Source organism: Malaya genurostris, chromosome 2, assembly GCF_030247185.1.
Source record: "Malaya genurostris strain Urasoe2022 chromosome 2, Malgen_1.1, whole genome shotgun sequence".
NCBI classification, from domain to species: Eukaryota; Metazoa; Arthropoda; class Insecta; order Diptera; family Culicidae; genus Malaya; species Malaya genurostris.
In genome coordinates, this window is record NC_080571.1 from 317,520,379 (window position 1) to 318,673,811 (window position 1,153,433).

The 1,153,433-nt window shown below is 37.6% G+C and overlaps 13 protein-coding genes and 10 non-coding genes across 31 annotated transcripts in view; 10 read left to right on the forward strand and 13 right to left on the reverse strand.

The window, feature by feature from the left end:
• Positions 1-14,771: 14,771 nt before the first annotated feature.
• On the reverse strand, positions 14,772-549,230 carry LOC131431237 (box A-binding factor). The gene is made up of 9 exons (XM_058596831.1): positions 548,457-549,230; positions 506,219-507,409; positions 190,867-191,019; positions 26,271-26,873; positions 18,573-19,101; positions 18,395-18,516; positions 17,704-18,328; positions 17,486-17,631; positions 14,772-17,414 (listed from the first exon to the last, which is right to left on the reverse strand). Exons 2-9 carry the CDS (start codon positions 506,777-506,779, stop codon positions 17,256-17,258), a joined length of 2,898 nt encoding a protein of 965 aa, XP_058452814.1. The 5' UTR covers positions 506,780-507,409; positions 548,457-549,230; the 3' UTR covers positions 14,772-17,255.
• On the reverse strand, positions 71,231-71,337 carry LOC131433391 (U6 spliceosomal RNA). The gene has a single exon (XR_009230192.1). It is a non-coding gene; the product is annotated as a U6 spliceosomal RNA (small nuclear RNA).
• A 14,260-nt stretch (positions 549,231-563,490) lies between the features above and the next one.
• Positions 563,491-564,172, reverse strand: LOC131427627 (transcription initiation factor TFIID subunit 10-like). Its single transcript, XM_058590999.1, has 3 exons — positions 563,966-564,172; positions 563,843-563,907; positions 563,491-563,785 (listed from the first exon to the last, which is right to left on the reverse strand). Exons 1-3 carry the CDS (start codon positions 564,086-564,088, stop codon positions 563,554-563,556), a joined length of 420 nt encoding a protein of 139 aa, XP_058446982.1. The 5' UTR covers positions 564,089-564,172; the 3' UTR covers positions 563,491-563,553.
• Positions 564,173-570,117: 5,945 nt separating this feature from the next.
• Positions 570,118-684,226, reverse strand: LOC131431239 (uncharacterized). Of its 2 annotated transcripts, XM_058596833.1 has the most exons (7): positions 683,311-684,226; positions 601,774-604,037; positions 588,625-588,910; positions 588,422-588,562; positions 587,967-588,029; positions 587,323-587,545; positions 570,118-572,530 (listed from the first exon to the last, which is right to left on the reverse strand). In XM_058596833.1, the coding sequence occupies exons 2-7, from the start codon at positions 603,876-603,878 to the stop codon at positions 570,990-570,992; spliced, it is 4,359 nt and encodes a 1,452-aa protein (XP_058452816.1). In that variant the 5' UTR covers positions 603,879-604,037; positions 683,311-684,226; the 3' UTR covers positions 570,118-570,989. The 2 variants fall into 2 exon arrangements, with proteins under 2 accessions (XP_058452816.1, XP_058452817.1); XM_058596834.1 differs by lacking the exon at positions 587,967-588,029 and having other exon boundaries at positions 683,311-684,225.
• Positions 684,227-703,077: 18,851 nt separating this feature from the next.
• On the reverse strand, positions 703,078-703,149 carry Trnac-gca (transfer RNA cysteine (anticodon GCA)). The gene has a single exon. It is a non-coding gene; the product is annotated as a tRNA-Cys (tRNA).
• A 4,433-nt stretch (positions 703,150-707,582) lies between these two features.
• Positions 707,583-770,786, forward strand: LOC131431240 (forkhead box protein fkh-2-like). The gene is made up of 10 exons (XM_058596835.1): positions 707,583-708,330; positions 718,133-718,212; positions 762,660-762,708; positions 763,050-763,233; positions 763,592-763,676; positions 764,134-764,507; positions 764,571-764,649; positions 764,713-764,773; positions 764,836-764,904; positions 770,008-770,786. Coding segments are annotated over exons 1-10 (1,074 nt in total). The 5' UTR covers positions 707,583-708,329; the 3' UTR covers positions 770,100-770,786.
• Trnad-guc (transfer RNA aspartic acid (anticodon GUC)) lies at positions 738,120-738,191 on the reverse strand. The gene has a single exon. It is a non-coding gene; the product is annotated as a tRNA-Asp (tRNA).
• A 5,385-nt stretch (positions 770,787-776,171) lies between the features above and the next one.
• Positions 776,172-776,251, forward strand: Trnal-uag (transfer RNA leucine (anticodon UAG)). The gene has a single exon. It is a non-coding gene; the product is annotated as a tRNA-Leu (tRNA).
• Positions 776,252-785,301: 9,050 nt separating this feature from the next.
• On the forward strand, positions 785,302-785,373 carry Trnae-cuc (transfer RNA glutamic acid (anticodon CUC)). Its single transcript has one exon. It is a non-coding gene; the product is annotated as a tRNA-Glu (tRNA).
• Positions 785,374-786,337: 964 nt separating this feature from the next.
• Trnae-uuc (transfer RNA glutamic acid (anticodon UUC)) lies at positions 786,338-786,409 on the forward strand. Its single transcript has one exon. It is a non-coding gene; the product is annotated as a tRNA-Glu (tRNA).
• A 7,158-nt stretch (positions 786,410-793,567) lies between these two features.
• Positions 793,568-796,395, forward strand: LOC131431241 (glycine--tRNA ligase). 5 transcript variants are annotated; one of them, XM_058596837.1, is made up of 5 exons: positions 793,568-793,694; positions 793,798-794,035; positions 794,159-795,839; positions 795,905-796,092; positions 796,155-796,395. In XM_058596837.1, the coding sequence occupies exons 2-5, from the start codon at positions 793,973-793,975 to the stop codon at positions 796,263-796,265; spliced, it is 2,043 nt and encodes a 680-aa protein (XP_058452820.1). In that variant the 5' UTR covers positions 793,568-793,694; positions 793,798-793,972; the 3' UTR covers positions 796,266-796,395. The 5 variants fall into 5 exon arrangements, with proteins under 5 accessions (XP_058452820.1, XP_058452819.1, XP_058452821.1 ...); XM_058596838.1 differs by having other exon boundaries at positions 793,582-793,733; XM_058596839.1 differs by having other exon boundaries at positions 793,588-793,694; positions 793,771-794,035.
• Positions 796,396-796,508: 113 nt separating this feature from the next.
• Trnae-cuc (transfer RNA glutamic acid (anticodon CUC)) lies at positions 796,509-796,580 on the reverse strand. Its single transcript has one exon. It is a non-coding gene; the product is annotated as a tRNA-Glu (tRNA).
• Positions 796,581-796,913: 333 nt separating this feature from the next.
• Positions 796,914-798,908, reverse strand: LOC131431242 (short-chain specific acyl-CoA dehydrogenase, mitochondrial-like). Its single transcript, XM_058596841.1, has 3 exons — positions 798,630-798,908; positions 798,246-798,470; positions 796,914-798,187 (listed from the first exon to the last, which is right to left on the reverse strand). The coding sequence occupies exons 2-3, from the start codon at positions 798,271-798,273 to the stop codon at positions 797,010-797,012; spliced, it is 1,206 nt and encodes a 401-aa protein (XP_058452824.1). The 5' UTR covers positions 798,274-798,470; positions 798,630-798,908; the 3' UTR covers positions 796,914-797,009.
• A 13,730-nt stretch (positions 798,909-812,638) lies between these two features.
• LOC131431243 (probable ATP-dependent RNA helicase pitchoune) lies at positions 812,639-814,900 on the forward strand. Its single transcript, XM_058596843.1, has 5 exons — positions 812,639-812,861; positions 812,933-813,037; positions 813,116-813,781; positions 813,834-814,135; positions 814,196-814,900. Exons 1-5 carry the CDS (start codon positions 812,792-812,794, stop codon positions 814,844-814,846), a joined length of 1,794 nt encoding a protein of 597 aa, XP_058452826.1. The 5' UTR covers positions 812,639-812,791; the 3' UTR covers positions 814,847-814,900.
• Positions 814,901-815,236: 336 nt separating this feature from the next.
• On the forward strand, positions 815,237-822,102 carry LOC131431244 (leucine-rich repeat-containing protein 15-like). The gene is made up of 6 exons (XM_058596844.1): positions 815,237-815,602; positions 820,183-820,322; positions 820,388-820,691; positions 820,763-821,289; positions 821,353-821,465; positions 821,519-822,102. The coding sequence occupies exons 1-6, from the start codon at positions 815,295-815,297 to the stop codon at positions 822,044-822,046; spliced, it is 1,920 nt and encodes a 639-aa protein (XP_058452827.1). The 5' UTR covers positions 815,237-815,294; the 3' UTR covers positions 822,047-822,102.
• LOC131431245 (COP9 signalosome complex subunit 2) lies at positions 822,092-823,947 on the reverse strand. Its single transcript, XM_058596845.1, has 5 exons — positions 823,777-823,947; positions 823,489-823,683; positions 823,301-823,426; positions 822,434-823,248; positions 822,092-822,372 (listed from the first exon to the last, which is right to left on the reverse strand). Exons 1-5 carry the CDS (start codon positions 823,828-823,830, stop codon positions 822,228-822,230), a joined length of 1,335 nt encoding a protein of 444 aa, XP_058452828.1. The 5' UTR covers positions 823,831-823,947; the 3' UTR covers positions 822,092-822,227.
• Positions 823,948-832,858: 8,911 nt separating this feature from the next.
• LOC131427631 (BLOC-1-related complex subunit 8 homolog) lies at positions 832,859-833,993 on the forward strand. Of its 2 annotated transcripts, XM_058591008.1 has the most exons (4): positions 832,859-832,901; positions 832,953-833,057; positions 833,123-833,300; positions 833,368-833,993. In XM_058591008.1, the coding sequence occupies exons 2-4, from the start codon at positions 833,012-833,014 to the stop codon at positions 833,678-833,680; spliced, it is 537 nt and encodes a 178-aa protein (XP_058446991.1). In that variant the 5' UTR covers positions 832,859-832,901; positions 832,953-833,011; the 3' UTR covers positions 833,681-833,993. The 2 variants fall into 2 exon arrangements, with proteins under 2 accessions (XP_058446991.1, XP_058446990.1); XM_058591007.1 differs by having other exon boundaries at positions 832,868-833,057.
• A 610-nt stretch (positions 833,994-834,603) lies between these two features.
• On the forward strand, positions 834,604-924,554 carry LOC131431246 (very long-chain-fatty-acid--CoA ligase bubblegum). Of its 3 annotated transcripts, none has more exons than XM_058596847.1 (10): positions 834,604-834,982; positions 892,769-893,115; positions 897,824-897,958; positions 898,125-898,335; positions 910,512-910,613; positions 910,681-911,081; positions 911,145-911,595; positions 911,652-911,921; positions 911,980-912,100; positions 924,002-924,554. In XM_058596847.1, the coding sequence occupies exons 2-10, from the start codon at positions 892,877-892,879 to the stop codon at positions 924,073-924,075; spliced, it is 2,004 nt and encodes a 667-aa protein (XP_058452830.1). In that variant the 5' UTR covers positions 834,604-834,982; positions 892,769-892,876; the 3' UTR covers positions 924,076-924,554. The 3 variants fall into 3 exon arrangements, with proteins under 3 accessions (XP_058452830.1, XP_058452831.1, XP_058452829.1); XM_058596848.1 differs by lacking the exon at positions 834,604-834,982 and adding an exon at positions 845,631-845,818; XM_058596846.1 differs by lacking the exon at positions 834,604-834,982 and adding an exon at positions 869,741-870,049.
• Positions 893,219-893,291, reverse strand: Trnaa-agc (transfer RNA alanine (anticodon AGC)). Its single transcript has one exon. It is a non-coding gene; the product is annotated as a tRNA-Ala (tRNA).
• Positions 924,555-929,821: 5,267 nt separating the features above from the next.
• LOC131431247 (insulin-like growth factor-binding protein complex acid labile subunit) lies at positions 929,822-953,960 on the reverse strand. The gene is made up of 4 exons (XM_058596849.1): positions 952,486-953,960; positions 951,827-952,384; positions 951,259-951,450; positions 929,822-930,209 (listed from the first exon to the last, which is right to left on the reverse strand). Exons 1-4 carry the CDS (start codon positions 953,398-953,400, stop codon positions 930,117-930,119), a joined length of 1,758 nt encoding a protein of 585 aa, XP_058452832.1. The 5' UTR covers positions 953,401-953,960; the 3' UTR covers positions 929,822-930,116.
• Positions 953,961-962,851: 8,891 nt separating this feature from the next.
• Positions 962,852-962,923, reverse strand: Trnad-guc (transfer RNA aspartic acid (anticodon GUC)). Its single transcript has one exon. It is a non-coding gene; the product is annotated as a tRNA-Asp (tRNA).
• A 33,505-nt stretch (positions 962,924-996,428) lies between these two features.
• Positions 996,429-996,500, reverse strand: Trnae-cuc (transfer RNA glutamic acid (anticodon CUC)). Its single transcript has one exon. It is a non-coding gene; the product is annotated as a tRNA-Glu (tRNA).
• Positions 996,501-1,040,371: 43,871 nt separating this feature from the next.
• The window catches only part of LOC131431248 (neuronal acetylcholine receptor subunit alpha-7-like), a 290,647-nt gene continuing 177,585 nt past the window's right edge, over positions 1,040,372-1,153,433 (forward strand). Inside the window, exons 1-2 of the mRNA XM_058596850.1 lie at positions 1,040,372-1,041,404; positions 1,105,476-1,107,555. Of these exons, the coding sequence (XP_058452833.1) occupies positions 1,107,402-1,107,555 (154 nt within the window). The 5' untranslated portion in view covers positions 1,040,372-1,041,404; positions 1,105,476-1,107,401. The remainder of the gene's footprint in view (positions 1,041,405-1,105,475; positions 1,107,556-1,153,433) is intronic.

Consider the following 1,153,433-nt stretch of genomic DNA (forward strand, 5'->3'; position numbering starts at 1 on the left):
ACAACAAAGTTATGAGTCGGTAAAGTTGAAGTATTCAATATTTTCTATGCGACGTTTATGCCAAAGGAAAGAAAATTGGAAAGCAGATAGGGCATATTAGGCGCGTGAAAAAAACTTGGAACGGGAAAAATCAAATTTTCATTGGTTTTCCTTTGCCAATCGTCAGCTACGAAGTTTTGGAATCAATCTACGAACTTCACAAAATTCGAGGGTGTAAAATTTATTGAGATTCGTTGAAAAAAGGCTGAGCTATGACAGCTCAAAGTTACCGTTCCAACTTTTTTTGAGGCTTGGTATTTGGAGTGTTAACTATCTGTTCTTATATTTGAGATGACTACCATTGTCAGGATGACCATACCAGAAAAGTCATAAATACAAATAGTTTAGTCAAGTCGTAGTCTTTGTTGTCTAGTAATTTATACAATACAGATGGTGAATAGTCATATATCATGGTTGTTGCTACTATTTAAGCGTATAGTTGAAATGACAATGGAAAACAGTTTACGGTTACTATGGTATTTTGCTCAGTGTATATAAAGCAAATACTGACAAATCCTCAGACAAAGAAATGTGTAAAAAAAATTCCGCAAACCATAAACTAACAGTAAATAATGCAGTAAACCATGGGTTTCACTTGTAAGGAATTCTTGTGAGGTAAATACAAGTTGAACTCCACTGCTTATAGAAACAAAATGCACACAAACAATCAATTATTTTCACTGTTAAGATACCGAATCGATTTAACAGTCTAACTTATTGTCAGTCAGTCTGCGGTCCGTAAAGTTTTAGTGAAATAAGTTTTTATTTATTTACTTTATTCAGGCCTATTTGCGTATAGGCTTTTCGTGGCCGATTGAACCGAATTTTTATTTAAATGTTTTTTTTTATATTGGATCTCGCTGTCACCCTTGTCCCGGGTTGGCGGTTCAATGCATAGGGCGCTGGTCTTACAAACCAGTTGTCGTAAGTTCGAGCCCCGACCTGGAAGGATTCGTAGTGCCAGTAGAATCGTAGCACCAGCCATGCACTGGTTCTGTACACTCTGAATCGGCTGCGAAGTCTGTTGAAACAGAAGGTCAAATTCCACTACAGGAATGTAATACCAAGGCTTTGCTTTGAATTGTCACCCTTTTTCTAGGGGGAGAGAAGCTTCCATTTCCATTTCCAATGAGGGGCACTTTGTTTGTGGCTCGCCTTGTCATCCAATGCCACATTGGTGGTATTATTGTTGTCAAACGAACGTATTAATGTACGCTGTTGTTCGTAGTCTTGTGTTCATTGCTGGTTGCTGTAGATACGTTTTGTTGGACGTTGATTGCAGTTGCTTGCTGGTTTGATGCTGAAAACTTGTTTGAAGCAGAAGCACTGGATTCACTGGTTACCGTTGCTGAACGGTTGTCCTTGTTTTAGGATGAAGATGTCCTTTTCGCAGTTTCAGTGCATGGTTTACCGTACCACTCGCAGGCCATTCCGGATACCGGGGAATAAATTCCGCCATACTTCCCTTTCGATGGAATGAATTTGTCCGTACTGCGACATATCTTCTCGAACGAAATGATCACTGGTCTGCATGTCATTTTTCCAATTTGTTATCCTCGTTAGATACCAATCAAATTCAGCTTCAGGTATTCCGGTCTCTGTTTGCCGATTATGTTAACGAAAACTAAAGCGAAGTTTGCGAAATGTATCCTTCACGTAACGCCCACATCCGTAATAAATTTGAATGATTTAGATGCGTTGCTCTGTTTAAAATGAAAAATCTATAGTTAAGTTTTCCAAACCTTCGAGAGTTTAATGTTCAATGACAGCTCTCACATGTGGTAAGTCTAATTTAGTTAGTTAAAAAAACAACAACAAATGGACCACTCAGTACTTGTCTTCCTGTATCTCCGCATCGAAAAGATCAATAAACATTTTTTGGTATGATTTTGTTTATACATGTCCCAGGTTGGCGGTTCAATGCATAGGGCGCTGGTCTTACAAACCAGTTGTCGTATGTTCGATCCCCGACCTGGAAGGATTCGTAGTGTCAGTAGAACCGTAGCATTAGCCATGCAATGGTTCTGTACACTCTGAATCGGCTGCGAAGTCTGTTTGAAACAGAAGGTCAAATTCCATTACAGGAATGTAATACCAAGGCTTTGCTTGGCTTTGTTTATACATGAATGATGAATGACCCATATTAAATTCGTTGCTAGAAGAAGTTACTGAATTCGGATTTTGATTCAGTTTTCGAGTATTTCAATTAGATTAAAACATTGTGTGTTTGGAATTTTAAGATTTTTATTCGTAAAAAAATATTGTTAAGTTCTACCTTTAGCAAATATATATATTTTTAATATATAATATTTCCGTTCCTTATCACTATCCCTATAATATCTTTATATGATTCTTATATTTTTTTGCGCTCATAATTGTATCAATTGCAATCGTTCCATTTCATAGCTTATTGATGATGGTTTTTTATCGCTTTCTTTATTTATAATTAGTTACACCGTACTGCAACGGATGCTTGATTAGATCAACTCATGATTCAATACTGCGGAGTTTCCGTGTTCGATTGTTAATAATTTTCATTGCATTTCCATCATACTGTTCATAAAACCATAATTGTGCTGCGTTTCGTTTCTTGTACTTACGAGTCTCGAATAGTGGATGTGGCTTAAAAACAGCCGACCAAAGCACGGCCCAAATGCGACCTGGCAGCTGTACAGTCAGTCGGCAAACATTTCTATCATCTACGGGTTGCATGTAATTGAATTGGAATTGTGAAAGCTGCGAGTACAGAATTGATTTGAAGTTTTTTTTTCTTTAGTTCCTTTCTATTGCTTTGGTGTTCGTTACGGGTTAAGAATCTAATACCGGTCTTGCTAAAACGGTTTCGTTTTTTTTTCTCTTTCTTTTTCCCTTTTTTCCGACTAATATTTTTATTGAGCTCATATTAAATATTTGAAATTTTGTCACTATGTACATAAGGCATTCGTGCAAAATTGAAGCAAATTTTCAAACGTTTTCTTAAATCGTAGTTATTTTACTGTCTAACAGCATTCGCTATTCTTCATTTTGCTCTTCTTATATATGTATGTATTAGTAAATATATGAACGAATAAAACTGTTAGATTCTTAATTCGGTGTTAGGATAAGTTATAATATCGCTCAGTTCAAACTGTAAAGTAATATTTTCTTAACGTACTCCATTATTTATCGATTATTTGTTAGCGGTTTCGAAATTATTGTAGTTTTACTTTCGTTCTTCTCCTATCGCACATCAGTACATGTAATCACATTGTGGCGCCTCATGAGAGACTCACGTGAGTCCTTTTATTAGTACAAAACTCTTCCTCAGTACGGATTTATTTCATCCACTACCACAATTCGACACTAAAATGATGTATCAGAACAAAAGGAAATTTTTCATACCCCCAAATATAGAAACTTAAAATCGTTATCAATCTAATATACGAATTTCGAATGTTCGCGATTATGCTCTTTTGTATAGGAAAACAAATAAAGGAAATTTCGTCCTCTAAACGAGAGAATAGAAAGGCGAATATGGATTGTTTTTGAATCTTAAGGGACAATTTACAATCTTAGAAAAACGGTCATTGTTTCAAAACGCAAAAGCAGTTTTCTTCACTGTCGTTGAACGAAAATTCAAAAGAGAAATATCAGTTTGTTTGGTTATTTTTTTTTTGAATAAATTGATGTTTTTTCTTGAAGTTTCATCAAGCAGTAACGAAGAAAACTGCTTTTGCGTTTTTCGATTATCGAAAACCACCGTTATAGTCTGACGCTCGTACACGGGGAAAATCAAATTGAAAATTTCGTTTATTTAATCCGCGTTTTATGCTCTAACTACTCCGAAATAAAGCATCCCGAAAGAGCAGATCAAGTACGTGGGTGATAAAATCGCGACTGGAAAAAGGAGAACTTTAGTTCCCAAACTGCAGAAAGTAACAAGAAAAGTTCCAGTTCGTCGCGGAAAAAATCTGAGAAATCGTGCCGATATCGAAGTGCCTTTTGCACTGCCTGTTGAATACCGCACTGCACGAAAAAAAACATGTAAATTTACGTCTCGATCAGTGCCGTAAAGTTTCATTCAATTGAAATCGACTATACACAGCCGATCAGTTGACTGTACTATACTTCATACTCAATACATACACCGCTTACTGACATACTGGATGGACAACACTCAGTTCTTCCGTTGCACCGTCAATTGAAACTCAGTTAAACCGACGTCAATTTCTCCTTTGAAATAACAAACATCTCATTCAAATGACTGAGAGAGCGCCTATCAAATGAGCTCCTGGTGAATATTCAGTTGGTTCAAGATAATAAATGAACGGTAAACACGGTCAATCCCAGAATGTACTTAAATTTACTGCTTTCTCTTCCAATCTTTATTTCTAATACTTTGGAATACATCCTAATGCATACCAAAAATTCTTCATTCACACTTTTTGGCGATAACTGTGAACTCAAATAGAAACCGTCACCATTAGTTTATTAGATTTTTTTTCGGAACGACTAACATAAATCGGATGAACAAATTTTGACAGTTCAGTTCAGGTACTGTCTGTAAACAGATTTTGTTTTGTTTTTCTGTTGACAAACGGATGAGACCGTTAACGGTCCATACGCGCCTTGACCTGTACCGGTCGGAATAATTTACTGTCATCGAGCTGATGTTCATGCCTATTCATTCGAACTTGTTCACTGTCGGCGGCTGAGACGGAGAAACAGATGGGTTCATCCGCTCTTGAAACGGAGCAAGCTAAACTTCAAATGACTAGGTAAGGTAATCGGAATTGACGATGACCTATTTTTTGAGATTCTACGGCAAACCTAAAACAAAATCTTCTGATTTTTTTTAGTAGTTATCAATTGCGTTTGGGTTGTGCATAAAAACTCTTTAGATCCAAAATTTTTAAGATTGTCAGTGAAATCTAACTAAAATAGTAAAAAAATATATGTCATATAATTTAAAAGTTTTGTTTTGATTTGTGTGGCAAAATTTTCTCAATAACAAAAATTCTCTGTATTTGTACCAAATTTCTTGAGATTCTTTGAATATAATTTTGTTCATCAATACATTATTTCTGGTAATGATTCCAATATTTTGGAGTTGAAAAATGTACATTGACGATGAATCCAGTGGATCTCATTTGATTATGATCACAAAAGTCAATTGAATGATTTGGAATACACTGACAGTGAAAGGCCAGAAATTTCATTTTCATCAAAATAATTTCATTCGAAAATGAAATTTTACCGCACTGGTCTCGTTAGGTGCACATAACAGGAGTGTTACAATTGATCTAAATCTAACTAATTTACCTGAATTTGACATCAACGCCTACGGAAAATTCAGATTTAAATGGGAATGGATGCGATATCGTCTTCACTCCGATAAATACGGCATGCTTTGATGTACGTAGTTAGCCTTTTGACAGCTCATTTATAACCACAAATGCAAATGAAATTGATTTGTTTTCACCAAGAGAGACCAGTGTTGAAAGGGAATCAGACGATTCATCAACAATGATCGACGTCAAGATTAATTTAAATATTTAGTCGACTCACTTACCCTCAATTTTCAAATTTTTATCAAGTGTGCGTATGAATAATTTCTTGCAAGTTTTCCAGATATTTTCTAGTATGTGAAAGTTTGTAACAGTGACATAGAATTTCAACCTATGGAAACACGTGGGCTTGATTTCAGAATCTCTGTGACTTGTGATAACTGTTCGCAACGCAAAATTATATCAAGCTCCACAATCGATTAGGCTTACCAATAAAATCGCCGTTTTATATGTACGACGAGAATACCGCGCTTGGGAGTAGCAGCTTTTTCTAAATTTTACTGTATTTGACATGACACCGTTCTGAAAACAAGCATCGTGTGACCCGATCATTACAAATATCCTTGCAACTGTAAAAAAAGATATTCCATTTAGGGGCTGTCCATAAAAGACGTAACGCTTTTTTGACGATTTTTGACTCCCCATCCCCCCTTTGTCACAAATTGTCACAGAAGCAAAGACCCCCCTCCCCCCATGTCACATGTCACGAATTCAAAATAAATAAAATTCATCTCAATACATTCTCAGTATGTATGACAAACCATACAAATATGAGGGAAAAATCGATTTATTACATGCTGTCATTAGATTAAAAAATATCCCTAAAACTACAAAATCATCGGAATTATTTTATTAATATCAATTATATAAATTTACAAAAGTATTTGGGTGGAATTGATGAAACATTTAAATCATCTGTTTTATTCCTCCTAGGGGTACACAGATATATTATTGTTTTAGGTAAAGAATAATATTTCCTTAGTGTAGCATACAGGGCTGAGAAAATAAAAACCAAAGCCTCATCAAAACAAGATCACTGCCGGAGAATCTTTTCATGATCAATTGATCAGTGAATTTTAAATCACATCGATCAATATCGGTACTGATCTTTCGTCAAACAATGGGTAGTGAATTTGAACTAAACTGATTCTTGATTTATGTAAGCTCAATCATTGGATGATTCGATAAGCTTTGATGTTGGTGGAGGAAAATCACATATGATCAAGATAACCCATGACATGATCTACGTCTGAAATCGTTGATCTCCCGCCCTTTTTTCAAATGGAGTACAATTGAATAAACTGCATCAGAATCAGATAAGAGAAATTCTTATGATATACTATTATCAATGCTAGAAAATCAAATTACTGAAAAAAATTGTCAGTGCATAACTTATGTTAAACCGTTGGGTCTGTCGCTGACGATGTCCAGCCAGCGACTGGCACCATTAAAGAAGGTGACAAGCGATTATAAATACACTCTCCTACTCAATGCTTGATCGGAGAAATAGGTATAAAGCGAGAGGACTAGTGTTTGATGGACAGAGAAGATGTTTGGATGTAAGGTATCGGTCGGGTGACGGCCAGGATGTAGACCATGTTCGATGTACGTTGCTACTATGTCTGTTTCGAGTTTTAGAGTGACTAAAGCAAGATCATAGTGGCGAAATGGTAGCGCGTATGCACGGAATGCATAAGAACGCAGGTTCGAGTCCTGTCTCTGAGCGTATCTTTTTCCAAAAAAATCATCTTTTCTGTTAGTTTTTCTTTCACTTGGCTTCTCCAATATATATTTCCGCTCAGTCATTGCAAAAACTGAACTTAGTCATGGCGGCTTTACGTCAAACTTAAAATTAATAAATCGTTAACAATTACACGTTTTCCTATAGAATGTAAACGTTTATTGTGGAGATTTTTTCAGGAAATAGGGCAAAGCAGTAATATAATCAGGTATTTCAAAAATGCGCTCATTGGAAATATTGGACGTCACATTCCAAAAACCTCCCCCCCTTCCGCCTGTCACAAAAGGTCACGTTTTATGAAACACCCCCTCTCCCTTGCGGCGTGACGTCTTTTATGGACAACCCCTTATTCGAAAGCGAGTGCGTGAGGAAATCGAGAAGGTGCCGAATAAGGATAAGAAAAACACTTTACAATATCTGTAGACGAGACGTGGAAGAAATGCGGTTTCACTTCATTGTTTGGGGTTACGTGCTTGTTTGGATATTTTCCCAGAAAGGTTTTTGATATCAACGTCCAGAATTCATTGTTGTAGGGTGTACCGAATAAAAAATATGTTAAGGAGGAAGGTGGGGGGTTGTGATGGAAACAAAATACCTTTGGAATGAACGGACAGTCGATTTTTACCTATGAAAGATAGTGATTTAATGTGAAAGATCACAAAAACACTCATTTTACAGAGCTATTTTTGATAACACTCGAGAAATTCTCCGAATTTTTCAGTCACTTTTTGCCCTGCAGATAGATAAAAGTTTTTCGAAGGTTTGTATGTATTTGGTTTTGGCAATTTTTTCAAAATTTCTATAGAAAATTTCCGAAAATTTTTTTTTTTTTTGAAATTTCAATCGCATGGTACTTGGACGATGGCCTTTAAAGCCTGATCATTTCACTACTATCCTAGTAACACATTTTGTTGAGAAAACTCATTCCTATCAGTTACAGTAAAAATATGCTCATAACCGCGAAAAAAAAATGTTGCTCTAGTAGATGGATTAAAACATGTTTTTACTACTTTGATAAACATATTTCGTCGAATAAATTTCGAACTTTTCGTCAGAATAAATAAATGTCGGTTCACTTCAATGATTTTTTATAAATATTTTTTGGATTTGCATTCAATTAAAGATTATGTGAATCAAATCTGTTTAGGTTTACATGACTGGATTATTGGTTTGAATCTAAAACCTTATGGTTCTAAGCTATGAAAACGTGGTTTGAAATCAACAACTATGCCAATTCGTAGCGTTTTTTTTTTTGCAAAGTTTTCAGGCTTTATATTATTACAGTACCGTTATTCAGAGTATTGTCCATCATTATCCACTACTGTTTGCCATATTTCTGATTAAGTTTGGATACCGCGTGAAAAGTTTTATTCTCCTGATTCGGAAAACAAATAGTGACTGGATGAAACCACATTCGGTGAATATGACGGGTAGAACTTCCCAAGTCAGCGTCTTCAAATCAGTGTTGCTAAGCTCATTCAAATTGCACACATTCTGCTCTCTCATGCGCCACCTAAACATCAAAGACTCTCCTGTGAGCGTGCTCCACACACATTTTTTTGCATAATTGTTTGCGGCATTCTTAAGAGTTAACATTTCAAAAGGGCCTTAAAACAATTGACAGATTCTCTTTGTTTACTTTCTCTTTCGATTATATCTGCGTTATTACGCAATTGTTCGTTACATGTGTGATACTATTACAAAGCTGGAGAATTCTTCTTTCATTCTATATGCAAATTGTGTAGCTGAACGTGAAAATTTAGGTGTTATTAACAGAAAGTAAACAAAGAGAATCTCTCACAATACAAGTAGGTTTAGAATTTTCCCTACACAAAAATCTCAGAATTGCGGAAGCAAATAATGTTCTCATGGTAATAACCAAATCATATATATAATAGGGCTGAAAAGTCACCACTTGTGGCTGAACACCCAATTTAAAAATCTTAATAATTTAATTTTAACTCATATTCCAATAAATAGTTATAAAAAAAAGAGAATCTCTCATTGGTTTATGTGCCCTTATGAAATGTTCACGTCAAACTGGTTAGTGACGATCAAACATTCTCCACCTCAGTCGTGCTCCTTTTGGCTCTTACTCACTCGTGAACAGACAAGCATGCACACTCCTACTGCACCCGTTACTCTTCCGCTCTCGCACTCTTGCCGTTGCTTACTCTTTGATTTATACACACATGAAAACTCCTACTCGCTCTTTCGCTCCCACTCGCTCTTTCACTCCCGCTTGAACTCTAAGTTCTATTGACATTGCTGCGTTGAGGTTCCATTCGTTATCGTTATTATAACGACAATAATAAAAATCTAATCACAAAGCATGTTTCATGCAACAGTTTCAACCATAATACCGCTGTTTACTTGAATTTCGTACAGAGAATTAACAGGAGTACAGGACTTGAGCGAACGCAAACAATCGTTCAAGCCAGTCCCTCACCGGAGGGCTGTTTCAAACACTGCGCAAAACCCTGAACTCCTGTTACTTCTACAAATCAAATTCATACTAAACATTTAATTGGGTTTAATTAAATTTGACCATGAGAGTAAAACAATCCTGGAATTGAAACGTGTTTTTCTCGGTAATCAATATTCAGAATGTTATTTTAGTGTATTAGCATTGCATGCTGCTATTGGGTATTGGACTTTCGACTTGTGAATATTATCATCTGCTAGTGAAAATCGTATCTATCCTTTTTATTTCTTCGAGGAGCTGTGAAATACCCCAGCAGCGTTAATCAGTTAATACTGTAGGTACAAACAATAACTGGGGTCAAGTTGTAGCACACTTCAGCGACTATCATGGTGCTAGCATAAGCTTTGATTTGCCAAAAAACTACCGTGCGCATGTGGACTCGCTCTTGGAGTGATTCCTGACATAATGTGAAAGATTGTGGGCTGACTCGCAACAGTAACCCACTCGCAGTAAGTATTTACTCCTGCTGACTCTTACTCATCGCACCCAAAAGAAAACACCACACGTGTTCAAAATGTACCTTGTTGTGAGTCACTCTTGTGAGTCGTCTCGCCATCGCTCGAAAATGTGCTGCGTGCACTGGGCTCTCGCTCTATTAGCAACACTGCTCCAAATACGACTTTTGCAACATGTGGTCTTGCATTGTCATGAAGCAAAAATACTTGATCGTAGCGGTCTTTATATTGCGGTCGCTTTTTTCCTCTGTTCAAGTGCATCAATTGTCGTCTGTATACGTCACCAGATATGGTTCGACTCGGTCGGAGCAGCTCATAATAAATAACGCACCGTCGATCCCATCCAATGCACTTTTTCGGTTGGCTGAGACGTTCCTTATCTTACAAGTAAAAATTTTCATTTATGAACCGCGCAAACTGCTTTCTGCATTTTTGCTCAGCGAGAACATGTTCACCCTATAATTTCACTAAAATACGACGACTTTCCGCCATGTTTAAACACTGATACTGTCCAACAAATGCCCCGAACTACAGTAGCTTCCAGGAGAATATTTACTTTTATGTGTGCGACTATCAACAGTTGGCTAGCGCCATGTTTCGTAAAACACTATGAATTAATTCCATACTGAACCTAAGCAAAGACATCATATTAACAAGATATCCAGCTCTCACATTTCCCGAACAAATCATTGGCAACATCCTTTTTTGCGAGCATGTCGCCTCAGGTGAGTCCGCATCGAATCTCATACATAGAAGTAGAGGAGAGAAATGTCAAATTCGTGCGCGCCAAAATAGCAGGGCTGTGCACCCATACAATTGACATGACATGTTGAATGAGACGCCGTGCGATGGCGTTGCTGAACTGAAGATTGAGATCGCTCCAAGCTGACAGGGTCTGACCTAAGCCAGCTTGGTACGGACGTACGGATCACCGATCTCTTGTGAAACTTTTTCGACATATACAGTAAAGAAAACCAATCCTAATAATAATAATAATTAATAAAATATACCCGGAAAGTGTGATAATAAAGAATAAAGGAAAACTTAAGTTACTGTTTTGGAGTATTTCAATTAAAAACATGTTTATATTTTTGAAAAATACGTTTCCTTAATAAAAAATTAATAAAATAATCATAATAGGGTTTCATCATGTTACAATAATAGAATTAATAATAGCAATAATAATAATAATAATAATAATAATCGAATTTGTTTAGGTATCTCCCGCAACGATTCCACAATCTATTGTTCTTTGCTTGCATATCAGTATAATTTCCATCGTTCACTTAGTTGCTCAGTTTATTGCTGTACGTTTTGGGGTATAAGTATTCGATTACTTGCTGTTCGAGAGTATGCTAGGTCCGGGTCTCGCTTGAGACCTTAAGTAGATCGAACCGAACTGAACAACGGAAGGAATCTAACGAGTAATACAATTCGTTCTTTCAGTTTGTCAACTGCAACTATACACGGTGCCCCAAATTGGTGTCAGTTTTCATGCAGCTGGTTCAACGGTTCAAGTGGGATCATACTTAGGTGTATCATGATGTGGGGGTGTATCTGATTGTTTATACATACATATAAGTAGTTTTTGCTCGATTTGTTTAGTTAAAAGTTTCCTGAAACGCCTAACCTAGACTTGTTGGTTTAAATAGTATAAAGTAATGCGTTTAAAACTAGGAGCGATATACTTTTGGACAGTTCATTGGGAGATTGAAGATGAGAGGTTCACGGAAATCTTATTAGGCAGGGACCTGTACAACCACATAAAAGAAAGGGAGGACATTGGGATTTTAGTTTCCCACGGTGTAGCAGCAATATCATGCTAAAATTCGAGATTCTTCTACTCACTAGAACTAAGACTATGCGAATTAAAATAAAAACCCTGTCATAAAGTACTGGTATAACTTTTCACATTCATTTTTAAGTGCTAGTTCACTTTTTCGTTTTGCTAAAACAAAGTAGTAAAAGTGGGATGCAATAAATTAGTTGGTATGAAAAATGGTATCTGTCATCTTTTTTATTCTGTCGAAGATCAATAGCGACTGTAGGGTTTTAAAATGCTTAACACTAACACTAAGGTAGTAACTACACGTGAAATAATAGAAAAAAAATTTAAACGAATTAAGGATGAATATCAACATATTACAAAACGAAGTTAGTGAGTATGAGTTTAATGCCGCCGTTAATAGGTGAGAGTGTTCTATTTAAGCCTACAGGTAAAGCCTTATCGATTAAGTAGCTACACGAGATTAGAAGGCAAGGCTTCAGAGAGTGCATGTGTGCGTGCCTGGGCATGGTCTGCTGACTCCGGTTAGCACAAAATGAAATAAATACAAAGATGCGCATATGGTGTATGTATGATAGAAGACTAAATACTACAACGTAAAGTTTGCTTTGATTCTAAAAAAAATCACGTTTGTCATCTTTGCTAACGAATTGGATCTTGCACTAACAATGGTCATGCACATCCTACCAGCTAAAACTTAAACCCGGAATTCTTGTTCCACTCTGCCCATGAGCAGATCGTTTGTGTGGTTGGTAATACGAATATATAGGGTTATTTGACTAACATTCCGTATTATTTGCTTCATTTGCTTTGCTAAGCTCACAAAAATACTGTATTGTTTCGAATTATCTTAGATTTCTGCTGCAACGTGATTATTGTTTCTTTGTTAGTCTGTTCGAGATGTCCGCGCAAGTGCCCGTGCAGGAACGTGCGAGTAGGCGATTGATCTGTATCAGAGATTTGGTTGCTTCGTGAGACAATTCTTACGGTGACTGGCGGAGATCGATTTGTTTTACTCATACGAAGTGAGTGGTTTAATCTATGAAGATCCGATAACGATTGTAGAAAATTGCAATTTGAATCTTGGAGACGGAGAAGATATACATGTTTGAATAACTGTTCGTAATTTACTTTTCAAGCATCACAATAAAGTACATTGAAAGTAATTCAATTAACGAATTTATTATTTTCAATTTCGCAGAGACGACTAAAAAGGCTCAATCATAATCGTTGCATTCTGAACTGAGGCCAAAGCTTCTATTTGAAGTTTTCTCTTGGACGCTCTGGGTTGTGTTAGGTACCGTTCATAGGTAACCAAATCTGACAGCATAATTGATGCTTTTAATTTGAATCGTTGAATCCATCGCAGTGAATAATATGTGTAGTGAAGTCACGGGTATAGAATCACTTTGGTATCAAATACCCTAATAGAAGCATTCTGTAATCGTAATCAAACGATTCGTCAGATTTCTTTAGTGTTAATAAACCACTTCCTTCCATCAAGACTAATTCATTTCTTTTCTTATCAGCGCAACCACGCGATATCACAAAAAAGTAGAAGTTCCGTAAACATTGGAAGAAGCTGTTGTTGCGTTTGAATCGTACCTGTACTGTTGACGTATCGTACGAATCCTACCTAATTTTCGATTCCATTAGGATTTACACAAACAGAACAGAACCTTTGTTTACATTATCTCTCTAATTAGGTTTTTTACCATCACCGCTAACCTCAATTTATTTGACAATTTATCAGTAGAGGCAGTTTGCTGAACTACCAAGAAGGGACGCTCGTTCATTACTGACGTCACGATAAAAACCCTAATTTGACGTAAAAAATGAGCACTGACAGTTCAGTAGTACTGCCTCCATGGACTTTGCCTCATGTCTGTCTTATGTTAAATCAAGTTCATTCAGCGAATTTTGCGAGGTAATGTCGTGTTCGTGCAAAACCTTATTCAAATTAAGATGAACATGTAACCAAACCACCGTTAGCTGACAAACGATGTTCATCTTACTCATTTTGTAAGGTTATGCCATCTTCGTGCAAAACCAAATCAGGTTTTGAAAGATGACATCACTAAATAAAGTTCATTTTTTGACATTTTCTGGTGGTTTGGTTGCAAATCTATTAGGTTTTTTACCGTCACTGCTAACCTCAATCGGATGAACACTTTTTGACAGTCCAGCAGTACAGTTTGTAAACTGAAATTTCTTTTGTTTGTTTATTGACAAATTGGATCAGACTATTTACGGTCCGTATCGCCTAAATAAAGTTTTAAAACATTTGTTCACGATTGAATACGGTTCGTTTTTGATATTTATTAAATAAAAGTGACTAGTTGCAAAGTGTAAATTAGGTTTTTGCATACAGGGCAATCTTTTCAGTGGAACACGTTTTTAACAGGCACTTTTTATTCATTATTTAATTTTTAATTCGCAGTCGCAAAACAAACACACGGCAGCTGTCAAATATGAACTTGCTTCATTGGCAGTTCATTTGTGTCGTTAGCGTGGTAAACCTAATACACTTGATCGATGCGAAAATGATTACCTTATTCCAAATCACGTTGTTTCAATCTATTTACCTCAGACTGAATACTTCTGGCAAAATTTCAAAACACAAGGCGTCTCCATCAACACTCATTTGCTTGAAGATAAAAACTCCATAATTATAATGAAATGACAAAATGTTGTTAAGCTCGAATTCACTGAAACGCAACCAATGCAACGGGGTCTATAAAATGAAACGTATTCGTTCGTTTTACCAAAGACTACTTTGTTTCCTCCACTTTCAAACGAGCAATACAACATGCTCAAGCTCATGTTTAAATTGTCTTACGATATTGTACTGAAAACAAAAACAAACTAAAGTACTTTCGTGATGCGGCGAAAATTGAAAGTTTCTAATTCAAATTAACCGAAGGCAACGAATCGGAAGTTTGTTGTTGTTGTTGTTTCCAGCTTTGAGTTGTTCGTATTGAAAAATTTAAAACAAATTGCTTATTGTTTCGTGTTTTCTCCAGCTCCCAAATCAGATCTCAGCGACTCACAAAGCCTTATACGTAAAATTTTAAAATAGCACACTTAAAGTTAGTAGTAACAGTTAGAGGAAAGGATGGAAGCGAAAACTTAATGCTAGCGAAATTAGTCCTTCTTATATCTTATGTTTGGGAACAGGGGCTCTTACAAACTAAACTGGTAAACAACTGGTATACAGCACGTAGTTCTTTTTTTTCTCTTGCTCAATCTAATTAATGTATTCACTTTTGATTTTGGGTAGCCGCTGGACTGGGTGAACCCCAGTCTGGGTCTGTCTAGATCTCGTGATTACAGTATCCGATCCGAAACTAGGCCTTCTATCTAAGCGAGTTGAATCGGCGGAGGTTGTCATGATTAGCATTCGCGCGGGAGCTGCGAAGGGATTTTCTAAGTACTGAAAATAAGCTAGAATAGTGCTCGGGAGAACAGATTTTGCGGCGTACTGCTCGATACAGGATAATTGTTGAAATGACTAGATTTGAATTGTTCATTTATGCTGCTTGTTTCGATTCGAATCACTGGCTGCTGGTTTGGCAATGATCAACCCCTATTTGACGTTCGATGTATGAGAATGTTATCTTTGCTGAAAATGAAATCTTTCGGGGAGGCGCACAGGACGGATGCATGAAATTAGACGGGGTGTGAATTTAGGGTGTAATACTGTACATTTGTGTTTCGTTTTGTTTCTTTCTCTTTATAAAAAAATAATTATTCGAGCACTATTTTTTAGACGAAAATCATACATTAAGTCAGATTAGTTTGGATGGATTTTAGGTTTCAATAAGAGAGCTAGTTTCCTTGCGAATATTAGCTGAAAAAGGAACGCAACCTATCGGTATGAAAATTAAGTATTGTGACTAATAACCATTGATCACGTGCACACTGTTCAAGTATCGTTAAGTAGATCGTTAAGCGAAAACAAACATTTCTTCGCGTCAATATTGTCTTCTGCTACAAGCAGAAGCGGAATTTAGTGTACAACTAAAACTTCTCATTCGGACAGTTTAAAAACTTCTCAACTATAAGTTAAGCTTGTGGTTTCTAGGCATTGACATTTTTAATTCCCTTCTCACCACGTGATAACAGAATTTCTAGGCATAGCAGGAAGAATGGGTTGAGTATTTACAGTTTAAACAGTTGTGTTTGGCTGTACTTTCTTTTTTTTTTGTTTTGCATCTCTACAAATTAATTTTGATTTGTTACCTTACTCGCTGTGTTTATTGACTTCCGCTGAAGTCTAGCTTTTATCGTTTTTCATTTCTCCTGCTAGCAACCTTTAAGTATATCAACCAACAATGTTTATCACATATTTTCCGTTTTGTGTTCTGTTCTTCCAGTGCTTGAATTTGTATTCATTCTGTGTAATGCTTAGGCAAAATTTATGTTTCCGAAAATCCACAACAATTGATGAGTTAAAATTAATGGTTCTGAAGATGTTCAACGTCAAAATTTAAAATTTTGATTTCCACAAACAGACACTGAACCTTACAATATCAATCATGTCTGAAAAAATCTTCGATCGTGAATTATTTTCAATGTTTGATATTTCATAGTTTTTTTTGTCGCTTACTCGAATAATATCTTGCGAATATTCAGCGAATATTATCAGTGCTCTGTCTCTGCTTAAAGCGGTATAACTGTACTGTTCTAGAAACTGTGTTCAATATTTCTTTCGCGGATTATTATTATTGCTTTAGGGTGTTTGTAGCTGCTCTAATATGTAAAGGTTTGAACAACCTTCAACGCTATGATTCTAATGATCTTTTTTTTTACAAGATCCACACATTATGCATATATTTAAAAAAACTAAGAGTATTTCCTTTGCCACCCAATCATTTATGCACCTTAAATTGAGTAACGATTGTTCTGTTCGTTCATACTGAGTATTCGTGTTTCTGTCAGAACAAACACCACGTTCTTAGAGATTTAGAATTTTTTGCTTTCTGTCACTATCAAGTCCAATGTTGATAAGAATTGTAGAGATGCTTTTGCCGTGTTCTGTACTTTCTATAGTAATAATCAAGATTTATTACGGCTTTGTTTGCTGGCTGGATTTCTGCTTGCTGTTGTAGTGATAGCAATAATAGTACTGATTGAAACAATAGTTTGTAGTAGATTAGTGTTACTTTTAGTAGTAGTCGTAGTAGTAGTAGTAGTAGTAGTAGCTGGTAGTACGGCAAACAGTAGTTCGTGCATACTACCTTCGCCGCAGTTAAAACAATAAAAAATCTCAAGAAAGATTGTATTAGTTTTGGGGCAGATTCTCTCAGGGTTGACGTTGATTGTTTCCACTGCTTTTACGTTTGCCTTTCTTTCTTCGGCGACGTTTCCTCGGCGGTGGTTTGCGCTTACCCTAGCTAACCTTCCCGGGCTTTCGACGCAGTCAGTGTTGCGATGAATCGCTACCGAGTTGAGTGGCGACCAGGTTCAGCGGGAGGTTACACGAGTCAATATCATTCTCAGGACCGCTATCGTCACCAGGTTCCATGACGGTTACGGTTGGATCGAAGTTCTGCGTTACCCGCAGATAGTGCTGGAAGGCCTGTCAAGAAAAAGTGTTGTAAATTTTATGTTTATCACTAAGCACTAGTACGAGAAAATATTTACACTTACAGGTGGCATGGGAAAGTTGGGTGGCGTTGCACGGGCTGCATCTCGCAAGGCAATCAAAAGGTTATGATTCTGTAGGGCCTGCAAATCGGCCGCCCCCTCTAACACTCCGTTGTCCATGGGTTCACTGCTCTCTTGTTTGATTGATTCTGCAAGTTTAGAGATAAAGGGCGAACATGAGTATGGAGTATATGTTAGAAAAAAAAACAATAAACACTCACTCCTTCGAGTAGATTTATCTCCCTTCGGACGACGTCGTCGCGTATGAATGGTATCTCGTCGCATGGTGTGCGGTCGGTTTACACCGTGCAACTTGAAGTACAACCCACAGGCATTGCAAACCATCTCACCACGGATATTTCGTCGCCAAATGGTCGTAGTCGTTGTACCGCAATTCGTACAAGACATGTCCTTCTGTTGGGAGTTTGGCTGTTGATTCTGAGCTTGTTGCTGCCCTTGCTGCTGTTGTTGGGCCTGTGATTGCTGGGTTAACTGTTGAGCGGCTAGTTGAGCTGCGGTATTTTTGCCCGTCATTAGCTGAGGACTGGCAGCTCCACTGTTCTGTTCAATGGACCCCGGCAGAAGACCTGCTTGGGGAGAAACATCCGATTTCGTTCGAAACAGAATGTTGGTCGAGTTGGCACGGTTCATGTGACTGACCGCATCCAGATGAACCGGACTACCGCTGCTATTGCTAGTAACTACAGTCATTGCACCACCAGCCTTACCCGAAGCTGTTAGTTTGAGGGCTTCCATCGTAGTGTTTGGAGAATTTCCTTCAACCGGTGTTCGACTTGGGCAAGACTGTTTACGGCGGCCTTGAGCATTACTACGGTTTGCTTCAGCCTGCAGAAACAAAAGATTATTGTTATTGAAAACTGTTGAAATTAATAACAAACTTCAGAACTTCACCTTCATCAGTGACACACCAGGGGTGATTTGAATGGACGGCGAAAATTGAAGTCCTAGTGCCCGTGCGTTAATCATCTTGCGGAGGAGTTGAGTCGCTTCATTGCCAGCACCGTTTATAAGATCTGAAATTTCAACGTTTTAACTCATTTCTTAAGGAAATACACTTTAAATTACTTACTTGTATTTTGCGCCAAAGCCTGCCATAACTGGGTGGTCGCTGGATCTGTACCGTCAGCTAACGCTCCAAACTGTTGCCCCAGGTGAACCTGAACCTGCTGTAGATGTTGCTGATCTTCAATCGAATTCAGGCTATCCGGCGTTTCGCGCCCCATGTGATCAATCTGATTGCTCTGATGGTGCTGTTGGTGATGGTGGTGATGATGATGATGATTGTTGTTGTTGTTGTTATTGTTGTTCGACCGTTTGATCTCATCCGTCGTACATTCCGAACCAGCATCCTGCGAGGAAATATCCATCTGAAGCCGTCCCGAATCGCTACTGTCGGCACTGTCACTGTGCTGGCTGGCCTGATCGTCACCGATTATATCCGGAAGACTTTCGCGTTTTATTACGTTCTTCTTGACCAGAGTCGTGGCGGGCAGCGTTGGCGAAAGGATGTTCGGTTCAACCTTCAGGCGTTTCATTGTGAGATCCATCTCTTCGCTACTGGGTGACCGTTTCAGGTTATTCAGGAGAAACTCGTGAGGCTGATTGAAGGAAAGAGACGAGAGAACGAAAATCAACATTAGCACTTTTAGTATTTTCAAACGGTTCATAGTGATAGGTTAGTAGCAATATAACAATTCGATAGGACATTCAACATTCAGTTATCTCTTTCGGTCCTCTACGTTTGAAAGCAATTTTAGAAACTCTCGAAAGTGCAAAAGTCTGCACCCGAAAAAATAGTTACTGATAAATCTGCAAACCTGCCATCTCCGACTAAAATCTGTGTTTTTATACAGGTATATCTGATCATCGTTCCTGGTTCCGAAAGTACCGGAAAAGTGCTCTAAACCGGAAAATCACTCCAATTTCTTAGAAACGGCTAGACCGATCTTCGCAACTCAGACTAAGTTTTCATAAATAGATGTAGAATTTTATTCAGATCCAGCTTCCGGTTCCGGAAATACAGAGTAGTCTGTACGAAATTGCAACGCAAAAATCATATTTTTTTTAATTTGGCTAAAATTTTGTTCAATTTTTAGGTTATGCTAGTTGCTGGCAAAACGAACTGATTTCAGCTATACCGGTTCTCAGCTCCCAGCTCCGAAAGTACCGGGAATAGTGGTCGAAATCTCAAAAAATGGAACCCCTTCATTTTCTTAGAAATTTTCACAAACTTAGACTCAAATAAAAGGGTCTACGTCTGTAATAATTGACTACTTTTGACTTTTGTTCGGATTTTCCGGTTCCGGTCCCGGAACAACAGGATGAGATATGTTAACAATTTGAAATCGTCATTTAGAGCAAACATGCTAAAAACGAAGAATTCTTATTAACTTGGATAAAAACTGTTCAAAATTAAATAGGGTTATGTATGTAACAAAAATATGCACTCACTTTCTCGGAGATCGCTGAACCGATTTTCACAAACTTAGATTCAAATGAAAGGACTTATGGTCCCATAGTGTGGTACTAAATTTCATTCAGATCCGACTTCCGGTTTCGAAGTTAAAGGGTAATATGTGATAATTAAGGAAAAATGTACCCTCAATTTTCTTGGAAACAGCTTAATCGATTTTCATAAACTGAGATTCAAACGAAAGGTATTAATTTTCTTTAAAAATATCTAGAACATTTTAACCGCGCGATAGAAGGAAAGTTTTCAATTTCATGAGTTTTTTCGTAATCGATGGTCAAAAACCGGTGCGAATCCCCTAAATCTGATAGATAAATTCTTCTAAAGGGTGATTTTTTAAGAGGATTTGATTTAAAAAAAAACCTGTTTTAATCCACCTAGTCGGATCCACATAATATTCAGGAAGTCGGATCCAAATAATATTCAGGATTTTTTTATGGGACCTCAACACCGTTCATTTGAATCTAAGTTTGTGAAAATCAGTTCAGCCATCTCTGAGAAAAGTTAGTGCACTTATTTTCTCAATTTTTTGCACATTTTACCCCATAATTCCAGAACCGGAAGTCGGATCCGAATAATATTCTGGAATTTTGTATGGGACCACAAGACCTTTCGTTTGAATCTAAGTTTGTGAAAATCGGTTCAGCCATCTCCGAAAAAAGTTAGTGCAAAAAAACGTTACATACACACATACGCACATACATACACACACATACACACACAGACATTTTGCGTACTCGACGAACTGAGTCGAATGGTATATGACACTCGGCCGTCCGGGCCTCGGTTCAAAAGTCGGTTTTCACAGTGATTGCATAACCTTTCTATATGAGAAAGGCAAAAACACAAAAATATTGATATTTAAGTACAAAGAAATGATCAGTTTTACAATTTGAAAAATAAAATGGCGACTTGGCGGCATTAATTAATTGATTTTCTGTAAAATGGCAGCCCTTTGAAAATAAAACTGCATTTTTTCATCACAAAATTGTTCATAAAAATAAAATATTCACAATATTCAAAATCTCTACGTACCTCTGTGGAGATAACTATCGAGAATATTCTGTAAAATTTTTGAATCGATTGGTCAAAATTTACTTCACTTATGTTTCCGCTAGTCAAAATGTAGCACTTTCGCGAAAATGCCGCCATTTTGTTTTTCAAATTTTAAAACTGATCATTTTTCTGTACTTAATATACATATTAAAAAGTGCTTCATACAAAATTCGGATTACTCCATTTTTTAGATCCCAAAATAATTCCCCAAAAAAGACCTGCTCTTTTTTCTACAGTGGTGCAACCCCTTAAATCTTTATTGAAATCGATAGAACGATCAATATAATCTATTGTTTGAAGATGATTTCATGAAAATGTTGGCCACGGCTCCGCTTTAGATGGCCCATGCGCAAGGTCCAATTAGGGCACACTCTCTCCAACATATCGATCGGTATTTCACGAATAAATACTTCAAAACGTGAGATAAACTGTTCACCGAAGGTGGCTCTCAATTTGGTAATTGTTTCGCGTGCCGTGTGGGATGTAGCATCGTCTTGTAGAAAACCACATGTCAGGCATGTTCAACTCTTCCATTTTGGACAACAAAATCGTCAATCATCACACGGTAGCACTCGCCATTCATAGTAACGTTCTGCCGCTTTCGAAGAAGTACGGTCCGATGATGCCACCGGCCCAGAATCCACATTAAACAGTGACTTTTTTTGGGATGCATTGGAAGCTTTGGCAATGCTTCTGTCTGGTCTTTGCTCCAGATGCGGAAATTTTGCCTGTTGACGTATCCATTCAATCAGAAATGAGCTTCGTCACTGATCACAAATTTTCGATAAAAAAGTGAATCTTCCTCCAACTTTGCCAGCCAAACGACGATTCATGACAACATTATAGATCAAACTGAACAAGTTTGATAGTGACACAAGACACGATTCACGTGTGATCTGTCAAAAACTGTGTTGCTAAAAAGATACCAGCAAAAAATCACCATTTTGTTTGCAGAACTTGTTAGTTTGTAGGTATATATACTTAATTCGGCACTATTGGTTTCCCGTTTCCTGTTCCGAAAGCACCGAAAATAGTGAAGAAAAACTCCAAAAGTAGAACTCACATCGATTTCACAGTGATACTTGAACCGATTTTCGTCAATCTTGATTTTAATTAAAGCTCACAATGTGTTCAAAGCTACGATGAAATTTCATTCGAATCCGACTTCCGGCTCCGCAATTGCAGTGCGATGAGTGCCAAAACGAATGACGATACAAACCCGAAAACACAACACGCCGTAAAACATGACCAAGAGTTTTCAACCGCGCTGAATAAACCAGAATCACGGTGCGGCTACAAATGTCTGCTACTGGTGTGGTTGAGAAAAATCTTAGCTTTTTTACGATAAGTGCAACCGAAAGAATGAAAGAATATCATTGAATTGATATTTACACCGAAGCCCGGAGGGCCAAGTGTTGTATACTATTCGAATCGAATCGAATTTTCACAAACTAAGGTCTTATGGTCACATACAAAACTTTAGACCATATTTAGTATTTTTTCTATAATTCAACTTGCCTTTTTTTCTTTGATAGTTTTACCAACCAGGGCCGCTTTTACATAGGGGCAGTGGGGGCAAGTTCCCCGGGTCTATAGTCTTAGGGAACTCCGGACAGGACCAACCGAGCAAAAAATAAAATAAGACATTTACACAAAAAATCTTGCTCCCGGGTCTATTTATACGTAAAAACGGGGATGTTAACTATAAATTCTTTTCGCTATTTCAAATAAAATTTGCACGAAACCTAAAAAAATCGCTAGCTTAGTTCATTTTTATCAACTTTGTATATAACTCCTTAACCAACAAATTTAACAAGCAACGTCTCAAAGCACCAGAGCTTCGCCCAATAGGAAAATGTTTGACGAACGTCAAGCGGAACCTCAATTAGAAAATTTGAAAGTTGTCTGCGATATGCAGCTCATGCCAAACTTGATGGAAGAAGTTAAACGAAAGGCTCGGCAATTCGCATTCGCCATTCGAGTAAATATTTGTTTTGTTCTGCTATTTGAATTGAATTTGAAACAGAAACAGAATGCAATTTTCTAAAAAAAATTAGACCGATTTCCGCATGTTCTTGTTTGACAATATTGTTTACCGTTTCTGTTTTTAGCACTAGTTACACTCACTCAATATTAAAGTAATCCTTTTCTGTTTAACAATCAAACAGTGCTTAAAACAGATTTAATTCTTACATAATCAATCCTGTTATGAACTTCTGATCGGGTAATTTTTAGATATGTGTATTCGATACAGCAAACTATTTCTAGTTAAAAATTAAAACTCCTATATTCGAGTGAAGAATTACACCACTATATTTATGCAGAAGATACTTTCCGCAGAACTAGAGAATCCACTTTAAAAATAAATTAAAAATCTGCATGAATTTGTCATATAAACATAATAAATAAGTCCGCATACAACACGTCACTTTGAAAAACCCCATGAAAACGATTTTATTTTTATTCTCCATTTTTTTCGATGTCCTCAATTGATTCATACTCTCTGATGTATGGAAAATGTCAAAGTAAAAATAAAATTGCTTACAATTGTGATTTTGAAACAAGGTAAGCATCATTTAGGGGTTAGCCAAATTTTATGCTAGGGCACAACACCGTTTCTATTATTTTTACGTTTCGTTTTTGACTCATCAGTGCAGAGCAGTTCAAATTGAACTGCTTAGTGCTAAACTCGGCAGTTCAATTTGAACCGCTAAGCAGACGTAAAGTTTCTGCTATTTACAGAATAGCTACATAATACAGAATAGAACTTTACGTCTGTTTTTTTGGGACAGCGCCTTCTCCTGATGTCGGATTTTACTCTGAATGTCTTTCTTTACCTCCTCACCTTTTACTCTTTCATTTGTAGCATGGAAAAGTCCACTGGAGTTAGTTTCTGTCAAACTTGCTCTCCAGCAGGTATAAAACCTCCTCATCTTTTGCATCAACAGATTACAAACATCTAAATGATACATTTCCTTAAATCTAGTGCTTCTATAGCAACTAAATCTAATAAAACAATAACATAAGCAACGATTTCTTGATAACATTACGTGATAAATGAAAGTCGAAAAAATTGAAACAATTGTTAAATATGCGGCACATGCGTGACGTACAAATAATAAATCGAGACCAAACAGTTTACAGCAGTTATGATAACTCGGTAAGTTTAAAGGCTGTCTCCATGGAAGATGTTGGAAAGCGAATCGAACAAAATTGCGTTGGATATCGTTTTGGTAATAAGTTGACCAGATAACAGCAGGATATTCGAGAGTTGAGCAAATTAAAACGCAATACAGAGCTTACAAGCAATGTACATCAGAGAATTAGTAACGCGGAAAATAAATCATAATAGCTGAGTGGTTTTGGAGATAGTAAATTCTATGCGCTTCTCGAAATTTAACTTGGAATCCAGAAGAACACCCAGTTCCTTAACAGACGATGCGCGTTCAAGAACATTTTGTGAAATATTTTAGTCAAACTTGAATAATGACTTTTTGCGACTAAAAGAGATGACGGAGCATTTAGTGGCATTTGAAACCATTTCGTTGATGTTACACCAATTATTTAAAATATCTAACTGTTCCTGTAGGAACTCTGAGTCAGCTGCAGATTTGATTATATGAAATAATTTAAAGTCATCGGCGAACGATAGTTTCATACACTTTATCGAAAAATTTGAATCGTTGAGATACTATAAAATTATAAACGGTCCAAGGTGACTTTCTTGAGGAACTCCAGAGGTAGCAGCAAATGGTGAGGTGATACAGTCTCCTATTTTCATTATCATTTCATGGTGTGATCGAAGCCAATTAAAAAATGATCCGTAAAATCCCAGTCTACTTTACTTGGAGATCGTTATGTGATGATTGATTTTATCGAACGCAGCAGCGAAATCGGTGTATATAAAATCTACTTGTAGTCGTGTTTGTGAAGAAGATATGATGAAAGAAAGTGTAGGTTACTAAATTTGTGGAAATTGAACACTTTGGCATGAATCCATGCTGCGTAGTCAGAGCAATTATGTATTATAAAATCCAGAACTAAAATTTCAAACAGCTTCGATACGGCTCACGAAACAGCAATTCCAAGGTAGTTGGATACTACACCCTTGTTCACAGAGGATTTCTTCTATATTTCAGGAAAAATTCCAGAATGCAAAGAACAATTAAAAATGTTGAATAGTGGTACTAACAAACTATTGAAACAATTTCTTATCATCACGGATGGAATCCCGTCTTCATTTTTTTTGTCCAACTTCGCCTCGTAAGCCTGTCGTGAAAATTTTGTTTTAATTTCACACAAAATTTGATTTTTATTTCACACAAAATTGGTGACCATATTATCGAAGAATAGCATTCCATTTATTACGTTCTTTGCATTATTGAATGTGTTTTCACTGAGACGATATCTTCCATCAGACATCAATATCTTTGATTGCGAAAACCTTTTTTCGATTTCCGTATTAGAATGAGGAAATGAATCACATATATCGAAAAGTTTTTGTAATTTCTGGTAAATGCTTTGCTGAAATAGCAATTTATACCACTCGAGATCGGAGAGCATAAAATCGAAATTTTGTCCACAGAAAAAAACATTTGCTTGAACCGCCAGCTTGTAAATTTTGGTTTTATCAAAGTGAAAATTCACCAATTCGGCCAGCTCGACCAATTGCTGAAACGTTAGCTTATTCTTAATTTTTTGGGGATTCATTAAACACTCCACCTTCAAAAATTTACAAAGAACTTTTTTTTTCGAATAAATGATTCACAAATGTGAAATCTCGGTTAATTTTTCAAAAGGGCGTATAAGCAAGTGACAGTTTCTCTTTGTTTACTTTCTCTTCTATTAATTACCAAGTGGTTTCCACGTTTATCACTCAACTCTTTGCATGAAATGATACCCGAAACTTTCGACTTTCAAACGGAATAGTGATATCAAAGAAAATCTGTTTAATCACATCACAATAATCGAAAGAGAGAGTGATTAAAGAGAAACTGTCACTTGCTTATACGTCCTTTTGAAAAATTACCCGAGAAATGATGTTTCTTGAAATTCGCGCGAAATCTGCGCCATAGCATCAAAATCTGAGCAGAAACCGCGCTAAATCCGCGAAATCTGCACGACCGTAAAAGTCCTGTATTTCAAACTTCTAATTTTATGTGATTAAACTTTTAATCATTATTATTAAACTGAGACGTCATTGTCGAACTTCTTAAAAAAATGAGTTCGATAAATACTCACCTTTATCACAGACGATTTAATACTTTGTAGTTGTGGCTGATTGTTATTGTTGATGGTTTGATACTGATGCGACTGTTGCAATTGTTGTTGCTTTTGTTGTTGCTGCTGCTGCTGTTCGGCAATTAAACTGGGCGACTGGGGATTCGAACTGGGTGGCGAGATTATCACTTTTTTACTAATGTCCATTAATACCGCTGCGGTTTCGAGATGTTCCTGCTGGAGCTGGGTAAGGTTCTTAACCTGTATCAGTGGCTGTTTTGGTTGATGCTGCTGCTGTTGCTGATGGTGTTGAAGCTGTGTTGGATGCAGGTGTATCGTTTGGTGAATTATCGACGGCTGTTGCTGCTGCTGCTGTTGTTGTTGCTGATTGGAGGACGAAATTTTCATACTCTCAATCGGGATCACAGATACTGAATTTGCTTCCAGGTTTTGTAGATGCGTTTTACTAAGTACTGAGGTAACTGATTTTGTATGATTGTTATTGTTGCGTAGGGCCTGCAACGCAGCTATCGCATCCTGCTCGGCGGAAGCTTTCGCGGCTAACGAAGCGGGTGAGGAGGCGATCAGGTGTTCTAGCTTCTCGGAAGATTGCGAGAGGATTTCCTGCGGATTGCGAAGAAGAAATAAAACATCAGATTGTGGCAGTGATAATACAGTTGAGGAAAAGGAAAGAAGAAAAAAAATAATCACAGAATTTCAGTTCTAGATGAGAGCGAGAGAAGATCCTTCGTCTTCTTCCTACATCATCCGTATTATACACAATGACTAGACTAATTTTATTTTTATCAATGTATTAAACGAAACGACCGAAACCGACTCACCATACCCTTTTGCAGAGAATTCATCACATGTTTTTCTTTTTGAGTTAAACCCATTTCCAGGAATAGTTTTTATCATACAATTTCTGTCTTCCTTTGCTGTACCACTCCCTAAGGTAGAGAGTACACGGTGTAGCTCCCACATAGGATTGAAATACACAAAGCATTCGAGGCAAAACGGAAAAATAATCAGATCCAGAATTACCCCCCGACACATCGCCGGTTTGAATTCATTCAACCGTTGCCGAAAAAATGGTACAAAAGACAAGCGTAATGGAATAATCAAGTACCATTCGTCATTTAACTTCTACAGATTTGCTCACACATACAGGCGTACACACGGACCGATTTACCGAATATAGACAGACAGAGACTGACAAAGGCGATGAATAATCCGTAATCGGTGAAGCGGATAATTCAATACCGGTCCTTGTCTTGCCTGGTTCGGGTCTTAACTCAATCTTATATTCGTTATCCGTTAAATCGATCTGCATACTACAAAAAGGTCCTGATGCGTGGTTGTCTGCCTGAGGATGATTGAGATTCTCGTCCACATTTTTATGTATGGTCATTTGAAATTAAAAAAAAAATGATGAACTATGAAGATATCAGTTCTTTGACATAAAGATTAATTTTAATATAGGGTCGCCAGCTTACTTTTATAAACTGATTTTTATTTCAATCACTAGTCGAACACGTTGCTACATTTTCAAGCCGCATTCAAGTTCGGGATAGCACACTCGCAGTGTGTGTGTGTGAAACATTGTGATTTCCATCTTGCAGTAAAAAAAACGCCCAAAAATAACTCTAACCATAGATAATTCATCATTAACGACGAGTAAAGCCCGGCACCGTAAAGGAAACCGACAGTAAAGGTGGAACGAAAATCATATCTTCGACTTTTATGATGATTCGTTCTTTGGCTTCGGTTGCAACTCAGTTCCTTGGCGTGTATGTCTGTGGCTTACCAAGTGTTATAGCAAGCCAACCAACCACCGACCCGACAACCTTGAATGATAATAGTGATGATAATATCCATCGACGAAAGAAAAAAAAAACGATCGCCCAAAAAGTGATTGTGGTTCGAGGTAGGAAATACGAAACAGATTAAGACGAAGTTATTAATGCTCTGGCGGATGAAATACGAGGAAAAAAAAATGTAATGATAAAAATATTATGACGAATTGTGGTGATCAGCTTTGACCGGCGTGATGGATTTATGGAATGTGGAACGTCTGAAGCTTTTCGTTGGAACTCACGGAGCGTGTGGCTTGTATAGAAATATAATACTCTAGATTTTTTTTTCCGACGATTCACATTGTCAGCATGGATATGACCTAATATCAAATCACTACGATAATGAAGCAAATGACCCGAAAATGATCTTTAGAATTTTTTGGAACCTTTCAATGCAGACTAATTAGGCATGAAAATTAGCTCTGGCCACGGTCATTGAATTTCAATTCCGGTCCCAGGACAAGCACACCGCTGTGTGCTTGTCCTGGGACCGGAATTGAAATCCAGAGGTCATACCGAGAAAAAAAATCTAATACCACAAAGCAACAAACGAGAGATCAAAACGGTTTGCGTTCAGTTCAAAGACAGTTCCGACTCCGCCATCGTTAAGACGTGTCCCGAATTCGCGTGTAATCATTTAACCACCCATTACCTGCGCGATGGGCGCATCTAGTCACGTCATCAGCTGATTCCTTCCTGAACTCGTCTCGTGAATGGGGGGCGCGTCTCCTCCTCTCGATTCGATGTGCTGCTGCTTTCGTGTGTTGTGGATGGGATGTGCATTTCAACTCATCATCACTGGTCCGATGCACAGCAATTTATGGCGAATAAGGCACTGGGAAGGCGGTAGTGGCGGTTACCGGCGGCGTGTGATGTTTTCCATGCTCTCCATCATCAAGTGCGGTGCGGTATGTCCGAACATGAATGCCAGGACAGACAAGTAGCGTTTATTGAATTAGAGCTTCCTCGCATGGATTTACCGCCTCCTGGGCGGTCCCCATCGGTACGCGGAAGGCAAAGATGCAGAAAGTATGAATACAGTCATGCTGCTGTTGAGCAGTAAATCGTGGCACGTGTCGGTCACGATTTCAGCGCGATGTTTTGTTTTCAAAATCACGCGAGCAAAAGATTGTTAGCATCTTCCCATGAAGAGAGTTTTTATTTCTATCATACGGGGCTCTCTATATGAGTTCACACTGGGAAAAATAATCACTGATCTGTGAACATTCCGCAGGTTTCAAAAAATCACCCATTAAGAGTTCGTGTAGTTAACCATTTTCGACGAAATATCAAAGGTTTCAATTGAAAACCGACATATAATTTAATCTGCTTCATCGCCAGACATTTCGAATTCGGTTTCGAGGTTTCAGTGGTGGCCGAAACTCCACTTCCGCTGAAATTCGTATCGTCAGGCTTTCTGATCAACAAAATACACGAAATAGTGTTGTTCGACGGCAAAGTAAAAATGCGCAAGCTATCGGATTAGTACTGAGTGCACACGCCATATTCTGGTAAAGCCGGCCGATTCCGGACTAAACACACGAGCGCTAGCGTATTTCGGATGCGTGTTTGGTCATAGCAAATGGGGAGTCGGGTGGACTCAGGTGGTATCGATTGGTAGCTGTAGGTGAATCTTGGATCCATTAGTACACACCAGAGAACAGACGGAGTCTGAAACTGGAACGAGTGTTCTGAAGCATCTTAGTAAAGCCTAATGAATTGGAAAGCGCTTGGCATTGAATAATTGTGTATTCGTCAACAGCGAGTTTTATTGTGTATTACTGGAACGATTAATAGCCGGATTCGCTGCAAAATAGTCTCACATGTAGCTAAAAAATACTATGAGAATATCGAGAGAAAATTATTTAGTTAGTGCTCTGATTGCATCCCACCCACCTTATTCGTCTGAATTGACTCCTTCGTATTGCTATCTGATCCCAAGCCTTTAAAAAAGATGCTTTATTAATACAAAAATCGACTAGCGAAGAGTATTTTGCACACCGTTGAAGAGTATTTTCCTGATCTACTGCAAAATAACTTTTCGGACGAGATCGAAAATTTGGATTTTGAACACTGGAATATGTGTATCGTCCAAAAAAGGTACTACATTGAATTTTTTTTATTCCCAAGGATGTAAAACCCCGCTTAGTATGATGAGGATTAATACTTCAATAACAAATGTTGTTTTTACTCGATCTCGATTCTACGTTCTAGGAGAGGAAACGTTTCAATTCCCATCCACCGTAGGTTGAGAGTCTATTAGTTCATTAATCACGTTGCCGTTCATAAATTCGTCGTCGCAATGAGTTTTTGTTTTAGTTTTTATGATTGGTCATGATGTTGAAGTCGTTACTATTCATTATACATTTGTTGCAGTTAATGGTTGGATAATGAGAAAGTTCTATTATTTTTGTGTATCGCATAGATTTTGACCTTTTTGTTAGTGGCTACTCAGATCAGCTTTTTCTGAAAACCAATTTTTCGATGTCCGTGAACACGACCCTGTAAAATCTACTGAACCGATTCTTTTCAAACATGGAACATACTTTCTTGGCCTCCTCCCCCATACGTTTTTTAAATCTTTTCATTTTCATATTATAGTAATTTTTCACCTCAAAACTGGTGGAAAACTTAGCGTACGATAGCGTTTTCTACTTGAATATGTCTGTTAAAAAAAATCAAAATAATAACTTGAAAACGATGGAGGGGGCAGAAATAACTCGTACTTTAAGTAAATTTTAGAACATTTTTGATTTCAGAGTGCCGAGTTATAGTGTTCACCGCGCAAAGTGATTCGCGAAAGAGGTTTTGGGGAATGCTCTGTTACCGTCTTATTTTCCAATAATCATATAAGGAAATTTAAATGAATATTCTTTAAATGATGTTTTATAATGTAAAAAAAATGAACAAATTTTCTTAAGCTGTTTTTCTGTAAAAGATTACAAAAAAACAAATGATTTTTTATTCAAATTATTCTTTACTCCCTTACTAAGAAAAAAAATAGGTTCACTCATTTCATGTTTTCGTGTAGCTATAACAGCAGTATTGCACAATTGTCGAGCCGTATTGCTTCTTAGAGCCGAAGCGAACACATTGTGTTCGATTTTATCACAATTTGATGTTTGAAAGTGGAAAAAAAACTGGTCGTCAAATGGTGAGATAACTAAGTCCTCACAAGTCCCTATCTCATGCCTCCCCGAGCGTCTATGATGACATTTGGTCAATAGAACGGCGTCGACTGGGTGCTATCGCCTTCTGCGTTAGTAGCAGAATGAGAGGGTGCGAAATGGCTTGTAGGTTGAAGCCCATCCTAAAGTGCAGTGTTTATCATAGTATATTACAACATATAATTCTGTTGTTTATTACATAATGTATTATTATTATTATTATTATTATTATTATTATTATTATTGTTATTATTATTATTATTATTATTATTATTATTATTATTATTATTATTATTATTATTATTATTAGAAGAGCGTAACTTACACTGCGACATTAACTGTTATATTGTATCATAGCATATAATTTCACATATTATCGGCTTACACTATTTTATGTTATTATATACTATGTTGTATGGTATTATACTGCATTGCATTATATCATATTATATGGTATTATATTATAATATATTATATTATATTGTATTCTATTATATTATGTTATATTGTATTGCATTATGTTGTATTATATTATATTATATTATATTATATTATATTATATTATATTATATTATATTATATTATATTATATTATATTATATTATAGGGTTTATTATGAGTAGTACTACGTACCTCTGCGCAAAATATAAATTTGTTTTCCTTATAAGTTATCATTTTTAAAGTAAATTTTAACTAAAGATTAAGGTCATCACAAGGTGAGCTTGGTCCTCACTGGTTCCTGTTGTGTTTTATTCATTCTATTATTTATTATATAATTCATTGTACTACATTATGTTGTTTTTTTATTATTTTCATTATTATATTTATTGTTAGTATTATTAATTTTTCATCAATAATAATAACATATATTATTTTTATAGATGTGGATATTATTATTCTTATTAGAAAAGAAATATTCTACTTCCTGCAGTACTGCGAAGATAGAAGAGCATAACTGACACTCTACAGTAACTGTTATTTTATATATTGATTTATAATATATTATATTGTATGACATTGTATTATATTATATTAAATTAAAATATATTTTACTATATTATGTTATATTATATTATTTTGTAGTATATAAGTATTATTATTATTATTATTATTATTATTATTATTATTATTATTATTAGTATTATTATTATTATTATTATTATTATTATTATTATTATTATTATTATTATTATTATTATTATTATTATTATTATTATTATTATTATTATTATTATTATTATTATTATTATTATTATTATTATTATTATTATTATTATTATTATTATTATTATTATTATTATTATTATTATTTTTATTACTATTATTATTATTATTACTATTGTTACCATTATTATAATCTTTATCATTATCAGCTACATTTTCATTTCCATACTAAACATTTCACTTTACACATATATTATTAAATTGTATTATATTATATTACGTCATATTTTGTGGTATTATATTATATTACATTGTACTATATTATACTATATTATGGTACAATGTTTGGTATTGTTTTATATAGTAATGTAATGCATTTTTTAATACACAATTATAAGTGTATTATATTGCATTGTGATGTATTACATTTTTATATTTTATGCATAATAATATTTTAATATATTCAGTGTCGTATAGTGACCAAAATATATTATAATATATTATGGTATATTTTACTATATTATGTCACATAACATTATGATACTATTATATTCATCATAAAATATTATAGTAGACTATAATACACTGTACCATACGATTTTGCACCGTTTCATACTATATTGTGTTTTATTGTATTATACTGCCGGAAATTATATTAAAGTGTATTATGTTACATTATATAATACTATGCTCAAGTACATTGTAAGGGAAGAGGGATGGGAGTGCATCAGGGTATCTTACAAGTGAATGACTGGATGAAGGAGTGAAATGTCAACCCGATTCACAGGGGAAAGCTGTGTGTTTTCCCCAGAAGGTCTGAAATGAGTAAGACGCACCCTTCTAACAAACAAACCATCAGGCAGGTTTAAGCTGGTACAGCGAATTCTTTTATTATATGGCCGGATGTTATTGCTGGAAGGCGCCGGGTCCTCAAAGTCCATTTTGGCCTTCTTAACAGCAGTAATATGAAAGTTATCTGATAATCAAATTCGGATCTACTGTAAGTCTACCTGCATCCACTGGTAATGCCTTGAACTGATGGTGGCTTCACACATACATACATACATACATACATTTGATGTTTGAAAGTGGAATAAACCACTAAATAACAAACATGCCGGCATTCATGAGATGACTAGTGGTACAATAACCCTATGTACATATATTATTTCGTGAACCAGAGAAAAAAAATCCCCTTTTTTTCGATGATGGGAGAACAAGGAATTATAGCATTGATTTTTAACACAGTACGAAAAAATCAAGTTAATTCACGTCTGGTTAGATGCACCTACAAGGAGCATCGCGATTGATCTAAATTTAGATCCCAAAAGATGTAAAAATATTTCATGTTAGTAATTCCATAGTTAATTTAACTGAATTTGATATCAAAGTAGACAGAAAGTTCACATTTAAATGTTGATCGAAGTTATATCAAGTCTTCACTCGCATATCATCATTACGCAAATGCGAAATCACCACTATTATTGAAATTATTCTAGTTTTAAGTAAATATTTAATAAAAATTAGGAAATGCCCTCGGCATCTTAGAGCTTAACATGAAAAAAAGTCTTCACTCCCAAAATTACAGCATACTTTGTTTTACGTCATGTGTAACAGGTCGGCTGAAAAGTTCGTATCGTTTAATAGAAACACACATTTTTATGCCAAAATTCGTTTTTATTATTCAACATAATTGCCATCAGAGGCGATACAGCGATTATAGCGATCTTCCAACTTTTCGATACCATTTTTGTAGTACGATTTGTCCTTTGCCTCAAAATAGGCCTCAGTTTCAGCGATTACCTCTTCATTGCTTCTAAATTTTTTACCAGCGAGCATTCTCTTGAGGTCTGAGAACAGGAAAAAGTCACTGGGGGCCAAATCTGGAGAATACGGTAGATGAGGGAGCAATTCGAAGCCCAATTCGTTCAATTTCAGCATGGTTTTCATTGACTTGTGACATTGTGATTGTGAGCTCTGGCGGCACCCATTTTGCACAAAGCTTTCTCATATCCAAATATTCGTGAATAATATGTCCAACACGTTCCTTTGATATCTTTAGGGTGTCAGCTATCTCGATCAACTTCACTCTACGGTCATTGAAAATCATTTTGTGGATTTTTTTCACGTTTTCATCGGTAACAGCCTCTTTTGGACGTCCACTGCGTTCATCGTCTTCGGTGCTCATATGACCAGTACGAAATCTTGCAAACCACTTACGAATTGTTGCTTCGCTCGGTGCAGAGTCTGGATAACACTCATCAAGCCATTTTTTGGTATCGGCGGCTCTTTTTTTCATCAAAAAGTAGTGTTTCATCAACACACGAAATTCCATTTTTTTCACAATAACAAAAGTAGCTTCACTCAAAATGCAATATCTCACAAACTAATAATCAGACAGCTGTAAAATTTATACACGTATCTTTTGAAGGTTGGTACTAACTGAAAATGGTATGGATTTAATTCTAGCGGCGCCCTCTCATAGAAACGATACGAACTTTTCAGCCGATCTGTTAATGTTCATTTTTTTAGAGTGTAGGCATACTCATCGATGACTTTCCAAGGAAGCCATATTATTATTTAATTTGCGTTTTCAAGCTCAGCATAATACACATTGTAATTTTCAGCACCCAAACTATACGCTAGTTCTTTCTACAAGGTAAGAAATTATATGAATACATGTATCACTATTAGATTTCTTAGACTGAATCTCTTACACTTCAGTCACATCAAGATGCGTGCTTTTATTTAGCAAAACTTTGATTTCCTTTACTGTACGAAAAAATTTAGGAGCATTTTTTATTTTTTCTTATATATTTAAGTCTAACTATGGTGGTTGGTTTTTGGCCAGCTCAGTACGTTTTGTATGACCACAATTCAAGCAGATATGTCCAAGACATTTAAAATCGTTTTCCACTCAGAAATTCACAGAGAAATGTCTGAATTGGCCAGTGATTTGTAGCTGCGAACAGAATACTCAACTTATAGCTGCAAATTAGTCTGTGACTTCGATCTCAAGTAGCAAACATTGTTCTAGCATTGTATTTCCTTACTCTTCTCGCAAAGATTGTGCGATTGAAAAAGCGCAGTTTGCTTATATGATGAGCAACAAGTTTTTTTTTTTTCGATATGTTTCATAGCAGTAATCTTTGTTAAGTAGAAACCGAAAATGAAACTGCTTAAATGAACTTAATGTAGAATCAGTCAAACAAACCTATGTGGAACTTAATTCTTTTAGGTTATTGAGTTAGTTTCACAAGCAGTAATATGAATGATTTTCACATTTGTTACAAAAACGGGTAAAACTATTTGTCCAACATATTTAACATGAATAATCGTTCTATAGCAATTGTGGAACATGTCAATTTTAACAAGTTTTAATTGCTACTTGGGATGCTCCGAGAAGAAAAGTACCTGAATGAATGCACTCTATTATTAATCAAAGCACATTATGACTCCGAGGTTTTGACCTCATTTGACTACAGACGGATTTTTTTAAGATTTTTTTTTAATTTTCATTGAGATTTCAAGCAAAGTCGTGACATTACATTCCTTTCGTGGAATTTGGCCTTTCTGTTTCAACAGACTTCGCAGCCGATTCTTAGTGTACAGAATCATTGCATGGCTAGTACTAAGGATCCTACTGACGAGATGTCAAAAAGTAGTAAATAACTATGTCCTGGATATGTGACTTTTCAATATATTCATTTCTGTCATGCTTCAGTCGTGGAACTTGAATTTTATTGCTAATATAGTATGTGAGTGCTTCTAACGTGAAATAATTACCTGTTCATTTAATCTATGTTCAATTAAGATCGCAGTTAGTCGTATGAATTATTGAACATTATGAAAATTGTTTCAAGCTAGTTAAGCAAAAATCCCTGCCAATCAATTTCGTGCAACCCCCTCTCGATATGTAGCACATAACCCGAGCTCATTAGTCGATAGCAAACCTACGCAAATTTCCCATAAAACAGCAGCACAGCGCATGCAAATAGAAAGATCATATCGGGAAAGACTTTGATTGCGCCTAATCGTCTGTCTCCAACCGCGAACGTTCCACCGGGCCCATCCAGGACCGGTGTGTGCAGCGTTGCCAGCCGGGGTGCTAGCTGGAAATGCAGTTACACAGCCACAACAGTATCTATTTAGAAATGCATTCCATTTACCATAGCCGCAACGATGATGGCTTGACTTTCGTTTCTGCATACCAAACCTCTATCCGATATAACGAAGCTGAACAGAGCCTCGGTCAACCGTTATCGTTCTCGACTTGACGTCGTCGTCGTCGTAGTCGTCGTCATCCTCATCATCATCATCACCACCGTCGCATGTACCGAGATCACGAGGCGGTCGGTGCATTACACGGAATTGCTGTACTGCTGCTGCACTAGTGCACATCGAGCTTCGCACCCTCGGTGTATGTATGGAGGAAATAAATGTGCGGTGTCACGCAGCAGTCAGCCTGAATCATTATCACTCCAGTGCGATCGCAGGAATGGTTGCTATTTTGGCTTGGCTTTCATCTTCACTTGCCGCCCGCGGGCTTCCTTCTGTGCTATCCGGCCTGTCGTCGCTGTCCAGAATGCATCAAGCAACGTGCGAAATGTGCATTCGGGCGAGTGGCGGTTTCACGAGTGAAATGTATTGGATTGTTGAACGGGAACCCAACCAATAGGTGGAAATGAAGGCGGAAAATGTGCGAGCCGCGATGTTGCTTGATATTCTTGTGTCTTGATTGGACAGTTTCTTTTGGATTTCAAATCTAACTAGACTGTTCGCCAATTAGTGCTTTTATGTGTCGATAAACTGTATTTATGGTTCTGAGTTCCATCTAGCATTTGATTACATTAATTGAGTATCACGTTGCCGAATAACTGTTTTTTTTTCGATGTGTCACAGCAACTGATACGATCACAGCCGGTTTAATCATATAACTGTCAATCGATAAAGTTTCTTATTGAATACCAAGAAAAAAGGTTGCTTGTGATATTGAAAATTGTTCTCTTCAAATTAATTTTATTAATGACGGAATCATAGCTGCACATTTTTCAGCTATATTTCTGACAAACAAAAACAAATGCACATTATTCAAACGAATGGTGTCACAAAATTGCACTCAGCAGAAATATGCATTCGAGCAGTCAGCGTTCCCATAATTATATTGACTAACTAGTGTGAACCATCTGTTAGACATAACTAATGAACTCCCATTGCAGAGACAAATCTATCGTCGAATCTAACAGCGACTATAACCGTTAACGCTACGAAGAAAACTCAACACGAAATCGCCAGTTTGTTTATTGATGCTCGATAATAAACGTGTAAGGTACAACAATTACCAGATCCAGGTTTTACGCTTCTCTCATTAAGCCATCTATCCCTTCGGGCGGCCACCTTCAGGGTTCAATCGTTGGCAGAGCTGGCTGTGCTACATTAATGACAGCATATTTATTGCCAATAATATTTGCATTAATTAAACGCTTAATTGCTATGATTGGGAAACGGTGAGACCTAAAAGAGATCTCTCACATCGGAAGGTAAAGTGTTTCCCACGAGCGACTCTGGCACCACTCCCGACCGAGGGTGTGCGTATTTATTCCTTTTCCGACAACAAACGATGCCTGCCTTTGTCTCTGTACAGGTCTGATGACGATTTAAACTAAAGCCGCGCGGCCATGATGCAGCGAGTCTCGTCAAGGAAAACGTTCAGTTCTTTTTCCGCACAAGTCAGCAGGCAACGGTTTTAGCTACGCTGTTCGGGTTGACAATTACCAGGTGGGCGATATGGAATGATTGCAGCCATTAATAAATGTAATCCGCAATCGAGCTTGATGGAAACCAACGGCTACTCGGAACAGCTGAAGCACAGCTTAGCTGGGAGTGCGACTTATAGTAGTAAATCAGTTCAAAAGGAGAAGCTCTATACTTCTTCAGAAACGCATTCCGAAATGCATACTGATTCCCAGAGATTGATTAAATCAATCATAATTTGATATTACAATATACACAGTAAACTAACTAGATTTTAGACTCTGATTCTGATTTCAGAAGAAGAAAATTTCTCAGTTTTGAGGTATAATTTATCAAGATCTAAGCTTCTATAATCGACGGAAAAAAATCTCTTACTCTAAATTTGCTTAAGGTGTCGTTTTCATTCCGAAAGTAAGTTTTGAAAATACAATTCCAATTTTCTTTACGTTTCGTCTGCGTCTCGTCAGTACATAGCAGTGCAAATTTACCTTATAATGCACCGTAACACTTGAGCCACTTGAGCCAATTAGTTCTATTAGGGTTTATTTATTTGTTTGATCACAACTTAAGGAAGTACCATCAAAAAATATAGATTCATTTTTCACTGATAGGTTACCGAGGGAAATTTCTGATTTGACCAGCGATCTAGAGAAATATCTCTAGATTGAATGCGTTTTCAGGTATTCTTCCTAGTGGAATCTCGAATATATTGCTTATGTTTTTGTAACAAAAATTCATTTTTCGGAGAATTTCCAAAATCGACCTTATATTCGATGGAGACATCTCTTCGAGCTCTGGCTGTTCAAAATGTTTGACCTAAATACTACCCAAAGCCCATCTCGGGAATGTCTTGATAAACAGTTCAAAAGTCGAAGTAAGGTTTTTTAAACATTTTTAAAAAAAAAATCGATTGTCTTATTCCGTTTCAAAGACAAGACTACTTTGCATCATCTATTCGGCACTATGTTCGTCAAATACAGCAGCTATTTTATTTCGTCATCTCTTCATCTCAAAGCATCCCGAGTTAGTTTCACATTTTTTCTCAGTTCTTATTTAACAGCATCTCTCAAACGATAAAAAATTGAGAGCAATTGGATGGGCTAAGGCTATTTTCTATAAAATGCACTCAGTTGTCACTGTACCACGTAGCTATCTCCAAATTGAAGTCACAACTAAAGGGTGATTTTTTGCTGGTATTTTTTTGGAAACACTGTTTTTGATAGATCACGCGTGAATCGCGTCTTGTGTCATTATAAAACTTGTTCAGTTTGGTCTATATTTTAATCATGAATCGATTTACGAACCAACAACGCTTACTATTTATTGAATTTTACTATCAAAATGCATACTCGATTAAGAGATTAAGAGATCGAAATAATGGATTCAGCAACAAAGCTCAGTTCTGGTTGAATAGATACGTCAACAAGCAATATTGTCGTTAGGAGCAGCTGCATTGCAAGAGCTACCAATGCATCACTGTTTGGTGTGGATCATGGGCCGGTAGCTTCATCGGACTGTACGTCTTTAAAGGCGACGATGAACGAAACGTAACTGTGAATGGCGAGCGCTACCGTGTGATGATTGACTATTTTTTGCACAAAATGTATGAACTGGACATGCCTGACATGTGGTTTCAAAACGACGGTGCCACATCCCACACGGCACGCTAAATCATCAACGAATGACGCACAGCAAGCCAATATTGAAGTATTTATTCGTGAAATACCGATCGAAATGTCGGAGAGAGTGTGCCATAATTCGACCTTGCACATGGGCCATCTAAAGCAGAGCCGAAGTCAACATTTTTTTGAATTCATCTTCAAACATTAAATTATATTGATCATTCTATTGATTCCAACACGGAACGACCGAAATTAGCTCTGCGCATAATTCGTATTACTGTTTTTGAATTAGTTGATTTTAACAACAAAATTTCCAAAATAACTATGAAATTAGTTAAAATTGAGAACTTACTTTGCTGAAAAAACTCTTATTTTTAGAGAATGTGTTTTGTTGGCAAATATCCTGGACACAAACCAGCAATATTTCAATCCAACACGAAATTCTCATTGACAACTAATTTTGTTATTAAAAACAGAAGATTTGTTTCTATTTATCTATCACCATCATTGCTGAAGGACAGTACAAAGAAAACAAAAAAATGGTTTTATTAACAAGTTTATTAGCCAAAAACTCAAGAGAAGTTTCAAAGCAAAACAATCCATTAAAAAGCTAAAAAGGACAGCCTTGTTGAAACTGCCTGCAAATTGTTTTGATGTTTTTCGCATGTGTTACCATATATCCATATATAAATTTCTGAACCGATATGTAAAAATGACGTAAACTCTTAGTGGAAAGTGTATTTATTCAGAATTTGTGCGCATTTGAAGCGATTGTGCTTAATAATGTTTTTACGCGGAACAGTGAAGTGAGTTTCGAATGTTGCACTCTAATTGTACATGTCAAATGATGTTTTTGTATCTTCCAACCTTCCGGGCCACGTCGTCCGGTGTACTACTTGTATTCGGTTTTTGTTTTCCGAGTGCTCAAAATTTTCAGTGAGAGAGTCGATTTCGCGAAGTCGAATGAAGAACAGCGATTTAGAAGAAAAATTTTCAAAAAGAAGTTTATGTTTCGTTTATGTCTTTTTCACCAATACAACATCGTATTTATACCTGCTAATATAAAAAAGACAACCGCGATTTTTTTTTTTCGGTAGTAGTGTGCCATCTAGTGACTAGTAGTCATTACGGTATTAACGTTTTTTCGGTGACAGAGTGCCATATAGCTGCAAATTGCAGAAGCCAGTTCAACCATTTATGTTGATTGAAAGCAACGTTTTATTTATCTAATTCAACTAAAAAATTAGTTGAATGGAAATGAAGTGTGCCTTAGCTAAAAATGACAGAACGTTTAATTGGTGAAATCAACTAAAAAAATAGCCATTTCAACAAATATTTTATTATTATTAGGGAATGAGAATTAAAAAATCTAAACTAGCAAAAGTAAGATTTTTTTAGTTGTCTCAAAAAATAACTAACTAAAATCAGAAAATTAACTAATTATTTCGCCAAAACACTGAAATTTATTTATTTATTTATTTATTTATCTATTTTTTCCATATGACCTGAATGGATCTTAATGGAGTTTTTGGTGGAATGGGAAAAGCCCATTTGAAATTCATCAAATGCGCGTAAAAACCCATCATCTCACACATTATTTATAACGAAATGTATTATACTGGTTACGTCATCTTCGTATAATGCCACGAATTAATTTCAACACATGCAGCCGAATTCGTGTGACAGAAGAAATTTATCACAATTTTCTTCTGGAGAGGGTAATGTCTTTTGCTTCACAAAACTCTTTGCTTCTCAACGCATTCAACAACTGATCTCCGGTCACAAAATTTCTTGAAAGAAAAAAAAAATTACAAAAAGATTTATTTTATTAATTTGGAATTCCCATCATGTTCAACAAGAAATTACGTTTTGCCTTAGACTCATTAGTTCATAGCAGTTCAAATTGAACTGCTTAATGCAAAACTCGACAGTTCCATTTGAACCGCTAAGCAGACGTAAAGTTTCTGCTATTTGCAGAACACTTTTTGTTTAGCACCGAAGTGCCATCTCTAAATTGATGTGATGATGGGTTTTTATAACACGACTTCTCTTTTCTTAACGATAACTTATTTATTTGATGCAAATCTTAAGTAAGCTTCTTTTGTAAATCTGAGAGCAGAAATTAGTCGCTGAGGGCTATACCTGACAAATAAAGACTGAAGCCGGAAAAAATGCAACACTTTCTTTTGTGTATAACTTTTTCGTGGATGGGTAAAAATTGATGAAATTTTAGAAAAAAGAAACCGTTGGAAATCGACCATGTCCCGTGTTGTGAAATCCGAACGTTGTTGTTTTTGTACATAATGAAGCAAATTCGCCAAACTCGTCAGAATTTCTCCCAATCGACTAATGGTGAGTGATTGTGATGGCAAAGCTTCGGAAAACAGGGAAGATTTATCGGAAAACAGGGAAAAAGCTTCGGAAAACAGGGAAGACAACACGGATTTGAAGGAAGAGTGGATGAAGAAGTGTAAGCAAGATGGTGCAAATGTTACACTGAACTTGATGGGTAGTGTTAAGTCCACGGAGCGGGAATTTACCCTAGGACAGTTACGTACCCAGAGGAGGGCGTGGGAACCTGGCCCCTCCCGAAATCGAAAAGATATGATTATTAATAATGTCTCAGACATGTGTTACAGAAATAGCAAGACAGTAGACGTAATGAAATGTGGTACAATATCAGTTCCAGTGGAAAAGTTTAAAGTGTATGTTAAAAACAGCCGTAAAAGGCACATCGAGAATTAAGCAATTTTTAGTAATATTATTTTTTAATCTTTGGGCCCCTCCCGAAATGAAATCCTGGGTACGGGCCTGCCCTAGGAGAAAAGGTTGAATAAATTTTTGGTGACCATTTTTGTCTGTCGCATTTTTTTCGAGTACAGTTCTTATTAATCGATATTCAATCAGTTTACTGCACATACTCGCATTTCAGCCTCTTTTTTTAAAATAAAATGCATGTTAAGCAAAAGCCGATTCATACAAGTCTATTTTTTCATACGGAGATAATTTGCAATTATGAGCAGTATAACAATCAGAAAAATCTTTACAACAATGGAAGATGGAAAAATATTTCTATTTTCGAAACTTTCGAATTTTGATAAAATAAATGAAAATAAGAATACACCACAAATATTTCAATATTACTTCAGTGTAATTTGCACTGCATGGTACATATGAACAAGAACTTGGCATTTAGAGAAATTGATATTTTTTTACATGTTACTGAATAACCCAGGTAGCCAATATGCATATACTAATGCCACAGTATGACATCAAATAGTCGCTAATTGGCATTTCAACTGCTCTTGAGTCAGAATTAGGGCCGACTTTGACCAAATATACGGTTCTTCACATATAATGCTTATTTCTGGCTATTATGCATTTTGAAAGCTGAGTTCTGATTGATATACAACATTGAGGTTTCATATTGCAGATATAAAGCTAACAGAATTTTTGGTGCTCAAAAAAGGCTATTTTACTGCCATGATTAGTGTTTATTGGTGATCTGGGAAACCCGCAGTTGTTATTGCAATTTTCGAGAGCTAACTCAAATATTCATTTGTCAAGCTAACTCAATACGAAAAAAAAAAATCACATGGAACAAATATGCGAGTATGGGCAGATTACTACACGAACAGTTTTTTCAACTACATCATTGAAACGATCCCGCTACCACGTTTTGATTACTTAAAAGACTCATTCTAAACTTCCTACACGGAGAACCCGCAGATCACAAAATTACAATATTGCAATAGTTGTTTCACACCCTGGTTGTTTCAACTAAAATGTTGTTCATTTTGTCATAACCGTTCAGGTAAACGAAATTACTGTATACAATGCTGTTACTTTGTGGAGAACGAAGACGGCAAAACGCATGACAAAAATTCTCTTCATTTCACCAGAAACGTTTCGTATTGAAAATTATCTATGGTAAATGAACGTCATGTATGTCAGTTACGTAGTGGCCGTTTCATGTAAATGAAAGTATGCGAGTATAAGAGTTAATTGTAAAACAAGTCTTCAATGTATTGAATAAATGTTTTAATTTCATCTGCGAGTAATGTATTTTCGGACAGTTCATGTCAATGTGATTAAAAGCTTAAAAATTTTCTGCTAAAGTGAAGTGGTACTATTTGTATTTTCTTGAAAGTGCATCTGTAGCATTAGACTTATCAGCAACATTCTTGCAAACGGAATCAAAAATGCTTTTCCAGCAAACCATTCTGCAAATGGAGGAAAAATTTCCTAATAATTTGTGTGTGTAACTGACATTTTACTGGTGAATTCTGTCTTGGGAAATTCAATCTTTTGTTGCATTTCTATATCATCTGTGGGTTTAGTGATAAAACTATAAGCAGCTACTTAGGCAAAATTTCGTTGTTCAAGTGGGGAACGATTAGCTGCTCTCCGAAGAGACTACCAGTAAAAAATATTTTCTTAAGATCAAATAACTGAATAATTGGGTAAAACAACCGAGATATTTTTTGCTACAGGTAACTTTGCTGGGATTGTGTCATTGCTCTGTTGCACGAATGACACTTCATTGAAACGTTTCATTTTCCGATAAGGGTGCATGCCATTGCTCAACTGTAACGTTTCATTATTCGTTTGTGGTGCGTGTCTTTGCTGGGTGCCATTATTAAACTGCCAGCACGATAAATAAAAAATGACAGTTTAGTTGAAATAATAATCGATTAGTTGTAAAAAAAATTATAACCAATCAAATTCACCACAAAACAACTGATATTTTAGATGTTTTTCGAACATTGGCTTTTCCGGATAAATGTGTATGGCCTAATATTGATTTAAGGAACGATCAACAATGTTTTAATATCAAATAGGTTAAATTACAAAGGAGTTAAGTCATTTTTATTGTGGCTGAAAACCAAATATTGCATTTTCGATATTCTCCCGAATGCTTTAAGCAATGTGAACGACTATAATCTATCCACAATAATTTTTAGTGGATACTGTTTGAATCTAGAACAATTCTGCTATTGAGAAGATAAAAAAGTAATTTTCAAGAACTTGTCCCTGCATCCTTCCGAACTATAACGCTGCACTATTTTGGATGCGATGAAACAAAACCTAGAGGGCAACCCGATCGAACAGAGCTCTCTACATGTTCAGATTATGCACAGCCGGTGTGCCGCAATTTTCAGTCTCATCATTGTGATAACAAAACGCTAATCCATCCCTCCTGATATAATGAGTAAATAAATCTATTGTGTAACCATCTGCCATGCACAGTTTGAAACTGAACGATGTTCTGTTCAATTGAGTGTTTCATCACATCCAGAATAGTTCAATTGGCAGAACGATTTCGTCGGATTGGATAAGATTGTGAGTTCGAATCCAGGCTCATTTCGTCAGCAGTTTTTTCATTGAGTTCAGACACCTAATGCAGACCACGAGAGTAATTTAGGAATTCGTCACACCATCGTGTTTGCCATAGAAACATTAGAAACCTAATGGTGAAGCAGCGTTTCGCATGAACGAAGAAAAAGCATGTAAAAGTCAGGGAAAATGTTGCTGATAGGCAATTTGTGAAACACTTTGCACGGCGGATCCAAACAGTCGGACTTTTCAATGCAAGCGACCATTAGTAGCAATATTTCGTTCAAATCATTCGGTAACTAATTGAACAATTCCAAGCCACTATTTCCTTATACCTCCGATGTTATTACTCATTCTGCAAGTGCGATAAAATCCACTGCAGAAATTTCATTAGCTCTTAACTGCCTAGACCAGCCGCTGCAGACAGTGCAGTCAATCAATTCTGGAGTCCAATAGCACCCACAAGCTTTTAATGACGAGTTGCGTCGCATACGGTGGTTTGCACGTGGGTGAACCGCATCGGTGCAAAAAGATCCCTATTGATAACAATTTACGACCGGTGAACACTACTGTAAGACCTGCGGAGTACGCTGGTTGCGGTTGAAATGTGGACCCCAGAACGGTTAATTTCAAATAGCTCACATCATCATACGGTACGCCTTTACCCACTTCTACCTAGCTCTTTGTCACCTGGATTGTGTGTTGCTTGGTGCAAGGCAAAACAAGTCTTGTGGGAAATATAGGGGGTGGAAAACTCCATTCGTACCACAAAGAACCAGTGAAAAAATAAAACGCTTTTCCACACGTTACGATGTGGTGAGGTGGTAACAGGGCGAAAAGAAAAACTCACCGCACAGTGTGATGATGTTGAATGGGAAGGGAAGGCGGTTTTGAGAGTGCCAACAATGGCGACAGTTTTTCATTCTGGAACACAGGAACAGGATGTTATATACTTGGTGACATTGTCGGCATTTAAATTTGTTTACCGAGTATAAGGTTCTGACAGTCAATTAGACTCTTCAACTTCAACTTATTGACAGTATTTCGGTATTCGTGCACTAAATGTCGTGAACTAGCCTCAAATGATTAGTGCAACAATTTAGTCCAAGCAGAAATGCAGAAATATGAAAAGTAAAAGTAATGGTACCGGATCTGTGAATGTTCCAGCACAGTCTTTAATCACGTTCATGTTACACATATTATTTAATTATCCCTTGGATTTGGAATCCATGTGAATGAAGGATGCCAGCGACAGCAGAAGGAAACCACACTCCTAGGGGGATAACAAAAGGTTGACAAATGGGATTTAATTTTCTTCTACCTTACGGAGGGACACAATGACGCATATTCATACCCTAACCGGACCATTGTAATTCCGACACTAAGAGGAAATGGTAAATTAGTTTTCCATTGAGTCTAAATTTAGTACTTATAGTGATGAAAGGAAAGCCACACCATGCAAATCAATATGCTAGTAGATTTACCATTCGTTGGATAATAGTCTCACTCTGTATGACTGACAAACAGACAAAATATTAACGACACTGGAGCTGACCATTAAAAACTGCTTAACACTATTCCAATGACGCTCATAGTACGAAGTTTTTATTGTCTCGTTGTTGTGTCAGTCAGTAATTCAGATAAAGACCAAGATTTATAGAGTTCAAATCTCATAAACAGTCTCATAAAGAACCGACTTTTGCTTATCATAAATCAAATATTTTTCTGTTGCTTTCGCAGAGATTATTATAGTATAGTGCATGAAGATTTGCCGTCGCCGTCACTGCCGCCGCCATACAAATTGTGAGTGTATTATTTGTTCATGTAAATATTTGCCAAGAGCCATTAAGGCGAACAAAAAATAAAAAGGATTCTCACTGGAACAAACAGTCGCCTGCCAAACCGACGAGGCTTCCCGGCATTTTCTCACGACTATTCGGTTGACTTTTGATAAACTCTCCACTGCTGTGTGCTTTTCCCTTGCACTTGACGTTATCGGTTTTAGGAGGTTCTTTATACATTTTTTTTCTTGGCTTTGTTTGCAAACCGTTTGTAGTTTTTGGTTGTCCACGTAGGGTAACCGTACCCGTGCTCATCTCTTTTCCGCAGTTCATTTCATTCACGGAAATTATCTAGTGTCTCTCCTCAACGCATTGGTTCACAGAATTTAAATAATCAGTAAAATATGATGACACAATGATTGAAAATTGAATATAAGTACAACTGCCCTAACTGTTTCGAGTGCACTTCTGTCAGATTTTGCTAAAGATTGTTTGCCGTTACGATTTACTTACAGCTCGTTATCGATCTGTGGAGATCTTGGTAGACTGTTATTGCAAGGGCTTGAATGGAATAAAGATATCTCTCCAGGCGAAGAAAAATGCGACGGGACACTTTTAGAGCAACGCAAATCACAAAACGAGAATACAGTGTTCGTAATTATATTGCTCTCCATGCATAGCATTTATCATTATTATTTTGTCGATTATTTAATCCCGACTATAACCTAATGGTGGTCGTTCACCAGGGGAATGCATAGCATTTATCAAACAATGAAACTCACCCTGACATTATCGCATTGAATTTTTTTTGTTTCGATTTTGAAGGTTTTAATCTTAAGGTCATTCACTTCTGCGGGCCAGAAAAATTTGCTGACCCTATGTGCGGAGTTGGGAATCGAACCCAGGTTGGCTGTGTGAAAGACATCGCCTAATCCATCACACTATACACATCCCCAAGATTAGAAGATTATTTCATATTAAATAAAACTTTACAACTTTTACCTTTTGAATTCAGTGGCTGTATATAATAAACACTACTGATAAATAGTTTCTGAAATATTTTTTAATGATTACATATTTCTTCCTATACCAAAAGTGAAATAAGAATTTTATAGAAAAAAAGTGTGTGTGTGTGTGTGTGTGTGTGTGTGTGTGTGTGTGTGTGTGTGTGTGTGTGTGTGTGTGTGTGGATATCAACTAAATGATCCTTCGGAGCTTAGTTTCATCATATCCAGAGAAAGTCAGTTGACAGAACGATTTTCCCAGATTGGAGAAAGTTACGATTACGAAACCTTTGCTAGTCTATTAGTCGTTGATTAATGATAAAAAATATTAACTCATCATAGCTTATCGTCAGATTTAAATAAAGGCTTGAAAAATCTGTGACCTCCAATAACACAACCATCGAATCGTCTGATGAATATTAAGCTCTTTGGTATTTATGCGAAACATTAGAGTTGGTTTGCGACAAAATCTGGACACCTCTAAATACGTAAATACTTCATTAACGCGCGAAATATTTCGCAGACTTATGTACGTATGTCTGTTCAATGTGTAAAATCAATATTTTTCGGTGATACAACAAGCTTTTAGATCGAAGGTGGCGTTGAAAGAAGAGCAAATTCGAAAAGCAATTGTGTGCGGTCGCAATGAAAATTCGGATCAGCCAGTAATAATACTTACAACAAATACTTTCGATACTCGTTTGACATCGGCCAGGAAGCAGGAAGGACCTGATCTGTGGCTAGAGAAATTACATGGAGTAAGAAGTCCCAGACCTAACGAAATAAATGTCAATTTTTTAACGTGAAAACATTTGTATTCTTCAGAATAATCTCCATCTAGAGTGACACATTTGACCCATCGGTCCTTTAAAAAAATTATCAAGGCCATTAAAATAGGCTTCCATTTCTGCAATGACCTCAGCATTCGAAAAAAAAATTCTTTCCTTGGAGAAATCTTTTCAGGTTTTGAAATAGATAATAGTCGCTGAGGGCCAGGTCTGGAGAATACGGGGGATGGTGAACCAAACCGTACCGCAAACCATTAATTTCACCGTTGCGCTGGTGCGTCTTTTTCTATAGCTTGATGAAAACTAGAACTCGTCTGACATGATCAATTGTTATTCAAACACTAATGGATAGATTGTCATGAAATTTGGTATGTTTGAAACTTATGTGCTGGAAGTCCGGAATGTCTGTTTATACTGCCATGTAACGGAACGACGTAGATAATCATTTCAAGTATTTGGTTTGGCAAGCAATCATCCTTATTCTGAATAACGACGTATTGATTTTTCGATCGAATGTGGTTTGATCGAATCCTAGCTGCCTTTGATTCTGCTAGCGTTATTGGGAATACAAATGAAATACAGTCGTAAAATCGATACGACGTTATTCAGAATAAGGGCGAATATGTCGAGAAAGTCAAAGCTTTATCACTACCGAAACGGTTTAAAAGGTAATATACCGTGAAGAATGCCTAAAGAAGCGATCGTTACCATTTCTACGCAGTCATGACGCTTTCTCGCTATTCTGGTGTGATTTGGCATCTTGTCACTACATCAAAGATGGTTTGGATTGGTATAAAGCGAATAGAGCCCATGTTTTAACCGAAAGAAACGAATCCACCTAACTGCCAGGCGTAACCCATTGAGCGCTATCAGGCTCTCGTGAAGAGAGAGCTCTCTCAATATAAACAAGCTACAACTATAGGAAAATTTCGAAAATCTTGACCATAAGCAGCTTAGCCCTAATGGTTGAAGTAAACTCAAAAGTTAGAAGTTTCTTCATTTAGCCTAATTAAATAACTGTAATTATTTTCAAGATGACCAATAATCCACAATTAAATGAATACAACATGCATCAGCTGTACCGAACGAAGCAGATCTCAACATTTGACATGATCATGATGACATCATTTGCCTGCTGTGATTGGTTAGTGAAAACATAAATCGATTCTAACCAATTTTTAAATAGTATGCTATTGAAATACATAACAGCAAGTTTGCATTATTCTAAATTTAATCTGTCCAAATTTTGTCGCTAACAAGTCTTAGTTAAACAATCAGTTGTATCTAGAACCCATCCAATAATATAACATCACTCTTAATATCGTCAATGCGCTGGTGTATCGAAGCCGATATGTAAAGGATCATCGCAACGAAAAACAACTTCGACTTTGTTGGACGACTAGTTCCAAAATTTAGCCACTATTCATGAATAAAATTATTAAATAAAGTTACTATATTGCTAAAAAATGATCCACCAGATTTTCGATGGATATGAAAGATTTCCATCTACTAGAATCAAACGAAAATCTCAAAGCTGGGTTTCAAAACCAAGTTCAATATTTTCTTCCTTTATTTTTTCTTGCGTTGAATAACGAGAATATTGAAATTTCAGGAAAAGAAGATTAGTTCAACGTTTTTGCAGTACTACAAATGGTACTTCATGGTCTCGTGAGGTGTGAATAATAATGAGAATTTGAGATGTCTGGACTCTAAAGCATAGTAGATTCCTAAATTATCTGGAAAAAAAATTCATGAAAGTTATAAACTCCGCTTTTGTTCAAAATTAGATATTCCAAAATGTATGAAATCATGTAAAAAAACGAATACAATACGATAAATATTACATGTAAATAAACACACATTCCCACTTCATTTCATCAGAAATAGCGTCGATTTCTTCCGAGCGATAACCTTGATAGAATCCTACATTCAACTCCGTTAGTGACACGTGAAAGGAGAATTTGAGTTCGTTTGTATGAGAGGCGAGGCAATAGTTTAGTAAACGAGTTTTTATTCTTCCGCTTCTAGACTCATTCGTTCTTGTTTGCGATGTAAATTCGGTCTTTATATTTAACGAACATCACGAACATTGTAACCAGGTATTTCCTGAAATATTCGGTTGCCAAAACAATGAATAGTAACGTTGTATCATCGCATTGAAAGTACTCCTAATTCACTAAAATTTTGTTTAGAAAGAATAATTATCGTTTGAAAACGAAAATAAATTCCATTCGATTCCACTATTATTTAATGGAATTTAATAGATTTTTTTGAAGCGATTTAGTTCATTCCACTATCAGCTCAATAAAGTAATTTTTAAGAATGGTCTTTGTTTAAAAAGAGTGATATGCAATGTACACACTTAGAAAAATTTACGTCATATAATTAACTTCACAGTAATAAGTCATATAATTAACTTCACAGTTCATTTAGCTGAAGCTTACATCGATACAGACGTAAAATTTATTTTTAAATGTTAATAGATCAAGCGTAAATTTCGTTTTTTTCTAGGAGTGTAGACCATATTCAAAAATTGTTTTGTACTCGAATTCAGTGTCCAATTTGTTATGAATTGAATTATCTCGAAGACCATACAAATCTTCAGAAAAAAATGATTGGAATTTGCTTCTGATTAACTAATAGAAACTCGTTTGAAGGCGCATTTTCGTAAGGTCGAATAATAGAAACTTAGAAAAAATCTTGTAAATTTACGTCTCTATAGATGCACATAAAAGGAGTGTCGCAATTCACTTTACGTCTCGAAGCAAGTAAAAATGAATCGAATCTTCACAGCTAATTTAACAAAAGTTGACACCGAAACGGACACAATATTTTTTTCATGTTAAAAGATATCATCCAAGAAATTACGGCATACTTGAATTTACGTCAAGTGTAAGTTGTGAATGATGTAAATTTACACGATTTTTTCCAAGTATGTAAACTTTTCTTAACTTCAAGTATTACTTAAATCCATTTGGATTTAGTTCGGGTCTTACGTTTGCCTCTCAAATTAAAAAAACTTTCTAACAATCTTTCCTATTAGCTTCCCATTATTTCGCTTGTAAAATTTATAAAAACATACAAAAATTAAAACAAAATGTTTATTGGTGTCCAACAAAACACAAACTAGAAAAATTCAAATTTTATTTTAATTATTTCAATAATCAGCCCTTTTCTATTCTATATTTCTTTGAATTCTGAAGAGAAAGGATAAATTACGGCTTTATACGGTATTTAAACGTATGAAAAATATGAACACATGAAAGATTCCTTCCAAAAGTTTACTTATTTACTTGCGTGCTCCCTAAATCAAGAAATAATAAGAAAACAAACTATCATCGCAAATTTCAACTACGTTCTACTACTCCAATGTTACAATAAAATCAATATTATCAATGGCAGTTAAAAAATTCTTTTTGTGTTGTTAATTTGTTCCAGACTGGTAATGACATAAATATTATTTTCATAAGCAATAATTTTTAAACTTGACAAACAAATTCTGATTTGAGTTTTATCTCGGGACAATGAATTAGAGTAAAAGATGCTGGTATAAGTGAATTTTAGTACGTTTGAGGAATATCAGTGTCAAAAGGACCTTAGAAAAAATGGCGCCCGGGGCAAAATATGTTTGGCCTCACACATCGAAGCTGGCATCGGTTTAGCGAGCAAAACAAAAAGGTCACTCGACATCACCATCGAAAAATGAACAAAAAAACCCACCGAAGATTGATTTGCCGCCCCTAAACGTTGCGCTCGGGGCAAATGCTTTACGAATCGGTTGCGAAATTTATTGAAACAGAGTTGAATAAATTGTTTTTGGATACACATCTATTCGATAATTTTCACTTTGTAAAATGCAACTTCTACTGAAATATTTGCAACTTCTTCTTGGACATAATTTTTATATAATTCATATGATCCGTTTTGGAACGATTTTAAGAGAGTAATAATAATACATTCGTCCTTTTTAAAACTCAGTCTTGAGTCTAATTGGTTGTCTGCATTCGCGCAAAATAAAGGGGTTTCCGTACTCAAGACGTGTGCAAAGTTTCATCAAAAACGGAATAAGTTGATCCTGATCTTACTGCCTTTTCAACTGTTTACTTTTGGCAGTGTCATTCTTATCATGTAGTGAATTTACCTGTTACAGAACTACTTCCTGATTGTTAAGCTGTTTGAAAATCACTGTATTTTTTGACGAAAACAGTACACTTAAATCTCTTCCCACGCGAAGGATACGTTCCGTGTCAATTTAAAATAAAACTGAGTTTTAACTAAAATTTGCTGTCAGGAACAACCGTTCCGGGGAAACCGTTTTGAGTCAATCGAAGACATCCAACGTTAATCACTACTCGCATTGAAGACTATTCCGGAAATTGACTTTAACAACTGTTCCGAGGATTGGAGAAAAAACGTTGGCACAAATGTATTGAGAGGAATAAATAAAGAATTTCGAAATTATGAACAAAGTCTTACTCTTTTTTGCCCACAGTAGTATAATTTGCAAAAAAAAACGAATTTTTCGAGAATGAATGGATTGAACTAGGAATTTCTATACCGCGATCTTAACTGAAACGTTACTAACAATAAACTGTTAAACTTATGATTCGATCAGTGGCGCGACCAATTCAATCCGCATCCGAGCGAGTCGCGCGTTTGGGTTGTGATTGAAAAATTCACTGCTTCGAATGTATTAACCTTTTCACTTTAAAATTTTATCAGGATTGAATCTCAGTCCCCTAAAGCTACTTCGTCAAAAAATAACAAATAAATAAACGAAAAAACTTAGGCCCAAGTTTGAATTTGTTTCATTCATTTATTAACATTTTTCATTGTAAAAACAAGTAGGTTGTGTTTTGGAATCGCAGATTTCATGTATTGGATAAATTTTTGTATCTTTATCAGGTTCTTTTTTAATGAAGGCTGTTAAAAAGGCTCTCTTTTGTGAATGCGAAACTTCAGAAAATCATTCCTTCAAACCAAAAAAAAAAATGGTAACATATAACTTTTTGATAACGCTAATCATGTTGTTCTTTAGAGACCAAACAAAAACACTTATGTATAAAGAACCATGATAAAAAAACGCATGTAAAAACAAAAATACGTGTAATATAATCTTGGTGTTCAAGGACAATTTGAACGAGATATATAATTTAAGTATTGATGTTCACTTCCACAACAAAACCAAACGGGCATTAATTTTTGTTCACAGTTCAACTTTGTTGTGAATATTTGGAAGTCAATAATCATCAAACACCTTTTCGTTGTCAATTTGTCTTATTAGTTTACTATTCCTTATTTTAGATACAGGATACTGTACCAAGACCTTACTTGAATTGATATGAATGGTTAGTCAACTAAATTTAATCCTTTCAATTAAATTCTTTAGTTCTATACAACTTCACTATCATCATGTTTCTTGACTTCTGTGTCAAACGTGAATTAAAGTTTAACTCATCTCTGGCAATTATTTCTATCAATTGCAATTTTCTAATGCGCAGTCAGTCAAATTCCCTATCAATAATCAGTACAAAAACACAGCTAGAATTAACCTTTATTCAGTCGAGAGAAAAAAAGTGTCTCAAATGCAATTAACGGTACTTGATCTTTTTAGTAGTAGTGTAGTAGTATCCAGTAGAGGAAATAAATTTCCTGGCAAATCTTTTTGTTTCGGTAGGTTGAAAGAGTGTTAGAATGTGAACATAAAACTTGAAGTCGAACGTTAAATTCGTTTTTCAATTTGTACTTGTGAACAAATAACACTAACATCTGACAGTAAAGTTTGAATTTGTTTTGAAAAAAGAAAAGTATATCTCTTGATTCGATCCTAAAATTCCTTTTCGCAAACGGCAAAGTAAATCCCGATAAAGGCGCAACTCCCACCGACTTTTATTCAGTCCACAATGACGCTGTAACTCCATTCCTGCCAAGTTTATACTCACTAGAATCCTATAGTGCTGTATCCATAATTTCCAATAGCAGTATAAACACATTGAGCTATGTGCGCTCCGGTGGCACTCCAGCCGCACCAGGATAGGCTGCTTCGATGCGGTGTAGGATTTGCAAAATCCTTCCTTATTTGATTCTCACAGCGGAAATCGAACCGCAATCATCATACATATAAACATCATCCGACTGGCAAGCAGGCGATAAAACTTTGCAGCTTAGAACAAGACAGAATACACCGATCCCCCCGCAAGTCGTCGTTGTTGTCACCCTGCCGTTCGGGTTGACTTCGCCCGCATACGACTTATCCAACCACGCGTTGGTGTTGCACTTGGATTTCTCACACTACAAACACGGCGGATATTCCACCCATGCATCCATCTGGTGCACTGCTGCCCTGCCCGCCTAGAAGGGAGGTCCTCCCCGCTCGCTTCGCATGCAAACACTTACACTAGCAAAAACCCTCCGGGCACTAACTCTTACTTTATGGCTTTTCTACGGTAATCGCACTATTTGGGGGAGGGCCTCGCACTCCAGCTCTCTTTTTTCTCTTTCGACACTCATGCAGGGATCATAAAACTGCCTTGTTCTCGCTGCCACTAATGGCTGTATGCGACGGAGCTTATCGGGAAAAACCGGAGGTTCTCGTCTCACACTTCGGTATACTGTTTATTTTTACTGCAACTGCGACAGCATCCAATCTCCGAGAATTACAAACGTACAAACGCAGCAGGAGGAAATATCTTGATTCCCACATGAACTACAAATGGAGAGCGCAGCATACACCCGGCAAAACACAACTGATACTGCACCACTGGCCTTTTTTTTCCCTAGACTCTCTCACTGACCCACTGCTGGGGGTGGGGACTTTACCTCTCAGCAAGACACAACACTAAACAACATCCCGGATTTGAATGCAGTGCTGATAATTGCATTTTATTGCACGATTAAGATTTTCCTGATTGTACGATGACGACGACGACGACGACGTTGATGACTGAAACGGTTTCGTTATTACACCATGATTGGTATGCAGCTCACTTGGAAAGTAATGGTGCGACAGAAATCTCACTTGATCACGTACGGACAAACAATTATCGGGTCCTTTACTACGATCCTACCAACAGATCTGTTCACACGAAATCAGCTAAGCTGCCAGGACTCGAAGATTAGACTCAGGTAGATGATTCACGAGAACCGCCCGTCGAGCGACAACAAAATACACGCGCGCGCGTCCGTTGCGGAGTCCAAAGTTTAACTGAAGGTTTAAAGAGATCATACACACAAAACACATGGACGGGCTCGAAGAACTGTATGAGCGCTGCGCGTTAGGTATCCGTTCGTACTAGCATCGGGAGCGGGGGCGGTTGCGACGACCGGGGCAGTTACTGCTGCTGCTGTTGCTGCTGCTGCTGAAGGAGATCATTCGGAGATCAAAACCTCCTAAAAACATAACAACACACTTTTGAGGCAAGCAGGCAAACTATAAACCGATGAGGAGAGCAGCCGCACTTGGATGGCAGCGATGGAAAGTTAGATCGAGCAGCAGAAAGAGAGAGTGTGTGGAAGAGGGCAAGATCACGAGAGACATTAGTTTGATGAGAGAACGAGATTGATGGCGATCGTATTTCGGTTTGGTTCGAGGGGGGAAAGAGGATAAAAAATAATGTAGTAATAATAATAATAATTCAACGAAATTCGAGTCATTCAGAGTGGAATGGTTGCCAGATAGAATGTTTCTGGTAGAATCAAGTTAAGCTTAGAAAAAAAGTATTTAAATAGTTATTGTTAGTAAAAGAATTTTTATGAAAGTGATCGATTGAAATGAATCACATCTTCCCGTAATCGAGAGAACCTCACAATCCACACGGAGGCTCGAAATGATCGACAGCACTGCTGTCAAAGCTGCGAAGAGCAAAAGGTGAAAAGAAAAAAAAATCACAGCCAAAAATTTCTGTTTCGTTCATTTCATTCATTCATTCATTGATCACGTTTCTTCGTCATCGTGTGTGCCCCGACTCTCTCTCTCTGCCCCCCCGGAGAGTTGGTCTACCCCGCCCACAAGCAGGTCAGCGACGATGCTTTGGTCGGGTCGCACCACGACCGCGAAACGCGACTCCTCTCGTGCTCGAGTTGATACAAGGAAGACTAGCTGGCGCACACCGAATGACGACGAGTGCAGTGTTTGGCTACCTAGACTACTGCTGCTTCTGTCCCCACCACGACCAAAAATTAAAAAAAAATGGCTCGCATAAGCGAAAAATGTTAACTCCACCAGGTTTAGTCATCGGTAGCACCGCGATGGTCATAACTTATTCAACATCTATCAACAACTTCTTTTTTATTGGGCCATTAGTCAAATGAATTCATTTTACCCTCTCCAGTTTTTTTTTTTTGGCAAATATAGGGGAAAAACTATCAACTTTCGTGATCGATGCTTCGCAAAGCTGTCAATGACAGTAAATGGCCGAATGGGAGCCTGAACTGAGTGTGGAGGTGTGGTTTCTTTCTATGGCTGAACGTAGAAGCGAGCGGAGCGGATGAGCGGAGTTTGAGGCTCACGCGGATAACCGAAGATGCACTGCGGGCTGTATTTTAGGCTAAACCAGACCGGATTCAGAGCATAATCTTTGTGGGAAAACAGATTCAAGAAATAATACGATTAGTTATAACTATCGTTTTTTTTTACTCGGTATCGGATTGTCTTTCGCCTCCGTTAAAAAAGGGCTTATAAAATGAAATTCAAATTCGGTTTGGGTTCTGAAATTACTAAAATAAAAGCATGCAATATTGCATCGATATGCTTAAAAAGAACACGAAGTCAAGTGATATCAAACCTCATAAAAAGAAACAGCACAATTCGGATCATGCGTTAAATCGACGAGTAATTCTAGAAAAGGTAGATAAGCTTGCTTCGAGTTTGATATCTAAATGTTTCGAGAACGATTACTTTTAGTATAAAAGTCATTATATTAAAATTAATTGATCTTAAGCTGTAAAATCATATTTTTGTGTGAGTTGAAATATAATCGTGAACATTTTCCCGCAATGACAAGAGTGTTTCAATCAACTTAGTTCGACTATTGGCAGTGTAGCACCATCCTATGCGACTCTAAAAAACTGGTATATCGAATTTAATCGTGGTCGTAATTCGCATGCAGATGAATTCAAAGAAGGTCGTAAAAAATCATTGTTTTGCCAGAAAACATCGATGCTGTGAAAAATCTTCGCTTCTTTGTTCGCGTTGCCTCACACATAATTTGACAATCGCTCAAAAAAGACTTGTACCGATTGGTTCAAAGAAATGCTGAAAAAATTCAAATTTGGTGTATAACTTCTACCGAAGTGACGAAACAAGGATTTACTCATATGAACCCGAAACTAAAAAGCAGTCGACTGTATGGGCGTTCCAAGAAGAACCAAATCCAACAGAACTTGTTCGCGCTCGAAAACTTCAAAGAAAATCCTGGCTTGTTTTTTCGGTATAAGCAGACATATCACTACCGTTGCTTTAGAGGATCGTAAGACCGTCAATTCTGATTGGTATACAACCATTTGTTCGCCAGAAGTTTTTCGTGGAAAATAAACGTTAGACATAAAATCACGATAATGCAAGCTCTCACACATCGGCTCAAACAACCGAATATTTGAGCACCCAAAACGTCGAATTGATGGGCCACCCACCGTATATTCCTGATTTGGCACCTAACGACTTTTATTTGTTCCCTTCCGTGAAGAGCGTGGAGAGCGATTCAATAGTCCTGAAGAAGCTGTTGAAGCGTTCAAAAACCATGTTTTGGGGGTACCTCAAGAAGAGTGGTAAACATGTTATGAAAATTGGTTCAAGCGTATGTAAAAGTGTATCTATCATCTAAAAAAAAACCATTTCCGATCAAATATAATACTGTTTTCATTTTTAGGCTAAATACATAACCTTCGTACATTAAATAATAACATTTTTTTATATTATCTAATCCTTGAAAAAGTGTTGATCTGTTTTTTTATATGTATATTTTTCATAGAGTTCGATTGCTTTCCTGCAACTGCTTCTTGGATACCAATCTGGCGCAATTTACAGTTATTGAATTACGACGATTTAAAGAAAGTACATGCTAAAAATGCCTTGTAGTAAAGTTCAAATTCGAATCTGGTGATCTTTTGAAAGTTTTCGCTTCAATATTTCGCTCTATCATGGTATATTCTCCTTAGCGTTATTAGTTATTCCTTCCAATTCACATCAATTGGTATTGGGAAAGGTACCCCCTTAAGAGAGCTCACATTACTGTTTATTTTATGCGGTTTTCATTATACGGATTTCCGAAACTATGCGTTTTTTGGCAGATTTCTGAAATTATGCGGTTTTATGCCAATTCTTTATGCGAATTTCTTTTTAGGTAATTCTCTTCATGCGATACGTGTCCACTTTACCAGAACGTTTTTAGGCGAATATTTTTTAAAGATTGAGCCTTTTTAAAATGTCTACCAATTTCGATTACCAGCACCTCAAGGTGTTCGGTTACCGGCACCTAATTTTTTTCGACAAATCGTGAAAAATTGTCAGTGATATGCAGGCTGCTGTCGAGACAAACATCTAGTTGCTCATACAGCAGATGCTCCGGCTAAGAAAAAACGTTGAAGACCGGCCAAATTAATAACAAAGGCGCCACCATCGAAATATTCGACCAAGAGAGCCAGGGTGAAGTCACAATCAGACAATGAAGACTTTTGTCAAAAACGCTTCTAAAAAGAATAAATTCTGTATTTTCTTTAAATAGCTGCAGTCTTTTTTCCATTTTAGCGAAATTTCTTGGGGTGCCGGTAACCGAACACCTTTTACAAAATGGCCAAAATTTATCGCTTTACTAAATTGATAACAATTTTTTTTTAATCAAATGAATCAACTTCGTTTCTTAATCAGTTGTTAACCAGGAACTTTAGCTTTACATTGATGTATAGATGTCCGCATAATGTGTATTAAGTTAGAAGTTATGAGCTAAAAAGAAAAGGGTGACGGTAACCGAACACTCTACCCTAATGAATGTTTACGATAACAATCACGATTTACAAAAAACAAAAGTAAAGCTACACTGGAAACCATTATAAAAATTTGTAGAGTTCTGAAAGCCCTATCCAGCGATACTACGTTTTCGAAAATAGGATGTAAATTCATTCGTGTTACCCATTTTAATGTGTAAAAATAGAAATTCGCTCATCAGTACAAAAAGAACAAACATGCTCTCGGCAACACAAAAACATTTTAAATAAGATCGGTTCATGGGTGATCTTATAATCCACCATAATCGCCACTGCGCATAATAGCCTGTTCATAAAAAGCACTCGACCAACCTGCCTCTTCGGCCAAACAGCTCCAGTCTCCCCTATTCGAAGCGGCCAGTAAAAAGGAAATCAGAAAAACTGATTCCATAACAGTTGAAACAACTTTTTTTTATTTTGAACTATTCCAAACAGTATCTTTTTTTGTAATCTTTTGGGCAAAACACGTACATATTTTCATTTTCTTCATATTTAGTCCTTAACAGATCATTGCACTAGCAGTTCAAATTGAACTATCCTGACCATTTACAGGTTAAAATTTAACCGCCGCTAATAATCCATACAATTATTTTAATCATCATTTTTAATTTGTTTCGGTGAATATTACCGGTTTTTAGTATTCATGGGCTTCGAGGGCTAACGCAAAGTTAACAAAGTCTTAACAATATGACACTTTTAGAAGTGGGAGTGCTCATTCGGAATACCATTGAATATCATTAATATCACATAGGTCATTTTTTTCAGTTTAAGAATTGTTGCGTTGTACAATATATTCCCATGAGCTGAGTCGAATAGTACCAGTGGTTTTTATGATCAAATAATTTTATGATCTCGAAAAATAGAATCGCCCCATCAGTTTTAAGATTTTCGATTTCGAGGTTTATGCACTCCGAACCAGATTTCACCCTTGTAACATTCCGAATGAAAATATTATTTTCAGTACTATTTTTTGCGCAAGACCAAGAGTGAACATTTTCGCCCTGATATCCCCTACCCTATAATCAATAACCATTACATGCTCACTGTCCGCGACGACGACGACGACGTCACTCGTTTATTGCGTTTTGGGATAATATCCTCGAAACTTTGCTCATGTGAAGTAAATTTTGCGTCTGCTAAACAGTTTAGGTTGAATTTCGAAGTGGCAATGGTAGATTAATTTGAACTGCTAATACACTGATTAGTTGGCAACAAAACGTGAAAAGAAAAAAATAACTATTATTAATACACCGAGTGCTTCTTTTTACGCGGAGGATACGTGCTGCGTACAAAACCGCACAAAAATAACCGCGTAAATTCGGTAATCCGCATAAAAACGCCCTCGTAACTTCGGAAATCCGCATAGAAAAAAAATCGCAAAATTGAAGAAATTTTTTGGTGATGCCAAATGTCTTAGAACTTTAGGACTTTGAGCTCGCGTAACTTCGGGAATTTTTCTGTTACGCTAAATGTCATAATACGTCCAGATTTGGTGTAATCTCAAAAAAAGGAAAAATTTTATGATATCCGAAATCGAATTTTTTTTTATGCCAAATGTCAAATGCATGAAACGTCGAGATCAGATGCAAAAGAAAAAATTTTTTTTAAGAAAATCGAAAGTTTTCTGTCAGAAGTTGACTTAAAAAACTGTTCGGGATAACACCAGATCTCTACATTTCCCAGACAAACCAAGGAAAACCGCGTAACTTCGGATATCTGCGTAAAAAACCGTGTATCTTCGGAAAACCGCGTAAAAAGACCTCAGTGTAGGTGCTAATGGCAAGTGCCATGAAAAAACTTTTGAAACTAATTTGCACAAGATATTGTTGATCGTTTGTCATTTTCCATGGAATTTTGTGGTATAGTTTATTCTGCGTGAAGTATTTTGCAAGAAAGTAAAAAAAAACGATTTTCAAGAACAACAGGATGCCATTAACTTTTTAGAGTGAGAAAAATGCAAGTCACTCTAGACAAGGATGGCTTTTATCTTATCAAAGAACACTCTCTAACAACTTTTCTTATGATTCAATCAGTGCCATCAAAGAGAGACGTATATCATCTCAGCAACAAAAAACAGGCATGGTTCATGCAACATAGAATGAATACTAGTGCGAGAGCGAATGTCTCTCGATGACCTGTTTAAGCATCACGGGTTAGCACGCTGCTGTGGGGATTCGCTCTGAAGCAACAAACGGTTGTTCACTCTCGTTTTTTTTCTATACGGGCAGTGGATAATTACGATAGAATCAACGTTCGCTTATTCTAACTATGTGCATATAACCTTTATATAAGTTGTGTCCATGAAAATGTCTGTGAATGCTCCACAACAAGTGTTATGAAATATTGGAACCTAGTATGAGAATCATCAAGTCGAATCATCGATATGATCTCCGGTGATAATTGTCAACTAATCCAAACATCGCCGATCGTAGAAATCCTATATCTATTTTGTTAATGACCGTGAAATACTCAAAGTATGAGGTGGAGCGAAGAAATGAAGAAAAATTCTCTCATGGTTCATGCAATGAGAGGCAGTGATTTCTTGTAGCCCCATCTACTAGATTGACGATATTGTATACAATGTAGGGAAATATCGAGCCACTCTCTGCCAAATTATCGGCAATCACCAACATTGGCTCTAGAAATTTTAAGGCTCAAATATCTTCAGCTGGTGGATGAGAGCAGGACAAATGAGGTCGACTATTGTGAATTTGTTATTTGCGATACGAGTTACTTGAAATGCTTGATTACAATAAAACCTAATCAATCGTGCGCTCCTTAGAAGAACCGATATCTCATTGCATTTGATTGCTGCTGCAATACGGCACCCAAACATCTCCAGGGTGGCTCAGTGATAGAACAGTCTTTCGAATATGAACAAAATCGAGTTAACAATGATTTTAGCTATTTTAGTTACCAATCTTCGTGAAACTGGTTTCGTTAACTCTGTACGTCATGTTTGTTTGAAAACGTGCGTGTTTGTGAAAGAGTTTATATAATTTTGATCAAAATTAACTTTTCCAGAAGTAGGAAGCACTGTGGACACGGGCAAAAATTACCATGATCAATCAGCACGACCCTAATGAAATAGCTAACCAAACATCGAAAACCTCTGGAATGAATTAAAACTTACACGCTAAACCTGCTTACAAAGTCACCCAATATTTGAGAACATAAAAAATTGCATTTGCGCTACTTCATCCGTTTGCTCCTAAGATATGATTTTCATATATCTCAACTAAATGTGTGAAACAGTTCCGCTTAAAACTTGTAGCAAATTTAGTTTTCGCTATTACTTTTTTAAATTTTTTTCAACATATCAATAGTAAAGTAATAGTGAACCGAATTGTCGAAAACATGGCGTTTTATCGAATGGCATGAACATGAATTAAATCAATGATGGGAAAATTCAACATCGTGCTGCAAGTTATAAATCATTATTTCACATTGATGAGGAAATCGATGTACTCAATCGGCAAAATCGACCAGAAAAATAATTTCAAATGTCTTTAGCCGATGAATGATAGGAAATAAATGGATCGATGACTCTTTACAGTCGTGAACTTTAACAACTGACGCTTCGCTTTATCAGGTTGGCAATAGCTTTTTTTGTGCAAATTAAACTACTCTGAATGCGATTAGGTCAACCAGTCTTCGGGTCTGGAAGACAACCTCCGGTTCTTTGGGCGACCATAAATTTCTTCGGCGAACACTAACTGTTCTAACCTCAGTAGGATGAGAACAACTCCAATTTAATTTCCCATTTTGTCCCTCAACTAAAATGGGATTAGCTGCCGCAAAAAATACGCTACCAAAATCAATATTACTTCAACGCCTCCAAACAACCTTTTATTTCTGGATCGACTATTGATTGCCAAAGTCAATATGATACTTTAACTTGAAATTTGTCTGTCTACAAAACAACGACTATTCTAAATCCCAAATGTATGCGCTGGGCGAACGATAGACAAGTAAATAAATGAAAGTGTTTTGTTCACAAAAACTCTCTATGTCTCGCCGATTTAAAATAGTCAAAAGCTGTCCGAACGTTTTATGATATATACAAACGAGAAATAGCATTCATGTTCAACAATGCCGTCTTGGAGCACAGATTTCAATCGGTGAATACTACAGAAAGCTTACTAAACGCAATGATTCTCAAATGATGTTGAACGAATGCTCCAAAATTATACGGTAATAATTCCACTCCTCGAAAACTTACGTATGACACATAAATTATCTGAACATGCTAAATTTGTTCATTCCAGCTATCAAGTGTATCAAGTGTCTGAATTGTGCATACAGTGAAAGTACCGCAGAGAGGCGGAAATAGTTTCCATTACGACAGGAAAGCAAGTGAAACTGGTAAATTGAAGCAATTTGTTTGAGGCTGGAACCTAACTACAGTCAAACTTTCTAAGGTTTTAATGACCAAACCGAATTTAGAAATTCCTACCAATCCTCCGAGCCTGTACACAACCCTGGGTTATGACGAGGAGCGTTTATGTCAGCGCATAATCACGCCGAATTTTAAGCCAAGGGAAAAACAAAAGCTCTGCACGGTTTAATGGAAAAAGAGCGGAGTAAAATGATATGCTATTAAAAATTTAATTAAACTACGAAAACAGTGATATAGTTGTGTGAGCGCGAGTTGGTTGCCAAAAATAAAAAATAACTTGCTGTTTTTCCCCCTCCCAGATTTAACAGCAGCAGCAGCAGCAGTAGTGCATTAGCTGATTTGCCTTGCAATATGGATCCATCACGAAAGGCCATTTACAACCATTACGAAATCATGGCTGCTATCTGATGCGAGTGTGTGGCAGTCGAAAACGACCCAACATTTACTAGTAAAGTGAGAACGCGACTGGGCTCGAAGCACACTTCACCGAGCCGATTTGATTTGGTTTATTTCAGCCCTCGGGCCGCCACAACGACTCCGGGCCGTGTGCCGAAACAATTGCGATTTGTGTAAACGGTGATATTAAAACCAGATTTAGGTTTAATTTAGGCGATTAGGAAACTGATGAAATTCGTGTCAAAACCGGTGGGTTGGATTTCTGTTTGGGTGGGCAATTTGGCTTTGCTGGTTGGTTGGCTTTTGAGATGCAGAATCGCGTCCGCGAGCGGTGAATGGTTGACGGGTAGGTCAACTGAAATACGTACGCCAGATTCATCACATTCTGCAATTACTCACCGCATTTGTCGAAATTGTGCCACATTTTTTCGAGCTTTTATTGATGACCGCCTTGAGGTTTCCAAATTTGCGAGTTAGTCGTGATTTTCATGTTTTGTATATATGCATAATCAGTCAGTGCGTTGGCTGAGAGCTCATTTTGCCGCGGTCAATGTGAAGAAATGGCAATTGTTTCATGGGTAAATGCGTGGGTTTCAAATGATCCAAATTTGATCCGGGGTAAATGTAAAAGGTTTTGAATGGATTGCTTTCTGTGCAAATACGCCTGCGACGAGGTTTCCACAGGAAGAAGTACTTCCTCGTGATGGTTTGGTGCGGATGCTGACCGGAAGCATTTAGCTAAAAAGCCTCGTATAATCAACCCTTTTGGCCGATTCCCATCAAGTCTCCAACAACCAGCTGCAATTTCAATCCGATGAGTCGATAATTGCAGTGTTTCCAATCGACAATTTGTCGGTCGATGTTGCAACGGTTTCGTAGTCACGAGGGCGGGCGGGCGGACGGTTGGTTTGGTGTCCAGCCCGAAGAGTACACAAACTAAAAGTCCAATCCGCAATCCACCATCACCAGTCCGGATATTCCTCGTTATAGCCATTGATCACGGACATCATCGTCTTCTGCTGAGGCCGTCTTCTCCCTTTCAAGTGAGCACCACATACATATATGAAAACTCATCAAGTTGAGGCGCGCGAAATGGACCTTCTCTTCGCTGGTATGCGCTACTCAGCTATATTGAAAATACAAAAAAAAAACGAATGTTATTTCACCTCAGACCATGCTAATAAAGGTATAACCGAACTTTTCGAAGATCAACCCAGAGCGATATTGAAGCTGTGCGATGAGATGAACTGAGACGACCGGAAGACACATCCCGTTTCAGAGGTCGGTCGACTGGCTACGCACAAATCTCCCTCGGCGCGTGTTTGCCTTTGGCGTTTCCATTCGACGAAAATGCAGTCTTGGCTTCATTTTGAAGAGTTGTTCGTGGTTAATAGCATGTGTAAATCAACAAGGTCACCAATCCTATGAGTGATTTTCTCAGTATTTTTTATTTGATATAGATCAATATGTCTTAATACTAGATTTTTATAATTTCTGTTTTGCGTTTTTAAAACAACACTTTGAAATAAGCAACCAAAATTCGTCTTTCCTGAAACCGAAGTAGAGAGTCTATCATAGGATCATCTAAGTGTAATTGGAAACTATTCACTAGGAAGTAACTTGGCTTCGAAATCAATTCAACTAGGGCCCTTCAAAGGGCATGAATGAAACTGCTTCAGCCACACACGCCGAAATTTAATTGTTTCGTAACCTATGCAAATACGATACCACAGGATAGGTTGAAATCAAAATGTTCGGTTCATGAAACATAAAGTACTTAACGGGTTCCGACGAGTGTCTTTTTTTTTTCTTCGACAATACAGTCAATCTGAAGCTTGTGAACCGTTATCCCTGAGCGGTAATCCTTTTCTCCGTGCCTGGAAGCTGCTTATTGAAACGAAACGAAGAGGTCGTAATCGCAATGAAATACTTCTTGCTAGGGTTGGAGAAACTTCAACTCTTCTCTCTGTACTTATGCGGACGGCGAACGGTGCGATATTGATCCGCTTAGATGTACGCTCCGTAGCTCCGAATCTCTCTCTTGAACAAACCGGATTGGGACAAATCGACTGCTGTTGACGCTAAACACAAAGTAGTTGCCCTACCTATTAAAACATCCAACTTTTAGCCAATTTTTACTTCTTCCTTCTCAACTACTACTCGCCTTTCGCTGCTTTATGGGAAAACAATATGGTTTAATCAGGGCCGTCTTGCTCATGCAAATAGTAATTATTGAATTTGTAGGCTTAAAAGCTTTCATTTCCCGCCTACTGCGAGGGAGTCCGAATGAGCTGCTGGGAATTAGTTTGCGCGCAGTTCCAGCGGTAGCTTCCCATTCGGCGGAAGTGACCCGGATCGGAGCGGGCAGACGATTTTCAGCTGGACAGCTGTATTGAATCGCTTTTTGGTTCGAGTTTATTAAGCACAGCGGAAAAGCTTAATCGGGGTAAAAGTTTCTGCGTAAGGATTGTGGGATAGTTGGAGATATTTTCGTGGGGCTCTTGAGAGGACCGAAACGGAAGGGTGGAAAGTAGTCATTCGGTGGGAAGAACAGAATTAAACGGAATCGATAAGGTGTTTTTGATTTTAGTAAATTAAATTTGGTGGACATTTTTCAACTACCCACTAGAAGCAGGAAGCGTATGTGTTTCGCGATTTTCCAAGTGAAAAATGAACAAGGTTGTGTTCGAGACACGACCGACCACGATGACATTAAAAATGCAATTTTCAAACTCACTCATCAAAGGATTTTAATTTAATAAATAGGAAATAAATTGTCACTATTTAGGATTCTTAATCTAATGTTATGATTTTAGGAAGTTAAAACAATCAATCTAATATTCACAACAAAACCATTTTTTGTGAGCTTCCGCTTTCGATCGCAAATAGGGATTTATATATGTGTGATGCCTGTTATTATTGTACGTAAAGTCCATAATAGAGTGGTATTTTCTGCAAGCCTGTTGTGAAAATTTCCAGCACTGACTGATATCTATGGATTTATGCTTCTTCTACGGATCCACTTCTTAGAAATGAAGTATTTGGGATATTTCTTTAGAAAACTAGAAAATTGAAATTTAGATTTATTCAGTTATAATCATATAATTTGTGAATGTCAATATTTCTTCCTGGTTTTCTAATTTTCGATAAATTGCATTTGGCGTTGGAATCATCGGTGCTGTACGATAATCGAAGTACAAATCGATGTATAAGCTGCTCTAATTCGTTTGAACGAACGATAAAACAAGTCGTTTCATTCTGACTTTCAAAAGAAAACGGTGGATAATGTCAGAAACAATACAGCATGATCGACGTGGATACACAATGACTTGTATATAGTATTGTCCAAGGATGGCTTTTATCGTATCAAAGAACGCTCTCTGGCAACTCTTAACACGATTCAATCGGTGCGTTGTTGCTAAGTGCGAACCCCACAAAGCTTCATTAAAAGGGTTTGTTTGATGAAACTAGTCATCATTAGTTTTCTCCAGTTAAAACTACCTTAGTACAGCTACGTCTGCAACCCCATCGTTCACCAGTGAACGAAAATAATAACGAACTGCAGTTAAAACCCAATGAGCATCCACACAAACGAACACGGTGTGCAGCAAACGAGAACATCTTTAACATATTTGGCATACTCGCAGTTGATTACTCGCTGAGCGTATGGCGAAGCAATTTCAACTATCCGCCCCACATGAAGGCAGCCACCGACTCAACAAGAAAATGTGACAGAGCATATATTTAAAGACTCCGTTTAAAGCGAAAGTTTGGATGACATCATTATGGTATGCTGTAATTGTCTCGTGGAAAAATAGGTCAATTCGAACCGATTTTTCAATGGTGTTCTATTGAAATACCGATGTTAAAATTAAATGTTTTCGAATCGATTGGTTATTAAATTATATTAGCCCTTCATCCAATGACTGAATTATAAGCTTTCAGAATTGACAGAAATTGGTTACGCGAGTCATTGATTTTTTAATTGACACCCGAGTATAGCGAATAGTAAGACATTTTTAATTCTAAAATCATTATATTGGACCAGTATTCTGTAATTAAGAAAATTGCATGAATTGTCTTCCTAAACCTAAGTAACTCAACTTTGCAATCGAAGACATTTCGTGTGTACAATATGAAAACAATGATCATAACAATAATATCATTTTTGAGTAGCAAAATCTTAGGTTTCTACTTTTTTCTTAATACTCAACGAGAAATAGATTGAAAAAAATATCAATTTATGGAAGAGTACTACCGCTTTCCAGACACAAGAACGGCGGTTTTACAATAAAATTTTACAATTTTGCTTTGAAACCCCTGAACCTTGGGAACGGTAGCATGTTGCAAATTTTAATTATTACAACTTTTTATTCAAAATTTAGTATAATTTTTTTAAAATTGGATCAAAAATAGCAAAAATTTAACAATTTAAAAAAATTGAAATTATAGGAAACAATGGAAACTTGTACAATAAACAAATATTTTATTTACTATATTTGTATGTTTGTATGTTTTTGATAATTTCCTAGAAATTATTTTATAGACCCTTCTCAAAAGTAAGACTAGAGTGAAAATTGTCCATTTCGATCAAGAAATATGCGTATGAGAAATTTGAGTCAAATCAAAATATACAGAAATTAAAGTACATACTTTATACACGGTCGTCATTTAGCAGACTTCCCTTCGCAACTGGCTGACTAGCACTTCTCCAATTAGGATGAAGTCAGAAAAATGGATTGGATTGCTGCCAAATCGTTCAAATTTTTCCGAAAAGTTAGTTACCAAAAAGTTGCCAGAAAGATGAAAAAAAGTAGTGGCTAATGATAGAAAATACTTTGAATAGGGTAAGGGCTCCCTATTTCATCTCATTTGTAAGGACGTTACCTTAAAAACCTGATTTAGCCATTAAAATCATTACGATTCTTTCATATTCCTGCTTAATTCGCCTTGCTCCACATTGGGAATTGATTCACATTCCTTGGAAATTAAAATAATAAATAAAAAATCAGCTAAAAACACTTCTGATATGTTGACTACTGTGCTCCTAATTTCATCTCAAAGGTTTTGTATTCATCCTATCGTTGGTTCTTTATTCATCCCATAAATTAGCAATGGCGACAGCAATCCAAACCAAAATATTGCGCCTAATTTCATCTCAAAGGTTTTGTATTCATCCTATCGTTGGTTCTTTATTCATCCCATAAATTAGCAATGGCGACAGCAATCCAAACCAAAATATTGCTAAAAACACTTCTGATATGTTGACTACTGTGCTCCTAATTTCATCTCAAAGGTTTTGTATTCATCCTATCGTTGGTTCTTTATTCATCCCATAAATTAGCAATGGCGACAGCAATCCAAACCAAAATATTGCGCTATTACACTCTCAGGTTCCAAATGTCAGAATTTTCCTTAAAAAGGGCCTAATGCCAACTATGACACAACACACGATATTTAAAAAAAACAGTTTGGAATCATTTCGACGTCTAAAATTTTTTGGATCGTTTTTATTACCTTTCGTTTCAAATTTAAAATTTTACTCTGCAGTTAATTTAGAGAACTTAAAAAAAAACAAAAAAAGAATTGTTACTATTTAGGCATTAACCCTTCTAAAAACAAAATGTAGAACCAGAGATGCCATTCATACAGATTTATCTGTATTGTATAGATTTTTGCGTTCGCCTTCTTTAAATCAGATTACAGATTTTCTAAATTTAATACAGATTTGAAAGGGTTCATAAAAGACTTTTCTCTCTGAGTATCTATTAGTATTCGATTACAGTACTTCTTTAAAAGTTTATTAATCAACGGACAAATCACATGTTAAAATGGAAATCGTTTGTGCAAATCTTTTATGCTGAACACTAATAAACATTTATATTAAAATTAAAACCAATTTGAATTTGATTCATTTCATTAGTGAAAACAGATAGAGCAGATACATATTTTCTCTGAAAATATCTGGCATCTCTGTGCACAGCCGATGAAACACACACATTTAACAGTGTTATGGTGACGTATAGCGGAAAGAAACCAGTGCTACTAGATTTGCCACAATGGTTATTTGATTAGTATTTAACACGCTCTATTTGGTAATATTAGAATCCGAAACAGTTTTATTTATATATAAATATCAATGATATAATTAAACTAATGTCACTAATCTCAAAAAATACGTGTTGTATCATATTTAAAGAAGAAAAAATAAATTTTTTGATTTAACATTATGAGAAAACTTGGCAATCTTGCGATACGAAATGAGATGAAAACAAAGCGCAATCAATTAAGTGCAAATTTTCATCTCATATTTTTCATTGCTTATCAGGTAATTTCAGAAGTCTTTAAACGTTGAATAAACAATTGGAAAGTGAACATTACTAACTATGAAGTCATCTAACATTGAATAGTGGTGTAATTATGTGAAATAGTAATCATGTTTTGAGACAAATCGATTAGTAAATATTCAGAAACATGATGAATTGTAAAACTTCAGACGAAAATGGTTCCTAAATCAAAAAGTGAGTTTATTCTAAATGAAAAAAGCGATCGTTGAAGGTTTTTTAACTATTTTTTTCAATTGGAAAGTGTGGCAAAACCTAAAATAAATGTTTTAAAACGTTCCACAGTTCTGTTCAGGTACGTTTAAAGGTATGATTAATGTTAATGTAAAGTTATGAGGTGAAGGAATGAGATTGAAATTGGAGCTGAGATGAAATAGGGAGCCCTTACCCTAATATTTTTTTTCTTCACGATTTTGCTTGTCATCCTTGCGCAGGGGCCATGCTAATCTTCTCTGTATTTTTCCAATTTTAGTATACGTCCAGTCGAAGCTAGGACAGAATATTGAATTTGTTATCAATAATGTTTGGAATTTGAAATAAAAACGGCAGCTTATTTGAACCCTTAACATTTAGACAACAAATTCAAAGAACTCGGGGTTTTGTTCAATAACACAGTTTAGTTAATAATAACTGCATATTTTATCTTGAACAACTGTTCTTGTGTATGTAAGGTCACATTTGACTAGTTAAAACGATGCAATATACCAAAAACCACCGATTTTTTTTAAATTTTCTGTCCAAGAACGACTATTTTTGGCGAAACGTGACTATGAACTAATTCATTGTTCTGAATCTTCAATTTGATTCTTTCAGTTTACCTTCAAAGTGTGTGAAGTGTGAAACCATTAACATCTAGATATTCGGTTTCGGTTCAATAAGTGACGGCTTCGAAAATTTTGTGAATCTTTTCTACTATTTTCAAGAATTAGCAAAAAATTAGAGAATTAGTACAGTCATTATGTATAGTACGGGTACAATACCTAGAAAAATGAGTTGTGTAATATCTATCTTACAAAACCATGTCATTTCCAAACTTATCTGAACTGTTCAACACTAAGAATTCCATACCTGAAATGAGAGATGAAGAAAAATGCAAAATTTAGTCATTTAATTAATGAAAAGGCAGAGCTTAAGCTAGCATTTAGTTGACATTTTCATTGCATAGAAGAAAGGAAATCCCCCATAAATTGACCACAAATGCGCCGAGCTCACTTCCCACAAATAATAGTCTCACTTTCCGCATCTACATATATAAATATATATATATATCGTTCAGCATCCACCTCAACAAACAATGCTTGCAAAGACAGTGAAGGAGCAGTAGAAAAAAAAACTTCTCAGTAGTAACATATGAAAAGGTTCGCCTTATGCTACAGGCAACTATCGTCGCTATTATTACCTAATCTGGAGTATAGAAATTACACTTCTGGTAGCGAGGATACACTGCACTGGCAGCAAACGGGGTCGTGGGAACGAAACATCTGTTCATTTCGAAGGCACCTGGCTGCACTGATAGATCGAACTTGATGCTCTGCTTATGCGATGCACCTTTTTAAGGCTCAATAGAGCTTGCTCGTATTCGTACCACAATTTAGCTGAAATAAACCATTCAGCAAGAATCACCCGCACCACGCAGTGCACTAAGAGGTGCACCCACCTTGTGGACAGTTCATTCGTGATCTCTCTACGCCTCGATGGCACGAACGCGATCCGGAGGTAAAAGCCTGCTGCCATCAGCCATTGAGCAATGTTCAGAGGCTTTTTCGCGAACGTCGTCGTCTGCACATAAATTTACTGGTGAAAACAATGAATGGTGTTTGAACGGCGTACCCATCGAGATCAAAGCGACACGTAACGTGATAGGACCAAGCAAGAAAGTTGCTTCATCGCATCCCTAACCTAAGTCGGATGAGAATCGAGTGCAGGTGACATTTAGCTGCCGCTCTGGCGCATGTTCAATTTTCTTCCCACGTGGAGCCACCACCACCGATGGACGATCTACCGTTTGGGCCAACACGTTTCGAGTTTCCCTCGTTTCCCCGTGCCGTGACTGTGACCAAGATCATCGCCACGAGTCGATCGGAATCGCGAGAGAGTTATTAATTTTCCATCGATCGTTTCAAGAGGGAGATCTTGATATTTTTGTAAGTAGCGGGAAAATGATCACACGTTATTTCCCGCGAGCGGACTAGGGATATGGGAAGCTTCTCGAATTTCTAGTGTTTGTGTCCAAATCGGGGCAACCGGAGCAGACGGAAACGTAACGTCAGCTGTTACTTCTGCTCGCTTGAACTGAGGCTAGAGCTAGGGAAATTGATGACGATAATTAATTGAATAACACCACATTGGATTCGTAAGTGGGCTTGAGAAACGGAGAACCAGTGCTATGCTGCTTCCGAGAAATGGAGCGCTTTGAGAGATGTATCAGTTCGATTGGATTACTTTTGATGCCGAGGGAATTTAGTAGCAGCGTTCGAAAAACGAGACCACTGAATCTGGTTTGCTGAGAATTTGTTAATACGATGATGATGATGATACAACACATCAACGAATTTTTTCATTGAAAAAAATTTAAATATTAGAAATTATCTCGTAATCCAAATTTGGCTAGTTTACTTCATCTGGCGTTCAAAATGATAGTTGCAAATTCACCCAGAATCGACGACTACCCCTAATCAAGCATCATCGCAATACGTTTTCTAACCGACCAAAGCTATATCCATTTCGCACCCGTTCAATAACGAAGCGTAATTACACTTCTGAAAATTACTCCAACTCGGATTAAGTTGCACACATAGCACTCACGCGGCCTCGGGAGCTAATCGGCTTCACCTCACTCACACACTGCACCAATTATTTGATCGACCACTGCAACCGCCCGGCCCGGAGACCTGCTGCTGCTGCTGCTACACACCACCATACACCATTTCAATGTTTACTCTTTCTCGCCTCCCAGCCCCCCGCGGCCATTCACGATCGATTGTTTATTACACCGTAATGAGATTTTAAATCAATTTCATTTATTGGATGAAATCAGAACAATTTTCATAAACTTCGGCATCGGCCAACTGGGAATTCTCCCCAGGCAAATGGTTCCAGTAATGTTAAAATGACCACCTGACCTGGTGGAAATTGCTCCGTGTCATGTCGCACCGGTCAAACCATGCTCAATCGAAGTAATTGTTATCCAATTACCCTCAATTTACGGGATGAATGGTTTACTTGTGGGAGGACTTGAAAATTTGGAGTTTGACCTGACCGGAACTAGTTTGAGTTATCCTAATTTTCCTGAATGTAAGGTGCATCAGAGGCGGCTTGTGTTAGGCATAATTAGACTTGTTTCGATTGGATCTAAATATTGCACGAGATGCAAGATGTGATTGCTTGCTGTCGCCCTACTCCTCAATTTGGATTAAAACTTCAACAGTATGCATATGTATTCGTGGGGGGGAGGGGGAAACAACAACGAATAAATCATACACGGACGGTCCCAATATCAGAGCCCATGCCGATCGCCTTGTACTGTGGGAAAAGGTTTCATTAGAGTCAGTTCTGTTTGGAAATTGAAGCCATTGCTGTATATGCATATCTCGAGCACCTCGGTCCTGCTGCTGCTGCTGCTGCCGTAGAGTGCAGTACGTTCAGGTTACTTCCAATCCTGTATGCATGACCGGACCGGGCAGACTCCATCTAGTTGTTGGAGGCTCGCTCTATCGTTGGTAGGATTTTTGGAGCTGAACCCGATATAAACATAAACTACATATTTAAATTGCATTATGGGAAAACGAAAATGTTGCACCAGCAAACGGACCTTTGCGCCATCATCAGCATCACAGCATCATGGAGCACTACAGCATACTGGCGAGTGAGATGTGTTTGGTTGATTTGGTGTTGTGTTGCGAAATTGCTTTTCTGTAAGCAACTATTCAATATCGTTTGAATGGTAATTTTATTATCAGCAAGGTCCGATCGATTCTACACCGTTGGATGTGTGCGACGAACGAAGGATTTTGAACTAATAGACTATTGGAGCATAGCGGCAAAGCTCACAATATCAGATTACAAATCCAATAATGTGGGAACGAAATCAGTTTGATGTACTTTTTTGCGTAACCTTCTTTTATCGAACGAAATAAAATGCTGAATGAAAGTAATTAAAACAGATAAAGATTGAAATTGGTGTGATGAATCACTGAAAAATTGTCTGACACTTGCAAAGATCACGCATCGACATAAAATGGACAAGTGAAAATCCTGCTCGATTGTGTCAACAGGCGTGTCTCAGCTATAACGTATCTTGTTCAGCATTTCAGTTGTATTTCTATGAGTATGAGTCTTGGTTTAGAATTCATGGAATTAGAACGAGAAGTAAAATTGTAGAAATCCCTTCTAAAATTTATTTTTGTTCCGAAATTCAAGCAGCCTTAAAAGCACTCAGTTCAAATGATTCACGGTCGAATCTAGTGATCGCATGTCGAACTCAAATTGAAGACCTCAGAATTTCAAAAGCTGTTTACTTCTTATGGATACCCGGCAATTCTGGTATTACTGGAACTGAATGGGCTGATGAGTTGGCTAGAGCTGGTGTAACGAATGATTTCGTTGGTCCTGAACCAGCTTTACCCCTTTCAACTAGTTGGATAAAGCATAAGATTCGTTCTTGAGCTGCATCCAAACATGCCAGCAACTGGCGCAGCTTGCAAACTTGCGCTCAGACAAAAGCATTTTTACCAGATTTGAATCTGAAAATGTCAAAGTGTCTACTGCATTTTTCCAAGCCTCCTTGCAGTATTCTAGTCAGAGCTCTGACTGGACATTGCAAACTCAATTATCACATGGCTACTAATCAACGTGGTGAGTGTTATTCGTGTGATTTGTGTGAATGCGATTACGGTACTTCATATCATCTGATATGTAACTGTCCCGCATTGACGGTACTACGTATCCGAGTTTTTGGTTCTTCATACATGACTGAGTCTGTGTATGCGGAGCTAAAATTAAAGGATATTCTATCGTTTCTCATCCATTATGGTAATGAACTATAGTCAAAAGGGGGTTCATCGTTCTTCCTGGAGTAAATGAATCCTTTCTGTATTGATCTTAATAGGTTTTAGCAGATTGTTTGACATCCCTTATGCGGGGTACCGAATTTACTTCTGCTCATACATACTGAAAATCGTGCTGCATTCTCCCGGCTACATTTTATTAACTGTGCTTTTTGGCACCTGCAGATCGTTCAGGATCCTTTCGGGGATGGAGAATGAATTGTTTCTTTATATCTTTTGAGTTGTTTGCCCACCTCACCCACTTCACAATTCCCCTCCATGTTCCTTTTATCTTTTCCTTCCCATCAGGAAAATGATAAGCCACACAAATCTTCAAATAACTAGGAGATCGTGGCACTTGAGCCAGTTAGTTCTGATTCCTGAATCCTGAAACTATAGTCAAGTTTGCAATTGTGCGAAATCGTTCATCCAATGGTTGCAAATTTTGAGAAGAAAAAGACTATTGCAAGCCTTTGTGCAGAAATGAGAATTATAAAGCAGCCATTCAAAAGGCCGAAAACCAATTATTAGACGATTTATTTTATTTTAGTTGGTTTGACGAAAGTCACCAAAACTAAGTTGCAATGACTAAGTGGAAATATATATTGAAGAAGCCAAATGGATGAGAAACTCGCAGAAAAGATAATTTTTTGAATAAAAAACGCTAAGATACAGGACTCGAATTTGCGTTCTTATGCAATCCGTGCATACGCGTTTACCATTTCCGCCACCCTGAGCTGTGGTAAACACAGTTCTACAACAGAGCGAGTTGGTAAGCGTACATCGAACAAATAGTATCTTTTTCCAAAAATTCACCTTTTTCCAGTTGGTACATGTTTCCACTTAGTCATTGCAAAAATAAGTAAGTCTATCAAGTGACACAATAGTAGTTCAGAAACGCGACGAAGATTTTCAAAATCGACATCTTGAGAACATTTGGAACCTTACGTCAGTGTTAGTGATTGCCGAAAATATGACAGAAGCTGCTATATTGCTATCTATATTGTATACAACATTTTCATTCCGGTAGAAGATGCTACAAATAATCGTGTCTCTCAATGCATGAGCCGTGAGAGAATTTTACTACATTTTTTTCGCTCCACTTCATACTCTGAGTATTTCACGCCCTTAAAAAAATTTACAGTCTGATAATGATCGTTGCTGTGTAGAATTACCCAAAAGAGAATTGCAAGTTGACAATTATCGCAGAAAATCAAATCGATGATTCATCTTGATGATTCTCATATTAGGTTGCAATATTTCAAAACCCTTATGTGGAGCATTCACATACATTTTCATAGACTCAACTTATACAAAGGTTATATGCACATAGTTCAAATAAGCGGTAATAGTAAAATGATTCTATCTCAATTATCAACTGCCCGTATATAATCGGATCGGTACACGAGGATAAGCGACCGTTTGTTGCTTCAGAGAGGATCCCCACAGCAGCGTCCTAACCTTTAATTCTCAGAAATGTCATCGAGAGAAATTCGCTCTCGTACTGATGTCTGTTCTATGTTAAATGATCCATCTTTCTTTGATGGCACTGATTCAATCGTGTGAAGAGTAGCTAGTGAGCGTTCTTCGATAAAAGCCATCCTTGCCTTACGTCATTTATAAGATTATATCTTCCGAAACAGAAATATTTACCATAGGGTCAGAAATCGCAAAATCGTCAAAAAAAAGATTACTTTTGTTACAACTTAAAAAGTGTATAATTCGGGTCTATTTGAACATTAAAAAGACTTTGCTTTCAGATTTGTAACGGTACACCTATGCTAAAGTACGACGAATGAACGACACACTTTTTCTAACTCACAAATTAATGAGACAGAGGCAAAAGAGAGTAAAAAATTGTTGGCCTATAGAAGTACACACGGCACAAATTACAAAGATTCCAATGAAAGAAAATATGAAAAAGTTCTGTAAAAATGATTTTACTAATACTTGAAAATCAAATTAAAAAGGTAACACTGCATAAAAACCGTCGTGCAAGCACTTCACAGACTTTTTCTCTTTGATACCTCCCCGAAGTAACAAACAAGGAAAAGGAAAACGTTGGGATCTGGTTTTTTATGTGTAGAAAGTGTGTGCAAAATTTGAACAAAATTGGTTCAGTAGTAGTTTTTGAATGACTTTCAAAACCTGCTTTCGAGAAAAACGCGTTCAAAGTTTTTTGTCTATAAAATCAATGGAAACAATTTATTACTCAAGGAAACATTTTCACAAAATCATATTTTTTCTTTTGTATTCTTTTATAATGAAAAATTTCAAGAATGTTTTGTCAAGTTTTTAGGTCAATCGAAGCAGAAATCTTGGGCCTGTGTGCCGAGCTCTTACTTCTTCGCAGTATGAGATAGGCAAAGATAAAGGTCCATAACTTGCCGAGTTTTTCTTCGATAGGCTCGAAAATTTCACAAAATATTCTTGAAATGTTTTACTATAAGAAAATACAAAGAAAATAATAAATTATTTTTCAAAAGTGTTAGACCCTACCCGCCCCTTAAAAGCACTCAGTTCGAATGACTCACGGTCGAATCTAGTGATCGCATGTCGAACTCAAATTGAAGACCTCAGCATTTCAAATGCTGTTTACTTCTTATGTGTACCCGGCCATTCTGGTATTACTGGAAATGAATGGGCTGATGAGTTGGCTAGAGCTGGTGCAACGAATGATTTCGTTGGTCCTGAACCAGCTTTACCACTTTCAACTAGTTGGATAAAGCACAAGATTCGTTCTTGGGCTGCATCCAAACATGCCAACTACTGGCGCAGCTTGCAAACTTGCGCTCAGACAAAAGCATTTCTACCAGATTTAAATCTGAAAATGTCAAAGTGTCTGCTGCATTTTTCCAAGCATCACTGCAGTATTCTGGTCAGAGCTCTGACATTGCAAACTCAATTATCACATGGCTACTATTCAACGTGCCGAGTATTTTTCGTGTGATTTGTGTGAATGCGATTGCGTACTTGGTAGCATCTGATATTTAACTGTCCCGCATTAACGCAACTACGTATTCGGGTTTTTGGTTCTCCATACATGGTGGAATCTGTTTATGGGGAGCTAAAATTGAAGGATATTCTATCGTTTCTCAGTCAATCTGGTAAGGAACAATAGTCAGAGCTGTTTATCGTTCTCCCGATCGGAGTGAATGAATCGTTCTAGCAGATTGTTTGGTATCCCTTATGGGGTACCGAATTTACTTCTGCTCATGCATATTGTAAATCGTTCTGCAGAACGATTTATTTCTTTTTGTTTTGAGCTGTTTTCCCATCTCGACCACTTCAGAATTCTCTTCTATGTACGTTTTATCCCTCTCTCCCCATCAGGAAAATAATGAGAAGCTACGACAAGACACAAATCTTCAAATAGCTGGGGGAACGTATCACTTGAGCCAATTAGTCCTGATTCCTGATTCTGATACTGTTCGGACATACATTTACCGGAAGAACTCTGACATTAACCATCCCTATTTTTTTAAAGGTTCATTTTGTCGTAGCAGTTATTCCATCGAATACACGATTCAGAAAATTCAAGGAAGTGTTTCGAAATAAAAGCAATGTATTTACTGTACACGATTTTCTCGAAAAAATAATTCGGCCTTTTGGCTTTCGGAAAAAACGACGAACTCTCAGATTATCTAGTTTACCGTTTTCGAAATCATGTAAAATCATGTAATTCTAATTCTAATTTCGGTTTACCCCGATCCTACGTTTTACTAAGTTTTAATCAGTTCTCGATTCTATCCTTATAATTCCCATCGAACCACAGCGGAACGATTCGTATTCCATTCAACCATGAAACATTTCGGAAAAAAGTGAATGAACAAAGAAACTACACCACTCGAAAGGAAAATCCATCAACCCATCACTTCAATCACTGGAGTCCGGAGATTTTGCTCTGATGACAGAACATCACGTACTCGGCCGTGTCTAGCAAACCATTAGCAATCCCACAGGAAACGGTTCATGTTTCACGATTTTATATTAGACGTCGCGCCGCGTGGTGTAAATTTAGCGCCTTGATCGCGGCCTGTTGGGTGGTACATTGCCACAGTAGCTCGTTGTTGTTGTTGATGAGGACTTGGTGGTGACTTGGTTCGGTCGGGACGAACAAAGACGCTGAGCGGTGAAATTGGAGTTGGCTGCACTGCCAAGGAGATGATCCGTCTCTGGTGCAATTATAAACAAACTACCCGTCATCGGGTAAGCATTTCCCAGGCCCAACCAGATCATGATTCGCAAGATCGCATCTCGCTGATGGTTGTTACAGTACCACAATTAGTCAATTTTTATCGTCTCCCGAACCGATGCCGACATATTTATGTGATTGATGTTAATTATAAATCGAAGATCCAAACAGTTTCAAGATTGGCAGCTGCTGTGGAAGATTTGACGAGGCTGATGAGGAAGTGAAAAACTGTTCAAACCCATCCGGTGAGGCGCCGGTCTAAGAAAAAAGGGGAGATGGGACGTTGAGAAACATGCACTTTATTAAGGAAATTATTTCCAATTTGATTGATCCTAATCAATTAGCAATTTCTTGCGTGTTTCTCAGAGTTTAATTAAATTTTTCGTAATTACTCGGCGGTTGCTGGAATCGGAAAATACGCACTAGGCAAACACAGCAACAGTAGCCACGATATCTCGTAATCCGATGAAAAGCGGGTTGGGAATATCCGATAATTGAAAAATTGTTTATCAGATTCAATAAACACCGATCAGTTGCGGCCGCCAAGAAATCACCTTCGTTTTCGAAAGTGTTATTATCAAATCGCGAGTATGGGTTTCTTAACTTTCTATCTCGAAAAAAAAAATAAAATTGCGATTACACCACCTCGATCTAGACGTCTAGGCTGAACCGACGTCGGGTGAGAGGCTGCACGCGGGACGCGATGTTAATCGGAAAATTGCTTTGGTCCAAATAATTATAAAGATATTTTTCTGTGATTGCCTTCTTCTTCGACTTCATTCACCACCCAAAATTCGACGCAACATTCGGTCTGACCATGAGAAGCGCCACGTTTAATCGAAAATCAATCTAATTTGACTGTTTGCATAACCTTGCAACGCTCCGTTGATGATGGTGGTGGCGGCGGTGGTGCTTAGCCGGTTGAAATATTCGCTTTCAATGCATTCATTTGCATCGCCTCTTGCCTCTTTGTTGCTGTGGCTGTGGCGATTTTCTCCGGGCGATTTTCATCAGACGATCGCGGCCTTGAAGGTCGACTGTGTCGTCGCGTAACCGGTGATGCGAAATTCCCCGATCCGGGCCACCAACGAAATCAACGACCAAAAGAAAAGAACGCGAAGCAACGACACACAACATAACAACGTCAAGTTCAAAGCAGATGATCGTTCCTGCCAGTGCCCACCCGCAGCGGAAAACCAGTTCGACCCCGGGAGCTTTTTGTCATCAATTAGTCGTCTTTCATCGTCTTTGCAGGCCGGACCAGGCGAGCAGCCCGACGGAGGCGACACCGGAGAGACCCAGCCCGATAACGAGCGAGACCGCAGATTTTCCCAATCCCCCCTCCCCTTCTGACCAATTTATGTTGCTTAATGGAAATAAAGTGTTAATTAGTAATTAATTGCGCTAGTTACACACATCATGTCCGCTTTTATGCGAATACAATGCAAAACATAGCGCGCTAAGAAGCAGACATCCGTAACTTGATACCGGTACAAATGAGGAAATTGGTATTCGGATGTTCGGATTGTACTGAACTGACTGGAACTAGTTTCAATTTACAATTTCAATTTGTAAAACTGAAACTAAACGATTAAGGATTCTACTTGAACTAAATTTCAAAGCTGTAAAGACGTAAGACTTATTTCTCATAACAGGGCACTGCGAGAGGTCCATAATGTTCTCAAATAACAACAATCTAACCCAAACAACAGCTTCACTTTCACCAATGCTGTTTCATCAGCACATGGACCAACTATTTCACCTCTAGAACAGACCATCGGTCGCCTGATGACGAAACTCAAGAGTGAAAACTTTGTAAAAACAACCGTATCGCATTATGCACAGCTGGTGTCCGTGCCACCTTTTCCAGGTCTCCAACATGTTCCGCTTGTTTGTATAACCATTCCTGCACATGCATTTCGAGTCGTTTTACGTTTAGTCCAGGAACCCCCCGAAGCCCACATGACCGATAGCAAACCAGGTACGGGAATCGGAGGAAGCTGCGGATATCCGAATCGACAACGCAAACGAATCGCACTCTGTCGAAGTACGAAGAGCGGTTTTTCGTGTTCTTTCGCTAAAAACAACATCGCTACACGTACGCGATTGGAGGTGTTGTGCCGCTGCAAGTATCTGATTTCCCGTTTTTTTTTTGTTTGTTCTCTCCCCACTCCGATGCAGGCTGACTCTCGGATGGGAAAAAGGAAGATTCCGATCACAAAGGATGCAGCATGCCTGCAACTGCAATAAAACGCAAACCGGCAACTGTTGGGATGGGTTCAATTTGGTATGACTGAATCACGTCTCATCCCGAGAATGGTGAGATACTGTTGCTGAAGTAATTTAAGGAACTGTGTTTGGTAAGTCATAACGCAGGGAATTCACTAACAACTCAAATGTATCACAAGAAAATAGTGAAAATGATGTGTAAGATTTCATTCGAATAAAAAAGCCTTGTTCAAAAGTTCAAAATAACGGATAAAATCATACCCCCAAAATTTCATTTGCAGAACGCGAACTCTATGAGGACAGTTATAAAATTAGTTATAAAATACGACATTTTAAAAAATCGTGAACTTTATACTTTAGTATAAAGTTTAGTTAGCTGCCGCACCCCTTAAATTTAACTAAGCCGTTGAATTAAGCTTTTAGGTAACCCCAGCGAAACAATTAAACCTAGACAGATGCAGCCTCTCACGGCAGTCAGTCTCTCAATAAAAGACTATTCATGCAGTTCATGATTTTTTTTGTATTTTCCTATAGTAAAATGTTTCAAGAATATTCAATGAAATTTTCAAGCCTATCGAAACTCTGGAAATTATTGGTCTTTACCTTTGTTTATTTCATACCGTGAATAATCAAGAGCAAGGCGCACCCAAAAGTTCTGCTTCGATAGAATTGAAAATTTGGCAAAACATTCTGGAAAAGTTTTATTATGACAAAATACAAAGGAAAAATATGATTTTTTCGAAAGTGTTAGACCCTACGCGCTCCCCAGAAAAATACATCGTTTTTGTAGCAGATCTTCTTCAGTCACGAATCGATTGCTCTGAGCTCTTACAGCTGTTACAATTGGATATTTATTGTCGTGGCTTGCGCACCTATTTCTTTCTTCGGATTCCCCGCACTAGAACTAATTACAGATTCAACGTCACGTGTTCAATCATTGTTTCAGTGCTTTAGTGTTATTACGAAGCTGTTCCTCAGATTGTTATCTAATTAGAATTAGTTAGTTTCAGTATAATCAATATTTTTTTTGTAAGTAGTCACTGTGGCAGCAGTCCCTTGCTTCGGTTCTACACTAGACCCTTGATAAGATTTGCTTCTATGAGCTTCTATTTTAAATCACCACACAGACGTTCCTAGGCTATGGTACCCACTTGGTCACTGTTTTTTGTCGTGAATACGACTTACTTTACTATGGGGCACCTTTTCAAAATTAGCCATATGGAAGAAAGGGCAGAACTTAACCGTGAATATCTCGACTTGTATTAACGGCAGCAACATAATTCATTCACTATTTCATCAAAAATATGATCAGGAATTTAGGATAATATTTTGAACAGTGTGAGATAACCACAAACAACTCAAAAATTAAGTTTTCTCAAAATTCCCAAAACAACGCGGAAAACTCTTTACTTTCGCTTGGATTTTTCGCGCAAGGACGACGATTTTGAGGTAGTTGTCGTAACCAAACCTAAGCACCTACCACCTGCGCCATGTCGTAACCAAACCTAAGCACCTAGAAAAGACACGTCTGTTAGAAGTAAGCTTCGATCGCAGAATGAAAAGAATTCTTGTTTTTATCGTATCAACAAATCCTTAACATGTCCGTATCCATATCAACGAAGTGCAATTGTTTAACGGTTTCCATAGTTACGCAACTTTGATTTTCAGTGGTGCCAGTTTCATCAGAATAAAAAATCACACTGCCAATTCAACCATTTATTTTGGTTGAAAACAACGTTCTATTTCTCAAATTCAAATAAAAAATTAGTTGAATGGAAATGAAGTGTGCCTTAGCTAAGAAATGACAGCACGTTTAATTGGTGAATTCAACTAAAAAAATAGCCATTTCAACAATTAGTTATTTTATTATTATTAAGGGAATGAGAATTAAAAAATCTAAATTAGCAAAAGTAAGATTTTTCAGTTGTCTCAAAAAATAACTAACTAAAATCAGAAAAGTAACTAATATTTTCGCCAAAATGCTGATTTCAGTCTTTCCGTGTAGGTAATACTTTTTTGACATGCTGGTAGCACTATCCCTCTCCTTGAAAACGAGACCAGTCCGAGGGTAGTGTGTGGAAAACTCTCTTGCGAAAAGTGTCGATCATATCCCCTGCCACGTGCAAAATTCGTGACGTCATTCGATACCTAGGAAGGAAAAGTTCTTGTGAGACGCTTAAAGTCTGTAAAAGGTGATTCAGAATAAAAGGAGGAGCCTGCTGATTAAGGGAGTCTGCCTGCTGCACGACAATGCCTGACTTCACTTGGACGTTTTGAATCGCCCACCGTATTCCCCTGACCAGGCTCTTCCAGATTTACATTTCTACACTGCTCTTAAGGTGCAGATTAGTGGGAAAAAGTTTTCAACGAACAGATTGGTGAAGGGAAAGTTGAAGAAGTGGGCGAATGAGCTGGCGGGAGATTTCCTCGAGGCAGGCTTGACAAAAAAACAACAATCCCGTGGCTCACCACTTGCATCGAGAGGGATGGTGACTATTACTTGCATATGTACAAGTGTAACAAAGTATGTATTTGTTTTAATAATTTTTTTAACCCTACATAAATTGAGAACGTTTACTTTCTTACTCTTTACTCTCTTGAAAAGAAAGTACAAAGGATAGCCCAATTTGTATTCCATGCAAACTTATTTGTATCTACGCGAAAATAATTCTTTAAGAATTTTGAATGCCCTGAAAAGAACCGTTTAGTTTGTTGGTGTTCTTGATGCAAGGTGCTGATCACGTTCGTCCAGCACTTCATAATCAAGGCCATCTAGCGTTTTCCTTCAATACGAAGAAACAGCAGAACCTCCTCTACGGCATTATCGAACCGCACAGAGTGCAAGGAGGTTTGATACTGATTTTAGTGTTTTTTAGAGCTCTTGTTTTTCGAAATGCGACTGCACACATTCAAGTGCGGAAACCTAATGATAGCCGTGAACTTAGGTATACTAAACCGTCGTTTCTGTTAATGGAAACCATGATAGACCAACTGGAAAAATAGAATAAACTAGAAATTGTTCGGTAATAATAGAAGATTCGACCACTAATTATCGACTAGAATCGATGCGCAGAAATATTTCCATGCAGTAGGTGTAATGATATCAAAAATATTTCGGTTGAGCCGAAGATGTTCAAAACCTGACCAATATTAGTTCGGTTTTAGTTTGCGTACTTTAAATTCGCACCACTATCAAGAAAACAAAGACGTAGTCCTACGTCAAAAATGGTTACGGTTAAATCGGTTAAACATTCTCCGGAGAATCGAAGATGTTTAGAAGAGGTACCATTGTCCTTGGATGTAAATGTTTCCTTGTCCAGTGTTTCACAAGGCCTATTGGCTATACACCCAAACCTCGTACCTTATATATGTGTATATGTATTAATATACTTACGCATGTGTGCAAATATTTGTATTTCTTAATACATATAAATATTGGTAAAAGTAAAATAAGTAAAAACGATCATTTATATGTTTAAATCTATACACATATATGCAGACGGGTGAGGGCGTAAGTATACTTATATAGATATATAAGGTTCGTAAATAGAGGTTTGGGTGTATTTAAATGTTGCCAGTTGATCATTGTAGGGAACCAGGTTACCTTACTGTTGACCTAAAGTCACACAATACGGTATAAGTATGTTATTACTTAAACGCATGTGAAATAACCGTTTGTGTTCCAGGGTACAAGCAAGAAATTTTTCCGAACTTCGCTTTCAATTAATAAAACAGCATATTGAGCGAAGATTTTTTTTAAATGATTTCTCCGGATAAAAGAGGATTATACACCAGCACTTCTATAGCATATATAGCTATAGTCTGTCATATGAACTGGAATGTTGCTCTTTAGCTATCTGAATTGTTTGGATTCCTATCAACAGCTTGTGATCATTTTCACTATTCGGAGATCCAGTTGGGCCACTTATAGTTTCTTTTGATCAACAGTTAAACGTTCATTGAACCAATTAAAACCATAAGATATCGTATATTTTACAATTTCCAGCTTCCTGCCGATGGTGCGATGAGAGAGATCCGGATTTTCAAGGTACGAGCGCAAAATTATTATTTTACGCCGTTACTGTTCTTTCGATTTCATCTTCGCGCCGATGGCAAAAGTTTTAACTTTTGGTTGAAATTTTACATTTTTATTCAGTTGTCAAATTTAAAAAAATTTAACCTATGGAAAGTTATTTGAATTTATTTTACACTGAGAATAAAACGGTAGCAAGTAGTGTAATAATTGCAGTAATGAAAACGTTAGAAATACTTCGTGAAAAACTCACTTCGTTTAACAATATATTAACACTTTTCATTGGGTCTGATCAAAATTGACCCGGACTGAATAGAAAAAGACAATTTTTTTAGATTTTAGTACATTTTGCCTTCAAAGTAGGCTCCTTTTGAACCAATACAGACATTCCAGTGGTCAATCCAATTCTACGCATACCTGCCACCTCGGCCGGGATGGCCTTCAGTTTCTCCAGCGAATTACTTTTTATGTCCTCGATAGAATCATCGCGCATTCTCCGGAGAGGTTTTAGTTTTGGGAATAGGAAAAAAGTCACAGGGGGCCAAATTTTGCGAAGTCAGTGGATGATTTTCGTTTCTTGTTTGGCAAAAAATTCAGTCACAGTCATGCAAATAATTCTGTTCTTTCGGTACGAACTTGGCATCGACGCTTTTCATACCCAAAACATTAACTAAAATGTGCTGAGTCGTTCCATAAGAGATGTCAAGATTCTCTGATGTCTCTCTAATGCTAACACGACGATTTTCAAGCACATTTTTCTTCACTTTTTCGATGCTATCGTTGTTAACAGAAAATTGGCAAATTTCTACGATCTCACGACCCTTACTGAATGCTTTATGACACTCAAATATTTGTGTTCTCGATAGAGTAGAGTCCCTAAAACACTTCTGCGACATTTTTAATGATTCCGTAGCCGAAATCCCATTTGAAACACCAAATATCAAGCTAAGTCGTTGTTGAATTTTGTCGTGAATACGACTTACTTTACTATGGGGGGCCTTTTCAAAATTTAACATCTTAGAGAGTGGATAAGTTTTTGATCGTGAATATATCTTGTTGTATCTAACGTATCAATATAATTTTTGCTACATGTCATCGGAAATGTGATCAGCAATTTACGATAAAATTTTCAGTTGTAGGACATAACCATAAATAATACAAATTTAAAGTTTTCTGAAATGTGTGGTAATTGCTATCAACAAGCATAAAAAGAATAAAATCATGACGCTTGTTTACCTTACTCGTGCCTGCTAGTCACGACGAAAGTTTTGAGGTAGAATTTTCAGCACCAAAGATTCAGTTTATGAAAATCATTACAATTCGAATTTCCTTCCAGACTCTAGCATTCAGTCCCAGATTTCAGTTTCAAAAGAGAAAGGTATTCTACTATTCCTGCGTCGTACATTTGAGGGAAATGGTTTCAAAGAGACATGATTAATCAGTTGTTTTCAGAGCCTCCACCAGTTTTCGCAAACAATTTCTACGATCTCTAGTTTTTCCTTTAGTATTAGAAAATCGGAGTTTTACTTAGGAATTTTTCACGCACTTCTATCGAAGTTTTTATTAGAGTCTTTTGTTTATTGGATTGAATGTGTTTCGCTGACTTCAGGATATACAACTGGTGTCAGATATTTTAATGTGCATCACATCTGCATTACATTTGAAAAATTTGTTACATACGTAGTTGATTCGTTCAGTTACGACCAAAATCTAGGTCGTCCAGAATCCAATTCGGCTCCTCGTCAGAATTCAAGGGCATAATTCTGGAACTGAACCCGAGTTCCAGAACTTGTTTCTGAGCCTGGAATTTGAAATCGAAGTCTGGAACTGAGGTCTGGATTGTGATTCTAGACCTGGACGAAGGAACTAAATTTTAGAATTGAATTCTGGGCTTGGATCTGAATTTTGAAACTGGATTCAAGAGCTGAAATTAAGGTTCATACCAGAATTCGGTTCAAAAATTCTTGTCAGGAATTTAGACTTTGAAATCAGTTTCAGAAATCAGGTTCAGAATTCTGAAACTGAGTGCTGAGTTTTAAGTTCTGGAACTTCAGACCAAAATCTAAAAACTCAGTTTCACAAGTCTAGAAGTGTAATTAGATTGGATTCCAAAGCTGAATTTCGAAGCTCACTTCCGGATCCAATTTTGAAAACTGAATCCTGAATGCAGAGTTCAGTTTACAAATTCACATGCAAAATACAGGCTCAGTGATCCGTTTGAAAGTACATTTTATTCGTATCCACGTCATCCGGTTATGTCTCTGACATTACCATCCCGTCTCTTTTTCCAAACTAAAAATAACCAAACAAATTTTTCGTGTCGTAAACAAAGAGCTGCCAAACGCACATTAATTGACATATTCTGCTCAAACTTAATAGGAATGTCAAAAAAGGTTGTACCAACCTAAGAAAAAACAATTACCGATTGGGTTTATGCGCATTGATTAAATGGACCAGTCTGGGTTAATTTTGATCAGAAGGTATTTTTTGGCTGATAGTATAAAAAGAAATGACATTGAAGTAATTCCTACTGTCGTAACCAAACCTAAGCACCTAGAAAAGACACGTCTGTTAGAAGTAAGCTTCGATCGCAGAATGAAAAGAATTCTTGTTTTTATCGTATCAACAAATCCTTAACATGTCCGTATCCATATCAACGAAGTGCAATTGTTTAACGGTTTCCATAGTTACGCAACTTTGATTTTCAGTGGTGCCAGTTTCATCAGAATAAAAAATCACTTTGGTAGTATAGAATTCATAGAATATATTTTATTATTTCAAGTATCCAACCTTTACAGCATTCAAGCCTTTTTTTAATTATCATTATTCATTCATCATATTCCCTACAGTAGTCAGGCACATATTTTCACTTGAACGTTATAAAAGGGGAACCGTGGTCGAAAATCGGTCATTTATTCTTGTGCGTTAGATGGAAGCAGACGTCGGGGCGAGAAGACGCATTAAAACAGCGGCATCGGAGAGCGCACCTTCTGCGTGGTTGAAAACCTCAAACGCTCAGGTCGTAGTTCTCATTTGCCTTCCGATCGTCAAGGCGAGAAGACGCATTAAACCAGTTTCGCATCATTTGGCACTGCGAGCGGATGTGTTGCGGTTTTTTTTCGCAAAGCTAGTTTCAACTCAAACAAGAGAGATTGCATCATACAACAGAGCTTCTGGTCGTTTGCATTGGAGAGAAAGAAAACGAAAAACGAAAAGTGGACAACAGTATGTAAAATCAGCCGTTCTAATGTCTCTAAATGTTCTCTAAAGAACTATTAAGATTACTTCTTTTAAAATCGAAGGTAAAAATTATCAGTTTAGTGAAAATCCAAAATAATTTGATTTGCTTCGTGCACTTTTCGTTGTGCGAAAATCGTTCGAGAAAAAAGTTCCGAGCTGTGCTAAATATCGTAGAGAATTCCACAATTTAATGCTTCTGAAAGGTAGAGATGAATCGTGTACAGCATCTTGATAGATTCTTTCAATGAAATATGCAAATCCGAAATGAGATAATCGACGTCAAAAGTTTCACAATTCACACAATCGATCAGCTATCAATTCGAATTCGAAAGTATAAAGAAATCGTGTCAGTTTTATTCGTATTCACGACATCCAGTTATGTCCCTGACATTACACACCGGTACTTTTTGTGTGTTGATTCAAATAGATTGTATAAAATTGTCTTTATTTGCGGTTGTGTTTTATAGTTTAGTTGTTGTTTTGGTAATGACAGTGGTCGTAGATCTGGTCTTGTGATAATGTAAATTGTGGTATGTGGATCTTGTAATGGTCTGTATGGAATGTAGTGGTAATAATTGTAATAGTAATGTAATAATGTAATAATGGTAATAGTAATAACAATAATAATAATCTTTTGAATGGGTTCACCTGTTGGGTACTTGATGTATGTTTTTTACATACTTATCTATTCTCTTGCGTTATTTATTCGTTTCTTTTTTTATATTTCTGGTATTCTACATCATTCTTCTTCTTTTCTTCTTTCTTCTTCTTTTCTTCTTTTTTCTTCTTTCTTCTTCTTTTCTTCTTCTTTTCTTCTTTCTTCTTCTTTCTTCTTTTCCAAGTTTAAAAGCTTCTCGTAGCTCGATTTTCCACTAAATTTCTGTTTGAGCTGTTAGTAGAATGTTGTCACTAATAGTACTGTTGTTGTACCGTTGAATTCCACTATGTTATATCACGTCATTACACTCTCACAAAGTCACTATTTTCACAGTCACTATTTTTCCGAAAGTGTATAAAACGTTATAATACAGATACGTATTTCGGAGTGCTATTTGCATCCTTCTTCAGTGTATCGGTTTTATAAGTTTTCTCAGCGTGCATTAAATTTCATATGGATAGAAATGTTGAGTTAGTAATTATTTACACATACAATTTACACATACATATACATCTATATATGCACGCAAACATACTCACACATACATACATACATACACACATACATACATACATGTACTCCACAAGCATACATAGTAACATTGAGCTACTATTTCTATTCTAATAGATTCTGACTAGGGTTAATGTACCAATAATCATCTCATCAGTAGTGTCACCGCGTTATTTTAGCGATTACTCGACCTTCAATTAATGCATTGTGATCAAATCGAATACAATATCTTTGCTTCGGATTTGTGAAGCACTACCGCAGAAAAAGTAGCTCGAAAATTGTTCAATACTGTTGTTATAGCGATGCGAAAACTAGAAGCGAGTGCTTCTAATTTCATCTTACTTTTGAAGTCAATCTATCGCACAGAGACAACATATCTCACTCTAACTAATTGTTTTTTGTATATGAGATGACTAATGGAGCTGAGATAAATGAGGGTACCGTTACCCTACTTTTATCTCTACTATTGGTCGATCGTTAGTCCTGAGCTAAAACTGTGGCCTTTATTACCATTCTTGCATACACTTCCTCTTACACTTCACTCACTGATCATCTCACCCATCAGGTCTCACATGAAAACGACACAAACTCACAAAATGAACTGGATGAACATCGTTTGACAGCTATCAGTGGTTTGCTCATTTGTTCAGTCTGTATTATTTTATTCTATTCTACAATATCCTATCTCATTCCACAGTATTCCATGTTACACAAACCACCAATAAACGTAAAAGATGGACTGCATTGCCCGTTCGTTTGATGTCATCGTGTGAAACCCAATTGGGATACGTTCACTCCATTTAATTTCCACTTCACACTGGTAATAAGGGCCGGCAGTATGAAAATGATACATAAAACAGAGCTCAGTTAAGCCCTACCGGCCTCTTCAAACTCCGGATGTTTGGAGCGTAATGCAATCAACATCTTATTCAAGTCGTTCCGTATTTCATTATTTAAATTTAATAATTAAGCTAAAGCTGTAACATATATCTATATTAAATTCTAACTGTAATTGATTGTATCTGATGATGTTTGCAATACCGTCAAGCCCACCAACCACGGGAGGGAGTTTTAGTCTAATCAATATTAATATAATTTTAATCTAATTAGTATTAATAATATTGAATTAAGTATAAGAAAAATGTGTCATTTGGATAATTGTAACCTGTTGATGCAAAAGATGAGGAGGTTTTATGCCTGTTGGAGAGCAAGTTTTATTGAACTAACTAGCTAACAGATATGCTCAATATTGTAGCTCAATCTTCCTCCTTTTTCCGGACTTGGGTGCTTATGTTTCTTTGCGTCAGATTATTTTAAGGAATCGTTCCATTGATCTGATACTTCGACAAAAAATTATAACTAATTCGGGAATTTGAACAAGTCTTACCTTATTCTCAAAAAAAAAAGTTGTCCTTTTAAACAGGTCAGGGGCTTCCTACCATGTTTTACCATCGCGAAAAACCCGTAGACCTCAAAAATATTAGGTGTATTCGAATATGCATTCAAGATTCGAAATTTTTCATCAACTGGGGTGGAGTCCGTGTCCATCGTCATTCGAAAATTACTTCACTACATTTTTTCGAATTTTTTTCGCACGTTTGACATTAAACAATAACCAAAAATTTGAAAAAAAAATCGAACAAAAGCGTCATTTTGCTTTGAGCTTAATTTCGCTGACAATTACTTTCCGCGCTTCCTTAAGGTTTTCTTTAGGAACAAATTCTTCTAGCGTGTTGAGATGTTTATTTAGGGATTAATCTATTTTTGTCCTAGGGCACAAAATCATTTCCATTAGCTTTATCTTTCGTCTTAGACTCGTGAGTGCATAACAGTTTATATTGAACTGTTATGCCACCTGAAGTTCAACATAAACCGCTAAGCAGACGTTAAGTTATTGCTATGTGCAATGCACTTATACAGTTTGCACAGAAGTGCAAAGCTTTTCCTGACGTGCTGAACAAAAACTGGTTTTGGCTTATACTGACCGATTCAAGAACTTTCGTCTAAGACGAAACGTAAAACTTACGAAAAAGTGTGGGGATGATTTACATCCTTGGTCACCACCTGTATGGCAAGATGCAAAATCCAACCAATACTGAGCGGAACAATTGTGTTTATTGAGGAAAGATAACGGACTTTTTTCATAGCCCTCCTGAAGTTAAATTTACGCCGTCAGTTAGTCGATAGCCCGGCTGGTTTATTAGTTCAACGCAAGGTTGTAGATAATTCTTTCAGCTTGCTCGCGAAATTTCGTACGAAGTTTCTGGGGTTCCGCGTGAAGAAACTGATAACTCTTCTTGACGTATTTGCAGTCAACGGCTCTTATTTCTCGACGATACAGTCTTTTCGGTATCCGAAATTTTTTTTCCGAACAAATAAACTAATATAATAGTTCATGCCCTATCTGACGTCTCGGACAAAAATGAGTAACGACTATGTACTTTTTGTACAAACCAAAAATCGCTAGATGTTCAAATTCTGTGACGGCCAGTAGTCGGTCGTCACTCGTTTTCGTCCAAGACGTTAGATAGGATATGGTACCTAGTTTCATATCCTTGAAGGATCACATAAATTGTGTGAACTTTGCGTTGCTTAGCGGTTCAAATAGAACTGTTAGGCGGAGATGGCGGTTCCATTTGAACGGTTTTAAGCATTTTCTGATGAGCCGAAGGCGAAACGCGAAGAACTCGAAATTAAATATGTACTGTTTGTTCAAACTAAAAACCCTTAAATGTTAATATAATAGTGACAAATGACTTGGCCACATTAAAAAAAATGGTAACTTGTGCGAGTAGTTCGAATTATTTTGATGCAAGAGCAAAATTTTGACATGTTGCTCATCCTGCTACGATTCCATTTAGAACATAAACATGACGCAACTTCTATCTGATGTGATATGCAGGTTTTTTTAAGCATCACTTAGAATACGACAAATTGAAGTTGATTAATTTTTTATACTGCGCAGAAAATAACAACGAAATTTACACGACATGTATATCAATACTAATTTGAAATACAGAGTGGTTTACTCAAAAACTTGATTGCAAGTCATCATCGATGTAAAACTATATCGGAAGATATTGATTGTTCTAATAAAAAGACTGTAGATTTAAGTTATTGTAGCACACACAGATAAAAATATTCTGTGAATTTACATTTATTTACATGCATGGAATTTCTTAACTGATTTCAACAAACTAAAATGCAAACAAAAGGTCTTTAAATTTTTTTAAAGTCCCAGAAAAGTTGATCCAGATTTCACTTTTGGTTCAGGTATTACTGCGCGATAAGTGAAAAAAATTCAATTTCATGAGGATTTTTTCAAAAGTGAAGGCGAAACGAGGTACAAATTTCTATAAAATTTACTGGTAACTTCATCTTGTTGGCAGACCTTGTTAATTAGTGGAACTTTGGAACTACCAGTTCCCGGTTTCAGCTTCCGAACGCATCGGTAATAGTGAAAAAAAAGTTTCAAAAACGGAACTTATTTCGATTTCTCAGCAACGGTTAAAACGATTTTCACATGATTCAAATTAAAGCTCTCAGTGTCTTAAAAGATACTGTGCAATTTCATCCATATCCGACTTCTGATTCCGAAATTATAGGGAAATGAGTATGCTCAACTTTATATAGCGTGCAGGGTTAACACATTTAAATCTATATTAACTTGACATAACTCTTAACAAATTGAAAGGTGATTATACCAAGTTTTTGATTTCATTAAATGTTGAGAAAACAAAATCTTCTAGTGATGGTTTTGAAAATATAAATAATAGGAGAAAGGCATCATTGCACCACTAGGTGGATTAAAAAAAGTTTTTTTATGTTCAATTAGATAGGTTTTCTTTACTTCATCTATAAATAGTCGCCTTATCGTTTTACAAATACCATCAATAACTATTTTACTGATCTCTATAAAATTCGTTCTTTTATTAAAAAAAGAAAATGTTGAAAAATAAATAATACTATCCTTTCCGTGCATTGTGAAAATAATATTCATGTTCAGTCGACAACACAAACGAGACAATAGCTTCCAAACCGTATTCTTTTTTTTCGTTTTTATTAACTCATTGATTTTCGATTTAGGCGAAGAACGTATGTTGTGTAGTTTCGATACTCATCCGAAGTTTTTCAAATCGAAAATGATATAAATTTATCCACCATGATTTTTACTTGTAGTTACTTGTATCCAAGATTTTCAGCTATACAAATGTACGTCCAGCGGGAACAGTAGGTGAACTAGATTAGCAATTGCGTTGCATAGAGTGTTCTCTTGCAGAAGGTTCCACCGGGACATGACTGATTTTAACGGCGCTGCACTTGTGCACAGGTGAACATGTACAGATGTTCTGCTCAATTAGGCTGATTGCTACGGTGTGTTTCAAATACAGCGTAATGGGAAAGTTGTAGGTCCGAGTTCCGTGTATTTGGTATTTTTTCGCAAATGTTGACTTCCTATATTCCTTTCGTCAGTCTTTCTCCAATATGTTTTCACGTTGGATACCGATGAAAAGTTAAACTAATTCCAAGACGACTTTACACCTTAACAAACAAAATATATCGAGCTCTCTTCACGATCGGGTACTTGTAATGCAACCAATCGCACGAGGTGGCGGATGTCCCGCGCGAACAAAGCGAATTAGCTCAAATCGGGGCAGATGATAAAACCTTTGTAACGAACAACACGCTATCCAGTCCGACCATGTGCACACGCGGTTGATTTATTCAAATGTAATGTTTATGTAGTTTTCCCACCGCGGCTGCACCAACCGAGGGCGAAGACAGATTGGAACGTAAGACGATTTGTACCAACCAGCATAAAAATCGCAGTCTTTATACCGCTTACTGCGGCCGTACGTTCCAGTCGATCTCCTTCCTAGTCCATGTCCGCCCGGAATCGTACAAAGCAAAGCTAACAATGTTTTGTCGGCATCCTTCCCTCAACAACACTCGCGGTCGACAGCAAGGTGTTACACAGCTTTCAGGAAGAAAAGCAACAGAACGGGTCAGAAGAAAAAGTGCCCGCAGGGAAATGGGGGGAAAAAGCGGCACAGAACTTAACAAGCTCCTTAACACGTTTCGGTTCACTCCGCCTGCTGGGGCTCCGGGATGGGGGATCGAGATTCGACCGACCGAACAAAACGATTCGGCACACACACGCATACATCAGTCGAACAGCTGTTCGATTTGCTAGCGGTCTTTTGGAACACAAGGGAAAAAGTTTGTTAAGGTCAGCTACGGTTTTTTTTCGGTACGCAATTTTTGTCAATCACGATTGAAGCCACGGGTAAGCGATTTTCCCGAACGCTTTCGTTTTGTTTCTAGCACACTACCAGCATCTAATTGATTGTTTTACAAGAAAACTTAATCCTGGACGGACACGGAAAATTGTTCACTCGTTGCTTCGACTCCAGCTTCATACTTTAGAAGTCAACAGGAATTGTATAATTCGAGCTCCAGCAACTATTTTTTCCAGCAAAATCAAGCTGCTGTTTCCATCCACGGTTATAAAGATTAATGATTCCCTTCAATTTTGGACTTGAAAGTCGCCGAGCAGTCAACGGTTACAGCGGGAAAAGTCGACAGCCAGTCATTACTTGATGTTTCAATTTACTGGAAGTGACTAAGCCAAGACTGTGTGTTCGCAGTCAACCAGTTTTGTGACTAGCTCACTAGCGAATGGAGTAGCTAGCACGGTTAGCAACCTTCGTTTGTCAAATAAACTTTGCTGTGACGTGTGATTCATTAAAAACACGTAAAAAGGGAGAAGGAGAAATGTTGTGTCATGGCTATCAGAAGCTGTGAGAAGCGCCATCGTCAGAAGTGTTCATTAACAGCAAATTGTTGCTAATTATAATCATTTGTGGGAGGGTTGACACAAAGATGCGGAAAAGTGACAGTATCCAAAGTCGTGGAAAGTTTGGCCGAACAATCTGTTTTGAAACGTTGGAGAGTTAATTACTTCCAAATATTTCGGATATGACACGATATGATGAATTGAGATCTTCTAGATAGTTCATCAAATTTGCGGAATTTCAACTCAACTGCACTGTTTTTAGTCACCATTTAATTCTACTATTTCACTGTCATCTTGTCGAGCTGAGTCGAATGGTATATAACACTAGGGATCTCTGGAACGTCGATCAAAAGTCGGTTTCTTCAGCAATTCTGTTACCATTCTGGAAAAATGTAAATGTAATTGATTTCAAAAAGAGCAACATTCGACCATCAGTAAGCAAAATTGGAACCTTGCTGAAGTAAAAAATGCATCTCAACATTACAAAAAAAGTTAAAGAGCTGCAGTGGAACAAGTATGATAACGCCATATACATATAATGACATTCGTGGACTATGTATGCATTTAGAAAGATCAATTCCTTTTTACTTGGTTTTCGAAAGTAGAAGCACCCAACTCAAATTGCTGAAAAGTCCTTTGATAAATCGGACAAACGAATCTCTGTATCTAAGGATATCGAAAATATTTCTATACAGGCATCAAGCAATTCCAGCACTTTTAAAGCAATAATTGACCACAAAAAAATACTACAACGAGATACATCTGCCACGACAGACCACGACAGCGACAAGCCATAAAATATTATAGTCCGAAATAACACCAAAAAAAATTAAAACGATGCCTCCAACAACAACCAAAAACAACGAAAGTAGCAACAGCAACGACGAATCGATGGACGAAGGCACGATAGGTGAACCACTAGCCCTAAGCCTCACTGGATTGTAATAAGGCAGCCTATCTCTTAAGGAAAATGGGTACACTAGCGTGATTTGATTTACACTTTAAAAAAGATAAACTGGCTCTAAAACCGTATCAAATAAAAAAAATCTGTTTTAATCCACCTTGTGGTGCAATGAAGCCTTTCTCATATTACTCATACCATCATAAATATTACTATGGAGCAATTTCAGAAATGCTTAGCAGATCATCAGACTCGACCTTCTCCGATTTGGATGTAACTTTGCACATGGCTTCAGTATGGCAAACCATAAGTTTCGAACCGATGGAGAGGTCGATCCGACTCACGACTGATTTTTAAAAAGGGCGTATGTATTTTTGCATTTCACAAAAATTGCCTTTTTCAAATCGTTGTAACTCGGAAACCGTGAATTGTACAAAAATGGCGTTCAGGAAGAAGTTGTAGGGAATCAATAGGGTACTCTAAAAAATATACACTGAAAAAAAAATTTTTCTCAATAATTACAAAATAATCCCAAAAAGTTAAATTAAAAAAATCAGGGTTTTAATTTTTTTGGATAATTTTTATTTTAAAGCTGTTATTAAAACCTACAGATTGATGGCTATCCTATCCGTGCCTTTTGAAAAATGAAGATGTTACAGCTAAAACAATTTACAGATATATTCGACATTTCAAGTTCTCGTTGAAAGATAATCATTTAAACAGTAGAACTAACGTAACTACGTCAAAACGAATAAACAAATGTAGAATCAAAGAGGTATGCCAGTTGACTACCTACTGTTTACAACCAACGTACGTACCGGCGAATTGCTTACCTAAATTCTACCTGTTTCACATATAAATAGCTATGCATCGTAGAACAGATATCAGTTTATAACAAATCTCTTTCGAAACAGTTAAAGGACCATGTGATGCACTCGGGGGTAATTTTAAGCGAATGGCACGGCGTGAAAGCTTGGTCGTGTCATAAGAAGAATATGAACGGGGTGTGACCGAGTGGAGTAGTGTTTATAAGGATACCAAAATGATTCCAGGCACACAGAAATACCATTCTTTCGTTCCGATTTCAGAAACCACAATCGTCACAAGACTGTATTCGAATGACGATGCACGTAGTACTCATGCAATTTTCAAAAACTCAGAACCTTAAATATAATTTAGAATTATTCATGTCCAAGTAATAATTGTAGATATAGTAATGATGGAAATATAAAAAAATGATGTTATAATCAAATATCCAAGTATCTCAAGAACAGCTACTTTTAGAAGAAAGGATATCATGAACAAATTTATTGCCTTTAACCTGTAGAATAATATTCTACTGTTTAAATGATTATCTTTCAACGAGAACTAGAAATTCGAATATATCTGTAAATTGTTTTAGCTGTAACTTCTTCATTTTCAAAAGGCACGGATGGGATAGCCATCTATCTGTAGGTTTTAATAACAGCTTTAAAATAAAAATCATCAAAAAAATTAAAACCCTGATTTTTTTTATTTAACGTTTTCGGATTATTTTGTAATTATTGAGAAAAATTTTTTTTCAGTGTGTATATATTTTTTAGAGTGCCCTATTGATTCCTTACAAATTCTTCCTGAACACCATTTTTGTACAATTAACGGTTTCCGAGTTACAACGATTTGAAAAAGGCAATTTTTGTGAAATGCAAAAATACATACGCCCTTTTCAAAAATCAGTCGTGAGTCGGATTGACCTCTCCATCGGTTCAAAATTTATGGTTTGCTATACTGAAGCTATGTGCAAAGTTCCATCCAAATCGGAGGAGGTCGATTCTGATTTTGTCACTTTTTCGTCTACTCATTCCTGGAATTGCTCTATGGAGTTCTAAAAACAACTGTTCATTGAATAGAAAAGGAAAAGTTTGTTCAAATGTAATCAAGAAAAATCCTCAAATCAAAACACCCTATAGTTCCGCAACTGAAAGCATTATCCACTACGAATTCAGGGATTCTTAATGAAACCGTTTTCGCTTGAATATATAAGTTTGTGAAAATCGTTTTTATCATCTAGAAGAAAAGTAATTTAGATGCTTTCTGCACTTTTTGACCACTATTTCCAATACTTTCGAAACCTTATTTCAAGGACCTGAATAGCCGAAGTTAGTTCGTATCACCAGCAACAAATATGACCGGCAGATTGGAACAGTTTTGAACCTGATTGAAAAGAAATTTTCCCTCTTTTGCTTTATCGAATCCAGATGAAAATTAGGAATTTTATTTGGGATTATAACACCTTCTACTTAAACCTAAGTTCATGAAAATCGGCCAAACCATCTTTGAGAAAATAGTCTAGATTATTTAAACACTACTTTCGATGCTTCCGGAATCGGAAGTCGGGAGCCAGGAGAGCCGGAATTAGATTAATAGGCCGTCTACTAACAATGAATTTAATAATGAATTCATCAGTCAAATTTATGGGATTTGTACTTGTGTTTGCCACCGCTTATGAAAAAAAAACATGATATTGAACACTTTCCACTTATCGTACTCTAGTTCCGAAACCAAAAATCGGATCCGGATAAAATGTTCTAGGAAATTTTTGATAAGTTTAAGACCTTTCGTTTGAATGTCAGTTTGTGAAAATCGGTCAAGACATTATTTTTGTTACATACATACACACATACACACAGATATATCAGGCATTTGCTCAGTTCGTCGAGCTAAATCGAAGGGTATATGATATTCGGCCCTCAGAGTCTCGGTTGAAAAGTCGGTTTTTATAGTGTTTGCATAACCTTGCTATATGAGAAAGGCAAAACACGCCCCTGAAAATAAAATTTTTATACCTATCAGTTTGTAATTCCGGAACCGGAAATTGTATCCGGATGAAATTTGGTAGGATTATATGGGGTTGTAAGAACCTAAACTTGTGAAAATTTGCACATTTTATCCCGTAACTACCGAACCGGAAGTCGGATCCAGGTGAAATTCAATAGCAACCCATGGAACCATCAGACCTTTAATTTGGATCTTTGTTGAAGAGAATCGGTTGAGCGGTCTCTGAGAAAATCGAGACCTTTTCTTCATTTTTTTTTTGCACATTTTACTCCGTTACTCAGGAACCGGAAGTCCGATCCGGGTAAAATTCAATAGCAAACTTCGAATGTAAGGTGAATCTTCATGGTAAACTAAAATGAGCAAAATTAATGAAACACTCCATGACTTATACCTCATTAGAGAAAAAAATATTTAGTTGTTTTTGTTTTATCTCTCTGATAGTTTTTATAATATATGTAATTTCATATTGTTAAGCTCATTTTTGGTATAAGTTATACAGAAAGGTATATCCTTTATGGTAACATGGTTTCGAGAAAAATGCGTTTATAGTTTTAAACATGTTTCTCAAGGCGCCCGTGACGCTCTAATTCGAGAGATATTATTCATAAAAAGAAAAAGTTTCACACACATGATCAACACTTATGTGGCTTCCACTGACTTTTCGTTTAATTGTTTCATTAATTCCCTTTACCTTAAGTTTTGTTACTTTTTTGAACGAATAACTTAAAATGACTTCAACTAAAGACTGTCCCAGGAAGTATGGCCGCACTTTGATTTCGCTGTAAATAATTCACAAGTGTTAGATATTCAAATTTTATCGATATACTCATAATATTAGACTACAACAACAGAATATTATTCTCAACATTTGCTAACATACTTAGCCTTTGTAGACTAGCTGGCGCACCTTCTTGCGTTCCTCATTAAATTCCGTACCAGACTTCTTGGCGACAAGTTGTGACACTTATTTCCAATCTTTTTCGAACTGTTAAATGGTTTCGGTTGCCGAGACATGCTTCCTAAGATGTGCCTTCGTTAATGCCCAAAATTCCTCAATTGGTCGAAGTTGTGGGCAATTTGGTGGATTTATGACTTTTGGGGCGAAAGTGACATTTTTGGTAGTATACCATTCTACCGTTGATTTCGAGTAGTGGCAAGAAGCAAGATCTGGCCAGAAGACAACAGGATCCTTGTGGCTTCGAATTATGGGTAGAAGTCGTTTTTGTAAACATTCCTTGATGTATATTTCGCTGTTCATTGAAGCAGTGGCGATGAAGGGTTTCGAAATCTTACCGCAGCTACAATTGCTTGCCAGACCATAGCTTTCTGGACTGGTTTAACACTTGCCCTTCTCGCACCGTATAATATTGTGGTCCCGGCAGGGATTTGTAATCGAGTTTCACGTAGGTTTCGTCGTTCATGATTATGCAGTTCAAATTTCCAGCAAGAATCGTATTGTACAGCTTCCGAACCCTCGGCCTGATCGATGCTTCTTGTTTCGGATTACGTTTTGGTTGTTTCTGCTTCTTATAGGTTCGAAGAATCAAACGTTTTTTAGCACGAAGAACACTTGACTTCGAAGTGCCCACTTTTTTGGCCACATCCCGAACTAAAACCTCCTTCTTTTGCTCGAACGCCTTCAGTATACGTTCATCCAACTGAGGGTTAGCAGGACCTCTTTTTCGACCCGTTTTCGGTTTATCCTCAAAGGTGTTATCCTCACCGAACTCCAGATTGCATTTCGCACGGCGTTTTCACTTACTCCTTCTATTTTTGCTATCTTTCTCAGTGACAGTCCGCGTTCTGTGCACCATTTGTACACAATTTTTCGACGTTGTTCTGCTGAAAGTCCACGCATTTCGAAACAAACTAACGAATAAACAACTGCACAAGTGGTTAGAAAAGAGTGTAAACAACAGGACGCCATAAAAATTGACAGATTCTGAACCATTCCAAAATGGTAGCGGTTTTTGGTTGCGTCCATACTTTCTGGGACAGTCTTTAGAATAGTGCTGGCACCGTTGATTTTCGAAAAAAAAACTTGTTAGAGGTTTATTTTAAAGGAATCGCACGATTGAACTTTCATTTAGAAGCTTTGTTTGTTCTTGAGTAAAGTTTTGGAATGAACGGTTGAACAGGAAGTCTTTCAAGATATGCGATATCAAAACCCTTAGATAATAGTAATAGTAGTGTTGACGGATAGAAAACCATCACTAAGATTCGGTCTTTTGGCACTTCGGTAAGGACATGAAATTTCGGTATGATAAGTGTTTTGAAAATAGCACTAACTTTACGTCTATTTAGCGGTTTATGTTGAACTGTTAGGTTGCTTTAGCAGCTCAACATAAACTGTTGAACATAAACTGTTGAGGTTTATGTTGAACTGTTAGGTTGCTTTAGCAGCTCAACATAAACTGCCTATGCACTGATGAATCGATGACGAAACGTAAACAACGTAAAGAAGAAGTTATGTGCTATTATCACAAACCGGTACTAGAAATTCCTGTTCAGGAGAGTTCGTTTACAATCAGATTCACAATGTTCTGCAAGCTTCGAAAGCTTGAGAGTATCGTTTTACTACACTCAAGTGAAGATAACAACATTTTCGATTGCTAATTACAATCGTCATAAGTGTATCAAAGTTTTGCAACGTTAACGCAGTCTGTTCAGTCTAGTGTAGAACACATTCTACTAAGCGCTCTAGTTAAAAATTAGATAACTTGAACGATCCTCAAATATCAAAACAATATCACTCAAATTCACCAGGTCCTAATTACTGCTAGATATTCTAAAGGGCACCGGGTATCTGCGAAGTACATCATCATCTACCAAATGTCAACATTTCAGGTGACGTAGCACACAACGATAAAACATTGTCTCGAAAACACCATGTCCTTTGATATACCTAATGAGCAAGAATATCACAGGAGAGGTGACTGCTCTGGTGCGAAACAATTATAATCATTGCATTGGCTTTTAAACCGTTTGGGAAGCTCAGACACAATTAGCGATCTGTTTGCTAGTCCGAGCGAAGACCGTTGGTTGGTCGGGACATTGGGTAAGCCGTTTGGAATGGACAAACCACACGATTCAGTTCTAGAATGGTCCCAACTGTTGACTGCGAGATTGTAATCGGAACGCATTTCAACACCAACCAAACACGAGTATTACGCTTTACCGTTGAACTTATTACATTCAGTGAGTGAGTGAGTAAGAAAAAGACATCAAACCTACTCAGTTTGTAAATTGTCGTTTTACACGTACGATCGTGGAAATCGACACCAGTCTGTACTCGGTTAATCATAATTTTAAGCGGACACTTGACATGTTGTAACAGATCGTTAAAACGCCATCGGATTTCTGTGCCACTGAATAATGCCGCTTAGTGAGTGTAAAATAAAGGTTCTCTACTCAAGGTTCATTAGGACAACGGAAAAATTTGTATCCATTTATCAAAACTAATAATGTACCAAGAGGAATGGAAATGACATGCTGTTTGGGCCAAGAATTATTGTTCCGCTCTAGATGTTTTCGGTGTGCCCCGAGATGCTCGGTATTTTAATCAGAGTCATGCCTCTTAGGTACTGGGCATTGGGGTGGTTCTTTGTACCAAAGCAAAGTTTTTCATCGGCTAATCATGAATGTATGATGGAATTCCCCAAATATATGCACCAAAATAAACCATTCCGCAGTCACAAGCAATCAACTCATATCTATCTGCAATTTAGAAGCAACGAAAACACTCTCATGTCACGAGATATAACCGTGAAAAGCAGACCAGTCTGGGCCAAAAATAGCTTGAGAAGATGAGGTAAAAATTATAAACTGTCTTCTTCATCTAGACTAATTTCGCGCGGTCGACATCGCACGGCACAACACTGGCAATCGTCAAGAGCTACAAAAGTGGTAGGTACCAGAGGGGGAGGGGGAAGAAGGACACCGGTCTGGACCAGGTCAGCAGATGTCATCAGTAGTAACCGTTTCAAGGAAACCTGAGGTGTTCGAATCCTTCTGTAGTGATGTTTCTGTTTCGCACCACATTCGCGATTAGTGCTGTTTCTCATCATGTAAGCAGATTCGATGACGTTTGTTTTCTCACAGTTTCCGAAGCGAAATGATAAAGTGGTGACAATGTACAGCTCGAGCTTCCGTTGAAGTTGTGTTGCTTTCTGGTTTGACAAATTTAATTCGGAAAATAGATTGAATTCCAGTTCGAGTTCTGGTGTCTAACCTAGACATAAATTCTAGGTTTTTCATTCGAACCCTTAAATTTGCGTAATAACGCTGATGGAATTGTTAACGATCAATAATTTTAATCAGATTGATTCCGCATCAGTAATTTGGCAGAGATCATAAAGGATAATAAGCTCGCTTTAAAACAATTAATCACGTAGTCTAATTTTGAAACTACCCAATATTTTGTTCCTGAATCTGTATAAATTTGATTAATGTGAATTCAATAATTGAGCAAAATAAAAGAATAATTCATTACCCTAGTCGAACAGTGCCAAAAATTCCAACATGCAAAAAGTTCACCAATAATCAGTACGAGTTTTTCATTCTGGCCGTTAGTAACCTCTCTCTCTCCCCTCGGCCAACCGAAATTCCGTTCGTAGAGTGATTTTTTGCGCTTCGAAAACGCACCACCGCATCTCTAACGTCAGCAACGCAATTGAACACTTAACCGCGAGAAGGTGGATTTACAGCGACCACAAAATGACACTGGGGTGGAAGAAAAAAAAAGAAACACCACGACCATCGAGTCAGCCAGTACCACCGGACAGGAAAGGTGCCAGCTATCAGAAATGTTTTCGCTGTAAATGTCATAAAATTTATTGTGCATCCAATATTTATCTGAAATGCATTTTTTTTTTGTTTGCTCGACCCAGGACGGATTATATGGCAAAGCGTTACCGAGGCCGGTCAATGCACAGCGCCTGCCTTACCAGCCGAGCGAACCATGGTGTCATTTATTAGGATCAACCGTGATGGTTTACGGCGGCTTGTAGCCGGTCCTTTTATCGTCGTCGTTGTCGTCGTCAACGTCGTCTTTGTCAGCCAGTTGTAAAAAAAAGCAACGGGTGACCATGCATGATGTGACGGCCGAGAAGCTGTTGGTGTCCTCTAGGTTGATGGAATGTATGTGCATATCGCCATGTTGAATGGGACAGTTATCAAATCAACTTCAGGTGTTTGACAAGAACGTGGCAATTTCTTTTTTCCTTGTGAAAAAGTGATTGTCGGAAGTAGTTCAATTCAATTTTATTAGCTAACAGCTAACGTCCGAGTCAAACGATTTTGCCTCAGAAAGATCTAGTCTCAGTTATTCAGTCATCGGTTCAGGAAAATCTATTTAATAGTGCAAACAAGAAAAACCGCTCAGATTTTATAGGGTTCGACAAGGGAAGTGCTCGCACCGATTCCTGTTGGAAACTCGAACCCCTGAAACCAAAACGACAACGTTCGCACGGTTCGACAACGTTTTGTAAAACTACTTTCCAATGTGTATTTTGGTTGATCAGGCTAGCTCCTATCCGGGTAAATCGTTTCGCCAATTAAATTATTCTGCATGTGAAACACTCGAAGAAACAGCCCAATTGAACAAAAGAACCGAGCATGTTCAGCTGTGCTTGGGCGCTACGGCGTTCATTTGTAGCCATTTCCCTATAGTAATCCCTCCGCCCATTGTTTCAGCTTCCAATTAGTCTGTTTTCTCGTGTATTTCACATGCAGGGTAGCATAATTGGCAAATCAATTCCCCTGGATAGGAGCCAGCTACAGGTTCGAGTCACATTTCTGCGGTAGCTTTTTCGCAGTTTTGATCATACAGTTATATTAGTATATCATTTTTGAAATCTGTTTTCCTCGTTAGATACTGATCAAATGTAAAACGAGCTCGATACGGCTTTACGTCTTGAAAGGACTAAACAAATCGTTAAATGCGAATAATTTTCAAATGTTGTATTTTTTTAATATCAATTTTTTTATTTACTGTTTAGGGCAACAAAAATTTTAAAAATTCAAGAATTGTTCATCAAACTTTTTATCAAAAGTGGATATTTTTGAAGATGTTTTTGATTTAGTGTATATTTTCTTGTTGGTTGAAACATTTTTCTTTTTTTTATTAATCAAAATTTCGCTAAATTGTTGTGGCGCGCTCTGAACAAGAATGACATTCATTCACATTCGCTTGTCACTGTTATTTCTGACGTTTTGAACCGCCACAAATCGAAACTCGATGCGTTAAAGATTTAAAATGCTGTATGAATTTTAAGCGTGAAAAATACAATACATTTCAGTGTAAAAATACACTACAAATTAAAATAACACTATATTTGAGGGTACGCAGTATTTGAGTCGAAAATACAGTACAATACTGTTAAATACAGTACGGATACGAGCGTTAAGTATGTTCGAAAGTTATTGTGTAGTAACGTCTCTTCTTTTGAAAGCAACGTTACGTACATGTAGCATTTACTACCGTAACCAAAGCTTGCCACAATTTTTGTTGTGAATGCGACTTACTTCACTATGGGGGTCTTTTCAAAATTTACCCTGTACAAGAATGGGTAGAACTTAATCGCGAATATCTCTTGTTGTGTTTAACGCAGTAACATAACTTTTTCTCCATATTATCGGAAATATAATCAGCAATTTATGAAAAAAAAATTCAGTAGTATGAGATAACCACAAGTAACTAAAATTGAAGTTTTCTAAAATGTTTGGTATGAACGAGCATTAAGGAGAAATTCAGTGCCAAAATAAGGCGGACAGCCGCATGAATTGAACAAATCATCACACAAAGCGTATCGCGCAAAACCGACACATAGAAATACGGAACGTTTGCAGTGGTTGAGTGCAGTGGTACTACGACATGTTTTGTTCGCAATGTATGGTTATAAACCATGAGTAGTTTTAATTGACTAACATGAGGGAAACACATTTGTACATGTTGTTTAAGACGGTCAACTTTGTCATTAAATTTATAACCAAAATGTTTTAATGATTGATTTTCTCGCCTATTGTGAAATTGTTCATTCTATATTACATCACCTAGCTGATTCCAACTATGCATCATTTTATAAAAGAACTGAATAATATTCAAATAATACCTTTTTATATAGAATTACAACTGGCTTGTTAGATATTCACTAAAAATATGTAATTTGTGAAGTGCATGTCCTATCAGTACATAAGTAAATAATATTTCACCATTCCTCAGGAATTTTTAAAAGAATTATAAATATTTTTTGTCCACATTTGGCGAATGAATATCAATATTCTATATTTTACGAATCTTAAATTTGGTTTGTGGATATTCGATAAACAATTTGTATTATCTTAAAATTGATTTGTGGATACTCGATAAACAATTTTTATTTTTGAAATGGGTTTGACAAGTTATTGATGGCATATAAATTGCTAGCCTAGATTTATAAAACCTAGATGACGCTCAGCAAGCGGAGATTTAAGCCAACTTTGAAAAAATTGGAAGACCAAAATTTGTTGCATGTTTTTTTAAGAAACAGAGTACTATCTTTTGGTCCTGACATATAGTGCAAACAGCGTGTTCAAAAGTAGTCATTTGTTGAAAACGTTGCTGGTAAGGATCAGAACCAAAGGTCGACATGTATTGAAGACTATAGGGGAGAGTGGGGCTGGTTCGATCACGGGCCAAGTTTGATCTCTAAGGAACTGTAAAACGTTATTTTTAATTTTCAATTTGAGTTTCCGCCAAAAGTTCACTTCATTACTTTATACATGCTAAAGATCTTAGCACTGTTTGTACATTGACAGAACTTACCTCACAGACTGATCGAACTTGTCCCACTGGCTACATCGACCAAACGAGATGTTAGAGCAGGTTTAAGTATAAATTATTATTAATATTATCCAATGTAAATGCGAAAATGTGTGTATTGACCGCAAATATGTAAAACCTATGGATCAGTTTAGAACTTACCTAACTAATCCGTTCGAAACCGAGCATTGTAAGAAAAATGACAAGACGCTCGGTCACATCTAACGACTTCAGCAAGAAACTAATAGAATAAAAGGAGACAGAAAATTATATCTAGACGGAAATATAGTCCAAATTTGGCACCATCCGATTACCACTTGTTTCGATCGATGCAGACAATAATTGAAGAAATACGACAAATTTTAGTTCATCGAAAATTGCATCAATTTACTTTTGGGTTCAAAAGATGCGAAATATCATTCCACATTTTCACTGATTGTTTTAAAAACATTTTTTGAAAAAAGATGGCAAAAAGTTGAAGTTTGCATGGAAGATATGTTTTCAGTTATTCCACAATCCATTTTGAATCCAAAATATTCAGTTTTTGGCTACTACTTTCAGGGTTTCCGATCATCATGACATTAATTTTCCAAGTAGATCGTTTCACCGAAAGCCAATTCGTCAAAAGTCAATCATGTCAATGTTTGACCCAATGTGCTGACTTGGCAATCGAACCAAGTTTAGCTGCGTAAAAAAACACCCCAAGAGCTCTTCATCGAATGTGTTTATTTACGATTTCTCATGAGGCGACTTCAGAAGTTACATCTATCTAGGTTTATTCGTTTTGACCAATTCACCTAGGGTTGCTCCGGTAAAATCACTCATTTGGCGAAACAGCTAACATGATCGTTCTCGTCTTTATAACACTACAGCTGGAATATTTTCATTATGAAAGTGGGTAAGGGTGATCCAGAGTGGGCGCGACACGCGACGCGAAGCAACACGATACGTAACGCGAAAGATTTCCAATGAAAGATAGTTTCCAGAGTCAAAGCGATTTGTTCAGTAGTAACAAAACAATATAATTTATTTATGTTCATATTTATTGAAAAGAAAATTTTGATCAAAATCAAACGAAAATTGGATTCACTCTTATTTAATCAATCTACATGCTGTAGTGTCAACTGCTGCAGCTTTATCCGAAATTGTAGCTTTTTTTGGAGAATGCAAATCTTTCACACACTGCGATGTTTTTTTTCTCTTTCTTTCGAAACTGGAAGTCTTTGCTAGGTTTCAATCTGGCTAGGTGCCATTTCAAATGACCCTTTATCGAAGATATCAATCATTTCGTTGTCGATGTAATGTACCAGGGCCGCTTTTACATAGGGGCAGCAGAAGCATGTGTCCCCGGGCCCACGGCTTTAGTGGGCTCTTAGCGGGACCAACTGAGCAAAAAAGGGCTTTCATTTAGCTAGGGGCACATAAATAAGTGTTGACCCCGGGCCCATTAATACGTAAAAGCGGAGCTGTAATGCACATAAGACTTTAGATTCACCGAAAATTTTGATTTGAAATATGCCTTTATAAATAAAATTATACACTTTTTTCATCGAGATGACTCGAAATATTCTCAAAACTCGTTTAATGCACTTTCAATGACTGTACTTCTAGTAATTTCTAATGTTTTCGAAACCTTTTTTCCAATACTTGTTCACAAGAACCCAGTTTCATAGTTGCGAGATTATTGATTCCAAAACGCATTCCGTTGAAAATCTGCTTCGATATCAATCAAATTATCGCCATGATGAAAAATAATTTAGGAAACCTTTGTCGCTCATTAGTCGCATGCAAAACTGAGCACGCACTGCTTCGTTGTTTGTCGCACCGAAAATCGCTTATCACTACGCAACGCCTTGTGTTTATTCTGAAATACATGTTAATATCTTGCTGTAAACAAATTAACGAGATACATAATTTTGATGATCGCATCGCATCGCTTTGCGTCGCGTGTCGCGCCTACTCTGGCTTCACCCTAAGGCTTGTTCGCGACCAAATCTGGACACCCTCTGAATACGTATTCAGGGGGTTTCCAGATTTGGTCGATACTTCTTCAACGAGTGAAAAATGTCGCAGACTGATGAACGTAGGTATGTCTGTAAATTGCGTAAAATCATTTTTTGGAGATACTACAAACTTTTAAATCGAAAATGGCGTCCAATGAAGAGCAAGTTTACGGTCGCATTGAAAATCCGGATAAGTAAGTAAAATAACTTTCAAAAATGCTGCAAGCACTGTTCATTACGTTCTTAAATCTTTTGACACACGTTTGACAACAGCTAGGAAGACTGGAAGTGGAACAAAAAACGGGCCTTAGGAACCACTTGAAGGACGCGAAGGTGTAGCAAATATTGCAGAATAGACTAGATCTTTCGGTACGAACTGTGGTTGGAAAAATAAAAATGTTTTCGACTTTCGGGCATACTTCCAAGCACCGGTAAGATATGAAGTCGTTCAAGGTGCAAACTGTACCGAACTGAAATTATAATGCGGCGGTCTCTCAAGTTGTATCGCGAATATTTGACGAAGTTTTTCGGCGTGATAACGGACGGTGAAACTTATGTGCTGGACTTTAAGTTGCTTTCCGAAATGTTTTTTTTATACTACCATACCACTGAACGATGTAGAGGAGCATTTCATGACGAAGGAAAAGGCCAAGTTTTTAAAAAAATATTTGGTTTGGCAAGCAATATGCAGCTGTGGTCAGGCAAGCCAAAACTTAATAACTACTGGAACGGTTAACAAAGAAACATACCCTGAAGAATACCTAAAAAAGCGATTGTTACCATTCCTACGCAGCCATGATGCCTTTGCGCTATCCTGGCACGGATTAGCATCTTCTCACTACGCCAAATTTGTTTTGGAATGGTTTAAAAGCGAATGGAGTCCATGTTGTACCGAAAGAGGCGAGTCCACTTAGCTGCCGGAAGTTTCGACCAATCAAGCGATATTGGGCTCTCGAAAAGAGAGAACTCTTCATGCATCCTAATTACCTGTAATATGGTTAATAATGCACAATTAAACGAATAAAAAATGCTCCCTGGATTGAACTAACAGAAAATTGTTCTTTTCCAAATCCAATTTGTTCAGGTTTTGTCGCGAACAAGCCTTAATCAGTTATTTTATCTTCAATTTCACTAAATCGTACTCAGTACGAAAAGCCAGAAACTGATGGATTGTTCGCAGGCTCTACCCCCGAAATCTGATGAACAACTTTCTCGACATCTACACTCCAAAAAAAAAATTGAATTTTACAGGTGACTTAATCCGTCATACGATGTAATTCATAAAGACCTAATTTGTCAAATGACGGAAAATTTTATCTGTAATGACTTAATGTTAGATGAGCTTGAATTTTACTGGTTTCGACTGTAACTTGCGTTCTGCTAGCAGGTGCGACTGTATGAATTTAAATGCACCATTTACCAGCCAAGCAGATGCATGCTTCTGTGGATCAGTCCATTAACAAGTCCATTGTGCGATCCAAGGATTCTTTTTTTTTTAATTTTTTTTTATTTTTTTTTATTCAGGCCAATTTGCGTACAAGCTGTACGTGGCCGAATGAGCCATGTTTTTATCAGAAAAAATAATTTTTTTACCGTTGGATCTCGTTGTCACCCTTTTTCTAGGGGGAGAGGAGCTTCCATTTTTATCTTGCGATGAGTTAGGGGCACTTTGTTCGTGGCTCGTCTCGTCCTCCATTGCCGCATCGGTGGTATCGTTGTTGGTTTCTGTTTTTGCTTCGTTTTCCTTGTAATTCGCATTCTTGGGTTGGTTGTTAGTTGCTGTAGACGCGCCTTGTTGTGCATTAATTGCAGTTGCTGGTGGGTTTGATGGTACAGCAGGAGTACTGCGCTCACTAGTTTCCGTTGTTGGGCGGTTGTCCTTATTTTTGTTTGAAGATGTCCTTTTTGCAGTTTCAGTGCAAGGTTTGCCGTGGTGTGCAGGTTGTTCACAAAACTGACATGTTACCAGTTGATTTTCATACGTAATCAGCATTTTACACGGATGTATCCCGTCTTGATCACAAATGATGTAAGATGGAATTGCTTTACGTAGTTGCATACGTACCACTCGCACGCCATTCCGGATACCCGGAAAAAAATTCCGCCATACTTCCCTTTCGATGGAAAGAACTTCACCATACTGCGACATACTTTCCCGAACGAACTCATCCCTGGTCTGCGGGGGAAGGTCATGCACGCGTACTTATATAGAATTGTCCACCATGTACACAGGGATTTTATATTTAACATTGTCATGATCAATACTGTGTACCCCGTTATTAACCGAAGCAAATGCAATTGCATCGTTTTCACGTTTGAACATAATGTACACACAGTTAGACGCCTTGTTGAATTGAATCTCACTTACATCAGTAACGTTTAGATGCATTCGTTCCTTAAGCAAGATTTCAATTTCGGTTGCTGCTGGTCTAACTTTGCAGCGCTTGAAATCAATACAAATTGAATTTGGTCTTGTAGGCCAAGTTTCAGGCTTTGTTAAATCGTATTTGCCCATTTCGTACAATCTATTGTTCACTACACTGTATTGTCTTTGTTTCTATCGTCTCGACCATAAGCAATTGTCGACTGTGTCTGATGACATGCGAGTACGAACTGATCCAATGATTCTTGGTTCAAGTCGCGGCGGTTGCTATCAGTATTCTATTTTTTTTTATTTCAATGAATTTCATGTCATGGAGTTTTAGACACAATATTAAATGTTCTTCCACGTAAATTTACGTGAGCTGCGACGCTCCATTTATGTGCATCTAATAAGATGTTAAATCACAGGATTTTTTTTAAGTGTGTAGAGTTCCGAATGGAATATGATTCTTCAGGTCAGGTTCAGGTTCAGGAAGTTCTTCACTCATACCTCATCTAGTGTAGATGAACCTCTCCCCCTAGAAAAAGGGCTCATATTCGTTCAAAAAAACTTCTGAAAAGTGCTACATTTATCTGACAATCAGAGATTTCTCAGTCTTAGTAATCACAACTATAATCAACTAAGCAGTAGGTGAGACAACCAGTATTAAGATGACAAGGTAATGCTGATTGACCCCCGTTGCTGACGTAGTTGCTGAGTGTGCGTCATGGAATTTCATTTGAATAATTGAATCACCTTGTGCTACTACTAGTTTATTGGCAACCAGATGTTATGAGTATGGGGAGTAAATTTTTGTATGAGTATAATTAAGTTGTCTTGTTACTGTTAAAAAATAATGCCCCTTTTATTATGGGATACTCTCTAAGTTCACAGTGTTGCAATATTTACATACAATTCGGTGTCAATCAAAACCGCGTTGTTGAAAGCTTTGTATCCAAATTATACACGCTCGATTTGTATTTTGTGTTTGATAATTTATAGTATGTTTATTTTATTGAAAATTATTTAGGAGCCAAGGAGCGAGAAAACTTTTGACAGTGTCTTTTTTTTCAAGGGAAATAGGAAAGTTATATTAATGTTTACTGTTGAATGTCTAAAATAAAAACGCACATTTCCTCAGCTTACGTATGCGAAACAGACTGTATTATGTTTTGAGGACTTTCGTTTCACGATATCTAAGTATAGGAAGAAGTCATAAATCAACGGTACACTTCGCTTAATCACAAAGTTATCTACTAATATACATAGATACGGACAATCCGTATTCGGTGCACCGTATCGGAGTAAGATAGCAGTTCGACTCATCCAGCAAGTTTATCGCCACCATAAACTGCCATATCCTCGATCAGTCGTCGTACGAAAACGGCGATTCCGCACACATCCGAAAAGTGCAAGGCACACTATCGGTCGCCCCGCCAGCCGGAGGTCAGACATGGGAAGCAGTGATAGGAGGGAAAATTTGCATTTCACAACATGATTTCCCTCTCCTGCGCATTGGTTTGCGCGAATGCGAAGAACGACTCCGGCTGCAACCGACGTGTGGAGGCGTATCCGGACACGCCGGCCGTTAAAAGTGCAACAGCGAAGTGATTTCATCTTTTCTTGCCAGCGATGCCGTGTCATGGTGGGTGCACCAATGAAATGCATTACGAACTTTATCTGATTTCTAGAACACATTTGCAGTTTGAACGTTTCAAAGTGTGTTTGGTTTTTGTTTTCCAATTGCCGAGACGACAAGGCACATACCGAACACCTTCCCGGAGATAAGTACCACACATATGCGAGTCGGGCGGAAAAAAGATGGCAAAAATAGACAAACCACTCCTCATTCCGTCGTTGGCTCGAATCGGTATCAGCTTGTGAGGGCGGTAGTCAGAGGACCCCATCATGATTCTACATGGCACCGAGAAAGACATAAATATTCATTAATTTGCTTAGAAAAGACGATTATCATCGTTTTCTCAGAACTTGTTCTTGTACAGTCGATTTGTTTGCTCCCCTCTAGTCACTATTGCAGTCGAGAAACAAGACAAAAAACAGCTACCAAAGAATCCTCTTTTCCGCTAACTACTAGTAGCGACGAATGACGCTGTGTGAGTTCTGATTCGCGAGACTCCCTGACACTAAGGTTACCCCGGCAAGAGCCCGACCGAGACCCGATAATTGCACTCTGATATCATTCACGGGTAATCGTTGCAGTTAATTAAAACTGTAACTGCGCACACTCTCCACACAATCACATCGAGAAACTCCGACGCTTACGACTGGCAGCGACTGACTATCGAGAGACTATCGATATCGAAGTAATGCATTCTGGCATTCACTTCACGGTGTTATCTGCTTTACAGCTATTAAATACGTACGAGGAAAAAACAGTTAATCATTCGATTGTTCAAATATGCAATTTAGCTTAGTTACAGTTTTCCGTGAGGCCCCTTAAACAGATGCTCGAATTTTGCTATGCCCTCCTGTGTATAATTTCTTGATTCATTCGCGATTCATTATCTCAATCATATCGAAGGATGGACGTGCGAAAATTATCGAAACACATCATCATATTTATGTACATTTCATAATCGGAACCAGTGTTGAGCATAACTTGAAAAACCACCGCGCGCTCATCAATTTTGTTCGCCCGAGTATCGCCTGAGCGTCGGCATGTTCGCTAATGTGTATGATTATGCTGGTAATTTGCATAATTAAAGCATGAAAATCATTGACGCATTTACGATAATTACATAATCTGTTCCACCTATCCGAGCTTCTTGGGTGATTCTCGTTATTTCTTTCGACATTTCTTGGAACATACGTCGCGGTCTCCACACGGACTGTGTCGTGTCATGGAGCGCAATGAGTCTCGCCCGTCAACGCGGCATCCCGTGATGAAGTGCCTGGAAAATTGGCTAACCCTCCTTTTGACTGCCACCATTTTTCCAGGCACTTGGAAGAGGGTTCAACCGAAAAGTAGGACGAACACTGTTTTTAAGAGCATTAAATTTTGCTGTCAGTTTGCTGCTGGTTGGCTGCAGAAATAATTTTTTTCCCAGCTTCAGCGAGTTCAAAAAGCGTCTGCTGATAATTCGTTTAGTGCCTTCGCCAATCGGATCTGCTTTCGGTTGCTGCTTCGCACAGATAGAATGCCATCGATAACCAAGTTGTCGAAAAAGTCCCCACGGAGTTTGCTGTGCTTCGCTCGTTTTGGCATTTGTCGACGGAACGGCAATAATTATAATTAGAAGAATTGCACTGAGTGGGTTTTTACGTTTCCTGTTCCACTGAGTTCTACTGAGTTTACTCCCATGAAACTTGTGAAGGGCTAGGCACGGAAATGGATCCATAATTCACGCATCTGATTTTAATCCTTGAAACAATTTCTAACTCGTGTCATTAGGAAAGTGACAAAGCGTTTTTGAATTGGATAAAACTTATTTCATGGACCATAAAGTGGACCTAAGTATGTATACCGAAACGATAAGAGCGATACGCAGTCGGCTCTTAAGACTACAAGATTACTAAATGAAATGAAAAGTCTCGGGCCTCTCACGTGAAAAGTTACAAACTGTATATATTTTGGTTGAGAACAAGCCTCTAGATGGCCCAATACCAAATTTGATGACAATCTATCCAGTAGTGTTGGAATAACAGCTGATCATACCAGACGAGTTTTAGTTTTCATCAAGCTATGGAAAAACACCCACCAGTGAATTCATGCATAAAAGAAACGATGAAACGGATTGATCCATCCCAGCGACTATTATCTATTTCCAAACCTGAAAAGGTTTCTCCAGGGAAAGTCTTTTTCGTCGAATGCTGATGTCATTACAGAAACAGAAGCCGATTTTTAAGGCCTGGAGTTGGAGGACTAATGAGTCAAGTGTATCGCTTTAGGTAGAGATTATACTGAATAATTTAGACTGTCCCAGAAAGTATGGACGCACTTTGATTTCGCTGTTAATAATTCACAAGTGTTAGATATTCAAATTTTATTCGATATACTGATAATACGGCTGCCGAGACAGGTTTCCTAAGATGTGCCTTCGTTAATGCCCAAAATTCCTCAATTGGGGATTCATGTCTTTTGGAACGAAAGTGACATTTTTGGTAGTATACCATTCTACCGTTGATTCCGAGTAGTGGCAAGAAGCAAGATCTGGCCAGAAGACAACAGGATCCTTGTGGCTTCGAATAATGGGTAGAAGTCGTTTTTGTAAACATTCCTTGATGTATATTTCGCTGTTCATTGAAGCAGTGGTGATGAAGGGTTTCGAAATCTTATCACAGCTACAAATTGCTTGCCTGACCATAGCTGTCTTACCAAATTTTTCGACTTCAATCGATGTCTCGGACTGGTTTAACACTTGCCCTTCTCGCACCGTATAATATTGTGGTCCCGGCAAGGATTTGTAATCGAGTTTCACGTAGGTTTCGTCGTCCATGATTATGCAGTTCAAATTTCCAGCAAGAATCGTATTGTACAGCTTTCGAACCCTCGGCCTGATCGATGCTTCTTGTTTCGGACTACGTTTTGGTTGTTTCTGTTTCTTCTAGTTTCGAAGAATCAAACGTTCTTTAGCACGAAGAACATTTGACTTTGAAGTGTCCACTTTTTGGCCACATCCCGAACTGAAACCTTCTTCTTTTGCTCGAACACCTTCATTATACGTTTATCCAACTGAGGGTTAGCAGGACCTTTTTTCGACCCGTTTTCGGTTTATCCTCAAAGGTGTTATCCTCACCGAACTTCCTGATTGCATTTCGCACGGCTTTTTCACTTACTCCTTCCATTTTTGATATCTTTCTCAGTGACAGTCCGCGTTCTGTGCACCATTTGTACACAATTATTCGACGTTGTTCTGCTGAAAGTCTACGCATTTCGAAACAAACTAATGAAAACGAATAAACATCTGCACAAGTGGTTAGAGAAAAATGTAAACAACAAGACGCAGCCATAAAAATTGACAGATTCTGAAGCATTGCGAAATGGCAGCGGTTTTTGGTTGCGTCCATACTTTCTGGGACAGTCTTTAAAAATGTTTTCACGGTAAAAAAAATCGACTTATTCTTTGTTAGGCCCGGGATTTCTCATTCCATGTATTATTGCATGGCCAGTATTGTGATCTAACTGACACTTTCCCAGTTAGGATTTAAACATACGACATCTGGCTTATTGAATCGGTGTCATATACTCTAAACCGCCAATCCCGGTGTAGAACATGTTTAAAAATTCCGGAAACCATTGAATGTTTCCGAAAATAGTATCCTAAAACATATGTTGAAAACAGTTCAAAGAGATGAAAAATTATGGTACTGATTCGGTAATATTATACTACTCAATAGATTTAGTACAATAATCAATTTTGCGAACTAACTTTCGATGAAACGAATTTCGGGAAAAAAGGTTTTCAGCTATATGACTTTCGGTAAAATGGATTTCGGTGTAACGACTATCGGTAAAACGATCCGCTATTGCTGTGGTTTCTTGAGATTTGACTGATTATTACATGAATTCCAAAGTTAAATCAAATGGTCGCCAAAAGGAGAGACAACCTAGTGCTGACAAGTTCTTATCTCATGTCTTGCTGTGTGCCTTCGATGATATTTCGGTACTAGAATGACGGCAACTGGGAGCCATCACCTTCTACGGTAGTAGAAGGATGAGAGGGTGCGAAGTAGTTAGCATGTTATGGCCCATATTGATGAATGAATTAAAATTTATTCAAATAGGTCAAGTAATTTGGCTTCCCGACATATTGCCGAAGTGCATTCAATACCGTTTTAATGTTTGTCGCAAACTGCAAATATAGTGCATTTAGTTGCGGTTTTCCTTTAAAATTGGCGTTCGAGTCGATTTTTTTCTAATAAACTATCTGTAACATTCCTCATATGATTCATAGAAAGCGTGCGCGAATTCCAACAGGTTTTTTACCTTTTTTTATATATATAAAAAATAGGTATAGAATTCGCTCAAACTTTCGAAAAATTTTCCGAGGCCCGGAGGGCCGAATGTCATATACCAATCGATTCAGCTCGACGAACTGAGCAAATGTCTGTGTGTGTGTGTGTGTGTGTGTGTGTGTGTGTGTGTATGTGTGTGTGTCTGTATGTGTGTTGTCAACTAAGAGGTCGAGATCTCAGAGATGGCTGGACCGATTTTGATCAAACTAGTCGCAAATGAAAGGTCTCCCCGTCACCCAGAACGCTATTGAATGGTTTTGTGATCGGATGTTTACTTTTTGAGTTATACGAAGTTTTATGTCAAAATTTTCAGTTTTTTTACAGTATCTGTCACATTTGACCTTGAAAACAGAATATGTTTCCAGACATAGATTTCGCTCGGTAATACCTATCCAACAAGCCATAGATTGTTAAAATCCGTCCATTTTTAACGGAGATATTGATATTTTTGTGTAAGCCTTATTCCAGTAGAAGGAATTTTGAGCGCTGTATGAAAAAGTAATGCTTGGGAGCAACATGAAACACGATTTTTTATACTGTTACATATAATTGTTTCTAAGTACCAAAAAGACTGTGTACAGAATACTTTTTTATGACAATTTGCCTCGGACCAATTTTAGCACGGTTCATTTTTGGCAACATAATCTTTCGAATATGGCATATGTAAACCAGATGATACCAGCATTATCGAGTTGGAAGTAATTCCATAATTATATTGATTTAAACTATTTACAGCAATAAATGCTGGAAGAACATGACTTCCATATACCATACGACTCAGTTCGTCGAGATCAGCAAATGCGTGTGTGACAAATAATTTCACTCAATTTTCTCGGAGATGGCTAAACCGTTTTCTACAAACTCAGATTCATATGAAAAGTCGTATACTCCCAAACAAGGTTCCTGAATTACGTTTGAATCCGACTTCTGATTGCGGAACCACAGGATGATATGTGAAACGGAATTAAAATAATGCAATTAATTTTTCTCGTAGATGGCTGAACCGATCTAAGATTCAAATGAAATCTAAGAACCATCTATGATTCAAATGAGAGGTCTTAAAATTCTATAAAACCTCTTACTTTTTAGTCAGATCCGACTTCTGGTTTAGAAAATGCATGGTGATTAGTATAAAAATGTTCATTTCACATAAATTAATCAGGTTTATCGGGTTTGCAGATTTGGATAATCGATTACCAAATAAATTTATTTCAATTTGAGCGGTATTCGTTTTTGGATTCGGAATGTACCCCCAAATTTTAATTCGCACTACAATTTCTCAAAGATGTCTACACACTCCTCAGGTGAATTTAACTGATTTCGGCTACACCGATTTTAGAATTCCGGTTCCAGTATCGAATCGATTCTCAAAGCTCAATCATTTTCTCAAAAAAGACCAAATCGAACTTCAAAACAAAAATTCAAATTACAGGACTTAAGGTCCCATACAAAATTGGTGAATTTTATCCGATTCTGGAATTACAGATGATGAGTTTATAAATTTCATGTAAATTGTTTGGCGTAATAATTTATGGCCATTCGAATCATTTTGGGCTATGCAAATTCCTGAATACCGGCTCTGGAAGTACCATAAATAATGACGAAAAACTCTAAAGTGGAACTTACTTCGACATCTCATGGAATGTTCAATCGATTGTCACACGCTAAGATTGAAATTCGATATGTTTTGCAGTTTCGGCATTACAGGGTAATGAGTGATTAAAATCTCAATTTGCCGTTTTAAACGACGATAATTAAAATAATGTCATGAGAACTAAAACACCTAAGAATATCCATGCAAAAACACATGCGTATTGATAAAAAAAGGTATCATCTCACTGCTAGGTGGATTAATCACGTTTTTATATCTAATTCTTGAAGAATTCGATATCTGGAAATATTACAAAATACGGCCAACGAGTAAAACGATCTGTTTGTGTATGAATAGTCTTTATATTCATATTAACAACTTTTTAGAAAGGACCGTATATTGTAATGATATTCAGTAGTATGCAAGATTTGGATACAATTGATGAGAAATGCAAACTAGAGTATTGCTAAGATTCGGAAAAAGTACTTTAAGTGAAACCGACGACACGACCAGACACTCCGAAGAAAAATCGGTATTAAAACTGTCTGTTAATGAATTACCATCAGTTATCGAATACCGAAAGACCCCTTGCTCATGATAAAAATAATCATTTCGAGCAACACTGTTCTGGTTTCTATGTACAGGTTACCAAGGAACCTCTATAATATGAACAAACAAAACATTACCGAGCAGCGGGAGCGTAAAAAGCGTAAGTGCTTTTTCCGAAAACAGGTACCTTTTGTCCAAACGATTTGAATTAGGTTGTTAAATATTATTAATATATCGATAATCATGGATTAAAATATTAACTTTTCCAGTTCCGTGACAAGCAGGATGGTTACAACTTTAATCCATCCAGTTGGTTTGGATGGTATTCTAACGAAGGTTTTGATTGGGCACTGTACAAAAGCACGGTGTTTTAGAAATTGTGTGCACACTGTTGAATGCGAGAAAATAATTCCGAAGAAGATCTTCAAAATACTAGTTGCCTGAAAGACAAATACAAGGAAAGTGTGGTTCTGAATATTATGGAGTATAAACTGCATAGATATCAGTTATAAATGCTAATTGATAAAGTAATTTCGAAAATGTTTCAATCACAAAAGACGCATTATAAATAAACAGTCAGCATGATCATACCCTCATATTCCACGACATATTCATGTTATGTTTGACTGGGAAATAGCAAAGTTATAAGACTCGAAAAGGTTAGAATTAACGAAAACAGAAAAATATGTACTTAAAATTGATAATTTGGTAATTATAAGGTACAAAATGGAAATAAAAATAAAATTTGGTTCAATTATGTTATTACCTAAACATATCAAGTGATAAATATGTATTTTAAATGTTTATTTGTTCCTTTCACATTTTTATTTAGGAATTGTTCACAAAAATTGAATCAGAGACTGTCGAGAAATTTTTTAAAAGCTAGTGTTAATTTTTCTGCGATCAACGTGTGATTCATTCAGTGTGATGTTAGATGGTAATGTTTCCCGAAACAAACCGGGGATATTTTTTGCTTGCGAAAATTCTGCTATCTGGATAAATCTTCAATTTATAACCCTTCGAATTCTTTCGATGGAACATTCTGCTTTTACAAAGAGCATACTAGCTTTTTTTTCCATTCAATCAAATCACATTTTAATTCCTTTTTAATTGTTTATATTTTTCAATTTGACAACATTGGTAACTAAGGTAACTGTTATTCGGAATAAATAATTTTCGGTATTTGTTGCCAGTTTCAATAAATTTCCAAGCAATTTCGTTTTTACCCCTACCAGTTACTGAGGGGTAGTTAAATTTACGATTTAACTACCCCTCAGTAGACGAGTGGCAGGTCGTGTCGTCGGTGGAACTAACATATATACCGGTAGATTGATTGCGAGACCGAAAATCTCTTTGTAACACTTGAATCCATTTGATGAAAGTCTTGCATTGAGGCGGGGCTGATCGATGTAACGAATCTACCTGAGAACCACTTTCACAGTGATTCGCCTACATTTCTAATGTTACACTCTATTCTAAAGTCTGAATTAGACCAATATATTTAAGTTATCAAGCATATTGAAAAGAAAACTTTGACCGTTCTGGCTTGCTAGCGCTCCATAATCTTGACTTTGGCAGTTTTAATGTTCAATTGTTTATTACTCCAGAATATTGCATTCTCGTAGCTCAAGTTGAAAGCACTAGGACAAATTGTTGTGAAATAATGTCGCAATTATATTCAAAAATATTTATTTCGGAGTTTTTGGCTGTTATTTCTGGCATTCCTGAATCGGAAACTAAAATCGATGTAACCGAAGTGTGTTTGTATGACTATCAAGTAACCAAGTTTATTCGGCTGGAAAGCTCTCAGAATTTTCAAACTGGCATACCAAACCGTGTCAGTAATAAGCTGATGGTCAAATGCGTTTTTAAACACACGACATTTGTTTGCCTAAGTCACATTTAATGAAATAAAAATAACAGTACTTCCCAATCACTTTCTTCACGGTAACACATATGAAAAAAAACCTTTTTTAATCCACCTAGTGGAGTAATGATGCCTTTCTCATATCACTTATATTTTCAAAAATATTACCAGAAGATTTTACAAAGATGTTTTTTTCAATCTTGAATAAAATAGAAACTTTCATTGGGTATAAATTAACATAACCTTTTCAAATTGTAAACAGTTATGTCAAATCAATAAGAATTTTTTTTATTTTGCATAGTCGCACTAAATGATTAAACACACTTTACCCTATAGTTCTGTAACCGGAAATCGGACCCGGATGAAATTAAACAGTAAACTATGAGACTATAGAGCAATTCTAGAAATGCTTAGCAGATCATCAGACTCGACCTTCTCCGATTTGGATGAAACTTTGCACATGCCTTCAGTATGGCAAACCATAAGTTTTGAACCGATGGAGAGGTCAATATGACTCACGACTGATTTTTAAAAAGGGCGTATGTATTTTTGCATATCACAAAAATTGCCTTTTTCAAATCGTTGTAACTCGGAAACCGTTAATTGTACAAAAATGGCATTCAGGAAGAAGTTGTAGAGAATCGATTGGGCACTCTAAAAAAAAAATACGCTGAGAAAATTTTTTGATTTTTTTACTCAATAATTACAAAATAATCCGAAAAAGGTAAATGAATAAAAAAGCATGGGTTTAATGTTTTTTTGATAATCTTTATTTTTAATGCTGTTATTAAAACCTACAGATTGAGGGCTATCCCATCTGTGCCTTTTGAAAAATGAAGAAGTTACAGCTAAAACAATTTACAGATATATTCGAAATTTCAAGTTCTCATTGAAAGATAATTATTTAAACAGTAGAATATTATTCTACATGTTAAAGGCAATAAATTTGTTCATGATATCCTTTCTTCTAAAAGTAGCTGTTTTTGAGATACTTGGATATTTAATTATAACACCATTTTTTATATATCCATGAATTGTTTATTTCTTTGCTATATCTACAATTATTTCATGTACATGAATATTTAGTTTTAGCTGTAACTGTTTTAGCTGTAACTTCTTCATTTTTCAAAAGGCACAGATGGGATAGCCATCAATCTATAGGTTTTAATAAGAGCTTTAAAATAGAAATTATCAAAAAAAATCGAAATAATGATTTTTTTTAAATTTTTTTTTGTTCATTTTGAAATTATTGTGAAAAAAGATCAAAAATTTTTTTCAGTGTATATTTTTTTTTAGAGTGCCCTATCGATTCCCCTTCAACTTCTTCCTGAACGCCATTTTTTTACAATTAACGGTTTCCGAGTTACAACGCTTTGGCAATTTTTGTGAAATGCAAAAATACATACGCCCTTTTTAAAAATCAGTCGTGAGTCGGATTGACCTCTCCATCAGTTCAAAACTTATGGTTTGCCATACTGAAGCCATGTGCAAAGTTTCATCCAAATCGGAGAAAGTCGATTCTGATTTTGTCACTTTTTCGTCATTTCTGGAATTGCTCTATAGGAACTTTTATTTGAGCCTGTTTGTGGAAATCAATCAAATCATCTCTAATCTGATCTTTTTGACCACTACTTCTGGTACTTCTGGAACGGTTCGTTTAGTAAGTAACTAATATAGCATACAAATTGAAACAGTTTTAAGCCAAATCTAGATTTTTACCCTTTAACGCTCTAAATGACTGTGTGAAATTCAATAGAAACCTATAGGACTACGAGATTTTTTTATTGTATGAGTGACATTATTTGACACATACTCACACACATAGACAATGCTCAGCTCGACGAACTGTGTCGAATGATACAGAACACTTAGCCCCTCCTCGTAAGTAGTTAAAATATAAAATTTTTCTAACAAGAATCAAAAAGAGAAATAATTTAAATACGGTTGTTGATAGGGATGTGTACTAATTTGGTCATCATTTTTCTCCTTTTATCATATTCGCAAACAGTTCAACTTTTCTCTAATTTTTGTAATTTTTGTGACGGAAAATGTCAATTGTACAGAAATAATGCCCAAGAAGTTGAAGGTAATCGATTGGGCACTCTGTAAAAAAAAATAATACGAAAAACATTGAATGCGCTGTTTCGATAACGATTCGACGAAAGTGGCACAGTTCAAGCAATTAATCTGAATTCTCTCAATTTCATGTCTAAATATGTTGAGAGCGATTATTTCTAGGGGAAAGATTACTATGAGCAAATGGTTTGCTTTTGATCAGTATTCTACGTAATGTTTTCATATTGACTTTTAAAAGGGCCCCAATCGAACTATCGTCAAGTGTTAGTTTTAAAAAGTTTAAAAATGAATATTGAAAAAAAAAATCAAAAATTATTATTTTAAACATATTTTCCGAAAATTTTTCAAATTTTTGAAAATCCTTCGTCTTTTTTTCTTTGTATAAACAAGAGTACGTCGACATGGTTATTGTTGGAATTTATACAACGCTGTTTACTTTTCTTGCTTATCGTTTCCTTTTGTGAATCATTCCTTCATTTGAGATTAAGTCGATTATGGCTTCATGTGAGATAGTTTTTGTTTATCGTCCAATGGGCTTCACTTTCACTGAATCACCGTTAACTACGGTGTGAAAGTAAGTGCATTCTTTCTAGCGTCTCTTTCGCAATCAAAATCAGAGTACACCATTCCGATGCAAAACCTGGCCTTCTGTTTCAACCAACATTGCTGTCAATTCAACAGCAAAAAGTTGGTTTCCTATTTACTTGATGTGATCTTGATTTACTAGATATTTTGATCAAAATACCCCCTGTTTTTCCCTTTTTTTCATATAATACATGTCATATCACGTTTTTCCTTATTTCACTGTTAATTTTATAAAATTCATTATTTTAAATCAATTATATACTTGGATTTCATTGAATATTCTAAATAATGTTTAATTTCTTTTTTAATTTAACTTTGATCTCTAGAATCTAAGTTTTTTATAATTTTAAACACTTTCTGGGTGTGTATTTTAATTTAATTCAATTACATAAGCTATCTTACAGCATATTTTCATATAACATTAAGTACAAAACATCCCAGGATATTGCTAGAATTTTTACGAACCACAACCCCCGTGTCACATCACGATTGCTCTAGGTATGAACACAAACAATCGACACTTTTCCGTTCCGCAAACAGTACCACATCCATTAATTGACGGTCCCTAGTCGAACCACCGACATTTCAACCAATCATACCCGCCATACAAGACTGGCAGAAAGCCGCCCGCACCGTCCAAAACGTCTCTTCAATAATTCAATAATCATTAAATTGTCATTTTACGATCCCGGAGCCGATAGCTTTGCTTCGCAACCGTGCCAAAGCTTTATCAATAATTCATGACGCTATCTTTGAAAATAAAAAAGTGAACTTATTTTCCTTTCTCATGTATAACTGCTGCACTCCCGAACCTTGAGTTGTACTACGGAGGCGCCGCTGCTTTCCGACAGTTCCCTCCCAAAACCCGTCCCACGAAGCGAAGAACAGAATTACATTTCAATTGGGTGGTCTGCGTGCTTTCCTGGTCTTAGATACAAAAGAGTAGGTTCAACATCCTCCGTGCAGCAAAGTGCCCAAATTTTACTCCATTTTCCGCATTGCTGAGTACAGAGGAGTGAGAGAAAAAAAGGAAACTGCGACGCGACACAGCCGGATCCGATTCGGACGCGACAAACCGTTGAGCTCGGAGCTTCGCAAAAATTCGACACCCTCTCCCATTCATCCAGCATCCAGCATGGCGCCTGCTGAGACAGGGCCAAAAATAAAACTAACATATACCAACCAAAACCGAAGCAATCCAGGAAAGAACCAAGTCGACCGACATGGTTAGAACTCCGAAACTGGGGCCCAACCGGCAGTCACAGCTAAAATTTAAACCGTCTAGACATCGTAAAAGGAATAAGTCCCCCATTGCAGACACCCACTCATCCGTCCACTTCTGTGCTGTTGCTTCCCAAGCATCGCCAACAAACTCACTAGTGATAGGGATTGTGCCGTTGACTCCCCGGAAATCAACGACCAGTCGTCGTAATTGGGTATTGAACGAACCGTACCGGACGGAGAAATTTTCCGATGCAAAAACGAGTGACGAAAACAATACATTTATTATCGTTCAGTGCTCATATCACCACGTGCCGTGGTCGGTGTCCTTAATGGGACAGAATTATTTTGTTGGAAGGTTTGAGAAAACGGCATTTCTCACTTCGCTGGGCATTGATCGTGTCGCCGCGTAGCCGTAGTAAAGCATCAGAAGGAAAAACACCAAGCTAGAACAGGGCAAAAATTGAATCCAACGGTTCTTTACTCTAAAGTGCAGTCCTGCTGACTACGCAGTGAGGTTATCTAATTAAAACGCATGTGCAGGAATTTGTTCCCGGTGGGGGTTTCCCTTGGAAACAGGATAGAACAGCGACGACAGAACAAAAAAAAAACTGAAGTAACATGTAACGCCGCACCGCGACAACGACTACAATGGTATGCTTGTCTTCTGGTGTGTTTACACCGTTGTTATCACGCATACTCGTGGATAGAATTTGTGCTGTACTGCAGAACGTTTTGTTCGCTGTCATCGACACGATTTCCACGTGGTTTGCACAATTTGTGCTTCCACTATTTCCGAGTGGCGTCTGAGTGTTCAATGTCACATCGGGACGACCAACCACCGTCGTCTGCCAGTCGACTGAGGACATGGAAATTACGAAATTGCTCTTCTACCATCAACGTAAAGATCGCCCGCTTTCAGCAATGCTCATCCCGCCCCGATGTTATCCGAAACAACGACCGCACACCGAAAATTGATGGAATAAATACAACAAAGCCAGAACACCCTGGGTTACCCCGTTCGTCCTTGGTAAGGCTCTCGCATCTTTAGCTACGAACCTGCCACTTGGTAGAACCGGTAAAGGTTCAGGGATGTTTTCACATGCATAATAGAAACTATACAGAGTGTAGACCGACACCCCAAATTGCGGCAGAACATGAATCTTCAGGATGTGTGAGGGTACGGATATGTTAGCAGACATACAGCAGAATACCGTAGCTTTGGGTGAATTGGATCATACACTGCAGTAGATGTAACGTACGTAGTATTCTTGGTATTTCAAACAAATTACATGTTGGTTCGATTCCTCCCTCAAACACGGTTATCTCCAGTGTAAGAAATACATCAGACGATGATGATGATGATGATGATGGCGAAGCAGGTGATGACGACTACAGCGATGATGGCAAACAGATGGATAGATACTTGGGGGTAATGTGTTTGTTTACTCTTCTGTGTGCTGCTTGGGTCTGCGCGTTTGTCTGTGCATAACATGCAAGGGACTGGATAAATGTTTATCGTCGGTTGTTCGTTATCGTAAAATGTGAGTGTCATGAACGGCTAGAAAATGGCGTGAGGATATCGAAATGCATCCGCATTCGAAATTTGTTTCCTGGACTAGAAGTTAGAGTAGCTTGTGTTATACTAGCGAAAATAACCGCCGTTAGGATTGATAGCTTTTTCTGAAAAAAAAACTTTATCGCGTAATAAATAGCCAGGGAAAATTCCGATAATGATAACTAAAACACCTACACACTATATGGATGTTTGGATTTCTCTATCGAAAGAATATAAAATAGTTGGAAAAATTGAATCTACTCAGTTCAACGAAATCGGAAAATGTCTGTGTGGGTACACTTTTATACGTGTTGTCTATAATCGATTGCAATCAACTTAGAATCATTTGAAAGCTACTATGGAATCATGGATCAAGTTCGAAAATCAAAACTGCTGGTACTTCCGGTTCCGGTGTTATGATGGTATAAATGATCGACAAACCGATTTTTTTTTCTTTGACTGAGCTAATTTTAACAATCTAATGGTCGGTTTACAGCTAACATTCTGTCATTTCAAATGGCAGACATAACCTGTTCCAGAGATATAAAGGTATTATTGACGCATTCGACAAGGAACAAATTATTTTCTTTCCGATCGATCTTCTTAAACCGGCAAACAAAGTTTTTGTCATTTTTCTCAAAGATAGCTGCACCGATTTGGACAAACTTGAACTACAGTAAAGTTACAGACCCCGTTTAAATTGATCATGGATAAAACATCCGATTTTGAACTAATAATCGTATACTTAAGAGGCGTATCTGATAAATCGCACAATTTTCTCCGAGATATGTCAACCGGTTTCGTCAAACTTGGCCTCGTGTGAAAACTGAACGTCTCCGGTGAAGTCATCGTATGTAAAATAATCAACAAAGGGCATGCCAGTTCGCTTTCACATCTCATCCAAGTCAGTCGATAAAACAAAACCGCTTACGTTCGGGACGGAAAAAACCAAGTACAGTATTGTGTAGTGAACAATAGAACGACCTCGAAACGAGTGAACAAAAGCTACCGTCGCTACGAAAGAATACAATTATTGTTGACTTCAGGCAGTGCGAAATTCGACCTTTGATACGAGAACTTGATGGTTTGCTTAAAGAGCAAATGCATCTTGACATTAAACATGTACATTTACTTCAATGCAATAAGACAAATAATGTTGTTAACATCCAGCTTTATAGAGAGTTGGATGCAATTCAATTCGCTAAAGACAATAATAATGTGCACTATGTGGAGCATGAAAATATCAAGTACAACATATCAGTATATATGGAAGATAGTGCTATATAAGTGCTTGTGCATGATCTACCCTCAAGTATCATAGATCCTTTTATCCGCAAAACTATGTCCCAGTACGGAGAGATTCTCTCTATCGAAAAAGAAAAGTCGAAGATATTCTAAATGGCGTACGTTCGTTACACATGCGCTTGAAGAAGCCTATACCTTCTTATGTGAATTTCGGTCAAGATACAAGAATTCCGTGCAAATCACTTGTTACCTATGACAATCAGATGGCCACATGTCAATATTGCCAAAAAGTTGTTCACTACGGTAAGCCATGTGATAAACTGGACAAGGAGACAACTACACCAAAGGACAACAGTGCTCCCTCCACACAAACCCCAAAAAACTCCAGTACATCGGAGACAGCCAGCAACAGTTATGAAGCTTGCTCTTCAACGAAACCAGTCACGTAACCGATAAGCTTTGAACAACGAACTTGTCGCGATTCGACTGATCGCTCATGATTCATTGCATGTCAACCGAAGCCTTGGTATAACATTTCTTATGTGGAATTTGACCTTCTGTTTCAACAGACTTCTCAGCCGATTCATAGCGTAGAGAGCCATTGCAGTGGTACTACTGACACTAAGAATTCTTCCAGGTCGGGACACCATGCATTGACGATCAAAAGTGCTGTACTCTGATCAATAGTAGTTAGAGTTGTACACCTATATCTCAAGCCTGAAGACTCAGTAGCAATACATTTATCCTACAAATTATAGCAAGATAATGTTTCTATAGCTTTGTTTCAAAAGCGAAATATGTCCATAATTTTATAAGCCTCGTCTTAACTGTATTCAAAACATGCAATTGTTCAAGCAGCACTATTTAAAATCTCTCAATTACCGAGTTATCTTCTTGCCTAAATTATTTCGATCCAAATACTTGCAGTTAGAATGAAATTACCGTATACAATTTCTTATATGTGCAGTTTGTTTTACAAGAAAGAATTTCAAAAGTAATAAATGTGTATATTTCTATTTTGTCGTGAATACGACTTAGTTTACTATGGGGCGCCTTTTAAAAATTAGCCATATGGAAGAATGGGCAGAACTTAATCGTGAATATCTCGACTTGTATTAATGGCAGCAACATAATTCTTTCACTATTTCATCAAAAATATGATCAGGAATTTAGGATAATATTTTGAACAGTGTGAGATAACCACAAACAACTCGAAAATTAAGTTTTGTGAAAACTTCAAAACAACGCGGAAAACTCTTTACTTTTGCTTGGGTTTTTTCGCGCAAAGACGACGATTTTGAGGTAGTCAGGCACATATCTTCAACTGAACGTTATAAAAGGGGAACCGTGGTCGAAAATCGATCATTTCTTTTTTTCTACATTTCTTCGATCCACTTCATACTCTGAGTATTTCATGGCCCTTAAAGAAAATTTCAGTCTGATAATGATCGCCGCTGTGTGGAATTTACCAAGAGAGAATCGCAAGTTGACAATTATCGCAGAAAATCGAATCGATGATTCGACTTGATGATTCTCATACTAGGTTGCAATATTTAAAAACCCTTGTGTGGAGCATTCACATACATTTTCATAGACACAAAATAAACAAAGGTTATAAGCACATAGTTAGAATAAGCGGCAATAGTAAAATGATTCTATCGCAATTATCAACTGCCCATACAGAATCGGATCACGAAACGAGAATAAGCGACCGTTTGTTGCTTCAGAGAGAATCCCCACAGCAGCGTGCTAGCCGTTGATTCTCAGACGGTTCACCGAGAGAAATTCGCTCTCGCACTAGTGTCTATTCTATGTTAAATGTACCATGCCGGTTTTTTTGTTGTTGCGATGATTTCCGATTCTCTTTGATGGCACTGATTTAATCGTGGAAGAGTTGCGAGTGAGCATTCTTTGATACGATAAAAGCCATCCTTGATTGCAAAAATGACCATCGTTGCAAAAATCACACATAACGCCTGAATTTATGTTGCAAAAATTATCATTGTAGCAGAAACACGCCTGAAGTTTTACCCAACAACTTCAAGTGCGTTACGTTTAAATTTCATAGAAATCAGTCTGAATGAATCATGATACGAAAAATTTAATTCATAGTTTATTATCACAACATGAAAATATATTATTTTCCCCAAATCATGACTCGTTTTGCTCATTTCAAGAATAGGAATTTTGCCCATGTAGAGAAGCATCTTGATAGTTTCTTTCAATGAAATATGCAAATCCGAAATGAGACAATCGACGTCAAAAATCGTTTAAAATTTTAGTAGTGAAAAGGGGGAAAGTTTCGCAATTCACACAATCGATCAACTATCAATTCGAATTCGAAAGTGTAAAGAAATCGTGTCAGTTTTATTCGTATTCACGACATCCAGTTATGTCTCTAACATTACACACCCGTACTTTTTTTACATTGAAAAGCCATTGAGAATAGTCGGGCACCTTCGAGGCATAGTTACGATAAGATTTTCTACGTAACTTTTTGGAAGAGAATGCCAAACCTTTTAAATTTTCCAAGATAGCTGCTTTAAATTGTAAACAGGCTTTCCTACAAGTTTGCTTCTCATTTTCGATAGAGTTTTGCATTGGGAGAACCGATTCTTAGCGTTCAGAATCAGTGCATGACTAGTACAACGATCCTACTGACACTAAGAATCCTTCCAGGTCAAAGCTTAAACTTACGACAACTGGCTTATAAGACCAACGCTCTATGCGTTGAACCGCCAACCCGGGGTCACCTGTCCAAGGTGGTGATACCAGTTCCTCATTTCAAGCGCAACAGAGGCGATTCGATGCTTTGTACCATGTGCTCTTGGTGGAGACCCAATTTCTGTTGTCAAATTTAAGCATCACGAGTCTTCCAAACAATTTATGAGCACCGGAACGAAAAACATCTCGTCTTAATGAAAGAATTCAATCTTCGATATCTTCTGAAGAAGAAGTTGCATTGTACCCAGTCTATACTTCATAGCGGAAGAGATAGAAATTCACATTCACTATTATCCAAAACTTGTTCAGTCGAAGCCGGTGGCCGAGCGTCGTCGAGATGGAATATTACTGTCTTACATTCGGTCCGTTGTTCCTTCAATTTCTGTTTTGAACGAATTAGTTGGATCCGATACAATTGTTTACTAAAGATCGATTTTGATTATTGTAAATCGTTTTAAATAGAAGCAATTTGTTAGTTTAATAGTTTCGATAAATTAAGAAAGATTATTGTCTGGCAAGCGATTTGCATCAACGGAAAATTTACAAAACTTTACACAGTAAATGAAGTAACAAATGATAACATTAACGCAAATGAATGCATTAAAAAATCTGTTACCGTCGGTTTGTCAACTAAGTTGAGCATGAACTGGAACTAATCGGAAAACGTCCCGAGAAGAATGAGTTTGGACGACTTTGGGCCCTGATCTAGGGTTTTTTAGAAATGAAAAATATAAAAATTAAAAAATGTTTATGGGACAATAGTGCTTTTCATTTGAGTAAAAGTTTGGGAAAATCGGTTCAACCATCTCTGAAAAAGGAGTTCATATTATTCTCAGTAAAAATTTATATAAAAGCGTAAAACGACTTTGAGCTGAGTAAAATATTTTCGATTTTAGAAGTAATCATCGCTGGTTGCAAACAAACAACGAAATTTCAGCATCATTTCCAGTATGGGGTTTGAAACCGAATTTGTATGAGTACAAAGCAAGAAAACACATTTCTTGTGTATCACTCTTCCCAAAACATTCTCCATTTTGAGTGGGAAGCTGTGCCGTCCGTATTCCCAAAAGCGCACACAATATACGACGTGCATAGTTTATTTATCCAACGATAAATTCTCCTCGGTTCGCCGGCTGTTGTTGTCATCTCGCAAGAGTTCCATCCAACAAATGCACTACCCCCATTGCACTTGAGTTACAATCAGTAATGCAATGGGTAAAATATGATACTGTAGTCGTAGCCTTTCCTAACATCCTGACATTCACCGATCCCCACTCATCAACCATGTCGTTTCGGAACGAGTAAACTTCCTGGCGTCTTATCCTGCTCGAATGACACTGCATAGCGAGCCAGAAATCCAAATACGCACACCAGTAAAAAGTGCTGTCCCAAGATGGATCACCCTCTATAATTCCCCTAGACTAATAATGAATGGTGCTACAATGAAGATGCTTGGTTATCGGGGTTATTTTTGGGCTGTGGCATAACAAGGATAGAGTAAGCAACGATGGTGCAGTAATGCACTTCGGAAATAAATTCCCCCATTCTCATCAAGAGTTTTCGAACGAGTTCGTTACTAGGCGAATTTGTGGCGATACTTACACGAGCAGTTGTTAAATTCTGGTGCCCTTGAACTTTAGTATTTGATCACTAATGGCTTACCTGTAAGGAAAAAAAAAGTACAGAAATAAAAAACGGATCAGTTTAAAATCGTGCTAAAACGAAAATAAGAAATCTCACTCATAAATTTAAAATATACAAAACCCCCAACAAAATAAGCGGATCGAATCGACGTGGAAAAGAGATTTTAATGAAACGATAAAAAAACTTATGATGGATGCACCTGTCGACAACGGCAACAGTCCGTCGGTGGGGTGCATTTGTCTGTGAAGGTAAGCTAACATCAGGGAACATAAGCTGCAAAGTGTACGGAACGGCCAAAACATCATGCACTACCAGGCTGACCGCTGCTTTCAGCTATCATCAGGGAAGTTCAACGTATCAAAAGTCAATGATCTGGAAAAATCTACACAAACATCCACCGGTTTCCGTTCTCGGTGTCAAATCTACCGTTCTCCCCCACCCCCGGCCCTGTTTCCGAGTTTCCTAGCGCTCAACTGACATCGAATGCAAACCGGTGAGGTTATGAATAAAGATCAGACTTCGGTTCTGATGCTTGCAAGATGTTTATTTAGTGTTCTACCATCCTATTTGCGTTGATTTATTATTTAGTGCAACGATATTAAATCGGCACATCAGAGTAGAACTTTGATGCTTTTATGTATGTGTGTATTCGTAGATGCATAAGTTGCTCTCGTTTGGACAGGACTGTTTGATGATGTAAACAATCAATAATGACTTTGCCAGGCGATGGAATATGCATCCTGATTTGATACGTGATGTAGAATTCAGCTTTTACCAGTACACTGTGGTATGATGTGTTAAATGCTAACCAGTTCATATTGACTGTTTAATGAAAGACTCCGTTACGCGAGAGACACCGTACTAGCAGTAATAACTACTTTGTAAAAGATGACGAACTAAATCGTCATCTAATATATTCCAAATGAATATTCATTTGAAATGTATGTTGTCTGGTTGTATCAACTTCTAGCAACAGTGAGCAGGAAGGCAATGGTGCACTTTCAAAGAAAAGGAGCGTCTCCACAGGAGTTAATTGCCAATTTTCAATGAGTTTTCACTGGTACATCAGCACTTATTACATTGCATTAATCTTCAATCTTCGTTGTATTTGATGCATTTGAACTACAATGGATTAAGACGTTCGAAGTAATACCAACTAACGATGTATTTTGCAGGATTAGAGACTATTTTGATTAACTAGTAACAAATTAATAATAATTCGAAATGACATTAGATTAGAAAAACGGATGATCGAAAACGGGTTGGCGGTTCAATGCATAGGGCGCTGGTCTTACAAGCCAGTTGTCGTATGTTCGAGCCCCGACCTGAAAGGATTCCTAGTGTCGTAGTAGTACCAGCCATCAATGATCTTGTACGCTAAGAATCGGCTGCGAAGACTGTTGAAACAGAAAAGCCAAATTCCACAAAAGGAATGTAATGCCAAGACTTCTTGCTTTGCTATTATTTCGATCAATTTTGGAATTCTTTAAAATTGTTTTTTTCAGTGTGTAGATTTTTTAGAGTCCCCAAAATTGATCTTGAATGCCTTATTTTTTTTCATAAGTATGTTTTTTCGACCAATACTGAAATTCTTGATAAAAGTATTGTCTCTATTTTTTTAATGCGGAGATTGTCTAGTACCCAATAAGTTGTGTATCTAAAAGTAGTTAGCAACATTGATTATTGAATAAAAAAGCGAAAAAAAACATATTTTGACATCAGTTTTCGATATATTGTAGAAAAATTACATTTTTATGCATTTCACTGATTATATTGAAGAACATCCTAGTTTCTGTGAAACGCTCGCACTTTGGACTTGACATTCTTCATTAAATTCTGCACAGTTATTTTTGTGACTTTCCTGGTGGCGGCTATCCAGTTTTTTTTTTTTGAACTTCTGCATGTTTTGGGACACTGTACCTTCCTTCCGAAAGTGCCGCTTGACAATTGCCCAATACCTTTCAATTGGCCGGAAATCCGGGCAGTTCGGTGGGTTGATGTCCTTTTCCACGAATTGTACATTATTTTTTGACAAGCACTGTAGAACGGAGTTGGCGTAGTGGGCTGAAGCCAAATCCGGCCAGAAGAGAGGAGGGGCCTTATGCTTTCTGTACAGTGGCAGCATTCAAACATTCTTCCTCGTACACCTTGGCGTTAATTGTGCCAGTCGTGGAGAAAATCGACGACCGCAAACCACAGGTACAAATTGCTTGTCAGACCAACACCTTCTGCCCAAACTTTTCCATCGCCACCGTGGTGTCAACGTCGTCCAGGTCCTGGTACACCGATTTCGTATAATATTGCGGTCCGGGCAGCGCTCGAGAGTCTTCCTTGGCGTAGGTTTCGTCATCGATCAGGATGCATCCGTCTTTATTCTGTAGAATCCGGTTATACAGTTTTCGCGCTCTTGTTTTGGCCTGAACTTGCTGTACCAGGGACTTTTTCGGCACCTTCTGTTTCTTGTACGTTTTCAGGGAGTTCCGAACTTTGATCCGTTGAATCATCCCGATGCTCGTGTTGAACTGCTTGGCCAAATACCGCGTCGACGCCGATGGGTTTTTCCTGATGTACTCAACCACTTTTAAGTTCCGGCCGGGCTGACTGGGACCCGTTTTCCTACCGGATCGGGGCAAATCCTTCATGGAAAGGGTCTTACCGAACTTCTCGATAATATTTTTTAAACTGGTGTGGTGCACCTTCACCCGTTTTGCAATTTCGTTGTACGTGACACCACTTTCTGAGCACCAAGTGTGCAGAGTTTTCGTTCGCGTTTCCAGATCAATTCGACTCATCATTGAAACGATAAACCGTACCAAAACCAATCGGTTGCGCAGCTGTTATTGACATGTAAACAAACATGTCACCGCAAAACACGCTGCAAAAAATGAAGCCATTTCAGAGTAATAACTGTTTGAATGTTGCTAACTACTTATCGATACACTCCTTAGATTTCATATCGCTTCTTTTTCGGCACCATTTACTACAGATTACAGTTTCCAAGTTACACGGATTTTTTTAAATTTTTATGCAATAATACTTTTCCCTCGTTTTCAAATACGGTCTAGAGTCAAATTCAGGCTGGAGTCGTATTAGTATCTCCATACATGTGCGAAATGAATTATTTGCCATACTGAAGATGTGTGCAGAGGTTTATCCGAATCGAAGCAAGTCGATTCTGTTGTTAATTGCGAACATTCCATCATTCAGTTGTAAAGCTTGCTTCATTCAGGATTGGAACAAACTTTTGCTCATATTGTGGCGCTCCTGGTGGACGGATTTGGAAGCTCTTGGCGTCCACGTGTCGGGAATTTTGTCAGCTTCACGTATGATTTTTGACATTCCGCAAATCGACTGTACTTTGTAAACAATCAACATGGAAGTTGAAAGAAGGAAAAAAAATTGTGCACAGTTATTTGGAAAATCCATTGTGGTCTGCATCTATGCTAGCTAAACAGCTGAAATTGTCCAGAAATACCATATGGCGCGTTATCAAACGGTATAAGAAAACATTGACGACGATTCGGAAGCCTCAAGCCAATCGTCGGAGTGGAACTGTCGACCAGAAACTTCGTGGTCAGATTTTGAAGACGATTAAGAGGAATCCTAATCTGTCGGACCGTGATTTGGCCCGAAAATTCGGTGCTGCCCATAGTACCGTGAGGAGAATTCGACTCTGGGAAGGAATCAAGTCGTATCGAGCTAGCAAACAGCCAAATCGGACCATAAAACAGAATAGTGTGGTCAAAATTCGTGCTCGGAAACTATATGACCAGTTTGCTGACCAAGTTCGACGGGTGTCTTCTGATGGACGATGAAACCTATGTAAAGGCTGACTTCGGGCAAATCTTAGGTCAAAAATTTTACTTGGCAACGGCTCGGGGGGATGTTCCAGCCAAATTTAAATTTGTTTTTGCCGACAAATTTGCAAGAAAAGTTATGATTTGGCAGGGCATTTGCAGCTGTGGCAAAAACACGAAAGTTTTCGTTACAAATAAGACAATGACATCGGAACTATACCAAAAAGAGTGTCTCCAAAAACGAAGTTTGCCGTTCATTCGATCCCACGACCATCCCGTAATGTTTTGGCCAGATTTGGCAAGCTGTCATTACAGCAAAGTCGTTCAAGAATGGTATGCAGATAAAGGGGTCCAGTTTGTTCCGAAAAACCATAACCCACCCAACTGCCCCTAGTTCTGCCCTATTGAGAAATACTGGGCAATCATGAAGAGGAGACTCAAGGCGAAGGGAAAGGTTGTCAAAGACATCAATCAGATGACGACCTGGTGGAATAAGATAGCTAAAACGATGGACGAAGAAGGCCGCCTAATGAGCCGTGTTGAAGGAAGAATTCGAGAATTCTTTCGAAACCGTGACGAATAATTTTATCCGTAGTTTTTCTTAAAAGTATGAAGAAAACGCTACATTTGTATAAAAATAGATCTTGAATTCAATAATAAATAACTGAAACACAGGCAATTGTCTTTGTTCCAATTCTATCTGAAGGATCAAGAGTGAACCAAGTTAACTTGTGTTGGTAATTTGTGTATTGCGTACATTTTATTTGGTACGTATGCCATAGATCTGAGTATTCATATATGCAGTGCACAGAGTTTATCAAAGTGGAATGCACGATTGATACTCAAACAATCTTTTATCACAATAATTCATTCTCAAATTAATGTTAAGCCTGACATCTTGGATGAAATATCAGTTTTGATCGATTTTTCACCAACGTGTGATAGAAAATTGCTCACATTCTATGAATGTAGATTTTAATTCCCCAATAAAAAAGTTAGCAACACTGCTTGAATGCATTTGTATTAGATTGTGCTACACAAAATAAACAAAACTAAATATTTTCTGTTACAAAAGCATTTTGCCGGAGAAATAAATAGTTTTACGACAACATTCCATATCCATTGCCTTTCGCGTGTTAAATTCAAGGTTCCTTTTTTGCCGGATTACTAATAGAAGGTACGTAAATCGCAATAATTTCTGCAAGAGGAAATCCATATAGGAATGTGTTTGTTGCTAATCAAATGTGTCAGTGGAAGTAAGCTGAAAACGAAATAATTTTTCTCGAGCAGTTTTAAGGAAAACGGAAGAGTTTCAGACTAAGATTTTCGCTTTTCTTGATTTGCAATTTTAAGCAGTATGAACGGATTGGATTATTTTACAACCATTTGCAAAATTTATTGAGTAAAATCAGGAAAAGAAGCGCCGGAATTTGTTTTTACGTACACATTGTTGGCATTACTCATACGCTTGCAAAGAGTCTTGCTCCTGAAGCAAGCTTTATTTTGTTTCGAACGTTCAAATTATTATCATCTCACACCTATCCGCATTTCCTAAAGTGGACAATTTTGCACTGTTTCAGCAGTGCCCATTAGCAATTGACTAATGCCGGTCATTTCGATGGATGCGATATAGACAAATAATTGGTATACCGCTGTCGCATGGTTGACGTGCTCGTCGACTTGCCCACCTCCTACAGTCGAGCAGTGCAGGCGATGCAATCAACCAGCAATTCAGTCATATATCGCCCAGCTAACGGCACTCTGAACGAAGGTTAGATAAAGCGCACGCTTAAGAAAGCTACCAGCTAGAGTGGAATAAAATGTTCTTTAAATAGATTTAAAACATCTGGATTGCAATTTATCAGAGTCGGAGTCTTGGTGGTGTGATGCCGGATAATGGTCCGCATGAGGGCGCACACTACTGCAGATTGAAACTCACATTCCTCGGGCATAACGAGATACTCATCGCGTCGAGAGCAGCATCTTTCTTTGTCAGTGAATTGCTCCGGCGAATGCGGCGGGGGAAGAATACGGCTTAATCACCGGGTGCACGGATGCAGCTACTGATGTCAGTGCTTCTTGGCTTGGCAGCCGGGGAACTGCTAGAACAGACACATGACTTTGCGGAGGTGTTGAAGACTCAACTGTAGAACTGCAGATCACACTCGGATCTTGACACGGAACGGACGTTGGTGGAGAGTGCATCCATGGTCCATGGTCCGTGGGTGGGTGCGGGTTGGTTGGCTGTGGTGCTGATGGAATATAGTCGTAGGGATGTTTTGGCACACTCGGAAGGTCTGACTCTTATCGACCTGCTTCTTGCGGTGACATTTTCCGCTCACAAAGTCATTTATCAATTCTTGCTCCGGTTGGCCAAGTTTCGCAACGCTTTCCCGCTTAGTTTAGTAACTTTTTTGCGTCCACCGTAGCCATGTGTGGGATTGTTTTTTTTTTTTACTGGTTTTCCCTCCAGCTACAGGCAGTCCTTCGGCGTACACTGGCACATGATTTACGACGTTTCTTAATCTTCATATCGTGCGCCCTGCGCTTTTGGCGCAACGGAGAAAACGAAAACCGTTCGGTAAACTGAAGCTTTGCTCGCCATTTGGTTGACTTACATTCATACAACAAACATGTGGTGAGCGTGAACGTCGTCGTTGTCGTCGACGGCGGCATTGTCGGATGCACTTTCCGTTCGGTGAACCTGGAGAGGTACACACTTGCAATGGCTCAAAGCGCCACAAGCATGTTTCGGCTGAAGAACGGGGACCGAAACGAGACTCCGTCTTGTCAAGTCATGCCCTTCGTGCTGCTGTTGTTGTTGTTGTTGTTGGAAGGTAAGCAATAAATGTGAAATTAGTCAATAGTATATTTATTATTCCTGCGTTACATTGGTTTACGATACTTCTGCCGTTCCTTTTCGTTCATCGAAGTATATGAATTTAGCTTCCAAATATATCCAATTCTTCGGCTTATCATCTGTTATATTCACACTTTCACAGGAAAGCGTGAAAATATATGTGTCGAAAATCGTCACAATTTATTAATTAATCATGCAATTATGGCTGGAAAATGTTTTTTTACCTTATTGCATCCTAAATCATATGAAAATAAATAATCGTTTTTTGCTGAATGTTGAATGAATTTTTTACATAAGTAAAACTCATAACTATAACGTATCTAGAAATCAAGATTTCAAAAAAAAACAAACCTTGAATGCAGAAAAATAAAAGCAACTTTCCGACAAATCCAGTAGCAACGAGCGTCAATGATATGAACTCATGATAATCCAATCCTTCCTAACTGGCGGCTTCCTCCAGCAACGGCTACCCGGTATAAGATTTTCCTTTTCCTTTTCTTTTATTTTTCATTTAATTTCCATCTTCCAAAACGACGATGCCGCCACGGAGGAAGAGCGTAGTTATAGGTAGTGTTTATATTGCTTTTCCTCCGCAGTGCACTGGGAAGGCCCAGGCCGGAGCGAACTCATGCTCCTATACGAGTGAGTGAGTGTCTGTCTCTAATAATATATTCATACACATATAATCAATGATTTATGGGATCCGCTTCTGATTTAAATATAGATTAACTGTTAATGACGACGATATGGCGTTGCGTACAGCCTGAGAGCCGCTGGGAGGGCTTTACTGTGGCTTGTTCGCCCGGTCGAAAACCCCTTTTTCGAAATGACTTGAATAAAAAAGAAAAAAATCGCTTCAGCAGGTTAGTAGCTTCGGTCAATTTTTCGGACTGCAGACGTGACGTTCCGATACGGGATGGGTATGATTTATGATGATGATTTGATGGAGCAGGCGAAAAGTCATTGTTGATCGCTATATCGCAAAATACTGTTATCAGGCCACACGAAATGAGTTTCTTGGTAGGGTAACAATAGAAGCTTGAAAATTTACGCTGATAAAAATTTGTTCTACCGAAGCCCTTTAATATTTAAAATCCAACCAGCAAGCGAAAGTCACTCTCTGATTGGTTTTTCCTCTCTCTCGATTTCGAAGATGTTTAGTATTTTTTTTAATTTACTAAATTAATATGTCATTTTGCAATAGGATAAAAGGTGCAGAATAATATGCCATCAAACGCATATTTAAACAAGAAAAACTACATGGATCAGCCTTATGGGGTTGTTCGAGCCATTGATGTGGAACAAGGCAACCAAAATTACTAATGATCTACAATCAAACAGTTCAATCAATCGTCACACTTTTGTATCCGCAATTGCACGAAAGTCTCGTTAGAATGATCTTGATTAGGAACCAACACCGAACATTGTTTGTCTTGATTTGTATTTGTTTTTCAGCCGACCAAATTACACCAATATCCCAAATGTATGCAATTATTTCCTCGTACATACTTGCGATACGGATTTCGATATTTAAGCTTTTCTTCGCCAAGCTTGTGTTCAAGTTTTGTATGCCAGCAGTTATTTTTATAGCACTAAATTTCTCTACCATTCTGCGATTTCGGTTGAAGCGATAAACTTTTTCTCATTATCAATCGAGTCCATCTTATATAAATTAGAAATAAATCTTAAGCACTCAAAATTTACCCCTGGGTAGTTGGTAATTTCTCAGGCGAAACGAAATAACATAGAATTTCATCCGAGCTTGCATGACACAAGATCAGAGCATACCAATTAAAGCTTCAAATAGGTTTATGACACTTTTCGTCTTGCTCTCTAGCAACAACCTACCAATGATTTTCAATGTCATTTCTGTAGATTGGCATTTTTCTCGGAAGTGATGGCAGTGGAATTTTTTTTTTGCTTGCCAGACAAAATTGGTTCCCGTAGTTCTCCGTTGATAAATTCAAATTTCCGTAGAAAAAAACTAATTTCCGTAGATTTTGTCTACGAATCCGTAGGTCCGTAGAAAATCTCCGAACCCGGAGATTTCCTTAGATCTGACATCGCTGCGCGGAGGACTGAAACGTTAGTTATAGTTTCGCTTCTATTAAAAGATTCGCGAGCTTTTAACAGCTTCGCTTTTGCATCGATTGACCAATCAGAGCAATGCTTTCTCTTTGATATATCGCATACTCCTTCACCCGCACCCCTATATAGAAATTAAAGATGTGTTCCACATCAAAAGTTTTACTTGTTTCTATTATTTCTAAACCAGAAACCCAATAAAAATGACACGGATTTGAGAGAAATTCAACAGTTCATCTACTCGTTGTAGGCCATAATCCTTATTCATGTTCTGCCGATAACTACATACACCATCAGATGTCACAATACGGCATAACTCTCTTTAATGAAATACAAATTTGAAATAGCTTTTTTCGAAATATGTGTAATTCATATGCATATTACTAACCCTATACTTTCCTATGTTATACTTGGATCAATGATATTTACCCCTAGTAATGTAGGAGAACCGTGTCACATACCGGATTCCTTTCGAAATTGATTTAATGATTTATCCAGGGTTGTTACGAAAAATTTCAAAATCAAAACGCGCGAAGTCGAAAACTAAAACGCGCGATATTTGAGCGTAGCGTTAGACAACTATTTTTATGCAGGTGTTACTTTCCGCAGAATTTTAAAATCCACTTGAACATTATTGGTTTTTTTTTGTATTTGTACAGAAAAGCACATATTTTATTTCAGCTTTCTTCACGTTTGCCTTCGGCTTATCAGTTCTTAAAGCATTTCAAATTGAACTGCCATCTCCGCCTAGCGGTTCAAATTGAATTGAACAAACCCAAAAAACGCCTAAATGTTCACACTCTGCGGCGACCAGTAGTCAGTCGTCACTCGTTTTCGTTCTAGCCATCAGAAAGGATATAGCATCTCGGTGCAATATCCAAAAAGTCGATAAACTTTGCGTCTGCTTAGCGGTGTTAAACTGTTAGGCGGAGATGGCAATTTAATTTGAACTGCTTTAAGCACTGATGAACTGAAGGCGGAACGTGAAGAGAGCTGCATAAGTTTGTCATATAAACACAATAAACAAGTCCGCATACAACACGTCACTTCGAGAAACCCCATGAAAACGATTTCGTTTTTATTCTCCGTCTTTTTTGATGTCCTTAGTTAATTAAAAATCTCTGATGTACGGGAAATGTTACAGTAAAAATAAAAATGCTTACAATTGTGATTTTGAAAGAAGTTAAACATTTTTTTTTGCTTCAACATCTTCTTGCTCGGCAAACATTTTCTTTTTGGTAAGAAGAATTTTAAGGTACACTCCAAAAAATTTTGAATTTTACAGGTGACTTAATCCCTCATACGATGTAATTCAATAAGACCTAATTTGTCAAATGACGGAAAATTTTATTTGTAATGACTTAATGTTAGATGAGCTTGAATTTTACTGGTTTCGACTGTAACTTGCGTACTGATAGCAGGTTCGACTGAATAAATTTAAATGCACCTATTACCAGCCAAGCAGATGCATGGTTCTGTGGCTCAGTCGATTAACAGACGTATATGCGATCCAATGATTCTCGGTTCAAGTCGCGGTGGTTGCTATCAGTATTCTTTTTTTTATTTCAATGAATTTCATGTCATGGAGTTTTAGACACAATATTAAATGTTCTTCGACGTAAATTTGCGTGAACTGCGACGCTCCATTTATGTGCATCTAATAAGATGTAAAATCACAGGGTTTTTTTAAGTGTGTAGACCACGCCAGGATGATTTGATTTACGCTTTTTATCTTCAGTTTCAATTATAATAGCGCCTACTTCTGTAGTCAGATTTTACTCTGAATATCTTTCTATTCTTCCTCATATTTTATTCTTTTATTTGGATCAGGGAAAAGCCCACTGGAATTAGTTTCTGCCAAACTTGTTCTCCAGCAGGCATAAAACCTCCTCATCTTTTGCATCAATAGATTAAAATCATCCAAATGCTAAATTTCCTTAAATCTAGTGCTTCTATAGTAACTAAATCTAATGAGACAGTAACAAAAGAAAAAAATTCTTGATAACATTACGTGGTAAATGAAAGTCGAAAAAACTAAAACATTTGTTAAATATGCGGCACATGCTAGCAATGGGCTCGTTTTTTTCCCTTTATGGGCTACTCTGGCCGAGGGGGGTGGTTACAACGATCCGCACTTTCTATACCGGACGAACTAGGCTATGGTGCCCAAATGAACACAAGTAACGAAGGAGGAAACCCTCCAACATGTAATCCAAGCGACAGATTCCTTTACGGTTATCAATTTGCAACGAGAGATACGAATAACTTCTATTGCAAGTTCACCAGAGAGTTTGTCACTTGGGCAGGAAGTTTGTGCTTCACCCTGTAACCAGTCAATCATTGAGTCGTGCGTCTGTATCGTATTGATATTTTGTCATCATCTGTGTCTTAAATGTCCTCGTCGATGAAACTTTGAAAAATTTCGCATTGTATCCGCTTCGATCTAGGCCCTGCTTTCCTATATAGTCTTTTATGTCTGAAGCGGTACTTACGATTATTACTTTAAAGTTCCTAAATAGATATAGATATGTTTGGTCTACTTACACTATCCATTCTAATCTGTTCTGATTGTTTCTATCTTTGTCGAAGTTACCTACATTTCCTTTTCCCCATTGCATCGCTTTTTTTACTATGCCGGAGAAACCTGTTAATATCTCAAGCTGATAATTTATCAAGAATAAAGAAATAATAATAATTACAATAACAATAATAATAACAATAATACTCATAATAATACAACAACAATAACTACAACGATAATAATGATAATAATAAAAGTAATAATAAAAATAGAAATATTGTGACTTACCAAAAGTTAATATGTCATCAAATGAGTTATTACATGAAAATACCTATTTTTCGGCTCTGTGTTTATTTCCAATTTCATTTTGGTATTCCTGTGGCATCCTAGGATTGTTCCGCTCCATATCGTTTTTGTCTATAATCTTTTATTTCGATAGTTACTCGTGATGAAAATAAAATAAAGTCATGTGTTAGTAAGTTTGTTAAGTTATATAATGTAAGGATGCACATTTAACACTAGATTGCCCATCAAAGACGATATATGTACACAATGGAAGCATTGCTTAGAATTCTGTGCTCTTATTTTATTCTTTATTCAACGGTATATGCACTAAGGCACACTGCACTAGCTTTTAGTTATTTTGTCACAGTTTTTTCTCTTCCAATCATTTTGACTGCTTTTGAGCAATTTAGGTCTAAACTATATTTTGGGCCTTCTAGTGTTGAGCACGCATCCAGGAAACAAGAACTACATGTATTTCGTGAAGAAATACTAGGTGTGATTGTATGAAATGGTCCACGTGAACCGTTCTCTACCAGAAACACATATCTCACACTCTTAGTTAGAAGGTGACATCTGCGTCCAAGTTGGAGAAATTTAGGTATATTCAAACCTTTCCCAATTTGAGCGTGTTTTTACACCTGATCAAACAGTTTCGCCGTCATTGCAACTTGTAAACACTAGTGCCGATACCGAACCGGATCGGAAAGGTTTGAGAGTTCCTTAACGGTTCATAAGATGTCAATTTACTCCCGTTCCTGATAACACTAGTCCTCCTTTTTGAATTAAATTCACCAAGTTCAGGACGAATGTGATATATTAACATTAATCCCATCTGGTTCAAGATAATTCAAATTGGTGACCAATTCCAGGCATAAGAATGCTCGAAACCACCTAATGACCTATTGTCAATTTCAAGCATTATTAGTCCTGTCCACTCCGTGATCGATCCAGACAACATAATAATTTTCATCATTTACATTTATAAGCGAACGATCGATCTCGGTATGGACCGACTTTGTCAATACGAAGTATAAATTGACTCCCACCCCCATCCGCCAAAGGGGGGTACGCGCCCTGTAGCTCATCATCCAAAGCCTAGGGGCGGCACATGGTAGCAATGGGCTCGTTATATCCATAATTGGTTCTAACATAGGGAATCTGAAGAGAAAAATAGGAGATAGTAACAATCGCAAGCTCTATGTGCTCTTTAAAATTTAACTTTGTTTTCAAAACACCCAGATCCTTAACAGACAATGCGCGTTCGAGAACAGTTTGTAGAATATTACAGTCGAACTTGAATACGGACTTTTTGCTACTAAAAGAGATGACGGAGCATTTAGTGGCATTTAAATCATTTTGAAATATGGGGTCTAAACGATGAAAAAAAATCATCATTTTTGCGATTTTTTTTCCAGAGTTCTCGTTCAACAAAATAAATTCAAATGTTTTGCATGATAAAAAGCATCATTCGAACAACATTTTTTAATTTTTTCGTGGAAAAATATTGAGAAATAAGTCGGTGAGGAGGTATTTTCGAGAACGCTTCTTAAAAATCATGATTTGCGATGTCCACTGTATCTCAGCGCAGACTAATCAGAAGTGAACAACTGAACGCAGCATTTTTTCTTTTATAATTGGTTATAACGAGACATTTAAAGAATGTTTTGTCAAGTTTTGAAGTCAATCGAAGTAAAAATCTTGGGCCTGTGCGCCGAGCTCTTGCTTCTTCGTAGAATGAGATAGCCATAGATAAAGATTCATAACTTCCAGAGTTTCGTTCCAATAGGCTTGAAAATTTCACAGAAAATTCTGGAAACGTTTTACTATAGGAAAATATAAAAAAAATAATAAATGACTTTTCTAAAGTGTTAGACCCTACCCGCCCCTTAATGAATTACGTTGATTCAACAAATTATATACAGCTACAGACAGTAAATTGATTGCTTCTTAAATGTAGAATCATATTCTATTAGTTAAATAACTATTTTTATCTGGAACTTTAAACTTTAAGAATGCATAAATTTTATTTCTACTGTAACAACTTTACCTATCAATTGACACTTTAACAGCTTCGGTGATATGAACTAAGTGATAAAAGATAAAATGATTAGATAAAACTATGCCCTACATAGAGCACAGAGTCAATCAAATTGTGAATCGTTTGAGCCGTCGCATTGATAAAAACTCATCACAACTCACAGACGAGTTGAGTATGATTCATATCACCTATGAACCAATTTATTGTAAATCATTACTCCAACGTTCATTGTCAGGTAAGTAACTGTTAAGCTTACCAGTTCCTCGGTTGGCTGTGGTTGCATTTTATAATGATGATGAATTGATCCATCCCACATTTCCACCCCCGCCAATCAGCCAACGCACGATTCAATCGAGCACGAAATCCACAACCAACCAGGAACTCATCTTTCTCTCTCTCTCTCTGTATCAGCAGTCGCACAAACCTAGGCCAGACTAACGACGAGAATGATTCTGGAAAATGAAATTTATTAATCCGCCTTGTCCGGAGGTACACCCAGTGCGAGTTTCTGCCTGTGTCTTGCCAAACATTCGCACTCACATTCACACACATACACACATACGCATACACTGGAATAAATACTAGAACGGTTGTTTGCATTTCACCGGTTACATTCCACAGCCGCATGAATCAGTCGATTTTCTCCTACCCCTTCCTTCTTCCTGCCCGTTGGGAAGATTATCAGTCGCATGGTTTGTGACAAAGCTGATTTGCATTTTAATTAAAAATTCACCACCATTCTGATATGCGCATGATGATATTTCGGAACTCTGGGGCTGTCACTCTGCGGTGACACAAATCATTCAACCGACCGGTCGACGTTACTCGCGCGACGTTTGGTGCCGTGGTTCATATCCGTGTGTGTCCGACAGCCGTCTACTGATTGTTGTGACAAATTGCTCACCTAATCCTGGCAACAGTCAGTAAACACTACGGCACCGGTATAGAACTTACTTACCCATACGAGGACGAAAAACCCACACCACGGGGAGACTTTAACGAAGTTGGAGCTGTAACGTAAATAAATGCTTCGCACTGTTGCGGATGCATGATAACATACCGCAATGGGCGGTGAGGAGAAAGACAATGGGAATTGGTAGCCTTAGGAGCCAGAACTGAACGCAACCGGTTCGGCAAAGCTTTTCTAACACCCACATACAACGTTTGAACGGGCTGAAGTTTGTCTATTCGCGGAAGTCGCTGTGAGCACTTTTCAGATAAACGCGACGCGAGCTGAAAGACGCTGGATGCAACAGTTTCGAATGGAACGATAAAGTTGTATGAATTAGTGACAATTACAGTGTCAATAAATTGTGATAAAACAAATATGTACTGTGCGGGTACGGCTGGGTTCAACCTGGGAAAGCCGTTCTATTCCTTGCGAGGCTCAGTCAGCGTACGATGAGACACAATAGCACGGTCACACTTTGCTGGTGTGAAGTAAACAAAAATGTGTCAATCGAATGTAAAGAAAAACATTTCTGGCGGCAACAGCGTTTCCACGAAAAAAGTGAAGATACATCGTACTCTGATTCCAATATGAAGTTAGGGTTATCGCATCTTAAACAAGTAAACATGTTCTATATACTATCCATAAATTTAACAGTCGAATTGATATCGACAGAGCACCTATTCCAATGCCCATGCATCGGTGCATTAGCAGATTATGTGGATCAGCATAATCTGTTAAGTAAACGTTAAGTCATTGTTATTTGCAACGTATCTGTGTTTACACCGAAGTGCAATGTCATTTCTGACATGCCGAAAGAAACGAATCTAATTGGCGGCTTTTTGGTCGCCAATAAAGACTGTCCCAGAACGTATGGACGCACTTTGATTTCGCTGTAAATAATTCACAAGTGTTAGACATTCAAATTTTATTCGATATACTGATAATATTAGACTACAACAACAGAATATTATACTCAACATTTGCTACTTAGCCATTGTAGACTAGCTGGTGTACCTTCTTGCGAATATTCCTCATGAAATTCTGTACAGACTTCTTGACGTTTTGACACTTTTTTCCAATCTTTTTTGAACTGTTGAATGGTTTCGGCTGCCGAGACATGTTTCCTAAGATGTGCCTTCGTTAATGCCCAAACTTCCTCAATTGGTCGAAGTTGTGGGCAATTTGGTGGATTCATGTCTTTTGGGATGAAAGTGACATTTTTGGTAGTATACCATTCTACCGTTGATTTGGAGTAGTGGCTAGAAGCAAGATCTGGCCAGAAAACAACAGGCTTCGAATCATGGGTAAAAGTCGTTTTTATAAACATTCCTTGATGTATATTTCGCTGTTCATTGAAGCAGTGGTGATGAAGGGTTTCGAAATCTTACCGCAGCTACAAATTGCTTGCCAGACCATAGCTTTCTTACCAAATTTTTCGACTACTCCCAGTGGTTTAACACTTGCCCTTCTCGCACCGTATAATATTGTGGTGCCGGCAAGGATTTGTAATCGAGTTTCACGTAGGTTTCGTCGCCCATGATTATGCAGTTCAAATTTCCAGCAAGAATCGTATTGTGCAGCTTTCGAACCCTTGGCCTGATCGATGCTTCTTGTTTCGGACTACGTTTTGGTTGTTTCTACTTCTTATAGGTTCGAATATTGAAACGTTCTTTAGCACGAACAACATTTGACTTCGAAGTGCCCATTTTTTTACCACATCCCGAACTGAAACCTCCTTCTTTTTCTCGAACGCCTTCAGTATACGTTTATCCAACTGGTTAGCAGGACCTTTTTCACTTACTCCTCTATTTCACACGGCTTTTTCACCTACTCCTTCCATTTTGGCCAGTGGCATCTCGTGACAAAATTGACTAGTTGTGCACTGCTTATGTGATATGATAGCAGATGTATCAGTTCGTTGTGAGTGAAAACTAAAGATTGAGGAATTGAGATTCGCTTGTGTTTTTCAATACAATGAGATAAGGTTATACTTTCAGAAGGGATTTTTTATTTAACAAACAAATCTCGGAGCTGAGCTGAGTAATTCCTTCTCTTCTTGAATCTGTGCAGTAACGCATGTGCACAAAAAACATACTAACACAGCGACAATACATACTTTGTCTAATTTTATGTCTGATATAAGTGTAAATACACGCAACTTTGGTGGGATCCATCCTGCTTTCAACGAATGAATAAAGATTTAAGAAAAATAATTGAATTTGGATGGGGTTGGGGACGCAGTTCATTCCTTCAATTCGGCCGGTTGTGCAGTGTACGAGGTGCACATGAGGACGAGACGCCACTGATTTTTGCTATCTTTCTCAGTGACAGTCCGCGTTCTGTGCACCATTTGTACACATTTTTTCGACGTTGTTCTGCTGAAAGTTCACGCATTTCGAAACAAATTAATGAAAACGGATAAACAACTGCACAAGTGGTTAGAGAAGAGTGTAAACAACAGGACGCAGCCATAAAAATTGACAAATTGTGAACCATTGCGAAATGGTAGCGTCCATACTTTTAGGGGCAGTTTTTAGATAGCTGTCTTTTTGGGGTTTTGGTACCTCATAGACCAAAAACCTCATAGACCAAATGTGTTTCTGAACGAATAAGTAAAAAGAACTATAAATCTGCAAAATGACGTATAGAAAATAGAACACATAATAAATGTGTTATGTGCAACGTCTACAAATACATGATATCGTTTCGTAAAATGCCATAACTAACTATCCATTTTACTATTCTGATAATTCAAGCAATTAAAGCAATTAATTAAATTACGATATAATAGACCCAACTCTTCCTTTATTTATTTCTAAGAATCATAGGGAAAAATATTTCTCATGAAATTATAGGAAACTTATGCACCCTGCTATGTTTTTCTGGTGATATTCTCTTAATTTACACCCCCAATAGCTAAAATATTGTCTTGTACTGACATATTTCGTCTTGCTCATCTTATGGTTGTGAAAGGGTTAATGGCCCAACAGAAACTTTCAAACGATCCAAAATGAAGTAGTAATCGGTTTAGTCATCTCCAAGAAACTGAGCGGATAGAAAAAAATCGGGTTGTCTGTTACGTCACTTATGCCATTATATATCCAGAATCGAAATTGTTAGTCATTTTATCTTACAACTTTATTAATGGCCCAACAGTAGCTTTCAAATGAACCAAAGATATTGGAAATAGGTTTAGTCAATTCCGAGAAAATCGAGCGGATAGCAAATAATTGGGTTGTCGGTTACGTTACTTGTGCCATTATATTTTTGAAATCGTCAGCCATTTGACCTTAGAACTTTATACATTCCCCAACAATAACTTTTAAACGAACAAAAATGTTGTAGAAATCGATTTAGTCATCTCCGAGAGGATTTTCGGATAGAAAAAAATTGGGTTGTCGGTTACGTCACTTATACAATTATACCTTCGGAACCGAAAGTATCATCTTCAAGAGAAGTAAGCGAATAGAAATATCTTTGAAAGGTGCATACACAGATATACTTGACGATCTCATCGAGCTGAATAGAATGTTGTATAAAACTAAGAGGCTCCGATCCAACCAAGGCATTTTCCATGAAATTTTATAATCTTTTTACACAAAAGGATAAACATATTTTTTACATAAAAGGAATTCAATCTTTGATATGCATACATGAAATTGTAGCGCTTCCTTAAATTCTGAAAACCTTGAAAGATCTCAACACACAAACGATCAACCAAGTTGTGGATTATGGAAATTTTCTGATATACTCGGATTCCAATTTCCAAAATTTCAACGTTAAAATTTTACGAAAACTCGCTGCGAAATGGTTTATTCAAACAGCGATTGCTAATGAGTCGATATTCTACACTAAATAGATATTGCCTGCAGTTTTCGTCTTTTTGACGCACCCCGTGACAGTGTGCTCAGTGTGTTTTTTCTCAACCAGACACGCTTCATTTGAACCTACGTACAAATAAAGGCTGATTTTTTAGGAGGTATAGGATTTGATGAAATAGATGAAATCTTTATTGGAATAGATGGAACGATCAATATAATTTAATGTTTGAAGATGATTTCATGCAAATGTTGGCCGCGACTCCGCTTTAGATGACCCATGCGCAAGATCCACCACCAACTTTTTCACCAAATAATGCAACCGATCCATAATCTGCACCAAACAGTGACTTTTTTTAGATGCATTGGTAGCTTTTCACTCCAGATGCATTGGTTGGTTTTCACTCCATATGCAATTTTGCTTGTTGACGTATTTTTTCAACCAGAAATGAGCTTCGTCGGAACGCGGTGAAAGACCGAAACTAGGTTAAAGCCGGGTAGCTTTTTTATATTTGTTTATAAACACATATAAAAAAAGCTTCGTCGCAGAACACAATTTTTCGATAAAAAATTGATCTTTCTTCAACTTTGCCTGCGCTCATTCATGATTGAACTATAGACAAAATGACTATTCATGATTAAATTATAGATCAAACTGAACAAGTTTGACAATGACAAAATACACGATTCATGCGTGATCTGTCAAAGTAGTGTTTAGTAGCCTTACCTGAAAAACAAAACGTTTCCAATCGTATTTCGAGAAGAGAGTTCTGCATCAATCAACACAAATTTCAGTCGAATGGTGCAAAGTTTGCACTACAAAGTGGGTGAACAAGAGGTTATAATCTTAAGTCACGGTTTGTAACTGATCGGGACCAGTTACAAACCGTGACTAAAGATTATAACCTCGCGTTTAATCTAATATTTTTCACTGATTCGACCGCTTTGAACGAATTTGTTGGAATCAATACTATGATCTTTGATGGTTTAATCACTCGGAAGCTGTTCGTAGCATACATTATTCTCCTGATTAAACCATACAAAAAATGACACTTTGTTTTCGGCTTGTCTTATCATTCATTGCTTCATAGTCGATTTTGTTATTGTGAAACGTATTGTTGTTGATGGTTTTCGTTTTCGTTGAGGTTCGCAGTCGTTGTTATTTACTCTAGATGCGTTTTGATTGCAGTTGCTGGATGGTTCGACGATGAAAGCGTTTTTGAAGCAGGACTACTAGGTTCACTAGTTAGGCTGAACGATTTTCCTCGTCTTTGGTTGAAGGTGTCTTTTTTGTAATTTCAGTACAAGGTTTACCGTAGTGAACAGGTTGTTCACAAAACTTACATATAACAAGCTGATTCTCGTTGGTTACCAGCGATTCACAAGGATCACTCCTACACTGTCCAAGAGTCACGTAGGATGGAATTGCTTTAGGTAGTTGCATTCTGGATATTGGGGGTAAAATCCCCCCGATGGAAAGGATTTCTTTGTACTGCGACATATTATCTAGAATGTAATGCTCATTGATCAGTGAGGGAACACGCACTTCTATAGCCCTGTCCACCAAGGACACGGAGATTTTGTATTTAACGTTAACGTGTAATGATTACACTATTGTTTACTGCAGTTTTGTCCTGTTGGAATCCGGAATCACTTATTGTGTTGCAGCTTGACCAAAGTGACGGGAAGTGACCGCTGCAAGAATTTTTTTAGAGTGATTTTCTTTATCTAGGCGCTCACTTTCTGTGGTATAAATTTCACGTTGTTTTGTGCAGTGAGTCAAAAGATATTCTAGATGGAAGCTGAGAGGAGAGAAAAAATTCTGCACACTCACTTTAATAATCCAATGTGGTCCGCACTAAAATCGGCAAAAACGTTGAAAATCTTCAAATCAACCGTGTATTAAGTGCGCAAACGTTTCAGGGAGCGAAAGAGCGTGGATCGAGTGCCTCAAGGCATGCGTCGAAGTGGCGACTTTCTACATGGCGACGGCACGAGGAGATGTTCCTGCAAAGTTTAAGTTTACTTTTATGGACAAATTTGCCAAAAAACTGATGATTTGGCAAGGGATATGAAGCTCCGAAGACTAAAGTTTTCGTGGCGAATAAGACGATGGACTCGAAGCTGTACAAGGAAGAAGTTCTCAAAAACCGCGTACTACCTATAATTGAAGCCTATAACGGTCCCGTGAAGTTTTGGCTAGATTTGGGAAGTTGCCACTACAGCCGAAAGGTCATTCAGTGGTACCGCGATAATAACGTTGATTTCATTGATAAAAACATCGAGAGATTTTGGGCAAAAATGGAGCAGAAGCTTGAGAAAAGTTGAAAAACGGCTTGGGACCCGACTCAGATGACCAAAATGTGGAACATATGTGCCAAGGAGGTGTGCAATGTTTTGGAAAAGGAATAAGGAATAAAGTGCGAATGTTCATTAAAAATGAAAAGAAATAATCTGTATTGATATTTTTACTTAAAATACAGTGAATTACCTTTGTTTTGATGCATTAACCTTATTTGTACGTCAATTCGTTACCGAGATACGGTTGATTTTATAATTCCGAATTCTAAATGGACATAGCTTTACATGGTATTGTCATAGTTTCTGTTGTCTCGACCGCAAGCGATTTGCGAATTTTTCGAAGGAAATGTAATCGCGATTTTCAAAAGCGGTAGTTGATTAAAGATTCAGCAACTCAAAAAATATTCCGCTGCAAAATTTGAGCTAAACCGGACATGCTTAAGTGGTGCCACATTTTGAAAATTCAATGATAGAAAATCTTCAAACTTGAGATGACCCTAAATATTCGAACCATAGTGTACATGTACGCAGCTGAATCCAATCGGGTAAAACCATTACCCATTTTATTTTTTTCGTTGGCGTTTCATTTTCGACTAAGTAAGTTCGCTCCAATACTCTCATACGTGGAACATACGATTGGTATGCACCCAAACGATTTACTTTTGGGAAGTCTAGATGGAAAAATCTGTTTCCTAATTACTTTTTAGAAGAGTTTATACCTTCGAGGTTAAATGCGTGATCCTAAATATAATATGAATGAGATCTGGTTGGAAATTTATTGCAATATCATTTTTTTTGCATATGGTGAGCATATGAGCTACAAAACTAATCAAATGATGGACAAGGTTGATCACTATTGGAAAACTATTAGCCTCCTTTCATAGAGTTCACTATGAGAAACGAGACACATTCCGAAAATTAAATGCCTATAAGCAAGCCCCAACTTCATTACATCATGACTCAGTAGTTCCGAGACACACTGAAAAAGTAGATTGGAAATATCCCTAACCCGATTTCGGTTCAGGTCGAGCACCAAACAATCACCCGACATTGCACGCACTCCGCATCACATAATAAATCACCCCTTTTTCCGCATTGACGGGCGCACGTCACGGAGTCCATCCATGAGTGATTGATTATTAATAGAAAACAGCCTTTTATCTCACTCTCTCTCTGTCTCCCTCGGTTTGCCTACAGCTGGGCATCATTTCGCAACAGCACCTCAGATGTCCTCCGATCTCTGTACGAACCACCGGCTGACAACATGAACAAAAAATGAACCCACGCTCTGACCTCCCAAATCTCCGATCGAGTACCTTGTCAGGCTGTGGTTGCTGCTATCGTGAATTGCAGCAGACCGTGCTTCAGATTTCAGACATATGAGGCGTAATTGTAGCGGCTCATAGCAGGGAGTATTTTTCGGGTGGGTGGCTCAACACCGAATCGGGTGGGGTTCGATTTGAGATAAATCTAAGACCACCAAACCGAACCATCGCGAACCCCGAGAGCAGACCGAGGTTGCTCGGTTGATGATGGACAGGCTGATTGACGGCACATGGTAGAATCGCGTGTGTGCGAAACCGAATGATTGCTGCGTGATAAATAAAGTATGTTAAAAATCAATTAATTAGCGTAAAGTGTGCCTCGAAGAGTCGAGCCAAGTCGGTTTATATTTAGAGATGATTTGGAAATGTTCCGTAGCCGAACTCGGCTTGTCGCGCGCTGCTTGTTGTTTTAGATGTGATCATCCGCAAGTTGGTTTTATCGCAGTAGATTAGTGCCCATTCGATTCGAGTGGTTGATGTCTGATGGCCCATCCATCTCTGTCCAATGGAACGCGGGACGTGGGACGGAACGGGACGAAACGGAATCGTTCCGTTCGAGTCCAGACCCGGTTGCGTCATTTGGCTGCGCTAAGATCAAAAACCGGGATCCAAAGCGGACAATTTACGAATTTTATGATCCCCTCGCGCGTATGTTTGATACGATCTCGACGATCTACGCATGGTCCGCAAAATAGAAGGTAACACGATGACGCTTGATCTGCCGAGATGGCGGCGGATGTCTGCCACTAATCTTCGATTGATTATTTTTGTACGTAAGCCGGACAAGGTTTTCATCAATGTCGTTATAGACTACATTTTCTGCACTGCAATTTGATTTATCGAATGTGTTGGAAATGTAAGAAAAAACACATCAGTCAATAAGTTGTGTGATCAACCAAAAAAAATTTTTTTTTGTCAAAAATCGATTTTATGCATCAATGAGCAATACAATCATTGCAAAGATTCTCTAACATCTCAATGTCGTGCTTATAGAAAATATTGCCTTTTGCCTCAATATAGGCTTCACAGTTAGCAATTGAGTTTCCATTTGAGTTGAATTGTAAGTTGAATGTACAGCCCAAAAAACAACCAAAACCTCCCCAGGCAACTCTTGTGCCTTTGGGCGCATCGGACAAGGTTCAAATTCAACTCAGACCAGATTTTTTTTGATTCTGGAGTGAAGTCACATGGCGACGCAAAAGATCTGATTTATTATTTGTAAACATGGCCAAATACTGGTCTGAATCATGGACACGTTGATGTTTTTGATCGACTGTGAGTAAAGGCGGCACTTTCAAGATAGTTCATGCCTAATTGAAAATACACTGCCTTCTAATATCATTACGGCCTCAGCTGTCTTACACAATTTAAAATTAACGATAAGATATAATCAATTTGTGGAGCTTTTTGATGTTTTCTAGAGTAACCGTCTTAATTGGACACTATCATTGGTGTCTGTACGGCCGCGTTTAAATTCAGCGAACCAATAACAAATGGTTCTTTCCGATGGAACAGAATCCGGATAACACATTTAAAATTTAATCAAGAAGCAATGATAAATTATCACACGAAATTGTTTTGAGCTCATTGTTTCGAAAATGACATTAATAGCTTCATTGAAATGGTTGCCACTTTTTTGTTATTAACTTTTTTTTCTGTTGAACTAATTTTTGGCGCAAATTTAGGAGCATTCAAAATGGTTCGAATAATAATTCACCGATTATTCCGCTTTTTCAATAACATTCACGGAACCGGAAGTAGTCTTCAAATGAGCTAAAGCTTATTGAAATCGGTTGAGCCAACTCGGAGAAAATAGAGCGGAGAGGAAAAAGTTCTTACACCTTTCTATACCTTGCAGCCATCTCCGAGTATAGTTAGTAGATAGAAAGATTATTGAAATATACACACCCATAAATACACACACAGACAATTCCAATCTCGCCGAACTGAGTCGAATGGTATATGAAACTAGGAGTCTCCAGGGTTCCGATCGGAAGGTTCGGTTTTCCAGGGAGTCACCAGGTGATGCCAATCGAACTCACATTTTTTTTAATACCTAAGCTTTCTTGATACCTTGGTTGACCAACTACGGATCGGTCCGATAAAATTAACAACAAACGAAAGCAACACGAATTATATAATCTGAGTGTTTTTCGGGGATTAGCGATGTCTGATTTCTTTTTGGTTTGGTCGCTTTATTTCAGCTGAAATAGTTGGTCCGCTTAGGCGTTTATTTTGTAGGACAGGAGTATGAAAATAATTATAGAGTTTTCGTTCAACGAGAGGGTTAATCCTCGAAGACCCCTTATGTGGACCTCGCTGTTCGTATAAAAAAGTGCGTAATAATTGAATAAATAAACACAAATATAAATAAGCATGAAACCATGCTCTTATTTTTTATCATAGATTCCCTAATCGAATTAATCATTTTAAATTACATCTAAAAAAATACCTCTTTCTCTAGGTAACCGGCTGTCGAAAGATTGAAGCGATTGAAAGTAAAAAACATTTAGTTTATTATTAATTTGACATTTAAAATTACCATTAGAAAAAAAACTACTTCTTTCTCTAGGTAGCCGGCTGTTTAGAGATTAAAGTGATTGAAAGTGAAAAGCTTTATTATATTTGAGAATATAGCATTTAGCGGAAAATATACCAATATAGCTTCGGTATTGCGAATCAGCAGCCTATTATAGATAAGTTGTCATTTGCCTTTTCGTTGATTATTCGAATAAAACAAACGATTGAGTATTTGAATTAAATGAGGGATTACCGCGAAAACGTTATATCGAATAATTAGAAGAGTCCAGGTTACAAACATGGCTGACTGGCGGACTGGCAGTGGCGTCTCGTACTCATGTGTACCTCGTGCACTGCACAACCAGTCAAATTGCAGGAATCAACTGCATCCCCTGGTACCGAATATATAATAATGAGCTTAGCTTCAGGGATGACTTCTATCCTCAATATACTCTCATAAATTGCACTAAAAGTTGAGGGTTTGTTCAGTCAAATGTGAAAAAAATATCAACTCATGTCAGTCCCATTCAGTGCAAAATTCAATAATTCCATTTGTTGCAATATTGGAATAGCAAAGGTGTATTACCGATATTTCATGTAATAATACCATGATTTAGATTTTCTCGACATACCGATTATCCATATGGGACTGATATGTAAGTATGGACAGTATACATCAAACGTAGAATTTCAAGTATCTTTTGTCGCAGTGTTAGTGTCTTTTCCGTGCACATGAGTTACTGCACAGATTCAAGAAGAGAGGGAATTACTCAGGTCAGCTCTGAGATTTGTTATTCTCTCTGTCACGTTTGGCTCTGCGAGAACTCGTATGCACACCTTCAGGAGAAGCTTCAGTGACTTATGCTTATGACAGTTGAAAACAAATTGCTGTCTCAGTTGCAATTCCGAAGTGGTTTTATTGATGAAGTTATTGACAGATTTACTCGACGTGCAGAACGCCGATTTCTGCTTTCTGCTCCCATTCAAAAGTATTTAGTTATTTCATTGTATTAAAAAACATTAGATATCATACTGCATAAGCAGTGCACAATCCGTAAATTTTGTCACGATACGTCACTGCTACCAAGAAAAAATCTGATTATTTTCTTACCCTATTAACATCAGTTCTTTCCTGTGACATTTGAAGTAATACAGAGAATTTCTCGGTCACAAATTTTGAGCTAAAATTCCTTTCCTTCATACTGTAATCTGCATAGGCGAGGCTATTTTTTTAATTGATCGTTTAATGAAGCATGAAATACTACTTACGAGTATCATGCATTTGATTCAATATGGAATCTCAACTGGTTTCTTAATCTATCTCACGGGCGGTTAACTATGTGGAGCTTATTTTTTGCAGCAATTTTAAACATAATCATGACTAAGTAGACGTCAGAAAACACCCCTTTGCAGACAAACTTTTGAGAATCGTGTGCCAAAAAAAAAATCTTCAGAAAGAAATGAGAGTTGAATCCATCAAGAGGATAACGACGGGGTAAATCCATCCGTTGTGGATAGAATCAATCAATTTCCTGCGTAATTCTGATATCCTTCCAACATTAGTCGAGATGACGCCGAAAACTCCAAATGATCATCACATTTCTGAGTCACAATGAGTACCATCATTCTTGGGAATCGAACCTTTTCGTTTCATTCTCGGTTCCGACCTTAATATGCAAAAATGGTGTCCACACAGTGCAGCTCCAGCAGCCGTATGCCATCCCGGACTCGAAGTCAAACCGGCATAAATTTTCGGATTCAACGTTTACTCACAAGAGAAATAAATAAACACGTGTTCGCCGATTGACTGGGAGTGTAAAAAAAAATAATTTGTGCGAAACTGAGCATTCCCGGACAAAGGCCATTTTCACCAAGCAGATTCGAGGCGAGTAGGTGCTGGGCTTTTTTTATTGTCCTTTTTTCGTATGCATGCACACTTTTAATTAGCATCGGTAAACAAATATTGAAAACAGTGTACGTGGAAATTGCGACCCAGTTACGGAGGCGCCACTTTTTGAAACATGTGACAATAAAAAAAATGATCAAATCGGACAACGTGCAAGCGGGGCTGGGGATTCGGTTGGAAAAGTTTATGGATTTTAAAATTTTAATATTTCACGCTCGGGGGTGCTCCGTAATCCGTAGAACGGTCATATAAAACACATCTAGGTCAGTCGTAAATCATTTCATTTTCTCCGATAAACTGCACCATTGGGACAGATTTTTATCGGAAACACGGCTCATCCAATTTTGTGAATTCATATTTTGTTTTTCGTTCGGTCTAGGTATGGCTGCCGAGAGTGCCGCTACATTAGGACGTGATTTGGCAAACTGAACCGGCAAAGTGCACTCTTCGCTCGGTGCTCTCGCTTTGGATCGGATTCGGACCGCCTCGGATAATGGCGATGATGTTGATGATGATACTGATGACGACGGCGACGACGACGACGACGATGGCCCGAAAGGGTAGTGGTGTTTGATATAAATAACATTTTCATAACAGCTGCCGATGCCGTTTTGCCTCGCTGCGCTGATACTGACCGAGATTCCGCCGCCCTGATACCGGCGGCTTCTAGCGTTCGCTGATTATAGTGCTCTGATACCGAGTGGAAAGCTGTTTTCGTTATAGGGCAACCGTAGGCAAATGCAACGACCAAGGAATAAAAATAGACTCTCTCCGATGATGACGGTATGTGTGGTATGATGTATATAGCAAAAAAAAAGTAGCTGAGCTTGGTTGGCCCTGTGAGCTGTTATCGGTGAGATATAGTGGTGATTCAACTGGGACAAACGATAAATATAGTTACGACTAAGGACAGAGAAGGAAAACAAGGTCATCATACGACGTGATTGTGATAATGTTACTACCAAGAGCCATTTTAATTTTCTTACATAAGGAGTATTACTTCTTGCAGTAACAGCTCTGATACATACGACTATTCAATGCCATAACTCCCCTCTTACACAAGTTGCATGTTAATTCAGCTGAAGTCCTGGTTTTGAACACACTGCGACGTTTTTTTAGCATAAATTATGGTTAAAGTTTGCATTACTTTGTCATATATTTATATACTTCTATAAGCGTCTCGTCCAAACAGTTTTCAGAACCAATCTTAAAATCAGTAGTATCGTCACACTAGTCATACTTTTCTTTTCTACGCAGAGTCAACTTGAAGATTCGTGTCGAGAGCAATCTTGGCAGGAAAATCTTAAATGAGTCGATTTTACATGGAATATTTTGTGCTTTTTCTTGCTTCAGATAGGTGAAGTTGTGGCACAAAGAATTTGCATTTCGAGGGAGTTAAAAATAAATGGTATAAATATTCACTATAGATAATCACAGTACTAAATGTTTTGTGTCTTCAATATGCTGCATAACAAGTGCTAGAGATAAATCAAACATTACATACTTTTATTGAAAATTTATCCCCACGAAGAATGTAAAAAATCCATGAATCCATCCCATCTTTTATAGATTCGGTTCTAAAACCAAAAAGGTGGGAGAATAATATCAGAGACATAACTGGATGGTGTAAATATGAATAAAACCGACATACTTTTGTCACACTTTCAAATATCGACAGTATTTTTAAGTAGTTCACTAATTGTGTAAATTGTACAAGATGGCACTTTTTCGCTTCCTGAATTGGAAACGTTTTACCTATATTGAAATAAATACGACTACTTCGATCAAACATATTCACACACACAAAAAAAAAAAAGAAATAGACAAGAGTTAGAAACGATATTCGATTAACAGACTTTCATTATTTCTTTCCAGGCTGACTTGTTGTCCGTCAGTGCGACACTGATATTAATATTGAATAGTGAAATCAAAGCTTCTGCTGTTGTACATTCGCAAGAGAATGAAATTTTCTTACCACAAAGCTACACACGGTTGGAATTTAAACCGATGCTAACTGAATGAAAGGACTCTCTTCAATACTTGCGTCATTACACGTTCCCTGCCATTAAAGCGGAGCTAATGAGACAAACAAAAAAAAAACAATGCATTGAATTTCTCAAACAATTTTTCGTTTGTAGATTCGTTTCGTTCAATAGAAGAAAATATCAAATAGTGCTTTAGGATCAATTTTTGTTTCTAGATATAGTTACTTTTTCATTTTAGGGTCATTTCATCGAACGCCATTTCGCCGAAAGCCGTTTCGCCGAAAGGGTCATTTCGCCGAATTCTTCAATAGTCTTCATATCGTGATTGGAATTGATTTGAATTAAAGACAAATGAAAAAAGATAATGTTTACTCTTGTTTTGTTGAACTACGATCGTGCTTCTGAAATAATCCGGAAAGACTTGAATGATTTTGTTATTTTTTTATTTTATTTATATTTCATAATCTTCAGAATAGAATTCCCAAGAAAACTTGTTGACTTTATTAGAGTATCTACCATGCAATTGTTTGCGGTATTGCCCGATAACTGAGTGCAAATGAAAAAAAAAACGAATGCGACTTCGTCACATCGTTTTGCTCGTGTGCTATTCGACCTCGTTACCGCTTGTTTGGACCTAAATGAAGTTAAGAAACCTAGCTTTGAATAGACCGGGCAAACGCGGCGGTTACTAGTTAGTATGCAATGAAGTATGGATTTGCAGTTTTCATTATGTGATGTAAACAGTTTCATGATGAGATGTAAACGAAATTACCCTTCGGTGACATGATCCATTCGGCGAATTGACCCATTCGGCGAATTGACCCATTCGGCGAATTGACCCTTTCGGTAAAATGACCTCTTCGGCGAAACGACTTTCGGCCAAATGACCTATTCGGTGAGATGACTTTCGGCGAAATGGCATTCGGCGAAACGACTTTTGGTGAAATGGCTATCGACGAAACGACTTTCGGTGAAATGATCTCTTCGGCGGAATGACTCGCTCCCACTTTTTCAGTGCTAGCGAGGCTCAAATCGGATCAACCAAAAAAAAACAGAATCGCTGGTTAATTGAATTGAGTGCCTTTCCTCTGACCCGGGTTAGCGGTTCAATGGTCTTACAAGCCAGTTGCCGTATGTTCGAGCCCCGACCTGGAAGAATTCCTAGTGGCAAATGGGATCGTAGAACTAGCCATGCAATGATTCTGTACGTTAAGAATCGGCTGTGAAGTCTGTTGAAACAGAAAGGCCGAATTCCAAAAAAAGAACTTTGCTTTGCCTTTCCTCTGATAAGAAGAGACCAATTGAAAAATGTTGGCTACAGTTGTCAATAAATGTTTCTCATCAGTAAGACTGACCTTGGCAGATAACAATGCTTCTACTGGCAACTAATTGTGTTAAATCACTGGTTCTATTTCTATCGCTCAAGATCTATTTTCGGCCAAAGTTTTACTTTTATACTCTTTCAGATTAATAGCGGGGTTGGAACGTATTTGACTACATAAAAACTGCCATCCAATTGATCATATTCCATGGATACCATGGAAACAGGAAGATGTTGTTACGTTTATACATTCGCGTTAAAAAATGTATCGCTTTAATTGTGAAATGGCGCCCCCTAGTAAAATAAAACGACAAAATCAAAACAATTTTTTTATATGGTTCGAATATTCAATCCGTCTATTTTGTTTTCAAGAAAAACTGTTATAAGTATTTCTCGTGAAATCCCACGTGCATGCTTACTATAAATCGCTGTAACAGACAAAATGTTACGACGTAGGGTCAGAATTAGTAAACACGTCCAGAAAAAAATTACTTTTTTTATATTTTATTCTAGTGTATATAACTTCTATTTGTTAAAAATAATGACTTTTTAAAAGAAACAATAAAAAAAATTTCTGCACGTTATTATAAAATGAAATTTTTCGTCACTTTTCCATTCATTAACAAAAATTTGCAAAAAAAAAATCATAGCCATTTGATATAATTTTTGAAAACAGTTGATTTTTCTTATTGTTTTGGACCTTTGCGAAATCGGGAAAAATATTATAATACAATGAAACATCGTAGAATCTAAATCCGTTGACAAAAACGTGGGCCAGCAATTATGTTAAATCTTATGATGAAAAGTATGACTTGCGGCATTTTTTTTTCGCATTTGTCAACACTCATGAGATTTTCCAATGCACATTTAAAATTATGAAAAAATGGCCATTTTACACAATAAGTTTAAGTTTATTGTATTATCAGCAACTTGTGAACGTTTCATTCAAATCTTTTTATTTGTTACAGAATGGCATGAATTTTTTTTTTTGAAAATGTGACGAACAAAGTAATTTTATAATAACTTTTAGAACAAACATTTGTTTCAACATTTCTTTTGGAAAGTCATTTTGATCTAATTTTAATCTAATAGAACCAAATTATTAACACTTGGACAAAAAAGTGTCGCTTTTTTCAGGGTGATTTTACGAACTCCGACCAAATAGACAGATAGAACTTCTATGTTTAGATGACTTTTAGTTTTTAACTGACACTAACTCGTTACTAAATATATTAAAAGATGGCTGTTTCACTAATTTGGGACTTAAAATATATTTACTTGGCCATTTCGAAGGTTCACTTCTTCATCAACAGGACGAAACGCTAACAAATATTTTCTATTCAAATAGGCTGAAACACTCAACTTAACTGGACTCTTGATTTATTTCATTGTGACTTAATTATTGGCCATCATAAATTTTCTTGTCATGTCAATGCCAAGAAACAGGTTGAAAAGATGAATGATGAATGGTTTCTCTTATACTCAAGAGTAGCGTAACACGGCGATGGTTTAGAAATGTACGCTCGTTTCTCTTGGATAGTATTTCATACGTTTCATCGTGCCCGCTTAAGCTACCGGGCTAGCTTTATTGTCTTGAAGAGACTTATCGCATTCAAATACTGGTGGCTAGACTAGACTAGGCTAGGCTCGAAACGGTGATACGGAAAAATTATTTCCGTTGAAAGAGATGTATGGAAATTTATTTTGTCATCCGAAACGGTTTTCGTTATTGCGTATGAACTTGAAGCATCCTGTTCCTTCTTAAGTGGTCTTTGGTAAGAACACTAGACATCCATGTATATCTCTGGTCACCTACGAGCATTAGCTGACGAATGTTAACATTACTAGCAACCTGCTCAGTAAGAATTTCGTAAACCTTTTCCACAACTTAATTGACTAATTTTGATCTCACAGAAAAAATGAAAAAAAACAGAATAAATGAAAAAACAGTAAATATCAATTGTAATTATTAATTTTCTAATCGAATTGAATAAAAATACTCAAGCAAACTCATTTTTGGTCATTCTCATAACAAATTGATGCCAGATAACCAATAAGCACATACTAATGCCGTATTATGACATGAAATAATTGCTAATTCGCTCTTGCGACTGAGTTAGGGCCGACTTTGGAAAAATATACGGCTATTCATAGATAACGCTTATTTATGACAGGTGAGATTTCTGAATGCTGAATTCTGATTGATTTACAACAGATGAGCTTTCAGATTGCAGATATAAGGTTACAACAATTTTTGATGCTCATAAAGGGCTATTTTACGGCCATTATTAGTGCTTACTGGTAAAAAAATGTAAAAAATAACTTTCGACAATTCACACGTTACACACAGTTACACAGCACGTATAACTTGAATATTCGCATGAAAAACCGCAAGAAATTTCTAAAACTTTTTCTTTTGAGGTCATCGACTTTGGTACTGAAATTTCTGAATTCGATTTTCGATTTTCAAACGTCGAGATCTAGTGTTATCTCGAAAAAAAATATTTTGAAAAGAATCGAAAATTTTCGAAGTCCCAGAGAATCGACTTGAAACGTTTCGTGAATTTCTAGAACAAAACAAGAAAACTGCATAACTTTGAAAGTTCGAATGAAAACGCAACTGAAAATTCGCATGAAAAATCGCATAAAAACATGCCATGTTTGAATGTTTCAAATAAGAGCTTTTATTGACAAACAGAGTTTGATTGTTAGACCTTGTGGATCCCCAGAATCATTTTCCGTGTGTCAGCTGCTGGGGAACCAATTGAGACCACTGTGTGAATCGTTTGACTAAACTGTTATCTTCAACCAATGTGTGACCACTGCTTTTCGACATTTGATGGATAGTTATGAAAAAGTTCATTTCACTAGAAATAGTGTAGGAAGTGAAAGAAGGTGAGATAATATTGGAATGAGCAATAAAAAAAATCCTAGGCTGTTTATACAATATTCAGAAGCATTCTCTATTATCATGCAATCATAATACTAGGTGACTCAGTGAACAGTTCTAAAAAGTTTGAGTTTTGTATAATCAAAAGCATGTGGATGTTGCGTAGTTTTATCAAATAACTAGAAGTCAGTCGTAAGTTGCTCGAATCAATATCAACACTCAATGTCAATCAAGATGACTTTGATCATATTCCCTATTCTGATTGACCGCAACAGCCATTTAGTTCGAAAGTAGTGAATCACATATTTTAGCACTTTACTAAGACCAGAGCCTAAAATTGTCACGCATTCTCAATAAAAAAATCCAATCCAACAGCCTCATTTTCAATATTCTACTGACTCATTCGTAAATGACCGACACCAGAACAGACGAGGAGAGACGAAGCATTCTCGTTTCGCATTGTAACAAAGAGAGAGTATAATTGCCAACATCACTCTTTTCTCTATGACAAGACGAAACCAAACTAACGTCTTCAGGGAGCATCAGCAGAATTTCAATTCTCATTCTTTTATCGATGTATTGAAAATCTGTTACGCTTGGCTATAAAAAGTGACTAAAATATAACAAATCGAAGCAATTACATGCCAGAGCCTCTTTGGAAACCAAAACTACTACAAATTCGAGCACCAATAAGTTATTGTGAAACCTTTTTCTGTCATTTTCGATTCTCACAGCTTCGGTTGAATATCGCAACACTGCATACTATGGGAGCTTCACTGAAAACTGCAAATGACTGAAAGAGCAAATGAAAGAAAAACACAATTTTCAAACTACTGTCCCGCTTATGTCATTGACTGGACATGGATTTCGTTCTCATAGTTTTCTTGTCATTTTCGTCAATTTTTAGTCAATGAAAATGAGTTTTATTAGCTCTGACTAAGACAGCCCTAAATGCACAGTAAGAATATTACATAACGAAGCGTAACTTGATGTTCTGTGTCAACAGATTTCGCAGCCGATTCGTTCAGTCAGCTCCCCAAAATAGTAGGAATGATAATAAAATTTAAACAATTTGTTTTTTTATTCGCGAATTCTTACAATCAGTCAGCCTCGACACTGTTGTTCTGAAGAAATTATTTATTTATTTATTTATTCAGGAGCACGGGAAAATACCAGTGGAACTGAGATACTATTTCTCCTTCTCCAACAGGCATAAAACCTTCTCATCTTTTTTACCAACAGTTTACGTTTGTCCTAATGAACAGTTTCTATTCGCAGCTTATCGGTTTGATAATATGGTGCCCAAACAACGACAGCGTACTTAAGGGTTGAGCGGACTAAAGCACAATAAAATGGCAATATATGCTGTTGAAGTTTTTCGAAATTCGGAACAAGGACTTATCTAAGAAGCTTTAGAGATAGTATATTCAATACGATCTTCGAAATTGAGCTTAGAATCTAATAACACTTCTAAATCCTTGATTGATGAAATCCGTTTGAGGACCGCTGTCGAAACAGTGTAGTCATACGTGATCGTGTTTCGTTTGCGAGAGAATGAGATGGCGGTACATTTTGAGGCGTTTAGTACCATCCTGTTTACTTTGCATTAGTTATAGAATACATCTAACTGTGTTTGTAAGAAAGCGGGGTCGTCAGAATTCTTGACGAGATGAAACAGTTTAAAATCATCGGCAACTGATAGCTTCGTGCATTCCAACGGAAAATTCAAGTCATTGAGGTATGATAAGAATATGAACGGTCCCAGATGGCTTCCTTAGTAGTTTCGATACAGCATTTAAGGCAGCAATTCCTCGTTAGTTTGAAATAATAGTTTTATCGCCTTTCTTATATACAGGGAAAACGTAAGAGCTTTTCCATGAAGCAGGAAAATATCCGCGTTCAAGAGAAAGATTGAGCATTATGTAAGTGTAAATACGATTAGACCACGTTTACACGGAGCCAAGCTACCGTTCTACAATCTTGAAAATGATATTCTCATATAAAGCGACCTTTTTGGCATGGGTTCGAGTGAAGCAAGTCCGGTTGGAAAACAGCGCCCTTTTTTTTAGCGCACTGTCATACATTCGGTTAGAGTGTATGTTTAAGTGTACTTCTTCGATCGGTTCTACATAGCAATCACGCAGAATTTGAATGCAGTGGAAATTTACAAATGAAGCATCGAGAAATCGACGGAATGTACGAACATTGATAACAGAAATTGAAGAGGGCCTTCAATGTCTTTCAAGAGGATCCCTTGTGTGGGTTCCCCAAATCTTCCGACATAAACTCTATTGAAAATGTATGAGCCATTATTAAAATTATTCTTGCCGGAAAACAATGCAATTTTAACCAGTCCGAAATTCAATGCTTAACTGTTAAATGGATTTATATGATAATTATACAGATTTTTTTTTTATTCGTCCAATTTTCACAGTATTTCACGAAAATTAAAAAATAAAATTACATGCCAGTTTATTCGAGGTCATTGGAGCATAACGCAATTTACAACAACTCACCCGCGTTTATCAAATTTTTCAACCATATATTGAACCATACCGATGACTCACTAATCGGCTTGAGCCGTAAGTTACTCAACCAAACTGTACTGGAAATCTCCTACGGAGTGGCCTAACGAAGCTCACTGCCTTCTTGCTACCCCCTCCGCTCCACTCCGAACCCGTCTTGATGCTGACAACTTCATTAGCTTTCATAGAATATTCACCAAATCTGCATCCAGCGTTTCTCAAAACACACCACAAGGGAGCAGCCAACCGGCGCACAATCGGAGTTCAATGAGATTCGCAAAAGTGCACTCACTCCGTTCGTTTCCCACCTACAAACTGGTTTAGATTCTGAAAGAAACGGTTGGGGAGCTGGGGGAGAAGAAGGCTAGGAGTGATATTTTTATGCATCACAACACACAGCATCGACGACGACGACGACGACGACGACGATTGTGAAGCACAAACGACCAACACCTCGCTAGGACCAGCGAGTACAAAAATGAGCCATGTCTCACCAAACGTTTGTGTCGTACAGATATTGGACGCCCTCTGTTTCGGTGTTAATGCCGTTGATGGTGGTGGTGGTGCTGACGATGTTGCTATTGCTATTGCTGGTCGAGTTCACCACAGCTGCCACGGCGAACAGCGACGTTTAATGGTTTGTAAATATAAAGTTGTTTCTTGTATATTTCCAGCAGCTGCAGGAAACAAAAGGAGCGGAAAGAACGTTGCGGCACTGGTGGGAGGGTCGTTCATGATTTGCATACCATCGGTCAATCACCGCGAATAAAATCCATCTTGTCATTCATTCTATGTGTATGGGGTAGAAAGACCCCCGTCAGGTATATGTGTTTTTGCTTTCCCGCAACGAATGTGAATGTGGCTTTGTGGTTGCCAACTTGGACTATAGGGCACTCGGAGATGTTTTGTTTTCATATTTAGTTATGTGGCGAGAATTACTGCTGTCTGGACTGTTATTGGCAGTCGCTTTGAAGAATTATTATAATGCGGGAGAGCGGGGTAGAAAGATGTGATAAGTGGTGATTGCGTGATAAAATGTATAAAGTTTTCCTTTGTTCAGACGGAATTTTACACTACGTGGGCAAATATTGATGTTGATAATGTTGAAGTTCGTGCAAAATCGGTTTCCCGGTGGACGATGACTTCTCGGAGTCTCGCGGTGAGCTCCTAATCGTAACTGCCACAGGGCTACATATCACTTTGTGGAAAACTCGAGCTTACCGAGAGCGAGCACTATATGTACTATTTATAACCAATAATTCATACCCTTGCGCTGTGTTCCCACGCGCGAAAACGTGTTCTGAGTGCTTGTTCCGCCGTAAATGGTTCGTGTACTGAATAAATAAGTTTAGGCTGATATTTCCACTGTCCTCCTCCGTCCGTCGTCGCACGGCATCAGTCGCACGATTCTATCAGGGTTCGAGCCAATTTTCAAATTGCTTATTCACCTTTGCGAAAGTTTATTCAGTGACTTTGATTACCGTCATTTCGGAGTCATTTTAAATTTATTTCACAGCGCCATGTCGTCTTACTTCTGCCATGTACGGGTGTCCATGCGAAGGTAACTTCTCCTGATGAACTGGGGATATGATTACCCGATTACCCTCTGTTGGATGGTACTGTCGATGTTTCTGACTTAATTGGCTCAAGTACAGCTGAGTTTCTTCTCACTAATCACGCGCACAAAAAAAAATCCCGTTGAAACTTACATCTAATTACTTACATCTAATGCAAAAGTTTTTTACTTTGACCAAGTCGTGCACTGATATTAGTAACTTCAATCAATTGCTAAGAGAAAACCTGGTTTGAATTGCGAAATAATTTCAGCCTTATGTAAAATTAACATTGACAGTCAAGAATATTTTAATCATAGCCATAAGTCGTTTCACCGAGAGCCATTTCGCCAAAAGTTGTAGTCATTCGGTCGTGCACCACGAGTTCAGAAATTCAATGCAGAAAAGCTCTTAGCTAGATTTTGGGAGTTTCTTGTAATGAAAACTTCATTTTTTAACCCTACTGATTAAAAAACATAGATTATTAAAATATCAATAGAACTATTAGGTGCGATAAGAAGAGCTTAAAATTGTCAATCAAAGAATTCGATTAAAAAGCCTGCATTCTCAATCAAAGAATTTGATTAAAAAGCCTCATATTCGTTTTTTTACTGTGAACAGTCGCATCCAAAATAAACGAAGAGAGACCAAGCATATTTGTCTCTCATTGAATCAAAAGAGAGTATCAATGCCAACATCACTCGTTCCCCTACGACAAGATAAAACCAAAATAATAGCTGAGAGGAGCATAAATCGAATTTCAATTCTCATTTCTTCATCGATGTAATGAAAATCAGTGACGCTTGGCTGTAAAGATTGCCTAAAATATGAAATCGAAGTAATAACACCCCAGAACATCTTTGGAAACATACATAGAATAGAGCACCAACAGGTAAAAATCAATTTGAACCTTTAGAAGTTTTTTGTTTTGTACAAAAAGTATATATTTTGTTTCGATTTCTTCGTGTTTCGCCATCGGCTCATCAGTGAATAAAGCAGTTCAAATTGAACCGCCATCTCGATGAGCCGAAGGCGAATCACGAAGAAATCGAAACAAAATATGGACTTTTTGTATACACCAAAAGCCCCTCAATGTTCAAATTCTGCGGCAGCCAATAGTCAGTCGTCACACGTTTTCGCCCGAGACATCAGATAGAATATGGCACCCAGTGAAATATCCCTAAAATGTCAAATAGTCAAAGTGCTTTAAGCACTGATGAGCCGAAGGCAAAACGCAAAAAAAAAATCGAAACCATTGTGAACCATTTTCTGGCATTATCGACTCTCGAAGCTTCGGTTGACTATCGACACTGCACAGTGTACTATTTTCACTAAAAAACCGAAAATGACTGAAAGGGTAAATGAAAGAAATAACACAATTTTGGAACTACTGTTCCGCTTATGAATGTTGACTGGACATGGATCATAATTTGCAAGCTGAGCAGAGAGTCAGTGCAAACTTCAACCGGCGCATGCGAAGTATCATGCAGTAAGTTATGCACTACCTAATGAAGTTGCTTTCTGTTTAGTTTTATTACCTTAACCAGAGTGACTACCAACTAGGATATTTTCACGGTAAGAAGAATGTAGTAGATTTGAGCATTACCCCTATTTCTGAGATTTTCATTTTCCATTGTTTCATCAGTTTATCTTCTTTTTCTGTTCCTTTGGAACTTTGTATTAATATACATAAAATAATAAAAATTTTGCGAAATCACTCCGAAAAAACCTGTTTTAATACAACTAGTGGTGCAATCTCATATTATTCATTTTCTCCTATATATTAAAGCAGTAGCGCATTTGAATTTGAGTTAGTGAAAATCTATTCAATCAAATGTTACGATTCTCTATGACGATTTGAGTATTGGAAAAAAAGGAACCGGTAGTCGGACTTGGATAAAATTCAGCAAATTATTTATGAAATTATAAATTGTTTATTTGGTTACAGACTCTTATGGTCTGCAAACTAGAGAAATTCACTAGCAAAGATAAAGAGCTAGCTTATAGAAAAAAAAATTCTTGAAATTGACATTTTTACACTAAGCACCCTACCTCCGAAACCAGGGGTTTGATCCGAATGAAAATTGGAATATTCTTATGGCATCTCAAGATCTTCAGTAGAATCTAAGATGGTGAAAAACGGTTCAGTCATTTCCGAAAAAAGTGAGTGACATTATTTTCACATTTTTAGTGTAATTCCGGAACCAAAAGTGAAAGCTGAATGATATTCAGGATTTCACTTTTGGTTCCGGACCAGAAGACCTTTCATTTTCTAAGTTTGTAAAAACAGATTCAGCCATCTCAGCGAAAAGTGAGTGACATTATTTTCATATTTTTGGTGCATATCACCCTGTAATTCCGGCACCGAAATATGAATTCAAATGAAATTACGGAACTTTGTATGAAACCATGAGACCTTTCATTTGAATTTAGGTTTGTGAAAATCCGTTCAGCAATCACCGATAAAAGAGAGTGACAATATTTGTCACACACAGACATTTGCTCAGTTCGTCGAGCTGAGTCAAATGGTACATGACGCTCGGCCCTCCGAGTCTCGGTTAAAGAATCGGTTTCCACAGTGATTGTATAGCGCATTTTATTATAAAAGTTACTTCATAAACGAAACAGTGAACAAAAAATTCCAAAACTTATTGTATACAAATAACAAAAAACAATTTCTTTTCTTACCGTTTTTGATAAAAATTTTGAAAACAATTGATTTTTTTCAATGTTCTGGAAGTTTGAAAATTCGAGAAAAAGTATCATAATACAATAAAATATTGTAAAATTCGTTCGATGTACGTTCTACTATGTCTGACTGGCGTTTCAGAGTGACTAAAACAAGATTCAGAGTGGCGAAATGGTAGCGCGTATGCACGGAATGCATAAGAACGCAGGTTCGAGTCCTGTCTCTGAGCGTATCTTTTTCCAAAAAAAACATCTTTTCTGTTGGCTTTTCATACGATTTGGCTTTTCCAGTATATGTTTCCGCTCAGTCATTGCAAAAACTGAACTTAGTTATGGCGGCTTTACGTCAAACCGACTAAAAATAATAAATCATTGTAAAAGTGTCAAAATGTCAACGTTGTGAAAGTTTCCTTCAAGCATCCTTTCACGCAGCCCACCTGGGTTCGATTCCCAACCCCACACGTAGGGTCAGACAGTTTTTCTGGCCCAAAGAGATGAATGACCTTAAGACCACCTCTATAACCGAAACAAAAAAAAAACGTTTTATTTTGGGGAAGTCATTTTAATGACAAAATAGAACCAAATTATCAGCAACTGTTAAATAAACGACACATTCTGGGAAAAGATTAATTTTATCCGTAGTCGGTTCTAGTATGAGAAATTCGTAAAAATAATGAAAACGAAGAATGCAACAATGGATGTCAACCTAATGAATTTGCATTGAGAAAGATTGTAAGCATGCCTAATTATTGAGCGCCTGCGGTGAAATGATATGACGGAACATTTTGTACCATCCTGTTGGAGTGACATCATCTCAGGAAGTTATCCAATTGCAAAAAGCAAGCTTCTTCTCGTTCTTTTATCAGATGACATAGTTTGAAGTCATCCGCAAACGATAGTTTTCAAGTTTTCTCTGAGAAGCTTAGATCATTGAGATAGTGTAAAAATATAAACGACCCTAAATGACTTCCTTGAGGTACTCCAGAGCAAACTGCAAACGGTGCTGCTGCGAAGTTCAGTAAAGTGCCGTCAAAGCCTAGTTTAACCATTGTTATTTGATGGTCTATTTTATCAAATGCCGCTGAAAAATCTATGTAGATAGCGTCAACTTGTAGACGCGATTGTAGAAATCGGATGATGAAAGACGTGTAAGATACTGGGTTTGTATCAGGTGTACAACTTTGCTTTCGCCGTTTTTTTTCCAAAATTAAAAGCTTTATTGCGAAAAAGTGCTTACAGATGTATTGTTCAAAGTATTGTCCGTCGCTAGCGACAACTTTCTCCCATCTTTCCGGCAATTTTCGGATCCCGGCTCGAAAAAAGGAGTCCTCTTTTGACACTATCCATGAAGCAATCCATTTTTCCAACTCTTCGAAGGATTGAAAACGTTGATCTACCAGGCCATGTGCCATCGAACAGAATAGATGGAAATCAGAAAGGTCGACATCTGGGAAATACGGCGGGTGGGGCTAGACTTCCCATTTCAGCGTTTCCAGGTACTTTTTGACCACTTTTGCGACGTGAGGCCGAGCATTGATGTGTTGGAGGATGACTTTGTCATGTCGCTCTTGATATTGTGGCCGCTTTTCTTTTAGCGCGCGACTAAGGCGCATCAGTTGCGTTCGGTAGCGATCTCCTGTGGTGGTTTCACCTGGTTTTAAGAGCTCGTAGTAATGCAATGCTTCTAGTTGTTCATCTTTGAAGGTGTTTTCTCTTCCCCCATCATGTTTGTCTTCGACATCGAAATCACCATTTTTGAAACGTTGAAACCACTCCCGACACGTTCTTTTACTCAGAGCAGCATCACCGTAAGTTTCCGAGAGCATTCGATGCGCTTTAGCTGCATTTTTTTCGAATTAAACAGAAAAGTAAAACTTCCCGCAAATGGCGAGAATTGGGCACTTAAACAGACATTTTTGAGCATGAATAATACGAAAACAGGAACAACTGGCACTGAAACGGCGATGACAATTCGTTAGGCACTGTACACACTCATTTTAAAGGCATTATCATCTATGTATTTTGACCAGCCTCAGCCGGTACAGCCACCTATCGGAAAACGGCGGAAGCAAAGTTGTACACCTGATAAATATTGACCGTTTAGGCATGAATCTGCGTTGATTTCCAGATATGTAGTCTCATGAGTTATAGAGTTAAGAACGTTTACTTCGAATAACTTGGAGGAAGGAGAGCGGGTCATTTCGCCGAAAGTCGTTTCAAAGAATGCCATTTCGTCGATGGGTCATTTCGTCGAAAGTCGTTTCGCCGAAAGGGTCATTTTATCGAAGGGTCATTTCGCCGAAAGTCGTTTCAAAGAATGCCATTTCGTCGAAGGGTCATTTCGCCGAAAGGGTAATTTAGAATACATCACATTATCAATTAGAACCCTACGAATTCTGTGTATTCATCCTAAATATTTATTTGCATCTTCTGGATATTGTAAGTCTCGTTTGACCAGTCTATTCAAAGCTAGATTCTTTGCTTTTGTTAGGCCCGAACGAATGGCAGCGAGGTCGGATAGCACACGACCAAAAACTACATGGCGAAGCTACATTAGATATCCCGGTGAACGACCGAACAAGGTTAAAACCGGGTATAAATAAACGATATAAATTAAATTAAATTACATTATATATTTCATCATTTGCACTCGGTTAACGGAAAATACCCTAATCATTTGCCTGGTAGATAAACCAAGGGAAATGCTTTAATGCTTAGTCGCTAATAAAATCAATAAGTTTTCTTGAGAATTCTGTTCTGCGGACCATGAACAAATCTAAAAAAAAATATAGAAGATTTTTTGGATTAAACACAGGAAAATGAATTTATCCATTATTTTAAATATGATATATTTCAGGTGTGCGATTTATGGTTAGAAAAAAGGGGCGTAAACTATCATGTTTCATTTGTCATTATCTTGGCTCAGTTCCAATTACGATATAAAGACAATTGATGAAATATAGGAGAACGTTACTGTTAACAAGCAGTAAAATCAAACACTTGATAATTTTTCGTTAGTCGTCAACTTTTGCTTTTTCTCACGTGTTTTTATTAAGAACCTTGCATGCAAAGAATACATACGGAGTATACACAACCTAGACTTAATTAAAATTCTGGCACACCGAGAACATTGACCGCACCAGCAAAACATAGTCTAAAACACTGGTCTGCAGTTTCTGTTATCAAAATCTTGCACCATCATCCATTATCAGGATAAACGTTTCAACTTCACCCATTTCCTAGCTAACAAAAACGCTCGTACGAATATATATCAAGTCCGGGTGCCACTTTTCACGCTGATGCGGCAGAAACATGCGGCAGGAAAATAAACAGCCCTAAAAACTTTGTACGCTTCATGTAAATAGCAGGCAAACTGTTACCGCAAGCAAAATCTAACATGGTACGGTCATGTACGGACGTTAGGAAAGGTCATTGATTTAAAGTTCTGTTCTTCGGTGGCTTCTGGTGGCCCTCAAAGGGACGATGCGAGCTGCTCTAGTAGTAGCACGCCTCGCAGGATGGTTTTTGTCGTGTCATGTACGTACTGTAGACTTCTTTTTCATTCACATACTCAAATTGTTTACCGTGAATGACGAAAGATTAGATGAAGAAAGTTTCGTGACCAGAATTTCAAGTGGGCCCTTAATTGAGCGCCGGAAATTGGAAACATTATTAGGCGCGGTCCCGTGCGTAAGTCAAAATACGATAAGAAAATCACCAGAAGTCCATCGCATGCCAGAGCCATTTATCATCACAACTCGAAATTCCCGAGGCATCCGAACAATCGTTTGACGAGCATGAGTGGCCATTGCCACACCACATTACCATCAGTTTGATGTGGTGATCGCTGTCAGTAATGCTTACGTTCGTTGCTTGAGAATGTTTCAGGTCTTTCTCGCATGTAATTTCATTTTCATCGTACTTTTTACCCTCGAACAACCATTCGCTGGCAACTTTAACAAACGGCTTCAGGCCGTTTCTCATTATTGTCACATTTTCATAACGCAAAGCATGTGTTATGTGACACTTGGCGAAATTCATTCTTGTTTTTTTTTCTCCCTTGGCATATTCGTGTTTTGATTTCTCTGTCTCTCTCTCTCGAGTTCGTTCATCTTTTCCACCCCGGCTCACGTTTGTCCTTCTGGTGAACGAGTACGCAGACTTAGCAGCCACGCAAAATCAAACAGTTCATCAACATCATTTACATGCTTTTAAAAACAACATCGGATTCTCGGTGCGCTATGGTGGTATGTCATCCGAAGCTATTGAATCCGAGCCCCATTCACGAAGAGCAGAAAGGGACGAAGGGGTTCGGTTACTGTTGCTTGTCATTTGTTTACTTTTTTGTTATTTAGTTTGTGCAGTCTCATCTTAATCTTTGCGTAGAGATGGATGCCGGTGGGCCCCTGAGGAAAGGGAGGAGGTACTCGGATCAGATAAAGGCATATAAGCAAAATAAAAGATACATATGAACAAATGCGCATTTTGTGTGTGGGTCGTTATGCGGTGAAGTTTCTTTAAAGATGACATTTTAAGGTACGACTGATAATAAAAACGAAACACGTCTTTATGAGCGCTTGGCACGATTTATGCCAGAGCAGAGGGCGAGGAGTGAGCCTACCGGTGTGATCTGTGATGGAGTGATATAGAGAGCTGGCATAAAATATCGATCGAGCTGCTCGCACGTTTTTTTTTCAAATGAAATTATGATTAATTTTATGTCTTTTGATATACCAAACAATGATTGGTGGTGGTGAACTAAATTATGCTGTCGTTTTTTTTTCATCAAGCGATTCGTCAATAATGCTTTCATCGAAAATATGCCACTAGAGTGCGTATAGGTGCTTTGATTGATGTGAAGTGTGTGTTTCCAATTACAGGGGAAATATTTCATATCCTGCGGTGAGCTGATTTTATACCAACCGGTTTTTGTACATCTAAATCATATACACATATTGTGCTTGAATAAACACATCAAAAATACCCTTATCGCTTACAAACTAACTAAGGTTCTCAAATTAAACTCATTAATCGTGCGTAGAGTATCGTGACGCCAGGTCGAAGCTATTGGAATCCCTTAGGGCCCGAGGTAGACCGCCTGAGGATCCGGTTCGGGATGTGTTGGCGAGTCGGGATAGTTCATATATGCTTCTCATATACCAGTACCTTGAACACATTGATATACAAGTGTGATGTGATTATCCTCGCTCAGAAAGTATAAACTCCACCTACAGGTTCGACACTAACATCCGCCCGATTCTCTCGATTCTTCCGTCCCTGTCCACCATCTTCATTGGAACTAACAAGATCTTTTTTTTTGTCACAAACTTTTTCGTTCCCCCCTCCCTTTCTCTTCACCATCTCGATGGCAACTAATTAGATCTCTATCGTTTTCAGACATTTTGTTCCCACATCCCCTTTTTACCCCGTTTCCACAATATTTACTTTTTTTTCATTCTCTTCCGTAACATCACCATCATCGTCCACGGAAGACCGCTCCAGTCGAAAACCAGCATGCGGGCTACCCGCCGGGCCTTCGTAGCCTGGGGGTGTTTCCCGCGGACCCACACGGACCGAAGGATGCGGCCAACATGGATATTAGCAAACGCCATATGGAAGACCCTCATGCAATATCCAATTCACCGGCCACTGCCGATCGCCAGCCGAAAGCTAAATTCTCGAGAATCCGCTACCCTGATACTACATTACATAATGATACTATTCTACTTTTAAGTTAGTCGTAATTAAGATTAGTAAATACCCTTGGCATCTTAGAGCTTAAGCAGTGTGCCTAAAAATTATATTATAATATTGAATGAAAAAAACACTCATTAATGAATAAAAATCATTTCTAGATAAATGGCAGTCGTAGACATTGGAGCCGGACACACTACAAAATGGTTTATTATAACCTTAAATTGTTCACGCAAAAGGAAATCTCCAGAAAAGTTGAGGAAAAGGGAACATATCCCTTGAAAAAGACCATAACCAGTGGTCGAAACGTCGGGCAGTATATAACAGCCGATCCTATTTAACAGACCGCTAAAGTCGAAGACATAATTAAAATACCTGTACGGTCGATTTATCATATTTCAAGTTGAGAACGTACCCGACACCCGACAAACGATGTTTGTAACAAATCAGCAGCGAAAACAGCTTTGGAAACCTTCCTACGAACAGGTAGCAATTCGATGTCAATAATTCTACAGCATTCTTTGTAACTAGGAAGATCGACAGCATCCCTCCATGGTAGATTGTACGAAGCGAATCGAACAAATTTGCGCTCTAAATTATTTCGGGAATGATTTGAACTATTTGTTAATCATTCAGGGGTTAGCCAAATTTTGAGCTTGGGCACATGACCGATTTTGATATGTTTACGTTTCGTCTTTGACGCATCAGTGCATAGCAGTTCAAATTGAATTGCTATATGCAAAACTCGGCAGTTCAATTTGAACCGCTAAGCAGACGTAAAATTTCTGCTATTTACAGAACACTTGTTTTCTTTGCATTGAAATGCAATGTCTATACTGACGTGCCGAACGAAGACATGTTTTCGACTTTTTCTGGCCGATGTAGGTTTGGTCATTCAGGGGTTAGCCATATTTTGTGCTAGGGCCCATAACCGATTTTGATATGTTCACGTTTCGTCTTTGACTCATCAGTGCATTTGTTTGTTAATATTTGACTTTACGAAGTAATACACTAAGGTCTCTTTTTACACGGGGGTTACGTACCGTGTTAAAAAATATCCGTGTACAATAAAACCGTGTTAATTGCGGAAACCGTGCAAAAAAAACCGCGTGGAAAATTTGACGTAATAATTCCCAAAACCGTAGATTTGATTATTTGTTTGTTTTGTTTTTGATAAAATGTAACTGTTTTTTTCACAATAAAAACGGAAATCTAAAATCCAGCCTAAGGTTACGAGAAGGTCTAGTCATACTTGATAAAACACATTGGATGACAAATTAAAATTAGAACACTCAGGAAACACGTTATACGATAAGCAAATTAATCTAAATGGCTCATGCCTTCTGTATGATGAATTCGGTTTTCAAAAGAACGATAATACGTACAATTTAGAACATTCGATTAAATAAGTGCTGATAATACCACCCATAAACACTTTAACTGCAAATAAAGCTTGAGAATAAGTTCTTTCCAATTCCGAAGGTGCGAGGTGTAGTTAACACTAACGATCTTAACGCTCTGGTTGGGATTTTCATCGATTTTTTTCAAAAATTTGTAACTACTGAATAAATTGACCGATTTTGATGCATTTGGTGTCAGAAAAACCGGGTATTCTTTAATTTCATTCTGCCTTAATCGGTGTTGATATGGTCCAAAAACACCGGTGTTATTCCAGATCGCCTTGGGGTAAGTCGGTTTTGCCATTTGGGGTATTCTATCTAAAAAACGTGTTTAATCCACCTAGCAGTGAGATGATACCTATTTTTATCAATCCGCATGTGTTTTTTGCATGAATATTCTTCGGTGTTTAAGTTTTCATGACATTATTTTAATGACCCTCGTTTTAAGCGACAATTTGAGATTTTAATCACTCATTACTCTGTAATGTCGAAACTGCAAATCGGATCGAATTTGAATCTAGAAGTGTGATAATCGATTAAACATGCCATGATATGTAAGTTCCACTCTAGAGTTTACGGTAATTTAAGGTACTTCCAGAGCCGGTATTCAGGAACCAGCATAACCCAAACCGATTCGTATGGCCATATGACGAATAAATTACAACAGTTTTGAGTTCAACTTTGAAGCTTTTCGGGATTGTCATCTTCTATATCGGTTTGAATTTTAAAAATTCATCATCATGTAATTCGAGAACCGGAAGTCATAATTGGATAAAATAATTAATTTTTGTATATAAGTTTGTTTTAATTAAAATTTTTGTTTCTGAAATTTGATTAGGCTTTTTTTGAGAAAACGATTGAGCTTTGAGAAACGATTTTATACTGGAACCGGAATTCTAAAAGCGGTATGGTCGAAGTCAGATAAATTCACCAGAGTAGCTGTACACTTTACATTTGTTTCAAAACATTTGAAAATCAGTTAAGACATCTTTGAGAGATCATAGCACGAATTAAATTTTTAGGTGCCTTCTGATCGACAACTGAATACCACTAAAACTGAAAAAAGTTAATTTTTTTATCGACTATCCAAATCTGCTAACCCGATAAACCTGATTAAATTATGTGGAATAGACATTTTTATACAATCCCCGAAACCGGAAGTTGGATCTGACTGAAAAGCAAGATGTTTTATAGAACTTTGAAACTTTTCATTTGAATCTTAGATGATTCTTAGATTTCATTTGCATCTTAGATCGGTTCAGCCATCTTCAAGAAAAATGAGTTACACAATTTTGATTTCGTTTCACATATCATCCTGTAGTTCCGAAACCAGAGGTCGGAACCAAACATAATGCAGGAACTTTGTTTGGGAGCATACGACTTTTCGTATGAATCTGAATTTGTAGGAAAGAAATTTTCCGAGAAAATTAATTGAAGTTATTTGTCACACACGCATTTGCTGATCTCGACGAACTGATTCGCATGGTATATGGATGTTATGTTGTTCCAGCATTTATTGCTGTAAGTAGTTTAAAACAAAATAATTAAAAAAAATTCTGCCATCATCTGGTTTATATATGTCATATTCGAACGATTATGTTGCCAAAAACGAGCCGTGCCAAAATCGGTCCGAGGCTAAATGTCATGAAAAAGAATGCTGTACACAATCCTTTTGGTTCTTAGAAACAATTGTATGTAACAGTATAAAAAATCGTGTTTTCCGTTGCTCCCAAGCATTTCTTTGTCATACAGCGCTCAAAACTCCTACTGCTGGAATAGGGGGAAAAGTCGCTTACAGAAAAATTTCGATATCTCCGTTAAAAATGGACGGATTTTAACAATCTATGGCTTGTTGGATAGGTATTACCGTGCGGAATCTAAGTCTGAAAACATATTCTGTTTTCAAGGTCAATTGTGACAGATACTGTCAAAAAACTGAAAATTTTGACATAAAACTTTGTATAACTCAAAAAGTAAACATCCGATCTCAAAACCATTCAATAGCGTTTTGGGTGACGGGGAGACCTTTCATTTGCGACTAGTTTGATGAAAATCGGTCCAGCCATCTCTGAGATCTCGACCTCTTAGTTGACAACACACATACGGACACACACACATACACACACACACACAGACATTTGCTCAGTTCGTCGAGCTGAATCGATTGGTATATGTCATTCGGCCCTCCGGGCCTCGGAAAAATTTTCGAAAGTTTGAGCGAATTCTATACCTATTTTTTATATATATAAAAATAGGTAAAACTAAAAATGTATATGGGAACAGTTCTGAAACAATCTGAAATGTGCAAGATTTACTAAAACGCATCAATTTGAAAAAAATAATCATTTGGCCAACCATCCCAGAGGGTACTGGAACCGGTTACAAAACTTCTGAAAGACTTTTTTTGAAAAGACGCAAAAAAAAAATCGATGAAAATCCCTACCCGAGCGCTTGAGTGTTAATAGTCATTTTCAACTAAACTGAGTGGGACGACATGGGTATTGGATTAAGATCTATTAACGCAGCGACAGAATTAAAGAGGAAGAATGCTGAAGCAACTAATTTCATCGGCGTAAATCATAATACTACTAGAGTTATATTATATGAAATTCTCGTTGATATCAATGACGATGCTGACATCATACGCCACAACTAAGCGGAAGAGACGTTGTCGTATAATTTACGATAGGGATTGAAGATCTGAAGACTGATTATTCATTTTATGGAACGACAGTCAATGATCTCGTGAATTGTTGAGTGAATGGTTTAAGTTAACTTTCAAACTTTAAATTAGTTCTCATAATCGTTTTCTTAAAGACAACTATATCAACGAAATTTCCTTACTACTGTCAAAATTGCATGACACTCTAATGATTGGCTGAAAAGTCCCGGGCCTAACACATAGGTGGCGTTAGTTTTTTTTGTAGTCGCCTGTTTGGTCGTAGAGACATCGATGATGCAGAACGCAGTGGACTTCCAAATGAGTGAGTAACACCAGAAAACATAAAAAAAATCCACAAAATTGTTTTGAATGATCGAAAAATGAAGTGGCGTGAGTTAGCTGACATCGTAAAGATATCAAAAGAACGTGTTGGTTTTATATTGCATGAGCATTTGACTATACGAAAACTCTGTTCAAAGTGGGTGCCGCATTTGCTCACTGTTGACCAAAAACGAGAACGTGTTGATGATTCTGACCAGTGTTTGACCATGTTTAAACGCAACAAATCGAATTTTTACATCGATATGTGACAATGGATGAAACATGGATTCATCACTTCACTCCAGAACCAAAACGATCGTCATCTGAGTGAACAGCAATTGGTGAACCTCGTTCAAAGCGCCCGAAAGCACAAAAACCGGCTGGAAAGGTAATGGCCTCGGTATTTTGGGATGTGCGTGGTGTAATATTTACCGATTATCTTGAGAAAGGAAACACCATTAACAGTCAATATTACATAGCGTTTTTGCAAAGAAACGACCGCATGAGGTAAAGAAAGTTCTGAAAAAAACATGCTCGCCGGTAAGAAATTTCGCACGAATGAAGAGGTTATCGCTGAAACTGAGGCCTATTTTGAGGCAAAAGATAAATCGTTCGTGGTATTGAAATGTTAAAGCGGCGCTGGACTGATTGCGTTGCACTTGATGGAGACTACGTCGATGAATAAAGTTATTTTGAGCCAAACGAATCGTGTTCTCTTTGTTGTGCCCGGGACTTTTCAGTCCATGTGTTAGAGCTAGAGCAGTACAAGCTCAGTGAGGGTTTGAAAAAAGCTATTGATTATCTTGAAAAAAGTAAGACGAATATTTCATTGACCAATCGAGTCGTTTGAACAACAGAATCAGTGGGGAACGACTTCAAATGATGAAGAAATTTACCCAAAAATTTAGGTTAAAAATATTCGCGAAATCGCTTACGGTTTTAGTTTTTAATAGCTAATATACCATTCTAATAAAATATTGAGATCGTTGAGGTGGGTCAAAAAAAAATCGATTCTAAGATGCTGCCTTGAGGGATTCCAGAGTGGATGGCACTCTGTAGTATAGTGCAATCTCCGATTTTCACTGATATTTTGAAACCTCGAGAATTGGATATGATTGTAGCCAAAAATTACATTTCGTTTTTGTTTGAGCGGTTAGTGGAATGAACTAAATTACTCCCAAAGAAAATAAATTACATTTAATTTCACTATATTAAAATATCTTCACTATTTTCAAACGATTTTTTTCACTATTTTGCCACCAACGACACGAAACAGTAACAGACACAGATACTAGTATTTCGGTGTGTTATTTGCAACCTTTATCAGTGAATCAGCCATTTCAGGACAAAACCACTGAATTCAAGTCTATTGAATTTAGTAACTATTAATTGATGCGTTATCTTGCGTAAGGCTGTGGACAATAAGTTCGTTGAAGCTGAACGACTTGGCATAAATCCATGTTGAATTTCAGAGATGCAGGTGTTACAGTTGTGCGTAAAGAAACCCAGAACTATTATTTCGAGAAATACGTTGCATAGTGCGGCAATCCATCGATAAATAATGCATATTCGCAAAAAAATCTAAACAGATTAATTTTGGAATAAAGCAAATTTTCAGTTAGTTAAATCCAAGATGCTTTTTTATTAATTTTATTGTGCATTATTAGCCATTTTAAAACTAATTACAGTTACTTAAATAGACTGCATGAAAAAACTACCAACTTTCGAGTTTACTTCAGCCATTAGGGTCTATGCAGACGTCTCTGCAAGCTGTTTTTGTTCTATTTTCAAAATTTTTCTATAATTGTAGCTTTTTGTGTATATTAAGAAAGTTCCCTTTTTTCGATAAGCCAATACTGCTCGATAGGTCGCAACTCCGAGCAGTTAAGTGAATGCGCCGAAACATCTTCGGCGTAGTGCCAAGATGCCAAATCTTGCCAGAATAGCGACGGAGCGTCATTTCTGCGTAGGAATGGTAAAAATCGTTAGGCATTCATTACGGTATGTATCCCTGTTTACCATTCCGGTAGTGATGAAGCTTTGGCTTGCTCGACCACAGCAACATATTGCCTGCCAAACCAAATATTTTTTAGGAAACTGTGCCTTTTTCTTCGTCCTAAAATGCTCCTCCACGCCAATCCGTTGCATGGCAGTATAAAAAGACATTCCGAGAAGCTTTCAGTTTTACAGTATATAACTTTCGTCGTCCAGTTGATCGAATGTCGATTAAATATCGACAGTGGAATTTCGCTGAGTTGATCGAATGTCGATTCAATATCGATAGTGAAATTAATTATGTCGAATGACTATTCCGTCATTTAACTTTTGTGAGTGCGGAGAACATTTCACTAGGGCCCACTATTGGGGATATACACAATGTTTGAAATTCAGCCATTTCAGAGTTAGGAACACAAAGCAATTTATATCAGAGTTTGAGAAAATAAGATTTCAAAGTGTTTGACTGATAGGGGAAGTATGTATTTAATTTTTCATTGGTGATTGTAGCCCAAATGTATCAGAAACAATCGTTAGATTTATCTAGCACTGCTTATACACGGTATTAGAGTAAATTAGAGTGAGATCTACAGTCGGTGTTGAACAGTCGTTCGCACCGCACGCGTATAGCTCTTGGCTCCTGGAATTTTTTTTCTGGCTACCTAGAGTTTCATTGATTCAAGGCTTCAGTCTTTTTCAAGGCTACCTGAATCACTAACTAAGTGACTAAGTGATACAAAGAGTGATATTAGAGTGACTAAGTGATACAAAGAGTGATATTAGAGTGACTAAGAAATTAATCAGCCTTTTTTAAGGCTAGCTAGGAGTCTAATCGAAGACTAATTTAGCCTAGTTAATTTAATTTAAAATTTCATTCATTTCAAAAATGCCTGCGTCCAACCGGAAAGGCAACAAGCCTAAGGCTAAAAATAATTCAATACGGAATAAATCACAATCCGTTATTCAACATTTTTCTAATAACATTCACGATCTTATAGAATCTGAATGTAAAAATAAAAGACAACGGACGGATTTCCCTTCCGTTGATCCTATGCCGTCTAACAATATTTACGAGATTCTTCCTGAATCCGATTGTAGCGACATAGAAGAAAATTCTTCAAAAATTCCCAAAATGGACGCTTGTCGTTCTGGGAAGAAACATCAATCTATGCCACCAGTGACGGTGATGATTTCCGACTTCAAAGCATTCCGTACTGAGCTTTCTACTTTTCTCCCGGAAGTAAAAGTCTCATTTCAAATCGGACGAAGAGGAGAATGTCGAGTCTTGGTGGATGGATTGGAAGATTACGAACGTCTTATTCGATATTTGTCCGAAAAACTTCATAAATTTTATTCATATGATATAAAATCAGACAGACCCTTCAAGGCAGTCTTGAAAGGATTATCAAATGATCAAAGTATTGATGAAATTAAAAATGAAATAAAAGAATTGCTTGGTTTTGCCCCTTCCCAAGTAATACTTATGAAAAAAAGAGCGAATGGTACTTCTAAACCACGCTCTGGAATTTCCCATGAACTTTACCTGATACACTTCAATCGAAGTGATGTAAACAATTTGAAAACTTTAGAAAAAGTACGTTTCATTTCCCACATTAAAATTCATTGGGAACATTATAAACGGCATAATCGTATTGCAAACTTAACGCAATGTCGTCGTTGCCAAGGCTTCGGCCATGGAACCAAAAATTGTCATATGGATATACGGTGTTTGAATTGTGGTAAATCGCATTCGAAAGACGTTTGTCCAATGAATGAAACCACTGATAAATTTTCATGTTCAAATTGCAATGGAAATCATAAATCCAATTATTTGAAATGTCCTGTCAGGGAAAAAATTTTAAACGCTCGTTCGCTTAGACAACAAGTCAAATCAACGACCTTAAATTTACAGAACATACCTGAAAATTCTTCTAAGGCACCTGCCAATTCGTCTTCTAACGAAAACAATTTATTGACAGGTAGATCGACCTCGTCATCATCTTCTTCTAATGTCAGTTATGCTGGTATATTAGGTAGAAATCTATCTCCTATTTCTTCTAATGTAAATAATCAAAACACAGGACCGCCTTGCAGTTCTTCTTCTAACGAAAACAATTTATTAATAGGTAGACCGGCCAAATCATCTTCTTCTAATGGCAGTCTACCTACAAATATTCCTTCAATGCCATTCGCTTCTTTAAATGAAGTCGATTTAGGCGATATAACTGAAAATAAAATGATCTACCTACAAGATCAACTTTTTCAAATGATCATCCAAATGAATTCGACTTCATCACTTTTTGAAGCATTTCAAATCGGATGGAAATTTGCAAATAATATTATAATGAATTTAAAATTTAACAGTGATGTTAAATAATTATTTGAATATTTTAAATTGGAATGCTCGATCTTTGAAATCGAGTGAAGATGAATTTTATAATTTTCTCAAAGTTCACAAAATTCATATTGCCATTGTGACAGAAACTTTTCTTAAACCAAATGTAAAATTGAAAAGTAATCCACATTATGTGGTTCATCGATTTGACAGGTTTACTGGAATGGGTGGTGGAGTTGCCATTTTTGTCCAACGGCAAATTAAACATCGAATTTTACCTTCTTTCAATACTAAAGTTATTGAAAGCTTGGGAATCGAAGTTGAAACCATTCATGGAATTTATTTCATCGCTGGAGCATATTTGCCATTCCAATGCACCGGCGAACAATTAAATTTCTTTAAAGGCGATTTGCAAAAACTTACAAGATATCGATCGAAATTTTTCGTAATAGGGGACTTAAATGCTAAGCATGTCCAGTGGAATTGTAGGCAAAATAACAGTAATGGTAAAATACTTCATAATCAACTCTCAGCTGGTTACTTCACAGTTCTTCATCCCAGTAATCCTACTTGTTTCTCTTCCGTGAAAAACCCGTCTACAATTGATCTGGTTCTAACAGATCAAAGTCACATTTGTAGTGAACCGATTACACATGCTGACTTTGACTCAGATCATCTTCCTGTAACATTCAGACTTTCCAACGAAGCTATAATTAATCCAATTAGTTCTATTTTCAACTATCATAGAGCTAATTGGTTGGATTACAGATCTCACATTGAAAATCATGTGGATCATGAAACTATTTTAGAAAATTCTGCGGACATCGACACAGCAATTGATAATTTGAATCATTATATTATCGAAGCTAGAAATCTTTCAGTTCCCAAAGCTCAAACTAAATTAAATTCTCCTATCATCGATGACAATCTTCAACTGCTCATTCGGTTGAAGAATGTTCGTCGACGACAATATCAACGTTCTCGTGATCCTGCTATGAAAAACATAGTTAAGGATTTACAAAAAGAAATTAAACATAGATTTACTCTTTTGCGAAATGAAAATTTCGCTAAAGAAGTTGAACAAATTAAACCATATTCTAAACCTTTCTGGAAACTTTCCAAGGTTCTTAAGAAACCTCAGAAACCAATTCCTGCTCTCAAGGAAGGAAATCAAATACTTCTTACAAATGGTGAAAAAGCTCAAAAACTAGCTCAGCAGTTCGAGAGTGTCCACAATTTTAATTTAAACGTTGTGAGTCCTATTGAAAATGAAGTCTCACTGAAATATGATCATATTTCAACCCAAGTGTTATCACACGATGACATTATTGAGACGAATTTTGATGAAATTAAATCAATTATTAGGAAACTCAAAAACATGAAGGCTCCTGGTAATGATGGAATTTTTAATATTCTTATTAAAAATCTTCCCGATGTTGCCTTGAGACTCCTGGTTAAAATTTTCAACAAGTGTTTTTCAGTAGCTTACTTCCCAAAAAGATGGAAAAACGCTAAAGTAATTCCTATCCTAAAACCTGATAAAAACCCAGCAGAAACATCAAGTTATCGCCCAATTAGCTTACTTTCTTCTATCAGTAAACTTTTTGAAAAAATTATCTTGTTGAGAATGATGTCTCATATAAATGAGAATTCAATTTTTTTACCAGAGCAGTTTGGATTTCGTCATGAACATTCAACTACTCATCAACTTGTCAGAGTAACGAACATGATAAAAGCAAATAAATCTTCTGGGTTATCCACTGGAGTTGCTCTTCTAGACATAGAAAAAGCATTCGACAGTGTTTGGCACAAAGGTTTAATAGCAAAAATGTCTGATTTCCAGTTTCCTATTTATTTGATCAAAATGATTCAAAATTATTTAACTGATCGTACTCTTCAGGTTAGCTATCAGAATTGTAAATCTGAATTGCTACCCGTACGAGCCGGTGTTCCGCAGGGTTCGAGTGTAGCTCCAATCTTGTATAATATTTTCACTTCTGATCTTCCAAATCTACCCGTTGGTTGTCAGAAATCGCTATTCTGTGACGACACAAGTCTGTTAGCCACGGGTAGAAATCTAAGAGTGATCTGCAGTCGCCTACAAAGAAGTTTAAATATTTTCAGTGATTATTTGTCAAAATGGAAAATTAAACCAAATGCAGCAAAAACGCAATTAATTATCTTTCCTCACAAGCCAAGAGCTTCGTTTCTTAAACCAAACAATAATCACATTCTCAAATTGAATGGCTTGGAATTGACATGGTCTGATCAAGCTAAATACTTAGGTTTAACGTATGACAAAAAACTCACTTTCAAGGGTCACATTGAAGGAATCCAGGCAAAGTGTAATAAATATATTAAATGTTTATATCCTCTTATAAACAGAAATTCTAAGCTCTGTCTAAAAAACAAATTGTTAATTTATAAACAAATTTTCAGACCAGCCATGCTTTATGCAGTACCAATTTGGTCAAGCTGTTGTTCCACCAGGAAGAAAACGCTTCAAAGGATTCAGAATAAAATTCTGAAAATGATTCTGAAGCGTCCTCCCTGGTTTAGTACAAATGAGTTACACAGACTCACAAATATAGAACCATTAGATGTAATGTCACATAATATTATAAGCAAATTCCGACAAAAATCGATGCAATCTTCAATTGAATCGATTCGCTCTCTGTATTAGTTAGTAAGTTAGTTCCTTTTCCCCATTACACAATACAAGTAGGTTTAGAATTTCCCCTACACAAAAATCTCAGAATTGCGGAAGCAAATGATGTCTTCATGGTAATAACCAAATCATATATATATAACAGGGCTGAAAAGTCACCACTTGTGGCTGAACACCCAATTTAAATCTTAATAATTTAATTTTAACTCATATTCCAATAAATAGTTATTAAAAAAAAAAAAAAAGAGTGAGATCTACGTTAAGTGTGAGATTAAAATAGGTGCATTCGCGTGACCAAAACAGCAGTACTGCACAATCGAAATATTGCTTTTCGCGGTATTGCGAAAATATATCTATTTTATCACAATTCGTTGATTGAAAATCGAGTAATTCAAAAATAACAAAGCGAATCTGCTCATGAGATGACACAACGAGATTATTGGCACAATAACCCTAGATATTTTTGATATAATTAAACAATCTTGTGAGCACAAAAATTCAGTCGAGCGGAGTTCGTACAGTTTAAAACCACAATCAAAAGCAACTTTTCATACCACCACTAACAATCGACGTTAAGGGAAACCAACGTAAATGAAGTAAATCTGAAATCTTCCCACCGCTATCTTTGGTTAATATTTTATGACTCTTCCTGTTCGCTAGTACCCTATAATTTTCGCTTAAATTAGCACCCGGTAGGCAGTTCAATTTCCCGCTGACAGCTGGTTCCAACTAGCCATCAGGTGTGGTCTTACACCGCACACAACTTCCTCCCAGGGTTCAGCTGGCTGGTAATTTACAGCTTCAAATTCCACTTATCGTTATCAATGGAGTCATATCTGTTTCCCTTGCCGTTCGAATTTCACTTTAGCGCATCACGCAGATACGATTCCCAATTTTTTTAGCTTTTCACGATTCCCCATTCAGTGTTTTCTATCAACTAGTCAAGATCTTACCTGTGAACTTCCGCTCAGTTTGGCGGCGTAGCTGAGGAAGCTCTGGAGCGACTTTTGCGTCTTGTGCGCCACTCGTCGGAACCGGTGGCAGGTCTCCAGCTGGTCCCGGCAGGAACTACACACCACTGCGGGAAGACCGTCTTTTGGGGTGATCTGTGCGAGATAAGAACGAAATAAAGTACGAGTTAGTTGGTAGCAAGGATGATTACATACGAGCAATTTGATTTTCCATCAACAACCGTCCGACGGAATTGGCAGATCAATCTGGTACTCGGCGTGAATGGAAGAATCGGAACTTGATCAATTTGCTCGGTATGGTGCCATAGTCGTGGAATCTGCGGAACACACATACCAATCGTGGAACCACGGTTGTGTGTGTATGTGTGCCTAGTGATGACAGTATCAACATAAGCAGAAGTCCGACGAGGTGTGAAAATCTAACGTGCTGTAGAACACGATCAGCAACAAAGTAATCAACATGTTGCGGCGACGCCGGCCTGTGCATTTAATGAACAGAGGAAGGAGTAAAACATGCGGAGAAACATGAGCAAAACTATTCCAGTTGGCGAACAAATTGAATAATAGCAATCATTTTAATCATGGTTGAAGATACTCTGCTGCTCACACGCTCGTGCACTAGCTGGACTACTTGGCAGGAAGGGCGGCGGTGGCGGGACGAAAAAGTACACGCAATTGCAGCTGTGGTAATTGCATAATTTGTTGAATCAAAGAAGGGAGCGAGGTGCATATAATGATGATGATGATGATGATGATGATATGTGTGCCATCTTCGAGAGAAGCAGATTCCAACTTCTTGTCAGATGTTGGTAAGAACTGATGTTTGTTTGATAATTATAAACTGTTTTCGTTGCTTATGGAAACAGCTACCAGTGGAAATCAAAAATATTCTGGCTTCTTGTAAAAATAAACCAGATTCATTTCAAAGAAACTTTAGAAATATTTGTAATCCATAATCAGTTGGTATACTACTTTGTCTGAATCGAGTCCACGTAAGGAAGAGTGAGTCGAGTTGGTCTAGTTTATCATGCGGTGTGAACGCGTTTGGCCTTACAGTTATAATTTATTGAATGGAAAATTATATACGATTAGACAGGAATGATGGTGCTCGAGATCTGTCCGGAAAAGGTGCGTAAATCATAGCGGCTTACGGCCTAATGACAGAATGTGTACCCCGAACAACTTGTGACAATAATTATCGGTTCGAAGGATAATCATAATCCGGACGGTGTTAAGTTGTCGTGTCTTGCAAATCCAAGACAGGCGCAATTGCAGTGTGCTATTGGCGGTAGAACCGAGGGTTTTGACAGGAAAGTCGTACATAAACCGCTGTCTAAAATACCATTCGACCTTCGATAACCAATTTGTTTGTGGAAGCGGATATGGGTCCGACGTTTTCAGACCCAATACAGAGATTTGACTTTGATTATCTTTTTTTACAAGTCCTTCTTTATTTTGACACATTTTCGTTTCTCCAAACTACGATTTACGCTGTTCAGTCAAATCGATTTGATCTGAACCAAAATATTACTTCAATTTGTGCGCTTAGATAAAAACATGAATGCAAGAGGCATTTCACGTGGTATTGACAGCAGCGGGTCGAAGTGAAGTTAGGGTATTACTTTTCGAAGCGGAATATGAATCTCTGTAACATAACATGCATTGCATGGCTAGTATACTGGAGTCTTTTTCACGCGGTTTTTTATGGGGTTCTTTTTACGCGGATTTCCGAAGTTACGCGGTATTTTCTACGCGGGATTTCTCAAGTTACGCGGTTTTCTTGTTTTGTCTTAGAAATGCATAAAACTTAGAGATCTGGTGTTATTTCGAAATTTTTTTTATGTCAACTCTTTGACTTTTAGATAATTTTCGATTTAAAAAAAAGTTCAGATTACACCAGATCTGGACCTTTCATCCATTTCTAAGACATTCGGCGTAAATTTTTTTTTTGATTTCGGAAGTCTCAAAAAGTCAAAAGTCCTAAATACGATTTTTTAGATTTATTTATTTTATTTACCCTCTGAGAGAGTGATAAGTTTTTGATCGTGAATATCTCCTGTTGTATCTAATGAATCAACATAATTCTTGCTACATGCCATCGGAAATATGATCACAATTCTATGATAAAAAATTATTGATGCATGACAACACCAGCCAATCAGAACGCGAGATTTCTGCATTTGTACAAGAGCATCAATATAAAAGTTGAGTGGTTCATTTTTCCTACCATTTGCAGAGCAACTGTTCCCGAAACAAGACACACGAGGACTTGTCGTCTCACTATTTCCCGTTCTGCGAACAGGAAAGGAATTTTAACAAAGGGGCTGTCCGTACACCGCTGCCAGTAGCAGGTATAAAATAAAATGTGATGTGAGAAATAGCGTCATTTAAGTTAAAGCAGCTCTGAACGTACGAGACACCGTCAGCACGATGGCACCGAAAACCGGTAGAAACGCAGATTTTCATCAAGATGGAAATTAAAATAATTTGTACCGTCACTAACACATTCAATCACGAACGGCAATGCGAAAGCGAAAGTGATGATGTTGAACACATCTTTATACTAGTATGGGGTCATGTGAAAATATGCCATGCGAAACAGGGTTGCCATATACACATGTTAATCTGTATTTTAATTATACATACATATATGTACAGATTAATCTGTATTATTATTATTATTATGATGATTATTATTATTATTATTATTATTATTATTATTATTATTATTATTATTATTATTATTATTATTATTATTATTATTATTATTATTATTATTATTATTATTATTATTATTATTATTATTATTATTATTATTATTATTATTATTATTATTATTATTATCATTATTATTACTATCATTATTATTATTAAAATGACTCTTGCATACCGAAGACCGTCGATACATTTCAGACCAGGCCATTGCAATTGTCTCGTACTGAAATTTCGAGAAGAATCAGATATCTTCGAACTACATAGCTTCAATAAAAACAAACTACAAATTTGTCGTACCTAGCCTCCTATATTGGCAAATTAAAAAGGAATTGTTTCAAGTTTGGAATATATAATTGTAGAACAGTAGCTGTTTAATGTAACTAATCTGTACTTTAAAGTAGGTGCATCGCTTCAAACTCTATTAGTGAAAAAGGGGAAAGCTTGCACAATTCATACAATCAATCAACTAACTGATATTCGGAAAAGTGATGGGAGCGTTCCAGTTTTTTCGTATTCACGACATCCAGTTATGTCTCTGACATTACCCACCCGCCTTTTTGCATTGAGTTGAAGTAGACTTTTGCAGCACCAAATGTGGAATAGATTGATTTCGTTCTGGAATATTACAGCGTCGTTGATATTTTTAATTTCCATGTCGAGTTTCATGTCGTCTGCATATATAAGCACTTTTAGATTTTTGAGTATGAAGGAAATGTCGTTTATATGTAAAATGAAAAGAAGAGGCCCTAAGTGAGACCTGGCCTTTAGGTACGCCAGAGGTTACATTAATTAGTTCAGAGTTTATGTTCTGGAAGCGAACTACTTGTACACGATTCGTTAAGTATGATTCAAACCGCTCCAGAAGGCTATGTTCTGTGCCATATTTTTGTAGTTTGTATAGAAGTAATGGTGTCAGTACGGTCGAAAGTTTTACTAAAGTCGGTGTTGGGATCCGTTTCGATAGAATCCGTTTTGTTGACACGGGAAGTGTTTCTTGATAGTAGTGGCAGGTAGCCAGATCTAACCAAAATTAAAAATAACTTTTATAATTTTCAATGAACGGTAGAAATCGCTTTTAGGGAAACCGGCGCGAAAATGTCCACATTAGATCTTGTGCAAAAAAATATCGAGGAAAATAATATTTTCACTCGGAATGTTATATACTGCTAAAAAAATACAACTTTCAGTTACAAAACGCATCTAGTTTAAGTATAATATCCCCACTTATACGGGCGAAATCTGACTCAGAGAGCACCAACCTCGAAATCGAAAATCTCAAAATGGTTAGGACGAAAATGGCCAGTCACATGATGCAGGAAACAATCAAATCTGACCAAATATTGTGTATAAATGATACTCTGTAGCACTGATTATTGAGTTATTTGTCCTAGTAAACGAAGAATTGGTCCAAATCATTCGATGGTTCGAAATATTCGAGAATATTCTATCGAATATCGTATTTGTTATCATTGATTATGCTCGAGATTTTGGAGATTTTCTTGGCTATTTTATTGGTAGGTACTCGAAACTAGTGTTGATAAAATAAAACCAATTACCAATAAAATACAGCAATAAATTTACGATTCAGACCAACTCTAGTGGACAATTTCGCATCAACAAAAACTGACCATTTTCGCCCGACTGCGTCGTTTCGATTTTACGAAGTCATAATTCAGACAAAAACTATTTTGTTCTAAAAACCACTCGTACCATTCGATCAGCACATCTCACTAGCTAAAAATACTCTTCGAAAAAGATTTGTCACTAGGAATATATTCTGAAACTAGAAAATTTTCCCTTTGACGAAAAAATCGACACTTTCGCACTCACTTACTACTACTGAGGCTCAAATAAGTGGACGGTATGTCAAATGAATATAAGCCAATTGTAGCCAATGCTTGGGCTTAGTCGACAGGACGTGACATTTAGTGTTGAAATTGTTACGAGTGGGTCCCTTGGGAATGTTGAGCCCCGGTCTACCTTACTCTTCTTTGAAAAGCTTCGAATTCATGCAATCGTTTGTAAATAAAACGAGATTCCATCGCCTTAGTTTTAAATCGCTTGCCAAATCAAAAAATTTTCAGCAAGCAGTGCTCAGTATTTTTTTCTAACTGTCTTCAATGGTACGTTACACTACAATACAACGACTGTGATCATTCCAAATAAGTTTCAGCACAGGCAAACGTTTGAGAATACTGCACATGGAAAATTCAGCAAAATATTTTCCTCTATTCGGTCATAGTTTTTTGAATGTTAAAGAATCTTAACATAATAAAACAGAGCTTTCTCAGAAATCTGCTGTCAAACCTTGATTATCTTTATACATCATCTACCTATAAATCGTATGCAAGATAGCATACATCAAACTATTGTTAAAATCGGGGTTGGTTAAATATACGAAATATTCATTCACTCATTCATTAAACAATTATACGGCTCATATTGATATTAATGACTCTGTCTAAAAATAGATTGTTGACTAACTTTAGAAAAAGTTAAATTTTTATAGCTGAACTAAAAACGATAGCTTTGAGACTAACGCAACGAAACCTTGACCGAAAGTTCCCGGAATTTATTCAGAAAATTGAAAATACAAGATTATTCATCAAAATGGACATAGTCCCCTTAGAAATACTCCCCATCGACTGCAACACACTCATGCCAGCGCTTCATCCAATACTCGAAACATTTTTTATATTCAGTGTTCGGTATGACCATCAGAGCCATACGATTTTCCCATAATCGCATCTTGAGTGCTGAAACACGTTCCACGGAGCGGTTTCTTGAGTCGACCGAATAGGAAAAAGTCGCAGGGAGCCAAGTCAGGTGAATTCGGTGGTTGTTGAATTGTATTCGTTTCATTTTTAGCCAAATGTTCACGGATAACGATGGCATTGTGTGACGGTGCGTTATAGTGGTGCAAAATCCACGAGTTGGTGGCCCGTTGCCGAAACACTCTTCTAAAATTTGCAATGTCGTCGCACCATTGAAACCGTTTTTAACGCAAAATTTAATGCAAGCTCGTTGTTGCAAATTCAATTCCATTTTGAAAATTATACAAAATCGAGGACACGCACAACCGCAGATGTACTCAATACAGTGTAACTTCTACAAATGTCCAGGCATCAAACTGAAAATCTAGTAAAATATCAATGACAGATGTTGCAAAAAAAATCTTATCGGGTGACTGAGAGCGCCACACGGTGGTGATTTCGGGAACTTTTCGATCAAAGATGCTCCGGAATGGAAAAGATTAATCAGGGGACGGTTTCAAGAAACTGGATTCAATGAGAAAAAATTTCATTTTTAATCGAATATTATTAGATGAAAATGAAATTTATGACCACTAACTGTCAGCATATCCTTTCTCGTTCATTTGGTTTTTGCTGTCATACTCAAATGAAGCTTCTAGAATTCATCGTCAATTGAATGATTGTACCAAGTTATTTGAAGTTGTGCTTGCTCAGTTTCAAGTGCCAAGTAGTCTACCTGTTTCATTGTCTTCGCTGCTGGTAGTGAGCAAGTTCGAATGAATAGGCATGCATATCAACACGATAACCAGAATTCTCTCCGACCAAAATTATAAATAGAGGCTGGCGGTTCTCATTTGAATTTTCGAATATCACCAGAAAGTTTAAATCGATAATTTTCGACTGCTTGAAACGTAATGAGATATGTTCCGAAGTATTAAAAATGAGAACATTTGATATTATAGCTACCATGACTGATTGACCTTTCACCCATTATCTTGAACCAATTCGAATGTTTAATTGAACCCCATTTGAAGGCCGCTCTCTCAAATAACTGAAAAAGATATTTTGCTATTTCAAGAGATCGACTGACGGTGGTAAAACAGAACTACGACTGGAAGAGAAACGAATGAAGAACTGAATGCTGCCCGTTCGATACGTCAGCGAAGCTTGCGTGTAGGGAATGTGAAGTTTACGGCAGTAGAGTGATCGTCAGTGTGTGCCACATTCAGTTTCAATTGAATTGAATGAAGTTTTCCTGCACTGGCCTGATTAGCTCACCTCATATGGGAAAAAGTCAAAGCAGAACGGAGAAGCATAAGGATTGCAAATGGTCGATAGCGATTTTTAATTTTTGTGGTATAAGCTCAATTGAAGCGTGTCTGGCTGGGAAACAGTAATGATTACTTTTAGTGTAATGCCAATAATGTGGCGCAAGTGATTGTTTGGAAGTTTTCTGTTAGAGCTTAGATTTGGTTGTTTGGAACATTGTTACGTAGAATATTATTGCAACACAAATGCTCGAAATTTACAAAGCGTATTGAAATCGATCGAGAAGATGGTTGGATTTGATAACACAAATCGGGTCCTTCAAGATCTATTGCAGTCGCACCTGAAAGGAGGAAATTAGCATCGCTGGCTTGGAATGGCCATTCCAATCTCCCGACGCCAGCCTTATCGAATATATTTTAGTCTCCATGAAGAGCAAACTTGCAGGAAACTATACGAAAAACCTTGTTGAAAACATGCCTAGAATGTGACGGACCATTGCCATGGTATTGACTTCAAATAAATATTTACATTACAATCGAAACCCTCTGACGTAAGAAACTTTCAACAACAAACCAGAGAGTTCATTATCTTGCTTCAATTCATTTTATATCACAAATCAGTCGGATGTCACTAGGAGCGCAAAACGACGACATAGGCTTTGGAACACAACGCACATATTGAGCAATTAGGTAGCCCTAATGATCCCATGGATCTAACGATTCTACTCTTCCCATTCAAATCGTTTCAGTCAGATGTCCCGATTGTCCTTGACAAAGCCCAATTAAGTAGACCGATCTATGTAAGTATTGTCCTCTCTCTCCTCGCTTGTTATCAATGCTCATTCCATTAAAAAGATACAAATGATTACTCTGATTGTGTAATGACGAAAGAAGAGCCTCTTTGTTTATTGGTATGAATATAAAATATTCTGTTTACTCACATTTTAAATTCACTTCATCAGTTGATCGATTTCACATTTGAAAAATCGAACCACACTAGGAAACAAAGTAAATAGTATCTCTTATTGCCAGATATATTTATTAAACAATACAAAAACACATTTCCCGCAGTTCCGCCGCACATCCGTAGTTTGATTTTACCACCAGCTCGTCCAATACATACGGTTCGAGACAGTTCAAAATTAGCTAAATGGAATAAAGTACGGATATGGAAAACACAATTCGAATGTTTTTTTTTCCATTTCTACGATCCATTAGAGCCCTTTCGTTGGTAAACACACGTGAGAACCTACCCGGCTAGCAAATCGGGGTTGGCCATTATTGAATTAACGTGCCCTGTGCCGTTGGTCAATCGGTTGCCCGAATGCCCGAATTCCCCCGCCAAACCGGAGAGAGAGGATGTCTGGAAAGTACACATTTTTCGACACTCTAGCCGCTGCGCTTGTAGCTGCACAGCTGCAGCGCTGTGCCAAATGCAGAACAAATGTTTACCATCGTCCGGTCCGGTGGCCTTCCGACGATGGGAACGGGAATTGCGTGTTTGCTGGTTGATTAATCGCCACACTCCGGCTACAGCAACCCAGGTTTCAGGTCAATCGATTCAGTGCAACATTTTCGTACGGCACTGACCTCACCAACGAAGGGTGAGGAGGCAAAGCGGTGTCCGGTAACCTATTTGTTGTAATGTTGCGCGAATAGCCGATGATGTTCTGTCCACGATAGGCAGCCAGCAATAGTTCCGACAACGTCTGATATCTGGTATCGGACATACAAACGAATCGTAGTCGAACAATGGAGTGCTATCTGCCGCATCATCATCATCATCATCATCATCATCATCATCATTATCTGCACCAACGATGCAATTTTGGCGATCCATAGTGGCCTGAATTCTAGAACAAGAGTCGTTTGCAACGTAAATACTGTAGACGAATGCGATTGTTTTAACGTAAAGTTGACAGTTGGATGCAATTACTACTGGACCAAGTGTTGATTGGTAATAAATTGTGGTATTGTTTGAGGCAATCGAAATTAGATTGGAAACCTTACTGTGGTAAAAATGATTCGTAGTTTACATGTGTTTCAAAAGGTATTCCATTGACCGAAATTGAATCGGTGGAAATAATATTATAATTTATATTAGACTTGCACAACAGCTTAGGGGCTGTCCATAAAAGACGTCACGCTTTTTTTTGACGATTTTTGACTCCCCATCCCCCCTTTGTCACAAATTGTCACAGAAGCAAAGACCCCCCACCCCCCCTATGTCACATGTCACGAATTCAAAATAAATAAAATTCATCTCAATACATTCTCAATATGTATGACAAAGCATACAAATATGAGGGAAAAATCGATTTATTACATGCTGTCATTAGATTGAAAAATATCCCTAAAACTACAAAATCATCGGAATTATTTTATTAATATCAATTATATAAATTAACAAAAGTATTTGGTTGGAATTGATGAAACATTTAAATCATCTGTTTTATTCCTCCTAGGGGTACACAGATATATTACTCTTTTAGGTAAAGAATAATATTTCCTTAGTGTAGCATACAGGGCTAAGAAAATAAAGACCAAAACCTCATCAAAACGAGATCACTGCCGGAGAATCTCTTCATTATCAGTTGATCAGTGAAATTTAAATCACATTGATCAATATCGGTACTGATCTTCCGTCACACAATGGGTAGTGATTTTGAGCTAAAATGCTTCTTGATTTATGTAAGTTCAATCATTGGATGATTCGATAAGCTTTGATGTTGGTGGAGGAAAATCACATATGATCAAGATAAGACATGACATGATCTACGTCTAAAATCGTTGATCTCCCGCCCTTTTTCAAATGGAGTACAATTGAATAAACTGCATCAGAATCAGATAAGAGAAATTCTTATGATATACTATTATCAATGCTAGAAAATCAAATTACAAAATTGTCAGTGTATAACTTAAGTTAAACCGTTTGAAGGCATCTTTTTCTTTTTTACTCATATTAGGCAAAATTTATTAATTTCGCTAATTTACTCGCTCCTCCGTGCACTTTTGCTAATCACAACAGAAATGATTTCCTGCATCACTCATTTCCGAATTTACAAGAAGAAGTTTTTACATCAACAAATACACGTTTTCCTATAGAATGTAAACGTTTATTGTGGAGATTTTTTCAGGAAATAGAGCAAAGCAGTAATATAATTAGATATTTCAAAAATGCGCTCATTGAAAATATTGGACGTCACATTCCAAAAACCTCCCCCCCTCCCCCCTGTCACAAAAGGTCACGTTTTATGAAACACCCCCCTCCCCCTTGCGGCGTGACGTCTTTTATGGACAGCCCCTTAGTATCCTAAACATTTGCTATCTAACGATTTTTGGCTAGCTGGAGCACCTTTTTGCGAATGTTCTTCTGCAGATTCAGCACAGACCTCTTGACTACAAACTCTGACTCCTTTTTTCCAATCTTTTTCAAACTGTTTACCGTTTCCGGTTACGAGGCATGTTTCCTAAGATGCCCAAAATGTCTTCAATTAGTCGAATTCGCGAACAATTCGATGGATTCATATCTTTTGAAATGAAAGTAAAATTTTTAATGGTATGCGATTCTACCACTGATTTCACATTATGACAAGGTGCAAGATCTGCTCAGAAGAGAGTACGATCCTTGTGGCTTCGAATCAGGAACAGAAGCCGTTTTTGTAAACATTCTTTGACGTATATTTGTCGCTGCTTATCATAGCAGCTGTACAGAAAAATTACAAAACTTTACCGCAGCCACAAATAGCTTGCCAGACCGGAGATTTCTCACTAATTTCAGTGAGAAATAAGATGTATGAGATGGCTCAAAGGTTTAAAGTTGTACGAAGCGATACTTGATGGGAATTTGAACTGTATGTTCGTGGACGTCAAAACCTACCTAAAATTTGATTACAAATCTTTCCTGGGCCACAATATTAGGCCAGGACAGATTTGTAATCAAATTTTAGGTAGGTTTTGACGTCCACGAATATACTGCTCAAATTCCCAACAAGTATCGCTTCGTACAACTTTCGAGCTCTGTGCCATCTCATACATCTTGTTTTGGAATGCTTTTTTAATGGTTCTACTTCTTAAATGTTCGAAGATTTAGATGTTTCATAGTACGAAGAACATTTGACCAACTTTTTTGGCCGTTCATGTAGTCGAGACATAGCAGCACTTTATTCGACCCGTTTTCGGTTAAAGGTTATGACTCCAAGGAACTTCGACGATGTTCTGATAAAAATCTTAATTCGACGTTGTTCTGATAAAAATCCCAACATTCTGAAACAAACTGATGGAAACATATAAACGGCTACAAGTGGTGATAGAAAAATGTAAGCAACAGGAAGCAGTCATAAAAATCGACAGATTCACAATTATTGTGTAATGGCAGCGGTTTTCGACTGCCTCCATACTTTCTGGGATAGGATTTAGTTGTTTGAAAATTGAAATGATTTGGGTTTTCAGATTGGCTAACACATATTAAGGGTTGGAAAAAATTAGAATAAGTTTTGTCATCATAAAAGCGTATCATTACAGTACCGTTGTTCAAAATATTATCCATTGATATCAATTACTTTTTGTCTTCCTTCTAGTAAAACTAGTCATTCGGTCGATTTCGAGGTAGTACTAACGGGAGTCATGGATAGGAACGAATAGTAATCGGATGGAGCAATGTCCGGTGAATATGACTCCAAGTGATGTGGAAAGAAAGGTCTTGGCACGGGTATTCATTGAGCTACGTCACCGAATCTTGTTTTTTTTCGATTGTTTGGGACGTTCCTTTTCTCCCACGAAAACCGTTCAAACCACTCTCTGCATGTTTGCTCAGTGAGAGCATGTTCACAGTTTACTTTCACTAAAATACGATAACTTCACGAAGCATTTTGCTTCATGTTGAAGTAATGCTTTAACACTTCTCGCTGAAACGATTTTACAGGTACAAGCATCGACATGTTTGATACTGCACAACAAATACTACGAACACAATAACTATGACTATGAATAGTTGGGTAATGTCATCTTTCGTAAAACGCTACGAATCAGCTCCAAGACCTGGTACTTGATTGGACGCTTTCGTACTAATAGGGCACAAAATTTCGTCACTATTCGAAATATGATCGGGGGTACCACAAGGAAATCATCTTGGTCCATTGATTTCTGTTCTATTTATCAATGAACTTAACGAAGTGTCGAATCTCCAAATTTACTATATGCAGGCTTTTTGAATGTTTTCCACAACATAAAATCTATTATGGATTGCTGCCACTTCAATCAGATATCGATGTACTTATTGACTGTTATAATGTTAGAATCATGGAAATCAATATTCGTAGTAATACTGTAACATTTTCCCGTTTACGTTGTTCAGCTGTTTTCGACTATAAAATTTTCGCAGTAAGTATTGAACGAATCACCGTAGTAAATAATCTTGATGTCTATTTGTATCACGAACTAAGCTTCTCGGAACGCGTTGTACTCTGGTATCACCGGTCTTCTTCATATCGGGTCTCATCCATCGGAAAACACAGTTGATCGAGGGACGTTTATTACCTAAAAACATTGTACTGTTTGGTTTTTGTTGTTCAAAGCTTCTTAGTATATGCCGTTCCGGTATGTCGATTTTTTGTTTTGAAAGATTTTTCATTCTTTAGTATAACCTTCATCTAGTGCAATACACTTAACCCATCGGTCCTCCAACATTTTGATACCCTTTGAAAAAAAAAGATTTGTCAAGGCCTTCAAAATAGGCTTCCGTTTCAGCAATGACCTCAGCATTTATCGAAAAATTATTTCCCTGGAGAAACCTTTTCAGCTTTGGAAATAGATAATAGTCGCTGGGGGCAAAATCTGGAGAATACGGGGGATGGTGGGCAAATCATTCAATTTCACTGATGTTTTTATGCTGATTGCTGAAACTCTTTTTCCATAGCTTGGTGAAAACTAGAACTCGTCTGACATTGTCATGAAATTTGGTATTGCACCATCTAGTGGCTTGTTCTCAACAAAAATATACACGATTTGAAACTATTCACGTCTTTTCTGTGAAAGGCCCGGGACTTTTCATTCCATGTAGTATCTTGGACTAATCCCGTTCGTTTTCCCTCTTATTAGGATCGCTGTCGACTCATTAATTTACCAACACTGCAAAGAGGTGACAGATCATGCAGTGGCTCCTAATTTTCGATATAATAGTGAACCACATTGACTGTGTTGAACTGATAGCAAAGCTTGGTTTTGCTTAACTCCATCTCTGTTTTAATAGCTTTAAAATGTTCCGTCTTCATGATTACCCATAATTTTTCAATTAGGCGTAATTCTGGTAAAAGAAGTGGGTTCATATCTTTTGGTAAAACATTGACTCCGGTGTCACTCTAATTGCTCCGGAAATAGTACGGGGAGCGCATATTTTACAATATCCGTAAATTGTCTGCCAGATCAATAACTTCTTTGCAAATTTATATAATTTCTGATTTCGATCATTTTTTACGTTTTGTCTTTGACTTTGGCGAAAAAAATCACACATGACTTATATTTTTTATTTTACGTTTCGTTCTCGACTAATCAGTGCATAGCAGTTCATGTCGCACTGCCATGCCACTCAATAGTGCAACATAAACAGCTAAGCAAACGTAATGTTGCGGTACAATGTAAGAGTCCCAAATAGAGATAACTTTAGCGGTTTGTGTTGAACTGTTCAGTGGTTTGACAGTTCAACGTGAACTGCTATGCACTGACGAGTCGAAGACGAAACGTAAAACGAAAAATATAGTTCGCATTGATTCTTACTGTATTTATTCAGAATCATTGCTGTAGACTTTTCTTTAGGGAGAACAAGTTAGTTCGGTCCCTTTTTTAAAAGATGACTCTGGCTGTTATGAATATACCAGTAACAACTGATGTCGATAGTTTCAAGAGGTTAGACATCTGTCATTAATATTCAGCCACATTTGCGGGAAGTTTTAGTTTTCTGTTTTAATTGGAAGAAAATATCCCAAGAAGAAAAAATACTACGCTATGCCCGGTCAATGGTTACCGTCGACTTATACATCAACAGCATAACCGAATATTCATGGTTCGAAGATGGGACCAAAAGGGTGATGTGTACAACGAGCTGCTACAACCAGACGATACTATAACGGGAGATTGATATAGTAAGCAATTGATGCGTTTGCACCGTGCCTTACGAGAAAAACAGCCAGAATACAAACAAAGACATGATAAAGTTATTCTCCTGTATGACAACGCTCGGTCTCATGTTGCAAAAGTCATGAACAAATATTTGGATATATTTCGCCACACCCGCCTCATTCTCCTGATATTGCACCTTCTAATTACTGGTTGTTCTGACGGGTGCAGCACGATCTGGCAGATACTTCTTTCACAGAAAAAAAATTGGCTTCAAACTTGGAACTCAAAAGACGCGACACTTTTTTGAGAAAACTGCCTGAGAGGTGAGAAAAAGTATTAACTACCAAAGTTACTTTGATTAATCTCTAAATTCTTTCTGTTTTGGAATAATTGCATTTTTGACCCCAGAAAAATGGACCGAAAAAATTTGAACTCCCAACACATATCCAGGTACATTTCTTGCTCCTGAATAGGTATCATTCCGTAGATATTTAATGTGGAAAACATGTAGAAAACTCGATTGGGAACTGCTTACGAATAACTATTGAAATTGACAGTTGTAAACAGCATACTATGCATGAGATTTACTTGACTTTTCCGCTGTTTTACTCTACGAATCAAAACTTACAGGATATTTTCGGTGTGTCATCAAATACACCCCTTAAGACGAACTCGACGTGTGTCATTCTTTCGAACGCTAATCTTTTACCCTAAATATGGACAAAACAATTGTATGTTGCAGTGTTTTTGATGAAGTTAATGATAAATTACATTTTAACGTGTTTAAATTGAGTATTAGTGTTTAACTTTATATGCGATGTAATTGATCAAAGACTAAATAAATAAATGAATGAAAAAATATTAACAAGACAATCAACATCCTAATGGAACTTCCACAAGCAACTGCATAGTAATTGGTTCCGTTTCGCGGGCTGTCCTCTGGTTTTTGTTTAGCAGTAAAATTTATTCAAGTTGTATTTCATTTTTATCTCAATGAACCGTTTGGAGCAACTACGACCAAAAACAACTCCTTTCTTAAAGTCCACTGATGAGGTTCAACCGACGACGAACGATCCAGGTAAGATTGAATTAAATTGGCATGTGCTCACCGGTCGCAGCGGGGCCGGAACGACACGACCTCCTCGGTATTGTTACATCTTTTAAGCGGTGATCTCGTGAAGGGATCGGTATAATTGCAAAATAAAAACACCCTCATTCCACCCATTTCGATGAACCACACGAGAGGCGCCCATGCAGAAACGGCATACCGCCCCTATCACTACCGTTTCTCCCAGGCGATCGGCTCTCCCCGCTCCCTTCACTCAAGGTACGTGATGTGTGATTATTAATTTAATATTTATTAACTTAATGACCACCTTCGACGCGAGCGGGTGACTCCGACTTCTTCTGGCTCTTGGTGGGACCTTCCACGACTTGGCACGGTCCAAAATCGATGAAGACTGTCACTCCACCTCCCAGGCCTCATCCTACCAAGCGGCGGCACATTAGACGAGGGAAGGAAGGCTGCCCGAGAGAGTGTGGCGGAGGAGATGAAAACTTCCCACAGTATCCCCACCGCATTTGCCGACCGGCCGGTCTGCCCTCCAAAGTGGCTCCTTTATGCTCGTTCACACATAGTATCGCGCGCGGCATGATGAAAACGTTTATGCGTTTGCTTTCGTTCATCGATTCGTCCCATAGCCTGCTTTGGTTCGGCGATGCTCGCAGTGGCGCCTCAAAACTGATTCGTTCTCATGGACTAGGGATCCTTTACGTGATTGTGTTAAAGTTTGCGGCTGGTACAAAACCGGAAACTAGAACAACAGTCCAACTAAACATCACTGACCAAGATTCAGCCGACCACGGTATCCAATACTTGGTATCACAGCAATCCTAGTCCTTTCACCGTTTTCGAATGGGTTTGTGTTGCCATGCTTTGCATTTGTACTAACTGCAACTTCAAAGTACTTCGAACGACTACTTTTATCGCTATGATCAGCCCGTTTACACTTAATTATGTAATAGTTTCCACTTCAACAATCCAGTGTTTCAGTGCCAAAGTGGTGACCAAACTCTTCCCGAATCCTCGACTCCCACAACGCCTAAGGATCGAATTGACTGAAACGAAGCTTAATAGCCAGTTGAGTTGTTATAGATAGTAATTAATTTTTATAATTTATGATGAGAAATCTATTAATTAAATTGAAATTGCTAAATCACTTCTTCTTGCACCGGTTTTCTCGAATGCAGAGCACTTGCAAAGTTTAGACGAGCACACTGACGACTCTAGACTCGAGACTCTGGACGAGTGGTTTGCGAACGGAGCAAAGGAAAATCGACAAGAAATGATTCGGATCAACATAAGAGCAAGTTTGCTCCTTCGCCCGAACGGTTGGCTAACCAGCTAACCGACCGACAGCGATTGAACTAACCGACCGTTCGGAACATACCATACAGGAAACTATTGAAGCAGCAGTCGGAACCGCAACATAGATATATCAATTTGAAAATGCTTGTTTCGGATCCGTTCGAGTACTAAGTATCGATTGCTTCCAAATTGATATGGCCAACTCTTAAGAGGATAGTTGAATTATCGTCGCTGTTCTGTGGCTGTGATATGGATTGCTGGGAGCACAATGAAATTGTAAAATGAATATACCGACTTTGGATGTAGACAATCACATAAGGAACGTTATGTTTCGTCCTGCACAACTGTAAGACCTGTAAGACGCTCGAAATTGCGGATTCTATTTAATGTATTTCTCTGGTTTCAGGATGTGGATATCGACATTCTATTGTAAACATCCAAAAATAATATGTCAAATTAGATTTCAATATTTGTTTTTGTTCTACAAAACCAGCAAATTCAGGATGTGATTCAGACACACAAAAAAAAACAAACCTCAACCGGCATTCAAAATGTTTGTCTTTGCTTTGCTCAGCGGAACCTTGACACTTTTCCAGGATTCCCGCGTGAAGCTAACGTAAATGTACCTCCATCAACTAAGCTCTTAAATTCCATTATACTGGTCGTACCCAGCATTCGTGTCGCGAACAAGGATGTTAGAATATTTGAGAAACAACAAAGACTGAAAATCATCCCACATTGTGTTACCAGGATACAACCGAGACGAAAAAACGAGATGAAAAGAAAATTTACATCTACCAACTGTGATAGCAACTCCCAGTGCTCCAAAGCAGTTTAAAATGATTGCATTAGATTCAATTTCCATCCAGGATCAGATGTTTTTATCGCGTTGGTTCGGATTAACACATTATTAACAAGGTTTTTCCATTTGTGAGCAACGCAAAAAAGAGATTAGATAAAGTTTTATGGAACAAATTTTGTGTTGGATTTAATTGTTACTCAGTAATCATCGTTTAGCTGGGATCATACCAGCATAATAGTAATAGCACTTTAATTTAAAACATATACATTTAACCGTGTGTTTCAAATTCTTTACTGCTTTACTGAAAACGAGTACGACTACTTTCGTTGATTGAATTGAAAAGATAGTTTTATCGTCATTTGTTCACAGAAAAAAATATGAATTTTAATGGTGACATAATTCTACAAACGATATAACTCATAACTACTTAACTTTTCAAATGGTGCAATATTACACTCGTGCACAATTTCACAGGCTCCAAGTATAATTTGCAGTGCGACCATTTACTAGCATATATATGCTTCTGTGGTTCAGTCGATTAACTGACTTGCTTTGTGATCTAATGTTTCGTCGGTTAAAGTCGCGCAGTTGGTATCGATCTTTTGTTTTTTCATTCGATTTCAAGCCATGTATTTTTCAAATCACACAAATTTACATGCTCTTGAATATAAAATTTCGTTAAATACGATTAATGTGCATCTTATAAGATATAAAATCACAGGATTTTTATATCAGAGCTGTGTTGCTTTTAAAATATTTATTTAACGTTAACGTTAACGTGATCAACCTCCGTTAATCTTAATATTTCTAACGATGTTTGCGAACCGATGCAGGTTTAGAGTAAAGTGTTATAATATTCCAGTTAAGAAAACTTTGGGTATTTCTAAATGTACTAATATATTTTCCTCGAGAATTTAGGCATTTCTTTGCAATACACCTTAGGAACATAATTTTCAATGATTTCAGTAGAAGTGATGAGAACTGATTGATGCAAACATGATCCAAAACGACCACATTCTTAGTTTTTTTTCGCTTGTCGTAGGAATTATGCCACAAAAACCATATAATATGCCTCACAACAAATCAGTGGTATGTCCCACAACAAGAGACATTACACCCCACAACAATGATGGGATATGCCCCTTGAAATGTCGATATAGAAGAAATGCAGATAAAGAAGATATTATTTGCATCAGAAATCAATTGCATAATCAATTAATTACAATTGAAAACTAATATTTTTGATCCTCTCAGCGCTACATTTTTTTAATAACCGTTATAAATCTTTGAAACAATATTTTAACTCAAAGCATGTCCATAGAGTGACTACTATGAGAAAATTCGTGTATCAAAGAAATGGCTTTGTTTTTTCTGGACTTTTGTACTGCTAATAGAGACATTAGCTCTGCTAAAAATTACACAGTTAAAATGCTCGAAGCAAAACTTTACATCGAAAAGCTGCCTAATGATATATTCATTTTTTTTCATATTTTCCAGCAATCTACAACTGCCAAACTTGCAAAGCAGAAAGATCTCACGAAAAGATAGCGTTAGTGATAAAACTTTTGTTTAGAAAAGTCTGGAATACTTGAAAAAAAAGAATGGTGGCGTTTTGGCCAGCAGGGACGCTTTATAATACTTTTCCCTATTGCGAAAGGTGACTACCTAAAGTTAGTACGATACATGTTTATTTCAGGAGCTTGAAAGTGGCACTTGAGATTGAGCTTGAGCTTGATGACCACCCGTGATTCGTTACTGATCGGAATTAGCAGAAATTGTACAGGGAATTTCTAGATGATCAGACCTGGGAATGGCAAATCATCCTTCAATGTACATCTTCTGGTAACCTCAGAGTTCTTTGATCAGTATCGGTGCCGGTCAGGCCCGAACTTAGATCGACTAAGAACTGGGAAAGGATGTTAGTCCAACACTTGTTGTTACTAGAGGCCGTATATACTACTGCGCACTCCACAAGTGTCAAGGAGGGAGAAGGGTATTTGAAAAATTCATTTCAGTAATGATAGTGTTCGTGCGAGACTTAGTATGTTTCGATTTTAAGATGCTCGGACGTACCAAAAAATTCATGGACTTCCCGAGTGAACGTTTCAACAATATCCGATACTGAAGTCCATAAAAGTCTTCATTCACAGTTTTTGTTCATGGAAACTGAAGGAAAATTTTTAAAAATTTATTTCTCTCTCCTGTTTTGTTACATTACCAGGGAACTAAAATGGCGCCGCCAAAGAAATCGACTTACTTTCACAAAAATAACATTCACTTCATTTTTATCGCGACAACATATATGTTTTTAGGCACTAATCGCATCTAAGTTAAATTATCTAGACATTGTCAGGATAGATTTTTGATCCATGCTTTTGAAGGGGAGATATTCAATGAACAAGTTGAAAGTTTCCGTTTTCAGCTATGCAATTCTTCCTTCAGAAAAAAGAGTTTCCCGACCGCTAAAGTCAATGAATCTTTCTGAAATTTTCACAGAATAATTTAAACTAATTTTCTAAGAGATTGTCAGTTGGGTTTTTTTTATATTCGTCACCGTTTTTAAGAAAATCAGATTTGAAGCGTGAAAATAGCCCTCTAAAACGCCCTAAAACACACTGGCCTCAGCCCTTAACAGATACAGTACGTTTATTAAGTATTCAACAGATTATGTCAAACCATTTTAAATGTCAACCTACTTCACGCGTACCTGAATTGTTTATTATCTTCACTATATTAGTACTATTTATCATGAAAGCTGATTAATAGATTATATCGTTTGATCTGGGCAGCCAAAAAATACCGAGAAAAAAATATTAGTTTATTTACTTTAAATCTGAATTGTGATACGTTACCTCTCCTATCGGTTATCAGGAGTTAGGTGATCGAACATTTATAGATGATTAAAGAAATCAATATTTTCCTTCTATTTATTAAATAAACCGATCTTTGGACTGGGAATACGATGCGGTACCTCAGTGTTACCCTCGAAAAAGTCTAATTACAATGTACAATGTACGTACTCTCGAAACTAAAAAATGTTACATCCAGGGAAACTGCGTATTTACCGCTCAAAATTAATCGACGTCCACTTATCTGCATATCATTGTCGGTGTTATCAGATTTATGTTATCAAATTTAGATGGAATGTGTGAAAATATGCAAGTCAATCGTGTGATTCAAACTGAAAATCTAAAACTGATCTGCAGCAAAACCATCCGCGAGTGTTATTTTATTTTTTCAGTAGTGAGATCGTTCCTTCGAGACATTTTTTCTTATTTAAAATCTTTTTATATTTCTCCTTACTAAATATCGGGCCAGACTAACACCGTCAATTATTCTGGGAACGTTTGATTCACGCGCGCGTGAAGTTTATAGTTAACTAGAATGGATGTAAATATAGATTAAACTGCGAAGAGGATCCATTTGGTAAGTTTTTATTTTGGTTAGAGAGTAGATATCTTTTCGTATCACGCAAAGTGTTGTAGTTCAATTGATGATGATCGAGAGATATCTTGTCAGTATTACGGCTGTCTATTGCAAAAAAAAAACAGAACATAATGAAATGAATGTATGGATTGATAGCGAACCTCCAAACAGCCGGATGCCCAGAGTTTTGGGAGCTTCGGAAAAAATATCGTATTTTAGTCGGAAGCACATATTAATACAAAACGCGATAATGTTGCAACACATTCTCGGTAGCCGGCTACCCAGAGCAATAAACAGATGATAATATTATAAGTAATAATCAGATCACATTATCTACTAAGATAAATTCTGATCATTTTCTCGCTCCACTAACATCACTCCTTTCCTGTGACACTTGTGGTGATGCAGAGAATTCCTCGGTCGATGTCCGGAGAAAGATTATAGATACTATCAATCTCCTAGTAAACCACTTCGGGAACTTGAAAGTGGCACTGCATCGAAAAACACAACCATATAGTAATAACAAAGGTAGGTGCCAACCAAGTTTTGTATTGCACAAATAGTTGAATATTAGAATGTAGAAGTAGCCCCAACGAAACAGTTAAGTTGAGGTCTTTCCCACAATTTGAGGCTTTGTAGCAAACTACAATAGTTGTTTGAACTGTTGACGTAGCACTACACAATTATTGTCAAATCACTGGTAAAATTAGTTTTGAATATTTTGACAGCAGCCGTTTTTTTTGTGCTTGGTATAAAATTATGTGTATCCATGCGAAAAAATGTTCCAAAGTAACTCTTTGAGAATTTTAGGCACCATGAAAAGGACCGTTTTGGCGTTGGGGTTCATAGAAGTCTTCGTTTGTTTACTGGAAGGGAGCGGGATTTTGCCCAAAGTCTACGTTCACACCAACAAAATTTGAATATTACAGGTGACTCAATTCCTCATACGATGTAATTCTCAAAGACCTAATTTGTCAAATGACGGAAAATTTCATTTGTAATGACTTAATGTTAGAATAGCTTGAATGTTACTGGTTTTGACTGTAATATGCATTCTGCTAGCAGGTGCGACCGTATGAATTTAAATGCACCTTTTACCAACCAAGCAGATGTATGCTTCTGTGGCTCAGTCGATCAACAGACGTACATGCGATCCAATGATTCTCGGTTCAAGTCGCGGCGGTTGCTATCAGTATTCTTGTTTTATTTAAACGAATTTCATGTTATGGAGTTTTAGACACAGAATTAAATGTTCTTCCACGTGAATTTGCGTGAACAGCGACGCCCCATTTATGTGCATCTTATAAGATGTAAAATCACAGGGATTTTTTAAAGTGTGTAGTCTTCTAATTATTTTTAGAATTATTGTTGAAAGAAATTATATTCTACGAAACTCAGCTAACTCTACCAGAAAAGCTTTCCTTTTTTTATTATTTATTAAAGCCGTCATTGGCTCAATTTTACCCAACGAAAGGCATATTCGTAAAACGTAAATGATTGAAACTGCAGAAAAAACTCATCACAGAGGCTGAATTGAAACCTGCAAACTTTATCCACCCCGTAAAATTGTTCACTTGTACTACGAAAAAGCACGTTTTCTATTGTTCATCCGGTAATGACATTTGAGATTTATTGTATCTCTTTGCCGTTTGTATAACTGAGAATACGAGGCACTGTTTCGAAAAAAGTCAGATTATCATTACTTGAGTGCAGTTTGAAATTCTTTGCAGATGATTGCAATTTAAAACGACGAAACAAAGTCTCAACACAAGTTTACGAAAATGTATGCTTTATATTTTAAACGAATATAAATTATAGTAAACTTTTCCATAACAGTTGTACATATTACACCATCTGTATCGGGTTAGTGGGTTAATTAACAATCTTTTCTCAATTCTCATGTAATAGAAAAATCTTATACTCTTTTTCGCTTATACTTCCAGTTGGAACAAAAAGATGTTCAAACCTTCTCAGACTTTCCCGTACCACTGCACTTGCTTAAGTGACCCCTTTGCATAGATGCTCACCACCTCCAAGTTGAAACCGTCTACCACTCCGTTCTTCGTCATGTACATTTGTTTCATTTTTGAAATCATGACACCATATTTTCCTGTTAGGTCCTTGTGCTAAGCATTACTGTTGAAGAATCTCAGCAGCGAAAGATCCTTTTGGCACTCAAAAGTTTGATTGGACCGTGAACTTGGCAGCTGGCGGGAGCAACGATTACCGCGGACATTGTTAACTGTACGCACAGACAGGCGAATGATATGACAGATATGCACTCAATTAAACGTGTTACGAATTGTCGATTTTGAAAAAGGAACAAAATTACAAGGAATTACTTTTCGAATATGTCTTGTTCCAACAAAAACGACTGCTTTTTATATTGCTTTTATATTGCTCTCTGATGTGTTCCGGTTTTACCTTGTACAGTATTAAATCTCCAATCTTCTGAATTCTACACTGCTCTGAAGTGTAGGAACGAGGACTTTTAGTATCTCGCGTAATGATGCAGTAAGCTTTTTTGTTTACATCTGGCATAGATCTTAATGCAAAAGAATTCCCAATACCTCGTGTTCAAAACGTGTGACCTACGGTCCTTGTTACGCACGGTCGCAAAAAATATCTGCACGGTCATGAACTTCACACGCGCGTCCCAAGTTTAGCATTCAACCCGAAGAAAAATAGATCCATTGCTCAAACGTTCCCCGAGTAATCGACGAAGTTTAGTCTAGCCCGATCGTACTATCAGTGATGCCAACTCCACAAATTCAATCACAATCCGGGGTGACTCTAGCGACGAAGTATACTGTCACGGATTGGTTGTAGGTTTTTGTTATTGTGTAGCCGGAAATCATTTTTGCTTTTTTGACTTTTCAATCTATTTCTCGTTGGGTTGTAATAACAACTTCACAAGTATATAAATGTATTATTTAATTAGAGACAACTTCGCGTTAGCTTAGTGGTTCAATTTGCAGCTGCTGTTGTACTGTAGAGTATTTCCATTTGAACAGATATCGCCTAATAAGTCGAAAATGAGACGTGGAAAATAGTTCTATGGATTTTGCATAGATCAGTTGGATGCATTTATTGGATCTAATCTGCAACTGTTCGATAAAATAAATAAATACATTAAATCTCAATTCATAATACCAATGAAAATAAGTGCATTCGAGTTTCATTATTAGGTATGACCATTCTGAGAATTTCCCCGAATGTTAGTATAAATTCACCTCAATTATCTCCATGAAATTATGATTTTAATATTATTTCCATTTATTTAGCACCATAATTCAGTCGGTGCCATTCAGACTGTGATTATCGTGATTTAGATAGTTGGGATTAAGAGATGTGGATAATTAATAGCCACGTATTTGCACTATCGCCATGAATAAACTAGTTACTCCTACCACATTCGATTCATTTGCACAGCGGAAGTGATGTACTGTAAAATCGTCTGTTTTACACTTCCGAGAAGCAATCACCGTTTTCGATTGCTACTTCTATTAGTTTCGGAGCAAAACACTGAAACTTAATCACTACAAAAGTTCAGATAGATTATTTAAGGGACCAAGCGTCGAATCTTTATTACACCAAAAATCAAATATATGTAATTTATTTTCTTAACAACCTACTGAAAATATTATCTCTGAAAAAGTATGATTCAGGACCGAACAAAAAAAAACGATTCCAGCAAATATTTGAATTCAGAGACCCATTGTGTCTAATTTCATCGATTACGTAGGCCTCCGACGAACTCATGGTGGTAAGCTACCAGCGATTAGAGATATTATCGAACCTATTTGGCTCCGCAAAATTCAATTTCACCGCCAACCCCGCAGCTAGTCACCAACGGAAAGAGAAACATACAAACTCGTGATCCAGCGTCGGAATAATTTCGAAACACAAACAATTGAAATATGATTACAAGAAAAACAAAATCACGAGAAACAAGATGCCGCTAATAAATCTATTGGCAAATCTGATCGACGAAATAGGCATGGAGATACGGATCGAATCTTCGGTTTCAATCATTCTTCGCAGCTCGCGGTACGCAACAATTGGCCTCCTTCTTGGGGCTCCGTGGGCCGGCCACCATCGTCAGTGTTTCATCTCGGCTCTTTTGCCGGTAAATCCGACCAACTGATATTGAAATCGAAATTTTCTTCTTTGGCACCTCTTTTTGGGGCCATTCGAAGCATACCGAACGCAACAGAAGAAGTATAAAAAAACCCGTCGCCATCATCGTCGTCATCGGTGATTGGGTATCATTTGGTGCATGGCCTAGACATACTGGCGATTTGGTGATGGAGGCGGCGGGGTCGGCGGTGGTTGCTGATTGCATTGCGTTGTTGATCGCCCAAAAGATTGATCGCGCCGTTGTTGCGCAAGCTTGGGTACAATTTTTCCAAGCCCAATCAAGCATGATTATGGCAAATTTGAGTGAAATACGCCGACTGCGGTGCCTCGCCGCAGCGAAAATTAAGTGCTCTTGTTTTCGCCCGAACAAACGCGGGCCAATGTCGAATATAGAAGTTGGTCTCATCACGGTCGATCACGATGTTGACGTTTGTCGATATTAAGTTATTAGATGTTGATGATTGAGCAACCGAGTGAATCGGGAAAGAAAATGTGAACCAATTGCACGAATCTCTTAGACCATTTTCGGTTTAGAACCAAGGCGCGGGGACTCTCTGACAACGAGTAAATTGAACAAGCGGTACATTCTTGGATGGCTGGTTGGATCGAATATCCATAGCTATATTACACACGGTTCTTAAATCCATTCAAATTCCTGATTCCTTTATTCATTTTAATATTTTATGAAACTATATTGATTGGGATTCACATTCACATGGGGTTTCTACAATAATGATCCTCTTTAATGTATAATATTCGCGATAAGTGAGCAGATTGTCACATAAATCAATTTAAATTATATTCCATATTATTTGATAATAAATTTTGACCGGATTAAATTAGTGGTTTCAACAAATGCCTAACTTGACGGAAGAAAACCATTCGTTTTCAATTTTTATTTTATTGATGTTGAACTGCTAGGTGGTATAACAGTACACCATGAACTGTTATGCACCAACGAGTCTAAGGCGAAACGTAAGGAAAATAAAAACCTTTCGATTGATAAGTATAACTTCCTAAATTGTTCGGTTCTGAACAACTTTATTATGACTGAATTTTCAATGACGCTTCTATATTGTAGCAATAATGCTCCTGGGTTAGACAGAATCAAATTCAACTTGGTGAGGAATTGTTTGTTTGTTGATATTGCTCAACAAGTATCTCGAGCAAAACATTGTCTCATCAGATTGAAGCGGTATTCTTTACATAATTAACTCTGAGCATTCAAACATTTCTTTTGTGAGTCTGAGAAATTGGTACTTCAAACGAATTAATAAAAAAATCACATATATAAAATAACACTTCGATTCTTATTTTTACGTTTTGTTTTCGACTCAACAGTGCATTGGCAGTTTCTGTTGAACTGCTAACGTCTCATGATTGTTATGCAAACGTAAAGTTCATGATTTCTGCATCGCAGTACCATGTTTTTACTGAAGTGCCGAGTGAACGAAACTTTATAACGGCTTTTTGGTCGTCAACCGATAGTAGTTATTTAGAGGTTTTGGACCCGCATGGGTACCGGACTGAGCTAAGTGCACATAACTTTTCTCATTTCTACATACTTTGACTCATCAGTGCATTAGCAGTTTATGTTGAACTGCAAACCCAACCTAAAGGTTCAAAATAGGCTGCTAAGCGTTTCAATACTCATACATAAAATCAACCTGTAAAATTGTGGTAATTTGAAAATATTTCTGAACTTTTCACACACAGGATCGATTAGGACGAAACTCTGCACTCGTCTTCAGTATGGCAAACCATTTGTTTTGACCGGATGGAGAGATTAATGTTACGCAAGCCTAACTTTTAAAAAGGGTGAATATCATTTTGCATAAATTTCTTCTTCGGAATCTGTTTTGGTATAAAAATAATGTCGGATGAAAAGTGGTAGAAAATCAATTGAACCCTCTAATAAATCTATACATTGAAGGAAAAAGCATCTGCACCAGCCGCTACAAGACAGAATGTAAACAATGAATACAGCTGAAAATTTCACCATACATTAGGGACATATGTACCAACACAATAAAAAAAAATTTTTTGACCACCGGACTCTCCAGACGCGCGCAATTAAAAAATTCCGGGAACTTTTTGAACAGACCTCGTATCAGTGCTTGTTTTAGATTTCAAAAAGGCCTTCAACACTCTGAATCATGAATTACTGCTTCGTAAATTGGACAAGTATGGGATTAGAGGGATTGCTATTAACATAGTTCGGAGTTATTTTGCAAACAGAACTCGATATTTTTCAGCCGATTCATTAGCGTACCACAGGGAAGTAATATGGGGCCCTTACTGTTCTTGCTATATATTAACGATATATGTCGGATTAATCTCTTTGGTATTGCAAGGTTATTTGCAGATAATAAAATCAATTCTATTATGTGCTTTTTTGCACAAAACAAAAAACCCCTAAATGTTCAAACTCTGCGGCGGCCAGTAGTCAGTCGTCACTCGTTTTCGTCCGAGACGTCAGATAGGATATGGCACCTAGTGTCATATCCTTAAAGGGTCACATAAGTAGTGTGGACTTTGCGTCTGCTTAGCGGTTTAAGAAACGCAAAGAAAGTTGAATTTTATTATAACAAACATGAATAACGATTTGCTATTTTTACAAGAATATTTCTCTAAAACCTGCTGTCTTGAATTTACAAAAATAACTCAATATGTCTTTTTCCGGTCACCAAGCAAAACTATTCCCTCTCTTCACAACTTAATTGTAATTGTCAAATATATGGGCATCCATCTGAATACTACGTTGTTCTGGGAATATAGAATATAAAAAAATAAAAAATCAACGCATTCTCGGTAGCCGGCTACCTAGAGCAATCAATACGTGATGATATAATTCAGAAATTTACAAATAACCCCCGCTTGTGATGCATGTGGCAAGGAAGAGGCTTCCTTGATTTCTTATAGAAACATGCATTGAACTAACAATGCTGTCCTTCATATGTAGATTTGCATACGGACGCCAGATTGATTAACATTCAGGGATCAATGCAATTTGCACACTGTGCAACAATGTGTTATTCCCAAGCTTGTTGTTTCAGAAAAAAAACATTTTGTAAGCTCAATTGGACTTGATCAATTACGGGAGGGGGAGGTGGTTGTAATAAGTGTTTGCTAACAGGCAAATTTTGCGAAATCGATATTTTTCGACAGGTACAGATATTTATTACAACTAAGAGATAAGGATATTTGTATGTGTGAAAAGATAGTAAGTATCTCTATTAAAGAAGCTCTCAATCCGATTGTTTTTATATATCGGAATAATTGCATAACAACTCAGAAAATTATCAGCAAACTTGGAACATGTACTTTTTGCAATTCAGAGGTGGTCATAAAGATGTTTTTCTTGGAAAGATCAGATTTTCATTGCACAGGTAAACAAAAGGTTGGAGTTTGTAGCAAGTGTTTCTAAACTGATGGAGGGGGGGGGGGGGGTTGTATTGAGGAGGATATAGACGAGCGAAGATACTTTCTACACCACTCAGAGCTGTTGTAAGTTCACTAACAGAAATGGAGATCAATGTAAAATTTATTCGACGAGAAACGATACTTCTTGACTAATACAGATACTACTTTCACATCTAAAAAGATTATGAGTTTATTCTGAGCAAGATGGAGATGCACTTGCTGCTCCAAACATGGGAAGTATAAAGTAAAATTGATCGGATTTTACGAAAAAAGAGGGAGGGAGAATAAATATTCTTAGAAAGGGATCCTTGATGATCTGAATTGACGAAGAAATTATAAAATAATGTGCATTTTTTATGTAAATTGAGAAAACTGTCGACCCAAACTGATGAAAATGAGTTTACGACATTTGAATCGTTATTCTATAAGACGCATGTAGTTATGATGATAAACAGCCTTTCGTTATCAAATAATCATTATCATAATCTTAAGTGATTATGTGGAAATACGAGGTCTGTTCAAAAAGTTCCCGGAATTTTTTAATTGCGCGCGTCTGGAGAGTCCGGTGATAAATTTTTTTTATTGTGTTGGTACATATGTCCCTAATGTATGGTGAAATTTTCAGCTGTATTCATTGTTTACATTCTGTCTTGTAGCGGCTGGTGTAGACGTATTTTTTTGAGTTCGGCGAATTTTGTTAGTTTAAACAATGGAAGAATTGAAGAGTCAAAGAATTTGTATTAAATTTTGCGTAAAAAATGAAATAAAGTGTAACCAAGTGTGCGAAATGTTACAGAGAGCCTACGGTGAGTCTGCTATGAAAAAAAAACAAGTGTTTACGAGTGGTATAAGCGTTTCCAAGATGGCCGCGAAGACGTTGAAGACGACGAACGCTCCGGTCGACCCAGCACGTCAATAATCGATGAAAATGTGGGAAAAGTGGAAAAAATGATTATGGATGATCGCCGAATCACTATTAGAGAAGTTGCTAATGAAGTTGGCATATCAGTTGGCTCATGCCATCATATTTTTTCAAATGTTTTGGGCATGAAACGAGTGGCAGCAAAATTCGTTCCAAAACTGCTGAATTTTGATCAAAAAAACAAACGCATTACCATCGCTCAGGAGCTGTTAAACGACGACGATCAAAATTTACTTGAAAGGGTCATAACTGGTGATGAAACATGGGTGTACGGTTATGATGTGGAAACAAAAGCACAATCGTCCACGTGGAAGCACCCAACGTCACCAAGGATGAAAAAAGCACGTCAAGTTCGATCAAATGTCAAGGTTTTGCTTACTGTTTTCTTCGATTATAATGGCATAGTGCATAAAGAATTCTTGCCAAAAGGTCAAACCGTCAATAAGGAGTATTACCTTGAAGCAATGCGACGTTTGCGTGAAGCAATTCGGAAAAAACGCCCCGATTTATGGAAAAACAATTCATGGGTTTTGCACCACGATAACGTACCTGCTAATTCATCGTTGCTTATTCGTGATTTTTTGGCTTATTATTCACCAGATATCGCTTCGTGTGATTTTTTCCTGTTCCCAAAGTTGAAGAGACCCATGAAAGGACAGCGTTTTTCATCGATTGAAGAGATAAAGGCAGAATCGCTGAGAGTGCTACAGAGCATTACAAAAAGTGACTATCAGGGATGTTTCGAAGACTGGAAAAAACGCTGGCATAAGTGTATTATATCTAGGGGGGATTACTTTGAAGGGGACCATATAGATGTAGACGAATAAATAAATATTTTTTTAGAAAAATGAGAATTCCGGGTACTTTTTGAACAGACCTCGTAAATTGTGTTTCGCTACGATCTGAGTTTTTCAATAGGTAAAACAATTTCTAGAAATTTTTTGTGACCTTTCCTTCACGAAACATTTCCGAGCAACGCCGGGTAATTCAACTAGTTTCAAATGAAATTTTCAACCCAGTTTCGACTCCAACTTTTGTCAAATATACGAATTTGACACCAGTTGGGATTGGAACTGGGTTGGTTTTAACTTCACACGACTTAAACAAACTTGGTTATAATAAATTGAATTACGAAATGTTCCCCCCGGTGAAGGATCTGTGAGGTTAAAGCCAAAAAAAATCGCCGTATAACTGAATTTCACATCTAAACACGTTTTTCGAAACGAAAGACTCCAATAGAATGATTGAAAAAGGCGTTATCACGCATAAACTCCAGCCACAACCCGACGCATTCCTAACGGGTAAACGAGAGATGATGGTTTGCGGAACTTGCCGAATCTAGTCTACTTTGAAAAGGAACCTCCTTTCGATTACCATTCCGGTTACGTAGCGGTATGCTATAATTTTTATCGAATCCTCAGTGAAAAGATCCATTATCATCGAACCAGGAGCTAACATCGGCGCGAACCGGTGAGGCGGGGGCCACCCGCCCACTATGCTTTTCTTGCACTCGCGGTTGGTTACACACTCGCTAAAAGCCTTCCCTCGGATGACCGCCACCGTGCCCGTGCGATCGAGAGCCCGTCCCAATCAGCAGATAATGGCCCAAAAGCTAGCTCCGAGGCATATGCGTGTTATTCATGTACATGTGAAAATCTATAATTTCGCTTACCCCTTGGTTCACGGCGGCAACCCGCGCACCATCGAAGAACCAGATCATGCTTCTTGTGCAAAGAAACCAGCCAGCCAGCTCGCTCGTTGCGGCCAAAGTGAGACACACGGCGGAATCGATAATGACCCGATCGTAACCGAACACGGGTGGCAAGAGATCTAGTGCGATCAGCAGTACTGCCTAGTCCCGAGTCGTGCCTTCTGCAGGACGTCGATAGACAGGGAAACGGGAAAGGTAAAAAACACGACCATCAGCAGATAAACATACATCGATTAATTTGATCTTAAAAGGTTTATTATTAGTTTTACTAACTAAATTTTAATCGCGTACAGTTGCCTGAGGTCTTGAGTAATAACAAAGCTTTTAACCTATTTTTGGGATTTGTTTCGAGATGGCATTGGGCCGTAGGCCGGTAGGAAGCGGGTGGGCGAAACTGCAAATAGCCTGTCTAATGAGTCTCAACTCTGTTTTCGTGGAACGTTTCAAGCTGCCAGTTCCAGTGACGGATTTAGTATTCGGATTGAGCCCAGCAAACGGGATCATCAGGCCACCAATGCGGACCTGATGGTGGTTGTGATGTCATTACTACGCGGTTCCTTGGCTTGAGCTTAATATCCCACGATGGGTGAGGAAAGTTGAAAGTTTATGCTCCGCTGTGGACCCCGCGGAGTTGGTCGCACGTAAGCAAATCTAAACCTAACCTCAAATGGCACGGGAAACTGGAGATTTCCATCCCTCGTCGACTGCGTTCACGAGAGAGAGAGAGAGAGAGAGAGAGAGAGAGAGAGAGAGAGAGAGAGAGAGAGTGGGAGATGGAGAGATTATGATCGATAATGTATTCACGTTTAGTGCTAAATCTCCATGGCGCTGGGCAGCATTCGATAGTCGCTGCCGGAGGAACCAACGAAGAAAAGTAAATTGATACCTCCATTCAGATCGGATCGAAGGCATAAATGTTTTTTTTCGTTATAGCGAAATAAAATTGATTGTTTTTAAACAGATAGAGGAAATTGCAGTTAATTAAAATAAAACATCGTTTTCAGAGGAGGATGACTGTACCCACAACGAGCAGCAGAAAGACTCGAAGCTTTTAGAAGCACTTGAATAGTCCCGTAAGCGCACAATTAACGCAGAATCAGACTCCATTTGTGGACCGCAATTGTACGTGGGTGCCTGCTTTATTTAGGACGGCAATGATGACGATTTGTTTGCCCTCTCCATTTCCCTTCTTTCCTTCCTGCTGGGTAACAACATCAACCGGCGCAATTTGCCACCCCCGCCCGGGAGATTTATAAGGTCGCAATTCTGACAACCATTCGTCATCTTCGTCGTTTGTGCGAAGGTAACGACCGCTTCCAAATTTGAACAGTGAACTGCTGAAAACAAAAAAAAAACGGAACAACACTTATCGTCTTCACCGAAATAATGATCAAATCTGTCCCAAGCGAGACATCCAAACAATGACGCGGGTAGTAATAATTATGATTGTAGTAATAAATTTTACGATTTAAAAAAGAACTCGGTTGGACACAAATTTTACAAAGTCTCAATGCTGGGTCCGGTTTGGTTTGGTTCGCACGTAAGAAGATTGAAAACTGCTGTACCTTTTTAGGGTGGAGACACGGAGGAAGAGGAAGAGGAAGAGGACACAGTACTGCGATGGGATCGGTCGAAGTAATAACGTGGGAAGTAATTTCTACTGAAGTGCGATAAAAAAAAGCGGCCACTGACTTATTTCCCTGGAAAGCGTTTAGTTTTATTATGCGGTAGAATGATAACAAATTGACTTGGTCTATGACTTCCCATTCGGTAGGGTGACAGGAAGGCGTTATTGTTTATTTGAAGAGTTACAGCACAATTGCCACAATACGAAGACACGAGGATTTCAAAAGTTTTCATTACTTTGTTTCAATTATACTTTACAGGCTTTGCTTTAAAATTGGCTTCTCATCCAATCAAAATGCACACTTTTACCGGTTGTTGGCGGAGCTTTGAACGAAATCGGTTTTGTTTCCCAAACAGGAACGCTTCACTTGAACCCACTCCTAGAAAAATCTCTTTTTATCCAAGGAAATCGTTGCCAACGTTGTTTTCATAATTGCGTAAAGCAAAGGATTCGAACTTGTCGACCCGTTATTGCTCCCTGGCTTCTTATAACCTAAATCTAAACAAACAACTCTGTCGAACTCGACCGCCTTTACGATCACGCAGAAAACAGTTTATTGGGGATAAAAAAAATACGATCGAGTTAAGTAATGCACTTTTTCTCTTGTGGAACAGACTGTGATGGTTTCCATTTTCAATTATATTCATTAACCTTAGTAGTAATCCGCCTTCCGGGTTAGATAAATTTTCTGATCCCATGTGCAGGGATGGGATACGAACTTAGACCGGATGCGTGAATAACATCGACTAACCGATCACGATATACCCGACCCCTGTTTATGACAGTCCCAGAAAGTATGGACGCAACCAAAAACAGCTGCCATTTCGCAATGTTTCAGAATCTGTCAATTTGTATGGCTGCGTTCCTGTTGTTTACACTCTTCTCTAATCACTTGTGCAGTTGTTTATTCGTTTTCATTAGTTTGTTTCGAAATGCGTGGACTTTCAGCAGAACAACATCGAAAAATTGTGTACAAATGGTGCACAGAACGCGGACTGTCACTGAGAAAGATAGCAACAATGGAAGGAGTAAGTGAAAAAGACGTGCGAAAGGCAATCAAGAAGTTCGGTGAGGATAACACCTTTGAGGATAAACCGAAAACGGGTCGTAAAAAAAGGTCCTGCTAACCTTCAGTTGGATAAACGTATACTGAAGGCGTTCGAGCAAAAGAAGTTTGGGATGTGGCAAAAAATAGGCACTTCGAAGTCAAATGTTCTGCGTGCTAAAGAAAGTTTGAATCTTCGAACCTATAAGAAGCAGAAACAATCAAAACGTAGTCCGAAACAAGAAGCATCGATCAGGCCGAGGGTTCGAAAGCTGTACAATACGAAGCTATGGTCTGGCAAGCAATTTGTAGCTGCGGCAAGATTTCGAAACCCTTCATCACCACTGCTTTAATGAACAGCGAAATATACATCAAGGAATGTTTACAAAAACGACTTCTATCCATGATTCGAAGCCACAAGGATCCTGTTGTGTTCTGGCCAGATCTTGCTTCTTGCCACTACTCGAAATCAACGGTAGAATGCTATACTACCAAAAATGCCACTTTTGTCCCAAAAGACATGAATCAACCAAATTGCCCATAACTTCGACCAATTGAGGAATTTTGGGCATTAACGAAGGTACATCTTAGGAAACATGTTTCGGCAGTCGAAACCATTCAACAGTTCGAAAAAGATTGAAAAAAGTGTCACAACTTGTCGCCAAGAAGTCTGTACGGAATTTAATTAGGAACGTTCGCAAGAATGTGCGCCAGCTAGTCTACAATGACTAAGTAGCAAATGTTGAGAATAATATTCCGTTGTTGTAGTCTAATATTATCTAACACTTGTGAATTATTTACAGCGAAATCAAAGTGCGTCCATACTTTCTGGGACAGTCTTTATAATACTAAAAATATTCAATTCATTCAAACGTTGTCCACGCAATTGATGTTTGGTATCACATGCAGTGTGGCATGTGACACCCTCCTGTTGGAACCACAAGTCGACCGAGCCGTTCGAGGCCGAAAACAGTTTGTTGCCATCGAAACTTTTTCCCTTTGTCCACATAATAAGTTAGTGAGCAAGCCTAGTGATGCCGTCGACCCATAAACTGCACTGTGCTTTTTCAGAATTTTTCATTGATATCTTCTGAGTTGCTTTTATTTGTTCTTCACACCAAATTCGATAATTTTACTTATTTTTGTCATAATTTTTCGGGAATGGCTACTTCTAGCAGAGAGGTCACTATGAAAAAAATATTATTCTTGAGCTATAAACAGCTATCACTCTCATACAGTTATTTAAACAACAAATGACTATTCATATCAAAATTATGAAGCTTTGATAACACCTTTAAATTGGTTTAGCAGTAACTTTTTCATTTCAAATACTAACAAATATTACGTTTGTTTTCATAACTAGTTTAAAATAAAAGCATTATAACAAATATTTAAGATACATTTTCTGAATTTAATTTTGTGAACAGGCATTCATTTTATTTCTCTTTGTATATTTTTAAGTTTAAGACAGTCCATTTGATTTTTTACATCTTCGTTTTGGGCAAACATTTATGTGCAGTTAAAACGATTTATTTCAAAACGGAATAATTCAATTAATTAAGAATAAAAACATATCGAAAAAGATTCGTGATTCGGTTTTTGCATTTTATTTTTTCAATAATTTCAAAATTAAGGAAATAACCATTCTACTATTTTTTCAGTGTATCATTTTCATTTTTGTACAAGTAAAAGTTGTCGAGTTTCAAATATTTAAAGAAAGTGCATGTGAAAAATGCATTCACCCATTCTAGTTTCACCAAAATTGACTCTTTGACACAATATGCATTATCATTTTTGGCCATAATTCTAGATGCTTTGTGATTTGGAATCATTGCCAGTTTTGTTTGATTGTTTTTTTTTTTTTAATTTCCGAATATTGATTTCATTGGTTTTTTTCTAGCAAAGCCTCAATGCTACTGTTGGCTAAACTCTGTAATGCTTGAAATCAACGTTGATTGATCTTGATCACGAAAGTGCCAACGTCGGAGCCTCTGGTGAACGACCGTAACTAGGTTAAAACCGGGTATAAAGAATCGACATAAATCAAATTAATGTTGGAGCCTCTTACTTATTACGATATTATACTTTTACTTATTACGATATTACATTAATGATCGCATCTAATGTATCGAACGAGACACGAAAATAAACCAAGTATCCAGTCCTGTTTTAAAATTTAGGAATTGAATCAGTGCAATGATTTGCTTCTCGAAAAAACTATACAATCGTTCAAAAGGCAGTTGATATTTTTGTCAATACTTGGAAATGGGAAACTAGAAAGTTTACCCATGGAACTGCCTTGACATTGAGCTATCTTGGCGATGGCGTTGCGATTGACATTTATCATTTAGAAAGCACAACTCAAAAATTTTACTAAATGTTTTGGGTTTCGACGTTTAGTGGAATAAAACTAAACCCTTTTTTTAAACCTGTTTAATCCACTTAGTGATATAATGATGCTTTTCTTAAATAAATCATACTATTATATATAATACTGTGGTATTGATGAAAATAATATTCTTCGATTCTGGAAAGAAAACCGGAATCGGTTTAGTTGGCCGTTTACTGATAATAACTACCGATTAGAGTAGTTTTGAGGTCGATTTAGAATTTTTTCAGGTTTTCTCTTTCGCTCCTTTAAATAATGGTATAAAATTTTTAACCCTACGATTCCGGAACCAGAAGTCAGATCCGGATGAAATTTAAGAATCCCTTACAATATCACAGGACCTTCCATTAAAACCTAAATTTGTGAAAGTCGGTCAAACACCATCGCTAAGAAAAGTAAGTAAGAGCCATTTGAGAAAATATGACCACTATTTCCTGTGCCTTCGAAATCGGAAACTGCGAGTGACTATCAAATGGAGTAGTTTAGAAGTCAGTTTAGATTTTTTTTTTCGTGTTTTGTTACGCCCCTTTAAGTGATGGTATAACTGTAATTACACACTTTACTTTATAATTCCGGAAGTCGGATCCAAATGAAATCCAGTAACTTTGTATGGGACCATGATTATTTGAATCTAAGATTGTAAAAATCGGTTAAGCCATTTTCGAGAAAAGTGAGTGACAATATTTGTCGGTTCAAAAGTCGGTTTTTGCAGTGATTGTATGGCCTTTCTATATGAAAAAGGCAAAAAAGAAAGTTCTCTTGAATTCCACCACATTCATAGTGAACGTTCATTTTTTTCAAAAACGATTTATTTATTTACTTTTTATTTATATTATAACGTGTAAGACGACCTGTTTGTTCAGTATCTGATAAAAAAGGCGCAGTAAAATGGCAGTTCAAAATTCAGTAGCATGAGGTATTAGTAAGTTGCTATTCCACCGAGTTATCGGGAGGTCAAAAATGCTATTGTCAAGGTCATTGTTTACAACTTTCAGAAAAAGTACAATTTTAGTTATTATTTAACCCAAAGGTAAAAATTTGCGGACTTCTGGTTTAATGTTCGACATCATCATCGACGCACTGTCTTTTTGGCGCATTGAGCTGCATTGGTTTGTCGTCCATGGTGGTGCCAGAAGACTTACTTCCCAAATCCCCAATACTGCTCAATGGAACGAAAACAGTTTGGCGGATCGCAATCCTCCGATATTATGACGATTTTGGTTCTCGCTGCATTTGTTTGAAAAGTTCCACCTCTTTGAGTCAAGATGGGTTTAGGTTGAAGATATGATGAATACTTCAGGCAACTTCTATTCCTATTTTACTTCCAGGTGCTTAGGTTTGTTTGCCAGGTAGATTGACCATCTTTAAACTATACCGACATTAGATCTCGTAATTGCGGTTAACAGGAATTAGTTTTTACGGAAAGTTAACAAAATTATTTGTCTGGAGCTGTAGCTTGTGACACATTTAAACTTGTATCACTTAGGCCAAGGGTCGTGAACCTTTTGACTTTTAAAATAACAATTCAAAAATATCTATGTTTCTTAAATGTCAAAAATATTTCCTCGTCTACTTAAACCTTTCACTTCACTGTAAAAACTAATAATATTTACTTTTGAAACTATCACTAGTCACTTCCACAAAATCGCATGTAGCTCGCGAGCTCCAAGTTTGCCGACACCTGATTTAGTTTATTGACTTGTTTACTTTTGACTTTCCAATAATGCTGTTACTTTTATATCAATGTATTGATAAGCGTTTTTGACGGGGAATTTCAACTCGCCTGGAGTTTAACTGATTAATATCCTGATAACTACTAATAAGTACGATCGAAGGTATGGACAGGCTCTCAGAGAAGCTCGAACGAAGGTATGAATGTTTTAAATACTTACATGCGAATGAAATAATTGCCATATTTACCTGAAAAAAAAAATTTAATAAGTATTGTTGTTTCTACGGTTTTTTTTTGTTACAAAGTAACAGACATTTAATTTCATTTTTCTTTGCGTTTCACCTTCGGCTCATTAGTGCATTAGCAATTCAAATATAAATGCCATTGCCATCAATTTAAACTGCAAAGCAGACGCAGAGTCTAGACTATTCATGTGTAACACTTTAAGGATATAGCACCGAGGTGCGGACGTAAACAAAAGATGACTGACTAGCATTGACGAGCTGATTGCGAAACGTTCGTAAAAGTTAAACAGACAAACATTTTTAAAATAATATTATAAGTGATAAAGTATTCGAATGGGGTCAAAATGCGTGATAATTAAATGCTCACAAGTTGCTCTCTGATGCCTCCACGTAGGTGTAATATGACATTTGGTCAGTAGAGTGGCAGATTAACAGCAGAATGAGAGGATGTGAATTGGTTTGTATGTTGTAGCTCATTTGGAATAGGAAAATCAAAGAAAAGTACTTCAATTTGGTCTAGCAGTTCTGTTTGCCGTCGTATTGCTGAAATTGCTTATATCATTTGAATTTTTTAACCCCAATTTTTCATAAAAACATTCTCCAACATTCCTTGTACAGTTCATTCGAATTTCAAAAGCAATCTTCGTATCTTTATTATTAGTTTTCGCCTCCTTACTATATAGAATGGATATATAATTGCATGAAAAATTTACTTTTGGTCAGAGAACCCAATACCATTTGATTCAGCTCGACGAGATCGGAAAATGTGTGTGTGTGTGTGTGTGTGTGTGTGTGTGTGAGAGAGAGAGAGAGAGAGAGAGAGAGAGAGAGAGAGAGAGAAAGAAAGAAAGAGAGGATACCTGAATTCTCTCGGAGATAGCTGAATCGATTTCAACAAGCTCAGGTTCGTTTGATGGGTCGTTGATCAAGCTGAAAGGCTACCACGGAAATATAAAAAAATATAAGTAACGGAACCGACAGAACGGCTTTTTATGTTGTCAGCTAATTTCTCGATGATGGTTAAACCGCTTTTAACAAGTCTAAACTCGTTCGAAAGCTACTATTGGTTCACTGTAAAATTTCTAAAATCAGACGGAGGTCACATTCGGTTTCGGAGATATAATGGTAAAAGTGACATATCCGACAAACCACTAACTTTTTCCAGCGGTGAATTTTCTCTGAGATTGCTCCACGAATTTCGATAAATTTAGGTTTATTTGAAAATTATTACGAGGTCATTGGTCCAGTTTGAAAGGTTTATAACCAATATGGACAAGTAGAAACGTCTTAAAAGTTCTGTAACCGACAAATACAATCTTTCTTCTGATTTCTCAGAGGGGGTTCAAGGACAAAAAAGTAATTTCATACAAAATCGAAGAACGATTTTTTCGTGTATTTTTTGATTTGGTTCAAATTTTGTATATGCATTCTCTATGAAAAGAGACAATTTGCATCATTAGTTTGACATTTTACCTCTAGTCTTACTTATGAGAAGGGACTAAGCAAAAATCCAATCAATTTGGTATCTTATACAATGTTTAAGGTAAGGACTAAGGAGTGTATCGAAAATAAGCTATCCACATACATTTGTGTTGTACGCATGTATTTGTGATGTCATTTTATGATCAGATCACAGCATGCTGTGCGTTTGGCTGTCAGCTTTCGTTTGTTTACTTGTTTGTGCGGTTTAAATTTTGCGTTTTCAAAATATCGCGTATTGAAAAGGAAGCAAATATTAAGGTTCTGGACACATGGCTAAGTGAGAAGGGTACTACAAAGCGAAAAATGGCGAAGCGGTTTGGAATTCATCATGCCAGTGATAAAACCATCATTAATAAGTTTGGGGAACACTATTCTTTGGATGAGTTACCAGGAAGAGGTAGAAAACCCGGTTCCTCCAACCCGAAACTGGACCAGAAAGTGGTATCTCTAATCATGAAGAACAAATCAATGTCAATACGTGATTTGGCCAAAAAAGCAGGAACGAGTCTCGCAATGATCCAGCGTATCAAGAGGTGAAATCACCTTAACCTACAAGAAGCAGAAAATCTCGAAATAAAGTGTCGAACGATATTTTATTCAAACTAAGAAGGCCCGGAAATTGTATTCGCGTCTTTTGCAGTGTCCGGATGCGTACAATTTGATGGACGATGAGACTTATGTAAAGGAGGACTCAAAAACCCTTCCAGGTCCACAATACTTTACTGTCGTCGTTGGGGAGGATGTAAGCCATGCGGGCAGGTCGATTAAAGTGGAGAAATTCGGTCGAAAGGTACTGGTATGGCAAGCTATATGTTCCTGTGGTTTGTCAACCATTTTTTACACTACCGGAACTATAAAGGCAGAAATCTATCGATCTGAGTGTCTCCAGAAGAGATTGCTGCTTTTATATAAGAAGTATAGTACACCTCCACTATTTTTACCGGATTTAGCGTCGGCTCACTATGCCAAAACCACTCTCAATTAGCTTGCGGAAAAGGGTATACATTTCGTTGAGAAAAATATCAATCCACCAAATTGCCCTCGGCTTCGACCGATCGAACGTTACTGGGCAATCGTGAAGAGGGTCTTCAAGAAGACAGGTAAGGCAGCTGGGAACATGCAGGAGTTCAAAAAAATTTGGGCTTAAGCGTCCAAAAAATGCGATGCAGCACTTGTCCGGAACTTGATGAAGAGCGTTCGATCAAAAGTTCGAAAATTTAAACTCGTACAATAAAGGATCAATTTTTAGTTTGAATAAAATATCGTTTTTTATCATAATTTGAAAGAAAAATTAGTGGATAGCTTGTTTTCGATACACTCCTTATGTAAAAGAATTAGTACTGTTCAATGAAAAATTTGATTTTTTATTTATTTAAAAAAAAACACTTAAAACTCAAATGTAAAAAAGTTACATACTTTCATAATAATAAAAACGTTTGAAAATAAAGAAACAATATTTTTTTCTATTTATCAACAAAATTTCATGAAACAACGCTTAATTAAAACGCTTTGCAAAAAAAGTTTTCAAATATTATTTTCCAGTCCATTAAGGGGTTACACCACTGTAGAATTTTCAATTCTTCTCTGCAGGTGCAAACCAGGCTAGAATCGACTTTAAGGCCTTAAGGAAGGCCCAACAAGAGGAGGATATCGACAACGAAGGCAAATTGTATGGACCAGGCGTTGCCGATTAATGGCATGTAAGTATGAAATACGATCTTACAGCACCGAAAACTTTGAACGCGTTTATCTCAGAACCACGTTTTTTGAGCTGAGCAAGAAAATTTGCTCAAGTAAATCTTGACCAATTGATTTGAAAATTTTACAGAATGTTCTCGATAGTTTTCTTCACAGAGGTACGTAGGGGGTTTTGAAAATTGTGAATATTTTCTTATGAACAATTTTGTGATGAAAAAATGCGGTTTTATTTTCAAAGGGCTGCCATTTTACAGAAAATCAAATAATTAAAAAAATCCTACGTACCTCGTACATTTATTACCTCTATGCAGCACTTTCGCGGAACCTTTTTTCAATTTTTAAAACTGATCATTTTTTTTTACTTAAATATACACATGAAAAAGTGCTTTATACAAAATTCGGATTACTCCATTTTTTGGATCCCAAAATAATTCCCCAAAAAAGTCCTTTTCTTTTTTTCAACAGTGGTGTAACCCCTTAATGATATTTATGTATATAAAAAGCGTCGATTGAGAGATCGAGCACCTCTATGTAATGTTTGAATCCATTTGATGCAAACATTGCATTTAGGCGGGGTTGATCAACGGATCGAACACGATTTTTTTGTACACAAAATAAGTCTTCTGAATTGGATTGAACTATCTAATGTTATTGAACAACGTATTTGAGTTCATGGTTAAAGTTTTTGGGATGAACACGTGAAAATTTTTTTCTGCAAACCGCCATCAGCAACAAGTGATAAGATAATCAAATCAAATGGCAAAAGAAAAACCAATGCTACCTACAATCAGATGGAAATTATCTTCTTAAAATGGGTTTAATTAAATCCTAACTTCATCAAGCAGCAATCATGGGGCCGAGGTGTGCATAATCATAGGTCATCTGCCAGTTAGTGGAGCACCGAGTACGCATGCAGTCCTCCCTTTCCCCGGCTGGCTCCCGGGTATACATTTCAACCAGACAAAGATTACACTCTTCACAAGCAGGTACATCGGTTGCCAGCAAATCGAGCGGTTTATAATTATGTTACGCAGTCGGCAGACGATAATGGCTAGCGTGTATTTCTCATGTTGTGCGCGGTGGTAATGAGTGGATGGACACATTCTCAGTCACGCGATTTCGGTTTCAAAATATCTTCACCGTGACTAAACTGAGCTTGAAACGGTTCTGAGCTCTTCTCGGTATGGCAGCAATTGTTCCGAAGCCGTGACATTTATGTTTCGAATGTAGAAAAAGGAATTCATTAGATGGTACCATTGGCTTCTATGATAAAGCATGTGCCCAGTAGCATTCGTCGAATAAATCACTTGAGCTGAACGCACATTTCATAGCTACCTTCATAATCAAATGCTTCACTGCCGGCTTGACTTCCTATTGCAACATTGTTGCCCTGCCTGCCAGCTTGGGTAATTTGAAGACAAAAAAAAACATACATTTTCACCAACGGTAGACATCGTGTAGTTTGCTGTTCGAGCCAGTGAAGATTGGTACCCTTTTGCGTCGAGATCCCACCGACTTGAAGGTTTGCAGCAGCAGCAGAGGACGGAGGCGCGGGAACGAACATCATGTTATATCAGACCACATTTTTCCGTGTCCGCCAAAAAGACTCCAGTTTTTCGACGCACAGGGCCTGGGGGCACTTGGAGTGAAGAGGCAAAATGTATGCTAGTATGCTTTAATCTCTTTTATCTCTCATTACCTCCAATTATTGCATTGCACGAGTGCGCGCGTCAGTTTGGCGAAGGTACACCGAACGTAGGGTGACCAGTTTATACTGGGAACTGACGAAGGACATGTGTTCTGTGACACCAACTTAACGATGACAAGCCGCATTTTTGTTGGATTTTGTAGAGTTCAACTGGAACAGATGCTAATTTTATGGTCACTCTAATGTTCGTACTCTATCAATCGTACATTACGATTGCCGAACAATTTTTTTTCGACTTACCTACTTATTTGTGAGTTATTAAATGGAAGCAAACGAAGGGTATGAGAGAAATGGAGAGTACCGAACAAAATGATATCTTGTTATTTTCGGTGATGGTTGGATTGTGCAACGAGTACACTCGAGATTGACATGATACAATGGATGTGTGGATTAGTTGTAGGGATGCTCAAGCGATGAGTTTTTCCATGGTACAAACGAACCTGAGAACCATTTATCTTCTTACTATCAGCGAAGCTGAAATAATATCGTTCATCTAATTCACACAAGGTCAAGCTTTGCCACAAGACGGAGCTTTAGAATAAAACTCCACCGAAAGGACACGAAATTACGACAAATTACTTCCGGTCGGCTAGTTTACATCGTCATTGCACAGCATTACTTTCCATTCCATTAATTTTATTGTAAACTAATTCGTTCTTACTACTACTGCCACTACCAAGCATCTGCTCGCTCGCCCGCAGGATCAACGCCGCACTATCGAGTAGCATCGATGATGCACACTCCATAAAAGTTGGACTCGCCAGAGTCAACACCTTAAATTGGGTGGAACAGGCGCTTGTGTCACATTTTTTCTGTTCTGGATCGGAACTTACGACGGTGGTTGCGTTGTTTTTTTTTCTCTCTTTCTCTCTTTTTCGCGCGCTTCAGGGCTCTGCCACTGTTGTCTGTGTTCGTCGTCCAAAGATGGATGGGATGAATGGAAAAACCAGAAGCGATTTTAAAATGTTAATTTTCATCGTCAAACATCGTTGATGGGGAGATCCATCTTCCGTGTGCTAGCTCAAATTGGGTAGTTAGTATGGTCAGCAGCCTGTCACTACTTTGTCAACCCGGGACAGAGATCGCCAGCACGGGCGAAGGGTGGGGGGTGGCAGTAACGCGATGATGGGCTGCTGCCGTCCGTTTTCCCATAGTCGGACATCTTTGCTATGGCCAAGCGCTGTTTTACACTAGAAGGTACGTGCCGGGTGCTGCTGTTGGGTGAGGTGTGTACAACCGTGACATGATGGCTTCATATTGTGAACGGAAAGAAGAAAGTGTTTATGGAGCCGCTAATTGAGCAGAATTTTCACTTGTTCTGTTCTCGGTAAAAAAATTTAATTGAATAAAAAATTAGCAAAATGAAAATAGGAACGTGGTCAGTATTCCCTAGTTATGCTATGATTTAAGAGGAAATGTTCACAGTTTATCATTCGTCAGAAAGTTTAAATAGTGAAGAGGTGAGAACAAATTTGTTTGACCTACTTAACGGAAGGACGATGACCCATTGGATGCATTGTGAAAAACTGATGTTTTCAATTGGTATTAGATATGAGTTGCGCTCTTAACAAACGATAGTATCATTTCCAATAAACTGGGTTTTAGTTTCGCAGAAATCGACTGCCGGTTAATTCCGTGTCGTGTAAAAAACACGAAACTGAAAATGAAATTATTATACTTATCAGCCTGTAATTCCGGAACCGGAAGTCGTATCCGAATGAAATACGGTAAGGTTATATGGGATTGTAAGACCTCTCGTTTGAACCTAAGCTTTTGAAAATTTGATGAGAGGCTTCTGAGCTAACCGAGTGAATTTTTCTAATTTATTTGGCTCGTGTCATCCCGTAATTCCAGAACTGGAAGTCGGATCCAGATGAAATTCAATAGCAGGATATGGAATTATAAGACCTTTAATTTGGATCTAAGTTGAAGAAAATCGGTTGAACGGTCTCTGAGAAAATCCATCCATTTTTTTCATTTTACCCCGTTACTCCCGAACCGAAAGTTCTATCCGAGTAATATTCAATAACAGCCAATGAGACCAAGAGACTTTTCATTTGAATCTAAGTTTGTGAAAGTCATTCCAGCCATCTCCGAGATAATCGAGCGTTTAATGGTATATAACACTGCGCTCTCCGGGCTTCGATTCCAAAATCGGTTTGAACAAAGACGGCATAGCCTTTCTATACGAAAAAGCCAAAAATCCGATTTAACCTGCTTAACGGGAGGACGACGACCCATTAGTTAATAAATTTGAGATTCATTCTTAGCGAGCGATAGAACTGTTCCCAATGAAGTGGTTTTAGTCTCACTCAGAATTTTCACAGCAATCGAATGTACGACAATTGGCTTGTAAGAATCGACAACCCGGGTTATTCTAGTTCGTTTGTTCGTTCAAGGTCATCGCCCAAACACCATGCGCGTGGGTGGTTTTAAGAAATCTACGAATTTCATATAATCGATTTCGTTGTATTTTGACGATTTGGAAGTGCTAAATGAAATACAAATTATTTTACTACGATGTGGATTTTCTTCAGTTCATTGCAAAATTGATCTTATTCTGTGGAAAACTTAGAAAACTTTAGAAAACTTTACAAAACTTATTCCGTTTATAAATTAAATTAGCATCGTTACAATGGCTTTTTCCATGAAAAGCGTGAAAAGCTTTTCCGAAAATGTGTCTGAATGTAATCCTTGTAGCCAGCATAAGGTTTATTGAAAAAAAAATCATATCATTGCATTAATTTTCCAAATAATTGTGAAAGATCACAAAAACGCTTATTTTTCGGAGCTATTTTTGATATCATTCGGAAAATCCTCCGAATTTTCGAACCATTTTTACACTGCAGGTAGGTTAAAGTTTGTCAAAGTTTTAGTTTTGGCAACTTTTTTTAAATTTTTCATTGAAAATTTCCTAAAATCACCCGCTCACATGGTACTAGAACAATGGGCTTAAGCTTTTGTTAGTTTGTTAGTTTATTAGTTTGTTAGTTTGTTAGTTTGTTAGTTTGTTAGTTCGTTAGTTTGTTAGTTTGTTAGTTTGTTAGTTTGTTAGTTTGTTAGTTTGTTAGTTTGTTAGTTTGTTAGTTTGTTAGTTTGTTAGTTTGTTAGTTTGTTAGTTTGTTAGTTTGTTAGTTTGTTAGTTTGTTAGTTTGTTAGTTTGTTAGTTTGTTAGTTTGTTAGTTTGTTAGTTTGTTAGTTTGTTAGTTTGTTAGTTTGTTAGTTTGTTAGTTTGTTAGTTTGTTAGTTTGTTAGTTTGTTAGTTTGTTAGTTTGTTAGTTTGTTAGTTTGTTAGTTTGTTAGTTTGTTAGTTTGTTAGTTTGTTAGTTTGTTAGTTTGTTAGTTTGTTAGTTTGTTAGTTTGTTAGTTTGTTAGTTTGTTAGTTTGTTAGTTTGTTAGTTTGTTAGTTTGTTAGTTTGTTAGTTTGTTAGTTTGTTAGTTTGTTAGTTTGTTAGTTTGTTAGTTTGTTAGTTTGTTAGTTTGTTAGTTTGTTAGTTTGTTAGTTTGTTAGTTTGTTAGTTTGTTAGTTTGTTAGTTTGTTAGTTTGTTAGTTTGTTAGTTTGTTAGTTTGTTAGTTTGTTAGTTTGTTAGTTTGTTAGTTTGTTAGTTTGTTGTTAGGTGTACAACTTTGCTTCCGCCGTTTTTTTTCCAAAATTAAAAACTTTATTGAGAAAAAGTGCTTACAGATGTATTATTCAAAGTATTGTCCGTCGCTAGCGACAACTTTCTCCCATCTTTCTGGAAATTTTCGGATCCCGGCTCGAAAAAAGGAGTCCTTTTTTGACGCTATCCATGAAGCAATCCATTTTTCCAACTCTTTGAAGGATTGAAAATGTTGATCGCCAGGCCGTGTGCCATCGAACGGAATAGATGGAAATCAGAAGGGGCGACATTTGGGAAATACGGCGTGTGAGGCAAGACTTCCCATTTCAGCGTTTCCAGGTACTTTTTGACCACTTTTGCGACGTGAGGCCGAGCATTGTCGTGTTGGTGGATGACTTTGTCATGTCGCTCTTGATACTGTGGCCGCTTTTCTTTTAGCGCGCGACTAAGGCGCATCAGTTGCGTTCGGTAGCGATCTCCTATGATGGTTTCACCCGGTTCTAAGAGCTCGTAGTAAATTGTTATTCATCTTTGAAGGTTCTTTTTTCTTCCACCACCATGTTTGTCTTCGACTTCGAAATCACCATTTTTAAAACGTTGAAACCACTCCCGACACGTTCTTTTACTCAGAGCAGCATCACCGTAAGTTTCTGAAAGCATTCGATGCGCTTCAGCTGCATTTTTTTCGAATTGTAACAGAAAAGTAAAACTTCCCGCAAATGACGAGAATTGGGCACATAAACAGACATTTTCGAGCGTGAATAATACGAAAACAAGAACAACTGTCACTGAAACGGCGATGACAATTCGTTAGGCACTGTACACACTCACTTTAAAGGCATTATCATCTATGTATTTTAACCAGCCTCAGCCGGTACAGTCACCTATCGGAAAACGGCGGAAGCAAAGTTGTACACCTGATAATTTGTTAGTTTGTTAGGTTTTTCAATGCAAAAAATATTTTCTTTTTTGTGCCGTAGGAAACAGTAGTAACTGCACGTGAAGAAACGGCGTTTGACGTCCCTTGGCTTCAATTCGTATGGCACCCAATTGCCAACCCTTCGGATTATTCCGGATTGGCGAATGACTGGCCAATTTTCCTTCAATTTTTCATGTTCAAACTTGGGTGGCGCTCCAATATACGATGACTTTCGACGGTTGGTTTTCTTCATATTGAAATAATGAAGATGAACTCCCCGCAAAATCACTTTAATCGCGACAAAATTCGACGATTTCAAAGTATTGTTGTTTACGCTTCAACTAAATGACGCATACTGATTCTGTAGCATGAGTTTCTCAACGCATGTTTGGAATGGCGAATCACTGGAATAAAAATCAAGTTACAACATCTGTTAGAAAACGGAACGACCTTTTTTTTACACCTACATATTAGTGTCTACACATCAGAGCCGCAATTATAGAGGGGCATCGAGGGCACGTGCCCCCCGGGTCCTTGGTTTTAGGGGGCCCTTGATGGAACTCAGCGAGTATCGAGAAAACAGGTCATTCAGTTTGTTATGGCGCCCAAATAAATTTGGGCCCATTAATACGTGAAAACTAAGCTGCTGTAAATTTTACTGTAGCACTCCTAGTTCTTGGTAAGTTCAAATTTAACGATATATTAATTTTAAGTTGGTTTACGCTTGTAAAGTCGTCATAATTAAGTTCAGTTTTTGCGATGACTTGAGCGGTATAGAGCGATAAGACTAGTGTTTCGTTGAACAGAGAATGTATGGTTGCTTGGATGTATGGTACCGGTCGTGAGACGACCAGGATGTAGACCATGTTCAATGTACGTTCTATCATACCTATACGTGTTTTGGAGCTGTGTCTATTACGAGGCTTAGGGTGGCGAAATGGTAGCGCGTATGCACGGAATGCATAAGAACGCAGATTGGAGTCCTGTCTCTGAGCGTATCTTTTTCCAAAAAATCATCTTTTCTGTAAGTTTTTCATTCGTTTGGCATGTCCAATATATGCTTCCACTCAGTCATTGCAAAAACTGAAGTTCAAATTTTTTTTTGTCGAAACATTCACAAAAAAGCATATGATCTGGCAAGGTATTGTTAGTTGCGGCCAAAACTAAAACAGTGCATGGAAAAGTGTATTCTTTCGATCATTGAATATCACAATGAACCTGTGACGTTTTGGTTTGATTTGGGAGGCTCTCACTCCAAGCGAAGACGTGTTACAAAGCTGTCGAAACAACTGGGTTGAATTTTTTGAAAAGGACATCAATTTACCCAACGGTTTTAAATCCACTCAATTTAGAAATATTTGGATATTGTAAAGCAAAAGTCGAAGCAACTCGAAAAGATGACTTGGAACAAGAGACAAAGAGATGGTGGAACAACATGGCCGCTCAGGTTTGTCAACAGAGTGTCCAAAATATGATAAGAGATATTCGAAACAGAACTCGATATTACAACCAAACCAAATCGAAATTATTTTTTCGCTATTTTCCCTTTAAAGTGTCTTCAATTTGTGTACTGATCATTGTTAGTTCAATAATATGGTTCTAGGATACATCAATTTTTTTTTTGCGATCAGATATTAATTGACTTCAACCAGGCCCGTACCCACGATTCCGTATTGAGCTTCCCTTCTAAGCACACGTGTCGCTTCAGTCCATTGTTGAGTAATCATTTTGTTCTCTGGCGTATTATAATGGATCCAGCCAAACATGTACTCGAAGTGCGCTTGCGTTCGTCTTTTCAATCCTAAACAAGTATGTGTGGGATCCAGTGGCAGGATATCTTTCTCATCTGCACAATTTTTCCCAACTATGGTAAACTCGCGCACTTTCTGTTTCCGGCCATCATTTTAGTGTCTTATTATTATTGTCGTTTATTTTGCCCCGTATTTAACTTCCATTTTATTTAGTTTTGACACTGTTCACTTCGTATTAAACATTTTGTTTTGTTTCTGTTTCTGATCTCGGGACCCTCGGGGTACGTGCCTGAGGTTAACTTTAGAGACTTAGATTTTTGAATTAATTAAGACAGTTTGATTCTTGTTTCCTATGTTGTTAACAACACCAACAGTTTTTTCCTAAAATGCGGAAACTGTTTTCCACATTGATGTTTTAAATACTTTTTGAATTATTGCTTACCCGTGTCAATACTAATATTCGGGCATGTCTGCCATCCTCTTGAACAATAACTCAATCAGCAAATGTTCAACTTGGAGCAGCATTCCAAATCCAAACCATTACGAAAAGACTCATTCCTTCTACCTAGGCCCTCGTGAAGACTCCGTAACTTTGCTGTTGTACCCAACGACTTCGCTCTTCCGAACAAAACAAAGTACAAAGTTTGCGCTTTCACGATTTCGTCTGAATCGAACTCATTTATTTCTAGTGGCTCTAAATCGGTTCCACGGAAAACGATAACCTTTTCCCTTCTCGTCGGCAGCCGCGAAACAGCGTTGGTTTATTTTTTCGTTTTTTTGGTTCGCTTGCGCCGTTCGGCACCCCCGCTAGTAAAATACCGAGAAGGTCGGCAAACAACAGAACTATCAGTAACGGAATAAATTTTTATGAAAATTAGAAAACAAAGTTTAAAGGTTCATTTCGGCACTTCGATAAGGTTCGCTGGAGCCAGTCTGGGCGGAATGCAACAAGGATTTTATGGCTGCCAGATACAGTCAGTCAGTCAACCGTTGGGTAGGAATATAATCACCATCCATTGATCAGCCAGCCCGTCGGTTGGGAATGTGGGTTTAGCTCTTTGCCGACATTGCACACATTGATTTTCTCGCCAGACCTTACCAGCGCTTGTGACGGGTCTCAGACAAAAGCCCTGATGCTGATTCTCTGCAATCCAAATCCGTTCCATATGATTATGGAAAATATATCTGCATGGTGCAACCATGTCAGCCACCCATATGGGGTTTTTTGCAGGAGTGGGGCCGTGCTGGGTTTACCTAGCCCCCAGTAATCTTTCACTAATCGAGCCAGAGCCTGCAAGATTTGGTCGGATTATGTAAGCTAAGCTGTGTGCGCCAACCAAAACATAAAAGTGAAACTGATTTCGGCTCGATAACATTGTTCATGCTCACCGCAAAGCAGCATTACCCCCTTTTGCGAATGCCAGTTGATTAGGCGAAGGCTAATTTCAGGGATTAAATGGCGTAAGAAAATCTCGCCCCCTCTCCTCCTCTTCCCAAATGGATGCGCGTGGTTTGACAGAGCGCAACTTATTTATTTTACGCTCGCATGAACGTGAATCAGCGCTTTACCTACGATTGGTTGGGGTCTTTTTGGGGCCGAGGGAGAGTTCGGTGGCGGGGTTGGCTGCGGAGAAGGTAATTGATGCTTTCAAACCAAATGTCCTAAGTCGCGGTTGTGTGTATGTTTTATATCTTACTATATGCACGATTAGATAAGATTACGATCTTATTCACGGAGGGAAAGCTTTCATTCAAATCGAATCAAATCAACTAAACACGTACAGATTGGAATCGTTCTAGATTGGAAATCGGAGATGAATACGTTCTGAATGCAAAATTTTCCAATAGAATTGCACCTACGCCATGCACTTGTATCGGTGCACAATGCTCTCCGCGGACCCCATTCCTGTTCCGGTAAAATTTCAACCAACCGAATGCCGTTCATATAAAGTATGGTATTACAATTATTCATAAGTGTAGACGCTCACAAATTACAATTGAGAAATAATCCGCTCCAACCGAGAGCTCCTGCCAGAACAGAAAATAACATGTGGCTTTTGTTTCCGCAACATAGTTGCACAAATCCGGCAGGCTAACGTACTTCGAACAACCTCTTATTGGTACCGAAAGCGAGCGAGATCGTTTGCATTTTGTGCAGTAATTTTTGTGATAAATCTAATCTTTTTATTTGGCCTCGCAGAGTTACCGCGCGCCACGAGCAGAGCCCTGCATGGTTCTGCCCAGCAGAGTTTCCTTATTTACATATCGAACCGGAGCCCGTCGGCTGGGATCGGGCGAGGATTGCAGCCACCTTGAAAGATTACGGATATGCAAAAAAGCTCAAAATGGTATGCACACATGCCACTGCGCGTCCGTTTTGGCCCCACCGTAGTCCGTAGAGACTGGCGAGAGACAGAGAGACTATGCTGTGGCAGCAGCTGGTGATGGCGGAATCTTTCCGCGCTTTTGGCACTCGGATGGACACGGTTTTGCAGTCGCGCTCGAGTTTCGAGGAACACTGGCGGTTGGCTGATTAGGTCCCAGAGTCAACGGCGGCGGGGTGCCCATCAAGAGCGGGATTTATTTACCTAACACAATTTGGTACAACCGGGTGGTTGTTTGGAGAGCGCTACAAACGAATCTTGATTGCCGTGTGTGCACATTTGGTTGCAAGAAAGAAAAAAAAAATGTGCATTTGCACACGCTTGCAGATGGCAATTTCAGGTTGCAAAACAAATTGTTTCGGTTGGTTCGGTGTTTGCATTTTGCTTATTTTACTTTTTGTTTTTTTTTTTTTTGGTTCGCTCGAGCTCGAGTTCTCGCATGTTGAGCTGCATTTTGTGACTGCTGACGTTCGAAATGTTAAACGAAGATGATGTTGCGTGTCAGTGTTACATTTGAAATGTTTGGTCTAGTTTTGCCCACGGGCTTCAATCGATTTGTGGAAGAATATGCTAAACCTCACTGATTGTCTCGATAGCGCTTCACTTACGAAACTACTGTCGTAGATTTTTGTTTCTCAGAAAACAACTGTCAGTCTAGTCCAACGAAACATTCAAGAATCAATTTAAAGCAGGCCAAATCTAACCAAAATTAAACAGGTTCTACTGAACTTTTTTCATCAACTTGGTACTCTTCGAATGTCATACCATTCGACTCAGTTCGTCAAGTACACAAAATCTCTCTCTCTATCTCTCTCTCCTCTCTATCTCTCTCTCTCTCTCTCTCTCTCTCTCTCTCTCTCTCTCTCTCTCTCTCTCTCTCTCTCTCTCTCTCTCTCTCTCTCTCTCTCTCTCTCTCTCTCTCTCTCTCTCTCTCTCTCTCTCTCTCTCTCTCTCTCTCTCTCTCTCTCGCTGTGTGTGTGTGTGTGTGTGTGTGTGTGTGTGTGTGTGTGTGTGTGTGTGTGTGTGTGTGTGTGTGTGTGTGTGTGTGTGTGTGTGTGTGTGTGTGTGTGTGTGTGTGTGTGTGTGTGAGTATGTATATAAGTAATATTATTATGCATTCAATTTTCTCAGAGATGGCTGGACCGATTTAAACAAACCTATTAAAATTCAAATGAAATTCTCAGTACCTGAATTTTATTGAAATTCGGGCTGGTTTCGTAATTTTAAACTACTGAGTCACTTTCCTCAGATACTTGACCCGCCGTATAACTCAGATATGATTCCTCCCGATTATTATTCGTTCCGTTCGAAGCAGCATGACAGTGAAAAAATAAAACGATTCGTAGGTTTCGGCAAAATCTATCGAATTTTCAAAAAAGTGATATCCGCGAATTCCCAGAAGATGCAAAAAAGTAGTAGCTAGCGATGAACAATACATTGAATATTGAGTTTGAAACCGTTTTGCTTTCCTCTATAGAAAGGTATTAAAATTTCTGGAAAAACCGACTATCCAACGGAGCCTCGGAGACCCATAGTGTTACATACCAATCGACTCAGCTCGAAGCGATCGGAAAATGTCTGTGTGTGTATGTATGGTTGTGTGTGTATGTGCACCTTTTAACGATGTTTTAAAACGAGCAATTTTCTCAGAGATGGCTTAGCCGATTTCAACAAGCTTAGGCTCGTTTGAAAGCTAGTATTGCCATTCATAAACTTCGAAGATTAAATAACTATGACTTTTGTTTCCGGAGATATGATGGTATAAGTGACATAACCGACAAAACACGTTGATTTTACCGCTCTAATGTATATAAGGGTGCCAATATTTTGAGATCACCTCTAATTTCGTAAAGCAATAGAGCTCAAAAGTTCAACCACCGGGTAAGCGGTGCTACCCGGCGGTTAAGCTTTGAAAATTTTCGATCTTGAAAAATCACCATAGTGCATGAGATTTCCGGAATTGAAATTTTTTTTATTCCGAACGTCTTAGAATTGCATGAAACGTCGAGATTCAGTGTCATCTCAAAAAAAAAAGATGTGGCGAAGCCGCATTAGATATTTTTTCATCTGCATTCAGTTATCGGAAAACACCGCCTACACTAATAAAGTGAATAAGTTTTTTTTTGGGGAATCCCGTTCTGAGGATCATGAATAAAGACTGTACCAGAAAGTATGGAAGCAACCAAAAACCGCTGCCATTTCGCAATGGTTCAGAATCTGTCAATTTTTTTGGCTGCGTCCTGTTGTTTACACTCTTCTCTAACCACTTGTGCAGTTGTTTATTCGTTTTCATTAGTTTGTTTCGAAATGCGTGGACTTTCAGCAGAACAACGTCGAAAAATTGTGTACAAATGGTGCACAGAACGCGGACTGAGAAAGATATCAAAAATGGAAGGAGTAAATGAAAAAGCCGTGCGAAATGCAATCAGGAAGTTCGGTGAGGATAACACCTTTGAGGTCAAACCGAAATCGGGTCGAAAAAAAGGTTCTGCTAACCCTCAGTTGGATAAACGTATACTGAAGGCGTTCGAGCAAAAGAAGGAGGTTTCAGTTCGGGATGTGGCCAAAAAAGTGGGCACTTCGAAGTCAAATGTTCTTCGTGCTAAAGAACGTTTGAATCTTCGAACTTATAAAAAGCAGAAACAGCCAAAACGTAGTCCAAAACAAAAAGCATCGATCAGGCCGAGGGTTCGAAAGCTGTGCAATACGATTCTTGCTGGAAATTTGAACTGCATAATCATGGACGACGAAACCTAGGTGAAACTCGATTACAAATCCTTGCCGGGACCACAATATTATACGGTGCGAGAAGGGTAAGTGTTAAACCAGTCCGAGACATCGATTGAAGTCGAAAAATTTGGTAAGAAAGTTATGGTCTGGCAAGCAATTTGTAGCTGCGGTAAGATTACGAAACCCTTTATCGCCACTGCTTCAATGAACAGCGAAATATACATCAAGGAACGACTTCTACCCATGATTCGAAGCCACAAGGACAACGTTTTCTAGGATTCTCTCTAAATGTTTTAATGAAATTATTCTGTCCGGTTATTATCCCGATTGTCTAAAAATCTCTAAAGTCATTCCTATATTTAAGTCCGGTGATCGTTGTGATTGTAATAATTATCGTCCCATATCTACATTATCCGTCTTTAACAAAATTTTTGAAAAACTGTTAGTCACCAGATTGCTTGACTTTTTAAATAAACATAGCGTCTTCTACCAATTTCAATACGGTTTCAAACAAGGTTCTGGCACACAAACTGCTATTATAGAACTAGTTGACAAGATAATGAGTGGAATAGATCGTGAGAATATTGTCGGTGCCTTATTTCTTGACCTTAAAAAAGCTTTCGACACGTTAAACCACACGATTTTACTCGAAAAGCTCGAATGTTATGGTATCAGAGGCATTGCCAATAGCGTTATTCGAAGTTACTTGACAAATAGGCAACAATTTGTATCCATTGATGGGGAACGTAGCAACCTCGCTCCTACGAAAATTGGTGTACCACAAGGTAGTAATATAGGACCGTTATTATTTCTCTTATACATAAATGATTTAGGCAACTTGAATCTTAACGGTACTCCAAGACTATTTGCCGATGATACAGCCTTATTCTATCCCCATCATAATATCAGTGCCATTATAAGCTCGATGAACAGTGACCTAGATGTCCTTGACAAATATTTCAACGCTAATTTATTGTCATTGAATTTACTTAAAACGAAATATATGATTTTTCGTTCCATGCGAAAAGTGTTACCAATTCATGACAACCCGAAGCTAACAGATTTCGTGATTGAAAATGTAAAATGCTTTAAATACCTGGGCATACATCTTGACCCTACGTTATCTTGGACTCATTATATAAGTTTTGTTGAAAAACGTATCGCATCTTACTGTGGTATCATGTGGAGAGTGCGATCATATGTTCCTCGGCGTGCATTTTTGAGCTACTACTATGCTTATATTCACTCACAACTTAATTATCTTGTATCAGTCTGGGGCCGTGCAGCTAGCTCTCATCTGAAAAAATTACAAACTCTTCAGAATAGGTGTCTTAAAACCATTTTTAATAGACCTCTGCTGTTCTCTACGTTTTCATTGTACTCCGACCAAGCTCATAATGCTCTACCAATAACTTACTTATGTGACATGCAAACCTTGTTGTTCGTTCATGACACCTTGCATGCCACGACACATCGTAACATACAGTTTTCAACTCCAAACCATTTGTACGCGACGCGCCGTAATGGCAACTTGCAACGCATTCGAACAACCACAACTCTGGGCCAAAGGCGTATTCTGTTTGTTGGTCCTACAAAATTTAATGCACTTCCTCTTGACATACAACAAATCAACATCCGTACCATATTTAGATCTAGATTGAAGCACTACTTTAGACAAAGACTGAATGAAATTTTTATACAATAAGCGTAAAGTTTAAACAATCGTAATCTATCTGTATATCAATGTTAGTTAAACGTCAATTTTAGATATTAAACGTGGATCCCTTAAAAGGAAACTTATTTCCACTGGGATTCCACACCAATAAATTAGTTAATTGCACATCTTGGAATAAATTGTTTTTAATCTCAGCTCTTCTTGTTGTTTTTTTTTTGTTAGTATTAAAATTTTTGCCAGTGTTAATGAGCTGAGATTAGTTGCGTCCATTACCAGGGGGCTCCTTGTTGAGCTTTTTGGTGTGGGGGAGTGTGGTGGGCAATTAAAAAAAAAAAAAAAAAGGATCCTGTTATCTTCTGGCAAGATCTTGCTTCTTGCCACTACTCGAAATCAACGGTAGAATGGTATACTACCAGAAATGTCACTTTCGTCCCAAAAGACATGAATCCACCAAATTGCCCACAACTTCGACCAATTGAGGAATTTTGAGCATTAACGAAGGCACATCTTAGGAAACATGTCTCGGCAGCCGAAACCATTCAACAGTTCGAAAAAGATTGGAAAAAAGTGTCAAAACTTGTCGCCAAGAAGTCTGTGCGGAATTCAATGAGGAACGTTCGCGAGAAGGTGCGCCAGCTAGTCTACCTTTAAACCTACAGAAATTATTCAAGCCTATGGATCATTTCAGAAGTACGATTGTAGGTCAACAAGACGGGAGTAAACATAATCATTTTTTATTTGTCTTTTTTTATCAATTCCTATCACGATATTAAGACTAATGAAGAATTTGAAGAAATTAATCTTTCGGCGAAATGACTCTTTCGGCGAAATAGCATTTGGCGAAACGACTTTCGGCGAAATGGCCCTGATCCATTTCTTTGAGATCTTAATGTATGTAAATCACCACAAATCCTTGAGAAAACTTGATACTTAAGTTCGATTATTTCATGTACGAAATGGTGAATGTCTGGAACACAGGCGTAAATACGTATAAAACTGATATACTTCCATTGCACTACCGAATATCGATAATCACTCAAACTAGCTGCTTGTGAGAGTTCTGGAAGCTTTCACTTATTTGTTTTCTTTAGATTTTAAACGGTGTGGCTCGTCACTTCTATGCGCTCGCACCTCTGTGCGTATGAACGGGATGGACTTCGTTGCTAGCTTTCCAATCGGTAAACGCCCCGAAAATTGCCTTTGCGATTAGTACCAGCAGTTTTAACTACCTGCAGCTCAGAGTAGCAGCCTCAGAGTATTATACTCACGAGCCAGTATAATCGAAGCACAACCTCTTCGATTGAATGGTTTTTACTGAATGATTTTAAACTATGCTTATGAATTATGAATTCATATCTAACAAAAAAAATAATAATAATGGTAGTTCTAAAAAGAACCGAGCGTTGAGGTTGGAAGATGATCAGTTGAATTCGATTTTAGGTAGGTGGCTTCCGTCCTGACTGCCCTGATGTCCGTGGGTGCGACACTGATACCGAGTACTGATTGCAAAGCTTCTGTTACTGATTGTTGAAAATAAAAAAAAAGCACAACAAACCAATCTTCAACTGGTGCCCTCGTTGGTATCTGACAAAAGTAAGGCAATAACGACATCCGGATGTTAACCGGTTTTGAAAAAAAAAGAAAAGAAAGTTCCCTTCAATTCCAATATGAGGAATTTTAACTATTTCGTTATAATACTAACGTAATAGTGATAGATAGACATTAGTATTTCGACTGTTATTTGCATTCATCCTCAGTGTATCAGGTTAAAAGTCTGTCTAAACTGATACATTGAGAATGAGTGCAAATAGCATTCGAAATACTAGTATCGTTAGTATTAAAACGAAATAATGAAAATTGACTGGAATTTAAGGAAACTTTCATTTTTCTCAAAAACGGTTTAATTTAATTCCACTAATCGCTCAAGCCCCTAACATTTGATCCGGATGTAGAAATGCGCACGGTGCGAATTGAATACTGACGCTAGCTGAACGAAAGGTTTAAATACTTGCGTTTTTTTTAAGTTTACAGTCCACAAGTCGGGACTAACGAGAGCAAATTTCGTTCATTTTCGGGCTTTCGAAAAAGCCGAATCATTGAATTGATACTATGCAAAACAAATGCATTTTCGCTTAATGCAATACCTCTAAACTTTGTTGAAAATAATAGTAATTTATTTGGAGCGAACGGGGTACAAAGTAGATCGGGCAGTAGTTGCCATAATCGCTGTAAGATAGATTAGAACGTGTTGTCTTCTGGTGAGTAAGACCAATTAAACAATGCTGGATGCAGTATTTACTCAATTGGTATCGATAGCGGTTTTCTCCAATATAAGTTTCCATGGTTTTACTCCTGCTAACGACTTATTGTGTACAATCGCTGACAATTTCCTTCTAGCACAAAATCAGAAATGATCGAATTTCGACTATGGTTTATCTCTTATACTAGTCCATTTGAACAGCAGAACTAATAAGTATATGTATAAAAGCGTCGTCCGAGAGTCTCTTCATCCATGCACTGGATATTATGGTTGGAGAAGCATCTTTTATTCCCGTGGAATACAAGTAAGTGACTTTGCTTACATATCCGCCCAACCCTTTTTGTTTGCTTTTCGGCAACAGCTATAGTAAGAAGGCGAATGGATGAATCATATCGGGGCTACTGTAAGTCTACCCGCATCCACTGGCATGTCGTTGAACTGATCACATCACATCATAAAAGCGTCGTCCGAGAGCGAGAAAGGCGAGTTGTCCGTTCAATAAGCTTCAAATTTATAACAGAGTTTTTTTTTTGTAATAAAACTTGATGTACTAAGACTGGTCTCGTTAGTAGGTAAAATAAGGTAAAATAGACTTTCTATAAAATTTGTATAGGATTTACTGATTGGAAAGTGTGTTGAGTTTCCATCGTTGATTCCAAGAGATACTGGTAATATATTAAATCATAATTTGCTGATCATATTTCCGATGGCATGAAAAAAGAATGATGTTACTTTTTTGGACATAACTCAGGATATTCACGATCAGAAATTTTTCACTCTTACACATGGATTGTTTTAAAAAGGTTCCCTAAAGCAGAGTAAGACTTATGCAAGACAAAAAGTCTGAAGTGCCGATTGGAATAATTCATGATTGTTTTACCCCAATTTCTCTAAATCATTAGATCTTAATAATAAAATTCACCATTAAATCTCGGTGAACTCATCGTTCAAATTTACTAAAGCTGTATTACGGAAAAAAGGCTCTGAAATTGAATGACCATACAAAAAGTTTTGATGATTACAATGCATTTCTATCTTCAACAGAAAAAATCGTGTTTACTGTTGAGTTCGCAAAAAAAATATCTGATTTGGCAAGTGATTTTCAGTTACGGTTTTAGTTTTCGTTACAAATTTTCTGAAAAAAGTATTCTACCGTTTATCAAAGCCAGTGCTTAAAATTGTCACGCATTATCAATGAAAGAAACAATTCCAGCAGTCTCATTTTCAATAACTGCCTCATTCGTAAATGACCGACACCAGAACAAACGAAGAGAGACGAAGCATTTTCGTTTCTCGTCGAAAAAATGAGAGAGCATAATTGCCAACGTCACTCTTTCCTCTGTGACAAGACGAAACCAAACTAACATCTTCAGGTAGCAACAGCAGAATTTCAATTCTCATTCTTTCATTGATGTATTGAAAATCTCTGACGCTTGGTTATAAATAGTGACTAAAATATGGCAAATCGAAGTAATTATATCCCAAAACTTCTTTGGAAAGCAAAACTACTACAAATTCGAGCACCAACAGTTAAAACTTATTGTGAAACTTTTTTCTGTCGTTTTTATTTCTCACAGCTTTGGTTGAATATCGACACTGCATACTATGGGATTTTCACTGAAAACTGCAAATGACTGAAAGGGTAAATGAAAAAAAAACACAATTTTGAAACTACTGTCCCGCTTATGTCATTGACTGGACATGGATTTCGTTCTCATAGTTTGCAAGCAAAGCTGAGAGTGACAGTAATTTCTTGTCATTTTCGTCTATTTTTCAGTTAATGAAAATGACTTTTATTAGCTATGATCAAAGCACATAAACGCCTTGAAAAGTTTGAGGCAAAGTTAGCCAACTATAATCGAGGTAACACAAGTGTTGAAAAGTCCCGGGCCTAACAAAGAGAACACGATTTTTTTTTTGATCAAAATTAGCTTTATTCATCAACGTAATCTCCATCAAGAGCAACGCAATCATTCGAGCGCCGCTCTAACATTTCAATACCACTTTGGTAGAACGATTTATCTTTTACCTCAAAATAGGCCTCAGTTTCAGCGATAACTACTTCATTCGTGAAAAATTTCATGCCGGCGAGCATTTTTTTCAGATCTGTGAAAAGCCAGTAGTCGCTGGGAGCCAAATCTGGTGAATACGGAGTAATTCGAAGTTCAATTTATGTAGTTTTGTCTTTATTTTGATTGACTTGTGACACGGTGCGTTGTCTTGATGAAACAAATTTGTGTTCTTTGCCTTATGCGGTCGTTTCTGTGCAATTTCAGCCTTCAAATGCTTCAATAACGCTATATAATATTTCCTGTTAATGGTATTTCCTTTCTCAAGATAGTCGATAAATATTACACCACGCACATCCCAAAATACAGAGGCCATAACCTATCCAGACGATTGTTGTGCTTTCGGGCACTTTACACGAGGTTCACCAGTTGCTGTTCACTCAGATGGCGATCGTTATGGTTTCTTAGTGAAGTGATGAATCCATTTTTCATCCATTGTCACATATCGACACAAAAATTCTGATTTCTACAACACTTTGAACAGGCTTTCTCATGGCCTAATGCTCGTGCAATATTAAGTTAACACGTTCTTTTGATATCTTTTCGATGTCAGCTAACAAACGCAACTTCACTTTTCGATCGTTCAAAACGCTTTTGTATTTTTTTTTTCGAAGCAATATACACGTTTTGAATGATCGGTGATACAAAACCCAAGGATTCATACAGTCGCAGGTTTAGTGACTAGTAAATGAAGATCGCTAATAACCCTTACTAAAAAAAACATGATCCAAACAAATCATGCAAAACGTCCAACTTCTTCATCAAATAATTGTGACAGTTATCGCTTCCAATCGATGTCGAATTTGTATCCCAACAAGTTTGCATCTCAATAGTGTTTTGTATCCACCCTATTAGCATTGCCTCGGCGACCAACCTCGTCACGAACCATCAAGATGAAATGACTAATGACACGATATCACAGCTCGATCGTACTAAGACCAAGCCAAGTCACCCAAGTCCATCGGAGTAAATTTGCGTGGGTGCGTCGTCGCCGTCGATTTTTTTCCGGTTGATCCCATAACAATCAATCAGTTTTAACAGCTTTTCGGTGCTGCGTGTCTGTGTGACAGCTCAGGTCATAAGTAAGTATGGGGTTTGTTGCAATGGATATCTCTGACTGTCAAGTTCTTAACCACCAACCAGCAAACCACCACACCGAGCGATTGCTCAATCAGATATTGGCGAAACACTGTGTGCTGTGTGTGTGTGGGCGGCCGTTCCCGAAGAGTCTTGTAAGAGTGAAAATATCATATTTTTATCAACGACTTCGAATCGATTTGTTAGCAAGAAAAATCCACCCATGTGTGGGACGACTCAGTGCTGTCGCTCTTGGATCAGCAGACTGATCGATGATTAGATAGAAACCTTAAAACAACAACAACAACAACCACAGCCCGAAAGATGATCAGTGTAAAGTTCAAATACAATGTAATATTTTGACTAGAAAATATGCTAATGAATCATAAATAAATATGAGTCGTAGTTTGTAATTAAAATTAATGAGCTAATCGGGACTTTTGATATTTCAAAACACAACGTTGAACGAAACAAACAAATTGGGCCAAGGTTCGAATACTAGCTTGGCCACCACAAAAGGATCGATCTAATGATTCCCAATTCCAGCTCCCATTCTACATAATATTCAAGCCAGGCAATCACCCGTGAACTTGCGGCACTGAGCCTTGTGTTGCACTGGGCCCGCAAATCTCGTAGAACTCACCAGTCAGTATCGGGCGGCACAATCAAAGACCTGCTGCTGCCAAAATTGGTCAGCAGTGTCAAATCCTTTCACTCCAACTCCATCTCAGCCATGTGGATGCAAGTTGCGCTCAGTCTCATATTGTTCTAGTTACCTCAAAACAGAGGTACCCGTAAAAGGTCAACGAGCATTGCTTGCTGATTGTCCGGGCAGCCCCACTTCCTTTTTTCTCCGGGGTTCTGTTCTACACCAGATCAGTGTTGCTGTTGTTTATCCTCACCCACCACCATTCACGTGGTTCACGTTTGCATTTCTGCACCGTCACTAGGTAGAGGTTTTTTTTTGTGTGTCGACATTGATTATGAGTAAATTTATGGAAATTGATATCCGCAAACAGTGCCCACCGCACACCACTCTGAGCACGAACCTGCGTTCCATCGAAACCAATACGTATATGGTTTTAATTATTTCTGTTCGGTAGATTGATTTGTCAACATTTACAATTAGTTGCACTTCTCAACTAATGAAAACGTATCGAGGACTGAGGTCGACTACCAAATCAATTGCGAAATAATAATATAAAAATTGGAATGCGATGTCCAATCTACCGCATGCAGTGATAATAATGAATTTGAATAGCACACAGAATTAGTATCTACTGGAACCTTTTACGTTTTACGTCATCCACAACACAACAGTTTATGTTTGAAGTTTTTCAAATTTTATCATTAAAAAACAGTACTTCGGTACAGCTTCAGTGTCTCAAGTAGTGATTAATTTTTCCCTACTTAACAGTTTATGTTGAACTGCTGAGTGTCGTAACAATTCAACATGAACTGATGAGGTAGAAGACGAAACGTGAAATGAAAAAATAATTTGATTTGATTTTACTATATATAACATACAACATTTAACTGTGTCATAACTATACGCAAAAATATCCGGGAGCATCGGTGTATATTCTGAGACTATAAAAATCCATACGAGATGTTCCAAGACCCAAAAAATACTTCGAATATTCTTCCCATGGTCTACACTGTTCCACAGAACAAACTACAATAGCTTATGTATAAATTTTGTTTACTGTTCATAGTTTCAGAGCATCCTACTTCTAACTTGTCTGTATTGATCTGTTCCACAGTTCATTGAAAGCGGGTATTAAGATCTACACGTATAATCAGCAGTTTATATATCATTTTCTATTGCTGTTACGCCGTTGGATCTTAAGGCCTGTCTTTCAAATAGTTTTTAAATGAACTATCACATCCTCACAATTCATAACAATGATTGGCCTACAAACAAGAAACTCGCTAATGCAATCGATTCCTTTGGTAGATGAAATTCAGTGCCAGGGAGCGCACCAAAGTGTGGCCGCTTGAGTTGAACGAATCTTCGCACAAAGCAGATGATTTAAAATCGACACATAGAAACTAGGAATACTCATACCCGCAAGATAAGTTTTTGCCATTTCCGCAAATACAAAACAATCAACAATAGTGCGGAAAAAGAATCTTCTTTTTTCATTTTTCAACTTTGTGTACACTTTAGGCTGTCACTTCGATAAAAAAATACCATTTGAAACTATTTTGATTCATTGTTTCTCATCTGATTTTGCTCACGAAATATACCAGCAACCCCACCGTGTATTTCCCACAACAGAGCTATGCAAAACAGTGAACACGAGACATAAAGAAAATGGCGAAAATTTAGCAAATTCGCTTTGAATCACATTGCAATTTCGGCAATTTCTTCTAACATTTTATAGGTTTGAATATCCAAATAATTTTTTTTAGGAAAAATCGCTTCAAATGCTGTTTTTTAATTTTCAAAACATCCTCGTTTGAGGGAACAGTAGCCATTCATACTTTTAGAAAACCAATTACAGCTTCAAAAAACAAAAACTAAAAATTCCAAGCGTACTTAGTTGTTGTAAATTTAATTACGAAAAGTTAAATGTTTTTTGCTTCACTTGTAGACACTGTTTTTTCGTTTCCTCGTTTCGAGCGTGGAGTAAAAAAAAACTTGGGTTGTCTAATCTTCAATATTTATGTAATAATCGAATTGTTCCTGAGATATTGTTGCTCAAAGTGGGACATGTTACTTTCGCACAGGTAAATTGTAGAACCTCAGCAGTTCTGGAACAAACAGTATCATCTGTTTTTTGTTTGTTTTTTTTTTTTTTGAGTTCTCTATGGAACGTCAATACCTTATGATCAAAAAAGAAATCGGATTTTATTAAAAAATGCAAAATTTCAATTTTCAATAAATTTCTTTATTATCGCTTTCAAAGTACTCTCCTCCTGCGGCAATACATGCATGCCAACGCTTGATCCAATTTTACATACACGTTTTATAGGCCGCCGAATGTATGGCCTTTAGTTCACGCAGCGAATTCTCTTTTATGGTATCTATGGTCTCATAATGCGTTCCCCGCAATGGCAATTTGAGTCTGGGGAAAAGGAAAAAGTCACACGGGGCCATATCTGGAGAGTACGGTGCTTGGTTGAAGATATTGGTTGAGTTTTTGGCCAAAAACTGCGACACAACCAACGCTGTGTGAGTCGAAAAAAATGTGTGAAATTCAGCTTTTTTGGCACCAGCCGAGAAGCGACGCGTTTCAAACCCAAAACATCAGTTAGAATGTGAAGCGTTTATACCACTCGTATGCCTGTGTTTTTCCTAGACACGATTCACCAAAGGCCTTTTCTAACATTTTCAACGTTTCGGAACACTTCAATCCATTTGCATCCGTTGTTTTTCAACTTCTTTGTATAGACGCCAAACAAAAACTAATCGTACGATATGCGTCAAAATTTGACAGAATGTGTATAAAAGTGTTGCCAACGTTGAGAGAAAAAATGTTTACCGATTGGACAAGCGCGGGAATTTTAAAATGAAAATTCCGGTTCTTTTTTTATCATAAGGTACATTTCCATCAACATTTAATACGCTTTAATCCAATATAAAAATGGTTAATATCGGTCAACCAGTTCTTTAATTATCGCGCACACCAATTTGAACAACATATCTCACTTTGAGCAATCATATCCCAGGAACAACTCGATAATTTTGCATAAAATTTAAACGGGCCAGTCTCTTATAACGAGTGATAAATGCATAAAAGTTTAAGATTAAGGAACCGATAGTTTACTGAAGGAGTTCCCCTTAATCTATCTATAATATACAAAAGTCTAGTATATTATGTAATCCACATTTGTACAGTATCCTTTGAAATATTTAAAAAAAAACGCAGGAAAGAGTCTTATATGTTATGTAGAAAATTTCATGCAAAGAAATCGATGAAATGTTTCACGCTACGAAGTAGCTTTAGGTGATGTTCGATTAATTAACTCCACATGGGAATACCTTAATTTAGGTTAATTTTTTTTTATTATTACTGCCAAGTGTTAATTTTAATAAAAAACAAATTTAGGAAAATTTTGAAACATTTGTTTATGTAAACAAATTTTATAAACAATTCTTCAACTATTCACACGTGGAATGTAAATTACACTATTGTTCCTATATAGGAATTGAAGCCAAATTCAAGCATCAATCGGTGTTTATCGTTACATATTGTAAATGTAAGTTTCGTCCTTTACCATATAGAAAGGTGCACCAGCTTTTTTCGGAGCTGTCTGAACCGATTTTCACAAAGTTAGATTCAAATGAAAGGTCTTGTGGTCCCACACAAAGTTCCTGAATATTATTTGGATCCGACTTCCGGTTCCGGAGTTATAGGGTAAAATGTGCAAAAAATGAAAATATGTGTCCTAACTTTTCTCATAGATGGCGCGACCGATTTTCACAAACTTTAGTTCAAATGAAGGGTCTGTGGTCCCATACGTAATTCCAGAATTTCATTCGGATCCGACTTCCGGAGCCGGAAATATAGTGTAAAGTGTGTTAAAAATTTTCCGGTTATTCCTTCAAGAATCGAAGAAAATTATTTTGAAGAATACCACAGTATTATATATGATAGAATGATTGATATGAGAAAGGCATCATTACACCACTAGGTAGATTAAAACAGGTTTTCTGAGTAGCCAGTCATTATTTTTTGTTGTAGTTTGATAGAACTATAATCAAATATTTCAGAACATATTCTGAAATATTTGATTGTAGTTTAGGGTACATATAGATCTAGAAGATTAATCAGGTTCAGACTACACACTTCGAAAAAACCCTGTGATTTTACATCACATCTAATAGCACATAAATGGAGCGTCGCAGCTCACGCAAATTTACGTGGAAGAACATTTAATATTGTGTCTAAAATTTCATAACATGAAGTTCGTTTAAAAAAAAGAATATTGATAGCGAGCGCCGCGACTTGAACCGAGAACCGTTGGATCGCAAAGCACGTATGTTAATCGACTGAGCCACAGAAGCACACAACTGCTTGGCTGGTAAAAGGTGCATTTAAATTCATACAGTCGCACCTGCTAACAGAATGCCAGTTACAGTCGAAACCAGTAAAATTCAAGCTAATCTAACATTAAGTCATTGAAAATGAAATTTTCCTTCATTTGACAAATTAGATCTTTATGAATTACATCGTATGAGGGTTAAGTCACCTGTAAAATTCAAATTTTTTTGGTGTGTAGTTACTAGAGAAGGTCGAGTTTCGGGTATTAAAACCCGAAACCCGAACCGAACCTGAGCTTCGGCAGCTTCGGGTTGCGAGAGTGAAAATGAACAGGACGGGTTCAGGTTTGCCTTTTTTGTCAAGTTCGAGACAGGTACAGATTTAATTTTTAATTTTAATGCGGGTAGGGTTTAAGAATTTGCATACCCGATCATCTCTACTAGTTACATGTTCAGATTGGCGTGGTGGGTAGAACGATTTTGAGGAAAGCCGAAAAATGCAAATTTGTGCGTAATATCAAAAAAGGTTTCAGCTTCAGTTCGTTCTGGTTATTTTGAATATCAGTGATTTCTTTGAATGATTTCAGCTTGAAGCCAAAAACCGGATTTTGGCAAGGTCTAATTTTTATCCAGTTTTTCCACCCAAGAATTTTTTATCCGTTTCTTGATACTATTTTTGCATTCAAAAAAATCTTGTTCGGGTTTTTGCTCTGAATGAGTTTACCCAATTTTCGCGGTCAAAACTAACTAAAACAGGTTTTCCAATCAAAGTTTATTTAACAATACTGAATTGCATGAACTTGCTGCTATTTGAATATATTGTTAAATTACCAGTGAAGCTTACTTCGAAACACGAAAAAAAACTTTTCAACACTAGAAAATAAATCGAGTAAATGACCTATGATTAATAATGCAAACTACAGGATGTACTTCACATGCAATGGGTCGAATGTAGTTTTAGACCATTTGAGCATTCGATTTGCAAGAGCTTTTCGAGTTGGTCGGTTGACGGAAAGTAATTGGCGCAAATTTCCGCAGCACGACAGATTTCATTTCTAATTGCCCTTCGGTTTGTACTGGCGAACGACAACGTGCCATTTGTCTTGTCACATGTTACTTCCATAATTTCAATACCCTCATAATTGACGTGCGCGAAGGGCGCCTACATAACAGTAATTAGTACACGCACCGTGAATTGACCGGGGCCGCTCGAGGCAATTTCTTCGAATATCGACGGACCGCAATCGCACCGCTTTCATCATCACAAACGTGCCGGCATCTCATCGAAGTACACTACTTTCACGATGATTGCGTTTTTATTGATCATTTGTAGTATGTTCGATTTAATTTCTTCATTTATTTTTATGTCCTCCTTGCGTTTCTGCCGTTTTGCCTAGTATCGGGGCCTATGAGAAAAAAAACAAACTAGCAATCTTTGGCGCATTGCGAACGGAGTGACGACTGTTTAAGCTACCCGTAGTAATAGGAGGACGTGACACAGTCTATTTAAGATTTTCCTTATCAACCACCAATCGACTGAACGACCGACGGGCCAGCTAAACATTGAAGCAGCAGGAAAAATCTTTCCTCATATTTATCAATTAATCGACGGAAAATTTATTACTTCTTGATGCGGCAAAATGCGTGTCCGTACCCCCTTCGTTAGCTTGGATGTGCTGCTTGTGCTGTGAAACTGTAGCCCCCAGCAAAGTATCTCTCGGGATGGAAAGGGTCTATGCTTTGTGAAAGCTAAAACTGCAATCACCTTTCCCTCTCCGTGCCTCTTCAACCTTTTTCGAGCTCCCAGGCTCCTCCAGATAATAAACACTGACGCTGACTGAGTGCCTCACATCTAACTGGCGGCTTGCAGACGAACGAAACGGTTGCGGGGTCGAGTCACCGCCAATTGCATGACATTCAATCTTTTGCCATTTAAATTGATTTTTTGCCGCCGCTGCTGATGCCGAGGCGACCATTTACCACCCATTTTCATCCACCCACAACCCTCCGGGAGGCTCATACTCACCGATGAGCGGTTTGATACCGCTTCGGGAAAATAAGTTATTCCAGCGGTTTTGCGCGCTCTGATGGCACACAGCCAATCACACAGTGACTCATAGACCGACTTGACACAGGCAGTCAGCCGAATGGTAGGGTTTAATAGGATAGGACGAACTGCGGCAAAAGTTCGATTTCATTGCTTATTAGCGCTCATTTACATAAGCTTTAATGGGATTCTACTCTACTCCTCGGTATCGAACGGTACTCGCGCTTGGTTGTCCATGTTTGCGCCAAGATTGTGCGATAACTGATCGGGTGCTGGTTGTTAGGATAGGATGCAATGGGGGAAAGGTGGGACAAGAACTCACCTCCCACGCGAGGACGATCGTTTTTCAGTTTTGCTTTAATCGAATGAGTTCAAGTGGCGCTGAGATATCTATTGAAGAAACAGTTTTACGGGGAGGGCCAATAGAAATGAAGTGTAACGAAATTTAATTTAGAATTCCTTCCGAAACGTCACGGAACACCTCCAGAACTTTGCACTACAGTCAGTCGAATCAATCAGGTTCTAAAACCGACGAAAAAAGTAAACGCCCTTCTAGTTTGATCGATACCAACCGTGCGGGCGTGCTAAATAATCCTGCTACCCCAACTCAGTCATGGACATGAGTAACAAACCAACCAAATCATTCGCTGGCACCTGTTAAGCCCATAATACCGGTATAATGTGAGAAAAAAGACCCGACGACTATCGGACGTAAAAATAACTAGGCCAATTCACTGCAGACCTGGTCGATTGCTGAGCGGGTTTGTTCGTTGATTCCAATCGAGACATCAAGTGGCAAACTTCAGGTATATGCGTGAAAAATCATAAATTGTGGTCAATCCCTTGGTGGATCACCATCCGGAGATTGGTTTGCGTCAGCTGGTATCTGATGTTAGCAATCATCATTAGTCCCCTTAGGGGGAGAATCATCCGGCCCCGGACATGTACGAAGTACGCAGTCATTACGATCCTCGAAATTAGATAATAACAACAACAACAACAACAAAAACGTCGCACGTATTTCCCAATCACGAGTGGTTCGTCAAGTCCGTAGTCAAAGTGGAAGCAGTAAATCTTTCACCGAAAATTATACAAATGATATTTTTTTCTCGACAAGTGATATTTGATCCAAGCCGTTCGTTCGTTGGTTCGTTCATTCTCATTCGAGTGTTTCTTGAGGCGGTCCCTAAAGTGCTGAGCGCTGATGTCAGTTGCACAGACCCCGACCCCGGGCGGCTTGTCCCGGCCGCAGAGGAAGGAAACTCACCGAACCATCAGACCGAAAATAATGTCGAGATCTGCTGGTGGGGCTTCATTTATCAAGCAAATGTTCTTGGCTCGACCCAGCACCACTATCACTGCCACTGTGGATTGCGAACATCCGCTGCCGTCCGTCCTGTTGTGTTAGTGTATGTGTGTATGTGTTATTTTTTTATCAAACTATCTTCTCTTAAGTGAACGGGTGAAAGAATCTGCGGTTTCCGCCGGGTCTGCCTTATGTTCAGTTTAACGTCAGTGTATTCCGGTCGTTCGGATGGTCCTCTCCAGCTCAAGGCTGCCTGCCGGTAAAGAAGGGGTCGGGTTCGAGAGGAGATGTATACAATTTTGCGCATTTGTTATGACACTAAGGCATGTGCAGCTATTTATCGTTCCAAGATTTGAAAACTTATGTTCTGTTGATACACAATACTGAGCGATTTCTTTGCATAATTCAAACGCCACAATAAAAAACCTGTTTTAATCCACCTAGTGGTGTAATGATGCCTTTCTCATATTACTCATAACATCATAAATATTACTGTAGAATTCTCTGAAACAACTGTCATTGAATAGAAATAGGAAAGTTTGTTTATCCTGTAGTTCCGAAACCGGAAGTAGTATCTACAACAAATTTAGGAATTCCGTATGAAACTGTAAGCCTTCATTTTAAGTTTGTGAAAATCGATTTGGCCATCTTGAAGGAAAGTGAGTGAAACCCTTTTGCAGTTTTCAATCACCTTTTCCAATGCTTCCAAAACCGGATTCAGATAACCGAAATAGCCGAAGTTGGTTTGTTTGCCAGCAACAAATATGACCTACAAATTGGAACAGTTTTGAACCTAGTTAAACCTAGACTTACTATCTCATGCTTTATTTCAATTAAACCAATTAGACAAAATCTAACAAACGAAGCGAATTTGCGTTCCTGTTACTTCTGCATATGTAAGTCAAGTTAAACAGCATGAATCAGCAGCATAAAACATGTAGTAGGATTATTACTTTTATTATTATTATTGACATCATTACACCACCGACACGGTATTACTGCAATATTGGCTGTAAAAAAAAGGAATTTCGTGTGTTGATGAAACACTACTTTTTGATGAAAAAAAGTGCCTCCGATACCAAAAAATGGCTTGATGAGTGTTATCCAGACTCTGCACTGGGCGAAGCAACAATTCTTAAGTGGTTTGCAAAATTTCGTACTGGTCATATGAGCACCGAAGACGATGAACGCAGTGGACGTCCAAAAGAGGCTGTTACCGATGAAAACGTGAAATAAATCCACAAAATGATTTTCAATGACCGTAAAGTGAAGTTGATCGAGATAGTTGACACCCTAAAGATATCAAAGGAACGTGTTGGACATATTATTCACGAATATTTGGATATGAGAAAGCTTTGTGCAAAATGGGTGCCGCGTGAGCTCACAATCGATCAAAAACAACAACGAATTGATGATTCTGAGCAGTGTTTGGAGCTGTTATATCGAAATAAAACCGATTTTTTTCGTCGATATATAACAATGGACGAAACATGGCTCCATCACTTCATTCCGGAGTCCAATCGACAATCAGCTGAGTGGACTGCACGCGATGAACCGAACCCAAAGCGTGGAAAGACTCAACAATCGGCCGGTAAGGTTATGGCGTCTGTATTTTGGGATTCGCATGGTATAATTTTCATCGACTACCTTGAAAAGGGAAAAACCATCAACAGTGACTATTACAAAGCGTTATTAGAGCGTTTGAAGGACGAAATTTAAAAAAAAACGGCCTCATTTGAAGAAGAAAAAAGTTTTGTTTCATCAAGACAATGCACCGTGACACAAGTCGATGAAAACCATGCTGAAATTGAACGAATTGGGCTTCGAATTGCTCCCTCATCCACCGTATTCTCCAGGTTTGGCCCCCAGTGACTTTTTTCTGTTCTCAGACCTCAAGAGAATGCTCGCTGGCAAAAAAAATTAGAAGCAATGAAGAGGTAATCGCTGAAACTGAAACCTATTTTGAGGCAAAGGACAAATCGTACTACAAAAATGGTATCGAAAAGTTAGAAGATCGCTATAATCGCTGTATCGCCTCTGATGGCAATTGTGTTGAATAATAAAAACCGGAACCGGAAGTCGGATCCAGATGAAATTTCACAGTACTTTAAAGATAATGTTAGCTTTAGTTCAAATAATGATTTGTGAAAATCGGTTCAAGCATCACAGGGAAAACGAAATGAGTTCTATTTTTGGAGTTATCCTTCACCCCTTTTGGTGCTTCCGGAACATGAAAAGGGGAGACCAGTAGTACCGAATTAAGTTTTTATGCCCACAAACAAACAAGCTCAGCAAACTAGAATAATTTATCAGACATTTTTATGGGATTTGCACCTTTCTTTGACCATCGTTTGTGAAAAACTACTAATGAAATTGGAAATTTTCCACTTATCACGCTTTAGTTCCGCAACCGGAAGTCGGATCCGGATGAAATGTTCAAGAAATTTTTAGCAAACTATAAGACCTTTCATTTGAATCTTAGTTTGTAAAAATCGGTTGAGCCGTTTCAGAGAAAAAAGAGAGCACACTTTCTCAATAATTTTCACATATTACCATGCAACTCCGGAACCGGAAGTCGGATCCAAATAAAATTCAATAGCAGGCTATGGGACTGTTTTATGTGAAACTGTTTTATGTGAAACTGTTTTATGCTAGTGCTTCGAGCAAAAAAAAATTTTAAAAATAGATCTTCCGAAAAATGGTTGTATTTTTAAAGTTGGTTTCAGTTGGTACTATTATATTATTTGATTTTGTTTTTTGTTTTGGTCAATACCACACACTGACTTGGAGTGCAAAAAAAGAGCTATTATGAGAATTTATTCCATTGCTGAAAGTGAAGTAAAACCCAGTCTTGTTTTCGCTTGTTTTCAATTTCCCGGTATTCGTTCATGAAAACCCAAAAAAACGCAAAATTTGTGATTTTTAATTCCTTCGAATTAAGAGAACTATATTCCGGTGAAAACCGTTCTACATTGTCGATGGTTGTTGATAGTCGGATGACACCAAGTGTGAACAATAGAACGAGTGCAGCAGAATCTTCCAACCACTTGTGATAAACGAGCTCAAGGGTAACATGTGGCCGAAGGTTGTCGTGATGAAAGATAACGGGCTCATGCCTCGTTGACTCATATTCAGAATGACTTTCCCTCAGTGTCCGTTTCAAACTAATTAGTTGGATTTTACACAACCTGAAGTCCCAATGATTTTGGATGCTGGAAACTGGCGTGTCTCGTCCAAATATACAATAAGCACTTTTTGCATCGATCACGGATCTGGATACAGCATAGCCACCAATTTTGTGTTGTCAAAATATTTTCTCTTTGCTTCCTGCTTTTCTTCAATGTCGAAATCGTCACTTTTGAACCATTTGAACCACTCACGAGAGTTAGCTGAGTTAGTGAATATGTTTGCCCCCCTTTTTCGAGAACAGAAAATGAAAATCGAGTGCAGCCAGCCAATATACGACGAATGAAATCCATCGTTTAAAATAATAAACCATCCTATGGCTCTTATCCCATACCGATCAATACACCTCCTGGATTCGAGTTATCTTGATTGTCAACCGATTTCACTATCCACCTCCGGACCTTAGATCAAATGGAGAACGACGTTATCATCTTTAGTCGAAACATCTTCTTCATAATCGGATTATGAGTGCGTAAACAGTCAAGAGTACAACGTTTGCATTAACGATACTTGGACATCCCGATGCAGATGATAGCTTCAGGTGAAGACGAAATGCTATACCGACGATGTTGATCAGTATAAAATCTGTGATAATATGATGTATGGTATTATGATTGCATAAGTGACTTCATGAATTATGAATGAACCAGTTTAAAATGAGAAGTTCCCATATGGCAGTAAAGAGACAATGATTGAGTGATTCAATAAGAAGTGAACTGGAATAGCTTTTACCACATGACTTTAAAATATTTGTAGGAAAACATCAAATGTAAATGGTAGAAAATATTAGAAAAATACAACAAAAGAATTCCGAATATAACTCACACTTCAATAATTACTGAGCGATGAAAACGAACCCAGTTATTATTGGCATCGTTAAAAGTTTTCACCTATCATATTCTGAAATCATTCGAAGCCACTCTGAACTAGTTATATAACCCGAGCGTTTGCTACAATCGTATATCGATATTTTTATTTTCATACCGCATACCGGTAAGCACTGGCTGATGCACGGACAGCGGTGCCGTTTGGTTAGATGAGGAAATCAAGCAACATTTCACTATGTGGTACTGCTTTACAACAGTTCTTATCAACGTTTGCTCATCTCACTGGTTGGCTGCATTCGTTGAATACACTTACGGCCAGGGCGGTCAGTTGTTTGGTTAGTCGCTTTCGAAGCAATTGTTTTGTGTAATGCACAACGATGCAGCAACCAGTCATTATCTCGGTTAGACCGGTCCGGTAGATATGTGTAACAAAGTCGACGAATGCGATGACGAAGCCAGTAGATATTGTGGATACAGACTTCGGTTTTCCAATGACGTTTCGCATGGCGAGCTGTACGGTACGGGACGATTGTTGACACTTACCTGGAATAGAGATAGGAGAAAAAAAGAAGATGATATTATTTTATACATAATTACAAGGAACTGGAAATATTTTGCATATTTATAAGCTGATAAAGAAATTTTCATCGAATCAGTTTCTAAGAGAAATATGAACCAAACAATAAATCGTTGATAAAAAAAATATAAACGATGACAACAATGCATGACTTTCTATTCAATTTGACTCGGAGCAATAAGAAACCTGATCCTAATGAATTCTTGTTGTCTACTATTCTTATCGTTAGTACTCAAATGACCGGTAGTTTCGACTTGAATAGGCTTCATCTAAAATTAATTCTATACTTCGCTTCTGGTAGCCTTTAAACTGCTAGACCAAGCATGTCTATTCATAAGCGAGATTTTTCTAAGAAATGTCTCTGTAAACACGGATTAGTTCTCTGACCTTTGCAATTATCGCGTCATTTTTTTTTGCTTCTATATCACGTTCCAAAAAACCATTGATGTAAACATGTTGAAATTCTTTCAAAGAAAGCATTTACGGAAAGTTGAAATTCTTGCCAAGAAAGCATTTATGGAAAACATTCAAAAAGAGAGGAAACGGGTTCTTCATGAACTGAATGATAAACAGTAGGAAATGTGAAAATTGATGAGCAAAATTTTGCTTTCGGGAGATGATAAATTGATTTTTTTAAAGAATCCCAAGCACAGAAAATCATGGAATGACCCTAACCAACCCACGATATCAACTGCAAAACATAATCGCTTCGGAAAAAATGAAACTCTTCATTTGATGGGATCGAAACGGTGTCTTTCATTGCGAGTACAAATTAATTCAATCCCTTTTTTTTTAGATCAAAAATACATTTATTTCAAAATAAAAAGAATTTCAACATTAATCAAAGTATCGTCCATCGCTGGTACTTTTTCCCACCACTCAGGCAATTTCCAAATTCCATCTCGAAAAAATGTCTCGTCTTTTGAAGTGATCTAAGTTCGAAGCCAATTTTCGATTTCTGCGAAAGAAGTAAGTCGATGAACTGCCAGATCATGCTGCATCTGTCGGAACAACCAGTTATCAGAAAGAGCAATGTCAGGAGAATACGGCGGGTGCGGCAAAATGTCCCACTTAAGTGTTGTCAAATATATGTGACATCAGGCCGAGCATTGTCATTCAGGAGAATAATTTTATCATGTCTTTTCTTGTATTCAGGCCGTTCTTCTTGTAATGCACGACTCAAACGCATCAATTGCAGCCTAAACCCTTGTAACAATTCGATGTAAAAAACTCAACGTCTTCAACGCTCAGAAATCTCCATTCCTGAAACGTCGAAACCATTCCCTACATGATTTATCAGTTGGAGAATTATCACCATAAACATCCACAAGCATTTGATGCGCTGCAGCTGCACTTTTCTTTTAATTAAAAAAGAAAACTGAAACGTCCCACAAACGCTGCTTAGTTAACACTAAATTGCTCATATTTAATATAGTGAAAAATAGATTATTATAAAAAACTCGAAGCAATATGAACTGAATATTATTGACAGATGTCTAACCTCTTGACACTATCAACATCAACATAATATCATTTAGAAAACAGATTGAACGAATTTGTACTCCAAATACTTTGAGCATCTCAAACAATGGGAAACTGTAAATACTAGTCACCACAGAATTTCAATTCTGAACATAGATGGGAATTTTTATTCCACTTGTCGGGGACGGGTATAGTGTGATGGGTAAGTCGATACCTTTCACGCAGCCCGCCTGGGTTCGATTCCCAACCCCGCACATAGGGTCAGAAAGTTTTTCTGGTCCGAAGAGACGAATGACCTTAAGGTTAAAATCCTCTATAATCGAAACAAAAAAAATTCCACTTGTCATACTCTCCCGGTCCTTTCATATTATCATTAAATTCTCATCGATGTCTCACATACTTGCTAAGCAGCAATTTAAATATTTATGAAGATGTGGAAAAGGGACTTCTTGATTGCATCGCATCAAAAGATGAACACTTTTACAAATTTGCATTGGAAAATTCCAGGCATGTTTCAAATGCGCGTTTCGTGTTGAAAACACCATGCCGGGAGTCATACTTTTCATCATAGGTTTTGAAATAATTATCGGCCAACAAATTTTTCAAAGGATTTAGATTCTACGATGTTTTATGATATTAGGATAAAATTTTTTCGATTTTTAGAATGTCCAGAACTTTGGAAATAAATCTTTTTTTTTTCGAAAATTGTATAGAACAAAATTCGAAAAAAAAAATTTTCGTGATGTTTAAAACAATAAGTTCAAAATTATTCTACGATCTGTAGAAGTTTTATTCGAATATTTGTTGTTAATTTGTTAAAGAATGGCATGACTTTATAAAAAATTTGACGAAAAATTTCGATTTCAATGTTGTTTACGTTTCGTCTTATACTCATCAGTGTATAGCAGTTCAAACTGCTTGATGTTAAACTCGACAGTTCAATTTGAACCGCTAAGAATCGGCCAGTTAAAGGTCGAAAATCCGTTTTCTTTCGGCACGTCAGTTTAGACATGCAACTTTTTTTTTATTTAAAAGATATTTTTTATTCAGGCCTATTTGCGTACAAGCTTTACGTGGCCGATTGAACTGATTTTTTAAATATTTTTTTTTGAGTTGGATCTCGTTGTCACCCTTTTTCTAGGGGGAGAGGAGCTTCCATTTCCCTCCTACGAGGATTGAGGGGCACTTCGTTCGTGGTTCTTCTCGTAATCCATTGCCGCATCGATAGTATTGTTGTCGATTTCCGTCTTCTTTTCGTTGCTAGTTGCTGTAGATGCACCTTGTTGTACATTGATTGCAGTTGCTAGTTGGTTGGAGGGTAAGTTGTTAACTGTAGCTGGTGTACTTTGTTCTATAGGGGATGGATTCGTTGAAGGGTTGGTGGCTGTCACAGGTGTACTGGAGTTGCTTGGGGTTGGTGTGAAGGAAGCACCGTTGTCCTTTGGTGTAGTTGTCTCCTTGTCCAGTTTATCACATGGCTTACCGTAGTGAACAGCTTTTTGACAATATTGACATGTGGCCATCTGATTGTCATAGGTAACAAGTGATTTGAACGGAATTCTTGTATCTAGACTGAAAATCACATAAGAAGGTATAGGCCTCTTCAAGTGTATGCGTAATAAACGTACGCCATTTAGAATACCGGGGAAAAAATTCTTCCACTTTTCTTTTTCGATAGAGAGAATCACTCCGTATTGGGACATAGTTTTGCGAATATATGAATCGGTGACGCTTGAGGGAAGATCATGCACACGCACTTCTATAGCACTATCTCCCATGTATACTGGAATGTTGTACTTAATGTTCTCGTGCTCCACATAGTGCACATTGCTATTGTCTTTTGCGAATTGAATTGCATCCAAATCTTTATAAAACTGGATGTAAACAACATTATTCGTCTTATTGCATTGAAGTAAACGCACACGTTTAATGTCAAGATGCATTTGCTCCTTAAGCAAACAAAAATTGTATTCTTTCGTGTCGGCGGTAACTTTTGTTCGTATGGTTCACTCATTTCGAGGTCGTTCTATTGTTCACTACACAATACTGTACTTGGATTCTTCCGTCCCGAACGTAAACGGTTTTGTTATATCGACTGACTTGGATGAGATATGGAAGCGAACTGATCATATCATTTTCAAAACAGATCGAACGAATTTGTACTCCAAATACTTTGAGCATTTCAAACAATGGGAAACTGTAAATACTAGTCGCCACAGAATTTCAATTCTGAACATAGATGAGAACTTTTATTCCACTCGTCATACTCTCCCGATTTGGTCCTTTCAGAGTATCATTAGTTCTCATCGATGTCTCACATACTTGCTGAGCAGCAATTCAAATATTTATGAAGATGTGGAAGAGGGACTTCTCGATTGCATCGCATCGAAAGATGAACACTTTTACAAATTTGCATTGGAAAATTGCTTCAATGTTTCAAATGCGCGTTTTGTGTTGAAAACACCATGCCGGGAGTCATACTTTTCGTCATAGGTTTTGAAATAATTATTGGCCAACAAATTTTTCAACGGATTTAGATTCTACGATGTTCTATTATATTAGGATAATTTTTTTTAGCTTAATGCTAAACTCGACAGTTCAATTTGAACCGATAAGAATCGGCCAGTTAAAGGTCGAAAATCCATTTTCTTTCGACACTTCAGTTTAGAAATGCAACTTCGGTGCAAAACAAAAAATGTTCTGCAATTAGCAGAATCTTTACACCTGCTTAGCGGTTCAAATTGAACTGCTGAGGTATGCTTTAAGCGATTCAATTGGAACTGCTATGCACTGATGAGTCTAAGACGAAACGTAAACAAAATTAGAAATAGTTATGTGCCCTAAGCACAAAATTAGGCTAATCCCTGAATGAAAAAAAATCATTTTACAATAACTTACAGAAATTTTTTTTTTTAACTTTTTTTCAGATACAACCACTGTATCAACATGAACCAAAAATAAAATATTAAATTTCTTGGACGATTTTACGAGTCCTGACCCAGGTCTTTTCGAATGTTTCCGAACACCGTGGCAAGAATTTCGTTAACATAATGCCAGCAATACTGTAAGCACAGATGCGCAACGTGCTCAAAGGGTGGGCTATGAGTGGTGGAACATGACCTACGGAGCAATGGGTGGTTTAAGATAGGCAGCCATTGACCATGTATTGTGGTGGAATATAGTTGAACAAACGTTGTCTGTCTAACCAGATAGAAAAGTGAGCTGCCGACAGTCCATTCTCTACATCTTCAGAGTAGCTCAATGATAGAGTAGTTCCACAGGTTGGATATGCTTTGCAAACATGCGTCTTATTTTTGGGATGAGCTTTTTCCTAAATCTGTTTCTCATTAGGCAGTGACATTCGAAATCAAACTTCAGGCTGTTATGTGAGAGAATGTCCATTATAGCTTGCGATCGATTAGTGATATCAAATTAAATTAATTTTTTTTTGTTGGCAGAGGGAACATAATTTAGTCAAAGTGAATATTTCGTCGTGAAAACACTAAAATCACGATGAGTGCCATTTACAGAAAGTGCTTCGAAATCGTGTTCCTTTGCACACACCCTAAAGGACTAAAAATGAAATTACATTCAAAAGTTGGTATCGGTTGTCAAGAAGTGGGTTCAACGATATGAAGAGTCAAAACCCAGTCGATGACCTTCCCAACCGTGGTAGGAAAAGTGACCAAAAAGATCAAAATACGAATCGTGGCTTTTGTTACCGTGGAATTGCTGAATGGAAACGGGAAAAGTGCATTCTGACACATGATTGGCCTTCGCAATCGTCTGATGCAAATCCTATCGAAAAACGTCTGGGCCTACATCAGAGCAGAAGCTCCGTGAAAAACGTGTTCACACTTTAAAGCACCTCTCCCGAGCGCGTTGCCCCGGAATGTATTTAATGTAAGTAAAGGGTGTTTTAGATTTTTTTTTCACTCTAATGTCTGAAAGTTGTTTTGACAGTGTAAAGTCGTCCTCTACGCAGTATTGTTTGGCAAATCATCATGAATAGGTTAAATTAAGTTATTTCAAAATCAGTTTTCAGTTAAAACTGTTTATAGAGTACTTCGTGATGGTGCACATAATCGTTCGTCTGAGACCACCATAAAAAACGATTGCCGTATTTGGAGCAAATACACACGCCGTTCAAGAATTACCGATGCAACCCGAGTACTGTTTGATACGGTCTATGAGCTGATAGAATTATCGGTCCCTATTTCCTTATAATTGAGAAAGGACGACGAGTTACCGTGAATGAAAATCGATACAGAACCATGATCAATGAATTTTCGTTGCCAAATCTTCAAGATATGAATGAAATGTGGTTTCAACAGGATAGTGCCACTTGTCATACAGCAGCCGAAACAATCGACTTATTGAAAGAACATTTTAACTACATTGACCGGACACGGCCTCCGTGTTCGTGTGATTTGATGCCTCACAATGTTTTTTTTTAAGGGGATACGTGAAGCATTGGTTTATGTGGATAAAAAATGGCCATTTCATAATTAGGCATGTGTTTCAAATCAGTAATCTCTTAAAATAAATTATTGTGGGTGACTTTGACTGCAGCCACCCGTTCGACGCATTTATCAAATAGAGAATTGTTACCGAGAGAGTTAGCGATCCGTGAAGAACCAGTTTGACAAATTGTCATGTGGAACATCCTCCATCCAATATTGTTAGGACCATTTATTACAGTAGCTTCCTTCTAGCACTGATAGGCAGTTTTTTCGCTTATTGCATTGTGAAATGATAAATTGAATCAAAATTGCTCCCTATCATGTTTTTCATGTTGCAAAAACTATTTTCCAGACACAATACCCAGAACCTTGAAATGCATTCAACAATATCCCCAATACTCGTAAAGCAACACGGACTATCCTGTGCCGAGCGACAGTTTTCCACACAATTACGCCCCAAACCACAATGACGTATAGTAACTCTCACCACAGCATCAACACCGTAATAACAATTTGTCGCAACCGACAAATGAACCCAAATAGTACTGTGAATCAGCCTGCGGGGTGATGGAAAGGAGAGGGAACGAAAGGAACGACGAACAGTTGACTCCTCTCGCTACAGTCGACCTCCGCTATGGTCCATATTCGCACAGCACAGTATGTACTCGAAAATATCGCATTAAACGCAACATTTATTGCCATCCGCCCCCAGGATGCCAACAGCCGACACCTCCAGTGGCCCCTTTTGGATGGCGTGGCGGAGTGGCAATGGGATCACCGACATCGATCTGTCTGCCATAATAAATGGTGGAGCTTTGTTGGGCAGGCGGATAGTTTGTGTTCCGGGTTAGGGAAAAAATAACATCTCACCCCCCGCCCCCGAGTCAGTCGATATGGATTGCGGCGGCGGGTTGAAAACAACAACTCATTTATCGGATCGGGATCGAATACGTGTTTCCAGTGAAACCCCGGGTCGGATTGGTTGGTCCACTATTACGAAGGAGACGCTAACAATACATCATAGCCAAATTAAATCGATTTCAACACCACGTCAAACTGATCCAACAGCGAGTGAAGGCTGCTGATGGTAGTAGCTTCAAATAACTTGGTTGTTGTTCGCATAAATAAATACTAATTTTCAATTTTTTTTGACGTTTCAATTCCCCAGGTCACACCTTCTGCATGGTGCGAACAATATTGTTTGTATTTTGAGAGTCGCCCACCTATGGTTTTGATTTGTGAAAAAAAATCGGTGTTTTGGTGCGTTGTAATCCTCGTGAGTAAGGCAGATCTGTTGGTGAAATTTTTTTTATTGATTTTCTGTTCTAGTTGTAACTTAAATTTTCTCAAATTTTATTAGGGTCTAAATATTTGAAACAATTCCACAGACGACGGGTATCTATCTTCATACCGAAACTGATCAAATCTTTCGTGTCAATCACCACCGCCGGACACATGTCTTGGAAGTCATCATTTTTTTCGCATTCCTTTGCACTTCTTCTGGATACCGAAACGATGAGGCTGATGAAAAGTACACGACAGACATCGGATGGACTGACAGCCGACAACCGCCGAAATTAGACTCTTCGTGCTTTCAATCTGGGTGCATTACTACCAGTCCGATTGCCTAACCGATACATACAAAAACTGTCACATCAGTTCACAGTAGCACAGCGTACGGGACTGCGACCTGCGACAGGAGACAAATTGAAAACTGTATCGGCCATAATTAGATTACTTAATCTTCGTCAAGGGTACGTCGTCAACTCAGCTGCCACTATCTTTCAGAACTCTAGCATACCTGGGCAGGGCCTCACAATGCGTTGTCACGAATGCTTACCTAGTTCCATTTTGATTTTTGTTGAGTGTGGTGTATTTCTTATACAAAGGCCAAAGTGACAAGCTTTGGGTGGGGTGACGTGATGATGCCGTGGTTTTGTACTAAAGCAACACTGTTGTTTCAGATCCTCGAAAATTTGTCAATCTTGTGATGTAAATGATTTCTCATTTTCAATTGAGAAGCCTCGGTTTCTTTCCCATCCTACAAGTGGGCCCCTAAAATAGAAGCATCCAAAATGACGACATTTTCCGAGTAGTGAACAATCCCTCCAGCAGTTGGCGATGATGATGATGATGATGATGATGATGATGATGGGAGCGAAGGCAGCTGACTCATCAAACTTACCCTCCAGTAACGAGAACTGCGTGCTATCTGCTCGCTATTATCGCGTCTACTCTCTACTCTGAACCAACCAAGTGCTTCCCCGGCTTCAACGAGGAGCAGCAGAGCTTTTGAAATATCGCCATATAAGCGAATCTGCTCGTATCTCGAATGTGATTGCCGTGAAGTAGCAATAGACAGACAGGTAGATAGGTAGGTAGGCCGGTGGTGAGAATGGAGGGGGGCAAGTGGGTTAGCGTTAGCGATGGTCGGCGTAGATGATGATGATGATGATGCTGGTGTGTCCTAAAAATATCAACGGCCGCCATGGTGCACCGAGACTGCGACTACGACTACGGATCCATAGAATTGAAATCTCCATAAAAAGACTCGAGATTAGACGCACGTTCCGCGCGTTACTCGCCTTACCCGGGGTACAGTACGGACGGAACTCGGAGAGTGATGGACCTAGTCAATGCGTACGTACGGTTCAATGTGAGGACCCCAGATGATTAGAGTAGGGTTGTTCTGCTCTTTCTTCGGCATGATAATACAACAAAGGAATGTTAAGTTGATTGATGCCATAAAATCTGATGAAGTTGTGTTTCTGGCAGGTGTCTTAGAATAATGATAGTTTCAATCTTGTACTGAGAAGTCAAGTGAGCTCAGCAAATGCGGAAACAGTGTATTTCATTAATGAAAGTCTTGTACAATCTTACCTTAATTTAAGATAATCACTTCTTTGATGATCAAAGAAAGATTTCCATTTGCGAGGTTAAAAAAAATTACCAAAGCTCACATGTATTTTTATTAACTGAAGACGAACTTTTTACAATGGGCCTAAGGGCAAATTACAGATTCTCTTTATTTACTTTCTCTTTAGATTATTCGACACTAACTTCTCTTTGATTCTTCACATACAATCTAAAAGCCAAAGCAAAAGCCTTTATATTACATTCCTTTTGAGAAATTTAACCTGTTTCAACAAACTTCACAGTCGATTTGTAGCGTACAGAATCATTGCATGACTGGTGCCACGATCCTACTGGCACTAATGTCTAAAAACTGAAACTGACCCAGCGCGTATGCACGGAATGCATAAGAACGCAGGATCGAGTCCTGCCTGACAGCAGTTAGGATGGAAACTGGGTTCAGAACAAATTGGCTCAAATGGCACGTCATCACTGCTAGTAGAAAATTTCATTTCAAAATCGTAGCATTTGTACTTTTTATTATGGGTCCTTTCATATAGTCAGCACAAAAAACTTCGAAATTTGCTTAAAAAAAACTCTTTTGGCCACTTTTTCAGTAACAAAGTATCAAAAGATAATAAAATCGAAATACCATTTTTGAGCAAATTTACTTTGTTGATTTATTTTCACAATACCACAAAAATAAAGCCTTTTTAATGGTGTATGCCTTTTTTCCATTGCCGGAGACATCAAATCAATCGGACAAACCGTTTTGAGATATATTCAGATGAACATTTTCAAGAAATGTTTTTTAGATCCTTCCTAAAAAAGACAACCGTCCTAATGATAGGGAACTGATGATTCAAAAAAATGTTTATACAAAATTTGATCCAAATCCAAAAAATAGAAAAGAGATCGATCTTCGAAATTCTGAATTGAATTGAATAGAATTTGTTGTGCAGCAAAAAACAAGATAAATAGTTCTTGCAGAAAAATAGAATACATTTCACCCACACGTCTATTGGCCCCAAATAAAAAATTATGAGAATCAGACTTTTGGTTCCGGAGTTAGCGCTTGATACACAATAGTAATATACACAAAATTGCATCAGTTTGCAAGTTTTGATGGTCGATTTTCTATCTAAATCTCATTTCTTACACTCGGAACCGGTAGCTATGGAAATAGGGGCCTCGCAACGGAAATCACATTTGTCAAATCGTAGACGAAGCTCGCAGAATCCCTCTCAAATTTGAATGAAACTTTCTAAACATGTGAACTTTATTACAAAAAGCCACTTTGCATACTTTGTTTTTTAAACCTTGATCTAGACTATTTTTTGAAAATTATCAAGCTTTCTATTACCAATTTCATTCAAAGTCAAAAATGATTTAATTTCAACCACTATTTCAACCAAATGATTTAATTTCAACCACTAAGCAGACGTAAAATTCATGCTTTTTACAGAACACTTTTGGTTTGCAACGTAGTGCAATGACTTTACTGACGTGCCGAACGAAAACGCGTTTTCGACTTTTTCTGGTCGAGGTAGGTCTGGTCATTCAGGGGCTAGCCAGAGGAACATGACCGTTTTCGAATTTGTTTACGTTTATTTGAACTGCTATGGACTGAGTCAAAGACGAAGCGTAACCATAATTGAAAACGGTTATGTGCCCTAGCAAAAAATTTGGCTAACCCCTGAATGACCAGACCTACCTCGACCAGAAAAAGTCGAAAACGCGTTTTCGTTCGGCACGTCAATAAACTCATTGCACTACGTTGCAAACCAAAAGTGTTCTGTAAAAAGCAGGAATACGTCTGCTTAGTGGTTGAAATTAAACTGCTGAGTTTTGAATGAGGCAGTTCAGTTTGAACTGCTATGCACTGATGAGTCGAAAATGAATCGTAAACATATTTTCATTCAATGGTTATAGTCGAAAAATGATAATTCCTATTAAAATGTGTTGTACTAGTGACTTTCCTAAAACCAGTCAAATTTTCGAACAAAAATACAGGAAAAATTTTAAACCGAGTGAAACATTGAAAACAATCGATTTTAAAAATTTGATGTTAATTTCAAAAAAAAAACGTCATTTTTGATTCTGATGAAATTTTGTTCCAAGATAGGTAATTATTTACCCTACTAACCGTTTATACATTGCAAGATGATCACTTTTAAGTAAAAACAGCTTTTCTAACAAAATATTTTTCTTGTCCAACCTGAATCTTTTCTCCAGTGTCTTTTTGTCGAAAACTAAACTGAAAGTCATGAACACAAGCAAAGCAAAGTCCTGGCATTACATTCCTTTTGTGGAATTTGGCCTTTCTGTTTCAACAGACTTCGCAGCCGATTCTTAGTGTACAGAATCATTGCATGGCTAGTACTATGGATCCTACTGACACTATGAATCATTCCAGGTCGGGACTCGAACATACGACAACTGGCTTGTAAGACCAGCGTCCTATGCATTGAACCGCCAACCCGAGTCATGAACACAATTAAACTCAATTTGTCAACATACCTAGTAGCTGCCCGATTTTTGTGGAAAGTATCAGCAGTGGATCAGCAAAATGATTAGTTGGAAAACCTTTTTGCCAATACCAGATTGAAAGACTATGCAATCGTTCTGAAAACCGACTTTACAATCGAATGTCATATACCATTCGACTCAGTTCGTCGCGAGCACAAAATGTCTGTGTGTGTACGTGAAAAATAATGTCACTCAATTTTCTCAGAGATGGCTGAAGCGATTTTCACAAACTCACTTTCGGTTCCGGAATTACAGGGTGATATGTACCAAAAATATGAAAAAATAGTCACTTTTCTTCGAAATGGCTGACCCGTTTTTCACAAACTCAGATTCAAACGAATGATATTATGGTCCCATAACCTGCTATTGAATTTCATCTTTATCCGACTTTCGGTTCCGGAATTATTATGTGCGAATTTATGAGAAAATGCGCGTTCAATTTTCTCGGAAGTTTTTATCCGATTTTCAAATACTAGGATGTAAATAAAAGGTCTTGAAATTATTTAATCAGTTCCCGAAGCTTCAATCCGGATCTGACTTCCGCTTCCGGTATTACAGTGTTATAAGTGAAAAATTTTCAATTTCATGAGTATTTGCTGACAAGTCATGGCGAAACGAGATGTAAATTTTTATAAAACTTACTGGTAAATGCATTTAGCAGATAGATCTTGTTAGTTGATGGATATATAAATCTATTCTGGGACTTCTAGTCCTCGGTTTCCGCTTCCGAAAGTACTGGTAATAGTGAAGAAAAGCTCCAAGATTGAATTTCATTGTCTCAAAAGATACTGTGTAATTTCATCCAGATCCGACTTTCTGTTCCGAAGTTATAGGGTGATGAGAGTCAAAACCTTCAAACCGTCACACAAAATGAAGATGTAAAACCAGTACGCATCGGTACGTGCTTGTATGAAAGAAGAAAACACAAACGCCTTTGCGAACGAAGCACACAGCGTGCGTGGTTCAATTTCGTATTGCGTGTAAGGGAGAACGTAGACTAACGGTATTTTGAAAACACAACCGAATTACAAATAATTATATGGATGATAATGACAAAAAATTAAAATTATTTCATTATACTGTTTGAAAAGTATTACTACCCTTTTGGCGTGAATTTTTTATACAACAGTAACAGGAGCACAGTTTTTCGTTTGGTTTTATTTTCGATTAGTTGACTCAATTGAAATAGTGCATGAGAGGTGAATCAACCAAGAAAATCATTAGCAGAAAACCTTGCCGGCATTCAATCAGAAAGCTGAAAGAGTAAGAGAAAACAATCTCGCTATGATCCGATTGGGTTCAACTTCTAACATGGTAAAAAGTGTACCTTGAATTTTATCCCCATCGTCCTGAGCTCAGGGTGTCAATTCTATACCTTTTTCAATTTTTTCAATAATGTGTACCTTGAATTCTATCCCCATCGTCCTGAGCTCAGGATGTCAATTCTATACCTTTTTCAATTTTTTCAACAATATCAAAATAAGGCATGGAATTCTCGTAGTCTGAAAAAATTTCCAATTTCATATAACAACCGATTCGGTTCGACGAACTGATTAAATGGTCAGTTTTTCAACAATATCCCTCACAATTGACCTCGTAAACAAAATATGTTTCGAAACTTGGATAACTCATGGTAATAGCTATCCAACAAATCATAGACTGTTAAAATCCTTCCACTTTTTTATCGATATTTTTTGTAAGCAACTTTTTCAACCTATTCAAGAACAAGGAGTTTTGATGTTCGGAAGCAAAATTGAACAGGATTTTTAGTGTTGTTGTATGCAATTGTAAGTACCTGAAAAACTGTACACAGCAACAGTTTCCGCAGTATTTTTCCACATGATATTATGCTAATTATTCACAAAATCTTTTAGGAAACTGAAAAAATGTTCCCTCAATATTTGTGTCCGGCACAATCGACAATGTGGATACAATAAAAATGAATTTAAAACTCTGAAACCTACTCAGTTTTTGCTGTAGGAAATTGTTTGATTTTGATAACATATAATTTATTAAGGAGTGTATCGAAAAGCAGTTAGCAACATTGATTATTGAATAAAAAAGCGAAAAAACATATTTTGACATCTGTTTTCGATATTTTGTAGAAAAATTACATTTTTATGCATTTCACTGATTATATTGAAGAAAATCCTAGTTTCTGTGAAACGCTCGCACTTTGGACTTGACATTCTTCATTAAATTCTGCACAGTTACTTTTGTGACTTTCCTGGTGGCAGCTGTCCAGTTTTTTTTTTTGAACTCCTGCATGTTTTGGGACACTGTACCTTCCTTCAGAAAGTGCCGCTTGACAATTGCCCAATACCTTCCAATTGGCCGAAGATCCGGGCAGTTCGGTGGGTTGATGTCCTTTTCCACGAATTGTACATTATTTTTCGACAACCACTGTAGAGCAGAGTTGGCGTAGTGGGCTGAAGCCAAATCCGACCAGAAGAGAGGCTTCTCCTTATGCTTTCTGTACAGTGGCAGCATTCTCTTCTTCAAACATACTTCCTCGTACACCTTGGCGTTAATTGTGCCCTTCGTGAAGAAAATCGACGACCGCCAACCACAGGTACAAATTGCTTGCCAGATCAACACCTTCTGCCCAAACTTTTCCATCGCTACCGTGGTGTCAGCGTCATCCAGGTCCTGGTACATCGATTTCGTATAATATTGCGGTCCGGGCAGCGCTCGAGAGTCTTCCTTGGCGTAGGTTTCGTCGTCGATCAGTATGTATCCGTCTTTATTCTGTAGAATCCGGTTATACAGTATTCGCGCCCTTGTTTTGACCTGACCTTGCTGTACCAGGGACTTTTTCGGCACCTTCTGTTTCTTGTACGTTTTCAGGGAGTTCCGAACTTTGATCCGTTGAATCATCCCGATGCTGGTGTTGAACTGCTTGGCCAAATCCCGCGAAGACGCTGATGGGTTTTTCCTGATGTACTCAACCACTTTTAAATCCCGGCCGGGCTGGCTGGGACCCGTTTTCCTACCGGATTGGTCTAAACGATGAAAAAAACCATCATTTTTGGAAATTTTTCAAGAATTATCGTTCAACAAAATAAAATCAAATGTTTTGCATGATAAAAAGCATCATTAGAACATCATTTTGTAATTTTTTCGTGGAAAAATATTGAGAAATAAGTGCCGACTTATTAGGTATTTTTGAGAACGCTTCTTAAAAATCATGATTTGCGGTGTCCACTGTATCTCAGCGCAGACTAATCAGAAGTGAACAAATGAACGCAGCATTTTTTCTTTTATAATTTATTATAACGAGATATTTCAAGAATGTTTTGTCAAGTTTTGAAGTCAATCGAAGTAGAAATCTTGGGCCTGTGTGCCGAGCTCTTACTTCTTCGTAGAATGAGATAGCCATAAATAAAGGTCCATAACTTCCAAAGTTTCGTTTCAATAGGCTTGAATATTTCACAGAAAATTCTTCAAATGTTTTACTATAATAAAATATAAAGAAAATAATAAATGATTTTTCAAAAGTGTTAGAATTTGGGCTAATTTTAATCACAAATTCATTTAGATCGTTTCGGTTAGTTCAGGAAAGCGTGACTCAACATTTACGTCGCATATTCTACAACATTTTCGAAATCAAAAGTATCAGCAATAATAATTTGATCTTGATCATTGATTACTTTCTGAAAAAATAACTAGGGGAACGTGCCACTTGAGCCAATTAGTTTTGATACACCATTATATCTGACAGCCAATTGATTTTCGATTTTGATGTACAACCCAATAGTAGCCTTCAAACGAGCTTAAGCTTGTAGAAGCTCGGTTCAGCCATCCCTGAGAAAATTGTGCGGAGAGAAAAATGCGTCACTTATACCAACATATCTCCGGAACCGAAATTGACAGCCACTTGATCTGCGAACTTGATTCACAACCCAATAGCAGCTTACAAACGACCCGGTTCAGCCATCCCCGAGAAAATTGTGCGGGTAGAAAATTTTTAAAATGGTGCACACAGACATTTTTCGATCTTGTCGAGCTAAGTCGAATGGCATTACACTAGGGGTCTCCGGAGCTCCGATCAAGAATCGTTTTCTCCAGCAATTATTTTATCTTTTTGAGGCGAATGATTGATTGATTCGAAGTTATTGTCCCGAATCTAGACCAATGTTCCAAATTTAATCTAGATCCGAGCTTCGGTTCAGGAGATACCCGTTTTCGAATGTACAAATTTGCGAACATATCGCAAAAAAGGTACAAAATCTTCTAAAATATGGGGTTTTGGTACCACAAGGATAACCGGATTGTACGAAGCACACATGACTTTTTTAAAGTAATTTTTACGTTCATCTTCGACTCGTCAGTTAATTAGCGGTTTATGTTGAGCTGCCTATTCCACCGCGCGGCTCAGCATAAACCGCTAAGCAGACGTAAAGTTATTGCTAATTCTAAAATAGTTTTTACTTTTTCGCCAAAGTGCAATTTTCTTACTGACGTGTGGAACGAAAACGAATGACGACTTTCTGCTCGTCATCAGACATTAATCATTAAGGGGTTTCGATACAACAAGGGTCTCATTTTAACTGAACTCTTCAATATAAAATATTCGACAAACAGATAAAAATTATAACTTTTTAAATAACAAGAATAATTAATCGAACTACCCTAAGTCATGATTACAAGTATCACTCATCCGTTACTCCCCCACGAGCATCGCCTTCAGTGGGGGGGTTTTCAACAACATTTTATCGATAATCCTAACCATTCTCATATGTGACTCAGAATTAAAAAAAATAGAGAGAGAGCAAGAGAGTATCAGAATATCTTGATAGAATAGAACCAGAACTCTTGTTTAAACAAGCAAACAATTGACTGCACACACAACATCTCCCACCGCTGCGCCGGGACGTCGTCATTCAGTGTCCTCGAACTTTCCCGCACATCCAATATGAGTCCAGTATCGTGGTGCGCGTGATGCAAACGATAAACACTCGAATAAATATAGCTGAAAATGCGTAGGTCGCGGTACTGTGCATGTACTTTTGTACCCATTCGAGGTTTTTCCTTCGCATTAATATCTCACTGATTTCGTCCCCCTTGTTCCCTCGTTATGTCCCAGCCAAAGACGCCACGCCATATATTACCATACGGGTTTTACGAGATTTCATTATTCACTCATTACACACTCAAAAACACTCCACCGACCTCCCGGCTGGCTGGCTGGTTGGTAGGGCGGCAGGCAGCCGGGCAAGCAGACAAGGCAGTCAGTTTCACCTCACCCCCACCACTTCTGAAGAAACCATATTTCGCAGCACGGTTGTATAGATTTTGCCCGGAGGAAAGAAGTCGTACGAACGTGTGTTCTTACAATCATCGTCGTCGGAATTGTCAGCTTAAGCTGTGAAATTTTGTACTTGGACATGCACAGAGCTGGAAGGAGTGCGAAAAGACAGCACAAAGTGTTTCATATATTTAACTGAAAAACAATAATCCCAGTTCTTGTTTTCTCCTTCTGGCTGACTGACTCGATCCGGGAACCTGGGATTGTCGTCGGTCGGAACACAACAAAACGGGAATGGTAGCTCCACGAAAGTAAATTTCAATGAAATGTTTTCGTACTCTGATTTTTGTACGAGGGTATGCGTGATGAAGTTTACGTTTTATAGCATGTATATCCTGGAAACTGCCCCTGCACACACCACCTTCATGGCGCGCGCTCGCACACACCTTCACCTTCCATTGAAAGCAGAACCAACGGACTGTGTAAGTATGATCTCATTCTCTGCTCCCAAACACGGATGGATCCGGAGACATTTGTGATAAATCTTTCCTCCTCAGGGTGACTCACTCACCCTTGCTCTCGTATCGGTCGTCCGGGTGGGTCCTTCGCGATTGCAATCTACTTTGCATGAAATGTATGACTGGAAGGGCCTGGTGCGTGTATGACTCCTGGCCCAACCGGTAAGCTCGCAAGAATCGAGGGGTAGCGACGAGACTAGGCTGAAACGATTGCTATCGTGCTATTTTTCAATTCAAATCTAGCGTTTTGTTTGTTTGCTATTTTGTTTTATTTCTGGCTGGTAAGCTGCAATCTATCCACGGCGGCAACACGTGGAGGTGACAAGCGGTGTCTGGATGCCGGAGTTGTGAATTGAATTTGTACTTATGGGTTTGAGTGCGAGACCATTTGTCTTTCTTTGCCCCAACCGTGGAATGGAAATCCTAGCCTTTCGCGTTGAATAAATCATTCTTCTTGATTCCCTACAAGGCGATGGCCAAACAAAAGCATTAGCTTCGAGATTGAAATTGAATAATTTTGCATGAAGAAATATGTAATCAGATTGTCGACATTGTAAGAGTGATGGAATTTCAATGGCCTAAGACACTGCTTCATGAGTCTTTGCTCTGTTATAGAACGAGAAACGAATATGTAAATCTTCAGTTGAGTAAATCTGCTCATTTTTTTGGTTTTTAGTAATATTATTTTAAAATACCGATTAAAATTTTAGAATTTCATTTAAAAAAATATATCGTTCAAATGAAGTTACAACATAATAGGTTGCAGGTTACTTCCTTGAGTAAGCGGCATTTTTCAACATTTTTATTTAGGGTTTGAGAGCGTTCATTTCCCATCAATGTACCGAAAATACTTTCTGTTGTGGTTGTGATAGACAGTATTCCAATGTTTCAATAAAAACAAAGTTTCAGTGAGAATCCATCGAAAACATTAAACTGATCTCACCCAGTCGAACGAATTGCTAAAATATCGTACATGTTCCGGCTCATTTCTCAGCCGAAACAAAAGGCTCAGCAATTCGACAAAAGCCTTTCGTTATCCACCCTCACACGAACACTGATAATCACAATACCGAGAAAAATGCGAAAATGCTGCTCATTATCTGGCATCAACATTCAACAGAGTTGATGATGGTGACGGCATCAGCGGTACCTTTTTTTCTCACTCAATGTGCACACCTTGAAACTATTGAGCACAGCAATTGTGATTCGAATCAATGACGTTAAAAGCACTCGAAGTGCTTACCAACCTGCGAACGTGTCGATGGACCGCATTCAGTCATAGAATGGATCTGTTGCATCACTATCAATGATGCAGTGTGCTTATCTGCAGACTCGGGTCCGCCTTAATGCTCGGCAACGGCTGTCAATGTCTCTGCTGAAAAATGTTTCAGGGTAGTCATGTGTCTTACGTTTTCCGCATCCAGCCTACCAACACAGAATGAGTTATGATTGCGCTTATTCGTACCTGCGAAATCCGCCAGGTTTTGATCATCCGTACATAAATTATGCGTTCGGACTCTAATCGACTGAAAAGATTGGCACCGTTTTATGTACGAGCTCAGCACTGCGCTATCAATCATGACGTCTCGCATCGGAATCCAGTGGAAGCCAGTGCCAGTGGCACGTCGTCGAAAGAAGGGTCGGATGTCTTAATTAGTTTGAAATTAATCACGACGAATGTCAGCGGGTAATTTTTTGGCAATCTGATTGAATCGAACGCAAAAACGAACGTCGAAATTGCACATGTGGAACCAATCAACGTCGTGACGTTTCTCGCAAGGGAAAGGTATTACGATTTAGAAATTGGAAAAATAGACTAAAATTTTATTAAAAATTACGTTAACACTCGACTTCCCTTGAACAATTAACCGTTAATGGTAACTTTTTACTATTAATTAATTTGTAAACTATTCCTATTTTTGAGCTTCACAAGTAACACATAATTTCTTAAAAGTTGAAGGAAAAACAAACAAAATTCTTCGTTAACTAGTTTCGTTCTGAGATGCGAAATTTTTATTAAAGCGGCATCATTCTTGAATCACACGTCAATGATATATTTATTGCCAAGGTTTGTAAGAATTCAAGCATACAATGTTGAAATTACCGAGATATTATAGAAAAAATTATCATGTATTGAATCGCTTTCAGTAATGTTAAATGTAATTTAAAATTATGAAATTTAATATCTGTTGCGAGAAAAAACGATCATCGTTGCTCCAAATTGAAAAGCTTTGTAATAGAAAAAAAGTCTAAGTGTTTCTCGAAAATAACGCAACGTAACAAACCGGAATATTGCGTCGGCATGAGACAATGGATGAAACATGGACTCATAACTTTACTCCAGAATCAAAATGATCGTCATCGGAGTGGACAGCAACTGATGAACCTAGTTCAAAGGTAATGGTCTCGGTATTTTGGGATGTGTATGGTGTAATATTTACCGAATATCTTGAGAAAAAGAATATCATTAACAGTGAATATTTAATAGCGTTATTGGACCATTTGAAGGCTGAAATTACAAAGAAACGATCGCATGCGGCAAAAAACCTTTCACAGCGTCTGCGTAAATCCTATGACTCACGATCAGGTGAAGATTATAAAAAGCCAAGCTGCAATATATGTTCAACAGGCCTGGATCCCCTGCTTAACGAAGCCTTTAAAAAAATCGCGTTTGATCGAACAGAATTTTCCCAAATGAAAAAAAACTTGTTGGGTGTGAGTTCGAGTGAAGTGTACCTGGTTGAGAAACAGTACCGCTTCCGTTCAGCGCACTGTCAAACTTTAGGTAGGAGTGAAAGGCTGCTTCTCAAGATGGGCATTTGGTTGCTTGACGTTTTTCGCACAAAATACCAAAAAATGCGAAATTTTCTAACGAAACAGTCAATTAACAAGATGGTTGAACCTGATAACGTAAATAAGGTCCTTCCAGAGTAAATTCGTAAATTTCGTAAATTAAACTGGACAGCATTTCCTCTACCATCGTATGAAGCACGCTGCATGCTCATCAATATTCAAACACTTAAAGAACGCCGCGACCTTGCAATGCTGTATTTTATCAGCGACATTATTTCTCAACGCATTCAATCACCTTCTTTATTATCGCAAATAAATTTTTATACACCTAGCCGTCAATTACGAACCAGGAAATTATTTTTAGAAAGAAACACTAGAACAAATTGTGCCCAATCAATCGTATAATGCGCCACTACAATCAATATTGCGAACATTTTGACCTTTGTATGTCCAAAAATGAAATGAAATTACAGCTTAGTCGTAGAAATAATGCGTAGTATCTAAGTAAACATTGTAAACCATTTATATGTAGTCTACATTTGCTTGACGAAATAAATAAATGAATATTGTTCACTACACTGTAAATAAAAAAATAAAAAATAAGAGTGCAATGACCCGAGATATCGAAGCTGCCTTTTCCACGCCTCGAAAAAGTTAAATGTCATCATAAACGGTACAGCCGAAGTGAGTTACTTGGCCATCAACTAGCAAGACTGGCAAATATATTTATATATGAACGCCTGAATGCAAAAGTCAGATAAGTGCAATTTAGTTTGGAAAACCCGTTCAAGTATTTTGGAGTGCAAAGATGTTTAATGTTGCAAAATCTAGTTTTCGTCTTCCAAAATATTTCAACGATCATTTAGGGATTAATCTTTTATCACTCGTTTTCTGTCGGAATCCCAACTAAATTTCGTGAAAATTATTTGTTTGAAGAAACTACCCTAAGTTAGTTCTCTGTTTCTTAAGCTATAACGAAAATGGTATTATACTGTCGCAATAGCGGGTGTTCCTCAAGACAGATTTCAGAGAATTTTTTATATAACTTTTCATGTCTGTGCGGTATCTTTCGTGGGACCCAGAAATGTTTTGCCAGATATTTTGCTAATTTGGTTTTTTGACTTGGTTACTAATTTATTGATAGTGCAAGGAATTTTACAGACTGATTTTATACAAAAACAAGTATAAAAAAGACTGGACTAACGTCAACTTTAAACCCCATTAAGATGTTTAAATTGATATCAGCAATAGGATTTCAAGCTAAAATAGTTGAGCTATTTGAAGAATTTAAAACAATTTTTGCATTTCATAGGAGTTATTACTATTGCTTATTACTTACCAATTCGCACCCTCTCTTTCTGCCACTAACGCAGAAGGCCCTGTGGACGCCGTTCTATTGAACAAATGTCATCATAGACACACGGGGAGACATTAGATAGGACCTTGTAAGCACTTAGTTATCTCGCCTTTTGACGACCAGTGTCACAAGCCGTTTTGTTGACTCAAAATCTTAAATATGAAATTTTGACTATTTTACATAAAGGATAAGATCATTTCACCGTGCTACTTTCGAAGAGAGATTTATGATCCGCAGAAAAGAAGGCAAGCTAGTCGGATTTACTAACTGAAAAGTTTCAAAGCATATGCTTTGGTGAGTCAATCAGAGAAGTATTTTTACGATAACTGAGCGCTTCGCTGCATCGTTTTAGTTCGTGTGTTGGTGGAACAAACGTTCCTCGTTTGTGAATTGCATCCACCATCGGTTCGATTTTTACATAAGCATGCAACTTTAGAAAAAAAATACAAATTTTCGTTTTCTGAGACCATTTTTACAATTGATTTAACACATGCTCCATGCATCCTGACAAATTTTTAAGTTCTGAAAAATGTCATTTTACGCGTCTGCATGAAATACTAACTATGTGACACATGAAGCTATGCATCATCTGATAATATAATAATTTTCGATGTGTATTTTACCACTGAGCATTAAGCTAAACATTTTCGAAGATTATATTTCGGGGAATACAACTTTCAGACAAGAAACATTAAGATAGGCACCACAATAAAGAATTAAACTAATAGTCGAAACGTCGGGTAGTAAAAAAAGTCGTTTTTATTGAAGAGGCCGCTTGAGCCGTGAAAATCACAACAATACAATGGATTCACGGTTGTTTGATCATATTAAAATAATTGAGCGACAAATTTGTATGATATTTTGAGTTGAACAACTCATACGGCGAAACAGTACTTTCGAAGAAATGGCCCATTTGACAAGATCGGCTCTCAATTTGCGAATTAAGTTTCTTCATGGAAACATGGACGCCGAATGTCTATCTCGGCTGAATCGACTTTTTGGGCGTGTGTTCTGGAGAAGCGCTCCTGGTTGGGAAACAGTACCGGTAAAATCTTGAGTGCTTCTTAGAGTGAGATTTTGGTTTTTTTGAGTATAAATTCGATCAAGAATATATTTGGAGTCATTCAAGAGGACGTCTGAACTGGCCCTCCCAATCTTCCGACGCAAAGGACCGAAACTGATGCCCTAGACTATTAAAATAAACTTCGGCATTCGTAATTATTTACTGAATGAACACTCTGAATACTTCGGAAAGTAGTGCACTGCAGAAAAATAATCGAAATTAATATTTTGCTCTCGTTTGGTCCACGTAGCATTTTCTTCCAGTTGCATCTATCAAAATATTTTTCTCATTACAGATAAAATTTCGCATTTTTACCAGTAACTACACTGAACTCGATATTATTTCAATTGTTTGCTAGTGAACTTTCTCCAGTGGCACGGTCGGACCTTTCAACAAAGAAAGCTGCCCCTCGTAAAAGTCGTATCAGAAGCTTATAATTCTCACTTCACACCCGGTTCCGATGTCTTAAGGAGAAGAAGTAAAAAACTTCCTCCATAAACATTTCTCACATCAATCTTGCATGGCTAAAAATACACTCAAAATATAAGGTGCCCAAAGCAGATCCTAATTATACGATCCATTTGTCCCTCGAAACTTACATCAGGCTGTCGTAAAATGCAGTGAATCGTCCGAAAATTGACTGGCATACGGCAGGTTTCCCGATTCCGTCAAACTAATCAGGTTTGAGGTGTATGCGCATTCAAACGGCGGCACACGTTTGCAAGTGAACGAACGAAACGCGACCTAAGTAAACGAGTAATCCGAAGCAAATAAGACTTCGAACGGCATGAGCTGATGGGTGACTGTGTACTGTGACTGACAGCTCGTCTTTCCATTGTCATGCCACTTGTGGCGTTTTTGTCAAGTGTGTAACTAAATCGCATAAAACCGAAACGGGCGGTTGACAACCGGACGCTGCTGGCGGTTGGCAGAAGACCGCCATCGGAGTTTTTGTGTGGTCTTTCAAGTATTCTATTATCACACAACATCACACACTTATTCTTCGCTGGGAGAGTGTCTCCGATTTTTGACGCGATGATCGTGTATGAAGGGGGACAGCGTGTCTTGAATGGAGCAAACTATTTTGGTTGTAATGTTTCTGTGGTTTCTGGTTGTAAAGAAAGAAACGAGAATTTGAATGCAGAATTTGGAATATGTGCTACAACCAGAGCTGCTAAATGTCACTATCAACGAGCAACTTTGCACGACGATGATTGGAAAGTTTATGTCACTGGACTGCTGCCAACCAGGCTCTACCAATCATCATATATTGAGTGTCTGAGAGCCGATCTGTCATAACTTAAATTCTCTTGATATTATACTCACCAGGACGCTCATTGATTGCCGATGCGATTGATATTATCTTCATTTCTCCTGTCACTGCTTGATTACGACGTGACTAAATATTAATCAAGCAGCGTAAACATTGAATTGAATTCATGTACACCAATATACTCCGAAATCCAATGACTTTTTACAAAGAACAATGAACTTTATCAATTTATGTTTATGTTAGTACTCTCATGGAATTTGTTTACTTCAACAGGGAATAGGAGAATGAGAGAGAGAACAAAATGCGTCACCTGTCTTTGACTGAGTATACTTCTACTTGATCATTGAACTATCGAGTATCTCATTTGACAGACACTTTGACCGTACCGATTACAGTTGACGATGATTTTAGTCAGTCTGTCAAGGTCATTTGACATGACTGACAATTTGCAGCTCTGGCTACAACGCAAAATCGTTCAGATATATGGTAAAAGTATTTACCTGGATCTATAAAGTATTAGATAATCAAACAGGAAAGTTTCGGAAGAGCTGATTTAGCTTTGAATATCTAGATGCCGGTGGTAAACACATTGAATACTGATTAGCGATTTGTCAACAATTCCACTGCTTTTTGTATCGAGGATTCTTTTGAAGTCACATTACATAAAATTTACATTTTAGTTTTTACATAAAATTTACATTGTAGTAGTCTCTAGTAAAGAATAATAACTACATAAAAATTTAATAATAGACAACCCTTAGTTCGTCTGTAAATCTATGTTCGAAATTGAAGAATGAAAAAACCCTGTTTCAAGACCCATCGATTGAAGTTGTTTTGTGCCTGTTTTGAAGATGTGAATTTTCAACACTCATCACCGTGTAACTCCGGAATCAAGTCAGCTCCAGACAAAATATGAGGCTAAGCTTGCGAAAATCAGTGAAGCCATCTCTGTTAAATTGACATGATTTTCGATCCATAGATATTGGAAATAACTTTCGTTGTTCCTGAAACCAGAAACCGGGACCAATATATCTGAAGAGAAATGGTTTGATTATCAATTAAAAAACTTTATACCACTTTAGAGAAATCATCTTTATATGACGGATGGAAATTATGAACTTTTAACCTTGTTAGCTACGAAACTGGAAGTTGGATGCAGATGAAATTCATAGATGAGTCAATGAAACCTTTAACTTGAATTCTAGTTTGAATAAAAAAAAAGGTAAAAAGACCAACACTTCCTTTCTATTATGATTGGCTCAGGTCAGTGATAATCACGATTTTACTGTTTCATTTACAATTAATCGCATTCAAAATGAATAAAAAATTCAACTAAAAATTAATTTTTCATTAGCTTTAACAAAACCGAATATTGTAGTACAAATCATTCTCAGTTTCTTTCGCGTATAGTCTCCATCTAGAGCGACATATGATTGCATTTGCAGTTCAAATCAAACTGCCATCACCACCTAACAGGTTAGGATTGGTTCACCATCCCTCGTATTCTCCAGATCTGGCTCCCAGCGGCTATTACCTGTTTCCAAACCTGAAAAAGTTTCTCCAGGGAAAGACATTTTCGTAGAATGCTGAGGTCATTGCAGAAACGAAAGCCTATTTTAAAGGCCAAATCTTTTTTTTTTTAGAGTTGATACCCTGTTGGAGAACCGATGTGCCAAGCGTATCGCTTCAAAGCTTGCTTCAGATAGAATTGGAACAAGGACAATTGTCTGTATTTCAGTTATTTATTATTGAATTCAAGATCTTTTTTATACAAATGTAGCGTTTTCTTCTTACTTTTAAGAAAAAATACGGATAAATTTATTCGTCACGTTCGTTTAGAAGGAATTCTCGAATTTTTCCTGTAACAAGGCTCATTAGGCGACGCACACCTTCTTCGTCCATCGTTTTAGCTATCTTATTCCACCAGGTCGTCATCTGATTGATGTCTTTGACAACCTTTCCCTTTGCCTTGAGTCTTCTCTTCATGATTGCTCAGTATTTCTCAATAGGGCGGAACTGGGGGCAGTTGGGTAGGTTAAGGTTTTTCAGAACAAACTGGACTCCTTTCTCTGCATACCATTCTTGAACGACTTTGCTGTAATGACAGCTTGCCAAATCTGGCCAAGATATTACGGGATGGTCGTGGGATTGAATGAACGGCAAAATTCGTTTTTGGAGACACTCTTTTTGGTATAGTTTCGATGTCATTGTCTTATTTGTAACGAAAACTTTCGTTTTTTGCCACAGCTGCAAATACCCTGCAAAATCAGAAATTTTCCTTGCAAATTTGTCGGCAACAACCAATTTAAATTTGGCTGGAACATCCCTCCGAGCCGTTGCCAAGTAAAATGTTTAACCTGGGATTTGCCCGAAGTCATGGTTTCATCGTCCATCAGAAGACACCCGTCGATTTGATTGTTTGCTAGCTTGATTTCTTCCCGGAGTCGAGTTCTTCTCACGGTACTATGGGCAGCACCGAATTTTCTGGACAAATCACGGTCCGACAGATTAGGATTCCTTTTAATCGTCTTCAAAATCTTACCACGCAGTTTCCGGTCGTCAGTTCCAGTTCCACGATTGGTTTGAGGCTTCCGAATCGTCGTCATTGTTTCCTTATACCGTTTGATAACGCGCCATACGGTATTTCTGGGCAATAACAGCTGTTTAGCTAGCCTAGATGAAGACCACAATGGATTTCCCATATAACTGTGCACAATTTTTTCTCTTCTTTAGGCTTCCATGTTGATTGTTTACAGAGTACAGTCGATTTGCGGAATGTTTAAAATCATACGTGAAGCTGACACGTGGACCCCAAGAACTTCCAAAACCGTCCACCAGGAGCGCCACAATATGAGCAAAAGTTTGTTCCAATTCTAAATGAAGCAAGCTTTAGATGGAGATTATACTGAAGAATAAAAAGGTTTTCACAGTAAAAAATCGACTTTTTCCGGGAAATCTTCGATAAGTTGAAAACTGAAACGCGAAATATTCGAGCAAACCATTATACCACAAGTTTTATGGTGATGATACTTACTGAAGAACTTAGAAATCCACTTAACTATAATTTAAAAATTTGCATAAATTTGTCATATAAACACAATGGATAAGTCCGCATACAACACGTCACTTTGAGAAACCTCATGAACACGATTTCATTTTTATTCTTCATCTTTTTCGATGTCCTAAATTAATTTATGCTCTCTGATTTGCGGAAAATGTTACAGCAAAAGTAAAATTGCTTATAATGGTGGTCTTGAAAGAAGTTAAACAGATTTCAGCGAAGACCATTTTTTTGCTTCAACATCTTCTTGCTCGACATGCTTTTCTTTCCCGGTTAGAAGAATTCTAGGATAGATCACATCAGGATGATCTGATTTACTCTTTTTAAATTCAGTTTCTATTATTAATTGCCTACTGTTTTGCTGTTGTTTTCTGAGACAGCGCCTTCTCCTGTTGTCGGATTTTACTCTGAATGTTCTTTTTTCCTCCTCATCTTTTATTCTTTTATTTGGAACAGGGAAAAGCCCACTGGAATTAGTTTCTGTCAAACTTGTTCTCCAGCAGGTATAAAACCTCCTCATCTTTTGCATCAATAGACTACAATCATAGAAAAGAAACATTTCCTTAAATCTAGTGCTTGCATAGTAATTAAATCTAATGAGACAATAACATGAGGAACGATTTCTTGAAATAATTACGTGATAAAGGAAAGTCAAAAGAATTGAAACATTTGTTAAATATGTGGCACATGCTAGCAATGGGCTCGTTATATCCGTTATCATTAAATATAGGATCGAAGATTACGACGTCGAATGTCTAATTGTAACAATTGCAATAGCTCGGAGCAATGGATTCGCGACTGAAGTAGGTCTGCCACAAAACTAGCCTTACAAACATCGTGACGGACAGATAATAAATCGAAACACGTTAGTTTGCAGCGGTCATGGTAACTCGGTAAGATTAAAGGACATCTCCATGGAAGACGTCGGAGAGCGAATCGGAGAAATTTGCGTTGAATCGCTTCAACGCGTTAGATATCGTTTTGGTAACAAGGTGCCCAGATAACAGCAACATGTTCGAGAGTTGAGCGAACTAAAGCGCAATACAGAGCTTACAAGCATTCCATCAGAGAATTTTTTTAGCAACGCGGAAAATAAATCCTAATAGCTTAGAGGCTTTGAAGATAGTAAACTCTATGTGCTCCTTAAAATTTAACTTGGAATCCAGAAGAACACTCAGGTCCTTAACAGACGATGCGCGTTCGATCGAGAACAGTTTATGAAATATTATAGTCGAATTTGAATACAGACTTTTTACGACTGAAAGAGATAAAACCATTTTGTTGATGTTAAAACCATTTTTTGGATGTTACACCAATTAGTTAAATTATCCAACGGTTCTTGTAGGAACTCTGAGTCAGCTGCAGATCTGATTATATGAAATATTTTTAACTCATCGGTGAACGATACTTTCATACACTTGATCGAAAAATTCAGATCGTTGGGATACAATAAAAATATAAACGGTCCAAGGTGACTTCCTTGAGGTAACAGCAAATGGTGAGGTTGAACAGTCTCCTATTTTCACTATCATTTCACGACCAGTTAGATATGATCGAAGCCAAATCCAAAATTATCCGTTAAATCCCAGTATACTTAACTTGGAGATCTTTATGTGATGATTGATTTAGTCAAACACAGCAGGGAAATCGGTGAATATAGGATCTACTTGTAGTCGTGTTTGTGAAGAACGTATGATGAAGGAAGTGTAGGTTACTAAATTTGTGGAAGTTGAACACTTTGGCATGAATTCATGCTGAGTCTCAGATATGTAGTCAGAGCAACTATGGTATAACACATCCAGAACTTTAATTTCAAACAGATTCGATACTGCGCACAAAACATTTAATCCCACAGTAGTTGGATACTCCCTTGTTCACATAGGATTTCTTCCATATTTCAGGAAAAATTCCAGAACGCAAAGAACAATCGAAAATGTTGGATAGTGGAACCAACAAACTATTAGAACAATTTCTTATCATCGCGGATGGAACCCCGTCGGGTCCAGCACTAGATGAACGATTCAACTTTTTCGTTTTCGTTTCTTTTCTTATCCAACTTCGATTCGTAAGTCTGTCGTGCTAATTTTGCTTCAAGAACGCTATTTTTATCACACACAAAATTTGTGATTATATTAATGAAGAATAGGATTCCATTTATTCCGTACTTTGCATTATTGCATGTGTTTTCACTGATAGCTTCCATTAGACATCAAAATCTTTAAGTTCGATTTTCACATTAATGCGGGGAAACGCATATATCGAAAAGTATCACTCGAGATCGGAGAGCATAGAATCGTAATTTTGTCCACTGAAGAAAACATTTGCTAGAACCGCCTTCTCGTAAATTCTGGTTTTATCAAGGTGAAAATTCATCAATTCGGCCAGCTCGACCAATTGCTGAAACGTTCGCCAATCTTTTTTCCTGGGGGTTTCATAAAACTCACAAGCTTCAAAAATTTGCAAACAACTTTTTTCCGAACAAATGATTCACAAATGTGAAATGATGTTTCTTGAAATTAACGCGAAATCCGCGCAATCACATCAAAATCTGAGCAGAAAAAGCGCTAAATCCGCGCGACCGTAACAACCCAGCATATAGTAACTCTAGATGATTCTTAGTAGCTGAAGATTCTTTAACACATACAAATCTTATTACAACGCGAACGTCACAGTACACAGGAGCAACGACTAACGTAGACACTGATCACTGTACGCACAGATAGGCAAAATACTACTGAATCAAACCTAAACCGAGAAATAACTTTACTGGTGGTGCACGTAGAAATATGCACAAGTTTGGCAGTGTTACGATATTTAAAAAAAACAATTTTTCGGCTTTTGAAGAAATGGCTTTCGGCACCTTTATCAATGTTCAATAACCAAGCCAACTGCTAAGACATCCGGGGACTGAAAACGTTTATTGTCGTTGTAACCAGCGTCGTTTGGAAGCAATGAACCGAGACAGAACCAGTAGCAAAATAACCTACATTGCTTTGCAGGCTTTCCCCAGTGCCGGTTCCCTGGTATCAATTTCGGTGGAACTAATAACCATTTCCAGTAACGTCCCGACGACCGCGTGCACGATCGCACCCGGTCGATCTCGCAGTAGATGATGCGTTGCTCATTTTCTCCCTTTCCCCGTTCGGTTTCGTTGATGGTCCAATTTCCTGTCGGACCCATCATCGTATCGCGAAGTCATGATAGCTGTTGGGTTAAGAAACGCATATCAATTAATTCCAAGTGCGGTACAACACACTTACACGGCGAACGACGATTGCTGGCGGTTATCAGACTGACTCCGGACTGGACTGGTTGGTCCCGAAAGGGGCTTTCGCAAAGTATCTTCATCGAACGAATGTTTCGAATATCCCCAACCCCCGGGGCGCGTTCGGTGAGGCTTTGGGTGCGGAGCGGGAGATTTATGTTGAGATGTAAGATTTTATTATTATTGCTTTCGAGAATACATTTAACGATATTAACCCGATCCGTACACCTTCGTGTTAAACTGGACAGATTTGTTTGTGCGAATATGTGTGAATTGGCTGCAGGATCGTGATAGTAGCTATTCCGACTGTATTAATCTTGCAGCCTGACCCGAATGGTGCTGAGATAAAGATATTCAGGCATGGACAGATGTGAGAGACCATTTATCGGTTTAATGTTCGACAGCTGCGAGTAGTTTGAATTTTATAATACCTGCGAAATAAAGCAATATCTGTGCTTTTAGATAAAACTACCGGAGACAAATGACTACAGACAAAATTAGTGCACACAATGTTATAGTATGGTCATACTTTCCATGTCGTTTTCCTTGAAAGTGGCGAAATCTGACAGACCAATAAACGATGGCATAAAACCTGAATTTGCTACTTATCCGATTTACGTTATCTCTTCTTTAATACATCCTGGAGACACCAACGCAAAGAAAGACTCTCTTTTGAAGCTGACGTTAAGCACCGCTACGGTAATCCTGTGGAGCTTTGCCATTGAATTATCATCGCTTCGCGTCTGACAGTTTAACAGTACAATCGCGAAATCCAAAAACTAGTTTATCCAATTCCTACCAGCTTGAAAAGAGACCGGAATCGGTATCTTGACAACGGAAAATTTTCCATCGATTCAAATCCTCCGGGTGTTACCCGGAGTGTGGGTGGATCGAACGACGTTTTAATGAGCTGTTGGCAACCAATCAGGGTAAAACAGAACGGTTTTACCTGCGATGCCAGAGAATTTGCTCATACCGAACTGATTCCGCGTCTAATCAGTGGCATAAGTAGAGAGAGAGAGAAAGAGAAGGAGAGAGACGAAATCTCGAAATTATCAACTCGTTTCGCCATACCCGTAAGGGCACGGAACGTACGCCACGAAGTTCGCCCATAAATCTATCTTACCGTTGACCCATTTATGCGTAATAAATTTCCTCTCCACTCAAGCCGTGAGGGATTTACGCAACCAAAGAGCACAAACACCTCGTTTCCACCCACCAATCATGGCATTCCATAATACCGACGCCGATACCGCCGCCGCCACCGCAACCGCCCTTCATTGCCGTCGCTACCGTTTGAAATTGTAGCACTAATTAAGCGGCGCGCAGATAAAATTAAATTCGTGTATAAATATTTCTGGCCGCCTCGCTGATAGATGGATGGATGAACGACTGAATTCGAGGCAAGATTACGCCGTGCTGATAGTGAGTCCTATTCTACGCGCCGACTTCTTCCAAAAGATATTCCGAGGGCAATAAAAGTGCTGTTTCCATCGCCGACCACCGATCGGATCCGTTTCGACGCCGCCCGTCCATCCGGCGTGGGTGTGCTGCTGCGAAGAAATTTCACTCATACTGCCACTAATTGGATAGTCGCTACAATAAGTGCAGTTTTATGATACCAGGGTTAAGAGAGGGACGGAACCACAGAATCAACGCCTATAAAAAGTTGAAGGACGTGCTCGAATCGAAAACGAATCCAAAGCACACGGAATCTTGGGGTAAATTCGGAAGCAGGAACCAGTTTCAGCTGAGCCGTTAAATTGAATTGATAATATTATTCGTGATACATTGTATTTGTTTTACCATGTATGTTTGGGGAACTAATCAAGCGGAAATATTACGAACACAGCACTCATATTGGATCGGAAATGTTTTATAATTCACCGGTGATTGAAATGAAAAGTGTGATTGCTCGGCTCAGCCTTGTCTGACTGACAACTGCGAACTAGTGGAACACAAACCACCTACTACCTACTACTGACTTGGGTTGATGAATCAGAGCATAAGGTGCCGGTCTTAAAAGCCAACCAGCGTATGTTCAAACTACGATGTCTAGCCTGTCGAAACAGAAGACTAAGTTCATCAGAAAAAAGTGCCGGAGTTTTGCTTTGTAAATTTGATAACAAAGCAGAATTCAGTTCTGTTCGCTACACTTCGCTATGAGCGCAACCTCGTCGTATCCACGAAAAGGACACCCAAATGACGACATAAGTAGTAAAAAGCATATGAAATGTGAAATATGCCATAAACATTAACTGATTTCTACCGTAATGTGTTTTTATATGCAGTCTTTATAGGATGCAGGAGCCGTTTCGCGCTTCAACGGACAAGGTACAGCTTGTTGGTATTTGTAGAAGCATTTATGTTACATTCTTTTGTATCTCATGGCTTCAGCTTTTGTGAAACTGAACAATATTACCGTTTGTATGCTTTCGATGCTTTCTCACAATTTTTTTTAATAAATTTATAAATGTGAAAATCAATAGAACAGCTGTTCATTGTTTCATTGTAGCTCAATGTGGTCGTTAAAAAAACGAAAAAAAAGCGGACGGTAGTGTCCTTGATGCAATGCGAGAATGAATCAGCTGACTATTGTTTACAATTCGATTTCAGCATTCTTCTTAAATAAAAACATATAAAAACATGTGCAAAAACGTCTTGAATGGGCAAATGAGCAAAATGGTGTCGTGATTTGAAACAGCTTGTTCGCCGAATTTACAAATTTGGAGGTCGTTTTCAGAAGAATACGCGCAAAATCCCGCTCAAAGTACGCCTCGAAGGTGTCAAGGCATTAATAATGCTGAAGGGGATTGGAATTGCAGTTAATGCCTTTGCAAGCAAGTTTTTGATCTAATAGAACAATATTCAAGTGTTTTTTCGTGTTGAGTCTCTCCATTTTCTCACAACATTGACCACGCTTTTATATAAAAGACTGTAACAGAAAATTTTCCTTTGTTCTGATCCAAGGTATCACGAATACATACACCGCTTTAGGGCGCCTAATGGAAAAGTATTGCTCTCCAAACAAAATGTTTTGTTATTTTTAGCGAATTCAATGCTTCGAATTCATTAGCGAAATGAATGTACATAACATTATTTATTTCGTTCTATTGAAATAAATGCAGTTATTTTTTGTGTATAATTCGGTTCAATTTGATCATTAAAATGACTGTTCAAAAAAAAAAAAAAAACAATGAATGAAGTAATTGTGAAATGAAATTTTTCTTCATGTCAAACCCCATAATTCATAGCAAGCAACTATCTTCACTTAACAGGGACTAGTAGTAGGTCGCGTATAACCACGTGGCTCGCTCTGCGTATTACATTTCCCTCCATGCTCTCTCGCAAATGTTCAAAACGACTCTCGATGTGGCCGGGTGGCCAAGAAAGTTTTGATATTTTTGGTTACAAGTTTGACTACATCACATAAAATCCAATAAAGCTTCCGCTTATTTGGCAGCCTTGCTGAGCCGATTTTGTTTCTCTCTCATTTTTCGTTACGTTACCAGGAAACAAGAGCAAAAAAATGGCGCGTCTATAGAAATCTACTTACCTGCACAAAAATAACATTCACTTCATTTTTATCGCGACAACATATATGTTTTTATGCACTGATCGTATCTAAATTAAATTATCTAGACATTGTCAAGATAGATTTTTGATCCATACTTTTGAAGATGAGATATTCAATGAACAAGTTGAAAGACGACGTTTTCAGCTATGCAATTCTTCCTTCAGAAAAAAGACTTTCCCGATCGCTAATGTCAATGAATCATTCTGAATTTTTCACAGAATAATCTAAACTAATTTTCTAAGAGATTGTCAGTTGGTTTTTTTATACTCGTCGCCGATTCTAGGAAAACAAGATTTGAAGCCTGAAAATAGCCCTCTAAAACGCCCTAAAACACAATGACCTCAGCCCTTAACTGTCAAATGTTATTTGAATGAAGGTTTTGTTGTAAAGAGAACATGTGTTTTTTTGCAGCTCTCAACAAGCCACAGTAATACGCAATGAGAATTCTATGAAAAAATATTCAATACTGAATATTGATTACAAGACTTTTTTCTATCCAGCTGGTTGATTCAATTTCATGCACTATTTCGATAAAACCCAATTAAACGCTATTTGGCAGGAATTTGATATAAAGAAGTAACAGGAGAGCAGGAATTAGCTTCTCTCGAGCAGCCAGCAGACGAAGAGCTTATTTGTTCGTGGTATTGGCTGAGATCGTCAGATCACCATCGCTAATCCTGCGCTACTGCTATTTCTGTTTATTATACTCAAGTATAACTAAGAATTTTGTTAGCATCTAATAAACCATTAACACAAATTAAATACTTGATATGTAAAAGTTTTCGTGGCATAAAGTCATCATTAACAGCAGCAAGCGATCGGAGTTCGCAGAAACATTCCACAGTTAAGAGCCAGTCGTCAGTCTATTGGCGAAAGCTGAATATTTAATTATATTATCAGCACTATCCAGCCTCGTGAAGATAGTCGCTTGATATAAATTATTTTGTGAGAGGAACGACGTTCAAACCACGACAAAAGAAAATTATATTCACGGCTTTTGTGCTGCATGAAGACTCTAACACCAGCACATTGTACCATCTGTGCATACGTGGAATGTAATTGCTTCTACAAACTTTTTGTTTGTGTGGTTCTTCTGGGCTGGCAAAACGAGACCCGTCCCCGGTATAGTGTGATGGGTAAGTCGATGCCTTTCACGCAGCCCGCCTGGGTTCGATTCCCAACCCCGCACATAGGGTCAGAAAGTTTTTCTGGTCCGAAAAGGCAAATTACCTAAAGGTTAAAACCTCTATAATCGAAACAAAAAAAAAAAAAAAAACGAGACTCTTTGTGAACGGTAAAATTGTTCGCTCGCAATGCAATAGAAACTATATGTTCATTCACTGGTTCGTCGAGTAAGCAAACTGTCTGTGTGTGTATGTGCGTATGTGTATATGTAACGTTTTTTTGCGCTAACTTTTCTCGGAGATGGATGAACCGATTTTCACAAACTTAGATTCAAATGAAAGGTCTTGTGGTCCCATACAAAATTCCTGAATATTATTTGGATCCGACTTCCGGGTCCGGAATTATGGGGTAAAATGTGAAAATAAGTGCACTAACTTTCCTCAGAGATGGCTGATCCGATTTTCACAAACTGAAAGGTCTTGAGGTCCCATAAAAAATTCCTGAATATTATTTGGATCCGACTTACGGTTCGGGAGTTATAGGGTAAAATGTGCAAAAAATATGTGTTCTAACTTTTCTCATAGATGGCGCGACCGATTTTCACAAACTTAGGTTTAAATGAAAGGTGGTCCCATGCGTAATTCCTGAATTTAATGCGGATCCGACTTCCGGATCCGGAAATATAGGATAAAGTGTGTTAAAAATTGTATACCATCATTAAAAATGGGGAAAAACCTTAAAAAAATTTCTAAATCGACCTCAAATCTTTTTCAATTGATAGTTTTTATCAGTAGACGGTCAAACAAACCGATTTCGGTTGTTCTTTTAGGAATTGAAGAAAATTATTTTGAAGAATATCACAGCATTATATATGATAGCATGATTGATATGAGAAAGGCATCATTACACCACTAGGTGGATTAAAACAGATTTTTTTCCATGTTATTTCTGACAGCTCATTTTAATCATCAAATAGAAACGAAATATACACAGGGTCGTCAAAAGGTGAGATAACGAAATGCTCACAAGTGTGTCTATGGCGACATTTGGTCAACGTCGACGGGGTGCTATCGCCTACTGCGTTAGTAGCAGAATGTGAGGGTGCGAATTGATTTGTATGTAATAGTTCATTTGAAACGCGAACATTTTTGAAAATCCTTCAAATAGGTACTATTACTGAAGAGTATTAAAACCCTTAATGTGACTTTAAATTGACAACTTGTTTTCATGAAAACCGTCTTCATATCATCCTTATATAATTTCACGCATAAAACAAAATAAGTTTTATAAATGAATAATACCTTTTAGTGTATAAATAATAATTCTATTTCTATTATAAGTGTTTTATTCAGGAGCGTCTATAGTATGTAATATCATACTATGTTCCAAGGGCTGGTTAATAAGACTAAAGGTGTGAAAGGTTTCGATACGGCAAGAAATGAAACATTCAATGCAAACTCGAGTATTGGTAAGATTAGAAAATGGTAATTATTCATACAAAACTGAACAATATAAACTAAATACACGTCGATTGCTTGCCAATTGCAAGGGATCGAAAGTCATTCTGTAATATTTGAATCAATTTGATGCAAACATTTCATTTAGGCGGGGCTGGTCGATGGAACGGTAACCGCGGAACACGACCTCTGCGATAATCAAGTAATGTTTGAGATTCCGAAAGTGTTTTTGTGTTAGAAAATCTACCCAACATTTTTGCGCAAAACCAAGCAGATAAAATTTTTGTAATTGAATATTATTTACTCTTCAAAACAATCTTTTGCGGAAAATTTGTGTCTCTTTCTCATAGGCGGCTATTGTGTACAACATGGCTTATGAAAGTGAAAATGGTTCTTGAATCTGCTCCGGTAGGCACAAGAAAAAGCACAGCGAGCAAGGTGGATCGATCAAGTGGAGGGACTTTTACGAAGTATCCGGGCCTTGAGTGACTGCCGAAGAATGGCCATGGATCGAGCAGTATGGAGACGTTTTCTAGATACAGCATAGAACACCATAGGACCAGGCTGAAAGTATCGTATCGTGTAATGTATATTTTATGCTCCGAAATGATGCCGCGTTACGTAGCAAAACTTTGCTTCTCGGAAGCTGCGCACTCGAAAAAAAGGCATCGATTTATTTAAAATTTTTACTAAAATATTATATTTTTTACTTTTTTTAATTTTTTCAACAAAATCATGGTTCGAAATTCTCCACGATTTTTCTAAATGATAAATCCGAATATTCTTTTAAAATCCTTATAATATTGGAAAACAAATTCGAATTATCTGGTTCTGCAACTCCCAAAACTTGGCTTAAACACATTATATTTAAATTTTTTCGGTATTTTAACGATATCAAACTAACTAGAGATTATAAGAGGAGAAAGAATATGAAATCATAGAGCCATAGTACTCAAGGAAGAGCAAGGATGTGAAGCATAAAGTGCGGAAAAGTGAGACGTGACAAGGGTCATTTAAGTAAGCAGAAGGCTTCTCGTATCTAAACTTTTACCTTCTACCAGAGGAGTCGAACTTAGGCATCTTAAAGATACGAGTCATCCGAGTCTCTGATATGTCAGAAAGTAAAGGCAAAGGTCGTTTGCCATTTACTGTCCGAACCGGCCGACCTTTGCCTTTACTTTCTGACATATCAGAGACTCGGATGACTCGTATCTTTAAGATGCCTAAGTTCGACTCCTCTGGTAGAAGGTAAAAGTTTAGATACGAGAAGCCTTCTGCTTACTTAAATGACCCTTGTCACGTCTCACTTTTCCGCACTTTATTCTTCACATCCTTGCTCTTCCTTGAGTACTATGGCTCTATGATTTCATATTCTTTCTCCTCTTATAATCTCTAGTTAGTTTGATATCGTTAAAATACCGAAAAAAGTAAAAAATTACTGACTGACCAGAAGTCATAAATAAAAAAGTAAAAAATTATATTTAAATCATATACGGCATTTATTTCAACGAAAGTCGTTTCGTCGAATCGACAGAATCATTTCATTGAGTTCGTGTTTTTTTACGCAACATACGTCCAGTTTCAACTCAATTCGAAAATGTTCAGTCGATTTTTCATAACTGAACATTTTCAATCCTTTATCGCCAGATGGTATTATTTGCTTATGTCCAATTTAGCTCAAGTTTTGCATTGATACTTTTTTGAGTTGAGTTTGGGTATTACCGAAATTCGAAATTAGAAATGATCATTTCCTTTTCAAGGTATGTTCATTAGGGCACATTACATTAATTCTACGATGCCACGGGCATTTTCGTATAACTATTTGAAATTAGGATAATTTAGTAATTTGTTACACTGCTTAACAGCAACTCTGTGAGGTCCAGTCTCCAATTAGCGTCCGGCCGTGACTGGTGGGTAGGATGATGACCATGGTTATTAACAGCCATATTTTAAATTCACGGAAAAAACAGCATAAATTATACAGTCCCTGAGTATTATTAAAATAGAGAATTACTTGGATTAACTTTTCAATAAAAAATAATCAAAGTTACAAAAAGTAGGAAGATAAATAGCACTATTTTCTATTTTACTTGATGAAAACTCACATCTAGATAGTTTAAACTTCAGATTTACAGATTTCTAGATCTACATACATCTTTTTAACACCAGACAATACCCTTTCAAAAATTTATTAGATTTTAAAAATCACAAGCAAATCATCCGAGATATCCATATGATAGCGAGTAAAATCTGAAGAGTAAAAAAAATTTAAACATTTTCATGCATTCCCGAGCATCAAGCGCTAACAAGTTTACAACTACAAAGCTGTTTTCGTTGCAATCTGGTCTCGTCAGTAGTTAAAACATCAACATTTGTCCAACAAGCATCAAAAAGAATGGTTTAGAAAAGATATGTTGATCGCGTTACTCGACCATTTGTTGTTTGTCAGGTGCATTTTCAGTGTCAAACCTTGTAATACATTTGGAAGAATGATATTCGACGAAATAATCCATTTAGCGACATAGATTCCAATGAAACGATTTTCGATGAAACGACTTTCGACGAATCGGCTTTCAGCGAAGCGACTTACACTGGAAGACTTTCATTGAGATGACATTCGAGCATATGGCAAAATTGTTCTCGACAGTTCTATTCCATATATATAATCATATCTTTCTTCAACTTACACAAGACAGTAATTTGGGACCTTTGATTTTCATAATACTTCTTAATTACGTTTCATTTATTTTGGAAGACGATTAAAGACTGATTCAAATGGTCATCCTGAAATTGTACTTAGTGGATCCTGAAATTGTATTTTAGTGGAGTGGATAGGCGGATTATCAGCCTATCCAATAACTAGATGAATACATAAATTTAAAACTTAGAAGAAATTCAAAAATAACAAAAAACCCAACTGGAAGGCTTGGAACAAATGCGGATTAAATCGCTATGGGACCTTCAGGATAGACACATGCATAATCTTAGAAGTCGAATGACAAATTTCTTCATTTAAAATACAACAAAATATTCTAACGCAGTGATTGCAGAGAGAATTGCGAAAAAAAATATTTTCCAAACTTGGTACAAATGTCAGAGCTCAAACGGAATTGTGGGATCAGGAATCCTTGTCAAAATCATTTTTTTCAGACATTTCTTTTCAAGGAGAGCTTATAAGATGCACCACTCCATTGAAATCAATAAAAATGTGCTTGTTCCAATTACTGAATATAAGGACGAATAAACCTACTGACTACTTGATATTATTTTTACAGTTTGTTTTCACAGGCTATACAACCAAGAAAGACGACAATGAAATATTTATAAAAATAACTGCAGGAAAACACACATTCATAAAAAAACCCTCACAAATATGTCTGCATGAGTTTAAATTAGAAAATATGCTAAATTTGCTCCACTGCCAGCATTTATATAAAAATATGCTTGCCGAATAAAGCAACATAGAACTTCGCCCTCGCTAGTTTGGTTGGTGTGCTGAAAATATGTTCTTCCTCTCTCCCCAGTGGGGCGCATTGTTTCCCAAAGATCCCGTGAACTATTTGGTCAGTTGTTGGCAAAGTAAACTCCGAACAGCCCGCAATGTGGACTAACTTTTCAAAACCGTTGGCGTCTTCTGCGGTTCGGTGTTACAAGTTTAAGCCCACCGAGGCAACGCCAAGCGGCGGAACAACTTTTTACTCTCGCAACGGAGATAGATGAACTTGCAGGATGAATCTGTTTGGGGGAAGTGCTTTAAGCTAAAGTTTGAATAATGGAAAGTTTTGGATTTCAGTAATGCGGTGGGAAAGAGTTCAAACCGAAAGCTCAGTCCTCTTCGAAGCTGTCGATCGATGTTTGGTTCTGTACTTCATTTTCAAATAGACTACGATTGTCCGTAAGTGGCTCTGGTAACAAGAGGCAATGATTATCACATTTTGATATTTTTTGATCACAGAATGCTAGCTTTAAGAAAACGGATGGGTCTTAAAAGTTCAAGTTCATGGATTTCTAATTAACGAATAAATACAGATCGTGCTGAGTTCAATATTTCATCGCAGCATCTTTTCAGCAGAATATTATTAAGAGCAAGGGTTTCAAGAAAGAACCCCATAAAATCCCACAAAATTGAATTAGATCAACTTTTTGCTACTTATCAAATCACCCCATCTTCACAAATGAACGGCGAATGATAATACGAAATACCTTCCTGGCACCGACTTCACACCATGTTCCAACCTCAACTGCATCTGCCTAGGGCTTCCCACTGCTGCTCTGGTTGGTTCCTTTCCTCGACAAACAACAAACTTTTTACCTCTTCGAAAACGAGCCTCCTAATCAAATCTTGAAACGGACGCAAACAATGGATTACCCGTTTCCCTGTCGATTTCGTATCCAATGATTCGACGAAGTTAGGACAAAGCAATAAGTTAGTGAATTCCTCGCCAGTTTCGGGAAATTTTTCACTCTCGGGGTATCCTCCTTCTCCGGTGAGACTGTTTAGTACGCAAATATATTCCCAGGTCCGGTTCCTCTTGAGCTACACTTTATCGCTCAGCCATTTTCCATTGCTCAGGATGCCGATAGCCGGAGTGTTGTTTTAGGACGATACTTCAACAGGAGAAACCGAAAAGAGAATGAAAAGAAAAGGTATTTTTCTTATTTATCACACAGGATGCGCGCATTTGTTTGCATTCCAGACCGGCTTCGTGAGCCTTCGTCTATGGTGTTCGGAGATTTTAGAGCTTCTTCAGATGACCTCTTCGTTTGAGTTGGTCCCCGTCGGAAAGAACTGAGCCAAACTGTGTAAATATTTATATAGCATCCCTTCTGCACACACAACTTCCAAACTCGTTTCCTGTTGGAAGACGGAAACATTGGCAAAAAAAAAGTGTAAGCCTGCATAGGCTTCTGGATCCACTGAATGATAAATAGCCGTCTGTGAAAAAGTTTATGTTTGCAATCAGTGTCTTCTACCAGAAGCTTCCACCCGCACGTTTTCGTTCATTTATTTTTCATTTTCCCATGATAGGACTGAAGAAGTAGGTGTCTTCTTCGATTCCCCTAACCGGTCAAGTGCGTCGTCAACGTACATTTTCCGAGTCAGCACCTGCAGTCCAACTGACTTTGTCTAGCATGAAAAAAAATCGTTCTCTTTGATCTTACGGGTGTCCCACCGGCAGTGATTGGTCATATGTTTCTATCGTCCAGTACTGTACTCGCATTTCCAAGTGCAATCATCAAGCAATTCTGCGGTCAATCAAACGATGACTTTATACCTAGTCGAACGAGATTATTGGACTTCTTTTTTGCATTCTCGGACACACACTCGAAAAATGGCTTCAAGGGAAACAATCAAAGACCATTTGAAACTGAGATTCGTTTTATCGCCCATCCCTGGATCCCCCTGTCGCATCCACCCACCCACCGACTCACGGTGATTACATCCGCATCAGATGCTGTCCCAAATTGATGTGCTTCTTCCGGTCGGTCGGTCGGTCAGAGGATGTTACTGCCAAGAAGAGAGGTGGCACTTCGACCCACGTTCTCCACTGTTCCGATGCTGCTGCCTCTGCTGAAAACGGGAAAGGAAATGTATGGGTTAAATGGAACGATTTCAGTGTCAGTCGACAGAAAAACGCCCTGCTGCGAAAAGACCGGAGAGTTTTATGCAGATGGCATACACCGATTGGGGATTGAGCCAAAGACGGAAGGAGACATTTTTACTGCATCGTCTACTGGGAGATTGTATTACCTTTTTAGATTACCGTTTTTTTGTCTTACACTGGTTTATTATGAGCTAGATAGCCTCGGCGGATGCGAAATAAGTCAAAAATTGGCCAAAAACTGGAAATAACCTTTCTATGAACTCAGCTTCGTGTCTTTCTAAGCTGCGATTTTTACTAAATTATCATAGAATTATCCGAATATTCAGAGTTTTTCAAGAAGTTCTGATGAAAAATTAACTTCTTTCGAATGAAAAAAAGTGTTTCCACTGGATCTCGTCATGACCGTCGATGTATTGTTGATTATCCGAGTCCCGTATGGACACAGTAAAAATTTCAGTAAATCAAACAGCTATACAAAATTGAGTAAGATATTTACCACCAACATCTGAATTTATATGTTACAAGAACGTTAAACAATAACTTACAATAATACATGCGATGGTTTTTGACAACTGATTGTTCAATTATTTCGTCGTGTTCTTTGCTGATTTATTAATAAAAATATCACATCTCTCAATAACTCGTATGAGTAATTAAGAAATCCACTTAATTTTTTGCTAAAAATTGATTTCATTCGTTAATGTAATCTCCTTTAAAAGCGACATAATCAATCCAATGCTTCTTAAACTTCGCGATGCCGTGCTTGTAGAAGGAATCGTCTTTTGCCTCAAACTAGGCTTCACATTCAGTAATTGTGTCTTCATTTGAGTAGTCACTGGGGGCCTGATCTGGAGTATACGGTGGATGAGGAAACAATTCGAAGAGTATTTTGTTCAATTTAACTACAATTGCCATCAACTTGTGCCTTGTCTTGGTGAAACAGTGCTTTTTCCTCGACATATAAGTTCGTTTTTCCTTAATTTAGGAACTTAATGATCCAACAACGCAATGTAATATTCGCTATGGGTTATTTTTCCTTTCTCAACATTGTCAATGAAAATTGTACCATGTACATCCCAAAATACTAAATCAAAAACCATTCCAGCTGATTGATGTGCCTTTGAGACACTTCGTACGTTGTTCACCAACTGAAGTTCACTAAGATGACGATCGTTTTAATTCCGGAGTAAAGTGATGGATCCATGTTTCACCCATTGTCACATATTGACACAAAGAAATCTGATTTATTACTTGTAAATATGGCCAAATCCTACAACATCAACAGGTTGTTGTTTTTGATCGACTTTGAGTAAACGTGGTACCCACTTTGAAAAGAGTTTTCTCATGGTCAAATGTCCATGCATAACTGTCCGTGTGATATCTTTACGGCCTCAGCTATCTCACACAATTTTAATATACGATTATATGTACCCAATTTGTGGACTTTTTATGTATTCTGGAGTGTCTGAAAGACAAAATTTAAATTCACCAAACCTACAACAAAAAATGATTATTTTCGAAGGAGAAGAATCCAAATAGCAATATTCGAGGCCATTTCCAAGATTGTACAGTATTTTGCTACATCAAGAAGCAATGATACATTAACCCACGAAATTGTTTTGAATTCATTCATTAAAATCAATTGTTCTGAAGATGACAAAATCGCTTTATTTAAATGGCTGACAATTTTGTATCAAAGTGGACTTTACTAACGTGCCGATAGAAACTAAATGACGGTATTCTAGCCGGCAACATATCGTAGTTATTTAGGCGCATTGGTACCACATGGGTACCACATTACCGGCTTTGTGCTAAGTGCACATAACTATTTTCACTTTTTGCGATTCGCCTTCGGTACATCAGTGCGTCAGCAGTTGATGTTGAACTGCTAACGCCACCTAACAGTTCAACATAAACCGCTGAGCAAAAACCTCAAAATAACTGGTCATTTTAGGATTAAATCAAAAGCAGCCATTTTCGCCCCGGTTTTCCCTACAAGTAAATGAATTTGTCTCCTTCTCTTCTTTTCATCATGGTATTTTCAATATTCATTTTTGTTCGGAGCGCGCCAAAACAATTTCGACAAATTTTGTTGATTTAAAACAAGAAAATATTATCTCCACTGAAAACAAAGAATACAATATCCCAAAATCATCGTCAAACATATCCGTTTCTTTAAAAAACTGAATTTTTGTTCAAAAAAGTTCGATGAATAGTTCGTGTATTTTTTTTTAGTTTATATTGAACTTAAAAACACATTGAAAAATGGAAATAAAAAAAACTGTTTCAATTCACCTAGTCGTGTAATGTTGCCGTTTTCATATTACTCATAACTTCATAAATATTACTGTGGAATTCGCAAAAACAACTCATCATTGAATAGAAATAGGAAAGTGTGTTCGGATTTAATCTAACAAACTCTACAAATCCAAGTTTGGGAATTAGAAGTAGTATCCACGACAAATTTAGGAATTCCTATGAAACTGTAAGACTTTTCCTTTGAATCTATAAGTTTGTGAAAATCGATTTAGCCATCTTGAAGAAAAGTGAGTGTGATCTTTTTACAGTTTTCGACTCACTATTTCCAATACTCCCGAAACCGAATTCAGATGACCGGGATAGCCGAAGTTGTTTCGTTTGCCACCAACAAATATGTCCTATAAATTGGATCAGTTTTGAACCTAGTTAAACCTAGACTTACTATCTCATGCTCTATTTCGATTAAACCAATTAAACAAATTCTAACAAACGAAGCAAACCTGCGTTTCTGTTACTTCTGCATTAGTAAGTCAAGCTAAACAGCATGACTCAGCAGCATAAAACATGTAGTAGGATTATTATTATTATTATTATTATTATTATTATTATTATTATTATTATTATTATTATTATTATTATTATTATTATTAATATTATTATTATTATTATTATTATTATTCTTATTATTATTATTATTATTATTATTATTATTATTATTATTATTATTATTATTATTATTATTATTTATTATTATTGACATCACGGTATTACTGCACTACCGGCTGTGAAAATTGCATAATTTTTAAATAAATTTCATGATGAGTCAATGAATACATTCTTTTATTCTTTCGGTCACACTTATCATAAATTAGCTGACATTTTTATCAACCGTAGCACCGTCTTTTAACAATATCACACACTAGTAGCAGACATCGTTAACCGTTTCGTGTTCTTTATAGCGTGTACGAAATAGAATAAAGCACGCATCGTTCGTTTTGTGCTTTCTTCTTTCATGTTCCAGATACCGGTGTTATCCATATTGTTTTTTTTATATCGTTTATTTATACCCGGCTTTAACCTAATTTTGGTCGTTCGCCGGCATCCATATTGTTTTTCTTTATATCGAGTTGAAAACTTTGACACTCATCTCGCTGTAACTGCGAAACCGGAAGTCGGATCCGGATGAAGTTTCACAGTAGTTTTGAAGACAATATGAGCTTTAATTCAAATCAAGATTTGTGAAACTCGGTTCAAGCATCGCTGAGAAATCGAAGTGAATTATATTTTTTTTAAATTTTCCTTCACTATTTTCGGTGCTTCCGGAACAGGAAAAGGGGAAACCAGTAGTGCCGAATCAAGTATTTATGCCCACAAACTAACAAGCTCCGCAAACTAGAAGAATTTATCAGTCAGTTTTATGAGATTCGTACTTGTTTTTGAGCATCGTTCGTGGAAAAATACTAATGAAATTGGTAATTTTCCACTTATCACGCATAAGTTCCGGAACCGGAGGTCGGATCCGGATAAAATGTTTAAATTTTTTTAGGAAACTATAAGACCTCTCATTTGAGTCTTAGTTTATGAAAGTCGGTTGAACCGTTTCAGAGAAAATTGAGTGCACACTTTTTCTCCAATTCTCACATATTACCATGTAACTCCGGAACCGGAAGTCGGATTCAAATGAAATTCAATAACAGGCTATGGGACCATAAGACGTTTCATTGGAATCTCAGTTTGTGGAAATTGGTTCAGCCAGCTCCGAGAAAAATGAGTGATATTCGGCCCTCCAGACCTCGGTTAAAAAGTCGGTTTTCACAGTGGTTGCATAGCCTTTCTATATGAGAAAGACAAACCAACTGAGATTATGAAAATTAGTCATTTGAAAATTTGTTAGATAAAATGCGTACTGAAAAATGTACAGTGTTTTTTTTACAAAACCGATGTACTGTTTTTTTTTATTTTGACGCAAAATGTACTGTTTTTCGTTAAAAAAATACGAACGTTATGTATGGTGTATGGTTACTTGCTCGCGATGTTAAGTAATTTTTTATGAGCTGGCACAAAACATATTAAAAAATGCAAAAAATATTTCGATTTGGATCGATACATTATTTGTTGTTATTTACTTTTCAAAGATAATTTCGTTAATATGTTATTCGTTCAATTTCAGCTCACTTCGTCATAAACTTTAGTCGATATCCCACATACTCAGTGTGAGAGGAGCTGAACATAGTCCCATAGGAGTCAAATCATGCGACCCTTGCGGCCACTTGACATGATATTACTTTCTTATGAGACTGGTTCTTAGTTGGTGCATGGTTTCGCGTGAGGTATGGCACGTGACACTGTTTTGCAAGAATCACATATTGACCTAGTGCAATTTTTCTATTTTGGACAACAAAATCATTCTGTTTTCGTTAAACGATACATTTCACCAATGCTCTTAACTTTTCAATTTTTGTCTCGTTCGAAGAAGTGAAGAAGTGGTGCCACTAGCCCCGTGTTGCTTTTTGATAATCAATTTCTATAATTTGAAAGTTCCGTTTATATTTTCCTATTTCCTATGGAGTTTTCCAAGTCTCCATTTCATTGATCAATTGTTTTGTAGGGTGTGTTTTGTTGGGTAATGATACAAAAATCAAACTGATCTTCTTGGGTATGGAAAAGCTTTTGAGCTCAAATCTAACTTCAACACATGAACCAGCAGTGCAATATTAAGTCATAAATAAATAGTCCTCGACATGACTACCGGTTCGTCCTAATCCGAACAAAAAAAAACAAAATTGAACCGAGTAACTGAAACGTTGTGCAACTGCGCTTGTAAGAAATCGAGCCGATAGAAAAACAAACACGAAACGACGACAAGCAGCAAATAAGTAAAACGATGAAAAATTGTAATAATGAGATAAGTTTGGTGTACATGGTTTTGTTGGTTGGTGAGTAGCGGTGGGTTTTTTTTTTCTTCGCCTATCACATTTTGCCAGGCAGACCTCAGATGCGGAAAATGGCGCAAAACTAGGACACAACGCGAGCCTGAGATCTGAGCCCCGTCGGTACCCCGAACCTATTATATTGCGCTTCGCCAAAGATTCCCGCTCGCCGATATTTGATTTATGTGCTTTGTGTGCCGACCCGGTGATGTCGAGCATGTCTTGCTAACGATCCACAATCGGGCCGAGCAATGATTCACCGTTTCGTTTCGCCACCAACTGACACAACGCCTGGCTGGCTGCCGGTAGCTGCACAAAATCCCAGTTCCATTTATGGTTCAACACGATAGGCCTCCTCGATGATCTGTCAGATGTGTAATTAAATTTCCTCTATTTTGTCGCTTTTTTCGGATCTTTCAATGAGTTTGGTTTGATAGGTAGGAGAGAGAGAGCGCGCAGGCGTGGGGGGTCTGGAGAGAAGTGATCACTCCAAAAAGTGCCAAATGCGGTCCGTGGGAAGTTTCACTGTGGACAAATCTGCGAAATAGTGCGTGTCGCACGCGGTGATGGACGCGCTGCTCCATGCTCGCTTTAGTCATGTACCCTTATTTCCAACAGACCCGCACGGAACCCATTCGGCTTGAACAGAGGGCGGGAGGGAGGTTATAAAAATATGCAAATATGGAACGGTGGGCAATTGTTTTTCTGCAATTAGGTAAAAATAGCGGTGGCAATACGGTTTACATTGTGCGGATGGTTTAGATGACGGCTGGCAGGAAGGTGTAAGAGGTAAGTTTCTCACGCGCCACCAAATGCAAATTGTGCAAACATTTAGGGATGAGCTTACACGAACGAATGCTAGGCGATTAACGAGGAAATTAGGCCTTTAAATGTTTGACTGCTTTTGATGAGATGCATGACCGGAACCATTTTAAGAGGACCTGATTTGGAGAAAGCATTTACCATTGTTGAACAGACTTTTTCGATGTCTTCAAATGTGTGAGCTTAGACCTGCCACAATCTTGCTGTAATTTCATTTTCCACCATCACATTGGATTTGTTTTCTTATTCAGAATACGACCGCTACGGGGAACGAGTTGGAAAAAAATTATCATCTTTGCTTGTCTCCAGACTGTTCTATTGGCATGACGTGACTGTCAAAGCGAACCAAATGGCACGTCTTGCGTTGTTTTCTTATGTTTCTGCGGCGCTTGTTTTTATTGGACGAATGTGACGAGAATTTGATGAACTCGGAATCGTGCGTTGAACCATACGAAGCAGAAAAACGGATCACAGCTGGGTCGGATAAAGTAATTTGTTCCCTTGTTGTCAAAGGAAGTGTTGCCAGTTCTGAGCCAGAACCATAAAACATCCGAATCTAGTTCGTAACACTAACTGTCTCACAAAATCAGCTTAAAGCTTAAAGTTCGAATGGTGATGAAATTGAAAACGTGATTTTGATATGATTGGTGCTAAAATTAGCTGATGGAAAAAATGAAGGTTGAGAGCCTTATCCAACTACCAATCATTAATCCGGATTTTTTTTTTCACTTCGCATCCTTTAAAGGTCGTTCCCTTTGAAGCAACAATCGTACCAAAGTTTTGCAACCTTTCGTCCCGAAAAGGGAGGCCCTGGTTGATATCATGAATGGTACAATGAAAAAGGACGGTCGGTTTCCTAATTTATGCATCAAGTCGACGGCAAACGATTTTTTTTTCTCACAAAGGACGAATCCTTTTAATTTCTTCTTCTTTGTGTAATGTAGCAAAAGTTTCTTGATGCTGAGGAAATTATTTTTTAATTTTTTAAGTATAGAATGTTTCCGTTCTAATGAGCGAAACTGAATCCTAATTAGAGATTGAACGCTTTTTTTCGATTATCATTCTTACCTAGGTGAAGGTAAGGAATTAAATATTGAGCTACATCCAGTTTTACCACGTCACTGTTACTAACTTTTCTGTTTGTCTTTCACCTATATAATATTGAAGAAGTTTTGCAAGCAAATATAATATCGCTATGAAAAAGTGGGTGGATAATGTCAGAGACATAACTGGATGATGCGAATACGAATAGAACTTCACACTATATTGTGTGAATTGTGCAAGGTTTCATTTCTTCTCTTTCACAATTGTAGCGGTGCACTTCTTTTAAGGGGCGGGTAGGGTCTAACACTTTTGAAAAATCTTTGTATTTTCTTATAGTAAAACATTTCAAAAATATTCTGTGGAATTTTCAAGCCAATCGGAACAAAACTCTGCAAGTTATGGGCCTTAACTTTGCTTATATCATACTGCGAAGAAGTAAGAGCTCGGCACATAGGCCCAAGACTTCTTTTTCGATTGACTTAAAAACTTGACAAAACATGCTTGAAATGTTTAAATATAACAAATTATAAAAAAAAATGATTTTTTGAAAATATTAGCTCCCTTGAGAAATAATTTGTTTCCATTGATTTTATAGACAAAAAACTTTAAATGCGTTTTTCTCGAAAGCAGGTTTTCAAAGCCTGTGTCCATCATCATTCAAAAACTACTGCACCAATTTTGTTCAAATTTTGCACACACTTTCTACATATAAAACACCAGTCACCAACGTTTTCGTTTTCGTTGTTTGTTACTTGGGGAGGATTTACAGCTTCAAAATAGCGGATTTTTTCGTGAAAAATCGTAGTTTTCATTTTGAACAACCACAAAAAATTCAAAAATTAAAACAAAAATCAAACAGAAACGTTGGGGTTTAGAAAACTTCTACTTTAACTATGCTGCTTTGATTTGTTCACTTCTGATTAGCCTGCGCTGAGATACAGTGGACACCACAAATCATGGTTTTTTAGAAGCATCCTCAAAAATACGTCTTCACCGACTTATTTCTTAATATTTTTCTACGAAAAAATCACAAAATGTTGTTGGAATGATGCTTTTTGTCATGCAAAACAATTGAATTTTTTTTGTTAAACGATACTTCTGGAAAAAAATAGCAAAAATGATAATAAACAGATAAACAACTAAATTAAAGTACGCTATCCTACACACTCAAAAAAATACCTGTGATTTTACATCTTATTAGATGCACATAAATGGAGCGTCGCAGTTCACGCAAATTTACGTCAAAGAACATTTAATATTGTGTCTAAGATTCCATGACATGAAATTCATTGAAATAAAAAAAAGAATACTGATAGCAACCACCCCGACTTGAACCGAGATTCATTGGATTGCAAGTACGTCTGTTAATCGACTGAGCCACAGAAGCATGCATCTGTTTGGCTGGTGAAAGGTGCATTTAAATTTATAGAGTCGAACCTGCTAGCAGAACGCAAGTTACAGTCGAAACCAGTAGAATTCAAGCTCATCTAACATTAAGTTTTTACAAATAAAATATTCCGTCATTTGACAAATTAAGTCTTTATGAATTACATCGTATGAAGAATTAAGTCACCTGTAAAATTCAAATTTTTTTTAGAGTGTACTAACAAAAATGGCGCTTGTTGCTACAAATGGTTATTACGACTTCTAGACTGATATCTCGAATAGCAACCAAATCAGGCTATTGTTCCGAATATGTCCATCATTATGAGAACATGAATATTGAGGAGAGCGCTGACATCAGAAAAACTTTTACATCAGCACTTGAATATGAAAAAACGCGGGTGCTCACAGCTCACTAAAAGCAACAACACATCGCTAGTTCGCAAGAGAGTTTATCAATGCTTAGACGAAATAAATCTAAATTTTTACGTCGATACGTTACAATGGATGAAACATGGATCCATCATCATACATCTGAGCCAAATCGACAGCCGACGGCTAATGAAAGCCGTCCGAAAACTCAGGTATCGGCAGGCAAGGTTAAGGTTTCAGTGTTTTGATATGCAATTGTGTTTTTGGTTTCTTGAAAAGGGTAAGTAGATCAATTGTGAATATAACACAGCATTAGTGTATCGTTTGAAAATATAAATTAAAATATCGACCTGGAATGAAAAAACGAAAAGGGCTTTATCATCGAGATGATAATACAACCGTGTCACAAGTCGGATAGAGAACCGTGTCTGGCAAAATTCCATGGGTTGAAACTCGAATTGCTACCGCATTCACCACATTCGCTGAATTTAACCTGAAGCGATTGTTTTCTGCATTCAAATTAAAAAAAGATTGGCATCTTTCTCAAATATCTTTCCTCTTGCTGAAACTTAAGCGTTTTTTGTGGCTAAAGAGAAATAATGGTATAAAAGTGGTGATTTTGATTCAGATTAATCTTTCTACAGCGGAAAATTTCTGAAGCTTTGGTATTACATTCCGTTTGTGGATTTTGATCTTCTGTTTCAACAAACTTCACAGTCGATTTTTAAGTAAACAGAACCATTGCATGGCTACGGTGCTACGATACTAGTGACACTGAGAATTTCCCCAGTTCGGGCCTCGAAGATACGACAACTACGGCTTGTAATACCAGTGCCCTATGCATTGAACCCAGGGGCGTCTCGTGACTAAATTTACCGGTTGTGCACTGAATATATCAGATGTAACAGTGTATGGAATGTGAAAACTGAAGGGTTTTTAATCGATATTCGCTTGTATTTTTCAATACAATAAAATAACGATATACTTAAGTAAGAGATTTTTTATAAAACAAATTCTATGTCATCAATACAAAAGAAGAATTCGGCGCTCTGCACGTCGAGCAAATCTGTTAATAACTTCATCAATAAAACCGTTTAGACGTTGCAACTGAGACAGCAGTTTGTTTTCAACTACCATTAGCATAAGCCACTGAACAAGTTCTCACAGAGCTAAACGTGACAGAGAGAACAACAAATCTTAGATCTGAGCGGAGTAGTTCGTTCTTTTCTTGAATCTGTGCAATAACTTATGTGCATGGAAAAAACACTAACACAGTGACATGAGAAACTTGAAATTTTATGAAATTGTTGTGGACAAAATCGCTGATTATTTTATATTCGATATCTGCTTTCATCGAGAGTCTAGAAAATAATTTGACTGAATTTAACCGGTTGTGCAGTGCACGAGAAGCACATGAGGACGGGACGCCACTGATTGAACCACAAAAATCTCTGTTTCTTCAGGCATGTATTCAGTGTAGCGTGTCTGATTGGGGGATCAGGGTCAATTCGCCGAAAGCCGTTTCGTCGAAAATCATTTCGCCGAATGAGTCACTTCGCCGAATGTCATTTCGCCGAAAGCCATTTCACCTAAATAAAGCAAAGAAACCTAGCTTTGAGTAGACCGGACAAGCGAGGCGGTCTCAGGTTTGTATGTAAGAGCCCGCCGCTTCCGAAACAGATATTTCGGAAAATTCGAAAAATTTGGTGTTTTAATTTATCAAGCTACACTGTTCATTAATTGAAACTTTTTCAAATATGTTACTGCATAACTCTGAAACTTCGCATAAAAAACGTGATTAATCCACCTAGCAGTGAAATGATACCTTTTTTATCAATCCGCATGTGTTTTTTGCATGAATATTCTTCGGTGTTTAAGTTTTCATTACATTATTTTAATGACCGTCGTTTTAAGCGACAATTTGAGATTGTAATCACTCATTACTCTGTAATGTCGAAACTGCAAATACAATCGAATTTAAATCTAGAAGTGTGATAATCGATTAAACATGCCATGATATGTAAGTTCCACTTTAGAGTTTACGGTAATTTAAGGTACTTCCAGAGCCGGTATTCAGGAACCAGCACAACCCAAACCGATTCGTATGGCCATATGACAAATAAGTTGCAATATTTTTTAGTCCAACTTTAAAGCTTTTCGGGATTGTCATCTTCTATATCGCTTTGAATTTTAAAAATTCATCATCCTACAATTCCAGAATCGGAAGTCAGAATTGGATAAAATTGGATTTATTTTCATTTGAACTTTTGTTTCTGAAATTCGATTTGGCTTTTTTGAGAAAACGATTGAGCTTTGAGAAACGATTTTATACTGGAACCGGAATTCTAAAATCGGTATGGCCGAAGTCAGATAAATTCACCTGAATAGCTGTATAGTTTACATTTGTTTCAAAATATTTGAAAATCAGTGAATACATCTTTGAGAAATCATAGCACGAATTAAATTTTTAGGTGCCTTCTGAATCGACAACTGAATACCACTAAAACTGAAAAAAGTTAATTTTTTTATCGACTATCCAAATCTGCTAACCCGATAAACCTGATTAATTTATGTGGAATAGACATTTTTATACTAATCACCCTGTATCCCCGAAACCGGAAGTTGGATCTGACTGAAGAGCAAGATGTTTTAAAGAATCTTGAAACTTTTCATTTGCATCTGAGATGATTCTAAGATTTCATTTGAATCTTAGATCGGTTCAGCCATCTACGAGAAGAATGAGTTACACAATTTTGATTTCGTTTCATATATCATCCTGTAGTTCCGGAACCAGAGGTCGGAACCAAACATAATTCAGGAACTTTGTTTGGGAGCATACGAATTTTCGTATGAATCTGAATTTGTAGAAAAGAAATTTTCAGAGAAAATTGAGTGAAATTATTTGTCACACACGCATTTGCTGATCTCGACGAACTGATTCGAAAGGTATATTGATGTTATGTTCTTCCAGCATTTATTGCTGTAAGTAGTTCAAAACAATATAATTAAAAAAAAATCTGCCATCATCTGGTTTATATATGTCATATTCGAACGATTATGTTGCCAAAAACGAGCCGTGCTAAAATCGGTCCGAGGCAAATTGTCATGAAAAAGGATGCTGTACACAGTCTTTTTGGTACTTAGAAACAATTGTATGTAATAGAATAAAAAATCGTGTTTTCCGTTGCTCCCAAGCATTGCTTTGTCATACAGCGCTCAAAACTCCTACTGCTGGAATAGGGGGAAAAGTCGTTTACACAAAAATTTCGATATCTCCGTTAAAAATGGACGGATTTTAACAATCTATGGCTTGTTGAATAGGTATTATCGTGCGGAATCTAATGGCGTTTTCGTTTTTAATTTGCACTACACCGGTGCAGTGCTACACTGAGGCATGAATAAACGAACAAAAATGACGAAAACATAAACAGTAACCATTGACTACAATTAACGATTCCATTGCACAGAGCTACACCAAACTTTTGATGAGTGCTACACCAGTGGTATCGGTGCAGAAAAAGTGTAGCACTGGTGTAGTGCAATTGGTAAAAACGAACGGTTTAGGTGCAGCTTTCGCTACACCGGTGTAGTGCAATTTAAAAACGAAAACGACATAAGTCTGAAAACATATTCTGTTTTCAAGGTCAACTGTGACAGATACTGTCAAAAAACTGAAAATTTTGACATAAAACTTCGAATAACTCAAAAAGTAAACATCCGATCTCAAATCCATTCAATAGCGTTTTGGGTGATGGGGAGACCTTTCATTTGCGACTAGTTTGATCAAAATCGGTCCAGCCATCTCTGAGATCTCGACCTCTTAGTTGACAACACACATACAGACACACACACACACACACACACACACACACACACACACACACACAGACATTTGCTCAGTTCGTCGAGCTGGATCGATTGGTATATGTCATTCGGCCCTCCGGGCCTCGGAAAAATTTTCGAAAGTTTGAGCGAATTCTATACCTATTTTTTATATATATAAAAAAAAGGTAAAAACCGCATAACTCTGAAAATTCGCATAAAAAACCGCATAAAAAAGACCTTATTGTATAAGACAATATTTCTGTGTAAATCTATCAAAATAGTGGAACAATATGTTATAATTCAACATTTTAATTTTTGCCTATGCACTTCACGAATACTAAAAACATGTAAAATCTGGTTTAAATATGTGTTCTACATTGGTTCTCATTTAGATAACAGATATATCTCACACTTTTGCAAAGTTAAGGAAGAAACATCATCATCATACTCTAATTATATTACGGAACACCGCAACAACTTGTTTGTGCTCAATGGTTCGTTTGTCAGTCAATGGCAACCCTAGTAAAATTCCTAACTTACTGGAAATGTAAGTCTCAATTATATTTAATATCATGCATTGTATTCGATGATCTCAGTTCTTTTCTTTCGTTTACGACATTGATAATTATATGCTCAGTTATTTCACTGGAAAGATATACTCACTTCTACCGTCACTGTGTTTTGTACGATTATGATCAGCAGTAATGAGCAAACACAAAGCTTTGCGCGACTAAGTTCCAAGATTGGGGCTTACCTGCAAAGAAAACGAAAAGACAAGGCATCCATTAGGACATTGTCAAAGTTATCGTTCAATGAGTTTTTTTTTTATTATTACTACCAACTCCATTCACTTGCGCAAAAAAAACCCCTCATATTAGACTTAATTTCATTATGATTTCACCACGCCGGTTCGTGATCCATGCGGCGAGAAGATCTCGGGCACAGAAAATGGCTGCAGGGTCCACCACCGGTACCACCGATTGACGACGCTCGAGTATCATTAAGTGTAGAGTTCAAAGCCGAACCGGCGCGCCGAACTCCGAACGGACGCCATGGCGTAACATGAACCGTCCTACACGCGATTTAATGAGTTCGAATTAAGGGGATTAATCGGCGATCTATAAATTATAAATCCGTGCCTAGCGCCGCGTCCACCGCATCGGTGATCCACCACGGCTCGAAGGCACGGATTTGCCTCACTTTATATGGATCAGCTGATGGATAGATGAACGAAAATGTAACCAAACCGGTAAGGCAGGAGTTGCGCAAAAAAATAAATGAATAAAATAAATAACAGAATACAGAGACACATGCGCTCCCGCCATTAATGAGTGAAAATCTCCCGCAAATGAACTGTTGTAATGTTAAGGTAAGTTGATGAGGGGAAACAAATCGAACGAACTAGATCGCCGATTTGTACGGAGGCGAGTTCCAGGAGGTTAAACAGAAAGAACAACGGTGCTTGTAAGATTGATTAGACAACACAAATTAATGTACCATATAATAAGCAAAATGAGTGCCCTAATGGTGCTTAGCCAACAGAAGAACATGAATCTGCGATCCGTGCTTTCTAGATCAATAACAATAGGGTCTTAGATGGAATCCGAGCTTTTAGTGTAATGAAGGTGATTTCCTTTCGGTCAGTAACGGTTACTTTAAATTTGATCGGAGCTCGTAAAGGCCAAGCGTAAAGGTGCTGTTCGTTACCAAAATAGTACATTAACGAATGTAATTCACCTTTCGTTTTGTGTTTAGTGAAACGACTCATTGATTGTACAGAAAATTCTTCGGGTCGAAGCTTACATATTGAAAACAAAAAATAGCAATGATGATATTAAACAAGTGATCGGATATCTTCTCCTATCAAAGTGGGATCTGAGTTGACATGAAACGATGAGTTTTTTTTGTCTTTCGAAGCTTCGAGTCCCCTGACAACGGCGCTCAATCTAACATTCATCAACGCGTCTCAGCAATGCGCTTTCGAAGAAGGCTATTGAAGAATTGAAGAACCGGCGGCAAAAAAGCGAACACACGTGTTTGCTTTTGTTTTTGTTTTAGCAGGCGTACGGACGTACCATTAGCACAAAACGGACTCGGCGTCGCTACACCACAGACAGACTGCTAGCCACTAAATGGTCCAGTTTTGAGCTCAGGTTTTGGTGGTGAGAAACTCATACATAAATTCATCGAGGCGGAGACCGGTTGCTGTCGTCATCGATGTCCGATGGGATGCGCGTGTGATTAATCGACCCATCAGTTCGGCAGAGCATAGGCAGGCACCGAGCAGCTCTGTAGTAAAGAGACTTTTGGCATCATTCAGTAACCAGAACAATTACGCTAATTGAATTAAATTCACTATTGTGGCTACCAATCCAAACAGCTGATAGCGTTGATCGCCTTGATTTACATTTTTAGCACGCAAATCGGTTTAGTTTCCAAATATTGCTGAATAAAATTCGGTGGACGCATATTTTGGAACCATTTCTCAGTCTTTTAACCAAAGCAATAAAACTGTTTATTCGTTCAAACATTTTCAGTTTGTATTAATTAAGGCACACTGCCTCAGCACTAAGATGCCGAGGGCATTCTAGGATCCTCTATCTTTCAACATTTTCACGTTCCATGCCAAGAAGTTAATCCGTTTCATCGAAATATGCTTTCCATTCAAACTAACCAAACATTGTATCCACCAAACGACATCCTAAAGTTTATCCCGAATCGATGAATATCGAGGTTCGGTTTCGAAAAAGGACATGATAAAGCACGATTCACAACTTACACGATCCATGATAAATTTCTGAACTGAAACAAACGAAGTCATCATCTGATTGTGGTTTGTGGATTGTAGCGCACAATTAAGTGAAACAAAACTGGATTTAGTACAATCAGTTTGAACAAACTAGTACGTTGGTACGTTGAATACAATGTACAATGAACATTGAATGTACAGCATCTGAAACTTTGTTCGAAACTAAAGAAGTTTCAAAGCGAAATATAGCACTAAAATGTGGCCGTAAGATCAATTCAAACCGAATGAAATATTCTCTTATTTATTGTTTAACATAACGTTCGTCGAAGACACGAAAAGATCTGGTGTACGTGAAATTCTAAAGGGATATTTTAATATTACTAGCGTTGATCGCAGAGCAGTGGAAGAGACAAATTCAAAATTACCGTAACTAAGTAACAACATATTATTCACTGGATTTCAAATTTTTAAGCTTATTTAGTAGGTGTGCTTCGTTAACTTCGTATGAACCTAGCGAAGTATTCGAAAAAAAAAGAAAAAAAAATTGAACAGCAAAGTTACCGTAACTTGTTAACAACTAATTGGCAACAATTTATCCACTAGGTTTCGATCTGTTTATAAGCTTATTTAGTAGGGGTGCTTCGTTCACTTCATATGAACTTTGCGAAGTATTTAAAAAAATAAAAAATATTGAGCAACAAATTCAAAATTACTGTAACTTGTTATCAACTAATCGGCAACAAATTACTCACTAGGTTACGATTTGTCTTTAAACTTATTTAGTAGGGATGCTTCGTTCACTTCGTATGAACTTGGTGAAATACTCGAAACAATAAAAAAACTGAACGTCAAATTTTACACTATCGTAGTTAATTAGCAATAAATTATCGACAGGGCTTCGATCTGTTTATAAGCTTATTTAGTAGGGATGCTTCGTTAACTTCAAATGAATCAAGTGAAGTACTCCAAAAATTATTAAAAAAAATTGAGAAACAAATTCAAAATTACCGTTACTAGTTAGCAACTAATTGGCAACAAATTATTCACTGGGTTTCGATTTGTCTTTAAGCTTATTTAGTTGGTGTGCTTCGCTAACTTCATATGAACTTACCGAAGTGCTCGAAAAAATAAAAAATGAAGTGCAACCGATTCTAAATTGCCGTAATTTGTTAGCAACTAATTGGCGAAGTATTCGAAAAAAGTGAAAATAAATTGAGCAACAAATTTGAAATTACCGTAACTAGTTAGCAACTAATTGGTAACAAATTATTTACTAGGTTTGAATTTTTTAAGCTTATTTAATATCATTTATTCCACCCCGGCTTTAACCTTTCGGTCGTTCACCGGGTGAACTTTTCATATTTCATATAAACTTATCGAAGTACTCGAAAAAAAAATGACCAACAAATCCAAATTTACCGTAACTAATTAACAACAAATTATTCACTTGGTTCGATCTGTTTGTAAGCTTATTTAAGAGGAATGCTTTGTTAACTTCATATGAACTTAGCTCGAAAAAAATATAATGGAGCAACAAATTCAAAACTACAGTAACTTGTTAGCAACTAATTGTCAACAAATTATTCACTAGGTTTCGATTTGTCTTCAAGCTTATTTAGTAGGCTTCGTATGAATTCACCGAAGTGCTTGAAAAAAAATGAGTAACAGATTCAAAATTACCGTAATTTGTTAGCAACTAATTGACAATACATTTTCACTAAGTTTTGATTTGCCTTTGAACCTATTTAGTAGGGGTGCTTCGTTAACTTCATATAAACATAGCGAAGTGCTCAAAATAAAATTGAGCAATCAAAATTACCGTAACTAATTAGCAACTAATTGGTAACAAATTATTCACTGGGTTTCGATCTGTCTTTAAGCTTATTGAGTAAGGATATTTCGTTAACTTCATATAAACTTAGCGAAGTACTCGAAAAAAATAAAAAACATGACCAACAAATACAAATTTACCGTAACTTAATTATTACTAGGTTTCGATCTGTTTATAAGCTTATTTAAGAGGGATGCAATAATAAAGAAAATTGAGCCAAAACTCAAAAATTCCGCAACTAATTAGTAACTTATTTAGGAGAGGTAACAGATCGGCTGAAAAGTTCGTATCGTTTCTATGAGAGGGCGCCACTAGAATTAAATCCATACCATTTTCAGTTAGTACCAACCTTCAAAAGATACGTGTATAAATTTGACAGCTGTCTGATTATTAGTTTGTGAGATATTGCATTTTGAGTGAAGCTACTTTTGTTATTGTGAAAAAAATGAAAAAAAAAGGAATTTCGTGTGTTGATGAAACACTACTTTTTGATGAAAAAAAGTGCCGCCGATACCAAAAAATAGCTTGATGAGTGTTATCCAGACTCTGCACCGGGCGAAGCAACAATTCGTAAGTGATTTGCAAAATTTCGTACTGGTCATATGAGCACCGAAGACGATGGACGCAGTGGACGTCCAAAAGAGGCTGTTACCGATGAAAACGTGAAAAAAATCCACAAAATGATTTTCAATGACCGTAAAGTGAAGTTGATCGAGATAGCTGACACCCTAAAGATATCAAAAGAACGTGTTGGACATATTATTCACGAATATTTGGATATGAGAAAGCTTTGTGCAAAATGGGTGCCGCGTGAGCTCACAATCGATCAAAAACAACAACGAATAGATGATTCTGAGCAGTGTTTGGAGCTGTTATATCGAAATAAAACCGATTTTTTTCGTCGATATATAACAATGGACGAAACATGGCTCCATCACTTCACTCCGGAGTTCAATCGACAGTCAGCTGAGTGGACTGCACGCGATGAACCGTACCCAAAGCGTGGAAAGACTCAACAATCGGCCGGTAAGGTTATGGCGTCTGTATTTTGGGATTCGCATGGTATAATTTTCATCGACTACCTTGAAAAGGGAAAAACCATCAACAGTGACTATTATATAGCGTTATTAGAGCGTTTGAAGGACGAAATTTAAAAAAACGGCCTCATTTGAAGAAGAAAAAAGTTTTGTTTCATCAAGACAATGCACCGTGTCACAAGTCGATGAAAACCATGCTGAAATTGAACGAATTGGGCTTCGAATTGCTCCCTCATCCACCGTATTCTCCAGATTTGGCCCCCAGTGACTTATTCCTGTTCTCAGACCTCAAGAGAATGCTCGCTGGTCAAAAATTTAGAAGCAATGAAGAGGTAATCGCTGAAACTGAGGCCTATTTTAAGGCAAAGGACAAATCGTACTACAAAAATGGTATCGAAAGTTGGAAGATCGCTATAATCGCTGTATCGCCTCTGATGGCAATTATGTTGAATAATAAAAACGAATTTTGGCAAAAAAATGTGTGTTTCTATTAAACGATACGAACTTTTCAGCCGAACTGTTACTTCGTTAATTTCATATAAACTCAGCGAAGTACTCAATAAAAATTGAGCAACAAACTCGAAATTACCTTAACTAAATAGCAACATATTATTCGCCTTTTTGCGTTATCATCGGCGATATATTCTTCGCAAAGTTCAGGTTCATGTTGGCATGATGATAAATCTGAGGTCCGCGCAACTCCAGCTCCATATGATGGAAAGAATGATCGCGCAGGTTTTGACTTTCAAATACCTCAGGGTGTGGTTTGATTCCAAATGCTCGTGGGGAGGACACATTAGGTATATGATAACAAAATGCCAACAAAGAGTAAATTTTCTTCGAACAATAACAGGATTTTGGTGGGGTGCTCATCCGGAAGATCTAATAAAACTGTATCAGACAACGATACTTTCAGTGATGGAATATGGATGCGTTTGCTGTCGTTCCGCTGCAAACTCTCATATCATCAAACTGGAGCGAATTTAGTATCGTTGTTTGCGAATTGCTTTAGGATGCATGCACTCGACACATACAATGAGTCTTGAAGTTGTGGCGGGAGTAGGTAGTAATTAAAAAAAAAGAAGCCGATAGTTTTGCCAAACGTGGTGCTATTGAAGGTGAAAATTATGAGCGACCGATTGCTTTCAACGAATTCTATAGCGCGACTCACCAAAGAACACTTGCCAGCTGGAAAGCTTCTTGGGATAGAGACGATCTGGGACGGTGGATGCACTCAATTATTCCTAAAATATCAACAAAGGCATGGTTCAGGGGACTGGATGTGAGTAGGGATTTCATTCGTGTGATGTCCAGACTTATGTCCAATCACTACACGTTAGATGCACATCTCCTTCGAATTGGACTTTCCGAGACTAATCATTGTGCTTGTGGCGAAGGTTATCGCGATATTGATCATGTCGTTTGGACATGCGTAGAGTATCGTGATGTCAGATCTCAACTATTAAATTCCTTGCGTACCCAAGGTAGACTATCCAATGTCCCAGTTCGAGACATTCTTGCTTGTCGTGACCTTTCTTACATGAAACTTCTTTATCATTTCATAAAGACAATTAAAGTTTCAATTTAAAAATTGACCCTTTTGAGGGTTAGTTCCGACTCCTACTGCGTCCATTAGTTCATCCAATAGCAAAATTTTAATAAAAATGATGTGCTGATAAAAACAAACCCAGACTAGGTTATGAAATTAACAACAAAATGTATAAAAAGTTCAGCTTATTTTATAATTTATAGCAGTTAATCAGTTGATTCAAATAATGTTCTTAAGTAGATTTAATAGTAAATAACGAAATACCTAATATGATATTTAAAAAATAAGAAGAATATGTTTTATTAAACTCAAATCGTTGTGACTATAATAGTATTATATTAGGATAAGAATTCTATGTAAAATTGATGCTACGGCGGAGAAAAACTTATGTAAATTGCCTTAAGAAATAAACGTATTTATGGAAAAAAAAAACTGAGGTGAGATCTTACTGATCTGTAATATGCAGAATTTTTATCAGAATAACGATTGATTAGCATGTTCGAGAGAACAGTTTTCACATAATAAATCTAAATTGAAGTATGACGCCGACGCTTGTATCAGAAAGAAGCGCAATCGGTTCAAAAGAACCACTCTATCAAGGAGAATGATTGAATAGTGGAAATCAAAAAAAGGCAGTCACAGTTTTTCGAAACCCGATATCGAAAAATCATACATGAAATTATCGAAATCGTCAGATTTTTTCCGATAACAGATTCTTAAAAAGTCGAAATTTCAGGTCATCTCGAAAAATGTTTTACCTTTCTCTATAGAAAGGAAATAAAATTGCTGGGGAAACCAACTTTCGAACGGAGCAGCCTCGGAGACCGGTAGTGTTACATACCATTTGACACAATTCGACAAGATCGGAAAAAGTTTGGTTACTCTTTTCAATAATTTCTTCAGCACTCAATTTTCTGGGAGACGGCTGAACCGATTTCAACAAACTTTGGCTCGATTGAAAACTACTATTGGCTCATTGATCAATTTTGGCTGTAACTTCTGGTTCCGGAGATATAATGGTATAAGTGGCGTAACCGACAAAACGTGTTGTTATTTATCGCTCAATTTTCTGAGAGATGTCTGAATCGATTTCTAAGCTCGTCTAGGCTCGTTTCAAAACCACTATTGAATTTTGGATTAAATTCGAAGATCAAATGGCTGTGACCTCTGGTTCCGGAGATATAACGGTATAAGTGACGTAACCGACCAAACGCGTTGTTTTTTACCGCTTAACTGTTTTCAGAGACTGCTGAGCCGATTTCTACCTAAGTCTAGGTTGGTTGTCACTTCCGATTCTGAGAATATAATAGTATAAGTGACGTAACCGACTCACTGCGCATTTTCAATCGGCTGAATTTTCTCGATGATGATGATGATGAGAATGTTAATCAAATTTGGAAGGATTCTTGCGAACATTTCCGGTTCGAGAGATGTAATCTTATATGTGATGTAACCGATAAAATCCATTTCTCGGAGATTAGAAAATCGATTTCGAAAGACTTAGACTCGTTTCAAAACTACTATTAGCTTTTTTGATAAACTCGCAGTACTAATGGCCGAGAAAAGTGAAAGGCAGTTTCACATCATTATGTGGATTGAGAAGGGGCTTTTCAAATATCAACTCTCTGGGACTTGAAGACATCACCGACTTAACCGATTCTGCTCAAATTTTGCTCATTTGGTTTGCTCATTTGGTAAAATTCGATTGCCACTCTGATTCTCTTCAGCAATTTCAAAGAAGTCAACTAAATAGTTGACGACTTTACGTCATAAAAGAAGAAATAAAATAAATCATGAAAGTTGACTTCATACACCAATGATAATAAGCCCGATGATAATAGTTATACTTTAGAGTAAAAAAATAAAGTAAAGACAAATTGGAAGCAAACAGGATTGTACGTGGAACGAGAATCCTACACACAGCAAATTAACGAATCCGGAAAGAGTAGATTTAGTACCCTTGCACTGTTTTGAGTTAACTTTTCTAACAAGTAAATGTTCGCTTCAAACTCGACTCATTTTCACTCTGACAATAACCGACTACAAGCGTGTCTGGTTGGGAAACAATACCGACTTCGTTCAGTGCAGTAACGACCATCCGGTTACAGTGTTACATGTTTCGAGATCCTTCTTAGAATGGAGATTCAATTACTTGGTGCTTTTTGCGTGCTGCTGAACCAATCGACACGATTTTCCTATTTTGTAGGATGTTGAACGTAACAAGTTTACAACAAACTGTTTTTTTTTTCAGCTAGTTGTCATCTAGGAGTTTGGTTACAGACAAGCGGTTTTGTACTGAATGCACATGACTGTTTTTGTTTTTTCTTCACGCAAAGACCGAAATTAGCTTTTTGGCGAAAAAATTTGCTGATTTTAGTTAGTTATTTTTCAGGACAACTAAAAAATTCTTATATTTGCTAATACAGATTTGTTATTTTTTAATCCCTTAATAATGCTAAAAAGTTGGTTGAATTTGCTAATTTTTCAGTTGATTTTGCAACATTTATATGCTGTCATTTCTTAGCAAAGACACGCTCCACTTTCATTCAACTGATATTTTTAGCAAAATCAGCAAAACTATGGTTGATTTTAACAAATAATTATTGTTGATTTCAGTAAAAAAAAATGTTGTTGAATTAAGTGATATTGTTGTTAATTTCAATGAAAATTGACAGTTAATAATAACAATAAACCTTCTTGAGTTAAGTAAAATATATACTGATTCCAACTAATACGAACTGTTAATTTTAGCTACAGTCAAAACGAGTCCAATTATTTAATTTATTTTAATTGGAATTGTCAGTTGATTTGATCAATAAACTTTCTTGAGTTTAATAAATTTATTTCTGTTTATAATGTGAATAATTGATTTTGCACTGTAAACTAATAGCTGCTTTCCTAAGTTTGTAAAAGGCCTCTTAAGAAAAGAAACAATACATATGGGTACGGTCCTGATTATAACTCATTTTATCTAATTTGTTGAATTCGTATGCACTGTAAAAATGATTTGCTTCTCCAAACAACATTTTGTTTGTTCATTGTAAACTCTCACTTACAATCACGAAGCGTAATTACAAACGATCTGCTTTGGTTAGGCACTGAATGTAATGAATGGCCAATGAAAATGTCTTACCATTTCGGATAGTAGCTCTTTGATTCATGTGTCCTACTCTATTGTTGTAGATGCTGCTTGTAACATCACGGTAAATTTTCCAAATGACCGTACAGGGAAGTTTCAGTTTCGATTTGTTTACTTTCTTTTCTGATTATTGAGCGACTAAACGAGTATATTTTCGTGTATTTACATGTACTAAGCGGAAACCAAAGCATTCAGATGTCGTCTCATACAAAAAGTTCAGAGATAGAAGTCGGAATGGCAAAGCAAGCATAGAATATGCAATAATCATGTACTTTCTGTACTGGTCACAGAAATGATTGTTAGTTAATCTTTTAATAATTCACTGATAGCTGAAAGCACTCCACAAATAAACTTAAACCAAGCAACTTTACAGCAGTTTTACATATCGGTCAGTTAGAAATTTCAAAATCTATATATAAAATATATTAAAACAATTTCAACAAGACTATCCTGTTTTGTTTTTCAACGAATTGTGTTGCTTTGACACTTCTCATGAGTTTTATTTCGAGCAAAACGAATAAATCTAGACAGTTGTGATTTCCGAAGAGGAGGTTTCCATAGTAATAGCAATGGCAATGCTAACGGTTTATTGTCACAAAGGAAAATTGTGATGAGATCAACTGAACAGATTTTCTATCATGCGTTCGATTTTCCTACATTATACCCATTTATATAAAAAGAACATATCACGCAAATTCTGTTGACGTTGACGCTTAACTGAACACAAATTCACCTAATCGATCAGGCTATAGTATGTTTGTTCGTGCTCGCTTTCATCGAACTAAGAAAGGTAACCCCAACCGATTCGAGAGCACAAAGAATAAAGGTAACCGATGACGATGATGATGTTTATGTTTGGTTTTTTTATGCTCGCCGTCGTCGTCGTCATTGTCGTCGTCGCATGCCGGCGAATGTTGTCGAATTTTGTGAACCAGCAGCCAGCGCTCAGACTCGCATAAACACGTCACAAAGACCGGTTGTTTCAGCTTCCTACGTTTAGCCACACAATTTGAACTACGTTCGCTTTCGTGTGAATGAAAACAAACACAACGTGTTTCTTAATGCAAGGTACTGGCAGCTGAGGTGGAGAAACGATTGTCCTCCCGTGTCTCTGCCGCGCCGAGCGATTTTATGAGCCGGTAACATTAGGCAACTCCTCGTTGCTACGAAAACGACGAATGATTCATATGTCGCGACTCCCCGTATTAGCCTCTTCTTGTTGCCACTGCGAAATGGGGTTTCCCTTTTCCCTTTTCCTTGGCTTAGCGTGTCCGAAAGTGTTATCAACGCGGAACCGGTTCTGAGCACGAAAACTATGCTGACCGAGCTCTGTCCGAAAGGTTTAACCATTCCTTCAAACGTCGAATGCTGAGTCGGGGCGAGTCGAGTCCATTCCATTTTATGAGTCATTTTTTGCAGACCAGTATCCCACTTCGGACGGACGGACGGACGGACGGAATTCGTCCTAGCTCAGTCGAAACGCTCTTTGTTGGTGGTTAACTTCGAACAACCAGTGAAAAGGCAGTGATTAGAATTGACATTTTAACAGAGTTTATGGTCTGGCTGTTTGCTGCCGCTACGGCAAGGTCTATCCATACGAGCGGCCTATCGATTGAGATAGACCGGCGTCGAACCCTGACTGGTCCATCACTGCACCAGCAGCCGACCGAGAAACTTAACCGACCATAATGATTAGAACGAAATGTCAAACTCGTGAGCACTGATTAATCTTCGGCACTCCAAGTGAGTCTAGAGTTTGGAGGAAATTGGTGCGATTAGTTTGCCGCCGGCGTTGTCTCGTGATTCGGTTTTAATTTGTTTGTTCCGAGTACACCAGGGACCAGAGATCTTTATTTCTTCTGGTTCCGTAGAATTAGAAAGAAATTACACAGGCAATCAGTATATATAGTTATGATTCCGTGCCAGGAAGGCCCTCAAGGTGCCTGATTTGAATTTAATAGGATTCATCCGCTCGGGACGAACTCGCAAACCGATTAAAATCCGATGATCGCATTCGGTTGGAATTCTGGTTTGTTGTAAATTCTGCTTCACGTTTTAAATATTTTTAAACATTGGCAAAATTTATCAAATGAGATATGATCGAAAAAAGAACAACACCCACGAACAGTTTCTATGAATTTCTGCTCGATTTTCATTAGCCGAGCTGGCGGAAGGCAGACCGAAAGAAATATCGCGTATCATCACTCCCATATATACGTATTTTATTTTTTAAGTCCGTGCTCCGATGCCATTCCGAATGACGACACGCAGAGCGATACCATACAACATGGCAGTTAGTTGTGGGCCATCGAAAAGAACGTCAGACAACAAAGATTATAAAATGATAGCACTCTCGTCTGATGCGTCGGCTGTCGTCAGTCGCTACAACCGATAGGGCGTCTCGTTGATTGAGTTTATGGCAAAGCACCAAATCAATCAGCATTTTTTCGATTCCGAATCATCCAATAAAATACGATATTTTCTTAAAACAGATAACACCAAGTAATTGCCTAGATGCAGTAAATTCTCTGAGAGACACCCTAACCCGGCACGGGTTTCCATCGCCTGGTGCTCTTGTGATCACAAGCGGAAAACAAGCATATGCTTAGTTTGGAACAGATGTGAACACAGTAAAAATTGAGCACAACAATACCGATCGTTTGACATAAGTCAAAATCTGACGGAAATCTTAGGGATCGATTTCAGAAATGTTACTTGATAGAATTCAACGCTTAACATTTTCTTCAATGCTCTCAGCGACACAGGCTGTCATTTTGACGCTCACGAAAACATTTGAGAGCCAGAAAAATTTGTGTCAAATTCAACAATTTCAAATAGTTTGCTTGCAAACCTCACCCGAGACAGTTGACAAAATAAAGCGCTTACGGCCGGGATAACAGAAGGAAAGAACAATAGATTTTCTGAACAATAAGACTATACTGCCGCCAATACAAAAAAATACCATCGTTGTTGACTTCAAACGGGTTTGCTTGCTTGTACCTTTGGTACAAGAAATTGAAACTTTCTTCAATAAGCAAATACATTTCGATTTATAATAGGTACATTTGCTACAGTTGAATAAAACGAATAGTGTTATATACGTACAATTCCAAAAGAAGAAATTGAATTTGTTAATGTTCTCTATATATGCACTATATGACTAGCATTAAAATAACAAGAGCATTTCAATGTATACAGAGGATGATGCAATAGACGTGATGATGCTTTTCCCGCAGCCGTTGACGTAAATATTGTATATGGAGCATTCTACACAAAATCAACCCATTAATTTTTTTTACATCCAACTATTTTTAAGGTTAAGAACTTAAATTTTTTTTATTTCATTATTATACGTGGAATTTTCAATAAATGATTTTTTGAAGTTCCACGTTCACAAAAAAGCGACATTTTGCAACAGTCTATACTGAAAAATCTAATAAAGATACAAATTTTTTTCCAAGACATGAAATGTGCGTCTTTTTCTTAGCTTTCAAATAAACGATTTAAAAAAATAACCTTATTGTTTATTCCACGAACGATGTCACGATGTTTCACGAAATTCAGAATTTTGATCGGCAACCTTTAGCAGCCAATACGGCCGTTATAGGACGAGACATATTGTCAATGGAATTCTCAAGTTTTTTCCTAATCTCGATCTTATTTTTTAAGATTTTATTGTGTATCCGAACCAGATCCTGCTTGGTTGTAAGAGGATGCTTCGAAACTTCGCATTTCATAAAGTCTCAAACATTCATGTCTGGAGAATCCCCCGACCAGTAGTGTAGAACGGGAGCGGGTCATATCGCCGAAAGCCATTTCGCCGAAAGTCGTTTCGCCGAATGCCATTTCGCCGAAAGTCGTTTCGCCGAATAGGTCATTTCGCCGAAAGTCGTTTCGCCGAAAGAGTCATTTCGCCGAAAGGGTCATTTCGCCGAAAGGGTCATCTCGCCGAAAGGGTAATTTTGCCGGAAGGGTAATTTTGCCGTAAGGGTCATATCTCCTGCATGTTATGTCTCCTGTATAACTGATGTGGCGCAGCCACATAACCGAAGCCAAGATGGCTCGGCGGTACAAAGCCGCCGAGCCGACGCCAGCTGAGTCGGCCGCCGACCCGCCGTCGGAAGCGGCGGCCTCTTTCATATAAACCTGTAACCGCCTCGTTTGCCCGGTATACTCAAAGCTAGGTTTCTTTGCTTTAGTTAGGCGGTAGCGGTAGCGAGGTCGGACAGCGGTAGCGAGGTCGGACAGCACATGAACTAAAACGATGTGGCGTAGCCGCATTAGTATTTTTTCATTTTCACTTAACAAACGGAAAATACCACCTACATTTGCCTGGTAGATACACCTATGCAATTGCTTTGATGCTTACTAGCTAGTAGTCAGCAAGTTTTCTTGGGAACTACTTTCTGAGGTTCATGAATCAATCTTTATTCAAAAGTACAACATTCAATCATTGTTCAAGAAGTACAATGGTAAGTTAACAAAACGGGCGTTAACGCTATCATCTTTCGTTTGTCTTTAATTTAAATCAATTCTAATTACGATTTCAAAACGATTTCAGGATTCGGCGAAATGACCCTTTCGGCGAAATGGCTTTCGGCGAAATGGCATTCGGCGAAGTGACCCATTCGGCGAAATGTCATTCGGCGAAATAACCCTTTCGGCGAAATGACTTTCTGCGAAACAGCTTTCGGCGAAATGGCTTTCGGCGAAATGACCCTGATCCGTGTAGAACGGTGCCTTTTTGCTTTTCTAAACACGTTGACAACCGTTTGAAACAATGACAGGGTGCACCGCGATTTTGAAACCATTTTTTCATCGTTGGAAGTAACAACAATATATCATAGTAATGTTAGGTTTTGATGCAAGGGTCTATTAATATGTACTGGGACTGTATGTAAGAAATATGACGAAGCTGTACGAAGAGCTTCGTTTCATCGAAAAGGAAAAAAATTTTCTACAATAAACTCAATGGCGTAGGTTTGTTAAGTAATGAACCTAAAGAAGCCCGTATCTTGTTATGTGACTTTCGGTCGAGACACAAGGTTTCCATGTGAATCGTTAATCACTTACGATCATCAACTGACATCATGTCAGTACTGTCAAAAACCTGTTGACCAAAGGTAAACCTTGCGAAAAACTAGACAAGGAATCGCTATATTTGAGGACAACGTTACTTTTTCCAAACAAGCCCCAGTACTTCTGAGAAAAATCATAGCAACAATTAAACACTCTCACCAACGAAACCTTAATCTGCAATCAATGCACAACAAATGCATTAAAAAAAATCCCACAGCGATATTTCCACCAACAACAGCGAAACCGGACTAATGCACGAGGGCGTAAATAGTAGAGTATCCCAACCTCTGGTCCTATCAAACTCTCTTTTTCTTTTTCTCTCTCTTTCTTACACTTAATAGCAATGATAACACAATTTGTTCAGAAAAAGAGTAACAACTCGGTATGGTATTGAAAAACATTAATCTCTTTTTACTAAACCTGTACAACCGGTCACGTGAGGCTCACACGAATAAGCCATAAGAAAATTTCTCAATTATAAACAAAATGATTTTGATGTTTTAAACTCAGATCATCCTGACTATACATTTATTTCAATCTTCCAGCTACCATCTGTCAAAATAATTTGAAACCTAACGAGAACAAACGTTACAAAATGATTACCACTGAAATTCCAGAACAATCAGCAGTAGAATTATCAAAACCACTAGAAGCGCTGCGAAAAATAAGAAATGCGTCGTATCAAGTAAATCGAGATTTGCTTGAAGGATTTTTCATAGATTCCATTGTACATTGTTGTTATTCACTATGCTAAATTACTAGGTGATTAGTGACCTCCTTGGGAATGGATCCATCTTTTCCGATACGACCGCAGAAAAAATTTCCGGACAAACTTCAGAACATTTTTCTAGGGTGTCGGTGATCTTATCGCTCGAGTTAACATTAGCCTATAGATTTAGATCTTTCTAGATTTGGGAATAGGTAATAATCCAAGGGAGCTAAATCAGACGAACAAGATGGAAGGGGAAATTTTCATTTCTTATTTGACTATAATTGGGTGTGAAAATGCAAACGGCAACGGCTTAATGAACAACATACATTCGGCAATTACTATTCAAGGAACATAAAAATGCCACTTGTTTTTTTTCCAGTTTCAGTATATTTTCAAATTGTGAGAATTACTAAAAATTATCATTGGGAAAACTAGATAAATCTGAGACAAACGGAGCTCTCCACGGAGAATCATCCGACACCGGCAGAATAATCAAAGTTTTCAGTAAAATTGTTCATAAAACCGCACTATCATGTGAACAGTAGGATTCAGTAAAATTTTTGTAGGCACCAACTATATTCAAAATTATGCGTACTCCAATAAAACCAGGTCGAAAATTATCAAAACAATCAACAATTCAAAAAAATCTGTTTTTCACAACACTATAGCTTTTTTGTTCAATATTCCCCCATTTTGAGATAATGGATTTTCGAAATAAAATAAAAACATTTTTTAAAGCGGACTACCCGTTTTTGAGATATATGTTTTTGAAAATTTCCAAGGAATTTTTGCTCAGGCCATTCTCAAAAGCAAGACAAGAGCAAAAATTGTGAACTGACAATGTAAATAGTTCATTTAAGTAGTGAAGAATGTTTATCTTCGAAATTCTCTCTGCGAGATGACCCAAATTTTTTACGGCCTTGGCTTTTTTTAAACGAACTATTTAAAAACACACACACTTAAATTTAAAATTATTCGATAGTCGGTTTTTATTTCTCGATATATCAATTTTTAATGTCAAATCTGTTGATCAGTGGCGTCTCGTGGCAAAATTTACGAGTTGTGCACTGATTATATCAGATGTAACAGTGCGTTGTAAGTGAATAGTATAGATTGAAAAATTAATATATGCTTGTGTTTTTCAATACATTTAAATATCGATATACTTTCGGTTGGAATTTTTTTATTAAACTTTTCGAAGCGGTTTTATAATCATCAATAAAACCGCTTCGACGATGCAAATGAGACAGTCAAGGATGACAGGTCATTTTTTGTTCTAATCTGTGTTCGAATTTAAAATCAATCCAAGCAAACAAAAAAGGTCTCGCCACTTTTAAACGCTCTGTAGGACCCTTTGTTCCCTTTAGTAATTTAAAGACGTTTAGGGGACAATGAGCCCCTAAATGTCTTAAAGTCTGTGAATGATTTCAGAAATCTGTGAAAATCTGTGTCATTTTTTTAATCGTGTAGCATATTCAGAATCTGTGGAACACAGAGGCATCTCTGGAGACAGCAGTTTGTTTTCAACTGCCATAAGCATGAGCTACTAAAGCCTCTCCTGAAGGTGTGCATACAAGCTCTCACAGATCCAAACGAGACAGAGAGAACAGCAAATCTCAGAGCTGAGCTGAGTAATTCGTTCTCTTCTTGAATTTGTGCAGTAACTGTGCAGTATTTTGATATATTGCATTTCAAAATCCGTGAGTGAGTTTATTTTGTTGAAGATAACTGTAATGCAATTATAAACTTCACATATATTTCGTCATAAAATGTAGATAACTTATCTTCAGTTCCGTCTGTAACTTTAAATGACTAGTGGATTCATTGAGCTTACTTGGATTTAAACTTATATTCTGACTTGATCATTTGATCAATAGGATGTTCGAATTAATAGGTTTTACATGCTTCTAAAAAACCTGAAAAATGTTACTATTACTTTTTTCCACATCTGTCTATTGCAACGCGTTTCAGATACTAGAAGTAAAAATGCGTTCCAATGTGAGCTACAACAAGTACAAACCGGTCATGAAAATTTCATTATCGTTCACTTAGGTGACCAGTGTTATCTATGTAGACAAAACCTCTCACCTACTTTGTGTTTTAAGTTGAGCTACGAGGAAGCTATGGCAGTTCAATTTGAATTGCCAATGTATTTATAAGTCGAAGACGAAAAGTGAAGAAAATGGAAAATATATGCTTTTCTGTACAAAGCCACGAAACTCGACAACCACTAAATATTCATTGTTAGAATAATTATTAAGCTGTGAATGAGCTAGGAAAATGATTTCTGGAACCTTCGATAATCCCATTATTTTATATTGATAACAATGCAGTGAGTTTAGAGTTACGAAATAGCTACCGATAGAAGCATAAAAAAATTCTTAAACCGGATCGAAGTATGGACATAAATGATTCGATGACAGTATGGGTTGCTGCAAATGTCTACTGCGATGTGAGACCTTACAAAAGGTAGGATAAAATTAAAACATTAACGACCGTTCACAGCGTACATGTGAGGTGCGCTGTTTCATTGGGTTGCAGTAATGTGATGGATCAGTTCCTCGGATTGTAGGAAATTTACAAATTTGAGTCCAGCCAGAACTTTTCACACTTTTTCATAAAATATTTTTCGAGTTTTTGTTTTTGACTGGGTATCATAAAAAAGTAATCCAATTTTTCTATCAAGTTAAGCAATCTTCATCAAAACAGAACTTTGATTAAAGAGTATGTTTGTATTAAACATTCACTAACATCAGTGTAAAAAAGATGAATCGATTCCGTTACGAGGACACACATTTGGGCTAGCTCATATCCGAGTTGTTCTCGAAGACAGATTAAGAAAGATTACAAGTATACTTTTTCACTGTGCCGCTTTTCATGCAACGGATGAATCTCCGCCCAAAGAGTCGCGATGTACATGTTTCGTTACAACACAAACTTGGGCAAGATATCAACAGAATCATCAGTCTCCCGTTCCCGGGAGTTCTATTTTTGATGATAAGTATCCTCGTTTCTCTTGCAGGTTTTTCCCCTGCAGTACTTCTTCTTGGAAGGGAAATGACTAGCATTCCGCGCGGCAAGCTGCAGTACACTCGAACACACAGAGTGGGGGTGATTGCGTTTCATCACCACGCGAGATGACATTTTGACTTATGCACTGAATTTCAGCTTCTTTAGCTCACTCGCTCGAGCCGGTTGATTGGACGCTAAAAGGGGGCACGTGTACTCGGATGCTGCTTCATGAATGGAAACCAACAAAAAAAAAACTAAGTGGTAAACAGAGCCGTAGCAGCTGCGAGGTGAAAAGCGGTTATTATTCATTTGCCTATCAATGTCTATTCTTGGCGAACGATGGCTGATGGATCAGCGCACGAGTGTTAATCCAGGCGTATTAATTCGAGGAATTTCCAAGAGTTCGGCTTCAGGTTTAGCTCTCTCAAGCAGCACGGCCAGTAATGATCGTTCTGGCGATGGAAAAGGGAAGCATAAAATTCTCTTAATCGGTCAAAAATTCACCATCCATCCCACTATTCCCGGCCTGTTCGTGGTTTTGCGTTGCCTAGACGAATTTGCATTAAGTATTTAAACTCAAAATGATTAGACGATTACGTGCGCATATTGAGCCGTTTTGTAAAGCGAGCATGAAAATAATAAGATGCCCTAAGCCTCACCGCCAACCGAACCAAACAAAAGCAAGAAAGGGAAGCAAAACCATTTAAGTAACTGCCCCTCAACGGTGTGGAAGAAACAAAGAGACGCCCGGCACGGAATGGCGTAAAAGGCGTATATTAAAGCTTATAAACTCAAAAAACAACATTTACCTAGGCAAAGTAGCAGATCCGCTGGTGCTTACTACTTTTCCTTTGTCAGTTTCTCCAACCAACCAACCAACCACCCACTCTCCCATCGACCCAGTTCGCATCGCGTCCCACGAGCATAATGGATTTTAAAAAGTTTACGTTTCATGCTGTTACAACGCACTAAAACCGCATTTTCGATTTTGGGGCTTTTTCTATGCGTGCGGTCGTCGGAAAGTCGCTGGTTGGTTGGTTGGTTTTGCGGTTCCGGTCGGTGTGCCATTCCAGAGAGGGGAGAGAAAAAGTATGCAGGTTGCGATGAAAGACTGTTGTAAGTCGGTATTGTTGAGACTTTTTGAATGATTCTGGATATCTGAACCGGCCGAATGTTAGAATATAAAAATTAGTCATATCGCATTGGCGCAGAAGATTATGTTTCACGATTATCTTTCTACAGTATCCGGTATTGTTGTTGAAAATTGAAAAAAATCAATGATTTAAACGATTTTTGCCAATGTTTACTTAATGGCATTCAAAAGTACGGCATTTTTAAGAGCAATCTTCTTAGATCTCTCTGGAAATGAAAATAATTTCGACTCTGATCACGTATAAATAATACTTTCTGGGTAAAAAAATCATTGTGAAATCTCAAGCGATATGACACGAATCGTTGAATTATCTTTGCTCAGTAGAACCGCTATGCCATTGAGCGACCCAGAGATTTGCAGAAGTACAATCCGCCTAGAAATTTCGCAGCAACTAATCGGAATAGTTCTGAGGCTAGTACTGAAGATTTCGCATCATTTTTGTATCGTCACACATATTATGGTTTTCAATTTTTTTATACTGATAACACTGAAATTACGAACGCGAATGTTGAATCCGGATTGAACACAAAAGAAGTTGATGGAACTACAATCAAATGTTCGAATTCCGGTGCTTGGAACCGGAAAACGAGAACTGATGTATCGGGAGAGAGTTTGCTTGATCACAACACGATCTCTCAATCGAAATAGTTTTAAGACAATTTTTGAACATTTGTCACTTTCATATTGAAATTTTCAACACTCATTACCGCAGTGAGGTACCCTTTTTCTCCTTCCAGTCGCGATGTGGGCGGCTTCCAGGCTTAGTGTCATTGTCCATTCGAATTCCTCGTGATAACCTCTGAACAATGACTAGTACCCGTTGTTTGACAGTAAGTTGAAATCGGTACTGTTTCCCAACCAGCTCCAAAAAGTTGTTTCATCCGAGAAAATCGTTTTTCGATCAACCGCGATTCTTATGCTGCAACATCCAACTCAGGCGTTTCAGCATATGTGGTGTGATGTGTCAGTCAGAACTTTTGTCCTTTCACCAATTTGATGGGGCGATGTCCAGCCAGCGACTGTCAGCAGTAAAAAAGGTGACAAGCGATTATAAATACACTCTCCTACTCAGTGATTGAGCGGAAAATAGATATAAAACGAGAAGACTAGTTTTTGATGAACAGAGAAGATGTTTGGATGTATGGTATCGATCGGGTGACGGCCAGGATGTAGACCATGTTCGATGTACGTAATACCATGTCTGACTGCGTTTTATAGTGTCTATAACAAGGTTCAGAATAGCGGTAGGTAGAATGGTAGCGCGTATGCACGGAATGCATATGAACGCAGGTTCGAGTCCTGTTTCTGAGCGTATCTTTTTCCAATAAATCAATCATCTTTTCTGTTAGTTTTTCATTTATTTGCTTTGTCCAATATATGTTTCCACTCAGGCATTGCAAAACCAAATATTGTAGTTCCATGATAAATGAAACGGACGCTAAAGTTGATCAGTAATAAGACTAATAGTAACACTTTCTAACCGTTTGTATATCTGCTCGTGCACTAATCGTGCTGCAATTTCAAGTGTAATTGTGGTTTAGTAGCCATTTGCCTATCTGTGTGTACAGTAAACAATGTCCGTAGTAAACTTTTCTTACGCTAGCTGTGAAGCTCGCACTTTAATACGAATATCCAATAGGATCTTTAGCTCCGTAAATTCATCGAGAGTTATACCTAGTCAATGGACATACTGTAATGAGTAGAAGAAAAGTTATACAATAGAATTGTTGATTTAAGACATAGTCGAACACATGTAGGCCCGATATGCGAGTCGATGAAATTGTTTCCCTGGAGAGCCAAAAACTGCGAACTGACTGATGAATTTCGTCACCTTGAACGTACTACGCTCTACACAATTGGCACTTGAATTAATGGAGAACTTATGTACAACATTACAATAGTACATTAAGGAAGTTGGTGCAGCGCGACGAAAATGTTATGTTCCAGTAAAACCATTTTCGTACATTTATTATCACTTTGAACTACAAAACGCCCCTTACTCTTCGAATATGCCTCGTAGAATCTCAACCAGAAGTGGTCCAGTGGCAAGTTACTTGTTCCTATGACCGAATCAGTCGTCCATTCGTCAAAACCTTCCGCGTCTTGCCGTCTTGCAAGGAGATCACAGTCACTCACCGGACAGAATAACTTTTGAGCCATCTTTCGGTTTGGTTTAGCAAGCTGCCACTACGTATACTCTAAATATCATGACTAGATATGAGAAGACAAGGTCGCCATAATATCATAGGTGTGACATTCAATAAATCGTTCCATTGAGCAGCTTTTGGGAATTAGAAAAGACACCTGTCAGAACCAAAGACGACGCATCAATGCTGCTGCTCAACTGAGAAAAATGCATAAATATTCTTTCAATCGTTAAATCAAAAGATCGGATTGTTTTCCATACTGCTCCAAGGAGGAACTAAAAAGGTATTTTTTTAAACGCCCAATTTTAAAGATTTAAATCAAACACAGAGTGACAAATCGATTACCGATTTCAATTTTCCGGTTTTCCCGATTTGCGAGATTAAAATTCCTCACCTCTGTTTAATTTTTTTCATACTCCTTGAATTCAAACTTTAAACAGATATATTCCATGTTGCCCTCGGCATCTAAGAGCTAAGGCAGTGTTAATTTATCGTTAAATTAAAAAAAAATCCATGTCCAAAAAATAACATCATAATTGACCCACTAGCAGAGTTGCCATTTCAAAAACTGTGTTTCAACTTGAAAAATCTGTATACCATCTGTGTTGCATATTTTTGATCACAATCTGTGAAAAACATTTTTTAAATCTGCCATTTTTATGATTTATTCATAAAAATCTGTAGAAATCTGTGAATTTCGATAAAATCTGTGTTCTGTGTTCAGAATCTGTGTGGCTAAACAGGCAAAAAAGTTTGTGGTTTTACAGAAAAATCTGTGAATATGGTAACTCTACCCACTAGTTGAGCAAAAACATTTTAAATTTTTATCCGATAAAATCTAATTAAAAAACATACCAAAAATTTAGCTTCTAACACGCTTGACTCCTATAAAACATTAATTTTTTTCTGATGTACTTGTCAGTCAATAAGCGATAGAATGATCCGTCATGTAATCCCATTTTTAAAATGCGACATGTTTACAACTTGAATGCGTTGATGGACAAATAAATAAAATGATATTCGCAAAAACGCACAAGAATACGATGAATGAACACTTTGCTGGTTTCCAGCCAATTTTTTTCCAAGTAGCCCAACTAATTTATTTTCTATGAGAAATCCTTTTACAATTGATCTGGTTTTAGTAGATCAGTTTAACATTTCTAGTGTACTAACTAGTCGAACAGACTTTAGATCTACCAATAATCTACCAATAGCATTCAGGATTTTAAACAGAGCAATGATTAATTCAGTTAGTTCTATATGCTAGCACCTTAGAACTAATAAGCCTTTTTCAAATTTTATGAGAGAAATGAATATCTCACACAAAACACAAGTATTGTCTCGACATGACAATACTGAAATAAATTATGATAAAATTAAGGCGCAAAACTAACAAAAACAAGAAAGCTCCTAAGAATTTTTCATAATATAACTAAAAAGTTTCCCCATGTTACCTTGAAACTTTGCCAACAACAATTTTTGTATTTATTCTCAAACTTAATGTAAATCCCGCAGAAACATCAAAATTATGCCTTTTTTCATTATGAGCTTTCTTTGTGCTGTTATTGATAACTAAGAAACGGGGACGGGTATAGCGTGATGGGGAAGTCGATGCCATGCACCCAGCACATCTGGGTTCGATTCCCAACCCTGCACATAGGGTCGGAAGGTTTTTCTAACACGAAGAGGTGAATGACCGTAACGTTAAAACCTCTTTAATAGAACCAACAAAAAACTAAGGTAGCTCTTATGCTTCCTGATTGATTCAAAATCTGTTTGATTTAAACCCTCAACATAGAACCCGTAAAACTTTTACTGAACTTCTCGTTCGAACGTAAAATTGGGTTTTGCCTCCTACTTTTCACTTGTTGAATAATAAAAATTATTACTTATATTTGAAATAATAATATTTTTACCGGTACTGCTAATACGACAGCGATAAAATATTTTTCTATCCAATTTTAAACATTTTGAGTTAAGCGTATAGAATCAATTATTCAAAATTTCATCTTGGATTTAACAGCGAAACAGTTCAGTTCATTCAGTAATAGCCGTTCAACCGAGAAGGTTGTGTATAGAAGCGTACAGTTTAATAACGCTGGTTGGTTTACACGCGTTAAATACGACAACGGTTGAACTACAGGTAGAAACCTGTTGGCAGCAGCCGTTAAAACGTATAGTCGTGCTGCATAAGAGAGCCCTAGTGCTGGGCCAAGCTGGTGAAGGAAACAACAAAGGGCGTTTCCCAAGCTCTACCCAGGCCACAATATACAGCCACAAGTGCTGAGCAGGAGAGTGCAAAGGCACATCGAAGAGGAAGAGTGCAAAGGCACATAGAAGCAGGAGAGTGCAAAGGCACACCGGTGCGAAGGCACTTCGGTGCAGAAGCATATCGGTGCGGAGCACTAGGAAGAAGGAGACAAGACAACTCGGTCTTTCCACTGCCATACAACACGCAGGTATACACCGGTGACCTGCGCTGGTTACAGCTGGCGAAGACGAAAGCAAATCGGAATTCGAGTGGTGCTGGATGTCAGGTAGCAGTAGCATCACATCATATTCTATCGCTACAGTGAGCTTCAGCATTGTATCAACGTCCAGATACATCCAACAAGAACATCTAGAGCAACGAGGATCTACACGGCAGTGCAACGGAGATAGACAACAATTTCAAGGTAGAAGTTTTTTCTTTTCCTTTTGATTGAGTACTGTGTAGTGTTGGTTTCAAATTTTATTTTAAAGTTTAGTTAAAAATTTTAATGTAATGGATGAATCCATGGACGTAAATCCTAGCATGAATCCGATACCCCCACGAACGAAAAAATATCAGGAGAGCTCTTCTGGGCCTTGGATAGTCTTTTTTAGACGTATATCAAAGCCATTAAACATTTTTCAAATTAATAAAGGTTTGACATCACGATACTCTTCAATCAAAGAGATCATAAAAGTAAATAACGATAAAATTCGTGTTGTGGTAAATAATTTGAAACACGCGAATGATATTGTCTCTTCGGAACATTTCAATAAAGAGTATAAAGTTTACATACCCTCCAAAGATGTCGAAATTGACGGTGTTGTTACCGAAGCGAGTCTTTCGGTAGATGATTTACTCAAGCATGGTGTTGGTCGTTTCAAGAACTCTATGCTTGAGGGTGTGAAAATACTGGAGTGCAAACAACTGTACTCAGTAGTTCATGAAGAGGAAAAAAAAGTTTATCGCCCATCAGACTCGTTTCGAGTGACATTTGCCGGGTCTGCGTTGCCGTCCCATGTCTATGTCGATAAAATTCGCCTCCCTGTTCGGCTTTTTGTTCCAAATGTAATGAATTGTACGAACTGCAAAAAATTCGGCCACACAGCTACTTACTGTAGTAATAAACCAAAATGTATTAAGTGTGAAGGGCCTCATAAAGATAATGATTGCAACAAGGAAATTGAAAAATGTATTTATTGTGGGAATAGTCCTCATGATGATATTTCAGTATGCACTGCATTTAAAGTGCACAAAGACAAAATTAAGCTTTCTTTAAAAGCACGGTCTAAGCGCACATATGCAGAAATGCTTAAAACGGTCATTGATGTCCCCCCTTTGGAAACCGAAAACGGGTTTTCAAATCTAGAGGAACCAGAGGACTCTGACTCTGACGAAAATAGTGAAGGTAATTCGTTTATCACTACCCAAGGGTCAGTTAAGAGAAAGAAGTCTTCCTCCAAATTACCAAAAAAGACACCTAAAATTTCATCTTCAAAAAAAGATCCCCGTGTTAAACAAAAAAAGTCAAAACCAAAGACTGTGCCTCCTGGTTTGTCAAATTCACAAACCAATCCAGGATCTAGTACAGAAAAAGATAATAATCCAGTGGGCTCCATTTCACAGCCACCAACAGGATTACTGAAGTTTTCGGAAATTGTTGAATGGATTTTCTCAGCATTCAATATATCTGAACCCTTAAAGACCCTCATAATGGCATTCCTTCCAATAGCTAGAACCTTTTTGAAGCAGTTATCAGCTCAATGGCCAATTGTCTCAGGTTTTGTATCTTTTGATGGATAATTTATCACCCGTCGCAAATGATACAATCACTGTCCTGCAGTGGAATTGTCGAAGCATCATGCCAAAACTTGATTCATTTAAAATATTATTGCATAGTCAAAAATGTGATGTATTTGCTTTATGCGAAACATGGCTTACTTCAAACATAGCTTTAAATTTTAATGATTTTAACATTATACGTCTCGATAGAGACTCTCCGTATGGTGGAGTGCTTTTGGGAATTAAGAAATGCTATTCCTTTTATAGATTAAACATCCCTTCAACTTCTAGTATAGAAGTTGTTGCTTGCCAAATAAACATTAAAGGCAAAGATATTTGCATAGCTTCGGTTTATATTCCTCCAAAAGCACAAGTTGGACAGCAACAGCTTAATGAAATGGTTGAAGCCCTTCCTGCACCACGATTGATTCTGGGGGATTTAAATTCGCACGGTATTATGTGGGGTTCCGTTTACAATGATAGCAGATCATCTTTAATACAAAACATTTGTGACAATTTTAGCATGACGGTATTAAATATGGGTAGCATGACACGGATCCCAAGACCTCCGGCACGCCCAAGTGCACTAGATCTATCTCTTTGCTCAACATCAATTCGACTAGATTGCACCTGGAAAATACTGCCTGATTTACACGGTAGCGATCATTTACCAATCATCATCTCAATTAGCAGTAGCAATTGCATTGCTACTTCCGCTAGTATTCCATATGATTTGACAAAAAATATCGACTGGATTAAATACCAAAGTAGTATCTCTAGTATTTTGAATTCAATGGAAGAGCTCCCTCCACTTGAAGAATATGACTTCCTCATTTGTTCGATTCTGGAGGCAGCAGAACAATCCCAAACTAAACGCTTTCCTGGGCCAACGACTAACAGAAGGCCTCCCAACCCCTGGTGGGACAAAGAGTGCTCAGAGGCTAAACTCGCAAAACAAAATGCTTGCAAGACGTTTCTAAAACGGGGAGGAGGAACTCCTCAGAATTTTGAAAAACTTATGGTTTTAGAAACCAAGTACAAGAGCATACTTCGAGCCAAAAAATGTAGCTATTGGAGACATTTTGTCGAAGGTTTGTCAAGAGATACCTCAATGAGCACTCCTTGGAACACGGCCAGACGAATGAGGAATCGTACCGTGGGCAATGAGAGTGATGAATACTCGAACCGATGGATATTTGACTTTGCTTGGAAAGTTTGCCCAGATTCTGTTCCTACGCAGAGCATTATACGGGAATCTCCTCCAAATAATGGTTTTATTAATAACCCATTTTCAATGATGGAATTTTCTATAGCACTCTTGTCTTGTAACAATAACGCTCCAGGGTTGGACAGAATTAAATTCAACTTGGTGAAGAATCTGCCCAACCTCGCAAAAAGACGTTTGTTGGAATTGTTCAACAAGTTTCTTGAGCAAAATATTGTTCCACCTGACTGGAGACAAGTGAAAGTTATCGCCATTCAAAAACCGGGGAAACCAGCTTCCAATCACAACTCATATAGACCCATTGCGATGTTGTCCTGCATCAGAAAATTGTTCGAAAAAATTATTCTACGACGTCTCGACACTTGGGTCGAGACGAACGGTTTGTTGTCAGATACTCAGTTTGGCTTCCGTAGAAATAAAGGGACGAATGATTGCCTTGCATTACTTTCGTCTGACATCCAAATTGCCTTCGCTCAAAAGCAACAAATGGCATCTGTATTTTTAGACATTAAAGGAGCATTTGATTCAGTTTCCATTGATGTTCTTTCAGACAAGCTTCACCAAAATGGACTCCCAGCGGTTATAAATAATTATTTGCACAACCTTTTGTCAGAGAAACACATGCATTTTTCACATGGCGATTTGGCAACACTCAGAAATAGTTACATGGGTCTCCCGCAAGGCTCATGCCTCAGTCCGCTCCTCTATAATTTTTACGTAAATGACATTGACAGCTGTCTAGTAACCCCATGTACACTAAGACAATTGGCAGATGATGGCGTGGTTTCAGTTACTGGACCCAAAGCTATTGATCTGCATAAACCATTGCAAGATACCTTAGATAACTTGTCCGATTGGGCTGTTCATCTTGGTATCGAATTCTCTGCGGAGAAAACAGAGTTAGTCGTCTTTTCAAAAAAGCATGATCCCGCGCAGCTTCAGCTCCATATGATGGGAAGAATGATCCAACAGGTTTTAACTTTTAAATACCTCGGGGTGTGGTTCGATTCCAAATGCACGTGGGGAGGACACATTAGGTTTCTGATAACAAAATGCCAACAAAGAGTAAATTTTCTTCGAACAATAACAGGATCTTGGTGGGGTGCTCATCCGGAAGATCTAATAAAATTGTATCAGACAACGATACTTTCAGTGATGGAATATGGATGCGTTTGCTTTCGTTCCGCTGCAAACTCTCATATTATCAAACTGGAGCGAATTCAGTATCGTTGTTTGCGAATCGCTTTAGGGTGCATGCATTCGACACATACAATGAGTCTTGAAGTTCTGGCGGGAGTTCTTCCATTAAAAGATCGATTTTGGGAGCTTTCATCACGCCTGCTAATAAGATGTGAGGTGCTGAATCCCATGGTAATTAATAATTTCGAACGACTAGTCGAGCTTCGATCTCAAACAAAATTCATGACAGTATATTTTAACCATATGTCACAGGAAATCAACCCTTCAAGATATATTCCTATCCGTGTCAGCCTCCTAAATGTCCCTGACTCAACTTTATTTTTCGATACATCCATGCAGCGCGAAGTGCGTGGAATCCCGGATCATCTACGTTCGACGGAAATCCCAAAAATATTTTCAAGTAAGTTCAGGCATATTGACTCTGAGAATATGTTTTACACGGACGGATCGCGAATTGAAGAAGCGACAGGGTTTGGTATGTTCAACAATAATGTTTCGGCCTCATTTAGGCTTCAAGAACCTGCATCTGTTTATATAGCAGAGCTAGCAGCAGTTCAATATAGTTTGAGTATAATCGTCACATTAATTCCAAACCATTATTTCCTCTTCACAGATAGTCTGAGTGCAATTGAAGCCATTCGCTCAAACATGACTGGCAAGACTGAACCGTTTTTCCTGGGCAAAATAAAACAGTGCCTGAACGACATATTGAACAATAATTATCTAATCACTATAGTCTGGGTCCCGGCTCATTGCTCCATTCCTGGCAATGAAAGAGCCGATATTTCAGCCAAACGTGGTGCTATTGAGGGTGAAATTTATGAGAGACCAATTGCTTTCAACGAATTCTATAGCTCGTCTCGCCAAAGAACACTTGCCAGCTGGCAAGCATCTTGGGATAGAGATGATCTGGGTCGGTGGATGCACTCAATTATTCCGAAAATATCGACAAAGGCATGGTTCAGGGGACTGGATGTGAGTAGGGATTTCATTCGTGTGATGTCCAGACTCATGTCCAATCACTACACGTTAGATGCACATCTCCTTCGAATTGGGCTCTCCGAGACTAATCATTGTGCTTGCGGAGAAGGTTATCGAGATATTGATCATGTCGTTTGGACATGCGTGGAGTATCGTGATGTCAGATCTCAACTAATAAATTCTTTGCGTACCCAAGGTAGACTATCCAATATCCCAGTTCGAGACATTCTTGCTTGTCGTGACCTTTCATACATGAAACTTATTTATCATTTCATAAAGAAAACTGGAGTTTCAATTTAATAAAGGCCCCTTTCAAGACTTAGTTCTGATCCCAGCTGCGTCCATGAGTTCAACCAATAGCTAAATTAGAATAAAAATAATGTAATGATACAAACAAACTCGAAACAGTTTATGAAATTATTAACAAAATGTCTGAAAATAACAGCTTATTTTATAATTTATAGAAGTTAATCGTTTGGTTCAAATAATATTTCCGAGTAGATTTCATAATTAATGACGAGTTACCTAAGATGATATTTGAGTAATAAGAGAATATGTTTTAATAAATGCAAAACGTTGTGACTATGTTAGAATTAAATTAGGATAAGAATATTATGTAAAAGTGATGCTACGGCGAAGAAAAACTTATGTAAACTGCCTTAAGAAATAAACGTATTTATGAAAAAAAAAAACAGTTCAGTTCATCTCAAATCTACTGACTTTGTGTGTGGCTCAACTGCTCTTTGGTAAAGTGTTTCACTCGGAAACTTTCGTCGCAGGGAAAAATTGGACTAGAGTCCTGCAACCAAATCCATCCAAGCAACCAAGTCAGTCAGAAGATAACGTGCGACAAAATGCAAGCCTACCCATTATTGGCGAATTTTTACACCCACCCCCATGCCTGTTGTGTACGCTTCATAAAACTATAACCGGCTGTTCAACGACGGTCCTATTTTATGACCCCCCCCTCCAACCACCAGTACGGGGAAGATCAGATGAAGTAGAACACCCAAGTGTTCGTTCACGATGTGCCACATTTATGCCGCCATCATTCATCAATGCCGACAAATTCTTTCTGGTACAGTAATGATGATAGGCCTGTTCCAGAAATCCATCATTCGAACGGCTGTAAATGGCTTATCGTCATGCCAAAATTCCGCTTCCGCCAAGCACCGTGGACGTTACGTTCCTGCCCCACGCCCCCTCCCAATCTGGTTCGTGCTCTTTAAAAAGTCTGTCGCACTGAACCAACCAACCAACCAGCAGTTTCAGCTCACTGGGCATATGGGGTTCGTCATTTCAGACGAGCCAAACAAAATTCGTGACGATTCAATGTTCTCATTTCTTTTTTGTTTGTGTCTTGCATCAAATCGACATCGAACTCGAACCGATTCAGTACAGAAAAAGAAAAAGATGCATCGCGAAACGAAACACAATATGACACGGAAGGAAAACTCTAAAATTGTATAATGTAATAAAACACCGCCAAGCAGCGATTACCAACACACCAAAAGTTCTATCGCTCCATCGTTTTCTGTACGTGGATTCGAGCGAGAGAAAACTCGACAAAGTTGAATCCGCTGCGGTTGTTGACTATATATAGAGGTGCTATCAAGAAGCACCATTATTTGCAGCGTCGTCTGGTTGCGATATCGGGCGCCTCCACCAGTAAAATAGAAGAAGAAAAAAACATTGCGCCGTCGGTTGACTTTACGACTTCGATACATCACCGACTGATTGTCGGCCGTTGGGCATCGACGCCAGTAAGGCAAGGCGTAATCAGCCTAAGACATTTGTTAGGGTCGAGCTGGTAATTACTGTCCATTGGTATGAGTAATATTAGAAAGTGCCTTCGCCGGTTAATTAAGGAAGTTGGCCATATTTGAAAAATTGGACGTTCGCAGCGATTAGCTCCTTCAAAACCCATAAAAGCTGCAACGTTGTTGCAATTTAACAACAACCCACGCTCGTCGTCGTCGTTTATCATGGCATGTGTACATTGGTTCGGTAGCGCCGTCAGGCTTGTAGTGCTACCATACGTACCCAACGTTTTGGCCTGGTGTAATCCGCTCAACAAAGACTTGTAACAGACGAGCGCATCGGAGAGGAGGTTAGCTGATAGGTTGGTTGGTGGTGGTAGGTGTCACGCAGATGACTCAATATTTAAGCAATCTAAATAGATTAAGAATTCTAAAGTTGATTATAGTCCAGGCGGAACGAGCTGCGAGGCTGCGACTTGGATGAACTACCGGGGTTTTTAGTGCAATAAAACACGCGACCGTCACATGATGCAAGTTAGCTTGAAGGCGCATCTAGACGGATCGGCGGTTCCTTTTACGGATCTCACCCGACCTGTTGTATTCAGATTCACCTTGATTGTTTTTGCTGGAGCAGATGGAGCAGACCATGGCGGTTATAGAGATTATGAACATTCAAACACATCAGTTACTCAATCGACATTTTCGAATTGTTATTTCTACTAGTTTAGTTGGATATAACTTTAGATTTTTAAAATTGTTTGTTTGTTAGCCGGTCAATTGGTCGGAATTCGTATCTGAAGTTTGTTTCTGCAGAATAATCGCTACCAGCAATGTCATCGGATTGACGTTTAATAAAAGTGTGAAAGATTTCTATTACTTGTAATTTCATTGGCTCAACTGATTTCAATAAACGTCGCTATAAACGAAAGCTCTTGTAGTCCCAAGGCCGGTTTCTAAATTCTGTTCAGATCTAATTCTCGCTTCCGGAGTAACGAGGTAAGATGGGCAATGAAATTCAATAAAATACATAGAAATTTGTCGTTCTCACAGAGCACTCGACCGATTTTCATAAACTTAAATTCACATGAAAGGTGCCCTAGTCCCATAATCTGCCATGGAATTTTAAATCACGGCAAAAATGTGCATAAATAATTGGACTTGACTTTCTCTAAGACTGCTGGACCGATTATCGCAAGCTTCCATTCATAGACAAGGTCTCATAGTTCCTCATAGCTATTGAATTATGTCAGGATCAGACTTCCGGTTCCGGAGTAATGAGCTAAAACGTGCAACAAAATTGGAGGAAATGCATTCAATTTTATTGGAAACCGCTGAACCAATGTTCGCATAATTGAAATTAAACTAGAGGTCTGCGAATGAATTTCACCAAGAACCGACTTTCGATTCTGGATTAACGAGGTAAAATGTACAAAATAATGAGAAAAGTTATCTGAGGTATATTTTTACGCGGGGGATAGGTACCGCGTAAAAAAACCTCAAAACTAAAGAAAAAAGAAATTTCATGCTAATTATCTTAGAAATGCATGAAACGTCCAGATCTGGTGTAATCTCAAAAAATTTTTTTTTGCAGAAATCGACTTTGAGACTGGAATTTGAGACCGCGTAACTTTGGAAATCCGCGTAAAAAAAGTCGCAAAATGGCATGAAACGTCGAAATCTGAAATCGACAATTTTCAAAATGTCAAAGTGCTGATTTAAAAGAAAATTTCGGGATAATACCTCGGATCTCGGCTTTTCATGCATGTTTAGGACAAAACAAGAAAACCGCGTAACTTCGAAAATCGGCGTAAAAAGAAACCGTATGAAAAACCGCGTAAAAAAGACCTCAGTGTACAATTGATTTTCTCGGGCACTGCAGAACTAATTTTAGCAAACTTTGATTAAAATATAACACCTTATGGTCAAATAGCCGGTTGAGAAATTTCATCCGAAACCGACTTCCGTTTGCAGAAATATAAGGAAAGAGTGTTAAAAAATTAAACTCTATGATAAAGTGGTCCATTATTAATTTTGTTGTACAGAAACAGAAAAAAGCATTTTTTGCAGTATATGTTGATGTGCAATTAAGGATAAAAGAAATAATTTTTGTAAATAAAAAGGCTGGAGGGTGATGTCAAAGTCATAACTGGAAGAAGTTAATATGATCAAAACTGACATACTTCTTTCACACTTCCAAATATCAATAATCGTTCGTATGAGTTAACTGATTGTGTGAATTTTGTAACTTTTACTGCATCGCATCCAGAATTGTAATGGTTTAGTATGAATGGAACTGACCTAAAGAACTAATTTCGGAATCTGTACCTGGCTCCGAATTCAGGTTCGGAATCCAGATAAAGAATTCATTTCTAGAATTCTGAAACTGAACTCATTTTCAGAACTTAGTTTACGAATTCAATTCTAGAACTGAATACTGTACTTGAATCTCGAACCTTAGATTCGAAGTTCAGAATCCAGATCTAGAATTCATATTACGAATTTTGTTTCAGAATTCAAGTTCCAAAAATCAACTTCCAGAATCTAGAATCAAGATGTCTTTGGATATAGATTGTCGTTCGTCCGATTTCTCGCAGGAGTTACCGAAATGGGAATGTTTTAGACAGACAGATTTAGACAGCATGGCCATGTGGCTAGTTGAAATATAGCTATTTGAATTAGGTACTTTCGCTTTTGAAAACCCAGTAAGAAAAAATGGACCGCTCTGAAAGCTAAGGAAAAAATCTTTGTGTTTAAAATGAGCAAACTTTAAAGTACTGGGAAAAGTAAAGTACTGTTAATGTACGGTTTCTAAAGTCAATAACAATTGACCATGCAACCGTGGAACTTGGGCTAGGAAGTGAGTCCAATGATTGTGTACAACAATGTCGATGACTTCAGCAAACGTAGCTCGGCACGAGCAACCACATCACAACAGGACTAGTCGATCTATTGAAGCAAAATCCTCGACTATAGTACTTAAGTGAAATTTACATATCAGTAAAATAACTACATTGCAAAGAACTGGCACTCACAATCTCCAGATGCAAATCCGATAGAAAATTTCCGCATGATTTTGACGTCCCAGCTATCGGAAAAACACAGTACACGATCTGAAGCAGTTGTCATCCAGAATTCGAGAAATTCGATAATGACTGTTCATCAACCACGTGAAAGAAGGTGATCAAAGTATGGTCAAGAATAACGGCGATTACGCGAACAAAAAATTATTAAAATGTTAACGTTGTGTTATTTTGTAAGTTATGTCATTTGAATAAAAACTGAAGGATAACTATTTTTTGCATTTAAAAAAAAATTCTAGGATGTCAGGTTTCGGTCGGTGAATTCTGTACTGAATTTTTAAACTGAATTCTTGATCTCAATTCGAGATTCAAGAACTGAAAACTAGAGTCCGTGTTGACTGTTCATCATAAGAGTGAAATTTAGTAAGCTCTGTCATTTGACAAAAATAAACAAAACAATTTTTCGCATTTAAAAAATCGTAAGATGTTTGATTTCAGTTGAAAAAAATTAATTCTGGAACTGATTTTCTGAACCTGAGTTCCATGCACGGGTTCTGGAACGGTAACCTGGATCTTTGTTCTGAAACTGAGCTTCGTAATTTAATTCTAGAATTGAATTTTAAAACTGAATTCCGCACCGAATTTCGAAACTGGGTTCTCGAATTCAATTCTGGATTCAAGAACTTAATTTGAATTCTGAACCTGGATTCGGTAACTGAACTTTGGATACTGCCACTGAACTCTGGATTCTAGAACTGAGTTCTAGACCTGGATTCTACGATTGGATTTAAGACCAGGATATTGGAACTGAATTGTACAGCGGAAATTTGGAACAGAATTCTAGACTTAAACACTAAACTTCGTTCGGTAGTTTTTTCATCTTCTGACGAGTTTAGAACAGCCGAACTATCGAACATTCTCATTCTACTGATATATTAGCACAAATAATCATTTGTTGACAGCAGCACCTTAAGGACTGAGGCCAGTAGGTTGCGTATAACCACGTGACTCGCTCTGCGTATTACATTTTTCTCCATGCTCTCTCGCAAATGTGCAAAATGACTCTCGATGTGAACGGGTGGCCAAGAAAGTTTTGATATTTACTAGGAAACAAGAGCAGACAAAATGGTGCGCCCGTAGAAATCGACTTACCTTCATAAAAATAACATTCACTTCATTTTTATCGGGACAACATATATGTTTTTACGCACTAATCGCATCTAAATTACATTATCTAAACATTGTCAGGATAGATTTTTGATCCATGCTTTTGGAGGCGAGATATTCAATGAACAAGTTGAAAGACGGCGTTTTCAGCTACAAAACAAAATAACACAAAAAATACCGAAATTTACACGACATGTGAATCAATAATACTATGAAATATACATTAGTTGAATCGAGAATCTGATTTACAACATAATTGATATTAAATTCAATGCATTGATTTTTATCTGTGCTGGGTAAAGTTCCAAATTTTAGTTCCTAAATCTAGGTTCAGAGTTTAGGTTCATAATCTTAGATCGAAGTCCATTTTCAGGCAGAAAACAAATTCAAAATGTGGGTTCATAATTCATATTCAAAATTCAGTGTCAGTGCTAAAATTCCGGTATACTGTTCCAAGATCCAGGTTCAGAACTTCAGAATAAATTGGCTCATAACGGCACGTTCCCCATATTTTCAATAAACCCCAATTATTCGATAAACTGATAATATTAGACTACAACAACAGGATAATATTCTCAACATTTGGTACTTAGCCATTGTAGACTAGCTGGCGCACCTTCTTGCGAACGTTCCTCATTAAATTCCGTACAGACTTCTTGGCGACAAGTTTCGACATTTTTTTCCAATCCTTATCGAACTGTTGAATGGTTTCGGCTGCCGAGACATGTTTCCTAAGATGTGCCTTCGTTAATGGCCAAAATTCTTAAATTGGTCGAAGTTGTGGGCAATTTGGTGGATTCATGTCTTTTGGGACGAAAGTGACATTTTTGGTAGTATACCATTCTACCGTTGATTTCGAGTAGTGGCAAGAAACAAGATCTGGCCAGAAGACAACAGGATCCTTGTGGCTTCGAATCATGGGTAGAAGACGTTTTTGTAAACATTCCTTGGTGTATATTTCGCTGTTCATTGAAGCAGTGGTGATGAAGGGTTTCGAAATCTTACCGCAGCTACAAATTGCTTGACAGACCATAGCTTTCTTACCAAATTTTTCGACTTTAATCGATGTCTCGGACTGATTTAACACTTGCCCTTCTCGCACCGTATAATATTGTGTTTCGTCGTCCATGGTTATGCAGTTCAAATTTCCTGCAAAAATCGTATTGTACAACTTTCGAACCCTCGGCCTGATCGATGCTTCTTGTTTCGGACTACGTTTTGGTTGTTTCTGCTTCTTATAAGTTCGAAGATTCAAACATTCTTTAGCACGAAGAACATTCGACTTCGAAGTGTCCACTTTTTTGGCCACATCCCGAACTGAAACCTCCTTCTTTCACTCGAACGCCTTTAGTATACGTTTCTCCAACTGAGGACCTTTTTTTCGACCCGTTTTCGGTTTATCCTCAAAGGTGTTATCCTCACCGAACTTCCTGATTGCATTTCGCACGGCTTTTTCACTTACTCCTTCCAGTTTTGCTATCTTTCTCAGTGACAGTCCGCGTTCTGTGCACCATTTGCACACATTTTTTCGACTTTGTTCTGCTGAAAGTCCACGCATTTCGAAACAAACTAATGAAAACGAATAAACAACTGCACAAGTGGTTAGAGAAGAATGGACGCAGCCATAAAAATTGACAGATTCTGAACCATTGCGAAATGGCAGCGGTTTTCGGTTGCGTCCATACTTTCTGGGACAGTCGTAACTGGATCAGATCCTGATACTGGAACTGGAGCCCGATCAGGGTCGGTACATACCATATGTTCAGATCCAATAATACGGTAATATTAGGTCCAGGATCTCGATCTGGACTTGAAGCACTTACTTTGTGGATCCGGATTCAACTACACTTTCGCATATGAGGTAAATGCACTCAACAGTGAACTTCGACGAACTTTTTTTTCGTACTCACATCGTCTGACATTAGCCATCCACCTTTATTGCCTTTCTTTATAGAAAATATAGAAAGGTAGTAGAATTGCTGAAGCTAGGCTCGTTTGAAAGCTACTATTGAATTGTGACTCAAGTTCGAAGACCAAAAACTTCATTCTGGTTCCGAAGATATAATGGCATGAGTGACGTGATCGACTAATCGCTCTTTTTCGTTGGTTAAATTTGCTCGAAGACGACTCAACAAATTTCGATAGAATTAGGCATATTTGAAAACTACATTGGAAAATATTTTCAGTTTGGGATAGGTAATCTCATATGAGATCGATTTCGAAAGAATTGGGCATGTTTGAAAGCTACTATTAGGAGATTTGATAAACTCTTATAAATGCTTTAATGAGACTATTTAAATGGCAAGAGAAAGGCATTATCATACCACTAGGTGGATTGGGAAGGGTTTATTGATGTGTTCAGGTCTTGGTATTACATTCCTGTAGTGGAATTTGACCTTCTGTTTCAAAAGACTTCTCAGCCGATTCAGAGTGTACAGAACCATTGCATGGCTAGTGCTACGATTCTACTGACACTACGAATCCTTCCAGGTCGGGAGTCGAACATACGAACACTGATTTGTAAGACCAGCGCCATATGCATTGAAGCGCCAACCCGGGCCAATGTGTATTGATGTGTTAAGTATTTTTTTATAATTTTTCAATTTTTCTTGATAAATTTTATTATTTCACTATAAAAGCTGTCATAAGTTCCATACCATTTTCGCAAAAAAAAAATTAAAAGTTGCCTGCGATCGCTCAATCTTCAGCCTCATTTATAGTAAAGCGAAAGGCAGGTGTACTCAAAACACTCTCGCAATATGAATCATAAATCACGAACGGAACATAACCTGAAAGCCGTAAAAATACCCATTTACATAATATGCCGAAATCACGGCTTTTCGCAGAACTCGACCGTTATGTTCGGAGCAGATTCGAGTCAAACAAAAAAAAAATTGAATAACGACGACAAGAATGAAAACGCGGAACCGTAGGAAACGACACGAGGCGACGGATACTTTTTTCATATCTGCCACCATTATCATCATTATCTTCATCGTCATCATCATTGTCATCATTATCATACAGCGAAGCGAAAGTCATATTTCAAGTCACGAAAAGTTTAGATAAAACCTTTATGCGGATCTCGCGAGAACTAACATAGATTACTAGTTGAACCAGCGATGTGTGTTTTGGCAAGATTTGCGAATGCAAATATTGGCAGTACGTCTGTTGCACTTTCAAAGTGGATGTGGGGTTCTGTGAAATTTGCATGCTTCGGAATAATTTAACTGGAGTATTTGTACAATGTATTGTGTCGAGAATACAGCTCGTACTATCAAAGAGAAAGTTTCTTATTAAGTAGGTGCACTGAATTATTCACTGTGGTGTTGAATGAATGGTGTAGTAGAAAACGAAATAGAATTAACAACTAACTGAACAGATGACACCTTTTCTCACATACTGATTAAAATAGAGAGTTTTGTGATATATCCACTATGTAAAAGTGCTACCAATTAGCTCTTGCAGCAAATAAGATCACGGTGTCCGCGAAAGTTACTTAGATATCCGATTAGAAAAGGGAATAAACTTAATCAAATTCAACTCGACCTTGCTGTTGAAACAAATATCTGGAAATGTGCTCTGCAATAGTATGACTCGTCACGTTCTCTAGTCACTGAATTATGCACCACCGACCCAAGTGTTAGCTCCAGTGCCATGCAAATTTCACAATTTTCACGTTAATATTCGTGAGAGTTGCGAACTAGAATTTTTTACGCACCTCATTCAAATTCTCCATCAAATTGATATGGCTCGAAAACAATGATTTAAATTTTCAATAAAGTTGTTATCGGAACAAAAAAAAATTGTATTTTCATCACAACTCTAGTTAATAACATAGCTTAACAGAACTTAGAGCTACTCAGAAGAATTGAAATTGAAATTCAAAATAGAGCTCAAGATAGATATTAGAGGCTTAAATTTTTATCAATATTTCTGGTAGAATCATTCAAGTCCAATAAATATTCTCGCATTTTGTACGCAACCACGCCGTTCACCCTGCTGTCGTCCACAATTACACATTGTGACCAGTCCGCTAGAAGTAAGTTTTATTACATTTATGCAAATTAATTACCAAAAGCAAGCACCCGGAGAAGGGGGCACGCACGCAAACCGAGTGTGAGAGTGGCCGAGCCATAGATTGTGACGATCGTTTGCCGGGAACGACAACCGAACCGGAATGAGGACGGAAATGTTTAGCTGTGGTGCTGCGTTCTGTCTCTTTGTGTTTCACAGTGGTTACTGGTGTGGCTTTGTTCGGAACCCCGTCAGTTACTCTCGAAATTGAACCCACAATTGTGGGTTCAATGCTAATGCGGAGGAGCCAGTGCCGTCAGGAATGGACCATTAAAACAATGCGGTAATCGTCACGACATTAACACACTTCTGTTCTGTGTGCTTGTCATCGTTGGCGAACGTTCACCGGCTGCTCACACTGGATATGGATGAGCTAAGTGATGAATAATCAATAGCATGAGTGTTCTGCTCGGGAGATACACTTGTTCTGGCAGTTTGATTACGATTTCTTCTCGAACGTAGAAAGTGTAGGTTTTGTGGTAAAGCAATGCCAAACTACATTTACATAGAACCGAACGAATTATAGGTAGTATTACTTACACTGACCGTTGGATTGACGTAGCTACTTCAAGTGGTTATATTTACCTGCAATAAAAAAAGTAGAAGAAGTTGATTAGAAAAAAATAACGTTTAATGTAGAACAATTAATTAAAATAATTTCGATTAGTATTCTAGTCAATAGAACGAAAGCAGAGAATTTGTAATGATAAAAATCTAGAAAAAATCTGAAACTGATTACAATAATGTGAGGACAGAGACGAGACATACGATCTTCCAAATGTCTGGACAACTTTCCTGATGTCGATGTCGACGTTAATGTTATGGCACGTCACTTTGAGATGGTGATGGAAGCATACATCGGACTGGTTATAAATACAAAACAAGTGATAGAAAGTGGGTCTGAAGAAGAAATACTGTGTTACTATGGGGAAAAAACAGTAGTAAATATGTTGTAAAACGTTCACACATCTACATTTTTCATTGATTCTCGCTTTCCCAACAATTTTAACAACATCAAAGGCCTAATAGTGAAAAACACGGTTGAATATTTTGATTCAAAGTAATATTGGCAATATTGGATATTGGAAACAACGGTTTTGGAAGAACAACATGTTTCTGGAAAGTTATAAACTCCGAATAAAAAAACGTGTTTAATCCACCTAGCAGTGAGATGATACCTTTTTTTATCAATCCGCATGTGTTTTTTGCATGAATATCTTTGGTGTTTAAGTTTTCATGACATTATTTTAATGACCGTCGTTTTAAGCGACAATTTGAGATTTTAATCACTCATTACTCTGTAATGTCGAAACTGCAAATCGGATCGAATTTGAATCTAAAAGTTTGATAATCGTTTAAACATGCCATGATATGTAAGTTCCACTTTTGAGTTTACGGTAATTTAAGGTACTTCCAGAGCCGGTATTCAGGAACCAGCATAACCCAAACCGATTCGTATGGCCATATGACGAATAAATTACAACAGTTTTGTGTCCAACTTTGAAGCTTTTCGGGATTGTCATCTTCTATATCGGTTTGAATTTTAAAAATTCATCATCATGTAATTCGAGAACCGGTAGTCATAATTGGATAAAATTAATTAATTTTGTATGGGACTATAAGTTTATTTTAATTTGAATTTTTGTTTCTGAAATTTGATTAGGCTTTTTTTTTGAGAAAACGATTGAGCTTTGAGAAATGATTTTATACTGGAACCGGAGTTCTAAAATCGGTATGGCCGAAGTCAGATAAATTCACCTGAGTAGCTGTATAGTTTACATTTGTTTCAAAATATTTGAAAATCAGTGAAGACATCTTTGAGAAATCATAGCACGAATTAAACTTTTAGGTGCCTTCTGATTCGACAAATGAATACCACTAAAACTGAAAAAAGTTAATTTTTTTATCGACTATCCAAATCTGCTAACCCGATATACCTGATTAATTTATGTGGAATAGACATTTTTATACCAATCACCCTGTATCCCCGAAACCGGAAGTTGGATATGACTGAAGAGCAAGATGTTTTATAGAATCTTGAAACTTTTCATTTGAATCTTAGATGATTCTTAGATTTCATTTGAATCTTAGATCGGTTCAGCCATCTACGAGAAGAATGAAGTTATTTGTCACACACGCATTTGCTGATCTCGACGAACTGATTCGAAAGGTATATGGATGTTATGTTCTTCCAGCATTTATTGCTGTAAGTAGTTTAAAACAATATAATTAAAAAAAAATCTGCCATCATCTGATTTATATATGTCATATTCGAACGATTATGTTGCCAAAAACGAGCCGTGCTAAAATCGGCCCGAGGTCAAATGTCATGAAAAAGGATGCTGTACACAGTCTTTTTGGTACTTAGAAACAATTATATGTAACAGTATAAAAAATCGTGATTTCCGTTGCTCCCAAGCATTTCTTTGTCATACAGCGCTCAAAACTCCTACTGCTGGAATAAGGGGAAAAGTCGTTTACACAAAAATTTCGATATCTCCGTTAAAAATGGACGAATTTTAACAATCCATGGCTTGTTGGATAGCTATTACCGTGCGGAATCTAAGTCTGAAAACATATTCTGTTTTCAAGGTCAATTGTGACAGATACTGTCAAAAAACTGAAAATTTTGACATAAAACTTCGTATAACTCCAAAAGTAAACATCCGATCTGAAAACCATTCAATAGCGTTTTGGGTGACGGGGAGACCTTTCATTTGCGACTAGTTTGATCAAAATTGGTCCAGCCATCTCTGAGATCTCGACCTCTTAGTTGCAGGGCTTGCAAATTGAAGCAACGAATATGAACGAAAGAATTTCACCATCTGTGCTATTCACACACATTCGTATGTCAGGTAGAATTCACAGCGCAACCCAAGCCAGGAGAGCTGCTTCGTTCGTTCATTAGTTCATGAATATGCCCGCTTGCTGAGACCTATGCTTCATGAGGTTAGCATTTGATGAATGGTTCTAATATTGTAGATGCCTATGAGGGAACTAGTTTCATAACTTTTAGTTCCGATGAATATTAACTTAAAAAACATTGTTTTTAGTGTTTCTCGGATATATACACAGTGTAAACTGCCAAGAAACAAATTGATCGTTTTGAAAATGGGCCCAAATGCAAAACTTCTGTTTAAAGTATGTTTGAAATGTGATCAAATTTGGTCTTGGAATGCGAACATTATGTTAAAAATGATTTCTGTAAACCTACTTTTTAAAAATAAACCGTAAACACTGCCTATATGACTTTGCTTCGCGTCTTGTAGCACACCGTGAGGCAAGGTCTTCTTTCTCGTACAATACTAACGAGAGCGAACCCTTCATTTCATTACATTGTCATGGATTGCTTAGTTCATGTGTTAACTGAGACTGAGAGCACAGACAGTTTACTTGGCAAGGGGAATTGGTCTGCTCAGTAGCATATACTCTCACGCATCCAGTTTCTCTCTAATATAGGTCTCTCATTCAGCTATGTCAAGCAAAGTGTTCACAGCAGATATTTTTTGTTGCTTCGTTCGTTTGAGGATTCACAATACAAGCCCTGCTTAGTTGGCAACACACATACAGACAAACACACATACACACACGGACATTTGCTCAGTTCGTCGAGCTGAATCGATTGGTATATGTCATTCGGCCCTCCGGGCCTCGGAAAATTTTTCTAAAGTTTGAGCGAATTCTATATTTTTTATATATATAAAAAAAGGTAAAAAACGATTTCTTAACTCATAACAGCTCGCTCGACTGGAGTGAAGCTATCGTGGTAAAAACGTTCTACATCGTTCGAAATAAGTGGTAGTCAGATGGTGTCAAGACTGGACTATAAGGTGTGTGAGATTCAATTTCCCACCCTGTATTGTCCGAAAAACAAAATGTGGCCGAGCTTTGTCGTGATGAAAAATAACGAACTCCGACGTGAAATGTGTAGACGGCGAATTGAAACAGCTGACATTTATTTTCACTGGGGATCGACAGCCCAGTGAAATGAATCTTGAACTTGATCCGGTTGACACAAAAGAAGTAGACACTTCACTAGGAAGGCACAAAATGCCTGTTCCTTGGGTGGCTGGCGATGAGCAACCATTGATGAAGTTAGTTAGAGACGTACGCTTGATATAATTTAAAAAAAACCCCACGACAACTGCTGCAAGATAAGATATGGTAATGTAAAGCGTTTCTCATTCAATGTCCGACTCAACCAAATCAGTCGAATTCGATACAATGATTCTTTGATGGTTTGATCTCTCGAAAGCAGTTTGTTATCAATTGTTTTCTTATTTGGTAGATAATTTCTTGTTTTTTTATTTGGTTTGTTTTTTTTTTGTTTTTTTTAATTGGTAGATAATTTCTTGGAATTCAACATTTAAATATGATTCTAAGGTCCGAAGGTCCAATTTTCGACCATTTTTCAAGCATTTGAGGGCGTATTTCAGCAATGAGATGTTGAATATTGGTTTACAAAGCATCAATCGTTCCTGGTTTATCTACATAAACCAATGACTTCACGTATCCCCACAAAAAATAATCGAGTGGCGTCAAATCACACGAACGCGGAGGCCAATTCATCGGTCAATTCTTAGTAATAATGCTGTCATTGAAATGTTCTTTCAATAAGTCGATTGTTTTGGCCGCAGTATGACAAGTGGTACCATCCTGTTGAAACCACATTTTGTCATTGATCATGGCTCTGTATCGGTTTTCATTTACGGTAACGCGTCGTCCTTCCTCATTTTTAAGGAAATAAAGAACCGAATATTCCACCAACCCGCATAGACCGCACCGAACGATAAAGTTATCGGGATGCATAGGTAATTCTTGAACGGCGTGTGGTCATTTGCTCCAAATATGACGATTTTGCTTGTTGACGTATCAACTCGGGACTACAAATCCACTGGACGTATACTTTATTAATCTATGCCACTACACCTATCTACAGCGGTATCCGATTTCTAACCTTTTATATAAAACTCAATGTATTCACGCATTGGAAAATGACTACGTGCGTCACGCTTGTTGAGTAAATAAACTCTTCTTGCATTAGGAACCGATTCTCATGTAGTCTGGTCTTTAGAGAACTTTGGCTCGTCATCGTCGAAATCTACGCTTGTAAATTGTCTCCTCAGTCTCCAGAAGCAAATGGTACGACTCCATCGCACTTTTCGAAATTTTATACTTTCCGCAAATAGAGATATGGTATTTGATTTTCAAAAAATCACAAAAAAAAGAATATTGATGGAACCTTCATTGAAATCGATAGAATGATCAATATAATTTAATTTTTGAAGATAATTTCATGCAAATGTTGGCCGCGGCTCCGCTTTAGATAGCCCATGTGCAAAGTCCAATTTTGGCACACTCTCTCCAACATAACGGCCGGTATTTCACGAATAAATGCTTCAATATTGGCATATGCGTCCATCGTATCTGGTTTATCGTTGTAGATATGAGCCTTAACATGGCCTCACAAGAAATAGTCCAAAGGCGTTAAATCACACGATCTAGGTGGCCAATTGACGGGCCCAAAGCGTGAGATAAACTGTTCACCGAATGCGACTCTTAATTTACTTATTGTTTCGCGTGCCGTGTGGGATGTGGCACCGTCTTGTTGAAACCACATGTCATGCATGACCAATTCTTCCATTTTGGACAATAAAAACACACGGTAGCGCTCACCATTCACAGTAACGTTCCACCCATCGTCGTTGAAAACATAAATATCTTTGCTCATAATTAATTTTACTTATGGCTACAACTCGCTTTTAAATCATAAGTTCACCAAGAGTTCGTATTGATCAACTAGTGCAGACGTAAAGTTCTACCTTAATGTGACACTTTCCAAAAACAAAAAAATACGATTTACCGGGCGTCCTAGTGTCCACAAGGGTTGGTGGTTCAATGCATAAAACGCTGATCTTACAAACCAGTTGTCGTATGTTCGAGCCCCGACCTGGAAGGATTCATAGCGTCAGTAGAATCGTAGTAATAGCCATGCAATGATTCTGTACGCTAAGAATCAGCTGCGAAATCTGTTGAAACAGAAAGGCCAAATTCCACAAAAGGAATGTAATGCCAAGACTTTGCTTTTCGGCGTCCTAGTGTCACGCACAGTAGAGTAAAGCTTCACGTCAGCTTAGTGGTTTATATTGAACTCATAAGTTGTACTAGCATTTAAATATGCTACGTTGATGTACTGATGAACCAAAGACAATCTATCTTCTATATATATAAAACCCTGTTCTAATCCACCTAGTGGTGTAATGATGCCTTTCTCATATCAATCAAACTATCATATATAATACTGTGGTATTCTTCCAAACAATTTTCTTAGATTCTTAAAAGAATAACCGAAATCGGTTTGTTTGACCGTCTACTGATAAAAACTATCAAATGGAAAACATTTGAGGTCGATTTAGAAATTTTTTTAAGGTTTTTCCCCATTTCCAGTGACGGTATACAATTTTTAACCCACTATAGGTAATATTTCCGGAGCCGGAAGTCGGGTCCGCGTGAAATTCAGGAATTACGTATGGTACCACAGGACCTTTCATTTGAACCTAAGGTAGTGAAAATCGGTCGCGCCATCTATGAGAAAAGTTAGAAAACATATTTTCATTTTTTTGCACATTTTACTCCATAACTCCCGAACCGGAAGTCGGATCCAAATAATATTCAGGAATTTTTTATGGGACCTAAAGACCTTTCATTTGAATCTAAGTTTGTGAAATTCGGTTCAGCCATCTGTGAGAAAAGTTAGTGCACTTATTTTCACATTTTTTTGCACATTTTACCTCATAATTCCGGAAACGGAAGTCGGATCCAAATGATATTCAGGAATTTTGTATGGGACCACAAGACCTTTCATTTGAATCTAAGTTTGTGAAAATCGGTTCAGCCATCTCCGAGAAAAGTTAGTGCAAAAAAACGTTACGTACACACATACGCACATACACACACAGATATTTTGCGTACTCGACGAACTGAGTCGAATGGTATATGACACTCGGCCCTCCGGGACTCGGTTCAAAAGTCGATTTTCACAGTGATTGCATAACCTTTCTATATGAGAAAGGCAAAAAGGATGTAAGTTTGTATGTTTGTAACGGCATAACTCCGGAACTACTGAACGGATTGCTATCAAACTTGGCACTGATAATACTTGCTCTTCAGAGATGATCATAAAGGTATTTCAAGGATAGAGGGAGCGTAGCAAGTATCGTTAACAGGGCCATGCAAATTTTATTTATTTTGACGAGAACCGATACTTTCTTGAGATCACAGAAACATGTTGCATACCTAAAATATGATTATATGGGGGGTGGACGTAGCAAGTACCTCTAAAAAGAGGGGATGTAATGTTTGTAACAGCATAAGCATTCAGAGATGCTCATTAGGATATTTTCAGGGACAAGGGGAGTGTGTAGCAAGTGACATGGAGGGGCAATGACGAAATTAATCCGCAAGGGGCAATGACGAAATTGATTTAAAGAGAGTCGATACTTTTTGAAGACCCTACATACTTTTAGAAAGACTCAAATATGGCCTTAAGGGTATTTGTGTGTGGGGGGGGGGGGGAATATAATGAGTGCCTTCAAAAAAGTAAGTTGATTGAATTTTCCAAAAAGGGATACTTCTTGATCAGTACAGATATGATTCGCACTTAAGATGATCCTAGGAGCATTTTTAAAGGGTGAGAGGAGATTGGATAAAGTCACATCCAAGGGGAGTGCAAAGTTCAAATTGTTTATATGATCGACCGTAACTCCGAAACAATTCAAAAGATTACCACACCAAACTTGGCGCAAGTTATTGCTGTTCATAGGTTGCTACAAGGATATTTTAAGGGGGCAGGGTGTAGTAAGTGTTTGCTAACAGAGAGAATTTGAGGCAAAATTTTTCGAATATTGCGAAGATTGACATTTTTCGACACGGGGGGAGGACTCAGATTTTGAGGAGGGGATTTTGAATATCAATTTTTATCTCCCATTTTTTGTAAAAGAAGAGAGGGGCAAAAATTTCAAGCTCATGCTACATAACACATGGATCATTAAGTCCCGAAACTAACAATGGAAACAACATTTTTTTGGCAAATTTTTTTTTCTTCATCAACATAATCACCTTTTAGGATGATACAATGGTTCCAACGCTTTTCCAATTTTTCAATACCATGTTTATAAAAAAATTTATCTTTCGCTTCAAAATAAGCTTCAGTTTCAGCGATGACCTCCTCATTTGAGCCAAATCTTTTTCCCTGGAGCATTTTTTTAAGATCAGCAAAGAGCCAGTAGTCACTGGAGGCTAAATCTGACGAGTATGGGGGGTGGGGAAGCAGATCAAAGCCCAATTCGTTCAATTTCGCCATTGTTTTCATCGACTTGTGGCAGGGTGCATTTTGTTCCATCGAAAGCAATCGCGGCACCCACTTGGAAAAAACCTTTTTCATGCTCAATTTTTCATAAAGGATAGTAAATACACTTCCATATGATATCTGTGTCATCTCAGCAATCTCACGGAGCTTCACTTTACGATCTTTCATTATAATTTTTGTCACTTCACTCACATTTTCCGGTGTAACGGCTTCCACAGGTCTACCCGAGCGTTCCGCGTCATTTGTGTCGGTACGACCACGTTTAAACTCGGGGAACCACCGACAAATCGTTGCTTTTGATGGACAAGAGTCCGGTTAACATTTTTCAATCCATTGTTTCGCTTGCACGGTGTATTTACCCAATAAAAAACAATGTTTTATCAAAACACGAAACTCGGTTTTTTCCATTTTTTAAACAAACTACAAAACGATTTTACTCCAACCTCGATAACTCAGCTGTTTCTGGTCGGATCGACTTAAAATTTTGACCCGTTTCAAGCAAAGATTAGTACTCTAGAAAGACGTGGTTACTGGTTGACTACGAGCGCCATCTCTGCTTTAGTCTCGGGACTTATTGATCCATGTGTTAGTATCGCTATTTTCAATATGAATGCAACGTAATTTTTTTTAAATAATTGACTAGATTGAAGGCCTCACCTGTAAGTTAGTTCGAGTCCGGGTTGAATTTGAAAAATCATAACAACTCATAAGATCCAGTGAACTTTCACTTCTTAGTTTATCGTTTCTAGAATAAATTTCTGTTGGTAGACGATGAGAAAGCTATCGAGAAAATTGACACATAAATTTTTCTAGAAAACTTTTCCAGAGGATACTGAACTTCAAACGAAGCCATCTTTTAAACGCAGATCTCAAACAATAAACAAGATTTGAAAATTAATCCCACTAAGACAGTGCAAATTAAGTGATCAACATAACTCAAACCTTTAAGGTAAAAATTTATTGCAACTTTCCAAAACCGTAAAATGGCAAGCTACCGCCCGAGGCGTTTTGGAGAAAGTCGAAAATTATGTTTACAATCCCGAAAAATCTGTCCAACAGAGTTCAATATCGCCACCGGTCTCAACAAAATACAACCCGCTAATTGGACACTCATTATCGTGTAATCCCCCCAGAACAACGACGGAAACTTGGAAGCAATCAACGCAAAAGTGTCACCTGCCAAAAGGGGGCACCTGTTCCACGGTAGCCGAACAGCTCGACCGCCGGTAGCTCTGTCGCAATATGTGCGGCACTAAGGCTGTACGGAGCGACCGGACCCGACACGACCGTGCGGTAGATCCAAATCATGGCCCCAATCTGTGCCGATCGATCTCGCCAAACTCCCCGGGACCAAGTTTTCCCACCAGTGGCCGACCGGCCAGTTGTGCATAAATAATTTAAATTAATTTAACAAGAACGTCTGAATCGAATCTCGATTTTTCTTCGGCTCCGATCCAATTGAGTCTGACCAGTGGGAAAATGAAAAAGAACCCCGGTGTGCAGCCAGTGAGTCTTATGAGATAAGACAATTTGAACCGCTGCCTGGCCTGGCCACAACCAGTGCGACGACTGCCCCGGGTAATTGGAGATGTACAAAAACGGGTCTGTTCGCTCCCACTCTAGAAATAGATCAATCTCGGGCCGTCTTCGCGGTTCAAATCCCCGGGCGCGGGCGCGACGTGGGAGCTTTCCAAGCGGGTGCAATTTCAATACTGTTTATGGTAATTTTTTCTAATTCTATTGAAAATATTATCTGCTCGCTAGCTGTCGCTTCAACTTCTTTTGGATCTTGTTAGTTTTCAACTTGGGTTTCTCCGGTACCACCGTGATTCTTTCCCCACTTCCAATCAACCATCGTCGTCGTCGTCGCCAACGTCGTCGTTGCCGGCGTCGACGCGGATCTACACGTTTCAAATTTTGAAGGTGCTGACAAGATCTGACTGGGAGGTAATGAGAAACGTAGACAGGAAAAAGAAACTTTGCTGCTTGCACAAGTAGCTGGGGCTCATATAGAAGCAGAAAAATCGACAGATTCAACGCGTGTGTTAGGTTAGGTTATGTTTTGGCTTCTTCGGTTGCCGGTTGTGTGTCCCCTCGTCCGTTCCACCACCAACCTCGCTCGCTACCGATCACGGCTGTAAACATAAACATTGGTCGCGTTACGTACACATAGCGAAGCAGCACATGTGTGTACATCTGATGACTGAAAAACTGAAATCTCACGAGACGGGGAAGAGGGAAAAGCGAATGCGGAGAGCACACTTCATTGACGGCGGTTGGCTTTGTTAGCCGAGAGTTGGATGATTCCTGTGAAAAAGAGGAGACGAACCAAATCTAAACCACGTCGATTGGTCGATTGGAACACGATGATCCCCACGAGAAAAAAAGGAGTTGAGTGAGACTTTGCTTTATACGGTGAAAAATGATTCATTATTATTTAATTAGGAACCGCTGCGCGAACAAGTCTCAGACATTGTATCAAGCAGATATCTTGTTCGTCACAACTAATTGGATTAGGGAATTGATCTGGGCTGTGAGGGGTGAGATTTCGATTATTTAAATCTTGGTACGCTCGAGTACATAATTCAATGGTTTCGATTCTATGAGCAGGAAAAAAACAGGGATTATTTCAATTAAAATTAACTTGAATCAATGTTAGCTACTTCGATGCCAACGTGCATTTCCTACCACACTAAAATCTTCATTGCATAACTGTTGAACGATCGATTCTCCTGTTTGATTCAAAAGCCCTATCCCCATAATTGAAACGTCATCTTTTCGAAGCGTATGATTCGATTTACGTTTTCACAAATGGAAAACTGGTTTTACGATTCAGTGAATTTGGAACTCTCAAATGAATGACAACTCTTCTTCATTTCCCATCTGCACCAGCTGCCTTGGCGAATATGAAACAGGAAAAGGATATCATCGGAGATTTATGATAAGTGCCGTACTTCAATTCGACGTTTGAAGCATTCTCGTCGTCCCGTCCCGTTGCATTTTGCGACCATTGCAAGTGCACATTCATTTCTGGTGGAGCATCCGATGACGTAGTGCAGGCAATTGTTACTGCAACCCAGTTCGATTTCCGTTATGTACTCGTTAAACTAGAATGATTCCGATCAGATTTCCATTAGAAGAAGTGGTACCATGGAAGCAGTTGAATGGATGCACATTTCGGTGGTCGTTGGAGATAGCTACGGGATTTTCGTTGGGATGGAAAACACCTTACATCACATGGCACACGGACAAAGATCCTCAAAGCCATGTACGTCGAAGAAAGAGACGGCAATATGCGACGGGAAGAAAACGCGCAATTCCGTCACGTTCGTGAATGTCGTAAATCGCAAGCCGCGGTACGACAGTCACATCAACCCTCAGGATAACGATGTCGGGGTAGACAATTGGATCCATTGGACATCCGCCAACGTTCCGTTTCTACCGATTCGAAGCGGAAGAAAGTGATTTTATATGACGTCGTTTTGAGTTTCCACCTCGCCTAATGCTGCCCCTGTGCTCGCCCCACGTCGCATTAGTTTACGTTGCAGAAAGGGGGAAAGATTCTTGCCAACCGCCTTTGACGACGTACACAGTTCGTCTAATGGCGCAGTTTATGCTTTAACGATTGCGTGTCGTCTTTGAATGGGTCACAATTGCATAGTTCACATTCGCTTTCGTCAACCCCAGTGTGATGACAAGCAGAATTTCTCCCACATCACCAGGGGCATCACATTTCGCATACTGTCGGTTAGTTTTCCTACAGAAAGCAGTGCGATATTTTTCATCCACTGATTGTAGATCGATCTGAAATCTCCGTCTCCTATGAGCTCAGCATGCAAATCCCATACGTCAAAGTCGGTGCTTGTACTGCACAACAGTAAAATCGAAATTCTCTGACGACATGCGAAATTGGCAATTATTTTATGTGTACATCCGTGTAGATTGTATGAAAACGTATCAATATCTCAGGTAACGCGGATTTTCTCGTACTTTTGGTTCCAAATATTTCATAATATTTCCTTCAAACAAATGAGTGTAACACAGAGTCCAAAAGTTAAGATTTTAACCGTAATTATCTCCTACATTTCTCTTGCCATTCGCATAGTCTCAATAAAACATTTTATTTTTAATTTAGCTAATTTTTGTCACAAATTTAGATACAATCATGCAGGTCCCTTCAGAATGATTCAAGCAGTTTACAAAAGCTTATTTCAACGCTAACGTTGTTTACGCGGAAACTTTCACAAATCCAAAAGTATCAACAATGATACATTTGAACAGTGGTGGTGATTGCCGATAATTTGGCAGAGAGCGGTACGATATTTTTCTGCATTGTATACAACATCGTCAATCTGGTAGATGATGCTACAAGAACTCGCTTCCTCTCAATGCATGAACCGTGAGAGAATTTTTCTACATTTATTCGTTCCACCTCATACTCTGAGTATTTCACGGCATTTATCAAAATAGATACAGTTTTGCAATGATCGGCGCTGTGTGTAATTCACCAACAGAGAATTGATAATTATCGCAGAAAATCGCATCGATGATTAGGCATGATGATTCTCATACTAGGTTATAATATTTCAAAACCCTTGTGTGGAGCATACACAGACATTTTCATACACACAACTTATACAAAAGTAATATGTACATAACTAGAATAAGCGACAATAGTAAAATGATTCTATCGCTATTATACACTACCCGTAGAGAATCGGATCAAAAAACAAGAGTAAGCGACCGATTGTTGCTTCAGAGCGAATCCCCACAGCAGCGTGCTAACCCGTGATGCTCAGACAGGCCATCAAGAGAAATTCGCTCTCGCACTGGTGTCCATTCTATGTAAAATGAACTCTGCCGGTTTTTTTGTTGCTGAGATAATATCCATCTTTCCATTGTTGCTGAGATGATATCCATCTCCATTGTAGAAGAACGTTAATGCAGCATCCTCCGGTACTGCTTGATGAATATTGAAGAAAAAACATCAGTTTGTTTAGAAAAATGTTCCGAACAAACTGATATTTCATTTTGAATTTCCGCTCAATGACTGCAAGGAAAAGTGCTTTTGCGTTTTGCCACAATGGCCGTTATTCTATAATTGTTAATTGCCCCTTCATGGACAAAATTTGTCTATCCATATAATTATTTTAGATAGTGGCCTATGATCGCGTTTAAATGTATTATTGCTGATACATACGCTTGATTTAAGAAATGTTGCCGAATATAGGACATAAACGCTGAATGTATGACAATATGGCGTTGTTAGCAATGAAACAATATGAAGTTGAACAAACCACTGGGGGACGGGTATAGCGTGATGGGTAAGTCAATGCCTTTCACGCAGTCCGCCTGGGTTCGATTCCCAACCCCGCACATAGGGCCAGAAAGTTTTTCTGGCCCGAAGAGGTGAATGACATTAATGTTAAAGCCTCTGTAATTGAAACAAAAAAAAAAAAAAAAAAACAAACCATATGCAATGGAACCAACATCTACTATCAATATATTCAAGCATTGTCGATTTCTATTTACAGTAATCTAAATTTTGCTAAAATCGTCATAGCTTCAAGCTGCAAATAAGGCGCTGAAGATCCAACTGAATAAGGCTAACTGCGTAGAAATCATACAACTTCTTTCCATGCATGGATTAGAAATAGTTAGTCGGGAACGGTGTACGATGAATCCACATCCAACACACTTCGCCGGAATTTAACTCCCAATCCAGCTGAAAGTCAGAAAGTTATTCTGATCGTAGAGGCGAATGATGGGGTCTTGAACGTTTGTCGATCATGAAAACAACATCTACAAAAAACTTTATAGCCTTCAGTCTGGACACACAGCTTCCATACACAGGCAGTGTTCCGATTCCAGAAATGAGCATATAGCTCCGGGAAAAGAGTGTACTTTCATGTTATGATAATGCACCATGATTAAATGCTCTCGAATCATGAGTTATTTTTGAATTTCTTTACTGTAACAAACGTTTCAAAAGATATTCTTTCAAATAGCGAATTTCTTCTAAAAATCTATTCAAAATTAATTCATCTGATTCCTTACAAAGGGTGATTTTTTGCTGGTATCTTTTTGGCAACACTGTTTTTGACACGCTTGAATCGTGTCTTGTGTCATTATCGAACTTGTTCAGTTTAGTCTATAATTTAATCATGAAAAAGTGCTTGAAAGATTGGATGAAGACCCACTTTTTTTTTATTGAAAAATTGTGTTCAGCAACCAAGCTAATTTTTGGAGTGAAGACCAGCCAGAAACAGTGCAAGAGCTACCAATGCATTCCAAAAATGCCACTGTTTGGTGTGGATTATGTGCCGGTGGCATTATTCGTAGCATATATTGAAGAGAGTGTGCCAAAATTGGATCTTGTGCATGGGCCATCTAAAGCGGAGACGCGGCCAACATCATCTTCAAATATCAATTTAAATTTGTCGTTCTTTCGATTCCAATAAAGATTTCATTATTTTTCTCATATTTTATGTTTTTTTTTGAAAAACGAATCCTTTAAAAAATCACCTTTCACAAAATTAAAAAAATGCGTTTTTACAGAACGACTCTCAAAATAACGTGTTATAGAAACAGTATTAATTGCTTTAGGTTTTAATTCACTTAAACTACTTGTACACATAACAAATTTCATATTTAAATCCTGTGAATATTTTTGTTATGAATCGCGGTATAACTTTCTATTTTTTCAAATCATCGTTAAAAATATATATTTTTTAATTTGAACTAAAATAACTGAATGTAGAGAAAATTGTTTAGATACAGATCAATACAGCCTGGATTGTCATATCTATATATGAAAAAAATTACTTTAAAAGTAAAACTAAGCGTAAATTAAAATATGTTGTATAATTCATTGAAAAATCAAGGCATTTTAATTTACTTTTGCATCGGTGATGGTTTTCAATCAAATTTTTGATTCAATTGACGTCTATTTCAAAGTATCATTGAATTACATGTCGTGTAAATTTCATTAATTGTTTTTCAGTGAAGGTTTAAGACTTTCATGACAATTTTTATGACTTGTATTATATTGTATATAGTTTATTTATAACCGGTTTTGATTTTATTACTTTCATTAGATCTGGTGTGTTAAAAAATCATTCATCGGTTTCCGCTAGCTCTTGGAATGTTATGCTTAGAACAACAGTAAAATTAAACAAACAAGAATACATTTGGATGTATTTATACAAAACATTACTTTAGCGTCTTCGCAATAAAAGACCCAGTCCGGCTTAATCCATTCATGATTTTTCATGATGTCAATTTTTTGTCAGTCGGCGAATAAGAAATTAATTTTCATTTACGAAAAAATTTGAGTATTGCTTCCAATGGTTGCTTCTTGTCTTTCCATTAATATATTACAGAATCCAATGTAATGGATTTCCACATGATTCAGAAGGTTCAAACTCCGCAAGTAACGAATTTTCCGATCATGATAAATTTTCTTGGGATAAGAGTTACTGCTCATGATTTGAATCATTCTGATCATAAAATGATGAATAATTGTCATGTCTTCATGAAAAACATAAAATGGTTTGTTATCTAAGAAAAGTGACTTCTAGAATCAAACACAATAGAAATTCTTGCACGCCTGTAAAGCCGGGGTAAAATATACGAATAAATTAACAATTCTAAGGTAGCTATAACGAACATTAATAATAGTTATGGGAATACTTTGCATTAAAAGATACCTATTTTCACTGGCCCGGGTCGGCGATTCAGAGTATAAGGCACCGGACAAATAGTCCTGCGCACATACAAGTCACATCGAAGTCTTCTGAAACAGATCAAGTTCCGCATCGGAATGTAGTACTATGATTTTGCTTTTGGTTCGGTCTAATATCCTCTTGAAGGACTCAAAAGCTGTTACGAAAACCTTCGTTTGTAAATTTTGAGCAGTTTCACAGTTTGCAAATTCGGCGTGAAAAGCTCCAGCCAACCAAATCTCCACTGCGAAAAGTATCCCTAAATATGCACTTTTATCGTTTGTTCAACACTGAACGAGATCGGTATTGTTGGTCAACCAGGAACGTTACACTCGAATCCAAATTTTATCAGTGAAAATCGTATTCGACCAATCGCAGTACAATATATGTGGGTTCAAATAGGCTGTTTCTTCGTGCGTTTCACGTAAAGGGTAGTTTTATTGGCATAACGATTCCCTAGGAGTCAGTAAAGACGTCATTCCCGGTAAGTCTGCAAAAACGATTCACTTCGGTGTTAAAACTGTGTTTTCCGAAAAGTATCAACATTACGTCCACTTTGCGGTTTATGTTGAACGGCAGGGTGGCGTTAGTTATTCAACACAAACTGCTAATTTTTCGATGAGTGGAAGACGAAACGTAAAAAGTTGGCGACTATTTTGTGTTAAATGAATAACGGGTCGTTTCGTTGATGTTATTTAAGAAGCAATAATGGTTTTATACCTGCGAGAGAAGAAAAAATCGATGGTCTACTTTTGACATTTCCTAAATTAATTAAATAAATGCATTATTGAAAAAAACACACCCCTAACAACAGAAACACTTCGATTAAAGCCAAAGCAGTTTTTTTAATGTGCTTCAATGTAAATTAGACTTACGAAACAGTGAAAATGCGCACCACAAAGCCGTTCCATTTAACAGTGCAACAACTCCCCGAGCTGTGTTGGGACCCATGCGGACCCCCATACTCAACTCACACGTTTAGATAGCGTGTCCATTTAAAAAGTACTAAACAAATTCAAAAAGTGGCGCTCGGCACTTTTCGCCGCCGTCATTTCCAGTACCATGTAACTGACTTTATCTCAATCAAAATCAGATAAACCGTATGGCATGTACACTCGAAGTTACTTGAAACCGACTTCCTGAATGGATTATTATGGTGATGGGTGATGGAGAAACGAACACTGACTGGTTGGTATTAGTAAAGGAAGAAATGTTGCTGTTAATCGTTAACGCCTACGGTCCCGGAGCCGGTAATTGTTTTTGGCATTGATCAAAGCACATTTTGCTAATTCGTGACGTTGATTAATTCCTATGATCAAAGGCTTTTGCTGATTAAACATTGAGCAAACATCAGTGGGTGGTTACATTAATACGCTTTTGCGTGTGTTTACGTAACACAACGAACCAAACTTCCCATAAGAGAAATACATGCAACAACAAATGACAGGATTCACAGCCGTTCGACATGGATCATGTGCGCGATCGAAGATCGCTCTACTTAAAGTGACAGCTAGTGTCCAAGCAGGCGATCCGTTGGCCAGACGACGAAAGCCGCCGCGCGCTCGTTCAATGGCTGTGCAAATTTCATAACAATTTATCTGACAGCTTCTCGACCTACATCGAGAGCAAAACAGCTCTCTGATGGTGGCGATCTAGCCTAGGTACGTGGAGCTGAACTTTAAGGCGGTCGAAGGGAGAAAGGATTAAACACGTGCCTCCTCCTCGGTTTCCTTCGCCAAGGCTTGCCTTAAAACAAAACCTATGTTCATTTCAGCAATAAAACAAAGACGATAAAAAAAAGATCCATGCAAAGGAATAAGGAAGGGCTAGCGGTCTGTGGACCGGCGGGTCTAAACAGGGATAAATTTATGTGTATGAATATTAATAAAAAGCAATGAAATGCAGAATTTGTTTTCTTCGCCTAGCCGAATCAGCTACTTGTACTCCACTCTAGGTAGGATATCTCGATTCGGAAGGCGGTGCGCGGTACGACATATTGCGCGTTCCTTGTAATTAAGCATTTTATTAAATCAAAAGCATGCATTCAGTCATTATGTATTTGTCTTCTAACCTAGCAGCAGAGGTGATGCACGAAAAAAAAAATTCACTCTTACTTGCGGTGACTAAGAATCGGTGCTGCTTCCATATGTGTGTGAGAGCGCGAGGGTATTTTTTTTTGTAATGTTTTCGTTTGTACGTTCGATGCAAGCCGCGGCCTAGTATAAGGCCTATTCATGACCCGGTTCGGATCGGTTTTGCATCGTTTCTATTAGTGAGATAATTTTAATGGCGCTTTTTGCATCACTTCGTGTTAGCTTTGAACTCCGGCCGTACTCGGGCCGCTTTGCATGCCACCTCGCCTCGCCGAGCCACGCCACGCCACGCCGTGCCAAATCTGACGGCAAAATTTGCAGTACACTTCAAACCGAACCAATTTCACAGCGGCTAAGCTCCGCTAGGCAGCGAAAGAGTGCGGTGTTCATGTATTCATGTTTTGCTATGTTTTATGTTAATATTTCGAGTGGCACTTTGACGTGTTTTTCGCTACCCTGATGTAGCCTGAATCGGCTGAATGTCGGTGAAAAATGGGTTTGGTTAATTCGTTTCAAGTACGGGTTCTGCACGGTTCAACTAACTCGAATTCTGCTTTGCTTGGTGTTTATTAACAAAGTGGATAACAAATTTACAGAATTTTACATTTTTCTTCCAGTATTCGTTCATATGAAATCTATTTAAAAATATTCGGTGTTGAAATGTTTTCGACCAAATCATTGATGATTTGTTTAGTTTTTTAGGACGTAGAGCCACCCTGAGCAAATTTTGAATTTGATCAGTATCTAATGAGAATCTAAACAGGTTAGAAAAATGACATACTAATACATCTATTAGATGTACAACTTTGCTTCCGCCGTTTTTTTCCAAAATTCAAAAGCTTTATTGGGAAAAAGTGCTTACAGATGTATTATTCAAAGTATTGTCCGTCGCTAGCGACAACTTTCTTCCATCTTTCCGGAAATTTTCGGATCCCGGCTCGAAAAAAGGAGTCCTCTTTTGACGCTTTCCATAAAGCAATCCATTTTTCCAACTCTTCGAAGGATTGAAAATGTTGATCTGCCAGGCCGTGTGCCATCGAACGGAATAGGTGGAAGTCAGAAGGGGCGACATCTGGGGAATACGGCGTGTGGGGCAAGACTTCTCATTTCAGCGTTTCCAGGTACTTTTTGACCACTTTTGCGACGTGAGGCCGAGCATTGTCGTGTTGGAGGATGACTTTGTCATGTCGCTCTTGATACTGTGGCCGCTTTTCTTTTAGCGCGCGACTAAGGCGCATCAGTTGCGTTCGGTAGCGATCTCCTGTGATGGTTTCACCCGGTTTTAAGAGCTCTTAGTGAATTGTTATTCATCTTTGAAGGTTTTTTCTCTTCCACCATCATGTTTGTTTTCGACATCGAAATCACCATTTTTAAAACGTTGAAACCACTCCCAACACGTTCTTTTACTCAGAGCAGCATCACCGTAAGTTTCTGAAAGCATTCGATGCGCTTCAGTTGCATTTTTTTCGAATTGTAACAGAAAAGTAAAACTTCCCGCAAATGGCGAGAATTGGGCACATAAACAGACATTTTCGAGCGTGAATAATACGAAAACAACAACAACTGTCACTGAAACGGCGATGATAATTCATTAGGCACTGTACACACTCACTTTAAAGGCATTATCATCTATGTATTTTAACCAGCCACAGCCACCTATCGGAAAACGGCGGAAGCAAAGTTGTACACCTGATATTTAATGAAAACCACGAAAAAGCTACCACAGAGACGGGACTCGAACCCGAAGCATGCTCTGTTCTTCTAGCCAATTAGACTATTTCTTCATGTGTTTCAAATGCAGGGGAGTCTGATTGGCAAAATTATTTCCACGGATAGGAGCTAGCTACGGGTTCAAGTCCCGTCTCTGCGGTAGCTTTTTCGCGGTTTTCATTATGTATTTGTAATCGTATTTTTCCAATCATTAGATAATGATCAAATTTGAAATAAATGATGCTAGTAGTCGTTTAAGTCCCGAATTAACAATTTAGTAGGAGACGGGTATAGCGTCATGGATAAGTCGATGCTTTTCACGCAGCCTACCTGGGTTCGATTCCCAACCCCCGCACATTGGATCAGAAAACTTTTCTGACCCGAAGAGACGAATGAGCTCATGGTTAAAATCTCTATAATCAAAAACAAAAAAAACTTAGTATATTGTGTAATCATTGTTCTAGTTTCTGTAATCAATGTTTATTTGTTTCAATTTAAGTGGTGGTGAGCTCAATTCGTTTGCGTCTCTTAAAAGTGCTTTGATAATTCGTCGCCAATGTTTTCGTTAAACGTTTTCGATAAGACAATTTGTTCAGTTTTTCTTATTTTCTTTTCTTTACTATCTCCAAGTTTATTCTTGTAAATGTTTCAAATACATACTTTAGGTCGTCTAAAATATAGTTCGGTGATGTCATTGTAAAGGAACATGTATCGATGGGATTACGCTAATCAAGCTGGAATAACTACAAAACAACACTCCAAAAAAAATTGAATTTCACTGGTGACCTAATCCCTCATACGATGCAATTCATAAAGACCTAATTTGTCATATGACGGAAAATTTTATTTGTAATGACTTAATGTTAGATGAGCTTGAATTTTACTTGTTTCGACTGTAACTTGCATTCTGCTAGCAGGTGCGACTATATGAATTTAAATGCACCTTTTACCGGCCAAGCAGATGCATTCTTCTGTGGCTCAGTCGATTATCAGACGAACTTGCGATCCAATGATTCTCGGTTCAAGTCGCGGTGGATTGCTACAGAATTCTTTTTTTTTATTTCAATGAGTCTCATGTCATGGAGCTTTAGACACAATATTAAATGTTCTTCCACGTAAACTTGCGTGAACTGCGACGCTCCATTTATGTGCATCTAATAAGATGTAAAAAATTTTAAGTGTGTACGTACTAAAAATGTGTTTATGCTTTGTATAGTGTTTAAATGACCAACTAGGGACGGGTCCAGTAAAAAGTTCATAATGCGGAAATACACGCATCATTCAGTCAGAAAAATGGACCAAAAGCGCCACGATTTTTTGGAGGATGATACAGCTGACCACACAGCAAGTGTGTAAAATGAACTGTAAAATCGATTCCACTTATTAACACAAACACCAAGTTCCCTATTTGTACTAGATTGTATTCAACTTTAACTACACACAAAAATATTATGAATTTCACAAGTGACATATCTCAACAAACGATACAATTTATAAAAATGTAATTTGCGAAATGACGCAAAATATTACGTTAGTACAGAATTTTACAGGCTCCGAGAGTAATTACCACTCGGCTACCGAGAGCCACTGAATGGATTTAATTGTACGAATTATTCATCAAGCAGATATGTGCCTCTGTAGCTCAGTCGATTAACTGACGTGCTTTGTGATCTAATGTTTCTCGGTTCAAGTCACGCTGTTGCTGTCGATTTTTTGTTTTTTATTTCATTCGATTTCAAGCCATGTAATTCTCAAATCACAGCCTTTAACATGTTCTTGAATATAAATTTGTGTGAAATACGACGCTCCTTTTATGTGCATCTTATAAGATGTAAAATTACAAGATTTTATCGAACTGTATACATAACTCAAAACCGAAACGCTTACAGAAGATCGGATAGAGTATTTCTGATGTAAAAAAAGCGGATGGGTAATGTCAGAGACATAACTGGATGTCGTGAATACGAAAACAACTGACATGTTCCTTGACACTTCCGAATATCATTTAGTTGATCAATTGTATAAAATATGCAAGCATTCCCCTTTTTCACATTTTTCGCAAAAACAAAGAAGGCTTCACTTGATCTCGATTACTGTGAATTTCACACAGCGAAAAGTGCACAAATCTAATCAAACAGTTCTAGATTTGCACTAAACTGAGGTTTTTTACCTTCGATTTGCGAAGGAGTAATCCTAATAGTTTTTTAGGATACTTTTAGAGCCATTAGAACGGCTGATTCTATATGATGCTCCCCACCGTTGTCCTCTTTTCGTTGTTTTTTCATCAATGCAAACGACTTGGCTTTTGTCGGAAGCGAAACTAGCTTTGCAAACGACACACAATACATCTGCTTGCAGTGGCGGTAGAAAGCAAACTGATCCAATTTTTGTTAAGAGGTTTCTATTTACGTGATTTCGTTTGTAGCTTTTCACTAATGGGCGGTCTTAACGGCTATAAAAATAGCCGCATACAGAATTTTAATGACGATTATTTCATTTCGGATTTGCATAATTCATTGAAAGAAACTATCAAAATGCTGTAGGGATTCATTCCTGCCTTTCAGAAGGACAAAATTGTGGAACTCACCATGACATTAAGCACTGTTCTCGAACGATTTGTTCTACAGCAGCAGAGATTTTGTTCTCTTCCTCAGAACGCGTTCTGATTGGCTGGTGTTGATATGGGTTAAATGAGACAGGTTTTTCAATAGTGTACTATTGAAGTACTTCAATACTGTTGCAGAAAATGCTAAACAGTAGATTCTAACGATTTATTAATTTTAGTTGGTTTGACGTGAAGTCGTCATAACTAAGTTCAGTTTTGGCAATGACTGAGTGGAAACATATATTGGAGAAGCCAAATGAAACCCAGTGCTTGAATGGAAGAATAGGTATAGAGCGATAGTGTTTGTTATCTGATCAACTGAAAGGATGTTTGGATATATGATACCGGTTGTGAGGCGGCTAGGATTTAGACCATGTTCGATGAACACTTTACCAAACCCAGTCGTGTGATAGAGCCGTATCTATCACAGGGCTTAGGGTGACGAAATATTAGCGCGGATATACCAAGTACATAAGAACGCAGGTTCGAGTCCTATCTTTGAGCCTATCTTTTTAAAAAAAAAACATCGTTGCTGTGATTTTCTCATTCACTAAAATGGTTATTTATTGGAGCATGGTTTCGCGTTCTGTGCGGTATGTGATACCGTCCTGTTATCGTCTGTTACCATCGTAAGATTGTTATCAACGAAACTTGCTGCATTGACAAACAGGATGATGTATTGCTGCATTGACTATTTAATTGTTCCGTGTTGTTGTACACTCCAAATTTGGCAATTGTGCAAATTCATGTATCCATTGATGAAGTACTTTAATTAATAATAATCATTTATAGATGATGACTTATCAGTTTTTCAAATTCACTGGTAACAATACAATCAGGGATCTATTTTCACATTGAATGACCCGTCTAATCTCATGCGACAGTGCAAATCAAAAAATAAACAAAAGGCATACTTTCCCGTCTACGATGCCCGCTAATGTTTTGTACTCGATAAACGACCAGACAAACAAGAACGCCCCATCAACTTTCAAAGGATATCAAAAGTTAAAGTAAGGTTCTGTCACCCCGATGGAAGCCAGCATGGGAAAACTTGTTGAGCACTTTGACACCTCTCGCACCATCAACCCGGATAAGTTCCCCTGACGCTCAAGTCAAAACGTGATTGATCCTTCTCCCCTTTGGCTCTGGTTAGGAGAGCAAAGTATCAAATAACTTTCCTTGAAAACTGACAGGACAACTTTCCCTTCAATTTACAACACAATCCCGAGAAAATCCCTTCATTAACCGGACCATCGCCAATTGTGTTGACACCTTCCAGGCGGACAACAACTAAGCAAGCTCAGGCTTCCCAGGAGAGAGAACAGGGACGAAAAGGGACTGAACTAAGGTCGTGTAACCTGATTACGCGTGTTCCCTTTTTGAACGACCGCCCTGTTCTCCCGTAAGGGTCTAGATCCATTTTGATCCTGTTTGCATCGTCAGGGCGTTTGTGTATGTGTGAATATATCCTGTATTAGTCGGTATTCGTGTGAATACTGTTATGTGAGCTTTATTTCAAAATACAAGGTACAGTAAATAAAAAAAAACATAGGAGGAACATCTGCCACCGTGACCTGCTTCGAATGCGATCCGTTCTGAGACTGAAGCTTTGACGAACGGAATAAAGAGGGGGAGATTAAAAAAAAGTACAGGTTGTTTCACCTGCATTTTGTGGGTTAAAGGTTTTTATGTACCTGTTAGAAGTTGATGGGATTGTTTTTCTTTTTTTTTTTTTTGTACAGCTAATGGCCAGTTGCTTCTATTCAGGCACCAATAAAAAACATTTTGAACGATTTAATATTGTTTCAGCAGTTTCAATTGATGCGTGAATAATCTTTTTCTCCAACAGGTGGTTGTTTTCGGAAGCAGGAGTTAATATTAGTACCTCGTAGACATAAATTTGTACCGTGTCATACTTACTGCGTAAGGAATAGTAATAAAATAATGATTTATCGAAACGGTAATATATCGCGCTAACGAACTTGGTTTGAATTCAAACACTTTTCTGATTATAACTGATTCAGCTTTACCAGAATTGATCATATCTCCTGGGATGAATTTACTGAAGTTACAAGTTTATGGAAAAATATTGTGCACTGCATGATTTTTTTTAGACTTTTAGACCTTTTAGATCCACAATAATGGTTTGAATGTTTGAATCTTTTCGTAACGTGAAATCAAATTACCTAATTCCGCAAAGGGTTGGAATGATTTGAGCATTTTTAGATTCTTGGTTTTCAGTAGTACAGAAACTTAGAACTCCTTAATTGTGATGATGATCTTAGCAACACTTTTCGCGGATGAAGCGATCTTTTGATCGTGGGTTCGAATGAAGCGTGTCTGGTTGGGAAACAGAATCTATTTCGTTCAGTGCACTGCAGCGAAAATACTCAAAATTTACAAACGAAGTCTACCGAATAGTATACAGGTTCTGATAACAGAAATTCGGTGCTCAAAGAGGACAACGACCCTAAGCATCAAATATCACATACTCCGATTTGGATGAAATGTTTCATTGGTTTTCAATATTGCAAACCATTTGTTTTGCGCATATTTTCGACTTAAAATTGATTTTTTTAAAAGGTAACGTGTATTTTTTATGCACTTTCTTCAAATTTTTGCAGCTCAAACACTATTAATTTAATTAAGTTAATTAGTCTTGAACAGTATTCTATTGTTTGTATGACTATTTTACATCAGGGATTTCAATCTATAAATTGTTCTAACTGGAACTTTTTCAATCCCTAAAATAAATTTGATTAAAATTAACACCATGCTATGTTATGTCAAGTTAATAAGAATTTTGCTTTATTTTATATCGTCGCACTGAACAATTAAATACAGTTTATTCTATAGTCCCCGGAAGTCGGATCGGGATGAAATTAAACAGCAACCTGTGAGACTATATGAACCTTAATTTGAGCCTAAGTTTCTGGAAATCGATGAAATCATCTCTGATAAAATTGAGTGAGTCTCCTTATAGAGTTATTGACCACTATTTTCGGTACTTCTGGAACCGATATAGCCGAAGTCGGTTCGTTTAGTAAGTAACTAATATAACCTATAAATTAAATCAATTTTGAGCCTAATTTAGAAGAATTTTACCCTTTTTTGAATCGTCGCTCTAAATGACGGTCTACAATTTAAACCCCCTTTCACCCTATGAAAGTATGATGAAATTCAATAGCAACATATGGCACTATGAGATTTTTTATTTCATGAAGTACATTATTCGACACATACTCACACTCAGACATTTCTCAGATGAACTGTGTATATAACACTTAGCTCTCCGAGCCAATTTTCACTAGCCAATTTTTTAAGTGATTGCATAAACTTTCTATATGAGAAAGGCAAAAAGTATACTATTATAGAAAACCATTGCTTTCATGATTTTGTAATAACACGAACAAGTAGTACAAATTTACGTATTTTCCGCCTGAAAAATATAGATGTGGTGGTAACCCTGCACGCTATACGAAATTGAACAATGCACGCTGCGAACGGGGCAAAGCCGGAAATGTTTTCTTCTTCCGTGCCAAACGTACCGGCGCGTATCCGTTTTTGCATCGTCATTTTGAATGACAGTTTGAATGTTTTGACACTCATTGTGCTATAGTTTCGGAACCGGAAGAAGGACGGATCAGGATGAAATTGCACAGTGTCTTTTAAGCAGAGAAGCCAGATCTGCAGATTTGTCTGTAAATTTGCAGATTTCGTGCACTATGTACGAGACATTTTCTGTTGTGCAGACTTTGGCAAACTTTTCAAAATCGAGTTTTTTTGCAGACTTTCGTCAAAACCCTTTTTTTTTGGCTCGAGAAATCAGTTTAGCGTATCATACTTTATAGAGAAATGCCTGCCAGAAAGACATACTTGCTGATGGCAGATTTTTTTTCAGATATACAAACATTTGCAACCCTGCCTGAAGATTTTTGAAATTTTTACCTGGCATCTCTGCTTTTAAGACAATAAAAGCTTTGATTTGTGCCATGATTTGTGAAAACCGTTTGATTCTTTGCTGAGAAATCAAAGTGAGCTCCGTTTTTTGAAGCTTTTCTTCACTAATATCACTGCTTTCGGAAGCGGAAAGCAGGGACAAGTGGCCCCAAAGTAGTTTTATATATTTTTTTTAATTAACAAGATCTGCCAACAAGATGAATTTAGCAGCAAGTTTAATGAAAATGTGCACACCTCGTTTCGCCATCGCATGTAAAAAAATACTCATGAAATTGAAAATGTTCACTAATCGCACTGTAATGCCAAAACCGGAAGTCAGATCTGAATCAACTTTTCGGGGAATTTTTAAAGGTTTTCAAGAACTTTCAAGTTCATAAAAATTGGTTGAGAAAATTGAGTGCGATTTTTTCATAAATTTGCATATATTTCCTTGTGATTCCGGAACCGAAAGTATGATCGAAAAGTTAGAAATTGAGGAACTCTGTATGAGGTAATAATACCTTTCGTTAGAATCAAAGTTTGTGAAAGTCGGTTCAGCGATCTCCGAGAAACGTGTGTGACTATATTTTTTCTTGTTTTGTGCACTCTATAATTACGGAACCGGAAGTCGGATCGGGATAGAATTTATTAGAAGTATATGGGACTATAAGACCTTTCATTTTGTAGTAGTCTTTTGAATTGAATTATAAATAACAAAGCAAAACAGATAGACTGAATTCACCAACGTAACGCCATTACAGTGTTCTGAGATTCTGGTTCCGGTCGAGAGAGTGTGAGAAAGTGTGTGTGAGAGCTTGTGAACAAGTGTAGCATGATCGGGAAAAAGCACTAAGAAGCCAAACCGGCATTGTATTGTTAACCAGCAACGCGTGCAGACGAGAAAAACCACGCTCCAATAGAAGTACTTGGAAAGAATAGCGTCGTGTTTTATTCTGCTACTATTTGAATCTAAGTTTTGTGAAAATCGGTTCAGCCATCTTTGAGAAAATTGAGTGACATTATTTGTCATATACACACAGACATTTTGTGGTGTCGACGAACTGAGTCGAATGGTATATGACACTTGGTCCTCCGGGTTTCGGTCGCAAAGTCGGTTTTCACAGCGATTGCATAGCCTTTCTATATGAGAAAGGCAACAACAAAAATATACCAATTTCTTTAATTTTTCAGGTCTAAGAAGTTGATGGTCACACAATCTCCCATCATATATACCCGTCTCCGGAATCCGGTTCCGAAACTATCGGAAATAGTGGTCAAATACTCCAACACAAAACTGACTCTTTTCTCCGAAATGGCTCAACTGATTGTTTCAGACTTAGATTCAAATGGAAAGTTTTACGGTTCTTTACTTTCCGGTACCGGAATTACAGGGTTGGAGATGTCTAAATTTCAAAGCCCTCGTTTAGAGCGATGATGCAAAAAGGGAAAAATTCTTCTGATTTGAGCTCCAATGCACAGGTCATGTAAGATTTTTTTCTGCTTTATATTATTGAATATATTATATATTATATTAGTGAAAAAAAGTTTTTTTTTATTTGTTGTTCGTTTTTTTATCATGTAAGTTGCACGCCTTACGAACCGACTTCTGGCATCCGGTTCCGGAAGTACCGGAAATAGTGGTTACTCACTTTTCTCCGAGATGGGTTAACCGATTTTTTCAAGCTAAGATTTGAATGATGTCTTACGATCGGTAAGGAATTCCGAAGCTTTGTCTGGATCCGATATCCGGTTTCGGAAAATGAGTATTTGAAATTGAAGCTGTCTTTATGAGCGACTACGCAAAAAACTAAAAAAATCTGTTATATTGTACATATCATAAAATCAGGCTACCGGTCCCAAGAACCCGAACCTGGCAATCCCGGAAATAGGGATCGAGTTCTCCAAAAAGAAACTCATTCACTTCTCTCCGAAAAATTTCTTCCGGTTGTTGTGCTTGGGCGCTTTGGACGAGGTTCACCAGTTGCTGGCCACTCAGATGACGGTCGTTTTGATTCCGGAGCAAATTGATGAATCCATGTTTCATCCATTGCCACATATCGACGCAAAAACACGTTCTCGTTTTTGGTCTAATTTAGATGAGCAAACGCGTCACCCACTTTGAACAGAGCTTTCTCATAGTCATAGTCAAATGCTCATGCAATATAAAGCCAACATGTTCTTTTGATATCCTTACGATGTCAGCTAACTCACGCAGCTTTATTTTTTTGGAACTACAGGGTGAATGGTGTTTCAAACTGTCATTTAGAATATTAGTATTACTAGACAGGTATCATCATCTTTCATGTCATATAGTGATTCCTACATCTTCTTTTTGGACAATAATTTTGTAGAATTGCCAGTTTCCTAGTTACAACGATTTGAAGAAAGTGCATGCAAAAAACTCATTCACCCTTTTGGCCTTTCTCATATAGAAAGGTTATGCAATCACTGCAAAAACCGACTTTTGAACCGAGGCCCGGAGGGCCGAATGTCATATAACATTCGACTCAGCTCGACGAACAGAGCAAATGTCTGTGTGTGTATGTGTGTGTGTGTGTGTGTGTGTGACAAATATTGTCACTCACTTTTCTCGGAGATGGCTTAACCGATTTTCACAAACTTAGATTCAAATGAAAGGTCTCATAGCCCAAAGTTCCTGAATTTCATTAGCATCCGACTTCCGGAATTATCGGGTGATATACACCAAAAAGGGGGACATAATGCATTAAAATGTGAAAAAAAAACATCACTCACTTTTCTCGGAGATGACTTAACCGATTACACACACTTAGATTCAAATGAAAGGTCCCACGGTCCCATACAAACTTCCTGAATTTCATTTGGATCCGACTTCCGGTCTCGGAGCTACAGGGTGATATGTACCAAAAATGTGAAAATAATGTCACTTACTTTTCTCGGGAATGGCAGAACCGATTTTCACAAACTTAGATTCAAATGAAAGGCCCTACGGTCTCATGCAAAGTTCCAGAATTCTATTTGGATCCGACTTCCGGTTCCGGAATTACAGGGTGATATGCATAAAAAATGTGAAAATAATGCAATAAAAATGTGAAAATAATGTCACTCACTTTTCTCGTAGATGGCTAATCCGATTTTCTCAAACTTAGACTCTAATGAAAGGATTTATGGTCACGGTTCCATACAAAGTTCCTGAATTCATTTGGATCCGACTTCCGGTACCGGAATTACAGAATGATATGCACCAAAAATGTGAAAATAACATCACTCACTTTTCTCGGAGATGGCTAAACCGATTTTCTCAAACTCAGATTTAAATGAAAGATCTCACGGTTCTATACGAAGTTCCTGAATACCATTTAGATCCAAATTCTGATTCCGGAAATACAGAGTGATATTTTAACAAACTTAAATTCAAATGAAAGGTCTTATGGTCCCATACAAAGTTCCGAAATATCATGCGGATCCGACTTCCGGTTCAGTAGTTACAGGGTGATATATACCAGAAATGTGAAAATAATGTCACTCGTTTTTTAGATTAGCATCACTTTTCTAGTTTGGATCACTAGTTTGGAAAAATTATGCTGACTGTGTGGCATAAACACTAAAACATGCTTTTGTGAACTATTCTAATCAATATGAATCAATTGGAGTCAAAATTAGTATCCGAAATTATTTAATAAAAGTATGAAATATATTTTCATGAGACTGTTATGAAAGAAAAGAAGGACATTATCACACCACTACGTGGTTTAAGAAGGTTTTTTTTGAACTAGTTTTGAATCAGGTAATTTATTTGTCATATTGAAAATGTGTTCAAAGTTTTATCGAAATCGGAGCAAATCGATCTCGATTTTAACACTTTTTCTGCTGTTTATTTCGGAAATTACTATGCTTCGTTCTATTTTCTTCTGCTACTTCAATTTCCTTCATTCATTTTGTGTCTCTGCTCGAGTGACTTTATTTTTTTTTCTTCTTTATATTATTGTGAAAGCTTACACGATTTTCCGATCTTAGTTTTGGTTCGCAAGGGCCCGGTTTACGGGACAGACAATTTTGCTGGTCCCGAAAGAAGAGCGCCTGGTCATACTTCCGAATCACATTAGGAACTGCTCCGATGCAGACACCTTCCATTTTCGTCTGCTGGCACAGGAAAACTCAAGAAAGAAATAGTGCACCATTTGTGCACAATGCTTTTACGAATGCTCCGGCAGAGTTATATAGTTATAGGTTGGAATATTAACAATGGTATGTATTAATGGTCAGGAAAAAAATGTGCCACTTAAAAATTGTACTTCGACTTTCGGGGACAATACTATCTTATATCTGTTTTTGATGATCGTGGGCGCTCTGCAACAAACCATGTCACACCGGTCTTAGAAAAACCGAAACCAAATGTTATCATTTGCAATGATCCACATTTTTTTTGTGAGTGTGTGTCAAAAAACCATACACCGTACCGGTTACACTTTCACAAAACAGCTAATTGTAAGAGCCTCGAAATTCGGTATATGTGCTGGTGATGTAACCAAAACAAAGACCAGTTAACAATCCATGCTGCCGCCGCCGTTTCAGTTTGTTGCAGAATTTTCCTCCAGCCGGTTTTCCGACGCTTCGGGCGTAAATTCAGACACAGTGGACACACTTCGCTCGGCAGAGACAATTAAATCCGAAAAGTCCGTCCGCCAGCCCGCCAGCCCGCCCGCCTGTTCGCTTTGTTTGCATGTATATGTGGACGTATGTTTGCTCGTTTGCGTATGCAAAACAAACAAAAAAAAAAGAGTACAACAGAAGTTGGCGAGAAAAAGTGAAATATAGAAATTACAAACAGAATGCAACCGGGGGAATGATTTAAATGAAAATTTATTGCATATTTTATGTTTCGGGATCTACCAGACGGGCAGACCATTTCCCAAAACCGGTACGACGGCTCAGCAAATGTGGTCTGTCGAGGAAGCATAATACACGTAAAATCACGCCACAGCCCCCGATCTTCTTACCAGGGGGGTTCCGACTCGGGGTCGGACGGGAAGCCCCGAGCAAACCGTCGTGCGGCGCTGGAGAAAAGGTTGTAAACCGGTAACAGGAGTAAAAAATTGTTACTATATTTAGCAATTACCTTGCTGTGATTATTATAAAGAGTGTTCATTAATTTTAGCACTTTTCTGTGTGTTTTATGGAAGATAGCTGCCAGTGCCAGTGGTCGTCCGACGATGGGTTCGGCCCGGCGGAGCAGCAGTGCAACAACCGACGTAGTAAATATCCGACGCCCCTGGGCCCGTCAGAAATGAATTTGAATGAACAACAAGTTTTATGTTTCACTTTCTATTCAGCTCCTTGCCTCCTCCCCGGGAAGAGGTTTTTCACTTCGATCATATTTGTTGGCAACTCATACTTACTCGAAAACATTTAATGGACATTGTGAAAATGCCGTGAACAATGAAAATGTCATACCTGGAAGGAAAGAAAAAGAAAAAAAGCATATGATTAGCATCAGCTAGTTAATAAAAACTTTCTGATTTGTTAGAACTCAATATGCCAGAAGTACAGCTTATTTGTACTAGCGAAGGTAGCAGATTGCTAAAGCTCCATTAACCAGAGAGTAAATTGAAGTAGTTTCCACGGTACCCCCTCCTGGCACTGGCACCCTCTCTGGTTCTCGTCACACAAACGCAAAAGCGTGTGGAGCAGCCATTAGGCAACATTCAATCACCTTCCAGGCCACCCTCGGCGGCGGTGGCACAGGCGAAAACTTATGATGCCTGCAATAAAACTGTCGTGAGGAAACCGCCGGTGGGCGGACAACCCAAGAAAGCCACCTAGTCTCAGCCTCGGAGGCTCTTACCACTAATTGTTATTTTCTTATCATGGGTCTATTCGTTACATCGCCCATTCGACAACCTGAGTGATATGGGCAATTTATTGTGTGGTTGTGAACATCGCACATGCAGAAGTTCGCCGAGGATAATGACGTAAAATTTCAACACCTCAGCGGTTTTGCACTGCTTCACTTTTGATTGATGTGACAGGGAGGAAGTCACCGACTGAGCTTCGGTAAGGCAAGGAGATCGAATGAATTTTGCTACTGACAGACCAGCTCAAGTACGGTTGTGGTATGATTTGATAATTTTCCCGTATAGAATACTACAGATTTTAAATTTGAAGTTGCACTGGAACCTTCAAAGGTTTCACCGATGCCAAGTTTGTCGCCACAAATTCAGCACCGTAGAACTACCAGCAAACAAACGACAGTTTTTCTTCCGCAACTCGTTTGAGTTTCCATTACATTCAGTGTGCACACAGCTGCTTCAACCAGCTACCGATATCGGATCGGTTTGAGGTTTTAACGTTGATTCTTGCCTACACACAACGGTACACAGAGTGAAGAAATTTGCATTGAGCTAGACCAAAAAAAAAAACTTCTCGCAGTCGGAGGACGCTGGAGTAGCTGCGGGCAAAAACTTTTGCATTTCGATTCCTCGACTCGCCACCCGCCAGTGAGTTCCTAGACGAACTGGGAGAACAACCTTGTTGCCACACATTAAGTGCGGACGTCTATAATGGCATTTCAATCCTTCCATCCTCGTGTACGAGAGATTAGCCAACATTCAACTAATCTCGGCTATCGATTCGATGAATCTTACCCGGGGCTCTAAAGCGGCATTGATTTATTGCGAAATTAATTTTTATCATCACCTCCGGGTTTCATTCCGAGCGACCACAACAGTCAAGAGTTGATCCATTTTCCGAACAAACAGCGAACATCAGCTGCGCTGCATATGGACAGGTTAGAAGCTCGATGCTCGATTTGCAAAGCCACAGAAACAGATCTACTACTACTACTACTACTACCACTCCGGGGCGCATTCCTCTAACTTGGTTTGTACAGTACTTTTAATTGCCACAAAAATATCTATAAAAAGTCAACAACACATCGCACGGAGCTCGATTTATCAAGGTGTCGCAGCCGTGTCGGACCGTCGACGGTGACGGTGACGGTTTGCACGACCAAACAACGATGGCTGTGGGAAAGTTTGACTTCGAAGGTTTTCAGCATGGCACCGACTCGGACGAGATTTACATTAGTTTACAGTGGGATAAGGTCGTAACTGCTAGTCATAAAGTAGATTATTGCAGTTGGCAGTAGATTCACTTGAAAGTGGATGTTGATATGGTTCATGGTTAGCTCGAACTCGTTATCTTAAAGGTTCGTGCAAATGATGAAGTTTTTACAAATTACTAGCATGGTAGGATTATTTTTAGTAACGCAAAATTCAACAAAAGATGACAAAAAAACAAAAAACCTTAAACAAACAATCAGTTAAGTTGAAAATTGAATGAGCAATACGTGAATATTGGCGGTCAAATGACAAAGCCACGCAATAAAATCTCACATATCTTTACCCATCCCATGATAGGAGGGAAATGGTAATTGTTTTAAGTATGGATTATTGGTGCTTATAAAAGTCATTTTCATTGACTAAAAATAGACGAAAATAACAAGAAATTACTGTCTTTCTCAGCTTCGCTTGCAAACTATGAGAACGAAATCCATGTCCAGTCAATGACATAAGAGGGACAGTAGTTTCAAAATTGTGTTTTTTCTGTCATTTGCTCTTTCAGTCATTTGCAGTTTTCAGTGAAAATCCCATAGTATGCAGTGTCGATATTCAACCGAAGCTGTGAGAATTGAAAATGACAGAAAAAGGTTTCACAATAATTTTTACCTCTTGGTGCTCAAATTTGTAGTAGTTTTGGTTTCCAAAGAGGTTCTGGGATGTAATTACTTCGATGTACCATATTTTAATCACTTTTTATAGCCAAGCGTCACAGATTTTCAATACATCGATGAAAGAATGAGAATTGAAATTCTGCTGATGCTCCCTGAAGACTGAAGACGTTAGTTTGGTTTCGTCTTGTCAGAGAGCAAAGAGTGACGTTGGCAATTATACTCTCTCATTTTTTCGATGAGAAACGAAAATGCTTCGTCTCTCTTCGTTTGTTCTGGTGTCGGTCATTTACGAATGAGACAGTAAAACATTGAAAATAAGACGGTTGGAATGGTTTCTTTAATTGAGAATGCGTGACAATTTTAAGCTCTGCACAAGAGCATTACGTAAGTTTATTTTTTTAATTTATGACCCTATTTCCAAAACCTGAAACCGGGAATCGCCAAAGTAAATTATTTGATCACCAAAGAGTCTATACAAGGGAGTCACTTAAGATCATTCCTTCTCGTGCTATTCGTGAATGATCTGCGCAGTGGATTTTCGTTATTTGAAGTAATGAATGCTGATATCAAAATATATCAGTTACAGTTACTATCATCAATCAACATATTCTGCAAACTCATTATACAGTTCGGAAGCGGAAGCCGAAAGGAACTGTATAGAAATCTACCCGTTACTACCTTTCATTTGAAACTACTCTTACATTTGTGAAAAATTGTTCTAGTTATCTCTGAAATATCCTTGTTTTGGGACTTTGGATCGCTACTAAGAAGATTTTTCGACACTTCTAATAACGAATTTCCAAAATTTGCAGACACGGAAGATGGACCTCGATGAATTCCAGTGGCGTCTCGTGACAAAATTGACTAGTTGTGCACTGCTTATGTGGTATGATAGCAGATATAACAGTTCGTTGTAAGTGAAAACTAAAGATTGAGGAATAAAGATTCACTTATGTTTTTCAATACAATGAGATAACGATATATTTTCGGATGGGATTTTTTATTCAACAAACAAATCTCACAGCGGAACAGAGTAACTCCCTCTTCTTTAATCTGTGCAGTAACTCATGTGCACGGAAAAGACACTAACACAGCGACAACAGATACTTGAAATTTTATGTCTGATGTATATGAGATGCGTGTAAATACACGCAATTTCGGTGCGATCCAACCTTAGTCTTAGTTTTGGCATTACATTCCTTTAGTGGAATTCGACCTTTCTGTTTCAACAGACTTCGCAGCCGATTCTTAGTGTACAGAATCATTGCATGGCTAGTACTATGGATCCTACTGACACTAAGAACCCTTCCAGATCGGGGCTCGAACATACGACAACTGGCTTGTGAGACCAGCGTCCTGTGCATTGAACCGCCAACCCGGGACAACGATCCAACCTGCTTTCGTCGAATAAATAAAGATTCCAAAAAAGTAATTCAATTTGGATGGGTTGGGGACGCAGTTCATTCCTTCAATTCGACCGGTTGTGCAGTGCACGAGGTGCACATGAGGACGAGACGCCACTGGTGAATTCATATAGCGTTTAAGACGATTTATTTAAATATAAGTTTGTACACATCAGCTTATCGAAATTTTTATACTTTCTCTTTGAATTAAATTTGTTCGACAAATAATCAACAGAAATAGCAAACTGAAGAGCTTGCAGAATAATTTTAAAGTATTTACACCTTTTTACATTGTCACTTATAAAAACACATTCTTGAAATCGCAAAATTTTTCGATCTCTTTCCTTCAACACAAAGAACTTTTTGCTTCAATCCCACGTAGTCCCATCCAAAAAATTCAAAGACTATTTAACTAAATTGATAATCACTTACGATTAAAATTCGAAAATTCTTTTCAAATGATATGTACTTATGCTTTCAATAAATTAAAGGTATTAAAGACTTAGGGCTAGATACATAAAAAATGTTCAGTAAAACTGAAGTATTTTTTATGAGGATTTCCGAAGTTACGCGGATTCTCGAAAATACGCGTTTTTTGTGTGCGGCATGCGCAAAAAAAACTAAGACCAGTAGTTGTTCATTTATCTGTGTGCCCCTCCCGAAAGGAACTCCTGGGCACGAGCCTGACGACAAAGCAAATGTTTTCAAAACAATAGTTGAACGATATCTTTATCGCAACCCATCTGAACTGGTATCTCAAATCCATGCATATTATATTTCTATAATCGAAAATTGTTCTATGGCCCACAAATCCCCAAAACATGATAAATGTGATAGGGATACAAAAAAAACTTCGCTTATCAGTTTTGTTCTATACAGTCATAAGCCGCTTGTGGTGGGACTGCAAAAGCCAAGAAAATTGTGATTTTCAAACCAAAGGCAAAGGTCAATAATAACTATTGAGTTCACGCATTGGTGTGATCAACCTATTAAATGAAAGCGATATTTTGATTAACTGAGTTGACATATCTCACAGATGACCGATATGACAGATCGGCATGGCGGTCAACTCGGCCCTCTGATTATTCTCTTGTATTTCAACGACTATCCTTCACTGACGAACTCAAGGTATTTCAGACTATTTGAAATAGTGAAGATTCCTTATTTCACCAAGTTTTTGTGGAATGTTGCGAAGTTAACCGAATGACATTGAATATTCACAAATACTCGATCTGTACCCGGGAATGCAAAAAAATAAGCAAAAAAATAAGAGATTCACGGATGACGCAAACTTATATATGACACAATTCATAAGAATGCAATACGTAAAATAACTTAAATTTTACAAAAATGACCTAAATATGTGTCAAATATACCCCACTTTTCAAATGTGCGTGTAAATTGGAATATCTCAGCACTTAAAAATATGCCAGAATGAATTAAACAACAATATCAACTGTAACAATAAATCATTTCTGACCATCGGATATGTCGGTGTAATAAGACGTAAGTTAACAGGGTTTTTTATGTGTGCAATAGCAAAATACGGAAAATTAAATGAAATTGAGCGAGCAGAAAAATCGATTTCGAACACTTTTTGGTTTCCACTCTCTACAACTCCAGGAGCCTTCGAAACTTGAAAACCAACATTGTCAATGACTTTGCTTATTCGTCAATTATCAAAATCTATCAAATAATGCAAATGGCTGCTCTTTCCTTCAATAAATGACGTTTTCTTTTGACCTTAAATAAATGACGTTGAAAATTTGCTTAACGAGCAAATGAACCTTTATCTAAAGAAAGTTCAAGAAATTCAACTAAATGAAACTAACAGTACAATATATTTCCAATTTAGGAATTAAATCCTTTGCCTAGTTATTTGTGACTTTGCCTAGTTTCAATACTTATAGAAACAAATATTTCCAATTAGTTTCTCGTGAAATAGTGGAGGTAGGTTGGATTCCTAATTTCAGTAGGATCGTTGAAAAGCGATAAAATGGTTCTGTACGCTCATGAATCGACTGCAAAGTCTTTTGAGACAGAAGAACAAATTCCACAAAGAAATGTAATACCAAGGCTTTGCTCATTCTTGTGTTGGATTCAGTCAGAAAAAATGTATGCAAGTGTTATCAATAAAAATCTGTTGGATATGTACCATATATTTCCAGAAATCTGCTTACTTCGTTCAATTGAAGATATTCAGATCAAAGGAGACTGTATCAAAGTTAATCCAAAGTTTTTTATTTACATTTATGCTTTATAACTAAATTTCTACTAACACGCTCGACCAAAGAAACCATTCATCGATTATCATCAATGTACTAAAGAATGCCCTTACAGGGACAATGCTAATAAGAATCAACAATGAATTGAATCAGTTTAAAAAAATACAAAACAATACTGTATCACCTTATCTCGTACTAAAACATTTAAAAGTTCCAGGCTTTGTTATTCATCTGCCGGGTGGCACGGTTTTTGTTCGCATAAACCAAAGCAGCCAAAACATAGTGCCGAAGAATTTACCGATACAAGATGCCTAATGATTACCATATAAAAAATTGCAAGCAATCAAGCGCAAGCAAGAAACAACTTACTATGGTCATACACTAAAAAAACCTACGCTTTGGTTAGACCTCATAGCAAGACAGAAACCCGTTTCCAACCGCCGCGCATACCCGTACCGCGTCAGTTGAGCGATCTACAGTACGATCTACGAGTTTTCCAAGTGTTATAGTAACCTACTCATTGACCGCGGGTGGGTATGGGAAACTCTGACTGTCGGAAAGCCTTCTTCGAAGAGTTTCTTCTTCGGGTTTCAAATAAAAAAAAAACAAAATTATACAAAATGTTCGCATTCGAAGCCGTGAGAGGGAGAGTGCGAAAACAAACTTCGAACGATTAATTGGATAATTCTTCGTTGTTGGAGGAAAATAATTCAATCAATCACGCAATCGAACACTCACAGATTAGCGCACCTCGGCATCTTTTGGGTCGCTGCAGCAACATACGGCCATTTCGGAATGTATACGTTCATCCATCAATCCATTTTGGCCCGGAGCGGCGATAACGAACCCGGCGTTGATTAGAAAAACATTTTCGGATCGTTCTACCAGTTCTACGTGAGACAGCCTCGAATCCCACGCGCTAATGATCTCTCCGTAGAGGTCTTGAATCGCTGAAAGCGACACATTTAATTGGCCGAAAACGTGACGCTTATCGCTGGATGACTGCAATCATGACCGGCATCGACCGTATTTGGACTATTTTGTACTAATTAAAATTTTCCGAAGTTGATTCGGCTACGATAAAAGCACCGAGCGTGAGTGATTGTGAAATCCCAATAGGAAAAACCCGGTGCATCACGAAGCGGGGCGGCGGGGATTTTCTTGCGCAACTTCGACGGTTGCAAACGCTACAAAGTTGTCTGTTTTGACAACTTTGGCAACTCGAGCGTTTATTCCATGTCAAGTGTCATTTATCACTGGTCCAATTACTTCTTCAAACGACACGGGTCCCTGGAGAGACCCCGTAGAAATCCATCATTCAATCAATTTCATGTTTTTATGACTCCGGTTCATTGTTCGAATCAGCCGAGTCCAGTCCGGTCGACCTATGGTAATTGGCCGACTCTTGGTTGGCAATCAACAAAAACAACCCGAACGGTTCGTGAGTATGTACACAAACATTTGAGCAAACACAATGTTTTTGTCTGGCAGGCAGTTCGAGTACCACCAGCCTTGCGCGATTTAATGATTAATCTAACTTTCACCTCACCCATCGTTATGTAGCCAGCCAGTCAGCCAGTCAGCCAGTCAGCCGGTCGGCCCGGGAGGCAGATATTGCATTGTCCAAGCGATATGATCGTGTAACAAGACATCTCTTAATCCAATCTCGGGTTTCGCCGGGAAAGTGATCGCAAACGGTCATAAAAGTCATAACCGGAAAGTTTTTCCTATCGCCCGTATCCATTTCTCTGTGGTCTTCGTGTAGGTCGCGTGTTTGCTTCGAGCAGCAGTTGAAGTTTTTCCCGGTTTGGTTGGAATGTTTTTTTGTTTTTGTTTGTACCATCCGATTTGTGATCGTACTCAGCCTGTTCGAAGCAGTTCTTAGAGAATATTTTTGTTGTTGAAAACAATGTGTTAAAAAATATTGGACTAAGTTTCTATGTATTGAGATTCAATCACTTTCTTTAAACATTGAATTTGTATACATATTGACTATCTAACGCAAATGGTCGACAAAAGGTGAGATAACTAAGTGTTCACAAGTTCCTATCTCATGCGTACCCGCGAGTCTATGATGACATTTGGCCAACAGAACAACCGGGTACTATTACCTTCTACGTTAGTATCAAAATGAGAGGGTTTCAATTGGTTTGTATAGAATCACTCATACCATTTGCAAGGGATCGAAAGTCTTTATGTAGTGTTTGAATACATTTTATGCAAACATTGAATTGAGGCGGGGCTAGTCAACGGAACGATGACCTCGGAATACGATTTGCTCTGTATACAGTCATCGGAATTCGATTGAGCCAACACCATATTTTAACTGTAAGACGCTTCCAGGCAGTGTGGCTTGGGATAGGTTAAACACAAGCACACACAAACATGTTAAATATCCAACGTAAAAATGCAACACTCCGAAACAAAGCCGACAACATTATTTTTTGTTTGTTTTCAAGAAACTTATTACAAGGTTCGAAACAACTCATCATCGATATCTTAAGTTATTTGCCACCAAGTGAAAATTTGACGCGTTAACATCGAACATTTGTTGCGCCTGGAAGGAAGAAAATGACATCAACGTAAACAGAGAGAGAGAGAGAGAGAGAGAGAGAGAGAGAGAGAGAGAGAGAGAGAGAGAGAGAGAGAGAGGGAGAGAGAGAGAGAGTTAACAGCCAATCCGAAACGTACATTAATAGGGTTTGCGTCGATAGATCGAGAGCACCAGCCCAAGATGGTGATGACATTTTCCTACTTCCAGGCGCAACGAATGTTCGATGCTTCGGGACATTGACCTCTTGAAGGACCCATTCTCTGTTTTCCGGTACAAACAGCTTCTCAGCTGGCTTCGGTTATACATTTTGAGCATTTTCACTGCACTGCACACATTGCGTTAAAAGCTCCAATCAATCAAATAACCGTACCAAACATCCAATTCATTTTCACTGATTTATCAATGATTGACAGCGCGGTGAAAGAAATTGATACCGTTTCCCAACCAGGCACGCTTCGCTCGCACCCACACCCAATAAGTTTTTTCGTTCTGGAAAATCGTTTTCTATGCATCACCGTCCAGTTCTGGCGACCATATGCCCTAAGTAGAGGTTTAGAACTTGTATTTTTTTAAAGATATTTTTATTCAGGCCTATTTGCGTACAAGCTTTACGTGGCCGATTGAGCCGATTTTTTAAATATTTATTTTTTTTTAGTTGGATCTCGTTGTCACCCTTTTTCTAGGGGGAGAGGAGCTTCCATTTCCCTCCTGCGAGGATTGAGGGGCACTTCGTTCGTGGTTCGTCTCGTCTTGCTGTATATGTACCTTGTTGTACATTGGTTGCAATTGCTGGTTGGTTGGAGGGTAAGTTGTTAACTGCAGCTGGTGTACTTTGTTCTATAGGGGATGATCATGGATTCGTTGAAGGGGATGTACTGGGGTTGCTTGGGGTTTGTGTGAAGGAAGCACCGTTGTCCTTTGTTGTAGTTGTCTCCTTGTCCAGTTTATCACATGGCTTACCGTAGTGAACAGTTTTTGGCAATATTGACATGTGGCCATCTGATTGTCATAGGTAACAAGTGATTTGCACGGAATTCTTGTATGTTGACCGAAAATCACATAAGAAGGTATAGCCTTCTTCAAGTGTATGCGTAATAAACGTACGCCATTTAGAATACCGGGGAAAAAATTCTTCCACTTTTCTTTTTCGATAGAGAGAATCTCTCCGTATTGGGACATAGTTTTGCGAATATAAGAATCGGTGACGCTTGAGTGAAGATCATGCACACGCACTTCTTCCATATATACTGGAATGCTGTACTTAATGTTCTCGTGCTCCACATAGTGCACATTGATATTGTCTTTTGCGAATTGAATTGCATCAAACTCTTTATAAAACTGGATGTAAACAACATTATTTGTCTTATTGCATTGAAGTAAATGCACACTTTCAATGTCAAGATGCATTTGCTCCTTAAGCAAACCTTCAAGTTCTCCTATCGAAGATCGAATTTTGCACTGCCTGAAGTCAACAACAATTGTATTCTTTCGTGTCGGCGATAGCTTTTGTTCGTTTGGTTCACTCATTTCGAGGTCGTTCTATTGTTCACTACACAATACTGTACTTGGTTTCTTCTGTCCCGAACGTAAGCGGTTTTGTTTTATCGACTGACTTGGATGAGATGTGAAAGCGAACTGTTTAGAACTTGTAGAGTGATATTACACTTTGACTGATTTTTACCGCCCTGTACTATAATTTAGCTCAGAAAAAACAGAAACGTTAAGCGTGCGCAAATCTCATTTCGATAAACGACGGCTCTCTTGAAAATTTCGTTAGGCACTTGGGTAAATATGCTTTTTTGGTAATTTTATATCTTTGATAATTAAAACACTCATATGTGGCCTATGTGATTAGAAGTATCTTATTTTAGACACATCTCTTGCCAAGTAAGACGTTGGTGCATTTTTGCCTTTCACATATAGAAAGGTTATGAAAACACTGTGAAAACCGACATTTTAACAGAGGCCCGACATATACCATTCGACTCAGCTCGACGAACTGAGCAAATGTCTGTGTGTGTATGTATGTGTGTACGTTACAAAAATGTGCACTCGATTTTTTCGGGGATGACTGGACCGATTTTCACAAACTCAGATTCAAATGAAAGGTTTTTTGGTCACATAGGTTGCTATTGAATTTCATCTGGATCCAAGTTTCGGTTCAAGAGTTACGCAAATGCGCAAAATGAACTAAACACATTTCGTCGATTTTTTAAGAGACCACTCATCCAAATTTTACAAGCGTAAGTTCAAATGAAATGTCTTACATCCCCATATAATCCTACCACATCTCATCGGGATACGACTTCTGGTTCCGGATTTACAAACTGATAGGTATAAAAATTTTATTTTCAGGGTCGTGTTTTTATACATGACACGGAAAATTTTAAATAAATACATTCAAATAGCCGTATAATTCTTGAATTGTACAGATTTGGTTAGTTAATGACCAAATACATTGACTTTGGCTATACCGGATTTTCGTTCCAGATTCCGGAAGTATCGAAAAAAGAGTTCGTGTAATACAAACCGGAAATACTTAGAAGCGGATTAACCGATGTTTACAAACTCAGATTCAAATTTGAAAACTACGATTTTTCACGAAAAAATCCGCCATTTTGTAGCTGTGAAACCTCCCCAAACAACAAACAACAAAAGAGAAGACGTTGGGGTCTGGTTTTTGAATATGTAAAAAATGTGTGCAAAATTTGAAAAAAAGGGTGCAGTAGTTTTTGAATGACGATGGATACGGACTTTCAAAACCTGCTTTCGAGAAAAATGCGTTTAAAGTTTTTTGTCTATAAAATCAATGGTAATAATTAATTACTTCAGGGAGCCCGTAGGGTCTAATATTTTCAAAAAAATCATATTTTTTCTTTTATAATTTATTACAATGAAACATTTCAAGAATGTTTTGTCAAGTTTTTAAGTCAATCGAAGTAGAAATCTTGGGCCTGTGCGACGAGCTCTTGCTTCTTCGCAGAATGAGATAGCCATAAACAAAGGTCCACAACTTCCAAAGTTTCGTTCCTACAGGCTTCAAAATTTCACAGAATATTCTTGAAATGTTTTACTATACGACAATATAAAGATAATAACAAATGATTTTTCAAAAGTGTTAGACCCTACCCGCCCCTTAAATGGATGAAACAAGTACTTAAAAAATTTCTAAACTGGTCTCAAAAATACTCCATTCGATAGTCATTATCAGTAGACGGTCAAGAAAACTGACTCCGACTATCATGGTTCCCGGTTTCCGGAAATAATGGTCATATTTTCCCAAATGGATCTCACTCACTTTTCTCATCGATGATTTGACCGATTTTCACAAACCTAGATTCAAATGAAATTTATCCGGATCTGACTTCCGATTCCGGAATTGTAATGTGTTTAAAAATTTATAACATCACTTAAAGGAGCAAAACAACAAATGTAAAAAAATTAATTCTAAATCAACATCAAAACTGCTCCAATCGGTAGTCATTACCAGTAGCCGTCCAAACAAAGCAATTCCGGTTATTTCCAAACGTTGTTTTTGCGTCGGGTAAATCACGAATCCTTTGGGTACAAAAACGATAACACATGATAAATGTTTTTATCTCGCCCATATCACAAGTTTTACGATTTGAAATATTCGGGCAGGTGATCTCACTATAAGACTTTATGAGAACGGTAGGAATTGTCTTTCTACATTTTCAGTAAGCGAAAACACTTCCTATCCTATTGTTCGGTGTAGACGGGATTATCGGGCTATCCTTGTTTTTGGTAGAGTACACAAACAAAATTTTCTTATTAACCAACTCGTCAACAAACGGAAGATTATTTTGTCATATCTTACACTAATTATTAACATGCATCCATTGAAGGTGGAACATGGCGTACTTTTGTTTAGTGCCTTTGAATAATAAACAACACGTTTATGAGACAATGCCCGAGCTCGTAATTTTTCATCACGACATCGTTCTGACTCTGCTTTTTTTTCAATCGAGAGATTCATAAATGGAATTACTGTCGGACTCTGTTTCATTTAAATCGAGAGATTCATAAATAGGCTCCAGTAACTGTAGGGCTTCAAAGGCGAGACATTCTATTAGTTCGCAGTTCAAAAATTGACTAAAATGAGGTGCAATTTCGTGCAATCGATCCACAGCTTGAAAGAATTTCGTGTAAGAAGAAAAAAAAAATCAAACCATATTCTATAACTTTAATTAAGAAGCTTACAATGACTTCTAGTTTTCAAAATATCTATGCGATAGAGTCCGAGAACTTGCAAACTTTATCCATTCCGTAGAACTGTTCTGCCAATTGATCCACCCGGGCGATAAGGGGAAGCCACATTGTCGAAGCACTTCGATTAAGTACACTGTGCTCAAAAACCATCACTTAAAAGCTTCTGCTTCGAAGAACAGATGGTATTGATACAAAACATACATAAACACTGTACAAGCATCATAATTGTCCGTAGCAAATATTTCCAGCCACCAAACACAAATATTAGATTGTCTTATCAATGCTACTACCGAGTGACGCAGTTCATCAAAGTAATACAGTCAATGAATGTTCATACAACTTTACGGACTACCTCACAGGAATTGTAAAATATTGATAAGACTAACAGTAGCCGAATCCAACAAAAACACACAAAACAGGAGCCAAACTGTCTGCCACTGTTTCCCGTCACTCGTCCCTCGCTCCCATCACATTTGCGCGATTCCACCAACCACCTTTGATAAAAGTTTTCGTTATCGAAGCGCCAGGCAGTTCTAACTCTACCGAAGAAGGCGAGAAACGAATGACCTATGGCACGCGAACCAGATCCAGCGAGACTATTCGGCTCTTATCGAAGTCGGCTCACTCCGGTCGGGAAACTTCCAAGCTGTACAAACACAGTGTGTTGGCACTGCCGCTGTGAATTAAATCGTTGTTCAAATATTGGCTGGCACCAGCCAGTCTTTGTCGGAGCCAATGCCGCACCGAGTCGAGATAAGGAAGCGCCACAATTTCTGGGTTTTGCTGGGTAGCAATGCCACGACAATTGCACCGTAATCCAGCGTGGGAAAATTTGGTTATCGGCAGTGGATGTGTGCTATGATGAGCTGACGTTTATAATGTTTGCTTCGGGGAACGACGGGCTAAATCCCGGAGTGTTTATGACGCCCGAACTTAAGTGAATTCGTTCACCAAATCTTTCAACTTTATTAGATGGGCTCTCTCTCTCTTAAGACGATTATCTAGTAAATTTTGATATTATCGTTAACTACATCAAGCCCCAAGCGAAGTTTAATTTGTAACGTTACATTCATAACTAATTGATTCAACAAGCCTATCAACGCCCGGGCAACATTCCGCTGCGATTAAGTTAGATTGCCTCTCACAATCCGTCCTTTATTGTGCTCTTTTTGCGCTCATCATGCTGTCACTGTCACCCCATACAGCACACCTCAAGCGGGCGTCAACCCGTCGGACAACATAAATTATCATAAATCACCACATGCCACAATAAAGACTTAAGCAGTCACACACACACACACACACACGCGGCTCGTTGAGTTGACGGATAGTCTCTGCCGGTCTGGTAGTCGTCATTCTTGACCAATACTTTCCAACGTGACAATCATCATAAATCAGCTTATCAACTGTTTCGAAAGAATTCTCGGATTTCACACTGTTAGCCTCAATCCGATTGACACCTGAGTGACTGGGCCTCGCGTAGGAGGTGGACGGATTGAAAGGCAACCGGCCAAGTCGGATGTCCGGTATCTACTCAGTTTAATCTCATCACCGTTGGTAGACCCGGAAGTGCTCCGCAAGTTGGACCAATCAACGATGCGCGCACGTAGCTCGAGATTAATTGGTTTCGATAAGTGAGAAATATCGTTTCCTACAACACGGGACAGAACAGACGACACGCCGGAGGACGGCTGGCTACCTCAGTCTACCAACGTTCTTCTTCTTCTTCTTCTCTTTCGCTACTCATTCGATCGGTCTTATCGGGTCTTCTTCCCGGGGCGCGAGTTCCAAATTTGACTTCCACTTATTCGAAATAACGAAACAGAGGGGCAAAAAAGGCTCTGAGAAACCGGTCGCCGCCGCTTCGGGCCCGAGTCACCACTAATGATGATAACAGACGACGTCGGTCTTCTTGTGAGTAATAAAGCTCATCTCTCGCGGGGTGGAAAGGGTATTGGGGTTGCGAGAAAGTACCTATGCCGGTGGTGGCGATGGTGGTTGGCCAAATTTCTGCGAAAAATGACTCAAGTGATGGACATCCTACCGTTGGCGATGGCGCTGATGATGATGATGATGAAACAGCGGATGGCGATCGTAAATAAACAAATGGTATGACCAATTTGGGGCGAGAATATTTCAACCTCGATGATAGGGGCCAGGCAGCCTGGAATTGTTTACCGGCAATTAGCGTAATTTAATTATAACCTTCTACCCGAGCAGCAGCAGCAGTGCCGCCGCTGTCGGCATTGTAGTGCAGTTGTGCCGTCGTGTCCGGAATGACTTTACGCTGAGGTCAACAATTCGCACATCGCTATCTGCTACGCTCCGGGCAGGTGCTAGTGAGGAATGTTAAATTCGGAAGTGATGGATGTGGTTTCTGATAGATTATTTGAAAATAGATAAAAAAGACTGATGAGTGGTACAGCAAAAATGAAATTTTGCGAAAAATTTACCACGAAGACCGATCTTGAATCAGTAACTTTTCTTAATGGGAGAAATCGGTTTGATAATTGAACTAATCTGCATGTGAAACACACGCTAAAATAGTCTAATTGAACCGAAGAACCGAGCATGTTCAGCTGTTGGATGTGAAATATTGCGCAACAATCTGACTTCCAAGCAAGAAGTGATTAGGCAAAAAATTTTGGGCGCGAGTGCACTTCGGATTTGTATTTGGCCTTGCTGCTGCGGATTCGTGTGCACTTTCGGTCTCGATGAAACCTGAATCCACTATTACATACCAGAGAACAGAATAAGTGCTCGGCAATTCACCAAAGCCAGCACAAGTGCTCCGAAGCGGCCAATAGAAGCCTCATGCCGTTATCTCTCTGGAATTGTGTTGTGAAATAGTTTTTGTGTGAGGCCTCGAATAGGAAAAAGCATTTATAGCGAATATTACTGCGGATTATTGGTGCGATTGAAGAAGAAGAAATAGTTGTGAGACATTAATTTTATATTCCAATTGTATCCACCCTTTCCATGTTAATCACTCGATTTGGCTCCCTTGGACTGTTATCTGTTCCTCAACCTTAAAAGATGGCTTATCAATTAAAAAAACCTGTTTTAATCCACCTAGTGGTGTCATGATGCCTTTCTCATATCAATCATACTATCATAACAGATCGGCTGAAAAGTTCGTATCGTTTCTATGAGAGGGCGCCACTAGAATTAAATCCATACCATTTTCAGTTAGTACCAACCTTCAAAAGATACGTGTATAAATTTGACAGCTGTCTGATTATTAGTTTGTGAGATATTGCATTTTGAGTGAAGCTACTTTTGTTATTGTGAAAAAAAATGGAAAAAAGGAATTTCGTGTGTTGATGAAACACTACTTTTTGATGAAAAAAAGTGCCGCCGATACCAAAAAATGGCTTGATGAGTGTTATCCAGACTCTACACCGGGCGAAGCAACAATTCGTAAGTGGTTTGCAAAATTTCGTACTGGTCATATGAGCACCGAAGACGATGAACGCAGTGGACGTCCAAAAGAGGCTGTTACCGATGAAAACGTGAAAAGTGAAGTTGATCGAGATAGCTGACACCCTAAAGATATCAAAGGAACGTGTTGGACATATTATTCACGAATATTTGGATATGAGAAAGCTTTGTGCAAAATGGGTGCCGCGTGAGCTCACAATCGATCAAAAACAACAACGAATTGATGATTCTGAGCAGCAGCGATTTTTTTCGTCGATATATAACAATGGACGAAACATGGCTCCATCACTTCACTCCGGAGTCCAATCGACAGTCAGCTGAGTGGACTGCACGCGATGAACCGAACCCAAAGCGTGGAAAGACTCAACAATCGGCCGGTAAGGTTACGGCGTCTGTATTTTGGGATTCGCATGGTATAATTTTCATCGACTACCTTGAAAAGGGAAAAACCATCAACAGTGACTATTATATAGCGTTATTAGAGCGTTTGAAGGACGAAATTTCAAAAAAAAACGGCCTCATTTGAAGAAAAAAAAAGTTTTGTTTCGTCAAGACAATGCACCGTGTCACAAGTCGATGAAAACCATGCTGAAATTGAACGAATTGGGCTTCGAATTGTTCCCTCATCCACCGTATTCTCCAGATTTGGCCCCCAGTGACTTTTTCCTGTTCTCAGACCTCAAGAGAATGCTCGCTGGTAAAAAATTTAGAAGCAATGAAGAGGTAATCGCTGAAACTGAGGCCTATTTTGAGGCAAAGGACAAATCGTACTACAAAAATGGTATTGAAAAGTTAGAAGATCGCTATAATCGCTGTATCGCCTCTGATGGCAATTATGTTGAATAATAAAAACGAATTTTGGCAAAAAAATGTGTGTTTCTATTAAACGATACGAACTTTTCAGCCGAACTGTTATATAATACTGTGGTATTCTTCAAAATAATTTTCTTCGATTCCTCAAAAGAATAACCGAAATAGGTTTGTTTGACCGTCTATTGATAAAAACTATTAATTGGAGAAGATTTGAGGTCGATTTAGAAAACATTTTACGGTTTTCGTCCTTTCCAGTGATGGTATACAATTTTAACACACTTTACCCTATATTTCCGGATCCGGAAGTCGGATCCAGATGAAATTCAGGAATTACGTATGGGACCACAGGACCTTTCATTTAAACCAAAGTTTATGAAAATCGGTCGCGCCATGTATGAGAAAAGCAAAAAAACATATTTTCATTTTTTTGCATATTTTACCCCATAACTCCGGAACCGGAAGTCGAATCCAAACAATATTCAGGAATTTCGTATGGGACTACAAGACCTTTCATTTGAATCCAAGTTTGTGAAAATCGGTTCAGCCATCTCCGAGAAAAATTAGTGCAAAAAAAAGGTTACATACACACATACGCACATACACACACAGACATTTTGCGTACTCGACGAACTGAGTCTCGGTTCAAAAGTCGGTTTTCACAGTGATTGCATAACCTTTCTATATGAGAAAGGCAAAAAATAGCACTCAAGACCTTATAGAGTTATTTTCACATTTCGCCTTCGACTCATCAGTGCATTAACAGTTTATGTTGAGCTGCTAAGCAGACGTAAAGTTAATGCTATTCTCAAAACCCTTTTTGCACCAACGTACTATGTGTTCACTAAAGTTCCGAAAGGACGAAGCTCAGTGATAGTATTAATTTACGGGTTTTAATACTGTGTTTTACTAACACAAGGGCTGAAAAGTTCCGGGCCTAGCACATTGATGGCGATAGTTTTATTGCAATCACCTTTTTTTCAATTATTACTAAACTCTTTAAAATACAGCTGTTAAAATTTCATGATATTCTATTCATTATTTTGTGAGGTATTATGCTAAGAGTGAAACTGCTTTTGTTATTTTCAAAACAATAGATCAAAAACAATTTCGTGTTTTAATTTTAAACTGCTTCTTGATGGGAAAGAATACCGTTCAAGCGAAGCAATGGATTGAAAAGTATTATGATGACTCCGCTCCATCAGAAACAACAATAAAACGTTGGTTTGCTGACTTCAAACGTGGTCGTAGAGACACCAGTGGTCGTCCAAATGAAGCAGTAAAACCAGAAAACATTTAAAAAATCCACAAAATCGTTTTGAATGATCGAAAAGTGAAGTTGCGTGAGTTACCTGACATCGTAAAGATATCAAAAGAACATGTTGGCTTTATATTGCATGAGCATTTGACTATGAGAAAGCTCTGTTCAAAATGGGTGCCGCGTTTGTTCACGATTGACAACAAACGAGAAAGTGTTGATGATTCTGAGCATTGTTAGGCCATGTTTAAACGTAACAAACTGGAATTTTTGCGTCGATATGTGACAATGGATAAAACATGGATTAATTATTTCATTCCGGAATCAAAACGATCGTCATCTGAGTGGACAGCAATTGGTGAACCTCGTTTAAAGCTCCCGAAAGCACAACAATCGGCTGGAAAATTAAGGTCTCGGTATTTTGGGATGTGCGTTGTGTAATGTTTATCGATTATCTTGAGAAAGGAAACGCCGCTATATTCTGTAGCGTTATTGGAGCGTTTGAAGGCTTAAATTGCAAAGAAACGACCGTATATGGCAAAGAAATAACATTTTTCTCATCAAGACAACGCACCGTGTCACAAGTCAATCAAAACAATGGCAAAATTATATGAATTGAACTTCGAATTGCTCCCACATCCGCCGTATTCGCCAGATTTGACTCCCAGCGACTACTGGCTGTTCGCAGACCTGAAAAAAATGCTCGTCGGTAAGAAATCTCGCACGAATGAATAGGTTATCGCTGAAACGGAGGCCTATTTAGAGGCCACAAAATTAATCGTTCTACAAAAGTGGTATTAAAATGTTAGATCAGTGCTGAAATGACATGCTCTTGATGGAGATTACGTAGATGAATGAAGTTATTTTAGAACCAGAAAAAAATGTGTGTTCTCTTTGTTAGGCAAAGGACATTTCAACCAATGTGTTAAGCCACGTCGCTAAGTCTTATTTTTTCGATACATCACTAAAAACATGTCACTTTGGTGTAAAACGTGTTTTACAAATATCATTATCTTCACGTCTACTCAGAAGTTTATGCTGAGCCGTTAAGTAACGTTATCAATTCAACATAAACTGCTAATGCACCGAGGAATTTAAAACGAAACGTAAAATTCAGAAAACAGTTATGTGCGCTCAGCACAAGCCGATACTCATGCGATATCAAAATCCCTGAATAACTATTTTTATATGATTTGCAATGTTCGAACACCGATTTTTTTTCAAAGAAAACATTGCCAATCACACTCTAGATACACTAAATAGAGTATTGTGCCCGCCGCAAACCTTTTTTGGCGATAGGCCAACAATTTATCTTAATTTGTGTACCTATTTTAGGTGCTGTTGTGATTCAATGATCATTTACCTATCTGTGCGTACAGTGAACAATGTCAGCGATAATCGTTTCTTCCGCCTGTAGCGAAGCAGCTCACTCTGTAATAAGGTTTTTGATACAAAAAACCCTTTTCAGTAGAATAAGGCTTAATTCGATACAAAAAAAACCCTTCTTAATCCACCTAATGTAGTGATAATGCCTTTCTCTTTCTTCAAAATAGTCTGACACTAATTTGGGCTTATTTTTGATTTGTATTTTTGACTTTGAGAAGAGTGATGCTAATCTAAAAAAAACCCATCTTAGTCCACTTAGTGGAATTTTCATTGATCTTGAAAAATCACCATACGGTGGGGGAAAAAAAAATTTATTTGAAAAATCGACTTTCTGGGACTCCCAGAAAGACGATTTTCAAAAAAAAAAATTTTGAGATGACAGTGAATCTCGACGTTTTATGCAATTCTAAGACATTTGACATCAAACAACATAACATTATGGGTCTGCGAGGCTCCGTTCGAAAGTCGGTTTTTCCAGTAATTCTAATACCTTTCTATAGAGAAAGGCAAAACTATTCAAAAGAATATTTTTTATAACGAAACCAGTTCGAATATGGGTAGTAAATTTTTGGCCGGCATCCGGTTAACTGAAACGTTCCGCAAAAATTCACCCGGTAAATACACCAAAGCAATATACTTTTCAAGCTAATTGATGATTATATCCGTTATTTCAAATGTGATGATTGATTTTAAGATGTAAGAACTTCGCCTAACAAAACGGGTTTTAACGATAATATTTTTTATTTCATTAAATTTAAAAGCAATTATTCGATTATACGATAAGAAATAATTTGGGGGTACCACAGCGTAAATTTTTGTGCTATGCGCACTTGACTATTCTCATTTGTTTTACGTTTCGTCTCATCAGTTCGTTAGCAGTCTATGTTGAACTAATAATGCCACCATGTTTGCACCTAAGTTCCATGTATACACTGACGTCTCAAACGAAAACAAATTTACAATTTCATGGTCGTAAACAGATAGCAGTCCTTCGTCTGAGATATCGATAAAGGCATGACACATAGATGCAAACATGGGGACATTACTAGTTCGACATAAACAGCTAATGCATTGATGAGTCGAAGACGAAACTTAAAACAAATGAAAACAGTCATGTGCGCTTAGCACAAACCTTGTGGTACCAAAATCCGCAAATGGCTACTATATGTTTATGGTCTAAAAATCATAAATTTGTATTTCGCTTGAAACGTCAGAACAGACATGGCACTTAGGGGGAAACACGGGATTTTCAAAAAAAAACCATTTACCTATGCTTGGCGGTTTATATTAACCCACGAAGTGGATTTTGCAGTTCAATATAAATTACTAATGCACTGATGAGTCGAAGACGAAACTGAAATCAAATGACAATTATTAAAATTTCTTTACGTTTCGTCTTAGACTCGTCGGTGCAGAGCAGTTCAAATTGAACTGCTTATTGTAAAACTCGGTAGTTCAATTTGAACCGCTAAGTAGTACTGTAAAGTTAACGCTATTTGCGAAACACTTTTCCTAACAGCGCCGAAGCGCAATGTCTAATCTGACGTCTTGACGGAAAACGCAACAGGTGACTTTACTGGTCGATCACAGTTTTTGGTAATTTAGGCGTTTTGGTTAAGAACCCATTTTTGTGCTGTAGGTGCACATTATCGATTTCAAAATTTGTTTACGTTTCGTTCTAGACTCGTCAGTTCAGAACAGATAATTATATTTTTCGATTAAATTACTCTTTTGTGAAATGGCTCGACTATCATGGTTTCATTCGAAAGTTCCGTGATCGAAGAGCAGTGGAAAAAGTAATTATGCGGTTAAATAACAAATTCAAGAATATGAATTCATTGTGAACTCAGGTTAGATGAAATATATGGTGGACCATTTGAAATTACCGATTTGTTTTAGTTCTATTTAGACGTGTATTTTTATCAGTATCTAACGAGCAAAACGGAATGGAAAAAGACTGGCGTATCAGGTGTACAACTTTGCTTCCGCCGTTTTTTTCCAAAATTAAAAGCTTTATTGAGAAAAAGTGCTTACAGATGTATTATTCAAAGTATTGTCCGTCGCTAGCGACAACTTTCTCCCATCTTTCCGGCAATTTTCGGATCCCGGCTAGAAAAATGGAGTCCTCTTTTGACGCTATCCATGAAGCAATCCATTTTTCCAACTCTTCGAAGGATTGAAAATGTGCTCTGCCAGGCCGTGTGCCATCGAACGTAATAGGTGGAAGTCAGAAGGGGCGACATCTGGGGAATACGGCGGGTAGGGCAAGACTTTCCATTTCAGCGTTTTCAGGTACTTTTTGACCACTTTTGCGACGTGAGACCGAGCATTGTCGTGTTGGAGGATGACTTTGTCATGCCGCTCTTGATATTGTGGGCACTTCTCTTTTAGCGCGCGACTAAGGCGCATCAGTTGCGTTCGGAAGCCATCTCCTGTGATGGTTTCACCCGGTTTTAAGAGCTCGTAGTATATCACACCGAGCTGAACCCACCAAATACAAATCATAACCTTGGCGCCGTGAATATTCGGTTTTGCCTTCGACGAAGTAGCATGCGCGGGCTTTCCCCATGATTTTCTGCGTTTAGGATTATCGTATCGAACCCACTTTTCACGATTCGATGTAAAAACCCCTTACGATTTTTTCTTTGAAACAGTTTCTCACACACAAATAGACGGCGCTCGATGTCTCTCGGTTTCAACTCGTACGGCACCCAGTGTCCTTCTTTCTGAATCATGCCCAGGGCCTTGAGACGTTTTGAAATGGCTTGCTGACTCACTCCCAACGATTCGGCAGCCTCTTCTTGGATTTGGCACGAATCTTCATCAAGCAATGCTTCTAGTAGTTCATCTTTGAAGGTTTTTTCTCTTCCTCCACCATGTTTGTCTTCGACATCTAAATCACCATTTTTAAAACGTTGAAACCACTCCCGACACATTCTTTTACTCAGAGCAGCATCACCGTAAGCTTCTGAGAGCATTCGATGCGCTTCAGTAGCATTTTTTTTTCGAATTGTAACAGAAAAGTAAAACTTCCCGCAAATGGCGAGAATTGGGCACATAAACAGACATTTTCGAGCGTGAATAATACGAAAACAAGAACAACTGTCACTGAAACGGCGATGACAATTCGTTAGGCACTGTACACACTCACTTTAAAGGCATTATCATCTATGTATTTTGACCAGCCTCAGCCGGTACAGCCACCTATCGGAAAACGGCGGATGCAAAGTTGTAGACCTGATATGAAACAGCAGAAATGAAACTTTGCGAAAAAAGTACCGCAGAGGCGGGAATGAAATCCGTAACTTTTAAACCAATTTTCAAATGTCACAATTCAAATTTTGTTGACTGACTTTGTGTAATAATTTCAGTCACTATGGGACTTTTTCCGCCGAACCAAGAAGGAAAAATTCCACAGTGAATGGACTCCCAATTGTGTTGTTGAATCGGAATAGGACCTGGATGTGGTATGATAAAAGATTGTCGACTATTTTGAAACACAGTAGTAACATTCCACTACGGCGTCAGCAGGAATGGGAAAAAGACTATTTCAAATGCGAACATGATTTTCTAAGATTTGCTATTAAACCCAGATAATAGACGGTAGTTAACAAACCCACACCAAATTTACTCAGGACGAATCTTTATAGAAATTCAGTAAAATCTAAACGATACTATAGGTGTGTAATGTTGTGTCCACATTTATTTCATAACCCATTTGAATTGAGATAGTTTAGGGTGTGATAATTTTCGTTGTTGGTTCGTTTATTAGACTTTTAAAAACATGTATCCTGCTGTTTCATATTTTATAAGGTTTTGGAAGAGACTCCAATCACAAATTTAATTGTATTACAACCGTGATTCTTGATTATTTTCCAAGAACCATATTTAAATCAAGCGGTTCTATTTAAATACGACTTCCCTAGATACGGCACGAAACTGTGCCTGCCCGAAGGGCACCAACGGAAAACATAATGATATTCCGCACAGATCCATCGGTGCAATCATAAACCGATACGTTTTTTTTTGTTCCAAGCTTCAGCCACGATCGATTAGCCTCCGGTATGCCACTTAACAGCGAAAGGCTTGCATCACAGAAACCAGGCTTATCGGATAAGTAATGTTCGGCTTCGCGCTGTCGGGGCTGCAAAATCACCTCTCGACATAGTTTTTCCCATACACACATCACCACCACCGACCGCCCTTCGTCCAGTTGCTGATGCAATGGAGGAACGGTATTATCAGCGGTGGTTGTAATCAGCGCCGAAACGAATCGCAATTAGTTTCAAGTGTGATGTAATTTATTAAATGGCTCCAACCAACGCCAAGCTATGACGTGAACAGTTGCACAGAGAGGAAAAAAAAGGTCTTTCGATTTCATACCGTGCTGAGCATCGAAGTACACCCCTCGCGCACTTTTCGAAACGTCCAAACTCAGCATGTTCCAATCTTTTTTGCAATCTAAGCTATGCCCACAACATCGCGACGGCCGGCTGAAGGTGTTGGGCCACAACATTATGGAAAAGGATTATACCGAACTGGAAGCAGCGGGCGAGGGTTGGTAGTTCAATAACCGTAAATCACCGGATAGTTGCCATTGGCGCGCTCGCGCGAGGAGAAAGAGATACGGAGATAGCCTTAGACCGATATCTCGCGAGCCTCTCCGCAAAAACCCCCTTCTTCCCCTCTTCATGAAGCCCAGCAGGGAGGCGCTTGCTAGTACGGAAGCATAAAGTGGCAATAGATATTGAATCACTTATGAGAAGGTGGTTGTAAACAGCAGCGGCCCGAGTGATTCGGAGAGGAAAAGTGCTTCGAGTCCGGGTGCTGCCGTTTGTAGGTACACATACGGAAACGGTCGCTCATTATTGGCGTCCGTTGAAAGGGAAACAGTCATCATTGCGGGTACCATAATGGTTATTGGGCAATAGACAGATATTATGTTACAGACTATTGCTCGTAGGAGTTCCGAGTTTGTTGTACTCCGTACGAAAGTGAAACAGATATGACTTCAGAAATGATAGGAGGTTCACCAACTCTTTATGGTTGGTTAGCTTGTTGCCGTTTTATTTCCTAGTGGGACAGTTCAATCTGAACGCCATCACCAAACACAAGAATGTTAATGAATACCATCCATTTGGAGAACTATCCATATTACTTTCAATCGATTCCCCATAATAATCACTTTCAGTCCAATACCGATTGCGTTCTGGTTCGATACGTTGAACGTCCAAAGTGAAATGATGACCATATTTCTGATGTCGTTCTTCACCAGTGTTGGCAGTATTAGGGCTATTGAGGTAAATTGAATAAAAAATATTTTCACATCATTTGGATTCAGGAATCAGAGCAAACAGGTGCAAGCTTACCTCATCACTTGAAAATGTGATATTTCAAAAACAAATTGGAGGAGTACGTCAGTCTAAAATTGATAGCATAAATATCTCGAGTTAGGAGTTCGACTATGCATGCACGCACGAGGAATTTCACGTGGAGTTATCTAGAAGGCAACAAAGTTCGGGTGTTCAATGAAGAAACTTTTCTCTTGGGAAATGATTTTTTAACCATATGCTAATTATTTTTAGCTACTAAATCAAACGAAACAGAACATTCAGCAATTGTAAAATGATTGCTTAAATTCAATTGGTGCTCATTGGATGGTGAAAAATAAATTCTGCCTCGATTACACTTCCATCTAGCAACTCTGCCCGGTTGCTATAGTTGACCCTCGCAGAGATATCCCCCCCCCCCCCCCCCCCCCCTCAACATCCATTCACATCGTTTTGTGCCACATTTCTTCCTTACCCATGGCGACTGCTCGGCCTCCCTTCCATACACATCCATTCATTTTCCATAGCCATTCAAGTCATTCGCAGTCGCCGACAGGGACCCATTTCCGAATGGCAAAATAGAATTGATTACGAATCGCATTCCTTCAGCCGAACTATTTCTCTTTGAGACCCGAACGAAACTCAGCTCTGCGTACCATCGCCATCATCATCATCATCATCAAATGGTCGTTTCGCATTGGACTTTAATCATGTTTTTCGATATGCCATTATCGGTTGTGCTTGATCCGCTCTGTTCCCGGTCGGGCGGACGGGCCTATCCCTTTCCGCCGCCGGTACGGTAATTATTCAATTTTTACTTTGAAAGTTGAATTATCATCACTTTTGCCTCGCATTCGAATCGGTCCATCGGCCAGTCATTCCAAACCGATTTCATTCAGTGTAAATGAAACGAAAACTTTACGCAACGTACAGCTTGTTTTTCATCGTTCTATACGAATAGAATAATTTGATTTTTTTCGCATGATAAAAGCAAAGGTTTTCGATTAGGTTGAGGAATTGGGGCGACATATTTTGGTGTGTTCAAAAGAATGAAAATCCTTCCCGGAAGATTTCAATTAGGCAATTCCAAATAGTAAAACATCTATCACTTATTCCGGCTTCAACTTTCACAGCTGAATAGGATTCTTCATATTGAATGTGTGCTTTTTGCAAATCCTCTAAGTTATCGAATATCATATTTTTATGACTACTTGTATGAACTGTGATGTTTCAGTTCATGCAGATTCAGCTTTAATTCGTAAAAATCTTTTACTATTGCGCTATGTGTGGGAACTACATTGTAGAAATAATCCAATGAAATATATTGCCGTACATGTACACTGTGTACGGTTAGTGAAATTCTATTCTAATCTAGCTTCATCTCAAGGCAACTGTAAACACTCACATATACTCATCGATATTTTGATCTATTCTTTCAGGTAGAGACATTTGAGATTTCTGTATGAACATTGGATTAGGGCATATCGTTGGATAGAGACTTGAGAATGTCTTCAGAATACTTCAACTCAATGCTGATAGGTACATCAAGCCTTGACCGTATGAAAAAAAACAAAAACATGTTCGATACCAAAGAAAAAATCGAACTGCTTCAGATTTATGCATGGAAAGAAACTGGATCTTTTCTGCAATGTTACATTTGTTCAACCGCACGCCGGCAAGGAACCATCGATTTAAATTGAACTACATAGAGTTGGTTCACTAATCGCGTTCTCGTACATTTATTCATCATCTCTTTTGTTACTACAAATGAATTTGGGGGGATTGTAGCTGTACCAATAATAAAAGTGATGTGTTGTAAGGAGTGTATCGAAAATAAGCAATCCACATACATTTGTGTTGTGCGCATGTGTTTGTGATAGTTTTTTTATGCTCAGATCACAGCATGCTGTGCGTTTGGCTGTCAGCATTTGTTTGTTTACACTTGTTTGTGCGGTTGAAATTCTGCGTTTTATAAATGTCGCGTATTGAAAAGGAAGTGAAAATTAAGGTTCTGGACACATGGTTAAGTAAGAAGGGTATTACTATGCGAAAATTGGTAAAGCGGTTTGGAATTCATCATGCCAGTGTTAAAACGATCATTAATAAGTATGGGGAACACTATTCTTTGGATGAGCTACCAGGAAGAGGCAGAAAACCCGGTTCTTCCAATTCGAAACTGTACCAGAAAGTGGTATCTCTAATCATGAAGAACAAATCAATGTCAATACGTGATTTGGCCAAAAAAGGAGGAACGAGTGTCGGAATGATCCAGCATGTCAAGAGGCGAAATCACCTGAAGATCTACAAGAAACAGAAAATCTCGAAACAAAGTGTAGAATAGAAAAAACGAGCAGCAACGTATTCGTATTCGCATCTTTTGCAGTGTCCGGATACATGCGTTTTGATTGTCGATTATTCTTATGTAAAGGAGCACTCAAAAACCCTTCCAGGTCCACAATACTTTACTGTCGTCGTTGAGGAGGATGTGTGCGATGCGGACAGGTCGATTCAAGAGAAGAAATTCGGTCGAAAGGTACTGGTATGGTAAGCAATATGTTCCTGTGGTTTGAAGCCAACCATTTTTTACACTACCGGAACTATAAATGCAGAAATCTATCGATCTGAGTGTCTCTCGAAGAGATTGCTGCCTCTATATAAGAAGCATAGTACACCTCCACTGTTTTGGCCGGATTAAGCGTCGGCTCACTATGCCAAAACCACTCTCAATTGGCTTTCGGAAAAGGATATAAATTTCGTTGAGAAAAATATCAATCCACCAAATTGCCCTCAGCCTCGAATTTTACTGGGCAATCGTGAAGAGGATCTTCAAGAAGCCTGTTGAGGCAGCTGGGAACATGCAGGAGTTCAAAAAAAATTGGGCTCAAACGTCCAAAAACGGCGATGCAACACTTGTCCGGAACTCGATGAAGAGCGTTCGATCAAAAGTTCGAAAATTTCTTGAAGAAATCACTTAAATTTCATTCGGTTTTCAGCATGCTCAAATTCAACCTCGTACAATAAAGGATCAATTTTTAGTTTGAATAAAATATCGTTTTTAATCATAATTTTAAAGAAAAAATTATGGATAGCTTATTTTCGATACACTCCTTATATGGCCAGATGTTCTTGCTGGAAGGCGCCGGTCCTCAAAACCCATTTTGGTCTTCTTAACAGCAGTTATATGAAAGCTATCTGATAATAAAATTCGGATGTACTGTAACTCTACCCGCATACACTGGTAATGAATTGAACTGATAGTGGCTTCACACATACATACATACATGCATACATATTTTTCGCCTGCACTAGGAGGTACATGATTTAGAATGTAATGTTCTTATACTCGACACTTTGCGCAGTACCATTGACAATAGCTCCTTGCTCAGGAAAAAAAAACTGTACTTGTATCATACTGCTACTTTTATTAGTTGAATCTCTTGAACTTGCTTCATATCGAAATCTATTCTCGCTAAGAGCAAAATTTATTTTCTGCATGTTGAAAACGATGAAAATATTGAAATCGGAGGCAATTGATCTTGGTCTCGGAAGCCCTCTCAGAATCACATTAGTCCAATTGTTCTTCGTTTCTAACGTTACAACCATAAGCTTCTTATATCGAACAAAACACGATGGCGAACTGAATTTGTCGAAACTAATCGCATAAATTTTTTTTACGTTTTGATGATGATGTTGGTGGATTGTATACCGTTTTCCTCATATATATTTCAAACAGTTAATAAAAGTTAATAACCCACAGATATGATACTTTGAAATTAATATTAACTTAACTAAAATAACAGATTTTAAGAGCATAAGAGCCTCTCCTCATCCTTGTCGTTCACAACGGGCAATTTACAGTCTTAGGAAAACAGCCATTGTTGCAAAACGCAAAAGCAGCTTTCTTCAATATTGTTGAAAGTCAATTCAAAATAGAAATACCAGTTTATTCGATACATTTTTCTTAGTGAACTGATGTGTTTCTCTTGAGGGTTTATCTATGATAGCAGCAGCGGAAAAAAAGCTATTGAGTTTTTACCAATGGCTGTATTCCTAAACTTGTAAGTAGAACCTTAACATAATGCGAACGACTCATCAAACTCTCCCATTTCTATCGTGACCATTTAAACGAATTTGTGTAGTTTTTTGGTACAGTCGATTAGCGATTACAATAAATTGAAGATAAGTTATACTATTGTTTTTTTTTTAAGACATCGCAGACCTCGAGACTGTAAGGAGTCGGGCGTCTATAGTATTGTAGTGAAACCTTGATGCAAGATTAAATACTAATCAACGTCACAATATAAACATATTATTCAATCTGAAAGCATGTGTTTGATGTTTTTTCTACCGCTCTGAAGCAGCACAATGAAAAGTCACTACTCAAGTAACTACGACACAATATAACCTAAAATTATTTCAGCTTTGAAATTTCGCGCAAAACAAAAATGATTTAATGCAAAAGAGTTATAAATATACCTATAATGCTATTATAAAACTGAAAAGGCGATTATTAGACTCCTAATAATGCATCTACTTTATAAAGTGCTTAAATGATGCTTTTCGAATAAAAAAAGGGTATTTAATATTCAACACGAATACATAAATATCACTATTAATACTGTTTATCGGGTGTTACTTTTATATTATATGTTTTTATCGCTCCAGCCTAAATAAAAATTTCTCTTGTTTGGACTCGAACCCATGACGGCTCGCACAATTTACCTGGAACTGTAAATGAACTTGATACTTGACATGGTTTGTTCGCAAATCAGAATCCTACTTTATCACTCACATAATTATAGTGTATTCTCATTTGCATGCATAATGCTACAGAATGTTAACAGTTCGATTGAATTAAACAACACCGAAACTTTAAACACAGCTTTCACACACAGTTTTCGAGAGTTTCGAAGTAAATGACAAGCCAAATTTTCATCGGTCCATTTTACTTTCTCATAAGATATTATCTCATTACATTTTGAATACAAATTTAATGCACATTGCTTTAAAGTATTTTGGATTAGTGTAATCATACATGCACAATGTCTTAAAATTTGGAGTAGATAATATCAGAGACATAACCGCGAGATTGACGTAGGACTACATTAGAGATGTGCATAGACATTAAAAGATTTTTTTTTTATTCAGGCCTATTTGCGTACAAGCTTTACGTGGCCGATTGATACCGTTTGAACGTTTAAGATTTTGTAGTCTTGAAAAGGAACATTCAGTTTTGAAAGATTGCGTTTGTATTCTGAGAATTAGAACGGGAGTTTAAGACAGTTTTCTAAATAACTTCTTTACGTTATTGTTGCGGTCCTTAAAAGGCCCGTTAGTGACTTTGGAGTCTTGGAAATGACTATTTGGTCACGGATTATTACGATTGTATTCCAGGAAGTGGGGTGCCATTTCAAGTCACTAACAACTTTGCACGACGAAGATTGGAAAATTTATGTCACTGGACTGCTGCCAACCAGGCTCTACCAATCATCATATATTGAGTGTCTGAGAGCCGATCTGTCATAACTTAAATTCTCTTGATATTATTCTCACCAGGACGCTCATTGATTGCCGATGCGATGGATATTATATTCATTTCTCCTGTCACTGCTTGATTGCGATGTGACTAAATATTAATCAAGCAGCATAAACATTGAATTGAACTCATGTACACCAATAAACTCCGAAGTCCAATGACTTTTTACAAAGAACAATGCACAATTTATGTCTATGTTACTACTCTCATGGAATTTTTTTACTTCAACAGGGAATAGGAGAATGAGAGAGAGAACAAAATGCGTCACCTGTCTTTGACTGAGTATACTTCTACTTGGTAATTGAACTATCGAGTATCTCATTTGACAGACACATTGACCGTACCGATTACGGCTGACGATGATTTTAGTCAGTCTGTCAAGGTCATTTGACATCACCAACAATTTGCAACTCTGCTTGTGAGTTTAAGCTTTGACCTAGAAGAAATCATTACATAAATATAATCGCACCACAAGTCGTACAATCGCTAATATATTTCAATATTTCATACATCACAATATTTGAGTGAAAGAAACTATCAATATGCTGTACAGGATTCATTTCTGGCTCTCAGAAGGGCCCAACTGTAGAATTCTCTACGATATTAAACACTTTTCGAAAGTTTTTCCCGAATGCGAAGCAGCCAAATGCCAACACAAAGCTAATAAAATTATTCTAGATTTGCACTTAACTGATGATTTTAACCTACGATTTGCAAAGAAGTAATCTTAACAGTTCTTTAGATAAATTTAGAGCCATTAGAATGACTGATTTTGTATGATGCTCCCTCATCGTTGGCCACTTTTCGTTTTTTCCTCCAATGCAAACGACCAGCAGCTGGATGACGCAATCGCTCTTGTTTGAAGCGAAACTTACTCTGTTCACAGAAGAACTAGTTGTTTTTCTGCGTTTAGGCTTGTGGAAAGGAACTTTATTTTTACCATTAACTGAAGCACTAGTTGAACAATACCGGGTGTAATTGCATTGTCTTGACGTAGATGGAGACCTGCGCACTCGATTTGTCTCCGTTCGTGGCTTATCATCGATTGAAGCTAGCAAACGTGGAATTGGGTTTGTTTATAGTATCGATTGGTTTTGATGTTTCGTGTTTGGACGTATTTTTTCAATATTTAAACAATGTTTACATAATAAACGTTTAAATAATGTTTACATAATAAATCTCACACCTTCTTCCATTCGTTTCGTGAAATAATTAGAGAAAATACTCAAACAGGTAGAACGTTATGAAAAATCAAGTCTTGAGAAATTTCGTTACACTTTCGTGTTGTCCCCAGGTGAGCATAGTGAAGAAAGGCGTAGTCCTACGTCAATAGAGTAGTAAATGTGTAGTATTATATAGCATCTGGTTACTTATTTATTTTGGCGGAATTTAGTTTCAGTCCAGAAATCTTGAAATGTACTGGAATGATATGAAGCTAGTTCGATTTATTTTGTCCTCAAGGACATGAACCAACAGAACTGCCTAGTAAACAAATAAACTGTTTTGAAATAATGTCGTGTTTGCTCTTTGCTGTACACTGTGAACAAGATCAGTGGGGATCTATTTTAAACTTGCCTACTGTGTGGCCTCATATCGCAAGAAACATTCACAACCATACACGGTTATCGACTCTCGCTAATTTTCTTTCTTTATCGAAATGCATAATAGGCGGTATATACAAAATTTTACATGACATTGATCATTATTTGTTCATCAGAGTGTCAGGTTTTTATTCCATTATAAATGTTTTATAGTTGCGTTCAATACCCTCAGTAGCAGAACATTTCCCTTAACCCTATGTGCGATGTTGGGAATCAAATTCAGGCAACTGAGTGACATCGTGACTCATCACAATATAACAAATAAATAAATAATTTTAGAATTACTTTGAAATTGTTACATTCTATGTACATATTCGAACGCTAATATAAACTATAAAATTGTTCGATTTTTCATACAAAAATCTCTTCTCACATGTTTCGAACTAGTTTGGGTGTTGTAACATGCACTTACAATCAATTACACCCCACCGAGTATCCAAGTATCACAATTATCCCTAATTATACCCCACCAATGTTCAAGTACCACACTCGCTTCCATTTTGATATAGCTTTCATCTCCAAAGGACATGCCATTCCGCCGTTTGTCCGGCTAGAAAATCAAAGGCGATAATTCCGGTTTATTTGTCGAGAATCGAGATCAATCCATTCAAGCAGAAATCAAAACAGTTAGTCTTTTGATGAGCTTTCAATACGTAGTTCTTTGAGCAGGTTGAAGTTTGAAAAGAAGTCTCCGACTTGTGAACATGGTCATCCCGCTCCGTGGTATGCTAGAAGAGGATTGGACTCCCAAAGTCATTCTTTCACTGCCCGATGATCCGGAATGGAAACTATAAACAATTCAATAAATTCAAACAGTTCCATTCGATTCGCAAATGGATGGAAGCATTAAGTACGGGCATCAAATTTGCGTAGTGCAATTATTGGCTTTTAGATAGTTTTTACTTAGCAACCCATCCTCAACCGAATGCAATACGTTCAAACAGTGTTTGATTGCCCATGATGCGGCCACCCGCCCCGCATTTATTCATTATAGTCAGTGCCTCTGTTAGAATCTTGTTTCGTGTTCGAACGAAAAATGCATTAAAGGTTTTGCGTTTTTGGGGCGTTGTTTTGGGTTAAATAATGAAAGCAAATTTGCATGTTGCCGCCGTCCTCGTGTTTAACCATGGGAACTGTAATAACTAACAATTAGCGGCTTGCTTTACTGCGCACACGTGCATCATTTGCTCGGGGAAGGGTGGGGATCGAAAAATTGCGAATTCATAATTCTGATGGAGGACGTGTTTGTTTGTTTAGTGCACAACTTATTTTCTCAGGGATGCATTAACAGTTCTGTGTGGTCTTTATGGGGGCTTTTACACCTGACAAAGAAGCAGAAGCGGTGTTTTTTTTCTGTCCCTCAACAGCAATTTACAACGGAAGTTTTGCTTTATCTAATTCGCTCGTTATGACCACCATCAGAAGATGGAGTCCGATAGACAATGTTTAATTGTTCCCTCCCCAATCCGAAAGCCGTTGTTTGACGAATATTTGTATTGTTGATACGGTGGATTTGCGACGGTTTTCAAGGTAGCTGTGATTGTTGTCTGCGTTTTGTTATTGTGATATTTCGTTCCGTATGGCATTGCTTGCCTTTTGTCAAGCTGTTGTCGTTTATTTCGTTGAGGTCGATTCAAATTTACGCATTTCAAGAACGGTATTCAGTAATTAGTGTCTCTCGAAAAAGTTGTACTATTGTACTTCTAACAACGCTGACCGTCGCTAAGTCATAACGAAAAAAAAATCCACAATGCCTTGGTACTGTTAAGTAAAAAGTAACAACAACCTAATCACATTTCAGATTTGATCGAATGAGGAACTTTTCTTGGAATAGTTCGAATCATCATTTGAACACTCCATTCGTCAGCTTCAGCTGCCATTTTATGACACTGAAGTGTCTTTCGACTGTAGTGACATCTAGCCAAATCTTGTCAAAACATTACATTCGACCTTTTTGTGCTTTGAAGAATGATAGAATGCGATAGAAAGCACTCTTCCTTACACAGTTCCGAGTTAGTTTATAGCTGAAACTTTTCTCGTAGCGCTTGCCAAATCAGAAGTTATATGGACTTTATTGCAAATGAAATCCGTTGGGTGGGGACGGATAGAGAGTGATGGGTAAGTCGATGCCTTTCACACAGCCTGTCTTGGTTTGATTCCCAACCCCGCACATAGAATCAGAAAGTTTTTATGGCTCGAAGAGGTGAATTACCCTTAGGTTAAAATTTTCATAATCGAAACAAAAAATATCCGCTTTGTATATCTTCTCGATCCGTGGCTATTTAAGAAAAAAAAATAACTCCGGAAAAGTCTAAATCTCATCTCGATATGCTTTCCCGCAATTCATTCCATTGTGATATGCCTTTACAACAATTACACTGCAATAATGTTGTGATTGTATAACAATGGGCGCATACAGATACGTATTTCGATCATAACTTATGGCTAGTATCGTTGACATATAGTGAGGTGAACAAAGTCCGTGTAGCGAATTTTTTTAGGTCTAAGACATGTCTTTGTTTCTCTTTGGCGATGGAGGGCTTCAGCTGAATATTCTTGTAGTCATACTTTGAGCAAGATTTTTTCGCATAGTTGATGGACAAACGTTGCCAAATTTCTCAAATTCGACGTATCAACTGCTTCAAGTCTTTCACTGGTTTTTCCACGAGTTAGGACTTCACGATCTCCAACATATTTCATCCGGCTATTACACTATTCAACGGAGAATGAGGGGCAGTTGGTTCACAAATCGTATTCTCGACCATTTTTTCGTAGTCAGTTTTGCTTTTTTTGTGTGTGTTTTTGGTGGCGTCGTCTTTGTCGCGTTAGTACTGCTTGGAATGATGAAATCGGTGTTTAATATAGAGCAATTCCAGAAATGCTTAGCAGATCATCAGACTCGACCTTCTCCGATTTGGATGAAACTTTGCACATGGCTTCAGTATGGCAAACCATAAGTTTCGAACCGATGGAGAGGTCAATCCGACTCACGACTGATTTTTAAAAAGGGCGTATGTATTTTTGCTTTTCACAAAAATTGCCTTTTTCAAATCGCTGTAACACGGAAACCGTAAATTGTACAAAAATGGCGTTCAGGAAGAAGTTGTAGGGAATCGATCGGGGAACTCAAAAAAAAAATAAAACACAAACGGGACGCAGCAGGAACGAAACGATAGAAAACGAGGTGCTTCAATATTTCAACAGCGATGACGTCAGCAGAGTAATGCCGGGATCAAGAGATTGCGTCATAGTCAAAATGAATGGTAAGTGTGAACGCAAACAAAAACGATTGCTTTATTCATCATTGAAAGAAATTTATTTGGGTTTTAAGGAGGAATTTCCAGATCGAAATATTAGATTTAGTACAGTTACAGCATTAAGACCAAAACACTGCAGGTTGCTTGGAAGTTCTGGTTCACATAATATATGTGTTTGCACAATCCATGAGAATGTTTCATTAATGATTCATGCTGTTGAAAAATATTTCAAGTATGATGATAAGAATTATTATTTAAAAAAGCTATTACGTGACTCATCAAAAAGATTCTGCTACCACCGTGAATGCAAAAGTTGTCCAGCGACACAAGATCTGGAGAGAAGCGTTTTAGACAATTTCGAGGAACGTGATTTGACTGAGATTAGATTTGAACAATGGGTTTCCACTGACATATGTGATCTAGAGAAATTTGTCAAACCGGTAGAGGAATTTGCAGCATATTTTTGCGAAAAAATAGAAAAACTTGTGACTCATGATTTTATTAAAAATCAGCAATCTGATTTTCTTAAAAAGGCAAAATCTAATTTAAAGATTTATAATAATTTTTAGTGATTTTTCAGAGAAATTTTCAGGATGCTGTTTAAAGCCACTATTGGAGCAACGATCAAACAACCATTCATCCGTTTGCAATTTATTATAGAGAATCAGAAAGGCTTAAACATTTAAGTTTCATTGTGATTTCGGAAGTGCTTAAACACGATACTATCGCGGTTTAAGTGTTTGTTTCACACTTAATGTCATTTTCGAAAGACAAAATTCAAATTAAAAAATCTCTAGAATTGAATTCTGATCGGACCTGAACAAATCAACTACGTAGGTAAGAATGAATGAAGCATCAATTAGAAGGGTTGCTTTTGTGTAATGTTCTTCATTTCGCTCCAATGTGAACGACCAGCAGCAGGATGACGCAATCGCTCTTGTTTGAAGCGAAACTGGCTCTTCGAACGTCCCGCAATTGATTCAATGCTGAACTGAATTCTTGATACTAGAACTGGAACTGAGCTCTGGACCTGAACCAACCGGAATGATCCGCTTGCTTCACTTTCTACTCAGTCAACTGCGCAGGCGAAATATATCAAGTGTTAACCTTTTTTGTTTTAATTATTTTACCTACTCAGGTACGAGAAAGGCGTCATTTTTTCATAATCCTCAATACCAAACAATTTAGAAAACTTTAATTTTGTATTATTTGTGATTATGTAATACAACTGTTGATACGTTAGGATTTTTAAGTTTAATGAGACACACTGTACTTGTCGTTGTTAACCTAATCGAATGTTATTACGTTACATTCACATATGCACTGCACATACATCAAGCCACAAGTTTCGTTAAATTGCATCTCTAATACATTCTTTACGTCCAGACATAAGACACGAATGCATCCTTGGTGAAATGTTTATTTAGAGCAATGGTTTTCGATGCGACGTACTTCAAACAAGTAACCCGTTTCCCAGCCAAAATTGTTCTTAAACAGTTCCGACGTTATTTTTTTCCCTTCATCGTTAGCCATAAAAAGAAAGCCGGTATTTACCACTCGATAATGAGCAGGATTTCGTTCCATCGTAGCCGAGGGATTTCACGTAGCTTTTGCCATAATCACAGCACTTGGACCAACTGTATTTATCATTGTGATACAACTTTCGACCAATGAGAGAGGAATCGAGAAAAGGAAAGAACCCGATGAAGAAACAACCCGAAAGTTAGACAGAACTCGACATACCAGGCCCCCTTTGCTGCCACCACAATCCTTGGTACGTGTAGAAGAGACGCGGTTGATGCTTATGGTTTATTTTGTCAACAAGACAGAGAATCAAAGCTAATCGAAAATGATTGGAAGGGATTTAATAACGCTCTACCGAAATTACCTGGAAGACGGCTTGTCTGCTTTCCGGCGCTGAAACTGCCGGGCTTTGAGGCAGTGTCGGGAGCACAGCGAATAACAATGTCAAAGTTTTCTGATAATATTGAATAACTCTTTCGTACTTACGGAATCACATCCGTTGAAGCGAAAACAAACAACACATACCTGAAAGTAGAAGAAAATGAAATAAGTTAGTTAAGTCGATTCGTTGTCTAATACATACAGCCGCTATAAAACATCCCTCCCACTATCACCGTCCCGCGCAATGCACCACCAAACCAAGGCAAGTCTCCATACCGGATGCTACCATGAGAAACGCTGGAAACCTCAACCCACCCGATTGTGGATTTACCGCAGAACGAAAATGCTTTAATCTTCTTTGTCCTTCAACTTTAACGTTGTGCAAGGTAGGACAGACAGCATGCACAGACACGAAAGCAAGCAAGCCTGGTATCACCATCAAACCGAAAAACCCGAAATCGATTAGAGACACCTCAAAGTTGGCAACTCTCAAAACAACGCCGGTACAATCATCGGTCGGTCGGTGGGTCGTCGCACGTCCCGATCGGCTGGCTGTGCCTGCCGGAGTCGCCCCAGAGTCGAAAAACAACCGCAGCAGTCATCGGTATCCTATCGGTACGATAAATTGGGTTGTGGAGCCCAGCCCGGTGTAGCCGGATGACGATGATAATGATGGGGAGGGCGGCCTCGGCAAAGGAAACGGCGTCTAGCAGCGAACAGGAAAAGAAGTAAATTCTTGTGTGTTCCACATAACTTATCGGTACGATATAGCCACATCCCGCAGAGCAACTGCGTTACGGCACGGAGGGAAGCGTGTGCTTGCTGCGAAGTAAAATCAATAAATGCTACGCCGTTTTCGACATATCCGTAGATGGAAATTAATACGTTTGTGTATCTCCTCGGATATGAAATAAATAATTCTTTCCGTTACCGAACGAACCTGTCCACAGGCACAGGACCAAACGTTTATCATTCGGTGGATATCGTGATAAAGGAAGATCAGCGGATTTTGAAACCGATGGCGTCACCGGAACAAAACAAAAAGATACAAACAAATAAAAAAAATGGTAGATGGGGTCTACTCAACTTGTTTATTGCTGCTGAATAATTCCCCGAATTCCCAACTAACACACCGTTGAGTCAGAGTTGTAAGCATACAAATGGATCACATACCGTCACACACTTGAAATCAAAATCCCTCACTCACCGGGCATGGGAAAGACTACTATCAAGGTGTAAGATATTAAACCCCATCAAACGAGGTTTGTCGTGTTTCGGCTTCGAGCTGTTCTTAATCATGGTGCGTTGTTCCCTTCCGAACATTCGCTCAGAAGTTGACGTCAGAATTGCCATCACGAGCTCGAACCGAAGCCATTTTTATCAGCATTATATCATTTTTCGTGTATCACCCAAACCTTCGGTTTCGCCTTGTTTCATTGATATTCCGCCGGGCGCGCCAAAATCGTGAGTCAGTCGGATCTATTGGCGAGGTTGTTTATTTGTCGAGTTGCTCGCTCCACCGCTCCTCCCTGCGTTAGGACCAGAACATTCCAAGTTTTGATAGTACACAGTAAAACCGCCATCGAGTTATAACTGTCTCGAACAGTTACAGACCGACCGGGAGCACCAGGGCTGTGATGTATTCCGAAGAATCGATCGTGACAGAAATAAATTTGAATGAACTCCTTCAGTGCGGAGCTGCTCCTTGTCTAACAGGAACGTGTTCCGAAACGGACAGCAAATGCCGAGACACTAAAACTGATGAGCCAGAAGAATCGATTCCCGCACGGTCGTGATACGTACGATCCGTGGGCTTTGTCGAGCTGCTGCTGCTGTTGCTGTGGACGCGGTGGGGAGGGATAATACAACACGAACCGTCGCGGGTTACCAATTATCAAAACAATCACATGGAAGACGACCGTTGAATGATAAGTGACTATCGGGAAGAGATAGCAGCAGCAACCAGCTCGCCTTTGATGTCGGGATGTGTTTTGATTCTGGAATATCTTGAAGGGAATAGGGTGTTAGATTACCGAATTGATTATTAGCACTCATCGGAAATGATATCGCACTCACTCACCAACGAGTCAGCGAACCTAGTAAAATGTTCATCATTCTTCCAGAATGAGATGAACCGACCAACTTTCCGACTCGATTCGTATTATGAATTATTCACAGTTTTCTGAGTAATTAGCACCACTTACTAAGAATGTTTCTACGATTTATTACGTTCTATAAGGCTCTATGATACGTAGCAGATGTGTTCAACGAAGGCGACCTATCGTGAAGACAAGCAATTAGAAACGAAACAGATATCGACAGTATTGTGAAAGTACGTGACTGACAATTTAGTAACAGCCAGACTAACCAAAAATTAAGAGATTCGATAATATTTTAAGTGTTCGATTACAACCATTTTTTACTAGAAGCTTAGAACTAATTCAACTTTTATTTATGTTCATTGCCAAATTTCAAATAAGTTGTCTCTTATTTTTCTATTCTTCGTTTAGAGAGATTAAAAAATAATCAGTTCAGGTGAAAGAAGTAGTGAAAATGAAAGAGGATTCACTATTAGAAGGAGGACATGAACTTCGAAACATTTCCGGAAAAACGATGAAAGGACCAATGAAAAAAAATCTCCCATTTATCTTCATCCGGCAAATGATAGAGAAAAAGATGGACAACGCCGGAAAGACCGAAATCAGCATTTTGGCGAAAAAATTAGTTGATTTTCTGATTTTAGTTAGTTATTTTTTGAGACAACTAAAAAGATCTTATTTTTGCTAATTCAGATTTTTTAATTCTAATTCCCTTAATAATATTAAAATATTTGTTGAAATGGCTATTTTTTTAGTTGAATTCACCAATTAAACGTGCTGTCATTTCTTAGCTAAGGCACACTTCATTTCCATTCAACTATTTTTTTAGTTGAATTAGAGAAATAAAACGTTGTTTTCAACCAACATGAATGGTTGAATTGGCTTCTGCAATTCGCAGATATATGGCGCTCTGTCACCGAGAAAATGTTAACACCGTAATGACTACTAGCCACTAGATGACACACTACTACCGAAAAAAATTGTCTTTTCTATATTGGCAGGTATAAATACGATGTTGTATTGGAGAAAAAGACATAAACGAAACATAAACTTCTTTTTGAAAATTGTTCTTCTTAATCGCTGTTTTTTTCATTCGACTTCGCGAAATCGACTCTCTACCTGAAAACTTTGGGCACTCGGAAAACAAAAACCGAATCGGTTTAGAAATTTATATATGGATATAGTGTAACACATGCGAAAAACATCTAAACAATTCGAAAAACAATCGAAAAATTTTAAGTATTAACGGAGTTCTCTTCGAAAAGTGTTCCATCGTTTCTGTGATTTTAGCCACTAATAAGACCAAACTAATGAGACTAAATAACATTTCGGTTGAAGTCATTGATCACTTACCGATCAAAAAATAACTCATACATTAATAAAAACTCGTTCTACAAAATCTCGTTCTTTCTTGAAAAACATCCAACGACCGTTCAGATTAAGGGGTGTTACGATCAAAAATTCGCCAATTTTTATTAAGGGGTCAGTGGCGTGGCGTCTCATGACGAAATTTACGGGTTGTGCACTCATTATGCAGTATGATATCTTACTAATGTTTTTCAATACAATGAAATAACGATATACACTAAAGTCTTTTTTTATGCGCCATTTTTATGCGAAGTTTCAGAGTTGTGCGGTTTTTTTATGCGAATTTTCAGAGTTATGTGGTTTCCATTCTGCGGTTTTTTCTATGCGAAGTTTCAAAGTTAGGCGTTTTTTTATGCGTTTTTATGCGGTACGTAAACTCGCATAAAAAAGGACTTCAGTGTACTTTGAATTGAAAATTTTTTATTAAACTTTTTGCGTATCATCGATACAATAGAAGAATTCAGCGTTCTGCACGTTGAGTAAATATGTCAATAACTTCATCAATAAAAACGCTTCGACGTTGCAACTGAGACAGCAATGTATTTTCAACTGCCATAAGCATAGCCCACTGAAGCCTCTCCTGAAGGTGTGTATACAAGTTCTCACAGAGCCGAACGAGAAAAACAAATCTCAGAGCTGAGCTGCGTAATTCTTCTCTTTTTAAATCTTTGTAGAAACTCATGTGCACAGAAAAAACACTAACAAGCGCAAGAATCTAAAAATAATTGAACGCGAATGGGGATGCAGCTAAATCCTTCAATTTGATCGGTTGTGCAGTGCACGCGGTACACATGAGAACGAAACGCTACTGGGTTATATACAAAGTTAAGGCGATAGAGTGAGCTAAGTCTAGGGATTTTTTATGGTTCAGAAAAATTTTGTTTGAAAAAACAAAAGACAATTTGTTGACAATAAGGAGTGTATCGAAAATAAGCTATCCACATACATTTGTGTTACACGCATGTATTTGTGATGGTTTTTTATGCCCAGATCACAGCATGATGTGCATTTGGCTGTCAGCTTTCGTTTGTTTACTTGTTTGTGCGGTTGAAACTCTGCGTTTTCGAAATGTCGCGTATTGAAAAAGAAGTGAAAATTAAGATTCTGGACACATGGCTAAGTGAGAAGGGTATTACTATGCGAAAACTGGCGAAGCGATTTGGAATTCATCTTGCCAGTGTTGATACCATCATAAATAAGTCTAGGGAACACTATTCATTGGATGAGCTACCAGGAAGAGGCAGAAAACCCGGTCCATCCAACCAGAAACTGGACCAGAAAGTGGCATCTCTAATCATGAAGAACAAATCAATGTCAATACGTGATTTGGCAAAAAAAGAAGGAACGAGTGTCGAAATGATCCAGCGTATCAAGAGGCGAAATCACCTCAAGACCTACAAGAAACAGAAAATCTCGGAACAAAGTGTAGAATAGAAGAAAAGAGCAGCAACAAGGGCCCGGAAATTGTATTCACGTCTCTTGCAGACTTATGTAAAGGAGGACTCAAAAACCCTTCCGGGTCCACAATACTTTACTGTCGTCATTGGGGAGGATGTGTGCGATGCGGACAGGTCGATTCAAGTGGAGCAATTCGGTCGAAAGGTACTGGTTTGGCAAGCAATATGTTCCTGTGGTTTGAAGTCAACCATTTTTTACACTAACGGAACTATAAATATAGAAATCTATCGATCTGAGTGTCTCCAGAAGAGATTGCTGCATTTATATAAGAAGCATACACAGATAAAATTTTTTTGTGAATTTACATCTATTTTCATGCACATATTTGGAGCAGGTAATTAAACATAAAATTACTTTACAATTCTGTACGTTTCAATACAATTTAATCGCAAAATAAGCGTTAATTGAAAGATACAGTTATATTAATTGAAAATTCAATGCAATTCAATTTAGCTTTGCATCGATGAAGGTTTTCAATCAAAATTCCGATTCAACCCATGTCTATTCCATGTTACTATTGTTTTACAGCTAGTGTTAATTTCATTATTTCGTTCTGTGTAGTACCTCCACTGTTTTGGCCGAATTTGGCGTTGGCTCACTATGCCAAAACCACTCTCAATTGGCTTGCGGAAAAGGGTATAAATTTCGTTGAGAAAAATATCAATCCACCAAATTGCCCTCAGCTTCGACCCATCGAACGTTACTGGGCAATCGTGAAGAGGGTCTTCAGGAAGACTGGTAAGGCAGCTGGGAACATGCAGGAGTTCAAAAAAATTTGGACTCAAGCGTCCAAAAAATGCGATGCAACACTTGTACAGAACTTGATGAAGAGCGTTCGATCGAAAGTTCGAAAATTCGTGAAGGAATAACTGGTTCGTCTCCAGATTGATGATAGTTGAATTCACCACATTAAAAAAGTCTCCAACATACGGTGCGAGTAATTCGAATTCGAAATACACGAGCAAAACTTTGACGCGTTACATCGCTTACCCACCCTTTAGAGTAGTAGTTATTTGTTCAAGAAGTTGTAGGAAACCGGCAAAAACAAAAAGTTGTTTGAATTACAGGTTTAAATATCTCGAGAACGGTCACTTATGTCGTTTTCGCTTGAGAAAACTGAAACTGACCCAGGGTAGTTTCATCAAACAAACACTTTTCACGAAACTGTGTTGATTTCGCACTTAGCAACGGGGGTTTGAGTAAAACTGATTTAAAAACCAGGTTGGAAACTGACTCGATTTTCAGTTCAACAACGTTGAAACTAGGTTCGAAACTGACTTCAAACAAACGGTTTGACAGCAGTTAGGGTGGAAACTGGGTTAAGTTTGGCATCAAGCGAGAACAACATTAGAGAGAACTTATTGTTTTTGATTTGTAGAATGAAGATTTGTAAGTGTCCGTAAAGCTGGTTTGAATAACGAGTTAAAAATGAAAATTTTGAACAGAAACGCGATAATTTTTCGGGCAGTTTTCTAGTATTTGAGCAATTCCAGAAATCCTTAGCAGATCATCAGACTCGACCTTCTCCGATTTGGATGAAACTTTGCACATGGCTTCAGTATGGCAAACCATAAGTTTTTGAACCGATGGAGAGGTCAATCCGACTCACGACTGATTTTTAAAACGGGCATATGTATTTTTGCATGTCACGAAAATTGCCTTTTTCAAATCGTTGTAACTCAGAAACCGTTAATTGTTTAAAAATGGCGTTCAGGAAGAAGTTGTATGGAATCGATTGGGCACTCTAAAAAAATATGCACTGAAAAAAAATTTCGATTTTTTTCTCAATAATTACAAAATAATCCGAAAAAGTTAAATAAAAATAAAGCATGGTTTTAATTTTTTGTTTGATTTTTATTTTAAAGCTGTTATTAAAACCTACAGATTGATGGCTATCCCCTCCATGCCTTTTGAAAAATGAAGAAATTACAGCTTTTTTTGGAGATTTTTTCGGCACGCTCACTCTCGTTTGTAAATTAGAAAAAGATTTTTGTTTGCAACTGCAAATCGCTTGCCATAATGCGAAGTCTGCGAATTGCGTACCTGTTGAGGGTATCTCTTAGAACTGTGACCTCGTTAAACATTGGCCCCGAGTGCTTCGTGAGAATCTTTCCGTGTATCTTTCGAGCTCGTGGATTGGCCTTCCGGTTATGTTTGAGTATCCGGGTCGGATGTTCGCTACCTTCGTACAGATGCTTCGTATAGACGAATCTTCCGGACGTGGACACAAATTGTCATTGAAGTAAAATTTTAATGAAAGTGGTCGATAATGACTTCCTTGTAAAATACATTAAAACCAATGAAACAATGATATGATTGTTGCCTATTTTGACGGTTAAGAGTTGTTTATAACACGCTCAGGCATGTGTGTTATGTGTATTATGTGGTAAAATGAGATGAAACATCCTACTGGAGATTTTTTCCTATTTCACACAGGTGTTTGGTTTATAGGTTTATACACGGAACGACCGAAATTAGCTCTGCGCCTAATTCGTATTACTGTTTTCGAATTAGTTGATTTTAAAAACAAAATTTTAAAAATAACCATAAAATTAGTTAAATTGAGAATTTACTTTGCTGAAAAAATCTCTTATTTTTAGAGAATGTGTTTAGTTGGCGAATATTCTGGACACAAACCAGCAATATAACAATCCAACACGAAATTCTCATTGACAACTAATTTCGTTATTAAAATCAGAAAATTTGTTTCTATTTATCTAACACCGTCATTACTGAAGGACAGCACAAAGTAAGCAAAAATGAAATTGGTTTTATTAATAAGTTTATTAGCCAAAAACTCATGAGAAGTGTTTAAGCAAAACAATCCATTAAAAAGCTAAAAGGGACAGTCTTGTTGAAACTGCTTGCAAATTGTTTAGATGTTTTTCGCGTGTGTTACGATATATCCATATATAAATTTCTAAACCGATATGTAAAAATGACGTAAACTGTTAGGGGAAAGTGTATTTATTCAGAATTTGTGCGCATTTGAAGCGATTGGGGGTAATAATGTTTTTACGCTGATCAGTGAAGTGAGTTTCGAATGTTGCACTCTAATTGTATATGTCAAATAAAGTATTTTGTATCTTTCAATCTTCCGACTATGCCGTCCGGTGTTCTATTTGTATTCGGTTTTTGTTTTCCGAGTGCTCAAAGTTTTCAGTGAGTGAGTCGATTTCGCGAAGTCGAATGAAGAAAACAGTGATTTAGAAGTAAAATTTTCAAAAAGAAGTTTATGTTTCGCTTATGTCTTTTTCTCCGAAACAACATTGTATTTATACCTGCCAATATAGAAAAGATAACCGCGACTGAAATTTTTTTCGATAGTAGTGTGCCATCTAGTTGCTAGTAGTCATTACGGTGTGTACGTTTTTCCGGTGACAGAGCGCCATATAGCTGCGAATTGCAGAAACCAATTCAACTATTTATGTTGGTTGAAAACAACGTTTTATTTCTCTAATTCAACTAAAAAATTAGTTGAATTGATATGAAGTGTGCCTTAGCTAAGAAATGACAGCACGTTTAATTGGTGAATTCAACTAAAAAAAATAGCCATTTCAACATTTTTTTTTCTTTTATTATTATTATGGGAATTAGAATTAAAAAAACTAAATTAGCAAAAGTAAGATTTTTTTAGTTGTCTCAAAAAATAATTAACTAAAATCAGAAAATCAACTAATTTTTTCGCCAAAATGCTGATTTCGGTCTTTCCGTGTAGAAAAACAATTTGATTTCAATAGAGTTTGGCACTCACCTTATTTGTAATCAATTCAAGAATATTAAATTCTTAGTGGTTTTTAGTAAGCCGGCATTTATGACAGAATTATGTTGATTTACACACAGTAATCTACGTATATTCCGTTTGATTCCGTTTTCCCAAGGCAACATATTTATCATTTAGGGTCGTTTAGAAGTCATGTGAACTGTCATTTCATACTTTTTCTTTCTGATTCTCTTTTTAGACATTCCCAAATAATTTCCTAAGCATACGTAATACACTAAATATGCACGTGATATGATTCTTTGCCTTCTGTGAACAATATTAAAATGTTTTGATTCGACACCTGCTTCGTTCCAGTGTCAGCAGAAGCATAAATTACTTCGAAGCGCACGGTGAGAGGGTTACTGTTGTAATAATTCCATCGTGTTTTATTGCTTCTGATAGCAAACGGGAATAATCAGAGAGCAGTTTTAATCTTATTCCGGAGTGAACGGTAGCAAGAAATGATTGATGGAACCAAACTGTCATGTGAGGACAGACTGAATTCGCATTGTAAATTGAATTGTGTGACAGTAATCGCTATTTCAAATGAATAAATTTGTGATAATAACACATTCGCGCTAATGTGCTTAACTCATTAATTCCTAGATCGAAACAAATCAACGGTGACCCTCAAAGCCAGACAGACTATGAACTATCGCAATGGAACATATTAAATGAGCGTTTGTAATAAACGATTTTACACGTTACTGAGTTGACGTTCCAAACATACGGAATTCGACATTTCCTACACCGATGCAAATGAAATACCACCATGCACACCATTTATCGTAATAATCAAATTACTATTAATATGATAAGACCAAGTTGTCATGCAGTGCTAAGTACATACTTGGCAGGCAAAGGCAAAATAGCACTCACTCCAGCCAATTCAATTCCAACCACTCACTCACTGCCTGGAAATCGGTCGATTGATTAGATCGGATTTTTCCTCTCGGCATTCCACTGCAGTGGTCATTTGTCAATACGATAGTGTGGCTGCTGTCACAGATAAATGGACCCAATGATGCGAGAACGGCGCTGGTTTAGTCCGCAGATAGCATCTTGGTCGAAATTAAAAACATGCATAATTCTGATGTTGAACTGCTTCATAAATCTCATGTTGACATCGCTACCAACATGGCCCCCGGAGTATCTGTCAGCTTGTCTGTGCAATCTTCAACCGACTCACTCGTTCATTCTTTTCAAGGCTGACGAATGTCGGCCGAAATCGAAAGATATAATAATACAGAAGGGGGAAATAAAAACAAAGTACCGGGGGTTATGAGCCCGAGTCGGCTACTGAGCTGCGTTTAAAATCCAGTAATAGAAAGTGATTATATTGATTATCGAGTAATAAGACCCGGTTGTTGTTGTTGCCACGGCTACCGCACCGATGGTTTTAACAAACGGCGGCACACTGCGTTTTATTAGTTTGACCTGTTTTACACATTTTCATTCCATGTATTTCGTTCGGGTTTACATTTCTACTTTTTTTCAATTTTATTTTTATTTGTGTAATGAGAATGTATTTTGCAGCTCTAGAGTGGAATTTCTTCAACAGTAATCAATTCTTCTTCAAAACCAACGATTCTTCAAAACAATAACGTTTTATGCAGTGTATTAATTGATTGGGTATCGCTCGATTACACCTATTCCTAGTTAAAGAACGTAACCTTAACTATGCATGTTATGATTGCCCCAACAACAATAATCACATCTTTTTGCCTTTCTCTATAGAAAGGTATTAGAATTGCTGGAAAAATCGACTATCGAACGGAGTCTCGGAGATCCATAGTGTTATATACTATTCGACTCAGTTCGACAAGATAGGAAAATGTCTGTGTGTGTGTGTGCACTTTTCGAAGATACTTTTACCGCACAATTTGCTCAGAGTTGGATGAACCGAATTTATCAAACTTATGTTCATTTAAAAGCTACTATTGGGTCATTGATCAAGTTCGAAGATCAAATGACTGTGACTTCTGGTTCCGGAGATAAGACGGTAAAGGTGACGTAGCTGACAAAACGCGTTGTTTTTATACCGCGCAAATTTCTCGGAGTAGGCTGAACCGATTTTAACAAGCTTAGACTCGTTTGAAAGCTTCTATTGGGCCATTGATCAAGTTCGAAGATCAAATGGCTGTGACTTTTGGTTCCGGAGATGTGATGGTATAAATGACGTAACCGACAAAACACGTTGATTTTTACCGCTTTTATACGTATATATAACGGTGCCAATATTTTGGGATCGCTAATTTCGTAAAGTGCTAATGCTCAAAAGTTTAAGCACCTCGAAAACAAAATCCCCATACAAAATTTGAGCTAAATCGGATATGGGTTAGGGGTGCTGCCCGGCGGTTAAGGTTTGAAAATTTTCGATCTTGAAAAAACACTACATGAGATTTCCGAAATCAATTTTTTTAGGCCAATGGTCTTAGAATTGCATGAAACGTCGAGATTTAGTGACATCTGAAAAAAAATTTTTTTAAGGAAATCGACTTTCTGGGACTGGGAATTTTAAGTCCTAGAAAGTCGAATTTTTCAAAAAAAAATTTTTTTCGAGATGACACTAAATTTTGACGTTTCATACAATTCTAAAACTTCTGGTATCAAAAATTTTGTTTCCGATTTCGGATTTAACATGTCCGAAATGAGGCAATATTCAATCATCACACTACGTTATTATTGATCCAAAAGAATTTAAACAAACAACTAAGGAGTGTATCGAAAATAAGCTATACACATACATTTGTGTTGTACGAATGTATTTATGATGGTTTTTTATGCTCAGATCGCAACATGCTGTGCGTTCGGTCGAAAGATACTGGTATGGCAAGCAATATGTTCCTGTGGTTTAAAGTCAATCATTTTTTACACTACCGGAACTATAACTGCAGAAATCCATCGATCTGAGTGTTTCCAGAAGAGATTGCTGCCTTTATATAAGAAGCATAGTACACCTCCACTGTTTTGGCTGGATTTGGCGTCGGCTCACTATGCCAAAACCGCTCTCAATTGGCTTGCGGAAAAGGGTATACATTTCGTTGAGAAAAATATCAATCCACCAAATTGGCCTCAGCTTCGACCCATCGAACGTTACTGGGCAATCGTGAAGAGGGTCTTCAAGAAGACTGGTTAGGCAGCTGGGAACATGCAGGAGTTCAAAAAAAATTGGGTTAAAGCGTCCAAAAAATGCGATGCAACACTTGTCCGGAACTTGTTGAAGAGCGTTCGATCAAAAGTTCGAAAACTCACGAAGGAATAACTTAATTTTCATCCGGTTCTCTTTATGCTCAAGTTTAACCTCGTACAATAAAGGATCAATTTTTAGTTTGAATAAAATATCGTTTGAAAAAAAAATTGTGGATAGCTTATTTTCGATACACTCATTAGGCTAGAGTTCGTAATTTTTCATCACGACAACATTCGACCATTTGTTGTGGCTCCGATCAAATAGTATTCAAATAACAGTGAACTATAAATCCACGTACCCCCCGGTGAACGACCAAAAGGTAATAATAATTACGACCAGGTTATGACAAGGTTAATAAAAATACTGCCTGCCTGATCCACTGTTTAGTCTAGATTTGGTGCTATACGACTACCACTTTTTCAATCGAAACAGAACTTTCTTACCGGAATACGATTTTCTTCAGTCGTGGGAAACAAAAGTTGGTTCGAATTGTTACTGGGATTGAAAGATTCTTCATTAAGCACAACTCAGCAAACAATCCGTTTTAGCAGAATTTCCGTACATGTTCAGACATTGCACGGTTGATGCGAAATTCGGTTAGTTGTACTGGCTTCAACATCAACATAATTATATTGGCTTGATTACCTTTCCATTTTAACAATTTATTTTGTTTTTTTTTACTTTAACGTGAATTGAACTGTGCTTTAATTATAATAACAAACACCAAACACAAAAGCAACTTGGAAAAGAGTTGATGCAGGAATGAGAATTAGCGATAAAATTATCACAGAGACGAGAATCGAACCCATATTTTTTCAGTGAAATCGTTTTGCAAAATAAACTAAAGACTGGAACGCGTTGAAATTGATCAATTTCAAATCGACGTACCTTATGATCAGAAAAGAATCGGAATTTTCATTTTAAAATTCCCGCGCTTGTCCAATCGGTAAACTTTTATTCTCTCAACCTTGGCAACACTTTTATACACATTCTGTCAAATTTTGACGCATATCGTACGATCAGTTTTTGTTTGGCGTCTATACAAAGAAGTTGAAAAATTTTCGTGTGGCGATTTTTATAATGGATGGAAATTAAGAACAACGGCTACCATTCCTGAAGAAGCATAATAGACCTGAGCTGTTCTGACCGGCCTTTGCAAGCTGCCACTATGGGAAAAAGGCAATCGAGTGGTACGATGCGAACAGCGTGGTTGTGGTACCATCCTAACAGCCTAGAACTCCGCCCTATCGAACGGTATTGGGCCTTGGTCAAACAGATTCTCAAAAAAAAAACTGATAAATCCATGGAAAACGAGCAGCAGCTCAAATCTAACTGGTGTTCGGCGGCAAATAAGGTCGATGAGACCACTATACAAATCTCAATGGAAGGACTTAAAGACTGTCCCAGAAAGTATAGACGCAATCAAAAACCGCTGCCATTTCGCAATGGTTCAGAATCTGTCAATTTTTATGGCTGCGTTCTGTTGTTTACACTCTTCTCTAACCACTTGTGCAGTTTGTTTATTCGTTTCCATTAGTTTGTTTCGAAGTGCGTGGACTTTCAGCAGAACAACGTCGAAAAATTGTGTACAAATGGTGCACAGAATGCGGACTGTCACTGAGAAAGATAACAAAAATGGAAGGAGTAAGGGAAAAAGCCGTGCGAAATGCAATCTGCAAGTTCGGTGAGGATAACACCTTTGAGGATAAACCGAAACGGGTGCTAACCCTCAGTTGGATAAACGTATACTGAAGGCGTTCGAGCAAAAGAAGGAGGTTTAAGTTCGGGATGTGGCCAAAAAAGTGCTCAGTTCGAAGTCAAATGTTCTTCGTGCTAAAGAACGTTTGAATCTTCGAACCTTTAAGAAGCAGAAACTACCAAAATGTAGTCCGAAACAAGAAGCATCGATCAAGCCGAGGGTTCGAAAGCTGTACAATACGATTCTTGCTGGAAATTTGAACTGCATAATCATGGACGACGAAACCTGCGTGAAACTGGATTACAAATCATTGCCTGGACCACATTATACGGTGCGATAAAGGCTAGTGGTAAACCAGTCCGAGACATCGATTTAAGTCGAAAAATTTTGTAAGAAAGCTATGGTCTGGCAAGCAGATTGTAGCCGCGGTAAGATTTTGAAACCCTTCATCACCACTGCTTCAATGAACAGCGAAATATACATCAAGGAATGTTTACAAAAACGACTTCTACCCATAATTCGAAGCCCCACGGATCATGTTGTCTTCTGACCTGATCTTGCTGCTTGCCACTACTCGAAATCAATGGTAGAATGGTGTACTACCAAAAATGTCACTTTCGTCCCAAAAGACATGAATCCACCAAATTGCCCACAACTTCGACCAATTGAGGAATTTTTGGGAATTAACGAAAGCACTTCTTAGGAAACATGTCTCGGCAGCCGAAACCATTCAACAGTTCGAAAAAGTTTGGTAAAAAGTGTCAAAACTTGTCGCCAAGAAGTCTGTACGGAATTTAATGAGGAACGTTCGCAAGAAGGTGCGTCAGCTAGTCTACGATGGCTAGGTAGCAAATGTTGAGAATAATATTCTGTTGTTGTAGTCTAATATTATCAGTATATCGAATAAAATTTGAATATCTAACACTTGTAAATTATTTACAGGGAAATCAAAGTGCGTCCATACTTTCTGGGACAGTCTTTAGGCGGAAGGCACGGCAGTTTGAATTTAACCAACCAAATGAATAAACGAATATTTTTCCCTTTAATATATGAATTGAACTACCAAAAGAAAAATAAGAAGATTTTTTATTATGAATTGCGACTAAAAAAACGATTTATTGCCAACCAATTTTCGCGCGTTCCAGGCTTTACTTTAAATGAGAAATACAACTCAGAAATCAAAATTCTTCGGAAAGGGGTGCAAGAAGTACGGGTTCGGATCTCGTTTCTGTGGATTTTTCCGCAAATTTTCACTTCAGTTATGCCTTTCATTAGGATTTTCAAATTATTCATCGTACAAAAAAATGATAAGCCCCATTTATTCTACTTTCACCACTTAAAAACCTTCAATTATACTTCTAACAAAGAATACAAAAGCACCCAGTCAACGTCATTCTATTGATTTTGAGATCTTTGTTTCCTAACCATTTGATGATTCAGTGCGATGCTTCGAATCAGGTGCTCTAAAACTCGCCAAACCCGCTAAAACACATAATCCAATATTGCAGTTCCCCGTTGTGTCTCGTTCGATACAGTCAAATACAATACAGAACAAATAAAATGTTTTTTTTTTCAGTAAATCTCATGAACCGAATGCTTCGGCACTGATGTTTATGCTACCTAACTCAATCGTTGGTGTCTTCGGGTGCTCACGTATTCGTATCGATAAACGATAATTGAAGTTTTGCTTAAGGATCGAATGTTCTTTGAACTGATGGAAGTACAAAAGATTCAACTGAAAAAAAAACTCAGAGTGTTATAAAGATTCCATTTGGTCTGAGCGCGCGATAATTAATCTCGCAGCCGATAACAGTAAACTGCACTATGTCGAACAAGAAAACGTCACGTACAGTAGATTTTGCTAGAATAGCAAACTGTAATACGAAGACATTTGTATCATCCATTCACCGTTCTTATCCATTTTCATAAATCCCCTGCGGATTTAATGAACCATTTTTCACTATGAGTCGTTCATACAATATCACTTCTCAGGACTTTCCTACTCTCCCGAAATACGATGAAACGATTTTTCTCTGATTCCTTATTTATTCAGCTTTAAAACTAATGATTTTTTTTCCTTACGCTTCGTCTTAGACTCGTTAGTGCAAAACAATTTATGCTGAACTGTTATGCCACCTAGCAATTCAACATGAACCGCTAACCAGACGTAAAGTTCCTGCTATTTTTAGAACACTTTTTGTTTTGCGCCTAAGTGTATTGTCTTTACTGACGTGCTGAAAGAAAACAAGTTCTCGACTTTCACTGACTGATTCAGATTTGGTCATTTAGAGTTCTTATTTTGTGATTGAAGCTTTTCTTCACGTTTCGTATTCGACTTATTTAACAGTGTTCAATAATGTTAATTATAATGGTTTAATGGTTATTGCAAATCTGTTGACATCTTGACATGTTGACACGGGTATCGATAACGGTACAATTATAAGGCGGAACTCACAAGAGCGAAAAATCACGGAGTTGTGTAGGGGACGAGACCGATTAAATCAAAGATGCAATGTTCAAATTCATTCATAAATTGAAAATTTCACTGAAAATCGATTTTCTACATTAAAGTTACATTTCTTTCATTAAATTGCTTGTCAAACCCATCCTTAAAATACAAATGTTATAGCAAGTTGAAAGAACATACCGAATTGTAATGTGAAGTATTGTCATCATGCCAAAGATTGAATAAATCGTCATTTAAAAATATTCATGGTTTATAAGCATACATGGTTAATGTTCTACTAGCGAACATAACATGTCATAAGACTACTGCACTCACTTGGCACTGAATTTCACCTTAATGCTCGTTCATACCATACGTTTTAGGAAACTTCAATTTTAGTTGATTATCTCTTGCTACTGAAAATTTTATCATAAAATGCTGACCGTATTTCCGATTATATAGAGAAAGAATTATGCTGCTAAGTTAAATACAACAAGATATATTCGCGATCAATGGCTTCTCACTCTCCCAGATATTATTTTTGGAAAAGGCGCCCTATAGTAAAGTAAGTATTCACGACAAAAATTTGCGGTAGATATCCAAAGGAACGAGAAATTACGTGCAAAACCCCATCCCTGTGGAATTTATTTTTCGAAAATTTTCATTTATGCGATTCAAGTCATTAGCTTTTTATGATCTCATTTTTTACGTTAGCCTCTGGCTTCCACATGAAGTCAATCGATTTCGTCTTGTATGGTCATCGGTCAGGACAAACAGTATACGTGTAATTCGCTAATCACTTATGAAAATCAACGGGCTGCACGTAACTACAATACAAAAAACCTTACGATAAAATGAACGATAAAACATCTACATCCCAAGATAGTCAAACCTTTTCTACAATTGATCCCAGCAACTAAAGTACTTTGAAGACAAGATCTAGTAAAAGTATAACATCGAAAACATCCAATACGCTATAAGATGACATATTCGAGAGCACCCAGTTCACAAATTATAGGGATTTGACTACAAATGTGACTTCACAAAAATATCGAAAACAAGTCCAACACAACACATTAAGGTTTCCGTCCACATCTTAGAACCCGGACATCGAAATGTTCCAAATCAACAGCGACGATGATTTCCCAACTCCACGATCCGATATCCACTGGCATTGATCAATTTAGTTAATTTTCCGGTTCTTCATTGTGCCTTTTTTCACTGTTCCTTTTCAATCAATTCCAACGAGGAAATCGATAGAAATCAATCACACAAAGAATAATCGACCAGTCCGATCCGTGAGGAGGACAAACTCGACCACGCCAGTTTTCGATATTTCGCTATTTGTTCACCGTCGGAACGACCTTCACAATCATCTCCAACCACCAAATCACAGAATGGCTTGCGGCAAGCGAAAAAAATTAATTAAGCAGGTGATTGTAGAATTTGATTTTTTTTTTCGGTCACACCACGAAGGCTGCGGAATTTCCGAAATCCGATTCCGAGTTGGTGCGCTTGATTAGAGCCACATTGTGGGCACAGTTGCACCGCTGACTGGCTGAGCACCAGCCATAAAAATTGACATTCATGGTAAGTTGGATACAAGACGTTCAGGAAAGCGTCTCATTCAACCCAACCTTTATGTAATTCCTAGAAAGACTGCCAGATAAGACACGATTGCTCAGGGCTTGCGGCTGGGTGTGTGTGTGTGTGTATATATGTGAGAAAGAAATACACAAAGTTCAAATCGAAATTAAATTACTTATTATTATAGACGGGTTGGGTTAACTGGGACCGACTACGAGTTTAATGACTCGCTCGAACTAAGCTTCGTAAGGTCCGTCACTCTCTATCGGGACGGGGTACGTGTGAGTGTATGCCTACACATGGAGAGCTATTTTTTCCGCTACGTAGATCCGATTCGGGAAGGAAGATGATGAGTTCACATCACAGATGACGGATGAACTAAGCCGGACGACGATGATGCATGGCTTTTTTTTAGAGCCGCCGTTTGTTGTTTAGAGAGTGTGTGAGTTTTTGTGCACTGATGACCAAAGATCTCGTCGGGCTAAGGCATGTGTGGGAAGCAATTTGATAAAAAAAAAAGAGTACACAGATGTGACTGAAAGGTGGTGGAAGATGAGGCTGAGAGTGCTTTGCCTCTTTTTCGGGATATTCAGTTTATTTGTTTCGCTTTTTTATGAGATTTCCGAAGAAATCTCAGCTAGAAAACGCTCGGGGTGAGTTCAAAACATGATTGATGTTTAGAGGGCCTCCTATTCTCCTCTCCGACGGGCCGACGGTCTTGGATTGACAAGGTATAAGGAGAAGGGATAACAGCGGTGTGGTTTTATCTGCTGTTTAGTGATGTTAGTGAAACAGTGAATACGGCTGAGATCCGTCCTTTGAAACAGCCGGAAGCAAGTTGAAGAATGTTTCTTGCTGCCAAGCATTGCTGTGGAACATATTTAACAGGCGAGCAGCTTCTGATACATTCTCTAAATATTTGAATTACCATTCAAATTTAAGGATATATTTCGATACGCCATTCTCGCGGTTCTGTATAGCTACGAGACCTTGTAACTTTACAGATATGAAAGGTTCAAGCTTTTTCTGCATGACATGACAACATGAAACAAATTTGTCTCCAACTTCAATTACTAGATGTAGAGAACATAATGAAAAAGTACGAATAAAGCAATCATAATCTGAAGGCACACTACGAATTCTCATGCGATTGGTACATATGCGCTACAATAGTGTCTCTTTGAATCGTGATGAAAAAGTACACGAATAACACGAGGTTCGTAACATATATCGAAAGTATCTTATCACGAAGTCTGGATATGACAGTAGCCTTTTTAAAAAAGGTAAACATATACAAACTACTAATCTGTTTCTAGATAAAAAAAGCTACTTCTATCTAATGACTACTCTTCTCCAAAACGAATAAAACACACAACGTGTTTAGGGGGCAAGTAAGATAAAATAAATCTCACATGTCTTTATCGGGTAAACGATAGAGTATAAAATATGTCTTAAATTAGCTAATAAATTTCTCTAGTGCGCAGATCAAGATGGTCTACGACCAAATAAACTCGTATCAGATTTTCATAAAATCAAACTCAAAGTAACACGTATAATAGTCCCATAAAAATATCCAAGTCCGATTTTCGGTTCTAACATTACAAGGTGATAAGTTTTCAAAACTTCAAACCGCCATAGAAAATCGTAAAATATCTTCTAAGTTGTGCTCGAAACTGTTCCAATTGGTAGGTCATACGAGCTGTTTTTGGTTAAACTGGACCCGCCATTTGAATCTGAGGTGAAGAAAATTCCCAATTCTTTAAAATTGGGATTGAAACTGTTTTAGTTTGTAGTTCGGTTTATGTGATGGTTTAATGATTCGAATTTCACTATATCGGTATCCAGTTTTCGATTCCGGAAATTTCGGAAATAATGGTCAAAACTGAGTTCACTTAATTTTCTCAAATATGATAGAATCGATTGTCTCTAATTTAAACTCAGATGTAGTATTTGAATGTTGCGGTATTACGCAAAAGAAGTCTTCAAAACTGGGATTTAAACTTTTTGATTTGTAGTGTTTTGATTAATCTTGCTGTAATATATAGGAAATAATATGAGAAAGGTGTCATTATACCACTAGGTGCATTAAAACAGGTTGTTTAGATCGTGGTAACTCAGAAATAGTTTTCGGTGCAAAAAAAAGAAGAAATAGTGGGAAGTTTATCGAGTATTTAAAAAAATCTTATAAATCAATCGAGTACCTAAAAACCAGCAATTACAATACCTTGTAAAACTTCTAGTTCTTGATGATAACTAGTCATTCAACCACCAGAATATGTTTTCCTCCTCATAAAAGTGGCCATTCTTGAGATATTTAGAACATAGAAATTAGTTCAGTTTACTCTCTAAGTCTTTGAGCTTAAAGACAGGTTCCTCCCAACAACAACTTAACAAAAAAATTCTTTTTTTTTTCAATATGGCGACTCTGAAAACAGCTACCAAGAAAAAACAAAATGGCGGCCATTTCTTGATTTGCGACCTTTTTTTTGCACTTTTATTTATTAATAATTTTTTAAATAACAAAGAATATTTTCGATTGTAATTCTGCCCATAGAAAGACATCTAACAAGTGAAATGCTGTTTGTTTCTTCTTGGTTTGTGCAATAGTTTGGAATACAAGTGACCAAATTGTAAAAAGTGATTACGAGAAAAAGTCAAAGTTTTTATTCACGACAAAGCGTTCATGAGCGTGCACCGTCTCCTTTTTTTCTACCAACTTCTCGGTCCCGTGTACACTCGGAACTAATTCTATACCATTTCTAAGAGTAATTTTTAGCAATTCACGGAATTTTTTTTCGATTTTTTTTAACATTGTTTGGAATAATCTGGTCTTAAACTCTTCGTGAATCAGTGGTAACATTAATATAATCAACAATTCGTATTTTGCTGCTCTATAGCAAAATGACGAACAAACATTTTTATACAGTTATTACTTCTGACAGCTTTCTATTTTAAAGATCTAAAAAATTCAACGACAACACAACAGAATTAAATAATTAATCATAAATTAAAAAATTCCGAAGTTAGATCCTCCCTTCGATACTTCTCTGATGCACTCAAATCTATGAGTTGGATGTAAAATTCAACATGTTCATTTGAAAAACTTTCGACTGGATTCCTTTGAATCTCGATTTAATCACCGTTTGCTAGTCAATAGAGATTTATAACGGATATTTTACTATTTACACCCACCGCTTCGACACAGTTGGTTTGAGTCTTGTTCAGTTTTTACCCTGAGGAAGACACAAACCAATAGAGTAGAAACGTAAAAAAAAAATTATTAACAAAAACGAAAAGAAAACCGGGAGCAATTGACAAAAGAAAAAAAAACTTATTTCTCATTCTAAGCGGAATCTGAACATTTCAATGCGTGACTGCATCGAAAAATCAAAGTTTTGTCCGAAGGGTCAAGAATTGATTTGAATTGAAAATATGTAAGATTCGGCAATTCCCAGATTGGCACGAACTCCAGTAGAGTATTATCAAACTTAAAGGGAACTTCTCCTGTAAACGGGATTTTTTGTTCCTTAATGTCGAACGTGAATTTAAAAAAAATAGTTACCTGATCGTTAATTCAATCTTATTGAGTTATTATTCTCCATTAGAGACTACAACAGTGTAAATTTTATATGAAAATTGCAAGTTGTTCCTGAGATATGGTTGCTCGAAGTAGTACATGTTATTTTCGCAGAGGTAAACGGTGTTCATTGTAGAGCCTCATGAGTTGACTCTGGAACAAACAATTTTATATTTTTTACTTTCACATTTTGTTTGAACTCTTGCTTTGCCAGTTCTCTGTGGAACTACTTTTTTGTTTTACGTTTTACAAAAACACAATTTTCATATTCTCATTTTTCATGGAATTTATTTAAAAAAAGTGGGATGAATTTATTGTACAATTCTCCCAACAGTGTTTCATTAAAAAAATTAGTACAGTTCAACCCGATAACATTTGTTTAATCGATCAAGCTGTTCTTCAGTTATCGTGCACTTCAGTTTTACAATTTATCACACTTTTAGTAATCACATCTCAGCAACAACTCGATGTTTACAAATTTACATAAAACTACATTGAAGATTAGGCAGCCCATAGAATAAACTCCCCTTAAACTTGACCATAACTATACGTGAACTCTTATTGCAGCTATTTCAGATGTTGTTTTATTTCAGTAGTCATTTGCCTATCAGTGCGTACAGTAAACTATTTCGATGATGATAATTGCTCCCGAAAGCTGTAAAGCCTGCGTTGTAATGGGATTTTTACTGAAACTCATCAATCATTACGAGAAGAAAGAGTTGATGTCCAGTTTTTAAAAATGGACGGATAAACTCAGCAACAACTCAATGTTTATATATAAAAATTACATTGTGACAGTCTCTAATGAAGAATAATAACTACATCAAAATTTAAGATTGGGCATCCCATAACATAATCTTCTCTTCAACTTGAGCATATCCGAACGTGAACTACTCTTGCAGCTATCTGTTGTTTGTTTCAGTAGTCATTTGCCTAGCAGTGCGCACAGTAAACTATTTCGGTGATAATAATTGCTTCCAAAAGTTGTAAAGTTCTGAAACTCAGCGAGAGTTCCGTCTAGTTTAATGAATCAGACCCATTTCGTAAAGAAAAATGGACGAGCAAATGTTCATGACAAAAAGTCCAGTGCTAGGCTCAGTATGCAGGCCGATGAAATAATTTTTTTTCTGTGGGATCAAATACTGGTGGTCACTAGTGGTATAAGTTTTCTGGTTGATGAATATTCTCACCTTAAAATGACTACTGTCTAGATATGGTCGGATTTCGGGTCTAAACACCAGCGATTCGGATTCGGATTCGAATCGGGTACAGGTGCAAAAATTTGTTCGGGTTTCAGGTACTCAAATCGGATATTAGACCCGAAAAATGAACCTGACAGACTCGGGTAAGGTTAGGGTAATGAAAAAAAATTTCTCGAGTCGGGAACGGGTAAAGGTTTTTTTTATTTTTTATAGGGTATGGGTCGTACTCGGGTTTAAGAAAATTTTTTTCCATTTCGTAATAAGTAAGTTCGGTTCGAGAACGGGTGAAAATATTTATTTACTTTTTCGGGTGCGACCCGTTTCGGGTTTGGAAAAAAAAAATTTCGGATTACGGTCGAGTACGAGGTAAAGCTTTTGTTCTTTACGATCGGGAACGTGCCGGGCTCGGGCTTAAGAAATTGATTGCCCGACCATTTGAGCACCACTGAAAACATGTTCATCTTGCTGGTCTTTGCATAAGGGTTAATAAGGGGGGGGGGGGGGGGGTGTAGGATGTTGAAAACAAAATACTATTCTTGCGATTTTTTTCAGAGCTATCGGTCAACAAAATAAATTCAAATGTTTTGCATAATACAAAGCATCATTCGAACTAACTTTCATATTTTTTTCGTGGAAAAAACATTGAGAAATAAGCCAAGTTAAAGGTCCATAACTTCCAGAGTTTTGCTTCGATAGGCTTGAAAAATTCACAGAATATTTTTGAAATGTTTTACTATAAGACAACACACAGAAAAATAACGGTTTTTCAAAAGTGTTAGAAAGCAGATGGAACGGTAAGAAAAGTGCTTAGAAGTGACTGACGATGCACAGTGGTTCGAAACGACAAAAACGTGAACTTAATTCTCTAGTTGCTAAACCGTTGATCCGATATACATAGTTCGTTTGGAGAACTCATTCACAAAAATATACCTCGTGATTTGATCACAATAAAAAATGTGCAAAGCCTACTACAATAAAAGTTTATTTTAACAACTTTTTTCTCTTAAGAGATAGAAACACGATGACTTCGACAAAGTTTTAGAACTTCCAACGAGAATAAACTTTGCCGAAGAAGCTATAGGTCTAACGCATAAAGTTTCGGAGATATGATGCATTTTCGTTTGAAACCACTTAAAATCAATTATTTGTAATTAACTTTTTTCGCAAATATTTTCAGTGTCTACTATGTTCGAGACAATTACCACAAACATAAAATTAAACATTTTGTTAAGAGAATGGTCAAAAAAGCACTGTATATTTTGTTGTCTCATTCACACAATTTAGAAAGGCCACGCTACACACTTCGTAACTATATATTATTTGGTTTAAGCTTTCCAAAAAGTATATGTATGTGCCTTTTGGTCTGCGACCCTTCTTCCTATTAGTAGTTAAAGTTAGTGTATATAAAAGTTTAAAAGTTAAATAACTCTTTATGGAAAAGGCCAAACCATGCACAGTCTTCAACAAAAATGTGTAACTTTACGTTTTTAGTAATTGTCTCGAACATAGTAGACACTGAAAGTATTTGCGAAAAAAGTTATGTACAAATAATTGATTTTAAGTGGTTTCAAACGAAAATGCTTCATATATCCGAAACTTTATGCGTTAGACCTATAGCTTCTGCGGCAAAGTTTATTCTCGTTGGAAGTTCTAAAACTTTGTCGAAGACATCGTGTTTCTATCTCTTAAGAGAAAAAAGTTGTCGAAATAAACTTTTATCGTAGTAGGCTTTGCACATTTTTTATTGTGATCAAATCACGAGGTATATTTTTGTGAATGAGTTCTCCAAAGGAACTATGTATATCGGATCAACGGTTTAGCAGCTAGAGAATTAATTTCATGTTTTTGTCGATTCAAACCACTGTGCGATGGTGTGGAAAAATGCAGTATATTCGAAGAAAACATAATGTACTAATCAAACTTATTACATTCTATTTTTTCTTATGACAAAATGGCCCTTACTTTTTGAATGTGCTTCGAATGAAAAATATAAAAATTGGATCTTATCTCAGTTGTTTTAAAGCCGCTTTTTCAATCCATTTGGAAATGTCACAATAATTATCGACTCACCCGTTGCCATGTGCTGTAGCAAAACAACCATTTTGACGCTACGGTTTATCATCACAGTACCAGTTGAAGAATAATTATCCATTGAAGATAATCAAATAGACACTATGGAAGGCAAAAACGAACTTATTTCTGAGAGATTTCGAAGATTCTGTAAAAAACCGGCCATAGATATCCAAGTACATCTTGAAAATAGTAATGTACAGATCGAAAAATTAAGAGTTTAAAATGCTATCTTGAATCTCACCTCAAACATTATTCTATCGTAATTTATGCACGTTCTCATTCCATTTTCCATCATCAAATTTTCATACTTTTCTATTTGTATCCAGGCAAGGTTCGAAAATCTCCGGTTTTCAAAACACACAATGAGTTGTATCATTGCTTTTCCTTCAATCCGATTCGGACTGATGATACCATTGCCCTTTCCACATTATTCAGTCATATTTTTCGTCAGTGATTTAACATTCATCAGCCGGCATGATTCGCTACATTATCAACCATTCGGATCGAGTAATCGTCCGATCAATCTGAACCGATTTGTAAAATAGCAAGAGCAACCAAATTACAATGATCACTCTTGCGTCCGATGGCGAAACGTGCGCCGGTTTCAAAGGCCTCTTATCAAAGTATTTCCTCCCCAATGCCAACCTGTACAGGCCTTGCTAAATCTACCTCGTTCCTCGCTCAATCCCCCCCCCCCCCCATAACCCTTAATTTTCTCTAAATAGGACCCCGGATCACGTAGCAAAACCACAGAAAACAATGGCATTGATTCAACTGCCCCGGCTCGGATTTTCGTACGTAACGTTCCGAAACGCGGTTTTTTTTCGCTTGCACAGACTCGTACACACACACACACACACAAGTTATATTTGTTGTTGTCTTTCGCGATGAAAATGCGCCTGATATCACAGGCAGTGTTCCTCGGATGGCCAGAAGAATAGTCCAGCTACGGAGACGCGCCGTTTTGCTTCAGTCAACTTCAATCTTATATCTGTGTGTTATCTTTTCCTTCATTATTCCATTTAATGTAAATCATTCATTTCAGTTCTTTGTTCTCTTTGAAGTCGCGGTAATTTCTGTGCAGTGGTGTGCTCGTTTCAGTTTACTTTTTTTTTGTATATGCGCTATGGTGCGTTGCCAGCATTTCTTCCACGATTCGACCGGCCGACCGACAAAGTTCAGACAAAATCCATCTCTCTATCGTGCCCCTCATATCACTCGGCACTTTTAGTCATTTTCGATTTCATTATCTGACACGGCTCGATGTAGTCTTGCGAATCGCGCCCCCGACGGCAGCACGCGGAGCGGCGCAATTTCGTTTTCGTCGCGTTTTCGTCTACCATTTTCTTGCTCTTCTACGTGAAGTTTTCTGTTAGTTCGGATGGTGGTTGATTGTGGGCCCCGAAGCGTGTCCATCGTGGCGTCCGGTTACACTGCCAAACTACCATCTGTCGTGACGAGCCAAGTAGGATACAGATTTGGCGGCCGGAATGAGGTCGATGCTGGTAAAGTCCCAAAGCATCGTTGAAAAAGTTAGTTTTTATTATCTTTGTGTCTATCGTGTTGTCGTTCCACCGTCCGTCCTCTCTGTGTGTGTTTCTATAATCAATGTGACGTCGAGCGAATGGAGAAGAAAAAGGCTCCAGCATAGAATCGTTGTTTGGTTGGCTCATATAATAGGCAAAAAAAACCTTGAAATTATCTCAATTAAATCTAAAAATTTATTACATTTTTTGTTTGTGTGTTGGAACCAACCGCAACCGCTTGCGTTCAATCGTTACGTTGGTTGGTGTTGGTGATGATCTGTGTCCGGCGCCGTCCGTAACTCTCGCTTTTCGTAATCGGTAATCACCTTCTACTCACGACTTCTCTCGCGCCACACCGGAGGGGACGGGGGACTGATTGCTGTACCGCAGAAGTCGGAGTTTGATCTCGAAAGGGAAGGCTCAAAGTAAGAGAACGGACAGCCCAAAGGCACATCATCGTATCTGCCTACGTGCCAGCACAATGGTCACGGCTAACTCTCGATCCTGTATCTGCACCCGACTATCACTGTATTGGAGCGTTTTTAGCTCTCGGCGCTTCGTTATCACACGAGTTGACCTTAACAGTACTGCTATATAAATTTCCGGTTCGAATCCAGAGGGACGTTTCAGAGTGCCAGCCAAAGGGATTGCATTGAGAACCAACATTCCCTTGCTTTTCAGTATCAGCTTCAGTCATAAATCTACATCACATTCGGAAGCATTATTTTGGCCATTCAAATGCGCAAAACTCAAATTTCAATAATCATAAAAATTGACTACAATGATGCCTTTCGTATCCAAGTTTCCAAACTGTCGAACAATGACATCCACGACTCACAAGCGCCGAGCACGAGATGAATCAGTGCCCTACATCCATGAATGAACTCATTATTCAAAATCGTGTTTGTTTCAAAGCCTCTCTCGGAATCGTCGTTGCACAACGCATCAGAATATGCATATTAGTCAACCGCAAAAAGCTGGATATCTCGACGCACTCCTTCCTTACAGCGACCATGTGTTCGGGCATAAAGGCAAGCGAGGCGAAAATCCTTCCAACCGGTAATAGTCACAATCCATCAATTTTTATTTATAAATCACTCTACCTCTTCATTGCACTGTTTACCACCCTGTCGCATTCAAGCAGATAATACCGCTTGCTACAGAGTGCCGTCGCTCCAACTCCACCACCGTCAGCCAAGCCACCCTGGCAACTGCTGCCGGCACCGATTTACGGAGCGCGTTGACTTGGGGCCATTGTGTGACCGACCGCACTCAATATCTACACTCGTATCCTCGTGTGGTAGATCTACATCTGCATACCGAGTACCGATAGGATCCCGCGTGAAAGAGCTCCACTGTGCTGCGCCGAGCTTGGCGAGTGCAACGTTCCGTCGTAAATCATCAAAGACAGGCGATAGAATCGAGTGACTGCTATTTCTACATATTACCCACCACTCTCAAGTGGACTTAAGCGGCCAACATCGGTGACGTTTACTACTCGGTAGGTACCGTGCCCCGTTTATCCGGTGATCGGTTGCGTACGTTGATGGACCTCTCGTACCCCTCACGGCAGACACGGTAGCAATATAACTGCCCGCTGCTTGATGTGATCCATTTATTATTTCCTATAACGCACGGATTACGACGCTGATTAGGTGACTCTGGGAAACTCATTAAAGTCATTCATTCAATGTTGCAATAAATATCAGCGAATCGGATGTGACGGAACGTGTAATCTTAGTTGAACCGTAAGATCGGCAAAGTCACTAAGGCTAAGTACCGACCTTCGGAGGTAACCTCTGTTTGTCTAACGGTAAGGCAGATCAGTCCCGAGATGGATCGTAAACTTTCAAACGGTTTCACCATTTGACACTCCTCTGATGATTCCGAGCCAACTGCAAAGAGTATATTCCAACATTTTTTACCCCAACATTTTGGGCTTCATTCTTTAAAAACTGGCAAAATATTATAGTAATAAAAAAATCATCGACAAGCGGCCAGTAAGCAACGTAATTTTGTTATACGATAATGCATCTGCACACAAATCAAACCCGATTCAGGATACAATCGAAGCACTTGTCATGGTTCTGCTGCTTCACCCGCCGTATTCATCAAACTTGGCCCCTTTCGACTACCATTTGTTTTCATCGGTGGGTCACGCATTGGATGAGCAGCACTTCGATTGCTACAAACATGTCGAAAATTGGGTGTCTGAGTGGTTTACTTTAGCAAACGAATATTTTTATTGTCAGAAAGGTGATTGTCAAAAAGGTGCAGAAAGCAATGGCCGATACTTTAAATAATTTCTATTTATTTTCTCTTGTAAAATTAGTGTTTCATTTTAACAATAAAACGCTCACTTCAAACCGATATACCTGGTAGTAGTGAAGAAGTTACGACTAAAACCATTTTGAAGCATTTGAAAAACTTCAAGTGCTTGATGAATAATAGTAATTTTAACACTAGAATATGATTCCACCAGATGAGCACACAATAAACTTAACTTTTTGTTGAATTGTGTTGTATTAGTTATTCTAAAGGAAATAAAATTGTCACGCAAATAAGTTCATCGAATTCAGCTCCATCTCATCATTTACCCACCATCTTTGAAAGTGACGTTAGGTAGTAGTGGTAAAACAGGCTAATGTTTGAAACAAACGTTATTATTGCAACGTAGGAAATCATTTAATTTAAAATATGTAACTGATTTTAACTGAAACGTATTTTGATGATCGCACATGTTTTATATATTTTAGAACAGTGGCAGAAGAAGCTTTTTTATTATGTAAGGAGTGTATCGAAAATAAGCTATCCACATACATTTGTGTTGTACGCATGTATTAGTGATGGTTTTTATTGCTCAGATCACAGCATGTTGTGCGTTTGGCTGTCAGCTTTCGATTGTTTACTTGTTTGTGCGGTTGAAATTCTGCGTTTTAAAAATGTCGCGTATTGAGAAGGCAGTGAAAATTAAGGTTTCGGACACATGGCGCAGTGAGAAGGGTATTACTAGGCAAAAAAAAAACCATCATTGATAAGTTTGGGGAACACTATTCATTAGATGAGCTACCAGGAAGAGGAAGAAAATCCGGTTCTTCCAACCCGAAACTAGACCAGAAAGAGGTATCTCTAATCATGAAGATCAAATCAATGTCAATAACAGATCGGTTGAAAAGTTCGTATCGTTTCTATGAGAGGGCGCCACTAGAATTAAATCCATACCATTTTCAGTTAGTACCAACCTTCAAAAGATACGTGTATAAATTTGACAGCTGTCTGATTATTAGTTTGTGAGATATTGCATTTTGAGTGAAGCTACTTTTGTTATTGTGAAAAAAATGGAAAAAAAGGAATTTCGTGTGTTGATGAAACACTACTTCTTGATGAAAAAAAGTGCCGCCGATACCAAAAAATGGCTTGATGAGTGTTATCAAGACTCTGCACCGGGCGAAGCAACAATTCGTAAGTGGTTTGCAAAATTTCGTACTGGTCATATGAGCACCGAAGACGATAAACGCAGTGGACGTCCAAAAGAGGCTGTAACCGATGAAAACGTGAAAAAAATCCACAAAATGATTTTCAATGACCGTAAAGTGAAGTTGATCGAGATAGCTGACACCCTAAAGATATCAAAGGAACGTGTTGGACATATTATTCACGAATATTTGGATATGAGAAAGCTTTGTGCAAAATGGGTGCCGCGTGAGCTCACAATCGATCAAAAACAACAACGAATTGATGATTCTGAGCAGTGTTTGGAGCTGTTATATCGAAATAAAACCGATTTTTTTCGTCGATATATAACAATGGACGAAACATGGCTCCATCACTTCACTCCGGAGTCCAATCGACAGTCAGCTGAGTGGACTGCACGCGATGAACCGAACCCAAAGCGTGGAAAGACTCAACAATCGGCCGATAAGGTTATGGCGTCTGTATTTTGGAATTCGCATGGTATAATTTTCATCGACTACCTTGAAAAGGGAAAAACCATCAACAGTGACTATTATATAGCGTTATTAGAGCGTTTGAAGGACGAAATTTAAAAAAACGACCTCATTTGAAGAAGAAAAAAGTTTTGTTTCATCAAAACAATGCACCGTGTCACAAGTCGATAAAAACCATGCTGAAATTGAACGAATTGGGTTTCGAATTGCTTTCTCATCCACCGTATTCTCCAGATTTGGCCCCCAGTGATTTTTTCCTGTTCTCAGACCTCAAGAGAATGCTCGCTGGTAAAAAATTTAGAAGCAATGAAGAGGTAATCGCTTAAACTGAGGCCTATTTTGAGGCAAAGGACAAATCGTACTACAAAAATGGTATCGAAAAGATGGAAGATCGCTATAATCGCTGTATCGCCTCTGATGGCAATTATGTTGAATAATAAAGACGAATTTTGGTAAAAAAATGTGTGTTTCTATTAAACGATACGAACTTTTCAGCCGAACTGTTACGTGATTTGGCAAAAAAAACAGGAACGAGTGTCGGAATGATCCAGCGTGTCAAGAGGCGAAATCACTAGTGTAGAACAGAAGAAGCGAACAGTAACAAGGGCCCGGGAATTGTATTTGCGTATTTCGCAGTGTCCGGATACATGCGTTTTGATGAACGATGAGACTTATGTAAAGGAGGACTCAAAAACCCTGTTACTGTCGTCGTTGGGGAGGATGTGAGCGATGCGGACAGGTCGATTCAAGTGGAGAAATTCGGCCGAAAAGTACTGGTATGGCAAGCAATATGTTCCTGTGGTTTGAAGTCAACCATTTTTTACACTACCGGAACTATAAAGGCAGAAATCTATCCATCTGAGTGTCTTCAGAAGAGATTGCTGCCTTTGCATAAGAAGCATAGCACACCTTCACTGTTTTGGCCGGATTTAGCGTCGGCTCCATATGCTAAAACCATTATCAATTGACTTGCGGAAAAGGGTATAAATTTCATTGAGAAAAATATCAATTCCCCAAATTGCCCTCAGCTTCGACCCATCGAACGTTACTGGGCAATCGTGAAGAGGGTCTTCAAGAAGACTGGTAAGGCAGCTGAGAACATGCAGGAGTTAAAAAAAATTTGGGCTCAAGCGTCCAAAAAATGCGATGCAACACTTGTCCGGAACTTGATGAAGAGCGTTCGATCAAAAGTTCGAAAATTCGTGAAGGAATAACAAAAATTTCATCCGGTTTTCATTACTCTCAAATTTTTAACCTCGTACAATAAAGGATCAATTTTTAGTTTGAATAAAATGTCGTCGAAACGTCGGGTAGTATATAGGAGCCGTTCTTATTTACCAGACCATAATTATTGCAAAACACCTACGGTACGGTCGATTCATAATTTTTCTTAAATTCTGAGCCCATTGTATTTTATTTTGGTTTTGCTAGGCTGATATGCGGAAACTACAACGTTTTCCAGATTTCATATCAATTTATGTTTTCAGTACAATCTAGTCACGACCAAGGAATCAAGCCAATTTGATACATTATTCGAATATAGTGCAATACAATGATGAAATGTGGTTGACAGATGCACAAACTCTCAAAAAAACTGACATTTCGGCTAGAAACAAGAGGCGTTTTTCGCAAAATATTGGAAAACTGTATCTGGATCCCATGGAGCTCCATTCATTTAATATCTGGCGTGAATAATTAACTCCAAACTAATGAGATAAAGCAGACACCAAATAACGGACTTTAAATTGTTCCTCCTGGAAACAAATATCAACAGTGCTTTCCCGTTTTTGTTTCGATCAAATAGCGAAATGTTCTTGAAATATCTCACATCCTCCTTTTTAAACTTCGTTCATCATTTTATGTCATCAACTCTGAAGCATTCTGAGTCATTTTTTTTTCAGCTATCAGATTTTGTTGTTGTTTCTTTCAGCTTCCGCTCAACACATTCCCAAATGACACAATCGTACGTTTTTCCGTTCAATTTCACTACAAAATTGTAAAGAAAATATGTCAAAACGTAGAAAACTCTTTCTTGTTTCGCTTTGAGTGCAAATACTCATTTGTGACCAAAACCAAACCAAATTTTTATTCGGAAATACAAATCGCTTGCCAAATCAGAAGTTTTCAACCGAAGTGAAATACACACATTTTTATCTGTCGAGGACATCTTTCCGTACTATGGACACATCAAACATCTGCCAAAAGCCCATCTATTTGTTTCTTTGCCTGATCATTTTGGGAATTTTTCTAGACTGAAAAACGAAAACTACAACATTGTCTTATTATTCTGGAAACTTATGAGAGCTGGACATAAAAACATTTTTTGTCCAAGGAATCGAGCCAATTTATAATTACCCCATATAGCTCGATCGGACGGGTCAGGGTCATTTCGCCGAATGCCATTTCGCTGAGAGCCATTTCGCCGAAATCCATTTCGCTGAGAGCCATTTAATCGAAAACCATTTCGCCGAATGGGACATTTCACCGAATGCCATTTCACCGAAAGCCATTTCGCCGAAAGGATAATTTCGTCCAATTCTGAAATTGTCTCAATATCGTAATTGGAATTGATTTAAAATAAAAACGAATGAAAGATGATAGCGTTAACGTCCGTTTTGTGGACCTACAATTGGACTTCTTGAATAAAGATTGATTCATGAATCTTAGAACGGAGTTCCCAAGAAACTTGTTGACTTTATTAGCTACTAAACATCAAAGCATTTGATGTACCAGGCAAAAAATTGTGGTATTTTCCTTTAACTGAGTGAATATGAAAAAATATCTTATATCTTGCGACCGCTCGTTCGGACCTAACTGAAGCAAAGAGCTTTGAGAAAACCGGACAAACGAAGCGGTTACAGGTTTGTATACGTAGCTGTGCCACATCAATTATCCAGGAGACATAATAACACAGAAAATAATATGATGTATTCGAAATTACCCTTCCGGCGAAATGACACTTACGATGAAATGTCCCTTTCGGCGAAATGACCTTTTCGACGAAATAACCCTTTCAGCGAAACGACTTTCGGCGAAATGACTCGCTCCCGATCGGACGAAGTTGAGGGCAATTGTGAGAGTTGAAGTAATTTCCGATGAAATACAGCCAGTAGTCACGGTACCCATTGGTATTTTTGTGCTGTCCAACCAAAATTCTACAGCGCTTTTGTGTGCTTTGATGAAAGGTGAAAGGCATTTTCGTTCAGGGCTTCTTACTTGCAGGGCCTCGAGTTCAAAGATTCATTTGTGATGAAAACTTGAACTTTCGTCCGAAATTGCAAATCGCTGACCAGATAAGATTTTTTTAGTGAACTTAGCAAAACGAATTTATATTCGCTGAGAACGTCTCTTCAATCCGTGGACCCACGAAATTTCTGCCATAAAGTCCATCTATTCATTACAATACTCCACCGTATTTTTATGTTTTTTTTATATTGACAGACTGACGAGAACTACAAAGTTTAACTATCAGGGGTACAACTTTGCTTCCGCCGTTTTTTTCCAAAATTAAAAGCTTTATTGCGAAAACGTGCTTACAGATGTATTATTCAAAGTATTGTCCGTTGCTAGCGACAACTTTCTCCCATCTTTCCGGCAATTTTCGGATCCCGGCTCGAAAAAAGGAGTCCTCTTTTGATGTTATCCATGAAGCAATTCATTTTTCCAACCCTTCGAAGGATCTAAAATGTTGATCTGCCAGGTCGTGTGCCATCGAACGGAATAGATGGAAGTCAGAAGAGGCGACATCTGAGGAATACGGCGGGTGGGCAAGACTTCCCATTTCAGCGTTTCCAGTTACTTTTCGACCACTTTTGCGACGAGAGGCAAAGCATTGTCGTGTTGGAGGATGACTTTGTCGTGTCGCTCTTGATATTGTGGCCGCTTTTCTTTTAACGCGCGACTAAGGCACATCAGTAGCGTTCGGTAGCGATCTCCTGTGATGGTTTCACCCGGTTTCAAGAGCTCGTAGTAAATCACACCGAGCTGATCCCACCAAATACAAATCATAACCTTGGGGCCGTGAATATTAGGTTTTGCATTCGACGAAGTAGCATGTCCGGGCTTTCCCCATGATTTTTTGCGTTTAGGTTTATCGTATCGAACCCACTTTTCATCACCGGTTACGATTCGATGTAAAAACCCTTACGATTTTGTCTTCAAAGCAGTTGCTCACATACAAATAGACGGCGCTCGATGCCCCTCGGTTTCAATTCGTACGGCACCCAGTTTCCATCTTTCTGAATCATGCCCAGGGCCTTGAGACGTTTTGAAATGGCTTGCTGACTCACTTCCAACGATTCGGCAAGTTCTTCTTGGGTTTAGCACGAATCTTCATCAAGCAATGCTTCTAGTTGTTCATCTTTGAAGGTTTTTTTTCTCTTCCACCACCATGTTTGTCTTCGAAATCACCATTTTTAAAACGTTAAAACCACTCCCGACATGTTCTTTTACTCAGAGCAGCATCACCGTAAGTTTCTGAGAGCATTCGATGCGCTTCAGCTGCATTTTTTTCGAATTGTAACAGAAAAGTAAAACTTCCCGCAAATGGCGAGAATTGGGCACATAAACAGACATTTTCGAGCGTGAATAATACGAAAACAAAAACAACTGTCACTGAAACGGCGATGACAATTCGTTAGACACTGTACACACTCAATATCATCTATGTATTTTGACCAGCCTCAGTCGGCACAGCCACCTATCGGGAAACGGCGGAAGCAAAGTTGTACACCTGATACTAACACTGGGGTCTTTTTTACGCGGTTTTTTAATGCGGTTTCTTTTTACCTGGCTTTTTTATGCGGATCTCCGAAATTACGTAATTTTTTTACGCGGATTTCCGAAGTCAAGCGGTTTATTTTCGCGTTTTTAGAAGAGATTTCAGTGTATTTATCATAAATCAATATCACTAAAATTTTTTTGACCAAAGAATCGTTCTTATTTATAATTGCACATTTTCGATTAAATCCATAGATATTGTTTGCAAAGCAAATTCTTAAATCCAAACTCGACCCGTATCCGATAGAAAATTATAATTATCTATGATCGTACCCAAACCGAACGCTAGAATATTATATTTTTCAAACCGGAACTCGACCAGTATCCGACAATAAAAAAAAGCCTTTACCCGTATCCGACCCGAGACCGCAGAGATCATTTTCGGGTCGGGTTTTGGATTCGGAAAATAACCGAAATCCGACCGTCTCAATTTTATAAACTTGACCCGTACTCGTTCAAAAATAAAAAATTGTCACACGTTTCCGACCCAAATTCTGGGTTTTCATTTACATTGTTGGGTAAATCGAAATTTGGAAAAAGTTCGGTTTTCTGATGATTTTCAGGATGGTTGCATAACCAATCTTAATGATAAAGGCAAATACTTTTCTCGTGATCTTTAATCTTTAATACCATGCACAGCCCTCGGTCTCAACATGAAAGTTCCGCGAAGCTGTCAGTGATGCGATTACAGATCGGTGACCGGTAAGTCTTAACCATTTGCACGGGATCACCGAGAGCAATATATCAAGGTATGTCTCGCGCTGTTGGAGCCTTTTTTGGGGTGTGTACGTGAATATTACTCAAAGCAGAGAGTTAAATCACCACTGCAGAGATAAGCTTCCTGGGACCGACTATAACTCTCGATAACCAGCATATGAAAACGAACGTCAACGGTTGCACCGAATCAGGGGTCACATCACTATGAAAGGCATGACTAGGTGCGGAGTGACCTTCCTTGCCAAGTCTTTGGTAGTTTTTATCTGCCCGCAAGCAACGTCATTTGTGGCATTAGATCGCTAAACTAGCACATGGAAATGAACCAACATAGGCCACTATTGCCACTGACTGACGAAATGAGTTCGTTCGTAGCCGTTTTTTTGCTACCCCCGGGTTTCTGTGAATCGAACTGACTGCATGCAGTGCATATACTTTGCCATTAAGCTTGATTAACTTGTGCGAGCACGAATTGGCCAGGTCGAGTTGACCGGGGGTTGAATTGAACGATAAACCTTGAGCTGATCGCATTCAACGAGTTGATGGGATTCTGCCTCGAGACATAATATATTTTCCAGATAAAGCTGGGTGATGATAGGATCAGAAGGTAGAAATCTTATCAGTCGTCGTAGAAAATGAAACATGTTAAATCACTTCTGTGCAAGCAAAATTTGCTAACTCGACTTCACATCGTAACACCTTGACATAGATCGAAACTAAAACAAAAAATAAACATTAATCTAAATTGCATAGCTCAGTAGCTCAGATAGTCAGCTTGATAATTGCCATTTATCTGATTGTCTCGACTGATTTTTTGCATCATGCCCTCGTCAGTCAATCGAACCGGGTGAGTTTAAGTTTGAGCATTGTGTACCCGCCGGATTCAAGTTGAAGGCATGATTTTGTTCGATTTCCCGTTTTGCTTTTGACTGCTTTTTTCCGGCAAATGATTCGATCGATCGAACGATCGATCGATTGGTCGATCTCGCACCTCACCTTCGATTGTATCCGTTCGGAATGTGCTGGCAGTTATGAAACCGGGGGACCCTTCAGATCGAATGTTTCCGTTACGTGCGCCCGTTGATGAACGAATTGATTGTGGGGCAGAAAGAAAACAGCTTAAATTTGAAGATTTTGCTTAGTATTTGAGTAAAACTAACAATGAGCGTAATGAAATCGAAAGTTGGACACGTGTTTATGGAAAGCTAGGCTCACAAAATCGGACGGTTGTTTCGGTAGCTTACAACAGCTCGAAGAAAGGGTTTATTTAAGTACAATTTATCGTTTGACCGGTGCTTTGCTATTCATTATTGTTCACGGGACCGGATCGACCATTATTTCCAATATTCAAACAATTCGTAATCTAATGAAGTATCTTCCAGAGACTCGATGTAAAAAAAAATGTTAACAGATGCACCTCTGCTAGCTTCTCTACACACAAAAAATCGATGCCCCGTTTTACATCTGAAACACTGACCGGGCCAAAAATGACTCAGCCTGGCAGGATTATGTATCGTATAACCTTATCAGCCTGGCATTTCACCAAGTTGATACGCACACGACTTCCCGTACATCGTAGCCGGGTTCCTTGCAGTGAATGTCGAAACTTGATCCTTGCCCAACCGGGCTTGAATAAACAAGCTAATGTGTCGGAGAAAAAAAAAGATGAAAATGCCGGACCACCTACTTCTTTTATTCCGACTGGCCTGGCTTGGCCTGGCCTACCCCGAGGGTAGGGCTCACATGTAATAATCAAGTCAGGAGGAAAAAATCGGCAAAGACTTGGCCACCGGAAAAGTTTCCACTCAAGAAGTCAACTGCTGTTTGTGGTGGTATGCAAATAGTTTTTTTGGGCTTGAATTTGCCGATGTTGTTTGATTATAGTCAAAAGAAGGTCGTCAAGTAAATAGACTTTTCTCCTTCGTGAAGTCAAATAGCCACCATTTCGAGGGAGTCAGTTTGGGATGTTTTCAGTTTATTAGTTGACTCTAGATACGTATTTCTATAACTTGCACTGGGAACTAATTTATGTAGTTGCACAATACTGTAATTAGCTGTGTATTGAACCAATCCAACCAGGAGCTGTAGGTAGTACATATCCAATCCAACACACAATTAACTCGAACATAAATCGTCTTGTAATAAATTAAGCGTAACCATTAAATGCAACAATCTAGCACGAAGCATAAAATTACAATCGCTACACGTTTGCCGGCTGAGACTGCTGCTACTGGCTCAGCTCTCATGCTCCGCATTGCTATGTTAAGTGCATTTATTTGTAGTTTTTTTTTGTCCCCTTCCCACACTCTCCAACCGCCATCCGCGTAGCAATTTGTATCGATTTCAATAAAGCTGGGCGGAAAACGAGTCTTCTAAACAACTTCCGCAGATTTATGCTGTCCCGTTGTGTAGCAGCATTTCACCTCTAGATTGTCCCACATCGGATCGATTCCCCTTCGGCGAGTGTCGTTGGTCGTAAATATCTATCGACGCTTGTTATGAAAGTTATTTATTTTAAAGACATGTTGCTAAATTTTCCGAAGCTATGGTTCTCACACTAGCGCGATTCGAAGAAGATCAGCTTCTGAAGCAATGTGTGGAGTGTAGCAGTAAAACGGTTCTCGATTGAAATCGAGTTGCTGAAAAATTTGGGTGAGAATTGTTTCGCTTCGAATTGTTTCAATGCTTTATATCTACGTGATATTTTTCATAGATCTACATGATTTTATAAATTCAGAATCGAACGAAAACTGTTTTTTGTTTTAGTATTTTTATGTTTCGTCTTCGACACATTAGTGCATTAGCAGTTCATGGTGAACTGTTAATGGCACCTAGCGGTTCAGCAGAAATCGCTAAACAGACGTAAAGTTAATGCTATTTGTAAAATCTTTTTAATGTCGTTCGTAACGTGAATAGCGCTATTGAATTCTATCCGGATCCGACTTGTAAGATGATATGTGCAAAAACTACAAAAAATGTTCTCTCAATTCTCTCAGATATGGCTAAACCGATTTTCACGAAATTTTATTCAAACGAAAGGTCTTACCAAGCCGTAAAATACTACAGAATTCTATATTCATACGACTTCCAATTACGGAATAACAGGGTGTTAAGTAAAAAAAATCGATTTCACGAGTATTTTTACATACATGGTGACGTAGAAACGAACATATTTGTTATTTGTTATTTGAACTAGCCATATAATTTTTATATTGTGCGTATTTTAATTGATGGTCAAAAATTTTGATCACCGCACGGAACGACCGAAATTAGCTCTGCGCCTAATTCGTATTACTGTTTTTGAATTAGTTGATTCTAACAACAAAATTTCCAAAATAACTATAAAATTAGTTAAAATTGAGAATTTACTTTGCTGAAAAAATCTCTTATTTTTAGAGAATGAGTTTAGTTGGCGAATATCCTGGACACAAGCCAGGAATATTTCAATCCAACACGAAATTCTCATTGACAACAAATTTCGTTATTAAAATCAGACAATTCTTTTCTATTTATCTATCACCATCATTACTGAAGGGCAGCACAAAGAAAACAAAAAAGAAATTGGATTTATTAACAAGTTTATTAGCCAAAAACGCATGAGAAGTGTCAAAGCAAATCAATCCATTAAAAAGCTAAAAAGGACAGTCTTGTTGAAACTGTTTAGATGTTGCAAATTGTTTAGATGTTTTTCGCATGTGTTACGATTTCTAAACCAATATGTAAAAATGATGTAAACTGTTAGTGGAAAGTGTATTTATACAGAATTTGTGCGCATTTGAAGCGATCGTGCGTAATAATGTTTTTACATGAAACAGGGAAGTGAGTTTCGAATGTTGCACTCTAATTGTATATGTCAAATGATGTTTTTTTTGTATCTTTTAACCTTCCGGGTCACGCCGTCCGGTGTACTACTTGTATTCGGTTTTTGTTTTCCGAGTGCTCAAAGTTTTCAGTGAGAGAGTCGATTTCGCGAAGTCCAATGAAGAAAACAGCGATTTAGAAAAAAAAATTCAAAAAGAAGTTTATGTTTCGCTTATTGCTTTTTCTCCAATACAACATCGTATTTATACCTGCCAATATAGAAAAGATAATCGCGACTGAAATTTTTTTCGGTAGTAGTATGCCATATATGTTGGTTGAAAACAACGTTTTATTTCTCTAATTCATCTAAAAAATTAATTAAATGGATATGAAGTGTGCCTTAGCTAAGAAATGACAGCACGTTTAATTGGTGAATTCAACTAAAAAAATAGCCATTTCAACAAATATTTTATTATTATTAAGGGAACTAGAATTAGAAAATCTAAATTAGCAAAAGGAAGATTTTTTTAGTTGTCTCAAAAAATAACTAACTAAAATCAGAAATTCAACTAATTTTTTCGCCAAAATGCTGATTTCGGTCTTTCCATGCGGTATATCGATTCCTGGTTCTCAAATCCGGAAGTACCGCAAATAGTAGTCAAAAACTTTGAACCAGAACTCACTTCATTTTTTCAGAGCCTAAACCGATTTTCACAAACTTTGGGTCAAATGAAAGGTTTTACAGTCTCATAAATTGCTGTTGAATTTCATCCGGATTCGACTGTGTGACTGTGTGTGTGACTTTTCGAAATCGAAAAAAAATTGTTGATGCCAAAAGTCTTAGAATTGCATGAAACGTCGAGATTTAGTGTCATCTCGAAAAATTTTTTGCTCGAAAATATCAAACTACCAGAAAGTCGATGTTTTCAAAAAAATTTTTTTTGAGATAACACTAAATCTCGACGTTTCATGCAGTTTTAAGATTTTTGGCATCAAAAAAAAATTTCGATTTCGGAAATTTCATGTACTCCCCCTATGGTGCTTTTTCAAGATCGAAAATTTTTAAACTTTAACCGCTAGGCAGCACCCCTTACCCATGTCCGATTTAGCTCAAATTTTGTATGAGGACTTTTTTCGAGATGCTTAAACTTCTGATCAATAGCGCTTTACGAAATTAGAGGTGATCAAAAAATATTGGCACCCTACGGCACGGCACTTATACCATTATATCTCCGGAACCAAAAGTCACAGCCATTTGATCTTCGAACGTGATCAATAGCCCGACAGTACCTTTTAAACGAGCATAGGTTTGTTAAAATCGGTTCAGCCATCTCTGAGAAAATTGAGCGCGTTTAAATATCTTCGAAAAGTACACACACACACACACACACACACACACACACACACACACACACACACACACACACACACACACACACACACACACACACACACACACACACACACACACACACACACACACACACACACACACACACACACACACACACACACACACACACACACACACACACACACACACACACACACACACACATTTCACGATCTCGTCGAACTGAGTCGAATGGTAAATAACACTATGGGTCTCCGAAGCTCCGTTCTAAAGTCGGTTTTTCCAGCAATTCTAATACCTTTCTATAGAGAAAGGCAAAAACAGTTTGCTCAAGCAGGATTGAAAATCTTACGAACAAAAGGTTAAGCAATCAACATTTACTTCAAGCGTTGTCATATTAAACCTACAGTAAAGGAAATCAAAGTTTTATTAAAATAGTAAACGCATCTCGACGTGAAAAAAGTGAAATCAATTCCATTAAATAAAACTGGCAGATTGGTTTTCATACAGCTCCAGTACGGCAAATAGTAATTTGCGTAGAAGCAAGAATGAAAGTCTCCCGAGTCTGTGGTTCAGAGAATTAAGCGCTGATATGTTCGAGATTCGACCGGGGAGGATTCTTAAGGTCTGAGGTCTGTGTTTTAGAGGGCTATTTTCACGCTTCAAATCTGATTTTCTCAGAAACGATGACGAATATAAAAAAACCAACTGGCAATCTCTCAGAAAATAAGTTTAGATTATTCTGTGGAAATTTCAGAATGACTTTAGCGGTCGGGAAATTCTTTTTTCTGAAGGAAGAATTGCATAGCTGAAAACGGCAACTTTCAACTTGTTCATTGAATATCTCGCCTTCAAAAGCATGCATCAATAATCTATCCTTATAATGTCTACATAATTTAATTTAGATGCGATAAGTGCATAAAAACATAGGTGTTGTCGCGATAAAAATGAAGTGAATGTTATTTTTGTGAAGGTAAGTCGATTTCTATGCACGCGCCATTTTACCTGCTCCAGTTTTCTGGTAACGTAACGAAAAATGAGAGAGAAATAAAAACGACTCAACAAGGCTGCCAAACAGGCGGTAGTTTTATTGGATGGAGACACATTTTATGCTTATATACGTCAATACCATCCGACCGATTGATGTAGTCAAACTTTCAACCGAAAATATCGAACCTTTCCTGGCCACCCGGCCCATCGAGAGTCATTTTGCACATATGCGAGAGAGCATGGAGAGAAATGTAATGCGCAGAACGAGACACGAGGTCGATTTAAACTTATACGCGACCTACTGGCCTCAGCTCAGTAGAATTGTATGTTAGCCCTCGAATTGCATATACTGATGATTCGAAATCTCTTAAACAGAAGGTTCGCGTCGGAATTTAGCTTCTTGTCGTACATGAAACCATTGCAAACTAGAGAACCCCAGGATACGTGGAAAATCGTGCCTTAGAAATGCTCGAAATCAACGGTAGAATTGTATACTACCAAAAATGTCACTTTCGTCCCAAAATACATGAATCCACCAAATTGCCCACAACTTCGACCAATTGAGGAATTTTGGGCATTAATGAAGGCACAACTTAGGAAACATATCTCGACAGCCGAAACCATTCAACAGTTCGAAAAAGATTGGAAAAAAGTGTCAAAACTTGTCGCCAAGAAGTCTGTACGGAATTTAATGAGGAACGTTCGCAAGAAGGTGTGCCAGCTAGTCTACAATTGCTAAGTAGCAAATGTTGAGAATAATATTCTGTTGTTGTAGTCCAATATTATCAGTATATCGAATAAAATTTGAATATCTAACACTTGTTAATTATTTACAGCGAAATCAAAGTGCGTCCATACTTTCTGGGACAGTCTTTGATATTTGTAAAAATATGACATTCAAAAATCGGCAGGTTTGACTTGCTTCAATCAAAACTAACCCGGGTAGATGTAAATAACAAACAAAGATCAACATAATAACAAATTTTACCATCATATCTTGTCTTGATGTTTCTGTGCTGTCATAGCGATGCTTGATGTTTTGTTGAAATTTCATCTGTTTAGCATCAAAATTAGTTATTACATATTATTTCGTTATTGAAGAGTTAATCCAATTTCATTAAGTTCAATTGATCCAGTAGTTCTATCTTGAAATAAAATACTATTGAATAAACTACATCAGAATCAGATAAGACAAATGCTTATGATATTATTCTACCGAAAGCTAGAATATCAAATAACTGAAAAATTCGTCTTCTATAAATATTTTGTTATTGCTTTGATATTACAATGACGGAATTTTATATTTAGTTGCTATTTTCTCATGCAGACTTTGCTATGAATTTTGATATTTTAACTCTTATTACTAACTAAATAATGTTAATTTTTACCATTGAGCTGTTTAGTTTTAATAATAAAATTTGTTATTGGATTGAGATTTTCTTCTATCCGGGAAGTGAATTTGTGAAACATTAGTGGATCTCTGAGAAGTAGAAATGAGTTATATTTTGCTTGACCTGTGGACCATTATTTTCAGGGCGTTAGAATGTAGCAAATTAGACTTCACTCGACTATTTGTTGTCCAGACATCCCACCCAGAAATGAGTTTAGTGATCAGTTTTGAATATCATCCACTCGCTGTGAGTAAATTGATGTGATATGGTCTCCAAGAGGGGATAACTAATTGGATTTTGTAATATCTCACGAATCGTTTCGTTTGGTGCTCCACAAGGGAACCCACTTGGATCACTCCTTTTCGTACTATTCATGAATGTCTTCAATTAAAATAATGTCTGTTCAAATGATCTCCAATTTTCTCGCCTCAACACAAGCCCTGTGGAATGTTGTGTTGTTATTGTATTAATAGACATTAGCCGATTCTTAAATTAGCGCGACAGAAATTACATGACAGTTAAGAAATCCATCAATCGTAATAAGGTTAAAACTTATGACAACGCATCGCAATAAATGACATTATCTTCAAACGTCAACAACAACACGTTTTGCACAGCTTTAACTCGGTAAAAATCGTGCACCGTTAAATTTCAACCTATTAGACTCGGAATGGAGCACTTGTTTTGCAACCGAGCATCCGGTTATTCGATATTTGTCTGCCAGCTAGTTGCAATATTTCGAAGGAGCAAACAATCAATCAATTTGGTTTTCGCGAATGCAGAGCACCCGGATACCAATTCTAAAACAACGAAACAAAAATAGTTACTCAGCGGGTGCAATCACTAATCAGAACGAACTTCAGTCGTACGATTCTTCCGTCCGTTGGTTGGTTACTCAGTCGGTCCTTCAGTCAGTCAATCATTCAACCGAAAGATAATATTTGCCAACTGCAAGTTGTAAACTTGGTTCTTTTTTTTTTTCGTTCCTCGGTAGACCCACCGAATCGGTTGATTGCGAAATTTTCTCCTGGCTGCACAAATAGCAGTTTGTGGAAAATTGCAATTTTCTCGACTGCCTGGTGCCTGGTTGCTGCTACTGCAGTGGTTGCCGTTGCCATTTTCAGCTAGCAACATCACACTACAGGGTCCGGCACTCGAAGTGTAACCAATTAAAAAGGCCATAAATTCAGTTTGGAAAATTACTTTTACTTAATTCAAAGTACAAAATGTGTAAAAATAATACAAAATTCAGAATCAATTCACTTTTGCTCGATATGACCACCTTTTGCCTTGACTTGATGACTTGAGAGAGCGAAGGAGTTGCTTCGTTTTGCCGAAAGCGGTCAATTTCCGAACATTGTATTTTCTGACGAGAAAATTTTTCCAATTGAGCAATTCGTAAACTCTCAAAACGATAGGGTTTACTTGACCGACCGTTCATACGAGAATTTGAGTCATCGATTGGCCACCAGGAGGCAGCACCCGCAACAGATAATGGTTTGGGCCGCTGTAACCGCAGATGGGCGCTCTCCAATCGTTTTCATCGAGCCTGGCGTCAAGGTAAATGCGACATATTATCGGGAAAGTATTCTGGAGGTTGCTTTGAAGCCGTGGGCAGACAAACATTTCGGTGGCAGACCATGGACGTTTCAGCAGGACTCGGCACCGTCTCACAAAGCTCGAGTGAACCAAGAATGGCTGAAAAACAACGTTCCGAACTTCATCAAGTCCACACAATGGCTCTAGAATTCACCAGATGCGAATCCAATGGATTATTCTCTTTGGGCCATTTTGGAGAGCAAAGTCCGAACTAAAAGATACACCAGTCTCGAGGCGCTGAAAAAAGTTATTGTCCGCGAGTGGGCCAAAATACCTGCAAGTCACATTCGGCCAAACGAAGCAACTCCTTCGCTCTCTCAAGTCATCAAGTCAAGGCAAAAGGTGGTCATATCGAGCAAAAGTGAGTTGATTCTGAATTTTGTATTATTTTTACACATTTTGTACTTTGAATTAAGTAAAAGTAATTTTCCAAACTGAATTTATGGCCTTTTTAATTGGTTACACTTCGAGTGCCGGACCCTGTATATAGGTATGTGATGTGTGCAGTGTGACACTTCGAAATGAGCACGACCGGCCGCCACGCTATGATGTTTGCTGCCTTCTTTTTTTCCATTTTGCTGGGAATGCTATTTTTATACTGTGTCTTCTACTGGCGAACGAGCAGGTAGTAGAATTAGCCGGGGTTAAGGGTTTTAATACGGGTGCGAGTTTTGTTTTTTTTTGTGGGAGGAATTGAGCACGGTTACCTGGAACCGTGTGTGTGTGTGTGTGTAATATGAAATGTTCCCTCCAGATGATTTGATATTTCAAAGAATGTATGATCAACTGGATTTTTCCGAACCAGAAAATTATCGAAGCTCACGATGTCCTTGAGGTGTTTGTTGTAAGGTAACGTGTTTTGAACCTGAACGCCGTAGAAAGCGTGACCCGTGAATGCCCGTGAAGTGATCGCTTTGGCGGATAGGATTATTGAAATAAAACGGCAAAGCGCTGTAAGGCTTCTCCGCACTATGTATCGATGCGATAGGAGAAATAAGTTTCCAATCAATCATCCACTTCTGCACTGTCAATTAACACAGCTCAAAAGGTTACCGTCCGTTAGACTGCACTTCTACTAGTGAATCCGTCGTGGATAGGGCACCCAACATCGTTATATAAATCGACCTGGATACGGGCGAATCAATACTAAACGGTGCGGAGAACCGGTACGTTTGGGTACTGCTCTCATGGCCGGACGGTCAGGACGACACAATAACGATGATTGATAAGAATTATTTAGCAGTGGCCCGGTGAGATCGGAATTGGACCATTTTGGCAGCCCTGAATAAATGATTCCGAGGACCCGTGGCGAGATTGATTACACGTTCAGCACTGCAAGCTGCCCAGTGGCACTAATTACAGGACCGAGTTTTGAGGTTAATTGCAGTTTTGGGCCAACCAATGAGCTAATTGACTGATAAAATATTGACTACCGATTGATGAAGTTGAACATTCGGATGGCAAATCACATCCAATTAGATCCAAAATCCTATTGATTTACAAACACATTTGATACCAACCATATATTACCGACCAGTAATGAAGTGATGGATAGCAAAAAGTTTTCTTTTTGATCCTGCTTTTCGGTCAATTCACTTACCTAGAAAGAAAAGAGAAAGGAAACGGTGTTTACTACAACATAATTGACATTCATTTGGATCAAATCGATCACTGATACTCGATATATTGACACAATCTGTTAGCAATATTCCAACCCAAACTTGAGCCGCTGTTGTTTCCAAGTTCAAGACATGTGCTGTCTACCGTGAAGTCGTCGCCTACACGTCGCCCTGAATGAGTATCCAAGAAAAGATCTCCTATCGAACTCAAAAGAAAAAGCTATACGACGGCCGCCACAGCAGCAGACATGCTTCGTTGCGGTTCCACCAATCGCGCATTACCTCACCTATTTAGGTGGAGTACGAAAATCCTTCAAACTTCAAGCAGGCCTTCCCGGCAGCTCGCAGCTGCAGCCCACTATCGCACCGACAGAAGCAAGAAAGCGAACTTTTCTAATCAGATATGATCAAATAAAGAGACTTCCCACTCGCCGTCGAACTGGGAGAGGTCGTTCCGCAAACCAGACAATTCAAAGAAATACCACCATGCAAAACTTTCGCGCGCGTAAATAAAAGAATAAATCTTCTTACTTTATTTGCCATAATAAGACTCAGAATGCAGGTAGGTGGCTGACTCGGAAAGTCACCCTATGATGATGATGATGATTATGACGACGAACGTTAGAAATAGTATCATTCATTGAATACCGACGACAACGCAACGGTTTCATTCGCACCCGGCATCCGAGGAGGAAAAGAGAAATTTGACAGTACGGTACGCATTAATGTAGTTGGGCTCATTATCGGCTGTATGAATCATGTTGGGTTCATTTTCCATTTCCGTTATTTTGATAATTGAACAACTCCAGAAATTACCAGCAGAAAAGATTGAAAAATCAGCACCGACTTGCTTCAATTTGGATGAGACTTAGCACACGTTTTAAGAGTATGGCAAACCATTTGTTTTTGTACAGAAGTTTGTAATGAAAAATAGTTATTTAAACAGTAGAAAATCCAAAGATCAAAAGCATCATATTGGCTCATTCTTACCTGAAAGTAACCATTTTCGAGTATCGAAATTTTGATGGAAAACCATCAACAATGTAAATCTAAATTGGAATGCATTGATATTTCAATGACTAAGACTTGATATCAAAATTACCGCTTGGATTTCCTTTTGAAGTGTATTGAAAAAAAAAGAAACGATAACGTAAGCTTATATTTAAATTTCCTGCACTAAATATGTGCATGAAAAAATATGGAAACTCACGAAACATTTTTTTCTGTGTATCTCAAGCTTCACTGTGTGGCGGAGATGCTAAAAAAACACGAATTTTCCCATCTTGGTTAAACAATTGCAAATTACGGCATATTTCGGAAGTCAAAAATCTACCAACCAGCCCCGCCTTGAAGCAATGTTTGTATCAACTGGATCAGATTACTAAAACAGCCTTCCGATGTATTCCGTGCAAATTGCAATTGAATCGACGAATATTTCAGTTGTCATGGCGAATCCAGAAAGCAAGATTTATATCAAACGTTGTCCACGTTTTCAGCATTCTAGACCATTTTGTTTTACTAGCATGGACAGAGAGACCAATTCAGACCAAACTCTAGAAAGGCCGACGGTTTTGATCGTTGCTTCACACCTCACCATTTCATTCAGTAGTAGTTCTGCTTCGGTCGGTGTAGGGAGGATTTACGCTATGCATGAAGAACTATCAATCCGTTCTGTTAAGTACGAGCCTTTGCCAGTGCATCGAATGATATCAGATAAAAATAAAATTTATAGCCACTGACCGTCAGCATATCGATACAAATTCATATGACTTTTGCTGTCATTTTCAAGTGAAGCTCCCAGAGTTCATCGTCAAATGAGTAATCGTACCTAGTCATTTGAAGTTTTGCTTCCTCAGTTTCAAGTCCCAAGTAGTCTAGCTGGTTCATTGTCTTCGCTGTTGGTAGTGAGCAAGTTTGAATGAATAGAATTATAAATGTAGTAAAGTATTAAAATTGAAAACTGAAGTAGGAAACTATTAATGTATGTGTATTCTGTAATTGATATTTCAGCTATCTGGTTTGTCTTCCATCTATTATCGTGAATAAATTCGAATGTTCACATAAACCTCATTTAAAGACCGCTCTCGAACTATTGAAAGAGATATTTTGTTACTTCAAGAGATCTACTGACGGTGGTTAAACTTTGCTTTGATTTGAAAAGAATCGATTGAAGAGCTGAATGCTGCCGGTTCGGTACATCAGTGAACGTTGTGTGTGTCAGAACGTGAAGTTTACTGCAGTAGAGAGATCGTCAGTGTGTGTCACATTCGGTTTCAATTGTATTGAATGAAGTTTTACTGCACTGGATTCCATAAATATATGCTCTGTCACAATTATCAGTTCAGTCGGTGGATGCCTACGAACGAAGCAGGCAGGATTGTCTTGCGAGAGAATTACAAAACTGAAATAAAATCCACATTCGCTTTCTGTATAGTGCTGCATTTGCACTGTGAACGGTATGTAGATGCCTTTCCGTCTGCTGCACACCGTGTTCGCTAGAGTATGTTGAATATCAATTAGATGCCGATTTTGATTCTCCGATGACCGGCAGAGCAATTTAGATACTTCCGTGACGTGCTTATATATCAGATTGATGGATTTGTTAACTTGATTCGAAAACATTACTTCAAAAGTGTACGATAAAAAATGGATTTATGGAGTTGTCCACAGGATCGTGCCTACTGGGATTTTCATTCGCAAACGAATCGGTGGTCCGTAAACGGATTCAGTTCAATCTTTCAGCATAAGCCCATAACTACTATTATTGAGCCAAACACAAATCATGTCACCTAATTGAATGGTAAGAAATTGACATGGTTTGATCAAGTACAATAATTGGATTTATTATTTGATGGAAAAAAAATGTTTATTCTTCTGTATGGTACTTATTTAGAATTACTTTTAATTATCTTTTTAACAATAAATACTGCCCCAGAAAGCATGGACGCAACCAAAAACCGCTGCCATTTCGCAATGGTTCAGAATCTGTCAATTTTTATAGCTGCGTCCTGTTGTTTACACTCTTCTCTAAACTTGTGCAGTTGTTTATTCGTTTTCATTAGTTTGTTTCGAAATGCGTGGACTTTCAGCAGAACAACGTCGAAAAATTGTGTACAAATGGTGCACAGAGCGCGGACTGTCACTGAGAAATGTAGCAAAATCTATTTTTGTAGTAAGTGAAAAAGCCGTGCGAAATGCAATCAGGAAGTTCGGTGAGGATAACATCTTTGAGGATAAACCGATAACGGGTCGAAAATAAGGTCCTGTTAATCCTCAGTTGGATAAACGTATACTGAAGGCGTTCGAGCAAAAGAAGGAGGTTTCAGTTCGGGATGTGGCCAAAAAAGTGGGCACTTCGAAGTCAAATGTTCTTCGTGCTAAAGAACGTTTGAATCTTCGAACCTATAAGAAGCAGAAACAACCATAACGTAGTCCGAAACAAGAAGCATCGATCAGGCCGAGGGTTCGAAAGCTGTACAATACGATTCTTGCTGGAAATTTGTACTGCATAATCATGGACGACGAAACCTACGTGAAACTCGATTACAAAGCAAATGTTGAGAATAATATTCTGTTGTTGTAGTCTAATATTATCAGTATATCGAATAAAATTTGAATATCTAACACTTCTGAATTATTTACAGCGAAATCAAAGTGCGTCCATACTTTTTATGACAGTCTTTAACAAATCGTTTCATCAGACTTCCACACAAATTTCATTTTTAATACATCCTTTATCAATTTATTTTTTTTCTATATTTTCAAAATATTTTTCGTTGGGTATTTAAAAATAGTTCAATTACGTTGGTGACGGCTCTCAATATTGCGATTGATCACGAATAAAATTTCGTGATTGTTTCACTACGTGAACATGAATCAATTAGGAATACCAGGCGCAAGTAATTTTGGAAACAACAGGTCCCTTATTTTGAACGACGTTGGTTGATTTTACTAGCGTATGAAAAGAACACTCATGGTATTTTCCGGTCTATCGAATCCGTAACTGTCCAACCATATCGGATATCGGAACTTGCACAAAGAACTGAACGAAATGTTCCATCCGGTAGTGGAGAGAACGCATGATCGTTACGAAGTGTAGACCTTGACGATTGTGGTTGATCCGTGTTCCCAATTCCAAATTTCTCATCTCGTGACAAACCTCAAATTTCTCTGCACTTGCCATGATTCTACGCCAGCCATGACAGATTATATCTATCGAGAACGATCGTGAGTGATTTATGACTCACACACAACGGTTAGGTAAAATTTCATCATCATTTCACCATCTTTGTAGGCAGGAACGGTACAACGTTCGGTTGTGGGAAGTATTAGTACTACAACTACTACAACACTGGTGAATAAAAAATCAATCCTGTGCGTATTGGTAAGCCGGTATGCTGAGCCACTCTTCCGCTCCAGTAGGCAGTAGGCGTGCTGTCCGTAATCTGATTTGATATGATTTGATTTGATTTTGGAATTTAATCGCTTTACTCGCATGACAGTTCCGGCTTTTCAGTAGTTGGAGGAAGGCTTGGTGTGGTCCTACAGCGATCACAATCATGCACAATATTTCATCTAAAATGAAACAATAGATAATGGAAACAAAAACGGAACTCAAATTGTAAATTTCATACCACCATACGATCCTAAAAATCATACATCATTGTGGATCCCTAGGAAAACAATCCACCCTAATCTACTGAAGCAGACCCCAGACCGCTTCTGCCCCATGCTGATCGATTGTCGGAGCTGAACTCAACACAGGCAAAAGTAACAATAATCGAACGCGCTGCTGCTATCAATAAAGCGTGTAAAATTGTTACGCACCGAACACCGATTCCATTAAGGTATAAGGTGGCATAACCAACCCGGTGGTGAATAAAAATATTATTGAATTGTCTGTGCCGTGCATTGCCGCGTATGTCCGTAAAAGACCCTCTCGATTTCGCACAAATATGTATTAGCTTTGTTCCAGTGCTGGGCTTCTTCGTGTGCTGGCAAAAGTACTGCCTTCATCCGGTCCGCCAGTCCGGGTCCCGAATAATTCCAACCTGTCTGGTCTAGTTCCATACAATGAATATACGCTTTTTTTTCGTCGTTTTAGGCTTCCACGGCACATGGTGCAGGTGTTTGGGCGATTGGTCGTGTGCGTCAGAAGTGATAATGGAACCGGAGTCCAGAAGCACGTCAACAGATCCTGATGGCGCTATTTTAAGGTTTTTGTTTGTTTTGTTTGCTCACCAGAGAACAGGGGGATCGACTGAAATCTGGTCAATAAATAATATCGGTTTGACGTGAGTAGTGCACGCTAGTGAAAGGGAGGAAGCGAATCTGTGTGACGCTCGGCGTTTCCTCTGTGTTGGTGTTCTGGTGTTTGCTACGAGTAAATGATCCATCGTCTAATGGTTTCACGAAGTCATGCTATTATCGACGGGTAACGAGTCCGTGGCGGGATCACAACTGGTGCTATATATCCGAAATGCGTGCCGTTGTCTGTCTGCCGCTCTGTCAGTCACTTTGTCAGTCAGACAGTCAATTGCTGTTCGCTCCTATCCGTATCGTGCTGATGGGTCGCGGAATCGGGAATCGTTATGGCTGTTGTTGGTTCTAGCCATTGATTTTACTTTTTTTTTCGGAACGATGAAAAAGTTGCGGTAGGCTTTGGGCTGTGTTGTATCGGTAATTTATTTAATTTTCTTCAGAATATCTGGAAATAGTAACAAAATTTAACTTTTAAGTTACTAACATTCAGATATACTTTGAAACCCGTCTTCTGAAGAATCTAAATAAGCTACAAAGTTAAAAGATTAAGAGTTCCGAACTACATACATTTTATCACAGAAACAATAGGCTACGTTGCATTTGGGAGCGTGTGTGTGTTTCTTGACTTAATCTTGAAGAAACTCACGAAAATGTTTATTACATGTGTTCAAATGGATATATGGTTATATCCGTTCTTTTTCTGAAAACACAAAATCCAATCTAAAACACAGAATTTGGAACACCGATCACCACATCCGCAAATCGCCTGCCAGAGCTGGTTTAATGATATTTTTAATATTGCTCGATTCATGATATTAAGAAACTAAACCGACAGATTCTTTGAACTTTTTAGCGACATCTCGAATTGACATGTTTGGACGGTTCAAGGAATGTTGCTCCACTCCATTCTTGACTACTGGGGCGGGAGTTTGCATTACTGGCACTAGAACAAACTCCGTCGATTATTCGGGGAACGTTTGATCAATGGATCTATTTTTCTTAGGGTTGAACACTAAGTTTAGGACGCGCGTGTGAAGTTAAATAACCGTGCAGATATTTCTTGCGACCGTACTTAACTAGGACGTATCTAAATATAGTTTAGATTGTGAGGAGGATCAATTCGGTATTTTATTATTTTGGTTAGGGAGTAGATACCCGATCAGATGGTAATAACAGAATTATAACAACTGTAGTAATTCATTTAAGAAATATTCTGTAACAAATTTTGAAATATTTTTGGCTGGTAAGCTGTTAAAATAACAAAAATCATAACAAAAAAGACTCTAGCGGGAACAAAATCGTAACAGATTTTGAAACGATTGTATCACAATTATTATTGAATTTGATATAACTACAGAAGTCCGAGAGCAGAAATTTATAACAATAGTTGTAATAAATTAGATAACAAATTTCACACAGAAAAACTATATCACAGCCGACTTTTAGCATGGTTTCAATTCAAAATTGTAGAATGCTTATTTTTTTTTTAAATAAATAATTTATTTAGTGATCTGGTTTCTTTTTTTAGTTTTTGCCTTTCTCATATAGAAAGGTTATGCAATCAATGTGTAAACCGACTTTTGAACCGAGGCCCGGAAGGCCGAGTGTCATATACCATTCGACTCAGTTAGTCGAGTACGCAAAATGTCTGTGTGTGTATGTGTGTGTGTATGTGCATATGTGCGTATGTAACGTAACGTAACGTAACGTAACGTTTTTTGCACTAGCTTTTCTTGGAGATGGCTGAACCGATTTTCGCAAATCTAGATTCAAATGAAAGGTCTTGTGGTTCCATACAAAATTCCTGAAAATAAGTGCACTAACTTTTCTCAGAAATGGCTGAACCGATTTTCACAAACTTAGGGCTTAAGGTCCCATAAAAAATTTATGAATATTATTTGGATCCGACTTCCGGTTCGGCAGTTATGGGGTAAAATGTTCAAGAAAAAAGAAAATATGTGTTCTAACTTTTCTCATAGATGGCGCGACCGATTTTCACAAATTTAGATTCAAATGAAAGGTCCTGTGGTCCCATACGTAATTCCTGAATTTCATCTGAATCCGACTTCCGGATCCGGAAATATAGGGTAAAGTGGGTTAAAAATTGTATACCATCACTGAAAATGGGGAAAAACCTTAAAAATTTTCTAAATCGATCTCAAATCTTTTCCAATTGTGAGTTTTTATCAGTAGACGGTCAAACAAACCAATTTCGGTTAATCTTTCAAGAATCGCAGAGAATTATTTTGAAGAATAGCACAGTTTTATATATGATAGTAAAGGGTGATTTTTTAAGAGCTTGAGAACTTTTTTAAACAATAAAACGCATAAAATTTGCAAAATCTCATCGGTTCTTTATTTTAAACGTTAGATTGGTACATGACATTTACTTTTTGAAGATAATTTCATTTAAATGTTGACCGCGGCTGCGTCTTAGGTGGTCCATTCGGAAAGTCCAATTTTGGGCAACTTTTTCGAGCATTTCGGCCGGAATAGCCCGAATTTCTTCGGAAATGTTGTCTTCCAAAGCTGGAATAGTTACTGGCTTATTTCTGTAGACTTTAGACTTGACGTAGCCCCACAAAAAATAGTCTAAAGGCGTCAAATCGCATGATCTTGGTGGCCAACTTACCGGTCCATTTCTTGAGATGAATTGTTCTCCGAAGTTTTCCCTCAAAATGGCCATAGAATCGCGAGCTGTGTGGCATGTAGCGCCATCTTGTTGAAACCACATGTCAACCAAGTTCAGTTCTTCCATTTTTGGCAACAAAAAGTTTGTTAGCATCGAACGATAGCGATCGCCATTCACTGTAACGTTGCGTCCAACAGCATCTTTGAAAAAATACGGTCCAATGATTCCACCAGCGTACAAACCACACCAAACAGTGCATTTTTCGGGATGCATGGGCAGTTCTTGAACGGCTTCTGGTTGCTCTTCACTCCAAATGCGGCAATTTTGCTTATTTACGTAGCCATTCAACCAGAAATGAGCCTCATCGCTGAACAAAATTTGTCGATAAAAAAGCGGATTTTCCGAATGGACCACCTAAGACGCAGCCGCGGTCAACATTTAAATGAAATTATCTTCAAAAAGTAAATGTCATGTACCAATCTAACGTTTAAAATAAAGAACCGATGAGATTTTGCAAATTTTATGCGTTTTATTGTTTAAAAAAGTTCTCAAGCTCTTAAAAAATCACCCTTTATGATTGATATGAGAAAGGCATCATTACACCACTAGGTGGATTAAAACAGGTTTTTGAAATTCTGATCACTATATCTCTATATTTTTCCAATTAATGAATATTATTATGAGTCTTGCAAATGAAAATAAAACATCAGAATTGATTTTGTTATTATATTGAGATTGTAAGATTTAACTTTCATCTTTTTTCATTTGTTAAAAATTTCAAAATAACACAAATTGTTATACATATCGACTGTTATTATAATTGTGTTATGATTTTGTTATGTGCATCTGATCGGGTTCGACACTACCTCGTATCGCGTAAGGCGCTGTTGTTCGATTGATGATGGACAAGTGATATCTTACCGGAATTACGACTGTCTATCGCAAAAAAAAACAGAACACAATAAATCAAATGTATGAATTGAAAACGAACCTGCCGACAGCCGGTTGTCCGGAGTTTCACGAGTTTCTAAAGGAAGCACATATTAATAAAAAAAAACGCGAAATAAACGTATTTTCGGTAGCCTACCCAGAACAATAAACATATGATAATATTATTCAAAAATTTTCTAACAAACAACCCCTTTCTATGATGCATGTGGAAATGCAGATGATTCCTCAATTTCTAGCAGCAACATTCCCAAGTAGATGTACATTCGGACGTCGGTTTTGAACATCATGTTGAGATCAATGCAGTTTACACATTGTGAACCTACGTGCTATTCCCAAGCAAGTTGTTTCAGAAAAACATTTTGCAAGCTTAATTAATTCTGATCAATAACGGAGTAGCAACACTCACGCGGTCTCTAATACTAATGTTAATTCTTCACCCTTATTCTGGTCGTCAAAAGGTGAGATAACTAAGTGCTCACAAGTTCCTATCTCATGCCTCCCCTTGAGTATATGATGGTCAATAGAACGACATCGACTGGGTGCTATCGCCTTCTGCGTTAGTAGCAGAATGAGAGGGTGCGAATTTGTTTGTATGTGATAATTCATTTGAAACGCGAATATTATTTAAAATTATTCAAATAGGTCAAGTATTTCGCCTTGACGTCCTATTCCTCAAGTGTATTTGAACCCTTGACATGGCTTTAAATTGTTTAAATTATCTATTTTTTTCATGAAAACCGTCTGCAGCATTCCTTGCAATTCATAAATTAGCATTTTGCATATCATATGATGCAATATTGAATAACTTTTTGTGTATAAACAATAACTCTATTTTTATTATTAATGTTTGATGCAGAAGCGTCTATAGAAAATATATTCAGAAGTGTGCAATATCATACCATATTCCAAGGGAGTGATTGGCTGGTTCAGAAGACTGAAGGTTTGGACGTTTTTGATACAGTGAAAACTGGAGTATTGGTAACAATAGAAAAGGCTAATTTTCCATGCAAAGCTGTAGAACATAAACTAAATATGTGTCAATTGCTTGCCAATTGCAAGAAATCGAAAGTTTTCGGGGCTGGTCGATAGAACGGTGACCTCGGAACACGATTAGCTTTGTATACGAAATAGATCACCGGAATTCGATTGAATCAACACCTCCCCTAGTCCTAGACAACTTTATGTTTGTATGTATAACAAAAATTTATTTTTTCTGTAAACCGCTTCCTGACAGTGGAGCTTGGGATAGATTAAACAAACACACACACACACACACACAAAATTTTCATACTTATTCTGAATAACGACGTATTGATTTTTCGATCGTATTTCATTTGTATACCTAATAACGCTAGAAAAATCAAAGGTAGCTAGGCTTCGATCGAACCACACTCGATTGAAGAATCAATACGTCGTAATTCAGGTTATTATTTTTTCTTGCAATTTCTTGTTTCGACGACATGACACGATAAGACTTGACATATGTAAACAATACTTATATGATAGTTTATACTTATATGATTCAAAGTTATAAAATATTTTCGGTGTACCATTTCTATCATATACAATATACAATATACACAAATACATTTATTGTAATGAATTCGTGGGCTCTTGGAATATTTTTTCTGCCATTCTTAATATAAAGGCTATGGAATTACGATTACTCAATCGAGACTCGAAAAGTCGTGTGCCACATACCATTCGACTCAGATCGTCAAGATAAAAAAAAGGAATGTATGAGCTTATGAGTTTGTATGTGTATATATGACAAAAATATGCACTTTGTTTTCTTTAAGATTACAGAACCGATTTTGACAAACATAGACAACATTTTTGGTTCCATGTATAATATATGATTGAAACATGCTAAAATTGTGCTCTTGATTTTCTCAGGGATAACAGAATCGGATTTCGCAAATATAAATCCATATGTGAAGTCTTCTAGTCCCATAGGACAGAACTGAATTTTATCCGATCTGCCTTACGGTTCCTGAGTTACCGTGAGTTGTTTGTCAAAAAGTGATAAAACGGTGCACACAATTTTATCAGTGACGGTGCAACCGTGTGAGTACCGTAGAATCGAATTAAAGTACCTATAATCAGCGATTTCAAATTTTATCCGGATACGACCTCTTGTTCCAGAGTTACAGAGTCAAAAGTGGAAAAAATCGATTTCAAGAATGTGTTTTATACATGACGATACAAAAAAAAGAGACCTTGAAACTGGTCGATCTCCTAATTTTCTGGTCTTTCTAGTTGATGGTCTGAAAAACTCATTTTGGCTATACTTATCTAGGGTTTCCGATTCCGGAAGTACCCGAAAGTGTGGTCAAAAACATCGAAACAAAATCAACTTAAACTTCTCAGATATGGCTTATACCGATTTCCACAAATTTATGAATTACAGTTCTTATAATCTCATAAGATGCGACTTCCGGTCTCGGAATTTGGGGGTTATGAGCATTGAAACCTTCAAACCGCCATTCAAAGAACCGATAAATAACACTTCTAAAAACTGTTGTTCCATTTTATTGGCCTCATTGTTGATGACCAAAAGAATTGATTTCCGGTATTCCGTTTCCGAAAGCATTCGAACAAGAGGTCAAAACCATCAGAATGAAACATGCTTAGATTCCACATAAATTACTGTACCCATCCTTCACAAAATTAGATTCAAATGAAAGGTCTTACAATCTTATAAGGTACTGTTAAATTTTATCCGAATCCGATTTCCGGAAGTACATGTAACTACTCGTGCAATTACTGGAATTTCAAATATATATTTATTTAAAGCCTTAAACCTGTTCTTGAACCGTTCTCAAAGGTCGTACACAACTAGGTCAAGAAGCAGATCGATTATCGATGTTTGGGAACTCCGCCCTTCGAGTTTTCTTATTATTTCCTTATAGACTATGTCGAAAATGATCGTTGCCAGTTTCCTTCTTGGAAATGTTAAATTTTTCCAATCATCGGAATTCATATAATTCTTATACACACAGACATTTCATGATCATTTGTATGATCGTCAAACCTTCCGATATTTTGCATGACCTTCGGTATACCTTGATGATTTCACCTGTATATCAGAAATGTATGAAACAAAAATACGCCAAAGCAAATATAAAGGAGATAATTGCAAGCAATAGTAAGATACATTAACATTAATCTTATCATGCACTAAAATTACTAGGTGCTTTAAAACATTAAGTACTACGAAATTTAAATTCTTTGCATTCGAATAGAAAATGTAAAGTAAGTGGTTTTACAATGCTTCTTTAGTGCGAATTTTCAGAACTTCCAAATGCGTATCTTCTGCACACGAAACATTTTTGGACTAAAATCTTCTTTTCATGCAGTTTTCCAGAACATTTCCATTTTGTGAGCGATATTACGAGCTTCAACTTTCATTAATCTGAAAAACTATGATTTTTTAATAATATTCTCCGAAATTATGAACCTGTTTAGTGATGTTAGAAATGAACCTGTTTTGAGATGTTAGAAATATACTTTCCTTATTTTTCGATGTTAAATTATGAACCTGTTTTGAGATGTTAGAAATATACTTTCCTTATTTTTCGAATCATCCAACTTGAAAATATTGCTCAAAACCTAGTAGTACATGAAACTGCTTCATGAGTAAAAAAACATTGTTTTTTTTTGTAAAAAAGCTACCATGACTACCGAACCAAATAGAGTTCAGTCTTCGACAGTCGATGGGCCGTAAACATAAAATCGCACTCCAAAAAAACAATGCGCATTCGCAACGCATTTTCCATCTTCTCTGGATCACAGACTGTAGATCCAAACCAGACGATCACTCAACCTAGTAGTACATGTAACTACTCTCAAAACCTAGTAGTACATGTAACTACTCGTGAGTAACAAAACATTGTTTTCTGTAAAAAGAAAAAGCTTCCATGACTACCGAACCAAATAGAGTTCAGCCTTCGACAGTCGATGGGCCGTAAACACAAATCGCACTCCAACAAAACAATGCGCATTTGTAACGCATTTTCCATTTTCTTTAGATCGCAATGTAGCTGACTAAAAACATTCATCTAACTCAAGGTGATATAAAACTACGATGAAATCTTTATGAGTTTTGATTGTTTCATATAAAAGATGCAAACACTCCATGGATTATTCAATATGAATTTTGACTGTAATACATTACATATAAACAAATGCACAACTAAAAAACTCACATTTTTTAAGAGGGACGGGTATAGCGGGTATGCCTTTCGCACAGCACACCTGGGTTCGATTCCCCACCCCGCACATAGAGTCAGAAGATTTTTCTGGCCCGAAGAGGTGTATGACCTTAAGGTTAAAATTTCTATAATCGAAACCAAAAAACTCACAATTTTGAATAAACATGGATAAAACAGTTCATTCAAAACAATCGGTTAAAGTTCGAAGATATATCAAAGGATTTTTTTCTTCTAACCCATTTCTTGCTTTACATGGGTTTTAATGCGAAAATAATAAAAAACCACTTCTTATTGCACCTGGTGGTGTGAAAATACCTTTCTCTTGTCATTAGAACATTTAAAAGACACTATCCTTGGTCATTAGTGTTGTGAGCTGTGACTTTCAAACGAGTCCAAGAGTTTCAAAATTGGTTCAGGAATTTCCGAGAAATTTTGGTACGTTCAAAGCACTGGGATTTGTCGGTTAAGTAACATAAACGATTAAATTTCCCGAACCGTGAATTTTCACCATAACCTTTCCAAACTCGATCAATGATCATATCTTTGCTTTAGCCTAAGTTTATAGAAATTCGTTGAGTCAAGTGATCTTCGGAAGTGATAGCCATTTAATCTTCAAACTTAATCAATGGCTCAATAGAAACTTTCAAACAAGCTTGAATTTGTTGAAATCGGTTTTGTTTTGAGAAAATTAAGCAGTAAAAAATCTATAAAATAGGCAAACACACAGATATTTTTCGATCTCGTCGAGCAGAGTCGAATGGTTTCGAATGATTTTTTTCCAGTAATGCTATTACCTTTCTATGGAGAGAGGCAAAAAGATTCAATATCAAGTATTATATTATTTCCTGTATGTGTGGATGTATGTATATACGCTTGTTTGTATGTGTGTATGTATGTATTTACGTATGCATATATTTAAGCAAGAAGCCACCAACAGTTCAAGACAATACCAGTGAATGCGAGTAGGCTTACAGTATATATGACTTGTCATATTACTAGTGCAAGAGAAGTTCATTCACTAGAGAGGTCGAACCCGTAAGTAGAGACAATTACGCGCATTTCACTAGAGCAGAATCTTCATCCAACAATAACATAATGTGAAACATCGCTGGATGGTTTTGGTTACAAGTTTTCAGCACTAGACAACAGCTACAAGCCAGCTCAAAAATGACTTACTAGGTTACTAGTTTGAAGTTTAAGATGAAATGAACAACTTTTGCGCTGTTCATAGATTTTGAATATGATACATTTTTTTTACCAATCCGTATGTGTTTTTTGCATGAATATTCTTCGGTGTTTTAGTTCTCATTACATTTTTTTAAGGACTGTCGTTTTAAGCAACTGTTTGAGATTTCAATCACTCATTACCCTGTAATATCGGAACTTCTAATAGGATCTAATTTGAATCTAAACATGTGACAATCGATTAAACATTCCATAACATGTCGAAGTAAGTTCCACTTTAGAGTTTTTCGTCATTACTTACGATACTTTCTAAGCCGGTCTTCATGAACTAGCACCACAAAAAAGGTTCCATATGCCATAAATTAATATGTAACTCCAGAACCGGAAGTCGGAAACGGATAAAATCCACCAATTTTGCATGTGACCAAAATCTTTGAATTTGAATTTTTGTTCATGAAATTCAATTTGGCCTTTTTGGGAAAACGACTGAGCTTTGAGAAACGATTCGATACCGGAACCGGAATTCGAAAACCGGTGTACCCGAAGTCAGTTAAATTCACCTAAAAAACTGTATTGTTAACATTTGATTCAAAAATGTTGAAAATCATTGTAGTCATCTTTGAAAAATCGTAGTGCGAATTAAATTTTTGGGTACCTCCCGGATCGAAAACTTAATACCGCTAAAACTGAAATAAGTTAATTTGGTTATCGACTATCCAAATCTGCATACCCTATAAACCTGATTAATTTATGTGAAATGGACATTTTTATACTAATCACCTTGTATCTCCTAAACCGGAAGTCGGATCTAAAAAACAAGATGTTTTATAGGATCTCAAGACCTTTAAATTGAGTCTTTGATCGGTTCAGCCATCTACGAGGAAAATGAGTTACATTATTTTAATTTTGTATCCCATATCATCCTGTAGTTCCGGACTCCAAATAAAATTCAGGAACCTTGTTTGGGAGTATACGACTTTTCATATGAATCTAAGTTGGTAGAAAACGGTTGAGCCATCTCCAAGAAAATTGAGTGAAATTATTGATCACACACGCATTTGCTGATCTCGACGAATTGATTCGAATTGTACATGGGTGTTATGTTCTTTCAGAATTTATTGCTGTAAGTAGTTTAAATCAATATTTTGTAAAGTTTGAGTTGAATTAATTATATTTCTGAGAAGATTTCATCCATAATATTATTGAAACTCGCAGCGGATGTATCCACTCAAGAACAGAAGCAAAGAAAGGAATCGTTATATGTGTATAATTGTGAGTATTACAAGCAATTAGAGGCGAGTAAGATTTAAATGTACACAGTGAACAAGTAAGGCTTATCTTAGATGCGATCCCATTACATATCCAGAGTAGCTCAAAGACAGAACACTTCTACGGATTGAAGAAGGTTTTTCTTTGGATATTTAGAAGAAATATTACTGGCAGCATACACTCCGCTTAGTTTTGCCCGTCAATGCTTAAATGGGGGCTTGTTTTGAAATGAATGGAAATTACATAATTTAACTATCCGATAAAAGTGATTTTCATGTCACCTTTTTTCTCTGACATCTCCAATTCAACATGTTCAATTAGATTAGACGGCTGAGATGACTGCTAACTGTATAATTTCAACACTTTGAGCCTTTCGTACACCAGCAACTGAAAATCGCCATCTCACATTCACAGTTAACAACTGCCTCCAAACCTGACGTAGATCAACGACTGATAAGGTGAAAGCGAAACTCATTTCCACGAAAATTTTGCCATACAGTTTCATTCTTCCTCGGGCAAATCGATGGCTATCGCGCAAGAGAGGGTCGTTTTATCAAAAATAAACTGAATCTGTTTGGAGGCAGCAGAAAAAAACGGTGCTCAGTCTCAGTATTTTTTTTTTGCTTTTGCTTCTTCGGCCATGGGAACCAGATCAGATCCGCCCGCGACGATCTCCAAAGGTGGACAGACCCAGACGCAAACACATGCACGCGAATACACCTAAAAGCCGTGTGTCTCTCGTTTGTGTGGTTCATCAGAAAAAAAGGGAAGGCGAAAAAAAAAGACAGTTGCTTCTGTATCATCTCTTGCGTTCCGGTAGATTTTCGTTTCCTTCCTTCACTTCTTCAAACTAGACAGACAGCACGTGATGGAAGGGGGTTTGCGTGTAGTCAGTCATGCGAAAGGGAAGGAAGATATAAATCTCTCGCGTTCCGAAGCACTTCTGCTCCATCCGAAATCGGTGGGACTTTATTTTGTTCAAGTCACACAAATTTTGTTTTTTGTTGTTGTTGTTTTTGTTGAACCTTCACAGTTTTTTTTTACCCATTTCCCTTCGTGTCGTGGTTAAATGCTAGAAAGCTAAATTTAGGTAACTTACTGATAGTGTCAATCAGGTAATTGCCCATGTAAAAGGGAAAGCAACTGTTATTTCATTCGGGAGCTTTTTTTTCCTTCTGCCACCACGAAAATGGGAGTAGCTCAGCAATGGAAAACGCACGGATGTAGCTTGTTATAGCATTTGAACACTTTCCGAAAAACAAACTCGGCTTGAAATAGAAATTATTATCATTTTCCGTCTTGAATCAATAAACCGACTGCGTCTTTGTCGTTACCGATCGAATACTGAACCCACATTCCGATAGTGCTTCCAGCGGTCCCTAACACATGTACCTTAATAACAGCACCCGAGGGCAAAAGAAAAACACTTGAGCACCCTCGTCCCACTGTCTCAAACTGGTAAACAAAAACAAATCTTATCTATTTTCGGTAGACGAAGGTGGCGTTCCATCGCTTCAAGCCCGGGAGTGTGGGTTCCAGCAAAATCTTCAGACACCCAGTAGCAGAACGAGGTAGAATAAAGCAAATCCAAAAGGCAAACACAGATGACGACAACCGCCGGTGCAATCCGGGCGCGCGGGGACCCGATCCCGAAGAAGTCAAAAAACAAAACATATAGGAGAAAAACTTACATCCGGTCCCGCGAAGTAATCAATGAACGTGAATTTGAAGTAACAACTGGCGTCGTCGTCGTCGTTGTTGGGCGATGTCGTTTCTGTTTTGCGGAGAGAACAGGCAAAAGAAGCGCAGTGATTGAAGTTAGCTGGGTTGACTGGGAGGTAAGCAGCACTAAAGTGGAACACCAGAATGAGATGGAGAAAACGAGAATGCCGGCTGGCTGACGATACACTGTTTTGTGACCTGTACCACCACCAACAACAACAATAGCAACAACAACAGCAACAGCAGCAGCATGGCAATTGGGGCTCAGAACCAGGGTTATATCGTACACGACGACCGGAAAGGATTGGTACGGTTAGGAGACGTTTTGAAGGAGCAATTGACTTCAGTTCACATCACCTTTCGGTTCCTTGAACTTTTTGCGAGGGCTAACGACGATTTTTTCCTCGAAGGAAATTCGTGCCGATTCTCACTGTTGCTCCAGGCAGGGTCTCCGACTACGGTGCTGATGGTCTTGAGGTGTGCGAAAGTTGAGTATCTAATTGCAAACAGATTCATCTCAGTGTGGCGAAAAATTGAAGGCTGTAAACTTTTTATCATGAGGAATAATAATCCCCTCGACAAATTTTAAGAATCCGAAAAGACTGATCATAAAGTTAAGCTTCAAATTATAATTCAATAGAATCACCATTATTTTGTTATTTTAGTTCCGGAAATGGAAGCTTTTCACATGAATCGGTTTGGATTTCACGTATGACTTAATCCCACTACGGTTTCAGAAGGATTGAAAATCTTTTGAAACTGTACCCGTATTCAACTCAGCTACAGCTTCCGAAGAATAGAATGGTTTCATTCGGAATCATAGGTTAGAACAAGATGTGCTGAACATTGAATGGAAACGAAAAAAAAATCGAATCATTTCGGTCGAATTTTCTTTATCCGAAAATCCAAATGTTACTTTACAATCATTTCATCGATAGTGCTTCATCTCGAGAACGGATGAAACGCAACCCATTGATTGTATGCCTGTTCAATTAACAGAAGGTATAAGGAAGGAGTAGATTCTCCTTCCTTGTGCATTTTTTTTCGAGGCCTGCACACAGGCAGTAGTCGCTGGGGGCCGAATGCGGTGAGTATGATTAATGCGGCAGCAATTCGATGACTAATTCATGCAATTTCTCTAGATGACTGCTAGCTGAAAACGACCCGTATGTTTAAGATTCCTTTACGTTCGCGACTTCATCAGTAAAGATTTGGTGCCTCGCTACAGTATAATTGTCTCAATTAGAGATAATTTTACGTCTAATTAGCGGTTTATGTTGAATTGTTAAGTTGCAACATGAACTGATGAGTGAAAGACGGAAGGTTTTTGAATTGTTGAAAAAACGACAATCGAACGAAGCATCGGAGACTCATAGTGTTATATATCAATCGACTCGGCTCGACGAGATCGGAAAATGTCTGTGTGTGTATGTATGTGTGAAAATTTTCGATCTTGAAAAATCACCGTAAGATTTTCAAAACCGAAACCGCCAAAAGTCTTAGAATTGCATAAAACGTCGAGATTTAGTTTCACCAGAAAAATTTGTATTCTTAAAAAATCGACTCTGGGATTGAGATTTAGGATTTCCCAGAAAGTCGACTTAAACTTTTTTTTGTTTCGAGATGACACTAAACCTCGACGTTTCATGCAATTCTAAGACTTTTGGCATCAAACAAAAAATTACGATTTCGGAAATTTCATTCTACTAAGTGAGTTCAGAAGAATTTTTGGCTTTCTCTATAGAAAGGTATTAGAATTGCTGGAAAAAACCGACATTTGAACGGAGCCTCGGAGACCCATAGTGTTATATATCATTCGACTCAGTTCGACGAGATCGGAAAATGTCTCTGTGTGTGTATGTGTGTGTGCGTGAACTTTTCGAAGATATTTATACGCGCTCAATTTTATCAGAGATGGCTGAACCGAATTTAACAAACTTGGGCTCGTTTGAAAGCTACTGTCGGGCCCTTGATCAAATTCAAAGATCAAATTGCTGTGACTTTTGGTTCCGGAGATATGATTGTTTACGTGACGTAACCGACAAAACGCGTTGTATTTATACGCGCTCAATTTTCTCAGAGATGGCTGAACCGACTTTAACAAATTTATGCTCGTTTGGAAGCTACTATCGAACCATTGATCAAGTTCGAAGACCAAATGGCTGTAACTTTTGGTTCCGGAGATATAATGGTATAAATGACGTAACCGACAAAACACGTTGTTTTTTACCGCTCTAATGTATATAAGGGTGCCAATATTTTGGGATCACCTCTAATTTCGTAAAGCGCTACTATTCAAAAGTTTAAGCACCTCGAAAAATGTCCCCATGCAAAATTTGAGCTAAATCGGACATGGGTAAGGGGTGCTGCCCAGCGGTTAAAGTTTGAAAATTTTCGATCTTGAAAAAGCACCATGGGGGGGAGTGCATGAAATTTCCGAAAATTTTTTTTGATGCCAAAAATCTTAAAATTGCATGAAACGTCGAGATTTAGTGTTATTTCAAAAAAAAAATCCAAAAAAATTAACTTTCTGAGACTTGGAAAAATTTTGATATTTTTTCCAAGTCCCAAAAAGTCAATTTTTTCAAAAAAATTTTTTTTGAGATGACACTAAATCTCGACGTTTCATGCAATTCAAATCCTTTTGGCATCAAAATTTTTTTTTCGATTTCGAAAATTTCATGAATCATTTTGAATTAATTGGTATCAAAATTAGGCCCAAATTAGTGTAAGAAATTATTTAGTAAGAAGGTAAAAAATTTTTTCATGAGACTGTTTTGAAGAAAGAGAAAGGCATTATCATACCACAAAGTGGATTGAGAAGGGATTTCCCTTTTCATTTCGAATCGTTTCTCATAAATTTAACGTTCGCTATTGATAGTCTTACCTTTCCAAGGTAGTCGATAAACAAAATTCCAAGTACCGACCAACATTTAAGTTTTTGTCTGATTTGAACGGTTCTCACCGGCTGCAGTACACTTCGCTGACAACTGCTTTGACTCCGGAGTGTAAAGATGCGAAGCTCCAAATTTCGTCCATTGTCACATATTGACACATACAAACCCGGTTCATTTAGGCGAAACGACTCCAAACAGCGCTGCGAATCTACGACACGATCAATCGTGAACAAATGCAGAACCCACCTTGATAACAGCTTCTTCATAAACATATGTTCATGCAAAATAGTGCACACACTACCCTATGGCATATTTAAGATGTCAGCTATCTCACACAATTTTAATTTAGGGTTTTCAAAAATGATTGAATAGATTTTTTCCACGGCCTCCGATATAATTACCTCATTTGACCGGCCAAATAAGCATCTCCAGTGTCGGTACGAGCACGTTTATAATCAGTATATCACTAATGACAGTTTTTGATGGAACTGAGTCCCCGTAGCACTTTTCAAACCATTGCTGTGCTTGCGCTGTGATTTGTTTTCATCGAAAAGCAATGATAAATCAACACTCGAAATTGTATCGAATTTATTTTTTTGAGAAAATCAGGACTAACGTCCTTTAAATCACTGTAACTTGTGAATGTCATAGAATTTTGACAGATATCTTTTGAAGATTGGTACTCATCACAAGCCAGTTGTCGTATGACGTTTCGTAGCAACAGACATGCAATGTTTCTGTACGCTATGAATCGACGGCGAAATCTGTAGAAACAGTAATTTAAATTCTTCAAAAGAAATGTAATACCAAGGCTTCTACTCAGTAGAAATAATACGGAAATTTGGTTAGCAACGCCATCTATGTATCAGTCCCGGAACTTTTTGATCCACGTATTACAGTAGTTGCAATCATGTCGTCGAAATAAGAAATTGTCCATGAAAAGATTTACTATCACTTACTATCAACATCAAAATTTGCGGATGTGGAAAAATAAGCGCTTTCTTTATCACTTTCGGAGAAATCAACCGTGTAATTAACACGAAAAAGTGTTTGAAGAAGTGGTCTTGTCTTTCATAAGAAAGCACAAAGAGTAAATTTTATTTTGGCTAGATTTAGCATCCTGCCGCTACGCTCGAAACGTGTTAGAATGGTGCTGAGTCAACGGAGTCAATATTAGCCCTATTGAAAAACTATAACTTATAACTCATTAGGATTTTTTCATTTGCTGAAAATTCAAGAAAATCCAATAATCGGATTAACTTTGATGAGTAAACATGTTTGTGCATGAGTAAACAGGGAGCTAGCAACTACTCCACTCTCCTTATCTAAATCGTTTCAATCAGGCGTTTTGATGGTATCTGTATTAAAAAGTTCGAGTATTTCTATCTGTAATGATATGAAAAAGTTGTATTTATGTAACAATAATTGCAATTTTCCATCATTGTATTAAAACTTCAAATGAAATTCTGTTTTAGAAAATTGGCTTATTTGAATAAATTAAAAACACATTCAAAACTGACAAACGAATCGAAATTTTCCGTAGATTTTATTTGAATACCACTGTAACTCGGAAAAGGAAGAAGCATTTGGTGAAATTTTGTCCTATGCCTTATGATTTTAAGCTTTGCGCACTTTCTTAAAATCAGGTTGAAAAATATTCAAAAAATATGTTTCAATAAGTTTCGAAAAAGTTTTAAAATATTAAGTTTTTTTGTTCACTGTTTCTTCGACGCAACTTGCAGTGGCCTAAACTTTATCAGTTGTCAACTAAAACATAGCAAAAGTAAATAAAATCAGATGACTTAAACGGATTGCTTCTGAAATATGATGGTTTTGCAGCTCCAGGGTAGCTTAATGATAAAGCAGTTCCACTGTTTGGAAAACGTTAGCAACTTTGAGTTTTGTCTTTTTTTTTAAAAAAAAGAAAGGAGGTCGGGACTTTAACAGTAGAAGTAAGAATTTCTTGATGAAATCGCAATTGATGAAAAACTATTTTCTGAAACGAGGCAACTTTTTGAGAGTGGGTGAAACGGGAGCGGGTCATTTCGCCGAAAGTCGTTCCGCCGAATGGGTCATTTCGCCGAAAGTGTCATTTCGCCGAAAAGGACATTTCGTCAAAAGGGTAATTTCGAATACATCATATTTTTTTGTGTTATTATGTCTTCTGGACAACTGATGTGGCGTAGCCACATAGCCGAAGCCAAGATGGCTCGGCGACTTTGTGCTGAGTCGGCCGCCGACCCGCCGTCGGAAGCGGCGGCCTCTTGCATACAAACCTGTAACCGCTTCGTTTTCCCGGTCTACTCAAAGCTAGGTTTCTTTGTTTTAGTTAGGTCCGAACGAAGGATAGCGAGGTCGGACTGCACATGAACCAAAACGATGTGGCGTAGCCGCCTTAAATATTTTTTATTTTCGCCTAATAAATGGAAAATACCACATACATTTGCCTGTTAGATACACCTATGCAATTGTTTTGATTCTTAGTAGCTACTAGTCAAAAAAAATTTCCGAGAACTCCGTTCTGAGGTTCATGAATCAATCTTTATTCAAGAAGTGCAATTGTAGGTCAACAAAACGAACATTAACGTAATCAACTTTGATTTGTCTTTATTTTAAATCGATTCCAATTACGATTTTAAGACGATTTCAGGATTCGGCGAAATGACTCTTTCGGCGAAATGACTTTCGACGAAATGGCATTCAGCGAAGTGGCCCATTCGGCGCAATAACCCTTTCGGCGAAAAGGCTTACGGTGAAACGGCTTTCGGCGAAATGACCCTGATCCGGGTGAAACGTACATGTTTGGGAAACAATACCGATTTCGTTCTTCACACTGTCAAACACTGGGAAAACAGAATGTTTAGACGTGGCTCTTAAAAATAAGTAATTGATTGTTTAATACTTTTTATACAGCAGCGAAAATACTCGAAATTTTCAAGTAAAATCTTACGGAGTTGGCTGAGGAGATGTTTAGAGACCTGATAATAGAATATCATGGTCCATCAAAGCCGACTCTATAGAGACTGCAGGAGAGCCTATTTACAATTTGAAGTAGCTATCACGAGAAATTCAGAAAAAAATGGGTTCTCTTCCTACAAACAACACTGAGAACCTTGTTGGTGACTGCAATGTTGACTAATTGAAGCTTTTTCAACGCATTGCAAAGAATTATTGAAATCAATATTGAAGTTAAACTTCGAACAGATAATACTTGCAAGAAAACAGAATCTAAGAATGTCAAATATTTCTGTACATTCGTTCAACTTTTACAAAGTTGTTCGACCTCATGAACATTTTTCTTATTCTTACACTTAATCAATCGCGAGAATATTGCGAGTATGTATTTTACTTGTAGTATAAATTTTCGAAATGAGGTGGCCCAAGTAATTTTTAATTCCTCAAAGACAACATATTACAATTTACAATTCATCTTCTGTCGGCAAATAAAATCTTTGCTTGTGTTAATGAAGGAGCGGAATTCATTAATTTAAACTTGATAATGACCAGTGATTACTGTATTAGTTTGACAGTTATCCCAATCGGATCGAAACCACAAGCTTAAAATCACATTACGACTAAATAGCTCGTTCAGGAACAGGTAATCAAATTTATTCTACTATCGATTCGGAAAGCATCACAATTTACTGAATTCTGATCGCGAACCCAATAACTACCGGAACGATAGAAAAACAGGCATAAGACTTTGATCAGTACTCAACGAAAAACCGACCGAAAAAAAAACTGCTAAATGAAACAGCTGAAATGAAAATTTGCACAAAAAAGTCAGGTTTCAATGAATTGATTTCTGAGCTGTGTTTCATCACATCCAGAGTGATTTAATTGGCAAACCGATTTTCGCAAAATTTTCATTCTTACTATTTCATATATCAGACGTTCTCCAGTAAGTTTTTCGTTGGGTACTGATAAAAATTACACTAAATTCAAAGAAAATCATACGACTTGAAAAAAATATAATAAACCGATAGCAAATGAAAAGAAAGAGATTGCAGTAGCACAAGGATCTGTATTGCTGGAAATTGAAAAATTTTACCCTGTTGTGGAGTCCAACCAACTTATTGAAACTCATGGATGGAACGTACAGGGTCCGGCACTCGAAGTGTAACCAATTAAAAAGGCCATAAATTCAGTTTGGAAAATTACTTTTACTTAATTCAAAGTACAAAATGTGTAAAAATAATACAAAATTCAGAATCAATTCACTTTTGCTCGATATGACCACCTTTTGCCTTGACTTGATGACTTGAGAGAACGAAGGAGTTGCTTCGTTTGGCCGAAAGCGGTCAATTTCCGAACATTGTATTTTCTGACGAGAAAATTTTTCCAATTGAGCAATTCGTAAACTCTCAAAACGATAGGGTTTACCGACCGTTCATACGAGAATTTGAGTCATCGATTGGCCACCAGGAGGCAGCACCCGCAACAGATAATGGTTTGGGCCGCTGTAACCGCAGATGGGCGCTCTCCAATCGTTTTCATCGAGCCTGGCGTCAAGGTAAATGCGACATATTATCAGGAAAGTATTCTGGAGGTTGCTTTGAAGCCGTGGGCAGACAAACATTTCGGTGGCAGACCATGGACGTTTCAGCAGGACTCGGCACCGTCTCACAAAGCTCGAGTGAACCAAGAATGGCTGAAAAACAACGTTCCGAACTTCATCAAGTCCACACAATGGCTCTCGAATTCACCAGATGCGAATCCAATGGATTATTCTCTTTGGGCCATTTTGGAGAGCAAAGTCCGAACTAAAAGATACACCAGTCTCGAGGCGCTGAAAAAAGTTATTGTCCGCGAGTGGGCCAAAATACCTGCAAGTCACATTCGGCCAAACGAAGCAACTCCTTCGCTCTCTCAAGTCATCAAGTCAAGGCAAAAGGTGGTCATATCGAGCAAAAGTGAATTGATTCTGAATTTTGTATTATTTTTACACATTTTGTACTTTGAATTAAGTAAAAGCAATTTTCCAAACTGAATTTATGGCCTTTTTAATTGGTTACACTTCGAGTGCCGGACCCTGTATACGAATAAAAAAATTGCAGCGCGATAAGTGATTATTTATTTGACTTTGATGAATCGTCGATGTCATTGTCATTATCAATAAGAAAATAAAATACTACTACAAGATAAGATTCATTTCGTAACCGAATGTTCGAAGTGAGCACACGCGTTTTTTTAACAATCGACATCGGTAAGACGAAGGTGCCTATCACAGCAGAGGCTGTAGTATAGGCATTAAATAAAAGTGATAAAAAGTAGCATCCCCGCAAGTGAGTTCTGTCTGTGCACCGGTTTTGTATCGGTATCGACAGTAGACGCTATTGTGCTATCCTCGGGCAGCAGTTATTTCTATTGTTTGCTACCCGCATCGCAGCAGCCAAATCCTGAGTCAAGGTCACGCTGAAGCACAACGAAGGAGTGAAGGAGCAACTCACCTAACAGCTTACCGTGACATACTGTTAAGTATTTTCTCAAACTTTTTCTTTCAACTTTTACTATTCATATATTTTCTTTTCATTTTATTTCTTTCTTTCTCATTTCAAGTGCGGGAGACTTCTTTACTCCCGCACTTTAAATATGAATATTGATGACAGTGGGGGTGTCTCGGAGGAGGGCGAAGCTGAACGAATGAACGAAGAACATTTAGAGGCTGAGTTTGCTTCCGAGATGCCATCTACCCCTCCTATACCATCTCCCCCTCCGATACCATCTCCCTCTCCGATGCCATCTCCCTCTCCGATGCCTCCATCTCCCTCTAAGATATTGCCTGCTCGCCAAAAAGTTTACCAAGACGATGGCTCGGGGGGTCCGTGGGTGGTATACTTCCGGCCCAAATTAAAGTCTCTCAGAGTTTTAAATATTGCTCGGGACCTGGAAAAACATTTCTCGGCAATAAAAACAATAGATAAGGTTTCGCCAAACAAGTTACGCGTTGTTGTGTCCGACCTGAAGCAAGCAAACGAGATTGCTACCAGCGAGTTGTTCACGAAGGAGTACCGCGTGTACGTCCCGTCTCATGTGGTGGAGATCGACGGTGTGGTCCGTGACGAAAGTCTGACAATCGAAGATCTGATGAAGGACGGGGTAGGCCGTTTCAAAAACCCCGACCTTCAACCAGTGAAAATTTTGGAGTGCAAGCAATTGCACTCCAAATCGATAGATGGTAAATTTTACCAATCGGACTCATTTCGCGTGACTTTTGCCGGATCTGCACTTCCAAATTATTTGGTAGTGAGTGGAGTTCGTCTACCTGTTCGGCTGTATGTACCGCGGGTAATGCATTGTACAAGCTGCAAACAGCTAGGTCATACGGCAGCCTATTGTTGCAACAAACTGCGATGCGGCAAATGCGGAGAGGCCCATGAGGACGATCTCTGCAGAAGAGCAGTGGAAAAGTGTTGCTACTGCGGGGAGAATCCTCATGATCTTTCGGTGTGCCCTACGTACATACAGCGTGCGGAGAAATTGAAGCGATCCGTGAAAGAACGTTCCAAACGTTCTTATGCGGAAATCTTAAAAAGAACCACTCCATCGACCCCTGAGAACCCGTTTGCAATCTTGCCAGTTGAAGAGGATACCTCTGACGACCCAGGCGAAGGACCTTCCTACACACAGGTTGAAGGAAGCAGGAAAAGACAAAATCTGGCTTCTCCCAAGCTTCCTCGTAAAGGCCTCAGACTGTCCTCTTCGTCACAAAAGAACCAAACGGAAACAAAAAGTGCTGACTCAAAACCGAAGCAAACACCTCCTGGGTTCAAAAAACTTAGGGATGATAAGGAGTACCCAGCACTTCCTGGGGCATCAAAAAACCCGAATGACCCCAAAGCACAACCAGAAAATCCAACAAACGCTGGATTATTGAAATTTTCTGATATCGTGGACTGGATATTAACAGCCTTCAATATTACTGATCCTCTGAAAAGCTTCCTAACTGCTCTACTGCCAACAGTAAGGACATTTTTAAAACAGTTGACTGAACAATGGCCCCTCCTTGCAGCGATCGTATCTTTTGATGGATAATTTACTACTGAGAATCGAAGATATGATCATTGTGCTTCAGTGGAATTGCAGAAGTATCATCCCAAAACTTGATTCTTTCAAACACTTAATACATACTCATAATTGCGATGTATTCTCCTTGAGTGAAACTTGGCTTACTTCTAACATCAACCTCGACTTCCATAATTTTAACATAATCCGCCTGGACCGAGAAGACTCTTATGGAGGGGTACTTTTAGGGATTAAAAAGTGCTATTCATTTTATCGTATTAACCTCCCCTCGACACCGGGAATTGAAGTTGTTGCTTGCCAAATTAATATTAAAGGCAAAGATCTATGTATAGCTTCTATCTACATTCCTCCCAGAGTCTCGATAGGGCATCGTCGGCTTGCAGACATCATAGAACTTCTTCCTTCACCGCGGCTGGTTTTAGGGGACTTTAACTCGCATGGTACAGGATGGGGCTGCTTATATGATGATAATCGTTCTTCGTTAATCCAAGATCTGTGTGACAACTTCAATTTGACAATTCTAAACACGGGAGAAATGACACGGAACCCTAGACCGCCAGCACAACCAAGTGCGCTGGATTTATCCCTTTGCTCGACTTCGCTACAGTTAGATTGCAAGTGGAAGGTAATCTGTGATCCTCACGGTAGCGATCACTTGCCGATCATAGTTTCTATCACCAACCGTGGAAGACCATCGGAAACAATCAATGTTTCGTACGATTTCACACGAAACATTGATTGGAAACGTTACGCGAGCTCGATGTCTGAGAAACTAGAAACATCACAGGAGCTTCCTCCGGAGGAAGAGTATACATTTTTGGCTGGCTTGATTCTTGACACCGCAATTCAAGCTCAGACGAAACGAGTACCTAGCGCGCAAACTAGTATGCGTTCTCCCAACCCATGGTGGGACAAAGAGTGCTCAGAGCTGAAAACGAAAAAAGCTTCAGCCTTCATCTCGTTTAGAAGGAACGGAACTCCAGATAATTATCGGAAATACGCGGCGTTAGAATTTCAAATGAAAAGTCTGATTAAAGCTAAGAAACGCGGTTACTGGCGAAGGTTTGTTGACGGATTAACGAGAGAAACAGCAATGAGCACTCTTTGGAATACGGCCCGTCGCATGCGCAATCGAAATCACGCGAACGAAAGCGAGGAATATTCTAACCGCTGGATATTTGATTTCGCTAAGAAAGTATGTCCTGATTCTGTTCCGGAACAGAAGATATCCCGCGTCGCGACATTGAATACAAACGAAACACCGTTTTCGATGGTAGAGTTCTCACTTGCGCTCTTGTCGTGTAACAATAGAGCCCCGGGGTTAGACAGAATTAAATTCAACTTGTTGAAAAATCTGCCCGACTCTGCCAAAAGGCGCTTGTTGAATTTATTCAACAAGTTCCTCGAGGGTAATATTGTCCCACACGAATGGAGAGAAGTGAGAGTTATTACTATTCAAAAACCTGGAAAACCAGCCTCCGATCACAATTCGTATCGGCCGATTGCTATGCTTTCCTGTATTCGGAAATTGTTGGAGAAAATGATTCTCTTCCGTCTAGACAATTGGGTCGAAACAAATGGATTGCTTTCAGGTACACAATTTGGGTTCCGCAGGGGCAAAGGAACGAACGATTGTCTAGCGTTGCTCTCAACAGAAATTCAAATGGCATTTGCTCGTAAAGAACAAATGGCATCAGTTTTCCTCGACATCAAGGGGGCATTCGATTCAGTTTCCATTAACGTTCTATCTGAGAAGTTGCATCAGCATGGTCTTTAACCAGTTTTGAACAACTTTTTATATAATCTATTGTCCGAGAAACACATGCATTTTGAGCATGGTGATTTGACGACAAAGCGATTCAGTTACATGGGTCTTCCTCAGGGCTCATGCTTAAGCCCCCTTTTATACAACTTTTACGTAAATAACATTGATGAATGTATCAACACATCTTGCACGCTAAGACAACTTGCCGACGACAGTGTTGTGTCTATTATAGGACCCAAAGCTGCCGATCTCCAAGGACCATTGCAAGATACCCTCGACAACTTGTCGACATGGGCTTTTCAAATGGGTATCGAGTTCTCTACGGAGAAAACTGAGCTGGTTGTATTTTCAAGGAAGCGAGAACCTGCGCAACTACAGCTTCAACTAGGGGGTGAAACCATAGCTCAGGTTTTCACATTTAAATATCTCGGGGTCTGGTTCGATTCCAAAGGTACCTGGGGATGTCACATTAGGTATTTGAAACGAAAATGCCTACAGAGAATCAATTTCCTTCGTACAATAACCGGAACTTGGTGGGGCTCTCACCCAGGAGACCTGATCAGGTTGTACAAAACGACGATATTGTCAGTAATGGAATATGGATGTTTCTGTTTCCGCTCCGCTACGAATATTCATTTCATTAAACTGGAAAGAATTCAGTATCGTTGTTTACGTATGCCTTGGGTTGCATGCAATCAACCCATACGATGAGTCTTGAAGTGCTGGCGGGCGTCTTACCGTTGAAAAACAGGTTCTGGGATCTCTCATATCGACTGCTAATCCGATGCGACATTTTGAATCCGATGGTGATAGAAAACTTTGAAAAGCTCGTCGAGCTTAATTCACAAACCCGTTTTATGTCCTTGTATTTTGACTACATGGCTCAGAATATAAATCCTTCTTCGTTTGTTCCCAATCGTGTTCATTTTGTGGATACTTCTAATTCTACTGTGCTTTTCGACACATCCATGAAAGAAGAAATTTGTGGAATCCCGGATCCTGTACGCCCTCAAGAGATCCCAAAAATTTTTAATAATAAATTTAAAGAAGTCGACTGTAATAAAATGTTTTACACTGACGGATCATATCTAGACGGGTCCACTGGCTTCGGTATATTCAATGTAAATTTCACCGCTTCCTATAAACTCAGTGATCCAGCTTTAGTTTACGTCGCAGAACTAGCTGCAATTCAGTATACCCTTGAGATCATTGACACTCTGCCCACAGATCACTACTTCATTGTATCGGACAGTCTCAGTTCCATTGAGGCTCTCCGTTCAATGAAGCCTGGAAAGCACTCACCGTATTTCCTGGGGAAAATACGGGAACAATTGAGTGCTTTATCTGCAAAATCATACCAGATTACCTTGGTTTGGGTCCCCTCACATTGTTCCATACGGGGCAATGAGAGGGCGGACTCGTTAGCCAAGGTGGGCGCACTAGAAGGTGATATCTATGAAAGACCAATCTGCTTCAATGAATTTTTCAGTTGCTGTCGTCAGAAAACTCTAGCTAGCTGGCAGAATACATGGAATAGTGGAACTCTGGGACGATGGTTACACTCAATAATCCCACAGGTATCGACGAAAGCTTGGTTCCGGGGGTTAGACGTGAGCCGAGACTTTATTCGTGTAATGTCAAGCCTCATGTCTAATCATTATATGTTCAGCGCGCATCTCCGTCGTGTGGGGCTCGCTGAGAGTGGTGTCTGCGTTTGCGGTGAGGGTTATCATGACATCGAACATGTTGTTTGGACATGTGTCGAGTATTGTGATGCCAGGTCCCAACTCATAGGTTCCCTTCAGGCCCGAGGTATACCACCCTTCGTACCAGTCCGCGACGTCTTGGCAACTCGAAATCTTCCTTATATGACTCTCATCTATAACTTCTTGAAAACTATCAATGCTCAAATTTAGTGCTCTCCCTATCTCTTTCTCGTCTACAGCTCTACCGCACTCTTCTTTACGTTGCTGGAAGTATGGCCTGTGTAAACGATGCTTCGGAGCATGCACCTGCCTTGAACTGACTGAGTTGCTGGAAGCTACCCAAAAACGTCACATCAACGTCAGAACACACCAACGAAGCATCCCAATCCAGAATAATCTCTTCATTGCTACAAGCTGAAAAACATGAAGATTCATCGAACGCAAAATGTGTCTAAAAGATGTATGCCACAAACCAATGATGTATTCAAATTTCAATTCAATACTGTGTAGGTCCCACCCTCCCTATGTCCCCTTACTAACTGGGGAGTATGCCGCCCCGTAATACGGCAAATAAAAATTTTATTTGAAAAAAAAAAAAAAAAGATAAGATTCCTGACAAATCTTTGTGTTGAATCGAAAATTTAAGAAAATTTGAATTGTTAGAGTCACGAACATAACATAAGCTTCAAAAAAACTATGGTTTTACGACCCGTTCTTGTAAACTGTTCTGTACGTAAGTACTCACAATTTGATGAATCAATGTTTTCAGTATACTAACAAAATAGTATAAAATTCCATTCTTTTTTAATTTTAGCTCAATGTTAAGTTAATCCTAATGAAGGCCACTCAATACGGAAGTATAGGAACCTAAATACTTTACCGAGATCCAACTAATTATGGAAATCGAGAAAAACTCGCAGTGACTTTGAAATCTTTCAAGTTAGACACATTTCTCTGGTTATTAGAAAAGGTAAAACATAGACGAAACTTACTATAGCTTAATTGTTTTTAAAAGGAAAGGCTAGAACCACTATAAGATTGTACTGAACTTCAGCTTCTGCCGAGGAAGACACAAGTTCAGTGGGGTGGGAAACTTTTAACTTTGACTCGACTAGTTTTTTGACTATGATCTGCACTTTATCTATCCAAGCTAACTTTGCTCTCATTCGAGTTTCCTCGATTTTGTACTTCACACTTTTTCAGTACAAAGTAATTGCAGCACGACAAAAAAACGTGAAATTAGACTCAGATTATATGTCAGAAGAAATAAATCGTGAAGTTTCAAACCAGTACCAAGTGGAATAATGACACTTTTTGAAAATTAGATACTCAGAAGGAAGTTCCTACCTTGATCGCTAGACACGTCCGTATCCGCTTGGCCAGATCCACATTGGAACCATCGGTCCCGTCGAAGAAATCATCATCATCGTCGTAATCGTCATCAGCGGTGGCATCGTCGTCTTCGCTGGAGCTACTGTTACTGGAGCTCGAGCTGGAACTAGAGCTTGAGCTGCTGGTACTGCTGCCGCTACTACTGGCCACACCGGCACCACTTCCGGGCTCGGTTCCGGTTCCACTGTTATGGTGACGCATGTGAGAAAGGTTTCTCAAAGCATTACCGAAACTATTTCCGCCACCGGTACCTCCACCGCCGCCACCACCACCACCGTCACCAGCATCATCACCTGCATCGGTTGCATCGACGATGACTGAATTCTGGTGGTCCAACAACGAGCTGGAACCTGGAGCAGTGGAGCCATTCTGTTGACGCTTTCGGGAGCCTTTATCATGTTGCTGCTGTTGTCGGCCAGATCCGACCAGAACAGTGGACTCGTTCAGCTCACAATCGGTGATACTGGTCAAGCACAGGCGGCACAATTTGTAAAACTTGGGCGGTACATTACACATAGTGGATCGATTTTATTTCTCCTATTTTGTCGTAATATCGGGCGTTTCTGCTTAAATCGCACAGGGTCAACCCTTTCGGTGTTGGCACACGGGTTGCTCGAGCGCACACAATTCAGGCAACTTTCAATGGCAGTAGGAAAACACAACTATCAATGATCACTTTCTTCCGCACAACAAAAAGGAACCGAATGGGTTGGTTCTCCAGTAACATTAAACACATTCAACCGATGACATCGGACAATGGGGCCATATTTCATCGACCATCGGCATCTAACCGCGCACTGGCCTGGTTCTAGCTGTACAAACAAACAACACTTTTCATCTGCCACACAGTAAAAAAAATAACTCAAATCACCAACAACAACAAAATCACGATAGCCCAAACTGGTTGATAGATAAAATTGTTAAGATATCACTCAAATAACTTCTTTCGCTGTGTGTGCGCCGGTATTCTCATCGTCTTGAACAGGACAGCAGTTCCTCTCCAGGTCTCCCGATCGGGCAGGTTCCGCTTCTTCTTCGTCTTCCTTCTGTAGAGTACTTCCACGTTTTTTCCCTGTGCACCCTTCCTCTCGGGAGGTAGCCTCGTACGTCGTCAGTGAATGTGTGTTTGTGTGGCTTACTGAAAGTCTAGAAATAGTTGGAATGGAGAAGGGAAAAAAAACCTAAATTAGAAAATGTGAAGTAAAAAGCAAAAGAAATCTGAATGAGTGAGCATCTTTCGGTCGTAGGATCGAAACCATCCTCGAAATACCTTCGCAAAGAGATATGTATGAGGTACACGTACCCACCTAATAGCTATCTGCAGAGAGAGATAGAGAGAGAGAGCAAAAGTAGAATCTCACGTTTCGTATTTGATTTTATTGTTATTATTACGAACGTTTCCTAACGCGATGTTGTTTCGTGTGTTTCTAGCCAAGGGGAACCGAGGTTCACCAGCCTACTGTTGTTATGATAGCGATATACCTATGTATGTACCATACGCGCATTGTTATCCTTTGCCCGTGGAGATTCGAGTAATTTTCGGTTGCTATCTGGTGGGCCTTTTTTCGATCAGTGGAAAAAATCCAAATAAAATAGCTCAATTAGTGCTATTGAAACGTGACGGAATTATGCCTTCACGGAACGTGGTGAAACTGCACCAGGTTATCAGATATCACGGGTCACTGTTTATTTTGTGACAGCAATCAAATACTGTTCCAGGCTGTTTGAATATTACATCAAATCTACTAGAACATGAAACATTTGTCCCGTATACAAAATTCAATAGCAACCATATACAAACATCATATACCGACTATAAAATATTTCAGAAATTAACATTCGATTCAGAATTCGATTGGGCACTCTAAAAAACCCCAAACACTCAAGAAAATTAAAAAACTATGAAAATAAAAAAAACATTAAGGCTATTGGTAATTGTATTTTCTCATTTAGAATAATGTAGGTCTGGTTTTGCAATTCAACAAATTACGGATTCTTCGAATTTCTTATTTGAATATCTCGAGATCGGCTACTGCTAGGTGAAAGTAATTAACAGCAAATTTATTACTTTTATTTATCAGCACAACCTCAAAATGTGCCAAATACCTAAAAAAAATATTTAAATTGTAACTTTTTGCTTTCTATTACGCAGAAATATAATCGCATTAAGGTCGAATGTTGGTTGAAAGTTAAAATTTGAAAACCTTTTTTAATCCACCTAATGGTGTAATGATGGCTTTCTAATATTACTTAAATTTTCAAAAACATCACTAGAAGATTCTTTTTTTCAAACTTGAATAAAATCATAAACTTTTTTTGGTATAAACTACCATCACCTGATCAATTTATGAACAGTTGCCAAGGTAAAATAAATTTAAATATGGCAACTCTGCACGCTGTGTTCTGGGCGGTGGCGTTTTCTTCTTCCGTACCAGCACATACCGATTTTGCATAATTTTGTTTGAAAGTTTTGATACTCAGTTTAACCGTAGCTGAGAAATCGTAGTGAGTCCCGGTTTTTGGAGCTTCTCTTCACTATTATCGGTGCGTTCGGAAGCGGAAATCGAGGACTAATAGTCCCAAAGTAGATTCATATGTCCACATCATGGTCTGCCAACTAGATGAATTAACCAGTAAAATTAAAAAAAATTGGCATTCCATTTCGTCATCACTTTTGAAACAATCCTCATGAAATTGAAAATTTTTTACTTGTTGTGCTGTAATACCGGAACCAAAAGTCGGATCTGGAACCACTTTTCGGAGACTTTATAAAGAATTTTAAGACCTTTCATTTGAATCTTAGTTCGTAAAAATCGTTTAAAAAATTTCCGAGAAAATTGAGTGTGCATTTTCTCATAGATCTGCACATATTGCCTTGTAATTCCGGAACCGGAAGGGGGATAAGGATAAAATTTAATAGCGAGTTATGGGACCATAAGACCGTTCATTCGAATCTGAGTTTGTGAAAATCGGATCAGTCATCTCTTAGAAAATCGAGCGACATTGTTTGTCGCATACACACAGACATTTGCTCAGTTTGTCGAACTGAGTCCAATTATATATGACGTTCGGCCCACCGGGCCTCGGTTCAACAGTCGGTTTTCACACGGTAGATTGTATAGCCTTTCTATATGAGAAAGCCAAAAAACTTTACAAACAAATTTTTTTTAATTTTATATTTTTGATTGATTTTCCAATTATCTACAAAGTACCATAAGTTTTTTTCAGTCTATATTTTTTAGAGTATCCAATCAATTCCGTACAACTTTTTCAGCGACACTTTTTTTGTACAATTTACAATTTGCGATATACAATGATTTGAAGAAAGCGCATAAAAAAATGCTTTCGACCTTTTCAAAAATCAGTTTTGAATCGAATTGATTTCTTCATCCATGTAAAAACAAAAGGGTTACCATACTAAAAACGTGGACAAAGTTTCATCCAAATCGGATTTTGTGATGTCTGAAGATTTGCTACCGTTTTTGAAGTTGCCCTTATGCGTTCCGAGACTAATCTATGCCACTTTTCCCATAGTTTCTAAATGGGATATCTTCCTTTCAAATTGCATTTCTTTCACGCTTGTCGTCTAGAAGACCAGTAGGAAACAAAAAGCATGAATAATTGTATGAATTACTCATTACTTTACTCAGATGACTAAAACTTTAACTTTTCTGGCGATTTGTTATTCACGGAGCCAAAAAATGTTTCATCATTTAAGCGTTAGAATCCGGAATGGAGCAATTTTTTTGTTCCCTAGTCTAGACTGAAGTGAATCGTATTTCGGTAGGAGCGGTCTGCATCGATCGAAACAAGTGGTAGTCGGATGGCGCCAAGCATAGACTTAATGGTGGGAGAGGCAGAATTTTACATTCATTATTAATCAAATAGCTCACAATTACACTTTGTCTGCAACTCTTGAATTGTACTATTCCACTGAATTTTACCGAATTATTGTTTACGGTTAAACAGAACGGAGAAATTTCACAGAAGGAATGTTACGCCATGACATTGTTTCAAGGAAGAAAGTCGCAACAGGTGGCCGATCGTAGTCCTGATAAAAAAAAATAATGGTCGCATTCTTTGGGTTCATATTCGGGACATTTTCCTCCAATACTCACTTCCAATAAATCCTCGCCATCAAGAGCAACGCAATCATTCCAGCACCGCTCTAAAATTTAAATACCACTTTTGTAAAACGATTTATCTTTTGCCTCAAGTTTTAGCGATAACCATTTCATTTGTGCGAAAATTCTTACCGGCGAGTTTTCAGGCCAGCGAGCAGCCAGTAGTCGCTAGGAGCCAAATCTGGCGAATACGGTGGATGTGGGCGCAATTTGAAGTTCAATTCATGTAGTTTTGCCATTGACACGGTGTGTTGTTGCCATATGCCATATCGTTTCTTTGTAATTTCAGCCTTCAAACATTATTTTCTTTCTCAAGATAGTCGATAAATATTATACCATGCACATCCCAAAATACCGAGGCCATAATATTTCCAGCTGATTGTTGTGCTTTGGACGAGGTTCACCAGTTGTTGTCCACTCTGATGACGATCGTTTTGATTCCGGAGTGAAGTGATGAATCCATGTTTCATCCATTGTCACATATCGACGCAACAATTCCGGTTTGTTATGTTTGAACATGGCCAAACACTGCTCGGAAACATCAACATGTTCTCGTTTTTGGTCAACAGTGAACAAATGCGGTACCCACTTTGAACAGAGCTTTCTCATAGTCAAATGCTCATGCAATATAAAGCCAACACGTTCTTTTGATATCTTTACGATGTCAGCTAAATCACGCAGCTTCACTTTTCGATCTTCTTCACGGTGTCCCCTCATGCCACCTGAACTTTCCAGTGATAAGTCATCTTTTGAGATTTTGGAACCGATGATAGTTGGTGGAAGCCAAGTCGGACGAGTAAGATGAAATGGTGAAGCACTGGATCTCTGAACAGTGCTTTGTCCTTTGATCGCTCCACAAATGCGCCATAATATTCGCTGTTGATGGCTTTCTTTTGCTGAGGTAGATGGTTTCAATTTTAGGAAATGCATTAGTGAATTCAAGTTCCTTGAGGGATCGTTTTGACTGTTTTTTTTTTCTTTAACAAAAATATCTCCGTTCATGTTCCACATAGTGCGCATTGCTGTTGTCTTCAGCGAATTCTATTGCTTTTCACTCCTTAGAGAATTGAATGTATACAACATTAGAAGTTTTGTTCAGTTGAAGCAGATACACTAGCTTCAGATCGAGATGCAATTTGTCCTTAAGCTTAAGTTCCAAGTCCTTGTATCGAAGGTCGAAGTTTTCACTGGCTTAAGTTGACAGCCACATTGTCTTCAGTAGATCGTGTTTGCTCTTTTCGATATCATATATATGCGCAGTCTGTTGAAACACGATAGGGAAAGTTCACAAAAGGAGTTCAATACCCAATAATAGTGTGCTTATCGTTACAAATAAGTCAAAACTGACTAGGTTTTCCCTATCTTTCAACACAAAATCGAAAACCGTAATAAATATACGGCGAGAACATCAATTGGCAACTGTTATACCAGTTCTCGAAAATAAATCCTATTATTATAATCACCTCCACGATTCCCTACAAATAACAAAAAAGAGACGAAGAGCTTTGAACGACATGAACAGAAAGTTCCTGGAAGTTCATGATTGTCTTGAATAATACATTAATCGTGACAGTAAGTTCACCTGTTTGGCACTTTTCTAGTTTGATTATTTGATATTGGATACTTTACCTCTCACTCTGAGAGATAGATTATTCATGAAGTAGCGGACAAAATTCGAATCACACGGCCACAACTTCAGAATCAGAAATCGAGAAATATAAGAAGATACTTGGAGTTCACTATGGCGTTATCAATCTGATTAGATACAACTGGAGCAAACATCATATTGGGAAAAGATATATTGTTCTATGAGCAGTGATGTATGTCATAATAGTCAAGTTTCACAGTGGAATGTAGTATTAAGGCTGTCTGTTTTGACGTGAATACGTCTTACGCTACTAAGGGGTGCTTTTTTAAAATTCATTGTGCTAAGTTCCCCCTCCCATCGAAAATATAATTAAATTTTCAGCCGAATGAGATTACCATAAATCAGCCAAAAGTTAAGTATTATTAAATTATTATTATTAATTCAACGAACACTCAGAAAGAAAACTCAACGCGTTTGCTTGTCGATGGTCTGCATGGTTTTGATATAGTCTTATCAGTCCCGCTGTTTAACTGGACAAGTGAAAGAGGAAAAGCATGATCGGAATTTTGTTAAAGGACCAGAGGTTTTATAGAAATAGTTGCTAGAAATAGCTGTGGTCATGGTGCAACTAAAAAACGCCATCCATGCCAAGAGTGTTTAAACTTTGTCCAGCATTATTCAACTGGTCCTTCTCGTCAGAGGAGAACGCGTTCAAATAGATTCGTCAGCGATTATGGCTTACTGGATGATCCAATTTTAGCATCGTTCGCACTGTGCGGCTTTCGTGCCAAAAAAGTAGCACCCAACAATATTCTGCTGAAGAAGCTTCGCATTAGCACTCGACCTTGTTAACCATGAAAGAAACTCATCAGCTCTTTTGAGAACCGATCTAAAACAACTATTTTTGGTATGAACGAATCTACAACAAAATGTTAGATGAAGGAATTATATGTGTTATATGTTAGCTCTCGTTAGCACCTCCTTACGAGTTGAAAAAGTGTGGTGACACGAATATTTAAAAAGAGTGCATTCGTTCAGCTAGCGTAAATATTGAATTTCCTTTGCATAGTGTGCAATTTCGCGACCGGAAAATGTCATTGCCTTGCGTTTGTGAGACACCAGCAAGGAGACAGGTTGGAAGTTTTGTTTTAAGAGGCCGTTAGCACCAAACAAGTGGCAACTCGCGTTCAGGATTCATTATCAATGTTATACAGGCAACAGGTCAGTTCGAAAATGTACCGAAAATTGAATTCAACTCATTATCCTACAAATTCAAAGCCAACATTGTGGGCTCTTTCCAAAACTACAATTGTTATCATGAAGAATTATAATTATTTCCTATGATTCAACTGCGTTTTGGAAAATGCTTCAAGTGAATAAATCTTAATTTTGTATGACAATGCCGTTTCGAGTTCCGGAAGGGAAAAAGTGAAAGCATGCACAATTCACATAATTAATTACTTAATTAGAGTGACTAAATCCATATGTGCGATGGCATTCCACAGGGAAGCCATCTCGGACCTTTGATATTTTTCCTGACATCACCCATGTCTGTTTTTCAGAAGGTGAAAGTTCGCATTGAATTGTAGTATCAAGGTTTTCTGTTTTGTCGATTTGTTTCACTATGGGCCTTTTTTAAAATTTAACTTCTTTCTCTCTGCCATCGAAAATATAATCAGCAAATATGAATAAAATGTCTGCTATATAAAATTAATGTATGTATCAATATTCCATGAATTTGAAGCATTTTAAATCAAGGCTATACACCGTGCACCGAATAAGCGGTACTCGGTTCTCTAAGAACGAAAAATCAATTTAAAAAAACTGATTTTGATATTTTCTTCCACTGGAACGAACGATTATTTAATTAAGGAATTTAGTTTGTTGTATGTTAGCTCTCGTTAGCCCCTCCTCACTAATTAAAATCTTGTAATGACACGAATATTTGAAAAACGTCAATATTCAATCTGGGTCAGAATTCGTAGAATCGCCGACAAAAAATTAATATTTTAATTTTTTCTTCAAGTGTTGATAATTTGGTTCTATTTGATCTTTGTTAATTTAAAGGAGAAGTAAAACAAATTTTAATTTCTTTAAAACAAAGTTAAATAGAAAAGTTATAGTGAAATGAAATTTTTCGTCAATTTTTTATAGTCATGTCATTCTTTAACGAATTAACAAATATCTGAATGAAACTTTCACAGATCGTAGATAATACAATAAACTGAAACTTACTGTATAAAAATTACATAACATTTTTTTCATATTTTTTCTATACTAGTTTTTTACATTTTAAAAATCGAAAAAATATATCCTAATACAATAAAACATTGCAGAATCTAAATCCGTTGAACACGCTTCGCAACACCCGTTTTGTATAAAAACACCATGCCTGGTGTCATACTTTTCGTCATAAGTTTTGAGTTAATTGCTGACCCATAAATTTTTCAACGGATTTAGATTATACATTGTTTTATTGTATTATGACATATTTTTCGATTTTTGAAAAAATAATATTATGTAATTTCTATACAATCAGTTTAGGTTTATTGTATTATCAACGATCTGTGAAAGTTTTATGCAAATATGTTAATTTGTTAAAGAATGGCAAGACTTTATAAAAAAAATGACGAAAAAATTCATTTAGTATAACTTCAAGAAAAAAAAAATGTATTTAAATTTGATCAGATAGAAAGAAATTATCAACACTTGAACAAGAAACAAAAATACTATTTTTTGGGCGCATTTTACGAGTACTGACCCATTTCATTATTTTTCTTCAGCAAGGTTTGAACAGGTTGAAAGGTTTGATGGCCGTTCGCACCAAACAAGTGGCAATTGTTTTCATCAATATTTAGCAGCAGATGTTTTGCATTCAGAATTCCTTATCAGTATTACTGCTACGGACAACAGGTCAGCTCGGAAATAGAACACGGATGTCAGCGGCGTTATTGGAATATTGAACTAAATTCATCATCCATCAAAACGATGACCAACAATAACGTTTCTTTTCAGAGCTACCCTAATTATCGTGAGGAATCGTTTTTAACATTTTCTATTATTTAATTCTGTGTTAGAATATGGGAATAATTTTTACTGTAGTATAAGTATACCTATAAATTAGAAATTAGTAATTCAATAGTATGAGAAAGCTTGTATTTCATTAGAGCGACTAAATTCAAATGGGTGATGGAATTCCACAAGGAAACCATCTCGGACCTTTAATATTTTTACTATACTTCAACGATGTTCGTTCTTTTATTAAAATTATCTTCGCCGATTCTTTGCAGCTGATGTCAAAATCTACTACATTATCTGCATCTCAGAAGTGACTTTTCGCAGAGCGGTGTAAAATGTAAAATGAACCGTTTGGTAGTGAATTCCGACAAGTTCACGAAGAAAATCGAGTCATACACTGAGGTCTCTTTTTACGCGGGGGATACGTACCGGGGGCAATATAAAATTTTGTTGATACCAAATGTCCTAGAAATGCATGAAACGTCCAGATCTGGTGTAATCTCGAAAAAAATTTATTTTGTGAAAATCGTTTTTGGGACTTTGAGACCGCATAAAAATAACCGCGTAAAAAAAGACCCCAGCGTAATACATTAGTATGAGAAAGCTTGTACAATTAACATAATCAATTATTTAATTAGAGCGACTAAATTCAAATGTGTGATGGAATCCACAGGGAAGCCATCTTAGATCTTTAATATTTTAATTGAACTTCAACGATGTTCGTTTTTCTTTGAAACTTACCTCGCCGATTTTTTGCAGTTGGTATCGAAATCTACTACATTATCTGCAACTCAAAAACGACTTTTCGCATAGTGGTGTATAATGAACCGTATGGTAGTGACAAGTTCACCTGAAAAAGCGAGTCATATATGGTAGCTAAACCTTCCCGTAGCGTAGGATTCTTAGCGATGATTACTAAACACGTTACGGATGTACACTGTTCAAACCCCTTTTACCGTTCGCTGGTTCGTTCAACTCTCAAATATTACACCGTAGTTTAGAACCCCTGCTACATGAACTGTGTTCATAGAAATTCATAGAATTCGCTCTTCGCCGATTGCCGTAAATAGAATATGATCAACTAGCGAGTTGTGAAAGTGGTGGGTTACTAATTAGTCTCGACACATTAAAAATACAACATGATTTATCACGTATTTCAAAAATAACAGATATATTCAACAATATGATTGACTGTCCCGTTTTGCTCAATAAAGTTAGTATTTATCTTAGACCCAAAGCTCCCCGTACGACGTATCAGCTACGGCGTGAGTTGACACGAAGCAGAATACGTACAATTTTTTTTTAAATAATAGGAATTATGATTATGAGAAAGAAATTTACATCGTTAGATATAAATTGTGCTTATTGATTGATTTTCGAACAACAAAATCAAAATTTTTTTCTTAAAAAGTAAAACAATTCGACCATTGGTGAAAAAACGAGGGGCCTCTGTATTCCAACAAAATTCCAAGCCCAACATAGCTGTCACGTAAGCTGGCAAAGGTAAATGAAGACTTCTACAGTTCTACAATATACCAATTACCTCCACCATCTATCACAATGAAAAAGAAAAGAGATAATCTATTATCACGACGTTATCCTGGTGCTCCTACTCCAACGCCAATTCCCGTTATTACGAACCCATTCTTCGGTTGTCAATAATCGTTCCAACCAACGGCTACGATTCATGAGAAAAGGGAAAGTAAAAAAAAATGCCATCTACAAGACTTCTCGGACTCTGGCTAGGAATTGGCTATTGTCACTGTTATCACCTCACGCCAATCGAAGAACGGAAAGGATGGTATAGAAGTAGCTCTGTTATAGGGCAGGTTTTGGATGAGGAGGATAAACCGACTGACTGTCCGGTCGGTTTTTTGGTCGGGTCAGCACAGGTAGGAACATTCACTTCGATGATCGAGCCGATTTTACCCCAACAGCAGCAGCAGCGGGCTTACTTGTTCTTGTTTTTCATTCCGTTTCAGTCGTCTCAAATGTTGAATAGATCCAGACGAATTTTGTATTCTTTTATGTTGTCAGTGAAGCGTACAGCAATAAAAAAAACAGCAACAACAACAACAACAACAACACCACCACACTACCACAGATGTTGTGCATGAATGTTGTACTGCAGATAGTTCCTTTTCGTCGCCGTTGATGGGTGTAAAATGCTATTTGGGTGCCACATTCGACATGAAATGGGAAATTTGCACAATACCGCTGGTAATTGTTTTGCAACTCTTTCCATATCGATTCTATGCACCGTGTCGAATATGTGAAAGATTATGCTGTCAACGTTAATGGGATACGGCGCAGTTACTCCATCAAGCGTGCATGCTTTCAACTACTGTTCAAAATAATCACAATCCTCATCGCAGTAGCACATCTTGTTCTGCTGTGCCGTTGTGTTAGTATGTCAGTATTTGCAGCCTACTTTGACCATTTCAACGACTTTTGCTAATCGAGTTACACAACTTTTTCCTGTGGATAAGAATGTCGCGATCGACCTAATCGCTTAAATGTTCAGTGTCATTCTGTTAAATGATAAGTAAACCATTCATCCGTCAACTAAACCAAGTATTTTCCAATCTTTTAACAAGCAAATAAAACTTAATGGGCATGCGAATAGAATACTAATAGCGTTTGCAGTATACTGCGGATATCACTTGTTATCAGTTTCCATGGATTTTCTTCTAGCGTCAGTTAGCCGGACAAGATTCCGACGAAAAACGACTGTATACCATATTATGCACTTTCCGAAGAAAAACATATGATAATCCAATGGCTGCATTATGTAGAATTTCACAAATACACACACACACATAAACACAAAAACACAAGCTCATAACTATGTTGCTTGAAACTAGACTGAATCAATGCACGAATCCGAGCACTGTCAGGCCTTGTGGTAAGTTTTTGGGGGAGATGGCGATTACCGGCGCACGTTGGCTCGACAAATGATTTGGGGGTTTGTTCGCGGGAGAGACGTGATATCAAACTCACCAACAACAACAACAACAACAATAGCACCAGCACCAGCACTAGCGGGGAGATTTGAATGCACAACACAGAACACACAAAACAGAGAACGGACCCGGAACGGAACGGAACGGAAAAGAGAGTTGAATAAAAACACCGCGACGAACTAAACCCGACACACAACTCGGTAGAACGAACTGACGAAAAATACTGCCCTACTCCTAATAGTAGAAGAGGTGCCTCACCTCAGCCGACGAGCACGAACAAAAAAAAAATAATATCGTAAGGTAAAGAGAGGACTCACACGCGTGCTGACCAACCACAAAAATCTGTACGGTTCGGTGATGAAAAACACAAGCAGCCTGGTCCCGTTCGAACATACGATCGAGAGAATGTCGGCTCTGATACTGAGGAGCATCGATACCAGACAGGATGGTGTAACCATGCTGCTACGACCGACGGCTTCGAGGGTGAATCAGTATGCGGCTTCAGCATTGCATCAGTGTCTGTGTCCGTATTACTTCGGCTCACCCTGCTCTGATATCCGATTTACACTGTGCGAGATAATGATTGTCAGTTTTTTCCCGTATAGAAAGCAAATCGGAGTCATTCTCACCGTCGGAACAAAAAAAAATAACATTCCATCAACATAAACGCGCATACGGTAAGCACAGCGTGTGATATCACTATAGCAGAAACTGTGTGATAGGGAAAAACTATTTTGCTCGATACTGCCGCATCACGGCGGCTGGTTGTTGTTTGGTATTGGTAAGGTTGGTCGTTTGCACGCGTGAGCAAAGAATGATTACACTCTCCGCGCGCGTACCGCAGCTCTAGAATATGCTCCTGCTGCCACTGACTGTCGGCACGACTGTGAAGCACGGATAAACACTCTCACTGGCTCGCCTCGAGAGCGGATATATCGCATTCACCTACGTGACAAAACCATTCTGATTTTTGCTCTCGATAGTTGTTTTTATTACTTTTACATGTACTAGCGCAATGATGAAGTGCCCTCGTTTTTCCCTCCCGGATCCACATGTAGAGCTATGCAGTAGTTCTTTTTTCTTCTTCTTCTTCATCTTCTTTCCTTCGGTATTGGCGTTGGCGGGGAATATTCGCCCCCAGGCGAAGACTAAATCCATATTTGATGTGCGGATTTTTGCGAGCATGCAATCAGAAATTACCGTTCGAAGTCCATCTGCTGCTTCGGATCGAGCGGGGTGCATGCATGCATTTGACCCTAAACAAAAAGATTAACTTTATCATCACCTCCCACACATCCAACGTGCAGCACTGCATTGCCTGCCTGACTGGCCTAATGGCAGGTAGTGGTAGTGCACGAGATATGATCACCAACAAACCGTCGTCACAGCCCCACTGTGTGTTTGTGCACTTTTTTCCCATTCCTCCTCTATCTCTCCGGTTATCGTTCGTTTTCGTTTCTTATTTACTAACTTCGCGTTTTGCACACACTTTCCGCATTACTTCAGGTCCACTGAGAGCCGGTGTAGTTCTTTCCGAATATCTTAAGAGAAGATTAAGCACACATGCATGCTTTGCCCGTTTTATGCAGATGACTTGTGACAGATGAACAGTAAACGTCAGATACGCTTGTAAATGAGTAATAAAAAGGAAAAATAAGGCAGTGAGTTTAAATCATCATTATGAAAGTTGAGATCAACATTTCTGAAAGTACATACTGACAACTTGTTCTTAGATGTTCGTTTTTTTCATTCCAATCAAAATCAATGCTAAAAATTACTAAGAAACCATTGAAATTAGTTCCAAGACTTCTCATACTTCTATCCAAATGAAAATTGCACACGTCAATATGACAAAACATTTACTTTCCACAGATGGAGAGACCAATCTGACTTTACTATGGGCCCCTGTACAAGAATGGGTAGAATTTAATCGCGAATATCTCTTGTTGCAGTTAACGCAGCAACATAATTTTTTCTCTATATAATCGGAAATATGGTCAGCAATTCATGACAAACCACAACTAACTCAAAATTGAAATTTTCAAAACTGTTTGGTATGAACAAGCATTAAGTTGAAATTCAGTGCCAAAGTTCCAACCGTATGAATTGAATGAATCATCGCACAAAGCGTATCGCGCAAAACCGATACATAGAAATGTGGAATATGTTCAGTGGTTGAGTGCAGTGGACTTATGACATGTTTTGTTCGCCAGTAAAACAGAAACTAACTCTGGATGGTTACAAACCATGAGTATATTTAATTGACTAATATGGAAGAGACATATTGGTGCATGTTGATTGCATATTTAGTCATTCAATTTATAATCGAAATGTTCTTACAATTGATTTTCTCGTTTATTGTGAAATTGTTCGTTCTTTGCTACAAATCAAAACCTTAGGAAAACTCTGAAAATATCTAGTTGGTGGAGTGCAAATCATATCAGTATATAAGTGAATAACATTTCACCATTTCTCATGAATTTTTGATAATAATAATTTATATTTTATAATTCTTTAATGCGGTTTGTGGATTCTCAAGGATGGCTTTTATCGTATCAATGAACGTTCATTCTTCACTCTTCACACGATTGAATAAGTGCCATCAAAGAGAGACTAATATCATCGCAACAACAAACAGCCATGCCGGGCTCATTTAACATAGAATCGACACCAGTGCGAGAGCGAATTTCTCTCGATGACACCTGAGAACCAAAGGTTAGCACGCTGCTGTGGGGATTCTCTCTGAAGCAACAAACGGTCGCTTATTCTCGTTTCGCGATCCGATTCTGTATGGGCAGTGGATAATTACAATAGAATCATTTTACTATTGCGGCTTATTCTAACTATGTGCATATAATCTTTGTATAAGTTGTGTCTATGAAAATGTATGTGAATGCTCCCCACTAGGGTTTTGAAATATTGCAACCTAGTATGAGAAACATCAAGATGAACCATCGATTCGATTTTCTGCGATAATTGTCAACTTGCGATCCTCTCTTGGGAAATTCTACACAGCAACGATCATTATCAGACTGTATATTTTTTCATGGGCCGTGAAATACTCAGAGTATGAAGTGGAGCGAAGAAATGTAGAAAAATTCTCTCGCGGTTCATACATTGAGAGACTCGAGTTCTTGGTGCATCTTCTACCGGATTGAAAATGTTGTATACAATTTAGATAGCAATATAGCAGCTTCTGTCAAATTTTCGGCAATCACCAACACTGGATATTCTTTCAAATCGGTATACATATTGTATTTTCGAGATCGGTTTGACGATTAAGTTATTGAAAATAATGTCTTCTTAGATTAGAAAATCCCACATGGCTAAAACCGATTTGTGGTGAATTTTTCAATTTATGGATGAATTTCAACATTGCATTTTTGATTCAATCGGTTTTGTCCTCTACACAACCTCGCATTTTTTTTGCTCTTCGTGTTTTATCCGGATTGGCCTTCCTGTTGCGCGGTAACGGTGTAAAACGTTTGTTCCTAATCCACCTAGTAACGTGATAATGCCTTTCTCTTGTCATTCAAACAGTCTCATTAAAACATGTTTGTTTTCGTTAGGATGATTTCTGACACGAATTTGGGCTGATTTTCAACACAAATTCATTCAGAATTTTTCGGTTAGTCCAGAAAAGCGTGACTCAACGCTTACGTCGCATATTCGACAATATTCTTGCAATCAAAAGTATCAGCAATAATACATTTGAACTCGGCCGCATAGTTCGAAAATCCTTGTGGAAAAAACGCGTTACTTAGGCAATACACGTTAAATTTGCGTAAAAAACGCGTAAATTGGGAAATCCATGTAAAAAACCACGTGTAACTTCGGGAATCCACGTAAAAAATCTGCGTAGCTTCGGGAATCCATGTGGAACAAACCGCGCAACTTCGGGAATCTGTGTGAAAAAAACACGTAACTTCAGAAATCCGCGTAACTTCGGAAATCAGCATAGCATTAACAATCCGAGTAAAAACTCATTAATTCGGGAGCTTAACTTCAGAATTCCGTGTAGCTTAGGAAATCAGAGTGAAAAAAACGCATTCTTCGGAAATCCGCGTGAAAATCGCGTTACTTTGGAAATCCTCATAAAAAAACTCGTAGCTACGAAAATTCACGTAAAAAAAACTGCGTGACTTCGGAAATCCGCGTAAAAAAGCGTAACTTCGGAAATCCGCATAAAAAAGTATAACTTCGGGAATCTGCATGAAAATTCGCGTAGCTTCGGAATTTACTGTGACAAAAACGCGTAACTACAAAAATCCATAACTCGCATAACTTCGGAAAAAAAACTGTGAAGAAGTAACTTAAGAAATCCAAGTAACTTCGGAAATCCACATAACTTTGGAAATCCGTGTGGAAAAACGCGTTACTTCAGAAATGCACGTGGAAAAATCTCGTAACATCGGCAATCCGTGTAATAAAACAATGTGTAACTTCGGTAATCCGCGTTAAAACCCACGTAACTTTGGAAAACTGTTAGAAAAAAATATGTAACTTCGGTAATCCGCATAGTTTGAAAATCCGTGTGGAAAAAACACGTTACTTCGGCAATACACGTTAAATTTGCGTAAAAACGCGTTAATTTGGTAATCCATGTGAGAAAACAACATGCGTAGCTTCGGAAATCCGTGTGGAACAAACCGCGTAACTTCGGAAATCTGTGTGAAAAAAAACATGTAACTTCAGAAATCCGCGTAACTTCGGAAATCAGCATAGCATTAAAAATCCGAGTGAAAAAGCATTACTGCAGAAATCAGCGGAAAAAACCGCGAAACTTCGGAAATCCGTATGAAAAACTGCGTAACTTCAGAATTCTGCGTAGGTTCGGATATCCGAGTGAAAAAAAACGCATTCGTCTGAAATCCGCGTAAAAACCGTGTGTGGAAAAAACGGCGTAACTATGGAAATCCGTGTAAAAAAATCGCGTTCCTTCGGAGATCTGTGTGGTAAATATATGTAACTTCAGAAATACGCACAGCTTCGGAAATCCGTTTGGACAAAAAACGTCTTACTTCGAAAATACACGTAAAATAACCCGCTTAACTTCGGAAATCCGCGTAAAAAACACATATCTTCGAAAATCTCTGTGAAAAAAAACATGCAACTTTAAAAATGCGGCCTATTAGGCGTAAACTGAAGCTGCGAAATAGCTCTATTGGAACTGCTTTAAAATTAGAGATTGCTATACATGTAGCTTATTACTCGATTGTTGTTATCTTTATGTTCAAAATGCACAAGCAAACATCTACAAATGCGTTAAAAACCACGTAGCTTCGAAAATCTATGAGGAAAACATCGTGTTACTTCAAAAATAAGCCACGTAGAAAGAAGCCACATAAAAAATGCGCAAAAGAAGACCTCAATGTATAGCCTTTTAACAATACCCTTCGAAAGACATGCTTGAAAACAACGGATGGATGAAAATAACGAAAAAAAATTAACGCGGAAAAAAATTCTAGCGGCAGAACCCGAAATCCTGAAATTCGTTCTACCAATTAAGCTTTTGTAGATTCTGACGGCAGTTTAATAAGATAGAATTCATGTTTCACCGGTATCTCCCAATTTCGCACGAAAAATCTAAAATGCCACACGGGTAAAAATCTATTGCCGGTACCATGATTTTATAATCATGAACCATGGCTTCTCGTGAAATTTCATGAGCAAAATGATTGATATCTTGAAAATTTTCATGAAAGATGTGTTATTGCTCATGATATCAATCGTTTTGATCATGAAATCATGATTTGTTATTCATGATAGTCATGATTCATAGTTTTTTTAATCATGGTTCCGGGAATAGATTTTTATCCGTGCAATACTCATCACCAACCAGATCATGTGATCTGTAATGTATAATGACCGGTCTCTTAGCAATATTGGTTAAATCTGTATTTTGACCAACAAGAGAGATGTGGCTAATATAACATGGCTGCATTTTGAGTAACACTTCCGTTGCAATACTTTTCTAACAAACCTGTTTTGATCCACACTGCGGTGAAACTTTTTTGCTTTCATTCAAGCGTCAAAGAAATCTGAAGAATACCACAGTTATATATGTGAGAATGTGATTGACATGCGAGAGGCATCATTACACCTCTAGGTGGATTAAAACAAGTTTTCGCATATTCTCATTTCCGCTGTTTCAATTCATTAGTTTTGTCCAGTCGAATTTTCGATGGATACCGAAAAATGACTAAACGTCATAATTTCAAATAATTTCGTCGAAGAACTTATTTAAAAAAAATCGTTGAAGAAACTAGAGAAATAATAATTTCATTAACAGAAAATGTAGGCAAGATTCATTCCAAAATCGACAAAAACTCTACTGGAATCTCAACTAAGTCCGCACAGGAAATGTTTGAATTTTTGTGAAGTTTTGCTACACTAGTAGTTGTGAAAAGTATCAACATCTTTTATTCTAAGATTTCAAGAATAAAAATTTAGGTATTTCAAAGTCGTGCTAATTTCTCAGATCTGCCAGTCAAATGAAATCTGATCGGAAATCAACTTTTCATTTCTAGCCCTTTACGAAACCATTCACATTCATTTGAAATTCACCGAGGGGAAAGATCAAAATCCCGTACCAGGGCACCCATGTCGCTTATCATTCAAAGTACTATTCTGGTTTTAATAGCTCAAAGTTTTTACATAAAAATCTTCACATCCTGCCAGTTACATCCATCTTGGCCGGTACGACAAGCTCACCATAATTCACAACTTCCAGAACCGGTAGGTGAGTGAGTGGTAGGTAGGTAGGTTGGTAGGTAACTCAAAACTTCTCCGGCAGCTCCCGGTAGCCAGGCTTCGCAAATTCAAGATGTTGCACCGGCCAGCAACAGCAGTTATCCGAGCGATGTCGGTGTCGGCCTTTTCTGCAGCGACCTCCGTTCGTTCAAATGTTAACCTTACGGCAATTCGACAACAAACAGTGGAACGAACGAACAAATGGACAGAAGGACGAACGGACGGACTGACGAAGGCAATAAAAGAGACTTCTTCTGCACTATATTTGACATCTGCCGCTTCTGTACTGCTGCCGTCATCGTCGCTGGTTTTCCTTGTGTTTTTGGTATTTTCTTTTCCCTCCAGACCTTCGTCATGTCCTATTGCTCTGTCGGGTATTATCAGAAAAGTTTGCCCTTTTCACTAGCGATGCTCTCTGGCGGTGATGTGATAGCATAACCAGAACACGGCTCTTCCATGGAGACCCGGAAAATGGCACTCTTTCTTAGCTGGGACTGTTTTCGGTCACCCAAAGCATCGTCTGTTTTCAACATGAGCCACAAAAAAATAACATACTGTCACTTCGACGGATAACAACGGTGGAATCAAAAAAAAAATACTCGGAAAAAGGTTGCAGCCAAGTGTGTCCATTCGTCCCCACACGTAACTGTGCCGTTGCAAAGCTCTTCCGTGATACCAATTTCGGAGAATTCTCTATTAACCTTCTTCACTGTTCTTCGGTGGCAACCTTTTCCGGTGGAATTGACCATCGACCAAAGTGTGCACTGATCTGCCATTCCTCACTCTGCGCCTTTTTGTGCATATGCTCCTGCCGGTGATAGAAATTCTGCCTTTGGTTCGAGCGACCTCTTCTTTCGCCTATCAAACATGCATGATAATATGCTCCGAACGAGACCAATACATGAAAACGCCACCGTCACGGCGTACGACGACGGTCCACAAATGAAGAAAGAAACACGCCGCAGGTCTACAGCAACCGTAGACCAAACGGGGAAACGGGAGCGGAACGACGAAATGCTTTAGTTCCTTTATCAATTTAATCCAAAAATAATCGCAATAGTTGGACGAAGGGATGGAGAGGAAATACGTAGCCAGAGCGAAGAACTGTAAAGGGTTTCCCCTTTTTTGGGTTGAATCTGCGACTCAGAACAAACCCGAGTGCAAAAGCAAGCAAGCAAGCAACGCTAACGGAAGGAGGTGTGTGTGGTGCGAGTGAATACACAAAACGCAAAAAAGCAACTATAAGGAATAAGGAACCCCAATCAGTTGGAGATGGATAAATAATTGCAGGGTAGGTTAGAAGTTTCGGAAAACACTACCCAAATGGCGCAGTTGAAACGCGAGCTACAGGATCTTGTGGCGAGTGGAAATAATGACAACATTTCGATTTAATAACCGATATATTGATGCAGTAATGGCATACAAGCTGGATATTTATTATGTGTAAACAAATGTAATTTCATTTTTCTTTGCATCTTAAATTGAGTACTGCCCCGGCACATTGAAATAATTTCTGTAAATTTTTTCTCATCACGAATTGCGTTGTGAATTAGTTTCATCACATGTTGATTGACCACCTTCGATAGAATTCTTAAACGGTTGTTGTGTAGATCAAATAGCTTTCAGGATAGTTTCTTTTCTTTAATCACTACCCAACAATCAACAAATCGAAAGTAATATAATTTAGGATCGACTTTCTTCGGTTGGTATGAAACTTTGTACACGTCTTCAGGGTGACAAATCATAAAGTATTGATCGTTTCACCCTTCATCATATATGCCTTTCTCATGTAAAAAAAGGTATGCAACCACTGCAAAAACCGACCTTTGAACCGATGCCCAGAGGTCCGAGTGTCATATACCATTCGACTCAGTTCGTCAAGTACGCAAAATGTCTGTATGTGTGTGTATGTATGTATGTAATATTTTTTTGCACTTACTTTTCTCGGAGCTGGCTGAACCGATTTTCATGAACTTAGATTCAAATAAAAGGTCTTGTAACCCCACACAAAGTTCCTGAATTTAACTCGAATCCGACTTCTGGTTCCGGAATTACAGGGTGATATGTGCAAAAAAAATAAAATAAGTGCATTTACTTTTCTCAGAGACGGCTGAACCGATTTTCACAGACTTAGATTCAAATGAAAGGTACAATTGTGCTATACAAAGTTCCTGAAATTTATTTTGATCCGATTTCCGGTTCCGGAGTTACAGGGTGATTAGTGAAAAAATTCTTATTTCAAATTATTTCCTTACTTTTCTCAGAGATGGCGTGACCGATTTCAACAAACTTAGATTTAAATGAAAGATCTCATGGTCCCATACAAAACTTCGAGATTTCATCCGGATCCGACTTCCGGTTCCGAAAGTATATGGTGAAGTGTGTTAAAAATCGAATACCGTCACTTGAAACAAAACACGTACAAAAATTCTTAACCTACCTCAAAACTATTTAAATCGGTAGCCAGTTTGCCAGTAGACGGCCAAACATTATTTTGGCTTTCGTTTGTTCTTGGGTTTTTTTTTCTATGAATGACCGAAGCTTGTAGCCATAGACTCAAAAATGGAAGTCAGTTTTCTCGAACCAACTACCGGTTCCCAAATTCCGGTTTCGGAAGTACCTCTTTTCGTTTCCTCAAAGATGGCCTAATCGACCTGAGTACTGTTTCACTCTGTAGGTTATACTAGTTTATGGACAAACCTTTTTGTTTTTACAAATCAACGAAAAATATTTTGAAGAATATCACACATTTGTATATGAGAATATGTGAGATATGAAAAAGGCATCATTGCACCACGAGGTGGATTAAAACAGGTTTTTATTGTATTATTCATAAAGGGATTGGAAGTTTGTGAAAATCGATTCACATGTTTCTGAGAAATTGGTTCTAATTTCATTTCAATCTGAACTTATAAAAATTGGTTTTCGTGAACATTTTACCACGTTATTCACGAACCAGAAGTTCGATCTAGATAAAATTCAATAGAATGATATGGGACCAAGAGCATTCCCCGAGAAAATCGAGTGCACATTTTTGTCAAATACTTGCACCTACACACAACATCGCACACATAAACTTCCTCATCTCAACGACCTGAGTTGAATAGTATATCGAACTCTGCTCATCGGACCTCGGTTCAGAAGTAGGTTTTCACAATGACTGCATGACTTCATATTAAACCAGCTATGAAAACACCACATTTGACCTTAATTTAGGGTTGCAAGTGGATTTCCGATTTCAATTTCACAGTTTTCCTCGTACGCGAGATCAAAATTCCCAGTTATTAAAACAGGCCCAAATCGTCTATGTTCAGTATTTTTTTAAATATTTCTCTCATTCAAGCTTTAAGTAGAAATCCCATGTCCAAAAAAACATCGAGAGATGAGTAATTGTTTTTTTTTCTGGTATCTCGATTTTGAAATAGGAAATATGAATTATAACACGTACATATAGCAATGGAAAAAAGCCTTTCTTGCCTTTCTCATATAGAGAGGTTATGCAATCACTGTGAAAACCATTTATCGAACCAAGGCCTGGAGATCTGAGTGTCATATACCATTCGAATCAGTTCGTCAAGATCAGAAAATGTCTGTATGTGTGAGCTGTAAGATTTTTTTCTTTTATAACATTTTTAAGCACTCAATTTTCTCAGAGATGGCTGAACCGATGAAAATACGTATTTTCATTTGGATCCGACTTCGGGTTGTGAAGAGATGGAGATCTGCAGAATGAAAATATCAGCTCTGATCTTTATTAGGAACTGTTTCTTCGGTTCGACAGCCTCCTTGTATCGATTATATGATTTTGAGTGCTGTTTTGTTAATCACGCTCCTAGCATTCAATGTAGCATTATCAACAAGATCAAGATTTCTAATACGTTTTGTTCGAAAGTATGACGATTTACTTGATAGAATATTTTAGATTTCAATAATTCTTGGAACTACGTTTAAAAATCTCACTCACAATTTGTCCAAACGTCTGAACCCACAGTACCACCCAACTCAATGCATTCCATCTTTATTTTGTTTGTTGCGTATTCACTAGCTATTAAGGATAAAAACCTAACTTTTTTGACTATTTCAAATTAATTTGAGGTAACAATAGGATTAAAACAAGAAACATATCCGGCTAACAGATATGATAAAAGTGATCAGTCTTGAATTTCACGAAGGAATACAGCATTAAAATTCTTGCAATTTTGTCCAAAACTTAACACATATTATTCACACTTCATACTTCTTCCAAGAATGCTCTTAAGTGCAGCTTTCACACCAAATTCGATTATTGTTGTTATTTTCTAGGTTGCCAGGAATAGCATCAGTCATATGAAAGCCAAATCATTAAAAATTTAATTTGAAGCCTTATAATTAAAATAGTTATTTTCCGTTCTATTCAGTTTTTTTGCAAGACTACCACTAAATCAGTATATTTAAGACAATCTGGAAAATCAGTCCTTATTAAGACTTATTCAAACTAGGAGTGAGGTGTAGAGATGACCAAAATCGTTCATTTCAAAGAACCGCTCAAAACTTAATAGTTCTACCGAAAGAATTAGTTCTATTGAACCGTTCTGTCGCTCTTTTGAAACTTTGTATGTTATATTTTGTAGTGAACAGATTCAATAATAGTGAATGCTTTGCTTTTTGCTTTTATATACATTCCCAAAGAATTCGATTATATCCATTTCTATTGAGAAGAATAGAGGACCATCATTCTTCAATAAAGAACTCCAGTTCACCAACTCTTCGAGGAGAATTAGTTCTTTTGAACTGTTGTCCATCTCTAGTGTATTCCAATACTATTTTAGCCTAGAAAAATGTATACCTAAGATTAAAAATGAATGATAAAAAACAACTCTCCACCCGTAGAACCGATTCCATCTAATAACTTATATGATATTCTTTCAAAATTGGATTTTAACGTCACAGAACAGAATCCTTCCAAAAATCTTAAAACGGAAGCTCTGGAAAAAACAACAACAATCAATGCCTCTAGTGATTGAGGCGATCTAAATTTGATTCTTAGTTGACATCAATACCTACATTCCTGTAATCCTACTATGAAATCCATAGTTGATGACCTTCAAAAGGAAATTAAACATAGATTCACCATAAAACAATCTTTTTTCAACTCTCAGAATCCAATTTCAACTCTTAAAGAAGGAAATCAAGTACCTCTAGCAAACGGTGGATAAGATCAAAATCGACAGCTTTTTCAAATTTTTGAATTTTACCAAGATTACAGCACAAGTATGACATCACTGAGACAAATTATGATGAAGTTATAACAATCATTAGCTCACATAAAAACATGAAGGCTCATAAGAATTTTTATTTTAATTTATTAAATATGTTACCTGATATTACCTTAGCAAACTTATTATGCATATTATTATTCTGAAATCCAGCAGAAGCATCCAAATTATTCTTATTATGAGCATTCAATGAGCTGTTATTGATTACAACTAAGAAAGCTTTGATGCTTTCTGATTGATTAAAAATTGCTGCCAAATCCTTACAAAAATCCCAAGTGTTGGCCCAATCTTCACCAATTGTGCACCATAAACCCTGTGTGGGGCAATAAGAAGTTTCAGAACTTTTACTGAACTTCTCGCTCATACACAAAATTGAGTATTCCCGGATAGATGTAAATAGCAAACAAAGATCAAAATAATAACAAATTTTACCATCATATCTTGTCTTTATGTTTCTGTGCTGTCATAGCGATAGTTGATATTTTTTTGATATTCCATCTAAGGGATCAAGAAATTGTACAATATCTGTATAGCATCAAAATTAGTAATTATATCTTATTTCTTTATTGATTTTTTTCCATAAATACGTTTATTTCTTAAGGCAGTTTACATAAGTTTTTCTTCGCCGTAGCATCACTTTTACATAAAATTCTTATCCTAATATAATTCTAAAATAGTCATAACGATTTAAATTTATTAAAACATATTTCTCTTATTACTTAAATATCATCTTAGGTGATTCGCCATTAATTATGAAATCTACTCGGAAATATTATTTGAACCAAACGATTAACTTCTATAAATTATAAAATAAGCTGTTATTTTCAGACATTTTGTTGATAATTTCATAAAGTATTTCTAGTTTGTTTGTATCATTACATAATTTCTATTCTAATTTAGCTATTGGTTGAACTCATGGTCGCAGCTGTATTCAAAACTAAGTCTTAAAAGGGTCCTTTATTAAATTGAAACTCCAATTATCTTTATGAAATGATAAAGAAGTTTCATGTATGGAAGGTCAGGACAAGCAAGAATGTCTCGAACTGGGACATTGGATAGTCTACTTGAATACGCAAAGAATTTATTAGTTGATTATAATTTCATCAATAAAAAATCTCTACTAAACAAATTCGCAACTGAATCGCTACTGAGAAACAATGACTACGATATTTTCGATGCACGTAGGGGGGACAATATGAAAAACAATATTTTTTTCCGCATTCCAAAAAGTAAATATAGCGACGAAAGCTTGTTTTAATTCCAACTGATTGATTGAACTGCACTATTAAGATTAAACCCAATAAAACGCTATTTCGCTTGAATTTGATTTATAGAAGCACCCGGTGCGCAGCATGGTCAGCATATCTCGAATACACAGTAGGCGCAGCGTTTGCATGGCGCGTTTGAATTGGCGTAGCGGTAGTCTGCGTTCCTGTTACTTCTGCGTATGATATTCAAGCTAAATTGACTAATATTTTTCAATCTGCTGCATTACATGCTTTGTGATTGTTCTTATTGATGTTATTATTATCATTGTAACTATTATTTATCACAGCATGCTTTTATTAATGATATTATTCCAAATAAATTTTAAATACATCACTACTATTAGTATATCAAGCACACTGAACATTTTCACAAAGGCTCAGTTTTTGTTCATCGACGAATCTATTCATCATGTGTTGTGAAAGGGTTGAGATATAACGGCTAAGAAAATTCATTTTCAAATACTCTTCTGCTCGAGAATTATTTCAGGTTGATGTTCGCTAGTAAACTTTTCACAACTATTTTTTGCCAAGTGAAATCAGTTTCAGTTGGAATCGCGTTGTCAAAAAATCAGTACTGAACTTTTCTACAGTTTTCTGATCGATGATTTTTTTTATTTGAAAATCATTAGTAAAAAATTCAAGTCACGATTTTCGTATTTTGTTTTTTTCTCAACACTGATAAGTTTGATAAGTTTGTAGAAATCGGTTAAGTCATCTCCGAGAAAATTTAGTGAAACTATATGTCACTCACATTTGCTGATCTCGACAAACTGGTTCGATTATTGCTATTAGCAGTTTAAATCAATATAAATATGAAATTGTTTCGAATTCCAAAATTCCGCCATCTTTCTAATACATATGTCATGTTCGATTTTGTTGCCAAAAACGTACCATGCTAAAACCCAAACAAGGCAAAATGTCTTGAAAAATGATGCTGTACACAGTCTATTTGGTGTCTAGAAACAATTGCATGCAACAGTATTAAAAATCGTGTTTCATTTTATCATACAGCGCTAAAAACTCCTACTGTACTGTGCGAAAAGTTGTTTCCAAAAAACTATCGATTTCTCCGTTAAAAATGGACGGATTTTAAAAATCTCTGGCTTGTAGAATAGCTTTTTGCATGTAAAATTCAAGTCTTAAATCTATGTTTACAAGGACAATTGTAACAGATATTGCCAAAACACAATTTTGACATTAAACTTTGTATAATTCGAGAAGCAAATTCGATTCTCAGGAACATTCAATAGCATTCAAAGTTTGAAGAGCTTCTTCAGACTGACGAGGAGATCTTCCGTTTGCGACTAGTTTGATCAAAATCGGCCAGTTATCTCTGAGATCTCGACCTTTTTGTTAACAACACACATACAGGCACTCACAAACAAATTAGTTTTACACGAGTTTATCGTCGAAAATTCAATAAATATCGTCTCCCATCCACCGTATTCACCAGATTTGGCTCCTAGTGACTTCTGGTTGTTCTCCAAACTCAAAAAAAAAAAACACTTCGGAGAACGCGTTCCGAGTCGAAGTTGAAGAAATTAAAGCCAAATCGAAGAAGGTGCCGAAGGATTGAAAAAAAACCTGTTTTAATCCACCTATTGGTGTAATGGTGCCTTTCTCATGTATATAATATTGTGGTATTCTATTCAAAATTTTTCTCTTTGATTTTTTAAAGAAACCAAGAGATTGTTTGTGCATAATATACAGAATAAAACAGTGCTCTGATTGCGTAGGTCATCCTTAAGAAAACGAAGTGGGTTCACTATTATATGCACTTCCGGCACCGGAACCCGAGAACCGGTATAATCAAAGTCGGTTCGTACGGCCACCAACTAACATGACATACAAACTCTACTAGTACGCACTTTGAATTACGATTTAAATGTTTGTTGCATCCGAAAATATTCAGTAATTTTCGGTAGGACCAAAAGACCTTTCATTTGACCCTAAGATTGGAAATAACGGTTTTGAAACTAGTTTACAACATTTTTTACGGTTTTTGTTCCGCCAGTTTAAGTGAAGGTGTACAATATTGAACACACTTTACCTTATAAATCCGGAACCGGAAGTCGGATCCTTATAAAATTCAGGAATTCCGTATGGGACCGTGAGACCTTTCATTTGAATCTAAATTTGTGGAAATCGGTCAAACCATCGCTGAGAAAAGTGAGTGAGATCCATTTTGGTATATATTACCACTATTTCCGGTACTTCCGGAACCGGATACCGGGAACCGGGATAGCCGGAATCGGTTTGTTCAGTTGCATACTGATAATGACTATCGTTTTGTGTAGTTTTGAGACCAGTTTAGAAAACTTTTTACGTTTTTTGTTTCGCCGGTTTAAGTGACGGTGTACAATATGTAACACACTTTAAACTATAACTCCGGAACCGGAAGTCGGATCCGGGTGAAATTCAGGGATTCCGTATGGGACCACACACACACACACACACACACACACACACACACACACACACACACACACAGAGAGAGAGAGAGAGAGAGAGAGAGAGAGAGAGAGAGAGAGAGAGAGAGAGAGAGAGAGAGAGAGAGAGAGAGAGAGAGAGAGAGAGAGAGAGAGAGAGAGAGAGATTGCTCAGCTCGATGAACTGAGTCGAATGGTATATGACACTTGGTCCTCCGGGCCAATTCTCACTAGTCGGTTTTTCAAGTGATTGCATATCCTTTCTATATGAGAAAGGCAAAAAACGTGTGCATATTCGCTTGTCGTCTGGAGGAAATTATTGTTATGAGGATGAAATTGATTAGGATAAATAAAGTTGTATAATTATATCATAAAATGTTTTTATAATAAATAACGATTTTGTCGTGAATACGACTTACTTTATTATGGGGTGCCTTATCAAAATTAGCCATATGGAAGAATAGGCAGAACTTAATCGTGAATATCTCGACTTGTATTAACGGTAGCAACATAATTCTTTCACCATTTCATCAAAAATATGATCAGAAATTTAGGATAATATTTTGAACAGCGTGAGATAACCACAAACAACTCAAAAATTAAGTTTTCTCAAACTTTGAAAACAACGCGGAAAACTCTTTACTTTTGCTTGGCTTTTTCGCGCAAGGACGACGATTTTGAGGTAGTCAGGCACATATCTTCAACTGACTGCGTATAAAAGGGGAACCGTGGTCAAAAATCGATCATTTCTTTGACGGAAGCAGACGTCGTGGGACCAGCAGCTTCGGAGAGTGCACCTTCTATCGTCGAGAGCAGCAGTCACTAGTAATGAAAGCAGACCTTTAGCGTTGTACAAAACCTCAAACGCTCAAATCTCAGTGCCAGTTTCCCTTCGAAGAAAATCGATTACATCATCCTGTTGATGGTCGTTTGCATTGGAGCAAAATACAACGGGAAATGGACAACAATGTGGAACATTATGCAAAATCAGCCCTTCTAATGGCTCTAAATGTTACCCAAAGAACAATAAAGATTGCTTCTTTGTAAAACGAAAATTAAAATTATTTTATCATAAAGAACTATGCTGGTTATTTTGTAATATTTGTGTGTCAGAATGTTTGATGTAACTAATCTGTACTGTAGTTTGGGTGTATCGTTTCAAATTCTAGTAGTGAAAAATGGGAAAGCTTGCACATTTAACACAATCGATCAACTAATTGATATTCAGAAGTATAAAGAAAGAGTGTCAGTTTTATTCTTATTCACGACATTCTATTATGTCGCTGACATTACACACCTGTACTTTTTTTTAAAATACTTTTTTGAGCGGTTTGTGGAATGAACTAAAACGCTTCAAATTAAAATCAATTCCATTTATAGTGGAATTAAATGGAATTAATTTTATTTTAAGGTTAAAATTTTCATAATAGGTAGGGGAAGGTGTTCGGTTGCCGGCAGTGTTCGGTTGTCGGCACCCCACCGTAACTTTTGACAGAAAGCAGATAGCGTCAATCCGACAAATATCATCTGTGTGTGTAATAGCAGCACGTTCTTGTTGTGCCGAATTGCGAAGCAAACAGTCACTTGTACTTTTTGCTGCGTTCGAAATAACTTTTAATTACGTGAATATCAACACAAAAGTTTTTTCTGACTTTGTTTAGAGTATCATGAATTGAAGAGCATCAATCGGAAAGGTGAGTGGATTGAATATTTATGAGGTGAAATATGTTAGATCTATTTCGTGATTTAATACCGGATGCTATCAAAATGTTCGCAACCAAAGATTTTTTTTGTCATTTATTAAAATGTCTACCAATTTCGGTTACCGCCACCCCATTTTTTTCGACAAATCGTGAAAAATTGCCAGTGATATGCAGGCTGCTGTCGAGACAAACATCTAGCTCCGACTAAGAAAAAACGTTGAAGACCGGCCAAAATAATACCATAGGCGCCTTCCAAAAGGAATAAATTCTGTTTTTTCTTTGAATAGCTGCAGTCTTTACTTATATTTTTCCATTTTTAGTGAAATTTCTTGGGGTGCCGGTAACCAAACACCTTCTCGAATGGCCAAAATTTATCCCTTTACTAAATTGATAACAATTTTTTTTCAATCAAATGAATCAACTTAGTTTCTTAATCAGTTGTTAGCGAGGGACTTTAGCTTTCCATTGATGTATAGATGTCCGAATAATGAGCAGTTAGAAGTTTTTAACTTATAACTTCATATCTAAGAAAAGGGTGCCGGTAACCGAATACTCTCCCTTAAAGATTTTTCATGTTATAACCACATTCCGAGTATCTTTCTGACACAATAGTCTATTTAATATCAATCTTTTCGCCAAACCTGTTTCATCTTTAATGGGAAAAGTTTTGATCTGACTTGAAAAGCTCACGAACTGATCCAACTTCTTTACTTGATAATGTAACATTGAGCCTAACAACGTCCAGTCTACAATACACTACTAAATAGCATCTAACGTTAATGGAGCCCGGATTAAATATCGATAATTTACCATCGACTAGTTGCTTATAAGTGGACGTTACCAGCACTATAAAGCGAACTAAAGACACCATCAGAGCGATACCCCTGAACAGACGGGTGAAGCCAAGGCACATTTGCCAGCTGACGAAGTTTTCAAGCCGCTTTTAATGGTGTTTCACATTCAAGTTGTTCCACTGTTCTCACAGCGCGTTCGGGTATAATTTTAATTAAATAATCTGTCGAAAGATATGGATAAAAATAATCTGTTTTTTTTTTGGTTTGCCCATCCGACGAAATAATAAATATCAGAAATGGTTAATAAAAACGAGCTGATAGTAAAGATCGATCCATAAACAACATAAAATGAATAAAAATGTCAAACGTTATCAAACTGGTGAAAAAATTCTGCTCAAACCGCATCAACTGGTGACTCATCGTTCCCCGTACAAACAACGTATCCGACGGCCATTCCCATCGCGATCGTTCAAGCATCTTATCTTTCATACCCGATCCGGCTCGAAGTCGAAAGCAAGATAAATAAGATTAAACAACAGAAAGGGAAAAAATCAAAATATCACTACTCTCATTAATTCCGCTGTATGCGTGACTGACTAAACGTTAATGACGAGCGCACAGCGCGGTTGGATTCTTTCCTAGTGTGTGTAATAAATCTCGCGATTTCTCGTCGTCATACACACAGCGGATTGCGCCGATCGTGCCGTCAAGATAAATCACCAAATCCAAAAGATTAGTAAGCAGAATGGCACCACAAACATTAACTACAACAACAGCAACAGGAATAGCCCCAGCATCAACATCGCAGTCGGCGATCGGCGTCGTAGGCGATCATCGACATCAGCTCAATCCGATCATACACACGCACACCAATCCTGCCCGATCCGATCCGATATCCAACATCCGACGGCAAGAAACACAAAACGATCTCGTCTCACTACATCATCCACAGAGCCTCCCGTTTTTCTGAACGTGTGAACGTGCGCTCAGCGACGACATTAACGCGATCGTTTGCGTTCTGTTGATTTTATTTTTATTTATTATTTCATTGTTTGTTTTATCAATTTCTATCGACGTGCTATCCTCGAAGCTGCCCTTTACTTTCTCCGCCGCCGCAAACGGACTGCCGAACAACGGGCGGACAAAGCGCTATCAACGGGGCGATCGGGGAACTGCTCAAATTTTTGGTGGAATTAAAAAAATAATCTCGTAAACAGACACGAAATAAACCATTTAAAAAATATCAATAAAAAAATGACAATTTCTGAACCGAAACTATTCTTGAATCATTGTTTCGAAAATTAGTTTTTCCACGCAGTGTCTAGAAATAGCATTTCTTTTGAAAATGAATTTAATGAATAAGATTTGGTTATCAAGCATTTTGTCTTAATTAAAAGCAAATCTCAGCTCATGGCTTTTAGCAAAAATTTTACTACCATGAATGCTCTATATTTTAGAGTAAACACAATCTTTTCAGTATGTTAGATAAAATGTTTGAAGCTACGCTTTATCTTACAGACAAAAGACACGATTCATTACTTTAAAATCCAACTCACACCCACCGAGCTGGGGTTGGAAAGAGCGCTGAACGATCAGCACTGCAAGCCGTAAATCGGCACGAACGAGGCGGAGGTCTTGGCAGGGGAGGGCACCGGGAACAGAGCTTGAATGTCTTTTTCCCGCTGCCATGACTATCTTTTCCGGAGCTCTCGGTTCTCTCCCTCCACCGTATCAATATTGCAAGAGAGATAGTTGACCCCACGATTGCACAGTCCACAGTCTACAGGCTGCTTGGCCAGTGAGTGTGTAGAGCCGAGGTTCCTGTAGTGTCATAAGCGCGTTAGTTTCGCGCCCCACCACCCACACAACAGGCGGCAAAGAATGGACAAACGATGACGACGACGACGGCGGCCGCTAGAAAAAGCAACAGAATCGAATGCAAAATGGGTAAGAGCAGGACCACGCTTCGGGAAAAGGTAGCGACGGCAATCGAGCAGAAAAGGAGGGGCAGATATTGGGGCTGGCACGGCCGACGACACGATCACCGAGGTTTACTACAAAGACGCGGAATTGGAATACCGCGGTTCGGAGTGTTTTCGACTGCGGATCAGATAAGCCTGTTTGAGTCGGGGCATTTCAATAGGACACAAACAATCTGAATCACCGATAAGTGTTTTCGGTACGCAGTCTGTCGATGTAGAACAATTGTTATGTTTGACAAGAAAAATTTTCCTAATAGTATGACATAATACTCAAAACAAAAGTGAAAGTTTACAACAAAGCAATTGTTCAATAATCATCATGCGAAAATAGATGTACGGCTCAGGAATCGTAGTAACTAATTTATCACGATGAATTGGGTTTGGGCATATTGAACTTCTCAACATCTGTTCAGAAAAAAAGTGGTCAAGAATTGAATTTATTCAGCAAATATTTCATGAGCAATTGAAAGCAATTTCAACGAATATTTTTGAATGAAAAAAAACTAATTGGAAAGGTTGATTTTTCTACCCTAATAGCTACAAAAGTTATAAAGTAACAACCAAAATTTCCACCAATAAAATAGAAGGTGTAGCGATAAAAAAATGGTCAACTTGAAACATACGCGTTTTACCTTTTTTTTATAAATATAAAAAATAGGTATAGAATTCGCTCAAACTTCAGAACATTTTTCCGAGGCCCGGAGGGCCGAATGTCATATATCAATCGATTCAGGTCGACGAACTGAGTAAATATCCGTGTGTGTGTGTGTGTGTGTGTGTGTGTGTGTGTGTGTGTGTGTGTTGTCACCTGAGAGGTCGAGATCTCAGAGATGTCTGGACCGATTTTGATATTCATATATATATATTCATATATATTTTCAGACTTAGATTCCACACGGTCATACCTATCCAACAAGCCATAGATTGTTAAAATCGATCCATTTATAACGAAGATATCAACATTTTTGTGTAAGCGACTTTTTGCCCTATTCCAGCAGTAGAAGTTTTGAGCGCTGTCTGGCAAAGAAATACTTGGGAGCAACATAAAACACGATTTTTTACATACATTTGTTTCTAAGTACCCAAAAGACTGTGTACAGCATGATATTTTGCTTCGAACCGATTTTGACACGGTTCTAAGATTCAATTGAAAAGTTTTAAGATTCTGTAAAACATCTTGTTTTTCAGTCAGATCCAACTTCCGGTTTCGGATATACAGGTGATTATAATAAAAATGTCCATTTCACATAATTTAATCAGGTTTATCGGGTTAGCAGATTTGGATAGTCGATAACCAAACAAACTTATTTCATTTTTGGTTTTATTCAGTTTTCGTTTCGGAAGGCACCCAAAAATTTCCTCAAAGATGTCTACATTGATTTTCAAACATTTTGAAACAAATGTAAACTATACAGCTACTCAGGTGAATTTGTCTGATTTATACTACACCGAATTTCGAATTCCGGTTCCAGTATTGAATCATTTCTTAAAGCTCAATCCATTTCACAAAAAAAAAACCTAATCGAATTTCAGAAACGAAAGTTCAAATTAAAATAAATCCAATTTTTTCCAATTCTGACTTCCGATTCTGGAATTGTAGGATGATGAATTTTTAAAATTCATAGCGATATAGAAGATGAAAATCCCAAAAAGCTTTAAAGTTGGACTCAAAAATATTGCAATTTATTCGTCATATGGCCATACGAATCGGTTTGGGTTATGCTGGTTCCTGAATACCTGCTCTAGAAGTACCTTAAATTACCCTAAACTTTAAAGTGGAAATCACTTCGACATAACATGTAATGTTTAATCGATTGTTACACTTTTAGATTCAAATTCGATCCGATTTGCAGTTTCGACATTACAGAGTAATGAGTGATTAAAATCTCAAATTACCATTTAAAACGACGGACATTAGGATAATGCCATAAAAACTGAAACACCGAAGATGCATGATATTCATGCAAAAAACACATGCGGATTGATAAAAAAAAGGTATCATCTCACTGCTAGGTGGATTAAGCACGTTGTTTTTACTACATCGTGCACAAAATAAAACTTGGACATCCCTCATTTCAACGATATGTGTTTGGCATCAAGCTTTCGAAGCATGTTTTAATGAAAATGATGTCGAAATTTGGCTCGATCTACGCGAAAATCCCATCTACTCGCACGCCAAGTTGACGAAACTTGGGAATTTGCCTAAACCTAAGCATAAAACGTGGAAGGGTAATTTCAGATATTTAACAGGATCGCACAAATTTCTGATAAAACTGACACGCTCTCAGCACGCTTCCGAGTATCGGTAGTCGCTCTATCAACTGGAGATTGTGCAAACTTGCACGTCTTTGCTTCCAGAATTGGATTCCCGTTGTTCCAGTACTGGAGAAAAGGAAATCTGGAAACCATATTATTGAAAAAGCAAAGTTAAGTACTCAATTCAATTATTAGCAAGGTATCAGACTTCAAATACTATTATTCGGATGAAACTAGGCATTATGCCACTATTATTATAACTGAAAATTTGAATATTTGCTCATGTAGACTTAGTTATGATTTTTGATATATAAACTCTTATTTCAAAGTACATAATGTTGAGTTTTACTATTGACATACTTGGTTTTAATAATAAAATTTGTTATTGGTTTGTAAAACCTACCTACCCGAGATGAGGTACCTAATCGGAGAACTGAGAGCTTAGAAGCGTAAGGCTGAGATTAATACCACCTTAACCTTCCTCAACCCTTAAGGTTTGAACAAAAATTTAAAAAAACTTTTTTTTAAATTTTAGTCTTTAGTTGATTTTCTAATTCTTGAAAAAGTTTTCAACTTTTGACGTGAATACGTCTTATTTTACTATTGGGCGCCGTTTCAAAATCCTCCCTATGGAAGAAAAGGTAGAACTTAACGGTGAATATCTCGAGTACTACTAAAGACTGTCCCAGAAACTATGGACGCACTTTGATTCCGCTGTAAATAATTCATAAGTGTTAGATACTCAAATTTTATTCGATACACTGATATTAGACTACAACAACAGAATATTATTCTCAACATTTGCTACTTTGCCATTGTAGACTAGCTGGCGCACCTTCTTGCGAACGTTCCTCATTAAATTCCGTACAGACTTCTTGGCGACAAATTTTAACACTTTTTCCCAATCCTTTTCGAACTGTTGAATGATTTCGGCTGCCGAGACATGTTTCCTAAGATGTGCCTTCTTTTATGCCCAAAATTCCTCAATTGGTCGAAGTTGTGGGCAATTTGGTGCATTCATGTCTTTTGGGACGAAAGTGACATTTTTGGTAGTACACCATTCTACCATTGATTTCGAGTAGTGGCAAGCAGCAAGATCTGGCCAGAAGACAACATGATCCTTGGGGCTTCGAATTATGGGTAGAAGTCGTTTTTGTAAACATTCCTTGATGCATATTTCGCTGTTCATTGAAGCAGTGGTGATGAAGGGTTTCGAAATCTTACCGCAGCTACAAATTGCTTGCCAGATCATAGCTTCTTATCAAATTTTTCGACTTAAATCGATGTCTCGGACTGGTTTAACACTTGCTCTTCTCGCACCGTATAATATTGTGGTCACGGCAAGGATTTGTAATCGAGTTTCACGTAGGTTTCGTCGTCCATGGTTATGCAGTTCAAATTTCCAGCAAGAATCGTATTGTACAGCTTTCGAATCCTCGGCCTGATCGATGCTTCTTGTTTCGGACTACGTTTTGGTTGTTTCTACTTCTTATAGGTTCGAAGATTCAAACGTTCTTTAGCACGAAGAACATTTGACAACGAAGTGCCCACTTTTTTGGCCACATCCCGAACTGAAACCTCCTTCTTTGGCTCGAACCTTCAGTATATCCAACTGAGGGTTAGCAGGACCTTTTTCGGTTTATCCTCAAAGGTGTTATCCTCACTTACTCCTTCTATTTTTGCTATCTTACACAGTGACAATCCGCGTTCTGTGCACCATTTGTACACAATTTTTCGAAGTTGTTCTGCTGAAAGTCCACGTATTTCGAAACAAACTAATGAAAATGAATAAACGACTGCTTAAGTGGTTAGAGAAGAGTGTAAACAACAGGACGCAGCCATAAAAATTGATACATTCTGATCCATTGCGAAATGGCAGCGGTTTTTGGTTGCGTCCATACTTTCCGGGACAGTCTTTAAACGTAACAGCAGAGTTCTTTCTCCATGCCATTATAAATATAATCGCCAATTTATGATTAAGTTTCCAACAGTGTGAGATAATCATGAAAATCTAAAAAAAAGGCATTTTGCGTATTCGACGAACTGAGTCGAATGGCATACGACCTCGGTTCAAAAGTCGGTTTTCACAGTGATTGCATAACGACGAATATCAAAAAACCCCAACTGACAATCTCTTAGAAAATTAATTTAGATTATTCTGTGAAAATTTCAGAATGATTCATTGACTTTGTCGGTCGGGAAAGTCTTTTTTTCTGAAGGAAGAATTACTTAGCTGAAAACGACAACAATCAACTTGTTCATTGAATATCTCGCCTTCAAAAGCATGGATCAAAAATCTATCCTGGCAATGTCTAGATAATTTAGTTTAGATGCGATTAGTGCATAAAAACATATATGTTGTCGATATAAAAAATTAAGTGAATGTTATTTTTGTAAAGGTAAGTCCATTTCTATGGCGGCACCATTTTTTCTGCTCTTGTATCCTGGTAACGTAACGAAACATGAGAAAGAAATAAAATCGGTTCAGCAAGGCTGCCAAACAAGCGGTAGCTTTATTGGATTTTATGTGATGTAGTCAAACTTGAAACCGAAAATATTAAAACTTTCTTGGCCACTTCGAGAGTTTTTTTTATTTATTGAGGGAAACGTAATACGCAGAGCCACGTGGTTATACGCGACCCACTGGCCTCAGCCCTTAAACAGAGATATCAGATCTCACTCTAACTAATCTCACTCTAACTATTGTATATTCCTATATAAGATGAGGGGGATGGGGGGCTAATTGGTGCCTTTCACGAAGCCTACCTGGGTTCGATCCCCTATATATTTTAAGAATATCCATTCAATTTCCTACATCTTCTGCTAGGACATTCAATCTACAAGTTACAGTTTTCGACTTTAAGGAAGCGCATGCAAAAGTGGCATCCCACCTTTTGAAAAATTAGTCTTGAGTCGAATCGGTCTCTTTATTCATGCAATATGAACATTTTGCCATACTGAAGGCATGAACTAAATTTCATTCAATGCAGAGAGATCCTTATTTTGCAATCTTTTCTGCGATTAATTTCTTGAACTGCTCATCTGCAACTTTGTGGAATCTCTTTCAGTTCTTATCTGACCTTTTTCAGCAAGTATGACTAAATTTAATACATACCTTATGATAAAAAAAGAACCAGAATTTTCATTTTAAAATTCCTGTGCTTGTCCAATCGGTAAACTTTTATTCTCTGAACGTTGGCAACACTTTTATACACATTCTGTCAAATTTTGATGCATATCGTACGATTAGTTTTTGTTTGGCGTCTATACAAAGAAGTTGAAAAATTTTCGTGTGGCGATTTTTATAATGAATGAAAATTTAGAACAACGTGCGTGCATCAAATTTTGTGTTGCAAATGGATTTAAGTGTTCCGAAACGTTGAAAATGTTAGAAAAGGCCTTTGGTGAATCGTGTCTAGGAAAAACACAGGCATACGAGTGGTATAAACGCTTCAAAGGTGGTCGTACAAGCTTGAATCATGATGAAATCCCTGGCCGCCCAACAACATCTGTTACTGAAGAAAACATTGAATCGGCGAAGCAAATCGTATTGCAAAATCGTTCTGTACCGACTAGAGAGATTGCTGTGTTGTTGGGCATCTCTTATGAATCAGCCGAACACATTTTAACTGATGTTTTGGGTTTGAAACGCGTCGCTTCTCGGATAATGCGCCGGCTCACACAGCGTTGGTTGTGTCGCAGTTTTTGGCCAAAAACTCAACCAATATCATCAACCAAGCACAGTACTCTCCAGATATGGCCCCGTGTGACTTTTTCCTCTTCCCCAGACTCAAATTGCCATTGTTCTTTTTTGATCATAAGGTACATATGCTATATCAAACAGTGTGACAATATATATTGAACAACATGTTATTCAAATTGATGGATCTTGGAAGCGTAAAAACCTTTTTTGCTCTTTCGGAGAGCGTTTAAATATCTTCGATTATGGAATCATTCGTTTTACTCCGTCATATAGTGATATTGTGAAGTATATGTATTGAATTCAATAATCATCTTCATATAGACGAAGAATATATTAAACAACAGCATAAATATATGCCATTCTCATAACCAATCTAAACTCAGCGAACTCTGCCCAAGGGGATTATCAAAGTTCAAAATAACAGAGTTTCGATCATACACGTGTCGACCGAAGAATCGCAAAAAAATCAATCAATCAACTTGCGATCGAGCATGAAAACAAGAAGATGCGTTAACATACCTACATACCAGACAGTGAGATTCCGCATAAACGAAAAATTGAGAGTGTTCCGGACTTCGCCTCATACCTTCCCTTTATATACCGTCCGACGTGAAGTTCGCACAGAACCGGCTGATTGCGCTATAGCCTGCCATAATACACACTAAATACGAGTATACTCTCAAGTAAAACGTGAGATGGCTTGTTGCGCACCCTTCTACTTCCTACCCGGCCTTACGTTCGATCGAGTTCCGAACGAAACCGTGGGAGCGATCAAGACTAATACGACGACGACGTCGACGCCAACCGATAAAGATATTGATAAAAGTGGATTGGTTACGAAAATAACTTAGATCTCCCCTCCTCGAACGAACAGATCGAAAGTCATTCACTGGTCCACCGATCGTGTGGTTTGATTCGGTTCGGGCTATCCGTTTGGACTGTTGTTGGTGGCTGTACGGCGCAGGAATTGCGTTCAAAACGGCAAAGATCATCGAGATAAATTTCGTGTACGGAAACCGAACCAACTGGGGAACTCCAACCGAATCGAAGGAAACATATATATCTGTTACATCGTACGACGTGCATGCAACTGCTGACGGTTGATTGCCAGTGATTGTACAGTGAGCTTGAGGAATTTTGACGTTTTGTGTACACTGGGTTGGGATCTGTTGAAAAGTTTGTGTTTGTAGTCTCTTACACTTTCTTCAAGTACAGAAATGAATAAAGCACCAAATATAATATTAGTAATTCATGCTTTTATCAGAGACATAAGAAAAGACAATAATTCTCAGAGTAAGCATCAAAAAGGACAGTAAACTTTGCGTCTTTTTAGCGATTCAATTTAAACTCACTGGCAGTTATGCCGGATAGGCACAATGACTTTTACATAGATTTTAAATGGTCGGAGAATAAAGAGTGTATTAAACTGAATTTGAGAAATCTTAAATTTAGGAAGATTTCAATACACTCTTCATGATTTCAAAAAACTAAAAAAATCTTAGGAAAGTCTTATTATAATCTAAGAAAAATTCAGAAACTTTTCGATTCAACTCGACGAATTGAGCAAATGTCGATTTGAAAATAAACAAAAAATTGATATCGCATGCAGAGAAAATATCGTAAAAATAATTAAATTGTTGGTTTCACGCACCGAATTTGTGTAATCGGTTTGATATAGTAAACATTACTGCTTGAAATTACAAAAATTTTTAATTTTTTCTCAGTGGTTTAGTTTGTTTCAAGCGACAATAAATAATATTTTTACTTGTGCGTTCCTGCTAATTTCTTAACAAACAATTTCTCAGAAAATTCAACTTTAAAAATTAGTTTTAAATTAACAAACTTTAGATGAAGTTAATAATTGTAACTTTTGTAATAATTTGTAATAATTCACAAACTTTTAAGTTGAAGTAGTAATCCACTTCAACTTTAGTTATTTCAATTAACGCTTTTGTTTGTTGAAATCATGCATTTTTGTTTGTTTTTAAAAATACAATTATACCTTCAAATGAGTCTATAAGGCAATTTTTGACACTACTTTTATTTCGATTTATATTTGTTTTCAGATTGGACATTTCGATAACATCAACTTTGGTTGAAATGCAATAAATATTTAGTTTGTTTCAACAAAAAATCTCAACTGGAACAAACATAATTATCGATTGGTTAGACCAAAACTTTTATTCAAATCAAACAGAGATCATATTCGATGTTGAATGAAGAAATTGACTCGAAACAATCATATTCCTGCTTGAAATAAACACAAATCAAATTCAAAAATCTACCAACTGTATTGTTACTTTAAAAATGCTCCACATTTCTGCGTGCGGTATATGCTAAATTGCACATAATTGTTTTGCGTTTCGCCTTCGGCTCATTAGCGCATTAGCAGGTAATGTTGCACTGCTCACGCAACCTCGCGGATCAACATAAACGTGAACAATTAAAAACAGTCATGTGCACTTTAGCACAGACCGACACCCTTGAAGGTTCCAAAACCCAAATGACTACCATATGTTTGCGACCATAAAGTCGTGAATTTGTTTGCGTCTGAGATTTCAGGACAGACATTGTACTTCGATGAAAATAGTAATGACTGTACGTCTGCTTAGCGGACTATGTTAATCCGCGAGGTGACATTAGAAGTCCAACACAATCTGCTAATGCATAGATGAACCGAAGGCGAAACGTAAAACCATTGAAAAAACCTGTTCTAATCCACCTAGTGGTGTAATGATGCCCATCTCATATCAACCATACTATCGTACATAATACTGTTGTATTCTTCAAAATAATTTTTATCGATTCTTGAAAGAATAACCGGAATCGGTTTATTTGGCCATCTGCTGATAATGACAACCTATTGAATAAGTTTCGATGCCGATTTAGAAATTTTATTTCGGTTTTTTGTTTCGCTCCTTTAAATGATGTTATGAAATTTTTAGCATTCTTTACCCTATGATTCCCGAACCAGAAATCAGATCCAGAAAAAATTGAATAATTCCGTATGATTCCACAAGGTCTCTCATTCGAACCTAAGTTTTCGAAAAATGGTCAAACTATCGATGAGAAAAGTGATTGAGATAGGGAAAATATGACTATTTGGTTTGTTTGGTCTACTGATGACTATCGAATGAAGTAGTTTTGAGACCATTTTAGAGAATGTTGTTTCTCCCCTTTAAGCAATGGTATACAATTTTCAACACACCTTACAATTTAATTCCAGAACCGCAAGTCGGATCCAGATGAAATTCAGAAGTTTTGTATAGGACCATAAGACCATTCATTTGAATCTAATGTCGTTTTCGCTTGATGCCAAACCTACCCCAGTTTTCACCCTAACTACTGTCAAACTGTTTGTTTGTAGGTAGTTTTAACGTTGTTGAACTGAAAACCAAGTCAGTTTTGAACCTGGTTTTTATATCAGGTTTACTCAAACAACCGTTGCTAAGTGCGAAAGCAATACAGTTTCATGAAAAGTGTTTGTTTTATGGAACTACCCTGGATCAGTTTCGGTGTTCCCATAAGTTTGTAAAAATCGGTATCAGAACAAATTGGCTCAAATGGCACGTTCCCCTTGATATTTGGAGATTTGTGCCTTGAGTTTCGGTGTTCCCATAAGTTTGTAAAAATCGGTAACACCATCTGAGAAAAGTGAACCGGAGCCCGGATCAAAATGAAATTCAGGAATTTTCTATGGGACGATAGGACCTTTCATTTGAATTTGAAACCCAAATTACAGTGTGTCGGAAAGTTCAATACTTTAGCGCTGGAAAACATATTACTGAACGATTATGGAGCATATAAAGAAGTATTATTCTGTCTTGCCTCAATGACAGTCGATCGGTTTCCGGAAGCCTAGTTTTGAATATAGTTATAGGTAGATCAAATAATTTCTGATTGATACCGGTAACTCACAAAAGTGTGATTTAACACTTACGTCGTATTTTCGGTAACATTTCCGAAACCGGAAGTGTCAACATAAATGCATTTGTTTTTGATCGTTAACCCATCGTTGCTTCCAAATGAGAAAAAAATGTCGAAAAACTTGTATATATAGAAAAGAGTGAAGCTTGTCGTTCGCGTCTCCGGAATCGGAATAATCTATACTTGATCCGTGGCCACATGTTAGCTTCGGACCAAGGATTCATAAAACCATTTTAATTGTTTGTTGATTTTAAATTAAACATTTGAATTTTGTCATGATTTACTGAATACGTCTACAGAATTGATTCAAACTTAATTCTTGGAAAATTGCCACTTATGCATGAGTCATAGCCTCACCACAAAACGTAACCGTTTGCATGATGACAAAAACATGTCGCATTTGCATAACATAGCAAGCTTTGTTACTTACTTACTGTATCACTATGGTAGCCAATAGCGATTAATCCATAACACTGCGCTTTGTTTATGATCCAGTTTGGTTTTTTTTTCGCTGTTGTAGCAATAACAATTCCTCAGCCACGTTGATAAGCGATTGATAAAATCAACGAGTCTCGCCTCAACAACATTGACAGTTTGAAGGCTTCGGTTTATACGGTACCAAGTCAGCTAGATTGCTATGGCTGCAGATAATCTAAATCCAATATCCAGCAGAAATAACTACCAACAACGAGTGAGGCAGAGCTCCACACCAGAAGCAGAGCACTGCACTGCGCGCGTCGTAGATACACTTTTGCTTTCGATTGATTCACACTAGATTTCCGGTGCTGCACAAATTCGCACACCAAAAGCCATCACACTCAGTCTGTTCTCGATATGAGAAAAAAAATTGCCCGCGTCGCAACACCGCACAGTACCATGAGGTTCACTCACACATGTTCAGCCAGACACGCACCATCCCAAACAGCAGCAGGGTCGTGAATTGTTCGTCGACTACTCGGCTCGTTCGGATCACGACGGGGAAAGGGCTCACGTTTTTAGTGGGAAATATAATTTCCCTTTTTCTCGTCCTGTTGTTGTTACTCCTATTATTATCTTTATTTATTTCTGTTGTCGCCGATTAACTATAAATAACGCACACATGCACTGAACTAATAAGGTAAGCAATAGAGTATGTATGTTCCTTCTTGCGAATATATAAACTGCTATAATAGTGAAAGCTTAGAACAATCAAACGAAAACTGTAATGAAAGCAGTGTACCTATTTACATGCTGTATCAGGATATCGTGCACACGCAAGGAAAAACGAATCCGTGATAGGGAACATAAAGTTGATAATATCTAACCGAACCGAGTAACATATACTAGCGTATTATATGCCGTATGTATACCAACAATCTGTTTATATCTACGTTGCGAATACACACAGAGAGATAATTCAATGGGACGAGACAAAAATAACGCGTGCTAACTGCCCGATAGTATGCAATGTACTGATTGTGTTCTTCTTCGTGCGCTATCGTCGCGTCGGCGAAGGTGTGTTTGTGAACACCGGGTGGTACACAATCGCAGAACAGCTGAGTGTATGCGGACAATAAAAAAAAAGCATGTGGCAGTGATGCAGCCGGAGCCGAAGAAACACATGCGGAAGATAGTTATCAAAACACCAACCCTTACATACCAACACACACAGCAGAACAGAATGGATAAAAGCATAACAACTAGTAACCAACGTTATGGGGATCGGCACAAAATCTCAACCGAACCAGGTAACAAGATAGCAACCGGCCGCCACTGCGGAAACGTTAAGATGAATAGATAAATAAGGTCAAATCGTACACAATGATAAGTCATATTTCGATAGCACGTTAAATGGCAAGACCTTTTATATACATGTTTCTTGACACCGCATGAATCTGAGCAGTGCTGCCAAGATAGGTAGCATTTGTAGTTGTATGTAAGCGAAAATGGGGTAAAATGCACTTATGGGTACTATTACGAAGTAGGGCGAAAAATATCCTCCATGGGAATGAGAAAACAGCTCCATCTAGAAAGCAGTCTCATCTGGAAGGTTTACTTCACAGCGTCCTCTCTTCGGGCAAGTTGAGTTATTTTTATTGACAAGAAAATATCAAACAGATAGAAGTCATTCAGGTGGTGTCAAATCTGGTAAATAAAGTGAATGGGGTAACCATTGGAACTCTTAAGAAGCGGGTAGGGCCGAACACGTTTGAAAAATGATTTATTTGCCTAAAGTAAAACATTTCAAGAATATTCTGTGAAATTTTCAAGCCTATCGGAACAAAACTCAACAAGTTATGGGACTTTATCTTTGCTTATTTCATATTACGAAGAAGTAAGAACTCGGCACACAAGCCCAAGATTTCTGTTACGATTGACTTAAAAACATTCTTGAAATGTTTCATTATAACAAACTATAAAATAAAAAATAAAAATTTTTGAAAATGTTAGACCCTACGGGCTCGCATGAGTAATAAATTGTTTCCTTCGATTTTATAGACAAAAAACCTTGAAAGTGTTTTTCTCGAGAGCAGGTTTTGAAAACTCTGTACCCATCGTCGTGAAAAATCGTAGTTTTCACTTTGAACAACCACCAAAAAATTATTTTAAAAAATCAAACAAAAACGTTGGGGCTAGAAGAAATTCTAAGTCTAACTATGCTGCTTTGATTTGTTCACTTTTGATTAGTCTGCACTGAGATACCGCAAATCATGATTTTTAAGAAGTGTCCTCAAAAATACCTCTTCACCGACTTATTTCTTCATATTTTTTTACGAAAAAAAAACTACAACATGTTGTTCGAATGATGCTTTTTACCATGCAAAACATTTGAATTTATTTTGTTTAACGATAATTTAAAAAAAAATCACGAAAATGATGATTTTTTTCATCATTTAGACCCTACACACTTAAAACCATTTCTTGAGCTCGGCATAATAAATTGGCGAAACTGATCAGCAACACGTAAATTTATTGATTGCTCAGTAATCAATACGCATGTTTCTGAACTTCGTTAAATGCATTCACTGATATTTCGGTAAAATTCTACACTTTCCCGAAATTTGGCATAATTGCTTGCTGAATTTATCAGTAAACAACAGATATGCCGACATCAGCAGAGACGTTTGCCAAGATTTCGGAATATGCGCTAGCTGTTGCCGAGATTCAGCACAACAGCTGTCATTTATTGCCGCGTTACATTTTCGCTTCGCATTGCGCGATTATTTTCTGATGAAATTCTCTAGTGAAAAAATGGATACTTTATCAGAGCACTTGCGACTATAAGGGAAAAACATCCAACACGGGGCTCAAGGCGTCCTCGAGACAAAACTTTGGGGGATAATGCGAAATATTAATTTTTTTTTATGCTACATGTAGAGGCTTTAAGCACTACTGGCAACAAATTTGTAAGCCTCCTTTAAGTGTTATTAAAATGAATTTTTGATCCTGAATGGCGTGTTTATAATGTTGAGAAATTACAAACAAAATTAATTGACTAGATTTCTAATTACTGATGATTCGGTAATTTATTTTTTCATTTTTTCGTTTTATTGGATTGCCGAATATTCAGTGAACGTTACATTGAGCAAACAGTAAATCTTATGCTGACGATTTCGGCAATATTTGATGTTTGTCAAACTTGAGGGTGCCGAGATGATTGCTGATTACTCAGCTGAGCGAATCTCGGCATTTTTTTGCCGAGACCCAGCTAAAAAAATTTAAGTGTGTAACGCATTTTTCAGGAAGTAATCGATGGTCAAGTTCAAATGTATATATTATTACTGATACTTTTTGTTTCAAGAAGTGTTGTCGAATATGCGACGACAGCGTTGAGTCGCGCTTTTCTGAACTAACCGAAACAAACTGAATGAATTTATGTTAAAAATCAGCCCAAATTCGTGTCAGTGTTTATCCTAACGAAAAAATATATGTTTTAATGATACTGTTTGAATGAAAAAAGAAAGACATCATCTCATCACCAAGAAGATTAAGAAGAGGTTTTTATCTTAAGGAAACATTGATTTCGAATGAGAAAATAAATAAAAAATGTTCATTGCTTTCTACACATCTTGACCATCTTCTTGGCAATTTATGAATACCACGCCAATAGATATGTTCGTCTTTTAAAGCAAAAAATTAGACACCAAATTTTCGACTTCTCCTATGAACTGAAGTGCTACTCAGCCAATGCGTAAGCCATCAATGAAAACAAATAGTATTCGAAAGGGGCCAGATCTGGTGAATAAGACCGGTGGGGTAGCGGCTCCCAGCCAAGTGCTTTGATTGTATTCTGAACCGGATTTACTATATTTGCAGATTTATTGTCGTGTAACAAAACTATTTCGTCATGTCTTCTGGCCGATTCTGGTCGTTTGATTATTTGTTGTCTGTAGCGATTAGTATTAACAGTTTCACTAGGTTTTAGAAATTCATGATACACAACACCTATTCGATCCCGACGAACAACTCTGGTTTTGCAGTTTGCGATGTTGATGGTTGTCCCGGATTAGCCCATGATTTTTTTCCGTTAAGGATTTTTTAAATAAATCCATTTTCCATCGCCGGTTGCTCGATACAAAACTGGTTTTCTTTCGTGTCTGCAGAAAAATTCCACAAGTGTTTTCATCGGTTTCCCATCTGGCTTTCATTCAATTCATGTGGCCCAATTTTCCACACTTCCACATTTCTGTCATTCGCTTTTGACAAGATGTATCATCTTCGTCCTATATTGCTTGCAATTCAGCGTCTTCCAACTTTTCTTCAGATGAAATTAAAAAATCAATGCTTTCCATAAATCATCACTTTCCGGTACAAAATTCAGCATTTTCAAAATTTGAAAAATATGATGTTATTTGTTCAATGACTTGATGTATATTAAACATGTTTGGTAGACGTCATACTCACCAAACAAGAAAAACTAAGACTCGTTCACACCAAATATTCATTAGCCTCCCTTGGCTGCTTCGGACAACTGTTGTGGACTACAGTCTGTTTCCGAGCACTCGTTCTGTTCTCTCGTGTGTAATAAATAATGTTTTTGGGTTTTATCTACAGCTACCAGTCGATACCAAAAGTCTACTGTGTTCCACATCAGTATGGTTTAACACGCTTCTGGAGTGAGCTCATGTTCGTGTTTTTGGTCGGGAGTCCGCGGACTCATCTGAAGAATCTCGCCCATAATATGACATGTGCATTCAGTACAAATCTTCATGACATTTCATGTTTTTTTTCACATTATCCAGTGTTACTTCATCGAAGGACCTGCCAACAGAGATATCTGATTCACAGGTTAATCTGTGTTACACAGATTATTTTCAATATGCTGCACAGATTTTAAAAATGTCACTTATTACCTCAAAATATTCAACCTACTTTTCTTTGAACGCCTTAACTGATTTACCTCTCAAATAATATTTTAAGAGACTTCAAACAAAGTTTATTATTTTATACTCAAAATGAAACAATGCAATGCTAAGCAAGTAAACAAGAATCGGCTGTTAAAACAAAACAAATGGGTGCATCACGCTGGAATTTGATATATCTGCCTAAGTATGAATGGGCTCAAAACTTTGTTTTTCAAATTTTCTCAATAGCGGCCCTTACACGATCATTAAAAGTGTCATTACTAAAATGTAATGACACTTTTTTTTTTTTTCAAATAAAATTTTTATTAGGCTCATTTGCTTTAGCTTAACGTGGCCGATTGTCTTGTTGTTAGGGAGAGAGAAAGGGATGCCGTATTACGGGGCGGCATACTCCCCAGTTAGTAAGGGGACATAGGGAGGGTGGGACCTACACAGTATTGAATTGAAATTTGAATACATCATTGGTTTGTGGCATACATCTTTTAGACACATTTTGCGTTCGATGAATCTTCATGTTTTTCAGCTTGTAGCAATGAAGAGATTATTCTGGATTGGGATGCTTCGTTGGTGTGTTCTGACGTTGATGTGACGTTTTTGGGTAGCTTCCAGCAACTCAGTCAGTTCAAGGCAGGTGCATGCTCCGAAGCATCGTTTACACAGGCCATACTTCCAGCAACGTAAAGAAGAGTGCGGTAGAGCTGTAGACGAGAAAGAGATAGGGAGAGCACTAAATTTGAGCATTGATAGTTTTCAAGAAGTTATAGATGAGAGTCATATAAGGAAGATTTCGAGTTGCCAAGACGTCGCGGACTGGTACGAAGGGTGGTATACCTCGGGCCCGAAGGGAACCTATGAGTTGGGACCTGGCATCACAATACTCGACACATGTCCAAACAACATGTTCGATGTCATGATAACCCTCACCGCAAACGCAGACACCACTCTCAGCGAGCCCCACACGACGGAGATGCGCGCTGAACATATAATGATTAGACATGAGCCTTGACATTACACGAATAAAGTCTCGGCTCACGTCTAACCCCCGGAACCAAGCTTTCGTCGATACCTGTGGGACTATTGAGTGTAACCATCGTCCCAGAGTTCCACTATTCCATGTATTCTGCCAGCTAGCTAGAGTTTTCTGACGACAGCAACTGAAAAATTCATTGAAGCAGATTGGTCTTTCATAGATATCACCTTCTAGTGCGCCCACCTTGGCTAACGAGTCCGCCCTCTCATTGCCCCGTATGGAACAATGTGAGGGGACCCAAACCAAGGTAATCTGGTATGATTTTGCAGATAAAGCACTCAATTGTTCCCGTATTTCCGGAAATACGGTGAGTGCTTTCCAGGCTTCACTGAACGGAGAGCCTCAATGGAACTGAGACTGTCCGATACAATGAAGTAGTGATCTGTGGGCAGAGTGTCAATGATCTCAAGGGTATACTGAATTGCAGCTAGTTCTGCGACGTAAACTGAAGCTGGATCACTGAGTTTATAGGAAGCGGTGAAATTTACATTGAATATACCGAAGCCAGTGAACCCGTCTAGATATGATCCGTCAGTGTAAAACATTTTATTACAGTCGACTTCTTTAAATTTATTATTAAAAATTTTTGGGATCTCTTGAGGGCGTACAGGATCCGGGATTCCACAAATTTCTTCTTTCATGGATGTGTCGAAAAACACAGTAGAATTAGAAGTATCCACAAAATGAACACGATTGGGAACAAACGAAGAAGGATTTATATTCTGAGCCATGTAGTCAAAATACAAGGACATAAAACGGGTTTGTGAATTAAGCTCGACGAGCTTTTCAAAGTTTTCTATCACCATCGGATTCAAAATGTCGCATCGGATTAGCAGTCGATATGAGAGATCCCAGAACCTGTTTTTCAACGGTAAGACGCCCGCCAGCACTTCAAGACTCATCGTATGGGTTGATTGCATGCAACCCAAGGCAATACGTAAACAACGATACTGAATTCTTTCCAGTTTAATGAAATGAATATTTGTAGCGGAGCGGAAACAGAAACATCCATATTCCATTACTGACAATATCGTCGTTTTGTACAACCTGATCAGGTCTCCTGGGTGAGAGCCCCACCAAGTTCCGGTTATTGTACGAAGGAAATTGATTCTCTGTAGGCATTTTCGTTTCAAATACCTAATGTGACATCCCCAGGTACCTTTGGAATCGAACCAGACCCCGAGATATTTAAATGTGAAAACCTGAGCTATGGTTTCACCCCCTAGTTGAAGCTGTAATTGCGCAGGTTCTCGCTTCCTTGAAAATACAACCAGCTCAGTTTTCTCCGTAGAGAACTCGATACCCATTTGAAAAGCCCATGTCGACAAGTTGTCGAGGGTATCTTGCAATGGTCCTTGGAGATCGGCAGCTTTGGGTCCTATAATAGACACAACACTGTCGTCGGCAAGTTGTCTTAGCGTGCAAGATGTGTTGATACATTCATCAATGTTATTTACGTAAAAGTTGTATAGAAGGGGGCTTAAGCATGAGCCCTGAGGAAGACCCATGTAACTGAATCGCTTTGTCGTCAAATCACCATGCTCAAAATGCATGTGTTTCTCGGACAATAGATTATATAAAAAGTTGTTCAAAACTGGTGAAAGACCATGCTGATGCAACTTCTCAGATAGAACGTTAATGGAAACTGAATCGAATGCCCCCTTGATGTCGAGGAAAACTGATGCCATTTGTTCTTTACGAGCAAATGCCATTTGAATTTCTGTTGAGAGCAACGCTAGACAATCGTTCGTTCCTTTGCCCCTGCGGAACCCAAATTGTGTACCTGAAAGCAATCCATTTGTTTCGACCCAATTGTCTAGACGGAAGAGAATCATTTTCTCCAACAATTTCCGAATACAGGAAAGCATAGCAATCGGCCGATACGAATTGTGATCGGAGGCTGGTTTTCCAGGTTTTTGAATAGTAATAACTCTCACTTCTCTCCATTCGTGTGGGACAATATTACCCTCGAGGAACTTGTTGAATAAATTCAACAAGCGCCTTTTGGCAGAGTCGGGCAGATTTTTCAACAAGTTGAATTTAATTCTGTCTAACCCCGGGGCTCTATTGTTACACGACAAGAGCGCAAGTGAGAACTCTACCATCGAAAACGGTGTTTCGTTTGTATTCAATGTCGCGACGCGGGATATCTTCTGTTCCGGAACAGAATCAGGACATACTTTCTTAGCGAAATCAAATATCCAGCGGTTAGAATATTCCTCGCTTTCGTTCGCGTGATTTCGATTGCGCATGCGACGGGCCGTATTCCAAAGAGTGCTCATTGCTGTTTCTCTCGTTAATCCGTCAACAAACCTTCGCCAGTAACCGCGTTTCTTAGCTTTAATCAGACTTTTCATTTGAAATTCTAACGCCGCGTATTTCCGATAATTATCTGGAGTTCCGTTCCTTCTAAACGAGATGAAGGCTGAAGCTTTTTTCGTTTTCAGCTCTTAGCACTCTTTGTCCCACCATGGGTTGGGAGAACGCATACTAGTTTGCGCGCTAGGTACTCGTTTCGTCTGAGCTTGAATTGCGGTGTCAAGAATCAAGCCAGCCAAAAATGTATACTCTTCCTCCGGAGGAAGCTCCTGTGATGTTTCTAGTTTCTCAGATATCGAGCTCGCGTAACGTTTCCAATCAATGTTTCGTGTGAAATCGTACGAAACATTGATTGTTTCCGATGGTCTTCCACGGTTGGTGATAGAAACTATGATCGGCAAGTGATCGCTACCGTGAGGATCACAGATTACCTTCCACTTGCAATCTAACTGTAGCGAAGTCGAGCAAAGGGATAAATCCAGCGCACTTGGTTGTGCTGGCGGTCTAGGGTTCCGTGTCATTTCTCCCGTGTTTAGAATTGTCAAATTGAAGTTGTCACACAGATCTTGGATTAACGAAGAACGATTATCATCATATAAGCAGCCCCATCCTGTACCATGCGAGTTAAAGTCCCCTAAAACCAGCCGCGGTGAAGGAAGAAGTTCTATGATGTCTGCAAGCCGACGATGCCCTATCGAGACTCTGGGAGGAATGTAGATAGAAGCTATACATAGATCTTTGCCTTTAATATTAATTTGGCAAGCAACAACTTCAATTCCCGGTGTCGAGGGGAGGTTAATACGATAAAATGAATAGCACTTTTTAATCCCTAAAAGTACCCCTCCATAAGAGTCTTCTCGGTCCAGGCGGATTATGTTAAAATTATGGAAGTCGAGGTTGATGTTAGAAGTAAGCCAAGTTTCACTCAAGGAGAATACATCGCAATTATGAGTATGTATTAAGTGTTTGAAAGAATCAAGTTTTGGGATGATACTTCTGCAATTCCACTGAAGCACAATGATCATATCTTCGATTCTCAGTGGTAAATTATCCATCAAAAGATACGATCGCTGCAAGGAGGGGCCATTGTTCAGTCAACTGTTTTAAAAATGTCCTTACTGTTGGCAGTAGAGCAGTTAGGAAGCTTTTCAGAGGATCAGTAATATTGAAGGCTGTTAATATCCAGTCCACGATATCAGAAAATTTCAATAATCCAGCGTTTGTTGGATTTTCTGGTTGTGCTTTGGGGTCATTCGGGTTTTTTGGTGCCCCAGGAAGTGCTGGGTACTCCTTATCATCCCTAAGTTTTTTGAACCCAGGAGGTGTTTGCTTCGGTTTTGAGTCAGCACTTTTTGTTTCCGTTTGGTTCTTTTGTGACGAAGAGGACAGTCTGAGGCCTTTACGAGGAAGCTTGGGAGAAGCCAGATTTTGTCTTTTCCTGCTTCCTTCAACCTGTGTGTAGGAAGGTCCTTCGCCTGGGTCGTCAGAGGTATCCTCTTCAACTGGCAAGATTGCAAACGGGTTCTCAGGGGTCGATGGAGTGGTTCTTTTTAAGATTTCCGCATAAGAACGTTTGGAACGTTCTTTCACGGATCGCTTCAATTTCTCCGCACGCTGTATGTACGTAGGGCACACCGAAAGATCATGAGGATTCTCCCCTTTTCCACTGCTCTTCTGCAGAGATCGTCCTCATGGGCCTCTCCGCATTTGCCGCATCGCAGTTTGTTGCAACAATAGGTTGCCGTATGACCTAGCTGTTTGCAGCTTGTACAATGCATTACCCGCGGTACATACAGCCGAACAGGTAGACGAACTCCACTCACTACCAAATAATTTGGAAGTGCAGATCCGGCAAAAGTCACGCGAAATGAGTCCGATTGGTAAAATTTACCATCTATCGATTTTCACTGATTGAAGGTCGGGGTTTTTGAAACGGCCTACCCCGTCCATCATCAGATCGTCGATTGTCAGACTTTCGTCACGAACCACACCGTCGATCTCCACCACATGAGACGGGACGTACACGCGGTACTCCTTCGTGAACAACTCGCTGGTAGCAATCTCGTTTGCTTGCTTCAGGTCGGACACAACAACGCGTAACTTGTTTGGCGAAACCTTATCTATTGTTTTTATTGCCGAGAAATGTTTTTCCAGGTCCCGAGCAATATTTAAAACTCTGAGAGACTTTAATTTGGGCCGGAAGTATACCACCCACGGACCCCCCGAGCCATCGTCCTGGTAAACTTTTTGGCGAGCAGGCAATATCTTAGAGGGAGATGGAGGCATCGGAGAGGGAGATGGCATTGGAGAGGGAGATGGTATCGGAGGGGGAGATGGCATAGGAGGGGTAGATGGCATCTCGGAAGCAAACTCAGCCTCTAAATGTTCTTCGTTCATTCGTTCAGCTTCGCCCTCCTCCGAGACACCCCCACTGTCATCAATATTCATATTTAAAGTGCGGGAGTAAAGAAGTCTCCCGCACTTGAAATGAGAAAGAAAGAAATAAAATGAAAAGAAAATATATGAATAGTAAAAGTTGAAAGAAAAAGTTTGAGAAAATACTTAACAGTATGTCACGGTAAGCTGTTAGGTGAGTTGCTCCTTCACTCCTTCGTTGTGCTTCAGCGTGACCTTGACTCAGGATTTGGCTGCTGCGATGCGGGTAGCAAACAATAGAAATAACTGCTGCCCGAGGATAGCACAATAGCGTCTACTGTCGATACCGATACAAAACCGGTGCACAGACAGAACTCACTTGCGGGGATGCTACTTTTTATCACTTTTATTTAATGCCTATACTACAGCCTCTGCTGTGATAGGCACCTTCGTCTTACCGATGTCGATTGTTAAAAAAACGCGTGTGCTCACTTCGAACATTCGGTTACGAATGAATGACACTTTTAATGATCGTGTAAGGTCTACGAGTTCAGTAATGACACGAGTAATGATGGAATTCCGGATTTTCCATCATTACTTCTTCTTCTTATTTTTTTTGTGGAACTCTTCTTCTTATTTTTTTTGTGGAAGTGCTGAATATCTTTAGAACTATACGCGAAAAAATGAAAAAGTATAGATTTAAATTGTTAATATTTCATTAACTTTAACGTTTCAATGGCAAATCAAATTTATTTTCAGCTAAACGAAAATAAAAATATTGCTATTGCTATTGCTGTTGTATTTACAAATACTCATCATTAATAATGAACGTGTAATGCTAAAAAGTAATGATGTACAGTAATGCAGTAATAGCGGCCCTTACACGATCATTAAAGTGTCATTACTGAAAAGTAATGACACTTTTAATGATCGTGTAAGGTCTAAAAGTTCAGTAATGACACGAGTAATGATGGAATTCCGGATTTTCCATCATTACCAACATTATTTCTTCTTCTTATTTTTTTGTGGAAGTGCTGAATATCTTTAGAACTATACGCGAAAAAATGACAAAGTGTAGATTTAAATTGTTAATATTTCATTAACCTTAACGTTTCGATAGAAAATCAAATTTATTTTCAGCTAAACGAAAATAAAAATATTGCTATTGCTATTACTGGAGTAGTTACAAATACTCATCATTAATAATGAACGTGTAATGCTAAAAAGTAATGATGTACAGTAATGCAGTAATGACGAGCGTTTGAGCAGAAGTGTCATTACTTAGTAATGACACTTTTAATGATCGTGTAAGGGCCGCTAATACGCTGAGGTCTTTTTTTACGCAAAATAAAGAAAATTTTCCAAATGTTTTAGAAGTGCTTGAAACGCATATCTGGTGCAATCTCAATAAAAAAATTGGATATGTCTATGGGATTAGTAAAATTTTGAGACTTTCGAAATCGAAATTATTTTGATGCTCTATGTCTTAGAAATGCATGGAACGTCGAGATCTGGAATCTCAAGAAATATTTTTTTGAAGTGTCACAAATTTTGGGTTAATACTAAATCTTGTCGTTTCATTCATTTTTTAGACAAAACAAGAAAACCTTTGAAAATTCTATAAAAAACGCGTAACTTTGGAAATTCGCATTAAAAAAAAGTGGGTGAGTAATGTCAGAGACATAACTGGATGATGTGAATACGATACACTTCTGAATATCTAAAACTGTTTTCAAAAGTTTTTAGATCGTGTGATTTGTGAGTTAAGCTTTTTGCTCACTAAACCAACGATGGGGACGGCAAATCTTATTTTGCCCCGGGTGCCAAACTTTCTCGGTATGCCACTGTCCTAACACATAAATTAATGAGACTGGTCAAAAGAGAGTAAAAAAATGTTCACCTGCAGAACTATATACGGCACGAGTTACAATAATTTCAATGGAAAAAATATCAAAAAGTTCTTTAATAATTAATTTACTTAGGTTTGCGTTTTTTTTAACACGCAAAAGGCCTGCTCCCATTGCTGACGACTGTTCCACGACCTGAGCGTTTGAGGTTTTAGATTGCTTTTGAATGATTTCTGGTTATCTCACACTGTTTGTGAATTTAATCACAAATTTCTGATTTCCGATAACTTGTAGAATAAATTATGTTGTTGGGTTAAGTACAACAAGAGAGAGATTCCACGATTGAGTTCTACCCATTCTTGTACAGGGTAAATTTTGACAAGACGCCCCATAGTAACGACAAAAACCGCGCTACCGCGGAAATCCGCATAAAAAACGGCATAAAAACTGCGTAAAAAAAGACCTCAGGTTATTTTGACAAAAGGCACTTGTATCACACTTTTTGTCCTGATTAATTACACATTGGAATACACATATCAAGCTCCATCTCACAGGCAAAGCTTTTGTGGAGTTGGATACCAATATATTGTTGTTAGAGAACGCACCGATTATCGAGATATCCGTACCAATATGTAATTAGAGCGAATTGTACGATAAGCCCTTGCGAATATTACAAAATTTAATGCACATTACTTTGCTCTATAGCACAGAGAACAGACATCCAAGCTAGTACAAACTTTTTCAAAAAAGCTGTGTTAGGCATACGAGTAAAAATCCGAACCAACTATGTTGTACTTTATTTCGATAAAATAACTCAAAATCAATTTCAGTATGTCCTCAAAAATCATAATATCTTAAGTAAAATTCAGCCGTACAAACAAAGACTATTTTAGAATAAACCATGTTTGCAAATTGTTTAGCATGAATCATCAAAATCATCTTTACTGAATAAAAATTGCTTTCTTTTGATGAAAGTCAAAATTTTCTTGTACCAGCTCTGTAAATCTAAATCTGTCTCTATTTTAGAAGCGACTTGCTGTAGTAAACTGTAAATATTGTTTTTTTTTTGTCAATCACAAAATGTAGTCACCAATTGAACATATTTTCCACCTTAACAGTTATAATAGATGAATTCGGTTTTATCCAATACAGAAGCATTTTCATTTTCATCACTTTCAATTTTAAATTTGACTGATATTGAGAAGCTGTTTTTTTCTATGGAATATGCTAGAAAATTTTACAAGCTGCTATAAGAAACCATCTACAGCAGATGATGTGATGTATTACGATTTATTAAACATTGGTGATGGATGTGGTTAATAAGGTTTACTACCGATAATAAATAAACAATTTCAATAATGCGTTCAACAAAAATAGTCAACAAATATTACCGCACATACTTTACTCTTCATATCTCACTCCGTCCGACTATCAAATTTTTGCATCGATGGGACACTGACTTTCAGAGCAGCGCTTCGCCAAATTCAAAGAATCCGAAAAATGACACGTCGAACGGCTTGTTTCGAAAAACAAATATTTTTGGGATAGTATCTATAATATGCTTTAAAGATAAGTGAATTGTGAGGAATCCGACGGTCAATTACATTTCATGTAACCTAGTTGACAAATGATGCACAGATGTTGAATTTAAATCTGATATCGCTATGTAGAATTCAGCTTCATCAGACTCGCCGAGCTGAGTCAAATTTTATGTTTCACACAATTTGAACACTTTTCAAACATTCTTTTGAGAAAATCATTTCATTAACTAAAGCAATATATGTATCAGATATTTTTGGTTGAATTTCTGCAGAATTATTACTACTGATATGGCCTTTTGATAAATACTGAACATGTGCGTGTTACATTTGGTTTTGTAGATTTATTTCGAATCTCATGTTCTTTGTTTGGGATTTTATAAATAAACACGCATCAGCGTTATGCCGCGTTTATACACAGACCAAAAACGATAAAAAAATAAATACACACACGTTTTTATAATGCGTTGTGATTTCCTGCATTATCTCGCTCCCACTCACTTTTTCGATATGCTTTTCTCTTGTCGTTGCAATGCAACATAATGACGGATCTTGGATTATCGTGCTCCTGGTTTATTACGTCTCTTTCATTTTTCACCTTTGTTCAGGCGAATAAAAATAAATCTTTTTTATGTTCGTTCTCTCAACTCTCTTGTCATGCTGTTATGCTCAGTGCATTGGTGTGCGCGACAGAGGAGTATAAAAGCTGAAGCGATAAACAGGCAACGAAAATCACGTTGAATAAAGAAGTGTGAGCTTTATCAAAATAGCTTTTAAAATGGCCTATAGGTTTTCAAGCTTTTCGGCTTTCCCTAAGCTTTTCTTCTAACATAAAAGTGGACATAATCTACATACTGATAGCATTTTCCCTTGAAGTTAAATCCGACCCAGTTTCGACCCAAACTGCTGTCAAATTTATGGGTTGGAACTGGGTTAATACCATTAATACCAATGTAACCTTAACAAATGCCACGAATTTATCGGTTTATCTTTCAAATAAAAATAATCGTTTGTATGAAAATGTTGCACTTTATTATGATTCACATCCAGTCACAGCTTAAACTCATTGTTCCTAAACGAAGTAATGCGCCTTGCGTACGGTGATACCATAATCGTTCAATGCCGGCTGCAAATCCTCCATTGTCAACGTATATTTACGATCTTTCGCTAGTTTAGCATTCTGATTTTTAGACGAACCGTGGCTAGTATTGGGTGCGTTACTGGTTCTCGTTTTGCAGTGTTGTAGCGCATCATTAGCCACATCGGAGATAAACTTCTGAGCGGCAATTGAAATTAATCGCACTCTGAAATATTTGGTTGTTGTTATTATTGCACTAGTTCACTGTGACATGGAAACTTACATTCTCGGATCTGATGCCTCGAATCCTGCCGAATTCAGGTAGTACGACGTGACTGCATCCGGAATCTAGAAACAGGAGGGTAAACATTTCCTTACCAAAACAATTTAAAATCAGATGTCTTACCGTAGGAGTGTAATCCTCCATTTGGACCAGAAAATCACTGAGAATTTGGCCTTGGGTTCGGTCTTCATTGTTATCACCCGGTTTTTTAATAGGTCCACGGTGAATTCCAAAATTGTCTCCCATATTTTACGTGCTAACAATATTTTAAACAACAATCTTCGTATCGTTCTCTGCAGTAACTTTTGTTTACCAAACTTTCTTGAAGAAGAGAACCAGGGATGCCAGATCAAGTTTAAAAAAATGTTTTGGCAGTTTTTATAAAATCTCAACACTATACATATTTCGCCAAATGGTGGATCGCACGGAAAATATATACCATATATTGTATTGAAAAATTAATTATAAGTCATGTCATTTAATTTACTTAACATGTTGAATGTATTACACGCAAAAAGAATGTTAGAATATTGTCAATATTAGAAATAGGTCGTAATATCGATCGACTTATCGAATAATCGATTAATGACCCTGATAATCGCGTAAAATTTAATCGATTAGCTAAAAACTAATGAACTAATCGAGTATTTTGAAAAGTTTAATAACAATAATCGAATAATTATTCGAGTAATCGATTGTTTGAAAATTTCGGGTATTTCTAACTTGTTTTGTTAGTGACAACAGTTCTAGATTGATTAAGCCAATGCTCTAGCAAGCATATTTTGTCTGAATCTGCGAAATCTCGGTTTGAAACAACTATTTTTGTTAATGTTTTTGTTTTTTATAAAATGTATGTGAAAAAGGGGTGTTTTTTAATTTTATTTGACATTCATTCAACCTACGGTCCAAAGTATCGGGGCAATGGAGGACTTCTTTTGGAGTTTTTTTTTATCTTAGAGGGTCTTTTTAGGTTTTGCACAAAAATGACATAACCTTAAAAAATTAGCCATCGATGATTTAAATTCATCGTGCAACACCTAATTGCGTCTATATTGCCCATACTCGCATACCATAGATCCCCTGTTACAGTTAGAGTCACGCGAAGAAAAAAATCGTCCAGCCGGTCACTGCACGATCTTTCTGTTATTTGCTTTGGCAACCAGGTTAATGTGGTAAATTTCAAATTACTCAAAAATTTGAAATTTACAAACTTGAATTCGTGTCGGTATATGGTTTGATGTTCTAGAAGAGTGAAAATATGAAAGTTAAAGTGGAGTGTGCTGCCTAAAAATGCAAAATTTAAGAGATACATGGGTGAAATTTTAAATACTTCATTCCGGCGAATCAACAGACAATTTTAGGCTTCACTTCAATTATGAACGAGAAATATATATTGCTTCCGATGAAGGAATAGTAATGTTGGTTCCAGGAGTAATGTGTTTACGAATCTGTTCCGAATTTAAGCGAAAACAACCCCGGCAGGTTTGTATAATACGATGAACTTCGAAAATTAATTTACTGTGAAGATCATGTTTTGTTCAATTATAATGTAGGCCACAGTATAGAAGGCAGTATTTTCCAATCGATATTATCGTTCGGATAACATGTTGATCGTGTATGGCAAGCTGATTTCATATCGATATTGAGGGTGGCAAAGCACATTTTGGTAAACTCTCTAGTTATAGCTTACAACTATTAAAAAAAATAATCACGTTTTTGGTTTAGTATACACGTACCTTGATTAATGATAATGTATGTTTAGGAATCAAGTGGTTTGAGACTGAATGTTAAAAGGGAGTGAAATTTCGCACATATGAATGATTAATATATCGCATGACAGTCTACATACCATTGGTGCACAGTGTATTTCGCTGGAGGAACATAATTAGACGAGAGAGGCTTCTGATTTTTTTTCTGCAGGCAAAATATAACGTTCTGATATCGATTTTATCATACACGATTGAATTCAAACCTACAAATATGGCATCCCTGGATGGATTTCTGAACTGTCATTTTATTGACTTTTGTTCCAGAACGACCTGCGCGGTTACAAATCTGATGGGCATCGTAAGGAACGACTGGAAATGGAACATAAACGCTTAAATTAAAACAATCTTTTAATGCGTAGCACCGAGATGCCATTTATACAGATTTATCTGTATTATACAGATTTTTACATCCTCATACAGATCTAATACAGAATACAGATTTTATACAGATTCCCTAAATTTAATACAGATTTCACAAGAAGTAATAAAGAAAAATTCAACTGTTTTCGTCTGAGCTATCTTTTAGTATTTGATTACAGTGATGAGTTATTTGATGATCAACACAAAAGAAACATTTATATTACAATTTGAAGCTTTATTGATAGGCTAAGACCGTAGACAGAGTGAGCACAAGAAAACGGTACGGCCAAACTTGGTACTGACCAAAGCGAGTAATGCACTTACAGTAAATTAAAAGGACGTTGTCAGAGGGAAAGCTGAGCAGATTTATCGCTTGCATTCTAACAGGGCCCCTTTGGCTTGCTAAAAGTATGCTTCCCTCTTTTGGACTGTTGATGTCATCCACCAGCTCGGTTCAGCTCCTCGTGCAACGTTGCCAGGTATACCGATTTCTCGGTATTCATACAGATATTTGACCTCTATACCGCAATACAGATATGTACTCCCAAAATACCGATAATTCACGGATCGTGAAGATAAATACCGATTTTCGGTTTTAGCTTGGATAGACATGAGATAAGCTTACACACTTAAATTTTATTGCTGAATCTCGGCAAAAAAATGCCGAGATTTGCACAGCCGAGAGATCGGTAATCATCTCGGCAAAATAATAATTACTGAGAATCTCGGCACTACCAAATTTGTTAACTGTCAATTATTACCGAACTTGTCAGCAGAATTTTTGCTGTTAGCTCGGCAAAAGCGATTATGATCGAATAATGAATTGCCGAGTCATCAGTAATCGAACGTAGAAAGGATTTTTCGTTATTATTGTACGAAATAAATATCACAAAATCTAAGGCTAGGGAAAGGGTGTTTTATTGATGTCCACTTTAATGCGGTATACAAAAAAAAAAAAACAAAACTCAAATAAAAACATCACGGTTAAAAAACAAGTATTCCCAGTGCTCCTCAATGCATCTACCTGGAAATAAGAAGACTTTTGTAAGAATATATCTACAGCAGAGTTTTTTATTTCATTTGTCTTTTCAAGAAATATAAGAATCTTTTACCTTAATCCAATATATATTATTTGCCCGCTCCACCAGCAACGTGGTGTTTTGCACATTCGACAAGAGACATTAAATGACAAGTGTTTCACCGAGTTTCAGTAAAAGCTAAAACACTGTTCGAAATCTCGGCAAACAGATTTGCTGATTTCGGTATATTTGTTGTTTACTGACAAGCTCAGCATTATATTTTTCCAAACTTCGGCAAAAGAATGCACTTTACCGAGATATCAGAATATTACATTGACGAATTTCGGAAAAGAGCATATGGATTACTGAACAATCAGTAAAATGTCGTGTTGCCGATCTAATTCGGTATTTCATTATGCCGAGCTCAAGAATCTGTTTTAAGTGTGTAGGTGACATTTTCCTGGTACTAATGTTACGGGATTCTGATACCCACATGATACAGATAGATTTTTGAGCCAATTACAGATTTTTGGAAAAATGACCTGGCAACGCTGACGACATTCCGAATTCTCGGTTGATTTTTCATTAGGGCGTATAAGCAAGTGACAGTTTCTCTTTAATCACTCTCTCTTTCGATTATTGTGATGTGATTAAGGTAGCGCTTCGCCGTGGTCAAGTCGAAGCGAGACAACTCACTGCTTCCTCTTGCTTTGTCGCCGAAATTTCACTCTAAATTGCAAATTTCTCCAATACTAACCCGATTCACGAAAAATCAAAAACATACGATTGTAGGTAAATGATTTTACTATGCATTTGGCGAAAAATATTAGTTAGAAAGCTTTTCTTTCGCGAGATTTCGTGCGAGTTTTGTTAAACCTTTTGTTTTCTTTTTTCCATTTCTCGCTATAAACAACTCGCATATGTAGGGATGTGCTACGTTTTCAACAAAGCTTCAAAGCTAGTAGCGATGAAAATCATTACTGATTTCTGGTTCTACTGAAACATGAATAAAAATTATTTTACAAAGTAGTAACACTTACTTACATTTTCTACTCATCTTTATTCAACGTTTACACAGAGAGAACGGACAACGAAAACAAAAGAAATGTTGTTAGCGTCTACCGCATGTGGCATTTTTCACACCCCAATGCATGCGTTGACATTGTGTGCGTGCGAAAGAATAAGGAAAAACTCATTTATTTTTAAAACTCGCACGAAATCTTTCGATAAAAACGTTTATCAAGCACAGTTTATATACGAATCGATAGAAAAATTAATTATCTAGAATCGTATGTTCTTGGAATTTCCGTTTTCTTTACCGTTTTCTCACAATTTTGGGTAAAGTGCGTGAAACCCCGGGATAGGCAGCGAACTCCCGTGACCACGGCGAAGCGCTACCTTAAAAAGATTTTCTTTGATATCACTATTCTGTTCGAAAGTCGAAAGTTTCGGGTATCATTTCATGCAAAGAGTTGAGTGAAAAACGTGGAAACCGCTTGGTAATTAATAGAAGAGAAAGTAAACAAAGAGCAAATGTCACTTGCTTATACGCCCTTTTGAAAAATTAACCGAGAATTGAAACAACCAAATCAGAACGAATTTCGCCCTGGACCGACTAAGGAACCTTACACGGGGGCCAGTAATGACATTTTAACGATTGGTTAGGTAATGACATTCCAACTTAGCATGGAGATTTTAGTATTACTTCCTTTACATGTTAATTAAAAACAGAGATGCCAGGTCTGCAGATTTGTCTGTAAATCTGCAGATTTGGGGTATAGTGCTGCAGACTTTTTTTGTTGTGCAGAGTTTCGAAATTCTCGAAGACTTTTGCAGACTTTTGAAGTTCTCGCAGACTTTCGTCTGTATTTACAGACTTTTGAAATTTCCGCGACCTTTTTTTTTGCTCGCCAAGTCAGTTTTGCGTGTCATACTTTATAGAGAAATTGCTGCCACCAAGACACTACTGACTGCAGATTTTTTTTTTCAGATTTACAGACTCTGTCTGCAGATATTTGAAATTTTTACCTGGCATCTCTGATTAAAAATAACATTACCTGATAGTAATGACCAGAGATGCCAGGTCTGCAGATTTGTCTGTAAATCTGCGGATTTGGGGTATAGTGCTGCAGACATTTTTTGTTGTGCAGACTTTTACAGACTTTTAAAATTCTCGCAGACTTTTGCAGATTTTTGAAATTCTCACAGACTTTCGTCTATATTTACAGACTTTTGAAATTTCCGCGACCTTTTTTTTTTTGCTCGCCAAGTCAGTTTTGCGTGTCATACTTTATAGAGAAATTGCTGCCAGCAAGACATACTTCTGACTGCAGATTTTTTTTCAGATTTACAGACCCTGTCTGCAGATATTTGAAATTTTTACCTGGCATCTCTGGTAATGACATTACTGGTCCCCGTATTGCTTTGAAAATTTCTCGGAATCGGGTGAGAAAAAGCGAATTGCATTGTCAATTCATTTTCTTCTCGTTCGATTTTTATTTTAATTGAAAGTATGGAAGTTTTGTTGCATAAAATGGGACATTTGGGAAGTTGAAAGTACAGAATAGGTACCAAGCAAATTTTCTAGCTGCTTAATGGTACGCGTGGAACTGTTGACAACTTGAAAGTAAAAAAACAAGGGATTTCCTTCGCTCTTTCAGAGCTAAACCTTGTACTCCAGGAAATGCTTTGGAAGTTCCTTGTTCGTTCGTTCGTTTATTTGGGCATAAATTAGAACAAGCTACAAGCTGAATCTGTCATCTTTGTAGAGTATAGTCCATCGACGGGGACTATGCTTTCAGTAGCACCAGTCTTGGTTTGTCGGGTCCTACTGGTCGATCTCGTGTAGTGAAGCGAAGGCTGGAATAAAATGAAGAAATGCGTAAACACAGCCACCTCCGAGATATTGAGAATCCCTTGGTACCGGAAACCAGGCAGAAATCCAAAAGCAAAACGCCGTCTGAATATTTAATAGATTTATATGAATTTCCACCAGTTCTCCATCTATTGTGTTAAGGTGATGAAGGGTTTTTTTTGGATGTACATAGTAATAGGTTCCGTACTTAATAATAAGGCATTTTGTCGCAAGAAGAATTTTCTTTCCATGTTCCATCATATACAACTGGAATTATATTATTATTTAGATAGTTAAATTTGATATATTTTCTCTGTCTTCTACTCTCATATCCAATTAAATTTATTTTATTTTTATTGTATTTTTTGCTCATTTCGCTCTTTGTGTAGTGTTTGTTGTATAAGAATTCTCCTTTCCTAATAATCAGATGACTTCTCTGGATTGTGATTTTTTTATCCTCAACATTAACCAATAAACAGATTCTTTCATTGGTTATTTTCAAAGATTTTTTGAATACCTTCTCTTTATCTGTCCATCTGCACAACTTTTTTTATTTGAGTTTCATTAATCCTTTTGATAAGTGTAACATCTTTTTAGTTCTACTACCTTGCAGCAATATTTCGCGTCATCTGATTTTTTTTATTAGTTGATTGGTTGGTATGATTTAGTATATAAATCTAGCATCTAGTTAAGAACTCCATTTACTTCGTGTAGTAATATATTAAAATGTCTTTCCTTCCTCTATCGGAAATTCGCATAATTTGTTTAAATTAGTGAAAATTAGCCTAACGAAACGTTCGACCAAATGAAAGATTCTACGTCACTGTGCATTACATACCAACGTTTACACTTTATCAAAACCATGTTGTGATCTACAAAACCCCATTTACACAAGTAGGAAATATTATTCATTCAAAGAAACTAAATTTCGGCAAATATAATTATATTTACATAGTACTCAATTGAATCGTAAATTGTGAAATCGATTAATGTTTACTTGATACTGAATACCATAAGAGTAGGTACGATAAAATCGTGAGCTAGAAACTCTCTTTTTCTCTAACAATACCCACGGTTTCTACGTTCGTATATAACGCGGAAACGAATTACTTGGCGGCATTGGTGGTTACGAAATATTCCGGTATTCAGGATTCTGGTATGGAAGGATCTTTGTCTTCTTTTTCGCGACCGTTTTCCACTGCCAGGATCACATGTTTACCATGCACTTTTGGCTGAGGGTAGGAACTGCTGGGCAGCGACTGCGGCTGTGGCGGGGGATGTTTGGCCTCGTTAAAGGCTGTCGACGGTGCGCCAGAGTTTGTATGCTGATGAACAATCGACTGATTGGACGATTTGTTCGAGGCCATTGTGTGTGGATTACAGGTTGAGTTATGTATCAGCGTGGAGCTGGAACTAGAGGAAGAGCATCCGTAGTAGATCTCCGGTAGACTGGTGCTCTGTTGGATACGGTTTGTACTGGAATCAAAGTGTAGCTTGTGAATTTTTTTCAAAGGCTGGTGGTAGTTAAGGTTTTGCGTCGTAGAAGTTAAATCTCGACTGCCCCGGCCACTGTTTCCCTGGCTGTTATTATTACTACTGTTGCTACTATTGTTACTACTGCTGGGAGTCGCCGCCATCAACGCCCTCGAGGTGGCATTCTGTACTATCACATTCACACATCGTTCTCTTTCGCTACCCTCATAATTCAAGTTACTCTTGTAGCTCGTACTATTACTACTAACCTTATCTCTACTACTATTTCCTGTTATCATCTCATTCATAATGTCTATTTTAGAATCGTATATCAACTTGCGAATCTTTTCATTACTGTCCTGAATCATGTCCTCCAACGAATAACAATAATCATTGTTCATCTGTGGTTTTCTTCTTGTTGCTGCTCGTCCTGCCATCCATCCACTTCCCAATCCACAAACTCCTCCTACACCACCACCGCCCAGCTTGTTCACATGTATGATCTTGTAATGACCTTCCTTTGGATCAGCGGAAAGATTTTTCATCAACAGCGTTTCGTACTCACAAAGCTGCTTTCCGCCCGTTGCAGCTCTTTTTACTTTTCTTTTCCGCTTGTGGTTTCTGTTCTGTCTCATACTAAAGTTACCCTCATCCTCACACGAATCCACACCGCACCCTGCTAAGCCATCATTGTAACAATCATATTTTACAGTCTCAATCATCTCACCTCCATTGTAACCCCCATTCAACCGGTTCGGTTGATAACATTTTCGATATTTCTGAACATTTTTATCGTAGACAAATTTAGTCGCTGGTTTTAAAATCGACCGCACAGCCATCCCACTGCCTTCGCCGAGCGCTGACCCACCAACGACCGATTTGAATGATCGCGGAGTATCACCGATGACGGCTGGTCCGAAACCATTCCCGTCATCCATTGTTCCGTCGTTGATATAGTTGATATGAATCGGAGACAGTTGCAGCTGCAACGACGGTTCCGGGCTCAGGTGACCGTCATTCGGAGTGAAGTATACCGAAGCTTTGCTCTCGTCCACACTCTTCGAGGAAAGATTTTCCAAATACTTGAGATTACCCGGTCCAAGCGGCAGACCATGTTTCGATGCGAGAGATGCATTGGCGATGGCGGCTGCAGCGGCGGCCGCATCCAGCTGCGATAGTTTCTCTATTTTGGCTTTCAGGTAGACTTCGAAACCTGTAACGAGACGAAATGAAGTTTTATGTTTAGATAACAATTTTTTTCATTGGAAAAATAATTTCATTAAAGTGTTCCCATAACCATGGTAGCATGGACACAATGAGCTAACATAATCGAGGCGAAGCGGACAGAGGTTGGATTAACAACTCTGGTATTTTTGCATTTGAGCGAAAATATTTGGATAGTATTTTTAATTATTGTAACCTCAATCTATAAGATATATTATAGTAATAAAAATCTCATTCATGTGGTACTGGGTTACGATAAAATTACGTTCTGTCTATTTTTTTCTTTTTGATTTTATTTTAAATTTTCGTATTCTTTTTAATTCTAATTAAACGAATATTCGAAGCACTAGGCGAGACAGCAAGGCAATTCGGCGACAAAGACTTTTCTTTTATTGAATGCTGAATACGATACCGCTAGAAGTCAATAGCGATTGACTTCCAGCGGTAATGTATTTGGCATTCAATTTAAGAAAAGTAATGATTTTCTGAAAGACATAATTCAAATCCACAAAAACAAAGTGCAAGAGATGCAAAAGAATAAATCGAAGAGTGTACTATATATCAAGTTCCTTGCTATATACTGACTTCTTATTCTCACTTTATTTGTAGCAGGCAACAGTCTACTACTTGATTTAGCTCAGTTGAAATTGCTATATCGAAACCAATACTATATACAGACTAAGGAGCAGTTTGCTGAGGAACTACGTCAAGTGTGGAAACGTCAGATATGACGCATCATTGTGGATACGGACTGCACTATAGAGATGAGTGTGAAGGACCATAAGCCGAATACGAAGGCAGTTCCTTCGTACGTAGTTTTTGTTCAGCTCAATTTATCCATGTACAACGCAAATCAGCTACGAGAGTGCCCACGTGTCGGCAATTTTGTCAGCTTCACGTATGATTTTTGACATTCCGCAAATCGACTGTACTTTGTAAACAATCAACATGGGAGCCGAAAGAAGGGAAAAAATTGTGCACAAATCGGACCATAAAACAGAACCATAAAACAGAATAGTGTGGTCAAAATTCGTGCTCGGAAACTATATGACCAGGTGCTGACCAAGTTCGACAGGTGTCTTCTGATGGACGATGAAACCTATGTCAAGGCTGACTTCGGGCAAATCCCAGGTCAAAAATTTTACTTGGCAACGGCTCGGGGGGATGTTCCAGCCAAATTTAAATTTGTTTTTGCCGACAAAATATCAAGCAAATTTATGATTTGGCAGGGCATTTGCAGCTGTGGCAAAAAACGAAAGTTTTCGTTACAAATAAGACAATGACATCGGAACTATAACAAAAAGAGTGTCTCCAAAAACGAATTTTGCCGTTCATTCGATCCCACGACCATCTCGTAATTTTTTGGCCAGATTTGGCAAGCTGTCATTACAGCAAAGTCGTTCAAGAATGGTATGCAGAGAAAGGGGTTCAGTTTGTTCCGAAAAACCTTAAACCCCCCACTGCCCCCAGTTCCACCCTATTGTAAAATACTTGGCAATCATGAAGAGGAGACCCAAGGCAAAGGGAAAGGTTGTCAAAGACATCAATCAGATGACGACCTGGTGGAATAAGATAGCTAAAACGATGGACGAAGAAGGTGTGCGCCGCCTAATGAGCCGAGAATTCCTTCGAAACCGGGAGGAATAATTTTATACGTATTTTTTCTCAAAAGTATGAAGAAAACGCTACATTTTTATTGAATTCAATGATAAATAACTGAAATACAGACAATTGTCTTTGTTCCAATTCTATCTGAAGCAAGCTTTAGTTGAGTATCTCTAGTACAACCACATCCTTTCCAAGTATGCAAAAAAGTGCCAAATAACGTATGGTTCAGATGACAGAGTAACGGAGGAAATGATTTCTCTTCCAGTGCTAAACATTTCGACAGGATTCATTTTATTTCAAAGAAGTTGCTCTTCATGTAAAGTGAGAACTGTAAATTTGGATTCCCACTTCGAAATTCCGACGTCAATATACCGCGAGATTGTTGACATCGTTTTGTCGATCAATTTGCAAAAAAAGCATATGATCTGGCTAGGTATTTGCAGCTGCGGAAAAAAATCCCAGGTTTTTGTGAAGAACGAGACTTTATTTTGATGTACAAGTAGAAGTGCCTATTCTTCCGTACATTGAATCTCACAATGGTCCAGTCAATTTATGGCCTGGTTTGAGAAGTTGTCACAGCAGAGAAGGATGTTCATTCAACTACTCTTCATTTCGCCCATTTGTCCAGAATATGATCAGCATTTTTCCAAAATGAGTAGCAAAGGTCCCAAAATGGATTGGCCTTCTCAGTCGCCCGATGCCAATCCAATTGAGAACGTTTGGGCTCAAATTAAGATGAAGCTTGGGACCACACAATTTAAGCAGCTTGTTCGCCGAATTCACAAAATTTGGAGATCGTTTTCAGAAGGATACGCTCAAAGTTTGCCTCGAAGGTGTGAAGCCATTATTAACGCTGAAGGGGATGGAACTTGCTATTAATGTATTTCCATGTACGTTTTTGATCTAATAATTTCGTGTTGAGATGTAACAGACTGTAGATTATACAAGAAACTGTAGATTTATACAAGAAACTAAAATAATATAATGATAACGTATGCATTTAAAAAATAGACATAAATTGTCGATCTTTCAAGGGTTAATATTCACCCACCCTGACGAATCTTCCCAATGCTGCATCAATCATAGTATCCCATGAGTCAGCAAACAACATTTGACAGCTCTATCAGTCGAACTCTAACCGTGATGGCAAAAACAGTTAAGCAGCTTCGTTTAAAAGCGTAGACTGCAATACTGCAGTTGTACCAAACACAAATAGCAAACGTCGTGAATCTCGCACTTCGAAATCGATTGATTCGAACGATATGAATAACTAGAAAATATAATAAACAAATTTGTTTTGTTCTATTGTAACTAGCATACTTCGATCTTGCAACGTGGTCAGATAATTTCTTTTTCAACATTTTTAAACTATTACGACCATACAATCGAATGAGTTAGACCAACTTGTTCGTTTGGTGAACCAAACAAAAACGACTCGTTTGTGTGGGACCTAGGGGTGTTATTATTTGTATTTGATTGTACGCTTTTGTTACCTTCTAAAAGAATCATAAAAGTGAAAGATTGAGGATCGTTATTAACTCCTAATGTATTCAATATGTCAACAAAATCAAATGGTGACTGTTCAAGATCGAAAATTGTCAAACCTTAACCTCCGGGCAGCACCCCTTATCCATATCCGATTTAGCTCAAATTTTGCATGGGGGCTTAAACTTTTCAGCACTACCGCTTTACGAAATCTTCGAACTTGATCAATGGCCCAGTACTAGCTTTCAAACGAAATCGTTAAAAGGTGCATATACCTACACACAGATATTTTCCGATCTCGTCGAACTGAATCGATTGGTATATAACACTATGGGTCTCCGAGTTTTTGTTCGATAGTCTGTTTTTCCAGCAATTCTAATACCTTTCTATAGAGAAAGGCAAAAACAACGTAAGTTGGAACACTAAAAAAATGGTAATCAAAATTAGGAAGTCAGAAACTGCAATTGTGGTAGAACGAAGTATGAAACTGCGTTGAATTTTCGTACATATTTCTCTAAATCTCAACAAGTTCGTTCAAGCGGATTCATCTTTCAAGAATTGAAAAATGAATGTGATTTATCTCGACACACCAGAGAACGCATATCCTGCTCAGACTAACTAATTCGTTTACCCTGTTCACATTTGCATTCCATTGAAAAGATCCCTAGTTGGTTATACGAACACTAATCCAATCATCAAAACAGCCTGTTTAGTAAAAAATGTGTGCTCGATTGGCGTCAACTGGTGAATAGGTGTCCCTTTACAATGCAACTACTTTCGCGTACATACGCGACATAAAATAAAAAGTTGATGATAAAATTACAACACCATTTAAATTTGGAATGCGATATTAACTGATGGAAAACGATAGCATTGCTGATGAATCGCTACATAAAAAAAGAAAATGGTGACAAGGGACGCGGACGACCACTACCCTTAATTAAGATTTGGTATAATCTATATATTAATTAATACTGTAGACATAGAAGTTCAGGAAAATGCGTATTCGTTCCGCTATAGCACTTATAATTTTATTTTTAATTTAAACTTAGTAACTGGGGATTCCGGTTCCACGAATAAGATATGTGAATCAAGACTTTCCGGGTCTTCAATATCGGATATTGATGGAACACTCACTTGGGAGGAAGTCCATGAGTTTTATGGTACATCCGAGCCACCTTGAGACCGGTCGCGTGCGAAACGGCAAAGTAAGAGTCGAGTCTGTGCCTGAATGAATGATGTTTTTGTTTGTTTTCAGGTAGAACTAGAAAACAAGTTTGGGCAAAGAAGAATAACATTTTTTTGAAGATTTTTTTTTGAATACTAAAAAACGTAGAACGAATAACGGTCAAAAACTGGTGTAGTTTTTCGCTGTTTGCGACATTCCACAGGTTATGGCGAATGCATATCGAAAAGAAGGGTGCGAAAAAGTTCACTCTAGCAATTTAGTGTTGATTTATTATGGCTCGTTCATTCCATCATTAATTTTACAGCGAATTACACACATCTGATTACGTAGAATATTTACTGCCATATGATATACTTATGACACGAAGCGATTTTCGTACGTGTGTGGTCCGTTGATAGTTAAAAAGAAAAATATTTTCTTGAACGTATCAACATGGGCAAGAGTTTAGTAATGATCTTCTTATCGGGATGATGATATGAGGGCGAATCTATATATATAAAAATGCAGAGATCATTCTTTGTAATCGCATCACGTAAGATCGGATGGACGGATTGAGATGCTTGTTTTTTTGTTTGATCAGTTTTTACCCCCACCGGGGTCGTACATCAAAAAAATTAGGAAAACTTACCGGAAAAGTGGGAAAAACCAATAAAGTTATTTTGTATGGACAATGGAATTTTCCACTGAAAAAGTCGCCAATGATTGCTAGATCATCGATAGGTGTTTGGCGCATAACGAGTTGCATAAGTGTTTGGCCGTCGAAGGAAGGAATACTAGATCGTTGAAAGAATCTTTTGGCGCGCAACGAGTTGTGTGAAATTTGCACATGCATATTTGATTCATGTGGTTCGTCATTCCGAGCCACGTGCTCAATTGGGTATCAACATTATTGCTTGCCAAATGATTCAATGATGGAACACATATGATTGTTCTAGCTATACCGTAAACAGGTTCAAAACTTTTGATATTGTTTACCAGAAGAAGCGTTGTGTGCAATGTAATCAGTTAGATGATTAATGTTGGCCATTGTAGGCGTGAGTTGAACAAATCACATTACAGAACGATTTTTGAACGAATCAATGATATGATTCTCCTGTTTAAATAATGAGATCAAACAAAGAGGTTTGTCTTGCATTTAGCTTGCGGAAGTTCGTTCGCGTCGGATAAATTCTGGTGGGTTGAAAACCATTAGTTGTGAGATTTTATGCATTGACTCGAACGATAAGCTGAATACTGACACAATCACTCCTCATCTTCACTCCTCTATAACAGAAGAATTGCACATTATTTTCATATAAAACTTTCTGATATAGATTCTCTGTACCGAACTCCATTCGTGAATTGTAGGTAGGGTACTAAACAAAATGATGTGGTGTCGACTAATGAGACGACTATTGATAAAACTATTAAACGAATTCAGTGTTCATGTAAAAGTTAATGGAAACAATATTTAAAGGAATGTTAACTTGAACTTTCGTATGTCCAAGAATTACTCATTTTATCTTCATCATCTTTATCGGAGCAAATCTCAACAAGTTATGGGCCTTCATCTTTGTTCATCTTATACTGTGAAGAAGTAAAAGCTCGGCATACAGGCTTAAGATTTCTGCTTCGATTGACTTAAAAATTTTACAAAATATTCTTGAAATGTTTCATTATAACAAATTAAAAAGAAAAAAATATGATTTTTTGAAAATGTCAGGCCCTTGAGTAATAAATTCCTTCCATTGATTTTATAGACAAAAAACTTTGAAAGAGTTTTCCTCTAAAACAGGTTTTGAAAGTCTGTGTCCATCGTCATTCAAAAACTACTGCACCAATTTTTTCAAATTTTGCACACACTTTCTACATATAAAAAACCAGACCACAACGTTTTGCTTTTCGTTGTTTGATACTTTGGGGAGTTTTTATAACTACAAAACGGCGGAATTTTTCGTGAAAAATCGTAGTTTTCACTTTGAACAATCACCAAAAATTTAAAAAATTAAAAAAAAAAACAAACAGAGACGTTGGGGTCTAGAAAAACTTCCACTCTAACTACGCTGCTTTGATTTGTTCACTTCTGATTAGTCTGCGCTGAAATACAGTGGACACCGCAAATCATGATTTTTAAGAAGCGTCCTAAAATATCTCTTCACCGACTTATTTCTTAATATTTTTCCACGAAAAAATTACAAAATGTTGTTTGAATGATGCTTTTTATCATGCAAAACATTTGAATTTATTTTGTTAAAGAATAATTCTGAAAAAAATCGCAAAAATGATGATATTTTTCATCATTTAGACCTTACCCCCCCTTAAGTAAGGAAAAGGTTTCTCGCATTTAAACTTTTACCTTCTATCAGAGGAGTCGAACTTAGCGATGCGAAACATGCGATGTCAAAAATTTACTAAATAATTACTGACTGACCAGAAGTCCTAAATTAAAAGTAAAAATATAGTTTTATCGCTAAATTGTTAATCGAAATTGTCACGCTACGAACATTCATCAAGCACGATTAAATAATATCACCAGACTAGCGAGAAGTGACGAACTAAAAGTCGCGAGGGCAGCTTTTGTAAATTTGTTCTAATCAATTTAAAGTAGTCATCTCAGTTATTTTTGCTTCACTTTTTATTCCATATGTCGAAACCATAGTCTGAGAGAGATCAACAATCGCTATTCGATGCACTGACTCAAAAGATGATTCGCGGTCCATTCGCTTTATTTTTGCGTAACAAAAGCTTTTAACATATTCACAATTTTTTTATGAATTCATCGCAGCCAAGTAATCAGTAAAGTAATGGAAAGATAGTTTTGCAATTCTACTGTCCGAGAACATAAATTCAAAAAAAAATCGGGCGAGACGAAGTTCGACGGGTCAGCTAGTATAATTATAGATGTTCAAGCTATTAATATTATATGACTATGAAAGCACGACATGGATTTCATCGCCGATAATCATTCGAAAGCTGTTGATTATGTAGGTGTAAGCATTGTTCTCGGTTGCGTTTGTATTCACCATTTACATTCATCCCAGGGACTTCGACCCTATTTGTTGCTTCCCCCCGAAGGTTCAAGGTTAATTTCCTTTTTGCTCTCCTGCCATTGCGCGCTACCGGTAAAATTTTGTTTCGTGTGCAACCTTTGGATGGCAATTGTACACGGTCATGGATTGTACACTACGTTGTGCTGGCTTTGTGTGGGAGAGTAGTGACTAGAAGGATAGAATTACAAGGAATACATCCTCGGGATATCGGGTTGAAATGGGGGACTTTGCTAGGGACCGGGCAAACGATAGGAAAATTGAGGTCAAGTGCAACGAGCGTTGTGTTGATACAAAATTCATGATTTTTGATACTAAAACACGGTCAATAAAGCGGTGTGGGTGTTTCATGCAGGCAATGGTGAAATCGAAACTGTCACAGTGAAAATAAATACGGGTATGATTCGAATATCAATAAAAGGAAATTACATTAGAATGTGTTGTGTCGTATGTTGAGATCTAAATCGCTTTTGCTACTCGATTTACTATGTAAAGTTTCAAGTTGAAGCCTCGTAATAAAAATTCATTGTCAATAACTATCCAAAAATGAATGATTTTCCATAATATTCACCCAAGAATTTGTTAAAAAAATTTGTAATATTTAAAATCTTAGATCCTGCAAAAAGATAGTGTTGATGATAAAGCTTTAATTTACAAAAATCTTTAATGCTTAAAAAGTGAAAGGGGGCGCTTTATTCAGCGAGTGCGCTTTATAATACTTCATCCTACGTTTTAACAAGACTAAAACAAATCATTGAAAGTCGATGGAGGTTTGATTTGTCATTCAATAAATTGTGTTCGAGATCATAATCTTCATTGGTATGACCACACACCAGCTGAGATCATCAAATAGATGGTGTCGCTCATGTAACCCATACGCAGCGTAGTAGCCGAGCACAGCATAGCATGCTCGGTTCATCTGTTCAATTGGGCTGTTTCATCATGTGGGTTTAATTGGCAAAACGATAACAGATCGGCTGAAAAGTTCGTATCGTTTCTATGAGAGGGCGCCACTAGAATTAAATCCATACCATTTTCAGTTAGTACCAACATTCAAAAGATACGTGTATAAATTTGACAACTGATTATTAGTTTGTGAGATATTGCATTTTGAGTGCAGTTACTTTTGTTATTGTGAAAAAAATGGAAAAAAAGGAATTTCGTGTGTTGATGAAACACTACTTTTTGATGAAGAAAAGTGCCGCCGATACCAAAAAATGGCTTGATGAGTGTTATCCAGACTCTGCACCGGGCGAAGCAACAATTCGTAAGTGGTTTGCAAAATTTCGTACTGGTCATATGAGCACCGAAGACGATGAACGCAGTGGACGTCCAAAAGAGGCTGTTACCGATGAAAACGTGAAAAAAATCCACAAAATGATTTTCAATGACCGTAAAGTGAAGTTGATCGAGATAGCTGACACCCTAAAGATATCAAAGGAACGTGTTGGACATATTATTCACGAATATTTGATATGAGAAAGCTTTGTGCAAAATGGATGCCGCGTGAGCTCACAATCGATCAAAAACAACAACGAATTGATGATTCTGAGCAGTATTTGCAGCTGTTATATCGAAATAAAACCGATTTGTTTCGTCGATATATAACAATGGACGAAACATGGCTCCATCACTTCACTCCGGAGTCCAATCGACAGTCAGCTGAGTGGACTGCACGCGATGAACCGAACCCAAAGCGTGGAAAGACTCAACAATCGGCCGGTAAGGTTATGGCGTCTGTATTTTGGGATTCGTATGGTATAATTTTCATCGATTACTTAGAAAATGGAAAAACCATCAACAGTGACCATTATATAGCGTTATTAGAGCGTTTTAAGGACGAAATTTAAAAAAAAACGGCCTCATTTGAAGAAGAAAAAAGTTTTGTTTCATCAAGACAATGCACCGTGTCACAAGTCGATGAAAACCATGCTGAAATTGAACGAATTGGGCTTCGAATTGCTCCCTCATCCACCGTATTCTCCATATTTGGCCCCCAGTGACTTTTTCCTGTTCTCAGACCTCAAGAGAATGCTCGCTGGTAAAAAATTTAGAAGCAATGAAGAGGTAATCGCTGAAACTGAGGCCTATTTTGAGGCAAAGGACAAAAATGGTATCGAAAAGTTAGAAGATCGCTATAATCGCTGTATCGCCTCTGATGGTAATTATGTTGAATAATAAAAACAAATTTTGGGAAAAAAATGTGTTTCTATTAAACGACACGAACCTTTCAGCCGAACTGTTATCTCCGAATAGAATCTAGCTACGCGTTCAAGTCCCGTCTATGCGGTAGCTTTTTTTATGGTTTTCATTACATACTTGTATTCACCTGCCATTTTTCCAATCTGTTTTCCTCGTTAGATACTGATCAAATTTAAAACTAACTCAAGGTGGTTTTACGTCTTAACAAGACTGGAACAAATCATTAAAAGTGTTTATCTGTCATGTCATGCATGAAAGTCAATCCAATAAAAGTAGTTTGTATAGACGACATATGTTTTTCAGTACAAGCAGTGGCGTATCTATAGGGGCGAGAGGGGCACTCCCCCCGGACACAACGTTTTTAAAGGGGCGGCAAACCAATCCTTGCGATCTTTTTTTTTTGCTCGTCCATGTCATGATTCCGGAGATGGATTTCAGCAATTTTTGCTTAACCAATGATGGGGGCGGCAAATCCTTTTTTGCTCTGGGCGCCAAATTTCCTCGGTACGCCACTGAGTACAAGCACAGACTAATGCAGTATAATGGCAGTGTAATGTTTGCATTTGAAAAAATAGACAATAATTATTCGATTTTTCATGGGTTTACCTTCACCCGCACTGATGAAACTACCCATGCAGCATCAATTATAGTAACCCATGAGTCAGCAGACAAAATTTGACAGATCTTTCAGTCGAACTCTAACCGTGACTAACTTAACTTTTACCTTCTCTTAGAGCAGTCGGGTTTAGGCATCTGATCAATTCAAATATGCCGGAAAGTAATGACAAAGGTCATTTACTATCCAAACCAGAATTTTTGTATTGGTACTTTGTTCTGTAGAATCGCATTCTAGTGTTTAAAGAACTATTTTTTTCAAAAACTGGCATTTTGCACTTCATTTTTAAAAAGACACTCATCAAATTACTGTCAAATGCCCCCGGTGAACGACCGAAAAGGTTAAATCCGGAATAAAATAAATGTTTTATATTAACTTGTAATAGGTAATGTTAAATACATAACCGTGAGATTGAAGTAGGACTGTTGTCGATAAGGGGCAGATCACTTTAAAAATGCACATTTATTTTGGTACATTGTTCTACTAATGAATTATCAATTTCAAGTAAAATCTCATTAGATTTTTGTAAAATGCTTTGGATTCTGAAAAGAACCGAAGGTTACCATTTCTCCAACTTTCAACACAGTTGCCAATTATTTCCCCGAGCAAAATTCCGATCAAATCGGTTACCTCTTGTTTGGCGAACGGCGCACAAAGTAAATCTGCCACATGCTTGTGTGCCCTTCCCTACAGCGCTAACGTTTCGCACCGAGTCGTTGCACCCATGAAGTTGGGCGTCGTATCAATTTTATAAAATCAAATTTATGTATATGATGTATATAATTAACTCTTGGCTACTACTACTACTTCATTCCGGATTATCATTTTTCATTTTCCGAATCAAAGTATTTTTTCTGTTACTCGCACGTAAATGACCAGCAGCTGAATAATGTAGTCGCGCAGTCCGTGCTCGCATCGCATCCGACACAGTCGAAAATTTCTTACGGTCGCGACGACAGAAACATAGACAATACAGTGCAGTGAACAATAGAGTGTACGAAATGGGCAATTACGATTTAACAAAGCCTGAAACTTGGCCTACAAGGCCAGATTCAATTTGAATTGATTTCAAGCGCTGCAAAGTTAGACTAGCAGCAACCGAAATTGAAATCTTGCTTAAGGAACGAATGCATCTAAACGTTAATGATGTAAGTGAGATTCAATTCAACAAGGCGTCTAACTGTGTGTACATTATGTTCAAACGTGAATGACATGCAATTGTATTTGCTTCGGTTAATAGCGGAGTTCACAGTGTTGATCATGATAATGTTAAATATAATATCCCTGTGTACTTGGTGGACAATGCCATAGAAGTACGGGTGCATGACCTTCCCCCGCAGACCAGCGATCAGTTTGTTCGGAAAAGTATGTCGCAGTACGGTGAAGTTCTTTCCATCGAAAGGGAAGTATGGCGGAATTTTTTCCCGGGTATCCGGAATGGCGTGCGAGTGGTACGTATGCAACTACGTAAAGCAATTCCATCTTACATCATTTGTGATCAAGACGGGATACATCCGTGTAAAACGTTGATTACGTATGCAAATCCTGCACACTACGGCAAACCTTGCACTGAAACTGCGAAAACAAACAAAAAGAAGGACAACCGCTCAACAACGGAAACTAGTGAATGCAGTGCTCCTGTTTCAAAACACCTTCACCATCTAACCAACTATCAAGCGCATCTACAGCAACTGCAAATGAACCCAAGACTGCGATCAACAATGAAAACAAGGAAACGGAAACCACTCACAACTCCAACGATGTAGCAATGGATGATATGAGCAACGGACAAAATGACCTCCAATCTTTGCTAGAAGGAAATGGAAGCTCCTCTCCCCCTATAACAGGGGTTCCCAAACTATTTTGGGTCATGGACCCCCTTACTAAAATTAACTTAGGCCTCAGACCCACATCAACAAATTCCTTTGATAATTCAATTTCCTACTTTTTTAATATTGATGTAAAATACTTACGAATTTCTGCGGATGGTCAAATAAACACAACTTTTTCAGCGTAAATATTTCAAATAACAACTTATATCAAACAATAGGTGGTCGATTTCTAGACCTCGTCGACCCCCATAATCAGTTTTCGTTAATATCGACCCACGCAAAAAGGATATCGACCCCAAGGGGTCTATATCGACCACTTTGGGAACTCCTGCCCTAGAAGAAGGGTGACAACGAGATCCAACAATATAAAAATAATATTATGTAACAAAAACATGGGTAAATCGGCCACGTAAAGCTATACGAAAATTGGCCTGAATAAAAATTGTTATAAAAAAAATATGTAGTCGCGGGATTCATTTCAGGCTTTCAGAAAGTGGCATTTTTTGCGATTTTGATATGCCATGCTGGCTTTATTTGCATTCGTTTCGCACAGCGAATAGTGCACAACATATCAAATTATTCTAGATTTGCAGTTACTGATGATTTTTTCCTCCGATTTGCAAGGAAAGTATTATTAATAGTTCTTTAGATAATAATAATAGATAATATATCAGGTGTACAACTTTGCTTCCGCCGTTTTTTTTCAAAATTAAAAGCTTTATTGCGAAAAAGTGCTTACAGATGCATTATTCAAAGTATTGTCCATCGCTAGCGACAACTTTCTCCCATCTTTCCGGCAATTTTCGGATCCCGGCTCGAAAAAAAGGAGTCCTCTTTTGACGCTATCCATGAAGCAATCCATTTTTCCAACTCTTCGAAGTATTGAAAATGTTGATCTGCCAGGCCGTGTGCCATCGAACGGAATAAGTGGAAGTCAGGAGGGGCGACATCTGGGGAATACGACGGGGGGCAAGATTTCCCATTTCAGCGTTTCCAGGTACTTTTTGACCACTTTTGCGATGTGAGGCCGAGCATTGTCGTGTTGGAGGATGACTTTGTCATATCACTCTTGATATTGCAGCCGCTTTTCTTTTACCGCGCGACTAAGGCGCATCAGTTGCGTTCGGTAGCGATCTCCTGTGATGGTTTCACTCGGTTTTAAGAGCTCTTCATCAAGCAATGCTTCTAGTTGTTCATCTTTGAAGGTTTCTTCTCTTCCATCACCATGTTTGTCTTCCACATCGAAATCACCATTTTTGAAACGTTGAAACCACTCCCGACATGTTCTTTTACACGGAGCAGCATCACCGTAACTTTCTAAGAGCATTCGATGCGCTTCAGCTGCATTTTTTGCGAATTGTAACAGAAAAGTAAAACTTCCCGCATATGGCGAGAATTGGGCACATAATCACTAATCAGACATTTTCGAGCGTGAATAATACGAAAACAAGAACAACTGTCACTGAAACGGCGATGACAATTCGTTAGGCACTGTACACACTCACTTTAAAGGCATTATCATCTATGTATTTTGACCAGCCTCAGCCGGTACAGCCACCTATCGGAAAACGGCGGAAGCAAAGTTGTACACCTGATAAGTTGTATAATATTCCCCCTCGTTGTCCACTTTTCGTTTTCTTTTCCTCCACTACAAATGACCAGAAGCTGTATGACGCAATCGCTCTTGTTTTAAGTGAAACTGGCTTTGTAGAAGAATCGCGACTTCGTAAGTAAAAATAGTTTATTTCTTTCCAATAGGTATCAAAAATCGGTTTTGGTTTTGAAATGTTCTCAATTCAATCGAAATTTGAAACTAACATTAATCTATTTGAGTCTGATTCATAATCGTTTGATTTTTTTAGATCATAAGATCGATTGGTTGATGAGTCGTTTAAAAGTGAGATAACCAAGCGCTCACAAATTTCTATCTCATGCATCCCCGTGAGTCTTTGAAGACATTTGGGAGTAGAATAAAAAGATGCAAAGTGGTTTGTATGTGAAAGCCCTTTATGAAGTTACGACATCAATTGTAATTGTAGTTGTAAAAGTTCGTCAAAAAAAGCCATGTAGTAGAAGGCTTGCCGTTGCATTGCTGAAGTGTGTTTAACACCGTTTCATGAACTTAACTACCAATTTTAGATTCATAAGAAATCGTACAGTAAAAAGCTTGATTGTTCCTAAATTTATTCTATTGTAGACTACTTCCTTGAATTTGTCAAATATGACCGTTTTCCCCGTCCACCTAGAACCAAGATCAAAACACCATGAACACATTTTATGGAAAACAAAAGCACACATACATAGAAATAACAAAAAATTAAAAATCATACTTAAATTCTCAATGGTAGGATACTACTTCTACGGGTTATGGGATCTGATTCAGTGTCGACGGCAGCGAGATGCAAACGTTTATCAGTTTGTTGAGCATTGAAAGAGCTTGCCAGATGCAAGATTGTTCTTTTTGTCTGTCCAGTGGTACTTTTGGAAACTGCAGCTGGTTAGAATCGTAGAATATCGTGTGTCATAGTTTAGTTACATGCTCCCACTGTCGGTAGGCATTTTCATCCACATTTACTGAATTGCTTCCTGCGACATAGATAGAAGGATTTTGGGACGGATTGGATTTGATTGCCAGGGGAAAAAGAATGGATTGGGGGTTTCATTTATTGGGAAAGATCGAAGGAGTAGGCAGTGGTGGACGATTAACATACACATTAGAACAGAATAATTAAATCTAGTGCCACCCAAAATTGATCGGTGTATTATTACTTACAGGTTGAGGGCACTCAATAATTGTAAACCTGCATCCAATTTGGTACCTACCGTCAAACTCTTCATCGTCCTCGTTCCGACCGCGACAATTTTCGAAGTAGAAACTGGGTAGATTCTCCAGCACTTTGTTCAACGTCTGCTGCTGATACTTGTAACCTTCGCGAAGTCGCAGCGCCTGGTGTGCGCTAAATTTGCGAATCTTGTTCCGCTGAAAAACGTAATTCTCACGAACCCAGTTTAGCTGACCGGTGGAATAATCACGAACACGGCGCACCTGTAAGCGAGAGTAATTTTAGGAATCGTACGTTTGATTGCTTAGTAGATTTTCTTTTATATTAGCAATGATTGATTGACTGAGTGTAGAACTCTTGTTGAACCCAGCGATGCAATTGGGTCTACATAGTCTGGTGGGTTATTTCTATCATCGGATTCAAACTGTTTCTGTAAATCAAACAATACACAAGCTATAGAACTTCGAGCAGACTACTACTAATAGCATTGATTATGTTCCTCGCTGCTTGGAAATGTCTCCTATATAGCAATACACCGTGTCGAAAAGTTAGTGAGTGAAAAGTGAACATTTTTTATCTAGATAAATTCTAAACTCAGTCATTCAATTGAAAAGAGGCGTTGTGAAGAGCACAGCAGTACATGTTTTTCGCGTCTCGATTGAATGGGACGATAATTATACTGACCATATGTTTCCTGCTGTTGAGAAAGACTGAATGATATAAATTTTCCCTTCTGTCGGATGCTTGCTAGAATGAGTGAAATATGTTATTCTTTGAAAGATTTCCTCGATCGTCAGATGATTAAGGAAAATACTAAATCGGTTTTCGGGTCGATCGCGTTTTTTGATGGCTTTACTAACGAGTCTAGTTGTTTGAAACAAGGTACGTTTGACTGTAAAATTGTGACAAACAAACGAAGTGTGTAAAATGTAGTTAACATTAGTATTTCAGTAGAAGACTAGAAGTTTGAAATCTGATGAATGCAGTAGTTTCTCATCACAGCTTTTCACTAAACCGATATTTGTACACCAATAAATCAAGAAAAAAGTTTCAAGACTGTTCATAATAAGACGCCTCAATTGTTACGACTAGAAGTGGCCATTGAATTCCTTTCCTAATCTAAACAGGTTCTCACTCACCTGGTCATAATACTGATCTCTTAGGGTGGTTAGGTGATGGGTACCGATATCACGAATCTCCCGTAAATGTTTGGATTGCGTTGAATAACTGCCTTGAATCCATTCTACCTGTTGGGCGCAGTTCTCCTTGATTCGATGCACCTGTTGATAGGAATAACTTCAATATAATCCGAATAATATCGACCATAAAACCGCTTTAAGACCTGCTGGGTGTAATTTTCTCTCAGGCGCTCCAACTGTTGGCTCTTGTAGTGTTCGATGTTGTCCAACATGGCGTAGATTTGGCGCGTTTTGGACGAAGACTTGTCATTCCGGTAGCAGTAACTACAGCAATTCTGGCAGATCAGGTCGATAATGCGGAATCGGATGAACACCCGTCGGATCCCCTGGAAGATCAGTGTCAGAGCGAGGAAGGTGGCCGCCGAGATGGCTCCGGTTATGATGCTGCCGATTTTCACTCGATAGAACACGATTGGATCGATGTATAATCTGTGGAATGATAGGAAATTTACGTTAGTTCTATAGGAAAGTGGTTTTCGAGAGCAGTCTATTTCACAATTTTAATTTTGTGACCACAAATGCTACATTATTTCAATGTATGCGATAACAAATTTCCTTTCACACAAAGCATTGCAACATTCCCCCAATGTTGCTGAGGTAGAAGTTTCGATGTCAGCTTAAGGATTGTGAAAAGCGATCGTAAAACTATGGTTTCCAATAAATTTTCCTTCTTTCTTTGCCCATTCTTTCTAATGTCACGTGGAAACTACTTGACTGTGAAACTACGAACTAGAACTAATTAAAATTTGGCTTAATTACATAAGAATATTGGATTATGTTTTTGGTATTAAGCAGTCAGTAGGATAATTGCACCGATATTCATCCTTCTAATCAAGAAACCACTCCGCTTTAATGATTTTTCGACCTACAATCAATCGATAGCAACTACGAAGTATTTCGAACCGATCGCAGCTCCCGCAATAGTAACAAAATCATCGGTGGTGGAGTTCTTGTTGCTATTCGTCGTCGTTTGAAAGCACAACTTTTGCAGAACGCTTCTGAAAACAACGTTGAGCAGGTATGTGTGAAGATCAGTTTGAGTGATAGCTCATCATTATTTCTCTGTGTGGTTTATCTTCCACCGGACCGGATACGTGACCTGTCACTGATCGATACTAACGTTATGACGTATGCAATCGATCAATACGTTCCTAAGCGAATTATCCAGCCCTCCAAACAGGCTCCGTGGCAAACCGCAGAGCTAATACGTTTGAAAAGTTCAAAAAGGACCGCATTGAAGAAATACTCGAAGAATGGCGGCTTAGTGTTTCGACAAAATTACATGCAAATAAATAAAGTATACAAAAAGACAGCCAAGCGTTGCTACTCTAACTATTTGCGCAATGTGCAAAGGAGGCTAAAGTCCGATCCAAAATCATTTTGGAAACATGTAAATGAGCTAAGAAAGGAATCGGACCTATCCTCGACAATGTTTTACGAACAACAAACTGGTTCCTGCACGCAAGAGATAAGCGATATGTTTAGGAAAAAAATTTCCAGCGTTTTTTCTAGAGAGACCTTAAGCCCGTACCAAATCTCTCAGTCGGCTCTTAATGTTCCCATATCGAGCCAGTCTTTGAATTTAATCAATATCGACATCGACACTGTACTAACGGCAATCGTAAAACTTAAACCTTCACACTCGCCTGGACCCGACGGTATTCCGGCAGTTGTCTTGAAAAGATGTTCAAGTGCAATAGTAACTCTCTTATGCCAACTGTTTCAACTATCACTCACGACCGGAGTCTTTCCCGTTATGTGGAAATCTTCCTACATGTTTCCAGTTCACAAAAAAGGAGACAAAAAGAACATTGACAATTATCGTGGAATTATTGCCCTAAGCGCCATACCTAAATTGTTCGAATTAGTAGTTCTTAAACCAATTTTCGACCACTGTAAACAATACATCGCGGAAACTCAACACGGATTCATACCGAAACGCTCCACTGCTACTAATCTCTTATCTTTTACGACGTACATAATGGATGCTATGTCTAATGCCTTCCAAACGGATGCTATTTACACGGATCTCTCCGCAGCTTTTGATAAAATCAATCACGCTATCATGATCGCCAAACTGGATAGGCTGGGTTTCGGTTCCAGCATTCTTCGATGGATGCAATCGTATCTCTGCAATCGACGGCTGGCGGTCAAAATCAATGACAGCCTATCGCAGGAGTTCTTTGCTTTTTCCGGAATACCTCAAGGAAGCCATCTCGGTCCACTGATTTTCCTCCTTTATTTCAACGATGTTAATTACTCACTAGAAGGCCCACGACTATCTTTTGCTGATGACTTAAAGTTATACCAAATAATCAAGAGTGCAGAGGATGCTTCATACCTTCAGCGTCAACTGACCATTTTTTCAAGGTGGTGCGCGATCAACCGAATGGCTTTAAACATTAGCAAATGCTCCATTATCACATTCACTCGTAAGAAAGACCCTTTGCGGTTTGATTATTGCCTCCATGATGCTGCGATTGAAAGAGTTACTTGTGTCAAGGATCTTGGAGTTTATCTAGACGAACAAATGAATTACAAGCAGCATATTGGTTACATAGTTACGAAGGCTTCTCGTTGTTTGGGATTTGTTATAAGAATTGCTAAGCGCTTCACAGATATATACTGTTTGAAGTCGCTCTACTGCTCACTTGTTCGCTCAACACTCGAATACTGCTCGGTGATGTGGAACCCTCACTATGTTAACGGTGTTCGCAGAATTGAGTCAATCCAACGACGTTTCGTTCGTTTCGCTCTTCGCAAATTGCCGTGGACCAACCCTCATCAGCTGCCGAGCTACGAAAGCCGCGGAATGCTTATCGGGCTCGATACTTTGCAAGTGCGTCGTGACCTGTTCCGTGCAATGCTGATTGCCGATGTCTTGACGAACAATATCGATTGCCCAGCACTTCTTAGTCAAATCAACCTCAACGTTCGTTCCAGAGCTCTCCGCAACAACAACCTCCTCAGATTGCCTCTACGTCGTACTAACTACGGAATCAACGGTGCCGTCATTGGATTGCAACGAACCTTCAACGGTGTTTCGAGGGGATTCAATTTTCATTTTTCCCGCAGCCGAATCAACGTTGTATCAACTTTCACTATACTAATAATTAGAATTTCAAATGCGTTTGCGATTAATAATACTACTAGCACTATTGTGTAGCAAGTGTTACGATCCAATTGAAAAAAATTATACTCTTGTGGCAACATCCAAACGCACTGCAACTAACTTGGATTGGTTCTCTACAACCTTAATTAGTAATACAATTTTTTCAGGACCAACAGAATTATCCTTTTCGGTACTCCTAAACATCTGATGATTCATTCCACGACTCCAGGAAAAATATAAACCGCCAATCGCAATCCAGGAAAATTGAATGAAAATTGTTTAACATCAAAACAATTACAAAAAATTGTCTTTTTCAGAACCATTGACATGAATATCGATCGAATGGCATGCTCTCAATCCAACCGAAAACCACGGACATTTTACTCTTTAGATGTCTTTTATGATCAATACTACAAACAAAAAATTAATTGTTAATTGAAAAAGTTATAAACAATTAAAAGCACAAAAATAAAAATGAAGAGTCCACAATATTGTTTATTTTTTCGACGGAAATTTGTTGCTACATGTAATGAAAAGTCCATAGGCCTCTCACAGAAAAGACGTAAATAGTTTCGAAATGTGTATATTTTTGTTTCGAACTAGCCTCTAGATGACCCAATACCAATATTCATGACAATCTATCTATCCATTAGTGTTTGAATAACAACTGATCGTGTCAGACGATTTCTAGTTTTTATCAAGCTATGGAAAAAGACGCACCAACGCATTCATGCAGAAAAGCAACGGTGCAATTGAATGATTTGCGGTACGGATTGGTCCACCATACCACGTATTCTCCAGACCTGGCCCCCAGCGACTATTACCTATTTCCAAACCTAAAAAGGTTTTTTCAGGGACAGAAATTTTCGTCGAATACTGAGTCATTGCAGAAATGAAACCGTATTTTCCTTTTTTTTTCAAAGGGCATCAAAATGTTGGAGAATTTATACTGAAGAATACAACAGTATTCATGGTATGAAATCGACTATTTCTTTGTTAGGCCCGGAACTTCTCATTCCATGTAGTAATGTAGTACCAACCAGAGCCAATTCGATTCGAATGATACTTTTCTTATATTATTCATATTCTCATATATAATAACGCGGAATTCTCCAAAATAATTATTTTTGATTCATTAAATAAAACTAAAATGTTTGTATGTGCATCAACAAGTAGTTTGGCTACCTCGGATCAAACGGAGTGAGTTCCACTGTTGCAGGTACTTTCGAAACTGGTATAGCCGAAGTCGGTTCGTAAGGCCTTCAAATAACTTGACCTATAAAATTAATTAATTTTTAGCCAAATTTAGAAGATTTCACGAGACGATTTTGACATCGTACTTAGAATGATGGTTTGAAATTTTAAACACTTTGTCATCGTGTAATTCCGGAGCCGGAAGTCGCATCCGAACAAAATGCAGGTGTTTTGTATGGGACCATAAGACCTTTTATTTGAACCTAAGTTTGTGAAAATCGACCAAGCCATCTATGAGTAAAGGTGGTGAGTTCCATTTTGGAGTATATGACCACTATTTTCAGTGCTTCCGGAATCAAAAACAGGGAACCAGAATAGCCGTATACTAAGGTCTTCTTACGCGGTATTTTTATGCGTATCTTATGTCGCTGTTTTACGCGGTATCCAAAGGCACGCGGTTTTTTTACGCGGATTTCCGAAGTTTACGTGGTTTGTTTAATGAGGATTTCCGAAATTACTAGATTTTTTTACACGAATTTCGCAAGTTATCCGGTTTTCTTGTTTCGTCTTAGAAATGCTTTAAAACGTCGAGATCTGGTGTTATCCCGAATATTCCCAAAGTCGATTTTTGTTCAAAAATTTTTTTTTCGAAAATGCACCAGATCTGGAGGTTTCATGCATTTCTAAGACATTCGGCATGAAAAAAATTTCTCTAGTTTAGCGTTTTTTTACGCGGATTTTCGAAATTACGCGATTTTTTCTGCGCGGTTTTTTTACGCGAAATGTATCCCTCGTGTAAAAAATGATCTCAGTATACTCGGTTAATTTGACCATTTTTTTTATATCATTTATTTCACCCCGGCTTTAACCATTTTGGTCGTTCGCCGGGTATTTTGATCATCTACTGACTATCGTTTTAAAATAATTCAGAAACCTGTTTAGATTTTTTTACGAGTGACGGTATAAAACCACTTTAAGTGATGGTATAAAACCTGTAGTTCCAGAACAGGAAGTCGGATTTGGATGAAACTCAGATGTTTTGTATGGGGCTATAAGACCCTTTCATTGTAACCTAAGTTTATAACGCCATCTCTGAGGAAAGACAGTTATTTAAAATTGAAATTTTTACACTAATCGCCCTATAATTCTGGAATCGAAAGTCGGATCAAGATGAAATTCGGGAATTTACTATGGGACCTTACGACCTTTAATTTGAGTCTAAGCATCAAATTGAAATTTGGGTACTCGATTAACTGATTCGAATGGTATGTGATGCTCGACCTTGGTTCGAAAGTGATTGTATAACCTTTACTTATTTGAAAGGCAAAAAGAAATCCGATGAAATACAGCCCCTGGACACGTGCATATTTGATGAATGATGAATAAATGATTGAATTTTGCCTCTTATAATTCACCGGGTAGAGACACTTGTTTTCTCTTCAAAATCAAATGCTTTGATCCACAATTACCTGGAGTTCGGGAAACTATAATCACTAAAATCTTACGTATCGTGAAAAAAGGCGGGATGTCGTGAATACGAAAACAACTGACATGTTCCTTAATACTTCCGAGTATCAATTAGTTGATCGATTGTATGAAATTGTATGTAGAATTTGAAACAATGCACCTAAACTAAAGTACAGATTAGTTACATTTAACAACCTGAAACACAAATATTATGAAATAACCAGTATAGTTCTTTATAATAAAATAATGGTGGCTCTGAAAAGAACCTTTTATGAAAGCGTTTGTGATGGGGAGTGATGAGTTGAATTCGAATTCCGATGGATGCCGCTGACTTCCGTCATCTAATTCCAGGCTGAACTGTTGTACGTGGGTGCGATACTGACATGGTTGGTGTAGGTTTAGCGTTTACAACCGATTATAATCTTCCAATAAAGAAAACATTAATTCGCTGGATTGATCAATGATGCGATAGGCCTAATTTATTGAACGAATCTATTAATATGCTATAGGGATTCGTTTCTAGCATTCAGATGGCCCAAATTGCGTAATTCTCTACGACATTAAATTCTGGAACATTTTTCGTAAAAACAAAGAAGGTTTCACTTGATCTCGATTACTGTGAATTTCACACAGCGGAAAGTTCACAAATCTAACCAAGGTGTTCTAGATTTTCACTAAACTAAGGATATTTACCCTTGATTTGCGAACAACAAATCCTAATAGTTCTTTAGAAAACTTTTGAGCCATTAGAACGGCTGATTTTGTGTAATGCTCTCCACCGTTCCTTTTTCATCAATGCAAATGACTGGCAGCTGTGACGTAATCGCTCTTGTTGGAGACGAAACTAGCTTTGCAAACGATACAAAATAGATCTGCTCGCAGTGGCGATAAAATCCAAACTAATCCAATTTTTGTTAAGAGCTTTCTTTTTACGTGATTTCGTTTGTAGCTTTTTCACTAATGGGCGGCCCTAACGGCTATAAAAATAGCCCCATACAGAATTTTAATGTCGATTATTTCATTTCGGATTTGCATAATTTATTGAAAGAAACTATCAATATGCTGTAGGGATTCGTTTCTAGCATTTAGAAGGATCAAATTGAGGAACTACGATATTCGCCACTTTTCGCAACATTTTTCTCGAACGATTTGTTGTACAGCAGCAGATATTTTGTTCTCTTCCTCAGAACGCGTTCTGATTGGCTGGTGTTGACATGAGTCAAATGAAACATGTTTTTCAATAGTTTAATATTGAAATACTTCCACGCTTCTGTTATACACGTTTAAGTTGAAAAATTTCGATTCTATTGGTAGTTAGACTATATAAATCCTTTCACAGATCACTGAGCTATGAGCTTTAAAAATACGAGCAAGGCAAACGCACCTTATGAATTATTCTCTTTTTTTTATTCAATAATATATATTAAGGCACACGTTAAGCTATAAGATGCCGAGGGCATTAATTTTTTACTTAAAATTAGAGTTATTTTTTTCTATTTTGTGATGTGATTTCGAGAAGATCAGATTTGAAGGATGTAGTCTCCAACTAGTCATCGGCAGCGTCTGGTCGGTTGGAACTTGTACGCTGAATTATCCTGGTGACGTTGGTACGCATCGATGGTTTTCGTATTCTTTCGTGTGGGTCCGCGGGAAACACCCCCGGGCAGCGAGAACCCGGCGGGTGGCCCGCGCGTTGATCATCGACTGAAAGAAGTGAATTATTCTCTTTGATACTCGTTTATACCAAACATTTCAGAAAAGTTTAATTTTGAATAATTTAAGATTATGCCACACAACTGATAATTTTATCATAAAATCGTGATCATATTTCCGATGGCGTGTAGCAAAAATTATGTTGATTCGTTAGATACAACAAGAGATATTCACGATCAGAAACTTATCACTCTTTCAGAGGTAAATTTTGAAAAGGCACCCCATAGTAAAGTAAGTCGTATTCACGACAAAAAAGCAAGAATGTAACGGCTGATATATTTAGGCTTTCTAGCTATGTAGTAATCGGGCTGTATCCCTTCGTTAGAAGCTTTTTTTATGACGTGACGTGAATCGATCAGAAACGGTCTACCATTTCCATTTGAAGAACTTATTCCATCAGAACGGGTTGGAAACAGCTACCGATACTATACGACCATTTAGACTACTCAGAAACACAAGTTATTGTAGAATCATTCCACAGAAACTAGTGTTGGATAGGCTGAAGTAGGATGATGCACTACAGCATTCCGACAAAAACTAATTACCAAAGCACAGAGAATAGACATCCAAGCTAGTACAAACTTTTTCAAAAATGCTGTGTAAAGCATACAAGCAAAAATCCGTTTAAAATTACCGTTGCGCACGACCTGGCACGCATGAATTACCATTGTATGAAAGCTTGAACGCAAGAGCCCATAAGAGATTACTGGGCTGCTAGAAGCGCCTCTACAGGAGAATTGCTACTTGGTGATTGCTTTTTAAAACAATCGTTAAATTCCTTACACAAATTGAAATGTCTACTTGGATGTGTGTTCTCTGTGACCAAAGACAAAATGTAACAACTTAAAAACAACGACTTTGTAATTCTATCGACATTTTTGAAAACAAATAAATCATAAATTTGGCGACACCAGGACTTCCAAAAGCTTAATCATCAAGGTATACTCATCGTGTATTTCAACAGCAAAAAAAATGGCGATCATATTTATCAACCGCAGACGGTACTTCAAGTCACGCTTTTATCAGTTTGCTCTTTACGAGACGGATCGTTCTTTTAATGAAAAAAAAAAATGGAGTGAGATGCGGCACATTCAAAGCCGCAACCTAATTAAAGGAGATAACCAAAATTTGCATGTCTCTGCAAGTAATTAAGATATTTTAGCTGGTATGAAATTGGTTGAGATAGCCTGGCTATTAAACGTGAAATAAATTTCCTTCTGCAGGAAAGAAGATGTAGTGTACTTGCATTTTTGTCTTTTGCTACCAAATCTTAGCGTTTAAACTTCTGAGAAAAGATTTAATTTTCACGGTACGTTTGAGAAATAATCGTTTTGTTTCATCTAGCTATAATCGGTCTGTTCTCGAGCTAAATGCCAACGGCACAACATGTATTTCTTGTAGAGTTCTTAGCTCACGTTGGATGATAGCAGTATTAGTAGATCTCGTAGCCATGGTAAAGCAGCAGTTTTTAGAGCAACGTCGCGAAGAGCCGGATCTCGAGACCTACTTGAACACAGTTGAAGTAGTCATTAGTGTAGCGCACGAAGAAAGTTAATTGTCGGAATAAATGCTCATGAGTGGATGAACGCGAGTTATTCTGGTTGACAGCGTATTTGAAAGCGTATGGAAACCGAAACTAGTCTTCGCGGGTCCAAATGCGAGCTACTAACGAAGCCTGTCGCTTTGTCAGGTTCAATCAAGGTTATCGAGATGTACAAAGTAGCACATGGCCCACAGAAAAAAATCCCTTATATTAGGTAAATCACATAAGAAAACTTTGTGCTCAGCAACTGACGGAATTTTACGAATAATCCTGCTGCAACGACTGATGCCTACATCGTCCTGTCTGTCGAAAAAAATTCGCCACCTGTACATAAGTACATCGCGGAGACAGTTAGCACGTGGCCTCGGATGTAAAAGTATTAGGAACATATTTGCAACCCACGGGAACGTGTCGACCTACGTAGCACGGCAAATCGCGATAGCTGTTCAGGAAAAGCTTGTTTTGCAGTATAACTTTTCTCATTTCCTTGCTAATAACGACCAACTGTTTTGTGTGTCATACAGCGTTGCACTAAACTGGTAACGTAGCACTAATCTAAACGACCATCCAACGAGCATGGAATGGGTTCGTCAATTGCGAGAAACTTCAGTGATGAAAGCCAGTAAAATTTAATATTTATCCACTACAGTTACCGCGTTCTATTCACCACTGAATCTGAACTGGGATAATGTTTTCACACGAGGCGGATACGTAGAGTGAAATTTATACTGTTTATTTTACAAGGCAAGGAAAGTTCTATGCATCTATGCTGTTGAAAGATATTTAGGTAAAACATACGATTTTGCACGCGAGCATCTTGCAGTTTCCAGAATCCGTATATGCTGAATTTCACGCTTCATTTTGTATTTAGTTATAACATTAATAGATTTAGTTAATAACATTCCAATGAAATTTATTATATTTCCTGCCTGTATAGAAGAATAAAGATAGATCCAGTCAGCTTGAAGAGAAATCATTCTTTGGTTCAACAACGCTATCAAACGGCATCACATTTACCTCAATGGGAAGAGTTAAGTGTATGTTGGTTAGAATTTGTTCGTATAATCTGAAAACTGAGAATGTATTGGCTATACGATGTCTTTGATGCAGACAAAGCAATCGTAGCAGTAGCGATATGAGGAGATCTCAGACCGTTGTCAATAACAATATAAACAACGTATTAGTTTAAATAGGTTTATGATTTTGCTTGATAGCAAATAGAAATAATTAGTTTTCGTTGATCACTCATCTAACCGACAAGTTCGACCACTAGCGGGGTATGCTTTGGTGTAGTTTAATTTTTTTCGATTGCTGTCAAGGGGGAAAACGAGTATCTAAATCAGTAGTTCCCAAACTTTTCTGGTCGAATGCTCATTTTGAATATAATTCTCGTTCTACTGTCCAAGAAGTAGAAAAAAATTATTAAAATTCTTAAAAATATAAATTGATTCGATTATTTTATAGTTAACTCAAGATTAAAACATAAAATAGATAGAAATAGAACAAAAATAGTTTTCTACCCAATCCCAACGCAGTGGAAATTAATTGTTAATTCAACATTGGGTTTCGTGACCTTTCTTACATGAAACTTCTTTATCATTTCATAAAGACAATTGAAGTTTCAATTTAATAATTGACCCTTTTGAGGGTTAGTTCTGACTCCTACTGCGTCCATTAGTTCATCCAATAGCAAAATATTAATAAAATTGATGTGCTGATAAAACTAAACTTAAACTAGGTTACGAAATCAACAACAAAATGTATAAAAATTTCAGCTTTTTTATAATTTATAGCAGGTAATCGTTTGGTTCAAATAATGTTCTTAAGCAGATTTAATAATAAATAACGAAATACCTAATATGATATTTAAAAAATAAGAGGAATATGTTTTGTTAAACTCAAATCGTTGTGACTATATTAGTATTATATTAGGATAAGAATTCTATGTAAAAGTGATGCTACAGCGAAGAAAAACTTATGTAAATTGCCTTAAGAAATAAACGTATTTATGGGAAAAAACATTGGGTAAGCAAAATAGAAGTCCATAGAGACACAACGAAATCTAACATACATTTGCTCAACCGGGAATTAATGAGAGATCACCTGGTAGGGGAAATGTGCAATAAGTTTTTGTGTGTGAAATTCTTCCACATGGGATCGACTAAAGTGTGAACCACACCGTCCGTGAACATTCAGATCTATGTCGTGTACAGTGGCGTACCGAGGAAATTGGACGCCCGGGGCGAAATAAGAGATTTGCCGCACCCATCGTTGGTTTAGTGAGCCTAAACTCTAAAATCCATCTTCGGAAAGATTACTTGGACGAGCAAAAAAAACAGGGTTCCAAGGATTACTTTGCCGCCCCCTTGAAAAGTAGCGCCCGGGGCGAATGGACTTGGATTTTGGAACTTTTGACAAAGTTTCTAAAACTAACCTTTGAACCTAGACTGTGGACATGAGTTCTGTGCCTGCATTCTTGACCAGTATTTTGCCCTTGGACTGTGAATTTGGACTGGATTCTGGATCTGAGTTCTCTAGAATTCCTCAAATCTTAACTTGAACCTGACTTATTGAAGGAGATTCTGAACCTAGACCAGGATTCTGAGCCTCAGTGCCCAACAAGTTTTCTGGATCTTAATACTGAATCTGGACATTTTGAACCATAATTCTGACAGAAAAATTCTGAACCTGAACCAGAAATCTGCACTTCGATTCTGAGCATGGATTCGGATTCTAGACCTGAACCTAGCTTCTTGACTTTAACTACTAACGTAGATTCTGGATCTGGAAGAGAGTTCTGGACCTAGATTCAGAAATTTAAACACTATTTTTACTACAATATTTTGACATGTACCAGAATCGTTAACCTGGAACTTGATTCTGAACCTGAACCTGAACCTGGATTCAGGAACAGAACTCTGGGCTTAGATTTTAGGTCCAAATTTTGTAGCATGATTAAGGAGTTTAAGTCTGGATCTGTGTTCTGTACCTGCAGTCTGGATAAAGATTCTGACCTTGGATCTGAACTTCAATTCGGGACTTCGATTTTGGACCAGAAGTCTGGACCTGGCCTCTCAAGTCTCGATTCTTGACCTATGGATATGAATTCTGAACAACAGAGGTTTGGAACCTGAACCTTGACTCTTCAGCTGAATTCCAGTTTCAGAACATGGACCAGGATTTCTGAGCAGAAATCGGAATCCGAATTCTGAGTCTGAATTTTGAAGACTTGAACTCCTGACCGGAATGCATATGAATTATTTACGTTTCGCATTCAGCTCATCAGTGCATTAGCAGATTATGTTGATCTACTAATGCCACCTCGCGGATCAACATAATCCGCTAAGCAGACGTAAAGTCATTGCTACTTACAACGCACTTATTTTACACTAATTGTGCAATGTCTATTCTGACGTCTGCTTAGCGGAATATGTTGATCCGCGAGGTGGCATTAGTAGATCAACATAATCTGCTAATGCACTGATGAGCTGAATGCGAAACGTAAATAATTCAATTTAGTCATGTGAACTTTAGCACAAATTGGAACCCAAGAGGTTCCAAACCCCCAAATGATTAGGAATGCATAGATTTCCGTGACCCTAGTTCTGAACTTGGACATGGACTTCAGTTTCGGACATAAATTCTTATCCCAGACCTAGAATCTGAACCTAAGTTCTGATCCGCGAAGCAGAATTCTGGACCTTAATTCTGGATTTGAACAAGATTATGGACTCGACATCTGAAAACTCAACAGATATCCAAGACATGTATCTGAATGATGAATGTGAACCTGGGTTCTAATTCTGAATTCTGAACCTGTACCTGAATTTCCCTTCTGTATTTTGTATGGATTGAATTTGGAAAAAAGACGTGATTTGAATTTCTGATGAAATTAAATATTAATTTAAACTATTTACACTCATTCTTATTTGACCAATTTTCGACCGTAACACCACTTAAGTATTCATCTTCTCACTTTCATTTTCTTACTCACAAATCTCACAAGAATTCAATGATTTACTAATCATATCATTTTTTCAAATAATAGGTTGGCTTGATTCTGGATTGTAATTCGCAATGAAATATTGAAAAGTTTTCCACATTTACTCAGGGCCTATCTCAGAAAGATTTTTTTAACTAGCGAAGTCCACTATTTGCGACTCATTGCCCATCAGTTGTCAATTTTGATACCCACTAAAAATGAGCTAAAAGGCTGTAGGGACCACTTTGGGAATCACTGATCTAAATCTAGTGAGTGTTTACCTGATGCCAGCAGTAGCGTTCCCCATAATGTTGAATGCATAGCAAGTGTACAGTCCACTGTCTCGACGCGAGATGTTATGAATTCTAAGGAAGCCATTTTCCAACAGCGTTATTCCCATGCCTAACTTCTGCTGCAGAATACCGTCTCCGCTTACGTTATCAGCCGTGAGCATCTGGAACTCGACCGACTGCTGGTACTTGTTCGGGGTACTTTCGCTCGTCGATTCGAACAGCAGAGATTTGTGGTCCTGCTCATGACTGTGGCGCAGAATTTCGTTCTTCGGGGTTATCCAGATGATATCGGGCGGTGGATTGCCGGTAAATACACACTCCAGCACGGCATCCGACTTGAGCAAGTGCATCTTGCTGTCCGAGGATTGCAGCAGCTCCGGTTTGAAGCAATTGATGTGCTGCAACACACGTACAATGTCCCCTGGATACCCGTTGCGACATTTCAGCTCGGATAGTTGCAGCAAATCGTAGACCTTCTGAGAGTTGTTCGCTGCTTGCAGCTCATCGATCCAGCTTAGAATCCAGTACATGTGACAATCGCAACCGTAGTCATTATTTAGAAAGTTGGCTTGTTCCAGTTGGTGCAGATTTCGGATTTGTTCCGGGATATACATGATGTCGTTGTTACCGACGTCCAGGTAGCGCAGTTTCGTTAGCTCACCGATTTCTTTCGGTAGGCTTGTCAGTCTATTATTTGATAGCAGCAAAGTCTCAAGATTTGGAACATTGCGGAAAACGCAAGGCTCAATCTCCTTCAGACGAGTGTTGTTGCGGATTGACAAGTAGTTCAGATTTCGCAGAATATCTCTGTTGATGGTATTGTTGTGACGGGACACCCAATTGCTTAGGAATTCCAAATTTGTGGCATCTAGGAATAGTTGTTCCAATTTGAACTGGCTAGAGAAAATCGAGTTCGGAAGTGTACGCATCACATTGTTGCTCAGGTTGATCGTTTGCACATTTTTCAACGCCGAGAAAACCGTCGATGGGAGAATGTAGATCTGATTGTTGTTGATGTATAGTTGTTTCAGGTTTTCCAGTGTATCGAACGCATTGCGATCGATGAACACTAGTTTGTTCGATGAAAGATCCAGCATTTGGAGTTTCTTCAAGCCATATAGGGCGCTCTTCGAGATCTTCTCGATAATATTGTTTTTCAGTCTTAGTACGCGCAGCTGTTTGTTGATTAGAAAGAAGTTATCCAGGAACGACACGAGCATATTGTTGGATACATCCAGAACCTCTAAAGCGCGTAGCTCCTTGAAGATTTGAAATGGAACCACGTACAGGCGGTTGTTGGACATGTACAGATCGGTTAGATTGTTTAACCCATTGAAGATATTCCGTGGAAGATCATGTATAGTGTTGTTCGATAAGTTCAAAACTTTCAATCGATTCAAGGGTTTGAGTAAACCAAGTACTATCTCGTTCAGTTTATTATCCTGTAGCTGCAACTCTTCTAAATTTATTAAGTCATAGAAAATATCGCTTGGAAGATTGATTAATTGATTCTCGGATAGTTTCAACAGTTTTAGTCTTACGAGCTTACTAAAATATTCTCGTCTTAGGTTTTTAAGATTATTCTCGCTTAAGTCTAGTATCTTTAAATTAGTGTACTTTTTGTCCTCTCGTCCAAACGTCAGTTCTAGCTGTCGTTCCGTAACATTACTTTCACTCCATCTTACTATCTCTAGATAGTTTTCATTTTTAAACGCCAGATAATCACTGTTGGCATTCTCAACCGGAACTCGTTCCAACAGAACTCCTTTATAAGAATTTACCGGTCTAAGGTATTCTTCGTTGACCGTACGAAGTCCTGTATCAGAACAACTCAGCACTTTGAGATGACCATTTACATCTCCGCTGTTGTCACTGTGAGTTGGATAGTCAGATGAGCGTAGTATGTCATCCAGATTGTTTCTGTTTCCATCACCAATCAGAGAGTTTTTGTCGCTGTTACTACTGCTGCTGCTGTCGCTACTACCGCCAAGACTTCCGAAGCTTGACGTTAGAGCACATTTCGTCTGATCCGCTACACGTACGATGAGAAGTAACTGGGTTAGTATCAAGACGATACGTGTGCGTCGGGCCATTCTAACAACTGCAAGAGGAATACTTTTCCACTGAAGGTTTTCGGTGTTGGTTTGTTTGCGATGCGGTCACACGTGTGCCTGTGATAGCAGTCCCATCTGGCTTTAGTCGTTACGTTGCTCGACCGGAACAGGTGATGCATCATTACCGGAGCGACGATTCTGAAAATTACAATGAAAACAAAACGAAACGTTAGGAAAGAGGAGTAAACATTTGAAGTAAAGTTTTGATTCTTATGAATACATAACATTCAGCTAGAAATATCAATAAAGACCCGTTCTGACATAAGAATGCGTATTTCTTCCGCAAACGGCGAAAATATGCATAGAGAAGCGAAAGTCATATGAGAAAGAAGCATTCACATATTCAAACTACCGGTGTCCATTTGAAAATAAATACTCCGAAAATCCAGAAGTTTACGTCACTAATAATTTGAATAGAATTTCACAGACTGGTATAGTAAATAACATAGAATAGAATAAAATCGAGTTGCACATCAAAATGCAGTGCCAAAGGTTCACTTTTTCTTCTATCCGCTACGCCACACAGGATCGTAAAATTACATTCATAACGAGATGGAGAAATTTCCACGACCGACCGCGTGGAAGAGGGGTGGGGATGAGAACATTTACCAACATGGAATAAGGTCATAATATTTTTGCGGTGTCTGCTAAATGCAAATCGATGAGTTTGTTGAATATTTTCGCTGTAAACTCCAACCAACGCGGCTTGCAGTGGATCATTGATGAACAGAATCAAGACCGAGAATATGGTGTATCGAAACGGGTTATTATGATAGGGCTTTTAGTTTGTGCTAGCAAAGAGATGGGACATTTTTGCGTGACTGTTTTCCATTTTAGAACACCGAATCGTTCGCTTTGAAAGGTTACCGAATTCATCCTGAAACAGAATATTGCAACAAAACAACGACGAAGCACGACAAACTGTTTGCTGATCGGTTGTAAGCTATCGGAAAAAAGTAAAATGCACAAGTTTAGTTTTGACAGGGAACATGTTACCTAATTGGATTCCAGTAGAGATGGGCGGGTTTGCAACTTCTTAAATCCAAACCCGACTCGTACCCGATCAATAATAAAAAATATTCAGCCTTTACCCGACCCGAACTAGATTTCTTTTTAATCTTAAACACGAACCCGACGTGTGCCAAATTAATAATAGAAATCTTTACCGAACCCATTGGATTCGTTTTCGGGTCGGATTCGGCCATCTCTAGTTTCCAGATCTGAATTCTTTTCAAAGGTTTTCAGATTTAATCATTCAGTTTCAATGATAGCATTGCTGATGAACCGCCACTTGAAAAAAAGGCTAAAAGAGACGCGGACGAATTGAGCTCACCACCAGTCGTTTTGCTGTAAGCACTGCCTATTTTCAAGAAACCGAGAATTCAATGTAAAACTTGATATTATGTAATGTAGGTATTACAAATTAACCCGAAATTTGAGTTAAGTGTATATAATCAATTTTGTTTTTTACCTAGTATAAAAAATAGGAGGGCCGAGTGTCATATACCAATCGATTCAGCTCGACGAACTGAGCAAATGTCCGTGTGTGTCTGTATGTGTGTTGTCAACAAAGAGGTCGAGATTTCAGAGATGGTTGGACCGATTTTGATCAAACTAGTCGCAAATGAGCCATAGATTGTTAAAATCCGTCCATTTTTAACGAAGATATCGATATTTTTGTGTAAGTTATACTGTTGCATACAATTGTCTCTAAATACCAAAAACGCTGTGTACAGCATCCTTTTTCATAACATTTTGCCTCGGGCCGATTTTAGCACGGTTCGTTTTTGGCAACATGATCGTTCAAATATGACATATGTAAACCAGATGATAGCAGCATTTTCGAGTTGAAAGCAATTCCATAATTATATTGATTTAAACTACTTACAGCAATAAATGCTGGAAGAACATAACACCTATATACCATTCGAATCAGTTCGTCGAGATCAGTAAATGCTTGTGTGACAAATAATTTCACTCAATTTTCTCGGAGATGGCTAAACCGTTTTCTACAAACACAGATTCATATGAAAAGCCGTATGCTCGCAAAAAAGGTTTCTGAATTACATTTAGATCCGACTTCTGGTTCCGGAACTACAGGATAATATGTGAAACGAAGTTAAAATAATGCAACTCATTTTTTTCTCTTGGATGGCTGAACCGATCTAAGATTCAAATGAAATCTAAGAACCATCTATGGTTCAAATAAAAGGTCTTAAGATTCCATAGAACATCTTGCTTTTTAGTCAGATCCGACTTCCGGTTTAGGAGATACAAAGTTATTAGTATAAAAATTTCCGTTTCACATAAATTATTCAGGTTGATCGGGTTTGCAGATTTGGATAGTCGATAACCAAATAAACTTATTTCAGTTTTAGCGGTAATCAGTTTTCGATATTGAAGGTACCCAAAAATTTTATTCGCGCTACGATTTCTCAAATATGCCTACACTGTTTTTCAAACATTTTGAATAAAATGTACACTATACAGCTCCTTAGATTAATTTAACTGACTTCATCTACCCTATTTTCGAATTCTGGTTCCAGTATCCAATCGTTTCTCAAAGCTCAATCGTTTTCTCAAAAAGGTAAAATCGAATTAATTAAACAAAAATTCAAATTAGAAGACTTATGGTCCCATACAAAATTGGTGAATTTTATCCGATTCTGACTTCCGATGCTGGAATTACAGGGTGATGAGTTTTTAAAATTCAAACCGATATAGAAGCTAAAAAGTTTCAAAGTTGGACTCAAATCTATTGCAATTTATTCGTCATATTAATTTATGGCCATACGAATCGTTTAGGGTTATGCTGGTTTCTGAATTAGATTCAAATTACATCCGATTTGCAGTTGCATTAAAATTATGTCATGATAACTAAACCATCAAAGAACATTCATCCCCAAAAAAAAGCGGATTGATAAAAAAAGATATCATCTCACTGCTAGGTGGATTAGGCACGTTTTTTGTTTTGTTTTCGATTGAAAAGTGCCTTAGCAGTTTATATTGAGCTGCTAGTGCGACTTAGCAGTTCAATATACATACACGTGCGATGTCTAACCTGACGTCTCGGATAAAACAAGTTTCAGTTTACTGGCCGTAAAGATTGTACTTATTTAGGGTTTAAAAATTATCTCAAAACTTGTGATTAACATAGGGGAGACAGTGGCAAAACCGGATAATTTTTAGAAATTGAAAAAATAACACTCATTAGGAATACATTTTTACCAAAGTTATACACACCGTTTTGAAGCTTCAGCCCTTCAGTTACAATTTCCCATTTGTGATTTTGAAAAATATGCTTTAGTTTTCGTTCCAAGTCTCTAAAAACATCTAAAATATCAGAAATCGTGGGACTAAATCAGACACCCTATGGGGCTAAACAACTTCACACAAAGATGAAGAACAAATCAAGTAGGGCGCCAAATCTCAAGATATCTGAAAGAACGCGAAGAAAATGAAACTGTTGATTTCACTCTTTCGTGGGACTAGATCTTGCTTGCCGGTACTGTTTTGAAATTTGACGCCCTGCTGAACCAAATAATTTATGCAGATACGGACGTTCGAGTCATTATTGAAGACTATTTGATCGTTTAAATACATATTATGCACGTTTTGCTTAATTCTATAGTAAATCTAGTTTTAATAAGTGATAAGAAATGAAAAAAATTGTAACATATTTATGTTTTATGAATCCGTTAAGAATTGCAAATCCCAAAATTATGTGCCCGGTTCAGCCCCACGTTTTTATAGAATAGCCTCACTCAGATAATTTATTTTCGAGATACAATAATAATTTGAATTCACTAACCAGACCATCGTTACGATGCACAGAAAATCAGAAAAAAGTTATTGTAAAAAACATGCACTTTTTGATATGAATACGATTGACTTAGCGACATCCAGCAAACTGACGTCTGCCTGTTACATGAAAACGCGTTTACAAAGTCAATCAATGGATCGACATAATTGTTCATTTTTAAGATAGCGGTTTAGTCCCGTGTCCGGTTTAGCCCCGGTCTCCCCTACATAATTGTTTTAAATCACGAGGTGTATCCGGTATCCTGGGCCATTTTTCACTCGACTATTTCTCAAAACTGTAGTAAAAGGTGTTTAAAACTAACACACTCTGCCATTTTAGTATGTTTCCTTACTTTTATTGTGATTTTTTGTAAACAATTTCTTTGGTTATTTATACATAAAAATTGAACTTAAAAATTTGTTGACGTTTGGCCCAAGACTTCCACCATGGCGAGTACCTTGGACCACAACTATCATCAACTATCACAATCAAAATTTAATTATTTCCATTGATAAAACTTTTAATAATACTGTCCCTGTGTTAGGAAAATTTGTTCAAGGTGGTATTTTTCAACATTGTAATTGCACATTATCAGATTTTTAATTATGAAACATTTTTTGCAACTTTCGAATTGCAATTAAATCTAAAAAATTAGATTCTCTGATACTCAATTTCTTTATTCTCTGCAAAACGGAAGAAAAAAATATACATTCTGTCAATGTATTAATCAAAAATTTTGAAACCAAAGAATTACATTGTCGTCGCAAAAATGAGGTTTTTTTTTCCTTTCAAGTAATCTTTTCGATGGAATTTGGACGGAGGTCACAGAAGTTGCTAACTTTATTTACAATAAAAAACTCAAAGAATACTTATTACTTCAATACTTTTCGATAAAACATGAGTCGTCCAAGGCAGCCGACTCTCCCCTTTTTGAAAATATAGACTTTGGGATAACACTCGATCTCGGCCTTTCGTGCATTTCTAAGATGAATTTGTATTTGTCAGGAATCGGAGTAAGTTTGAGCGTTTCTACATTAGGTCTTAGTCTAAGGTTATAATTCTGATACGTTATTATTTTTCTCTTTTACTTGTAAGCCATTGTTTCGGACGTTTGAATTATTACAATTGATATAAATTTCGTTAAAATGAACCAACTGAAAACCCCTAAAAATTATTTAGGGATTTTTTATAACAAAATAACCGACTTATGCATAAAGCACTTATTTTGTGTCAATTTCCTCACGTTTCACCCTCATCTCATCAATGCTTTAAGCAGTTCAAATTGAACTGCCATTATCACCTTGCAGGTCAATTTAAATCGCTAAGGAGAGGAGACGCAAAGTTTACACTGCTTGAAACACTAATGAGCGGAAGGCGAAACGTTAAGAAACTTAAAAAACTTTTAAAATCTACTGCATTTTATGAAAGTGTATTGTAATTTGAATAAGATTTGAACCTCTCGGATCAGAAATACTTTCTCAGAGGAAAATGAAAAAAATAAAATGTGTCAGAAATGTTTATTTCAGCACTCAGTTGATTAACTGACCGTTAACTGAAAGCTGTAAACAAAATTACACGGTAATTGTTTCTATAGTAACCTAAAGATTTCAAATTTAAAAATAACAATTACAAATGATTGACACTATCTACTGATGCCAGCCGAAATTACTTTTTTGAAAACCCCATAATTATTTCTATACAGAGCTGAAATGAATTTAGGTACAGTTACCTTACCCGAAATATTTTTTTTTCTTTCTTTCAAAATATATTTACCACACACATCAAATAAACGATTACCGCTGCCGCATTGCGATGCGGAAAATTCTTCCTGCTCTGTTCCGTATACGTTTTGGGAAGACAGCACTTTGAGGTGCCATAGCTCCGGTTTTGACTTTTCGCTTTATCACCATTCATATTTGCTTGCTTCTGTTTGTGTTTGTTATTCAAACTGCATACATCATTGACGTTATATTTTTCATCATCGATCCAAACGATAAGTGTATTCAAGCGCGGCTATGAAAACGATTGATGTCGGTACTTCTGATGGATATTGAAGTGGATCGTCCATCCCAGATCAAGGATTATGATACCATTTAATGTGGATCAACCGACTGAATTGATGATGTTCGACGAGAGCAGTAATATCTCGCTAGTATTGATAGTAAATATATGAGAGGCACTTAGCAATGAAAGCTTTGGGAGTATAGTAAATTTGAGGTTTTTACGTGGATTATCACTTATTATCTTTTTATTTCGACGAAAGTTAATCATTTTCATCCAAAAAGTTCCGAGTAGTGAATAGGAAATCGTAAAAAAAAACATTTGTTCGGTTTATTGTTTTCTTTCGATTATAGAGATTTTATCTTTTACCCCCGGGATGAGAAAAATAAAGTGTGGGGGTTAGTGTTGGAACTTAACGGTTACGTAACAATTGAATCGTCGTCATCGCTACACACACATTCGTAGTCCAGAAAAGACGGTTGAATTGAAAGTTATATGAGATGCTGTGATAGAAAGTTAGAGAGTGTTTTGTGCGATTATTGTTCCAGAATTTTCACGATTTTTTTTAGCGTATTCAGAGCGAATGTTTCAGAGTAAATACACTGAGGTCTTTTCAACGTGGAGGATACGTACCGCACAAACAACCGCGCAAAAAACTTCGTGAAACTGCCTAACTTTGGAAATCCGTGAAAAAACCGCGTAACTTCGGACATACACGTAGAAAAAACGCAAAATTGAAGAATTTTTTTTTTGTTTTCCAAATATCTTCAAAAATTCATGAAGCATCGAGATTTCGTATTATCTCGACAAAAATTTGTTTGCAAAAATCGACTTTGAGATTAGGAAAACCTTTTTTTTTGGTGCCATATGTATTAAAAATTCATGAAACATCGAGATCTGGTGAAAAAATCGAAAATTTTCCGTCAGAGGTGTTTTAAAAAAATTCGGAATAACACCAGGTCTCGACGTTTCATTCATTTCTAAGACAAAACAAAAGAAAACATAATTTTGAGAATTTCAATAAAAAACCAAGTAACGAAAACGAAATTACGCGATTTTTTACGCGTATTTCAGAAGTTACGCGTAAATCTGCGTAAAAAAACGCGTAACTTTGGAAATCCGCGTAAAAAAACTCCGTAACTTTGGAAATCCGCGTCAAAAAAGCCGTGTGAAAAACCGCTTTAAAACCGCGTGAAAAAGACCTCAGTGTACATACTTATCCGTTTTCTAATTATATAGTCATTTTTCTATCTTTTTTTCCTTCTAGTTGTCTTTATTTCTTCTTCTTTTTCTTCTTAGTATTCACGCAACCAGAAGTTTAATAATTACTTAAAACATCCACTTTCTTGTTGCTTAAATGTACACGCGGAACTTTTGAGAATTTGAATGTACAATACAAGCTCCACGTGAACATTCTCCCTGCTTAAGAAAACACGTAGTAATTTTTGACAGTTCGAAGTACAGAGCAAGTTACGCGTGAACTGCATAGTAGCTGAACAATGTATACTAGAAGTGCCTTAGAAGTTCGTTCGGATGCGTCGCGCGATCTGACAAGTGTGGATAATTACTTTAAAGAACGGGCTGCTTAGAATTCTATTCATGAACTTCATAAGCTGCTGAACCCAAATCAGGCCCTTTCGCTCAAACTTTTGGTTAGTTGGGTATACGTACTAAAACAGACGAGTTCAGTAAATGTTCCGGTGACCTCAAGGTAGTAATCTTGGACCCATTCTGCTCGCTTTATTATTCAATGATGTCACATCGATCATTACAGAAAGTTGTAAGTTACTGTATTCTGATGGTTTTGAAACATTTATTGTAGACGAGATTCTCGCGGATTGTTATCTGCCTCAAACGCGACGTGAGTAACGAAAAAACATAAAACAAGCCGTGAGTTATTCGCAAGTTATGAGAATGTATGAAAGATCCAAATATTTTACTTGATGCGAAGCGGTTTTTACGAAGTCGCAGACTATGGTAGTAGAAAAAGCCAGTAGAAAACGTTTTATGTTTAAAATAGTCAATTACATACACACTTCACCATGTAATTCCGGAACCGGAAGCCGGATCCGAACAAAATTTGACATCAACTTATGGAACTATAATACCTTTCATTTGAACATATTTTCGGTCCAGCTATTTCTAAATAATAGATGTGATTTATGGTTTCGAGTTTACAATCACTTTTCCTGATACTTCCGGAAGCGGAAACGAAGATTCGGTATACGGAAAATCAATGTATTTGGTCATCAACTAATCAGATCTCTCTAATTGAAGAGTTATGCGGTTAGTTTACAGTATTTTGTTCGAATTTTCAGTGTCACAGTGTTTTTCTACTTCTAGACCTGCAGTTCCAGAACCGGAAGTCGTATCCAGATAAAACTTAATAGGGTTCAATTGGATTGTAAGACCTTTCATTTAAATCTAAGCTTGTAAAATTTATCGAGTAGTCACTGAGAAAATCGAGTGCAAATTTAACCCCGTTACTCCGGAACCGCCAATACGAATCGGCTGCGAAGTCTGTTGAAGCAGAAAGGCCAAATTCCACAAAAGGAATATAATGCCAAGACTTTGCTTTGCTTATTGCTCTGGGTAGCCGGTTGCCGAGAATACGTCGCAATTTTATCGAGTTTTGTATTAATATATAGTTCCTACTAAAATACGAAATTTCTTCCGAAACTCGTAAAATTCCGGATAGCCGTCTGATTCTGATAATTCATTGTGTTGTTTTTTTTTTCAATAGACAGCCGTGATACTGGTATGATATCACTCGATCATCGTCATACATAGACACATTTCGGGTACTCGACGAACTGATTCGAATGCTATATGGCACTCGGACCTCGAATGGTATATGACTTCGGGCCTCGGTTCAAAGGTCAGTTTTCACAGTGATTACATAACATTTCTATACGAGAAAAGCAAAACCATCAACAATTGATCCAACGTAAAAGTTTAATTTCGATTCGAAATACAAATCATATTTGATAGCAAATGTCATATTTGTTACGTCGAATGTTATACAAATTGATCGAAATATACACGAGTCTATTTTTCGATACGTACAGAATTGAGCGCCACTCAAACGCGACAGATAGGGAAATTAAATTCGACGCCTGTTACGAAATAATCTCAAGAAGACCAGGAGAATTGAAAAAAAAGCTGTCAATGCACCCCAGTCAGTATACGAGAGAGAGAGTGAGACTGATAACAGCGAACGGCTCAAAGTGAACCAAAGCGAAAAGGTCAATGTACAAGATTATCAATTTTTTGTTACGTACATGAAAGTTCCCCGTGCACCTAGTTGTTGGCCTTTTCAAAGCGCAGAAATGTCCAATTTTCTTCTGGATTCGTTAAATTGACCTTCCCTGACGGTCTAGAGCGATATTTGAATATCACAACATATGGTGGCGGTGCATCGGAGCAGCTGTTTAAAATTTGCAACAGTAAAAGTCGACGGTGGTGAGGATTTCTTTCACCGTACTTGAGAGCTGTGGCGTCAATATGGGACGAAACAGAGAGATTTGACAAACAGCTGAATGATATTTATATTACCACATGCCATCACAAATATCACTTTACGGGGTTTGACCTTTCACGAGCTGTTGTAACAAAGTAATCTTATTTGCATAGTTTTCGGGACACACACGACACTTTTTGCAATGCACTTGAAGGTGTGAGAGAATATTCGCATTTTATTCTATAACAATAGATAGTGAATATTCGTTCCTACAGAACACGCTTCGTAAATATGTGCTATATTTGATGTTACTAAATATATATGTTAATTAACATTTGTGTCACTAATTCCTTACACTATAATTGCTATCACCTGTTGATAGTTTGTTATATCGCTTTCAGTTGAGTATGTAATTTGTCCTATTTACACATTATGAAAGTGACTCTCATGTTTAAATTACGAAAAATGTACATAATCTTATTTCGAAAGCTAAATTTTTTCCATCAAGTCAAAATTCAATTTAGATTTAAACGTCCGAAAATTATAGTTTGAGATATTTGTAAGAAATCTTTTCTGTTTTTTTTGAAATACTTTTTTCCTTTATCGACAACTATTTCATTGGCCAAAGGTTGATCGCGATCGTCGATTAGATTTCACGAGGATTGGACATAGAAGAGAATGTTGATAATCATCAAATCGAAATAATCTTCTGCACTTTTCAAAAGTGCATAAAGAGGCTAGTTCGTATAGAAAATATTTGCCGTACATGCAGGCTTCATAAACGGTTGAGTCAACTTTAAAAGACTGTCCCAGAAAGTATGGACCGCTGCCATTTCACAATGGTTCAGAATCTGTCAATTTTTTATGGCTGCTTCCTGTTGTTTACACTCTTCTCTAACCACTTGTGCAGTTGTTTATTCGTTTTCATTAGTTTGTTTCGAAATGCGTGGACTTTCAGCAGAACAACATCGAATATTTTTGTACAAATGGTGCACTGAACGCGGACTGTCACTGAGGAAGATAGCAAAAATGGAAGGAGTAAGTGAGAAAGCCGTGCGAAATGCAATCAGGAAGTTCGGTGAGGATAACACCTTTGAGGATAAGCCGAAAACGGGTCGAAAAAAAGGTCATGCTAACCCTCAGTTGAATAAACGTATACTGAAACCGTTCGAGTAAAAGAAGGAGGTTTTAGTTCGGGATAGAAAGCTATGGTCTGCAAGCAATTTGTAGTTGCGGTAAGATTTCGAAACCCTTAATCACCACTGCTTCAATGAACAGCGAAATATACATCAAGGAATGTTTACAAAAACGACTTCTACCCATGATTCGAAGCCACAAGGATCCTGTTATATTCTGGCTAGATCTCGCTTCTTGCCACTACTCGAAATCAACGGTAGAATGGTATACTACCAAAAATGTCACTTTCGTCCCAGAAGACATGAATCCACCAAATTACCCATAACTTCGACCAATTGAGGAATTTTGGGCATTAACGAAGGCACATCTTAGGAAACATGTCTCGGCAGCCGAAACCATTCAACAGTTCGAAAAAGATTGGAAAAAAGTGTCAAAACTTGTCGCTAAGAAGTCTGTACGGTATTTAATAAGGAACGTTCGCAAGAAGGTGCGCCAGCCGGTCTACAATGGCTAGGTAGCAAATGTTGAGAATAATATTCTGTTCTTGTAGTCTAATATTATCAGTATATCGAATAAAATTTGAATATGTAACACTTGTGAATTATTTACAGCGAAATCAAAGTGCGTCCATACTTTCTGGGACAGTCTTTATATGTTTTCTCAATGAGAATAATAAACTTCAGTAACAAGTAACCTAAAATGAAATTCATATAAATCATTGCTGCCACTGTTGGTTCTACTGTCTTGCCCATTTCGTCACTAGCGACTTACAACCGTGGACATCATCGGATAGATGATAGCTTAATTGTTAGTAATGTACATGGCCCGGTTACCATTCAAGTATTGATCCCTATGTAGTGTCCATCGGTACGGTCGTCTATAACTATGCACCCAGTGAATTTCGCTCGATAATGTTCGTTTGAACGTAAAAGCAAAGCCTTGACATTACATTCTTTTTGTGGAATTTGGCCTTTCTGTTACAACAGACTTCGCAGAGTGTACAGAAATGCAAAATTTGACTTAAATCGGATGTGGGTAAGTTGGAAGTCTGAAAATGTTCGATCTTGAAAAATCACCAGAAGGGGAAAAAGGGGATCAAATAAAATTTCCGAAGTCGGAATTTGGCATAAAAAAAGTTTTCGGGAATCCCAAAGCTTCAGAGTCAAATATTGATATATGACCATCTGATTGTCATAGGTAACAAATGATTTGCACGGATTTGTCTTGCATTTGGCCAAAAATCACATAAGAAGGTAAATCCTTCTTCAAATGCATGCGTAACGAACGTATGCCAGTTAGAATACCAGGGAAAAAGCTCTTCCACTTTTTTATATGGCAAAAATCTCTCCGTACTGGGACATAGTTTTGCGAATATAAGAATCGGAGACGCTTGAGGTAGATCATGCACACGCACTGCTATAGCACTACTGGTATGTTGTACTTGATGTTTTCATGCTCCACACAGTGTAGATTGGTATTGTCTTTAGTGAATTGAATTGCATCCAACTTTTTTGAAAACTGGATATAAACAACATTATTTGTCTTGTTGCATTGAAGTCAATGCACACGTTTAATATCAAGATGCATTTGCTCCTTAAGCAAAGCTTCAAGTTCTCGTATCGAAGGTCGAATTTTATACACAGTCATTTTAAGTCAACAATATTTTTTTCGTAATGGCGACTGTAGCTTTTGTTCGTTTAGTTAACTCATTTCGAGATCGTTATATTGTTTACTACACAATACTGTATTTGATTTCTTCCGTCCCGAACGTAAGCGGTTTTGTTTTATCACCCGACTTAGATGAGATGTGAAAGCGAACTGAACATTAAGTATTAGTTTGTTAGGTTCTGTCATGGAGAAGCCCCCCGTGATTCGTAGCATATTTCGATTTGGAGCTCATGGGCATTTATACGAACAGGACGATTCAGACTAAATGTGTCAGTATTAGATTCATTACAACAATATAAAGTCAATTCGATGAAGTAATAACTTTTAGGTATAAGGCACTTAACGACTAATTATCTACCTATTAATTTCGTTTTTCTTCTGCATAGATAGTAAAACTATTGCTTGGAAGCATCATCATTGTCCGAAAAAGTAAAGACTGTCCCAGAAAGTATGGACGCAACCAAAAACCGCTGCCATTTCGCAATGGTTCAGAATCTGTCAATTTTTATGGCTGCGTCCTGTTGTTTACACTCTTCTCTAACCACTTATGCAGTTGTTTATTCGTTTCCATAAGTTTGTTTCGAAATGCGTGGTCTTTCAGCAGAACAACGTCGAAAAATCGTGTACAAATGGTGCACAGAACGCGGACTGTCACTAAGAAAGATGGCAAAATAGAAGGAGTGAGTGAAAAAGCCGTGCGAAATGCAATCAGGAAGTTCGGTGAGGATAAACCGAAAACGGGTCGAAAAAAAGGTCCTGCTAACCCTCAGTTGGATAAACGTATACTGAAAGCGTTCGAGCAAAAGAAGGAGGTTTCAGTTCGGGATATGGCCAAAAAAGTGGGCACTTCGAAGTCAAATGTTCTTCGTGCTAAAGAACGTTTGAATCTTCGAACCTATAAGAAGCAGAAACAGCCGAAACGTAGTCCGAAACAAGAAGCATCGATTAGGCCGAGGGTTCGAAAGCTGTACAATACGATTCTTGCTGGAAATTTGAACTGCATAATCATGGACGACGAAACTTACGTGAAACTCGATTACAAATCCTTGCCGGGACCACAATATTATACGGTACGAGAAGGGCAAGTGAACCCGTCCGAGAAATCGATTGAAGTCGAAAAATTTGGTAAGAAAACTATGATCTGGCAAGCAATTCGTAGCTGCGGTAAGATTTCGGAACCCTTCATCACCATTGCTTCAAGGAACAGCGAAATATACATCAAGGAATGTTTACAAAAACGACTTTTACCCATGATTTGAAGCCACAAGGATTCTGTTGTCTTTTGGCCAGATCTTGCTTCTTGCCACGGAATTTAATGACGAACGTTCGCAAGAAGGTTCGCCAGCTAGTCTACAATGGCTAAGTAGCAAATGTTGAGAATAATATTCTGTTTTTGTACACTGAGGTCTTTTTTATGCGGTTTTTTTTACGCGACTTTTTTTATGCGAATTTTCAGAGTTAAGAGGTTTTTTTTTATGCGAAGTTTCAGAGTTATGCGGTTTTTTTATGCGAATTTTCAGAGTTATGCGATTGCCCTTCTGCGGTCTTTTTTTATGCGAAGTTTCAGAGTTATGCGGTTTTTTTTATGCGAAGTTTCAGAGTTATGCGGTTTTTTTATGCGAATTTTCAGAGTTATGCGGTTTTTTTATGCGGTTTTTTTAAGCGGTACGTTAATTCGCATAAAAAAAGACTTCAGTGTAGTCTAATATTATCAGTATATCGAATAAAATTTGAATATCTAACACTTGTGAATTATTTACAGCGAAATCAAAGTGCGTCCATACTTTCGGGGACAGTCTTTAAGACATTCACTACATAAAGCCAATGAGGTTTGAGGGGCAGCGTGTTAAGCTTATTCATCAAATTTACACTCACTGATGATGATTCTCGTTCCATTACATTCTTTCCAGTAAATAACAATTCTTCCATCTGACTGTACATCAAACAATGACAGAGAAAGAAAGGTTCCGAATGCCACAAAATCCTTGTTACTGGTGGGAGAAAAAATCTATTCCACACGAACGCCATCAGCCGACGGAAGTGCATTATGTCGAAGTCCTTTTCATAACTGCAACGCCTGAATGTGGCGCCAGAAAAAAAGGAAAATGTCAACGCTTGTTCGCAATAGCTGTCCGGAAGTTCAACTGAATACTTGTTACGTAAATGAAAACTTTGCTTTCTCGGCAACATTACATTTCCAAGCTTAGATCAGAAAAGCCATGAAAAATATCATAATTTTTCATGCCGATTTCATAATTGTATGTCTTTATAATGCCCGAAAATATTTAGGTGCGAAAGACTCATATTACAACTGCGGGTAGTTGCTCCCAAACAAATAATTTCCATAACTAAATAAAACTCATGATTACCACCACGGGAACGAAATTCTACCGTTGACAACAGGCTCATTAATCATCATTGATAGAAAAAATACTGCTTCCACGCTCCGCGATGAATGACCAAGATGGGGGAGGTAAATGGTGATTTATCATTTCTACAACCCTAAGAACTAGCAATGGTGGCGCCGCAGAACTACCAGAGGCTTTAAAGTGAAGATGCCCGGAAACAGTATTTTATATTGGTATTCATACTATGAAAGTGGATCAGACATTCGGATAATTATTTTTGAAAAATAATTTGAATTCATCAAAGACTAAAGCTTTTTAATAGTACGATTTCCATCTAGATACAATAACAAGATAAATTATCATTTATTTATCGAAAAATGTATTTCTTGTCAGATAGTTTCCTATGCGTAAACTATTTAAGGGCAGACTTAAATTCAGTTTCGGTAAGCATAACTATGTTATTTTCATAGAACTGTGATGTTGATTTATCCCAAACAAAAAATGTTCTTCTTTGGAAAATCTTTGTTAGGTACAGATTATGTGAAACTTTGTTAAAAGAAAGTTAGACCCTAATTTTTAAATTTATAGCTTTTTGTTTTGCTGATTCTTGTTTGCTAAAATTTCACAGCGATCTGCACACTTTCGTTCGTGTGCATGTCCCACTTGATTAGTGCATGCAGCATACAAAGAAGGATTATTACTCTTTCTTTTGTTCGTTATATTAAATAAACTCCAAATTGCTATGTTGCTGATGTTTCCGCACCGGAGAAAAAAATCTCCATAGGAAAACACTCTTGTCTATATCGGTGCCTAGCTCTAAGGTGGCAACGCGTTGCTGCATTAATTCTCATTCCCAGTCAGCACACCAATCTGTGCCGCGAGATACCGGTTGGAAATTTGCACGGCCAGATCCGGCTAGTGTCGTACTATCAGGAATAATAAAAAAAAAACAAAGTAGCGCAAACAAGCTGCCGTTCCCCGTTGGTTGTGTCACTTGAGGAATGTTAGTGTCATGGCAGAGGATATTTATGTGCTCTCCCATTTAAAAATTGCAATCTCGGCTCTGTTTGCAATCCCGAGGTAAATAAAGATTTAGTGCAGCGCGACGTTTAACTATGACAGGATCACTCTGGCGTGGATGTACCCTGGAGGAAAATGGAAAAGTAGCACTCTAGCATCTAGTCTATCCTTCTGCTGTACCGCTGTTCTGGAGAGTTATTGTTTCACAGACGGTAGAGTAACCGTACCCATACTCATCTGAGACTGTTGGTGCGAGTTGGATCTAGTATGGCTCCGTTCAAATTATTGACACAATTATAGCACTAGTATTTCACCTTTATCTCATAATTTTTTGGGACACCAATCATTGTGTTCTGTTCGTCTATTGTTGAACAAGTAATCGATAAAATGTCGTGCGGTCGATGACTAATAAGATGAATATAGGGAAAATGACCCATATTAGCCATTGAGAGAATAGAAATATAACAATCATACCGATTCAGACGCATGGTACTATAATGAATTTTTACCCGTTTCCTACAAGTTGATTAATAATTAATAGATAATAGTCAATTAGAAACGCAATACTTCAGATCCATTTACATTTCTTATATTCATTTTTTTCGTACAATGTTCGTTTTCGTGTCTAGTTCAATAGAGTCATAAACCAATTCCGAGGCGGTAATAAACTTGCCTCAGGCAAGCTAGTAGTGCAAACAATAAGACTGTGAACGAAAGACTGCGAAACCAGTGTTAATAAGTTTCGATCTTTGACTGCGTCCTTGGTGGTTTCTTCTTTGATAATTTAAAAATAAGGGGATGAATTTTGAAAGCATCCATTTGTAATCACAAAATGATTGAAAAAACTACCAAGACAATCAATAATTTGCACGGTAGTAACGCTGATTTTCTACCTTATATTTCTGTACTGCGAAATGTAAAATGAATTTATACGTAATCAATTTCGCATACGTTTGAATATTATGTCAATCAAGTTCTTCAAAAATTTGAAACAATACAGATTGCTAATATAAGAATGCTCTTACAAGGTGTTTTCTAATAATGTGAGACGAATCGACCGCATTGTAGAGGGATTACTGTATTGAACACAGTTTTAATTTAACCATTTTCGAGAATGTTATTCACTAAACCATAACCATTGATTTCGTCTCTTGAATTTTTTTCTATCTCTTCAAGGGCTAGTTTGGTCTAAGGTAGGGGTTACAAGACTCCACACTTTCCATACCGGACGAACTGGGCTATGATGCCCAAATGAATATTGGTAACGAAGAAGGAAACCTTCCAGTATGTAAACCCAAACGACAGATTTCTCTACGGTATCTAATTTGCAAGGAAAGATACGAGTAACTTCTATTGCAAGTTCACCAGAGAATTTGTCACTAGGGCAGGAAATGTACTTCTCCCGGTAACCAGTCAATCATTGGGTCGCGCGTCTGTATCGTATCGGTATTTTGTCATCCTATCAACTGATTCTGTGTTTTCAATGTCTATATCGGAGAATTTCGTATTGTATCCGCTACGGTCTTGGTCATGCTTTCTTATGTAGTCTTTTATGTCTGAGGCGGTACATAGGATTATTACTGCAATTATCTAGAAACGATATTGAAATGATTGGTCTACTAATACTAACTTTTCTAATCTGCTCCCATTGCTTCTATCTTTTTGTAGTATTTTTTTGTATTTTTTGCATCTGCATAAGGAGATATGAATGATGATTGATGAGTGAGTGTAGCATTAGTGAGGAACTGAGTGAAAGTAACGAATGTCGGATAAGATAAAGTACCAAGCATTCTACAATGCAATCATTTAACATGCAATCAAACTACTAGGTGTGCAGACTTTGGACGATGTTGTCCACGCTGTTTGCGCCTCCCAGAGTACATAATTCCATACCTCTTTCTGAGCCAAAGGATAGGGAAAATATTGAGTTAATACACATTGCAATCTATGCACACATACTTACCACCAATCACCAAGAGATTTGATTAGTATGTTTCATCCGCAGATCAGTGGACAGTATCCGTTCCAAGGGAAAGTTTGACATTTTTTTAAACTGTCGCCAAGCATAAGACAGTCACTGACAACGATACGCGCAGCTGCTACATTCAACAGTAGCCAACACGCTATGACACGAGAGCTTGGCGCAATCATAAAAGCCACGACATACGGCAGCAATATTGAGAGCACTCTTTCACAGTAGTCAAAGCCACAGCGTTCGCTTTGTGGTAGTGTACGTACATGCTGGATAGGTAGCTGCTGTATTCATTTTCGTTCACGGTTTTTGAGAATGACACCAGCTCAAAATGTCATGACATTTCCATAACTGGATTGTCATATCCGCTGTGACCGCTCTGTGGCGAAAAATTGAGCGAACTGCGTTGTTTTCATTACAGGTTCAATTTTAGTAGCGTTAAGTAACTCTCATGCGTAAATATATTTCCATGATATTTATATCTGCACAAAGCTTGCTCATGCAGATAATTCAAATATATTAAAACTATTTACTTAAATTTCATACACGAAGTAGCTTTTTGCCGCCGAGACAGCAAATCTTGCGCTCCTGTTACTTCTACAATTCTAGTTCATGCTAAACGACGTTCAATTGTTTGATCGAAAAATTGCATTGGAGTAAATCAACCAGCTGGAAATAAAACAAAATCACCCGAGCTGCCAAAACAAACCCACCATCCAAATTCAGGAAATCAAAGCAATTATTTGCTGTGCTCTTCTTACTGAACCGTTTCCTTCCAACGGGAGAGCAGAGAAACAAAACATGAAAAGGATACAGAAATCAAGACTCAAGACTTTCATGTGCATGTCCCTCTACACCTCATGAGAATCGAAGTAAAACGGATTTCAAAGTTGAGCCTTGTTGGCGACTATCTCTCGAAAGATGTTGAATTTGGAAAGCGCTACTGTTTATTGTGGTTAGCCATTCTGATTGTAGAGAATAGTACAGATACTTATAAAAGAATACGGCGACATTCACGAGAGAAAATGTCATGAGACCTATGACATTTTTCATCGTTACAGTCACGGGGAAGTACAGTCGGCGACTGCTGCCATTTGTGCGATTTGACTGTCTACTGTTTCGTGTCATTCTTCAGTACCGTTCGCAACCCTGATCCGTTCTGTCATAATCATTGCAATATGCGGGGGAATATAAGCCGTTTTTTGTCCTTTGAGAAATATATCGAGTACTTTATTAATCGTAGTTCCGTGCTGAGAGTGATGAAGTTAGAGTAACAAAGAAATAAGATATTGTGGTAAGGGAAACTACAAAGTACTCAACCAGCGACAACATTTCTGTCTGTAACAAAAATTACAGAAACACACATCTCACATTTTCAGTTAGAAGGTAACATCTGTGTCCAAGTTGAAGAAATTTAAGTCCATTCAAATCTTTCCCGATCTGAGAGTATATTTACACCTGACCGAATCAGTTTCGTCGTTATTGCAATTTGCATATCATCAGTGCCGGTACCGAACCGGATCGGAAAGGTTTGAAAGTTCCTTAACGGTCATGTCAATTTACTCTTATTACTGACTCTTATTACTGTCAATTTACTCTTATTATTGATAATAATAGTCCTTCTTTTCGAATTAAATTCACTAGCTCAGAACGAATGTGACATATTAATATTCACCTCAACTGCATCAAGTTAATGCAAATTGGTGATCAATTCCAGGCATAAGAATTCTTGAAACCGCCTAATGACATGTTGTCTATTTCAAGCCCTATTTGTTATATCCACTTCTTAATCGATCCAGAGAGTATTACAATTTACATTTTTTACATTTCTAAGCGAACGGTCGATCTCGGTATGGTATGTTTAACTTTTTTACCTTGTAAGAAATGTAAATTGACTGGGCCACAAGTAAGGGTACGCGTCCTGTAACTCATCATTAAAAGCCTAAAGACAATCATGCCTCTTTCAAAATTATCTGCTAAAAATGTTACAAAATGCATCATAATAAATAATAAAATGCTACATTATTTGTGTATCTTTATTAGAACATTCTCCCGGCATGTATATTGTTAATAATTTAACTGGGAATGCGATACGGTGCGTGGATGTTGTACCTCAAAAAAGTCTAAGTTTAATGTGTATCAGGCAACTTATAGTAAAGTAATTGATCGAAACAATTATTTTGAGTGAGGCTGCAGCTGTGACAAGCGTGTGTTCTTTAATGAAAAGTGTTATTTATTAAGCATTGCTGATTCGCGAAAATAAAAGAAATATTCCAGAGATGGAAGTGTGAATTTACCGCCCAAGATTAAACGACGTCAACCGATGGAAGCTCCATCTGCATATCAATGTCGGTGTTATCAGATTTATATGAAATGATTGAAAATTTACAAGTCAATCGTGTGATTCAAGCTCAAATCCTAAATCTTAAATTGGTCTGCAGTAAACCCATCCATGCAGTGTTATTTTATTTTCTCAAGAGTGGTATGTCATCTCGCGTTGTTTACAGCAATGCGAGTAGGAGAAGCAGGATACTGGAGAGATCGTTCTTTAGAGATTCAATTAAATATATGAATTAATAGCGTACCTCCTGATAGCCGGCTATCCGGAGTTTTACGAGTTTCGGAAGAAATTTCGTATTTTAGTAGCACATATTAATACAAAACGCGATACAATTGCATCGAATTCTCGGTAGCCGGTTACCCAGAGCAATAAACAGATGATATAATAAGTACTAAGTAGATCACATTATCTACCAAGATAAATCCTGATCATTTCATTGCCCACTAACACCACTTTCTTCCTGTGACACTTTTGGTGATGCAGAGAACTCCTCGGTCACTAGTAGCAACAATTGTTAAACTAACATTTCTTCCCATCCCATATGCATGGTCGTGGCAATCTACGTTATTGATTAGTCCATGTTCTAAGTCAGTTTAGGTTGCACGTTGAGCATGATCTAGAACTCTCCGAATATCATGCATTTGGTTCAATATGCACTTTCAACTGGTTTCTGATCAATCACGGGAAACTCACGGGCGGTCAACTAAGTTAAGCTTATTTGAAAGCTGTTCGCTTAATTCAGATGGAAGCTACCGTGATAGGATTTTTGTTTCTGTGACATGTTGAGGCTAGTTGAACTGTAGTTTTACCGGCAGATCGGTAGGAAAAATTCAGATGCATTTTAAAAACGAATGTCCAATTCCGTTAGAAGATTCTAAGTATGAAATATAAATATTGGAATTCTTGGAAATTTTCAGATTGCAGAAAGAATTTGTTACGAAAATAAAACATAAAAGAGTCATATTTGAAATGGAAATTACAAAAATTTCTAGGTGAATAGCTCTTAAGGGGCCATTGTTCAGTTTTCCAACATTTCCACCGCATCTTTGTATGCTGGAAAATCTGATCAAATATGATGAGCTTAATATTTTTTAGTTTGGAATACAGAAGACCCGCAAATGTGATCGAATGAAACATCGCACGAAATGTTCTAGTTCTTTTACGGTCACTAGACTGATGACAACTAACGGAGTGAGGCGCCTGCCAAACTACATACATATTTTTCGAACATTTTTTTATCTAGCAACACACGAAAACAAAGATGTGTTTTTAGTCAAAATATAAAATTCAAAACAACTTTTAATATCAGGTTTAGCAATGACTGAGCGGAAATATATATTGGAGAAGCCAAGTGAAAGAAAAACTAACAGAAAAGATGAATTTTTTTGGAAAAAGATACGCTCAGAGAAAGGACTCGAACCTGCGTTCTTATGCATTCCGTGCATACGCGCTACCATTTCGCCACTCTGATCTTGCTTTAGCCACACTAAAACTCACAGACACAGTAGCAACACGTACATCGAACATGGTCTACATACTGGCCGTCACCCGACCGATACCCTATATCCAAACATCTTCTCTGTCCATCAAACACTAGTCTTATACCTATTTCTCCGATCAAGCATTGAGTAGGAGAGTGTATTTATAATCGCTTGTCACCTTCTTTAATGGTGCCAGCCGCTGGCCCCTATGAAGGTTGTATTGATTGTCTGCCCTTTCCTACCAGAAGCAGATTGTTACGGAAAATCAAACCGCAATTGTTTTTAACGATTTTATTAATTTTTAGTTTGACGTAAAGCCGCCATGACTAAGTTTCAGGTTTAGCTTTTAATAGTTTTTAATAGTTAAGATAATCAATATTTTTAACAATAATCAACAAACAAGACAAGTTTAATGAAATTCCATTGGAAAATCGATATATTGGTACAATGATTTATTCTCATATTTTGATCTAGGATTCTGGAACACAGAAATGTTTTTATAAAATTTTTGTCACTAATCAGTGAAATGAATCAGTTTGGAGATTTTGATCGTTATTTCCGGGGCTTCTTGAATAAACTATCTTGTAACCAATGGGACATTGATTAGTCATTATGCATTAAAATCTACAAATGCCTGAAGTTTAGGCCCGAGGGTTTTTTTTAAAATATTGTGTTCATAATTGGTAATTACTCGATTTACATAATAACATAATTACTCGATCTAATTTTTTGCACTTTAAAACGTCAATCAGTTAAATAGTTGACAGCAGTGTTGCTCCTCAATAACTTTACTGATCTGAAAGGGGGGCGTTCGATTGAATTTATGTAAAATATCGCGCCTGGGTGCAACACATAAGTTCATTCATTGATTATGCTCTTACTGAGGTGGTAGAGTCTTATGAGTCAAGTTAGATCATCGTTAACGAACCGGCACCCCAAGGTGTTCGGTTACAGGCATCCCATTTTTTTGACAAATCGCGAAAAATTGTCAGTGATATGCAGAGATGCCAAGTCTGCAAATTTGTCTGTAAATTATCAAATTTCTTTGTTAACAAGTAAACCAGTACAGACTTTTTAAACTTCGATTGTGTGCAGACATTCGTCAGAAATTACAGACCTTTGAAAATTGGCGCAATCTTTTTGGTTTTGTTATCTGAACTTATTGTATTACCTGGCATCTCGGGTGATATGCAACACAACTTGACGGCTTCAATATATCCGTCACATAAGTAAAAACTTTGGTTCTCTGGTTCTGTTAGCCATAGCGAATTCAAATAAATCGTCCAAGTCAAGGAAAATGAACTTTAATGCACTGATTAATGCCATTAAACGTTGCTTAGTGGATAAGAAGCCAATAAATTCGACTGCAGCAACGTATTCAATCCCGCGCAGCCGGTGGAGAGCCAAGGCGAAGTCACCATCAGACAATGGATACTTTGGTCCAAAACGCCTCCGAACACCTTTTTTGAAATGGCCAAAATTTATCACTTTACTAAATTAATAAAAAAAAATTTCAATCGATTGAATCAATTTAGTTTCTTATTCCGTTGTTAGCTAGGGACTTTAGCTTTTCATTGATGTATATATGTCCGCATAATGTGCTCTTAGTCAGAAGATATAACCTTAAAAGAAAAGGGTGCCGGTAACCGAACACTCTCCCCTACTATGAGGTACGCTCTATTGACGACTGCGTCCGTCTTCAAAAGCTTCTGGATGAATTCGTTACCTGGTGTCGAAGGAACTGGCTTATCGCCAGAATTATAAAATGTCAGGTCATAACGTTCCACCAAATATTGAATCCATTACATTTTGAAAATAAAATTGATGGACAAACAGATAATAACATTTTATTTCAATATTTAGGGGTTTTTAGTTTGTACAAAAAGTACATATTTAGTTTCGATTTCTTCGCGTTACGCCTTCGGCTCATCAGTGCTTAATGCAGCGTCTGCTTAGCGGTTCAAATAGAACTGTCAGGCGGAGATAGCGATTCAATTTGAACTGCTTTAGGCACTGATGAGCCGAAGGCGAAACGAGAAGAAATCGAAAATAAATAAGTACTTTTTGTACAAACTAAAAATCCCTAAATGTTCAAATTTTGCGGCGACCAGTAGTCGGTCGTCACTCGTTTTCGTTCGAGACGTCAGATAGGATATGTCACCTAAATTGTCACATAAATTGTGTGAACTTTGCGTCTGTTTAGCGGTTCAAATTTAAGTATTAGGCGGAGATGGCGGTTCAATTTGAACTGCTTTAAGCACTGATGAATCGAAGGCGAAACGTGAAGAAATCGTTTATTTGCATCTAATGCAAAACCGAACTGGAAAACGATTAAATTAAATTTCAAAAATGAAAATTATCGAAAGAAGTTTTTTCCGTTTTTTCCCTGCTCAGAAAGTATCTCAGTTGTGCAGCACTCCGTCGGATTTTCGGCTTTAACATACATATCATATCAAACCAATTGTAAATGTATTATCAGTGTCGGTGATTGCTGGAAATTTGACAGAAGCTGCTCGATTTTTATCTATATTGTATACAATATTTTCAATCCGGTAGAAGATGCTAAAAGAATTCGAGTCTCTCAATGCATGAACCTCGAGAGAATTTTTCTACATTTCTTCGCTCCACTTCATACTCTGAGTATTTCATGGCCCTTGAAAAAAGTTCAGTCTGATAATGATCGCCGCTGTGTGGAATTTACCAAGACAGAATCGCAAGTTGACAATTATCGCAGAAAATCGAATCGATGATTCGACTTGATGATTCTCATACTAGGTTGCAATATTTAAAAACCCTTGTGTGGAGTATTCACATACATTTTCATAGACACAAATTATACAAAGGTTATAAGCACATAGTTAGAATAAGCGGCAATAGTAAAATGATTCTATCGCAATTATCCACTGCCCATACAGAATCGGATCGCGAAACGAGAATAAGCGATCGTTTGTTGCTTCAGAGAGAATCCCCACAGCAGCGTGCTAGCCGTTGATTCTGAGACGGTTTACCGAGAAAAATTCGCTCTCGCACTAGTGTCTATTCTATGTTAAATGTACCATGCCGGTTTTTTTTGTTGTTGCGATGATTTCCGATTCTCTTTGATGGCACTGATTTAATCGTGGAAGAGTTGCGAGTGAGCATTCTTTGATACGATAAAAGCCATCCTTGTGTATTATAAATTGTTTCGCTATCACATATGAAAACGCCATGAACTTATCATAGCTTTATATATCAGTATCCAACGAAAACAGACTGGAAAAAACTAATAAAAAAAATGAAAATTTTCGAGAAAAAGCTATAGCCGGGCAAAGTCTGAACATGTACGTAACTCTGTGCAATCAGGTTGCTTTCTGATTTGTTTTTTCGCCACATTTAGAGGGCGAAACAACTTCCCCTTATAGAAAAAAAAATTATATGCGGGTCTCCTTTTTGAGTAAAATTGTTCGCAAATTACCATTTCTGTTATTTCACTCATCAATCGTCTTCCAGTCCGATTTTCATTCGATACTGATAAAAGTTGAACTAGTTTAATAACGACTTTATACGTCATACCGAACAAAGTCAAAAATACGACGAGAAAATAAGTTTCTCGATAGCTCATGAATTTATTCATTTTGATATTGTCTTCAATTTTAAAAAGTGAAAACAACTCTGAACAAGTCAACATGTCTTCACTACGTGAACCGTGAGAATCGTCCACGTCCTAGTAAACAGTTTAATTCGCACGGATAAACCGAGATTATCAGCAACTGGAATTGCGAAACTGCTATCGCGGGGACATAGGCTCAGTCAACGGAAACAAGCTTTACATACGTCGCAGAATGATATTATCTTTACTGTCATGAGGATTACATCGTCCAATGACGCGATGATGATGTGGAATAATGCGGTAACCCCGTACTAAATCGGGTCGAGTTCGATTCTGATTATTCTGAGGTTCATGTGCTTCGTGGTACAGGCTTTGGGAATGGTGTCGCTATTGTGTTCTAAGTTTAGAGCTTTGCAAGCAATCACATTTTGCATATTGCATGTTGAAACAGCACACAATGTATTCGAATAGCAAAAAGTTTCCACCAAGATCTCTCGTGTTATGTCTAACATTTTTAATATTAGCACTGTTTAAAAGGAATTATTTAAACAAACTACTCTAATGTCATGGCAGAATCATTATTTGATCTATCGATTGATGTTTAAAATTTCGCGTTCTGGATAATTCAACAAAAACTCTGTCACACAAACGACACATTTTGTTCCTATGAAGTCTAAAACTAACATCGGTTTCTCACTGGAACAAACAAGCCGAGTAGAAAGATGTGAACAACGACATGGAATATCATTCAAACATAGACTGGCCGTAGCCAAACTGCTACTGGAATACAGAAGCCAGAGGCTCACACGAGAAGCATTGTCGATGTCAATTTTCACCATTTCGTTGATGACAACGGTCGATAATTGAGAAAAACGCCCACGTGCCGTCACCGACTGAAAGGAAAGACTGACTGGCTGAATGAGGGATGGCTTGCTTACGCAATCAGGCAAGTAATATTCGGTTAAATTTCCCCATACCGACGCGGTCGCGACATCAAAACAGGCAAATATCGGACGTTTTTTCTAAGGGTAGTGCGACACAAAATGTTCGCATTTTTACGTCGCATTAAGATGATTTTCAGTGAGTATAAGAAGAGTAATTCAGGTTAACTGCGAAATTTCAATGATTGGCAGACTCACAGGCGACAGGTTTGAAAGATTCGAAGTGGTATTTTCTGTGTGGCAGCGAATCATTCGTTGGTTTTTTTTTTTGACAATACCTGTTATTAGATGCCTTTTATGTAAAAAGCAATTGTGAGTTACATTCATACTGTAGCTAAGTGGAAAGTATCCTCTACAATAGCGTTCGAATGGTGGTTTACCTGGAACGAAAAAAAAAATAAAATAATTACTTAGCGCTCATTCACCAAACAATGTTTTTCACTTTATCATAGCTAGGAGAATGACAACTATATAAAAACTATAACGTGTAATATTGAAATTTTTCGTTATTGCATGATCAAAATTGACACAAACATGTCAGAAAAGTAATCATACCAATGTATATTCACTAAGTATACATGTTCAAACTCCATAGGGTTATTCCTTTCCAAGCAATAATTTGATTTCAAGATGTTTCGGGTTCATTACCTTTTATATGAATAACAAAATGCTGCCTTCCAATTCTCGGTCATAACAAAATTCTACTTTCTCCTGAATAGTGAATAACATAAGCGTTCGAATAAACAACGAATGTAAATATTTATTTAGACACTATTAAAGGGAACCACCTGAATCTGAACTCAATAGTGTTTGCAATCTATTTATTAGTCTTGTTTATATCTCATCAAAATACTTATTTTCAGACAGAGCTTCTCATCCGGACAGCGCAATGTTTTGACTGGTTAATAGCGAACCTCTCTTGTTGTATTTGTGCTAAACCAACACGCGAATCATAGATCGATTAATAAATTCATCTTTATCTAATCGTCGCTAAGCAATTGAAAAGATGGAATGTTCCTGGTATTTAGAAGCTGAATATGTTTTATTTTTCACAACATTAGATGTAGAAAAATGTTATTAAATGTGACTGCATTTCAAGCATATTTAAGACATTAATAGAAAATACACCCTAGTTTAAATTTGTTCTTGGAATTGAAGTCATACGTGGAATAAAGTCATCTGTAAAACTCCTAATTGTTGCAGTGTTCCTTACTGATTTAGAAGAATGATCACTTACGCAACCAGCGAAAATCAGAAACTGTGTTATTAGGAAAAACGGAACGAAAAATAACTTTTTTTAGTTACTTTTAGAATCTGCGAATAATGGGATTCAAAAGAAAGACATAACGTTAGTAACAATATAATACCAGCAATACGCACGGTGCATGGTGTTTACTCAACTAAATTACGCTACTCAAATTCTAGGTAGCCGGTTGCCAGAAGTGTTAGTTTTTATTCGAAACAATCAATCGAGATTTGTTGGCAGTTCGCTTTCACATCTCATCCAAGTCAGTCGATAAAACAAAACCGCTTACGTTCGGGACGGAAGAAATCAAATACAGTAATGTGTAGTGAACAATAGAACGACCTCGAAATGAGTGAACCAAACGAACAAAAGCTACCGCTGGTACGAAAGAATACAATTATTGTTGACTTCAGGCAGTGCAAAATTCGACGAGAACTTGAAGGTTTGCTTAAAGAGAAAATGCATCCTGACATTAAACGTGTGCATTTACTTCAATCCAATAAGACAAATAATGTTGTTTACATCAACCTTTATAAAGAGTTGGATGCAATTCAATTCACGAAAGACAATAACAATGTGCACTATGTGGAACACGAAAACATTAGGTACAACATTCCAGTATATATGGAAGATAGTGCTATAGAAGTGCGTGTGCATGATTTTCCCTCAAGCGATCCTTATATTCGCAAAACTATGTCCCAATACGGAGAGATTCTCTCTATCGAAAAAGAAAAGTGGAAGAACTTTTTACCCGGTATTCTATATGGCGTACGTTTGTTACGCATGCGCTTGAAGAGGCCTATACCTTCTTATGTGACTTTCGGCCAGGATACAAGAATCCCGTGCAAATCACTAGTTATCTATGACGATAAGATGGCCACATGTCAATATTGCAAAAAAGCTGTTCACTACGGTAAGTCATGTGACAAACTGGACAAGGAGACAACTACACCAAAGGATAACGGTGCTTCCTTCACACCAACCCCAAGCAACCCCTGTACACCTGTGACAGCCACCAACAACAATGAACCATCCCCTTCAACGAAACCATCAGTATCCCCTATAGTATCCCAACTGCAACTGCAACCAATGTACAACAAGGCGCAACTAGCAACGAACTCAAGACGGAAATCAACAACAATACCACCGATGCGGCAATGGATGACGAGACGTGCCACAAACAAAGTGCTCCTCAATCCTCGCAGGAGGGAAATGGAAGCTCCTTTCCCCCTAGAAAAAGGGTGACAAGGAGATCCAATACAAAAAAAAAAAAATATTTAAAAAATCGGCTCAATCGGCTTGCACGCAAATAGGCCTGAATAAAAATATTTTTTAAATAATCGTGTAGGATTTTAAATAATGTAGGAGAAATTAGAAGCTTCGTTGCAGCAGTTTAAAAGTGCTACTACAATAGAGTAAGCTTTAGGTGGTCAACAAGGTATAAGAAGGTGATGCTGATTACAACGTGTACTGGGAATTTGATCCATTGGAAACTATATCGAGTGGTTATTTTTTATTTTACTAATAAATAATTTACGATACTTTTCCACTATGATGACTTTTGTGTCGGAAACGTGTTTCTTATGTTATGCTATTTTGCTTGGCTTGGTATTTGTTATGATACTTGGTTTGCGGAAGCAAAATTCATTTCTCTAATCCTGAAGTGCTTTATTTACTATTTACACTATGCTAGAGCTCCCAGTGGAACGTAGAATTCCTTTTTAAGGGGCTCTTACTAATATTTAAAAGCTTACAAAAAACTAACAGTAATTATTTATTAACTAACTAACTAACTAACAGTAATCTATTCATTTCAACACTTGAGCAGGAAAAAAAACCTCTTGAGTAGGATGTGGCACCAGCACTTACTCAAAAGGGCACAAAAACTCCTCTACTTTTAAGATTGCAACATTTGAACAAAGACTTGAATTGATAAGTTAACAAATGTATGAAAAAATGGGTACATTATGTTACGAAAGAATAAATGAATTAATCAATGAATGAACGAATGAATAAAAGAGTTCATGAGTGAGGGAAGTAATGATTGAGTGAATCAGTGTATGAATGAGTGAATGAATGAGTAGATGATGGAAGGATTAACGCTACAAACACAAAAACACGGTTGATTCGATTAAAGTAATTAGTTAGCTATATCTGTCTTTAGGTAGCGCTTTAATCTCATTTTGAATACGACCGGATTGAAGGTTTGTTTGAGCTCATCAGGAAGACTATTATATATTGATGGACCGTAATATGTCATACGAGTTTGACCCAAATTCGAAAAAGCTCTTACTCGAAATAATGCCTCACCTGTTTCTACCTCATTGCTTTGTGGTTGGTGTTAAACTACTAGAAAACAATAGTAATTCAATTTGTATTTCAAATGCCCTGCAATCCTATATCTACGCTTGCGGCAAAAACAACGGTAAAATTGGATGTGATTTCTTTCGTTACGGGTATCGTATCGATTATTGATTTGTGATTAAAGATTTGTTTAGATCCCTGTTGTGTTTTCAGGTATAAGTGAACATTTTGGGCTTGTACTTCAAACTAAATAATTAAATAATAAAGTCTTGAAAATAGTCTAAGCCAATTAACAAGAAATCTTTTACAGAAGCATCTCCAGCTACCAATCGAACGAAATAAACACGGTTCAATTGTAGATCTAACAAACAACTACTACTTATATAATTACTTCTTTTACATTTTACAAAAGAGCTTAATCATGGAATTTATCAATTTAGTCTTTCTCATCTAGAAAGGCTATGCAAGGAGCAAGACACCTTGCAAGCGTATGAGTAATGTCAACAATGTAAAAGCAAATTCATGCGCTTCTTTTCCTGATTTTCATCAATAAAAATTCCACATAGTTGAAATATGAACAAATAAGTCAATTCAGCTTAGAATTCATATTCGAAGAAAAGAAAAGCGAAAATCTTAGTCTAAAACTCTTCCGTTTTTTTCTGAAAACTGCCCTCGAAAGATTATTTCAGTTTCAGCTTACTACTTAATTAGAAACAAACACATTCCTATATGGATTTTCTCTTGCAGAAATTGTTGCGAAATAAAGATTTACGTACCTTCTATAAGTAATCCCGCAAAATAGGAACCTTAAATTTAACACGCGAAAGGTAATGTATATGGAAGGTTGCCGTAAAACTATTTATTTTTCCGGAATTATTAAAGAATAAAAATCTACATTCATAAAATGTAAGTAATATTCTATCAAACATTGAAAAATTGATCAAAACTAATATTTCTACCAAAAAGTCAGACTTAACATTCGTTTGGGAATAAATTATTACTAAACAAGATTGTATCAAACTGCATATACCTTATGATCAAAAAAGAACCGGAATTTTCATTTTAAAATTCCCGCGCTTGTCCAATCGGTAAACTTTTATTCTCTCAACGTTGGCAACACTTTTATACACATTCTGTCAAATTTTGACGCATATCGTACGATTAGTTTTTGTTTGGCGTCTATACGAAGAAGTTGAGAAATTTTCGTGTGGCGATTTTTATAATGGATGAAAATTTAGAACAACGTGCGTGCATCAAGTTTTGTGTTGCAAATGGATTTAAGTGTTCCGAAACGTTGAAAATGTTAGAAAAGGCCTTTGGTGAATCGTGTCTAGGAAAAACACAGCACAGGCATACGAGTGGTATAAACGCTTCAAAGGTGGTCGTACAAGCTTGGATCATGATGAGATCTCTGGCCGCCCAACAACATCTGTTACTGAAGAAAACATTGAATCGGCGAAGCAAATCGTGTTGCAAAATCGTTCTGTACCGATTAGAGAGATTGCTGTGTTGTTGGGCATCTCTTATGGATCAGCCGAACACATTTTAACTGATGTTTTGGGTTTGAAACGCGTCGCTTCTCGGCTGGTGCCAAAAAAGCTGAATTTCATTTAAAAACAGCGTCGTGTTGATGTGGCCAAAGAGATGATTTCCAACCCCACATTCATCGAATGCATCATAACTCTTATCACCAGTGGATCTATAAATATGACGTCGAAACCGCACAACAATCGACCGAATGGCGCTTCGAAGGCGAGCAGAAACCATCCATTATAAAAATCGCCGCACGAAAATTTTTCAACTTCTTTGTATAGACGCCAAACAAAAATTAGAAACTCGTACGATATGCGTCAAAATTTGACAGAATGTGTATAAAAGTGTTGCCAACGTTGAGAGAATAAAAGTTTACCGACTGGACAAGTGCGGGAATTTTAAAATAAAAATTCAGGTTCTTTTTTGATCATAAGGTATAAATACATAGATCTATAACATACGTACCAAATAAAATGAACGTAATACACAAATTACCAACACAAGTAAACTAAGTTTACATTTGATCTTTAATGAGGAAGGCATCATTACACAAATAGATGAATTAAAACAGGTTTTTTATTTCACTCATTTAAAATTACAGTTTTGAAATGTGCTTAGAATCTCCGTCATATTAAAATGAAAATCATCAACCTATATATGGTTGGTTTCGCTTCAACATTACTAAGTAAACATCTTCCGTAAAGATTCCAACAATCAATCGATTTTTGCGATCGATGTCAACTATTATTGACCTCAAATGGTGTGGCATTCGACCATCGCTACCAGAAATAGAAATACAGCCTAAAGAACAAATGTACATTAAACAAAAGTTGGTGCTTGAGATTCCGTGAAATAGAAGTAATAGTGCAGTACACATTCAATGCGCCATTGAGATCGAGGCAATCAAAATTGTAGATGAAGTACATACGTACCACTGTACAACGAGGATAGTCCAATAGAAGTGTGCGAGTAAAATCTCTTTCCTGAACTAGATTTCCGTTAGAGCTGAAGTTGAACAGAAGATTATTCGAAATGATATGTCTGAATACGGTGAGATTCTTTCCATTAAACGGAAATAGTAGAATTTGATACTCTATTGACAATTACAATAGTTACAATTTCAACATTGTCTATCGTTAGCCACAACTTCTACCTATCTTTCTGTCAATTCTCGGATACTAAGTTTCAAAAAATTGATTGTTTTGGTCGCAATCGATCAATTTTTTGACTCAATCATGATCGGAGAAGTGCTGGTCAGCCGACCATGCCGCATCGATCGAAACAAATAGTAATCGGAAAAGGCAATGTCTATGCTATACGGCGAGTGGGAAAGGACTTCAAATTTAGCGTTTCGACGTATATTTTTACCGGCTGTTCAACATGTGGGCGAGCATTATTATGTTGTAAAATCACTTTATCGTGTCTATCGCTGGCCGACGCATCAATTGTAGTCGGTAGACTTTCCGTGTGATCTTTTCGCTTGGTTACAGCAGCTCATAATACACCACTCCCAACTGGTCCCACCACACACAGAAGATAACCTTCAGACCATAAATATTCTGAACGACCATCGATGATAATGCATGGCCGGGATACCCATATGTTGGTCGAGGTTTTGGATTATCGCAATGGACCCACTTCACTTCATTGCTAGCAACAGTTCGATGCAAAAAACCTTTTCTTTTGTGCCGGTGGAGCTGATGTTAGCACGTGAAGAAACGGCGTTCGACGTCCCTTGGCTTCAATTCATACGGCACCCAATTGTCTACCTGTCTCATTGTTTTTAAACGTTGACAAATGGCTGGTTAACTTAATCCGAAGGATTTTGCAAGTTTTTCTTGTGTTTGCGATGAATCTTGATCGAGCAGTGCTTCCAATTCTTCATCTACAGATTTTAGTGACACTCCGGCTTGCTTTCGCAAACCACTTCCGATACGTTCGCTTAACTAGAGAATGCTCACCATGCGCTTCCACCAAAATACAATGATTTTCGGAGATTGTTTCCCTCATATTGAAACAAAATGAAAAAGAATTCCACGAAAAACCACTTTATTTGCCACGAAATTCGACATTTTCATAGTACAAAAAGTTATTGTTTTTTACTATTAAGTGAAATGATACATAATGATTCTCAGTTGCTTTCCAACGCTTTTTGTAAATTCAATTATTAACAATCAAGTCATCTGTTAGAATAGAGAATAGTGAACCATTGCCATCCTCTCTTGATAACAATGGGGGCACCTCTCATAAAAGGAAAAGGATAGCAGCGAGATCCTGTATCGAAAAAAAAATACATTAGAAATAAAAAAAAACAACAACAAAAATGGAGTTATAGATTTTGCATGTAGATTTGTTTATCGGCTATGCATTCAATACTGGATTAAAACGAATATTTTTGTTTTAACACCCAAATTCGTTTTAATCCAGTATTGACTGCATAGCCGATAAACAAATCTACGTTCAAATAGAATCCAGTCGAAAGTGTCCCAAATTAACATTAGGTTTTGCTTTATACGATCACAATTAAAAAGAAAATTTAAATGCATATTCCTACCATTTCATTAATACAACTTGATACATATATAGCTACTTCTTTTGCTTCTAGCTAGCTGGCGCAAAAATGAGTGCACACACTTTCCAGTGTTCTGTTCTGCACTGGTGAACAACATCCACCACCTTTGCAATATCCAGGTAACGTTGCTAGTGATTTACCAGCATTTCAAGCCAAACCAACTTTGCACCGTCTTGATTCACTTTAGCCTAAAAGTTTCAGCATCGATAAATCCAGCAAAAGCACATTAACAAACCGGAATGAAATGGTTCGAACGTTGTGCGGCTGGCAAAATTTTCATCTGTTTGTGACAAGCAGTTTTATGTTTCCGGAAAAAGTTTGCCAACAATCGTGAGCTGTGTCCGTTCCTTCGGAATCGAACACGGACATTTTGTTTTGGTTTCATTTTGAACGGTATTTGCCCTGGTGATGTAACTATATCTTAGTAATTAGTAAATAGTTTTCAACTGACTTTTTTTTCCACTTCCAAATTTATGGTCGTTGATGGTCGGGTTGATAAATTGGATCGTTATATAAGCAATCGATTCGAGAAAATATAAATTTTCAGTAGACACTTTACATGATAATATTATCTAGTCATGATACCATAGAATCAAATCTATAGTACAAGAAAATTGACTAAAACGGAACCAATCTAACAAAAAGGCACGAATCCTTAAACCAGATCTTTGGCGCCACGAATGTAACTGATCTCGATCAGGATGTGATGGTAATGGGAAATAGACAGACAATATTTAATACACGTATAGCTATACTGATATTGGATGGTGTGATTGCGAAGCCAGCAGATTGTTGTAACCGTGACCTTCTCCGACAGGCACAACGTTACACTGAATCCAAGGAAGGACCGATCGATTCCGGAGTGCTAGAGCACCATTGTACGTGCGGTTATGCGCGAGGATGGAAAAGAGGGATATTCCGCTGAGTATCAATTAGTTGCAGAAACGATACGATTGAAAAGTTATGTTGAAAGGAAATGAAAGTCAAGCCCCGATGATGGAGGATGAGGCTACTATCAATGAAACTGAAACTCTTTCTACGGCACACATTCACGATTCAAGATTTCTGTTATGCTTTGAATTGTATTTACTAAGGGAAACAAAACAAGCTATATGTTCAACAGTGAAGCTTTACTCCCCGAATTGATTCGGTTCTGGAGGAAGTGGGTAACGGATGTGTGCGGGTGTGCGCATGAGCCAATATGGAAAGGTTTTTTCGTTCTACCGCATGTTTGAAGCATTGTTATGAGAAAGGAATTGTTCTAGAAGAAAGCCAACCACGTGATGTTATGCGACGCAGTGAACGTCAATAGGGAGTTAGTTGGATAAAAGTTGTTGTTTCACGTTCTCTGAAATGTATATCGTTTTGTGAAGCAGCACTAATTAGTAAGGGTGAAATAAGTTCAATTAGTTATACTAAACAGACTACGTTAATAGTATCTCATGTTTGAATAGTTCCTAGACGAATTAAAAATATCATTCACCTCATTAATGCGGAATGAATAACAATTATAGAATGTAATTGTATCCCAACTACACAAGGCCAGTAAGACCCGTGTGATCTGTGTTACACACGCATAATTGCAAAACATGTCCGAAACGTCACGATTCGTGTGCGGATCAACCTACTACGAACATCACTTGCCATTTCGCACCCATCCGGCTGTGAGCGCTTTGAATAATTGCATGTACAGTAGACCTTCCCAATTCCGCCACCATATCGGCATGTAATTATTCATAACACAACCATAAAACTCAACGAATATCAAATTAACTATTTGTTTATTTTTTTTTGCATTCAGTTTCAACCAAAAGATAACAGTGCTATCCGGATAAATAATTGCATGGCGAATATTGTTTAAATTAGAAAGGATTCACTGTAGCATCCGAGTGCATCTCTGCTTGCAGAAGCGTAAACGTCAGCCGGCCTAGTCAAAAGAGTAATTGTTTCTGCTTTTGACGATGCTGCCGTCGGTGTCGGAGTGGCCGACGATTGCTTATATGCATGCTTACATTTGTGTATTTGTGCATTCAACGCCCGCATGAAAACCACCGTGCACTTCACGGAAGGAGAAAGAAAGGGACAAGTCGTCTGGCCGGTCTGAAATGCATATAAACACTGTGAAGTATGTCGAGTGAGTGGTGTTTCATTAAATGGGTGTTAAAATAGTTTAATTCTGACTATTGCATAATTTAAATATGTTACTCATGGAGGGAGGAAATTAGATCAACCTGCCCAAATGAGTTTTCATATCACATGAAATCAATATGATACATTTTCCCGTAAGTAATTAGATCACAGTTTCCAACACAAGAAAACACCTTCCATTATAACGATACCCTGATCTCTGCCACCTTCTTATTTCCTCATTTCTCACTCTGATGACGCTCCACCGTTGAAAAGTTTCTCGTTACAGCTTTTGTCGAACCGCAATACAACGCAAACAACAACATTGTGCGAGTTGCTATAACTAGCATTCCTGCTTAATTAGAGTAACGCTGAAACCGAAGAAAATGTTTCAATAATTACGAGCATCCGGGCGGTTTCTATAGATAGCTTCCAAGTTTTCAGCATACTTTTACTCGTCTGGCGGTGGCTCTTTTATTCTTCATCATGAATGTTAAAAAGTCGATTTATTATTCATTAGACTTTTGTTTCCCATTAATAGTTCTGGAATTTGTTTTAGATTGAAGCACAGTAATGAAAAGAAAAGACGATGTTTGACTCACTCACGTCACGTTATTTATAAAACATTAAAATGCTGCTGCTTTTCTCGTTTTATTGCTGAAACTATCGAATCACAAATCAAATTTTATATTTCCTGGTCATTCAGATTTGGAATATAGCTATCCACTTCTATCAATATACGCTTAAACTTCCCGATTTTTCAAATAAAAGTGTTCTAGTACTGGAACTCGTTGTTATGATTTTCCTTGGAGGAAAGGTGGTTCGCTATTCACGCCATCTTCCATTGATTCATCGTCGCAAGTCCTGGGTCTAACATAGAGAACACGGTTTTTTTTTAAATAACTATTTATTGGAATATGAGTTAAAATTAAATTATTAAGATTTAAATTGGGTGTTCAGCCACAAGTGGTGACTTTTCAGCCCTATTATATATATATATATATATATATATATATATATATATATATATATATATATATATATATATATATATATATGATTTGGTTATTACCATGAGGACATTATTTGCTTCCGCAATTCTGAGATTTTTGTGTATGGAAAATTCTAAACCTACTTGTATTGTGTAATGGGGAAAAGGAACTTATATACTAACTTACTAACTAATACAGAGAGCGAATCGATTCAATTGAAGATTGCATCGATTTTTGTCGGAATTTGCTTATAATATTATGGACATTACATCTAATGGTTCTATATTTGTGAGTCTGTGTAACTCATTTGTACTAAACCAGGGAGGACGCTTCAAAATCATTTTCAGAATTTTATTCTGAATCCTTTGAAGCGTTTTCTTCCTGGTGGAACAACAGCTTGACCAAATTGGTACCGCATAAAGCATGGCTGGTCTGAAAATTTGTTTATAAATTAACAATTTGTTTTTTAGACAGAGCATAGAATTTCTGTTTATAAGAGGATATAAACATTTAATATATTTATTACACTTTGCCTGGATTCCTTCAATGTGATCCTTGAAAGTGAGTTTTTTGTCATACGTTAAACCTAAGTATTTAGCTTGATCAGACCATGTCAATTCCAAGCCATTCAATTTTAGAATGTGATTATTGTTTGGTTTAAGAAAAGAAGCTCTTGGCTTATGAGGAAAGATAATTAATTGCGTTTTTGCTGCATTTGGTTTAATTTTCCATTTTGACAGATAATCACTGAAAATATTTAAACTTCTTTGTAGGCGACTGCAGATCACTCTTAGATTTCTACCCGTGGCTAACAGACTTGTGTCGTCACAGAATAGCGATTTCTGACAACCAACGGGTAGATTTGGAAGATCAGAAGTGAAAATATTATACAAGATTGGAGCTACACTCGAACCCTGCGGAACACCGGCTCGTACGGGTAGCAATTCAGATTTACAATTCTGATAGCTAACCTGAAGAGTACGATCAGTTAAATAATTTTGAATCATTTTGATCAAATAAATAGGAAACTGGAAATCAGACATTTTTGCTATTAAACCTTTGTGCCAAGCACTGTCGAATGCTTTTTCTATGTCTAGAAAAGCAACTCCAGTAGATAACCCAGAAGATTTATTTGATTTTATCATGTTCGTTACTCTGACAAGTTGATGAGTAGTTGAATGTTCATGACGAAATCCAAACTGCTCTGGTAAAAAAATTGAATTCTCATTTATATGAGTCATCATTCTCAACAAGATAATTTTTTCAAAAAGTTTACTGATAGAAGAAAGTAAGCTAATTGGTCGATAACTTGATGTTTCTGCTGGGTTTTATCAGGTTTGAGGATAGGAATTACTTTAGCGTTTTTCCATCTTTTTGGGAAGTAAGCTAATGAAAAACACTTGTTGAAAATTTTAACCAGGAGTCTCAAGGCAACATCGGGAAGATTTTTAATAAGAATATTAAAAATTCCATCATTACCAGGAGCCTTCATGTTTTTAAGTTTTCTAATAATTGATTTAATTTCATCAAATTTCGTCTCAATAATGTCATCGTGTGATAACACTTGGGTTGAAATATGATCATATTTCAGTGAGACTTCATTTTCAATAGGACTCACAACGTTCAAATTAAAATTGTGGACACTCTCGAACTGCTGAGCAAGTTTTTGAGCTTTTTCGCCATTTGTAAGAAGTATTTGATTTCCTTCCTTGAGAGCAGGAATTGGTTTCTGAGGTTTCTTAAGAACCTTAGAAAGTTTCCAGAAAGGTTTAGAATATGGTTTAATTTGTTCAACTTCTTTAGCGAAATTTTCATTTCGCAAAAGAGTAAATCTATGTTTAATTTCTTTTTGTAAATCCTTAACTATATTTTTCATAGCAGGATCACGAGAACGTTGATATTGTCGTCGACGAACATTCTTCAACCGAATGAGCAGTTGAAGATTGTCATCGATGATAGGAGAATTTAATTTAGTTTGAGCTTTGGGAACTGAAAGATTTCTAGCTTCGATAATATAATGATTCAAATTATCAATTGCTGTGTCGATGTCCGCAGAATTTTCTAAAATAGTTTCATGATCCACATGATTTTCAATGTGAGATCTGTAATCCAACCAATTAGCTCTATGATAGTTGAAAATAGAACTAATTGAATTAATTATAGCTTCGTTGGAAAGTTTGAATGTTACTGGAAGATGATCTGAGTCAAAGTCAGCATGTGTAATCGGTTCACTACAAATGTGACTTTGATCTGTTAGAACCAGATCAATTGTAGACGGGTTTTTCACTGAAGAGAAACAAGTCGGATTACTGGGATGAAGAACTGTGAAGTAACCAGCTGAGAGTTGATTATGAAGTATTTTACCATTACTGTTATTTTGCCTACAATTCCACTGGACATGCTTAGCATTTAAGTCCCCTATTACGAAAAATTTCGATCGATATCTTGTAAGTTTTTGCAAATCGCTTTTAAAGAAATTTAATTGTTCGCCGGTGCATTGGAATGGCAAATATGCTCCAGCGATGAAATAAATTCCATGAATGGTTTCAACTTCGATTCCCAAGCTTTCAATAACTTTAGTATTGAAAGAAGGTAAAATTCGATGTTTAATTTGCCGTTGGACAAAAATGGCAACTCCACCACCCATTCCAGTAAACCTGTCAAATCGATGAACCACATAATGTGGATTACTTTTCAATTTGACATTTGGTTTAAGAAAAGTTTCTGTCACAATGGCAATATGGATTTTGTGAACTTCGAGAAAATTATAAAATTCATCTTCACTCGATTTCAAAGATCGAGCATTCCAATTTAAAATATTCAAATATTTATTTAACATCACTGTTAAATTTTAAATTCATTATAATATTATTTGCAAATTGCCATCCGATTTTATTTTCAGTTATATCGCCTAAATCGACTTCATTTAAAAAAGCGAATGGCATTGAAGAAATATTGGTAGGTAGACTGCCATTAGAAGAAGGTGATTTGGCCGGTCTACCTATTGATAAATTGTTTTCGTTAGAATTATTTACATTAGAAGAAATAGGAGGTAGTTTTCTACCTAATATACCAGCATAACTGACATTAGAAGAAGATGATGACGAGGTCGATCTACCTGTCAATAAATTGTTTTCGTTAGAAGACGAATTGGCAGGCGTACCTGTTTTTTGTTTCAAATTCGAAGAAATCAGTGCCTTAGAAGAATTAGGCGTGGCATTTGTAACGGTTTTTTTGATTTTCAGATATGTTCTGTAAATTTAAGGTCGTTGATTTGACTTGTTGTCTAAGCGAACGAGCGTTTAAAATTTTTTCCCCGACAGGACATTTCAAATAATTGGATTTATGATTTCCATTGCAATTTGAACATGAAAATTTATCAGTGGTTTCATTCATTGGACAAACGTCTTTCGAATGTGATTTACCACAATTCAAACACCGTATATCCATATGACAATTTTTGGTTCCATGACCGAAGCCTTGGCAACGACGACATTGCGTTAAGTTTGCAATACGATTATGCCGTTTATAATGTTCCCAATGAATTTTAATGTGGGAAATGAAACGTACTTTTTCTAAAGTTTTCAAATTGTTTACATCACTTCGATTGAAGTGTATTAGGTAAAGTTCATGGGAAATTCCAGAGCGTGGTTTAGAAGTACCATTCGCTCTTTTTTTCATAAGTATTACTTGGGAAGGGGCAAAACCAAGCAATTCTTTTATTTCATTTTTAATTTCATCAATACTTTGATCATTTGATAAGCCTTTCAAGACAGCCTTGAAGGGTCTTTCTGATTTTATATCATATGAATAAAATTTATGAAGTTTCTCGGACAAATATCGAATAAGACGTTCGTAATCTTCCAATCCATCCACCAAGACTCGACATTCTCCTCTTCATCCGATTTGAAATGAGACTTTTACTTCCGGGAGAAAAGTAGAAAGCTCAGTACGGAATGCTTTGAAGTCGGAAATCATCACCGTCACTGGTGGCATAGATTGATGTTTCTTCCCAGAACGACAAGCGTCCATTTTGGGAATTTTTGAAGAATTTTCTTCTATGTCGCTACAATCGGATTCAGGAAGAATCTCGTAAATATTGTTAGACGGCATAGAATCAGCGGAAGGGAAATCCGTCCGTTTTTTTTTTTTTTCATAAATACGTTTATTTCATAGGCAATATACATAAGTTTTTCTTCGCCGTGGCATCCACAATACATAGTAGTTTAAACCTAATACATTTCGAATATCATATTAGTATGTTGGTACTCATTAGTTAATCTAAACACTGTTTTTATCAAGCGAGTTGCTATTTTAAATTACATTAAATAAAAAACATTTATTTTGTACATGATCTTATAACTATTTCAGGATTGTTTGTATCAGTTCACCACTTATATTCAATATCCTATAGTTGGCTATTGGTTGAACTCATGGAAGAGAAAACAGTTTAACATAAAATAAAATTTAAATTGGAACTCCAATGGATTTAATGAAATGATAAAGAAGTTTCATGTATGGAAGGTCACGACAAGCAAGAATGTCGCGAACTGGGACATTGGATAGTCTACCTTGGGTACGCAAGGAATTTATTAGTTGAGATCTGACATCACGAAACTCCACGCATGTCCAAACAACATGGTCAATATCGCGGTAACCTTCGCCGCAAGCACAATGATTAGTCTCGGAAAGTCCAATTCGAAGGAGATGTGCATCTAACGTGTAGTGATTGGACATGAGTCTGGACATCACACGAATGAAATCTCTACTCACATCCAGTCCCCTGAACCATGCCTTTGTCGATATTTTAGGAATAATTGAGTGCATCCACCGACCCAGATCATCTTTATCCCAAGAAGCTTGCCAGCTGGCAAGTGTTCTTTGGCGAGACGCGCTATAGAATTCGTTGAAAGCAATCGGTCTCTCATAAATTTCACCCTCAATAGCACCACGTTTGGCTAAAATATCGGCTCTTTCATTGCCTGGAATGGAGCAATGAGCCGGAACCCAAACTATTGTGATTAGATAATTATTATTCAATATGTCGTTCAGACACTGTTTTATTTTACCCAAGAAAAACGGTTCATTTTTGCCAGCAGCGTTTGAGCGAATGGCTTCAATTGCACTCAGACTATCTGTGAAGAGGAAATAATGGTTTGGAGATAATGTGACGATTACATTCAAGCTATAATGAACTGCTGCTAACTCTGCTATATAAACAGATGCAGGTTCTTGAAGCCTAAATGATGCCGAAACATTATTGTTGAACATACCAAACCCTGTCGCTTCTTCCATTCGCGATCCGTCCGTGTAAAACATTTTCTCAGAGTTAATATGCCTGAACTTACTTGAAAATATTTTTGGGATTTCCATAGAGCGTAGGTGGTCCGGGATTCCACGCACTTCGCGCTGCATGGATGTGTCGAAAAATAAAGTTGAGTCAGGTACATTTAGGAGGCTGACACGGATAGGAATATATCTTGAAGGGTTGATTTCCTGTGACATATGGTTAAAATATACTGTCATGAATTTTGTTTGAGATCGAAGCTCGACTAGTCGTTCGAAATTATTAATTACCATGGGATTCAGCACATCACATCTTATTAGCAGGCGTGATGAAAGCTCCCAAAATCGATCTTTTAATGGAAGAACTCCCGCCAGAACTTCAAGACTCATTGTATGTGTCGAATGCATGCAGCCTAAAGCAATTCGCAAACAACGGTACTGAATTCGCTCAAGTTTGATAATATGAGAATTTGCAGCGGAACGAAAACAAACGCATCCATATTCCATCACTGAAAGTATCGTTGTCTGATACAATTTTATTAGATCTTGCGGATGAGCACCCCACCAAGACCCTGTTATTGTTCGAAGAAAATTTACTCTTTGTTGGCATTTCGTTATCAGATACCTAATGTGTCCTCCCCACGTGCATTTGGAATCAAACCACACCCCGAGGTATTTGAAAGTCAAAACCTGTTCGATTATTCTTCCCATCATATGAAGCTGAAGTTGCGCGGGATCATGCTTTTTTGAAAAGACGACCAGCTCTGTTTTCTCCGCAGAGAATTCGATACCAAGATGAACAGCCCAAACGGACAATTTATCTAAGGTATCTTGCAATGGTTTTTGCAGATCAATAGCTTTGGATCCAGTAACTGAAACCACGCCATCATCTGCCAATTGTCTTAGTGTACATGGGGTTACTAGACAGCTGTCAATGTCATTCACGTAAAAATTATAGAGGAGCGGACTGAGGCATGAGCCTTGCGGGAGACCCATGTAGCTAATTCTGATTGTTGCCAAATCGCCATGTGAAAAATGCATGCGTTTCTCTGACAAAAGGTTGTGCAAATAATTATTTATAACCGCTGGGAGTCCATGTTGGTGGAGCTTGTCTGAAAGAACATCAATGGAAACTGAATCAAATGCTCCTTTAATGTCTAAAAATACAGATGCCATTTGTTGCTTTTGAGCGAAGGCAATTTGGATGTCAGACGAAAGTAATGCAAGGCAATCATTCGTCCCTTTATTTCTACGGAAGCCAAACTGAGTATCTGACAACAAACCGTTCGTCTCGACCCAAGTGTCGAGACGTCGTAGAATAATTTTTTCGAACAATTTTCTGATGCAGGACAACATCGCAATGGGTCTATATGAGTTGTGATTGGAAGCTGGTTTCCCCGGCTTTTGAATGGCGATAACTTTCACTTGTCTCCAGTCAGGTGGAACAATATTTTGCTCAAGAAACTTGTTGAACAATTCCAACAAACGTCTTTTTGCGAGGTCGGGCAGATTCTTCACCAAGTTGAATTTAATTCTGTCCAATCCAGGAGCGTTATTGTTACAAGACATGAGTGCTATGGAAAATTCCATCATTGAAAAGGGGCTATCAATGGAATCATCATTTGAAGAAGACTCCCTAACAATGCTATGCGTAGGAACGGAATCTGGACAAACTTTCCTCGCAAAATCAAATATCCATCGATTCGAGTACTCCTCACTCTCATTTCCTACGTTACGATTCCTCATTCGTCTGGCCGTATTCCAAAGAGTGCTCATTGAGGTTTCTCTTGACAAACCTTCCACAAAATGTCTCCAATAGCTGCATTTCTTAACCCGAAGTATGTTCTTGTACTTGGTTTCTAAAACCAAGAATTTTTCAAAATTCTGAGGAGTTCCTCCTCCTCGTTTTAAAAACGTCTTGAAAGCATTTTGTTTCGCGTGTTTAGCATCTGAGCACTCTTTGTCCCACCAAGGATTTGGAGGTCTTCTGTTAGACGATGGACCAAGAAATCGTTTGGTTTGGGCTTGTTCTGCGGCCTCCAGAATCGAACAAACGAGGAAGTCATATTCTTCAAGTGGGGGAAGCTCTTCCATTGAAGTTAAGACACTTGAAATATTACTTTGGTATTTAATCCAGTCAATATTTTTTGTCAAATCATATGGAATATTAACTGAATTAGCAATGCCTTTGTTACTGCTAATTGAGATGATGATTGGTAAATGATCGCTACCATGTAAATCAGGAAATACTTTCCAGGTGCAATCTAGTCGAATTGAAGTCGAACAAAGAGATAAATCTAATGCACTTGGACGTGCAGGAGGTCTTGGGATCCGTGTCATGCTACCCATATTTAGTACCGTCATGCTAAAATTGTCGCAAATATTATATATTAGAGATGATCTGCTATCATTGTAAACGGAACCCCACATCATTCCGTGCGAATTGAAATCTCCTAAAATCAAACGTGGAGCAGGAAGGGCTTCGACAATTTCATTAAGCTGTCGTTGTCCAACTTGAGCTCTTGGAGGAATATATACCGAAGCAATGCAAATGTCCTTTCCTTTAATGTTTATTTGACAAGCAACAACTTCTATACTAGAAGTCGAAGGAATGTTTAATCTATAAAAGGAATAACATTTCTTAATTCCTAAAAGCACTCCACCATACGGGGAGTCTCTGTCGAGACGTATAATGTTAAAGTCATTAAAATTTAAGGCTATGTTTGATGTAAGCCATGTTTCGCACAAAGCAAATACATCACATTTTTGACTATGCAACAAAACTTTAAATGAATCAAGTTTTGGCATGATGCTTCGACAATTCCACTGCAGGACAGTGATTGAATCATTTGCGGCGGATGATAAATTATCCATCAAATGATACAAAACCTGTAAGAGCTGGCCATTGAGCTGATAACTGTTTCAAAAAAGTTCTAGCTATTGGAAGGAATGCTGTTATGATGGTCTTTAGAGGTTCAGAAATATTGAATGCAGCGAAAATCCATTCTACAATTTCCGAAAATTTCAGTAATCCTGTTGGTGAATGTGAAATGGAGCCCACTGGATTATTGTCTTTTCTTGAGCTAGTTCCTGGATTGGTTTGTGAATTTGACAAACCAGGAGGCACAGTTTTTGGTTTTAAATTTGGCTTTTTAGCTTTAACACGGGGATCTTTTTTTGAAGGTATAATTTTAGGTGTCTTTTTTGGTATTTTGTGGTTTGTTAATCTCCTCTTAACAGACCCTTGAGGAGTGACAAACGAGGTATCTTCACTATTTCCGTCAGAGTCAGATTCCTCTGGCTCCGCAAGATTTGAAAAACCGTTTTCGGTTTCCAAAGGGGAGACATGTATGACCGTTTTGAGCATTTCTGCATATGTGCGCTTAGACCGTGCTTTTAAAGAAAGCTTCATTTTGTCTTTACGCAGCTTAAATGCAGCGCACACTGAAAGATCATCATGAGGGCTTTCCCCACAATAAACACATTTTTCAACATCTTTATCGCAAAGATTATCCTTATGAGGCCCTTGACATTTGATACATTTGGACTTATTACTACAGTAAGTAGCTGTATGTCCGAATTTTTTACAGTTCGTGCAATTCATAACATGCGGTACGAAAAGCCGAACAGGAAGACGAATTTTATCGATATAGACATGGCTAGGCAATGCAGATCCGGCAAATGTTACGCGAAACGAATCTGAGGGACGATAAGACTTTTTTCCATCGACAATAGATGCTGAGTACAATTGTTTGCACTCGAGTATCTTAACTCCCTCAAGCATGGAGTTTTTAAAACGGCCAACTCCATTTTTAAGTAAATCATCTGCTGTCAGACTTGCTTCAGTCACAACACCGTCAATTTCTACCTCCTTCGATGGAATGTAAACTCGATATTCAATAGCAAATAATTTACAGGTTACAATATCGTTTGCCTGTTTCAAGTCGTTAACTACAACTCGAATTTTATCTCTATTAACCTTACAGATTTCTTTAACTTCAGAGAAATGTGATGTCAAATCCTTTGTAATTTGCATCAAGTTTAAAATCTTTTCTTTTTTTCGAAGATAGACTATCCATGGCCCAGTGGTACCCTGTGGATAATGTTTAGCCCTCGGAGTATTTAAACTTTTACTAGTATCCGGAATCGGATTCGGATGATCTTCCATGAGATCATCCATTACATTAAATTTTTTTTGTAAATTAATAATACCAAAATAAAAACTTATGTTTAGTAAAATTTCAGATATAAGAAATAAAAAATAAATTAAATTAAATCTACCTTGTAGCTGATGTCTCTGTTCCTTTATCGTGAAGAACGACGTGAAGCTCTTCCAACGATTTCCAATTGGCAGTCTTTTGCTGTTTCCAATTGGCAGTCTTCTGTCGTTTACTGCTATCTCAGTTGCTCTGCCGTCGTTGTGAACACCACTGCACTTGCTGTACCTGACCCCAGGTACAGTGCTTTTGCTCTTGGTGGCGATCAAATGCGATGCTTGCAGTGTAGCACCTCGCGATATATGCCGTCTCTTTTGATCCTACGCAGCGTACAAATTCTGGTACCTGGTAGATCAGCACTGGGTTGCTTTAGCACCTCTGTGCCTTTGCACCCCTTCGTCTTCGCACCTTTATGCGATGGCACCTCTGTGACTCGTCACTTCTATGCTCTCGCACCTCTGTGTCTCTACACCTCTGTGCGTATGAACGGGATGGCCTTCGTTGCTAGCTTTCCAGTCGGGAAACGCCCCGAATATTGCGTTTGCTATGGGCAGTTTAACTACCTGAAGCTTAGAATTGTCTCGGTAGCAGCCGTTAACTCACGAGCCAGTACAATCGAAACACAACCTCTTCGCTTGAATGGTTTTTACTGAATATGAAAATCCGTCCGTTGTCTTTTATTTTTACATTCAGATTCTATAAGATCGTGAATGTTATTAGAAAAATGTTGAATAACGGATTGTGATTTATTCCGTATTGAATTATTTTTAACCTTAGGCTTGTTGCCTTTCCGGTTGGACGCAGGCATTTTTGAAATGAATGAAATTTTAAATTAAATTAACTAGGCTAAATTAGTCTTCGATTAGACTCCTAGCTAGCCTTAAAAAAGGCTGATTAATTTCTTAGTCACTCTAATATCACTCTTTGTATCACTTAGTCACTTAGTTAGTGATTCAGGTAGTCTTGAAAAAGACTGAAGCCTTGAATCAATGAAACTCTAGGTAGCCAGAAAAAAATTCCAGGAGCCAAGAGCTATACGCGTGCGGTGCGAACGACTGTTCAACACCGACTGATAGAGAACACGGTTCAAAATTAACTTTATTCATCAACGTAATCTCCATCAAGAGCAACGCAATCATTCCAACGCTGCTCTAACATTTCAATACCACGATTTATCTTTTGCCTCAAAATAGGCCTCAGTTTCAGCGATAACCTTTTTATTCGTGCGAAATTTCTTACCGGCGAGCATTTTTTTTTTCAGGTCTACGAAAGTAGCCGCTGAGAGCCAAATCTGGCGAACACGGTGGATGTGGGATCAATTCGAAGTTCAATTCATGTAGTTTGACCATTGTTTTGATTGACTTGTGACACGGTGCGTCGTCTCAATGAACAAACGCTACACAATATTCACAGTTAATGGTATTTTCTTTTTCAAGATAATCGATAAATGTTACACCACGCACATCCCAAAATACCGAGGCCATAATTCCATTGTCACATATCGTCGCAAAACTTCCGATTTGGTACGTTTAAACATGGCCAAACACTGCTCAGAATCATCAACTCGTTCTCGTTTTTGGTCAAGAACTTTCTCATAGTCAAACAGCTTCCTCGTAGTCAAATGCTCATGCAATATAAAGCCAATACGTTCTTTACGATGTCAGCTAACTTACGCAACTTCACTTTTCGATCATTCAAAATGATTTTGTGGATTTTTTCAAATGTTTTCTGGTGTTACCGCCTCATTTGGACATCCACTGCGTTCTACTTCATCGGTGTCTCTACGACCACGTTTGAAGTCAGCAAACCAACGTTTTATTGTTGTTTCTGATGGAGCGGAGTCTCTATAATACTTTTCAAGCTATTGCTTCGCTTGAACGGTATTTTTCCCATCAAGAAGCAATGTAAAATCAAAACACGAAATTATTGTTGATCCATTGTTCTGAAAATAACAAAAGTAGCGTCACTCTTAGCACAATAACTCACAAACTAATGAATAGAATATCATGAAATTTTAACAGGTGTCTTTTGAAGGTTTGCATTAACTGAAAAAAGGTGACTGCAATAAAACAAGAACCATCTATGTGTTAGGCCCGGGAATTTTTAGCCCATGTGTTACGTGAGACCAGTTAATGTACGTAAGTGACAAGCGATTTGCATGGAATTCTTGTGTCATGACCGAAAGTCACATAAGAAGATACGCATCAGAGCTTAAAATTGTCACGCATTCTCAATGAAAGAAACCATTCCAACAGTCTCATTTTCAATGTTTCACTGTCTCATTCGTAAATGACCGACACCAGAACAAACGAAGAGAGACGAAACATTTTCGTTTTTCATCGAAAAAATGAGAGAGCATAATTGCCAACGTCACTCTTTCCTCTGTGACAAGACGAAACCAAACTAACGTCTTCAGGTAGCAACAGCAGAATTTCAATTCTTATTCTTTTATCAATGTATTGGAAATACGGCTATAAAAAGTGACTAAAATATGGCAAATCGAAGTAATTACATCCCAGAACTTCTTTGGAAACCAAAACTACTACAAATTCGAGCACAAACGGTTAAAACTTATTATGAAACCTTTTTCTGTCGTTTTCAATTCTCACACAATTTGTATAAATTTTATGTAGATATAACTATTCGTGTTATTCGGCTGAGTCAAATACACCCATTCAAGTTCGTGATGTATGGGCTCCTTAAGGGGTTATATACCTTCCGGCTCGAGGAAAGAAGCCCAATCTTTTGAATACTTCCGGAAAACGGAAAAATGATTTTATTTCAAAGAATCAAAAAGCATCGAACAGTACATGTTTTATTATATTTTTATAAATCGTCATGTATGAAAGAATGTAACCATTTACGGCGAGCACGATATCTCAAAAACTAATGAATCGAATAACTCCAAATTTTTAGATATTTTTCCTAATTGCTATACTGCCCATACTCGTATATCAGTCCCATATCGATTTTCGCCAATTTTGAGTTAGCTTGAGGAATGAAATCTATCCTCAATATACTTTCAGAAATTGCAACAAAAGTTGAGGGTTTGTTCAGTAAAATGTGAAAAAATAGCAACTCATGTCTGTCCCATATGCAAAATATTCGCATATCAGTCCCATTCAGTGCAAATTTCAATAATTTCATTTGTTGCAATATTGGATTAGTAAAGGTGTATTACCGATATTTCAAGTAATAATACCATGATTTAACATTAGGTAGTACAATAAATCACAAAAATCGGAAATAAAATTTTAATCGTCTTTTTCTCTACATGCCGATTATCCATATGGGACTGATATGCAAGTATGGGCAGTATAGCTGAATCGTGAAATAGAATTTTGTTTTGGCATGATTGGCAATATTTTTTCTGAAAAAAAATATTCATGTGTTGTAATTTATCTAATTTTGCCAATGATTTTTTTAATTTTGCCAATGATGCAAAAACCCTGTTTTTCGTGATTTCGTTTCAGGAATCAACTACAGCAATTAGGAACAATCTGTAAAAATTGGAATTAAAGGATTCATTAGATATTGCCATATCGTGGTCACCGCATATGACTACAAAAAAAAAATGTTTTGCGGTAGAAGCTGCATTATCTGAAATCTTCCATATATGATGATAAAACATTTTTCACAAGCGTAACCAAACATGTACTACTCGATGCTTTCTATTTCGTTGAAATTTTTCCACACTTCCTAGAGAAATCAAAAGATTAAGCAAAGTTTCAATTTCTAGTCGAAAATGAGCCAGTTTGAAGTCAACAACAACGGTATTTTTTTCATATTGGCGGCAATTCCTTTTGTTCGTTATGCTTGCTAATTTGGGAATGTCCTTATAGTTCACACACTGTATTGTTTTTTATTTTCGTTGCCCTGTTGTTCGCATGCGGTCTGTTTGGTCAACTATCGTACAATATAAATTCTCGGCAGGTTTGGTTAAGAGCGACTTATTGGATGTTTTGCCACATTAATTATACTTTGGATCGTTCTACTTCAGGATCCAAATAATCATAGATCACGGTACCGAAATCGACACACTATTGTTGAAGTTCTTTGTTTGCCAAATAAATGTATGGAAACGGCAACACTGACATCCTCAGTTTTATTTCACTCTTATTATACTCACCCTTCTCTTACTCTGAATTGTTTTGATTTTGCTTTGTCCTATCTTTTCTCTATCACTGGTTCAACCATACCTAACATGTGCCCAGTACACGATGTACGTGTACGGAAACTCGAACCAATGTACGTACTGTGTTCGTTCGTGTACGGTGCTCGGGATGAATTTGAACATGGGCTCGCAGTGATGTTTGAGGTTGTATGTGTGATTAAAATTTCGTGCACAGACACAAACGTTTCGATGTTCATGGGAAGACTGCTTGTGGGTGTTTTTTCTTGTGTAACATCTTCCAACAGGGATAACTGTCATTCTGGTTATCCATCTCTCAAAGTCATTTCTGGTGTTTTGTTCAGTAGTCATTAACAATTCATCATGAATAAGTTTACACCAGAACTACTCTTCCACATTTCGAGAACAATAGCTCAATTCGTGAAACGCACAGAAAATTGCTTGATGTTTTTGACACCGCAACACCATTACATCCAGAAAAGAGCACTATTTGATGGAGTCCTTATTTATTTACAAATGAGAATGGAGCCAACTGTACGGTAAATGGGCCCCTTTACCGTCGCACGTTAATTGTCATGGATTGATCTTGACTTTGGACCAAGAACAACTACAAAACTTCCAGTATTGAAAATTTTAGAAAACCAATAAAAATATTATTAAAACTTATTGTTATTTTTCCTATTCATTTTTACATCCCCCAGTGAATGACCTATAAGCACAGAGAACAGACATCTAAGTAGAGATTCCAATATGTGTAAGAAATTTAACGGTTATTTGGCAAGGTGATCACCAAGTAGCAATTCGCCTATAGAGGCGTTTCGAGCAGCCCTGCAATTGCTTATGGGCTCTTGCGTTCGAGAATTCATACAATGATGCAAAATGCAAAATCGTACGCAATTGTTATTTTTACCGGACTTTCACTTGCATGCTTTACACATCTTGGTTGAAAAAGTTTGTACTAGTTTGAATGTCTGTTCTCTGTGCTATAAGGTTATTGCCGGGGTAAAATAAAAGATAAAATATAATATATGATTAGCAAAAAATTCTTGAAAAATTACGATTAAAGTTTATAATTTGTAATTCATATAATTATGAATTGTACACCAACACGCGATGTCTTGAGAAATTCATCATACTATTCCGAATAAATAGATATAGTGTTCATGTTTTTGTTGTTTTGTTATTTATTACATCGTTATAAATTTTCTTTCTGACTGATTTCAGCAAACTAACACATATCGTACATTTTGCTTTCAAATGGGGGACAACATTTTGAATATATTCAAATTTGCAATTTCAAAAATCATCCAGTATTCCTCCTTCCTTGAATTAGTCAACATTAAACCTGAAATGCGAAAGGGGAGATTTACGTATACATCTAAATAAAATAGCATTCCGATAAAGTACTCGCTTTAAGGCCTCATGGGCAGAATCCACTTAGACCAAATAATGCGTATTCCCTCGCGTAATGAGTTCCCCCTACTGCACAGTGGTTCAAAAGCGCAATTTCACGCTCCTAATTGATAACTCATAGGATCGTAGTATTTGAGGTACAGTATCTTCAGCAAAGTTGCTCAGAATGATAAACACCATCTTTTGGCAAATTTTAATTATGAAATTAATCCCCCTAAAAGTGAAATAAAAATTTTATTCTAGCTCAGGGCCAACATAGGGGCTAAGTTACTTCGACAAAGTTGTGCAGAAAGTTATTTCAAACAATTTTGCTGAAGGAACGGGAATAACCCGAAACTTGAGTGTAATTCATGATATAATGTATTTTCTGAAAAGGGTATCCAAAAACCAGTTTTTGTAAGAAAACATATATATTTTCAATTTATATGAGTTTTTCATGTTATACAAAGTTTTTCATCTTTAAAAACTACACAACTTTCTCAAACATACTATGCTGCTATCATTTCAGTTTAATGAAATAAAGCAATTTTTCATGGTTTTCTAAATAAAATTCAAACTTGTCTATTATCAAAAGGCGCAGGAAGGTGCAGATGAGACTACTTACATATTAAACTATTTCAAAATAGCTTTCATACCGTGGTTGAATTACTCGTCTGCAGGCGAGATATGTTTTTTTTTTCAATTATCCTTGTCCTTGACATTTGCAATGATAATGTTCATTGAATATTAGATCAGATTTCAGTATATATTCGTTACCATGGAAACTCTCACAATAAAAGGTTTTTATGGACAACGAAGTCTACAAATAGAAATTTTTAGTAATAATTACAGACGTTTTTCGGAAGTAAGATAAGAAGCCACGACTTTGAAAAAAGGCAATCATCAAATCGAATTAAGTTATGTCATCTTCTGGTAGAGAAAAGTATTATCAAAACTCATTTTTTAATTATTTGTATTTATGGAAATCTGAAAACCTGCGAAAAGATTTATTATAAAACAATTTCTGGTCCTATACTCGGGATTGAAAACAAAATCCGGGTTGGCTGCGTAAAAGGCAATTATCTTAACTATCACGATATGCTCGTTTCAACAGATTACCGAAATATCATCAAGTTTCAACAGATTACCGGAATATCACAAAGAAAATCTGTTTCAATGCAAATAATGCTCTAATCTGTTTTTGTCTGAGACGTTTGGAATTGGAAATCGGAGTCGGTCTTTCCGAAGACAAACAAACTAGAAGAACTCACAAGTTAGTTTAAAAAAAAACTGCTCCTTCATTGCCACGAAAACGAAAACGCTCTTGAAATAGAAAGTTTTTGCTCCCATCACCCTTTAATCCGGAACCGAAGTTCGGGTCGGGGTAAAATTTATTAGAAGTCAATAGAATCGTAAGCCCTTTAATTTGATTTCAATTTGTCTAAATCAATTCAGCTACACACTTAAATTTTTTAGCTGAGTCTCGGCAAAAAAATGCCGAGATTCGCACAGCCGAGTAATCAGCAATCATCTCGGCAAAAATAAAATAACTGAGCGTCTCGGCACCCTCAAAATTGACGAACGTCAAATATTGCCGAAATCGCCAGCATAAGATTTACTGTTTGCTCAGTAAAAAGTTCGCTGAATATTCGGCAATCCAATAAAACGAAAAAATGAAAAAAACAAATTACTGAATCATCAGTAATTAAAAATCTAGTCAACTAATTTTGTTTGCAATTTCTAAACATTATAAACACACCATTCAGGATCAAAAATTCATTTTATTAACACTTAAAGGAGGCTTACAAATTTGTCGCCAGTAGTGCTTAAAGCCTCTATCTTAAAACATGTAGCATAATAAAAAGCAGCGTTTCCGGATGCGGCCACCTTTAGTCGAGCTGGAAATATGAAAATAAAAATAAATTTTCAATATTTGATGATGCATATACGGTATTGTTCAAAAAATAAACTTACTTTGATCTATTGAATTTGTCCATGCATTGGGTTAGTTTTTCGCATATCCCCCAAAGTTTTGTCTCGAGGACTCTTTGAGCCCCGTGTTGGGTGTTTTTCCCTTATAATGTGATCTGATAAAGTCGCTTTTTAAAAAGCGAAACATGTCACTATATTTATTCAATATTTTTACTTGCAAGTGGTTCCACGTTTCTTCGAAGATTATCCATTTTTTCACTCGAGAATTTCATCAGAAAATAATCGCACAATGCGAAGCGAAAATATAACGCGGCAATAAATGACAGCTGTCGTGCTGAATATCGGCAACAGCTAGCGCATTTTCCGAAATCTCGGCAAACGTCTCTGCTGATGTCGGCATATCTGTTGTTTACTGATAAATTCAGCAAGCAATTATGCCAAATTTCGGCAAAGTGAAGCATTTTACCGATATATCAGTGAATGCATTTAACGAAGTTCAGAAACATGCGTATTGATTACTGAGCAATCAGCAAATTTAGGTGTTGCTGATCAGTTTCGGCATTTTATTATGCCGAGCTCAAGAAATGGTTTTAAGTGTGTAGTATCCAGAAAATTTAGTGCACATTTCGAAAGTTTTACATGTACTTTCCAGCTATTTCACAACCATAAGCCAGATCTCGACATCAAGCCTTTCATTTGAACTTTGATTTGTGAACATTGTTTAACATGCTCACGAGAAAATTGAGTGCACGTTTGGTTACAGACATTCGATTATCTCGGAAAAAATTATCGAATATATCAATTGGAGATGACTAAACCGATTCAGATAATCTAAGGTAAAAGTGTCATATGCGACAAACCGCATTATTTTGTACTCGCTCAATTTTCTCTGAGATGACTATACCAATTTAAAACAATCTTAAGATTGTTAGAAAGCTACAATTTAGTTATTGAACAGACTCTAACAGTAGATAGAGGAAACTTTTGATTTCGGAGTTAATATCATATAATCGCATAAATGATGTAACCAACAAATTGCACTTTTTGTCTATCCCCTGTATTTTTCCGGAGATATTTGAATCTTAGACAATCTTAGGTTTATCGGATAGCTCCTGGCGAACACTTCTGCTTCAGTAAATATGATCGTACGTTTTTTTGTTGTTTCGATTATAGTGGTTTGAACCTTGAAGTCATTCACCTCTTCGGTCTAGGAAAACTTTCAGAGCCTATGTGAGGGGTTGGAAATCAAGCCCACGTGGGTTGCGTGAATGGCATCGATTCACCCATCACGCTACCCGGTACCAAATAATCGTCAAAGTGATATAAACAACAAACCACACTTGAACTTTTTTTAAACAATTTTCTCGGAGATAGCTGAATCGATTTGGATAAACTTGAGTTAATTTACAAACTACAATGGGGTTACATATCAAGTTGATTATGATGATGCGTTCCAGCACCATTCTGTTCTAGAATCCGTCCTTTTCATCGCATCGATTTACTGCCAACACACTTTTCTTTTCAGTTGATCCGAAATACTACTGACGAACAGCTTTTTCGAACAGACAGTTCCTTAAGCGATATTATTTCAATCAGCAATAAACCACGTTCACGCCTCCACCACATTGAACAATCCAATCAATTCGTATCAACGCTAACAACCACGCAGTATAGAACTCATTGCCTGCATTGTATGCAATAAATATCAAAATCGCGAAATGACGACGCTCGGTGCTGGTTTGTTACAGGTTGTTTTCGTTTTCTTCCTCGGTTTGGCTAAATTTATCACTCAGTCCAGCATTTACTTATCCATGAACTGACCTGCCGTCATGTGACTTCTGCTCTGTTTACTCCAGCAGTAAACAGTCACTTACTTCAATTCGCAACCCTCCGCCAATTGATAATGCAAATGATTTGGATTTGTTTTGAACTTTCCTACATAAAAGAACAACGATTATATGGCTGATTGTGGTTTGGAATTTGCGCTTTTCAAAGGCTCGAAAATATTTACGTTGGCGATGTACATAAGAGTGATTCTTTTTTTTTTGCAGTAGCCATCCACCGATACAGTGATAATAATTAAACACGAACATTATCGACCGTCGTGATTGCGTAGGAGCCCACGAATAGCGGGGTTATAAGGCAACGGATAGCATTTTTCGTGTAATTTTGCTGTACACGGGGGTTGTTGGAGCGTTGGTCAGGTGTTCTGCTATTTTAAGGGAAATTCAGTCATGTTTGAATACACGGTTGGTATGTAACTCAAATTGAATTAGGAACTTTTGTATTCGAGGCCACCCTGGGCAATAATTACAATGGTGGTGGAAAAATTGCGTACCAGATTAACTGTGAATTCAATTTGGTTACTTATTCTATAGTTCAATATAGCACGTTGAGTAAAAATAAATTTGATAACCTTTTACATGGTAATTTTCCATTATAAGCTTGTTTTTGATGAGTCAATATACACAACTCAGTAAATCTATGAACCGATGTTCATCCAAATACTCTGCAAAACAAGCACAAATGATAAAACTACTTACTCTGTTGATTCGAAATTTGCTACTTTTTGTAAGAGCGAACAAATATTGAAAAAAATCCGTACGATTACATCAACTCGAGTGCATCCGATCCACACGCTGTATGTAACTTGCGGAGAAAGAAAACTTCTCTATCGCACGAGAAAAAAAAAAAACGTTGCAAAGAAAAAAAACTGTATCTGACCTTGCAAAATTTTCCAATGGCTGTAGCACCAGAGTGTCGCACATCCCAATCCCAAAACGAACGGCAAAGTCAGAGAGGAAGCCCAGGAATGGTACCACCAGTTTTCAGAATTTACACAAAACTGTTGCGTTCCGATGCAGGTGCTGGTAGTATGCACAGGGCAAGTCCGTCAATTGGGATCGGTGGGTGGCTCACGTATCCTCGTGTCAAGATAGTTTTCCCCGTTCGCACCATCGCGCATCGTGTGTCTACTGGAGCTTGGAGGGAATTTCGTTTGCTGCAACTTTCAATAAAGGGAGCGCTATGTTTTGCATACTTTCTAGGACATGCATGTTCCGGGAACGGCGTGATGGAATTTATCTTCATGCATGTGTTGAGTACATGGTTGCACAATATTATTATGCCTTCTGCGACAGTTCTACGTGAGGGGTATAATTTCATTGCAATCGAGATTAACAGACTGCCAGCGGAGTGAACTTGATTTCTGCACACCCTTGACCGGTCTGAGATAGAAAAAAATTCCACTCGCCAGTTTTCACTTCAAACCTTTTAGTGGAATGTGTTCTCGTTGCAAAGTTTCAAGAAAAGTTACGATGACCAAGTAGAATCAAGAGTAGGAAACTTTCGTCTTAGTGGATTGAAAAAAGATTGCATTACGCTTCCCGCTGTGAAAATTACCACCTCGGATGCATCCTTCACCCGACAGCAATTTAATTTGAAGAAAAACAATTCAGCAGTGAGAGAGAGTAATTTCTGTGATATTCATAATATAATTGTGATGTAATGCTTGAGTACTGATTATATCACACTATTCGCCTAACTAGATGTGGAAGATGCATGTGATTTTGTCTAGGTGGGCTAATTCTTTTCTTAGTAATTTTTCATCCGATTTACTGGTTAGTGATAATTTTTGGCACTCGAATTGTAGAACAGTTTGGAGTCAAATTTAGAGGATTTTTTCCCATTTTTTGCATCGTCGCTCTAAATGACGGTTGAAAGTTTAAAACACTCTCCATCCTGCAGTTTCGGAGCCTATAGTAGGATTAGGACAAAATTCAATAGCAGACAAAAATACCTTTAATTTAGATCCAAGTTTGTCCAATGGTAGTTACATCTCTGAAAAAATGAAATGTGTTCTTTTTTAGAGATTTTGATCACTATTTCCGATACTTCCGGAACCGGAATCCGCGAAAGATATAGCCTTACTCAGTTCAATTGGCAACAACTAACCTGCAAAACGAAACAGTTTTCAGCTATATTTAGAAAAACTTTTCCGAATTTTGCTTCGTTGCTCTAAATGGCAGTTTAATATTTTAAACACATTTTACCCCGTAGCTCCGGAACCGGAAGTCGAATCCGAACTACATTCAGTAATTCGGCATGGGACCGTAAGACCTTTGAAAATTTGTTAAGCAATTTTGGAGAAAATTTGTTAAGCAATTTTGGAGAAAAATGGGTGAGATCCATTCTGGTGTGCTTGACCACTATTTCCAGTACTACCGGAACCAGTATAGCCGAGAACACTTCATATGGCCAGCAGCTAACATGACCTACAAATTGGAATAGTTTTGAGTCTAATTCAGAAGATTTTTACCTCTTTTGCATCGTCGCTCTAAACTAAGGTTTAAAATTTAAAAACACATCACCCCGTCATTCCGGGAACGGAAGTCAAATCCGGACAAAATTCAAGAATTTCGTATGGGAGTGAATGATCCTTTATTTCAAACTTAGTTTAAGAAAATCGTTTGAGCCATTTCGGTGAAAAGTGAGTTCTATTTTGGAGTTTGGACCACTACTTCCGGTACTTCCGGAGCCGAAGTCCGGGGATTGATATAGCCGAAGTCGAGTCGGGATCAGAGTCAGTTCGCCGAAAGCCGTTCCGTCGAAAGGGTCATTTCGCTGAATGACATTTCGCCGAATGGGCCACATCACCGAATGTCATTTCGCTCAAAGCCATTTCGTCGAAAGGGTCATTTCGCCGATTCCTGCAATTGTCTTTATATTATGATTGGAATTGATTTAAAATAAACACCAATGAATGATAATACGTTAACGCCCGTTTTGTTGACCTACACTTGTACTTCTTGAATAAAGATTGATTCTTGTAGTCTTGAATAAAGATTGATTCATAAACCTCAGAACGGAGTTCCCAAGAGAACTTGTTGACTATTAGCCACTTAGCATCAAAGCAATTGCATAGGTGTATCTATCAAGCAAATGTATGTGGTATTTTCCGTTTACTAAGTGAAAAATATCTAATGCGGCTTCGCCATATCGACTTGATTCGTGTGCTGTCCGACCTCGCTACCGCCCGTTTAGACCTAACTACAGTAATACTATGTTCACACTGGCCGAAAATAACATGTTTTAACGATAGTAATATGAAGTTAAAACCGCACTGTTCACACTATGGAAAATGGTTGTACCTATCTGCGTTGCCAGGTCATTTTTCCAAAAATATGTAGTCGGCGCAAAAATCTATCTGTATCATATTGGTATCAATATCTCTTCTACATAAGTAGTAGAAAAGGTGAGCGAAAAAAAAAGGTCCCACGACAGCTTTTTCTCATGTCTATTCAAGCTAAAAACCAAAATCGGTACTTACTGTGTGATCCGTGAATTATCGATATTTTGGGAGAACATATCTGTATTGTGATATAGAGGTCAAAAATCTGTATAAATACCGAGAAATCGGTATACCTGGCAACGTTGGTACCAGTTTTCAGTTTTGTTTTATTATTATTACATGGCTACTTTGATGGAAAACTGCTGTTGTTGAACAGCTTGTCAATTGACATAGTAGAAAAGTGAAGGGAAATGCTAGCAGGGTTGTGCTTTACTGACAATTATATCATGTTCATTCAGTAATAGCCGTTCAACCGAGAAGGTTGTGTATAGAAGCGTACAGTTTAATAACGCTGGTTGGTTTACACGCGTTAAATACGACAACGGTTGAACTACAGGTAGAAACCTGTTGGCAGCAGCCGTTAAAACGTATAGTCGTGCTGCATAAGAGAGCCCTAGTGCTGGGCCAAGCTGGTGAAGGAAACAACAAAGGGCGTTTCCCAAACTCTACCCAGGCCGCAATATACAGCCACAAGTGCTGAGCAGGAGAGTGCAAAGGCACATCGAAGAGGAAGAGTGCAAAGGCACATAGAAGCAGGAGAGTGCAAAGGCACACCGGTGCGAAGGCACTTCGGTGCAGAAGCATATCGGTGCGGAGCACTAGGAAGAAGGAGACAAGACAACTCGGTCTTTCCACTGCCATACAACACGCAGGTATACACCGGTGACCTGCGCTGGTTACAGCTGGCGAAGACGAAAGCAAATCGGAATTCGAGTGGTGCTGGATGTCAGGTAGCAGTAGCATCACATCATATTCTATCGCTACAGTGAGCTTCAGCATTGTATCAACGTCCAGATACATCCAACAAGAACATCTAGAGCAACGAGGATCTACACGGCAGTGCAACGGAGATAGACAACAAATTTCAAGGTAGAAGTTTTTTCTTTTCCTTTTGATTGAGTACTGTGTAGTGTTGGTTTCAAATTTTATTTTAAAGTTTAGTTAAAAATTTTAATGTAATGGATGAATCCATGGACGTAAATCCTAGCATGAATCCGATACCCCCACGAACGAAAAAATATCAGGAGAGCTCTTCTGGGCCTTGGATAGTCTTTTTTAGACGTATATCAAAGCCATTAAACATTTTTCAAATTAATAAAGGTTTGACATCACGATACTCTTCAATCAAAGAGATCATAAAAGTAAATAACGATAAAATTCGTGTTGTGGTAAATAATTTGAAACACGCGAATGATATTGTCTCTTCGGAACATTTCAATAAAGAGTATAAAGTTTACATACCCTCCAAAGATGTCGAAATTGACGGTGTTGTTACCGAAGCGAGTCTTTCGGTAGATGATTTACTCAAGCATGGTGTTGGTCGTTTCAAGAACTCTATGCTTGAGGGTGTGAAAATACTGGAGTGCAAACAACTGTACTCAGTAGTTCATGAAGAGGAAAAAAAAGTTTATCGCCCATCAGACTCGTTTCGAGTGACATTTGCCGGGTCTGCGTTGCCGTCCCATGTCTATGTCGATAAAATTCGCCTCCCTGTTCGGCTTTTTGTTCCAAATGTAATGAATTGTACGAACTGCAAAAAATTCGGCCACACAGCTACTTACTGTAGTAATAAACCAAAATGTATTAAGTGTGAAGGGCCTCATAAAGATAATGATTGCAACAAGGAAATTGAAAAATGTATTTATTGTGGGAATAGTCCTCATGATGATATTTCAGTATGCACTGCATTTAAAGTGCACAAAGACAAAATTAAGCTTTCTTTAAAAGCACGGTCTAAGCGCACATATGCAGAAATGCTTAAAACGGTCATTGATGTCCCCCCTTTGGAAACCGAAAACGGGTTTTCAAATCTAGAGGAACCAGAGGACTCTGACTCTGACGAAAATAGTGAAGGTAATTCGTTTATCACTACCCAAGGGTCAGTTAAGAGAAAGAAGTCTTCCTCCAAATTACCAAAAAAGACACCTAAAATTTCATCTTCAAAAAAAGATCCCCGTGTTAAACAAAAAAAGTCAAAACCAAAGACTGTGCCTCCTGGTTTGTCAAATTCACAAACCAATCCAGGATCTAGTACAGAAAAAGATAATAATCCAGTGGGCTCCATTTCACAGCCACCAACAGGATTACTGAAGTTTTCGGAAATTGTTGAATGGATTTTCTCAGCATTCAATATATCTGAACCCTTAAAGACCCTCATAATGGCATTCCTTCCAATAGCTAGAACCTTTTTGAAGCAGTTATCAGCTCAATGGCCAATTGTCTCAGGTTTTGTATCTTTTGATGGATAATTTATCACCCGTCGCAAATGATACAATCACTGTCCTGCAGTGGAATTGTCGAAGCATCATGCCAAAACTTGATTCATTTAAAATATTATTGCATAGTCAAAAATGTGATGTATTTGCTTTATGCGAAACATGGCTTACTTCAAACATAGCTTTAAATTTTAATGATTTTAACATTATACGTCTCGATAGAGACTCTCCGTATGGTGGAGTGCTTTTGGGAATTAAGAAATGCTATTCCTTTTATAGATTAAACATCCCTTCAACTTCTAGTATAGAAGTTGTTGCTTGCCAAATAAACATTAAAGGCAAAGATATTTGCATAGCTTCGGTTTATATTCCTCCAAAAGCACAAGTTGGACAGCAACAGCTTAATGAAATGGTTGAAGCCCTTCCTGCACCACGATTGATTCTGGGGGATTTAAATTCGCACGGTATTATGTGGGGTTCCGTTTACAATGATAGCAGATCATCTTTAATACAAAACATTTGTGACAATTTTAGCATGACGGTATTAAATATGGGTAGCATGACACGGATCCCAAGACCTCCGGCACGCCCAAGTGCATTAGATCTATCTCTTTGCTCAACATCAATTCGACTAGATTGCACCTGGAAAATACTGCCTGATTTACACGGTAGCGATCATTTACCAATCATCATCTCAATTAGCAGTAGCAATTGCATTACTACTTCCGCTAGTATTCCATATGATTTGACAAAAAATATCGACTGGATTAAATACCAAAGTAGTATCTCTAGTATTTTGAATTCAATGGAAGAGCTCCCTCCACTTGAAGAATATGACTTCCTCATTTGTTCGATTCTGGAGGCAGCAGAACAATCCCAAACTAAACGCTTTCCTGGGCCAACGACTAACAGAAGGCCTCCCAACCCCTGGTGGGACAAAGAGTGCTCAGAGGCTAAACTCGCAAAACAAAATGCTTGCAAGACGTTTCTAAAACGGGGAGGAGGAACTCCTCAGAATTTTGAAAAACTTATGGTTTTAGAAACCAAGTACAAGAGCATACTTCGAGCCAAAAAATGTAGCTATTGGAGACATTTTGTCGAAGGTTTGTCAAGAGATACCTCAATGAGCACTCTTTGGAACACGGCCAGACGAATGAGGAATCGTAACGTGGGCAATGAGAGTGATGAATACTCGAACCGATGGATATTTGACTTTGCTAGGAAAGTTTGCCCAGATTCTGTTCCTACGCAGAGCATTATACGGGAATCTCCTCCAAATAATGGTTTTATTAATAACCCATTTTCAATGATGGAATTTTCTATAGCACTCTTGTCTTGTAGCAATAACGCTCCAGGGTTGGACAGAATTAAATTCAACTTGGTGAAGAATCTGCCCAACCTCGCAAAAAGACGTTTGTTGGAATTGTTCAACAAGTTTCTTGAGCAAAATATTGTTTCACCTGACTGGAGACAAGTGAAAGTTATCGCCATTCAAAAACCGGGGAAACCAGCTTCCAATCACAACTCATATAGACCCATTGCGATGTTGTCCTGCATCAGAAAATTGTTTGAAAAAATTATTCTACGACGTCTCGACACTTGGGTCGAGACGAACGGTTTGTTGTCAGATACTCAGTTTGGCTTCCGTAGAAATAAAGGGACGAATGATTGCCTTGCATTACTTTCGTCTGACATCCAAATTGCCTTCGCTCAAAAGCAACAAATGGCATCTGTATTTTTAGACATTAGAGGAGCATTTGATTCAGTTTCCATTGATGTTCTTTCAGACAAGCTTCACCAAAATGGACTCCCAGCGGTTATAAATAATTATTTGCACAACCTTTTGTCAGAGAAACACATGCATTTTTCACATGGCGATTTGGCAACACTCAGAAATAGTTACATGGGTCTCCCGCAAGGCTCATGCCTCAGTCCGCTCCTCTATAATTTTTACGTAAATGACATTGACCGCTGTCTAGTAACCCCATGTACACTAAGACAATTGGCAGATGATGGCGTGGTTTCAGTTACTGGACCCAAAGCTATTGATCTGCATAAACCATTGCAAGATACCTTAGATAACTTGTCCGATTGGGCTGTTCATCTTGGTATCGAATTCTCTGCGGAGAAAACAGAGTTAGTCGTCTTTACAAGAAAGCATGATCCCGCGCAGCTTCAGCTCCATATGATGGGAAGAATGATCCAACAGGTTTTAACTTTTAAATACCTCGGGGTGTGGTTCGATTCCAAATGCACGTGGGGAGGACACATTAGGTTTCTGATAACAAAATGCCAACAAAGAGTAAATTTTCTTCGAACAATAACAGGATCTTGGTGGGGTGCTCATCCGGAAGATCTAATAAAATTGTATCAGACAACGATACTTTCAGTGATGGAATATGGATGCGTTTGCTTTCATTCCGCTGCAAACTCTCATATTATCAAACTGGAGCGAATTCAGTATCGTTGTTTGCGAATTGCTTTAGGGTGCATGCATTCGACACATACAATGAGTCTTGAAGTTCTGGCGGGAGTTCTTCCATTAAAAGATCGATTTTGGGAGCTTTCATCACGCCTGCTAATAAGATGTGAGGTGCTGAATCCCATGGTAATTAATAATTTCGAACGACTAGTCGAGCTTCGATCTCAAACAAAATTCATGACAGTATATTTTAACCATATGTCACAGGAAATCAACCCTTCAAGATATATTCCTATCCGTGTCAGCCTCCTAAATGTCCCTGACTCAACTTTATTTTTCGATACATCCATGCAGCGCGAAGTGCGTGGAATCCCGGATCATCTACGTTCGACGGAAATCCCAAAAATATTTTCAAGTAAGTTCAGGCATATTGACTTTGAGAAAATGTTTTACACGGACGGATCGCGAATTGAAGAAGCGACAGGGTTTGGTATGTTCAACAATAATGTTTCGGCCTCATTTAGGCTTCAAGAACCTGCATCTGTTTATATAGCAGAGCTAGCAGCAGTTCATTATAGTTTGAGTGTAATCGTCACATTAATTCCAAACCATTATTTCCTCTTCACAGATAGTCTGAGTGCAATTGAAGCCATTCGCTCAAACATGACTGGCAAGACTGAACCGTTTTTCCTGGGCAAAATAAAACAGTGCCTGAACGACATATTGAACAATAATTATCTAATCACTATAGTCTGGGTCCCGGCTCATTGCTCCATTCCTGGCAATGAAAGAGCCGATATTTTAGCCAAACGTGGTGCTATTGAGGGTGAAATTTATGAGAGACCAATTGCTTTCAACGAATTCTATAGCTCGTCTCGCCAAAGAACACTTGCCAGCTGGCAAGCTTCTTGGGATAAAGATGATCTGGGTCGGTGGATGCACTCAATTATCCCGAAAATATCGACAAAGGCATGGTTCAGGGGACTGGATGTGAGTAGAGATTTCATTCGTGTGATGTCCAGACTCATGTCCAATCACTACACGTTAGATGCACATCTCCTTCGAATTGGGCTCTCTGAGACTAATCATTGTGCTTGTGGCGAAGGTTATCGAGATATTGATCATGTCGTTTGGACATGCGTGGAGTATCGTGATGTCAGATCTCAACTAATAAATTCTTTGCGTACCCAAGGTAGACTATCCAATATCCCAGTTCGAGACATTCTTGCTTGTCGTGACCTTTCATACATGAAACTTATTTATCATTTCATAAAGAAAACTGGAGTTTCAATTTAATAAAGGCCCCTTTCAAGACTTAGTTCTGATCCCAGCTGCGTCCATGAGTTCAACCAATAGCTAAATTAGAATAAAAATAATGTAATGATACAAACAAACTCGAAACAGTTTATGAAATTATTAACAAAATGTCTGAAAATAACAGCTTATTTTATAATTTATAGAAGTTAATCGTTTGGTTCAAATAATATTTCCGAGTAGATTTCATAATTAATGACGAGTTACCTAAGATGATATTTAAGTAATAAGAGAATATGTTTCAATAAATGCAAAACGTTGAACTATGTTAGAATTAAATTAGGATAAGAATATTATGTAAAAGTGATGCTACGGCGAAGAAAAACTTATGTAAATTGCCTTAAGAAATAAACGTATTTATGAAAAAAAAAAAATTATATCATGTTATTTCGGGAAAACATGTTTTAATGTGACGTTTATGAATATGAAATAACGCAAAAGTAAAACATGTTATTTCGCTTAAAACATGAAATCGGAGTTATAACATGTTTAAACTCAGAGTGTGAACATAGTATAAAGAAACCTAGCTTCGAGCAGACCGGGCAAACACACTTACCCCCGCAACTCCGCAACCGGAAGTCGTATTCGGAACTTAGCGAAGTCTCTCGCCGATGATAACGTAAATAGCTGAATAATTTGTTGCTAACTAGTTACGGTAGTTCTAAATTTGCTGCTCAATTTTTTTTGAGTACTTCGCTATGAGTTTATATAAAGTTAACGAAGCACCCCTTCCAACTAAGCTTAAAAACAAATCGAAACAATCGAAAAGTTAGTTGTTAATTGGTTATTTGTTGCTAATTAGTTACGGTGGTTTTGAATTTGTTGCTCAATTTTTCTATCGACTACTTCGTTAGCTTCATATAAGTTCATACTCGAATAAAATTTAAAAAAAATGAGCTGCAAACTCAAAATTACCGTAACTAATTAGCAATGAACTATCCATTGGATTTCGATTTGCTTTCAAGCTTATTTGGGAGGGGCGCTCCGTTCACTTTATATGAACTTAGTGTAGGACTTAAAACAATTATAAAAAAATTAAGCAACAAATTCAGAACTACTGTAACTAATTAGCAGCAAATTATCCACTGGGATAATTTGTTAACTTCATATACACGTAACGAAGTGCTCGAAAAAATTGGGTAACAAATTCAAAATTACCGTAACTAACTAGCAACAAATTATTCACCTATTTGCGTTATCATCGGCAAGAGGTGACTCGCTAAGTTTATGTTCATCAGAAATTCCTTGTGGGACATCCATGCCTCTAATTAGGACCTAAGATTGTGGGAATCGGTTCTGCCACCTCCGAGAAAAGCGAGTGAGTCTTCTTAGACACAAAGACATTGCTCAATTCGACGAACTGAGTCGACTTGTATATAACACTTGCTAGTCGATCTTTCCAGTGATTGCATGTCCTTTCCATATGAGAAAGGAAAAAAAGCTTTATTTCAACATATCTTTAAAAATCATGTCTTGATCAAAATAGAATTTTGTTTCAACAAATTGTAGAGCAGGAGTTTTACACTCGAAATGATAGATTTACTTTGAAACTTATCATTTTTGGAGGCTATCTGCGTATGTGGAAATTTACAAGCACAATGAATACATACAAATTAGGCCGGATTTAGCTTCATGCCTCTGTACTTAATTCCCACAGGAATAGTAATAGAACTACCCTGAAGTACGAATAGTCGAAATCTATTGGGCCTTTATAAAGCAAAAACTTAGAAAGAACAAGGACAATGTAAAGGATGCAAAAGAAATGCTTAAATAAAAAGTGAATACAAAAATTAAGATACGGTTTCGGATACGACTGTGCAAGCTCTTATGAATAACGTGAACTGAGACTTCATTAAACCACTTCCGATAATTGACTCAATATATATAAACCGAGCTTGATACACAAACTAAACTGCCTTCACTAGTTTTTCGTTGAAGCTGTTAGTGGAATTTTGTCACTAATAAAGCTTGCCTTCAGATAGAATTGGAACAAAGACAATTGCCTGTATTTCAGTTATTTATTATTGAGTTCAAGATCTTTTATACAAATGTAGCGTTTTCTTCATACTTTTAAGAAAAAATACGAATAAATTTATTCGTCACGGTTTCGAAGGAATTCTCGAATTTTTCCTGTAACACGGCTCATTATGCGGCGCACACCTTCTTCGTCCATCGTTTTAGCTATCTTATTCCACCAGGTCGTCATCTGATTGATGTCTTTGACAACCTTCCCCTTTGCCTTGAGTCTCCTCTTCATGATTGGCCAGTATTTCTCACTAGGGCGGAACTGGGGACAGTTGGGTGGGTTAATGTTTTTCGGAACAAACTGGACCCCTTTCTCTGCATACCATTCTTGAACGACTTTGCTGTAATGACAGCTTGCCAAATCTGGCCAAAACATTACGTGATGGTCGTGGGATCGAATGAACGGCAAAATTTGTTTTTGGAGACACTCTTTTTGGTATAGTTCCGATGTCATTGTCTTATTTGTAACGAAAACTTTCTTTTTTTTGCCACAGCTGCAAATGCCCTACCAAATCATAAATTTTCTTGCAAATTTGTCGGCTGGAACATCCCCCCGAGCCGTTGCCAAGTAAAATTTTTTACCTGGGTTTTGCCCGAAGTCAGCCTTGACATAGGTTTCATCGTCCATCAGAAGACACCCGTCGAACTTGGTCAGCACCTGATCGTTTCCGAGCACGAATTTTGGCCACACTATTCTGTTTTATGGTGCGATTTGGCTGTTTGCTAGCTCGATACGACTTGACTCCTTCCCGGAGTCGAGTTCTCCTCACGGTACTATGGGCAGCACCGAATTTTCTGGCCAAATCACGGTCCGACAGATTAGGATTCCTCTTAATCGTCTCCAAAATTTTACCACGCAGTTCCCGGTCGACAGTTCCACTCCGACGAATGGCTTGAGGCTTCCGAATCGTCGTCAATGTTTCCTTATACCGTTTGATAACGCGCCACACGATATTTCTGGGCAATTTCAGCTGTTTAGCTAGCCTAAATGCAGACCACAATGGATTTTCCAAAAAACTGTGCACAATTTTTTCCCTTCTTTTGGCTTCCATGTTGATTGTTTACAAAGTACAGTCGATTTGCGGAATGTCAAAAATCATACGTGAAGCGGACAAAATTCCCGACACGTGGGCGCCAAGAACTACCAAATCCGTCTACCATGAGCGCCACAATATGAGGAAAAGTTTGTTCCAATTCAAAATGAAGCAAGCTTTAGTACTGTTGTTGTACCGTTTAATTCTACTGTGTCACGGCATTACACTCTCACAAAATCACTATTTTCACAAAAGTGTAATATTCCGAAATACGTATCTGTATTATAACGTTTGATACACTTTTGTGAAAACACTGACTGTGAAAATAGTGACTTTGTGAGAGTGTCATAAACTGCCCTGCTAATTTTGTTTTTATCCGATAAACTTTCTATAAATCAACTTTGTTCCAATAATTTAGTGTTCACCCTTTAATCAGTAGAAAAGCAGTAAGTTTTTCACAAAATGATGGAATGATGATTTGTGCTTTATAAGATAAGGTCGGTTGATTTCAGGTTTTGTCAAATTTCGAATGTTTTCTGAGTGAATGCTTAATTTGTATGATAAGCTAATGGAAATTATCATTCTACTGATTAGAGATATCAAAAATGATGTTTGGAATCAATCTTCACAATCCTTCCAATTTATGTGCTTGAAAAAAAGTGAATATCTTAAAATACATTGAATATTATTGAACAAAATTCACTTATTTTAATTTAATGGTGCACATCCCGTTTCCGGAGGAACATGACTGAACGAATTATAGACTTCCAAGATACTCGATCTTAGGCCGCCGATTTCCAATCGCATTATACACCCACTGCAATCGCATCCTTCTGCCCTGCAGCAGACGACCTCTTTTAGGTTAAGTTCATCGTAGGTCACGCAGGGGTCGTCTCGGGTTGGCGGTTCATTGCATAGGGCGCTGGTCTTACAAACCAGTTGTCGTATGTTCGAGTCCCGACCTGGAAGGATTCGTAGTGTCAGTAGAATCGTAGCACCAGCCATGCACTGGTTCTGTACACTCTGAATCGGCTGCGAAGTCGGTTGAAACAGAAGGTCAAATTCCACTATAGGAATGTAATACCAAGGCTTTGCTTAGGTCACGTATGTCATCTTCTCTTCCGGCATTCTTGCTACAGGTGCAGTCCACTGTTTATAAGCCTATTTATGAATGTTCATAACTGCCCATACTTGCATATCAGTCCCATATGGGTTCTGGCCACTTTTGAATTAGCCCCACGGATAACGTCTACTTTTACGTTACTTTCAGAAATTGAAAAAAATAATTTGTGATTGGTTCCGTAAAATTTAAAAAATTTCAAGTCGGGTCTGTCCCATATGGAAAGTACTCGCATACAATTTAATTGCATCAAGAGCTGGCATGATATCACCAACTTAACTATATCGAACGATTGAAAGTTTCACACGAATGGAAAATCAAACATGAATGCGAGAGAAGCATTGCATGTTAAGATGGGACCGGGATGCGAGTATCTTTTCGTTCGCTAACGAAAGTACTTGCATATGGGTTCCATCTTGCTGCGCAACAGTTTTTATATAAACGAATGGCAAAAAATGCAATATTTCATTCAAGTTTATAATGTAATCCATGTATGTGATTCAATAGTATCACGGATCAATAATCACAGTAGCGGAAAAAAAGCGAATTGTTACCGAAATACGTATCCATCTTTTTCTCAACTAGCCGATTTACAATATAGGACTGACATGCAAGTATGGTCAGACAAGAGGATATAAACATATTTTTCCGTCTTATTTTTCATTATCCGAATACATCGTCAACTTGGTTCACGACAATGCGCGACCGCACCTGGAAATATCAAAATGGGAAATGCTCCTTCACCCGCCATACAGCCTCGATAGAGCCCTTTCGGTCTTCTATCTGCGACGACAACTGACGCATTACATTGCAGGATAGCGGTTCACATCATACTAAGTATTGTTTTTCTTGAAGGGGGATCCAGAAACTACTTGAAATGTGGGCAAAAGTTTAAAAAACGTCATGCCAATTTTCTGCAACAACACGATATTTTCGATGTTTTCTTTTAACTTACTCGTTGGCCCAATGAAAAAAAGCTAGGTCAACGACTAGTTTTTATTTTATACAATTCGCAATTAAAAACATACATATTACCAATGTTGAGCTTTATACCAGATTTTGCAGAATAACTCAAACATGACTTTTATCGCAATGAAAAATATTTACAGTCTTCATTTTCCATATCAGAATTTTCGGTATTCGATCTCAGTTCGTCACATTTAATAACGCATAGGTTCGGAAATCCACATAGAAAAATGCAAAAACACAACTCAAAATATTGACAAAGCCACAATTTCGGAAATCCATATGAAGAAAACTGTAGTACGAATGAGTTTCATGCAGGGGATACGCAACGCATAAAAAAACGAAGGAAAAAAAATTCGAATATCAAGGAAAAATATACATAACTGCGAGGATCCTCATAACTTAGGCCATCCGTATATAAAACCCCGTAGTTTCAAAACTATACGTAACAAAATTTTTATGTGTGCCTACTGGCTTGTACGATTTTCTGATCAAACAAGTGTAAACTTCCTGAGAGTTTCATAATTAGCATATATTACATTTTAAATCATTGCACACACACTTAGAAAAAATCCCTACGATTTTACATCTTATTAGATGCACATAAATGGAGCGTCGCAGTTCACGCAAATTCACGTGGAAGAACATTTAATATTGTGTCTAAAACTCCATGACATGAAATTCGTTGAAATAAAAAAAGAATACTGATAGCAACTGCCGCGACTTGAACCGAGAATCATTGAGCCACAGAATCATCTGCTTGGTTGGTAAAATGTGCATTTATATTCATACAGTCGCACCTGCTAACATAATGCAAGTTACAGTCGAAACCAGTAAAATTCAAGCTAATCTAACATTAAGTCAATACAAATTAAATTTCCCTCATTTGACGATTTAGGTCTTTATGAATTACATCGTATGAGGAATTAAGTCACCTGTATTATTCAGATTTTTTTGGTGTGTAGTTCTGAGCAGGGATGCCAGGTTTACAGATTAATCTGTGTTTCACAGATTTTCTGCACAGATTTTAAAAATGACACAGATTTTCACAGATTTTTGAAAATGATCACAGATTTTCAAAGATTCTGGAATAAATCACATCCCTGGTTCTGAGTACTTCAAAAGGTTCGATCTAAAAATATACCTATTTGTTCTTAAAAAATGCTTTGAATTAATATATAACGAAGAAAATAACAAAACTCGTCCTTACAGAATAAGACACTAAACATTATCTGAATTAGACTGATATTTTTTTACACAGTTAGTAAAACATCTAGTACCAATTCAACCCTTTCCATCCAATTGTATGTAAAAAGGCACAAACATCTGATAGTACAAATGAATGAAACTCCTACCTAGAGAACTAACTTGAGCAAATTACTTTTCTTTAATTAAACAAACAAACTGATGGATCGATTATGTGGACGAGGGCGATGTTTAGTGCGCAGTGTTTAGTTGCCTTGTTATTAATTATTCATCATCCCATATGGGCTTCTTTGGTGAACTTTGTTGGTAATTTCAGAAATGTATGCATGCCGAATATACCAGGACTGAACACCAGTGAAATGCTAGTGTGAACGAAACGCCAACTGAAGCATAATTAATCAAACCTTGAGTGGCATTAGCATGAAAGTTTCAGGTCGAATTGTTGTTCATACAAATGTTGATAGCAAATAAATACTAATTAGAAGTTTGGCATCATTACAAATTAGAGTCGTTTCATGTCAAAACAAAATCGGCACGTTTTGCAACGCTATTTTGGGATCCACGATTTATGGGCACAGTTCGATCTATTTTAAGATCGTCATGCGATGTCGTATGGTGTTAGAGCACTGCGCCGATTTTCCTAGTTAGTATCGGCGTCACCACGGCTGGTGGTGATGAAAGTTGTTAATATTTTTTATACACGTTGATTCCCAAACATTCTATGAAGGCCTTCAAATAGTTCGAGATAACGAAACACTTTTTTACATGAAAACGAGGAATGAAAAGAAATTACGGATTACATTGAACAAAAAAAAACTTGAACATTTAGGGGCTTTTTGGTTTGTGCAAAAAAAGCACATATATTGTTTCAACTTTCTTTGCGGAAAGGATATTACACCTCGGTGTAATATCCAAAAAGTGTTACATAAGTAGTGTAAGCTTTGCGTCTGCTTAGCGGTTTAAATTGAACTGCTAGGCGGAAATGGCAGTTCAATTTGAACTGCTTTAAGCACTGACGAGCCGAAGGCGAAACGCAAAGAAAGTTGAAAAAAAAACTTTTTGCAATTCTAAAGCGAAAATGTTCTACGCTTACGATCTTTCTACTGTTTGTTCAGCTGGAATTGTACCTTAGTGTTGGGCTAATGCATTTAATAAAACTCCGAAATTAAAGCAGAACCAAGTCAATCAAAACCGGTGAAACTGTAGATGGCTGCTGGTTGCTATATACTTTTCTCCACGTACAGATAGTTTTCCACCACCACCTGCCCCTTCTCCGGTATAGCTAAATTTGGCAAAAAAGAACGAAAATATGAATTTTATTAACTGGTAGTTAACCCGAACTCGACTATATAGCTCTTCTTACTGCAATGTTGAAATGTGTTATCTCAGCAGAATGTTTTTGCCTTTTTTTTAGGCAGCGGGAGTTAACAAAATACGAAACGAAAAGCAATGCGAAAATCCAAATGGGAAAACAGTTCTTTGAACTGTTCATTCTGCAGTGCGGGTTCCACCGTCTTCGTTTATATTTAGAAACGGCAGTCCTCCGATTACCCTCGGTGCGGAACGTGATAGCTGAAACTCAGTCACTGAGTATTCTTGTAACAACAAACAAACAAGTTTGGCTTCGGATGATGGTTCCACCATACGCTGGTAATTCGTGGTAAGTCGGTTTACCCCTAGTTCGCCTATGTGACCACATCGGCTGAATTTTCTGTTACAAAACATAATTTGCGCTGGAAACAGTGGCTATTTGATGATTAAAATCGTTCAGCAGTTGTGTATGTATATTGTATCTACCTGCAAACAATTTTGCAGTGAGCGAGCGATGAGTGATTTGTAAGTTACTATTGATTGGTGCGCGTTGATCAGACAGGGTTGAAGTCAGGTGAAATTTCAGTGGTGTGTCATTCAGCTTGGAAAATGAACACCAATAAAAGCTGACTATAAGAAAATTTGGTATCCACAAAAAGATCTGTAATTCGCGATTGAATAAGTTTTAAAATACCTTTGCTTTATTAAGGTTTATTAAGGTATTAGGTTTTGTGGAGCTCATTAGCGCTCACACAATAGAAACGGACACGGAATCAGCGTATTTCTTCCATTTTACCCGCATTTACTCAATGTTCTAGACTGTCCCGACCTTTCATCGTATTTTTCGATTTGTCGAAATTTCGAGCGATTTGAAGGATTCATTGGCTTGGGAACAAAATTGGTCTTGTGACATCATAGAACTCCAAAATCAATTTCGAATAGTGGCAGCGGACAAAATTAAGCCAAAATATGACTGCCACTGTGCTTGTGGATGAGTATGCATTGTAAACTTGGGTTGTCATCGTTGAGGACTTGACGAATGGTTCCATTATCAAACAATACGACGTTTTCAGACAATAACAGGGTGGTAATGTCAATTTTCCGGTTTTTCCGGTTTGCGAGATTGAAATTCACGATTTTTAGAATAGGCTCAAATCGCCTAAATTCGTTTGGAAACACGTTTGTTCAATGAACGCAATCATCTGACGAGTTTTCATGCTCTGATTGTGATAGAATAAGTACAATTATTGACAATGTCATGACCGAAAAAGAAATAATTAAAGTTTCATCTCAAAGTTTAAAAAAATCACTCAGAATTGCAGGGCAGTCTATTTCGTCGTAAATATGATGGCGATCAACCATAGCACGGGATAAATCACGTTGAATGCCAATAAATTATTAGGATTATTAGGTTAATTCCAGGGTAGCTGTCGAAGAGCAAATCGAAGAAATCTGCGCTGTAATGATTCTATTCGGTAGGCACCGTTTAGGTAAGGTTAAGGAGTGTATCGAAAATAAGCTATCCACAATTTTTTCTTTCAAGTTATGATAAAAACGATATTTTATTCAAACTAAAATTTCAAACAAGCCAATTGAGAGTGGTTTTGGCATAGTGAGCAGACACTAAATCCGGTCAAAACAGTGGAGGTGTACTATGCTTCTTATACAAAGGCAGCAATCTCTTCTAACTATTTTATTTCAGTTCGCTTTCTCATCTCATCCAAGTCAGTCGATAAAACAAAACCGCTTACGTTCGGGACGACAGAAACCAAGTATAGTATTGTGTAGTGAACAATAGAACGACCTCGAAAATAAGTGAACCGAACGAACAAAAGCTACCGCCGGTACGAAAGAATACAATTATTGTTGATTTCAAGCAGTGCAAAATTCGACCTTCGATATGAGAACTTGAAGGTTTCCTTAAGGAACAAATGTATCTTGACATTAAACGTGTGCATTTACTTTAATGCAATAAGACGAATAATGTTGTGTACATCCAGTTTTATAAAGAGTTGAATGCAATTCAATTCGCAAAAGACAATAACAATGTGCACTATGTGGAGCACGAGAACATTAAGTACAACATTCCAGTATATATGGAAGATAGTGCTATAGAAGTGCGTGTACATGATCTTCCCCCAAGCGTCATCGATCCTTATATTCGCAAAACTATGTTAGAGATTCTCTCTATCGAAGAAGAAAAGTGGAAAAAATTTTTCCCCGCTATTCTAAATGGCGTACGTTTGTTACGCATGCGTTTGAGGAGGTCTATACCTTCTTATGTGACATTCGGTCAGGATACAAGAATCCCGTGCAAATCACTTGTTACCTATGACAATCAGATGGCCACATGTCAATATTGCCAAAAAGCTGTTCACTACGGTAAGCCATGTGATAAACTGGTCAAGGAGACAACTACACCAAAGGATAACGGTGCTTCCTTCACACCAACCCCAAGCAACCCTAGTACACCTGTGACAGTCACCAACAACAGTGAAGCATCCCCTTCAACGAAACCATCCAACGTATCCCCTATAGAACAAAGTACACCAGCTGCAGTTAACAACTTACCATCCAACCAACCAGCAACTGCAAGCAATGTACAACAGACGCATCTACAGCAACTAGCAACGAAATCAACAACAATACCACCGATGCGGCAATGAATGACAAGACGAACCGCGAACAAACTGTCCCTCAATCCTCGCAGGAGGAAAATGGAAGCTTCTCTCCACCTAGAAAAAGGGTGACAACGAGACCCAATACAAAAAAAAATATCTAAAAACTCAGCTAAATCGGCCACGTAAAGCTTGTACGCAAATAGGCCTGAATAAAACACCGTAATAGAACCGGAATTTTCATTTTAAAATTCGCGCGCTTGTCCAATCGGTAAACTTTTATTCTCTCAACGTTAGCAACACTTTTATACACATTCTGTCAAATTTTGACGCATATCGTACGATTAGTTTTTGTTTGGCGTCTATACAAAGAAGTTGAAAAAATTTCGTGTGGCGAGTTTTATAATGGATGGAAATTTAGAACAACATGCGTGCATCAAATTTTGTGTTGCAAATGGATTTAAGTGTTCCGAAACGTTGAAAATGTTAGAAAAGGTCTTTGGTGAATCGTGTCTAGGAAAAACACAGGCATACGAGTGGTATAAACGCTTCAAAGGTGGTCGTACAAGCTTGGATCATGATGAGATCCCTGGCCGCCCAACAACATCTGTTACTGAAGAAAACATTGAATCGGCGAAGCAAATCGTGTTGCAAAATCGTTCTGTACCGATTAGAGAGATTGCTGTGTTGTTGTGCATCTCTTATGGATCAGCCGAACACATTTTAACTGATGTTTGGGTTTTATGGAAGGAAAACTCATGGATTTTACACCACGATAATGCGCCGGCTCACACAGCGTTGCTTGTGTCGCAGTTTTGCGGCCAAAATCTTAACCAATATCATCAACCAAGCACCGTACTCTCCAGATATGGCGCCGTGTGACTTTTTCCTCTTCCCCAGACTCAAATTGCCATTGCGGGAACGAGTTTTGAGACCATAGAAACCATAAAAGAGAATTCGCTGCGTGAACTAAAGGCCATACCTTCGGCGGCCTATAAAACTTGTATGGAAAATTGGATCAAGCGTTGGCATGCATGTATTGCCGCAGGAGGAGAGTATCTTTTAAATAAAAAAAAAACAATTTTATTTTTTCTATAAGTCTTATGTGCTTTCTGCTTTCTATTTTTCAGGTTTTTCAATTGCGAGTTACACCACACAGGCAATCTGCTATTGTGACTTCTTCTACTTCTTTTTACTGGTACAATTTCCGAAATTAAGTTGTTAATAATTAGATAGAATTTTTCCACTTCTTCATTGATTCATTTCCTTCTATCCTCAATATATTTTGCAGTTTATGCAATGCATCATCACATTGCAACCTTTCTGCCTATCCTCGGAAGAAGTGTGATATTTTTAGCAGCTCTTTTTCTAATCAAAAGACTAATAAGAGTTGTCCCTTTAAACATTTCAGCGAAATGTTTATAGGCTCAACGAGTATATTCCAAGATACAGTGAAAGACAGAACTGTCAAGTAGTAAACATCCACGAAAAGAATGAATCCACATAAAACAGCCTTAGCAGCAGATAATGAAATGTGATCCAAGAATTTGAATTTCGCAAAATTTAAACAAAGTGTTAGATACCAAATACAAGAGCATGCTTTGTGTCAATTACTGTAGCTATAGGATACATTTTGTCAAGGGTTTGTATAGAAAAACCTCAACGACTGATCTTAGGAACACGGTATGATGAATGACGCTGAGAGTGAAGAATACTCGAATCGATGGAGGTAAGTTTGTCTAGAACGAAGAGAGTTATCTGCAAGTCTTCTCCAAATAATGATCCTATTGAGAGTCCTTTTGCAATGATCAAATTTTCAATATTACTTTTGTCTTGTAACAATAATGCTCCTGGGTTGGGCAGAATTAAATTCAATTTTAATTAATTTGATTTGATACTTGATGAAATCGTTCAACAGGTTTCTTGAGAAAAATATTGCTTTGCCTGACTGAATGCAAGTGACTGACGTTTTAGAGTGACTAAAACAAGATTCAGGGTGGCGAAATGGTAGCGCGTATGCACGGAATGCATAATATCGCAATCCAAAAGCCAGAACTAAATTGCGTTTGCTCAAAAACAGCAATTGGTTGATGTATTTCTAGATATAGAGGTATCTGGTTCTGTTTTAGTTTACGTTCTAAAAGATAAGATACGGCACTGATTTAAAAAACATTATTTTCCAAACATTCTGGTAGAACAACGCGAAGGTCGCAGTGAAAAACCAAAGACAATAACAGAATCTTGGTGGGGTGCCCATCAGATAGATCAAACAAAATTGTATCATACAACAATACTTTTAGTGATGAAAAATGCACATGTTTTCATTTTGTTGGATTTAGGCATAATGTTAAATTTCATTAAAACTAGTACACTAAGGTCTTTTTTATGCGAATTTTCAGAGTTATGCGTTTTTTTTATGCGAATTTTCAGAGTTATGCGGTTTCCCTTCTGCGGTTTTTTTATGCGAAGTTTCAGAGTTTTGCGGTTTTTTATGCGAATTTTCAGAGTTATGCGGTTTTTTATGCGGTACATAAACTCGCATAAAAAAGACTTCAGTGTGTTGTTGTTTGCGGACACTGAGGTCATTTTTAGGTGTTTTTACGCGGATTTTCGAAATTACGCGGTTTTCTTGTTTTGTCTTGTAAATGCATGAAACCTCGAAATCTGGTGTTATCCCGAAATTTTTTTAAGTCAACTCTCAACTTAAAAAATTGTCGATTTTTTCAGAATTTTTTTTTTAGATTACACCAAATCTCTACTTTTCATGCAATTGCAAGCATCTTAGGATGAAGATGATCCGAGTAGATGTTTGCACTCAATTAATCCTGAATCATGGACAAAGGTATTGTCCAGAGGGTTGACGGTGAGTGTGTCATTCGTGTCCAGAACCATGTCTAATCATCTCTATTGTGTTGGGGGTGCTACGAATAATTATTGGTTGTGCAAATGGCGAAGGTTATTGTGATACAATGGCGTACGAACTAATGACCTTTCTTCCTCACTTTTTGCACTCCCCCGAGAAAAAAGATAATAACAATGCTTAATGCTTACCGACTTCGTTTGGCCGTTTGAAACATTATGTGAATCTATGACCAAGCCACAAATTCAACAGATACAACAGCTTCCTGAATTGGAGAACGACTGCAGTTTTGAGTCTTTTACCTCTGGATATTGATATTATTTAATATAAAAAAAATCAATTGAAAGTATGATTTTTAAAACTATATTCCTTCACAGTTACCATACAGATCTCACAAATCGTAGGCGTATTCAATCTAATTTCGATTTGACGAAACGACTGAAAAAAAAATCATCCAGTTAATTGGAAGGAAATCGAAAATCGATCGGTATTCGTTTGATGTACGGTGTGTCAAATTGTCATAGCAATATCTTCTGAGTGATATGTTGGTGAACAGTGTCGAGAGCCCTGTCGAAAGCTAGAACGACTCCAACAAATTGGAAAGCACAAAATTGTTATTCAGTTTAGCTCACTTTGCCAGTGAAAATGTCACGCTGCCATTTTTTTGTGTAGCAACCAGCTCAGCTGTGACTCAAGGAGAAACGAAGGAGATAAACATTCAGCTAAATTGATTGGTCGCCACGACACGCCAGTCAAACTGCCGGTCGATGTGAAATAATATTCTTGACGAACCAGACCCGAATTCATATATTTGCATATTTTCCTTATTCAATTGTCCTCAGCCGCAATCGTAATCTGTTGACTGGTTTCATATTCACAAAGGTTCTTTCCAGTGATTTAACATTGTAGACAACAGCCATGGGATGTACGACCCTTCTGTTTTCCATAGGTAAATTAGAAGCGGAAGTGATAGCGTTTCTTTAATGCATCTATGAAAGTGTATCAATCGAGCACTGCTTCGTGGTCTTGTTAATTTAATGAAATTACTGTGGACGGGAGGAAGATGAGTGTCCATTCCTAAATGCATTGCTTATATTGAAGAATGCCGTTCCGTATGTTTGTTTTCAAGGACGGGTAATGTAATTATAACGTTTTGGTTTTATACTTCGGTGCAACACCGGTGTAGGCTTCTGAATCACTGTAGCGTAACATTATACACGTAAACTATCTATTAGTAGTCTAGCGCATGTTTCGCAGACGAGGTACTTACGAAATTTTGAAACTGTCATGCGAAAAACGATCGTTCTTCCGATTGAATTGAAACTTACAATAGTTAAACCATAACAAGACAGTAAACATCAAATTGTAATCATCCAGTCATGCAGGAAATTGTTAATTTCTTCTTTTCTGTCTAGTTTCGAAGTTTCTATAAATAATGTGGAAGCAATCAATTTATAAATTCTGTTTACAACCTACCTTTAATGGACAGCCCTATTTTTGCAACCGTGTTTTCCTTCCGGTTGCTACGGTTTCTAGAGCTCCCATGTCGGCGTTCTATGAATACTTCCTCTTCCAATTAATTCTTCGTTTTTTATGCAATGCCAACTAGATCTAGGAGCATAATGCAACTTCGAAGGGCACCAATCTTACAATGATTTTTCTTCTACTAAACTTTTTCTGTAACTTTGGACTAGTATGGTTTTATTTCATCAATCACTATCACAGTATTAAAACTTATTACATAATTATATTTTCACAACTTGTAACTTTTATTCATTTTCCCAATACAAACAATAGCAATAGCATTTTTTGCCGAAAACCATAAAAATTCTCACTTTAGTGTATGTACTGCAATAGTTGATGCGAAAATTTTTCTCCTACTCGGTTCCAACCATAACAATGGCCATCCGAATAATTACAAACACCCAATTTCACTATACAGCTGAGTTTTCGCTATGGGTCACAGAGCTAGTGATGAAAATAATACTGAACTTCACAAAAATAAGAAACTTTACGCAACTGCTTTCCACGCACAGGAAACACTTTTATGCCGTAAACTTTTCGATATTTTTTTCTGTTACAATATTTCACCTACTACACAAAACACATCTCCATATTTACAGAACTGCACTGGCACGGCTGAAAACTAGATTGAAAACACTGCCATTGCCATTCGTAAAGTTTGGAACAATTTGCACAATCCACAATTTTTTTCACCATTTGCAATGCTGGCAAGATCTAATGCGCACAAGGGGGGGCCTCCTGCTCGGCTGCTGACTGGAGAATATGACACGCAATAGCACAAAGACCCGATGTTGCTCGCCGAGAAAAACCTTCGAGAATGAAATGAAATCGTTTGGTGGCCAACTAGCAGCAGAGATAGAAAATTTTTCACACACCGTCTGCGACGGAGGCGACGAGCTTTCTCTCGTTGCAGTCGCACTCTCAACCGTACATTAATCGGAGAGACTTTCAGGAGAGAGTTGTAATGACGTTTGGTACAAGAAAGAACAAAGTAAAGTGTCAAAAACATGAAACGCAAAGATTTCGTTAGAACGTTGACACTGAGATGGAGCAGTTTTCCACAGTAGTCAGACTCAAGTAATTACTTGTCGAGCCGCAACGGTTCGATTATTGGACAATTTCTCACCATTTGTCTAAAAATACCTGAATTTTATTTATTAGGATTTCCGGTTCCGGAGTTGCAGTGTGATATGTGCTAAACAATGAAAATATGCTCACATACTTTTCTTTTTACGATTCAGATAAAAATGAAAGGTTTTAAGTTTTCATAGAATTTTATTTCGATGCGACTTTCGATTCCGAAACTACCGAGTGATTAGTGTAAAATTTTAGATTTCAAGCATAAATCAAATATTATTATTATTTATTTTATTTATGATTGAAGGGTTAATCAGATAGTTATAATTTTATTTAACCCCGGTTTTAACCTATGTGGTCTAAAGGCAAGAAATGGGGAAGGACGAGTTCAATGTTTAATACATGTCATTTGAGTTTCTATTTTGAAACGAAGTCACTGTTATTTTTTTGTTCTTGCTGGGTGTATTCGATACCCTTTTTCTTGGGGGAGATGCAGTATCATTTGGTTCACCCCATCGTCCACCGTCCCCGTTGTTTTGTCATCGCAGTGGCTGTTGTTATCGATAGCATCGTTGTAAGAACCCTCTGTCTCACTTTCATTTTGTTTTGTTTTGTTCGTTTATTCATGCCGTGGTGTAGCATTGCACCGGTGTAGTGCAATTTAAAAACGAAATCGACATTCGTTTTGGCCCAAGGTTACATGAAGGAATGCCTCTTGAAGCGGCTACTTCCACTTCTAATGTCGTTTTTGTTTTTAAATTGCACTACACTGGTGTAGCGAAAGCTGCACTGAAACCGTTCGTTTTTACCAATTGCACTACACCAGTGCTACACTTTTTCTGCACCGATACCACTGGTGTAGCACTCATCAAATTTAAATTCAAATTCAATTAATGCATTCTTAATCAATAAAGAATCTATTGATTCACTTAATATGAGCTAATGTTTGTTTGAAAAATTCCTCTGAAATCAAAATCTTCAAAATGTCACATCAACAAAATAATTTTAATGATCAAATTTTGTTTGTGTTACCTTTATATTCATATGATAAACATGGGAGCATATGCATCCAAAATCAAAACTAGCCTTTTCGTGCATGTGCCGTTTCAGTTTGAGTTTATTCAAATGTTTGCTCATAATTTATATAATAACGCTGGTTGTAACGAATGTTGAATTCTTTAAAACAAATAAGAAAATTTCGAAGGTAAATTTATGGAAATACATAGTAATTTAATTATTTTAAAGTCGGCTACAAATTGGAATGGTACTGTAAACTTTTCAGTGTGGAAAAGGTTGTATGTTCTTCGATTGTAAAAGGGCTTAAACATTTTCTCGTTTTCTAGTGTGCTTGCGATTTAGACCATTTTGTTTTAATCGTTGAAAAAATTCTTTTCTCAGCTGCCGCGAAATCACTCGATCCACTGAATGCAGATCAAATGTTCGTTGAACCAGTACAAGAATAACACTGACGAACCCTCCACGTCTACATCGTGGGCCATCCGCCGGACGATTCTCTTCCTGCTGCTATATTATATGCGCATCAAGCTACGTTTTTCTATTGCAAACCCATTTTTTCGAAGAGAAATCGTATAGGTGTATCTCTTAGACGGTATTTTTCAGCATAGATTCCTAAAAACTAACGGTTTAACACTTTTATCAAGATTCATCATTCACGTTTCCTGTTGAACATATTTCCACTATAGCTACTGATTTGCACTAAGGTTTGATTAGAATCGCTGGTGGTACACCTTCAACCGGCTGGCTGATAAAGCTTTGATTTTGAGTTCGATAAACTGTACCGTTTCCATACACACTCCGATGTCTTGATGCAATTGCCTGCAATACTATGAATTACTATACAAAATTCACTTGGCATACCTTTTGTCTAAATATATTGCACAACTTTAAAATACATTTCCGAATGATTATTGACTATTGTTGTCTAAACAGACAAACGAATTACTAAATTATTCAATTCACCTAAACCATATTGAAAAAAGGGTTTAAAAACAAGTCACACAATGAAATGGGTTTAAAGACAAACGTCACAAGTTGTTTCGATTAAAAGAAAAGGCCTAAAAGAAGGGTGTATGAACAATATTTTGCCGAAAAGGTGTTTCAATGAATGGCATGAAAACAACGTTGCCTTTTGAAAGGGACCAAATATTTTTTGGTTAATTTTCTTGTTAAATATTATAGATAAATTAAAACCACGATTTGTTTGTTTACTTTGTAAACTATTACAACATTTTCTAATGCAAGAAACAAATTATGTGTTCAAATCAAGTCCCTGCTAGGCCGCCATGTTTTTGTGACCATCATCTTTTCCGCAAAGACGAAAACAACGAAGAAGTATATAAGTTCGTTGTTGCTAAATATCTGTGAAATTTAGCTGTGAAAGTTGATTTTTTTATGTTTGATTATAAATGTGATATCGTTATGAAACGTGCGCTGCCAAATTGTAATACTGACTTTCACAATCAATGAAGTGTTGTGTTTTACTTCATTTTGTTTACTTTGCTCTCACTGACTTGCTAGCTTTGATGGCCCCGAAGGACTGAGATGTTGGTTACGATAGCACTAGCTGGAGCGCCTTATTGTTGCCACCGGGCTGGTTCAAATAGTTAAACAGGAATTTAAAATGCTAACTCATTTTTCAAAGTTGATTATCCTAAATGTATCTGTTTGTTCTTAGCACCTTATGAAATGTTGTCATCGAATTAAAAACGAAAACGCCATAAGGTCTCACACTGGTTCTGAGCTTTTCTGGCGGATTAAGCCTCGTACCATTACTCCAAAGATATTTTGGAGTGGTACAAGTCCGATGAGGTCAACTTCACGCCGAAGGACTTCAATCCTCCGACCGTACCGAAGCTACGAGCAATTGGAAAGTTGGGTCATAATGAAGTAGACGCTTCGGAAACATCCTAGGGAAGTAAAATCGGAGGAAGATATGAAGAAAAAATGGATTTCCACGCAAAAAATGTTGGTCCAAACGTTATACAAGACCTTATGAGTTGTGTTAAGAATTGTATGTGTATTGAAATTGAATAAAGCGTATTGAGAAAAAGTCAAATAGTATATTTTATTTTATTCCCTGAAATGATAATGGGTTGAATAGGTAAATTTTGCCAAATATTTTCTTGTGATGTAATCTGAGTCCGTACTTCCTTTAACTGGTCCGAGAACTGTTTCAATTTGTATCGAACTGTTTCAGTTATTATACGCAGAAATAACAAAACTTTAAATTTGATTTATGATGATTTCTAGCTAGAATATGATTGTTTTGATCAAATTTCTCCCTTCAAAATTTGTTTTGAATCAAAATGTTTGTCTACCAAAGTTGAGTTAATGCTATCGGAAATGTCCATGTTGATTCAATCCTGCTATACTTTTATATCAAGAAAAAAAATTATCTTTGATTTTATTTGTGTAATGATACAACTAAGTTTACTATTCGAATGAACCGTATTAGCTTTATTTTATATAAACCAGAGCAAATTTTTCCCGCGTGAATAAACCAAAGCAAGTTCTACCATTTCCTCGGAGAGTTTCAACAATTCAAGCGTATACAGAGATCTTGGCCGGACTGATGAAACACCAAAATCATTGGATTCTAATTAAAATACCAGGGCTTGATGTGATATGTGAATAATACGGTCGTCTCGCCACAAAGGACTAAATGTCTATAAATTTGAATAAAAGTAGCATCAAAAATTACCTTGAACATTTGTTTGAAAGAAATCATTTTATTCGTAAAATGAAATAGAAATTTATGTTTTACGTTTCGCATTCAGCTTATCAGTGCATTAGCAGATTATGTTGATTGCTAAGGCCACCGCTGAGCAGACGGATTATGTTGATCCGCGAGGTGGCATTAGCAGTCAACATAATCTGCTAATGCACTGATGAGCTGAATGCGAAACGTAAAACAGTCATGTGCACTCCAGTACAAACCGGTACCCACGAGGTACCAAAACCTAAATGACAGAAATGTATGATTATAAAAAACAAAAACGATAGTTGAAATAATTAAGTTCATTTTTTTCAATAAAAATGTCTGTAAATTTAAAGCGCTATTATTATTATCTTGATTTGAAGTTAGTTGTTTTAAAACAAATTTTTAAATTGAATTTATTGTGAAATTGTTGCATGAAACCAAAATTTAGTTATTTTTACAATTTTTGCACTGCGTGTAGGTTGTGCTGGTTAATGACAAAAAAATAAGCTTAGTTTTTGTTTTCAAGGAAGAGTTGAAGAATACTGTAGTATATAAGTATAGGAATATAGGTGATTAAAAAAGTTAAAGTTTTTGTTCAAAACTCCACTGATTTGAATTAATTCAATTCGGTTAATAGTTGAGAAACGCATATAACATTCAACTTGATTATAAAATATACATTTGTTACTCCAATTTAATTTTGAACAAATACTATTTTTTTGTTGTAGTGTGACTTCTGAGAGCTAAGGATCTAAGACAAGACGAGACAGCTGGCTTCTTACTCTTATTCTGATTGCTTTCCATGGGCCCTGCTGAATTATGAATGATAGTTATCCAACATTTAGGGATTTTATAAATATCTATTTAGAGTATTGGAGATTTTATAAATATCTATTTTGAGTGGTACTCATAAATGGAACCAATTAAAGCACATATAACTTATAGGTATCTTGTAGTATATTGACTGTTGAGGCTGATTCGCAAGCTGTATTGAATATTTCAGAATACGAATACAATTATTGCATTCACTAGATTTCCGTTCGAACTGTTAATAGAATGTTGTCATTGATAGTACTATTGTCACAGACTAACAGACATGACAGTATGAGTAAATTCTTATAAAAATAATTTTTCGGGATGCACTAGTTCCACCTATATTGTACTGCGCGAACTATTTACTATCGGTACACCCCTTGTGTTATGTAAAAGTTTTTTTACTAGTTGGTTTCCCCTCGTTTGTCAACACCGATCAGCTGCTTGCAGGGATGCCTGATTTCATCAAAATATTTGAAAATGAATCGTCATAATAAATTATTGGATTACGTTGATAATATATTTAACTTTTTCGCGATGTTGGAAGGTAACCATTTATTTGACTCAACGTTGTTCATCTAGACTATTTTTTATTGTGTTGGCAGTTTTCACAAGTGGCGGCAGACCAGAAGCAAGTAAATACTGTAACAAAACGGGTTCGATTTTGTATTGCGTTGGAGGATGAGAAGTAGGCACAATTATGCATATAGTTTTGGCAATATGTATTAAATCTGTATCCTGTAAGAAATACGCATGGACGTATACAAATCAATATATTACAGGAAATTCTGTATGAATGGCAACTCTGTTGGTAAATGAAAAAAATAAACACAGTCTAGATGACAGACAGGATGTTTTTGATAGGGTAACGTGGCGCCATCATGACACATGTGAGTACTGTCCCAAATAAAGGAATATTCGAAATGATCGTTAGAATGATTGAAGAATCTAATTTGAGTGTCCTGTCTGTTAGTCTGTGCTATTGTTGTACCGTTTACACTCTTACAAAGTCACTATTTTCACAAAAGTGAATCAAACGTTATAATACAGATACGTATATCGGAATGTTAGTAACATCCTTCCTCAGTGTACGGGTTTTATAAGTTTATTGGATTATAACTTATAAAATCGATACACTGAGGAAGGACGTAAATAACATTCCCAAATACATATCTGTATTATATCGTTTTATACACTTTTGTGAAAATAGTGACTTTGTGAGAGTGTAAATGACGTGACATAGTAGAATTAAACGACACACAACAGTAGTATTAGTGAATTATTGCATTGTTGAATTTAGATTACTTTGAGATCAAATTTCCTTTAGGTGTTTTCACTAATCTTGCTGCAAACAATGCGAAATACGATGAAAATAACCCCGTGGTAACGAAAACAGTACAACACAAAAACCGTCAAAGTGGCTCCCAGGCTCGGAGCCAAGCTCGTAACGCGAGCTGTCTTCTCTTGTCTTAGGCTATTCGCAACTCTGTGATGGATATCTGTTCTAAAATGACCGACTGTCGTATAATTTAAAACTGTCAAAAATAAAACAAGCTTTAGGATCTCATCGCGAAGATTTAAAATCTGTTTGTTAATGTATTGGTGTTATGTCAACTCATAGTGATGTTTCAAAACATAAACAAACAAACAAAATAAATGATTCCGAAAACGATGTAAATTTTTGTCACAAACTTCTAGAGAAAATTTCTCGATGATAGTGAGCTACAGTGCTTTTAAATAATACTGTGTTAGTCAGTGCTAAACACTTCCTGCTTATATTGACAAATTCTGATATGTCATTCGACGCTTTAACGTTTCGCCTGTTAGATCTCGCTACACACACTCACGCAAGAAATTTAAAACAATGTTCTATTCGTATTTCAAATTTTCATTATTTTGAAACAAATTCGTCGAGCAGTTTCAAATCTATTTCAAATGTGTGCTCGATAAATAGAACTAGATCTCAGCGTTGCGATCCATATGTAATAAAACAGCGTTACGAATAACCTTAGCTCCAGATGTACTCCGTTTATTTGTTCATTATTTCGTTGCCATAATTAATATTTGTATCAAGAAATTTGACATAATAATATATAATGAAATAATTTTGATGAATCCAAAGAAGTGTAAGACGTAATCTCGAAAAGAAGATTACGTAGGAAAATATCGAAGTCACTCTACAACAGTAAGATTTCTGAACTCAATCAAAGGAAGTAACATTTGACCATAAAATACATTTGCTAGGTGAATACTTACTTTAATGCCGATCATCATTTGAAATATTCATTTACGATGAATGTACGCCTCTCTCTGTGAGTCGAATGTGCATGAACTAGTGAACAACTGCTCGCATTTCTCTCGGATATATACTAATACACTAACATCATTGCAGAGCTTGCTCCGCCTTCCAAGGGGCGTGTCAATCCTTGTCCAGCAGTCATTTTCGTTTTCGTAAAACAAGTAGCACAACACACTGCTGGGAAGGGATTATTTCTTCTTTAAATCATCACACCTCTCTCACTACTTACCTACTGACAAAAGGGTACTAATTTCTAGGAATTAATTGTCCAGATTAGTTTACAATAGCACCAGCTGGGCGAATGGCAAACTTCTTTCCCTCGGGTGGTTTCAATGCAGGCGGTCTTCTGATTTGCCGGTTTCTTAGGAAAATTCTTTGTACTCAGCATATCGTAAATTGCAGAAGCAATAATCCCTACGACCGGCCAAGTGCGCACATTCGCAATGCAATATTCGAACCCTCGATCATAAGAGAATGCACTTTGAGAGCATGGACGGAGGTGCGCTGCAGCCGTAGTTGTAAAATGGACGTTATTCCGTTCGATCGTTGGCACTGGTCAGAGTGGGGAGTTTTGCGTGTGGAAAAATCACGTACGGTCCGTTTTCAAGATAAAGCAAAGTCGTTTCGAGCACACGTTTGCTGCTTTTACCGATACGGTTCAGTTCCCGAGCGCTTTCGTGTGTTTAGTCTAAAGGATTGTGTTTCATGCCAGCGAAAGTAGCTTCATAAACAATGGATCGAACTACAACCGCCGATAATACCTCAACGGGGCCGAGGATCAAATGAACATAGATAAAAATCGTTCAGTCGAATGTACGGCTGACTAGTTGTGCGAATTGTTACGAAGTACCGATGACACGAATGTCCGAGCCTAATTATTGATGGTTTTAAATACCAACATTAAACTTTTTATTGGTCGTGTGCTTTTCTTGACTAGTTGAAATCTAAATGATTCATTATTTGCTAAGATAGATCCATCTACATGGAATGATATTTTCTGTTTCTTGGAAATTTCCTCTGCTTTTCAAGCTTCTGTTATCTTAAAATTATGTTGTTCCTATTGAAGTTGATAGTTCTAGAACGAACAATAAAACAAAATAATTAGTAATAAGGTAACAAAGTATCTCATTTGAAGAAACTTGAGATTACATACTTAAATTGTAATGCTGGATCTTGGCAAAATATAAAATTGCTGGGAATCTCGGTAATACCAAATTTGACAATTCAACGTGATTATTTCAAATGGGCCTAAAAGCAAATGGCCAATTTTCTTTCGATTATTTCTGCGTTATTATACAAATGTTCGTTAACAATCTAATACTCATAGCAATTGAAAATTTTGGCGGTTGTTCTAAACAAATATTCAGGCCCATTAAAAATGTTCAATGAATTGTCTGTTAGTGCCGAATTTTATCAATAAATAGTTTGATCGATAAATGCGCTTGAATTTAAAATTTGATTCCAGTCAGTAACTTAGGGCATTTCCGGTGACACCCTGAACGAGTGAACACGTTGTATCGTGTAAGTGCGGTGAAAATTTAAGTATTTCGCTAGAAAGAACGGGTGGTAACTCCACGTTGTCACAAAGCGAGATAGTTCACTATAAACGAAAATTAACTGGCAATATAGCTGAGTCGCTGTGCCATCAATCGGTGTCATTTAAGAAGTGTCAAGAAAAATAAGCAATTTACGGTAACAAGAATTTAATGTTACGAAATAATACACCCAAAATCAGAGGTTGGGAGTTTTGTTACAGTAATCTTCATTCAATATCTAAAAAATAAACGAAGATGAATTTTTATGCTGCTTTAACTACCACTGTTGTTTGTTTTCACAACTGCTCAGATCATCTCTCTGGAAAGAGCCAACATGTCAACAGTAAAAAGACTAAACGTATTTTAAATTGTATTTACAGTATAGATAGTTACAATTTCATCGTGTTTTCGCTTATGTGGCTGCGCCACATCAGTTGTACAGGAGACATAATAACACACCAAAATAATAATATGATGTATTCGAAATTACCCTTCCGGCGAAACGGCTTTCGGTGAAATGACTTTCGGTGAAATGGCATTCGGCGAAACGACTACCTGGGCAGCCATGGGCACCAAAAGGCTGCCAGGACCGATTCAGTGAGCTAAGAGTTTTTATTTTTTCATCTTCGCTGAAAATGTCAGATTGCGGTTGATGAAAAATGGGTGAGTTAATTTAAATTATACATGCGATTGGATGAGGAATTTCTATTTCCATTCAGAATATTGCGATAGAATATGAAATTTTCATTCTTTAATTTATTTCATATTCACTTTTATAGAAATACATTAATTGCATGAAATACAGAATGGAAATTTCACAATCGATCGGAATAACCTAACTAACTTGATTCCAGTCAATAAAGCACTACTAGCGTCTTGTGCTACCCTGATGCTATGTACAGTACAGGTTCAAGTTTAAAAAATTACGCGTATTTGGAATTCGAAACTGTTCCGACTATACTTCGAGACCGGCCGCGCTGTAAACGGGGGATGTGATTCCCAAAACTTTGATCACCAGCAAAAATCCTCCGTCAAAAAAGAAGCACGTCCATCTTTACCGATCAAATCGAACGCTAACAAGGTGATATATTATCTTCTGTTTTGTGGGGGGCATTTATTTATTGAAATAGTTTTTTTTCAGAAGCCCGTTCGATAGTAAAGAAAACAAAAGCGACAGTACTCGATGTTTAAATTAACATGATTTGTCACTCAGGTGATTTACTTTCGTCTCTAGATTTGGATACTTGTTCGACGGTTCAACGCAACATACCTGTTCGCACAAGCTTAACGCAGGCACGTCCGACCACCCCAGAAATTGTTATGTCTAGTGTATCAAATGCTTTGCAGGACGCAAAAGATCTAAGTATAATCATGGTGTTTTCCCACACGAAAATGAATCTTCTAATACTTGGCAGATTGTATTCGGTAATGTCTACCAATCTTGTTGGGAAAGGTTACGCCGGGATTACGTGAATTGGCCCGGAAACATCGCAGGGCAGATCAGATTATCACTTCTAGGATCGAAGAACCAAGCCGAGGTGAGCACACTGATAATCCCGGCTGCCGACGAGCGGTTACTGTTGGAGGAATGTCAAACCTACTTCGAAGCGATTTCGCGCAACTCATTCTACCTGAGTGATTTAATTTAATACTAAAATTAAATTTAAAGAATAAAAATAATGTAAAGTAAATACATAAGTTTACGATGAGTAAAGATCCGAAATTGAATACAAAATGTAAATAAACAGGGAAGAAGGAGAAGAAGAATGAAACGGTTATCTTTACTCTGCCAGCAGTATGACAAACACCTGGCAACCATGTCTCCCTCAGATCCGATAAGACGAAATCCTGGTGGAAACGGTTGTATCGTTTGAGGTGTATATCTGGCAGCGTTGAGGCAGCCAGACACCAGGAAGGCGGCCAGCCATATTTTGCCCGCTGGCAGCCGTTAGCCAGCCGTCTGGATGCCAAGCCAATGCGGGCAGGAAACTAACTATCGAAATGTCAAATTTTTGCCAAAAGTTTAAATCATTTGCGAAATGGTTTACAGTCTCAGTAGGCAGTAATTTCTTTTACAAATTCTCAAACACTCGCATGTATAGATCGATTTCGGTAATTATTTATTCAGTTAATTATTTTAAAATTTAAAACTTACTATTGAAACACGAATTTTAATTGGTATAGTCTTATCTTATTAACATGTGATCAAGTAGAAATGCTTCACAAATTTTCATACGAAGATTGACGGATGATTCTTCAAATTATCAACAAATCATTTAGAAAAGCAATAATCAAAATTAGTTACGTAATAGAAACAAAGCGTTTATATGAACCAAGTCCGATTCTTTCCGTTTTAATAGTAGGTTATTCGCAAATGAAAACATATTTACCAACATTGGACTGCTTCAGTGGGTTGCTGATCACCCAAGGTAGCTAGCATTTTCACACCTTTGTGAAGCAAAAAGTTGACTATGTTTGCATCATTGAGACCCACTAACCTAGTGGCACTGTTCCGCAGACCCATTGGAGGAATGCTAAATCAACTGTAGTGTGTTGGTATGTGTTTGGGGACGAATTTAATGGTCAAATGGTTTACCAGTTACCATCCATAATGTTTCTTCCATCAGGAGAGGGGAACCGAAGCAACTCATAAATAAATAAAGCGAGAACAATTCGCTGACTCTCGGCACAAAATAATGCGATATCGATTTTTATGTGTGCCATAAGCTGTTGAACCGTAGAATTCTGACCGAACAGCAGTAAACCGGCCATTTGTAGACGTCAGCAGAAAAAGAAAATACTGAGCCGGTTACAAAACTGAAATTGATACCGAATAAACAACGAACGGGTGCAGTATTCGCAAGTAATTGAATTGGTCACGGACGATCGTGGCTGAGGTTCGTGGAATTGCAACCGGACTTTGTACCGCTGAAATGATTTCCTGGTGCTGTCATATGCACTTCGCAGGAGTTTCGCAATTGCTACCTCAGTGGGCCTCTTCGTTTTTAAGCTCTGCCTACTTAAAACCTACGATGACCACGCTGACTCGGGTATCTAGAGAATAAATGTTATCCTCGTTAACGAAATATTTGACTAACCGTACTGTAAATGTTTGCCCAAACTTTCACGCTTGTATACAAATAATTGTGCATGACTGCGGCCTATCTCAGGGATTTTCATTGATGTAAGGTTAGAGAAGCGGCTTCGGTTGGCATGAAGGTCGAGTGGAAAGTAAAGTGGAAAAATATTAGCCTACTCTGCTCGAATTATCATGTGGCTCTAATGAACAGTTGAGTTAAAAGTCAACTTCGAATTCTATTCTATTTATATCACTTTGGAAAAAAAGTTCTAGCGTTTAACGGATGTTTTTTTCTCATTTTTGAGCTATCGTTTAGAAAAACATTCAAATGTTTTGCATAAAACAAAGTATAATTTCAACATCATTTTGTAATTTTTCGTGAAAAAATATTGAGAAATAAGTCAGTGAAGAAGTAATTTCGAAGACGCGTTTTATAAATCATGAGTTACGGTGTCTGCTGTATCTATGCGCAAAATGATCAGATGTCAATGAATCAACGCAACATCGTTGTAGTAGATGACCTTAACGTTATTGCATGATTCTATTTTAATGTTTGGAATTTTTGGTGGTAGTTTAAAGTCAAAATAGTTATTTTCACGAAAAAATCCGTCATTTTGTGGCTGTAAAACCTCCCCGAAGTATCGAAAAACGAAAAAAAGTTAGGGTTTTTCTGTGTAGAAAGTGTGAGAAAAAATTGAAAAAGAAATTTGTGCTTTCGATAAAAACGCGTTTGAAGTTTTTTTGTCTATAAAAACGATGAAAACAATTCATTTTTCTAGGGGGCGCGAAGGATCTAACACTTTCCAAAAAACATATCCCTTTCTTTGAATTTTATTAAAAAACCTTTCAGGAGTGGTTTGTCAAGCTTTCGAATCAATCGAAGATGAACTCTTCGGCTTGAAAATTTTACAAACCATTCTTGAAACTTTTCACTATAATAAAAAACAAAAAAAAAATAAATGATTTTTCAAAAGTGTTAGACCCTACCCGCTTCTTTAGGTCCTCCGACGTAACCGATGACAAACGTAACCGAATTCCAATGTCGTTTTTTTCAAAAAAAATTTTTTTTTGAGATTACACAAGATCTGTATGTTTCATGCATTTCTAAGATATTTGGCATCGAATAAAAAATTTCATTAGCTTAGCGGTTTTCTAACGTGGATTTCTGAAGTTACGCGGTACGTATCCCCCGCGTTAAAAAAGACCTCCGTATAATTTTAGTTATTTTATATGCATAACGTGTTCAAATCGATTGAAATGATAAATTCTAAAGCGCTTCAATTCCGAAAGTAGCTTTAGGGAATTTATAGATGAATGAATTACTATCCCGTAACTGAATTTTTAGGAAACGTTGTAATCAGCAATTACAACATATTTTCATTGCAATTCGAAATTTAAAATGGCCGATATTATCTACTTTGGTTGTTTACACACAGCGATCAATTATCAATTTACAAGTTCTATTGGCAGGCCTTATAACTCAATGCTAGATACTCGATTTAGACACCCAGTTAGTCTAAGTTTATTGATTTACAAGTCTCATTAAAAAAGGCCTGTTATCCATGATTAAATTAACTATGAGATTGAAAGTTTTCATCAATGCTATTAATTTGTGAAATTGTTCAAACAATAAGGAGTGTATCGAAAATAAGTTATCCACAAATTTTTCATTCAAATTATGATAAAAAACGATATTTTATTCAAACTAAAAATTGATCCTTTATTGTACGAGGTTGAACTTGAGCATAAAGAAAACCGGATGAAATTTAAGTTATTCCTTCACGAGTTTTCGAACTTTTGATCGAATGCTCTTCATCAAGTTCCGGACAAGTGTTGCATCGCATTTTTGGACGCTTGAGCCCAAATTTTTTTGAGCTCCTGCATGTTCCCAGCTGCCTAACCAGTCTTCTTGAAGACCCTCTTCATGATTGCCCAGTAACGTTCGATGGGTCGAAGCTGAGGCCAATTTGGTGGATTGATATTTTTCTCAACGAAATGTATACCCTTTTCCGCAAGCCAATTGAGAGTGGTTTTGGCATAGTGAGCCAACGCTAAATCCAGCCAAAACAGTGGAGGTGTTCTATGCTTCTTATATAAAGGCAGCAATCTTTTACATAAGTCTCATCGTCCATCAAAACGCTTGCATCCGGACCCTGCAAAAGACGCGAATACAATTTCCGGGTCCATGTTGCTGCCTGCTTCTTCTGTTTTACACTTTGAATCGAGCACGCGAATCTATAAATAGAAGCGAAATTATAGCTAACGTTTCAGTCCTACGCGTAGCATGCTAGAGGTAGGTTGTTGCTAGACAGCAAGACAAAACTGCCATAAAACGATTTGAAGCTTCAATTGGTATGCTCTGATCTTGTGTCATGCAAGCTCGGATGAAATTCCATGTTATGTCGTTTTGCCTGAGCAATTGACAACTACCCCAGGGTAAATTTTGAGTGCGTACGATTAATTTTAATTTATATAAGATGTAATCGAGTTCATCTTATATAAATTAAAAATTAATCTTACGCAAGTTTATCGATTCAACCGAAATCGCAGAATGGTGGAGAAACTTAACACTATAAAAAAAACTGCTCGAAATCCGTATCGCAAGTTTGTACAAAGATATAATTGCATACTTTTGAGATATTGGTGTAATTTCATCGGCTATAAAACAAATACAAATCAATACAAACAATGTTCGGTGTTGGTTCCTAATCAAGATCAATCTTAGCAGACTCTTGTGCAAATGCGGATCCAAAAGTGTGACGATTGATTGATTGTAGATCATAAGAAATTTTAATTGCCTTGTTCCATATCAATGGCTCGAACAACCCCATGGGGCTGATCCTTGTAGTTTTTCAAAGAGTTATTGTCGGAAATGATAAATCTGATAAAGTGTTATAGTAGTGATTTTCACAAAGTCAAATTTTTCAACAAAAATACTGACAAAATTGCTGTCTCCGAATACGATTTTATGCGAAATTCGTCTATTCGAATCCTACACTGAAAAAAACACGGTTTTCAAAATTGTAGGTCAATTTACAATAAAAACACCACTTTCAAATTCAACGAAACTGGCCCACGGTCGGTTATTATGTTCCCTTACAACCGTTCATGCATTGTAAGGTGGGCAGTTTTAGGAAAAAGTGTTTTTAACTAAAACGTTTTTATTGCCCATCACTGATATTTTTTGCAAATATCGAGCAACCAGTATTCTGTGAAAAATGATAATGACTTTTAGTTTGTTTTAGTTTTCGTTAAAACGATAGTGTTTATTGATTTTAAATTTATAATTTTAATGCGATATGGAAGTTTTTCAGTATTTTTATAGACAAATTTGACTGATTTTGTGATGATCACTAGTGTAATATTTTTATATAGACAGTGTAGTCTAAACCAATTTTGAAAAACCAAAGTATGCAATGTGACATTTTAGAACAAAGTCAACATGCCCAGAAAGTTTTATCCAAATCTGAGAAAATTTTGCTAGCTGCGAATAAGATTTAGTGCGAAATTCGTCACATTTAAGTCAATTATAAGATGAATTCTTTTCAACAAACGATTTTACCCAATTTCATTCATACCCAGTAATATTCGAACCGGAAACTGAAGGTCAGTGTAACCAAAGTCGATTGACAATCAACCCCGGTGTCTATAAGACCCTCGATTTTAGCCTGAGTTTGTGAAAATCGGCCAACATTCCTCAGAAATCGAAATGAATTTTTGATCACTATTCCTGGTAAAGCTTGCTTCAGATAGAATTGGAACAAAGACAATTGCCTGTATTTCAGTTATTTATTATTGAATTCAAGATCTTTTTTTATACAAATGTAACGTTTTCTTCATACTTTAAAAAAAATACGGACAAAATTATAATTGCCTGTATTTCAGTTATTTATTATTGAATTCAAGATCTTTTTTTATACAAATGTAACGTTTTCTTCATACTTTAAAAAAAAATACGGACAAAATTATTCTTCACGGTTCGAAGGAATTCTCAAATTTTTCCTGTAACACGGCTCATTAGGTGACGCACACCTTCTTCGTCCATCGTTTTAGCTATCTTATTCCACCAGGTCATCTGATTGATGTCTTTGACAACCTTTCTCTTTGCCTTGAGTCTCCTCTTCATGATTGCCCAGTATTTCTCAATAGGGCGGAACTGGGGGCAGTTGGGTGGGTTAAGGTTTTTTGGAACAAACTGGAGCCCTTTCTCTGCATACCATTCTTGAACGACTTTGCTATAATGACAGCTTGCCAAATCTGGACAAAACAGTACGGGATGGTCGTGGGATCGAATGAACGGCAAAATTCGTTTTTGGAGACACTCTTTTTGGTACAGCTGCCACAGCTGCAATTGCCCTGAAAAATCATGAATTTTCTTGCAAATTTGTCGGCAAAAACAAATTTAAATTTTGCTGGAACATCCTCCCGAGCCGTTGCCAAGTAAAATTTTTGACCTGGGATTTGCCCGAAGTCAGCCTTGACATAGGTTTCATCGTCCATCAGAAGACACCTGTCGAATTTGGTTAGCACCTGGTCATATAGTTTCCGAGCACGAATTTTGACCACACTATTCTGTTTTATGGTCCGATTTGGCTGTTTGCTAGCTCGATACGACTTGATTCCATCCCAGAGTCGAGTTCTCTTCACGGTACTATGGGCAGCACCGAATTTTCTGGCTGAATCACGGTCCGAAAGATTAGGATTCCTCTTAATCGTCTTCAAAATCCTACTATGCAGTGTTCGGTCGACAGTTCCACTCCGACGATTGGCTTGAGGCTTCCGAATCGCCGTCAATGTTTCCTTATACCTTTTAATAACGCGCCATACGGTATTTCTGGGCAATTTCAGCTGTTTAGCTAGCCTTGATGCAGACCACAATGGATTTTAAAAATAACTGTGCACAATTTTTTTCCTTCTTCCGGCTTCCATGTTGATTGTTTACAAAGTACAGTCGATTTGCAGAATGTTAAAAATCATACGTGAAGCTGACAAAATTCCCGACACGTGGGCACTAAGAACTTCCAAATCCGTCCACCAGGAGCGCCACAATATGAGCAAAAGTTTGTTCCAATTCTAAATGAAGCAAGCTTTACTTCTGAAATCGGAAACTGGGTATGACTAAAGTTAGATTATTTGGTCATTTTCTAACAAGATCTGTAAACTAGAGATATTTATTTCCATAAAAACTGCTACTGTCTACGTAGACATCTATGAAAAACAGCCTTGAAATCGATTTTTTTCACTAATCACCTTGTAATTCCGGGACCGGTAGACAGATCAAAATTTGTATCACATTTGCCAATTTCGACGATCTGAATCGTTAAGTATATGAACTACAAAAAATTGACCTGTTCAAATTCATCAGGCATTTTCTCGTCTGGGAGGCTATTTTTAGCACATTTAAAACCATTAACTGACAAATTTTTGATGAAGAATAACTTCAGAAGCACATACTATCTTTCTTGGCCTTAGATTTGCACAAATACAACAATATTGTTCATGTACCTTAAGAGGTCATTTCTCCGAAAACACGGTGAAGCTTTGTATAATCGAGAAATAGTTCGCCCTTTCGAAGACAAAGCATAGTTGAAACTGTCAAAACAAGTTTGACTTTCAATTGGTTAAAATCTAATGATCAAGGTCAAAGAAAAGTAAAGAGAAGAAGGCTGACATATTTTCCCTGAAAGTTTTGAGAGAACCAGATTTAGTCAGAACTTTTGATGAGCTTTTTTTGTGTATCTCATTACTTTCGAGCACAGTTTTTTGTTGAAAATCACAAGACCGAAAATTGATAGGGGCTGGGGTCCACTAGGAGATTGATAGTACCTATTAGCTCTATCCGGACAGTACCAGCCTAGATGCCGTGTGGAATCCGGCGGAAAAAAATGAACCAAGAATAGATCCACTGGGTTCCTGCTTCCATGTCGTAAAAGGCGACAATTGCAGGAGTTTCTTTTTCCTTTCAGTTATCAGATATTTTCAACATTTCACTTCTGATTACTCTGTTTTACTAAATTATCTCTTCATTCAACCTATCAATTTCCATCTAGCTTCGAAGAAAAGTTTTATTTGGAATGTTTTCTTCTTCCATGTTATTGATTGTCTTTCAGGATTATAAATTGAAAGTTAAAAATCAACTATTGCGCAAATTCGTTGATATTACAAAGTTAATAACAGAGATAACATATATCGGTATATTGAATACATAGTAAAAAACACTTGATATTAATATTTCAAGCAATGAATTAATATTTTTCTCGGTAGCCGGCTGCCCAGATCAACCAATATAACCAATTAATAATTTTAATAAATAATTTAAATAATTTTGTCTAAATCCTATTCACTTTTTCAATTTGTATCACGTAATTTAATTTATAAAAATAGGGAAGTTTTTATTCTTTACGCGATAGTATTGCAAATTTTTCTTTAGTTTCCTCGAATAAGAGCTATGAATCAAGACTTCCCGGGACTTCAATATAGGATATTTGAAACGTTCACTCGGGAAGTTAGTGAGTTTAGTGATGCATCCGAGCATCTTGAAACCGGAACATACTGAGTCGCGCGCGAATACTACCAGTACTGAAATTTTTACTAACAAATATCCTTCTCCCGTGACACTTGTGGAGTGCGCAGTAGTATATACGGCCTCTAGTAACAACAAGTGTTGGACTAACAACCTTTCCCATTCCTTAGACGATCTACGTTCGGGCCTGGCCGGCGCCGGTACTGATCAATGAATTCTGGGATTACCAGAAAATGTACATTGAAGGATGATTTACCAGTCCCAGGTCGGATCATCTAGAAACTCCCTGTACAATTTCAGCTAATCCCGATCAGTAACGGAGTAGCAACCAGGGGTGGTCGCTCAAGCTCAAGCTCAAGCTCAAAATCACAAGACCGAAAATTGCATTCAACCGTAGTTTAACAATTTTCGGTTCAAAACATCCCATTGACATTTGTTTTGGTATAAATGTTTGAATTACTGAATAATTCCGTTTCAGTTTAGGATAAAAAAGTAGATATGAGAAAATCTCTAATTGGCAATTTAGCACAGATTTTTACAAAGATTAAAAACGGTATAAAAAACTAATGCTTCTCTTCGGTGATAAACACAAAAAGAAGGAATATTTGTTCTAGAAGTTTTCAATATCACTTGTCGATCATTGGATCACATCAGATCAAAAAGTATACCGCCAGGGGGCACCCGGGTTTGAACCGGGGACCTCTCGATCTGCAGTCGAATGCTCTACCACTGAGCTATACCCCCACCACTGACAATTAGTGCTAACGCAGTGTAGCGATAATGTAACAGAAAACCCTGAACGTGATCTCAATTCACTCACGCCAGTGATTCTGTTATCACCACGTGACGCTTGTCGCCTAGAACCACTACAATGTTGTTAATTAGAAAATAGTAGAAATGTTGATTTGCCAAACGATTGGACGCCCGTTAGAAAACTTATCTCTACTCAATACCAGTTTCAATGATAGAGATAGAATTCCAACCATGGCGCCGAACTGGTTCTCAATAATGAATGATGTGCGATTTCTTGCAATGTGAAAAGTTGTCTAGGTCATAAATCAAACTTTGTAATTAGTCGTCCTCTGCATGATTCGCAAAAATTGCACATCGTTGTCGGTAGGCTTCAGCATGCTGAGCGATGCGTGGTTCAACTAAAATGTGAAACAAACACTTTTTTAAGTACCTGCCAGCGCACTTGAATAAGGTTTCGTTCGTCGACAATTTTTTGTGTGCCTTGAGCGTTTTTTTTCTTTGGCTGCAGGTCGGTGTACCTTGCAAGTATGGTTGAGGAAACCTTCACTGTTAATCTATAAGGTATCTGTACCCATAGTCAACTCAGTTTCACCATGTATCTAATATATTGTTAGTTGAAGTGAGATCTTCTGGTTTTATTCAATGCATTGTCTTCAAGGAATGCAAAGAAATTGATTCATTCCTTACACATTTTTTACAACGCTATTTAAAACAGAAGAATTGCACATTTTTGCCTTTCTCATATAGAAAGGTTATGCAATCACTTGAAAAACCGACTAGTAAAATTTGGCCAGGAGGGCCAAGTGTCATATACCATTCGACTCAGTTCATCGCACTGAGCAATGTCTGTGTATGTATGTATGTATGTGCGTGTGCATGTGTCAAATAATCTCACTAGGTTTTCTCGGAGATGGCTAAACCGATTTTGACAAACTTAGATTCAAATGAAAGGTCTTACAGTCCCATACGAAATTCCTGAATTTCATCCGGATTAGACTTCCGGTTCCGTAGTTATAGGGTAAAGTGTGTTCAATATTGTACCCCGTCACTTAAACCGGCGAAACAAATAAAGTAAAAAAAATTCTAAACTGGACTTAAAACCTTAAAAACTTTACAATATTAGGGTCAAATGAAAGGTCTTATGGTCCTACCAAAAAATTACTGCATATTTTCGAATACAACAAAAATCTTAATCGTCATTTAGAGTACGATAGCAAAATCGTATAAAATCTTCCAAATTTGAATTAAAACTAGTTTAATTTGTACGTCATAGTTGGTGGCCGTACGAAGCGACTTCGATTATACCGGTTCTCAGGTTCCGGTGCTGGAAGTACATATAATAGTAAACCCACTTCGTTTTCTAATGGATATATGCCTTTCTCATATATATATATATATATATATATATATATATATATATATATATATATATATATATATATATATATATATATATATATATATATATATATATATATATATATATATATATATATATATATATATATATATATATATATATATATATATATATATATATATATATATATATATATATATATATATATATATATATATATTCTTCTTCTAACTCTTCTAGTTTTTACTCAAATTTTATAATCAAGGGTTTTATACGACTTTGACATCGTACCCTAAACAACAGTAATTTTTAGAAGGACCATAAGACCTTAAGACCATAAGATTGGGAATATCGGTTCTGGAATCTCTAAGAAAAGTGAGTAAGATCCATTTTTGAGCATGTGACTATTATCTCCCGTCGTTAATCGAAAACCGGGAACCAGGATATCCGGAATCGGTTTGTTAGGCTGTCTAGTGATGGTGGCTACCGATTGTAGTAGTTCTGAGGCCAATTTAGAATCTTTTTTTTGTTTCGCCGCTTTAACTGACTTTAACTTTAAAATTTTCAACACGCTTTAGCCTTTAATTCCGGAACCGGAAGTCGGATCCCGATGAAATATAGTAATGGCATATAAGACCAATAGACCTTTCATTTAAATCAAAGTTTGCGCGAATCGGTCAAACCATCGCAAACTTTAAAAATGTTGCTTTATATATATATATATATATATATATATATATATATATATATATATATATATATATATATATATATATATATATATATATATATATATATATATATATATATATTTATATATATATATATATATATATATATATATATATATGTGTGTATATAGAAAATTGAAAAAAAGCATCCATTATAACTATGTTTTTACCGAAGTTATCTGAGCAGTTGTGTAGCTTCAACTTTAAGCTACAATTTCTAATTTGTGACTTGGAAAAACAAGCATTAGTTTTTATACCAATTCACCATGAAATGACCAACCCAAAATCCAATATTTAGGAGCCACAGGACTAAACCGGACTAAAAAGTTACACATAAATGAAGTATGAATTAATACGGTAGGACACAAAAATTTGAGATAATTTAATGAGCGAAAAAAAATGAAATCGGGCTCGAACGGATTGCCTGTTGGTTTCAACTCTGCGTGAGACATAATAATGCTCGCTAAGAATATAGGTATTGTCTTCACACCCTGCAGTACCAAATTATTGATGTTGAAACTGAATTTGGAGTCTTTGTTGAAGACTATTTGATTGTTTCGCTGCATATAATGGAAGTTTTGATTTGATTTATAGTAAATCTAGTTTTAATAAGTGATAGGAATTAGAATTGAATTATAGATATCAATATTTAGGAATGTTTCAACAATTTCAAGTCGAAAATTATGTGTCCAAATAAACCCTTTTTTTTGTACGGTTTAGCCCCGCACAGATAACTCATTTTCGAGACACAATAATAATTTCATTTTTCACGTAATCGAAAGCACTAAATAATCACTGGATTCAGCACGGGATGAACATATGAAAGAACTAATTAGACTGTCATTACAAACAAAATCAATTACAAACATAAATCAAATATACCCAAAAAATTTTAAAAAATTACCTTTTGACACAAATACGACTACGATGCAATAGTGAATTGATTCAGTTTCAATGCCCCCAACACCCGATAGAATTATTCTGAAATCTCTCCTTCAGCACAGTACGATCGAGATAATAACAATTTGAAATATTCGCATATGCCGACATCTGATTTTGGTCAAAGTTATGGCAAAAGAGCTGATTCTTTCCCTAAAGTTGTTACTTCGAAGGATGTGGAAACAAATGGCAGCAATACGTCTTATTCTGAAGAAAGTAATTTTGGCGAGGAACTAAGATCGGAACAAAAAATATCAAAGATGAATTATCGTACTGGTCAAATCCAAAAATCGATTCAAGATAATTTATCTCAAATTATCTAAATTTTTGCATGTTCTGCCAGCGCTAAATGTTGGTACAGTGACCAGGAAAAAAACAATGCAATCTGTACATTTTCTAGTTACTAAAACGTGATTTTTAATGCGTGGTACAATTGTGCCCAACTAACCCCAAATAATTTTTGCAATTTCTGAAAGTAACGTAACAATAGTTAATATCCGTCGAGATAACTTAAAAGTCGCAAGAAACCATATGGGAGTGATATGCGAGTATGGGCAGTATAGCAATCACCAAAATTTAAGTTAAGGTAAAACTTGAGTTCCCTGAAGGCAGTTAGATGGAAAAGACCTGTTGGAATGTATTATTACTTTAGAAAGTATAATGACTTTAGACATTAACAGAAATATTTTCATGACAAATAACATCCATTTACACTTAACAAAATACTTGAGTTGATAGATCTAAAACTATTTTTCACCAATATTGGAATAGAAATTTAAAATCTTTTTCTGAAGAAAAGATTTCATTTTTCTATAGTACCTTGTAAGATTTCAATCGTTTAGACCATGTAATATTCACAAATGAACTGTAATTATGACTTTTTTTTAAATTTTATTTGTTTTACCTTAACATTTCAAAATAAAATTTCAAAAATCAAGCCTTCAATTTCATTCTCCGCTTCCTTTACTGTAAACTGGAAAGAGTCTTTTGAAACATTTTAATTGTTAGAATTTACGAAATTATGTCTCTCGGCATAGAAAACTTGGAATATTCACTATGTTTTGTGGAAAAATTGTCAGCTCATTTTGATGAACTTTGTGGATTCCGAAAAACCCTTATTTTTCATTCATGGACTCCTAAAATCCGTTACATACACGTCCTATCGTACAACCCTTCCACACAATCGAGCGCTGACTGGTTGACTGGCTGGGTGGGTGGTAGTTTCCAAGTACGGCAGCAGGCGATCGTTCGAAGCGTTCTAGTTTTGTTCCATTGCGCGCGCACATCGTCACTTCTCCTCGAATAGCATCGCAGCACTTTCCGCTGCACAAATGTTAGTACGTAGATTTTCCCCCATATAACACATACTCTAGACGGAGACTAGGATCCTCCTTTGTATGGGTTGGTTGCTGCCGGTGCCGTTTCCTCTCTACACGATGACGATGACTTCTGAGTATGTGAAGAGGATCGTCGCTCGATTCATTCCGCTGGCCGCGGAGTAAAAGCGAAAAAGTAAACTCCTCGCTGCGTTAGTACGTTACCAATTTTCGTTTAGTAAACAACGGGGTCTCGAGTTTTGCCTCAACTGCTGAGCTAAATATTAAACAGTCAGTGGCAGTGGAAAAATTAAACTTCTGCCGATCCACTGCGCACAGCACGGTTGGTGTGATTACTGCCGAATGCTGATCGACGTGCGACGACGTTGGCTCGGTCATCTCAGGCTCGGTCCGGAACAGGGTTCCTCGCGGATTTCGTAAATATTGAACCACTTGGATGATAATATTTACTAGCCGCCGATATTTACTACACAGCGCACAGGTGGATTATCGTTCGGTCCGGTGAATTTGTTTGGAAAATATTCGTGCTTAAGAAAATATTGTGCCAATGTGAATGCTGTGCGCGTCTAAACATCGGAAAACAAAATCATCGATCACTCAATCGTTCTCGAATAAGTAGTTTAGTGTAACAAATTTGGAAGAATAAGAAAAGCGTGTGTTATCTCGGCATACAGGAACGTATTAATTTTGCAGGATATTTTAACTGAAAGTAGCGTCTCCGTTCTACGGGAGGCTCCGGAGAATTTTCATTGCACAACTGTTCAGAAATTTTTAAAAATTCTTATCGGAAGCGAAATAGACTACAGTAAGTATTGCTTTTTTTGATAAGCTTATTATTTTCTCAAATAATTTGGCTTAGCTCAGAATATCACGTTATTCCAGATTTGTCCAAACCTGTTAGAATTGTGCAAAGTAATGACTGAATTTTTTAACCATGCACAATTCTTTAAACATTTTATTGTTTTGTTATTAATCAGCTCCCACAGAGTCAATAATATACAGAAGCACCAATTTTTGAGAATGTTTGTTTTTCATTTCAGTAATCAAATATTAATTAACGTGTCACGACACCGTTTTTACATTCGGAAACAATCTATCTTCTTTTTTATTTTTTTTGAGGAAAAAAAAGTACATCAACTGATAACTGTGTCAAACTGAAGTGCGGTCGACCTTTTTCGAAATGCTGTGTTCTCGTTCCTTCTTTCGGGTGGTTACGCAGCAAGCAGTACAGCGTTGTCATCGTCAGGGTATTTGATAATGATGGTGCTGTATGCTTTCCGCATAAATTATGACAGACGAGTGCTCTGGCTGGTTTTTTCTTCATTTTTATTCGAACAAAATGAATGACTCCGAATTTCGCCAGTATCACTCGGTCTGATAATGATACTTTTTTCTCTTTCCTACGATTTGGATGAATTCACATAAATGATAATGGCTATGCACATGAAATTTGATTTCAGTATTTTCTGTACTAACTAGCCGATAGCGTAAATTTATTTCGCTTTTTGGTTTGGCATCAGCAAACCGGAGGAAAAAGGTTCCCTTTCCATTGTCTTACCTGTTGTTGTTGTTGTTGTTGCCACGTGAACTGTGACTTCCTCGTATCTATCCTTTTCCCTCTGAAGGTGATACGGGGGACCGCACGTGTCGTTCATTACCCGAGCAGAACCAAATTGCTGCAGGGAAAAACATGTGAAAAAGTATCAGTTTTCCTGCGATAATTTGCATTATTTCCTAGCCGCTTCCAAGTACTAACATGCTTATCTTTCTCTAGTCCGAACTGATCGATGATAATTAAATAGGTTATCAGCAATCAGCCAGAGATCAAGCTTGCCGTTGATTAGGCTTCGTGCTTAGCATCGATGTGCGGAGATATTCGAACCTCTTATAGGAATAGGACAGCTAGAGGACGAAGTCATGAATGTACTGTGAACTTTGTGCCGGGACATGTGAATCGAAGGACTATGATCAAGGAATGATTGGGTCGAATTATTGATTCTAATCTGGAAATAAAATCTCTTTATCCCTGAATATTGAACTGCGACATTTTAACTTATATGGCATCCTTTTCTAGACGTTGAAAACAAAAGCGCCATTAGATACGAGCCAAATATTTTCTTCTTTGTGACCAACAGGATATATAAAATAACGCAAAAATATTTGAATTCGTTTAGTAAGTTTAGAGACATGCTCTAGTGCAATTATATTACTTGTAAGTTTTGATCGATTTTTTACATTTTGTGTGATTCTCGAAGAGTGTTCACTCGAAAACATTGATTCATCCGAGTGTGCTGTGTTCAACTTAATCCATTTTCTACCAGTAGCATTGTGAAATTATTCAGGAGCTAGTCAAGCAATCTGCTGATAACAATCATTCAGTATGCTTCCGTTATGATTAGCGGGTATTTTTGCACATTTTTTGATGAGTTTTAGCATCATCTGTGTCAGATTGTTCCATAGCAATAGTGTGCGGTTTTTCTGCAGCTGTTTCATAAATAACATCAAACAAAGTATAGATTATTTATTGTGTGATTCATTTACGGGAAAAAATCGGTTATCATAATCGTGATTGAAAATTAAAATGAAACCAATCTCTTTTATCTTGTCATGAAACTATGGGCATTATTTATTATTTCAAGGAAAATAATTTTTTATATGATACTTGCAGAATGTATTCCATTGTACTCTCAAAATTAAAGTTTTTTTTTGTCGAATTCTACCTTGAATCTTCCGAATCAAGTGATAACAGCTGAATAATTCCAGGTGTAATGATGGAAAGGCAAAAGTCAAACCGTAAGATACAAGCTCCACTCGAACTGTTTACTTAATTCTGAGAAATATTTAGAGATTAGTAATCGATTGTGTTTAATAATTCACCAACTGATGTTTTGTATAAATACAAATGAATGTATTATCATCCAATTAGTTTTCTATGCTGTTAGAACAACATGTCGAGAGCTAACGAAAACTGCAGAAGGAATTCGATTGTGAATTTAGATCACGATTTAATCACACCCATCAAGATTACCTTATTTAATTTGCACCATTTTCATATGGAAAATGATTGTATGAGGTTTTTTTCGTAGTACAAGATTACGAAAGAATCAAATTTTTTAAAGCTTTGAACTCAAGGAAAAGAAAGTTTTTTTAAATTTTCCTTTCTCATCTGTCTTTGACTCGTCATAGTTTCAAAATAGTTTATATAAGACTCAGCATTTCAACTTAAACTTGTAAAGAAACGTTAGTTTTATACTACTTCGAAAGTACTTTTTGCCTTCCTCATATAGAAAGGCTATGCAATCACTGTGAAAACCGACTTTTGAACGGAGGCCCGGAGGGACGAGTATCATACACCATTCGACTCAGTTCGTCGAGATCACAAAATGCCTGTGTGTATGTGTATGTATATCTGTGTGTATGTGACAAATAATGTCACTCGATTCAAATGAAAGGTCTTATGGTTCCATAGATCGTAATTGAATTTTGTCACGATCCAACTTCCGGTTCCGGAATGTTAGTCACTTTTCTCAGAGATGCGTGACCAATTTTCACAAACTTAGATTTAAACGAAAGATTTTATAGTCCTATCGATTGTTATTAAATTTTATCTTGATTCGATTTCCGGTTCAGGTATTACAGGGTGATATGAGAAAATGTGCACTCAATTTTATCGGAAATTTCTTAATTGATTTTCACAGTCTTAGTTTTCTTTCAAAAGTCCTCGAAATGTTGATACAAATCCGATTTCCGATTCCGGTATTACAACGTGACAAGTGAAAAATTTTCATTTTCATGAGTATATTGGTGATGGCGAAAGTGCGAATTTTTATAAAATTTACTGGTAATTTAATTTAGTTGGCAGACCTTGTTAGTTAGTCGATATATAGATCTATTTTCGGACTAATAGTACCCGGTTTCCAATTCAGAAAGCACCGGTAATAGTGAAGAAAAGCTACAGCAACGGAAGTCACTTCGATTTCTCTGCAACGGGTCAACCGATTTTCACAGATCATGATTCAAATTAAAGCTTTCATTGTGTTAAAAGATACTGTGCAATTTCATCCAGATTTGACTTTCGCCTCCGAAATTACAAATTGTTTACAAATTGGAAAGGTTATGGTAGTTTATACCCAAAGAATCTTTCCGACTTTATTGAAATTTGAAAAAAAAATGTTGAGAGAATCTTCTAGTGATATTTTGGAAAATATAAGTAATATGAGAAAGGCATCCATATACCACTAGATAGATTTAAAAAGGTTTTTTTATTTTGGCGGCGAAGATTTATGTTTAGGTGGCAGAGCAGTTTACAATAAACTGTTTAGCTCTAAGGAGTAGAAAACGAAGCGAAATGTAAAACTTAATTAATGTAAAGGACGCAGAAGGAATGCTTAAATAAAAAGTGGATACAAAAATTAGGAACAGGTTTCGGAAACGACTGTGCAAGCTCTTATGAATAACGGAACCGTAAGTGTCGAGTCATTTATCACTTACGATCAGTGTTGGTGATTGCCGAAAATTTGACAGAAGCTGCTATATTGCTATCTATATTGTATACAACATTTTCAATCCGGTAGAAGATGCTACAAGAACTCGAGTCTCTCAATGCATGAACCGTGAGAGAATTTTGCTGCATTTATTCGCTCCACTTCATACTCAGAGTATTTCACGCTCTTAAAAAAATTTACAGTCTGATAATGATCGTTGCTGTCTGGAATTTCCCAAGAGAGAATCGCAAGTTGACAATTATCGCAGAAAATCGAATCGATGATTCAACTTGATGATTCTCATACTAGGTTGCAATATTCCAAAACCCTTGGAGCATTCACAGACATTTTCATATACTCAACTTATACAAAGGATATATGCACATAGTTAGAATAAGCGGCAATAGTAAAATGATTCTATCGCAATTATCAACTGCCTGTATAGAATCGGATCGCGAAACGAGAATAAGCGACTGTTTGTTGCTTCAGAGAGGATCCCCACAGCAGCGTGCTAACCTTTGATTCTCAGAAATGTCATCGAGAGAAATTCGCTCTCGCACTGGTGTCGATTCTATGTTAAATGAGCCATGCCGGTTCTTTTGTTGTTGCGATGATTTCCGTCTCTTTTGATGGCACTGATTCAACCGTTGAAGAGTTGCCAGTGAACGTTCTTTGATACGATAAAAGCCATCCTTGCTTACGACAATTGATCAAATGTATGTTAAGTACAAGAAATTTTATTATTTATATATAAATATCATATAAATGTTCCAAAAATTTCGTATTCGCTCTTTAGTGAGTATAAAAGCAGTAAGTTCATCGCAAAATGATGGAACGATGAGTTGTGCTTTACAAGATAGAGTCGGTTAATTTCATGCTAAAACAGATTGCAAACGTTTTCTAAGTGAATTTTAAATTTTTATGATAAGTTAATAGAAATTATCATTCGAAACTGGTGATTGAAAGTATCGAAAATGACGCTTAAAATCTTAAATCTTAAAAACCTTTCACATTTACATGTTTGGAAATGCTTAACAAAAAGAAGTTGAAAATACGGTAGACAAACAAAAACATAATTGGAAGTAATTTTAGATAGAACTAGTATTGTTAACAATATTGTCATCAGATTTTCCATGCCCTTTGTTTAAAAATTCATATTTATAAGTTTATCTCAACTTTTTATTCTACTATAAAAAGTAGATATATTAAAATATATTGAACATTACTGATCATAGGATGTTTATTTTAATTTAATGATGTACACACATCCCGTCTCCGATACTTAACTGCCCGAATCTTGGACTTCCAGTACACTCGATCTTGTGTCGTCTCTTTTTGGCTCTCTGCTGAGAATTACGTAGGTCATCCTCTCTTCTGGGATTCTTGCTACATGTTCAACCCACTATAATCGGTCATGTCTCACAAGCAGGACAAAAATTGTAGGGGAAACCTTTTTTTATAAAAGATATTTTTATTCAGGCCTATTTGCGTACAAGCTTTACGTGACTGATTGAGCTGAGTTTTAGGCTAAAAAATTTTTTGTATTGGATCTCGTTGTCACCCTTTTCTAAGGGGAGAGGAGCTTCCATTTCCCTCCTGCGAGGATTGAGAGGCAGTTTGTTCGTGGTTCGTCTCATCATCCATTGCCGTGGTATTGTTGTTGATTTCGTTGCTAGTTGCTCTAAATGTGCCATGTTGTACATTGTTTCCAGTTGCTGGTTGGTTGGATGATAGGCTGTTAACTGCAGCTGGTGTACTTTGTTCTATAGGTATTACATTGGATGGTTTCGTTGAAGGGGATACTGCACTGTTGTTGGTGACTGTCACAGGTGTACTGGGGTTGCTTGGGGTTGGTGTAAAGGAAGCACCGTTGTCCTTTGGTATAGTTGTCTCCTTGTCCGGTTTATCACATGGCTTACCGTAATGAACAGCTTTTTGGCAATATTGACATGTGGCCATCTGATTGTCATAGGTAACAAGTGATTTGCACGGGATTCTTGTATCCTGACCGAAAGTTACATAAGAAGGCCTTTTCAAGCGCATGCGCAACAAACGTACGCCATTTAAAATACCGGGGAAAAAGTTCTTCCACTTTTCTTTTTCGATAGAGAGATTCTCTCCGTATTGGGACATAGTTTTACGAATATAAGGATCGATGACGCTTGAGGGAAGATCATGCACACGCACTTCTATAGCACTATCTTCCATATATACTGGAATGTTGTACTTAATGTTCTCGTGCTCCACATAGTGCACATTGTTGTTGTCTTTTGCGAATTGAATTGCAACCAACTCTTTATAAAACTGGATGTAAACAACATTATTCGTCTTATTGCATTGAAGTAAATGCACACGTTTAATGTCAAGATGCATTTGTTCCTTAAGCAAACCTTCAAGTTCTCGTATCGAAGGTCGAATTTCGCACTGCCTGAAGTCAACAACAATTGTATTCATTCGTACCGGCGGTAGCTTTTGTTCGTTCTATTGTTCACTACACATTACTGTACTTGGTTTCTTTCGTCCCGAACGTAAGCGGTTTTGTTTTATCGACTGACTTGGATGAGATGTGAAAGCGAACTGGAGGGGAAACCTTCTCCCACAAAGCGCGGTTTTCTAGATATCTCTTCTGGTTTATGATGCCAGTTACCGAAAAATTGTTGAAATTTGTTTTGAAACACCCTCAAATTTTACCATGCGTTTTCGTTCAATTTTCAATCGTTCGAATATCGATAATTGCACGTGAGGTACCTCAATCCGTATTGAATAAAATAAGTTTCGTAGTATTTCATAGTGATGCGCTTCAAAACCGTGTTGTGTTTCTCGTTTCCGAGTATTATTGAGTTTCTTCAACGTAACGAAAATTTATGATAAAAATATTTTTTTGTCCTGCTACTAGATACTAAAAACAAAACTAATTTTAATACGCAATAAATATCTCAATTAAATAGTGAAAATAATCATCAAACCAAAATGTCCCCGATTCAAACCCCCTTTTCACCCTTTCAGTAAATCTTAATTAATTCCGGGTTATTCTAATTAATTTTGTTTGCTGAAATAGTGACAATTCTGGATAAATTCAATCTGTGTTTTTTAATAACCAAAATTTGTTTCGAACAACCATATTCTTGTTTAAATCAAGCACATTTCGTTTAAGCCTACAATATCTCGGCTCGAAACATAGAACATAATATTGGGCCTTGGTGGTACGTGGTCAAAAGTGTCTCGAAAGTCAAAAGTGTTTCGTCCTATTTGCTTTTCGAAGACCTTCTCAGACTGAATGGTTTTCAATCGTTCGGCTGAAATTTTATCGAAATCTATGAAACCATTCTTGCGAAAATCATCCAAGTTCTCTCTGAGCAAGTTTTGTAGTTTTTGACTGTTACTAAGGAGATTGTTTGAGAAATCAATAAGAGTTATATATCGAAATTTTTGAACGCTTTTTCCGTGCTTTTTGTAGTGGAAGCTAGCCAATTTTGGTCAAAATTTTGTAGTGCTTCGTGGGCTTTGATGAATGCGATGTGTTTAGGATTTTTTTTTGCTGGAGAACTTCAAGTATCTAGACTCGTCCGTAATGATGTCTTGAGTTCTTCACAGCTGTGAATCGCTTGCTAAATAAAAAAAACTCTTATTAATTTATAAAAATGAAATTATTTCTGTTGGGATCGCTTTTCGAACCATGACCAGATCTAATTTTCGCTCAGAAAGCTGCCAAAAGTCTATCTTTGCATGTGTTCCGTCGTCTATCGGTATTCACCCTGGTTACTTCATGAGAACCTCTTAGCTCGTATTTTGTCCATTCGGCCTTGTTTCTAAGACCATATGGCAGCTTGCTGGAACGAAAAAAATGATAACCAGTGCCTAGACGGATCCCCCGGATTTTGCTCTAGATGGAATTATATTTGTTGGCAATGTCCTGGATTTACTCTTAATTGTCGCCAATTCCTTCAAGTGTCGTACCGAACATAAGTTCCATTTCTGTAGTGCTTTGGAACAACGATATTTCTACTTCAAATTCACACTGTAGCCGCCTCTAATATAGAATAGTAACTGCAAAAAGATTAAAATTCAGAGAGCTCTAAAGTATGGAGCGAAAAACTCCGTCTACTGGAGAAGTGTAACATATATTAGCACAGAAAAGAAAGTTATTCATATTTCACATTTTTTTATCTACTTTCAATTTAATTGTTTGATTATATTTTTATCATTCAAGGGTTAACCTTATGTTGTGCTTAGGGCACATAACCTTTTTGTATTGTCTTTCGTTTCCTCTTTGACTCATCATTGCATAACAGTTTTTGTTGAACTATTATGCCACCTAGCAGACCTACACAAACCGCTAAGCAGACGTAAAGTTTCTGCTTGTTTTCATGTTCTCTTATATCTTCGAAACTAGAAAATGATTTCATTCAAGTATCAGTATCGGTTTGATTGATATATATTATTATTTAAAAAAATGATACCGAAATTGGACAATATTTCATCTTTAGAAAATGATATATGAGGCTTATGTATGAGAGAGCCGAAATGTCTCGTAGTGGAACGTAGGGTGATCTTCTTCGACAATCAGTGCACTTCCAATACATCTGAATCCTTGAACCATACTTTTACCGAAATTTCGGGAATTTGCAGCAATCGATCCAGATTATGACTATCCCATGTTATTTGTCAACTGATATTTAGACGAAAGATATTGAGAAATTCTTTGAGAGCTATAGGTCATTCGTGAATTTCAACCTTAAGTGCACCAACTTTGACTAATCCATCCGCTCGTTTTAATGCCGAGAATTTGTTGAATAAAATGATTAATGACAATCAATTATCTGACAGTTTGTACTGAGACTATCAATGAGTGAACTACTGCCAGCTCTGCGATATAAATAAGAAGCAGATTCTTCAAGATTAGGGTTCTACTTACAATCTTAAGAAAACAGCCATTGTTTAAAAAAGCAGAAGCAGTTTTTTTCGTTATCACTATAAATATTTCGATGTTTAAGTTGAGAATATTCTGTGCAATTTTCAGAATGATTCATTGAGGTTACCGCTCGTGTTGTATTTGTTCTGACTGTCTCTGACTTCTCCGCTGTTATTAAGTGGCAATTAAAAAAAACATCAGTTAATGTAGTTCATTACTCTATATAATTTGACGCTTTTTTCACGAAAATAATCTTGTGATACCGGCATTTTTCAGCAATGACTGTTTCCCTTAAATTGTAAATAAAGGGTGATTTTTTAAGAGGTACATGATTTGATTTTCAACACAACACAACAGAAAATTGATGAAATCTTTACTGGAATCGATAGAACGATCAATATAATTTAATGTTTGGAGATGATTTCCAAGGTCCAATTTAGGCACACTCTCTCCAACATGTCGGCCGGTATTTCACGAATAATGCCACCGGCCCATAATCCACACCAAGCAGTAACTTTTTTGGGATGCAATGGTAGCTCTTGCAATGCTTCTGGCTGGTCTTCACTCCAGATGCGGCAGTTTTGCTTGTTGACGTATCCATTCAACCAGAAATAAGTTTCAACTTTACCAGCGCTCACAACGATTCATGATTAAATTATAAACCAAACTGAACAAGCTTGACTATGAAACAAGTCATGATTCATGCGTGATCTGTCAAAAGCAATGTTTCCAAAAAGTTACCAGCAAAAAACCACCCTTTAGAACCTTATAGTATTGTATTTATTGAACTTTTACTACCTACTGTACTTCGGAATGTCAGTGCAAAAATCAAACAATAAGTAAAGATTGTAGATCACAAACCATAAAACTGTATCTAATACACTTAGAATCGACTGTGAAGTTTGGCGAAACAAAAGGTCAAGTTTTTCATAGGAATATAGGATCGTGAGCTCATTGACGTTGCTTCTACTTCCATCACTTCATGATTTGAAACTGCCATAGAAGTGTTGACGTAAAACAAGGCCCGAATGTTCAAAACATCAAAGTTCCTTTTTTTAGGTCTTGACTAGGTTGATAGTGAAACATTTCTGCTGTTTTCAAAGAATATTTCCATTTCATCCATAACTCCCCGATAATTTTTTCCAGCTGCTAACATCCAGTTTATACAATAGAAACAACAACTAACAGTCCAATTTTTCGTATATTTCCAGTGTTGGCGACAACGGCCGCCAACAGCGACATGGCGCCACCGGATGGTCCCATGCAGTATGACACCAAATGGCATACCATGGTAAGTATCACATAAACATGAAACTTCATAAATTTCGGCACGCATCTCACCATTCTCGCAGTCCGCCGGGACCGAAGATCATAGTTTACAATCGTTCAAAAGTCAAACAATGACAGCATCGGAGACCGGTGCACTGTCCGTGTCAGGATTAATCACCTATTGAAGCAACGCCTGCTAAAATTTGTACACTCTTTTTTTTCCATTCACACATAGCAGTGTGTCTCTTTTTTCCGGGGGCATTCCCGGTACTCATATCTTAGACAGATTTCTATTGAAGCGAAATTTTGTTTGTTTATTTACTTTAATTTGTGTTCACATTTGAACTCAAAACAAACAAACAAAAATTGCTGACGGTGACGGTGGCTGCCTCATACCGGTGTGAACATTGTTATTTACGTGATTTTTTTGCTCCTCGTCATCATCTTATTTTCCCGACGGATTGCCTAAAATGAAACAAGCTTTAAGTGTGCCTAAAAGGACGCGATAATTAGATAGGCGATTGAAGTAAAAAAGGTTGGTGCAGGGTGAGATCGGAAATTGATCCATCCGATTCGGTTCACTTTCCCTAAATGCCCTACGGCGGAAAACTTCGTACAGTAGGCGGGAGGTTGATTTTCAATGTCTGAAAAATGATACCCACTGACAGGGTTAATTAATTGGTAAATTAGCCGTTTCGAGTCAGTCGCCTTCCAACAAGAAGGTTAATTATGGCAAATCTGTGGGATTACTCAGATACATTTCACTCGGATGCTACACGCGGAAAAATCGAGTTTCTTTTTCCTAACTTGCGAAACGATATTCCGTGAGGAAACCTGAATCGAATATCGAACTGCCGACGGAGGTTTAGTACAAAAATAAAATAAAAGTCACCTAAATTATGTTTTCGATCCCCACGAGACAGCAGCACATACCGCTCCGTAATGCTAGTCGGAGGAATGAAAAAAAAAATCAAAACGATGAAAAGTCACGGGTGAACCGACAGAGTTTCGGTGGGGAAAGTTGAATTTTTCAGAGATTAGACGATCGGATTTGTTAAATCGTGTGGTTCTGTAGTAGAAAATGGAAATATCTGTTGTCCCCGACGGAGCAGCGGCTGTTAAAAGTATGTCTATCGACAGTACAAGCAGTCGTCTTCCGAGATCGGAATGCAACATGTATCACCTCTGGAGTACTTAGAGGCTCAAAAAGAGCATTAGATATTAGTAGTTTGGGTGAGATAATAGTGTACATATTGCGTCAATTCTTTACCTACATCGATTTGTGAGTGTTTTGAAGTACTTCATCGGAATGGGAACTCGGAATAGGAATGTGTGGACACCATCACGTGTTTGCGACTGAATTTATTGACCGTTTTGTGTCATTGTAATTAGATAATTTATTTTATACGTATTTGTAAAGGGTGATTTTTTAAGAGCTTGAGAACTTTTTTAAACAATAAAACGCATAAAATTTGCAAAATCTCATCGGTTCTTTATTTTAAACGTTAGATTGGTACATGACATTTACTTTTTGAAGATAATTTCATTTAAATGTTGACCGCGGCTGCGTCTTAGGTGGTCCATTCGGAAAGTCCAATTTTGGGCAACTTTTTCGAGCATTTCGGCCGGAATAGCCCGAATTTCTTCGGAAATGTTGTCTTCCAAAGCTGGAATAGTTACTGGCTTATTTCTGTAGACTTTAGACTTGACGTAGCCCCACAAAAAATAGTCTAAAGGCGTCAAATCGCATGATCTTGGTGGCCAACTTACCGGTCCATTTCTTGAGATGAATTGTTCTCCGAAGTTTTCCCTCAAAATGGCCATAGAATCGCGAGCTGTGTGGCATGTAGCGCCATCTTGTTGAAACCACATGTCAACCAAGTTCAGTTCTTCCATTTTTGGCAACAAAAAGTTTGTTAGCATCGAACGATAGCGATCGCCATTCACTGTAACGTTGCGTCCAACAGCATCTTTGAAAAAATACGGTCCAATGATTCCACCAGCGTACAAACCACACCAAACAGTGCATTTTTCGGGATGCATGGGCAGTTCTTGAACGGCTTCTGGTTGCTCTTCACTCCAAATGCGGCAATTTTGCTTATTTACGTAGCCATTCAACCAGAAATGAGCCTCATCGCTGAACAAAATTTGTCGATAAAAAAGCGGATTTTCCGAATGGACCACCTAAGACGCAGCCGCGGTCAACATTTAAATGAAATTATCTTCAAAAAGTAAATGTCATGTACCAATCTAACGTTTAAAATAAAGAACCGATGAGATTTTGCAAATTTTATGCGTTTTATTGTTTAAAAAAGTTCTCAAGCTCTTAAAAAATCACCCTTTATAAGAAAATTAATCGATTCGATGCCTTTGGCAGTAGTTATATTTACTAATTGGTTATACAGCTCCATTTAACACCGGTTTGAACCATTATGGTCCTTCCCCGGGCTCTTTGGCAGTAGTAAAATCAATCAGTAATAAAACAAATAAAACCGAATATAAATAAATATTAAGAAATTTCTACGATATGTTTAAAAATTATTCGCATTATTTGTCTTATTTTTTTATTTATTTTTGACCAATTGATACATGAATCGTTGATTTTAGGCATGGTTCCGATAATTCTTTGTATCGGCATATTATTTTGTAGATTTTTGCATTATGAGAACCGTTTCGCAGCAATTTCGGCCTTCAATCTCGCCAATAACGGTTAGTAATACTCACTGTTGATTTTTTATTTTTCTTTAACGAGGTAAGATAATAGCTCCAGTAGTCATCTGAGCATCAGTCTTAGATACGAAAACCATTAGTTAGATTGGGATCTACCGTATCTGTTCGAATGTGCTTGATTTTTTTAACGAAGCGGCGGGAAGGCTCTCCAAACTCAAACAACTCTTCTACTGTAGTGAATGTTCTTATGCATGCAGTAATTGGCTCGTTGTATCCGAATACAGTCCTATGGAATCTGTTCTGAAGCAGGTTTGTGTTACGCAGTGATCTTTCCGGTATTCGAATATTAAGGTCATAAAGCAGTTCAGGAGCATCAATCTCTTCGTTGATCAACTTAGCAATTATCAACGCCTGTTGAGTTTTTCTACGTCGCTGTAACGTGTCGATTCCTAACAATTGGCATCTGTCTGAATATGGTGGCAAGTTTACTGGATCTCTCCACGGTAAATTTCGTAATGCCATACGAACAAATCGTTTCTGCACTCGTTCAATTCTAATACCGTTTTCGTTTATTGATCAGAGCAGCCCGAGAGTTGACCCAGAGTCGCCAAAACAACTTTTGATGAGTTTGTTTTAGCAACCTGGTGTCGCTCTAGATCGGACTCCAATCGCGTAGTTTCGCTCTGAAAATTTTCTCGGGTCGCACCACGCATCCATGCGAGTTTGTTTATTTTTTTCTTTTTTATATGAGTTGTTGTTTAGGGCGCGTACCACGTGTTCGTTTTACTCGGATTCAGAGTTGCCCGCGTGTAGGTTGTAAAACGAAAACGATATAAGGCTCCACGATACTTGATACGTAGTCCAGATTACCGACGCGTTTTCGAGAATTGGGCGAACGAGTGAGCAATACAAAGCCTTAAGGCAATGCGGGTCTTTAAAGTCCTTTGCAATCTTAGCGATGAAACCCAATTGACGTGTTGCTTTCGAAACGATTTGAGAACGATGAGCATCGAACGTCAGTTTAGCATCCAACTATACACCAAGATCACACACTTGATCAACTCTAGAAATAATTGTACCATCCATGTTATAGTCAAATATGACTGGAGATGAAATCCTATGAAATGTGATGACTTGGCACTTGGCTACACTTATCATGAGTTTGTTTTTCCTGCACCAATCGGTGAACAATGTAAGCAGACATTGTAGTCGCTGGCAATCATCTACACTACGAACAGTGAGATACAGTTTTGAATCATCTGTGTAGACTAATTTACATCCAGCTCCCAAAAGCAACGCCACATCGTTGAAGAATAATACGAACAACAGGGGTCCTAAGTTACTACCTTGTGGGACACCTGATTTATTCGAAAACTCGGATGATGTGCTGTGGTCTATTTTCACGCGTAATTTCCTATCGGAATTATGATAATACACCATGATTAAAACTTATGATGTCAATTTTCGGTTCACTGTTGTGAATTCTCTATCAACCGGTGGATAAAACAACACGATTATTAAAGAAATATGCTTCAGGATCAAGTAAATATTTTCAGTAGTTTTTGCTATTCGATGTTTGCTTTTTGCCTTACCATTAATATATTAAGCAATCTATCACATCACTTGAGGCAGAGGGTTCGAAGTGATATTCGGGTAGAAAATTGGAGTTACGAGCTTTGAAAGAAATACATTCCTCAAGTAACGCATTTTCGAACCATGATTAATATTCATGGGAGAAGAGTTGTTGTTCATGGTTTCATGAGAAGTTAAAATGATTGCTTTCATGATTTTCTAATCATGACAGCTATAACGGATTTCTTTCCGTGTGTAAAGTTTAGTCATTTCACGAACTACGTTCCATATATGTCAATTGGCGTAACTGTAAATTTCATAAGTTTTTGTTGTGCAGCTTTTCTTTGTTTTCCGTCATGGTTTTGCCTAATAATGTTGTATGAGGAAACGAGAATCCAACTTTTGAATAATGGCCGGAAGGTCCGAGTATCATACGAGGGTTTTTACTTATATATTTAGCCAAAAAGGAAAACTGTATTATATTTGATCGGAAATGGTTTTATTATTTTAAAAAATATTCCCCTAGTTGAATAATTCACTTTTGCATACGCCTAAACCAATTTTCATAACATTTTTCCACTCTTTTTGAGGTACCCCCAAAACGTGGTTTTTGAACGCTTCAACAGCTTCTTCAGGAATATTGAATCGCTTTCTACGCAGTTTATTATTCACGAAATGGTACAAATAGAAGTTGTTAGGTGCCAAGTCAGGACTATATGGCGGGTGGCCCATCAATTCTACGTTTTGGGTGCTCAAATATTCGGTTGTTCGAGCCGATGTGTGACAGCTTGCATTATCGTGATGAAGAATGATTTAGTTTCTTGCGTTTGTTTTCCTTATATCACGAGAAAATTCTGGCTAACAAATAGTGGTATATCAATCAGAATTGATGGATTTACGATCCTCTAAAGCAACGGTAGCGATATGTCCTAGGGTAACGGCTCCCTATTTCATCTGAGCTCCTATTTCCATCTCCTTCACCTCATTACTTTGAACATGAATAATATTTTAAAACCTACCTGAACCAAACTGTGAAATGTTTTAAAATGATTATAAAAGCTATTGTCACACTTTCCTATTGAAAGAAATGGTTTTAAGTTCTTCGGTTATCGTTTTTTTCATTTAAAATAAACTCACTTTTCAGTTTAGGACACATTTTTGTCTCAAGATTTACAGTTCGTCATGTTTCTGATTATGTACTAATCGATTCGTCTCAAAACATGATCACTTTTTCGCACAATTACACTTCCATTGAATGCTGTATGACTTCATAAATAGTAATGTTCACTTGCTACTTGTTTAATTACGGATTTAATACTTCAAAAACTACCCGACACACAATAAAAGTTAAAAATATGAGATGAAAGTTTTTCACTTAGTTCAATTGATTGCGCTTTGTTTCCATCTCATTTGGTTTCGCAAAGTTGCCAAGTTATCTCATAATGTTACAAAACAAAAATTGTTTTTCTTCTTCATTAGTCATCTCATCAAAAAGTATGTTTTTGGTATCCGTGACATTAGTTTAATTATTTTATTGATATTAATATTTCAATAAAACTGTTTTGGCTTCGAATATTACCAGGAAGAGCATGTTAAATACTAATGAAATAACCATTGTGGCAAATCTAGTAGCACTGGTTTCATTCCGCTATACGTCAACATAACGCTGTGAAGTGTGTGTGTGTTTCATCGGCTGTGCACAGCGATGCCAGATATTTTTATAGGAAATATGTATTACGTTGCATAGAAACTCTATATCTGGTCTATCTGTTTTCACTAATAAAATCTGTTAACATCATTTTATTAGTGAAAACAGATAGACCAGATATAGACTTTCTATGCAACGTAATACATATTCTATGAAAATATCTGGTTTCAAATAGTTCAAATTGGTTCCAAATCTTAATATAAATGTTTGTCATTCATAATCAATTATCTACATAAAAGATTTCCACTTTAACATGTGATTTGTCCGTTGATTAATAAACTTTTAAAGAATCACTGCAATCAAATACTAATAGATACTCAGAGAGAAAAGTCTAATTTTTTACTTCTTTCTTTCTATGAACCTGTACAAATCTGTATTAAATTTAGGAAATCTTTATAAAATCGGTACTTTGATTTAAACCAGTATGCGAACGCAAAAATCTATACAATACATATAAATCTGTATAAATGGCATCTCTGGCTCTACACTTTGTTTTAAGAAAGGCCAATGAATAAATAGTAACAATCACAGTTTTGTTTTTATTTAAAGTTCACCAAATTAACTTTTCAGTAAAATTTTAAATTTAAAGCGAAAGGTAACAGAAACGGCTGAAAAATTTTTAAACGTTGAAATGATTTCAAACTGGTTCTAAAAATATCGTATATTGTCTCATAGTTGGCATTAGGCCGTTTTTAAGAAGAATTCTGACATTTTGAACCTGAGAGTGTAATAGTGGAATATTTCGTTTTGATTGCTGTCGCCATTGCTAATTTATAGGATGAATAAAGGATCAACGATAGATGAAATTAGGAGCAGAGATGCAATTAGGAGCAGAGTAGTGAACATTTCATAAGTGTTTTTTGCTGTTTTATGAACATTATTTTAATTTCCAAGGAATGTGAATCAAATCTCAATGTGGAGCAAGGCGAATGAAGCAGTAATATGAAATAGTTATAGTGATTCTAGTGGCTAAATCGAGGTTTGAAGGCGACGTCCTTACAAATGAGATGAAATAGGGAGCCCTTACCCTACTACCTTTTTCTTTGAAGTGCTTCGAGCGCGAAAAACTTTTGTTGGATTTGGTTGTTCTTCGTGCTCATATGAGCAAATCTATGTATGATCTATGTCAAGTGTGTAGATTTTATACACCAAATTTGAAGCACCCGATTGAATTCGTTATAACAGTTTTTCACAGTCGCATAGGATGGTGCTACACACTTAATTTCGTTCGGTAATTCTTGCCTCTTTTGACGAGTTTTGAACAGCCGAACTACCGAATATTTCCATTCTACTGATATATCAGCACAAATGAACATTTGTTGACAGCAGTACCTCAAGGTACCGCAGTGATAAAACGTGAATTTAACCGATAAAATCACCTACCGAGAATTGAACAGCTGAGGTCGGTAATCCAATTTAAGTGTGTACACTACCAAAAGTCGAACTAAATTGATTGAAGCATTCTTGTCTTGATAATCCATTTACGTATATAGATAGATATTGTACAATATCGACTAACTTGAGAATGCCTGGACCGATCCTAATAAGAAACAGATTCAAATGAACTGCCTTGTGGTTCCATACAAAATTAATTTTATCCAGATTCTACTTCCGGTCCCTAACTATGCGATAGTATGTGCAAGTGAAGGGAAATGGTACGAACCGCATTTCCAGGTGTGGAATTCCACACCGCGATAGTTTCCAGGTGGGGAGTTCACTATACTCCCAATAGAGTTATTTGGAATATTCAACGTAAAAAAGTTTTCCTTTTGTGTATTGTTGAACATAACGTATTAAATACTTTCGAAACGAAATTTTTTAGTAAAGGGTGATTTTTTAAGAGCTTGAGAACTTTTTTAAACAATAAAACGCATAAAATTTGCAAAATCTCATCGGTTCTTTATTTTAAACGTTAGATTGGTACATGACATTTACTTTTTGAAGATAATTTCATTTAAATGTTGACCGCGGCTGCGTCTTAGGTGGTCCATTCGGAAAATCCGCTTTTTTATCGACAAATTTTGTTCAGCGATGAGGCTCATTTCTGGTTGAATGGCTACGTAAATAAGCAAAATTGCCGCATTTGGAGTGAAGAGCAACCAGAAGCCGTTCAAGAACTGCCCATGCATCCCGAAAAATGCACTGTTTGGTGTGGTTTGTACGCTGGTGGAATCATTGGACCGTATTTTTTCAAAGATGCTGTTGGACGCAACGTTACAGTGAATGGCGATCGCTATCGTTCGATGCTAACAAACTTTTTGTTGCCAAAAATGGAAGAACTGAACTTGGTTGACATGTGGTTTCAACAAGATGGCGCTACATGCCACACAGCTCGCGATTCTATGGCCATTTTGAGGGAAAACTTCGGAGAACAATTCATCTCAAGAAATGGACCGGTAAGTTGGCCACCAAGATCATGCGATTTGACGCCTTTAGACTATTTTTTGTGGGGCTACGTCAAGTCTAAAGTCTACAGAAATAAGCCAGTAACTATTCCAGCTTTGGAAGACAACATTTCCGAAGAAATTCAGGCTATTCCGGCCGAAATGCTCGAAAAAGTTGCCCAAAATTGGACTTTCCGAATGGACCATCTAAGACGCAGCCGCGGTCAACATTTAAATGAAATTATCTTCAAAAAGTAAATGTCATGTACCAATCTAACGTTTAAAATAAAGAACCGATGAGATTTTGCAAATTTTATGCGTTTTATTGTTTAAAAAAGTTCTCAAGCCCTTAAAAAATCACCCTTTATATGCTGGATATGTTTTAAGTTGCTTTAATATCCGAGATCGCTCCATACAAAAGTCTTGAATTTAATCCCGATCCTACTTCCGGTTCCGTAATTATGAGATGATATTTGCAAAAAATTGTACTATTTGTAGAGATGGCTGAATCGGTTTTTGCAAACATAAGTTCAAATATAAGTTCTTAGGATCCCATAGAAAACGTTGGTATATTCGGTTCCGACTTTCCGTTCTGAAATTGGCGTGATTGGCGTAAAAATTTCCGTAAGCTAATTCCCTAGAACTGGTTAATGAATTCTTTTTGTTGGATGTTGAGCAAATAAGCTTACTTCAGTTATACTGGTTTCAAATTTCCGGATGCAGAAGTACTGGAAATAGTGATCAAAAACTCCAAAATGGAACTGACTTCGAATTCTCCGAGACGACTAAACAAATTTTCATAAGCAAAGATTTTATTGAAATTACACGAATCGAATCAGGACGTAAAGAAATATAAACGTTAGTTGGAATTTGTCACGTAAAAAAAGTTTACGTCATTCGGAATATTCAACGTGAAAACCTAAAGTCATTTCAAAATCCATGATGCCATCTTCCGATTCATAAATATTTCTCAAAAAATGTTCTAAGTTGCTTCATTATCCAAGATGGTAACCTCTGGTTTTACAGTTTCCGGATATTTCTTACAAACCATCACAAAACGTGTATTTTTGGAACGAGTTCTATGAGTAGATATCGGAAAACTATATTTGAAGTCATCTCAAAATCATCCATAATGGCGTCTTTCGGTTCATCGATATTTCCGAAAAACCATAAGAAAATGAGTATTTTCGGAACGGGATTGATAAGTGGAAGTCACACGGAAAAGCCTGCGATCGCAAAACAACTAAAATATTAGTTGTTTTTCTGATTTTGATTGGTTGAAATTTGGTACAACTAATCGACTGTTGTTTTAACTAATCTGTCATTTTTTATTTATCCTGCTGGCAGCTTAGCAACTACACCCAACAAAGACTCGCACCACAAACAAGTAATGAAACGTTTCAGTTGAGCAATGCCAAACACCCTGAGCGAACAATGAATCGTTTCAATGATGTGTCACTCTTGCAATTGAGCAAAGACACAATCCCAGCAAAGTAACTTGTATGCATGAAAGCAAAAAAATGTCTCAGTTGTTTCAACCAATCATTCAGTTATTGGAACTTAAGACGCCAATTGCAATAAATATTTTTTACTGTTACCCTCTTCGGGGGCAGGTAATCGTTCACTGCTTGAACAACGAATTTTTACCTAATTAAGTGCTTATATCTTTATCACTAAACTCACAAAGGATGTATAAATGCACCAAAAGATTACAATTCTCGAAAAGGAAACTCACCAGAAATATGGTCACAGGGAATTAGAAAATTTTTACTTCACTTGCAGAATGGCTCGCTGGTAAACCTAATGCTACAGATACAAATTAAAACATTTATACTATAGGAATATCGAATTAACATATGGAAAACTTTTTTTACAATTAACTGTTATATTCTTCTGCATACTTTCACTTACATAAAACGACCACTACGTAACTAACATAAATGACGTTTATTTATTATTGAAAATTTTCAATATGAAACGCTTCTGGTGAAATGAAGAGGTTTTTTGTTCTGCGTTTTGCTGTCTTCGTTCTCCGCCAAGTGACAGCATTTGAATACAACAATTTCAATTACCTGAATGGTTATGACAAAATCAACAGATATATTAGTTAAATCAACAAAATTTGAAACAACCAGGGCGTGAAACAACAATTGCAATATTGTAATTTTGTGATCTGCGGGTTCTCCGTGCAGAAAGCAATGGTTCAAATCGTTTCAAATACCAAGAGAGTGACTTTCAGTTCATAGATATTTCTCAAAACCCGAGAACAATGGGCATTTTCGGAATCACAATATTACAATATTAGTGTTTTCCTGTTGAGTTTTACCAGTAAACACTAGAAAGGATGTTTAAATTTATTTCAAATCAGCTTTAGCAATTTTCGGTTTATCAGTTTTCTTTGGACACATATTATACTTAACATAAATGGAGAAGAAAAAAGATACAAAACGGTCACAAGGAAAATTCTAAATATTTGTTTATTCTTATTTTTCTTATTCACTTTAATAAACAAGCATTCGGAATGCCGCTCATATTATGATGATTTGTAACGAACATCCTTAATTTTGAAAGGACTGAATACGTTCTTTTTCGCCATTTCTGCTTCAAATCTATTTCCAGAATATAAAACGCGTACGTTTTCAGAGCATATGTTTCCATATTACTCAAAAACCTTTTTTTACGAAGTCGGCTCGTTATTTGGAATTTACAACGTAAAAAAAGTTTACGTTAGTTGGTATTTACTTCTTTAAAAAAAAATAGCGTAAGTAAAATAAAATCACGTGAACGGAGGTGTGTTGGGTGTTTTTGTTTCAGTATAATTATTGTTTAAAAAAATCATATTATCATTCAAAGGACAATCCAAAACACGCAAAAACGTTTCGCAACGGGACTAAAACTTGTCCAAATTGTAGAGCCTTGATGGTTGGTTGATGGTAAAACGAATCGTTTGCGTTTTACTAAATCGGTGTCCGGTTTCCGGTTCTGGATGTTGGTAAAATCTCCAAAACGGAACTCACATATTTTCACTAACTTACCAATGATATGAAAGATTATTGGACTCGAACGTCATAAAAGTTTATCCGGATTCAATTACCGAGTCTGGTATTGTAGGGTGTTAGTGTTTCACTTCTTCTTTTAAAATGACCGGAAAAAGTGATCAAAAATTTACTACATTTACAGTTATGAGAAAGGTGCCATTACAACACTAGATGGAGTCAAATTGATTTAACGCTGAATTTATGATACAATATGTTTATGAAACAATAATGTTTAACAATAATTTATGAAATTTAGAGGTGACGCAGATTATCTATGACACAACGCATAAGAACGTAATTCATCAATTAACTTATTTTTATAAGAGCGACCTAAATCTGTCCCAAACACTCCCAGCGTTTCACGCCAACGTTTGAAATTACATGTTTGAAAAATACATACACTTGAAAATACAGAATACATGTGAGAAAACAACAGTAAAAATGTGTCATTTTTTATACTACACAGAAAAAAAATGATGAAATTTACATGACATGTAATTTAAGGATACTTTGAAAAAGACATCGATTGAATAAAAAATTTGACTGAAAACCATCATCGATGTAAAAGTTAATTAGAATACCTTGATTTTTCAATGGATTGTACAACTTATTTATTTTTACGTTTAGTTTTGCTTTTAAAATACCTATATTGAAAAGTAAAGATCTGAGGAGTAACTTTATATTCTATTTCCTGCTCCAAATATGTGCATGAAAATATATGTAAATATTTTTATCTGTGTAGATTATGTTGGTCTAAGGCGATGCAATTTTACACGATATTTTCTAAATGTATACATAAACAGTTACACAGAAAGAAAAGATGAAACTTACACGACATGTAAACCAATAGTACTATTAAATAGACGTCAGTTGAAACGAAAATCTGATTTAAAACCATGATTGATGTAAAATTACATTGAAATGCATTTACTTTTTCATTGAACAAGGCTGTATATTTACAAATCGCTTAGTTTTGTAATGTAACTTTCCATTCAATTACCTGCTCCAAATATGTGCATGAAAATAAATGTAAATTCACAAAATATTTTTATCTGTGTAGGATAGATAAATGAATCAATTTGATGCTTATTGATCTATAGCATATATCAAGATATTTTTAAATTGCTGAGCAGTATGCCCTCGTGTTGAAAAGTATACTGGCAAACACGACATAAATTCATTCACAAAAGAAAACGAAAGTTAAATTCATTGTACCACGTAGTTTTCTATTGCGTGCCCGCAGTGTCTCTATTAATTGAAATGTCGACAAATGTCGCACGAGAACATGTCGAGAAAACGAACCATGTGAAAATATTTCACCAATAATGTGTTCACCTAAAAACAAACTCCTTGATAATAGAACGAATAAATCTAATTATATACTTTACCCATCTCCGCTGAAGAACCGCTCATTCATCTGTGACTGTACCGGAGGCATTCGAATGATTATACAACAAAATTCTTTATTTTGCCTATGCCCAGCAAATCACCCCGAGTGCCCCCTGAGACAAGCTCGTAAATTCGGTTACCACGCTGCTGGTGTGATTTCGGTCGCAATTCATTGGACGGTTTTGTTCGAGTTAGGTCAGAGAAGCGCTGTTCTAGAACAACAACAAATAAGTAGTCTAGATTGTACAACAAATCAAATTTACGACCAACCTTTCTGTTCCCCAGTGACGGGATTCGTTTCAGTGGGCTATCGAAAAATCACTGAATCTGAAGAAAAATTAAATCACTTCATTCATGCAACGGTTCAGTTATTTAAAATAAATAAAATTTTGGAAATGATTTATGAACCCCGGAGCACGCACGGGTCACACCCGCCCGCCCGGTCGTAGCAAAACTACAAAAATAACGGATCAATCGTCGGCAGCCTAATCCTTGGTTGTCCTATTCCGCTAGCTACTTGCTTCCTAACGACTCAACTGTTGGCCACTTCGAGCAGCACGAGAGTTAATAAGAAAATAAAACATCCATAAAGCTAAACAACAACAAAACTGACTATAAAATCAAAATGTTTATACGAAAAAGCAGCTAATCACCAGGCGCCCGCGCGTACTGCATTGTCAGCTGGTTGTTTGAAATGTTCGTTGTTCTTCCGCGCGTCATATTTCGCAGCAGGCTAGCAGGACGGTTATTCGTCAAAACGGGGTAGCCATGATCGTGGAAATGAATAATCTTACTTGGGATTTGTGTTCTGTGCTTACTAAGATGAACATTTTCCAATGACATAGTGCAAAGCTGTCGTAAATCAAACAAAGTCCTAGCGGTCACCGTGCACGGAACCAGCCGTGATGGCAACACAGCTAAAATATTAGTTGATTTTTTTCTGATTTCGATTGGGTAAAATTTCGAACAACAGAACTGGTGGTCAAAAACTATCAATTTAGTTGAAATTTTCTTGGCAGCTCAGCGAACACATGTCAATCCAATTAATAATCTACTGGATTGAAACGACAAATTTGCCAATTTGTTTTAAAAGTTTTAGTTGTTTCAATCACTTAGCTTTTTGGCCTAAGTGGTCGCAGGGTTTAATTTACCTCGCGCTTGAAATATGCTGGGCCGATAAATCCTAAAATAGGGTAAGGGCTCTCTATTTCATCTCAGCTCCAATTTCCATCTCATTCCTATTTCACATAATTACACCACTATTCAATGTAGGATGACTTTATGTTTATTCAATGATAAAAGAGTTCTGAAATTACCTGATGAGTAATAAAAGCAATGAAAAATATGAGATGAAAATTTACACTTAATACACTTGATTGGGCTTTGTTTTCATCTCATTTCGTATCGCAAGGTTGCCAAGTTTTCTGATAATGTTGAATAAAAAAAAATTCTTTCTTCTTTAAATTATCATCAACAAGTATTTTTTGGTATCAGTGACATTAGTTTAATTATATCATTGATATTTATCTATATATATATATATATATATATATATATATATATATATATATATATATATATATATATATATATATATATATATATATATATATATATATATATATATATATATAAAAATGCAGAGATCATTCTTTGATTGAGATGCTTTTTTTTGTTTGATCAGTTTTTACCCCCACCGGGTTCGTACATCAAAAAAATTAGGAAAACTTACCGGAAAAGTGGGAAAAACCAATAAAGTTATTTTGTATGGACAATGGAATTTTCCACTGAAAAAGTTGCCAATGATTGCTAGATGATCGATAGGTGTTTAGCGCATAACGAGTTGCATAAGTGTTTGGACGTCGAAGAAAGGAATACTAGATCGTTGAAAGAATCTTTTGGCGCGCAACGAGTTGTTTTGTGTGAATTCATGTGGTTCGTCATTTCGAGCCACGTGCTTAATTGGGTATCAACATTATTGATTGCCAAATGATTCAATGATGGAACGCATATGAGTGTTCTAGCTATACCGTAAACATGATCAAAAGTTCTGATACTGTTTACCAGAAGATGCATTGTGTGCAATGTAATCAGTTAGTTGTTTATTGTTGGTCATCGTAGGCGTTAGTTGAACAAATCACCTTATAAATAGAACGATTTTTGTACGAATCAATGATAAGATGCTGCTGTTTAAATAATGAGATCAATCATAGAGGTTTGCTTTGAATTTAGCATGCTTAAGTTCGTTCGCGTCGGGTAAATTCTGGTGGATTGGAAACCATTAGTTGTGAGATTTTATGCATTGACTCGAACGATAAGCTGAATACTGGTACAATCACTCCTTATATTCACTCCGCTATAACAGAAGAATTGCACATTATTTTCATATAAAACTTTCTGATATAGATTCTCAGTGCCGAACTCCACCATTCATTAATTTTAGTTGGGGTACTAAACAAAATTATGTGGTGTTGACTAATGAGATGACTATTGATAAAACTATTAAACGAATGCAGTGTTCATGTAAAAGTTAATGGATACAATGTTTAAAAGAATGGTAACTTGAACTTTCGAATATCCAAAAATTACTCATTTTATCATTCGATTTTTTAACAATATCAAACTAACCATAGTACTCAAGGAGGAGTAAGGATTTGAAGATAAAGTGCGGAAAATTCGACTTAACAAGGTTCATTTAAGTAAGAAGAAGATTTCTCGCATCTAAACTTTTACCGTCTACCAGAGGAGTCGAACTTAGCGATGCGAAACATCCGAGTCTCTGATATGTTAAATTTTTTTTGCCCACCACACTCCCCCACAACAAAAAATTTACTAAATAGTTACTGACTGACCAGAAGTCATACATTAAAAGTAAAAATAAAGTTTTATCGCTAAATTGTTAATGGAAATTTTTTCCTGTGATTGTCACGCTACGAACATTCATCAAACACGATTAAATAATATCACCAGACTAGCGAGAAGTGACGAACTACAAGTCGCGAGGGCAGCTTTTGTAAATTTGTTCTAATCAATTTAAAGTAGTCATCTCAGTTATTTTTGCTTCACTTTTTATTCCATATGTCGAAACCATAGTCTGAGAGAGATCAACAATCGCTATTCGATGCACTGACTCAAAAGATGATTCGCGGTGCATTCGCTTTATTTTTGCTTAACAAAAGCTTTTAACATATTTACAATTTTTTTTATGAATTCATCGCAGCCAAGTAATCAGTAAAATAATGGAAAGATACATTAACAGCATAACGTTTGACAATTCTACTGTCCGAAAACATAAATTAAAAAAAAAAACGGGCGAGACGAAGTTCGACGGGTCAGCTAGTATATAAATAAAACAGTTTCGGGTTCTAATATTTCCAAATAGAGCGTGCTAAATACTAATCAAATAACCATTGTGGCAAATCTAGTAGCACTGATTTCTTTCCGCTATATGTCACCATAACACTGTTAAATGTGTGCACAGCCGATGAGTGCACAGAGATGCCAGATATTTTCATAGAAAATATGTATCTGCTCTATCTGTTTTCGCTAATAAAATGAATCAAATTCAAATTCAAATCAAATTCAAATTGGTTTTAAATTTTAATATAAATGTTTATCAGTGTTCATCATCAGACATTTGCACAAAAGATTTCCATTTTAACATGTGATTTGTCCGTTGATTAATAAACTTTTAAAGAAGTACTGTAATCAAATACTTATAGATACTCAGAGAGAAAAGTCTAACGTTTTACTTCTCACTTTTTATGAACCTTTACCAATCTGTATTGAATTTAGAAAATCTGTAATCTGATTTAACGAACGCGAACGCAAAAATCTATACAATACAGATAAATCTGTATGAATGGCATCTCTGGTTCTATATTTTGTTTTTAGAAAAGCTAATGCCTAATGTAACAATTATTTTCTGCTTTTTTTAAAGTTCTCCAAATTAACTGCAGAGTAAAATTTTAAATTTGAAACGATAGGTAATAAAAACGATCCAAAAAATTTTAAACGTCGAAAAGATTCCAAACTGTTTTTTTAATATCGTGTGTTGTGTCATAGTTGGCATTAGGCCCTTTTTAAGGAAAATTCTGACATTTTGTCTTTTCGTTCACACGAGAAGTTGAACTCTGAAACATGTTAATATGAGGGTTGTTACCTATGTATTTAGCCTAAAAATGAAAACAGTATTATATATGATCGGGAATGGTTTTATTGTTTTTGCAAAATATTTCACAAATGACCAATACATTTTTGCATACCCTTGAACCAATTGTCATAACATTTTTTTCACTCTTTTTGGGGTACCCCCAAAACATGGTTTTGAACACTTCAACAGCTTCTTCAGGAGTATTGATTCTCTCATTACGGACGGGAATTGACGGTCTTACGATCCTATAAAGCAACGGTAGCGATATGTCCGTTTATACCGAAAAAATAAAAAAATAATAAAATAATTTTCTTTGAAGTGCTTTGAGCGCGAACAACTTTTGTTGGATTTTATTCCTCTTGGAACACCCTTACAGTCGACTGCTTAGTTTAGTTTCGGACTCATATGAGTAAATCCATGTTTCATCACCTATTTAGATGTTATACAGAAAATTTGAAGCACCACGATTGATTTTTTCAGCAGTCTTTTTTGAACAATTGTCAAATTATGTGGGATCCAACGTGAACAATTTTTTTACGACTAAATGTTCGACCTTCTTTGGATTCATCGGCAAACGAACTACGACCACGATTGAATTCGTTATACCAGTTTATTTACAGCACCATAGGATGGTGCTACACTACCAAAAGGCGAACTAATGTCGTTTTCGTTTTTAAATTGCACTACACCGGTGTAGCGAAAGCTGCACCTAAACCGTTCGTTTTTACCAATTGCACTACACCAGTGCTACACTGTTTCTGCACCGATACCACTGGTGTAGCACTCATCAAAAGTTTGGTGTAGCTCTGTGCAATGGAATCGTTAATTGTAGTCAATGGTTACTGTTTATGTTTTCGTCATTTTTGTTCGTTTATTCATGCCTCAGTGTAGCACTGCACCGGTGTAGTGCAAATTAAAAACGAAAACGCCATAAGTTGATAATCGTAATAAATCATCGCACGAAAATGTTCACGATTCTTTTTAATTTTTTTACTGAGGTAAAATTTTCAACTCACTGTAAACAAAACAAATAGCGCTCAAATGACAGAATGTTCTGAAGATGGTAATGGTTAAAAATGTCAAACTTTATTATGGAAACGTCAAACCCATGATGGAAACGTGTTGCCGAGGCTAAATACATTACACAATTACAACCGGCCATCTCTGAAATAGACGAAATGTCGTTTTTCATTAAAAAAAACAGGTGCAAAAAAATTGCTCCGAAAGTGTTTGTTTTTGTGCGGTTTAAATCAATGAAACTGGGTCAAACGGTATATTGCCTGCCTCCGGACCTTAGTTCAAAAGTCGCTTTTCATGGTGATTGCATAACCTTTCTATATGGGAAAGGCAAAAAATATGGGAGACATTCGGCCTCTTCCGGCATAACAATTCGTACTGGGACTATTTAACAGCAGTCTTTTTAAAAGCTTCTATCTGACCCGTTTGGGATTTTCTTCTTTTTATAGTTTGTCTCATCAGTGCATTACCAGTTTATGTTGAACCCCTAACGCCACCTAACAGTTCAACGTAAATCGCTAAGCAGACGAAAATTTAATACTAATTTTGAGCCAATTTGTTCTGAAGCCAACAACAACTTTGAATAGAAACTGCAGGCGGACCATTGCAAATAGAATATAATTTTTAACTCCACACGATAGTGGAAACTTTTTTTTTCGTTTACTGTTACGACTAGTTTTCAGCGATTACCGAATTCTGTAGAATTCCTCTCCGATGTGAATGTTTGCAGGTTAGTTATTGGCCATTATAAAAAAATGAAATTTCATCCTTAAGCACGCTAAGTTGATGGTTAGAATTTATGTTCAATATTGAAGAATTCGAAAGTAGTGAAAATGCTTAAGTAGTCATATTGACCTATCTTTCAATTTAATTATGCACACAACGAATGTAAATTTGCGTCGCAAGAGGTGCAAATTAAAGGAGCATCGCGATTTACTTAAATTTACATCCAAAAGAATGTAAATATTAATCATTTACAGTTTATAGAACTGAATTACAAAAACAGAACTTGAATTTACATGTTTGTGAGTAACATTTTGTTATCATCCAAGAAAATACAACTTGCATGAATTTACTCCATGCATAATTTTCATTTTTGAATAGTACTAGCAAATTGGTTTTGGATGTTAGTTCCCAATCGTTAAAGATTGCGATTTTGAATGAGATTTTTGCGTATGTGGCGTAGAATAATTCTCGTAAATGGAGGAAATAGAAGGAGGAAGTAATTGAAATAAATTGTATTATCTGAGTTACAGATGGAACTATTTTCAATGTTTTAATAGTATTAATTTTTGTTTTGCTTTAGAAATTCTATTTAAATCTCATTCAGTTTTCTCTGTTTCATTTTTATATTTTTCCTTCTTATAAACAAAAAATGCTGTTGATAATAGTTTGTTATCTTATTTTTATATCTCAAATAATCAGAATGAGTCACTACTTTGAAATAGTCAAGAAATATGAAAAAGTAAAAAAATCACAGAGATCACAGCAAATTAAATTTATTTTTGAAATTGTACACTTTTTCTAGATGTATTTTTAATTTAATATGGCATTTTCAGTGAAGGAGTTTGAACGCTTTGTGACAAAATTTTTTCCATTTAGTTTTGTGAACATCTAGTGTTATATATTTGTGGAATATTTGTGTTCGCCTGGAGAACCAGAGATTATCCCACAGGCCCGGAGAGGTGGTAACCTTATGTGACATACCGAATTAGTCACTACTTCTTCAACTACTATGATCATGCGAAAACCAACAAAAATGTTAGTTGAATCCATAGCTTTTTAGTTAAAACAACCAAAACAAGAAGCAACAACTGTTGCAATTTTGTGATTGAAGGGTTCTGCGTGTGCTATCATAATTTTGATAAACCGACAAATTATTAATTCGAGTATGTGACCGATAAATTATTCCGATTCGAGTATGTGAAATTATAATTCATGATATTTAGAAACATTATCATCGTAACTAATAGATTAGAAAAAAATAAAAAAATCTTCCTCCCCGACGGGGAATCGAACCCCGGTCTCCCGCGTGACAGGCGGGGATACTTACCACTATACTATCGAGGAACTGATGGAGAACGAGTGATAAAAGAGCATTATAAGTTTGGTACTGGAGGGAGGAACATTTGACGTTCGTGAACGCAATCTCTTTCAGTGAAGTAAAGAAGGAGAGAGAGAATGAACAACACTGAGAAGAGGATGGTATATAAATAAACCTGTCTTTCACTACCACGATTTATTTAGAAATGAACCGCAGCTGTATTTGATGGGTGGGGATTGTTACGTACACATGTAGAGCATATTTTGTGTAAGGTAAATTGAATACGATGCGTATCCTACGGAATCAAGCGGGTATGTAATGCTTCTAATGGACGGAACAACGATTGTTCATCTGCCTATGACTTCAAAGCAGCTGATAAAATCTAAGTTGTTAGAAGAAGACAACCTGAGGAACACATTCGTTGTTTTGTTCATGGTAAAAAAAATTTTCTCAAATGCCGCATATTTCAACGCAACTGAAAACTTCTGCATCGTTCTGATCGATTGCCGAATGCAGCAACAATTCACCTTGGAAATGACGACTACGAAGACGACCGGCATCAATGGGACTAGCAGCAGTACCAGCGCTTGTCGGCAACTGATTTGTGAAACCATATGATGAATTACTCTTGCCGTCGGTGGATCGTAGTGAAACGGTGTTGTTTTGGCCGAAAATATACAATTATAAACTGCTATAGCTCATTTAGGGCCTCTCCCGTAGGAAAAGGAAAATGCATCAAAATGCACACACCGGTCCGTTTGTATGTTTGTTGAAGGACGCGCAGGAAAATATACGGTTGGACGTAAATTTTCAACAAATTAAAACGGTATTAAATTTTTACTGCCACTTTGCACTACACTCAGATGGAACTCGGAAAATTTGAAAAACGACATCAGCACCGCCGAACAAAACAGGCGAGAAAAGAGGATGATGGTTAGTATCATAAAGTAATCATCACGGAACTCTGGTCGTAAGTCATCTGGTGCTGGTTCGGAATCTCTGACTGTCTGTCTGTCTCTCTCTCCTTGGGTGGCGACAGGTTTCCCATCGTCTGTTCCGTTTGGATGTAAAATTGGAAAAACGCTGTTGTTAAATTGTACAAGATTATCTATGAAAAATTAAAAAGTGTGAATATATTTTAACACTTTGTCGTTTCACCAAGTTAAATCAAGACGGAAGCAGAGATTCATTTATAATTAGGCACTATTTAAATTTAATCCAATGCGTTGGATGCTGAGCGTGGGATCCCTTTTCTTGTAAACGTTGACTCCTGATTATCTATTTCAATTTGCAACCTGTCCGATAGGCAAAAGGCGGAATATATCTTGTTTTAATCTCGGGAATACATTTCTCTGCTATGACAATTGTTTGTTATTTTTAGGGTTTTCCGTTCACTGAATCATAATTTAAACTCACATTTCACCACCGTATCTCGTAAATTGTGATACACTTTCACACACCGGAGCGCAGTTCTTTTGGACTTCTATGACTCTTCGCCCGAGCTTTGGCCGAAGATTGAAATCACCCAGGCCAAAACTGTTGACATGCCGGGATTAGCTGGCCCGGGTGTGCAACGCAAACGGCAAGGAAATTTATTACTTGGCAGGGTCTATATGGGTTTCTCTTGTTCTCTTGCTGTAAGGGGCAACGACAGCGGTTAAAAACACGGGACGGCTTTTCGCCAACTGGCAGCTGCTGCCACCGTCGTTGGCACCGGAGGGAATCGGTCTCCTCCACGTTCCTTCACGGTCTCTCGAGAGCACTGGAAAACCTAAGAGGAGGAAGAAGGTTCTAACTATAGAGCAGTATTGTTTTAAAATTGTCACGGACATTAACACACTTTCCGGGGTCGATTTAGTGAATGAAAGTGCTAACAGGGTCGGTGTTCTCGATGAGCATTCGTGTGTTAGATCTTTCGGCCGATGAAAAGGTACCTACGATGTAAGTGCACTTTAAATATATTAACAAAGCTGCACGGATTTTTACATGTATTATAGCTCTAACAAAGTTAGTCGTGAGAATTTATGTAACACACCATTTAAAATGTTATTTGTAATCTTCGTTACAGTAAATGCTATTCAGTAAGAAAAACGACTGATCGCTGTCCTGTGGACAGGGCCGTTGCAAAGATAAGCTTAGTGAATTAAAAAAAATCACTTGCTTTGAAGCAGTATTGGCATCTCGTCCTTACAAGAAAAGGATGAAACTAGTTATTCTATTTAATTAGATAATGGAGTACCTCGAACGAATTCGTCCCGAAACTCTTCATGCTGGAACTGTCAGTGATTGTCGAGGTGCCAGTATTACTATGTACAAATTCACATCAATTTTGTTTTAGATTTAAAGGCAAGTTACTACTATTTGTGTTAGTACATCGGATCCTCCACCAATTGCAGATACACTTTTGTACCCGTGCATCTCCGACTTTGATGAATCTTAAGAATATGATATGGGTGTAAAATACTGTACTGCTCGATATGATGAAGAGTTGAAGAGATTAGTAAACCCGACTATTCAACGCTACGAAATTCTCGATGATATCAATGACGATGCTGACATCATACACCACAACTGAGCGAAAGAGACGTTGTCGTGTAATTTACGACAGGGGTTGAAGATTTGAAGAATGATTAATCATTTTATGAACGACAGTCAATGATCTCGTGAATTGTTGAGTAAATGATTTTAATTAACTTTCAAACTTTAAATTAGCTATTATAATCGTTTTCTTACAGACAACCTGTTCCCTTTTTTTTTATTTTTCTAAAAAATACAAATGACAGTGCTTTTCAAACTCTCATCAGAAACCGTATTAATAGCGAAAACCGCGTGAATAAAAACCGTGTTAATTCCGGAATCCGTGTAAAAAAAGCCGTGTATAAAAAAACTGTGCGAAAAAATACCGTGCAAAAAGAGACCTTAGTGTATTTATCAACTAAATTACATTGTTAGGTGGGTTTTTCGATATTCATCACCGTTTCCACGAAAATTTATTTTGAAAAGGAAAATACCACAAAACCGTATCAAAATATTCATTCTTCGGAACCAGTCAATTACACTCTTGGGACATGGCATGATATTGAACACATCTGAACATTTTTCCTAGAGACGCTCCTACATAAAACACCATAAACAGAAAAATTATTTATACCCAAACAGTTACTGTTGCTCAGAAGATGTATTTTGCTTTATTCGTCGAAAAATTTAAGGATTAGATGAAAACGCTAATTTATGGATAATGCAAGTAATTTTGCAAACGGTTTTTATAAAAACAAGTTGAAAAAGACTGGATAAATTAACGTCAATTTAGAACCAAGGTGTTTTAATTCACATCAGCATTAGGACGTCAAGTCAAAATAGTTACCTTAATTTTCTCACTTTTGGACGACCTCTGGTTTAAAGCGAATTTAACAAGAATATAGCAGCATGATGTACCTTATGATCAAAAAAGAACCGGAATTTTCATTTTAAAATTCCCGCGATTGTCCAATCGGTAAACTTTTATTCTCTCAACGTTGGCAACACTTTTATATACATTCTGTCAAATTTTGACGCATATCGTACGATTAGTTTTTGTTTGGCGTCTATACAAAGAAGTTGAAAATTTTTCGTGTGGCGATTTTTACAATGGATGAAAATTTAGAATAACGGCTCGCTTTCGAAGCGCCATTCGGTCGATTGTTGTGCGGTTTCGACGTCATATTCATAGATCCACACCTCATCACCAGTTATGATGCATTCGATGAATGTGGGGTCACTATCTGCGTTGGAAATCATCTCTTTGGCCACATCAACACGACGCTGTTTTTGAATGAAATTCAGCTTTTTTGGCACCAGCCGAAAAGCGACGCGTTTCAAACCCAAAACATCAGTTAAAATGTGTTCGGCTGATCCATAAGAGATGCCCAACAACACAGCAATCTCTCGAATCGGTACAGAACGATTTTGCTACACGATTTGCTTCGCCGATCCAATGTTTTCCTCAGTAACAGATGTTGTTGGGCGGCCAGGGATCTCATCATGATCCAAGCTTGTACGACCACTGTTGGTCACACCCTAAAGATTTTCCGAAATTATTAATCCATTTATTATACGAAGATTATAAAATTCCTATTCATGACAATTTGATTATTTATGATATATTCATGATATTCATATGTGTAACTTACGTTTACTGCCTTAATAGTCTGTGCTCGTATAATAGTAGCAACTTTGATCCAAACTAGTGCGCCTAATGTCATATAATTCATTCATGATCAAATTCAATTTCAAGTAGTTTAATAACTCACCAACTATATAATTCACAACGGTTTTTCTCGGCTCAATGTGATAATTATTTATACCAAACCCGGCGATCGTCATTCCTTTCGTGACCGTCGTATCGATCGGATGGTAGTTTGCATTAGAGCAGCTGTGCGTTAATCCATTCTAATCCGTTTCAAGGTCATTTAATATCAGATCTTTTGTTCGTGAGCTTGTGCAGTAGATCAATACAGTATAAACAATAAATACCGTTAGACAGTGCCGGGTGCTATTGTGTTAAAACAATAAGATCAGTGAACCGACGTTCAGTGTGGTGCCGTGAACCGCTGCTGTGTACATATTAATTCTCGGAGGTCGTAACTAACGCTTGGCCTCAGCGGCCGAGTTGCTACGGATCATTAGCTAAGTATAATATATTTTTCCCTTCGTGTCCCTTTATCGTCTTATATTTTGACTCCCCCTATAATTTGCGCGGAACCTCAACCGCGCTATGGCAAGTCCATTAAATTCTACCCTGCCCCCCGAAGATAAAATGGAAACAGATTCTAAATCTGCTCCAAATAGTAAGACTCACCGGGTTAAACAGTATCCCGAAGAGCCTTCACCCTCGGCCGGCCTTTATGTGGTTTATTTTCGGACCAAAGAGAAGAATAAACCGCTTAATATTTTGAAAATATCTAAAGACTTGGAGTCGAAATATGCAACATTGAAATCTATTTCAAAAATTCGTCCCGATAAGCTCAGGGTCTCGTTGACCAGTCTGAAACATGCTAATGAGATCGCTCGAAACGATCACTTTACGCGGGACTACCGCGTTTACATACCAGCTCGCGAAGTCGAGATAGACGGAGTGATCACGGATCCAAGTCTGACATGCGAGGACATTCTCAAACATGGGGTCGGATGTTTTAAAGATCCCTTGCTTAAGAATGTCAAGATACTGGACTGCAAACGTTTGCATTCAGTATCGATCGCCGCGGATGGGACAAAGTCTTATCCCCACTCGGACTCGTATCGGGTGACCTTCTCCGGCTCGGCTTTGCCGAAATTCGTTCTCCTGGCCAGGGTTCGTCTACCTGTACGACTTTTCGTACCACGGGTAATGAATTGCACTAGTTGTCAACAACTAGGACACACAGCTTCCCATTGTGGAAATCGGCCCCGCTGCTCGAAGTGTGGAGAGAGTCATGCGGATGGCGTTTGCGATAGAGACATTGAAAAGTGTCTTTACTGTGGGGCGGCCCCGCATGACCTCACAGCATGTTCTGCGTATAAATTGCGTGGAGATCATTTGAAACGATCTCTCAAGCAACGATCAAACCGCTCGTTCGCAGAAATGCTGAAAATCGCCACACCACCTGAACAGAACCCCTACACCTGTTTGTCTACGGACGATTGCGACTCTGACGATCCTCAAGAAGGTACATCTTCAACTGTCCCTCGTAGTTTTAGGAAGAGGAAAAATATATCATCTCCTAAACTCCCTAGAAAGGGTTCGAAGATATCTCTTGAAGGCCCTCCAAAAGTAACAGCAGAAGGAAGTGTTGGTAAAAAAAACGAAAAGAAGAAGCCAAAAGCTCCTAGTTCCGGAGACTTGAAATCGGAGAAAGAATATCCAACACTTCCGGGGACACCCAAAACCCCGAAAGTCCCCAAGGAACCAGAAAACACATCAAGTGCTGGACTTGTAAAATTCAGCGACATTGTGGACTTTATATTTTCCGTCTTCAACATTTCTGACCCCCTAAAAGGTATTTTGATGACTTTCCTGCCAAAAGTTAAAATGTTTTTGATGCAGCTGACTGCAAAATGGCCCCTCCTCTCAGCAATCGTTTCCTTCGATGGCTAATTTTTCGAACGAGGTCAAGGATTCGATCACTGTTTTACAGTGGAACTGTAGAAGTATCATCCCGAAAATAGATCCTTTTAAATACTTAGTAAATAATCTGAAATGTGACGCATTTGCATTGTGCGAAACTTGGTTAACTTCTGATGTATCACTAAACTTCCACGATTTTAACATTATTCGCCTGGATCGAGATAATCCCTACGGAGGAGTACTTTTGGGGATCAAAAAGTGCTATTCCTTCTTTCGAATTAACCTCCCCTCGATATCAGGTATTGAAGTTGTCGCATGTCATGTCACAATTAAAGGCAAGGACCTTTGTATTGCTTCCATCTATATTCCCCCTAGAGCCTCAGTTGGGTACCACTGGCTCAGCAGTATCATGCAACTTCTTCCCACACCGACGTTAGTTTTAGGAGACTTTAACTCTCACGGTACGGGATGGGGTTGTCTTCATGATGATAACAGATCAGCTATGATCCATGATATTTGCGACAACTTCAATATGACAATCTTGAATACGGGAGAAATGACACGAATTCCCGCACCACCAGCAAGACCAAGTGCGCTGGACTTATCCCTCTGCTCGACATCGCTACGGTTGGATTGCACGTGGAAGGTAATCCCTGATCCCCACGGTAGCGATCATCTGCCTATCGTAATTTCAATCGCCAGCGGATTAAGACCATCGGAAACAATCAATGTTTTGTATGACCTCACACGAAATATTGATTGGAAATGCTACGCAATATCGATATCTGAGAAACTAGAAACAACACAAGAACTTCCTCCGGAGGAAGAGTATACGTTTATGGCTGGCTTGATTCTCGACACTGCGATTCAAGCTCAGACGAAACGTATACCCGGCGCGAATACTAACATTCGTCCTCCCAACCCGTGGTGGGACAAAGAGTGCTCATCACTGAACGCGAAAAGATCTTTAGCATTCAAAAAGTTCAGAAAATATGGAACACCTGATAATTATAGAAATTACGCAGCGCTAGATAAGCAAATGAAGAACTTAGTTAAAGCAAAGAAACTAGGTTACTGGCGACGGTTTGTTGACGGATTAACAAAAGAAACATCGATGAGCACTCTTTGGAACACAGCCCGACGAATGCGCAACCAAAACACAACGAACGAAAGCGAGGAATATTCTAACCGCTGGATATTCGATTTCGCTAAAAAAGTATGTCCTGATTCTGTTCCGGAACAGAAGATATCCCGCGCCGCGACTTCGAATACAAACGAAACACCGTTTTCGATGGTAGAGTTCTCACTTGCGCTCTTGTCGTGTAACAATAAGGCCCCGGGGTTAGACAGAATTAAATTCAACTTGTTGAAAAATCTTCCTGACTCTGCCAAAAGGCGCTTGCTGAATTTGTTTAACAAGTTCCTCGAGGGTAATATTGTTCCACACGACTGGAGACAAGTGAGAGTTATCGCCATTCAAAAACCTGGGAAACCAGCCTCCGATCACAATTCGTATCGGCCGATTGCTATGCTTTCCTGTATCCGGAAGTTGTTCGAAAAAATGATTCTCTTCCGTCTAGACAATTGGGTCGAGACTAATGGTTTACTTTCAGATACACAATTCGGCTTCCGCAGGGGTAAAGGAACGAACGATTGTCTTGCGTTGCTCTCAACCGAAATTCAAATGACATTTGCTCGTAAAGAACAAATGGCATCAGTATTTCTAGATATCAAGGGGGCTTTTGATTCAGTTTCTATAAATATCCTATCTAAGAAGCTGCACCAGCATGGTCTTTCGCCGGTTTTGAACACCTTTTTACATAATCTATTGTCCGAGAAACACATGTATTTTGCACATGGTGATTTGTCGACAATACGATTCAGTTACATGGGTCTTCCTCAGGGCTCATGCTTAAGCCCCCTTTTATACAACTTTTACGTAAACAACATTGATGAATGTATCAACACATCTTGCACGCTAAGACAACTTGCCGACGACAGCGTTGTGTCCATTATAGGACCCAAAGCTGCCGATCTCCAAGGACCATTACAAGATACCCTCGACAACTTGTCGACATGGGCTCTTCAAATGGGTATCGAGTTCTCTACGGAGAAAACTGAGCTGGTCGTATTTTCAAGAAAGCGAGAACCAGCACAATTACAGCTTCAACTAGGGGGTGAAACCATAGCTCAGGCCTTCACATTCAAATATCTCGGGGTCTGGTTCGACTCCAAAGGCACCTGGGGATGTCACATTAGATATCTGAAACAAAAATGCCAGCAGAGAATCAATTTTCTTCGCACAATAACCGGAACTTGGTGGGGTGCAAACCCAGGAGACCTGATTAGGCTGTACCAAACAACGATATTGTCCGTAATGGAATATGGATGCTTCTGCTTCCGATCCGCCGCGAACACCCATTTCATTAAACTGGAAAGAATTCAGTATCGTTGTTTGCGTATTGCCCTAGGTTGCATGCAGTCGACTCATACGATGAGTCTCGAAGTGCTCGCGGGCGTCTTACCGTTGAAAAACCGATTCTGGGATCTCTCATATCGATTGCTAATCCGATGCGATATCTTGAATCCGATGGTGATTGAAAACTTCGAAAGGCTTGTCGAACTCAATTCTCAGACCCGTTTTATGTCCTTGTATTTTGATTACATGGCTCAGAATATTAATCCTTCTTCGTTTGTTTCCAACCGTGCTCATTTCTTGGATACTACTAATTCTACTGTGTTTTTCGACACATCCATGAGAGAAATAATTCGTGGAATTCCGGATCACGTGCGCCCTCAAGTGGCCCCAAATATTTTTTATAATAAATTTAGAACAGTCAACTGTGAAAAGATGTTTTACACTGACGGATCAAACATCAACAGGTCCACAGGCTTCGGAATCTTCAATCAGAACATCACCGCTTCGTACAAACTCAGTGATCCGGCTTCAGTCTACGTCGCAGAATTAGCTGCTATTCAGTACACCCTCGAGATCATTGAAACCTTGCCCAAAGACCATTACTTCATTGTCACGGACAGTCTAAGTTCAATAGAAGCTCTCCGGGCAATGAAGCCAGGAAAGTATCCCCCATATTTCCTGGGGAAAATACGGGAACATTTGAGTACTTTATCTGAACGGTCTTATTTAATATCGTTAGTCTGGGTCCCTTCGCATTGTTCCATTCCGGGCAATGAAAAGGCAGACTCATTGGCTAAGGTGGGCGCATTAGAAGGTGATATTTATGAAAGACCAATCTGCTTCAATGAATTTTTCAGTATCTCTCGTCAGAAAACTCTCGAAAGTTGGCAAACTTCATGGAGCAATGGCGAACTGGGACGATGGCTGCATTCCATTATCCCTAGGGTATCGACGAAACCTTGGTTCAGGGGGATGAACGTGAGTCGTGACTTCATTCGTGTGATGTCTCGGCTCATGTCAAACCATTACACCTTCAACGCGCATCTCCGGCGTATTGGAATCGTGGAGAGCGGTCTCTGCGCTTGTGGTGACGGTTATCAGGACATCGAGCATGTCGTATGGACGTGTACGGAGTATCGTGACGCCAGGTCTTTATTAAAGGACTCCCTAAGGGCCCGAGGTAGACCACCTGAAGTTCCGGTCCGAGATGTGTTGGCTAGTCGGGATATCTCTTATATGCTTCTTATATACCAGTACCTCAAACACATTAATATCCAAGTGTAATCTGTTATACCTCGCTCAGAAAGTATAATCTCCACCTACAGGTTCGACACTAACATCCGCTCGATTCTCTCGATCACCGTCCCTGTCCACCATCTTCATTGTAACTAACAAGATCTTTTTTTGTCACTAACTTTTCGTTCCCCCCTTCCATGTCTCTTCACCATCTCGATGGCAACTAATTAGATCTCTGTAGTTTTCAGACATTTTGTTTCCATACCCCCTATTTACCTCGGTTTTCACAATATTTACTTTTTTTACTTTTTTTATTTTCTCATCTCTTCGTAACATCACCATCACCGCCTACGGTCCTACGCTCCAGACGATGACCAGCATGCGGGCCACCCGCCGGGCCTTCGTAGCCTGGGGGTGTTTCCCGCGGACCCACACGGACCGAAGGATGCGGCCAACATGGACATTTGCAAACGCCATATGGGAGACCCTCATGCAATATCCAATTCTCCGGCATTACATAATGATACTATTCTAGTTTTAATATAGTCGTAATTAAGATTAGTAAATACCCTTGGCATCTTAGAGCTTAAGCAGTGTGCCTTAAAATTGTATTATAATATTGAATAAAAAAAAAAAACCCGGCGATCGTGTTCACCTATTGTAGTTTTAGAATTTAGGTTAGACTTACAAATATAACTTTTTTTAAGTTCGTAATTTTTGCTCTTACCTAATATTAATATTTTCACACTGTATCTACTTTTTATAAATAGTAGAAAAGCTTAGGATAGGTAGAATCAATTTAATAATATACAATATATAAGACTATTATATTCGCTAACACGTTTTATTGTAGCTCACTGATACGGCTCCTCTCGATCGTTGATCAGTCGTCGTCAGTGGGGATCAGTGAAGGTAACGATGCATCGCGCATATCATTGTATGTGTAGACAAGATATTGAATGGTAGGTGCGTACGAACTGTATTGTTCGTAACAACCACCTTTGAAGCGTTTATACCACTCGTATGCCTGTGTTTTTCCTAGACACGATTCACCAAAGGCGTTTTCTAACATTTTCAACGTTTCGGAACACTTGAATCCATTTGCAACACAAAATTTGATGCACGCACGTTGTTCTAAATTTTCCTCCATCGTCACACGAAAATTTTTCAACTTCTTTGTATAGACGTCAAACAAAAACTAATCGTACGATATGCGTCAAAATTTGACAGAATGTGTATAAAAGTGTTTTCAACGTTGAGAGAATAAAAGTTTACCGATTGGACAAACGCGGGAATTTTAAAATGAAAATTCCGGTTCTTTTTTTATCATAAGGTATGTTCGAGTTTAATGGCGTTATCAAATTGCACTACACCAAGTAATAAATATAATAAAAGTTTCCATTGCACAATGCTTCACTGATATTTTTAATGATTGCTACATTTACACCAGTGGTATCGGTAGAGAAAAAGTATAGCATTTGTGTAGTACAATTGACAAAAACAAACGGTTTTACACCGATGTATTGTAATTTAAAAACGAAAACATCATAAGAAAATCGCTCCGACAGAATTAGAATCAGTATCGAACCGACTTGCACTCGTTGCGGTTCGATAATGTCGTAGAGAAGGATGTTTGTGCATTTTCAATGTCATCGTGATCGGCCGTGTCTTGTACACAACTCTGTATTTTTTTTTTCGAAAAAATCGATTTTTTTAAACGATACGTATTTCGCGATTTAGAGTGCCTCGGGCGCCTCGAGGAACATTCAAAAAACTTAAAACGCGTTTTTTTTTTTCGAATCCAAATTTTTCATCACAAATTCAAGCGCAGATTTCAATCTATAGATAGATCCATTTCATTAGATCCATTTTATTAGAAATTTACCTGAAAGCAGTGATGAAGAGCAAACGAAACTTCTCCCCTCGCACTGACAATTTCAACGAAAGCTCTTCTCTTTTACATATGACACCACTGTTGAATAAAGTGTGTACGCATCATGAGTTCGCGTGTTTATTTTCTTATACCTCTAGCACTGAATCGCACCAAAATGCTAGAGAATAGCTCTCCAACTCTCTGAAGTGGATGCAGATATTTTCACAGAAGTGTACACGCCGGTGATCACTCTGGTGTACGGTTTGCGTAGAAGAAACGTGGGGCACCCTAAATCAGCAAAAAAAAAACAATTTATCATTGAATTTTCGTTTTTCCTTGCCATAATTTGTTCTCTCGCACATGCTTATTTCTACCAAAGACATCATATTAACAAATATCCAGACATTTCCCGAACAAATAATTGCCAACATTCTTTTTTGCGAGCATGGCGCCCTCAGGCGAGTCCGCATCGAATCTCTTACATAGAATTAGGGGAGAGAAATGTCAAATTCGTACGCGCCAAAATGGCAGCACTGCGCACCCATACAATTGACATGATATGTTGAATGTGATGCTGTGCGATGGCGTTGCTGAACTGAAGATTGATTTCTCTTCAAGCACAAGCACACACTCAAAGTCTGACTAATAGATACAGAGAAGAAGTGCGCTTTCCTTTTGGTGTGGAGCATACCGAATGCATCTGCTGTGTAGAAATAAAACTTACACACTGGTGTATCACTCTAGTGAAATGCCATCACTGCCTGAAAAGATACACTTTTCTGTACAGAGGTCGACGGAAGCCGCCAATTTGAATTTCAGCATGATAAACGTATTTAAGAATAATAAGCAAATTTGACAATCAATAGTTACTGATAGTTTCCCACAAAAAATATCATGTCGAAGTATTTTTTACAAAATCTGAAAGAATTTTGAAACACTCCCACAGTGGTCCGAAACGGGAAATTAGCGTGACAAAAATATTTTTACTATTAGAAGACACACAAAAGTTGTTTATAATCAACTGGCGCTCCTTTTGATGAAAAAAGTTATTAGGGAGGTCCTCATTTAGATTGAAATCTGAAATCTAACATTCTTAATTAAACTTAAAAGTGATTTTGTTGTACAATAAAGTTGTAGTTATTTTGAGCACCTCTCTAGCTCTTCATTTCATCGAGTTACATCAATTTTCCCGAATAAAAGTAGGGTGCCTCCTGAAAAATCACTTTTTTGTTCTAACTTTTTTGTGAACCGTTCTATGGAAAAGTTATCTTCAGAAAAGTTGTTAATCATTGCGCACAATTTTGCTCAGTCAAGCTTTTTCATATGAGCTACCAGTAAAAAGTTATGATTGTTTTACCTTTTTTTATATATATAAAAAATAGGTATATAATTCGCTCAAACTTTCGAAAATTTTTCCGAGGCCCGGAGGGCCGAATTACATATACCAATCGATTCAGCTCGACGAACTGAGCAAATGTCTGTGTGTGTGTATGTGTGTGTGTGTGTCTGTATGTGAGTTGTCAACTAAGAGGTCGAGATCTCAGAGATGGCTGGACCGATTTTGATCAAACTAGTCGCAAATGAAAGGTCTCCCCGTCACCCAAAACGCTATTGAATGGTTTTGAGATCGGATGTTTACTTTTTGAGTTATACGAAGTTTTATGTCAAAATTTTTAGTTTTTTGACAGTATCTGTCACAATTGACCTTAAAAACAGAATATGTTTTCAGACTTAGATTCTGCACGGCAATACCTATCCAACAAGCCATAGATTGTTAAAATCCGTCCATTTTTAACGGAGATATCGAAATTTTTGTGTAAGCGACTTTTCCCCCTATTCCAGCAGTAGGAGTTTTGAGCGCTGTATGACAAAGAAATGCTTGGGAGCAACGGAAAACACTTTTTTTTTATACTGTTACATACAATTGTTTCTAAGTACCAAAAAGACTGTGTACAGCATCTTTTTTCATGGAATTTAGCCTCGGACCGATTTTAGCACGGCTCGTTTTTGGCAACATAATCGTTCGAATATGACATATATAAACCAGATGATGGCAGATTTTTTTTAATTATATTGTTTTAAACTACTTACAGCAATAAATGCTGGAAGAACATAACACCCATATACCATTCGAATCAGTTCGTCGAGATCAGCAAATGCGTGTGTGACAAATAATTTCACTCAATTTTTTTCGGAGACGACTCAACCGTTTTCTACAAACTCAGATTCATACGAAAAGTCGTATGCTCCCAAACAAACCTCTGGTTCCGGAACTACAGGATGATATGTGAAACGAAATTAAAATTGTGTAACTTATTCTTCTCGTAGATGGCTGAACCGATCTAAGATTCAAATGAAATCTAAGAATCATCTGAAATTCAAATGAAAAGTTTCAAGATTCTATAAATATCTTGCTCTTCAGTCAGATCCAACTTCCGGTTTTGGAGATACAGGGGGATTGGTATAAAAATGTCTATTCCACATAAGTTAATCCGGTTAATCGGGTTAGCAGATTTGGATAGTCGATAAAAATATTAACTTTTCTCAGTTTTAGTGGTATTCAGTTGTCGATTCAGAAGGCACCTAAAAATTCAATTCGTGCTATGATTTCTCAAAGATGTCTTCACTGATTTTCAAATATTTTGAAACAAATGTAAACTATACAGCTACTCAGGTGAATTTATCTGACTTCGGCCATACCGATTTTAGAATACCGGTTCCAGAATAAAATCGTTTCTCAAAGCTCAATCGTTTTCTCAAAAAAAAACCCAATCAAATTTCAGAAACAAAAATTCAAATTAAAATAAACTTATATACAAAAATTAATTAATTTTATCCAATTGTGACTTCCGGTTCTCGAATTACATGATGATGAATTTTTAAAATTCAAACCGATATAGAAGATGACAATCCCGAAAAGCTTCAAAGTTGGACTCAAAACTGTTGTAATTCATTCGTCATATGGCCATACGAATTGGTTTGGGTTATGCTGGTTCCTGAATACCGGCTCTGGAAGTACCTTAAATGACCGTAAACTCTAAAGTGGAACTTACATATCATGGCATGTTTAATCGATTATCACACTTTTAGATTCAAATTCAATCCGATTTGCAGTTTCGACATTACAGAGTAATGAGTGATTAAAATCTCAAATTGTCGCTTAAAACTACGGTCATTAAAATAATGTCATGAAAACACCGAAGAATATTCATGCAAAAAACACATGCGGATTGATAAAAAAAAGGTATCATCTCACTGCTAGGTGGATTAACACGTTTTTTCATTAAAAATTGGTCAAACTTCAAATATCAATATTCATTAGTTGCCAGATCGATAAAAATGTATCCTATGCGGTTCCAGAAAGGTCATAATATAAGTAACAATTTAAGAGAAAATTGGAAGGGTGTTATTTTTTCAACTTATTTAAAGTAGTCTTAAAAATACCATCAAAAATCTCAAAAACATTGCATAACTCTTAAACGCCTTAACGTAGCAACATACTTCCTTCAGCAAAATAATAGTATCAAATTAGTTCTCCAAGGGTTCTATACATTGTCCTTTCGAGAAATGAGACACACAAAAACACTGTAATCTGGTTCTTTAGATCAAAAACAATAAATTTAGTCATTTGGGGGTTTGGAACCTCTTGGGTTCCAGTTTGTGCTAAAGTGCACATGACTAAATTGAATTATTTACGTTTCGCATTCAGCTCATCAGTGCATTAGCAGATCAACATAAACCGCTAAGCAGACGTAAAGTCATTGCTATTTACAACGCACTTATTTTACACTAAATGTGCAATGTCTATTCTGACGTGCCGAAAGTAACGAAACCAATTGACGGCAATGCTGGCCGCCAACAGATGTTGACCCGCGAGGTGGCATTAGTAGATCAACATAATCTGCTATTGCACTGATGAGCTGAATGCTAAACGTAAATAATTCAATAAATTTAGTCATTTTTACATTAAATTAAAATAACTTATGTTTTTGTTGAACCGCGAAGTCTCTACAAATCATAGTTAATTGTATATATCATTTGGAATAACTGTTCTTGTATGTGTAGAATCACGAAATCCAAATGTTGCTTAGAGTTTTAGTCATAATTTCAGCTGTTGGAAATTTAACTTGTTTTGGTCACACTTGAAGAAAAATCGGTAACCGGTTTACCGGGGAAACGATTCTATTGGGGAATACATTTCATAAACGGAGCTCACTAACAAATTATTAACATTTATAACTAGTCTTTTAAGAACTCGTCAGATAAACAAAACTAGGAAATTAGGTTCGATTCTTAGAAACAATAATGATCACATCATTTACCCTTTCTACTAAGAACCGTCATAATCACACTATCAGTCGTATTCCCATTTCGCAGAAGGAATATGACACGTTTAGCAGCGAGTTTGCATTTGAATTGCAAGATCGATTCCAAGAATGTGCAAGATTGACTTCATCGTCTTACAAAAGTACGAATCAAGAAACGGATAAAACCCCACGGTGTTAATAAAAAGATTCGAGTGAGTGTATTTTTTTAGCATCAGTTTTTCGGAACCATTCTCAGATATCACAATTTTCAGAGTAAATTTGACCTGAAACTTTTCGTAATTTGTTTTCAGTTGGCTCCTTTGAACCGATGGTCGCAGTACCATCACCTAGAATGCAACGGAGCAGTTTAAAAATTGAAACAAAAATAAGTGTGCTAATTTTTAATTGCAAAATAATTACTTTTTTCTTCGCGCTTGATCGCCCCATTAAAACAGACGAAAGTGAGAGGATCGCATACCCATGCATGAAGAGCGAATATCTCCGTTCGCTTATATGTACACGGTGATGGATAGCAAGAAATAAATATTTTCCGGGATTTTCGTCTCTAGTTGTCAGCAATTTGACAGAAAGTAGTATTGTTTACTGAAGTGATCGGACGAAGAAAAGTGCAAGAGAGTGTCGCCAGAGGACGACGATCGAAATCATTTCGTTATGTGAAAGCAGTGCAGACGTCATTGAGTCTAGAGCTCAATATCAATGGCTGCATTTATCTAAGAACTATTCTAACTAGATCCAAAGCGAGCCTGAACCGAACGGAATGGTCTGAGCCGGTGGCAGGTCATTTACGCCACATTTCGAATTGCCTAACGTATTAAATCGTGTATGTAAAAGTAAAAAAAAAAACAAAAACTGGGACACAGGTCGCCATTAGTTGTTTGAAAATCGCAAGATGCAATGAGAAAAAAAATCTTGAAGTCTTGTCTTGAGTGTTGTGAGGATTTATTACTTGTTTGTAAGTACAGTGTATTTTATCATTCGAGTCAGCTGGTCTGATGATGGTAAGCAGAAACCAATGAGGTACAGAAGTCGTCCTTATTCAGAAACAAAAAAGAAGTCGTTCTGAGTTCAAGGACATTCCATAGATGCATTCTATAGATACACCTAATGACATCTTGAATAATATTCGAGTTGTGAATAAAACGAAAAAAGTGTTGACAGTATATTATTAATTTTTCCTGAATACAGTCAATTAATAAGTTTTTAAATTGATTTTGAAAGTTAGCCACCGCAAAACAAAGTAAATGTTGGTTTAGCTTAGTGTAACTAGTTTTATCACAACACTTTCATGCTACAATTATCGTTAAACTTCGGTTCTATATTTCTAAACCTTTAAGTTTCTTATCGTACTGGGCGCGTAACGCTCTAACTTTCCCACCAGAACGGTTTAACTTTTGCATCTATTCAAGCTCAATTTTGCGCTCTAATTCAAGAACTGAACGTAACTAATGTGTGGAATTAACGGCTCGGCTTTGTAGTTGACATGTTTCTGCTGATATGTACTAACCGGACAAACACTGAACTAGTTGTTCGCTAGGATGTCATCAAAAATCGTACAAGTTACGCATTTAGGTTTTTTTGTTTTCTTATTCCGAGTTCTACACCCACCACAATGCCGGGTGATCGGGAGATTAAATGGTGTTAGTTCGGGTCATTTATCGTGTTGTCGAATGTCGAAGATACAACACATCTAACCAAGCAAAAACATGAGCAGACACAGGGAAAAATGTACCGATGATGAGCTGTATTAAATAACCGTCGGATACTTAAAACGATATGTTTTTCGAACGGGGTATGGAAAACAAAAAATATTTATTTTCTGAAGTCAAATTATTTAGATTGATAACTAGAAACATTGCGGCGGTCTAGCACGCGTTTTGCTAACTAAGTATGAACCTGTTAGAAGTAGCATGGCTAATCAAAGCAAGCAAGGTGCTTTTTGATGAGGGTTGTTAACGTTTTGGTCAACACTGGGTCAGAATGTTGCAGTGGCCAATTTAGAGAGTGATTCATTGTTAATGCCACCATTAAGTGAACCTTTACAAAAAATATATATGTATATAAAGCGAGATTCGTTTACATTGCACCACCTAACGACGGCTGTGACACAGTGTAAATGAACCAGCAAGCGGCCATTAGCTGGCTGTTTCCAGTTCCTTGTGAGCTAGAATCGGCGTGTGAAGTGTTGTCGAGAATGGGATGGTGATTGATATTAATCTGCAGCAGTTTCAAATTATCACATCGTCAACCGGGCGAACTTCAGACGTGTGCGCATGGTTTGCTACTCAATTGACCGAATAGTTTCGGATTTTTCTCTGCATCCCAAGCAGTCAGTGGTGAAAAGTCGCATATCTGTCTGTCGGTGATGGAGAAAAGTTTTCGGGTAACATTATACTTCCCGACGGGACGTGAGGCCGAGCAGTTCTCGGGACCGCTTGATCGTGATCACGATCAACATACAACTGTTGTTTCTACCTCCGTATGATACAGCTGTTTCGTATATTTCAATTAGGCAACAAGAAGACGATGGTTCATTCTATGCGTTTTCCCGACTGCTTAATCCATAATACACCCACGATTTAAAAATATAGCCATATCTCAACACTCGTCCGGCTGAATGGTTTTCTTCTAAGGCGCGCGTGTGAAAATTGTTCACGGTGCGAAAAAAAGAAACGAGAAAAAAAATTGTCACACATAGCGGCAAAATTAACGCATAGTGTGAGAGCGAGGAACGTCGTCTGGTAAACTTTAACATGTACTTGCATTATGGTTCGTAGATTACTTACCGGTGACCTTCAGTTACTTACGTTTTGGTTGAATTGTTGTGGCTCAAAATAACGATCGAATGAATTTTACTTCTCACCCGATCTCGAAATTGACGACGATTGTGTGTGATCTAGTGTACATCACTTTGTTAGGTATTTCTTTTGGCATTCACGCTACATGAACAGCCAACTGGTGCCTGTCGTGTTAGTTCCAATATCAGACGTTTTACGGATATTCAAGTACTTGATATTTGATCTGATTTATTTTATACCTTCTAATCTACAAATTCGAACAGTTTTAACGAATGCGACCAAGTCCTGAGATTATAGTGAGTGGGGCAATGGTTCCCAGCTGAGCTCAGAAATGTTGATTTGACTGCATAGATCTTGCATGGGAGATTGTTCAGATGACGTGGGTACTTCGATGGTGGTCGTATCCTTTTGTTTTGTGGGTCCGCGGAAATACACCCAGGCTACGAAGACCCGGCGGAAGGCCCGCATGTTGGTCATCGACTGGAGCGGCCTTCCGTGGGAGATGATGGTGATGTTATGGAAGAGAATGAAAGAAACATAAATTGTGTAAATATTGTGGAAAACGGAGTGGAAAATGGATGTATGGGAACGAAATGACTAAAAACGACAAAGATCTAATTAGCTTATATCGAGATGGTGATAAGACTAGGGGGAGCGAAAAAGTTAATAACAGCAAAAAGATCTTGTTAGTTCCGCTGATGATAATGGACACAGATAGGGGGTCGGGAGAATCGGACGGATGCTAGTGTCGAACCTATAGGTGACGATTATTCTTAGCTATTGTAGAAACATCGTCTGTGAAAAACGGTTGAGCCATCTCTAAGAAAAATGAGTGCACAAAAATGTCACACGCAAAAATTTTGCGATCTCAGCGAACTGCGTTGGATTGAGTCTTAATCCAGCGATACAGACCATACTTCGTCTTCGAACTTTTTTTTTCACCAGAACGTTCATAGAAAATCTCATATGTTCTAATCACCGGTGCATGTCCTACATGAGTTTCTGCCGGCAACCGATGAGCTTCAACTGGAGAAGAAGTACTTTTTTGTGAAATGATGAGCAGGAGATACCAATTACTTGAAACGAATTTCGACAAGTGTTTCATCGAAAAACTTTTACTTTTACTTGAATACATGTCCAAGTAGCATGTTAAGTTACTGTCCCGTGTTTCCATGCTGATTGTTCATTAAATTAGTTTATTCTACTATTTCGGTACTGTTGTGTTATTGAAAAGGGCAATTTTTCAGTGCTGTACAACAAACACAGAAAAAATAATGAAATTTACACGACATTGAAATAGACATCAATTGAATAAAAAAATTGATTGAAGCCAGCATCGATGTAAACGTAAATTAGACTGCCTAGATTTTACAATGAATTATGCAATATATTTTAATTTACGCTTAGTTTTGCTTTTAAAGTATATTGAAAAGTAAAGATATGAGGAGTAACTTTATATTCAATTTCCAGCTCCAAACATGTGCATGAAAATAGATGAAAATATTTTTATCTGTGTATCTTTAAATTCCGTTGTTACGAATATCAACTGTGTAACTCGTGTTGTATTATGACAAATGTCGTACGTTTGACAATCAGTGATACAAACTAGAGGGAAACCGAATATGCAACTATATGAGTTCCGTTTAGAACCCTGTCAGCTTGGAGCAAAATCAATCTTCAGTCCAGCAACGTCATCGCACGGCAGCACATTCAACATATCAATGTCAATTGTATAGGCGTGCAGAGCTGCTATTTTGGCGCGCACGAATTTGACATTTCTCTCCCCTCCTAGTATGTACGAGATTCGATGCGGACTCACCTGATGGCGGCATGCTCGCTAAAAAGGATGTTGCAAATGATTTATTCGTGGAGTGTGAGAGCTGGATATCTTGTTAATATGATGTCTGCTCATTTCTCGAACATGAATTATGGAATGCGCCTCCGAATAAATGTTTTATGAAAGTTATGCACCGATTTTTGTAAAAAAAATTCTCCATCAATAAGAATAATCGGAATGGTGCCTAACATATGCATATAATAATTTTCACACATTTTTACAAATTTTCAGATCATTTTGATCAAATTTATTTTAATCGACCTGATAAATCCAGAAAAGATTTCTTTACAGCATTACAGAGATACAGAGAGTATCATTTCGCGAAATATGTCACGTCTACAAGAGATTTATAGCCATATCCATTTTAATGAGCTGGCACAAATCACCAAATAACTATGAGAAACGTGCCACTTGAGCCAATTAGCTTTGATACTTTTTTTTTACATTACGATTTGAAAATATCTGCAGAACTTCTATAGCTACTAGTGCAACATGAACAAGTCGGTGATTTGCTGCACAATTGTTTCAGATGTTCTCAAAGTTGATCTACAATGATTTTTTCGGTAGTACTGTGATAAGTTGCACAACCGATTTTAATATGATGAAAAATCTTTTTGAACATATCTAACATAAATACCAGTTCCAAAACAATTGTACAACATCTCGAAATTTCGATAAGCTGCATTTGCTGCTTGGGTTTGTTAATTTCGTTTTCAAACCGACAGGTACAAATCGCCATATTTTTCAGCTTGAACTTATTGTGAACTTATTTGTTTCCAGTAGTCGTAAAGCTCTTGAACTGTGTTACATTCATATACTATATTTATATATTTTATTACGTGAAGCATTAGGTTTGAGACGATAAGACAATATTGTTGGCTTTTCAAAGCTATTGATAATTTTAAAAATTGTTTTTCACTTTTCCGTGTTGAACGATTTACGACCGTTGGATAGACGAATGTTTCATCGTCTAATATAACACAACCGAACTTGGGCGCCAATGTTCAAAAAGTAATATCTTCTTGCTGGTAGAAGGTCTATATGAAGTTTATACAAGTTTTTGTAATAAACTTGAGTAACACGTGGTAGATCTAACCGTTATTGCTTTCTTCGCGGCCGGTTTTTCGTCGGTGCTCTGTTTATACGCATTGGATGTATTCAAACTTCTGCAATAGTATCCTCCGAGTTGATTCCATCCGTGTTTCAAAATGTTGCCATTGACATAAATATCGCTAAAATCAATTTTGTTGATACTCTCGGGTCGGTGTTTCAGAGTATAAGGCGACGGTCTATACGAGCCAGTTGTCATATGTTCAAGTTCTAACCTGGGCGTCTGTCTATCAGTAGAAACAGATGATCAAGTTTCGCATCGGATTGTAGTTCCCTTTACTTTGCTTTGACTCTTTACTCCTCTTTCCTCTATCCTTCTACATGTGTGTATTTTACTAAAAAAAAAGGCGGGTGGGTAATGTCAGAGATATAACTGGATGTCGTGAATACGAAAAAACTGGCACGCTTCCATCACTTTTCCGAATATCAGTTAATTGATTGATTGTATGAATTGTGCAAGCTTTCACCCCTTTTCACTAATAGAGTTTGAAGCGATGCACCTACATTAAAGTTGAAACAATTCCTTTTTAATTTGCTAATATAGGAGGCTAGGTACGACAAATTTGTAGTTTTTTTTTATTGAAGCTATGAAGTTCGAAGTTATCTGATTCTTCTCGAAATTTCAGTATGAGACTATTGCAATGGCCTGGTCTAAAATGTATCGACGATCTTCGATATGCAAGAGTAATTTTAATAATAATAATAATTAATTTAATAATAATAATTATTATTATAATAGTAATACAGAATAATCTGTATATAACCAACCCTGTTTCGCATGGCATATTTTCACACGACCCCGTACTAGTATAAAGATGTGTTCAACATCATCACTTTTACTTTCGCATTGCCGTTCGTTATTGAATGTGTAAGTGACGGTGCAAATTATTTTAACTTCCATCTTGATGAATCTTTTGGTAGGAAATATTGAAAGTTTAATTAACTCTTAATGACTATCTGTGGCACTAAAAAGTGCCTTGAATTGTCACAATCAACAATATCTGCATTTAGATCTGAGATGGTTCTCGTGTGTGTCTTGTTTAGGCAACAGTTGCTCAGAAAATGGTAGGAAAGCGACAAAATTCAACTAGTGATATTTAGCACTAAAAAGTGCTATGAAATGTCTGAAAAGCTGCTTTGAATGGGCCTTGCTGGGCTTTTTGGATGCCTTTCTACCGGTTTTCGGTGCCATCGTGCTGGCGGTGTCTCGTACGTTCAGAGTAGCTGCTTCAACTTAAATGACGCTATTCCTCACACCACATTTCATTTTATACCTGCTACTGGCAGCGGTGTACGGACAGCCCTTTTGCCAAAAATTGTCCTGTTTCGGGAACAGTTGCTCAGCAAATGGTAGGGAAAATGAACCACTCAACTTTTATATGGATGCTCTTGTATACATACAGACATCTCGCGTTCTGATTGACTTCAAGTTGAAGATTTTCGATTCTATTGGTAGTTAATCCTTCCACAGATCACTGAGCTATGAGCTTTCAAAATAAAAGAAAGGCAAACGCGCCTTCTGAATCATCCTCTTTGATACTCTTTTATACCAAACATTTCAGAAAAGATTAATTTTGAACTGTTTGAGATTATGTCACACAACTGAAAATTTTATCATAAAATTGTGATCATATTTCCAATGGCATGTAGCAAGAATTATGTTCATTTAGGGGTTAGCCAAATTTTGTGCTAGGGCACATAACCGTTTTCATTATTTTTACGTTTCGTCTTTGACTCATCAGTGCAGAGCAGTTCAAATTGAACTGCTTAGTGCTAAACTCGGCAGTTCAATTTGAACCGCTAAGCAGACGTAAAGTTTCTGCTACTTACAGAACACTTTTTTGTTTTGCAACGAAGTGCAATGTCTTTTCTGACGTGCCGAACGAAAACGTGTTTTCGACTATTTCTGGCCGATGCAGGTATGGTCATTTAGGGGTTAGCCAAATTTTGTGCTAGGGCACATAACCGTTTTCATTATTTTTACGTTTCGTCTTTGACTTATCAGTGCAGAGCAGTTCAAATTGAACTGCTTAGTGCTAAACTCGGCAGTTCAATTTGAACCGCTAAGCAGACGTAAAGTTTCTGCTACTTACAGAACACTTTTTTGTTTTGCAACGAAGTGCAATGTCTTTTCTGACGTGCCGAACGAAAACGTGTTTTCGACTATTTCTGGCCGATGCAGGTATGGTCATTTAGGGGTTAGCCAAATTTTGTTGATTCATTAGATACAACAGGAGATATTCACGATAAAAAACTTATCACTATCTCAGAGGGTAAATTTTGAAAAGGCGCCCCATAGTAAAGTAAGTCGTATTCACGACAAAAAAACACTCAATTTCCTTATAGCATAACCAAAATTAGTTGATGACCAAACAAATTGACTTCGAATGGTCGACTTTATACAATTTTTTTTTGGTCCGATTTCCGGAAATATTGAGTGACTAGTGTTTAACATTTCAAACAATTTCAAGGCATAAAAAAGACGAAAGTTTCTGAACAGATCCTGAAACTATTCCACCTTATAGGTTTTGTTGTTTAATGTCCGAAACACCTTAATTAGTTTAAAGGTCGAGAAATTTTTTTTAACTTTCTCACTATAATATACTTTTGAGAATGGTATCAATACATCACTAGGAATACAAGACAAGTTTTGAATATTAATCGAAATGATTCAAACATGCTATTTCACATTTTACTGATCTCAACAAACAACACAACTTACACTAAAGAAATTCGTTTAAAAAAAGATGAACTATTGCGTGAAAAATTCATGAAATGTAATATATTTCATTCTGTTTTTTCTGTTTATTTCAGAACTTATTAAATCTACCAAAGATAAAACAGGAAAATTTCAACCACTTAGGTAAGTTTCCGTCTACTCAATATTAAAATTCTATTTATAATATGTTCGTCCTATATTTCACAACACTGACTTCAATTGTCCGAAGTGACACAGCATCGAACATGCCATTGAAACACTTTGCACAACTTGTGCCTATCGGCCTCCTTCGATCCGACACGACACGAATCAAAGTCAGAAAGCCTTATTAAGTGTGCTATCAGCTACCACTGACACGTAAAGCATGCACTTGTGGCAATGCACTCTCGTGCGGTCTGATTGCATAAAAGCCTGCTTTGATAATACCCTGTGCAAAAAAAAAAACTTCTACCACAGAACGCTGAAACGTTTCATTCAAATTTCAGTACCACTTCCCGCGTACGAGCAGGTTAAATCCCCCGGAACACCTCAACTACCGACCGTAATCGAGCGGGTTCACGAGGAACAGCCCGAAAGTGCGGACGCAATCATTACCGCCACGACTACGATCAAGACAGATGATATTACCGGTAACGGGCTGGTCGGTGACGACAGAAATCCAACCACGAGGTAAGTTTGTAATCCGAGGGCGGTGCTAATGTGATACGGAAAATCGATGGCATTCCGGCATCGAGGTTGTTGCCTCGCCTGGATGGGTGTAGTATTACTATCAACTTTGGGACGTGCTGCATGCCACGTGCGACCCTTTATTCAGAACTAATCATATTTTTTGCAAGACCAATTACAAGAATGGGAATTGCAGTTCATCGAAGAAATTGTTGTTATGTGAACTGTGAGGTAGATTTTCGAAGATTCAAGATGATGAGTTTAGAACCGATTGTATGATAGTGAATACTTGCCTATATTGCCATACAGATACTCATATGAGATTGACATCTAACAGCATGTTTCTGGATTTTAATTGTAGTTCCTCGAGTCCAACGGGAACGAATCGAAACACGAACGCCAAACCTCCGTACAGCTATGTGGCGTTGATAGCCATGGCCATTCAGGTAGGTTCGTCTAGATTATTGAAAAAAAAACACCACCCATTTTCGCTCTATATAGTAGATCATAGCAAAATCTAAAATTCCAAAATTAACCCAAAACGAAACGAACTCCAGTCAGCGTAGATGACGGACAACTCGGTAGAAAGAAAATGAGCCATATATAACCGGCATTCATTAGTGTGAGAATTTATTAATCACACTTTAATCCTCCCGTCGCAGATCTCGCTCGGAATGTGTAGGAAGAAGTAACGAAAGATTATTAAGAAATCTAATTTATAATTATCATTAAAGCTGAATAGTCAACGCAGCGGTTGCCTTCTTTCGTTTCGCGAAGCGTTTTTATTGAGACTGTCTGAATTAGTAAGGATATTACCAAAGCTCTTCTATAAATTTGAACGTCATCCGCTGACGCGTTTTCGGAAATAATATTCTTTCAATAATAATCACATTTCTTTTCCAGCATTCCCAAATGAAACGAGCAACGCTGAGTGAAATCTACGGTTACATAACGTCTCGCTTTCCGTACTTCGAGAAAAACAAAAAGGGTTGGCAGAACTCGATTCGTCACAATCTCAGCCTGAACGAGTGTTTTGTGAAGATTCCTCGGGAGGGTGGCGGAGAACGGAAGGGGAACTACTGGACGCTGGATCCCCAGTACGAGGACATGTTCGAGAATGGAAATTTCAAACGGAGGAGGCGAATGAAGCGACCGTATCGTACCGGTCATTATTCGAAAATGTTTGGAGACTCGTACATGACGAATGCGGGAAGTTTTAGTCATCGGCCGGTGTTCACCCAAAATCCCTACCAGACGTATCCGCGGTATGATACGGGGTGAGTTGAGAAATATATCACAACTATCGTATGCATTGAACTAATCAGAAATAAATGTTCCAGGACAACGTGGATGCCAGCACCACAACTTGGCTCGTATACCTCCTGCTCGACGAGGTCTAACTACTCATACTCAACACCGGTAAGTTAAGGCTTCAAACGAAACTTTGTATGAACGGTAACTGTAACGAGATGTCATTTTCAGCTGCAACAACCGGTGCAACCTGTCACTATTAACACCTACGGATCGCTATCCAACAACTTGGGTGAGGACGAAACTTTGATTGATCAGTTTAGTTGTTGTACTCATTAAGGTTCATTTTTGCAGTTTCAGGCAGCACTCCTCCGCCATGTCCAAGGCGGTTTGAACCCTACTATTCACATTGGGATACGGCAAGTAAGTCCTTTTTTAGATTTGAGTGATTCTGAAAGATAATATATTTTAAAATACTACTAATTGAATAATACAATCAGTCTATACATTTATTCGAAATTTTAAACTGTATATCTAGTATAAACAAGAATCCTGCAAATTGTATTTTTACTAGATAATGTGAAAACCCAAGTAGCAGTCGTTGTTGTTGTATTGTACTTTGAGCACTCTGCGTCTATGATGTGCAACAAATTAGTTATTTGATATGTTTCGCAACAGTAATATTTGTTGTTGAAAATCGGATATAGTTTCATATGAACTCAAATGAACACATTGTTCAGTCTGTATGTTTGGAACAGCTTTTTGAGTTGGTCTCACAAGATGTAAAAAGGGTGATTTTCACATTTGTAAGAAAAACGAGTATAATCACTTGTCTGACACATCCAACAAAATAACCGTTCTGTAGCAATTGTGAAACACGCTAATTTGCAAAAGTTTTAACTGCTACTTGTGAAGTAACTTCCTTGAGAATGAAAGAAATGTTATTTAAAGTCATTGTTAGCCTTCTCTTTGGTAGATATACTTAAAAGCAGTGTTGGTGATTGCCAATAATTTGACAGCAGCTGCCCGATATTTATCTATATTGTATACAACATTTTCAATCCGGTAGAAGATGCTACAAGAACTCGTGTCTCTCAATGCATGAACCGTGAGAGAATTTTTCTACATTTCTTCTCTCCACTTCATACTCTGAGTATTGCACGGCCCTTAAAAAAATTACAGTCTGGTAATGAATGTGTTATGTGTGGAATTTACCAAGAGAGAATCGGAAGTTGACAATTATTGCAGAAAATCGAATAGACTTGATGATTCTAATACTAGGTTGTAATATTTCAAAACCGTTGTGTGGAGAATTTACATACATTTTCATAGACACAACTTATACAAAGGTTATATGCTCAAAGTTAGAATAAGCGGCAGTAGTAAAATGATTATATCGCAATTATCAACTGCCCGTATAGAATCGGATCGCGAAAAGAGCATAAGCGACAGTTTGGTCCCCACAGCAGCGTGCTAACTTTTGATTCGCAGAGAGGCCATCGAAAGAAATTCGCTCTCACACAGGTTTCTATTCTATGTTAAATGAACCATGCCGGTTTTTTGTTGCTGCGATGATATCCGTCTTTCTTTGATGGTACTGTGAAGAGTTGCTAGTGAGCGTTCTTTGATACGATAAAAGCCATCCTTGCTTAAAAGTAATTTTCCGGATGCTGTACAGAATACTCCTCGCGCGAGTTAATTTTTTTGTTATTAGAGAGCCATCTGTTGAGATTTGAAAACAGATAATAATCCGAGAGAGCCAAACCGCGCGAATAAGGTGGATAGGGAAGCCCAATATTGTTGACTTTTGATATGGTTATTATGTTTTTGTTGGTATCCTGTGGAAAATATCAATCGTTCCAATAATTCGTAATCAATGGTTTTTCTTTTTTCGAGATAATCCACGAAAAGTATGCCATGACAAACCCAGAAAACCAACGTCAACCAAAATCAGAATTTCAAAAATCGCGAAAATTTTCACAAGTGATTTGTAGACAAAAAAAAACATTGAACAGAAAATTCACTGCAGAAAAGTTCTGTACTGATTTTTTGACAACGCGATTCTCACTGAAACTGATTTCGCATGGCAACAAATCAGTTGTGAAAAGTTCACTAGCGAACATTCTGCTCGATGATATTTAAGAAAAAAGTTCGCACATTGCATATATCTGATATGATTCTCGAACAGAAGATTTTTGGGAAATTAATTTTCATAGCCGTTGTATCGCAATCCTTTGCAGAATATATGATGGAAAAATTCGCCGATGAACAAAAACTGATCCTTTCTGAAAATGTCAGTGTGCGTAGTAGGGTGGTTGAATATTGGATCAATAGCGGTAATGTATTGAAATTTCTTCGACACTACCGTGGTGATGGAGAAATATCATAATTAAATCAACAAAAAAAAACAAACAAACACAATCCACAAAAATTAGCTGATTTAGCTTGAATAACGTACGTAGAAGTAACAGAAGCGCAGGCTACCGCTATGCCAATGCAAACGAGCCATTCAAACACTGCGCCTACGGTGTGTTCGAGACTTGCTGACGATTCTGTGCTCCTGTTACTTCTATGAATCAAATTCATTCTAAATAGCGTTTTATTTGATTTATTCTGAACAGTACAGTGTGTAATCAACCGGCTGAAGTTAAATCAGCCTTTCGTTGTTATAATCAATATTTGGAATGTAGCAAAAATCTGTTTGTTCGTATTAAACACCCTACGTGCATCGAAAATATTACAGTCATTATTTGTCAGTTGCGAATTTATTCAGTGGAGATATTTTTATTGATGAAAATATAATAATTAAATAATTCAACTTTTCTTCCTTTAGATCAGGGGTTCCCAAAGTGGTCGATATAGACCCCTTAGGTCTCTATTTTTTTGCGGGGGTGACTATGGGGGTCGACGAGGTCTAGAAATCAACCCCCTGTTGTTTGATATAAGTTGTTATTTGAAATATTTACGCTAAAAAAGTAGTGTTTATTTGACCATCCGCACAAATTCGTAAGTATTTTACGTCAATTTTAAAAAAGCAAGAAATTGAATTTTTAAACGAATTTGTTGATGGGGGTCTGAGGCCTAAGTTAATTTTAGTAAAGGGGTTCATGACCCAAAATAGTTTGGGAACCCTTGCTTTCGATTATCTCTTTAACGATATTTCTTTGGGTGAAAATTCGTCATGAAGTTTCGCTGACACAAAAAATCACTTCTGAACTTCGAGGTTCAGAATTTTGTGTATGCTTGTTTCATGAATGAAAATATCGGAAGTGATTTTTTCAACCACTGAGTTTTTTTTTGGAAAATCTCTTGAACTGATTTTTTCCCGAGTTATAGAGAAATTAACTTTTTCTGATGATGATTTTCCCAGCACTGGTTTAATCAATAGATACCAACCGACGCAAAAAATCACCCGATTTCACATCAGCTCCCAAACATGCATGCATAAGCTTACAAACATTTTTTGTTATGTTCTTTTATTTGTTTTTTATGTCCTTTTACTGTCCTTTTGTTCTAGCGAGTTTATCATATTCTTATTTTATCACAAATGTTTCTTATTTTGAAATTATACTCTCAATTTCTCACTGGTCTTTTTGTCACTTATCACTCATGATACTATTGTTTGTGACTAGAAATAATATTTCGCAAGTTTGTTAGCTTCGCCAGTTTTTTGCTATATTGAACATTTCTCATTTTTAGTTTTCACTATCTAAATCGAACAACATTTTTCTTTTATATCATCTCCAACACGCACATTTGCATTTCGTTATTATTGTTTCTCACATTTATCTGCATGCTTTCATAAAATACCTTTGATTTATCGGCTCTTGATTTAGCAAAATTAAACTGTTTGTTCATATTATAGACTTATTCAAAACATCTAACATAAGTCTTTCCATTGATTTTATTTGTTCACATATATTAACAAAATTCCTTTTTAAGAATCTCACCCTTAGAAAGAAAATTTTGAAAATGTCTTTCATTGTATTTTTCAATTTTTCTCTTTATTTTTGACAGTTAATTATTTTGAATAATTCTCGTATGCTTCTTCCATGTCAACTGTAAAGCTCAGTAGACAAAATATGCATTCAATTACGACGCTTAACCTTTAAACTAAGTTAAGCTAAAACAAACATAAGAAACAAGAATCATTCTCACACTAAAATCGGGCATACCACTATGCAATTGGCAATATTGGTATATACGTTTTAGCGTGTCAGGTGCAGTCCAAACCAATTGAAATTTTTTTCGACATTTGTCACTTGACATTGCGTTGGATGAAGCAGAGATGCCAGGTCTACAGATTTGTCTGCAAACCTGCAAATTGCTTATATAGTGCTGCAGACTTTTTTTGTTGTGGACTTTACAATTACAAATTGTAAATTTTACAAATCGCATTTTTCGCAGACTGCGATGTTTTTTTATTCGCTAAGCCAGTTTTGTATATCATATTTTGTAAAGAAATTGAAGCGCGCAGACATTTTTTCAGATTTACAGACTTTTGCAGCCCTGTCTGAAGTTATTTGAAATTTTTACCTGGCATCTCTGGGAGGAAGGAATTGTAATTTTTGTTTCATTCTCTTATTCGTCACATTCTTCCTGTCTTCATTTTGAGAGATTCTTATGTTCCGCTTGATTTGATTCCCACCGAGTATAAGTTTTCCGAAAAGGAAATTTTATAATTTCCATGGCCATAATATACAAACAAAAAATAATTCTGAAGTCAGGTAAATCTCCTGTTTCACGTCTTGTTATCGTACAAAAGTTTACAGCTGTATATGTTCTGATTAGTTCCAAAATCTTACTATTATTCAATCGGTTTAAAACTGTAAAAACAGTACAATAATTCTCCTCATACAATTTTAATATTGCCAACAAGTAGAGAGAGAATTTTTCTAGGCTCGTACAATCAGGTAGAATTGGACCTGAGAACTCAAGTTGTTTGTTTTAAAAATGTTTCTGAAAATCGGATTTTCTAATCCATCTTGAAATATTACTGTTGTGAAGCATATCAAACCTCTCATTAGTTCCACAGTTGACACTGAAAGTACATCCAATAACTAGAAACTTCTTCGTCTTCATACAAGTGAAGTACACCTTTTCAATCACACAATAGATTCGGAAGAGTTATTATATACAATACAAGAATTCAGGGGAACTTGTCATTTGAGAAAATTCGTTCTAATTCTTGATCATACTAACGAAATTTTTCCATAGATTTATACTGCATAGAATGTTACTCGGATTGATTTTGAAGAACAAAATTTTATCACATTCATGCTAATCGAGCCAAAAAAAGATTTACTTTGGCAGCAGAATGATGCTTTGATTTGCATGTTATTCATATTCTTAAAAATAATCACTTAAAAACACTACTATGGAATTTTTATAACGGAAATCTTTATAAGAAAAATTATGTCTAACATTTTCGTTGAAGCTATTTTTCCTTGTTTTATTTTTATCATCCCGATAAGCGTTTCCAAAACAGTGAATATAATCATATACAATTGTTTCGCCCAATTCCAGTACTGCCGATAGTGAAGGACGAGAATCCCAACCAGATGAGCGTTACGTCAACCCAGCAGAACTACCAGAAAACTTATCTGCCGCAGCCCTAACAGCGACAATGGATGGCATCACTGCCGAAACTACCCCAACAGCGCATAATGGAGCTCGTACCGAACAAACTCAATCCAAACATTTTCTGTAGAACTAGACGGAAACAACAAGTGGAACAGTTTCCGTTTTACGTCTAGGTCGGAATTCGCGCACGCGTAGTGGACTTGTTACCGGAAATAAAACATTTTTAAAATAGGATTCACCAAAGTAAAAATAGTACTTGCGGAAATGCAGTTTGTTTAAGTGAAAATATTTCAATTGCATTTACCGAGTAGTGGTCAAGGAATTGAAAAAATCGTAATCATTTTCTTAATTAAAATTGATGTACAAACAAAATTGTAAACAAACCAAACACCGTTTGCTGTAAATAGGTTATTATCTAAAACAGGAATTTACTCTAATGATCGGGATCTCTAGTGGTAATAATGAAACGGCAGATTTTATAGAAAGAATTACACTGAAGGCTATAACAGTAAATTATTTATTTTATGAAATAAAGCAAAAACTAGCTTAGTTATTGAAGAGAAATATTTGTTAGAAACTGCAGCAATTCTGATTATATTAGTAAATTGTTTGGAAACTCGTTGTACATGATGGTGAAAATTTCCGTCCAAACAAGTGACTGTCTGTCCCAACATTGCGTTCTAATCGACGTTTCAAATAAAACTGTACGAAACTACACTCAACCGTCATGACATTTATTCACTTCGAAAGATTAATTTGTAATTCCTGGGCAAGCGATTCTCGATTCAAGTCTCGTTGACAGCGATAGTATTTATTGTCTTAATGCTCGAAATTCCATTGAATAACTGCTCTTTAAATACCGATAAAAACGATCATGTCAAGAAGTAAGATCCTTGCAACTCTACAGATGAGGTGAGGATCGTTGACAGCGAAGCAACGAAAGTGTCTTCGACACTACGGGCAATTAGACGAGCAATTAATTCTCGACGGGATGAAACCTGACAGATGATATACGAGCTACTTGCAGTGTCATGAAGGAAGTGAAGACAAGCACAACTCACTTTCGATTTTACGGTTTCGAACGTTCGGTGGAACCCCACGCAGAGTGGAATGAAACCTGGCGAAAGGGGTATGTGAGAGAGGATACAAGTCATTAACAAAAGTGTCAGATGAACGAGAAATGGTAAGAAACTGAGAAATGGTAGAGCGTAGGCAAGGTAATTTAATTGAGAAATTAATCGATAGTGCTTTAGACAAGGATTTTTCGCTTATGCAGGGATTCTTGGAAAAACTGTCTCACCAGCTACTGTTTTTGTCAAAGGGGAATGTTATTTTCTTAGACATCGATCACCGTTAAGATTCATTCAGATCTTAACTGCTGCTTTACAGTACTGGAGTTACTTTTTGAAAAATGTGGTCGACTACATATCTGGAACCTAAAATGCTGTTGAAATTAATATCAATCACTAGTAATGTGTATTTATAAGGACCTGAATGCCAAACAAAGTCGTATTCATATCGGTATATGATTGATTACAGACCTAATTGTCACAAACATAAAATGCTGTCCTACTTCACACAGATCCAAGTTCCAGCATCGGAGTTAGGAGTCAATGATAGTGGCCAAATTTGGAAATTTAAAAATAAATCACCTTAAAACTCTACACAGATCAAGATTATGGAATATAAATCCATTATGAAAACACAATTTGTCTAATCAATAAATTTTACAATAATGGCTTAAATCTTTGGCAAACTACTTTCGTTCTGTACTTAGAAAAATATCCGATTGCATTGAAGACTGTTCCAGAAAGTATGGACGCAATCAAAAACCGCTGCCATTTCGCAATGGTTCAGAATCTGTCAATTTTTATGGTTGCGTCCTGTTGTTTACACTCTTCTCTAACCACTTGTGCAGTTGTTTATTCATTTTCATTAGTTTGTTTCGAAATGCGTGGACTTTCAGCAGAACAACGTCGAAAAAATGTGTACAAATGGTGTAAGTGAAAAAATCGTGCGAAATGCAACCAGGAAGTTCGGTGAGGATAACACCTTTGAGGATAAACCGAAAACGGGTCGAAAAAAAGGGCCTGCTAACCCTCAGTTGGATAAACGTATACTGAAGGCGTTCGAGCAAAAGAAGGAGGTTTCAGCTCGGGATGTGGCCAAAAAAGTGGGCACTTCGAAGTCAAATGTTCTTCGTGCTAAAGAACGTTTGAATCTTCGAACCTATAAGTAGCAGAAACAATCAAAACGTAGTCCGAAACAAGAAGCATCGATCAGGCCGAGGGTTCAAAAGCTGTACAATACGATTCTTGATGGAAATTTGAACTGCATAATCATGGACGACGAAACCTACATGATACTCGATTACAAATTCTTGCCGGGACCACAATATTATACGGTGCGAGAAGGGTAAGTGTTAAACCAGTCCGAGACATCGATTGAAGTCGAATAATTTGGTAAGAAAGCTATGGTCTGATAGAAACACACATTTTTTTGCCAAAATTCGTTTTTATTATTAAACATAATTGCCATCAGAGGCGATACAGCGATTATAGCGATCTTCCAACTTTTAGATACCATTTTTGTAGTACGATTTGTCCTTTGCCTCAAAATAGGCCTCAATTTCACCTATACCTCTTCATTGCTTCTAAATTTTTTACCAGCGAGCATTCTCTTGAGGTCTGAGAACAGGAAAAAGTCACTGGGGGCCAAATCTGGAGAATACGGTGGATGAGGGAGCAATTCGAAGCCCAATTCGTTCAATTTCAGCATGGTTTTCATCGACTTGTGACACGGTGCATTGTCTTGATGAAACAAAACCGTTTTCTTCTTCAAATGAGGCCGTTTTTTTAAATTTCGTCCTTCAAACGCTCTAATAACGCTATATAATAGTCACTGTTGATGGTTTTTCCCTTTTCAAGGTAGTCGATGAAAATTATACCATGCGAATCCCAAAATACAGACGCCATAACCTTACCGGCCGATTGTTGAGTCTTTCTACGCTTTGGGTTCGGTTCATCGCGTGCAGTCCACTCAGCTGACTGTCGATTGGACTCCAGAGTGAAGTGATGGAGCCATGTTTCGTCCATTGTTATATATAGACGGAAAAAATCGGTTTTTTCGATATAACAGCTCCAAACACTGCTCAGAATCATCAATTCGTTGTTGTTTTTGATTGATTGTGAGCTCACGCGGCACCCGTTTTGCACAAAGCTTTCTCATATCCAAATATTCGTGAATAATATGTCCAACACGTTCCTTTGATATCTTTAGGGTGTCAGCTATCTCGATCAACTTCACTTTACGGTCATTTAAAATCATTTTGTGGATTTTTTTCACGTTTTCATCGGTAACAGCCTCTTTTGGACGTCCACTGCGTTCATCGTCTTTGGTGCTTATATGACCAGTACGAAATTTTGCAAACCACTTACGAATTGTTGCTTCGCCCGGTGCAGAGTCTGGATAACACTCATCAAGCCATTTTTTGGTATCGGCGGCACTTTTTTTCATCAAAAAGTAGTGTTCCATCAACACACGAAATTCCTTTTTTTTAATTTTTTCACAATAACAAAAGTAGCTTCACTCAAAATGCACAAACTAATAATCAGACAGCTGTCAAATTTATACACGTATCTTTTGAAGGTTGGTACTAACTGAAAATGGTATGGATTTAATTCTAGTGGCGCCCTCTTATAGAAACGATACGAACTTTTCAGCCGATCTGTTATACTACCAAAAATGTCACTTTCGTCCCAAAAGACATGAATCCACCAAATTGCCCACAACTTCGACCAATTGAGAAATTTTGGGCATTAACGAAGGCACATCTTAGGAAACATGTTTCGGCAGCCGAAACCATTCAACAGTTCGAAAAAGATTGGAAAAAAGTGTCAAAACTTGTCGCCAAGAAGTATGTACGGAATTTAATGAGAAACGTTCGCAAGAAGGTGCGCCAGCTAGTCTACAATGGCTAAGTAGCAAATGTTGAGAATAATATTCTGTTGTTGTTGTCTAATATTATCAGTATATCGAATAAAATTTGAATATCTAACACTTGTGAATTATTTACAGCGAAATCAAAGTGGGTCCATACTTTCTGGTACAGTCTTTAATATATTGCAGGTAACATAACTCGATATGTTATGAAAGAGGACAAAGGAAGTTGTTTAAAGATAGGAGCCCTTCATAAACTACTGGAAAAAAGGAGAGGTTCCTTAAAAGTCGTTCGTTCACAATGGGAAAACAAGGAAGGCTCCAAGTTTCTTCGTATCCAATTCCATCCAAAAACCAACTTAGCATAGTTGTTTACCAATATCTACAATAGTCAGCAAAATAAAATTCTGTTTCTGCAGATTGACTAATAGGAGTTGCTAAGAAAACTAAAATGAAAATTGATACCATTCCATCTCAGATTCAAAATCTCAACAGCATGATTGCCGCCATTTCCAGCCGCTCTCAATCGTTCAGAATGAAAGATAAATGTTGTTGAAATGCTTAACTTACTTTACGTAAGGACGGTGCTTCATCAGATACTTCTACAAGTGGTTGCGGACTTGATAATATGGACAAGTATGAGGTCTAGGGTTCGCTCCAAGCAAACGAGGCGATTCTGAAATATGATTTGTAGTTCATTGTGTATTCAAGCTTAAAGTGCAAAAAGGAAAGTTTTAATGCCTGCTAGAAAGAGAATTATTTCAAAACTTCCTCATGTGGTCTGTTCCTTACTCCTCAATAACCAAAAATCAATTCCATGGCAGCACATTCTTGTGACGTTTTTTCCCATAAGATGGGTGAAAAGAAACCAAGTACAGAGGACGCAGTACGAAAGCAAGTCTTCAGGAATGCGATTATTCGGTGGACATCAAAAATCAACCATTTACATGCAACCACTGAGACGAGTGACGAGAAATCAATTCGTGAACAGAAGTGAAATCCCGATCAGAACCACTAACATGGACTTTGCAGTCTTAGAACGAAATATGGGTTGCAGAACGTCCATGAATTCCGTAGCAAGCTGGAAACAAAATCTTTCTTACAGCACGAACATCGTTTCAAATTACACGGGCAACGATTATTGTTGGTGTGGCACCACTTGCGGACACTTCCTACGGACAAATGTATCGAAAGCAAATAAATTACACGCATTTATGAAAACACATGTTCCTCCACGTTAAAACTGTCGTCGGATCGGTCCGGAAGAAAATGTTCGTCGAGTGGGATTGCGCGCGAAGCATGCTCGATTTGAACAGATTCCGTATCGAGCGAAGCTCACTGGTCGAGAAGGAGGAGGAGGAGGGGATAAGTAACATATTTGTTAAAAGAGTGTTAATAGAAATGTTAGTTTCATTTTGCTCTATACTCTATTTCGGCCTCATATTTCATTTTTTCTTCGCCGATTGCAGCAACACCAAAGCAGGGATTCTCTTCCAGTTTTGACGAATCCAACACAACTGGCATGTGCCTTCTGTTTCCCCTCGCATATTTTACCTAAAAGCAAGAAGGACGGAAAGTAACTGGCGACCTCCGAAAATCGTTCCTAATTTGTTTGTTTTTCTCGAAAGTAAAATACTAAACATACTAAATATTATTAAATAGTTGTCACAGCGTCATCAATCATGCCTACCGATGATACTCCTGGGATGTATTTCATAAAAATCCCTCAACTCCTTCGCTTACTCGGTGCATTTTCCGCGTTTACCAACGCACCGCACTGCACACCATGTGACTGAAATTGATATTACGATTATGATGCGATCAGTCTCCTCTATCCACCAGACGGTTTTCTATGACTAATGTTGGCACATGTTCCACTATTTTAAAGAGTTACTTTTGCTCACGGAATTGACTAATGATAGGGTTTAACTTGCCATCTTAACCGATGACGACGCTTGAGACGACGAGCTACATTTAATACGATTATTTCGGTACCAAACAAATGAGTATATCCGGTTAGAGCTTTCTATGCGCAACGATGATGTACTGTTGGGTTCTGTTTACACATTTGTTTGATCAGGCAGTGGGAGTAGCGGGGAAGATTAGTAATGTTTTTGTGAATTGATAGACCTGGGCCGCATTTGCTTCTAACCCACGACCTGCATCAAGGCAGCGTGGCCGAGCGGTCTAAGGCGCTGGTTTTAGGCACCAGTCAGAAATGGCGTGGGTTCGAATCCCACCGCTGTCAATATTTTTTGCTGCACTATGTTATCAGTACATTTAAATTCTGATACTAATTTGAGTACCTAGCTCTCGTAGGTTTCATTCAAAATAGTGAGGATCCAATATACTGAATTATAAATTAAATTAATATATTAAGCACACAATATTCACGTTTCATATTCATAAAGAAGAAGGGGGAGGAGCTTTACCTGTTGCAACGAGTTCCCCTTCGAATGAATTCAATTTAACGCATACATGTGTTCTAAATATTAAGTATCAAGTTATCTCTTGCGAAGCAAAGCAATGGCGGATGTTCACATTTTTTCACTCGATGAATGCATAAGTGATTGTTCATTCTTAATGCCGATCGATTTTTAAAACTGTTTACTATGATTCAAAAAAGTTTTTGTGTTATGCTCTAGGAGTCATGCATGTATTATGTCATGCATCAAGGTGAAAGAGGGGCCTTTGAATACGTCAACTAATTGGGATAGGGCGGTTATGGTCCTTAAATTATAAGTTACATAAGCGAAACGATTATTGAATAATCGAGTAATATGAATTTTTTTTTAAATCTTACTGCTAGACATGATGATGTATGTATGTAACCGGTAGACTTGACAGCCATTTGATCTTCGAACTTGATCCACAATTCAACAATAGCTTTCAAAAAGAGCCTTGGCGTTTTAAATTCGACTCAGCCTTCTCTGGGAAAACTAAGCGGTAAAAAATCAACGCGTTTTGTCGCTTACGTCATTTATACCATTATATCTCCGAAACAAGAAATGACAGTCATTTGATCTTTTAACTTGATCCACAATTCAATAGTAGCTTTCAAATGAAGCCTAGGCGTGTTTAAATCAGTTAAGCCATATCTGAGAAAATTGAGCGGTAAAAAAACAACGCGTTTTGTTGCTTACGTCACTTATATCATTATATCTCCGGAACCGGAAGAGCCAACCATGTCATCTTCGAACTTGATCCACGATTCGATAATGATTTTCAAACGAGCCTAGACTTGTAAAATTTAACTCCGCCATCTCCGATAAAATTGAGTGGTAAAAAAACAACACCTTTTGTCGGTTACGTCACTTATTCCATTAGATCTCCGGAACCAGAAATGACAGTCATTTGATCTTCGAACTTGATTCACAATTCAATAGTGGCTTTCAAGCGAGTCATTTCCGAGAAAGTCATTTCCATTCAGTAGATATGTGTTTTGGCTGAAACTAAGTATCGATCTTGAGTACAGCCAAATTTTTATATTTAGCATTAAAAAATATGAAATATAATTAGGTTTAGCTTCGTCTAATAATTCTAATAATCTTATAATATGAACTGTAATAGATTATGGTAAAATTCAATTGTTTAATCAGTTTAAGATATTTAATATAACCATGCACATAGTAATTTTAACTATTAGTAGGGGGAAAATGCATGATAAAATCTATTACCATAATTCTATAAAATCATATAATTTGCCTTATGCATCTGTTTGAACGGACATGGTAAAATTGACTAAAATCATTCAAAATATAAAAATTATACATTGCCTGCCAAAATTCATTAGTTCATACTTTTTAATGTTATTTTCACTTATGTCGTTTTCGCTTGAGAAAATTGAAACTGACCCAGGGTAGTTTCATCAAACAAACACTTATCACGAAACTGTGTTGATTTCGCACTTAGCAACGGGGGTTTGAGTAAACCTGATATAACAATCAGGTTCGAAACTGACTCGATTTTCAGTTCAACAACGTTAAAACTAGGTTCGAAACTATCTTCAAACAAACGGTTTGACAGCAGTTTGGGTGGAAACTGCTTTAGGTTTGGCATCAAGCGAAAACGACATTAAGAAAACTGAAACTGACCCAGGGTAGTTCCATCAAACAAACACTTTTCACAAAACTGTTTTGGGTTCGCACTTAGCAACGGGGGTTTTAGCAAACCTGATGTAAAAACCAGGTTCAAAACTGACTCGATTTTCAGTTCAACAACGTTGAAACTAGGTGCGAAACCAGCTTCAAACAAACGATTTGACAGCAGGTTTGGCATCAAGCGAAAGCGACATAACATAACACTATAATATAGTCACGTTTACCATGGTCCCTTTTCAAGTGTACAAAAGATGAGACTTAGCACGGAGAAAGCGGATAGATCTAAATACACATTCAGTTTGTTAGAACGGTTTGTTGTTGTTGCCTTTAAATATAGTGTTTTCTTCATATAATAAGAAAATGTTCTGTTATTCCACGCGACGTAGAGATATTCTACGCGAAATAGAAGTACAGGTAATTGGTGTTAATTCAAAAAAAATAGGTGGTTAGAATTTTCCTAAATTTTCCATTAAAACTAGTCCAATGAGGCTCCAACTCCAAATCAGAAATGGAAACAAAAAAAGTTTGATGAATAGTATTGCTAATGATCCTGCAGATTACACCGTGAGATAGTAGATTTAAGAGTTTAGTGATTTTCGAAACTCCAGTACCACTGACAGTGTCAAAATTACATGAAATTTAGGTTGAAAGAAAAGGAAAGATTCAGATGAGAAAGATATCCTGCCGCTCTATTTCGCAGATGTTTATTAGGAACTAAAAAGACGAACGCAAGCGCACTTCGAATACACGTTTGGCTGGATCCATTATCATACACCAGGAAAAAATTATTACCCGTCCATGGACTGAAGTCGGCACGAGTATTTTCAAGCAGCACGAGTGCCTCAAGGAGTCGGAAAGATTCACCTTGCTCACCTGATTTGGATTCTTCAAACTATTATTTGTTTCCAAACCTCAAATAATCTCTGAAAAATATATGTGAGTTTCCTTTTGCAATTTTAGACCACTTTTTACGAAACCTGAAACCGAAACCTACAAATTCAGTATATGTTTTCCGTTCTCCTCGAATCGAAGTTAGGGAGCTATCTTGGACCACCACTCAAAATCTATTGCATCATCATCAAGTCTTGTGGATTGTTGTGCTCTAAAAAAGTACGTAAGAAATGTAATACCTGATCTCGGACACAGTCACCATTTTTAATTTCAATACTCAATAATGTAACCTCCAGTTGGAAAAGTTCTGTATGTTAAAACGTGAGAATCATTCTCGATTGCGAGCCCTAAAAGTATTTTTGGAAGACTTCAAAGACTACTTCTTAAACTCTAACAGAAGTTATTGAAGAAACGTTTATTACTGTTTGAGATTTTTAGCACTCAAAATTTTGTATTTCTGGAACCAGAAGCCGGATTCGGATTAAATTGAAATTTCATTTAAATCCATTTGTGGAAATCGGCCTCGTCATTTCAAATAAATACTGTCCGCGCGTTTCCTTCGATTGATTAAAAAAAACATTGATAAACAGTTAAACCAAATGCACGATACGTGCAACCTAAACTGACTTAGACCATGAAGTTTGTAATAACGCAACAAGTGTTACAGGACTAATGCTAGTAGGGTGAGAGAATAATCAGGGTTTATAGCTCATGTATAGCCGATCACAATTAAAAGATTCTGGCGCGAAGCCCTTATCAGGGTAGGTTTACCCAACGAAAAACAGATTTTAAAAATCAAAATCTTTGTAATTGCGAAAATAAACATTTGCAAAACATACGCCTTAGAGGTTGAAATCGAACCTGCTAACTGTTTCCACCCGTAAAATTGTTAATTTTAATCACATTACAAGGAAACACATTTTCTTTCTTATCGTTAATTCTCCAAATTTAATTAAAATTGAAGCTCGTCATTTCAAATCCATGTGACTCTTAGTTGACTTTATTACAGGACTACACAGAACCAACTGAATCGAGTCGATGGATAAATTTAATATCCTTTCCATAATTTTCAAAAGAATAAAATCTTTTATTAAAATTATCAATTTAGTCTCATTTTCAAATAGTCTATTGTTGGACGCAGTATTGCCACAATATTTTCGTCAATATTCACGATGGATCGACACAACTGACCGATTATGTTTAATATAAATCGACACTATTTCGAAGCATTCTCTGGGTGTATGTCAATACTTGGATAAAACTTTACTTTGTTCAACCTTGTTATAGAATTTACAAGTGTAAACTATAAAAATCTGTTTGAGCTATCAGTAACTGAGGATGAAGTAATACTACCCCACTGAAAAAATAAAATTGTTTTGTAAAAACGAAAAGTCTACGTAGAAACTTTCATTGGGTATTTGAAGAAGCCTATACGAGGGAGGACTTAACTAGTACCAGATTTCCCCAGCGAGCATATGACAGATTCTCACACGATGTTGATGAAGCCTTTTCCTTAAATGATAGACTCTTCAGCGTGTTCATATTGCAATCTATGAAATATTTGGAAATTCCAAGGATTTTTGAAAATTTAAAGCAAGAGATAATTTAAGATCATTTTTGGTGCCCAATTTTTTTATTTGTGGTAACAAGTGATGGTTTCGGAACCGATTTAATGCCATTGAAATTACAAATCATTACAAAACGTCCCGGAAAGAGAAATATTTCCAACGTATGGTACATTTAAAGTTTAAAGTCGAAACGCAAAAAAAAAATACAATATTAATGCACACACCGCTATTCTGTTACGATCCGCTCAAAAACAAATGATTAAGAATATGGGTTCAAGCTCGTACTTTAGTTACGGAAAAGCCTGAAAGCATTAGCTGGAACGATTGATTCAAAGCGATTCAATATTTACACAAGGACTCTTCTCATCAAGATCGCAAATAAACAAAACTCGGATGCCGCGTTGGCGAGACGTAACACAACCGGATAAGGAATAGCACAGCTGATAAGACGTTTAGCACTCGGTGCCGATTCCCGATAGTGGAACTATTGTTATATGTGTAGCTAAACAAGATTTACTTGGAACATAAGGTCGTTAGCGTTAAGTGATTCCTAAGTAAAATGAACCTGCTCCAGTGTTTTTGCTGCAAGAAACCTTTCCATGGTTAAATATAGCTACCGTAATTCCTTTTTCTCCCCCTTGCAACCTAACCAATATAGTTTTGACAGCTAGGTAGGAATATTTATGATGGCTTGGAAAAACCAAGCGCCGAAGCTATGACTGAGGATCGTAAATTAGAACATTTTTTTTCATAAGAGTCCGCATTATTTATGATTTTACTGCGACAGTCTTTTAACCCTTCTACGCGTTTCAAGTAGTTTCTTTAGAAAGTGTTGTGTAGTGATTAGTAAAATTTTAAAATACAAAGTGTTTTATTGCCATTTGTTTTACTGAATGACAACATTTCATAAACTGATTATTCGAAATAGTTTATCATGGGAGCTACCCCAATGGAGTCATGTTTTTGGAAATGCGAAATACAATATTGCGAATCCATTATCAATTTTTGCTCAAAACATCAGTTAAAGGGCATTCATGAACGTGTTTTTGAATTCCACATTGATTAAAATTTTATAGCTTCAAATATTTACGAGACCCGTACCATTGAGGGTAATAAATTATCTTGATTTCTTTTACTAATGCTTATTTCCAGCAATTTTCACCACGTAAAATTATCATGCTTGAAACGGCCATAACTCTCAGGGGCAATAAAACATCACGCGGCTAGGTATCTGTTTACAAAATCCACGAATGGCTGGAAAATTGAGAAAATTGTTTACGCTGAACTCGGTCACCGTCGCTGTCGCCGTTGAAAAGATGCAAAATGACCGCAGTTGGAATATTTATTGTTGGGTTTGGGAACATGTGCCATCGCGAATATTGATGGCAAATAATCATCAAAACTGAGGTGACAAATTGTGAAAGTAAGGTAAATTGGTACGAAAAACGGCATTTATTTGCGAGTTTTTGTGATAATACAGTCAAAATCTTTTGACGTGAATAAGTCTAACTTAACTATGGGGCACCTTTTCAAAATGCACACTGTACAAGAATGGGTAGAACTTAATCGCGAATGTCTCTTGTTGTATTCAACGCAGCAACATAATTTTTATTCATATAATCGGAAATATGGTCAGAAATTTATGATAACATGTTCAATAGTATCAGATAACCGTAAATAACTCAAAATTAAGGTTTTCAGAAATGTTTGGAATGAACGCGTATTAAGGTTGAATTCAGTGCCAAAATAAGGCGCGTAAATTTTCAACCGCATGAATTGAACGAATCATCGCACAAAGCGTATCGTGCAAAACCGACACATAGAAATACGGAATATTTTAAGAGATTGAGTGCAGTGGGCTTACGACATGTTTTGTTTGCTAGTAAAATATACTAAGACGATCAATTTAGTCATTAAATTTATAGCCAAATTGTCATACCAACATTTCTGGCATGATGACAATGCTTCACCTAACTGATTCTAACTATTTATCATTTTATGACTGAACTGAATAATATCCAAACAAGATCTTTTCTTTATGGAATTACAACCGGATTGTAGGATGTTCACTAAAAATACCTAGTTTGTGAAGTATTTTATCGTTTCTCTTGAATTTTTGAATGAATTAATGATATTTATCACACTCCACGCTCTATTGTGTCTTGTGTCATTATCAAACTTGTTCAGTTTGGTCTATAATTTAATCAGGAATCGACTTACGATTTAACAACGCTTGCGAATTATTGAACTTTACCATCAAAGTTCATACTCGGTTAAGAGAGTGATGATCGAAAAATTGTGTTCAGCGACGAAGCTGGTTTAATGGATACGTCAACAAGCGAAATTGCCGCACCTGGAGTGAATACCAGCCAGAAGCATTGCAAAAGCTACCAATGCATCCCAAAAAAGTCACTGTTTGATGTGGATTATGGGCCGGTGGCATCATCTTCAAAGGTGTCGATGGGCGGACTGTGAATGACGAGCGCTATCGTGTGATGATTGACGATTGTTTTTGCTCAAAATGAAAGAATTGGACATGCCTGACATGTGGTTTCAACAAGACAGTGCCACATCCCACGCGGCACGCGAAACAATGACCAAATTGAGAGCCGCCTTCGGTGAATAGTTTATCTCACGTTATGGGCCCGTCAATTGGGCTACAAAATTGTAGCATTTATTCATGAAATACCGGCCGATATGTTGGAGAGAGTGCCAAAATTGGACCTTATGCATGAGTCATCTAAAGCGAAGCCGCGGCCAACATTTGCATGAAATCAAATGAAATCTTCAAATATTAAATTATCATGGGGACAACTTTGCTTCCACCGTTTTCCGATAGATGGCTGTACGGGCTGAGGCTGGTTAAAATACATAGATGATAATGCCTTTAAAATGAGTGTCATCGCCGTTTCAGTGACAGTTGTTCTTGTTTTCGTATTATTCACACTCGAAAATGTCTGTTTATGTGCCCAATTCTCGCCATTTGCGGGAAGTTTTACTTTTCTGTTACAATTCGAAAAAAAATGCAACTGAAGCGCATCGAATGCTTTCAGAAACTTACGGTGATGCTGCTCTGAGTAAAAGAACGTGTCGGGAGTGGTTTCAACGTTTTAAAAATGGTGATTTCGATGTCGAAGACAAACATGGTGGTGGAAGAGAAGAAACCTTCAAATATGAGCAACTAGAAGCATTGCTTGATGAAGAGCTCTTAAACCCGAGTGAAACCATCACATGAGATCGCTACCAAACGCAACTGATGCGCCTTAGTCGCGCGCTAAAAGAAAAGCGGCCACAGTATCAAGAGCGACATGGCAAAGTCATCCTCCAGCACGACAATGCTCGGCCTCATGTCGCAAAAGTGGTCAAAAAGTACTTGGAAACGCTGAAATGGGAAGTCTTGCTTGCCCCCCCCCCCCCCCCCCCCACCTTCTCCTATTCCGTGCGATGGCACACGGAATGGCAGATCAACATTTTCAATCCTTCGAGGAGTTGGAAAAATGGATTGCTTCATGGATAGCGTCAAAAAAGGACTCCTTTTTTCGAGCTGGGATCCGAAAATTTCCGGAAAGATGGGAGAAAGTTGTCGCTAGCGACGGACAATACTTTGAATAATACATCTGTAAGCACTTTTTCTCAATAAAGCTTTAAATTTTGGAAAAAACGGCGGAAGCAAAGTTGTACACCTAATATATTGATCGTTCTATCGATTTCAATAACGATTTCATCAATTTACTCAAATTTGTTTTTCTTTTTCTTTTTTGAAAATCAAATCCTATACCTCTTAAAAAATCACCCTTTATAATGGTATAAGTGACGTAAACAACAAAACACGTTGATTTTAGCCGTTCCATTTTGTTAGAAGCGTCTGAGTCGATTTCTACAAGTCTAGCCTCGTTTGAAAGTTATGCTACTATTTAATTCTGGGTCAAGTTCACAGATTTACCGGTTGTCATTTCCGATTCCGGGAAAATAATGGTAAAAGTAACGTAACCGACAGAACGCGAACAAAAGATCTCACGTACTAGTCGTATAACAATACTGACTTTTATTTGGACACTACTTCCAGCTCCGAAATTATATGGTGAATAATAAAGAAATATTCATTTCAAGAGCGTGATTCTATACATAACAAGGTAAAACCTGTTTTAATCCACCTAGTGGTATAATGATGTCTCTCTCATATCAATCATACTCTCATATAAAATACTGTGCTACTCTATTCACAATATTTTTCTTCGATTCTTGAAAGAAACCAAAGAGGTTGTTTGTGCATTACCTGGTATAGCTTGTTATGAGACAGTTCTCTAATCGGTTAGACCATCCATGAACAAAAAAAACGAAATGAGTTTCTCTTTTGTAGGTACCTCCGGAACCCGAGAACTGGTATGGTATGTATGGTTCATATATTCATCAACTAACATGACGTACAAACTCAACTAGTTTTTATTCAAATTTGGAGTTTTTTTTTTACGATTTTGACATCGTACTCTAGACGACAGTGTAAGTTTTTGATGTGTCCGAAAAACAAACCATAAGACCATTCCTTTGAACCTAAGATTGGGAATATTGGTTCTGCCATCGTCACAATGCAACGCAGCGTATTTTTGTCTAATAACAACAAATGAGAACAATTTTCGTTTTGTTAGTTGCGCGTAGTTTGAGTAATCCGTACAGCAATAAGAGAAAAAGAACTAATTTCCATGCGAAGAATTTCTTTTAAGAGAAATCATTGTTAAGGATCCCATATTGTCTAGTGGTTAGGATATCCGGCTCTCACCCGGAAGGCCCGGGTTCGATTCCCGGTATGGGAAGTTTTTTGCATTCACTAATTTTGCCTTAATACATGATTAACGAGATGATGACCAAGTTCTTCAGTTAATGAAAATATCTCCTCTCCCTCTCCTCTCCACCCTTACAAAGTTTATTTTCAAGCATTTAGAGTTACGAAGGTATTTTGGCCACTCTGATATATTTTGGCCCGGCGTGCATACTTTTGGTTGTAATCAAATTGAAGTATATATTCATACCTAATATGTTAAAGAATGGAATAATACTTCATATATTAGAGTGACCAAAATACCTCCGTTACCCTATACGAATCATTAGTTTATAAATTAGGTTATCAAACAAATTCCACATATCATTAACAAGTTCCAGATTTTATATATACTTTACAGGTAAAATATTCCTACAGAGGCTAACCTTATTAGTTATAGAAATAATTACTAAACGTCATCATTGATTTCATCACTCTGAAGCAATGTAGAGAAAAATATTCGACCTACTGATTATATTACATATCTTTTCCCAATGACGACTGTAGAACATTAACTCGGAAGACTATTGTTTACATAAAACTTTCTACAAGAGCTTCATTGTTCTTGCGAAATGCATTGATCGGTGATAAGGAAAGCTCGTTTAAATGAAAAACCATATCGATTATGCGCGCGTAACGTAATCAGAACTTTTATGACCCATCATCATTAACGATTACTCTGCGTAATTTGATCTGCAAGACGAGGGATCAAGTGGAAGTTTTTTATTACTGTATTAAGCGTAAACAGTGACGACGATTTTTTCACATTATGGGCAAACTGCCGGTTCGTCTGGAAGAATGATTTATAAACAACAAGTATCGGTTTTGTGGCGTTCATCCCCGCTCGTTATTTTTAAATGAGAATTATTCATGTAAGAAAATTATCAAAATGTAAGAATTAAACATAAAGTTTTGGTGTAAATTTTTGAGAAAAATATTAACAATATTTGCATCCAACATCCCATATGGTCTAGTGGCTAGGATATCTGGCTTTCACCCAGAAGGCCCGGGTTCGATTCCCGGTATGGGAATATTTTTTTATGGAGAAGTGCAAGATATTGTAGCAATAGTCATCTCATTAGTGTGTAGGTGTGTATATATGTGAATCACCACCGTTGTTTTATTGCCGGTTTACACGAGTTGCATTGTGGAAAAATCGAATGCAATATCTTTGCTTTGGATCTAATAATTTTTATATCACAGAGTAAATTGTTCAACAAATGAACAATTCTGCTGTTAGAAGCACTTGAACCCTTAGAACTAATGCATCGAACAGAACCAACTAACAGGGATCTCACTTTATCTTTATCTCGCGGTATAATTACTTTAAGATTTGTCTTAATTTATGAATGTGTTCTATGCCATTCGTTGATATTATCATTCCAGATCAAGACAATGCAAAATTTTTTGTCAAAGGTATTAGTAACTATACGCACATACAATTTGACGTTACAAGCAATTTGAGCAGTACCAGTCCATAGTGAAATGACATATACACGAAGTGGAATGCTTGCTAGGTCATACACAGAAAAAAAATATTTCCTCCTCTATTCTGTCGTGCAAAATCTGGTTCAGGAAGCCAATACGCGTCCTAACACGAACGGTTTAGTAAACATGCCAAAAAAGTTTACTAAACAGAGTAGTAAATATTTACCAAACAGTAAGCTCGGTGTCTCGTGCCATTATGAGTCATTATGCTAGCCATTGGGGAAGAGAAAAGCGTCGATCGAGCAAGTTGAAGTTAGGAGGATGCTGATTATGTGACTTGCTTGCGTCCCGGCTGGTTTGTACGGGATATTTGTAGCATTTTTTATACGATATACTTGTGGTAATACTTAGCATTTGATAGTACAAACAGGTGTAGTAAGCTATATGAGACAGCTGTCAAGGGGAACGTGCCATTTGAGCCAATTTGTTCTGATGACGTCTTTTTATCTTTGTGATCTATATAAAGGTGCAAACTAGAAATTTAAAGTAGAAAACATTTATGGGTTCAAACCCAAACATAGCTTCTTTAAATTGGGTATTTGTTTTCGCATATAGTATTGTTGTACTTTATTATAATTGAAGAAATCTTCGTATTCCAAAAAATGGGTCTTTATTCATCCAATTCAAAGTACAAAGTGAAAATTATATATTCCTGTTTCTACCTTGTTGCTACCGTTGCTAGGGTTAGCTATGGTAACTCCAAGCGTTGTCTCAACAAACAGCAAATGTCGTCACTTGCTATTTTAGTGGCCAACATCCCTCCTTCGTTATTTCCAGAATACCAGAAAAGGTTCAAGTCTTGATGGCATCTGAATCATACGTTTCGGTCGGCTTGTACTTGGTTTCTGATTAGTATCCGACTGAATAATCGGCTGTGGCTGCCGAGGTGCTTCGTTCAGCTTGGAACCAGAAGCTCCTAAATCAGGCTGAACTGTGAATCATTGGGATTTGGTTCGTCTTTAGATTCAGGATTTTCTTCAGGTTCTTGAGGCACTGGAATCGGGGTAATTTGCAATCCAAACTCATCGACGAAAATGTTGAGATTCGTCTTCTTGCTCACGTTGGCGATGCCTAATTTGATTTGCATGTGATCGGATGAGTTTCCTTCTCCCATGCCAGTCATTCAGAAGAAGGTTAAAGTTTATTCACCGATAGCTTCAATAGCTTAGATTTCAACAGATTTTTAATTTATTCTCATGTATGTTGCATTTTCATAAGAGGTACATAGCAATATGAAATTGAAATGTTATAATTTAAATATGAGGTTCTTAAACATATACTAATTATAGTTTACTCAAGTTTATTTATTTACATATGTTATATAATGTCCAATTTCCTTTTTCACCGACTTACACAACCTTGAAAGAATTGATTTCGTTTGATGATCCACGATTCCATTAGCTGGAAACACAAACATTTTATAAGCCATGCAAATTGAAAAACAATTTCTGGTAAACTTTTGAAATGCGCATTAGTAAATGACAGTTTCTATTTGTTTATTTTTTCCTGTAAGTTCAACTGCCAATTCATAGTTTATGTTTTCATGTTGAGTTTCAAGTATTGCAAAAAAAGGTTAAAATAAATATAAAAAATCTGTCACTTGCTGGTACGGTGTTTCGAAAAGTCACCCATAATTTGATGAATATACTTACTGTGTAGACTTTCTAAGGTATGATGTAGAAAACAATCACGAAGATTTTTTCAGTCATTTTGTTCAAATCTTTTTTATTAAATGCTTGACACTTAGTATTGTCGCAATTGTCAGGAAATATAAGGATTATTGACAACACATATATACATCAATACACTGACACTTCAAACTGACATGTTATTGACCTTTGTCATAAAGCTATACACTTTAGTCTTATGTTCAAAGCATTCGATATCAACATGTCTGCACTTAAGTTAAAAATGTGATGATATTAGATTGAGCCATATGACAACACACTTTATTTTTATGTGTTTAAATTTTGAAGCACAAATAAAGCGTACTTGAAATGTTAGTGAGTGTATAGCTTGAAATGTATTTAGAGAAACACATTTTAAAAACGTGTCGATTTTTAGCAGTGTAAAGTAAAGTGTGTTTAAAATGGCGCACCATCATTTAGAGCGAGGGGGGTAAAATTCTTCTAGATTTGACTCTAAACTGATTGATCCGACTTCCGGTTCCGGTGAAGTGAGCTTGAGCTTGAGCTTGAGCGACCACCCCTGGTTGCTACTCCGTTACTGATCGGGATTAGCTGAAATTGTACAAGGAGTTTCTAGATGATCCGACCTGGGACTTGTAAATCATCCTTCAATATACTTCTGGTAATCCCAGAATTCATCGATCAGTACCGGCGCCGGCCAGACCCGAACGTAGATCGTCTAAGGAATGGGAAGGGATGTTAGTCCAACACTTGTTGTTACTAGAGGCCGTATATACTACTGCGCACTCCACAAGTGTCACTGGAGAAGGATATTTGATAGTAAAAAATTCAGTATTGGTTTCGCGCGCGACTTAATATGTTCCGGTTTCAAGATGCTCGGATGAACCACTAAACTCACTGACTTCCCGAGTGAACGTTACAACAATATCCTATATTGAAGACCCGGGAAGTCTTGATTCACAGCTTTTTTTCGAGGAAACTAAAGAAAAATTTGCAATACTATCGCGTAAAGAATAAGAACTTCCCTATTTTTTTATAAATGAAATTACGTGATACAAAATAAACGAGTGAATAGGATTTAGACAAAATAGTTGATTCATTGCATTGAACTATCCTAAACAGTTGTTATAAAATCATTTTAAATCACCAAATAAAGGTCAACCGATTTCACGCGCGTCTTGATTCTGTATTATTTCCGCTTTATTATTTTAATTATTTATTAAAATTATTAAATGGTTATATTGGATGATCTGGGCAGGCGGCTACCAAGAAAATTAATAATTTTTTTGTTTGAAATATTAATATCAAGTGTTTTTTACTATGTATTCAATATACCGATATATGTTATCTCTGTTATTAACTTTGTAATATCAACGGATTTGTGCAATAGTTGATTTTTATCATTCAATTTATAATCCTGAAAGACAATCAATAACATGGAAAAAGAAAACATTCTAAATAAAACTTTTCTCCGTAGCTAGACGGAAATTGATAGGTTGAATGAAGAGATAATTTAGATAATTTAAAATAGAGTCATCAGAAGTGAAATATTGAAAATATCTGATAACTGAAAGGAAAAAGAAACTCCTGCAATTGTCGCCTTTTACGACATGGAAGCAGAAACCCAGTTTATCTATTCTTGGTTCATTTTTTTCCGCCGGATTCCACACGGCATCTAGGCTGGTACTGTCCGGAGAGAGCTAATAGGTACTATCAATCTCCTAGTGGACCCCAGACCCTCGACTTCCGGTTCCGGTGAAGTGTGTTAAAAATTCAAACCATCATGGTGCGACGATGCAAAATAAAAAAAATCAGAAAGCTAAAACTCAACACATGCAAGTTCCATGGCGTGCTTCTGATCAACTAAGAAAGGACTTCAAACTGTAACACGCGCTACTCTGCACTAGATACCGAATCATGCTCAAATTCCATTGCAGCCAATAAGATTTTGGGAGTGGCAGTGTTGGGAAAATCATCATCAGAAAAACTTCATTTCATTATCACTCGTGAAATATTCACTTCCGAGATTTTCATTCATGAAACAAGCATCCACAAAACTTAGAACCTCGAAGTTCACAAGGTATTTTTGGTGTCAGTGATGACGAATTTTCCGAAATTGAAAGGGAGAAAAATCTCCAATGATATTTCGATGCTGAATTTCTTTTACGCTGCAGTTCGACACCGAAGTGATTCGTGCAAGATTAAATTATTATATTTCCATAAAAATCTCTGCTGAATGAATCCGAAACTAAATCGCAACTGAAAAATATCAACAGCGATATTTCATATGCACGTAGAGTGGTCAATATGATCAACAATATTTTGTTCCACATTCCGAATAGTGATTATTGCGACAAAAAGCTGTTTTAATTTCAGCTGATTGATGACACAAAACACTTTAGATTCAACCCAATAAAACGCTATTTAGCATAAATTTGATGTATAGAAGCAACAGGAGCGCAACATTTTGTATGTCTCTAACACACAACAGGCGCAGCGTTTGAACTGGCGTAGCGTAGCGATTACCTGACACCTCAAGCTAAATTGAGTAATATTTTTCAATCAGCTGCATAACATATTTACGATTATGATTTACGATGCAATCCGTAAAATGATGGTAAAGATGAAACTCATCGCTGATCTAAACAAACACTCTCACCTATACAGAGCACCGCTGACATCAAATTATGATGGTATTGATGGTTCTCAGTTTTGATTTCATAGCATCTAACTCTCATAAAAAATGAGTGCAGAGTTTGGCATCACCGTACCGAGCTACACCGGTGAGTGTATGCTTAATCCACAGAGCTGCCAATACAACCCAGATTTTCGGATTTGTTTTTGCTAGTACTCAAAACGAGCATGAGCATTAAGGACTGATGCCAGTAGGTCGCTTAAAACCACGTGGCGCGCTCTGCGTATTACATTTCCCTCCATGCTCTCTCACAAATGTGCAAAATGACTCTCGATGTGGCCAAGTGGCCAAGAAAGTTTTGATATTTTCGGTTACAAGTTTAACTACATCACATAAAATCCAATAAAGCTACCGCTTGTTTGGCATCCTTTCTGAGCCGATTTTATTTCTCTCTCATGTTTCGTTACGTTACCATACAAGATACAAGAGCAGAAGAAATGGTGCCGCTATAGAAATCGACTTGCGTTCACAAAAATAACATTCACTTCATTTTTATCGCGACAACATATAGGTTTTTATGCACTAATCGCATCTAAATTAAATTATCTAGACATTTTCAGGATAGATTTTTGATGCATGCCTTTGAAGGCGAGATATCCAATGAACATGTTGAAAGTTGCCGTTTTCAGCTAGGCAATTCATCCTTCAGAAAAAAGACTTTCCCGACCGCTAAGGTCAATGAATCGTTCTGAAATTTTCACAGAGTAATCTAAACTAATTTTCTAAAAGATTGTCAGTTGGGTTTTTTGAAATTCGTCACCGTTTCTGAGAAATTTGAAGCGTGAAAATAGCCCTCTAAAACATCCTAAAACACACTGGCCTCAGACCTTAATGTACGAAAAAAAGTCAAACCGTAGCGTGATGTATACCATAAACAATTGAATTTCATGTCTCGAGCTACACACAACTGGCTACTGAGCCGAATGCGTTTTCCAGCATACGGGAACATGTGTTGAGAATTGGATTGAAAAGGCATCGATTCGAACGTTGGCCGCCGGTGGATGGAGAATACAGGCGAGATAGTGTCATAAGAATCTGATTCAACGTGTTGATGTACAAACACATCAAATCACAACTCACAAATCGTCTCTCAGTGGATTCTAATATTTGATGTACACTCAGCGCCCATCTGCTGATTGCTTGATACTACGGTGTTTTCTCTACACAAGTTACCCAGTTACTCAACTCGCTCAGTGATGCTTCTGAAACCGATTTGCAGGTGAGCTGAACTCAGTGAAGATGAAGTACGGAGTTGATTATTGCCAGCCCTGATCATCACTATTGATGCACTTATCACCTAACATTTTCAGAAAGGTTTAGTTTCAGATCATTGGTGAATTTATTCATCAGTGTTAAGATATAACGGGTATGAAAATTCGCTAATGAATTTTTCACAACTGATTTGTTTCCATGTGAGATCAGTTTAGGATCGAATATTTCTTATTAGAAATTCACAAAGATTGTTTGACGAGTGGTCAATTCGAGTAAATTGTATGTGAGGAATCAATTAATTTCAGAGGGTGTATGCATAGCAATAATTTTCATTATGTATAACATTCACTTCGACGTGAACGTTTTTGAAAGTGAATAAATACCTCTTCAACGTGATGTGTTATTGGATGGTATTACTGTAACCTCCGGAATTTTTTTTTAACTTGGAAAGTTTATTGGCATAGTTTATAGTTTCACAAAACCTGCCATCTAAGTTTAAATATTTGAACCTTTCACATGATGACGACTGAATTTTTCTTACATGAACTGTTCATTTTAAAATGTTAGAACATTTATTTTCTTTTGTTCGGTGTAATCATTTTTAATTTTATAAGATGGTGTGTTTACTAATATCGAAATCCGGTTTCGGTTCGGTTGAGGTTATTTTGGACGCTAGAGGAATAAATTGAAAGTCGTTTAAAAGCCGTTGCTCATCGAAATATCACATATTTGAAAAGATTTGCACACTTGTACAGTGCTTCAAGTAACATTTCATAAAGTATGCGACGAACAAATGCATATAATGATCAACATAACATTTTCCCACATGTTGAAATTGTAACTGAAAATTTTCATTGTTTGAAACAGAATCTTGAGTGCCAAAAAAAATAGAGGTGAACCATGATTTTTCTTATACGAAAATAAGCTTTTCGCATAAACAAATAATGATGTAAATAATTTATAAATGATTTTACAAGTGCAATTTTAAAACACAACGCTCTATCATAGCATTCGAAAATTTTGTGTGCGACATCTATATTTCACTACTGGTACACGACTTTGCGTTCCATCATACTATTTTTCATTGCCAGACCTGCACAGAATAGAAAGCCAAAAGGAAAATACAAAACATGTGTTGGCTTGGCGGTGTGCGAACTGTCAAAACGATAGATTCTATTCATCGGCAGACGAGCAAAAAGTAAATGTGCTGACGTGAAGTTTCGCAAGTTATTTGGTGAATGCTCGAACGAAGTTTAAAAGTCCTGTTGAAAGGTTGGCATTAAATGCACACCTCACTTCACACATTTATCAGTAGAATAGTTCTTTATCGAATTTGTGCCGCTACTAGTCTAAGTCAGGCCTCATTTTTCTGCAGCTCGACGTTATTAGGGCAAAAATTTCATCATCCTGTTCGGCTGAATCAATATCTTTCACAGCAGCGAAAATATTTCAGTCAGGACACCGTTGGATTGAACCGCAAAAAACCATTCAACTGGGGTTCTAATAAGAAACATCGTGATTTAAAGTTGAAACAACAACTGTTGGAGAATATGACACTGGATCCAAAAATTGAAGAAGCGTTAGCTCCACTACGGAATGCCGTCAAGGAACAGGTAGGCTATTATAATTTTTTTTTTTGTTGTCTTATCGACAGGATAAGACCATAGTTGATCCATCTCGCCATATAAATTTATCGGTATAAAGAATCTTAAAATAAAATAGAAATGGTATTGCAGGGAGATCTGGTTCGCAAGTTGAAAAGCGAGAATGCTCCCGAAATCGACGTGAAAAAAGCGGTCAATGAACTGAAGGCTCGGAAAAAGATTTTAGAGGAAAAGGAGCTCAGCTTAGTGCCGGCAGTTGCCACATTCGATCGTGCACGAATGGAAGATCTTTTGAAGCGTAGATTCTTCTATGATCAGAGTTTTGCGATCTACGGTGGAATTACCGGCCAGTATGATTTTGGACCGATGGGATGCGCACTGAAGTCCAATATGATCAACACTTGGCGACAGTTTTTCGTTCTGGAAGAGCAAATGTTGGAAGTGGATTGTTCAATTTTAACACCGGAACCTGTCTTGAAAGCTTCCGGGCATGTGGACCGATTTGCCGATTTGATGGTGAAGGATGTTAAAAACGGCGAATGTTTCCGGTTGGACCATTTGATAAAGAATCATCTGGAGAAAATAGCGGCAGCGAAAGATGCCACTCAGGAGCTAAAGGATGAATGCACGGATATCGTAATTAAGCTTGACGGTATGAACAAGAATGAAATGAATGACATAATGAAGAAGTTTGCGATGAAGAGTCCCATCACTGGTAATGATTTATCGGAACCGATTGAGTTTAATCTGATGTTCGGGACGCAAATCGGACCAACTGGTCTGGTGAAAGGATTTCTACGGCCGGAAACTGCTCAAGGAATTTTCGTAAACTTCAAACGGTTATTAGAGTTCAACCAGGGAAAGCTTCCATTCGCGGCTGCTCAAATTGGAAACTCTTTCCGTAATGAGATTTCGCCGCGGTCGGGTCTGATCCGAGTTCGGGAGTTCACCATGTGCGAAATTGAACATTTCTGCGATCCTCTGCTGAAGGATCATCCCAAGTTTGAGAATGTTCAGGATATCGTGATGACACTGTATTCGGCCTGCAACCAAATGGATGGAAAAAGTGCTCAACAAATCACGATTGGTGATGCTGTGGCTAGCGGCTTAGTGGCGAATCAAACTCTTGGCTATTTCATGGCTCGCATTCAACAGTTCATGCTGAAGATTGGTATTTTGCCGGATCGCTTACGATTCCGCCAGCACATGGGCAATGAAATGGCTCACTATGCATGTGACTGTTGGGATGCCGAATGTTTAACTAGTTATGGTTGGATCGAATGCGTTGGCTGTGCCGATCGATCAGCTTACGATCTTACACAGCACATGAATGCAACCGGTGTGAAACTTGTAGCGGAAAAGAAATTTGCCTCTCCAAAAACCGTCGAGGTTACGGAAGTGGTACCGAACAAAGCCGCTATTGGAAAGACTTTCAAGAAGGAAGCTAAACATATAACCGAGCTGCTAGCTAACCTTAGTCTGGCTGATGTTGAAAAGATTGGCAAGAGTTTGTCTGATGCGGGACAGTACAGCCTGGACGTGAATGGTACGGAAGTGATTCTCAACAGTGACATGATCGCAGTCAAAACCAACACGAAAACCGTTCATGTCGAAGAAATTATTCCAAGTGTGATCGAACCGTCGTTTGGAGTGGGACGAATTATGTATTCACTGCTAGAGCACAGCTTCCGAATGCGTGAAGGCGATGAGCAACGCAGTTTCTTCTCGCTACCGCCGGTTGTAGCACCACTCAAATGTTCAGTTTTACCACTGAGCAACAATGCCGAATTTGCGCCTTTCGTCAAAAAGATCTGTAAGTTTTCTGTTGTTTTATTTTTCTCGTTACGATTCCTATTTTGTTTAATTCGTATCTTCAAGCTTCTGCCCTAACCAGCGTCGATGTTTCCCACAAAGTAGACGACTCTAGTGGAACAATCGGTCGACGATATGCCCGTACGGACGAAATTGCCATTCCATATGGAATCACAATCGACTTCGACACCTTGAACGAACCACACACGGTGACACTACGCGAACGAGACTCAATGAAGCAGGTTCGAATCGGGGTAGGTTTTTTTTTATAACGAGAATCAGTTTCTTCAGAATCTAATTCTACATTAATCTACAGCTGGATCAAGTCGCTGAAACAGTGCGCAACCTATCGACCGGAAAACTTAGTTGGATTGAGGTGGAAAGTCTGTTTCCGAAGTTTGAACAACAGGAAACAAAAGCAAAATGATTGGTTTGAATCAGAATTTTCTATTCACGATACAAAATGAATGCATTTTTCGGCACTATTGTAGTTGTCTAAGCTTACACTGTTTTATTATTACAATTTGTTTCAAAATATAAATTGCTTCGCAACGCGAGCTGTTTATTTGATATGAAAGAAAAATTATCAAACTTTTCATTTTTCTAGAAACTGTCAATGTCCCATGTAAAAATGAGAAAAGAAACTAAACTGAGATAAAAAGCAAAAAATTTCCCATACCGGGAATCGAACCCGGGCCTTCCGGGTGAGAGCCGGATATCCTAACCACTAGACAATATGGGACTTGACGATGTTTGGACTGCCTATCATATGTAAGTCATTATACCCGAAATAAAATTATTCTAATAACTCAAACCTAACATTTGCTTTCCTTTTCTAATTAAGCATAAATTAATAGTGCAAAGATCAAATCAACCATGTCTTTGATTTAATATAACGAAGCACTAAAATGTAGCATTACTTTATGAAAACACATCAGATTTAGAAACTCAAATTACCGAACTAAAATTATGAAAACAATTTCATTTCACACCACGCAAAAAAAAAACAACCGCCAAGAGTTAAGCTATAATCGATAAAGAAGAAATTTCAATGAAGTACTAATCAAAACTGTAGTTTTAAAAATTTGCACATTTTTATTGAGTACCCTCATAACACATCCCAAACCACAATAACAGTAATTGTATGTATCAAACAAAACAGAAACCCGTCCTACTTCACACCCAACTCTTTGATCACGTGTTCAGCCACGATTGTCTTCTGCACATCGGTCACCCCTCCGTAGATTTCCGTTATTCTTGCATCACGGTAGAATCGTTCGGCCGGCATGTCCTTTACGAATCCCATTCCACCCATGATCTGTTGGCAGTTGTGTGCCGCAAAGGTGGCCGTTTCACCTGCATGCCATTTTGCCATCGCACAGGATCTAGTGGCCCTCAGACCTTGGTCGATTTCAACGGCTGCTTTTCGAACCAAAAGTCGGGTGCATTCGATTTTCAAAGCCATCTCGGCTATTCTAGTTTGAACGGAAGCCTGATTCAGCAATGGTTTACCGAATGCAATTCTTTGAGCAGCGTATTGAGTGGCAGTTTCCAGTGCGCCTTGCGCTATACCCAATGCCTGCGAAGCGATTCCGATCCGAGCACGATCAAGTTGTTCCATAGCCATTCGAAATCCACCATTAACCGTTCCCAGGAGGTTGGATCTAGGGATTCGAACATTTTCCAGATGCAAATTACATGTAGAAGTCGCTCGTATACCTAGTTTATCCTCTTTACGGCCAATCGTTAACCCTTTCGTATTTTCGAAATCTAGCAGGAAAGCGGCAATTCCTTTATACTTTAAGCTGGGATTCACAGTGGCAAACACGACAGCACATTTTGCCTCCGCAGCAGAGGTAACCCATGCTTTATCTCCATTCAAGATCCAACTATCACCGTCCTCCACGGCTCTGGTACTCAACGCTGCTACATCCGAACCAGCATCCGATTCACTTAACGCAAACGCGCCTATATCACTACTCGAATACTTTCCGAAGAATGACTTTTTCTGTTCTGTTGTTCCTACTCGATTCAGTAGATTCGCATACAGGCAGTTATGTATCGAAACAATTGATCCTGTACTTCCACAGCCCCTCGACAATTCTTCAACGATTATTGAAAGTGCAAGCATAGTCAGACCGGATCCTCCGTACTCTGGAGTGACTGTAATACGCATAAATCCTAAATCGGCTAGTTTCGCTATTTGATCTCCGGGAAACTGTCCGGTTCGGTCCAAATCTGATGCTACTGGCTTCAGTTCGCGATCGGCAAAACTGCGACATGTCTTCTGAATGGTTTGTAATTCCTGAGGTAGTTGGCATATACTGAAGTGACGAATCACTTTGGATACTATAATTGGGATCAATTTAAATTGTGGAATGATTTCAATAAGATGAATTAAAATTACCTGGAGGCACCAAAAATTTAAGGAACATGACGGAATGGTAATATAATTTGTGCGAATTTTGATTGTCAGTCTACCATGATAAGCGATGACTATGCATTTGATATGGTTCAAATTACCCAAAACAAACAACACAAGATATCATCGCTAATCAGAAGATGTTGCAGCTTGTATTCATTCCGAACCAGTACCCTGCTATGACGTCATGTAACTGTAGTCAGCATCCTTCTGCAAAGACCAAAACAATGAAGAACAGGCTCGTGCGCCGGAATCATTCCCGTGGGGTTGGGGGGGATTTAAAAAGTGGGGAAGGTGCAAAAATTTAAAATGAAAATCAAGTTATTTGAGCTTTTATATAAAAAGTACTCTATTGTTCATGGAACTTACTGTTGAAAAATCTTCCATGGGGAAAATGCGCACGGGCCTAAGAAGAATGGCTAACAAAAATTTTGATATTACTAAGTTATTGTTTATTCAGTACCCTTTAGCACACTTCCCCACAAATTATCGATCAGAATATCATCACTACGGTAAAGAAAATTAAGACTTTATTCGATTTGAAATGCTCGATTTTTTGTTCATTGCACTCTCTTCGAATGCCCACCAAATGCCCCAGATGTTGCCTACGATAGCACTTGCTGGAGCGCCTTATCCTTGCCACCGCGCTGTTCCGAACCCAAATAAATCCTGCATTATCGACTCAACGTTGAAGGCAAGCATCCCCTGTGAGTGATTTCCACAGGAACAAACTATGAAATACACGTTTAATATTACACTGAGAAAAGAACCATAGTAACCGCAACCTGTTTATCATTGTCATTTCAACTATACGCTAAAATAGTAGCAAATAGCATGATATATGACTATTCACCATCTGTATTGTATAAATTACTAGACAACAAAGACTACGACTTGACTAAACTATTTGTATTTATGACTTTTCTGGCATGGCCATACTGACAATGGTAGTCATCTCAAATATAAGAACAAATAGTTAAACTCACAATTTCTAGTAAGGTGAAATTGCTCTTGAGCCTTGATATATGAGAAGCTAAATAGTTATTGCTACCATGTGAATATGTTCATAGTATAATAATGTTACCATAAATGAAGTTGAAGTTTGAAAACACTATTCATGTAGTCCATATCAACAGAATTTATGTAGTAATCACATTCTCGTGTATTTTTTGTTTTTTAACAGACTATGTATTTTTTTGTGCTGACGTATAAACGAATGTTCTATGTTATTGTCACATATAGTTACAATATAACAGAAAATTTCGTACGTGGGCAACACATCAGTGATTGATATGAAAAAAATATTTTATATGATGACTTTGTGTAATTTGGTAGGTCTTGCAGGTGAGTAAAGTTTGTAGCCTTAATAGTTTCCGTCATTGAAATTTAATTTTGCAACCATTTTTCCGGCAACGGCTACGTTTTCCAGTGAAATCAACGTCTCGTATACGATTTATCATTCATTATCGGTCGCTGTAGAAACAACATCCAACATATCGCAGGTGGGTAACGAGGTTTACATCTGGACTTGGCTATTAATTTCTTTCATGCTGCTCATTCCTGCTTCAGGAAAAAATCCACCGGACATCAGAGCCTTTGATCAACTGCTGCTACCAAACAATGCTCCTCAGTGTCTACGTTGCTATTCAACATTTCACTAGGCATGTCATCATTTAATATGATGTGAAAATAAAATAAAATTCCATGAAACTATTTTGTTGTTCTTGTTCTAGAATTCAAATTCATAAAACTTTTTAACATTAGCTCATGTTTTGCTGATCTTCAGCATTGTTGAATCAACCACTGCCTTTAGTTTCGAAATAACTAGAAGTGAAATGTTAAAAATACCATGGCTCTGGTTATAGCGAAAACTACAATGTAAATAAAGATTCGGTCATGGTTAGCCTAACCATCTCAATCGTATTAGTTATTCATACAATATACTGTTCAATATTACTATTCTAGAGCCGATACCATTTATAGTAAACATGAACTTGACTATTGTTGAAATCATCTGATTTAATAGTCGGCTGAAAACCACTATACTCGCATGGTCAGGTTGGCCCTCTATATAGTAACTGTTACCATAATATTTTTCTGAGTGTATGAGCCTAGAGTGCAACGTTGCCAGGTATACCGATTTATCGGTATTTATACAGATATTTGACGTCTATACCGCAATACAAATATGTACTCCCAAAATACCGATAATTCACGGATCGTACAGATAAATACCGATTTTCGTTGATAGCATGGATAGTGAACTTTTCCACCCTACTCACGTTTTAATGGACTGGCATTTAAAAGCTGTTTAATGCATAATCCAGTAAAAGTAACGTGTTTCATAGGTAAAATGTAATGTACTGTTCATATCACATTTAGCTATCAGTTTATATCAAATTTAGATACCAGAGAATTACTATTTTAAATATTGGTTGAAGTCAAAAGGGAGATTTCAGATTTTGATATAAATCTATGAAAGGAAAAATGCCTTAAAACATTTATTTCAGAAAATTAGCATAGAATTTCAATGGCAGAAAATAAACTAATTTTTTTTTTTCAAATAAAATTTTTATTAGGCTCATTTGCTTTAGCTTAACGTGGCCGATTGTCTTGTTGTTAGGGAGAGAGAAAGGGATGCCGTATTACGGGGCGGCATACTCCCCAGTTAGTAAGGGGACATAGGGAGGGTGGGACCTACACAGTATTGAATTGAAATTTGAATACATCATTGGTTTGTGGCATACATCTTTTAGACACATTTTGCGTTCGATGAATCTTCATGTTTTTCAGCTTGTAGCAATGAAGAGATTATTCTGGATTGGGATGCTTCGTTGGTGTGTTCTGACGTTGATGTGACGTTTTTGGGTAGCTTCCAGCAACTCAGTCAGTTCAAGGCAGGTGCATGCTCCGAAGCATCGTTTACACAGGCCATACTTCCAGCAACGTAAAGAAGAGTGCGGTAGAGCTGTAGACGAGAAAGAGATAGGGAGAGCACTAAATTTGAGCATTGATAGTTTTCAAGAAGTTATAGATGAGAGTCATATAAGGAAGATTTCGAGTTGCCAAGACGTCGCGGACTGGTACGAAGGGTGGTATACCTCGGGCCCGAAGGGAACCTATGAGTTGGGACCTGGCATCACAATACTCGACACATGTCCAAACAACATGTTCGATGTCATGATAACCCTCACCGCAAACGCAGACACCACTCTCAGCGAGCCCCACACGACGGAGATGCGCGCTGAACATATAATGATTAGACATGAGCCTTGACATTACACGAATAAAGTCTCGGCTCACGTCCAACCCCCGGAACCAAGCTTTCGTCGATACCTGTGGGATTATTGAGTGTAACCATCGTCCCAGAGTTCCACTATTCCATGTATTCTGCCAGCTAGCTAGAGTTTTCTGACGACAGCAACTGAAAAATTCATTGAAGCAGATTGGTCTTTCATAGATATCACCTTCTAGTGCGCCCACCTTGGCTAACGAGTCCGCCCTCTCATTGCCCCGTATGGAACAATGTGAGGGGACCCAAACCAAGGTAATCTGGTATGATTTTGCAGATAAAGCACTCAATTGTTCCCGTATTTTCCCCAGGAAATACGGTGAGTGCTTTCCAGGCTTCACTGAACGGAGAGCCTCAATGGAACTGAGACTGTCCGATACAATGAAGTAGTGATCTGTGGGCAGAGTGTCAATGATCTCAAGGGTATACTGAATTGCAGCTAGTTCTGCGACGTAAACTGAAGCTGGATCACTGAGTTTATAGGAAGCGGTGAAATTTACATTGAATATACCGAAGCCAGTGGACCCGTCTAGATATGATCCGTCAGTGTAAAACATTTTATTACAGTCGACTTCTTTAAATTTATTATTAAAAATTTTTGGGATCTCTTGAGGGCGTACAGGATCCGGGATTCCACGAATTTCTTCTTTCATGGATGTGTCGAAAAACACAGTAGAATTAGAAGTATCCACAAAATGAACACGATTGGGAACAAACGAAGAAGGATTTATATTCTGAGCCATGTAGTCAAAATACAAGGACATAAAACGGGTTTGTGAATTAAGCTCGACGAGCTTTTCAAAGTTTTCTATCACCATCGGATTCAAAATGTCGCATCGGATTAGCAGTCGATATGAGAGATCCCAGAACCTGTTTTTCAACGGTAAGACGCCCGCCAGCACTTCAAGACTCATCGTATGGGTTGATTGCATGCAACCCAAGGCAATACGTAAACAACGATACTGAATTCTTTCCAGTTTAATGAAATGAATATTCGTAGCGGAGCGGAAACAGAAACATCCATATTCCATTACTGACAATATCGTCGTTTTGTACAACCTGATCAGGTCTCCTGGGTGAGAGCCCCACCAAGTTCCGGTTATTGTACGAAGGAAATTGATTCTCTGTAGGCATTTTCGTATCAAATACCTAATGTGACATCCCCAGGTACCTTTGGAATCGAACCAGACCCCGAGATATTTAAATGTGAAAACCTGAGCTATGGTTTCACCCCCTAGTTGAAGCTGTAATTGCGCAGGTTCTCGCTTCCTTGAAAATACAACCAGCTCAGTTTTCTCCGTAGAGAACTCGATACCCATTTGAAAAGCCCATGTCGACAAGTTGTCGAGGGTATCTTGCAATGGTCCTTGGAGATCGGCAGTTTTTGGTCCTATAATAGACACAACACTGTCGTCGGCAAGTTGTCTTAGCGTGCAAGATGTGTTGATACATTCATCAATGTTATTTACGTAAAAGTTGTATAAAAGGGGGCTTAAGCATGAGCCCTGAGGAAGACCCATGTAACTGAATCGCTTTGTCGTCAAATCACCATGCTCAAAATGCATGTGTTTCTCGGACAATAGATTATATAAAAAGTTGTTCAAAACTGGTGAAAGACCATGCTGATGCAACTTCTCAGATAGAACGTTAATGGAAACTGAATCGAATGCCCCCTTGATGTCGAGGAAAACTGATGCCATTTGTTCTTTACGAGCAAATGCCATTTGAATTTCTGTTGAGAGCAACGCTAGACAATCGTTCGTTCCTTTGCCCCTGCGGAACCCAAATTGTGTACCTGAAAGCAATCCATTTGTTTCGACCCAATTGTCTAGACGGAAGAGAATCATTTTCTCCAACAATTTCCGAATACAGGAAAGCATAGCAATCGGCCGATACGAATTGTGATCGGAGGCTGGTTTTCCAGGTTTTTGAATAGTAATAACTCTCACTTCTCTCCATTCGTGTGGGACAATATTACCCTCGAGGAACTTGTTGAATAAATTCAACAAGCGCCTTTTGGCAGAGTCGGGCAGATTTTTCAACAAGTTGAATTTAATTCTGTCTAACCCCGGGGCTCTATTGTTACACGACAAGAGCGCAAGTGAGAACTCTACCATCGAAAACGGTGTTTCGTTTGTATTCAATGTCGCGACGCGGGATATCTTCTGTTCCGGAACAGAATCAGGACATACTTTCTTAGCGAAATCAAATATCCAGCGGTTAGAATATTCCTCGCTTTCGTTCGCGTGATTTCGATTGCGCATGCGACGGGCCGTATTCCAAAGAGTGCTCATTGCTGTTTCTCTCGTTAATCCGTCAACAAACCTTCGCCAGTAACCGCGTTTCTTAGCTTTAATCAGACTTTTCATTTGAAATTCTAACGCCGCGTATTTCCGATAATTATCTGGAGTTCCGTTCCTTCTAAACGAGATGAAGGCTGAAGCTTTTTTCGTTTTCAGCTCTGAGCACTCTTTGTCCCACCATGGGTTGGGAGAACGCATACTAGTTTGCGCGCTAGGTACTCGTTTCGTCTGAGCTTGAATTGCGGTGTCAAGAATCAAGCCAGCCAAAAATGTATACTCTTCCTCCGGAGGAAGCTCCTGTGATGTTTCCAGTTTCTCAGACATCGAGCTCGCGTAACGTTTCCAATCAATGTTTCGTGTGAAATCGTACGAAACATTGATTGTTTCCGATGGTCTTCCACGGTTGGTGATAGAAACTATGATCGGCAAGTGATCGCTACCGTGAGGATCACAGATTACCTTCCACTTGCAATCTAACTGTAGCGAAGTCGAGCAAAGGGATAAATCCAGCGCACTTGGTTGTGCTGGTGGTCTAGGGTTCCGTGTCATTTCTCCCGTGTTTAGAATTGTCAAATTGAAGTTGTCACACAGATCTTGAATTAACGAAGAACGATTATCATCATATAAGCAGCCCCATCCTGTACCATGCGAGTTAAAGTCCCCTAAAACCAGCCGCGGTGAAGGAAGAAGTTCTATGATGTCTGCAAGCCGACGATGCCCTATCGAGACTCTGGGAGGAATGTAGATAGAAGCTATACATAGATCTTTGCCTTTAATATTAATTTGGCAAGCAACAACTTCAATTCCCGGTGTCGAGGGGAGGTTAATACGATAAAATGAATAGCACTTTTTAATCCCTAAAAGTACCCCTCCATAAGAGTCTTCTCGGTCCAGGCGGATTATGTTAAAATTATGGAAGTCGAGGTTGATGTTAGAAGTAAGCCAAGTTTCACTCAAGGAGAATACATCGCAATTATGAGTATGTATTAAGTGTTTGAAAGAATCAAGTTTTGGGATGATACTTCTGCAATTCCACTGAAGCACAATGATCATATCTTCGATTCTCAGTGGTAAATTATCCATCAAAAGATACGATCGCTGCAAGGAGGGGCCATTGTTCAGTCAACTGTTTTAAAAATGTCCTTACTGTTGGCAGTAGAGCAGTTAGGAAGCTTTTCAGAGGATCAGTAATATTGAAGGCTGTTAATATCCAGTCCACGATATCAGAAAATTTCAATAATCCAGCGTTTGTTGGATTTTCTGGTTGTGCTTTGGGGTCATTCGGGTTTTTTGATGCCCCAGGAAGTGCTGGGTACTCCTTATCATCCCTAAGTTTTTTGAACCCAGGAGGTGTTTGCTTCGGTTTTGAGTCAGCACTTTTTGTTTCCGTTTGGTTCTTTTGTGACGAAGAGGACAGTCTGAGGCCTTTACGAGGAAGCTTGGGAGAAGCCAGATTTTGTCTTTTCCTGCTTCCTTCAACCTGTGTGTAGGAAGGTCCTTCGCCTGGGTCGTCAGAGGTATCCTCTTCAACTGGCAAGATTGCAAACGGGTTCTCAGGGGTCGATGGAGTGGTTCTTTTTAAGATTTCCGCATAAGAACGTTTGGAACGTTCTTTCACGGATCGCTTAAATTTCTCCGCACGCTGTATGTACGTAGGGCACACCGAAAGATCATGAGGATTCTCCCCGCAGTAGCAACACTTTTCCACTGCTCTTCCGCAGAGATCGTCCTCATGGGCCTCTCCGCATTTGCCGCATGGCAGTTTGTTGCAACAATAGGTTGCCGTATGACCTAGCTGTTTGCAGCTTGTACAATGCATTACCCGCGGTACATACAGCCGAACAGGTAGACGAACTCCACTCACTACCAAATAATTTGGAAGTGCAGATCCGGCAAAAGTCACGCGAAATGAGTCCGATTGGTAAAATTTACCATCTATCGATTTGGAGTGAAATTGCTTGCACTCCAAAATTTTCACTGGTTGAAGGTCGGGGTTTTTGAAACGGCCTACCCCGTCCTTCATCAGATCTTCGATTGTCAGACTTTCGTCACGGACCACACCGTCGATCTCCACCACATGAGACGGGACGTACACGCGGTACTCCTTCGTGAACAACTCGTTGGTAGCAATCCCGTTTGCTTGCTTCAGGTCGGACACAACAACGCGTAACTTGTTTTGCGAAACCTTATCTATTGTTTTTATTGCCGAGTAATGTTTTTCCAGGTCCCGAGCAATATTTAAAACTCTGAGAGACTTTAATTTGGGCCGGAAGTATACCACCCACGGACCCCCCGAGCCATCGTCTTGGTAAACTTTCTGGCGAGCAGGCAATATCTTAAAGGGAGATGGAGGCATCGGAGAGGGAAATGGCATCGGAGAGGGAGATGGTATCGGAGGGGGAGATGGTATCGGAGGGGGAGATGGTATAGGAGGGGTAGATGGCATCTCGGAAGCAAACTCAGCCTCTAAATGTTCTTCGTTCATTCGTTCAGCTTCGCCCTCCTCCGAGACACCCCCCCTGTCATCAATATTCATATTTAAAGTGCGGGAGTAAAGAAGTCTCCCGCACTTGAAATGAGAAAGAAAGAAATAAAATGAAAAGAAAATATATGAATAGTAAAAGTTGAAAGAAAAAGTTTGAGAAAATACTTAACAGTATGTCACGGTAAGCTGTTAGGTGAGTTGCTCCTTCACTCCTTCGTTGTGCTTCAGCGTGACCTTGACTCAGGATTTGGCTGCTGTGATGCGGGTAGCAAACAATAGAAATAACTGCTGCCCGAGGATAGCACAATAGCGTCTACTGTCGATACTGATACAAAACCGGTGCACAGACAGAACTTACTTGCGGGGATGCTACTTTTTATCACTTTTATTTAATGCCTATACTACAGCCTCTGCTGTGATAGGCACCTTCGTCTTACCGATGTCGATTGTTAAAAAACGCGTGTGCTCACTTCGAACATTCGGTTACGAATGAAAATAAACTAATATATTACATTAAACAGCAACTAATAACGTCGTGGGATCTCGAATCGACAAGCCTCCAGAAATTGTTTTATTTTGTCACTGCCATCAGACCCTGTCAGCTTGGAGCGATCTTCAGTTCAGCAGTTCAGCAACGCCATTGCAAGGCGTCTCATTCAACATGTTATGTCAATTGTATGGGTGAGACATTTCTCTCCCCTACTTTACGTGATGCGGTGCGGACTTGCCTGAGGGCGTCATGGTCGCAAAAAAGGATGTTGCCAAAGATTTGTTCGGGAAAAGTGAGAGCTGGATATCTTGTTAATATGATGTCTTTGCTGCCATCCAACCGAAGCCGAAGTCGAGATCCGAGAACTCCCACAACACTACCGATGCAGGTTGAGGTTGCATTACATGAGTCCAGTGTATCTAGATTAATTTTGATTTTGAACTCGTTTTTCGGTGGACCAACGACCTGTTTGAAGCATTCGACAGGAGCGGGCACACTTCCGGATTTACGCAGGCACTCGGTCCATTCGAACACATGGAAACTTTCATACTGGAATGGTCCGGTCGATGTAGTAAAAAGTTGTAATTAAATAACATTTCTTGCAAATATTTACACTACTTACACTTTGAGGGCCACTGCTCGCCATTTTCAAAATCGAGTTTTTCACACCGGAAATTCATGTAGATTGTTTGACGTTAGGTCAATTCACGTAAAATTTATGTGATGACTCTATTCATTCTAAGGGATGTTCGTATAACATTTATTTTCGTCACGTAAAATATTCAATTTGACGTTTGAAACCATTTTACGTGATTTTTCAAGTGAATCGAACGTGAATTTTTATTTAAGTGTATGACCAGAGTGACGACTTTTCAGCTGTTTTTCAAAGAAGGGCGAATATTACAAAAGTAAACAAATCGAATTTCTCTCTCCTACCAATAAATGTTTCAAAATCCTACAATTTTGCCTAAAAATTCGGATTCTGCTAAAATCTCAATCTTAGTAATACAAAAAACTATAAAGGGCGAAACTGTTATTCCATTTGTTTACGTAAGCTTCGCCCTCAGTGTTCCATGCCAACAAACAGGGCGATACTTCAATTGCTGGCAAGGAAGGGCGAAACTTTTTTTGTCGTGAACACCGACCTTCTTTACTATGTGACGCCTTTTCAAAATTTACCCTGTACAAGAATGGGCAAAACTTTATCACGAATATCTCTTGATGTACTTAATCCAACAACATAATGTTTTCTACAAGTTATCGGAAATATGATCAAGAATTTGTGATTGAATTTTCAACAGCGTGAGAAAACCATAAATAATAACATAATAACACAATTGTCTAAAACTTTTGGAAATAATGAGGAGAATTCATCATGCTCGCTTGCCTTTTTCGCACCCGGACGACGGTTTTGAGGTAGTCAAGCACATATTAGTTCCGATTATCTACTGGACGAGTATAAAAGGTGAAAATCGTTCATTTCTTCTAGTGCTTCAGACGGAACTGAATGTCGAGGTGAGGTTTTCCCACCAACATCAGTAAGGAACAAATCAAGTTTAAGGCATTAAACACTTGGGTCGTGCTTTCATTCGGACTTTGATCGTCGAAAGCAGCAGAATAATGAGAGCACACTTTTTGCTTTGTACTTTGGACTTAATCGTCGGGAGGAGAATTTTTTTTCAAAATTATGTTTCAGGAACTTAGTTCCAGAATACAGGTTTAGAATTCAGAACCTGCATGTTTGAACTAGATTCCGGAACTGAATTCAGTTTCGAAACTAGTTCAAAAACTAAATTGCAATTGAATTCTGAGCTTGTTCTAAGTTCTGAATTTAGTTCTTAAACTCAGGTCCAGTCTCTAACTCCTGAATTCTTCGAGACGGTTCTTTTCAACATATTGTACTGAATACGGTCTTTTTTTCAACCAGTTGGAGTTCGTAGTTGTTGTAAGAACTTTCTATTAATTTGCTATATAAATTGCATAGCATTTGGTGCATCGTTTCAAATTCTAGTTTGATATTTGAAAGCAAGAATAAAGCGTTTCAGTTATATTCGTATTCACGACATCCAGTTATGTCTGTGACATTATACACCCGTACTTTTTTCTTCATTTTAGATAGTTTCCGAAGCTTTTACTACTGGAAATAGTGAATGAGACGATAAAATTACTCGTATATTTGTCTTAGCCGCAAAAAACACCCAATTTCACGAAAAATGCGCAAGGGCGTATAACTCACACAGGAAGCACAAAAGTAAACAAATCTAAAAATGGCGAACTCTTTTTATGTTGATTTATTCAGTGAATATAGAAGGAAAGTGGTAAAATTTGCATGCCTTTTGAAGAACTAACAATTCATCGACTAATCCTAAATTGATTTTCTAATACAATTTGAAACATTCATCGACAACCTTTTATGGGATTACTTCAAAAGACTGAAACTGACAGTGAACCGAGCACATCGAGAGGTCCTATTGAAATGATAAATAAGAAATCGCAGACCACTCCATCTTGAGTTTATCTTCGGTAACAGTATGTTGAAAAAAAGGTTCCATATAACCAGACCCTGTCAGCTTGGAGCGAAGTCAATCTTCAGTTCAGCAACGCCATCGCACGGCATCACATTCAACATATCATGTCAATTGTATGGGTGCGCAACCCTGCTATTTTGGCGCGCGCGAATTTGACGTTTTTCTCCCCTACTTCTATGTATAATATTCGATGCGGGCTCGCCTGGGGGCGATATGCTCGCAAAAAAGGATGTTGCCAATGATTTGTTCGGGAAATGTGAGAGCTGGATATCTTGTTAATATGATATCTTTGATATAACATAAATATTAATGTTATCTAAATAACCTGAAAAAAGTTTATGTAAATTCAGGAAATGACTTAATAGGAAATGTTTCACAATTTCCTTTTATTAAATCTATTCAATTTAACTATGACTCGATATGTTAGCAAAAATCAAAAACATTCGTTGCGTCGGGTTTCTTCTTCTCTTCTTGAGAAACTCGATTTTTTGAAAGAATATGACATTTCATGTGGACCGTGTAGACAGAAAACGAGTGAAATTGGGGAAAAACATTCACGTGAGTATTGAAATAGTGATGACATACAGTTTTGTAAGAGTTTCGAAATGATGCAATTTTCGCTATTCAGCTGTGAGGGAAAATTCTTCTGATGCAATAGTGATCACAGATCCTGAATCCTCTGAGACTGATGACAATGATGACAATGTGTCTATATTCAGCGACTAAACAGAAGTAATTTTTACATTTACTTACATTGTAACATTGCATTTCTCAAATTTTAAAATATCGATTGCCTTTTTAGAATGAACCATATTTGCTTCCGATTATCTTACCGATTTGAAACAAAAATTTCATGTGAAAGATGAGAGTTTTAACTATTTTGTTACGAAAGTAGTCAATCTGGTGGGAAAAAAATTTAATTTTTTATCAAACTTTTGTTGTCTTTATATTAAAAATCATGAATATTCATATCCTACAGAAAAATAATAACTATCAAAGTCAAACAATTTTACACGGTGCACACAAAAAATCATTTGCTTGCAAAAAATCGAGTTTCTCAAGAAGAGAAGAAGAAACCCGACGCATCGAATGTTTTTGATTTTTGCTAAAATCAGCTGTTTTTCAAAGAACGGCGAATCTAACATTGACAGCAAATGGAGAAAAACATCGATGAATGTTTCGACTTTGGTTTCAAATCGTATTCAGAAATCATCGTATATTCTCAGATCAATTTTTGATTAGTCGATGATCTGTTCGTTTATCTTTAAATAGTATGCAAATTTTACCACTTTCCTTCTATATCTACTGAATAAATCAACATAAAAAGAGTTTCGCCCTTTTTCGATTTGTTTACTTTTATGCTTCCTGTGTGAATGATGAAGTTACGCCCTTGGGCATTTTTTGTGAAATTAGTTGGTTTTCGTGACTAAGATAAATATTCGGGTAATTTTATCGTCTCATTTATTATTTCCAGTAGTAAAAGGTTCGGAAACCATCAAAAATAAAGAAAACAAATAGTTTCGCCCTTCCTTACTAGGAATTGAAGTATCGCCCTGCTTGTTTGCATGGAACACGGAGGGCGAAACTTTCGTAAACAAATGGAATGACAGTTTCGCCCTTTATAGTTCTTTAAATTACTAAGATTGAGATTTTTGTAGAATCCGATTTTTTAAGCAAAATTGTAGGATTTTGGAGAATTTATTGGTAGGTGAGAGAAACTCGATTTGTTTACTTTTGTAAGATTCGCCCTTCTTTGAAAAACAGATGAAATGAGTCAAAGTTCAATGGATTGTAGCAACGATTTTGATGTTTGAATTCATTTTTACACTGTGATCTAAACAGAAACGTTGCTAAAAATAAATTGTCAAAGTTTGGAATCGATCAGTGGCGTGATATGTTAAGCCCGTATTCGAGTCAGTTGCGCTGCCGTACGCTCCGTGCGTGCGGGTCGTGATTGAAAAATTCACTGCTTCGAAAGTATTAATCATTCCACCCTGAAACTTTGCCAAGATTGAGTTAAAACCCTAAGGCTTCTTTTTTCAACAAAAAAAAAAGAAAAAAATAGGCCCAAGTTTGAATTTTTTTTATTTGTTTATTAATTTTTAACTTTTTTCATTATATTAACTTGAAAGGTTGTTTTATGGAATCGCTTATTTGAAAGCTAAGAAAAAGACGCACATTTCATGTCTTGGGCGAATTTTTGTATATTTATTAGATTTTACAGCACAGGCTGTTTACAAAAGGCTCATTTTTGAAAATGCGAAACTTTAAAAAATCATATCTCGAAAATTCTACGTACTATATTGAAATAAAAAATACATGTCGAATATTTTCGAGTTCTTTACCGAAAAAATTAGTTAGATGAAAAAAAAAAACAATTTGGGTGGCTAATATTCCGTGGAATGCCCCATATAGCTTATATATTATTATGCGTACACTACCCGTAAATAAATAAACCATTGATTTTACATCATAAACAATTGATTCACAATTAGATCTATTAGTTACAATACATGTTGTTGTATCTTGACAAGATAGTTTTCATTTCCAACCATTCAATATATTGTTTCTACGATTCCACAATTGAATTTATTGTACACGTGGTGTTTCAATCAATATGCAAACTATACATTTGATTGTTTAAAAAAAACATGCGTGGGAAAATTTTATGATTTGATTTGTTACGATACTTAACACTCTATACATTCTATTGTAAAAAGCTAGTTCACAATTAATTGAATAGTGTATAATAATACATTAAAAAAATTTTCAATGGTCAAAGCAAAATTGTGGAAGGTTTTGTTACAGCAAATCGTATTATTTGTCTACAATATTTTTTATTCGGATATCATTCATACAAAAACATGATCTTAATTGAAAGGTATAACTTTTTATTTTCAACGCAGAACCACTTTCGAAATAAAAGTTTTTCAGCTCTTAAATTGATAGTTTTTACTCTCTGCAAAAAAGAACCAGCGAAAGCTCTCAAATTTACCACCGATCTTCTTAGATTAACCAATGTTATTTTTTTGTATGTGTACATCTTAAAATTTCAACAAGTGTTCCGTTGGTCCAATACATTCCACAGTTGGTCCGATGGATAACCCAATTTCTCACTGGGATGTATGCGTCAATCTTATTCGAAACGCAACTGTGAGTTTCGTCAGACGAGCTTAATTATTGGGTATTTGCGCCAAGTAATTTACAATCAACGAAAAACCTACCAAGACCGACTAAGCGTGTAGATTTGTTGCCAAACTCACTGGGGTTTCCAGTAAATGTCAAAATTTGGCGAAATAAAATCGAAGACCGTAAAATCAACGAAGCAATCCTTCGCACGTGTGTCGTGTTTTAGTTTGGCCTAGTGAAATTTAAGAATTTTCTTTGATTTTGTGTGAAAATTCTACCGGATTAATTCGAAATAAGCACAATTATGGGTAAGAAAAATAAAAACAAAAACCAGCAAAAACATGAATCGACTGCATCCGCTAGTAATGGCAAAGGTAAGACACTTATTGACTCTTGGAGTCACAAGTATGTCCGAGTTTAAGTAATTTTTTTCCTCGTTTTTTAGCATCTGTAGAAGATTTGGATGAGAACTTTGAGTTAGAATCAGAGCAAACGAAATCGGAAAAGAAGAAAAAGAAACGGTCGAACAATGAGGCTCAGGCTGGAGCATGTAAGTATAAATTTGTGTCGTGTTGGTTAAAATAGTCTCACGGAGTACTGGAACTGCTACTGATTTCTTTGTTTCTAGTTGTTAAAAGACCGAAGTATAGCGATGATGAGGAAGATAACTCGAACGTCGAGGAAGCGTCGGAAAATGGTGAACAAGATGTGCCAATAGTTGGAGGAGATAACTCATATGAAGTGTTATTGGGGAATCAAGAGTTCGAAAGTCTCAAAGGTAGAGTCTCGGACAGTACCATGAAAGCGATCGGAGAAATGGGATTTACAAAAATGACAGAAATTCAGGCAAAGTCTATTCCACCGTTGCTGGAGGGTCGAGATTTGATTGGATCGGCAAAAACTGGCAGCGGGAAAACGTTAGCTTTCCTCATTCCGGCAGTAGAATTGATATATAAATTGCAATTCAAACCCCGAAATGGTACTGGTGTAATAATCATTTCACCCACACGCGAGCTGGCCATGCAAATATTTGGCGTCTTGAAGGAACTGATGGCACATCATCACCATACTTACGGATTACTGATGGGGGGAGCACCTCGGCATACGGAGAATGAAAAGCTCTCGAAGGGCTTGAACATTATAGTCGCAACTCCTGGCCGTCTGTTGGATCACCTGAAGGGGACTCCAAACTTTCTATTTAAAAATTTGCAGTGTTTGGTGATAGACGAATGTGATCGGATACTGGAGATCGGGTTCGAAGAAGATATGAAGCAGATTATCGCCATTCTTCCAAGTAAGTAAGGTTTGGTTATGTGGTAAACATTCATACATATGCTGATTTTTAGAAAAACGACAGACAATGTTGTTTTCTGCGACACAAACGTCACGCACGGAGGAACTGGGTAAATTGGCCTTGAAATCCGAACCAATCTACGTTGGAGTAGATGACAACAAAACGGTGGCGACCGTCAGTGGTTTGGAACAAGGATATATTGTGTGTCCTTCGGAGAAACGTCTGCTAGTTTTGTTCACGTTTTTGAAGAAGAATCGCAAGAAGAAGGTGATGGTGTTCTTTTCGTCTTGTTTGTCGGTAAAATTCCACCATGAGCTGTTCAATTATATTGACCTGCCAGTGAATTCAATTCATGTAGGTATTCATGGTTGCTTTTCGGGTCTAGAATTAACGTGTTTTCATTTTCTTGAACAGGGCAAACAAAAACAAGCCAAACGTACGTCGGTTTTCTTCCAATTCTGCAACGCCGAGTCCGGAGTGTTGCTTTGTACAGATGTTGCCGCTCGTGGATTAGATATTCCGGCTGTCGATTGGATTGTACAGTACGACCCGCCAAACGACACAAAGGAGTACATCCACCGGGTCGGTCGGACGGCACGTGGTGAAAATCTTTGCGGGCATGCTTTGCTCATCCTACGTCCGGAGGAAGTCGGGTTTCTAAAGTATTTGAAACAGGCCAAAGTTCCGCTGAATGAGTTTGAGTTTTCGTGGAACAAAATTGCCGACATTCAGCTACAGCTGGAACATTTGCTGTCGAAGAACTACTTCCTGAATCAGTCCGGAAAGTTGGCGTTTAAGTCGTACGTACGCGCCTACGAAGGACACCACATGAAGGACGTGTTCAACGTAGGCAATCTGGATTTGGTGCAGGTGGCGAAAAATTTCGGCTTTACACAACCACCCTACGTTGACTTTGGCAAGAGCTTCAAAATACAAAACTCGGATCGACGGGCGGGTAACCGAGGCCTTGGGCACTTCAAGACGTTCAATAGGGATAGGAAAGGAGAGACCAAATTCAAGCACATCAAAAATCGGAAAGAACTTAAGAAGGTTAATTATGAGTAGGTTCAATTGATGGGGACGAAATTTTTGAATAATTAAAGTGGTTCGATAATATCAGATGGTAGTTTTGGTTTTTTATTGGAATTTCTAGAAAACATTTTCTTACTCTAGTTTTAGATTTGTTAGTGAAATTGATCAATCAACATTTCTATTGATGTTTGCAGTTCTCATCGACCTAGAAATGTCGAACGGTTTTAGGGTTTTGAGTCCTGCTCACAAATGCGTCAATATACTTGGTTCTCTTTCTTCTGAATAACCAAACACAGCTTGTACACCGTTATATTCCATAAAAAAGTACCGCATTTTGATAAGGCGGTCGCTTATCTTGCGATACAATGCACCGATTGTATTCGGAAAAATTGCGAGCACGATGAGTTTCACATGAAACATTAGTCTTCCTAGTGTAACTCATTTGAAAGCATGTAACATTACCGACACATCATCTTGAAACATGTTACGACATTTAGATTATTGTCTTGTGTGGACATGTTGCACTTTACTTCTCAGTGCAACATACCTTCGGGCGGATACCGCTCCAATCGTGGACATGTGTGCAGTTTGTCATTGCTTGGAGGATACGGAAGAGTTAACCACTATCGTGGAATGTTTAGGAAATGTGTGGGACCAACACCAGCAACATCCGTCAAATTACTTCGACTTGCGTAACATCCTGTGGCCGGTAGCCAAGGATGTGGCGAGCGGCAAAGCACCGAGTATACGAGCGTTTTTCAAGGATCTACAATTCCCGTACCTACCTAAGTAAGTAGTTATTGAGTAAGGAGGCATCATATTTCAAGACTAGAAGACAGATAATTTTTTCGAAGAAATTTTCTTACTGTAGGTTTTCTGATAAAAATAATCAATGCCGTCGAGTGATTCGACTCGAACTTGATATTGAGGTTTGTGTTTCATTTAAAAGCGCTTTACTCTACTAAGCATTCAGTGGGGTTTATTTATCGTGCGAATCAATGATAGCATATGAATAGATAAGGTATCTGGCAAGTTCCGATGAAAAGTAAACAAACCTTGTGTTCGCATTCGAAGGGGAAATTTGGTAGCACAACCCAACCAGTTACTCATTCTCAATTGAGCAATAATCAATTTGCTATAACGTTGAAAGTCTTGTTATCAGGAACCAGTACGGTATGGCTCAAGTGACACGTTCTCCATATTGTTGTACAAACCTTACTTTTTGAGTGCTAGTGATATTGTTATGCTCAACATGTTTCACTTGTAAAGTACACTTGTGGACAAGCATATTGACAAAAACGCTTACTGAAGCTCAAACCGTAGTTGGTAATACGTTAGGTGTAGGTTAATATCGCAAGTTTGATTCTGATGGAATTTAAATAGGAATAAAATGCGAGTTTAACACTTGTAGCAGTCGTGTGCGAAGTATTCCGAAACTCAAAGGAAAGTTTTGTGGTAGTAGTTGTCGTGTTCCAAGGGACTGATTCCAATGGTCTAGTTAGAGATGTACAAAACAGTTCATTTCAAAGAATCGTTCAGAACTCGATAGTTTTACCGAAAGAGTTAGCTGCCCTGTGCCGTTCATTGGTTCTTCAGACATTTTGTAGGTTTCCGCCAAAACAAATACAAGAGAAAATAATTATATTTTGTTGGTAACAAACTTTTTAATAGCGACTGCAGTAACTTTTTCGCAAGTATTTAAAGTAATAATCGTTCACTTTTGTACACTTTTACAGAGACCGTTAAATACACGCAATTTCTACTACATTCTTAGAAACTACGACCATATCTAAATATACAGTTAGTAATGCACTTTCTTATAGAATTCAATCATTTTTCTTTCTTTTGAAAAGATTATAAAGTTATCGTTCTTCAACAAACAACTATTGTTCGCTTATTCTTCCTGAAGAACTAAATTTTTTGAACCGGTATCCACCGTATCGTTACTGATTCCAGAAACTTGCTGCTTCCAAATGTTGCTACCGAAAGGGTTTTAGAGGTTGTTCTGCTGCTTCCGAAGGTCGCTGATATAATCGAAGTGATTTTGCTGCGGGAGCCGTTTTTATAGCTGAAGATTTAGCAGAAATCGACTAAGCTCTCTCAAATTAGATGGAGAGGAGCTTATCGAGTCGTTTTAGATGGTTGAAGGTCTTTTCAAACCTTTCAGATTCCGTTCAATGTACGCACGGTGAATACCCGCATTGACGCGTGGATAGAATATTGGCGTCCGTGCACGGGGAATTATGTGGGCACTGAACCAACCGGACCAGATGGTGCCCCGGGTGCAAAGTTTTGGAAGCAAGCGATAGCTCGGCTACAACAAGAGGCGGAAGAACTTGGTAATTTTTTACCGAATTTTCGACAGCTGAACGTTCGGTAATCGGTTCAGCAGTTGAATTGATTGCCGATCGTTCGGTAATTGCTGAATTGTCAAACAACTACAGTAAAATGGAAACCAAATGAATCTAACGAATGATTCGGTAATTTTTAGTTTGTTCATACTTCTGTTAAAATTTAATGTTATTTGTACCGGCCATTTCGCTACATCATTCAAATGGAAAAATGGACGCGTTCGAGGAAATAACTTTTGATGCAGTTGAATTATCTGCACTATTGAAATCGTTCGAACTGTGTGATACCATAGTGAGTGCTCTCATAGGTAAGGTATATTATGAATTAGGCATTTACAGGGATGTTATATTTGTATTCATTCCAGGGAACGGTTTCACAGTAGAGTTATTGAAAATTAGGTTTTTCAGTTCGATCCTATTCAGATCCTGTATGAAAAACTTCAAATTCTGAAAACTTGTATTGAGAAATGAGATTTTGTTCCTACATTTTCAAAACGAACATTTTCCTGGAGTGAAGAAACAGCGCAAGCTTGAATTCTGACTCTGGGGTATTTCAGGATGAAGGATTGCCGAAAAACACTTGTAATTGATTTTCACAGTCTCTTCTTGGTACCAATTTCACTGCGAAAGTTTTGCAAAGCGAGAAAACGCTACCAAGCTTCCAAAATTTCCTACGAGTAATTGTTGACGTATGTGGCCAGGCGTTGCCCTGATGGAACATTACATCTCATTAGTTGAACGCTAGCTTTAAATGGTCCAGTTGCTGACAGAATCGAAAAGAATTAACGGGTGGCAACTAAAATTTTGGAATTTTTTCGAGGCCTGTAAGCTCAGAAAGAACTAAGAGTGTGTATGTGTTAGCTCTCTTTCTCCTCTTTCTGTTAGTATTTTCTGTTTTGTTCATGCTTGCTCAGTTTGGCTCAAAATGCCGTCGAAACAAGAAGTATTTCACGAGCGCATTGTACAGCTCTACGAACTGCACAGAAATCTCGGCAAATAGTATACGGTACAACATTTTAAAAGCAAAAATGTTGCGGCTTCGACAGTTTACAATATCCTAAGATGCCCAACAACTGCTCGTAAGGAAGGTAGTGGAAACCAAAATTATGGAAGCAAAAGGACTTCGTTCTCTTTCTCGTGCCTTCAACAACAAGGATTCACTGAGCCAAAGGGATGCCGCAAAAAAGATCAACTGTCTCACCAGTACATCTGCAAAACATTGGAAAGACTCGGAATAAAGTACCGAAAGAAGACATGAGCCCTGGGATATATTGACGCACAGATTTCAACGCTGAATTCCCAATGCCGCTGGTTGATTAAAAATTTTTCCGGAAAAAGTTTTGTTTTGGACGACGAAAGTTACCTCCCTCTTTCGAAGACGCAAATTCCCGCAAACGATCGATACTATTCAACGGATAGTTCTACTGTACATCCGAACATAAAATATTAGTTTAAACATAAGTTTGAACAGATAGTGATGCTGTACATTGACATTTCCGAGAAAGGTATTTCTAAGCCATGGTTCAAGCCCTCTGGTTTGGCAATCAATCAAGATGTGTACCAGAACGAATGTTTGAAGAAAATTTTGATCTCGTTTCTTCAAAAACATCATGCTGATGGCCAATACGTGTTTTGGCCGGATAAAGCGTCATCGCATTACGCCAAAAAAAACACAATCGTTCCTGAATACCCATTCGATCTCATTTGTACCCAAAAACCACAACCCGACAAATCTGCCTCAGTGTCGCCCAATCGAAGATTTCTTGGGGGTTTTGAGTTTCTTGGTGTACAAAAATAACTGGAGAGCCACGAATTGCAAACAGTTGATTGGAAGAATCAAGAGATGCATCCGCAAAGTTGACATGAAGGCCGTACAACGCTCCTGTTCCGACATCAAACGGAAGCTTCGCCGAACATCCGATTACGGACCGTTTTCAAATGTTCACTAATTTTTTTTCAACAATGAACAATGTATCTTTAATTTCAATAAATCAGATCTTCTCCAAGTATGTTTGTCTTTTTTTGACAGCTTGAGAAAGAAATTCCAACATTTTAGTTGCCACCCGTTAAGTGCCGTATTGAAGCAACTCAAATTAAATTGTTGCGCCGAATGCACAGCAGAATCTTTTTGGTCATTATTTCTTGGTTGACCATTTAATAGGGGCACTCTATGAAATGCTAGAGAAAATGGTCCATTATTATTATTATTATTGAATTATTGTTCAAAAGTTAGAAGTTAGTTATTCCAGAAATCAGATCTAGAATTCATATCTTAAATTAAGACACTAAACTCAGGTGCAAAATTAAGTCAAGAAATCAGTTCCAAAAATCTAGTTCCAGAAGGTAGAACTAAGTTTTAGTTCCAGAGTCTTACCTTTTAATTTTTTAACCTGTATTCTAGTACTAAGTTCTGAACCTTTTTTTTATAAACTCCAAACCTTGAATCCTAAGTTCAGAATTCAGATGAACCAGAATCGAAGTTCTGAATTCAGTTCCAGAATCCAATACAAATCAGGATCTACTTGGTTGGTCCAAGATTTTTTTTTTAAATCGTGCGAACGATTTCTCAAATCATGAAATCGAGTCGTTTTGGAGACTTGACTGAGCGCGAGTAAGTTCCAAAGAATGATATCTCTGAAATCGTATCCAATATATCCATCGATTGAAGAAAATAATACACATAATAATATAAATAACAAACCAAAACGTTATAATTGACGGATCATGGTCATTTTGCCGAAAGCCGTTTCGCCGAAAGCCATTTCGCCGAAAGGTCTCCTGTATGTTATGTCTCCTGTATAACTGATCCCATAATTGACGCACATCGGAAATTTTGAAGACCAGTGGTAGTAAATTAATATACAATAAATAAAACTATCTATTAAGATAAATTCGCCCATTTTCTATCATCATCATAATTTTTTTTCTAGCTCATAATTTTTTCTCTAGCTTGAAAAAAAATCTGTAGGATTCTTATTCTAATTTAATATTTTCATTTAATTATCAATTTTTCCCTAGGTTAGAAATCAGTGCCAACATAGTGGAACTAAGTTTCCAGAATAATTCTATTCGATCACTTCCGAGTGAACCATTTGAAAATTTCAAGAATTTAGTAAGTCTTACCATCACCAACAACAATTTGAACAATATTGTCAAAGGTACTAACAAAATTGGCTAAATAATTATTACCCTCTAAACTAACGAACATCTTCGGTGTCCACAGATTTTTTCGCCACAGAAAATAAACTCGTTCACCTGAACTTGTCGAATAATTCCCTGGTCACGGTAACCGCTCTGGAGCGTGCTCGGTTCGAGAGCCTTGAAGTCTTCGATCTCTCTCATAACAAGCTGAAGACGATCTCGCCGCAGCTGATTCGTTCCGTCCAGAATGCCACCACGGTACGGTTGGAAAATTGTGAAATCTACCATTGGAATAGTGACACTGTTACCAGTTGGAAGGTGCTTAATTTGAACTGGAATAAGTTGAGCTCTGTTAGTGCCAATACCTTTGCCAGTTCGAACCAACTGTAAGTAATGAATTCCAATATGATATGTAATTCTTTTTTTTTAACATTGTTGACCCGTATCCCTCTTTCAGAGAAGCTCTTTATCTTGCACACAACGACATCAGTTCCATCGAATCCGTTGCGTTTGAAAGCATGTCGAAACTAGAACGATTAGACATCTCGTACAATGCAATTGTGAATGTGGAAGCAAATCTTGTTCTTCCGGTAGCGCTAGCGATGATAAACCTTTCCAACAACGGCCTAGAACGCTGGCCGTTCGGTGACATACCGAACACTCTTCGAATATTGAATCTACGAGATAACGGGTTGTTAGACATAAACCCGGGCTACGCGGTAAAGGTGTCAATTCTGGAAGCAAGCAACAACCGGTTGGAAGGTTTCGTGGGTAACTTCTTTCCGGAGCTAACGGAACTAGACTTGTCCTATAACTTGCTAAAGTATATCCCTCGTGACCTGAGCCCCACGCTGAATACGTTGATTTTGGATGGTAACCCCATGGATCGTATATTCTTTGATAGCAAGGCATCGTTGAAGCTTTTATCATTAAATTTTATGCCAAATTTGGAAGAGATTGTAGAGTTTGCATTTTGGAAACTTGGTGAGTCACTATTATCGCTAGTACTTTGACCAGTCAATAATTTCTAATGCTAATCGTTGACAGTTGGTGCGGATGACTCCAAAGAACGGGATTGTGTTGAAGTACGTATCTCGAACTGCCCCAAACTGCGCCGTATCGATTCTAAAGCATTTGTTGTAGAGAATAATCTGTGCAAGGTAAGTTGAATTGAATAGACAGGATTTTGTTCTCAACTGTTCTTATTTTGCAGCTCGATTTGAGTTACAATCAGCTTACATCCATTCCGGATAATCTAACTGATTGGTATAGTTTGTTCGAAGGTGTTAATCTTCAAGGCAACCCACTGAACTGCAGTTGTTCCGAGCAGTGGTTGGTTGATGAAATTCTACCTCTTCTGTACGAGAACGATGACCTTCAGTACTTGCTGGATGATTTGCGCTGTGCAAGTCCCGACGATCGTCGCGATAAAAGACTGGTTAGATATCTCAATCATAGAGGTGCGTTTTGTGGCGGTCCAAGGATGGAACGACTTCAAATGCCTCCGCAGCCCGTACCCAGTTTAGATAAATCGAATAGCATTGTTCAGGCTGGTTTCGCGAATATTATTTGCTCTGTTGACGACGAGCAATGCCTTCATGTTCACGAAGGAAGTGGATTGATCATATTTTTAGTAATGATTGTCATAACCATACTTTTGTCGGTTGTGACACTTTTCATTAAAGTTAGACGATGGAACAAACGAAGAAGCACGGTGGAAACTGTATGGTTAATGCGTTAAGTAACACACACTTCTCAATAAGTAATCATTAAAGTACACTTCATATATCATAACAAGCGGTTGTGTAAATTATTTATTCTTTTTTTTTGAATGATTCATTTCAAATATTCCTGTTCCGCGTGACAACCATAAACTTGGCAAACGAGAGTGTGGGCCTATCCAACCTATCAAGCAACATGCCTTAAGCCATCTTGTTGATGATGGCTGTTTGTACCGAATTAATCTGGTTGGACCACTTCTCAATAGCGCTATCACGAGCTCCACAACGTGCCTCCTTGTTCAGTTCTAGCACCTGATTGACCTGATCAATTCGACCCTGGATGGTGCTGGAATTGGAAACGATGCAGATATGTTTCGCCATTGACACATCATTGTAGTATCACTTACCTATCCAGGATGCAGGACACCAAAAGACTTTCCACTTCCACTGGTTCGATGTTCAGTTCGCTCGAAATAAACGGAATCGTAATCTTGGTGTACGGGCGAATCAGTTTGATCAGTACCTGTGTACGAATATTTCGCAGCAGATCTTCAATGTGTTCCCGAATGAACGGATCGGCCATGATATTGTTCCGATTATTTCGCAAAATGGACTCAAATTCCATGATGTCATTGTTTTGATAGCTCACCACCAGATTGGTCATGGCTAAAATTTCCGGATCATTCTTGTATGGTTTCGCTTCCTGTGAATCGAAAGGATTGATGCCGGATTTCATAAGCATATTGGCAAGCACCAAGTATTTCAAGCAAGTTGTGCGCCTTGACGAACCCGATTCGTCATAATTTTTGAACGCCTCGAAGAAATCAGTGTGAGCTTTCTCAAATTCTCCCTCTCGAAGGTGCATTTTACCTCCACACTCCCGGATCACACCCATGATCAGTGGATGGGGAATAGCCGATTTGATGTGCAAGGACTGTTCGTACAATGCTTTCAACTTTTTGTTGTTCTTCTGTACGGTGTACATCTGAATTTCCAGAGCGTAAATTTCCAGTAATTGCGTACCCTTTTTCAAATCGTCCTCGCCATCGTCTGTCTGACAGGATTGATGAAGTTGTTTGAGTATTTTCTGAAGTTTACCAAAATCATTTCGATCGAAGTACAGTTTGCCTAGCTTTGTGTTAGTCTTAAACCAAAGCCGATCGTTCTTAGCATCCTTGAGAGCTTCCAGGGTGGTTTCGTAAAAGTTTTGAAGGAGTTCCATCTGTAGAGAGCCAAGTTAAGAAATAATAAACAATGATTTTTCCAAAACTCACATTTTTCGACGTGGAAATATAGTCCAAAATAGAATTAATAGACTTTTCCGAATGATTTCTTGTCACTGCACTTTTGATGTACGTTAATAACTGTTTGTACCGGGCCATCATTTCCTGATAGTTTTGCTAAAAATAAACATTTTTTCGTAGCTTGATTTAAACAGCACTTGGTAAAACCATAACCATACCAGTTTGAAATTGATTTTGATCATTTGCTTAAGTGCTTTGAATCCCCATTCTCCTTTTTCACCATTTTCCAAATCAAGCACTTTCTGAAATGACTTCAGTGCCTCCAACGGAGCTTCCTCCTTCAGTGCTTTGCTGTTGTAGTATTGATTCTCCAAATCCACATCTGGCTCCGAATTACTGTCTTCGGAATATTCCTGTAGCGGACAAAATGTAAATAGTCAGTCATAACCATGTCCTGTGTGATCAATGAAATTTTCCATCTAAATTCAGTAACATTTAACACTCACCAGACCGTAATCCTCTTCATCTTCACACATGAAATCATCGTCGATGTCGGACATAGTCGATTTTCAGTGTTCGGAAATGTTCAACAAGTTTCAAACGAAAAATTACGCAAATTTTCACAATTGCCGACGAAACAAACCTATTTTTTGCAAACTGAAATCCCGAGCGGCTAATTTTGCTTTGACAGTTTTTCTACATGATAAGATTGAGTTCAGCGGTTTTTGAGTAAATTCAACTGATTGGTTTTCTAACCTGGGAACAGTGGGTTAGTATGCGTTCTTCTTGCAATTTCATGTCAGTATAATTATTTATAACTAAAAACTGTGAAAATAGATAAACACTCAAAATTCAAATTGCATTTTCTTATTCATATATTGATTTACGTTTAACATGACCACGTAAAATAGATATTCAGGTTGCATTTTTGTTTAAATCCTGTATCTATTATGAAAATTTTCCGACTACAACGATTGAGAAACTTCTCACTTTGGTTGAATTAAATTTAATTCTTGGACAACTTGACCGTTTCTATACAGCAATCATGTACGTAAAATTTTTTGTTCATTTCACGAAAAAATATTGGGAATTGCGTATCGGTTTTTCGATATCCCGCAGACAGGCGCGTACCCAGAAAAAAATTTCGGGGGGTGTTTCAGAACATGTTGATTAATTTCCATACAAATGGAACTTTTTATATAATTATTTGAAATTTTTTTATTGTGGAGTCGTTTGTTGAAAATTATTCATTTTATTTTTTACTTATTTGAAAAAAAAAGGGTTTACATAATATCATACTTTTTTGAGTTTCGGAGGGGGTTTGAACCCCTAAAACACCCCCCTGTATACGCGCCTGCCCGCAGAGATATACAGGCTCACATATTAACTGTGTGTAAAATTTGCTCAATCAGCGTGGCGAACGCTTGCAGATGTCACGATGTCACGATGTCACCACGATCGACACGAAATGCCACCACGATTTGAATGCCGCTTTCGCATCAACCACATTTTTGGATACAACATTCACTTCACGCAAGAATTTTGTTTTGCTGTTGGTTAAAATGGCAAGTTTATTTTTGTTTTATTCCGATCGAATTCTCGTGTGATTTATGCGACATGAAAATAAAGTTATCTTTAGCACTTAGGGAAATCGTGTGATAAGTGTTGAAATTGTTGTAGTTGGAAAATTTATATAACAGCCAAGAGGATTTTGTTGTCGATCCGTAACGTAGTGGAACGTTTTGAAAAATCGCGGCGAATAGTTGAGTAGGTGGCAGTAGTGTTTCCAACGTATAGCAAATTTGAAATTTACACAGGATTTTGAAAAATCGAGCCTGTATATCCGTTATCTGTGGTTTCGGTTGAATTGATAAATATAATAAATTTCGATTGCAATTTTTCAACTGGAACGCTTATTGAGATATTTGAGGAAGATGCACTTCGGTCATGTATACACAACAAAAAATAATTGTAACAATCTCGATGTGATTATCAATTGATGTTTAAAAAATTTAGACGTAGTGAACATCAAATGCAATAATTTTGATTTCGGGAAATATTACAGATAAATCACACGTTATTACATCGAAACAACATATTGAGCACATTACGTCACGAATATATTTTTTTTTCGTTGATTTTACAATTGTGTTTGGAAGTCGATGGTTTCAGGTATCATTTTATACAAAGAGTTGAGTGGTAAACGTGGAAACCGTTTAGAAATTAATGGAAGAAGAATTAGACAAAACGAAACTGTCACTTGCTCATACGACCATTTGAAGAATCAACCGAGACCACCCCCCTGCTATGGAAGCTGGTTCCTGAAACCGACGCATTTTGTTTTGGTGGCGTTGTTGTCAACAATATTTTAAGCTACGTTCATACCATACAACCAACCACACTGGTGTCAAAAGTTAATTTCTTCAAACCGAATATAAATATAACTCTTGTCTAGTATTCTCTGCAAAACAAGTAATTTGACCTTTTTTTTTGAATAAGAAATAAAACCTATTTTTATCCACCTAGTGGTGTAATGATGCCTTTCTCATATTACTCATTACATCATGAATATAACCGTGAAATTCGCAAAAACAACTGTTTATTGAATAGGAATAGGATAATTTGTTCGGATCTAATCTCACAAACTCTATAAATCCTGTTTAACCTGTAGTTCCGGAACCGAAAGTAGTATCCACAACAAATTAAGGAATTCCGTATGAAACTGTAAGACTTTTCTTTTGAACCTATAAGTTTGTGAAAATCTATTCGGCCATCTCCAAGAAAAGTGAGTGAGATCCTTTTTGCAGTTTCTAATCACAATTTCCAAGGGGCAAATCACTCTAAACTTTGTCTGAACTCAAACAAGTTTTACCGGGAGTAAAAAAAGTTTAGCAGGGATCTCGCTGGATTAGAATGGGATTAGAGAAGTTTAGCCGAGATCTGGAAAAGCATTATTTTGACATAAGAAGCTGTAAACGCGGGAGCAGAGATGCCAGATATTTTCATAGAAAATCTGTATTGCTTTGTATAAAAAATCTGTATTTATCTGTATTCACTAATGAAAGGAAATTTCGGAAATAAAATGATGTTTAAAGATGTTATTCCATTAGATTATTGTTATAGAATGGCAGATGCAAGGAGCATTCCTTTATATCATAAGTCCTTGCCGCACTGACAAGAACATTCAACGACGATATTTAATTGTTTTTGTTATCAACCACAATTGAATTGTAAATCCATATACTTTTTTCGTTTGAAAATGATGACTTGGAATTCGAACCTGGAATTCAAACGCCCAATACGCAACGTCAAGTCAGGTCATACAACTTTTCAGTCTGACAACAAGTCAGGTCATACAACTTTTCAGTCTGACAATAAAGTTTCATGACGCCATGACTTCCTTGAACATCAGTTTACATTGGTTTCAATATATGATATAAATGTATTTCAGTGTTCATCATTAAACAGCTACACGAAAAATTTTTCATTTTAATATGGGCAAACAAACAAGCTCAGACGGAAAAGTTTCATTATTTCTTTCTTACTTTTTGAGGTATCTGTATAAATCTGCATTTAATTTGAGAAATCTGTATTAAATCTGTATACGGATGCAAAAATCTGTATAATACTGATAGATCTGTATAAATGGCATCTCTGCGTGGGAGCTCGAATGACAGATACACTTCAAACAAGATTAGGCAAAACTAGGTTGGATTAGTTTTAAATTACCCAAACTTATCTACAGGGTGCGGCACTCGAAGTGTAACCAATTAAAAAGACCATAAATTCAGTTTGGAAAATTACTTTTACTTAATTCAAAGTACAAAATGTGTAAAAATAATACAAAATTCAGAATCAATTCACTTTTGCTCGATATGACCACCTTTTGCCTTGACTTGATGACTTGAGAGAGCGAAGGAGTTGCTTCGTTTGGCCGAATGTGACTTGCAGGTATTTTGGCCCACTCGTGGACAATAACTTTTTTCAGCGCCTCGAGACTGGTGTTAGAGATGGTCGGGTATAGAAATTCTTATACCCGAACCCGACCCGTACCCGAGTGATCAGCAAAAAAATTTACCCGTACCCGACCCGTACCCGATTGAAAATTAAAAAAATTACCCGTACCCGATCCGTACCCGATCAATAATAAATAAAAATTACCCGTACCCGACCCGTACCCGAAAAAAAATAAAAAAATTTACCCGTACCCGACCCGTACCCGATTAAAAATTACCTGTACCCGTACCCGACCCGAATTAGTAGTAAAAATTTTACCAAAATTCAGTATGGAAAAAATAAAGTGTTTTCGATATCGAGCCGTATCAGGCTCTAGTTGGTAAGAAAAATACATTAAAATGCTTGTTTACTTATAAACATATAAATACACTGTGAAGCATGAATAATGTAATGTAACTTTTTTTTAAACATGCATAAAAAACAAACGGTTCATCCGAATTCAAAATTTATTTTTTCATATTAAAGTACAATCCTTCCGGGTAATTGTGGAATATAATTTCATTCAAATGGCTGCCTCGGCTGGCCTTGCAGTACGCCATACGGTCGGTCCAGCTTTTTAATACATTTTCGATTGTATGCAGCTTTATTTCAGCTATGGATGCACGAATGTTATCCTTCAAGGCTTGAATTGTCTCTGGCTTGTCCACATAACACTTATCTTTGACAGCCGCTCAAAGATAATAGTCTAACGGTGTCAAATCACAGCTCCGAGGCGGCCAAACGACATCCGACTGTGCACAGATGATCGATCGTAGCGTTGGCTGTGTGGCACGGAGCGCCGACTTGTTGGAATCGAAAGGTGTCCAAGTCTTCCTCTTCAAGTAACGGGAAGAACCAATCGCTAATGATGACGCGGTACCGCTCGCCATTGACCGTGGCGGCGGCTCCTGCCTCATTTTCTAAGAAAAAAGGCCCAATGATGCCGCCAGACAAAAATCCGCACCAAACCGTTACTCTCTGAGATCGGCTTCTCCAGGATGACGTGTGGGTTTTCCGTCTCCAGATGCGACAATTTTGCTTATTAACATACCCGCCGAGATGAAAATGTGCCTCATCCGAGAAGATGATTTTTTTGCACACATTCCGCAATATTACCATGATTTTGAAAGTAAAACTGCACTATTTTCACGCGGTCCTCAACCGTATACACAACCATTTTCGTTCAGCGGAAGGATACAACTAAGTTTCTGTCAAATCAGAAGTGACATTTAGGTTACCAATGTCGAAATAACCGCTAGTTCAAAAATAAATGTTAGATGGCGGACCCTGTAGATTTCCAATGTCTTTGGTACTTTATTTTCATTTACAAATGTCAACAAAAGCGAGTAATATCTACTCAAATTTTTCGAGACAGTGCGGCTTTTAATTCAATTCTTTAGAACCACAAGTAAGCGTGCTCATTATCTTGACACACAAATAAAAATTCACATTCAATCACTTGAAAAATCACGTAAAAAGGTTCCTAATGTCATATTGAATATTATACGTGACGAAAATGAATGTTATGCGAACATCCCCTAAAATGAATAGTGTGTTATCAGTTCGTTTACGTGAATTGACCAAAGAATCAAACAATGTACGTGTATTCCCGGTGTGAAAAATTCAATTTTGAACATGGTGAACAGTGAGTCCTTCAAGTGTAAGTAGTTTGAGCATTCGTAGGAAATTTGTTTGGTTACAATTTTTGACTACAAAGCAAAATTAATCATGATTTTGATTTAAATTAATTCATAGTACTAGCCATGCAATGATTCTGTACGCTAAGAATCGGCTGCGAAGTCTGTTGAAACAGAAAGGCCAAATTCCACGAAAGGAATGTAATGCCAAGACTTTGCTTTGCTCCCTAATGCTAAATCTTGGTATTATTACATGAAATATCGGAAATACACCTTTGCTATTCCAATATTGCAACAAATGAAATTATTGAAATTTTGCACTGAATAGGACTGATATGCGGGTACTTTAGCGGTACAGAAATGAGTTGATATTTTTTTATATTTTACTGAACAAACCCTCAACTTTCATTGCAATTTCTGAGAGTATATTGAGGAAAGACTCCATTCCTCAAGCTAACTCAAAATTGGCGAAAATCGATATGGGACTGATATGCGAGTATGGGCAGTATATGAATCAAATAATTTTTACTGGATTGTGCATTAAACAGCTTTAAAATGGCAGCCCATTAAAACCTACGTGAAAAGTAGATTCCGACCGCAACATCATAGAGCTAAGGCAGTGTGTCTTATTAAATATGTTATAAACAAAGTAGGGCGGGAAATATTCACATAACTTTTCATGAAGAAAAAAATGTTTTTTTCTGGAAAAAGATGCCAGTTGACAGGTCTGGTCCTAGGCGCGAATGTCAAAACCCCTTGAATCAAATTGATTATTTTTCGGAAGAACTGTTTTGCAATGAAAAAATCTCGTCAACGTGTAAACATATTTATGTGAAGTACAAATGGTCGGGTAATCGATCCGAAAAAAAAATTTACCCGTACCCGACCCGTACCCGAGTGAGCGGTAAATTTTTTTACCCGTACCCGACCCGTACCCGAGTGAGCAGTAAATTTTTTTACCCGGACCCGATTGAAAATAAAAATTTTTACCCGTACCCGACCAAAAACCCGTCGGGTACGGGTACGGGTCGGGTTTCGGGTAAAATACCCGATACCCGACCATCTCTAACTGGTGTATCTTTTAGTTCGGACTTTGCTCTCCAAAATGGCCCAAAGAGAATAATCCATTGGATTCGCAACTGGTGAATTCGAGAGCCATTGTTTGGACGTGATGAAGTTCGGAACGTTGCTTTTCAGCCATTCTTGGTTCACTCGAGCTTTGTGAGACGGTGCCGAGTTCTGCTGAAACGTCCATGGTCTGCCACCGAGATGTTTGTCTGCCCACGGCTTCAAAGCAACCTTCAGAATACTTTCCCGATAATATGTCGCATTTACCTTGACGCCAGGCTCGATGAAAACGATTGGAGAGCGCCCATCTGCGGTTACAGCGGCCCAAACCATTATCTGTTGCGGGTACTGCCTCCTGGTGGCCAATCGATGACTCAAATTCTCGTATGAACGGTCGGTCAAGTAAACCCTATCGTTTTGAGAGTTTACGAATTGCTCAATTGGAGAAATTTTCTCGTCAGAAAATACAATGTTCGGAAATTGACCGCTTTCGGCCAAACGAAGCAACTCCTTCGCTCTCTCATGTCATCAAGTCAAGGCAAAAGGTGGTCATATCGAGCAAAAGTGAGTTGATTCTGAATTTTGTATTATTTTTACACATTTTGTACTTTGAATTAAGTAAAAGTAATTTTCCAAACTGAATTTATGGCCTTTTTAATTGGTTACACTTCGAGTGCCGGACCCTGTAGACTAGTTGGAATTAAATGAGATTAGAGAAAATTATTTTGGAATGACATGAGTTTATTAGTATGAGATTGTCTAGAGTTTAGAGTGATTTGCCCCTTGACAATTTCCAATTCTCCCGAAACCGGATTCAGATGAACGGAATAGTCGAAGTTGGTTCGTTTGCTACCAACAAATATGACCTACAAATTGGAACAGTTTTGAACGTAGTTAAACTTATACTTACTATCTCATGCTATATTTCGTTTAAACCAATTAAACTAAATCTAACGAAACGAACCTGCGTTTCTGTTACTACTGCGTGCTAAGCAGCATGAATCAGCAGCTTGAAACATGTAGTAGGATTGTTATTATTATTATTGACATCACTACACAACGTGTACGTAAGCACGCCTTGTTCGTTTTGTGTTTTCTTCTTCTTTCGGTGTTGTACATATTGTCACTCTATATGGCGATTTGAAAACTTTGACACTCATCGCCCTGTAACTGCGGAACCGGAAGTCGGATCCAGATGAAATTTCACAGTAGGTTTAAAGACAGTATGAACTTCAATTCAAATCAAGATTTGTGAAAATCGGTTCAAGCATCGCAGAGAAATCGAAGTGAATTTAGTTTTAGGAGTTTTTCTTCTCCATTTTCGGTGCTCTCGGAACAGGAAAAGAGGGGACCAGTAGTGCCGAATTAAGTTTTTATGCCCACAAACTAACAAGCTCTGCAAACTAGAAGAATTTATCAGACAGTTTTATGGGATTTGTACCTGTTTTTAACCATCGTTCGTGGAAAAATACTAATAAAATTGGTAATTTTCCACTTATCACGCTTTAGTTCCGGAACCGGAAGTCGGATTCAGATAAAATGTTCCACAAATTTTTAGGATATTATAAGACCTTTCATTTGCATCTAAGTTTGCGAAAATCGGTTGAGTTGTTCCAGAGATAATTGAGTGTAAACTTTTTCTCAAATTTTCACATATTACCATATAACTCCGGAACCGGAAGTCACATTCAAATGAAATTCAATAGCAAACTATGGGACCATAATACCTTTTATTTGAATCTTAGTTTGTGAAAATCGGTTCAGCCATCTCTGAAAAAAATGAGTGCATATTTTTTTCACTTTTTTGGTACATATCATCCTATATCTCCGGAACCGGAAGTCGGATCGGAATGAAATTCAATAGCAGGCTATGGGACTATGAGACCTTTCATTTGAATCTTTGTTTGTGAAAATCGGTTTGGCCATCTCTGAGAAAAGAGAGTGCATATTTTTGTTACATACACACACATACACACACACACGGACGGACACACACACACAGACATTTGCTCAGTTCGTCGAGCTGAGTCGAATGGTATATGACATTCGGCCCTCCGGGCCTCGGTTAAAAAGTCGATTTTCACAGTGATTGCATAGCCTTTCTATATGAGAAAGGCAAAAAGTGGTTTGTTATAGTTTGATTATATTCCATCGAAATCATTTACTTATGTTGGTGCAACCGCATGAAGAAAGATGTGAACACTACTTAAACACAGCATTTGACAGCGAACTAGAACCAAAAGAACCACAAATTTCGGCTTCAAGCCAATTGTATGCAGATGACAATCACACCACCGGGGTGACCGAGATCTGCATTCTGTTACCCTCTCAGCAGGCCGTTCTATTTTGTTGGCCGTTGAGTGCTTGTTGAACGACATACTGCACGAAATATTCTTTCAGTTTGCTGGAACGGTTTGTTGCTGCTTTTTCTCTTGCAGAAATAGTGTGAAAAATAGGTGTTACCTTCATATAGAAAAAAAATTTATTGTTATTCTACGTGAAGTAGAAGTATTGTCTAGGTATGTAGTGTTAGTTTAAAATAATAAGTGGAATAAACTTCAGAAATTCTCCAGTAAAACTATTCCAACGGGGGTCCAACTCCACATATTAAAAATGGTTCAACAATGGACCTCTGTCTGCCGGGTTTGTTGAACGTAAAAAATAGCATTCGGTCTGTTTCCAAATCGGCAAACGAAGGTCCCGTGTTGGCCTCCCGTTGAACGATTGATTGGACGTTCATTGGACGAATGATCCAACGTATTGGACCAATGAAGGACCACCGTTGAACGTTTTTTTCTAAGAGGGTAGTTTCGCCTTCAGTTGAATTTGAACGTCTTTCTGAATTGAGCTGAGCATTCTTCGTTAAATGTGTGGTTAGAATAGGTTAGAAAATTCATTGAAAGAGTGCAAATCTGCAAACCCACTGAGAAGTAAACAACAATTTTTTGTGAAAAACATCAATATTTATTTTTATTGCATAGGATTCCGATTTCTGGGGCGAAGGTGAATTTTAGAAAAATTAAACAGGCATTCTTGCAAAATGTCCACCGTAAGTGATCCAGAACTGCAAGTTAAAGTCAGAAAGAGTAAGTAATTCAAATATTTATTCTCAGTAATGACAAATCAAAATATTTTCCCTTGTTCGGAACAGCTACTGAGAAAATTTCAGAAAACATGCATATAATCGCAAACGAACCAAGTTTAGCATTCTATCGGATACAAGAACACGTTCGGAAGGTTATACCGCTCATCGTTGATCGCCGAGGAGAAGTGTATCAACTGCAACAGGACTTGCAAGGCAAATGCTATGACATGGAATATGCGATTGGGTAAGGCTCATTAGCACTTTAGGAAGCAAGTGAAACGTACAATGATTCAATCGCATCATGCTTACAGTGCCATCCGAGAGATCGAGGCAGCGGACCAGTCGCTGAAGAACATACAGGAATCGTTGAAAAACGCAATATTTCTCAAGCAGCAGCTCAAGTACGTGGAATCACGACGACCGAAAAAAGATTCCAACAGTTCCGTCTACAAGCGCCTGTCGGCACACATAACGCTGGATCTACCGGATTTATCGGATTTTTCCGGGGTGGTTAGGGAAACCACCAATCGTGTCGAGCATATTATGTCGCACGCAAGAAGTTCCTCGAACAGCAACGTATCGGGTCCGGCGGAGTTGCAACGGTCCTACACGACACTACATTGAGCCATCGTTTTTAGTGCGAGACTTTTTTCGCTTCTGTGATTTCGGTTTATTTCCCATATATCTTGACTGATTTTTTTACCCATTCGGATTAGCGTATGCGAATAGTTTTGTATTGTACAAACTTTCTTTAAATATTATTGTTCATAATACTGTAAAAAATAAAGTGAATTCCGTTAATTACTAGTCATGAATTGTAAATGCTATAAATGAATATTAATCGAATATAACAATTAGACTACTTGCACGTATATGAAGACCGAATTATTCCTAACTTGTTTAGTAAGTGAATAAAACGTAAAAGTTAACAGAAAAATCATTCATTTTATTTATTATGTTCGATTTTATTTATCATCAATTATATGTTACTTGAGACTTTAGAACAGATTTGTTATTGCTATCTTTTGACAAATGAATTAGACGGAATAAATGAATAATTGATTTGTTCCGGTACCAGTAAGTGTTTCCTCCGTCCTAGTCACTGAGAAGTATACAAGATCCGCAGAGTCACTACAAGTACAAATCCAAAGGTACCTTGAAATCGGCATTAGAAAGGAAATTTGCTTGTTTCTATATTTCTCTGCTCGCTCCGCTTTAAGTCACTCAAACCTAAACGAACCACAACCAACTGTCTAAGGGTTTGCAAGTTAATCTGAATATCTGTGTGGGTGTTCCACTGCATGTATAGGTAAACCGCTAATGGGCGGAGGTTTCTTCAGTTGCGTGTGTGATCGTCATGCGAGTCCGGACATTACAACGGAGATTGTCGTCTTGTTGAAACCACCAAAGCGGCAAGGTGATTTCGATTGGATGATAGCCGCTCATCACACTGTTTGTTGCTATTCGTACTCGATCTCCGACTCGACTGCTAACGGCTGAGGGCAAAATTGCGATCGATAGTAAACAAGTCGTCTACACACCGTTGCATCGAGCAGATGAAACAACGTTCGGTTCTTTGCTCAAGTGGCGCGTTATGGTTGGCTTCTTTGCACAAACATTTTGTTCCGGCCACTCTCTTGCTAGCGTGGTTTGATTTGTTTGAGAGATTTTCAGTTTGTTTAGATGCATTTCCATCCAGTGTTGAAATAGTTGAATTGCTGTTTTAGTGAAGAACGTGTCATGAGCTGACATAGTAAGTGATAGGAACTGTTTGAGTGAACGGAGTCTCGTGAAAGTGGGCAGCTTTAATTCAAGTTAAAGAGAAAGCGGCAATTAAGCATATAGATAATTTAAAAGCCTGACAGTGTTATTGTTACAGCTTGAAAAGTACATAATTGGTTTAGGAAAAAACCAGCCGGTGTAAAGGTAAGCCTTTCAAATAAGAGACATATTCGTCGAAAAGGCCTAACCAATGACAAGTAATATGAGGCAACATCACCCAGATATTTTGTAGATCAACCTTCGTATGTAAATGGTTTCATGCATTGATTGATGTTTGTAATGTGAAAGTAAATATTCCGGGTGCTCTCATTTTACATCAGACCACATGTCGTAGTCGAGAGGGTGGGTTTAGTAGACACAATTATAATACGAAATATCGAAAACAGTTTTTATGTTACACGAATGGTGGTAATGAAGTAAACGTCACATACAGCACCATTCCACAAAATATTCTTTACACGAACACGATATGAGCTCACAAATTGAACTTAATATATATTGTTTCTATGCCATAAGTTGTTTGTTTAAAAGTTAGTATTAATAAAAATGCGTGTAATTAAAACATGTAAACGAACAACTTGCAACATGATTACAACAATGAGTTCTATTTAACACGAGGTTTTAGGTTTTACAAGTCGACAACTCAAATGAACTTGTGATGAATAACGCTCATGTTTGACATGTACCGGCGGTTTGTTCACATTTCCAATATCATGTGTTTTGAATTTAGAAATAACATGTAAATAAAACACCGTTAATTGTCAAATGATGTTCATTCAACGAATATTGTGAGGTTATGTCATGTTCGTGTAAAATCTAATAAGGTTTGACACGATCATAACATAACCTCACAAAATTATCAAGATCAACTGATTACTGAATGTTCAGCTGTTTAAAAGTCAGTAAAATTTTGCCAACATCCGTAGAAATAATTTGGCGTGACTACTGAATCGACAGAAAAATTGAGGTTACCTGTGACGGTAGAAAACCTCCATGTGATACTCAATCGGTATAATCGATTTTAACTTACTGAACATCAAACGCAATATTTTTCTGTTTTTGAGAAATATTGCAAATAGCTCACATGTTATCACATCAAAATAACGTACTATTTACGAATGTCACAGGAAATAAAACATCTCTTCGTATAATATTACAACTCTTAGAATGACACCAACATTTTCGTGATATTACATTGAAATCAATGTGAGCGAAAATGTTCAGCAATTTAGAAGTAATACTTAATAAATTTTAGTGTCGTTCTTAGGGCATGTTCAGTAGTGTTTTAGTTCCAGATGCGCAAGACCCTGATTCCTGAATTGGCAATAAATTCTAAAACAGAATTTTCAACTGAATTTTGGAACTTAATTCCGAAGCCGGCTCCTGGAATGAATTCAGGATCTGGGTTTTGAAGATGAATTCTAGCAATGGAGCTGAAATTTGAATCTGAATTTTAGAACTGTATTTTCAACTAAATTAATTCCCAGATCTAGATTCTTGACTTGATTCTGAACATACATTTTAGAGCTGGATTTCGAAAATGAATTCTTGGATTCTGACGTTAAATTTTGAATTCTGTAACTAAATTTTGGAATTGAGTTCTGGAGCTGAGTATTGGAACAGAATTTTGGAACTGTTATTCTGTAACTGAGTACTGGACTAGAACTCTTAAACTGAATCCTAGAACGCAAGAATGATCAATGCCGAGCAATAAAAAGACAAATAAATTTTTGAGCTGAGTTCTGAAACTGAATTCTGAACCTGAATTCTTGATTCTGGAACGCGAGAATGATAAAAACTGTCGACGGGCAAGAGAAAGACTAAATTTTGCAGCTGAATTCTGGAACTACCTTAGTTTTCGAACAGAAATTTGGAACTGAATTTAGTAACTGTAATTCTGTAACTGAATACTGGAACGGGATTCTGGAACTGGGATGTTCAAAATGAGAAAACCTAGCCCGCGACTTGTTTCGCTATTTAATTGCATTGATTACTAAAGTTTGGAAAAAAACTTTAATTTTGAGTTATTTATAGTTATCTCATACTACTGATAATTTGATCACGAATTGCTGATAGTATTTCCAATGACATGAAGCAAAAGTAATTCGATTACGTTGAATTCAATGAGAGATATTCGCGATCAAAAACTTATCACTCTTCCACAACGCTAATTTTGAAAAGGCGTTCCATATTAAAGTAAGACGTATTCACGTCAAAACTGACAAAAACAGCGTATTAATTTTGCAATAAAAGAAAAAAACATTAATTACATTTTTAATCGATGCTGTGAACCAATATAAACATGTTCGAAATTGAAAAAGGAAGACATACACGTTAAAAAACTTCTTTATTTAATATCATACGAAAAATTTTCTCTAATCTAATGCAAATGTAATGAACAATAAATTATCTGACATCACTTACACACTCTGAAGTCAACAAAACGCATTAAGATCAACCCACACAAAATCCAATTGAATAAGAGCTGAGAAAAAATGCAAAAAAATTCTGATTAGAATATATCAGACTGTAAACTTTCACTAATTTGATTATATTCACTTCCGATTTGCATATTCTAACAGATAAATAATTCTAATTGTTCTTTAGATAACATTTGGAGCCATTAGATGGGTCCATTTTGCAAAATGTGAGATCATCGTTGTCCGCTCCACGTTGTATTTTGCTCCAATGCAAATGACCAACTGCAGGATGACGCAAACGCTCTTGTTTGAAGCGAAATTGGTACGAAATACTAAAGCTATTTTGGTAGAGGGTTTTCCTTTGACGTGATTTCGTTTGTAGTTAGAACACTAGAGATGGTCGAGTAATCATTTTTTTTAAACCCGAACCTGACCCGTGACCCGATAAAAATAGAAATTGATCTAGAATTACCTTTATCGGAGATAATCGAAATATGACAAATCCTACAAAAAAGTGTTGTGTGAGTGATTTTCGCAGAGCTAGTCAAATTTTCGAACAGGAATATAGAAATCCTAATTCTGCACTGAAAAAATTGATTTTTAACAATTTATAGTCGATTTATAAGAAAAACTGAGGAGTATTTTTAAGTACGGTTCCCTCGAACATGGTAAATTTGAGGAGCAAAATAGGTTTTGCTACCATGTAAGTATGTTTTTTGATAATATACGAATGTTACCATAAATACATGTATAGTTGGTTACACGTTTTTGAAGTTTGAAAACACTATTCAGATTATTCATTTCAACAGAACTTATGTAGAAAGCACATTATTAAACTTGAATTGAACACAAATTAGAACATGACGAAATTTTTTTTGTTATTCTTGGTCTAAAATTGAAATTCATATAACTTTTTTTTTTCAGATTTTCACCATTATCGAAGCACAACTATTTCAAGTTTTGAAATAACTAGAAGTAATATGTCAGGAATACCATGGCTCTATGGTTATAAGCAAAAGTACAATGTTAAAAAAGAAACGGTCGTGGTTTCGCCCAATTGTAATAGTTATTTTTATAATATAACTATTCAATATTACTAATCTAGAGCCAAAATTATTTATAGTAACATTGTACTTGACTATTGTTGAAATCATCCGATTTAATTGTCTGGTGAGGTGGCTTTTTGTGACGAAATCTACACATTCATTTTACAAAGTTTGATTGTAATCTGAGATTATTCTACCCAAGTTTTTTTTTCAATTTTCTGCAGACATTTTTATATTTTATCTGAAATTTCGGTGTCGTGAACAGAAGTATTCTCGCGGGATACTTTTTTAAAATAACTGCGGAATTACGAGTGTTTCGTCATAATAGCTTGACAGGTGATTTAAATTCTCAAAAAAAAATTATAATAATAAATAAATAAATTACTAAACCTAGCCCCATTAGTCAAAATCACGCGCAAATCACGGGGCTTCTATTTTAGAAACGGATGATGAGGAACGATCATCCGATTTTTTGCGTTGTCTCTTTACTGTAATTTTGCTCGTAAAAGTTAGCTCTTTGCGCTCTAGCACTGGTTCGGTTGGATGAACTCTACGTACCAAAAAAAGATGTTGGGCATAGCCGTTGCTGTGGATTTTCAACAGATTCTTCTCGTGGCGGTTTTACTTTATGTCGGACCTAACCCAATTTTGACCCTAACTGCTGTACAGGTTTGACAGCAGTCAAGGTTAAAATTAAATTGAACGACAGTTTTTCAGATTTAGTTTGGAAAACCTGGTAAAGTATTTTGGATCTTGTTCGTTTCTTTCTCTGCCATCTATCATAGTATTCAAGCATAATATATTTTTTCATTAATAGTTATTAACAACGGACTGATACCAGTTTAAATATAAAATAGAGCATTTGTGGAATGTGATGATTTTTTTCGAAATACAGACCCAAACCTAAAACCGAGAGAACAACAAATTATTCACAAATATTTCGGAAGACAAATTGTTTAGACCACGGTAGTTCCTTACATTATTACGATCACCGGTTTACACAGGAAACATATAGAACTGCTTCCAAATCATCGGAAAATCCTTTGATCTGTTAAATATCATGCAGAGAGTCACGACTAGCAGTTTCACAATGGATGTACAGTATGCGTCAGAAAATAATGAGACTCAACAACATTTTTAATTTCATTGTGACTTAGCTAAGACAAGACCTGCTGCTTTTGATCCAATTTTATGTCAGAATGGACCAGTTTTTGATTGGTTGATTTTGATGTTGCTACCCGCCCATTGTAAAAAAGAGAAAAACTTTTGCAGAGTGCGCGAGAAACGATGCCAAGTATAGAGAAAATCAGAAAACAGATAATAAAATGTATGACTTTGGCTCACCAATGACAATGAACATTTTCAGAGAATATTTCATTGTTTTTTCAACCTCATCTGTAATGCGTAATTAAAATCAGCATCAAGCCGTTTTTTATTTTGGTGAATCAACGTGTAATCAAAAAAGATCTGTTAAATTAGTGTTAATTCGAAAGTGTATCTTCTATCCAAACTTGACTTTTTTCTGGATTCCAAACGATCGAGTATTACGTCAACAATGGGTTCGATTTTGCGTTCAACATGAAAGATATACTTCGTGTTTTGTCATCAAAGCAGGAATGAGAATTGGTGGCGTGAATCAAACTGTAGGAAAGTTGAGAAAATATAATAACTAGATTTTTTAAAAGTAATATTTTCCAAATGAAAAAAAAAGTCAGATGGTTTTACTAGTGTTTCATCGACTAAAAAAAGTATTATATGGTGATGAAAACGTTGAGGAGGATAAACTTGATAACAATTTATAACTATCTTCTATGCGTGAGACTTGTGCGAATAATGAATTTTTTGTAAACCAAATTTACAATTTAAAAAATAACGCAGAAAAAAAATCAACAGCAAAAGTATGCTCATTTCATTTGGGACATCTGGGCGCGAAGTAATGTAAGGATGTCATCCTTGTCGTATATTTAAAAAAATTTGCTCGGAAAAAATATTCTTGCAAAATTTTGTAAAACTAGGTTGAGTGACTAGAGAGGTAAGGTAGTATTAGTGAAAGTCTCAAAATTTTCTGACGCATACTGTACATCCAAAAATGAAAACAAGTCTCGAGACCAGGTAAATGAAATGAAAAGGCGGGTGGGTAATGTCAGAGACATAACTGGATGTCGTGAATACGAAAACAACTGACATGTTCCTTAACACTTCCGAATATCAATTAGTTGATCAATCGTATGAATTATGCAAGCATTCCCCTTTTCCACATTTTTCGCAAAAACAAATAAGGCTTCACTTGATCTCGATTACTGTGAATTTCACACAGCGAAAAGTGCAAAAATCTAACCAAACTGTTCTAGATTTGCACTAAACTGAGGATATTTCCTTTCGATTTGCGAACAACAAATCCTAATAGTTCTTTAGGAAACTTTTAGAGCCATTAGAACGGCTGATTTTGTATAATGCTCTTCACCGTTGCTTTTTCACCAATGCAAATGACTGGCAGCTGTGACGTAATCGCTCTTGTCGGAGGCGAAACTAGCTTTGCAAACGACACAAAATACATCTGCTCGCAGTGGCGATAGAATCCAAACTGATCCAATTTTTGTTGAGAGGCTTGTTTTTACCTGATTTCGTTTGTAGCTTTTTCACTAATGGGCGGTCCTAAAGGCTATAAAAATAGCAGCAAATAGAATTTTAATTATTTCATTTCGGATTAGCATTTCATTGAAAGAAACTATCAGGATGTTGTACGGGATTCATTCTTGCCTTTCAAAAGGACCAAATTGTGGAACTCACTACGATATTAAACACTCTTCGGAACATTTTCTCGAACGATTTGTTGTACAGCAGCAGATATTTTGTTCTCTTCCTCAGAACGCGTTCTGATTGGCTGGTGTTGACATGGGTCAAATGAGACAGGGTTTTCAATAGTGTACTATTGAAATACTTCAATGCTTTTTCTATACACGCCTCAGTTGAAAAATTTCGATTCTATTGGTAGTTAGATTATATAAATCCTTCTACAGATCACTGAGCTATGAGCTTTAAAATACGAGAAAGGCAAACGCGCCTTATGAATTATCCTCTTTGATACTCGTTTATACCAAACATTTCAGAAAAGTTTAATTTTGAATTATTTGAAATAATGTCACACAACTGAATATTTTATCATAAAATTGTGATAATATTTCCGATGGCATGTAGCAAAAATCATGTTGATTCGTTAGATACAACAAGAGATATTCACGATCAAAAACTTATCACTCTCTCAGAGGGTAAATTTTGAAATGGCACCCCATAGTAAAGTATGGTATGTAGCAAAAATTTGTACGTAAAATGTGAGAGCTAAATGTCTTGGTAATGTGATGTCTTTGATAACGGACAATTCAAAAGTGCTTTTTTCTGTATTAACAAACATATTAGTAACCCTTGGTGGCTCAGATGCTAAACACGCGAAACACAATGATTTCAAGACGTTTTTAAAGCGAGGAGGAGGAACTTCTCAGAATTTTGAAAAATTCTTGACTTTAGAAACCAAGTACAAGAGCATACTTCGGGCCAAGAAATGTAGCTATTAGAGACATTTTGTCGAAGGTTTGTCAAGAGAAACCTCAATGAGCACTCTTTGTAATACGGGCAGACGAATGAGGAATCATAACGTAGAAAATGAGAGTGAGGAATTCTCGAACCGATGGATATTTGACATTGCGAGGAAAGTTTGTCCAGATTCTGTTCCAACGCATAGCATTATTAGGGAGTCTTCTCCAAATAATGGTTCCATTGATAGCCCCTTTTGAATGATGGAATTTTCCATAGCACTCATGTCTTGTAACAATAACGCTCCTGGATTGGACAGAATTAAATTCAACTTGGTGAAGAATCTGCCCGACCTGGCAAAAAAACGTTTGTTGGAATTGTTCAACAAGTTTCTTGAGCAAAATATTGTTCCACCTGACTGGAGGCAAGTGAAAGTTATCGCCATTCAAAAGCCGGGGAAACCAGCTTCCAATCACAACTCATATAGACCCATTGCAATGTTGTCCTGCATCAGCAAATTGTTCGAAAAAATTATTCTTCGACGTCTCGACACCTGGGTCGAGACGTACGGTTTGTCGTCTGATACTCAGTTTGGCTTCCGTAGAAATAGAGGGACGAATGATTGCCTTGCATTACTTTCGTCTGACATCCAAATTGCCTTCGCTCAAAAACAACAAATGGCATCTGTATTTTTAGACATAAAAGGAGCATTTGATTCAGTTTCCATTGATGTTCTTTCAGACAAGCTCCATCAACATGGACTTCCAGCGGTTATAAATAATTATTTGCACAACCTTTTGTCAGAGAAGTGCATGTATTTTTCACATGGCGATTTGGCAACAATCAGAATTAGCTACATGGGTCTCCCGCAAGGCTCATGTCTCAGTCCGCTCCTCTTAAATTTTTTCGTGAACGACATTGACAGCTGTCTCGTAACCCCATGTACACTGAGACAATTGGCAGATTATGGCGTGGTTTCAGTTACTGGATCCAAAACTATTGATCTGCAAAAACCATTGTAAGATACCTTAGATAACTTGTCCGCTGAGGCTGTTCATCTGGGTATCGAATTCTCTGCGGAGAAAACAGAGCTGGTCGTCTTTTCAAGAAAGCATGATCCCGCGCAGCTTCAGCTTCATATGATGGGAAGATCCAACAGGTTTTGACTTTCAAATACCTCGCGGTGTGGTTTGATTCCAAATGTACGTGGGGAGGACACATTAGGTATCTGATAACAAAATGCCAACAAAGAGTAAATTTTCTTCGAACAATAACAGGATCTTGGTGGGGTGCTCATCCGGAAGATCTAATAAAATTGTATCAGACAACGATACTTTCAGTGATGGAATATGGATGCGTTTGGTTTCGTTCCGCTGCAAACTCTCATATTATCAAATTAGAGCGAATTCAATATCGTTGTTTGCGAATTGCTTTAGGCTGCATGCATTCGATACATACAATGAGTCTTGAAGTTCGGGCGGGAGTTCTTCCATTGAAGGATCGTTTTTGGGAGCTTTCGTCGCGACTGCCAATAAAATGTGAGATACTGAATCCCCTAGTTATTAAAAACTTTGAAAGACTAGTCGAGCTTCAATCTCAAACGTAATTCGTGACAGTATATTTTAACCAAATGTCACAGGAAATCAACCCTTCAAGATATATTCCTATCCGTGACACCCTCCTAAATGTCCCTGACTCAACTTTATTTTTCGATACATCCATGCAGCGCGAAGTGCGTGGAATTCCGGAACACCTATGCTCGTTGGAGATCCCAAAAATATTTACAAGTAAGTTCAGGCATATTGACTCTGAGAAAATGGTTTACACGGACGGATCACGAATTAAAGAGACTACTGGGTTTGGTATATTCAACAATAATGTTTCGGTTTCATTTAGGCTTCAAGAACCTGCATCTGTTTATATAGCAGAGTTAGCAGCAGTTCATTATAGTTTGAGTGTAATCGTCACATTAACTCCAAACCATTATTTTCTCTTCACAGATAGTCTGAGTGTAATTGAAGTCATTCACTCAAACACTGCTGGCAAAAATGAACCGTGTTTCTTGGCCAAAATAAAACAGTGTCTAAACGACATATTGAATAAAAATTATCAAATTACAATAGTTTGGGTCCCGGCTCATTGCTCCATTCTAGAAAATGAAGAGCCGATATTTTAGCCAAACGTGGTGCTATTGAGGGTGAAATTCATGAGAGACCAATTGCTTTCAACGAATTCTATAGCGCGTCTCGCCAAAGAACACTTGCCAGCTGGTAAGCTTCTTGGGATAAAGATGATCTGGGTCGGTGGATGCACTCAATTATTGCTAAAATATCGACAAAGGCATGGTTCATTAAATCCATTGGAGTTCCAATTTAAATTTTATTTTATGTTAGACTCCTTTCGCTTCCATGAGTTCAACTAATAGCCAGCTATATTATATTGAATAAATATGATGAACCGATACAAACAAACCTGAAATAGTAATGTATTTTATTTAATGTAATTTATAATAGCAAATCGCTTGATAAAAACAGTGTTTAGATTAACTAACGAATACCTACATACTAATATGATATTCGAAATGTATTAGGTTTAAAGTACTATGTATTGTGGATGCCATGGCGATGAAAAACTATGAAATAAACGTATTTATGAAAAAAATTAGTACACTTCACTGTCAGTACTGCTAGTTTTAAATATTTAAAATAGGTTTTTAAAAAGAATTTTATATTGCACTAGAAGCGTAAATAGTTTATTACCTTTTTTGCTAGTACGAAAATCGTAGTAATAATATCCCTCAGTAAGGTAACATCGCGTTTTTTTGTATTATTTTCTACAAAATCTGAGCTGAAGACTAACAGTGAAAAAATGCATCAAAACATTTACACTCAAGTTTGGCAATCACTTACATTACGGGCTGGTATTGCTAACCGTATATGTATATCAAATGGAACATGAAAAATAGAGACCCCGGTGGTTCATGAATGGACCAGAAAAACGGAACACTCGCCTTTCCATTTCTTCCACGTTGTGCCCCATTGCGATATGATTTTCTTCTAGCGTTTCGTACAAGCATTTCACCTAAGCAAACAACTCTCACTCTCGGAATTTGGCCGCGGTACGGCGGAGGCCCGTTCGATACATATTTCCCTTCGTTCGTTATCCCCTCTGTTTCGCGAGATTAACGGACAGCGAGAGAAAAAAAATCTCACGTGTTTTTCTGCGAACTATGACGATTTAGGTGAATCGCGCGCGATATGTAATTAAAATGTGTGTTGCGGAGACGTACGGCAGAAGCGAAAGGGCTCCGATGGTTGAGTGAGTGTCGCAGCAAGACCCGAGGCTCATGAATCGAGTTCGATTTTTTTTCGGTTAAAATGTTTCACAGGTTTCGGAACAAAAAATCCCGCAAGTAACGTTTCGATGGAACCAAGTTCCAGCGTGAAGGATAGTCCGCCCAAAGGGTGTATGGAAGTAATAAAAACTACGATTGCCATGCTGATCTTGCTTGATCTCGTGTTTTGCATCGTGCCTTCACAACTACTTTCGCTAGTTAAAAATGGTGTTTCCTTAAATGACGCTCGTAGTAGAAGTAAGTGAAAATCAACGGTTGTTTCTGAAAACATGGCGTTCAACAGAGTTCAAAAGTAGTAAAAGAAATCAGTTTCCAAAGTGACATAGTTTATGATCGACTGTCAAGGCAACGTACAACGTGAAGAGGAACAGCAGCCACTCCGGTGCAACCCGGGATAGAGAGATAACAGTACAGTAGAAGTTTTCTTGTGAGCAATTCGATATTGTGTGATATTAAGGTGATAAACTACTCACGTAGGTTACGGTCAGCTCGGTGTTGGTGGATTAATATCGCATTCAACGTTGTGTATGAAGACGCCAATGTGGGAAAGAACGTGAACACTAAACCAGTTGGATAGACTAGTGAACATAGTAAATAATTGTGTGGAGTCAGTTGATAGCGAAACAAAGTTAGTTTCATTATAGTATAATTACTGACTCATATTTTTGTTCGCGGATCTGTAATACGGTTTGTATGGGTTCGTATGACAATGAGTGTGTAATTTGATGTCACTTTTGCATGCTTGAGTCGGCTGTTTCCGCTCTCACGGTATACGAAGCCGAATATTTCAAATTGGTTTTTAATTTTGGGTTATCATTCTTCTGTAAACAATTACAACAAAACAATGTCTTCCTGAAATTGTTTGTATTCATTATCTTTAAACTCTATGCTTAGCGTTGTTACTCGGGGTATCATTTTTAGGTAATTATAAGTTTGTGCTTCGGCATTTTGGCAAATCGGCAAGTTTTACAAAGAATTCGGTTAACCATTACGTTTCGAGATTTTGTTCAAATAAATTTGACAACCGCAGTCACCTGTCTGGAAGCTTTTGTCTCTTTTCAGCAATTATTTTCTCATTATTTTAATATCATTCTAATTTGCCATTTGCTTCACAGTGGCCCAATATTTTTCTATTGGACAAAGTTCTAGGGTGCTCGGAGGATTGTTGTTCTTTGAACCAATGTTGATGTTCTTTCATGCATATTTGCATACCACTCCTAACATTACACTCCGAGTTTCAACTCACAATAAGTTGTTTGGCCTGATATTGCGTTTTGCATTGTGGTGAAGTCAATGCAAGACGCAATATCAGGCCAAACAACTTATTGTGAATTAAAACACCGGGAGGGTAATGTTGGAGACATAACCAGATGACGTGAATATTTCGCTTTCTACACACTTCTGACTATCGAAAATCGGTTTCTCCGAGTTTACCTTCTTTGCTTCAGAATTGCAACGAACGAAGAAACAACCAAATAGTTCTTTTGTAATCAATTTTTGGTTCTTGGAGGGACCAAATTTTTTTTATATTAGGGGGTTTTCCTCTGAATCAAAACAAACATTGCCACTATTTCGGTATAGTTGCTATTGAATAGGTTCGAGTGCGTCTTCCTTTGATAAGAAATCATTAAATTTTGCTAGTTTTCAGTCACTTGGTGTGAATAACGGCTTTTAGTTACGCGCAATGATTGCGAAGGTCAGCTGTCTAATGTGAATAACAATGCCATTTTGCCTACGAGCGACGAATTGGTTGAAACTTCTGGTCCTTTTCTATCAAAAGTACAAGAAATGTTTCGATCATAGTTTTTCTATTTTACTCGTCCAGTTGAACAGCGGAATTGATATGTATCTGACCACATCTAAAACCGTCGCCCGAGTGCGAGAAATACAAGCAAGCTTGATTAATATACCTGCTCGATTGCAAAAGTTCGAGATATCTTAATTGTAAAACATAATCATAAATTGCAAAAATTATGTTGATACATTAGATCGAAATGACCACTATTCCCGGTGCTTCCGGAACCGGGGATCAGGAATCAGGATAGCCGGAATCGGTTTGTTTAGTTGACTACTGAAAATGACTATCGATTTGTGTAGTTTTGAGACCAGAAAAAAATTGTTTAACGTTTTTTGTTTCGCCGGTTTAAGTTACGGTGTACAATATTGAACACACTTTACCCTATAACTCCGGAACCGGAACCACATACACACACATACATGCACACACACACACACACTTGACATAACTATTCACAAATGTTATGTTAGTTCATACCAAAGAAAGTTTCTTATTTTATTCAAGATTGAAAAGAAAATTCCCAACAGAATCTCTTGGTGTTTTTTTTTAGAAATATAAGTAATATGAGAAAGGCATCATTACACCACTAGATTATTTGGTAGGTTCGAGAAACATCCAAGTGAACATGATTGCTTTCTACCTGTTTCTGATTGTATTAAAGAAAATAAAAGATTAAACCTTCAGAAGCATACAGTACAATGCGCATTTTACACGCATAATTGTTCTTCCAACCAGTGTTGGGAAAAAAATCAAAATTTCGAAAATCTCGACTGAAATTTTTTGCAAGTAATTCAGACAAAAAAATTATGGATCAGAAAACTCACTGAAGAAAAGTTCACTACTGTTTTTTGCCAATGTGATTCTCACAGAAACTGATCTCACATGACAAAAAACAGTTGTGAAAGGTTCGTTAGCGAACATTCTCCCCGAGGATATTCAAGAAAAAAGTTCGCACATTCAATATATCTGATATCACTCTTGAACAGAAGTTTTTCGGGAAATGAATTTTCATAACCGTTACATCTGAACCTTTTGCAGAAGACAAGATGAATAAATACGCCGATGAAGAAATACTGAACCTTTCTGAAAATGTTCAGTGCGCGTTGGGTGGTTGAAATGAAAAAAAAACTGAATTTATTGCTTTGTAATTTGATGCTGGGATTAATAATAGTTATAATGATAAAAAACATTAATAAAAACCTGTTTTAATCCACCTAGTGGTGTGATGATGCCTTTCTCATATCAATCATACTATCATATATAATACTGTGGTATTCTACGAAATAATTCTCTTCGATTCCTCAAAAGAATAACCGAAATCGGTTTGTTTGGCCGTCTACTGATAAAAACTATCAATTATAGAAGATTTGAGGTCGATTTAGAAAACTTTCTATGGTTTTTCGTCATTGATGGTATAAATTTTTTTACATACTTTACCCTATAACTCCGGAACCGGAAATCGGATCCAAATAATATTCAGGAATTTTGCATGGAACCACAAGACCTTTCATTTGAATCTAAGTGTGTGAAAACCGGTTCAGCCATCTCCGAGAAAAGTTAGTGCAAAGAAACGATACATACACACATACGCACACACACACACACAAACACACACACACACACACACATACACACACCGACATTTTACGTACTCGACGAACTGAGTCGAATGGTATATGACACTCGGCCCTCCGGGCCTTGGTTCAAAAGTCGGGTTTCACAGTGATTGCATAACCTTTCTATATGAGAAAGGCAAAAACCAATCACAAAGTATGTAATGCAGCTGATTAAAAAATATTACTCAATGTTGCGTATTCGAGACATGTAAAATAGTGCGCGCCTGTTACTTCTATAAATCAAATTCATGCTAAATAGTGTTTTAATGTGGAACACATTTTTGTTTTCTATATAGGGGTGCAAACTAGAAACTCAAGAAAAATACATGCAGAAATGTGGTCAGGTTTTGAACAATTACAGCTCAGTCAATTTTGTATCAATTATTAATATCATGTCACCATTTGATTGGAAATATTTCTACGTATTGATTTGAATGTTCATAACCATGTATTTTCAATAGTATATCATTAAAATGTTGATTATTAGCTAGCAGTATCCTATTTTGCATGCAAAAAATCTCCGGCATACCGGATTTCCCTGCCATAGTCGACGGTTTTGAAGGAGTAAGCGATATATCAAAGGGAAAGCAGCGCTCTGATTGGTCAATCAATGCAAAAACGAAGCTGTTGGAAGCACGCGAAGCTATAAATATAAGTAAAATTATAGCTAACGTTTCAGTCCTACACGTAGCATGCTAAGGGTAGGTTGTTGCTAGACAGCAAGACAAAAAGTGCCATAAAACGATTTGAAGCTTTAATTGCTATGCCCTGATCTTGTGTCATGAAAGATTGGATGAAATCCCATGTTATGTCGTTTCACCTGAGAAATTGACAACTACCCCAGGGTAAATTTTGAGTGCATATGATTAATTTTTAATTTATATAAGATGAACTCGATTGATAATGAGAAAAAGTTTATCGCTTCAACCCAAATCGCAGAATGGTAGAGAAACGCTACAAAAACAACTACTTGCATACAAAACTTGAACACAAGCTTGGCGAAAAGAAGCTTAAATATCGATATCTGTATCGCAAGCATGTACAAACATATAATTGCATACATTTCGGCTATTGATGTAATTTCGTCGGCTAAAAAACAAATACAAATCATGACAAATATAGTCTATATTTTGGGTACGCGTGTTCGGTGTTGGTTCATAATAAAGACTAAGCAGACTCTCGTGCATTTGCGGATTCAAAAGTGTGACGATTAATTGAAAATGTCGATCATTAGAAATTTTGGTTGCCTTGTTCCACATCAATGGCTCGAACAACCCCATGGGGCTGATCCTTGTAGTTTTATTGAATTTATTCTAAATAGTGCAGTGTAACCAATCAGCTGTTATTAAAACAATCTTTCGTTGCAATAATCACTATCTTGAATGTGCAAAAAAACTGCAAGGATCAGCCCCATGGGGTTGCTCGAGCCATTGATGTGGAACAAGGCAACCAACATTTCTAATGATCTACATTCAAACAGTTCAATCAATCGTCACACTTTTGAATCCGCAATTGCACGAGAGTCAGCTTAGATTGATTTTTATTAGGAACCAACACCGAACATGCGAAACCAGAATATTGACTCTGTTTGTCTTGATTTTTATTTGTTTTGTGGCCGACGAAATTTCATCATTATCCCAAATGTATGCAATTATATTTTTGTACATGCAATACGGATTTCGATATTAGAGCTTCTCTTTGCCAAGCTTGTGTTCAAGTTTTGAGTGCAAGTTATTTTTATAGCGTTAAGTTTCTCTACCACTACTACCGTTCAGCGATTTCGGTTGAAGCGATGAACTTTTTCTCATTAATAATCGAGTTAATCTTTTATAAATTATAAATTAATCTTAAGCACTCAAAATTTACGCTGAGGTAGTATGAAAATTTCTTAGGCGAAAACGACATAACATAGAACTTCATCCGAACTCTCATGACACAAGAACAAAGAATACCAATAAAGCTTCAAATCGTTGTATAGCTCTTTCTGTCTTGCTGTCTAGCAACAACCTACCTCTGGCATGCTACACGTAGGACTGAAACGTTAGCTATAATTTCGCTTTTATTTATAGATTCGTGTGCTTTCAACAGCTTCGCTTTTGCATCGATTAACCAATCATAACGATGCTTTCCCTTAGATCCGGTATGCCGGAGATTTTTAGCAGTCAAAATAGGACATTGCTCGCTACTAATCAAAATTTCAATCTTATATAATTGAAAATATGTGGCTTGATACATTCAAATCGAAACTTAGAAATTTTTTTTTTTTTCATAAATACGTTTATTTCATAGGCAATATACATAAGTTTTTCTTCGCCGTGGCATCCACAATACATAGTAGTTTAAACCTAATACATTTCGAATATCATATTAGTATGTTGGTACTCATTAGTTAATCTAAACACTGTTTTTATCAAGCGAGTTGCTATTTTAATTACATTAAATAAAATACATTTATTTTGTACATGATCTTATAACTATTTCAGGATTGTTTGTATCAGTTCACCACTTATATTCAATATCCTATAGTTGGCTATTGGTTGAACTCATGGAAGAGAAAACAGTTTAACATAAAATAAAATTTAAATTGGAACTCCAATGGATTTAATGAAATGATAAAGAAGTTTCATGTATGGAAGGTCACGACAAGCAAGAATGTCGCGAACTGGGACATTGGATAGTCTACCTTGGGTACGCAAGGAATTTATTAGTTGAGATCTGACATCACGAAACTCCACGCATGTCCAAACAACATGGTCAATATCGCGGTAACCTTCGCCGCAAGCACAATGATTAGTCTCGGAAAGTCCAATTCGAAGGAGATGTGCATCTAACGTGTAGTGATTGGACATGAGTCTGGACATCACACGAATGAAATCTCTACTCACATCCAGTCCCCTGAACCATGCCTTTGTCGATATTTTAGGAATAATTGAGTGCATCCACCGACCCAGATCATCTTTATCCCAAGAAGCTTGCCAGCTGGCAAGTGTTCTTTGGCGAGACGCGCTATAGAATTCGTTGAAAGCAATCGGTCTCTCATAAATTTCACCCTCAATAGCACCACGTTTGGCTAAAATATCGGCTCTTTCATTGCCTGGAATGGAGCAATGAGCCGGAACCCAAACTATTGTGATTAGATAATTATTATTCAATATGTCGTTCAGACACTGTTTTATTTTACCCAAGAAAAACGGTTCATTTTTGCCAGCAGCGTTTGAGCGAATGGCTTCAATTGCACTCAGACTATCTGTGAAGAGGAAATAATGGTTTGGAGATAATGTGACGATTACATTCAAGCTATAATGAACTGCTGCTAACTCTGCTATATAAACAGATGCAGGTTCTTGAAGCTTGAATGAGGCCGAAACATTATTGTTGAACATACCAAACCCTGTCGCTTCTTCCATTCGCGATCCGTCCGTGTAAAACATTTTCTCAGAGTTAATATGTCTGAACTTACTTGAAAATATTTTTGGGATTTCCATAGAGCGTAGGTGGTCCGGGATTCCACGCACTTCGCGCTGCATGGATGTGTCGAAAAATAAAGTTGAGTCAGGTACATTTAGGAGGCTGACACGGATAGGAATATATCTTGAAGGGTTGATTTCCTGTGACATATGGTTAAAATATACTGTCATGAATTTTGTTTGAGATCGAAGCTCGACTAGTCGTTCGAAATTATTAATTACCATGGGATTCAGCACATCACATCTTATTAGCAGGCGTGATGAAAGCTCCCAAAATCGATCTTTTAATGGAAGAACTCCCGCCAGAACTTCAAGACTCATTGTATGTGTCGAATGCATGCAGCCTAAAGCAATTCGCAAACAACGGTACTGAATTCGCTCAAGTTTGATAATATGGGAATTTGCAGCGGAACGAAAACAAACGCATCCATATTCCATCACTGAAAGTATCGTTGTCTGATACAATTTTATTAGATCTTGCGGATGAGCACCCCACCAAGACCCTGTTATTGTTCGAAGAAAATTTACTCTTTGTTGGCATTTCGTTATCAGATACCTAATGTGTCCTCCCCACGTGCATTTGGAATCAAACCACACCCCGAGGTATTTGAAAGTCAAAACCTGTTCGATTATTCTTCCCATCATATGAAGCTGAAGTTGCGCGGGATCATGCTTTTTTGAAAAGACGACCAGCTCTGTTTTCTCCGCAGAGAATTCGATACCAAGATGAACAGCCCAAACGGACAATTTATCTAAGGTATCTTGCAATGGTTTATGCAGATCAATAGCTTTGGATCCAGTAACTGAAACCACGCCATCATCTGCCAATTGTCTTAGTGTACATGGGGTTACTAGACAGCTGTCAATGTCATTCACGTAAAAATTATAGAGGAGCGGACTGAGGCATGAGCCTTGCGGGAGACCCATGTAGCTAATTCTGATTGTTGCCAAATCGCCATGTGAAAAATGCATGCGTTTCTCTGACAAAAGGTTGTGCAAATAATTATTTATAACCGCTGGGAGTCCATGTTGGTGGAGCTTGTCTGAAAGAACATCAATGGAAACTGAATCAAATGCTCCTTTAATGTCTAAAAATACAGATGCCATTTGTTGCTTTTGAGCGAAGGCAATTTGGATGTCAGACGAAAGTAATGCAAGGCAATCATTCGTCCCTTTATTTCTACGGAAGCCAAACTGAGTATCTGACAACAAACCGTTCGTCTCGACCCAAGTGTCGAGACGTCGTAGAATAATTTTTTCGAACAATTTTCTGATGCAGGACAACATCGCAATGGGTCTATATGAGTTGTGATTGGAAGCTGGTTTCCCCGGCTTTTGAATGGCGATAACTTTCACTTGTCTCCAGTCAGGTGGAACAATATTTTGCTCAAGAAACTTGTTGAACAATTCCAACAAACGTCTTTTTGCGAGGTCGGGCAGATTCTTCACCAAGTTGAATTTAATTCTGTCCAATCCAGGAGCGTTATTGTTACAAGACATGAGTGCTATGGAAAATTCCATCATTGAAAAGGGGCTATCAATGGAATCATCATTTGAAGAAGACTCCCTAACAATGCTATGCGTAGGAACGGAATCTGGACAAACTTTCCTCGCAAAATCAAATATCCATCGATTCGAGTACTCCTCACTCTCATTTCCTACGTTACGATTCCTCATTCGTCTGGCCGTATTCCAAAGAGTGCTCATTGAGGTTTCTCTTGACAAACCTTCCACAAAATGTCTCCAATAGCTGCATTTCTTAACCCGAAGTATGTTCTTGTACTTGGTTTCTAAAACCAAGAATTTTTCAAAATTCTGAGGAGTTCCTCCTCCTCGTTTTAAAAACGTCTTGAAAGCATTTTGTTTCGCGTGTTTAGCATCTGAGCACTCTTTGTCCCACCAAGGATTTGGAGGTCTTCTGTTGGACGATGGACCAAGAAATCGTTTGGTTTGGGCTTGTTCTGCGGCCTCCAGAATCGAACAAACGAGGAAGTCATATTCTTCAAGTGGGGGAAGCTCTTCCATTGAAGTTAAGACACTTGAAATATTACTTTGGTATTTAATCCAGTCAATATTTTTTGTCAAATCATATGGAATATTAACTGAATTAGCAATGCCTTTGTTACTGCTAATTGAGATGATGATTGGTAAATGATCGCTACCATGTAAATCAGGAAATACTTTCCAGGTGCAATCTAGTCGAATTGAAGTCGAACAAAGAGATAAATCTAATGCACTTGGACGTGCAGGAGGTCTTGGGATCCGTGTCATGCTACCCATATTTAGTACCGTCATGCTAAAATTGTCGCAAATATTATATATTAGAGATGATCTGCTATCATTGTAAACGGAACCCCACATCATTCCGTGCGAATTGAAATCTCCTAAAATCAAACGTGGAGCAGGAAGGGCTTCGACAATTTCATTAAGCTGTCGTTGTCCAACTTGAGCTCTTGGAGGAATATATACCGAAGCAATGCAAATGTCCTTTCCTTTAATGTTTATTTGACAAGCAACAACTTCTATACTAGAAGTCGAAGGAATGTTTAATCTATAAAAGGAATAACATTTCTTAATTCCTAAAAGCACTCCACCATACGGGGAGTCTCTGTCGAGACGTATAATGTTAAAGTCATTAAAATTTAAGGCTATGTTTGATGTAAGCCATGTTTCGCACAAAGCAAATACATCACATTTTTGACTATGCAACAAAACTTTAAATGAATCAAGTTTTGGCATGATGCTTCGACAATTCCACTGCAGGACAGTGATTGAATCATTTGCGGCGGATGATAAATTATCCATCAAATGATACAAAACCTGAAAGAGCTGGCCATTGAGCTGATAACTGTTTCAAAAAAGTTCTAGCTATTGGAAGGAATGCTGTTATGATGGTCTTTAGAGGTTCAGAAATATTGAATGCAGCGAAAATCCATTCTACAATTTCCGAAAATTTCAGTAATCCTGTTGGTGAATGTGAAATGGAGCCCACTGGATTATTGTCTTTTCTTGAGCTAGTTCCTGGATTGGTTTGTGAATTTGACAAACCAGGAGGCACAGTTTTTGGTTTTAAATTTGGCTTTTTAGCTTTAACACGGGGATCTTTTTTTGAAGGTATAATTTTAGGTGTCTTTTTTGGTATTTTGTGGTTTGTTAATCTCCTCTTAACAGACCCTTGAGGAGTGACAAACGAGGTATCTTCACTATTTCCGTCAGAGTCAGATTCCTCTGGCTCCGCAAGATTTGAAAAACCGTTTTCGGTTTCCAAAGGGGAGACATGTATGACCGTTTTGAGCATTTCTGCATATGTGCGCTTAGACCGTGCTTTTAAAGAAAGCTTCATTTTGTCTTTACGCAGCTTAAATGCAGCGCACACTGAAAGATCATCATGAGGGCTTTCCCCACAATAAACACATTTTTCAACATCTTTATCGCAAAGATTATCCTTATGAGGCCCTTGACATTTGATACATTTGGACTTATTACTACAGTAAGTAGCTGTATGTCCGAATTTTTTACAGTTCGTGCAATTCATAACATGCGGTACGAAAAGCCGAACAGGAAGACGAATTTTATCGATATAGACATGGCTAGGCAATGCAGATCCGGCAAATGTTACGCGAAACGAATCTGAGGGACGATAAGACTTTTTTCCATCGACAATAGATGCTGAGTACAATTGTTTGCACTCGAGTATCTTAACTCCCTCAAGCATGGAGTTTTTAAAACGGCCAACTCCATTTTTAAGTAAATCATCTGCTGTCAGACTTGCTTCAGTCACAACACCGTCAATTTCTACCTCCTTCGATGGAATGTAAACTCGATATTCAATAGCAAATAATTTACAGGTTACAATATCGTTTGCCTGTTTCAAGTCGTTAACTACAACTCGAATTTTATCTCTATTAACCTTACAGATTTCTTTAACTTCAGAGAAATGTGATGTCAAATCCTTTGTAATTTGCATCAAGTTTAAAATCTTTTCTTTTTTTCGAAGATAGACTATCCATGGCCCAGTGGTACCCTGTGGATAATGTTTAGCCCTCGGAGTATTTAAACTTTTACTAGTATCCGGAATCGGATTCGGATGATCTTCCATGAGATCATCCATTACATTAAATTTTTTTTGTAAATTAATAATACCAAAATAAAAACTTATGTTTAGTAAAATTTCAGATATAAGAAATAAAAAATAAATTAAATTAAATCTACCTTGTAGCTGATGTCTCTGTTCCTTTATCGTGAAGAACGACGTGAAGCTCTTCCAACGATTTCCAATTGGCAGTCTTTTGCTGTTTCCAATTGGCAGTCTTCTGTCGTTTACTGCTATCTCAGTTGCTCTGCCGTCGTTGTGAACACCACTGCACTTGCTGTACCTGACCCCAGGTACAGTGCTTTTGCTCTTGGTGGCGATCAAATGCGATGCTTGCAGTGTAGCACCTCGCGATATATGCCGTCTCTTTTGATCCTACGCAGCGTACAAATTCTGGTACCTGGTAGATCAGCACTGGGTTGCTTTAGCACCTCTGTGCCTTTGCACCCCTTCGTCTTCGCACCTTTATGCGATGGCACCTCTGTGACTCGTCACTTCTATGCTCTCGCACCTCTGTGTCTCTACACCTCTGTGCGTATGAACGGGATGGCCTTCGTTGCTAGCTTTCCAGTCGGGAAACGCCCCGAATATTGCGTTTGCTATGGGCAGTTTAACTACCTGAAGCTTAGAATTGTCTCGGTAGCAGCCGTTAACTCACGAGCCAGTACAATCGAAACACAACCTCTTCGCTTGAATGGTTTTTACTGAATGAAACTTAGAAATATTTCTAATCAAATGATGAAATAATATTAATAATTGGTACAAAATAGTCTAAGCTGTAAGTGTTTAGAACCTGACCACATTTCTACGTGTATTTTTCCTTGAGTTTCTGATTTGCATCCCTATATAGAAAATAAAGATGTGTTCCACATCAAAATAAATACTGTTGTTCATATTGACCACCCCACGTCCATCGAAAATTTTGCAGTCATTATTTCTCAGTTGCGATTCAAATATTGTTCTATTGCAGGGGTGCTAGTATTTGCGTTAAACGCAGGAAACAGCGTATGAACCAGATAGGGTCATGCCAATTGTCTCAAAATTGAACTATTGCACATTTTGTGCGAAAGCTGCATCGAAATTATTTGTTACCAAAACAAACATTGAGCCTTTTAGCATAAATTAAGTAAACAACTTTACGGTGACACTGACAGCGCTTCAAGTGAGAAACGGGTGTACTTTTTTCCATTAGCTACTGTGGTTGTGTTACATGAATTTTAGAAGCATTTACGCTCCCATTCTACACCAGACGGCACTTTTGGTGTTGCTCAACTACATTACGATTACACTGGGGAATCTAGGTTTATTTTATTTATGCTTGAAGTTACATTCAACCATACCTCAATTATCGAAGTAGGCTAGCACAGTTTATAATCCTGTCAGAAAGCGTCATCCAATAAAGAGAGAACCATGATTAACACATTTTAATTTTATTTCTGTAGTTTGACAAAAAATGCTGAGATTCGCTCCGCCGTGTGCTTGGTATTTGTCTCGGCAAAATGTATGATTATTGAGAATCTCGGAAATTCAAAATATGAAACTTCCGATTATTGTCAAAATTGTAAGCAACATTTCAATAAATTTGTTATTTCCTGACCAGTTCAGCAATTTTTTATGTCAAAGTTTGATGCCCTTTTACCGGAATAATATATGTCAATGAAACTCGAAAAAGAGCATTCGATTATTTAGCAAGCAGTACAAGTTTGTGTTGCCGATCTAATTCTATATTTCTTTATGCCGCGCTCGAGAATCGATTATACGTGTGAAAATTCCATTAGTTCGCCACGTCTGATAACGTAACTCTTTTAACTATGTTACAATTAGAAAGCTGTCGATTGTTTACACAGTAACGTAACATCTTAAAGACAAACTTAAATTCGAAATTATGAAAAAATAATGGAACATAACTATACATAACAATTATTCATTCGAAATTTAATTCAAGAAAAGATGTTCAATTTTTTATGCTTTTTATCTCCATATTTTCTCACATTAATCTTTGTTTCAATGGAGTACATCAAGTTAAATTTGATTTTCGTTTCTTCCACTTTACTATTCTCCACCCCATGATAAAATTTTATAGTTCTGACACAATTGAATTCAAACAAAGAAACACTTTAAAATCATACTCCCAGTTTGATTTTCAATTTTATCCTAGTCTGACCGAGGTCTGACGTCAGCACTAATTTGATGGGACACGGCTTTAAACATAAATCGACTGTGATGGTTGAACATATGATTCCAATGGGCACAACAAAAAGTGCAAAATTTTCCGATAATTTAATTTAAAAGCTCCCGTCTGAAACAACAACAAAAAAAATCAACTGACTGACATGTGTCTCACTAGCAACGCAATAAATTGTATTTGCGTCACTATTGAGCTTCTGGTTGGAGGTATTAAGCAGACTGCATAGCAAATATGATTGATGGTGTCCAATTCGGGCTACACATCCATTCAAGCAGGTGGTTTGTATCACAGTCAGATTTTACATTTTGTTCATTGATAATTGATTTCATCGAATTACCGGTTGATACTGCTGTCACATCTATTGTGCGCTGATCCTTGTTTGCAGGATGCCTTGACTAGTTAGTAATTGATAGGCTAGTTTAGGTATCCCTGCACGTTCCAAAGGACTGCTTCATCATTATTACTCTAGTCACGTAATGTTTATTGGTAATCTAATTTGGAACCGATTTCCGTTGATGCATTTTAAACCTACCAATTAGTTGTGTTTTTTTTGTAATGATGGGCAGTAGAGGGTTGAGTTAGTATTCATAAACGGGGCTATAGATTCCGATCCGGTTCAAAGGCACGTTTCGAGCGAGTATTGAATCTTACCGTGAAACTGATAATACGCATCAGGTGATTTTCATACATCATATCGCATCTGTTTGATAGCAATGATTATAAGCATGTTGTTGTACGGGGCAATTGGTGTTATTAATAGGATCGATAATACACGTGCAATTATACCTCGATTAGAGCACACATATTTCCGTATGAATTTCTCTGCAAGTGTTTATTATCAGTTAGTGTTTTAAGCAATACTCTTCAGTATAACTTGTATAGTTTTCCAGTTTAGCTTGCAAATAAGATTTTGGAATGCATATGTGATACGGCTCGGATTACCATCGCATTATCTGATTCTAAACCTTAGTTTATAAACATTTGTGTATCAGTAATACTATTGCATTGTTCCACAGTCGCTCAAAGAAGCTATAAATAGCACTAAAAATAAATTTTTTGTCGAATTCAAACGAAAATTTTTCAAAAGAAGTTTCACACTAATTAATTGAACCACCGATGAAATGCGTTCTGTTTCATGATAATATCTTTGTGTCCTCACTTAGAAACGAAGTGATACCGAAGTGACTTTTAAATTGTTATTGCATTGGAGTAGTAGAGAAAAAAAAGCCTGGAAAAAATTGATAAATTTCTGGTTGTTAGAAGTACATGATGATACATCTGAACTTGCTAGAAGTTTCGAAAAGAAGCTATTTTAGAATCAAATCCTTATCACTACCTTGAACATAATCAACTCGATTTGCAATCATTGAATTTAAGTTGTCTCATATGAGTGTTTGCTTTATTCTGATTTTTTGTTCAATATTTTGAATAAATTATCAATATTTCTTAAAATGAGAAATTAAAACGTTTTGATTAAAATCAGGTCTTATCCTAATAAAACAGATTCTTAATCCACCTGTCTTATTGACACTTCGAGGAAAATAAGTTCGTTTGTCTGGATATTGAGTCGTAAAGAAAGTCACTGTAGAATCGAGGCTTGGAATGCATGTTTGTGTATGTGACACTTACTCACTTTTCTCCGAGATGGCTTAACCGAATTCAGGCAGAGCCGGTGAAACATGTTAAGCCCAGGTGGGTAATTTTTCGTACCAGGGAAAACGACCCACTATTTTAAAGCATTATTTAGTCGATTTTTAAATAATATTTTGTTTCGATATAACTTTGCATGAGACGCGTAAATTCGAAGCTTAAAACGTTTTCGATATTTTGTTTTTCTGGTTTTTTTACGTGACCAAATTAAGCAGTCATCCGGAAAAAATGTGAGCAAGATTTGATAATCGTGATGGATGGACACAAAATCAAAATACTGAACTGGAAGTGCTTTTATGATCGTATGCGAAAATCTGGGCATGAAAAAAATCTTTTCCAAATAGTTCGCTCACAATTTATCAAAAGCGACAACGCATCAATAATCCAGAGAGCTGGTCGGCACTGTTTAGTCGCAATAAAAAGGATTTCTTGCGTTGGTATGAAACAGTGGACGAAACATGGATCAATCTTTTTTCTCCGGAGTTGTTCCAACATTTAGACGGGGAAAACGCAACAGGTAGCTGCAACAAGTATGGCGACAGTTTTTAGATGCTCGAGGTATAATTAACGTCGACTATCTTGAAAGGAAGTACCAACAAAAGTTTCTAATTATTAATGCGTTAGGAGTTATTAATGCGTTTGAAATATGGAATCGTAAAAAACGGCCTCAAAATCATCGTTAACCAAGACAATGCACCGTGCCACAAGTCAATGAAAATAATGGCCAAATTGAACGTATTGGGCACCAATCTGTTTCTTCACCCACCCACCATAAAGTACCGATAAAGGTCTTTTACCCTCTTGCTATCCGAACCGACAAAAGAATAGTTATCAGAAGTTGTTACTTTCTACTTGCGGCTGCATTCTCGTACACAATTAATTCTTCACTATCTCTAATAGTGAAAAAGTAAAAAAAGTACGATGGGTTTCCATCAGGTAGCGGTGAGTGCAGCGCTACTGAATACCGCTTACAACCTAGGCTAAACAGCCAGCACGCTGTGTTCTGGGGGCATAAGCAATAGTTCGAACAAACCTTTCATTCTGATGTTCAACTAGCTGTATAGAGATTGAGAAAAATATCCATACAGTGAAGAACTCAAATTGTATAAGAATGCTGTCGCAAGTAGAAACTGACAACTTCTGGTAACTTTTCTTTTACCGGTTCGTATAGTAAATGGTAAAAGACCTTTTTCGGTACTTTCCGGCATATCAGAGACTCGAGTGATTTGCATGAATGAGACGCTTAAACTCGACCCCTTTGGTTGAAGGTAAAAGTTAAGTCACTAAATGATTTCTGCTTGCTCAAATGACCATTGTCACGCTTCACCTTTCTGATGTATACTTCACATCCTTGCTTTACCTTTAGTACCAGCATTTTGTAATTCTGATTTTATTTATTATTCTCAGTTACAATAAAACTATTTTTATTGCTATAAATGATACTAATATTACTATTATTTTTCGTTAGAAAATTAAGGTGGGTAATTACCCACCTTTGGAATTTTCGGGTGGGTAGTACTACCCACCGTACCCACCTCTTTCACCGGCCCTGAATTCAGGGTAGGTGTAAATAGCAAACAAAGATCAAAATAATAACTAATTTTACCATCATATCTTGTCTTGATGTTTCTGTACTGCCATAGCGATATATGATATTTTCTTGATGTTACATCGAAGGAATCAAGAAATTGTACAATATCAGTTTAGCGTCAAAATTAGTTATTATATCTTATTTGTTATTGATGAGGTATTCATATTTCATTAAAAAGAATTGATCCAGTAGTTTTATCTTCGAATAGAATACAATTCAATAAACTCCGATAGAAGAAAAACCTATGATATTATTCAATTCTGAGTGCTAGAATATCAAATAACTAAGAAATTCGATTTATTAATTTTAGTTTGTTTGACGTAAAGCCGCCAAAACTAATTTCCGTTTTTGCAATGACTGAGCGGAAACATATATTGGAGAAGCCAAAGGAATGAAAAACTAGCAGAAAAGATGATTTATTGGAAAAAGATACGCTCAGAGACAGGACTCGAACCTGCGTTCTTATGCATTCCGTGCATTTCGCCACTATGAACCTTGTTATAGACACTCTAAAACGCTAGTCAGACATGAGAAGACCGTACATCGAACATGGCCTACATCCTGGCCGTCACCCGAAATTTGTCTTCTATGTATATTTTGTTCTTACTTTGACAGAGTGACAGAATATCATATATTGTTGCTACTCTTTCGTGCAGACTTTGTTATGATTTTTTGATATTTTAACTCTTATTTGAAACTAGATAATGTTAATGTTTGGTTTTATTGAGATGTTTGGTTTTATTAATAAAATTTGCTATTAGTTTGCCAATCACTTCTACTCGGGAAGTGAAAGGTATTCTGGTTTTATTTATGTTTTATACACTTCTTGCGACTCCATAGTGTGATCGCTATATTCAAGCCAACAAAAGTTTTTTAGGTTACATTTCCGTTATCATTACATTGGGAAAACCTACCGATAGCTATCTGAATCAATGCAGAAATTGTATTTTATAATCTTATAATATCTAAGTTATTGCTACATCAATTAACAGTAACGATTTACATCTACGCTTACGTATTTATAATGGTTTCGCAACCTTTTTTCAACTAGTAGCTAAAACCATAGCTGTAATTAAAGATATGTTAGAATCAAGTAACGATAACTTACAAATGATAGCTAGTTCAATGTTTATGTTATAAAGAAACGCTGCCGTCACCTTGTTTCAACCAGCATAACATAAAAAAACATGTTCGTGCTCTTGTTGCAACATAGTTGAACTAAGTGGTATCAGAACTAGTTACGGGTGGCTAATATTGAAGTCAAAAAAACTTATTTTCAACTAGTAGCTAGAAGCATAGTTGTTTTTAAAGATATGTTTGGATTAAGTAACGATAGCTTATAATTTATAATTAATTCAATATGACAGAAAGATGTGGTAATTTGAAACCTAAATAACTATTCCGTAACTAGTTATGTTATGATGAAACATTGCTGTCGCCTTGTTTTAACCAATATAACATAAAAAACATATTCGTGCTCTTGTTGCAACATAGTTTGGACTTAGTCGCATCAGAACTAGTTGCGGATTGCTACTTGGGGTGGTCCCATAGAATTATTTTAAATTTCATATAGAAATTAGAGGATGGCGAGTGTTAAAATATTGCAAATTCATTAGTTTGTTTTTATATAAGAATGTGTAAAGATGGACTAATTTTTCAAAAATAGTAACAGATCTGGAAAGTTGATAACCACACAAACTCACATCGGATGTTCCGAATCCCGGAATCCGGTTCCGGAAGAACCGAAAGAAGTAGTCAAAAAACTCCAAAACGGAGCTCACTCACTTTTCTCCGAGATGGCTGAACCGATTTTCTTGAGTTTAGATTGGTATATGGCAAGCCGTCGTAAACTTTTCCAATGTTTAGGTCATGTAAGTTGCTGTCCATACGAACCGACTTCGGCTATACCGGTCGGTATAGAAGGTATTACGGAACTGCAGTGAAGAGTGTGTTTGAAATTTCAAACGCTCAAACAAACTTTCCTGTTTCTATTCAATGAGTAATTTTTTCCAGAATATTATAGTAATATTTCTGAGAATAACAGTAATATTAGAAAGGAATCATTACACCACTTGGTGGATTAAAACAGTTTTTTTTTGTAAAATCAATGATCAGTTGTATGACACAATAATAATAATTTTGTGTTTGTACATACCGTATAGTATTTATAAAAGAAGCCAAAAGGAAAGTAAAAAAAATCCTGATCAGTAAGCAATAACAAGTTTATAACAATAAGCAATTTACCTAATTTATTCTGATATAAATATTGTCCTAATTATAGTAAAAGTCAGTGCACTGCACAACCGGTCGAATTGAAGAAATGAACTGCGTCTCCAACCCCATCCAAATTCAATTGGATGGTTTCAAAAATAGGTAAAACACCATAATTTTCATATTTTCGACTAATCGAACACTTGTCGATCATTTTCAACCAAAATGATAATATTCGTTTGACGTTTTTGCAAGCTCCCAATATCCACCATATTTTCATCATGAAAACACATGCTTGCTGTGTTTATTTATATGGTTGAATACATTCTTCGAAGAGATATTCAAAACACTGTTTGTATAGAAAAAACAGTGTTTAACGAAAAATTTTTAATACAGAATTTATACATAATGTTTACAGCAAAAATAATCAAAATATCAATTTTATTGAATATTCATAAGGGAAGCCGGGGTTAAGTCGGGCACTTTTTGGAAATTGATAAAAAACATCCATTACAATTAGGACTCGAGTTAACTATATCATTGTGTGGCGTCAACTTTCAGTTACAATTCCCAATTTGTGGTTTAGAAAAATATAGTTTTGTACCAAGTTACGATTAAGTGACCAACCCACCATTTCATTCACCATTCACACTTATTTTCTGTTTAAAATTTTTACTACCTCCTTAATCAAAATTAAGCGTTATATATCCTGTGAAACTTGCTAAAGACACCATAGTCGCTGACAGTCAGTGCAGACATTTTTTTTTCAATTTCTTATTTCTGTGGAACACCACAGATCTGACATTAAAATTTTAACAAATGCACACCTTGATATAACAATTACTAATTCTAGAAATACTAAAACTTTATAGAAAATTTTAGATTTGTTAGTGTAAGTGGAATAATTGATTTTTAAACGTTTTCGAAGGCGTCAACATCAGTCGATTGGTGGATGTTTGATATACATTCCTCGGATAGTACCGTATAACCTATAGGACTCCAAATTATGAAAACATCGTTTTTTAAAATATTTTTTTGCTACTGCCAAAATTCATTGGTTTATAAAAATGCATGTATTGCTCACTATGATTTCAATTGTCGAAAATTGGTAATATTTAAAAACTGCTGTGAACATATTGATTTTTTTGAGAACATGATAGTAAATGTGCCACCCGAAATCGGACACTTTCATGGTTTGATACATACTATTTATACATTCATTCGACCACTACTTCTAGGAACCGGAAGCTGATAACCAGTATAGCCATAACCACTTAGTTTGGTCATCAACTAATAGGACCTACATATTGGAAAAAATTATAATTCCAAAACCGGAAATCGGATCCACATGAATTTTCATTGTAATCTATGATAAAATCTTTCATTCGAATCTAAGTTTGTGAAAACCGGTCCAAAAGCTCTATTATTTAATATTACGTTTGTGAACACGGGTTTCGCCATCTCTGAGAAAAGTTAGTGCCCTTATTTTCACTTTTGAACACTAATAACTCTGTATTTCCGGAACCGGAAGTTGGAGCCAGATAAAATTCCGCTAAACCTTTCAATTAAATTTAGGTTTGTTTTAAAGTTTGAGTTCGGTTAATCTCGACGAATGTATGTGGAATTCAGTCCTCCGGGCCACGGCTCAAAAGTCGGTTTTCACAGTGAATACGATCAATATCAAAATTAAAGGTACCATATCAATGTCAAATTGACCAGAAAGTGCCATCAGGATTAGTACTGAGTAAATATATTATGGTTTTAGCATGATTCAGCGAATGAAAAAGATTTCCTGCTTCTGAATGCCGCATACTCAGGATTAAAAAGAGGAAGGCGAGCACATTTCGGAAGCATGTTTGCCTATGATGATGCAGATTGGTATCCGTTGGTTACTGTTGACAAAACCTAGATCCATTATTACACGTCAGAGAAATGATTAACTGACACACGGCACGAGTGCTCCGGTGCGGCCTAGGGTGGTTTAATTGAGCGAAATATTTATTAGGTCGGTTATTTGGGTTTGTTACGGTATACTTTTCGTAGACTACCTCGAAAAAAGAATAACACCATCGACAGCAAGTATAAGTGTGCATTATTGGAGCGATTGAAAATCGAGAAATCGGTTTTTCGAGACAATGTACAGGTACACAAGAGAATAGTGTAAGCTTCGTTTTGGAGTTCTGACCGCTACTTCCGGAATCTGTTCCGAAACCGGAAGCCGGATTCAGTAGAAACAGCATAGAAGTCTATGAAATCATAGGACCTGGTATTTGAATCCATTCTTACATTTGTGCAAATCGTCCTTGTCATCTTTGAGAAATTTATGTGAGTTTCGTTTCGGAATTTTTGGCCGCCACTAAGAAGATTCTGGGGTGGAATCATGTAAGGTGATTATCAGCAAGTGATTATCACTTTTGAAAATTTGGAATCATGTAAGGTGATAATCACCAAGTTCTGTCACCACTGCTGAAAGGCTAACATCACTCTAAAATGTTGGCATTACGTAAGGTGATAGTCACCACGATTTAATCACCTTCATGTCAAAATGGAGGTGATAGCAATTTAGTTATCACTTTTAGTAGTGATTTGATTTTTTGAGAAGTGTCTTTATAAATTATTGCCCGTTAGGTGAATTTTAAGTCACTGATATAAACATAACCTACCAAAAATGGTTGGAGAGGTAAAATTTTTAATGAAATTCGCACTGATATTGTGACAAAATTATATACCAAAATGAAAAGTAACTCAGTTTGTATAGTTTAAGGAATTCATAGAATGAACGTATTTATCAATTAAATCAATTAATTTATGTTGTAATTATTATTTGAAGGAATATCATTGGGTTATTCGTAGAGTCAAAGATAAATTGCTTTCTGGAAAAGAGATAAGTTTATGAATGTAGACATCTCCTGTTGCACATAACGTAACAACATAAAAAATCTATGCTAACATTTTCAGTAGAATTAGATGGTCGTGACTTAGTGAGCGACATATCAGTCTCGTTCAACTGAACGAGTAAAAAAGATTAAACTGCGTTCTTAATTTTCTTCTTGTGAGTTGAACTAAATAAGGCAATATTTTTGAACAATTAGTTGCTGCTAATCATAGTGGATATTCATAGTACCGGTGAGTAAAATTTTCGGAATGGAACTATCATTTAACGGATCTTTCTCATTCGAGAGGAATGCCATCTGTTGCGAAACATCAAGAAGATCTAACAATTCGTGTCATTTCAAAGCTAGCAAATTTATCTCAAAGAACTGACTGTGACATTGATAAATAAAAATCGGCACAAAATTAAACCAACAAGTGAATTTCTTATTTGTTTGTGCGCAGTTTGCTATATTCGCGGGGCAATTTTTTTCAACGTTACCCTTTGATCCATACAAATCATCATTGATAAACATGCCTCGAAATAATGAAAAAGGATTGAAAACTATAGGAATAAAAATTTAGATTTTAAAATGTTATATAGGTATACGCCACTTTCATATGTTACTCCTCCTAATATCAACGGTATACGCCACATTCATGTTTTACTCCTGAAAAATTGACGATGACAGGTGATATATGGAGCGAAGTTGGCTCAATCACTGGTGATGGTGATAGTAAAAGTGATTACCTTCGGTGATTCCAAACATTCTGGTGATCACCTCTTTATCACCAGGAGGTGATAGTCACTTATCACCTTACATGATTCCACCCCTGTTCTGTTGTTGAATCGTCACTCCCCATGACGAATTTAAATTTTAAATATACTCATGTATAATTTCAAATATATTCATGCAGAGTTGTAAAAGTTGGTAAACTCGAAAAAAAGTCTGCGGACTCCAAGTTTTCTGCAAATAATGATGCAAAGACCGCGGCAATTTTAAATTTCTGTAAATTTTTACAAACTTCTACGAAAAACGTGATTTTCAAAAGTCTACAAAAAAGTCAGAAGCTGAAACATTTACAATAAATCATTTGCATCTCTGATCCAGACACGGAAGTTGACTCGATGAAATTAAATAGGATCATGTGGGATTAGAAGGCACTTCATTTGAATATACATTTGTTAAAATCGGCACGACCATCTGTTCGACAAATAATCATCCAATTTTGCAGAAGAGTCACTGAACAGTTTAAAAATATTTGCTTCTTTTTACATTGTTAGTTATTAGAACACACCCTTGAAATTGAAGGTTTTAATACTCATCACTCAGTTTTCCGAGCCCGAACTATGAGACTATATGATAAAAGAAATGTAAAATATCGATCCCTTCCCGTTGACACATAGAACTTCTTGCTTTAATTCCTCATTGTTTAATCCAAAATATGTGAGTATTTACTTAAATTGCTTATTACTTGTACTCACTTTTCAAAAAAGTTATATGCATTATTTCTTATTTGTGGGCCCCTCCCGAACCGAAATCCTGGGTACCTGTTCTTGGACTTTCGGTTACGTTTTTAATCAAAATTTATGCTCGATATTTTAAAGTGGGAAATATTACATTTCCATTATTTTGTGAGGGATGTATTTGTCTAATGAATATAAAATGTTTTTCAAATGATTTTGGTTTTCAGTTTTATGGATAACTTTGGATATGTTATCCATTACCCTTTGCACATTTGATTCCTAATAAATTTTCCTTTCTAGTGGTGATCAAATGTTTGGTATTCTGAGTGTTAATAAAATTAGAGATGATCAATTAAAAAATTTAATAAGTCATAAGTTTAAAAAACGAATGTTTCCCTACACAATATTTTCGTATAATTAACGATACAGTATAATTTTAAAAACTATTTATTAATGCTTTCATTTTTAAATCAAGTTAATGTGCTCAAATCAAATTAAATTACGCTATGAATTAAATGATATTTTTAACACTCCTCCAACCATCAGTTCGGATAATTTAGCTATCAGTGGATTTTTTGGAATGTCTAGATTAATGTAGACTAATACTGATTTAAGCATTTCAAGTACTGCAAAAAGTCATATGTATAGAAATGCATTGTTGAGAAACTTAAAGTTTATCGTGATAACCTACGATTTCTATTTTAAATCATCACTAGTGACATTAAGAATAATTTAAAATCAAAGAATCCATTGGTTCCATTCCGACTGTTTTTGAGGCTTGGTGGTTGGAGTGTTAAGCGATTCCTCTAGGAGTTATCTATTAATGCTTGAAAACTTCCCAACAATCCGAGGTCCTATATCTTGGTCCATAAGTAAGAGAAAGAGTCCTATAAATTTGTCACACTATTAGAAATAATCTCTAATGATTTAAACCCCGCACCCAAGCAACTGAGAAGCTCATCTAATGCACCGCAGTTGAACTTAAACAATCTAATCAGCGCACTGGTCCTCTACTGATTGGTCTCCTCAGCCGGTGCAAAGTCCATCGGGAGCAGATCACGAACGGAAATGGAAAGTAAGATAGTTTGCCCAAAAGTAGTAATTTTCCTCAACGTCTCTCATCGCGTCGTCTCGGGTTTCACTCGGTGCGGTTCACGGAGCTTGCTCGTTATAATGGTTATCAAACGTTATCAGCGATTGCGGTGAATTATTTATGGTCGCGTCGTGTCGTGATCGTTCCCGGTGTTCATCTACGACCGGACGTCACCACGAGATTTTGAACCCGAATCCGAACCCGATCCAGCCGTTGGTTGTCTGGGTGCTGGATGGGCCACAGGCAACTTTGAACTCTCCCGACTGATATTGTGTGCTATCAGGGGCAATACATATTTCATCTAAACACAACAAGAAAAAAAAACAACAACGACTCACTCATACACCGCCGGCACATGTTTCTGATATGTGTTTATTCGATAATGAGCCTAGAATATATAAAACAACAGGCTGATATCTCGAATAAATTGAGTAATACTTTGGGTGATTTTTTCAATTCTCAAGCATGTGCGAAGCAAGTGGAGACGCGCGCGCGGCTTTCACGTACGAATTGGTAATAGTTAATGATTAGATTATTATTGTTTTTTTTTTCTTCGTATTTCTAAAGTGTGTTGGTGACTTTGGGAAGTGCCTTGGAGGAAACTCGAAGTAAATCGGGGCTGTTTTGGATCGGATCGGATGTTTCAGTGTCAGTTGGTGCATCGAATCGTGTGGTACTCTGAGTGTCCTTAGAACACGGTAGCCGAACACCGAACTCTCGACGGCCGGCATAAGTGCAATTCTTTAGTGTCGTAAATGTGCTACGTTTTGTAGTGGATGGCAGAGTGATAGGCAGGCATTGTTTGACGAAAATGTGAGTTATAAACTTCAAGAAATAGGTTTTGTTTTAAATTTTGAAACGTGTTATAAGAGTTGTGCCCCTTTTCCATTACAAGGCCTACTGAGAAATCTGTTCATATCAAATCGTATGCCACGCGTCATTTCTACCTGTTAGTAATGACATTGAAACATTTTCAACGAACAACGGACAATTTTAGTGTAGATTCACTCTCGGGGACTTCCCAGATAGTTCTTGGCTAGTGTTAAATCTGATAAACGTGAATGTAGTTGAACGAACTTGTAATTTAATTATAGTATTATCATCTTTCTACATACGAACGCTTGCGATTTGAGATGTTGATGTAAAGCTTCGCTAATGCCCCGTTTACACTTCTGCTGGCTGCCAGCATGCTGGTGTCAGTGTACTGCCCTCTTAGGAAAAAACGTTCAACTGTGGTCCAATGATCCAAAGTATTAGACCAACGAAGGACCACCGTTGAACGTTTTTTTCCTAAGAGGGCAGTACACTGACACCAGCATGCTGGCAGCCAGCAGAAGTGTAAACGGGGCATAAATGACATTCAAATGTTCTGAATCGTTCAACATAATAATATTATTACTGAACAGAGTGTGAACATTGTTATACAGGGTGATTTTTTAAGAGCTTGAGAACTTTTTTAAACAATAAAACGCATAAAATTTGCAAAATCTCATCGGTTCTTTATTTTAAACGTTAGATTGGTACATGACATTTACTTTTTGAAGATAATTTCATTTAAATGTTGACCGCGGCTGCGTCTTAGGTGGTCCATTCGGAAAATCCGCTTTTTTATCGACAAATTTTGTTCAGCGATGAGGCTCATTTCTGGTTGAATGGCTACGTAAATAAGCAAAATTGCCGCATTTGGAGTGAAGAGCAACCAGAAGCCGTTCAAGAACTGCCCATGCATCCCGAAAAATGCACTGTTTGGTGTGGTTTGTACGCTGGTGGAATCATTGGACCGTATTTTTTCAAAGATGCTGTTGGACGCAACGTTACAGTGAATGGCGATCGCTATCGTTCGATGCTAACAAACTTTTTGTTGCCAAAAATGGAAGAACTGAACTTGGTTGACATGTGGTTTCAACAAGATGGCGCTACATGCCACACAGCTCGCGATTCTATGGCCATTTTGAGGGAAAACTTCGGAGAACAATTCATCTCAAGAAATGGACCGGTAAGTTGGCCACCAAGATCATGCGATTTGACGCCTTTAGACTATTTTTTGTGGGGCTACGTCAAGTCTAAAGTCTACAGAAATAAGCCAGTAACTATTCCAGCTTTGGAAGACAACATTTCCGAAGAAATTCGGGCTATTCCGGCCGAAATGCTCGAAAAAGTTGCCCAAAATTGGACTTTCCGAATGGACCACCTAAGACGCAGCCGCGGTCAACATTTAAATGAAATTATCTTCAAAAAGTAAATGTCATGTACCAATCTAACGTTTAAAATAAAGAACCGATGAGATTTTGCAAATTTTATGCGTTTTATTGTTTAAAAAAGTTCTCAAGCTCTTAAAAAATCACCCTATATTTGCTGTGTGTTTGGAAAGTGGCATTATGTTGAAAATTATTACTCTCCATCCCCGGTGAACAACCCGAAGGTTAAAACCGGGGTTAAATAAACAAATGTAATAATAATAATATTTTACTTCTTCAAATAATGATAGCATGAAGCAAAACTGTATAAAGAAAGTAATTAATTGTCGTTTTGTAATTGTCATGTTTTTGAATATCTTTTGCTGGCCTAACTTATGTAACACAGCATCGCACTCTTTGATGACTCGATTTTCAGTTCAATAACGTCAAAACTAGGTTCGAAACTGGCTTCAAACGAACGTTTTGATCTCAGTTAGAGTGGAAACTGGGTTAGGTTTGGCATCAACGACATGAGATATCCTATTTTTCCGTCCTGTTGGATGATTGAGTTGAAGGAGAAACTGTCTCTTTTTTATCCATCAAGGCTTGAGAGGCTATTGGTTTTGTTTTCGTAATTGTTGTTTTATGATCGTTATATATTTAGAAAGGCTATGCAATCACTGTGAAAACCGGCTTTTGGACCGAGGCTCGGAGGGCCGAGTGCCATATACCATTCGACTCAGTTCGTCGAGTACGCAAAATGTGTGTATGTATGTTTGTGCACTCAATTTTCTCGGAGATGGCTATATCGATTTTCACCAACTTAGTTTCGATTGAAAGGTCTCTTGGTCCCATAGGTTGCTAATGAATTTTACTCCGATCGAACTTTTGGTTCGGGAGTAACGGGCTAAAATGTGTAAGAAAAATGCACTCGATTTTCTCAGAGACCTCTCAAACGATTTTCTTCACCTTAGTATCAAATTAAAGACCCTAAGGCATGTTCAGGAGTATACTAGTTCTAGATGCATAATTTATGTTAGTTTGAAAATTTAAATCTGGATTTTATAACAAGAAAAACTGGCAGATCCAGTAGTGTTTTACTCGTGTTTCAAATACATAAAAATAGAACGGCATCGTATGCCAGTTTTAAATTTTACAGAAGAACTATTCGAATGAATAAAGCTAGTACGGCTTGCTGGGGATACGTTTGTTCTAGTTCTAGTTTATTCTTCCATATAAAACTTCTAGCTGCTGAATTTGCTCTTACAGTTCCATAGCCTAATATTGAATTGCATATGGATCCGACATCTTGTTCCGGAGTTACGGGTTAAAATGGGAAAAATAAACTAAAAAATTCCATTCGATTTTATGAGAGAACGCTCATCTGATTTTCAAAAGCTTAGGCTCAAATGAAAGGTTTTACAATTTTCGTATAATTCCACCGAATCTCATCCGGATTCGAACTCCAATTCCGGAATTACAGGTAGATTAGTATAAAAGTTTTATTTTCAGGAACGTGTTTTTATACATGGCACATTGAAAAATCGAGACAGTTACATTCACATAGCCGTATAATTCTTTTGCTAGGCAGATATTTTATGATCAAATACGTTTGAGTATACCGGATCATCGTTCCTGGTGCCGGAAGTACCGGTAAAGTGCTCTTGTGCTCCAAACCGGAAATCACACCAATTTTTCAGAAACGGCTAGACCGATCTAAACAAATTCAGATTCAAATGAAAAGTATTATGTTTCCTTAAGTTAATGTAGAATTTTATTTCCGATCCGGTTTCCGATTCCAGAAATACAGGGTAGTGTGTACGAAATTGCAACCTGAGAGTGATAATGCAATTGATTTTCGTATGTGACAAGCGATTTTAATTGGATTTTTCCGTCCCAGGAGAACAATTAAGAAGGAATAGATCTCTATAAATACTTACGGCATAACGGCATAATCGGGTGCTATCATACTTCACTCTTGATAAAGAAGAGAACCTAACCGTGCTGCTCCATTTTTTCTTGAATAAAGCATTCATTAAGGTGAAATGTAGCGGAATGCGCGCGTCGCGTTTTATCAATTATTCATAAATTTCGAAAAACTAAAACAATTGAACTTTTCGCAATTTTGTTTATTAAGTTTAACTAAGTATTCTTAGAATTTTGAAATTTTACTTCGCCGAACCGTGATTGACTTTAATTGTGTAAACGGTTATGGTTCCGTTCGACGGGGATGATTTTAGAACTGGAAAATAGTGCTTGAAGCAAAATTTCGCAAAGAATCTGAAAATTGTCAAACTTCAGCCAAATTAACCGAAATTTCAAAAAGTTTCAAGTGAATTTCATAAATTCGTATGGTGGTGGTGTGAGAAATGAACAGTGGGTTCGGTGACGTTATATCGTAAGCAAAAATTTTGTATAAAAAATGACACGTATTTATGCATAGGGGTTTGTGTTGAAATAACAACGAGTTGAATACAATAAAATGGGTATAGGAAATCGTTCATTTTCTAAGATAACTAACGTTCATAATGCTAGTAATGTCCAACTCTATTTAGCGCAATGCATTAATGTTGCTTTGTTGTGTAATATCATATAAAAGATATGTATTATATTGTAGCAGAGCTAAATATTTTAATATTTTTACGTTTCGTTTTTGACTCACCAGTGCAGAGCAGTTCAAATTGAACTGCTTAGTGCTAAACTCGGCAGCTCAATTCGAGCCGCTAAGCAGACGTAAAGTTTCTGCTATTTCCAGAAAACTTTTTTTTATTTACAACGGAGTTCACAAATTCATTACGAATCAGTCCGAGTTTCTTTTACAAGCCTACAAAACGTGTGGTTAGCCCACTGCGTTCACTCACTGAGAATATTTCTGGTTTCTATGTATCGGTTTTGCCTGCTATGGTTTGTGCGACGATTCGTTCAACTCAAGCGATTAAAATTTTGTTCGCATTTTTTGGGACTACATTTCACCTTAAGGAGCAAGACACTTTGCAAGCGCATGGGTAATGTCAATAATGTGTGCGTAAAAACAAATTCCTGCGCTTCTTTTCCTCAATCAATAAATCTTTCATATGATTGAAAAATGAACCAATCAGTTCATTCTGCTTAAAATTGCAATTCAAGAAAAGAGAAAATTTTAGTCTAAACCTCTTCCGTTTTTCTGAAAACTGCTCGAGAAAAATTATTTCAGTTTCAGCTTACACATTTGATTAGCAACAAACACATTACTATATGGATTTTCTTTTGCATAAATTATTGCGATATTAGGATTTACGTTCCTTCTATAAGTAAACCGCAAAATAGGAACCTTTAATTTAACACGCGAAAGGCAATGGATATGGAATGTTGTCGTAAAACTACTTATTTTTCCTGAAAACTGCTTTTGTAACATAAAATATTTAGTTTTGTTTTTTTTTTGTGTAGCGCAATCTAATACAAATGCATTCAAGCAGTGTTGCTAACTTTTTTATTTAAGGAATTAAAATCTACATTCATAAAATTAGCAATTTTCCATCAGACGTTGGTGAGAAATTGACCAAAACTGATATTTCATCCAAAAAGTCAGCCTTTTGAGAATAAATTATTGCTAAAAGAGATTGTTTGAAAATCAATCGTTCAAGCCACTTTGATAAACTGGTTGCACTGCATATATGAATACATAGATACTGTGGCATACGTAACAAATAAAATGTACGTTATATACACATTACCAACACAAACTAACTTGGTTTACTCTTGATCCTTAAAGTTCGAGAGAAGGTCCTGCACGTACACATCAATGCATTGTTATCCACATACAAGGGCGCGATAAACTTGTCATTGTTATACTCAACGCAGTGGGCGTTGTTATTTTCTGTCGTGAATTTGGTTACTTCCGCTTGATGTTTGAAAAGAACCATTATATGTATGGCGTCACTAGAATTGTTCAACTGCAGCCCTTGTACTTTTTTATGTCAAGGTGAATTGTTTCTTTCATCAAGATTTCTTCGGTATTGAAACACAAAGCTAATGTAATGTGTTCGATAAAACATAAAAAAACAATCACAGTGCAGTTTCTTTCTTTTTAAATAGCGAATCTTGTCGTGCTAGCAAGACATTTTTGTTCTGGAACGGCTACAGAAGATCCCTAGAACTGTAGAATCAAATCCCATGTTGAAACTTTTGGGCAGCAAAGCCATCTTGCAAAATGTTCTAACGTGTGAACACGAAATTGATGGAAGCGGTATTGTTTCAGTAATGTCTTCGCTAACATACTTTTTTATGAAGAGGCTAAAATAAACGCGACACGCAGAGCATTGCAAATACGATGGGAATCTCGAGACGCTTCGCAACGTATCGTGTTCACTGTGAAATACAAGCAGTTTTTTGCTGGAATCAAGCGAATGATGCTCGGTTGCGACATTTGGCGCGATCCTGCAAGATGACGACGTCAAGATTAGCATCGCAATACATGTCACGTTCACTCTGGCCGCAGTTGCTATAGAAAACATTTGATTCTCATGCACACACATTCGCATAACAATCACTGAAACTTTCTTCTTCGATTTTTCATGGAAGTATGCATAAATTCGATCGAAGTAGGCTGTAAGTAAAAATGTAACTGTCATCACTTTCAATGTGCAAAACAGAATTAGTTATTTCTACTTTAAACCTAAAGGAGTTCTTTACCGACGATAAGCTTACTATCTTACGTCTTGTTTTTCGTAAGGATAAATTCCCAAAAGTGAAACTCTCAACGGGTGAGCACGTTGCATCGTGTTAGTCCGGGGAAAATTCGAGTATTTCGCAAGAAAGAAAGGATTTTCAGCCGTACTTTGACGATTCGACGCAGCCACACAGCGAGATTTTCGCTTGTAGTCAAGTGAAAAGAAAGTCCACTGGACTATAAACGAAAATTAACTGGCAATATAGCCTTAGTTGCTGTGCCATCAATTCGGCGTCATCTCAAGTGAGGTGACGCCAACCAGAAAGAAAGAAGAAGAAAAAACAGAATTAGTTATTTCTACTTTAAACCTAAAGGAGTTCTTTACCGACGATAAGCTTACTATCTTACGTCTTGTTTTTCGTAAGGATAAATTCCCAAAAGTAATCCGATAGCTTGCATGGTGACGTTGGAGAATCTTACACCGTTTTCGTTTCCTGAACATACACGCGGGCGACTCTAATTCCGAGTAAAACGAACACGTGGTACGCGCCCTAAACAACAAATCATAAAAAAAGAAAAAATAAACAAGCTCGCATGGATGGCGTGGTGCGACCCGAGAAAATTTTCAGAGCGAAACTACGCGATTGGAGTCCGATCTAGAGTGACCACAGGTTGCTAAAACAAACATCTCAAAAGTTGTCGCCCATCTGGGTCAGTTCTCGGGCTGCTCTGATCAATAAACGAAAACGGTATTAAAGAAAGATTTATAAGTTCACTTAAAACAAACGAGAAACACAAAATCACAGAACGCACTGCACTCCTAATATTGAGCTGTCTTATCAGTGCAATTGGTTGTATAATTGCTTGTATCAGCAGACACTGTGAACGCCTGACCGTTCGATGTCCGCGTGCAAACTTGACCTTTACCTACCAGTGATGTAAAATATGGAATGTAGGTTGTAGGTCTGCATGTGTCGAGCTCCAAACTGATCAATCAGTTTTTGGTATCGTTTTCAGGTGTAACAAGGGTGCATATACCAATTGTTGTAGGCTTTATCTACACGGCTTTTCCCACAATTTCGAAATGTGAATGGTAGTCTGTATTTTCGGAAAAAGGAACAGTCATTGTGATTATATTTTACTCGCTTGTAATTGACCGGCATTTATCGGTGCACGCGGTTTAGTGAATTTCTAGGAATCGGGTTTCAAGTGCATTAGAGTTGTTAACTCTGTGTGTTGTTCCTTGTTGATTTTTAGTGAAACACATTGACATAAATTGTGTGGGCGGTATAAGACTCATAATTATTCTTAAAAGTCAGAACGTCAATTTATGTTGCTCGTGAAAATTTTAATCTGATTTTTTTCAAACAAACGGGTTGATAGCAGTTAGTGTGGAAACTGGATGAGGTTTGCATCAAGCGAAAACGACAAAAGTTAAAAGAACATTCGAAATGTGTTTAAAAATTTATTATCGTTGACTGTGATTAATATAAACTTGAGCATTGTACATGGCCTTTTTCGATACATTTTTTCATATGATGACTTAGCAACTTGATATGTTTTATTTTAAGATAATCAGCGATATTATGCTGTTGCTGTAATATTCAAGTGTTTTAATACAACTCAAAAAACATAACCTTTCTTTCTAACCCGTTTATCTGTATTTGTGAAATTTTGTATTGTATCAGTTATACAAAACTCTCGTTTCCGTACGGTATTTTACAGTATTGTACTGTATTTTCGACCCAAATACTGCGTACTTTTTTTATATTCAAATATACTGAATTTTCCCATTGAAATGGACTGTATTTTTTATATCATAAAATAAATACAAAATTTTCAATCTTTGATGCATCATCAAAAATATTCGTTTCTCAAAAAAACCTTCCTCATTCACCTAGTGGTTTGATAATGCCTTTCTCTTGCAATTTAAATAGTCTCATTGAAACATTTGTAAGATTCTATCCTCGGCTATTAGTATTATGAGTTTATCAAATAACGCAACACACTGAAGTCTTTTTCTTTATTTACGTACCGCATAAAAAAAACCGCATAAAAAAACCGCATAACTCTGAAAATTCGCATAAAAAAAACCGCATAACTCTGAAACTTCGCATAAAAAAACGCATAACTCTGAAACTTCGCATAAGAAAGACCGCAGAAGGGTAAACCGCATAACTCTGAAAATTCGCATAAAAAAAACCGCATAACTCTGAAACTTCGCATAAAAAAAAACCGCATAACTCTGAAAATTCGCATAAAAAAGTCGCGTAAAAAAACCGCATAAAAAAGACCGCATAAAAAAAGACCTCAGTGTATTAGCTTTCAAAATTGATTGAGGATTGAAAAAAAACACTGGGATTTGTCGTCACATATAACATTACATCTCGGAAATGTTTGCCATAACCCTTTCAAAATGGATTGACATTGTTAGCTTTCAATTAAGCCTAAGTTTATTGAAATTAGTTGAGTCATCTTAGAGAAAATTAAGACGATGAAAAATGTGCGGTTAGTATGTTACGTCACTTGTAATATTATATCTTCAGAACCGTAAGTTACAACGATTTGATTTTCGAACTTCTTCAGAAAAACGTGATTAATCCACCTAGCAGTGAGATGATACCTTTTTTATCAATCCGCATGTGTTTTTTGCATGAATATTCTTCGGTGTTTAAGTTTTCATTACATTATTTTAATGACCGTCGTTTTAAGCGACAATTTGAGATTGTAATCACTCATTACTCTGTAATGTCGAAACTGCAAATACAATCGAATTTAAATCTAGAAGTGTGATAATCGATTAAACATGCCATGATATGTAAGTTCCACTTTAGAGTTTACGGTAATTTAAGGTACTTCCAGAGCCGGTATTCGGGAACCAGCATAGCCCAAACCGATTCGTATGGCCATATGACGAATAAATTACAGTTTTGAGTACAACTTTGAAGCTTAATTGGATAAAATTCATTAATTTTTGTATGTATGTATAAAACTAATTAATTTTGTATATAACAAGACGTCATAGTTACGCTTACGCTTACTTCGTTCTTGCTAAACAGTTTTTTTTAATTCGTGACATAATCGTCGATTTTATTTATTGTGTATATTATCATATTGTACTTTAAGCTCATCGTCACTGGACAATATATTTATATTGTTTTTTATCGCATCAATAAACAAAACTGAACCCGATTTACATCGATCGTCGTCTGCTGCTATATTTGCCTTTGTTCTGTACTGCGCTTCGCTATCATGGAGACCAAAAAACAATGCGGTGAATGTCAGTTGGAAATAAATGAAATTGAGCCGTTGTGTTGTGGCTTCTGCGAACGTTATTTTCATATCAGCCAGCAGTGTTGTGGATTTAATTTTAGCCGTGCCAATAGAGAGCTCTTCTCGCATGGAAAGGCCTTGTTCGTATGCTCAAATTGCCGAAACGAATTAAACGGTAAGAGTGTTAAACAATATATCTCCGACAAGCTTTCATCTGGAGCTACTTCGTCATCCGACTGCGAATTATCTGAAGATGGTTTACCGGCACAAGTGCATCAGCTGTTCAAGTTAGTCGAAAAATTGAACAAAAAAGTCGACTCTCTATCAGACAAGCCTCCGATTCGTACGAAGGATAATAATTGGCCAAGACTTGGTGTCAAACGTCGTCGTGGTAATGAAGGCCAATCGATCGGAGTACCATCTGATCGCGGTACTAGCACTATTGACATAAGCGACTTATCTGTACCATCTTTGACACCCATTGTAAGTCAACCAAAATTTTGGCTTTATTTGTCCGGTTTACACCCTCTGGTCACAGCCGATGATATGCAGAAAATAATTTCTCGCTGCTTAAAGCTAACTGTACCGGTTGACGTTATTCGTTTAGTGCCAAAGGACATGAATGTGACCAACCTTACGTTCATCTCCTTCAAAATTGGACTTGACCCATCGATGAGAGATCTCGCTCTTGATGCTTCCATTTGGCCTGATGGTATATTATTCCGTGAATTTGTTGATTTATCAAAAAACCAAAGGACTTCGAGCAATCTCAGTCAGTTGTAACTGATTTAGGACGAATTGACAACAATATGGGTGTTCTTTCTGTGGACGGTGGAGACTCTAGGGTTTGCACTATACTTGACAACTACTCTCGGACGTTTTCTTCAGACGGTGGAAACCCTAGGGTTTCCACCAGAGGCGAGTATTCTACTATACCTATCATTTCGAGACCTGATGTCTCTCTGTTGCAGCTTCCTGTTCGTGACGATTGTCGTCTATGGATATATTATCAAAATGTTCGAGGATTGCGGAGTAAAATAGACGATTTTTACTGCAACGCACTTGAAAGCAATTTTGATGTGATCATACTAATCGAGACTGGTCTTGACGCAGCAATAAACTCAACGCAACTATTTGACAATGTGTACAATGTGTATCGTTGTGACCGTAATAATAGAAACAGCAAAAAATCGAGGTTTGGTGGAGTATTGATTGCGGTTCACAATCGTTTCGTCAGCTCAATGATCAACGTTGTCAATGGAGAAGCTTTAGAGCAAGTGTGTGTATCGATGTCGATTGGATGTAAGCGACTAATGTTATGTGCTATTTATATTCCTCCTGATATCAGCAATGATGTTAATATAATGCATGCACATATTGAATCAATTAGCGAGCTAATAAGTTATGGTTCAGATAACGTCCTGCTATGCGGCGACTATAATCAGCCTAAAATATTCTGGAGCCAGGAAGAGGATGAATTTCGACCTAGTAACTCTGTTACTTTGCCGAGAGCTGCCTCGCTATTAGTTGATAGTATGGACTTTTTCAACTTACGACAAACGAACCCTATTCGCAACTATTTAGATCGCACACTGGATCTTGTGTTCTGCTCTAACGATATGGTAGTCGACATTGCTGCGTCCGTCTCACCGCTCTTGTCAATTGATCGTCACCATCCACCGTTGATGATTAGCACTCCGTTTGCAGTTTCGGAATTGCCTTTGGATCACTATACCGTTGATGATGAGTTGCCGTTGGATTACAATAAAATCGACTTCGACATGTTTTCCACCGCTTTATCTGAAATCAATTGGACGATTTTATTTGATGAACTAAACACAGATGAAATGGCTGATACGTTCTGTTCCGTGCTTAACAATTGGATGGATACTAATGTACCGATTCGTCGCCCTAGCGTTTCTCCTGTATGGAGTACACCACATTTGCGCAAATTAAAGAGAAAACGTAATACTTTACAGCGACGATTACGAAACTATCGTTCAACTGAGCATAAACGCAGCTTTCATTTAGCATCCAATGAGTATCGAAACCTGAACTCGTCACTCTATAAATCATACGTTTTACGTGTGCAAACTAGTTTAAAACGACAACCCAAGAGGTTTTGGAGCTATGTAAATTCCAAGAGAAAGAACTCTGCAATTCCTGCTAGTATCTTCTTAGATGATACTGAATCATCAGCCGATATGACAAAATGTGAATTGTTTGCCACTCATTTCGCGTCAGTGTTTGCTGCCCATTCCGTTGCAACGTCTGAAATTGATTTGGCCATTAGGGATGTTCCTGATAACCTGGTCGATTTTGATATGCCACATGTTACACCTGATATGGTTATGAGAGCTACTCGCAAACTTAAAAGTACGTTCACACCAGGTCCGGACGGCTTACCTTCTGTAGTGTTTTGCCGTAACATTAGAGTTCTTGCTGAGCCATTATGCAGAATTTTTAACCAATCGCTTATCGAATCTCGATTTCCGGCAATTTGGAAACAATCGTTTATGGTCCCTGTTCACAAAAAAAGTTAATAAACGGAATGTTGCAAATTATCGTGGTATCACGAGTCTCTCAGCCGCATCTAAAATTTTTGAAATTGTCGTAAGTAGTGCTCTCCTCGAAAAAGCTAAACGTTATATTTCGAATGATCAACACGGATTCATGCCGGGGCGATCAGTTACCACAAATGTACTCCAATTCGTTACAACTTTTCAAATGAGTTTAAGTATGTTGAAACAGGCTCAACCACCTTCTAGAAAATGGAGCGGTAAGAAAAAAGTGCGTTTGACTGTTACGTCACTTATACCATTATATATTCGGAATCATTAGTGATAGCCATTTGATCTTTAAACTAGATCAATGACCCAATAATAGCTTTCAAATAAGCCTGAGTTTGTTAACATCAGTCTGAGAAAATTGAGCGAGAAAACAATCTTTGATAAGTGCACGCACATACACACACTGACATTTTTCGATCTCGTCGAATTGAGTCGAATGGTATATAACACTAGGAGTCTCCGAGGATCCGTTTGAAAGTCAGTTTGTCCAGCAATTCTATTAACTTTCTATAGAGAAAGGTAAAAACAATGTAAAGTTTTGTGCAACCAATGTCTTAAAAGAAGTGAATCGAAAAAAGGCTATTGAGATTATAAAAATAAATATATGGTAATTATTTGGCTTGGGTTTTTATTCAATATTGTTAGATGCAATGCGTACTGTAAAATGTACTGTTTTTCGTTAAAAAAAATCAGAAACCGAATATACTAATGTATTTTGCTGCGAATATTTACCAGATCCGGCTAGTCTTGGCTTTCAGTCCGATGTATGTTTCCTCCATCATCTCAAAGTTATCGTTCGTGTGTAGATTCAAGGCGTATCGTTCGTGTCGAATCTCATTTTCCGAAGCAACATTAGACAGTTGGTATGAGCGACCCTCATCTTGCAAAACAACTTTAATGTAGGCAAGGATGGCTTTTATCGTATCAAAGAACGTTCGCTGGCAACTCTTCACCGATTGAATCAGTGCCATCAAAGAGAGTTGGAAATCATCGCAACAACAAAAAACCCGGCATGGCTCATTTAACATAGAATCGACACCAGTGCGAGAGCGAATTTCTCTCGATGACATTTCTGAGAATCAAAGGTTAGCACGCTGCTGTGGGGATCCTCTCTGAAGCAACAAACGGTTGCTTATTCTCGTTTCGCGATCCGATTCTATACAGGCAGTTGATAATTGCGATAGAATCATTTTACTATTGCCGCTTATTCTAACTATGTGCATATAATCTTTGTATAAGTTATGTCTATGAAAATGTATGTGAATACTCTACACAAGGGTTTTGAAATATTGCAACCTAGTATGAGAATCATCAAGTCGAATCATCGATTCGATTTTCTGCGATAATTGTCAACTAGCGATTCTCTCTTGGTAAATTCCACACAGCGGCGATCATTATCAGACTGCAATTTTTTTTAAGAGCCGAGAAATACTCAGAGTATGAAGTGGAGCGAAGGAATGTAGAAAAATTCTCTCGCGGTTCATGCATTGAGAGACTCGAGTTCTTGTAGCATCTTCTACCGGATTGAAAATGTTGTATACAATATAGATAGCAATATAGCAGCTTCTGTGAAATTTTCGGCAATCACCAACACTGAATGTAGGTTGTTTCGGTGATTTGATTACCAATAAACTGATCCGGAAAGAAATAATATTGAGCCATTTGGAATAATTAGCATTCTGTAGGGGTTATCTCTTCAGAACTTTTCGCCGACCAAAACATTAAGATTGATAACCGGAAATGTGAAAAATAAGCTAGCTGCTGATATGTTCAATGAAGTCGATTGGTTATAGTATTATAAAAAGTCCAATTTGATGCAACCTACGCTTGACGGATCATTTGGGGTTATTGTTTGCCGCGGTGTATTATTATTGAAAGTAACGTCAAGTGATAAGGAATACTAATTAGCCCAACGTTTTCGTGGGACCATCTCTGGTACGAAGAAAAAGAAAAGATGTTTACCTCACTTAAATTTTTCACGTTCCATTTCCGGAGCAGAGACATGGTTCGTCTCTCTCGATCTCACCCGCATCCTGCTTAGCATTTTCATTGTGGCATTAGCGCTACTTATGCAGTTCCGTATTTTATAAGCTTTCCGAGGCTAAGCTGTTTGCATGCATACCTACGCCATTTTCTTGTCTAATGGTTAAGTAATAAATTGGAAATCTAAAATCTAGTATTTAGATTCTTAGTTTGTTTGCACCAAAGAGTTATTGGGTCCATAAAACTGACATAAATAGATATTAAGCTGTTTCCGATGCTCACCGAGTGATTAAATATAGATTAAATTTACTGGTGCACTTAACACTCGAATTGCTTGTTCGATTGTAAATTTTATCAGTCTAGTGTGACGATTACCGTTATACTTTTGCTTTCGATGGATACTGGTGCGGTGGTGTTGAATTAAATTTTTCAATCTTTTTAAGCTTGCCTAAGTCAATGTTTTCATTGAAGTATACATTCGAGACAAATGGACGTAACGCTGCAAGATACATTTATATTTCTTTTATGACTTTGTAATACTTTAAACGCTATCTACGGATGATTCAGTTCAAGATGGCAACAATTTTCCATACATATCGCACTATCTACGAAGTATGCCACATATTCCAGGAAAACTTATCATGATTATAAATTGTTTTGATTGTCGAACAAAGTATAGCTCGGGTATAAGTTTTATTAACTGATCAATCTTGTTCAACTTGGTATATCCAACAATGACTGATAAATGAGCTAATGTAGGTGAACTAGCGAAAAAGTGTCAGAACGTCAACCTGCAAACATTCTCCGATCCATAGAACTACACTGCCATTGAACAACCCTGTAAGAAATTCAAATCCCAAAAGCAGCCGGATGAAGCAAAGCATCCGTACAAGTAGGCTGTGTCCAGACTCCGAGCACACGAATGTTGTTATCATAACGTATTTCAGTCGTTTTTTTAAATCTTTTAGTAGCGAAGTATAATGATTGACTTTCATGCAAATAATCAACTCTTACTGTTAACTTTTGGCTTGTTTTGTAGTTTACAGTAGAGGTTTCTACAAAACTCTACAGTTCGATTCATCAGTGTACAGGACAATCCTACTAACACTCGGAATCCTCCCAATTTTCGACACTAGTACAGATACACATTTTAAAATATACATTAATATCACAAGTAATGGTCGAAAACTATATCTGAATTAGTGTCATGAGCGTCTCATATTAATGTGAATAGTAGACATGTGAATAGTAGGCACCATATTATCTATTGTTTTCAATGTATATTAGTGGGCAAAAGTAATTTATGCAGAATTCGGAACTAAACTGTTGAATTTTAGAATCAGATTAGTGTAACGTACTGTACAAAATTAGTTCTCATATTTTCCTATTAAAACTAAGGACTTCAAGGGCAATAATCAGATTAAAATTTTTCAGTGCAAAACAGTCCATTTCTAGCTTCCAGTAGATTTGTTCAAGGTCGAAATAATAGTCTTCAGGGATATAAAAAGAAACCTAATTTTCTGATATGAGCATTTGTAATGTTTTCCGAGATGTTACCAATTACTTAATAAACCGAAAGAATAAGATTCCCAGGTCAACAATTTTAAAATATGAAACTGTTTACGAAAGCAGTGTCAAATGAAACAGGTGAAAGTGCGAGTCGATTTACTATTCGTTGGCAGGTTGTAAGTAAAAATTATTTCCAAAATTTGAATTCAAATTTCCCAGAAAAGATATTACACCATTTTTTTTTCAAAGTGGACATGTGCACTGTGTTTCTAGCTTCATCTTCGACTCATCAGTGTATGACAGTTCAATTTGAAGCGAATGTTTAGTCTGTTTGTCTGTGTAGGGACGTAGACGCAAAGTAGAGCATTTGAGTCAATAGCACATACCCAGGAAGGCTTAAAAATTTACTATGATTGATTCGATAGATAACCTTGCGGTTGTTTAGGAAGTGATTGGGTTATATGTTCGTATTGAGACGGTGTTTGTTTTTCGTAGAAGATAATTGAAGCACATTGTGGAATGAGACAAAAACCGAAAATGTTTTGAGTTTATTATAGTGTAAAACTGTTCTGAATTCCTTAGTCATTTCCTTTTCATTTGACATGCATCCAAACCTTTATTTACGATCTGAACGAAGGTTTGTAAATCGAGTTAGTTCGTGAAAAACGTTTACGCAAGTAAATTTTGTTTTGTGTAATGCATTTTGAAAACCCTAGTCATATGAATAAGTGAAGAGTAAGTGCTGGAAAATTATGTTTGGAGTTGTCTTAATACGTAAGATGACGATCTCCGGTTTATTGAGATTTCTTGATACCCCTAACAATATTGGTATTTTCGGGACGGATGTGAGTAGATGACGAAAAACGACGTTTGCGGTCGTTCAGAAATCGGTAGTTACGGTCTATCGGTATCCCTAGGAAAGCCTAATATATATTCGATTATATTACATATTCGTTTAGTCTATACTTTCTGAAAACCAATTGTAAGAGTATTTTAGGAGAGGATTTTGTGAGTAGAAGCTGAAAAGTGATGTGTATTGATATTTCTGGAAAACCTTTACAAAATCGGTACTTTCAGAATGAGTTTAATGATTAAGTAGATACCGGAAAATAATGTTTGAAGTCGTTTCCGCGTCCTTTGTCTCTTTTGCGGGTATGGCAATTCGTTAGCAATGAAATTGTTCCACTAAAACAATATGCGTAATTTTATTGTTTTAACACACATATCTTCCTACTAAATATGCTATTTGAAAAGTTTCATAATCCTTCACAAAACTCCAAAGTTTCATCCGGATGCGACTTCCGGTTCGGGAATTATAGGGTAAAGTGTGTTCAAAATTTGATACCCTCACTTAAAGTGGCGAAATAAAATAAACCGATTCTGGCTGTCCTGATTCCCGGTATCCGGTTCCAGAAGCATCGGAAATAGTGGTCATATATTCCGAAATGGATCTCACTCACTTTTCTCAGGGATGGTTTGACCGATTATTACAAATCGTGGTCCCATATTGAATACCCGAATTTCATCCGGATCCGACATCCGGTTGCGGAATTACAGGGTGAAGGTTATTAAAATATTTATCCCGTTACTAAAAGCGATAAACTAATTTCTAAACTTGCCTTAAAACTATACCCATCGATTGTCATTGTCAGTGAACGGCCAAACAAATTGATGTCGGCCGGTTTTCGATTAACGACTGGATATTGTGACTATAGGCTCAAAAATATATCCCATTTTCTTTTCTCGAACCGATTTCGATTGTACCGGTTCCCAGATTCCGATTTCGGAAGTACCTGTAAGTCTGTAGGTTATACTAGTTGATGGATAAACCTTTTTGTGTTTCATGAATCAAACAAAATTATTTTGCGAAAATCCACACATTTATATATAAAAAGACTATGAGAGATATGAGAAAGTCATCATTACACAATTAGGTGGATTAAAACAGGTTTTTATATCATGTCAACTCTTGTTGCAATTTAATTGTATGGTGGAGACTTTTCCATGGAAGACAGCTCCAACAGTGACTTTATAGGTTTTAATTCTACCAACTACCCGAGAGAAATATTCTGAAATTTCTCGTTCAGCACAGTACGTTCGAGATAATTCCAATTTAAATAATTCGCATATGCCTATATCTGATTTTGGTCAAAGTCATGGCAAAAGAGCTAATGTTTTCCCAAAGTTGTTGGTTTGGCGGATAAAATTGTGAGTATAAATAGCATATACGTTTGATTCTGAAGGAATACGTTTGATTCTGAAGGAAGCTATTTTGGCGAAGAACTGAGATCGAATCGCAAAATTCTAAGACAGTTTATCTTGCATTATCTAAATTTTTGCTTGCACTGCCAATGCCAAATATTGACACAATGACCAGAAAAAAATGTTAATACAACTTGTATAGTTTTAGTTAATAAAACATGTTTTTTAATGCGTGGTACGGATATGCGAGAACTGTTCTTAAAAACAGGATAAAAATAGACGTTGTCTGTCGGGCTAATTAATTTTAATCGTACACCACTGAAAAATCGGTTTGAATTTACCTTCGTTTTCCCGAACCAATTACAGCATGCCATGATGATGTCATCCGAGCTTTCGCACAAAACCGGAATCTATAATTATATGCTCTACCACATTTTCCAGCTTAGTCGGTCGCTTCTTTTATGCGGAGCGGATGGTTGAAATTCGTAGATTCGAAGACATTTAACTCAAAAGAGCATAGCAGAAGTATTTGTTATTTATGATAAGTATTTTAGAGAAATTGGATTGAATTGACTTATATAATCATATCTCCTGTACCAGAAGTCGCAGTCATTTACTTCAAACTTGCTCAATGGCCCAATACGCCTAAGCTTGTTGAAATCGGTTCAGTCATCTCTGAGCAAATTGAGCGGTAAAAATATCTTCGAAAAGTGTGCACACACACACAGGCATTTTCTGATCCCGTCGAACTGAGGCGATGGTATATAACACTATGGGTCTTCGAGGCTCCGTTCGATAGTCGGTGTTTCCATCAAAAGGGTAAAAAGGTTAAATGTTGTATAACTGTCAGGAAAGAATAAACCTTTGCACTACCTTCAATAAAATGATTGGATTTCATATTTTCAACAACTATTCCATACGAAGTATGCATACAAAAATAACACGAAACAAGTTATGATTGAAAAACTGGTTTTAAGTGGGTTGTCAAGAAAAAAATCTGTTTCAATCCACCTAGTGGTGTAATGATGCCTTTCTCATATCAATCATACTATCATATATAATACTGTGGTATTCTTCAAAATAACTTTCTTCGATTATCAAAAAATAACCGAAAACGGTTTGTTTGACCGTCTACTGATAAAAACTATCAATTGGAGAAGATTTGAGGTCGATTTAGAAAACTTTTAACGGTTTTTCGTCCTTTTCAGTGATGGCAAAAAATTTTTAACACACTTTATTCTATATTTCCGGATCCGGATGAAATTCAGGAACTACGTATGAAACCACAGGACCTTTCATTTGAACCTAAGTTTGTGAAAATCGGTCGCGCCATCTACAAGAAAAGTTAGAACACATATTTTTATTTTTTTGCACATTATGGGGTATAACTCCGGAACATGAAGTCGGATCTAGAGAATATTCAGGAATTTTGTATGGGACTACAAGACCTTTCATTCCCAAGTAACAATTTTAATATTAATGAATACTTGTAGCTGTCTTCAATGCTACATAATAAATCTTGCATTAAAACTTTAATCTCCACGAAAGCCTACTGAAAACCTCTAGAAGAGCATGTTCTTGCCAAGTGGACCATTCTTCATAAGGTTTATAAAGCAAAGTGAAGAATTAGCATAAACCTGCGTTAAAACTCCAAATTCAAGAAAATTTTGAAACCAGCTTTACGATCCACATTTAATTTATTCGGAAGGAATGAATTCCGCTATGACTAAATTGTCGTTTTGATAATATTTTCCATGGCTATGTGTGTGTCATGTCTGCTTTGAATGCAACCAGTAAGAATATATTCGATTTTATTTACAAGTTTGTGGTTTTTTCCGAACGTAAAAACTTCATGCGCTTTTATTTTTATCGTGAATGTTTGGATAAAAATAAGAATTATAACTAATCGCCTTGAAATAAATGCAGTTTTTGCGAAAATCTCCATGATTTGTGAAAATTATTTTTTGTTATTCTTCGTTATTTTTGTTTAAAACTATTTCGTGGCATTATTACTTGTGTATACGTTCTGAAAATGAATCATTAGAGCCCATCATTTTTATTCGTTTTTGCATTTCGAAGTATATTTGATGTCAATAAACGCTACGGTATAGGACATCATAATGGCGGCCATGAAATTTTCTTTAATGCAAATTACGCTTAACCCAAGAAGCAATAAATCACACAGCCCACAAGAAATGTGTCATAAATGTACTTTAGAACCCTCAAATTTGCTCTGAGTGAAACTGTCATCCAATGAACACGCACACACACAAAACTAGATTTATGAAAGAATTTAACTGACAATAATGTTTTAAAGAAAATGTTTGAAAGCAATATTAAGAGTGTTTGCTTGGTTTTATTCTAGTACACATTGTTTTATTTTTAGTCCAGTTGTTAGTCTGGGTAAAAAGTTTTATAGAAGCTTTAAAAACTATGATATTACTTGTCAAAAGAGACATTTATTATAGTCGTCATAAAACAGGTAGTGATTGAAAAATCAATTACAAAACTCCTATAAATTACAATCAAAACCATTAGGCATTCGAATTGTTACTTGGGTTTGAATCTAAGTTTGTGAAAATCGGTTCAGCCATCTCTGAGAATAGTTAGTGCACTTATTTTCATAATATTTTGCACATTTTACCCCATAATTCCGGAAACGGAAGTCGAATCCAAATAATATTCAGGAATTTTGTATGGGACCACAAGAACTTTCATTTGAATCTAAGTTAGCGCAAAAAATGTTACATGCACACATAGGCACATACACACACACAGAGACATTTTGCGTACTCGACGAACTAAGTCGAATGGTATAAGACACTCGGCCCTCCGGGCCTCAGTTTAAAAGTCGGTTTTCACAGTGATTGCATAACCTTTCTATATGAGAAAGGCAAAAACGCTTTGTATATTCGGAATGGTGCGACTTGGACTTTTGGTTTTTCGACAAAGTTAATTATTTTGAATGGCTCTAGAACTTTGTACAAGAAACCATTTTGCTCTCTCTCTTCAGGAAAAAATCATAATTATATGTTTAGTCAAAGTGTGGCTTGAATGGTTAGTAATAGAATCAGATTACGCGATATGTATTTGTAAATAATTTATCAAAAGCAACTATATGCATTAAAAGAACGGTTTGGCTGCTACTAAATTAAGCTCACGTTTTTATCAGTCTAAACCACTGTGCGCTGTATTTCTGGCACGGCAGGAGTAACTTCAACATTTTTTTGGTTAGCACTTTTTCTGTTTGAAATTTTAAGTACTCTCATAAAGTTAAATATCAATTTATTTAAAAAATCCATCCATTTTCAAAATAACTTTAATTTCGTCATTATTTTTTCATCTTTATCTAGTGTGCAATAAACTCATTTCATTACCAGTTTATGAAAATTTCATCTCTGAAACTGTAGCTGTGGTCTAAACATATTTTTGTCTATAATATATTAATCTTGATATAGAAGGCAATAAACTTCTTCTATTACCATCTACAACAGTAATTCCCGAACTAGTCCCTACAGCCCACCAGTGCGCGACAACTCAAGGTAATGCCTACAAAATTTAAATCTGAAACAAACAAAAAAACTGGTAGCCCCAGCAGTGTTTTACTCGTTTTTCAAATATAAAAAAAAATAGAACGGCATCGTAGACCATCGTAAATTTCAAAGAAGAACTGGTCGAATGAATAAAAATAGAACGGGTTGCTGGGGATACGTTTGTTCCAGTTTCTGCTCTATTATAGATCTTCCATATAGAACTTCCAGAGAAGTTATGTTAGTCATAGAAATTTCACACAATGCTCCTAGAATTCCATTTTGTGTGACTGCATAGGGCGGTCTTATGATTCGCATACGATATTGTTGTGACTAAAAACTATACTATATCATTTTAAAAATCCTTATATTTTTTGCCTGAGTGTACGAGATTTTATCTGAAAATCTACTATCCTAAACTATCTAAAATTGGCCTTATCAAGTTGCTTGCGTACAGAAAATAGGTGCAACATCATGGCGGATTTGCCCACTTTGATACCGCATATCATACCATTGGAAATTCTTTTAATTGATTGTGAACAGTGTGATACGGCAAATCATTTGCTGATAACACGGTGCCCACAGTTCCGCCAATGACGTTTGTTCTCGTTTTGTAGCAAACAGCTTTGTTATTGTCAACTGCTTGAATGGTTATATTGAAGCGATTCAAATTTATGACTGATAAAAAAAATTATGTGCAGGTAGAGGATTGGTTTTGATTTTCGAGCAGAATTTTTATCGGTTTTTTGGCAGTATGAAGCGATTATACGGATATGTTTCTCTCTCTCTCTCTCTCTCTCTCTCTCTCGAAATACACCCGGATGTGTATTTCAGTGGTGGGAGCTTTCTTATAATTACCAGCGTTATCGAAGTGCCGTTTGTCATATCCAACCAAATATTCACGGTTATAAATGTTCAATTCAAATATTGATATTCGTAAGGCTTGGCATTTGTTTCATTCTGAATTTGAATCCGCCATAGATATTTCGGTTTGAAATAAAAATCACCAGGTTATATATTCTCGTGTCATTTGTGCTCCGCCTTGTCGCAAGCTAACTCTGACGTCGGGTTGCACACAGCGTCATCGGTGCGTATTTTGTTGCATCGCAAACGTGTCTAGACCGGCGGATCAGCTCACTCAGTCTACCAATCAGCAGCGAGAACGTCAGCGGGTCGTCATAAAACGTCTGTTTTGCAAGCTCAGTCATTGAGATTGTGAATAAATCAATCACTGGCGGAGGAATTAATTTGACTTATTATAGATCGGATCGATGATACGCAGCTCAATAGAGCTTTTGTCACATTTTTCCATGTTTTACTGTGAATGACTGTTAATGTTTGAGGTACAGTCCCATTTTAAGCGACATCGTACGGGCTGCCACATGGATGACTATTATATAGGAGCTTATAATTAAAACGGCAGTGATTACTGTCCATACTAAAATTATTCGTTAGAATAAACGGTAATTAGGTATTTTTAGAGTTGAAACAATCACGATTCTACTATTCAAGTATAACAATTCGAAAAGAATTTAAAATGTTTTAAATTAGATGATAGTTTCATTTTTCTGTTCACCTCCCATACACTTTTCATTATAATTATAATAGTGAGTGCCTTCTCGTTCTATCAATCATCACAGATCTCATCATCCAAGTAACCGTAGCGGTAAACAGTTGTTCGAAGAGCTGCAGTACATTCGAGCAACAGGCTGTAATCAGTTCCAACAGTTAGCGAGTGTTTTGCAAAAATGTCTGGTTTAATCAAGGAAGAAAAGTTCGAACGGTTTGGACGGGTTCTGCCGGCAGAAAACTACACCACAACCGATCCTGCCCAGCCGGTGAAGTTGCGCATTACCAAGGAAGGAATTTCCTCGATGGATCCCCTCTCGGTACCAGATCTGATGAATCGAACCGTACGTGACTTTCCCGATCATCCGGCCATGATGTACAAGAATGATCAGAAACAATGGCAGAGCATCACGTACAGGTGAGTAAATTGGACTTAATTTTCCCGATTATTTAGTTTTGTTGTTCCATTCTCAGTGCGGTTTAGAATATGTGCAATTTGTGACTTGCAAAAAAATATTGAATGGAGATGCGGGGCATCGATCCCCGTACCTCTCACATGCTAAGCGAGCGCTCTACCATCTGAGCTACATCCCCAGTTGACAAGTGTTACAGTTCGGTAGCCAGTCGAAAGGCTCAGCGGGCCGCCTCGAACGGTTCAATGATTGATATGCAAGCATACCTCGGTCACAGTAAACTGGTTTAGGTACAGACAAAAAGTGTCTGGTAGTGAGGTGTACGGCATAGTGCGAGCTAAGCGGAACCTGGCGACGAAAATACTAGGGCCGATTGTGGGGTGGGTAGTGTATGGCGGTGTCGGTTCATTGAACACTAGGACGAGAGCGAAAAAGATTACTTTGCTCTCTCTCAATTTATTTATAGCTAATGTTTCGGTTCATAAATTATCCACGAGATCTACTGCCATGATTCGATCGAGGCGTGTCACTACTATCTAACTAGTTCAATGCAGGTTTACATGTTGAAGGACTTTCAGAAGATTTCAATTTGCACTACAAGTTGTTGTTTTCTAACTTGTCCTGTTGAAAACACTTTTCGCTAATCTCTGTATCGTTCGTTTCGGGAAATAATTGTACAAAAATAGTATCGAAAACGTGCTTAATTCTGTAATGTCGAAACTGCAAATCGGATCGCATTTGTGATCTAAAAATGTGACAATCGATTAAACATTCCATGATATGTCGCAGTAAGTTCCACTTTAGAGTTTAGGGTAATTTAAGGTACTTCCAGAGCCGGTATTCGGGAATCAGTAAAACCCAAACCTATTCGTATGGCCATATGACGAATAAATTGCAATAGTTTTGAGTCCAACTTTAAAGCTTTTCGGGGTTGTCATTTTCGCTTTGAATTTTTAAAATTCATCATCCTACAATTCCAGAATCGGAAGTCAGAGTTGGATGAAATTGGATTTGTTTTAATTTGAACTTTTGTTTCTGAAATTCGATTTGGCTTTTTTGAGAAAACGATTGAGCTTTGAGAAACGATTCGATACTGGAACCGGAATTCGAAATTCGGTGTAGTCGAAGTCAGACAAATTCACCTGAGTAGCTGTATAGCTTGCGTTTGTTTCAAAATGTTTGAAAATCAATGTAGACATCTTTGAGGAATCGTATACAATACAACCAAAAATGAAATAAGTTTATTTGGTTATCGACTATCCAAATCTGTTAACCCGATAAACCAGATTAATTTATGTGAAATAGACATTTTTAAACTAATCACCCTGTATCTCCGAAACCGGAAGTATCACCGTGTTTTATGTTGCTCCCTAGCATTTCTTTGCCAGACAGCGCTCAAAATTTCTACTGCTGGAATAGGGAAAAAAGTCGCTTACACAAATATGTCGATATCTCCGTTAAAAATGGACGGATTTTAACAATCTATGGCTTATTGGATAGGTATTAACGTGCGGAATCTAAGTCTGAAAATTTATTCTGTTTTCAAGGTCAATTGTGACAGATACTGTTAAAAAAACTGCAAATTTTGACATAAAACTTCGTATAACTCAAAAAGTAAACATCCGATCTCAAAACCATTCAATAGCGTTCTGGGTGACGGGGAGACCTTTCATTTGCGACTAGTTTGATCAAAATCGGTTCAGCCATCTCTGAGATATCGACTTCTTAGTTGACAACACACATACAGACACACACACATACACACACACGGACATTTGCTCAGTTCGTCGAGCTGAATCGATTGGTATTTGACATTCGGCCCTCCGGACCTCGGAAAATTTTTCTAAAGTTTGAGCGAATTCTATACCTATTTTTTTATATATATAAAAAAAGGTAAAACGGGTAAAAATGTTGAGTGCAATATGATATAAAATCAGACAGACTCTTCAAGGCTGTCTTGAAAGGCTTATCAAATGATCAAAGTACTGATGAAATTAAAAATGAACTAAAAGAATTGCTTGGTTTTGCCCCTTCCCAAGTAATACTTATGAAAAAAAGAGCGAATGGTACTTCTAAACCACGCTCTGGAATTTCCCATGAACTTTACCTAATACACTTCAATCGAAGTGATGTAAACAATTTGAAAACTTTAGAAAAAGTACGTTTCATTTTACACATTAAAATTCATTGGGAACATTATAAACTGCATAATCGTGTTGCAAACTTAACGCAATGTCGTCGTTACCAAGGCTTCGGCAACGGAACCAAAAATTGTCTTATGGATATACGGTGTTTGAATTGTGGTAAATCGCATTCGAAAGACGTTTGCCCAATGAATGAAACCACTGATAAATTTTCATGTTCAAATTGCGATGGAAATCATAAATCCAATTATTTGAAATGTTACAAATGCCACACCTAATTCTTCTAAGGCACTTATTTCTTCGAATTTAAAACAAAAAACAGGTACGCCTGCCAATTCGTCTTCTAACGAAAACAATTTATTGACAGGTAGATCGACCTCGTCATCATCTTGTTCTAATGTCAGTTATGCTAGTATAATAGGTAGAAATCTACCACTTTGATTTAGGCGATATAACTGAAAATAAAATGATCTACCTACAACTTTTTCAAATGACCTCAACTTTTTCAAATGATCACCCGAATGAATTCGACTTCATCACTTTTTGAAGCATTTCAAATCGGATGGCAATTTGCAAACAATATTATAATGATTTTAAAATTTAACAGTGATGTTAAATAATTACTTGAATATTTTAAATTGGAATGCTCGATCTTTGAAATCGAGTAAAGATGAATTTTATAATTTTCTCAAAGTTCACAAAATTCATATTGCCATTGTGTCAGAAACTTTTCTTAAACCAAATGTCAAATTGAAAAGTAATCCAAGTAAAAGTAATGGTTTACTGGAATGGGTGGTGGAGCCATTTTTACCCAACGGCAAATTAAACATCGAATTTTACCTTCTTTCAATACTAAAGTTAGTGAAAGCTTGGGAATCGAAGTTGAAACCATTCATGGACTTTATTTCATCGCTGGAGCATATTTGCCATTCCAATGCACCGGCGAACAATTAAATTTCTTTAAAGGCGATTTGCAAAAACTCACAAGATATCGACCGAAATTTTTCTTAATAGGGGACTTAAATGCTAACCATGTTCAGTGGAATTGTAGGCAAAATAACAGTAATGGTAAAATACTTCATAATCAACTCTCAGCTGGTTACTTCACAGTTCTTCATCCCAGTAATCCGACTGGTTTCTCTCCCGTGAAAAACCCGTCTACAATTGATCTGGTTCTAACAGATCAAAGTCACATTTGGAGTGAACCGATTACACATGCTGACTTTGACTCAGATCATCTTCCTGTAACATTCAGACTTTCCAATTTATTTAATCCAATTAGTTCTATATTCAACTATCATAGAGCTAAATGGTTGGATTACAGATCTCACATTGAAAATCATGTGGATCATGAAACTATTTTAAAAAATTCTTCGGACAGAAATTGATAATTTGAATCATTATATTATCGAAGCTAGAAATCTCTCAGTTTCCAAAGCTCAAACTAAATTAAATTCTCCTATCATCGATGACAATCTTCAACTGCTCATTCGGTTGAAGAATGTTCGTCGACGACAATATCAACGTTCTCGTAATCCTGCTATGAAAAACATAGTTAAGGATTCACAAAAAGAAATTAAACAAAGATTTACTCTTTTGCGAAATGAAAATTTCGCTAAAGAAGTTGAACAAATTAAACCATATTCTAAACCTTTCTGGAAACTTTCTAAGGTTCTTAAGAAACCTCAGAAACCAATTCCTGCTCTCAAGGAAGGAAATCAAATACTTCTTAAAAATGGCGAAAAAGCTCAAAAACTTGCTCAGCAGTTCGAGAGTGTCCACAATTTTAATTTGAACGTTGTGAGTCCTTGAACTTAAAAACATTAAGGCTCCTGGTAATGATGGAATTTTTTATATTCTTATTAAAAATCTTCCCGATGTTGCCTTGAGACTCCTGGTTAAAATTTTCAACCAGTGTTTTTCATTAGCTTACTTCCCAAAAAGATGGAAAAACGCTAAAGTAATTCCTATCCTCAAACCTGATAAAAACCCATCAGAAACATCAAGTTATCGACCAATTAGCTTACTTTCTTCTATCAGTAAACTTTTTGAAAAAAAATATCTTGTTGAGAATGATGTCTCATATAAATGAAAATTCATTTTTTTTTACCAGAGCAGTTTGGATTTCGTCATGAACATTCAACTACTCATCAACTTGTCAGAGTAACGAACATGATAAAAGCAAATAAATCTTCTGGGTTATCTACTGGAGTTGCTTTTCTAGACATAGAAAAAGCATTCGACAGTGCTTGGCACAAAGGTTTAATAGCAAAAATGTCTGATTTCCAGTTTCCTATTTATTTGATCAAAATGATTCAAAGTTATTTAACTGATCGTACTCTTCAGGTTAGCTATTAGAATTGTAAATTTTTGTTTATAATAAAGTTTTAGGGAAAATAGATTTTGATTTTTTTATCCTTGCAATCGAAAGTTTTTAACACATTTCAGAATACATGGTTCGAATATAATTCAGCATTTTTCGTCATTTCTAAGCCACAAAATAAATATCCTGGCTTCAATAAATTGGTGCAGAATTTCAATTACTAATCGATGATCTTATCTGTTTCAGGGAGTACAAGGAGCGAGTAGATAAGATGGCCAAAGTGTTCATCAAACTTGGTCTGGAGGAGCATCATACCGTCAGCGTTCTGGCATTCAACAGTCCCGAGTGGTTCATCTCTGAGCTGGCTGCCATTCATGCCGGGTAAGTGTCACCGGTTCAGCCTGTCAACGTAATGCCGTATCGAAAGACAAACCACCCGGAAGGGCTGAATGACGGGCGCTAAATGATAATCAATCTTCTTACCCATTATCGCGCTCTCTTTTTTTCCATACCATTCCATGTTTGTACTGGTTCTTCCTCATCCCAGTGGTATTATCACCGGTGTGTACACGACGAATTCGGCCGAATCGACACAGCACGTGCTGGAGAGTTCCCGCACCAATATTGTGATTGTAGACGATGCCAAGCAGATGGAGAAAGTCCATTCAATCAAAGGCAACCTACCACATCTGAAGGCCGTCATCCAAACGCTGGGCCCGTATGCGCCGTACGTGAAGAAGGAAGACGGATACTACCGGGTGAGTTATCTACCTAACCCGTGTCGGGGATGAATTCGATCCTTTTTTTTGCCAAAGTGTACCCTGGTGGCTTTTTCACGGTAACAGCGAAAAACGAGACAAAGTTGTGCTACCGGCGTATTGAGTATTTAATGTTGTAGAAAGTGAACAAGATAATTTATCGTCGAGAACACACACACGAGTCCAGTGGAATTTGATAAGGACTGGTGACAGTCATGGTCAGAGCATGTTTGGCTTGATATTTGGTATTTACCGTTTCTATTAGCGTAGAATTCGCAAGATTACCTCAAATGCACCCAGTAATCAAACTCGAATTTGAAGTGATTTATTTAATACAAAATATTGACTTTAAATAGTTATGGCAAATTACAAAAATCCTGATGACATGGAATGTTATCTCAACCAAAGAAAACATTATTATGCTGGTAGGTGAACCTGCACAAGTTTCCTCGATGAGACGACATCGCTTTTCCCCGGCAAGAATGTTAATGTGACGACGGTGCTGGGTAACTTTGCTAGCGCTGGCTCATCCCGAGATGTGATGCAACCGGCACCGGTTCATTTCCTTCTCATTCATCTTTTATCATCCGATCTAGGTGGAGTAGACGATATTTCGTTTCTGCTGATGGAATTTGAAAACACGTCCCAGAAGTAAGAACAATAAACGTACTTCTGTAAAGTTAGACGAAAATTGAAAGGTTTTTCTTTCATCTCTCGCTGATCCGTTTGTATGTACATACTACTGTTCGCCGTGGATGGTTGAAAAAAAAATGGGGTTCGACTCCAGAGCAAATTGGAATTTTGAATGTTACGCAACACGGTTCTTTCGGGAACGATTAAGATATATTGCTGGTTTCGGAATTGATGTACCGTGCATACCTGCATCAGTGTGGAATTTTACACAACCAACAGTGAGAAACATGAAGGTGAAAAGTGTTCGAATGCAGAAACTACAATTGCTCTGGATTACATATATGCAAAACGGAAACGTAGTTTGGAAGCAATTGCATGAGGCGATCAATACAACTACCACAAGTATTGTGTTGGGTATCACATGAAGAAATACTCAACTAGCTCTTTCGGATGGTCTTTTTCAAAGGATGACGACACCAGACAAGACTAACTTTCAACTGAAAAAGACCATTTCGAATCTTTTAAATCTAAAAGTAGTAGAAGCAGTCAAAATTCAGTCCGAAATAATAAGCATCGAACCGGCGCCGGCCAATTAGAGAAAAATGTGTTGGGAGATCTATGGTCTGGTGAGCTGTTTTCGGTTGCGGTAAAATTTCTTAACCTTTCATTACAACTGCTTTGATGAACAGCGAAATATACATCAAGGAATGGTTACAAAAATGACTCTAAAAGGCACTGTTTCCTGATCAGAGTCTAGCAATAAAACGAAGAATGGTAAACCACCAAAAATATTACTTTCGTTCTAAATGGCTTGAACACTTCAAATAGCACACACAATCAACCTAAGGTCTTTTTACGCGGTTTTTATACGCAGCTTTTTTACGCGGATTTCCGAAGTTACGCAGTTTTTTTACGCGAAGTTTCGCAGTTTTCTTGTTTTGTCTTAGAAATGTATGAAACGTTGAGAACTCGAGTTATCCCGAAATTTATTTTTGAATCTACTCTCTAACACTTAGAAAAATTTCGACTTTTTTTAGACTATACACCCAAACCTCCGTTTACGAACACTTTTTATACGTTACCTCTTTTTACGTAACTCTTTTTACGAACCAAATCCCAAATAACGTAAACTTTTTTTACGAACCTACTTCGTAAAAAGAGGTTTTGGCATACATCGAAAGCGATTTCCGACTCCATGGAAACTTCTACAATATGGGTATTTTTGAAACGGATTTAAAGAATCCGGAAAACGATGTTTGAGGTATTTTGGAAATCCAAGATGGCGACTTCCGGTTGATTGATATTCGTGTGCACTTTTCAAAATAAAAAAAAAAATTTTTTTCGGAGGCGGCTGAGCCGATTCCAACAAGTTTAGGCTCGTTTGAAAACTACTATTGGACCATTGATCGAATTAGAAGATCATTTTTCATCGGCTTAATTTTCTCGAAGATGTATCAACTAATTTGAAAGCTAACAATGTCAATTAAATTTGGAAGGGTTAAAACCAGCATTTCTGACTCGAGAGATGTAATGTTATATGAGACATAACCTGCAAATCCTAGTATTATTCAATGTAACAAAGTTTCTTGAAGGTAACAGAATTGATTTCTCGAATAACTTAGACTCGTTTGAAAGCTACTATTAGGCTATTTGATAAGCTCACCATACTAGAATAGAATCTTACAAATGTTCTAAAGATACAATTCAAATGGCAAGAGAAAGGCATTATCACACCACAAGGTGGGTTAAGATTTTTTTTAAAATAATTTCAAGTTGTTTTTTATAAACTTACATTTAAAATCAAAAATTGTTGTAAATTTTATTGGTTTGGATTGAAAAGTGAAGAAGCTACAACAACAATAACTATTAGGAATTTTCCCAGCTCTAAGTTTTTGATGGAAAGTAGTCATTGAAACAATAAAAAGCTATAAATTTACTCATAGTGACATTTCGCCTAGAAGTAGCCGACTTGTTGAAACGATGTTAATTTCTGGAGACGTTTATCAATTCGAATTTTTCGGTACATTTTAATATTTTCGAAAAAGTGAATGTTTTTTTTCAGTGTTTATTTTTTTTCGAGTGCCCAAGAGATTTCCTAAAACTTGTTCTCCGTCACCATTTTTTACAATTACCAGTTTTTCAAGCTACAGTGGTATGGAAAAAGTGCATACATTCGCTCTTTTTAAAAGTCACTCTTGAGTTGGATTAATCTCTCCATTCGTGAAAAAACGAATGGTTTGTCATACTGAAGACGTGTACAAATCTTCATTTTAATAGAAGTATGTTAATCCTGATGACCTGCTGCACATTGCTGGAGTAAACATCACACGCTTGTTGGCTTTGTCGACGACATTATACTAATTGATATTGATCGTAGAGCTGTGGAAGAGACCTTCAAACCTTTTCACAGGGAAGTATTTGAATTCGTTTTAAATTTCTTTCAATGTTTCCCCATTTAGGACGTTAAACTTATCCTAGCGATTTTTATGGCTGCGTCATGTTGTTGTAAATTTTTATGGCTGCGTCCTGTTGTTTACACTTTTCTCTAACCACTTGTGCAGTTGTTTATTCGTTTGCATTAGTTTGTTTCGAAATGCGTGGACTTTCAGCAGAGCATCGTCGAAAAATTGTGTGCAAATGGTGCACAGAACGCGGACTGTCACTGAGAAAGATAGCAAAAATGGAAGGAGTAAGTGAAAAAGCCGTGCGAAATGCAATCAGGAAGTTCGGTGAGGATAACACCTTTGAGGATAAACCGAAAACGGATCGAAAAAAAGGTCCTGCTAACCCTCAGTTGGATAAACGTATACTGAAGGCATTCGAGCAAAAGAAGGAGGTTTCAGTTCGGGATGTGGCCAAAAAAGTGGGCACTTCGAAGTCAAATGTTCTTCGTGCTAAAGAGCGTTTGTATCTTCGAACCTATAAGAAGCAGAAACAACCAAAATGCAGCCCGAAACAGGAAGCATCGCTCAGACCGCGGGTTCGAAAGCTGTACAATACGATTCTTGCTGGAAATTTGAACTGCATAATCATGGACGACGAAACCTACCTGAAACTCGATTACGATTACAAATCCTTGCCGGGATCACAATATTATACGGTGCGAGAAGGGCGAGTGTTAAACCAGTCCGAGACATCGATTGAAGTCGAAAAATTTGGTAAGAAGCTATGGTCCGGCAAGCAATTTGTAGCTGCGGTAAGATTTCGAAACCCTTCATCACCACTGCTTCAATGAACAGCGAAATATACAACAAGGAATGTTTACAAACACGACTTCTACCGAAGATTCGAAGCCACAAGGATCCTGTTGTCTTCTGGCCAGATCTTGCTTCTTGCCACTACTCGAAATCAATGGTAGAATGGTATACTACCAAAAATGTCACTTTCGTCACAAAAGACATGAATCCACCAAAATTCCCACAACTTCGAAAAATTGAGGAGTTTTGGGCATTAACGAAGGCACATCTTAGGAAACATGACATGTCGAAAAAGATTGGAAAAAAATGTCAAAACTTGTCGCCAAGAAGTCTGTACGGAATTTAATGAGGAACGTTCGCAAGAAGGTGCGCCAGCTAGTCTACAATGGCTAAGTAGCAAATATTGAGAATAATATTCTGTTGTTGTAGTCTAATATTATCAGTATATCGAAAAAAAAAAATTGAATATCTACCACTTGTGAGCTAATTCGATTGACGGTATTGACAACACTTTGTGTAAATAATATCAATGAAATAACCTTTTGCTGGTTCTAGTAGTTACCTGTTTGCTCAGGAAAGAGGCATTCTTATTTCTGTAAAGCGGAGATTGATTTGGTTTCAGTTTCATATGATTCATTAATAGATGAAGAATGTTCGGTGACTGAATTGGTTTCGTTTTATTTTGGATTAGAAGCACTGGAGTTGACAGATGCCGTTGCTGTTTGTTTTTTTTATGTTTTTTCGGAGTTTCAATGCAATGCTTACCACAGTGATTAGGTTGTTTACAGAGTGTCATAGGCTACTAGTGATTTACAAGGACGCCTCGCACCAAATTTCATGTAAGAGGGAATCGCTTTATGTAGTCGTGTACGTATCACACGCACTCCCTTCCACACTTTCCTTTCGACGGAAAGAATCTCTGCGTACTGCGACATGTCATCTCGAATGTAGTACTCAGTGACCAGCGGCGATAGTTGTGATAGATAAGTAGCATACGTTTCTTCTCACGTTCGTTATTTTAAACAGCTGATTCGCATTCAATAAGCTTCCGCTAGACTATAAAACTTCAAACCCAACAATTTCAGGGAAAAACGTCGTTCATTAAAATTCATCTTGTGCAACTAAAATTGAAATTTATTGAATCCATTTCCATAATAATAATCCGAATAAGAAATAGCAATTGATATAGAATACTCTCTAGGTTGTTTGTAGACAGCATAGGAGGAATTGGTAAATATTTGCTGCCTGCTCTAAATTTTCAGTTTGTGAAAAAGCATACCCTTATCGCTTTGGTCAGGATATCTTAATCGTCATCAACGTTATTATCATTAATATCAGCACTGCTATATCACACTTTCACTTTTTGTCTGCTTCCGTAAATTTTTAAAGTATGTGATGCTATAAAATGTCCTTCCGTCGCAAAACGACTAACGTTGGCCTGAGCACTTAAGACAAAATAATAAATTGGGATTTTTCGCGGTACAGTGCACTAACAGGGGGTGGTGGGTGTTTATACTGCTAGCACCGGTAGCTGAAAGTGGGTCGACAATCTTTATTTAACTTCTATCGTATCTTTCTATTTTGTTGCTATTTTCTCGGAAGCTTGTGTGGATGGCCTTTTGAGTGTATGATGCAAAGCAAGTTAGTCCAGTAACTGCAGAAATAATAATTACATAAATTTACTTTCTCTTTACTATTGGAATGCGGATTTACCTTCTTGCCCTTGAAAGTACTTTAACATTGATTGAACGATGTGATGTATGCGGTATTGGTTTCAGAACATCACCTCGATTATTATCGTCGTCGTATATTCTTTACTTTCCGTCCCATTTGTCAAGAAGCCTTTACGCACTGCAGTCACCAGCTGTGATTTCGTGTGTGTGTGTGTTTGTCTCTAAAAGGCTGACTGCGGAACCTTTTCGTTTTTTTTTGTTGCTTTAGCCTAGTGACATGTACCGTGTTTAACGAGAATCTCTCACCCGCATTGCTGTGAAAAGCTTATCGTTCGATTACTCCGTAAGCTGCTGTTGTTTTCCATTATGGTGATCATCAGCCTTCGCATTAACGGCGATTTCCAGTTGAAGTCAGGTCGATTTCGGAAATCAATTTGGTGAAATTCCGTGGGGAAATTCCACTGCCAAACTGTTCGGTTTTTTGGTTTCCTATATTGGAATTCTACAGAAGAAAACAATAATATCTATTATTTGACTGCTTTTTACTGCATTTTCAGTTTTTCTGAATATTTTCTTTCATTCTTTCTTTCGATTGTTGTCAAAACACAAAGAGCAAAACCACCCAACTTCTTTGCAGTCACTTCATCTAAAACTGGTATATTGAACGAAGCCCTGTAGTTAGGTGAAAAGTACTTAAAATTAGGTAGTTTTCCGGTACCGTGTATGGGATAGTCGCTGTACGTAAAATCATCGATGATGAAGGTACGCAGATCATCGATGCTTTTTCTTTTCACAGTGACACAATCATTCAATCATATTTATTGAAGTTGTGTAACCAAGGTTACGGTGATTGTTATTTAAAATCAACACTTTTTCGGTCTAGGTTACCGGTTTCAAACATTTTTCAAACGATTTCGCTTTGACATTACGAGTTACTCAGGTACAGTTAAATGTGTGGTACAATTTTGATAAACAAGTTCCTTCAAATTGCTAATTTACTTGTTTATACATATCATTGGGATTCCTCGCAAACTAACGCATAGTAACCGGAACAGTGCTGCTCGAGAATACAATCTAACAAGGCGACTCTCAATACTGTGGTAACAGGAGTTTTTTTGTCCGATTTTTTCGAAGTAGCATTGAACGGCAATTTGATTTAATTTTGTACTTGTTGATAGATTTCAAAAATGCATTAAGAATTTTTAACCAGAAATAATATTTATTTGTTATTGGAGTTGATTTACAACCTCACTCACGCGAAGAGCAAGTTAAAAAAAATTATTTATCAGGGGTTGAAAATTATTCGCAGTATGCTACTGAAGATCAGAGCTAATAAAAGTCATTTTCATTGACTGAAAAATAGACGAAAATGACAAGAAATTACAGTCACTCTCAACTTCGCTTGCAAACTATGAGAACGAAATCCATGTCCAGTCGATGACATAAGCGGGACAGTAGTTTCAAAATTATGTTTTTTCTTTCATTTGCCGTTTCAGTCATTTGCAGTTTTCAGTAAAAATCCCATATTATGCAGTGTCGATATTCAACCATAGCTGTGAGAATTGAAAACGGCAGAAAAAGGTTTCACAATAAGTTTTAACTTTCGAATTTGTAGTAGTTTTGGTTTCCAAAGAAGTTCTAGGATGTAATTACTTCGATTTGTCATATTTTAGTCACTTTTTATAGCCAAGCGTCACATATTTTCAATACAAAGATGAAAGAATGAGAATTGAAATTCTGCTGTTGCTACCTGAAGACGTTAGGTTGGTTTCGTCTTGTCACAGAGGAAAGAGTGACGTTGACAATTATGCTCTCTCATTTTTTCGATGAGAAACAAAAATGCTTCGTCTCTCTTCGTTTGTTTTGGTGTCGGTCATTTACGAATTAGACAGTAAAACATTGAAAATGAGATTGCTGGAAAGGTTTCTTTCATTGAGAATGCGTGACAATTTTAAGCTCTGCTGTAGATCACTCATGATAGATAATACCCGGTGTTAATCAACCTATTGGTGCATTGATAAGTTTTTCACTGACAACCCGTGTAAAAAATAGATTGCGTGTCTCGTAAAAGAAAATTTTGACTTGACAAACAAAGTTCAAAACATCACTCACCCAGCAAATCAGAAATAAAAACTAGGATAATGATTCCTAAATTGAAGAGATATCAGAAGTGCTTTGCAGTCAATGTTCCATATTTTCATTTGATGGGAATGTTTGAAGACTATCCCAGAAAGTATGAACGCACTTTGATCTCGCTGTAAATAATTCACAAGTGTTAGATATTCAAATTTTATTCGATCAGTTCGTGCTCGCATCTCACACGACGCAGTCGAAAATCATTTACGGTCGAAACAACAGAAACAAAGACAATACAGTACAGTGAACAATAGAGTGTACGGAATGGTCAAATACGATTTAACAAAGCCGGAATCTTGGCCTACAAGACCAAATTCAATTTGTATAGATTTCAAGCGTTGCAAAGTTAGACCAGCAGCAAATGAAATTGAAATCTTACTTGAAGAACGAATGCATCTAGACGCTAATAAAGTAACTGAGATTCAATTCAACAAGGCGTCTAACTGTGTGTACATTATGTTTAAACGTGAAAGCGATGCAATTGCATTCGCTTCGGTTAACAATGAGGTGCACAGTGTTGAGTGTGATAACATTGAATACAAAATTCCTGTGCACATGGTGGACAATGCCATAGAAGTACGCGTGCATGACCTCCCCCCGCAGATCACCGATCAGTACGTTCGGGAGAATATGTCGCGGTACGGTGCAATCCTTTCCATCGAAAGGGAATTATGGCGGAATTTTTTCCCCGGTATCCGGAATGGCGTGCGAGTGGTACGTATGCAACTACGTAAAGCAATTCCATCTTACATCATTTGTGGTCAAGGTGGGACACATCCGTATAAAACGCTGATTACCTATGAAAATCAGCTGGTTACATGCCAGTTTTGTGAACAACCTGCACACTACGGTAAACCTTGCACCGAAACTGCGAAAAGGACATCTTCAACCAAAGACAAGGTCAACCGTTCAACAATGGAAACTAGTGAGCGCAGTACTCCTGTTTCACCATCAAACCAACCAGCAACTGCAACCAATGTACAACAAGGCGGATCTACAGCAACTAGCAACGAGCTCAAGACTGCGAACACCAAGGAAAACGAAAAGAAGACGGAAATCAACAACAAAACCACCGATGCGGCAATGGATGACGAGACGAGTCACGAACAAAGTGCCCCTCAACTCTCGCAGGAGGGAAATGGAAGCTCCTCTCCTCCTAGAAAAAGAGTGACAACGAGATCCACTTCAAAAAATACACTATTTAAAAAATCGGCTAATTCGGCACACGTAAAGTTTGTACGCAAATAGGCCTGAATAAAAATACCTTTTGAATAAAAAAAAATTTTTATTCGATATACTGATAATAATAGACTACAACAATAGAATATTATTCTCAACATTTGCTACTTAGCCATTGTAGACTAGCTGGCGCACCTTCTTGCGAACGTTCCTCATTAAATTCCGTGCAGACTTCTTGGCGACAAGTTTTGACACTTTTTTCCAATCTTTTTCGAACTGTTGAATAGTTTCGGCTGCCGAGACATATTTCCTAAGATGTGCCTTCGTTAATGCCCAAGATTCCTCAATTGGTCGAAGTTGTGGGAAATTTGGTGGATTCATGTCTTTTGGGACAAAAGTGACATTTTTGGTAGTGTACCATTCTATGTTACCGTTGATTTCGAGTAGTGGCAAGAAGCAAGATCTGGCCAGAAGGCAACAGGATTCTTGTGGCTTCGAATCATGGGTAGAAGTCGTTTTCGTAAACATTTCTTGATGTATATTTCGCTGTTCATTGAAGCAGTGGTGATGAAAGGTTTCGAAATCTTACCGCTGCTACAAATTGCTTGACAGACCATAGCTTTCTTACCTAATTTTTCCAGTTCAATCGATGTCTCGGACTGGTTTAACACTTGCCCTTCTCGCACCGTATAATATTGTGGATTGTAATCGAGTTTCACGTAGGTTTCGTCGCCTATGTTTATGCAGTTCAAATTTCCAGCATGAATTGTATTGTACAGCTTTCGAACCCTCGGCCTGATCGATGCTTTTTGTTTCGGACTACGTTTTGGTTGTTTTGGTGTTATCCTCACCGAACTTCCTGATTGCATTTCGCACGGCTTTTTCACTTACTCCTTCCATTTTTGCTATCTTTCTCAGTGACAGTCCGCGTTCTGTGCACCATTTGTACACAATTTTTCGACGTTGTTCTGCTGAAAGTCCACGCATTTCGAAACAAACTAATGAAAACGAATAAACAACTGCACAAGTGGTTAGAGAAGAGTGTAAACAACAGGACGCAGCCATAAAAATTGACTGATTCTGAACCATTCGATTGTTGGTTGCGTCCATACTTTCTGGGACAGTCTTTATTCGTCTTCACCCCGATGGGGATAGAAGTTTCATGGGATGAACAATACAATCAACAGAAATTCGATGAAGAATGAGAATCATGTGCAGATAATTGGAAACGCCTTCAAATGGATACCGACGGCTAAAACATATTGAAAAAGTGAACTCGAGAAGTTTCAGAGGTGAATATATGATGGAATGAAGAGGCCACAGAAGTAATGCATTTCATCGAAATACTACCGAGATAGAAGAAAAATAGCGGAAAGAATCGAACTTAAAGAAAGCAACAAAAATATGGCAGAACTCGCAGAACAGATTAATGAAGACTGTCCAGTATAAAATAAAACATGGAAACAAATTCATATCGTTGTGATCTTATGCCACCAAATTTTGAAATGTGAAACTAAAATTTTTCAATTCTCATGACATATATTAGGTATACAACTTTGCTTCCGCCGTTTTTTTCCAAAATTTAAAGATTGAGAAAAAAGTGCTTACAGATGTATTATTCAAAGTATTGTCCGTCGCTAGCGACAACTTTCTCCCATCTTTCCGGAAATTTTCGGATCCCGGCTCGAAAAAAGGAGTCCTTTTTTGACGCTATCCATGAAGCAATCCATTTTTCCAACTCTTCGAAGGATTGAAAATGTTGATCTGCCAGGCCGTGTGCCATCGAACGGAATAGGTGGAAGTCAGTGGGCGACATCTGGGGAATACGGCGGGTGGGGCAAGACTTCCCATTTCAGCGTTTACAGGTACTTTTTCACCACTTTTGCGACATGAGGCCGAGCATTGTCGTGTTGGAGGATGACTTTGCCATGTCGATCTTGATATTGTGGCCGCTTTTTTTCTAACGCGCGACTAAGGCGCATCAGTTGCGTTAGGTAGCGATTTCCTGTGATGGTTTCACCCAGTTTTAAGAGCTCGTAGTAAATTGTTATTCATCTTTGAAGGTTTTTTCTTTTCCACCATCATGTTTGTCTTCGACATCGAAATCACCATTTTTAAAACGTTGAAACCACTCCCGACACGTTCTTTTACTCAGAGCTGCATCACCGTAATTTTCTGAAAGCATTCGATGCGCTTCAGTTGCATTTTTTCGAATTGTAACAGAAAAGTAAAACTTCCCTCAAATGGCGAGAATTGGGCACATAAACAGACATTTTCGAGCGTGAATAATCGTTAGGCATTGTGCACACTCACTTCAAAGGTATTATCATCTATGTATTTTAACCAGCCTCAGCCGGTATCGAAAAACGGCGGAAGCAAAGTTGTACACCTGATAATTGATGTCCATTGTTTGCAGTAAATGAAAAACTTGTTTACCCTCTGCTTCTAATATACATTTTGGTCATTAAACGAAAGATTAGAACTGGGCTCATTATGCATTTATGCTACACAGCTGCTATGCTGCTCAGAGAAAAAAATCTTTAAACTTCAATTAGCACGATTTGCTTTTCATATCATTATTAAGTTCTTTTCTTTTATCTGAAAGAAATATCTTTTAAGTCTCTTCCCAAACCTCATGGGGAAGAGAAATTCCGGGTGAATCGACAGTACTCACCTAGAATTAATCACATCAGTAAACGGAAAAGTTTTTCTCTCTTTCGTCCCTTGTTGAAATTAGTACTCGATAGGTCATTGTTCATCTGGAATTCCTTTTTAAAGAGGATGTTGACAGGTGTTTCATTGGCCTTTTTGGTTTCGAAAAATAGAAAAAAAGAAAGGAATGATTGAATTTTCAACGATTCGTCGCAAGTAAGATGGAACGATGAACCGGACCACCGGCCGGAGTCATTGGCAATCGTCTACCTGTTATCGCCACCATCGAAACTCGATTGTGCTTTTCTTTTGCCAATTGTTCGGCGATGCGCTGCCATTTTCCATTTTTCAGACTTTTTCACACTTTCTAGAGAATCGTTTTCCTGCCTTTTTTTCCCCGTAGACTTGGTTGGACGACCCTCTCGTCAGTCTTATCGAGACCATAAATAACCATGCACTGTTGTATTGGTGGGACAGAATTCCCACGCCGAAGATTTCTGCAGATTGTACGATTGTATGGTTCCTGGGTCGGGCACTTTGTGGGGGGTGCGGTAGCGTGAGGTTTTTGGTACCAAATTGGCACCGAATCATCGCTGGAAGGACTTGGCAGCCAATCTTATGCCAATTGTTGATTGTCGTGTTTGTCGTGAAACTTTTCATTGGTTCTAAAAATAATCGTCTTTTACCTTTTTGGCACGGTTTCCAGTGGTCTGAGGTGGAAGAGATGAACACCGATGATGTGGAGGAGGAATACAAGGCCCGTCTGGCAAATTTGGCCATCAACCGTTGCTGCTGTCTGGTCTATACGGTGAGTAGTAATCAGGTGGTTTTAAAAATGTATTTGATCAAACTTATTCTGTTGTTTCCATTGACAGTCTGGAACCGTTGGAAATCCAAAGGGAGTGATGCTGTCGCACGACAGTTTGACCTGGGATTCGTACACGATTGGAAAACGTCTAGACCAGATCCAGACCGGGGAGGAAGTGTTAGTTTCTTTCCTTCCATTGAGTCACATTGCGGCCCAGATTGTGGATATTTTCTTGGCGATGCAGTTCGCTTGCACCGTGTACTTTGCCGATCGGGACGCCATGAAGGGCACTTTGATCACCACACTGCAGGAAGCAAAACCAACCAGAATGCTGGGTGTTCCACGGGTGTATGAAAAAATCTATGAAAAAATGATGGCGATTGGATCGCAGAGTGGTGCTGTGAAAAAGATGATTTCCGGTTGGGCTAAAAGCGTTACGCTGCAGCACTATATGGACATGATTGAGGGGTAAGACGGGGTGTAGAAATTTTTCCGATGGATAAATTAACTCGATTTTTTTTTATATGCCAGTAAGCCGACCAACTCGTGGCAATATCGACTGGTGCGCAATTATCTGCTGTCGAAAGTGAAGGATGCTTTGGGTTTCAGTCGAGCCTCCACACTTGTCTCCGGTGCCGCTCCGATGGATCCCGAGGTGAAGAAGTATTTCATGAGCCTTGATCTGCCGATCATGGATGCGTTCGGAATGTCGGAAACATCCGGTGCCCATACACTGACTGCACCCGATAGCTATAACTTTTCGACTATCGGCAAAACTCTTGGTGGTTGCGAGACCCGTATCGATAAACCCGATCCGAATGGGCATGGTGAGCTGTGCTTCCGGGGACGAAACATCCTGATGGGATACGTTGGGGAGGAAGAGAAAACCAAAGATGCTCTTGACGAAGATGGATGGTTGCACTCCGGAGATATCGGATACATTGACGAACAGGGTTACGTGTACATAACCGGACGAATTAAAGTTTGTCAATCGTTTTATTGCTGTTGCACTTTTATCTAAAATGTTGTTATTTACAGGAACTGATAATTACGGCTGGTGGTGAAAATGTTCCACCGGTGCACGTGGAAAATTTGGTTAAAAACGAGTTGTTGCAGGTTAGCAACGCCTTTCTGGTTGGTGATAAACGTAAATTCTTGACCATGCTGATTACGTTGAAGACAGTTATCAATCTAGACTCGGGCGAACCAAAGGATGACCTCACTTCGGAAACCATCGCGTGGTGCAAGGGCCTTGGTGTGGACTATACCAAACTGAGTGAGATTATTGCTGCTGGACCTTGTCCGAAGGTACGTTTGCGAGTTGGCGGACGGTTTTAGAATTAAACTCAAAACTTTACTGTTTTAGGTATTGCAAGCAATCCAGGACGGTATCGATAAGGCCAACAAAAAGGCTATTTCCAATGCTCAAAAAATCCAGAAATTTGCTTTACTTCCGGTTGAATTTTCGGTACCCGGCGGTGAGCTTGGTAAGCTTTGAACAATTTTGAAAATGCCTATTTGCATATTAGCACGTTCAAACACGTTTTTCCAGTTCACGAAGCTTTAAATGTCACTATTGAATAATGTACGATAATGCTTTTCAGAATGAAATTGAGAGTAAAATCATGGTTCAATGTTGCGTGAAAAGCGAAAAAGTTTACTCGTTACTTAACTGGGGTGCAAAATATTTTCAAACGGTCAATAATGTAGGGGCCGTTCATAAACCACGTAGACCAAAAATTGGAACTTTCCCCCAACCCCCGAACCCCCTCGTAGTCTTTTGTAGACTTTTCCGATCCCCGCCTCCCCCACTCCGTGGAATGTCTACCAAGACGTTTCGCTTGTACAAAACATGATAGAGATTTTGTTAAATCTATTTTTATGGACAAATAGTGTCATCAGGGTTTCATTCACTGATAGCTTACATTGAATTTTCTAGTTTCCCTGAGGAAATTCATGAACATGATTGAAAATAACATCCATCTTTTAACGAGAACGCTTCGAATTTGTGTAATAAACATCGGTCAGTTGTGTTACCCCTCCTTAAATAACGTGACAGTACTGAACCTTACAATGAGACAATATGTTGTTTAGCCATATTTTCAGCACTAATTTCTTTAGCAGATCCCTTAAATGATATCTATAATTGTTATTATGTGGTGATTCTATACTAAGTAGAACTGAATTTTTATTTATTTTATGATGGAATGCGTGATTCGTAGGAAAAAGTAAAAAACCTATGTTTTATTCAATGAGAGTGGCCCGGGAAGTCTCTGGCTCATGATAGACTCATGATTATCGATCTTTTGCGTGCCGAGTTGGTGGTGATTACCGAGAACTAGAGATCATGCACACTTATATTGTTTTTCATTGATTTCACTAGCTCGGTGCCAGTATTTTGCGCCGAAGTTGGATCAATGAAATGGTTTTGTAAAGTTTGCACTGTTATTTGTTCTTTTCTGTGCAAACCAATATGCACGTTTGCTACTCGGCAAAGAAAACTGGTGCAATATAGTTTCCCGCGAATTGCCCCGAAAGTGCATTTTTTCATGCGGTGCATATCAATGAAACACAGTCCATCTGTTTCGAATGCTCGACTGCACAAAAAGTGCCCAAATCGAGCATTCAGCATTCCACGAGTGTTTTCAATTGAAAACGACTTTAAATTAGTTTACCGATCTCAGCTGTTCAAACCTTGGTAGCTGATTTTTATCAGTGAAAATAACATTTCATCGTAGTGGTACCAAATACAAATTATTATTTGTATTTGGTGGGACTTTTCGATACTGCTGTCAGCAATTGTTTATTTGTGCTGTGTATCAGCAGAATGAGAATGTTCGGTAGTTAGGCTTTTCTAAACTCGTCAAAAGATGAAAAAATTACCCAATGAAGCTTAGCGTGTGGAGATTCGACTCCCAATTTAACAGAAACGGTGTAGTCGATTAGATTTGTCTGATGTTTTTCATACTTTTGTTTTCAATTGTGGTTCAATCTTTTTTTTTTTTTTTTTTTCAAATAAAATTTTTTATTAGGCTCATTTGCTTTAGCTTAACGTGGCCGATTGTCTTGTTGTTAGGGGGAGAGAAAGGGATGCCGTATTACGGGGCGGCATACTCCCCAGTTAGTAAGGGGACATAGGGAGGGTGGGACCTACACAGTATTGAATTGAAATTTGAATACATCATTGGTTTGTGGCATACATCTTTTAGACACATTTTGCGTTCGATGAATCTTCATGTTTTTCAGCTTGTAGCAATGAAGAGATTATTCTGGATTGGGATGCTTCGTTGGTGTGTTCTGACGTTTTTGGGTAGCTTCCTGATGTGACGTTTTTGGGTAGCTAGTTGATGTGACGTTTTTGGGTAGCTTCCAGCAACTCAGTCAGTTCAAGGCAGGTGCATGCTCCGAAGCATCGTTTACACAGGCCATACTTCCAGCAACGTAAAGAAGAGTGCGGTAGAGCTGTAGACGAGAAAGAGATAGGGAGAGCACTAAATTTGAGCATTGATAGTTTTCAAGAAGTTATAGATGAGAGTCATATAAGGAAGATTTCGAGTTGCCAAGACGTCGCGGACTGGTACGAAGGGTGGTATACCTCGGGCCCGAAGGGAACCTATGAGTTGGGACCTGGCATCACAATACTCGACACATGTCCAAACAACATGTTCGATGTCATGATAACCCTCACCGCAAACGCAGACACCACTCTCAGCGAGCCCCACACGACGAAGATGCGCGCTGAACATATAATGATTAGACATGAGCCTTGACATTACACGAATAAAGTCTCGGCTCACGTCTAACCCCCGGAACCAAGCTTTCGTCGATACCTGTGGGACTATTGAGTGTAACCATCGTCCCAGAGTTCCACTATTCCATGTATTCTGCCAGCTGGCTAGAGTTTTCTGACGACAGCAACTGAAAAATTCATTGAAGCAGATTGGTCTTTCATAGATATCACCTTCTAGTGCGCCCACCTTGGCTAACGAGTCCGCCCTCTCATTACCCCGTATGGAACAATGTGAGGGGACCCAAACCAAGGTAATCTGGTATGATTTTGCAGATAAAGCACTCAATTGTTCCCGTATTTTCCCCAGGAAATACGGTGAGTGCTTTCCAGGCTTCACTGAACGGAGAGCCTCAATGGAACTGAGACTGTCCGATACAATGAAGTAGTGATCTGTGGGCAGAGTGTCAATGATCTCAAGGGTATACTGAATTGCAGCTAGTTCTGCGACGTAAACTGAAGCTGGATCACTGAGTTTATAGGAAGCGGTGAAATTTACATTGAATATACCGAAGCCAGTGGACCCGTCTAGATATGATCCGTCAGTGTAAAACATTTTATTACAGTCGACTTCTTTAAATTTATTATTAAAAATTTTTGGGATCTCTTGAGGGCGTACAGGATCCGGGATTCCACGAATTTCCTCTTTCATGGATGTGTTGAAAAACACAGTAGAATTAGAAGTATCCACAAAATGAACACGATTGGGAACAAACGAAGAAGGATTTATATTCTGAGCCATGTAGTCAAAATACAAGGACATAAAACGGGTTTGTGAATTAAGCTCGACGAGCTTTTCAAAGTTTTCTATCACCATCGGATTCAAAATGTCGCATCGGATTAGCAGTCGATATGAGAGATCCCAGAACCTGTTTTTCAACGGTAAGACGCCCGCCAGCACTTCAAGACTCATCGTATGGGTTGATTGCATGCAACCCAAGGCAATACGTAAACAACGATACTGAATTCTTTCCAGTTTAATGAAATGAATATTCGTAGCGGAGCGGAAACAGAAACATCCATATTCCATTACTGACAATATCGTCGTTTTGTACAACCTGATCAGGTCTCCTGGGTGAGAGCCCCACCAAGTTCCGGTTATTGTACGAAGGAAATTGATTCTCTGTAGGCATTTTCGTTTCAAATACCTAATGTGACATCCCCAGGTACCTTTGGAATCGAACCAGACCCCGAGATATTTAAATGTGAAAACCTGAGCTATGGTTTCACCCCCTAGTTGAAGCTGTAATTGCGCAGGTTCTCGCTTCCTTGAAAATACAACCAGCTCAGTTTTCTCCGTAGAGAACTCGATACCCATTTGAAAAGCCCATGTCGACAAGTTGTCGAGGGTATCTTGCAATGGTCCTTGGAGATCGGCAGCTTTGGGTCCTATAATAGACACAACACTGTCGTCGGCAAGTTGTCTTAGCGTGCAAGATGTGTTGATACATTCATCAATGTTATTTACGTAAAAGTTGTATAGAAGGGGGCTTAAGCATGAGCCCTGAGGAAGACCCATGTAACTGAATCGCTTTGTCGTCAAATCACCATGCTCAAAATGCATGTGTTTCTCGGACAATAGATTATATAAAAAGTTGTTCAAAACTGGTGAAAGACCATGCTGATGCAACTTCTCAGATAGAACGTTAATGGAAACTGAATCGAATGCCCCCTTGATGTCGAGGAAAACTGATGCCATTTGTTCTTTACGAGCAAATGCCATTTGAATTTGTGTTGAGAGCAACGCTAGACAATCGTTCGTTCCTTTGCCCCTGCGGAACCCAAATTGTGTACCTGAAAGCAATCCATTTGTTTCGACCCAATTGTCTAGACGGAAGAGAATCATTTTCTCCAACAATTTCCGGATACAGGAAAGCATAGCAATCGGCCGATACGAATTGTGATCGGAGGCTGGTTTTCCAGGTTTTTGAATAGTAATAACTCTCACTTCTCTCCATTCGTGTGGGACAATATTACCCTCGAGGAACTTGTTGAATAAATTCAACAAGCGCCTTTTGGCAGAGTCGGGCAGATTTTTCAACAAGTTGAATTTAATTCTGTCTAACCCCGGGGCTCTATTGTTACACGACAAGAGCGCAAGTGAGAACTCTACCATCGAAAACGGTGTTTCGTTTGTATTCAATGTCGCGACGCGGGATATCTTCTGTTCCGGAACAGAATCAGGACATACTTTCTTAGCGAAATCAAATATCCAGCGGTTAGAATATTCCTCGCTTTCGTTCGCGTGATTTCGATTGCGCATGCGACGGGCCGTATTCCAAAGAGTGTTCATTGCTGTTTCTCTCGTTAATCCGTCAACAAACCTTCGCCAGTAACCGCGTTTCTTAGCTTTAATAAGACTTTTCATTTGAAATTCTAACGCCGCGTATTTCCGATAATTATCTGGAGTTCCGTTCTTTCTAAACGAGATGAAGGCTGAAGCTTTTTTCGTTTTCAGCTCTGAGCACTCTTTGTCCCACCATGGGTTGGGAGAACGCATACTAGTTTGCGCGCTAGGTACTCGTTTCGTCTGAGCTTGAATTGCGGTGTCAAGAATCAAGCCAGCCAAAAATGTATACTCTTCCTCCGGAGGAAGCTCCTGTGATGTTTCTAGTTTCTCAGATATCGAGCTCGCGTAACGTTTCCAATCAATGTTTCGTGTGAAATCGTACGAAACATTGATTGTTTCCGATGGTCTTCCACGGTTGGTGATAGAAACTATGATCGGCAAGTGATCGCTACCGTGAGGATCACAGATTACCTTCCACTTGCAATCTAACTGTAGCGAAGTCGAGCAAAGGGATAAATCCAGCGCACTTGGTTGTGCTGGCGGTCTAGGGTTCCGTGTCATTTCTCCCGTGTTTAGAATTGTCAAATTGAAGTTGTCACACAGATCTTGGATTAACGAAGAACGATTATCATCATATAAGCAGCCCCATCCTGTACCATGCGAGTTAAAGTCCCCTAAAACCAGCCGCGGTGAAGGAAGAAGTTCTATGATGTCTGCAAGCCGACGATGCCCTATCGAGACTCTGGGAGGAATGTAGATAGAAGCTATACATAGATCTTTGCCTTTAATATTAATTTGGCAAGCAACAACTTCAATTCCCGGTGTCGAGGGGAGGTTAATACGATAAAATGAATAGCACTTTTTAATCCCTAAAAGTACCCCTCCATAAGAGTCTTCTCGGTCCAGGTGGATTATGTTAAAATTATGGAAGTCGAGGTTGATGTTAGAAGTAAGCCAAGTTTCACTCAAGGAGAATACATCGCAATTATGAGTATGTATTAAGTGTTTGAAAGAATCAAGTTTTGGGATGATACTTCTGCAATTCCACTGAAGCACAATGATCATATCTTCGATTCTCAGTGGTAAATTATCCATCAAAAGATACGATCGCTGCAAGGAGGGGCCATTGTTCAGTCAACTGTTTTAAAAATGTCCTTACTGTTGGCAGTAGAGCAGTTAGGAAGCTTCTCAGAGGATCAGTAATATTGAAGGCTGTTAATATCCAGTCCACGATATCAGAAAATTTCAATAATCCAGCGTTTGTTGGATTTTCTGGTTGTGCTTTGGGGTCATTCGGGTTTTTTGATGCCCCAGGAAGTGCTGGGTACTCCTTATCATCCCTAAGTTTTTTGAACCCAGGAGGTGTTTGCTTCGGTTTTGAGTCAGCACTTTTTGTTTCCGTTTGGTTCTTTTGTGACGAAGAGGACAGTCTGAGGCCTTTACGAGGAAGCTTGGGAGAAGCCAGATTTTGTCTTTTCCTGCTTCCTTCAACCTGTGTGTAGGAAGGTCCTTCGCCTGGGTCGTCAGAGGTATCCTCTTCAACTGGCAAGATTGCAAACGGGTTCTCAGGGGTCGATGGAGTGGTTCTTTTTAAGATTTCCGCATAAGAACGTTTGGAACGTTCTTTCACGGATCGCTTCAATTTCTCCGCACGCTGTATGTACGTAGGGCACACCGAAAGATCATGAGGATTCTCCCCGCAGTAGCAACACTTTTCCACTGCTCTTCTGCAGAGATCGTCCTCATGGGCCTCTCCGCATTTGCCGCATCGCAGTTTGTTGCAACAATAGGTTGCCGTATGACCTAACTGTTTGCAGCTTGTGCAATGCATTACCCGCGGTACATACAGCCGAACAGGTAGACGAACTCCACTCACTACCAAATAATTTGGAAGTGCAGATCCGGCAAAAGTCACGCGAAATGAGTCCGATTGGTAAAATTTACCATCTATCGATTTTGAGTGCAATTGCTTGCACTCCAAAATTTTCACTGGTTGAAGGTCGGGGTTTTTGAAACGGCCTACCCCGTCCTTCATCAGATCTTCGATTGTCAGACTTTCGTCACGGACCACACCGTCGATCTCCACCACATGAGACGGGACGTACACGCGGTACTCCTTCGTGAACAACTCGCTGGTAGCAATCGCGTTTGCTTGCTTCAGGTCGGACACAACAACGCGTAACTTGTTTGGCGAAACCTTATCTATTGTTTTTATTGCCGAGTAATGTTTTTCCAGGTCCCGAGCAATATTTAAAACTCTGAGAGACTTTAATTTGGGCCGGAAGTATACCACCCACGGACCCCCCGAGCCATCGTCTTGGTAAACTTTTTGGCGGGCAGGCAATATCTTAGAGGGAGATGGAGGCATCGGAGAGGGAGATGGTATCGGAGAGGGAGATGGTATCGGAGGGGGAGATGGTATAGGAGGGGTAGATGGCATCTCGGAAGCAAACTCAGCCTCTAAATGTTCTTCGTTCATTCGTTCAGCTTCGCCCTCCTCCGAGACACCCCCACTGTCATCAATATTCATATTTAAAGTGCGGGAGTAAAGAAGTCTCCCGCACTTGAAATGAGAAAGAAAGAAATAAAATGAAAAGAAAATATATGAATAGTAAAAGTTGAAAGAAAAAGTTTGAGAAAATACTTAACAGTATGTCACGGTAAGCTGTTAGGTGAGTTGCTCCTTCACTCCTTCGTTGTGCTTCAGCGTGACCTTGACTCAGGATTTGGCTGCTGCGATGCGGGTAGCAAACAATAGAAATAACTGCTGCCCGATGATAGCACAATAGCGTCTACTGTTGATACCGGTGCACAGACAGAACTCACTTGCGGGGATGCTACTTTTTATCACTTTTATTTAATGCCTATACTACAGCCTCTGCTGTGATAGGCACCTTCGTCTTACCGATGTCGATTGTTAAAAAAACGCGTGTGCTCACTTCGAACATTCGGTTACGAATGGTTCAATCTTATAACATGGTTGTATCGCTTATTCCGCAATTTTTTACCATCTTTTAACGATTTTTGAACAGTCGAACTACCGAAAATTTTAACTCTACTGACATATCAGCACGAATAAACTAATGTTGATAGCAGTACGTCAAGGTACCGCTGTGATTAAACGTTATTTTTACTGAAAAAATCACCTACCGAGATTGGGAATCCAATTTAAGTGTGTAGACCTCATACCTACTCAAATCTTCATCTTCGTGACACCGAATGAGTCGTCGTCCTTCCGGAAAGTAGGTAACGCATCAACATTTCCTCTCCTCCTTATCTTTCATTCTTCCCTGTGAACGATGGAGATGCGCCTGCTGGCAATGGTGGCTAACAGTTCAGTTAGAATTGGAATGGTATCAATTCTCAATACTATTTCCGAAGCAACTCTTATTAGTCAATCAGCAGAAAACGCGACTAAGCATTAGAGTACAATTCACCTGGCTAAAAGCCTTTAAAGCACACTTCGATACAAACTTTGACTCTTCACGTAGAGTGTGAATTGAAATCGAATGAACATATAATTTGGAACAATTCGTAGACACATGTTTGCAAATAAAGTGCAACGTTGGAATATCTCGAATAATCAAACCTTAATCTGTAAACGCAATGTTCGAATGTGATTTGAAAACTTTCAAAGGATTTTACAAGGGCACAAATGGTTTGTCCATCAATGCTCTTTTCTAATTCCCACGATAGAACTGCAGTTTGACCGCCGTTCAAATTTAAATATTTTCGATTTACTTCGATTTACTTGAAAAAACTAACTATTTTTTTCCGCACATGTCACCATGTGCAACTCATTCGTCGATCTTGAAATCGAGAACAAAATAAACGTCCATGAAATTTTGTAATGTTTCGATAATATATGCGAAAACGATCTGGAACTTGAGAATAATTATTCAGTGTTAGTTAGAAAGATATATGTAAATTCCAATTCCTTGAAATACTCAGCGAGTCTTTCATTTTGGCATATGAAGAAATTCAATTAGAACGAAATGCTTTACTCATCGAGGTGAACAGCTCTTGATCCCGATTTGAATTGAATATAAGGAGATTTTTTCACAAATTTTCATCTGAAATTATTCATCTTAGTTGAAAAATCAGATTCGAAATGCTCGGCGAAACAGAACACTAATCAAAATCTTCTTATATTTTTGAACTAGCAGTACACCCAAACCTCCGTTTACGTAAACCATTTTTTACGTGACCTTCATTTACGTAACTCTTTTTACGAAGTAAATTCAAATAACGTGAACTATTTTTAACGAAGTAAATTCTAAATAACGTAATAGTTTTTTACGAATCGACTTCGTAAAAATAGGCTTACTCTTAATATGGAAACGTATGCTCAGGCAACATAGTGGAAGATGGGGTAAAACGTACCCCAAAGGCAAAATGCACCTCTTACTTTTCTCAGAAGTTACTAATTTTTTTCACTGGACTTTTAATGAAACTGAAAGTCCGTCATAACAATAGATTACTAAATATAAAATTTTGGTAGTAATGGTTCAATCATATCTGGAAAAATAACCACAAACCAATTATGTCTCTGTTATATGTAAATTTTGTATTTTCGTTCCATAGTAATTTTCTAGAGTGAGGAAGACGATTTTAATTAATTAACCAGTGAACATCTTTGTCAATGCTTCATTTTTCTTAAATTAGCATTTGCAACTATATGGAAAAGTAGTCAAAGTTATTGTTCCATGTTTTTAGAGGCAAAATGACCCTAATTGTGTGGGCCAAGTGCTTTACAAAAATTTTACATAAGTCGTTTCGGCAAAGGGTAATTTCACCGAAAGAGTCATTTCGCCGAAAGGATCATGTCTCCTGTATACTTGATGTAGCGCAGCCGACGAAATTACTCTTTCGGCGAAATGGCATTTGGCCAAATGGCATTCGGCGAAATGCAATTCGGCGAAATAACGCTCTCGGTGAAATGGTATTCGGCGAAACGGCTTTCGGCGAAATGGTTTTCGGTGAAATGACCCTGATTCCAATTTAATAAATAATAGTGAACAATTTTCCATCTGGCAAATGTTTCGTCCACGAAAATTCTCAAACTTTTTCTAAATAAAAAGAAGAAGTTATATGAGGGTGACTTTTTCCACGTTGTTGCCATGAGCTTAGCTCCGTTGTTTTGATGGATGTTCACCCGTTGTTTAAGATCATCCTGCCTTCAGATAATCGTCATTTCGCGTAATTTAAAATGTATTTTTCTCATGTTTTCCACGATCGGGCTTTTGGAATGCTATTTGAATCCTTCTTCAGTGTATCGGTTTTATAAGTTTATTAAATACGTATCTGTATTATAACGTTTGATACACTTTCGGAAAAATAGTGACTGTGAAAATAGTGACTTTGTGAGAGTGTAATGACGTGACATAGTGGAATTCAACGGTACAACAACAGTACTATTAGTGAGAATATTCTACTAACAGCTCAAACAGAAATTTAGTTTTAGTTACATATTTCAGTGAAGTAACTACACAAATCGATAGTCATTATCAGTAGGCAACTAAACAAACCGATTCTGGCTATCCTGGTTCCCGGTATCTGGTTCCGGAAGTACCGGAAATAGTGGTCATATATACCAAAATGGATCTCACTCACTTTTCTCAGCGACAGTTAAACCGATTTCCACAAACTTAGATTCAAATGAAAGGTCTCCCAGTCCCATACGGAATTCCTGAATTTCATTCGGATCCGACTTCCGGTTCCGGAGTTATAGGGTAAAGTGTGTTCAATATTGTACACCGTCACTTAAACCGGCGAAACAAAAAACGTAAAAAAAATTCTAAACTGGTCTCAAAACTACACAAATCGATAGTCATTATCTGTAGGTAACTAATCAAACCGATTCCGAGTATCCTGGTTCCCGGTATCCGGTTCCGGAAGTAGTGATCATATATACCAAAATGTGGTCATATATACCAAAATGGATCTCACTCACTTTTCTCAGCGATGGGTTGACCGATTTCCACAAACTTAGATTCAAATCAAAGGTCTCCCAGTCCCATACGGAATTCCTGAATTTCATTCGGATCCGACTTCCGGTTCCGGAGTTATAGGGTAAAGTGTGTTAAATATTGTACACCGTCACTTAAACCGGCGAAACAAAAAACGTAAAAAAAATTCTAAACTGGTCTCAAAACTACACAAATCGATAGTCATTATCAGTAGGTAACTAATCAAACCGATTCCGAGTATCCTGGTTCCCGGTATCCGGTTCCGGAAGTAGTGATCATATATACCAAAATGTGGTCATATATACCAAAATGGATCTCACTCACTTTTCTCAGCGATGGGTTGACCGATTTCCACAAACTTAGATTCAAATCAAAGGTCTCCCAGTCCCATACGGAATTCCTGAATTTCATACGGATCGGACTTCCGGTTCCGGAGTTATAGGGTAAAGTGTGTTAAATATTGTACACCGTCACTTAAACCGGCGAAACAAAAAACGTAAAAAATGTTATAAACTGGACTGTAAACCGTTATTCCCAATCTTAGAGTCAATTGAAAGTTCTTATGGTCCTACCAAAAATTACTGCATATTTTCGGATGCAACAAACATTTAAATCGTAATTTAGAGTGCGTACTAGTAGAGTTTGTATGTAACGTTGTGAACCCACTTCGTTTTCTTAAAATTGACCTACGCAATCAAAGCACTGTTTTATTCTGTATGTTATACTAGTTAATGCACAAACAATCTCTTTGTTTCTTTCAAAAATCGAAGAAAACATATTTGAATACAATACCACAATATTATACATGAGAAAGGCATCATTACACCACTAGGTGGATGAAAACAGGTTTTTTGTTGTCATTTTGACTATTGCACAATAAACATGAGCCCTCAATCATTATAATCCAGAGCTCGGTTGTTATGAAGGGCTGCGGGATACTTAGTTCAGTGTGCCACTCACACTTCTGCACATAATAGTACCTGAAAACATTGATCAATAATAACACATCCGTTGTCATTGTGTGTAGCACAATATGTGGCACACTTCCGACATTGCCATTTTTCCATTCTAATTTTTACAACAGTGCACAGCGAGCGACACAGCGTGGTACGATCGAGGGAAAAATTTATTATATCGGTTTTGGTAGACATAAAGCTCGGTCGGCTAGGCCCCCTTACTTGTGATAGCTATAAAATACTGAAGAACACCAGACTATCAATTATTGATGATTCCAATGTACATCCAAATTTCCTTACTTCTAACCCATGTCAGTTTAAAACAAAAACGATTAAACCAACTTGAATGATTGTTTCGTTTTTTCTCTCTCTCTCCCTCTTCGCAGGTCCAACTCTGAAAGTGAAACGCAACGTTGTACTGGAAAAGTACAAGGATATCGTTGAGAAGTTCTATGCCTAACACTAGACATACCCATTCCCCACTTACTGTCTGCGCCTGTGTTCGGGCGCATGGATGCTATGTAATTGTTAGCGAAAGTTACTGTTTGTTATTATTATTTTTTGTTGTTTATCGTTAGAGATCGTTGCAGTCTTGTTCACGTACTTGTTCGATCAATTAGTTGAGCTATTGAAGAAAAAAAAACCATAACCAAACGCAATCACACAAGGGACTTAAAGACACTCGTTAGGCGACGGCAGGATGACGATATTACTTAGACTCAATGAGTTCCTGCGGAAGGGAGGCCCCGAGTCGAGAATGAAGGTCCTATAGATTCCAGCTTTTAGATTGTAATAATTACCTCATTAGAGCCATGTTAGGGTTTTCTAGCGTGATGAGTTCGACCGAGCGTCGTAAGTGATAAAAAAAAAACAAAAACGAAGACCTACCGGTAGCAGAGAAGAGTAGCTGTTAATTGAATAAAATCAATTTTGTTATAAGTCATTCAAGTTTTATGGGGAAATAATGAGAACGCCTCAATGGCCTGCGGCAAAAAGTGATTTAGCAGTTCTTCTGCGGAAGTTTTAGGGTTGTTATGCGAGCACAGCCTCCGGAGAACTTTTGCCTTCGCCCGAGTGGAACGGAAAACTTTCAAACCGGAGGATAGTGAGTGTGGAAACTTACACTTCTGCGCCGCATAGGTGCTACATCCTTAGGTGGAGCTTGGCATTCGTTATCATTTTAGCAGTTCACATAAATTAGTCAAGTTAGTTGATTTTGTGTACGTTTGTATTTATCTAGATTTGATCTCATCACCCGGTGCGACTTTGCATTCCGGCAGTGCCATGTGACAATGAAAGCCCCCCTCGAGTGATGCACAAACTAGTGCATTTGGAATTCATCACATCAACTAAGTTCTCGCTTCCGAATATTCTCTTCAAGGTGGTTGGCAACAGATTTATCAAGGCTGTGTGTGTGTGCAGCGGAGTGAAAATTCTTGGGCCTTATGCGTGGAACCTATCGGTGAACTTTTCGGCCCTGCCAGCTATTAGTGAAATATTAATCTTTGCTTTTGTGAAAATCTTTGAAACTAGTCGGCTTTCCCGTTCCCCGGGAAATGGGCTGAGTTGGCATATGGCATATTGTACTAATAGAAGCAACTTTGCTTTTAATTTTTGGTACTAAATGTAATGCTTGTGGAAATCTTCGCAGTAATTTAGACATATAATTGATATCAGTTGAAATGTGTACTTCGAAGTTTCCATGGGCGAAGTTGAATGCCACGAGCAGTTGAGATCCAATAAAACTTCTACAATTCATTGCAAGGCTGCAGTTTTCGGTTTACTCCCAATTTTCTTGCTTCACATTTTTACTGAATAAATGTTGTGCTTGAAAATTATTTGGAAGTATTTTTGCATAAATGGAGAAATCAGTATGCTCAAAAGGATTTGTTAGCTTCAACAAAAGAATTTGTTTGATTCGATTACAAGTATTGGCAAACGGTCACTATTCACCTCACTAATATTATTTTCACATGAAACAAAATCTAATTCAGTTTCAACCTCAACTGAGGTCAAATCCATAAATGTATATATCATTTTCGCTTGATGCCAAACCTAACTCAGTTTCCACCCTAACTGCTGTCAAATCGTTTGTTTAAAGCTAGTTTCGAACCTAGTTTCAACATTGTTGAACTAAAAATCGGGTTTTATATCAGGTTTGAAAAGATCCCCGTTGCTAAGTGAGAAACCAACACAGTTTCGTTAAAAGTGTTTGTTTGAAATAATCTAAACTCAGTAACGATCAGTCAAAGGGAAACAAGTGCTGATTCCGGACCAAAACCACGAACGCGAGCACACTTCGGGAGCGTGTTTGGCCATTCGGATGCAGAATTAGATGGACTTTTTGCGTTGATTGGTGACTGTTGATGAAACCTAGATCCATAATTATACGCCAGAGGCCAAGCCGGCGTGGTTTTCTGGTATTGTCATGACAAAGTTTTCTTGGACTACCTCGAAAACGAGAAAACAATCAACAGAGAGTATTACTGCGCTTCATTGTTGCGATTGAAGGCCGAAAATCACTTTGAAACGGTTTCCCACGAAGATAAATTTATTTTTTCAATATGAATTCCCATACCTCAAAAGATGACTCAAAAATATAAAATTTTCCTCGCACGACGAGATCATCGATGCTACTAAATCGTAGGAAAATCTTGGAATAATGGAATAAAAATGAATAGAAAAGAATTTGAAAACGATTTTTATAAACTAAAGGGTATATAATGCTTAAAACTTGAAGATAACGCATGTTGCGTTTTGTACAGTCTGCTGCATAAGAGCGTGCTCACGATTACTCGCGATCGGTAAAGAGGAACACTGATGACAGTAGCGTCCTCCATGCAATGCGAGAATAAATCAGCTGACTATTGTTTAGAATTCGATCTCAGCATTTTTCCAAAATGAGTACCGCGTACGCGTACGAAGCAGTTTTTTTGTGCTCGCACCCGAAAGGTCCCAAAACGACCCAAGCTGCCGCGGCGAAATACGTGCAAAAGTTGAAACAGTTTGTGAGTAAGTGGGAGAATCGTTTTAGAGAGGTGAAAAATGTCGACGACTTTTCGAACCGCGGCTCTGTCGGTGTATTGTCGGAAAAAGACGAAAATGGGATTTGTGATCGGGTTTTTTTAAGAATCCGACATCACGTTGCGCGAAGGTGCTTCAAAATTGACCAAAAAAGGTTTTAATATATCGTACGGAACTGTTCGCAGACATTTGATCGCAAATCATTTTTAAATTTCGAAGTACTTTGCAAAAACCGAAGTTGAGTGAAAAACATGTGCACATTGAATGAGCCATGGTGTCGTGACAGTTTGGCACTGAGACTTTACGAGGGGAAAATTCAAGTTCGTGTTTGTTGACAAGTTTGCGAAAAAGACCATGAATTGACAAACGATTCGCAGTTGTGGCATGAAAACGAAACTATTCGTCACTGGAAAAGTGTTCATTGCCGTTCAGCTGCAAGCATAGGGACCTTTCTTTTTGGCTTGAATTGGCCAGCTGATCAAGCCTCTAGTTGACCCAATACCAAATTTCATGACAATCTATATATTTTTACTACAACTAATAATTTTTTGCTAAAACTAATAACTGAATAAAGAAAGAAAAAAAAGCTTTGAGTCTATACTACAGTTGAATATTACTACATGGAATGAAAAGTTCCGGGCCTCTCACAGAAAAGACGTGAATAGTTTCGAACCGTGTATATTCTTGTTGAGAACAAGTCTCTATATACTAGTGTTTGAACAATAGCTGATCGTGTCAGACGAGTTCTAGTTTTCATCAAGTTATGGAAAAAGACGCACTATGCATAAAAGCAACGGTGAAATTGAATGATTTGCAGTTCGGATTGGTCCCCCATCCCCCGCATTATCCAGACTTGGCCCCCAGCGACTATTATATATTTCCAAACCTGAAAAGGTTTCTCCAGGAAAAGAAATTTTCGTCGAATGCTGAGGTCATTGCAGAAACGGAAGCTTATTCTGAAGGCCTTGACAAATCTGTTCTTTTTCAAAGGGCATCAACATGCTGAAGCTAGATGGAGATTATACTGAAAAATAAAAAAAGTTTTCACGGTAAGAAAATGGTACTTTTTTTTGTAGGCCCAGGACTTCTCATTCCATGTAGTATTATATGACATTCGAATGGAATGAAGCTTTGTTATTGGAAAAAATTCTCGGAGTTTCGTTGAGTTTCAAGTTACCTATATATCATTGATGTAAAAGAAGAATAATTAGGGTCCTGTATTCTCACCCAGCTACTGCCTAATTCTATAAGCTTTCTGAAACTAAATATCTGCATCACATTCCCACTCATAAAACAACGTTTAAGTTGACTACAGTCGCAGATACTTCTAGCGCACTGGAACCTCAATTTACGCGCAGAGCCGGGGGTCCGTAAATAAAATTTTGCGTAAATTAAATGAAACGTTTCGTTATTTCAAATTTTTCGCGTAAAAAAAATTTGATTTTTTCGCGGTTTTTCAAATTTGATTTGATTTTAGTGTAAATAACATGAACAATCCTACTACGTCCGATGCTTTAGCACCTGAGGGCCGTCTGAATATGTTCTGAGACTATGGAAAGACTTAAGAGATGTTCCAAGATCCAAGAACTACTTGGAGTATTGTCCTTAGGGACCACACTGTGTCACAGCAAGAACTACAACGGCTAATGCCTGTTTTGTTTGTGGTTCAAACTTTTTGAGCTACACATTGCTTGCTTGTCTTTTTATAGCTGTTCCAGGTGGGTTCCCATTCATCCAACAACTTCGGTAAACCAGGTCTTACGATCTACTCGAGCATTCAGTAGTCTATGTATAGTTTTTGAATGCTTCTCATAGTCTTAGAGCTACATACTGCTTACTAGTGTAATTTGACCTTTTCTCGGAACATTCATAGTCATCCAAGAACTTCAGTGAGAACAGGTCTTAAGATCTACACGAACATCCAGTAGCTTATGTATAATTTTTCAATGCTGTTCATAGTCGTAGAGCTACAACTCCAGGCAGTTTTTGGATGGCCTAGAGCAATCATAATTGTCCTATTGATCGCATGGGGCATCACGAATATGAACCGAGAACGATAAGGTCGTTTATGCACTTTGTTACACTGTTAGATCTAAAGGCCTGAACTTCAGGTAATTTTTGGCTGGAATATCGGTAAACCTTAAGTAGACAGCATGGTAGACTTTAAGGCCTTTTCCGAAAAGATTTTGGATGAGCAAGTTCTTCTACAGGGCTTATCACATTATGTCAATTTTCTGTAAATAGTACTACGAGTACATACCGCACTTAATAGTCATATAAAAGTGATTATATACAATATTTGCTTTCCAGATAATTCTTGGATGCCCACGATCTTATTTAGGTTCTTTGAAACTAAACAATTCATTAATGTACATTTTACAATATTCAATTTCCTGAAGCATGTTAGATTGTTTTGTATGTGCATATAAATTGAGATTTTCTTCATTATGCAAAAACCTTTTTTACGCGATCATCGAAAAAAGTCGCGTAAATTAAATTCACGTAAATTAAATTCGCGTAAATAGAGGTTTCAGTATATAGTTAAAATTGTACGGGCACTTGGATGAGTTCCAAAACTGGTTCAATAATTTTTCATTTATCTGATAAAAATTGTGCTCGAAAGCGAAGTCGATTTGGGTAGCACATACCAACAAGATAGAATGCCGAAAATGAATTTGAACTGGAAAACCTTATAAAAACAGGAAAACCTAAATGAAACAAACTTCTTCGCTTAAGAATTGAAATACATTTGATTACAAAAATTATTAAACGGTCTTATCACTTACTAAAAGCAATATACAGACGTTGTCGTTATCTTTTCAAAACAACAACTCTACGAAACGTATGGAAATGCCAAATGAGTCGTCGTACTTACGTTCAGTAGGTGATACACCATAACATCCTTATATTCTATATACTTATACCTTTCTTGTGAACGATGTCTGGGGCCTCCTTCTACAGATATTTCAGTGAAATCGTGTGGTGCATTGTAGAACAGCTTATTGTTATTCAAAAATTCCTGTAATATCATCCGGTTTCATGACATAAATAATTACAGCATTATGTTTGCAAATGAGTTTATCTTCTACTAATTCAATGCAGAGAATAGAACAATTAAATTGTCAATTGAAATACTTCCGACATGTACTGAATAAAAACACCACACGCAAAAAAAAACGAAATTTAATCCGCATTAAATCAGTTCAATTTATTTTACTCCGCGCAACTAAATTATATCCATGAAGTAATTTTCCTCTATCAATAGCAACCATGCACCATAAATCTGCATCCTGCGAGAAGAATAAACTACTATTCCACGTTCCAGCCGCCATAATCCAAATTAATTCAGTAAAATTGTATCTAAATAATGCCAACAAATGACCTACTCCGGCGTAGGCAGCGGCCATGGCGAATGTTCGAATAAACAAAAAAAAATCGATTTACCTCCTACTGTGAGCAGGCCCACAATCCGGCACCTCATTGTTTGGTGGCATCCGCCGTGGCTGACGCTGGGAAAATCAGCCTCCCGACAGCGTCGTCATCAATTTCGCCGGCTTCGTTACACTCCATCTGGTTGGTTGGTTGGTTGGTGATGGTAGATGTGAATGTTTGCGGATCATCGCGGGTACGCAGCATCCAGCACCCAACAGGATCCGCGCAAATACGGTAATAATAATGTTGCACACCGAACGTTTGCAAACGTTCGAACGGCCGTAGATGTTCCCGTTTGTTTTGAGTACCGGTGAAAGGAGACATCGCAGGCACCGCAAGTAGTTATTGTTGACATGATGACAACGACGAAATGAAAGTGTGCAGCCAGATTCCGAAACAGCATCGTCGTCAACCCCATCGAATACGACCGGGACCAAATGGGGTTTCATGTCGGTCGTTGGCAACGGTCCACCGTGCCGTGTATTCGGACCAAACGGCGAAATGTGCAAAAGAAACACCGTTGTTGACACCGTGTTAGTTTCGGAAAGGTGGCCGCACCGGGTTGTGTTCCGGGGGTGTATTGTTTGGTCAGCCGGGTGGAATAAAGAGCAAGAGAAGAGCAATTTCAGTGGATTTAAGTGTTGTTTTTGTGGAGTGCGGAAATTGCAGCACCGGGGATTACCATCATGGGGCTGGCAGAGGGGAGGGGGGGTGAGGGTAGGGTGGTTGGGGATTTTTTTGTAGGTGTTTTTTTTTATTTTTTAACAAGAAAGTGGATAAATGACTAGCTTAACAAATTTAGTTTGCACATGGTGACGGGTGTTAAGGTTTACTATAGGGTGATTTTTTAAGAGCTTGAGAACTTTTTTAAACAATAAAACGCATAAAATTTGCAAAATCTCATCGGTTCTTTATTTTAAACGTTAGATTGGTACATGACATTTACTTTTTGAAGATAATTTCATTTAAATGTTGACCGCGGCTGCGTCTTAGGTGGTCCATTCGGAAAGTCCAATTTTGGGCAACTTTTTCGAGCATTTCGGCCGGAATAGCCCGAATTTCTTCGGAAATGTTGTCTTCCAAAGCTGGAATAGTTACTGGCTTATTTCTGTAGACTTTAGACTTGACGTAGCCCCACAAAAAATAGTCTAAAGGCGTCAAATCGCATGATCTTGGTGGCCAACTTACCGGTCCATTTCTTGAGATGAATTGTTCTCCGAAGTTTTCCCTCAAAATGGCCATAGAATCGCGAGCTGTGTGGCATGTAGCGCCATCTTGTTGAAACCACATGTCAACCAAGTTCAGTTCTTCCATTTTTGGCAACAAAAAGTTTGTTAGCATCGAACGATAGCGATCGCCATTCACTGTAACGTTGCGTCCAACAGCATCTTTGAAAAAATACGGTCCAATGATTCCACCAGCGTACAAACCACACCAAACAGTGCATTTTTCGGGATGCATGGGCAGTTCTTGAACGGCTTCTGGTTGCTCTTCACTCCAAATGCGGCAATTTTGCTTATTTACGTAGCCATTCAACCAGAAATGAGCCTCATCGCTGAACAAAATTTGTCGATAAAAAAGCGGATTTTCCGAATGGACCACCTAAGACGCAGCCGCGGTCAACATTTAAATGAAATTATCTTCAAAAAGTAAATGTCATGTACCAATCTAACGTTTAAAATAAAGAATCGATGAGATTTTGCAAATTTTATGCGTTTTATTGTTTAAAAAAGTTCTCAAGCTCTTAAAAAATCACCCTGTACATATACATATTGTTTTTATTAACCAGATTGCGCATGATAGCCGTTGTTAAGACATAAAATTTTAGCAGGATGAGGAAATCGTTACATTTCCATTTACCGCGAAATTGATATCACTTCGAATACATCGTTGGCTCGGTGGCAATTTTCCTAGGGAAAAAGGGTCCTGCGGTTGAAGATAGTTGCTATTTTCAACTTTTATTCATAAACACTGTTCCTGAAAGTATGGACGCAACCAAAAACCGCTGCCATTTCGCAATGGTTCAGAATCTGTCAATTTTTATGGCCGCTTCCTGTTGTTTACACTCTTCACTAACCACTTGTGCAGTTGTTTATTCGTTTTCATTAGTTTGTTTCGAAATGCGTGGACTTTCAGCAGAACAACGTCGAAAAATTATGTACAAATGGTGCACAGAACGCGGACTGTCTCTGAGAAAGATAGCAAAAATGGAAGGAGTAAGTGAAAAAGCCGTGCGAAATGCAATCAGGAAGTTCGGTGAGGATAACACCTTTGATGATAAACCGAAAACGGGTCGAAAAAAAGGACCTGCTAACCCTCAATTGGATAATCATATACTGAAGGCGTTCGAGCAAAAGAAGGAGGTTTCAGTTCGGAATGCGGCCAAAAAAGTGGGCACTTCGAAGTCAAATGTTCTTCGTGCTAAAAAACGTTTGAATCTTCGAACCTATAAGAAGCAGAAACAACCAAAACGTAGTCCGAAACAAGAAGCATCGAACAGGCCGAGGGTTCGAAAGCTGTACAATACGATTCTTGCTGGAAATTTGAACTGCATAATTATGGACGACGAAACCTACGTGAAACTCGATTACAAATCCTTGCCGGGACCACAATATTATACGGTGCGAGAAGGGCAAGTGTTAAATCAGTCCGAGACATCGACTGAAGTCGAAAAATTAAGTAAGATAGCTATGGTCTGGCAAGCAATTTGTAGCTGTGGTAAGATTTCGAACCCTTTCATCACCACTGCTTCAATGAACTCCGAAATATACATCAAGGAATGTTTACAAAAACGACTTCTACCCATAATTCGAAGCCACAAGGATCCTGTTGTCTTTTGGCAAGATCTTGCTTCTTGCCACTACTCGAAATCAAAGGTAGAATTGTATACTACCAAAAATATCACTTTCGTCCCAAAAGACATGAATCCACCAAATTACCCACAATTTCGACCAATTGAGGAATTTTGGGCATTAACGAAGGCGCATCTTAGAAAACATGTCTCGGCAGCCGAAACCATTCAACAGTTCGAAAAAGATTGGAAAAAAGTGTCAAAACTTGTCGCCAATAAGTCAGTACGGAATTTAATGAGGAACGTTTGCAAGAAGGTGCGCCAGCTAGTCTTCAATGGCTAAATAGCAAATGTTGAGAATAATATTCTGTTGTTGTAGTCTAATATTATCAGTTTATCGAATAAAATTTGAATATCTAACACTTGTTAACTAAATAGCGGTTTGATTCTATTCCTAGTTGGTAATTTACAAGTTAGTAAAAACTCGTAGCTCTCAAATTGTGGCATCTAATTCCCTATGTGATCAGAAGCTATACATTTTAATCTACTTACTAGCTGAATTGCCCGGTGTTGCTCGGAAATGTATCTTGAATGCAAGGCCGAAAAAAAAATTCTAGAAATTGCCCTTCGTATGAAATACTCAGATCGTGGTGAAACACATCTTAGACGGCAACCCAATCCAACTCAATACTCCGTACATGTTCAGATTGCGCACGACCAACGCCCCATCTCAGATCTCACAATAATCAAAATTTTCGTGGGATTCTCCGTAAATCGGGTCAGATTAATGTTTGATTCCTTTTGCTAGGAACATTCAAAATATCTTTCTCTCTATAAATACTTTCTTGGTAACCTCTGAGTTCCAAAAAGTATATAGGCTTGTAAAGTATTTGAATTAACGTTCTTCGTCAAATCCGACCTACAATACCTTAGGCTTTCATGGTTTTAAACACTTGCTACTCCTTCTTCGTTATGAAAATTCTTATGACAAAATTATTTCCACGTAATCGCTAAATTTAGTGATAATGGTTATTTTATAACGAAAGGCTATTTATCATCATAACTACATCCGTACTATAGAATAACGATTTAGTTAATACAAATGTTGTCGTAAACTTATTTTCATCACCTTGGGTCGACACTTTTCTCAATTTACATAAAAAATGCACATTGATTGTATGATTTCTTCGTCGATTCAGACCAATGTTACCTCCCTTTGTTAATAATACTTATTCCCCCTCCTTCTTGTGAATATTTTTGTGATTCTCGTTTAGTTGCTAGAAATATGCTGTACTCGTTAAGTAGTACTATTATTTCATAAAATTTGATCAAATTTACCTTACACTTCCCATGCTTGGGGCACTTGCTACACTCCCTCTCCGTCAGAATAATCCTATTATTTATTTTGATGTGGAAGCAGTATCTGTATTAGTCAAGCAGTATCGTTTCTCGTCGAATAAATTTTACATTGAACTCCCCTTTTGTTAGTGAACTTACTACAGCTCTCTGCCCTCTGAGTAGTGTAGAAAGTATCTGTGCTGTGATGTGAAATGATTTTTAAGCCTCTATCTCCTTGTCTGAATCCGGCCTTCCTCGTTTGTCGACAAATAAAATATATTTTTTAATAAATACCCCTTTTTAGAGGCACTTGTTACAAAGTTTACCCTTTCGTTAAAAAGAATGTCGATTTCGCAAAATTCGAATTATTAAATCACCTTGTCTGAAGACACTAGTTATATCAACTTCCCCAAAAGCCCTTAGGACCATATTCACATTTTACAAAAAGTATGTATGATCTTCAAAAAGTATCGCTCCGTCAAATTAGATAAATTTTGTCATGACACCTCTCTTAATGATACTTGATACGCACTCTCCCCTACGAAAATACCCTTATGACCATCTCTGAAGAACAAGAACTACCAGTGCCAAGTTTGTTAGGAATCCGATCAATAGTTTTTGAGTAGTGTCGTTACAAACATTACTCCCCTCTTTTTAAATGTACTTGTCACATCCACTCCCTATATTATCATATCTAAGGTATGCAAAATGTATATGTGGTCTTTAAAAAGTATCAATTCTCGTCAAATTAGCAAATTTTTCCATGATCCCCCTGTTAATTACACTTACTACGCTCCCTTTCCCATTGAAATAACCTTATGACCATCTCAGAAGAGCAAGAAGTATCTGTGCAAAGCTTGGTGGCAATTCGTTCAGTAGTTCCGGAGTTATGCCATTTTAAACATTGGATCCCCCTTTTTAAAGGCACTTGCTACATCCACCCCTCGTATAGTCATATCTAAGGTATGCAAAATGTTTTTTATGGTCTTCAGATCGTATCGATTCTTGTGGAGTTATATGCATTTTTCCATGATCCCCTGACACTTGATACGCTCTCTCCCCTAAAAAATATCCCTATGACCATCACTGAAATTCAAGAAGTATCTGTGCTAAGCTTGGTGACAATCCGTTCAGTAGTTCCAGATGTCGTTACAAACATACAAACTTACATCCATTCATATATATGGGGCATTCCACACAAAATCAGCCACCCAAAACTTTTTTAATCTAACTATTTTTTGCCTTCTCATATAGAAAGGTTATGCAATCACTGTGAAAACCGACTTTTGAACCGAGGCCCGGAGGGCCGAGTGTCATATACCATTCGACTCAGTTCGTCGAGTACGCAAAATGTCTGTGTGTGTTGTGTGTGTGTGTGTGTGTGTGTGTGTGTGTGTGTGTGTGTGTGTGTGTGTGTGTGTGTGTGTGTGTGTGTGTGTGTGTGTGTGTGTGTGTGTGTGTGTGTGTGTGTGTGTGTGTGTGTGTGTGTGTGTGTGTGTGTGTGTGTGTGTGTGTGTGTGTGAGTGAGTGAGTGTGTGTATGTAACGTTTTTTGCACTAACTTTATGGGGTAAAATGTGCAAAAAAATGAAAATATGTGTTCTAACTTTTCTCATAGATGGCGCGACCGATTTTCACAAACTTAGGTTCAAATGAAAGTTCCTGTGGTCCCATACGTAATTCCTGAATTTTATCCGGATCTGACTTCCGGATCCGGAAATATAGGGTAAAGTGTGTTAAAAATTTTATACCATCACTGAAAAGAGCGAAAAACCGTAAAAAGTTTTCTAAATCGACCTCAAATCTTTTCCAATTGATAATTTTTATCAGTAGACGGTCAAACAAATCTATTTCGATTATTCTTTTAAGAATCGAAGAAAAATAATGTTGAAGAATACCACAGTATTATATATGATAGTATGATTGATATGAGAAAGGCATCATTACACCACTAGGTGGATTAAAACAGGTTTTTACGTTCGTCTTTTCTTTCGGTAAAGAACTCGAAAATATTCGACACGTATTCGCGTATTAGTTTCGCGTTAACAAAAAAGAGCCTTTTTTCAACAGCCTACACTGCAAAATCTAATAGAGCTACAAAAATTCGTCTAAGACATAAAATGTGCGTCTTTTCGTTAGATTTAAAATAAGCGATTCCATAAAACAACCTTTAAAGTTAGTTTCATGAAAAAAGTTAAAAATTGTTTAAAAAAATGGAGCCTATTTTTTTTATTGAAAAAAGAAGCTTTAACTCGCTCGGATACGGGCTTAACTTGTCGACACATGCCGTGCCACTGAACGAATTCTAACTTTGACAGTTTTTTGTTAGTAACGTTTCAGCTAAGGTCGCGGTGTAAAGATGAATTCAAATATCCAAATTCGTTGCTGCAATCCATTTAACTTTAAGACTCATGTTCACAAACATCAAAAACATTCGTTTCGTCGGGTTTCATCTTCTTTTCTTGAGAAATTCGATTTTTTGCAAGCAAATAATGTTTTCTGTAAAATAAGAATATTTATGATTTCAACATCCAAAGTTTAATAAAACAATTAGTTTTTACTTTTTGTTCCCGGAATCGCAATAATTCTTTTTTTCCACGAGATTCCCTACTTTCGTAACACACGGTGCACACAAAACATCATTTGCTTGCAAAAAATCGAATTTTTCGAGAAGGGAAGAAGAAACCCGACGCAACGAATGATTTTTACTAACATGAGTTTTAAAGTTAAATGGATTACAGCAACGAATTTGGATTTTTGAATTCATTTTTACACCGCGATCTTAGCTGAAACGTTGCTAACAATAAACTGTCAAAGTTAAGATTCGTTCAGTGGCACGGCATGTGCGGTACGCTCCGCGCGTGCGGGTCGTGATTGAAAAATTCACTGCTCCGAAAGTATTAATCTTTCCACTTTGAAACTTTGCCAAGATTGAGTTAAACCCCTAAGACATGTTTTTTCAATTAAAAAAAAAAGAAAAAAATAGGCCCAAGTTTGATTTATTCAAATTTTTTAAATAATTTTTTACTTTTTTCATGAAACTAACTTTAAAGGTTGTTTCATGGAATCGCTTATTTTAACGTTAAGGAAAAGACTTTTTTCATATCTTGGACGAATTTTTGTATCTCTAGTAGTAGTAGCTAAGCCGTACACTTTTTGGAAATTGATTGTACATGATTTTGAACATAATATCCGGTGCGCCTTTTACCGCCGTTTTTAACAGACACTTTAATCTTTTCCACTGGAACTATCATTATTAAACATTTAAATATAATTTGTGACTGACCGAGCGAGTATTACATTTCTTAACATTTACTGTCATGCCATTTCAGTCGCACATATCTAAGACCCTCCAAATGTCCATTTCTAGAGTACGAAAATCCACAAGACTTGTGATAGATTTTAAGAGGAAGTCCGAGATATCTCCCTTACTTCGATTCGTGGAGAACGAAAAATATCTTCTTAGTTTGTAGGTCATTCCGTAATTCAAAAACAAAACTCACATCAATTTCTCAGAGATGACTTGAGGTATTGAAACAGATTATAGTAGAAGGAGACAGAATCAGGTGTAATTATTCGGTTATTTGACGAATAGTAAAAGATCTAGGTTTTATAAACAGTACAATCCGACCCAAAAAATCAATCCGAATCTGCACCAGCATAGCCAAACACGCTTCCAAATTGCGTTCGCGTTCGTCTTTTAAGTCCCAAATTAGCACGCTTGGCACCCAACAGCAGAATATCTATCCAACATGCTGAATTTTGAACTATAGCGTTTGCGTTCAGTTTCATTTTTTTTAATTTTACACACAGTTCTTTCGCTGAGCATCGGCAGTTTCGACTACCACGAAACTCAAGGAACCGCTATTTCAGGATATATTTTGAAGGAGCATCAGCCTCATAACTCAGCATCAAACTTTTTTTGCCTTTCTCGTATAGAAAGGTTATGCAATCACTGTTAAAACCGACTTTTTAACCGAGGCCCGGAGAGCCGAATGTCATATACCGTTCGACTTAGCTCGACGGATTGAGCATATATATATATATATATATATATATATATATATATATATATATATATATATATATATATATATATATATATATATATATATATATATATATATATATATATATATATATATATATATATATATATATATATATATATATATATATGTGCGTGTGTGTGTGTATGTGAGAGTGAGTGTATTTTATCTCGATCCGACTTTCGGAATTACAAGGAAATATGTGCAAATCTATGAAAATGCGCACTTTATTATCTCGGAAAATGTTTAAACGATTTTCACAAACTAAGATGCAAACAAAAGGTCTACAGGGTGATTTGTGAAAAATTTAAATACCATGAATATTTTTTCACAAGTGATGACGAAACGAGGTGCACATTTTCATTGAACATACCACTAAATTTATCTAGTTAGCAAATTTGTTAGTTAGTGGATATATAAACCTACTTTGGGACCACTAGCCCTCGGCTTCCGCTTCCGGAAGTAAAGAAAAGCTCCAAAACTGGAACTCACTTCGATTTCTCAGTAACGGTTAAACCGATTTTCACGAAACATGATTTAAATTGAAGCTCTCAGTTTTTTAAAAGTTACTGTGCAATTTCATCCAGATCCGACTTCCGGTTCCGAAATTATAGGGCAATGAGTATAAAAACTTTCAAACTGTCATTCAAAATTATGCAAAACCGGTACGCATCGGTACGTGCCCGTAAGGAAAAAGAAAACGCCACCCTCTGGCACCCAGCTTACTTAGTTCAATTTTGTATAACGTGCAGGGTTGCCACTTTTTTTTCAATAATATATTTTTTAAGGCACACTGCTTAAGCTCTAAGCTGCCAAGGGCTTGAGTTGCCATATTTGAATCTGTATTAACTTGACATAACTGTTTCCAAATTGAAAAGGTAATGGTAGTTCATATTGGAGAAAGTTTTAGATTTTATTCAAGTTCCAAAAAAGTAACTTGACGGAATCTTCTAGTGATGTTTTTGAGAATATAAGTAATATGAGAAAGGCATCATTACACCACTAGGTGGATTAGGAAAGGTTTTTTTTGTTCGTTTTCGAAGTTTTTCTGTTTTTTTAAATAAAAAGTTAGAATAAGTTAGAAACTTCTGTGTAAAAAGTATGCAAAATAACTCAATAAAAGTATCTGAATTCCGCTCGGACTTCCCCTCTGGGAACGTGCCTGGGAGCGACTTGACAAACAGTCTGTGCTGAAGCTGTAGGATCAAAAATACGCTCCTTGTCGTACAATTAAATGGATCTCAGAAATGTCACGTTGAACTGCAGTAGAATATAATGGAGAACGGAACAAATGAAATAAAAAGTTTATTTACTTAAAAACGAAGCTCGTATTGTTTTTATCAAATCGTGCTTATCTAGGTAACCTGTTGTGTTAGAGCTTTTTCTGAGCAGAGCTTCAGAGATTACCTTTTAAAACCACTGTAAGAAGAGCTTTGGCGTAGCAACACACAATAGTATTGACGACATGACATAAAACATGACGAATGTACAATGTCTATAGATTCAAGAATAGAAAGATAGACGAAACATACGTAACTATAAACAGCATATAAGCCAGAAGAATTTATGTTTTGAGCGGTTCTAACGGAAATCTTAATTTTTCCCCTAAGTTTAATTTGTATTTTATGAGTTGGGTCCAATTCTGCGCACGCATTCATTATCGCCAAAAGGGATAATTTGCATCAAGCTTCTTAAGTAAATAACATTTTGTTCGATTCATAAAACCTTGTCCTACCAAGTGGTATGATTGTAACAAAAAACAGTTTTCGTAGGGTATTGAATTAAAATAATTGAATAACAAGATAATGACTACTTACGCCATAACAAATTAAATTATATGAATTTTCTGGAATGGCCGGTCGTACTGCGGCCCGGCAGAATTCCAGCAGCCCGGCTGGTGGTTATCCTAGTTTTTAAGTAAAGTAATAGATCATTACAACGGAAATTACACGAAACTTTCAACACAAAAAAATCAAGTTGAGATCAACGTTACAATGTATGAGTAGGAAACCGGTCCGGAAATATCTAACACCGGCTACTATCAGCAGACTAATTAGTTCAACAATCTGCCAAACGGAAAGTTTCCCATGGTCAGTGGAGAAAGCGGTAAACCAATTTGAGAGAAAAGTTTTCCGGTTCCTCTATTCCGAAGAATCGTCCTCAATTAAAGGAAGGCATTCTGGCCTTTACACTTATCCAGCCCCTTCGAGTGGAACGGTCGGCTGTGGAATGGAGAAAAAACTCACCAGGGAACCCTTGTAATAGCAAAAACTATTTGGCACGGATGTGAAATAAATGAGTTGAACGGAAAAATCGAACACACCGACCAAAAAACGGAAAACTTTCGCATCCTTTTTGAAGAGCGCTCGGTAGACCCAACGGCTTCTCTTTCAATAGGCGCACCCAAGCAAATTAATCTAGTTATTCACCATTCGGAAAGAAATTATTGAGTTTTAGTCAGAATCGAAAAGATATATGCGTCTGGAAACGAACGGAATGAAGAGTTTTTTTTATATTTGCCATGATGTCTACATTACTTCAATGTGGTTTGTTTTCTTTTCAATTTCTCCACTTCGAACAAGTGGTGGAGAAATAATCGGCAATCAAAATAATGTTTGCTTCTCAATTAATAGAAGACTTTTTCTGCTTTAAGTAGGCTCGTGGATTAGCGATTAAAGCTGATAAGTTTATAGAACAATTTTGCTTGTGCATCGCGAAAATCCAAATTACTCGCACACCAACTTGATGAAATTCGAAAAAATTCTGAACAATTATTTCAGCTTAAATTTCGTTCCTTTTTTTACACACTGATCAAATTACAAACAAATGTTGATTTTTCCCGGATAATCTACGCTCGACGGAAATCCCAAAAATATTTTCAAGTAAGTTCAGGCATATTGACTCTGAGAAAATGTTTTACACGGACGGATCGCGAATTGAAAGAGGGGCAGGGTTTGGGATGTTCAAGAATAATGTTTCGGTCTCATTCAGGCTTCAAGAACCTGCATCTGTTTATATAGCAGAGTTAGCAGCAGTTCATTATAGCTTGAGTGTAATCGTCACATTATCTCCAAACCATTATTTTCTCTTCACAGATAGTCTGAGTGCAATTGAAGCCATTCGCTCAAACGCTGCTGGCAAAAATGAACCGTTTTTCTTGGGTGAAATAAAACAGTGTCTGAACGACATATTGAATAATAATTTTTAGATCACAATAGTCTGGGTCCCGGCTCATTGATCCATTCCTGGTAATGAAAGAGCCGATATTTTAGCCAAACGTGGTTCTATTGAGGGTGAAATTTATGAGAGACTGATTGATTTCAACGGATTATATAGCGCATCTCGCCAACAGCTGGCAAGCTTCTTGGGATAGAGATGATCTGGTCGGTGGATGCACTCAATCAGTAGAGATTTAATTCGTGTGATGTCCAGACTCATGTCCAATCACTACACGTTAGATGCACATCTCCTTCGAATTGGGCTCTCCGAGACTAATCATTGTGCTTGTGGAGAAGGTTATCGGGATATTGATCATGTCGTTTGGACATGCGTGGAGTATCGTGTTGTCAGATCTCAACTAATATATTCTTTGCTTACCCAAGGTAGACTATCCAATGTCCCAGTTCGAGACATTCTTGCTTGTCGTGACCTTCCATACATGAAAGTTCTTTATCATTTCATAAAGAAAATTGGAGTTTCAATTTAATAAAGGACCCTTTTAAGACTTAGTTCTGATTCCAGCTGCGTCCATGAGTTTAACCAATAGCTAAATTAGAATAGAAATTATGTAATGATACAAACAAAATCGAAATAGTTTATGGAATTATCAACAAAATGTCGGAGAATAACAGCTTATTTTATAATTTATAGAAGTTAATCGTTTGGTTCAAATAATATTTCCGAGAAGATTTCATAATTAATGACGAATTACCTAAGATGATATTTAAGTAATAAGAGGTTGTTTTAATAAATTTAAATCGTTGCGACTATTTTAGAATTATATTAGGATAAGAATTTTATGTAAAAGTGATGTTACGGCGAAGGAAAACTTATGTAAACTGCCTTAAGAAATAAACGTATTTATGAAAAAAATGTGGATTTAAAAAAAAAGTTCAAAATATAAATATTTAAAAAGAAATTGAAGAGGTGTTTTTTTTCAACTGTTTTTTTGCTATTGTCGTAAAAGTGCTTAACTTGTTTTTCAGCGTATATTTTTTTAGAGTGCTCGAATGATTACGTACGTCTTCTTCTTCAACACAATTTTGTTATCAATAGCAGTACCCAAATTACAACGATTTGAAGAAATTTTCAGACAAAAATGCACACATTAAACTCAGTATTGAGTCAAACTGTCTATCTTTGCAAAATAAATGGTTTATGTTAGTTATTATGTATGCAAAGTTCCATCTTAATCAGAACGACTCGATTCTCATTTTCCACTTTTTCTGCTGTTAATTTCTGGAATCACCCACAAGTATCATGGATTAAATATGAAATTTCAACTGTTTTTTTTATCAATCGCGGGAAATTCACGAGCGGTCAACTAAACGAAGTTGTTCTTGAATGACCTTTGGAAATAATTATCATTGTCTAAAATAATGAGTTCAATTTGTGTATCATTGAAAATATCTCTGTTAGACTAAGACTGTAGTTATAAAGTCAAAGTCTGCGATGCGATGTATTGGAAAACAAATAAATTAGAATCTTTTGAGGCTTGGCAACGAGCATTTAAACACTGATGAGCCGAAGGCGAAACGCGAAGAAATCGAAACAGAATATGTACTTATTGTACAAATTAAAAAACCCAAAATGTTCAAATTCTGCGGCGACCAGTAGTCAGTCGTCACTCGCTTACGCCAGAGACATCAGATAGGATGTGTCACATAAATGTGAATGTGAACTTTGTATCTGCTTTGCGGTTTAAATTGAACTGCTTGTTGGAGATGGCAGTTCAATTTGAACTGCTTTATGCACTGATGAGCCGAGGGCGAAACTCGAAGAAATTGAAACCGAATATGTATTTATTGTACAAACCAAAAAAAAAAACTAAATGAACAAATAATAGTTCAAGAATGAAAAATCGGACAGTATACAAAGACAATTTCAGAAAAGTATCTCTTGCTAACTTCACTTCATTACCTCATCCAGGATTTATCACCAGTAACCATTCGACCCCAAAAGTCCAAACACGTTTCTGAAGTGTGCTCGCGTTTGTTTTTTTGACATTGCACCGTGCTCCTCATCATGTTAAAACATGCGTTTTTCACTTGTGCTTCTGGGTTTGATTTTGGAGCTTTCATGCCTTCAGAAGGATTTCTGCTTGAAATAGTTCACTTCTTTTAATGTAATCAAAGTTGTCATTAATCCACCTACAAGTGAGTTGAAAAAAAAATGTGTTGCATACAATACGAGATAGAGAATTTATGTCTTTAGAAATGCTGTAGATCATGTTCGAACAAGAAAACATACCGAAGACATGAACACTTTAAGGATCAGCGTAATTTCGCTGAGAGCCGTTTCGTCGAAAGCCATTTCGCCGAAAGAGTTACTTCTATGAATATCATTTCGCCGAAAGAATCATTTCGTCAAATTCTTCACTAGTTTTCATATAGTGATTGGAATTGATTTGAAATAAAGACAAAATGCATTATTTTGCAAATAATAGACACTTTTAAATTGAAAACGTCTATGCTAGACTAAGACTGTAGTTATTTATCACAAGTCTGTGCGATGAAAAAGAAATAAATTAGAATCTTTTGAGGCTGGGCAACGAATAATTAAGCGCTGATGAGCCGAAACCGGAACGCGATGAATTCGAAGCAGAATATGTACTTATTGTACAAACCAAAAAACCCCTAAATGATAAAATTCTAGTCTAGTAGCCAGTATTAACTCGTTTACGTCCGAGTCATCAGATAGGATATGGAATATCGTGATATATCCTTAAAGTGTTACATAAATTACGAACCTTGCGTCTGCGTCTGGGTTGTTTTCTCCGAATGTCATATCGTCGAAAGGGTTATTTCGCCGAAAGAATCATTTCGTTGAATTCTTCAATTGTCTTCATATCGTGATTGGAATTGATTTGAAATTAAGACAAACGAAAAATAATAATACTTCTGAAATAATACAGAAAAACTTGAATGATTTTTTTAAATTCTGTTGTTAAATTTAATTTTTATTTCATGATCTTCAGAACGGAATTCCCAAGAGAACTTGTTGACTTTATTGCAGTATCTAACAGGCAATTGTTTGCGATATTTCCGGATAGCAGCATTGCTTATTGGGGACCGACAAAATCAAAAATTTGATCATCTTTGCGATTTTTTTCAGAACTATCGTTTAACAAAACAAATTCAAACGTTTTGCATAATACAAAGCATCATTCGAACAACATTTTGTTATTTTTTTTTTCGTGGAAAAATATTGAGAAATAAGTCGGTGAAGAGGTATTTTTGAGGACGCTTAGTAAAAATCATGATTTGCGGTGTCCACTAGGGTGGGACAAAATATTGATCTCAGCTCCACTAAACTTTTCCTGTTCCTTTCGGGTCCAATAAGCACCATGCAAAATTTTAGCTCGATCGGAGAAACTATATTTTCGCGCACGAGGTTTAAAGTTTGTATGGGATTTAGATGGCTGAAGATCAACCTATGAACTCTAAAAATCAGTGCATGTGTTATTTTCGTAGGAAGAAAACTTTAGAAACAATCCGACGGTTGTAGAAAAAGTTATTAAAGGAAAACCGGCACAAGGTCCGAACAGTGGCTCATTCCTTAATACATCTGGCACCACTGCTGTTAGTGATCGTAATATGATGACTTTCTTTTATTATTCCATAACGGTTGATTTGAGTTGTTTGATGTCTTCACAAAAGTTTCTTATGAGCTTATTATGCGAATTTTTTTAAAGTGACAAGCCAGGTTCACAGGTTGATCTCCAGCCATTTTTTTTTTGCAAAAAGTGAATTTCTCCATACTAAATCCCATACAAACTTTAAACCTCGGGTGCGAAAATATAGTTTCTCCGATCGAGCTAAAATTGTGCATGGTGCTTATTGGACCCAAAAGGAACAGGAAAAGTTTGGTGGAGCTGAAATCAATATTTCGTCCCACCCTAGTGTCCACTGTATCACAGCGCAGACTAATCAGAAGCCAACAACTCAAACCAGCATAACACATGGTCTGAAAAGTCCCGGGCCTTTCCCATAGCTGGCGCTAGTTTTATTGCAGTCACCTTTTGTCAGTTAATACTAACCTTCAAATGATAGCTGTTAAAATTTCATGATATTTCATTCATTAGCTTTTTTTAACGACTAAGTATAGTAGTCAATATTTCTTTTTTCTTTTTGCGATATTCACCTAACCAGAGACCATTTTTTTGTAGAAACAGAAAATGAAAATTATAGAATGATAGTATTCAAGGGAGAGCAAGAATGTGAATATAGGCATCTGAACAATGCGAATCACCCAAGTCTCTGGTATGTCGGAAAGTAGTGATAAAGGTCTTATACCATTTACTATCCGAACCGGCAAAAGAAAAGTTACCAAAAGTTGTCACTTTCTACTTGCGACGGCATTCTCACACACAATGCTTAAATGAACCTCTGTCACGTCTCACCTTTCCGTTCTATATATTCACAACCTTGCTCCCCCTTGAGTACTATCATTCTATAATTTCCATTTTCTGTTTTTACAAAAAAATGGTCTCTGGTTAGGTGAATATCGCAAAAAGAAATAAGTTTATTCATTAGTTTGTGAGTTATTGTGCTAAGAGTGACACTACTTTTGTTATTTTCAGAACAATGGATCAAAGAACAATTTCGTGTTTTAATTTTACACTGCTTCTTGATGGGAAAAAATACCGTTCAAGCGAAGCAATGGCTTGAGAAGTGTTAAAGAGACTCCGTTCCATGAGAAACAATAATTATAATAATTGGTTTGCTGATTTCAAATGTGGTCGTTGAGACACCGACGATGCAGAACACAGTGGACGTCCAAATGAGGTGGGATCACAAAATCGTTTTTAATGATCGAAAAGTGAAGTTGCGTGAGTTAGCTGACATCGTAAAGATATCAAAAGAAGGTGCTGGCTTTATATTGCATGAGCATTTGACTATGAGAAAGCTCTGCCCAAATTGGGTGCCACGTTTGCTCACTGTTTACCAAAAACGAGAACGTGTTGCCATGTTTAAACGTAACAAACCGAAAATTTTTCGTCGATATGTGACAATGGATGAAACATGGACTCACTTCACTCCGGAAAAAACGATCGTCATCTGAGTGGATAGCAACTGGTGAACCTCGTCCAAAGCGACCGAAAGCACAACAACCGGCTGAAAAAGTAATGTCTCCCAGCGACTACTGGCTGTTCGCCGGTAAGAAATTTCGCACTAATGAAGAGGTTATCGCTGAAACTGAGGCCTATTTTGAGACAAAAGATAAATAGTTCTACAAAAGTGGTATTGAAATGTTAGAGCGGCGCTGGAATGATTGCGTTGCTCTTGATAAATAACGTTGCGTTGATGATTAAAGTCAATTTTGAACCAAAAAAATCGTGTCCCGGGTCTAGACTTTTCAGCCCATGTGTTAGATACAGTAGATGTTTTCAACATTTCTGTTTGATAATTTTTAAATTTTTGGTGGTTGTTTAAAATCAAAACTACAATTTTTCATTGAAAAACAACGAAAAGAAAATCGTTAGGGTCTGATATTTTAGATGTAGAAAGTGTGTGTAAAATTTGGACAAAAAATTGGTGCAGTAGTTTTTGAATGACGATGAACACAGACTTTTAAAACCTGCTTTCGAGAAAAACGCCTTTAATGTGTTTTGTCTATAAAATCGAAGGAGACAACTTATTACTATAGGAAGCCCGTAGGGTTTAACATTTTCAAAAAATCATATTTTTTCTTTTGTATTTTGTTATAATGAAACATTTCAAGAAATCTTGGGCCTGTGCGCCGTGCTCTTGCTTCTTCGCAATATCAGGCCCAAATTTCAAATAATATTCTTTTACTATAAAAAAAAATGAAGAAAAACATAAATGAGTCAAAGTAAAAAAATTTCCGTGCAAATGTATTTCAATATGGCAAAAATATTACATGAATCGAAAAATTACAACGATATTTGAATTGGGATGCTTCGAAGATTCAATTGATAGGTCGTAGTTTTGAATCAACACATATTAATAATAAGAAAATTGACTTGAAGATAAAGAACTTTAAAGTAATACATGTTTTTCCATCCACTTATTTAAATTATAAAACAAATGTAAACATTTTGAAAGACATGTAAATTTACAAATGACTATTATCCTCAAAATTTCAAAAAACATATTTCAGAAGGTAACAAATTATTTTCAATTGATTACCGACGAATGGAACGCTTTCCATCTCTTTCCTGCATTGAACATATGTCTTTTTGTTCCTGCTTTTCCATGCCCAAAAACCTACCAATTAGAGCCCTTTTACTTTAGCGCTCACCGTTAGCATGAAACTTTCGCCCACTCGGTAGGCTCCAAGCTCTACTAACACAAGTCGACTGTATGACTGTGTACCTTTTATCGTTCCTTGGGTCCCACCAGAATCGTTCTGTGGGAACTGAAATAAATCTAAATTAAAAGGCGGAAAACTTTCCTCCGCTTTGAATACAGGAAGTCCCAGGTGAACTACATGCAGTGACTAAACTTCTCCTGGTTGTATGTGAGGTGTTGCTCCGACAGAGGCCCAACAAAAACGTTACGAGGGATGTTTTCAGTGTGTGGTAATGGACCTATTTTCGTTTTAATTTAGCAATCGTAACAGCATCATTTCCTACGAAATATGTTTCTATATTATTCTGAAAGATCAGATTTGTAATGATTCAAACTTTTGTTTCCGTCCCTTGTTTCGGCTCTCTGCGGTGTGGAATGATACTGAATGATACTAAATCTCTTTTCGTGGTATAGTTTTATACAGAAACATGACATATCATGTTTTGAGTTGTTGTTCATTTTATATTGTTGAATTGCTGTGACTATTTTTCGGCAGAGTGGGATTATGTTACTATACATTATTTATGAAATCAGTATGATTGGCCGAGGGAATGTACCTAGCAAGTTCCAATTTAAAGTTATTGAAATTATTAAAGTGTTGCATAAATAGTGCAAGCTTTGCGTCTGCTTAGTGGTTCAAATTGAACTGCTAGACAGAGGAGGCAGTTCAATTTGAACTGCTTTAAGCACTGATGAGCCGAAGGCGGAACGTTATGAAATCGAATTACGAATTAATAATTTCAGATAAATTCGCAACAAAGTTTATGATCTTGCAAGGTATTTGAAGCTGCGGACAAAACCCCAAGTTTTCGTCACAAACAAGATTATAGATTTCTAATGTGCACAAGAAGTACTTAATGTACCTCTCAATCAGGGTTAGGAAAATGATGATCAGGAAATCATCGAATCATTGCTACTATCGAATATGATCACTTGTGATCTTGCCCATTGAAGATTACTACTGATCTGATCTTGCAAAGATCAGTTTATCAGTGATCAATGAATCGCATGTACCAAAATCGATACACAAAATTGGTAGTGATTTTGAGCCTGTGAGATCAATTGCTGTTTGATTCGGTCAGCTTCGAGCATTGCGGAAGAAAATCACATATCAGTTCGGTTTCACATCTCATCCAAGTCAGTCGATAAAACAAAACCGCTTACGTTCGGGACAGAAGAAACCAAGTACAGTATTGTGTAGTGAACAATAAAACGACCTCGAAATGAGTGAACCAAACGAACAGAAGCTACCGCCGACACGAAAGAATACAATAGTTGTTGACTTCAGGCAGTGCAAAATTCGACCTTCGATACGAGAACTTGAAAGTTTGCTTAAGGAGCAAATGCACCTTGACATTAAACGTGTGTATTTACTTCAATGCAATGAGACCAATAATGTTGTTTATATCCAGTTCTATAAAGAGTTGGATGCAATTCAATTAGCTAAAGACAATAAAAATGTGCACTATTTGGAGCATGAAAATATCAAGTACAACATTCCAGTATATATGGAAGATAGTGCTATAGAAGTGCGTGTACATGATCTTCCCTCAAGCGTCATCGATTCTTATATTCGCAAAACTATGTCCCAATACGGAGAGATTCTCTCTATCGAAGAAGAAAAGTGGAAGAATTTTTTCCCCTGTATTTTAAATGGCGTACGTTTATTACGCATACACTTGAAGAGGCCTATACCTTCTTATGTGACTTTCGATCAGTATACAAGAATCCCGTGCAAATCACTTGTTACCTATGAGAATCAGATGGCCACATGTCAATATTGCCAAAGAGCTGTTCGCTACGGTAAGCCATGTGATAAACTGGACAAGGAGACAACTACACCAAAGGACAACGGTGCTTCCTTCACACCAACCCCAAGCAACCCCAGTACATCTGCGACAGCCAATAACAACAATGAAGCCGCCAACCATTCAACGAATCCATCATCATCCCCTATAGAACAAAGTACACCAGCTACAATTAACAACTTACCCTTACCCTTGCAATCAATGTACAACAAGGTGATGACGAGACGAACCACGAACGAAGTGCCCCTCAATCCTCCCGGGAAATGAAAGCTCCTCTCCCCCTAGAAAAAGGGTGGCAACAAGATCCAACTCAAAAAAAATGTATTTAAAAAATCGGCTCAATCGGCCACGTAAAGCTAGTACGCAAATAGGCCTGAATAAAAAATATCTTTTAAATAAAATAAAATCACATATGAGCAAATGATTTTGGTAGAAGTGATGAGAAATGATTGATATAAAACCATTTTACAAAGCGACCACATTCGCAGTTTTTCGCTTGAATGATGCAATATGCCGCTTGAAATGTCGGTATAGAAGAAAAGCAGACAAAGAAGATATTGTTCGCATCAGAAATCAATTGCATAATCAATTAATTACAAGTGGAAACCAACATTTTTGATCCTCACAACGCTACATTTTGTTTAAATAACCGTTCTAAATCTTTAAAACAATTTTTAACTCGGAGCATACTGTTGAACCGAAGGTGGCGCATAATGTCCGTTGAGTGATTGTTATGAGAAAATTCGTATATCAAAGAAATGGCTTTGTTTCTTTGGATGTTTATACTGTAAATAGAGACCTTAACACTGCTAAAAGTGAAAAACGCAGGCAGTTTTATGCATACATTTAAGAAGCATTTACGTATCCAGTTTATGTTGAACTGCTGGGTGGCATAACAGTTCAATGTAAACTGTTACGCAATGATGAGTCGGAGACGAAAGATAAAGTGTATGACCAAATATTGATTACTGAGACAAAAGAAAATAAATTGTATTTTGTATCAACCTTATTCTGGGATTGATTCCAATGAAACTGGTTTGAAGCAACAAATGTTCGATTTGGCAAGCCATTAGATGTTCTAGTTTAATTCTATAAAATCAAGATTTCTCTACATGTTCATAAGAAAAACGTAGTTCTACGTTAAAATTTTTACCATAATCACCATGATAGAAATACCTGTCTGAAATTTTTTTTTTTATAAAAAAAGTTGTGCCGGTGGATTTTATTGAATTTATCTTAGTATTTCGTTAAGTCTGTTTTACCTCAAACGTACACAAAATTTTACTGAAACAAATGCAAACATTAAGAGCAATGAAAACATAAATTTGCGTTTTCGGATAAACTGCTGTGGAAGCGGTGAACAAATAAAAACGAAACAAATTGAAACAATCAATGTTTTATCGTCAATTAAATTAAATAAATAACATTAACAGACTCAGAACGAACAAAATGACACTGATTTTCTGGGAGAGTTGGCCGGGATCAGGTACGTTTTAGTAGCGAGTCGGAACGGTTTGGATTAGCGTATCGACGGGGTGTACTGGCGCTTGGCGGACGGATGGGTGAGCGGAAAGAAGAATCCTTCCGAAGCGGTTGCCGACGCTGCACTTGTGGGTGATTTCGGTGAACCCAAAAGGACATCGTCGCTCATCGCTTCCTGTCTACTCACGTGCTGGTCCAGACGCCACTTTTCGCTCTGATGTTCCGAGTGCTGCAGGATCAGCTGGATCAGTTTGAACGCACCGAACACCACGAACGCCCCGGACATCAGCCAGAGGATGGTGGATTTGGTGTCGAAGTTGTCCTGAATCGGTCGGGTGTCCAGCTGGGCTTCGTGGAACAGTCGGTAGCGGTGGTATTCCTGTGAGAGTAAAAAAATGGTTGCAGAGATTTTAAATTTAACAGCCTATATTTGGGCTAAGGAAACATAATCATTTTATAATTATTTTTTTCGTTTCGTCTTTGACTCACCAGTGCATGACAATTCAACTGGAATAGATAGTGCACCTTAGCAGTTCAATTTTCACAAAAAGGTTTTATTTGAATATAATTGTCAATAACCATTGTCGGTCAGCAAAGTTATAGTTGAACTGCTAAGGTACATATTTCAAATGGTGAAGGCTTAATCAAAATTCAAACAATTATTTTTGGTACATTGCTCCAACGGAGACTCCTGATAAGATGTGCTTAATTTATTGATGTTTAAAACGTTGTTTGCAAACATCAGCATTACTCACCAACGAACTGTAGTCCTGTTTGGCCGGGCTCTCAACCACAATAATATCTCGCGATTTGCCGTTTTCATCCGTGCAACCGATTCCATGGGTGTTCAGAATACTATCGGCCGATTGGACAACGTAGTTGTTCGCGTAGTGAATATTGTGGTTCTGTTTCATCAGTTCCAGAATCAGAAACTGACACCGCCATGGATTTCCACGAAGTTCCACGTGGCCCATGTGGCCCAGCAGGGACACGTTCAACCGTTGGAACAGATTGTGGTTCAAGTTCAAACACTGCAAATGGGGAAGTGACCCCAGGAATGCATCCTCCACCAGTTGGTTTTGCGAAAGATCCAGTGAATGGAGCCGGATAGTGTCTTCGAAAATCTCCGGTTCAATATCTGCGATGACATTGCGAGACAGGTTTAGGATCTTCACCTGGGGACTATACTCGAATAGTTTGTTTTCGACGTAGGCCAGCTGGTTGCCGACAAGAACGAGCACTTCAACGGCCGAGAAATCTTTGAACATGTATTTATTCAGCTGATTGAGCTGGTTATGGCTTGCGTTGAAGACCTGCAGTTAGATTAGATAAGATTCCCGGTAGGATTTGCTGCTCTTTTATGGGACGATTTACATTTTGTTTAGTTTGTCAATCACGTGACACCGGAACTTACCTCTAAGCTAGATAAACCCTTGAGACTGTCCTCGTGGAAATTTTTAATTCGGTTATAGCTCATATCTAGCGAACGAAGGCTGGCACTACGCTTGAAACTATTTTCCGACACAATTTCCAACTGGTTATGGCTAATGTTCAGGAAGGTTAGACGGGGTAAATTGGAAAGGAGATCGGTTTCGAGAACGCTGATTTTGTTTTCTTGCAGCTGAAGCGTCTTCAAATGACTATTCCCGACAAAGGCGAAGAAGTCAACGAACGTTATTTGATTGTGATGGAAGTAAACGTGGTTTAGCTTAGTCAGACCCTTCAGGGTGGTTTCGTCGATCGACGTTAAAAGGTTATGGGCAAGATTTAAATATTTCAGATGGGGAGCTACTTGGAACGTTCCTTCGGGAATTACGGCGATCTGATTGACTGCTAGATTCAGTTTCGTCAGATTCGGATAGTGTTTGAATGATTGAGTATTGACTTTGTTTAGTAAATTCCTCCTGAGATCTAGACTTTGAAGGTTTTCCAAACTATGATCACTCCATGATTTCACTGTCGTCAGATTGTTTCTTGAAAAATCTAGAACTTCAAGATTTCTCAATCCATTAAGGGCAAAATCTTGCAGATGGTTTAGTCTACTGTCGCAAATTTGAAGCGATTTAAGATCATGAAAGCGAATGAAAATGGCATTCGGCAGTTCCTGCAAATAGCAATGATTGATGATGACATGCAACGGATTCGGATTGTGCGCTCTGATGTTCCTTAAGTCTTCCTCAAAACAAGCCTGTAGCGAAACAGTGTCCTGTTCCTCGTCCAGTTCAATATCAGCAACAGTGTCGGGTCGGCGAGGAGCCGTGAAGCCCAACCCGAAGACAAAGTTCAGTACAACCAGCAGTACACAGCGCACTAACACACGACCGAACATTGTCTCAACTTTAATTTTGAGGTTATGTTACATTGGAGACTCTCAAACCTCGGTCGCCGCGCAAAAGCGATAAAACTTTTGCAATTTTATTTAAATTATTCAACAGCACTAAAACAAGCTCTCTTTTTCGTAATTCGAGATGCGCCAGCTGGAAAATTACCCGCTTGCCTGTTACTTTTTTTTTCTTCTTATTAATTCTACACTGTTCCGCTTTCCCGTCTTCACTCTTCGGACCGGTCCGAATTACGGTAGTGATAATTTCACTACTTTGTTGGCACAATTATTCACCCGACGACTTTCAGCCCTTGTGAGCTTGTGACAGAAAATCAGGTTCCAAACTTTGTCTTCTGTCGTAATCAAACATCTAGTTTTTCTTCGAACAGCAGACCAACAATCACTGTTTCAAACCATAACACGCTTGAAAACTCATTAAGTAGTCTTCTGTCCCGACCGGCCAGACGACGACAGCTCGTACGACTCTTGTGAGAAGCACTTTTCACTGACTGACGCAAAAAACACGCGCACTCTTCTCCGCTTGCAAGACGGTAAGACAGAGCCGTCCAACAATAAGAGACTATAATTTATAAGTGCCTATTTTTAATGCTTTGTTTTTGTCAAACTATACACTCCCGACAGCAGTGATTCCTCCGTCGCGCGGGAGTACTGGTGATGGCCCACAGCTTCATTCATGGTGGTGTCTTCGGTGAAGGGAAACCGCCTTGTAGAAGATATCTACTCTCTACACGGTGGGTTTGATGGCGAAATGAAGAGGGAAATTGCGTTTTGGTGTTTTAAATGTTCCAATTAGTAATAGGAGCGAATTTTATGGAAACGTCTCATGTTTGCGTATTTTGTCCGGTTCCTTTAGCTGAAGTTGCACACGACGTTGGCTGATATGCCGCTTATAATAACCCATTAGAATGCATTTGTCTATCCACTCGAACTTTGATGATGCAACCTGTGATCGCTGCTACTACAGAGCGGTGCGCTTATCTGCAATACTAAACAAAGCTATGGCAGAACACAAAACTAGCTGAGCTGTATTGGCTGATTAAATTTGCTATTATTTATTTTCCGGGTGGCACCAGTTTAGCAATCGTATAGGATCGATCGGGTAGCTAAAATAATTCAATCGAGAATCGACTACGTCTTCAAAAAATTGGGACTATAAGATTGACTACTCCGACCGGTAAGTTCGGAGCCGGAATCCGTGAACCGGTTTAGACGAAGTTACTTCTAATGGCCAACAACTAGAATGATAAATAAATGGGATTATTTTTTAAGATATATTTACATTTTTTGCATCTTCGCTCTTAACGACGTTTTGAAAGTTTAAGTTCACATCACCCAGTAATTCCGAAACCAGAAGTCGAGTGCTGATAATATTAAGACGTTTTGTATGGGACCATAGCCCCTTTCGGTGAAATCTGCTTTATGAAACTTGGTTCAGTCATCTTTGAGAAATCACAGTGAGCTCCATTTGTGAATATAGGATGTACTATTATGTACGGTACTTTCGGAGCCGGAAACGGATGGCATAGCTCAGTGATTCCCAAGCTGGTCCTTACAGCCCACCAGCGAACCGTAGCTTATTTTTAGTGAGCTGTAAACTCAAAATGGTCAACAGGGGGCAGTGAGTCACAAATAGTTGACTTCTTCACTAAAAAACTGAGAAATGGTCAAAGCAAATGTATTCATGATATGTTTATACACTAAGGTTTTTTTATGCGGTTTTATATGCGACTTTTTTAATGCGAATTTTCAGAGTTATGCGGTTTTTTTAATGCGAATTTTCAGAGTTATGCGGTTTTTTATGCGGTACGTAAACTCGCATAAAAAAAGACTTCAGTGTACAGATATGTAGCATATTTTTTTTTGTGTATTTAATGAATATTTTATTCAGGCCTATTTGCGTACAAGCTTTATGTGGCCGATTGAGCTGAATTTTTAGATAATTTTTTTTTTGCGTTGGATCTCGTTGTCACCCTTTTTCTAGGGGGGAGAGGAGCTTCCATTTCCCTCCTGCGAGGATTGAGGGACAGTTTGTTCGCGGTTCGTCTCGTCATCCATTGCCGCATCGGTGGTATTGTTGTGGATTTCGTTGCTAGTTGCTGTAGATGCGCCTTGTTGTACATTGATTGCAGTTGCTGGTTGGTTGGAGGGTAATTTGTGAACTGCAGCTGGTGTACTTTGTTCTATAGGGGATACGTTGGATGGTTTCGTTGAAGGGGATGCTTCACTGTTGTAGGTGACTGTCACAGGTGTACTGGGGTTGCTTGGGATTGCTGTGAAGGAAGCACCGTTGTCCTTTGGTGTAGTTGTCCCCTTGTCCAGTTTATCACATGGCTTACCGTAGTGAACAGCTTTTTGGCAATATTGACATGTGGCCAACTGATTGTCATAGGTAACAAGTGATTTGCACGGAATTCTTGTATCTTGACCGAAAATCACATAAGAAGGTATAGACCTCTTCAAGTGTATGCGTAACAAACGTACGCCATTTAGAATACCGGGGAAAAATTCTTCCACTTTTCTTTTTCGATAGAGAGAATCTCTCCGTATTGGGACATAGATTTGCGAATATATGAATCGGTGACGCTTGAGGGAAGATCATGCACACGCACTTCTGTAGCACTATCTTCCATATATACTGGAATGTTGTACTTGATATTTTCATGCTCCACATAGTGCACATTGTTATTGCCTTTGCGAATTGAATTGCATCAAACTCTTTATAGAACTGGATATAAACAACATTAATGGTCTCATTGCATTGAAGTAAATGCACACGTTTAATGTCAAGATGCATTAACTCCTTAAGCAAACCTTCAAGTTCTCGTATCGAAGGTCGAATTTTGCACTGTCTGAAGTCAACAATAATTGTATTCCTCCGTGTCGGCGGTAGCTTTTGTTCGTTTGGTTCGCTCATTTTCGAGGGGTATTGTTAACTACACAATACTGTACTTGGTTTCTTCCGTCCCCAACGTAAGCGGTTTTGTTTTATGGACTGACTTGGATGAAATGTGAAAGCGGACTGATGTAGCATATTTGTCAAGTAAATGAGAATTGAGAAATCCTAGTCAGGATTAAGCCAACCTATTAGTTGCAAATATGATGTCAACAGTGAGCCATCAATTATTGTGAGATTTGTAAGAAAGAAAATTAATGTGAGCATTTCGCTGACAACAGTTCTGACATCCACACGGGCAAAATTCCGATTCTAGAAATGAGGAAAAAAGAGTCATGATTTGGGGATAATAATATATTTTCATGTTATGATAATACACCATGATTAAAACTTCTCGGATCATATTCCATTTAGACTGATTTCGCTGAAATTTAAACGTAACATATAACTTAAGGCGTGTTTCTGCTACGATGGAATTTTCACAACATAAATTCTGGCGTTATGTGTGATTTTTGCAACGATGGTAATTTTTGCACATTAAAATACGGTGAAAAGCACGACGAATTTCTTTTAATCAGAATCATTAACAATTAAAATATTATATTTTTGACAAAAGACGATGCCCTAAATTACGTGTTCACTTACGTTCATTGGAAATCAACGTAGGAGAGGGAGCGTAGCAAGGGTCGTTAACAGGAGGGGGTTATGAGAAAAATCATATAACGATACGAGGAGAATCGATACGTTTTGAAGACCATAGAAATATTTTGCATACCTTAGATATGACTATATGGGGGTTGGATGTAGCAAGTGCCTTTTAAAAGGGGGGGGGGGAGGGTTGTAATGTTTAAAACGTCACTATTCCGAAACTACTGAACGGATTGCCACCAAACTTGGCACAGATACTTTATGCTTTTCTGAGATAGTCCTAAGGGTGTTTTAATGGGGAAGGGAGCGTAGTTAGTGTCCTTAACAGAGGGGGAGTCATGAAAAAAATAGTCTAATTTGACTAGAATCGATACTTTTTCAAGACCATAGAAACATTTTGCATATATTAGATATGATTTTCGGGGAGGGCGGGGGGGATGGATGTAGCAGGAGCCTTTAAAAAGGGGGGTGTAATGTTTGTAAAGGAATAACTCCGGAACTACTGGCCGGATTGCTATCAAACTTGGCACATGTACTTCATGCTCTTCAAAAGGATATTTTTGTAGGGAAAGAAGTGTAACAAGTGTCATTAACAGGGGGGGAGGCATGAAAAAATTATTTAATTTGACAAGAATCGATACTTTTTTAAGAACATAGAAACGTTTTGCATACCTTAGATAGGACTATACCCCATATAGTCATCACCCAGGTGGATGTATCAAGTGCCTTTAAAAAGAGGGGTGTAAAGTTTGTAACAGCATAACTTTGACACTACTGAACGGATTGCTATCAAACTTGGCACATATACTTCTTGCTATTCAAAAATGATCATGAAGCTGTGTAGCAAGTATTTTTAACAGAGGTGGTCATGAAAAAAATTATATAATTTGACGAGAATCGATACTTTTTTAAGACCATAGATGCTTTTTGCACAACTTAGATATGATTATAAGGATATTCGTGTGGGGTGGATGTAGTAAGTGCCTCTAAAAAGGGGGTGTAATGTTTGTAACGGCATAACTAGGGAACTACTGAACGGATTGCTATCAAACTTGACACAGATACTTCTTGCTTTTCAGAGATGATCATTTCCAGGGGTTTATAGCAAGTGTTCCTAACATGGGGGGAATTCAGAGGATCAAATTTTTCTCGACGAGCTTAGATTAGATTAGCTTAGATGGTTATATTCCGATTGGAAATTCAAAGAACTAAGGGAATATTTATCTTTATCTGCCTTTGAACGCGAGTGTATGTAATTTTCATAACATAACTACGAAACAACCAAACAAATCGCCACCAAATATAGCACATATATCAAAGGTGGAAATCGATACTTTTGGAAGAGCACAGATACTTTCTACACTACTCAGAGGGTAATCATGGAGGAGAGCTGTAGTAAGTTTACTAATAAAAGGAGAGTTCAATGCGAAATTTATTCGATGAGAAACGATGCTTCTCTACACATATAGATAATACTTTTACATCAAAGAAGATTACCAGTTATTTTAAGGAAGAGGGAGACTAGCAAGTGCCCCAAATATGGAAAATGGAAGCTAAAATTGATCGAAACTGACTCGATATGACGAGAATACCGTGAAAATTATGATTATTGTGAGATCTGAGACGGGACACTGCCCGTGCGCAATCTGGACATGTACGGAGTATTGTTCAATCGGGTTGCCGTCTAAGTTGTGCTTCATTACAATCTGAGTATTTCACTGGGCAGGGAAATTTCGAGAGCATTTTTGGCGGCATTACCATCCCGTAACATTTCCGAGCAACACCGGGTAATTCAGCTAGTTTAAAATATTTTAGTGAATCAACACAGCTTGTGTTGCTATATTTATGAACCAAATTAATCAAATTGGTTCAACAAAATATTTTTCTGATATTCGTTAGATGGTGTTCCAAATTCGCAATCGAATTTGTTTTTTGGTTTACGCTGACTCTCGGAATATTATTCCTGCAACAACGGTCACATAAAATATGTAAGATTACATTCAAACAAAATGTAACATTGATGTTTGTCAAATGAAAAGTGTAGCCGTGCTTAGTCTCTTATGATGTCAATTTTCGGTTTATTATCTTTGTTTTCATGTTATGTTTAATTCTCTATCAGCCGGTGCGTAAAACAACACGATTATTAAATGAACATGCAACCATGATTAATTTTCATGGGAGAGAAGTTATTACTCATGGTTTCATGAGGAGTTAAAATGATTGGTTTCATGATTTTCTAATCATGACAGCAGTAACGGATTTCTTTCCGTGCATCAATTTCGATTGTCTTGCGTGTGAGTAGCTGTGATTTTCGAGATGGACGAGCAAAATTTTGACGCGTTACTCTTGCTTCGGTGCCACAACTGAACAACTGTGAAGCAAATATTAAAATTTAACAGTAATTATGATGCTTGTTGAGGTCGAAGGTAACGTTACGTACTCTTAGTTAGCTTGTAATTGCAACGCGATCAACCTAATTAGGATAAAAATTTTCGGTTTTTACATGCAAAATTTTGAAGTTTAAACGCAATATGAGATGTCGGAAGTTTAACCAATCTCCGTATCTATACTGTGCAAATTTAGAGTTTTTTTCTTCACAAGGACTTTATTTAGATATTTGACAACATCTTGAAGCCTGTTTGTTAATGTGTGGAGAAAAAAGTTCATAAAAATCTTCAACTATAAATCCATACAATTACGAAGTGAAAGTTATTCGACGACAGGAGTTTGTAAGTAATGTAATTTAGAAATCTAAATTACTGCCTGTTAGCTGTTTTTTCAGAGTATGTTGAACTCATTGCGAATCCAATAAGTTATATAAAAATGTCAATTAATTTTATCTCAATCCTATATTATTTTTTTCGAAAAAAATCTATTATACACCTAGAAAAAAGAACGGGTGTGTAATGTCAGGGACATAACTGGATGTCGTGAATACGAATAAAACTGACACGATTTCTTTACACTTTCGAATTGATAGTTGATCGATTGTGTGAATTGCGAAACTTTCCCCCTTTTCACTACTAAAATTTTCAACGATTTTTGACGTCGATTATCTCATTTCGGATTTGCATATTTCATTGAAAGAAACTATCAAGATGCTGTACAGGATTCATTTCTGACTTTTAGAAGGACCAAATTGTGGAATTCTCTACGATATTTAGCACAGTTCGGAACATTGATCTCGAACGATTTTCGCACAGCGAAAAGTGCACGAACCAAATCAAATTATTTTGGATTTTCACTAAACTGATGATTTCTACCTTCGAATTGCAAAGAAGTAATCTTAATAGTTCTTTAGATAACATTTAGAGTCATTAGAACGGCTGATTTTATATAATGTTGTCCACTTTTCGTTTCTTGTTTTCTTTCTCTCCTATGCAAAGCTAATGCAATCGTTCTTGCTTGAATTAAAACTAGCTTTGCGTACAAACCGACACATCCGCACGCAGTGCCAAATGGTTTCATGCGTCTTCTTGCCTTGACGACCGGAAGGCAAATGAGAACTACGACCTGTGCGTTTGAGGTTTTTAACCACGCAGAAGGTGCACTCTCCGATACCGCTGTTTGAATACCGCTTCTCGCCCCGACGTCTGCTTTCATCCAACGCACAAGAAGAAATGATCGATTTTCGACCACGGTTCCCCTTTTATAACGTTCAGTTGAAGATATGTGCCTGACTACCTCAAAATCGTCGTCCTTGCGCGAAAAAGCCAATCAAAAGTAAAGAGTTTTCCGCGTTGTTTTCAAAGTTTGAGAAAACTTAATATTTGAGTTGTTTGTGGTCTCACACTGTTCAAAATATTATCCTAAATTCCTGATCATATTTTTGATGAAATGATGAAAGAATTATGTTGCTGCCATTAATACAAGTCGAGATATTTACGATTAAGTTCTGCCCATTCTTCCATATGGCTAATTTTGAAAAGGCACCCCTTAGTAAAGTAAGTCGTATTCACGACAAAATTTTACTTAGCAACGGTTCGGGGGGATGTTCCAGCCAAATTTAAATTTGTTTTTGCCGACAAATTTGCAAGAAAATTTATGATTTGGCAGGGCATTTGCAGCTGTGGCAAAAAAACTAAAATTTTCGTTACAAATAAGACAATGACATCGGAACTATACCAAAAAAAGAGTCTCCAAAAACGAATTTTGTCGTTCATTCGATCCCACGTCCATCCCGTAGCAAAGTTGTTCAAGAATGGTATGCAGAGAAAGGGGTCCAGTTTGTTCCGAAAAACCTTAACCCACCCAACTGCCCCCAGTTCCGCCCTATTGAGAAATACTGGGCAATCATGAAGAGGAGACTCATGGCAAAGGGGAAGGTTGTCAAAGACATCAATCAGATGACGACCTCGTGGAATAAGATAGCTAAAACGATGGACGAAGAAGGTGTGCGCCGCCTAATGAGCCGTGTTACAGGAAAAATGCGAGAATTCCTTCGAAATCGTGACGAATAATTTTATCCGAATTTTTTTTTAAAAGTATGAAGAAAACGTTACATTTGAATACAAAAAGATCTTGAATTCAATAATAAATAACTGAAATACAGGCAATTGTCTTTGTTCCAATTCTAATAGTATTTTCGATTATATCCACTTGAAAAAATTTGGTAATAAAGCTTGGCAAATTTCAAAAATCATTCACCCCAAGTTTAGAAAACCAAATAATACAAAGTGACTTTTTATGACAAAGTCTGCATGTCCAGAATGTTTGATTGCACATCATTAATTCCGTAGCACCGGCCCACCTTGGCAAGACTGCTGCTCGTATCGTGTTTTTCCTGTTGTTGAATTTCGAGTATCTTTTGAAATACGTACCGGTAGTTTCCAACCAGCTTACCACTGGTTCATCTGCTAGGAAGAACTTTGCTACGGCAGTGAAAACGGCTTCAACTTTCGGCCAACCCGCATACCGTGTTAGTCTGAATATCTGTTTCCGGTTTTCTCAGCAGAAAAGGGAATTTATCCCGCACGTAATATTTCTGACACTTTTGTTTCCGTTGTTTTATTTATACAGACTTTTCATTGAAACCCCTCGTTTATTCTAAGCTGAAGGGTTTTAGTTCCATTAAAACTATGACACTATTGCCGTTGCTTGGCCTGTCGGGTTTGTTGAAAATATTATACAAACATGAGGAGGTGCGAGTTTCTTCCACGGTGTAGTTTTAAACCTATTTTAATCCGAACATTTTTTTCTCGTGTACCCTTTTCGAGTAACCTAGTGCGCATGAAGTAAACCAACTTCAGATGTTTTCTGTTATTGTATTCTTTTGTCGTATTGTGTCACCATTCACCATGCGTCAAGTTATTCGCACCTATGCTGCATGGCGTCAAGATGCCAAGGTGTCAAGTTTTTGTTCACCTCAGAATGTGATTAGGGATTTGTGCTCCTCCATCTGTCTGTACTGAGAGATCAAGGTGGAAAAAGATTAAGTGCGGGTGTCATAAAGGGTTATTTATGGTGTTGTTGTACTTGGCGTCGGCTGCTGTTTGCGCTCACTAATTTGTTACGCGATACTAGGGAGCAAAAAAAAAATAAAAAAAAAATCCAGTGCGAAGGGTGTGTGATGAAGCGTGCTTGTGTTGGCTGACAACGAAAGCACTCCATTGCGCTTTTGAAGTGAATTGTCGTGTCAAGCTAGTACTTGGCCCATTTAGCTTCTATCAGTGCTCTTTTTAGTGCCGGTTTATAGTTGCAGACGTACGTGATGAGTAACTCGTACGTCGAAACGGATCAAACGGATGTGATCGGGATACGGGACACTGCGGATATTTCTTGAGCTAGTATTATTTGATGCATGGACGGGTTGTACTATTTCGTTTAGAAAAGGAATTTAACCTACTTTGATCATGCAAATGAATAAAGTTCATTTCGTAGGGATCCAAAAAAAACCTCCGTGACGGGGAATCGAACCCCGGTCTCCCGCGTGACAGGCGGGGATACTTACCACTATACTATCACGGACATGCTTTCCCATCTTCACCAAGCACAAACTTTATACGCTCAGTGTTTGGCAAAACATTACTCCTAATTGAGGGTTCGCTTATCACTGACGGAGCGGCTTTCGGATTACACTGATTACTACTAAATTTATGTAGTTTCTCTGTGATATGATCTTGATTTGTTCTGTATAATTGAATAACGTGTAATGCTATACCATTGTTAAGAGCAAGCACACATCTGCTGCAACTAAAAACCTGTTGAAACATTTGCCGTTCTGATATACATTTCCTAACCAACCATCCTCGGCACTGAGCAAAGAAACCAGTATCAATTAGAGCAATTAAATACTACAATAGGGTTGTTTCGCCCCAGTCTAACGGGTTCCCTTCGGACTGGTTGCGCTTATATTCTGCTGCAAATACCTGTTTCAACAATCCGGAATTTTTGTCTGATGCATGCATCGCTAGTCGGACCATATTTTATCTCCCTTGGATAAATAATATTTGCATAAAATATGACTTCCTCTCGGGAATACATTCCGGACCAGCAGACCAGCTCCAGTCAGGAGATAGTCTGTTAGCAGGCGGATGCAGCAGCCGTGTGTGCATTTGTGGATTGTGGACTTTCGACTCAGGGCCTCAGTGCCTAGCCCAGTTGGAGGTAAGGTTTTTTTTTCTATATATTTTCAAGTAAAAACACAACGAAACAAATTCGGCGAAGACCATATATTCATTTATTTATCTTACTTGTCGATCATGTGCACTCAGGTGAGTGCAGCAGCCTCTGGCATTTTTATTTGCATAAAATTAATAGCTATCGTTCGTATGAAGTATGAAGTATTCTTATCAGCATGTGCATCGTTTCAACAATATGATACCTATCAGTGAAATTAATCAATAGCAGGGTATTTCAATCTTGCTTCAATAGTATTGAATTTATGTCGAAATAGAATCACTATAGCTCTGCACGAAACAAATCTTTATCTCTTGAAATGTGATTAAAATTGACTGGGTTATTATTTTCTTGCTGTTGCTCAGTAATTTGTGTTGTAGGACTAATTGTAAAACAACGAGTTTTATATTGTGCCAGTTTTAAAAAGAGCAAATTGTAGTAATTTTATCAATTTTCGTGAAACGTATTCCAGTCGATGGACACAAACCATGGTACTAAATCTAAAATATCAGTAATATGTGATCTATTCGCATCTTGGCGGTTTTTCAGTTTTTTTATCATTGAATTCACGATCTTTTTTTATACAAATGTTGCGTTTTCTTCATACTTTTAAGAAAAAATACGGATAAATTTATTCGTCACGGTTTCGAAGGAATTCTCGAATTTTTCCTGTAACACGGCTCATTAGGCGGCGCACACCTTCTTCGTCCATCGTCTTAACTATCTTATTCAACCAGGTCGTCATCTGATTGATGTCTTTGACAACCTTCCCCTTTGCCTTGAGTCTCCTCTTCATGATTGCCCAGTATTTCTCAATAGGGCGGAACTGGGGGCAGTTGGATGGGTTATGGTTTTTCGGAACAAACTGGACCCCTTTCTCTGCATACCATTCTTGAACGACTTTGCTGTGATGACAGCTTGCCAAATCTGGCTAAAACATTACGGGATGGTCATGGGATCGAATGAACGGCAAAATTTGTTTTTGGAGACACTCTTTTTGGTATAGTTCCGATGTCATTGTCTTATTTGTAACGAAAACTTTCGTTTTTTTGCCACAGCTGCAAATGCCCTACCAAATCATAAATTTTCTTGCAAATTTGTCGGCTGGAACATCCCCCCGAGCCGTTGCCAAGTAAAATTTTTGACCTGGGATTTGCCCGAAGTCAGCCTTGACATAGGTTTTATCGTCCATCGGAAGACACCCGTCGAACTTGTTCAGCACCTGGTCATATAGTTTTCGAGCACGAATTTTGATCACACTATTCTGTTTTACGATTTGGCTGTTTGCTAGCGCGATACGACTTGATTCCTTCCCGGAGTTGAGTTCTCCTCACGGTACTATGGGCAGCACCGAATTTTCTGGCCAAATCACGGTCCGACAGATTATGATTTCTCTTAATGGTCTTCAAAATCTTACCACGCAGTTTCCGGTCGACAGTTCCACTCCGACGATTCGCTTGAGGCTTCCGAATCGTCGTCAATGTTTCCTTATACCGTTTGATAACGCGCCATACGGTATTTCTGGACAATTTTAGCTGTTTAGCTAGCCTAGATACAGATCGCAATGGATTTTCCAAATAACTGTGCACATTTTTTTCCCTTCTTTCGGATTCCATTTTGTTTGTTTATAAAGTACAGTCGATTTGCGGAATGTCAAAGTCATACGTGAAGCTGACAAAATTCCCGACACGTGGGCGCCAAGTTTGTTCCAATTCTAAATGAAGCAAGCTTTAGTCGTGATGGACACTTTTGGTTTCGGAGATATATGTTAACATATAATGGTGTGACGCAGCCGATAACCGTACATTTTTTCACACGCTCAAATGCATCACATTTCAATAATGTTATGCTCGTTTGAAAACTACCAATGGGTTATTTATCAAGCTAGAAGAATTATTGGAGGTCCCGGAGATATAACGGACAAGATGGACACTCTGGGAGTTATTATGTACTAGCACAGTGCGCTACACGTCGGTATTACAGGTTGTGAAGACACAATACTAACTTGATCAAACAGTTTCCGGAATCACCACCGTGTGGCGCTCTCAGTCACCCGATTAGATTTGTTATTTTTATTTAGGTTGTCACATCTGTCGTTGATATGCTATCAAAATACTCTATATTGAGTACATCTTCGATTGTGCGTATCTTCGATTTTGTACAATTTTCAAAATGGAATTGAATTTACGACAACGAGTGCGACGACATTGCAAAGAGTGTTTCGGCAACGAACATATCAGTCGTTTATCTGTGGCACGAACGAAAAAATCAACAAAATCAAATAATGGATCACCGTAGACCGCAAATTAACTATTAGAGTGGGTTCGCTTTCTCATCTCATCCAAGTCAGTCGATAAAACAAAACCGCTTACGTTCGGGACAGAAGAATCAGGAATCAGGAATCAGAACAAATTGGCTCAAATGGCACGTTCCCCTTGATATTTGGAGATTTGTGCCTTGCCATCAATTTGTTTTTAGCATCATTTTCCCGATATATAAGAGGGAAGGATTGAAAGGAAATGGTAAGGGTTGGACTAGGAGGATGGGAAAAATTGACGACACAAAAACACATAAAAGCAGAAGTAAATTCTGCACCCCTAAGGGATGCTGAAAAATCTGCTGAGGATCACATTTAGTGGAAGCAGAAGGAAATTCTGAACCTCTACGAGGTCCCGAACAGTCTGCTGTTAATAAAACCTCCAACCCCCGAGTGGATTTAGAGATCTTACAAAAGCGACACCATTCTGCACTCCCGGAAGAATGCAGAACGACTCGCAGTATGTACGAGCAGAAGTAAATGCGGTACCCCCCAGAGGATGCCAAACAATCTGCCAAACCCTATTTAAGGTGAATACAGAAGGGATTCATTCACTCCAGGAAGAACGATGAACCCTTCTGACTATAGCTCCTTACCACATTGGGTGAGAAACGAGAGAATATCCTTCAATTTTAGCTCCGCATACACAGACTCAACCATGTATGGAGAACCAAAAACCCGGAAACGTAGCTGCGTCAATGCGGGACAGTTACATCTCAGATGATATGAAGTACCATAATCGCATTCACACAAATCACACGAATAATACTCAGCACGTTGAATAGTAGCCATGTGATAATTGAGTTTGCAATGTCCAGTCAGAGCTCTGACCAGAATACTTCAATGATACTTGGAGAAATGCAGTAGACACTTTGACATTTTCAGATTTAAATCTGGTAGAAATGCTTTTGTCTGAGCGCAAGTTTGCAAGCTGCGCCAGTAGCTGGCATGTTTGGATGCAGCCCAAGAACGTATCTTGTGCTTTATCCAACTAGTTGAAAATGGTAAAGCTGGTCCAGGACCAACGAAATCATTCGTTGCACCAGCTCTAGCCAACTCATCAGCCCATTCATTTCCAGTAATACCAGAATGGCCGGGTACCCATATGAAGTAAACAGCATTTGAAATGCTGAGGTCTTCAATTTGAGTTCGACATGCGATCACTAGATTCGACCGTGAGTCATTCGAACTGAGTGCTTTTAAGGCTGCCTGACTGTCGGAACAAAAATAAATACGTTTACCACAGATCCTCTGCTGAAGTGCCGATTGTACTCCACACAGAATTGCGTAGATTTCTGCTTGGAACACAGTACAGTATCTACCAAGTGAATGAGACTGCTCCAGCCTATTTCACGACAGTAGATACCAGCACCAGCACGACCATTCAACAGAGAACCGTCCGTAAAACAAACTATGTGTTCATCAAGTTGTCGTTCCAGACAACCAGACAATCATTCCTAACGAAGAGGATAGCTCACATTGAATGTTTTAAAAGGAAAACTGCATGTGAGAGTTAGGTCACTAGGAGCGAGTAAATACTCATCCCACGGAACCATTTGAGACCACAAGCGAGTGTGACTGGTAGCATATTCTAATGGGTTACTGTTCCAAAGCCCTGTAACCCTAAGACGGTATGCACAAGATAATGCTTCTTGTTTTAGGAACACATGTAGTGGTTTAATGCACAGTAGCGCCTCTAGAGCAGCAGTAGGAGTTGTCGTGAATGCTCCTGTCATCGCCATTAGGACCATCCTTTGGAGATGATTTAGCTTTGACTGAACTGTCGCGACTTCTCCTTTCTGCCACCATACAAGACATCCATATGCTAAAATTGGTCTAACGATAGTTGTGTAGATCCAATGAATATATCTGGGTTTGAGTCCCCATGATTTTCCAAAAGCTCGTCTGCATTGGCCGAAAGCAATGCAAGCTCTTACAATCCTGAAGTCAATGTGAGCAGACCAATTCAGTTTTGAGTCAAGAATAACCCCGACGTATTTAACTTGATCGACCACAGTGACCCCTGAACCAAAGAACTGCAACGGACGAGCTCCTGTAATTATCCTACGATGAGTGAAAAGCACCATTGATGTTTTACCCGGATTTACAGATAATCCAAACCTGACAACACCATTGTTCAACAGATCGCAGGGCTTGCTGCATTAAATCAAAGAGAGTGTTAATGCTTATACCGGTCATCAATATATGATAATCGTCGGCAAAACCATAAGTCGGAAGTCCAAGGTTATTAAGTTTCCTTAACAAACTATCAGCGACTAGGTTCCATAAAAGTGGGGATAGTACACCACCTTGAGGACACCCACAGACACTCAGCTTTCTAATCTCTGGCCTGCCGAAGCGATGATCAAAGAAGTTGATTGCTAAGCATTGCGTGTATCCAGTAAGGGAAAAACCCAAGATATTCCGTTCACGACTGCAATGTTTAACCTCCTGCAGCCATTCAGCCATCGGCACGGAAATACACCTTGACTTAGGAGTTCCTATTTTTGTGGCCTTTTACGACATGGAATAGGAAACCAGTGGATCAATTCTTGGTAAAAAATAATTCCGCCGGATGTCACACGGCTTACCTGTTTGGTGGACTTATACCACCGGTACAGGTGGACCGTAGCGTTATTCTTAGCAGTTGGGAAACCGCTACCGACACTACACGGCTATCTAGGCTGCTCAGAGAGGGAAGTTAACATTGATGGTCAACTTCCATGGATGGAATTGAATTTACGACAACGAGTGCGACGACATTGCAAAGAGTGTTTCGGCAACGAACATATCAGTCGTTTATCTGTGGCACGAACGAAAAAATCAACAAAATCAAATAATGGATCACCGTAGACCGCAAATTAACTATTAGAGTGGGTTCGCTTTCTCATCTCATCCAAGTCAGTCGATAAAACAAAACCGCTTACGTTCGGGACAGAAGAAACAAAGTACAGTATTGTGTAGTGAACAATAGAACGACCTCGAAATGAGTGAACCAAACGAACAAAAGCTACCGCCGACAAGAAAGAATACAATTGTTGTTGACTTCAGACAGTGCAAAATTCGACCTTCGATACGAGAACTTGAAGGTTTGCTTAAGGAGCAAATGCATCTTGACATTAAACGTGTGCATTTACTTCAATGCAATAAGACGAATAATGTTGTTTAAATCCAATTTTATAAAGAGTTGGATGCAATTCAATTCGCAAAAGACAATAATAATATGCATTATGTGGAGCACGAGAACATTAAATACAACATTCCAGTATATATGGAAGATAGTGCTATAGAAGTGCGTGTGCATGATCTTCCCTCTAACGGCACCGATTCTTATATTCGCAAAACTATGTCCCAATACGGTAAGATTCTCTCTATCGAAAAAGAAAAGTGGAAGAATTTTTTCCCCGGTATTCTAAATGGCGTACGTTTGTTACACATGTGCTTGAGGAGGCCTATACCTTCTTATGTGACATTCGGTCAGGATACAAGAATTCCGTGCAAATCACTTGTTACCTATGACAATCAGATGGCCACATGTCAATATTGCCAAAAAGCTGTTCACTACGGTAAGCCATGTGATAAACTGGACAAGGAGACAAGTACACCAAAGGACAACGGTGCTTCCTTCACACCAACCTCAAGCTACCCCAGTACACCTGTGACAGTCACCAACAACAGTGAAGCATCCTCTTCAACGAAACCATCCAACGTATCCCCTAAAGAACAAAGTACACCAGCTGCAGCTAACAACTTACCATCCAACCAATCAACAACTGCAAACAATGTACAACAAGACGCATCTACAGCAACTAGCAACGAAATCAACAACAATACCACCGATGGGGTAATGTATGACGAGACGAACCGCGAACAAACTGCACCTCAATCCTCGCAGGAGGAAAATGGAAGCTCCTGTCCCCCTAGAAAAAGGATGACAACGAGATCCAAACCAAAAAAAAATATCTAAAAACTCAGCTAAATCGGCCACGTTAAGCTTGTACGCAAATAGGCCTGAATAAAATATCTTTTAAATAAAAAAAAACTTTTAGAGTGATGACAGAGGAGTTATGAGACGTTTGCGGGAAGCAAATAGCCAAAAAGCACCATATTTGTGGGCAAACAACTCGTGGATCTTGTGCCACGATAACGCACCGTCACACCATGTCATCGTTATCCGTGAACATTTGGCTAAAAACGAAACGAATACCATTCAGGAACCACCGAATTCATCTGATTCGGCTCCCTGCGACTTTTTCCTATTCGGTCGACACAAGAAACCGCTCCGTGGAACGCGTTTCAGCACCCGAGATGAGATTATGGATAATCGCAGATGGCTCTGATGGCCATACCGAAAACTAAATATAAAAAAGGTTTCGAGGGTTGGATCAAGCGCTGGCATAAGTGTGTTGCAGTCGATGGGGAGTACTTTGAATGGGAAAATATCGATTTTGATGAATAATGTTGTAAATAATATGACGCTTCTTACGTATCAAATAAATATAAGAATGTTATGTTATAACGGGCGATGGGCTGGACATGTTATTACAATGTCTAAAAAGAAATGTGTTCTGACCCTAAAGTGGACACTTTTTTGTTAAATTGTACATATATGATATCAGTTTACACGGAACCGCAAACAGTTCGAAAAAATCTTGTGATTTTACATTTTATAAGATGCACATAAATGGAGCGTCGTTGTTCACACTAATTTATATTCAAGAACATGTGAAGAAACTTTGTGATTTGAAAATTACATGACTTGAAATCGAATGAAATAAAAACGAAAGATCGATATATCAAACAACGCGACTTGAACCGAGTAACATTAGATCACAAAGCACGTCCGTTAATCGACTGAACCACAGAAGCAAAACCACACTGTTCGAGCCCCGACCTGGAAGGATTCTTAGTGTCAGTAGCCTAGCCATGTAATGATTCTGTACACTCAGCATCGGCTGCGAAGTCTGTTGAAACAGGAAGGCCAAATTCCACAAAAGGAATGTAATGCCAAGACTTTACTTTTACAGAAGCACATATCAGCTTAATGGATAATTGATATATAACACATGGATATGGATCAATAAGTCCCGAGACTAACAATGGAAACAACATTTTTTTTGCAAAATTTTTTTTATTCATCAACATAATGGGGGCTTTTAGGGTGATACAATGGTTCCAACGTTTTTTTTTCGATAAACTGCTTTCTGAATCATCGACTCGTTGCTGTTTTTGTTCCATCGAAAGCAATCGCGGCACCCACTTGAAAAAAACCTTTTTCATGCTCAATTTTTCATGAAGGATAGTAAATACACTTCCATATGATATCTGTGTCATCTCAGCAATATCACGGAGCTTCACTTTACGATCTTTCATTATAATTTTTGTCACTTCACTCACATTTTCCAGTGTAACGGCTTCCACAGGTCTACCCGAGCGTTCCGCGTCATTTGTGTCGGTACGACCACGTTTAAACTCGGCGAACCACCGACAAATCGTTGCTTTCGATGGACAAGAGTCCGGATAACATTTTTCAATCCATTGTTTCGCTTGCACGGTGTTTTTACCCATTAAAAAACAATGTTTTATCAAAACACGAAACTCGGTTTTTTTTCATTTTTTAAACAAACTACAAAACGACTTTACTCCAACCTCGATAACTCAGCTGTTTCTGGTCGGATCGACTTAAAATTTTGACCCGTTTTAAGTAGAGGTTAGTACTCTAGAATGACGTGGCTACTGGTTTACTACGAGCGCCATCTCTGCTTTAGTCTCGGGACTTGTGTTTTAAATCCATACAGCGGCACTTGGTAGCCGAGTGCAAATTACATTCGGAGACAGTAAAATTCTGTGCAAGTGTAACACTGCGTCATTTTTAATGTTAAGTAGATATGAATTATATCGGGTCAAGAATTATGTCACCAGTAAAATTCATAATTTTTTTCTGTGTACCTAAATTAGAGTACTATCCTCCTAATTTCGTTATTCCGTTCAGTAACCTAATTTTAGGTCGGGTACGGGTCGGGTACGGGTAAAAAATTTTACTGCTCACTCGGGTACGGGTCGGGTACGGTTGTACTTCACAGAAATACGTTTACACGTTGACGAGATTTTTTCATTGCAAAACAGTTCTTCCGAAAAATAATCAATTTGATTCAAGGGGTTTTGACATTCGCGCCTAGGACCAGACCTGTCAACTGGCATCTTTTTCCAGAAAAAAACTTTTTTTTTCTTCATTTAAAAAAAAGATCAATCATAGTTACGTGAAAAGTTATGTGAATAACAGATCGGCTGAAAAGTTCGTATCGTTTCTATGAGAGGGCGCCACTAGAAATAAATCCATATCATTTTCAGTTAGTACCAACCTTCAAAAGATACGTGTATAAATTTGACAGCTGTCTGATTATTAGTTTGTGAGATATTGCATTTTGAGTGAAGCTACTTTTGTTATTGAGATAAAAATGGAAAACAAGAATTTCGTGTGTTGATGAAACACTACTTTTTGACGAAAAAAAGTGCCGCCGATACCAAAAAATGGCTTGATGAGTATTATCCAGACTCTGCACCGGGCGAAGCAACAATTCGTAAGTGGTTTGCAAAATTTCGTACTGCTCATATGAGCACCGAAGACGATGAGCGCAGTGGACGTCCAAAAGAGGCTGTTACCGATGAAAACGTGAAAAAATCCACAAAATGATTTTCAATGACCGTAAAGTGAAGTTGATCGTGATAGCTGACACCCTAAAGATATCAAAGGAACGTGTTGGACATATTATTCACGAATATTTGGATATGAGAAAGCTTTGTGCAAAATGGGTGCTGCGTGAGCTCACAATCGATCAAAAACAACAACGAATTGATGATTCTGAGCAGTGTTTGGAGCTGTTATATCGAAATAAAACCGATTTTTTTCGTCGATATATAATAATGGACGAAACATGGCTCCATCACTTCACTCCGGAGTCCAATCGACAATCAGCTGAGTGGACTGCACGCGATGAACCGAACCCAAAGCGTGGAAAGACTCAACAATCGGCCGGTAAGGTTATGGCGTCTGTATTTTGGGATTCGCATGGTATAATTTTCATCGACTACCTTGAAAAGGGAAAAACCATCGACAGTGACTATTATATAGCGTTATTAGAGCGTTTGGAGGACGAAATTTCAAAAGAAACGGCCTCATTTGAAGAAGAAAAAAGTTTTGTTCCATCAAGACAATGCACCGTGTCACAAGTCGATGAAAACCATGCTGAAATTGAACGAATTGGGCTTCGAATTGCTCCCTCATCCACCGTATTCTCCAGATTTGGCCCCCAGTGACTTTTTCCTGTTCTCAGACCTCAATAGAATGCTCACTGGTAAAAAATTTAGAAGCAATGAAGAGGTAATCGCTGGAACTGAGGCCTATTTTGAGGCAAAGGACAAATCGTACTACAAAAATGGTATCGAAAAGTTGGAAGATCGCTATAATCGCTGTATCGCCTCTGATGGCAATTATGTTGAATAATAAAAACGAATTTTGGCAAAAAAATCTGTGTTTCTATTAAACGATACGAACTTTTCAGCCGAACTGTTATTTCCCGCCCTACTTTGTTTATAACATATATAATAAGACACACTGCCTTAGCTCTATGATGTTGCGGTCGGAATCTACTTTTCACGTAGGTTTTAATGGACTGCTATTTTAAAGCTGTTTAATGCACAATCCTGTAAAAATTATTTGATTCATAGACTGCCCATACTCGCATATCAGTCTCATATCGATTTTCGCCAATTTTGAGTTAGCTTGAGGAATGGAGTCTTTCCTCAATATACTCTCAGAAATTGCAATGAAAGTTGAGGGTTTGTTCATTAAAATATAAAAAAATATCAACTCATTTCTGTGTCCCATATGCTAAAGTACCCGCATATCAGTCCCATTCAGTGAAAAATTTCAATAATTTCATTTGTTGCAATATTGGAACAGCAAAAGTGTATTACCGATATTTCATGTAATAATACCAAGATTTAGCATTAGGGAGCAAAGCAAAGTCTTGGCATTACATTCCTTTCGTGGAATTTGGCCTTTCTGTTTCAACAGACTTCGCAGCCGATTCTTAGTGTACAGAATCATTGCATGGCTAGTACTATGGATCCTACTGACACTAAGCATCCTTCCAGGTCGGGGCTCGAACATACGACAGCTGGCTTGTAAGACCAGCGTCCTATGCATTGAACCGCCAACCCGGGACCAGCATTAGGGAGCACAATAAATAAAAAAATTCGGAAATAAACTTTTGATCGTCTTTTTCTCAACATGCCGATTTCCCATATGGGACTGATATGCAAGGATGGATAGTATATAAAATGTAGTGTAGTACTCATATCACATTCAGATACCAGAAAACTGTTATTTTAAATATTGGTTGGAGATTTTCAAAATTTTCATAAAAATCATTAGGATTCTTACCATAAAAACATGAACATTTAATTCAGAAAATCTGCATAGAAGTTCTTCTTATTCTGCACTTTTGGGTGGTGTCACCTCACTTGAAATTTTCGTTTCTTTTCACTGGACAACAAGTGAAAATCTCGATGCGTGACAACGTGGAGTCGCAAAAGTAAGGGTGAAAATCTTTTCTCGCGAAATACTCAAATTTTCACAGTGTTCACTCGTTGAGGGTTCCACCGGTTCAATGGCTGTAAAAACCACCAGCTACCGATAACATCGTGGGTGTGGGTTTGTGAGGCTTACAAAACGGGCATAGTTGACAAATTAATTTAAATCAAAATCATAATTCATTTTGCTTTGTAGTAAAAAATTGTAACCAAAAAAATTTCCTACGAATGTTCAAACTACTTACACTTGAAGGACTCACTGTTCACCATTTTCAAAATTGAATTTTTCATACCGGGAATACACGTACATGGTTGATTCTTTGGTCAATTCACGTAAACGAACTGATAACACACTATTCATTTTAGGGGATGTTCGCATAACATTCATTTTCGTCACGTATAATATTCAATTTGACATTTGGAACTATTTTACGTGATTTTTCAAGTGATTCGAATGTGAATTTTTATTTGTGTGTCAAGATAATGAGCACGCTTACTTGTGGTTCTAAAGAATTGGATCAAAAGTCGCACTGTTTCGTAAAAACCATACCTACCCAAAATTGAATACAACGGGTATTACGACATTTTGGGTAAATATGCTTCTCGAAAAATTTGACTACTATTACTCTCTTTTGTTGACATTTGTAAATGAGTATAAAATACCAAAGACATTGAAAATCTGCAGGGTCCGCCATCTAACATTTATTTTTGAACTAGCGGTTATTTCGACATTGGTAACCTCAATGTCACTTCTGATTTGACAGAAACTTAATTGTATCCTTCCGCTGAACGAAAATGGTTGCATGTTTAAAAAAAAGTTACATTACAATTTTCATGCTTCACATTGTATTTATTTATAACAAGCATTTTAATATATTTTTCTTACCAACTAGAGCCTGATACGGCTCGATATCTAAAACACTTTATTTTTTCCATACTGAATTTTGGTAAAATTTTTACTACTCATTCGGGTCGGGTACGGGTACAGGTAATTTTTAATCGGGTACGGGTCGGGCACGGGTAAAATTTTTTATTTTTTTCGGGTACGGGTCGGGTACGGGTAATTTTTTTTTATTATTGATCGGGTACGGGTAATTTTTTTAATTTTTAATCGGGTACGGGTCGGGTACGGGTAAATTTTTTTGCTGATCACTCGGGTACGGGTCGGGTTCGGGTATAAGAATTTCTATACCCGACCATCTCTAGTTTTAGTATATTGAAGGGAACTCTTGCTATTGAGTAGTTTTGCTCTTTGTGTTTTGAAAACAATAGAGAGAGCGAATGAAAGAAAAGATTCAATACAGCTCAAGATAAATGTTGAAATAGTTAATACACAGGTATGTGACTCACACAATGTTTACTTACAGTACCACGCACACACAGTGAGTGTTGTGTCGCAGCGACAGTCTGCGGGATCCCGGGGCTACACAGTTTGCTATTATAAAGTACTCAACCCCAACTTTTTTTTCTATTTTTTTTGTTACTTTAGGGATGTTTTACAGCTACAAAATGGTGGATATTTTCATGAAAAATCTAAGGTTTGATTTCAAACATCCACTGTAAATGTGAATAAAAACGTAGAAGTCTAGAAGAACTACTATAACTCAGTTGCTTTGATTTTTTGACTTCCGATAAATCTGAGCTGAGATACAATGGGTATCGCAAATCATTATTTCTAAAACACGTCTTCGAAAGTACTTGACTTTTGGCAATATTTTGTCGTGAATGCGACTTACTTTACTATGTGGCGCCTTTTCAAAATTTACTCTCTGAGAGAGTGATAAGTTTTTGATCGTGTATCTAACGTACTCAGATCGTGTATCCAGAGCTCAGTTACAGTTCCAGTATCAAGAATTCAGTTCAATATTGAATCAATAGTGGGGCGTTCGCCGAACCAGTTTCCCTTCAAAGAAAATCGATTGTATCCTACTGCTGCTGGTCGTTTGCATCGAAACAAAATACAACGATGGGGAACATTATGCTAAATCAGTCCTTCTAATTTCTCCAAATGTTATCTAAAGAACTATAAAGAATGCTTCTTTGAAAATCGTAGATAAAAATCACCAATTTAGTGCAAATCTAGAATGATTTCTTTAGCTTTGTGCACTTTTCACAGTGCGAGTAAAGCCATCATTTGACTGCTTTGCATTCGAGAAAAATTCTCCGAACAGTGTTTAATAGCGTAGAGAATTCCACAATTTAGCACTTATGAATGCCAGAAATGAATCCCGTACAGCATTTTGATAGTTTCACTCACTGAAATATGCAAATCCAAAATAAAATAATCGACATCAAAATTCTTTATGTTGCTATTTTTTGTGGCTAAATTAGTTTAAGTATTGAATTAATTCACACAGGAAGCAGTTATGCTACGGAACGTTCGCAGAGCCATTTTTTGCTTCAAACAAGAGCGATTGCGTTTGCATTGGCTCCAAATGTTATCTAAAGAACTATTAGAAATACATATCTGTTGGAATATGCAAATCGGAAGTGAATATAATCAGTTTAATGAAGGTTTACAGTCTGATAGATTCTAATTAGAAAATTTTTGCTTTTTAACGTGAAAACGTCTTACTTTACTATGAGGCACTTTTTCAAAGCATACCCTCTGGAAGAGGGATGAGTTTTTGATCGTGAATATGTTTTGTTTTATTTAACGTATTAATATATTATTTTCTCCGCGTTATCGGAGATTTTTTTCAAAGATATATTTATTAAGGCCATTTAGGTTTACGATGCCAAGGGAATCGGAAATATGATCAGTAATTTGTGACAGTTTTTAGAAGTCGAAATTAACGTTTTCTAAAATGATTGAAAAGTATAGAAGGCAAAAAATTTATGTGTCATTAATTCTAGTTTGTGTAGTTGACTCGTTCAGTTCAGACCAAATTTCCATATTATCGATATTTTTTAAATTTCTTGAAATATTGTAGCCGACAACTGATAAAGTTTTACCCTCTTAGAGTGAACACAATGTACCTTCATGAACATATTTAAAAAAACTGATGAAGGTGATTGCAATAAAGCTTAGGATTCAGAAATAATGAACAAAAAAGTTATAATCTCTTAAATAAAACTTTTTTTTGAATTTGTTAAAATAATTTATTCAAATGTCTCCCGACACGGTTTGTAAAAGAACGCAAACTTTTCAATCAAATGGTGTTAAACCCAATTTAACTAGATGCTGCTGTTCTCAAGATACAGTGAATTATAAGTTACTGGAAACTGGCGCGTTTCCAGAAAATTTTCTTGGATTTTCTTTTTCAGATCATGATGATTAATTTCAATACGCATGGAAATATGTATACAATCACTTGAAACTATTTTGGATAAAGTCGTTTGTTGAAAATTATTCATTTTATAGTTTACTTACATATGATGAATTTCGCACTATATCATATTCGTAGTTGGCAGAATTTTCTCAGATTTGAATGAAACTTTCTGGACATGTAGATTTTGTCCTAAAGTGTCACATTGCATACTTTGTTAAAAACACTTTTTTATCTTCTTAAACACATGGAAGGTTGGAAGGGAACACAAGAGTCTACCTTTGGATAAAGTTTCGTTGAATTCGGAAGTGGTGTTGTTTTTTTGTAAGTTGACTTCGAATCTGTAAAAGTAGGACTCGAATAGATTAACTTCGCGCAAAGTCTTACTCGGAGTTGGCAGCATGTAGATTTTATCACAAAAAGTCACTTTGTTCATTTTATTTTTCCAAAATTTCTAGACTTGATCTTTTGAAAAGGGCTACCAACTTCTACCATTTTTTGTTGTGCTATTGAGGTTCTCAAAATAAGTCTAATTTTCGAATGAAAATGCTCACAAAATTACTAATCGAATTTACACTGAAAAAAATCGATCTTAAAATTTTGAAGTCAAATTACAACAAAATGCCATTCTTTATATGAATGAAATGTTGACGATAATTATGTTCCCTGTCCACCTCCCATGCATTGTAAGATGAGCGTTTTGAAGAGAAAAAGTTTTTTTAACAAAATCTTTTTTTCATCCAGTAGTGATACTTTTTGCAAATCTCGAGCAACTAGCAATAAGGTATTCGGTGAAAGGGTGTAGCCGGGTTTTCATATAAAAACTGCCGCAAAACAGAAAAAAACTTGATATACTCTGTTTCAAAGGGTTTATATTGGAGATTATTTTCCCAAATTTTCAAACCTTTAACTGCCATATTGGAGGAGTTATGGTGGTTCTTCTGATTTTCATTTTATTTAAATTTTTCACAACTTTTTTACCAAAAAAAATGAAAAAAATCAGGAATATTTTAGGAATTATGGGATATCTTTCTGATTTTTTTTCAGAATTGTTGAAAATGTATTTCATTCGAACAAAAATGTGAAAAAATGGGCATGATTTATATGATTTTAGAACTAAATACCATGACAATTTGATGGGGACGCATGGTTTTCCGAATGATTTATTTTTTTAAAGTCTGATATTATACCCGTCCACATTTTTAAAAAATCTGAAAAAAATTACAGCGCAATGTACTCATAAATGATTCATTTTTTAAGTAAAATCTAGAGTGGTACCAACATTGTAAGCGCGATTAAAAAAAATCGGAAATTTTGAACATTTTTGTTCACATGAAATACGTTTTGAAAAATTCTGAAAAAAATCAGAAAGGTTTCCCATAATTCCTAAAATATTCCTGATTTTTTTCAATTTTTTTGGTAAAAAGGTTTTTGAAAAATTTAAATAAAATGAAAATCAGAAGAACCACCCTAATTCCTCCAATATGGCAGTTAAAGGTTTGAAAATTTGGGAAAATCATCTCCAATATAAACCCTTTCAAACAGCGTATATCAAGTTTTTTTTCTGTTTGGGGACAGTTTTTATATGCAAACCCGGCTACACCATTTTCTCACTAATTTGGATTCATTCTAATCTTGGATGGTTATGACCTTCAGTTTTGTCTAATTTAAAAAGACACTGGATAAAAAATTCAGTTTGGACAAGAATTAGTTTTTGTTTAATCGGTTGGTAGGGAATCATCTATCTTGGGACACAATTTTATCAAAATCATGATTTTTAAAATCAATTTCTTTCAGTGTAGGATTCGATAAGGATTTTTTCAGTATTTTCATTTGAAAAATTTGACCGATTTTGTGAAAATCACTAGTATAACACTTTTTGTAGGACTTATCATTTCGGACAATAACTCTGTGAAAACAATTTGTTGAAAATGTTTAGCCCTTTTCAAAAGACAGTCTGGTCAATTTTGGAAAACAGAGAATGCAAAATGAACTTTTGGGACACAAATCGAATTGGTGCGAAATTCGTCATGTTTTTAGAAAAGAGTTTTCATAACATTTTTTGTAGTTTTTGGGAGGGGTTTGAACCCCTAAACAAACCCCCCCCCCCCCCTAGTATACGCGCTTGACTGGAAATCTATTACTTTCGGCCGTTCTCGAGTGTTTCTGTTTTTTGGTTAATTCAGAAGTAATTTTATTTTCTGAAAGAGTATATAAATTTTCACTTCTATGCTTGTGATAATTCTGTAATTATTTCTCGAGATCCAATCCCAATGCATTGTTTTATGTTTGCTTTCATTGAAGTAAGCGTATTTACAACAGAATTATCAATTAATCTTTTTTTTCGGGTATTGTTGGTTTCGTTGGCCCCGCCCTATTGTCTAAACACGTATAATGACGCAAATATATAATGAAAGCTATTTCATTTTTGCTAGTGTCACTATTTATTCGGCAACAGGCTAGGCAGTTCCAATTGTGATTGACCTGAGCGGAAACTGATTGCGATACGTTGAAACGTCTTAGACATTGATGCAACTGTTCACAACAATTCTCGTGTGATGGAAATACCTGATGCAATAATACATCACTCCTATCATGATAAATATAAATTTACCATTAATCATGTTTGATACCAATCGATGCAGGAGTTGTGCACTTTTTACTATTCGGCAATCGCAGTGCTAGAAAAGGAATATTTCACTCGCATCCATTTTTTTCGCCAGCCAAGCACAACATGATCAAAAAAAAAAATCTTTCAGAAGCAGCAACGAAAACCGCAAATCCATTAGAATATTAGACATTTCATGACGGAGAGATCAAAGCACTTTCGATTGGATACGAATACAGCTGACCTACAAAACGGAAAGGTGCTCCGTCTGAATTGTCAGAGTCGGAATATTGCACGACCACCAAATAGTACACAATTTGTTCCACCAAATAAGCATTCCAATGGCAAAATGCAACCATTGAAAGCTGCTGCAATAACGCTTCAACCTGAACCCATCTTCTTCGCCAAATGAACAAAGTTTGAAGGACCACCCGCAGCACCACTAGCGTGAGTGCCAATCATCTACTACCGGAAAGTATTGACCATAAGCTTTCGGGGAACGAGTCGTTTCCGCTTCGAATCACTCGTATGATTCAGTTTCAACGGGAAATTTCGTGGGTTCGAGTTCAGCACGGACGAAAGTGCAGCTATAGCAAACGGGTAAAATGTAGTGCCAGGAATATCTAATATACCATCAACGCCCGAGTCGGTTGCGCGCTCCATTCGCGGTCTTTGCCCACACAAAAGTGATAAAATTTGCCCACGCTAGAGCTACTACTAACTGGCTTTTGAAGATATAGATCATTCCGGTAACCCAAATCCGCAGTGTGAGGCGCAAAATATAGTACCGAAAATGGAAACATATGGTAAATGGGATATTCTACGCTTCAAGCTACCTACAAATGAAGAGTGCAACTTCATTTTTTCCGTTATTTTTTTTTCCGCCTATATTTTGTGTGTGTGCTCCGGCACCAACTGCAATGCTGTTTGCCATTAAGCTTCACTTCTCGCAATGCATTGCCTCGGTTTGCCGTTTGTTACTAGGGGGGATGTGCACATTGCACATTTGCCACCAGGCAGTGGCACCGTCACAATTCACACGGCAGGAAGGCAGCCGCCTAGGTTTTGCGCTGAAAAAAATGTTGCCATCGGTCTTTTTTTATTGCTATACTTTTCGCCTTCGCCTGTGTTTAACGAACTCACTCTTATGAAGTTCAAAACTTGCCACCCGATATTTGCAGTTTCCCAGTTCGCAGAGAAACCGAGCCGGATCGTGAAAGTGGGCTGTTTTCCTACCGAGAAGGAACAAAGAAAATTCACTTAATCACTGGAATTTGAAAATCCATGCATAACAAACGGCCCCCGGAATGAATGTTCTTTCCGACAAGTTTTCTCAGCACCGAGATAGGAGAATGGTGAAACATTTGGGGAAATATTTGCTGATTCTCGTTAATAAATCCGTTCGGCGAAATTTTAGTCTTAGATTTAACTGAAATAGCGGTGTATTCTATGAAAAGTTATAACTATTCAAGAAAAAAGTTGCTGGTTGTAAAAGAATTTGACAGTTTTTAATTTGAAGATAGACGCATTCTTTTCCTAGGTACGTAAATTTTATTGATTTTTTTACTAGTACGATTTATATGACTGAAATTGGTAGAGTGCAATTGCCTTATTAAAATATAATCTTCCACAAATGAAATTTTGTGTTTCGGATCATATTCCTGTCGAAGAACCCTTTTTCTGTTATTATGTCCGTACATCTTCTCGGCCAACATAAGATTTCTGCGTGATAAATTACAAGCAGTCAGATTTCTGTTTGATAATAACCGAACCGTCACACTTTTACTGAATATGTGCTCCGAGCGAAATCGATACTGTTTCCCAAACAAACACGCTTTTCTCCAACTCATGCTCAAGAAGCTGTTTCATACGAGAATTTCGTTTTCGACCAATCGTGATTTTTATGCTTTACCGATCAGCTCTGGTTTTTCATGTAAGTTGGCTTTCTTTACGATTCGTCAAAAAAAAAAAAAAACATTACGCATTCAGGATGCTCGGGACAAGCAAAATTCTGCGCTCCTGTTACTTCTTTAAACCAAATTCAAGCTAAACAGCGTGTAATTGGATTTAATAGAAACAGTTCATGGGATTGAATCAACCGGCCGAGATTGAAACAAAAGAATGTCATTTTTTCGCTGAAAAACATTGCACATTGATATTTGTTTATTTGTTTATTTGTTTGCTTGTTCCATTCTGTATTGCGTATTGGAAGCTCTATACACCGAAACCTCCATTTACGAACTACACGGGGGTTTGGGAAAAGATGTAATTCGTAAACAAAGTCTACGTTATTTGGGATTTACTTCGTTGAAAAAGTTTTGTGTACTGAATGTGGAAACCACCCATTATATGGCAATTTTCGGAACGGATGTGAAGAGTAAGCGCAAGAAAATGATGTTTGGGTTCGTTTCAAAATCCATGATGGCGACTTCCGGTTTATTGACATTCCTTGAAAACTTGAACTGGATTGATCAGAGGGGATTCGTTTTTGAATGAGTTCCAATACTGCCAATGCTGATTGCAGTTGAAGCTGACATGAGTTTCTATTCTGGAAGATATCAAGAAATTTACAACTGAAAAGGTGGCAGATCCAGAATCGGCTTGTCCAGATTTGGATGACACTTTGCGCACGCCTCCAGTATGCCGCATCATTGGTTTTGCACGGATGAAGAGACCAATTCGTTTTATGACAGATTTTCTAATAAAACAATTATAATTTTTCAAGCACTTTCTTTAAATCGTCTTTTGGAAGCAATCAATTGTATAAAAATGGCTCCCAAGGAGCTGTAGTACACAATAAGGAAAACCTGTTTTAATCCACCTAGTGGTGTAATGATGCCTTTCTCATGTATAATATTGTGATATTCTATTCAAAAAAATTTTCTTCGATTTTTGAAAGAAACCGAGAGATTGTTTGTGCATTAACTAGTATAACATACAGAATAAAACAGTGCTTCGATTGCGTAGGTCATGCTTAAGAAAACGATGTGGGCTCACTATTATATGCACTTCCGGCACCGGAACCCGTGAACCGGCATAATCAAAGTCGGTTCGTACGGCCACCAACTATGTTAACATGACATACAAACTCTACTAGTACGCACTCTAAATTACGATTTAAATGTTTGTTGCATCCGAAAATATACAGTAATTTTTGGTAGGACCATAAGACCTTTCAATTGACTCTAAGATTGGGAATAACGGTTTAGAATCCAGTTTATAACATTTTTCACGGTTTTTGTTCCGCCAGTTTAAGTGACGGTGTACAATATTGAACACACTTTACCCTATAACTCCGGAAACGGAAGTCGGATCCGGATAAAATTCAGGAATTGCATATGGGACCGGAAGACCTTTCATTTGAATTTAAGTTTGTGGAAATTGGTCAAACCATCGCTGAGAAAAGTGAGTGAGATCCATGTTGGTATACATGACCACTATTTCCGGTACTTCCGGAACCGGATGCCGGGAACCAGGATAGCCGAAATCGGTTTGTTTAGTTGCCTACTGAGAATGACTATCGATTTGTGTAGTTTCGAGACCAGTTTAGAAATTTTTTTACGTGTTTTGTTTCGCCGGTTTAAGTGACGGTGTACAATATTGAACACACTTTACCCTATAACTCCGGAACCGGAAGTCGGATCCGGATGAAATTCAGGAATTTCGTATGGGACAGTAAGACCTTTCATTTGAATCTAAGTTTGTGGAAATTGGTCAAACCATCGCTGAGAAAAGTGAGTGAGATCCATTTTGGTATACAAGACCACTATTTCCGGTACTTCCGGAACCGGATACCGGGAGCCAGGATAGTTGGAATCGGTTTGTTTAGTTGCCTACTGATAATGACTATCGATTTGTGTAGTTTTGAGACCAGTTTAGGAAATTTTTTACGTTTTTTGTTTCGCCGGTTTAAGTGACGGTGTTCAATATTGAACACAATTTACCCTATAACTCCGGATCCGGAAGTCGGATTCGGATAAAATTCAGGAATTCCGTATGGGACCGGAAGACTTTTCATTTGAAAGGGTAGAGAAAGTATATGGAAAAGGGAGGGAAAGGGGAGCGAAAAGTTAGTGACATCAAAAAGATCTTGCTAGTTCCGATGAAGATGGGGGACAGATGGAGGATCTCAAGAATCAGGCGGATGTTAGGTAGGGTATTATTTTCGAATCAATTGCATAACAGCTACTTTGTGATTGTATTTTCAATACATTTTGGTCACAACATATATGTAAATAATATCTACAGTTTTCATTAACATCACTACAACACCGGTACGATATTACTGTACAACCGGCTGTAAAAATTTCATATACATCGCGAAGCATGAAATTCCTACGCATATATCTTTTCAAACAATTTTGAATCCATTGAAATTCTATATGTTCTTTGTGTTTTCAGAATCGAGCTTCGGTGTTGGTTTTCGTTTTCTTTACAGCGTGTACGAAATCGAACACCACACACAGTGTGCTTCGTTCGTAGAGGTGGTGTTGTCTTTTTTTTCTTCCGTACCACCCAGTCGTGTACTCAGAAAATTGGCAGAGGGGGTCATTGTTTATAGAAGACCGGGGCTATAGGATGGTTTCCTCTTATAATGTTATAATTTCTTGAATTTCGTGGTGAGGAGGAGGGGGGGGGGGGGGTAAAACCGTCCCTCTGTATACGCGCCTGATACCACCGCTTGTACGCTTTTTTAGACGGTTCGAAGTTTTGGTCACTCATCACCTTATGATTCCGGAGGCGGACCTTTCTGTTGAGCCTAAGTTTGTAAAAATCGGTCAAGCCATCGTTGAGAAAAGTGAGTTCGTTCCTTTTGAGAGACGAGGCTTATCGATTGGAACTGATTTGTCCCCAGTCCCCAGCGACCCGGCTTTTTTGTGTTTTGCATCACTACTCTGTATAAAAGCTTGAAATGTTCAACACTTTTTATCCTGTAATTCCGGAACCGGAAGTCGGATCAAAATGAAATTCAGGAATTTTCTGTGATACCACACAGAAAGACCGAAACCAGCATCTTTTCGAAAAAAATAGTTGATTTTCTGATTTTAGTTAGTTATTTTTTGAGACAACTAAAAAAATCTTACTTTTGCCGATTTAGATTTTTTAATTCTCATACCCTTAATAATGATAAAATATTAGTTGAAATGGCTATTATTTAGTTGAATTCGCCAATTAAACGTGCTGTCATTTCTTAGCTAATGCACACTGCATTTCCTTTCAACTAATTTTTTAGTTGAATTATAAAAATAAAATATCGTTTTCAACCAACATGAATGGTTGAATTGGCTTCTGCAATCTGCAGCTATATGGCACACTGTCACCGAAAAAACGTTAGCGCTGTAATGACTACTAGCCACTAGATGGCACGCAACTACCGAAAAGAATTTTATCGACGCGGTTGTCTTTTCTATATTGGCAGGTAAAGGGTGATTTTTTAAGAGCTTGAGAACTTTTTTAAACAATAAAACGCATAAAATTTGCAAAATCTCATCGGTTCTTTATTTTAAACGTTAGATTGGTACATGACATTTACTTTTTGAAGATAATTTCATTTAAATGTTGACCGCGGCTGCGTCTTAGGTGGTCCATTCGGAAAGTCCAATTTTGGGCAACTTTTTCGAGCATTTCGGCCGGAATAGCCCGAATTTCTTCGGAAATGTTGTCTTCCAAAGCTGGAATAGTTACTGGCTTATTTCTGTAGACTTTAGACTTGACGTAGCCCCACAAAAAATAGTCTAAAGGCGTCAAATCGCATGATCTTGGTGGCCAACTTACCGGTCCATTTCTTGAGATGAATTGTTCTCCGAAGTTTTCCCTCAAAATGGCCATAGAATCGCGAGCTGTGTGGCATGTAGCGCCATCTTGTTGAAACCACATGTCAACCAAGTTCAGTTCTTCCATTTTTGGCAACAAAAAGTTTGTTAGCATCGAACGATAGCGATCGCCATTCACTGTAACGTTGCGTCCAACAGCATCTTTGAAAAAATACGGTCCAATGATTCCACCAGCGTACAAACCACACCAAACAGTGCATTTTTCGGGATGCATGGGCAGTTCATGAACGGCTTCTGGTTGCTCTTCACTCCAAATGCGGCAATTTTGCTTATTTACGTAGCCATTCAACCAGAAATGAGCCTCATCGCTGAACAAAATTTGTCGATAAAAAAGCGGATTTTCCGAATGGACCACCTAAGACGCAGCCGCGGTCAACATTTAAATGAAATTATCTTCTAAAAGTAAATATCATGTACCAATCTAACGTTTAAAATAAAGAACCGATGAGATTTTGCAAATTTTATGCGTTTTATTGTTTAAAAAAGTTCTCAAGCTCTTAAAAAATCACCCTTTATAAATACGATAGCGACTTCCCGTGTTGTATTTACGTAAAATTTTCTGATTTTATTTACAAAATTAGTTGCCAATGAGAATTTCGTATTGGGTTGAAATTTTGCTGGTTTGTGTCCAGGATATTCGCCAACTAAACACATATTCAAAACAACAAGAGTGTTTTCAGTAAAGTAAATTCTGAATTTCAACTAATTCACTAGTTGTTTGGGAAATTTTGTTGTTAAAATCAACTAATTCAAGATCAGTAATACGAATTAGGCGCAGAGCTAGTTTCGGTCGTTCCGTGATAAAATTTTTCATTTGTATCTAATTTTGTGAAAATTAGTTCAGCTATCTCCAAGAAAAGTTAGTGCACATAAAGACTGTCCCAGAAAGTATGGACACACTTTGATTTCGCTGTAAATAATTCACAAGTGTTAGATATTTAAATTTTATTCGATATACTGATAACATTAGACTACAACAACAGAATATTATTCTCAACATTTGCTACTTAGCCATTGTAGACTAGCTGGCGCACCTTCTTGCGAACGTTGCTCATTAAATTTCGTACAGACTTCTTGGCGACAAGTTTTGACACTTTTTTCCAATCTTTTTAGAACTGTTGAATGGTTTCGGCTGCCGAGACATGTTTTCTAAGATGTGCCTTCGTTAATGCCCAAAATTCCTCAATTGGTCGAAGTTGTGGGCAATTTGGTGGATTCATGTCTTTTGGGACGAAAGTGACAATTTTGGTAGTATACCATTCTACCGTTGATTTCGAGTAGTGGCAAGAAGCAAGATCTGGCCAGAAGACAACAGCATCCTTGTGGCTTCGAATCATGGGTAGAAGTCGTTTTTGTATACATTCCTTGATATATATTTCGCTGTTCATTGAAGCAGTGGTGATGAAGGGTTTCGGAATCTTACCGCAGCTACAAATTGCTTGCCAGACCATAGCTTTCTTACCAAATTTTTCGACTTCAATCGATGTCTCGGACTGGTTTAACACTTGCCCTTCTCGCACCGTATAATATTGTGGTCCCGGCAAGGATTTGTAATCGAGTTTCACGTAGGTTTCTTCGTCCATGATTATGTAGTTCAAATTTCCAGCAAGAATCGTATTGTACAGCTTTCGAACCCTCGGCCTGATCGATGCTTCTTGTTTCGGGCTACGTTTTGGTAGTTTCTGCTTCTTGTAGGTTCGAAGATTCAAACTTTCTTTAGCACGAAGAACATTTGACTTCGAAGTGCCACTTTTTTGGCCACATCCCGAACTAAAACCTCCTTCTTTTGCTCGAACGCCTTCAGTATACGTTTATTCAACTGAGGGTTAGCAAGACCTTTTTTTCGACCCGTTTTCGGTTTATTCTCAAAGGTGTTATCCTCACCGAACTTCCTGATTGCATTTCGCACGGCTTTTTCACATACTCCTTCTATTTTTGCTATCTTTCTCAGTGACAGTCCGCGTTCTGTGCACCATTTGTACACAATTTTTTGACGTTGTTCTGGTGAAAGTCCACGCATTTCGAAACAAACTATTGAAAACGAGTAAACAACTGCACAAGTGGTTTAGAGAAGAGTGTAAACAACAGGACGCAGCCATAAAAATTGACAGATTCTGAACCATTGCGAAATGGCAGCGGTTTTTGGTTGCGTCCATATTTTCTAGGACACTTCTTTACTTTCATTTTTTTGTGCGTTTTACCCCATAATTCCGGAACCGGTTGTCTTTTCTTTGCATGGCTGGTGCTACGATCCTATTGACACTACGAATCCTATATGAGAAAGGCAGAAAGAGGTGAACAGTTTTCCACAAAAAAATCCCATGCCGAATTATTATTTATTGCTGTTATTTTAAACTTATTAGTTAAACCAACACTTTTCACGTTAATGTATGATGCCTTTCGAAACTGAATACATTACATGTTTCAGTCATTCATCAATTTTCAAGATTTCACTAAAAAATGATTAAACTCAGTTTTTTGTTGACTTATTAATAATTTATTAAATTTGATCAAATTAATCGACTCTCGAGCCGAGACCAAGTTCGACTTGAGCCAGTTTTCACAATTTTAAATTCGAATGAAAAGCACACAAGGTCGCAGAAAATTCATACGAATCCGGCTTCCGGTTCCGAAGATACAAGGTTATATGTGTTGAAAATCAATTCTGGTGGTGTAGTTTTATAAGTAACGATGCGAACTACTTAGAATTGTTCAGGAAATTGTCCAACCAAAGGTGATTGAGATAGATAGTACCTATTATCTTTCTCCGGATAGAGCCAGCCTAGAGGCCGTAGCAAAAAAAAAAATGTAGCCAAGAGTAAATCCACTGGGCTCCTGCTTTCATGTCGCAAAAGGCCATAACTGCAAGAGTTTTTCTTTTCCTACTTTCGATTACCAAATTCTTTCAATGTTCCAAATCTGGAGACTCTTTTACTCACCTATGTTTCATTCAACCACCAATTTTTTGTTTCAATATTTATTTTCAATTTTTTCGATAGAACTCCCATTTAATTTGCATCAATCAGTCGGGTTATTAGTCACTAAAGACAATGCAGATTTCTATGCGCAATCTCATTTGAATAGTGAAATTAACATAAAACCAAAACGTCCCTGCTTTGTCTCATCCTTTTTCCTGTAATGATTGTTTATAGTCACTCTCAAAGTCACATTTATAAATGGGTTCGTGTTTTTTTACCATTCGACATTATCTCGATCATGATATCCTGGATATCATGCTGAAATGATTATATGCGTTGACATCAAATTGTCATAGGATCTCCAGCTTATCTGCAAATCATTTGATATCATCGCCAATGTGAACATACTATTAAGAACGACTGTTAAAATCAAAGCAAATTTCCTGATGTGACGACTGAACGACTGTTAATTGCCGATTGATTTCATCTATTTTACCTAAAACTATGACAGCCATCGCTTGAAGTTTGTGTGAAAACTTCAAACAGTGCGTTAACAGCTTGGAACAAAGTACCATACGCCGTGAAATATGCTGATGAGCCTCTACTTGTGTACTACAATGTTTACTCTGCAAAGATTTACAAAAGGGACTTTGAACTGTTACAGCTAATGATGCTGATGTCGATGGCACCTAACATAATTACATAGTTTGATAGCAAAAAGGCTTCTGTTTGATAGAGGAACCCACCGAACCAGAAATATGAAGCTACTGAATCCAATATAGTTATTATGCCCCACTCAATATCGGGCCCATGCTAGCCTCAACCATCAGCAATGTCATACAGTACTAGCAATTGAACCGGAATCGAGAAGGATGCTGGCTCCGGTGCTCGTATGAAGAAACGATGCTAACTCTTTCCTTCATTGGTAAAAAGTGCAGTGACTACCAGTGCATATCGAAATAAAAAATTCTACTATTTGGCCAAATTTAGGATTGAAGCTATTCGAGGAATGAGCTCTCAACGAGTAGAACGTATCGTACGAGTGATGCTGAATTATGATTGAACTGATTTTAAAATTCCCCGAGCCCTGGTTCAATAGATTATAAACTTCAATGTACTTAGGCATGGATTGTGATTCTGACTTAGATTGGAGAAAAAAAACTTACGGGTCATATTTTCATATGAATACTCGAAAAAAGAACAAGCAACGCGAATAAGTTTTCTCAATATTTCAGTTGATCACTCGACAAGAGTCTTTTCGTGATCATTTGTCAAACTATGCGGTAGCCAATGTGAACAAAACTCGAAATCAAGTCACACACAGCGTCAACGTTTTCGGTTTAGTTAGGACTTTCTTCACGAAATTCGTCAGGATAAACAAGGAGGCTCGCGATGGTGCTTCATCATTAAAATTTGAGGTGAGCTGATCGGAACGGTGAAAGTCGAAATTCATTGTGTTGCAACTCACTATAATTACACAAGTAGAATGGCAAAGTGTTCTGAGCACGCATACTCTAGTATACGATGCTGATGTCAGACTTGAGCTGCTGAAATATGTATTTCCATACCTCAAAATTTATGGTATTGTTTCTTAACATCAAAGTAAAGATAATGGCACCGATTACATTTCAATTGATTGATTGCAGATCAAGTAATTTGTCAAAATATGTTACTCCCTGACTAATAAGGCGACTGTTAGTAAAAATTGAGAGTTAGTTAAGAAAGAAATTCATCAAAATTTAATAGCCTCCTCTTTCGAAGTAATTCTAGAAACTCAAACTAGCTGGGATGAAACTGTCAGAAGCGAAGAAGTATTTGGAAATAACTTTAATGTATTTCGGCACGATCGAAATCTCTTTGTCAGAAAAAATCTGGAGGTGGAGTTTTGAATTATTCTTCCAATCATTAGACACAGTCATTCCGAATATGGAACCTGAAATAAAGTTTCATATTTTTGGCGACTTCAACCAACGTCATGCGGACTTCATTTCTGAGATTGATAATGAATCCATCTTACTTCCAGTCGTAGGAGAAAACGCAACATTGCATTATTTTTTCGACAAAATTGGTGCTCCTTGGTAACTAGAGCGTAACAAACTTAAACAGTGTTGCTCGAATAGTTAGTTTTTGTTATTTTAAAGGGGTCGCTATATTTATGGTAACTGGTAGTAAATCGCTCACGAACACTTTTTATTCCGATTTTTCCTCGGAGTGTCTGGTCGTGTCGTCGATCAAACGCTTCAGTCATAATTTCCAAGACCCATATACTATAAAATTGCTATATAGTACATATGTCAGACCCATCTTGGAATATTGCAGCCTAGTATGGAATCCATATAACATTATTCACGAAGAACGCATTGAATCGATACAAAAACAATTTCTTTTATATGAACTTCGTAAAATAGACTGAACAGCATTTCCTCTACCATCATATGAAGCACGCTGCATGCTCATCAATATACAAACACTTAAAGAGCGCCGCAATTTTGCAATGCTTTATTTTATCAGCTACATTATTTCTCAACGCATTCAATCAGCTCCATTATTATCGCAATTAAATTTTTATATACCTAGCCGTCAACTACGTTCCAGGAAATTATTTTCAGAAAAACATACTTGAATAAATTATGCAAAATACAGTCCAGTCAATCGAATAATGCGCCATTACAATCAATACTGCGAACATCTTGACTTTACTGTGTCAAAAAATCAAATAAAATCTCAGCTTTGTCGTAGAATAATGCGTAGTATGGAAGTGAACATTGTAAACAATTTATATGTAGTCTACATTTGCTTGACGAAATAAATAAATAAATAGAAAAATAAAAAGTTATAATCCAATGTTTTTCTCGTTAATAGGGGAGACCGGGGCTGGTTAGCCGAGTGCCTTTTATGAACAGGTTATTAAGAGCAGTGGCGACATCTATAGTGAATTTTGTGTGGTATTGGGACTTCCATGTATCGAAGTAATTCAGGTGTTTTTTTTTGTTGCCGTTTGGACAGGAGCATGTTTGTTCTTTTTTTGGCGCAGTTGAGTAAATTTCTAATATGTGTAACGCAAATATATTAAAATTCTATTTCTAAAAACGTAGTACCTCTTAAAAGGGTATTCTAAATTCAATAAATTGGTATAACTGTTTTCAGTATAACCTTACTATTATTTTTGAAAATCGTGATTGATTTTGAAATCATTCATTGGCGTAGGTTGGCAGAATGACAGCACGATCGCATCACTGAAGCCGTCAGACATACCGTCATGGCAAGTGCAAGGTCTTTTTGGCAACACTGTTTGTGCTAGCTATTCAAATTTCAACTATAAAAATATTGTTTATTTAATTATCTCCCCTTTAATTGTGCTTAATTGTGCTTAATTGTATCGCTTCGTGTGGTTTTCGAATCTAACGGTTTCGGGCTAAAATTTTTACAACAAAATTGAATTATATTCTGAGTCCAAAATGGTAGTTCATATGTATTTCGGTATTGGAAGGCAATGTATTCGGTTATGCTCAGATAACTTGCATGCAAATCGTGGTGGTTGTGGTCAAGGCAATAATTGATTAAAACAGGCCTTCGACATTCTGAATCATGATATACTGCTTCGTAAATTGGACAAGTATGGGATTAAAGGGATTGCTAATCACATAATTCGAAGCTATTTGGAAAACAGATCTCAATATGTTTCAGTCGATGGAAAAATAAATTCTTCAAAACTAGTAAGCATTGGCTACCACCAGCAAGTAATATCGGGTCGTTACTATTCTTGCTTTATATGATAGATATATGCAAGATTAATCTATGTGGTATTCCTAGGTTATTTGCGGATGATACGGCCTCGTTTTATTCGAAAGCCAATGCAAATTCTATTAAAACTAACTTGCTGAATTTACATGAATATTTCTCTAAAATCTTGCTCTCTTTAAACCTACGAAAAACTAAATATGGCATGTTCCTATCACCAAGGATAGTTGTTCCAACTCTTCCCAACTTAATTATTGAAGGAAATGTTTATGAAAGAGTGGAAGTTTCTTATCACGGAAGACAACATTTCTATTCTATTTCGTCCATATTCATTCTCGCTTGAATTATCTTATTGTTGTTTGGGGTAAGTAAGTCAAGTTGTATCTTCAATACAGCGCAAACTCTTTATCGAAAAGTCTAACCAGAATGATTACAAAATTTCCGGAAGCAAAACTCGGCCAACCAGCCCCGACCTCCCCTATTTATGCAAAAAATTCTTCTACTTTTTCATATAGAAAGGCTTTGCAATTACTGTGAAAACCGACTTTTGAACCAAGGTCCGGTGGTCCGAGCGTCTCATACCATTCGTCTCAGTTAATCGAATATGCAAAATGTCGGTGTTTGAGTATGTCTTTGTGTGTGTAAAAAAGTGCAGTCGATTTTCGCGGAGATGGCTGGACCGATTTTCATAAACTGAGAAGCAAATAAATGGTCTCTCGGTCCCATAGTCTGCTAATGAAATTTACCAAGATCAAACTTCCGGTTAGAGAGAATGGGCAAAATATGAAAAAGTTTGCTCGATCTTCTCAGAGACCACATAACCGATTTTTTCCATCTCAGATGAAAATTAAAGGCCCTATAGTCCCATATCCTGCTATTGAATTTCATTCTAATCCGACTTACGCTTCCGGAGTAACGGTGTAAAATGTGCAAAAAAAATATATTAAAAAAGTGCACACGATATTCTCAAAGACGCTCAACCAATTTTTACAAGCTTAGATTCAAATTAAAGGTCGTAGGTCCCATAGAATCTTATCAAGTTTCATCCGGATACGACGGTTCCGTAATTGCCTAATGATAATCAAACAAATCATTTTCAAGAGCGTGTTTGTATACATGCAACGTATAATTTTTAAATTGAACGGTTAGTTGGTTAGTTGATGACCACATTGAACCACTGATTTTGGGTATACCGGATCTTCGTTCTCGATTCCAGAAGTACCGTGATCATGACTCCAAACAGGAAATCACTCCAATTTCTCAGAAACGACTGGACCGATTCTCACCGATTTAGATTCAAATGAAAGGTGTTATGCTCCCATAATTACGTGAAGAATTTTGTCCGGATCCGGTTTTCAGTTTCCATAACTGGTTAGCTACAATCACGTATCGGTTCGGGACAATTAAGATTCTACAATTGATCGATCTCGGCAATCTTCTTTGTAGTCTGCATCACCATCCCAATTGAAATGGTAAGAATGATAAGATAGCTGTCAGAACAAAGTATAACTTTTGTGAACTATTTATCAGGATGTGCTGATGACTTCTCTTATGTCTTCGATTTACATCTATCTCGATATGTAATCAAACGATGGTTTCTTATCACTTGTCACTTTAGTTTTAGAATCAATGTTAGTTTATCAGCTAAATTGTAGTCTTGGATATATATATATATATATATATATATATATATATATATATATATATATATATATATATATATATATATATATATATATATATATATATATATATATATATATATATATATATATATATATATATATATATATATATATATATATATATATATATATATATATATATATATATATATATATATATATATATATATATATATATATATATATATATATATATATATATATATATATATATATATACATATATATATTCACTTCGGGAATAGGTAATCATGTATCATTTGAATGTAAATTATCTGTTGGCACAAAAGATGTAGAGGTTTTATGCCTACTGGAGGTAGAGATTTCGTAATTTTGAACTCATGTCATATACCATTTGACTCAGCTTGACGAGCTGACCAAATGTCTGTGCGTATGTGAAAAAAATGTCACTCGATGTTCACAGTTGAGTGAACCGATTTTCACAAACTCAGATTCAAATGAAAGGTCTTATGGTCCCATTGATCGCTATTGAATTTTATCCCGATCCGACCGCACAAAAAATGAAAACAATTGTCACTCACTTTTCTCAGAGATGACGTGACCAATTTTCACAAACTTAGATTCAAACGAAAGGTCTTATAATTCGCTATTGAATTTTGTCTTCATCCGACTTCTGGCTCCGGAATTACAAGGCAAATCTATGAGAAAATGCGCACTCAATTTTCTCGGAAATTTCCTAGCCGATTTTTACAAACAAAGATGCAAATGAGTGGTCTTGAATTTTTTTTAAAAGTCCTCGAAAAGTTGATCCAGATCCGACATTCGGTTCCGGTATTACAGTGCGATAAGTGAAAAATTTTAAATTTCATGAGGACTTTTTCAAAAATGATGGCGAAACGAGGTGCCAATTTTTAATAAATTTACTGATAAATTCATCTAGTTGGCAGACCTTTTTAGTTAGTGGATATAGAAATCTACTAGTCTCCGGTTATGGTTTTCGGGCCCACCGATAATAGTGAAGAAAAGCTCCAAAAAAACGGAACTGACTTCGATTTCTCAACAATGGTTAAACCGGTTTTCGAAATTCTTGATTCAAGTTAAAGCTCTCATTGTCTCAAAAGATACTGTCTAATTTCATCCAGATCCGACTTGCGGTTCCGAAATTATAGGGCGATGAGTATCAAAACATTCAAATCGTCATTCAAAATGACGATGCAAAACTGGTACGCGTCGGTACGTGCTGATACGGAAGAAGAGAACGCCTAGCACACTGCGTGCTTTGTTCAATTTTGTATAGCGTTCAGGGTTGCCACATTTAAATCCATTTCAACTTGACATAACTGTTTACAAATTGAAAAGGTTATGGTAGTTTATACCCAAAGAAAGTTTTTGATTTTATTCAAGTTTGAAAAAAAAATCTTCACAGAATCTTCTAGAGATGTTTCATGAAATATATGTAACATGAGAAAGGCATCATTACACCACTAGGTGGATTGAAAAATGGTTTTTGTACTAGCTTTTCGAAACTCATGTATATGAACTTATTTGAAATTCTCTCACGTAGTTTCAAATCCTCATAAGTAACTGGAAAGTAGTTTTGATGCACTTTAAGATTTAAGCTTGATCAACAAAGTAGGACAACTTTGATAATCGGTACAACTCAGTTGTCAATGGTATGGGATTTTTCAAGAAATTCAATGAACTTATACAACCATTGTTATCGCTACACAGCATGGTAGAATAAGCGGGATGCTTCAAAAGACCGGTGGGTAGATTGAATTAGGACTTTGATTAACCTAAAAAAAGTTAGTTTATATTTGTTAATCAGATCAATAGTAAAAGTCACAAATCTCCTACAGCTTCCGAAAGTTAAAATAATTCGAAAAAATTCACGCAATTTCACACACTGATGATGATTCAAAAAACTTCCCATACCGGGAATCGAACCCGGGCCTTCCGGGTGAGAGCCGGATATCCTAACCACTAGACAATATGGGAGACGTGCTTAAGTTGCTACAAATTTAAAACTCCTGTTGGAAACCACGACCAACGAGTGTTCGGGGTTATTTTTAATCTCACGTTCTGAAGCTGCTCACAGTTTCACCAAGCATCACGATCGACAACGAGACAGTAGCATTTCTTTTCGCCCGCGTAGATTGGATTATGTTATTTCATTTTGTTTCTACGTTTCGTGCAGTGCAGAGAGCATCATCACGCACTGCGTAGCGTACCACCACAACAAAAGCCGTATGAAATTTTATTTTTATTAATCTTTTCCACATCATCATTTCACCTTTCATTTCAGCACCCACTTTGCATAGTGAGCTGCGGAATCATTGGTGCTCTGGCGAATGAAGCACAGGAGTCATGCTCATTTGAGCTCAATATTCCCAGTCAGTCAGACGGCGTTTGGCGCCGGTTTCTCGCATCATCCCCGGCACATATTCCGTGAATGTATTAATGAAATTCATCCTGTGGTTAAGAGTTTATTTTTCCTTGAGCTGTTGTCTTCATCTTGGCGCGTATTCGAGCGATGAGGTCCGCCACGGAAAAAGACGCCGAGCTACAGCGTATTGGGGCGAAAAATCAGCTCATTATGCTAATTATAATTGCGCGCTTATGCTCGTCGGCGGGAAGACGAGGATCCGTGCAGTCCGGAAGTGAGCTGAAACGAGTGAAACGAACATTTTTTTTTTCATAAATTTGCAAGGGCCCCAGAGATGGAAGTTTGAATAGCAAAAGTACTGACTCGGAACAGGATTTTATTCTTTGGTTCCGTACTAGCAGCAGATAGTGATCTTGTCATGCTTTGCCGATTATATTTCCTGGTTATATTTATTTAAAGTGTTGCATAGAGTTAAGGAAAAAAATTAAGTAGTTCTTGTATGGTTGTTTCGCTTCGAAGCTCATCGAAAACTTCGCTTCAGACTGTCGCAAATCAAAGAAATACAATTCGACTATGATATATGTTATATTCAAATGTTGCACGACGACTAAACTTTTCGATAGAAGAAATAAAAATGGTCTGAGATCACGATCTATATTCGGCGAGCTGCTGAACTTTGTTGCCGGCAGAGTTTAGAAGACAATAAGTCGAAACAGATTGCAATTTTGGGTTTTATTTATCTTGCTTTGCATACTGACTTCCTCCAGTGCCTTCGCTGTGCCAGAATGGTATATCACAATCACACGATATGCTATCGGGAAGACACCGAGTTCCGCACAGGATGCCACAATGTAGCAAAAAGTTTATCGCTTCAGAATGGTAAAATGGTGGAATAATTCACAATGAACTGCTTCGTGCCTCAGTGGCGCTCTTTCTCGGGCTCGTAACCAAGGCGGATGCTACTTTTGAAGTTATGGTTTTTACTGCTTTCGCAAGAAAGTTTTTCAGTGTAATAATCGTTTGAAATTGATGGAGGCTATATAATGGATGCATTCTATGTCGATTAATTCTATTAGTTTAAAACTATCGCTCCGGGTTCCAAACTGAAAATCTAATTTAGTCTAATCTAATAATCTGGACAGAAAATATATATCATTAAGAGTCAAAATACGTGACAAACTCTATACTAAAACAAATGTCCGTAAAGAGCACTCTGTGCTACGGACTTAAATCATTGACCTACATCTGGATGAAGGGAGTCATCGTTGCGTAAAGCAAATCCTTGGCAAGGTGCTTCCTTCAGTTCTGTTTGTACATGAATAAATCTACAAATATGAATAAATCAATTGCTCCGATGAGACGTTTCTTGCACTGTGATAGCAGGTGTCCACCATACCGATATGTAGTGTTGGACCAACAGCAAACGGTATTTTAATTTAGTTTTTTTTCTGTCAAACAAATGTAAATTAAACATAATAAACCATAACTTCACAACTTTGTGTTCGCATATCATCCGTCACAGTCGAAAATTGCTTACGATCGAGACGACAAAGACAAAGTCGATACGAGCAAATACGATTTACAAAAGCCAGAAACTTGGCCTTTGCTACCAAATTCAATTTGTATTGATTTCAAGCGCCTCAAAATTAGACCAGCAGCAAGTGAAATGGAAAGTGAAATTACTAAAAAAAAGAATACATCTTGACATAAATGCAGTAAAATTAAACATTAAACGTGAACGAGATGCAATTGCATTCGCTTTGGTTAACAACGAGGTGCACAGTGTCGAGTATGAAAACGTCAAATAAAAAATCTCTGTGTACATGGTGGACGGTGCCATAGAAGTGCATGTACATGCCCTTCTTGCGCATGATAGCGAAAGTTACTTTCAAGAAATTATTTGGCAGTGCGAAAAAATTCTTTCCATCGAATGGAAAATGTGGCGGAATTATTCCCCATCGTCAAGTCCTGTTTTACTATGGTAAACCATGCACTGAAAGTGCGAAAATCATAATTTTAATGTAACAACCTTTTTTACATCATTTGTTCTAAAAGGCTTACTTTCAATCTGTAACTTTGTTACCATTGCACCGAAAAAACCCATTTTTTTTAAATTATATTTTTTAAACCCTGTGCGGTCAAGGAGGTCAAGTGAGTCAAGTAGAGACGCATGAAAAGATTGTGTGCGCTTCCATCGAAAATTTGGAACTGTACAATCGTGCTTGAAGGAAGAATGCTCAACATGGGTGAACTCCCTTCCTACAAATGTTTAAAATTCATCATCATTCCGGGAAAAAGTCAGTTTTCATGTGAATAACAGTGCTGATGTCATAAACTATCGATCAATAAGTCCGCGATATGACAGACAGATGGCGTCACTAATTGAAAATCCGTTGAGCGTTCCATAGAGATATCCTTCGGATATTACCTGTCACAATTTCATGATCTTCGGTTCTCTAATGTGTTAATTATTTTGCATTCAGTGAAGCTTCTCTTGGAAAATTGAAAAAAAATGGAGAAACATATTTCGCATTTCGATTAAACTCTGTTTTTTAATGAAAAAAAGTACTATTCAATTGAGAAATGGCTTGATATTAATTATACGGGCTCTACTCTACTCGGGAAATCATTCATTCCGATGGATAAATTTCATGAATTTATATTCAAATTGCTACTGATTCCACAATATTCACCAGATTTAGCCCCCAACGACTGTTATCTGTTCTCAGATCGAAAAAATAAGCTAGTAGTGGAAAGATTTGCATAGAATGATGAGATCTTAATTGAAGCCTTTTGAGTCTCGTGAAGAATTTATCGTTAGCATTGCTTTTCAAGGTAGAAAAAACTTGAATTTGGAACAAAAGTATTGTTCTCTTTGTCAGACCGGGGACTTTTTGACCGACGGGTTATTCGCAACGTATATTGACTTTTTTTTTTTTTTTTTTAATAACTATTTATTGGAATATGAGTTAAAATTAAATTATTAAGATTTAAATTGGGTGTTCAGCCACAAGTGGTGACTTTTCAGCCCTGTTATATATATATATATATATATATATATATATATATATATATATATATATATATATATATATATATATATATATATATATATACATATATATATATATATATATATATATATATATATATATATATATATATATATATATATATATATATATATATATATATATATATATATATATATATATATATATATATGATTTGGTTATTACCATGAAGACATCATTTGCTTCCGCAATTCTGAGATTTTTGTGTAGGGAAAATTCTAAACCTACTTGTATTGTGTAATGGGGAAAAGGAACTTATATACTAACTTACTAACAAATACAGAGAGCGAATCGATTCAATTGAAGATTGCATCGATTTTTGTCGGAATTTGCTTATAATATTATGTGACATTACATCTAATGGTTCTATATTTGTGAGTCTGTGTAACTCATTTGTACTAAACCAGGGAGGACGCTTCAGAATCATTTTCAGAATTTTATTCTGAATCCTTTGAAGCGTTTTCTTCCTGGTGGAACAATAGCTTGACCAAATTGGTACCGCATAAAGCATGGCTGGTCTGAAAATTTGTTTATAAATTAACAATTTGTTTTTTAGACAGAGCTTAGAATTTCTGTTTATAAGAGGATATAAACATTTAATATATTTATTACACTTTGCCTGGATTCCTTCAATGTGATCCTTGAAAGTGAGTTTTTTGTCATACGTTAAACCTAAGTATTTAGCTTGATCAGACCATGTCAATTCCAAGCCATTCAATTTGAGAATGTGATTATTGTTTGGTTTAAGAAAAGAAGCTCTTGGCTTATGAGGAAAGATAATTAATTGCGTTTTTGCTGCATTTGGTTTAATTTTCCATTTTGACAGATAATCACTGAAAATATTTAAACTTCTTTGTAGGCGACTGCAGATCACTCTTAGATTTCTACCTGTGGCTAACAGACTTGTGTCGTCACAGAATAGCGATTTCTGACAACCAACGGGTAGATTTGGAAGATCAGAAGTGAAAATATTATACAATATTGGAGCTACACTCGAACCCTGCGGAACACCGGCTCGTACGGGTAGCAATTCAGATTTACAATTCTGATAGCTAACCTGAAGAGTACGATCAGTTAAATAATTTTGAATCATTTTGATCAAATAAATAGGAAACTGGAAATCAGACATTTTTGCTATTAAACCTTTGTGCCAAACACTGTCGAATGCTTTTTCTATGTCTAGAAGAGCAACTCCAGTGGATAACCCAGAAGATTTATTTGATTTTATCATGTTCGTTACTCTGACAAGTTGATGAGTAGTTGAATGTTCATGACGAAATCCAAACTGCTCTGCTAAAAAAATTGAATTCTCATTTATATGAGTCATCATTCTCAACAAGATAATTTTTTCAAAAAGTTTACTGATAGAAGAAAGTAAGCTAATTGGGCGATAACTTGATGTTTCTGCTGGGTTTTTATCAGGTTTTAGGATAGGAATTACTTTAGCGTTTTTCCATCCTTTTGGGAAGTAAGCTAATGAAAAACACTTGTTGAAAATTTTAACCAGGAGTCTCAAGGCAACATCGGGAAGATTTTTAATAAGAATATTAAAAATTCCATCATTACCAGGAGCCTTCATGTTTTTGAGTTTCCTAATAATTGATTTAATTTCATCAAAATTCGTCTCAATAATGTCATCGTGTGATAACACTTGGGTTGAAATATGATCATATTTCAGTGAGACTTCATTTTCAATAGGACTCACAACGTTCAAATTAAAATTGTGGACACTCTCGAACTGCTGAGCAAGTTTTTGAGCTTTTTCACCATTTGTAAGAAGTATTTGATTTCCTTCCTTGAGAGCAGGAATTGGTTTCTGAGGTTTCTTAAGAACCTTAGAAAGTTTCCAGAAAGGTTTAGAATATGGTTTAATTTGTTCAACTTCTTTAGCGAAATTTTCATTTCGCAAAAGAGTAAATCTATGTTTAATTTCTTTTTGTAAATCCTTAACTATGTTTTTCATAGCAGGATCACGAGAACGTTGATATTGTCGTCGACGAACATTCTTCAACCGAATGAGCAGTTGAAGATTGTCATCGATGATAGGAGAATTTAATTTAGTTTGAGCTTTGGGAACTGAAAGATTTCTAGCTTCGATAATGTAATGATTCAAATTATCAATTGCTGTGTCGATGTCCGCAGAATTTTCTAAAATAGTTTCATGATCCACATGATTTTCAATGTGAGATCTGTAATCCAACCAATTAGCTCTATGATAGTTGAAAATAGAACTAATTGGATTAATTATAGCTTCGTTGGAAAGTCTGAATGTTACTGGAAGATGATCTGAGTCAAAGTCAGCATGAGTAATCGGTTCACTACAAATGTGACTTTGATCCGTTAGAACCAGATCAATTGTAGACGGGTTTTTCACGGAAGAGAAACAAGTAGGATTACTGGGATGAAGAACTGTGAAGTAACCAGCTGAGAGTTGATTATGAAGTATTTCACCATTACTGTTATTTTGCCTACAATTCCACTGGACATGCTTAGCATTTAAGTCCCCTATTACGAAAAATTTCGATCGATATCTTGTAAGTTTTGCAAATCGCCTTTAAAGAAATTTAATTGTTCGCCGGTGCATTGGAATGGCAAATATGCTCCAGCGATGAAATAAAGTCCATGAATGGTTTCAACTTCGATTCCCAAGCTTTCACTAACTTTAGTATTGAAAGAAGGTAAAATTCGATGTTTAATTTGCCGTTGGGTAAAAATGGCTCCACCACCCATTCCAGTAAACCATTACTTTTACTTGGATTACTTTTCAATTTGACATTTGGTTTAAGAAAAGTTTCTGACACAATGGCAATATGAATTTTGTGAACTTTGAGAAAATTATAAAATTCATCTTTACTCGATTTCAAAGATCGAGCATTCCAATTTAAAATATTCAAGTAATTATTTAACATCACTGTTAAATTTTAAAATCATTATAATATTGTTTGCAAATTGCCATCCGATTTGAAATGCTTCAAAAAGTGATGAAGTCGAATTCATTTGGATGATCATTTGAAAAAGTTGATCTTGTAGGTAGATCATTTTATTTTCAGTTATATCGCCTAAATCGACTTCATTTAAAGAAGCGAATGGCATTGAAGGAATATTTGTAGGTAGACTGCCATTAGAAGAAGATGATTTGGCCGGTCTACCTATTAATAAATTGTTTTCGTTAGAAGAAGAACTGCAAGGCGGTCCTGTGTTTTGATTATTTACTTTAGAAGAAATAGGTGATAGATTTCTACCTAATATACCAGCATAACTGACATTAGAAGAAGATGATGACGAGGTCGATCTACCTGTCAACGTATATTGACTTGATCGGTATAACTTCAAGATTATTTCAGCCATGATTCCTCATGTTCTTCTATGCAGTCTAATTACAGAAGATGTCTTCAAAAGTGATGAATCACAGTTTTGTTACGCATTATATCACGGTATTTGTTTTCGAATGTATTGAATTCAATTAACAAAAATCATTTTATTTATAAGAACATCGCTCATTTCAAACATGATTTCTTATCTCTTTCTGTCTGTTCTAATCTGTTAATAATACCCTGTGAAATTTTCAGAACGATCCATCGACTTTACTGCTCATGTAATCTTGTTTCTGACTGCAGAATAACAAAGAACTGCTGCGTTCGGAGAAGCTTACATCAGTTCGCATCTGAGATAATTGACCCAATTCACCGCTTGCGGTCGGCACTGCAGAAACAAACAACAATATAATCGAAAAGAATAAACAATCTGTTAAGCCGTGTAGAATCCGAGCAAGTAGTGTCGAGCCCACAGTAAATGCATCCCGATGTAAAATAAGTGCATTTGCTTCAACTGAATAAAACGAATAATGTTGTTTACATCCCATTCTATAAGAAGTTATTACAAGCTATTCAATTCGTCGTAACAACAACAATGAACACTATGTAGGATGAAATAACTTACGGAGTATGTAAGTACATGTGCATTATCAGTTTCTTCTGCGAGTGAAAATTTTATTTCCGTCGAATAAAAAGCAGGGAAATATTCTGAATGGCGTGTGTTTGTTAAGCATGCTATTAAAGAGGCAATATCTTATGTGACTTTTGGTTAGTCAGAACACAAGGTTCCCGTATAAAACGATGGTCACCTATGACAATCAATTGGTTACATGTCAATGCTGTCAGCAAGCAATTCACTACGATAAACATTTCTATAACTTTCTAGAAAACTAGGATAAGATGATATTTATCCCCAAAATCAATCAAGTAACTTTTTTACAAGTCTAAATCAACGTATACCAGTGATTCCCAAACTGGTCTCTATAGCCCACCTGTGGGCGCTGACTTATTTTTAGTTGGCAGTAAACTCAAAATGGTCAACAGGTGGGCAGTGAGTCACAAATAGCGGGCTCTTTCATTAAAAAAATCAGAGTAAGAGTCAAAGCCAATTCTGCCAGGATCAAGCCAATCTATTAGTTGCCAATATGATGTAATTTTTAAAAAAGACAATTAAAGTGCGTATTTGAAAACTTGATGTTAGTTACGTTAAAAAGTTGATCCAACAAGAATTAGTATAAATAGGTACCATTTTTTATGAAAAATTTATATCATGTAAATTTTCCTAGGTCAATGCATTTAGAGTATAACCAAAATATTCATTTGTTGATTTCTTTTTAGCAAATGCGAATATCTGGGTCTTTCGTTTGACTCCATCTATCAGGTTTTGTACTGCTTAGAAATTATCCTCACCAGGGGAACTGCATTTTGTCTGTTGGCCTTGAATTGGTTCTCGCTGACAAAACTGTCTGTCGCTTCTTCTTGAGTTTATGACCATTTGAACCTCAAGTTCACTGCAAAAAAGCTAAATGTTAATCCATCGATCCTAAATTTTGAATTTTCTCGATTTGGTGGGCAGTAGAAAGGATAAAATATACCAAATGGGTATTCGATCAATGATACAAGAGAGTCTATTGATTTGATGAATTTTTTTTTGTACATTTATCGACAATATCGCATGAGTGGTTTAAAATGATTTTTTCGTTTCTAAAATGTTAAAAGGTCAATGCTAGGTACCATTTCCTAGATTGCACACAGGGAAGCTTCATAAATGTGAACGAAAAATTGAAATTAGGTCACGATCTGCCGGCAGATGGGAAATATCTCACTGTTACTCAGCACTTCCGGTTAAATTTGACCGCTTCACTCTGACGATATGCCGTTCCTATCCAGCCGATCCCACGGAAAATGTTGACGGGAGGTGGCACTATTTAATGTGGATCCTCACTCAGAAAAAGTTTAGCGGCGACAGTGAAGTGGTGTGCAATGGGGTAGCTTTGAACACAATGGCTATATTGTTCTTCCAAGACAATTGGATTTGATTGGACTTTGGAAAAAAACATCAAGCATTTTGTTGAAGTGACGAACATTTATAATAACCTTTCAGTGTTCCGCGACGACAATGAAAACGACAGACGACAGTGAAAACGACAGACGACAGACGACAGACGACAGACGACAGACGACAGACGACATACGACAGACGACAGACGACAGACGACAGACGACAGACGACAGACGACAGACGACAGACGACAGACGACAGACGACAGACGACAGACGACAGACGACAGACGACAGACGACAGACGACAGACGACAGACGACAGACGACAGACGACAGACGACAGACGACAGACGACAGACGACAGACGACAGACGACAGACGACAGACGACAGACGACAGACGACAGACGACAGACGACAGACGACAGACGACAGACGACAGACGACAGACGACAGACGACAGACGACAGACGACAGACGACAGACGACAGACGACAGACGACAGACGACAGACGACAGACGACAGACGACAGACGACAGACGACAGACGACAGACGACAGACGACAGACGACAGACGACAGACGACAGACGACAGACGACAGACGACAGACGACAGACGACAGACAGACTAACGTCTAACGTCTAACGTCTAACGTCTAACGTCCAACGTCTAACGTCTAACGTCTAACGTGTAACGTCTAACGTCTAACGTCTAACGTCTAACGTCTAACGTCTAACGTCTAACGTCTAACGTCTAACGTCTAACGTCTAACGTTTATCAGGAATCAGAACACATTGGGTCAAATGGCACGTTCCCCTTCCGTATTTGGTGGTTCGATCATACTTTACTTTCACATTTACAAAAAAATGTTCTTTTTGTCCATATTCTTATTTGTGTAATTGTATTGTTTGTAAGTTTATTGTTTAAATGAACTGTACCAGTTTTATTTCTTATGCAGGGTCCGCCATCTAACTTTTTTTTTGAACTAGCAGTTATTTCGACATTGGTAACCTTAATGTCACTTCTGATTTGACAGAAACTTAGTTTTATCCTTCCGCTGAACGAAAATGGTTGTGTAGAATCTTCTCGGATGAGGCACATTTTCATCTCGGCGGATATGTTAATAAGCAAAATTGTCGCATCTGGGGGACGGAAAACCCGCACGTTATCATGGAGAAGCCGATGCATCCTCAGAGAATGACGGTTTGGTGCGGATTCTGGTCTGGCGGCATCATTGAGCCATTTTTGTCGAAAATGAGGCAGGAGCCGCCGCCACGGTCAACGGCGAGCGCTACCGCGCCATGATTAGCGATTGGTTCTTCCCGTTACTTGAAGAGGAAGACTTGGACACCATTTGGTTCCAACAAGAAGGCGCTCAGTGCCACACAGCCAACGCTACGATCGATCTTCTGCGCACAGTCTTCGAAGATCGAATTATCAGTCGAAATTCGGATGTCGTTTGGCCGCCTCGGAGCTGTGATTTGACGCCGTTAGACTATTATCTTTGGGGAGCTGTTAAAGATAAGTGTTATGTGGACAAGCCAAAGACAATTCAAGCCTTGAAGGACAACATTCGTGCAGCCATAGCTGAAATAAAGCTGCATACAATCGAAAATGTACTAAAAAAACTGGACCGACCGTATGGCGTACTGCAAGGCCAGCCGAGGCAGCCATTTGAATGAAATTATATTCCAAAATTAACCGCAAGGATTGTACTTTAATATGAAATTTAAATTTTGAAATCGGATGAACCGTTTGTGTTTTATTGCATGTTTAAAAATGAAAGTTACATGGCGGACCCTGTACACCAGCGGTAGATAATGAAAATGATTTAAAAATATCTGCTGTTTCGTTTCCATGAGGCTTTTTCACTATTCAAGCGTAAGTATGGATAATTAATATTGTTACTTAAAAACTGAATAACATTACAAAACAATATTTGATGAGGGATCTCTATCTTGACCGGACTGAGCACCGAATTATTGGATACTATAAAATTAATATAACAAAGCTTTATTGTTGTTAAAAAATAAGTTGAAGCCGTTTGAGAATCTGGAAATGGATATAAATCGAAATAAAAGTAGTTTAAAAAGTTACATTGGATATACGTTTGAAAGAAATCATTCATACTTTTTGAAAATAAACAAAATATCCGTTTTTAATATACATAAGTTGAGATAACTAATCATTTTGGGTGACGGATATAGCGTGATGGGAAAGTTGATGGCTTTCACGTAGCCTACCTGGGTTCGATTCCCAACCGCGCACATAGAGCCAGAAAGTTTTTCTGGCCCTAAGAGGTAAGTGAATGACATTAAGGTTGAAACCTCTATAATCGAAACCAAAAAATAATAATTTTAAGATACTATCTAATCATTTATTTAAACAAAAATGTTTGTAAATAAGCACCAATGTTGCTTGAATATCAAAAATGCAACGAACGCTAATGATCATCGTTCGCTTCCTTTAGCCTTTATTAGATAATCGCTCTGATATTCGGACTTGTCCGTAAATTGTCGCGATGATCGTTCGTGCGTGCTGTCTTTGAAACGAGCAAATTAAGACGTTTTCCTCTGTATATTAGTACCATAGTCTTATGTGTGTGTGATGAACCATATCCTGCTGCTACCTCACGAGATATGATGAATTTATTAGATGAAGAATGCTTCGCGAAGAATGGAATCCAACGATTATCGCAGTGATGCTATTCGAACCAATTCGAAGAGTAAAGTAAATGAACGAATGTATAAAACGAACATGCACGATGTATACCAGCAGTGAAGAATGTATTAGTAGATTCGGGTTCCCTATGATTATTAGTCCCGGGTTGGCGATTAAATGCATGCGGCGCTGGTCTTCAAACCAGTTGTCGTATGTTCGAGCCCCGACCTGGAAGGATTCGTAGTGTCAGTAGAATCGTAGAACCAGCCATGCAATGGTTCTGAACACTCTGAATCGGCTGCGAAGTCTGTTGAAACAGAAGGTCAAATTCCACTACGGGAATGTAAAATACCAAGGCTTTGCTTTGCTTCGGTTGCACCGAAGATGGATGAATGAACTAGTTACACGAAGAATATATGCAGCATTTATATAAACCACATCAAATATTAATTTTATCGAAAGTTCGTTCAAACTGAATTTTCAAATTAAATTTACTGTTTAATTGTTTGCCAATAAGTAAAACATTTGTTGTGCTTATCAATATATTGATTAAAACAAACTAATTCTCTGGAAAAAAATAATTATCTTATTTTGTAGTTTCAGGCAACAATATTTTCAAATTCAAATAAAAAAATTACTATTTCTACAAAGTCGTGGTGTGAAATCCATATTTGGCTATTTTTACATTTTTGCCTTTCTCATATAGAAAGGTTAGGCAATCCCTGTGAAAACTGACTTTCAAACGGATGCCCGCAAGGCCAAGTTTCATATACCATTCGACTCAGTTAAAAAGTCCTTGAAAACTTAATCCAGATCCCACTTTTGGTTTCGGTATTACAGCGCGATAAGTCAAAATTTTTCAATTTTTCAATTTGAGTAAGAAAAAGTCTTACTTACTGGTAAATTCATCTAGTTGGCAGCTCTTATTAGTTGGAGGATATATAAATCTAGCCATACGAAGATCCGGCGTGCAAAGAAACGGAACCATCATCAATAAGTCTCACATGCTTATTGGTTTTGCGGACGACATTGATATTATTGGTGTGGATCGTAGAGCTGTGGAAGAGACTTTTGAGCCCTTCAAGAAAGAAGCTGCGAGAATAGGGTTGACGATAAACTCTACCGAGACTAAATAAATGGTGGCTGGTAGAGAATGAGGCAGCCCAAACGGTGTAGGGCCTGAGGTGAAGATTGATGGGGTACTATACGAGGCTGTTGACGAGTTCATATATTTGGAACACTAGTGACATGCGATAATGATATTAGCAGCGAGGTAAAAAGGGGGTTTGCAGCTGATAATAGGGCTTTCAACGGGCTCCGTAACCAGCTGAAGTTGTACGAATTCCCCATGCTAGAACCAACTACGGATATAATGAACCCTTCTCTTGTATGTGTCGTTTATTCAATAGTTGCGCACAGGAATTTGATTTTCATCTCTCTCATCTGGTAATGCGATACAACGATTATTCCATGATTGTTTATTTTTGCAGTTATAGTACTAATGTTAATTCTTTCCACTCGACCACCCCTTCGTCTCTCCGCCATCTCCATTGAAAACTAATAAATTCGCTCGTTGAAACTAATCCTATTGTATCTCCTCTTCCCCTCTCTTCATCGTTCTCTCCCATCTTTTCGAACACTAATTAGATCTTTACTTCGGTTTTAACCACGTTTGCTCGTCCATTTCTCTTTATCCGTCTTCCACCATCTTTTTCGACCGCTAATAAGATCTACATGCCGGATCGAACCCCGTTTCGTTCGCCAACTCTCATTCACCACTCCCTCCTTTTACCCCCCCCCCCCCCTTTTTTTAAAACATATTTCTTCTCTTCTCTAGTTTTCTAATTACTGTAGTGTTAGTTAGCTAGGGTTAATTTTAATTGATAGTATTATGTATATACATGTATCTGTTGGATTGTTGTAATCTGTTGATATAAATGATGAGGAGGTTTTATGCCTGCTGGAGTGAGAGATTGTTATATTTCAGCTCCATTGGGCTTTTTCCTGCTCCAAATAAATAAATAAAAAAAATCAATAAACAAAAAAGTCTCGCAGCTTGCAAACCCGCACCAAATTTGCTCTATACAAGTCGTTCATACTACTTGTTGTCCTATACGGCCACGAGGCATGGTCGTTGAAGGAAACAGATGTTCGAGTACTCGGCGTCTTTAAAAGAAATATCCTGCGCTCAATACTCGGTGGCAAAGAAGAGAATGGAGAATGGCGCAGATGCATGAATCATGAGCTTTACCAAGTATACAAAGACGCTGACATTGGAAGGCTTTTAAAACACGGCAGACTACAGAGGGCTGGACATGTAGCGAGAATGCCGGAAGAGAGAATGGCCTACGTGATGTTCAGCAGAGAACCTGGGAAAGGTCATCGACTGCGGGGTAGACTTCGCACTCGCTGGCTGTGCGTAATCGAAGAGGATGCACGCGCAGCGGGAGTACAGAGCGACTGGAGAACGGCGGCTCAAGATCGAGTATCCTGGAAAGCAGTAGGAATGTATCCTGCACTATTCAAGTAACGTAAAGTAAGTATATAAATCTTTTTTGCGACTACTAGTCTCCGGTTTCCGCTTCCGAACGCACCGGTAATAGTGAAGAAAAGTTCCAAAAACAGAACTCACTTTGATTTCTCAGCTACGGTTAAACCGATTTTCCAAAATCATGATTCAAATTTAAGCTCCCAGTGTCTTAAAAGATACTGTGCAAATTTCATCCAGATTTGACTTCTGGTTCCGAAATTATAGGGCGATGAGTATCAAAATGTTCAAACTGTCATACAAAATGATGCGAAATCGGTACGTGCTGGTACGGAAGAAGAAAACGCCACCACCTAGCACACCGCGTGCTTTGTTCAATTTTGAATAGCGTGTAGAGTTCCCACATTTAATTCTCTATCAACATGAAATGACTGTTTAGAAATTGAAGTGGTGATTTTAGTTTATACCGAAGAAAGTTTTCGATTTTATTCAAGTTTCTAGTGATGTTTTTGAAAATAAAAGTAATATGAGAAAGGTATCATTACATCACTAAATGGATTAAAAAAGTTTTTTTCTCTGCGTCTACTGATGGAAAACGTAATTTTTTCTGATGGAAAATTTTAAACACCATGAAAAATACTGCTCTTTCTGGCATTTGATAAAAGTAATTTCTTCTAAAATCGACTTTATGATGACTTTAAAAAGGGTCAGCAGTCGGTTTTTCTGCCTTGGGAGGCGGATAGCTTCCAGGCATGAAAATGTGCTAATTATTTCCGTGTTAGAGAAAATTAGTATATCTCTTCCAAAGACACCCCACTTGACGATACGCTCATGTTTATGGTAGTACCGCAATATCATCACTGTCCTCGTTGTTATCACCGTCATTACCTGTTCTTCAGGATGGCTTTTGAAACAACATAATGATGGCACCGTCATCCTTACAAAACAGGTAGAGTGAGCCAATCGAGCCGGCAGGATGTGCAAAATTGAATGCAGACATCAAGCTAATGTTGCCCCACCTGCATAAGCCAACAACCTGGACGCGCGGTTAGAGCAAACTCCTCACCGTCATTGTTGTTGTTGTTGCGTTTGTGGGTACGCGCCACGACGAGTGTTCCCAGCACAGGAAAGATAAGCACTAAGTAGTGGAAAAGCCGCAGGCCTCTATGTACTAGTTTCAAATGAAAACAAACAACGAACGCAACGGATGACACGCGTTCGGCGGGCACACACATATGATGCCAGTAACATCTGCTGGAAGTAATAATTTCGGTTCGGATGGATTTGAATGGGATCCTGCGAAGCGACGCGACAAACCGACCGGTAATTTCACTGTCCCGATTGAGTACCGGTAATACGTGACAGCGCGTGGGTTATCAATTTGATCGGTGTAACACCGCTCGAATACAGAGTTTGACATATTAAGATTATCGGATCGGCCTACTGCCATAATGTTATTGTTTGGCTAGGTCATCTGTTGAGTTTCACCGTGACGACCGGAAAGACGGTAATCTTCGCGACGGTTGCATACTGAGTAGTAGTTGGTAAATTGTTTATTTTGAAATGCGTTGGAGCTTTCGTTGATTTGCATTAATTCATACAATAGAATAGACTCTAGATACTGTGCCATTTTGAACCTGAACATTTATTTTTTCATTACAGTTGTCAGATATTGCCATGGAAAACATCCTTACTTCAATTCGAAGTCAGTTAATTCTCGCGGCAGGAACAAAACTGTCTTTGAAGGTTTTAAATATTCTACAGAGAACTAGCGAACAGTTTGCATAATTCCATTATCCTATGACCGTCTTGAAATTCCCCAAACTACGTGGAAATAATGGTGTTCAATTGACTCTGCAGTTCTCTGGTTTCGCTCGGCTGCGTCAAGCAGCATAGAATTACTAAATTGCATGATTATGAATATTTCATGTAATGTTGTAACAAGCCCTGGTAGGGTTGTGCTCTGCAACGAGTACTGGTGGACGGTATCATAGATTCTCATAGTGACAGATTGGCGGACAGCAGCTGGGTCAAATTGTAAAAGAATTTGTCGAAAAGTATTTGACACAAATACCCTCTTGCTTCGAATTCGGTGCCAAGTCTTTTGACTGCGTCAATTTTACGTTCGCCAATCTGTTACCAAGCGAAAGAGAGTACATAGTTTCTCGTCCTCGGCACTAAATATGGTCCAGATAGCGAATATTGGTTTTCGGTGGATGGGCTGTAAATTTTCCGAAAGCACAACAGACCGACGGTTGTTTCGTGAGAGCCGTCAAGCACAAGGATTTCCCACAGTACTGCAAAGATAAATTGCGGTACATTATTTTGCTGGTACAGTGTGCTCATTGTCTCCCAAGATACGGGGTTTTTCATCGCCACCGGAGCCCGTTTTTGGACGTGCCGTGGCTCGGCTCCAAACGAATAGCAATTGCAGAATGTTTGAAGCGCGTTGTTGCACCGAAGAACGTGATGAGTGTAGAAAATTCCGCGAGGTACAAGTGAGCGATGAGTGCAGGCGTGGTTTATTATAGTCGTCATTCAACCAACTCCGATTTAATGAGTTGTTCCAAGCGTTCCATTGGCTGAACATTTTAAGCAGTTGAGGATAAGGTAATAAACATACAAAGCCTCATTAAAATTGACACTTTGGTTAACTCTTTGTTTATTCTGAGGGATTCTTCAAAATGTTTCAGGATATAAACAAAATTTTTCGCTCCACTGAACTGCTTTTATTAGATTGGGTACAGAAACTTTTCTTAAGACGACCAAAGTTAACAAGTTCCGCGTGAGTAAGAGGTCAACATTTGCAATTTCCTTTGAAAGGGATGCTCACAGCTTCAGAGCACATTCAAGTTGGTTGATGTGACAGCTGAAAATTGTCGTAGGATGTGCGTTGATTCACAAGACAAAAGCGAAATGTGAGTTCGTTCCCGACGTTTGAAATCACTACGAAAACTTTGCAAAATATGCAAAAACTTACTTCTAATTACGTTTCGTCTTAGACTCGTCGGTGCAGAGCAGTTCTAATTGAACTGCTTGGTGCAAACTTAAACAGTTCAACTTGAACCGCTACGCAGACTTAAAGTTATTGCTATTTGCAAAACACTTATTAGTTGGCACCAAAGTGCCATGTCTATGCTGACGTGTCCAACGAAAACATTATTTTCGGCTAATACTGGTCGATTAAGGTATGGTCATTCATGGGTTCAAATTGAACAAGCTCTGCACTGACGATTAAAAGACGAAACGCAAAGAAAAGTAAAAACGGTTATGTGCTCTAAGCACAAACTTAGGTTAACCCTTAAACAAGGATGGCTTTTATCGTATGAAATAACGCTCACTGGCAACTCTTCACACGATTGAATCAGTGCCATCAAAGAGAGACGGATATCATCGCAACAACAAAAACCCCGTATAGCTCATCTATCTATATTAATAAAAATGCAGAGATCATTCTTTGTAATCGCATCACGTAAGAACGGATGGACGGATTTACATGATTCTTTTTTTGTTTGATTAGTTTTTACCCCCACCGGGTTCGCACATAAAAAAAATGGAAAACTTGCCGGAAAAGTGGGAAAAGTCCATGAAGTTGTTTTGTATGGACAATGGAATTTTCCACTGAAAAAGTCGCCAATGCTTGCTCGATCTACGATTGATGTTTGGCGCGCAACGGAAAGAATACTAGATCGTCGAATAATTTTTTTTGCGCGCAACGAGATGTTTGGTATGGAGAATTCTCATGCATACGTGATTAATTGGGTATCAAAATTATTGCTTGGTAAATAAATTCATGACAGAATGCATATGACTGTATGACCGCTGTAGGTAGAAGAAAAATTCTGGTAATCAGTTGAAGAATTGTATGTAATGAAATCCGATAAATAATATTGTAAGCGCGAGTTTAAAAATTCAGAAAATTTTTGAATAAATCAATGAAAAGATTGTGCCGTAGAAGCGCTAAGGTCAAACTAAGAGATCTTCCTTGCATTTTACTTTCGAATGTTTTAGATTACACTAAGCACACATAACAAGTGGCAATTAGATCAATGTTCAAGGTGATTACCATAATGGATTGAGACTGCCATTTTCTGTTTCATATTCTGTGAAGAATGTTCAAATTGGTAAGATCATTGGTAAGAGATATCAAATTAAAATTTAAGCGTCGTCTCTCCAAGCAACCAAAAGTTCCACAGTACCTGGAAAGTATCAACTTTATTAGAACTTTAATGTACGCGTGGTACTTTTTAGCAACTAGAATGTACAGAAAATGTTCCCAGAAAACTTCCTCGCTGCTTTAAAGCTGTACAAGGAACTTCTGCAAAGTTTGTTCTGTTGCGTCGGGTGAACATTCAAGTTTGAGTAATTCCTTAAAAATGGACTGTTGGGAATGTTTTGTATGCTACTTAAGGCAAATCCGTTTTTACGAACTTTTGGTTACTTGGGCTAAAACAAGTTGTAAATATATCTTACTCTACCGAATGAACAACTCTAAAAGAGAAACTCTGCAACATTGTGTTAAGTTTATCAATCCAACATTATGGTTAGTGAGCTTTTTATCGATTTCCCGAAGTAAGAGTCACATCTGGAACGGAAAACGTGGCACCTTATATCCATTCCGTCGAAGCCGTTAGAGAAGGATCTCTGTTCAGTTCATTGACTCAAAGGATGAGATGACAACCTGTGCATTTGCTCAATTTTAATATAAGTATTTCACATTTTCACATTAATTTTTTGTGATACTCCTTTTATTAGCTAAAGCGTGTGTGTGTGTCGCATTCCATTGATTGTAGGTTAGGTAATTAGAAAAACAATGGAGACATACGTGAAGCACTTAGTCGTTTGACAATTCTGCTGACCGAAAACATAAATTCGAAGAAAAAAATTTGGGCGAGACGAAGTTCGACGGGTCAGCTAGTTTAACATAGAATCGACACCACTACGAGAGCGAATTTCTCTTGATGACATTTCTGAGAATCAAAGGTTAGCACGCTGCTGTGGAGATCCTCTCTGAAGCAACAAACGCTCGCTTATTCTCGTTTCACGATCCGATTCTATACAGGCAGTTGATAATTGCAATAGAATCATTTTACTATTGCCGCTTATTCTAACTATGTGTATATAACCTTTGTATAAGTTGTGTCTATGAAAATGTCTGTGAATGCTCCACACAAGGGTTTTGAAATATTGCAACCTAGTATGAGAATCATCAAGTTGAATCATCGATTCGATTTTCTGCGATAATTGTCAACACTCGAACACAGCTGCTCCAATTGTAATAATTTATTCAAAATTTCTTAATAATAGAAACGTGAGTGAGATCCATTTTTGAGCATATGACTATTTCCTCCCGTCGTTAATCGAAAACCGAGAAACAGGATAGCCAGTATCGGTTTGTTTAGCTGCCTACTTAAATGGCTATTGATTTGTGTAGTTCTGAGTCCAGCTTAGAAAAAATTTGCGTGTTTTGTTTCGCCGGTTTAAGTGACGGTGTACAATATTCATATCCTATAACTCCGAAACCGGAAGTGGGATCCAGATGAAATTTGGGAATTTTATATGTAACCATGAGACCTTTCCTTTGAATCTAAGTTCGTCAAAACCGGTTCAGTCATCTCCCAGAAAATCTAGTGAGATTATTTGACATATCACACACACAGACAATGCTCAGCTCGATGATCTGAGTCGAATGGTATATGACACTTGTCGATTTGTACTAGTCGATTTTCCAAGTGATTGCGTAACCTTTCTATATGAGAAATGCAAAAATCTAACTATAGAATAACTAAGAGCTTTGAAAAAATCATTTTATTTTTGATTTTTTTTAAATTGGATGATATTTTTTTCAGTGTATTTAAAAAAAATCAATTGATTGCCTACAACTTCTTCTCAGACAAAATTTTTATAGAAGCTATAGATTTCGAGTTATAACTTTTTAAAAATCTTGCACGGAACGACCGAAATTAGCTCTGTGCCTAATTCGTATTACTGTTTTTAAATTAGTTGATTTTAACAACAAAATTTCCAAAATAACTATGAAATTAGTTAAAATTGAGAATTTACTTTGCTGGAAAAAACTCTTATTTGTAGAGAATTTTTTTAGTTGGCGAACATCCTGGACAAAAACCAGCAATATTTCAATCCAACACGAAATTCTCATTGACAACTAATTTGTTATTAAAATCAGAAAATTTGTTTCTATTTATCTATCACCATCATTACTGAAGGACAGCACAAAGAACACAAAAATGAAATTGGTTTAATTTACAAGTTTATTAGCCAAAAACCCATGAGAAGTGTCAAAGCAAAACAATCCATTAAAAAGCTAAAAAGGACAGTCTTGTTGAAACTGCTTGCAAATTGTTTTGATGTTTTTCGCATGTGTTACGATATATCCATATATAAATTTCTGATTCGATTTGTAAAAATGACGTAAACTGTTAGTGGAAAGTGTATTTATTCAGAATTTGTGCGCATTTGAAGCGATTGTGTGTAATAATGTTTTTACGCGGAACAGTGAAGTGAGTTTCGAATGTTGCACTCTAATTGTATATGTCAAATGATGTTTTTTGTATCTTCCAAGCTTCCAGGCTACGCTGTCCGGTGTATTACTTGTATACGGTTTTGGTTTTCCGAGTGCTCAAAGTTTTCAGTGATAGAGTCGATTTCGCGAAGTCGAATGAAGAAAGCAGCGATTTAGAAGAAAAATTTTCAAAAAGAAGTTTATGTTTCGTTTATGTCTTTTTCTCCAACACAACATAGTATTCATACCTGTCAATATAGAAAAGGCTACCGCGACTGAAATATTTTTCGGTAGTAGTATGCCATCTAGTGGCTAGTAGTCATTACGGTGTTAACGTTTTTTTCGGTGACGGTGCGCCACATAGCCAATTCAACCATTTATGTTGGTTGAAAACAACGTTTTAATTCTCTAAAAAATTAGTTGAATGGAAATGAAGTGTGCCTTAGCTAAAAAATGACAGCACGTTGAATTGGTGAATTCAACTAAAAAAATAGCCATTTCAACAAATATTTTATTATTATTAAGGGAATCAGAAATAAAAAAATCTAAATTAGCAAAAGTAAGATTTTTTTAGTTGTCTCAAAAAATAACTAACTAAAATCAGAAAATGAACTAATTTTTTCGCCAAAATGCTGATTTCGGTCTTTCCGTGTGCTTAAAACACATACGCATTCAAAAATCTTGAGTGTAAAAAAATCTCTAGACTAATAAAAATTACTTTATCTGCATACCGATTACACATGCAATGTTTCATACTGCCATTTATCGACGATTTTGTGCAGAATTACTCTATATCATTCGACTCAGTTCGTCGAATACGTACAATGTGTGTTTATGTGTGCATATTTGTGTGGATGTGTGTGTATGTATGTGTGTATGTAACAAAAATGTACACTTGATTTTCTAGGAGATCGCTGGACCGATTTCTACAAACTTAGATTCTAATGGAAGGACTCTTGGTCCCATAGGTTGCTATTGAATTTTACCCGGATTGAACTTCCGGTTCGAGAGTAACGAATTAAAATGTGTAAATAAATGAAGAAAAAGTGCACTCGCTTTTCTCAAACTTAGTTTCAAATGAAAGGTCTTAATACTCCAAATAACCCTACTGAATTTCATTCGGGTATGAAGGCTGATAAGTATATAAATTACGTTTTATGGAGCGTGTTTTCATACATTATACGGAAGAATCAAGCCAAATACATTCAAATAGCCGTATAATTCTCCAATTAGGCAGGTATGGTTAACTTAACTTTGTTTATAATTAATTTCAAAACTTTCTCACATATGAAATGTTGTTGCATTACCTACCTAACGGAGCGACAGTGACCCATCGAACCTACACGGAACCACCGAAATTAGCTCTGCGCCTAATTCGTATTACTGTTTTTGAATTAGTTGATTTTAACAACAAAATTTCCAAAATAACTATAAAATTAGTTAAAATTTAGAATTTACTGTGCTGAAAAAAACTCTTATTTTTAGAGAAAGTGTTTAGTTGGCGAATATTCTGGACACAAACCAGCAATATTTCAATCCAACACGAAATTCTCATTGACAACTAATTTCGTTATTAAAATCAGAAACTGTGATTCTATTTATCTATCACCGTCATTACTGAAGGACAGCAGTGTCAAAGCAAAACAATCCATTAAAAAGCTAAAAGGGACAGTCTTGTTTAAACTGCTCGCAAATTGTTTAGATGTTTTTCGCATGTGCTACGATATATCCTTATATAATTTTCTAAACCGATATGTAAAAATGACGTAAACTGTTAGTGGAAAGTGTATTTATTCAGAATTTGTGCGCAGTTAAAGCGATTGTGGGTAACAATGTTTTTACGCGAAATAGTGAAGTGAGTTTCGAATGTTGCACTCTAATTGTACACGTCAAATGATGTTTTTTGTATCTTCTCATTCCGGGCTACGCCGTCCGGTGTACTACTTGTATTCGGTTTTTGTTTTCCGAGTGCTCAAAGTTTTCAGTGAGAGAGTCGATTTTGCGAAGTCGAATGAAGAAAACTGCGATTTAGAAGTAAAATTTTCAAAAAGAAGTTTATGTTTCGCTTATGTCTTTTTCTCTTTTCTTTTATGTCTGTGCCATCTAGTGGCTAGTAGTCATTACGGTGTTAACGAGCGCCATATAGCTGCTAATTGCAGAAACCAATTCAACCATTTATGTTGGTTGAAAACAACATTTTAATTCTCTAATTCAACTAAAAAATTAGTTGAATGGATATGAAGCGTGCCTTAGCTAAGAAATGACAGCACGTTTAATTGGTGAATTCAACTAAAAAAATAGCCATTTCAACAAATATTTTATTATTATTAAGAGAATTAGAATTAAGAAATCTAAATTAGCAAAAGTAAGATTTTTTTAGTTGTCTCAAAAAATAACTAACTAAAATCAGAAAATCAACTAATTTTTTCGCCAAAATGCTAATTTCGGTCTTTCCGTGTAAGCTCGCTTAGTTAGTGGTTAATTACGACGGATTGATGCCCTTAAAATCGAATTTGATAGTCTTCGAGCATTCTGTTATTCAAAGAGCCAATATCAGTCAAAATATCAAACATTAAATGCATCTTAATATGATCACAAGACTCACCAAACATAAAAATATGTGAACTTTTAGGGTTTTTGTTGGTTTGTGCAAAAAGCACAAATTTTGTTTCTATTTCTTTGCGTTTCGCCTTCGGCTTATCAGTGCTTAAATCAGTTCAAATTGAACTGCCATGTCTCGCCTAGTAGCTCAATTTAAACCGCTAAGCAGACCCAAAGTTACTTCTGACGTCTCAGACCGCCGTCACTCGTTTACACCTGGGACGTCAAAAATAATATTGCACTTGCGCAATATTATGGGTTTCATAAATATTGCAAACTTTGCGTCTGCTTAGCAGTTTAAATTGAATTGCTAAGCGCGAGTTGGCAGTTCAATTTGAACTGCTTTTAAGCACTGATGAACCGAAGGCGAAACGCAAAGAAAAAACAATTAAAGTGTGACAGTAGTTTTTTTTTAATTTTCTGTATTCCCTTTATAATAGATTTTCAAATTTCTTTTTCTCGTCTTCAGGCCTAAATCTCTACTTATCAGGATTTGATCCTGAAACCTAATCATACACTACAATACATATTTCATCTCTCGGTAGACAAAGAACCCATCATCAGTATGCTTCAGGTGATGACAAACGTTGTAATAAGTAATTCATGTGCGCTCACTTTCCCGGTACCGAAATTTCATCCACTGCAAATGAGTTTTATCCTCTACGCGAGTTGACAAGGCCCGCTGGTAGATATTATGATTTATGCTGCGCCAGTGCCACGAAGGCCGGTGGTGGTGGCATATGTCTCTCCTAGTGAATATGTTCGAAATTTAATGTGACAGGAATCGGAAGCACCGTCGAGCGAACAGGGCTCAAGTCACACTTGACGGTAGTTTGGCACAGCTTTTTCCTGGTATAGGCGAAGGGCCGGCACACAGTACCGTGAATAATCTGACAGTAACCGATGGCAGTTTTCTAGCTCTTCTCGAGAAAAAAAGGTAGTCCGAGTTGACAAGTTAATTCGTAGTCACACAGAATAATGGAAGGCTTAATTTTAATTGTGGGCTGTGTTTCAGAAATTACTCGGATGGTTTGTATTTCGTATTAATTGAAACAAAAACGTTGAATAGAAATCTATAGATAGTAATTATAAAATATGTAAATTGGTGTGGATTATATTAGACCAACCGGGAAGACTCAAGCAGGTGTGAGATTAAAAAAAAATTAACAATTAGAAATATGTCTTTCAGCTGATACAGGGTTCAAATTACAATTTGTATTGAACTAGAAGTATTGTTATCGTTAAATATTGAGCCTTTTGAAGACAGAAACAGTGGACAAGACTCGAACACTGGTAGGATCATGTGAAAAGATAAACCGTACCTCAGTTATTAGTTGCAAAAAGTAAGTTTTGGGTTTGGAACCATAAATTTTCTTTTTGCCTTTCTCATATAGAAAGGTTATGCAATCACTGTGAAAACCGACTTTTGAACCGAGGCCCGAGTGTCATATACCATTCGACTCAGTTAGTCGAGTACGCAAAATGTCTGTGTGTGTGTGTGTGTGTGTGTGTGTGTGTGTGTGTGTGTGTGTGTGTGTGTGTGTGTGTGTGTGTGTGTGTGTGTGTGTGTGTGTGTGTGTGTGTGTGTGTGTGTGTGTGTGTGTGTGTGTGTGTGTGTGTGTGTGTGTGTGTGTGTGTGTGTGTGTGTGTGTGTGTGTGTGTGTGTGTGTGTGTGTGAGTGAGTGAGTGTGTGTATGTAACGTTTTTTGCACTAACTTTTCTCGGAGATGGCTGAACCGATTTTTACAAACTTAGATTCAAATGAAAGGTCTTGAGGTCCCATAAAAAATTCCTGAATATTATTTGGATTCGACTTCCGGTTCGGGAGTTATGGGGTAAAATGTGCAAAAATAAGAAAATATGTGTTCTAACTTTTCTCATAGATGGCACGACCGATTTTCACAAACTTAGGTTCAAATGAAAGGTCCTATGGTCCCATACGTGATTCCTAAATTTCATGCGGATCCGACATCCGGATCCGGAAATATAGGGTAAAGTGGGTTAAAAATTGTATGCCATTACCGAAAATGGGGAAAAACCTTAAAAAAAATTTCTAAATCGACCTCAAATATTTTTCAATTGATAGTTTTTATCAGTAGACGGTCAAACAAACCGATTTCGGTTATTTTTTTAAGAATCGAAGAAAGTTTTTGTGAAGAATACCACAGTATTATATATGATAGTACGATTGATATGAGAAAGGCATCATTACACCACTAGGTGGATTAAAACAGGTTTTATTGTACACTCTAGCGTGTAGAATAACACGAAGATTCTATTGGTTTGGTAGTTACAATAATAGTTTCTACGGCATTTTTATGACATGTCCAGTTCACCATAGTCGTTCAATCTGTTTCACATACAAAGCTGCTGCATGTCATACCTCTCAAAATTTGATCTTATGTTTCTTAATTCGACGTAAAAATACAGTTCTAATATTAGAAAATCTATAGTACTTATTTTATTCATGATTTAAAATGATTCGCATCTAGAGTAAACTACGAGCTCAATCCAACGGAAATGTTGGCTAGTGTATAATTTTAATTGATATTCCAATGACTTCCAGTAATCATTCGCAGCACTAAATTTAAAACTAGGACATAAGTTTTACGTTATTCGATTTCGGAAATCTGTTGAAATTTTGTGTTTCACTATTTCGTATGATTGCATTTTACCATATACTTGTGCTGATGGGTTTTCTGCACGTCAATTTTCGTGACACCTTTTGGAAAAAAAATATGTAGTATCCTGAGAATCTACAACTCGTTCGGTCATTTTCCGGAGACAAGATTTGCATCATTAAAGTAAGAAAGTTAACTGATCAATGAATCGAGGTTGGTTATTTAATATCGTTAGGAGTAAAAATTTAAAATTTTTCCAAACATTTTATATTCGAAAACCTATAAGTGTTGAAGACGAAACGTAAAGAATAGTAGAGAACTATAAAGTGTATTTTTATTATAGTGAAGAATATTACAAATGAAAGATTTCAATGAGTGCAAAACATCTACTATCCTTTTTGAGAAGTGTTGAAACTAATTATCACAAATAACACATATACAGATTCGCATATGAACTACGTATAATTTTTTTAATGAATAGCCTTACTAACACTTTGCCGATGACGTCACGATTGTTCCTACTTTGGGTACAGTTTTAATGTTAAATGAGTCTTTTGCACTGGCGGAAATCGCGTGAGAAGTGGTTGGAAAAATTGTGTAACAAATAGAACATTTGTTATCGTTTCGGAACCAAGTTGAACGTTTTGGAAGAGCATGGCGAACAACTGAGTAGGTGGCAGTAGTAAACTTCGTATTTTTCAACATATTCATGTTATAAAATCGTACGCAACGGTGACTTTTAACTTGAAAATTTGTTTCTATTACTTAGGTATTTGAAGGTAATAGCGATGAGTCATCGACTTACCTAAAAATATTTTCATATGTTGAACAAATATAAATACAATTTAACAATAATTTAATATCCAAACATGTATAGGTAAATTAAATCAATTGCGAATAAAAACAGGAACAAGCAATGTATGTTGTACTGTTGAAAAAAAAGTTACTCGATTGTGTCTGATGTAAAATCCAGTCGTTTTACGCGAAGATCCAATCTCGGTCAAAATCGTTTCTTAATTTTTCTGTTGTCAACACTGTTCGCGGTTCCCAAAAAAAATCATTCTGGAATTCGACATACTTTTCTATTAGATTTTGTGTGGTTCTATAGAAGTATCAGCTTCAAGCAAAAACGACTTAAGTGATTGTACTATACTGTACAGGACACTCAAATTGGAATCTTCAATCATTTCAACGGTAATTTCGAATATTTCTTTAGTTGAGACTGTACTCGCATATGATATGATGGCGACACGTTCCCCTATCAAAAACATCCAGTCTGTCATCTAGACTTCTGGCATGCCGCCACTTAATTACGTGTAAAAATTATTAACACAATTAAAAATAGTCTAGATGACTACAGGTTCCTTTTACATCGGGCCCTATAATAAACTTTTTAAACATTCCGTGCGAAAAACTAACTAAATACATAGAATAAATATTACAGGTATATACAACATACCACAAACCAATAATCGGTTTCACGTACCTGAGAAGTAATTTTTCTGAACAACCTAGAGAAAAATACATTGTTGCCTTCAAACATCACTAAGAAAATCTTGTCTTACAAGCCAGTTGTCATATGTTTGAGTCCCGACCTGGAAGGGTAGTTAGTGTCAATAGGATCGTAGCACCAGCCGTGCAATGATTCTGTACGCTAAGAAATGGTTGCAAAGTCTGTTGAAACAGAACTTGGTTTTAGTAGAAGGTTGAAGCTACACAACGGTAGAGATAACCTAGTTGTAATGAATGTTTTTTTTAAATTTCCTTAAAGTGTCCGGCTTAGCTCCGGTCTCCCCTACATTATGGGAACTCTTTTCTTTAGATATTTAAATGAATTATAAAATGGATAAGTTCCAACAAGCGACTTTATAAATAAACATTTTTCAAGTAATTATATACATATTTACATACTTATGGAAATTGATCAACATGTTCTGAATTTCATTTGGATCCGACTTCCCGTTCCAGAATTACAGGGTGATAGGTGACACAAAAAGTAAAAATAATGGCACTCAATTTTCTCGAAGATGGTTGAACCGACTTTCAAAAACTTAGTTTCAAATGAAAGATCTTACGGTTCCATATAAAATGCCTAAATCACAGGATGATATGCATCAAAAGAATGAAAATAATGCCAGTAGTATTTTCCGAACATGACTCAACCGATTTTTATCACCTTAGATTCAACTGAGAGGTCTTCAGATACTAACATAAGAATATTACGAGTTTTATTCGAATCCAACTTTCGGTTACGGAGATTAAAGTAAAAATATCAATTTCATGAGTTTATTTTGCATAAGCAACCATGTGATGAGTAGCGAATTCTCTAAATTGACTAATAAATGTCTCTAGTTTGCAGATCGAAACAATCTAGGGCCAAATTAATTTATATGAGATATTTAAAAAATAAAACTCAAATTAACAGGTCTGATAGTCCCATAAAAACATTCAAGCCCGATCTCCGTCATAGAAAATCGTACAATATCTTCTCGGTTTGTTTTTGGTTATAATTGACCATAACTGCCATTTAGGTCGAAGATGCAGAAAATTTTGGAAATTCTTTCAAATTTGATTTAAAACTGTTTCAGTTTATAGTTCATATGGTTTGATGATTCGTTTTTCACTATACTGGTATCCAGTTTTCGGCTTCGGAAATCCTGGAAATAGTGGTAAAAATTTTCAAAATGGAGATCACTCAAGGGGAGAGTCGCTTAACACAAACTTCATTGTGCCTCTAAAAAAACACGTGATATACTGTGAGTCTAAGTGTGTCACGCTGTTCCCCATGAAACAGCTACTTGTCAAAACTGAGCCCTTCGTGTGCCGCAACTGTGCTTCTGTATGAAAACGAAAGTGCCAATATTGATAAATGCGCCAACGCATTGTGTTAATGTGAGATTGACACATTGTTCTAAGCGTCCTCCCCTTGAGCTCACTTCATTTTTTATTATTATGCAAAAAACAATCTTCAAAACTAGGTTTTTTTTAATTTGTAGTATTTTGATTAATCTTGCTGTAATATATAGGAAACAATGAATAATACGAGAAAGGCATTATTACACCACTAGGTGGATTAAAACGGGTTTTTCATTGAATGCTTGACATCTTGTATTGCCGCAGCTAGCCGGGAATAGGAATATTACTGAGAAGACACGTATAAAGGGTTAGGATTCGTAGTGTCAGTAGAATCGTAGCACTAGCCATGCAATGGTTCTGTACACTCTGAATCGGTTGCGAAATCTGTTGAAACAGAAGGTCAAATTCCACTACAGGAATGTAATACCAAGGTTTTTGGCTTTGCTTAGGATTCGATTTGAGCTGAGCTGAGCTGAAGTAGATCGCCCGTAGTTGCACTTCGTGATTGACCGAATGAGTGGAAATGTACATTGAACCAAGAAAATGAAGCTTGGGAGAAGCAAATCATTTTCAATGTACATACCATCTCACTCCTAACTTTTTATTAAATGATCAATAACGACGCTGGCTACGACCAAAGGCTGTGCTACTGAGGGAAAGGAAGGAATGTTAGTCCAATACTCGTTGTTTCTAGAGACCGCGGGTACCACTGTATCTCCACGAGCATCACGGGATAGGAGATTTGTTAGTAGGAAGGGAAATAGATCCGGATATGTTTTGGTAAGCAATATGATCTCAACAAAACCTGATTTTCGATACTCAGGAGAAATACAGGTAAGAATAATATAAAATGTCTCCAAGAAACGATCTCACCAGTATCTCTTTTCTCAAGATGAAACTCGACCACTGAAAGGATAAAATAAAAACACTCGCGAATGGGTCCGCTGCAGTCCAACCCTAAACCTTTAGTCTGAATGACACGATCAACTTTTCAACGTTCACATATTCCATAGAAATCCGACAACACCGTCAATGACATGCAGACGGCGCTTCGATCGGTTAACAGGTTAGCATCGTTTGAATTTTGGGGCGGTAAATTCTCAGTTTTCGCCGCTTGAGCATCTTTAGTTTCGCGGATCAATATTATTCAATAAATAGCACTCTCACTAATAAACACATACTTCCCACACCAGCACTGTCACTCAAAATAACTATTTGAACCAAATGTTTAACTATACGTATCAAACAACACATTGAAATTATACTTTTTTGAGAGCTGCACCAGGACCAACTTTCCCCCTCTCTTTGCTTAGGATTTGATTTGAAAAGAAAAACAAAAAATTGAGATAATTGAAGATCCTTTATTGGAATCGATAGTACGATCTATATAAATTTATGTTTAAAAATGATTGCATGCAAATGTTGGCCGCGGCTCTGCTTTAGATAGCTCATGCGCAAGGTCTAATTTTGGCACACTCCAACATATCGGCCGGTATTTCACGAATAAGGCCACCGGCCAATAATCCACACTAAACAGTGACTTTTTTGGGATGCTTTGGAGCTCTTGCATTGCTTCTGGCTGGTCTTCCCTTCAGATGCGACAATTTTACTTGTTGACGTATCCATTCAAACAAAAATGAGCTTCGTCGCTGAACACAATTTTTCAATAAAAAAGTGGATCTACCTCCAACTTTGTCAGCGCTCATTCATGATTGAAATGTAGGCCAAACGACGATTTATGATAGACCAAACGGACAAGTTCGACAATGACACATGGCACGATTCAAGCGTAATCTGTTAAAAAAGGTGTTGCTAAAATGATACTACCAAAAAATCACCCTTTATAAGGTAAGAATATCTAAGTATTCGAGTAGTTCGTTGAAAGTGCTAGGTTATGGATGGTTCTCAGATACACTGTTGATTCCGCCACATCCGAATGCATCTTGGAGAACCGAAAATATCTGAAGCATATTTTCGTTTCACAATGAATAAATTCTCCAGTAAGGAAGCAAAAAAAATAGATCGGAATCTACCGAGAAAAATTCCGCTTCCATCGCGCGGTAGACATTTCGAATGTTAAGTTTCCGAAGCACTGTACCTGTACCTTCCCGTGCTTTTGTTTTCTTTTTACACAAAGCACAACTATGGAACATGACAGGACAATAAAGTGTGATAATAAATTCATAGCCCTCCGCACAGTGCTTCGTACAACCCAAATCATAATCTGTCGCTTTAGATCTGTGTGAATCCTTCGAGAAAGAAAAAGCAATATATTTTCGTATACGTTGGACATTGGTAGGCTTAAGGGGATATGCACAAAGTGGAGGATCCGTCTCCTGTAGTGCATTGTCATCTCTATGTGCTAACAATAATTGACACGGCAGGTGTTTTAGAGTGGATAAAGCTGTACCTGCTAGTCGTGTGTTGAGTTTAATCTTGTGGACAACTGCCAAGGAAATACCTTTTATTGAATGTTTACTGCTGGAACTTAGTTTCCTAGAGAACTTACAATTTATAATGCACTTAACAGCAACGGAAGCGAATCCAAATCAACCACCTTTAACTGCTACATCGAAACAAAACATTCACAGATCGATTTTCCGCTTACTGGCAGGTGAAATTCTCATGCCGCAGGTAGTTGTAAAACGCCACACTACGGCCCCTTGCAGTCGTATAAACTCCAATTCAAAGCCTACTGCCACTACCTGGTGCAGTACTTTTCGCTGTATCTGCAAAGTTTTCACGTCAGGATTTCCGAAGGTCGGAACCGCTCGACTGTGATCCCGTTGCTTCCAGGGAAAAGTGAAGAATCAAACGATGTCGCATTGAGGGGCCCATTTCGTCATTGTTTAGGTGTGAACTGGGAAAGATTTTGCATTCGTCACGCGTACTCAGATTTGCGAAATAGGAATAACAAAAGTGTGTCAAGGCTCGGTGGCCTCCTGGTGTCGAAGGCGTAGATGCCGTAGATTGCGTTGTTTTGTGTTGGTTGCGTAAGGCTCGGCGGAGACGAATTATGTCTCCCTGGAGGATTGGGTTGGAGTTTAATTTTGTCGGTTGTCATAAAGTGAATAGTGGTGGCACACGATCTGACGTATTTATGCCTACCCAGAGAACCTTTAAGCAGTGATTGAGCTTATCGATATAGCGTTGACAAAAAGGGCCCGACCTGGGGCTGTTGTTGGAGTAGTTAATTTAAATAAAAATAAATTCGATCGTAATGTTGATTGAGTTTACTTTTTACCGGACTCTGTTTCTCAAGGAAATGTAATATGTACCTGCATGACACACCATAAATTGTGTTTCATTTCCTTTAAAATTGGAAATGTGGATTAAAATATTGCATAAATTGCAGGTATAGTCATTATATCATCTTAAAATTAAGTTGGATTTTAGTTACAAATCTAAATGTAAATCTGCAGACACAAAGCTTTTTTTTTTTCATAATAAACAGAACGACGCTATTTGATTACTATGCACTGCGTGGTACTACGAAAAAAAAATCGAATTCCTGTTTGGAATATGTTGCTTTTCATTGAATCATTATAAACTAAACACTAACAATTACGTCAAAGAAATAGAAATTTTTATGCATTTCACTGATTATATTGGACTTGACATTCTTCATTAAATTCTGCACAGTTACTTTCGTGACTTTCCTGGTGGTAGCTGTCCAGTTTTTTTTAACTCTTGTATGTTTTGGGACACTCTACCTTCCTTCCGAAAGTGCCGCTTGACAATTGCCCAATACCTTTCAATTGGCCGAAAATCCGGGCAGTTCGGTGGGTTGATGTCCTTTTCCACGATTTGTACATTATTTTTTGACAACCACTGTAGAATGGAATTTGCGTAGTGGGCTGAAGCCAAATCCGGCCAGACGAGAGGAGGAGCCTTATGCTTTCTGTACAGTGGCAGCATTCTCTTCTTCAAACATTCTTCCTCGTACACCTTGGCGTTAATTGTGACCTTCGTGAAGAAAATCGACGACCGCAAACCACAGGTACAAATTGCTTGCCAGACCAACATCTTCTGCCCAAACTTGTCCATCGAATCCGGTTATACAGTTTTCGCGCTCTTGTTTTGGCCTGAACTTGTTGTACCAGGGACTTTTTCGACACCTTCTGTTCCTTGTACGTTTTCAGGGAGTTCTGAGCTTTGATCCGTTGAATTATCCCGATGCTGGTGTTGAACTGCTTGGTCAAATACCGCGTTGACGCCGATGGGTTTTTCCTGATGTACTCAACCACTTTTAAGTTCCGGCCGGGCTGGCTGGGACCCGTTTTCCTACCGGATCGGGACAAATCCTTCATGGAAAGGGTCTTACCGAACTTCTCGATAATATTTTTGACACTGGTGTGGTGCACTTTCACCCGTTTTGCAATTTCGTTGTACGTGACACCACTTTCTGAGCACCAAGTGTGCAGAATTTTCTTTCGCGTTTCCGGATCAATTCGACTCATCATTGAAACGATAAACCGTACCAAAACCAATCGATTGCGCAGCTGTTATTGACATGTAAACAAATATGTCACCGCAAAACACGCTGTTTGAATGTTGCTAACTACTTATCGATACACTCCTTAATTTTTTTGGAATGTGTCTATTTTAAACTAATTATGAATCTCAATAAATTCGGTTTGAATAGTGCCTTTTCAAGTCGGATTTGGACAAAAACTTAAATTCCTCGAATTTCATGTCAAAATGTTCCGGCTACGGCTACTTACTTTATGACTCTGATGCTATAAAATCGCGTTTTTTTGGCTCTTTTATGAACCCAAACCTCCGTTTCCGAAAACATTTTCTAATGTCGAGATCTAGTGTCATTTCGAAAAAAAATTGTTTTGAAAAAATTGACTCTGGGATTTTTGAGATATCCGAAATCGACTTTTAATGCAAAGTGTCTTCGAATTGCCTGATTTTTTTCTAGGTAACATCAGTAATTTAATTATTAAGCAATTCTAAGACATTTGACTTAATTTCGACTTTCTAAAAAAGGGGAATTTTCGGGTTGACATAAGATCTCGACGTATCATGCAATTCTAAGATATTTGGCATAAAAAAAATCGATTTCGGAAATCTCAAAAGTCCCAGTCGACTATTTTCAAAATAAAAAAAAAAATTCAGAAAAATTTCATTTTCAAATTTTAACCAACGGGCGGCACCCCTTAGCCATATACGATTAAACTCAAATTTTGCATTTGCAACCATGAAAAGAAACAAAATACGGATGACAGACTTCAATCTGACTCCAGGAAACTTGTGTGAGACTAACGGTAAGGGTAAGCACAGAGAACAGATATCCAAGTAGAGAATTCAATGTGTGTAAAATATTTAACGGTTGTTAAAAAGCAATCATCAAGTAGCAATTCTCCTGTAAAGGCATTTCGAGCAGCCCAGTAATCCCTTATGGGCTCTTACGTTCGTACTACCATACAACGGTAATTAATGCGTGCAAAGTCGTGCGCAACGGTGGATTTTAACGGATTTTTTCTTGTATTCTTTACACAGCTTTTTCGAAAAAGTGTGTACTAGCTTGGATGTTTGTTCTCTGTGGGGTAAGTGTGATGTTTCCGAGAAACTCCGGAAACCTTATTCGAATTTCGTCAAGAAGGTCGAAATTTGGCGAGCGATTTGTACTCGCGGAAAGCAGAGTTTATCTTTCGTTATCGCCAGCACTATGCGTGGAGATTGGGCATCACTGGGAGTACGATGTAGGTGCCTAAGTGTTACCCTCGAAAAAGAACACTGAAGTTTTTTTTATGCGAGTTTACGTACCGCATAAAAAACCGAATAACTCTGAAAATTCGCATAAAAAACCGCATAACTCTGAAACTTCACCTAAAAAACCGCATAACTTTGAAACTTCGCATAAAAAAACCGCAGAAAGGAAACCGCATAATTCGCATAAAAAAACCGCATAACTCTGAAACTTCGCATAAAAAATCTGCATAACTCTGAAAAAAGTCGCATATAAAAACCGTATAAAAAGACCTTAATGTATACTTATAATGTGTATCAAACAACTTATAGAGAAGTGATTGATCGAAACAGTTATATTGAGTTATAGTGCAGCTGTGGCAAGTGTGTGTTGATTAGTGAAAAGTGTTATTTATTGAATATTACTGATTCGCGAAACTAAAAAATGTTCATGCGACGGAAACTGCGAATTTACCGCCCAAAATTAAACGACATCAACCGATTGAAGTGACATCTGCATATCTTTGTCGGTGTTATCCGGTTTATGTTATCAGACTTAAATGGAATGTGCGAAAATTCACAAGTGTGATTCAAACTGAAATTCACAAGTGTGATTCAAATAAATTTTTTTTTATTTTCAGTAGCAATGCGAATAGGAAAAGCATGATATTGGTGAGAGCCTTCCTCCCTACTAAAAATCTCCGGCGTAAGGCGTCTTTGTTCGATTGATAATAATCGAGTGATGTCTTGCCAGTATTACGGTTGTCTATTGCAAAAAAAAACAACACAATGAAAAGGCAGTTATTCGAATTTTTACGAATATCAGAACAAACTTTGTATTCTAGTAGGAGGCACAAATTAATACAAAACGCGATAAAATTGCAACGTATTCTCGGTAGCCGGCTACCCAGACCAATAAACACATGATAATATAATAAGTAATAAGTAGATCACATTTTCAACCAAAATAAATCCTGATCATTTCCTCGCCCCACTAACACCACTCCTTTTCCCTGTGACACTTGTGATGCAGAGAATTCCTCGGTGTAGTGACAAAAAGTGTTGAACTAACAACTGACTGGCACGAAGGAGGAGCTAGATTGGTATAAGATGAGTGATGTCGATTTTGTGCCAAATGATCTGAACAACCCCCCCCCCCCTCACTTCCACCTTACAAGTTCTATATATCACCCTTTTAAGTTCTAAGGATCTGCCCATCCAGAAAAATACTGGAGGAGCACCTTCTTCAACAATCTAAAGTAGCGAAGAATGTAGCTGTAATGATGAAAGCATGGGTTAATATGAAAAATTAAATTTTCGAATCTGATGTCATTTTTTTTTCTTCAGATCGTTTATTTGATATGGCACATAGCTTTAGCTCAGAGGTCCCAAAGTCTGTATTGTATTTTTTCGTACAATATAATTACAATTATTATTTAACATATATACATACACATACAAGGTTGGTGGGAGAGTTAAAGAGTGGGGAATACATTTATAGTTAAACTATAGAAAATTTAAGGTTAGTGTTAAAAAAGGGAGCCGAATTACTGGCGGTTACTCCAGGTTAGTATGGAAAAAACAAATAGTTACATACACACTCAAACAATATACAATAACAAAAAACAGATAATAATAATGTAATAACTTCAAAGTCTTCGTGTAATCTTCGTTTCATTTTGGCTCAAAATTTCCGATGTGTAATTACCAAAAACCAATCAGTACGTCACCATATGGCATTTTGGGGAAAGGTGAACTGTAAAGGATGTAAATAAAGAAAAGCAGTAACTAGATTGATAAACCAATATTTTTCAGAAAGATGTAAATCGAGTACATATAAGTGCAATCGCGACTTGCTAGTACATCTCGCACCGGCACATTTGGTGGCCTACCTCGGGCCCAAAGGGAGTCTCTTAACTGTAATCTTGCGAAACGATTCAGGGCACATGACCACACAATATGCTCGATGTCGTGGTAAGCATTGCCACAAGCGCAGATACCATTTTCAGCGAGGCCAATTCGCCAGAGATGCGTACCCAACTCGGAGTGATTAGACATAAGTCGGGACATCACACGAATGAAATCGCGACCCACTTTCATCCCCTCAAACCAAGGCTTCGTCGATACTTTTGGAATTATAGAGTATAGCCAACGTCCTAGGTCTCCATTGCTCCATGAAGCTTGCCAACTTTCAAGTGTCTGTCGAGAGAAATGCTGAAAAATTCGTTGAAGCAGATTGGTCTTTCGTAAATATCACCTTCCAATGCGCCCACTTTAGCCAATGAGTCTGCCTTTTCATTGCCCGGAATAGAGCAATGCGAAGGGACCCAGACTAACGATATTAAATAAGACCGCTCAGATAAAGCTCTCAAATGTTCCCGTATTTTCCCCAGGAAATATGGGGGATACTTTCCTGGTTTCATCGCCCGGAGAGCTTCTATTGAGCTTAGACTGTCCGTGACGATGAAGTAATGGTCTTTGGGCAAGGTTTCAATGATCTCGAGGGTGTACTGAATAGCAGCTAATTCTGCGACGTAAACTGAAGCCGGATCACTGAGTTTGTAAGAAGCGGTGATGTTCTGATTGAAGATTCCAAAGCCAGTGGACCTGTTGATGTTTGATCCGTCAGTGTAAAACATCTTTTCACAGTTGACTGTTCTGAATTTGTTATTAAATATATTTGGGGCCACTTGAGGGCGTACGTGATCCGGGATTCCACGAATTTTTTCTTTCATGGATGTATCGAAAAACACAGTAGAATTAGAAGTATCCATAAAATGAGCACGGTTGGGAATATATGAAGAAGGATTGATTTTTTTTTATTTAATAACATATTTTAAGGCACATTGCGTTAAGCTATAAGATGCCGAGGGCATATGTTTAAACTACTTAAACTAGATTTTTTTTTCACACCATATGAGCCTTGGGAGATCTAGTCTTCAACGGGTGGTCGGCAGTGGCTGGCTGGATCTTGTACGCTGGAGTAAACTGGCACGACGTTGGTACGCATCACTGTTGGTCGCATCTTTCCGTTCGTGTGGGTCCGCGGAAAACACCCCCGACTACGAGGAGCCGGCTGATGGCCCGGATGATCATCGACTTGAGCGGCTCTCCATGGTGGTGAATTTTGTGGAAGAGAAGGAAAGAAACAGAGAGAAGTTTATGTTGTTGAAAAAGGTGGTAAGGGAGCGAAACTACTTAGGTCAGCGATAAGATCTAATTAGTTGACATCGAGATGGTGAAGAGACGGGGACGGGGGAGCAAAAATTAGTGACAGCAGCAAGATCTTGTTAGTTTTTCGATGAAGATGGTGGACAGACGACAGTTGGGGAGGTTCGAGCCGATATTAGGATCGAGGTTGAAGGAGGATGTTGTGGAACCCTTCAGCAGATCAGACTTGTAAGTTAATGTTCTTTATGAACTGATATAAGAGCAGCATAAAGGGAAGGTCTCGATGGGCCAACACGTCTCGTACTGGGACCATGGGTGATATACCTCGGGCCCGAAGGGAGTCAATTAGCTGTGATCTGGCGCCACAATACTCGGTACATACCCAGACAACATGTTCAATGTCGTGATAACCCTTACCGCAAGTGCAAAGACCGCTCTCCACGAGGCCGATACGCCGGAGGTGCGTATCCAAGGTGAGAAGGATTGATATTTTGAGCCATGAAATTAAAGTACAAGGACATGAAACGGGTCTGAGAATTGAGCTCGATAAGCCTTTCGAAGTTTTCAATCACCATCGGATTCAAGATGTCGCATCGGATTAGTAATCGATATGAGAGATCCCAGAATCGATTTTTCAACGGTAAGACGCCCGCGAGCACTTCGAGACTCATCGTGTGAGTCGACTGCATGCAATCTAAGGCAATACGCAAACAACGATACTGAATTGTTTCCAGTTTAATGAAATGGGTGTTCGCGGCGGATCGGAAGCAGAAGCATCCATATTCCATTACAGACAGTACCGTTGTTTTGTACAGCCTTATTAGGTCTCCTGGGTGAGCTCCCCACCAAGTTCCAGTTATTGTACGAAGGAAATTTATTCTCTGCTGGCATTTTTGTTTCAGATACCTAATGTGACATCCCCAGGTGCCTTTGGAGTCGAACCAGACCCCGAGATATTTAAATGTGAAGACCTGAGCTATGGTTTCACCCCTTAGTTGAAGCTGTAATTGTGCTGGTTCTCGCTTCCTTGAAAATACAACCAACTCAGTTTTCTCCGTAGAGAACTCGATACCCATCTGAAGAGCCCATGATGACAAGTTGTCGAGAGTATCTTGTAATGGTCCTTGAAGATCGGCAGCTTTGGGTCCTATAATAGACACAACGCTGTCGTCGGCAAGTTGTCTTAGCGTGCAAGATGTATTGATACATTCATCAATGTTGTTTACGTAAAAATGGTATAAAAGGGGGCTTAAGCATGAGCCCTGAGGAAGACCCATGTAACTGAATCGTATTGTCGACAAATCACCATGCGCGAAATACATGTGTTTCTCGGGCAATAGATTATACAAAAAGTTATTCAAAACTGGCGAAAGGCCATGCTGATGCAACTTCTCAGACAGGATATTTATAGAAACTGAGTCGAAAGCCCCCTTGATATCTAGGAAAACTGATGCCATTTGTTCTTTACGAGTAAATGCCATTTGAATTTCTGTTGAGAGCAACGCAAGACAATCGTTCGTTCCTTTCCCCTTGCGGAAGCCAAATTGTGTATCTGAAAGCAAACCATTAGTCTCGGCCCAATTGTCTAGGCGAAATAGAATCATTTTTTCGAACAATTTTCGGATACAGGAAAGCATAGCAATCGGCCTATACGAATTGTGATCGGAGGCTGGTTTCCCTGGTTTTTGAATGGCGATCACTCTCACTTGTCTCCAGTCGTGTGGAACAATATTACCCTCTAGGAACTCGTTGAATAAATTCAGCAAGCGTCTTTTGGCGGTGTCAGGCAGATTCTTCAACAAGTTGAATTTGATTCTGTCTAGCCCCGGAGCATATGTTATGCATATAACCTTATTGCTGGGGCTCACACCAAGACTCGCGTCAAATTTCGAGAATTAATTTTGTGTGTGCGGATTTTAAACGGTACTCCCAAAAAAAAAGACAAAGTTTCGAAACCTATGGGATTATATTACATTTTTGTTTTGATTTTAAATAATTTTCACCTTATGATTTTGAAACCGGAAATCGCATCCAAATCAAATTTATGGGATCATAGCTCTGTGATTTGAATATAATCAGTCGAAACTCTGAAAGTTAGAAGATTTTGTTAGACGATTTCTAGTAATTTTTAGCCTTTCTCTGTGAAATTACCGTATATTAATATTGCAACAAGGGGATTATAATTTGAATCAAAAAACACTTTTTTGTACATTTAGGGGTTAGCCAAATTTTGTGCTAGGGCACATAACCTTTTCTGTATTTTTTTTACGGAGAAACAGCTTAAGCAAAATTATTCAAACTTTTTTTACATTATGAAGCATCATTTAAACAACATTTAGTTAAATTTCCGTATATTATATCTTCAAAACCTCTTTTGAGAATTACGTTGCGCGGAGAACACGATAACTCGACGTAGAATTATCTGAAATCAAAAATGTTCTTTGATTTACTTAAAGTACGAGTTTTTACCTCCCTCCTCCGTCATTCTCAAGTTATTGATTTTTTAACAGTTCGTGAAATATTTAAGCAGAAACCGCGATCTTACGCTAAATTTTCCGCCAATTTTTAGGTGAAAAACTACCATAATAGGAAAATGGAAAAAAATCAAAAGCGGTGGGGGGAGGCATTTTATACCAAGAAAGTGTGTTTCAAGTTTGAAAAGAATGGGTTCAGTAGATTGTGCCGGAGCGTGTTCACGGACTTCGAAAAATTGGTTTTCAGAAAAACGCGATCCCGAAACGTGAGCAAAAAATATTCTTGTTAACTTACGCTGAATCATTCAAATATTTTTGAAATGTTAAACTATAAGGAAATGTAAAAAAAAACGATTTACTGCAACTGTTTATTCCTTAACCTCCCCCCCCCCCTTTTAAAAAAATTTCTTGCAGATTCTGAGGTCTGAGGCCAGTGTGTTTTAGAAGCCTATTTTCACGCTTCAAATCTGATTTTCTCAGAAACGGTGACGAATATAAAAACCTATTTTAATCCACCTAGTGGTGTAATGATGCCTTTCTCATATTACTCATTACATCATAAATATAACCGTGAAATTCTCAAAATCAACTGTTTATTGAATAGAAATAGGAAAATTTGCTCGGACCTAATCTCACAAACTCTATAAAACCTGTTTACCCTGTAGTTCCGGAACCGAAAGTAGTATCCACAACAAATTAAGGAATTCCGTATGAAACTGTAAGACTTTTCTTTTGAACCTATAAGTTTGTGAAAATCGATCCAAGAAAAGTGAGCGAGATGCAGTTTTAATCACTATTTCCAATTCTTCCGAAACCGGATTCAGGTAAACGGGTTAGCCGAAGTTGGTTCGCTTGCTACCAACAAATATGACCTACAAATTGCAACAGTTTTGAACGTAGTTAAACCTATACTTACTATCTCATGCTCTATTTCGATTAAACCAATTAAACGAAATTTAACAAACGAAACGAACCTGCGTTTTTGTTACTTCTGCATATGTAAGTCAAGCTAAACAGCATGAATCAGCAGCATAAAACATGTACATCATTATTATTGTTATTATTATTATTGACCTTGTTCGTTTTGTGTTTTCTTCTTCTTTCGGTGTTGTACATATTGTCACTCTATATGACGATTTGAAAACTTTGACACTCATCGCCCTGTAACTGCGGAGCCGGAAGTCGGATCCGGATGAAATTTCACAGTAGCTTTAAAGACAGTATGAACTTTAATTCAAATCAAGATTTGTGAAAATCGGTTCAAGCATCGCAGAGAAATCGAAGTGAATTTAGTTTTAGGAGTTTTTCATCTCCACTTTCGGTGCTATCTGAACAGGAAAAAAAGGGGACTAGTAGTGCTGAATTGAGTTTTCATGCCAATAAACTAACAAGCTCTGCAAACTAGAAGAATGTATCACACAATTTTATGGGGTTTGTACCTGTTTTTAACTATCGTTCGTGGAAAAATACTAAAAAATTTGGTTATTTTCCACTTATAACGCTTTAGTTCCGGAACCGGAAGTTGAATCCAGATAAAATGTTCTACAAAATTTCAGGATATTATAAGGCCTTTCATTTGAATTTTAGTTTGCGAAAATCGGTTGAGTTGTTCCAGAGATAATTGAGTTTAAACTTTTTCTCAAATTTTCACATATTACCATATAACTCCGGAACCGGAAGTCACATTCAAATGAAATTCAATAGCAAACTATGGGACCATAATACCTTATATTTGAATCTTTTTTTGTGAAAATCGGTTCAGCCATCTCTGAAAAAAGTGAGTGCATATTGTTTTCATTTTTTTGGTACATATCATACTATATCTCCGGAACCGGAAGTCGGATCGGAATGAAATGCAGAAGCAGGCTATGGGACTATGAGACTTTTCATTTGAATCTTAGTTTGTGAAAATCGGTTTAGCCACCTCTGAGAAAAGTGAGTGCATATTTTTGTTACATACACACACACACACACATAAACAGACATTTGCTCAGTTCGTCGAGCTGAGTCGAATGGTATATGACATTCGGCCCTCCGGGCATCGGTTAAAAAGTCGATTTTCACAGTGATTGCATAGCCTTTCTATATGAGAAAGGCAAAAACCCAACTGACAATCTCTTAGAAAATTAGTTTAGATAATTCTGTGAAAATTTCAGAATGATTCATTGACTTTAGCGGTCAGGAAAGTCTTTTTTTCTGAAGGAAGAATTGCATAGCTGAAAACGCCGTCTTTCAACTTGTTCTTTGAATATCTCGCCTTCAAAGGCATGCATCAAAAATCAATCAAAGTCGATTTCTATGCACACGCCATTTTTTCTGCTCCAGTTTCCTGGTAACGTAACGAAAAATGACAGAGAAATAAAATCGGCTTAGCAAGGCTGCCAAACAAGCGGTAGCTTTATTGGATTGAGACACATTTTATGCTTATATATGTCAGTCCCAAACTTGTAACCGGTTTCCGGCTTACTACGATTTGAGGAAAGTGTATACAAAAAATGCATTCGTCCATTTCTATCCCTGCAAAGTTAATGGTTGGCCATACCGAAGACGTGGGCAAAGTTTCATTCAAATCGACGCAAATCGATCCTGATTTTAAAAACCTTTTCTACTGGTAATTTCAAGAGCTACTACCTACAAACTAATTGCATTACAACTTCCTCCGAAGTGCTCTTAAACATGCTGGTGAATGTTAATGGATATGTGAGATAATCGACACACTGCCCCAGTTTAAGGAAATTCCATATGCTCCGGGATTTCTTATTACCGAATTCCTTCTTAACACCCTCCGCCAAACGCGTTTGGGAAGCCTTGACAGGTAGAATACAAAGAAAAACAAGTTTTTCAACAAAAAACCGAGTTACAGGAGCGCGATGATGATAATTCATGTGACGCATTGAAATGCGTGGGTGTGCTAAAAAACGAGAGTTCACCGTACACAAAGCAGATGATGATGATGGGAAAGAGCTTCGTCATTTCGAGAATGCATCGAAGCTTCACTTCACCCACGCGACCGTCTGGAGATGGGAAAACGTGAAACGAAAATTCGAACGTGGAACAAATTTCCCATATTTTTCTTCTACAGGCAGTATTATCTTCCAGCAACGGGTGGGTGGGGTTGTTTTTTTCTGAATGGCAGAATGAATGTTCCACCTTTACCGTTGCTTTCATGCTGCTGACGGCGAACTTCGAACGGTAAGAAACGGTTTTATCCCGCGAATGAATGCTGATGCTGTCTACTGCTGAAACGACGGTGAGAATGGGATTATTTTCACGAGGATTTCCTGTTCGGGCTGGTTGGACGCCGGTTGGTGGGGTAGGCGGAAAGGAGGAGGGGGGGGGGGTTTGTTGCGAGAGTGAACGTACGATTTATGCGCTAGGATTGCTAAGCAACATGGTATGAGCTGTTGCTTGCACGAGATTCTAGCTCAACAGAGCGCCAACAGAAAATGCGGAGTGTAAGGATGTTATCAGTGGAGGTTAAGAGCTGAGAAGAGCGATTTCCAAACAAAGAGGCGCCGACAACACCTACACAAAAAATAACGGTGTCACGTGAGAGATGGTGGTGCTCAGGTCGTGCTTGAATGGGAGAGTTTCGGGGTTTGTCAGTGTTGCCAACTCTCGTGAGTTACCACGGTGAGGACATCTGTTAATTGATTCATTAGTTTGTTTTTGTTCCCAGTGCTTATCACAGAGAGAGAGAAAGAGAGAGCATTTAGTGAATGGACGGGATGAGAGCCGGACTGAGTTGCCATGACCGAGGAGAGTAGGTGAGTGTATGATGAGCCAGGGTCGCGCATGTTTCCCCGCGATTCGGATGCTGCTAGCTCGTTCTGGTGTACACGTGGTCCACTCCAGACACGAATCTGTACTAAACGGGGCTCTTGGTGTGGACTTTTTCCCGCTAACGGATGTTCGGTTCGCGAGTGTGCTAAAATCAGGGGGACTACTGGCTCTACTGACGGTCCGTTCGGAGCCTGTGCTCCAGTTGGTGTTCCGGTTTAGGGTCGTGCTGTTGTTTTTGTATAGATTTGTTACTTAATGCTTTAAATATATGTGCAGTGAAAATATACTTTTTCTTTTTGATTTTGATAACTATTAGCCACCTTTAATCTTTGTGGAAGGAATCGACCGCATTCGACGCGATACGAGAGACGGTTTGAAAGAGGGCGAAGGTTCTGAACGAAAAATAAAAAAATAAGAAAAAAAAAACAAATGTGCGGGGTGGACAGGAGACACCAACGGGCCAAACGATGATTGGTGTGGAATGGCACAGTGAAAGATAGCAACCAGGAATGCTCAGATCAAGATGATCTGACGTACGGCTTTCGGTGGTGCTTTGTTAGAGTGATATGAAGGCAAATTCCAAAATGCAGAAGTATTGGAGGATGTTGCACCGCTGTAGCTAGTGGAAATGAGTTTTTCGAGCTCGAGCAGGACCAATGTGCAGGAGGCAGAAAATGAAATCGCTAAATTGACCAGTTGCCCTCGGAGGGATCGAAACCAGGCATCCTCCAGCCAAAAGCATAGAGTTTCTGAAAGTGTGTTTCGGATCGTGTTCACCCCGCGGAAAACCATTGGCGGAAAGTGTGCACTAGTGGTGTGGATATATTAACAAAATAATATAAAATAAAAAAAAAACGGAACACTAACCAAGCAGAAATGGAAAAGTTTTTTTTAGCTAGATGAAAAATCTGTAGGAGTGAAAAACGAGCCATGTGAAAAGTGTCCAAGGCAAAAAGCGTGAGCGTGAAAGCCCCGAGTAGTGAGCAGGAGAGTCTGGTGGCACTCTGCAATATCGGATTCGAGTGCGGACGTCGTCGTCGTCGTCGTCGTCAGTTGAGAGGCAGTGTGAAAGCCCAGGAGTTTGAAGAAACAAGTGAGCCTTCGAAGGCCTGTGCTGTGAGTGCTGTGTTTCGCGCTGAACGGTTCCGAATTTCCCGAAAAAAAAGTAGCTCTCTCTCGTTCTGCAGGTGCTGTGTGTGTGCGCTTCATGCTGGATGTAAAGTGATGCTGCCAGGATTCCAAAATGTGGTAATAATGATGGATATAATCCTATTTTATCTTGTTAAAAGTAGTTCTTCGTCCAGTTGAAGCTGGAGTTCCATTGCCGACAGGCGAAGGACGCCACGAAAAAAACTGACGAATTGAAACGAACCGTAGTGAACGCAACCAACCATGATCGGATATTTTACCTTGGGATTAAACCACTAACAAAAGAAAATGCATGAATATCACAGTGATAAGAGAGAAGCACACCTTCTCATCAAGTGTGTGACCTGCTGGTTGATTTTCCCTAACATTGCAAGTGTTTGACAGAAGCACATATCACGCGCCTCTGCGTGTGATAGTGTGTGCGTTTTCCAAGCTTACGGGCGGGCTTGTAGGTTCTCTTCGAATGGAACCTTAGACCTTCCTCGGCATGTGTAAGTGTGTGTGTGTGTTGTGTGCTCACACGAGAACAATGAAATGCGTACAAAAAATTTGTCCTTCAAAAGTGTTCTAAAAATTTAACTACTCTTCTTGTTGCTGGCCCAACAACCTGTTTCTGTGGAATTGGACTACAAACCGACTGGCAGGACTAGATTAATGTTCGGGGGAGGCCTCAGAGAACAAGACCATCGAGATTTCAGTTTGGATCAGTTACTGCAACATGGACATTATGAAAATGTGCAAAAAAAACTGGAAGAGCAAACACACTCGTATCACTTCATCATGTAAATTGATGGTTGATTGTTTACTGCAGCTCGTCATCTCCCGAAGTTAACAAAGAGTCTGCTCGGTGACTAGGGTGTTTTTTCCTCCTGAACAAAAAAAAAATAAATGAAAAAAGGTTTAACGTCACAAATGTGCACAGTCGGTGCGGTATACGTCATAGCTGGTCCCGTTTTCGAGTGGGTTGATTTGCTGAATTCGTTGAAGGATTTTTGAGTTCATTCATAAAATAACAACGGGACGACGCCAGAGAAGGATTCGAAAGAAAATACGAGCTTCGCAGTTGAAACCGTGGGTTGTGTGCTGAAGCCCCTTGCAGAAAGCTTAGTTGAATTTTGAGGGCAGCTACTGTAACGAATTTCGTTGTCCAAAAGGTGTATGAAATTTGAGCGACTGCCGAATAATTAGTTTTGTGACGTTTAATCGAAGTTTATCAGAATGTATGATTGTGAAAACCAAAAATGATTCATATGAAATTCTAAACTTTTCCTGTAAAGGAAATTTTTAATTGTTTCGTTCCGAGCGTGGATTGGAAAAAAACTATCTGTTTCGTCATCTTAAATTTTTATGTAGTTTTTTTTTTTTTTTTCAATAGTATAATATATATTTTCAGGCACACTGCTTAAGCTCTAAGATGCCAAGGGTATTTCCTAATCTTAATTAACGACTAACTTAAAACTAGAATAGTATCATTAGATTATGTCGTCTAGAATTTTTGGAAAAAGCTTTTAGCTGGCGTTCGGCAGTGGTCGGTGAATTGAATATTGCATGACTTCCAGTTGGTGCTATCTATGGCCGCTTCCTTTCAGTTCGTGTGGGTCCGCGGGAAACTTTATGTAGTTTTTGCCTTTCCCATATAGAAAGGCCATCCCGCATAGCGTTTTGGCTACCTGGGCAGTCATGGCCACCAGACGGCTACCAAAATTGATTCAGTGACGGTTGTCAAATCCAATTTGGCAAAACAAAGTCGCCTGTATCTAAGTTAGCCGAGCGTTTTCATCTTCTTACCTTCGCTGAAAATGTCAAAAATTTCAATGTGGAAAAATCCTGGTGGATACAGTTGTATCGTTTGAGTTGTATATCTGGCAGCGGTGAGGCAGTCGGTCACCAGAATGTCTGCCAGCCATATTTTTCCAGCTGGCAGCGTTTAGTCAGCCATCTGGCAGCCATGCATATGCGGGCATGCAATCGCTGTGAAAACCGACTTTACAACCAAGGCCCGGAGAGCCGAGTGTCATATATCATTCGGCTCAGTTCGTCGAGATGACAAAATGTCTGTGTGTGTATGCGACAAATAATGCCACTCAATTTTCTCAATGATGGCTGTACCGATTTTCACAAACTTAGATTCAAATGAATGGTCTTAAGGTTCCATACAAAGTGCCTGAGTTTCATTTGGATTTTCGGAATTACAAGGAAATATGTGCAAACTTTTTAAAAAATGCGCACTCAATTTTCTCAGAAATATCTTAACCAATTTCACAAACTAAGAAGCAAATAAAAGGTCTTAAAACTCTTTAAAAAGTCTCCGTAAAATTGATCCAGATCCAGATTAAGTTCCGGTGTTACAGTTTGATTAGTGAAAATTTTCAATTTCATGAAAAAATTTTCATAAGCGATGGCGGAACGAGGTGCACATTTTTATAAAACTTACTGCTAAATTCATCTAGTTGGTAGATCTTGTTAGTTAGTGAATATATAAAACTACTTTGGGACTACTAGTCTTCGGTTTCCGTTTCCGAAAGCACCGATAATAGTGAAAAAAAGGCGGGTGGGTAATGTCAGAGACATAACTGGATGTCGTGAATACGAAGAAAGACATGTACCTTAACACTTCCGAATATTAATTAGTTGATCAATTGTATGAAATTGAATGTAGAATTTGAAACGATGCACCTAAACTAAAGTACAGATTAGTTACATTTAACATTCTGAAACAATATTATGAAATAACCAGTATAGTTCTTTATAATAAAGTAATGGTGGCTCTGAAAAGAACCTTTTATGATAGCGTTTGTGATGGGGAGTGATGAGTTGAATTCGAATTCCGATGGATGCCGCTGACTTCCGTCATCTAATTCCAGGCTGAACTGTTGTACGTGGGTGCGATACCGATATGGTTGGTGTAGGTGTAGCGTTTACAACGGATTATAATCTTCCAATAAAGAAAACGTTAATTCGCTGGGTTGATCAATGATACAATAGGCCTAATTTATTGAACGAATCTATCAATATGCTATAGGGTCATTGCCGTTTCAACCTTCCGAGCGAACGGACGTGATTTGGATTTACTGCGAAAGCATTGAAAACCAGTTATGTGTGTGTGATAAAGTGGTCGGACGTTCGAAACGATATTGTGTTATAGACAATAGTGCTTTTTCCTCTGAGAGGTTTTTTTCGCATTATATAATAGAACAGTGCCTTATTGTGAGCGGTGGATCGAAACGGTACCGTTAGCCGGTTATTGTTTCGCCGATCAAGGCCAAGTGTGCGGATTGTAAACAAGCGGCCATTGTGTGAGGATTATAAATAAGTGTGCCTTTTCCTCTCGGAGGTTTTTTGCACATCATCAAAGCGGCGATACGCCGATCGACGAAGTCCAGCTTGGTGTCCCCCGTTGGATCTTTGTTAAGTACCTTTACTTCGTTTATTTTTATTTCTTTATTTGACCATTATATTTCCCCCCGAATCATTTGTTTTTGCGCGGAAGTAGTTCCGCTATGTCTAATTTAAAACCTGCCCCCCCCGCTCCCGATGTTCAAATGGAGACTTCCCTTGTCAGTAAAAAGTCCCGCATAAAGAGCTATCCTGATGGGCTCGCACTACCGGCCGGGCCTTACGCGGTCTATTTCCGGACCAAATCAAAGGAAAAAAAACTGAATATTTTAAAAATATCGCGGGACCTGAATTCGCGATATAATACCATAAAAAGTATAGATAGAATACGGCCAGACAAGCTCAGGGTCCTGTTTACCAGCTCAAAACAGGCTAATGAGCTTGTTCAAAATGATCCTTTTACGCTGGAGTACCGCGTCTACGTGCCAGCTCGTGAAGTCGAAATCGACGGTGTGGTCACCGATTCGAGTTTGACTTGCGAGGATATTCTTAAGTACGGGGCGGGTTGTTTTAAAGACCCCTCACTTAAGAATGTCAAGATACTGGATTGCAAGCGATTGCATTCAGTATCGATCGCCGGGGATGGAACAAAGTCTTATCCCCAATCAGACTCTTATCGTGTGACCTTCGCCGGCTCGGCATTGCCCAACTACATCCTCTTGGACCGGGTTCGTTTGCCTGTTCGTTTATTTGTACCCCGGATAATGAATTGTACCAATTGCAAACAACTGGGGCATACAGCTACCCATTGCAGCAATAAGCCACGTTGTGCTAACTGTGGGGAAGCTCATGCGGACGGCTCTTGCGGTAAGGATGCTGAAAAGTGTCTCTACTGTAAGGAGGGTCCACATGACCTCTCTGATTGTCCCGCTTACAAACTGCGAGGTGATCGAATGAAGCGTTCCCTAAAGGAGCACTCCAAGCGTTCCTTCGCAGAGATGCTTAAAAGTGCCACCCCTCCTAAACAGACAACGAATCCATATGCCTGCTTGTCGACTGACGAGAGCGATTCTGACGACCCTTTGGAAGGTCCATCTTCAGCGGTCCCTCATAGCTGTAGGAAAAGAATGAATAAATCTTCTCATAAGCTACCTAGCAAGGGTTCGAAGGTGTCTTCCGAAGGGCTTCGAAAAGTTACAGCTAACGGGAATCGGGAAAAATCACCGAAGCAAAAAGCTCCTGGTCTCGGAAAGCTCAATTCCGAGATGGAATTCCCACCACTTCCAGGGACTACAAAATCCCCAAGCGTCCCTAAAAATCCACCAGAGAACCAACTAGGTGCTGGACTTATCAAGTTTTCTGATGTTGTGGACTGGATTTTTACAACTTTCAATATTTCAGACCCTCTTAGAAGCATTTTAATTGCTTTCATGCCTACAGTAAAAACATATTTGAAGCAGTTGACTGCAAATTGGCCCCTTCTTTCAGCGATTGTATCTTTCGATGGCTAAATCATCCACCGATGTCACGGATCTAATCACTGTTTTACAGTGGAATTGTAGAAGTATTATCCCAAAAATAGATTCATTTAAATTTCTAGTAAATAATCTGAAATGTGACGCATTTGCATTGTGCGAAACTTGGTTAACTTCTGAAATACCCTTAAACTCCCACGATTTTAACATTATTCGCCTGGATCGAGATGATCCCTACGGAGGAGTACTTTTAGGGATCAAAAAGTGCTATTCTTTTTATCGAATTAACCTCCCCTCGATACCAGGTATTGAAGTTGTCGCATGTCATGTTACAATCAAAGGTAAGGACCTTTGTATTGCTTCCATCTACATTCCCCCAAGAGCCTCAGTTGGGCATCGGCGACTCAGTGATATCATTGAGCTCCTTCCCGCACCGACGTTGGTTTTGGGAGACTTTAACTCACACGGTACGGGATAGGGCTGCCTTCACGATGATAACAGATCAGCTATGATCCATGATATCTGCGATAACTTCAATATGACAATATTGAATACGGGAGAAATGACACGGATTCCTGCACCACCAGCAAGACCAAGTGCGCTGGATTTATCCCTTTGCTCGACATCGCTACGGTTGGATTGCACGTGGGAGGTAATTCCTGATCCCCACGGTAGCGATCACCTACCGATCGTAATATCAATCACCAGCGGCTCAAAACCATCGAAGACAATCAATGTTTCGTACGACCTCACACGAAATATTGATTGGAATAGCTATGCGACCTCGATATCTGAGAAACTTGAAAGAACTCAACAACTTCCTCCGGAGGAAGAGTACACGTTTTTGGCTGGCTTGATTCTCGACACCGCGACTCAAGCTCAGACGAAACGTGTACCCGGCGCGAAAACTAACATCCGTCCTCCCAACCCGTGGTGGGACAAAGAGTGCACAAATTTAAACGCGGAGAGAGCCTCCGCGTATAAAATATTCAGAAAAAATGGAACACCTGATAATTACCGGAATTACGCGGCGTTAGACGTTAAAACTAAGAACTTGATTAGAGCCAAGAAACGCGGTTACTGGCGTCGGTTTATAGACGGCTTAACGAAAGAAACATCTATGAGCACTCTTTGGAACACAGCCCGACGAATGCGCAATCATAACACCACGAATGAAAGCGAGGAATATTCCAACCGCTGGATATTCGATTTCGCTAAAAAAGTATGCCCAGACTCTGTACCGGAACAGAAGATCACCCGCGCCGCGACACCAAACACAAACGAAACACCGTTTTCGATGGTAGAGCTCTCACTTGCACTCTTGTCATGTAACAATAAAGCCCCGGGATTAGACAGAATAAAATTCAACTTGTTGAAAAATCTGCCTGACCCCGCCAAAAGGCGCTTGTTGAGTTTATTCAATAAGTTCCTTGAAGGCAACATTGTTCCACATGACTGGAGACAAGTGAAAGTGATCGCCATTCAAAAACCAGGAAAATCAGCCACCGATCACAATTCGTATCGGCCGATTGCTATGCTTTCCTGTATCCGGAAATTGTTCGAAAAAATGATTCTCTTCCGTCTAGACAATTGGGTCGAAACTAATGGCTTACTTTCAGATACACAATTTGGTTTCCGCAGAGGCAAAGGAACGAACGATTGTTTGGCGTTGCTCTCAACCGAAATTCAAATGGCATTTGCTCGTAAGGAACAAATGGCGTCAGTTTTCCTAGACATCAAGGGGGCTTTTGACTCAGTTTCCATAAACATCCTATCTGAGAAGCTGCATCAGCATGGTCTTTCGCCAGTTTTGAACAACTTTTTACATAATCTATTGTCTGAGAAACACATGTATTTCGCGCATGGTGATTTGTCGACAATACGATTCAGTTACATGGGTCTTCCTCAGGGCTCATGCTTAAGCCCCCTTTTATACAATTTTTACGTAAACGACATCGATAAATGTATCAACACATCTTGCACGCTAAGACAACTTGCCGATGACAGCGTTGTGTCTATTATAGGACCCAAAGCTGCCGATCTGCAAGGGCCGTTACAAGATACTCTTGCCAACTTATCTACATGGGCTCTTCAAATGGGTATCGAGTTCTCTACGGAGAAAACTGAGCTGGTTGTATTTTCAAGGAAGCGAGAACCAGCACAACTACAGCTTCAACTAGGGGGTGAAAACATAGCTCAGGTCTTCACATTTAAATATCTCGGGGTCTGGTTCGACTCCAAAGGCACATGGGGATGTCACATTAGGTATATGAAACGAAAATGCCAACAAAGAATCAACTTTCTTCGTACAATAACCGGATCGTGGTGGGGTGCCCATCCAGGAGACCTGATCAGGCTGTACCAAACAACGATATTGTCCGTGATGGAATACGGATGCTTTTGCTTCCGATCCGCGGCGAACACTCATTTCATCAAGCTGGAAAGAATTCAGTATCGTTGTTTGCGTATTGCCTTGGGTTGCATGCAATCGACTCATACGATGAGCCTCGAAGTGCTGGCGGGCGTTCTCCCATTGAAAAACCGGTTCTGGGATCTCTCATATCGTTTACTCATTCGATGCGACATTTTGAATCCTCTGGTGATTGAAAATTTCGAAAGGTTAGTTGAGCTCAATTCTCAAACCCGTTTTATGTCCTTGTATTTTGATTACATGGCTCAGAATATTAATCCTTCTTCGTTTGTTTCCAACCGTGCTCATTTCTTGGATACTTCTGATTCTACTGTGTTTTTCGACACATCCATGAGAGAAGAGATTCGTGGAATTCCGGATCACGTGCGCCCTCAAGTGGCCCCAAATATTTTTTATAATAAATTTAGAACAGTCAACTGTGAAAAGGTGTTTTACACTGACGGATCAAACATCAACGAGTCCACAGGCTTCGGTATCTTCAATCAAAACATCACCGCTTCGTACAAACTCAGTGATCCGGCTTCAGTTTACGTCGCAGAATTAGCTGCTATTCAGTACACCCTCGAGATCATTGAAACCTCGCCCAAAGACCATTACTTCATTGTCACGGACAGTCTAAGCTCAATAGAAGCTCTCCGGGCAATGAAGCCAGGAAAGTACCCCCCTTATTTTCTGGGGAAAATACGGGAACACTTGAGAACTTTATCTGAACGGTCTTATTCAATATCGTTAGTCTGGGTCCCTTCGCATTGTTCCATTCCGGGAAATGAAAAGGCAGACTCATTGGCTAAGGTGGGCGCATTAGAAGGTGATATTTATGAAAGACCAATCTGCTTCAATGAATTTTTCAGTATTTCTCGTCAGAAAACTCTCGAAAGTTGGCAAACTTCATGGACGAATGACGAACTGGGACGATGGCTACACTCCATTATTCCTAAGGTATCAACGAAACCGTGGTTCAAGGGGATGAACGTGAGTCGTGATTTCATTCGCGTTATGTCACGGCTCATGTCAAATCACTATACATTCAACGCACATCTCCGGCGTATCGGGATCGTGGAGAACGGGCTCTGCACCTGTGGCGACGGTTATCAGGACATCGAGCATGTCGTGTGGTCGTGCGTAGAGTATCGCGACGCCAGGTCGAAGCTACTGGAATCCCTCAGGGCCCGAGGTAGACCGCCTGAAGTTCCGGTTCGGGATGTGTTGGCGAGTCGGGATAGCTCATATATGCTTCTGATATACGAGTTTCTCAAACACATTAATATACAAGTGTAATCTGTTACATCTGGCTTAGAAAGTTCCTCCTATTTATCGACGTTGTTTCAACTGTGGCTAGGAATAATCTTCACCTGCAGGTTCGACACTAACTTCCGCCGATTATCCCGATTCCTCATCTGTCCACCATCTTCATCGGAACTAACAAGATCTTTGTGCTGTCACTAACCTTTTCGCTTCCCCGCTCCCCGTCTCTTCACCATCTCGATGTCAACTAATTAGATCTCTGTCGTTTTAGTCATTTCATTCCCATATCCCCTTTTTACTCCGTTTTCCGCAATATTTACTTCGCTATTTTTTTTTTTTCATTTTCTTCTGTAACAACACCATCATCGCCCACGGAAACTTACCAACAGCATGCGGGCCACCCGCCGGGTATTCGTAACCTGGGGGTGTTTCCCGCGGACCCACACGGACCGAAGAATGCGGCCAACATGAACATTCACCAACGCCATATGGAAGACTCTCATGAAATATTCAATTCACCGGCCACTGCCGATCACCAGCTGAAGGCTGGATCTGCCAAAGTCAACCATTGCGACCCAAATATGACATTACTCAATGATACAACCCTAGTTTTAAGTTAGTCGTAAATTAGAATTAGTAGAAGCCCTTGGCATCTTAGAGCTTAAGCAGTGTGCCTTAAACATTATATTCTTGAATAAAAAAAAAAATATGCTATAGGGATTCGTTTCTAGCATTCAGAAGGGTATAACTGCGTAATTCTCTACGATATTAAACTCTGGAACATTCTCGCAAAAACAAAGAAGGCTTCACTTGATCTCGATTACTGTGAATTTCACACAGCGAAAAGTGCACAGATCTAACCAAACTGTTTTAGATTTGCACTAATAATTCTTTAGAAAACTTTTAGAGCCATTAGTAATTGCTCTTGTCGGAAGCGAAACTAGCTTCGCAAACGACACAAAATACATCTGCTCGCAGTGGTGATAGAATCCAAACTGATAAATTTTTGTTAAAAGCTTTCTTTTTACGTGATTTCGTTTGTAGCTTTTTCACTAATGGACGGTCCAAACGGCTATAAAAATAGCCGCATACAAAATTTTAAAGTAGATTATTTCATTTCGAATTTGCATAATTTATTGAAAGAAAATACCAATATGCTATAGGGATTCGTTCCTAGCATTCAGAAGGGTCAAATTGAGGAACTCACTACGATATTCACCACTTTTCGGAACATTTTTCTCGAACGGTTTGTTGTACAGCAGCAGATATTTTGTTCTCTTCGTCAGAACGCGTTCTGATTGGCTGGTGTTGACATGGGTCAAATGAGACAGGTTTTTCAATAGTGTTATGTTGAAAAATTTCGATTCTATTGGTAGTTAGATTAAATAAATCCTTTCACAGATCACTGAGCTATGAGCTTTAAAAATACGAGCAAGGCAAACGCGCCTTATGGATTATCCCCTTTGATACTCGTTTATACCAAACATTTCAGAAAAGTTTAATTTTGAATTATTTGAGATTATGTCACACAACTGATAATTTTATTATAAAATTGTGACCATATTTCCAATGGCGTGTAGCAAGAATTATGTTGATTCATTAGAAACAACAGGAGATATTCACGATCAAAAACTTATCACTCTCTCAGAGGGTAAATTTTGAAAAGGCACCCCATAGTAAAGTAAGTCGTATTCACGACAAAAAATGATATTTCATGAGAATGCGCCCTTTTTTTAAATAAGTCTGGGCTTTCAATCGCCAAATTTATTAGTTTTGTAATCCTCATGAAATTTTGAATAAATTATTCTTCGACATCAAGACGATACGAGTAGCTGTTTTTGAGATATTTTGAAAACAAAATCGAAGATATTTGAAAACACCCTACAGCCAACTATAAAAGCACATTTTTGAAATACAAAACATCAGTGTGAAAACTAGCATCAGCAAACTATAGTATAATTGTTGTATACCTTTTCGTGATAATGGAAAACCTTGTTCGTCTAAGCGTCGTAAAGTAACAGATAGTATGATTGAACACTTTGCTTTCAAGCAGTACGTGATTACTGTGGAAACTACAATGCATATTTGCGACTCATGTCGATAATATTCAAATCGACCTGTGTCTGTTGAAAGTGCACAGCAACTAGCTTCCAGCGACAACGAGATGCCGGATTATACTACAGCTTCGCCAGCAACATCGGGAAATAATTTAGAAGAAATACCGCTAGCTACATCGAGATATGATTTAGAAGAAATACCATCAGTAGCTTCACTCGTCTCAGCATCCTCCTAACACAGTGATCTAGTGGATGATTTAAGGAATCGAAATGTTGAGGTATTTAATAAAGGTATTTCTGGAATTAATGTATCTCCTATAGCAGTTATAAACCTCAGATCTGACAACTATCGTCAAGGAAAGTATTCCAAAATCGTTGATGGCATTAGGAAAAAACTATTCGACCATCCACCACAAAATGAATCTGAAGAATTTCAGACAGTGGAAGCCTAAGGCTGCAGCATTCGACGAAATCATTTATAAATTTAAGGCGAAATTTACCGAACCAGACTCGTGAGTAAAATTGGGTGTATTGGTTCAATCCAAAAGTTGACATTATTTTCAACCGGCACAGAAATGAGCTATCATATTATATATAAATTTGCAAAAAATAAAGCCTAATGATTAGTTAAAGTTAAAGTCTATTACTATTGAGATTTTCAAAATATGAAAACTGTAATGAGTATTGATGCCGATAGGAAATAATTTTTCGCAAATTTATCTTCAATACTGTACTTTGAAACTTGAATACTGTCCGCCTTGGTATAGCTTATGGAAAACCGCACCTAATATATAAAAAAAGTGTATTTTTATAAACCAGTGATTTTTCTTCGATAATGTTTTTAAAATATCTCGAAAAAACCTACTCGCATCATCTTGAAATCAAAGAATGATTCATTCAAAATTCCATGAGGATTACAAATATAATAAATTTGGCAATAGAGAACCCAGGCTAATCAGAAAAAGGGCGTATTCTCATGAAATATCAATTTTCTCTATTTAGTTTCTCATATATCTCGAAAATGACTGCAGTTTGGAAGTATCTCCCTAAGAGCTTTTTCATTGAACTTAGTTTGGATACATTTATTCCTAAAAAAATCGTTTTTCGAAAATTGTTAAAAAGTTTTTCCTTGGGAAACTTTTTTATTTATCATTTATTCAACTTTCTGAAACACTCATTAGTTTCTTTGTAACTTGACGTTTTTGTGATATAAATTTCAAAAAAATCGTTTGATAAAATAACTGAGAATTTTGAAAAATAAATTTTCGATTTCACGAAAAATCGGAACAAATTTTTTCAGTGTATATTTAAAAAAAAGTTCGATTGATTACCTAAACATTCTTCTTAGACATTTTTTTTCGTATAAACTATAGTTCCAGTTATTATTGTTTGAAAATCTTGTGGCTAAAAACACATACGCCCTTTTCAAAAATTAGTCTTGAGTGAAAAAAAATCTCTAGACCAGTGAAACATACTCCATTTGCTATAACGAACACACATGCAAAGTTTCATGCTAATCGATGGGGGTCGTGCCAGTCAACTGTCATATTATTTACGGAGCTAGGGTGGTTCTATTGAATGTCATTTTATTTAATTTTTGAAACAACCGTTCTATCGGAAATTAGTAAAAAAACAGTCATGTTTTTGGTGTTATCAGGAAGGCTTACGATTTGATTTAACGTTTCGTCTTTGACTAATCAGTGCGTAGCAGTTTATGTTGAACTGCTCACGCGATCTGAGATAAACTGCTACGCACTGATGAGTGAAAGACGAAACGTAAAATCAAATCAAAACGGGTATATGCACCTAGCTTAAATTTGGGGGTTAAAAATAATTTCTTTTTTCTCCTTCAAAATTTTTTGCCTTTCTCAAATAGAAAGGCTATGCAATCACTCTGAAAATCGACTTTTTAACCGAGGCCCAGAGGTCCGAATGTCATATACCATTCGACTCAGCTCGACGAACTGAGCAAATGTCTGTGTGTGTGTGTGTGTGTGTGTGTGTGTCCCCGTCCGTGTGTGTGTGTGTATGTGTGTGTATGTAACAAAAATATGCACTCACTTTTCTCAGAGATGGCCAAACCGATTTTCACAAACAAAGATTCAAATGAAAGGTCTCATAGTCCCATAGCCTGCTATTGAATTTCATTTGAATGTGACTTCCGGTTCCGGAGTTATATGGTAATATGTGAAAATTTGAGAAAAAGTTTACACTCAATTATCTCTGGAACAACTCAACCGATTTTCGCAAACTAAGATTCAAATGAAAGGTCTTATAATATCCTAAAAATTTGTGGAACATTTTATCTGGATCCGATTTCCGGTTTCGGAACTAAAGCGTGATAAGTGGAAAATTACCAATTTTATTAGTATTTTTCCACGAACGATGGTTAAAAACAGGTACAAATCCCATAAAACTGTCTGATAAATTCTTCTAGTTTGCAGAGCTTGTTAGTTTGTGGGCATAAAAACTTAATTCGGCACTACTGGTCCCCTCTTTTCCTGTTCCGAGAGCACCGAAAGTGGAGAAGAAAAACTCCTAAAACTAAATTCACTTCGATTTCTCTGCGATGCTTGAACCGATTTTCACAAATCTTTATTTGAATTAAAGTTCATACTGTCTTTAAAGCTACTGTGAAATTTCATCCGGATCCGACTTCCGGTTCCGCAGTTACAGGGCGATGAGTGTCAAAGTTTTCAAATCGCCATATAGAGTGACAATATACAACACCGAAAGAAGAAGAAAACACAAAACGAACAAGACGTGCTTTGTTCTATTTCGTACACGTTGTGTAGTGATGTCAATAATAATAATAACAATCCTACTACATGTTTCAAGCTGCTGATTCATGCTGCTTAGCACGCAGTAGTAACAGAAACGCAGGTTCGTTTCGTTAGATTTAGTTTAATTGGTTTAAACGAAATAGAGCATGAGATAGTAAGTATAAGTTTAACTACGTTCAAAACTGTTCCAATTTGTAGGTAATATTTGTTGGTAGCAAACGAAACAACTTCGGCTAATCCGTTCATCTGAATCCGGTTTCGGGAGAATTGGAAATTGTGATTAGAAACTGCAAAAAGGATCTCACTCACTTTTCTTGGAGATGGCCGAATAGATTTTTACAAACTTATAGGTTCAAAAGAAAAGTCTTACCGTTTCATACGGAATTCCTTAATTTGCTGTGGATACTACTTTCGGTTCCGGAACTACAGGTTAAACAGGATTTAAAGAGTTTCTGAGATTAGATCCGAACAAATTATCCTATTCCTATTCAATAAACAGTTGTTTTTGCGAATTTCACGGTTATATTCATGATGTAATGAGTAATATGAGAAAGGCATCATTACACCACTAGGTGGAATAAAATAGGTTTTTTATTTTTTTGTTGCGTCAAGCAAATGTAGACTACACAGAAATGATTTACAGTGTTCACTTACATACTACGCATTATTTGCACGACAAAGCTGAGATTTTATTTGATTTTTTTACATAGTAAGGTCAACATGTTCGCAGAATTGATTGTAATGTTGCATTATTCGATTGACTGGACTGTATTTTGCATAATTTGTTCTTGAATGTCTTTCTAAAAATATTTCCCTGGTTCGTAACTGACGGCTGGGTATATAAAATAATTAAATGCGATAATAATGGAGTTGAGTGAAAGCGTTGAGAGATAATGTCTCTGATAAAATAAAGCATTGCAAAGTCGCGGCGTTCTTTAAGTGTTTGTATATTGATGAGCACGCAGCGTGCTTCATATGATGGTAGAGGAAATGCTGCCCAGTTTAATTTACGAGGAAATTGTTTCTGGATCGATTCAAGGCTGCAATATTCCGAAATGGGTCTGACATATGTACTCTACAGCAATTTCATAGTATATGGGTCTTGAAAGTTATGACTAAAGCGTTTGATAAAACCCAGCATACTATTTGCTTTATTGATTATTGTATTATTATGTTCCACAAACGTTATCTTGGAGTCCAAGATTACACCTAAGTCTCGTAAAATTGTACTTTTTTCTACTATTTGATTTCCTAAAAATATGTTTACAAAATGGGTTTTGTTTTTCCTACTGAAAGTTATTGAGTTAGATTGTGTTGGAGTAGACTTTTGCAGTATAGAATGATTTCGTTCTGGAATATTACAGTGTCGTTGATATTTTTAATTTCCACGAAGAGTTTCATGTCGTCTGCATATATAAGTACTTTTAGATTTTTAGGTATGAAGAAAATGTCGTTAATGATAAGAAGAGGCCTTAGGTCAGAGCCCTGAGGTACGCCAGATGTTACAATTATTTGTCCAGAGTTTATGTTTTGGAAGTGAACTACTTGTACACGATTCGTGAAGTATGATTAAGGCCATTCCAGAAGGCTATGTTCTATGCCATATTTTTGTAGTTTGTATAGAAATAATGGTGGTCGAAAAATTTACTAAAGACGGTGTAAAGAGTTACTGCGTGGTTACCAGCGTCCATTGCGTTCAGAGTGAATGTCACAAATTCTAGGAGATTTTTTTGCAGTTGAGTGGCCTTTGAAAAAGCCACACTATTTGTTAGTTATTTCATTCTTTAGTTGGTGAAAAAAATTTTCGTTAATATATTTTTTTTTCAAATAATTTTGGAATGCAAGAGATCATGGCTATTCCACGGTAGTTCCGAATGTTAGATTTTTGTACCAGATTTAAATATTGGTACAAGAAATGACGATTTCCATGCCTTAGGAAAAGTATATTTATTAGGTGATAAGTTAAAAAGTAGATATAGTGGTAGTGTAAGTTCTTCAACAAGATGTTTGAAGATTAATTACCACAATCTGTACGGCTGTGAAAATTGTTTTGTCCGAGACGTCAGTTTAGACGAAACGTAAAATCAAATCAAAACGGGTATGTGCACCTAGCATAAATTTGGGGGTAAACGTTACCAATGCTTACGATTCAAATTATTTTAGGATGTATTTCTTGCATTGAAAACGTGTGTTATCCACCTTATTTGTTATTTGTTAAAATATTGTAGTCGAAGACAGTTGCAAATTACTTCGTTATACAAATGTATTGGTTATAATTTTCAATTCGAAGATAATGCAGAATTTCCAGTATAAGGTTCAACAACGTCACAATCGAACAATCATGTTGCCAAAAAGTAACCGTGCTAAAACAAATCGACCCGAAATACTATGCTGAAAAGTACTGAGTTGTACTGAAAAATAACCTGTTTGAATCCACCTAGTTGTGTAATGATGCCTTTCTCATATCAATTATACTATGATATTCTTCAAAATAATTTTCTTCGATTGTTGATAGAATAACCGGAATCGATTTGTTTAGCCTTCTACTGATAATAACAACCGATTGGAGTAGTTTTGAGGCCTTTAACGGAATAAATTTTTAACACACTTTACTCTATTATTCCGGAACCGAAAGTCTGATTCAAATTAAATCCAGAAGTTTGGTACATAAGGTCAATTATTTGAATGCAAGTTTGTAAAAGTCAGTCAAGCAATCTCTGAGAAAAGTGAGTAAGTAATTTGAAATAGGATTTTTTACACTAATCACCCTATAACTCCGGATCCGGAAGTGAGATCCAAACAAAATTCAGAAATCTTGTATTGGACCGCAAAACCATTTATTTGAATCCATGTTTGTAAAAATCGATCACGTGATCACGTCATGTGTGAAAAAGTTTAGTACACATTTTTTCATTTTTTGCACGTTTATTTCTACGGAACTGGAAGTTAGATAAAAACAAAATTCAGAAATTTTGTATGGGACTATAAGAACTTTCATTTGAATCTATGTTTGTAAAAGTCGGTCCAGCCATCTCCGAAAAAAGTTAGTGCAGAAAAACTTTACATACACACTCATACATTTTGCATACTCGACTAACTGAGTCGAATGGTATATGATACTCGGCCTTCCAGGCCTCGGTTTAAAAGTCGGTTTTCACATGAAATCAGGTCTCGGAAAAATTTCCCAAAGCTTGAACGAATGTATAGAATTCGTTCAAGCTTTGGGAAACTTTTCCGAGACCTGGTTTCATGTGAAAACCGACTTTAAATTTATAGAAAAAAATAAAAATAATTAAAAAATTTTGAAACGCATTTCAGATTTTGGTACAATTTTGGATTTTTTAGAAAAAAATAAATATATGTTGGATCCGTTCTTCTGTTTCATATTTGTTTTAAATGCGAACATCATCATAATATTTGATTTATTAAAAAAATTGCTATCAACCATGCTTTCCATTGAAGCCATGTACCATGCGTTTCCTTTTAATAGAACTTTTATGGAAACGCATGGTTGATACTTATTGAAATATTATGATCATGATCACATTTAAAATATATATGAAACCGAAATAACTCTACGGATTCAAACATTATTTATTTATTTCTAAAAAATCCGGTGGTATTATTTCAACCAAGAGTTGATCCACTGGTTTCCTGTTCCATGCCGTAAAAGGCCACTAAAGCGACAGCTTACAAGTAAAGGTTTTATTTTCGTGGAGATGACTGAATGAATGCAGGAACCTAAAAACGGCAGTTGTAAACGCAACATTTGTGGGCTTTGCCCTTGCAAAGCTCAAAGCTTCGTGTGACAGTTAGACTGAAGGCATAGACAAAAAATATGTCGGCATATTTGGCGTATAACCGGTCTTTACCGAGCGATGACTTCATATTTTTCATATTATATGAATTCCAGTGGAATTAAAGCCATTAATAGCAAATTCATTTCTATTTATTAGCGGAGTGTGATATCCTACATAATATTTATAATCTCTCTTGAACATTGAACATTGACGATTATGGGCATGTTGGTTCTGCAAAACAAAACGCTTTTGTTTGGGCTTGTTGAGATGGCTACGTAGCTTAATCAAGTATCTGAATTTCAAATGCGAGTTGATGTAACTATTGCATCTTCATCCTATAAGACAGGACCTCAAAGAATGGATGATACAGTAGGGATTTTACCCGCCGTTGAAAATTCGGATACTGGAAGTTGTCAGTCATCAACTATCTCGGGCGGTACCACGGTGGTACCACGAATGGAAGATCTGTTTTATTACTGTCAACTAGTTAGATAAAGCACAGGATTCGTTCTAGGGGCTGCATTCAAACTTGCCAGCTTGTAAACTTGCGCTCAGACAACAGTATTTTTGTCAGATTTAAATCCGAAAATGTTAAACTGTCTATTGCATTTTTCCAAGAATCATTTCAGGATTCTGATCGGAGCTCTGACTGGACATAGCAAACTCAACTATCATATGGCTACTATTTAGTGTGCTGAGTATTATTTTTGTGATTTGTGTAAGTACGTTTGCGTACTACATAGCATTTGATATGTAACTGTCCGCACTGACGCAATTATGTATCCAGGTTTTTGGTTCTCCATAAATGGTTAAATCTGTGTATGGGGAGCCAAAATGGAAGGATATTCTATCGTTTCTCAGTTGATTCCATTAGTTCGGCTTCCTGATTCTGATACAGTGGAAGCTCCCACTGATTTTTCAGAGATGGCTTGACCGATTTTCACCAATATAAGTTTCAATTGAAAGGTCTCATAGTTCCATAGATGGCTGTTAAACTTTATCCGGGTCTAACTTCTGGTTTCGATATCATGAAGGGAAGAGTTTTAAAAATCTCAAACCGTCGTTTGAATGTAAAATTGTTCAATATTGTTTTAGATGCTGTTTTAAATTGTAGGTCTTGTCTGTTGACTTCCGTTTCCGGAAGTACCGAAAATAGTAGTCAAATATTCTAGAACGGAGATCACCTCGATTTCTCAGACATGGCTTAACCGTTTTTCATAAACTTAAATTCGAATAGAAGGAATAATATTCCTCTAGGATGGTGCCTATGGGAGTAACATAATAACAGTTTTCGTTCAGTATGACATGCGGTAAAACCTGCTGAAGGTTGAAATCCTACAAAGTGGAAGATAATTTTATCCAGAACAGATATTGCGGTAAGTGTGGATACGCGATAGCAATTCGAAGCTTTAATTAAATGATATCGTTAACCGTGCAACGTATCGGTAATTTGATAGACGAGTTTGATCGGTTACTTCCGCATCTGTACACTTCAAACAACAGTTTCAATCGCATCGATAACATACAGGAGAAGGACGACCTAATAGAAGCCTAATATCTACATTGTGCATTGATTACCATAATTAGTTAATATCGTGATAATTAGAAGCACGAAAATGCTTTCATCCTGACTACCTTTCTGCTGGACTACTGGCCAACATTCGCCATCACATTTCCGACGAAAGTCTCCGCGGGTAGTTAGTTACAGAATATTGTACTACACTTCTTAAAGCAGCCCACCGAACAGCCAAAACTTGTGCCACCAGCAAAAGCTGCCAGTTGAAATGTGTACCCAAATCGCTCCCACTAACCATCGCTCCATGATTGTTCTTTCAAGCATTAAACCATGTCGTGCCAGGGAAAACATTGTTTCATTCAGAGAGCATCACAAAAATTGTCACGATTCCGTTCCGAAACCATACCCCCCTACCATAATTAAACCTCCCCTCCCCCCTCCTCGAGCTAAGTGAATATCTCATCTCTGGTGCGCTTGCTTCCCATAACCGAATGCCACCAACCGCCGTCACACATTTGCTTCCATTTTCTGTTCCTTTATCTCCTCGGCTCTGGCAAACAGGAGGATTCCCGGAGACCAGAAACCCACTTTTGGTCTCACACACATCTCGTTGAAAGTCTCTTGTCGTGTTCCCGCATGCTGTCATATCTTTGCGTCGTCCGTTTCCTCCGTCTGCCAGCGGGGAGAAGCAGATCCGTGTTTTCTGTCATATTGCCACACGCTCGACTGTACGAAGTCCCGTTGCTGTGGTCCTCAGACCCATATGAATTCGTCGGCTTAAAGTACCGAACGAATGTCATTCAACGTCCAACAGCTCCGCTACTGGCAACAGGCAGGCAAACAGTTCTGCGTTGGCGAGTTTCGTGCACAGATCCTGCTGGTAATGGGGATCACGCAAAAGGGGATCGAAGAGTGGAAATTGGTGGAAAAAAGCTAGGGAGGAGAAAGAAAACATATGTAAAACCCCCGTTTTTTTTTGCTACGTTTCCTAAGTCAGCTACAATTTTGCGGTACACATCGCAGGTTCACAACATTATTCTTCGGTTGGTCGGTTTCTTACAGATTGTCGCTGCTTAGATGAACTGTAATTAGGAAATACTTGAGAATTGCGGGGCATGAAATAAAGTAACGATGTGGCTGAAGCGGAAGCGGAAATGGTGCTCATTATACTGTTTCTCAGCTTTCAGAAAAAAAGAATGCTTGATTTGTGGAAGTAGAGAATACCAGCATTATCAGGTATCTTGATCAATTACAACATTTAGTTAGCATTTCCCAACGTAACATTCAATTCATCTTCATTATCTAATCAAAATATTCCCAGCCATAAAATACCTTTGGCGGTAGCTGTAACCATAACGTATGTAAATAAATCACCCTTCAACCAACGTTCTCTGTATCATGCAACATCCCAGGGGGCTTAGGTTGTGTAGTGGAAACTATCGTTCCGATAAAATCCGTTCCGCAGAATGTTCCAGCCTCCGGCTTTTCGTTGTTTTTTCGTTGCTGTACACCTGCCACGTCACGTCGTTTCTACATTCATCTCACGTGCATTCCAATTGATTGAATTAATGAATTGATACCAGCGGTTATGAAAATGAGTAACATACGATATCCTTTCTACGTGTGACATTTCGTACTACTGAACATTTCTGTCTGATGGCATTGTGTTGTTACATTTCAATCTGCGAAATAATTTAATGATTTATTGACAACAAAAAAAATGCAGCAAAGAAAAAAATGAATATCTAAACTACTCATAGTTTTTCAAATAGTACTTCTGTCATGCAAGAATGATGCTCCAAGCAAAAACATTAAGATTTCGTGAAAAGTAGTACCTTCTTGAGAAAAGCAAATTTTTTTTACGTGACATTCCCAAGTAAAATTTGTAAGGGTTTCAGTAAAGGTTCAACATTTATCACCTGTTTCATGACAGCTATAACCAATACAATCTATTGCAAGAAATTTTTGTTTTAACATTTCTTTTGCCAAATGCTAGCCTTATTCTTAATTTTATAATTGCACTAGCTAAATAACCCGGCGTTTCTCGGAAGTGTTAAGCAAGTGAAGGCAAGGCAGCAAAAAGATTCTAGAAATTGTCCTGCCCATCAAAATACTCTGAATGTAGTGAAACAGGACAGCCTGGTAAAACAATACTCCATACATGTCTAGATTGCTCACGGCCAGTGTCCCATCTCAGATCTCACAATAATTATAATTTTCACGGTGTTCTCGTTAAATCGGATCAATTTTATGTTTTTCGTAAAATCCGATCAATTTTACCTTACACTTCTTATGTTTGGGGAACTGCTCTTCCTTATAATAACCTAATAATTTCCTTTGATATAGAAGTAGTATCTGTATTTGTCTATAAGCATCGTTTCGAATAAATCTAATATTGAACTCCACTTTTTTTAAGCGAACTTACTACAGCTCTCCTCCATGATTTCCCATTATAATCACCTCTGAGTAGTGTAGAAAATATCTGTGCTCTTCAAAAAGTATCGATTCCCACCTTGGTGACGATTAGTTGATCCGTAGTTATGCTGAAACTTACCTACACGCGCGTTCTTAGGCAGATAAAGATAATTTTCCCTTGAATCTTTGAATTCTCCAGCAAAATGGAGCCATATCTTTTGAAATAATTTAAAAAATGTTGCGTTGCATTCAAATCAATAACAACAGTCCCCTCCTTCTAGTATTAATTCCGCCCCCCCCCCCCCCCTTCCTTGTTTGTCGACAACTAAGATAAATTCTACATGAAACACTCCTTTTTAGAAGCACTTGCTAAAAACCTCACTCTTTTGATCACCTCAGCAATGAATATGTAAGCTTGTCGAGAAAAATGAAAAAAATCCCTTATGACCTCTAAATTGTAAAAAGTATCTGTTATAAAAAGTTTGACTTCCAGTTTCTTAATTAGAGACACTTACTATCCTTCTATACTTGCAACCATCTTTTAGTTGTTATAAATATCTGTGCCTGTCGAAAAATGACATTTTGCCTCAAATACCTCTTTTTAGCAAACACTTACTACAGACCAGCTCTTCCCCCTCCCTCATTATAGCCACACCTTCCTCCAAACACCCTTAAGACCATATTCTAATTTTTTAAGTAGTATGTATGGTCTTCAAAAATCGATTCTCTTTAAATTTGATAAATTTCACCATTGCCCTCCACGTTGAGGGCACTTGCTACCTACTCTCCCCCCCTTAAAAATGTTTTAATAATAATCTATGAAGAGCAAGAAGTATCTGTACCAAGTTTGGTGACAACCCGAGTAGAGTGTGAGATTAAAAAGAAAACTCAATTTGATGTTGTGCTGTTCGTATATATCGATTTCTTAATTTGCTATCGTTTTGGTCGTTTTAACGGTTAAAAGATCAAAATTGAAGGCAAAAAAAATGCTGTGTGACATCAAACTGGCAACTAATTTTGCTCTCAGTGAAAGCACATTGAAAACTTAATATGATGTAGATTTTCTCGAAATGACACGTCACGAGCATAATCTAAAAATAGAACAGCCAGAAAAGGTCCGGGATAGTATACATTTAGGCGATATTACTCGCAAGCAAGAAAAAAGATTTTATGCAATCTCCATATTAGTCGCAAACAAGAAAAACGATTTCATGCAATCTTCACACTACCGCGGAGAGAATCCGGTTTCGAACTTAGGTGATTTGGAATGTGAACTTTTGGCGATTGCGATGGACTGTAAGCGCTAGCTATCAGGAGATGGAAAATTTTCGGTTATATGACAAGCAGTGTTGGTTCACAAAGTTGTATGCAGGTAGTTTCTGTCAGTGCACAATCGTTGCGTCGCTTCCATCCCGCATCCACCGTGAATAGCAGTGTGGCTATTTGAGTACAGTATAAAAATGTTCTCATTGTCCTTCTCAAATCCAAAGCTGTAGCATTCAAACATTATAACATCAAATTGAGTTATCTACTTGATGGCATATAACTCGCACATGTAATCACTTTGAAATACGAATTTAGAGGCTCTGAAGACCGAACCTTTTACAGTAAAGTCTTTTACAACACAGGGAACGTGAATTAGGAATTCGGCAATAAGGTATCCCAGATCATTTGCTTTTTCGGCTAATTGGGTCAATGAACGATTATCTCGCTTCTGACCACAGATAGAACCAGAATTTCTTTAGTTCTTGTGTAGACTTATAATTTACGATCATTTGATGCAGAATTAGTCCTGTGACTCAAAATTATGAAGATTTAGTTGGGTTCTTTAGAAAAGTGTATTGAAGTCTCAAGATCTATTAGATGATTGATAAAATACTTCTCATAGCATCTAGCGTTAGTGAGAATATGAAGTTCTAAGCATTTATATTTAGGAATGAGAATTGTTTTGAAGAGGTTCTTCGACACAGTTTGTGGACTACTTAGGAATATACAAATTAAACATATATTTTCTTGGTGGCTTCTTTAAGCCACTAAAGTATTATTAAGAATTAGCTCTAGGTTCTGAAATCTGAGACATTCAATATTCGATGTTCGAACTTCGCAAACAATTAATTTTTCCATACTGTTGAATATAAAGTTATGGACATTTTCAGAACGGGTTTGGCGAGTAGATTATTTTCGCCATCCAGGTCCCCGATTTCTGGATGCACTGAAAATAATGGTCTAAGAACTTTGGAATGAGCTTCGCAACGTCGTATGATTACAAATATCGAAACATTTTTTTAAAACTGAACGCAAAAACTGTTACAGGATCGGATACTTAACGTATCTAGAAGGAAATAGATGACGTCAAATATATTTCTCATATCAAATTCAGAAACAAGCTACTTCTAGGGCAGACGATCAACGAGATGGGAATGCCAAAGCCACTATTCAGATTGACCTGCTTCAGACAAACGTGGTACCGATGATCGCCAATTTATCTAATGCCTCACAGACGTGTGGTTTGATACCAATATTCTCGTGGTTAAAAAGAAAGAGCATTATTTGCGTAAAAGTTGAAAAAATGTTGAAAAAAATCGTTTCTTCGCGGTAATGGTTGCGGTCAACTGCAGGATCTCGGCAGGATGTCAAAGCATTTTTGTAAAAGGCAACAAAGGATTGAAGGAATAATTCTTCCATTGAAACTTAACTTTGTATTTTTGTGCTGCCATTTGAAATTTGCTCAATTTCAATGGATTCACTAAATTGTTGATTTTAATATTTTCATTTTTTGAGTTTCACAAAACTTTTGCCTTTAAACAGCAAAATGATAACACAATGTGATATTAATTTAAAATTTGATGAGTTGATATCATATTAGGATTTCAATCTGATGTTGCTATCATAGTCAAATATCAATTTGTTCTAATTGTGATGTTAGACTTTACTCGGGTACAGTGCTACTAGATTTGCAATAATGGTCATGTCACCAAACAAACACTTACTGATTGTAAAAAATTTGTTTTTCATAGCACCATGAAAAAACTTGGCAACCTTGCGCAATCAAGTGAATTAAGTGCAAACTTTCATTTCATATTATTGAAGATTTTTTTTGTCTAGCGGGTAATTTTAGAAACTTTCAATCGTTTCAAAACGTGCAAAGTGAACATTGCTACTTATGAAGTCATCCAACATTGAATAGTGGTGTAATTATGTAAAATAGTGATCACGTTTTGAGACGAATTAATTAGTTTAATATTCAGAAACATGACGAACTGTAAAACTTGAAACGAAAATGTTTCCTGAATTTGAAAGTGAATTTATTTTTGAAAAAAGAAAACGATCACTGAGGGATTAAAATCATTATTTCTAATGGGAAAGTGTGCCAAAAAATTAAATTAACATTTTCAAATATTTCACAATTAGGTTCAGGTACGTTGAAACATATTATTCATGTTCAAAGTTATAAGATGAAGGGGTGAGATGAAATTTGGAGCTCAGATTAAATGGGGAGCCGTTACCCTATTGCACTTCGTTAATGAATAAATTTGAAATTTGGGAAAAAGTGTTGTTTTCTCTTGTTAGACCGGAAACTTTTTACGCCATGGCTTTAACTTTAAACAGTTTCCTAGAAGGGAATCGAAAACATTAAGCTGTCAAAGGTCTCAAATAAATATCACGTGTGACATATCATCTGGTAGCTTGAAGGTTAGTTTAAGTGAATTTGTTCAATTTATGTCCCGAAGTACCGGGAAAAACATTTTCTATTCTTCTTCAAGTGACACAATTGTACCGTCCTGCTTTGGCCGAGTTCAGCATTTTGCTATCAAGAAAAAAAATTGCTGCAAACAACGGTGTCCAAAAATATGCGCCAGCCTATCAGTTGTCAGCGAGATGCAGTTCAAGGCAAAGTGACGTTCTGCTGCGAGGAAAATTACCAAGCAGGCGGTGCAAAATAATTTGCATTCGCTACAAGGGAAGCTTCCGTGAATATTTGTTCTTTATGAATTGAGCGCGATGAAGAACTATGATTTGATTTTTCAATAAAAATGATTTGCCTACATTTTTGATTAACCACTTCACTTGTGATCGTGAACCCCATCACGAAATTGTGATTGTGGGGTTCTCAGGCAATATTGGTTAAATGTGTTCCGTTTCAATCATTCAAGCTAGTAAAGGTCTAAATAACTAGAGGTTTCGGTACCGCATGGGTACCGGTTTGAGCTGAGTGCACATGACTAGTTTCTTTATTTTTCGTTTCGTCTTCGACTCATTAGTGCATTAGCAGTTTATGTTGAACAGCAGGGAGTACTGAACGCTAATGGTAATGCAGAATATTTTTACGTTCCATTTAGCGTGGGTGAGCGAATTACGGCAAACACTAAACTAATCGGTGGCAGTACAAGAATAAATTAATGTGATTATTAGATATACTTAACTAACAAATTTGGCTCTTCCTATTGGTGTTAATTGGCAAATATGTGTAGTACGATTGTTATCCAAACTGAACCCTTGTTTTATTATGGTACGATATAGTTTAGACTCCTAATACCCTTGAATTTATAAGCGAAAGTGGGATTAGTTAAGTTAATATTGAAATTGCTAGCATCGACAAACATAAAGTACTACTATCGAAGCCAAACGATAACCATCGAGTAGATTAACGGCACCTGCTGCTGATAAATGTATTATCCGAAAGTTTCACTTGTTGCAACCTATATAGCTACGGCCCTTCCGGTAATTTTATCGGATATTTTCTGCCAAATGAATAAAATATCACTTTTTTTTGGTTGGGGTGTGCAGCGTTGTAATTCAATAAAATCTTTACTGCGCCATCGATTTATAATGGCCTGCCGTATCAGATGCGAATATCGAGTCCAATTAATTTTACGGCAGGACATTTTCTGGTTTTTGTGGTTAACAAACTGGATTTTTCTACCATTGCTACCACCGTTATAGCGCGTAGATTGGACGAAGTTTGTCATTCCACGAGGCATCGTCATCTTCGACGTGCGTAACAATGGTTCAGTAATGAATATCATCATTCATTATGGTCGCTTAGTTATTTGAAACATCCGAACTCATTACTGATTATGAGCCCATGAATGGATCGATCGGCGTTAAATTCGCCGATGTTGCTGCAGGACAAGACGATTGCATATTTTATGCAAATATGTTTCATGTTGTGCACCGGTCGGGTGCTGTTTAATGCGGCTTTGTGATATACTGTGCCAAGGATGTGCGTTTATGATTTTCCGAATATTGCAAAGCGTCCATTGGAGCTCTGTGAAGGATATTTCATTTGTGAAATCGAATGCAAAGATAATCGTTAGTGGATAATAGTTGTTGTATTGACGGGTCCATAAATTATCAGCGTTCGAATTCGGTGATTCAGATAGGTTGTTTTATTTGTGGCATGCATGGCGCTGAAATGCCTTCATTCTGGTACACATTATAGAAAATTGATGTTACCGAATTCGATTTGGAAACGGTTGAACAAAATATGCTGTCAAAGGCTTAGAAATCGATAAACGATTTACTACTTTTTAGTAGCTTAGAAAATCAATTGCCAATTGGAGCTTATTTTGAGCTCTGGGTAGAAACATATAAAGGATTCTGATTATTTCGCCAGAAATTACAAAAACTGGAAAAATAAACGATCGAAAATGATTTCTCAACGCGGTTTCGCTGCTTTTTGAATACTTTGTTAGTTAAAAAAAAATCAAAAAGTATTGTAGGGGTGCTGCATGCCCCTTTGTTTAAAAGTTGGGGCAAAGGTATATTATCAAAAAAGTGGGGTTTTTTAGTTCAATCCTCTTAAGATACCACAACAAATAGGCGTAAACATGTGAGTTTGGTTTGTGTTTAAAGAAGGTGAAAGGAAGAAATTTCGAACCAAAATTTGAAGCTGACCAAAGCTGCCAGGTAAAAATTTAAAATGTCTTCAGTTAGAGTTGCATCGCGGACTTTCATTTTAAAATATGACACTCAAGACAGGCTTGGCGAGCAGAAAAAAAACCCAGCGCGGTCAATTGAAAAGTCTGTGAATTTTAACGTCAGCGAAAAATTCGATTGTCAAAAGTCTGCAAAACAGTCTACAACACTTCATAAAAAATCTGCAGATTTGCAGTCAAATCTGCAGACCTTGCATCTGACCCTGATTCTGACAGATAACTCGTCCAAAAATTGTAATTAGGAGAAATGGACGAAAAACTAGAAGCAAAATCCTACATTTTAGGAGTAGTAGAATTTGAAAATTCGATTTTATTCAAATATTATAATGCTTATAAAAAATTGATTTTTTCATCTCGAAAAATTGTGGAAAATTTTGAACCATTTTTCTAATTGTAACAATTTGAACTAACATTATTGTAAAACGTTCACTCATGACTTCGTTATGACATTGCGCAACGTAACGCGGCATTTTTGCGTTATTTTACAGGATTTAATTAAATTTAAAATAGTTAGTATATTTTATCTGGTAATTTAAGGTCAATTGACTTGAACCCTTCTTCATCGATACTTTTTTGTTATTTTGTCTAGAAAATCATTTTGCAAATTAGTCAGAGAATTAATTGCAAGCAAGCATTTGTTTAGAGCAGTGTCTCCCAAACATATTCATTCTACTTCCCACACAGTTCTCTAGAGTTCAAAATGTCAAATAGAGAAAAATTACGGAAAACCTAGTGTTCTTCTCAATCCTATCAGGTTAAAATAAAATAGTTAATTTAAGATCTTATCAAGCCAACTTTGGGTAAGAAAAATAGATGACAATAGAGACTGATTGACAATTTTTTTACGGCTCACATTCTTCTAAATGGAAAATTAAGACCCAAATTTTAGTGTGACGGATGTGTTAGATACAAATATGAATCTGATTGTGTTTTATTAATATCGTTAGTATTTCGTTATATCCTAGTTATATTTGACGATCGTTAGAAAAACTCGCAAGTTCTACTACTTAATAATTATTAAGTGATTTTTCAGTTTGGTAACCAAAACCAGTGTTGGTGATTGCCGAAAATTTGACAGAAGCTGCTCGATATTTATCAATATTGTATACAACATTTTCAATCCGGTAGAAGATGCTACAAGAACTCGAGTCTCTCAATGCATGAACCGCGAGAGAATTTTTCTACATTTCTTCGCTCCACTTCATACTCTGAGTTTTTCACGGGCCTTAAAAAAAATTACAGTCTGGTAATAAACGGTTCTGTGTGGAATTTACCAAGAGGGAATCGCAAGTTGACAATTATCGCAGAAAATCGAATTGATGTTTCGACTTGATGATTCTCATACTAGGTTGCAATATTTCAAAACCTTTGTGTGGAGCATTCACATACATTTTCATAGACACAACTTATACAAAGGTTATATGCACATAGTCAGAATAAGCGGCAATAGTAAAATGATTCTATCGCAATTATTCACTGCCCATACAGAATCGGATCGCGAAACGAGAATAAGCGAACGTTTGTTTCTTCAGAATCCCCACAGCAGCGATCTAACCTTTGATTCTCAGACAGGTCATCGAGAGAAAATCGCTCTAGCCCTGGTGTCTATTCTTTGTTAAATGAGCCATGCCGATTTTTGTTGCTGCGATGATATCCGTCTCTCTTTGATGGCACTGATTAAATCGTGTGAAGAGTTGCTAGTCAGCGTTCTTTGATACGATAAAAGCCATCCATGATCAAAACTACATGGAAGCTTTTTTCGACAGTATAAGAAATAAGAATCGTCATAACACTTTGGAAACAATGATTTATAGGCTAGGAAAAAGCTTGGCAATGAACTGCTAAATCCATATATTATCGAAATCTCTTTTATTTTATCAACTCAATTAACTTGTCTTATAATGTTAAACGGATGCAAACAGGAATATCAATATTTAAAATATCTTCAAATCCCCAAGATGCATCTTAAGCCTGTCATTGGACGAGAAACGCAGAATGTGCAAACTTCCGGCATCTCATATTGAGATTAAACTTCTAAAGTTTGCATGCGAAGCTCAAAAGCTTTTATCTTAATTAAGCAATATTAATGATATAAATTTTGCCTTAATTAAATTTATCGCGTTGAAATTGCAAGCTGACTTTATTGAAATATTGAGTGCAAACTCACATCGTGCCTACTATTTGATTTTGATGTTTGCTTCTCAGTCGAAGTTGAAGCCATTTTGATTTCGAGGCAAGAATAGTGACTCGTCAAAATTTTGCTTGTGCATTGCGAAAATTCATACTACTCGCTCGCTGAGTAGTCGAAACTTCGTAGATTGTTTGTCGACAGCCAGTAAGTCTAGATCGGGAGGTAATCGGTAGCCAGATCTCACAAAAAATTCAAAAACTGTTATAAGCGGAATAGTCGTCCGTAACCGTACAACGAACTAAAAATCTAGCAAGACAGTCGACTTACAAGAATGTGTTAACTCTGAGTCATGAGATAAGTAAAGTTAGATTGCAGTGTACAGGGTGATGAAATCATCATCCAGACTTTCAGATTTCAATCAGCTTACTGAGCAGGAAAATTCTACTGGAAGAGATTTTCAAACACATTGAGCTGTCGAAGTTCGCATGCCATCTCTTACAACGACTTGAAGAGCGACATTTAAATCGTAACCGGAATCATCAACCGAAATATTCTGTTTACTTTTCTCTAGCCGTAAAAGTGCTAGCTTCAAGGCAAACTGGCGTTCTCTGATGAGTAAGCCGTACAAAACATGGTGGAAGGAGTCAAACGATAGGCCGAAAAAGGAGCATTAGCGAACATTCGTTCTGTTTTCTGTAGGAATTAAACTTGAAATGGTTCACTATTCATATCATATTTGTAACTAATAGATGGGTTGGATTGGATTTAGCAATGATTTATTCAAGAATTATTTTTGATTGATTTGACAACTTTGATTCATAGACAAGTTTCCCATATATTTACATATAAATTTGCCATAAATAAATTTGCTCTGAGTCTTTCTCAAAAGGACTTTTGTAAAAGGCGAATATCGACTCTCATAGTAACAGAATCAGAGCTTAAAATTGCCACGCATTCTCAATGAAAGAAACCATTCCAACAGTCTCATTTTCAATGTTTTACTGTCTCATTCGTAAATGACCGACCCCAGAACAAACGAAGAGAGACGAAGCATTTTCGTTTCTCATCGAAAAAATGAGAGAGTATAATTGCCAACGTCACTCTTTCCTCTATGACAAGACGTAACCAAACTAACGTCTTCTGGCAGCATCAGCAGAATTTCAATTCTCATTCTTTTATCGATGCATTGAAAACCTGTGACGCTTGGCTATAAAAAGTGACTAAAATATGGTAAATCGAAGTAATTACATGCCGGAATCTCTTTGAAAACCAAAACTACTACAAATTCGACCACCAACAGGTAAAAGTTATTGTGAAACCTTTTTCTGTCATTTTCAATTCTCACAGCTTCGGTTAAATGTCGACACTGCGTACTATGGGATTTTCACTGAAAACTGCAAATGACTGAAAGGGCAAATGAAAGAAAAAACACAATTTTGAAACTACTTTCCCGCTTATTTCATTGACTGGACATGGATTTCGTTCTCATAGTTTGCAAGCGAAGCTGAGAGTGACAGTAATGTCTTGTCATTTTCGTCAATTTTTTGACATTTTGGGAGTCAAACGAAACGTCAAACTCCTTTGTTATAGCATGATAATTTGACGGTTCGTTTGGCTCCCAAAGAAGCATTCGCTAGTCTTCTCATAGTCTGTAGTGTCGAAGCCCACTATTTGCGAGTCATTGCCAACCTTTCAACAATTTTTGTGTACTGCCCACAGGTGGGCTGTAGGGACCACTTTGGGAATCACTGGTTTAGAGTGATATTTAATGATGCAATGATTTTAAATATGTTTATCTGCCTACTTTTACGTGAGAATATTATCTGTACAACTTTGGTTCCGCAGTTTTTTTTTCCAAAATTAAAAGCTTTATTGTAAAAAAGTGCTTACAGATATATTATTCAAAGTATTGTCCGTTGCTAGCGACAACTTTCGGCAATTTTAGGATCCCGGTTCGAAAAAAGGAGTTCTCTTTTGACGCTATACATGAAGCAATTCATTTTTCTAACTCTTCCAAGGATTGATAATGTTGATCTGCCAGGCCGTGCGCTATCGAACGGAATAGGTGGAAGTCAGAAAGGGCGACATCTGGGGAATACGGCGTGTGGGGCAAGACTTCCCATTTCAGCGTTTTCAGGTATTTTTTGACCATTTTTGCGACGTGAGGCCGAGCATTGTCGTGTTGGAGGATGACTTTGCCATGTCGTTCTTGATACTGTGGCCGCTTTTCTTTTAGCGCGTGACTAAGGCGCATCAGTTGCGTTCGGTAGCGATCTCCTGTGATGGTTTCACCCGGTTTCAAGAGCTCGTAGTAAATCACACCGAGCTGATCCCACCAAAATATAAATCATAACCTTGGTGCCGTGAATATTCGGTTTTGCCTTCGACGAAGTAGCATGCCCGGGCTTTCACCATGATTTTCTGTATCTAGGATTATCGTATCGAACCTACTTTTCATCACCGGTTACGATTCGATGTAAAAACCCCTTACGATTTTGTCTTTGAAGCAGTTGCTCACATACAAATAGACGGCGCTCGATGTCTCTCGGTTTCAACTCGTACGGCACCCAGTTTCCTTCTTTCTGAATCATGCACAGGGCCTTGAGACGTTTTGAAGTGGCTTGCTGACTCACTCCCAACGATTCGGCAAGCTCTTCTTGGGTTTGGCACGAATCTTCATCAAGCAATGCTTCTAGTTGTTCATCTTTGAAGGTTTTTTCTCTTCCACCACCATGTTTGTCTTCGACATCGAAATCACCATTTTTAAAACGTTTAAACCACTCCCGACACGTTCTTTTACTCAGAGCAGCATCACCGTAAGTTTCTGAGAGCATTCGATGCGTTTTAGCTGCATTTTTTCGAATTGTAACAGAAAAGTAAAACTTCCCGCAAATGGCGAGAATTGGGCACATAATCAGACATTTTCGAGCGTGAATAATACGAAAACAAGAACAACTGTCACTGAAACGGCGATGACAATTCGTTAGGCACTGTACAGCCACCTATCGGAGAACGGCGGAAGCAAAATTGTACACCTGATAGAAAACCAATGTTGTTTTGAGAGATCGAAAACAATCTTGGGATTTTCAATACCACTTGAATGTACTTTTGAAATAGTTTATTCAAATCTATGAATCTTTTTAACTTTGTAACTTTGTAACTTTGTAACTTTGAAACTTTGTAACTTTGTAACTTTGTAACTTTGTAACTTTGTAACTTTGTAACTTTGTAACTTTGTAACTTTGTAACTTTTTAACTTTGTAACTTTGTAACTTTGTAACTTTGTAACTTTGTAACTTTGTAACTTTGTAACTTTGTAACTTTGTAACTTTGTAACTTTGTAACTTTGTAACTTTGTAACTTTGTAACTTTGTAACTTTGTAACTTTGTAACTTTGTAACTTTGTAACTTTGTAACTTTGTAACTTTGTAACTTTGTAACTTTGTAACTTTGTAACTTTGTAACTTTGTAACTTTGTAACTTTGTAACTTTGTAACTTTGTAACTTTGTAACTTTGTAACTTTGTAACTTTGTAACTTTGTAACTTTGTAACTTTGTAACTTTGTAACTTTGTAACTTTGTAACTTTGTAACTTTGTAACTTTGTAACTTTGTAACTTTGTAACTTTGTAACTTTGTAATTTTGTAACTTTGTAACTTTGTAACTTTGTAACTTTGTAACTTTGTAACTTTGTAACTTTGTAACTTTGTAACTTTGTAACTTTGTAACTTTGTAACTTTGTAACTTTGTAACTTTGTAACTTTGTAACTTTGTAACTTTGTAACTTTGTAACTTTGTAACTTTGTAACTTTGTAACTTTGTAACTTTGTAACTTTGTAACTTTGTAACTTTGTAACTTTGTAACTTTGTAACTTTGTAACTTTGTAACTTCGTAACTTTGTAACTTTGTAACTTTGTAACTTTGTAACTTTGTAACTTTGTAACTTTGTAACTTTGTAACTTTGTAACTTTGTAACTTTGTAACTTTGTAACTTTGTAACTTTGTAACTTTGTAACTTTGTAACTTTGTAACTTTGTAACTTTGTAACTTTGTAACTTTGTAACTTTGTAACTTTGTAACTTTGTAACTTTGTAACTTTGTAACTTTGTAACTTTGTAACTTTGTAACTTTGTAACTTTGTAACTTTGTATCTTTGTAACTTTGTATCTTTGTAACTTTGTAACTTTGTAACTTTGTAACTTTGTAACTTTGTAACTTTGTAACTTTGTAACTTTGTAACTTTGTAACTTTGTAACTTTGTAACTTTGTAACTTTGTAACTTTGTAACTTTGTAACTTTGTAACTTTGTAACTTTGTAACTTTGTAACTTTGTAACTTTGTAACTTTGTAACTTTGTAACTTTGTAACTTTGTAACTTTGTAACTTTGTAACTTTGTAACTTTGTAACTTTGTAACTTTGTAACTTTGTAACTTTGTAACTTTGTAACTTTGTAACTTTGTAACTTTGTAACTTTGTAACTTTGTAACTTTGTAACTTTGTAACTTTGTAACTTTGTAACTTTGTAACTTTGTAACTTTGTAACTTTGTAACTTTGTAACTTTGTAACTTTGTAACTTTGTAACTTTGTAACTTTGTAACTTTGTAACTTTGTAACTTTGTAACTTTGTAACTTTGTAACTTTGTAACTTTGTACCTTTTGTAACTTTTTAGCTTTTTAACTTTGTAGCTTTGTAAGAACAACTGGTGAAGGCAATTTAGAATCCAACATTTACTTATTCACCTTTAAACTGAGTTCTATCATTCGATGATGGCAGTTTGGACAGTTTGCTATATGAGTTTAGAAGAGTGCTGTTCAAAGGTTCTGTTTTTTAACCTCCTGGTCATGAATAGCAAAGTAGCAAAAATCGCAATTTGACAAGTTGACATGTAGAAGGAGATGTTACTAGCGACTTGTTCAAGCGTCATAATTTTCCACAGTCCAATGTGCTTCAGTTTGGTACGTTCCATAGCAGTCCGTGTCCGCCGTGAATTATAGATGTGTCACAATGTGCGAGATCATATCGACAGAAAACCCCTACGAAGTGGTCTAAACGTTAGTGCAAATCTAACTAAGCGATGACCTCGTTACGCCAATCCTGGTGCAGCTGTACCGACTGAGTTCGTCTATTTACTACATGGTCAGACTCTCGTCCCGGGCCGAACGAACATCACATACCATTCCTATTTCGCTGGACTAGGGGTTTGTCGGGAAAGTGGGGGGAGGGAAGATCCTCCAGCCAAAAAAGGGGTTCTACTTGTATGTACTATTGTTTCTCATCTAGTTACTGGCACGAACCAGAGCATAGGTACATGGACCAAAGCAATCAGCAGTAGCAGATGATTTTTTGCACTTTTTCTGTCTATTTATAAATTTATGAATCGATAGTGGGTACTACAATGATGGGTGTTGGCTTCTGAAGAGAGCAGATGCATCAGAAATTATGAATCGCCATCGGGAGATTTTCTGCATCATTCGGCCGCACTCAAAGCTGGATGTTTGATTTTTTATCTGGTTGAACTTTTGATGTGAAATCACAGTCACTAGCCAAGCCGGTTTCTCACGGCCGTTTAATCAAAGTGGCTATGTTATGCCCGGTCAAAAGATCTAATATATATTCAGTATGTGAGTTCAGCTCGGTTCAATAGTCAAAGTGCTGCGTATCACATAGAAAATGGCCCTTCCCAACAAATCGGACTTTGAAAATTAACCCATCGAAAACTCGATTCCAGTTAGTTTATGGAGAATAGTTGGGTTGAGTTTCTTTTGGCAAACAGCCAAACGACTGACACATCCAACAATTGGTTCATTGATTTTCCGGTCGACATGCAACTCCGGCCAAGCTAACAGATGGCAGTGAAAAGTCGAGATTTTTTTTTCTCTTGTAGAGAATGTGTGGACTTGTTTGTGTGACTAGAATTGAAAATTGAATGTTGGCATGATGCCCGGGAATCAAAACCTGTTGCCCAGCCCGTGTCGAACTCAGTACACTCAGTAAGTATGACCTGTAGAGGATACAATTTATCACAGCACCAACTCTGCAATTGAGGCAACTATTGTTCAATAAATGTCATTCGGTTGAAATTTACCGTGCGTGTGTGTCAAACCCGGAATTGGCTGCCAGCACAGGACGAAATCCGACTTTTCCGATACAAGCAGATAATTGAATCTGTGCTTTCATTCGATTTTTCGGATGGAGTGTCATACGAGATTTTTCTATTCCAAACTTACTTGTTAGGATCTGACATGTTATTTTTTGCATTGTTCGTGGCGGAACAGAATTGCCATGTGGAAAGCTTAGCAGAAACGGATAATAGAACGCATGACTTAGGGTTTATAGCTACAACTGAGTTACTCAGCCGAAATATGGCGCGAAGTAATATAATTTAATACAATTTTCATTTGGGAGACTCGAAATTGAAATAGATTTGAAATATTTTAGGAATTCGGATAGTAAATGGACGGTTTGGATAGTAAATGGCAAACGACCTTTACTTTTACTTTCCGACATATCAGAGACTCGGATGATTCGTATCGCTAAGATGCCTAAGTTCGACTCCTATGGTAGAAGGTAAAAGTTTAGACACGAGAAGTCTTCTGCGTACTTAAATGACCCTTGTCACACTTTTCCTTTTTTAGTTTCAACACTACACTGATGACGTAAAAAATACAACGATGGATTGTAATTCCCGAGATGGAATTATTCAGCAAAATGTACACAGGACTTCAAGTCTACCTATCGCTGCCTAACAAATGGCTTAGTAGAAGAGCGTTTTCAATTTAGATTTAGTATTAGAATTGCTGGAAAACCTATTTTTGAACGGAGCCTCGGAGACCCATAATGTTATATACCATTCGACTCAGTGTGTGTGTGTGTGATCAAGTTCAAAGATTAAATGGCTGTGACTTCTGGTTCCGGAGATATGATGGTATAAGTGACGTAACCGACAAAACGCGTTGTATTTTTACGCGCTCAATTTTCTCAGCGATGGCTGAACCGATTTTAACAAACCTATGCTCGTTTGGAAGCTACTGTTGGGCCATTGATCAAGTTCGAAGATCAAATGGCTGTGTCTTTTGGTTCCGGAGATATGATTGTATAATTGACGTAACCGACAAAACACGTTGTTTTTTACCGCTCTAATGTATATCAGGGTGCCAATATTTTGGGATCACCTCTAATTTCATAAAGCGCTATAGTTCAGAAGTTTAAGCATCTCGAAAAAAGTCCTCATGCAAAATTTGAGCTAAATCGGACATGGGTAAGGGGTGCTGCCCACCGGTTAAAGTTTGAAAATTTTCGATCTTGAAAAAGCACTATAGGGGGAAATACATGAAGTTTCCGAAATCGAAACACTACATCTCAACGTTTCATTCAATTCTAAGACTTTTTGCATCAAAAAAATTTTTTTTTCGATTTCGATAAACTAAGTGCTGAGCATTTTTAATTTCCTTGCTATAAACTGTCCGAAAATACACTTCTAGCAAATGAGATTGTAACATTGATCTGCTATTAAACACAATTGAAACTTGATTAACAATTAAGAACCAGAAGCCGTAAAATTGTTCAGAAAAAAATTTCAAGTATTGATAATTTGGTTCTATTTGATCATTGCAATGACTTTCTAGAAAAAAAAAATGTATAAAAAATCATTTTTCCCGCTTGATTATTTTTAGTTGGTTTGAGGTAAATTTTCCTGAGTTTTAGAATCGAGTTTTTTTTAGTTTTTAAAATTTTATATATCGATTTTTTACAATTTTAGTTCCCGAAGTTATATTTATTTATTATTTTAGTTGGAAATTTATTATGAACAAAATTTACAAAAAACTGAAACTTGGATTTTACTGAAAATCTTAAAAATTTTGGTAAATATACCTAAACTATAAAAATAATTATGTTTTTGTATTGGACAAAACATCTAACCAATTTTTATACACAACCCAAACGGAATTGATAACTACTAAAATTAGGTTTTTTTGTTTAAGGTTTTCCGTAAAATCGTAAAAAACCGGTAAAACATCGGAAATTTCTATATTGCTGATATATATTGCGTTCCAACGTTTCTGCAAATCAAAGTGAAAATATTGGAATCCGTTTTGATTTCATCTGTTTCAAAGAAACGTAGAATTTGTTTTTCATTAATAAAATAAATTTTGTGACAACAAAAAATTTTCAATTATTTCAATGGCTTTGTACATTAAGAAATAGAACGTAAAATTATATGAATTCCATATATTAACCCATGGCAAAAGAAGCCAACTACAATTTAAAAAAAAAATATTGCTTTATTTTTGTTTTACAAGCAATTAAGAACAAAAACATATATCTTAAATTTTCCGCTATCCTAAACGACATCTATTATAATCGATAGAATATTAAAATTTAAATATCACAAACTTAGAATTATTTCAGAATGTATAGAATTCAAAAATTATTTGAATTTTCTATTAGGAAACAATTCAGAAAAAGTAAAATTCTGAATTTAGCACAAAAAATCACACGAAATTAAGTAAAACTTGTTTTTATCCACCTAGTTGTGTAATGATGCCTTTCTCGTATCTCTCTTATTCTCATATAAAAAATGTATTCTTCAAACAGTTTTGTTTGATTTTTGTTTTTTTCGTTTAAATGCTTTTTACTGAATGGAACCCTGCACCTATGTTATCAGAACTAATTGGCTCAAGTGACATGTTCCCCTAGTTATTTGAAGATTCGTGCCTTGCCGTAGCTTCTCATCAACTTCCTGATGGGAAGGAAAGTATAAAAGGAACATGGAAGGGAATTGGGAATTGGGTGATGTGGGAAAACAGCACAAAACATAAAGAAATAAATCGTCCTGCATCCCCGAAAGGATGCTGAACGATCTGCAGGTGCCAAAATGCACGGTTGATAAAACCTCCAACCACCGAGAGGCCTTAGAGATTTTACAAAAGCGACACCATTCTGCATTCCCCGAAGAATGCAGTACGATGTCTTCCCGAATATGAACTTGAATTAATTTAACACTTTAGAAGACAAAAATACCTTATTTTCATATATAGCTAATAAATGACTTACATGATACGAATATTTTTCAATGAAAAAACCCAATGTTTGAACATAATTTTAAAAACGTGTTTAATCCACCTAGCAGTGAGATGATACCTTTTTTTACCAATCTGCATGTGTTTTTTGCATGAATATTCTTCGGTGTTTAAGTTTTCATTACATTATTTTAATGACTGTTGTTTTAAGCGACAATTTGAGATTGTAATCACTCATTACTCTGTAATGTCGAAACTGCCAATACAATCGAATTTAAATCTAGAAGTGTGATAATCGATTAAACAGAGAGAGAGAGAGAGTTACTTTAGAGTTTACGGTAATTTAAGGTTCTTCCAGAGCCGGTATTCAGGAACCAGCATAACCCAAACCGATTCGTATGGCCATATGACGAATAAATTACAGTTTTGAGTACAACTTTGAAGCTTAATTGGATAAAATTCATTAATTTTTGTATGTATGTATAAAACTAATTAATTTTGTATATAAGTTTAATTCAGTTTGAATTTTTGTTTCTGAAATTTGATTAGGCTTTTTTGAGAAAACGATTATGCTTTGAGAAACGATTTTATACTGGAACCGGAATTCTAAAATCGGTATGGCCGAAGTCAGATAAATTCACCTGAATAGCTGTATAGTTTACATTTGTTTCAAAATATTTGAAAATCAGTGAAGACATCTTCGAGAAATCATAGCACGGATTAAATTTTTAGGTGCCTTCTGAATCGACAACTGAATACCACTAAAACTGAAATAAGTTAATTTTTTTTATCGACTATCCAAATCTGCTAACCCGATAAACCTGATTAATTTATGTGGAATAGACATTTTTATACTAATCACCCTGTATCCCCGAAACCGGAAGTTGGATCTGACTGAAGAGCAAGATGTTTTAAAGAATCTTGAAACTTTTCATTTGCATCTTAGATGATTCTTAGATTTCATTTGAATCTTAGATCGGTTCAGCCATCTACGAGAAGAATCAGTTACACATTTTTGATTTCGTTTCATATATCATCCTGTAGTTCCGGAACCAGAGGTCGGAACCAAACATAATTCAGGAACTTTGTTTGGGAGCATACGAACTTTCGTATGAATCTGAATTTGAAGAAAAGAAATATTCAGAGAAAATTGAGTGAAATTATTTGTCACACACGCATTTGCTGATCTCGACGAACTGATTCGAATGGTATATGGATGTTATGTTCTTCCAGCATTTATTGCTGTAAGTAGTTTAAAACAATATAATTAAAAAAATCTGCCATCATCTGGTTTATATATGCCATATTCGAAAGATTATGTTGCCAAAAATGAACCGTGCTAAAATTGGTCCGAGGCAAATTGTCATAAAAAAGGATGCTGTACACAGTCTTTTTGGTACTTAGAAACAATTATATGTAACAGTATAAAAAATCGTGTTTCATGTTGCTCCCAAGCATTGCTTTTTCATACAGCGCTCAAAATTCCTTCTACTGGAATAAGGCTTACACAAAAATATCGATATCTCCGTTAAAAATGGACGGATTTTAACAATCTATGGCTTGTTGGATAGGTATTACCGAGCGAAATCTAAGTCTGGAAACATATTCTGTTTTCAAGGTCAAATGTGACAGATACTGTCAAAAAACTGAAAATTTTGACATAAAACTTCGTATAACTCAAAAAGTAAACATCCGATCTCAAAACCATTCAAAAGCGTTCTGGGTGACGGGGAGACCTTTCATTTGCGACTAGTTTGATCAAAATCGGTCCAGCCATCTCTGAGATCTCGACCTCTTAGTTGACAACACACATACGGACACACACACATACACACACACACACAGACATTTGCTCAGTTCGTCGAGCTGAATCGATTGGTATATGTCACTCGGCCCTCCGGGCCTTGGAAAATTTTTCGAAAGTTTGAGCGAATTCTATACCTATTTTTTATACTTATAAAAAAAGGTAAAAATTTAAAAAAATATCTCCTCCGCCTTTTTTTTATAAACATGCTCGAAAATATTTTCTGTCAAATACAAGAAACGGATTTTTTTTCGTTTGCCTCAATGTTAGATATAGCAAAATGATCTGTTTTTGAACTAGTTTTGCTCATAACTTCGGTTCAGAAAACGCTACCTGAATAACCAGTCATTAAAAAAACTCTAAAAGATGTTCAAAAATACCTATACGAAAAGAGAAAAATTTAATGCTAGAGCAAAAAGTCTGATTTTTTTGAGAAACACCCTAAGTTGCTCTTTAAAAATAGCTGTAACACTAAAACCGTGGCAGATACTACTATGGTGTCCTCAGCAAAGCTACTCGATATAAGTTTATCTACAATTTTGCCGAAGAATGCAGTCCTCTATCTCAATACATCCGGAAATTAAGTTTTGGATCACCTTAATAATAAGAGCCACCCTAATACCATGTACATCGACATATGGCTTATCTTCACTGATCATTTGTTTTGCAGACATCATAGCTCTAAAGTATAAGGTTAAGCCACAAATGTTTTTGTCCCCATAAATTGTGAATCCGGACCACTGTGCAATGCAATTTAACACGGAAATTTTAAAATTTCCTATCTTTTATCTATTTTTTTGAGATTCTACGGCAAACCTACAACAAAATCAGAATTTCAGTAGTTATAAATTGCGTTTGGGTTGTGCATAAAAATTGTTTAGATCTTTTGTCCAATACAAAAATATAACTATTTTTATAGTTTTAGGTTATTTACTAAAATTTTTAAAATTTTCAGTGAAATCCAAGTTTCAGTTTTTTTTTGTAAATTTTGTTTATTTCCAACTAAAATAATAAAAAAATATATGTCATAAAATTTAAAAGTTTTGATTTGATTTCAAATAAAAATTTTGGCAAAATTTTGCCTATAATAGAAATTCTCTGTATTTGTACCAAATTTCTTGAGCTTCTTTGAACGGATATATAATTTTGGTCATCAATACATTGTTTCTGGTAATGATTCCAATATTCTGAATCAAAAAAATGTACATGTCATCGCTTTAATTTTTGAGTTATATACAAACATGTGAAAAAAAAATGAAAAATTCATATATATTTATAAATTCATCGATTGTTTAATGTTTTCTTTTGATTGTGCAGGAATGGTAGTTGAGCGAAAATTGTAGCTGGTATCACTAGCAATCGAATGATGTGAAAAAATATATAGGTCATCGCTTTGAATTTCGAGATATTAACGATCATTGTAAAAAGTCTCATCTTTTCTTCGGTCATCTTACTACAGTTTTCATTATAACTTTGGGTAGACAACCCTATTTTTAGTTTTTTTCAGTGCATTATGTTTCTGGAAGTAGCACCTTTCCAATGGTGAAAGATTTGAAGATTTTGAAGATCGGTTGACTAACAACAAAGTTATGCCGCATGAATGCAGATAGGGTACATTTTGAGCTTGAAAAATGCTTGGAACGGGAAAAATCAGATTTTCATTAGTTTTTTCTAAACGATCGTCAATAATGATATACTTAAAATAATCTACAAACTTCATAAAATTCGAGGGTGTAAAATTTATCGAAATTGGTCAAGAAACAACTGAGCTATTATAACTCAAAGTTACCGTTCCAACTTTTTTTGAGGCTTGGTGCTCCGCGTAACTTTTTTAGGCTTGGTATTAAGACTGTTTTTTTTTTTTTGTTTTTTTTTTTTTTAATAACTATTTATTGGAATATGAGTTAAAATTAAATTATTAAGATTTAAATTGGGTGTTCAGCCACAAGTGGTGACTTTTCAGCCCTGTTATATATATACACTGCTGGTCGATAAAATAGGTGTATGGTATAATATCGAGTATTTCCGTTCATCACGCACACAATCAACCACCGAATTATTTCAAACCTTGTTTGCACAAAAGCTGTCAAATCATTGGTGCCTTTGTAACACTTATTGGATTTGTATTCAAAGCGTGGACGCTATTTGTACACTAGAATCAATTCTTATATTGGACAATATAATAGGTGTGCGGATAGTATTGTTTGGTAATTACTCTTTCCTATTTCAGTAAATGATCTAATCAAATAGGTTTGTATTATTTAATGATGTGAAATGCTACTAAATGCTAAAAAAATAACGTCTCTTAATAGAATGGGTCGTGCATCTCATTGTACTGAGTTGGAAAGATTTTTGGTGAAGAAATTACAAGCAGAAGGTAAAACTTACAAAGAAATTGCAAAAACACTGGAACGTTCCGAAAACTTCGTCACAAATGCTTTGAAACCTTTAAAAGAAACGGAAACACGCGGGAAACCTAGAAAAACTTCGGCAACAACCGATCATCGTATAACTTTGCTAGCAAAATCAGATCCTTTCGCATCATCTAGGACTATTGCAGCAGAGATTGGAAACGTTGTAAGTTCAAGAACAGTTCGTCGTAGACTGCAAGATGTAAACCTTCCTGGCAGGATTGCTAGAAAGGTTCCTCTTTTGCGAAACAAAAACCTTCGATCGAGAATGCAATTTGCTATCGAACATCGATCGTGGGACGGTTCGAGCGGAAGGAAAAAGTGGCGAAATATTCTTTGGAGCGATGAAACAAAGATAAATTTGTTCTCTTCTGATGCACAACGAAATGTTAGACGGCCACCAGGTAAAGAATTTGATCCAAGATACACACAAAAAACTGTTAAGCATGGAGGCGGTAACATAATGGTTTGGGGTTGTTTTTCTTGGTACGGTGTGGATCCGATTTTCCGCATCAACACCACAATGACCAGATTCGAATATAAAGCAATTCTCGAGGATGTCATGTTACCCTATGCCAAGGACGACATGCCTATTAAATGGCATTTTCAGCAGGATAACGATCCGAAACACACATCAAAGTTAGTTGAACAATGGTTTCGTGATAATAATGTATCTGTTATCGTATGGCCCAGCCAATCTCCCAACATTAACCCAATAAAAAATCTATGGAACATACTTAAAAAGAAATTATCTGGTCATACTTTCTCAAATAAGAACCATTTATGGGAATTTGTTCAAAAGGAATGGTATGCTATTCCTACGGAGACATGTCAGCGTCTGGTCGAATCAATGCCAAGAAGAGTGAACAAAATATTGCTGAATAAAGGAGGATACACTGGATACTAATTATCTTTTAATGAATCAAATGTTTTTTTTTTATAATTCAAAGAGAAGAAGTTTTCTTTTGTTATACACCTATTTCACTGTCCAAGAACATTTGAAATTATATAACAATGAGAAAGTCACAGTAGTGTGATACGTATAATCAATGAACTGAATTGTTCGTTTTCCCATAAACAATTGATTACAATAGTAAAAGCTAGACAAAATACTCATACGCCGAATAAAATTATTTTTTTCCAATTATTTCATGTCACACCTATTTTAATGACCAGCAGTGTATATGATTATTACCATCAAGACATCATTTGCTTCCGCAATTCTGAGATTTTTGTGTAGGGAAAATTCTAAACCTACCTTGTATTGTGTAATGGGGAAAAGGAACTTATATACTAACTTACTAACTAATACAGAGAGCGAATCGATTCAATTGAAGATTGCATCGATTTTTGTCGGAATTTGCTTATAATATTATGTGACATTACATCTAATGGTTCTATATTTGTGAGTCTGTGTAACTCATTTGTACTAAACCAGGGAGGACGCTTCAGAATCATTTTCAGAATTTTATTCTGAATCCTTTGAAGCGTTTTCTTCCTGGTGGAACAACAGCTTGACCAAATTGGTACCGCATAAAGCATGGCTGTTTTGAAAATTTGTTTATAAATTAACAATTTGTTTTTTAGACAGAGCTTAGAATTTCTGTTTATAAGAGAATAAAAACATTTAATATATTTATTACACTTTGCCTGGATTCCTTCAATGTGATCCTTGAAAGTGAGTTTTTTGTCATACGTTAAACCTAAGTATTTAGCTTGATCAGACCATGTCAATTCCAAGCCATTCAATTTGAGAATGTGATTATTGTTTGGTTTAAGAAAAGAAGCTCTTGGCTTATGAGGAAAGATAATTAATTGCGTTTTTGCTGCATTTGGTTTAATTTTCCATTTTGACAGATAATCACTGAAAATATTTAAACTTCTTTGTAGGCGACTGCAGATCACTCTTAGATTTCTACCTGTGGCTAACAGACTTGTGTCGTCACAGAATAGCGATTTCTGACAACCAACGGGTAGATTTGGAAGATCAGAAGTGAAAATATTATACAATATTGGAGCTACACTCGAACCCTGCGGAACACCGGCTCGTACGGGTAGCAATTCAGATTTACAATTCTGATAGCTAACCTGAAGAGTACGATCAGTTAAATAATTTTGAATCATTTTGATCAAATAAATAGGAAACTGGAAATCAGACATTTTTGCTATTAAACCTTTGTGCCAAACACTGTCGAATGCTTTTTCTATGTCTAGAAAAGCAACTCCAGTGGATAACCCAGAAGATTTATTTGATTTTATCATGTTCGTTACTCTGACAAGTTGATGAGTAGTTGAATGTTCATGACGAAATCCAAACTGCTCTGGTAAAAAAATTGAATTCTCATTTATATGAGTCATCATTCTTAACAAGATAATTTTTTCAAAAAGTTTACTGATAGAAGAAAGTAAACTAATTGGGCGATAACTTGATGTTTCTGCTGGGTTTTTATCAGGTTTTAGGATAGGAATTACTTTAGCGTTTTTCCATCTTTTTGGGAAGTAAGCTAATGAAAAACACTTGTTGAAAATTTTAACCAGGAGTCTCAAGGCAACATCGGGAAGATTTTTAATAAGAATATTAAAAATTCCATCATTACCAGGAGCCTTCATGTTTTTGAGTTTCCTAATAATTGATTTAATTTCATCAAAATTCGTCTTAATAATGTCATCGTGTGATAACACTTGGGTTGAAATATGATCATACTTCAGTGAGACTTCATTTTCAATAGGACTCACAACGTTTAAATTAAAATTGTGGACACTCTCGAACTGCTGAGCAAGTTTTTGAGCTTTTTCACCATTTGTAAGAAGTATTTGATTTCCTTCCTTGAGAGCAGGAATTGGTTTCTGAGGTTTCTTAAGAACCTTAGAAAGTTTCCAGAAAGGTTTAGAATATGGTTTAATTTGTTCAACTTCTTTAGCGAAATTTTCATTTCGCAAAAGAGTAAATCTATGTTTAATTTCTTTTTGTAAATCCTTAACTATGTTTTTCATAGCAGGATCACGAGAACGTTGATATTGTCGTCGACGAACATTCTTCAACCGAATGAGCAGTTGAAGATTGTCATCGATGATAGGAGAATTTAATTTAGTTTGAGCTTTGGGAACTGAAAGATTTCTAGCTTCGATAATATAATGATTCAAATTATCAATTGCTGTGTCGATGTCCGCAGAATTTTCTAAAATAGTTTCATGATCCACATGATTTTCAATGTGAGATCTGTAATCCAACCAATTAGCTCTATGATAGTTGAAAATAGAACTAATTGGATTAATTATAGCTTCGTTGGAAAGTCTGAATGTTACAGGAAGATGATCTGAGTCAAAATCAGCATGAGTAATCGGTTCACTACAAATGTGACTTTGATCTGTTAGAACCAGATCAATTGTAGACGGGTTTTTCACGGAAGAGAAACAAGTAGGATTACTGGGATGAAGAACTGTAAAGTAACCAGCTGAGAGTTGATTATGAAGTATTTTACCATTACTGTTATTTTGCCTACAATTCCACTGGACATGCTTAGCATTTAAGTCCCCTATTACGAAAAATTTCGATCGATATCTTGTAAGTTTTTGCAAATCGCCTTTAAAGAAATTTAATTGTTCGCCGGTGCATTGGAATGGCAAATATGCTCCAGCGATGAAATAAATTCCATGAATGGTTTCAACTTCGATTCCCAAGCTTTCAATAACTTTAGTATTGAAAGAAGGTAAAATTCGATGTTTAATTTGCCGTTGGACAAAAATGGCAACTCCACCACCAATTCCAGTAAACCTGTCAAATCGATGAACCACATAATGTGGATTACTTTTCAATTTTACATTTGGTTTAAGAAAAGTTTCTGTCACAATGGCAATATGAATTTTGTGAACTTTGAGAAAATTATAAAATTCATCTTCACTCGATTTCAAAGATCGAGCATTCCAATTTAAAATATTCAAATAATTATTTAACATCACTGTTAAATTTTAAATTCATTATAATATTATTTGCAAATTTCCATCCGATTTGAAATGCTTCAAAAAGTGATGAAGTCGAATTCATTTGGATGATCATTTGAAAAAGTTGATCTTGTAGGTAGATCATTTTATTTTCAGTTATATCGCCTAAATCGACTTCATTTAAAGAAGCGAATGGCATTGAAGGAATATTTGTAGGTAGACTGCCATTAGAAGAAGATGATTTGGCCGGTCTACCTATTAATAAATTGTTTTCGTTAGAAGAAGAACTGCAAGGCGGTCCTGTGTTTTGATTATTTACATTAGAAGAAATAGGAGATAGATTTCTACCTAATATACCAGCATAACTGACATTAGAAGAAGATGATGACGAGGTCGATCTACCTGTCAATAAATTGTTTTCGTTAGAAGACGAATTGGCAGGTGCCTTAGAAGAATTTTCAGGTATATTCTGTAAATTTAAGGTCGTTGATTTGACTTGTTGTCTAAGCGAACGAGCGTTTAAAATTTTTTCCCTGACAGGACATTTCAAATAATTGGATTTATGATTTCCATTGCAATTTGAACATGAAAATTTATCAGTGGTTTCATTCATTGGACAAACGTCTTTCGAATGCGATTTACCACAATTCAAACACCGTATATCCATATGACAATTTTTGGTTCCATGACCGAAGCCTTGGCAACGACGACATTGCGTTAAGTTAGCAATACGATTATGTCGTTTATAATGTTCCCAATGAATTTTAATGTGGGAAATGAAACGTACTTTTTCTAAAGTTTTCAAATTGTTTACATATGAATAAAATTTATGAAGTTTTTCGGACAAATATCGAATAAGACGTTCGTAATCTTCCAATCCATCCACCAAGACTCGACATTCTCCTCTTCGTCCGATTTGAAATGAGACTTTTACTTCCGGGAGAAAAGTAGAAAGCTCAGTACGGAATGCTTTGAAGTCGGAAATCATCACCGTCACTGGTGGCATAGATTGATGTTTCTTCCCAGAACGACAAGCGTCCATTTTGGGAATTTTTGAAGAATTTTCTTCTATGTCGCTACAATCGGATTCAGGAAGAATCTCGTAAATATTGTTAGACGGCATAGGATCAACGGAAGGGAAATCCGTCCGTTGTCTTTTATTTTTACATTCAGATTCTATAAGATCGTGAATGTTATTAGAAAAATGTTGAATAACGGATTGTGATTTATTCCGTATTGAATTATTTTTAGCCTTAGGCTTGTTGCCTTTCCGGTTGGACGCAGGCATTTTTGAAATTAATGAAATTTTAAATTAAATTAACTAGGCTAAATTAGTCTTCGATTAGACTCCTAGCTAGCCTTAAAAAAGGCTGATTAATTTCTTAGTCACTCTAATATCACTCTTTGTATCACTTAGTCACTCTAATATCACTCTTTGTATCACTTAGTCACTTAGTTAGTGATTCAGGTAGCCTTGAAAAAGACTGAAGCCTTGAATCAATGAAACTCTAGGTAGCCAGAAAAAAATTCCAGGAGCCAAGAGCTATACGCGTGCGGTGCGAACGACTGTTCAACACCGACTGAGATATTAAGACTGTTAATAAAAACAATCACAAAGCATATTGTGTAGGTTAACAGGAGCGCAGACTACCGCTATGCCAATTCAAAAGCGCCATTCAAACACTGTCCCTACTGTGTGTACGTGACTTTCTGGCAATACTGCGCTCCTGTTACTTCTATGCATGAATTTAATGATAACTAGTGTTTTATTCGGTTTAATCTAAATAGTACAGTGCAAGCAGCCAGCTGAAATGAAAACAGTCTTTCGTCGACATAATCATTATTTGGAATGTGGCCAAAATATGTTTGTTCATATTAAACACCCTACGTGCATCGAAAATATTGCAGTCATTATTTCTCAGTCACGAATTCATTCAGTAGAGATTTTTTTCATTGATGGAAATATAATAATTAAATCTTGCACGAATCACTTCGGTGTCGAACTGAAGCGTGGTGGAAATTTAGCATCGAAGTATCAATGCACAGTGGTCCGAAATGGGTAATTAGCGTGACAAAAATATTTTCACTATTAAATATTAGTTTTTTGTAGTTATTATCTTCTCAAAAGTTGTTTGTAATCAAATAGTGCTCCTTTCAATTAAAAAAAGTTACTAGGGTGGTCCTTATTTAGATTGTAATCAGAAATCTAACTTTATTCATTGAACTCAAAAATGATTTTGTTGTACAATATAGTTGTAGGAAATTTTATTTTGAGCAACTTTGTTAGAAAAAGCACCTCTCTAGCACATCATTTAATCGAGTTACATCAATTTTCCCGAGTAAAAGTAGGGTGGCTCCTGAAAAATCACTTTTTTTGTTCTAACTTTTTTGTGAGACGTTCTATGGAAAAGAAATGTTGAACTAATTATTGCGCACAAGCGGTTCTTGAAAGGTCATAATATAAGTAAAAATTTAAGAGAAAATTGGAAGGGTGTTATTTTTATAACTTTTTTAAATTAATTTTAAAAATACCTTCAAAAAACTAAAAAGCATTGTATAACTCTTAAACGCCTCAACGATACATTTTTATCGATCTGGCATCTAATGAATATTGATATTTGAAGGTGGACTAGTTTTTGACGAAAAAACAATCATAACTTTTCACTGGTAGCTCATATGAAAAAGTTTGGTTCAGCAAAATTGTGCGCAATGATTAGTTCAATAACTCTTCTAAAGACAACTTTTCGATGGAACGTTTCACAAAAAGTTAGAATAAAAAAAGTGATTTTGCTGGAGCCACCCTACCTTTCCTATGGAAAATTGATGTAACTCGATCAAATGAAGAGTTAGAGAGGTGCTTTTTCCAACAAAGTTGCTCGCAATAAAATTTCCTACAACTTTATTTTACTACAAAATCATTTTTGAGTTAAATTAAGAAAGTGAGATTTCAGATTTCAATCTAAATGAGGACCATTCTTGTAACTTTTTTCATCAAAAGGAGCGCCATTTGATTACAAACAACTTTTGTGAAGACACCAACTATAAAAAACTAATATTTAATAGTGAAAATTTTGTTGTCACGCTAATTTCCCGTTTCGGACCATAGTGCAATGGAGACTCTTCTCCCTTTCGATTATCTCTTAGGCGATATTTCTTTGGGTGAAAATTCGTCATCAAGTTTCGAGGCTCAGAGTGTTGTGGATGCTTGTTTCGTGAATGAATGAAAATATCGGAAGTGATTTTTTCAGTTAGTGAGTGTGTTTGTTTTAGAAAATCTCTTGAGCTGATATTTTCACGAGTGATAGTGAAATGAACTTTTTCTGATCATGGATTTTTTCAACACTGCTGATGGCACAATAATTAACACACTAATGAACCGAGTGTCTGATAATTTTGACAGGCTGGTTTTCAATTAGCTACGCCATCTGTTTGTCAGACCGGGAACTCATTAACCAACGTGTTATAGTCATTATTAGCATACCACACCCGATCAACAGAGCATAACAGGATTCTATTAAAATTATATGTGATCTTATATCTCATTATGTTATAAATATGATTCCAAATCAGAAGCAAACATTCAGATTTTATTAAGATTATAGCAAGTCCAGATATTATATTAAGGGCCGTTTACATTTCAGGTAAAACTATACTAGAGAATTGAAAAAAAAGAGTTCAAACACTTTTGTCGATCATGTTTTTGACTTTCAACCCGAAAAATGCTATGCTTCAATAAAGAGCAGAAACAAACTTTTTTTTTCCAATTTCACATACCTGAAGATGCTTTTGAAAACAATAATTTGATATTTGATTTTGAAATGACAGCCTAAATTTTAAATTTGGGAACGTTCCTAAGTAATTCCTAATTAAATTGTGTAAATTTTTTTCAAATATTAATTTTAAATTGAAAATAAATATTCTTCAATATGATTTTGCGCTTTTTCTCTTATGAACAAAGAAAGGTAAGGCAAAAGCTTTAAAATTCGACTAATAAATATTGGAAATAGTGATGTAGCATTCGACTTAGCTCATTGAATCCGCAATGTTTCCTAAGAGATGATTTTCACAAGCTTGGAGTAAAATGAATGCTTAAATTCTTAAATTTTATCGGTGGCCGATTGTTGTTTTCGAAAACACAGAGTGATAAGCGTTAAAAATTTCAAAACGTTTTCAAAAGTGACGCTGCAATGAACGGAAAACAAAATCTAAACTGGGCTCAAAAACAAAATCTAAACTCAGCTCAATACTTTCTCGATTTTTGGATCAAAAATCAGTAAAATCGAAATGAGTTGGTTAAGTCATCAATTAATAAGATCTACGAATTGCAGATATCGAATTTTGCCCGTTGTCATCTATATCATTGTATGAACATTGTTAAATTCATGAATTAGACAAAAACGCATCATAATACCTTCGATTTGAAAAGTTCAATCTATCCATATCTGTTAAATTTATGATAGTCGAATTTCGTAGTATTTTGATTACTTCCAATCCGGAACCATCAGCTAGGATTCGAAATTTGCAATGTTGAGTTTAAAGTGACCGACCCGCATTATGAGACTTTCCATTTGAATCATTTTTCTGTGAGTAGATAGATATCAAACAATCAAACCGGAATGAAAGTTCAATTTTGATGGATTTTGAACAATACTTGCGGGGCTTCTGGCTGCGGATATCGCAAACTAATGTGACTAATAGGCAATTGGTTGATCATCAATCATAAAAACTTGCTATTCGAATCGATGTTATATACACTTCTGATTTTTCACTGACTTTAAAACGAATTTTTATTCTAATCTAAATTTACGACAATCGATCAGCCATCTCCGAGAAAATTAAGTGCACATTTTAATCAAATATAACCGGCAATCGACATGCATACACGTACAGACAATTCACTACTTGAATTGAACGAACGAACTAATTCGAATTGAAAGTCGGCCCTCTTGGTGCAAAGAAGAAAAAACTGGAAAACTCTCATTCATTAGTTAATTTCCTCAGATTCTATAAGGTAGTTTTGTTTCACTGAATTCAGTCATTTCCGTTCATTTATAACTATTCTTCAGTGCCAAAAAAAGCTTGCTCATAGTTCTAAAATAGCCCCTTTGTCATTCCTATGCTGGTTGGAAGGAAACCACGAAAGAGGGGGAGAGCGATAGATTATTGTTGTAGCAATATGGATTTACACTAGTTGTTATATGATGCCAATATATCCTCCCAACCTCAGTTGATTCTTATGCCCCAATGCAATCGTAGCGTATGTTGGCAACTCAAAACATCCCGGTTCGAAACCAGTCGCTTTAACTGTTCATATTTTTTTTATCGCAATTCAAATCGCCTAAAGGTATGCAATTTCGTCTTAATTCGCGAAATCTATTTTTAGATTTGCACGATAAAGCCTTTCTCCCCAAAAAATGGGTAATAACAGATGATAATTCGTACCAAATTTGTAACAAATTTAGATACAATATTGATATTTACATATCAAGGTTTGTAACAATTTTGTTATCACCTAGGTTAAATTGAGTTATAATTTTTGTTATTTTAACTATTAACGAGGAAAATATTATGACTAATTTAGATAGGAAAAACGAAGCTATCTTCATAATTTACGAATGGAATTTTTTTTTACATTAAAGAGATATAAAATTTCGTTATCTTCAAGTTCCCGGAACGGAGGCATGTTTTGAGAACCGAAATTTATGATTTCGCGAAAGCCGCTAGGTCATTAACATCAGAAGTTTTCGGGCCAGCTGTACCTGAAAAACATCACGGGAAAAAATGTACCGTCTTTTGAACACACGACGAACATTTATCACTTGCGAGTGGATAAAAGAAAAAGTACAGGAAAAAAAAGTTTGATAAAAAGTTCAAAACAATGGAAAACGATTAAGGACACGTGTTTTACTTACTACCACGGGAAACAGAATATCTTCCCCGTAGATATTCGTAGCGATTCACGAAGTTGGAACGAAAAACAAAATATCGAGAAGCACGTTTGTGCATTAAATCGATCCAGCATCAGGAAGCTTTTCTCTTTGGCTGTGGGGGGGGATTTTGGGCAATCGGGTGGGAAAGGGGTGGCAGCTCCGTTGTTTCAAAATGTGTTTTCCGTGTCTCTGCTGTAGCCGAGGAACAGAGACAAGGCTCACCTTCCTACCCGTGCCTGCCGGGGGGATAATGTTTTACAGCTCACTGACTCGATTGCAGCCAAGTGCCCGTTCGCTATTCAAATATCGAAAGCGAGGCACACACACACACACATACATACATACATACATGCGGGCACACCCACCTCATCCGGTGTCGTTTGCTCGAAAATTCAACAGTGCCGATAGCGGTAATGTAGAAAAATATTATTTTTCCATACCGATGATGGTAGCAGGGTAAAAATTGATACCGATTTCGGTGGAAAAACCGCCCCGAAGGATAACCGGATGGGCTCAGGCATCTACGGTGTTTTCGATTTCCATCGAATGTTCGCGATTCAAACGCAATGAACGCGTGTTTCTGTTGGCGTTTTGTTTGAGTTGATAACTACACCGAACTATTGTGAATCGTTGTGACGTGAAACCGTGAAATGCGTCATCCAATATTTCACCCGCCCGAAAGTGGATTTTTTTTTCTATAGATCAACAAAAAATCTAGAGATCCACTTTGTCCCAAATAGAACGGGGGTTGATTTAACCGAGTAGTGCTTTATTCAAACTAAACCGTTCTTTTCAGAGCAGAGGGTGGAAACGGTGGAAGCTGATAAAGATGATAAAAAATCAGAAACTCTTACACAGTGATAAAAAGGGGGCAATATTTTTCCGAAACTTTCTGTGGCACGATGTTCACCGAGTGAAATTATGTTGACTTGAAAAGCACCTTATCAGGACTGAGATAAGATGGAAATTCAAGTTTGCTATTTAAACCGTTTCCAAGGGAATTTGTTTTTTGAATAAACTAATTACAGTTTAAAAAAATCATATTCTTTCAATTTGAGGCAACAAATTTCCAGAAGTTTTCCACCGAACCCCTTTCGTCACGAACAGTCTTTGTCAACCAGATTGACGAAACCCGGTGAGTGTTCATTCATGCCAACTGACTTATTCTCATAAATCTCACCGAACCGTACCTCGGTGGCTGCCATTAAAACGGCTCTTCACGTAACTGCCAAACTTGACTGAAGCCTCACGGCTTCGCTTTAGCGACTTTCTCGCGACAGAGAAAAAGCGCGAAGATAAAAAGTTTGAAATCGTGAAATGGTACTACTATTCATGAAATTTGGCGAAGGGCAAACTTTGCCATTACCTGGTCTTATCAACGAAAATAGCTTTTCATTTCAAAAAAGGGGTCATGGTGGAAACACGCTGACTAACTTGCGAAATAAAAGAAAGCACCGAACTCGTTCGAAACTTTTCCATTTCGGAATTATGGGCGCGTGTGCGCAAACTGCATCTTGTTCGTGTCGAAGGAAAGTAACACAAGTTTGGATGTTGAATATTTGAATTTCTTGGTCTCAGAATCGATGCTGGTGAAATGTTGTTCTCGTTTCGTAATGCGTTATGTAACTACAGTTCCGACAAATTAGTGTGGCTTCGATTGAACACGAAAAGTGTAATTTCGTCTTAATCGATATTCTATTTAATTAGTTTGTATCGCAACAGCAGCTGGTAGAATTATTGCTTCTGTGAGAAGAGGTATCACTTTTTTATTCGCTGTATGTGTGCTTCAACCGCATTCCAGAGACCATTAGCAACATACGAAAAAGGGATGGGCGATAGTATTTTGGTATGATATCCCGAGAGAGAGAGAGAGAGAGAGAGAGAGACAGAAATAACACTGGCTTCATTTGCCGCAGGGCATTACCGGAAACGAGCGTTTTTTTTTCATTCTACTGGTCGGCACTTTTACAGTGCCTCCCCGTATCGGTGGTGGCCCGGCACCGGAAATGGAGGAAGTTTTGGATAATTGAATGTGTAGCAATGAGATTGGAACATCCGAGGAAGCAAAACAACCATCACCGGAGTTGTTGGTTTGCCGAATTACGTGAGTTAGTGCAAAGAGCTTACGGAGGAAATGGGATTTGTGTATTTTTTTTTGCGTCATTTTGTTCCGCTCGGAGATTTGCAGTGGGATACGATTTTTGAAAGTAATCTAATGGTGTCGAATGGAATAAATTAAGTGTAATGAATTCATATGCTATATCCAATTGAATGAGTAATTATTCGATACTCAGTTAATCCTAAATGAATTAGTAAAAATGGTCTAAGGCTAACAGGCTTCCTGTTTTGAAGCGATTATCTAAGAGAGCATCAAACTTAAATTTTACTGAGTTCAAAGTAACACATGGGCTGAAAAGTTCCGGGCCTAACAAAGAGAACACGATTTTTGTTGGTCAACGTTTTCTCCATCAAGAGCAACGCAATCATTCCAGCGCCGCTCTAACATTTCAATACCACTTTTGTAGAACGATTTATCTTTTGCCTCAAATGAAACTTAGGCCTATTTTGAGGCTCAAAATAGGCCTAAGTTTCAGCGATAACCTCTTCATTCGTGCGAAATTTCTTACCGGCGAGCATTTTTTTCAGGTCTGCGAACAGCCAGTAGTCGCTGGGAGCCAAATCTGGGGAATACGTTGGATGTGAGAGTAATTCAAAGTTCAAATCATGTAGTTTTGCCATTGTTTTGATTGACTTGTGATTAGTGCGGTAAAACTTCATTTCAATCGAATGTTATTAGATAAAAATTAAATTTACTTGAAGTTTTGCTTGTTCAGTTTTGTAGTGCCAAGTAGTCTACCCGTTTCATTGTCTTAGTGTAGTAGTGAGGGTAGTGAGCAAGTGCGAATTATTAGGCATAAACATCAACTCGATAACACAAAACTTTTTCCGACCATAATGATAAATAGAGGGTGGCGGTTCTCATTTGAGTTTTCCATTATCACGAGCAAGTTAAAATCGATAATTTTTTACTGTTTGAATTGTATTGAGATGTGTTTCGTATTATTAAAAATGAGAACTGAAAGTGGAAGCAATTAATTTAAGTTTATTTTGTAATTTATATTTCAGCTATCACGACTGCTTTACCTTTCATCAATTATCTTGAACCAATTCGAATGTTCACAATTGTAAGTGATATTTTGTAACTCAAAAAGATAAACTGACGGTGGTTAAACTGAGGAGCTTCGGTAGAAAGAGAAACGAATAAAAGACGGGTTGATGCCCATTCGGTGCGACAGTTAAGGTTGTGTGTTCAAATGTGAAGTTTACTGCAGTAGAGTGATCGTCAGTGTGTGCACTTTTTTTCTTTATCATTTTTTGCAATTTCAGCCTTTAAACGCTCCAATAACGCTATATAACATTCACTGTTAATGGCATTTCCTTTTCTAAGATGATCGATAAATATAACACCACGCACGTCCCAACATACCGAGGCCATAACCTTTCCAGCCGATTGTTGTACTTTCGGGCGCATTGGACGAGGTTCACCTGTAACTGTTCACTCAGATGACGATCGTGCCGATTCCGGAGTGAAGTGATGAATCCATGTTTCATCCATTGTCACATATCGATGCAAAAATTCCGGTTTGTTACGTTTAAACATGGCTAAATACTGCTCAGAATCATCAACACTTTCTTGTTTTTTATTCAACAGTGAGCAAACGCGGCACCAACTTTGAACTGAGCTTTCTCACAGTCAAATGCTCATGCAATATAAAGCCAACACGTTCTTTTGATATCTTTCCGATGTCATCTAATACCGTTTTCGTTTATTGATCAGAGCAGCCCGAAAGCTGACCCAAAGTCGCCCAAACAACGTTTGATATGTTTGTTTTAGCAACCTGAGGTCCGTTGTTCTGAAAACAACAAAAGATGCGCCACTCTTAGCACAATAACTCACAAATTAATGAATAGAATATCAGAAAAAATATAATATATAAAACTAGCGCCATCTATGTGTTAGGCCCGGGACTTTCCAGTCCATGTGTTAGATCCAAGACAAAACAAAGTTTGAAAATTAAATCGTATCGAAACTTGACCAAAACTGTATGTCGTCACTATCTATCTATCTATCTTCTATCTATATATATAAAAATGGATGTAAGTTTGTATGTTTGTAACGCGATAACTTCGAAACTACTGAACGGATTGCCACCAAACTTGGCACGGATACTTCTTGCTTTTCAGAGATGGTTTAGGGAGTATATTTATATGGGAGGGAGCGTAGCAAGTGTCATTAACAAGGGGGGGTCAAGGAAAAATTCATATAACTTGACAAGAGTCGATACGTTTTGAAGACCGTAGAAACATTTTGCATACCTTAGATATGACTATACGGGGGGTGGATGTAGCAAGTGCCTTTAAATAGGGGGGTTCTATGTTTAAAACGGCATAATTCTGAAACTACTGAACGGATTGCCACCAAACTTGGCACAGATACTTCTTGCTCTTCTGATATGGTCATATGGATATTTTAATGGGGGAGGGAGCGTAATAAGTGTCCTTAACAGGGGGGGGGGGCATGAAAAATTAATCTAATTTGACGAGAATCGATACTTTTTTAAGACCATAGAAACAGTTTGCATATATTAGATATGATTATATGGGGGGTGGATGTAGCAAGTGCCTTTAAGAAGGGGGGTGTAATGTTTGTAATACCATAACTCCGGAACTACTGAGCGGATTGCTATCAAACTTGGCACATGTACTTACTGCTCATCAGAAAAGGTCATAAGCGTATTTTTATAAGGAAGGGGACGTATCAAGTGTCATTAACATGGGGGGATCATGAAAAAAATAAATATAATTTGCTGAGAATCGATACTTTTTGAAAACCATAGAAACATTATGCATACCTTAGATATTTCTATATGGGGGTGGATGTAGCGAAAAAGGGAGGGGGGAGGTGTAGTGTTTGTAATGGCAAAACTCCGAAGATACTGAACGGATTGCTATCCAAAAAGGCACAGATACTTCATGCTCTTCAGAGATGATCATAAGGGTATTTTTATGGGAGAAGGAGCGTAGCAAGTGACCTTAACAGGGGGTTCAGAAAAAAATTCTAATTTGACGAGAATCGATACTTTATGAAGACCATAGATTTTGTATACCTAAGATATGATTATAAGTGGGTTGATGTAGCAAGGGTCTCTAAAATGGGGAGTATAATGTATATAAGGACAAAACTCCGAAACTACGGAACCGATTGCCACCAAACTTCGCACAGATACTTCTTGCTCTTCAAAGATGGACATAAGGGTAATTTTCAGAGGGGAAAGCGTAACAAGTGTCCTTAATAGGAGAGCACCATAACTATTTTATCTAATATGGCGAGAATCGATACTTTTTTATGACCATAGATACTTTTTGCACAACTTAGATATGTTTATAAAGGTAAGGTGCCTCTAAAAAAGGGAGTATAGTGTTTGTAACGGCATAATTCTGGAGAGGGGGAGAGTGTATAACAAGTGTCCTTCACATGTGGGGTGTGGACCAGTGACGAAATTTATCTGATTTAAATAGAAGCGATACTTTTCGAAGACTATACATACTTTTTTGAAAACTCGAATATGATCTTTAGGGTGGATGTAATGAGTGCCTCTTAAAAAGAAAGTTTAATGTAGAGTTGTTAGAATTTATCAAAATACGATACTTCTTGCTACGTACAGATATTATTAAAGCTTCCTAAGAGCATTTTTAAGGGGAGAGGGAGGGGGTGTGGTTAAAGTAAGTCCCATCGAAGGGAGGGCGAAACTCAAAAGACCGTACTTAGCTCAAGTTATCAATGCTATTCATAGGTTGCTATAAGGATATTTAAAGGGGGATGATCCGACAGGCACAAATATTTATTACAACTAATAGATGGTCGTAAGGATATTCATAAGCGTGAAGTAAGTCAGTAAGGGTTACAAGTATCTCGAATAAAGAAGCTGGACGATAAATTGTTTGTATGTATCTGAATTGTTCCTTAAAAACTCAGAAAACTATCACAAACTTGGTTTTGCAATTTAAAGGTAATATCCTATCACAAACTTGGTTTTGCAATCATAAGGAATATCCTTATGATCATTCTTCAAGTTTTCTTCAGGAGATATTCATTGCCAAAGTGAACGAAAGGGTAAAATTTATAGCAAGTGCCTTTAAAAAGCGATGTTTATTGTAAAATTTATTCTCTATGTCGACAAATAAGAAGAAGAGGGGCTTAGACTAGAAGAAGGAGGTTTGAAAATCAATTTTCATCTCCTATTTTTTGTAAAGCAATAGAGGGGAGAGAATTTGAAGGTCATACTAGATAGTATTGCTATTGTTAATTTGAAACCAACACGAAATTCTTAAAATAATTTCGAAAGAATTGCCGTGGAATTTGAAGGTATAGGGTAAATAATCTTTATTTGCGTATGAACGCGATTGTTTGTAAGTCTTAGCATAAGTACTAAACAAATCGCCACCAAGTTTGAAACATGTACCAAAGGGGGGAATCGATAATTGTTGAAGAGCATAGATACTTTCTACACTACTCAGAAGTGGTTATAAGGGTTATCATGGAGGAGAGCGGAAGTAAGCTCACTAAAAATTATGATTATTGTGACATCTGAGATGGAATATTGTACAATCGGGTTGCCGTCTATGTTGTGTCACTACAATCAGAGTTTCACTGGACAGGATAATTTCGAGAATTTTTTTGCACCCTTACCTTCCCGAAACATTTCCGAGCAACGCCGGGTAACTCAGCTAGTTTTAAATAAATTGACCTCAATTTTACTTGCTTTCTGTCTACACGGTGCACATAAAACGTCATTTGCTTGCAAAAAATCAAGAAGGTAAGAAGAAACACGACGCAACGAATGTTTTTGATTTTCGCTAATATGAGTTCTTAAAGTTAAACGGATTGCAGCAACGATTTTTGATTTTTGAATTGATTTTAACACCGCGATTTTAACTGTAACGTTGCTAACAATAAACCGTCAAAGTTAGGATTCGATCAGTGGCGCGACATGTGTCGACAAGTTACTGTGAGTTGTACTGCGGTACCCACCGCACGTGCGGGTCGTGATTGAAAAATTCACTAAATTCCGAACGTATTAATCTTTCCACTCTGAAACTTTGCCAAGATTTAGTTGAACCCCTAAGGCTCCTTTTTTTTAACAAAAAAAAGAAAAAAAGATTAGGCCGAAGTTTGATTTTTTTATTTGTTCATTAATTTTTAACTTTTTCATGAAAGTAACTCTAAAGGTTATTTTATGGAATCACTTATTTGAAAGTTAAGAATAAACGCACATTTCATGTCTTGGACGAATTTTTGTATCTTTATTACAGTATAGGCTGTTGAAAAAAGGCTCTTTTTTGTAAACGCGAAACTTCAAAAAATCATATCTTGGAAATTCTACGTACCATATTGAAATAAAAAAAAAAATACGTGTCGAATATTTCGAGTTTTTACCAAAAAAAAAATAGATGAAAAAAAATTTTGGGTGGCTGATTTTGCGTTAAATGCCTCATACACAATAATTCATGATGTTTACTTATACACTAGGCACTAGGTAATTTTAACTGATTTTTTGACATACTGAAATTAATAATATCACAATTATGTAAAACATTGCTAATTTTTAGCGTTCCTCAAGTGTTTCTATATTGATAAGCATGCAACGAGCTTTACATGGTGGAAGTGGAAATGTGGTCAAATTAAGTCTACGAAGAGCGTACAAAACAAATTATTTTTTATTCAATAATGTAATATAACTTAAGGCACACTGCTTAAGCTCTAAGATGCCAAGGGTATTTTCTAATCTTAATTAACGACTAACTTAAAACTATAATAGTATCATTAGACTATGTCATCTCGAGTTCTCGTAAATCGTAATGGCGATCGGCAGTGGTCGATGAATTGAGTGTTGCATGAGTCTTCCAGATGGCGTTGGTCCGTGTGGGTCCGCGGGAAACACCCCCAGGCTACGAGGGCCCGGCGGGTGGCCCGCATGCTGGTTTTCGACTGAAGCGGTCTTCCGTGGGTGGTGATAATGATATTGCCGAAGAAAATAAAAGAGAAGTAAATATTGTGGCAAACGTGGTAAAAAAGGGGAAGTGGAAACAAAATGTCTGAAAACGACAGAGATCTAATTAGTTGCCATCGAGATGGTGAAGAGACAGGGAAGGGGGAACGAAAAAGTTAGTGACAACAAAAAGATCTTGTTAGTTCCAATGAAGATGGTGGACAGGGACGGGGATCGAGAGAATCGGGCGGATGTTAGTGTCGAACCTGTAGGTGGAGATTATACTTTCTGAGCGAGGAATAACACATTATACTTGTATGTCAATGTGTTTAAGGTACTGGTATATGAGAAGCATATAAAAACTATCCCTACAAAACAAATTGTTTCCGGACTGATTTTATGCGCCCCTCATGCGTGACGTTGTATGGGTTGCATATTACAATATTTCACTTTTGGTCTAACGTAAGTGATGTATAAAGTTTTAATAGTGTAGGGGTCTTGAAAATTACTCCCGAAACGTTCAATAAATCCTAGTATACTGTTTGCTTTACTGATCATGTTTTTGTAGTGTTCGGATAATGTGAGTTTAGAGTCTGAAATAAAACTTAAACCACGCACAGTTTTTTTTTTTACTAATTGACTGTCTAAATATATATGTTTAATGATTGTTTTTAAATTTTTTTGCTAAACGATACTGAATTGCACTTTTTTACATTGAGTTTAAGTAAACTTTTGATGCGCCATGTTTAGAATGAACCAATTTCATTCTAAAACATTGTCTTTTCTTTAAGACTGTCCCAGAAAGTATGGACGCACTTTGATTCTGCTGTAAATTATTCACAAGTGTTAGATATTCAAATTTTATTCGATATATTGATAATATTAGACTACAACAACAGAATATTATTCTCAACATTTGCTGCTTAGCCATTGTAGACTAGCTGGCGCACCTTCTTGCGAACGTTCCTCATTAAATTCCGTACAGACTTTTTGGCGACAAGTTTTGACACTTTTTTCCAATCTTTTTCGAACTGTTGAATGATTTTGGTTCCTCAATTGGTCGAAGTTGTGGGCAATTTGGTGGATTCATGTCTTTTGGGACAAAAGTGACATTTTTGGTAGTATACCATTCTACCGTTGATTTCGAGTAGTGGCAAGAAGCAAGATCTGGGCAGAAGACAACAGGATCCTTGTGGCTTCGAATCATGGGTAGAAGTCGTTTTTGTAAACATTCCTTGATGTATATTTCGCTGTTCATTGCAGCAGTTGTGATGAAGGGTTTCGAAATCTTACCGCAGCTACAAATATCTTGCCAGACCATAGCTTTCTTACCAAATTTTTCGACTTCAATCGATGTCTCGGACTGGTTTAACACTAGCCCTTCTCGCACCGCAAAATATTGTGGTCCCGGCAAGGATTTGTAATCGAGTTTCACGTAGGTTTCGTCGTCCATGATTGATTATGCAGTTCAAATTTCCAGCAAGAATCGTATTGTACAGCTTTCGAGCCCTCGGACTGATCGATGCTTCTTGTTTCGGACTATGTTTTGTTTGTTTCTGCTTCTTAAAGGTTCGAAGATTCAAACGTTCTTTATCACGAAGAACATTTGACTTCGAAGTGCCCACTTTTTTGACCACATCCCGAACTGAAACCTCCTTCTTTTGCTCGAACGCCTTCAGTATACGTTTATCCAACTGAGAGTTAGCAGGACCTTTTTTTCGACCCGTTTTCGGTTTATCCTCAAAGGCTTTTTCACTTACTCCTTCCATTTTTTCTATCTTTTTCAGTGACAGTCCGCGTTCTGTGCACCATTTGTACACAATTTTTCGACGTTGTTCTGCTGAAAGTCCACGCATTTCGAAACAAACTAATGAAAACGAATAAACAACTGCACAAGTGGTTAGAGAAGAGTGTAAACAACAGGACGCAGCCATAAAAATTGACAGATTCTGAACCATTGCGAAATGGCAGCGGTTTTTTATTGCGTCCATACCTTCTGGAACAGTCTTTATTCCACGTTGATGATGCTATAATTGAAGAAACGGCCCTTGATCTTCAACGCTTCCTAGAACGCTGGTTGTGCCAGAGCTCTGGTAGAAAGTAGCCGCTCGATGCCCACGCGGATTTGAAGCTCATCATGCAGCATTAGGTCGTATCCTGGGAAGCTAAGCGATTTGCAGTTCCATGTGCCAAGCTTCCAATCGTAGTCCATTGTTCGTTGCGTCGGTCTTTGACGATTATTCCGAGTCGTATTTCTTCCTTGATTGTGCGTAACATGTGTTTTCCGGGCGGCTTGTTAGGCCTGCACCAACCTCCTGTCTCGCCGGAGGGTCATCGTGTCAGCACTGGTTAGAGTCACACACTGACACAAGGACTGTAATCAGCCGCTCCTAATATGGAGAAAAGACGCTGTTTCGAGCCACCCCAACATGGGGAACAGATGTTCGGGTAGACTCGCACTCTGTAAGAGGTAGTTCTTAAAAAAAGTTTACGTTATTTGGGATTTGGCTCGTAAAAAAAGTTTATGTTATTTGGGATTTGGTTCGTAAAAAAAGTTTACGTTATTTGGAATTCACTTCGTAAAACAAGTTTTGTGTAATGAATGTGGGAACCGCTCATCATATGGCTATTTTCGAAACGGATGTGGAGAGTAAGTGCAAGAAAACGTCGTTTCAAAATCCAAGAAATATCTTAAGACCGGAAGTCGCCATCTTGAATTTCAGAACCTCCTCAAACATCATTTTCCGGAGTCTACTCTTTAAACCCGTTCCAAAAATACCCATATTGTAGTAGTTTCCATAGAATATAAATGAGCCGGAAATCGCTTTCGATGTATGCCGAAACCTCTTTTTACGAAGTAGGTTCGTAAAAAAAAGTTTACGTTATTTGAGATTTGGTTCGTAAAAAAAGATTAAGTTATTTGGGATTTATTTCGTAAAAAGAGGTTACGTATAAAAAGTGTTCGTAAACGGAGGTTTGGGTGTACCCCAGCTGGCACCGCGGGCAGGTAGGGAAAGGAGTTACTGGACAAGAGGCTAAGAACCACATTGGGGATGAATAAAGCATTGTCCAGTCGTTTACCAACCGTATAGCGTGTTCGGGAGAACGAAAACTTACAGTACAACTGAATTCATCGGCTGTGATTACAAAAATATTAACAAAAATTAAAATCCAATCACAATACATGTTTCATTATGCTGCTTGAAAAAATTTCACTACCCATTTAACTTGAATTTCTTATACTGCAGTAACAGGAGCGCAGGTTTTTGTTTAACTGATTCAATCGAAAGTGTGCACGAGATGTGAATCAACCAGCTTTGAATGAAACAAAGTCTTTGTCTATAAAATCAACATTTGAATGGAATAGTTTTTCGCTGACCGTGGTATATGCCGATCAAAATGTCCAATCGTCATAAAGTTTACGAGTCAGATAAGAACGAAATTTACGCTAGCGGGTACGCTAGTTTAGTATATCCAGTGTTCCCGTTTTGTGCATATTACGTAATATACGTGAAATTTGTTTCATTTTGTCAGACAAAACCCGTAGCACCATTCGTGTGAAATTTACTGTATTTATTAAGGACACAGACAAGCTGTATGGCCGTGATAGAATCATCCAATCTGTGGCAAGGTTGGGTATAGAGTTTTTGATGGACCCAAGTGTTTTTGTATTTTTACATAATTTTGTATTTTAAACATATAAAAAAACTCACCCGACGAACGACCGCAACTAGGTTAAAGCCGGGTATAAATATTCGATATAAATTAATAGAATATAAAAAAAAAACTAGATTTTAAGAAATCTGTTGAATTAAATTTGTACTCTCTGATCATGTCGTTAGTCGAAATTCCTCACTTCTGCTTTTCTTTCTAATTACAGACCAGACGCAAAACCAATAAAAAAACGGGAACAGTAAATTGAACAGGATACGGTCATCGGAGTGTAACTTGCTTCCAGTGTTAGCACCAGCAGCAGCAGCAGCAACAGCAACAACAATAGCAAATTGAAGGCGTAAATTGAAATTAACCGTTTCAACCGGGAAAAACGTACGTGCGTAAAAAATCCCAATTAAAACGAACCGCGAAACGCCAGCGGTAAAACGAGAGCCCGGTTAGCTGCGTTCGCCAATGTGCCCCATAGACATCCATCGCGGCACACCGGCTGACAGCAGCGGCACAAATTCGGTCCTGCACTGCACTGCCATCCTTTCTTCCTGTCAAAGCAGTAGAAACCAGCAGCACCGGTACGGTGGCACTGAAGGCTCGAGGCTGATAATTAGCCGTGGTGAGACCAGCAGCAGCAGACCGAGCGGAGGTCGCCAAAGTCGAATCAACGTTTCGAATTCACCTTTTTGTCTGTCATCGTCATCATTGCCGGGTGGATTACTGGAAAGGTGCCGCTTGGAATCATGAGAACTTCATCACACAGCAGCGATAATTACGGAAACAACAGCAACTGCGACGGTTTCGACAGTTACCAAAACAGCGGAATCGGCGGTGGTCGACAGCAGTTCTGTCTGGAGCGATCAATCGCCGTTCTGATTTATCGGGTCAAATTGAAAACGGGGCAAAAATAGGTGGCAAGGTGGAAGCACACCCACACATACGCGCAGTTTTGTGACAACTACAAAAACAAAGCACTGACTTACTGCCCCACTACCGTAACGCCACTCTCTTCGAGGTCCAACTAGTAGGCAAACTTGGAATTGGTGCCTGGTTCTATCGTACGCCGTAATCTACGAGGAGAAGGAAAACCGGTTTCCTTCACGCGCATGTACACCAAGTAGCTTCTTTCTGACAGTAGGTGGGAACCTTCCAGGATTACAACACCAGACTTGGCCCCTCGGTGGAAGAAATACGGTCTCAACACTTCGCTAGATTTAAAATACCTTCTACGAATCACACCGACCGATTAGGATACCAAACGGAAATGCGGAAATAGCATCGATCAATCGATTAACTGACATAAGTAGTCACTACGGAGTTGTATAGTAAACTTAAATTGATCTTAAAAGTAATTGATATTGATCATTAATGAACAAGTAATAGTATATTATTCGTAAAAGCTACAGTATAAAGTTTCATAAAAAAAGACAAAGTTTGCTGCAATTCAATAATAATAATATCAATAGTACTTTAACAAATTTTCAACAAATTGAATTCATAATAGCTAAGTATAAAGGGACAGGAAGTTTAATCCATCTTAATATTAAACATAAAAAAAAACATTGGAGTAATATGTTTGGAACACTCAATAATAAACAGAGAAACTTATCAATCAAGATAAAACATCAACTAATAGCATATTGTTATTAAAAGTATTAAAAAACAAAACGAGTCATCTCCTAACTAAAGGCAAAAGTAGCTCAAACTAAACAAATTTGATAAACCGATCGAGTCCTGGTGTTGATAAACGAAAACAGCACCCCAAAAACAAGAGGAAAAAAAACGAAGGATAAAACGGCACAAAGGATTTAAAAAAGGAACAATCATCAACTGTCATTAATTCTACTACTAAAACTACTACCACAACCATCAGTATCAACACTACTGCTACTACTACTACTACTACTACTACTACAACTACTACTATTACCATCACTGGCACTGCGGGGGAAAAAATCAACAACAGCAATAGTAATACATAAAACTCCCATTGAAAGCAACACTGACTGGAACGTACCGAGTAGTAGTACTTCAGGCGTAGTCATCGTGATCTCGTCATCGTCATCCATTGTGTCATTGTCATTGTCATCTTTGTCGTCGTCGTCGTCGTCATCACCATCAGCAACGTGGCACCGTCAGAATGAGCCAGAAGATCCTGGTGATCGTGATCAAAATGATCAAAATGATCTCCAAGATCATCATGCTGAGCCGGTACCACAACTTTCGGTGCTACAAGCAGCTACGGTTGTACAAATGGATCATCGTGTTAATGCTGTTCGCCAATTCGGCGATAGGTGAGTATGCTTTCCGTTCTGAATAAATAGCAAAAAAAATGTTAGAACAAATGCAAAAACAATCTATTCGAGTTTATTAATATAGAAATTGTACTCCCGAAATCCAATTGTTTACGATTTGCAATTTTCTGTACAACATAATCGATAGCAAATCAGATCATGAGGTTCTTTAAAAAAACTCAGTGAGTGAAAAAATAGTTTCCGAGATTTTGATTCATGAAATAAGCATACACAAAACCCTGAACCTCGAAGTTTACCATTGATTTTTCTGTGTCAGCGAAACTTGATGTTGTATTTTCATGTGCAGATATCGCTTAAACCGATATTCGAAATGGAGAAGCGTCTCCGATGCTATTTCGATGCTGAATTTCCACTACGGTTCAGTTCGAAACCGAAAATTTAATTATTATATTTTCATTAATAAAAAAATCTCCACTGAATCAATTCGCAATCGAATCGCAACTGAAAAATAATGACTGCGATATTTTTGATGCACGTAGCGTGGACAACATGAATAACAGTATTTTTTCCACATTCCAAATAGTGACATACAGTGACGAGCGGTTATTTTAATTCTGGTTGGTTAATTTCACTGCACTATTTAGATTAAACCCATAATTTAGCATGAATTTGAATCATAGAAGTAACAGGAGCGCAGCATTGCCAGAGGTTCGCGAACACACAGTAGGCACAGTGTTTGAATGGCGCGTTTGAATTGGCCTAGCGATAACCTGCGCCCCTGTTACTTCTGCGTACGACATTCAAGCTAAATTGGGTTATATTATTTTAATCAGGTGCATAACATGCTTTCTGATTGGTTTTCTATTAATGTTTTTATTATCATTATAACTATTATTAATCACAGCACTTATTGCTTTTATTGAAGATATTACATTTTCAGACAGGTTTAGTTTTTGTTAAATGTCGAATTCATTTAACATGTATTCTGCAAAACGTTGAGATATAATGGTTATGAAAATTTATTTCCCAGAAATCTTCCGTTTAAGAATCATATCAGATATATTCAACGTGCGAACTTTTTTCCTAAATTTCATCGAGGAGAATGTTCGCTAGTAAACTTTCCACAACTTTTTTTGTCACGTGAGCAATTCCACCGTAAATGACAGATTTGTGATTAAACGAAACAATTTGCACCATTAGTTTTCCATTTTAACTCTAGCCTTACTTTTGAGAAGAGACTAAAAAAAATCCCATGAAAATTGTTAATAATATATATTCAAGAAACGATCGGTCCAATAGATTTGGTATCTTCTGCGATGTTTTAGGTAATAATTATATGGACTATATAAAAAAAATTAGTAATGCTGAAAAAAATTTAATTTCATAAATTTTATTTTTTGTTATGTTGTAGTTCAAGTCAAAAAAAAATTTGTCATATTTTTAGAATGGAGAAATAAGGCTTGGAAAAGTTACATTTTTTCAAAATAATGAAAATTTTTGAAAGAGCGCTTTCCAATAAAAAGTATGCAAATCAAAATTTCGCTATATGCAACCGTTCTCGAGATAAAGCGATCTAAATAAAAATCGGAAAGATTTTATTTTTGTGACGATTTAGGAAAGAATTATATTTTAAGTTCTCATACATTTTCGATTTCGCATGGAATCGCTCATGTGAGATCAGTTTCGGAGAGAATCGTGTTTGAAAAAAAATCAGTTTCTGATCGATGAAAAATTCCAGTCGCGATTGTAGTAATTTTGATTTTTCCCTACACGGCTGCGTAATAATCAAAAGAGAAAATAAACAAAGAGAGGCTCTCATTTGCAGTTAGGAGCTTTTGTCGTGGGGCTATAGATTTGATCAAAGCAAACCTGTCAGAGTGAACGCAATGCGGTAAAAGTATTTAGAATCTAAACGCTTCGCTTCGCTTCATCAATCGCGTTCTCTCTGACAGCCAGGGATGCAGGGTTCACAGATTTTCAATTTTCTGTACAGTTTTTACAGCACCAAAATGACTTCAATTTGTTAGGGAAACTGAGAGAAACTAAATATCCGACAGAGAGGTTGGAAGATGCGAGTCCTTTTTTCGCTCACAAAAATAATTTTGAACAGTTATTATGTTACGGGAAACGTTCTCAGATTTTGCACAGACTGTTTCATGGCCTGATCATAGATTTTTTTGAATAAATGATCTGGCATCTTTGCTGACAGCAACCTTAGTAGTTCAACATGAGCCGCTAAGTAGGCGTATAGTAAATTTCAACTAAATTTCGCTTTTTCAAATTGCACCGAAGTGTTGCAGATTGTGTCCAAACCTGAACTATTGACACAGATTCTTCATCACACTTTTCTTTTGAACAAATATAGTTTCAGAAAAAAATGCACTTTTGATTACACACACCTTCATACAGTGCTGTTCGATTTGGTGTGAACTGTGCAATACAATGTCTAAACAGATGTCATCAACGAAAACATTGTAGTCTGCTGGGCAATGTACGCTTAGTACACAACTATTTTTACTTCTTTTTATGTTTTGTCTTTGACTTACAGTGCATTTGCAGTTCAACATAGACCAAGAAGCTAAACAAAAGTGTAAATAGTCATGTGCACTTAAGGCATATGTTCATTTAACTTCTTCAATGTTAATCTTTTTGTGATTTTTGAAAGGTCTGATAAAAAACTTCACGGCGGCGAAAATCTCCTCGAGCAAGCTTTGAGCTTTTTTGAGGTTTCTGAACCGATAATAATTCGAGAGAACCAAAACGGGTGAATACAGTAAATGGGGATGTGATTTGAGTTTTATGTCGAGATATTAGTCGTGGTAGTTTTTCGCATGATAATGAAGTCACGGTTGGGAAGTGCATTGTTATGTAGAAACATTTTTTCACTTCATGCGAGTCCGTTTCGCAACAGTTTCGGTCTATTTTTCGAGGTACGAGGTACTCCACGGAAAGCATGCATATTAGAGATGGGTAATCCTTTCACGAACGGTTCAAAAGAATTAGTTCTTCTAGAAAAATTAGTGAACAAGAGTTTCGTATTCAAGAATGATAGTTCTTAATTTTTTTAATGGAAATCAAGCAATCGAATTCGTTGAGAGAGTGTGCACAGTAAAAGCGAATTTTGGAACAGTAGAAGATTTTAGAAATTTTGTAAAAGTTTGATACATTGGCGAGTTTTTAAATAGTACACAAAAAGAATGATTATTGGTACCAATGAATACCAAAAAGTACTCGATTGAATTTGTTTAAACCGAAGTATAGTTTAGTAACTCCCATATTTTTTTCAGAGGATACAAAATTGCAGAAGAACAAAAGACAAACCACGGGTTTTGTCCAACTCCAATGCCAATACAATTCTTGAAATCCGAATGCATGAATGATTTGACCCATTGAGCTCCCAATAGACGCAAAAATTTCCCACAATTCTGCATTATAATGGCATGTTGTTGGTCCTACACATATAAGAACTATTATTCCAAAATCAATAGACCCGAAAAATTTTACACTCGACTTAATGAAAAAAAAGGTTGTCGTTTTCCCCTGAAAACGAAGGAATAACCTTCGAAACGTTTTCCGTTTATGCGAAATAATTATTTTGACGCCACCGGTCCCAAGTCCTACTGTCAGGTAGCAGTTTACAATAAAAATATGATTGCAATTGTATTGTTTGTGCATGCAAATACCTACAATCCAGGACTCAGACGCGTAGACAGGGCCCAAAAAAAACACACTTCCGAATATCGATGATCTTACGTACTAGTTGAATGATTGTGTGAATTTGGCTAACTTTCAGTATTTCACTTGCAGAAGTGTAACGGTGAAAATATAAGGCGGAATACATGAGAACATAAAATTACAGGGTGGTGTAATTTTATGCTCTCGTGTGTTCCGCCATGTTGGATTTTAAGAAATCTACAACTATTAATTATGGATATGAACTCGCCAAGCGCGGAGAGAAAGTATTCATAATTTCTTCCAAAATTCAAGTGTTTTTCACCTAATTAATACGGATTGAAACGAAGCAATAATACAATCCGCCCCAGTTTTTTCTCAACCATAAACCTTACCTACTCAAATTACTCCTTCTGTGTACCAGTTGGAACTAAAGTAGTACTAACAGAAAAAAAATCTATTATAAAAATTGAAAATTTTTGCGTAATTCCAAGGATTTTTTGGTTGATGTAGTTACAACAACAAATTTAATAAGAAATATTTTTCTACAATATTTGATGTCAAAGCGAAATAAAAACATATTTTGACATCAATTTTCGATATACTGTAGAAAAATAACATTTTTGAGCATTTCACTGATTATATTGAAGAAAATCCTAGTTTCTGTGAAACGCTCGCACTTTGGACTTGACATTCTTCATTAAATTCTGCACAGTTTCTTTTGTGACTTTCCTGGTGACAGCTGTCCAGTTTTTTTTTCAACTCCTGCATGTTTTGGGACACTGTACCTTCCGCTTGAGTGCCGCTTGACAATTGCCCAATACCTTTTAATTGGCTGAAGATCCGGGCAGCTCGGTGGATTGATGTCCTTTTCCACGAATTGTACATTATTTTTAGACAATCACTGTAGAACGGAGTTGGCGTAGTAGGCTGAAGTCAAATCTGGCCAGAAGAGAGAAGGAGCCTTATGCTTTCTGTACAGTACATTGGCGTTAATTGTGCCCTTTGTGAAGAAAATAGACGACCGCAAACCACAGGTACAAATTGCTTGCCAGACCAACACCTTCTGCCCAAAGTTTTCCATCGCCACCGTGGTGGCAGCGCTCGGGAGTCTTTCTTGGCGTAGGTTTCGTCGTCGATCAGGATGCATCCGTCTTTATTCTGTAGAATCCGGTTATACGGTTTTCACGCTCTTGTTTTGGCCTGAACTTGCTGTACCAGGGACTTTTTCGGCACCTTCTGTTTCTTGTACGTTTTCAGGGAGCTCCGAACTTTGATCCGTTGAATCATCCCGATGCTGGTGTTGAACTGCTTGGCCAAATCCCGCGTCGACGCCGATGGGTTTTTCCTGATGTACTCAACCACTTTTAAGTCCCGGCCGGGCTGGCTGGGACCCGTTTTCTTACCGGATCGGGGCAAATCCTTCATGGAAAGGGTCTTTTCCGAACTTCTCGATAATATTTTTGACACTGGTGTGGTGCACTTCCACCCGTTTTGCAATTCGACTCATCATTGAAACGATAAACTGTATCGAAACCAATCGATTTCGCAGCTGTTATTGAAATGTAAACAAACATATCACCACAAAACACGCTGCAAAAAATTAAGCCATTTCAGAGTAATAATGTTGCTAACTATTTATCGATACACTCCTTATTCTATTGTTTGAATGATTATTTTTCACCACAAACTTAAAGTTTTACAAGTGCCTATACATTGACTTACCTGAAGCTTTTTACCATTCAAAAAGACTTTAAACATATTATATCAAGTGTTGGTTTTCAGTTTGAGTTACAGAACGACAATTTAGAAAGAAAAAGGAGAGGGCAGGCGTGTTCTTATTTTAATTTCATATTTTCGGGTGAATTTTAAATTTACGAAAAAGTAGTTAACTTTTGTTTTCATGTGTATAAATTTAAAAAAAAACCTTCAATTGAATCTCTACAACTTCTTCTGGGACACCATTTTTGCACAGTACCGAGTTAGATCGATATGAAAAAAGACTGTACATGTTACATATTAATCTGATATCTTTGAATTTCACGTTCAAAAATCACTAAAACGGCTACCCCTTAGGAAAAAGATCACCATTAGCAAATTTATTGCTTTGATCTGCAGAGTTTTTCTAGTATTTGCATAAAGGAATTGAAGTTCTTAAAATACTTGAACATTTGATTAGCTGTAACTTTTTCAGTTTATAAAGACACAAATCGCATTAATTCCAAGTGTTGATTTGAGGTTTTAGTTAACGAAAAAATATTGAGAAAAAATTATGATGCACTGGCATTTGATATTATTTTTCTGTCGATTTTGCAATATATGTGAAAGAATTAAACGTTTTTCTCTGATTTTCTGGAATGACCAATCGTTCTGTAACAGTTTCGTTTCGGACATCAAGGATTTGAAGAAATTTTTAAGATCGACTGTCCGACATCCGTAAATACAATTTCAAATGGGAAAACCAATGCAAGGCAATATGCAAACCATTTCACCACCTCTCATACTGCTACTACCGACGAAAGCGATAGCAACCGGGGGACGCCGTTCTATCGACCAAATGCCATCATAGACACACGAGGAGCTACGTAAGCAAGAAGTTCAGGAGCATCATTCTTAGCAAGCCTGTTTTTATTAAACTATCCTCAACTATTGAATGTTCGCGTTGCGCAACTGAACGAACTTCTATGAATCTTCTAGTATAGATTGTGTTCAGTTCGTGCGGTTCTGAACTTTCAGGTTGCTAAAAGTTTCACGTGTAGTTTTAAGCAGCGAAATAGTTTACGCGGTATTTGGTTGGTACTCTCAAGTTCCACTTGTACTTGTACTTGTTCTTGTGGAGCACTCTGGTCGTTTATCGAACAATGCTTGATTCAATTCCATCATATGCTGTCAGTAACTTTGAGATTAGATTCAGTTGAATTTAATTTTCCCAAGACATGAAGACGATTTTTAAACTTTAACAAGACTTCAGCAAATAAATTAATAAATAAAAAAATAATATAATTCTAAATTCTACCACAAATTCAACCATCTACTGTACAATTTTTAATATTTTGAATTATTTATCATCATCTGTTATATGGTTGTACCCCCACGTTAAAATAATACTGTGTAAAAATATCCTAAGCCCAGCTACTACCAAAAATTACATCACAAACCAACCGGAGCAAAAACTTCCTGATTGTAACTCACTCCAGAACTGTGGAAAGCAAACTCGAAGCGATGGCCCCGCCGATCACCCAAACGTCAACAACGTTGAGACAACGAATTAAAACTCGTTGACTGACTGATGCTTGTAAATCAGGTATTCGCTTATGTTTCAATTAGCGTAATGAGTTTGCAACCTTCGCACCGCTATTAACCAGCCTCACTTCGGCGGGAACCCGGTAGTGAAGTGAAGCCTCCGACGACGAAGTGAAGTATGTCTACGAGGAGGAGCGGGAGGGGGGAATAAATTCCGTTGTTCTTTTCGTAACATTACTATAACAACGAAGAGCCTCAATTTTCCGCTCAACACTTTCGGGGGTGGTCGGAGTTCATGACGGTGCCGGGTCCGGGTGTTGGAACCACCAAATAAGCTGCAAAACTTTTACTCTTGCCATACCGGGTTCGGGTTCGTTGGGCTACGGAACGGGCCTTAAGATCACAGAGCCCGGTCCTCTCGACGCACTGCCTCTTTTTATCACAACAATGTACAAAGCCCAGGCCCCGTTTTCCCATCGGGAGGAGAAGGCAGCTGGCAATCAGAGCACGAGAAAAAGAGAATATTTTCATTCCTTATTGAAAACTCTGTTGTTCTTTCAACTTTGGCGTACTAAAGGAAAGCGTTTTTCGTTGGAGGAATGTGTACGCTTTCGTCCAACAACAATGGCTCAAGAATGGGAACTGTTTTCTCTTCCTTTTTTTTTTTTTTGTTTTTTGATGTGAAGGATTTTACCTCAAGGGAAAAACGGTTTTTTGTGTATGTGTGAGAATATACAAACCGAATTGGGTTGTTTAAGCTTTGCGTTTACCTACACACCATTTCTCCCGAAGCTAACGAAACTGTAGATTTCTATTTGAACTAGATTTAGTTTAGAAATGGGAATGCTTTCTAGTTGCAGTTGCTTAGTACCCGCGCCGAGTTTTTGTGTGTTGGCTTCGTTCAAACTGCAAATACCGATTTCTTTCAACAAATATGTGGATATAGTAAATTATTGGATTTTTTTACGATGTGTTGTTGATGCCTCTGATGTTGATTCAATAAACCGAGATAAACTGTTTGTATAAATGTTTATATAATAATTGCAAAATTTTCCGGTCGAATTCGGCAGCTTCTCAACACATCAGACATTGAAATGATTATTAGCGAATTTCTGTCTTTCTTCGCAATAATTATAACTACTCACTTAGAAACAATCTTCTAGGACCGACACTTTCGAACGTCAAAAATGACACAGTTTTACAGTACAGAAATAACACATGTTTCAGGCATTCTGATATAGTTTTAAGTTCTGAAACCGGTAATTTTTCGTGCCCGAGTCAAAGACTGGATATGATTGATACAGAATTGAGCCTTTCTTGAAAAAAATCAGTAATTTGACGAAATACGTTTTTTTATTGCGTCATATGTAGATTTGTAAATCTATATATATAAAAATGCAGAGATCAGTTTTTGTAATCGCATCACGTAAGAACGGATGGATGGATTTACATGATTCTTTTTTTGTTTGATCAGTTTTTACCCCCACCGGGTTCGTACATCACAAATATTAGGAATACTTGCCAGAAAAGTGTGAAAAATCAATAAAATTATTTTGTATGGACACTGGAATTTTCCGTTGAAAAAGTCGTCTATGCTTGCGGTTTATACGATTGATGTTTGGCGCGCTACGAGTTGCATAAGTGCTTGGCCGTCGAAGGAAAGAATACTAGATCGCTGAAAAAATTGTTTGGGGCGCAACGAGAAATTTGGTGTGGAGATTTCACATGCATACTTGATGGATGTGATTCGTCATTTCGAACCACGTGCTTAAATGGGTATCAACATTATTGCTTACTAATGTCGTTTTCGCTTGAAAAAACTGAAACTGACCCAAGGTAGTTCCATCAAACAAACACTTTTCGCGAAACTGTGTTGATTTCGCACTTTGCAACGGGGGTTTGAGTAAAACTGATTTAAAAAGCAGGTTCGTAACTGACTCAATTTTCAGTTCAACAACGTTGAAACTAGGTTCGAAACTGACTTCAAACAAACGGTTTGACAGCAGTTATTGTGGAAACTGGGTTAGGTTTGGCATCAAGCGAAAACGACATAAATGACTCAATGACTGTTCTAGCAAAACCGTTGTAGGCAGGAGAAGAAGTTTTGATATCATTTACCAGTTGACAAATTGTGTTCAATGGAGTTAGATGAATAGTATTGGTCATTGCGGGGGCAAGATTAACAAATCAAAAAAATTGTTAATGAATCAATGAAAAGATTGTAGAAGCGCTAAGGTCAAACTAAGAGATTTTTCTTGCATTTTTCTTTCTAATTATTTAGATTAGACTAAGCGCACACAGTAAGTGATTATTACACAATTAATGTTCAAGATGATTACCATAATGAATTGAGACTGTTATTTCATGTTGCATATTCTGCGAAGAATGTTCAAACTGGTAAGATCAATATCAAATTACAATTTAAGCGTCGTCTCCAAGCAATCAAAAGTTCCACAGTACCTGAAAATATCCACTTTATTAGAGCTCTAAAGTACGCATGGTACTTTTTGATAACTTGAACGTACAGAACAGATTCTGAGACAAATTTCACACTGCTTAAAAACTGTACACACCGAATTATTTTTACGGATGTCGGTACAGTTTTACTGACTTTCAAACGGTAATCCGTTTAGTAAAAGTTTTATTTGCTGAATGATCGGTACAATTCCACTGAACTTCGATCTGCCATAATTCTAATGACTTCTTCATCATTCAATACCGACGTTCGGCAAAATTTACAAAACAATTCTAAAAATATGTAATTTGCTCTCCAGAAATAATTTATTCAAATAAAATGATCAGATATCTTTCGGATGCAATTTAGTAGAATATGAGATCACCCTTCATATTTTTAGAGTGCTGAAATAAAAAGTTGTAAAAGGCTTTTTGAATATATTCACTGAATGAAAAATTACCGCTAGGAATCAGTATTATCTATTTTTCGCAAGCAATCGATTCGCACCACTATTTTTTCTCTACAAATCTAGAAATTTTCACATTTTTACGTCCGAAAATTATGTTATTTGACAGATCTGTATATCTGCTGAATGTACACGGAACCAAAGCAATTCTGAGTTCGATTGGTTAAAATTTGGTACAACTAATCGATTGTTGTTTTAACTAAACTGTCATTTTTGTTTTTCCATTAGAAGAAACGATGGTTGAAACAACTAATTTAACTGTTTGAAAAAAATGCTGTCAATTAGTGAGGACACATACCTTTCAATTTCAATAAATATTTTAGTTGAAATAACTGGTGTTGTTATTGAAACAAAATTCTGTTAGTTGAAAACTAAATCGGTTTTATTTGTTTTAGACATTGCAAATAGTTGAATCAATTCGAACAAAGTTATTAATTTGCGAAAATTTTCGTCAATTTATATGAGCTTGGGTGCATCAACCGCTGGGAATTGGAATTTTTCGACGGCAATTCAAACGCGCCATTCAATCGCAGCGCGTTCTGTGTGTTTGAAACCCTTCGCTCCTGTTACTTTCATAAATTAAATTCTTGTCAAAAAGCGTTTCATTGCTAATGCAGGAACATCATCATCGGTATCAAACAGCTGGAAGTAAAACAGTCTGCTGGAAGTAAATCAATAATCGAATTTGAAGCATAAAATTTTTGCGCATACCTAAAAGATTACGAAATGATCATTCATTAACATTTTCTAATTTGTCACCAAATCTTTTTCATCTTAAACAGGGTTTTATCAAATTTTATCACAACACCGCTGTTAGATAAACACTTGTTATCATAAATTTCTCAAATCGAATGAACAAAATTTCACCAAACGCTTTAACCATCGATGTTGTTTTCATTGACATTTTGAAGCGACGCGAACAGATTTCAAATAAAAAAGTTGTTGATTTTGCATTTCGATTATTGTTTTGCTTTCAACTGTCTCCGGCATTTGACAGCATTCAAAACAACATATTTTTCAACTACTTGAATATATGCAAATCAAAAACCATATTGGTTGAATCAAAAATAAATTAGTTAAATCAACTATCGCAAAAATCAAAAACTGCGATATCGCAATTTTATGATCGAAGGGTTCTCCATGTATAGTGATGGTTACTGAAATTCTTCATTATTTTTTATTAATTTTCCGAATATTGGTAGAACTTTCACTGAGTTCGTCAAGAGAAATGACATTTCAGAGTTCACAGACCGTGTCAGTAAATAATAAATAACGGTAACTTTTACATAGAAGTTGGATAAATTTTACGTATTCAGTAAAAATAATATTTTACAGATCGTTGCCGCAAAAATTATCACCGAACACAAAAATAGAATTTTTTGTGTATAAGAAACTGCTTCAAAGTTTGTTCTGTCGGATGAACATTCTCGTATGAGTAATTCCATGAAACGGACTGTTCAGAATAGAAATCTGTGCATTTGTTCAATTTTCGATTAACAGAAATATTTCATATTTTCACATTAATCTTTGGTGACATTTCTTCTTTTGGAGCTAAAGCGAGTGTGTGTCGAATTCCGTTGATTGTAGGTTAAGTAATCAGAAAAATAATGGAGAGAAACGTTGGCAACTTAGTCTTTTAACAATTCTTCTGACGAGACGAAGTTCGACGGGTCAGCTAGTTTCATAATATTTTGCTGTGTCGGTTAGCAGGCAGTTGTGACAGAACTATGATTCACTCACCGTAACGCTCTGCTCTTGCAATTGCACAAGCAATAATCATAGGGTCGTGAACCAAACTATATCTTCTATATCAGCTTGGTAAAAAAGTGAAAAAGATATAGATCGCAAGAACATAAAAGTCATCTAAAACTTAATCAAACATTTTTGTTAGCACCAGATGAAAAAACAAACTGGGAAAAGACTAACGAAAGAGAGCGCAATAATGAAAATTAGCGTAAACAGCACTCGAAACCACAATTTTTTAATATAGAAGTTACTCGTTTTGCCAATTAAACTACCATGAATGAAGACTACAATTCGGAAAGGAACCCAATTGAACAAAATCTCCTTGCATTTTAGGTCTTTTCATAGTTGCTATGAGGTTCAATTCTCTGACTCGCCCCTATGTCATTATCCCACAAGAGAACCCTAGCTAAAGAATCTGACAAAGTAGCAGAAAAATCCGTTTTGTGGAAATTCTATATTTACAACATAAAAAACCGCGTAAAAAAGACCTCAGTGTAGTGCCTGAAAAAAATATTCTTCCGTATGAGAAATTTCAAAAATTAACATAAAAAAAAGGTGACAAGATCAGGATAGACTTGTTCCGATTTTGGATAAAACTTTACACAAATCTTTAGTATGGCAAACTATTTGTTTTGTACGGGTGGACAGACCAATTAGACTCAAGGCGGATTTTCGAAATAGAGGAATGTTTGTTTTGCAGGAAAATTCCTTCAAATTATTGGAAAACGGTAGAAAATGGTGTCGAAAATGAAGTGATAGGTAATCGATTTGGCATCAAATTTGGATCCAAAATTGACCGAAAAACTATAATGATGAAACAAAAGCATCCGAAAGTTCCTTTACGATATTTTAATGTTAAACCAGTTATTGAAACCAACACATTAACATTATTACGACTCGTGCAGTTTTGAAAAATTATGTAGTAAAAGCTTTTATTTATTTTCAAGAATTTAAGTTCATGGTGAAAAGTAATTCATTGGTTACTTTTCACCATGAACTTGAATTCTTGAAAATAAATAAAAGCTTTTACTACATAATTTTTCAAAACAGCACACTTGAGAAAATGATTTCACAGATCAAGAGCAATAAATTTACTAGTAATACGGAATATTTTCGGCTGAATCCTTTACTTTATACGACAACATAATTTTTGTTTCATGCCTTAAGAAATATTGTCACCAATTTATGATATAATTCTCAGTATCATGAGATAATCACAAATAGCTCGAAATTAAACTTTCCTAAAATGTTTGATATCAGCCAGTATCCGAGCCAAATTTATTTTCAGATTCAGACCAAGTGTAGCTTCCAGTTCCGGAATCAAGATTCAAAATTCTATTCCAGGTCCAGAATCCATTCTCTTCCAGCAATTATTGTTGCAAGCAGTATAAATCAATATGAATATGATTAATGAAACATTCTCATGGATTGTGCAAACACATATGTTTTGTGGACCAGAACTTCCAAGCAACTTGCAGTGTTTTGGTCTTAATGCTGCAAATGTACTAAATCCAATATTTCGATCTGGAAATTCCTCCTAATAATCCAAATAAATTGCTTTCAATGATGAATAAAGCAATCGTTTTTATTTGCGTTCACACTTACCATTCATTTTGACAGTGACGCAATCTCTTGATCCCGGCATTACTCTGCTGACGTCATCGCTGTTGAAATATTGAAGCACCTCGTTTTCTATCGTTTCAATCCTGCTGCGTCCCGTTTGTTCCTTACCTTTTTTTTCGTCCTTTGATTGCCTCCGACACAATGTATTTGTTCGCCTTGAATTGGGTGACTATTTTCTCCTTTGACCACGAGTTTGGCAAGACTGACAACAAACGCACTTTTTCATTCCTAGTGCAATCAGGATTAGCAAACTGCTCTATCATATTAGTAATCACTACATCCAACTCTGCTGCTTTCGTTTTGAGTAATTCTGGATCCTCTTCATCCGCCGGGAACTCGAATATTTGCTTTTTTATATTTTTTTTTCTTCGTTGATATCGGAGACACGTTGATTCCTGCGATGCCCTTGTTGAAGAGATCAATGTTGTGTGCTCTTGAATACTCCGCCGCGACTGATGCTTCAGAAGATGCTGAGTTGGTTGAAGCTGCTCAAGGTACTTCTTCTAAATAGTATTGCGATGTGGATGATTGTGGTTCCGTTGTTGACTGCCTTTCTGTTTCCGACGTATGACTTTCCTTATAAGCCCGCCTACGACAGCGATCACAAATGCTTAACGTGGTATTCAATTTAACCTTGCACATTTGAGCTTCTAATTTTCTAAAAAAATTTCCGTAGCACACAAAACCAGGAAAAGGTATACAACACTTTGGGAAAACCATATTGTAGTATTGTAACTGTTTCGAAAGAGATTTGTTATAATATTTGTTCAACGATGCATAGCTATTTATATGTGACACATGTATAATTTAGGTAAGCAATTCGCCGGTACGTACGTTGGATGTAAACAGTAGGTAGTCAACTGGCACACTTCTTTAATTCTACATGTGATCATTCGTTTTGACGTAGTTACGTTAGTTCTACTGTTTAAATGATTATCTTTCAACGAGAACTTGAAATTTCGAATATATCTGTAAATTGTTTTAGCTGTAACTTTTTCATTTTTCAAAAGGCACGGATGGGATAGCCATCAATCTGTAGGTTTCAATAAAAATTACCAAAAAAATCAAAACTCTAATTTTTTTTAATATAATTTTTTTGGTTCATTTTGAAATTATTGAGAAAAAAACTCAATTTTTTTTCAGTGTATATTTGTTTTAGAGTGCCTAATTTATTTCCTACAACTTCTTCCTGAACGCCATTTTTGTACAATTAACGGTTTCCGAGTTACAACGATTTGAAAAAGGCAATTTTTGAGAAACGCTAAAAAACATACGCCCTTTTTAAAAATCAGTCGTGAGTCGGATTGACCTCTCCATCGGATCAAAACTTATGGTTTGCCATACTGAAGCCATGTGCAAAGTTTCATCCAAATCGGAGAAGGTCGAGTCTGATGATCTGCTAAGCATTTCTAGAATTACTCATTTTTTTTAATTTATAGTCACAACGATTTGAATTTAATAAAACATATATTTTAACCATCATATTATTTAAACCAAACGATTAGCTGGTATAAATTATAAAATAAGTTGAAAATTTTATACATTTTGTTGATAATTTCATTATCTACTTCGAGTTTTTTTTTGTATCAGCACATCATTTCTATTCAAATTTAGGAGTCAGAACTAAGTCTTAAAAGGGTCAATTATAAAATTGTAACTTCAATTTTCTTGATGAAATGATAAAGAAGTTTCATGTATAGAAGGTCACGATAAGCAAGAATGTCGCGACTTGGAACTATAGATAGTCTACCTTGGGTACGCAAAGAAGTTATTAGTTGAGACCTGACATCACGATACTTCACGCATATCCAAACGACATGATCAATATCGCGATAGCCTTCGCCACAAGCACAATGATTAGTCTCAGAAAGTCCAATTCGAAGGAGATGTGCATCTAACGTGCAGTGATTGGACATGAGTCTAGACATCACATCGTCCCGGGTTGGCGGTTCAATGCATAGGGCGCTGGTCCCACAAACCAGTTGTCGTATGTTCGAGCCCCGACTTGGAAGGATTCGTAGTGTCAGTAGAATCGTAGCACCAGCCATGCGATGGTTCTGTACACTCTGAATTGGCTGCGAAGTCTGTTCAAACAGAAGGTCAAATTCCGCTACAGGAATGTAATACCAAGGCTTTGCTTTGCTGGACATCACACGAATGAAGTCTCTACTCACATCCAGCCGTCTTCGTTGAGGGCAATCGGTCTCTCATAAATTTCACCCTCAATAGCACCAAGTTTGGCTGAAATATCGGCTCTTTCATTGCCTGGAATGGAGCAATGAACTGGGACCCTAACTATTGTGATTTGATAGTTATTATTCAATATATCTTTCAGGCACTGTTTTATTTTGCCCAAGAAAAACGGTATAAAATATTTAGAGGTTTTGTTGGTTTGTGCAGAAAGCACATATTTTGTTTCTATTTCTTCGCGTTTCGCCTTCGGCTCGTCAGTGCTTAAAGCAGTTCAAACTGAACTGCCAACTCGTGCCTGGCAGTTCAATTTAAACCGCTTTTCGTCTGCTTAGCGGTTTAAATTGAACTGCTAGGCACGAGATGGCAGTTCAGTTTGAACTGCTTTAAGCACTGACGAGCCGAAGGCGAGACGCGAAGAAATAGGTATAAAACAGTATTGAAAATCATGTTTCACTTTGTTCCGAAACATCGCTCTAAGGAGTGTATCGAAAATAAGCTATTCACACATTGTTTACACTTTGTTCACTATTGTTTTACACTTTGTTCCGAGATTTTCTGCTTCTTGTAGGTCTTTAGGTGATTTCGCCTCTTGATACGCTGGACCATTCCGACACTCGTTTCTGCTGTTTTGGCAGAATCACGTATTGACATTGATTTGTTCTTCATGATTAGAGATACAACTTTCTGGTCCAGTTTCGGGTTGGAAGAACCGGGTTTTCTGCCTCTTCCTTGTAGCTCATCCTAAGAATAATGTTCTCCAAACTAATTAATTATGTTTGTTTGTTTTATTGTATTAGCAACTTTAACCGTTTCTGGTCATTCGTCGCACTTAAAGAAATATAAATATACATGTCACGGTACAAATTTTGGTCAATTATTTAAACTTTCGGTTCTTTAATTGCAATTTAATTTAATTGATTTTCTGGCAACCATGCCAAAGGTTATACGTTGTGAATAGATGCGGTAGCAACAAACAACTAAAGTGTATACCGTTGGCTGTAGAGTTGGCTGTAAATGTATTTTTCCGATAATTAAATATTACTGGATGTTCGTCACGTGTTTTCTCGAACTGACCACTACCAGATCGTTCGTTTTCGATATTCGTTATAATTCTAACTAAACTGTGTAACCGCCATTTGTAAATCCAACTGTTATTTATTGTGATGATGGCGAATGACGAGCGTAGTATGAAGCGGTTGCGAAGTAATACTGGTACTGCCTCGGTATTGATGAAGGATGCTAAGTCTGATGGTACAACTGAAATAACCTTGGAAGTTGTTATGCAAATGTTGACCAAACGATTCGACGAAACGAATTCTAAAATTGATTCTTTGAAAATGGACTTGAACGCGAAACTTGATGATATAAAGCAGGATCTCCAAAGTCAAATTAACGCAGTCAAGTGTGACATTGATGATCTAAAGTTAAAATGCTCGTCTGATCTAAATTCATTTAGAACGGACGTTCAAACAGTCAAATCTCTTGTTCACACTAGTACCGAGGATATTCATCGGCTTGAAAACAGATCGGATTTGATCGTTACTGGTGTACCGTACCTTGTCAATGAAAATCTTCGTGATCATCTGACAAATATTACAAAAGCTATTTGTTTCGATGCTGAAAAACTTAGCAATATCGAGTGCAAGCGCTTAAGATCGGGGAAGTTGACCACTGGTGATCGTTGTCTCATTCTTCTGCAATTTTCGATGGCTTGTTTGAGAGATGAGTTCTATGCGAAATACCTAATGAAGCGAGATTTAAGCCTAAAACATATTGGAATGGATTTGGATCGTCGAATTTACATCAATGAGAATCTTACTTTGCAAGCTAGGACCATTAAACGTGCTGCACTTCAACTTCGTCGAGAAAATAGATTGGCAGCTGTATCAACAAAACTTTTTTTTTTTTTTTTTATTCGATAATATAATTATTTTTAAGGCACACTGCTTTAGCTCTAAGGTGCCAAGGACTTTTTCTAATTTTATTAACGACTAACTTAAAACTAGGATAGTATGATTGGATAATGTTGTATTGGGGTCGCAGTGGTCGACTTTGGCAGATCCAACCTTCAGCTGGCGATCGGCACCGGCCGGTGGGTGGAATATATCATGAGTCTTCCAGATGACGTTGGCCGCATCCCTCGGTCTGTGTGGGTCCGCGGGAAACACCCCCAGGCTACGAATACCCGGCGGGTGGCCCGCATGACTAGAGCGACCTTCCGTGGGCGATGATGGTGATGTAAATATAACGAAAAAATATAGAGAAGTAAATATTGCGGAAAACGAAGTAAAATGGGGATATGGGAACGAAATGACTAAGAACGACAGAGATCTAATTAGTTGACATCGAGATGGAGAAGAGACGGGGAGGGGGGAAGCGAAAAGGTTAGTGACAGCAAAAAGATCTTGTTAGTTCCGATGAAGATGGTGGACAGATGAGGAATCGGGATAATCGGCGGAAGTTAGTGTCGAGCCTGCAGGTGAAAATAATTCTTAGCCACAGTTGAAATAACGTCGATAAATAGGAGGAACTTTCTAAGCAAGATGTAACAGATTACACTTGTATATTAATGTGTTTGAGGAACTGGTATATCAGAAGCATATATGAACTATCCCGACTCGCCAACACATCCCGAACCGGAACCTCAGTCGGTCTACCTCGGGCCCTGAGGGATTCCAATAGCTCCGATCTGGCGTCGCGATACTCTACGCACGACCACACGACATGCTCGATGTCCTGATAACCGTCGCCACAGGTGCAGAGCCCGTTCTCCACGATCCCGATACGCCGGAGATGTGCGTTGAATGTATAGTGATTTGACATGAGTCGTGACATAACGCGAATGAAATCACGACTCACGTTCATCCCCTTGAACCAAGGTTTCGTCGATACCTTAGGGATAATGGAGTGTAGCCATCGTCCCAGTTCGTCATTCGTCCATGAAGTTTGCCAACTTTCGAGAGTTTTCTGACGAGAAATACTGAAAAATTCATTGAAGCAGATTGGTCTTTCATAAATATCACCTTCTAATGCGCCCACTTTAGCCAATGAGTCTGCCTTTTCATTGCCCGGAATGGAACAATGCGAAGGGACCCAGACTAACGATATTGAATAAGACCGTTCAGATAAAGTTCGCAAGTGTTCCCGTATTTTCCCCAGGAAATATGGGGGATACTTTCCTGGCTTCATTGCCCGGAGAGCTTCTATTGAACTTAGACTGTCCGTGACAATGACGTAATGGTCTTTGGGCAATGTTTCAATGATCTCGAGGGTGTACTGAATAGCAGCTAATTCTGCGACGTAAACTGAAGCCGGATCACTGAGTTTGTAAGAAGCGGTGATGTTTTGATTGAAGATGCCGAAGCCTGTGGACCTGTCGATGTTTGATCCATCAGTGTAAAACACCTTTTCACAGTTGACTGTTCTAAATTTATTATAAAATATATTAGGGGCCACTCGAGGGCGTACGTGTTCCGGAATTCCACGAATCTCTTCTCTCATGGATGTGTCGAAAAACACAGTAGAATCAGAAGTATCCAAGAAATGAGCACGGTTGGGAGCAAACGAAGAAGGATTAATATTCTGAGCCATGTAATCAAAATACAAGGACATAAAACGGGTTTGAGAATTAAGCTCAACTAACCTTTCGAAGTTTTCAATCACCAGAGGATTCAAAATGTCGCATCGAATGAGCAAACGATATGAGAGATCCCAGAACCGGTTTTTCAACGGTAAGACGCCCGTCAACACTTCAAGACTCATCGTATGAGTTGATTGCATGCAACCCAAGGCAATACGCAAACAACGATACTGAATTCTTTCCAGCTTAATGAAATGGGTGTTCGCGGCGGATCGGAAGCAGAAGCATCCATATTCCATAACGGACAATATCGTTGTTTGGTACAATCTGATCAGGTCTCCTGGGTGGGCACCCCACCAAGTTCCGGTTATTGTACGAAGAAAATTGATTCTCTGCTGGCATTTTTGTTTCAGATACCTAATGTGACATCCCCAGGTGCCTTTGGAGTCGAACCAGACCCCGAGATATTTGAATGTGAAGACCTGAGCTATGTTTTCACCCCCTAGTTGAAGCTGTAGTTGTGCTGGTTCTCGCTTCCTTGAAAATACAACCAGCTCAGTTTTCTCCGTAGAGAACTCGATACCCATTTGAAGAGCCCATGTGGATAAGTTGGCAAGAGTATCTTGTAACGGCCCTTGCAGATCGCCAGCTTTGGGTCCTATAATGGACACAACGCTGTCGTCGGCAAGTTGTCTCAGCGTGCAAGATGTGTTGATACATTTATCGATGTCGTTTACGTAAAAATTGTATAAAAGGGGGCTTAAGCATGAGCCCTGAGGAAGACCCATGTAACTGAATCGTATTGTCGACAAATCACCATGCGCGAAATACATGTATTTTTCGGACAATAGATTGTACAAAAAGTTATTCAAAATTGGTGAAAGACCATGCTGATGCAACTTCTCAGATAGGATATTTATAGAAACTGAGTCAAAAGCCCCCTTGATGTCTAGGAAAACTGACGCCATTTGTTCCTTACGAGCAAATGCCATTTGAATTTCGGTTGAGAGCAACGCAAGACAATCGTTCGTTCCTTTGCCCCTGCGGAAACCAAATTGTGTATCTGAAAGTAAGCCATTAGTCTCGACCCAATTGTCTAGACGAAACAGAATCATTTTTTCGAACAATTTCCGGATACAGGAAAGCATAGCAATCGGCCGATACGAATTGTGATCGGAGGCTGGTTTTCCTGGTTTTTGAATGGATATCACTTTCACTTGTCTCCAGTCATGTGGAACAATGTTGTCCTCAAGGAACTTATTGAATAAACTCAGCAAGCGCCTTTTGGCGGGGTCAGGCAGATTTTTCAACAAATTGAATTTTATTCTGTCTAATCCCGGGGCTTTATTGTTACATGACAAGAGCGCAAGTGAGAGCTCTACCATCGAAAACGGTGTTTCGTTTGTATTTGGTGTCGCGGCGCGGGTGATCTTCTGTTCCGGAACAGAGTCTGGACATACTTTTTTAGCGAAATCGAATATCCAGCGGTTAGAATATTCCTCGCTTTCATTCGTTGTGTTATGATTGCGCATTCGTCGGGCTGTGTTCCAAAGAGTGCTCATAGATGTTTCTTTTGTTAGGCCGTCTACGAACCGACGCCAGTAACCGCGTTTCTTAGCTCTAATCAAGTTCTTAATTTTAACGTCTAACGCCGCGTAATTCCGGTAATTATCAGGTGTTCCATTTTTTCTGAATATTTTATACGCGGAGGCTCTCTCCGCGTTTAAATTTGTGCACTCTTTGTCCCACCACGGGTTGGGAGGACGGATGTTAGTTTTTGCGCCGGGTACACGTTTCGTCTGAGCTTGAGACGCGGTGTCGAGAATCAAGCCAGCCAAAAACGTGTACTCTTCCTCCGGAGGAAGTTGTTGTGTTCTTTCAAGTTTCTCAGATATCGCGGTCGCATAGCTATTCCAATCAATATTTCGTGTGAGGTCATAGGAAACATTGATTGTCTTCGATGGTTTTGAGCCGCTGGTGATTGATATTACGATCGGTAGATGATCGCTACCGTGGGGATCAGGAATTACCTCCCACGTGCAATCCAACCGTAGCGATGTCGAGCAAAGTGATAAATCCAGCGCACTTGGTCTTGCTGGTGGTGCAGGAATCCGTGTCATTTCTCCCGTATTCAAGATTGTCATATTGAAGTTGTCGCAGATATCATGGATCATAGCTGATCTGTTATCGTCGTGAAGACAGCCCCATCCCGTACCGTGTGAGTTAAAGTCTCCTAAAACCAACGTCGGTGCGGGAAGGAGCTCAATGATATCACTGAGCCACCGATGCCCAACCGAGGCTCTTGGGGGAATATAGATTGAAGCAATGCAAAGATCCTTACCTTTGATTGTAACATGACATGCGACAGTTTCAATACCTGATATCGAGGGGAGGTTAATTCGATAAAAAGAATAGCACTTTTTGATCCCCAAAAGTACTCCTCCGTAGGGATCATCTCGATCCAGGCGAATAATGTTAAAATCGTGGAAGTTTAAGGATATTTCAGAAGTTAGCCAAGTTTCGCACAATGCAAATGCGTCACATTTCAGATTATTTACTAGAAATTTAAGGGAATCTATTTTTGGGATAATACTTCTGCAATTCCACTGTAAAACAGTGATTAGATCCGTGACCTCGATGGATGATTTAGCCATCGAAGGATACAATCGCTGAGAGAAGGGGCCAATTTGCAGTCAACTGCTTTAAATATGTTTTTACTGTTGGCATGAAAGCAATTAAAATGCTTTTAAGAGGGTCAGAAATATTAAAAGTTGTAAAAATCCAGTCCACAACATCAGAGAACTTGATAAGTCCAGCACCTAGTTGGTTCTCTGATAGATTTTCAGGGACGTTTGGGGATTTTGTTGTCCCGGGAAGTGGTGGGAATTCCATCTCGGAACTGAGTTTTCCGAGACCAGGAGCCTTTTGCTTCGGTGGTTTGTCCCGATTCCCGTTAGCTGTAACTTTTCGAAGCCCTTCGGAAGACACCTTCGAGCCCTTACTAGGTAGCTTATGAGAGGATTTATTCATTCTTTTCCTACAGCTATGAGGGACCGCCGATGATGGACCTTCCAAAGGGTCGTCAGAATCGCTCTCGTCAGTTGACAAGCAGGTATATGGGTTCGTTGTCAGTTTAGGAGGGGTGGCACTCTTAAGCATCTCGGCAAAGGAACGCTTGGAGTGTTCCTTCAGGGAACGCTTCATCCGATCTCCTCGCAGCTTATACGCAGGACATGCCATTAGGTCATGCGGACCCTCCTTGCAGTAGAGACACTTTTCAGCATCCTTACCGCAAGAGCCATCCGCATGAGCCTCCCCACAGTTAGCACACCGGGGCTTATTGCAGCAATGAGAAGCTGTATGCCCCAATTGTTTGCAATTGGTACAATTCATTACTCGAGGTACAAAAAGACGAACAGGCAGACGAACCCGGTCCAAGAGGATGTAGTTGGGCAAAGCAGAGCCGGCGAAGGTCACACGATAAGAGTCAGATTGGGGATAAGACTTTGTTCCATCCCCGGCGATCGATACTGAATGCAATCGCTTGCAGTCCAGTATCTTGACGTTCTTAAGTGAGGGGTCCTTAAAACAGCCCTCTCCGTACTTAAGAACGTCCTCGCAAGTCAAACTCGAATCGGTGACCACACCGTCGATTTCTACTTCGCGAGCTGGCACGTAGACGCGGTACTCCCGCGTAAAATGGTCATTTTGAACGAGCTCATTTGCCTGCTTTGAGCTGGTGAACAGAACCCTGAGCTTATCTGGTCGTATTTTATCAATACTTTTTATAGTATTGTATCGCGAGGACAGATCCCGCGATATTTTCAAAACATTCAATTTTTTTTCTTTAGCCTTGGTCCGGAAATAAACCGAGTAAGGCCCGGCCGAGAGTGCAAGCCCATCGGGATAACTCTTTATGCGAGACTTATTGCTGCCAACAGAAGTCTCCATCTGATCATCGAGAACGGAGGGGTCGGGAGTCAAATTTGACATGTCGCGGAGCTACCTCCGCGCAGAAATAAATGATTCGAAGGGGGGGGGGGGGGGGGTAATGAACGGTCGAATGAAGAAGAAAAAAAAATATACAAAATAATAGTACTTAACTTTTAATCCAACGGGGGCCACCAAGGCCAAGCCCTCGTCGATCGGCGTATCGCCGCTTCGAGGGTGTGCAAAAAACCTCCGAGAGGAAAAAGCACACTCACTTATAATCCGCACAGTATAATCACAATGGCCACTGAAATCTGGCCTTGATCGATCAAACAATCACCGGCTAACGGTACTGTTTCGATCGTCCGCTCACAACAATGCACTGCTTCAGTGTATAATGTACAAAAAACCTCTCACAGAAAAAAGCACTATTGTCTATTACACAATAGCGATATAATCTAGTTTTGATCGTCCGGTCACGTTATCACACACGGCACTGGTTTTTTTCGCAGTAAACACAAAGCACGTCCGTTCGCTCGGAAGGTTGAAACGGCAATGATCAACAAAACTTGGCATTGTATACGTGAAGAAAGTACCTGAGGGACCATCGATGGCTATTCTATCTGTTGAGCAACTTGAACAAATCTAAATCAACTTCATTCGTGCACTTTAGTTGTATTGATGGTATTATTTTATAATTCGCTTGATATTTGTAATGATTGATAATAAGTGTATAAATGGTTCTAATAGTTTAATTAAGCAGCCTAAAAATGTACATTGCTTCTGCTTTATAACGTGATGTCTGATAATGTGAACCGCACACTTCCGCAACTTACAATCCCGAGGGCGGTGATGGAGTCGGCTTTAAGGCCAAATAAATTGAATATTTGTCACGCTAATGTTCAAAGTCTCTGTGCCCGAAGATTTAGTAAATTTGATGAGATTAAGAACATGTTAGAACTATCGAAAGTTACTGTTACATGTTTGACGGAATCATGGTTGAATGAGAGTGTACCGAACAAGGTAGTAAAGATTCCTGGTTATAAAATGTTACGAAATGATCGTTTGTACAGACGAGGAGGAGGAATAATCATGTACATCAAAGAAGAAATCCAGTTTAAACAGGTTTTTGCGTCTGTTGTGTCCGACATGTCGAGTTATCTGACAGAGTGTCTTGCAATCGAAGTGGTAGTAGACAATAATAAAATTCTATTGATAGCAATGTATAATCCACCTGAATGTTCCGCTGCAGCATTCTTGCAATCAGAATTGTCAGAACTTCTTTATTCGTACGAGCATATTTTCCTAGTTGGGGATCTAAATACGGACATCATGTGCGATGGAAGAAAACGAGACAATTTACAGACAGTTTTCGACACCTTCTCAGTGCAGGTGATTAGAGTGGAACCCACTTATTTCCATACTGGCGGATGTTCACAACTGGATTTGTTAGTGACTAATGAACCTGATCGGGTACGTGTTTTCAATCAAGTTAGCGTACCGGGTCTATCTAAACACGATCTGATTTTTGCATCGCTGGATTTCGACACTCATCGACAAAATCAGAATAAGTCTTATAGAGATTACGTCAACTTCGATGCAGAGTCCTTGCGCATCGCCATAGAACAGATTCCTTGGGCACAGTTCTATGCTATGAGTGAAACGGATCATATGGTCGAGTTCTTCACTAGACAAATTAATGATGTCCATGATTCCGTTATTCCTTTAAGATTTGTTAAACTACGTAAACAACATAATACGTGGTTTACTACTGAAATCCATGCAAAAATAATAGAAAGAGACATAGCATATAGAGATTGGAAATTTGCTGCGGATGATCAGAAAGATAGATTAAGGATGATCTACAAGGTACTGCGAAATCGTGTTACTGGCCTCATAAGACAAGCCAAATTGGACTACTGTAATACGCACTTCGATTTCAGAAACTCCACTAATGTTATATGGAAAAAACTTAAATCATTGGGCCTCGGAAGACAGAAGTGTGAGATCACATGTAACTTTGATCCTGACTTAGTAAACAACACTTTTGCATCTCACTTTACGCATTCTAGCGATGCTACAACTTCGAGTGATTTACGACCCAACGAATTTCTAAATGTCTTCTCGTTCCGAGAAGTTCAGCAGTATGAGGTTATAAATGCCGTTTTTGATATTAAATCGAATGCTGTTGGGTCTGACCAACTATCATGGAAATTTCTGAAAATAATTACTCCTCTCATCATTTCTCACATATCGTCCATCTTTAATAAAATTATTCTGTCCTCATCTTTTCCAAATGCCTGGAAATCGGCCAAAGTAGTACCAGTAAACAAGAAAAAGCATTTAAACACGATCGACAACTTGAGACCGATAAGTATTGTATGTGGACTTTCTAAAGCTTTTGAGAAACTACTGAAATCGCAAATTGTTTCTCATTTAAATCGTAATCGTCTGCTCTCTGATAAGCAGGCTGGTTTTCGTCAAGGTCAAAGTGTGAAATCTGCTCTGCTCAAAGTCTATGATGATATTGCTGTTGCTGTTGATAAAAAAAGTCGAGTATTGCTTATGCTGTTGGATTTCTCTAAGGCCTTCGATACAATTTCACATCTACGTTTATGCGGCAAACTTCGTTATCTCTTTGGTTTCGATCAACAGGCAGTTGCATTGATAAAATCATATTTATCCCGGAGAACGCAGTTTGTGTGTTGCCACGGTTCTACATCAGAAAGGGTGTCGGTTGTTTCTGGTGTCCCGCAAGGATCTGTACTTGGACCCATTCTTTTTTCAATGTACATCAACGATCTTCCTGACGTTTTGAAAAACTGCGGTGTCCAGATGTTTGCTGATGATGTTCAATTGATATGTTCAAAACCTGGTATGACGCATGCGGAGCTTTTGGCGTTGTTAATGGAAGATATACATGCAGTGGTGCGATGGGCTAAAGATAACTCGTTATGCATTAACTTTTCTAAAACTAAGCTTGTGCCGTTCGGAGTACATCGTCGAGACACCTCATTATCCGAAGTAGTTATCGACCAAAATATTATTGAGGTCACGGACTATGCTAACAACCTTGGGATAATTTTTCAAGCAAACCTTCATTGGGACAGAGCTGTTGCAACTCAGTGTGGTAAAGTTTATGCTTGCCTTCGAACTTTGAGATCAACAACATTCGCTTTGCCTCAACACATCAAATTGAATCTGTTCAAGAGCCTCATCTTACCGCATTTCATCTTCGGAGACGTTCTTCACATAAATATGAGCGCAGCTATGATGTCTAAAATGGAAGTTGCTCTTAACGACTGTGTCCGTTATGTGTATAATTTAAATCGTCGCGCATCGGTACGTCACTTACAGAAAAACTTAATTGGATGTCCTTTTGCTCAGTTCTATCCCATGAGATCGTGCTTATTTCTGCATAAAATTATACATGGCAAGTTACCTAATTTCCTTTTCGCGAAACTGACTTTTTCTCAAAGCAGCAGGACTGGTAACTTGATTGTACCAGCACATAACACATCAAGTTACGGAGGAACGTTTTTCATGCGGAGTGTGGTTTACTGGAACTCATTGCCATCTGTATTAAAACGTATTTCATCGGAAGCGATGTTCAAGAAAGGCTGTTTAAATTATTTTAATAATTAGATATTAGCAATATTAGTATTCACAAACTAGTTTATTATTAACAATACTATCCTATGTGTCTTCGGCAGTGACAATTTAGAAGGCAAAGCCTTACGTCATGTATACATTGATAAATAAATAAATAAATAATTGTGTTTTGATTCGGATTCGTTTTCACTTAAAAAAGGTTTTTACTTTTTACTTTGAGCTATTGTCGAACATTGGGTTCGATCATTGTCCTGTCGTGCAGCCGTCCGTGCCTGAGAGTCCTGCATTTGAAACAGTTGTCAGTGTTGATCCATACCCGGTATTATGTTGTTGTATTTACTTGTGGGCCGCGGGAAAGAATCCCCATAGCCCAAAGGGGTTATGGCGGATGGCCCGAAGCGGTTGAGGACTCGGAATAGAAAGAAGAGATAAAAATTAAGATTAAATTAGCATACGTATCAACTCTATAGTGCGACATTGGAACACTTAAGGCTTCTTTAAAAAAGATAAGATGATTCGAGTATTTTCTCTCGACTATTATTCTGGAAGGGTCGCCGACTTTTACGGTTGCCGACAAGGAGATATCTATGTTTGGGCCAGAGTCCGACCATGAGCGTCCTCTTATTTATTAATTATGTTTTTAACACTGGCATGTTGAATTCCAAACCGCTTCGCCAATTTTCTCATAGTAATACCCTTCTCACTTAGCCATGTGTCCAGAACTTTAATTTCCACTTCCTTTTCAATACGCGACATTTTGAAAACGCAGAATTTCAACCGCACAAGCAAGTAAAAAAGAATCGAAAGCTGACAGCCAAACGCACAGCATGCTGCGATCTGAGCATAAAAAACCATCACAAATACATGCGTACAAGACAAATGTATGTGGATAGCTTATTTTCGATAAGCTGCCCTTACACGAGACAATATTATTGTCAATACAAGGAATATTGGCAATACTTTTGATCGTGTAATGGAAACTTCATTGGATTGACGAAAATATTGTCAAAAAATCAAAACTGCTCATCAATCCGACAATACTTTCTCTCCAGAGAAGAAACTGTCAAATATGTGCAATGAACTCTTCTCTCAATGTTTTAATGTTCAGTTGCAATATTTGAAGCTTCAAACGCTTGATTTGTTCGAAAAATGCGGACTCAAGTTACCAAGTCAATTGGATTGACGGTATTGACAATACTTTGGATTGACAATAATATTGTCACGTGTAAGGGCCGCTATACACTGCTTATCATAAAGCGCGTAAAATTCCTACTACTGGAATCGCTTCTTCGTTAAAAATAGACGGATTTTAACAATCTATGGCTTGTTGGATAGCTATTACCGTGTGGATTCGAGTTCTAAAAACATATTCTGTTTTCAAGGTCAATTGTGACAGATATTGTCAAAAAAAACTGATGAATTTGCGACTAGTTTGATTTAAATCGGTCCAGTAATCTCTTAGATTTCGACCTGCTGGGTGGATTAAGCACATTTTGAATAATAGTTCAAAGCTGCGACGCGCATATTTTACTGAATTTCACCTTAAGTTATGCATCGAAATGTAGTGCTCTGATGTGGCTCTACTTTGTTTTTGTATGATTCGGTGAAATTACTCGTTTGGGGCAATGGCTGAATCGAACCTGAATACATGACTATACGAAACACATGACCTGCTTCATCTAGAATGGAATAATGCAATTAGGAATGCCTCCCCCCCATAAATTGAATAAGAGCTCAAGAAAACTAACGCTCTTCAATTAAGGCATAACTTATTCAGTGATATGTTTGCTAGGAAGCACGAAAAATATACAATAATGAATAGCTCTTGGGAATGCAATGCAAATTTGATGTATTATCTCTTGAAGACTGGCTAGTCTGTATTGGTAAGGAAAAGTAGATTTTGCAAATTAGAGAATACTGCTTAGTATGCAAGGTGTTTTGCATGACGCAACTTCCTAGATCAAACAACTAACTATGACGAAGTATCCTTGTGCTCGAAATCGATAACAAGCACGTAACACATATGCAGATTACCCTTTGGCAGTGGTTTAATTACCACGCGTATCCATCCGATCAATATTCCGAGCAAGCAAGTTGTTGTACTCGACGTGAATCGTAATTAGTGAGGAGGTGAGGCTTTTCATTCAGCGTTCGTACACGGTTCGGGCTCTAGTCAACCGACCGATAGCTGAAACTTTAGTGGAAGCGCTACATCCTGTCAACGATCGTGACAAACATTCGAAACATAACCCAATTTCGTTTGAATTGACACGGCTGCTGTGAGATGCGGCCGAGTGTCGAAGTTGACTCGGAACGAGTGAATTTGCTAGAGCGTGGGGGGGGGGGGGGGAGGGGGGGTGTGAGGGCTCCAATGGAGACTGTACTTTTCATTGTCTTCTCGCCGGCAGGGTTGAGTGCGCGCGTCTAACGTGTTGATTAAATTTGGGCAAGAAGAATACAAATTGAGCAAACAATAAGTGCACGTGGAGAAAAATCGCCCCAAAACAGGACCTAGGGATAATAGGAGTTCTCGCCGTTATGTGTTGAATAGCGCACAGCTCGTCTCGCAATCAAGAGTTGCCTATCTTCATTGTACACTCGTGGGTTGATTTTTTTCTCCTCTGTCACTTTTCCGAGAAGCTGAGCGAGAAAAGGTTTTGGGGCGCCAGAAAGAATACTCGAACCCGCCGTTTTCTGGCCCTTTCGAAAAGTGGGGATTACCGAGTTCGCGGTGGTAGACAGTGACGATGTCCTAGTTTTTCGTCCGGTACGAGCTTCTCATTACTTATCTTTATTCCTGTCTCCTGACTTACTGGCACGACTGCACAAGTGAAAAGTGCCTCCCCACTGAAGCGAACGGACAGACGGACGGACGGTCGATTGGTCGGTGTCTGTCTGGACCGGGCGGTGAGATTAGACAAGTTTCTGGTTTCATCATTTTCACGAACGAAGTAGGCGAGAACTGTGCAACGGTGGAGTTTTTCTTTTCTGTTTTTTTGCTTTGCTGGTTCAAATCCGAGAAGGGCGGCGGCGGCGGGAGTTCTGATGAGATTGGAATACATGAAGCACAAGAGTGAGAGAATGTTCTGAAAGTAGGGCAACCCCGGTTGATGGACCAAATTAACTTCATGGTTTCGGTGGTACGCTGAGTAAAAGGATTACGGCATCTTTGCAGGCTGATCCTTTCGGCGTTCGTCAGCGACGGCTCCAACGAGACCGGTGCGGTGGGACGGCGGTTGACTAATTGAGTTTACATTAACGCATTAATGGATTTATTCGGTGGGAATATGCCCTATACACAGTTCCAAATTTGTAGATAAGACTGGGGGAAAAACATTTTTGAAAGCAACTGCAACTTTTCTGCTTTCAAACTAATCAATCTGTTCGGTATGCTTCCGACAATTGCCTGGAGCTATTCGGACAGGTATTGAATTTTATCGCTCGCAAAGAACCGAACGAAAACAATAGTGGAAAAGTTTTGCCGGTTACGATGAATCCTGTCTGCCCGGGGAATTATTTTCTCACGTACGACCGCACGGTCATTTCCGCAGTGATTCACTTTTTATGGGCTAATGGAAGGCGATTAGTAAGTGTCCCGTAAAGTGTCCCAGCCAGTGTCTTGAAATCTCATTCTATCCGAAGGCTATCCCACTCGTTGATTCGATCAACACTCTCTCACATACACGCACAGATACAAGCGTCAAAGATTTCAATTCTCCACCATCCATCTCGCACGGTAAGCCAGGCTCATCATCCGTCGCTATATCACCGTTTTTTATGACTCCCTTCTGATCTTCTGCCACATTAAGCAAATTCATTATTTATTCATAAATTTCTGAACCGTAGTAATAATACTCATGTGGTGCACCATTTCCATGTGCTCTTTGTTGGCTTGTCGTCGCCTACTTCGCTCCAAAAAGCACCAGAACAAATAGGCAGCAATGCTTTTCTCTAATCTGGCTTGTTGCAGTGTTTCTCCGGCTACTTCTCTGCTTGCTGCAGCTGAGCAAGATTGATGTAAAATGTGTATGACGAATTCGTACTATCAGTAGACGAGTCTGCGCTTAGGCATGTGTGCATCCGGGGGTCGTGGCAGGCTGTAATCTGCCTGTTTTCCACCTGCCGATGCGGCTGATGATACTAGAGGACCACGAGGAAAACGACAGGCAAGGCGAACTCCAGCCCGGGAGTTGACTTTCTTGAGATGTTTGATGGCGGTTCGTTTATTTTGCAGCCAGCTGTGGCATTGTGAGCATTGTAAATGGGTGCATGGTGGTCGGGTGAAAACCCTCAGTATTTCGCATTTCCTGGGTTTTTTTAAACGGTTTGTTTATGAAGTCTACAGAGTTACAAAGCGTGGCTAGTGTAGAGCCATTGAAGCCAACTGGTTTGGTAGCGCAGCGTTGCAAAGTGCTTTCGGTAGGTGTTGGGAGGTAATGAGCCATAGAATGCTCATGCTGAACGAGGTAGCGGATCGTTGTGGATCAAATTGGTTGTCGTATGATGAACGAATAGAAACGCGGAATCGTGTCACGTGTTCGAGCCTGGCCCGTACCCAGCATTTTATTTCGGGAGGGGCCAGTTAACTTCACGAGTTCCGGAATCACAGGAAAATTCAAATAAAAGATGTTATTAAAGTTTGCTTCATTTAGAATTGGAACAAACTTTTGCTCATATTGTGGCGCTCCTAGTGGATGGATTGCCCAGCTGAAATTGCCCAGAAATACTGTATGGCGCGTTATCAAACGGTATAAGGAAACATTGACGACGATTCGGAAGCCTCAAGCCAATCGTCGGAGTGGAACTGTCGATCGGAAACTGCGTGGTAAGATTTTGAAGACGATTGAGAGGAATCCTAATCTATCGGACCGTGATTTGGCCAGAAAATTCGGTGCTTCTCATAGTACCGTGAGGAGAACTCTACTCCGGGAAGTATCGAGCTAGCAAACAGCCAAGTCGTATCGAGCTAGCAAACAGCCAAATCGGACATTAAAACAGAATAGTGTGGTCAAAATTCGTGCTCGGAAACTATATGACCAGGTGCTGAACAAGTTCGACGGGTGTCTTCCGATGGACGATGAAATCTATGTCAAGGCTGACTTCGGGCAAATCCCAGGTCAAAAATTTTACTTGGCAACGGCTCGGGGGATGTTCCAGCCAAATTTAAATTTGTTTCTGCCGACAAATTTACAAGAAAATTTATGATTTGGCAGGGCAATGACAATGACATCGGAACTATACCAAAAAGAGTGTCTCCAAAAACGAATTTTGCCGTTCATTCGATCCCACGATCATCCCGTAATGTTTTGTCCAGATTCGGCAAGCTGTCATTACAGCAAAGTCGTTCAAGAATGGTATGCAGAGAAAGGGGTTCAGTTTGTTCCGAAAAACCTTAACCCACCCAACTGCCCCCAGTTCCGCCCTATTGAGAAATACTGGGGAATCATGAAGGGAAAGGTTGTCAAAAACATCAATCAGATGACGACCTAGTTGAATGAGATAGCTAAAACGATGGACGAAGAAGGTGTGCGCCGCCTAATGAGACGTGTTTCACGAAAAATTCGAGAATTCCTTCGAAACCCTGACGAATAATTTTATCCGTATTTTTTCTTAAAAGTATGAAAAAAACGCTACATTTGTATAAAAATAGATCTTGAATTCAATAATAAATAACTGAAATACAGGCAATTGTCTTTGTTCCAATTCTATCTGAACCAAGCTTTATTCCATACGATGTTTAATTCAAGGGGCGGGTAGGGTCTAGCACTTTGTTTGTATTTTCTTATAGTAAAACATTTCAAGAATATTCAAAATTGAAAATTTTCAAGCTTATCGGAACAAAACTTAGCAAGTTATGGTGCTTTATCTTTGCTAATCTCATACTGCGAAGAAGTAAGAGCTCGGTACACAGGCCCAAGACTTCTGCTTCGATTGACTTAAAAACTTGACAAAACATTCTTGAAATTGTATTGAATGGCGAACATGGTAACTTGTGCGTCTTTAGTGCTGAGTCAAATTGTGATAAATTTTGTGTGAAATAGGTGGCTTTTTGTGAAATTTTTTTCAACTAAGCAAGTGACTAGTTGTGCTTTAAACAGATAAGTAGAAAGTGTTTTGTAAATACTTCTATTTTGTGCTGTAAATTGTGTCAATAATCGCCGTGCGGCGATCGCTCAAACAAAGCGGCGTCGTACCGTGGTATATTGAATGCATTGTCTATTGTTTTTGCATGGTTCACTTTGCTTTGATTTCTCCCCCAGCTGTGTGTCGGGCCGGTTTGGTTTATGCATGAATGATGGGTGAATGTGTGAAGTGTAATGAAAAAATAACCATATCGGATATTAGAATTGCATGTTCAGTTTGCGAGAATGGCTATCACCAGCGCTGTACTGGGCTTACGAGAGCCATGGCCGGTTGGGTATCAGATACACCGGCGCTTTTGTTTAAATGTGCTGATTGCTTGGAAGGTGCCGCGATGGCTAATGTGATGCCAAAGGATGATGTTCTTTCGCTCATTAGTGATGTGAAGAAGGAGATGGAAAAATTCAAATCCATCACTGATTCGTTTGCTGGTGTGCGGGAGAGCATCGAGGCACACATTAATATCGCGATAGAAAAGGGAATCGAGAGACTGATCAGATCTTCCAATGATGCTCTGGAGAGCAAAATGGCCTGCTTAGAAAACAGTGTGGCCAGAAAGTTGGACGATTTGAAAAGTTTGTTGATTTTGAATAATCAGCAAAATAATAATGATTTGGTTGTAATGAATAGAAAGAAAATTGTTGCAAATAGGAAGACTCATTCGGAGTCGGATGGAAATCCCAGACGAAAGAGAAAAGTTATTTCAAATACTGATGATGAACCGCTTGATAATAATATTGTTAATGAAGGTAACGACGAAGTATTTGATAGAAACAACAAAAAGTCATACGCGGACGTTCTATCTGGGAAATTTTCTAGAAAAAGAACGAAAAGCAATAGAAATCGTAAGACTCGCTCGGTTATTATGATCAAACCTGTCGAGTCTTCGCAAACGAGCGATGACACGAGAAAGGTTTTGAAGGGTAAGTTAGATCCAAGAACACATAAAATTAGTAATTTCAAAAATGGTAAAGATGGCTCGATTATTGTTGAGTGCGCAGCAGAAGAGGACATTCAATCAGTGAAAGAAAACATTGAAAGTAATTCAGGAACTGAATACAATGCTGTTATACCCAAGCCCGGGAAACCAAAACTGAAAATAGTGGGGATGAGTGATCGATATTCCTCTGATGTATTTATTGACCTATTGAAAAGTCAAAATCAGGAAATTTCGATTGAAGATGTAAAAGTTGTTGCTGACTTTGAGAATCCACGCTTCAAATATAACAAATATAGTGTTATAATTGAGGTTAATAAGAATACTTATTCCAGCTTGATGGCAGCCGGCAAGGTTTGCGTCGGCTGGGATAGGTGTTCGGTTTTCGAGTCGTTTAACGTATTGCGCTGTTTCAGGTGTGGTGAGTTTGGTCACAAGAGCACCGAATGTTTGAACAGTGAAAATTGTTCCAAATGTAATTCCGCACATAGAACATCTGAGTGTTCTTCAACTGAATTCAAATGCGTTAATTGTCTGAAAATGAACAAAGAAAGGAAATTGAATTTAGACATTCACCATCCAGCATTTAGTAAGCACTGTCCTGTATATCTGAGATTGCTTGAAACTAAAAAGAACAACATTATGTCAATGGAATAGCAACTAATCAGTGCCTCTCACTGATTCAGATATTTTGTATTTGAACATGGCCGGTTTGTCTTCTAATTATGTCGCATTGCGTTATCTTATAGAGGATAGACATCCTTCATTAGTTTTGCTCTCAGAAACACATATAGTTGATTCTGACGCTTTCGATCAGTTCAGTGTTCCGGGTTACACTGTTGCTTTTTGTTTGTCCCATTCCAGGCACACGGGTGGAGTTGCAATTTACGCCAGAGAATCAATTAAATTCAGCATTCAATCAAACGAAGCAGTTGGAAATAATTGGTTCTTGGGTATATCAGTTGAAAGAGGCATGCAGATGGGAAATTATGGAGTTGTTTACCACTCTCCAAGTTCAAGCGATCGCCAGTTTCTGGAAGTTCTAGAAAACTGGTGGGAGAATTTCGTAGATTTTGGTAAACTAAATATTATTACTGGAGATTTTAATATCGATTGGCTCAGTGATCAAGGTTCGACTTAATTGAAACAGTTAGCAGAATTCTTCAATTTGAAGCAAACTGTGAATGAATTTACAAGAATTTCGAGATACAGTAAAACATTGATAGATCACGTGTATTCCAATTTCGACGGTGTTTATTCAAATGTGGAATCCGATTGCAAGATTTCAGATCATGAAACAATTGCAATTTCCGTAATGAGTAGCTCTAGAAATGAGGAAGATACGGTGAAAATCAAGTGTTGGAAAAATTATTCAAAGCAAACCCTATCTCGACTTGTATCAAGAAGCTTGGGTTGTACACAGTTGACTGGAAATTTGGATCACAGGGCATCTATTCTTACTGACATATTAAAAAAGTGTACTAATGAATTAGTAACTGAAAAGTATGTTAGTTTGAACAGCTCGAGTAGTTGGTACTCAATAGACCTCTTACGGTTAAAACGGGAGAGGGATAAGCAGTACAAGAGATTCTGTAGAACTAACAATGATTGTCACTGGAGTAGATATACACAAGCACGAAATATTTATTCACGGGCCCTGAAGAAGACTAGATATGAATACATACAGAGGAAGATCAATCAAAATCAACAAAACAGCAGAGAGTTATGGAAAATTCTCAAACAGTTGATCAAGCCTACACATAGTGCATCGAAAACCATAACTTTTAACGGTATAGAAGAGCACACAGAACAAATTGTATCTGAAAAGTTCAACAGCTATTTCATAAATAGTGTTCAGCAGATCAATCAAAGTATTGAATTGGTAGGTGAACCTGTTGAAATAACACAGCCGATGAATAACTATTGTAGACTTGATGAATTTCAACCAATCACTTTTGAACAATTGAAAAATATTTGTTTCAATTTGGGAAAATCGACTGGTATTGACAATGTAAACTCAAAAGTGATACAGGATTGCTTTCATGTTATCGGACACGATCTACTGGATTTGGTAAATGAATCGTTGTACACGGGGCACGTGCCAAAAGTGTGGAAAGAATCTCTGGTTGTTCCTATCCCCAAGGTTACTGGAACGGATAAAGCCGAGGAGTACCGTCCCATTAACATGCTGCACACACTGGAAAAAATTCTGGAACTTGTTGTTAAAGATCAGCTGATTAACTATTTGAACTCTAACAGTTTGCTAATACCGGAACAATCGGGATATCGTAAGGGTCATTCTTGTGAAACCGCTTTGAACCTAGTATTGGCAAAATGGAAGGAGAAAATCGAAGCCAAAGAGAGTATCTTTGCTGTGTTCTTGGATCTGAAGAGAGCCTTTGAAACAATTTCAAGACCTTTATTGTTGCAGACATTACGGCGTTTTGGCATCGGGGGAATGGCACATAAATGGTTTGAAAACTATTTATGTGGTAGATCTCAAAAGACTGTTTTTAACGATGTAGTGTCTAGTTCCCTCGGTAATTCACTTGGTGTGCCTCAGGGAAGTGTGTTAGGTCCTATTCTATTTATTATGTATATTAATGATATGAAGCGAGTTTTACGTTTCTGTGATATAAATTTGTTTGCTGATGATACTGTTCTGTTCATTACGGCTAAAGATTTCAATGAAGCTGTTGCACATTTAAACGAGGATCTAAGTTCGCTGGTTCGATGGTTAAAATTTAAGCAACTGAAACTAAACGTCGCGAAAACTAAATATATGGTTATTTCTTCTGATAGCACCGGTCATGACGCCAATGTGGAAATTGATGGTGAAACTATTGATCGCGTTAGAGAAATGAAGTATCTTGGAGTCATAATTGATGAAAAGTTAACATTCAAATCTCATATCAATAACGTCATCAAGAAGAATTCCAAAAAGTATGGTGTATTATGTCGTTTGAAAAATGACTTAACGACCCATAGTAAGATTCTTTTGTATAAAAAAGTCATTTCACCACACATTGACTTTTGCCCATCCATTCTGTTTCTTGCTAATAACACACAAATCTTGAGATTACAGCGACTGCAAAATAAAATCATGCGATTAATTCTAAAATGTAGTAGATATACCTCGTCAGGTTTTCTACTGAACGCATTACAATGGCTTTCAGTGAAACAGAGAATTTACTACTTGACCATGGTATTTATTTTCAAGATATTAAACGGCATGCTGCCTCGATATTTGTGTGATCGAATTAAAAGAGGAACTGATTTGCATAGGTACAATACTAGAAACGCATCTGATGCTAGAACACCAAGCTTTCTGTTAGCCAGATCGCAAAACTCATTGTTGTACAAGGGAATAAGTTTTTTCAATTCGATGCCAAGAGAAATCAAACGCGCAGCGACATTGGTGGAGTTCAAAAGGTTATGTATTTCACACATAAAGTCCGCTTTGTAAGCAAATATTTAGTTAGTTCAAATTTTTTAGATTTTTAATTTTTTTTACGTATTACGAAGATTGTATTTTCTTTTTCTTTTTGTTTATATATATATTATTGTGAGACGAATTAAGTTACTATGTTCGGTATGATGATGATGGATTTTTAGTTTGTTTGAGAGTTAAAAATAATGAGCAGTCTACAAACGTTTGAGCCTCGCGCGCGAAGCAGGTAGTGACTATTTGGAAAGCGAATAGGACTGGCCGAAGAGCCTTAGCATTCAGTGTGTTAAGTTTGCTCTTGACCTTGATCGCAAGGTTTGATTAATAATTTAAGGAATTGATTCGGGAGATTAATTGGGATCGACAGTTGTTGATGGAATTGGGCTTGGCTCTGCTCATCCACAGTCTCGTTACTCCATCGTAGCTGATGTGTGTAGCGATGAACTGGTCCGGCGGGAGGGGCCAGGTGAATTACTGTCTGATACTGGTAAAGATATCGGGTTCGATTCCTGATGTGATCAAGGATCTTCCCGGGTTGGAAATTTTCTTGATTAACCCTGGATAGTAAATCCGAAATATTTGAATATTATTTTGTGGTCAGTCGTTCTTTTGAAGAAGAATCAATACCTGCTAGATTAATCAGATCGTTTTCTTTTGTTTACTGGTTAAGATATGTGCAAAAATATTAATTATCATTTAGATAACTCGTTCTGCTCACACCTTTGTAGGGGTATGAGGTGGGACCATCATCATCGTTCATCGTTTTGGAAATGTTTCATTATAACGTATTATAAAAGAAAACATATGATTTTTTGAAAATATTAGGCCCTACGGGCTCGCTTGAGTAATAAATTGTTTCCATTGATTTCATAAACAAAAACACTTTAAACGCGTTTCTCTAAAACAGGTTTTGAAAGTCCGTGTCCATCGTCATTCAAAAACTATTGCACCAATTTTGCATATAAAAAATCAGACAAATTTTGCATTTAAAAAACCAGACCACAACGTTTTCCTTTTCGTTGTTTGTTACTTTGGGGAGGTTTTACAGGTACAAAATGGCGAATTTTTTCGTGAAAAATTGTAGTTTTAACTTTGAACAGCCACCAAAAATTGAATAAAAAAAAAAATCAAACAGAAACGTTGAGGTTTTTGAAAAACTTCTACTCTAACTATGCTGCTTTGATTGAGCGAGTTTGAATGACAAAATCGTTATACTCGGTGATTTCCACATTCCCGGTATTAAATGGATTCACTGCTCCTCCAGATACTAACATCCTGATGCTACGCGTTCTTCTAAAACACCTACAACGTCAAGACTATAAGACGAGTATAGCACTGCTGGTTTAGTACAAATAAATGATAATTACAACAGTAACAATCGCATGCTTGATCTATGTTTAGTCAGTCAAGATTTTGTACCCAACTGTGCTGCAACTATTGCACCATCCGCTCTTGTTAAGTCATGCCGCCACCATCCTCCTTTTCAACTTAGTTTAACTGAATGCAAACCTGCTGTTTATGAAATCATTGCTGAAACTACCTACTATGATTATAAAAAAGCTAGCTTCAACGCAATGAAACAGTTTCTGTTCTCTTTAAACTGGGAAGCTCTATTATCTGAGCGTGATGGAAACTCTGTTACTGCACTATGGACAAATATAATGTTATACTCTGTTGATCAGTTTGTCCCCCAAAAAAAAATCATTGTAAACCAGTTTATCCTCCCTGGTCTAATCAAACTCTGAGGCGATACAAAAGCGCCAAACGATCTGCTTTGAAAAAAACTCACCAAGCGACCCACTCTCCATTTGAGGGTTCAATACATGTTTCTTAACAATAGATATAAGCGACTAAACAAAATTTTATATTATACTCACTTAAACCGTGTTCAACAGAACTTAAAAAACAACCCAAAAAGTTTTTGGCATCATGTAAACAAACAGCGCAAGGAAAAAGGTATGCCTACCCATATGTCGCTTGGTGAATCGGAATCGGAAACTTCACAACAGTTCCTTTTACTGTTAGTTCTGGAGTACCTCAAGGAAGCCATTTAGGACCGTTTCTATTTTTACTCTACCTCAATGATCTCAACTTCTCCGTGAAATGTTTCAAACTATCATTTGCTGACGACTTCAAACTATATCATCCTATAAAGGAACTAGAAGATGCACGTTTTCTGCAAGCTCAGTTTGACACATTTGCCAAATGGTGCCACAATAACAGGATAGTACTAAACGCTTCCAAATGCTGCATTATATCTTTTTCCCGAAAACGCTCAATAATTACATATGACTATCATCTCTTGTAAAATGTCCTCAAACGTGAATCCTCGGTTAAGGACTTAGGTGTTATTCTCGATCACAAATTGGATTTCAAGAATCATGTCGAATATGTAATTTCGAAAGCTTCTAAACTCTTAGGCTTCATATTTCGGATCACTAAGAACTTTACCAATATACACTGTCTGAAGACTCTTTATTGTGCGCTAGTTCGATCAACATTAGAAAATGTGAATGTGTTCAACGCAAATTCGTTAGATTTGCACTCCGCAATCTACCATGGAGGGACCCATTCAATCTTCCTAGTTACAAAGATCGCTGTCGGCTTATTGAGCTAGATCCGCTGTCTGTACGTAGGAACGTTTGCAAGGCTGTCTTTATTGCTGATCTAATTCAATCACGTGTTGACAGTCCTGATATCCTACAATTGATCAATTTTGACATTCATTGTCGAAGTCTTCGTTCTCATCCATTTATAAGAATTCCCCATGCTAGAACCAATTACGGATATAAGTATATCCAGTATGTGCCGTTTATTCAATAGTTGCTCACAGGAATTTGATTTCCATCTCTCTTGTAACACGATACAACGATTATTCCATGACTCTTTATTTGTGCAGTTATAATACTAATTCTATCCGCTCGACCACCCCTTCGTCTCTCCACCATCTTCATTGAAACTGATAAATTCGCTCGTTGTAACTAATCCTATTGTATCTCCTCTTCTCCGCTCTTCATCGTTCTTCTCCTATCTTTTCGAACACTAATTAGTTCTCATCACGTTTGCTCGCCCAATTTTTTTTATCCGTCAGGTTACTATATTACATTTCTTTACATTACAAGACTTCATAATGGTGCGATAGATTTTGCAAGGTGATCGGAGATAGCTCGCTTATTCCGATTCGTGGAGAACGGAAAACATCTTCTAAACTAGTAGTTTATATTAGTTGCTGATCATACACACTTACTTTGGCTATACTGATTTCGGTTTCAGGTTCCGGAAGTAGCGGTCTAAAATTCCACACATCAATTTTTCGGAGATGATTTCAGATTTGGGAACAGATAATAGTTCTAGGAAGGCAAATCATGTGAACAAGGTGGAACTTCCGACCTAATGAGCCTCTTCTAAGACACTCGTGCCACTTTGGAGCACTCGTGCCGATTTCAGTCGATTGTCGGGTAATTCTTTTCTCTGGTGTTTAATAATGAATCCAGCCAAACATGTATTCGAAGTGGGCTTGTGTTCATCGTTTTGGTTTTTAATAGGTGCGGGCTATCTTTTGCATTTGCAGAATCTTTCCGATCATCCAGTACAATTTTTTGTATTAGCTAGCGGACCCCTGCACACTTCGTAAAGACTGTCCCAGAAAGTATGGACGCAAACAAAAACCGCTGTTCAGAATCTGTCAATTTTTATGGCTGCGTCCTGTTGTTTACACTCTTCTCTAACCACTTGTGCAGTTGTTTATTCGTTTTCATGAGTTTGTTTCGAAATGCGTGGACTTTCAGCAGAACAACGTCGAAAAATGGTGTATAAATGGCGCACAGAACGCGGACTGTCACTGAGAAAGATTGCAAAAAAGGGAAGGAGTAAGTGAAAAAGCCGTGCGAAATGCAATCAGGATGTTCGGTGAGGATAACACATTTGAGGATAAACCGAAAACGGGTCAAAAAAAAGTTCCTGCTAACCCTCGTTTGGATAAACGTGTACTGAAGGCGTTCGAGCAAAAGAAGAAGGTTTCAGTTCGGGATGTGGCCAAAAAAAGTGGGCACTTCGAAGTCAAATGTTCTTCGTGCTAAAGAACGTTTGAATCTTCGAACCTATACGAAGCAGAAACAACCAAAACGTAGTCCGAAACAAGAAGCATCGATCAGGCCGAGGGTTCGAAAGCTGTACAATACGATTCTTGCTGGAAATTTGAATTGCATAATCATGGACGCCGAAACCTACGTAAAACTCGATTACAAATCCTTGCCGGGGCCACAATATTATACGGTGCGAGAAGGGCAAGTGTTAAACCAATCCGAGACATCGATTGAAGTCGAAAAATTTGGTAAGAAAGCTATGGTCTGGCAAGCAATTTGTAGCTGCGGTAAGATTTCGAAACCTTTCATCACCACTGCTTCAATGAATAGCGAAATATACATCAAGGAATGTTTACAAAACCGACTTCTTCCCATGATTCGAAGCCACAATGATCCTGTTGTCTTCTGGTCAGATCTTGCTTCTTGCCACTACTCGAAATCAACGGTAGAATGGTATACTACCAAAAATGTCACTTTCGTCCCAAAAGACATGAATTCATCAAATTGCCCACAACTTCGACCAATTGAGGAATATTGGGCATTAATGAAGGCACATCTTAGGAAACATATCTCGGCAGCCGAAACCATTCAACAGTTCGAAAAAGATTGGAAAAAGTGTCAAAACTTGTCGCCAAGAAGTCTGTACGGAATTTAATGAGGAACGTTCGCAAGAAGGTGCGCCAGCTAGTCTACAATGGCTAAGTAGCAAATGTTAAGAATAATATTCTGTTGTTGTAGTCTAATATTATCAGTATAACGAATAAAATTTGAATTATTTACAGCGAAATCAAAGTGTGTCCATACTTTCTGGGACAGTCTTTAGCGCACTAATATTAGATTAGATATAAATAAACTACTTTTAATCAATTTGAGTGGTTATTGTCAAAAAGACGAAGCCTTTTTATATCGCAGACCACAGGTTGAGAATAGCTGCTCTGCTATAAAAAACATTTTTTGTTTCTCCATTTTCGGTTAAAATATGGTTTGCCGACACGCGAGCAAGCAACATTCAATTTTCCATGTAAACTCAAACTTCAGTATACAAACTCCTTGTGCTTTATTGACGGTAACAAAAAGGCTAAACGGATGGGAAAATTATGTTCAAATTTAAATCGAATATAATGCCATTGGAATTGTTTCCTCGATAACATTTGCATTGACCTAGAGAAAAATATACCCAAAACGTCTCGAACAGGTTGATATAATTTGGAACGTGTCTGGACCAATTGAAGACGTTTGGGCTTAAATGAATATCCGTACTTGAAATTTGAAACATTCTCCAAAATTTTTAGGTCATTTTGAGAAAATTACGCACAAAATCCTCAAGTCATCAAGACACTTTTTATACTGAATGTAAATGGATTTGCAATAAATGTATTTGCCTGAAAGTACTCGATCCAATAAAGCGACATTTGAAATGAGTTTCGCATACTCGTAACAGCGATTATGATCTTATGGCTTTTGTACAAATAGTCATCTCAATAGTAGAGTCGCCATGTTATTTTTTCCGATTGCTCGACTTTCATTGAATCAACGAATTGTGATAAAATCGGATACAATATCTTTGTTTCGACTCTAAGAAGTAATACCATAGACAGAAATAGTTCGAAAATTGTTCAATACTACTCTTATAGCTGAACGTCAATCTATCGAACAGATACAGCAGATTTCACTCTGACAGTTAGTTTTCTCATATGAAATGACTACTGGAATTGAGATGAGGGGCAGTGCCGTTACCGTACCAAATTATATTCGCATTTCACTGCAAATTTATTTCATTTATCAATTGAATGTAATTTTTGTAACCGTTGTGTTTGGGTTAATCTAATCAAATTCAAGAAATATGTATGCAACTGACCCCAACTGGTTATGCAAATTTTACTTTTCGGGCATTGGTAATGCTTATGTAAAATTTAAGCCGAAAAAAAACCAAAACAACATCCTTCGAAATCAAATGGAATTATTCCATTGCACACTCCAATTACATTAAGGAACTACATCAAATAAATATTTTGCTTAGTCTATGCCTAAAGTGACCCTTCAGTCTAACCCCGAATAAGGCACGGCTGGATGTTCTTTGTATGTCAAGTGAAAGTGCGTTTTATTTTATTTGACTAACAAAAAGAATCCTTCTTTGACCAATGTTTGTGACTGCTCGAACGCGAAGCAAGTTTTTAAGTTGCATATAGTTCGAGAGTGCGTTAAAGTTGGAAACTGTAAATTATGGTGAGTTGTAGGGTTGTGCAGGATATCATGAACGAACAGTAATGTTTGAACATCACATAAGTATGCTAGAGGTAAAATATTATGGGTATTATCGGAGTACAACAATAAGCTTGAAAACAGTAGAGGTTTATTGAAAATGGTTTTGAGACACCTGTTTTATAAAGTTTGAATTTTTTTTGATGAAAGCTGTGAACGGATATTAGCAAATAACCGCGGAGTCCCTGTGAGTTGCAGGTAACCTATACCATTGATATACAAAAAAAATAATAGTGGTCCTATATTGCTACCCTGTGTCACTCCAATGTTTATGGCAGCAAGATTGCTACAGTCGCCCTCGATGGACACGAATTGTTGTCTGTTTGTCAAGTGCGATAGCACTGCAGTTTGTCCAAGAGAACACTGTGATCCAAAGTGTCAAAGGCTTTTTTGAAATCTAAAAATAAGGCACCAATCATGTTTTTCTGCCCAATCTCGCTAATTATATTGTCTACTAATTCTATGATAGCGGTATGTGTGCTCGAATCTTGTCTTAAGCCATACTGAAATTTATAAAGGATGCTATGTTTGTTTAAAAACTTGAGAAGTCTACTAACCAAGAGTTTTTCAAAGATTGTGTTGAAGACGGACAGAGTTGATATATGACGATAATTATTACAATCACAACGACTTGTAAACAGGAATAACTTTAGCCACTTCGAGACAGTTAGAGTAATAGCCAGTCTGAACAATTACATTGAAACATTAAGAGAAAATTCTAGCGTATATAACAAAGTTTCTTTTTAGCACATGCCGACCAAAACCACCTTGGTCGAATTGGAACCTTCGTGCACTGATTTGCGTAAGAGCAACTGCACTTCGGCACAATACAAATTCACTCTCGCCAGCAACAACTAACAGATCGGCTGAAAAGTTCGTATCGTTTCTATGAGAGGGCGCCACTAGAATTAAATCCATACCATTTTCAGTTAGTACCAACCTTCAAAAGATACGTGTATAAATTTGACAGCTGTCTGATTATTAGTTTGTGAGATATTGCATTTTGAGTGAAGCTACTTTTGTTATTGTGGAAAAAATGGAAAAAAAGGAATTTCGTGTGTTGATGAAACACTACTTTTTGATGAAAAAAAGTGCCGCCGATACCAAAAAATGGCTTGATGAGTGTTATCCAGACTCTGCACCGGGCGAAGCAACAATTCGTAAGTGGTTTGCAAAATTTCGTACTGGTCATATGAGCACCGAAGACGATGAACGCAGTGGACGTCCAAAAGAGGCTGTTACCGATGAAAACGTGAAAACAATCCACAAAATGATTTTCAATTACCGTAAAGTGAAGTTGATCGAGATAGCTGACACCCTAAAAATATCAAAGGAACGTGTTGGACATATTATTCACGAATATTTGGATATGAGAAAGCTTTGTGCAAAATGGGTGCCGCGTGAGCTCACAATCGATCAAAAACAACAACGAAAAACCATGCTGAAATTGAATGAATTGGGCTTCGAATTGCTCCCTCATCCACCGTATTCTCCAGATTTGGCCCCCAGTGACTTTTTCCTGTTCTCAGACCTCAAGAGAATGCTCGCTGGTAAAAAATTTAGAAGCAATGAAGAGGTAATCGCTGAAACTGAGGCCTATTTTGAGGCAAAGGACAAATCGTACTACAAAAATGGTATCGAAAAGTTGGAAGATTGCTATAATCGCTGTATCGCCTCTGATGGCAATTATGTTGAATAATAAAAACGAATTTTGGCAAAAAAAATGTGTGTTCCTATTAAACGATACGAACTTTTCAGCCGAACTGTTACAAGATCTTTAACCGCATGCTATATTCTAGACATCTCTTACAGACAGAAGCAAATCTTAAACAAAATCCAAAACGTTTCTGGTCTTTCGTGAATAGTAAACGCAAGATGGTAGGTTTTCCTTCTACTATGACTCTTGCAAATGAATGTTCAAATTCATCTAGTGAAATTTGCAGCTTGTTCGCTTAACACTTTTCAAGTGTTTTCGAAACAACTACATTTGATTCTGCTCAGTTGGAATCCAGTCTCAGAGATGTTCTTTGTGATTTCGGTAACATCCAGTTTACATGCGAAGAAATACTTTTTGCTTTAAGAAAACTGAAATCATCAACATCAACTGGCTCAGATGTTATTCTATATATAAAGGGTGATTTTTTAAGAGCTTGAGAACTTTTTTAAACAATAAAACGCATAAAATTTGCAAAATCTCATCGGTTCTTTATTTTAAACGTTAGATTGGTACATGACATTTACTTTTTGAAGATAATTTCATTTAAATGTTGACCGCGGCTGCGTCTTAGGTGGTCCATTCGGAAAATCCGCTTTTTTATCGACAAATTTTGTTCAGCGATGAGGCTCATTTCTGGTTGAATGGCTACGTAAATAAGCAAAATTGCCGCATTTGGAGTGAAGAGCAACCAGAAGCCGTTCAAGAACTGCCCATGCATCCCGAAAAATGCACTGTTTGGTGTGGTTTGTACGCTGGTGGAATCATTGGACCGTATTTTTTCAAAGATGCTGTTGGACGCAACGTTAC

Coding starts and splice junctions, on each gene's coding strand:
- LOC131431237 (XM_058596831.1), bottom strand. CDS start 506,779: ATGTGTAATGTACCGCCCAAGTTTTACAAATTGTGCCGCCTGTGCTTG. Junction 18,329..18,394: donor CTGGTGTGTCACTGATGAAG/GTGAAGTTCTGA, acceptor TTGTTTCTGCAG/GCTGAAGCAAACCGTAGTAA. Junction 17,415..17,485: donor CCAACTTTCCCATGCCACCT/GTAAGTGTAAAT, acceptor TTTTCTTGACAG/GCCTTCCAGCACTATCTGCG.
- LOC131427627 (XM_058590999.1), bottom strand. CDS start 564,088: ATGGGAGACAATTTTGGAATTCACCGTGGACCTATTAAAAAACCGGGT. Junction 563,908..563,965: donor TGGAGGATTACACTCCTACG/GTAAGACATCTG, acceptor TCCTGTTTCTAG/ATTCCGGATGCAGTCACGTC. Junction 563,786..563,842: donor GAGGCATCAGATCCGAGAAT/GTAAGTTTCCAT, acceptor CAAATATTTCAG/AGTGCGATTAATTTCAATTG.
- LOC131431239 (XM_058596833.1), bottom strand. CDS start 603,878: ATGGCCCGACGCACACGTATCGTCTTGATACTAACCCAGTTACTTCTC. Junction 588,911..601,773: donor AACGCTACTGCTGGCATCAG/GTAAACACTCAC, acceptor ATCATTCCACAG/ATTATACATCGATCCAATCG. Junction 587,546..587,966: donor TCAACAGCAGGAAACATATG/GTCAGTATAATT, acceptor TCTCGCTTACAG/GTGCGCCGTGTTCGTGATTA.
- LOC131431240 (XM_058596835.1), top strand. Junction 718,213..762,659: donor ACACCAAATGGCATACCATG/GTAAGTATCACA, acceptor TGTTTATTTCAG/AACTTATTAAATCTACCAAA. Junction 764,905..770,007: donor TTCACATTGGGATACGGCAA/GTAAGTCCTTTT, acceptor GCCCAATTCCAG/TACTGCCGATAGTGAAGGAC.
- LOC131431241 (XM_058596836.1), top strand. CDS start 793,706: ATGCACACCTCACTTCACACATTTATCAGTAGAATAGTTCTTTATCGA. Junction 795,840..795,904: donor GCCTTTCGTCAAAAAGATCT/GTAAGTTTTCTG, acceptor CGTATCTTCAAG/CTTCTGCCCTAACCAGCGTC. Junction 796,093..796,154: donor TGAAGCAGGTTCGAATCGGG/GTAGGTTTTTTT, acceptor ATTAATCTACAG/CTGGATCAAGTCGCTGAAAC.
- LOC131431242 (XM_058596841.1), bottom strand. CDS start 798,273: ATGTTCCTTAAATTTTTGGTGCCTCCAG. Junction 798,188..798,245: donor TAAATTTTTGGTGCCTCCAG/GTAATTTTAATT, acceptor TCCCAATTATAG/TATCCAAAGTGATTCGTCAC.
- LOC131431243 (XM_058596843.1), top strand. CDS start 812,792: ATGGGTAAGAAAAATAAAAACAAAAACCAGCAAAAACATGAATCGACT. Junction 812,862..812,932: donor ATCCGCTAGTAATGGCAAAG/GTAAGACACTTA, acceptor CTCGTTTTTTAG/CATCTGTAGAAGATTTGGAT. Junction 813,782..813,833: donor GATTATCGCCATTCTTCCAA/GTAAGTAAGGTT, acceptor GCTGATTTTTAG/AAAAACGACAGACAATGTTG.
- LOC131431244 (XM_058596844.1), top strand. CDS start 815,295: ATGTTACGACATTTAGATTATTGTCTTGTGTGGACATGTTGCACTTTA. Junction 820,692..820,762: donor TTTGCCAGTTCGAACCAACT/GTAAGTAATGAA, acceptor TCCCTCTTTCAG/AGAAGCTCTTTATCTTGCAC. Junction 821,290..821,352: donor GTTTGCATTTTGGAAACTTG/GTGAGTCACTAT, acceptor AATCGTTGACAG/TTGGTGCGGATGACTCCAAA.
- LOC131431245 (XM_058596845.1), bottom strand. CDS start 823,830: ATGTCCGACATCGACGATGATTTCATGTGTGAAGATGAAGAGGATTAC. Junction 823,684..823,776: donor ATGAAGAGGATTACGGTCTG/GTGAGTGTTAAA, acceptor TGTCCGCTACAG/GAATATTCCGAAGACAGTAA. Junction 823,427..823,488: donor TCAAAATCAATTTCAAACTG/GTATGGTTATGG, acceptor GTTTATTTTTAG/CAAAACTATCAGGAAATGAT.
- LOC131427631 (XM_058591008.1), top strand. CDS start 833,012: ATGTCCACCGTAAGTGATCCAGAACTGCAAGTTAAAGTCAGAAAGA. Junction 833,058..833,122: donor GCAAGTTAAAGTCAGAAAGA/GTAAGTAATTCA, acceptor TGTTCGGAACAG/CTACTGAGAAAATTTCAGAA. Junction 833,301..833,367: donor GACATGGAATATGCGATTGG/GTAAGGCTCATT, acceptor TCATGCTTACAG/TGCCATCCGAGAGATCGAGG.
- LOC131431246 (XM_058596847.1), top strand. CDS start 892,877: ATGTCTGGTTTAATCAAGGAAGAAAAGTTCGAACGGTTTGGACGGGTT. Junction 911,082..911,144: donor TATATGGACATGATTGAGGG/GTAAGACGGGGT, acceptor TTTATATGCCAG/TAAGCCGACCAACTCGTGGC. Junction 911,922..911,979: donor CTGCTGGACCTTGTCCGAAG/GTACGTTTGCGA, acceptor TTACTGTTTTAG/GTATTGCAAGCAATCCAGGA.
- LOC131431247 (XM_058596849.1), bottom strand. CDS start 953,400: ATGTTCGGTCGTGTGTTAGTGCGCTGTGTACTGCTGGTTGTACTGAAC. Junction 952,385..952,485: donor AGGGTTTATCTAGCTTAGAG/GTAAGTTCCGGT, acceptor ATCTAACTGCAG/GTCTTCAACGCAAGCCATAA. Junction 951,451..951,826: donor AACAGGACTACAGTTCGTTG/GTGAGTAATGCT, acceptor TTACTCTCACAG/GAATACCACCGCTACCGACT.